The sequence below is a fragment of the Pituophis catenifer genome, unplaced genomic scaffold (assembly GCF_029215685.1).
Source record: "Pituophis catenifer annectens isolate HBS135680 unplaced genomic scaffold, rPitCat1.0.hap2 SCAF_1, whole genome shotgun sequence".
Lineage (NCBI taxonomy): Eukaryota > Metazoa > Chordata > Lepidosauria > Squamata > Colubridae > Pituophis > Pituophis catenifer.
In genome coordinates this window covers 172286159-173364214 of record NW_027256881.1, presented here as the reverse complement: position 1 = coordinate 173364214, position 1078056 = coordinate 172286159, and the positions used below count along the sequence as shown (strand labels likewise).

The window sequence follows — 1078056 nt, the reverse complement described above, 5'->3', positions numbered from 1 at the left end:
ATTTGTTTCTGTAATTTTCATACTACATAAGGAAAATTCCAGGATTCATATTCTTAATTCTAATTTATATTTTTAACATTAAAAATCATTGGCACTTATCATAAGGTTTTCAATATTAGTTTCTAATTATTTAGAAATCAAGTTATGGTATTATAGATAGATTCTCTACACTGCTTTGGTTTTAAGAAATCAATTAATTATTGATTTTATTTGGGGTCAACATAGTCACATCTTTGATTATCTATCATCTATAAATATTGCTTAAGACTGGATCATCAGGATTGTTTATATTTCTTGGTACTATAAGAAGAAAAATTTAATCTGGTTCCAAGCTGGGAGGAAAAAATTGATGGTTATTGCAGTGGCTCCCAAAAGAAGAGCTTTCAGCCATGGCTGAAATGCTCCAAAGTCTGCTACTGGTTTGCTTCGCTACCGGTTTGCAGTGCACGCGCATGCGCAGTGCATGCCAAATGCATGCTTTGCACGCATGCACACTGCAGGCACTACCACGCAGCGCTGAAAAAGGAGAATTAAGAAGCCTTTTCTAAGGTAAGAAAAACAGTGACGGTGGGAGTGGAACAGCTGTGCCACACGATTTAGATTTGTTAGAAAGCAGGATTTCTGGATTTCCTGCTTTCTGGCTAATATAAATCGCGCCACACAGCTGATTGTCGGAAATACCGGTTTGTCCGAACCTGTAGCTTTTATTACTATTCGGTCTGGTTTGTCCAAACTGGTAGCATTTCACCCCTGTTTCAACCATGAAGACCTAGCAGCCAGGGCAAAAATTCTGTTAAGTAGAAAGAAAATTTATAGTATCCAATTTTCTGCCAATTCTTTTTAGATGTTTGATATCATTTTCAGTGAGCTTTCAGTCAGGTTGAAGCAAGCACATGTCCCAAAATTCTTCACAGCAATGATTGTGCCTTGGTAAATAATCAGAGACTGCTCATTTTCAAGAGTTGCTTCCTGAACCTGCCTTACCTCTTAGTTTAGTGCATCCAGGGTTTGTGAAGTCAAATTGCTTAACGCATTGTAAGCCGCCCTGAGTCTCCGGAGAAGGGCGGCATATAAATCAAATTTAAAAAAAAAAATTGGGGTTAGCCAGTGTGCAAGCTAGGCTATTAACATTTGTGAAATTGCACTCCTAATGAGACTATCAGTGCAACATATTCTGCCTTACTGGGCAGCGTCATTTGTGAGTCACAATCAGAGCTTGGGATTTGGAGATCTCTTTTCTGCTACCTCTTCAGTGAGGACATGGAATTAGCAGGGGGGTATGACTATGCCTTAGTGCCACAGAACAAGAAACAGCCTAGGGGAAGCTTTATGTGGAGGTAGGTGAAGGGGATAGCCTCAGAGTGGTTTTGAATGGTGTGTGTGTGCAAGACAGGCAGTACAAACATCCTGGACAATTTTCCCTCCCAACAAATAGAAGTTCGAAGTGCTCAGGACAGACAGTACAAACATTCTGGACAATTTTCTCTCCCACCAGACAGGAGCAGAGATGCTCAGGACTTGCTGTGCCAACCACTCCCAAATGCCAGCCCTCCATGAATACATTTAACTGGTTAATTACAACGCAAATGAGGCAAGAAGGAAGACCTTGCAATGAGTTTCCGTCCTCCCCCCATAGTCCTTCTAGTTGTCTTCTGAGGCTTTAAAGTGAGACTTTAGTCTTCACTGGTCCATCTCAGGGTCCTCTCTTTGATAGGTGGTATTGGGCTTGGCTTAGTGCTATGGTCGGTTATGGCTGGCTTTACGTGGGGGTCAATGGATCCAGAAGTCCCTTTTTCTCTGTAACTTTCACAGGCTTCTGGGTGATCAATAGGGAAACCTGGACAACATCTTCGAATCTCGCTGTTTGAGGAAGTTGCATAACATTCTCAGAGACTCTTCCCATCCTGTTTACAATCTTTTTGGACTATTGTCTTCTGGCAGAAGATACAGAACAATTAAAACTTAGACCACACGTTTTCTGAATAGTTTTTATCCCAGAGCTATAATTGCACTCAACAATGAACTAAAGGGCCACCATCAGTGAGCTGTTGGACAGCATTACTTGATCTGTTGTGTGGATGTTTGGGTGGTTTAGGGGTGGGGAATTTGTGCTAGGTGGGAGTGTGTTTGGGGATTATTATGTGTGTTGGACCTGGTCTTTGGGTGTTAAGTGAATTTTGTTGTATGGGTATACTGTATATACACGTACAATGACAATAAAGGTATTATTATTATCTGTTTCACTCTGGTTGCAGTGGTGACTTTCAAGTGGATGAAAGGATCCAAACCCAATTCCCTGGCTCAAATGAATGGAGGGTCTCCTCTGAAGGAAGCGTTTGGGTCAGTGTGCTCTGCTTCCAAAGGTTGGGGAGTTGTCTGTGCAGGGCTGAAAGATATGAGAACAAGACCCCCCCCCAAAGAGGCATTGTTGGTCTGACATAGGAGTGGAGAACAGAGGATAAGAGATGGGGAAGTAAAGACATCATTACTGCAGTTATTAAAGAAACAAATAAACCAGTCACAACAAAATGGGGACACCACAGATTAGAAAAAAGAGAAGCTGGATTCTGGTAATAAGGCAAACGATGTCTGGTGATGAAACAGAGCAAGAAAAGATGAAGGGTCCCTCTTTCCATTTTGGAACCATCCCCTCTCTCCCACCGCTGGTCTGCAAAGCCAGAAAGGTTGGGAAACTGTGGGCTAGACATACCAAGCTCCGTAACCACAAACTATCATATGAAGCCCAGAAGGTCTACTTAAACAACAACTTACTCTCCTATAATCCCCATCCAAAGTAGCTTGGAATAACATTGGACCTGACTCATTCCTAGAAGATACATCTAGAGAATACAGTGGCAAAAATCAATACTAGGAACAGCATTCTCCAGAAATTAGGTGGAACTGAATGGGAGCTTCAGCTGCCGCTCTCAGGTCAACAGCACTAGGGTTGGTTTACTTTGCAGCAGAGTACTGCTCCTTGTATGGCTTAATAGCTGCAATACTAGTGAGTTAGACATCAGACTCATCAACACCATGAGGATTACAAGCTGATGTATTAAAACCACCCCAGCTTGCTGACTTCCTGTTATGAGCCATATAGCACCACCAGCTTTATGAAGGCAAGATGCATTAGTGAAAGAATTCAGAAAAATTATGAACAACTCACTCCTATCAGTGCATGCTTCCTCATTTATCAGCCAGAAAACTCAAATTCAAGAAACTCCCATTGGCACTTGCACAACATCTGCCTAACATCTTTAACACTGATTCCCAATGGAAAGCCAAATAGGTCACTGAATGCCCAGACATAGGGAGACACATAAATGACCCCACAAAAAAGGTGCCAGGCTTTGAACTACCATGTCAACAATGGACAATCTTGAATAGGATTTGCACCTCACACAGTATCTGCTGGGACTTCCTGTATAAATGGGGTGTAGTATCCTCCCTTCAGTGTGACTGCAGAATTCCACATCAAACTGTAGATTACATTGTGACCAGCTGAAAGCTGATACTGCATATACTGGGTCAGTATCTGATTTTTTAAAATATAAATGACGTTGTGCTTCAATTATTAGATGGCCTAGGCATTGTATTTGAACATAGATCTTTTTAACATTTATATTTTATTGCATTTTACTAATCTGGGTAAAATATAAATATATCTGGTTAGTCCATGCATAATATGCTAAAGAAAAAAAATAAACCAAGCTCTCTCAACCGTTCATCACACAATTTAGCTTGTTTATCATTTTTGCTGCTCTTCTCTGCACACTTTCCAGGACTTCAACATTTTATTGTATTCTGGTGACAACTGGATGCAGTATTCTGGGTGTGGTCTGACCAGGAGGGTGTAAAGCAGTACTATCACTTCTTGTTGTCTTGACACTATCCCTCTGTTGATACAGTCTAGGATTGTATTGGTGTTTTGGCAATTGCAGCTCACTGCTGGTTCATATCTACAGTAGATCCCTGCTCTGATCACATTTGAATCCAGTACCCTATGTTCCAGACTATGGATCCATTGCAGCAATTATCTTGATACTGTATTGTTTTAATGTAGCATCCATCTGAAACCACTTGATGAGCCATCATAATTACAGATCCAGCAGTATTTGATGTGACTGGGGAGAATTATTTTTCAAACCAGTAATAAGGCTAATAGTTATCAAAAGCAGTGAAGAGAAGCAAACTGATTTTTTTCACAAAAAAAGACAGGCTGCCAGGTCTCTGTGGATGGAGCAGTAAAAAGTAAACAAGAATTTTGTTGTCCTAGAGTTTGTTTATATGTACAGGTAGTCCTCAATTTACAACCATTCATTTAGTGAATGGTTCAAAGTTATAACAGCAGTGAAAAAATGGACTTATGACCGTTTTTCCACACCTACAACCATTGCAGCATCCCTGTAGTCACATGATCAAAATTCAGAAGGTTGGCAACTGGCATGTATTTATGATTGTTGCAATCTCCCAGGGTCATGTGATCACCTTTTGCAATCTTCTGTCAAGCAAAGTCAATGAGAAAGCCAAATTCATTTAACAAATGTATTATTACTCAATAACTGATATGATTCACAACAACTGTGGCAAGAAATGTCATAAAATGGGACAAAAATCATTTAATAACTGCCTTAGTTAGCAACAGAAATTTTGGGCTCAATTGTGGTCATAAATTAGGGATTACCTGTATAGTATATAGGTTTCTCCTTTGAAAACAGAGCACTCATTGGAGTTATTGCATTATAATCTTCATCTTTCTTCTCATAGACATTATTTAGTAGAACTTTTTATTTTATTAAATTTTATTAAATTCTTTGAATTTAGCTGTTTCCAGTACAGATTGCAAGGAGGAAAGTCTGATACCAACATCCTGCAAAAACTTAGAATTAAGACATGAATCCATGATAAAACCACCATCATGTTACAGATTTCAGCAGTTAGCGTGTAATATTATAACAATTTAGCAATCTAGCATTTTTTCACATCAATACAAAAATGATTCTCATTATCCAAGAAATTTCTACATAGAATCCTCATGAAAGCATGATCAAATCAAAGATTATATTGATCTGCATGTAATGAATCATCATAATTTTGGCACCATCGTGATGCAATGTTTCTTAATTTTATATGATTTTTATGTATGCACCAATTAAAATTGCCATAATAGTTCATGTCCATTTAATAGGGCCTGGTGGCTCAGCAGACTGATAGCATTGTGATTAACACCAGCTGTCTGCAATTACTGTAAGTTCGAATCTCACCAGGCTCAAGGTTGACTCAGCCTTCCATCCTTTCTAAAGTAGGTAAATTGAGGACCCAGTTTGTGGGGGCAACAAGCTGATTTTGTATAAATATACAAAAGTATGAAGGCTATTGCTTAACGCATTGTAAGCCGCCCTGAGTCCCTGGAGAAGGGCGGCATATAAATCAAATTAAAAAAAAAAAAAGAGTACAGTGGAAAAATCATACTCATTTCTGTGAATATTTGCAACATGGTAGAAAATTTATTTAAAGCACACATAGACACTCACAAATACAGCGAACATAAGAACAAATGACAGCCCTTTTCCCTACTTGCATTATAATCTTAAATTTTCTTCCTGCTTTCTGAGTTAATAGATTCCTGCAGGTTTGTTTGGTAGTCTTGGATGGCTACAATCGTCAGGGCTGTCGTTACGCTACACTGGATCTTGCTTGCTGCTGGCAGCCTGCCATAGAAATTGGGGGGGGGGAGAACTGCAGGTGGAATGAGAGGGAGAGTTGCTGGGGATACCATGAGGAAATGAAACCAAGCCTCAGACCGCCCCGTGAGAAACACCAGCTTCAAGGACAAGGAAGGAATGCTAGCTGCAGAGACAGGAACTGTTTCCCAAAACAATTTGTTTTTGTTTGTTTGTTTGTTTGTAAATTTATATTGCCACCTATTTACACATGATGACTCAAGGCGGCTTACAAGAATATTACTTTTTACTTTTTTTTACTTAAAAAAGTAAAAAAAAAGGCTCCAATGATCACAGCTGTGCCACACGATCATCGGAGCCTTTTTTTTTCTTTTTTAAAGCATTTTTTACTACCTAATCACCCGAGCCGGTAGTAAAAAAATGATTTTAAAAGGTAAAAAAAGAGGTTCCGATGATCACAGCTATGGCACGCGATTGTCAGAACCTTTTTTTTATGGGGGTGGGTTATGTGTTTTTGCTCCCAGCAGGCTTCCCTGAAGCCTGCTAGACCAAAAGCGGAGGGTGGGGGGTGCATTTTTGCTCCCAGCAGGCTTCCCTGAAGCCTGCTAGGCCAAAAATGGGGGGGGGGGGGTTGGCAAAAAACGGGGGGGTGGGGGTGCATTTTTGAAAGAGAGAGAGAGAGACAGAGTCAGAGAGAGAGAGAGAGAGAAAGGAGGGAGGGAGGGAGGGAGGGAGGGAGGCAAGAAAGAAAGGAAAGAAAAAGGAGAGGAAGGAAAGAATGCTTACAATGCATTTAAAAACCATATATATAAAACATTAAAAGTTAAACCATTAAAAACAATTAAAACCCATTCACACCATTCATGGCCGGATTTCGCCAGATCGCAACAGTGAGATCAACGGCCTCAAGCCTGCCGGAAGAGCCAGGTCTTCACCGCTTTTCGGAAGGCCAATAGGGTGGGGATGGTCCAGACCTCAGGAGGTAACTGGTTCCAGAGAACTGGGGCAGCCACAGAGAAGGCCCTCCCCCGCGGGCCCACCAGCCAGCATTGTTTAGCTGACGGGACCCTGAGGAGACCAACTCTGTGGGATCTTACCAGTCGCTGGGAGCTATGCGATAGAAGGCGGTCTCGAAGATACCCTGGCCCTGAGCCATGTAGGGTTTTAAAGGTAATAACCAACACCTTGAATTGTGACCGGAGACCAATATGGAGCCAGTGCAGCTCGCAAAGAATTGGTGTAATGTGGGTGTACCTAGGTGCACCCACGACAGCTCTGGCGGCTGCGTTCTGGACCAACTGTAGTCTCCGAACACTTTTCAAGGGTAGCCCCATGTAGAGCGCATTGCAATAATCTAACCGTGAGGTGACAAGGGCATGAGTGACTGTGAGGAGAGCCTCCTGATCCAAGTAGGGTCGCAATTGGTGCACCAGGTGAACCTGTGCAAAGGTCCCCCTAGCCACAGCTGACAGATATATTCACCACTGCTCAGGTGCCTAACATACCTGGAACTTTCTTCCAAATGGATGGGACCATGGCAGAGAGGATCCCTACCACCTCACCAAGTCATTGATATTGAAATTGGGCCCCACAAAGAGACTCTTAGCTTTATTGTGGGTGGGGGCATGATTGTCAGATCCCTAAAAGTGATACTGCCATTCAATTGGAAGAAGGGGGAGATTTGGATTCGATTTACTAGCATTGCCTGTGTCAACAGATATTTTACAACCTATATCCTGGCGCCAAAGAGCCCTGAGATCCTCTTTACCTGGAGGAATTTTTATGATAGCCATGTGGGTTGTCTCACTTTAAAGGATAACAGTGTGAATGCATGGTTGTTCCGGTTCTCAGGGAAACTAATAAAGAAAGCATCTTCACACTTGTGTATTGGTTAAAATCTGCATTCTGACTTGCAGGGATTTAATCCTACTTGTTTTGCCTAAGGGTATTCAGATCTTGCTTTAACTGGGTGGCTATCACTTCTGCTTAATAAAAGGTCTCTTTTGAACAGCCACGTTTCAAGAGTTTTTACTTTCTTAAATTGGAAGGAGAGGCAATCCTTATGATGACTAAACCCATGGTGTTAGGACTGGCATGGTTGAAAAGTGGGGGCTGATGATTACTACCAGACACCCACAAGAGGAGGAGGTCATGAGAAGCTTGCTGCCAAGCAGCCATGCACCATCCTTTAAGACACTGGAAAGTGAAAAGGTGGCAGTGCCCAACCAAAGGGAGGGGGCCAACCTGGCCATACCCAAGGAGTATTGGGACCTCAGTGATGTCTTCAGCGAGTGTGAATCCGATGTCCTACCCACCCACCCCAAACCACAGACTGTGCTATTGGGTAAAATTACCCAAGCCCAAACTTTATTCAATGATTTGATGGGAGCTAGAGGCATTCATTGATAAAAACTTGGCCAGGGATTTTATATAACTGGCGAAGTCCCGCATGGCAGCTCCTGTACTCTTCAGGGAAAAGAAAGAGATTATGCATTGATTACCTGGGGCTAAATGCTATTTATGTGCAGAACATATACCCCCTGCCACTAATGAAAGTCATGTTGGGCCACTTGGCCAAGGGGAAAATCTTCATGAAATTAGACTGATGGCAGAGCACATCAAATTCTCACCCAGATGATCCCACATTCTCTTTTCCTTATCTTCTTGCATGTGGCCGGCCCGGCTTGTGACAGTTCCTAATGACTGTCTTCCCTTGCTGCTGGGTCGGAGGCTATTGCAGACACTTCAGGGAACTTGAGGCTTCCTTGTTCGTGCCTGCCTGTACCTCCATTCTTCACTGTCCCTACAGGACAGCTATGATCCCTGGGGATCCCCTAAAGCAGCTGAGATATCAGCATTTTCCAGGAGCCCTGGAATTTGCTGTGCCGCCGCTGGCATTGGTCACACCCCTCCTAGAATTTTCCTAGTCTTGTAGGGGTATGGTATATTTTCCATTCACCAGTAGAATGGAAAAGCTCAGCTTAGGTTTCAGCGTTGTTTCAGTTCTGATAAATCCAAATTTAGTTCAATTTATGGAAGCAAAATTGGCTATTCAAGTAAATTCAAGTAAATAGTTTCAGCATTTTATAATGTCTTTCCAAAACAATGCCTACCCAGTTTAAAAGTCCAATTTTCTATGTTTTAAAAGGTCTTGGCTTTTCTTCCCTTGGTTCCTTTCTTTAGGGTCTAGGATTTTTGTTTCTATGGTTATTCGCCACTTTGAAAAATAGTTCTAAGAGTCTCTTTTCCTGGATTTTCCTCTTTTTTTTTTCCATTTAAAGTTAGGGTCTAAATAAAAAGGAATCTTCTCACCCCGCACCAATCACTGTTCATCTGCACCGCTCCTGCACAGTTCTTTATTGCCTTGGCTGTCCCAGCTTCATGGCAGCTGTTGATGGCTGCCTCTTCTCCTCATTGTGGGAGAGGGAAGAAGCCCTGAGTCCAGCAGTAGAGTTGCTGCTCTCCCCGAATTACAGGGCGCACCTCTTTTCTTCACCATTCCTACAGGGTGGCTTTAGCTCCTTTCGGAGCCCTTCAACAGGAAGAACTCAGCCTGGGAGCGCGGAGATCCACTCCTCATGTCCGCTATTGCTGCAACATCAGTCAGAAATCAGAAAACTCTCCATCTTGTGAAACATCAATTATGGTGGCCATACATAGAAAAAGGATATTGAGATCTGTGTCACCATCTGCCTGATATGTGCAGTGGCAAAAGAATGTCCAGGCAAAACCCCAAGCTTGCTGCAACCCATGGCCAATCCCACTGCCTAATGGAGAGAAATACATGGATTTTATTGTGGAGCTGCCAGAAAGTTCGGGGAACACAGTGATTTGGGTCATAACTGATCTATTCTCTAAGCAAACCCACTTTGTGGCTTGTCCTAAAATACCATCTGCACAAACTCTGGCAAGACTCTTTGTACAACATATGCATAAGCTCCATGGGGCCCCAGAGAGGATTATTTCAGACTGGGGAGTACAATTTACACCTATGTTTTGGCAGGAGTTCCTGAAACTGTTGGGGACTTCCCAGGGACTCAGTTCCTCGCAATACCCTCAAACTAATGGAGCCTGTGAACGTTCAAATGGCATGTAACATTGCTACATAAATTATCAACAAGATGACTAGGGGGACCTCCTGCCATTGGTAGAAGTCACATACAATAAATCTGTCCATAGAAGCATGGACATTTACACCCTTCTATATGGCTACTGGACTGGACTTTGCTCCTGTGCCAGAATCTCCCCAGGATACACCCAGCATGTCTCATTAGCTGACTGAGTGGAAACCTTGAAGAACACATGGCCAATTGTCCGAAACGTGTTAGAGTAGGCATTGTCAGGGTGGCAATTAATCCCATTCTGCTTTTGGGTAATTGCACCTTGATTAGAAAATGGATTGTGACCTTTCCTTGAAGTATACTTTAAGAAAATAAAACCGAGATATATTCTAATAAACACATTTTATTATAAAGAAGTAAAAACATCTTACTAGCTAATTAATTACATCTTGGCAGCGTTCCTGCCAGACCTCTCTTGGCCAGAGAACAAAGAAAGAAAAAAAGGAAGTGAAGGAATGTGGACATGCGCAGTTAGCTTAAAGATAAGAATTTGGCAAGCTACGGTAAGTCTGAAAGTTCAAAAATAAGAGCTCATCTGGTAAATACAAAAACGCAGTGACAACCCCTTCTTTGCCAGTTGAGCGAATATCAGGTACATCATCAATTAAGGCACATCTTCTTACACAGATACTCGTGTTGAGTTGCTGGAAGTGGTTTGTTGAGCATGTCTGCAATCTGATCATGTGTAGATACATACTGCAATTTTACAAAACCTTGTTTCACTAATTGTTTTATTATGTTTTGATAACGGATGTCAATGTGTCTGGACCTAGAACCTGTGAAATGTGATTCAGAAATATAAACCACCAATTCATTGTCTTCCATCACGGTGATCGGTTTGATCGGATGTGTCCAGATATCTGTGACCAAAGCATCAAACCATGTTAGAGAATTACATGCATCTGAAACACAAGCATATTCAGCTTCGGTAGATGAACAAGAAACAAAATTCTGTTTACGTACTTGCCAATAAACAGGACATCCATTTAAGAACATCATATAATCTAAAGTACTTTTACGTGATTTCTTATCACTCGCTCAATCAGAATCTGCATAACAACATAATTCTGCATAATCAGTATGTGTTGGTTCTAACAATAACTTCATATGTTTAGTGTGTTTTAGGTATTTCAATAATTTCTTAACGCATGTCCAATGAAACTGTTTTGCCTTACCTACATGTCGAGACAAGAGATTAACCCTAAGTCCAATGTCGGGTCTGGTCCAACTTCTAATGTACAACAGTGACCCAATAATTGAACGATAAAGTGTTTGATCCTCAAAATCAGGACTTGCTTCATGTGTTAAGTTGTGAAAATCTGTTTGCATGGGTGTCTTTGTTGTGTTAGCATCCTTCATGTTGCAATGATGCAAAATTTGTTCAATTTTATCCTCTTGTGAAAGACTAAACCCCTTCTGTTTTTTTTAAATCTGAACACCTAAATAAGTGCTAATATGACCTAATGATTTCCATGTGAAATATCTCCGCAAAACTTTGGCAAAAATTTCACTCATTTGCTTATTTGGACCAATATAAACAATATCATCAACATAAACAAGAACTATCTCATATGTACTGTTAGATCTTTTTGTGAACACGCACTCATCAGTTTCGGACTTAATAAAGCCCATTGAATTTAGTTTGTCAGTAAGACATAAGTACCACATTAAACCAAACTGTTTCAGACCATAAAGACTTTTGTTTAAAAACCAGGTATCCCCTTCTTGCTGTCGGAACCCTGGAGGATCTCTCATGTAGATCTCTTCATCTAGGTCAGCATGTAGTTAAGCCATGTCAACATCGAACTGGAAAAATTCTAAACCAAGGATTGCAACTAACTGTTGCTAAAGCAATTTTTACACTCTCAGTTCTGACTGTCAGAGAGTAGGTATTTGTGTAGTCCTCAGGATAATGTTGGGCGAAACCCTGAGCTACAAGTCTGGCCTTGTACAGTGACTCACCATTTGGCTTCTTTTTGATTCTGTAGACCCATCAAGTGCCAATGACATTTTTGTTTGCTGGAGGTTTTGCAGGTGTAAACACCTTAAGTTTCTTTAGACTGTCCATTTCAACCTGCATTGCCTCATACCATTTGTCTTGCTCTGAATCAGTAAGATGTTTGATTTGTGTGAACGTATCAGGTGGAAGTGTAACATTGCAAATCAAAGGCAAGGGTGTTTTTGTCAGTTGCCATGAATATCGTTGTGGAGGGATCCCCTTTGTGACCCTCTTGGAACGCCTCAGAACAACAGTCCATTCTTCTTCTGCTTCATCCTCGTCCTCACATTTGTTGCTAGCGTCAGCATCCACGGCTTGCAAAGACGGAACATCAGGTTGAGAAGAACTAGTGGATGGAACATCTGCCTGTAAATCTTGATCATCAGGCTGCGTGGCATCAGCAACATCATCTCTAGGAAAATAAACTCCAGGATCATTGGAATGAATCCTGGACCAGTCAACATCTTCCTCAAAATTAGCAGATTGGGAAATCACAATTACATGTTTAGAGTCAATAAATTTGCTCCATTTTGAGTTATCATCTGTCCTTTTACCAGTTCTTCTGCCAGGTCAAATTCTAATAAGTATTTGTAAAATTTTGAAACTAATTTTCCTTCCTTGGATTCTAATAATTTATCTAATCTGTTTGGTTTTGGATCTATTCCTCCCTCTTCCTGATCTTTTCTATATCTTATTTTTATTTGTGAGTAGGACCACCAGTCTATTAATATTCCTTGTTCATTAAGTTGTTCCCTAGTTTTCAAAACTCCTTGTGGATCTAATATTTCTCCGTATTTTAACAATTTTTGTTTTACTAATAAATTGAGATGAGTTATTGCTGCTATCGTTGATAACCAGCCGGGGACTTTCATATAATGTTTGCTTTTTATCTTTTGCCATAAGTCAATTAATGATTTCCTAATAATATGGTTGTTAAAATGCTTGAATATTTTATTTCTAGGACTCCATAAAAAAGCATGCCATCCCTTCATTAAATCGTGGCCCTCTAAATTTAATAATCTTTGATTTTCCAGGGTTACCCATTCTTTGATCCATGTTAAACTTGAGGCTTTATAATACTTTTCCCATGCTGGGAGTCCAAATCCACCTCTAGTTTTGTCATCTTGTAATATACTTAATTTAATTCTTGATTTTTTCCCTTCCCACACAAATTTTGTAGTTATTTTGTCCAAATTGCTAAAAAGTTTCTTGTCTAGTTTTATTGGGATTGTTTGGAATAAATAAAGAAGCCTTAGTAGTATATTTGATTTTATTGCTGCAATTCTCCCCAACAATGACAATTTTAATTTTCCCCATTTTTCCAAATCTTCTTTTATTTTTTGGACCAAAGGTCCATAGTTATTCTCTTTTATCATTATACTTCTGGCTGTCATGTTTATCCCTAAGTATTTCACTTTCTTAACTGCCTGCAATCCTGAATCTTTTGCTAATTTCTCTACCTGTTTTGCTGTTATATTCTTTGTTATCATTTTGGTCTTCTCTTTATTAATTTTTAATAAAAAATTAATTTATTACATTAATAAATTTTATTTATTAAAATTTCCAAATTCTTCAATTTCTTTTATTAATTTGGGTGTTATTTTTATTGGATCTTCTATGAAGAAGACAAGGTCATTCGCAAAGGCTTGGACCTTGTATTCTTCTTTTTTAACTTTTAATCCTTTTATTTCTTTATTCAACCTAATTCTAATTAATTTCCAGTGTCATAATAAAAAGTAAGGGTGACAATGGGCAGCCCTGCCTTACTCCTTTACTTATTCCAAAAAATTTTGTTGGGTCCCCATTTACTAATACACTAGCCTTTTGGTTCTTATATATTGATGATATCATTCTTGTAAATTTCTCTCCGAATTTCATATTTTTAATTTGGTGTATCATAAACTGCCAATTAACTTGGTCAAACGCCTTTTGTGCATCCAGAAAGATCAGTGCTACCTGTCTTTCTGGATGCATCTCATAATATTCTAAAACATTTATTACCATTCTTATATTGTTTTTTATTTGTCTTGTAAGCAAGAAACCGTTTTGATCCTGATGTATTCTATTATTCAGTATTTTTTTCATCCTATTTGCAATTATGCCCATAAAAATTTTATAATCGGTATTTAATAAGGAGATTGGTCTATAATTTTTTATTAATGTGGTATCTGCTCCCTCTTTCGGTATCAGGAAGATATATGCTTCCCTCCATGTATTTGGTATCTTTGCCTCCGTCAATGCCTCATTATATAGTTCTAATAATGTCTCATTTAATGAGTCCCCTAAACTTTTGTAAAACTCCATTGGTAGACCATCGGTCCCCGGTGTTTTGTTATTTTTTTGTCTCTTCAATGCTTCTTTTAACTCCCCCATAGTAATTTCCTTGTCTAGCAATTCTTTTTCTTCCTCTATTAATATTGGCATCCCTTCACTACTTAGGTATTTTTCTATTTCCTCTATTGTTACTTCATCTTTCTCATAAAGCTCTTGATAGTATTGAATTATTATCTCCTTTTTCTTCTCTGAACTCTGTTGGGTTATACCCTTTTTGTCCTGTAATTTCTGAATTATTCTCTTTTCCCTCTCTTTCCTCAACCTAAATGCTAACTACTTCCCCGGCTTATTTGCTTGCTCAAAATAATTCTGTCTCATGTATTTCAATGTCATGCATATTTTCCCTGTTCTAACATGTTCAAATTATGTTTCACTGCCATCCAATTAACCCTAATTTGCTCATCTCCTGGATTCTCTTGTAATTTTCTTTCCCATTTTTGAATTTCTTCTAATGCTTTATTGTAATCTCTTTCCCTCTCTTTTTTCTGTTTTGCATTATAGGCTATTGTCAGGCCTCTTACATACGCTTTAGTTGTGTCCCATAAATTTTGTAGGGAAGTGTGTTGTTTTGTGTTTTCCTTATAAAACAATTCTAATTCCTTCTCCATGTACTCCTTATATTCCTTTTCTTTCAAGATCTGTGTGTTCATTGTCCATCTACTTTTTTTTCTCCACCATCCCTTCCATGTTAACATTATTGGGTTATGATCTGCTCATTTATTAGACAATATTTCTACAGATTCTATTTCTGGCATCAACGTATTAGTAACCCATGCCATGTCTAACCTGGACCAGGACCTATGTGGGTTTGAATAGTATGTAAAATTTTTAACTTCCGGGTTATAAAATCTCCAGCTGTCTACCATATTTAACTCTTCTACTAAGTCTTTAAATGTTCTAGGCAATACATTTTTCTTATTTTTATTTCTCTGACCACTTTTATAATCTTTTCTTATGTCCATAATCGCATTAAAGTCACCGATCAAACACACATTTTCTATTTTTTGTTCTATTATTTTCTCATGTACATTTTTATAAAATTCTAATTGTCAGCTGTTTGGAGCATATATAACCACCAATAAAATGTTTTTACTGTTGATCTTCAACTCTATCATCACTGTTCTCCCTATCGTGTCAACATATTTCAAATTACTGTCTATTCCTTCTCTCACGTATATTACAACCCTTCTTTTTTTCTCCTCCGCCAATGCTACATATGCTTTACCTAGTTTCTTATATTGTACATACTTTTCATCTTGTTTTCTTATATGTACCTCCTGGAGGCACACAATATCTGTTTTTTGTTTCACAATTTTTCTTAAGATTTGGTGTCTTTTGGATGGTGAATTGAGACCGTTTACATTCAAAGATAGAATTTTTAACTCTTGTTCCATTTCTTAATGGTTTTCCTGTTGTTTCTTTTTTGTTTCTTCCTGTTCCTTCCCCCCCCCTTGTTTGTACTCCTTCTTCCTCTAGGATCTCTCCTTCCTCCTCCTTTTCTCCTTCCTTTAACACTCTTTCACGCTCTCGTCTCTGTTTTTCTCTGGGGTTCTGTCCCCATTCCTCTTTACTATTACTTGTTACCTCATTACCCATCACTTGGTCATGTAATTCTCTTGCTTTGCTTTGTGTGTCCACCCTTATTTTCTTTCCCTGCCACGTTACCAGCATCCCTTCTGGTATTATCCATCTAAAAGGTATATATCTCTTGTTTAATAACGTGGCTAAAAACCAATAATCTTTCCGCATCTCTCTTATTCTTTTAGGAATTTGTTTCAGGGTAATTATTTCTTTGTTCCTGTAAAACATGGGATCATCCTTAGTTATTTTATATACAATGACTCTGACTTTTTTTCTCACAAATTGTATATGTACTTCCTGGGGCAATTTGTTTTGTCGAGCATAATTTGTATGGACTCGATATACTTTGTCCAATTCATTTATTATTTCGTCCTTCTCTCTTTGGAGGGCGTCTGCTATCATCTCCGCCATTACTAACGTTAGGTCCTCCTCTCTGTCTTCAGCCACATTTTGGAAGCGTAAATAAAATTCAGCTCTTTCCATCTCTAATTGCGCCACAGTATTTTCTAATTCTTTGTTTAATCCCATCATTTTCATATCTAAAGATTCCAATTTTTCTTCAGTCAGTTCTGTTTTCTTTTCTATGGCCATTATCCTTTGATCGTTTTTTGTTATAATTTCCTGTATTGAATCCATTTTTTCATCTATCTTCTGGATGTCACTCTTTACCTCTCTCTTCACCTCATCCATGTCCTTCCTGGTTTCTTCAGGATTTCTAGCCATACACTCCTGCATCTTAACCATAGTCTCTTGTATTGTCATGAGTGTGGCCTGCATTGTTGGCATACTTAATACAGTTGACTGCTTCTCTGATGAAAACATTCCCTCTAGGGTCTTCTGTGTCACTGGAGAGGCCGATGGTCCAGTTAGTATTGATGCGGTTTTCTTCCCTGCTTTCAACATCGTTGTAGTGGTACTAGTCATCTCCTTAAGTATTCTGTATTGTTCCACCAATATCTTATCTACCTTCTCCCAAATCACCATCCAAATTCTATATAACTTCTTTCTTTCTCTACTTTCCTTCTTTTTTTTCCCACTCAATTAATCAAGCAATTAATCAGTCAATCTATCTATTATTCAATTGATCAATTAAATAGTAAATACTTAATTACTGCTATTTAGATTACTACTATTATGTAAATACTTAATTAATACTGTATAAATACTAAACATTAAAATGACCTTATATGCACTTAAAGAAAATCTAATACTTCAATAATTAATAATTAATAATCTATACTTGGTAACAGTTACTATAAATTGTTATATATATAAAGTTTGCAGTTATAAATAATTCTAAAAAATGTTCTAAAAGATATTTATAGGTTATTTATAAGTTCAATGTAGAATATGTACTATTTATATTTCTATGACGTTTCAATTAATTTACTACAAAATCAATAAGAATAAATATGAAATAATTAAATATGAAAAATCTAACCAATTACTATGAGTGTGTGGTTATATCCAGAAAAAGAGGGAAAAAAGGAATAATGCTATATTATCACGAGTTCTTTTTATCCAAGTTGTTGTAAATTTTTAGAAAAGTTTCCAGTGTCTCTTACCTATAGTCTTTTCTTCCGTTTCTGATTTCTTTTCCAGCTTAAAATGATTCAATATGGCAATCTGCAATCTGCGCAGTCACACGTAAGCACTTCTTACTTTGCCAAACAACCTCTTTCTTTCCGTTGGGGCAGCTAAAAATAAACGGGTAAATGTAGTGTCTAATTCCTTTCTCAATCCAGCTGTTTAAACAAGCCTCTCTCCACGTTCTATTTTCTCATATATTAGCGTTCCGTTCTTTTACTTTTCGTGTCTCGTTGAAGTTCGCCCACTTCCTTTTAACTCCCCTCGTCGTTTGCCGCCCGTTTAAATTTCTGAGTTTTCTCCTGCCCGCCGCCCCTCCGAAAAGTCAGCTTCTCCTCTTCGGTTTCCCGCAGGATAAAAGTATTCAAATTCTTCTTGGTTTGCTCACACCACCAGTCTTTGCACCGTACTCACTATTTTGCTTCCTGTTGGTATCTCTCGGGGCGTCGGGCCTCTGTGTCAGCCGCACCAGCCAGCTTCTTCTAAGTTCGAAATGAGGGTCCTTCCTGGTGTGGCGGGAAATCGCACCTCTCCTTGCTTCCTCCGAAGATTCCCCTCCTTACTGCCGATCCCTCCAGGACCGATCTTCGCCCCAAAGGGCTCAAAAAACTTAGAAATTTGGCACTGGGAACAGAGTGCTTCTTTTCCCGTGCTGCCACGACCCTATGTCACCACCGGAAGTCCCGGCATGCCCCAATCTTCTATGCCACTTATGGATATACCTGGAATGCAAAGGTTTACCAGTTAGTGAATTCTCAACATTAACAGTTTTATAAGGAACCTCAGGCTTGCTCTGAGCAACCTGTTTCCTAATTTTCTTTTTGTTGGCTTTAGGAGCCTTTGGAATAGCAACAGGATCTCTCTCTGGAGCATCTCTCTCTGGGCCTGTGTTCTCCTCTTTTGGTACACTTGCCTGTCTTTGTGGTTTAGGCTTTGGCTTTAAGTAATAAACACCACCAATTAACATGGTTTCAGCAACAATATCTCCATTTTTAACTATGTAACTTGCTTTTTCAAGGTGGTGAACCTGGAACTTTAATGCTCTAGACAAGTGACTCTGACTAAGCAAATTATTAGTTGCTGTCGGTATATAATAAACATCAGGAATGAATGCATCGAGCTCTTCAACATAAACAGTTCCTTTTCCTTTGACCTGACAAGGATGATTTGAAAAAGAATAAAGTTCACATAGCTCTGGTTCAGGCTCGTGCATTTCTGTGAAAAGTTCCTTTCTGTAGGTAACATGCAATGCTGCACCACTGTCCAAAGTCCACAGGAGTCATCTGTCATACTCTGGTTGAGGTTGTGGATCATTGGTTAAAGCCAGTGTGGTGAGTGGAGCTTGCGGATCACGCCGGGGACCCCAACGACCTTGTCTTCCGCCTCTGCCTCTGCCTCTGCAATCTGTTCCTCTGGGCTGGTAGGTGACGGGAGCTGGAACTCATTGGGGACAATCCCGGGTGGCATGTCCCACACGATTGCAGGTGTAGCATCTTGGCGTTCTCGGAACGTAGGCTCTTCCTCGGAAGGGGCGCGTAGCTGGAGCTCTTGATGTGGGTGGTCCTCTCAAATGTGGCATGGCTAACATGAGTGCTTCTTCTTCAATTAAAAGTCTGCATACATTGTCCACTGTGCGTTGAGCAATGGGCACTTGGTTAATCTTTGTAATGGCATTTTTCCATTCATAATTCAATGAGTTAATAATAATGCTGATCATTTGAATATCATCAATAAGATAGCCTCTTTCTCTCAATTCTCTTCTGATTCCTTTCAGTTTGGTTAAATGTCCTCCAATTTGTTCACCAGGTTTCAATCTCGAACCATGGAACTCAGACATGAGTAAACATGAAGATTCAATTGAAACAGGCCTGCAGCAATTTTCCAATTGAGCCCAAATTTGTTGGGCTGTTGCATCAGGCAGAAAGGTAACTTGCAGTTCAGTATCCATAGACATCAATAATGTTGTGCAAGCTTTAGTCTCTAAGTCTCTTATTGCAGGAGTCCACAGCTGAGCAGGAGGATTAAAAACCATACAGTGAGTACCTTCTCTGCGAAGTAACAATCCAATCTCACTGACCCAGGCCTTATAATTTTGTCCTGACATCTTTAATTTTGACTCACCAGCTAGTGGAGCAACAGAAAATGCCTGGTGAGGAACATGCATTTGGTATGCTGGCTGTGCCGGTAAAAATACCTGTGGTATTTGCTGTACTTGTTGTGGACCAACAAATGGTCCTGGTTGCACGGCTGGAGGCACTTGTGTGTGCACTTGTGGCTGAGGCTGTTGCATTGGGATCTCCTGTGCTCCAGCTGCTATTTGTGCTTGAGCTTGGATCTGTTGCATTTGAGCTGCAATATTAACATGGCCTGCTGGAGACGCAGTCATTTGCCTTTGCTGCATTAAGCATTGTTGTGCTCCATCTAAAAGGACACCAGTACCACCAGGGGGTGCTGAAGTTTGGGCCTGTGGAGACACTTGTTGCACTGCAGCCTGAATATCTGGGTGAGTTAAGGACATGTTTGATAAAGTCTTATGTAATACTTGAAAGTGTTCATGTAAACTGCGATGCATTTTAGCTTAAATTACTTTCGCCAGCAGATGGTGCTGCAGTTTCGGGCAGCTCAGATAATTTTTCTGCATTTGTGGCATTTGTAATTTGAGAATAGAGATGGTCATGTGACAAATGTGACGTGTGCACAGCTCTCTGTTCTGATTTGCCTGACACAAAATCCACCAGGGGGTGTGTCTTTGGCTCCGAAGAAGAAGGCAAAATGGCGTTTTCAGGGATTTCAAAAACACAAGACTCTCTCTTATCTAGCTCAAGCATAGATAAAGCCATTTTTGCCTGGGATAGCTCACGTTCAAAAATTTTTATTAGATCACGATAGCTTTTTATAGCTAGCTCATCCAGGGTGAGCTCAGACCTTCGAGGAGAATAATAGATCACTTCTCTCTCTGCGTGGGAGGAAAAATGCTCTGCCATTTGTGAAAACTTTGGCCTTGCACCAAGCATTTCAAATTCAAAAGGTTCTGGGAGGATTGTTTGAGAGCATGCATATTCAGAAGGAGACGTCACTGACCTCAGTTGCAGCACATTTTCTTCAAGAGCAGCTCCCCCAACAGCACCTCCATCAATTCTGGTTGCTGAAGCAAGCGGTGATTGAAAAGTTGAAAGCCTCTTTAAAATTCTTTTTGCTTCTTCAGTAGAGAGATCAGCGATATCTATATCTTCGGCAGAATGCATTCTGTATTTCTTTTTCTTTCTCAGCATATTTGCAAAAAATATGCTCACTAGCTAAAATCTAATTGCCTATGCGCTTATCATCAAAAGTAACAAGCAAGGGAAAAGCCATAAATCAACCATGACACTCATTGGATGCAGCTGACTTGGGACGGCTGGGTCAGGATAGAACAAGTTGCACCAGCTAATTCGATGTGGGGAAACAAGCTTCTTGCCTCCCCAAATTACTGGCAACCCAATTTTTTTGTTACTAAGTGAGACTTTTGTTAACAGAGTTTTTCCCCATTTTACCATCTTTCTTGCCACAGTTTTTAAGTGAAGCACTGCAGCTGTTAAGTTAGTAACATAGTAGTTAAGTGAATCTGGCTTCCCCATTGACTTTGCTTGTCAGAAGGTCACAAAAGGTGATCACATGACCTGGAAAACTGCAACCATCATAAATATGAGTCAGTTGCCAAGCATCTGAATTTTGATCATATGACCATGGGGATGCTGCAATGGTTGTAAGTGCGAAAAATGGTCATAAGTCACTTTTTGCAGTGCTGTTGTAACGTTGGCCACTAAACAAATTTTGTAAGTCAAGGACTACCTGTACATTACAGTATGTACAGTTGCTAGAAATTCTGCAAATATAATCAGTCACAATAATTCAAGGTAAAACAATAGAATATTTGATTTGAAAGTTCAAATTCTGTTTCTTTTTCTTGCATCAATATAACAGTATACAGTGCCCCTGAAATACAATTGCATTTTATACCAGTATAGAAGTTCTAATTCTTTATTATAATACTCCAGTCATAAAATAGAAAATGCTTTTAACTTTTTCAAAAAAGATCATATAATAATAATAATAATAATAATAATAATAATAATAATAATAATAATAATAATAATAATAATAATAATAATAATAATAATTTTATTTCTATACCGCCCTTCTCCCGAAGGACTCAGGGCGGTGTACAGCCTATTTAAAAACACACGACAATACAATGATTAAAATTTAAAATGATTAAATAGATTTGGCTCAATTAAAACCCCAGAAATTTAAAATACCCCAATTTAAATTTTTTTTAATAATACTTTATTGATTTTTTAAAAAGTTTTTTAAAAAGAAAACATCAAATCTCAGTTAACATCTGAGGTGTCGTGCGGTTACATATTTACATTATGTACATATCAAGTATCTTTATCAATTTAAGTATCAATTTAAAATTATTATGTTGATAGCCCAGCCTGGTGGAACAACAGGGTCTTCAGTGTGCAGCGAAACACCCGGAGGTCGGAGATCTTACGTATTTCCGGGGGCAGTTCATTCCACAGGGTTGGGGCTCCCACAGAGAAGGCCCTCCCCCTGGGTGTCGCCAGCCGACATAACTTGGCCGATGGCACCCTGAGGAGACCCTCTCTGTGGGAGCGGACTGGCCAATGGGAGGCTATTGGTGGCAGAAGACGGTCTCGAAGGTACCCGAGTCCTATGCCATGGAGCGCTTTAAAGGTGGTAACCAACACCTTGAATCGCACCCGGAAGACCATTGGGAGCCAGTGCAGCTCGCGCAGGAGGAGTGTCACGTGGGCACAACGAGTTGCGCCCATAACCACCCGCACGGCCGCATTCTGGACCAGTTGGAGCCTCCGAGTGCTCTTCAAGGGGAGCCCCATGTAGAGAGCATTACAATAGTCCAACCGGGAGGTGACAAGGGCATGAGTGACCGTGTGCAGGGCGTCCCGGTCCAGAAAGGGCTGCAACTGGTGAATCAGGCAAACCTGATAAAAGGCCCCCCTGGCCACGGCCATTATATGCTCTTCTAAAGACAGCCATGCGTCCAGGAGGACACCCAGATTGCGAGCCCTCTCTGTGGGAGGCAAAGATTCACCCCCAATAGTCAGCGATGGCATCTGCTGACTATATCGAGGTGCCGGAAGCCACAGCCACTCGGTCTTGGATGGGTTGAGTCTGAGCCTGTTCCTCCCCATCCAGACCCGCACGGCCTCCAGGCAGCGAGAAATCACATCAAGGGCATCGTTGGGGTGGTCTGGGGTGGAGATGTATAGCTGAGTATCATCAGCATACAGATGACACTTCACCCAAAAACCACGGATGATCTCACCCAGCGGCTTCACATAAATGTTGAACAGGAGGGCCGAGAGGACCGACCCTTGCGGCACTCCCCATGCGAGACGCCTCGAGGTCGACCTCTGTCCCCCTGCCAACACAAACTGCGAGTGGTCGGAGAGGAAGGAGGAGAACCACCGCAGTGCCCCCTATTCCTAACCTCCTCAACCGCTGCAGCATGATACCATGGTCGATGGTATCAAAAGCCGCTGAGAGATCTAATAGGACTAGGACAGAGGAGCAACCCCTGTCCCGAGCCCTCCAGAGATCATCGACCAATGCAACCAATGCCATTTCTGTGCTGTAGCCCTGCCTGAAGCCCGACTGGTACGGGTCTAGATAGATAGCTTCATCCAGGTGCCGGGAAAGTTGTCGTGCCACCACGCTCTCAACAACCTTCGCCACAAAATGAAGGTTGGAGACTGGACGATAGTTGGCTAATTCAGCCGGGTCCAGGGAAGGCTTCTTGAGGAGGGGCCTCACTACCGCCTCTTTCAAGGTGGCAGGAAAGGCACCCTCACTCAGAGAAGCACTTATAATCCCCTGGAGCCAGCCTCGTGTAACCTCCCGGGAGGCCAGTACCAACCAGGAGGGACACAGGTCCAATAAACACGTGGCGGCACTAATCTTACCCAGAACCCTGTCCACATCCTCGGGAGTCACAGGATCAAACTCCTCCCAGATAACATTCTCAAGACCTGCCCTCGTCTCCTCCCATGGACTCATCCAATCGGAGTCCAAGCCATCCCGAATCCGAGTGACTTTATCGTGCAGGAATTGCACAAAATCCTCAGCACGACCCTGCAAAGGATCTTCCCGCACTCCCCCCCAAAGAAGGGAGTGGGTCACCCTAAACAGGGCGGCTGGGCGGTTCTCTGCAGATGCAATAAGAGCGGAAAAATGGTTAGATTTTGCCGCTTTTATCGCCACTAGGTAGGTCTTGATATAAGACCTCACCTGTGTCTGGTCGGAATCGGATTGACTAGTCCTCCAAATGCTCTCTAGGCATCTTTTCCAACGCTTCATCTCTCTCAGCTCCTCAGACAACCAAGGAGCCAATTGAGATCGGCATCGGGTCAGAGGCCGTAAAGGCACGACGCAGTCCAAAGCTCCAGCGGCTGCCCTTTCCCAGGCGGCCACCAGCTCTTCAGTCGAGTCGTGTGATGGAGTCTCAGGAAACGGCCCAAGCTCTGTCAGGAACCTTTCGGGGTCCATCAGGCACCTGGGATGGAACCATCTGGTCGGTTCTGTCTCCCTGCGGCAGGGGAAGGCGGTAGGAAAGTCTAATTGGAGGAGCGAATGATCTGTCCATGACAAGGGTTTGATATCTAGGTCCCCTCTACCAAGATCATTCAACCACTGACCAGAGACAAAAATCAAGTCCAGAGTGTGTCCCCCTATGTGAGTGGGGCCTTGAACTAACTGAGTCAGGTCCATGGCCATCATGGAAGCCATGAACTCCCGAGCGACCTCTGATGCCTCACCCGCGGATGGGAGGTTGAAATCCCCCATGACAATAAGCCTGGGGGTATCAACCGCCACCCCGGCAATGATGTCGAGTAGCTCAGGCAGGGTTGCTGCCACGTGGCAGGGAGCCAGGTACGTAGTCAGCAAATCCATCTGCACCCCATGGCCCCACTTCACACAAAGGGACTCACATCCGGCTATCTGAGGAACAGTGGTCTCCCTCGGACAAAGACTTTCCCTAATAATCACTGCCACTCCCCCACCCCTCCCCTGGGCCCTTGGCTGATGAAATGCATGGAAACCTGGCGGGCACATCTCAACGAGGGGGACCCCCCCCTCTTGGCCCAACCAGGTCTCCGTAATACCTGCCAGGTCCGCACACCCCTCCAAAATAAGATCACAGATGAGGGGGGCTTTATTAACCACTGACCTGGCATTACACAACATCAACCGCGGACCCTGGGCCTGAGACTCTGCACAGCCCAGGACACGAGTCATGCATTGGGGGCCGGAGTGCACAATCGCTCGGAGACAGCGCGTGCGCACCCCCGACACTTGATATGACCCCCTGCGCCCTCATACATGCCCCTCCCATTCATTATTTCAATTACACAGCCCTTCCTGTCGTTCCCCTGCTCCCCGGTTAAATTTCCTTTCACGACCCCTCTGCTGTAGCTAATCGACCCATCATCCTGCTCAGTTGCTATCTGGACCCCCCCAGGTCCACTTTTACAACCCCCTCCCTCCCTCCTGGGTCCCCTTAAAATTTTCCTTAAAAATTTAGTTAAAAAACCCCTCAACCCCCTCTTCGCTGCATGCCATCTCTCGGGGTCCCAAAGCCCGTCATCAAGATAGACCCTCGATAATGTGGAGGGCCAGGCCTGTGAGAGAGGGGAGTCTCGCAGCGCAAGAAGGTCGGCTTTTTGGAGCATCAACCGAACCAAAGATGGGAAAAGGAAGGCCAGTCCGGGAGTCTATCATAGTCCAAAGGGATAACTGAGCATAAAAAGGTCACAAAATATCCATTTATAGGGCTGGACTCCACTGTCCTCTCACGACAGGGAGAAGGTCCAATGTTCTTTTTCTCCAACGGAGGCTAATAGCCAACCATCCTCTCACGACGGCCGGTCCCGTTACAGAAAGTTATCGGGAACAATGTTCTGTCCTCTCCGTTGGGATATAAAGAATCCCTCAGCTCTCTCAAATGGTGCTCAGTCTCTCCTACCAGCGAGGGCGTGAGTGGGACATGGTAAGGGGTCCAAAGTGTCCAGAGTGTAGCAGTTCGTAAACCCCTCCCCCGTAAGGAGGGGGGAAGGCGGGGAGAGGGGGGAAACAGTATCCCCAGAGGAGGGTAACATCTCCTCCTCTGCCGATCTATAAGTCCAGGCCTCCTCGCCTCAGCTTCTTCTCTTCACCCTCAGCAAACTACCATTGCAGTATTCTGTGGCAGACGCCAGCACCAGCACCAGTGCCACCCCCCCCACCCCAGCACCATAAACAGATGCATCTGGGGGGGCAACCAATGCCGCTAACTAGCCTCCATCGCCAGCACCGCCTTGGCTCTGTTGCTTTGAGTGTGGGGGGGAGGAGGGGGGGCATCACCCAACGGCTGTTCGTACTACCGCTGGAGCCGCCATCCCCCTCCAACCCCTCTTCTTTGATGGAAAATAAGGACTGCAGCCGGATAATTCCCTGCGGCCACACCAAGCTGCTCCCACCATCGCTGCTACCGCCGCTGCCGCTGCTGCCGCCGCCATTGCCTTCTCGGTGCTCTCTGATGTTGTACGGCGCCGCCATCACCTCCATATCCTCGCGGAGCTCCAGGCAGTTCTGCAGCGCCCAAGGTGGTTCCACAGCGTCGCCACCGCCACTATCAACTCTGCGGCGCTCCGCAGTGTTCCGCAGCGTTCCACAGTGTCCTCAGCACTTCCAGGGCCTCTCCCAAAATGCTAGCCCCTCGCTCCAACCACGATGTCACAGAGGGAGTAAGAATCCTCCCCAGGTTGGGCTCTCCTCGCTGGGGCTCGGGGTCGCAGATGGATTTAGCGACCCTACACCCCCCGAAAAGACCAAACAGCCCCCATCGTCAGACCGGGAGCTAACCCGACACTGCCATCTTCGAGCATGCGCCATCTTCGAGCAGCATATGAATGGAATATGAAAATAAAGAAGACAACTATATATGTGAATCTTTCTAAAAATCATTGCTTTGGAACAGATCTGAGATGGCATCATTTTAATTCTTTGTGAATTACAGACACCTTTAATGGAGAGTTGTACTAAACAAGAAGCAGAAATCATTATTTTTCTAGCCTCATCTTATGGCATCAAGTGTAGCCTGAAACAGTTGACAGTTGATCTATTACAATATTCTTCCATCTTATGGGTATTGAGGGTGTCCTGACCTTATGCAAGCTTTCCAGCAAAGTTGTTGCAAGGCTTTAAAATAATTGTGGAGCCAGGTATGTTTGCAGGTTTAAAAAAAAAAAAATGTGTATGAGAAGTATAGCCAGAACAGACAATCATTAGATGCTGATGGCAGAACAGAAACAACTCCAATTCTAAAGAGTGAAAGATCCAGTCAAATACATTTCTAGTTTACCCAGCCTCAGGAGATTGTAATAAATTTTCATTACAGAAATTGTCCATTCTGTTCGCAGTAACCAATCCCTGTTGCAGTGATTTTTTGCAGACACTTTTCTTTTAAACCAAGTAACATTAAGATTTTCTTAACTATTGAATATCAGTGAAGCAGATTTATCAAATGCATTGCATAACTAGGTACCCAGCCCTGAGAATATGCCTCCAGATGAACTGAGAGAGGCAGACAGGTACTTTGTCTGAATTGTCTAGCCTTTTTTATTCAAAGCTAAGAGAATCTTCATCAAAAAGTAGTAGGAAGACTTCGGAATCCTTTTATTCATGTGATCGTCCAAGATGATGTAAAGATCCGAAGGGGCAGACAAAAAACATAGGAAGGGCTGGTGATATTACGTTGAGGCTGATTTATCAGGCATTTCGCCATTGGACTTGTAGCCCTCCATGCCCATGCTTTGCTTCTGCCCGATGGCAGTTGTGTAAACTTATTAAGCCCCTCTCCCCGCCTTTCCTTTTTTTCATTGTGGCTTTGCAAAAGCTGGTTGAGCCACTCTGGACACGGACAGCTTTCAGAGAGGGGGGATAAGGCTGGTTGACACAGTAACTCCATTCTTCTTTTTTCTCCCTTGGTGGAGAAAAATTTGGAGGCTCAGCGCAGTGGCAATGCGGCAAAGCTACCTGCTTTGACTGGGGGCTGAGTTGGGGGCTGGAAATGACCCCGGCAAGGGAAAGATCCATGAGGGCTCACCTTTTGATCTTCCCCATGCAGGAACAAGCCCTCCAATGAGCTACAGCTGCTGCCGGGCACTGCCAGCCCCCGTGTGCTTGCCGCTTCCTATAAGCACACCCTGGGGGAGCACTCAGCTGGGCTGGAGTGGGCCAGGGCCAAGGCAGAAGGGGCTAGCCCCTTGCCATTTTCAGGGTAGCCCTGCAGGCCAGATCTAACCACATTGTGGGTCAAATCTGGCTCACAGGCCTTGAGTTTGAAATATCTGAGCTAAAGCATTGACCATGAGCACTATAAAGAATTTAATCTTAGTCCTTGACTGACACTTTCAGAATATCTGCATTTTACTTTCTTTCTAAACACTCTAAAACTGAGTGAGTGTTAAACTTCACATTAATGCTTCTTATTATCTACAAATAATAATTATCTTTTATAAACTACTCTTTTTCATGACTATATATAGCAATATCAATAAAAAGCTATAAAGAAAATAATGAGATTCTTCAATAGCTGCGGGACCTGCTATATTAATATGATGCTTTATACATCAGTTTTGTATTATATTTGTTTTGCATTAGAAGCCACTATTTTTGTTAAATATAAATAGTTTTGAAGGTTATACATATTAATGGAGAGAGGTGAAGAGAGACTTATATTATTATTTATCTTTCAAATCTATTGATTTATGCCGTGCATATTTATATATTTCTATCATGTTCCTTTTATGTATATTTTTCTACACTACAAAGTCTGAAATACTGTAATTTTCCTCATGAGAAGCTTGCTTGAAATCCTTCTTTTTTCAGTTTTTTCTTTTTAATTTCTGTGTCTTTGACTTTTGAGAAACAATTTAGAACTCCTTACTGTTTCTGTTGTAGAATGAAAGACTGAAAAACATTCCTGGGTCAGCCAGAGTCAGTTTATTGTGCAGTTTCAGAACCAGATTCGTATCTGCAATTCTGAACCCAGGAGAGTTCTGATACAACTGTTTTTATACATATCCAAGACAAAGGATTCGGTGAGCTCATGCCTTTTCCATATATGGTTAACATGAGCTCATGCATTTTCCATATGTGGTTAACATACACTTGTTATATGATAATTGACACACTTCCTAATTACTAAACCATTAGTTTCTAGTTTATAAGATTATTTTAGCTACACAACTTTTCCTTAAGTGCTGTAGTTGCTAATGGGAGATTTATTGCTGTCCTTGGGTAATAAGAGGTAATGAGTAACTCTTTGTTTCCTGTGTATGTCTTTGTGTCTTTGACGGTGAGGCCCCTCAGAGGTTTTCCATATGGCTGTCCTTCCGCGACAGCTAGGCCTCATCAGAAGATATATTACCACTAATGGAGTTTAGCTGACTTTAATATAATCTCCAAACAAGCACTTTTCTCTCTTATAATAATGTGAATAGAGAGGGTCCTTTAGAGTTCATGTAGCTGACTCTGTATGATTCCTATTTTATTCACATTATTTCCTCTTTTTAAAACTTTCATAAATAATTTGATTTTGAGAAAGGACTTTGGCTTTTTGGTAAATGAGCTGAGAAATCAACAAGTGGCATACAGATGGGACGTTCCAACTGGTTTAATAGTGACTTATAGTGGAGAAAGATACCGGTTAAACACAGTCTGGAAGGCAAAAGATTTCTATGTCAATGTTTTAAAGGCTGGATACCCACCCTCACCGGGGGGGGGTAGAAAAAAAATGGAGATGATACAACAATAAAAGGATGGAAAGCAGATACAAACTTATGCTGAAGTTGCAGCTGGAGGAATCAACATGGAAGAAGATCTGGATCTTGGGGGCTTACCTCCAACTCTGGAACCATCTAAGAAGGGAGAACCGAAAGTACAACGACTGACCTGATCAACTTATAAACTTCAAGAACAACAGTTAAAAATGCAACAATCTCAAGATCTATCTCAAGAAGTTCAGAAAACAGAAGCAGTGGGGGAGGGGGGGCTAGGCTGAAGAGTAAGGTGGAGAAGGATCTTCAGCTGATGCTCATGCGGCTTCGAAAAGCTAAAGATGGCAACTAAATTTCTATCTTGGAATGTTAATGGCCTAAATTCACCACAAAAAAGAAAGAAAGTATTTCACTACTTGAAACAATTTAACAATGATGTTATTTGCTTGCAAGAAACACATATTAGATTATCAGATCAAAAATATTTGATAAATTCAAGATTAGGTACACATTTTGTGGCATCAGCACCAGAGAAGAAAAATGGGCTAGTTATATATGTAAGGAAAGGACTATCAGCTAATTTAATTGAGGCAGATGATCAAGGAAGATATATTGCAATTGAAAAGAGATAGAAGAAGAAATAAAAAAGAAAGAACAATTACTTATACTTAATCCAGGAGATAAGAAGATACAAGAAACAATAAATATATTATGAGGGCAATTTAATATGTTAATGGCTGATCAGGTGGCAACTAGCTTACAATATGCTAAACTTTATACATTTTGTATTGCCAATAAACCAGGTAGGTGGTTGGCCTACATGCTGAGGAAAAAACAGAAATCATGAGTCATTGGTAAAATAGAATATAGAGGTAAGGAAGTTTACCAACAGAATATGATCAAAAAGGCTTTTTTAGAATTTTATACAAAGTTATATGCTAGTGACTCAATACAAGGTATAGATATAGATAGATACTTAAAGGAAGGGAATATTCCGGAATTAACGTTGGAACAGAGGGAAGAATTGAATCAACCAATAACTTCTGAGGAGATCATTGCTGCAATTAAGCAGTTAAAAACAGGGAAAGCTCCGGGAACAGATGGATTAACAGCTGTTTATTATAAGAATTTACAGTTTGAAATGGTAGAACCGCTTAGAGCTTTATTTTGTAAAATTCAATTAGGGGGAGGAGTTCCACCCTCTTGGAGAATAGCTTTTGTTTCACTGATTCTGAAGGAAGGTCAAAATTGTATCAAACCTGAAAATTTTAGGCCAATTTCACTTTTGAACACTGATTATAAAGTTTTTGCTAAGATATTAGCGAACAGATTAATGCCAGTTATGCAACAAACAATTCATAATGATCAATCAGGTTTCATAAAAGGGAGGTAAATGAAATATAATGTTAGACAAATTATAAATTTATTGGAATATTTGGAAAAAAACAACCAGGTCCCTGCAGCGTTCATATTTTTGGATGCAGAGAAAGCATTTGATCGACTGAATTGGCAATTTTTGTTTAAGATAATAGAAAAAATGCATTTTGGGGAGTATTTTATACACTCAATTAGAGCAATATATCAGGAACAAACAGCACAAATAATAGTTAATGGAGGCCTAACAGAAGTCTTTAAAATTGAGAAAGGTACAAGGCAGGGTTGTCCCTTGTCGCCATTGTTGTTTATCTTAACTTTAGAAGTTTTGTTGAATAAATTACGTGAATCTGATAAAATAAAAGGAATTGTAATTAGACAGCAGGATTATAGATTAAGAGCGTTTGCAGAAGACCTGGTTGTTACTTTATCTCAACCTATAGAAGTGGCTCCATATATGTTGGACATAATAGGTCAATACGATAAGGTATCTGGATTTAAAGTAAATCAACATAAGACAAAGATGATAATTAAAAATATGTCCATATCTCAAGGAGAAGATTTAGGGAGAATAATGGGGTTTGAAATAGTTAAAAAGGTTAAGTATTTAGGAGTATATATTGCAGCCTCAAACACGAAATTGTTTAAAAACAATTATGAATTTCTCTGGCAAAAAGTACAGAAAGAAATGGAAAATTGGAAAAAGCTACAACTATCATTACTGGGAAGGATAGCAGCAATAAAAATGAATGTTTTACCTAGGTTCTTATTTTTGTTTCAAATGATACCAGTGCTTAAGAAAGACGGAAATCTGATGGAATGGCAGAAAGGGGTTAATACTTTTATCTGGGGTGGGAAGAAACCAAGAGTGAAATTGAAAGTTATACAGGATGTTCGTGAGAGAGGACGTCTTAAAATGCCTAATTTAAGATTGTACTATGAAGCGGCTGTTTTATAACAAATTAGCGACTGGTTTAACTTAACTGAAGATAGAATGTTAAACATAGAAGGCTATGATTTGTTATATGCGTGGCATGTTTATCTGTTATATGAAAAAAAAGTGGATAAAGTGTTTAAGGGTCATATACTTAGAAATGCATTGTTGAGGGTTTGGAAAAAGTATCAATATAAGATAAACTATAAGATACCCATATGGGCAAATCCCAGACATGCAATAGAAAATATAAGTATAGAGCAAAAAACAGAGGTGATTACTTATAAAGAGCTTCTTCTTTTGGAAAGGGGTAAGCTGCAATTGAAATCTTTAGATATATTAAAAGAAGAAGGGATAATTTATACTTGGTTTCAGTATGGTCAGCTTCAAGCTAGATGGAGGGAAGATCAAAAAATTGGTGTTATGCAAAATGAGGAAAATTTGGTGAAACAGATTAGAGATCAAAGTCAGATGCATATTAAAAGGTTGTATAATGCTTTATTGGAAATAGATTCAGAAATGGAATTGGTTAAGGATTGTATGATAAAATGGGCACAAAACTTTCAGGAACCAGTGATGATGGAAACATGGGAAAAGATTTGGGTCAAAAATGTTAAATTTACGCAAGCACAAAATTTGAGAGAGAATTTTTATAAAATATAAAATATTTTATAGATGGCACTTAGATCCTAAAAAATTATCATGCATGTACTCAAATTTGCAAGCTAAATGTTGGAGATGTCAATGTGATGATGCAACCTATTATCATATACGGTGGACCTGTAAGAAAATCAAGGCATTTTGGATAAAAATTTGGTGGGTGATGCAGAACATTCTGAAAAAAAGGTTGAAATTTACTCCTCAATTGTTTTTACTGGGTATAACGATGGATTGTACAGTATTAGAGACTAAATTGATTTTGAACTTAATATCAGCAGCTAGGCTGTTGGTAGCGCAATACTGGAAGAAGGACTTTGTTATATATGTATCTAATTTGTGCGGGAACTTCAAATGTACAGTGAATTCTGATTGGTTCTTGGTCGCCCCTGAAAAGTATATAAAGAGGGCTGTTGCCTGTGTTTCTTTGCTGAAGTCTCACCCTGAATTAAAGAGCTGTTGTTACTAGCCTGCTTGTGCCTCTCGTTATTCCCGCGCTACAACATTGGCGACGAAGGTGGGATAGAGGCCACAAGAGGCAATTCAAAAAGAGCTCGGAGTTTCAGCCAGGGTGACTAGCGAACATGGAGACACGGCATGTCTGCCTACGTTCCGCCAAAACCCTTCGACCTGACCCGAGAAAAGTGGGGATCGTATCTGACCAGGTTCGAGTGCTCCCTGGAAGCGAGCGAAATGCAAGGGCTCTCAGCAAACAGAAAAAGGGCTCTGTTCCTAAGCCACTGCGGGCCAGACGTATTCGAGATGGCCGAATCCCTATGCGAGCCAACCCCAGTCCAGATGGTTCCCTGGGACGTCCTTCAGGCCAACCTGAGAGCCCACTACGCTCCGGTTCCGTCCAAATTTGTACAGCACTATGAACTCCGGCAACGAGTTCAAAAAGGAGAGCCGGTCAGCGCTTATGTGGCCGCGCTTCAAAAAGCCGCAACGCATTGTGACTACAGAGACTTAGATGACGCGTTGCTTGAACAACTGATTTGCGGGGTTTGAGATACCCAGTTACAAAGGCATCTTCTAGCCAAGCCAGACCTAACGCTAGCCAGCGCGCTAGACGAAGCCCGAGCACACGAGGCATCAACGAAAGCTTCGGAAGTGCTGCAGTGACCCAGTTCAAGCAAAGACGGGCCGAAAACAACCCCCGTCCACAGAGAAGAGGTGCGAACCAGCACAGAGGAAGAGTCGGACGAGGACGTCTTCCATACAGAAAAGAAATTGAGCAAACACAGCCGCAGCCACGAGAACTGCCCTAGTTGTGGCGGGGATCACGAGAGACAATTGTGTAAATACAGAGAAGCCATTTGCAGGCATTGCGACAGGAAGGGCCACCTAGCAAGAGTTTGCAGAGCTCAATTTTCGCGTAGTTGAAAGTCATGTGACTACTGCGACCAACCAGAACCGGCTCGTTCAAAACAGCCAATCAAAGATGACGGTGCGAGAAAATGGCGTGAACCTCAAAAGCGGGAGACCTACAGCACGAGAATCGGCCAAGCCAGCACAACCGACAATGAGAAAGTCTACACGAAAGTAGAAATCGATGGCAGACCGTGCGAAATGGAGATAGACACCGGGTCTATGTTATCGATCATGTCCTGGTCAACACTCAAGGCACTCCTGCCCAAGTTTCAGAAAACCCAGCTGTCCCGTCAGAAAATCCGCCTACTCGACTACCAGGGAAACCGAGTTCCCGTTGAAGGCATGGGCACGTTCCGGGTCACCTACGGCGAGTTCCAGAAAGAGCTGCCCCTGACCATCGTTAGCAAGCCTCTACCAAGTCTCCTGGGCATGAAATGGTTCCGGGCCCTTGGCATGGGCTTCACGGGCGTTCACAGCATCAGCGGATCATCCTTCAAAGAAACCCTGCTCCACGAGTTCTGGGACGTTTTTGAAGAGACTCTAGGCAAGTACGTGGGGACCCCTATATCCTTTAATTTAGACCCCAACATAGCGCCCATCAGACTGAAAGCAAGACGAGTTTCCTTTGCTTTAAAGCCCAAAATTGATGCAGAGCTCGACAAGCTCATTAAGCAAGGGGTGCTAATTCCCATAGATCATGCTAAGTGGGAAACCCCAATAGTCATGCCAGTCAAATCGGATGGCTCAATTAGAATTTGCGCTGACTATAATTGTTCGATTAACAAGGCGTTGCAGCAGAGCGCCTATCCGGTTCCGATAGTCCACCATCTACTACACTCCCTGGGGCCTGGCAAGCTATTTGCAAAACTAGACCTTGCGCAGGCGTACCAGCAACTGCCAGTAGATGACGCTACCGCAGAATCACAGACAATAGTAACTCACAGAGGTGCCTTTAAATGCACCAGGCTTCAGTTTGGGGTCAGCATCGCCCCTGGGCTCTTTCAAAGCACAATGGAGCGCCTTCTACAAGGCCTCCCAGGTGTCGTCCCGTATTTTGACGACGTTTTGATTAGTGGCCAAGACGAGACTCAGTTAGGCCAGAGGGTTAGACAAGTCCTAACCAGATTCAGAGAAGCGGGACTTAAACTTAAACGAACAAAATGCAAAATAGCGGTCCCATCAGTGGAATTCTTAGGCTACAGAATCGACGGCACAGGCATTCACCCCACAGAAAGCAAAGTTAGGGCCATCCAAAGTGCGCCCACCCCCAAGTCGAAGTCCGAACTGCAGGCTTTCCTGGGCCTTCTCAATTTCTATACGATGTTTTTGAAACACAAAGCCACCGTTGCGGAGCCTCTGCACAGGCTCCTTGGAAAAAACGTTCCGTGGGTTTGGGGCAAGCAAGAAGCGGCCGCATTCAACCCAGTCAAGAGACTTTTGTCTGAGGACAGTTTCCTCATCCAATACAATTCTGAACTACCTCTAGTATTGGTCTGTAACGCTTCCCCTTTTGGCGTAGGTGCGATTTTAAGACATAGACTGCCGAATGAGAGCGCCCATCACCTATTACTCTCATACCTTGTCTAGTGCTGAACGGAACTATAGCCAGCTGGATAGGGAGGCATTAGCGGCTGTAGCTGGGGTCAAAAAATTTCACGAGTATTTGTTTGGCTGCACCTTTGAACTCATTACAGACCACCAGCCTCTTTTGGGACTTTTGGCTGGAGATAAACCGACCCCGGCTGCTCTTTCCCCCCGGATGACCAGATGGACCATTTTCTTAGCAGCATATTCGTACAGACTGCTCCACCGGCCGGGCAAAACTTTAGGACATGCTGACACCCTCAGCCGATGCCCCTTGCCTGAATTGTTGGACAACCTGACCCCGGAAGCCCCGGTTCTACTGATTGACATTGTTTCCCCGGGCCCCATTTCATCAAACGAGGTGGCGAGGGTTTCTGCCAGAGACTCTGTTTTGCGCACTGTAATGGGCTGGGTAATGAGGGGTTGGCCTACCAAGGTGGACGGTGGTGACTTTCAATTGTACTTTACCAAAAAAAATGAACTGTCAATGTTGGGGGGTTGCTTGTTGTGGGGAGACAGGGTGGTCATTCCTTCGCGGTTAAGGCATAGAGTTTTAGAAATGCTGAATGAGGGACACCCTGGTATTGTTCGCATGAAAGGCCTAGCTCATAGTTATGTTTGGTGGCCACATCTCGACCAAGATGTCACTGAGTGGGTGGGGAAGTGCAGGCCCTGCCAGGAGTCCCACCCAGATCCTCCCATAGCTCCCGTTTGTGAATGGGAAAAACCAAACGGGCCATGGGGGAGGATTCACATCAATTTCGCTGGCCCGTTCCACGGCCAGAACTTTCTTATTATTGTAGATGCATATTCTAAGTGGCTCGAAATTGCCTTAATGCCATCTACCACTTCTGAGGCCGTAATCAAAGTACTCAGAAAACTATTCGCAACACACGGGTTGCCAGACATCCTGGTATCCGACAATGGGCCCCAATTCATGGCAACTCAATTTGAAGGCTACCTGGCTGAATTAGGCATAAGACATGCATTATCTGCTCCTTTTCATCCGGCTTCTAATGGCCTTGTAGAAAGATTTGTAAGAACGGCCAAAGAATCTCTTTTCTGGCTTGATGCAGGGGACTGGCAGGCTAGAATAGATGAGTTCTTAGCAGTACAGCACGCCAACCCATGCCCCACCTCGGGCCGCAGCCCAGCCGAGCTCTTAATGGGCCGAAAGCTAAGATGCGTTCTCGACCGACTGCATCCCAATTACTCCTCTGATAGCTTCACGGGGGAAGGGGGAGAACTAAGACAATTCCAAGTGGGAACACCAGTTTTTGCTAGAAGCTACACCAATGGGCCCTTATGGGTAGAGGGGACCATCATAGGAATTACCAGTCCAAAGTCATACACAGTCAATATAGGGCATGGTAAAATCTGGAGGAGACATATAGATCAATTGCGTAAACATTTACAAAATGAAAACTCATGTCCTGACTATCAAGGTCTTCCTGACACAGCTACCTCAAGCCTGAGTAAGCTGGAATACTTATCTGGCAACCCTGAGTTCCAGCGCCGCCCCAGTGAGTTGACACTACCAGCCGGAGACAGCCACACCTCCGGAGAAATCCAGGAGGTTCCATTGGCGGAGCCGGGAGAGACGGGAGGTCCCTCCGACCGGCTCAACGCCTCGCCAACAACTGAACTGCACAGGTCAACCAGGATTACGACACGCCCTGGTCACCTGCATGATTTTGTATGTAAATATGTAAATAGATAGAATAAGTGCCTTCTGGGAGTGGAGGGGTGTTATGTATGTATCTAATTTGTGCAGGAAATTCAAATGTACAGTGAATTCTGATTGGTTCTTGGTCGCCCCTGAAAAGTATATAAAGAGGGCTGTTGCCTGTGTTTCTTTGCTGAAGTCTCACCCTGAATTAAAGAGCTGTTGTTACTAGCCTGCTTGTACCTCTTGTTATTCCCGCGCTACAACAGACTTTTTGTCTACTATTGAAGAGTGGATACTGAAAGTAACGAACTTAGCAGAAATGGCGAAAATCTCAGCGTATTTGAAGGACTATGCAAAAGAAAGATACGTATCGGAATGGAGAAGATGGATTGATTATATTCAAAATAAGTATCAGACAAGAAAATATCAAATAGCTTATGAATGAACGTTAAGTATTAGAAGTATTATGTTATCTATAGTGGAGTTAAGGTTTAAGGGGGGTGGATTTAGTAGTCTGAGGATAGATAGGTTAATTTAGCTTATGATTGTTAATTGAAATACCTTGTATTTTGCTCTGGGAAGTCTGGGGGGGAGGGAAGGAAAAGGGTGGGGGGAATATTGGGGGGGAAATCCTTTTTTTTTCTGTAAAACTTTTCAATAAAATAATAATAATAATTTGATTTTGCAACAGCAATCTTTACCACCTTATTATTCGCCTTACTCCATATCACTGCATATGTTAAAAACCATAGCCAAATCCAGATATATGTTATGTGGGGTTGGGGTAAACTAATTGTTTGTAGCTCATTTATTCCACGTATCTATGTTCCTCAATTAGTTATCAAGCCATAAAAGAATATTTTCTATCCAGGAAGAAAAGATTGGTAAGAGACTTTGTTCTCAAAGTTCAAATTTAAAAAATCTTGATCATATTCTTCTTATATACAGTATGCATATCAGAACATTTTAATATGAATGAAACAAGGCTTCTCTTTGACATAGAGCTATGAGGTGTGGGCTGCAAAAATTCAGAAGATCTCTAGATGGTAGCAAAGTTTCTGCATGTGGTTGTACAGTCATGAAGGGAAGCCAGAACTGACTAGAGAGAAAAAAAGCCATGTTCATAACAGCAAAAAGCAGTCAACAAAAGCTGAAAGATCCCAATCCTTAATCAATATCAGGCTCACTGCCAAAGTACCATACACCAAGCAGATAGAAAGATGCAAAACACTACTTCTATAAGGGATTGGATAAACCCAGTGTTAGTTGTCCTAGGGTCTATATTAGGGACGGGAGAAAAGTTGCAGTGGCCTAGTTAACAAAGCATCCTGGAGCTGAAGTTGAGATTAAAGTTTGATTCTGTAAAAATAAAAGCCTTTTGTTACACCTAGACACTTTAACCAAGTTCAATTCATTTTGAACCTTTATTTTGTCTCAGTTTTTAGCTCAGTCTGCTCAGAGTTCTGTCTTTGACCTAAGTAGACAAAAGTACACTATAAACTGTTAGTTGTAGAGAGACTTAAAAAGATCATGGAATGGTTTTTTTTTATTGCAAACAGAGCAAGTAGTGTCATGTGACAACGAAGAAGGGAAGTGAGATTTTAAGTTGTATCAACCCCACAACCCAGTACTGGGAAGTATTTGTTCCATGGTATTCTCTTTGAATAGATCTCACCTCAAGTACAATGTCTCGTTTTGAACACCAACATTTAAGAAGAATTCTGAAAACTTTAACAGGTTCTGAGACTGCAAGATGATCATAAGTTAAACCCATTGAAGTGAGATTGAAGGAGCAGTATAGCAGCAATTTGGAGGAAAGTGATAATGGACTTAAATTGATTTAAACAAACTCAGAATGGATCCCATGGCAGGAGAAAGTAATAGGAGAAGGAACTCAAAATGGGTGGGATGTTCTAAGCAAATAATTCCAGTTAAAAAAAATGGCAGAGTAGCCAACAATGCCAATGCAGCTAGCAAAAAACTTAGCAAGGATATGAAAACAGAAAGGACATGCACAGTATATATTCATTATAGGTTTATATTTGGAAGAGATTTTGGTTATTGTTTTGCTAAGTATCGTGACTCTTTTTATTCCTCCATCTTGTCTGCCCTGAGACTAGTACATGAGGCATGATTTCCTAAAAAATGAATCTTCCTTGACTGCTGTATCAAATATTGATCTAGTGCTCCCTTGCTAGCTGGCTGGATGACTGGTGGGCTGACAGGCAATTAGTTTGCCCTGAACATGGGACTCTTTGCAAAAATGCCATTGCCGACCATTCAGTTAACCCACATGTCTGTATGGAACACTGTTTTTATTTTTTGTTTCCGTAATATCTTACTAATTTTGTCAGTGGTCCCTTTTATATAGGGCAGGATGGCAATTTCCATATTCTGTTCTTCTTCTTGGGTTTTGCTCTGTCCTACTGTCCCCTCTGCTAACACAGTCAAAACGAGACTGTGTGGTTTGAAATGGACCATCCAGCGGCGGAGGTTTCGGCGGTGTCCCTGGAGCCCAGGAATCACTCGTCCATTTCGCTGCGAGTCAAGCCCCTCCCGCCAGTATTCAGATTTTGAAAATCAACACAGAGACATTTTGAGTCATCTTTTTTCTCTCTAAATAACACTGGAGCTGCGATTTTTGGTCAGGCTGGCTCGATGAAACCCCTTGCTAGATTTTTCTCAATAAATGTTCTCAGCTCTTCCAACTACCTCGGTGACATGCTGTACACCTTGGAAGTTTAGTGCTGGGTAAGATTTCTATCACACAGTCGGTGGTGCGGTGGGGGGGGATCTCGTCTGAGGTTTTTTCGCTAAAAACCTCAGCCAAATCCTTGTATTCTATGGGTATGCCCTCAGTTGGTATGGTGTGACCAGGCATGGCTGTTTCTTTTTTTTTTTTTTATTGCAAAAGTTTTACAATTACATTTTCACCCCTTTTTTCACCCCCCCACCTCCCTCCCCAAACTTCCCATCCTCCCTAACCCTCCCTGACCCGCCCCCCCCCGGACTTCCCTATTACATACTCATAACTAATAACACTAATATATAAGCCTGAACCCATCCCTCCCCCTATATAATTTTTCCTCTTTAATATTTCTAATACATTATTTTCAAATAAAAGCTATTTGATACTTTCTAGTTTGGTATTTGTTCTGAACATATTCTATCCACCTTTTCCATTCCCATTCATAAGTCTCTTGTGAACAATCCTTTAAATACGCTGAAATCTTCGCCATCTCTGCAAAACTAGCCATCTTCAAAGTCCATTCCTCGATAGTAGGCAAAGCTTCATTCTTCCAATATTTACCTATCAACAATCTTGCTGCAGTTATCATATACAATATTAATTTTATTTCACCCCGTGTAAAACCCTTAACTATACCCAATAAAAACAATTGTGGAGAAAATTGAATTTTTTTCTTCAAAACATTCTGCATGACCCACCAAATTTTTATCCAAAAAGCCTTAACTTTCCTACAGGTCCACCAAACATGATAATACGTAGCATCCAAACATTCGCATCTCCAACATTTTGGCTGAACATTAGGGTACATACATGACAACTTTTTGGGATCTAAATGCCATCTATAAAACATTTTGTAGAAATTTTCCCTCAGGTTCTGGGACTGTGTAAATTTAACATTCTGAACCCAAATATTTTCCCATGTTTCCAACATCACTGGTTCTTCAAAATTTTGTGCCCACTTAATCATACAATCTTTAACTAATTCAGTTTCTGAATCCCTTTCTAGCAAAACATTATAAAGCCTTTTAATATGCATTGGACCTTTCTCTCTTATATGTCTAACCAATTCTTCCTCATGCAACATAATACCAGTTTTTTGGTCCTCTTTCCATCTCAATTGTAATTGATTATATTGTAACCAATTTAAATTAATTCCTTCGTCCAACAGTGTCTGTAATGTCTTCAGCTGCCATCTGCCCGCATCTGTAAAAAGAACCTCTTTGTATAAAAACCCCCCGAGTGACATTATATTTGTATTCCACAAAGTATGACCAAGATCCAGCCATAACGGTATTTTATAATCCCATTTGAGTCGGTGCTTCTTCCAAACTCTCATCAAAGATTCTCTAAGTATATGACTTTTAAATACTTTATCTATTTTGTCGTCGTAAAATAAATAAGCATGCCATCCAAATTCAAGATCAAAACTTTCTGCATTCAATATTCCAGCCTTCTTATTTCCAAACCAATCGCTTGTTAAAGTTAAAGCTGCTGCATCATAATATAACTGTAGATTTGGGAGTTTAAGACCTCCTCTTTCTGGAACATCTTGCATAATTTTCAATTTCACTCTCGGCTTTTTCTCGTTCCAGACAAACTTATTCACGCCAGACTGCCAGACTTTCAGTTGTTTATCACTTTTAAGCACCGGAATCATTTGAAACAAAAACAGAAATCTTGGCAAAATATTCATCTTAACTGCTGCTATTCTTCCAAGTAAAGACAGTTGCAGCTTTTTCCAAGTCTCCATGTCTTTCTGAACCTCTCGCCACAACACCTCGTAATTATTTTGAAACAATTTCATATTTGATTCTGCAACCTGAACTCCAAGATATTTTACCTTAGGTACAATTTCAAAACCTGCCCTCCTTTCAAGCTCATGTTTACGATCTTGTGTCATATTCTTAACTATCATTTTAGTCTTTTTTGAATTCAGTCTAAAACCTGAAACTCTACCATAGTCTTGTATAATGTCGTTCATCAGGATTGTTGATTCCATTGGTTGTGATAGGGTAACAACCAGATCATCTGCAAATGCCTTTATTCTATAATCCTCTTGCCTTATCACTATGCCTTTCAGAATTTTTGAGTCCCGTATTGTATTTAGCAAGACTTCCAATGTTAAAATAAATAAAAGTGGGGACAACGGACATCCCTGTCTTGTTCCTTTTTCAATTTTAAACTCTGTCGTCAAACTACCATTAATAATAATCTGTGCTTTTTGCTCTTGATAAATTGCTGAAATCGCCTGTATAAATTGGTCCCCAAAGCCCATCTTTTTTAAAGTCTTTAGTAGAAAATTCCAATCCACTCTATCAAAGGCCTTCTCCGCATCCAGAAAAACCAGCACTGCAGAAATCTGTTTATTCTTATCAAGATATTCCAATAAGTCTATTACTTGCCTTACATTGTCCTTCATGTATCTGCCCTCAATAAATCCCGCTTGGTCCTCATGAATCACTTTTTGGATTACTGGCATCAACCTGTTGGCTAATACCTTCGCATAAATTTTATAGTCTGTGTTCAAAAGAGATATTGGTCTGTAGTTCTCTGGTTTTTTAGGACCAACTTGTTCCTTTGGTATCAAAGATATATAAGCAGTTGTCCAAGATGGGGGTATTCTACCCCCTTGTTGAATATTGCAAAATAAATCTCTAAGTTGTCCCACCATTTCAGCTTGTAAAGTTTTATAATACACTGCAGTCAAACCATCCGTGCCAGGAGCTTTGGCTGTTTTTAGCTGCTTAATTGCCGCTATTATCTCCTCCTCTGTTATAGGATAATTCATTCTTTCCTTTTGTTGATCAGTAATTTTTGTAACTCTCTTATCCTTTAAATATTTTTCTATAAGTCCATTCTGCACCTCTTCTTTGGCATATAATTTAGTATAATAATCCACAAAAGCTTCTTTAATTAATTTTTGTTGAAAAATTTCTTTCCCTCCAATGTCAATACTATCAATAGTCCGTATACTTTGTTTTTTCCTCAGAGTGTAAGCCAACCATCTGCCCGGTTTGTTAGCGTTGCAAAATGTATTATGCTTCGCGTATTGTAAACTTGTTGCAACTTGTTCCGCCATAAGCATTTGAAATTGGTCTTTCAAAAGTTTTATAGCGCTTCGTATTCTTTCATCTGTTGGGTTTTTAATAAGTAACTGTTCTTTATTCTTTATTTCCATTTCCAACTCAGATCTTTTCTTTTGTCGGAACAGTCTATGTTTAGAATTCATGTAGATAAGTACCCCTCTCATATAAGCTTTACTTGCGTCCCAAACAATTTCAATTGGAGTACCTTTATTCAAATTTATTTCAAAAAATTCTTTCAAATGCTTTTTAAGTTCTATTATATTTTTTTCATATCTAAACAAGTTCTCATTTAATCTCCAAGAACGTCTCTCAACCTTATCCATCTCGATTTCTATCCATACAGGGCTATGGTCAGTCAAAGTTCTTGGAAAAATCTTTGTTCTTTTTGTCTTAACAAATAGATCATTTGACAACAAAATAAAATCAATCCTAGAAAAGGATCTATGTCTATCGGAAAAGAAAGTGTAATCCAATTCATTTGGATTATATATTCTCCAAACATCTTTTAGTTCCATATCTTCTTTCATATCAAAAAAGGTCTGCGGTAGTCTAATTCTAGACTTTGCCAAGCTCTTTTTGTCTAATTTAGAATCAATTACTCCATTCCAATCTCCCATAAGTAAAATAGATCTATAGTCCCATTGCAATATTTTAGTATGTAACATCTTGTAAAAATAATCCTGTTGTTGGTTGGGAGCATAAATTCCAATCAGAAGAATTTGACCATTTGCTGTGAGCAATTCAATTGCTACAAACCTACCATCTTGATCTACTTCTATAACTTTTGCTGTTAATTTTTTATTTACATAAATAACCACACCATTCTTTTTCTGCGAAGTTGAAGATATATAATGTACTCCTAATTTTGAGTTTATCAAATATTTTTGATCTTGAGTTGTAATATGCGTTTCTTGTAAACATATTATATCATTATTAAATTGTTTCAAATATGTAAATAATTTCTTCCGTTTCTGTGCTGAATTCAACCCATTAACATTCCAAGATAGACACTTAAGGGTCATCAGCCTGTTTCTGGAGCGCAGAGCAAAATATTTGAAGTTCATCCAAGAGCTTCGATCTTGCTCCTCCCATACCTCCACTCTCTTGTGGGGTACTCTTAGCTGCCTTCTTGTCTTGTCTTTCCTGTTGTTGTTGTTGCTTTTGTTTAAGTAACTTGGATTGAGCTCTAGTTATACGTTGATCTTTAACTTCAGTCAACTGAATCAAATCCAAAATTGGAGAAGAATCCAACAAGGGCTCACTCAGAAAACCTCCTTCTGCACCTTGCACTTCTAATTCCTGCTTAGACTGTTCTTCCAATTGCCTCTCTTCACTCTCCTTAATCTCCAAAACTGTAGATGTACGTGGAGATGGTGTTCTTTCCTTAAGAATAGTACTATAAAAATGTTGTGCCTTCTCCACGGTGTTCAACCGATATCCTTCTCCCTTATATCTAAAAATTATCCCAGCTGGTGCATCCCACCGGAAGGGTACCTGTAAGTCTTTCAATTCCTTAACAAGAAAACCAAATTCTTTTCTAGCTTTCAGCATTTTAGGAGGTAATTCTTTAAAAATTACAAGTCGTGAGCCCCCCACTTGTACAGAGGTGTGAAAAGATTTTTGGAGGATTTCATTTCTAATTTCTCTCTCAGTAAAGTATATGACCACATCTCTAGGCAGTTGTCTTTGTCTGGCCACCCAAGAGTTCACTCTGTAGATTTTATCTATTTTATGAAATACCAAATCAGGATTAACTTGTAAAATCTTAGCCAGGGCTTCAGAGCAAACTTGTCTCAAGTCCTGTCTCTCCTCCTCTCGAATTCCCCGAAGCCGTATGGCAAATTCCATCGCCCGGAATTGTATCATGACAATCTCATCTTCAATTCTCTGCATTTTATTGTCTACTTCATCAATTTTATAATCATTATCTTTCATCCTAACATTAACTTCTGATTTGAGTTCTTCAACTTTAAAATCAACTTTCCCAATAAAATTTGCCAGGCCAGACGCCACTTCTGATATTTTTTTGGTCACCATATTTTGATTCTGTTTCACCATGTCTTTAACTTCATTAATTTCCTGCAAAAATTCCTCATGTGATTTTTGAAGTTTATAGTCTATTTCCTGTTGAGATTCTTGAAATTTGTCATCCAAAGTTTTAGAAATAAATTCTTTTAAATCTCCCACATCAAAATCTTTTTTCTGAGTCTGTATCTGTTGTGCTGGGGGAGGCTGTGCTTTATGTGTGGGAGATCCACCTCCTGTTGCCTTCACTTCCTGCTTCTTTGAGGCCATCCTGCCACGTAGGCTAGTTTTACTAAAAAGGGAAGTTCTTCTTCCTCTCCCACCTCCACAAAGACTTTTAAAAAAGTCCCCCAGATTTAATCAAATAAGAACCAAAATAAAGCAAAGTCCAATATTGAAAAGTTCCTCTCTTATTTCTCTTGTAAAAAAAAAATACAAGCGAAGCAGCTTCGTGGCAGTTTAGAAACTTTGTAACAAAGCAAGATGAGTTCAGCAATCCACACTCGCCCGCTCGTTAACTTTGAGGCTAAGCGCCATATTTTTACAGTTCACTTTCACTCATCCGCATTTCTCAATCAAGTTAGAAAGCCAAGAAAACTCTAATACTTGCGATTCCAAGTTTCAGGGTTCAAGTAACAATATGCTGCTTATTCAGGCTGGTTTCTTTTCTTTCAATTTAAAGTTTCCTGTAGCCGGCTTGTTCTGCGAAAGCAGACTTGTCCCACGCCGCCCGGAGTTCCAGCAGGTCGAATGGGAGCCGCTCCTGTTCCCTCCCCAGAAACTGTTCCCTGGGGGCGTTGCAGGGGCTCAACCTGTACCCTGCGATCTCTCTTCAAAAATCCTAAAGATTTTTGAAGTTTTCGAGCCGCTTCTTAGTCACGAAGCGGCTCTACAAGCAGCGGGGCTGGCGGAGCTTCAAAAGGCACCGCCGCCGCCGAAGACGAGGAAACCGGAAGTCACTAAAAAACTCAGCCAAATCCTTGTATTCTATGGGTATGCCCTCAGTTGGTATGGTGTGACCAGGCATGGCTGTTTCTTGATTCTCTACCCCTCAGTTCCTTTATGTGGATTCTCAGCAAAAGTCACATTCATCTGAAATTTTATGATGCCTTGTTTCCAATTGATTTTTGGGTTTCATTTTTTCAGCCATGCAAGGCCCAGAACCAACGGCCATTCCATGCCAGATGCCACTATAAATGTAAGCATTTTCTTGTGGCTTCCGATGCCTATATGTAGAGGCTCGGTGGCCAGAGAAGCTGGCTCCCCTCCTGCTATTGACCCATCTAGTTGGCAGAAAGCAATGAGGGTTTTCAGCTTTCTTACGTTAATCCCTAACTTCCCTACTAAGGTTGGGCTGATCAAATAATGGGTGCACCCTGAATCCACTAGGGTGGGGATACTTATCTCCCTGTCCTGGTTTGGGATAAATAATCTTAAGGGGAGGTAAGCGGTTTAATTGGTTTGCTTACCAGTGGCTCATCATCTGGATCGCTTCCGAATGAGTGTGATTCCTCCTGTTCAGATGCCAGGGTTTCTTCCCCAAAGAGGGGAGGGGATGGGACTTCTATGGTCTCCCTGGTCCTCAGGGCAGTCTCTTTCCCATGCTGACCCGGTTTTTCAGGACCCTCCCCCGGTGGGTGGTTCTGGGCGGGTGTTTGCGAACGACACTCTGCAGCTCGGTGCCCTTCTTTTCCATATTTGAAACAGACTGAAGATCTCGGGGAGAATGCAGTTTGTGGTTTGTGGGGCTCCTGCTTCCATTGGGGTGAGGATTTCTTCCATGCTCGCCCCACTCGATACTGGTTTCTGGCCATATCGATCTCAGCTTCTTCGGCGGTGCCATACCATTCATGTAGGTCATTCGGTGCCCCTCGGGCCACACAGGCATTGTATAGATCATCACTCAGTCCGTCCTTGAAACAGCTCACCAAAATATCTTCCGGCCAGTGCACACGACACGCGAGGTCCCGGAATTCTTCAGTATACTCTGCTACTGGCTGTCGCCCCTGCCTCACCACCTTAATGCGGTCACGTGCTTTGTGATCTGCCAGTGGGTCCTCGAACCGACATCGCAGGGCCATCATGAAATGGTCAAAATTCCGCAGTTCTGGTGCGTTGGTGTTATGTAGGGTCACCATCCATCTGGCTGCGGCACCCTCTAGGGCTAGGGTCACAACTCGCACTCGGGAGCCTTGGGTTTGGAAATCACACCCATACTCTTGCATGTAACTGAGCACATGTGCCACAAAGAATCCTAATTGTTGCGGATTCCCATCAAACTTCACCCCAAGGGGGGGAGTTTCTCTTTCCAGTTGAGGAGCCCGGGGTTGGTTGGGAATGGGCGCCGGTGTGCGTGCTGCCTGGGGGGGAGGGTTTGCAGGGTCTTCTCCCACTGCTGCTGCACCATCTGCTCGATAGGCGGGCTCCAGGAGGGGGGCGCCTCCCCTGACATCATCCATGACTGCTGCCCTTTCAGTGCTCTTTGGTTGTTGTCCTGGCTCCCTTCGGATGTTAAGATTTTCCAAAGTCTCCATCACCAATTGGCTTATATGCCTCTTCAGATAGTCCTCCCTCAGGGGTGCTTCGGTCAGTCCCCCCTGGTCAGTAAGGGCTTCTAGTTCCAGTTTCCACCCCGGTTTTCGGTTGCCACGGTTGAGGGTGACTCCTCTGGTTCTCTCATATAAAGATATTAAGATAAAGAATGAATTGTTAAACTTTAAAGAATAAAAGAACAAATATGAATAAATAGCAATAATTAGAAACACACATACAAACATACAATTTATTTTCTTTGAACAGAGTATTTGGCCAGTTCACAAATTTAAACAGTTGTAGGAGGTTAGCACCCACCCCTTTCCTAGAAGAATGAAATATTTTGGGAAATATTAAAAAGGCAGAATATTATATTTCCCTGGATGAGAAATGGAGAAGCATATTTTACAGACAAAGCAGCTCCCACCTTCCTGCCCCCCACCCTTTGTTAATGGGCCAGAGGCAGAAAGTCAATCCTTTGTCAAAGGACATTTGCAACACAATAGCAACAGAAACTAACACAATGGGCCCAATCAAGCCATGTGATCCTGTCCACTATTAAAACATCTTTCCAAACAGTCTCCATGTTTCCAGTGTCTTTTTCCCCACTTGGAGCAGAACCCAGAAGGATATTTCTTCCAACACAGTATTTAGTCATTTCAATTAAATTTACAATTTCTATATTTCCTTTTTACCATATTTATTCCTCATCTATTTTTTAAAAAAACCAATATCCTTCATCCTCACCTCTAATCTTAATCAAATTCAATTTTTCCCTTCTATTCTATATTATACCCCTTCCCATTGTCATCTATTTTTATATCCATCCTCACATTGGTTAATTATGTAATACAGTTGTTTAATACAAATTCAACATTTTAATATAAATCAATTAGTTATATAACTATCTTTTTTGTATATTAATCAATATGAACATGAATATTCCAATTATTTCCATGCAATCCAATTTCTTACAAATCAATTAATTATATTTACCAATAATAATAAACCAAATAATTTCCCCCATATATTCCTCCAAACCACAACTTAACCGTTTCTGCTTTCAACACAATATACAATTAATAGTATCTCAATTATTACAATTCCCTAGTTAAATAGAGCTTTTTTTCTTTTGTGTTTTAAAATCTTGAACCTCCTCTTGCCCTAAATTTCTCATTGTTTGCAGTTTTGTACCTACCTTTTTTGGTGAGGAAAAAGAAAAAGAAATCTCTCTGCCTCATTTTGTCACATTGCAGCTAAGACCCTGCTTTCGCTTTCTCTTTTCAGCATAGCTAGGGGGAAAAAACCTTGCTCTAGGAATTTACCTCTTTGCAGCTAGCTCTTTGAAGCCCCGCAGCAAGAATTTAAAGTTTTTTTTCCCTCTAGCTATCAGCTGGGACTCCGGAGGCAGCAGTAGATTGGGAGTGGGCGGGGTAAACGAACGGCGACTGGGCGATCCAACAGAGGCATAGGGTGAGGGTGAGTGAAGGCGTGGGGGGGGTGAGAGAGGGCTTTGGCGACCCCTGTGAAATGGCCGTTCGACCCCCAAAGGGGTCGTGACCCCCAGGTTGAGAACCGCTGCTTTAAAGTGAGACAACCCACATGGCTATCATAAAAATTCCTGCAGGTAAAGAGAATCTCAGGCTTTCTTGGCGCCAGGATATAGATTGTAAAATATCTGATGACACAGGCCATGCTAGTAAATCGAATCCAAGTCCCCCCTTCCTCCACTTGAATGGCAGTATCACTTTTAGGGATCTGACATTCCTTACCAAATAGGAAACTGACACAGGGGGAAATAGTTGGGGCATATACAATGCATGTATTATAAAAACAAGATCTACTTTCTTCCACTTTTTAATAAGATTTTAATGGGGAGATGGAATGTATTCATTGTGAATTAGGAATTAGGAATAGTAGGATTGGGAGCTTGAAGATCCATTCACCTGGCTGGATTGAGACCTGATTTAATAACCAGAATACAAGGTATGGTTTGAGAATATAGATTAGTACAGTATTTTATATCTGAATGCAGGTCCCAGCATTGGAAAGAAAAAGGTTGGGTTGTGACAGCAAAAATATTTAAGATATCTATATTTAGAATATTTTTTGTTATTTTTATTTTCATAAAGGTCAACCAGTGCCCCTTTATCAACCTCTATCAATATAAAGGATGACTCTTGTTCAGTCAAAGCTAGTCTTGGAGTAATTTAGGTGAAGGGCAACTTATTTTCAAGTAACTTTTAATCAGTGGATTAAGGAACCATATAAAGGCTTTGGAAATATCAGGCACCTAGTGAGTCCCTGATGATTCATGAGAAAACGAAAGGCTCCAGCTCAAGGCTGGACATGAGCCACATAAGAAAGATGTAGCCTTGCCCTGTTGCATGGCTAGCAAATGGGCCCAAGGTGCCTATGTAGGGAATTCACTTTCCTCTTACAGTCTCAATCCCAGGTTATGTTGTCTCCACAAAGTAAGCATTCCCTCCACAGCAATGAAATCTTCTCCATCCCCCTCTCCTTACCCTTGTGCATGCAGAAAGATGCCACTGACATTTTCAGTTGTGGATGGGGTGTCCTGAACTTACTCTTTTTCTAAGTGGGGTGGGGTGGGTTTTTTTTTTTTCTTTTTTTGCTGATTCCTTCATCCAAATCAATTGTGAGACTGGGATAGTGACTTCTCCACCCAGTGAAAGAAAAACTATTTATTTGGATAAAGGAATCAGCAGAAAAACCATTTTTCCCAGGAAAAAAACTGCAAAAAGTTGTATTATTCTGTATATGTACTGAATTTGCTGTAGAAGCTATTGTAATAGAATCCATCAACAAACCAGGCATTTAGGTATATTGGAATATTTTTATTATCCATCAAAACCTGGTCTATTGTCTTAATTTTCATTAGGAAAAAAATATCTTGTTTTCAAATAAGTCAACATTTGGCTTCAGAGATTAAGCTGCATACTTATTTAATGATTATACTTTGCTATAATGTCAACATTTGAAGAGCATACGATGTAACAGAAGTCTCTACCATCTGTGCTTTTCCAATTAGAAATGCAAATAAATACTGTAAATGCCTTTTACAGTAACATTAGTTACATTAACATTCACATGATGTATGCTTTTCTCATTTGAGAAACCTGTCTTGGAGGATGGATGGAATGGATATAAAAGTCTATCTATGACTTAAACAAATCTATTGGAAAAATACAGGGAAGTCTTGGAAAAGATAATCAAGCAACAGATATGTAAACACCTAGAAACAAGCAAAGGTACTACCAGAAGTCAGTATTGGTTTCTCAAAAACAGATCATGACAGACAAGCCTTATTGCCCACTTTAATTAAATTAGTGGATCAGGGAAATACTGTGGACATAGTTTACTTAGATACTTAGAGACATTTGACAAAGTAAACAGAAAATAAATTAGATAATATGGTAAAATAGAAAAATGTAGGATAGACACTATCACCACCACCAGATGGAATCGTAACTGGCTGATCATTATGCAGCCTCAATGGAATTAAATCTACATAGAGGAAAGCATGCAGTGGAGTACCTCAAGGTTCTGTCTTAGGCCCAGTACTCTTCAACAACTTCATAAATTATTTAGATGAGGGGATAAAAAGATAATTCATCAAATCTGCATACCACACCAAGCTAGCAGGAATAGTCAACACCTTAGAAGATTCAGAAGGATCTCGACAGACTTGAACACTGGGCCCTATGTACAAAATGCAATTCAGTGGTGAGAAATGTAAGATTTTACACTTAGACAAGAAAAAGCAAATGCACAGGTACAGAATAGGCAGTACCTGGCTAAACAGTAGTAAGTGTGAGATGGATCAAGGTGTCCCAGTGGATAACTACTTAAGTATGAGCCAGCAGTGTTCTGCAGCAGGGGTGGGTTCTAAATTTTTTTACTACCGGTTCTGTGGGCGTGGCTTGATGGTCAAGTGACAATTCTTTAGGATTTAGCAGAGGTATTGGTCTACCAGGCTTTTAACTGCTTGCAGAACTGTACCGGTCTACTCATTTGTTTTTGCAGGCACTGGTCTACCCATTTATTTTTGCAGGCACTGGTCTACTCATTTATTTTTGCAGGCACTGGTCTACCCATTTATTTTTGCAGGCATCGGTCTACTCATTTATTTTTGCAGGCACTGGTCTACTCATTTATTTTTGCAGGCACCAGTCTACTCATTTGTTTTCTTTTAACACTGATCAGCTGTAGGGTGGCTCTTTGAAGCCCAGCGGCAAGAGTTTAAACAGTTTTTTTCCCTCTAGCCGATCAGCTGGGACTCAGGAGGCAGCAATAGATTGGGGGTGGGGCCAAATAAAAGGTAAGAATAATGCAGGGGGGCGGGGAGCAGGGAGAGGGCAGGGGGCGGGGGGGCAGAACCAGTTCGGTGACATCATATGGTCACCGCTACGGGCTCAGCAAAACCGGGCCGAACCGGGAGGAACCCACCACTGTTCTGCAGCTGCCAAAAAAGTCAATGGAGTCCTAGGCTGCATCAATAGTATCAAGTGTCAGTGTTCCAGATCATTTGAATAGCAAGTACCTCTTTATACTGCATTAGTAAGAGCACACTTGGAACACTGTGGGCAGTTTTGGTCAACACAATAAAAAAAGATGTTGAGAATTTAGAAAGAATGCAGAGAAGAGCAACAAAGATGATTAAGGGATTGGAGGTTAAAGCATACTTCCCTCCATATAGACAAAGATCATTTGAAGATACAGTATCTGCTGAGTGCTGAGTTGGTCTGTTGATGATTAGACAGGATAGATTATACAAAGAAGAGAACAATGACATAACTTTAGAGACAGTGACTTCCGGTTGGCGACTTGAGGCGACAGGGTGTTGGGTGGGCGATCTCCGCTCCCTTTCACTCTTTATCACCGCGTTTTGGGGACCCCTTAGGGGCGCAGATCCCGGAGAGACCTGCGGACAAGAGAGAGAGCCGGGTGAGCGAGAGTGTGGGGCGCAACCACCTCCCGCTGGACCCGGCAGCTCTGTCGAACCAACGCGGCGAGCCGGCCCTTTAATGGCTGGCCTGAAGCCGCAATAGCCAGCAAAAAAGATGGGAGCTAAGAGGAAGATCTGAGGTGCCGTGCCAGATAGGTTACCACTTTTCCATACTTTGAAGCATTTGGCGTGGAGAGAGAGGTCGGCGGAGCCGAGTGAGGAGTTCTCGATCGAGTGAGGCGGTGACGGAGAATGGGAGCAGATTATATCGGCGGAGACCCGGCAAGCCGACCAGGAATACGCAGAGAGCAATTTTTATTCGTATAAAGAGTTCTGGAGGTCGTGGTGAGAGGGAGAGGAGGACGAGTGCTGATGCGGCTGGCGCTGTGATTGGAAGCGGAGTGAAAAGCAAGCAAGCAAGAGACTGAGACTCTGATCCTTTGAATTTTTTTATTCCTGTGAGTATTGCAAAGAAACAGGAAGTGCAGCCATCATTGAGTTGAAGAAGGGAGTTAGCAGAAGATTGACAGGAGGACGATCTAGCAGCAGGATCCACCATAGAGAACTGCCGGAACGCATTGGAAGCAGGTGGAGAGGGGAGAGAAGAGGATTTATGACTTGGCTGACATCACTCTTATACAACTAAAGATATATATAATTGATGACATTCTGATTTCCATTTTTTACGTCTTTTGATTAATTGATTAATTGGATCTCTAATATTGGAACTTTGATTATCTCTTGAATAATAGTACGAATGAGAATTAACCATAAATAGCTAAGGAATATAGAGTATAGAATCCAAACATTGATCTTATCTTGCTGTTATTGAAGGTATTTATATGTCTATAAATAGGATTTGGATTTAAAATTAACAAATTAATTATATAATCACATCTATTATATTTATATTATATATATAGTTATTTAAATCAATATCTATCTACTTATATCTAGCTACATTTATTTATTATAGAATACTTATTTTTATAGACAATATTTACAACATTTATTAATCTATTTATCTTAATTTCATATATTAAGCTTTGAATATTGATATTTAAGACTTATATTAACTCTTATATTAAGATTTGAATTTAGTTATATAACAACTACAATATCCATAAGGCTTGATTTAAGGAAGATAGTTTGCTGAATTGAGGAATCGATACTAATTAATTAAGATAGCAAATCCCTTAATAGATTTAAGAAGAGGAATCGATAAAGTAAATAGGGCAAAATCATTGAATGGTCATTTGAAAAAATATTGAGAAAATTATAAAAGAACAAAAGATAACCCTGAAAGAAATGGCAACAATGACTTCGACAATTTTGAAATCAGTTAAAAAAGCTCCATCTAACCCTGCTCTAACAACACTGTCCCCGGTAATTCAGAAACCCTTAGAAGGTATGCAAAAGTCAGATAAGCCACCACCAACTCCAACCCTTCAAACAGTACAATCTTCGCTATTCATGATTCAAGAAACCATGCTTGCAATGCAGGAGAAATTGCTAAATAGTCATTCTGAACTTAAAACAGATATTCATGTTTTGGACGCAAAAATGTCTGAGATTCAGGCCTCTATAGCGAATAATGAAAGGAGAATCCAAGATGTAGAACAGAGGATGGATCAAAGCGAGAAAAAATTAGACATGGTGGACCGAACATATGCGATACAACACAAAGGAATTGAAGAGTCCCTGCTACAGCTGGAAATGGATAAGGCCTCATACTACATTCGCCTCCAAAATATTTACGAAGAGAAGGAGGAGGACTTAAGTGATAAAATAGCCAGGTTGATAGCAGATGTCCTTCAGCAGGACAAACAAGATATTATTAAAGAACTTGATGAGGTCTACAGGGTTCAAACGAACTATGTTAGAAGAAATAGACTTCCCAGGGAGGTCCACGTGAAGTTCGCCAGGAAGAAAGTGAGGGATATTCTTCTCAACATAGCGAGAGAAGAAAAGATTGAATTCCAAGGAAAGGAGGTGAATATCCTAAAACAGGTACCTAGAAGAGTGAGGGAAGTGAGGAAAAACTATAGGTTCCTGGCGAGCTACTTAAATAGAAGGAATGTCACATTTCGATGGATTCTGCCAGAGGGGATGATTGTGTCATGGCAAGGAAGAAAAGTTAAAATCGATAGCTTATCTGAAGCACAAGACTTCCTAGAACAAATAAGAGGAGGAGAAGAAGAACAGACTAGTAAAGAAGAGCTCGATACAGTAAATACGGAAGAAGAGACCTCACAAGAGCAAACTACAAAAGAAGATATAGAGGAGGAGAAGAAAAAAGAAGAAGCGGAAGGGCAAGGAAAAAAGACCAGACCAGTAAGAGCGGTAACCCTAAAGACAAATAAAAACTAGAACCCGGACACAAAATAAGAAATGGACGGCCTAAAAATTATATCCTTAAATGTCAACGGCTTAAACGACCATAAAAAAAGAAAGATAATCCTATCAAAATTGACAAAACAGAATCCAGATATAATTTGTCTACAGGAGGTCCACATAAAAGAAGATGAGGCAAATCGTTTAGAATTTGTTAAATTTGGTAAGTTATTTGTGTCATTAGCAGAGAAAAGGAAAAGGGGTGTGGCGATTTATGTGAAAAAGGGAATCGAGGCAGAATTAAAACATAAAGATACTAAAGGGAGAATTTTAATGGTAGAAATTAGGAGAGCTAATGCAAAAATGTTGTTAGTGGGAGTATACGCTCCAAATGAGAAACAGGGACAATTTTATAAAAAACTACATGAACAATTAGGGAACTGGGCCCATCTGGAAATATGTATGCTAGGCGATTTTAATGGAATTGTTAATCCATTGAAAGACTATAAAAGTGGTGAGAGAAAAAGGAATAAAAGATTACCGCTGCCAAAAAGCTTCTTTGATCTTGTCGATGAACTCAACTTAATTGATATATGGCGTACTTTACATCCTCACGACTCTCAATATACCTTTTTCTCAAACCCACAGAATTCTTGGTCTAGAATTGACATGGTTTGGACTACTAGAAAATTAGGTTTAGAAATTAAGAAAGCAGATATAAGCATAAATTCTTGGACAGACCATAAATTTCTGGAAATACATTGGCACTACGTTAACAAGAGGAGACAACAAAGATGGAGTCTAAGATCTAACCTCTTGAATGAAAAAGATTTTATAATAAAATTAAATGAAGAAATCAAGTGCTTTTTCATTGAGAACGGCAGGCAAGATACGGCGAAGGAAATTGTATGGGATACTATGAAGGCGTATTTGAGAGGAGTAGCGATTTCATATATGGCATTTAAGAATAAGGAAGAAAGAAAAGTTAGAGACGAATATAATAAGAACTTGGAAGAAGCAGATAGCAAATTACAACAAAACCCGGGAGACGAGATGGCCAAACAAAAATGGATGATGGCAAGACACAACCTTAACGTCCTGGATCAGAAAGAGCTGGCACAAAAAATTAAGAGGATAAAACACTATCAATTTGAAAACGCCAACAAGTCGGGAAGATGGCTAGCATATAGATTAAAAAAAGAACAGGAAAAAAATCAGATTCTTACATTAGAAGACATCAATGGGGACATTCTGACAAAAGAAATGGATAAGTTAGAAAGAGCGAGAAAATTTTATGAAGACTTATATAAAGAGGAAGTGATTGACCCAGACAAAATTGTACAATACTTGATGGAAGCTAACTTGCCACAGATAGCAGAAGAAGAGAGAGAAATGTTAAATAATAAAATCACAATGGAAGAACTTAAATCTGCGCTTGCCAAAATAAAGAAAAATAAAACACCAGGTCCAGACGGACTCCCGGAGGAAATTTACGTAAAATTTGAGGAAGAACTATTATTAGAATTGTTGGACATATTCAATGAGGTACTAGTGGGTACAAGAATCCCAGACTCCTGGAAGGAAACCTATATTACTCTCATTTTGAAAGAAGGTGCTGACCCAAAACAGATAGCAAATTACAGGCCGATTTCTCTGTTAAATTCAGATTATAAATTATTCACTAGTATAATTGCGGAGAGACTAAAAATTTTTTTAAATGGCTGGATTCATAGCGATCAGAAAGGAGGCAAATGAGGGATAACGTGAGGACAATAATAGATGTTATAGAATACTATGAACAACACCCGGAAAAACAGCTGGCGTTAGCGTTTTTGGACGCCCAAAAGGCGTTCGACAATTTAAATTGGAAATTCATGATTAACCAAATTGATTTGATGGGATTCGGCACAAATTTTAGAAAGATGATTGAAAATATATATAATAAACAGAGAGCAAGTATATTAATAAATGGGGATAAGACACGGACATTCTGGATACAAAAGGGAGTCAGACAGGGATGCCCCCTGTCCCCCTTACTCTTTATAATGGCGCTGGAAATTCTATTAAGAAAGATTAGAGACAACAAAGAAATTAAAGGATTACAAATTAAGAAAGAAAATTTTAAAATACAAGCCTTCGTGGATGACGTGGCCTTAATAATGGAAGATCCCTTAAAATCTGGTCCCAAGGTACTCCAGGAAATACAACAGTATGGTGAAGTCGCTGGTTTTAAATTTAACAAAACTAAAACCAAAATCTTAGTAAGAAATATGGAGGAGATGAACAAGAAGCGGTTAGAAAAGTCCCTGGAACTGCAAATAACAAAGAAGATAAAATATCTGGGAATCTGGATCACTGTAAGGTATTCCTCCTTAAAAGAGGACAATTATAATCCATTACTACAAAAAATAAAACAGGATATAGATAGATGGAAGAAACTAAAATTATCCTTTACAGGTAAGATCTCAGCAATTAAAATGAATATTCTTCCCAAAATCATATTTCTGTTTCAAACCATTCCGGTGAACCTGGATAAAAAATATTTTCTAGATTTGGAAAGGAAGGTGCGAGATTTTTTGTGGGAAGGGAAGAAGGCAAGAATTGCATATAAAATGCTGCAAGGGAAAAGAAACATGGGCGGCTTCGGATTACCGGATTGGCAATTATATCAGAACGCGGCCAAATTAGTATGGATCAAAGATTGGGTCACATTACAAAATAAGAGAATTCTGACATTAGAAGGCCACGATCTACAGGCAGGCTGGCATGCTTATTTATGGGGTCCAAAGAATAAAAAGAAATTACATTTTCACAGACACAAATTAAGAGAGACTCTGATCCAAACATGGGAAGAAATTAGACAAAGATTTTATACCAAAATTCCGATTTGGCTCTCAATTACAGAGGCGTTGCTTGCTGCTAATAAAAGGGATATTGGAAAATTTGGCACGTACAAAGACATACTAGATGGAAATGGTACCCTTAGACCTCGAGAAACTTTAAACAATCAAGGCTTTAATTTGGACTGGTGGAGTTACATGCAGATAAGCTCTAGATATCAAAAAGATAGGGATCAATTTGGGATAGAGATGAAGTACAACAATTTAGATAAAATTATGCTGGGGATGGAAAAGAAAATGCTAGCCAGATTCTATAACCTCTTATTAGGCGAAGACAGAGCAGAAGGGATAGCGAGGAACCAACTAAGCATTTGGGAAAAAAATATTGGCCACAGACTAAATTTTAATGATTGGGAGGAGGCTTGGAATAGAAATTATAATTTCACTAAATCTGCTACTTATAGGGAGAACCACTACAAAATATTTCACAGATGGTATCTAGCCCCAGCTAGATTAGCAAAAATATTTCCTAATGCCTCAGGAATTTGTTGGAAGTGTGGAAAGGAGATTGGCACCTTCTTTCATATGTGGTGGTCCTGCTCAGAGACAAAGAAGTTCTGGACAAAAATACAAACCTGGCTGCAGGAAATAGTAGAAGAAGATATAGAATTTTCTCCAGAAATTTTCCTATTGGGAATGACGGGAGACGGGTTCTCTAAGGACAAGACACAACTAATAATACATATCATAACAGCGGCCAGATTAACCTTCGCAAAATATTGGAAGGATAAACAAGTCCCTCCAGAGGTGATAATAATAAATAAAATTTTGGAATGTGCAGAAATGGCGAAATTAACCAGTATGCTTAAAGATGAGGAAAATTCAAAATTTAAGGCAGTATGGCAAAGGTGGTACATATGGTGGAATAATAGAATATGACTATAAGGATATACCTATTTCTAATAATGATTAATAATAATGATTGATTTGAAGATACTTGCTGTGTATATACTGTATATATGTAATCGCACGATACCTCAGATGTTACCTGAGATTTGATATTTTATTTTTTTAAAAAAAACCTTTTTTAAAACTCAATAAAGTATATATATATAAAAAAAAAACTTTAGAGACAGTGATTTAAACATAACTATACTTATAACTTCTGTGAAGAATATCAGAAGCCACATCTTTATGTCTTTATATTGTTCTTTATATCATTTTTTCCTATTTTTTCTGTTTTCTTTTTTATGCCCTTTTACCTTTTTCTGTTCTTTCTTTTTTCACTTTTCTTTTTCAATTTGATTTGCTGTAATTATTATTCTTAATTTTTTAAATAATTTTTATAATTTTTGTATAATACCTTGGGGAACCAGGGGAAGAGAGACTGCCTAGGAAACAATCAGACAAAAAAGACAGGAACCCCCAGTGGCTTAATAATCAGAAATAGAAACTTAGGAAATTCCCATCATAATGGATCAAGCAGTTAAAAGTGGTGGTGGGAAGTTTTGTAGCTTCAGACTTGCAAGATTTTACTAATGTAACCTTACAATAAACTAGAATTAGTTCATCTACTCATTTTTTATGTCTTGTTTATCTGGAAGGGCTGATACCTTGTTATCTGACATTATTTAACTGGAAATTGTACCAACAACTGAACATGAAAACTTTCTGCAGGCAAAGATGTGATCAGCTAAAGTAAATACATAAACCTGTGTGAAAGATTATAGAGATGAGTGTGCACATGTGTACCATAAACATATATGGGTATACAAACATATACAGCATGTAAACCAGGATGACCATGGTGGATTATGGTGGTCTGAGACAGAGGGGCATGGAGAGTCCTGATCCACAGTGGCTGAGGGTCGGATGTGAATGAATGGCTGATGATTATGCATATACAGCTCCTGCCTGTGACCCAATATTAATATGTCCCTTGAGATTGAGAGGTTTACTAATTTGTGTTATAAAGCATTGTTTTATTGAACAACCCAAATTTGTCTGTTATGGATTCCATATGACATTTTTAATGCATGGAGAAAATAGTTTTTGGGTATAGAAGTTATATATACAGTGGCAAGGAGTTATTTGGTCCTGACAACTAGACTTGTACGCAAATGAAAATCAATCAATACTGTGACTTGTCTGTACTTTTCAATCTATATATATAAAAGCGAAAACCACTCACGCGTAATTATGAAATCTCCAGAACCATAAAGCCTACAAACTTGAAATTTGTCACGTATGTTCCTCTTGGCTTCTAGGTGCTCACTAAGAAAGGATTTTTTGAAATGACCATCAGAGCATTAGTATTTCCTATATTATGATTAACATGCTCTGATCTGAAATCCGTTCCAAACGCAAAACATAAGCAGAGGGGAGGAGTTTCACTTTCAGTTTTACTTTCACAGCAGGAAGCAGCTTTAATACAGAACACTTGAGCTAAGCCACGGCCAGCTTCCTTGCTCACACAGCAAATACTGTTTCACTTTGCAAACAGCCCTCTGATGCTAAGGAGTTCTACTCCACCTCGCCACCTGAAAAGAAATCTGTTCCAAATGCAAAACCTAAGCAGAGGAGAGGCATTTCACTTTCAGTTTTACTTTCAAAGCAGCAACCAGGGGATAGGATAGGGGAGACATCTGTGGGATAAACTTAAGGGAGAGAAGGGAATAGGATAGGAGAGACTTCTGTGGGGCAAGGCTGAGGGAGAGAAGGGGATAGGATAGGAGACATTTCTGTGGGACAAGGCTGAGGGAGAGAAGGGGATAGGATAGGAGAGACTTCTGTGGGGCAAGGCTGAGGGAGAGAAGGGGATAGGATAGGGGAGGCTTCTGTGGGGCAAGGCTGAGGGAGAGAAAGGGATAGGATAGGGGAGGCTTCTGTGGGGCAAGGCTGAGGGAGAGAAGGGGATAGGATAGGGGAGGCTTCTGTGGGTTAAGGCTGAGGGAGAGAAGGGGATAGGAGAGGCATCTGTGTGGCAAGCCTCGGAGAGAAGGGGATAGGATAGGAGAGGCTTCTGTGGGACAAGGCTGAGGGAGAGGGGATAGCATAGGGGAGGGTTCTTTTTTTATTATTATTATTATTAAAAAGTTTTTTTATTTTTTAAGCAAACAAACTATACATCTTTGATCCATTCAGTGTTTCATCTGAGTACATATTTTGTGTCCTCTACTCCCTTCTCCATCATTTTCATGCTGTGTTTCTGTCATACCTTTACATTTTGATTTAATTTGTTGCAACATTCTTCCAATATTTCATGTATATCTCTTCTCTTACCATTGATATAATTGCCCCATACTTTAAAATACTCCGATTCTTCCTTTTCTTTAATTACCAATGTTAATTTATTCATTTCTGCACATTCCAATATTTTCTTAATTACTTCTCCTCTATAGGGATTTTCTCTGCTTTCCAATGTTGCGTAAATACGATCCTCGCTGCTGTTATAACATTTATAATCAAATAAGTATTTTCTTTACTATATTTCTCTGGTAAGATACCCAATAGGAACAGTTCCAGTTTTAAATCAATGCATTTTTGCATCATTTCCTCTAACCATGTTTGAATTTTAATCCAATAATTTCTCACTTCTGGGCATGTCCACCACATATGATAATACGATCCTGGTATCTGATGGCATTTCCAGCATTTTGCTGATTTATCTTTAAACATTTTTGCCAATTTTTCAGGTGCCATGTGCCATCTATAAAACATTTTGTATTGATTTTCCTTATATGCTGTGGACATGGTTAATTTATAATTTCTTTCTCATATTTGCTGCCATTTATCTAACTCAATTGTATATCCAAAATTTTTAGTCCAAGCTATCATTGTTTCTTTACCTGTTCTTCTAGTTTAATACTCAGTAAGTAATTGTATAATTTTTAAATCATTTTTTCATCTGTTCCTGTCATTTCCAAAAAAAACCCATATAATTTAGCATCTTTTTCGTATCTTGTTTGTATTTGCAATTGTGTATACCAGTCCATTTCAATCCCTTGTTCTTCTATTTCTTGTTTCTTTTTCAATTCCCCCTTATCTGTTAATATGCTGCTCAAAAAAATAAAGGGAACAAGCAGAAGACATCTGAGATCTGAATGAATGAAATAGCCTTATTAAATACTTTGTTCTTTACATACAGTAGTTTATACACTGCTCAAACAACTAAAGGGAACACAAAACTACTGTATGTAATGAACAAAGTATTTAATAAGGCTATTTCATTCATTCAGATCTCGGATGTCTTCTGCTTGTGTTCCCTTTATTTTTTTAAGCAGTGTATATCTTTATATCTAAGAATATTCCTGATATTAATAATATTTGGATGTATTAATGCTTCCGTTGTTGATAACCATGTTGGTATTTTCAAATAATATTTATCTCTAACATTGTCCCATACTAACAGTAATGCATTTCTTACATAATATCTTTGAAAATAACTATGCATCTTATTTTTACCATACCATAAAAAAGCATGCTATCCCTGTTGTAAATCATGTCCTTCCAAAGTTAATAGTCTTATATTTCTTAATTCAATCCATTCTCTCATCCACGACAATGCCGCTGCCTGGTAATATAATTCCCAGTTAGGTAGTCCAAATCCTCTTCGAAGTCTTACATCTTGTAACATTCTTATATTAATTTTTGCTTTTTTCCCTTGCCATATAAATTTCATTACTATTTTATTAAAGTGTTCAAAGTATTTCTTTTCCAGTTTTATCGGTATTGTTTGGAATAAAAATAACAATCTTGGTAATACATTCATCTTTATTATCACAATCCTTCCCATTAATGATAACTCCAGATCTGTCTCAATTTGATTTTTCAATTTATAATAATTATCCTCTTTGATCGTTACGCATCTTGAAGTTAATTGAATTCCTAAGTACTTTACTTTCTTCACAATCTGAATATTGAGTTTCCCCATTAAGTCTCTCTTGTTTTTCTGTAATGTTTTTCACCAATATTTTTGTTTTTTCTTTATTTATTTTCAGTCTTGCCACTTCCGTATTCTTCTATTTGATCTGTTAGTTTGGGTTCTGTTATTTGAGGATCCTCCAGAATGAATACTAAGTCATCTGCGAAGGCTTGCAATTTATATTCTTCTTTTTTATCTTCAATCTCTTTATTTCTTCATTTTGTCTTACATTTCTATTTATTTATTTGTTTGTTTGTTTGTTTGTTTGTTTGTTTGTTTGTTTATATTTATATGCTGCCCTTCTCCCGAAGGACTCGGGGCGGCTCACAAAGATAAAAACCACAGAACAATAAGTTAATAAGTTAATTTAAGTTAATTAAAATAATCCAATTAAAACCCTTAGAGAACTAAAAACTCCCAGCAGATCAGACGATTTGTTGGAAGAGCCATGTCTTCAGGTCCCTGCGGAAGGAGCGGAGGTCGGGGGCCGTCCGGAGCCCGGTGGGTAACCCATTCCAGAGGGTCGGTGCGCCCACAGAGAACGCCCTCATCCTGGGCACCATCAGCCGACATTGCCTGGCCGATGGCACCCGGAGGAGGGCAGCCCTATGCGAGTGCACTGGACAGAGGGAGGCCGGCAGAAAGTGCTCCTGCAAGTACCCTGGGCCCATGCCATGAAGGGCTTTATAGGTAAGTACCAGCACCTTGAAGCGGATCCAGAGGACCACTGGTAACCAATGCAGCTCGCGCAGGAGAGGTGTAACACAGGAGTAATGGGAAGCTCCCGTAACAACCCGCGCGGCCGCATTCTGGACCAGTTGGAACCTCCGGGTGCACCCCAAGGGCAGCCCCATGTAGAGGGCATTGCAGTAATCCAGGTGAGAGATAACGAGAGCATGGGTGACTGTGTGGAGGGCATCCCTGTCTAGGAAAAGGCGCAACTGGCGCACCAGGCGAACCTGTGCAAAAGCCCCCCCTTGTCACAGCCGTCAGGTGGTCCATCAAGGACAGCCATGAGTCCAAGAGGATGCCAAGATTGTGAGCCCTTTCAGAAGGAGTTAACCACTCACCCTCCCCATCCGAAGTGATGGGGGTACTAGGCCATGAGATGCCAGCATCCACAGCCACTCTGTCTTGGAGGGGTTGAGTTTGAGCCTGTTCCCACCCATCCAGACCTGCACCGCTTCCAGGCACTTCGACATCACAGAAAGGGCATCCCTGGGGTGGTCAGGGGTGGAGATGTAGAGCTGGGTATCATCAGCATATTGATGATACCTCACCCCAAAACTGCAAATGATCTCACCCAGTGGCTTCATATAGATGTTAAAGAGCAAGGGGGAGAGAACCAACCCCTGAGGCACCCCACATGTGAGGTGCCTCGGGGAGGATCTCTGTCCCCCCGCCCAGACAAACTGCGTCTGACCCGAGAGGTAGGAGGAGAACCACTGTAAAACACTGCTCCCCACTCCAAACCTCCGAGTCGTCACAGTAGGATACCATGGTCGATGGTATCAAAAGCCGCTGAGAGGTCAAGTAGAACCAGGATGGAGGAATAACCCCCATCTTGGGCTCACCAGAGATCATTCACTAGGGCGACCAATGCCGTTTCCGTGCTGTGTCCGCACAGCACGGAAACCTGATTGGTACGGGTCTAGATAATCCGTTTTCTCCAGGAATTGTGGAATTTGGTATGCCACCACAGACTCAATAACCTTCCCTATAAAGCGAAGGTTGGAGACGGGACAAAAGTTGTTCAAAATGGCCAGATCCAGGGCAGACTTCTTGAGAAGGGGTCAAACCATCACCTCCTTAAGGATGGCAGGGAAGACCCCATCCCTCAATGAAGCGTTGACAATCGCCTGGATCCAGTCTCCGGTCACCTCTCTGGTTGCCGCAACAAGCCAGGAGGGACACAGGTCCAACAAACATGTGGAGGCTCCTAATCTACCCACAATCCTGTCCACTTCATCTGTGGACACAGGGTCAAAGTCAACCCAGATGTTACCTTCAAGACTTGCTCTCATCTCCTCGCCCGATCGTGCCCAGTCGGAGTCTAGGCCCACCTGGATCTGCGCGATTTTATCTTGCAGAAATTGAACAAAATCCTCAGCACTGCCCTGCAAGGGGTCCTCCCTCGCTCCCTGATTGAGAAGAGAGCGGGTCACTCGAAACAAGGCCACTGGGCGATTTTCTGCAGACGCAATGAGAGCAGCAAAATAATCACATTTCACCACTTCCATCGCCACAAGATAAGACCTAATATAGGTTCTTAACTGTGTTCGATCAGATTCGGAACGGGAAGATCTCCAACAGCCCTCTAGGCGTCTCTTCCGATGCTTCATTTCCCTGAGCTCCATGGAAAACCATGGAGCTACACGGGATCCCTGTTGGAGGAGACGCTGCAAAGGGGCGATTCGATCCAAAGCCCCGGCAGCAGCCCGTTCCCAGGCCTCCACCAGGGCCTCTGGCGAATCGCGGGATAGGTATGTGGGAAATGTCCCAAGCTCCATCCGGAACCTCTCAGGATCCATCAGGCACCTGGGGCGGAACCAACGAGTCAGTTCTGCCTCCCAGCAGTAGGGGTTGGCGGATAGAAAGTATAGTTTAAGGAGGGAATGGACGGTCCATGACAGGGGTAGGATAGTAAGATCCCCCCTACCCTGAGAATTTATCCACTGTCCAGAGATAAAAATCAGGTCGAGAGTGTGTCCACCATTATGAGTTGGGCCCTGTACAATTTGGAGGCCATGAACTCCCAAACCAGCTCAGATGTCTCACCGGCTGATGGGAGATTAAAATCTCCCACAACCATCAGGTTGGGGAGCTCAACCGTCAGTTCAGCAATGACTTCGAGTGGTGCAGGCAGGGCTGAAGATACCCAGCTGGGAGACAGGTACATAATCAACAAGCCCAACTGCACTCCAGGGTTCCATTTCAATAATAGGGATTCACATCCGCCTATCTGAGAGACAGTGATCTCCCTTGGGCTAAGACTTTCCCTAATGACAACCGCCATCCCCCCACCCCTTCCGTGGAGTTGTGGCCGGTGCAGCACATGGAAACTGGGCGGGCATAAATCCGAGAAAGGAACCCCTCCCTCTGGTCCCAACCAGGTCTCCTTGATGCAAGCCAGGTCCATGCTCCCCTCGTCTATAAGATCTCGTACGAGGGGGGCCTTGTTCATAATGGACCTAGCATTAACATACACCAGCCGAAGCCCCGGATTCCACACTCCCAACTTCCCGGGGGAGCAGGAAGAACAAAGAGGGCCGGAGCACGTCACCACCTGCAAGTAGCGGGGGTGCGTCCCTCTGATGTCATAATGCCCTCTGTTCCCACTACTTCTGCCCCTCCCAACCACCACGATGACAGAATGACCCTCACCCCACTGTCCCCCCTCCGGGGCCCCCTCCCCATCCCCCCACCGCGACCGTCTGACAGGCTAACTTGCTGATCTGCAAGGGTCCCCCCACGTCCATTCTTTACAAAGTAACCCTCCTCCCTCTTAGAACCCCTTAAAATGGGTTGATAATTTGAACAAAAAAACCCTCAACCTCCTCTTCGCCGCATGCCACCTCTCGGGGTTCCAAAACCCATCATCAAGGTAGGCCCTCGATAGTATGGGGGGCCAGACCTGCGAGAGGGGGGAGTCTTGCAGTACAAGGAGCTCGGCCGCTGAATACATCCAGTACCCCGGGATGATGGTGGGATATGGCCTGGGAGTCCACCACAATAGTCTAAAGGTCCAGGAGAGAGAAAAGCAGATCTTAGGTGTAGATAAACTGGACTCCACTGTCCTCTCATGACAGTGGGAGGAGTCTCACGCCATTTCGAACAACTGGGGAATAAATATCCAAAACCACGGTGGCTGGCCTTGAAAGAATGGCCATAGAGATTGATGGAACGTCCCACTGGTGGTGAGACAGCAGCAAAGAACTGGCTCCCTCAGTGTTCACAACCTATGCTGCAACTCTCCACATGGCTAAGGAGCCAAGGATGGAATGCAGAGCCGGTCCAGGGGCTCAGGGATAAAAGCCAGTCCACAGGATCAGGATAGCGGCCATACCGGAGGAGGATGAAGGTGGATACGGAAAAGGAGATACCTTCCAGCAAACCAGAACAGACAGGGTGACAAGTGACCATAATAAGGCCTGAAACCAGGTCAGGGGGGTGGAGGGGCAACGCGAGGCGACAGGGGTCACCACCCCTCTGTTGTCCTCCAGTTCCTCCAAACCACCCCCAGGTCTTCCAACAGTCACATAATTCCCAATCACAGCCTTCACCAGATCTCAGTGGAGGCCTCTGGGTAGCCACCGGGGCTGGCCCTCCAAAATTGCACCAGAGACCCTGCGGCGGTCCAGGGAGTTCCAGGATGGTAAGTTGCCAAAAAAAAAATCCCCCACTGCCACACTGATGGTCATCAGGCTGCTGTCGCCTTTCCCGCTACCGTCCCAGCGGTCACCATTGAATTCGCCGCCACCACCACCGCCGCCATCGCCGCCCACATCATTGTCACCCCATAGCTCCTCCAGAGGCATCCAGGGTCCCGACGAGAACACCGCCACCGCTACACCACCACCACTGCTCCAGTCACCACTACAATGGGCGCTGAGCAGGCCACCGCCATCCAGGCTGCTACCGCTGTCCTCCCAGAAATGCCTGTAGACAATGACTCCTCCCTGGCCAGTGCATTCCGGAGAGCGAAAAAGCTCTCAAGCAACCGATGTGATGCTCAATTAGCCGGGCAGGAGCCATAGATTATCAATTTGGCCCCCAAGACCCCCAAAAATATAGAAGTATAGACATTATACTTCTAAAGTATAGACATTAGAAGTATTTAATACTTCTAATGTCAATACAAATAGCAATGGGGATAAAGGGCATCCTTGTCTTGTTCCTTTCATTATATTAAACTTTTCTGTCATATCTCTGTTCATCATTACCTTTGCTGACTGTTTATTATATACTCCAATTACAAGTGTTTTTTCTCCTTTTATTAAAAGTTCAATAGCTAAAAATCTTCCTTGATCATCCGCTTCAACTAATTTTGCAATTAAGTCTCTTTTCAAATATATAACTATACCGTTTTTCTTCTCTGATGCTGCTGCTACATAATGTGCACCTAATCTTGCATTTGTCAAATATTTTTGATCTTGTATCCTAATATGAGTCTCTTGTAAATAAATTACTTCGTTCTTAAATTGTTTAAGATAGTGAAATATTTTCCTTCTCTTCTGTGGAGAATTCAAACCATTGACATTCCAAGTCAAAAATCTAGTTCCCATCTCTGGGCCTCTGAAGCGTCTGGAGCAATTTCTGATGATCTTGCCTCATCTGACCGTTAGGTCTTGCTCCTCCCACAGCTTCTGTTTTGGTAGTTTCTTGGGTTGCCATCTGAAATTGTTGTTGTTGTTGTTGTTGTTGTTGTTGTTGTTGTTGTTGTTGTCTTAATTCTTCCTTGAGCTTGGCTGTTGCTGCTCTAGTCTGTCTTTGATCCTTTGATCCTTTGGTTCTTCAAATATTAAATCCACATCTTGAACAGCCATCTGAATTTGTAGCGGTTCTTCTTGACCAGTCAAAACTCCCCCCTGAACTACTGTCAGTAGCTCTTCTCTCTCTCCTACCATTACTCCCTTCTTTCTTTTTCCTTCTGGTGATTTGGATGTCCCAGCCTTTAATACATTGATGTAAAAATCTCTTGCTTTCCATATTGTGTTAAGACGATATCTCTCTCCCGAATAAGTCACGACAAGGCGGGCTGGCACCTCCCATCTATACTGTAATTGTTGTTTTTTCAACTCATCCACCAGAAAAACATACTCCCTTCTGGCTCTCAACATCTTAGGGGGGGATTTCTTTCATTGTCATCACCTCCTGGCCTTCAACCTGAAGCTTGTTTTTAAAAGTAGCCTGTAAAATTTTGTTACGTAATCTCCTTGTAGTAAAATATATTACAATGTTTCTTAGTAAGTGTTTCTGTCTGGCAACCCAAGAGTTGACACAATATGCCTTGTCAATCTGCCAGCCCAGCTCAGTTTTCGTCTCCCCCAACAACTGTGCCAATGCCTCTGACATCATTTCTTTCAAATTCTCTTGTTTATTCTCCTTCACCCCTCTGAATCTTAAAGCAAATTCCATATCTCTGTATTGTAACATCGTTACATCAACTTCAGCCCTTTCAAGTCTGTTCTGAGTCTCTGCTAATTTATTATCCAAAATTTCCGTAGATTGCTTAATTTATTCAACTTTATCATCCACAATTTCAATATCACCTGCCAAACATTTAAAAGCCAATAATATGTCTTATCTAATTTGCCGATTCCGAATTAAAATCTCCTCTGAAACAGCCTGTATTTTTTCATTAGTTTCATTAATTTTTTCATTAGTTTCATTAATTTTTTCATTAATCACAGTAGCAATTTTATTTTGTGTGGCTTGTAGGGCTTCTTGTATCATCTCAAACGTTAAAGTCTGTGGGTCTATTGGGGGGGCAGAGGTTTGCAATCTAGGAGTATGAGCTGGGGAGTTTCCAGCGCTCCCAGTTCCTTTAATAGGAACGGTCTTTACAGATTTTGAGGCCATTTCAGTTTAAGTTGATCATTGTATTTTAATCAGAAGCCAAAAGGAAAAGTTCCAAAATCAAAGGATTTCCCCAATTATAAGTTAACGTTTAAAATCCTCCTTCTCTCAACACAAAAGTTCTTTCCAGGCAAGAGGCTACCAGTGAAATGAAACTTTCTGTAACTTTCACTTTCTCCGCCCTTCCCTTTCAAGCTTCAATCGCCATTTTGTTGCAAATTGCTAAATTGTTACTTTCAAAGGAGGCTATAAACCTTGGAGTAAAGTGTAAATACTTGCAGTCTGACTTCTCCTGTCTTGTTCTGCCTGCAGCAATTGAAGATATTAAGAATCCCCTCACTTGTTGTCAGCAGAATTGGACGCGGCTTCTAGCCCTGCTAATTAACGGAGTCGACCCAGGTCCGGAGCAGATTGACAGGCTTCTAGGGAGCTCTCACCCTTCGCGCCCTAAGATTACTCCTAGAGCGCTTGGGGGGGCTCTACCTCTGCCTGTTGGCTCTTCTCTCTCCTCTTTGCCCAGGGAGAGGGTTTCCAAGCCCCAGACAGCTGTTTTTCGGCTCTTCTGGGGCTTTTATGGTGCCGGGGATCGGGTGCCCACAGAGGAGCGTCAGCGAAGCCGCGGAGCCAACCGGAAGTCCCTTTTGTTTTTTAATTGCTTCTATTGGTGCCATCATCATTATTCTTTCTTCTAGTGCTTTTTTATGTTTTCCAGTTTTTAGGTAAGTCGGATTTTTCTAGATATTGTTCTATCTTTTCTCCAGATATTGGCTCTTGTTTATATAATCTCTCGCAGTAATTTTGAACTATTGTTTTATTTTCTTCATTTCTGTAACATATATTTCCTTTCTCATCTATTACCTGGTTAATTAATTTTTTCTCCTTCTCTTTTTTCATTTTGTATGCTAACCATCTGCCTGGTTTATTTGCATTTTCAAAAAAGTTCTGTTTGGAAGCCCTTAATTTATTTGCCAGAACCTCTTGTTCAATTAAGTTCATTTCATGTTTTTTCAAGTCAATTTGTTTTTTATTTTTTTATTTTGTGTATCTTTTTGTAGCTCCTTCTCCAACTTTTTATACTCCTAACTTTTTTTGTGTTTGTCTTTTCTTTTTATTTTTTTTTCTTTTCAGTCCTCTAATATTTCACTGTATCTCATACGTTTTGGAGTGATGTGTCCTCTTTTTTGTTTACTTTAAAGAAAAAGACCAACTCCTTTTCCATAAATTGTTGAAATTCTTTTTCCTGTAAAATTGTCTGGTTCAAAGTTCATCTCGACCTTTTCTTTTGACCTTTCTATACAATTGTAATCAGATTGTGGTCTGCCCATATATTTGTTTCAATATTAACTTCTTGTATATTAACTAATAAGTCTGTTGACATCCACATCATGTCTATTCTAGACCATGACATGTGCCTATTTGAGTAAAAGGTATATTGTTTTTCTTTCAGATGTCCTTTTCTCCACACATCTTGTATACTTAATTCCTCAACCATTGCAAAAAAAAGTCTTTGGAAGTGTTATCCTAGATTTCTTATTTATCTTAATAGAAAAAGTTTAAACTTTCAAGATACTTCTATTCAATTCAGATTCATTTAATTTCATTTAATCATAAAAAAAAGATACTCAATCAGGTTTTCTGTCTTAACTTGTTTTTGAATCATTTCAATTCTTTCAATTCATTCTGTAATTCATTCTTTTCCTTGAATTTACTTGTTTTCCTCACCGCTCTAATACTGGAAGTGGAGGTGTTTCTGTGGGGCAAGGCTGAGGGAGAGAAGGGGGATAGGATAGGATAGGATAGGATAGGATAGGATAGGATAGGATAGGATAGGATAGGATAGGATAGGATAGGATAGGATAGGGGTCTGTGGGGCAAGTCTGAGAGAGAGACAGGGAGAGGAGAGGCTGATCATAACTACTCATTAATTTTCAAGCTGTAAGTGTCAATTTATCAAGCCCGATCACATAGTTTCGTAGCAAAGCATGGGTATCCAGCTAGTATATTAATAAAGTCTTCCCCTATGGAATCACTGAACCCATGATAGAGAAATAGTCATACACAATTAAAATTAATTACACAATTGTGGAGATTGCTAATAAAGAAATAATTCAATGTGAGTCATTTTCATTTCAGTCTTACTTATGGTAGTGAAATTAGTACAGCACCCATCTATTTTTGATTGCTCTAAGTATCAACATGAACTCTACTTCAGTTAATTAATTTTATCTGTGGAAGAAAAATATGTACACTCTGAATCTACATCTCTGTGCTGCATTTTATTCTGCAATATGCACACATATAGAAAAACATATATTTTCTCATAGAATGAAAGCTCATAGGATGATTGGGATTATGCTTCCATGACACATTCTGCTCTGCAGGGTAGGAATAATAGAGTAGAAGAATGATGGTGAACTTTTTCGGCTGAAAAGGAAGCATACGCGTGTCTGGGCGGCAACCCGGGAAAGGAGCTGCCCAGGGCTCATGCGCACGCCTGAAAATGAACTTCCAGTTTCAGCTACTGACCTTCCAGTTTCAGACAGCTACTCTTCCAGGTTTCTGGTGCATGGGCACCCAACGATCAGCTGGCTGACGCACATGATCATACAGGTGTCGAGCCCTGGCCGGGACTCGCCATCTCCGGGGACGCTGGGAAGTCTGGGGCCTGGATGGAGCGCCTACCTGACTACCCAGGATGGTGGTATCGGCTCCACGCAGCATCTGAGCAACCGAGGCAATGCAGCCAACCAAGAACTACCGGTGCTGTCCTGTGATCTGCAGTTGCGGCATCGGAGCGTCACAGCGCTCAACAGCTGATGTGGGAGGGGGGAATTTTGAAAGTTGCATTGCCGGATGGTGGTTTGGGAGCCGGGGAGGATATAAATAGCGCTGCACGGCAGTTGCGTGCAGCGCTGACTTAAACCCTGTGTTCTGGTTCATCCTGTTCTTCTTGCTGTGTTGCTGCTAACTCCGAATAAACATTTGTTGATTGGTATTGCTTCTGGTACTTTTTGCAGACACGGTCTGGATGACAGACAGAGCCGAGAGAAAGTCAGCGTTACCACCTATTCCTGTTCCCGTTTTTGCTGGTCTTGTCTGCTGAGGCGTGAGGATAGCGGAAGGCTTGGTGCCAGAGGAGGTGGAAACGGAGCTGTTAGCCAAGGCAGTAGGGGGGGAGATGCTGGCAGAGGAGGAGGTTCAGGAGGAGCCTGTTGAGCAGCTAGTGGTGAGACCCAAGGTGCGACAGACCCCGGAGGAGGACTGTCAGGAGGAGAACGGTTCCCAGCTGCAGAGAGGCCTTCCCGCACAGCCAGCCACAGGGGACTGGTGGCATAGCTCTGCTCTCGCTGGACTGAAACTGCCAAACCCCCCCCCCCCATTTTGGGTCCAGCCTTCCAGGGCTGGAGGGAGAGACGGTGGATAGAAGAAGAAGAGGGGGAATGGGGTTATGATACCGGCCCCAGTGCCATGGACACCTTCTGGGACCGCTTTGGGGAGGCAAGTTTCCGTGATACCCCCTCATGGCAACCATGGGCCACTGGATTGGATCCTGGGCAAGCGCCATCCTGGCAGGATACGGGACGTTTAGTTCAGGGGGTCGTTTCCACCTTGCCAGCCCGAAACTGAGGAAAGAGCAGGCACCAACCCAGCCGGAAAACCATACAGTAGCATGGGACCAGGAGTCCTCTCCGGGGAAGGGCGTTATGCGGCATCAGGAGTGCCAACAAGAACGGCAACCCCGGAGGCAGGAGAGGGCCCCTGCTAGAGGGCTCCAAAGACCGCCAGCAGACCAAGCCTGTGTTGAGCGAAGGGGTGTGGAGGCGAAAAGTCCACCTGACCCGCCGCAGATGTGGGCCCCAGCTCCCGGAATGTGGGTACCACCTACTTGCCCCCCCTGCTTTGCAAGCCACCTTTGATGGGAGTCCAGACCGAGTGGCTTTATTCCTAAGCCAAGTAATAAGCCATCTGGACCAGTATGGACGTTGGTACCCTTCCCAGTGGGCCATGGTTGTGGCCATAACGGCAGTCCTGACTGGGAATGCTGCTGATTGGGTGGCTAGCCTGCACAGCAACCACGCTAGGGAGCTGATCGATGTTGGGAGATTTCTGGAGGCTCTTCGGTCTACCTTCAAGAATGAGTCTAGTGTGCAAGTAGCAGAGGGTGACCTGATTGCGCTTAAACAGAGGGGTGCTCCCGCTAAAGACTATGTAAGGGACTTTAGGAAGATAGCAAGTCGCTTGGTGGGCTGGCCAGAATGGATGTTGGTCCAACAGTTTTGCATGGGTTTGGACCGAGAACTGCGACAAGCTTGTATCTATAGGGGCCTGGCACCACGTTTGGCAGTATGGTTCAAGGCCGCTATAGAGCTAGACCTTGGCCTCCGAGAGTTCCAGGTTCGGCCTGAGGGTAGTTCAGGTCAGAGGAAAGGACTGATGGATAGATCAACGGAAAAGCCTCAGGGCGTGAGGGAACCTAGACCGTGTGTACTCCCGGAACCACTGGAGAGGTCCCAACGACTGGGATTCCAATGTTTCCGGTGTAACCTGGTGGGTCATCGAGCAGCTGAGTGCCCTTCGCCAACACCATGGGTACAGCCCCAGAGGCCGACCACTGGAGTGGCATCAAGAGGTCGAACATGACAGCCACCTGAGAGATCCCGGGCAGCACAGGGCCCCAGGACACCTACGGAATCCCAGGGCAGGGATCCTGCATCAGTCCCAGCAGCGGGAAAGTTTCCTGTAGTGTCCAGGGACAGTGATGACAAAGACCTGGAAGACCCAATGGTGAGCGATCCCATTTGTCCTTTTGTGATACCGGTGACGTTAAAGACCCCTCGGGCCACTTCCAGGAATCGCTATGGGGCTCTAGTGGATTCGGGGTGTACCCGGTGTCTTATCCGCCAAGCAGTGGTGGATGACCTGGGATTGCGGGTGAGGCAGCTAAAAGCTCCCGTGATGTTTGAACAAATGGATGGATCGTTGTTGGAGGGGGCACCAGCTACCCATGTGATGGAGAGGTTACACTTGGAGATAGGAGACCACCGAGAGATGATCTGCTTTATTGTTATTGAAAAAATGATAGAACCAATAATATTGGGATTAGCTTGGCTTGATAAGTGGCAGCCTACCATCTGGTGGGAAGGGGGATATCGGAAACTACGGCTAACCATTGGTCCAGCGCCACCTGACGTGGCTAGGGACCCCCATGCATCATTTACGGAGGGGCATAAAGGGGAGGGCTGTGCTATGACGGTGCCCCCTTCAGAAAGGGAATTCCCTAGTGTTTATGAGGATCTTGCTCTCATATTCAGCGAAGAGGAATGTGAGGTGTTGCCCCCTCATCGGCCTACAGACTGTGCTATCGAATTGGTGCCTGGGGCCACACTACCAAAACCGAGGATGTATTCTATGACACAGAAAGAAATAGCAGAGCTACAGTGATACATCGATAAGAATTTAGCTCGAGGGTTTATCAAACCCAGTAGGTCACATATGGCGGCTCCTGTCCTTTTCAGAGAAAAGAAGGATGGGGGGTTACGCTTATGTGTCGATTTCCGGGATTTAAATGCAGTTTGTGTAGAGCGTTTGTACCCACTCCCCTTGATGAAAGACCTCTTGGCCACGTTGGCGACTGGATGAGTTTTCACAAAATTGGACTTGCGAGAGGCGTACTATCGAGTTCGTATCAAACCGGGGGATGAGTGGAAAACCACTTTCAACTGTCCCCTCGGAAGTTATCAATTTCAAGTCATGCCGTTCAGTCTCCAGGGCGCTCCTGCTGTCTTTATGCAGCTCATCAACGAGGTGGTGCATGAACATCTGTACAGTGGTGTCTTGGTATACCTGGATGTTATTTTAATATATACCCAGACCATGGAAGAACATACCAAGTTGGTACGTCAAGTGTTACAAAAGTTATTGGTGGCTAAATTGTTCGTGATATCAGCGGACGGTGTGGAAATGGATCCATGAAAAGTCCAGGCAATTGTGGACTGGCATGCCCCGGGGACTAGAAAACAGCTCCAAAATTTCCTTGGTTTTGCCAATTTTTATCGACAATTTATTCCTGCGTTCGCCATGATAGCGTTACCTCTAACAGACTTATTGCGTACCAAACCACAAACTTCAAAACCAAAGCCCGGTCAGCTATTAAATTGGACAACTGCATGTCAAACGGCGTTCGAGCAGTTGAAATACCTGTTCACTAGAGAACCGGTCCTTAAACATCCTGATCCAAAACAAGCATTTGTTGTTCAGGCAGATGCTAGTGACATAGCTGTAGTGGCTGTTCTGCTACAAAAAGATGGGCAGGGTTGTCTGCAACCATGTGCATACACCTTCCACAAATTAAGTCCCACCGAACGAGGGTAGGCTATATGGGAGGAGGAGGCCTTCGCTGTAAAATGGGCATTGATGACATGGCGTCACCTTCTTGAAGGAGCAACACATCCGTTTGAGGTCTGGACGGATCATAAAAACTTGGAGGCATTACAAACACCGAGACGGTTGTCTCGTAAACAAGTGCGGTGGTCTCAATACTTCCACAGGTTCTCCTTCTGGTTGAAGTATGTTCCGGCTGGGAAAAACTTCCTTGCAGATGCCTTGTCCCGAATGCCACAATACCATAGCAAATGGGAGGAGGTCATAGAAGCTCTTATACCACCCAGTCAGGGTTCACATGATATGTCAACGGTGCTTCATTCAGAGAAGTCCTTTGTGACTGATCTTAAGGCAGCAATAGACAATGATTGGTGGTTGACACAGAACCGGCCCTTACTTACCATTCGGGAGGGGCTGGCGTGGAAAGGCGATAAGTTGTATATTCCGGAGTCGCTAAGAACGTCTGTTCTACAACGTTGTCATGATTCGAAACCGGTGGGACATTTCGGATATTTGAAAACACTTCATCTTGTCAGACGACAGTTTTGATGGCCGCAGATGCGCGGCCATATCGAGAAATATGTGAGAGGGTGTTCAATATGTGTGGCGACTAAACCATGGTCAGGGAAACCGATTGGACTGTTACAAACTGTAGCTGATCCCAGCAAGCCATGGGAAGAGATCGCTATGGACTTTATAGTCGATCTTCCCCCCCAGTAATGGATACAATGTGATCTGGACGGTGGTAGATTTGTTTTCGAAGCAAGCCCATTTCGTGCCCTGTAAGGGATTGCCATCTGCACGACGTCTAACCAACATCTTTCTTCAACACATCTACTGCCTTCATGGAGTTCCTAAATGGATTATTTCAGACCAAGGAGTTCAATTCACTGCTAAATTTTGGAGATGTTTCATACAGCGGAGCGAGCCAATGCTGCGGTTGAGCAATACCTCCATTGCTATGTCTCTTACCAGCAATCCGATTGGTCTAGGCTCATCCCATTTGTGGAAGTGGCTTACAATAATGTCACTCATCGTAGTACAGACCTTTCCCCCTTCCAGGTTGTATATGGTCCAGACTTCCCAATTATACCGGAGGTAGAACCTCCGTCAACGAGTGTAGACACTCCAGGTAGTTGGGCAGAGAAGATCCGCCACATATGGCCAGATGTTAAGATGGTGTTACAGAAAGCGGCAGATGAATATAAGACCTATGTTGATAAAAGACGGGCAGACCCAAAGCCGTTTCAAGTGGGGGACAAAGTGTACCTATCGACCAAATACCTGAAGCTTAGGTTGCCAAGTAGGAAGTTGGGTCCAAAGTACCTGGGACCTTTCCCGATTACCCGAGTAATCAATCCTGTGACTGTAGTTCTTAAGTTGCCCTCACTTTTGGGTAAAATACATCCTGTGTTTCACAGTAGTTTGTTGAAACCCATAACAGTGGATAGGACCACCGATTCCTCTGGTCCACCAGGTCCAATACACACGGACCAATATGAAATAGATAAGATATTAGATTCTAGATTCCGTCGAGGCAGAATCCAATATTTAGTATGGTGGAAAGATTATCCCCTAGCACAAGCATCTTGGGTAGCAGGGTCAGACGTACATGCTACACATCTGGTATGGAGGTTCCACCGCAAATACCCCAACAGACCACAGCCTGCAGGAACCGTATCTACTGTGATTAATACCTCTCCTCTTCCTCCCACAGGTGGACCCCTGGTAGAGGGGAGCCACCTGTCGAGCCCTGGCTGGGACTCGCCATCTCCGAGGACGCTGGGAAGTCTGGGGCCCGGATGGAGCGCCTACCTAACCACCCAGGATGGCGGTATCAGCTCCGTGCAGCAGCTGAGCAACTGAGGCAATGCAGCTGACCGAGAACTACCAGCGCTGTTCTGTGACATCATAGCTGCAGCGTCGGAGCGTCACAGCACTCAACAGCTGATGTGGGAGGGGGGAATTTTGAAAGTTGCATTGCCGGATGGTGGTTTGGGAGCCAGGGAGGATATAAATAGCGCTGCACGGCGGTTGCATGCAGCGCTGACTTAAACCCTGTGTTCCGGTTCGTCCTGTTCTTCTTGCTGTGTTGCTGCTAACTCCGAATAAACGTTTGTTGATTGGTATTGCTTCTGGTACTTTTTGCGGACACGGTCTGGATGACAGACAGAACCGAGAGCAGGAACATGGAAGACCAGCTCTTCTAGTTTCCAGCACTGCCGCATGCAAAAAGGCCAGCTGATCATCACACGTTCATGTGCGCCAGAAACCCAGAATAGGAACAGTCAATGCCGCGTGTGCCAGGTGACATGGCTCCACATGCCACTTCAGGCATGCGTGCCACAGGTTCGCCATCACAGACCTATGGAGTCAAGGGTCATTCTTTTCTAGTGGCCAGCCTGACAGAGAATGTATATGACAAATCTTGCAAAGTGCAGAGACAGTTCCACTAATAACAAAGGCACATATTATTAAGGTCATGGTTTTCTCAATTATAACATATACAGCAGTGGTGAAATCTTCCCCAGTTTGCCACCGGTTCGCTGCCCGCGCATGTGTGGTGCGCCCCAAATGCACGCCGTCTGCACATGCACAGTATGTGCCAAATGCATGCTGCGTGCGCGCATCCACAGTACGCACTAAATGTGTGCTTCGCATGGAAAAAAGAGGCTTGGGAAGGTAAGTAGAACAGTGAGGGGGGAAACAGCTGTGCCGCACGATTTAGATTCACTAGAAAGCAGGATTTCCTGCTTTCTAGTGATTTTAAATCACGCGGCACAGTTGATCATTGGAAATACCGGTTTGGAGGAACCGGTAGCTTTTTTTTACTACCGGTTTGACTGAACCGGTAGTTTTTATCACTACCAGTTGCCTGAATTGGTGCAAACTGGTAGCATTTCACTGCTGATATACAGTAGCTTTGATATCTCTTAGCAATTTTGTGGTATATAATATATATATATATATATATATATGGAAATTATGAACATTGCATCATTTTTAATGAATTTGTATGAATGCTCCTTAATAAGTCCTCCATTGATCAAGCACATCTTTCTTTCTCCTTCCTTCCTTCCTTCCTTCCTTCCTTCCTTCCTTCCTTCCTTCCTTCCTTCCTCCCTCCCTCCCTCCCTCCCTCCCTCCCTCCCTCCCTCCCTCCTTTCCTTTCCTTTCCTTTCCTTTCCGCCTGGTAGTGAAGTCAACAAACAGATAGCTATAGGAAATTGCAAATCCACAGATGAATCTAAGCTATGGCTTACAGGTCTATGTAGGAGAGGTCTTCAGTATTGTACAATGGGACTGGCTGGAGCTATACAGTTCTCAATGAGCCCAAAAAGAGGAGTGAGATAGAGAAACCTGAACTTTAGCTCACATTATGAATGGCATCACAGGATGAAGGCTATTGCTTAGCACATTGTAAGCCGCCCTGAGTCTCCGGAGAAGGGCGGCATATAAATCAAATTGAAAAAAAAAAAAGTTAGATAGTAGGTTACAGTCAGAAGCAAGCCTCACAGCCCCAAAATTCATGGAGTAAACCAACACAAGCTTGCTTTGAAGTCCCTCTTGGAATGAAGAACTCAATGGATTTTTTTTCCAGTGTAGTTTAAACTTACTTCATTGTACCTTTTATTTCAAAACTAGAACTAAAATCAAATTTCCACATATAAAATGTCTTGTATTTAAGTATTTGAACATTAGTAAGAAGCATAATACACAGAATCATTCATGCAATATACTAAGCCAAAAGCAAACCAATCATATTATAATTCAGTTTCTTGTGTGAAAGTTAGATTAATTCCCCACCCCAAGTTTTTTATTTTTTTACAAACATATCAATGCGTGAACAGTGTGGCACCTGAGTGTCATACATTTTAGTACAAATAAAATAATATTCATCATATCTACTACATTTGACAATATATAGTTCTGGTAGTAGTACACCTATTTTATGTTGAGTTATAATCTTCCATTATTTAGTTATTCAATATTGAAATGTTATTTTTATGCCAATCACCATATTATTCAAGCATACTTAATAATACCATTGTTCAAGTTTTGATTTCCCCTCTTATTATTACTTCACCTTATTATATAAAAATGTGTATTCCATTAATCCCCCCTCTCTAGTTTCCATTCCTATTCTATCCATCTCTTGTCCGCTTTAAAGCTTTAATTGTTCGTTTCTTAGTTTGCCTCCTATATTCCTCTCTTGGATCTTTATCTCTATGTGCTTTCAGAGCACATCAATCATTTTACCAATCATTTTAAACATTTCTCCCTTCTCTGCCCTTTTCCATTGTCTAATTTTCAAAACACCTACTCTTGGCCCTATCTTTCTTCCAAAAAAGTCTTCCAGCAACTCCAGTTCCTTTTTTAATTCCCTTGAAATACTCTCCTCTTGGCTTATTTCATCAGTCATTATTATTTTTGTTGTCATCTTGTTTTATTTGTTGGTTTATCTGTTCTGTTTTTTCATCTACTCTTTCAATTGGCTCCTCCTCTTCCTGGGTATCTTGATCACTCCTTGTCCTTTGTGTCATGCTTTCCACCTTTCCATCTATGCTCTGTATTTTATTCATAATCTCCTTGTAGCTTCTTGTCAAAGTATCCTTAATACTTTGAATTAATGACACCGTTTCTTTCCAAATTCCACTCATTTCTTCCTGGTGGAGCATCTCGTTTAGTTTTACTTTGACCCTCTTTTGCCCAATAATCCAAAAACCATATATTCAAACCTGAAGTCACTTCTCAAAAAGTTCAATATTCATAAATCTTTATATTCCAAAGCTTATCAACCTGTTCCTCTGGATAGTCCCAAAATTTTTTCAAGAACCTTCATAAGTGCCTCTATAAAATCAGTCTTGTGTTGTAGCCTTCAGGGTCACTTAAATAATAATGACTTTCTTATTCTCACATTTAAATAGCCAAGTATTTCCAGGATTTTGGGAATGTGTTATGCCTTCCTTTTGTCAGCAGGTGGCACTCTTAGGTCAAATTTCAATATTAACCAGTTTTTATCCAATTTTAATGGTAACAATCCAAAATATAAAGATGATATTAGTTTTTTTAGTAAATAGTTCCAGCATTTACCTGGATGCCTATCCAAAACAATGCCTGCCCAATTTAAAAAATCAATTTTCTGAATTTTTAAAGGCTTTTAGTTAGAAAGTTAGATTATTAAGCTAATCATTAAATAACTTCAGATATTTTTTTGTTTCTTTTCTCTCTATTTTTATATGTCTGTAGGTTCTTGCAGTTATACTTTAACTCTGTTCATTTGGTACTTACATTATTCACTAAGTTTTTACTAATTCTTCAAATCTTTGCATTCTTAGTACAAATTACTATAAAGGAGTTCAGATTTCCATTTTTATGTTTGCATATAAGTATGGTAAGTATTTCTTATTTAGTCCACTCTAATATAGCTCAAGAATCCATTTTATGTTAGAAATCCATAAATTTGAGATCCTGCTTCTGAGCCAAATTCCGACTCCATAAGGCAAAACTCCTATTTCCTTTTCTGATGTCCTACAATTACTTCAGTTCAGACAGACAGTACTTGACTTAGAACCTTATTAAGACTGGAAAATTCATTGTTTGGTGTGATTGTTAAGCAAGGACAACTTGTATATTTGAAGTGAATGTTTGAGAGGCCAATGCATCAGGGGTGAAATTCAGCAGGTTCTGACAGGTTCTGGAGAACCAGTAGCGGAAATTTTGAGTAATTCGGAGAACTGGCAAATACCACCTCTGGCTGGCCCCAGAGTGGGGTGGGAATGGAGATTTTGCAGTATCTTTCCCCTGGAGTGGGGTGAGAATGGAGATTTTGTAGTATTCTTCCCCTGCCACGCCCACCAAGCCACACCACAGAACCGGTAGTAAAAAAAATTGCATTTCACCACTGCAATTCATCAACAAGTGGGATAGAATCAAGATCACAAGAAGTGTTATGGAGATTCTCAGTCATCCAGGTCATGTTATCTCGAAGGTGCTTTTTCAAGAGGCAACTGGACTTTCTGGACTACCAGGCTGATAGTCCAGAAAGTCCAGTTGCCTCTTGAAAAAGCATCTTTGGGAAAAGAAATGTTAGTACAGCTTTATATTGCACTAATGAGGTCACACTTGAAATACTGCATCAAATTCTGGTCAACATAATAAAAAAATGCTGAGACTCTACAAAGTGTGCAGAGAAGAGCAACTAAGATGACAAGTGGTATGTAGGCTAAACCCAGAGGTGGGATTCAGCCAGTTCACACCACTTCTGAAGAACTGGTTGTTAACTTTCTGAGCAATTTGGCAAACTGGTTGTTGGAAGAAATCATTAGGGCAGAGAACCGGTTGTTAAATTACTTGAATCCCACCACTGGCTAAACCATACGGTAAATGATTGGGAAAACTAAGTATGTCTAGTCTAATGAACAGAAGGACTAGGAGTGATATGATAGCAGTCTTCCAATACCTGAGGAGCTGTCACAGAAAAAAAGGGGGTCAATCTTATTCTGCACCTGAAGGTAGAATAAGAAGTAACGGGTGGAAGATGGGCAGCCTATCAATTTTAACAAACAAACAATATTAAAGAGAACTTCAACCTAGAGTTAAAGAGAAATTTCCTGACAGTGAGAACAATTCATCAGTGGAAAGGCTTACCTCCAGAAGTTGTGGGTGCTCTATCATTGGAGATTTTCAAGAAGAGGTTGAATAACCATTTATCCAGAATGGTACGGTATCTTCTGCTTGATTAAGGGGTTGGACTAAAAGACCTCCAAGGATCCTTCCAATCTGCTATTCTATGTTGTATGTGATAATCAGATTGGCAACTAAGAGCATCTGGGAAATAGTTAACAAGGAATAGTAGGGGCAGGGAGTATCAGGGGTTTTTTGGCTCAAATAATAATTGTTGTAACTTATGTTATATTTTCTATAATTTTCTCTCTTGAACTTCTCAATTTGCCAACTCTGCAATCCAATGTTTTTAATAGCTTGAGCTTTTCTTTATAGATAATTGTTTCATTCTTTCTCTTTCTTTTAGAAATTGTATTTAATTTTTAACTTGAGAGGGTCTTTCTAAACTGAAAAAACTGTCTTTTTTTCAGTAAATAATAAAATAAATGATCCTGATATTCTGTTTTATGAAGAAATATTAATCTTTTACAATATAGATGCCCTTCGCTCTATGAATCAGACAGTGTTGTAGAGCTAAATTAAAAAATATCAGCTATTCCAATCTATATTATTACATACTAAGGTTAGGGGAAGATGCCAAGTAAGGAAAACAGGTCTTGTCAGCAGCAATTACCAAGCTGTTAACTAAAAGGAGAAGGCATATCTTTAGGGTGATGACCTGGAGGGCTTCTGACAAAGGTGGGTTGAGGTCTTCAATCTGCTATCATATGGATTAGCCATTTTGCTATGTAAGGACTGGGGAAATTGAGTCATAAACATCTGGGAAAAGCAGTAAAGTTTGATTACACCAAGTTAGGGTTGGACAAGATTAGCCTGCAGGTCACCTATAGCCCCAGCCTCTTTTTTGCAGTCTCTAGTGTTGCTGTAATTCGAGGATCGGACTCAATAAAGAATTCAGAGTTTTTATATTCAAACAGAAGATCGTTTATTTACAGGAGGCATTCTATATTCACAGAGTGATTGCAGATAGAAGCAAAGAGAATAAGTGTACATCTTCTTTTATACCAGGGAGGCGGGACTAGAAGGAGGAGTGGTTAGTGACGAATACATTAGGAAAGAAAGAATAAGTTAACCCTTGGTATTTCATGAATATATATTTCTTTCATTCAAGGATGAGGCATTTACCCATGACAAATCCCCCTCTAAATGCCGATTTGCCATACAACAATAATTACATTCAGAGTTAGAATAGTATAAAACATACAATTTTGAGGTTAAATATTTATGTTGTTTGGATTGTAAAGGTTTAGTCAATATATCAGCTATTTGTTCTGTAGTGTCACAACGAAGAGCTTTGATGAATCCATTTTGAGACAATTGTCTTACATGTTTGTATTTGATATCTATATGTCTAGATCTTTGACCAATAGCATCTGCTCTAAATATCTCTATTGCAGCTTTGTTATCTTCATATATAGTGAATGGCTGTGATGGACTCTTCCAAACATTAGTCAATAAATCATTGAACCAGATGAGATAATTAGACGCTTTTGACAGACAAATATACTCTGCTTCAGTGGTTGAAGTAGCTACTAAATCCTGTTTTCCAGTATACCAACAGACTGGGCAGTTGTTAAGAAAGAATACATAGCCGGAAGTACTCTTCCTACTCTTAGTATCGCCTGCCCAGTCAGCGTCAGCGTAACAGGTGAGGACAGGTTCTTTAACATTGTTAGGTTCTAACAATAGGCAGAAATCTAAACTGTGTTTCAAATATCTCAACACTCTCTTAATTGCTTCCCAATGGTAAATTAGAGGTTTACTGACATATCTGGACAATAAGTTAAGGGGTAGAGCAATATCAGGTCTGGTCCAATTAGCAATATACAAAAGAGAACCGATAACTGATCTATAGAGCGTATTGTCATTAAACTCAGGAGATGATTCATTCATATTTTTTTATAAAATCAGCCTGCATTGGGGTGTCACAAGGCTTTGCATCATTCATATTGCATCTGTTCAAGAGCTCAATAATTTTATCCTTTTGAGACAATCTAAATCCTTTTTCAGTTTTACTAATCTGTACTCCAAGATATTTGTTTACTTTCCCCAATGACTTTAATGAGAAATGTTCTCCTAGTTTTGTTACAAATGTATCTTTATTGTCTCTATGTTCATCTGGGCGTATTTGCGCATGCGCGTAGATCATTTCGTTCCTGAAGCTGTTGGAGGAGGTTCTCGCCGCTGTAGCTCCCTCGCAGTGCTCTTCCTCTGATGACTCGCTCTCTGGCTCGACTTTGGGTGTCCAGGTGTGGATCGGGGCTTGTTTCTTCTCATCGTAGTCATCTCGGTTGAGGCCTCTGGCTCCCGGAAGCGTTTGCGGTGTGGGCGAGTACTTGCAAGGCTCTCTGGGTTCGGGCGTTAGCGTTCTTGTCGTTCGAGTTGGGGTGGATAGATGTTGAAACGCTTGCTCGCTTGCTTCTGTATCTTTGCTTTTGGATTGTGCTGTTTGTCTTTTCTTTGTTACTTGATCGACTGTCTTTGGTACTTTCGTCGATTTCTTTGATATTTTTAGATTTGGACCGAAGGTTGCAAAAAGTGTTTTCATAGCTGTTTCGATTTGTAGTTCGGTTGGTGTTTCTTCGGTATCTGTGTCAGATTCTTCTGATGAGTAGAATTTTTCTTTTTTATTTCTTATGTTGTGTAGAGCTTTTCGCGCCAGCCATTTTGAACTCTGCTTTCTGATTGGTTCTGAGTCGGCCATTTTGGCGGGCTGACAAAACCAAGATGGCTGCCATTCAAACTTTTGCGCGGGACCATTAGTTTTTCTTTTGGTTATACTTTCATCTATAGGTAATTCGCTTACCATTTTGTGGTCTTTTGGTTCAGATGCGTTGATGTGGCTCTCTCTCGCTGCTCCGTTATCTTTTATGATGTCTTGGAGGTTCGCGATGAGATTTTTGTCGTCTTTTTGACTTTTCAGCAGTCTTAGTATTTCTAATCTAACCGTATTGTTTTCTGTCTCGCTCGCTTCTTGGTCGATGGGTTCATCGTTTACCTCTTCGTCGTCTGTAGTGAAGTTTTCAGATTCTTTAGTTATTTTTATTGTAGATTCATCAATCATTTCTTGATCTGTTTCCATTTCTTTGTTGTGTGCCCTGGTGTTGGGTCTTTCTCTTTTGTTTCTGGAGTTTTCTTTCTTTGGCATGTTCGTTTCTTATTGAGTCAGCCAACCATCCTCTGCTACCAGATTGTTGCCGTAATTCGAGGATCGGACTCAATAAAGAATTCAGAGTTTTTATATTCAAACAGAAGATCGTTTATTTACAGGAGGCATTCTATATTCACAGAGTGATTGCAGATAGAAGCAAAGAGAATAAGTGTACATCTTCTTTTATACCAGGGAGGCGGGACTAGAAGGAGGAGTGGTTAGTGACGAATACATTAGGAAAGAAAGAATAAGTTAATCCTTGGTATTTCATGAATATATATTTCTTTCATTCAAGGATGAGGCATTTACCCATGACATCTAGAAACACAAGGGCTGTTCTGTTAAAATAAGTGCTTTAAATAAGGTGGTGGTTTAAATAGGGTGGCTTTAAATAAGAATCTGGTGAGTCAATTAAAGATTGTAGTAAAATTTTATAAATATTTATACAGAAATATGTTCAACATATATTTTAACCCCTTAAATTTTAATTATTAGAAAAGAAGGGTGAGGGTCTTGTTGGACTAGCTAATTCTAATATAGTGGTGCTTTGATTAATATAATTTGAATGAGATCATGCATTCTGTGGGATAGTATTTGCCCAGAACCAAACTGACTCATAGCTTGTTGGTTTTTAGGAAGCCATTAAAAATTGGCTATACCAGCAGCAGTGGGTGATGGGAGATTGTAATATTGCTTGCTCCCTCTAGCATTAGAATGTTTGGATATATAACAAATGGTCTGGGATTTTGATGTCTTGCTATGTTTGCTTTTATTATTGTAATTTTGGTTTTAACCTGCTTTATGAATTTCAGTCAACTGAATCAGTTAAAATGACAACAGCATTTGTCATTGAAATGATAACCCCTTCCTGCTCTCAAATTATTAACACTACAGAACAAGGACAAGTAACCGACAAGTAATCTGTTTGGAGAACCAATCCCACTTACTTTCTTATGACCAACATCTATTTGGATCCTTGTAACTAGAGATTATGTATATCTCTGGCTCATTCACCTATATATGGATGGGCAGTATTTTTGCCTTCCTTGCTCTGAGTCATGCGTCACATCATCACTCATACCAGGAAACAAAATACTAAAGTTATTTTACTTTAGAAAAGTTTGTTTACTTAGTGATTGTTTGGTTACAGCTTATACACAAAAGAGTAGAACCAAATTTTATAATTCTGAATTTCCTACATAATTGCTCCTATTCAAGAAGATTTAAAATAGCAGAGTCTCTATGGTAATTTACTCCAACATGCAAGCATAAAGAGATTTGATGGCCTGCCATTCATTGAGATGAGGGCAGATGGAAGAGGATATGTGCTAGGGTTTTTCATTAAAAAGAAAATTAAATGAGAAGTTGAATCAATTCCTCCTCCTCCTCCCTGCCATCCTTTTATTTATCAGGACCTTATATGCTCTTCCAAGTCCTCAATGGAACTACATTTACACAGAGGAAAACATCCAGTAGAGTACCTTAGGGTTCTGCCTTGTGGCCAGTACTCTTCAACATCTTCATAAATGGTTTAGATGAGAGAAACTCATGAAATTTTCAGATGACACCAAACTGGGGGGGCGGAATTACTAACACTTTGGAAGATAAACTCAAGATCCAGAAGGATTCTGGCTCTGGATTTTATACAAATGAAAAAAGACATAGACTTCTGAAACATTTTGTCTGATCTACAGTATTCATGCAGAAAATGAGTTTGTTTCCATACCCATCCAGAGGCTTATGAGCAGTTTGAATATATTTGAAATTAAAACTGAGTTGACTTTTTTTGAAAAATGAGTTCTAAATCAGCATTCTAATGGAACTATTGAATGACTAGGTCAAATAGTTGTTTCAATTATACACATTAAAGTTGTGGCTAGTAGATATATTCTTCTGTCTCATGAAAATTCTTACCTGTTTCAACTTTCTGCAGTTTATCAAAACTGATACTATATCCAAAAAAATAAATAAATTGCAGCCTTTTGTTTCACCCAACCTGTTCCTCTTGTCAGCATATTTTTGCTCACATGCATTCCATTCTATGCCCAACCCATCCCTCTCTCTCTTTCTCACGCACTAACTTCAAATATTTCTATCTATGTGTCTTTTTTTTTCTATCTATATATCCATAACCTAGGACCCATTACAATAAATCTTAAAATCCTAATCTCTTTTAACTTACATCTATATATCTTAAGCTTATCACACATTACACTCTTCGTTTTACACAGAGTCATTTCACTATTACAATCTTATCATCTTCATTTTACTATTCATATCAACATATTCACCTTTATTTTTTATATTAATCCCAACATAGTCATTTTATTATTACCATCAATTCCAATTTGGGTCATATTTATTTTAACTATTTGTCTCTTGATCATCTTCTTTTGGCTGTTTTCCAGCATATTCATTTATTATTTGGCTGTTTCCCAGCATAATCATCTATTGTTTTGGCTGTTTCCAAGCATATTCATATTTGTTGGCTGTTTCCCAGCATATTCATCTTTATTTTACTATCACATCCAGAAAAGAAAAAAAAAAACATCTCCACCATTACATCTTTTAAAGCAAAAACCAAAACAAATGTTTTTTCCCCACAATTATGATATCTTAGTCTAAACATTTACCTTACTATTGTATCACCACAAATCTTAATTTCCAAATAACACGATTCAATATTTAATTACACCCCAAATTCATAAGACAAATTTAAAATTTAAATTTTTTTTAAAATTTTAAAAACAATTTAAAAGGGAGGTTAGGCCAGGCCGGCCTGCTGGAATAAAAATGTTTTAATGGCATGGCGGAAAGCGTGCAGATCCGGGATCCTCCGTATCTCTGGGGGGAGCTTGTTCCAGATGGCGGGTGCCCCCACAGAGGAGGCTCTCCCCCTGGGGGCTGCCAGTCGACACTGTTTGGCCGATGGCACCCTGAGGAGCCCCTCTCTATGGGAGCGTACTGGTCGGTGAGAGGCTACTGGTGGCAGAAGGCGGTCTCATAAATACCCCAGTCCTAAGCCATGGAGCGCTCTAAAGGTGGTAACCAAAACCTTGAAGTGCACCCGGAAGACCACCGGGAGCCAGTGCAGCTCGCACAGGAGGGGGGGTCACATGGGAGCACCACGTCGCTCCCATAACCACCCACGTGGCCGCATTCTGGACTAGCTGGAGCCTCCGGGTGCTCCTCAAGGGGAGCCCTATGTAGAGAGCATTGCAGTAGACCAGGTGGGAAGTGACGAGGGCATGAGTGACCGTATTTAACGAGTCCCGATCCAGAAAGGGATGCAACTGGCAAATCAGGCGAACCTGATAAAATGTCCTTCCGGCCACAGCTGTCAAGTGCTCTTCTAAAGACAGCTGTGAGTCCAGGAGGACCCCCAAGTTGCGAGCCCTCTCCATGGGGGCCAACGACTCACCCGCAATAGTCAGTGATGGCACCAACTGACTATATCAGGATGTTGGAAACCACAGCCACTCGGTCTTGGATGGGTTGAGCCTGAGTCTGTTCCTCCCCGGAGGAACAAATTTAATTCTCCATGTGTCATTTTAGTTCTTTTTGTTACTTCTGTTCCGTACAAAGTACATTGACTTTCCTTCTTTTGTTCCTACACCATTTTCTTTTGTTCCTGTGCCAATTAGTAACAGTTATAAAAGTTCCATTGTATTTCTTCTTTCTTTCCACTGAAGGAGCTGCCTGAAGACAAAGAAAAGACCTCCAGCACCAAAATCCCACAGCTATTATTTGTAATTTCGGAGTGTTCCAAAACAAACAGCAAGTTACGGTGTTTCTTTTTACAGGAGAAAGTGTATCTCTGCAATCCACACTTTCCCTTAGTCACTCCAGTATCCATTTTGTTGCAATTATGTAACAGTCCAATTTAACAGTCCAATTTAAGTCTCTTCTTCTCTTAAGTTTTAAAAGTATTGAATCCCCAACTTTTTCTTTTTTCAAAATCCAATTTGAAGTTAAGAATTTTTTCCAGTCTTTTCACCATGTCTCAATGTTTAATAATCCGATTAAATCTGTACCAACATAAATCTCCTAGTGGGTCTTTCCCTCCTGAAGTTACTTTTCAAAATCTTCTATGCCTCTCAAATCCACAGCCACTATTTTAAGGCTAGGGGTCTTACAAGTTAAAATCATTGCTCTAGTGTTGTTTCCAGCCTGGATTGGTGTCACTCACCCGGCTTCAAAGGGCTTTCTTCTTTTCCTCTTTCCTCCAGCTCATCTCTTAGTTCGGTTTGTCCCAGCTTCGTGGCAGCCGCCATGGCTGCCGCCCCCCACCGTCGACTCACAGAAAGTTCCCTCCAACCTCCGAGGAACTTGCCTGTTCCTCTTGGTCATCTGAGGCTCCTCTCTTCCTACCTCGTCCCTGCAGGATGGTTCTGGTCCGAAGACCCATCGGCGGCGGTTCAGCAGTCGGGTTTTTCTTTTCTTTTTTTTTTTGAATTTTTTTTTTAAAAAAAACATAAAACATAAAATACATCTTTTTAGAGCAAGGATTTGATCCGGTATAAAGCAAATACAATTACTCACATTCCTTCAACCTATTTTGTTCCAAATTTTATCCATTACCTCTTTAAAAAAAAAAATCTTATTCAAAACTTTTAAATTTTAAACATTCAACTATGTCGCCCTAAATTATAAACAATTATTTCCAAATAGACATCATTCCAAATCTGTCATTTTAACAATCAATATTTCATATATATTCCTCTTTTCTAAGACCCATTTCATCGAATCTATATTATACCTCTTTTAAATGGCAACTAGTATCCATAACCTTGACAAGGAATATTTTCCTCCTCTCTTAATTGTTTCTAAATCAATCAACATTTCCATCTAAAATTTGTCACTCCCAAAATACTTTATTTTAAAGTCTAATATTTAACTGATTCATAATTTAAATAACTATTTCCCAACAGTGTTTCCCGCCACTTCTATCTCTATTTATTTAACTGGTTCACAGTTTGGCTTAACTATTCTCCAGTATTGTCTCCTCCACTTCCTCCTAAGTTGGTTTTTGGCTGGTTCGCATCTTAATCAGTTGCTTTCCAGCGATGCTTTCCTCCACTCCTAACCTTACTTATTTGAGCTAGTTCACACTATAATTTTAACTGCATACCAACATTATCTCCTTCGATCCTCCTAAATCTATTATGAAACTGGTTCGCAACTCAAATAGTTACTTCCCAGCAATGCTTTCCTCCACTCCAACTCCTATTTTTAACTGGTTCACAACTGTATTTCAGTTGCTCTCCAGGTATATTTTCCTCCACTCCTAACTTTTTATTTTTTGGCTAGTTCACAGTTTTGCTTTAACTGTTACCTAGCTTATGCTTTCCTCCACTCCTAACTCTAATAGCTGGTTCACAGCTTTACTTTAGCTGTTTTCCAGCCCATGCTTTCCTCCACTCCTAAGTCTTATTTTTATTTTTAACTGGTTCCCAGTTTTGCCATAACTGTTCTCCAGTATGATGCTTTCCTCCACTCCTACCTTATTTGTAAGACTAGATCACAGCTTTACTTTCACTGTTGTCCAGAATCATGCTTTCCTTCACTCCTAACTTCATTTGTTTAACTAATTCATAACATTTTATTTTAATTATTGTGCAGCTTTGTGTTTTCCTCCATTTCTACATCTCTTATTCAATTATTTAACTTTAAATTAATTCACAATATATTTATTACTCATATTCATTTCTAAATCCATTCTCCTCCATATCTTTAACTAATTTAGAATAATAAAGTATATCAACAAATATCTTAGCTCCTATTCTCTCCTAGGCTTTCTCCCGTGCCATATTTATTTCCAGTGAATATCAATATTTTAAATTACTGTAAAATCAATTTTCTATAATTATTAAACCTGTAATTAATTCTTCTTAATATCCAGCACCTTAGAGAACATTTTCTTCTAAATTATTAGGTCTGTAAATAGAGCTTAAAAATTCCAGGTTTTAAAAAGGTATTAAAACATCCAAAAATCTTAATTTTCAATCATTTATAGTCATTTTTTCCTAATCAAATTATTGTATATTCATAAAATCAACTTGGGTAAAAATAATAGTGAAAAAAGAGAGAGAATAGTAACAATATTAATAATAATTAGACTAAAAACAAAAAAAAACAAGAATAAAAGTAGGAAAGAGAATAGAAATATAACAAAAAAAATTGAAAAGAGAATTAGAAAAAATAGAGAGGGGGAAAGGGACAGAAGAAAAAAAAAGAAAAAGGAAAGAAAAATAAAATAGAATAGAATAGAATTGAGAGAGAGCCCAGAGAAGAAGGAAGGTATCTCCCAAAATTATTCAAAGATCAGACTCCCAGACATCATTACATCCATTTAATTCAAACTATGGTATTTTTTTAACTTGTTACTTTATATTCCATTTTTTTTCCTTCTCCCATCTGTCTGAATATATTTATTTTCCATTTCAATGTCCTCAGAGTTATAAGTTCTATAAAGTTAGTTCTGAATTAACTATTCCATATATGGTATCCTCATGTTCTTCTTTTGTTGCCATGCCCTTTTTCTCTTGTTGCCATGCTTAATAAATCAGTTTTCATTATTCCATTTAGTTTCTTCTTTCTAGTCTTCAATATCTTCCAATACACAGATTATAAGAGCCTTGATAGTACAGTGGTTTAGTGCACCCTGTCATTAACACAGCTGCCTGCAATTTCTGCTGGTTCGAATCTCTCCAAGGCTCAAGGTTGACTCAGCCTTCCATCCTTTCTAAGGTAGGTGAAATGAGGACCCAGTTTGTGGGGGCAATAAGCTGACTTTGTATAAAATATACAAAAGAATGAAGGCTATTGCTTAACGCATTGTAAGCCGCCCTGAGTCTCCGGAGAAGGGCGGCATATAAATCAAATTAAAAAAAAAATGTTCAAAGACAAGCCTCTTGAAATTTTTCTCAGGATAATCCACTTTAAGTAACAAATGACAAAGTTTCTCTTTCAAGGAACAAGCAGTCTGGAATTTACACTTTCATTTTTCAGCTGGCAGCCATCTTTTCCATCTCTGCTTGCCTTTTATCTTTACTTTTAAAAGCATATTTATTTCCTCTTCTCCTTCCTCTCTCTCAAATATAATCCAGTCTTTTTTTTTTATTGCAAAAGTTTTACAATTATATTTTCACCCCTTTTTCCCCCCCACCTCCCCCCCAAACTTCCCAACCTCCCTAACCCCCCCTAACCCTCCCCAACCCCCAGACTTCCCTATAATATACTCATACTCATAAAAAAACCCTTAGTATAACACTTATATATAAACTTAAACCCCTCCCTCCCCTGTATAGTTTTTCTCTTTACCTCATTACATTAAAATATATCCAATACATTATTTTCAAATAAAAGCTATTTGATACTTTCTAGTTTGATATTTGTTCTGAACATATTCTATCCACCTTTTCCATTCCCATTCGTAAGTCTCTTGTGAACAATCTTTTAAATATGCTGAAATCTTCGCCATCTCTGCAAAACTGGCCATCTTCAAAGTCCATTCCTCAATCGTGGGCAAAACTTCATTCTTCCAGTATTTACCTATCAACAATCTTGCTGCTGTTATCATATACAATATCAATTTTGTTTCACCCAATGTAAAACCCTTAACTATACCCAATAAAAACAGTTGTGGAGAAAATTGAATTTTTTTCTTCAAAACATTCTGCATGACCCACCAAATTTTTATCCAAAAAGCCTTAACTTTCCTACAGGTCCACCAAACATGATAATACGTAGCATCCAAACATTCACATCTCCAACATTTTGGCTGAACATTAGGGTACATACATGACAACTTTTTGGGATCTAAATGCCATCTATAAAACATTTTGTAGAAATTTTCCCTCAGGTTCTGCGACTGTGTAAATTTAACATTCTGAACCCAAATTTTTTCCCATGTTTCCAACATCACTGGTTCTTCAAAATTCTGTGCCCACTTAATCATACAGTCTTTAACTAATTCAGTTTCTGAATCTCTTTCTAGCAAAACATTATAAAGCCTTTTGATATGCATTGGACCTTTCTCTCTTATATGTCTAACCAATTCTTCCTCATGCAACATAATACCAGTTTTTTGGTCCTCTTTCCATCTCAGTTGTAATTGATTATATTGTAACCAAGTTAAATTAATCCCTTCATCCAACAGTGTCTGCAATGTCTTCAGCTGCCATCTGCCCGCATCTGTAAAAAGAACCTCTTTATATAAAACCCCCCCGAGTGACATTATATTTGTATTCCACAAAGTATGACCAAGATCCAGCCATAGCGGTATTTTATAATCCCATTTGAGTCGGTGCTTCTTCCAAACTCTCATCAAAGAATCTCTAAGTATATGACTTTTAAATACTTTATCTACTTTGTCGTCGTAGAATAAGTAAGCATGCCATCCAAATTCAAGATCAAAACTTTCTGCATTCAATATTCCAGTCTTTTTCCTTCCAAACCAATCACTTGTTAAAGTTAAAGCTGCTGCATCATAATGTAGTTGTAGGTTTGGAAGTTTAAGACCTCCTCTTTCTGGAACATCTTGCATAATTTTCAATTTCACTCTCGGCTTCTTCTTGTTCCAGACAAACTTATTTACTCCAGATTGCCAAACTTTCAATTGTTTATCACTTTTAAGCACCGGAATCATTTGAAACAAAAAAAGAAATCTTGGCAAAATGTTCATCTTAACTGCTGCTATTCTTCCAAGTAGAGACAGCTGCAGTTTTTTCCAAGTCTCCATGTCTTTCTGCACCTCTCGCCACAACACCTCATAGTTATTTTGAAACAATTTCATGTTTAATTCTGCAACCTGAACTCCTAGATATTTTACCTTAGGTACAGTCTCAAAACCTGCCCTCCTTTCAAGCTCATGTTTACGATCTTGTGTCATGTTTTTAACTATCATTTTAGTCTTTTTTGGATTTAGTCTAAAACCTGAAACTTTACCATAGTCTTGTATAATGTCCTTCATCAGGATTATTGATTCCATTGGTTGTGATAGGGTAACAACCAGATCATCTGCAAATGCCTTTATTCTGTAATCCTCTTGCCTAATCTTTATACCTTTCAAGATATTAGAGTCCCTTATTGTATTTAACAAGACTTCTAGTGTTAAAATAAATAAAAGTGGGGACAACGGACATCCCTGTCTTGTTCCTTTTTCAATTTTAAACTCTGTTGTCAGACTTCCATTGATAATGATCTGTGCCTTTTGCTCTTGATAAATTGCTGAAATCGCCTGTATAAATTGATCCCCAAAGTCCATCTTTTTTAAAGTCTTTAGTAGAAAATTCCAATCCACTCTATCAAAGGCCTTCTCTGCATCCAAGAAGACCAGCACTGCAGGAATCTGTTTATTCTTCTCAAGATATTCCAATAAATCTATTACTTGCCTTACATTGTCCTTCATGTATCTGCCCTTGATAAATCCCGCTTGATCATCATGAATCACCTTTTGAATTACTGGCATCAACCTGTTGGCTAGTACTTTCGCAAAGATTTTATAATCTGTATTCAAAAGAGATATTGGTCTATAGTTCTCTGGTTTTTTAGGACCAATTTGTTCTTTTGGTATCAAAGATATATGAGCTGTTGTCCACGATGGGGGTATTTTACCCCCTTGCTGAATATTGCAAAATAAATCTCTAAGTTGTTCCACCATTTCAGCTTGCAAAGTTTTGTAATACACTGCAGTCAAACCATCCGTGCCAGGAGCTTTGGCTGTTTTTAACTGTTTAATTGCTACTATTATCTCCTCCTCTGTTATAGGATAATTCATTCTTTCTTTTTGTTGATCAGTAATTTTTGTAACTCTTTTATCGTTTAAATATTTTTCTATAAGTCCATTCTGCACCTCCTCTTTAGCATATAATTTAGTATAATAGTCCACAATAGTCCTTCCTCTCTCTCAAATATAATCCAGTCTTGTTTAGCCACAAAAAATAGCCAGAAAAATAAAAAAAAAAAGAAAATCAAATCTGTAGTAAAATCATTTCCAAAAAGTCTAAAATTAGTGCTATCTATCAACAGGTTCTGTTCTCCACCATTCATTTGAGTCTTTTTGCCCTGATGTTTCTCAGTAGCTGTTAAGGCTGGGGCATACTTTTTATAATCCAATATTTACGGGCGGTTCTCGCCTGGGCAGATGTCCACTCACCCGGCTTTCAAACTCACTGCTCCACTCTCCGCTTTTCGCTTCTCCTCCCTCCTCCAGCACAATCTTTGTTCCCGGTTGCCGTGGTTTTGGGACAGCCGCCATGGCTGTCGTTCCACTGTTACCGGCATGAAGGGAAAGCCTCCGGCCTCGAGGAACCTGCCTTTGTGGCACATGTGCTCTTGGCCACCCAAGGGGTCCCTTCTTGTCCCCCTGTCCCTTCAAGACAGGGGAGGTCCGAAGACCTGTCGGCGGCAGCTTGGCAGATGGGGTTTTGGCAGGGCTCCGCGGAGTTCGCCATTTCCCCGTCTGTATCCCCGCGGCGCCAACCGGAAGTCAGGTTATTTGTGGGACTCCTAAGAGCCCGCTATTTTCCCGGCTGTCTCGCTGTGATGTCAAACCGGAAGTCCGAGCCCTGGGATCCTCTTTACCTGGAGGAATTTTTATGATAGCCATGTGGGTTGTTTCACTCTAAAGGATAACAGTGTGAATCCATGGTTGTTCGGATTCTCAGGGAAACTGGGAAAGAAAACATCTTCACATTTGTGTATTGGTTAAAATCTGTATTCTGACTGAAAGGGAGGGGTCTCTACTGTTTTAATCCTACTTGTCTTGCCTAAGGGTATTCAGATCTTGCTTTAACTGGGTGGCTATCACTTCTGCTTAATAAAAGGTCTCTTTTGAACAACCACATTTCAAGAGTTTTTACTTTCTTAAGTTGGAAGGAGAGGCAATTCTTACACAAAGCAAGATCTGCAAAACGGGCAACCCAGAGAAGCAATCTTCGCTCTACTGAGGGGACCTTGCAAACCATGTCTGAATGAATCAGAGAACTAGGAGAAGCTGACTGCTGGGGAGAGACATCAACCACCACCCAGTTGGATGCCTGTTTCGTACACCCCATCAGAGAAGATGAGGTAACCCTGAAGAATCCTGAAAAGCCCCGCTGGTCAATTGGCATCAGGAAGAAAGATAGCTGGAATGAGAGAACCAGAGGAGTCACCCTCAGTCATGGCAACCGAAAACCGGGGTGGAAACTGGAACTAGAAGCCCTTACTGACCAGGGGGGACTGACCGAAGCACCATTGAGGGAGGATTATCTGAAGAGGCATATAAACCAATTGGTGATGGAAACTTTGGAAAATCTCAACATCCGAAGGGAACCAGGACAACCATCAAAGGACGTGGAAAGGGCAGCAGTCACAGATAATGCCACGGGAGGCACCCCCTTTCTGGAGCCTGCCTATCAAGCAGATGGTGCAGCAGCAGAGGGAGAAGACCCAACAAACCCTCCCCCCCAGGCAGCACGCACACCGATGCCCATTCCCAACCAGCCCCAAGTCCTGCAACTGGAAAGAGAAACTCCCCCCCCTTGGGGTGAAGTTTGATGGGAATCCACAACAATTAGGATTCTTTGTGGCACATGTGCTAACCTACATGCAAGAGTATGGGCGTGATTTCCAAACCCAAGGATCCCAAGTGTGAGTTGTGACCCTAGCCCTAGAGGGTGCTGCTGCCAGATGGATGGTGACCCTACATAACGCCAATGCACCAGAATTGTGGGATTTCGACCGTTTCATGATGGCCCTGTGATGCTGGTTTGAGGACCCACTAGCAGATCTCAAAGCATGTGACCGCATTAAGGTGGTGAGACAGGGGCGACGGCTAGTAGCACAGTATGCTAAAGAATTCCAGGACCTCGCGTGTCGTGTGCACTGGCCGGAAGATATTTTAGTGAGCTGTTTCAAGGACGGGCTGAGTGATGATCTATTCAATGCCTGCATGGCCCGAGGTGCACCGAATCACCTACATGAATGGTACATCACCGCCGAAGAAGCTGAGATTGATGTGGCCAGAAACCAGTATCGAGTGGGGCGAGCATGGAAGAAATCCCAGCCCCAATGGAAGCAAGAGCCCCTCAAACCACAAACCGCATTCTGTCCGAGAGCTTCAGCCTGTTTCAAGTGTGGAAAAGAGGGGCACTGAGCTGCAGAGTGTCATTCACAAACACCCGCCCAGAACCACCCACCGGGGAAGAACCCTGCAAAACTGGGCCAGCATGGGAAGAAGACTGCCCTGAGGAGCAGGGAGACCGTAGAAGTTCCATCCCCTTCCCTCTTTGGGGAGGAAACCCTGGCATCTGAACAAGAGGAATCACACTCATTCGGAAGCAATCCAGATGATGAACCACTGGTAAGCAAACCAATTAAACCGCTTACCCTCCTCTTAAGACTATTTATCCCAAACCAGGACAGGGAGATAAATATCTCCACTATAGTGGATTCAGGGTGCACCTGTTGTTTGATCAGCCCAACCCTAGTAGGGAAGTTAGGGATTAACGTAAGAAAGCCGAAAAACCCCATCACTTTCTGCCAACTAGATGGGTCAATAGCAGGAGGGGAGCCAGCTTCTTTTGCTACCGCACCTCTGCATATAGGCATTGGAAGCCACGAGAAAATGCTTACATTTATAGTGGCATCTGGCATGGAATGGCCGTTGGTTCTGGGCCTTGCATGGCTGAAAAAATGGAACCCAAAAATCAATTGGAAACAAGGCATCATAAAATTTCAGATGAATGTGACTTTTGCTGAGAATCCACATAAAGGAACTGAGGGGGTAGAGAATTGAGAAACAGCCATGCCTGGTCACACCATACCAACTGAGGGCATACCCATAGAATACAAGGATTTGGCTGAGTTTTTTAGTGAAAAAACCTCAGACGAGATCCCCCCCCCACCGCACCACTGACTGTGTGATAGAAATCTTACCCAGCGCTAAACTTCCTAAACCCAAGATGTACAGCATGTCACCGAGGTAGTTGGAAGAACTGAGAACATTTATTGAGAAAAATCTAGCAAGGGGTTTCATCGAGCCAGCCTGACCAAAAATCACAGCTCCAGTGTTATTTAGAGAGAAAAAAGATGACTCAAAATGTCTCTGTGTTGATTTTCAAAATCTGAATACTGGCGGGAGGGGCTTGACTCGCAGCGAAATGGACGAGTGATTCCTGGGCTCCAGGGACACCGCTGAAACCTCCACTGCTGGATGGTCCATTTCAAACCACACAGTCTCGTTTTGACTGTGTTAGCAGAGGGCACATCTTGTGGGCCTCAGGGACATTGCAAAGTCCCTGATTGACCCAGGAGAAGCCCTTTTTCTAACCAGCCATAACCAGCCATTCAGCAGCCATTGAGCTGCTGAAGCTGGGACAAGCTCTGGAAGAGGAAGAGAAATGACAGTAAACCGATGCAGTGAGAGACTTTTAACTTAATTAACAACACCCTGACTTGAAATGGACTTAGAATTGGATTCAAAAGAAACCAAGCGGCGAATTTAAACAGGAGCTATTTTTTCTATCTTCTACTTAGTTAAGTTGGTGAGTTTTTAAGTTTTATTTCTGACTGGGACCGGACTGAGAAAATTGATTGAATTGAGACTTGTAAGCCTTTGTGTTTTAAAAGAGAATATTTTCTCTCTTGGAGTTAACTTTTTACTTGGACTTAATTCTCTTATTTGTTTTTCTCTCTTGGGGATTGTTTTGTTAAGACTTTTGACTTTTTTCTATTTTAACAAAGAATTGTTGGACTATAAAAGGGAACTAGGAGGGTGTGTAACATTGTTATTTACTGCCATCTGCTGGACGGAAACGTTGCTAACTTTCCCTTTTTATAGTAACAAGCTGAAACAATTACATAACATTGTTGCCAGTTAGAGACTCTGAACTGAACTTTCACTGCTGATAAGAAGTGTGGGAAGAACATCTAAGAGAGTTAGAGTTATTGGTTGTGTTTATTCAGGTGTTCTTTGGAGATGTATTTGAAGCAGGAGTCTGAGGCAAATTAGAGAGGCTTGTTAATGTATTGCTGTAGTGTATTGCTGTAGTGAGTGAGATATTTTTTCCTTTTGACCTGCTAATATTTGGGGGTTTTTTCCCCCCTAATATTTTGGCTAAATGATAACTCTGTAAGTTCCCTTAGTTTAAATATTTTTGATGGTACTTTTATTCACTCTTTCTTTAATTGGGTTCAAATAACTGTATTGGATTAGGACATACAAGAGTCTGAAGATGAAATATTGATTTTTTTTTATTTTTTTTTGCTGTTTCCTCAAGTTGGCTATTTGGTTTTCTTTTTTCTCTCCCCTCATTTTTATTTTTTATTTTTATTCTTCTTTTGAAATTGAGTGAAGTTTTGGTGTAATTTTGCTACTATTTGGATTATTTTTTCTTTTTGTTGCTGATTTTTATATTTTGATTTTCTTATTTTTTCCCCTGTTTTTTCTTCTATGTTTTTTTTCTTAAAGTAGATTAGAGTATTGAAGAACCTGAAGAATTGATTTTTCATTCTTATGTTTTTCATTTTTTTTCCTTTTTTTCCTTTTTTTCTTTATTATTGTTTATTTTCTTGGATTTTTTCCCTGGCTGTTGGTGTTTTCGACTATTGGATAAAATGAGTAGAAAAGTAGCGACAGTTGGATCTGCATCAACCACACCGGCCTCATCTCCATCTGGAGGACAGCAATCAATTCAGTCGATGCTTCAGCAGGAGAAGGACAAGGAAAAGGATAAAGACAAAGACGTAACATTACAAATGATCTTTCAAACAATGCAGAGGATGGAACAACAAATACTTAAAATAGATGAAAAAGTAGAGAACACACAGCAAATGATGGTGAAATATGATGAGAGGTTGCAAAAGTTTGAGAAAAGAGAGGAGCAAAAAGAGGAAAAAATTAAAGATATAGACAACAGATTGGGAGAAGTTGAACAGGATAGAAGTGGATTAATTGGATGGGAGATGGATAAATCAGATTTTTACCTCAGATTTCAAAATGTGGAAGAAGAAAAAGGAGAGAATTTGGCGGAAATAATGATTGGAATTTTGGCCGAGGCATTAGAAATTATCAAAGAGAAGATGATGGATGGGGTTGATGAGATATATCGAGTCTATATGAAGTACACAATGCGGAACAAGCAACCATGAGAAGTTCATATAAGATTTACTAAGAAATCAATTAAAACACAAATACTGCAAATTGCCAGAGAAAAAAACGTTGAAGTATAAGGAGAAAGAATTTGCAGTTTTGAAACAAATACCCAGAAGAGTGACAGAGATGCGGAGAGAATATCAATTTTTGACCAAAGTATTACTCCAAAAAGGCATGAGCTACAGATGGCTGGTACCAGAGGGCCTTATATTAACATGGCAACTTCAAAGATATAGAATTGATACAATAGACAAGGCAAGAGTATTCTATACTGATTTTTTAAAGAGAAAGAAACAGAAATGGAATTTCAATCAACAGTTCTTCCAATACAACTCCAAGAAGAGGAATTGGCAATGTTGGAAAAAGTAGAAGAGGCAGTAGGAGGGGCTGTGGAACAAAAAGAACAGAGGGAATTAAGATCAACTAGAGCAACAAAGCCCACATATAAAGTATGAATATGGAAGAAAGACAATTAATTTCAATAAATATAAATGGATTTAACTTGGCAGTAAAAAGAAGAAAGATATTCCACAAATTAGAAAAATTAAAATGTGACATAGTTTGCCTGCAAGAAGTACATATTAAAAAACAATGTGAACAGATACTCGTACATTCTAAATTAGGGAAAATCTTTATATCATTACCACAATGTACAAAAAGAGGAGTGGTTCTATACATTAAAAATACAATACCAGCTGAGCAAGTATATGTGGATGATGAAGGAAGAATTTTGATGGTGGAGATTATGGACAATAATATGAAAATCTGTTAGTAGCAATATATGCCCCAAATAATAATCAAAGTGACTTTTATAGAAAATTGCATATGAAAATAATAGAAATGGAATATGATAATATTTGCATAATGGGAGACTCTAATGGTATAGTAGATGGAGACTTGGACTATAAGACACACAAAACAACAAGACATAGCAGAAAGATACTACCAAAATCTTTTTTAAAGATGATTAAGAAAATAAAACTAAAAGACGTATGGAGAGACAGAAATGGTAAAAATCGACAATACACTTTTTACTCGGATAGACATACATCTTGGTCAAGGTTAGATATGATATGGATAACATCGGAATTGACCTTGAACATAGATCAAATTGAGATAGAAACAAGAACTTGGGCAGATCATAACCCAGTGACAGTGAAATGGAAAGGACAAAAAAGAAAATTTAGATGAACTTTAAACAATACTATATTAAAAGAAAAAGACTTTGTACAAAAAATGGAGAGAGAACTGGCTTTCTTCTTTAAGGAGAATAGGAAAGAAGACACCTCGACACAAAATCTTTGGGATACAATGAAGGCCTATGCCAGAGGAGTGATAATGGACTATACAAGGAAGAGAAATGTGAAGAAAAGGCAAACACAGAAAACTTTGGAAGAGGACTATAAGAGTTTTGAAAAAAGCTTGAGAAATGTCCTTATAAAAAGGATCTTAAAATGAAACTGGATACAATAAAACATAAAATGGACCTACTGGAGAAAGAAGAATTAGCTCAAAAAATTAGAAGTTCTAAACAGAATTATTTTGAGAATGCGAATAAACCAGGAAGATGGTTAGCATATAAGTTGAAAAAAGAGAGAGAATCAAAGAAAATAACACAATTAATTGATGAGCATGGTCAAAGTAAATTTGGAAATATAGAAAAGAAAAAAATTATACAGAATTTTTATAGACAACTGTATGAGAAAGAAGAGATAGCAAAGGAAGAAGAAAGGCCTGGTGGCTCAGCAGACTGATAGCATTGTGATTAACACCAGCTGTTTGCAATTACTGTAAGTTCGAATCTCACCAGGCTCAAGGTTGACTCAGCCTTCCATCCTTTCTAAGGTAGGTAAATTGAGGACCCAGTTTGTGGGGACAATGAGCTGACTTTGTATAAATATACAAAAGTATGAAGACTATTGCTTAGCGCATTGTAAGTCGCCCTGGGTCTCCAGAGAAAGGCGGCATATAAATCAAATTAAAAAAAAAAAAAGAAAGAAATGATACGATCTTCAAAATGCAAATTTACCTAGGATCCCCAAAGAAGTTGAGGAGATGTTAGAGGGAAATATAACAATGATGGAATTAAATGAAGCAATTAAGAAACAAAAAAAATGGAAAAGCACCAGAGCCAGATGGTTTGCCAGTGGAATTCTATAGGACATTGCAGAAATCACTGAGATTCCCATTACTAGAAGTTATGAATGAAGTTATGATAATGAAGAAAATATCCCAATCATGGCCTGAGGCTTACATCACATTGATACCGAAGGAGGATGCAGACCCACAACAAATCAAAAACTATAGACCAATTTCCCTGCTAAATTCTGATTATAAAATCTTCGCTTCAATACTGGCAGAAAGACTTAAAAGATACTTAAATAACTTTATACATCTAGATCAAAATGGGTTTCTGCCTAAAAGACAAATTAGAGACAATATGAGAATAATTCTGGATACTTTGGAATACTATGAAGCACATCTGGAAAAGCAAATGGCTTTGATATTTTTAGATGTGCAGAAAGCTTTTGACGATGTAAATTGGTGTTTCATGTTACTTCAAATGGAACAGATGGGTTTTGGAAGAAAATTTACTCAAGCAATTGATGCTATATATTATAAACAAACAGCAAAAGTAATTATAAATGGAGAATTGACAGATTCCATTGAGATAAAAAAAGGCACTAGACAAGGCTGTCCACTATCCCCCCTGTTGTTTATACTAACCTGAGAAGTGCTAAATAGATGCATAAGAGAAGAGAAAGATAAAAGGAATGAAAATTTGAAAAGAAGAATATAAATTGCAAGCATTTGCTGATGACCTAGTTTTTATCCTTGAAGATCCACTAACATCAATAACTACATTGATAGATAAAATTGGAGAATTTGGGAAGGTGGCCGGTTTGAAAATTAATAAAGATAAAACGAAAATATTGACTAAAAATATGTTGATAAAGCAGAAAGAAGAGTTTGCGGATATTTCAAAATTGCAGGTCACAAATAAAGTTAAATATTTGGGGATATATCTGACAGCAAGATGTAGCACACTTAAAGAAAACAATTACAATAAACTTAAACAACAGATAGGGATAGATTTAGCAAAATGGGAAAATTTACAGCTTTCTTTGATTGGAAGGATATCTACCATTAAGATGAATATCTTATCCAGAATTCTATATCTGTTCCAGACAATTCCAATTAGATTGGGGAAAGATTTTTTTGAAGAATTGAACAAAATGGTGTTAAAATATATTTGGCAGGGAAAGAAGGTGAGGATAAAACTAAAGTTGCTGCAAGATGCTAGAATGAGAGGGGGTTTTGGCTTACTGAATTGGGAACTCTACTACCAGGCGATCAAAGAATGGGTAACATTAAGGAATACTAGACTATTGAATTTAGAAGGTCATGCTTTGCTGATGGGATGACATGTGTATTTATGGTATAAGGGGACAAAAATACAGGGGTCATATACGTGAGACTTTATTGTTGAATTGGGAGAAGATTTAAAAAACAGCATTATCTGAAAATTCCAATCTGGGTCTCAACGATTGAAGCCTTTTCATTTTCTGTAATATTTAGAAGAGAACAAATTGTTAGATATAGTGAATTAATGGATGAAAAGGGTGAACTTAAGTCAAAACAGGAAATGGAAGAACAAGGTTTTCAGATGGATTGGTTTTCTTATTGGCAAATACGCTCTAGATATGAAGAAGATGTTAAACAAGAAGGTTTTTACAATGTTATGAGTACTTTAGATAAGATTTTAATGGGTTTTGATGATTATGTGATTAAAAAATTATACGGATATTTGCTTGTGAGAAATATAAGAATTATTCCTGTAAAAGCATAACCTGAGTTACGCGATTTTAAGTGCCTTATTTTACCTTGTATAACCTGATTATATAACTAGACAAAAAGTACATAATAAAGATTTTCTGAAATGATTACCTTGAAGGAAATATGTATCATGCAGTTGTTTTGACGGAAGCTGATGTTCTGGGAAAAGTACTGAAATGAGATTGTTTTGAGGTTTGTCTGTTCTAGGAAAAGGGAAGTATGCAATTGATGTTTTTGAGGGGTATTTCTGTTGGGAATTGGGGAATTTCCAGGGTGGATCATGTACTACATATGTTATATAAGATGAACCCTTCCCGGTTCTTGATGCACTCAGCCGCCGAACTCCTTGCACTGTGAGACTCCCCCCTCTCGCAGGCCTGGCCCTCCATGCTATCGAGGGCCTATCTTGATGACGGATTTTGGAATCCCGAGAGATGGCAAGCTGCGAAGAGGGGGTTGAGGGGTTTTTTATTTAAATTTTTAAAGAAAATTTTAAGGGGACCCGGGAGGAAGGGAGGGGGTTGTGAAAGTGGACCTGGGGGGGTCCAGATAGCTACTGAGCAGGGTGACAGGCTGATTGGCTGCAGCAGAGGGGTCAGGAAAGAAAATTTATCCGGGGAGCAGGGGGATAACAAGAAGGGCAATATAATTGAAATAATGAGTGGGAGGGGCAGGTATGACGGGCACAGGGGACCATATCATGTGCCGGGGGTGCGCATACGCTGTTTACAAGCAATTGCGCACTCCGGTCCCCAATGCGCGCCTCATGGCCTGGGTTGTGCAGAGTCTCAGGCCCAGGGTCCACGGCTGATGTTATGTAATGCCAGGTCGGTTGTCAATAAAGCCCCCCTCATCTGTGATCTTATATTGGAGGGGGGTGCGGACCTGGCAGGTATTACGGAGACCTGGTTGGGCCAAGAGGGGGGGGTCCCCCTCGTTGAAATGTGCCCACCAGGTTTTCGTGCATTTCATCAGCCAAGGGCCCAGGGGAGGGGTGGGGGAGTGGCGGTGATTATTAGGGAGAGTCTTTGTCTGAGGGAGACCACTGTTCCTCAGATAGCCGGATGTGAGTCCCTCTTTGTGAAGTGGGGCCGTGGGGTGCAGATGGGTTTGCTGACTGCGTACCTGGCTCCCTGCCATGTGGCAGTGACCCTACCCAAGCTACTCGACGTCATCGCCAGGGTGGCGGTGGATACCCCCAGACTTGTTGTCATGGGGGATTTCAACCTTCCATCCGCGGGTGAGGCGTCAGAGGTGGCTCAGGAGTTCATGGCTTCCATGATGGCCATGGACCTGACCCAGTTAGTTCAAGGCCCCACTCACATAGGAGGACACACTCTGGACTTGATTTTCATCTCTGGTCAGTGGTTGAATGATCTTGGGGACTTAGACATTAAACCCTTGTCATGGACAGATCATTCGCTCCTTCACTTGGACTTTCCTACCGCTTCCCCCTGCCGCAGGGAGACGGAACCGACTAAATGGTTCCATCCCAGGCACCTGATGGATCCAGAAAGGTTCCTGACGGAGCTTGGGCCGTTTCCTGAGACTCTGACACACGACTCGACTGAAGAGCTGGTGGCTGCCTGGGAGAGTGCGGCCACCGGAGCTTTGGATCGTGTCGTGCCTTTGCAGCCTCTGACCCGATGCCGATCTCAATTGGCTCCTTGGTTCTCTGAGGAGCTGAGAGAGATGAAGTGTCGGAAAAGACGCCTAGAGAGCATTTGGAGGACTAGTCATTCTGATTCCGACCGGACACAGGTGAGGTCTTATATCAAGACCTACCTAGTGGCGATAAAAGCGGCAAAATCTAACCATTTTATAATGGGGATTATAAATGCTTCCTTGAGTGAGGGTGTCTTCCCTGCCGCCTTGAAAGAGGCGGTGGCGAGGCCTCTCCTCAAGAAACCTTCCCTGGACCCGGCAACTATCGTCCAGTCTCCAACCTTCGCTTCGTTGCGAAGGTTGTTGAGAGTGTGGTAGCGCGACAGCTTCCCCAGTACCTGGATGAATCGTCGTATCTGGATCCGTCCCAGTCGGGCTTCAGGCCTGGGTACAGCACGGAAACGTCATTGGTCGCGTTGGTTGATGATGTCTGGAGGGCTCGGGACAGGGGCTGTTCCTCTGTCCTGGTCCTATTAGACCTCTAAGCGGCTTTTGATACCATCGACCATGGTATCATGCTGCACCGGCTAGAGGAGTTAGGGGTGGGGGGCACCGTTCTACAGTGGTTCTCCTCCTTTCTCTCTGACCGGTCGCAGTCTGTGTTGACAGGGGGGCAGAGGTCGACCCTGAGGCCCCTTGTATGTGGGGTGCCACAAGGGTCGGTCCTCTCGCCCCTTTTGTTCAACATTTATGTGAAGCCGCTGGGTGAGATCATCCGTGGTTTCGGGGTGAAGTACCACCAGTACGCTGATGATACTCAGCTGTACATCTCCACCCCGGACCACCCCAATGATGCCCTTGAAGTGATGTCCCGGTGCCTGGAGGCCGTGCGGATCTGGATGGGGAGAAACAGACTCAGGCTCAACCCATCCAAGACCGAGTGGCTGTGGTTTCCGACATCCCGATATAGTCAGTTGGTGCCATCACTGACTATTGGGGGCGAGTCACTGGCCCCCACGGAGAGGGTTCGCAACTTGGGTGTCCTCCTGGACTCACGGCTGTCTTTAGAAGAGCACATGACGGCCGTGGCCAGGGGGACTTTTTATCAGGTCCACCTGATTCGCCAGTTGCGTCCCTTTCTGGATCGGGACTTGTTAAATACGGTCACTCATGCTCTCGTTACTTCCCGCTTGGACTACTGCAATGCTCTCTACATGGGGCTCCCCTTGAGGAGCACCCGGAGGCTCCAGCTGGTCCAGAATGCGGCTGCGCGGGTGGTTATGGGAGCGACGTGGCGCTCCCATGTGACCCCCCTCCTGTGCGAGCTGCACTGGCTCCCGGTGGTCTTCCGGGTGCGCTTCAAGGTTTTGGTTACCACCTTTAGAGCGCTCCATGGCATCGGACCGGGTTATCTACGAGACCGCCTTCTGCTACCAATAGCCTCTCACCGACCAGTACGCTCCCATAGAGAGGGGCTCCTCAGGGTGCCGTCGGCCAAACAGTGTCGACTGGCGGCCCCCAGGGGGAGAGCCTTCTCTGTGGGGGCACCTACCATCTGGAACGAGCTCCCCCCAGAGATACGGAAGATCCCGGACCTGCGCACGTTTCGCCGTGCTCTCAAAACTTTTCTATTTCAGCAAACTGGCCTGGCCTAAAATTTCTTAAATTTTTTAATTTGTGATTTTATAAATTGGGTGTTTTAATCTGTGTTTCGGCCGAAATATTTAATAATTTTAAGGGATTTTTTTAATATTTGTATTATCTGTATTTTATCTTGGCTGTTCACCGCCCTGAGTCCTTCAGGAGTAGGGTGGTATAGAAATTTGATTAATAAATAATAATAATAATAAATAAATAAATCTGCAGAGAACCGCCCAGCCGCCCTGTTTAGGGTGACCCACTCCCTTCTTCAGGGGGGAGTGCGGGAGGATCCCTTGCAGGGTCTAGCTGAGGATTTTGTGCAATTCCTGCACGATAAAGTCGCTCGGATTCGGGAAGGCTTGGACTCCAACTGGGTGAGTCTGGGGGAGGAGACGAGGGTAGGTCTTGAGAATATTATCTGGGAGGAGTTTGATCCTGTGGCTCCCGAGGATGTGGACAGGGTTCTGGGTAGGATTAGTGCCGCCACATGTTTATTGGACCCGTGTCCCTCCTGGTTGGTACTGGCCTCCCGGGAAGTTACACAAGGCTGGCTCCAGGGGATTATAACTGCTTCTCTGAGTGAGGGTGCCTTTCCCGCCACCTTGAAAGAGGCGGTGGTGAGGCCCCTCCTCAAGAAGCCTTCCCTGGACCCGGCTGAATTAGTTAACTATCGTCCAGTCTCCAACCTTCGTTTTGTGGCGAAGGTTGTTGAGAGTGTGGTGGCACGACAACTGCCCAGGCACCTGGATGAAGCTATCTATCTAGACCCGTACCAGTCGGGCTTCAGGCAGGGGCACAGCACAGAAACGGCATTGGTCGCGTTGGTGGATGATCTCTGGAGGGCCCGGGACAGGGGTTGCTCCTCTGTCCTAGTCCTATTAGATCTCTCAGTGGCTTTTGATACCATCGACCATGGTATCATGCTGCAGCGGTTGAAGGGGTTAGGAGTAGGGGGCACCGTTTTGCGGTGGTTCTCTTCCTTCCTCTCCGGCCACTTGCAGTTCGTGTTGGCAGGGGGGCAGAGGTCGACCTCGAGGCATCTCGCATGGGGAGTGCCACAAGGGTCGGTCCTCTCGCCTCCTCTGTTCAACATTTATGTGAAGCCACTGGGTGAGATCATCCGTGGTTTTGGGGTGAAGTGTCACCTGTACGCTGATGATACTCAGCTGCACATCTCCACCCCAGACCACCCCAACGATGCCCTTGATGTGATGTCTCGCTGCCTGGAGGCCGTGCGGGTCTGGATGGGGAGGAACAGGCTCAGACTCAATCCTTCCAAGACCGAGTGGCTGTGGCTACCGGCATCCTGATATAGTCAGCAGGTGCCATCGCTGACTATTGGGGGTGAATCTTTGCCCCCCACAGAGAGGGCTCGCAATCTGGGTGTCCTCCTGGATGCACGGCTGTCTTTAGAAGAGCATATGACGGCCGTGGCCAGGGGGGCCTTTTATCAGGTTCGCCTGATCCGCCAGTTGCAGCCCTTTCTGGACCGGGACGCCTTGCGCACGGTCACTCATGCCCTTGACTGGACTATTGTAATGCTCCCGGCTGGACTATTGTAATGCTCTCTACATGGGGCTCCCCTTGAAGAGCACTTGGAGGCTCCAGCTGGTCCAGAATGCGGCCGCGCGGGTGGTTATGGGCGCACCTCATTGTGCCCGCGTGACACCCCTCCTGTGCGAGCTGCACTGGCTCCCAGTGGTCTTCCGGGTGCAATTCAAGGTGTTGGTTACCACCTTTAAAGCGCTCCATGGCACAGGACCCAAGTACCTTCGAGACCGACTTCTGCCACCAATAGCCTCCCACCGACCAGTCCGTTCCCACAGAGAGGGTCTCCTCAGGGTGCCATCAGCCAAGTTATGTTGGCTGGCGACACCCGGGGGGAGGGCCTTCTCTGTGGGAGCCCCAACCCTGTGGAATGAACTGCCCCCGGAAATACGTAAGATCTCCGACCTCCGGGTGTTCCGCTGCGCACTGAAGACCCTGTTGTTCCGCCAGGCAGGGCTGTCAATATAATAATTTTAAATTGGGGTATTTTAATTTTTGGGGTTTTAAATCAGCCAAATGTATTTAATTATTTTAATTTTTAATTATTGTTGTGTCTTGTGTTTTTAAATTGGCTGTACACTGCCCTGAGTCCTTCGGGAGAAGGGCGGTATAGAAATAAAATTATTATTATTATTATTATTATTATTATTATTATTATTATTATTATTATTATTATTATTATTATTATGTAAGATCTGAAACTGACTCCCAAGGGACTTTATTGACGTGTATTCTTATGTTCCTGAAGACTATAAAACTCGTGTAATTTGTTTTATTTCCATCTTTCCTCTCCTCCAGAGAGGAAGGCCCTTTGCAAAGAATAAACTCTGTCCTCCTATTCTAGTCTCTGTCTCTTTAAAACGGTAATGGGGTTTTCCTGTTGATCACAATTGGCGCCCGAACAGGGACTGAAAACATTCTGTCTAGAATAGAACTCCCTGATATGTGCGCACACACTGATTTCAGTGAGATGGGGTTATTTCCTTTCCAGCCGGAATTGCTTTTCTATGTACCCTGAGGTGGAGACGTGAATGCCTGGACAGAGAGGAACGTTCCTGAAGACTTCGGTGCACCAGGAGTGAGTATATGTTTTCTTTTTGGTGGTTTGGTTTTGTGTATGTTTGTGTGTGTATGGCCTGTATGATTTGTGTGTATAATTAGTATAATACAGGCTGGGGAAAGTATGGGGCCTTTACTAGGGAAAAGTGCTGCTGAGACTGAGATACCCTCCATACCCCATATCTCCATTAGGGAAATTGTTAACAGAGTGGTCAGAGGATTGGTTGAAAGCTTATACAAAGATATTAGATAAGGTGACTATGATTAATTATTGTACAAAGGTTTGGCTGACGTTTGTGTTGATACAGCCTAATTATAGGTGGGGAGTCAGACCCATATTGGATCAATGCTTTGAAGAACGTTTTGGTGAAAAAAGAAGTTGAAAGCTCAATTGTTATATGTTGAACCTCGGTTCAATGTTCAGTAGTTTGACCCTTCTCCCCCGAGAGGTTCTAGAGTTTTGTATGGGAAGGATGATGAAGAGAAAGGCTGGGATCCTTTAGTTTATGCTACATGCTCACCTCCCCCTCCTTCGTATAATCCAAGTTGTGGGTGGAATTGATGTTGCTGATGGGAGCAGAAAGGAAGAGACTTCGGCAGGGCAGTAATATTGGCAGCTGGAGAAGGAGTTGGATGAATTGTCAGTAACTGTGAAACAGAATCCATCCACTTCTCCTCGTGTTACATGTTCACAAACTAAAGGAATGTTTCCTTTAAGAGGAATGCCGAATGGTATTGCGGCTTTTGTGAATGTGTCTTTGACATCTTCTGGTCTGGAAGATTATAAAAGAAACATGCCGTCTTTACAGGCGGATCTGATCAAGTTGTCTGAGTCATTGGATTTATTCCTGGGACCCAATCTGTATACTTTTGCAGAGTTACAGCATAAATTGGGTTATTTGTTCTCCCCTGAGGAGAGGTCACAAATTCAAAAGGCAGCTATGGCTTTTTTGGGATAAAACCCAAGTGGGGGCTGCTCAGCCCGTTGCTGCTGATGTTAAGTCTCCATTAGTTGATCCTGGTTGGAATAATTATAATTTAGCAGATCGGGAGCAAATGGAGGGAGTTAAGACAGCTGTACCTCAAGGAAGAAACTCTAACAAAAGTCTTGGAGGTGGAACAGTTGTGGGAAGAAACACCATCTGTGTTTCTGGAAAATATTAAGGACAATTTGAATAAGCACACTGGTCTTTCTCCTGAAACGCCGGCTTATGAGTCCTTAATGAAAATGAAATTTGTGACGAAATCATGGCCAGACATACAGAAGCTTGAAGATTGGGCTACTACTGATATTGCTGCTCTGTTGAAAGAAGCTCAAAAGGTCTATGTGAATAGGGACGAGGCTAAGACTAGAAGAGAAAAAGGAAGAAAGAAAAGTCAAATGATGGTGTCTGTGTTGAAACAGACAGGAGAGGGAAAGGAGTTAGGTGGAAGAGGGAAAGGCTTTGTGAAACTTCTGTTGCAATGTGGCGACAGTGTCCTGGAATTGGGAGAGGATTACTCCAGTGGAAGAAAGCCTAGTGTTGGCGGATTGGAAAGCAAAAAGTGCTTTGTGTGTGTAAAGGAGAGGCATTTTGCTGGAGCTTGTCCTGAGAAGAGGATGATTAGTGGGTCCAGAAGAGGAGGATCATGTGTTTTTAATAGATACGGGTGCAACTAGAACCTCTATTTGTAAATTGCCTAGAGGAGTGCATCCCACAGGTGTAACTATTAAGATAAGGGGTGTCAAGGGTATACCTTTTGATGTGCCATTGTTGAAGAATGTGAATGTGAAATTGAGCTGTGGAAAGTGTATTATACATTTGGATGTGATATTTGTTCCAGAAGCAGGTATTAATCTGCTTGGGAGGGATGCATTGTCTCTTCTGGGATGTGAGCTTGGTATACAGATCTTTTTCGTTCTTGGATGAGACAGAAAACTCTGTAGGAATGTAGTAAGGAAGGTTTATTATTCTTCCTACCTGAGGTTGAATGCGAATAATTTGTCTTTGATTAATGTCATGTGATGGTGATATGTGTGTGCCGGCTAATTAAGTGACCTTCTTGGCTTGAGTTTGGAGCTGTGGAAGACAGGTGGTGGTTAGGGCCCGGAATCAAGTTTTTGATTAAAAACCACATCCTGAAGTTTTCCACTGCTTGAGGAATAGGCTACAAGATGTCAAGGATGAAAATGAAATGGGTATCTGAAGGGATGGAACCTTTCCAGGTTTTATTCCAGGTTTGCAAATGTTGTTAAATGGTATGTGTGTGTAATGAGAGTTGCTTAGGCAATAGAGCTCATTGTCTTATAAATAATAATAATACTGAGAATAATAATAAAGCTCCCTGAAGTATTTATGCTGACTAATTGGCAGGGAGAAGGCATGTGTGTGTTGGAATATACTAAAAGGTCTGATTGCAGAATAAATATGAGTGTGTGTGGCAAGCCCTTAAACGGGGGTGGTAAGGTGATCCTGATATTTGTAAATGCCTGTGCGTTGAACCCCTGAGAGATCTCCCTTTGTATAATGAAATAGTGAGTGGCAAGAGTTTGTTGTTGTAGTTGTTGTTATGTTGTAATAGCAAGTGTCTGAATGAGCAAGTGAGAGATGAGAGAGATCCTATGGAGAAGTAGGATTAGGAAGAGGTATTTACGATGTTAAATGGAGACAGGAGTAGTATTTTTCCTCCCTATATTTCCCGTTTCTTTTTGTTCTGAACAAGAGACGTAGGAAAGGGTGGGGGGAAGGTGTGGTTTGTTTTCCCTTTTACACATTTTTTTTCCTTTGCTGAGTTTGTCTGAGAGAAAGGAGGGGTGGATGGGTGATTTGATCCTGCATTGTTTCTGACTGCATTGGCAGCTATGCAGATATATTTCCTGTCCTGCTCTGAGTTTGATTTTATTTTTGTTTGTGAAATGTTTGAGGTGTTTAAATAAATCTATATAATAGAGAAGTGACATTGAAAGTTTAAAACAATTATTTTTGGGAGTAGAGACCCGGAGTACCTCTATAGGTGATTTTCTTTTGCTTTTGCTTTGAAGTTTTTTTTATTACCCTCTTTTGTGTTTTTATGTCTGTGCATTTTGAATTATTTTGAATGCTGAGAAGGAGATTTCTAGGATAGCCTGGATACTGGATAGCCTGGGGAATAGTTGACTATGTTATTTTGGCTTAGTGTTGTCTAGATAAGGGATGTTCCCTTGAGGGAAGAATTACTTACTGGTAGAAGGTAAAGATGGACTTTTGGTCTGGTTAGCTAGGAAGTTACCTGTAAGTTAGTCTGTATAGACTTGTGGTTTAGAATTGTGAATTTAGATTAAGCTTTGCATTTCTTTGAAGCTTGTGGAAATAGTTTAGCTAATTTGTGATAGAGGTGTGGTGTGATTCCTCCGAAGTGGGGAGAGTTGAGTATTTATTGATACTTTATTGATTTATTGATAGTTAATTCCAAACTAAGTTGTTTGGAAGAAAGGTTTGAAGAGTTGAAGAGAGTAATAATATAGTGTTGCTCCAGTGTTATGTTTGCCTGGTTTAAGGAGAAAATTTCCACTTATTTATTTATTTATTTATTTTATTTATTATTGAATTTCTATACCACCCTACTCCCGAAGGACTCAGGGCGGAGCACAGCCATGAAATAAAACACATAGATATACAAAATTTAAAATCGAATAAAATGAATTAAATAAATTTGGCTGAATTAATACCCATAATTTAAGATACCCATATTTTAAAATACATTAAAAAATTAAAATTTACACTTAAAAGGGAGAAGATTTAGGCAAGGCCAGCTTGATGAAATAAAAGCGTCTTCAACTCGCGACGGAAGGTGCGCAGATCCGGAATCCTCCGTATCTCTGGGGGGAGCTCATTCCAGATCGTCGGTGCCCCCACAGAGAAGGCTCTCCCCCTAGGGGCCGACAGCCGACATTGTTTGGCCGACGGCACCTGGAGGAGCCCCTCTCTGTGGGAGCGTACTGGTCGGTGGGAGGCTGTTGATGGTAGTAGGCGGTCCCGTAAATAACCAGGTCCCAAGCCATGGAGCGCTTTAAAGGTGGTAACCAGAACCTTGAAGCGCACCCGGAAGACCACCGGGAGCCAGTGCAGCTCGTGCAGGAGAGGTGTTACATGGGAGCCCCATGTTGCTCCCATAACCACCTGCGCGGCCGTACTCTGCGCCAGTTGGAGCCTCCGGGTGCACCTCAAGGGGAGCCCCATGTAGAGAGCATTACAATAGTCCAGACGAGAGGTGACGAGGGCATGAGTGACTGTGTCCCGAGTCCCGATCTAGAAAGGGACGCAACTGGCGAATCAGGCGAACCTGATGAAAAATCCTCCCGGTCACGGCCGTCAAGTGCTCTTCTAAAGACAGCTGTGAGTCCAGGAGGACGCCCAAGTTACGAGCCCTTTCCGTGGGGGCCAATGATTCGTCCCCAATAGCCAGCGATGGCGTCAGCTGACTATATCGGGACGTCGGAAACCACAGCCACTCGGTCTTGGATGGGTTGAGCCTGAGCCCGTTTCTCCCCATCCAGATCCGCACGGCCTCCAGGCACTGGGACATCACTTCAAGGGCATCGTTGGGGTGGTCCGGGGTGGAGATGTACAGCTGGGTGTCATCAGCGTACAGATGGTACTTCACCCCGAAACCACGGATGATCTCGCCCAGCGGCTTTACATAAATGTTGAACAGAAGGGGCGAGAGAACCGATCCCTGCGGCACCCCACATATAAGGGGCCTCGGGGTCGATCTCTGTCCCCTTGTCAACACAGACTGCGACCGGTCAGAGAGAAAGGAGGAGAACCACCGTAAAACAGTGCCTCCCACCCCCAACCCTTCCAGCCGGTGCAGCATGATACCATGGTCGATGGTATCAAAAGCCGCTGAGAGGTCTAACAGGACCAGGACAGAGGAACAACCCCTGTCCCGAGCCCTCCAGAGATCATCAACCAACGTGACCAATGCCGTTTCCGTGCTGTACCCAGGCCTGAAGCCCAACTGGAACGGATCTAGATACGACGCTTCATCCAGGTACTGGGGTAGCTGTCGCGCAATCACACTCTCAACAACCTTCGCAACGAAGCAAAGGTTGGAGACTGGACGATAATTAGCCAATACTGCCGGGTCCAGGGAAGGCTTCTTGAGGAGAGGCCTTACCACCGCCTCTTTCAAGGCGGCGGGAAAGACACCCTCACCCAACGAAGCATTTATAATCCCCTGGAGCCAGCCTCGCGTCACCTCCCGGGAAGCCAGCACTAACCAGGAGGGACACGGGTCCAACAAACATGTGGTCGCGTTCAATCTAACCAGAATCCTGTCCACGTCATCTGGGGTCACAGGATCAAACTCATCCCAGATACTACTTGTCTGTAGTAGTGGAAGATGGTATAGCCAAAGGAGTGTTGGTTCGCATGTGGACTGGGAAGATGAGAAACTGATTCCCAAGGGACTTTATTGACGTGTATTCTGATGTTCTTGAAGACTATAAAACTTGTGTAATTTGTTTTATTTCCGTCTTTCCTCTCCTCCAGAGAGGAAGGCCCTTTGCAAAGAATAAACTCTGTCCTCCTATTCTAGTCTCTGTCTCTTTAAAATGGTAATGGGGTTTTCCTGTTGATCACATTGCTAGAGGCAGGGCCGGATTTAGATGAAAAGAGGCCCTAGGCTATTCCACTTATGAGGCCCTTTCACCAGTGGTGGGATTCAATTTTTTTAACAACAGGTTCTGTGGGCGTGGCTTAGTTGGGGGTGTGGCTTGGCAATCATGTGACTGGATAGGCGTGGCTAGCTGGTCACATGACTGTGTAGGCGTGGGTAGCTCGTCATGTGACCGGGTGGGCGTGGCTATGTGCATAGACTTTTTTCAGAGGGCTGAAAAAAGTCATTTCTGACTGGGCCTCGCACTTTTGACCGGTCCTCACACTTATGACCATCCTCACATTTATGCCCGTGCAGCTTTCTTAACAACCATGTCACTCATTTCACAACTGCTTCTCTTCACCATGGTGACAAGATAGGGCAAAAACGTAAAATGTGAGGACAGTCGTAAGTTCGAGGACTGGTCAAAAGTGCGAGGACCAGTCAAAAATAACTTTTTCAGCCCTCTGAGTAGTCCATATGCACAAAAGGACTACCCAGAGGGCTGAAAAAAGTCATTTCTGACTGGGCCTCGCACTTTTGACCGGTCCTCACACTTATGACCATCCTCACATTTATGTCCGTGCAGCTTTCTTAACAACCATGTCACTCATTTCACAACTGCTTCTCTTCACCATGGTGACAAGATAAGGCAAAAACGTAAAATATGAGGACAGTCATAAGTTCGAGGACTGGTCAAAAGTGCGAGGACCAGTCAGAAATAACTTTTTCAGCCCTCTGAGTAGTCCATATGCATAAAAAGATACAGCAATAGAGAGGGATGAAGGAAGGGAAGGGAAATTAGAGTAGGAGGGAGGGTAAGAGAGGGAGGAAGAGAGGAGGAGAAGGAGAAAGGAAGAGGAAGTAGGGAGGAGAAGAAGAGGGGGAGGAAGAGAAAGTAAGAAGGAAAGAAAAGAGAGAGGTGGTAGGTTTGAGGAGAAAGATTGCTGTACAATAAAAAAGATGAAAGGGAAGAAAGCCAACCCCAAACAAATATAAAGATATTAAGATAAAGAATGAATTGTTAAACTTTAAAGAATAAAAGAGAACAAATATGAATAAATAACAATAATTAGAAACACACATACAAACATACAATGTATTTTCTTTGAACAGAGTATTTGGCCGGTTCACAAATTTAAACAGTGTTTAGTCATTTCAATTAAATTTACAATTTCTATATTTCCTTTTTGCCATATTTATTCCTCATCTATTTTTGTAAAGAACCAATATTACCCTTCATCCTCATCTCTAATCTTAATCAAATTTAATTTTTCCCTTCTATTCTATATTATACCCCTTCCCATTGTCATTATTTTTATATCCATCCTCACATTGGTTAATTATGTAATATTAGTTGTTTAATATAAATTCAACATTTTAATATAAATCAATTAGTTATATAACCTTTTTTGTATGTTCAATATGAACATGAATATTCCAATTATTTCCATGCAATCCAATTTCTTACAAATCAATTAATTATATTTACCAATAATAATAAACCAAATAATTTCCCCCATATATTCCTCCAAACCACAACTTAACCATTTCTGCTTTCAACACAATATACAATTAATAGTATCTCAATTATTACAATTCCCTAGTTAAATAGAGCTTTTTTTTCTTTTGTGTTTTAAAATCTTTCCCTAAATTTCCCATTGTTTGTACCTACCTTTTTTGGTGAGGAAAAAGAAAAGAATTCTGCCTGCCTAATTTTCCAACCTTGCAGCAACAGCAAAGCAGTTTCAGTTTCGTTTCTCAGTATAGCTAGGGGAAAAAAAATCAACACTCTTTGCACGGAAGCAGAAGAGCCCTGAGCAAAACAGCTGAGACAAATCAGCTGAGAGCCGGGAGGCCAATTAGCCTATGCTGAAGCTCCGTGGGCCAATAAAATTACAAAAAAAACACTGAACCCTTTGTTAAATTGCTGGCTCCCCCGCCCCTCGCCCACCACTATTTATTGGCAATAAATAGTGGTGCGGAGGGGCGGGGCAAGCCAGCAATTTAACAATGGGTTCGGCTGCACCACTGGCTCTAGGGCGGCCCTTTGAAGCCCCGCGGCAAGAATTTGAAGTTTTTTTTTCCTCTAGCCATCGGAGGCAACAATAGATTGAGAGTGGGCGGGGTAAGCGAACGGCCGGCGATCCAACAGAGCAGAGAGTGAGGGTGAGTGAAGGCGTGGAAGCTGCTTTCTCCATCCTGCTCTCTTGCGTCCGGAGCCGGTGGGGAACCACGTGGCAGCCCACGTGGATCCCAGGCAGCAGAACTCAGGCTAGGGAAGGGGTGGGCAATTGTGGCTCTTTTACAACCAAGCTGTCTCAGGAATTCTGGAAGTTGAAGTCCACAGGTTGTAAAAGAGCCACAATTGCCTACCCCTGGCTACGGTAGGCTGGCGCCGCGCGGGTGGGAGGCGAGGGGCGGACGAGCCAGAAATTTAACAAAGGGTTCGGCCGAACCCCCTAGAACCCCCAGAATCCCACCACTGTGTAGGCCCCTCTTGATCTTGAGGCCCTAGGCTGAAGCCTAGTTAGCCTATAGGAAAATCCGGCCCTGGCTAGAGGTAAAATAGGAAGAAGAACAAGTTAAAGAGACAATGTTAGCCTGGGGGAAAAATTTTGGGCATGGGATTGACTTAGAAAAATGACAAAAATTATTGTTGCAAAATTATAAAATGACAATGTCCACAGCATATAAGGAAAATTTGTATAAGATATTTTACAGGTGGCACCTACCCCCGACGAGAATAGCCAGAATGTTCAAGAATAAATCGGAGAAATGTTGGAAATGTCATCAGACCCCAGGATCATATTACCATATGTGGTGGACATGTGTAGAAGTTAAAAGATATTGGACAAAAATCCACACATGGTTGGAAAAAATGACAAAGAAACACATTGACTTTAAACCAGAGATATTTTTATTAGGGATTTTACAAGAAATATACAATAAAGAGTTAAGATATTTAATTGTGAACATTTTAACAGCGGCTATAATTGTCTTTGCTAAAAATTAGAAAGGTGAGAAGATACCTACTGAAGATGGAAGTATTAAGAAAATTATGGATTGTGTTGAAATGAATAAATTGACACTTGAAATTAGAGAACAATATTACTTAATTTGGGATCTGTTTTATCAATGGCTAGATAATAAAGCATGGAGATATGCTGGAAATCAGCCAAGCAAATAGGAGGAGAGTTGGAGGAGATTATGCTGGAAAATATACTGGAAATTAGCCAATAATGGTGGTAGGCTTGGAGGAGACTATACTGGAAATTAGCCAAAAATAGTTGGTGCTCTGGAGGAGACTATGCTGGGAATCAGCCAAACATAATATGCTGGAAAACAGCCAAACAATAGAGGGAGGTATGGAAGAAAATAAGCCAGAAATTAGTTTAAATAAAACTTGTTTTTGTGATAAACCTGTGTAACATGAAAACTGTAATGGATGATAAGTGTTTTTAAGTGTGTTTAAGATACTAAGATTCAAGGAAAAGGGTCAAGAGATTAAGAATTAGATAGAATTTTGTTTTATAAAGTGTAATAAAAATGGAGTTGTATTGAATTTGAAATTAAGATTTGTGGTGATAAAATTGTAAGGTAAATAATTAGAATAAGAGGTTAGAATATTGTTAAAAATTATTTTGACATGATGGTAAAAGATACAAGGTGAAGAAGAACAAAATAAAATCAGGTTTGATATATAGATATAAAAATGAGCAGAAGTTAATTTGAAATTAAAATTGTATTGATATAATGGATTTGTTTAGGTGAAGATGCTAGACTTTATGTTAAAATCTGTTCTTTTATGTTTTGAATTTCTATCCGTAAAAGATGTAATGGAAAATTGTGAATGGAGCTTGTTAAAGGAATGTAAGCGTGGTAACCATCTATGACCGGATCGAGACTCTGTTCTTGAAAGTTATATTTTATGTCTATGTTTGAAAAAAATAAAAAATATTTACAAAAAAATAATAATAATAAAGCATGGAGATAAAAAATGAAATAGGAATTAATGTAAAGATAAAAATATATGAAGTGATATTCCTTTTGTTTTTATTTACTTTTCTTTCTGTTCAATAATGGCTAAGTGAACATAAATATACATTAAAAAAAAGAAAAACTGTTAAATGAGAGAAATTAAATAACTTGAAATTTGGGAGGAGAGACTGAGCACAAAAGAATTTTAACCGATCGACATACTGTTTGTAATTGTATTTGAATGATGGAGATTTTATGTTTTGTTTTGTTTTTTCTATGTTTGTTATAAATAAAAAATATATATAAAAAAAACAAAAAAACAAAATCTGAATATGATCAGTGTGGAGAACATGTATCCCCTCCCCCTTATGAAAGATATGCTAGCACACCTCGTTAAAGGGAAAAAAAATTCAAAGCTGGATTTAAGGGAAGCTTACTACCATGTTAGAATTAAGGAGGGGGATGAGTGGAAAACGGCATTTAACACCCTCCTTGGCTGCTACCAATTCAAGGCGCTCCCCTTTGGGTTACAAGGAGTCCCTGCAGTGTTTATGCAGGTAATAAATGAAATGCTGCATCAGCATTTATATAAGGGGGTTCTGGTCTACTTGGACGACATTTTAATCTATACTGAGACTGTCACTGCGTTTTTGTATTTACCAGCTGAGCTCATTATTTCTGGACTATCAGACATTCCGTAGCTTGCCAACTTCTTATCAGAAAGCTACGTGTATCCGCATTCCTTGCTTCCACTTCACACTCTTTCCTTTGTTCTCTTGCCAAAGGTCTGGCTGCTGAGAAGCAGCTGGCACGAACTATTTCAAAATGTAACTAATTAGATCAGTAAGATGTTTATAACAAATAATAATAATTATTTGTTAAATAATTTCTTTATAACAAATAAATGAGTTTTCTTAGAATATATCTTCGGGTTTTGTTTTCTTAAAGTATACTCGATCTGCCCCTCGTAATCAGGTGCGATTATCCCAAAAGCAGAATGGGATTAATCAATGCCCTGACATCTGGTAGCCAAAGGATGGTCGAAATTATGGCTTTTTCCTTGCTCGTTACTTTGATAAGACCTCTAGGCTAATTAGATATTTATTTTGCGACCGAGGAACACTAATTAATTATCTGCTAAGATGCTGAAAAAGAAATAAAACAAATACAGAATGCATTTTGCTGAAGATATAGATATCTCTGCTCTCACTAATGAAGAAGCAAAAAGAATTCTACAAAGGCTTCAGGAGGAAAATAACAGAAGAGCTACTTTTGAAGATAAAGGCGAAACACTACAACTGAGGTCAGTAACACCCCCTTCTAATTATGCAAGCTCTCAAACTGTCTACCCAGAGCCTTCTGATTTTGTAACACTTGGTGCAGAGCCAGATTTTCCACAAACGGCAAAGTCTTTTCCCTCCTATGCAGAGAGAGAAACATTTTATTATCCCTCTCAAACCTTCAGGGTCACTCCTAAAGAACAAGCTATAAGAAACTATCGTGACCAGATAGAAATTTTTGAACAGAAGCTATCCCAGGCAAAAATGGATTTGTTTATGCTTGAGCAAGATAAGGGAGAATCTCGTGACTTCAAAATCTCTAAAAGCGCCATTTTGGCTTCTTCTTTGGAGCCAAAGACACACCCCCTGGTGGACTTTGTTTCAGGCCAATCAGAACAGAGAGCTGTGCCCACGTCACATTTGTCACATGGTGTTCTCTCTCATCAAATTACATATAATGCCACGTATGCAGAGAGATTATCTGAGCTGCCTGAAACTAAAGGTGCAGCACCATCTGCTGGCGAAAGTAATTTGCTAGAGAAAGCTGCAATGCAACAAGTGTCTCCACAGGCCCAAACTCAAGCACCCCCTGGTGGTGCTGGTGTCCTTTTAGATGGAACACAACAAAGCTTAATGCAGCAAAGGCAAATGACTGCATCTCCAGCAGGTCATGCTAATATTGTAGCTCAAGCACAGATGGCAGCTGGAACACAGCAGATTCCAGTGCAACAGTCTCAACCACAAATGCATGCACACGTGCCTCCAGCTGTACAACCAGGGCCAGCTCCTGGTCCACCTCCAGTGCAACAAGTGCCTTTACTTCCACAGCCAGCACCTCAAATGCACATTCCTCAACAGGCATTTTCTGTTGCTCCACTGGCTGGTGAGTCCAAATTAAAGATGTCAGGACAGAATTATAAGGCCTGGGTCAGTGAGATTGGATTGTTACTTCGTAGAGAAGGCACTCACTGTATGATTTTTAATCCCCCGGCTCAGCCATGGTCCCCTGCAATAAGAGACTTAGAAATTAAAGCTTGCACAACATTATTGATGTCCATGGATACTGAATTGCAGGTTACATTTTCGCCTGATGCAACAGCCCAACAAATTTGGGCTCAATTGCAAAATTGCTACAGGCCTGCTTCAATTGAGTCTTCATGTTTGCTCATGTCTCAATTCCATGGTTCGAGATTCAAACCTGGTGAACAAATTGGAGGACATTTGACCAAACTGAAAGGACTCAGAAGAGAATTGAGCGAAAGAGGCTATAATATTGATGATATTCAAATGATCAGCATTATTATTAATTCTTTGAACTATGAATGGAAAGATGCCATTACAAAGATTAACCAGGTTCCTATTGCTCAATGCACAGTGGACAATGTATGCAGACTTTTAATTGAAGAAGAAGCACTCATGTTAGCCATGCCACACTTGAGAGGACCACCCGCATGAAGAGCTCCAGCTAGGTGCCCCTTCCGAGGAAGGACCTATGCTCCAAGGATGCCAAGATGCTACATCTGTAACCATGTGGGACATGCCACCTGGGATTGTCCCCAACGAGTTCCAGCTCCCGTCACATACCAGCCCAGAGGAACAGTGTCGAGTCCTGCCGGAGCTCGCCATCGATGGGGGGTGTGGGAGACGAAGGAGTGGAGATAAGCAGCCGCAGCGAACACACAAACAGTTCCTGGATAGCAGCATTCAGGGCAATGATTGATGACGTTGCTGGGCCTCTCCGATTCTGCTGTCCTCGCTGCTCGCAGCTGTTACTGTTAAGGGAGTGGGGGGTGCTTGATTGATAATCACCGGATGTATGTTTAAGGGGCTGAGTTTTTGTTAAATAGCGCTGTGGTGTGATTACACCCAGCGCTGACTGAACCAAAACACCAACTTGTACTTTACTTTTGACTGCAAGCTTATCATTGACAAAGTAAACCCTGATTCTCTGTGTGTTACTGGTGATTATTTCCTATCGCAGTTCTGAACGAACGACAAGCCGAGAGAAAGTCAGCGCTTGGTTCCTTTTCGCAAGAGGTGAGGAGTCCCTGGGGCTTTGCAGCAAAGGGGGGTATGGCAGAAGGGACGGCCTTGGAAGAGCAGGAGTGTGGTGGAGATGTGGAGGGGGAGGAACCACTGATAGAGGAGGTGAAGGAGAGTGTGGAACAGTTGGCAGTGAAACCAAAAGTCAAGCAACCCAAGAGCGCCCCGCCCCGACCGGAGGAGGAGAGTTTTCCAGGACAACGGGCTCGGACGGGGGATTGGTGGCACAGCTCTGTTCTCCTTGGGCCACGGATGCCAACACCCCCTCGCTTGGGAGCATCTTTCCAGGGCTGGAGGGAAAGACGACGGACTGAGGAGGATGAAGGGGATTGGGGGTATCCTGCCTCATCCGGTCCCAGCACCATGGATACGCTACGTGAGCGTTTTGGGGAATCTGGATTTCGTGACGCCCCATCCTGGCAGCCCTGGGTTGCAGGGCTGGAGCCTCCAGGTTCTTCTTGGCAGGATACAGGGGTGACCGCTTCGGAGACCCAATTCTGGCTCACAAGTCCTAAATTGAGGATGGAGCGGACCTCTAGACGATCCATGGACCAACCCCCTCCAGAACAAGACCAAGGTGCCTCGTCGGGAGACCTTGGAGCCGGTCCTGAGCCCCAACCAACGCAATTGGCAGGGGGCTTACCTGTTGGGGGTCGCGGGGCGACGAGGGACCAACCTAGGCAGGACAGGAGAGCGACTGGAGCAGCGAGGACCCCAGGCCCCATGCCTTGGCCTCCGGGGGCCCCGCCGGGGCTGTGGGTCCCGCAGGCTGTTTGGGGACCACCTGCCCTGCAGACTTCCTTTGACGGAAACCCTGAACGAGTGGCTATTTTCTTAAGCCAGGTGATAAGCCATATGGACCAATATGGACAGTGGTATCCCTCCCAGTGGGCTATGGTGGTTGCTGTTATGGGGGTCCTGACGGGAGAAGCGGCTGAGTGGGTGGCAGGCCTCCATGCTAAACATGCAAGGGAATTCGTGGACCTGGGACGATTTCTGGAGGCTCTTCGTGCCAGATTTGAAGACGAAACAAGCGCCCAGGTTGCAGAGGGGGATTTGTTTGCGCTTAAGCAACGGGGCGTACCAGCAAAGGAATATGTACAGGAGTTCCGAAAGATTGCGGCTCGGTTGGTGGGGTGGCCAGAACGTCTTCTGGTGCACCAATTCCATAAAGGACTAGACCGTGATTTACGGCAAGCCTGCGTGTACCGGGGCTTGCCCCCCAAGTTGAGCGTGTGGTACAAGGCAGCCATCGAATTGGACGTCGGTCTCCGAGAATTCCGTATACGGGGTGAAGGGGTTGCAAGTCAAGGAAAACGACCAGCAGAACGCACACAAACACCCAAGGAGACTAAACCGAATGCTGGCTCCGGCTTGGGGGAAAAGATCCAGCGGCCTGCGTTTCGTTGCTTCAGATGTAATCGCCTTGGTCATTGAGCAGCCGACTGTCCTCATCCCATGCCCCGCAACTTGGACCAAAACCCCCCTCCTAGAGCTGTGTTGAGAGGCAGAGGCCGACCAACATCCGAACGGTCCCAAATGACTCGAACATCCTGTATGGAGAGGGATCCCCTGGCTACAGATACTAAGAAAGTGGTGGCGGAAAAGTTCCCGATTGTGGCTGGGGATAGTGATGACGACGATGAGGACCCACATGACCCAATGGTGAGCGACCCCATCCGACCTTTTGTGGTACCAGTCGTACTCCGAAACCCACGGGCCACCACTGGACGCCGATATGAGGCATTGATTGATTCAGGGTGTACTCGTTGTTTAATTCGTAGGGCGATAGTTGACGAACTTGGGCTGCGGGTTGTGCGGTTGAGAACCCCTATTACCTTTGAACAAATGGATGGTTCATTGCTGGGAGGGGCACCAGTGACTCATATAACAGAAAAGGTGCACCTCGATATTGGGGAGCACACCGAAACTATTCGGTTTATTATAGTGGAGAAAATGTTAGAACCAGTGATTTTAGGATTAGCATGGTTGGACAAGTGGGCTCCTACGATATGGTGGGAAGGGGGTTTTCGAAAACTTCGATTACCGTTGGGACCTCCCCCTACCAAGGAGGAAAAGGAGCCAGCAGGGGGAATAGAAGCAGAGAGCCCACCAGTAGACACAACGTATCCTGATGTGTATAGGGATCTTGCCAGAGTCTTTAGTGAGGAGGAATGTGAGACCCTGCCCCCTCACCGGCCTACGGATTGCAGTATTGAGTTAATACCCGGGGCGAAGCTACCCAAGCCCCGGATGTATTCAATGACACAACCCGAACTAAAAGAATTACGAAAATATATAGACAAGAACTTGGCCCGGGGTTTTATCACACCTAGTCGATCAAAGATGGCTGCCCCTGTCCTGTTTCGTGGGAAGAAAGACGGGGGTTTACGCTTATGCGTTGACTTCAGAGGTCTCAATGCAGTGTGTGTGGAGCCCCTCTATCCACTTCCCTTAATGAAGGACCTGTTAGCTGCCCTAGCCACCGGTCGTATCTTTACGAAACTCGACCTACGCGAAGCGTATTATAGGATACGAATCAAACCAGGGGATGAGTGGAAAACAACATTCAATTGTCCCTTGGGAAGCTATCAGTTCCAGGTCATGCCGTTCGGACTACAGGGCGCCCCTGCGGTGTTCATGCAGTTCATCAATGAAGTGCTGCATGAACATCTGTACAGGGGTGTCCTTGTATATTTGGATGACATCTTAATTTACACGCAAACTGAAGAGGAACATATATCTCTGGTCCGACAGGTCTTAGACAAATTATTAGCTGCTAAGCTGTACGTGAAACTATCCAAATGTGAGTTTCACAAAAAGAGGATAGATTATCTAGGCTATAGAATATCAGAGAGCGGGGTAGAGATGGATCCCAGAAAAGTCCAGGCAGTGCTTGAATGGCAGGCCCCTAGAACCAGAAAGCAATTACAGAGCTTTCTAGGCTTTGCAAACTTCTATCGGCAGTTCATTCCCAGATTTGCTGAAATAGCCCTACCACTAACGGATCTGTTACGGACCAAACCGGCCACAGCTAAACCAAAGCCGGGACAAGCGTTGACGTGGTCGTCAGCGTGTCAAATGGCTTTCGAGCAGTTAAAAACACTCTTTGCTCAAGAACCAGTACTCAAGCATCCAGACCCAATGCAGGCATTCGTAGTCCAAGCAGATGCTAGCGACGTGGCTGTAGGAGCAGTACTCCTACAAAGAACACAGCAGGGAGGGTTACAACCTTGTGCCTATACGTCTAAAAAGTTAACCACGACAGAGCGGGCATGGGCGATCTGGGAAAAAGAGGCATTCGCGGTCCGTTGGGCGTTGATGACATGGCGACATCTCTTGGAGGGGGCGTCTCATCCTTTTGAGGTATGGACGGACCATAAAAACTTAGAAGCCTTACAAACGCCCAGGCGACTATCTCCCAAACAGATAAGGTGGGCACAATATTTTCAGCGTTTCTCTTTCCGGTTGCGGTATGTTCCTGCTGGGAAAAACTTCCTGGCTGATGCGCTGTCCCGGATGCCACAGTATAATAGCAAGCGAGAGGAAGTGATAGAACCTCTAATTGCACCTTCCCAAACCCTATTAAGACTTACAGAAGTAGATGGTCACTTACGTACCGAGTTTAAAACAGCTTTACAACAGGATCAATGGGTAATCCAAAACCCCTCTATGGTTAGCTATAATGATGGAATAGCGTGGAGGGAGAATAGAATATATGTTCCAGAACGTTTACGGAACGTAGTGTTATGCAGGTGCCATGATGCCAAATCAGCAGGCCATTTTGGGTATTTAAAAACTCTACACCTTGTGAGGAGGCAATTCTGGTGGCCACGAATGCGTAAGGACATAGAAACATACGTAAAAGGTTGCACAACCTGTGCAACCGCCAAACCCTGGTCTGGACGACCGTTAGGACTATTACAGACAGTCGCGAATCCTAGCAGGCCTTGGGAAGAGATCGCTATGGATTTCATAGTCGATCTCCCCCCTAGCCATGGCCACACTGTAATTTGGACGGTGGTAGATCTGTTTTCAAAACAGGCCCACTTTGTGCCATGTAAAAGCATACCATCCGCGCGACAATTAACCGAACTCTTTTTGCAACATATCTATCGTCTCCATGGAGCACCTAAGAGGATTATATCCGACCGCGGTGTTCAATTCACCTCTAAGTTTTGGAGACGATTTGTCCGTTTAATTGGGTCCTCTCAAGGGTTAAGTTCAGCATTCCACCCGAGCACTAACGGGGCGGCTGAACGGGCCAATGCCATGGTCGAAAGATATATCAGATGCTACGTTTCATACCAGCAGACGAATTGGTCAGGACTCCTGCCTTTCGCCGAAGTGGCATATAACAACATACCCCACCGCAGTACTGGGTTCTCCCCTTTCCAAGTAATATATGGCCGAGAGTTTTCAGCCATTCCAGAGTTAGATCCCCCTATGACAGACGGTGACACGCCACGCAGTTGGGCCGATAAAATTAGTAATGTATGGCCAAGTGTAAAAACAGCATTACAAAAGGCAGCAGACGAGTACAAAAAATATGCAGACAAGAAAAGAGCTGATCCAAAACCATTCCGGATAGGAGACAAAGTATACTTATCTACGAAATACCTTAAACTCCGACTGCCCAGTAAAAAATTAGGACCTAAATATATAGGACCATTTCCCATAACACAAGTCATCAATCCTGTAACCGTAGCTCTTAAACTTCCCCCTCTGTTCAGTAGGATACATCCCGTATTCCATAGCAGTTTGGTGAAACCGGTGATGATAGAAAGGCCAGGTACCTCAACTACTCCACCGGGTCCCGTGCATACCAACCAATATGAGATAGACCGAATATTGGACTCCAGGGTTCGTAGGAGGATGTTACAATATCTTGTGCGGTGGAAAGGATACCCTGTAACACAGGCCTCGTGGGTGGCAGCACCCGATGTTCACGCTGCCCGATTGATACAACGGTTCCATCGGAAATACCCAGACAAACCTAATGCAGGATCGTAACAGTGACTAACATCTGTATGCTTTCTATTTATAGGTGAGCTCCTGGTAGGGGGGGCCGCCTGTCGAGTCCTGCTGGAGCTCGCCATCGATGGGGGGTGTGGGAGACGAAGGAGTGGAGATAAGCAGCCGCAGCGAACACACAAACAGTTCCTGGATAGCAGCATTCAGGGCAATGATTGATGACGTTGCTGGGCCTCTCCGATTCTGCTGTCCTCGCTGCTCGCAGCTGTTACTGTTAAGGGAGTGGGGGATGCTTGATTGATAATCACCGGATGTATGTTTAAGGGGCTGAGTTTTTGTTAAATAGCGCTGTGGTGTGATTACACCCAGCGCTGACTTTGAACCAAAACACCGACTTGTACTTTACTTTTGACTGCAAGCTTATCATTGCCAAAGTAAACCCTGATTCTCTGTGCGTTACTGGTGATTATTTCCTATCGCAGTTCTGAACGAACGACAAGCCGAGAGACAGATTCCAGAGGCAGAGGCAGAGGCAGAAGACAAGGTCGTCGTGGTCCCCGGCATGATCCACAAGGTCCACTCGCCACACTGGCTTTAACCAATGATCCACAACCTCAACCAGAGTATGACAGACGACTCCTGTGGACTTTGGACAGTGGTGCAGCATTGCATGTTACCTACAGAAAGGAACTTTTTACAGAGATGCACGAGCCTGAACCTGAACTATGTGAACTTTATTCTTTTTCAAATCATCCTTGTCAGGTCAAAGGAAAAGGAACTGTTTATGTTGAAGAGCTCGATGCATTCATTCCTGATGTTTATTACATACCAACAGCAACCAGTAATTTGCTTAGTCAGTGTCTGTAGGTCAGTAGGTCAAAGGTCTCAGTGCCAGGCTGTAGCAGCACACTGCTGGCTGGTGATCTGTGGGTCTTTCCTGCTTACTGCATTACTTCATTATTGGCTCGGATGTGGATGATCTAATATAAGCTCACCTAGAGAAGATGGCAACTTGAGAGGGGGGTGAATAACTTCTATCCAATCAGAATACTGTTACTGTGCTACCTTTTGTCTGCTTGTGTAAAACTGTATAAAAATAAAGTTCTCTACGAAGTCTGGGAGAGACATCTTAGAGACATCTTGGAGACATCTTGAAACAGAGCAAAAGCCTGGACCTCTGATTTACAACATTTGGCGCCCGAAGCAGGGACACCCTCCATGGGGAGCAGCATCCTTAACATCCTTATCATCGTCTGGAATAGACCCCTGGCGCGCCTTTCATCCTTCGGGATCCCTAGTGGTAAGTGATGGGCTGCAATCTGTCTCAATATCAGTAAACGCATGTGCGGGAACTTAGATTCCTATTGCACAAGTCTGGCATGACGATGTGCAGACTGACAAAAGGAAACTGATAGTTGAAACAGGGAAACATTGTCCCTTTTATCCAGAACAGGGGACGCCTTGTTTGAGAGATATAATAAAGATAGGGCAAGCTTACATCTTGAACCTAAGGCTTCAGTGCAAATATTACATCAATGGTATTAATGTCATCAAGGAATAGAAAAGTATGGCTCTGATGCTTTGGAAGGGCAACAATTAACTACAAGCCCTCCACCTGATTATAAAGTTAAAATTGTCACCTCAAAACCATCTTTAATTGAACCATCAGCTCCTTCTGAAGGAGCAAGTTACACCCCCATTAAGCAGAATTTAAAGAAACAGTTAGACAAAAGGGGGGGGGGGATATAGAAGAAATTGCTGATATGCTTTCTGTTTGTCTACCGGCTGCAACTTTGCAAGTTTCTTCTGAATGTGCTTATCAAGCCTTCAGAAAAGTGCCTGTTTCTGGCAAACGTCAACAAGCCTTCTCTAACATGAGGCAAATGGCAAAAGACAACGCCACTTCTGAATGCCGAAGAGCAATTGTTGGGCTGGGAAAAGATCTTGATTTGGCAGATATGATTAAAGTGTGTCAGGATATAGGAACATCTTCTTATAAAACTAATTTGTTAGCAGCTGCTTTATCACCAGGCAGCAAACCTCAAGGAAAGTGTTACGATTGTGGAAAACCTGGTTATTTTAAAAGAGTGTAAAAATCCAGGGGGGGGGGCATGTCTGTAACATCTCGCCCTCTCTTTCATCAGGGATCAAAACCCTGGTATATCATCGTATAGAGGACATTTTAATTGGAGCGCAAAAAATACAACCTAATTGGCTTTTTGAAATACAAAATGATTTATGTGTCTATGGATTGCAAATTGCCCTGGAAAAAATACAGCTGCACACTCCTTAGGTCTTTTTCTGCTCCAGCTTTTCCTTGTTTAAAGTTACCCAAAGTTATTTTCTTGGTAAATTTGCAACAATTTCTGGGTACTATTAATTGGGTCCACCCATATTTTTCTTTACCTACGCATTTACTTAGTCCATTATTTGAGTTATTGACTAAAGGAAAAAAGCCAGGAGATTTAATTATAGTTCCATCTGTAGTATTTGCTACAGTTGAGAAAATTAATAACATCTTGAGTATTCAGTTTGTGGATTGAATCCCTCATAGAGATTGTCAGTTATCTTTGTTAATATTTCCTACTAGTAAGCTACCCACGGGAGTATTGGTTGTTTTAGAACAGCAAAAAGTATATTGTATTGAATGGCTTTATTTGTCTCATTGCCATCTAAAAATGTTTTACCCTTTATTCAAGCCATGGCTGAAATTATAACCTTGGGGTGTACTCGAGCCTATCGAAGAAATGGAACTGATGTAATAAATATTGTTCTTTCTATCTCAAAATCTGACTTTCACTTTTATTTTCAGAATAATTTATCTCTTCAGTGTGCTCAACCTGACTATGTAGGCTGTATTTCATATCATCTGCCTAAAGATCCTAGGTTTGCTTGCTTAATGACTTCTTCTTTTCCTATTCGCTCATTACTTTCTTCTTCTCCACTACCGCAAGCTCTTACAGTTTTTTCTGATGGAGGACGAACGAGAGGAGCTATTGCTTACAAGGATTCTCATGACAGACATCTGGAAAATATCTTATACTACAGTACAGTCTTCACCTCAGCGCTCAGAATTGTCTGCAGCTATCTTAGCTGTCCACACTTTTTCTCAACAACCTTTTAATCTGATCTCTGACTCTCAGTATGTGTGTCAACTTATTTTTAATCTTCCAGGTGCTTATATCACGCCCAGGATTGACTCCAACCGTATGGCTTTATTTCTCACTTTACAGCAACTACTACAAGACCGGAAGCATTTGTATTTTGTCTCTCACATACGCAGTCATTCATCCCTTCCTGGACCTTTTCTGAAGGCAACAGTCATGCTGATACTGCTGTTCATGTTTTACCTACTTTATTTACAGATCCATTTTTTAGCCATTCTTTTTTCCATCAAAATGCCAGGGGGCTGGCACAAACTTGCCACATTCCACTAGAGCAAGCTAAGCAAATTGTTTCGTCTTGCCCCCAATGCTCTGGGGCATCCCCTTCAGGAGACACAGGAGTTAATCCCCATGGTCTCACCTCTAATCAATTATGGCAAATGGATGTTACCCATGTTCCTTCTTTAGCTCCTTGGAAATATATTCATTTATCTATTGATACCTATTCTGGAGCAATTTGGGCTACCCCTCAATGAGGGGAAACAGCTAATCATGTTATTTCCCATCTTTTTTCAGCCATTACAGCTCTGGGCAAGCCCTCTTCTTTAAAAACAGACAATGGGCCTGCCTATTCTTCACATGCTTTTTTGCAATTTTGTACAACCTGGAATATTGTTGTTACTCATGGTCTTCCCTATAATTCCACAGGTCAAGCTATAGTGGAATGTGCTAATAGGTCCTTTAAGGACTGCCTTTACAAACAAATAAAAAAGGAGGGGTCTCGGGCCCCAAATTTGTCATGGGTAACACGACAGGTTACAAAAGTTTTATTTACTTTGAATCAATTGAATTTTTCAATTTCTAATTCGACCGCTTATCAGAGGCATTTTCAACAAAAAACAAGTTTGCCTCCTCCTCTGGCATATTATAGAGCATTACCAGACAAAACATGGTTAGGACCGATTCCTTTAATTACTTGGAGGTGGGGCTAGGCTGCTGTGTTTACATCTACAGGACTTTTGTAGATACCAGCATGTTGTGTTCATCCAGCCAAGGATGTTGTGGCACCAACCCCTGAACCCTATCCCAGAGATGGCAAAGATGACTCTACAGACAGCGCGGCAACCAACCCGATCCCGTTGTGCCAGTCATCCAGTGATATGGGGAGATGTGAAGAATTTGACCACCAAAGCGCAGGCAGTGCTGCAGCAGCAACAAGTGGAACAAACACCCGAGAATTTGTGCGCTGCCATTTTTGCGGTTTTAACTGCCAATTCTGTAACCATAATTTGTTTGTGCTTGATTGTTAATAACTGTACTTTGGCATCAGCAGCTGTCATCCCACCTAAACATCGCTCAAACAACACATGAAACAAGATTTATGGGTGCAGCTTGCAAACATCACAAAAATGGATGCCTTTTGTTTGTCTGAAGTGTATGATATAGAAAATTTGCTTTCTACATGTTCAATCATAATCCCTGTATGTACCCCTGCTGTAGTAATTCAAAACTTTACTAATTTGAGTGAGTATTTGTTCAAAGGGAACTTTGATTGGAAGACTATAGCTTGTTGGGAGGAAGCTGTGTATCATTCACCCCCTAATGCAAATTGATTTGTATCAGTTCCTGAAAATGTAACTTTGTTGCTTTAACATTTTAGATGAGTCAAGAAACATCCAGCATCAACTTGAAATTTTGTATAATTTGGCCTCTAATGTAAAAATTGATACTTTAGGATCTTGGTGGGAAAGCCTTTGGTCTTGATTACCGACAGGCTTATTGGGAAACATCCTACGTTATTCAGTCATCATTTGTACTATTTTAATTGGTGGGTGTTGTTTTGTTCAGTGTCTTCCTTCTTTTTGTAACATATGTATCTCTGCATTTCGCCCAAAACCACCTCTTATGTTGCCTTAGGGACAGGTTTATGCCTTGTATAAACAACTGCAGGGATATTCCTCTCCTGATAATAACCCTTTTTCTGGCCCCTCGTAAGAGGATGGCTTCACAAATAAAACAAAACAGAGTGGAATGTAGGTCAGTAGGTCAAAGGTCTCAATGCCAGGCTGTAGCAGCACACTGCCGGCTGGTGATCTGTGGGTCTTTCCTGCTTACTGCATTACTTCATTATTGGCTCGGATGTGGATGATCTAATATAAGCTCACCTAGAGAAGATGGCAACTTGAGAGGGGGGTGAATAACTTCTATCCAATCAGAATACTGTTACTGTGCTACCTTTTGTCTGCTTGTGTAAAACTGTATAAAAATAAAGTTCTCTACGAAGTCTGGGAGAGACATCTTAGAGACATCTTGGAGACATCTTGAAACAGAGCAAAAGCCTGGACCTCTGATTTACAACAAATGTCACTTGTCTAGAATGTTAAAATTCCAGGTTCACCACCTTGAAAAAGCAAGTTACATAGTTAAAGATGGAGATATTGTTGCTGAAACCATATTAATTGGTGGTGTTTATTACTTAAAGCCAAAGCCTAAACCACAAACATAGGCAAGTATACAAACTCCAAAAAGGGAGAGCACAGGCCCAGAGAGAGATGCTCCAGAGAGAGATCCTGTTGCTGCTCCAAAGGCTCCTAAAGCCAACAAAAAGAAATTTGGGAAACAGGTTGCTCGGAGCAAGCCTGAGGTTCCTCATAAAACTGTTAATGTTGAAAATTTACTAACTGGTAAATCTTTGCATTCTAGGTGTATCCATAAATGGCATAGAAGATTGGGGCATGCCAGTTTCCGTATTCTTAGGAAGATGCCGGAATTCGCAAAAGGTTTGGATCTAAAGGGGTGTAAGGTGTTTTTGGATTGTGCTGTCTGCAAAAAGGCCAAATCCAAAGCAGCAGCCATTCCCAAACACGCTACACACCTGTCAACACGCATTTTTTATTTGGTTCACACTGACATAGTTGGTCCTTTTCCGCCAACACTTGGTGGTAGAAAATATTTTTTAACAATTGTTGATAATTATTCTAGATATGGATATGTATATCCTATGAAAGAAAAATCTGAGACCTTTCAGATCTTTAAAGATTTTGCAGCTCTTGTTTCTACCCAACACCAAGTTTGCATCGCCAGAATCCAGAGTGATCGTGGTGCTGAATTCATGTCTCAGCATTTCCAGGACTGGATGCATAAGAATGGAATTCTTCATCAGACGTCTGCTCCTTACACATCGGCTCATAACGGAGTCATAGAGAGACGACAAGGAGTACTGCAAACCATGATGTGTTGTCTCCTAGAAGACACCAACCTTAGTATGCCATACTGGGGTGAAGCTATCAAATATACAAATTACATTGTCAACCGTACTTGGAGCAGTGTAATAAATCAGACTCCTTTCTTCATGTTGTATGGCTACAAGCCCGATCTCAAAAACATTCATATTTTTGGTTCATATGCTATGGTGAACATTCCCTTAGCTCAAAGAAGAAAAGGAAGCCCAGCAGCAAAGAGACTGAGATTTATAGGTATTGATGATAATTCAAAATGGAGCAAATTTATTGACTCTAAACATGTAATTGTGATTTCCCAATCTGCTAATTTTGAGGAAGATGTTGACTGGTCCAGGATTCATTCCAATGATCCTGGAGTTTATTTTCCCAGAGATGATACTGCTGATGCCACACAGATTGATGATCAAGATTCCACTAGTTCTTCTCAACCTGATGTTCTGTCTTCGCAAGCCGCGGATGCTGACGCTAGCGACGAATGTGAGGACGAGGACGAAGCAGAAGAAGACTGGACTGTTGTTCCGAGATGTTCCAAGAGGGCCACAAAAGGAATCCCTCCACAACCATATTCTTGGCAACTGACAAAAGCACCCTTGCCTTTGATTTGCAATGTTACACTTCCACCTGATAATTTTGCACAAATCAAGCAGCTTCCTGATTCAGAGCAAGACAAATGGTATGATGCAATGCAGGTTGAAATGGACAGTCTAAAGAAACTTAAAGTGTTTACACCTGCAAAACCTCCAGCAAACAAAAAGGTCATTGGCACTCAATGGGTCTACAGAATCAAAAGAAGCCAAATGGTGAGCCTTTGTACAAGGCCAGACTTGTAGTTCAGGGTTTTGCTCAACGTTATCCTGAGGACTACACAAATACCTATTCACCGACAGTCAGAACTGAGAGTGTAAAAATTGCTTTACCAACTGCAACTATCCTTGGTTTAGAAGTTTTCCAGTTCGATGTTGACACCACTTATCTACATGCAGACCTAGATGAAGAGATCTACGTGAGAAGTCCTCCAGGATTCCGACAGCAAGAAGGGGATACCTGGTTTCTAAACAAAAGTCTTTATGGTCTGAAACAGTCTGGTTTAATGTGGTATTTATGTCTTACTGACAAACTAAATTCAATGGGCTTTATTAAGTCTGAAACTGATGAGTGCGTGTTCACAAAAAGATCTAACAATGCATATGAGATAGTTCTTGTTTACGTTGATGATATTGTTTATATTGGTCCAAATAAGCAAATGAGTGAGATTTTTGCCAAAGCTTTGCAGAGATACTTCACATTGAAATCTTTAGGTCATATTAGCACTTATTTAGGTGTTCAGATTGAAAAAACACAGAAGGGGTTTAGTCTTTCACAAGAAGATAAAATTGAACAAATTTTGCATCATTGCAACATGAAGGATGCTAACACAACAAAGACACCCATGCAAACAGATTTTCATAATTTGACACAAGAAACAAGTCCTGAGTTCGAGGATCAAACACTTTATCGTTCAGTTATTGGGTCACTGTTATACATTAGTAGTTGGACCAGACCCGACATTGCACTTAGTGTTAATCTCTTATCTCGACATGTAGGTAAGGCAAAACAGTTTCATTGGACATGCATTAAGAAATTATTGAGATACCTAAAATATACTAAACACATGAAGTTATTTTTAGAACCAACACATACTGATTATGCAGAATTATGTTGTTATGCAGATTCTGATTGGGCAAGTGATAAGAAATCACGTAAAAGTACTTCAGGTTATATGATGTTCTTAAATGGATGTCCTGTTTATTGGCAAGTATGTAAACAGAATTTTGTTTCTTGTTCATCTACTGAAGCTGAATATGCTTCTGTTTCAGATGCATGTAATTCTCTAACTTGATTTGATGCTTTAGTCACAGATATCTGGACACACCCGATCCGACCGATCACAGTGATGGAAGACAATGAATCGGTGGTTTATATTTCTGAATCACATTTCACAGGTTCTAGGTCCAGACACATTGATATCCGTTACCAAAACATAAAACATTTAGTGAAAAAAGGTTTTGTTAAAATGCAGTATGTATCCACACATGATCAAATTGCAGATATGCTCAACAAACCACTTCCAGCAGCTCAACACGAGTATCTGCGTAAGAAGATGTGCCTTATTTGATGATGTACCTGATATTCGCTCAACTGGCAAAAGAAGGGGATGTCACTGCGTTTTTGCATTTACCAGCTGAGCTCATTATTTCTGGACTATCAGACTTTCCGTAGCTTGCCAACTTCTTATCAGTAAGCTACGTGTATCTGCATTCCTTGCTTCCACTTCATACTCTTTCCTTTGTTCTCTTGCCAAAGGTCCAGCTGCTGAGAAGCAGCTGGCACGAACTATTTCAAAATGTAACTAATTAGATCAGTAAGATGTTTTATTTTCTTTATAACAAATAAATGAGTTTTCTTAGAATATATCTTCGGGTTTTGTTTTCTTAAAGTATACTTGCAAGGAAAGGTCTCGATCCGCCTCTCGTAATCAGGTGCGATTATCCCAAAAGCAGAATGGGATTAATCAAGGCCCTGACAGAGACCAAAGCAGAACATGTAAAACTAGTCAGGGCGGTTTTAAACAAACTCCACTCTGCCAAACTTTATGCTAAACTTTCTAAATATGAATTCCACCAAGAGAAGATTGATTATTTGGGGTACCACATTTTACACCAGGACATAGAGATGGACCCTCAAAAAGTGCAGGCTGTACTCGATTGGGACCCTCCATGCATGCGTAAACCATTACAAAGCTTCCTGGGTTTTGCCAACGTTTACTGCCAGTTTATCCCTGCTTTCACTCAGATTGCCCTCCCCATCACCAAACTCTTAAAAATAAAGGGGGAGGGGACTTCCGGTCGGCACCGCAGGCTCCGTGGATGGTCTTTTAAGACCGCCAGCCCTGTGTCTTCGTAAAAGCCACTTTGACAGCGCAAACCGGCTGTCTGGCAGCTGAAAAACCTCTCCTTCAGGAAAAGAAGGAGAGGAGAGCTGGTGGGCAAGAGTAGAGCTCCCCGAAAGCCCTCTGGAATATTTCCAGAGGCTTGGAGGGTGAGAGCTCCCCAGCCAGCCCGCCAAGAAGCTCCGAAGCCAGGACAACTCTGCGAAAGCAGAGCGAGAAGCCACGATCTGATCCTGCTTTCAAAAGTGAGTTTGACTGATTACAAGCGCAGGCAGAGCGGAAAACAGGAGAACAAGCTTTAAAAGTACAGAGCTTAACTCCAAAGTTACTTTATTTCAAATTGAATCTCATTGAGCTGGAGGCTGAAGATGGCGTCTTTGTTATGGTTTTGAAAGTGAAAGCCAGAAACGAAAGTGCTTGAGAACTTTGCGCTGGGAGAGTGGATTAGCTGCTTATTAACTGCTGGGAATTGAGAGCTTGTGGAGAAAAAAAAACCTATCCTGTCTGACAAATTAGAGACTATAAATTACAAACATTTTAAAAGACTTTGTGGCTTTCAAAGATCTCTTTAAAAGAGGGGGGGAAATGGCTTCTAGACAAGTGAAACCAGGAGTTGTTAAAGGAGGGGGAGTTCTCCAGTTGTGTCAGTGGTGACACAGAAAGCACAACTTCCGGCTGATTCACAGAGCCAGAGTCAGAGTCAAGATGCAGCACTTAATGATTTTAAAGAATTTATAAAAGAAGCCATGAATAATCAAGCAACAGCAATGAAAGAAGCTATGAATAACTTAACATTACTTGTGGAAGGGAAATTAAAGAAAGTTGAGGAGGATATAAGTTCAATTAAGGAAGTGGTTGCAGAGAAACACGATGAGATAAGAGAGGATATTGTTTATGCTGTATCAGGATTGTCAAACCTTGTTATCCAGCTTGATGGGAAAGTTGAAGAAATTAATCAAGCCAATTTAAATTTGGAAAGCAAAATGGGAGATGTTATGACCAGAACAGAGAAAGTGGATGATGAATTGGTAATGTTACAATACAGGTCCATGGAGTTTGCTCTAAGATTGAGAGGCCTGAAAGAAAATAGTAAAGAAAACCTAAAAGATATTTGTGCTGATGCTATTGCAGAGATAACTAAAGAAAGGCCAGAAGATGTGGCAAGCCAAATTGATAAAATTTACAGGGTTAATTCCTGGCTGGCAAAACAAAGGCAGCTGCCAAGAGATGTAGTGATCTACTTTACAACTAGGAGAATCAGAAATGATACCTTACAAGCTTCCTACAAGAATAAAGTTCGGGTGGCTGGGCAAGAGATGGTGGTTTTGAAAGAGATTCCTCCAAAGGTGCTGAGAAGTAGAAAAGACTTTGGCTTTTTGGTAAATGAGCTGAGAAATCAACAAGTGGAATACAGATGGGACGTTCCAATTGGTCTAATAGTGACTTATAATGGAGAAAGATACCGGTTAAACACAGTCTGGAAGGCAAAAGACTTCTAGGTAAATGTTTTAAAGGCTGGATACCCACCCTCACCAGGGGGGGGGGGGAAGGAAGAAAATGGAGATGTTACAACAAGAAAAAGATGGAAAACAGATACAAACCTATGCTGAAGTTGCAGCTGGAGGAATTATCATGGAAGAAGATTTGGGCTTACCTCCAACTTTGGAACCACCTAAGAAGGGAGAGCCGAAAGTGCAACGACTGACCCGATCAACTTATAAACTTCAAAAACAACAATCAAAAAGGCAACAATCTCAAGATTTATCTCAAGAAGTTCAAAAAACAGAAGCAGTGGGGGGGGGCTAGGCCGAAGAGTAAGGTGGAGGAAGAGCTTCAGCTGATGCTCATAAGGCTTCAAAAGGCCAAAGATGGCAACTAAATTCCTATCTTGGAATGTCAATGGCCTAAATTCACCACAAAAAAGAAAGTATTTCACTACTTGAAACAATTTAACAATGACATTATTTGCTTGCAAGAAACACATATTAGATTATCAGATCAAAAATATTTGATAAATTCAAGATTAGGTACACATTTTGTGGCATCAGCGCCAGAGAAGAAAAATGGGCTAGTTATATATATAAGGAAAGGACTATCAGCTAATTTAATTCAGGCAGATGATCAAGGAAGATATATTGCAATTGAATTATCAACAGAGACTGGAAAAATGCTTTTTATTGGAATATATGCCCCTAATCAGCAACAAGACAAGTTTTATAAATTTCTACATACTAAAATAATACAATGGGATTATAAATCTTTTATATTAATGGGTGACCGGAATGGAGTAATAGACACACAGAAAGATAAAAAAAGTTTATCAAAGATATCAACATGTGCAAAATTACCTAAATCTTTTTTTGATATGATGGAAGATATAGAACTGAGAGATATTTGGAGAGAACGTAATGTGGAGGAAAGAGACTTTACTTTTTTTTTATTGAAAAAGTTTTTCAAATACAGATTTTTCCCCATTTTCCCCCCTCCACCCTAACCTCCCCTCCCCCTCCCCTCCCCCATGGCTTCTCCAAAATAAAATCCAAATTAACATCAAATTATATAATACTTTACCATCCTTTTACACCACCCCCCACATGCTAACCATTTCTTTCTAACATTATTATTATATCCCCCCTATACTATACTATACATTTCAAAACAACCTTCAGCTATAAAACTATATAATAAATCCTAATTTGGCATTTATTCAACTCATAATCTACCCATTTCCTCCAGCCCCAAACATATATCTCTTAATTCAAATCTTTTGCATATATTTATATCTAAACATAACATCCCTTTTCCTAAACTAAACAATCAATAACCTATCTCCACCCATTTTCCTACAGGTCTAACATACATAATATTTTTAATATCTTTGTTCTTCTGCCCACACCACACCACTAAAAGATATTTCCCTATATAAATAAAATCCTCAGATGACTTTAAATTTGTAATCCATATAATATCTTCTGTAATGTCTTTCAACTGGATTATTAATTCCATCACCCATGTTAGGGTAATATCAAGTTCAGCTTCCAACAGTATATTCAGTATCTTCAATTACCATCTGCCCCCATCAATAATAAGTATTTTCATATATAAAAAACCACCCGAATGACTTTATATTTATATTTCATGTAGTATCTTCTGTAGTGTCTTTTATCTAGATTGTTAATTCCAACCACCACATTGGGGTAACAACCAGATCTTCTGCATGCCCCAATCCCATAGATCTCTTGCCACATAACTCAACATATACGTAATCCATTTTTCAAAGAGTCCAAAATAGAAAGTTCCAATCTACTCAATCAGAGGCCATCTTCCACATCCCAAAAGCACCAGCATTGCAGAGATCTGTTATTCTTCTCAAAATAGTATAAGTCAATAATTTGCCTCAGTTATATTTTCATATATCAGCCTTCTATAAATCCCATTTATTATATTTAGTCATCTCTTAAGTAACTGGCATTAGACTGTTGTTTAGTTTAAATTTTTTTAGTTTTGTAGGACCTGCTTCTTCTTTTCTTGGCTTTTTGTGGTTTAGATCTCCATCCTAGTTGCCTTTCTAGAACTTGCATATCAGCTGATTGATTTCTATGCTGGTCTATAACTTGATAAGACTTCACATTAAAATCCAAAGCCGCCTCTGTTGTATTTATAGGTAATCCAGCTATAACCTCTGAAGGAGAATCCAAAAGCGGCTCATCCAAAAGGGCCTCTGCAACTTGTTGTTTTTCCATTACCTCCATCTCCGTCTGCTTTGCCTGAGTTTCAATCTCTTGTTCATTTTGCTTTTCTTTATTCCCTTCCTGTATTCCTAACACTGATGGCATACATGGAGATGTTGGATCCATTTTAAAAACCTTGTAGTAAAATTCTTCCGCTTTTTCAACAGTATTTAGTTGATATCTTTCTCCTTGATATCTCAATATTATACCAACTGGAGCATCCCACCTAAATGGGATGTTTTGTTTCTTTAGCTCAGTCACCAAAAATCCAAAGTCCTTTCTATCTTTTAACATCTTGGACGGCAGCTCTTTATATATCCAAATCTTCCTTCCGTTCCTTTCCAGAGTGGAGTTAAAAGACTTTTGCACAATGTCATTTCTTATTACTCTATCAGTAAAGTAAATCACCACATCTCTAGGCAACTGCCTTTGCTTTGCAACCCAAGAATTCACTCTGTAGACCTTATCAATCCTACAGGATACCTCTTCAGGACTAACCTTTAAAATCCCAGCCAGAACTTCAGCAGACATCTTTCTCAAGTCATCTCTGTTATTTTCCTGTATTCCCCTCATTCTGACCGCAAATTCCATGGACCTGTATTGCATCATTATGACTTCTTTTTCAATCCTTTGTTTTATATTGTCTGCATTATAAATCTTGTGATCAGCTTCCTTTATTTTAGACTTTACTTCTGAGCTATTGTCTTGAATATTTATCAAATCATTTTCAATTCTTTGTATTTTATTGTCCAAGTTATAAAACTTATTGTCAGCTTCCTTCATTTTAGACTCTAATTCTAAGTTGGTATCGTTATCCATCTTTATAACTATTTCTGAGAAAGTTTTCAAAGCTGTTACAATCTGTTGTTTCAGGTTGGCATATTTTCGCTGTACCAACTCTTTAATTTCCTGCCTGAATTTTTCAAGATTCTGGTTCACAATCTCATCATATCTTGCCATCTCCTCCAAAACAAATTCCTTTAGGTCTTTGAAACCATTCTTCTGAATCTGCAAGCTCAAAACTTGTTCATATGATTTGTAAATGGGGGAGCCCCCCCTCCCCGCTGCTTGTTTGTCTGGCTTTGTCAGTTTTAACGCCATCCTACCACACAGACAAACTCTTTTTAAAGAAAAAGATTTCTCTCCAAACGGTATCAATATCAAGTCTCTAAGAAGGAAGAAACATAAAGTAGAAATTTTTCTCTTCAATACTAGCCAGCGCTATTATTTCAGATACTTTGTAACGTATTGAACTATTCAGGCGGAAGGACTTTCGCTTTCAGCTTTCTTCTTCTCAAGCCTCAGCCAGTCGCCATTTTAAGCTTTTTTTCTTCGCTTTTAAAATCATTTATAAAATTGTTAGAAATACTTGCGATTTAGGGTCCCAAATCCGGATTTCATCCTGTTTGTTTAAACAATCTGTTAATTTTCATTAATTGGATTGGTCCCGTCGCCTGGCTCTGCAAAAAGCAGAGTTCCCCCAAAGCCCGGAGCAACGGCGAGCTGAATAGGGAGCCACATTCTGCTTCCTCCCCAAGAGTAATAAAAAACTCTGGGGAGTTCGCAGAGGGCTCTACCTGTCCTCGCCGGCTCTATCTCACGTCTCCTCAAGGAGACGGAGTTTTTCGAGCCGTCTCTCAGCTGTAGAGATGGCTCTTTACAGGCAACGAGGCTGGCGGTCCCGAAAGACGGCAAAGGAAGCCAAACCGGAAGCCTTCACTTTACTTTTTTTTCTGATAGACATCAATCCTTCTCCAGGATTGATTTTATACTAATCACAAATGATTTTATTTCCAGAGTGAAGAAGATGAAGATATGTCCAAGAACTTTAACTGATCACAGTCCGGTTTGGGTGGAATTTGAACAGGAGAGGGGAGAAAGGAGGTCTTGGAGGTTAAATGAAAATTTATTTAGATATGAAGAAAATGTGAAAGAGCTTAAAAAACAAATGAAAGAATTTTTTGTAATTAATACGAATAAGGGTACTTCCATGGAAATGGTCTGGGATGCTAGTAAGGCTTATAAGAGGGGTACGTTAATACAACAAAAGAAGCGGAAAGAGATAGAGGAAGAAATAAAAAAGAAAGAACAGTCACTCATACTTAATCCAGGAGACAAGAAAGTAAAAGAAACAATAAATATATTACGAGGGCAATTTTGTATGTTAATGGCTGACCAGGTAGCAACTACCTTACAATATGCTAAACATAATACATTTTGTAATGCCAATAAACCAGGTAGGTGGTTGGCCTACATGTTGAGGAAAAAACAGAAATCACGAGTCATTGGTAAAATAGAATTTAGAGGTAAGGAAGTTTACCAACAGAATATGATCAAAAAGGCTTTTTTAGAATTTTATACAAAGTTATATGTTAGTGACTCAATACAAGGTACAGATATAGATAGATACTTAAAGGAAGGGAATATTCCTGAATTAACGTTGGAACAGAGGGAAGGATTGAATCAACCAATAACTTCTGTTGAGATTACTGATGCAATTAAGCAATTAAAAGTAGGGAACGCTCCGGGAACAGATGGATTAACAGCTGTTTATTATAAGAATTTACAGCTTGAAATGGTAGAACCGCTTAGAGTTCTATTTTGTAAAATTCCATTGGGGGAGGAGTCCCACCCTCTTGGTGAACAGCTTTTGTTTCACTGATTCCGAAGGAAGGTCAAAATTGTATCAAACCTGAAAATTTTAGGCCAATTTCACTTTTGAACACGGATTATAAAATTTTTGCTAAGATATTAGCGAATAGACTAATGCCAGTTATGCAACAAACAATTCATAATTATCAATCAGGCTTTATAAAAGGGAGGTAAATGAAATATAATGTTAGACAAATTATAAACCTATTGGAATATTTGGAAAAAAACAACCAGGTCCCTGCAGCATTCATATTTTTGGATGCAGAGAAAGCATTTGATCGATTGAACTGGCAATTCCTGTTTAAGATAATAGAAAAAATGCATTTTGGGGAGTATTTTAGACACTCAATTAGAGCAATATATCAGGAACAAACAGCACAAATAATAGTTAATGGAGGCTTAACAGATTCGTTTAAAATTGAGAAAGGTACTAGGCAGGGTTGTCCCTTGTCACCATTGTTGTTTATTTTAACTTTAGAAGTTTTGTTGAATAAGTTAGGTGACTCTGATAAAATAAAAGGAATTGTAATTAGACAGCAGGATTATAGATTAAGAGCGTTTGCAGATGACCTGGTTCTAACTTTATCTCAACCTATAGAAGCGGCTCCCTATATGTTGGACATAGTAGCTCAATATGGCAAAGTATCTGGATTTAAAGTAAATCTTCATAAGACAAAGATGATAACTAAAAATATGTCCATAACTCAAAGAGAAGACTTAGGGAGAATAACGGGGTTTGAAGTAGTTAAAAAGGTTAAGTATTTAGGAGTATATATTGCAGCCTCAAACACGAAATTGTTTAAAAATAATTATGAAATTCTTTGGCAAAAAGTACAGAAAGAAATGGAAAATTGGAAAAAGTTACAACTATCATTACTGGGAAGGATAGCAGCAATAAAAATGAATGTACTACCTAGGTTTTTATTTTTGTTTCAAATGATACCAGTGCTTAAGAAAGATGGAAATTTGGAATGGCAGAAAGGGGTTAATACTTTCATCTGGGCTGGGAAGAAACCAAGAGTGAAACTGAAAATTATACAGGATATACGTGAGAGAGGAGGTCTTAAAATGCCTAACTTAAGATTGTATTATGAAGCAATAATACAAATTGCTTTATCACAAATTAGTGATTGGTTTAACTTAACTGAAGAAAGAATGTTAAACATAGAAGGTTATGATTTGTTATATGGATGGCATGCTTATTTGTTATATAAAAATAGTGGATAAAGTGTTTAAGGGTCATATACTTAGAAATGCGTTGTTGAGGGTTTGGAAAAAGTACCAATATAAGCTAAACTATAAGATACCCATATGGGCAAATCCCAGACATGCAATAGAAAATATAAGTATAGAGCAAAAAACAGAGGTGATTATTTATAAAGAGCTTCTTTTTTTGGAAAGGGGTAAGTTGCAACTGAAATCTTTAGATGAATTAAAAGTAGAAGGGATAATTTATACTTGGTTTCAGTATGGTCAGCTTCAAGCTAGATGGAGGGAAGATCAAAAATTTGGTGTTATGCAAAATGAGGAAAATTTGGTGAAACAGATTAGAGATCAAAGTCAGATGCATTTTAAAAGGTTGTATAATGCATTATTGGAAATAGATTCAGAAACGGAATTGGTTAAGAATTGTATGATAAAATGGGCACAAAACTTTCAGGAACCAGTGATGATGGAAACGTGGGAAAAGATTTGGGTCAGAAATGTTAAATTTACCCAAGCACAAAATTTGAGAGAGAATTTTTATAAAATGTTTTATAGATGGCACTTAGATCCTAAAAAATTATCATGTATGTACTCTAATTTGCAAGCAAAATATTGGAGATGTGAATGTAATGATGCAACCTATTATCATATATGGTGGACCTGTAAGAAAATCAAGGCATTTTGGATAAAAATTCGGTAGGTGATACAGAATATTCTGAAAAGAAGGTTGAAATTTACTCCTCAATTGTTCCTATTGGGTATAACTACAGACTGTACAGTATCAGAGACTAAATTGATTTTGAATCTAATATCAGCAGCTAGACTGTTGGTCGCGTAATATTGGAAGAAGGACTCTTTGCCTGCTATTGAAGAGTGGATATTGAAAGTAACTAACCTAGCAGAAATGGTGAAAATCTCAGCGTACTTGAAGGACTATACACAAGAAAGATATGTATCGGAACGGAGAAGATGGATTGACTATATTCAAAATAAGTATCAGACAAGAAAATATCAAATAGCTTATGAATGAACGTTAAGTATTAGAAGTATTATGTTATCTATAGTGGAGTTAAGGTTTCAGGGGGGGAGTTAGTACTCTGAGGATAAATAGGTTAATCTAGTTTATGATTGTTAAATGAAACACCTTGTATTTTGCTCTGGGAAGTCTGGGGGGGAGGGTGGGATGAGGGGAGGGAAAGGGTGGGGGGAATATGGGGGGGAAGAAAATTTATGTTTTTTTTTGTAAAACTTTTCAATAAAAAAATAAATAAAAAATAAAGGGGGAGGACAATGCTAAACCAAAGCAGCCATTGAACTGGACTATGGAATGCCAGGCGGCATTTGAAAAACTTAAATGGCTGTTCTCGGCAGAACCAATTCTAAAACACCCGGACACGGAGAAACCATTTGTCATACAAGCAGATGCCAGCGATGTGGCAATAGGAGCGGTCCTGCTTCAGAAGAATGAGCAAGACCAACTACAACCATGTGCTTATACATCCAAAAAGTTGAATGAGACTGAGCAAAGGTGGGCCATTTGGGAGAAAGAGGCTTATGCAGTTCATTGGGCATTGTTAACCTGGAGGCACTTCCTAGAAGGCAGTAAGACCCCTTTTGAAGTCTGGACTGATCATAAAAATCTAGAAGCCCTAAATACCGCAAGGAAACTCTCCCAAAAACAAGTACGATAGGCTCAGTACTTTAAATGGTTTGATTTTACTCTAAAATACCTCCCGGAGAAAAAAACTTCCTAGCCGATGCGCTATCCAAAAAACCGCAATACAATAGTGCAAAGTCAGATGTAATCAAACCTATAGTACAAAACAATCAACTAGCCACTAAAGTAGTTACCAGATCCCAGGCAAAACAAGAAACATTGATGAACAATGACACCACCCAAACTTTTAAACAAGCATTGGCCACTGATGGATGGTTTTTGAACAACAAATCCAGTTGTCTGATGAAAGAAGACTTGGCTTGGGTGGGAGGGAAATTGTATGTTCCTGCCAGCCAAAGACTATGCTTAATGGTAAGGTGCCACGACTCCAAATTAGCTGGACAGTTTGGGTTTGTGAAAACTTTACACCTGATTAAAAGACAATTTTGGTGGCTATCACTAAAAAAGGACATAGAAAGCTATGTAGCTAGCTGCCCCTTTTGTGCAGCAGCAAAAAGACATCAGGGGAAAACCCCAGTTCTATTGCAGAAGGTAGCTGAACCTTCAGAGCCTTGGAGAGAGATTGCTATGGATTTCATTGTAGAATTGCCAAACAGTGAGGGAAATACCGTTATTTGGGTCGTGACAGACCTATTTTCAAAACAGGCACATTTTATATCCTGCCAAAAGATCCCAACTGCTAAAAGTTTAGCCAAATTATTCCTAATACACATTTATCGACTTCATGGTGCTCCACAAAGGATCATCTCCGACAGAGGGGTTCAATTCACCTCCAAATTTTGGAGGGCATTTTTGGACTTACTTGGTACTGGCCAGGGGTTGAGCTCTTTGCATCATCTGGCTACTAATGGAAATTCTGAAATTTTGAACTCGGTATTAGAACAATATTTAAGATGTTTCATTAATTTTCAACAGGATAACTGGACCGAACTTTTGCCTTTTGCTGAAGTTGCGTTTAATAATGCTGTACATTCAAGCACTGGTTTTACCCCTTTTAGAGTAGGACAGGCCAGGATTTCAGTCCCATGCCTGAACTACCCACAGAAGAACCCACCATCCCCTCACTTAAGGAATCGATGGATAATTTGCAAAACACATGGCCAGTGGTTAGATTAGCCTTAAAGGAAGCTAGAGAAGCTTTTAAAATTCAAGCTGACAAGAAAAGGATGGAACCCAAACCTTTTCATATTGGAGACAGAGTATACTTATCTACAAAATTCCTGAAATCATTACAACCATCAAAGAAACTAGAGCCAAAGTTCATTGGACCTTTCCCCATCACTAGAGTCATCAATCCAGTAGCAGTTGAACTACTCCGTCCAAAAACACTCAGGCAAGTCCACCCAGTATTCCATATCAGTTTACTCAAATGAGAAGTAATCTCATCCCTCAGACCACCTGCATCTACACCACCTGTTCCCATCATGATTGAAGGTGAACAACACTTTGAAATCAAGGAAATCCTTGATTCTAGGATCCACAGAGGGAAAATCTAATACTTAGTCACTTGGAAACATTTACCATCAGCACACAATGAATGGGTCGCTAAACACCATGTTAGAGCTCCAATCTTACTGAGAAAATTTCACTCCCAATATCCTAACAAACCTTGATAATATACTATCATGAAATCTTGTGTATATTTTGGTTTTTTTACAGGTGGACCCTTTCATTTTCTAAGGAGGGTAGCATGTCAGATCCCTAAAAGTGATACTACCATTCAGTTGGAGGAGGGGGGACACTTGGATTCGATTTACTAGCATTGCTTGTGTCAAAAGATATTTTATAACCTATATCCTGGCGCCAAAAATCCTCTTTACCTGGAGGAATTTTTATGATAGCCATGTGGGTTGTTTCACTCTAAAGGATAACAGTGTGAATGCATGGTTGTTCAGGTTCTCAGGGAAACTGGGAAACAAAGCATCTTCATACTTGTGTATTGGTTAAAATCTGCATTGTGACTGAAAGGGAGGGGTCTCTACTGTTGTAATCCTACTTGTCTTGCCTAAGGGTATTCAGATCTTGCTTTAACTGGGTGGCTATCACTTCTGCTTAATTTATTATTTATTTATTTATAAAATTTGTATGCCACAAGGACATAGGGCGGCTCACAACGACAATCGACCAAGTGACTGTTAAAAAACAACAAATATACTCAGAAGAATAAAAAGTTTTTTAAAAAATTAAAATATACTACCCCATCAGTCCAGGCCGGGGGACATAAATAGCCAGGTTTTCAATTCACAGAGGAAGGTGCGAAGGTCAGGGGCCAACTGGAGCCCCAAGGGAAGTTGATTCCAGAGGGTGGGGGCGCACACAGAGAAGGCTCTACCCCTGGGGGTCACCAGCCGACATTGTCTAGCCAATGGCACCCTGAGTAGGCCCTCTCTGTGAGAGCGCACCGGGCGATGGGAAGTTGACGCTGGTTGCAGGTGGTCCAACAAATAACCTGGGCCTAAGCCATGAAGGGCTTTATAGGTTAACACCAGCACCTTGAATCTCACCCAGAGGGCAACTGGCAACCAATGCAAGCTGCGCAGGAGTGGTGTAATATGGGAGTATTGGGTCCCTCCCGCAACAACCCGCGCGGCCTCATTCGGTACCAGCTGAAGCCTCTGGCTGGTCTTCACGGGCAGCCCCACGTAGAGAGCATTGCAGTAGTCGATCCGGGAGGTGACTAGTGCATGAGTGACTGTGTGTAGGGCATCTCGGTCCAAGTATGGGCGCAACTGGCGCACCAGGCGAACCTGGGCAAACGCCCCCCTGGTCACGGCCGTGATATGACCCTCCAAACTCAGCCGTGAATCCAAGAGGACGCCCAAGTTGCACGCCCTGTCTACGGGGGGCAACACCTCAACCCTAATAGACAGCGTTGGGACTTCTTGCTTGGCCCGAGATGCCGGTATCCGCAGCCACTCGGTCTTGGCCGGGTTGAGTCGAAGCCTGTTACTCCCCATCCAGATCCGTACCACTTCCAGGCACCGGGACATCACATTGAGGGCATCACTGGGCTGGTTCGGGTGGATATAAAAAGCTGGGTATCATCAGCGTACTGATGATACCCCACCCCAAAACCACGGATGACCTTAATAAAAGGTCTCTTTTGAACAACCACGTTTCAAGAGTTTTTACTTTCTTAAGTTGGAAGGAGAGGCAATCCTTACATCATAACATTATGGAAACCACGGTCCATTTATTAATTTGGGGATAGTAGATACTTTCAGATCCCTATCGTGATACTGCCATTTCTGTGGGGAGGGGGGCCTGGATCATTTATTCAGTTATTATCCTCTTCCTGTTTCCTACATATCCTGTAATCCCTTAGTTTATAACTCTACCTCTGACACCTATCTGTCCTGTGCTTTGATTTACCTTTGGGGAATGTGTAAGGAGGAGAGGGACTTTTGTTTTGTCCCAGTTCTGAAGCCTCCTGAAAGAAGCGCCTGGGAACAGTCCCTTATCTCCTTCCCAGGATGACTGTCTTCACAACATCTTCACACCTGTGGATTGGCTCATTCAACATTGGACTGAGGGAAGGGGTTTCTAACTCCTTTATCCTAACAGAATTGCCTAAGGGGACCTTAGAGCCTGCTTTGCTTTTGTCTTGCAATCACTTCCTTTCAATAAAAGGTTCCTTTTGAAATGCTGCTGTTTCAAGAGTCTGTACTTTCTTGATTTGGGGAGTAGAGGCAAGACCTTACATAAAGCAGGCTCTGCAAAAGTGCTCAACCCGAAGAAGCAAACTTGCTCTACTGAGGGGACCTTGTACATAATGTCCAAACAAAGCAGAGAGCAAGGAGAGGGAGAATGCTGGGGTGAAACCTCCACCACTACCCAGCCAGAAGCCAGCTCCTTCTGCCCCATTGAAGACATTGAAGCCAACTTGGAAACCCTCATGAAGCTCTGATGGTCGATCAGAGTGGGAAAGAAGGACAACTGGGACAGAGGAACCTGATGAGTCACCCTCACCTGGGGCAGTCGACAACCGGGCTGGAAAGGCGAGCTGGAAGCCCTGTCTGACCAGGAAAAGCTGATCGAAAAAATGACTGCCTCAAGAGAAATGTTATGCAGTTTGTGATGGAGGCTCCTGAAAACTTCAGAACCAGGGGGGAATTAGATCAACACCAGAGAGGGGGTGAGGCAGCAACAGCAGCGAATGAGGCCGGGACCGCCACTCTGGATCCAGCAGCAGCAGGCCAAGCAGACACAGCAGGGGGGGCAGCAGCCATCCAGGTGAATCCACCCCGCACAGCACCAGACCTTGCAATCATCCCTGGCCAGCCTAGAGTGCCACAACTGGAGAGGAAGATCCCCCATGGGAGTGAAGTATGTTGGCAAACTGCAGCAACTGGGGTTTTTCTTGGCACATGTCCTCATGTACATGCAGAAGTACGGGAGGGGTTTCCAGACCCAGGGTGCTCGGATCTGAACCGTCACCTTGGCCTTGGAAGGGGCAGCTGCCCATTGGATGGTGACCCCCCCACAACACAGATGCCCCTGAACTGCGGAACTTTGACCAATTCATGATGGCTCTCCACTGCCAATTTGAAGGCCTCTTGGCAGACTGCAAAGCTTGTGATTGCATCAGAACCGTGAAACAGGGGCACATGTGGTAGCTGAATACACTGAAGAGTTCTGAGACCTTGCCTGCAGAGTGGACTGGCCAGAAGACATCCTAGTGAGCTGGTTCAAAGATGGCCTGAATGACGACCTTTATCATGCCTCCCTGGCTCGAGGGGCCCCAGATCGCCCGCACGACTGGTACTTTCTTGCTGAAGAAGTGGAGATTGACATGCCAGAAACCAGTACTGAGGGGGAAGAGCCTTTAAGAGATCCCCACCCCAGGGAAAGCGAAAGCCATTCAAGCTGCAACACCCCCTGGTACCGAGATCATTTGCCTGCTTCAAATATGGGAAGGAGGGGCAGCTGAGTGTTATTCAAAAACTCCCACTCGAAAGCCAGAATGCCTGTCCAGAGGAAAGCCTGTGAAAACAACCCCCCCCCCGAGGAAAAGACACCACATTAAGAAGTAGAGAGGCTGCAATTTTGCCCCCTTTCAAAATTGGGGGAAGGAACTCCGGCATCTCCTGGGGAGGAACTGGACACATCCGAGAGTGATCCTGAAGATGACCTGCTGGTAAGCGAACCAATTGAGCCACTCACCCTACCCCTAAGACTATTCGTCCCTGGGTGGGGGGAAGAGTAAAAATCTCAGCTCTCCTGGATTCAGGATGCACCCGGTGTTTGATTAGTCCAACCCTGGTGGGAAAATTGGGCATACACTTGCGGAAGCTAAAAAAACCATTGCATTCTGCCAGTTAGATGGGTCAGTCATGGGGGGGAACCGGCCATTTTTGCCACAGAACCTCTGGACATAGCAATGGGGACTCATGATGAGAGACTCACTTTCATTGTGGCACCGGAATGGAATGGCCACTAGTCCTGGGACTCACCTGGCTAAGGAAATGGAACCCCATTTCCAAATGGAACTTGGGACGGCTGGGTCAGGATAGAACAAGTCACACTGGCTAACTTGACATGGGGACAATGTCCCACAAGCTCGTTGCCTCCCCAAATTGCTGGCAGCCAAATGCTTGCATGTGCATGTGCGCGCGCATGCATGCGTGCACACACACAAATCACATTTTAAGTTTGGGGACTTTTATCCACAGAGGAAGGAGAGAGCCTTCTCCCCAAGCCCAGGCATGATTGACAGTTTGCAAGCTCAGATGTGGATAAAAGTCTCCAAGCTTGGAATGGAGTGTGTGTGTGTGTGTGTGTGTGTGTGTGTGTGTGTGTGCATGCACAGCATGCCAAAGGAGACGTTCTTCTCTCAATCCCAGACATCGCTGGTGTTTCCCTGTCCAGTGCCCCCTCCAAGCAAAGCAGGAGATGGAGGATGCTGCTGTGTGTGGAAGCATGGAGGAGAAAATTTGCAGGAAGCAGTTTCCTCTGAGTTCCTCTGAGAGCAAGAGATGTCAGGGGAGTAGCGTTCCCTGGTCCTGCACAAGGGAAGCTGGCCATTCTCAAAAGGGAACCCCCGTTTCAATCATGTATAGTAAGGATGCTGGCTTGTTGTGGCAGCCTTCCCTCATGTAGCTTCCCCACCACCCCTTCCTCTTCTCCAGAGATCTGTCAAACGTAGCGTCAAGCTTCAAAAGGTGCTTTGGCTGTTGCAACTATTATCACTTCTCAGCTTGCCAACAAATTATGAGGGGACGGGAGGGGAGGGGTAGATAGAACTTAGGTTCCAGACATCAAGATGCCAGCCGTGAGAACCAAGGACACTTCAGCAGGTATTTATCAGAGCCAAAAGACAATATCAGGAGACTTCATTGGACAATGTGACTTGGTCTAATAGGGGAAGGGAGAAACTGAATTTTAACTATGTGGGTTTTGCAGGAAATGGTTAGATCTCATTTTGCCCTCATTTTTGCTGAAATAATGTACTTAATAAAATTTTGCATTAAGAGATTGGATCATCTCAGCCCTACTTGCTTTGGTTGGATTTGTCAGTTAGAATGTTGACAGGCATAAATTGAACTCAGAGGAAACTACTTCCTGCAAATTTTCTCCTCTGTTCTTCCACATGCAGCAGTGTTGTCCTCTGCCTCCTGTGGGGAGTGGGGGCAAGCAAGGCTGGGAGTGGGGATCTGGAGGTCTCCAGTGGAGAATGTGAGACCAAGGCAAGTCCATCAGAGAAGCCTTGCCGTCCCTCTCAGATCATGCTGAGGACCCTCAGACAGTGGCACGGGCTGCCCAGAGCCCTGGTCAGCAGAAGGCAAGTGTCCAGTCCAGCCCTTCAGCTCCTGGGGGCACCAGGACCCCACAACCCAGCCCAGCTCAGTCCCGCTTCCCTGAGTGGGTGCCCAACCACACTTACCTCCTCCTTGAGACTCCTGCTATGCTTGCTCTCCTTGGCCAGGTTGCTCATGGTGGATGTAGGAGGGCAAAGTGCGTGGGTCAGATGGAGGCCTGGTTGCTCTCCATGCAAGGAGACCCAGCTTTGTAAGCAAAGCATCCTCAGAAATAGGATGGGAGACCACCAGGAGAGGCCAGGAGGAGGGGGCAAGTGGATGGTGAAAGGGACCAAGTGCTAAGGCAGGACTTCCCTCAGACCCTCCCTCTGTCTCATTCCAATTTCCCTCCTTCCTTTCTCCCTCCCCCATCCTTCCTTGCCTTCCTTCCTTCTCATTCCCATGTCCTTCCTTTTTTCCTCCCTCCCTCCCACCCCACTCCTTCCACAAACTGACCACATTCCGGCCCGGGTGGCCAAGAAGTTGTTGTAGATAAGTGTATAGTAGATTCCCAGCAGCTGTGCCACACCCACCATTAGGGCCTCTGCCACCTCAATGGCCCACTCACTGGCCCAGCCTTGCACCCTGGTCCCACAGCCCAAAAGCACTTCCCTTTCACTGGGGATGCCAGCCCGTACACACTTGCTGCCTGTGTGTGTGTACAGGGGAATTGCCCAGTCGGGCTGGGGTGGGCTAGGGCCAAGGCGGTTGTGGCCGGCCCCTCACTGTCTCCAGATTTAATCACATCGCGGGCCAGATCTAACCACATTGTGGGCTGGATCTGGCCTGTGGGCCTTGAGTTTGCATGTCTGTTCTAGACATTCTTTAAAAAATTATTTCATGGGCAATTGTGTAAAGGGATGTGAACTTGTTTGATATCTGTAGATACTACTTTTTGTGCCAAGGGAGATTTGTAAATTATATACAATCTACAATCAGAATAGAGCTGGAAGTGACCTTTGAGGTCATCTAGTCCAACCCCCTGCTTAAGCAGGAGACATACCATTTCAGACAAGTGACTGTCCAGTCTCTTCTGAAAAACCTCCAGTGATGAAGAACCTATAACTTCTGAAGGACCTGGTTAATTGTTTGTGAAATGTTTCCAAGGATCTTACCCAATGACTCCAACACGAAATGCAATTGAATCAGAGTTCTTTATTAATCAGATGTTTCTGTTACAGGTATACATCTGGAAGTATATCTGGATCTCTGGACCACACCTTATATACCTGGGAGGCGGGGCCGAGGTAAGGAGGGATCAGGGGAGGGTCTAGGTGGATGGATGGGGTTAATCCTTACTCTGCCAAGGGGGGCAACGTTAGGCATTTACATGTAACAAATCCCCCTCTAAATGCCTAACAGTTGGACCTGTGTGTGTATTTTGTGTGTGTACACCTAGTCTTGAAGTTAGGTAGACGTGCTGTTTATTCTGCAAAGGTTTGGTCAGGATGTCAGCGATTTGCTCAGCAGTCTTGCAGTGTATGGCCTTGATAAAACCAATGTTCGTTAACTGTCTGACGTGCTTGTGCTTAATGTCTATATGCCTTGATCTCTGACCCACTGCGTCTGCCATTGATATATCTATGGCTGCCTTGTTGTCCTCATGTATTATTATCAGGTAGGCTGGTTCAGTCCAGATGTTGGAGAGCAGGTCGTCGAACCATGTCAGGTTGTTGGCTGCCTTAGAGAGGCAGATGTATTCTGCTTCTGCTGTAGATGTGGCCACCAGGTTTTGTTTCCCGGTGTACCAGTGCACTGGGCAGCCGTTGATGAGGAATACATAGCCAGATGTGCTTTTCCTGCTCTTTGTGTCACCTACCCAGTCAGCGTCGGCATAGCAGGTTAATATGGGTTCTTTGGAGTTCACTGGCTCTAGGCTTAGGTAGGCATCCATGCTGTACTTTAGGTATCTGAGCACGCGTTTTACACCTTCCCAGTGGTACATTTTTGGATCGCTGACGTGCCTAGACAAGAGGTTGACCGCTAGGAGGATGTCTGGCCTAGTCCAGTTGGCTATATATAGAAGGGACCCAACGACAGACCTATAGATGATATTGTCCTTAAATGTCTCACCTTCTTCGTTTGTGTGTTTTAAAAAGTCAATTTGCATGGGTGTTTCGCACGGCTTGGCATCCTTCATGTTGCACTTGTGTAATAGTTCCAATATTTTCTCCTTTTGGGAGATCCTGAACCCTTTCTGTGTTCTGTCGATCTGGACGCCCAAGTACTTGTTTACCTTCCCCAGAGTTTTTAGTGCGAAATGCTTCCCCAACTTATCAGCGAAATCATCACATTTCTGTTTATGCTGGCCACAGTATAAAATATCGTCCACATAAACAAGCATGTATTCAATGGATGTGCCCTCCCTTTTGGTGAAGAAGCATAGGTCAGCAGAGGTGGCTGTGAATCCCATGTCCCTGAGAATTTTTGCTAGGTACTCATACCACCTCTTACCAGATTGCTTCAGCCCATACAGACTCTTCTTTAACAACCAGGTATCCCCCCTTCTTTGTGTTTCTTCTGGGGGGTGCCCTGACAAAGATCTCTTTGTCTAGTTTCGTGTGAAGATAGGCTGTCTGCATGTTGAATTGGTAAACTTCTAGTCCTAGAATTGTTGCTATCACCAGGGCGCTCTTTACACTCTCGGCCCTGACTGTGGGTGAATATGTATCGGTGTAGTCCTCCGGGTATTTTTGCACAAACTCCTGTGCTACTAACCTAGCCTTGTACAGTGTCTTATTGTCCTCGAGTTCCTTGATTTTAAAAACCCACTTTGTCCCAATGGGTACCTTGTTGTCTGGTACCTTGGATGGGGTATACACATTTAGCTCTCTCAGGCTGTTCATCTCTTTCTCCATGGCCTCCTCCCACCTAATCCTTTCTTCTCGTGGCAACCTAAGAATGTCTTCGTAAGAGTTGGGTGTTGTGGTGTTTGTGTGTATTGATAGTACGTAATCTTCAAACCTCTTTGGCATTTTGTTCCTGTTGTGTCTGACGGGCCTGTTAGGTAGTGTTTCTGTGTCATGCATGTATTTGGCTTCCTTTTCTGTGAGTGCATCTACCTGTATGACGGGGTGGTCCTCTTTCCATCCCTTGGTGGCTACCCCTTGGTGTTTGGGTTTGTGTTTCTCGTGTGCCTCGGTTTCAGCTGTGTCTAGTCTACTCGTGACCCTTACATTGTCTGTGACTTCCTGCCTGGACAACACTTCGTTGAGATGTATTTTTGACCAGTTTGTGTTTTCATGAAACACTGCTGTTCTGGATACGATAAATTTATTGTCCTTGTCAATAAACCTGTACCCTTTCATCCCGGACTCGTATCCCATAAACCTTAGTCTCCTTGATACCTTGTCCCCCTTTTGCCTTAACTGCTTCGGTATATGTACGTCCGCTGTGACCCCAAATATGTGTAGGTGAGCTATTTGGGGTTTCCTATTGTACATAACCTCATAGGGAGTTTTGTTTACCACACTTGACCATAGCCTGTTCAGGGTGTAGTTTGAGTATGTGAGTGCCTCTGCCCAGAAGTGTTGCCCCAGCCCTGTGTCTTCTAATACGCATCTTACCATTGTTTGTAATACGCCATTCCTGCGTTCCGACACCCTGTTCTGGAATGCGGAAAAAGGCAAAGAAGTAAAATGTAATATTCCGTGTTTCTTTATCCAATTGGAGAGGTCCCTTGATAGGAACTCTGACCCTCTATCTGTCATGATTTGTTTTATTTTGATGTTGTGTTGTGTTTCTAACCCTCCTGTAAAATTCTTTGAACTTTTGAAACACCTCATTTTTGTGATTGAGTGTGTATACGAACCCGTAACGACTGAAGTCATCAACTATAGTTAGAAAAATCCTCTTTTTGAACTTAATAGAGGGTTTCATGGGGCCTACCAAATCCATGGGAACTAACTGAAAGGTCGAATTGGTGGTGCGAGAGGCCTTTTTTGGTCTAGGTTTTGTTTTCAGTTTAGAGCATTTGCACACGGAACACTCTAGATAATTGTTACAGTTCTTTACTTGCAAACCGTTTGAAAATTCAGTCATTTTTTGTACAATTGGGAAACTGGTGTGGCCCAACTTCCTATGAAGTAGAGGGCGCATTCATCATGGATGGGTTTGCCAATAGATGGCCTCCCCTTGTGTGCTGTGTCAGAAATGTGTTTGTCCTCAGTGGTGTGCTCGGCCTTATCCTCTTTTGTCTCCCCGGGGGTACCTGTTTTGCCTTCCCTATCTTCTAGTTGTGTGTTTGCATCTGGATAATCTTGGGGTTGTAAGTATGTGAGCCCCCCTTCGATGATGATTTTGCCTATGTCCTTATTGCCTTTTGTCATGTATGCTTTTCCTCCCTTAAAAGTCGTCTCAATGCCTAAGTCTTTGCTGAGCTTGAGAATGGCCAGTATATTGTGAGGTATCTCAGGTATGAGCAGTACCCCCTCTATTTTCCCTATCCCATCTATGCGTGTGTTCCCTTCTCCCATTACCAGTACCTTGTCCTGATTGGCTACCTTAATGTGGTACTTCTTTGGTGGGAATTATGTTAGTATGTTCCTGTTGTTGGTGGTGTGGTTGGTGGCTCCTGAATCGATGAGCCATGCATTCCCTTTTCTTGGCTGCGTGCGTGTGGGTTGATGGTCTCCAAGGCCATACAGTGACCCCGGTTGGCTGTCCCTGGAGCTGTCTCTATGTCCCCTCCTGTCTCTGGGATTGGGGGAGTCCCTGCGCCTGAACCTGCTGTCTGGTGAGTGCCTATCTGGGTACCCTGACTTCCGGCCTTGCCTTTCCCTGCGGTGATTGTAGTCTCTGTCCCTTTGGTTTCTGGGGCAGTCTTTCTTATAATGGTTTCTGGAGCCGCAGATAAAGCATTCTGGGGTGTTGTGATCCCTGGTTTGAAACTCTACCCTTTTTATTGGTCTACTCTCCCTGCGGCTCGTGGAGCGGTCCCTTCTTAGGCTATCCTCCGCTATCAGCCTGTTGGTAAGTGTTTCTAGAGAGAGATGCTCTATGTTGAGGCTATCTAGTTGCATTATAAAGTTTTCCCAACTAGAGTCCAGGGAATTTATAATTATGCTCTTCATACTATCTTCTGAGATAGTTTCCCCCCTTTGTATGAGTTCTGCCCTGGTAGCATTTAGTTTTAGGATGTGCTTACCCATAGGAGTTCCAGCCTTGTGCCTGGCTGAGTAGAAATCTCTAGATATCTTGGTGGTTGTGGCTGCACTCTTGCTATAGAATAAATTAAATATTTTTTGTAATATCTCAGCCACAGTCAAGTAGTGGCCAAGGCTGGGGTACATGCTTGGTGATAGGCTTGCCATTAACAAGTAATAAGCCCTGTGGTGCAGGCAATCTATATCAAAGGTCCAGGGTTTTCTAGATGGATCATTAAGTAAAAATAACATATTTTCCCTTAGAAAGATAATTTGTAGCTGATGATTCCACTCTAAGAAATTAGTCCCATCTAGTTTTAGCTTGTGGAAGTCAGCTGGCAAAGTCATTGAGCTGTGTGGTAAGTTACTCACAGTCTGGAGCTGTCCATGGTTTTGTAGGTGAGGGAACTCGCAATATGTCGGGGGAATGCTAGTTGCTAGTCTATATGGATTTATCTCTATGTTCTTTGCACTTATCGCTATGTTCCTCTCTCTTCCTACAGGCGATGACTGGGCATGCGCGAAGCACATTTCACGTCGGAGGTTGTCGGGTGAGGAGCTCTCTGCTGCTGCTCTCAGGCCTAGGCCTAGGCCTGCCGGTGGGAGGCTAGACTCACCCCTGGCAGGCCCGTAGCCCTCCCTGGACGACAGATGCCATGGCTGGGTCCCTGGATCTCCAGTGAAGAACGGGAAGAGGTGAGGAAGCAAAGCAGTCGCAGGTCAAGGACTTCTGGAGCTTGGCGGCACGGCGGCGGTGATGGACGTAAATCGAGGATCCCCTGGATTCGGCGGTGCGGTGGCGGTGGCAGCAGCGGCGGCGGCGGCGGTGGATCCTGGATGATGCTGGATGATCTCCAGGCGAGTAGAGAAGCCTGGCGGGGGTCGCACGGCTGGTAAGTAGCTGCTTTGTCTTTTTATTTCCGGGCCCAGTGAATTTGGTGCAGCGGGTGGCGAGTGCGAATCCTGTGGTTGATCGATCCTGCAGGTGATCGGGTTCCGGTGGTCGCTTTCTGGGCACGTTGTCTCGCGGAGTGTCGGCTGGGTCGCTGCATGGGTTCCGGTGGCCACCCTGTTGTCCCTCTGGCTTTGGTGTGCCTCAGAGTGTTTCTTTGCAGGCGCGGGAGGCTTGAATGCGCAGCCGAGTGCTGCCGCAAGAGTCTCAATTCCTTTTTCCACTTCGGGCCCAATAGGTGGGCCCTTGCAGGCCTGCGCTGTTGTCTCTGTGTGGTTTTCGGGTTTTTCCCCACTCGTATCGGGGTCCCCGCAGGTTCGTGCCATTTCTTTTAAATCTCGGCTCCCCTTGGTTGTCGGCCATTCCAAGATGGCCTCTGGGAGCATGGCGCGGAAGTGAAATCTTCCAAGTCCGGAGCGTCAGCTTGGGAAAGCTTTTCCCTTGCCGAACTGGCGACTTCATTTTCTGGTTCCTGGGTTCTCATCGCTGCTCCATGGCTTTCCAGAAGGCCTTGGAGTTTCGCGATGAGCTCCTCTTTGCTGGCGGGCGCTTCCAGCATCTTCAGAATGGTCGATCGGAAGTCGTCTCTGCCCAGTGGCTCTGTTCCTTTGCTGCTGCAGGTTTCCTCTCTCAGTTCCTCGTCCCAGAGCAGTAAGTTCGGATCATCTTCCTGCTCACCCTCGTTCGGGCCGATTCTCGCTGTGGTGCCTTCGAGAGCCTGCAGCTCCTCCATCTGTTTTGTATAGGCTCTGGTGAACATCCTGTTCTCTGCTTTGGACTGGATTCCTGATTCTGCCATTTCTGTGAGTTGTGGGTTAACCATCCTCTGCTACCAATCTGTGAAATGTTTCCAAGGATCTTACCCAATGACTCCAACATGAAATGCAATTGAATCAGAGTTCTTTATTAATCAGATGTTTCTGTTACAGGTATATGTCTGGAAGTACATCTGGATCTCTGGACCACACCTTATATACCTGGGAGGCGGGGCCGAGGTAAGGAGGGATCAGGGGAGGATCTAGGTGGATGGATGGGGTTAACCCTTACTCTGCCATGGGGGGCAACGTTAGGCATTTACATTAACATTGTTCCCACTATTAGGAAGTTTCTCCTTAATTCCAGGTTGCTTCTCTCCTTGATTAGTTTCCATTCATTGTTTCTTGTCCTGCTCTCTGGTGCTTTGGAAGATAAGTTGACCCCATCCTCTTTGTGGCAAATACTGGAATACTGCTATCATGTCACCCGAGTCATTCTTTTCTCTAGATTAGTCAAACCCAAATCCTGCAACCGTTCTTCATATGTTTTAGTCTCCAGGCCTTTAATCATCTTAGTTACTCTTCTTTGCACTTTTTCCAAAGTCTCAACATATTTGTGGTAATATGGTGACCAAAACTGGATGCAGTATTCCAGATGTGGCCTTACTAAGGCTTTTTAAAGCAATACTAATAGTTCATGTGATTTTGATTCTATGCCTCTGTTTATACAACCTAGGATTGCATTAGCTTTTTTGGCTGCTGCCGCATATTGCTGGCTCATGTTTAAGTGATCGTCCACTAGGACTTCAAGGTCCCTCTCACAATTCTTGTTTTCGAGCTAGGTTTCACCTAATCTGTACTTGTACCTTTGGTTTTTCCTGTCTAGGTGTAAAACTTTGCTTTTCTCCACATTAAATTTCATTTGGTGGATAGGGCCCATTATTCAAGTCTGTCAAGATCTTTTTGGATCCTCTGTCAGTTTAGTGTCATCTGCAAATTTGGTAATTTTTTTTTTTTTACTTTTTTGAAGATGGGAACCATATCATCTTTTTTCCAATCCTCAGATGTTCCAGGTGTTTTGAAAGATATTGTACAATGGTTTTGAGATAACATCTACCAGCTCCTTCAGAACTCTGGGATGTAATCCATCAGGTCCCAGTGATTTATATTCATCAAGGTCAGACAGGTGTTCTATAACCATTTTCTTGCTTGTTTTAATTTTATTTCTAGTCTGCCTTTTATAATTATGTTTTGGGTAGGTTGGGCTATAGCCGTGATGGCGAACCTATGGCATAGTTGCCAGAGGTGGCACGCAGCGCCCTCTCTGATGGCACGTGAGCTGTCACCCCAGTTCAGCTCCGCTGCGCATGTGCGTGCACCTCCTGCCAGCCAGCCAGCTGGTCTTCGGGTCTCTGCTGTGCATGCACGGGGGGGAGACACACGGGGGGGCCATGTGTGCATGCACAGGGGGTGGGGCATGTGCGGGGGCAGTTACGCATGTGTAGGGGGCAGGGGAGTGCAGGGAGCTGCACGCACATGTGGGGGAGGAGGGGCGCATGTGCGGTGGCCGTGCATGCATTGTATTTTGGGGGTTCGGGCATGCGCAAAAAGGTTAGCCATCACTGAGCTATAGTTTCTTTTGGTGTGGAGACTGATGCAAAGAATGAATTAAGCAGTTCTGCATTCTCTCTGCTGCCTATTACTTCCTTGCCATCTTCTCTCTTAAGTGGATCTACTGTTTCCTTGACTTCTTTCTTGTAATTTATATGTTGAAAGAAACTATTTTTTATTACCTTTGACCTTTGTTCAAAATAATATCCATTTTTTGGTTTGGTTAATTTTGTACATTTTCATGTGAAATAAACTTTTGCTTTTTTATATTCTGAATTCTTCTTGTTGTGGCCAAACAGCAGCCAATGGAGCTGGCAGCAGATTCAAACAGTGAGGAGGTTGGGGAGGAACATGGCCCAGTCCTGGAGTCTGGGGAAGGCTCTGATGAGGGATCTGTGTCGGAGGCAGAGAAGGGGCCAGAGCTGTATGGTAGTTATCAGCTGCCTTCAGAGTCAGACACCAGGGAGGCAGATGAACAGCTGGAGCCTGTTCTGAGTGTGCGCTTGTGCAGAGTTGCCAGATGAAGGGAACAGCTGAAGAACAAGGGTCAACTTGGGAGTAAGGCCATAGGTGGGTGATGAATGCCCCTCCCAGAGGGAATAAAAAAGTGAAAGGGGAGTGGAGTTTGCAGGAGAGAGTTTGCTTAATTGATTCGTGACTCCTTGCCAAGTTTTGAAGATATTGGCCTGGCAGCTCTCCAAGCCAGATAAGGTCTGTGACTGTAAATTCTCCCTTGAAAGACTTTGCTGGATATAAATGAGAAGAACTCACAGTAACTTAATAAAAAGGGGTTTTTGTTGGGACAAGGAGTCTGCTTCATGCTCCTGGGAAGCCTAGGTCACAACAGTTTGTCTCTTGCCCAAACAAATATCTATTAAAATGGAGCAGCTTCATGTGGAGAACGCTCAGCTCACTCAACAGGTGGCTTCGCTAGCAGCACAGGTGGCTCAGCTCCAAGCTCACACTGTTCCACCTCCCCAGAGGAAATGCCTGGCAGCGGTGCCTGATAAATTCGATGGCAGCCATGTTTCCTGCATTTTTGGGACAACGCCAGGTCTTTATCAGCCTGCGAGCTAAGGACTTCCCCACTGACTGGGATAAAGTGGGGTTTATGATTAGCCTTCTCTCCAGCACTGCGGCTCACTGGGCCATGCCCCTGCTGGTCCAGGCTAGCTCCTTGCTGAATGATTTCTGGGGGTTTTGTGTCTACCTCAGGCTGATGTATGAGGATCCCATTAAGACACAGACTGCTATCTGATGTCTGAAGACCCTGAAGGAGGGCCGGTGCTCTCTGTAGGAATATATCAGTAAGTTTAAGCTGCTTAGTCAGGATTTGGCTTGGAATGAGGCTGCCCTCATGGATGTGTTCCAGGATGGGTTGTCAGAGGAGTTGCAGGATGAGCTGGTCCAGGTCGATATTCCTCCAAATCTCAATGTGCTGGTCCATCTTGCCTCAGGATTAACACTCAGTTGCAGAGACAGGGCAGTCGCCGTGCCTCCCAGGAGACCTGGGTGGTCCCGCTCATGTGCGAGACCCTGACTCTGCAGAAGGAGCCCATGGAATTAGGTGCAGCCAGGCCCCATCTGTGAGTGACTGAGAAAAACAGACAGCACTCAGGGGGGTTGTGTTTCTATTGCAGGGAACCTGGGCATATGGCTGCCTCTTGCCCCAAGAAGCAACGGTCAGCCCCTGGGCCTGCCCCACAACCACAGAAAACCTTGTTGGGAAATGCCCCAAGCTCAACCTAGGGGAGACCCTGGGTCAGGCGCGCACCAACACTGAGTCACACCCAGCAGACTTGGCCCCTGGGCCCCCCCAGCACTTGATCCTGGTGGCACAAGTATTCCTGTCCAGTAGTCCATAAGGGATTCCAGCACACGCTCTGGTTGACTCTGGAGCCACAACGAACTTTATGCATGTGGCGTTTGCAGCCAAATATGCAGTTCCTCATTATCCGGTGGATCCCCCTCTGCTTGATCATGAAGAAGAAAACTGGAGACTTGAGGCTTTGTTGTGACTACCGCATATTAAACACCATCATGGTGCGCAATTTGTATCCTCTGCCCCTTATTCCCGAACTGTTGGAACAGCTCCGAGAGGCTACCATTTTTACCAAATTGGACCTGCGTGGAGCTTATAATCTAATTCGGATCCAGCTCGGGGAAGAATGGAAGATGGCGTTTGGCACCAGGTACGGACATTTTGAGCATACCGTCATGCCGTTTGGGTTAACCAATGCTCCCACCGTCTTCCAACATTTTATGAACAACATCTTCCGGGACCTCTTGAATCAGTTTGTCACGATTTACCTGGATGACATTTTGATCTACTCTTCCTCCCGGGAAAGCTACCACCAGCACCTCTGCCTGGTCCTGCAACAGCTCCGGGAGAACCACTTGTATGTTAAACTGGAAAAATGTCAGTTTTTTTCAGTCCGCTATCGAGTTTCTGAGGCATTGCATCTCTCCTGAGGGCATTACAATGGAGCCGAGCAAAGTCACATCTTTGCGTAGTTGGCAACCTCCTTGGCGAGTGAAGGATGTCCAGTGACTCCTCGGGATTTCCAACTATTATCGGACCTTTATCCCTAGCTTTGCTTCCCTGACTTATCCCTTGGCTCCTTCAGAAAAAGGTCCCATTTCTGGACTTCCGGTGGCATCGCAAGCGCCGAAGATACTCCTTTTGTGAGTGCCAGCCCCGCAATCTCATAAAGCCGCTAGAACAGCACAAATCAGCTGTCTAGCGGCTTGAAAACTTTCTCCCTGGGAAAAGGGGAGGAAGAGAGCAGACGGGCGTAGGTAGAGCTCCCCAAGGAGCCCCAGGAACAATTCTGGGGCTCGAAGGGTGAGAGCTCCATGGAAGCCCGACAGAGCTCCAGATCCGGGATGTTTCTGCTTTAAGCAGAAGAAGACGCTGCGACCACCCCTGCAAACAACGTTTGGCATAAACATCATTCGGAAGCAGGCTGAGCAAACTCAGGAGAGATCAGATTTGCAAGTACTGAACTTTAACTCCAAATGTGTATTACTTCCTTCTGACTCATTAAGGGGAGAAAGTGAAACCAAGATGGCGATTGAGCTTTAATGGTCATGAAAGCGAAAGTTAAAAATGATGTAATCTGTTTACAAGAGACTCATATTAGAAGTAAAGATCAAAAATATTTAATAAATGCAAGGTTAGGTATACATTTTTTTAAAAAAAAATAATCTTTATTTACATTTCAGTTAAAAAGAAAAAACAACACAACATAAAGTGACACACAAAAAACAATACAACAATAAACATACGTACTTCCATATAGTACCTTAATGAACAAATATTCGGTACTATAACTCTAAATTATATTCCGGAGAAGACAGAACAGCTTATATATCTTAATACATCAATTAGGTCTATCCGACCACACTTATCCTATATAATATAAATTACTCATTAAATACCATTCCTCATCTAATGTGGGTTATAATTTCCTCTTTTCTAACTATTTATAGAATTTGTCCCAAGCTAAACCTACTTGTGTTTGCTCTCTATCCTGTAATTTTTTAGTTAGCATATCTGCTTCCGCACATTCTAAAAAATTTTTTATAATAGCCTCCTCTGTTGGGATATTTTGATTTTTCCAGAGTTGAGCATATGTCAGTCACGCCGCTGTAATGATATGTAGTGCCAAATACCATAAGTCCCTTTTTATATTTTCCGGCTTAGAACCGAGCAGGCATGTCTCTGGTCGCCAATCGATTTTTAACATTAAGATCTCATTGAGCCATTTTTTTATTTTCCCCCAAAATATCACTGCTTTCGGACACGTTCACCATTGGTGGTAATAGGTGCCATGTTCCCATCCGCATTTCCAACAATCCGCCGACTGCCCAGAGAACATTTTAGCTAGTCTATCAGGAGGCAGGTGCCACCTATATATCATTTTATAGATATTTTCTTTATACGCCGTGGATACTACTAATTTCATATTATCCCACCAAATCTCTTGCCATTTATCTAAGTGTATTGGATACCCAAAATTTTTCCCCCAAGCGATCATGGAATCTTTGACTATTTCCTCACCTATCTCTATTTTCATGAGCAGTTTATAAGTTTTTGAAATCATGCCTTTTTCTTGGCCCATCAAGATTTTATCTAGCTCTTGTAGTTCGCCATCAATACCTCTTCCATCTCTATCCTTTTGGTATTTAGACTGAATCTGCAGGTAACTCCACCAATCCATTTGCACTCCTTGAGAGGTTAATTCCTGTTTAGACTTCAATCTCCCTTGTACGTTCAGCAAGTCTTTATATGTTAATTTTTTAGCCACGTTGTAAAGATTGGGATATGTCACTGCTTCTAAAGGTGCTAACCAACAAGGCGTTTTAATGTAATATTTTTTACTGACTTTTTCCCAATTTTGGATTAAAATCTTTCTTATATAATGTCGGGTAAACCATTTACTCTGTGGGGTATTCTCATGCCAGAGTGCCTTATGCCAACCCTGTTGTATGTCAAAACCTTCTATTTTAAGGAGACAATTATTAGATAAAGTAATCCATTCTTTTACCCAAATTAATAAAGCAGCTGAGTAATAATTCTCCCAACATGGTAGTCTTAAGCCTCCTCTTTCTCTTACTTCTTGCATCATCTTTCTTTTAATCCGCGGTTTCTTCCCCTGCCAGACAAATTTCGATATTATTTGATTCAACTCCGTAAAAAAATTTTTAGATAAACTCACTGGAGCAGTCTGAAATAAAAAGTTAAACTTCGGTAACACATAAGATTTCACTGTTGTTACTCGTCCTAGTAGTGAGAGTTGTATTTTACCCCATCTATCTAAATCTTTTTTGATTTGAATTAGTAATTTATTGTAATTGTCCTCCTGTATACTCGAACATCTGCCAGTTAGCCAAATTCCCAAGTATTTAACTTTATTAACTACTTTTAGTCCAGTTACCTCCTGTAGACCTCTCTTAGATTCTTCTAGGATATTCTTAGTTAATATATTTGTTTTATTTTTATTAATTAATAACCCTGCTACCGCCCCAAATTCTTCAATTGTCTCTAATAAGTATAAACAAGATTCTGTGGGCTCTTCCAGGATAAAAACCATATCATCAGCAAAGGCCTGGGTTTTGTATACCTGTTGTCCAATTCTAAGGCCTTTAATTTTTTCTTCATTCCTTATTTTATGTAATAGAGTTTCTAATGATAAGATGAAGAGTAAGGGAGATAGGGGAGATCCCTGCCTTGTGCCTTTGCCAATAGGAAATTCTTCCGTCAAGTCCCCATTTATCAATAATCTGGCCATTTGTTTAGAATAGATGGCTTTAATCGCATTTATAAACCTCTGCCCAAAGCCCATATATTCTAGTTGTAATATTATAAAGTCCCAATTAACTCTATCAAATGCCTTCATGGCATCTATAAAGACTAATGCGACCTGTTTGCCTGGATGTTCTTCATAGTATTCCAATATATTTAACATAAATCTCATATTATCCCGTAATTGTCGTGATGGTAGGAATCCAGATGTATGAATTCATTCAGAAACCCTTTTAATCTGTTTGCTAAGATTGTGGTAAAAATTTTGTAGTCTGAATTCAGAAGGGAAATTGGTCTATAATTTTTAATATCTGATGAGGGGGGATCTTCCTTAGGAATCAAACTAATATTTGCCTCTCTCCATGAATGGGGAATTTCCGCTTTTCCCACTACTTCATTAAATAGATCCTTCATATGCTCTCCCATAACCTCAAACATTGTTTTGTATAGTTCCGCTGGAAGTCCATCTGTGCCAGGCGTTTTTAGATTCCCCTGTTTCTTTACTGCTTTTTCCATCTCCATTAAGGTAATTTCCTCCTCTAGTATCTCTTTCATTAAATTAGATATCTTGGGTAAGTCCGAATTCTCTATATAATTTTTTATTGCACCTAATGAAATCTCCTCCCTTTCGTAAAGTTCTTTGTAGAAGTCCACTGCAATTTTTTCTTTTCCTTTTTTATCTTTTAATAAATTCCCTTCCTTGTCTTCTAATTGGTCGATTCGTCTAATCTGTTTTTCTTTTTTTAATCTGAATGTAAGCCATCTTCCTAATTTATTAGCTGATTCAAAGTGTTTTTGTTTTGCTATCTTTATCTTATCTTTCAATTTATCCAGTTCCAGGAGATTAAGCTGATGTTTTAGTAGTATTATCTGTTCTTTTGCCCCTGCAGAAAGTGGGTTATCTTGTAATTGTTCCTCGGCTTTTATTAATTTACTTATTAGCTCACCTCTTTCTTGTTCTTCTTTTTTATGTTTATTGGCCATATATTTAATGCTAAGCCCTCTTATAAAAGCTTTAGTGGTGTCCCAGATTATTTGAAGTGGCATTCCCGGTGTTTTATTCTCTTGAAAGAAAAGGGGTATTTCTATCTTAAGCTTCTGTATAAATTCAGTCTCTTTTAAAATCTCTGATCTCATCATCCACCTCCTTCTATTTTTCTCCTCTTTCTTTAGTATAACTAGTACTGGATTATGATCTGCCCAGTCATTTGGCATAATTCTAGTCTCTGCTACTAAAGAATTAAGTTCTTGTGTCAACCAAATCATGTCCAGCCTGGACCACGATTTGTGTCTAGATGAATAATAAGTAAATTGTTCTTTGGTCGGATTGTGCTCACGCCATGTGTCTTTCAGTCCTAATTCCTCTCTCATTTCGTTACAAATGACTGGTAAGATTTTCCTATCTTGTCCTCCATTTCTTTTTTGACTTTCCCCTGTTTTGTGATCCTGTATCCTATTAACGACTGCATTAAAGTTGCCCAGAAGACATACCTGCTCATAGTCCAAGTCACGGATTTCTCTTTGTATTTTCCGGAAGAACAGTTTATGTTTAGTATTTGGGGCATAAATTCCTATCAGTAAAACTTTACTCTGAAATATTTCCACCTCTAATATTAATATTCGTCCCTCTTCATCTGTGAAAAGTTGTTTCAGGGAGAGATATTCCTTTACATACATTGCAACGCCTCTCTTTCTCTCCTCTGAGGCCGCTACAAACAATTTCCCTGCTTTAAGACATTTCAGTAAATTAACATGTGACAGTTTGATGCGCGTTTCTTGCATACAGACTATATCCACATTAGTTTTCACAATTTTAGTTGGTATACGTCTCCTCTTTGCCGGAGCATTGAGGCCATTGACATTTACTGTCAAAAGTCTCGCTCCTTGATCCATCTCTATCTATTGGTCCCTTTAGTTTTAGCTGCTAAACGAGTTTCAACCCCATATTCTTCTAATTCTCCTTCCTCCCCCTTCCTCCCATTTCGTTTCCCCTTTCCTTGGTACACTTGTGTTCCTCTCTCATTTCTCCACTCCTCTTTCTGATCTTTCTGATTCTTTTTAACTGTTTCTTTATCTCTTTCACTTTCAGTGGGTCCAAAGAAGCTTTCGCAGAATTCCTGTTCATCCTGTATATTTTCAATTTTAATCTTTCGGTCTTGCCAAGTCACTAAAAGTCCTTCCGGCAATAACCATCGATAAGGCACGTTGTGTTTCCTTAATTGCGAGGTTATAAACTGGTAGCTCTGTTTCTGTTCTTGCACCCTTCTAGGGATCTGCTTTAGAAATGTAATTTGCCGTCCTTTATATGTAATATTCTGATCCCTGGCCTTATGAAGGGTTTCATCCCTGAGCGCCTTTTTAGTAAGTCTTATGTGGATTTCCCTGGGTAGATTATGCCGTCTCGCATAGTTGGTATAAACACGATAGGCCTCATCTATCTTGCCATAGACTTCTTTCTTCTTCCTCCCCACTACTTCTGCAATCACTTCTCCCACAATTTCCTCCAACCGTTCCTCTCTGTCCTCCACCACATTTTGCAAATGTAGGAAGAAAGCAGACTTCTCCATCTCTAAGAATACTACTTCCTCTTCGAGTTTCCCGACCGCATGAGCACATCTACTTTCACAGTTATCTATTTGAGTTTCAACTCTTTCAGTAGTTTTTTCAACCTCAGTCAATCTCTCCTCATGTTTAGTCAGAGTTGTTCTCATCTCTCCCAATATCTCTTTAATTTGTTTCATCTCTCCTCTTAATTCACTCATCTCTGTTTTCAGGTCCTCGAAATTTTTAGATGTAACTTCTTGATTCTTTTCAATTAATTCTTGAATATTTTGGAACATCATCTGCATTCCTTGCATTGTGATTGGTTTCTCTGCTGTTGGTAAATTTTCACCTGATTTTCTTAGCCCTGGAGGCGTTGTAATCAGTGAAGATGCCACTGTAGAAGCTATATGTTTTTTGGTCATTTTGGTGGAGGTTACTGTGGTTGACATATTTGCTAAACAAAGGAAGCTTTTCCAGATTATCATACACTAATATTATTACTTCTTCTTCTTATTATTATTATTATTATTATTATTATTATTATTATTATTATTATTATTATTATTATTATTTATTATTATTAAGTCTATTTGAATATGCACACTCAATCCACTTTCTCCCTTATTTTACTCCTATTAATATACACTCAGATTTCAATATTTATAACTGTATATCAATTCAACCTTATCTTATATATCTATAATTAGCTAAAATCTATATGACTATATATACAAATTATTATATCAAATTATATTAAGTAATAAATAAATCTAAATAGGTAATTATATGCTCAATCGATTAGACCATAATTATTATATACAATTAATACTAAAAATTGATTGTATCTTCAATCAATGTAGAGCCTTGGTAGTACAGTGGTTTAAAGCACCCTGTTATTAACACAGCTGCCTGCAATTACTGCAGGTTTGAATCTTACCAGGCTCAAGGTTGACTCAGCCTTCCATCCTTTCTAAGGTAGGTTAAATGAGGACCCAGTTGTGGGGGCAATAAGCTGACTTTGTATAAATATACAAAAGGATGAAGGCTATTGCTTAACGGATTGTAAGCCGCCCTGAGTCTCCGGAGAAAGGCGGCATATAAATCATTTTTTTTTTAAAAAAAGGAAAGCTTCCTTAATCCCCACTCTTATTTCCATTTGTCCAGCTAATTGAGATAGGCAGAAAAAGGCTCACTGTCACACTAAACTCCCAGGGAGGAAGGGGGATTCAGAGAAAAGAAAATTCACCCCCAAATCATCATTGGCTTTATAAAGTTAGTCATTATATATTGCTCCTTTATCCGCTGTGGTTCAGTTCTTAACCCAGCTAAGATCTTTCACTCACTCCAATAATCACCAGCACTTAATCCAGCTCACTCGCCCTTCCATCTCTCTCCAATTCCTCAGCAGCGAGATCACCAAAAGGTTCATGAGTAAAAGCTTCCTTCTCTTCTGATCTGGGCTGCCGCTATTCTCTCCAGTCGCTGCACAGTCCCTGCAATTCTCGATCCGATCTCCTTCTTCTTTTCCCTTCATGTTCTGTCCTGTCTCCCCATGCTGGTCAAAACCGCAGCGTCATTGGCTTCGGGGCCGCTTCTACGCGGCCTTCTTCTTGGTCTCCGAATCCTCGGGGCTCACGTTTCGTTGCAGAGAGAGGGTCGCACACCCTCTCCTCGCCTCCAAAGAAAGCCCCTCTGCTCCCCCTGCCTCTCCAGGGCTGAGAATGGCTAAAAAAAAGCCGCAGAGCTTCAAGAAATTTGATTGGCACAACGGAGCTCACACCGGGCCGATCTTCTGCCTTGACAGCTGCACCGGAAGTCTCAAGGTTAGGTATACATTTTGTTGTATCTGCTCCCGAGAAGAAGAATGGTATAGTTATATACCTAAAAAAAGACTTAATTGCCAAATTAATTGAAGCAGATGATCAAGGAAGATTTATAGCAATTGAACTTTAATAAAAGGAGAAAAAATACTTTTAATTGGAGTATATGCACCGAACCAACAACAGGAAAAATTTTATAAGCTTTTACATTCCAAGTTACTACAATGGGATTACAAATCATGCATTTTATTGGGCGATTGGAATGGAGTTTTGGACACTAAAAAAGATAAGATGGGGCTCTTGCAAAATATCTCAACGCGTGCTAGATTGCCAAAATCGTTTTTTGAAATGATGGATGATATGGAGTTTAGAGATATCTGGAGAGAGAGGAACCCTGAAGAAAAAGACTTTACTTTTTTCTCTGATAGACATCAATCTTTCTCTAGGATTGATTTCATATTAATTACTAATGATCTTTTTTCTAGGGTCAAGAAGACGAAGATCTGCCCAAGAGTTTTAATGGATCATAGTCCAGTTTGGATGGAATTAGAGTATGGAATGGGATTTAAGAGGTCTTGGAGGTTAAATGAAAATCTGTTTAGATATGAGGAAAATGTAAAAGAATGTAAAAAATTTATGAAAGAATTTTTTATTATAAATATGCATAAGGGTACATCTATGGAAATGGTTTGGGATGCAAGTAAAGCATATATGAAAGGTATTTTGATATATCTGAATAATAAACAAAGACGTAAACAGGAAAAAAAAAGGAAGGACTTAGAAGAGGAAATTAAAAAAAAAACAGAAGAACAGTTGGGAAACCAACTATAGAATAATAAAATCTGTAGCATATAAGGAGAACCACTACAAGATGTGGTACAGATGGTATCTGGCCCCTGCGAGATTGGTGAAGATGTATGCAAACCTTAATCCAATGTGCTGGAAATGCAAGCAAGCACAGGGAACCTTCTTTCATGTCTGGTGGCTTTGCCCAAAAATTAAAAAATATTGGATAAAAATTAAAATTTGGATATCAGAAATAATAGCAGAGGATATTGAGCTAGAACTGGAAATTTTTTTGTTAGGAATGCTTAAACAAAACATTAGAAAGGAAAAAAGGTACCTAATATTACATATAATTACAGCAGCTAGGTTAGCTCTAGCACAAGTCTGGAAAACAGATCAATTGCCAATGGAGCAGCAAATAATTCAAAAAATTTACACATGTGCAGAAATGGATAGACTAACATTGAAATTGAAAGATAAGGAAGACTCTCAGTATTTTAAGATATGGGACAGTTGGTATGAGTGGATAAACCAATGGAAAAGAAGGTAAAGTCAAAACTTAGTAAGAAATTTAAAGTAATAATTATACACCGTCATTAAGGGAAAAAAAGGGAAAATAAGTTCTTGTATATATGTGTACTTATATACATTATATATACCTTATTTGTTGTTTGTTGATATTGTTGATTGTATTTTAAGGTTGTGAATGTTTTATACAATTTTATGTTTTGTTTTTTAAATCTAATAAAGTTTGTTTTTAAAATTAAAAATAAAAAAAAGAACAAGCTTTGATATTGAACCCAGCAGACAAGAAAATAAAAGAGGCAATTAACTTACTGCGAGGGCAATTTAAAATGCTAATGGCAGATCAGGTCGCAACTAATTTGCAATATGCTAAACATAATACTTTTTGCAATGCTAATAAACCAGGGAGATGGTTAGCATATCTGTTAAGGAAAAAACAAAAGTCACGGACCATAGAGAAAATAGAATATAAAGGTAAAGAAGTTTATCAGCAAAACATGATTAAAAAAGCATTTTTAGAATTTTATACGAGGTTGTATGCTAGTGATAAAATTCAAAGTATAGATGTAGATAGATACTTACAGAAAGAGAATATTCCTATAATTACAAGAGAGCAAAGGGAGGGTTTAAATCAACCAATAACTTCCGAAGCGACCATGCTTGCAATTAAGCAGTTGAAAGTGGGTAAAGCCCCTGGGACGGATGGTTTGACAGCTGCTTATTATAAACAGTTGCAGTTAGAAATGGTGGGACCACTCAAAGAGTTATTTACTAACATACAATCTGGAGGAGATGTACCCTCATCCTGGAGGACAGCTTTTATTTCTCTGATTCCAAAGGAGGAGCAAGACCACACTCAGCCAAAAAATTATAGGCCTATATCACTTTTAAATACAGATTACAAAATTTTTGCTAAAATACTAGCAAATAAGTTAATGACAGTCATGCCACAAATGATTCATAATGATCAAACTGGTTTTATAAATGGTAGACAAATGAAGAGTAATGTAAGGCAAGTGGTTAACATATTAGAGTATTTGGGGAAGAACAACCAAATCCCTGCGGTGCTAATATTTCTTGATGCGGAGAAAGCATTTGATCGATTGAATTGGCATTTCTTATTGAAAATAATAGAAAAGATGCAGTTTGGAGAATATTTTACACAATCTATTAAGGCAATATATCAGAAACAAACAGCTCAAATAATAATTAATGGTAGTTTAACAGATACTTTTAATATAGAAAAAGGAACAAGACAAGGATGTCCCTTGTCTCCATTATTGTTCATCTTGACTTTGGAATTTTTGTTGAGTAAGATACATGGGTCAGACAAAATGAATGGAATTTAGTTTAGTTTAGTTTAGTTTAGTTTAGTTTAGTTTAGTTTAGTTTAGTTTAGTTTAGTTTAGTTTAGTTTAGTTTAGTTTAGTTTAGTTTAGTTTAGTTTATTTGATTTGTATACCGCCCTCCTCCCAAAGGACTCAGGGCGGTGAACAGCCAACAATAAAATACATAGATACAAAAAATTTAAAAACCAGATAAAATCAAATTAAATCATTTTGGCCCAGACAGATTAAAACACCCCAATAATTTAAAAACAGATTAAAATTTACATATTTAAAAAAGGGAAGAGATTAGGCCAAGCCCGCCTGATGGAATAAAAAGGTCTTCACAGCGCGGCGGAAGGTGCGCAGATCTGGGATCCTCCGTATCTCCGGGGGGAGCTCATTCCAGATGGTAGGTGCCCCCACAGAGAAGGCTCTCCCCCTAGGGGCTGCCAGTCGACACTGTTTGGCTGACGGCACCCGGAGGAGTCCCTCTCTATGAGAGCGTACTGGCCGGTGGGAGGCTATTGGTGGTAGTAGGTGGTCCCGTAGATAACCAGGTCCTAAGTCATGGAGCGCTTTGAAGGTGGTAACCAAAACCTTGAAGCGCACCCGGAAGACCACCGGGAGCCAGTGCAGCTCGTGCAGGAGAGGTGTTACATGGGAGCGCCATGTCGCTCCCATAACCACCCACGCGGCCGCACTCTGCGCCAGTTGGAGCCTCCGGGTGTTCCTCAAGGGGAGCCCCATGTAGACAGCATTGCAATAGTCCAGGCGGGAGGTGACGAGGGCATGAGTGACCGTGCGTAACGAATCCCGATCCAGAAAGGGATGCAACTGGCGAATCAGGCGAACCTGATGAAAAATCCTCCCGGTCACGGCCGTCAAGTGCTCTTCTAAAGACAGCCGTGAATCCAGGAGGACGCCCAAGTTGTGAGCCCTCTCCGTGGGGGCCAATGATTCGCCCCCAATAGTCAGTGATGGCGTCAACTGACTATATCGGGACGTCGGAAACCACAGCCACTCGGTCTTGGATGGGTTGAGCCTGAGCCTGTTCCTCCCCATCCAGATCCGTACGGCCTCCAGGCTCCGGGACATCACTTCAAGGGCATCGTTGGGAAGGGCATCGTTGAATTAAAATTAGGCAGTATGATTACAGAGTACGAGCATTCGCAGATGATTTGGTTGTTACTTTAACCCAACCATTACAGTCGGTTATAGGTTTAATGGATATAATTAAGCAATATGGGCAAGTATCTGGATTTAAAATAAATGCAGGGAAAATGAAGATAATAACTAAAAACATGACTACAAATCAAAAAGATGAATTAGAAAGATTAACAGGATTTGAAATAGTAAAAAAAGTTAAGTATTTGGGGGTTTATATTATGACATCAAATGCGAAATTATTCACACATAACTATGATCCGTTGTTGCAAAAAATACAGAGAGAGATGGAAAATTGGAAAAAATTACAATTATCCTTGTTAGGAAGAATAGCAGCAGTAAAAATGAATGTTTTGCCTAAGTTTTTGTTTCTTTTTCAAATGATACCAATACTTAAAAAAGATGAAAATTTGAAGATATGGCAGAAGGGTATTAATAATTTTGTCTGGGCAGGGAAGAGACCGAGAATAAAACAAAAAATAATGCAGGATATACGTGAAAGAGAAGGTCTCAAAATGCCCAACTTAAGACTATATTATGAGGCAGCTGCCCTATCAGCAATGAGTGATTGGATGAACTCAACAGAAGAAAGAATATTGAATATTGAGGGATATGATTTGGTTTACGGGTGGCATGCTTATTTACTATATGATAAGAAAGTGGATAAGACTTTTAAAAGTCACATATTAAGGAATGCTTTATTGCGTGTTTGGAAAAAGTATAAGTATAAACTAAATGAGAAGTTACCAATGTGGGCAATACCCAGACACGCAATAGAGAATATACAGTAAGTGTAGAGCAAAAACAAGATGTGATTACATACAAAGAGCTTCTTAACAAGGAAAGAGGTATACTAAAACTAAAATCTTTGAATCAACTAAGAGAAGAAAGGATAATTCAAACATGGTTTCAATATGTACAGTTGCAAGCTAGATGGAGAGAAGATCAGAAAATTGGTATTTTGCAAAATGAGGAGAACTTGGTAAAACAGATTAGAGATCAGAGTCAAATGCATATAAAAAGGTTGTATAATGCATTGGTAGAAATAGATTTGGAAACGGAGTTAGTTAAGGACTGTATGATAAAGCGGGCACAAAATATTGAAGAACCAATAATGATGGAAACGTGGGAAAAAATATGGGTTAGAAATGTGAAGTTTATGCAAGCCCAAAACTTAAGAGAGAATTTTTATAAAATGTTTTATAGATGGCATCTAGATCCTAAAAAGCTAGCCTGTATGTATCCAAGTGTGCAACCCAAGTGTTGGAGATGTGAATGTGATGATGCCATGTATTATCATATATGGTGGACATGTAAAAAAATTAAGGCATTTTGGATAAAAATATGGTGGATTATTCAAAATATTCTCAAAAAGAAGATAAAATTTACTCCACAGTTCTTCTTGTTAGGTATAATTACAGATTGTACTGTTATAGAGACTAAGTTGATTTTAAATTTAATCACAGCAGCCAGACTTTTGGTGGCGCAGTATTGGAAGAAGGAAGACTTGCCTACTATTGAAGAATGGACATTAAAAGTAGTGAATTTAGCAGAGATGGCCAAAATTTCAGCGTATTTGAAGGACCATTCAAATGAAAGATATACATCGGAATGGAGAAGATGGATTGACTATATTCAGAACAAATATCGGACTAAAAAGCTTCAAATAGCTTATGAATGAAATCAACTTTTTCTTTTTGAATTATGTTTTGTTAGTTGAAAGGGGAGTTAAAGAGCAAGAGGGAATTAAGAGCCTACAGAAAGTTAGCATATTTTAGTTTATGTTTGTTAAATATTACACCCTGTATTTGCTCTGGGAAGTCCGGGGTGGGGAGAGGGGAGTTAGAGGGAGAGGGGGGATGGGGGATGGGTGGTGGGGGGAGGAGGGAAGGGGGGAGGAGGGAAGGGGGGGAGGAGGGACGGGGAAAAAATTGTTGTAATATTTGATAAAACTTTTTAATAAAAAGAAAAAGAAAAAGAAAAAGGTCCCATTTCGGTGGAGTACCCCCGAGCAACAGGCGTTCCAGGCCTTGAAGCAGGCATTCAAGGAAGAGCCCATCTTGAACCATCCTGACCCCCACGGTCCATTTGTAGTGGTAGTGGATGTGTCCGATATTGCTGTCAGAGTGGTGTTACTCCAGGCTCACATGGCAATACCTCTTCCCCTGCACGTATTATTCGCAGAAGCTCAATTCTTCCGAATGCAACTATACCATCTGGGAGAAGGAGTTACTGGCCATTAAGGTGGCGTTTGAGGCCTGGAGACATCATTTGAAGGGGGCCCGATATCAAATTGAAGTTTGGATGGACCACAAAAACCTGGAGTTCCTGCAGACCACCCAGAAATTGAACCAACACCAGATTCGGTGGTCCCTCTTCTTTGCCAGGTTCAATTTCCACATCACCTACATTCCAAGTGGATGCAACCAAAGGGTGGATGTACTCTCACAAAAATCGGAGTACTCCCGCACCAAAGACCAGCTCCCACCCCAGACAGTTCTGCCCGTAGAGTCCTTCTCAGTGGTTCAGGAGCCAATGGACTTACAGGCTCAGATAAGGGAAGTGCAGTGGCACAATGCTTGGGTAGAGAAACAGAAGGAAGAGGTGAGGCCTGCCCAGGGGTGAAATGCTTCCGGTTCGGACCAGCTTGGGGGAGTAGGTAGCGGAGATTGAGGCTAGTTCGTCGAACCGGGAGCAATGGCTGGGGGGTCACGCCCCTGAACCGATCCACGGCCCGCAGTCCTGCCATGCTTGCCTGCCTTCCATGCTGCCTTCCTGGTGTCCTGGTGGCCAACTTGTGAAGGCAGGCAAGCAGAAGTCCAGGTGGAGGCAGGCAAGCATAGCAGGGCTGCGGGGAAGGAGCTAGCAGGTTACTGCCCCACCCCCACTCAAGCAGTGGCTTCCCTGCTCATCTCTGACAAGCTATGCATCCATAGCAATGGGGTTGTTTTGTTCGCCGCAGTGGTGCTTCGGGAGGGCAGGTGGACATATTCATTATAGTTGTCAGCTGCAGACATCTGCCTGCCCTCCCGAAGTACCACCTCGGTGAACAAAACAACCCCATTGCACTGCGCCTCCTTCTGCAGCCAAATGCGCCCAGCTGTCCGTGCCCTTTCCTCAAATGGGCTGTGCATGGGGTGCTTGGAGAGCGAGTGAGCAAGAGAGCTCTTCAACCTCTGTTTGTGTGTGTGTGGGAAGGAGGGAGGGAGGGAGGGAGCGATCTGAAGCCAAGGCACCCAAACTTCTGGCAGCGGCGGGGCAGCTTCTGAGCAGCCAGCTCCACCTGACCTACTCCCTGAGTCTCGCCATTCTCCTGCCTCCACCACCACCCAGCTCAAGCAGCGGCAGGCTCTGCAGGACAACAGGACCTCTCATTTTTCCCACAGCATGGCTTACGCTTGCTACCTCTGCTTGTCTGCTTGCAAGCGATGATCTTCTCTGCTTCTCTTGGGATGCTGGTGCGGGCACCATGGATACATAGCTTGTTGCGGCTGAGCAGGGAAGCCGCTGCTTGAGCTGGATGGGTTGGTGGGTGGCAGGAGAACAGCGAGACTCAGGGAGTAGGTCAGGTGGAGCTGGCTGCTCAGAAGCTGCCCCACCGCTGCCAGAAGTTTGGGTGCCTCGGCTTCAGATCGCTCCCTCCCTCCCTCCCTCCCTCCCTCCCTCACACACACACACACAAACAGAGGTTGGAAAGCTGTCTTGCTCTCTCTCTCTCCAAGCGCCCCATGCACAGCAGAGTGACATGAATGACATCAAACTGGCCACGCCCACCCTGTCACATGACCACCAAGCCACGCCACACCAAGCCATGCCCACAGAACTGGTAGCAAAAAACATTAGATTTCACCCCTGGGCCAGCCTCTCCATGGACATTCACCAAGGAACTTTTGTGGTACCTAGACAGTCTATATGTGACGGTGGGGCCGCTCTGGGGACTTATCCTCTCACAGTGCCATAATAATCCTGCGGCAGGGCACTTTGGTCTCTTCAGGACCTTTAATATGGTTTCTCGTACCTTCTGGTGGCCCCAATTACCACACGACGTCCAAGCCTATGTCACATCCTGTGTACGGTGCCAGCAGGCCAAGTCGGTGATGGGAGCCCCCCCAGGGCTGCTCCAGGCATTGCCGACACTGGAGAGACCCTGGGGTGCCATTTCCAGCTCTGATAAATGAATTACTAAAGGCCCAAACAAGAAAAACAAAAGACACAGCATGGTTGCACAAAGAATTCTCTGAGAAACTGAGAGACAAAAAGGACAAGTAAAAAAAAATGGAAATGGGGCATATAACTAAAACAATACTAGCAAATAGCCCAAATCTGCATGGCTGGAGTTAGGAAGACTAAAACTCAGAATGAATTCAGACTTGCAACAAAAATATATATAAAAGGTTTCTTTCAATATGTAAGGAACAAGAAAAAAGCCAAGGAAATGATTAGTTCAATAATGCGAAAAGATGGCAAGATGATGACGGGTAGCAAGGAGAAAGCGGAGCTGACTAATTTCTTCTTTGCATCTGTTTTCATGCAAAAGGGAAAAAATAGCCCAGTTCATCACATGCAGCACAGTGGGTGACAGAACAGGAATACAGATCAAAATAGGTAAAAAATTGGATAAAACACTAGCCATTCTAGATGAGTTCCAATCATCAAGACCAGATTGTTTATATCCCAAGGTTCTGAACAAAATCTTTCAGAGCTCCTGGAGCACAGGGGTACTACCAGAGGATTGGGAAAAAGCTGATATAATACCAATCTTCTAGGAGGGGGAAAAAAGTGGATCCAGGAAATTATGGACCAATCAGCTTGACATCAATATCTGGGAAAATTCTAGAAAAGAATCAAGCAGAAGATTTCTGAGTACCTAGAAATGAACAAACCCTCCATTCAAATTCTAAAACCAACAACAATAATAGCAACAGTCCTAAAATAATAGATCTTAACTAAATTTCCTTATGAACAGTTGTATTTTGAATTTTTTTCCTAAAGGTCTGGCATAATGGAACCATCTAGAATTTGGAAGGAACCTGCTTTCTTCCTCATGTAGAGAAAGTACCCTTGTCAGTCCTACGTCAAATTGTCGCCTGGATTTGTAGGTGATGCCTATGGTAGATTCTGAAGCAACTAGTAATTTCATAGACTTTGCAATTACTGATGGTCATATTATCCTTTTGTATTCTGGCAAACCTGTGGTGGTCAGACAAACCATCAGGTAGAGATGTTTCATTTCAGGACAAATAAATAGTTTGGTTACTATTCCCTTCTCTGTAGTGAATAATAGCTATAATTTTTCAGTTTTGTCTGCTATCAAACTGAGGGTCTCAGGAATCATTTGATATGATCCAAATCCTTTGAACATATGCTTTATAAACCAACTTAAAAATCACAGACCAATTTAAAAAACCTTATGCCAATATATTTATTTTGCTTCCCTTCTAACAATGTTGTTATATACTAGGTTTTGTTAAATGTAATTAATGTTTTCTAATATTCGGCTACTTATATATTTCTACGATTCATCATCAAAATTTTGACAGCTGTTAATAGATTTGAGGATAGAGCTAAAATTATGCAAAGAAAATTTAGAGTCTATTTTTATTTTGGATGTTTATTCTCATGTTCTTTATTTTTAAGTGATGATGAAATTCAAGCATCTTAATAAAAAAATGAAAGAAAAGAAAATGCTGCAGAAAATATCACCACAATTGCAGATAATACTAAATATTGAAGATAAAGCTACTAAAACCTGTTCATTATTGGATTGAGAACCAAATATTATTTTTATTATGCACTGCATGAAGAGTGCTTTGTATATTGTAACTCCTGACATGCGGTAACCTCCAGTCATATTAATTTAAGTGTCAGGGGTGTCTTATCATTCCTTTCCCCTTTTCAGTCATTGCTTTAAATATGCTCTTATTTCTGAAAAAAATGCAATGGAATTTATCATTTTTTCTAATTGAGATTAGTAGGTCCACAACAATTTCAAATGAATATGAAAACATAATTAATCCACATAGGATTATTAGCCTTTCTGAGGCTGAGACGATACCTATGGAAGTCTGCCAAAAATCTGTTATGGGCTGCATCAACAGACAGATAGCATCAAGAACATGAGAAGTGCTAATACCGCTTAATATTGAACAATGAGGCTGCACTTGGAATACTGCATCCAGTTATAGTCACCATGATTATAAAGAGGTTCTGAGACTCTAGAAAAAATTCAAAGAAGAACAACTAAGAAGATAAGAGGTCTGCAGGATAAATCATATGAGGAACATTTAAGGGAATTAAATATGTCTAGCCTAACAAAGAAAAGGATTGGGGTAACATGGTAGCTGTTTTCCAGTACTTCAGGAGACTGTCACAGAAAAGAGGGGAAAGATTTATTCTCCAAAGCACTAGAGGGCAGGACAAGAAGCAATGGATAGAAGCTCATTAAAAAGAGATCTAGCCTGGAACTAAGGGGAAACTTCTTGAGAAGAATTAATCAGTGGAACAGCTTGCCTCCCTAAGTTATGGATACAGAATTGCTGGAAGTTTTCAAGAAAATATTGGGCAGACATTTGTCCAGGATGTTATAAAGTCTCCAGACTTGGGCAACACCTCCAAGGTCCCTTCCCGACCTATAATTCTATGATTCTTCAAACATATCTATGATAACTGGCAATAATAATATTGATTATAATATGTCTTTTCCTGAATACAGCACAATAGAAAAAAAAGAACTGGAGGAAATAACAAAATACAAGATCTGCAAATAGAAGTAGAATGACTGTTACAAAAGAAAGAGAAGATAGTGGCAATAATTATAGGCAGTAGATAAAATGCCAAACCCAGTCAAAACATCTGACTGACTATGCAACCAATGATAATCATCTGTGGATTGTGGGTGAGGGGCTTGTGATGCTCTGATGAGGTTGAGATCTATGCTGACAGAAAGGCCACCCATGCCTGACACATTTTAGTGGAAAAGCTAACTAAGTGGAAGAGTAAATGTATCCTTCAAGCCATTTATGCGGCGAGAAAACAGAAAAAGAATCCTATACTGGATTGGTTGTCACCGAGGTCAACAAGGACCACATCAGATTTTAAGAGTTCCTGGGCATCTGTCAACAAGTGGGCAACAGGACTTGGGAGCTATGACTGGACAACCAATGCTTAGCCCTCTAAAATTAGGGGAAGAACAACAACTACAAACAAGAGAAAATTATACTGTGTTTGAAAATCATGCCATTATGGACTGCTACTGTAAATGAAAACCAACAAAGCAAAGATACTTTAAGTAAATGTTTGAACATTAGAGAAAATTATGGCACATAGAGTATTACTAGTAGAAAGATAAAGACTGACAGCATTGAAAGTACTGTCCCTGAGACCTGGCATCTATAATAAAGGATGTGAATAAGGTGCTTGGAAGGATGAAAGTAACATTTATCAAACAGACCAATCAGCCTGCTTACAGTACAGCAGGGGTGGTTACAGAAAAACTGGGTATCAAAATTAGAAAACCAAAAGTAAAATCATATTCAGTCCCAACGTGGAAGATCAGACTGGAGGCCAAGATAAAAAAAAAAAATCAAGATCAGATGCAAATAATTTAAAGAACATGAAAGAACAAAAATTGAAGAAAGTAAGGATCAAGACAAGCTGAAGGAAAGAATATTGGCTTAGCACTAGAAAAATTGAAGAAGCTTTGGAAATCATAAAGCAACAAATAACAGCAATACCAGAGAAAACTGAATGCTATGAGGCAGAAATCATCCAATTCAAGCAAAGTCAGCTGTTTCAGTCAGACTAGAGGCAATTCTACCAAAGTATATATGGTAATAGAAATTGTGAAAATGGAATACCAAACAAAAAAAAAAAGGAAACAATTCAGTTTGGAAAGATCTATGGGAAATTCAAAAAGACTGTAATAAAAATGATGGATATAAAAGAATTTGGAGATGAATTTAGTAAAGCTCAAGTTTAATGTTAAAAACTGGGCATCTCCTAGAAATGTGCAATTGCATGGCTTTCAGCTCAAATATATGACTAGTTTACATCCAATTACAGTTAAACAGCATAATGAAATATTGCATAAAGAAGAGATCAGCAACTGGTTAATAATCGGTAAAATGTATCTGATTCGGACCTGGCAGGTATTATGGAGACCTGGTTGGGACCAGAGGGAGGTGTCCCTCTGGTCGAGATGTGCCCACCAGGTTTCAGAGCATACCATCAACCGAGAGCCCAGGGGAGGGACGGGGGGTGGCAGTTATTATTAAAGAAGGTCTTGGTTCGAGGGAAACCACTGTGCCTCAGATTGCCGGATGTGAGTCCCTCTTCGTGAGATGGGGTCATGGGGTTCAGATGGGCCTGCTGCTTGCGTACCTGGCTCCCTGCCGCGTGGCAGCAGCCCTGCCTGAGCTACTCGACGTGATAGCCACGGTGGCAGTTGATACACCCAGGCTTATGGTCATGGGTGATTTCAACTTGCCATCCGTTGGTGAAACATCTGGGATGGCTCGGGAGTTCATGACTTCCATGACGGCCATGGACCTGACCCAGTTAGTTCATGGCCCCACTCACGGGGGGGGGGGGACACACTCTAGACTTGATTTTTGTCTCTGGCCAGTGGTTGAGTGATCTTGTTATAGGGGATATAGATATGGAACCCTTGTCATGGTCAGATCACTCACTCCTTCGTCTGGACCTTCGTACCGCTACACCCCGCCGCAGGGAGGCAGACCCAATTAGATGGGTCCGCCCCAGGCGCCTGATGGATCCTGATAGGTTCCAGACGGAGCTTGGGCCAATTCCTGATGATCTGGCACACGACTCGGCCGAGGACCTAGTAGCTGCCTGGGACGGGGCGGCTGGTGGGGCCTTGGATCGAGTCGTGCCTTTGCGGCCTCTGACCCGGTGTCGATCCCTCGCGGCTCCTTGGTTCACCGAGGAGCTGAGGGAGATGAAACGCCGGAAAAGATGCCTAGAGAGCGGTTGGAGGGCCAGTCGCGCTGAATCTGACCGAACACTGGTAAGGTCGCATATTAAGACCTACCTAGTGGCAATAAAGACGGCAAAGTTTAATTACTTTTCCGCCTCTATTGCATCATCAGGGAATCGTCCGGCTGCCCTGTTCAGGGTAACCCGCTCCCTGCTCCACCTGGGAGCACGGGAGGATCCCTTGGAAGGCAGGGCGGAGGATTTCGGACAATACCTGCATGACAAAATCGCTCAGATCCGGGGGGACTTGGACTCTGACTGGGTAGATCAGGGCAGGGTGACGAGGAATAGTCTTGAGAATGTTATCTGGGAGGAGTTTGATGCTGTGACTCCCGATGATGTGGACAGGATTTTGGGGACACTTAGTGCAGCCACATGTTTACTGGACCCGTGTCCCTCCTGGTTGGTACTGGCCTCCCGGGAGGTTACACGAGGCTGGCTCCAGGGTGTTATCAACGCTTCGTTGAGTGAGGGTTACTTCCCCGCGGCCTTGAAAGAGGTGGTGGTGAGGCCTCTCCTCAAGAAGCCGTCCCTGGATCCGGCAATATTGGCCAACTACCGTCCTGTCTCCAACCTTCGCTTTATGGCGAAGGTTGTTGAGAGTGTGGTCGCGCGACAGTTCCCGCAATTCCTGGAGGAAACATCCTATCTGGATCCGTTCCAGTCTGGTTTCAGGCCTGGGCACAGCACGGAAACGGCATTGGTCGCATTGGTTGATGATCTCTGGAGGGCTCGGGACAGGGGTTGCTCCTCTGTTCTGGTCCTGTTAGACCTCTCAGCGGCTTTTGATACCATCGACCATGGTATCATGCTGCACCGGTTGGAAGAGTTGGGGATGGGGGGCACCGTGTTACGGTGGTTCTCCTCCTTTCTCTCCGACCGGTCGCAGTTCGTGTTGGCAGGGGGGCAGAGGTCGACCTCGAGGCCTCTTATATGTGGAGTGCCTCAGGGGTCGGTCCTCTCGCCCCTCCTGTTCAACATTTATGTGAAGCCGCTGGGCGAGATCATCCGTGGCTTTGGGGTGAGATACCATCAGTATGCTGATGATACTCAGCTGTACATCTCCACCCCAGGCCACCCCAATGATGCCCTTGATGTGATGTCCCAGTGCCTGGAGGCTGTACGGATCTGGATGGGGAGGAACAGGCTCAAGCTCAACCCTTCCAAGACTGAGTGGCTGTGGTTCCCGGCATCCCAATATGGTCAGTTGACTCCATCACTGACTATTGGGGGCGAGTCTTTGGCCCCCACAGAGAGGGCTCACAATCTGGGAGTCCTCCTGGATACGTAGCTGTCCTTGGAGGAACATCTGACGGCTGTAACCAGGGGGACCTTTTATCAGGTTTGCCTGATCCGCCAGTTGCGGCCCTTTCTTGATCGGGATTCCCTGTGCACAGTCACTCATGCCCTCGTAACCTCTTGCCTTGATTACTGCAATGCTCTCTACATGGGGCTCCCCTTGAAGAGGGGCTCCAACTGGTCCAGAACGCAGCAGCGTGGGTAGTGACGGGAGCAGCGTGGCGCTCCCATGTAACACCGCTCCTGCGTGAACTGCACTGGCTCCCGGTGGTCTTCCGGGTGCGCTTCAAGGTGTTGGTTATCACCTTTAAAGCGCTCCATGGCATAGGGCCTAGCTATCTTCGAGACCGCCTACTGCCACCGACGACCTCTCACCGACCCGTGCGCTCCCACAGAGAGGGCCTCCTCGGGGTGCCATCAGCCAAACAATGCAGGCTGGTGACCCCCAGGGGGAGGGCCTTCTCTGTGGGGGCACCCACCCTCTGGAATCAGTTGCCCCCTGAGATAAGGAGAATCCATGACCTCAGTGCCTTCCGCCGTGCCCTTAAAACTTTCTTTTTTCAACAAGCCGGGCTGGCTTAATTCTTTTTAAGGGTTTTTTAATTGTTTTGTTTTGTTTATCGTTTTAATTAATGGGGCCAAATCTATATATATATTTTTAACTGTGTTTTAATATTTGTATTTGATGTTTTTATTTGGCTGTTCACCGCCCTGAGTCCTCAGGGAGAAGGGCGGTATACAAATTCAAAAATAAATAAATAAATAAATAAATAAATAAATAAATAAATAAATAAATAAATAAATTCAAAAAGACCTTAGAATTTTATTTGCTTATGATCCTTAGATACGTCAGCTATTTTGTCCACATTAAAAATGTGGCCTATTGAAATGCTAACTGAAACAACTGCAGAGTGGTCAGCATACTGTATATGAAGCAAGAATATTTTTAAAACTTTGCATAACAATTTATGAAATGCTATCAAGTCGAGAGGGATCTTGGAGTCCTAGAAGACAATCACTTAAATACAGCAGTGTGCTGCAGCTGCCAAAAAGCTAGGCTGCATTAACAGACGGATGGAATCAAGATCCCTTGAAGTGTTAGTACTAATAATGCCTTGGTAAGTCCTCACTTGCAATATTGTATCCAGTTTTGGTTGCCACAATTTAAAAAAATACTGAGACTCTAGAAAGAGTGCAAAGAAGAGCAACAAAGATGATTAGGGGACTGGAGGCTAAAACATATGAAGAATGGTTGCAGGAATTGGATATGTCTAGTTTAATGAAAAGAAGGTCTATAGGCAGAGGGGGGGGGTGATGCCGGTTCGCACCGGTTCTGGCATACCGATTAAGATTCTATGCAGTTTGGCGAACTGGCTGGGTTGAATCTCCGGCATCTCAGATCTTGTAGCTGTTTCTCCTGGCCCTTGGTGCTGGATGAGCCTTGGTCACTCACACAGACGTTCCATGTGCTTGACCCAGCTGCTTCTCTCCGCTCCTGCTCTTGCTAATGGCCTGCCAGGAGAGCATCTTGCACAGCACAGAAAAATTTAGCAACCATGAGCCACTGCTTTGGGTTCAGAGTCAGACCTGTAAATCGCATCTGGAAAGCGCTGTGGTGGAGAGAAGCAGCCGTCTCTCCAAGCAAGAGCAGTGGCAGAGAGAAGCAGCTGACCCAGAGAGCATGTGGAGTATCTCCAGGAGCGCCTGAGGCTCGTGTGCTGCACAAGATGCTCTCCTAGCAAGAGCAGCACTGCTGTTGCTGGGAGAATGTCTTGCACAGCGCAGCAAAATTTAGCAGGTGTGAGCCGCCACTTTGGGTCCTGTAAGTCCCATCCGGAAAGTGCTATGGCAGAGAGAAGCAGCATTCAACCCAGCTGCTTCTCTCCACTGCAGCACTTTCTGGATGGGACTTACAGGTACAACTCTGAACCCAAAGAGGTGTCATGGCCCGCCAGTGGCCAGTGGATCTGGCAGCAGATTCATACAGTGAGGAGGTTGGGGAGGAACATGGGCCAGTCCTGGAGTCCGGAGAAGCCTATTTCCAGTGTGTGCATGCGCAGAGTTGCCAGATGAAGGGAACAGCTAAAGAACAAGGGTCAACTTGGGAGTAAGGCCACAGGTGGATGATGAATGACCCCTCCCATAGGAAATAAAAAAGGAGCAAAAGGAATAGGCTTTTGCAGGAAACAATTCAGTCAGTCGATCGTTTCAGGAGTGTGAAGATCTGTCCGTGAATCTCAGAGACTTTTTGCCAAGTCTTTCCTTGCACAGCACTGCATTTGGAAAATATTTACATGGCAGCTTTCTAAGATAGATAAGGTCTGTAGTCATAAATTCATCTTTGAAAGACTGTTTGCCAAACCTTTGCTGAAGGTGAATGAGAGGAATTCACTGTTCGTTTAATAAAAGGGGTTTTGTCGGGACCAGGATTCTGCTTTGTGCTTTTTGGGGAAGCCTAGGTCAGAACAAGAGGCGACTCATGCCTGCTAAATTTTGCTATGCTGTGCAAGACGCTCTCCCAGCAAGACCAGCAGTGGAGAGAAGCAGCCGACCCGGAGAGCACATGGAGCATCTCCCTGAGTGCCTGAGGCTCTCTGTGCTGCACAAGACACTCTCCCAGCAAGAGCTGCTCTTTATGTTCCTGTGGCAAGGGCAAGTAAGTATCCTAATGGCTGTCAGACTCCCAGGGGGAGAGGGGGCCAGGCAGTGGTGGGATTCAAGTAATTTAACAACTGGTTCTCTGCCCTAATGATTTCTTCCAATAACCAGTTTGCTAAACTGCTCACAAAGTTAACAACCGGTTCTCCCGAAGTGGTGCAAACTGGCTGAATCCCACCACTGGGTCCAGGCCAGCTAACCTGTAGGCTGTCTGTGTACCAGGCTTGATTGAATCTTGCTGGGTGATGATGATGTGTGAGTTCTGAAAGGGTGCTGCTGGGCAATTCCTATTGTGGCTTAATGGCTTTGAAGTTTGAGCTGATTTGGATCCTGAGTGAGGGCTAATCCTATCACCCTGGAAGCTAGAGCTGAAGGCTCTAGCTTTGTTTAGTTTTGTAGATAGGAATAGGATGGCCCAATCTTTTTGGGGCTATTAACAAAGGTGGGGGCTGCTTTCCAAGAGTATGTTTCTCCTTTTCTCATCCAGGGAGGTATAGTATTCTGCCTTTTTAATACTTCCTAGAATATTTCATTCTAGGTGCTAACTTTCTACAGAATAAAATGATAACAAGTCTTCCTGCCTTAATGGGTTAATCCTGTTACTGGGGCTTTGTCTTTCCTATCCTGGGAGTTAATTCTGCCAGGAAAGAGGAAAAGGGAAGTTCCAGGTTTGTATAATGGCTGTATTTAAGTGTTTCTATTGTCAGTTGTTACTTGGGCTGCTCTGAGTTTTCCCAAAGTAGGAAGGACTGGCTTGAGTCTCTTGGCAATTTCCTGAAGTTTCTGGTGCTGTGAGGTTTTTTTTGCAATGTTCTTTTGTGGTATACTTCCCACAGCCAATAACATAAGCTCCAGTTTAATTATTTTGCAAGACTTCTTTTTGGAAATATTTTTAAAATTAGTGATCTGAATTTTACCTTCCTGAATTGAAATGAAGACCAGAACATAGTAATCCTTTGTGCACTTCTCTAAATTTTCTGAACCATTTCTTGGCTGGAAAACTGCTTAAAAAAAACAGGCACACTGAAAAAGAGAAATGCAACATAGCCACCAAATATAGAAAAACGTTTAGACCTGATGATTATATTTTTCAGCATTTTTAGAAAACAAACAGGCAGTTTTAGAGAATAGAACATCCAGATCTCTCTATAATATTCTATATAAATTTAATATTTGATGTTTTTATTTCACTGAAATCCCCATTATGGCAATTGTGTCTAAATTCTGTGTCAAGTTAATCATACTGTCCTTAACTTTTTTGGTTTCTGGGTTATATCTTACTGATAGCTTATAAACAAGCGCCACCAAATACATCATTCAAATCTGTGTTGTTAAGTATTCAAGTTTAGTCAAATCACAAAATGCTTGTTAAATTTCTTTTCGTTCTGCTTCATTAAACTTTTACTGATAAGGGTAAGCACAAACAAGGACTGATTCTCACAGCCTTACTTTGGAGCTGCTTCTTATGCTCTTATTTAGCTACTGATGTCCACTGAGAGTCCTATGTTGGTGTGCAGGACTTTTAATCCAACCTCCTGCTCAGGCAGGAAACCCTATACCATTTCAAACAATTTTTTAAAATTTTATTTTATTTATTTATTTGTCAAGAACGTATTAGGTAATTTATATAATTATAAGCATGAATTGAATACATAAAATAGATACAAGTAGAGGAAACATTAGGACAGGGATGGTAGGCATGTTGGTGCTCTTATGCACGCCTCTTACAGACCTCTTAGGAATGGGGTGAGGTTGTTGCGTAATTTTAAGGATCAGGCTCAATAAATGATTCAAGAATGAGGTATTCAAACATTAACACTATTTATTTACAGTAGGCATTCTATATTCTCTGAGTGATAGTAGATAGAAGCAAGGAGGAGGTGCATACAACTCCTTTTATATTAACAAGGCGGAGTAAAGGATGGGAGTGGTTACATATGAATAAATTAGGAGAGGAAGAATATATTAACCCCTAATACCCCGTGTATATACAATTCCCCTATTAGAGAATAAGGCATTTACTTGTGACAGAGGTCAACAGTAGACAGTCTTAGGTTAAAATTTTGGTGGTTTTGGGATGAAGCCACAAAGTCAGGTAGTGTATTCCAGGCATTGACCACTCTGTTGCTGAAGTCATATTTTCTGCAATCGAGTTTGGAGTGGTTCACTTTAAGTTTGTATCTATTGTGTGCTCGTGTATTGTTGTGGTTGAAGCTGAAGTAGTCATTGACAGGTAGGACATTGTAGCAGATAATTTTATGATCTACGCTTAGGTCATACCGAAGACGGTATACTTCTAACTTTTCTAGGCCCAGAATTTCAAGTCTGGTGGCATAAGGTATTTTGTTGCGAGCAGAGGAATGGAGTACTCTTCTTGAGAAATATTTCTGGACACGTTCAATTGTATTAATGTCCGATATGCAGTGTGGGCTCCAAACAGATGAGCTGTATTCGAGAATTGATCTAGCAAATGTTTTGTATGCTCTGGTTAGTAGTGTGATATTACCGGAGAAGAAACTACGCAAGATTAGGTTTACAACTCTTAATGCCTTTTGGTCATGTTTTTACAGTGGGCTTTGGCACTTAGATCATTTGATATGAGTACTCCAAAATCCTTGACAGAGTGAGGGTCATCTACAAGGTCATGTCCACACAGCTTGCATTTTGTGTTCTGATTCTTTTTGCCAATGTGTAAGACAGAGCATTTGTTGGTTGAGATTTAGAGTTGCCAATTGTTTGAACATTCCGACACAAAGTCAAGGTCTTTTTGAAGGGTAGCAGAATTGTCGGTGGTGTTAAATATTTTTACTTCATCAGCAAAGAGAACGCAGTTGCTTATAATATCATCGCAAAGGTCGTTTATGTATAGTATGAAGAGTGTTGGTCCTAGAACACTGCCTTGAGGGACACCGCTATTTACAGGTGCAGGATTTGATAGGGCACTCCCTATTTTGACTTGTCTTTTTGACAGGAACGCAGCTATCCAATTATGTAGGGGTCCGGAGATGCCATAGGATTTTAGTTTTAGAAGTAGTTTGTCATGTACCACTGAGTCAAAGGCTTTACAGAAGTCTATGTAAATTGTGTCTATTGCTTTGCCCTGATTGAGATTTGTAGTCCATATGTTTTTGCAGTGTAGAAGTTGTAGATTACAGGATAATTTTTTTCTGAAACCAAATTGTTTATTAGAGAGTAGGTTGTTAGTTTCTAGGTGGAGGGTAATGGATTGGTTAATGATTGATTCCATGACTTTGCAGGTGATGATGCAGCATAGAGATTGGTCTGTAATTTTCAACTAGGCTGGGGTCTCCTTTTTTGAAGATAGGGATGACTGTGGCTAGTGACCATAGGTTGGGTAGGGAGCTGGCCCTGAAGGATTTTTTTTGTATAATGTACAAATTTGTCCACAGCAATGGATGAAAACAGAGTATATGTTGTTGGGTGAAAATAGATCCCTTCTGTTACCTACAGGCCTTAACCTGCAACCACAATCAAGTCCAAAGTACAACATTGTTTTATTTCTTTTGTAGTAGTAGCCTTTAATAGGATGAAAAGGCAACAGAGTTTGACCACTTTTTTCAGCAAGAAACCAAGATCAGAATCAGATACAACAGAATTGGCCTTGGGTGATCCAAAACAGTCACAAGCACCACCACTTGAAGAAAGCAGCAAGTCAATTATTGGTGACTCCGAAGTTGAAAGTAATCTTCCTGACTGCTGGACATTGCAACAGTATAACAACTTTAAAGAATAATATGAGGGACTGGAAATCTCCCACAAAAAATTAGATTGCAAGACTTGTGCTAAATTTGACTTCACAAAAGAAAAGTGTTTTTTTTAAAAAAAATAATCTTTATTTACATTTCATTTAAAAAGAAAGGACAAACAACATAAAATGACAAACATAACAATACAACAATAAATATATGAACTTCCATATAGTACCCTAGTAAACACGTATTCGGTACTATAACTCTAAATTATATTCCGGAGAAGGCAGAACATCTTATATCTCTTAATGCATCACTTAGGTCTATCCGACCACAATTGTCTTATATAGTATGTATTTCTCTTCCAATACCAGTCCTCATCTAATGTGGGTTATAAATTCCTCTTTTCTAACCATTTATAGAATTTGTCCCAAACTAAACCTACTTGTGTTTGCTCTCTATCCTGTAACTTTTTAGTTAGAGTATCCGCTTCCGCACATTCCAAAAAATTTTTTATAATAGCCTCCTCTGTTGGGATATTTTGGTTCTTCCAAAATTGAGCGTATATCAGTCTCGCCACTGTAATGATATGTAATGCCAAATACCATAGGTCCTTTTTTATATTTTCCGGTTTGGAGCCGAGCAGGCATGTCTCTGGTCGCCAGTCAATCTTTAACATTAATATCTCGTTAAGCCATTTTTTGATTTTCCCCCAAAATATCACTGCCTTCGGGCATGACCACCATTGGTGATAGTAAGTGCCATGTTCCCCTCCACATTTCCAACAATCCGCCGATTGCCCTGGGAACATTTTAGCTAGTCTATTGGGCGGCAAATGCCACCTATAGATCATTTTATAGATATTTTCTTTATAGGCCGTAGATACAACTAATTTCATATTATCCCACCAGATCTCTTGCTATTTATCTAGGTATATTGGGTACCCAAAATTCTTCCCCCAGGCAATCATACAATCTTTGACTATTTCTTCACCTATCTCTAATTTCATAAGCAATTTATAAGATTTTGAAATCATACCCTTTTCTTGACCCATCAAAATTTTATCTAATTCTTGTAATCCTCCATCAATCCCTCTTCCATCCCTATCCTTTTGGTATTTAGACTGGATCTGCAGATAACTCCACCAATCCATCTGTATTCCTTGGGTGGTTAATTCCTGTTTGGACTTTAATTTCCCTTGTGAATTCAGTAGGTCCTTGTTGTTACTGCTTCTAAAGGTGTTAACCAACCGGGTGTTTTGATGTAGTATTTTTTACTGACCTTTTTACTGACAAAAGAAAAGTGTTCATATATCAAAAGAATGGAAATATTTCCAGATTGTGGCAGCAGGGAAAAATAAAGAGGTACAACAAGCTTCTCTAAGAAAAAAAAATGAAAGAACATTTTTCATCAAAAGCTCATAACTTTTGCACAGAGAACTTAAAGTAATGTGAGCAGGATACAATAACAAAAGAAATCGATAGGATGACTGAAAAATATTTGTATTTTTCTACTATTCTACTATTTGTAGAATATTCAATACAATCAATCAATTGATGATTGATATTCTAAACTAAATTTCTTTCAAATGCACTGCAAGCAAGAAATGTAGACATCATAAAGACTGAAAACTTGTGATAAGATCAATTAAAGCATTTGAAATGCTTAGAAAGGAAAAGGGTGCATACAAAAAAAAAGTGGATGGATTAATTACTTCAGAAACCTTCAAAAATATAAAATTTGTGCAAAATCAGGAAAGACTTTTAGAAAGCATCGTAATAAATTTGAAGAAAAAACTAATGGACTGTGAACATTTAAAAACAGGTAGCCAATACAAGACAGGACTAATTTACAATTCCTCAATTTTTTGGAGCCAGATTACTGGAATATTGAAGAAGTGGTGGTTCCATGGAAAGCAGCTGAAGAACAATTGCTTGCATTTAGTGACATCTTTAATTACAAAATTAATATTAACGATTATCGAGATTTTGTGGGAAATGTTTTAAAAGATTCCCAGAAATATACAATTCCTGCCAGTATTAAAAAAAGCTAAAAATATTGTCAGAACAATTGCTGTAAATTGAGCAGAAGTGGAAAGGAGTTTTTCTAAAATGAACATCATATGTTCAGAGAAGAGAAGTCACCTGTTTCCAACATAACAAACCTAATGACCATTAGTGTAATTGGTCTACCTCTAAAAGAATGGAACCCTATTCCTACAGTCAAAAAATGATTGCGAGTACATCACACAGCTGATGATGCTCAGGGGTTAAGACTGAAGAAAAGTGAAAGTGAGGGCACCAATGACACAGCAATTTGGAAATACCTTTTATAATACTTTTATTGTTTTAACACTTATTGTTCTTATGTAAGTATTTGTGTACCTCTTTTATTGTTTTGTGTACCTCTTTTATTGTTCTTATTTAAGTATTAAATGCACAAAATAATAAACTACCTTTTGGTATATCTTTTTTTAGGCAAAGAAGTGATGTCAAGTTGGCCATGCCCACCCAGCCATGCCCATTCAGCCATGCCCACCCAGCCAGTCATTAGGGCAGAGAACCAGTTGTTAAAAAAATTGAAGCCCACCACTTCAAATTGATACGATAGCAGTGTTCCAATATCTGAGGAGCTTCCACAAAGAAGAGGGGTTCAACCTATTCTCCAAAGCACCAGAAGGGAGGATAAGAAGCAATGGATAGAAATTAATCAAGGAAGGAACCAACCTAAAACTAAGGAGAAATTTCCTGACAGTGAGGACAATAAGCCAGTGGAAGGCTTGCTTTCAGAAGTTGTGGGTGCTCCATCACTGGAGACTGGACAGCTATTTATCTGAAATGGTATAGGGTCTCCTGCTTGATCAGGAGGTTAGACTAGAAGACCTCCAAAGTCCCTTCCAACTCTCTTATTCTGTTATTCTATAAATCCGAATTGCCTCTTAGCAAGCAGATAGATTTTCTCCCAAACTATCTCCACCCTAGCCTGGCCCTACAAACCTTCCAAGAAGGCAACCAATGGCTGCTGTAATTGAGTCCATCCACCTCTTCTTCTCTTTCCTTTTATGGAGATGCTGTCTAAAATATGCAAACATGATTTTAATTTTACATGTTCTTCATACATACATGTCTTTTTTGTACTTATGTTTTATTTAAATTCACCTATTTTTGCATTTTATGAGGGTGAGAATGAGGTCAATGGGAAAACTACAAGAAAAGATGATTTTCCCCCCTGAATGTATTCATTCATTTTGCTGATTCTTTTCAAAATACTAATCTGGTAATTTTTTACAAGGTAAGGTAAGAAAGGTAAAGAAAGAAAGCAGCTTTTTGAGATTTTAGGAGGAAAATAAGGGACTGAACTTGAGACAGTGCAATTATTTTGAATTAATTTATGTCTGTTGCCATGTAGTGGCCAAAGGCTTTAACATTTTGAATAACAGGAATACAGTACTGTTAAATATGCCACTTGGCGGCAAGTCAACCCACCCCTATTCTAAACTTGATAGATTTATGTCTGTGTTATAAATAAATTGTAAACTGTATTTCAGACATCAATATATTAGAGAGGATCCAGAGATATTTTACTAGAAGAGTACTCAAATCTTCTGCTCAAAATATAATTCCCTAAAGCACCAGGCTTGAAATTTTAGGTCTGGATAGCCTCGAACTACGCCGTCTATGTTCCGACCTATGCTTAGTTCATAATATTATTTACCAAAAAGTCCTACCTGTAAATGAGTACTTTAATTTCAACCATAATAACACAAGGGCTATCAATAGATTCAAACTCGATGTAATTCGCTCTAATCTCGATTGTAGGAAATATGACTTCTGCAATAGAGTAATAAATGACTGGAACACTACCTGATCCTGTTGTTAATCTTGCTAATCCCCATACCTTTTACCTTAAACCGTCTACCGTGGACCTTTCATGTTTCTTAAGAGGTCCTTAAGGGGGCGTGCATAAGTGCACCAGCATGCCTACCATCCCTGTCCTACTGTCCCCATTTATATGTAATCATTCTATGTGTTTATGGCTATGTTTTGCCTATTTATATCCTTTTATTTGTGCCATTTTTTTTTCATGTGTCCATGTCTATGTCTATACTGTTACTTGTTTCCTTGTACTTGTTGATAAATAAATAAATAAATAAATAAATAAATAAATAAATAAATAAATAAATAAATAAATAAATAAATAAATAGTTGTTAGCTGACCTATTTTTTGATACAGCTTCCAAAATATTTCCAAGAGTATATTGTGTTAGTACTGCGCAATGGCCTTCCTTTGCAGCACAGGGCCAATATCTTCTCTTCCCAATTCCAGTATTTTAAAAATCAGAATATTTAAATATTAGACAATTAGAATATAGCATTTGCAAAATACTTTCTTTTAGTTGTTATTTGTTACACCAATAGGTACTGAGCATGATTCTTTTCCTAGGGTAATGTGCATAAAGCCTTTTATAAAAATTGGCTTTTTTTACAACTTACTCACTTGTATACTATAAGTAATACTGTCGTTTAAATATTTTATGTTTGTTTATGTGTGTTTGTGTGTGTTTCATGATCAAAAGACAGATGTAAAGTTAATTAATTACAATGGATTAATATATGACATACTATACTGTAACCACATAAAAATATTATCAAATCTATGAAAGATATATACCTTTTAGAATAGTTTCCTTTCTTAAATTCATTCCACCTGAAAATAAGAAGCTTAAAAACTTAAAAGAAACATGTACAAAATATTTCATATTTTTTAATTAGAAAATTGCAGCGAGATCAAATGACAACATTGGAAATACCTTAATAACTTCTAATGCATAATTCATAGTCCATGCCAATTAAAGAATAATGAAAGAATGTTTATTTAATTTATGATGATGTTAGTCCATTGTGTTCAAAGAGGACCTTGACATCTAACAGGTTGTTCACGATGTGTCCACAAGTGGCTGGTTAGGTCTATACGGGCACAAAATCTTCTGCCACATATCGGGCAGACATGTGTGGGCACCATTGTTGCAGCATTTGCAGCTCTGGCTTTTGCAGAGTGCTCGCTTCTCTTGTACTATGGTTGTTCTTCTGTCCTCAGATGTCTGGCAGCCTTGGTAGATCAGCGTGCGCCAAGTCGATCAAGCTTGTGCCAGGGTTTCCCAGGAGGTGGTGTCAATATCCAGGGACTTGAAGGAGGCTTTCAACGTGTCTTCGTATCACTTCCTTTGTCCCCCATGCAATCGCTTTCCTTGAGACAGCTCACCATAGGGGAGCTGTTTAGGGATGTGATGGTCTGGCATCCTTGCAACATGGCCTGCCCAGTGTGTCTGGGTTTTCATCAGCAGGGTGTAAACTGATGGCAGGCCTGCTCTGGAGAGGACTTCTGTGTCTGGCACCTTGCCTGCTACCGGATCCTCAGAATTCTATGGAGGAAGTGGTTCAATTGCCTAGCATGCCTCCGATATACAGTCCAAGTTTCTTTTTTTTTTTAATTTTTTATTAATAATAAACAAACATACATATACAGACATACACATTTAAACAAACTATACATAAATTAACTATACAGTAAAATCAAGTCATACAGTTTGAGCTTTGAAAATAGAGCTACTTCGGTAATTTATATATCTATGTATCTATGTATATTTATCCTTCATCATATAACAATGTTTATATAACAATATTTCATTTTATTTCCTTATTTTTGTATCCTTGGGTGGTATTCCCTTATTTTGTGTTCTTTTTATCTAACCAAGTGTACCATTTTTGCCAAATTAAGTAGTAATCTGAGTCTTTTTTTCCCTGTATTTCTTTGGTAAGTTTGTCCATTTCCGCACGTTCCATTGTTTTTTGTATTATTTTTTCCTCTGATGGCGTATCATCCAGTTTCCACATTTGTGTGAAAGTAATTCTAGCTGCAGTCAGGATGTGTATTATCAAATATTGTGTCTCTTTTTTGTAGTCCTTTGTCAGTATTCCTAATAAGTATGTTTCCGGGGCACTTACACATAAGTATGTAAGGGGCACTTTCTGGGTGGTAATTTCTTCCAGCTGATTTTGAATCGTTTTCCAAATTTTTTAACCTTTGGGCATGACCACCACATGTGGTAATAGGTCCCCTTATGTGTTCTACACTTCCAACAGTTCTGATTAGTATTGGGGAACATCCTTGCCAGACGTGCAGGGGGGAGATGCCACCTATAGAACATCTTGTATGTATTTTCCTTGTAGGGCACGGACATTGTCAGCTTAGTATTTACTTTCCACATTTTCTCCCAATTTTCTAAATTAATATTATATCCAAAATTTTTAGCCCAAGTAATCATATTTTCCTTCACCACTTCTTCTTCCAATTTGTATTTTAATAGATAATTGTATATTTTAGTTATTAATTTATCGTCTGATTGCATTATAATTTTATCTAATTCATTTCTTTCTTTTTGGATTCCAAATTTTTTCATGTCAATTTTATATCTTGATTTTATCTGTAAATATGGCCACCAGTCAATGTCTGTGCCCTGCTGTCTCAATTCCTCTCTTCTTTTCATTTCTCCCTCTGTATTCAACAGTTCATCGTAGGTTTTCATCTTGTCTATATCCATTGTGTTCGGATAAATTTGGGCCTCCATGGTTGATAACCATCTTGGGATTTTGTCGTAGTGTTTTCTCCTTATTTCAGTCCAAATTTTTGCCAATGCTCCTCTGTTATAATGTCTCCTGAAGTGTTCATGTTGCCTGGGTTTTTCCTCCCATAGAAATGCGTGCCAGCCTTTCGACAGGTCAAATCCTTCTAATGCTAATGTTCGTTTATCTTCTAGTGTTATCCAGTCTTTAATCCAAGTTAATGCTGTTGCATTATAGTAAGTTTGCCAATCTGGTAATCCCAGGCCACCCCTCTCTCTAATATCTTGCAGGTGTTTCAGTTTAATCCTTGCTCTTTTTCCTTGCCATATACACTTTAATGTCATTTTATCAAGATCTTTAAAATATGATTTTCCTGGATTTATCGGTATTGTTCTAAATAGATATAATAATTTTGGTAAAATTGTCATTTTAATTGAAGCGATTTTGCCTAATAGTGATAGTCTCAATTTACTCCATGCCTCTAAGTCCTTTTGAATTTGTTTGGCCAATTTATTATAATTATCTTCTTTAAGGGATGATACCTTATTGGTGAGCCAAATTCCTAGGTATTTTATTTTTGTTGTTGTTTGTATTTCTAACGTCTCTTCCAATTCTTTCTCCTGGATTTTTGTCAAATTTTTAGTTAGTAGTTTTGTTTTTTTGTCTATTGATTTTCAATCCTGCCACTTCGCCGTATTGTTCTATCTTCCTTAGTAATTTCATTCCTGATTGTTTTGGTCGTTCTAAAATAAATACTACATCGTCCGCGAATGCTTGTAATTTATACTCCTGGTTTTTTGTTCTTAATTCTTTTATTTCATTGTCATTCCTAATTTCATTCAACAGTGGTTCCAATGCTAATATATATAATATAGGAGAGAGAGGACATCCTTGTCTCACTCCCTTGGATATTTTAAATTGGTCTGTTGTCTCTCCATTTATCCATATTTTTGCGGTTTGGTCAGAGTATATTGTTTTGATCATATTTAAAAATTTATTGCCGGTTCCCATTTTTTCTAATTGTAATGTTAGGAATGCCCAATTAAGGTTGTCAAACGCCTTCTGTGCATCAAGGAAAAGTAAGGCCATTTTTTCATCTGATTTTTGCTCATAGTATTCCAGAATATCGATTATTGTTCTTGTGTTGTTATTAATTTGCCTATTTGGAATGAATCCATTTTGGTCTGGATGGATGTAATCCACAATAATTTTCTTCATTCTCTGGGCCATGATTGATGTAAATAATTTATAATCTGCGTTTAGAAGCGATATGGGTCCGTAGTTTTTAGTTTGGGTGAGATCTGAGTCTTCTTTAGGTATCAATATGATAATTGTCTCTATCCATGATTTGGGAATTTTGGCTTCTAAAATTGCTTCATTCAGGACTTGTAGTAAAATATCATCTATTGACTGATGTTCAATTTGTTAGAATTCCGCCGGGATGCCATCTGGACCTGGTGTTTTATTGTTGTTCTGCTTCTTCTTTGCTTCAATTAATTCTAACATCGATATTGGTCTGTTCAAGAGTTCTCTTTGAGTTTCCTTTATTTCTTGAATGTTGGTTTTATTTATATACTCTTTTACTTTTTCCAATTGGATTTCTTCCTGTGCATATAGTTCCTGATAGAAATTCTTTACAATTCGCTTTTTTTCCTCATTCGTGTGCTGCAATTGCCCTTGTTCGTCTTGTAGTTGATGTATTAGTCTTTTTTCCTTTTCTTTCTTTAACTTATAGGCCAACCAACGTCCTGTTTTATTTGCGTATTCAAATTGGTTTTGTTTTGCCATTTTGATTTTCCTAGCTATTTCTGTTGTTGTTATTAGATTTATTTCATGTTTAATAAGATTTATTTTTTCCTTGATCTCTTTCCTGTCGGGTCTGTTCTGTAATTCTGCTTCCTGTTTTCCAAGATCGATCAATAAATTATTTCTTCTTTGCTGTTTCTCTCTATTTTTCTTTGCCTTGAATGAAATTGTTAGTCCTCTTATATATGCTTTTGTGGTATCCCATAGAACTTGCAATGATGTTTGTTCCCTCTTGTTTATTTGAAAAAATATCTCCATCTCTTTCTTTATCATCTCTATGTATTCTTTATCTTTGGTGATCTCTCTGTCCATAATCCATCTTCCTCTTTTTTGCTGGCCTTTCCAGACTATTGTTATAGGACTGTGATCTGCCCATACATTTGGTGTAATTTCGATTTCTTTTATGTTTTCTCTTAATTCTGCAGTCATCCAGGCCATGTCTAGTCTGGACCAGGACTGGTGGGGTTTTGAGTAATACGTATACTGTTTTTTGGTTTTATTCAATTCTCTCCAGGCATCTTTCAATTGTAACTCTTGAATCATATCCTTAAAGGTGTCGGGTAGTGTCTTTTTCCTGGATTTATTTTTTTTATTACTTTGGTAATCATAATCCATATCAACAATCGCATTATAGTCCCCTACTATACATATATGTTCGTAATCTAATTCTTTAATTTTATTGTGTATTTTTTTAAAGTATTCTTTTTGGTTCCCATTCGGAGCATATATTGATATCAGTAATATGTTTTGGGCCTCCATCTTAATGTCTATCATTAATATCCTGCCTTCTCCATCTGTGTAGATTTGTTTTGCCTGAATATGACTTTTAATGTATACTGCAATGCCTTTTTTTTTTGATCTGATAATGAGGTGAATAGTGTTCCTAGTCTTCTGTTTTCTAGTAACTGTTGATGTTGTTTTTTGATATGTACTTCTTATAAATTGATAATGTCTATGTCTATTATTTTTGTAGTTTTTTGAAAGTATGTGTTCTTTTAGTTGATAGATTAAGCCCGTTTATATTGATTGAGATTAATTTCAGTTCTCGTCCCATTTTCCTTACTTTCTTTTTGTTAGTCTAAGTCTACTTGTGTTCCTTGTTACCATTTGTGTTTTCCCCCTGGCCCCTTCTCTCTCCATCTTCTCCCTTTCCCTAGACTCCTTCTCTTCCTTTTCTTTTTTTGTTTCCTCCGTGGAGTGTTCCTGGTTTGTGTTTTCCGAGTCACGTCTAGTTTCCTGTTCTTCTTCTATTATAAAGTGAGTATCAAAAAATTCTTGTGCCTTCTCTATCGTGTTGATTTTATATTTTTTATCATCCCAGGATATTAGAATTCCCTCTGGCACCAGCCAGCGGAACATTATTTTATGTTGGTTCAGTAGGGTTGTCAAGAAATTATAGTTTTTTCTGTGTTCTCTTATTCTTCTTGAGACTTGTTTTAGGGTTATTATTTCCTTTCCTTTATAGCAAGTTTTTCCCTCTCTCATTAATGTGTAGATCTCTTCTTTTACAGTTTTGCGTGCAAATCTAACATGTATTTCTTTAGGTAATTTGTTCCTATGAGCGTAGTTCGTATGAACCCTATAAATTTTGTCAATTTCCCTACTAATCTCGTTTTTTTCCTTCTGGATAATCTCTGCTAATATATCTGTCATCAGGTCCCTTAAATCTTCTCCTTTAGTTTCTGCGATGTTTTGAAACCGTAAAAAGAATGATGCCTTTTCTAATTCTAAGTGGGTAATCGACTCTTCCAGTTCTCTATTTAGTTCCATTTGATTTTGTTCGATATTATCCAACTTTTTCTCAGTTAAAACCATTTTTGCTTCCATGTTTTGAATTCGTTCTTCATTTCTAACTATGTTTTGTTGTATTCTCTCAATCTTATCGTCCATTTTTTTTATATTATCGTTTATTTGTCCTACTTCTGATTTCAATTCCTCGTGGTTCTTTTTTGTTTCTTTGTGATTATTCGCTATTGTTTCTTGGGTCTTATTCATCCCCTCCTGAATCATGGCTAGTATAGACTGTATATTCTGTATATTGAGTGCGGTGGAAACTTTTTCTTTGTCTGTAGTTAGCATTGTGTCTATGGTTTTTTGTTGTGCTGGCGAAGATTGTGTAGGTGTTTGATTTGCTGTTAATTTTTTCCCTGTTTTGGTTATTGTTATTGAAGGTGTTGTCATCTTTGTTTTTTGTATTACTTTTTCCCAGATTTTCATGCACTGATTTGGTTGAGGGTAAATTAATATATTGATATTTAGTGATTGATTTGTATAATCTTAATTTTAATGATTCCACTTGAAATATCGTTATATAAGGATCGGATTAATTAATTGAGAGGGGTTAGGAGGAAAATGCAGTATTTTAACAATTCATTTCTCTGTTCTTTTTCCTATACAATATAATATTTATATACCAAGTTGTATTAATGATAAATCATGTTTTGTATTCTTACTATTACTTAGTTATTCTCAAAATTATTGAGATTTTATATAAACAGTCTAAGATCTTCAACTGGCTTATTTCACAGTACTTAAATTCACTTTAACACTATACAATATCTATATAACCTCTATGTAATAAGTATGTAAAATCTCGTCAATGGGATTTAAGATTCTCTATAAACAGTCTAAAATGTTCTATTAAGTTGTGTCACAATTACCAGTATTTACTACTTGTATTTACTATCACAATTATTATTCCTTAATAATATCTATAACAGTCTCTATGCAATATCTATGTTAATATCTAACCTTCTAATCAATACACAATATAATTCCCCTTAATCAATATATTTCTGTAAAATCTATATACTTATTTCAATGGGGTGGGAAACAGTAAAAGGAAAAATATTATTAAGTCAGTTCTTTAGTATATATTATAATAAATTCAAGTTTTAGTTTTCTTTAAACAGAGTTAAGTAAGTTTTAAGTTTGGTTTTATAAAGTAAATGAAATAACTATATTTTGATGATTTAATGTCTTAAAGTTCTCCACTATATCACTTCCAGACCAATTAGGATTACTTCCTTCTCCTTCTTTCTTCCTTCTTCAGTTCGCCTTCTTTTCGTCCAGCTTTCACAGTTCTTAAGCAATAGTCTCTAATAAATCCGTAAATCAATTTGTTCCAGTTTTCCTATGTGGCAAGTTATATCTCCTTTACCAACAGAGTCGATGTATCTTTCTAATGTCTCGTTACAAGTCTCGTATCTGTGGTTTTAACTTGTTACTGTCACTGGATACAAAGTGAAAGTTTTCTTCTCCGGATCCTCAGTCCGCCATTCGCTACTGTTCAGCTAATTTCATTCCGCCCACAACGTTCTTAAATAGTTTCAATTCTTTGAGTTTCACTTTCTACAATTACTCTCTTAATTAGTCTTTTTTTTCTCTACCAAATCAAGATGTATTGTTGTAAAGTTGTAATCCACCGCTTACTTGTAATCCTTTTTTTACTGTCGCTCGTTCCTTTCGCCTGTCAAATCTGCATTGTCACTGTGGATATTAAGCTTCGCTCTGATCTCTGTTTCTCGCCGCTTGCCTGACGATCTTGCCGCCGCTTTTTGGAGTCCTATTCTTGCCAATTTCTTTAAATCCTTATAGTTATACCTTCGTTATTCAGTTAACTTAGTACTTACCGATGTTTCTCTTTGTAATCTTCGCTTCCACACTTGTCGGTTGACAGCGCTCTGGCCAGCCAAGATGGCTGGCTTTTTCCCGGCTGGATTTAGGGGGCTTTCTCTGAACCTTCGGAGTGATTGCTGTCACTCCGAGGTCCTAGAGAATCCTCCTTTTTCTATCAACCTCTCCGTGGTCGATAGTGCCAAAAACGGCTTCCAATCAAGAATTTTGGAACTTTGGGGACGGAGCCTCGTTCCCCTCATTCCTTACACGCTGACGTCACTGCTGGAAGTTCAAGTTTCACTGGCATACATCAGGGTAGTTAGCATTACTGCTCGGTAGACTTTGAGCTTTGTAGCAAGGCTTACTGTATTCCACAGCGGTCCCACATGTTGGTCAGTAGTCCACCAAATGCAGAATTTGCCTTGACAATTCTGCAGTTGACCTTGATGTCAATTGTCACTGCATGGGAGAGGGTGCTGCCAAGGTATGTAAATTGGTCCACTGCTTGCAGCTTTTGTCCCTTCACTGTGATGGGCTCTTGGTGTTGAGCTCTTGGTGTTGGGCTTTTGGAGCTGGAGGATGCATCACTTCGGTCTCCCAAGGAACTGTTCTGGAAGGCCTCTGACTGCATGGCTGAAAACATTATGCTGAACAAGATTGGGCCAACACACACCCTTGCTTGACATTGTTTGTAACAAGAAAGGCTTCTGAAGCTTCTCCGTCATCCAGAACATGTGCCGTCATACTGTCACGGAACTGATGTACCATCAAAATGAATCTATCAGGGCACTCAAAATTCAACATGATGCGCCATAGACCTTCACCAATGACAGTATCAAAAGCCTTAGTGAGATCCACAAAGGTGGTGCACAATTCATGATTCTGCTCTTGACACTTGTCTTGGAGCTGTTGGGCTGCGAAGATCACATCCACAGTGCCATGTTCATTGAGGAAACAACACTGTGTCTCGGGTAATAAACCCTGTTCTAGGTGGTCAGTCAGGTGGTTCAGCAACAGTCGTGCAAGGATCTTGCCTGTGATGGAAAGCTGTTGTGGCCCGCCAGCAGCCTGCGCGGATTGTTGCTGATCCCGATGATGAGGAGGCTGGTGTGGTGTCATGCCAGCAGCCTGTGCAGCCGGCACTCGAGTCGGACAGCGAAGAGGCTGAAGAAGATGTGGTGCCAGAGGCAGAGCTTCAGCCAGGGCCTTCAGAACCTCCAGAGGCTCCTTCAAGTGAAGAGGATGAAGTGGAGGAGCCTCTTCTCAATGCACGAGCACGCAGAGCTGCCAAAAGGCAGGAGTGGTTACTCAGGAGAAGGTCTCCTCGAGAGTAAGGCTTGGGGCTAATTGGCCACTCCCTTAGCCTATTTAAGTTTGCACACAGCTTGTAAACATTGCAGGAAACAACGCATGTTCGCTCGCTGGTCATTGAATGTGGATTGTCTTTGCAAACCTTGCTTCTAGGCTTTCTGCCAACTCTCGTAAGACTTTATCTTATCTGTGGACTTTCTGGCAGGTTGTTAAGGACATTTTAATTAACAGCCTGCATTTGTAGAAAACTACGTTTGGAAGTAAATTGAGCTTTGTTCATAGTTTGTGTGTGTTACATTCCTTGGGATCCGTAGCTGGGGCAGAACAGAAAGCAGTGATATTCCTCTATGATTATTGCAGACTTGTCAATTACCTTCCTCTTGTAGAGGTGTATGATCGATGCATCTTTCAGTTCCTGAGGAATGGATCCTTGATTCCAGAAAGACTGGAACAGCTGAGTGATTTTGTTGACAAGCACTGCACCGCCATCTTTATAGACATCTGCTGGGATAGCACTAGATCCTGGCGCCTTGCCACTGGTCAGCTGGCTGATGGCCTGTAGGGTTTCAGTCTTTGATGGTGGGGCATCCAGGTTGTGGTTGATAGCCACCTGGGGCATTCTGTCAATCGTCTCATTGTTGATGGGAGATGGGTGGTTCAGTACACCTTCAGTAGTCTTCTCAGTCATGAGAGTTGCACCATCTGAGTCCAATAGAGGGGAGCTCCCTGAGGGCTGAGGTCCGTACAAGGATCTGAGAGCTTCGTAGCATCGTTTCTATCAGCAAACTTCTGAATTTCATCTGTTTTGGTACTCAACCAGGAGTCCTGCATTTTGTGAAGCTTGCTTTGTACAGTCCTGCGAGTGTTGTTGAAGGTGTTTTTCTTAGCTGTTGATGATGGGTCATTCTGATAAGCACAGGGAAGGAGGTGCTTTTCAGCAAGTAGGGCCTTGCTCTCTTCATCGTTTTTGTCAAACCAGTTCTGCTCTTTCCTGTGTGAGGATCCAAGAACCTTTAGTGCAGAAGAGTGCACAATATCCTGAAAGAGTTCCCAGTCCTTCTCAGCATTTCCCTCTAATTGCAGCTCTGAGAATTGGTTGTCAAGATCTTCTGCTAGTGAAGTTGCTGTGTTGGGGTTCCTCAGTTTACTGACGTTGATCCGTTTCATCACAGCTGTGAAGTTTCTGAAAGATGCCCTAATTAATTGTTTCCCTGTGGACATCTCTTTGGCTTGATGTGAAAGCTTAATTTGGAGATGATGAGTCTATGATCAGTCCAACAGTCAACACTCAGCATGGCCTTGGTCACCCTTACATCCTGTCTGTCTTTCCTCCACATGATGACATAATCAATAAGATGCCAGTGCTTGGAGTGTGGATGCATCCAGGACGTCTTTTTGTGAGTGGGCAGGTGAAAAGTGGTAGTGGTGATGATCAGATCATGAGCGGCACATGTCTTCAGTAGTAATAAGCCATTGCTGTTACATTTGCCGATTCCATTTTTTCCAATAATGCCATCCCAGGCAGAGTGATCGGATCATACTCTCGCGTTGAAATCGCCCAGTAGAATCAGCCTGTCAGTGTGCTTCACAGATGAAAGTAGGGCATCGACATCTTCATAAAACTTGTCCCTTACTTGACTTGTCCTAACTGGATTTGTCATTGTGGGTGTGTAGTCGCTGAGCAGTGTGGCTTGTTTTTCTCTCGGTAGTGGGAGATGCGTAATGATAGATATTATTCTATCAATAATGATAGAATGTTTATTTAATTTATACTTATCATATGGAAGTATTTTTGTCCTTTTTCAAAGACAAAACAAAAAATAGATTACCTCCAAACTCGTAACAATACAAAGTTGAAACAAAAAGCAACAGAAAACAAGTGTAATATTTAAAAGAATACTAATTTACAGTACATTTATGTATCTATGCAAGTTCGTCTAGCTATATTTCTGTCAATCTTAAGGAGATATAGAAGTATATTAAACATTTCTATACAGTATCTCTGCTCAGAATAAGAAAGACAAACTATGTTATTGACTTTTTAAACTTAATTAGCTAAAACAATATGACCAGATTCGATGAGTCTGTTTTCATAGAATTACAAATATGAACAGGTCACTTTGGAGACATTTTCTTTTTTAAAATATAATTTTATTAAGGAGTAAATTAAACAAGTAAAATTAATACAACAACATAGTAATATATATATATATATATATATATATATATGTCTTTTTCTTTTTCGTAGGCTTTTATGTGCATATTCTTTCTAGCCAGGTTTTACCTACGTAAACTAAGTTGTTTTGCAGCTCTGGTTGTGTGAAATCTCATTCACAAGCTTCAGGGCTTTTTTTCTGTTGACAAACTGCAACTCTGTGTTGCTCTCTGGGAGACTCAGATAGCTATTTCTGCCTTATAAGGCTTCGTCGGTGAGCCACACCCACTTCTCGGATATTCCCCCTGTAAAGGTATAATGTGTCTTTTTCTTTTTCGTAGGCTTTTATGTGCATATTCTTTCTAGCCAGGTTTTACCTACGTAAACTAAGTTGTTTTGCAGCTCTGGTTGTGTGAAATCTCATTCACAAGCTTCAGGGCTTTTTTTCTGTTGACAAACTGCAACTCTGTGTTGCTCTCTGGGAGACTCAGATAGCTATTTCTGCCTTATAAGGCTTCGTCGGTGAGCCACACCCACTTCTCGGATATTCCCCCTGTAAAGGTATAATGTGTCTTTTTCTTTTTCGTAGGCTTTTATGTGCATATTCTTTCTAGCCAGGTTTTACCTACGTAAACTAAGTTGTTTTGCAGCTCTGGTTGTGTGAAATCTCATTCACAAGCTTCAGGGCTTTTTTTCTGTTGACAAACTGCAACTCTGTGTTGCTCTCTGGGAGACTCAGATAGCTATTTCTGCCTTATAAGGCTTCGTCGGTGAGCCACACCCACTTCTCGGATATTCCCCCTGTAAAGGTATAATGTGTCTTTTTCTTTTTCGTAGGCTTTTATGTGGGTGTGGCTCACCGACGAAGCCTTATAAGGCAGAAATAGCTATCTGAGTCTCCCAGAGAGCAACACAGAGTTGCAGTTTGTCAACAGAAAAAAAGCCCTGAAGCTTGTGAATGAGATTTCACACAACCAGAGCTGCAAAACAACTTAGTTTACGTAGGTAAAACCTGGCTAGAAAGAATATGCACATAAAAGCCTACGAAAAAGAAAAAGACACATTATACCTTTACAGGGGGAATATCCGAGAAGTGGGTGTGGCTCACCGACGAAGCCTTATAAGGCAGAAATAGCTATCTGAGTCTCCCAGAGAGCAACACAGAGTTGCAGTTTGTCAACAGAAAAAAAGCCCTGAAGCTTGTGAATGAGATTTCACACAACCAGAGCTGCAAAACAACTTAGTTTACGTAGGTAAAACCTGGCTAGAAAGAATATGCACATAAAAGCCTACGAAAAAGAAAAAGACACATTATACCTTTACAGGGGGAATATCCGAGAAGTGGGTGTGGCTCACCGACGAAGCCTTATAAGGCAGAAATAGCTATCTGAGTCTCCCAGAGAGCAACACAGAGTTGCAGTTTGTCAACAGAAAAAAAGCCCTGAAGCTTGTGAATGAGATTTCACACAACCAGAGCTGCAAAACAACTTAGTTTACGTAGGTAAAACCTGGCTAGAAAGAATATGCACATAAAAGCCTACGAAAAAGAAAAAGACACATTATACCTTTACAGGGGGAATATCCGAGAAGTGGGTGTGGCTCACCGACGAAGCCTTATAAGGCAGAAATAGCTATCTGAGTCTCCCAGAGAGCAACACAGAGTTGCAGTTTGTCAACAGAAAAAAAGCCCTGAAGCTTGTGAATGAGATTTCACACAACCAGAGCTGCAAAACAACTTAGTTTACGTAGGTAAAACCTGGCTAGAAAGAATATGCACATAAAAGCCTACGAAAAAGAAAAAGACACATTATACCTTTACAGGGGGAATATCCGAGAAGTGGGTGTGGCTCACCGACGAAGCCTTATAAGGCAGAAATAGCTATCTGAGTCTCCCAGAGAGCAACACAGAGTTGCAGTTTGTCAACAGAAAAAAAGCCCTGAAGCTTGTGAATGAGATTTCACACAACCAGAGCTGCAAAACAACTTAGTTTACGTAGGTAAAACCTGGCTAGAAAGAATATGCACATAAAAGCCTACGAAAAAGAAAAAGACACATTATACCTTTACAGGGGGAATATCCGAGAAGTGGGTGTGGCTCACCGACGAAGCCTTATAAGGCAGAAATAGCTATCTGAGTCTCCCAGAGAGCAACACAGAGTTGCAGTTTGTCAACAGAAAAAAAGCCCTGAAGCTTGTGAATGAGATTTCACACAACCAGAGCTGCAAAACAACTTAGTTTACGTAGGTAAAACCTGGCTAGAAAGAATATGCACATAAAAGCCTACGAAAAAGAAAAAGACACATTATACCTTTACAGGGGGAATATCCGAGAAGTGGGTGTGGCTCACCGACGAAGCCTTATAAGGCAGAAATAGCTATCTGAGTCTCCCAGAGAGCAACACAGAGTTGCAGTTTGTCAACAGAAAAAAAGCCCTGAAGCTTGTGAATGAGATTTCACACAACCAGAGCTGCAAAACAACTTAGTTTACGTAGGTAAAACCTGGCTAGAAAGAATATGCACATAAAAGCCTACGAAAAAGAAAAAGACACATTATACCTTTACAGGGGGAATATCCGAGAAGTGGGTGTGGCTCACCGACGAAGCCTTATAAGGCAGAAATAGCTATCTGAGTCTCCCAGAGAGCAACACAGAGTTGCAGTTTGTCAACAGAAAAAAAGCCCTGAAGCTTGTGAATGAGATTTCACACAACCAGAGCTGCAAAACAACTTAGTTTACGTAGGTAAAACCTGGCTAGAAAGAATATGCACATAAAAGCCTACGAAAAAGAAAAAGACACATTATACCTTTACAGGGGGAATATCCGAGAAGTGGGTGTGGCTCACCGACGAAGCCTTATAAGGCAGAAATAGCTATCTGAGTCTCCCAGAGAGCAACACAGAGTTGCAGTTTGTCAACAGAAAAAAAGCCCTGAAGCTTGTGAATGAGATTTCACACAACCAGAGCTGCAAAACAACTTAGTTTACGTAGGTAAAACCTGGCTAGAAAGAATATGCATATATATATATATATATATATATATATATATATATATATATATATATATATATATATATAAATGTTTATTATTTAAAAGAAAAAGAAAAAAGTACAGAAGAAAAACACAAAAAAGGAAAAAAGCAAAGAATAAACTTTCCTAAACGCTCAAAGTTTAGGGAACAAACAGGATGAACTTGAAATACTAGTACAAGACAGCAAATGTTATATAGTTGCCATTACAGAAACGTGGATAGGATACAAACTATTCAAAAGAAACAGACCTAACAAAAGATGATGTGGAGTTGCATTGTATGTTAGAGATCACTTCCTCTTTACAGAGATGCACACAACAAAGGATGAAAACCTTCTCGAATGTTTATGGTGAACATAAAAAGAAAAATGAATGAGGTAACTCAACCAAGCAGAAGAAATAGATGCACTTTTTGCTAATTATGAAGGAAACACACCACAGTAGTAGTGGGGGACTTTAACTAGCCTGACATTACTAGCAGACAAATTCTACAACAAATGGGAGATCAAACAAATTTCTGACCCACCTAACTACATCACTACATAGAGGAGGCAACTAGAGGAAAAGCTATATTGGACCTTATTCTTACCAATACAGAAGAAGTAATAGTGTCCCATTCCAGCGGGGATGGTGGTGGATGGAGAGCCAGCAGCCCCACATACTCAGTGCCCAGAGAGTCTTGTTCTGCCCTTCTGACTGTCGCTGGAGGAGTCCCTCTTTGCGGCTGCTTCCGGGACCTCCGCCACCACCATCTTCTCTCCCACTTCAGGGGCCACCGCTCAGCTGAGAGGCAGACAAGAAAAAGCTGATGTTTGGGCCGGAAACAGCCAGCGTTTGGGCCCCACACCTGCGTGATGGCAGGGCTTCTGCCCAGGATGACCAGGATTGATCAGAGCTTCGTGGACACAGATGCAGAGCAGCTGGGGCTGCGAGGCGATTGCATGGTGGGGGTGGATCCAGGGGTGTGGAGGTGCAGGGTGGACCATGGGAGCCTTTAAAATGGTGGTGGGAGCACAGGGCAGCTAGCGCTGACAATATTTCACTGCAACTACACTGGGTGATTGTTAGAAAGTGCCAGAACATGGAAGGTAAAGACACTACAACAAATTTCACACTGTTGTTTGGCGTTTTCCTTTACCACGCCATTCTGGAACCTGACAGTACCCTCTCCTATGTGAAGCATGGCAGAGGGGACGCAGCCGGGCTGGACATCACGGAATTAGCAGAACAGTTTGTGGAGCCAGTGGAGCTTGCTACCCCGGAAGACCTGCCAGCTCTATCTCTGGGTCCAGATGTTAGACCTAAGGAACATGCAGCACCACCTAAGGAACGTGTAGCACATGGGGCTCATGGGACGGCTGAGACTGGTCATCCTCTGCCAAGACCAGGGAGTGTGGTGGGAGAATGGTGGTCGGGGTCCTCGGGGCCAGGTGAATACAAGGACCACCCACAGGCTCTTCCTACACTCACTCCCTCCAGGAGCCATTTCATGCAATGGAGGGAGAGAGACGCATATCAGAGGATGAATGGAGCTACTCCACTGAGTTGGGGAGCCAGACCTTGGATGTACTGAGAGAGATGTTTGGACCAGCCAGATTTCAGGGGCTGGGCACTGGAGGTGGCTGGAAGAGGGCCACAGAACCCCAACCGGCTCGCGGTGCCCACCTCACGAGGGGCCCCCGCTCGCATTACGCCAGTTGGACCGGGCCCAGGATACAATGCATTAGGCAATAGGCCGGTGGGCTGTAGACCACCTGCAGACACCACACCTGTTCAGCGGTTTTCTTATATGATGACCAAGGGCTGGCCAGGCCTCTGGGGCAGGACAACCAAACCCCACCCCATTCCTGGCCAGTGGCAGGCCAAGGACAGGGGCCCTTGGGACATTGGGACCCACCAGCTGTGAAAGCATCCTTCGATGGTAGTCCAGATAGGGTGGCCCTGTTTTTAGGACAGGTAATTGATCACCTTGACAAGTATGGTCATTTATATCCATCCCAATGGGCCATAGCCATGGCAGTGGATGGCGAGGTGGCTGAATGGGTCACCGACTTGTATAATGACCATGCTGGGGAGCTAGGAGATATTGGCCTGTTTCTCTCTGCATTGCAAGAGTGGTTCGAGGACAGCACAAGGGTGCAACAGGCAGAGGGGGAACTGTTAGTGGCCTGGCAACGTGGTAGGTTGGTGGTCGAGTATATATGGGAGTTTTGGCGGTTGTCAGGAAAGGTGAGGGGTTGGCTGGAGAGGTTGTTGGTACACCAATTCAAAGCTGGCTTAGACCGTGCTTTACGGCAGGCATGTGTGACCCGTGGTCTGCCACCCCGTTTTGTGACCTGGCTCCAGGCAGCCACCAAGATAGATGTTGAGCTCAGGAGGGATGACTGATCTAGAGCGGACTGCCCCATGAGAGGACGGAAGCCACCAGACCGACCCGTAAGAGCAAGCCTGATGCAACAGCCACAAGCCTCAACCCCATCTATGACTTCACCCACCAAGACCGGACCTGCAAAGGCCCCAATGACATGTTTCCATTGCGGAAAGCTGGGCCATCGAGCGATAGACTGCTCCAAGGTGGGCCCTAAGGCTTCCACTGGAACACCAGGACCCAGACAGGGCATAGCGAGGAAGAGCATCAGGAAAACACCGGAGAAGTCACAAGGGGTGCAACAGGTGAGTCATCCTACCCCTGCTGGAACCGGCACCAGCCCAACCGAAGGAGAGACAACCTGAGGTGGCGCAGTGGTTAGAGTGCAGTACTGCAGCTACTTCAGCTGACTGCTAGTTCAGCAGATCAGCGGATCAAATCTCACCGGCTCAAGGTTGACTCAGCCTTCCATCCTTCTGAGGTGGGTAAAATAAGGACCCAGATTGTTGGGGGCAATATGCTATTTAGTATACTGTCTTTGGTGTAAGCTGCCCAGAGTGGGCAGCATAGAAATATGAATAATAAAATAATAAAATAAAATAAACCTGTGGAAGTGACAATGAGGGGAGGCCAACCCCATGGTGAGTAAGGCTATCAAACCCTTTCTCATTCCAATGGTTTTGACAGTGGGACGGCATCAGGAGTGCAAAGCCCTCGTGGATTCAGGCTGCACCCAGTGCCTCATGAGCATTGCCACAGCGGCCAAGTTAGGGGTGGGGATATGGCGGTTAACGCATCCCATACGCTTCAAACAGATGGATGGGTCCTTGTTAGGGGGTCAACCGGCGACACACATTACTGAGCAGCTCACCCTAGAAATAGGGCCCCACTGGGAGCTCATAAGTTTTGTTGTGGTCCCAAAAATAATGGACGAGGTCGTGCTGAGCCTTGCCTGGCTTGATAAGTGGGCCCAACCATCTGGTGGGGAGGGGGTTGCAAACACCTGAGAATAGGGGTAGGGCCTGACCTGCCCCACATGAAAAGCACACAGGTGGGGTAGGGAGCACCCAAGAGAGCAATGAAACGGCCGAGTATCCTAGGGTGCATGATGATCTCAAAGAGGTGTTCAGCGAACAGGAATGCAGCACCTTGCCTCCCCACTGCGCCACCAACTGCACTATTGAGATTATTCCAGGGGCGGCTTTACCAAAACCAAAAATGTATTTGATGACCCCTCAAGAGTTGGCCGAGATGAGGAGTTACATAGAAAAAAATATAAAACAAGGCTTCATACAGCCAGCTAGGTCGTGGGTAGTGGCTCCAGTCCTGTTCCAGGAGAAGGATAGTAGGGCTGCGCCTCTGTGTTGACTTCCGGGGATCAACGTAGTATGTGTAGAGCACATGCACACCCTCCCATTAATTAAAGACATGCTGGCTCGTTTGGCGGAGAGTAGGGTCTTCACAAAGTTGGATCTCCAGGGGGCCTACTAAAGAGTTTGGATTAAGCCAGTGGTGGGTTCCAACCAGTGTTACCACCGGTTCTCTTCACGCACGCGCTTTGCGCGCGATCACGAAAATTAAATCAATATGTAATTTTTGCACCTTGTGCCTCAGATCTTGCTTTCCTTTTGCTGCTATCAGTTCATGTTCAGTAAAAGTACCTTTCTCTACAAACATGGAGTTGGGGTTTTTCTTTCTTGAGTTTTGAATGGAGGCACACCTGACATTAAGCAAGATCTGCTTTAACAGCCATCCCGGAGAAAATTCTACTGTGGGGGCTGAGCAAAGAATGTCTAACCAATGCAGTGACCAGGAGGACATGGGAGTTGCTGGGTCCACTCCCCCCCCCCAGTCCTGCTGCATCTGGGAAGCGGCAGAGTGGATGTCTGAACTGCAGATTGAAGAAAAGCCAGCCAGAGCCAAATGGTCGCTGGGCATGGGAAGGATGGAAGCTCCAGAGGATATTCCCCCTGGAGTAACAGCTGCCAGATGCCGGCATGGAGAGGCTGCTTGGCAGGAAGAGGACAAAGAAGACCTCCTGCTGACCCAAGCCCTCTATCTCTTGAAAAAAAGCTCTTGAAAATTGGAAAGCACATGAAAGGTATGCCTTGCCTTCATGTGAGGAGGCTGAGCACCGGGGAGGGGGGGGGCAGGAGCCCCTGCAAACCCAGATGAGATCCCTAGAGCCGGCCAGAGCCAGCATAGGCTGCAGGAATTCAAGCGATGGCAGCAGCCTAGCCCCCCCCCACCCCCTTGGAGGGGATAATTCCCTGGAGGTGCCACATTCCAAAGATTCCGCAGCTAGGAGTAAAATATGGAAGAGATCCCAAGGCTTTGGGATTCTCCCTGGTCCAAGTCTGGAACCATATGCAAGAGTATATGGGGAGGGGAGGATTTCACCTCAGAGGCAGCAAGGGTGCAGTATGTCATCATGGCCCTGGAGGGGACCGCAACTGAGTGGATAATGGCCCTGCATAATGAGGACTCCCCACTGCTGAGGGATTACGATTTATTTATGACAGCTCTCCGAGTGTGTTTTGATGACCCCTGGCTGAATGAAAGGCTAGAACCAGGATGAAAATCCTAACCCAGGGGAAGAGATCAGTGGCTGAATATACCCAGGAATTTCGCCAGCTGGTTGTCCACATGCAGAGGTGGTCTGCAGAGGCCCTGATGGAATGCTACAAGGATGGCCTAAAACGAGGATGTCTACCAAGGCTGTTGTTCCCGAGAGGCCCCCCAAGGTCTGCAGCTCTGGTATGCATTGGCGGCTGATATGGAAATTGACCAGGCCAGAGATCAGTACAGGAGGGGGGGCCGCAGCTGGAACAAGCCTTCTCCCTCCACCCCAAAAGAAACCCCTAGAGTGGCCAAAGGGGGGGCAGCCTCCAAGCCCAGATCCACCACATGTTTCATGGGGAAGGAGGGGCACCAAGCTGCTGATTGTTTCTCCAAACCTGGCTCAACCCGACCTCAACTGGAGGGAAAAGAGCCGAGAAGCTGCCAGCAAAGAACTGTGAAACAGCCCTGAAAGGTATGGAAGTCATTGAGTTTGCTCCCCCAGGCCTGGAGGAGTTGGGAGCTCTGATCACCCCAAGGGACAGTGAAACTGACACCGATGATGACCCCCTGGTAAGTCAGCATGTCGGCCCCATGACCATCCCAGTGGAGTTAAGGGTGCCATCATCCGGTGCCCAGGGGAAGATGCTAGCCCTTTTGGACTCTGGGTATACTAGGTGCATAATCAGCCCAGAGGTGGTGGAAAAATGGGGCTGAGACTGAGGACAATGAAAGTGCCCATAGCATTTTGCCAGTTGGATGGGTCACTAGCTGTGGGGGGGGGCAGCGCACTTTGTGACCAAACCAATTGAGATGTGGATGGGAAACCACCAAGAGACTATGAGTTTTATCATAGCCCTGGGAATGGAACAACCCCTCTTGCTCAGACTGCCCTGGCTCCGGAAATGGAACCCTCATGTGAATTGGAGGAAGGGTTTGTTGTGCATCTGCTCCACCCAGCAGGGGAAGGAAGGGGAAAAACCTTCCTGCATAGTCAATGCCGTGAAGGAGCTGGCAGCATCAGTGAGTAAAAGCATTGCCAAGGAGGAGAAAATCCCTACGGAATATTGGGACCTCAGGGAGGCATTCAGTGAGACGGCGTCAGATATGCTCCTATCCCACTGGCCCACGGACTGCGGCATAGAAATCCTCCCTGGGGTGAAGCTCCCTAAACCAAAGATCTACTCCATGACCCCTCGTGAGCTAGAGGAGCTGCGAAACCTTATTGATAAAAACCTGAAATGGGGCTTCATCCAACCAGCTAGGCCACGAGTGGCCACCCCTGTGCTGTTCCGGGAGAAAAAAGATGGCTCTCTTCGCTTATGTGTCAATTACAAGAACCTTATTTTATTTATTTTATTTTATTTTATTTTATTTTATTTTATTGAATTTCTATACTGCCCTTCTCCCGAAGGACTCAGTACAGCCAAAAATAAAACCATGACAATATAAAAATTAAAAGCAATTTAAAACAATTAAATAAATTGGCCAAAAAACTCTAATAAAACAACCCATTAAAATAGTAAAATGTTATTATTATTAATAATAATAATTAATAACGCCATTTGCGTAGACAATGTTTACCCACTGCCCCTTATGAAGAATATGTTAGCTCATCTGGCCAGGGGGAAGATTTTCACTAAGTTGGACTTGAGAGAGACTTACTACAGAGTTTGAATTAAGGAAGGGGATGAATGGAAGACTGCCTTCAATTGTCCTTTAGGTTGTTTCCAGTTTAGGGTGCTCCCGTTCGGGTTACAGGGGGCACCAGCTGTGTTCATGCAATTGATTAATAAGGTGCTACATGAACATCTTTACAAGGGGGTCCTGGTCTACCTAGATGACATTCTTATTTACACTGAGACCATGGACGAACAAATAGTGTGGTTGGTCCTGAAAAAAACTCAGGACTGCTGAACTGTATGCTAAATTGTCAAAGTGCGAGTTTCATCAGAGTAAGATTGACTATTTGGGTTACCACATATCATATGAGGGTATAGAACTGGATCTGGAGAAAGTCCGGGCAGTCTTGGAGTGGGCGCCTCCATGCATCCGCAAGCAGCTGCAAAGCTTCTTAGGCTTTGCCAACTTCTATCGACAATTCATTCCATCATTTGCACAAATTGCATTACTCATTATGAACCTCCTAAAAACAAAGGGAGAGGCTAAGCCAAAGCCTAGCCGGCTCCTCAAGTGGACCATGGAGTGCCAGGCAGCTTTTGAGAAACTGAAACAATTGTTTGCAGCTGAGCCCGTCCTTAAGCATCCTGACATGGAGGCCCTTTTTGTAGTCCAGGCCAACGCCAGTGATGTGGCTGTGGGGGCGGTGCTACTTCAAGCAAATGTTGATGGAACTTTACAGCCCTGCGCCTACACTTCCCATAAATTAACTGAAACCGAAATGATATGGGCAATCTGGGAGAAGGAAGCTTTTGCTGTCTGATGGGCCCTGTTAACCTGGAGGCATTTCCTTGAAGGGGCAAAACATCCTTTTGAGGTGTGGACAGACCATAAGAACCTAGAGGCCCTAAAAACACCCCAGAAGTTGTCGCCCAAACAAGTCCATTGGGCACAACACTTTAATTAGTTTAATTTCTCTCTGTGCTACCTTCCTGGGGGAAAAGAATTTTATGGCAGATGCTCTCTCTAGATTGCCCCAGTATAATAGCACCTGGCCTGAAATAATCTGCCCAGTTATTCCCTCAAAGCAGCTGGCTGCTCCCATCATCACCAGAGCCCAGGGGAAGGGGGACCTGAACCTATCCACCGATTTAAGTGAGCAGTTAAAGGAAGCACTAAAAACTCATGACTAGTTCATATCCCACTCCAACGAGTGTACTGTTCATGATGGTCTTGCATGGGTGGGTGCTAAATTGTACATTCCTGCCAGCCTGAGGGGGGCAGTGTTACAACAAGCCCATGATTCAAAAACTGCTGGGCATTTTGGGTTCGTTAAGACATTACACTTAGCTAAATGATAGTTCTGGTGGCCCTCACTAAAGTAGGACATAGAGGCCTACATTGCTACCTGTCCTGTGTGTGCTTCTGCCAAGAGGCCACCTGGGAAGCCACCTGGGTTACTCCAGAACATTGCCAGACCCAGAACTCCTTGGAAGGAGATATCCATGGACTTTATTGTTGAACCACCCATTCAACAATAAAGTTATTTGGGAGATTACGGACTTGTTCTCCAAGCAGGTGCATTTTGTACCATGCCCCAAGATTCCCTCATCAAAAGTGTTGGCTAAACTGTTTATTCAAGATGTGTATAGGTTACACGGTGTTCCTGAATGAATAATTTTGGACAGGGGGGTTCAGTTCACTTACCACTTCTGGAGGGAGTTCCTGAGGTTGTTAGGCTCGGCCCAGGGACTAAGCTCTTCCCACCATCCTCAGACAAATGGGGCTAACTCGGTGATAGAACAATACCTCAGGTGTTATGTAAATTATCAGCAAGATAACTGGGCAGACTTACTGCCATTTGCAGAGGTCGCTTAGAATAACTCCATACATAGTAGTACTGGTTTTACCCCATTCAAGGTGGGGTCTGGTCAGGACTTTGTGCCCATCCCAGAACTACTGCAGGAAAAACCTCAAATCCCTTCCTTGGTGGACTGGATTGAGCAGTTTCTGTTTACCTGGCCCATAACTTGTAAGGCGTTAAACGAGGCTCACCGAGCTCATAAGAAACAGGCTGACAAGAAAAGAGCTATACCAAAGGACTACCAAGTGGGGGATAGGGTTTTCCTCTCCACTAAGTACCTATAAACTACCCAAAAGTTGAAAAAACTTGGGCCTAAATATGTAGGCCCTTTTCCTATTGTATGAGTTGTAAACCTGGTCATGGTACAGTTACAGCTACCTAAAACCCTCAGGAGGATCCACCCAGTGTTTCATGCTAGTTTACTGAAACCTGAACATACCTCCTCACTTCATCTGGACCAAACCCCCCCTCCAGTTCCCCTCCTCATTGAAGGAGAGCAACATTTCGAGGTCAAAGAGATCCTTGATTCTAGAAAACATAGGGGGAAAGTACAGTATTTGGTGGCCTGGAAACATTTCCCTTCCTTTCAATCTGAATGGGTGAATGAGCGAGATGTCCATGCTCCGAAGCTTTTACAGTTATTCCACTCCAAATACCCTGATAAGCCTTGATTGTATTATTCTATATGTCATTTCTTGTTTTGATACTTTTGGGAAGTATCTACCCTGTCCATTTTACTTTGTTTTCTTTCCTAGGACTAACAACTCTTCTGCAGAAGGACCAAATGTCAGCCTCTATGATGCTTGCTTGCTATCAGCTGCCATAGTAATGGGGTGGGGGGGGGAAGGATAGGTATTTGGGTGGGGGGGAAGCGAGCTGGTGGAGATGTCTTGGGATGTGAGCAGAAAGGGAGGAAAAGAGAGAACTACTCTCATCGTCTTCTGCGCAGCTGAATGGACTTGTTGATAACCAGTCAAGGTCAATCGTTCTGGCATACCAGATGGATGGGGCCATCTGAAAATGCACCTCACATGACATCTTGGGGAGCTGGGGATTGGACATTCAGCCAGGGTCCTTGGGGGGAGGGATTTGGGAATACTTTCAATATGTAATTTTCACGCCTTTTGCTTCCGATCTTGCTTTCCTTTTGCTGCTATCAGTTCATGCTCAGTAAAAGTACCTTTCTCTACAAACATGGAATTGGGGTTTTTCTTTCTTGAGTTTTGAACGGAGGCACATCTGACAGGGGAGTACAGTTCAATGCCAGGTTTTGGCGGAAGTTCTTAGCTATGATAGGGTCTTCCCAGAGTCTCAGCTCTGTGTTCCACCTGTCCACCAATTGAGCGGCCAAGAGAGCCAATGCAATGGTGGAACAGTACATCTGGTGCTACAACAAGCACCAACAATTCAATTGAGTGGACCTGCTCCCCTTTGCAGAGGTAGTATATAACAACGCTGTCCATAGTAGCACCAGATATACCCCGTTCCATGTTGCCACAGGGGTCGAATTTGTCCCCATACCTGAGTGCCCTCAACAGAGACCCGAGGAAGTAGGGCTGCAAGAATGGGTATCGTGGATGAAAACGATGTGGGAAACCACCAGGGAGGCTTTGCAGAAGGCGGCAGAAAAATACAAATGCCAAGCAGATAAGAAAAGATGGCCACAGACCCCCTTCCATGTGGGACAAAGGGTCTACCTGTCCACCAAGTACTTAAACCTGAAGGTGCCCTGTAAGAAACTCGCACCAAAATACATTGGGCCATTTCTGATAGTAAAAGTCATAAATCCTGTCACTGTCTGTTTACAGCTCCCACTGTTATTGGGGAAAGCACATCCTGTTTTCCACAGTAGCTTCCTATGTCCAGTCAAAAGATCGCTGTTATGGGGAACCTGTGAATGTAGCGGTGGAGCAGCATTATGAGGTGGACAAGGTGCTGGATGCTCGGCAGCAATGCGGCCGCCTCCAGTACCACATCCTATGGAAGGGGTACCCACTATTGGAAGTGTCTTGGGTTGGACTGAATGGTTGCTAGGTTCTACCGAAAGAACGCAGCCAAGCCAGAAGGGTGGGATAAGCGGGTTCCGTGACCTACCTTACTATGGCTTTTATCTTCCAGAGATGGCTTTGTGGTACAGGGGCCACACGTTAGCCCCGCCGAGCCGGGGCTGCCATTCTGGTGGAGATGGTGGTGGATGGAGAGCCAGCAGCTCCACATACCCGGTGCCCGGAGAGCCTCGTCCTGCCTTTCTGGCTGCCGCCGGAGGAGTCCCTCTTTGTGGCTGCTTCCAGGACCACCCCCGCCATCTTCTCTACTGCCTCTGAGGTTGCTGCTGCCGCTCAGTTGAGAGGCAGACAGGAAACAGCCGACATTTGGTCCCCATGCCTGTGCGATGGCAGGGCTTCTGCCCAGGACGACCAAGATTGATTAGAGCTTCATGGAAACGAACGAGGAGCAGCTGAAGCTGCAAGTCAATTGCGTGGCTGGGGGTGGAGGCGTGGGGTGGACCACGGGAGCCTTTAAAACAGTGGTGAGAGCACAGGGTGGCTAGCGCTGACAATATTTCACTGCAACTTCACTGGGTGATTGTTAGAAAGTGCCGGAGTGCAGAAGGTAAAGACACTACAACAAACTTCACACTGTTGTTTGGCATTTTCTTTTACTGCACCGTTCCGGAACCTGACAGATAGAGGATATTGAAGTTTCAGGAACTTTAGGGGAGAGTGACCACGTCATATTAGAATGCAATATAAAACAGACACAAGCAACAGAACATAATCAAATCAGTGTCCTAGACTTTAAAAGAGCTGATTTTAACAAACTCAGGGAGAGCTTGGGAAGGATTTCATGGCTGCAAATCTTTTTTTTTTAAAGGTTTTTATTGTAAACACATTAAAACAAAACACAAACATACAACATTTATATACATAAACTCTTTTTTACAGCTTTTTCATAGTGATCCTTTCTTAGTAATTACTATTTATACATATTTTAACTTTATCTTATTCCATATTGCTATCTATATTCTTTATTTCATCTACACTGCTTGATCTTTACATTTCCGTCATTTTTATTATGGTTTACCAATTTCCCCCCTTAATTTAAACATTTATTTCTCTCTCCTTTATTCCTCTTTCTCATTTTTCCTATCTTCCAACCACTCATACCATCTATGCCAAATTTTATAGTATTCTGTATCCTTTTTCTCCTTAAGTTCTTTTGTCAGTTTGTCCATCTCTGCGCATTCTAATTTTTTTTAATTAACTCTTCTTCTGTTGGTGAATTTTCTTTTTTCCAATTTTGCACATAGACTATGTGGGCTGCTGTTAGTATGTGTAGTATTAAATATTTTGTTTCTTTTGTGTAATTTTCTATAAAAATCCCTAGCAAGAATGTTTCTGGTTCTCCCTTTATTGATTTCTCTGTTATTTTCTCTAGCCATTTTTTGACTTTGGCCCAAAATTTCTTTGCCACCGGGCAAGTCCACAAGAGATGGTAATATGTTCCATAGTTACTTTTACACTTCTAGCATTTCAGTGAGTTGTTGGGGAACATCTTCACTATTCTGGCTGGAGGCAAATGCCATCTATGAAACATTTTCAACTGGTTTTCCTTGTATGCCATTGATAATGTCAATTTCATGTTTATTTGCCACATCTTTTCCCACTTCTCTAATTCTACTGTGTGATTGAAGTTCCTTGCCCATTTAATCATAGTATCTTTCACTAATTCCTCTTCCATTTTATACCATAATAAGAATTTATATATTTTACTAATTAGTTTCTGTTCCATCCCATTTTATCTAATTCATTTTGCTCCAATTGTATCTCATTTGTCTTTATATCTTCTATATATTTTGATCTTATTTGTAAATACATCCACCATTCAACTTCCCTATTCAAATCCTGTTTCAATTCTTGCTTTTTTATTTTTCCCAAATCATTTAAAATATTGAGCCTGAGTGGCGTAGGAGGCTAATGCCTCCTACTAAGGCAGCATTTAACATCCAGCTGCCTGCAATTACTGCGAGTTCAATTCTCACTAGGTTCAAGGTCGACTCAGCCTTCCAACCTTTCTAAGGTGGGTAAAATGAGGACCCAGTTTGTGGGGGCAATAAGCTGACTTTGTATAAAATATACAAAAGTATGAAGGCTATTGCTTAACGCATTGTAAGCTGCCCTGAGTCTCCGGAGAAGGGTGGCATATAAAAATAAATTTAAAAAAAAATATCCCTGTATCTAATTATCTTGGTCCAATCTATTAAATTTGGATGTGTTAATGTTTCATTAGGCGAAATCCAGATCGGTATTTTCATATAATGTTGCTTTTTGATTTTAATCTAGATTGACAATAATACATTTCTAATTATATGCCTTCTAAAATATCCATGAGTTTTATGTTTTTCATCCCATAAGAATGCATGCCGTCCTACCTGTAGATCGTGTCCTTCAATTGTTAATATTCTTTTATTTCCCAACTCCATCCATTCCTTTAACCATGTTAGGCATGCTGCTTGATAATAAATCTCCCATTCCGGAAGGGCTACTCCTCCTCTGTCCCTGGTATCTTGTAAAATTTTTAATCTAATTCTAGGTTTTCTCCCTTGCCATATAAATTTTGAGATCAATCTGTTTATTAAATCAAAAAAGCTTTTTTCTAATCTTATCAGTATAACCTGGAAGAGGAATAGAATTTTGGGCAGGATGTTCATTTTTATTGCAGCAACTCTTCCCATCAATGAAATTTGTAGACTTCCGGTTGGTGAATCCCAGCGATATGGCACTGTGACAGCAATCGCTGCCTTCAGCGCCACTTTTTTGTCATGTTTTGGGGTCCCTTCGAGGCGTGGGAGCTTGGAGAGCTCCGCGGACGATAGCGGGGTGTCGGCAGGCAGAGCGGTGAGGAGCAAGCACTCTCTGCTGGACTGACAGCCGCTGTCAAACTAACGCGGCACGTCTGCCTTAAATGGCAGACTCGAAGCTGTGATAGCCAACAAAAGACAGGAAGCAAGAAGATTTTGGTGAAGTTGGTGCCTATTATCATTTATATCCACTCTCCCCTGAACACGCTCAGAGTGGTTCAATTGGATTGTGCTGGCTGTGTCAGATAATGCTATCTCATAATAAATGAATTTCCAAACTGCCAATCTTTAAGGAAATCTTCTCTTTAATTGAGCACAGCAACCGGATCATGACTCGATGCAGACAAGACTGACCTTTTGCCCCCCAATCCCTCCCTTTCTGATCCCCAATTATTTGTTTAAATATTAATTGATTAATAAGTGACTTATTACAGGATAGACTTGTATAACAGATAATAATTTGAATCATTGTTTTACCAAATAATATTGAATAGTGGAACGGGGGGTGGGGGAACAACTTAATATAAATACACTTGATATTTTTAGGAGTGGGAAAAAAAAGGATAATATTTGATAGAGGCAGTTAAATATCGGTGGATGACAATCTGGAAAAATATTGAAAAGATAATAAGAGAACAGAAAAAGGTGTTAAAGGAGATGACAAGCCTCCCATCCACGGTGAAAAAAACAGGAAAGAAAACACCCTCAAATCCCACAATTACAATGACATCACCTGCTATGCAGAAATCAACTGAAGGTCTTTCTAAAATGGAGAAATCAGGAATGATTCCCATAATGCAAGCAATGCAATCAACGCTGACAGCAATACAGGACACGATGATCATGATGCAAGAAAAAATGTCTAGCAATCACATCGAACTGAAGACAGATATTAGAGTAATAGATCAAAAAGTGAATGATATACAGGAATCGATACAAATCAATACACAGAAGATTAAAAAGATGGAAGCTAAAATGGAACAACAGGAAAAAAATTTAGTCACGGTTGACCAAAAACTGATGGCACAGAACAGGGAATTGGCAGACTCAATTACCCAATTGGAAAAGGATAGAGCCTCCTTCTATCTCCATTTCCAAAACATTGCAGAAGATAAGGAAGAAGATCTGGGCCAAGTGATGGCGGAATTAATTGCTGAGGTGTTGCAACAAGATAAATTAGATATTATAAAGGAAATAGATGAGGTATATAGGGTCCAGACCAATTATGCACGAAGAAATAAATTGCCAAGGGAGGTGCATATAAAATTCGCAAGGAAGAAGGTAAAGGATATTTTCTATAGTATGGCAAGAGATGAACCAGTCATGTACAAGGGAAAGGAGGTGACTATATTGAAACAAATTCCAAGGAGGGTAAGGGAGTTAAAGAGAGATTCCAGGTTTTTGGCTACTCAACTAAACAAGAGGAACATCCTCTTCAGGTGGATCTTACCGGAAGTTATGTTGATTACGTGGCAAGGAAATAAAGTTAAGATAGATAGCTTAGTAGCAGCTCAAGAGTTTTTGGATCAATTATGAGCGTCTGAAGAAAATCAAAGCAGTAAAGAGGAGTTAGAGGCGATAACATCTGAAGAAGAAGCAACCCAGCAGAAAAGAGAGAAAGAAGGGACATCGAAGGAGAAGGAGGCGGAAGATAAGGATAGTAAAGAGACAAAGAAAGACCAAAGACCACAAAGAGTTACACGTGCCAACAAGTATTAGGATAATATAAAAGAACTAAGAGATGGATGATTGGAAATTGATATCAATCAACGTAAATGGCCTGAACAATAAGAAAAAGAGGATTTTTTTTTTTTTACAAAATTAGCTAAACAAAATATGGATATAGTGTGTCTTCAAGAGGTTCATATTAAAAAGGAAAATCAAAAATATTTGGAATATAAGAAATTGGGGAATCTTTTTACCTCTCTAGCTGACAAAAAGAAGAGGGGAGTAGCATTGTACATCAAGAAGGAAATAAAAGCCAAACTAAAATATGCAGACCCGAAGGGAAGGATATTAATGGTGGAAGTTAAGAGAGGCAATTATCCAATTTTATTAACAGCAATTTATGCCCCAAATGAAAACTTGGGAGACTTTTATAAAAAATTAGGAGAGAGATTAAGCATGATGGATAATAGCAAGATTTGCATAATTGGGGATTTCAATGGATATATTCAATTGATCCGAATAGAGATTATAAGGGGACCAAAGGTAAAAAGAAAAAAGAGGGGGGAAAAAAGAGAAAGAGAGAGAAAAAAAAGGAAAAATCTACCAAAACCATTCTTTGATATGGTAGAAGAACTTAATCTAGTGGATATTTGGTGGGCTCTGCACCCACACAAGAGGCAGTATACATATTATTCTAATTCTAAAAAATCTTGGTCCAGAATTGATATGATGTGGGTAAGCAGAGATATAGGGTTAGATATTAAGTCAACAGAAATCATGCCCAACATTTGGGCAGACCATAATCCATTAGAGGTTAAATGGGAATGTACGTACAAGAGAAGAAATATAAAATGGAGATTAAATAATCAATTTCTAAAGGACAAGCAAAATGTTGAGAAAGTAAAAAAAGAATTAAATTTATTTTTTGAAGTAAATGAAAAGGAAGCAACATCTCGAAGTATCATATGGGATACAATGAAAACGTACATAAGAGGACTAGCAACATCGTATAGTGCACATAGGAATAAGGAAAGAAGAGAGAGGCAGAAGGCACTGATAGAAGAATTAGGGAAAGCTGAGAGGGAATTACAACAAAAAACAGATAATAAGGCTGCTAAAGAAAATTGGATGGTTATACGGCACACATTAAATATTATCGATCAGGAGGAACTGGCGTACAAAATGAAACGAACTAAACAATATTATTTTGAAAATGCAAACAAACCGGGCAGATGGCTGTCCTATAGATTAAAAAAAGAAAAAGAGAAAGGCATAATCCATCAATTGGAAGACCCGGAAGGCCATTTTAGCAATAAGCAGGAAGATAAATTGGAGATTGCCCGAGAGTATTACGCGGCTCTGTATGCGGAAGAACAAATTCCCAACGAAAAGGTGGTCCAAAACTTGTCAAAAGAAAATCTCCCAAAGATCAGGAAAGAGGATAAAGAAATACTTAATAAAGAAATAACGATGACAGAATTAAGGATGGTAATATCTAAACTCCAAAAGAATAAATCCCCAGGCCCAGATGGACTCCCAGGAGAATTCTATAAAAATCCAGATCTGGAGGAAATTCTATTACCAAAGCTGTTAGAAATGTATGAGGCCCTAACAGAATCCAAAATTCCAGAATCATGGAGAGAGGCGTATATTACACTCCTCCAAAAAGAAGGAGAGGATCCAAAATTAATTAAAAATTATAGACCGATCTCTCTCCTGAATATGGACTACAAAATTTATATGGGCATTTTAGCAGGAAGGCTAAAAATAATTTTGAATAAATTAATACACAGTGATCAAAATGGATTCCTCCCTGGGAGGCAAATCAGGAATAATACAAGGATGATAATAGACGTATTGAAGTATTATGAGGAACATCCGAACAAAGAAATGGCATTGGTTTTTGTTGACGCCCAAAAGGCATTTGACAATCTTAATTGGCAATTTATGAAACAACAAATTACCCAAATGGAATTCGGATCAAACTTTGTTAATACGATATCCACCATCTATCAAAAACAAAAGGCTAACATATTACTGAATGGAGAATTAACAAATGCTTTTCAAATCAGAAAAGGGGTCGGACAAGGGTGTCCTCTATCCCCACTTTTATTTATTCTAGCACTAGAAGTACTTTTGAGAAAGATTAGGAATAATAATGAAATAAAGGGTTTAACAATCAGAAAAGAGATATATCAGACACAGGCATTCGCGGATGATGTGGCATTAATTATGGAAGAACCATTGGAATCAGGCACTAAAATTCTGGAAGAATTGGGCAGTTATGGAGAGGTAGCAGGCTTTAAATTAAATAAATCAAAAACTAAATTATTAACAAAAAACATGATGGAGGTAAGAAAGAAAGCATTGGAAGAATTAATGGAGATCCAAATCGCCAAGAAGGTAAAATACCTGGGGGTGTGGATTTCATCAAGGTGCTTGGCCCTCAGAGAGGATAATTATTTACCATTGATTAGAAATATTAAACAGGACCTAGAAAAGTGGGGAAAATTACAGATAACACTATTAGGCAGAATTGCGGCAATAAAAATGAGTATATTACCCAAGTTATTGTATCTACTCGGTTCCTGTCAAATTAGATAAAAAATTCTTTTTGGAGCTCAATATTATCATTAGAAAATTTATTTGGGAGGGAAAGAAACCAAGAATAGCAATTAGGAACTTACAGGACAAGAAGGAAAGAGGGGGTCTCAGATTACCTAAATGGGTGTTATATCAAAAAGCTGCAAACCTAGTATGACTGAAAGATTGGGCAATCTTGAGAAATAAAAGACTGTTAACTTTAGAAGGGCATGATCTCCAGAAGGGCTGGCATGCATATCTCTGGGACACTGGGAAAAAGACGAAAACTTATTTTCACAGGCATAAAATAAGGGAGATCTTGATACAAATATGGGGAGAGATAAGACAGAAGCACTATATGAAAATTCCGAGATGGCTCTCCACCATGGAGGCTATAATATATCCAAATGTACTAGAAATGGGTAAAACGGTCCACTAGCAGTTAAAAGGAAGAGACAGCTGCAATCTCACATTGCTCCTGGAAGCACGAAGCCGAGAACACCAGCCTGAAGATGACGAATGAGACTTCGTCGAAACGTCGCCAAGACACTTCCAATTTTATGTGGGAGAAGACCCGAATAACCAAAGACCTACATATATATATATATATATATGTATGTATGTCTTTGGTTATTCGGGTTTTCTCCCACGTAAAATTGGAGGTTTCTTGGCAACATTTCGACGAAGTCTCATTCGTCATCTTAAGGCTGGTGTTCTCGGCTTCGTGCTTCTAGGAGCAATGTGTGTGATCGCAGCTGTTTCTTCCTTTTAACTGCCAGTGGGGGTGTGAACTGATTGGGTGGGAGCTTGGCTGTGTTCTGATTGGGCAGAGGTGTGTTCTGATTGGTTGGGCACAGCCAAACCCCCAACCAATCAGAACACACCTCTGCCCAATCAGAACACAGCCAAGCTCCCACCCAATCAGTTCACACCCCCACTGGCAGTTAAAAGGAAGAAACAGCTGCGATCACACACATTGCTCCTAGAAGCACGAAGCTGAGAACACCAGCCTGAAGATGACGAATGAGACTTCGTCGAAACGTTGCCAAGAAACCTCCAATTTTACGCGGGAGAAAACCCGAATAACCAAAGACCTACATACAAACACCTGCGAAAACCTCAGAAAACAAATATATATATATATATATATATATATATATATATATATATATATATATATATATATATGTGTGTGTGTGTGTGTGTGTGTGTGTGTGTGTGTGTGTGTGTGTGTGTGTGTGTGTGTGTGTGTTTTCTTCTAGCCAGGTTTTCCCTAGAAGAAAAACACACATAAACCCTACGAAGAAGTAAGAAAAATATATATATATATATATGTATGTATGTATGTATGTATGTATGTATGTATGTATGTATTTGCACCACTGAACCGAAAATGTATTGAGTGTATTACTATTTGTTATAATAAAAATCAAATTAAAAAAAAAAGAAATTTGTAGATTTTTCCAATTTTCCAAATCTTTTCCAATTTGCAGTATTAATTTATCATAATTGTCCTTTTTGATTGAGGAATCTCTTGCAGTTAGCCAAATCCCTAGGTATTTTATTTGTTTAGTTATTTGAATATTCATACTATTTTCTAATTCTATCTCTTGTTTTTTTATAAAGTTTTTAGTTAGCAATTTAGATTTATTTTTTTATTAATTTTTAATCCAGCCACTGCACCAAATTCTTCTATTTTTAAAATCAATTTAGGGCCTGATTTTAAAGGTTCCTCTATTATGAAAACCATGTTGTCTGCAAAAGCTTGCAATTTATATTCTTCATTTTTTATCTTCAATTCTTTTATCTCTCGGTCTTCTGTAATTTTTTTTAAGAGTGGTTCCAATGACAATATAAAGAGTAGTGGGGAAAGTGGGCGTCCTTGTCTCATACCTTTTGTTATCTCAAATCTATCAGTCATATCTTGATTTATAATTACCCTTGCAGTTTGTTTTAAATATATTTTCTCAATCATTCTTTCAAATTTTAACCCAAATTCCATTTTTTTCAATTGTTGTATCATAAATCTCCAATTTAAATTATCAAAACCTTTTTGGGCGTCAAGGAAAACCAGTGAAACTTGTTTCTTTGGGTGCACTTCATAAAACTCTAATATATCTATTATGGTCCGTGTGTTGTTTTTAATTTGTCGACCTGGGAGAAAACTATTTTGATCCGAATGTATGTGTTTATCTAAAATTGTTTTTAACCTCTCAGCTATAATTGACATGTATATTTTATAATCTGAATTTAACAAAGAGATAGGCCTGTAATTTTGTACTGATTGCTGGTCTGAACCTTCCTTATGTATGAGCGTGATTAATGCGTCTGTTCATGTTTTGGGTATGTTTGTTTTCTCTAATGCTTCGTTGTATATTTCCAGCATTAATCCTCCTATCTGTTCTTGTATACTCCTATATAACTCAACTGGTATTCCATCTGGTCCTGGCGTTTTATTGGGGTTTTTTTGCCTTTTTATTGCTATTCCAAATTCTGTTTCAGAGATTGGTCAATTTAGTACTTCTTTCTGTTCCTCCGTAACTTTACATACATTTGTTTCCTCTAGGTAATTTTTAATTTCTGCTTCTGTTGTCTCTTCCTGTGTGTATAATTTAGAAAAGAAAGTATGTATAATTCATTTCTTATCTTCTCTTTTATATTGGATTTTCTCTTCTTCATCCTTCAAATGTTGTATCATTCTTTTATCTTTTTCCTTTTTTAGCTTATAAGCTAACCATCTGCTCACCTTATTTGCATGCTCAAAATAATTTTGTTTTGCCATTTTTATTTTCAATGCCACTTCTTCTTGGGTTATTAAATTTAGTTTATATTTAGTTATTCTCCGTTCCTCTTTTACTCTTTTATTTTGGGGATCTTTCTGCAGGTCTTCTTCTAATTTTTCAAGTTCTTCTTGAAGTTTTTCTTGCTGGGACCTTTACTCTCTCCTTTTCTTTGACATGTATGCAATCGTCACCCCTCTAATATACGCTTTTAATGTATCCCAAAGGTTTTGAATCGATGTGTCTTCTTTTTTATTTACACTTAGAAAAATCTTTAGCTCTTTTTCCAACAATTGCTTATATTCTTTCTCTTTACATATGTTTTGATTTAGCGTCCATCTTTTGTATCTTTTTTGTCCTTTCCAGTATATAATTATCGGGTTATGATCAGCCCATTCATTTATTCCTATTTCTATTTTTTCTAATTCTGATTGTAATTGTGCTACCATCCAGGCCATATCAATCTTAGACCATGATTGATGCGGGTGAGAGTAATATGTATATTGCTTTTCTTTTTTATAAATTTCTTTCCATGTGTCTTTTAAACTTAATTCTGATATCATGTTGAAGAATTCTTTAGGTAATATTTATTTCTTTTTTTTATTTTTCTTGTTACTATAGTAATCTTTTTTTGCTATCAACTATGGCATTGTAATTGCCTACTATGCAGTACATACATTTTCTAGTCCTTGTTTTATTATTCTGTCATGTAATTTTTTGAAATATTCCTGTTGATTTTTGTTTGGGGCATATACCACTAATAATAAAATTTGTTTATGTTCTGCTTCTAAATTTATCATCAAAGTTCTACCCTCATCATCTGCATAAACTAATTTTGAATTTATTCTTTCTTTTACATACACTGCAATTCCTCTTTTTTTCTGTTGTGATAATGATATGTGTAATCTTCCTAATTTCTTGTTTTCTAATAATTTTTGGAATCTTTTTTTTTATATGTACCTCTTGCAGGCAAATCACATCTATCTCTAATTTTTTCAATTTTGTAAATATTTGTGTTCTCTTTTTCAGTGCATTTAAACCATTTATATTCACAGAGAATAAAGATAATGTCTCTTCCAACCCCTACTGTATTTGTTTCCTGGTGTTTCTTGTCTCCCTTTTTACTTTTCCTCTTGCTCCTTCTCTTTCTTCTCGTTCTTTTTCTTGAGTTTTTCTTATCTCTCTCTCTCTTTCCAGCTCCTCTTGTTGATCATTCTCTTGACTTTTACTCTCTGATTCATCTTTACTTTCTTGTTCTTCTTCAAGGTAGTTTTTATAGAATTCTTGAGCTTTTTCTATCGAATCCACCTTAAATTTCCTATCCTGCCATGTGATGAGAATACCTTCGGGGATAATCCATCTAAACATTACTTTGTATTTTATAAGGTGAGATGTTAGAAATACTGTTGCCTTTGCTCTCGAATTCTACGTGGGACTTGTTTTAGAATGATAATCTCTTTCCCTTTATATGTTACGGTCCCTTCTCTTGATTTTTTGTAGATTTCATCTCTTATTGGTTTTTTTTTTATAAATCTTATGTGCACTTCTCTTGCTAAACGGTGTCTTCTTATGGAGTTGTGCACTCGATAAATTTCATCTATGGTGTCTTTTATCTCCGATTTATCTCTCTGTGTTAACTCTGATATTATTTCGACCATTTTTTCCCCCAGATCTTCCTCTTTCTCCTCCACGACATTCTGAAAACGTAGAAAATATGAGGCGTTCTCCATTTCCAAGAATATGATTGAGTCCAACAGTTCCTTATTTGATTGTAATACTTTCTGCTCCGTCATTTCTAACTTAAGATCTAATTGGTCTACCCTGGTTTCTATTTTCTTAACTTTTTGCTCTTTTTCCATGACTGTTTGTTGTATATTTTCCATCTTTTCCTTCTTATTTTTTAAGTCTTCTTTTACTTCCCCTATCTCATTTTTGATTTCTTGATGGTGTTTTCTGGCCTCTTCTTTTATTTATTTATTATCAAATTTATATACCGCCCTTCTCCCGAAGGACTCAGGGCAGTGTACAGCCAAAATAAAAAACATAGATACAAACATTAAAATACAGTTAAAAAAGATATATATGCGTTTGGCCCCATAATTAAAAGAACAATAACAAACCTATTAAAAAAAATTAAAAAGTATTAAGCCAGCCCAGCTTGCTGAAAAAGAAAGGTCTTCAGGGCACGGCGGAAGGCACCGAAGTCATGAATTCTTCGTATCTCTGGGGGCAGGTGCCCCCACAGAGAAGGCCCTCCCCCTGGGGGCCACCAGTCTACATTGCTTGGCCAATGGCACCCTGAGGAGGCCCTCTCTGTGGGAGAGCACAGGTCGGTGGGAGTCCATTGGTAGCAGCAGGCGGTCTCGAAGATATCCAGGTCCTATGCCATGGAGCGCTTTAAAGGTGAAAACCAACACCTTGAAATGCACCCGGAAGACCACTGGGAGCCAGTGCAGCTCACGCAGGAGAGGTGTTATGTGGGAGTGCCATGCAGCTCCTGCGCGGCTGCATTCTGGACCAGTTGGAGTCTCCAGGTGCTCTTCAAGGGGAGCCCCATGTAGAGAGTATTACCATAGTCCAGGCGAGAGGTGACGAGGGCATGAGTGATTGTGCACAAGGAATCCCGATCTAGGAAGGGCCGCAACTGGCGGATCAGGCGAACCTGATAAAAGGTCCCCCTGGCTACAGCCATCAGATGTTCCTCCAAGGACAGCTGCGTATCCAGGAGGACGCCTAAATTGCGAGCCCTCTCCATGGGGGCCAAGGACTGGCCCCCAATAGTCAGTGATGGTGTCAACTGACTATATCGGGATGCCGGAAACCACAGCCACTCAGTCTTGGATGGGTTGAGCCTGAGCCTGTTCCTCCCCATCCAGATCCGCACGGCCTCCAGGCACTGACACATCACTTCAAGGGCATCATTGGGGTGGCCTGGGGTGGAGATGTACAGCTGGGTGTCGTCAGCGTACTGGTGGTACTTCACCCCGAAGCCACGGATGATCTCACCCAGTGGCTTCACATAGATGTTGAACAAAAGGGGCGAGAGAACCGACCCCTGAGGCACCCCACATATGAGGCGTCTCGAGGTCGACCTCTGCCCCCTGCCAACACAAACTGCAACCGGTCCTAGAGAAAGGAGAACCACCGTAACACGGTGCCCCCCATCCCCAACTCTTCCAACCGGCGCAGCATGATACCATGGTCAATGATATCAAAAGCCGCTGAGAGGTCTAACAGGACCAGAACAGAGGAGCAACCCCTGTCCCGAGCCCTCCAGAGATCATCTACCAATGTGACCAATGCCGTTTCCGTGCTGTATCTGGGCCTGAAGCCCGACTGGAATGGATCTAGAGAAGACGTTTCCTCCAGGTATTGTGGAAACTGTCATGCGACCACACTCTCAACAACCTTCACCACAAAGCGAAGGTTGGAGATGGGACGGTAGTTGGCTAATACTGCCGGGTCCAGGGAAGGCTTCTTGAGGAGAGGCCTCACCACCGCCTCTTTCAAGGCCATGGGGAGGTAACCCTCACTCAGTGAAGCATTGATAATTCCCTGGAGCCAGCCTCGTGTAACCTCCCGGGAAGCCAGTACTAACCAGGAGGGACACGGGTCCAGCAAAAATGTGGCTGCACTAAGTCTCCCCAAAGTCCTGTCCATGTCATCAGGGGTCACAGAGTCAAACTCTTCCCAGATAACATTCTCAAAACTATTCCTCACCACCCTGCCCGAATCTACCCAGTCAGAGTCCAAATCCCCCCAAATCTGTGCGATTTTGTCATACAGATATTGTCCGAATTCCTCGGCCCTGCCTTCCAGGGGGTCCTCCCACACTCCCGGATGTAGCAGGGAGCGGGTCACCCTGAACAGGGTGGCCGATTATCTGATGACGCAATATGAGCGGAAAAGTAATTAAACTTTGCCGTCTTTATCACCACTAGGTAGGTCTTAATATGCAACCTTACCAGTGTTCGGTCAGATTCAGCGAGACTGGCCCTCCAACCGCTCTCTAGGCGTCTTTTCCAGCACTTCATCTCCCTCAGCTCCTCAGTAAACCATGGAGACCCACGGGATCGGCACTGGGTCAGAGGCCACAAAGGCACAACTCAATCTAAAGCCCCCTCAGCCGCCCGATCCCAGGCAGCTACCAGGTCATCGGCCGAGTCGTGTGTCAGGTCCCCAGGAAATGGCCCAAGCTCTGTCTGGAGCCTATCCGGATCCATCAGGCGCCTGGGGTGGACCCACCTTATTGGTTCTGCCTCCCTGCGGTGGGGTGTAGCGGTTCGAAGGTCCAGGCAAAGGAGCGAGTGATCTGTCCATGACAAGGGTTCCATCTCTATATCCCCTATAAGAAGACCACCCAACCACTGGCCAGAGATAAAAATCAGGTCCAGAGTGTGTCCTCCCCTGTGAGTGGGGCCATGAACTAACTGGGTCAGGTCCATGGCTGTCATGGAAGCCATGAACTCCTGAGCCATCTCGGACGTTTCACCAATGGATGGCAAGTTGAAATCACCCATGACCATAAGCCTGGGAGTATCAACTGCCACCGTGGCTATCACATCGAGTAGCTCAGGTAGGGCCGTTGCCACGTGGCAGGGAGCCAGGTACGTTAGCAACAAGCCCATCTGAACCCCCTGACCCCACCTCACAAAGAGGGACTCATATCCGGCAATCTGTGGCACAGTGGTCTCCCTTGGACCAAGACCTCCTTTAATAACCACCACCACTCCTGCCCCTACCCTGGGCCCTTGGCTGATGGAATGCCCTGAAGCCTGGTGGGAACATCTCAACCAGAGGGACCCCTCCCTCCTGGCCCAACCAGGTCTCTGTAATACCCGATTGATTATCCGCCATTCTTTCTTGTGACTTCATCAATGACTCTTGAATCATTTGGAGCATATTTTGCATACTATTCATTGTCGGCTCTGTTTTATCTTTTTCCTTCCCTAACATATTTTCAATTGACCGTTGAGATCAGCCGGCCGGTGAGCGGGAGATGGAGGCAACTGGAGCCTCGGGGTCACCTTTGACCAGCACCGTCTTTGATTCCCAGGTGGGCGCTCTGGCAGTTCACGGAGCCTACACGAAAATTTTGGCCTCTGGCAGAAAAGGGGCTCCTGGGAGGCTTCGGGGGGTGGAAACGGCCAGGAGGGAGGATGGCCGGCCCTCCTTCATTTCGCCTGGAAGAGCGGAGGATTTAATCATTCCCCTGCCCTTGGCAGGCAGGGGATGAGAACTGCGCGGCAGGGGTCCAGTGGGGTGTGCGTGGCTCCTGGCTTTGCCGCTTTCTTCCTTTGGGCGGGAAGCCCCAAACCAGCCTCGAACCCCCGCTGCACCCCCTCCCTCCCTCCCTTCCCTTCCCTGCTATGTGTCTCCCTGTCGAGCCCCCAGAGAACATCTGTGTAGGGAGGATGGAGGGGGCCCCCGAGTTTCTGCTGTGGTGCGGAGAGCTGTGAAGGCCTGGCCTGAAAGGGTAAGGGTGACGGCGGGGGATGCAGAACAGGCCGGGCCAGAGACAGAGATAAACAGAGAGAGAGGGAGAGAGAGAGACATAGAGAAATACAGGGAAACTGGGGGGGATACAGAGATACAGAGAGGGGGAGACACATAGAAAGATACAGAGGGGGGAGAGAGAGACATAGAGAGATACAGGGGGGAGAGAGACACATACAGAGATACAGAGAGAGAGGGTGGGAGAGAGACATAGAGAGATACAGAGAGGGGGAGAGACACATAGAGAGATACAGAGGGGGGAGAGAGACACAGAGAGATACGGGGGAGAGAGAGAGACAGAGAGATACAGAGGGGAGGAGAGAGAGACATAGAGAGATACAGAGGGGGAGAGACACATAGAGAGATACAGAGGGGGAGAGAGAGACATAGAGAGATACAGAGAGGGGGAGACACATAGAGAGATACAGAGGGGGGGAGAGAGAGACATAGAGAGATACAGGGGGGAGAGAGAGACAGAGAGATACAGAGAGAGGGGGAGAGAGAGACACATAGATACAGACGGGGGGAGAGAGACATAGAGAGTTACAGACAGGGGAGAGAGAGAGACATAGAGAGATACAAAGAGAGAGGGGGAGACAGAGAGGGAGGATTTTGTGGTTCCCATTGTTTTTTAGCAACCGGTTCTCTGCCCTAATCACCAGCTGGCTAGGCGTGGCTCGGGGGCTGTCATGTGATTGATGAAAGTGAGTGACATCGAGTTGGCCACACCCACCAAATGGTCGTGGAGAGTTTGGAACTTCAGCCTCGCTCTTTTAGCCCAGCGGAAGCACCAGACTGGGCCACAGCAATGCGTGGTCGGGTACAGCTAGTATATATATAAATATATATTTGTCTATATTTCCCTCCCCCACTTTTTTATTACCCTCCTTTTGTTCTCAGTTTGTAACCACAATTTTCTTAGTCAATATTCTATATTTACCTTTTACCACCAGTTCTTATATATCAATCCCTTTAATTTATTCACCACCACTCAAATCAGATTTTACCATTCAATTGCTCTGTAACAATTGTTCCCCCTTTTTTCCTCCCCAAATCAGATTAATTAATTAATTAATTAATTATTCTTTTTCAAATATTTTCACTATAATTATTATAAAATACCAAATAATCAAGGTATATCTTCCCTTTGGTTTCTTCAACACTTATCCAAACAGTTCTTTAACATTGATTATTCTTAGCAATATATTCTATAACTTCCCCTTTTTCAAAAGTTATTAACAAACACAATTTCCTGCCCCCTCAGATTACAATTTCTGTAAGTAAGTATAAGTATATTAAATTCCAACCAGACTTTTCCTTTTTTGGGGGTTCTTTTCTGATTTTCTTCTCTCCAGTCCTTATTGCATCAGATTTTTTCTATCACCAGTTCAAGCTTAGTCACTTTCTATTCTACCACACAATCTCTAAGTACTCCCAGACTCTCCCTTTGTATTTTGTTTTCTTCTGTATCTCTTTTTTTTCCTCTTCCCACTACACTTTACTTTCTTCTTAATATTTATAAGTCCACAATTGTCCACACATCTATCTGTAAATTTCTTTCAAAATTATCTCCTTCTCAGTCCACCGATTTAAGGAAAGAACTTCTTTAATTTTTAAATCCAAAGTTTATATATACCTTCAATGTTTCTTCCTTCTTGTGCTGTATTTACTCTTTTTTCCCCTTGCGATAAGTCCTTAACTCAAGTCCAAATATTTCAGTTTGTTACTTTGTATCTCCTTTGTTGATAACTTCTTCCGCCACTTCTATTACACTGTTTCACTGATGTCTTCATTTGATTGTCTCTCCATTAAGCACTTTCCTTCCCAATTCCCATTTTCTTTTCCCTCTGTGCCTCTCTAGTTTCGTGATTCTGCTTATTAAAAATCTCACTTTCTTTTTTTCCCCCCCGATCTTCCATGACCACCGGTGCTGAATCCACTTTTTGCTTCCTCACTTTGCGGCCGCCATCGCTCTTGATCTGCCTTAAGGACAGTTTTTCCCCGCTGGATTTAAGGAGTTCAGTTTTATTCTCCAGGACACTAGCGTATCATCCAAAGTCTTTGTCAGGGCATTTATTAATCCCATGTTTGGCTCTGGGACTAATTACCCTGGTTTAATTAGAGGAGATGAATCGAGGCTCCTCCTTGTTTGCAATATTCTGAAAAAGAAACGCGAAGAAAGGTTTCTAATAAAACTCATTTATTTGTTATAAAGAAAATAAAACACCTCACTAACTAAGAAAAATAAATTGTTACAGTTTGCCAAGCGAGATCTCCTGCCGGTCCAGCCGGACCTCTGGCAAGAGAACAAAGGAAGAAGTGTGTGAAGGAATGTGGGTGGATGGACATGTGTAGTAGCTTTTGATAACAATTCTTGGCAAGGTACGGAAAGTCAGATAGTCCAGAAAAGATGAGCTCAGCTGGTAAATAAAATAACGCAGTGACATTCCCCTTCTTTGCCAGTTGAGCGAAATATCAGTACATCATCAAATAAGGCACATCTTCTCACGCAGATACTCGTGTTGAGCTGCTGGAAGTGGTTTGTTGAGCATATCAGCAATTTGATCATGTGCACATATTGCATTTTGACAAAATCTTTTTTCACTAAATGCTTTATGTTTTGATAATGAATGTCAATGTGTCTGGACTAGAACCTGTGAAATGAGATTCAGAAATATAAACCACCGATTCATTGTCTTCCATCACGGTGATCGGTCGGATCGGGTGTGTCCAGATATCTGTGACTAAAACATCAAACCAAGTTAGAGAATTAAATGCATCTGAAACACAAGCATATTCAGCTTCAGTAGATGAACAAGAAACAAAATTCTGTTTACGCACTTGCCAATAAACAGGACATCCATTTAAGAACATCATATAACCTGAAGTACTTTTACGTGATTTCTTATCACTTGCCCAATCAGAATCTGCATAACAACATAATTCTGCATAATCAGTATGTGTTGGTTCTAACAATAACTTCAAGTGTTTAGTGTATTTTAGGTATCTCAGTAATTTCTTAATACATGTCCAATGAAACTGTTTTGCCTTACCTACGTGTCGTGATAAGAGATTAACACTAAGTGCAATGTTGGGTCTGGTCCAACTACTAATGTATAACAGTGACCCAATGACTGAACGATAAAGTGTTTGATCCTCGAACTCAGGACTTGCTTCTTGTGTCAAGTTGTGAAAATCTGTTTGCATGGGTGTCTTTGTTGTGTTAGCATCTTTCATGTTGCAATGATGCAAAACTTGTTCAATTTTATCTTCTTGTGAAAGACTAAACCCCTTCTGTGTTTTTTCAATCTGAACACCTAAATAAGTGCTAATATGACCTAATGATTTCAATGTGAAGTATCTCTGCAAAGCTTTGGCAAAAATTTCACTCATTTGCTTATTTGGACCAATATAAACAATATCATCAACATAAACAAGAACTATCTCATATGCATTGTTAGATCTTTTTGTGAACACACACTCATCAGTTTCGGACTTAATAAAGCCCATTGAATTTAGTTTGTCAGTAAGACATAAATACCACATTAAACCAGATTGTTTCAGACCATAGAGACTTTTGTTTAGGAACCAGGTATCCCCTTCTTGCTGTCGGAATCCTGGAGGACTTCTCACGTAGATCTCTTCGTCTAGGTCTGCATGTAGATAAGCCGTGTCAACATCAAACTGGAAAACTTCTAAACCAAGGATAGTTGCAGTTGCTAAAGCAATTTTTACACTCTCAGTTCTAACTGTCGGTGAGTAAGTATTTGTGTAGTCCTCAGGATAACGTTGAGCGAAACCCTGTGTCGAGCCTAGCAACCTGCTCGACATCGCTAACGCGTGCTGAAAGCATCGAGGGACATATACATACTTGGTGGTGGTGGCACTGGGTGAAGGCGGCCGTATGCGGGGTGTGGGGTGGTGGTATCGGGTGCGACGGGATTAGGGCCATTCCGGAGGACACAGCGGCAGCACCTTCCAGAACACGCTGAAGACCAATTACGCCCCTAGAAGAGGGGCGTGGTAATAAACAAGGGCGCGATCTATGCCCCTAAAAGAGGGGCGTGGTAACAAACAAGGGCGCGGTCCTAATGAGTTAATGGAAAGATGGGCTATATAAACGCCCCATTCTTGGTGTAATGTAGCGCCAATTTCAATCGTGTTTACGAATCACAGTGTGTAGCCGGATGCGGATGCGAATAAACCAGCGTGCCAAAAGAGCTGAATAAGGCTGTAGCTGTGTTTTGATTGCGTCTCGCACGGCATTCCTGAGAAACCCATCCGTCCCTTCCTCATACCCATAACCCTGACACCATTACAGGGGCCAACACGAGTACAGCATGAAGCCCTTATTGATTCTGGGTGTACAAGGTGTTTGATAAGGCGAACTGTAGCCACCTGTTTGGGTATACGGTTACGGTCGTTAAAATCCCCAATAACATTCGAACAGATGGATGGATCTACCTTAGGGGGAGCCCCAGCACCCCAAGTGACAGAATTAGTAAAAATGGAGATAGGGGCTCACTGGGAAAACATACGGTTTGTGGTGGTGGACACAATGATCGAACCCGTGATTTTGGGATTGGCTTGGTTGGATAAATGGAAGCCCACGATCTGGTGGGAGGGGGGGTTCAGGAAACTCCGTCTGTCGATAGGACCAGATCCAGGTAGCTCACAGAAGGTTCCGAAAGAGCAAGGAGTTTCATTGGGGCTGGATAGCGATATATGTCCCGTTGGAGTACCAGCAGTATATGCAGATCTAGCGGCAGTGTTTGATGAAGGGGAATGTGATACGTTACCACCACACCGTCCCACTGACTGCGCTATTGAACTAATACCTGGGGTAAAGCTGCCAAAACCACGCATGTATGCCATGACCCCACGTGAGGTGGAAGAATTATGTAGATACATTGACAAAAACCTAGCCCGTGGGTTTATACAACCTAGTCGGTCACGTATGGCCGCTCCGGTGTTGTTCCGTGAGAAGAAGGATGGAGGGCTTCGTTTATGTGTGGACTTTATGCAGGGTTTTAAGGAAACCGTAATGCCCAGCCGATTTATTATCATGGCATCGGTGTAACACCAGGCCCCGGACCCCTTCCGGTACATACATTTTGTCCCCTTTCCAAGAAAACCCGTCCCTATGCGTGAGCAGGTGTTTGCTTTCCTTAAACCAGCTATCAGTGTTTAACTCCCTTTGCACCTGCCCTTTCCAGTCTATTGTAGTCTCTGTGGTTACGGCTGCTGCAGTCCTACCACCGTTGGGCACCATAGCTTGTACTATCTCATCCTGTTTGCTCTGGAATTGAGGCATCCGAGAGAGAGCGTCGGCCAAGAAGTTCTTGCCACCGGGCATGTGTTTTAGCGTGAACCGGAAACGCTGAAAATAATGTGCCCACCGGACTTGTTTAGGAGACAGTCGTCTGGGAGTTTGTAATGCTATAAGGGTGCGGCGATCCGTCCACACCTCAAATGGTACCTGTGCTCCTCCCAAAAGATGCCTCCAGGTGAGAAGAGCCCAACGAACAGCAAACGCCTCCTTTTCCCAGATAGCCCAACCCCTTTCTGTGGGACTGAATTTTTTGGAGGTGTACGCACATGGGTGTAACTGACCATGGACATTGGTTTGTAACAACACGGCCCCTACCGCAACGTCACTTGCATCCACTTGTACTATGAATGGTTTCGATTGATCAGGATGTTGCAGTACGGGTGCCTCAGCAAAACAACGTTTCAGGGTTTCAAAAGCTGTCTGGCACTCCATCGTCCAATCCAAGCGCCGTCCAGGTCGCAGAGGCCCCTCCCCTTTTGTGCGTAGCAGGTTTGTTAATGGCAGAGCAATATGTGCGAATGTTGGGATGAACTGACGATAGAAGGTAGCGAACCCAAGGAAGCTTTGTAACTGTTTCCTTGTTGTAGGGGCCAGCCATTCCAACACAGTATTTACTTTTGTTGGATCCATCGCTATACCGTCCTTGGATATCCTATATCCGAGATAGGCTAGTTCTGTGCGATGGAATTCGCACTTGGACACCTTAACATACAGGCGGGCATTTAACAACCGTTCCAGTACCAGACAAACGGGGTTCCAGACAAACGGGGTGGCATGCCCCGATATACACAGGCGAGTAAAAGCAAACCGATTGATTCGACGGTTTCATAAAATGTATCCTCACAAACCACGGTTATCTACTAATACGTGTAACTTATCTCTTACGGAAGGACACGTGGTGAAAGGGGAGCCGCCTGTCGAGCCTAGCAACCTGCTCGACATCGCTAACGCGTGCTGAAAGCATCGAGGGACATATACATACTTGGTGGTGGTGGCACTGGGTGAAGGCGGCCGTATGCGGGGTGTGGGGTGGTGGTATCGGGTGCGACGGGATTAGGGCCATTCCGGAGGACACAGCGGCAGCACCTTCCAGAACACGCTGAAGACCAATTACGCCCCTAGAAGAGGGGCGTGGTAATAAACAAGGGCGTGATCTACGCCCCTAAAAGAGGGGCGTGGTAACAAACAAGGGCGTGGTCCTAATGAGTTAATGGAAAGATGGGCTATATAAACGCCCCATTCTTGGTGTAGTGTAGCGCCGATTTCAATCGTGTTTACGAATCACAGTGTGTAGCCGGATGCGGATGCGAATAAACCAGCGTGCCAAAAGAGCTGAATAAGGCTGTAGCTGTGTTTTGATTGCGTCTCGCACGGCATTCCTGAGACCCTGAGCTACAAGTCTGGCCTTGTACAATGACTCACCATTTGGCTTCTTTTTGATTCTGTAGACCCATCGAGTGCCAATGACCTTTTTGTTTGCTGGAGGTTTTGCAGGTGTAAATACTTTAAGTTTCTTTAGACTGTCCATTTCAACCTGCATTGCTTCATACCATTTGTCTTGCTCTGAATCAGGGAGCTGCTTGATTTGTGTGAAATTATCAGGTGGAAGTGTAACATTGCAAATCAAAAGCAAGGGTGCTTTTGTCAGTTGCCAAGAATATCGTTGTGGAGGGATTCCTTTTGTGGCCCTCTTGGAACGTCTCGGAACAACTGTCCTGTCTTCTTCTGCTTCGTCCTCGTCCTCACTTTCGTCGCTAGCATCAGCATCCACGGCTTGCGAAGACGGAACATCGGGTTAAGAATCAGTGGAATCTTGATCATCAATCTGCGTAGCATCAGCAGTATCATCTCTGGGAAAATAAACTCCAGGATCATTGGAATGAATCCTGGACCAGTCAATGTCTTCCTCAAAATTAACAGATTGGGAAATCACAATTGCATGTTTAGAGTCAATAAATCTGCTCCATTTTGAGTTATCATCAATACCCATAAATCTCAGTCTCTTTGCTGCTGGGCTTCCTTTTCTTCTTTGAGCTAAGGGAATGTTCACCGTAGCATATGAACCAAAAATATGGATGTTTTTGCTACCAGAAGGAATGTGGGTGGATGGACATGCATATGATCTGTCCCCATACCCACACACACCCAAACACAGCCAGTCGAGGGTTAAGGAAACACTTTGGAACGCACCCAGGTCTTATCTCCCACTTGGCAGCGATAGACACACCGTCTGCCAAGTGACTTTATTTTCAAAGTAAAACAGAAAGATAAATACTCAAGAGTCCAAATGTCCGACACTTTAAATCTTTCTCTCAGCAGTTCCGGACGAGGCTTTAGTGACTATCCAAGGTTTGCTTTGTTCGTCACAAGGATCCTTGACCACCACCCTCTATTATATAGTCTCTGGGGTGTGGTCCAGTGACTCAGTTCTAATCCCTAGCACGCCTCCTAAGCTGCTGCAAACGTTTATCACGCCTTCGGAGGCGTGCGTCCAGGAATGATGTTTCTTCATCACTCTGATCCGAACCAGCTGTCTCCTCTCCCTCGGCCGGCACTTGAGACAATGCCAGAGGGGAGGGGCCTGGAGAGGGAGGCCTGGCTGACTCCTCTTCCTCATGCTCGGAGCTTTCTTCCTCCGATGGGACAGGCTCAGAGGGCGGGGCCACAACAGCGTAGTAGCTTTTGATAACAATTCTTGGCAAGGAACGGAAAATCAGATAGTCCAGAAAAGATGAGCTCAGCTGGTAAATAAAATAACGCAGTGACAGTCTTAAAACCTTTCCCTTTAGTATTCCGAGCCCTCCGGGTTCAGAAATCCCCTTAAAGGGCTCCTTTTCAGGAATTAATTGGGCTTTCAGGAGCTATAGATTGCACCTTCACCCACACCGCTCTGACGTCACCGCCGGAAGTCCATGGATCCAAATCTTAAAGGGAAAATCAACTCAAGAAGCTTGGGAAATTCTGAAAAACAGTTATAAAAGCTCAGTCCAGTTCAATACCACTGAAAAAGAGAAAAACCAGCATGATTACACAAAGAACTCTCATAGCATCTGAGAGAAAAAAGGGTAAGTACAAAAAATGGAAAGAAGAACACATAACTAAGGCAGGATATCAACAAAGAGCTTGAACCTGCAAAGATGAAGTTAGGAAAGCTAAGGTTTTGAACAAAGTTTTTATCAGGTTCGCCTGATTCACCCTTTCTGGACCGGGACGCCTTGCGCACGATCACTCATGCCCTCGTCACTTCCCGTCTGGACTACTATAATGCTCTCTACATGGGGCTCCCCTTGAAGAGCACTCGGAGGCTCCAACTGGTCCAGAATGCGGCCGCGCGGGTGATTATGGGAGCGACATGGCACACCCATGTAACACCGCTCCTGCGCGAGCTGCACTGGCTCCTGGTGGTCTTCCGGGTGCAATTCAAGGTGCTGGTTAACATCTTCAAAGCGCTCCATGGCTTAGGACCTGGGTACTTACGAGAATGCCTTCTGCCACCGATAGCCTCCCACCAGCCAATACGCTCCCACAGAGAGGGACTCCTCAGGGTGCCATCGGTCAAAAAATGTCAACTGGCGACCCCCAGGGGGAGAGCCTTCTCTGTGGGGGCACCTGCCCTCTGGAACAAATTGCCCCCAGAGGTTCGTATGATCCCTGACCTACGTACCTTTCGCCGGGCCCTTAAGACTTTACTGTTTCAACAGGCTGGGCTGGCTTAATAACGAATTTTAATGGGTGTTTTTAGTTTTAATATAGGGCCAAAATTATTTAATATGTTTTAAATTGTTTTTATGTCATTTTATGTTGTTTTATGTCGGCTGGCGACACCCAGGGGGAGGGCCTTCTCTGTGGGAGCCCCAGCCCTGTGGAATGAACTGCCCCCAGAAATACATAAGATCTCCGACCTCCGGGTGTTTCGCTGCGCATTGAAGACCCTGTTGTTCTGCCAGGCCGGGCTATCAACATAATAATTTTAAATTGGGGTATTTTAAATTTTTGGGGTTTTAAATCGGCCAAATCTATTTAATTATTTTAATTTTTAATCATTGTTGTGTCTTGTGTTTTTAAATTGGCTGTACACCGCCCTGAGTCCTTCGGGAGAAGGGCGGTATAGAAATAAAATTATTATTATTATTATTATTATTATTATTATTATTATTATTATTATTATTATTATTATTATTATTATTATTATTTAAATTTTATGGATTTACGTATATTATTGTGGCTGTGCACCGCCCTGAGTCCCTCAGGAGAAGGGCGGTATAAAAATTTAAATAATAAATAAATAAATAAAGTAAGTAAGACTTGCAACAAATGTGAAAAACAATAAAAAAAAGTTTCTTTCAGTCCACTAATGGGGGAAGATGGCAAAGAAGTAACAGGCAATAGAGAGAAAGCAGAACTACTTAATTTTTACTTTGCATCTGTCTTCACACAAAAAGAAAACACAACTCAATTTACCAAAAGCAGAACTGTATATGACAGGTTAGGAATGCAAATTAAAATATGCAAAAATAAGGTAAGAGAACACTTGTCAGTTCTAGACGTATTCAAATCGTCAAATTCAACTAGTCTAGTCTAGCTTGTCTAATGCAGCAAGTTGTCCCATTCCAGTTTTGGTTGGATGGAGTTGATGAGATCATGAAAAAGAGAGAGATGAGAATTTATTTGGCATACAGCTTCATGTTCCTTTTCTGTGCCCTGCATAATGTTGATTATTCTAAAAAGGAACAAAATGGTGGGTATTTGTCTACAATACAAAGTGAAGTCATTTGCAACTATTGTTTAAACATGAGTTGATTTGAGGAGATTTTCAAATAGACTGTGCTACCATTTGATTGGGTCTGTATAAGACTCCTGCCTTGAGCAGGGGGTTGGACTAGAAGAGTCATCAATTCTAAGAATCTATGAAGAATTGTAGAAACTGTAACCAAAAAAGCTTGTCAAAGAAATTAATTCAGTGCTGGGATGCTACTACAAAAAGGTTTTCTTACACATCACCATTAAGTATACTTTGGCATTATGCAAAATAGACAATATGGCTCTCCAGATTATTTTATGTACTGAACAAATTTGTCACAGTTCTAAGTTATTAGCAGTATTTTGAATTGCCCTGCACTCATGAGTTTTCTTGGCAGTCATATGGAAGTGGATTTGGTTACTTTATTCAGGGAAGATTGTTTTTTTTTAAATGCTTTATAACTATATCGTCACTTACAGCTAGCACTTAGAGCTAGCACAAGAAAAAAAAGCTTTACATCTGAATGAACTGCTTGCAAAAATATGAAAATAACCAAATGACAGCAACGATTATATTCTAACAACTGGATAATACAATTTATGGATTTTAGAAACAAGCTTTCCTAATTTTAAAAATAATCATTTTTATTTTATACTGCTTATGATGTAACAATATCCGGGTCGCAACCTTTCAATGCGAAGGAAAATGAACGTAGCTGAACAAGCTGCTAAACATTTCCCCTACTACGGCAAAAAAAACTAATGGATTAAGGGTGAACACTTAACATATTGTATTTGGATGAGCATTAAAAACCTATTTGTTTTTTGATGGGAGGGGGCTTCAAACAGAGGAGCAATAGATAAATAGTCGAGAGCCTCCCTGATAACGGATGGAGAGGTGACCGTATCAAACCGATCAAACTCACGTTTCGCCTATAAAACTGCACCCCAATGAAAAGTCTCCCGCGGGGGCACTGACCACAGAGGTAGCGAGGATAGAGCGGCGCCGACCTCAGTACCTGGTCAATCATCCCGTTAACGGAAGTTCGCGCCACCCTTGCTAGCCTGACAGCGCGAATCCCCGCAAAAGATGGCCGGGCGGTTTCCAGGGGCAACCCAAGAACGCGTCGGGGCTGAGTTGCTGTCGGAGACAACATGGAGGAAGCGACGACCACGGAAGGCACCTTCTGCTTACAGCGTATCCTTGGCTTTTTTCTTCGCCTGCCCTGGAGGGGTCGGGGATGGTGCGGTGTCTCAGTAGGTTTAGAGAAGACTTGGGTCCCCAAATCGCGCTCTTTGCCCTGAAAAATCTAACAACACTCGAGTTGTTAGATCCAGCTAGTTAGAAAGATAAAGCCTTGGGCTCCGTGATTACACTTGTACGCCATCTTATTGGGAGTGTACGTGCATCCCACTGAACATAGTGGGATTCTGAGTAGATACCTAGTTGGATTATACTGTTTGTATCTTGAAACAATATACTTCTCTAAAGTGGTAAAAGAAGGGTAATATTCAAATATAAATATTAATCTTTTAAATATAAAAGATTATTTAAACAAAAGGAAAGGATCAAACCATGCACATATCTTCTGCAGTATGTTGTGCAAGTGGTATGTGAAAATGCCTTCATGTTGTCATGGTTGTTGAGAAGCACACTCATAATGCAGTCTGGATGTTGAAATCTCCAAGGAATATTTTTCCTACCTCCAGCAGTTTATAGAGAGGCTGAATGGCAAATAGGTAGATGGTAAATCAGATGAATCCTCAAACACCTTGGTGGTCTTCTACTCCAACCCCCTCTCCATGGCAGGATAACCTACACCATTCTGGACTTTCTTCAGACTTGATGGGGTGGATACACATGATTATAGAAAGAATAACAGAACAGAATAATAGAGGTGGGGGGATGCTGGAGGTCTTCTAGTCCAACCCCCCACCAAAGTAGGAGATCTTATACCATTTCAGACAAGTGGCTGTCCAATCTCTTCTTAAAAACTTCCAGTGATTGAGCACCCACAACTTCTGGAGGCAAGCTGTTTCACTGGTTAATTGTTCACACTGTCAGGAAGTCTGTCTTTAGTTCTAGATTGGTTCTCTCCTTGATTAGTTTCTATTTATTGCTTCTTGTTTTGCCTTAAGATGCTTTGGAGAATAGGTTGACCCCATCTTCTTTGTGGCAGCCCCTCAAATATTGGAACACTGCTATCATGTCACCCCAATCCTTCTTTTCACTAGACTAAGGTAAAGGTAAAGGTAAAGGTAAAGGTTCCCTTCGCACATATGTGCTAGTTGTTTCTGGCTCTAGGGGCAATGCTCATCTCCGTTTCAAAGCCAAAGAGCCAGCGCTGTCCGAAGACGTCTCCATGGTCATGTGGCCGGCATGACTAAATGCCAAAGGTGCACAGAATGCTGTTACCTTCCCACCAAAGGTGGTCTCTATTTTTCTACTTGCACTTTCACTCGACTACACATACCCAATTCCTGCAACCGTTCTTCATATGTTTTAGTCTCCAGCCCTTTAATCATCTTTGTTGCTCTTCTCTGCACCCAAGTCTCAACATCTTTTTTACATTGAATAACCACCCTTTTATGATCCTGTAAATAAAATAATAAATAAATCAACAGAATGTAATTTTAAGTCTATATAAATATGTGTCAGTATACTTCAGTGTACTTTGAATTGCTGAATTGCAACTAACAGTATGTTGGCTTGCAGGGTAGCCTCTAGTTTAGAGATCCCAGCTTGCTTAGTGTGAGCATATGTGGGACTTTGAGCACAGTTATGACATTCTGATCAAAGTAGGCTGTAGCTGATCAGTATTTTTGTTATTGTTAGCAGGATATGTCTAAGGCTGCTAACCTAGTCTACACCTTCTTGGGTCTTAGTAAAAAGCACTGTTATGAATGAATGAATGAATTAGAAAAAATGCAGAAAATATTACTTGATTATTATGAATGCAGACACCTATAGTTTTATGATATTTGTATGATCATGAAAGGGGGTCATGGATGAACCAGAGATGAGTTTTCAGAGAAAATAGCACATTCTAAATGAATGTGATCAAAGGGAAACATTCCCTGTTTAAATGACATGAATTATTGAATGGAAAAAAAGTGCATAAAAAGTAATTTGGCCATTTGGAGAATATAAATGAGAATAAATGTGTATTTGTAAAAAAAAAAAGTTTTGAATATGTGTTTTAAATGTAAATTTAAATTTTTGTAAATTTCTTTGCCATTTGTACATTTATATGTACAAATGGCAAAGAAATAGAACTTTGAAATAATTATTTGATCATTTATGATGAAAGATTTAAATAAATAGGGTAGGATACAAAGGTGTCAAAAATCTGAAAACGGAAGTACAAAAATGTATATAGAAAACGAAAAAAGGGAAAGAAAAAAATGGAAAATGGAATGGCTGCAGAAAAAGACATTATAAGACCTATATGAAAAAAATTGAAGATAGGTTAATTTACCAAGATAATCAATTGATAGAAGATATAAGGAAAATAATGCAATTTTTTTTTTTGTAAAAGCCTGAAAAAAACCGACAAAAATGTATGAGGTACAATAAGAGAAATCATGGCAACAGATGCTTGATAGAGTGATTATAAGTTAACAGATAACAGATTAACAGAGTTGGAAGAGACCTTGTAGGTAATCCCTACAAGGTAGTCTAACCCCCCGCCCAAGCAGAAGACCCTACATCATTTCTGACAGATGGCAGTCTAGTCTCTTCTTGAAAGCCTCCAGTGATGAAGCCCCCACAACTTTGGAAGCCAAGCTGTTCCATTGGTTGATTGTTCTCACTGTCAGAAAATTTCACCTTTTTTCTAGGTTGAATCTCTTCTTCATCAGTTTCCATCATTATTCCCTGTCTGGCCTTCAGGTGCTTTGCAAAACAAGTTGACACCCTCTTCTCTGCGACAGCCCCTCAAATATTGGAACACTGCTATCATGTCTCCCCTGGTCCTTCTCTTCACTATGCCCAGTTTCTATAACCATTCTTCATATGTTTTAGCCTCCAGTCCCCTAATCATCCTTGTTGCTCTTCTCTGCACTCTTCTAGAGCCTCAACATCTTTTTATAGTGTAGTGACCAAAACTGGATGCAGTATTCTAGGCTTTATAGAGTGGTATTAGTACCTCACTTGATCTTGATTGAATCCCTCTGTTAATACAATTTAGGATTGGATTGGCTTTTTTGGCTGCCACCGCACATAGTTGGCTCACATTTTATTGGCTGTCCATTAAGACTCCAAGATCCCTCTCACAGTTGCTGCTATTAAGCCTGGTATCACCCAGTCTATATGTGTACTTTTGGTTTTTCTTGCCTAAGTGCAAGAGTTTACTTTTCTCTACATTGAATTTCATTTTGTTAGATAGGGCCCAGTGTTCAAGTCTGTCAAGATCCATCTGGATCTTGAGCCTATCCTCCAGGCTGTTGGCTATTCCTGCTAGATTAATATCATCTGCAAATTTGGTAAGTTCCCCTTCTACTCCCTCATCTAAGGAAGATACTGAAGAGTACTAGGCTTAAGATGGAACATTGTGGTAGCCCACTGCTTACTTCCCTCCATGTAGACCTAGTATCATTAAGGATTACTCGTTGAGTATGGTTTGTCAGCTAGTTACAAATCCATCTGATGATGATGCTATCTATTCCATTTTTTTCTACCTTACCAAGAAGTAGACTATGGTCTACTTCGTTGAATGCCTTGCTGAAGTCTAAGTGTACTATATCCACAGTATTCACTGGTCCACTAATTTGTAAAAAACAAATGCATATGATTGCTGCAATAATAAGGATGAAAGAAAGTTATTGCTTTATGGGTTCAGTAAGAAAAAGATACAGTAGTTGCAAAATATGAAATCAAATACATAAACAGATAGTTAGGATTCAAAGAGGCTGAGAAATAAGAGATTTGGTTTACAGTATGGGGAATCATTACCTATACTTTTCCCATGTAAGCTTTATTGCAAAATATAGATACGTGCAATGATGCTCTAATAACAGTCAAACTGATTTTTGGGACAAAACTGAATTACTGTTTTTGAACAAATGCTTATAGCATCTCTAAGAAAGAAAGCTAGCTAATATCTGAAGTTTCTGAAATTCTGCAATATATTACTTCAAAATTTTTCTGCCAGAACACTACCTATTGGTGATTTAACTACCTATTTCTATTTTCTCTTTAATCCTTTCTACCATGGCATTTTCCTATGTGAAATGTTTGGATAAAAATGTAATGTATTCCTTCATCTCCGTATATCCATAAACTAATACTTGTGTTTTACATATATTTACATTCAGGCTTGATCTGCTTTAAAAGAAAATATTTGAGTTAAGATATTATTTGATTTGAACTCTAATTAGCCTAATTCAGTACTGTTCAGATTTTGAGCAAACCATATCTTTAATATTAATAAGTTGTGTAGAATCTTATTAGTACTATTTGTGCAGTTGCTATCCATTTCTGTGTCTTGTGCAAAATAACTCATTAATGTTGTCATAGTGGTTGCCTTTGTTAACTTTGTAAGTTCAGGTATCATTATTTTCTGATCTGGATACAATTTTTTTGCATTTATTCTGTTCCCAGCACTCTGAAAATGATTTAGAAATAAAAAGAAATATATCAAGTGTCTACTATTCAGGGAAAGGAATACTCGGAGTTATGAATATGTATACTACTAAAATTCTTGTCATCATCTTTAACTGGGAGAAATGGTCTATCACATGGCAATAATTTTTGAACCCTGATACCTCAAATGGCCTAAATTACAGAATGTGTCCAAAATCTGGGGCCCATGGCTCCCAAATGAAATTTGGAAAAGTTGTGATGCTTCAGTCCTAGTGGCTGCTGCTCTGTTGCTGGACTGCTCCTTCAGTCACATGATCTTCATTTTAAATGTTCTGTGAAAGTTTCCCAGCCAGTCTCACAATCACCCGCTCTCTCCCCCACCCAACAACAGACACCTGCCTGCTGGAAAGGGAAGGGGAGAAAGGAAAGAAAATAGGGAGGAAGGAACTCTTGTATAATCTTCTTGGCACATGCCGCTGTTCTGTGCACTCCAATGACATGTAATGCCCCCCTCCCCCCATGCAGCACCTTTTGCATGCCCTTATGCACCCTTCCCAGTCTGTGCTACACCACGTACACCATCCCTCACTCACATAACACCTCTTGTATACCCCCATGATCATCCTCAACATGCACTCCTCTGGTGTTCCTTTCCTGACCCATGCAGAACCTCTTGTGAACTCACACACACACTCTTCCCAATCTATGCTACCCCTTTCACACTGTCTATGACCTGCACAGCACCTTTGTTTGAAAAAACAAAGTTAAAACTGATTACATTATGTTCATAAATTAGGGTTAGGATTTATTTTATTTTATTTAGTTATTAAATTTCTTTGCCATCTCACCAGAATGAGCAGCTAAATTAATTTTAGTATTAGTAGTCAAATATTTATACAAAATGAATACATTGCCCCAAAATAGCACTCTGTACGCATATCAAGTATAATATTAAATCATGTTGTAACCAATACAATTTCATATTGTAGACTTAACTAAACATGCAGAGGTTACAATAACTGAAAGTTCTGAAGATGACTATCAATATGAAGAGGTAAGAACTTAAAGTAGCACTTTATCCATTCTCTGATCTTGCTATCCGATCTTGATAAATTAATAGTAAATAGGTCTCCCTTTCCATATAAAATTAATATTATGAAATTGGAATTTATTTCCTGATCTCATTAGAAATGGCTTTTTAAGACTTTTTTTAATGAATATGAACAATTTAGTAATCATTTATAATCAAACAATTATAAACAGGAGGATAAGAAATGAAAAAACATCAGCCAGTTTAGCCAGAATACTAAATTCAAGCTGGAAAATTTGTCAATTCACCACCTTGAATCTTATTACCAAGCCACATTATTAAAATGAATATTTTAGTATCACTATCTAAATTAGAATTATTCAACTCTGAAACTGGACCAATTTGATATGAATGGACAAGGAAAATAGACCAGTTCACTAATGGAAAAACTAATTCTCGAATAAAATTAGGAAAAGCATGAGCCATGAGGTCTTCCTGTTAGAATAGTAATTAGGCATGAGAATTTTGATTAGATGCATCAGAATTCAGAGCCCAGGACCAATATAAAATGGACAAGATTATTTCTTTTTACAGAATCCCATTTTTTTTCCACTAGCAATTTGGCCTTCATAATGAAAGTCAAGCATTCACCTTAGTTTCAGAGTTTACAAATTAAAGACTTCCAAAGTTGGAATAAATACGAATTTGTCAGTGTTTGCTCAACAGAAAGCTATTATTAATATGCCAATAATAAAAATATTAATTAATTAAATTATATGACAAAGACACGTTCAAGGATAAATCTAATTTTATCAAATTCATGGGAAAACACAGTAGAAAGAAATTTCTCAATCTGTTAAAAATCAGTAAAAAATGTACTCAATGAAGAAAATGATAAGTAAGCCAGAAAAATACAATTCTTTGTGGTATTTTACTTTAGCACGTTTGAATCATATTTACTCAACTGCAAAATTCAAATGCTGAGAATATCAAGCTTGCAGAGCTATTATAGAGTTCATATACAAACAGTTGCTGGGTAGCTATTATGAACGCAGTTTCTGATATAGCATAGAAAAATCCAATTTCAACCTGTATGATAATTAGTTTTAATAGATTCTAAAAGAACCCGAGCCTTCTCAAAATTATGTTGATCATGATTTTTTTAAAAAGTCAAGGTTGACAGGTCAAAAGGTGAGATTCATTTGTTTTGAGCTTTGAACCAAAAAGGCTCCCTTCAGAATGCTAAATTGGCTATGTTTCATACAAAACTGGAAAAAACTCAAGTGGTCCTTTTTTCCTATATGAAGTAGTGTTTTTCATGTTCATATTCAAGGAATTTTGTTTTAAATGGTTTGTGATTGAGAACATTAGGAACACAAAACATTGGGAATGCCTGCGCTCTTATTTTTCATCCTTAGGCCACAAATAGTGGGGAAAGTATTGCATAGTCATTATTGCTTGCCATCCAAACTTCAGACAACTTGGTCAGCAGCCTAAAATCTGTCAGAAAGAACATATCCAAAAAGAAAAGCAACATTGGCTTTACCAAGCAGCTTAAATCCTCAACATCATTAAAAGCATTCACAAACAGCAGACTCCAAAATTCATTAAATAAATAAAAATATATAAACTTCACATGTTATAGGTAACAGGCATGTGGTACTAGCAATACTTGTTTAAGTTTTTTTTGATCACTTAAATTATTTCTTGCTGCAAAAAAATCCCAATAGCAAAGATGGTTAATTTTTTTAATACCAAAAATACTGAAACAAACTTAATGATCTTATGGGAAAGGAAAAAAATGTTTACAAGAATAAAAATACGTTTGGAGTGTTGGGTGGCATCATTTTTTTTATTTATTAGAATTTAGGCCACCCATCTCCCTTCAAGGTGACTCTCTTTCCCTTCTTTGCTATTTGCAATATTTTTAAGACTTAAAACAAACTTCTTTCTTATTGACAGTTCAATTCCAGGGTTGGCATAATTTTTGAAATCTGTTAGAGGTCTGAAGTTACACTGGATTTTTTTTCTGGCAAGTTTTAACTACTGATTGTTTTTTCAGTGACAAAAACAGGCTGCACAGGTTGCCAAACACAAACATCTTCTCTTCTACATAACTAAACCCTAAATGCAATCTTCCCTGTTTAGAAATTGCTTTCCTGGATTCCAGACAAAGAATTTTTCCTTCTATTTATATCTTATTTGAGTGACATGACAGAGTCTGAAGCTGAATTCTAACATGCACAGAATGGTACCTTCTCTATATGAGCCCTGTTTTAGCTCTGTCTAAAAGAGTTTGTAATGCTTAACGCTGGAACATTTCTCAGTGAGCCTATTAATTTTAGATCTATTTATAATTTGACTTAGATTCCAGCAGATGAAGATTTTAGTCTACAGGAAGGCGATGAAGATCTGGCAAAAGCTTTACACACAATGCATGAACAGGCTATTGATGCCCAAATTATGGTAAATATCTTAGATATCATAATATATGCTATGTTAATTTGCATGAGTTCATAATAAATAAAATAGTAAAATAATTTAATATGAAAGTTTTTTTTATAATTGACTTAAGAAAACAATCAGTTTGCATGAGTTCAACTATTAGACTGGGTCAGATTGCCTAAAACAGTAGCATATGGATATTTGATATTACCCCCTTTTTTCTTCAGACATCTGAATTTATCAGAGATGTCCATAACAAAAATTAATATATATCAATGAAGTGTAGCATTAGATTTGTATTCATCAAACCAACACAGAGACTTCTTCCATACTCTTACACAAGATCTATTCTGTCCCCTACAAGGTAATCAAAAAAGTAGGGCTGCTAACGTTGTGATGATAGGAAAAATCTAATTATTTGCTGTCATCTACAGTAGCTGCTCCAGATTTGTAGGACAGCATCATATAGGAGAAGAGTCAAAGGAATAAAAAGTGATCCTACTAGAAGGTGAAGAAGGATGGAGAACAATATTTAAAATATTCATATCATAGTATCCAAAATAATTCCTGATGTTTGGCTACTCTTGGACAAAGTTAACTGCCAGATTATTGCACATAGTTGTTAATCACAATTCATTGAGATAGATTCATGACTGCTGTTTCTTTATGAAATTAGTCTAAAAAGCTGCATGATAAGAAATAAACTATCATTAGCCTATATATCTCTCTGTAATGTACAAAAAAGTAGTCTTTAATTTAAAAAAAAAATTCCTGAAACAAATGATGAGGCAAATGGTGTTTCTAAAATGTCTCCTGAATTTTTCTTTCTAGGCTCAACGGCCAGGCCAGATCACTAAACAATCTTTGTCTGAAACACCTGAAATTGTAGATGATTTTCTTTGTAATTTTTTAATCAGAATGGGAATGAACAGGACATTAGACTGCTTTCAGACTGAATGGTAAATCTTAATTAAATAGAGGATCTTGTATTTCAAATTACTGTTCTTCTTTGAAACTTGGAATGTTGCTTTTTGTTTTTGTTTCTATGATTTCATATTGGGGATATTTTTCTACTTGTAAGTTTTAAGTAGGCCATTAATTAGAATATCAATATTTTAAATACATGCCAGTTGCCAAATTCTGATTACGTGACCGTGGGGCTTTCATATATCATAAGTCACTTTTTTAGTGCTATTTTAACAGTCACTAAATAATCAATGTAAGTTGAGGACTACCTGTAATACCTTAGTATTGCGATATGCTTTACATGGCTTCCCTTGAAGAGTATTTGGAAGCTTCAACTAGTCCAGAATGCAGTGGTGTGGATTGTTAAGGATGCATTTTAATATACTATCAGAGTTTCTTGCAAAAATCAAATCCAGAAGCACATACAGATAAACTGATGCAGCAGGATTCATCAAGAGCCTTGATAGTACAGTGGTTTAGTGCACCCTGTCATTAACACAGCTGCCTGCAATTTCTGCTGGTTCGAATCTCTCCAAGGCTCAAGGTTGACTCAGCCTTCCATCCTTTCTAAGGTAGGTGAAATGAGGACCCAGTTTGTGGGGGCAATAAGCTGACTTTGTATAAAATATACAAAAGAATGAAGGCTATTGCTTAACGCATTGTAAGCCGCCCTGAGTCTCCGGAGAAGGGCGGCATATAAATCAAATAAAAAAAAAACAAAACCCTTCTTTATATTTACAATAATACATGAAGTCGCTAGCTCATGCTGTCCGGAGACAGGCCACTAGTTCTGCCATTTCCTGCCATTTCCTGCTGTTTCCCACTGGCCCCTGCCGTTTTCCACTATTTTCCGTTTGCCCGCACTGTCTTGGAGGCAGGCTGCTGGCCCTCGCCATTTCCCACTTGCCTCTGAATGCTGGCTGAATGCTCTCCTCCCAGGCCTCTTGCCGATAGCTTCTTGGCACTTTTTCTTCTTGTAGCAGAGCTCCTTGGCTTTTGAAATCCAGCACCATTTCTTCAGCTGCTGAGCCCAAGTAGCTGATCCAAGAGTGCTGGATTTCAAAAGCCAAGGAGCTCAGTGCTACAAGGAGAAGTGGTGCCAGGAAGCCGTAGGCAAGTATCACAAGGCGTTGCTGGAGCTGAAGAACTGTTGCTGGCCCAGGAAGACTCCAAGGATGCCGCTTCAACTGCCTCCTCTGCAGGGGCTACCAGCCTGGCAAACTCTTACAACAGCTTGGCAGGTAGGGTGGTCACCCAGGTTTTGGCCCCGGGGTGGGTGGGAAAGGGGGTGGAGAGAATGGTGAGGGGGAAGGGAAGATTTTTTTTTTTAATAGATTAGAAAATAATATGAGGGACTTTTGAGGAGAAAGTCCTGCACATTTGTGGTGTTGGAATGGATTATATGTCAACTCCTAGTGACACTATAGATTTTAAGTGTTGGAATTAAGCTCTTGGAAAGTTTTGGAAGTATTCACTTGTGGTGACTGAGAGCAAAAGATATATTTAATAGTAGTACGTTAGAAGTACCTTAGAATTGAAAACAACTATTTTTGGCGACGCTTTATGAAAATGAAACTATTGGCCCCTGTTTCCACACAGTTATTTTGTGCTGTCTTTTCCAATTATTTAAATAAGCTCATGTGATGACTTTTCCTACAAATTGTTCATGTTGACTATTTTGATAGGCTCTCTGAATTTCCAGAAACGGTCCTCTGAGAAGGGTGGATTTGTAGTATTAAAAAAGAAGACAGAATGGTGATTTAATGACTCCTCTATATGCTCTACCAATTATCTGAGGCCTGCAGTCCTCATCTGTACCACCCAGAGGGCCAATGTATGCCTGTACATACCTCACTAGTTGCTTGGCAATTTATCTACTTCATCTATATTTATATATTGTTCAAAATACGTTTAAACTTTTTAAAAAATGGCTGACTTGCCACAAAGCAAAACACCATCCTCCAGAAAAATCATTTATTTATTTATATTCCATCATTATTTTTATAAGTAATTCAAAGCAGCAAACATTCCAAATATCCCTCCTCCTCCTCCTATTTTCCCCACCACAGTCCTGTGAGATAGGCTGGGTTGAGAGAGGGAATGACTGGCCCAAAATCAGCCAGTAAGTTGTTAACTCACTGAGCCATTTCTGAACTTTCTTGCAATGTGAAAAAGAGAGCTATCTGCAGTGAGTGTTTTGTTTAGAAGTGCATCCACCTGTCTTGAAAAAGCAGAAAAATTATAAGGGTAGGACTGTGCTTTGCTATGGTGGACAGGGATGTATGTGTCTGCAATTCTTTAAACAAAATATGGCCTTTTCTGAGGAAGAAAGGCAGCTGCATAATCCCAGGAAAAAGGAGTTTCCATGGAAGATCGTGGAGAATAATAGAGCTAAGAATCTGTGGGAGTTCTGGATTCAGAAGAACAAGCAGGCATTAGATAATCAACCAGACACTGTAGTAGTAGACAAATTAATAGACAAAGACCAGAAGAGCTCGGAAGGCCAGGCAAGTGGGGCGAGGCAAGGCGCCCCTCAACGTGAGTAATGTGGAGTAGGCCACACCCACCCAGTCACATGACCACAAACCACGCCTGCCAAGCCACGCCCACAGAACCGGTAGTAAAAAAAATTGAATCCCATCACTGATTAAATATGAAAGTGAGTGACTAATATGAAAGAAGTACATTGTTTGCTTTCTAAAAGGTGTTAAGTTTTTCAAAAGGTATGTCTACTAAAACTTGCCAACATAAAGAAAAGTAATGACATCTGGTAAAATCTTTATGATGTGATATTTATTTATTTTCTGTTTTTAAAATCCTTTATAAACTGCCCAAAATAACTGTGAGTGGATGGTTTTAGAAATTGAAGTTCTATGTAAATAATAATGTAGAGAGAATGGGCGTTGTACTTACCTGATACGCCTCTTCTCTGTTCTGGCGCGCATGGCAGTCATGCCTGGGTAGTGACACGGCTGTTATCCAATGACCGAGTCTCCTGGAATCTTCAGGACCGCCCCTTCCTGCTGTATTCCAGTTTTGAGGCGAGGCTGTCCAGAAGACTGGAGTGTCTGTAGAAATAAAGCAGATAGTAAACAAATTCCCACCCCCCGGAAACCCAGGGACGGCTGGAACGGGTGGGGCTGACTGCCGTGGGCGCCAGAACAGAGAAGAGGCGTATCAGGTAAGTACAACGCCCATTCTCCTGCAGGGCGCCCACGGCAGTCATGCCTGGGACATACCAAAGCATGATGTCTCCTAGGGAGGGAGAGGCCGGACCTGCTGTAGGACCCTCCTGCCGAATGCTGCGTCCGCCGAAGCGTAAACATCCAGATGGTAGTGCCGGATGAAAGGAGAGACAGACCACGTGGCGGCCCGGCAAATCTCATCCAAAGGAGCCTGCGTGGACCAGGCAGCTGAGGTGGAGGCACTCCTTGTAGAGTGAGCCGTAATATTCGCAGGTACCGGCAGAGACTGCACCTCGTAGGCCAATGCAATGGTAGCTCTGATCCACCGTCCAATGGCAACAGAGGAGAGACGGGAACCCATAGTTGCAGGTTGGAAAGAGAGGAAGAGAGCTTCTGATCTCCGGAAAGTAGCCGTACGGGCCACATAGATTTTGAGAGACCTGCGGACATCCAGCTTATGCCATAGGAACTCCTGTCGATGGCGAGGAGAAGGGCAGAAGTTCAGAAGCGTGAGCTCTTGCGACCGGTGAAAGATGGTGTTGATCTTCGGCACAAACGCAGGGTCAAGGCGAAGAACTACCTTGTCCGTATGAAAGATGCAGAGGTCAGAGCGCACAGACAGGGCAGCGAGCTCAGAAATCCGCCTAGCGGAGGTAACGGCAACGAGAAACGAAACTTTGAACGACAAAAACTTGAGGTCAACTTCTCGTAAGGGCTCAAACGGAGGGCCCGTCAAGGCAGAAAGAACTTTGTTCAGATCCCAAGACGGGAACCGGTGAACCGTGGGCGGACGGAGATTGGTAGCACCTCTCAAAAATGATCGAATGAGAGGATCAGCAGTAATAGGCGTGGAGGATGAACATGACAGAATTGATGATAAAGCTGCCACCTGTCGTCGTAGGGTGTTAGGAGCTAGGCCCGCAACGAAACCATGATGAAGGAAATCCAGCAGATGAGGAATAGTCACGTCTGTAGGAGAAACCCCTTTCTTATGACACCAGGAAGAAAACACACGCCAGGCGGAGCGTCGATGGGCGGCGTGCGGCCTGGATGATGGGAATAGCGCCCGGAGGAACCTTGGCCCTTGCTAAGAGGAGCCGCTCAGTCGCCATGCGGTCAGTTGGTAGGACCGGGGATCCGGATGGAGCAGAGGACCTTGGTGGAGAGTTATCCGATCGTCGGGAATCCTCCAGTGGGGGGTGACAGACAGGTCCAGAAGGTTGGCAAACCACGGTTGGCGAGGCCAGTGTGGAGCCAAAAGAAGAATCTCTGCCCACTCCGCTACCATCTTCCGTACGACCTTGGAAATTAGGGGCAGAGGGGGAAAGGCGTAGAGCAGTTGATTCTGCGGCCAAGGACTCCGGAGGGCATCCACTGCCTCTGCTCCCGGGCAGGGAAACCGAGAGAAGAAGTGGGGAAGCTGCTGGTTGCCGGGAGCCGCAAACAGGTCCACCGACGGAAGGCCAAACCGGGAGCACAGATCCTTGAACAGGAGGGGATGTAAGCTCCATTCGGCCGGATCGATGAGGGAGCGGCTGAGAGAGTCCGCTTGGGTGTTTGCAGATCCCGAAATGTGCTCGGCACGAAGCGACGACAGATGGGCTTCCGCCCAGAGACCCAGCCGGAGAGACTCCTCCATTAGGGACCGGGAACGAGTCCCCCCCTGTCGGTTGACATGAGCCTTGGCCGAGACATTGTCCGTTAGGACAAGGACGTCCCGACCAAGGACATGAGGCTCGAATTCGAGGAGGGCTAGACGGATAGCCCTCAATTCCAGAACGTTGATATTCATGGCTCGTTCTGCTTGAGACCAGAGACCCTGAGCCAGGTGCGAGTCGAGATGAGCCCCCCAGCCCAAGAGGCTGGCATCCGTGGTGACAACAATCCTGTGCTGGTCCCCAAACGAAGAGCCCCGGGAAATGGCTGACGACGTCCATCAACGCAGAGAGTCTAGAACCGGTGGTGGAAGGACAATTTTGGAGGCCGAGGTGCTGGTGAAGCGTCGTTGGTAAGGAAGTAACAGCCACTGCAGCTCCCTGCTGTGGAGGCGAGACCATGGCACAATGCCGTAAGTAGAAACCATTTTGCCTAAGAGGCTAGAGAGACCCAGTAGAGAGGCGGAGCCCCGCCTCCGGAACTTGGAAGCCATGTCAGAGAGACTTGTCTGGCGCTCTAGTGACAGGGTAACTTGGAGAAAGGTTGAATTAATGACTGCCCCCAGGTGTTGTAAGGACGTAGAAGGCGACAGATGGCTTTTGGACCAATTAATGGAGAAGCCATGCCTTTGCAAGGTGGACACAACCAAAGCAATGTCCTCCTGGGCCGAAGGTAGAGATTTAGAGAGGATGAGGATGTCATCCAAATAAAAAAGTGTGCGAATAGGGATAGAGCTAATGTGGGCCATAAGGGCTGCCATCACCTTAGTAAATACCCTGGGGGCGGAGGAAAGGCCAAAAGGCAAGGCAGCGTACTGAAAATGCTGACCATTATACGAAAACCTGAGGAACTTGCGATGGGACGGGAAGATGGGGATGTGGAGGTAGGCCTCCGTTAAGTCAATGGAGGACATAAGGTCACCCTTCCTAATGCAGAGCAGAATAGTGTGGAGTGACTGCATTTTAAAATGGCGGTATCTGATGTGCCGATTTAGAGATTTTAAATAAAGGATAGCCCTCCAATCCCCTGAAGCTTTGGGAACCAGGAATAGGCGGGAATAAAAACCCTGGCCGCGTTCGTGGAAAGGGACAGGCTGAATGGCCTTGATGGCTCATAGATGTTGGATGGCCTGATCAACTCTAGCCCTTTTAATAGGATCCAGAGATACGGGGCAATGAAAATAATGATTAGGAGGGGAAGACTGAAATTCGAGCTTAAGGCCAAATTTAACTGTGTCCCTGACCCAAGAGTCAGAGATCGAAAAATCCCACTGGTTGGAAAAATGGGATAATCTACCTCCAATAGAGGAAGCCGGTAGATCCCTAGCGGAACCTTCTAAAGGGGCGACCCCTCCCCCCACGAAATGAGGATTTCGATGTAAAACGGGGTCCCTGCCTGACCTGGTCTCCGGAAGGTTGTGGTGTCCTGGAGGGGAAGGAACGGTGAGAGCGGTGCTGGAAGTAGTTGGAATCGGATCCTCGAAAGGAAGAATGACGAAAGGAGCCCTGAGGCCGGGGTTCAGAACGACGAGACACGGAAGGAAGAATCTTATGGTGGTCTTTTGTCTCGATTAACAGCGGATCCAGCGGGGCACCGAACAACTTATCAGCCGCATAAGGTGACGAGGCGAGACGCCACTTATTCTGGGTGTCTGCCTGCCAATTCCGGAGCCAGAGGAGGCGTCGTGAAGTGATAGAAGTGCCGATGGCCTTGGCTGAGAATCTGGCCGCATTAAGCGTAGCATCCGCGGAGAACTCGGCTGCTGCGATGATTTTATTTATGTCCTGATGGGCGCGATGGTCAGAAGCCGGAATACGGTCCTGCAGCTGGCGTAACCACAGGATAGAGGCACGGTTGAAGAACGATGCAGCGGAGGAAGCTTGAATAGACCAAGTGGATGCTTGATGGCCTTTGATGAGGGTTCTTTCAGCCTTCTTTTCCTCAGGCCGCAAATAATCCTCCGAAGGACCCGTGGGGAGAGAGGTGGTAGATAAAGCCACAACGGGAGAATCGATGACTGGAACTTGTAAAAGATCGGAGAATTCCGAAGCCATGTTGTAGAACTTTCGATCCAGGTTGTTTGGGATTGGACCGGAGCTGGGAGAAGACCACTGGCGTTTCAAGACCTCCGAAAAAAGCTTGGGAACTGGAATAGTATCTGACTGCACCTTGGGTTCCTGAAATAGGGCAGATGTGGGATCAGCTGGCACAGGAGGATTGGACGAGGAAGAAATCTCGATTCCGAGCCGGGTGGTAGTCTTGGCTTTGTAAAGCAATGATCGAAACATATGGGGTTTGAAAAGGCCCACAAAAGCTGGCTGATCAGGCTCAAGACCTTCATCATCTGATAGGTCTTGCTCAGGTAATTCCCCCTCTTCTGACACCGAATCCTGGCTGGCGGAGTCGTGATCAGAGACATCAGCGACAGATTCCTCGTTAGAATGGAGGGCAGGAGATCGAGAGATGGCTTTATCCGACCTCTTGGTAACAGAAGAAACCTGAGCCACAGAATGATGTTGTTGAAGGCCTTGGGCAATGCCTTGTCGAATAGCTTCAGAAATAAGATCGGCCAGGGAGGACCGCATATCTAGGGGCAAATCGTGTGCTTGCAGAGAAACATGAGGCTCAGAAGATGGAGAGGCTGAGGCCTGTGGAGCCTGAACAGGATTTGGAGAACGCTGGCCCTGCTCTTGGGTGTCCCCAGTATCAGAAGGGAAAACCGATGCTACCTCAGCCGTATTGATAACATCTCCCTGAATGGACCTGTTCGGGGATAAGGCCCTAGGAACTCCCGATAGATCAGGGCACTCAGAGGAGGGAGGTGCAGAAGAGCCTTGAACAGCTCTGGAATGAGCCCTCTCAAAGGCCTTCTCCATGGCCTTGTGGCGCCTGTTCTCGTCCCTGGTGAGGGCTGAAGATTTTGGGAGGGCCAAGGAGTGGGAAGCTGGAGCCCTGATCTTGCTCCTGTGGCCTGTGGAAGTACCCTCCCCAGGGTCCTCCTGCTGGCAGCGTTTTCCTCTGGCCTTAGATCGGATGGAAACGTCGGCCATCTTGTCTCAATGCCCCACTTAAAATGGCACCCAAACTGATTCCCAAGCACAAATGGGATTGCCCTCCTTCTCGCTAGCCTTACGGCTTGTGCGCGAGAATAATGTTAGGCGCGGAATGCCCCTTCGCGCCAATCAAGTGGATGGGCGAGAGAGCCGTCAATACCTGGATGCCGCTGTTATGAGACTCTCTGGCTTGAAGCAAGGCGCGAAAGGCGAGCCGCGCCGGTCAGCTGAGAGAAAGATCGCCCCCGGAGATAAGAAGCCAGCCGGCCCCGAAGCGGCGAAAAAATATGGCGCGGAAGTCGTTCTCACGCCTCTCAGCTGTTCTACAAAAACGGCGGGGAGTTCAAATAGTCGCAGCGCTGGCCGATAGTAAGAGGCGCTTCTGAGCGCTCCAGCCTCCGCTTTTCTTGCCAAAGGAGGCAGCAACGCGGCGGAGCAAACAATGCGAGCTCGTGCGCGTGCGAGGAGAGCAGACGCTTCCAGGCAGTCCAGCAGGTGCGAGGCTCCAGTCTCAACCAAAATAGTTAAAAATAGAGCAAACTTTTCGTTAAGCTTTAGAGAAAACTACAGACACGACTGTTATGGAACAGACCGAGTTGAAAAACTGGAATACAGCAGGAAGGGGCGGTGCTGAAGATTCCAGGAGACTCAGTCATTGGATAACAGCCGTGTCACTACCCAGGCATGACTGCCGTGGGCGCCCTGCAGGAGAATGAATTATGTATGAATTGCAAAATATATATGAAGGAAGAGTGCATGGATTGAGAGAAAGGTATGGTTGAACATAGCGGATGAAAACTTTGAAAAGAGACAAATGAGAATCTTTTTTAAAAGTTAATATATAAAGCCACATATGGATATATTAAAAAAACATGATTTATAAAGAAGTAAATGAAAGAAGAGATATAGTGAATAGTGTTGTTAAAAAACAGTTTTAGCAATGTTTATTTAAATTGTATTATTATTTAATTTTTTCCACTTACTCCTTTTTTGTGCTTACCTTGATAGAGCACATAGATATATTTTATAAATGCTTTTATTTACTTTTTTTGTCTTTATCCTGAAAAAGTATGCAGGTATATATGAGTGCCTATTTTAGAAATATTTTTAAAGTAATAATCATTAATATAAATCAAATTAAGTTATTTATTTTCTCTTTGTACAAGTATCTTTCGTTTGGCAATATATAGCTAGCTGATCCATCCTGTGATGAAACACTAATGGGATGAAAAAATAATTAATGCTGTGAAAATTGTTTCATTTACCTATATAGGAACCCAGATTAAATGGTCCATTCAGATATGAACGTCTATTGAAGAATTAATATTTAATTAAATTAGGCAGAGTGATGAATATCTTTACAAGTATGATTTAAACAGAGCTTTTTGATCTATTTAGATATTTAAAATTTCTTCGTTTCTTTTCAGTACAATGCTTTAAATATTACCAAGAAAATGTAATTATTTCTGACAGCATGCAGAGGGTGCCCCATCCCCCATCTCCAGGAGTAGCTTTGAGATTTTGCTACCAAATGTGGGGCAAGAAAACGTTCTCCCCTCTTTGCAAGATCCTAAGCAAATGCCTAATTTGTCTATGGTATAATATGCCACTGGCTTTAGTTTTTTAACATTGCTTTTAGTAGCTGATCTAATACAGGACCTTGGAGGATCTAGTCTTAAGGAATAGTTTTTTTGACTGAATTAAATGTTTGTAGCCATGATTCTTTGTGGATTAACCCTGTAATATTTCAAGAAAATAGGAGCTTTTAATGCAAAACTGTGTCATTATCTTGAGGGTATTAAAAAATGGTGTCTGTTGTAACAGTGATGTCTGCTGTTTTCCTTCACTGTTCCTAAAATAAAAGGGAAAAACAGAGCAATTAAAAACAAGTCAAGGCAAAAACCTGCCAAATCTGTTTTACAGAGAATAAATACAGGAGTTTGGAGTTAGATATTTTAAATTCTTCAAAAAAGGAATGGGTGGGGTAGTTAACTGTTATGACTTACACTGCTGGCAAAAGACTTCTCAAAAACACAGGGAATAGAGATCCCACGAGAAACTATTCCCTAAGAATTAAAAATAAAGTTTGAAATTGGCCTCTGCTTTCTTCTGTGTGGTTTTACACAGCCAAACATAGTAGTACCACCTGGAAATATATATATATATTTGAAGTGTTCTTAGATAGAGAAGAATGGAAAAGGGAAGAAATCTTTGCCAATGCTATTCAGATGTAAAAAAAAACATTATTTTGAAGGATCAGCTCCAGTTTTTTTTTTCTGATAGCTTTGATTGCCATAATACAATTGTGGTATCTTGTTTAATATTCTTAGTCACCAAGATCACAATGTTGATAGGGTGAAGCTTTCAGCTTTTCAGAATCCTCTCATGTTGATTGATTGTCATTAATTTTCCTGTTACAGTTGTTGAAGTCTTAATAAATATCAACCTTCATTTTTTAATAATCAATTTTCAGTTTTTCCTAATTGCAGTATGCCTAACAAGTCTGTAAAAGACGCAGGATTTGAATCCGGGGGTCCTTTATTTGCAGTTGTATTGATTACTATACTAAACTTTTGCTGAGATAAGATTCTGCAATGCTTGCACCAGAGGAAACTTGCTGCAGAATAATGAAAAAAGAAAATGGCTATCCAATCTCTTCTTAAAAGTCTCCCATGAGTCTCCACTCATAAATTCTCCCAAAAGTCTCCACCAGGGGTGAAATGCTACCGGTTCGGACCAGTTCGGGAGGACTGGTAGCGGAGATTGAGGCTAGTTCGCCGTACCGGTAACAATTGGTGGCTGGCCACGCCCCCGAACCGGGCCACAGCCTGCAGTCCTGCCATGCTTCCCTGCCTTCCCATGCAACCTTTCCGTGACCAGCTTGCGAAGGCAGGCAAGCAGAAGGCCACGTGGAAGGTAGGCAAGTTTCACAGGGCTGCGGGGAAGGGAGTTAGCAGCGTACTCCCTTCCCAGCGTGCCCTCCTCCTCTCCCAGGTGACAGCCAGGGCTTCGCCGCCTCCTCTTTTCCTCAGAGGGGCAGTGTCTGCCTCTAAGTCCTTGCGGAGGGAGGGACATACACACACACACACACACACACACACAAACACGCCCCTGTTGCCCCCCCCCACTACTTTTGTTGTCGGCTTAAAGTCAATCTTGAAGAGCTGGAAGACATTTCCTTACATCGCCACCAAACTCATTGTTGGGAGTGTCAGTGATCTAAGAAACCATCTTCTTACAATTTCTCCTCCCCATTTTTCCATTTCTGTGCTGGATTCTGCTAATTACACCTTCTCTTCCCCATTCCCCCCCTCGTTTTTCCATTTCTGTGCCTGAATTCTGCTAATTACACCTTCTCCACCCCATTTCCCCCCCCCCCCCGTTTTTCCATTTCTGTGCCTGGATTCTGCTAATTACACCTCCCCATTCCCCCCCTCGTTTTTCAATTTCTGTGCTGGATTCTGCTATTTACACCTTCTCTTCCCCATCTCCCCCCCTTGTTTTTCCATTTCTGTGCTGGATTCTGCTAATTACACCTTCTCCTCCCCATTCCCCACCTCGTTTTTCCATTTCTTTGCCTGGATTCTGCTTCTGCAAGAGAAGGCTCTGATGTTCGCTTGGGTGGTGGAGGGAAACTCAAAGCGTTGGGGGCTTCAGAAGGGCAGAATGAGCTTCAAAATGTGCAGCTCCTGGCTCTAACAGTGAGTGACGTCAAGTTGGCCACGCCCACCCGATCACATGACCACCAAGCCACGCCCATCAAGCCACACCGACAGAACCGGTAGCAAACATTTTTACATTTCACCCCTGGTCTCCACCCATAAATTCTGGAGGCAAGCCATTCCACTGGTTAATTTTTCTCACTGTTAGGAAATTTCTCCTTAGTTCTAGGTTGATTCTCTACTTGATTAGTTTCCATCCATTGCTTCTTGTCCTACCTTCAAGTGCTTTGGAAAATAGGTTGTCCCCCTCTTCCTTGTGGGAGCAAATAATGAGAGACTGCTATAATGTCACCTTAGTCCTTCTTTTCACTAAACGAGACATACCCAGTTCCTGAACTGTTCTTCATATGTTTTATCCTCCAGTCCCCTAATCATCTTTGTTGATCTTCACTGCACTATTTCCAGAGTCTCAACATCTTTTATATATTGTAGCGACCAAAAATCGATGCAGTATTCCAAGCATGGTCCTACCAAGGCTTTATAAAGTGGTTCTAACATTTCACCTGATCTTGATTGTATCCCTCTCTTAACACAGCCTAGGACTGCATCTGCTTTTTTGGCAATTGTTGCACACTGCTCGCTCATATTTAAGTGGTTGTCCACTAGGACTCCTAGATCCCTCTTGCAGTTACTGCTATTGAGCCAGGTACCACCTATTCTGTACCAGTGAAATTGGTTTTTCTTACCTATTGCCTAAGTGGCAATATAATATAATATAAAATATATTACATGTATTTTTATCTTTCGCTGTTCACCGCCCTGAGTCCCTCGGGAATAGGGCGGTATATAAATTTAATAAATAAATAAATAAATAAATAAATAAGTGTAAAATCTTACTTTTCTTACAATAGAATTTCATTTTATTAGATAGGGCCCAGTTTTAGCCTGTTGAGATCCTTCTGGATCTTGATGTTGGCTATTCCTGCCAGCTTGGTGTTATCTGCAAATTTGATAAGTTCTCATACTATTCCCTCATCTAAATCATTTATGAAGATGTTGAAGAGTACTGGGACTAAGACAGAACCCCACTGCATACTTATCTCCATGTAGATGTAGTTCCATTGAGTGCAGTTTATTAGCTAGTTTACTATTTGGTGGTGATGCTTTCTATTCTTCATTGTTTTTACCAAGCAGTGGGTAATGGTCTACTTCATCATATGCGTTATTGAAGTCCAACTATATTATGTCCAGAGCATTTTGCTGGTCTACTAGTTTAGTCATTTTTTCAAATAATGCAATAAGAATTATGTGGCGTGATCTATTTTTGACAAACCATTTTGTTCCCTTTTTTGAGGATGGGAACCACGTCAGCTCTTTTCCAGTCCTCTGATAGTTCTCCAGTGGCCCAGTATCTTTGAAAAATACAGTTCAGTGGTTTCAAAATCACATCTGCTATCTCCTTCAGAACTCTGGAGTGTAACTTTTTTCGTCCTGGTGATTTGAGCTTGTCTATAGACAAGAAAGATAGACAAGTTCAAGTTACTATTTTCTTCCCAATTTAATTTGTATTCCTGGTCTGTCTTTTATGGTTCTTCCTTTGGTAGTTTGGACTATTTTTTTCCTTTTGCATGAAGACAGATGCAAAGAATGAATTAAGCAGCTCTGCTTTCTCTGCTCCCCATTACTTCCTTGCCATCTTCTCCCATTAGTGGACCAATTGTTTTAGGTATCTATATATCTGTATCTGTATCTCTCTATCACTATCACCTGGAGGAAAAGAAAATAGGAAGGGAGAGAGACAAGAACAGGCCATTAATTAGGTTTGTCTGGGTAACGACCATGGAAGCGTATGAGGAGTCTAGGAGCTCTAACATGTTTCATGTGAACTCATTCATTTTGGGCCAAAGGGAGGTGTTTCCATGGCACTAAGTATTGGGTTGCTCTGTAGTATTTTCTGAAGTCAAGGATTTCCTTAATTTAAAAATGCTGTTCTCCTTCCACCATAATGGGCTGTGGTGCAAGGGCAGCCACTGGCCTTAGGGGTGAGATTATCTCTGGTTTTGGGAGTAAAACACTGGGTGAACTTGCTTTAAGGCTTTTGGTAACTCAGGTTCCACTATGGCCGGGTTTATAATACGTGTGATTAGGAAGGGTCCAATGAATTTTGGTTCCAACTTCTTTGAGGGCTGTAAGGATTGCAAGAACCTTGTTTGTTTTTTTAAAAATTTGATTTATATGCCGCCCTTCTCCGGAGACTCAGGGCGGCTTACAATACGTTAAGCAATAGCCTTCATACTTTTGTATATTTATACAAAGTCAGCTTATTGCCCCCACAAACTGGGTCCTCAATTTACCTACCTTAGAAAGGATGGAATGCTGAGTCAACCTTGAGCCTGGTGAGATTCGAATTTACAGTAATTGCAGACAGCTAGTGTTAATCACAATGCTATCAGTCTGCTGAGCCACCAGCAGACTGTTGAAAGGTATACTTGATCCCCCATGTTAAATGGTTTAGGCTTCACTCTCTTTTTGTCTGCCTGTGCTTTGTTGGTGGTTCAGGCTTCATCTAGTGCTTTGCGAACCACCATGCATTTTGTAGTTGATTTATCCACTCCTTTAAGGATGGTATTGTGGGTTCACTGGTTGGCAGCTCTGGCACTGGGTTGAATTCCTGACCCGTGGACACCTGGAAGGGAGTGAACCCCATGCTTGAGTGCACAGTGTTGTTATAGGCAACCTCCGCAAACAGCAAGAGGTTAGTCCAGTCACCCTGTTGATAGTTAATAAAGCACCTAAGGTATTGTTCCAGAACCGAGTTCATATGTTCTGTCCCACCATTAGTTTGAGGATGATGATTCGAACTCAGACCCTGGTCAATCCCCAAAAGGGCCAAAAATGTCCTCCAAAATTTGGAGGTGAACCGGATCCCCCTGCCAGATGTGGAGCACCATGAAGGTGGTAGACGTGGTGAAGGAACAGTTTTGCCAGTGTTTTAGCAGTGGGGATCTTTTAACACGAGATGAAGTGGATCTGATTCGAGAACAGGTCGGTGACCACCCAGATGATGGTGTTTCTTGCACTTTCTGGCAATTCTACTATAAAGTCCATAGAAATCTCTCTCCAGGGTGCTGACAGCTGTGCTACTGGCTGCAGAAAGCTGGGAGGTTTCCCTTGCCTTCGCTTGGCAGCTGCACAAATGGGGCAACTGGCTACATCCATTGATTTACATACATAAGTAGAAAAGCAATTTAGAAATATTGCCCATGTATTGGGCTTCTTGATAGGCCAAAATGAAGAGTCCAGTTAAAATTAATTAAAATTGAAATAATGTTACCTATGTTTAAAAGATGCATTAATTTTTGGCATGTTTTCATTTATTGCAATGACTGTCTTTTTTCACAGTATTATTTCTCAATTTGTAGTCTCCCTGTAGTTGTTTAGATTAGGGTAAATAAACTTTGCCCAAATGACTTGTTTTTTTTTATAAAAGTTTTTTTTTTTATTTTTTAGACAAACACACAAACATACAATGTATTTTCTTTGAACAGAATATTTGGCTGGTTTACAAATTTAAACAATGTTTAGTCATTTCAATTAAGTTTACAACTTCTATATTTCCTTTTTGCCATATTTATTTCTTATCTATTTTTTTTAAACCAATATTACCCTTCATTCTCATCCCTAATCTTAATCATAATCATAATCAAATTCAATTTTTCCCTTCTATCTATATTATACCCCTTTCCATTGTCATCTATTTTTATATCTATCCTCACATTGGTTAATTATGCAACATTACAATTGTTTAATATACTGTAAATCCAACATTTTAGTATACAATCAATTAGTTATATTTACCAATAATAATAAACCAAATAATTTCCCCCCTTATGTTACTCATTAAACTCTCCCAATAAACCAAATAGTTTTGCCCATATAATCCTCCAAATCACAATTTAATCATTTCTACTTTCATCACAATATATAATTAAAAATATTTCAATCGTTATAATTTCCTTAATTAAATTCAACAATGTTCTCGATGTTATCCAACTACAACTTAATCCTTTCTACTTTCACCACCATATACCATTACAGGTATTTCGATTGCTACAGTTTATGCTTATTCATATTCTAAAAGAAATTCGAAAAAAGAAAAATTTATCATTTTCTAGATTTCAAAGATACAGAAACAAATATTCCAATTTTTATTCATTTCATTCTTACAATCATATAATTTCCCATTTGTTTCTTACTACTATTCATATTTCAATTCTAAATATATATAACATCTTTCTCTTTCATTTCTTTTTCTTTTTCTCCCTTCCCATTTTTATTTTTACCTTTTTCTTTCTCCTTTTTTTTCTTTTGTAGTTTGAAATCTTGAACTCTCCTCTTTTGCCCTAGATTTCCCCTTGTTTCCCATCTCTTTTCTCTTTTTCTTATCTTCCCACTATTTTTCCCACTGTTTATTCCAATGTAATCATTCTGTATTTCACAAATCTGGACTCTTCTATTTTGCCCTGCATTTCCTGTTGTTTTCCATCCTTTTCCTCTCTTTTTTTTCTTTTCACTGTTAATCCCAGTGTAATCATTTATTTATTTTTTTACAATGGTAACTTCTTTAATAGAATATAGGAATGCTGTAGACCTAATATATCTTGAAGTATTTGACAAGTTACCCCATAACATGTTGATGGCAAACTGTGTAAAGGTTGAACTGGAGGATGAAAATGTAAAAGATATACAGCTGGTTTGAAATTCATTCCCAAAGACAAGGCTATTTACTCAATGGTTTCTCATCAGTTTGGGGAGAAGTATTGACTAGGGTATCCTAAGGTTCAGTTCTGGGTCTTCTTTTTTTTTATATATATATAAAAAGTTTTTTATTTTTTAAACAAAAACAACATAAAAACATCATCCTTCCAAAACAATCACAGACAGTGTTTTGATCGGTTAAAATCATTTCATGCTCTCAAAGAATTTTCACAATCTCATTATACGACAAATGTTCTTTCCTCTAGCAAAAAACTTATTTACACATTAAATAAATGGAAGTAGGCAATCAACTCCTGAAGCAATGTCAATGAATACACTTCCTATTAGGCTAGTATATTGGGGTATCTTTCATGTTTCTAAAATCAGCTTTTAGATGTGAATTGTATGGATTCATGATAGTTCCAAACCTCTTCATCACTACTAAGAATATTTTTATAACTGAGATTCAAAGATCTGCATTAATTGAGCTATGTCAAAATCTGATGAGGCAACCTTTGCACATGTTAAAAAAAGGAGATATCCATCCCTTTCAATAATCTTTATATTATAATTTACTATTTAATTCATTTTAGTTTTGCTGCTTATGCAAAGTCTAGTCCCAAATTAATGTTAAGCTTATGTTCTTTCTTAAAAACACTAAGAACTACTTTACTGAATAAGATCAAGAATTACTTTTGAGGAATTTTCCAAACTGCAATGCACATTCCTTATTCTTCTCAACTAGTTAGTCAGCATATAAAAATATCTTTTACCCTATCTGCTTTATTCAAACTGTATAGTTCTAGAATTCAATACAATGCAGTAAAAAAATAGCCGGTTTGGTCTAGTGGTTATGGCACTGTGCTAGAAAGCAGGAAACTTGTGAGTTCTAGTCCTGCCTTAGCCATGAAATACAGCTTTGCAACCTTGGGCCAGTCACTGTTTCTTATCCCACCCCACTGGTTTGTTGCTCTGGAGAAAATAGGGTGGAGGAATATTGATTATGTTTGCTACCTGCAATTATTTGTAAAAATAAAGATGGGATATCAACAAGCAATACAACTATCTTGGCAATTTTCTATGCAACAGGAAGCCATGGATAATAAATATGTATTATTCCAAAATATGTATTGGTCTTTACTTCCAATAAAATTACAGTGTGTCTATTATTTTCTTTTATAACCTGCTACAGTACTGCATTCTGTAGATATTTGATTGTACCTCCTATCCATGTTATTTCTCTTAACCTCTCAAAAATAATGAGAGGTAACAGTAATTTCGTTGTACTCAGTGTATTAAGTTAAGACATGGAGTTCTGTTTTTTGGGGTAATTCCACTTACCATGAGAAATGTAGTTCTGAACTATAGGAGCTCCTATTTAAAGTAACCACAATCAAGAAAAAGAGTTGGTGCTGTTATGGATTCATGCTCATGGTATATGTACTCCTTATAACCAAGAAGAGTGAAAAAAACCCCTAAAGTTCAATTGCTTAATTTTAGGTATGAATTGATGCAGAGAGGTGTGCTTGAACCTAAAGATGTTGGATTTGTTCCAGATGCCTATACTTGCAATCAGCATTTGGAGAGGGAAAATATATATTTGAAGAAAGAAATGGAGAACTATAAATTTGCAGCTAAGTATGTTCTTGTTGTTGTTATTAGGTTACATTTTTTTTAGAGATTTGGATGAAAAAAAATTCTTGACATCAGATGATCAATAGAAGGTGATCAGTTTTCAATGGCAGTATTGATGTTTGCAAGACTGGTAAAGAATGGGTCAAATAGTTGTTAATCCATCAATACCCAAGTTAATTTATTTCTGTAATGCTGCTTAATTAAAAAGACTCTGAGTGGCTTTCAATAATGTAAAAGTGAACTACTGTAAATAGAATTAAAAGAAAAAATAAACCTCAATCCCCAAAACAATAATTGCGTACATCAGGGAGGGGACGTGCCATACAATGACCTATCCAAGGACATCTGGAACATCCAGGTCTCTTAACTTTCCTGCATGTCAGAAGGGTTGGTGCTGCCGTGACCCAAGGTGGAGTGCTGCTCTAAGGCAGTATTGTGAAAAGGTATATGCTCTTTTTTTTTCTTCACAACAGCCCCTCAAGGATGAACCTCAAAGAGTATTTTCCCTACTCCTTTTTATTGGTTGACCAGAAACTACTGGGAGAAGTTACTTCTAATATTTATTACATTATATACCCTTTATCTATCAGTATTGTTGAAACAAAGATAAAATACCTGTATGCTGAAATGTTGAAAAAGTCGAATATTTCAAAGTGGTGTTGTTTTTTCACCTGACTCTATTGTCTTTAATGTTTCCTGATTCTGCATTGTTTAGGGTTATATTGAACTTAAAAGTAATGGTAGGATACAAATACATTGCATTACTGGATATAAAAAGATATTGGTATACTTTATTTCATACTACATTGGTTTTAATGGAAATCTTTAGAAATTTCCTGAATTTTAAATTCTGTTAGTATTTGAAATGAAAATGTACATCTTCTATTTATATATTATATTTATATATAATGTATGATTACAGAAACCTGACAGAATTATTAAGTCAACATAGAGTAAAATAACCATCTATAAAATATTAAACATTCATTTTATGTCAGAGGCAAAATCCACAATGGCAGGTAAAGAAGGTAGGTAAAGACAGTAGGAAGTAGAGATGCATTTATTTTGCATCTGTTATTTTTATTCTTGGTAGGGAAAAAAACTAGGAGTATGCCAGCAGCAGCAATAGTTTTCTGAATCAGGTGGATACTGAAATCCCAATATTCCTGCAAGAAGCTACTTAACTGAGGACACTGATTTTAGGAGCTGTGGTGGTGCAGTGGTTAGAATGCAGTATTTCAGGCTAACTCTGCCCACCGCCAGGAGTTTGATCCTGACTAGCTCAAGGTTGACTCAACCTTCTATCCTTCTGAGGTTGGTAAATGAAGACCCAGATTATTGGGGGCAATATGTTGACATTTGTAAACTGCTTAGAGAGTGTTGTAAAGCACTGTGGAGTGGTATATAAATGTAACTGCTATTGCTATTTCATTAATAATAAAAAGAATTATTTTTAACCAATTTTTAACACTTTAATTCAAGCATAGAAAATTAGAACAGAATCTCAGCATAGAAAATTATTTCCTATGAAGTAATATTGTTAGGAGAGACAGTTTAGTGGTTAGGCTAGAAACTGACAGACTGTGAATTCTGGTTCCACCTGAGGCACAAAGCCAGGTGGTGACTTTGCATCAGTCACTTTCTTTCAGTCCTTGGAAGGAAGCAATGGCAATAATTTCTGAAAAACCTTGCCAAGAAAACTGCAGGGACTTGTCCAGTCAATCTCCAAGAATTAGACTCAACTGAATGGAAGTAAAACTCTTTTTCTAGTACTCTTTTTATTTATTTAGCATATGGCAAATACATGGACACAGTAGTTCAAATGTTAATGTCCAGTCCACCCAGCCATTCAAGGACAGGGTGGTCCTTTGCCATGTATTTAGAGAGCCAGCAGTTCTACAAAGATGTCTGGCTGCCAACTGGCTGCCACTTGTTGCTAGTTGTTTGGTTCACACTACCGTGCTATCCAGGGTGCACCACAAGGAGGCGAACTAGCACCACACCCCTCTAATACTCTATTAAAAACATATGCATTGGGTTCTTGTTAAATTTACCTGAATTTAATTCCAGATATTTGTAGTACTAACTCCCGAAGGAGCCACCAATGACTTTCTATCAAGTCTACCCATCCCTGATTTTCAGTGAATTGTAGGGCACACAATTCACATGAATAGGAAAAGAACAAAGTGTTAGGCAAGAGCAAGTTCACTCACTCAAAGTTCAATCATACCACAAAATTTTTTGATAAGAAGGAAAATGCACAGGGGAGAAACAAAATCCATGCAAAAATAACAGAACATGCCATATATCTAGAATATACCAATACACTTAATATTGACAAAAACAAATGAGGGATGCAGATAACAGGTTAAATGAAACCAGGACAGGTAATAGAGCTAGATCAAGTGCTAATGTGCTTCTTTTATTGGAGATTTTAAGAATATATTTCTGAGACAGGAAGGCTAGTCCTCATGATAGAGAGTCCTCACTTCCTTAAAGAATAGAAATGTATTTAGAAATCTTATATTTTTTCCCTCATGCAGTAAAGCTAAAGAGGCACTGCTAAAAATGCAGAGAGAGCGTGACTTCCATAGAATGCATCATAAAAGAGTAGTCCAGGAAAAGAACAGACTCATTAATGACATTAAAAGGTATGTAAATACAAATCTATTTGATACTAATTCTATCAATCAGTTAATTACAGTCTTAGACCAGAGACCTGATATTAGTTGCAACTGTTGCTTTTCGTATATAGTTTCCTGACTGATACAATTTTTATAATAGATCTATATGGAATACTCCTAAACTTCAAGATTATTCTCTTGCTGAGGCATACCTGGCAATGTTTTATCTATGCTGATCAATAAATGGATGATGCAAGCTTCTTTCCATGATGAAGGAAATTCTTGATGCTTGGAATCTCATTCAATACCTGAGCTAACAATTTAATTAAAATTTTTGGAAAAGTTGTGCAATATATTCCATAGATGCTATAATGTCCTGGAACTTTGTTCTGTTTCTGTTTTTTTTTAAATTATATTTTTATTAAGAATTATTATTTTTTTATCTATAAGCTTTATGAGTAATATTGTATTCAAATGCTCTTTAGCCTTTTCGTCACCAGATGTTCTCCACTATAATCTTTAATAGAATATAACAAATTGCTTCATCATGTACATTGTAGAAATATATCTGTTCCATCCCAAATTGAGGTAACAGTTATTTTGTCTTGCTCCTTTTGCATTGGAAAGGCAACAATTTATCTGACATTGCTTTTTTCAAAATATTTCTGATTAACAAAATTCAACTTCTCATGGATCTCATTTACTTCCATTAAATCTAGTTGATTATACATTTCTTTCATTTTTTGTTTTAAATAGATGATTGCTTCTTAATTCTAATTGCTTCAGTATGTCCTATTTTTGCATAGATTTCTTTCTGTTTTAAGGCAGAGAGATACACATCCTTTCATAAGTGCTTTGCTGGAGTGCTATACTGTAGATAAAAACACATTAGATTAAATTGGTTTGGAACCTTTTTAATTCTTGTCATTTCAATTTCATAACCACTTGTACTAATACAAATTTGTTAAATTTCCATCTCTTCAGTCTGGAGGTTTTTTTTTTTAATCTTACAATTATTAGGCTAATATTAGGTGTAGGTAGCACTGCTACTATCACATGCATGGGACTGGTTAATAATGTATTAGAAATTCAGCACATACGGTACCTCTTCATATTATAAACTAAAGAGCAGTGTATAAGTTATTTCACGGCAAGGTATTTGCATTCAAATACAGTGAAAAAAGATAGTAATGATATATAGAGTAAAACATTATGGGAAAGTTTGCCAGATAAAGGTTCCTTTAAAGTGGATTTGTCCATGTTTCAGAAGGAAAACAAACAATTTATATTTCCAAGAATCAGAATATCTTTGCACCATAAAAAGGAATCAAAAAAAATATTTCATAGATCTTTATTTTGTTATGATTTGGGGCATAAATTATATCAATTGTTTTTTTCTCAAATTCAGCCTTAAAACATAATTTTCCCTAGTTCATCTTGAGTTTGTTTTTCAAATTTCAAATTCCAATATTCAAGTATATACAGTAGTTGATCCATTTCTTCTTATCTGCCTGAGACTACAAATGTATGATCAAAGTATTTTCATCCCGACAGCTTTATAGGAGTCTTGAAGATATATAATATGTGCATTTTCCTTTTCTAACATTTATTTTTCCTATTAAATGAGCTATTCATAATATTAATACTAGTTGAGAAATAGTTTAAGAAGAAATAACAGCTGCTTTGTACAACTTGATTTTCTGTCTCTTCTCTGCCTTTATTACCTTATTCTCTTACAGCCAATGACTGGAGTATTCCATTGGCATCATCAGTGGAATAATACAAAAGCTTTGCCACCACACATAAAGGCCTATAGATGAAAGAGAATGGACATCCATATCAGATCTTTTTTTTGAGCCATTGTCAAAAAGCTATCGTTTCCCTTCTTTCTAGAATATCTGGAGGTGCTTTTGACAGAATCTCAATTCTTCTGTTTCTGAATTTTAAGGGAGAATTTCTCTTTTTTAATTTTAATATTGCTTCTTTTATCTTGAAATATGTGAATTTAAGAAATATCTGGCATTTTATTTTTTTCTGTCCATGAATTTATTCTGAAAATTTATTGTATTTCCAAAATTTGATCAATATTCACACCAGATTTTGAATAAGTTTCCCACTTCTCTTTCAAAATAATCTTTCTCAAAATTCTTAGATATATCTCTGAACATGTTTAGCTTTTTTTGGGAGAGGGGGCCTCTCTGAACTGAAGAGAACTTTTGGTGTCCATTAATTTGTTGTATTCATTATTAAAGTCACCCTTAAAACCACAAATGTATGATCAAAGTATCCAAATCTTTTTCCTTTTTTTTTTGAACTTACTGGTAATATTATATTCCACTATAATGCAATTAATCTGTGAGAATATATATTTAATAAAGTAAAGCAGGTTGATTGTAACAAATGTGGGATCTCTTCTGTTTTTAAAAAATTCCTTCCCTACAATGTCATCTCCTATTTAGTTTTTTTTTAAAAAAAATAGTCTTTATTTACATTTGTAGTTAAAAAAAAGACAAAAAACAAACAAAAGAAAGAACAAAACGACAAAGCAAAAAACATGAGAGTATAAACAATACCTTAATAAACTATTATTTAACATAAACCTATACAATATATTCATAATACAGTCCGGGGGAGACAAAACAACCTATTTTAAGCTTATATACCAATCAGGTCTATCCGACCTCACTTTATATATACAATAAAGTATCTTCAATATATACAATGCCTGTTTATATTATATTAATCTGATTGTTGTCTTCTTTTCGATAGCCAAATATACCATTTTCCCTAAGATAGACATGTTGGTGTTTGGTCTCTATCTTTCAATTTTTTGGTCAGTCTATCTGCTTCCGCACAGTCCAGTATCTTTTTTATTATTGCTTCATCTGGTGGGATATATTTGTCTTTCCAAAACTGAGCAAATGTTATTCTCGCTGCCGTAATTATGTGCAATACGAGGTACCACGAGTCTTTTTTTATGTTTTCCGGCCTGGAGCCGAGCAAGTATGTCTCTGGCCATAATTCAAACTCCTGATTTAAAATTTCCTTTAGCCATTTTTTAATTTTCTCCCAAAATTTAGTTGCTTCTGGACACGTCCACCATTGATGATAATAAGTACCACATTCAAATCCACATTTCCAACATTCAGCGGATTGTCCAACAAACATTTTTGCCAGTCTGTCTGGCGGGAGATGCCATCCATATAGCATCTTGTAAATATTTTCCTTGTATGTAGTAGATACTACCAATTTCATGTTTCCCCACCAAATCTCTTGCCATTTTTCAAGGTAAATTGGGTAGCCAAAGTTTTTCCAATCATCGTGTCCTTTACTACTTCTTCACCAATCTCTATTCTCATCAACAATTTATAACATTTGGAAATCATACCCATTTCCTGCCCCATCAGAATTTTGTCTAACTCCTGTAGATCAACATTTATGCCATTTCTAGTTCCCATCTCTGGGCCTTTGGAACCTCTGAAGCAAGTCCTGATGCTCTGATCTCATTTGAGTTTTAGGTCTTGCTCCCCCCACTGCTCCTGTTTTAGTAGTATCTTGAATCATTTCTTGAGTTGCCATCTGGGATTGTTGCTGTCTTAATTCTTCCTTGAGTCTAGCTGTCACCGATCTGGTCTGTCTTTGGTCCTTTGGTAACTGCGAGAAATCAATCAGTGCCAACTCTTGAGTAGCCATTTGGATTTGTAATATTTCTTCTTGATCAGCCAAAGCTCCCCCCTGAACTACTGTCAAGAGCTCTTCTGTCTCAGCTTCCATTACTTCTTTCTTTCTTTTGCCTTCTGGTGATTTAGTTGGTTTGGGTGTGCCAGCCTTTAATACATTAGTATAAAAATCTCTTTCTTTCCAAATTGTATTAAGCCGATATCTCTCTCCTGAGTAAGTCACCACTAGTCCAGTTGGCACCTCCCATCTGTACTGTATCTGACGTTTTCTCAGCTCATCCACCAGAAAGGCATACTCCCTTCTAGCTCTCAAGATCTTAGGGGGGATTTCTTTCATTGTCATTACTTCCTGGCCTCCCACCCGAAGCTTGTTTTTAAAAGTAGCCTGTAAAATTTCGTTACGTACTCTCCTTGTAGTAAAATATATCACAATGTCTCTTGGTAGATGTTTCTGTCTAGCAATCCAGGAATTAACGCGGTACAGCTTGTCCATCTGCCAGCCCAGATCATTTTTTGACTCCCCCACCAGCGGTGCCAATGCCTCAGACATCATTTCTCTCAAATTCTCTTGTTTATTCTCCTTCACCCCTCTGAATCTTAAAGCAAATTCCATGTCTCTGTATTGTATCATTATTACGTCGTCTTCAGCCCTTTGAATTCTGTTTTGAGCTTCTCCTATTTTACTATCCAAAATTTCAGAAGATTGTTTAATTTCCTCAACTCTATCATCCACCATCTCAATATTGCCTGCCAGACACTTAAATGCCATTAATATATCATCCCTCATCCCCTGATTGCGAATTGCAATCTCATCTGACACAGCCTGTATCTTTTCATTAGTTTCCTTAATTTTTTCATCAATCACATCAACAATTTTATTTTGGGTGATTTGGAGAGCTTGTTGCAACATTTCCAACGTTAGGGTCTGTGGATCCGTTGGAGGAGCAGAAACTTGTAATCTAGGAATATGAGCTGAGGAGCTACCAGCACTCCCAGTTCCTTTAGTAAGAACAGTTTTTACAGACTTTGAGGCCATTTCCAGTTTGAAATTAGTCTTTATATTTAATCAGAGTCAAAAAGAAGAGTTCCTCAAAAGATTTCCCAATATTAATTAACGTTTAAAATCCTCCTTCTGTCAGCACAAAAGCTTTTTTGTTTCCCAGGCGAAGGGCTGCCAGCAAAATGAAACTTTTCCTGTAACTTTCCGTTTCCCCCGCCCTTTCAAGCTTCAATCGCCATATTGTTGCAAAGTACTAAGTGATTACTTCCGAAGGAGGCTCTAGGCATTGGAGTTAGGTAAAAAATACTTGCTGTCTGATTTCTCCTTGCTCGTTCCGCCTGCTGTTAGTTCAAGATGTTAATTCCCTCATTTCCATTCAGCAAGATTGGTCGTGGCTTCTAATTCCGCTAATTAGTGGAGACGTCCCTGGTCTGGAGCGGCTTGACAGGCTTTTAGGGAGCGTGCGCCCTTCGCGCCCCAGGAGTTTTCCTAGGGCGTTCGGGGGGGTTCTACCTCCACCTGCCTGCTCTTCTCTCTCCCCTTTGCCCGAGGAGAGAATTTCAAGCCTCCAGACAGCGTTTGTCAGCTGCTCTGGGGCTTTAACGGAGCCAGGGAGTGGACGCTCTCAAAAGAACGTCTTTTGAGGCTCGCGGAGCCAAGCGGAAGTCTTGAATTCTCCACAGAAAAGAAGAAAAATATTTCACTATCTTAAGCAATTTAAGAATGAAGTAATTTGCTTACAAGAGACTCATATAAGAATACAAGATCAAAAATATTTGATTAATGCAAGACTTGGTACATCTTACGTAGCAGCAGCATCAGAAAAGAAAAATGGTATAGTTATATATTTGAAAAGAGACTTAGTTGCTAAATTAATTGAAGCAGACGATCAAGGAAGATTTTTAGCGATAGAACTTTTAGTAAAAGGAGAAAAAATACTTGTAATCGGCGTTTATGCCCCGAATCAACAACAAGAAAACTTTTATAATTTACTACACTCAAAATTGACACAGTGGGCATATAAAACTTGTATCCTGTTAGGCGACTGGAACGGTGTTTTGGACGTTAAAAAAGACAAGAAGGGACCTAAACAAAATGTGTTAACAAGAGCAAAATTGCCCAAAGCGTTTTGGGAAATGATGGACGACTGGGAGTTGAGAGATATCTGGCGTGAAAGAAACCCGGAAGAAAAAGATTTTACTTTTTTTTCAGATAGACATCAATCCTTTTCAAGGATTGATTTTATACTAATTACTAACAATCTTTTATCTAGGGTGAAAAATACGAAGATTTGCTCAAGAACATTGACAGACCATAGTCCAGTTTGGCTGGAATTGGAGTATGAGAAAGGGCCTAGGAGGTCCTGGAGGTTAAATGATAATTTGTTTAGGTATGAAGAAAATGTAAAAGAATGTAAAAAATTTATGAAAGAATTTTTTGTTATGAATATGCAAAAGGGCACATCGATGGAAATGGTATGGGATGCAAGTAAGGCATATATGCGAGGAATTTTGATATATTTGAATAATAAATATAGAAAGAAACAGGGGACAAAAAGAAAAGAATTAGAAGATGAGATTAGTAAACAGGAACGGGCTTTAGTAGCTAATCCAACGGATAAGAAAATTAAAGAGGCAATCAATTTATTGAAAGGTCAATTTAATATGTTAATAGCAGATCAAGTGGCAACTAATTTAAGATATGCAAAACATAATACTTTTTACAATGCCAATAAACCAGGCAGGTGGTTAGCATATTTGTTAAGGAAAAAGCAAAAATCAAGGACAATAGAGAGAATAAAATATAAGGGTAAAGAGGTTTATGAGCAACAATTGATTAAAAAATCTTTTTTAGAGTTTTATTCGAGGCTGTATACTGGTGATAAAATTAAAGATATAGATATAGAGAGATTTTTACAGAAAGAGAATATTTATACAATTTCAAATGAGCAGAGGGATAGTTTAAATCAATCGATAACTTCCAAGGAAATTGCGTTAGCAATTAAGCAGTTGAAAGTGGGTAAAGCTCCTGGGACAGACGGTTTGACGGCTATTTACTATAAAACCCTACAGGAGGAAATGATAGAACCATTGAAAGAATGATTTAACAATATACAACAGGGAGGAAAGGTACCTCCAACTTGGAAGACAGCATTTATCTCGTTGATCCCAAAAGAAGGGCATGACGATATAGATCCTAAAAATTATAGGCCAATTTCATTATTAAATACAGACTATAAGATATTTGCTAAAATTTTGGCAAATAGATTAATGACAGTCATGCAGCAAATGATTCACCATGATCAAACTGGTTTTATAAATGGCAGACAAATGAAGAGTAATGTAAGGCAAATTGTTAACTTACTAGAGTATTTGGGAAGGAACAACCAGGTCCCCGCAGTGCTTGTGTTCTTGGATGCTGAGAAAGCCTTTAATAGATTGAATTGGCAATTTTTACTAAAACTAATAGAAAGGATGCAATTTGGAGAACAATTTGTACAATCTATTAAGGCAATATATCAAAAACAAACAGCGCAAATAATAGTTAATGGTGGTTTAACAGATGCTTTTAACATAGAAAAAGGAACAAGGCAAGGCTGTCCTTTGTCCCCGTTATTGTTTATTTTGACGCTGGAAATTTTATTAAACAAGATACGCGAGATGAATACAATTAAGGGAATTAAAATTAGACCGCATGAATACAAGGTACGAGCATTTGCGGATGACCTGGTTGTTACCTTAACCCAACCGGTACAATCGATTACAGCCTTGATGGATATAACCTGCTTATATGGACAAGTATCTGGCTTTAAAATAAATGCAGCTAAAACAAAAATAATAGCTAAAAATATGGTTAGGAGCCAAAAAGAAGAGATAGAAAGGTTAACAGGATTTGAAGTAGTTAAGAAGGTTAAATATTTGGGGGTTTATATTATGACTGCAAATAAGAAATTATATCAGCACAACTATGAAGCATTATGGCACAAAATACAGAAAGAGTTGGACAACTGGAAAAAACTACAACTGTCTTTGCTGGGAAGGATAGCCGCTGTAAAAATGAATATTTTACCAAAATTTCTATTTCTTTTTCAAATGATACCTATACTTAAAAAAGATGAGAACTTGAAGGAATGGCAGAAGGGCATAAACAAATTTGTGTGGGCAGGGAAGAAACCACGAGTTAAACAAAAGATATTGCAAAATACTAGAGAAAGAGGTGGTCTTAAGATGCCCAATTTAAGATTGTGCTATGAAGCTGCTGCCCTCTCAGCAATCACAGATTGGATAAACTTAACGGAAGAAAAGATATTGAATATTGAAGGATATGGTTTGGTTTATGGCTGGCATGCTTACTTAGTGTATGATAAGAAAGTAGATAAGACTTTTAAAAGTCATATATTAAGAAATGCTCTATTGCGTGTCTGGAAAAAGTATAAATATAAACTAAATGATAGGTTACCAATATGGACAGTACCCAGACACGCGATAGAGAACATAAATTTAGAGCAAAAGCAAGATAAGATTACATATAAGGAACTCCTTTATAAGGAAGGAGTCAGACTACAGTTAAAATCCATGGAACAACTAAAAGAAGAAGGGATTATTAAGACTTGGTTTCAATATGGACAGCTGCTGGCCAGATGGAGAGAAGATCAAAAAATTGGTATTTTGCAGCAGGATGAGAATTTGATAAAGCAAATAAGAGATGAAGGTCAAATGCACATAAAAAGGTTGTACAATGCATTACTGGAAATAGATTCAGAAACATAGTCAAGGATTGTATGATAAAATGGGCACAAAATGTAGGTGAACCAATAATGATGGAAACATGGGAAAAGATATGGGTTAGAAATGTAAGATTTACACAAGCACAAAATTTAAGGGAGAATTTTTACAAAATGTTTTATAGATGGCATTTAGACTCAAAAAAACTGGCTTGTATGTATCCAAATTTACAACCCAAGTGTTGGCGATGTGAGTGTGAAGATGCTACATATTTCCATATATGGTGGACATGTAAAAAGATTAAGGCTTTTTGGATAAAAATATGGTGGATTATTCAAAATATTTTGAAGAAAAAAAATAAATTTACACCACAGTTTTTTCTGTTGAGAATAGTTACGGATTGTACTGTAATAGAGACTAAGCTGGTTTTGAACTTAATAACGGCTGCCAGGTTACTGGTGGCACAGTACTGGAAGAAGGAAGATCCACCTACTATTGAGGAATGGACATTAAAAGTTGTGCATTTGGCGGAAATGGCAAAAATTTCATCATACCTTAAAGACCATTCAAATGAGAGATATATATCGGAATGGAGAAAATGGATTGATTACATACAGAAGAAGTATCCGAATAAGAAGATTCATATAGTTTATGAATGAAATAATATTAAGTAGTTTATGTTTGTTTTTTCTGAGTTATAAGGAGTTAAGGACCTAGGGAGAACATGAAATGTAATAATTTGTTAGCACATTTTAGTTCTTGGTTTGTGAATGCTATACCCTGTGCTTGTTCTGGGAAGTCTAGGGAGGGAGGGGAAGGGAGGGTGGGAAGGAGAGGGGGGGTTGAGGGAGGAAGGGGAGGGTGAAAATGTTTGTATTTTTCATAAAACTTTTCAATAAAAAAAAACATTTATGCCATTTCTATCTCGATCACTTTTATATTTTGATTGGACCTGCAGGTAAGTCCAACAGTCTAGTTGAGATCCCTGAGAATTCAACTCCTGTCTTGATTTTAGTTCTCCTCGCACGTTCAACAAATTTTTATATGTTGACTTTTCCGCAATGTTAAATAGTGTAGGGTAGGTCAAAGCTTCTAGAGGCGATATCCAACAAGGTACTTTGGTATAATATTTTTTACTAATCTTCTCCCAATTCTGAATTAGAATGTTCCTTATATAGTGCCGAGTGAACCATTTACTATCCCGCCAGAGTGCCGCATGCCAACCTTGTTGTAAATCGTGGCCTTCTATCCTGAGAAGATTATTGCTTAGAATAATCCATTCTTTAACCCAAACTTGTAAAGCAGCTAGATAATAATTCTCCCAGCATGGTAAAACCAAGACCCCCTCTTTCTTTTGTCTCCTGCATCATTTTCTTTTTAATCCGGGGTTTTTTCCCCTGCCAAATGAATTTGGTTACTACCTGGTTTAAGACTATAAAAATTTTTTGGGTAGGTTCGCTGGAGCTATTTGGAAAAGAAAATTAAATTTCGGTAGAACATAAGATTTTATTGTTGCTACTCTTCCCAAGAGTGATAATTGGATTTTACCCAATTTATCAAGATCTTTTCTTACCTGGGTTAGTATTTTAATATAGTTATTTTCCTGGATGCTCGAGCACCTACACGTTAACCAAATTCCCAGGTATTTGACTTTACTGACTACTCTAAGTCCTATTGCTTCCTCTAAATCCTGCTTATCTTTCTCTGCGATGTTCTTAGTTAAGATATTCGTCTTCTTTTTGTTAATTAACAGACCTGCTACAGCCCAAACTCCTCGATTTTCTCCAATAAAGATATACATGATTTTAAAGGGTCTTCCAAGATGAAGGCCATATCATCTGCGAAGGCCTGGGTCTTGTATGTCTGATCTCTAATTTTAAGGCCTTTTATTCCTTCATCCTTTCTTATTTTGCGAAGTAAAGTCTCTAGCGATAGTATAAATAGTAAGGGGGAGAGAGGACACCCCTATCTTGTACCTTTACCGATGGGAAATTCTTCTGATAAATCGCCATTTATCAATAGTCTAGCGGTCTGTTTAGAGTAAATGGCTTTGATTGCATTCAGAAATTTTTGTCCAAAGCCCATGTATTCTAATTGTAATAATATGAACTCCCAACTAACCCTATCGAATTCTTTCTGGGTGTCGATAAAAACTAATGTGACCTGTTTATCTGGATGGTTTTTGTAATATTCGAGTACATTTAACATAACTCTGAGATTATCCCATAGTTGTCTCGATGGTAAGAACCCGTTTTGATCACTATGTATAAATTCATTTAAAAACCTTTTAACCTATTTGCTAGAATTGCTGTAAATATTTTATAATCTGAGTTCAGGAGTGATATCGGCCTGTAATTTTTTATATCTTTCGTGGGGGGGGGGATCTTCCTTAGGTATTAAACTAATATTAGCCTCTCTCCATGAATGGGGAATATCAGCTTTTCCAAGTACCTCATTAAATAAATCCTGCATATGTTCCCCCATTACTTCAAACCATGCTTTATATATCTCAGCCGGGAGCCCATCTGTGCCTGGCGTTTTTGAGTTCTCCTGCTTCCCTACTGCTTTTTCAATCTCTGTCAAAGTCATTTCCTCTTCTAAAATCTGTTTCATCAAGCTAGATATCCTAGGTAGATCCGAATTCTCTATATACTTTTTTACCTTTCCTGCCGAAATCTCCTCCCTCTCATATAATTCCTTATAGAATTCTACAGTGATTCTTTCTTTCCCTCCCTTATCTCTTATTAGATTCCCCTTTTTATCTTCCAATTGTTCAATTCTTCTACTCTGTTTCTCCTTTTTTAGTCTAAAGGATAACCATCTCCCTAATTTATTGGCTGACTCAAAATGTTCCTGTTTTGCTGCCTTTATCTTATCCTTCATCACATCGAGGTCCAAAAGGTTAAGTTGGTGTTTCAATAAAATTATCTGCTCTTTTGCTTCAGTAGCCAATGGATTGTGTTGTAATTGTTCCTCAGCTTTAGCTAATTGACTTAGTATCTCGCCCCTCTCTTGTTCTTCTCTTTTGGGTTTGATAGCCATATGTTTGATGATTAGTCCCCTTATAAAGGCTTTAGTGGCATCCCACACTATTTGCAGAGGCATCCCTGGCGTCCTATTCTTTTGAAAGAAGAAATTCACTTCAGTCTTAAGCTTTTGGATAAATTCAGGTTCTTTCAAGATCTCTGGTCTCATCATCCATCTCTTCCTAGACTTCCCTTCCTTCTTCAAAACAGCTAATACTGGGTTGTGGTTCGCCCAATCGTTCAGCATGATCCTAACCTCCATCACTTGGGTACTAAGCTCTTGCGGCAGCCAAATCATGTCCAGTCTGGACCACGATTTGTGCCTGGGGGAATAATAAGTATATTGCTCCACAATCGGATTATATTCACGCCAAATATCCTTCAGTCTAATTCATCCCTCATTTCATTGCAAATGACTGGCAAAATCCTCTTATCTTGTCCTCTGTTTTCCCCTTTTTGATTTTTCCCAGTCTTATAATCCCGTGTCCTATTAACTACTGTGTTAAAATCGCCAAGGAGACACACTTGCTTGTATTCCAGATCCCGTCGCACTTTCCGAAAAAATGTTCCCTGTCTTGTGTTGGGGGCATAGATTCCTATTAATAATATCTTGCTCTGTAATAATTCGACTTCCAATATCAACATTCTTTCTTCATCGTCTGCATATAATTATTTCGGCGATAGATGTTCTTTTACATAAATTGCTACTCCTCTCTTCCTCTCCTCCGTGGCCGCTACAAATAACTTCCCTGCTTTTGGACACTTCAATAAATTTGATTGAGATAACTTGATATGAGTTTCTTGCAAGCATGTTATATCTACTTTAGCTTTAATAATTTTTGATAAAACACACCTTCTCTTTGTTGGGGAATTGAGGCCGTTGACATTCACCGTCAATAATCTCACCCCTTGATCCATTTTTATCTATTAGTCCCTTTAGCTTTAGATGTCAGACGAGTCTCTATTCCATACTCTTCTACTCCTCCTTCCCCCCTCCCCCATCCCGTTTTCCTTTCCCATAATACATTCGTACTCCTCCCTCAGTTTTCCAATCATCCTTCTGATCCTTCTTTACTATCTCTTTGTCTCTTTCCTGATCACTAGATCCAAAAAAGTTTTCACAAAAGTCCTGTGCATCTGTAGATTTTCAATTTTTACCTTCTGGTCCTGCCACGTCACCAGAAGCCCTTCAGGGAGCAGCCATCTATATGGTGCATTATGTTTCTTCAGTTGCGAGGTTATAAATTGATAATTCTGTCTCTGCTCCTGTACTCTTCTAGGTATCTGTTTTAAAATTATAATCTGGCGGCCTTTATAAGTGATGTTCTGGTCTCTAGCCTTGTAGAGAGTTTCATCCCTAAGTGCCTTTTTAGCAAGCCTCACATGGATTTCCCTAGGCAAATTGTGGCGTCTCACGTAGTTGGTATAGACACGGTAGGCTTCATCTATATCACAGTAGACTTCTTCTTTTCTTTTTCCAACTACTTCCGCTCTCACTTTCCCTACAATCTCATCTAGCCGTTCCTCTTTATCCTCTACCACGTTCTGGAGGCGTAAAAAAAAGGCGGATTTCTCCATCTCCAAAAATACCACTTCATCTTCCAATTTCCCAACCACTTGCGCACATCTACGTTCACACCTCTCCATCTGGGCCTCCATCCTTTCAGTAGTTTTTTTCACCTCTGTCAGGCGGTCTTCGTGTTTGGTTAAGGTTAATCGCATCTCCCCCAGCGTTTCTTTTATTTGTTTAATCTCTCTTCTTAATTCACTCATGTCGGTCTTCAAATCATCAAAGTTTTTAGATGTCAATTCTTGATTTTTCTCTATTATTTCCTGGATGTTTTGAAACATCCCTTGGATTGCCTGCATCGTAACAGGTTTCTCTACTATTGATAAGCTTTCAGATGATTTTCTTACCCCTGGGGGAGTTGTAATCGGAGAGGGTGCTGCTATTGAGGCTACATGTTTCTTCGTCACCTTCATCACCAACATGTCACCGTAGTAGACATGTTAGCCAAGCAAAGAAGGTTTTTCCAAACTATCATACACTAATATTAGAGGGTCTGCTTGGGATTGAACAGTCGGATCAGTTTTTCCTCTTATTTAGTTCTCTTGTTACGATTCAGCTTCAATTATTTAACACTTTCCTATAAATCTAAAGTCTAAAATCAGTTCAAAATTAATCTATCAATAATTAATTACAATATATATTTAACAAACACTACCTTATAACAAATAATTCATTCTTAGTATAATCTTAATCTTATAAAATATGCAAGCTATATAATAATCAGAGTTATAATAAATAGCAAATCAAATAGATAATTAAATAGTCAACCAATTTATTTTTATTTATTTATTAATTCAACTTATATACCGCCCTTCTCCCCAGGGGGACTCAGGGCGGTGGACCGCCAAACTTAAAACACATATAGTACAAAAGTTAAGAAAAAACTAAAATAAATTAAATCATCGGCATTTCCAATTTAAAATCCCAGATCTGCAAAATCGAAAAGTTCCCAATTTAAAACCCTATTATCAGTTGTTAATAAAGGTTGGTCAACAAATAGATTAACTTCAGTACAGTTACTTAATTTTTATACAGTGTATTTTACAGTAAAACGAGAATTAATGGGGGTTCAGAGGGAGATTAAATCCAAACATTATTTCAATATATTAAAATAAAAAGGCTAAGTGGGAGAGAGCTCACTATTAATAATCCTGGAGAGGAGAGGGGGTCAGGAAGAGAGTCACCCCCTAATCATCGTCGTCAATTTCAGAATTACTATTTCAGAGAGTCATTACTCTTTTTTTGGAAAGTTCCTCTCGACTATTGTCACCACTACACAGGTTCCACTCCGACATTCATTCACCCCTGTACAAAACATTATCAAAGACAGTCAGTGTTGAAGAAGTGAAAATTCCGCTCAAAAAGAAGTAGGGGAAAAGAAGTCTTCTGTCAAGTTCAAGATCAAATCGCTAATTCCATAAATAAGCAACAAAGTAGGAGATACAGTAATCTAAAGGTTTAGCGATTCAACAAGCACCAGTTAGAAAGCGTCGTTCTTCCGTTTCACCAAGATTCCACAGCACTGAGAAAGCTGGAAAACAAATAAAGGCTTCCTTCACCTACAATCTTGGCTGCCGCTGTTTTGTTTATTCACTGCACGGTCCCGTCAGTCCAAATCCAGTCTCCACTCTTTTCTTCCTTTTCTTTCTGTTCAGTCTCGTCTCCACGTGCCGGTCAAAATTGCAGTGTCATCGGCTTTGGGGCTGCTATTCCGCGGCCCTCTTGTCCTCTGGATCCTTGGGGCACAGCTTTGTTGTGGCGAGGGGTCACACCCCCCTCCTCGCCTCCGAAGAAAGCCCCTCCGCTTCTTCAGGCTCTCCGGGGCTGAGAATGGCAAAATAAAGCCGCAGAGGCTCGAGAAAAACACTCGGTACCGAGGAGCCAACACTGCACCGGTCTTTCTACCCTGACAGCTGCACCGGAAGTGCTCCTATTTAGTTTTGATAGCTAAAAAGCAATTGTACACCCAGGAACAAAAATTCAATAGATCTCAATATTGTAATATATAAGTGGCAGATAATACAAGAAAAAATTAAGATTGCAAGGCAAGAGGCTAGCTTTAAACTCTTAAAAGAAAACATTTAACTATTCTTGATCTTTATACTAAAAAATCTAAGCAATTTCTCAGTCTACATCAGGGGTGAAATACTCCCGGTTCGGACTGGATTGCCCAATCCGGTAGCGATGATGGCGGGTGGTTTGGAGAACCGGTAGCAAATATCCCTGCCCCCCCCACCACCATGCCCAGCTGAGCCACACGATCATCAGAGCCTTTTTTTTTTTTACTTTTAAAAGCATTTTTTCTACAACCTCTTCTGATGAAAAAATGTTTTTAAAAGTAAAAAAAAAAAGGCTCTGATGATCGCACAGCTCAGCTGGGATCATCAGAGGCTTTTCAAAGCATATTTTTCTGCAACTTCTTGGCCGAAGAGGTGGTAAAAAAAATACTTTGAAAAGTCTCTGGCGATCCAGCTGAGTTGCCTGATCGTCAGAGAGGCATTTTTTAAAAATGCTTTGAAAAGCATTTAAATTTAAAAAACTTTTTATAAAAAAAAAACAAAAAAGGTAGGTGTGTCTTATACTCTGAAAAATACGGTATATAATAGAATAAAAGCAATAATCAGATGGAAAGATTAGAGGTTGAAAGATGGTATTACTATGTATGCTCAAATAATATTGTGATTGGCATTAGAATGGCACATTGAAATTCTGAACAACTAAATAGCATTGAAATCCCCCATAAATGAACAAATGTGTTCATATTCTAATTCTACCAATTTTTTATATATCCTTTTATAGAATTTCCTTTGATTACTATTAGGAGCATAAATACCCACCAGCAAGATACGTCTACCATACATTGTTACTTCTACCATTAACAATCTTCCCTCTTCGTCTGAGTATATCTTTTTAGATTCTATATAAGTTTGAACAGAAATTGCCACACCCCGCTTCTTTTGGTCTGCCAGAGATACGTATAGTTCCCCCAGTCGTGAACATCTTAATATATCCATGTGTTTCTTCCTAATGTGGACCTCCTGGAGACATATTATACCAGTTTTTAATTTTTGTAATTTTGAGAAGATCCTATTTCATTTTCTTGGGCATTTAATCCATTGATATTAATCAATATCAAATTTCCAATATTCTCCACCTTTTCACTTCGCTGTGGCTTTCGCCTTTGTTGTTTGTCTTGTTTCTCGTCAGGTTCCTGGGGTTTCATCTTCACTTATATCACTCTTTCCTCCTTTCATTGTCTCTTTCAGTTTCCCGCCCTTTTCCATTCTACCGCTCTTCTGGTTCTCACAGCTCTTTTGTTCCAGTTCTTCTTCACTATCGTGTTCACTTATATTAAACTGGTTTTCGTAGAAATCATGTGCCTCTCGAAGGTTCTCGATTTTCACCCTCTTATCCTGCCACGTCATCATTAAACCCTCTGGAAGCAACCACCGGTAAGGAACCCTATATTTTCTTAACTGTTCTGTCAAGAACTGGTATTTCTGTCTTTGTTCACGAACACGTTGCGGGACCTGCTTTAATATCACAATTTCTCGACCCTTATAAATAATCTTCTGATCCCTGGCGCCCTGATACAATTCTTCTCTTAACGATTTTTTGCTGAATCGTATGTGTATTTCTCGAGGTAATTTATTCCGTCTAGTAGAATTTGTATAGACTCGGTAAACTTCGTCTATATCGCACTGCACCAATTCCTTCTCTTTCCCAAGTGCGCCAGCTACTATTTCCCTGATTATGTCTTCAAGCTGTTCGTCCTCCACTTCTGTCACATTCTGAAATCGGAGATAGAAAGCAGCGTGATCCATCTCAAGGTGAATTATCTCCCCTTCTAATTCTCGATTCTTTTGCATTAATCGTGCTTCACATCTGTCCATTTTACTCTCTGATTTCTCCATTTTTGTTTCTACTCGATCAAATATTTGTTCATGGGCCACTAGTGTTTCTCAAACTTCCTCATATTTTGAATGGATATGCATAATTTCCTGTTTGATACTTGCCATTTCTTCCTGCACATCTTCAAACTTTTTCATTGTCTGTTCCTGATTCTTTGTAATAGTGTTTTGTATCATCTGTAACATATTTTGAAGTTCCTGTCCTCTGATCCCTTTTTCTGGGGGTCTTAGATCATCCGCCGATCCTCTTAATGCTGGGGATGTCGTCGTTGGAGTAGGCACCGATGAAAGGGTCAAGACCTTCTTCTTCATCACTGTCGACATAATTGCAAGCTTCCACCACCTACCCCATTCTTGCATACACCGACTCTTTGTCCGAAAGGGTTACAAAATAATTCCAGTGTCAGGAACCAAAGATCCAATTCTCTACCTATAGTAAAGGAAGAGTTGCTATTCCATCTCTACCAATCCAACTTTACACAATAATATCTATTTTTTGATATATAATATTAACTATAATCTTTTATCAATTTGTCAGAGTATATTCAATTACACATATCTTAAGCAATTAGTTCTATCTCCAAAGATTCTTGTAGATCAGACTGATGAATCAAATAATCAAATCAAATATATCTAATATATCTAGTAAGGGAAAGGTTAGATAGATAGACAATGCTTAATTAATCAGATGGTCAATTGATCCAATAATCAATCAATTATATATATATATCTCAATACTATCAATTATATATTATTACTCAGTTCAATCCCCAAACACCAAAAATCAAGTATACTGCCAGAAATTGAATCAGCCAAAAATCTTCTCCTTTGATATTGCGCAGTAAATTTCCAAGTCGCCACAAGGTGGTGCTATTGCCTCAGTCTCAGTTAAATCAGATCTTCTTGCTTCTTGTCACAGCAAGGCTCTGTCCATTCAACATTTCCGGAAGAACTCAAAAATGCAAGTCATAATGGCTCCTTACTCACAGTCAAATCCAAGCAAATCCAGCTAAAGAGAGTCCCAGAATTTTCCACAAGGCACTTCAGTCACAGCACTCTTGGAAACACCCTCGCCAATCTTCTCAAAAGGCCGTCTTAACAAGTACAAACTCTACCGCCACTTATCACTCTAGCCAGTCAGTCAATTTGCTGCTTTCAATGGAGCCTCCCATGCTCCCTCTCATCGGCTTTCCCTCATACACACACCTCTCCAAGTAATCCAATCCCAACATGGGCTCCTCCGCTTCACGTCTCTCTGTGTTGTGGGCAAATCTTCTTCCACTGGGTGCGAGCCTGGCTTCGGGGCTACCATCTGGAGCCCTCTTCCTCTGCTGGCATCCCGGGGGGGGGTGTTTCCCTTTGCAAATCCAGCCGATCGCACTTCAGCAGGCTTGCTAGGGCTTCCCCTCTACTGTACCCTCCCCAACGAGGTGAGCAGTGGCCAATTCACGCCTCTCAGTGGATAAAATCCAGCCAAGGAATCAGGAGTGATCGATCTTGGCTGTAGCCGCCAGTGACGTCACACCCGGAAGCCCTTTTTATTTTTACTTTTAAAAGCATTTTTTCTACAACCTCTTCCGACGAAAAAATGTTTTTAAAAGTAAAAAAAAAAGGCTCTGATGATCGTGCAGCTCACTGGGATCGTCAGAGGCTTTTCAAAGCATTTTTTTCTGAAACTTCTTGGCCAAAGAGGTGGTAAAAAAAATGCTTTGAAAAGTCTCTGACAATCCCAGCTGAGCTGCCTGATCGTCAGAGAGGCATTTTTTAAAAATGCTTTGAAAAGCATTTAAATTTAAAAAACCTTTTATTAAAAAAACAAAACAAAAAAGGTAGGTGTGTCTTATACTCCGGTGTGTCTTATACTCTGAAAAATGTAGTATATAATAGAATAAAAGCAATAACCAGATGGAAAGATTAGAGGTTGAAAGATAGTATTACTATGTATGCTCAAATAATATTGTGATTGGCATTAGAATGGCACATTGAAATTCTGAACAACTAAATAATGAAGGATTATATTTTAATACAAACATGTGTATTAACACTAAGATTACAAAAGTTTGACTAATGTAATATTATTAATGTTATTATTGTTATTTGTATCAAAATAAACGATACCCAGATGCCACAATGTTCATGTATTGATGTTGATGAATATTTAAAATAAAATAAAGACAAAAAATAGAGACAAAAAAGAAACCAGGTCTTGTGCTATGTAGGGCTTTAGTAATGACCGGCACCTTGAATTGCATCAAGAAGCAAACTGACAACCAATGCAGTTTACAAAGCAGAGTGTTACATGGGCATACCAGGGAATATCCATCACTGATGCATCCTGGACCATTTGAAACTGCTGGGTAGTATTTCAGGATAACCCCATGTAGAGTGCTTTGCATTACTTGATTTATGGTCAGAATTAATACCAGAATTTTGGTTGCCAATATGGTTCTTAAGTGAGTCATACCAATTTTATGACCTTTTTGTCATAGTTTTTAAGCAAATCATTGCAATTAAGAATCATGTAGTCATTAAGCAAATTTGGCTTCCTCCATTGACTTTGCTTGTTGTAAGCCAGCTGGGAAGTTTTGCAAATGGCAATCATGTGACTCCAAGTTTCTGCACCCCTTGTAAATATTTTCGGGCTGCCATATGTCCAAATTTTGACCACATGATCATTGGTATGCTGTGATGCTCATAAGGGTAAAGAACAGTTGTTAGTTACTTTTTTGAATTCTGTTGTAACTTTGAATGGTCAAAAAGAATGGTTGTAAATTGTACTCAAGCCATGAGACGTTCAAGACAATTGTGACTGTCTGAAAGGCTCCTCTATCAAAGAAAGAATGCAACTAGTGTATCTGATGAAGCTGTGTAAAGGCCTTTCTTTGTACATTTGTTGATTTACATTTGACAAAATTGAATTATGGAATATTTGTTACAAGAATAAAATTGAAAATTGGTTAATGAATAAGATTGGTATATGATAGAAGTATAGAATGTATGGATTTAAATTTAGCAAATGGTTCAACATTGAGCAGCAAGAGAAAACTATACAATCTCCCCTTAGTTGTTTACTGAATTTATACATGTATAGGGAATAGAGTAGAGTTATGTTAGTTAGTGTATATAGTATATAGCCGTGATGGTGAACCTATGGCATGCGTGCCACAGGTGGCACGCAGCGCCCTCTCTGTGGGCACATGAGCCTTCGCCCCAGTTCAGCTCCGCCACGCATGTGCGCACCACACATGTGTGCACGCCTCCCACCGGCCAGCTGGTCATTGGGTCTCTGCCATGCATACGTGGGGCTGTGTGTGCATGTGTGGGGCTATGCGCGCAGGCAGGGGGCAGGGTGTGTGCATTGCATTTTGGAGGTTTGGGTGTGCTTTGGGCATTCAGGCCATCACTGGTATAAGTAGTGGTATACCAGTGATGTATATATATACCAGTGTATATATATATACTGTATATATTATTTCCTGGGGAATATTATTCAAGGCTGGCGAAGCCTCAATAAAGATTTCAAGCCCTCATGGTATGTGCATGTGTGAGTAGGACAGAACACTCCCAAATATCTTGATCTTAAGCCCTCTCAAATAATGCCACAAACATATGATTTCTTTTCATTTTTTTGTTATCAGCTCACAAAATTACCAACAACATATCCCTTTTGTAAATCCCATATAAGAAAGTTGTACGATCTACTCCTCTGGTCTATTATTCACATGTCCCTTTTTATTATTTAAACATCAGCTAGCTTCGTTTGTTTGTCAGTTCAGTTTACTTTGTTCCATACCTTTCTTACAGGCTGTGATTTTTAAATCCACATTTAAGTCAATTTCATTCTTGTCAGTTGGAATTTGTTTCTTTTCCATAGTAACATCTAGTTTTTCAATAATGTCAGAAATCTTTAAAAGTATTTTCTGAATCATTTTTTCACACATGTCCATGTGTGAAAAATATAAATATCCAGTTTCTTATCAGAAGAGATTTATAATTAATTTCAAACATTTATTCAAAATGTATCTGAACCCTTAGTCCATTTTTAACTTCTAAAAGCAAATTTTAAACACCATTTTTAATGAAATAATATTTTTTCAAATCATATTTAAAACTTTCATTGAGGAGACTCAGCCACTGATTACTGTAGAAACTTGCCAATCTGAAGGGTAAGAAACAAGGATCAAACTTTTTCTCCTTAAAAGGCTGCATTATGATTGAACTTAGATGGTATCCTGCAACTTCTAGCCATTCAAATGATAAGCTGATTATAAAACAGTTACTTCAGCCTACTCATGAGGAGCAGCTGCCTGGGAGTACACATGGGTTGTCTCACAATCTCTCCTTTTCCTGGAGAGATTTCACTGGTTAGGATCCAGCATCCATTATCTCCACCCATCCCTTATTGGCAAGACATCTACTGTAGCTTGCTATAATGCTCACTGATCGCATAATTGACCAAATAAATAAATAAATAAACCTCTTGCAATGGAATTGAATACTAAATAATTTTTTATTTTCATATATTTGGTTACTATTCTATAAACAGTTTCTTGTCTATAGGCTAAAGACACACTATGCATTGTATGAGCCTATGTTAAGACAGCTGAATGAAAAGTATGAGATTCTACTAAGAGAGAAAATGCTTACAAGTTTGGAACGAGACAAAGTTGTTGGGCAGGTAAAGCTTACAGCAATTTTAACTTATATTTTTATGGAAACCATTTAAAATATTATATTATTTAATTTAATGTTTTAGGTAAAGTTTTATTCTGTGCCATTCCTCAGAATTCAAGGTGGGTCAAAGATACAAACCAAAGTTAAACAAATGCACATCAAAGAGTTTGTTTGTGGAACCTGGCATTAAGTATTCCAAGAATACACATCTTCTTTCTTTTAAATAGTGAGGTTTTCGCTTTCTCTAAAAATAGTATGATTTGGGGAAGGAGAAGAAAACCATTTGAAATACAGTAATGGCCCTTTGTTTACAATTGTAGCCTCCCAGACCTTTATTTCTTAGTGTGAAATGAAATTTTATAACTTGACATTGTAAAGCAGAATTTTCATTAAAGGTAACAGTAAAAAGCAATTATTTCTTTCTTGGGTAGAACCAGGGGTGAAATCTACTTTCCTTCCCTACCGGTTCGGAAGTGCACGTGCTGCGCGCATGCGTCACATGCAATTTTGGACCCTCTGCGCATGCACAAAGCCTTCTGCACATGCGCAGAGGGTAAAAAACAGGTTACTTCCTGGTTAAAACTAGGAAGTAATGACATCTGGGTGGGTGGAGCCTCGCGCTGCCGCACTACTGGTTCTCCAAACCATCTGCCACCGCTGCTACCAGTTCGTCTGAACCGGTGCAAACCGGTAGCATTTCATCCCTGGATAGAACATACACATTTCTTTTCATATCTTAGTTCTTAGCATCACAACATGCATAGCTATCAACCTGTATTATTATAGTGTGCTTATATGTGTGTATATGTATATGAAAACACATGGAAATTATGTATTCACAAGCAGTGAGCACCCCTGTGCATGCAGCTCCACTCACATAAGTAGCAATTGGTTGCTCTTGCATTGCTCGCACAAATGGAGCTGTGCACATGCATGTAGGTGGGCCTGCCACTCACGTGGAATCATCCCCTCTCCTCCCTCCGGAACGCCAAGCTGGAAAGGTTGGGAACCACTGACCTAGAAGAGGGGATTTACTGGACAATCATTTGTCTGGATTGGAATCAGGACTCCTGCCTTGGGCTGGCGGGTTTGATTAGAGGCTCCCAAGGGACCTTCCAGCCCTATGATTCTATTTCTATTTAGTCATGTATGCAATTCTCCAGTTTTCTTTGAAGTAATACATAAGAATTCAGTCACTATCACCTAGTTGCCTCAGTATCCTAAGATGCAGTTCAACTGGTTCTCTGAGTTAACATTTCAACTCTTTTCAAGGATGTCCTTAAACTCTTTAAAGGATGTCACACAGAAGATGCTCTTTATAATCTGAAAATTATGATATAGAATATAGAATAATCTATAGAATAAATCAGTAAAGATGTTTTGACTAAGTGTTAGAAGAAGCTTGTAACAGAATAGTTTGACAATGAAGCCAATTACAGATGGAGGAGATGATCTCCTATTTGCTGAATATCCAACAAAGGCTGGACAACCATGTATTGTTAATTCTTTAAACTGGATTCCTGTATTGATCAAAGGATTGTATTTAATGACTAAACAGCCCTTTCAATTTTGTAATTGTTTTTCCAATGCTGAACAGACATAGCATTGAAATTGTTTTTCAATGCTGATCAGACATAGCTCCTTTGCAGTTGAGATTGGGCAGGCAGAAACAATTTCTGTTCAATAAAGACAGGTCTCCAAGCTGCTCAGATGCCAAGCATGGCAAAGTGGAAAGAATTATAGGTTCCATTATGGCTTTTTGATTCCAGGAAGATTATCATATTTGTCCACTGTGCATCTTAGGGTTTAGTTTAAGATGCAGGTTTGAGTGACAAATTCTTTTTGCATGAAAGATGATGATGAGAAGCAGAAATTGTTACCATGTCTTCCTTTCTGTGCCACGGGACAATTTTTAATCTTGATTGATTTTCTGAAGTATTAAGATATTATATATAATCTGATATAATTAGTATTCTGAGATTCTCAACTATATTGAAATATTTTATACTTAATGTCATATATTATTTCTGATTTTCTAAAGGTTCTTGATAGATTTTCTTTCATTGTTCAGATTACTGGCTTGCAAGCGACTTTACAAAGTTTGGAATCTGGAAGCAACATTCACATTCCTGTGATGAAAGGTAAATATTTAGCTATGAACCAAAAGTAAAAGCTTAGGAGATAATGCTTGCATCTCATGGTATTATGCACATTTCTAGAAATTTAATATTTATCTACATATTAAATTTGTACACTATTTAAATAATCTACAATGTACACAGACTGAAATTGTCTAAAACTAATGCTGTTTTATACTAAGTTATGCAGAAAATCTCAATGAATAAGCTATGGGCATTGGGATCCCCAGCATCTACTGTATGTCTACATTTTTTGTAAAGAAAAAGAAAAAGAATTGGTTGAGAGCTGTGCATGATTAGAGACTCCTGAACTCTATATCTGTTAGGTTAGACCAGGGGTGGGCAGACAGCCAAGCTGGCTCAGGAATTCTGGGAGTTGAAGTCCACAGGTTGTTTAAGAGCCACATTTGCCCACCCCTGAGTTAGACTATCACCCAATACCTTTTATTTTAGATCTGCTGAGTTATCTTCAAAAGATATTGTGTTTTTCCTATATATCTTAAGAAGAATGTATCTGAATAATAGACATCCATAAATATTTAATAGCTTTTGACATCCACAGTAATGCCCTATGGTTTGGTTAATTACTCTGAGATTTTCTCCAGATTTCCAATATTTTAGACAAATGTATAGCTGTACTAGGATGTTGTCCTGCCTTTTTTCAGTAGATACATCCTTACATGAAATTCACATCAGAAATGTATTAATTTTTTTTCACATACCCAGTCTTTTTTTGCTAAATTGGAAAAATGCCTGTTGGAGCCCAATAATCCAAATAATCCATGTAACCATTTGGATTATTTGGATTATTGGATCTCTGCAGAATAAGTACAGATTAATCCCACTAAAGTGCAGTATGTTTTCACATGAGAAACATCTAAAATGTGAAAAATATACATTGTTTGGAGAACCTTGCATTTTTAAATAAAAGATTCATCCCTAATTTTCCAAGGTGCACAAGACAGCTCAGTAAACTTCTGATAAAAGGGAACCAATTTAAATGATTCCCTGAAGAACAAGCCATCTTTGAGGGCTTGAAGGATTTCTTTTAATCTCAGCTGCTATTTAGACATCTGGATTCCAGTTGCCTCTTTGTTGTGTAAATTAATGCCTTGACCTTGCTTTGGAACTGTTTTCCCTCAGGCTTTGGCAAAGAGAGGAGGAACCTCTTGTCTTGTGCATTTTATTCTAATCTTTTTTTCCCAGCTGAAAGTAACAATAATTTCAATAGAGAATTGCTAGCCATAAAAGCAACATTGAATGATGGAGGCATTTCTTGAAGGGAGCAACCAATAAATACACAAATTTACAAGAATTGGGAGCATTGCAAAAGGTGTGAACCCTAACTTCACATCAGATCAGTTTCCTGTTTCTCTTTTTATATCTTCTATACTTCCTAGTTCCCCTCAAATTTGTCAGATGCACTCTCACACAACCTTGAATGCAATATTCTAAGGCAGTGGTTCTCAACCTGTGGGTCGTGACCCCTTTGGGGGTCGAACGACCCTTTCACAGGGGTCACCTAAGACCATCAGAAAACAAGTATTTTCAACTGTTTTAGGAATAATTTTATGGTTGGGGGTCACCACAACATGAGGAACTGTATTAAAGGGTCGAGGCATTAGGAAGGTTGAGAACCACTGTTCTAAGGCAACCCCCTTTCTTGAAACTGACCAATTTTACTCTCACCCCAGAAAGGACACTTCTGAGAAGTCAGGGATGGGGAGGCAGGCAGTAGATCTTTTACACTGGATTTGTTTGCAATAACAACTGGATCCATATGTCAGGGCTCAGAAGAACGACCTCCATTGAACCCAAAATACAGATTCTTTTTCTTTCACTGTGGCTGAAGGATAATTCTTTCATAATAGTAATTTATATGTTCCTCCTCTTCTCAGGGTGTTCCGTAGAATCCTAGAGCTGGAAGGGACCTTGGAGGTCTTCTGGTCCAACCCCCTGCCCAAGCCAGGAATCCTTATACCATCCCAGACAAATGGTTGCCCATTCTTTTCTTGAAAACCACCAGCAATTGAGCACCCACAACTCTAGGAGGCAAGCTGTTCCTTTGATTAATCATTCTGACTATCAGGAAATTCCTCCTTATTTCCAGGTTGGATCTTCCTCTGACAAGCTTCCGCCTATTACTTTTTGTCCTGCCCTCAGGTGCTATGGAGTATAAATCAATGCTCTTTTCCATGTGACAGCCCTTCAAATATCATGTTTCCCCTTTATTAGGTTAAACATACCTAGTTCCCTTAACTGTTCATCCTGTTGGAAGAAATGTCCATCGGGGTTCAGTTCCAGGTGGGGAAAACGACACTGGAAACATGGAGACTGCTTGGAAACATGGTTTAATGGTGGACAGGAATCACATGGCTTGAGATCCTGAGCAGAATCACAGGGGCATGTGTGAGCATGCCCCTGTTCCTGAGCAGAAAAAGGGGCAAGATGCTAGGAATGCCTTGTTTTTTGGGTTTTTTTTTTTTAATTATTTTTATTCAACATTTACATCTTTAAAATCTTAGTTACACTTTTGCAGCTTCCCAATACCGGCATTTTTAGTAATATCCAATTTATCTTTCAGCCAATTATATACATACACATTTTGTTTGTTACATACTTATTCATATAATCAATACGTTATGTATACATACCTACTACCACTGGTGAAATGCTTCCGGTTCGGACTGGATCACACTGATTCAGAGAACCGGTAGCAAAAATCCCTGTGTGCCCCCATGCCCAGCTGAGCCGCACGATCATCCGAGGCTTTTTTTTTTTTTTTTTTACTTTTAAAAGCATTTTTCTACACCGAAAAAATGCTTTTAAAAGTAAAAAAAAAAGCCTCTGATGATTGCGCAGCTCAGCTGGGATCGTCAGAGGCTTTTCAAAGCATTTTTTTCTGCAACCTCTTCAGCGGAAGTGGTGGTAAAAGAAATGCTTTGAAAAGCCTCTGCTTTTTTTCAGGCAACACAGCTGGGATTGTCAGAGAGGCTTTTAAAGCATTTTTTTCTGCAACCTCTTCAGCGGAAGAGGTGGTAAAAAAAATGCTTTGAAAAGCCTCTGACGATCCCAGCTGTGTTGCCTGATCGGCAGAGGCTTTTCAAAGCATTTTTTTGCATTTGCAGAAAAAATGCTTTGAAAAGTTAAAAAAAAAAAGTTGGCCACGCCCACCCAGTCACATTACACCCCCCCACCAAGCCACGCCCACAGAACCAGTAGTAACAAATTTTACATTTCACCCCTGCCTACTACACATTAAATATAACATTCCATTATAATATCTTCTCTTATACTATACACTATCCATTAATTTTAGATTCCTTTTCCAGCCAATCATATAATCTGTTCCATGTTTCATAATAAATTGTTTCCTCTCTGTCCTTAAGTTCCATTGTTAATTTATCTGATTCTGCACATTCCAGCACCTTTTTTATAATCATCGTGTTTGCTGGAGCATGTTATTGTTTTCAGTTTTGGGCAAATGAGATTCTGGCGGCCGTAATTATGTGGAGTATGAGGTATTGAATTTCTTTACTCATTTTTTCTTTTATAATCCGTAACAAAAGTAATTCAGGTTTCATATCAATTTTTTCCCCAGTCATTTCCTCCAACCATTTTTTAATTTTTAACCAGTAGTCTCTTGCTTTGGAACATGTCTACCACATGTGATAGTATGTCCCTTATGGATGATGACATTTCCAACAGTGCAGTGGATTGTTTGAAAACATCTTGGCCAATCTTGTCGGGAGTAAATGCCACCTATAAAACATTTTATAAATATTTTCTTTATTGGCGGCCGACAACGTCATTTTATAATTTGTTCCCCATATTTTCCCCCAGTACTCTAATTCTATGTTGAATCCAAAATTTTTCATCCAAATTATCATTGTTTCCTTCCCTGTTTCCTCCTCCATTTTGAATTTGAGGAGACAGTTATATATTTTGGTGATTATCTTTTCATCTGTACCTGTTAATATTTTATCCATTTCTTTTTTTTATTATTTTTTAAGACAAACAAACATTTAGTACATCATTCATTTCTTCCATGTGACATTTCGATGTTATCTTCCAAAGAGTTCTTCTCTTCTCTACCTCTTCTGTCTTCAATCTCACCAAATCCTTTACAAAGATTTTCCACTAATATATTATTCTAACTACAACCAATTTTTTTCAATCTCTTTTAAAAACTTATTTGTAACTCTTTTCTAATCAATAGTAAAATTTGTTCCATATCTTAAAATATTCTGTATCTTCTCTTTCCCTTATCATCATAGTTAATCTATTCATTTCTGCACAATCTAAGATTTTTTTAATTACTTCTCCCTCCGAAGGTATATTCTCTGCTTTCCACTTTTGTGCATAAACAATCCTTGCTGCTGTTATTACATGTATAATCAAATATATATTATTTTTACTAGTTTTCTCTGGTAAGATACCCAATAGGAATAGCTCTGGTTTTAAATCTATACGTTGTTGTATCATTTCCTCCATCCATAACTTAATTTTATTCCAATAGTTTTTCGCTTCAGGACATGTCCACCACATATGGTAATATGAACCTGGTAACTGGTGACATTTCCAACATTTAGCTGATTTATCTTTAAACATTTTTGCCAATTTCTCAGAGGGCATATGCCATCTATAAAACATTTTATATAGATTTTCCTTATATGCAGTGGACATTGTTAATTCATAATTTCTTTCCCATAATTGTTGCCATTTATCCAATTCAATTGAATATCCAAAGTTTTTTGCCCAGGCTATCATTGTTTCTTTTACTTGTTCTTCGTCTAGTTCTATATTTAGTAAAAAAATTGTAACATTTTTAAATTAGTTTATCCTCTGTACCCGTATCTTATCAAGCTCAGTCTTCTCTAAATAAAAACCCTGTAATTTAACATCTTTTTCATATCTTGTTTGTATGTGCACATACATATACCAATCCATCTCAATTCCCTGTTCTTCCAGTTCATGTTTCCTTTTCAAGTCCGCCTTATCTGTTAACAAATCTTTATATCTAACAATATTTCCAAGATTAAAAACGTTTGGGTGAATTAACTCTTCCATTGTTGATAATCATATTGGTATTTTCACATAATATTTGTCTCTAACTTTTTCCCATACCAATAATAATGCATTTCTTATATAATGTCTTTGAAAGTACTGTGTATCTTACTTCTACTATACCATAAAAAAGCATTACAACCCTGTTGTAAATCATACCCTTCCAATGTTAATAATCTTATATTTCTTAATTCAATCCATTCTTTCAACCATGTCAGTGCTGCTGCTTGATAATATAATTCCCAATTCGGGAATCCAAATCCTTCTCGTAATCTCGTATCCTGAAGCATTTTTAAACTTTTTTTGGCTTGCCATATAAATTTCCTTGTTACCATATTTAGATATTGAAAATAAGTCTTTTCAATTTTTATCGATATTGTCTGAAATAGAAATAATAATCTTGGTAATATATTGATATTTATAATTGCTATCCTTCCCATAAGTGACAATTGAAGATTCTTCCATTTCTCATCCTTACCAATCTGGTTTCAGGCGTGGTCACAGCATGGAAACGGCATTGGTCGCCCTAGTAAATGATCTCTGGCGGGCCAGGGATGGGGGTTGTTCCTCCATCCTGGTCCTTCTTGACCTCTCAGCGACTTTCGATACCATCGACCATGGTATCCTGCTGCAGCGGCTCGGGGAGATGGGGTTAGGAGGCACTGTTTTACAGTGGTTCTCCTCCTATCTCTCTGGTCGTCTGCAGTTTGTTTGGGTGGGGGGTCAGGGATCCTCCCAGAGGCCTCTCACTTGTGGGGTGCCTCAGGGATCGGTTCTCTCCCCTCTGCTCTTTAACATCTACATGAAACCGCTGGGTGAAATCATTCGTGGTTATGGGGTGAGGTATCATCAATATGCTGATGATACCCAGCTTTACATCTCCACCCCTGACCACCCTAGGGATGCCTTTTCCATGATGTCCCACCGCCTGGAAGCGGTGCGGGTTTGGATGCGGAGGAACAGGCTTAGACTCAACCCTTCCAAGACTGAGTGGCTGTGGATGCCAGCATCCCGGGATCTGGAGGTTCCATCTCTAACGATCGGGGGAGAAACTCTTGCTCCCTCTGATAGGGTCCACAACTTGGGTGTCCTTCTGGATTCTCGGCTGTCCTTAGAGGACCATCTGACGGCTGTAACCAGGGGGGCCTTCACACAGGAGCATCTTGTGCGCCAGTTGCGCCCTTTTCTAGACCGGGATACCTCGCCACGGTCACTCATGCCCTCGTTACCCTCTAGGTTGGACTACTGTAACACCCTCTACATGGGGCTGCCCTTGGGATGCGTCCGGAGGCTCCAGCTAGTCCAGAACGCAGCCGCATGGGTAGTTACGGGGGCGTCTAGATACTCCCGTGTAACACCTCTCCTGCGTGAGCTGCACTGGCTGCCGGTGGCGCTCCGGATACATTTCAAGGTGCTGGTGCTCACCTATAAAGCCCTTCATGGCTTAGGCCTGGGATACTTGCAGGACCATCTCCAGCCGCTCTCCCACCGTCCTGTGCGCTCTCACAGAGTCGGCCTCCTCGGGGTGCCATCGGCCAAACAATGTCGGCTGACGGCCCCCAGGAGGAGGGCGTTCTCTGTGGGAGCCCCGACCCTCTGGAATGGATTGCCCACCAAGCTCACGATAGCTCCCGACCTTCTTTCCTTCCGTCGCAAGCTGAAGACGTGGCTCTTTCGTCAACTCAACTGATCCGTTTGGGGATACACTGTTATAATTTTAAACTGTTTTTAATAGGGTTGTTGATTTTAATTTATTTCATTGTGATTTGTATTGGAATTTGTCATTTTGTAAGCCGCCTTGAGTCCCTAGGGAGAAAGGCGGCATATAAATCGCAATAATAAATAAATAAATAAAAAAATACACTCCTTCTTTCTTAAGATTCAATTACAGTTATCAGTCTTAAATATATATATATACACTACAATGAGATATATTATAAAATATTATAAATTGTAAATGTTATAAAAAGGTAACTTGTAATTATGTTCACTCGTTGTATTTCTGACTTAATGTTCCAATACTCTCCAATGTTGTCTATTTGCCTTACAATTAAATCTAACTTTATATCACAATATGTGATATAGTCTTATGATATATGTGATGTAGTCTTTTTTAGTTTTTTAGCTTTTAAATTGTCAATGGGTTTTAATTTGAATTGTTTTAAATTTGGGCCAAAGTTATGTAATTCTTTTAATAATTTTAAATTTTGTATTGGTATGTGTTTTAGTTCTGGCTGTGCACCGCCCTGAGTCCACTAGGAGAAGGGCGGTATACAAATTGAATAAAATAAAATAAATAAATAAATAATATAGATCCGTGATGGTGAACCTATGGCATGCGTACCACAGATGGCACACAGAGCCATATCTGTGGGCCCGCAAGCGTTGCTCTAGCTCAGCTCCAGGGTGCATACGCGCGCCATTCAGCTGATTTTTGGGTCTTCTGGGCCCACTGGAAGTCAGGAAACGGGCCATTTCTGGCCTCCGAAGGACCTCCGGGTGGCTGTTTTCACCCTCCCCAGGCACTAAGAAAGTCTCTGCAGCCTGGGGAGGGCAAAAAATGGGCCTACCAGGCCATTGATAACCTTTTTGGCATCACGTACCATAAGCGGGGGGAGCAGGGGGGGTCATAATTGCATGCAAGGGGCTGCTGGGTGCGGGGGGCATTGAATTATGGGTGTGGGTATGCATGCGCGCGACCACCCCGCACTTCCCCCACTTTTGGCACGCAATGGCAAAAAGGTTAGCCATCACTGATATAGGTTATAAATGTTTCAATAAATATATATGAATATCTGATTATAAATATTTCAGCGAGTATATAAATATAAATATGTTGATATATAAGTCTTATTTATTGCTTGGTAATCTTTTCCTCAATTAATTTTTTACTAACACCAAAGTTTCTTAAAAGTTTGTTGTAGACTGGTAGATTTGTAGACTGGTGTTATATGTCTAAGATCATAATATCTTCTATTCTTCTTTCTCTCTGAGTCTTGTGTCTGGGTTTTTTTTTCTGACCTCTTCCTCCAAAATGTCTTCTGTAATCAAAACTGCCCAGTCACCTCCGTTGTCTGTAACACAGTTTCTAATCTGCCACCTCCAACGCATCCAGCATGACCAACATTTTCTCTTTTTTTTCCCAGAAACAGTCCCAAAAAAATAGAAATTTCTTTCTAGTACTAGTAATACAACAATCAAAACTCAATCCACTTGTTAGCTCCCACTCGCACGATCACTCCCCCCGCACTTTTTGACAGCTCATGATCTCTGCTCCCACCGCTGTCTCGCTGCTCAATTCCCCTCTTGAAAACTCACTTTACCGCTTCTGTCTCGAGTCCTTTTATAATCCTTGAGAGTTTTCCCTTTCTGTCTCTTTTATTTCTCCTCTCACTGGTTCTTTAAGCTGCTTTCCATTGTTCTCTCCCTGTACCAATCATCGGGACATCATGCCTCTGGATCTGCCATTATCAAGCAGATTTCTTCTGTGTATATCCAGAGGGCTTCTCTTGCCGAATGGGAGCTCACACTACTCCTCGTTCGAACTCCAATGGAACCCCTCTACCTCGTCGATCTCTCCAAGATCCGACCTGCCGAAAAAGCCTCAAAAACACGAAAAATCGGGTACGAACAAGCGGAGCCCCACTCGTTTGTCCCACTACAGCGTGACATCACCGCCAGATGTCCCCAGCGGGAGTGCCTTGGTTTTATGCCATCTGTTGTGCCCCACCTCAGAGTTTCTTGTTCCTGTATAAGAAATGTATTCTGATTGGTTATGAGACTCCCAGGGGGCGGGGTCTTAGCTAACTTTGTAGGCTATCTCCCAAGCTTTCTTGAGCCTTGCCATGTGGTGAGTTTCTGTTGCTATTGTGTTGCAGATGATGGTCCATTGACAAAGGTGGGGGGAATGAGTGAACTGGTTCTGGCCTTAATGGCCCATTGACAAAGGGGGGAGGGGAACAGGGAGCAGCATTGTCTTTAAAACATGTTTCTCCATTTCTCATCCCGGAAATATAATATTCTGCCTTTCTAATATTTCCTAAAATATTTCATTCTTCTAGGAGAGGGGTGAGTGCTAACTTCCTACAATCCTATGATTTAGTCTGCAGACCCCTTATCATCTTTGTTGCTCTTCTTTGCATTCTTTCCAGGGCCTCAGCATCTTTTTAATATTGTAGTAACCAGAACTGGACAGAGTACTCAAAATATGATATCAGTAGTGTAGTATAAAGCAGTACTATCACTTCTTGTGATCTTGATGCTATCCTTCTATTGATGCATCCTGGGATTGTGTTAGCTTTTTTCGTAGCTGCAGAACACTGCTGGCTCATACTTAAGGGGTAGTACACTAGTACACCTAGATCCCTGTCAGTTACTACTGTTGAGCCAGGTACCATCTATTTTGCACCTAAATCCAGGACCTTTTCTCACAGCTGAACTGTATCTTGTTGGATAGGACCAATGCACAAGTTTGTCAAGATCCTTCTGAATCTTGAGTTTGTCTTCCTATCACAACTAAAAAATTAATGGGAGACTTTATCTGCTAGATTTTGATTAATTTAGTCACTCATCTTCTGAGGGATACCACCTGGGGGCATTTGGTGGTATGTTGTCACTAGAGCATATTCAGAGAAATTATTTGATCCCATTCTTGCCATAAAGTATATTCACTACTTTCTGCTGTTACTCTAGGACAACAGAGCTGAAAGGAGACATAATGTGACCCAGTCATCATATAGGGGAGTAAGGACAGAAGAATGAATGAATGAATGAATGAATGAATGAATGAATGAATGAATGAATGAATTTATTTATTTATTTATTTATTTATTTATTTATTTATTTATTTATTTATTTATTGAATTTCTATACCGCCCTTCTCCCGAAGGACTCAGGGCGGTGAACAGATTAAGATTTCATATACATTTAATTTTTTTTTTTTTATAAACAGTAAATAATAAATTGAGTCAACTTGGTGTATCTGCTAAGATCTTGGCATAGAATTTAGATGCTTATGCTAGCCCTGCTTGTTGAAACAGAAAGGTCTTCAGGGCACATCGGAAAGTGCGAAGATCTGGGATTATTCGTATTCCAGGGGGTATTTTGTTCCAAAGAGTAGGTGCCCCCACAGAGAAGGCTCTCTCCCTTGGAACTACTAGACGACATTGTTTTAATGATGGTACTATGAGTAGGCCTACTCTGTGAGAGCGTATTGGTTGGTGGGAGGTTATCGGTTGCAGCAGGTGGTCTCGTAAGTACTCAGGTCCTAAGCCATGGAGCACTTTAAAGGTAAGAACCAACACCTTGAAGCGCACTCGGAAGGCCACCGGAAGCCAGTGCAGCTCGCGTAGAAGAGGTGTTACATGTGAGCGCCATGTTGCTCCCATAATTACTCGCGCGGCTGCATTCTGGACCAGTTGGAGCTTCTGGGTGCACTTCAAGGGGAGCCCCATGTAGAGAGCATTGCAGTAGTCAAGTCGGGAAATGACGAGGGCTTGAGTGACTGTGCGTAATGAGTCCCGGTCTAGAAAGGGACGCAATTGACGAATCAGGCGAACCTGATAGAAAGCTCCTCTGGCCACGGCTGTTATATGATCTTCTAAAGACAGTCGTGCATCCAGGAGGATGCCTAAATTGCGAGCTTTCTCTGCGGGGGTCAATGACTCGTTCCCAATAATTAGTGATGGGACTAACTGGCTGTACCGGGACGCTGGCAGCCACAGCCACTCAGTCTTGAAAGGGTTGAGTCAAAGCCTGTTTCTCCCCATCCAGATCCGTACGGCCTCAAGGCACTGGGACATCACTTCAAGGGCATCATTGGGGTGGTCTGGGGTGGAGATGTACAGCTGGGTATCGTCAGCGTACAGATGGCACTGCACCCCAAAACCACGGATGATCTCACCCAGCGGCTGCACATAAATGTTGAACAGGAGAGGCGAGAGGACCGACCCTTGCGGTACCCCACAAACCAGGTGCCTTGAGGTCGACCTCTGCCCCCCAGCCAACACGGACTGCGACCGGTCGGAGAGATAGGAGGAGAACCACTGTAAAACAGTGCCTCCCACTCCCAACCCCTCCAACCGGTGCAGCATGATACCATGATCAATGGTATCAAAAGCCGCTGAGAGATCTAATAGGACTAGGATAGAGGAACATCCCCTATCCCGAGCCCTCCAGAGAACATCAACCAACGCGACCAATGCTGTTTCTGTGCTGTATCCAGGCCTGAAGCCGGACTGGAACGAGTCTAGATAGACAGCTTCATCCAGGTACTGTGGGAGCTGTCGTGCCACCACACTTTCGACAACCTTTGCTAAAAAGCGAAGGTTGGAGACTGGATGGTAGTTTGCTAAAACAGCCGGATCCAGAGAGGGCTTCTTAAGGGGGGGTCTCACCACCACCTCTTTCAAGGCGGAAGGTAAGAATCCCTCGCTCAGAGAAGCGTTAATAATTCTCTGGAGCCAGCTACGTGTAACCTCCTGGGTAGCCAGCACTAGCCAGGAAGGGCACGGGTCCAATAAACATGTGGTTGCATTCAACTTCCCCAGTAACCTGTCCACGTCCTCAGGAGTCACAGTATCAATCTTATCCCAGATAATGTCCTCAAGATCTGTCCTCGTCATTTCATCCGAATTAACCCAGTTAGAGTCCAAGCCTTCCCGAATCTGAGCGATTTTATTGTGCAGATGTTGTGCAAAATCCTCAGCTCGTCCTTGCAGAGGGTCTTCCCGGGCTCTCAGCTGGAGTAGAGAGCGGGTAACCCTAAACAAGGCGGCTGGGCCATTATCTGCCGATGCAATAAGAGCGGAAAAATAGTTACATTTTGCTGCTTTTATCGCCACTAAGTAGGTTTTAATATAAGATCTCACTAGTGTTCAGTCGGATTCGGAACGGCTGGTCCTCCAACTGCTCTCTAGGCGTCTTTTCCGGCGTTTCATCCCTCTCAGCTCATTAGAGAACCAAGGAGCTGGGTAGGTTTGACGCCGGGTCAGAGGCCGTGAAGGCACGACCCGGTCTAAAGCACCAGCGGCCATCCTATCCCAGGACGCCACTAGGTCTTCAGCTGAGTCATGAGCCAAGGTCTCAGGAAATGGCCCAAGCTCCATCCGGAACCTATCAGGATCCATCAGGCGCCTGGGGCGGAACCATTTAATTGATTCCGCCTCCCTGCGGTGGGTTGTAGTGATCAGAAGGTCAAGCTTAAGGAGAGAATGGTCTGACCATGACAAGGGTTCGATGACTACATCCCCTATATCTAAACCATTCAGCCACTGGTCAGAGATAAAGATCAAATCCAGAGTGTGTCCCCCCGTGTGAGTAGGGCCATGAACTAATTGGGTCAGGTCCATGGCCGTCATGGAAGCCATAAACTCCCGAGCCCCTTCAGACGTTTCACCAATGGATGGCAGGTTGAAATCTCCCATAACCAGTAGCTTAGGAGTCTCAACTGCCACCTCGGCTATTACGTTGAGGAGCTCAGGCAGGGCTGCTGATACGTGGCAGGGAGCCAGGTACGCAATCAACAGGCCCATCTGTAACCCATAACCCCACTTCACGAGGAGGGACTCACATCCGGTTGTCTGAGGGACGGTGACTTCCCTAGGGTCAAGACCTTCCTTTATAATGACCGCCACACCTCCACCCTTGCCCCAAGTCCTTGGCTGATAGAATGCGCGGAAACCTGGTGGGCATATTTCTACGAGGGGGACCCCCCCTTCATTGCCCAACCAGGTCTCTGTAATACCTGCCAGGTCCGCTTTTCCCTCCTGAATTAGGTCACAAATGAGGGGGGCTTTGTTAGCCGCGGACCTGGCATTGCATAACATCAGCCTAAGACTCAGGCTCTGAGACCTTAAGCAACCCAAGGAACGAGAAGAGCTTTGGAGGTCAGAGCACACCACCGCTTGAAGATAGTGGGTGCGTACCCCCCTGACATGATGTGGCCTCCTGCTCCCACCATATCTGCCTCTCCCAACCATAACCTTGATAGAACAGCCCATTTCCATGCCAGTATTAAGTCTGCCTATTCCCAGTTCCAAGTTTTCTATGATGTAATTTTGTGTTGACTTTAGCTTCACTTTTGGAAAATTATTTACTAATCCCTCCCTCTGTGGATTGCCCCCCAAATCCACATGATCCACCCTGTTTATACCCACCCCCCTTTCAGAAGCCATTAAGATTTTGGTTAGAAAATTAGATAAGAAAGCCCTTAATCCCCTCTTAGCACCGTGCCACCTCTCAGAATTCCAAAATCCGTCATCAAGGTAGGCCCTCGATAATGTGGAGGGCCAAATTTGCGAGGGGGGAGTCTCACAATGCCAAGAGTTCGGTCGCCAAATACATCTAGTAAGTCAGATGGGTATAGCATTTGGGTCTGGTCCAACAGTCTGATGCAGGCGAGTAATAAATTCTGTGTGGGTAAGAAACTGGTCTCCCTTGCCCTCTCACGGCAGGGAGAAGGAGTTTAGTACTATCTCAGGATGGACAGAGGATAAAAATCTAGTCATCCTCTCACGGTGGCTTGTTCTGAATGAGATGGTCGCAATAAATTTGTTGTTCCGTCTGCTCAAATGATGTCAGTAATTCAAAACTCCCTCAGCATTCACATTAGTAGCTGCCCAGACAACGTATGACAAGAGGGTGGCTCAGTTGGAAATAAAGCAAACAGTGAAGGTAGAATGATAATAGCTCCTTGGGGGGGGGGGATAGATGTATATAAAGAGGGAAGGTAGTCTAGGTGGTGAAAGTATAGTCTGGAGGCAGCTAGGTCAGTGTCAAAATCAAGGTGGTAGTGTATAAACTGGAGGCGGCTGGGTTAGGGACTGGCTGAGGTAGAGAATTGAGAAAGGTGGGGGAGGCCTCCAAGGTGACCAGGCAGATAGTCTTTTGTCAACCTCTGGCCTCTCCTACTCTCGGCATATTGAATAGTCCTCTGCATATATTGCCAGGCTCCAGACTTTACATTATAATGATGTCTTCCAATTCCAGTAAGGGTCTAAACACCTTGCGTTATTCCCTCTGATGACGTTGCAAGCTGTCACTGGCCTTAGCTCAGGCCTCTCGAAGAAGTAGTCATTACCGCCCCAGCAGCTATCGTTGGTGAGGGCAACTTCAGGTTTCCCGGCAAGTCCCCAAATCAATTCGGAGCCCCCAGGGTGTCTAGGGCTCGACAGGGACTGCCATGGTGCCGTTCGTCACCGCCGCCTGCTGCCATTGTCGTTCCAACTGCCGTTGCTTTAAGAATGGAGGAACTGATGTAACTGCCATTAACGGAACTGCTAGAGTTAGCCTTCCATGGTGCCTTCATATGCTAATATCTGCCCAGCTCCGATGATCCAGAGGGTGAGAGAAACCTCATTGAGCTGGGAAAAGGCTCCCCTAGTTGGTGCTGGGGCTGAAGGGAGTTAAATCAGCCCCGGTGGACCTCCAAACGACCCAAAGCTGCCCCATCATCAAACAGACATTAGGCGAGAGCTGCCATCTTGAATGTTTTTTCTTGAAGGATGTTTGTTCAGTGCACTAGCTATTCTAATACTAGGCTAGAAAATTTGTGTTCCATTATGTTATGAGAATGGGGGTGTGATGGCTCAACAGTTAAAGATACTGAACTTATCAATTGGAAAGCTGACAGCCTTAGTTTGAGACCTGAGCATTGTACAGTGGGGAGAGCTCCCATTATTTGTCCCAGCTCCTGCTAACCTAGCAGTTTGAAAGCATACAAATGCAAACAAATAGATATGTACCACTTTCTTGGGAAGGTAACAGCATTCCATGTGCCCCAGCCTATAGTCATGCTGGCCACATGACCACAGAAATGATTTCAGACAATGCTGCCTCTCCTGGCTAAGAAACAAGAGATGAGCACTGCCCCCTAGAGTTGGAAACGACTGGACAAGGGAAACCTTTACTTTTATGTTATGTTACTGGAACACAGTTATAGCATATTGCCTGAATATAATATTCTTTATTTGCATGGCATGCCAAATTAGGTGAACCCATGAACCCATCTACAAAAATGAAGTCAGGAAAGCAAAGGCTCAGAATGAACAAAGACTTGCAAGAAAAGTCAAAGATAATAAAAAAGTTTTTTTCAACATATAAATAACAAGAAAAAAGTCAAGAAAACAGTCAGTCTACTAAAGAAAATGGCAAGGAAGTAACAGGCAGTAGAGAGAAAGGAGAGCTATTTAACTCATTCTTTGCATCAGTCTTCACACAAAAAGAAATTATAGCCACTTCCAGTGAAAAGATCCCTGAGGGGTTTTCCTTGGAATCTAGCTTCTCCAACTATCAATATCAACAGAATGAACTGGCATTCCTTTAGTTTATATTATTATCCTGGGCTAGGGAAAGTCCCAGAATCATCCCATAAGATGATTGTGGATGCCAAATCTTTGGACTTAGGACCCTATCCCACCCCAGAGCAATCACAATGCCAAATCCCAGCGGTGAGATGCTACCGGTTAGCTCCGGTTCGGTCGAACCCGTAGTTAAAAAAAGCTACGATCCAACAATCACCTGTGCTGCGTAGTTTAGCTTTGCTAAAAAGCAGGATTTCCTGCTTTCTAGCGAAGCTAAACTGTGCGCCACAGCTGATCCCCTCCTCGCTGTTCTACTTACCTTTCCAAGCCTCCTTTTGGCGCGTACTGCGTGCCCTTTTGACGCATACTGTTAAGTAGGCCTTACTTTAGGCTTATATTCAGTGCAGGTGTAAAAATCGGACTAGGGCTTATTTTCAGGGTAGGTCCTATTTTCAGGGAAACTATTAATCTTTATTAAGGTAAGAGAGGGTCTCTTTAGCTACAGCCTGTTATTCGTTTTTGAAGATCTGCACCATTTTGGGGATTTCTTTTTATTAAACAACAAGGAAGAAGGCTGCTAAGGCCAGCTAAAATAATGAAGCATGGAGTATCTTTTTTAAAAAAAATCGATGGAGAAATATAAGGGCAGAAAGTTGTGGTTCTAGTTTATTATTTTTAGTAATTAGTAGCTTGGTCTGTTTTGTTGTGTGTGGCTAAAACTAAAATTTTCCAATTTTTATGATTCCTGATTGGTCAGCAATTCTTAAGTGACTTACAAAAAAGCCACTCTTTGACTAAAAAAGGAGTTAAGAAGATGGAGGAACAAAATATTACAGATGTATTTGAAAAATCTTTAAATAAAACCCATCAGTTCATAGAACAACTGTGCTCCAAGGATGTTAAAAAGACTATTCAAACTACTTCAGAAATGCAAATATGTGTAGAAAATTACCAAACCACTGAGGCAATTTCACAAGGAGCTGACAATGCGGAGGAGTCAACTGTAATTCTGGAATATAAACCTGACATAAATTTTTATCATGAGACTTTAAATAAAAGCTTCCCAACACAATTGAAAGAAGAGCTCCAAGAAAATGTGCAACTTTTAAAAGGAAAAGTTCGGGACTTTTTCCTCATGGATATTAACAATGCTGAGAAATGTTTGAGAAAAAGAGCTTATGACAAACATTCCCAAGAAGAAAAAGATTTATTCCATGAAGACAAGCTGGAAGAAGTGACTTAAAATGAATGAGTCAATTGGGATTAGGATTTGTAATTGAAAGAAAAAATTAATCTGAAGTTTGAAAATGTATTTTCCCCTTTATATATAATAATAATAATAATAATAATAATAATAATAATAATAATAATAATAATAATATATATATATATATATATATATATATATATATATATATATATATATATATATATATATATATGTAGGTCTTTGGTTATTCGGGTTTTCTCCCGCGTAAAATTGGAGGTGTCTTGGTAACGTTTCGACGAAGTCTCATTCGTCATCTTCTAGGAGCATGAAGCGGAGAACACCAGCCTGAAGATGACGAATGAGACTTCGTCGAAACGTTACCAAGACACCTCCAATTTTACGCGGGAGAAAACCCGAATAACCAAAGACCTACATACAAACACCCGCGAAAACCTCAGAATTTTTATATATATATATATATATATATATATATATATATATATATATATATATATATATATATATATGTTTTCTCAGACTCAAACCCACACTGATAATGAGCCACGACCAAGGACCAGAAGCCAGACCGCAGCTGCATCATTAGCCACTTTAAACCCCTCCAATCCATACATGAAGCAGACTGACACCCACCATGAAGAGCTCGCACGGCCACAAACACGAAGCCAAACAACAACAACGCAGCTCACCAGCTCAAATCCCCCTGCAACTCAGACTAAGCTGAGCACAACCAAGCCCCCACCCAAACAGAACACACCCCCAGCCAATCAGAGCACAACCAACCCCCCATCCAATCAGAGCACAGCCAAGTTCCCACCCAATCAGCTCACACCCCCACTAGCAGTTAAAAGGAAGAGACAGCTGCGATCTCACATTGCTCCTGGAAGCACGAAGCCGAGAACACCAGCCTGAAGATGACGAATGAGACTTCGTCGAAACGTCGCCAAGACACTTCCAATTTTACGTGGGAGAAGACCCGAATAACCAAAGACCTACATATATATATATATATATATATATATATATATACACACACACACACCCACACACACACACACACACACACCCACACACACACATATACATATACATATACATATACATATACATACATACATACATACATACATATATATATATATATATATATATATATATATATAATGCTTAAGTAATTCCTAAAGTTTATAAACTATTATTGAAAGTGTATTTGAAAATATATATGTTAAGAGAAAGTTAAAGAAAAAGATGTATTAGTCTAAAGAAACATCTAAAGGATGTATACAAGAAGAAAAAAAATTCTACGAGGGTAACTTGGAAGAGTGATATAAATTTAATGAGTTAATTGGAGTTGGTTGGTATTGCTTTGAAAGTGAACTTTAAAGTATGTATGCTAAGAGGAAGTTTAAAAAGATGTATTAGAATTTTTTAATGTTATAAATGTTTTTAAAGAAAGCTTAGTGTTTTAAAATGGTTGAGAAAAATATTTTTTTCCTTTAAGGTTAAAAAATCTGAAAGAATACAGTGAATTTTGTTAATATAAATGGTGATAGTTTATAAAGATTATTAAGTGCAAATAGAAATACATTATTTCAACAGCAAGGAAGATAAAGCTGTAATGGTTAAATTGATTGTTCTATTCAAAGAGGATATATTTATGTTTTTTATTTGGATATCACTTCTGGATTTTGTGCTTTTGAGGGGAAAAATGAAACTTTGACTTTGGTTTTGCTGATTAAATAGCTTTGTTGTTATAGAAATGGCTAGTTATATACTAATGTGTAAAAGTAAAAAGTTGAGGTTGTAATGTTGCTATCTTGTATTGTGCCAAAAAGAGTCGGAAGTCAACACCTTTTTCTTTCTTCCCTTGTACCTCATATTTTCCTCTCTTCCTTTTCCCTTCCCTTCCCTTCCCTTCCCTTCCCTTCCCTTCCCTTCCCTTCCCTTCCCTTCCCTTCCCTTCCCTTCTCTTCTCTTCCCTTCCCTTCCCTTCCCTTCCCTTCCCTTCCTATTTTTATTTTTCTTTGTATTTTATACATTGATAAAATAATAAAAGTTATATATAAAAAAGAATTTATAGCCCAACCTGCCAAAAACCTAACTATAAGAAACAGACTAGAAATAAAAATTAAAATAAGCAAGAAAATAGTAAGAGAATACCTGTCTGATGTTGATGAATATAAATCATCGAGACCTGATGAATTACATCCCAGAGTTTTAAAGGAGTTGGTAGATGTCATTTCAGAACCATAGTACCATATCTTTAAAAAAAGTCCTAGAACACTGGTGAACTACCAGAGGATTGGAAAAGACCTGATGTGGTTCCCATCTTCAAAAAATAACCAGACCCAGGAAACTATAGACCAGGGGTCCTCAAACTAGGGCCCGCGGGCAGGGTACGGCCCACTGACATAATGTATCCGGTCCGCGCAGTGGTGGGATTCAGCCCCACTCCCTGCCCTGCCCCCTGCCCCACCACTCCCACCCACTCCTCGCCTGGCTGGCTTTTCCTGGCTGACAAGGGGCCCGGGGAAGAGGTGCCTCACCTGCTGCGGCTGCCAGAGGGGAAGACAGCCAGAGACTGCAAGGTCCCTGTCTGGCAACAGGGACTCTGCAGCTGGCCCTCCAAGAAACAGGCAAGGTGGTGGCAGCACTTGCATCGGCAGCAGGCAGAGGGGTGGGGGCGGGTGAGGAACGTGATATGGATCACACGCCTGCTCCATCCCATGTGGCTGGGACAAGGCCAGGCGTGAAATGCTCCCGGTTCGGACCGGATCGCCCAATCTGGTAGCAATGACAACGGGCGGTTTGGAGAACCGGCAGCAAAAATCCCTGCCCCCCCCATGCCCAACTGAGCCGCACGATCATCAGAGGCTTTTTTTTTCTTTTAAAAGCATTTTTTCTACAACCTCTTTGGCCAAAAAAATGCTTTTAAAGGTAAAAAAAAAAGCTGAAGAGGTTGTAAAAAGAAATGCCTTTAAAAGCCTCTGTCGATCCCAGCTGAGTTGCCTGATCGTCAGAGGCTTTTAAAAGCATTTTTTTCCTGCAACCTCTTAAGGTTGCTGAAAAAATGCTTTTAAAAGTAAAAAAAAAAGCTGAAGAGGTTGTAAAAAGAAATGCCTTTAAAAGCCTCTGTCGATCCCAGCTGAGTTGCCTGATCGTCAGAGGCTTTTAAAAGCATTTTTTTCCTGCAACCTCTTAAGGTTGCTGAAAAAATGCTTTTAAAAGTAAAAAAAAAAAGTTGGCCATGCCCACCCAATCACATTACCCCCCCCCAAGCCATGCCCACAGAACCGGTAGTAACAAATTTTATATTTCACCACTGGACAAGGCATGCGGTTGTCCGATGCATCCAGCCTGCGGGACTGCATTCCGCTCCCCTGTACCTTAGGCTGCGGCCACTGCGAGTGGGGAAAACCGGGATTGCATTCCTCCCCCCATCTCTGCTGGGCCTGGGCAACCAGGGCTCCGATGGGGATCTGGCTTTCCCCACTCTTGGTGGCCACAGCCTAATGGACCTGTGCAAGCTGCTGACAGCCTCAGTGGTGTGCGAGAGGAACGCGCCTTTCTAACTGGCCTCTTTGCCTCGTTCAGGCTGCACGGGTCTGCTGAGTGGTGGCGGACTTGCCACTCGGGCTGCCAGGGGTAGAGACCCCCAATGATGTGCCTCCTTCACTGGAGCTGTTCGGCAGGGAGAGCAGCACTCTGCCCTGTCCTGCGAGGCAGCAGCTCCACAATGTTTTCAGGGCGCTGCCTGAATGATGCAGCTCCTTCAGATGGAGCCCCGAGGGTGCAGTCCCTTCCCTGGACTTAAGGCAGCCTTCTGCCTTGCCGCCCCACCCCCACCCTGCTGAATCTCCATTCCGAGCTCGTGCACCTGTTGACAAAGTGGGACTGGTGAGACGCGAGCAAGCTAGGGAGTGCACACAGCAACAGCCGCCGCCTTCTCCCCCCCGCCATTTGGCTGCCCGTCTTTCTCCTGCTCGGCTGCCTGAAGGAGGACAACCACCTCCGCCACTGGACAGGGAGGTGGGAAGGGCTGGCTGGCTAGCAGATCAGCGCTGCTGAGCCCCCATCTTGGGGCTTCCTTGTTACATCCACTCCAAGCGATCCCTGCCTGGTCCGATTCTGCCTGCCAGATGTGCAGAGCCCTTGCCTAAGCCTGTTGCGCAGGTTCAACAGGTGCTGAGGAAGCTCCGGCCAGTGAGATTCCAAAAGCAGATTGAGACTGCCGCAATGCGAATGGAATGGGATTCAGCAAAGTTTCTCTTCCTCACCCCTATTTGCTCTTGTAGGAGCCGTCTCTTTCCTGACAGAGAGATAGGAGGGAGACGGGGAATGGAATGGAATGGAATGGAGCAAGCTTTCTCTTCCCCACCCCCATTTGCTCTTGTAGGAGCTGTCTCTTTCCTGACAGAGAGATGGGAGGGAGAGAGTGAATGGAATGGAATGGAATGGGATTCAGCAAGGTTTGTCTTCCCCACCTCATTTCCTCTTCTAGGAGAGGGAGAGAGGGAGGGAGAGAGGGCGGGAAGGAGGGAGGAAGAGAGAGAGAGAGAGAGAGAGAGAGAGAGAGAGAGAGAGAGAGAGAGAGAGAGAGAGAGATGGATGAATGTCGATTATAACCTCCTTGGGGCTGAGAAGAATTGCTGCAAAACTGAGTTTTCTGAAGTGGACCACTAGACTTGTAAACAACTTAAAAAATGATCTAGTAAAAAGAAAAGTCAAACAAAAGCAAATAAAACACTCCAAGGAGGAAAACAAATTAAAGTTTCATTTGTGTGTATTATTTAATGGACTGCTAAATTGGCAAAATGGACTGCTAAATTGGCCGCGCCCACCCAGCCACACCGACCCAGTTACATGACCACCTAGCCACGCCCACCCAATCACATGGACACCTAGCCATGCCCACTCAGTCACATGGGGCCCCCCAACCACACCCACCTAGCCAGTCCGGGCCCCCAACAGTTTGAGGGACCCTGAAATGGCCCCCTGTTCAAAAAGTTTGAGGACCCCTGCTACAGACCAGTCAGCTAACATCAATACCTGGGAAGATACTGGAAAAAACAATAAAAACCGATCTGTGAACATTTAGAAACAAATAAGGTAATAACTACTAGCCGGCACAGGTTTGTTAAAAACAGATCATGCCAAACCAGTCTTATTTCATTCTTTGACAAAGTGACTAAATTAGTAGACAAGCGAAATGCTGTGGCCATAGTATATTTAGACTTCAACAGGGCATTTGACAAAGTAGACCACAACCTACTTCTTGGTAAGCTAGAAAAATGTGGTTGAGTTGTCCTTAATGGTAGTACGCCTACATGGAGGGAAGTAAGCAGTGGGGTACCACAAAGTTCTGTCTTAGGGTCAATGCTCTTCAATATCTTCATAAATGGACTTCCGGTTTGGTGTCGCGGCGAGACAGTCGGGAAATTAGCGGGCTCCAATGAGCCCTGTGAAAACCCCGGCTGACGAACTGCCGCCAATGGTTCTTCGGACCAGAACCGTCCTGCAGGGATGGGGAAGAAAGAGAGGCACCTCGGACAAACAAGAGGAACAGGCAAGTTCCTCGAAGGTCAGAGGGAACTCTCTGTGATTCGGCGGCGGGGGGCGGCAGCCATGGCGGCTGCCAAGAAACTGGGACAACCAGATCAAGTAATGAGCAGGAGGAAAGTGGAATGGAACAGAGTTTTTCGAAGCCGGGTGAGTGACAGCCAACCCAGGCTTGTAATAACATCAAAGGAAACATCTTTTAACTACAAAACCCCTAGCGATAAAATAGCGGCTAAGGAGCACGGGGGCAAAGAAGATTTTGAAACGTAACTTTAAAGAGGCAAAGACCCGATAGAAAATTGACTCATGAGTAAAACTAATTGAAAATGTTAAACATTGAGACATGGTCAAAGGATTGGAAAGAGTTTAAATTTGGACTGGACGTTAAAAAAAAGATTTGATACTTTTAAAACTAAAAAGAAAAAGAGAAGCCAAGTAAGACTGTTATGTAACAAACAAAATGGATACTTGTTGAACAATTGGAAATTGTGGATTACAGAGAGACACATTCTGGAGTAAAAAGGAACATTGCAATTTGGTTTTTTGTTTTGGAAAATCGTGAACTTTACAGATAACAACCATGAGAATTTGTGGAGGATGATTTCTTTGTCTGCAGGCGGCTTGACTTGGGGGGGGGGAAGAAAAGGGGAAACAACAATGGAACTCTTATAATTGGGATAACATCAACTTAAAAAGAATAAAATTGTGCAGGAATTAGAGAAGAAACAAACTGATGTATTTGACTTGGAATGGAAATAAGAAAAATAACTAAAATGATACATGGAGGACAAAATTTGAGGACATTGAAGCTGAAATGAAATATACGCAAGCAGACAAGAAAATGAAGAAACAAGACACAACAGCTGGAAATAAAGAAGACAAAGACAACGTGATTAAATATGAATAAGTAATGTACAGGTGGATAGTAATAATAAAAAGGAGGTTCTTATTTCATTTCATTTCATTTTATTAAATTTGTATACCGCCCTACTCCCGAAGGACTCAGGGCGGTGAACAGGCACGAAATAAAACACATAAATACAAAAATTGAAACATGATTAAAACCCAATTAAATAATTTTTGCCCAAGACAATTTAAAACTCCCAATAATTTAAAACGAATTAAAATTTGAGTTTAAAAATTTAAAAGAAGGGGAAAAAATTAGGCCAGGCTGGCCTGCTGGAATAGGAGTGTCTTCAAAGCACGGCGGAAAGTGCGCAGATCCAGGATCCTCCGTATCTCCATGGAGAGCTCGTTCCAGATAGTAGGTGCCCCCACAGAGAAGGCCCTCCCCCTAGGGGCTGCCAGTCGACATTGTTTGGATGATGGCACCTGGAGGAGCCCCTCTCTATGAGAGCGTACTGGCCGGTGGAAGGCTGTTTGTGGTAGTAGGCGGTCCCGTAAGTAGCCAGATCCTAAGCCATGGAGCGCTCTAAAGGTGGTAACCAAAACCTTGAAGCGCACCTGGAAGACCACCGGGAGCCAGTGCAGTTTGCGCAGGAGAGGTGTCACACGGGAGCGCCACGTTGCTCCCATAACCACCTGCGCGGCCGCGCTTTGCGCCAGTTGGAGCCTCTGGGTGCTCCTCAAGGGAACCCCATGTAGAGAGTGTTACAATAGCCACGCGATTAGAGACGATATTGTGAATAACAATAGTTATAAAGATGATTACATTGGGATTAACAGTGAAAGAATTGGGGAATATGGGGTAAAATAGAAAAGTCCAGGACTTTGATTTATAAAATAACTATATTAAGATTAATAATGGTTAGTAGAAATATGAGAAGAATATGTTACAGATACTAAAAATTGAAATATGGATGGAAGCTGTAATATATGAGAAATAGACTATGCTAAAAGAAAATATATCAATGGACATAATGAATCAATGTTTATTAAGATGATACATGGTATTATTTGAGAATAATTGATGACTATAAAAACTGGGATATTGTTTAAATACCTATAATAATTGCAATAATTTGAATATTTTCAATAACTTTAATATTTTAATATTTTCAATGTTTTTGATAATATATCTATCTAAAAAGAAAAGAAGATTGAAATAATATAGGACTATGAATTACAAATAAGAATTACTTAAACTGGTTTTTTATATAAATGATATGGTTAAAGAGACAGAATTGTGGGAAATGATTGAAATTGTATTGTAGTTTTATTTGAATTAAGAACTATGTTTCAATATTAAATTGCTATATTTTTGGGATTAGAGATAGGATCTAAACTTGGTGAAGTAATAAGGAAATAAAGATTTAATGAACATTACATGAAGTAATAATAAATGTGGGGAAGTTTTAGAAAGGGAAATAAGATTTTGAAATATAAACATGTATGACCTGTATTGTTAATTGTGAGGATTTAGGCTAAGAATTGTGAAATGTATTATGAGTTATTAATTGAATTGAGATTTAAAGTGAGTTAATAGAAGGGTAATTGTTTTGATTAAATAAATAAGAGTAAACTTTTTATAAGATGGTAATAGAGGAGATAGGTGATTTAAGATTGAGTATTGTTAATAGTGAGGATTTAGGTTAAGAATTGTGAAATGTATTATGAGGTATTAATTGAATTAAGATTTATGGGGGGTTAATAGAAGGGTAATTGTTTTGATTAAGTAAATTTGAATAAATCTTTTTAAGATGGTATTAGTTGAGATAGGTGATTTAAGATTAAGAAATAAGTATTATGGTAAAATAGAATGTATAAAATTTTATTAAAGATGATAAAAAATTGTATAAATTGACGACCGGGCTCTGTTCCAAAAAGATGTAATTTGTGTGTTAAGAAAAATAAAAAATAAAAACTTTTTGCAAAAAAAAAATAAATCTTCATAAATGGCTTAGATAAGGGAATAGAAGGGGAATTTGCAGATGACACTAAGTTAGCAGGAATAGCGAACACCCCAGAAGACAAGCTCAGGATCCAAAAAGATCTTTGCAGACTTGAACAATGGGCCCTATCCAACAACAGAAAATTTAATGTGGAGAAAAGCAAGGTTTTACACCTAGACAGGAAAAAGCAAAGGCACAAGTACAGTGTAGGTGAAACCTAGTTCAAAAACAATAACTATGTGAGGGATCTTTGAGTCCTAGTGGACGATCACTTAAACATGAGCCAGCAGTGTGTGGCAGCAGCCAAAAAAGTTAATACAAGGTTTTTGAAAAGGACTGGATAAGGTCTCCTGTTTGAACAGTGGGTTGGACTAGAAGACCTCCAATGTCCCTTACAGCTCTATTCCAATTGATTGATTGATTGATTGATTGATTGATTGATTGATTGATGAGTTATATTCTGTAATACATCTGTTGTAGATATTGCCATGTTGTGGCAATATACCTATAATATATTTTGAGGTTCCACTATTATTAATACCGCCTTGCCTAATATTTCTTCTTTTTTAGCTTTCCTTTTATAGTTTTTAATAATGAGTATTGCTTTATTATGTATTAATTATCTGTTCTTTAGCTTTATTGTGAGAGTCACTTGATTGTGAGATGGAGAGCTACATAAAACTGACAAACAAACAAACAATCTCATTTTTCCTAGTTAGGTACTGAAATCAAGATTAGATTACGTTCTGAATAATTGGATTTATAGTACCTATTTAGATCTCAATACAACTTAGGTTTTCTATAATTTGATGGAACAGAAATTACAATTTCTATTGTGGTTTACCATTCTGGGAAAAAAAAAATTCTGTTAAATGGGTAGTATAAAAAGAAGTTCTTAAATAATTGCAATAATGTTCTTTCTGTTAAATTTCTATACTTCTCTGTAATAAATTGTCTGTGCCTTATAGTTGGTCATTGGTGTGATAGAGAGGCTGGATTAGTGGGACCTTCCCAACGAGCACTTAGACAAGCCAAGGAACAGAAAGTGCATTCTGCCGTTAATGTACATGATTCAGCCAAAGATCCAGCAAAACAGATGAGCAAGAAATATCCAAAGGTACAGATGTTCTTATTTATATATTTATTTTACAAGTTTATAAGGCTACCCAATGAGTCCGGACAAGACATAATAAATACAATCCAATACAATTAAAGTAAAGAAAAAACCACCAAACACCATAAAAAGTAACCATTAAAATCAGTGGTGGGATTCAACTGATTTGCACCACTTTGGCTGAACCGGTCGTTAAAGGCCCCACCGGAAGCCTGCTCCGCCCCTTCCAGAAATCCCCACGTGCCCCGTTTTTTTTTTTTAATTTGATTTATATGCCGCCCTTCTCCGAAGACTCAGGGTGGCTTACAATGCGTTAAGCAGTAGCCTTCATACTTTTGTATATTTATACAAAGTCATCTTATTGCCCCCACAATCTGGCTCCTCATTTTACCTACCTTAGAAAGGATGGAAGGCTGAGTCAACCTTGAGCCTGTTGAGATTTGAACTTGGAGTAATTGCAGGCAGCTGATGTTAATAACAGTGCTTTAGTCTGCTGCGCTACCAGGGCTCCCAGGTAAGTGCAGGGAGGCCTACTAGGCCCAAAACGGGGCACGGGGGTGGGTGGGTGGGTGGGTGCAGTGTGGCCACGCCCACCCAGCCGGTCATTAGGGCAGAGAACCAGTTGTTAAATTATTTGAATCCCACCACTGATTAAAATATAACCTAATGCACAGAATCCACCCACCCATTATAACCCAAAGCCTAGGAAAAGAGGAGGCTTTCAGAGCTTTTTTAAACAACTGGAGCCAGATATATCAAGAGTGGTGGTGGTAGTGGTATTCCAGTAATAAATTTAGAATTTGAGCTAGTATTATTTATAATAGTAGAATCACAGCCCTGGAATTGGAATGAGCCATTTAGGCTACTGCATGATTGCTGGCTGCAACTGCCCACACAAGTAAGTGTGGAATTAGAAGTAGTATAGATAGCCACAAGTATTTTACCAATCGAATTAACTACCTTTGAAGGTCTAACAGGACCAAAAGGGGTGCACTCGGTCCATCCGAGATCAGATATATGTAATCTAGGCAATATTTATTAAAAAAGCCTGTTGGGTCAAGGGCCGTTGATCTCGCTACGGTGATCTTGCGAGACCTGGCCATGGAATGGAGTGTATGGGTTTTTAATGTTTTCTTTTAAAAAAATTTTACGGGATATTGTTCGCATTGTTTTTTGCTGTAAGCTGCTTAAAGTCCCTAGGGAGTTGGGCAGCATAGAAATGCGACTAATAAATAAATAAAAAATAAATAAATTAGTTAATTTTAATTTTTCTTACTCTATTTTGATTTAAGGATTCAGAATTTCCTGAAGGTATCCAAGTAAATCCATACCTTGCTTGTGCAAAAAAATGTGTGCGGCCATTGAAGTCTGGAATATATAGACTGAGCAACACATTGAAAGTTCATGATTTGGCAGTGACCTGGTAGGAGTTCTTAAACATTTCTTAATGATTTCATTTTATTGTTTAGCATTATAAATAAATATTTGCTTATTATTGGTTATCTAGCGATGTCAATACAATGATTTATATACATGATTTTTATAACAATGTTACATTAGGCAAAGTAACCTTGAAGAAATTATGCCATCTGAAATCAATTTAAACAATAAAGCAGTATTCTTCCTTGCAGTTGAGAATATAGAGGATGAATGTTGGAATTTAGGTCTTGGAAATAGGAGCCCTTTTGTTTCTTTTGCAAAAGATTTTATATTCTTTAAAATGTAAAACACCTGTCTATCTCTCAGTTATGACAATATTTCACATTTAATCACTCCTCTAAGTTATACATTACAATTACTTTGTAATTTATCACTGAAGATTTCTACAGTTCAGATTAAGAGCACGTTTAATAGAGTTTTCTGCCTTTCTTTGTCTACTGACTCACAATTTCTTTCTTAATGCCATTAAAATCATTTGTACTTGAAGGGGAGAATAAAAAAATTAAGTACTTGGGAAAGAGCACTGTGCGTGTTGCCTGGAATTGCTGAATGAAAGACAGGATGGAAATTTTGTAAATAACATAAATGTGAATTTAAAAGAAAAGGCCTACGCAATATTATCATTTTATTATGTCAGCTTTTCACAAAACAGTTTTGTTTGGTCACAGAACAGTGATATGAAAGCAATGGCTATTTTACCTGCCATTAAGGAACCAGGGAGGAAGGACAGTTGACTGTTTTAGCTATCAAAACTAGACTAAACAGATAGTAGCTAGATCCTATGGCAGTTGTTCTGATCAATCTTTGGTTCACCTCAGTAATTTAGTAGTTTTTGTTATTTCTGTTCTTATGTTACTTTTGGTCTCTTTGGTATTCTATTCTAATATTTATTGCATTTTATTTTCTTGTTCCTTACTTTATATTCCTACAAAATGTAAGTCTCCCACAGTCTCTTTTCGTGAAGTGGATAAATAAACCTAATAGACAAATAAACTCATTCATTCATTGTTCACTCTTTCTATCCCAGGACATACAATTTCATCTAAAGCTGTTTCTTCTGAATTTTTGTTTCTAATTTTGTTTCTAAGAGCCGTGGTTAAAATGCAGTATTGCAGCTCTTTCTGTTGATCACCAGCTGACAGCAGTTTGGCAGTTCAGGTCTCACTGGCTCAAAGTTGACTCAGCCTTCCATCCTTCCGAAGTCAGTAAAATGAGGACCCAGATTGTTGGGGGCAGAATGCTGACTCTGTAAACCGCTTAGAGAGAGCTGTAAAACACTAAAGCGGTATATAAGTCTAAGTGCTATTGCTATTGCTAATCATCACAGAATTTAGTTTAATGCCCTCTTTATCAATTTTATCATGGCTGGGCCCAAAACATGTTATCAAATTTGCATAATGCATTCACTCTGAAGCTTAGTTTTCTTTTTCCAGAAAATGGAGATTATTGACCCATAAACCAAATTACTCAAACACCAATTTTTGTCCACAAACATTCAAATGCATTTTGTAGAGTATATATATATTTATTTTGTGTTGTTAACATTCCCAATATCCTATTTAAAAAACCCTTTGGCTCTCTTGTGAGATATAGTAAAATTACCGCTACAGTTCAGCTACCATTTTCAAGCAGGAGAATAATAATGCTACATCTATTGCAAGTTATGCATTGGCATTGCATTCGGTACAATTAAAATGACCAATCTGAGGCCTTCAGTACAATCAAAGTGACCAATCTGAGACATCTTGAAAACAATGAAATTATTGGAAATTTTATTGAATTTATAAACATATATAAATTAACATTTCCATTAATATCGGATGTGCAGTGTTTATACATATGTACAAAATATATATCTGGTGTCATTTAGGCTACTTTTTGCTTTTATTTAACACACCTTTTTCTCTTCCTTTCACTCTATCATTCATCCATTCATACCACCTTCCCCACACGGTATAGTATTCTGAATTTTCATCATCGTTTATTTCATGGGTTAGTTTGGTCATCTCTGCGCACTCCAGTATTTTCCTAGTTATAAGTTCTTCTGGTGGCTGGATTTTCTCTTTCCAATATTGTGCGTAGGCCAATCTAGCAGCTGTAATTATATGTATTGTTAAATGATTCTTTTCCTTTCCATATGGCTTCTTTACTATTCCCAGGAGAAATATTTCCGGTGTCAATTCAATGTCTTCCCCAATTATTTCTTTAGCCATCCCCTAATCTTACTCCAATATCCTTTTGCTTCAGGGCATGTCCACCACATGTGAAAGAAGGTGTCTTGACCATAGCCACATTTCCAGCAGTTGGGGTGTATGTTAGGATACATCTTTGCTAGCCTAGCCGGGGCTAAATACCACCTGTGGAGCATTTTATAATGGTTTTCCTTATATGTCGCGGCTCTGGTCAATTTAAAGTTCTTATTCCATGCCTCTTCCCATTCATTAAAATTTATGTTGTGTCCAATATTTTTCTCCCATGCACTCATTTGGTTCTTTGTTATATCCTCAGCTCTATCTTCATCTAATAAATAATTGTATAATTTAGCCACAATATTTTTACCTGTTCCCATCAGGACTTTATCCAGCCCATTATATCCTAGTTCTAAGCCACATTGTTCTTTGTCTTTCTGATTCCTGGATTTTATTTGTAGATAGGTCCACCAATCTAAATTTATTCCTTCCTCCCTCAAGGCATCGTTAGATTTAAGATTTCCTCCTTCGTCTAAGATGTCTTTATACTTACACATTTTCTCCATTCCCCATCTATTGGGATAGATCAGGGCCTCCATCGTGGAGAGCCATCTTGGGACTTTTTAATAATATCTCTGCCTAATTCCAGTCCATGTTTGTATCAATGAATCTCTAATTTTATGTCTATGGAAATATGTTTTCTTATTCTTCTCTGTGTCCCATAGATATGCGTGCCACCCTCTTTGCAGATCGTGGCCTTCTAGGGTTAAAATCCTCTTATTTTCCAGGGTGGCCCAATCTCTTATCCAAACTAGCTTAGCTGCCCTATAATATGTTTCCCAATCGGGAAGTCCAAATCCTCCTATATCTCTTTTATCCTTTAAAATTTTAAGAGAGAACCTCAGCTTTTTCTCCTCCCATACAAATTCCCTAATAATTTTGTTTAGTTCTGAAAAAAATTTTTTATCTAAGTTCACCGGTATATTTTGATATAGAAATAGTACTTTGGGGAGGATGTTCATCTTAATCGCGGCTAAAGTGACATTTTTATTTTCTTCCATCTATCCAGGTCTTGTTTCATTTTCCTAATTAAAGGGGTATAATTATCATCTTTTAAGGACGAACACCTTGTGGTTATCCAAATTCCTAGATATTTTATTTTTTTAACAACCTGTAGTCCCAGCAGTTCTTCTATCTCTTTCTTCTGTACCTCGGTTACATTCTTGGTCAATATTTTGGTTTTAGTTTTGTTCAATTTAAAGCCTGCCACCTCTCCATATTTGCCCAATTCCTCTAGCACTTTTTGTCCCTATTCTATAGGGTCTTCTAAGATTAAGGCTACATCGTCCGCAAATGCTTGCGTTTTATAAACCTCTTTCCTAATCTTTAAATCTTTTATTTCTTCGTTATTTCTGATTTTCCGTAGTAGGACTTCTAGGGCCAAAATAAACAATAATGGTGACAGGGGGCATCCTTGCCTTACCCCCTTTCTAATCTGGAATGTTTTTGTCCTGTCTCCGTTTACTAGAATGCTCGCCTTTTGATTATCATAGATAGTTTTTATCATCTTTTCAAAATTTGTTCCAAATTCCATTACCTCAATTTGTTTAATCATAAATTTCCAATTTAAATTATTGAATGCCTTTTGGGCATCTACAAAAACTAAGGCCATCTGTTTTTCGGGGTGTTCTTCATAATATTCTAGGATATCCAACACAGTTCTCAAATTGTCTCTAATTTGCCTCCCCGGAAGGAATCCATTTTGATCTTCGTGTATCCAAGTATTTAGTATTTTTTTTGTTCTTTCTGCCATTATGCTCATAAATAGCTTATAATCAGTATTTAGAAGGGAAATTGGTCTATAGTTCTGAATTTGTTTTAAGTCGGCACTTTCTTTTGGCACTAGTGTGACATGCGCTTCCTTCCACGATTCTGGAATTTTAGAACCCGTCAATGCATCGTTGAAAATTTCCACTAATTTTGGTTGTAATATTTCTTCTAATTTTTTATATATTTCCCCTGGGAATCCGTCTGGGCCTGGCGATTTGTTGTTTTTAAGTTTAGAGAGAGCTGTTTTTAGTTCTTCAGCTGTTATCTTTCCATTAAGCATTTCTCTCTCTTCCTCTGTTATTTGCGGAAGCTCTGTGTTTGCCAAATATTGCTCTATTTTTCCTTCTGGAACCTCCTCTTCTTTATATAGAATCTCATAAAACTCCCTATGTCTTTCTAGTTTGTCCTCTTCTTTGTTCAACAACTTGCCCTTGGAGTCTTCTAATATATGAATTGTCCCTTTTTCGTTTTCCTTTTTTAATTTATAGGCTAGCCACCTGCCCGACTTGTTGGCATTTTCAAAATAATATTGTTTCTTCTTTTTATTTTTTGTGCTAAATCCTCTTGGTCAATGATGTTCAGTTTGTGTCTCCACATCAGCCAACTTTCTTTTGCTGTTTCATCTCCCGGGTTTTCTTGGAGTTTTCTTTCCATTTCTCCTAAGTGGTTTAAAAAATCTTCCAGGGACTTTCTTTTTTCTTTACTTTTATATGCACTGTATGATATCACAACCCCTCTTAAGTAGGCCTTCATTGCGTCCCATACTATTTCACGAGGTGTTCCTTGATTTTCATTTTCCGTGAAAAAGGACTTTATTTCTTCTTTAAGTTTTTTTACACATTCTTTATCGCTCAATAATTTGGCATTAAACCTCCATCTCTGTTGTTTCTTTCTCTTTCTCTTTCTCTACACTCTTCCACCTTATTTCTAAGGGTGTCAGCCTCCGCTTTTGCTGCTTTGGCTGCCATAGGAACCAGGAGGGGGGAGAGCTAGGGAGCTTGGGGGGGAAGCGTGCTGGAGGAGGGGCATGGCTTCGGAAGAAACGAAACTGAATCCTTGGAGTGGCTATCGGGTAACCGTCGTGGCATTCCTGATTGATGACGCTGCCAGACGTGCTTCCACCTGACCCTGGAAGACCTTTGGATTGGATGATTTATGATGGACAGTGGGAGGGAATACTTTCTATATGCATTTTTCGCGCCTATTGCTTTAATTTCAGCTTAGCCGTGGTTGCGTTCACTTCATTTCTAGTAAAAGTACCTGTCTCTAGAAATCATGGAGTCTGGGTCATTCTTTCCTGGATTTTGAAGGAAGCACACCTGACATTAAGCGGCCCTACTGGAAAGTTTCAAAGATGGGCTGAATGAAGAAATATACAAGGACTGTAGAGGGCGGGGGGTCCCCGAAGACGTGCAGAGTTGGTACATAGTAGCTGAGGATGTGGAGATCAAGCTGGCCCGAAGCCGACTCCGAGCAGGCCGTGCAGGAGACCCGTCATCCTCCTTCTACTGCAAAGGAGTGCCAAAAGTGGCTGGGGGGGGAGAGCGGAATTCAAACCCAAATCGAAGCCTTTAACCTGCTACAAATGTGGAAGGGAAAGCCATCGGGCTGCAGAATGTTTCTCCAAGCCAGTGCCAAAATCTACCGGCTCGGGCCCCAAGAAGGCCGACAAAGCGCCAGCAAAAGGCCACGACACCGCCCTGAAAGGAGAAGTCATTGAGTTCGCTCCCCGAAACCAGGGTGAGTTGGGAACTCCGACCACCGCAGATGACAGCGGGACGGACTCCGACTCCGACTCCAATGATCTGTTGAGTCAAACAGAGGACCCCATGCTCGTCCCAATAGAAATAAGGGTGCCATCCACAGGGAAACATGCGCAGATGTTAGCCCTATTAGACTCTGGGTGCACCAGGTGCATAGTCAGCCCGAAAGTAGTGGAGAAATTGGGCCTGAGGCTAAAAATGTTAAAAAGGCCCATTACGTTCTGTTAGTTGGACGGATCGATTGCAGGAGGGGGCCGGCCAGCTTTGTGATCGAACCTATTGAAATGCAATTGGGAGATCACGTAGAAAGTCTCAGATATATTGTGGTCCCTGGCATGGAACGACCCCTAATACTTGGACTGCCCTGGCTCCGTAGATGGAACCCACGGGTTAACTGGAGAACTGGGGTCCTGCTTATTCGTACCAGAAAACCGAGGCTAGAAAGGGAAGAATCCCCCCCTGGAGGAAGGTATAGAACCCGAAAGAGCGGAAGTGGCAGTAGGCCACATTGAAGGAGAGGAGAAGATTCCAAAAGAGTATTGGGATCTCCGTGAAGTTTTTAGTGAAAGGGCCTCGGATGTGCTGCCTCCCCACAGAGCTACGGACTGTACCATTGAAATACTCCCTGGGTGAAGCTCCCTAAGCCAAAAATCTACCCCATGACACCTTGTGAACTAGGGGAATTGCAAAACTTCATTGATAAAAATCTAGAACGGGGGTTTATCCAACCAGCCAGACCAAGGGTGGCGGCACCGGTATTGTTCCGAGAAAAGAAGGATGGCTCCTTTCGCTTGGTAGTTGATTATAGAAATCTGAAAGCGATTTGCGTGGAAAACGTTTACCCCCTACCACTCATGAAGGACATGCTATCTCACCTAGGAAAGGGGAAAATCTTCACCAAACTTGACTTACGGGAGGCATACTACAGAGTGAGAATTAAAGAGGGGGATGAATGGAAGACAGCATTTAGTTGCCCACTTGGATGTTTCCAGTTTAGAGTGCTCCATTTGGACTACAGGGAGCCCCTGCTCTGTTCATGCAATTGATTAACAAAGTACTGCATGAACACCTGTATAAGGGGGTCCTGGTCTACTTGGACAACATTCTTATCTACTCAGAGAACATGGACGACCATGTGAAGTTAGTGCGAATGGTCCTGAAAAAACTCAGGGCTGCTGAACTATATGCCAAACTTTCTAAGTGCGAGTTCCACCAAAGCAAAATTGACTATCTTGGATATTGCGTATCGCATGAGGGGATAGAGATGGATCCTGGAAAGGTTCGGGCCGTATTGGAATGGGCCGTCCCACGTACCCGCAAACAACTACAGAGTTTCCTGGGATTTGCGAACTTCTATAGACAGTTTATTCCCTCGTTTGCAAAAATTGTACTGCCAATAACAAATCTTCCGAAAACTAAAGGTGAGGCAAAACCAAGGCCCTCACGACCTCTTGAATGGACTATGGACTGTCAAGCGGCCTTCGAAAAGTTGAAACAATTGTTTGCTGCTGAACCAGTTCTCAAACATCCGGACATGGAAGAACCTTTTGTAGTACAGGCTGATGCGAGCGACTTGGCCATGGGAGCAGTACTTCTGCAGAAGAACGGAAAAGGGGAATTACAACCCTGTGCTTACACATCCCGTAAATTATCAGAAACCGAGAGGAGATGGGCCATATGGGAAAAGGAAGCTTTTGCAGTACGATGGGCGTTGTTAACATGGAGACAGTTTCTAGAAGGAGCAAAGCACCTTTTTGAAGTTTGGACTGACCATAAAAACCTGGAGGCGTTGAAAACACCGCGTAAGCTGTCGCCAAAGCAAGCCCGTTGGGCCCAGCACTTCAACCGTTTTAATTTCACTCTACGATACCTTCCTGGTGGAAAGAACTTCATGGCAGATGCACTTTCCAGATTGCCTCAATATAACAGCACCAAGGAGAAAGTGGTTTGTCCTATCATCCCTTCGACACAACTAGCAGCGCCAATGATTACCAGGGCACAGGCGAAGACCGATCCAGCACTCTCGGGTAAGCTACTTCAGAAACTGAAAGATGTTTTGAGAACCGATGAATGGTTTAAAACCCACTCAACTGAATGCATATTCCGTGATGGTCTAGCTTGGATTGAGGCGAAATTGTATGTTCCTGCCAGTTTAAGAGTAACAGTGTTGCAGTACGCTCATGATGCCAAGGCAGCAGGCCACTTTGGATTTGTTAAAACTCTACATCACGTTAAAAGACAATTTTGGTGGCCTGCACTCAAAAAGGACATAGAGGCATATGTAGCTAGTTGTCCGGTGTATGCCTCGGCTAAGAGACCTCCGGGGAAGCCGCCCGGTTTGCTTCAGAGTGTGGCAAGGCCGAATGCCCCTTGGAAAGAAATATCCATGGATTTTATTGTGGACCTACCAGAAAGTGAAGGCTGCACCGTCATTTGGGCGGTAACGGACCTGTTTTCCAAACAAGTGCATTTCATCCCCTGTTCTAAAATCCCTTCAGCTAAAACCCTTGCAAAATTGTTTATTCGTCATGTTTACCGATTACATGGGGCTCCAAAATGTATAATTTTGGACAGGGGTGTACAATTTACTTCCCACTTTTGGAAGGAGTTTTTAAAGTTGATAGGCTCTGCCCAGGGGTTAAGCTGCGCCCACCACCCCCAGACTAATGGGGCTTGTGAGAGAACCAATGCCGTGTTAGAACAGTACTTGAGATGTTACGTAAATTACCAGCAAGATAATTGGGTGGAACTATTACCATTTGCAGAGGTGGCGTACAATAACTCCATACATAGCAGCACCGGATTCACTCCGTTTAAGGTAGCGTCTGGTCAGGAGTTTGTGCCGATTCCCGAGCTACCACAGGATGACCCACAAAACCCCTCTTTGATTGAGTGGATAGAACAGCTACGGGGTACTTGGGCAGTAACTCGAAAAGCTTTAGATGACGCACATCGAGCACATAAAACCCAGGCTGACAAAAAAAGGTCCCCGGCACAAGTGGGTGACAGGGTTTATCTTTCCACTAAATATTTACAGACTTCCCAGAAATCAAAAAAGCTTCGACCCAAGTATGTGGGTCCTTTCCGAATCACTAGACTCATAAACCCAGTAACAGTTGAATTGGAATTGCCAAAAATTCTGAGACGAATACATCCTGTATTTCATGTCAGCTTGTTGAAACCAGAACACTCATCCCCTTTGCGCCCGGACCAAAGTTCTCCCCCGGTCCCTATACTGATAGAGGGGGAACAACATTTCCAAGTTAAGGAAATTCTAGACTCTAAGAAACACCATGGTAAAGTGCAATATCTGGTGGCCTGGAAACATTTTCCTTTATCTCAAGCTGAATGGGTGAATAAACGGGATGTCCGGGCGCCCAGGAAAGTACAATTGTTTCATACCAAATACCCTGATAAACCGTAATTTCTGTGTTGCATTTTTTCTCTTCCCTGTTTAGGACTAACATCTCTTCTGCAGAGGGGCCGAATGTCAGCCTCCGCTTTTGCTGCTTTGGCTGCCATAGGAACCGGGAGGGGGGAGAGCTAGGGAGCTTGGGGGGGGAAGCGTGCTGGAGGAGGGGCGTGGCTTTGGAAGAAACGAAACTGAATCCTTGGAGTGGCTATCGGGTAACCGTTGTGGCATTCCTGATTGATGACGCTGCCAAATGTGCTTCCACCTGACCCTGGGAGACCTTTGGATTGGATGATTTACGATGGACAGTAGGAGGGGATGCTTTCTATATGTACTTTTCGCGCCTATTGCTTTAATTTCAGCTTAGCCGTGGTTGCATTCACTTCATTTCTAGTAAAAGTACCTGTCTATATAAATCATGGAGTCTGGGTCATTCTTTCCTGGATTTTGAAGGAAGCACACCTGACAAAGGGGTTATGATCTGCCTAGGTGTTCGGGTTGATTTCTGCCATTCCTATTTCTAATCCAAGCTTCCTGCTAACCCATGCCATATCTATTCTAGACCACGACTTTTGTGGGTTTGAATAAAACGTATATTGTCTGTCATTTGGGTGTAGAGTTCGTCATATATCAATTAAATTCAGTTCGTCCGCTAAGTCAAAGAAAGCTCTCGGTAGATTTGCCCTTTTATTTTTCTTAGTTTTATTGCTTTTATAATCTTTGTCCAAATCTACAATACCATTAAAATCACCTATTATGCAAATTTCATTATATTCCATTTTTCCTAATTGCTCGTGAAGTTTCTTGAAATATTCTCCCTGCTTTTTATTTGGTACATATATACCTACTACGAATATTTTGGAGTTCCCTCTCCTAATCTCAATCATAAGGGTTCTTCCCTTTGTATCATTAAACTTTAGCTCTGCTTCAATTCCTTTCTTAACATAGATTTCCACCCCCCTCTTCTTTTTTTCTGCTAGTGAAGTGAATGTTTTACCATATTTTTTTGTATTCTAAACATTTACCCTCATCCTTTTTTATGTGCACCTCCTGTAGACAGATTATATCTACATTTTGTTTAGCTAATTTTGTAAGTGTTAGTTTCCTCTTTTTATAATTGTTTAGTCCATTGACATTTACTGATATTAGTTTCAGATCGTTCATTCCTGTTTTCCTTATCTGGTTTTTAGTTTTTGTTTGTTTGTACGGCTCTTACTGGTCTTGCTTTTTTCCCTTTGGCTTCTTCTTCTATCTTCTTCTCCTCCGTGAATCTTTCCTTAGTATCTCGCTGGTGCAAGGTTTCCTCTTCTACTGCTATTGTCTCTATTTCCTCTTTGCTGCTCTGTTCTTCCTCCGCACCTCTCAACTGATCGAGGAAGTCTTGTGCTGTGCTCAGACTGTCTATTTTTATTTTCCTCCCTTGCCAGGTGATTAACATCCCTTCTGGCAGGAGCCACCTAAATAATATATTTCTTTTATTTATAATGAAATTATTGGAAGTCAGTACAGATTTGTCAAAAGTTAACCATTCCAGATTAACATCATCTCATTTTCTAATTTAGTAATTTCTTTAGAAGATCATGGGAAAGTTACAGACACTGTGTAGCATATAATATCAACACTGATGATATTACCTAGTTGGGTAATGAAACTTCTGCAAACATGGAACATAAAATAACAGAGTTGAAAGAGACCTTGGAGGTCTTCTAGCCCAACCCCCCTATAATGGTATAGGAGACCCTATACCATTTCAGACAAATGGCTGTCCAGTCTCTTCTTAAAAGCCTCTAGTGATGGGCACCTACAACTTCTGAAGATAAACCATTCCACTGGTTAATTGTTTTCACTGTTAAGAAATTTCTCCTTAGTTCTAGGTTGCTTCTCTCTTTGATTAGTTTTCATCCATTGTTTCTTGTCTTGCCTCCTAATGCTTTGAAAAATAGGTTGACCCATTCATCTTTGTGGCAGCCCCTCAAATATTGGAACATTGCTATCATGTGTCTCCTTGTCCTTTTTTTCACTAGATTAGATTAGACATACCAATTCCTGCAACCATTCTTTATAAGTTTTAGCTTCTGGGCCATTATCATCATTGTTCTTCTCTGCATTCTTCCCGGAGTCTCAATTTTTTCTTTAATGTTGTGATGACCAAAATTGGATACAGTATTCCAAGTGTGGTCTTACTAAGTCTTTGTAAAGCTTTTGTCAGCTCTGCCTTCTTCAGCTTGGTACCTTGCTGGGATCCTGCCATCAACTGTTAGTGGTGAGGGGAAGAAGAACAAATGGGCAATATACATGTAGGGGGCTTAGATGGGAAAAAGGGAGGGTGGAATGACAGTTTGACGGAGACCAGTGGTGCAAGAAAACAGCCTGTGCCAATCTTCAAGTCCATGAAGCTTGAAAATGGAAGGTCGATTGGTCCAAACATACGAACAGTTCTCAAAACACCTATGCAGCTCATCATTGGCCAAAGATGAAATGGTTAAGAGGAGGGCAGGGGTGAAAGACAAAAGTTTGTAACCCTTTGTGCTTGGATTTTACTTGTAGCCTACTTTTACTGGATCCAGCAATCCATATAAAATAATCTATCACTTCAACCAAATGGACTCGAGGGTCTTTTTTCCTAGGGTCATAGCTGGGGCAGGTCTGGCAGCAATAGTAATACTTCACATGATATTGATTCTGTCCCTCTATTAATGTAGCTTAGTATTACATTGGCTTTTTTGTCTGCTGCCACACACTGTTGCCTCATGTTTAAGTGATTGTCCACTAGAACTCCAAGACCCCTTTCACATTTAATGCTACTGAATCAAGTTTCAACTAGTCTGTATCTATATAATTGATTTTTCTTGCCTAAGTAAACTTTAGTTTACTAAGTAACTTTAGTTTTATCTACATTGAATTTCATTTTGTTAGATAGGACCCGGTGTTCAAGTCTGTAAAAATCCATCTGGATCTTGAGCTTAACTTCTGGGGTGTTGGCTAATCCTACCAGCATAGTGCGGTCTCCAAATTTGATGAGTTTTGCTTCTATTCCCTCCTTTAGATCATTTATAAAGCTATTGAGGAGAACTGGGCCTAGAATGGAACCTTGGGGTACCTACCCCCACTGCTTTCTTCCCTCCATTTGGATGTAGTTCTGTTAAGGACTACACATTGAGAATGGTTTCTTAGCTATTTACAAATCCATCTGGTGATGGTGCTGTCTATCCCACATTTTCTAGCTTACCAAGAAGTAGGTTGTGGTTTACTTTGTCAAATGCCTTATTGAAATCTTAAGTATACTATAGCCACAGCATTTTGCTGATCTACTAATTTAGTCACTTTGTCAAATAATGAAATAAGATTTATTTGGCATGATCTGTTTTTGATGAATCCATGTTGGCTTCTGGTTATAACTTTGTTTGCTTCTGGGTGTTCACATATTTGCTGCTTGATTATCTTTTCTAAGATCTTCCCCTCCTTCATGGATTACTGCCTTGTTGTGGCGAAAGGGCTTGTGTAGCTCAATGAAGCTGTGAGCTATGCCATGCAGAGACACCCAAGATGGACAGGTCATAGCAGAGAGCTCTGACAAAACGTGATCCACTGGAGAAGGAAATGGCAATCCACTCCAGTATCTTTGCCATGAAAACCCCATGAACAGTACCAAAAGGAAAAAAGATATGATGCTGCAAAATGAGCCCCTCAGGTCGGAAGGTGTCCAATATGCTACTGGGGAAGAGCAGAGGGCTAGTACTATTAGCGCCAGAAAGAATGAAGCGACTGGGCTAAAGCTGAAAGGACGCTCAACTGTGGATTTATCTGGTGGTGAAAGGAAAGTCCGATGCTGTAAAGATTTTTTCTCCATAGAAACCTGGAATGTCAGATCCATGAATCAAGGCAAGCTGGACGTGGTCAAACAAGAGATGTCAGCCTCCACCTTTTCTGCTTTGGCTGCCATAGTAACAGGGGGAGGAAGAGCTAGGTAGCATGGGGGGGAGTGTGCTGGAGGAAAACGAAACCAATAGTTAAGCCACCGGACTGTATCTTTGAAGCTGCCGTCGGGCCAACGGTCGTGGCATTCCTGACTGATGACGCTGCCAGACGTGTGCTTCCACCTGACCCCTGGGAGACCTTTGGATTGGATGATTTATGGTGGACAGTGGGAGGGGATGCTTTCTATATGCAATTTTCGTGCGTATTGCCTTAGATTCTGCTTTTCTTTGGTTGCGTTCACTTCGTCTTCTAAAGAAGTACTTTTATAGAGAAAAGTACCTTTCTCTATAAACAATGGAGTTTGGGTCATTCTTACCTGGACTTTGAAGGAAGCACACCTGACATTAGGCAGAATCTCATCTCCAGCCATCCCGGATAAACACCAAGGGGGCTGAACCAAAGATATGTCTGACCAAGAGAGTGAAGGAGACCAGATGGGAGCTGCTGGCTCTACTATAACTTCACTTCAAGCGGAGAAGGAAGCTGCAGAATGGATGGAAAAAATTCGGCTGAGAGAGGAGCCAGAGGAAGGTAGATGGTCAAGGGGACTAGGAAGGTTGCCGGACCTGGGGAGGACCCCCCAAGGAGTAAACAAATCCAGACCTCGTAAAGGAGAGGCGGTGTGGCTGCAAGAGCAAAAGGAGAGCCTCATGATTGTTCAGGCGATGCAACTCCTCCGCGATGCCGAGGAAAGCCGGAAAAAACGTGAGTCTTATGTATTCCCTGTGGGGAAGGGAGGAGACTATCCCAGACTGGATCCAGAAGAGACAGCCTGTGGGGGAGAAGAAGAGGAAGCTGGGGAAGAAACATCTCAGGTTTCTGGAGCTCAAGCAAGGGATGCAGCAGCCCAGGGACCTCCAGCTTTGCAGGCCCCACCCCGCAGATGCAAAAAGCCAAAAATTCCCCCGCTAACTGGAAAATATGATGGGAACCCGAAGACCTTGGGGCTTTTCTTGACCCAAGTGTGGAACCACATGCAGGACTGGGGGGAGGATTACTTATCAGATGCGGCACGAGTGAGATGCATCACGAATGTCTTAGAGGGAGTAGCAGCTGAATAGATGGTGGTCCTCCACAATAATAACTCTCCCTTGCTGAGGAATTACAACCTGTTCATGGGGGCTCTTAGGAGGCAGTTTGAAGACCACCTAGCTGAGCAGAAAGTGAGACTCAGAATGAAGGATATCCAGCAAGGCCAGAGATCGGTGGCAGAATACACCCAAGAACTGGCACTCTACATGACAGGGTGGTCAGAAGTGGCCCTACTGGAGAGTTTCAAGGACGGACTGAATGAAGACATATACAAAGACTGTAGAGCACAGGGGGTCCCCGAAGACTTGCAGAGTTGGTACGTAGTAGCTGAGGATGTAGAAATCGAGCTGGCCCGAAGCTGACTCCGAGGGGGCCGTGCAGGGGACCCGTCATCCCCCTTCTACCACAAAGGAGCGCCAAAGGCGGGCGCGGGGAGAGTGGAATTCAAACCAAAATCAAAGCCCTTCATGTGTTTCAAATGTGGAAAGGAAGGCCATCGGGCCGCCAAATGTTTCTCCAAGCCAGTGCCAAAATCTACTGGCTCTGGACCAAAGAAGGCTGACAAAGCACCCGCAAAAGCTCGCGAAACCGCCCTGAAAGGAGAAGTCGTTGAGTTCGCTCCCCAAAACCAGGGTGAGTTGGGAACTCCAACCACCACGGATGACAGCGGGACGGACTCCGACTCCGATGATCTGGTGAGTCACACTGAGGGCCCCATGCTCATCCCCATAGAAATAAGGGTGCTGTCCACAGGGGCACATGCGCAGATGTCAGCCCTATTAGACTCTGGGTGCACCAGGTGCATAATCAGCCCGAAAGTGGTGGAGAAAATACGCCTGAGGCTAAAAACGTTAAAAAGTCCCATTGCGTTTTGTCAGTTGGACGGATCGATTGCAGGAGGGGGCCCAGCCAGCTTTGTGACCGAACCCATTGAAATGCAATTGGGGTATCACGTAGAGACCCTCAGGTTTATTGTGGCCCCTGGCATGGAACGACCCCTCATACTTGGACTGCCCTGGCTCCGTAGATGGAACCCACGGGTTAACTGGAAAACAGGGGTTTTGCGCATTCGCACCGGAAAACCAAGACTAGAGAGGGAAGAAAACCCCCTGGAGGACGGAGTAGAACACGAAAGGGCAGAAGTGGCAATAGGCCACATTGAAAGGGAGGAAAAGATTCCAAAGGAGTATTGGGATCTCCGAGAAGTTTTTAGTGAAAAGGCCTCGGATGTGCTTACCCCCCCACAGAGCTATGGACTGTACCATTGAAATACTCCCCGGGGTGAAACTCCCAAAGCCAAAGATCTACCCCATGACACCTCGAGAACAAGGGGAATTGCGAAACTTCATTGATAAAAACCTAGAACGGGGTTTTATCCAACCAGCCAGACCAAGGGTGGCGGCGCCTGTAATGTTCCGAGAAAAGAAAGATGGCTCCTTTTGTTTGGTAGTTGATTATAGGAATATCAACGCTATTTGCGTGGAAAACGTTTACCCCCTGCCACTCATGAAGGAAATGCTAGCACATTTAGGAAAGGGGAAAATTTTCACCAAACTGGACTTATGAGAGGCATACTACAGAGTAAAAATTAAGGAGAGGGGTGAATGGAAAACGGCGTTTAACTGCCCACTGGGATGTTTCCAGTTTCGGGTGCTCCCTTTTGGACTACAAGGAGCCCCTCCTGTGTTCATGCAATTGATTAACAAAGTACTGCATGAGCACCTGTATAAGGGGGTCCTGGTCTACTTGGATGACATTCTTATCTACTCTGAGAGCATGGACAACCATGTGAAGTTAGTGCGAACGGTCCTGAAAAAACTCAGGGCTGCTGAACTATATGCCAAGCTCTCTAAATGCGAGTTCCACCAAAGCAAAATTGACTATCTTGGATATCGCGTATCGCATGAGGGAATAGAGATGGACCCTGGAAAAGTTCGGGCAGTATTGGAATGGGCCGCCCCACGCACCCGCAAACAACTACAAAGTTTCCTTGGATTTGCTAACTTCTATAGACAGTTTATCCCCTCATTCGCCAAAATCGTGCTGCCAATATCAAATCTTCTGAAAACAAAAGGTGAAGTAAGACTAAAGCCCTCACGAGCCCTTGAATGGACTATGGACTGTCAGGCGGCATTCGAAAAGTTGAAACGGTTGTTTGCTGCTGAACCAGTCCTCAAACATCCGGACATGGAAGAACCTTTTGTAGTACAGGCTGACGCGAGCGACGTGGCAGTAGAAGCAGTACTTCTGCAGAAGAATGCAGAAGGGAAATTACAACCCTGTGCCTATACGTCCCGCAAATTGTCAGAGACCGAAAGGAGATCGGCCATATGGGTGAAGGAAGCTTTTGCAGTGCGATGGGCATTGTTAACGTGGAGACAATTTCTTGAAGGAGCTAAGCATCCTTTTGAAGTTTGGACTGACCATAAAAACTTGGAGGCTTTGAAAACACCGCATAAGCTGTCACCAAAGCAAGCTTGCTGGACTCAACACTTCAACTGTTTTAATTTCACTTTACGCTACCTTCCTGGTGGAAAGAACTTCATGGTGGATGCACTTTCCAGATTGCCTCAATACAACAGTACCAAGGAGGAAGTGATTTGGCCTATCATACCTGTGACACAACTAGCAGTGCCAGTAACTACCAGAGCACAGACGAGGGCCGATCCAGCCCTCTTGGGTGATTTGCTTCAGAAACTACAAGAAGCTCTAAAGACTGACGAGTGGTTCCGAACCCACTCGAATGAATGTACACTCCGTGATGGACTAGCTTGGATTGGGGCCAAAATGTATGTTCCGGCCAGTTTAAGAGTAGCGGTGTTGCAGCACGCTCATGATGACAAGACGGCAGGACACTTTGGATTTGTTAAAACTCTACATCTCGTTAAAAGACAATTCTGGTGGCCTGCACTCTAAAAGGACATAGAGGCATATGTAGCTAGCTGTCTGGTGTGTGCCTCAGCTAAGAGCCCTCCGGGGAAGCCACCTGGTTTACTTCAGAGTGTGGCAAGGCCAAATGCTCCTTGGAAAGAGATATCCATGGATTTTATTGTAGACCTGCCAGAGAGTGGGGAGTGCACAGTCATTTGGGCAGTAACGGATTGTTTTCCAAACAAGTGCATTTCATCCCTTGTTCTAAAATCCCTTCAGCTAAAACCCTTGCAAAATTGTTTATTCAGCACGTTTATCGATTACATGGGGCTCCAAAACGTATAATCTCGGACAGGGGTGTGCAATTTACCTCCAACTTTTGGAAGAAGTTTTTAGGGATAATAGGCTCTGCCCAGGGGTTAAGCTCCGCCCACCACCCACAGACAAATGGGGCTTGTGAGAGAACCAATGCCGTGTTAGAACAGTACCTAAAATGTTACATAAATTACCAGCAAGATAATTGGGTGGACTTATTGCCATTTGCAGAGGTGGCATATAATAACTCCATACATAGCAGCACCGGTTTCACTCCATTTAAGGTGGCCTCTGGCCAAGAGTTTGTGCCAATCCCAGAGCTACCACAGGATAACCCACAGAACCCCTCTTTAATTGAGTGGATCGAACAACTACGGGGTACTTGGGCAGTAATTCGAAAAGCTTTAGATGACGCACACCGAGCACATAAAGCCCAAGCTGACAAAAAGAGGTGCCTGGCACACGTTTACAAAGTGGATGATATGGTTTATCTTTCCACCAAATATTTACAGACCTCCCAGAAATCAAAAAAGCTCAGATCAAAGTATGTGGGGCCTTTCCCAATCACTAGACTCATCAACCCAGTCACAGTTGAATTGGAATTGCCAAAAAATTAGAGACGAATTCACCCTGTATTTCATGTTAGTTTACTGAAACCGGAACATTCGTCCCCTATGCGTCCGAACCAGGATTCGCCTCCAGTCCCCATACTGATAGAAGGGGAACAACATTTTGAAGTTAAGGAAATCTTGGATTCTAGGAAGCATCACAGTAAAGTGCAGTATTTGGTGGCTTGGAAGCATTTCCCATTATCTCAAGCTGAATGGGTGAATAAACGTGATGTCCGGGCGCCAAAGAAAGTTCAGTTGTTTCACACCAACAACTGGTTGGGCCCAGCACTTCAACCGTTTTAATTTCACTCTACGATACCTTCCTGGTGGAAAGAACTTCATGGCAGATGCACTTTCCAGATTGCCTCAATACAACAGCACCAAGGAGAAAGTGGTTTGTCCTATCATCCCTTCGACACAACTAGCAGCGCCAATGACTACCAGGGCACAGGCGAAGACCAATCCAGCCCTCTCGAGTGAATTAGAGGGCTTTGGCTGCCATAGGAACCGGGAGGGAGGAGAGCTAGGGAGCTTGGGGGGGGGGAAGCGTGCTGGAGGAGGGGCGTGGCTTTGGAAGAAACAAAACTGAATCCTTGGCGTGGCTATCGGGTAACCGTTGTGGCATTCCTGATTGATGACGCTGCCAGATGTGCTTCCACCTGACCCTGGGAGACCTTTGGATTGGATGATTTACGATGGACAGTGGGAGGGGATGCTTTCTATATGCACTTTTCACGCCTATTGCTTTAATCTCAGTTTGAATCCAAGGCAAACCATTCAATATTACAATAATCCAATATGCCCCAACCACTGATGCTGAAGAGGATGAAATAGACCAGTTCTATGAAGCCCTACAGCACCTTATAGAATTAACACCAAAAATGATGTCCTTATCATCATGGGGGATTGGAATGGTAAATTAGGAAGCCAAAAGATAACCGAAATAACAGGCAAGTTTGGCGTTGGAGTACAAAATGAAGCAGGGCACAGGCTGATATAATTTTGTCAAGAGAATACGATGGTCATAGCAAACACTCTTTTCCAACAACCCAAGAGATGACTCTACACATGGACATCATCAGACGGTCAACACAGAAATAAGATTGACTATGTGCTCTGCAGCCAAAGATGGAGAAGCTCTATACAGTCAGTAAAAACAAGACCAGGAGCTGACTGTGGCTCAGATCATGAGCTTCTTGTTGCAAAATTTAGACTTAAATTGAAGAAAGTTGGGAAAAGCACTTGGCCACTCAGGTATGAACTAAATCATATCCCTGATGAATATACAGTAGAGGTGACAAATAGATTTAAGGAATTAGATCTGATAGAGTGCCTGAAAAACTGTGGACTGAGGTTCGCAACGTTGTACAAGAGGTAGCAACTAAAACCATCCCAAAGAGAGAGAAAAAAGCAAAAAAGCAAAATGGCTGTCTGAGGAAGCTTTGCAAATAGCTGAGGAAAGAAGGGAAGCGAAAGGCAAGGGAAAAAGAGAAAGATACACCCAACTGAATGCAGAATTCCAGAGAATAGCTAGAAGAGATAAGAATGCCTTCTTAAATGAACAGTGCAAAGAAATAGAAGAAAACAATAGAATAGGAAGGAACAGAAATCTCTTAAAGAAAATTGGAGATATGAAGGGAACGTTTCATGCAAAGATGGGCATGCTAAAGGACCAAAATGTCAGGGACCTAACAGAGGCAGAAGAGATTAAGAAGAGGTGGCATAATTACACAGAAGAACTATACAAGAAGGAGCTTAACGTCCCTGGAGGGTGGGGCTGACATCGCGATGGTACGACGGACGATCTTGGGGCTCCAAGATCGCCGTCGATATCTCCACTGCTGGACGGTCCTTTTTGGACCTCACCGTCCCGTAGAGACGGTGATTGTGGAGGGCACGTCCTGTTGATCCCAGGCACATCGCAAAGTCCCTGGTTGATCCAGGAGAAGCTCTTTTTACCAGCGGTGAAGAGGCAGCCATTAAGCTGCTGAAGATTGGACAGCACCGGAACAGAAGAGATTGAGAGAAAGTGTGTCAGCTTGGTGAGAGACTTTTCAAATAGACTATTTGAGACTTCCGGCGTGACATCATAGGCAAGTGGAGCGGTAGGGAAAGCTCTCCTGAGACACAAAACTTTTATTTCTCTTTGCCGAGCAGCTAAATGAGCTGTTGCCGATCGTGGAGCGATCGGCAAAGGATGAAGGTCCGGGCTTGCTGGGAGTAGTGTGAACTCCCAACGAAGTGAAGGACGATCCTGATCTCCGGTGAGAGAAGAGGGCCCTGCAGAGAGGACAGAGGCCCCATCGCCATGACAAAGCGCTTCTGGGGGAATGGAGTGGTAGCGGTATTGGCGGTGAAATAAATAAATAAGACTGCGAGAAAGGAACAGACTGTCTCCTCAGGATTGACGCTGATGGAATTCGGGGGGTGTAAGACTTATCTTTTTTGTGGCTGGAAGCGGTTGCGAGAGTAACTTGGAGTAATTTGGAGGCGGAAGTGGAAGAGCGGAGAGATCGGATGCCGAGTTGCCTGGCGGGTCGGATGGGTGCTGCTTTACTCTAATCTTGAATGTATTCAGAACTTTTTCAGACCTCTACCCCCTGCTTTACGGTTGTGCTTTTTAAAAGCGACTTGTTAATTAGCTGGAAGAGCGGTGAGGAGCATCTGCAAGGTGGGAGAACTGTAATATTATAGTCGAACAGTGCTTTCTCTTTCGAATTTCCCTATTATGAGTAGCTTTGCTCCCTCTTATTACCCTCACTGGACAGACATTTGGTCTTTACACTGTTCACTCCTACATGCTAATGCTGGCTTAATATTAACTTAATAAGTAATTACTCAAACTCTTTATTAATAGGCTGATTGAAATTATCTGCATGTTTAAGTAAGTTGTTGGGGTATATTTGTTTTGGAAAATTAAGAGTTAAAATTCATTGGAGTGAATTAATACTAAATGGTCTATTGAAGGGGGGACAGGAAATAAGGTAGACAATTGATTAATTATATGATACCCTGGAGGAGGTTCCTCTGCTTAACAGAAATGTCTAGCTCCTCAACTAAGACCGGAAAGAAGCTGCCGACAACAGCAGCAGCTACGGCTCCAATCATGACCACTCCTACTCTGCATAAATCTCTAGAGGTTGTAGCTGTGGCTGAGAAGACTCCTACACTCCAAGGAATTCAGAATCTACTACATTCTATATAGGAAGCAATGACAAAAAACCAGGAGGCCACAGCGAAGGATCTGGCTGAATTGAAACAGGAGATGGGAGGCATGCGAGGGGAAATGAAACAGATCTCTGAGAGATTGAATGATGTGTGTGTGACAATGGAAAAACACGAGGGCCAGATTCAGGAGGTGGCTACAAAGGTGGAGAAGGTTGAGGCGGTGATAGAGAGGTGTGAGTTGCGACAGCTATTGGTCAATAAGCAGCTGGAGGACGATATAGTTCTGCTTGAGATGGAGAAGTCTGCCCATATCCTGAGATTTCAAAATGTTAGGGAGGAGTTGAAAGAAAATTTGGAAGATAAGATGGTTGAGATGGTGGCAGGGATACTGCAGACAGACCCGCAAGTGGTGCATAGCGGTATTAAAGAGTGTTTCCGGGTTTTTACATCATTTACAAGGAGACAGAACCTCCCGAGGGAAGTTCATGTAAAATTCAATAAGAGATCGTTATGGGAGGAAGTATATCAGAGATTGAAGGACCAGGTGATAAAATACGCTGGTAAACATGTCGCTGTTTTGCAACAGGTGCCAAAGAAAGTGCGAGACCGAAGACTAAATTACCAAGCTCTGACAACACAATTACAAAAATATGATGTGAGATATAAGTGGTTACTTCCAGATGGGCTTTTGGTGTCGTGGCAGGGGAAGAGAGTACGCCTTGAAACCCCTCAGGAAGCTGATGAATTTCTTGAGAGTGAATTTACAACTTTGGAAAGGGAAGAAGAAAGGGAAAGTGAGTATGAGGTAGATAGTAAGTGTCAGGAAGGAGGGCAGGAGGAGAAGGGAGCGGTAGGAATAAGGGAAGGAGAAGGGGAGAGCAACCAACGGGTAACCAAACAGACCACTGGGGCAAAGAACGCAGATAGGTAAAGATGGGGAGGAAATATGTTTGTTCTCATTAAATATAAATGGTTTGAATGCACAGGTGAAGAGGAAGTGGGTTTTCAAGAATTTACTAAAACTGAAAATGGATGTTATATGTCTCCAGGAAGTGCATATTAAAAAACAATGTGAATGTGTTTTGCAATGTCCTGAATTTGGTAAGTATCTTCCCTTACCAAAGCAAACAGACTTTAGTAACTCTCGGTATACAGTACCATATAACAATCCAGTCTAACACCAATCAGCAGAAAGACGCAGGAAGCAACAGGAACAGGAACAATCAGGAACAAAGAACGCTTCTCTGCGCTGCTTATTTATGCACTGTAGCCTAATTACAGGGTTCAGCAAACCCTGATTACGTGGCTCAGTTGTTTCTTAAAGAAACAGATATATTGCCTGACCAACAAGTTAGGAGTAAGCTACAAGCTGAACCTAACATTCTCCCCATTGGGCAGGACAATATACACAATAGATACAGAAACAAAAATACACATCCAAATCATACATTGTACAGTGGTATCAGTTACATTTCAGATTCTTAATCCAAATCTTTCACAACAATTGGTGTGTTTAATGGCACCTTGCGCTTTGGTAAAATTATCGGCAATATTGTCCTCTGATGCGCAATATTTCAATGTAATCATGTTATCCTTAACACATTGCCGAACATTCAGATAACGTATATCAGTGTATTTAGTCCTTGTCTTTACAGCAAGATTCGTTGCCATTTTAATGGCTGCCTGGTTATCTTCATAAACCGTAATAGGATAGTCTATTTTGAATCCAATATCTTCCATCAACTGTTTATAATAAATCAGTTCAGTACATGTAAGTGATAAACAAGAAAACTCCGCTTCCATGGTAGACAAACTGATGTGTTTCTGGCGAATTGATCTCCATCCAATCAGGCAGTTATCCAACATGATTGCTATTCCAGACGTAGATTTTCTGGCAAAACTGGCATCAGCATATGCCTTTAACACCATATTGGCATTTGGTTCTAAATACATAGCAAAATGTAACGTTCTTTTAAGATATCTAAGAATACGTTTTGCAGCTTGCCAATGCCTATCAGTAGGCTCTGAACTATATTGTGCTAGTTGATTAACACTAAAAGCTATATCAGGCCGTGTCCAGTTGCTCAAATACGACAAACTGCCTATTAATGATTGATACAGTTCTTTACTGAACTGTGGACTCTGCAAACTATCCTGCTGGAATTCTTGTGTCATAGGAGTCTTGGCAGGTTTACATAATTCCATCCCATATTTTTTCAACAATTTGCAGATTTTATTAGATTGTGAAATTTTAAATCCTCTAGATGTTTTCAGGATGTCCAGCCCTAGATAATGCCGTATATGTCCTAGATTTCTTAGTTTAAATTTTGTTTGCAACTGACCGATAATCTCTCTGGCCTCAGCGTCAGTTCTGGTAATTATGGCAATGTCGTCTGTAAAGAGTAACAAGAATGAAACACATCCATCCTGTTCTTTTTTTAAACAGACATTTATCTGCTACGCCCTCATAGAACCCAATGTTATGTAATTCCTGCACTATACATTGGTTCCACTCGTAACCTGATTGCCTTAAACCATATAGGCTTTTTTGTAGCCTCCAACACTCAGTGCTATCCTGTGTATCATAACCAGGAGGTTTCTTCATATATATTGTATGCCTCAACGGAGCGTTCAAGTAAGCTGTCTTGACATCTATATGAGTAATAGAGCATTTATTTCTAGCTGCCCAAACCAGCATCGTTCTCAAAGTGCTTGCTCGTAAACTTGGAGCAAAAACCTCATCATAGTCTCTATCTGTCTGTGAGAACCCTTGTGCAACAAGCCGAGCTTTATGGGTCACTACCCCATCTACACTTTTCTTTACCTTGTAGACCCACCTACAGCCTATAAGTTTCTCATTTGATGGTATTCTTACAACTTCATAGACACCAAGCCTCTTCAATGAATCAATTTCTCTATCCATTGCCTCTTGCCAGGCTTTTTGCTCCTTTTCTGGATATAATTTTATATCATGATAACTGGATGGTTCGATATCTACTTGGCAAACCACTGTGGCTTTATAGTGATCTGGTGGATGCCGGTCCCTGGAAGATCGTCTAGGCATAACAGGACTAACATCAGGTATATTGGGTTCATCCTCCCCTAACCCTGATTCCTGTTCCTGTTCTTCAACTTTAATAGATGGTTTATCATCCATCTCAGATGAACTATCATCAGGAATATGGTCTACCTTAACATCCACATCTGTAAAACCATAGTCTGCTTTTTCTAACCTGTCCCAGCCTTCATGTTCTAGGAATTTAGCACTAGCGCTACACAAAACTTTTGTTGTTCCTTTTTCCCAGAACCTATAGGACCTATGGTTAGCCTCATAGCCAACAAATATCATTTTCTTTGCTCTCTGTTGGTCCTTCCTTCTCTGACTAACCGGTATATGCACCCAGGCTGGTGCACCAAAAGTATGTATATAACTTAAATCAGGCTTCCTCCCGTGCCATAAAGTAAAAGGAATTTTTCCTGTAGAGGAGTGCACCACATTATTTAAAATATGATTGGCACATAGTATTGCTTCTCCCCACAATTTATCAGGTAAACAAGCATCAGCCAGCATAGTCCTAGTCATAGCTTGTAGGGTCTGGCCTCTTCGTTCTATATATGCATTATATTCCGGCCGAAAAGGGGCAGAACGTTTATGCTGTATCCCAGCATCCTTCAAAAACTTAGCCAACTGATGGTTAGTAAACTCAGTTCCATTGTCAGTAACAATGCATTTCACCTTAAACCTCTGCTTCCTTTCTACAAAACGAAGCCAGTTTGTGATACATTGGAACGTATCACTTTTGGACTTCATAAGGTAGCAAAAACCATATCTGGTAAAGTGATCAACTATACTCAAAATATAGCATGCTCCCCCTAAACTGGGTTTCTTTGGCCCTATTAAGTCTAAAAAGACTACCTCCAAAGGTTTAGTTGTTTTAAACCCATTGCAGCGGTTTGCAGGTGTAACTTTACTTTTTATGCTGGTTACAAGTATTACAGTTCAGGTATTTGCTGCAAGCCCTTAACTTAATGCCTTTAGACTGCTTAACAGTCGAATGCAACAACCTGAAATTCAGATGACCAAGCCTTCTATGTAGTAAATGTACGCATTCATCATGCGGCTTTACATTTCCAAATTTAGCTTTTGACTGAACTAACAGTAATGACCTATCCCTAATGACAAATAAGTCGTTTTCTAATTCTGCAGTAACCACAGTGCCTTCACATTCCAGCAAACATTTGTTGTTTTTAAAAGTTACTGTAAACCCAGAATGTAGTAATGACTTTACAGATAAAAGGTTATATTTCAAACTAGGGATATAAAGCATGGGTAAAGGGTGCTTACTAATAGAACATTGAACAAGTCCCTCCCCAGCTACAGTCACATTCCAGCCATTAGCTAATTTGACCTTTTTAGTACTTTTCTTCATGTTTAGAAACAGTTTTCTGTTTTTTGTTATTGATTGAGAGGCACCGCTATCAATCACCCACCAATCATCTTTTATATTATTAGATGAACTGGTTGCTAAATTACACCCTTTCCTGGGTTTAGCAGAGTTTCTAGCAGACATTTTTTTATTTTTACAATATTTTGCAATGTGCCCCTTAGCCCCACATGCATAACAGCGTTTAACAATATTGACATTCTCATATACAGCTTCCACTTTTGGTTGCTGTTGCATCCTTAACTGGTCTCGTTCTTGCCTACATTTGGCCTCATCCAGTAACCTACCAGTTATACTGGCCAATGTTAGTTCATCTCTAGACAATATTTCTAATGATGAAACAAAAGAGTCATAACTGTCATCCAACGATGAAAGAATAATATAAACTTGCTGCAGTTCAGTAAACACAAGATCTTTCTCATGTAGCTCCTGGAAAAGCCCTGTCATGGAGTCCAGGTGAGCCATCATGTCTCCTCCTGTCTGAAGATGTAAGCGAAATAATTTCCGTGTCAGGTAGATATGGACACCCACAGAGCCACGAACGTAGAGCTTCTTTAGCTTTGTCCAACACCTCGCAGCAGACTCTTCGCCCCGGAAATGGACAAGTTGCTGGTCTCCCAGTGTCAGGCCAATGATGCATAAAGCACGCTCATTGTCCCTGTGAAACTTTGCTATCTTTTTGGCATCTTCTTCGTCAGCAGCATTCAATGCAGTTATGTCCGGTGGATTATTAACCATGTCTCACAGTCCTTCTTTTAGCAAAAGTAGACAGCATTTTGTGGACCAGGTAACATAGTTTGTACCATCCAACCGGGTTATGGTAGAATAACTTGTACCTTGCTCAAAAGCCATCATCTTGACTACTACACCCACTGCCTGCACTTCTCACTTCCGCAAAAACAAATTAAAGAGCCCTGGAATGTTCTGGGCCCATAACCAATGTCAGGGTGTGTGTAAAAAGTATTTGTTGCTTGTGCAACGAGCACAGCAGAAACACACAGGGAAGGAGATAAACGTGCAACTCGTGTGAGAAAAATACTTTATATACAAGATAATAAGCAGTCTCGGTGTAGGTAAAACAGTCCAAGGTCATAAACAGTAATATCAGTCCAGTAAGTATCTTCCCTTACCAAAGCAAACAGACTTTAGTAACTCTCAGTATACAGTACCATATAACAATCCAGTCTAACACCAATCAGCAGAAAGACGCAGGAAGCAACAGGAACAGGAACAATCAGGAACAAAGAACGCTTCTCTGCGCTGCTTATTTATGCACTGTAGCCTAATTACAGGGTTCAGCAAACCCTGATTACATGGCTCAGTTGTTTCTTAAAGAAACAGATATATTGCCTGACCAACAAGTTAGGAGTAAGCTACAAGCTGAACCTAACAAGCTGTATGCTACATTAGCCAATGAGAAGCAAAGAGGTGTGGTCTTCTATGTTAGGAATTACCTGGAACCTAAATTAGTTTATATGGATGATGAGGGAAGAATTTTAATGTTGGAGATTTTATTTATTTATTTTATTTTTATTTTATATCCAATTTATATATCGCCCTCCTCCCTGAGGACTCAGGGTGGTGTACAGCCAAATAAAAACATAAATTACAAACATTAAAATAGTATTAAAAGGATATATATAAATTGGCCCCGTAATTAAAAACAATAACAAACCAATTTAAAACATTTAAAAGAGTTAAGCCAGCCTGGCTTGCTGAAAAAAAGAAGGTTTTAAGGGCACGGCGGAAGGCACCGAGGTCTTGGATTCTCCTTATTTCTGAGGGCAGTTGGTTCCAGAGGGCAGGTGCCCCCACAGAGAAGGCCCTCCCCCTGGGGGTCACCAGCCTACATTGTTTGGCTGATGGCACCCCGAGGAGGCCATCTCTGTGGGAGCGCACAGGTCGATGGGACGCCGTTGATAGCAGCAGGCGGTCTTGAAGATATCTAGGTCCTATGCCATGGAGCGCTTTAAAGGTGATAACCAACTCCTTGAAGCACACCCGGAAGACCACTGGAAGCCAGTGCAGCTCACGCAGGAGAGGTGTTGTATGGGAGCGCCATGCAGCTCCCGTAACTGCCCATGCGGCCGCATTCTGGACCAGTTGGAGCCTCTGGGTGCCCCTCAAGGGGAGCCCCATGAAGAGAGCATTGCAGTAGTCCAGGCGAGAGGTGACGAGGGCATGAGTGACTGTGCGCAGGGCATCCCGATCAAGAAAGGGCCGCAACTGGCATATCAGGCGAACCTGACAAAAAGTCCCCCTGGCCACAGCCATCAGATGTTCCTCCAAGGACAGCTGAGTATCCAGGAGGACACCCAGATTGCGGGCCCTCTCCGAGGGGGCCAAAGACTCGCCCCCAATAGTCAGAGATAGTCCAGGCACCGGGACATTACTTCAAGGGCATCGTTGGGGTGGCCAGGTACGTATAGGTCGGCCACAGGTCCTCTTGGTGGGAATATACGCTCCAAATAACGGACAGTCTGACTTCTATCAAAAGGTGTATCAAAAACTTGTCGATCTGCAATATGACCATATATCTATATTAGGTGATTTTAACGCAGTAATTGACAGGGACTTGGATTATTTACCAGGGAACAGTCAAAAGAGAGAAAATAGGAGAACACTTCCGAAAGTATGTGCAGATATGAGGGACGAGTTGGGTCTTACGGATATATGGCGCGCGTTCCATCCTCAGACAAATCAAGATACCTTCTTTTCTCCCAGGCATAAATCTTGGTCAAGGCTGGATATGATGTGGGTAACTACAGATTTAAAAACCCGAACTGTAGCGACAGAGATAGAACCTAATACCTGGGCAGATCATAGTCCACTATTGGTTAGGTGGAAAAGGGATACAATTAAAAGAAATAAGAGGTGGATGTTGAGAACAAGTATTTTAACGGAGATAGAATTTCAACAATGTTAAAGAGAGAAATGGAAGCCTTTTTAGGGTCAATGATAATAATGAAAGCTCGATACAGATTGGGTGGGATACGGCGAAAGCCTATATGAGAGGGCTAGCGATTAAGTATATAGCGGGGAAGCAAAGACAGAAACTTAAGGAGAGGGAAAGGTGGATAGCGAAGGTGCGGACTGCAGAGAGGAATTTACAGATTAACCCACTAGATGTCAAAGCTAAGGAAGCAGTACACACAAGTAAACATCAACTCATACTACTAGACCAGGAGGAAATAGCACAAAAACTTAGAATGGCCAGACAACATCACTTTGAGTATGCTAATAGGGCAGGCCGGTGGCTTACTTATAAACTAAAGAAGGAAAGGGAAAGTAGGCGGATAGATCAACTACAGGATAAGACGGGAGTCATATGGGTAGAGAATGAAGGGAAAAAAGGGATTACACAGGAATTCTTTTCACAACTTTATGCTAATGAGCAGGTGTTGGATGAGAAAATTAAGGAATATTTGGAACATTCGGATCTTCCCAAATTCCCAGATTCAGTCAAGGATCTGTTGAATAAGGAGATTACGGAAGGAGAGATAGAGATTGCGATCAAGAGGCAGAAGGCAGGTAAAACTCCTGGTACTGACGGCTTGCCTGCGGAGATTTATAAAACCTTTACAGATCTGTTTATAAAATATATGAAGGAAATTTTTAATATGGTGTTGATGGAGTCTAAGGCTCCCACATCATGGCTAGAAGCCTTTATTTCTCTAATACCAAAGGAAGGGGCGGACCATACTGATACATAACTATAGGCCCATTTCACTTTTAAATGCCGATTATAAAATTTTTGCAAATGTAATGGCAGCTAGATTTAAGAGATACCTTAGTGAATTCATCCATATAGATCAAAATGATTTTCTACCTACTAGACAGTTGAAAGATAATTTACGAATCATAATGGACGCCCTGGAATACTACGAGGCCCACCCTGAGAAGCAGGCGGTGTTCCTCTTTCTGGATGCCCAGAAAGCCTTCGACAGGGTCAATTGGAACTATCTTATAGCACAATTGAGATATATGGAGGCTGGCGACTAATTTCTGAATGCAATCCGGGCAATTTATAGTCAACAGAAAGCCAAGATTCTGGTAAATGGAGAAGAGTCGGATGAGGTGACGATAGCAAAGGGAACGAGACAAGGCTGCCCATTTTCTCCATTGCTGTTTATTTTTACTTTAGAACCTTTGCTTAGGTTAATAAGACAGGATGTGGGCATAAGAGGGCTAAAGATCAGAGAGCAAGAATACAAGGTCCAGGCATTTGCGGACGACCTGGTCTTTGTTCTGGAAGAGCCACAAACCTCCAGTCGGCGGCTTATTGACAAGATACAGAAATTCGGTGAAGTAGCTGGATTACAAATAAATAGAAAGAAAACGAATATTATAGTCAAAAACATGACGGAAATACAAAAATTAGAATTGCAAAACACTTTGGGCATCCAGGTAGTCCGAAAAGTTAAATACTTAGGGATTTGGTTGTCTGATAGATGCTCCTCAATAAAGGCGGATAACTACTTAAAATTAATTGAGCAATTAGACAAAGATCTGGAGAAATGGGGCAGGCTACAACTGTCGTTAATGGGACGGATAGCCTTAATCAAGATTCAGGTAGTGCCTAGAATGATATTTCTTTTCCAAATGGCCCCAGTTAGATTGGATAAAACCTTTTTTAGGAATATGGACAGGGCTACTAATAGATTCATTTGGTAGGGCAAGAAGCCTCCAATTAAGTTGAAAATGATGCAGAAACCGAAAGAACAAGGTGGGTTTGGGGTCCCAAATTGGAAGAAGTATTATAATTCAGCAGTTTTGGTTTGGATCCATGAATGGACACTACAAGGGAAACGTTTGTTAGCAATCGAAGGCCACAATCTCCAACAGGGGTGGCATGCCCACCTATGATGGAAAAGAGCTAAACCCCCAGCATACTTCACTAAACATCACATGCAAGGAGCTCTGATTGAAAGTTGGATGGAAATTAAGAAAACATATTATAATAAGGTAGCACTCTGGGTCTCACCTGTGGAAGCTGTGATCTATTTGATTTTGTATAACCCAGAGAAAAAATTGACTTATAAAGAAATACTAGACTCGAATGGGAAGTTAAAAACAAAATTGTCACTTCAAGAACAAGGAGTGAATTTAGACTGGTGGATATACATGCAAATTAGTAGTAAGTATATGAGACAGAGACTTGGGATTAGCCGAGAGGTGCAGACTTTGGATAGGATTTTACTGGGGGTGGATGGAAAGGTGTTAACTAAGTGCTATAAATCCTTTATGGCTATGGAGGTAACTGAGGAAGGTGCGAAGACTTCAGTTCATGCCTGGGAGAAAAATCTGGGTCATTCAATAGAGCCTGAGAGGTGGAACAAAATCTGGACTAAAAATATTAAACTAACCGGTCAATAGCATATTAAAAAAACATATATAAAATGGCATATCGATGGCATTTACCACTGGCCAGACTCGCCAAAATGTTCCCCGGAACACCCTCAGTCTGTTGGAAATGTGGTGTTAAAGAGGGTACATACTTCCACCAATGGTGGACCTGTCGAGAGGTAATGAAATTTTGGAAAAATATTCAGAAATGGCTTAATGAGATGTTGGGGCAACATATACAACTGTGTCCTGAGGTATTTTTATTAGGGATAAGACCCGAAAATGAAAATATAAACAAAATGGCATGGTACCTGTTGCTACATATATCAATAGCTGTAAGATTGGCATGGGCTCAATATTGGAAGATGGATGTCAGCCCACCCGAACAAGTAGTAATTCAGAAAATAATGAACTGTGTGGAATCAGCTCGGCTTACTATGATACTGAAAGGATGAGGGGACACAGACTATTATATATCTTGGAGTCAATGGTAAAATTGGATGTCAATCGAGCTACAAATTGATGTATATGATAAACATGTCATTTGGTATACATAACAGACTTTTCTTGGCTATCTTGTATATGTAATGGGACAATTTTACTTCCTTCTCACGCTGTGATGTAGACCGCTATAGATTTAATGTATGTTTGATGTATAAGAACAAAATAAAATAAAAATAAATAAATAAATAGACTATTTGAAAGAATGCCCTGTGGTGAAAAGATAATTAAAATTGAAACATAAGAAGTTAAGCGGAGGAATTAAGCCTGAGTTTAAGATAGTTTTTCCCATTTTTTAATTTACTTTTACTGGTGGATGCTCATGGACGATTTTATTATTTAACCTGGACTGGACTGGTTTGGATTGGAGATTTCCGTTTTATGTATTTAATTGCTAAATATTTTGGTGCCTTTTTAGCACAAATTATTTTTGGTTTTACTCTTTTATTTTTCTTTTCTCTCCATTTTAATTTTATTGGGTATTGGGTGCAGAGAGAAGGGAGAGTGGAGAAAGTAAGTAACACTGCCATCTAGTGGATTGGATATATTGTATCTTTCTTTCTTTTTTTTCTCTGGAAAGTAACAACTGTGCTACATTTCAAGGACTCTGAGCCTATTCATAGATAAGATAGTGGGAAGAACATTAGAGATTGTTTGAAGGATTGTTTGTTCAGGTGCTCTTCTGGGAAACTATTAATGGCAAGAGTCTGAGTTTGAAAGGAAGAAGATTACAGTGACTTTTGGAAAAGAGCTGTAAATATTATGTGAGACTTAACAAAAGAATTGTTGGGTATTATACTGTCGTGGATTTTTCTTTCAGACAGAAAGTTTTTTTTCTCTCTCTCTTTTTGATGTTACTTCTCCACTTCTCCCCTATTTAATTATTTTTAACTGGACTGTTATTTTTTGAAAGACTTTTAACTTTTCACATATACATAGATTTTTTATTAGTGTTTATTTCTTCTCCTTTTCTTTTTTGAATTCCCCCCCTTTCCTTTTTCTTCTTCCTTGAGGAGAGATTGTTAAGGTGTTTAATATCCCTTTGTTTAATTGGATTAAGGCATACAAGAGCCTGAAGATTTTTTCCCTTCATCTATTGCTTGTGGTTTTATTTGGCTTTTTCTTTTCTTATTGCCACTTGGATAATATTTGTCCTATATATAAATGGATTAAGGTATAGAACCTGAAGATTTTTTATTTGTTTGAACCTTTCACAATCACTTCACAGAAATGAGTAAAAAGACAACAGCTATTGGTTCTTCTACAGCGACTCCTTCCTCTTCATCATCTGGAGGACAATGATCAATACAGACGATGTTGCAACAGGAAAAGGAGAAGGAACGAGAGAAGGAAAAGGAAGCGATGTTGCAGATGATTTGGCAAGGAATTCAAAACATACAATCAAGAGTAGAGAATATTGAGCAGAGAGCAGAAAAAAATTGAACCAAGATCGGAAATAATTGAATAAAGAACAGCAAAAACAGATGAAAAAGTGGAGAACATACACCAAATGATGAAGAAATATGAGGAAAGACTCCAAAAAATTAAAGAAAAGGAAGAACAAAGGGATAAAAAAATCAGAGATATTGACAGTAGATTGGACAAGGTTGAACGAGATAAGAGTGGAATAGGATGGGAGATGGACAAATCAGAATTTTATCTCAGATTTCAAAATATTGAAGAAGAAAAGGGTGAAAACTTGGCAGAAATAATGTTAGAAATCTTAGCAGAAGCATTAGAAATCCCCAAAGAAAAGATGATGGATGGTATAGATGAGATATTTCGAGTCTATACTAGATAGGCAATGAGGAATAAGCTACCAAGAGAAGTCCATATAAGATTTACTAAGAAATCGATTAAAACACAAATACTGCAGATTACTAGAGAGAAAACATTGAAATATAAGGATAAGGAGATTGTGGTTCTGAAGCAAATACTGAGAAGAGTGAGAGAGATGAGAAGAGAATATCATTTTTTGACCAAAATATTACTTCAGAAAGGAGTGAACTACAGATGGTTGATACCAGAAGGCTTGGTGTTTACTTGGCAACAACAAAAATACAGAATAGATTCAATTGATAAAGCAAAAGCCTTTTATGTAGAATACTTTAGAGAAAAAGGAGGGGAGATAAGAGAAAAATCACTGACTGAATTACAAGAAGAATGCCTAGCAACGATTGAAAAAGAAGAAGGTGCAGTGGGTGGCAAGGTGGAATATAAAGAGCAACATGAACCGAGTTCTACTAGAGTAATAGCACCAGACAACAATATGAAAATACTTTTAATAGCAATTTATGCACCTAATGATAAGCAAGAAGATTTCTATAGAAAATTACACACGAAAATAATTGAATTGGACTATGATAACATTTTTTTTTTTTTTACTCTTGGGGGCGAAGCAGATGAGGCTCCCTATTTCCCTCGCCGCTGCTCCGGGCTTTGGGAGACCTCTGCTTTTTTGCAGAGCCAGGCAACGAGAACAAGCTTTTTAAAGAAAATTAACAGATTAATTAAAGAGGATGAGATCTGGACCTATGACCCTAAATCGCAAGTATTTTCATTTACTTTATAAAAGATACTGAAGAAAGGAAAAAAGAATTTTAAAATGGCAACTGCCGAGATCTGAGAAGGAAAAGCTGAAAGGAAAAGTCCTTCCGTTTCTTAATAAGCCATAAAGTAGCGGAATAAATACTGCTGGCTACAATTCAAGAAAAAGTTCTATTTTTTATGTTTTCTTTTTCCTGGAGATCTGATACTGATCTTGTTTGGAAAGAAGTTTTCTTTTCTGTTCTTAAAAAAGAGTTTGTCTGTGTGGAAATATGGCGTTTAGACTAACAAAGCCAGACAAACAAGCAGTGGGGGGGGGATTCCCCCATCTACAAACTATATGAACAAGTTTTAAACCTACAGACTCAGAAAACTGATTTTAATATAATTGAATTTCTCTTGGAGGAGATTGTAAGAAGGGATGAGATTGTGAACCAGAATTTTGAAAAATTTAAGCAGGAAATTAAAGAATTGGTGCAATTAAAGTATGATACTTTGCAACGAAAGATTGCAAAAGTGACTAACGGTTTTTCAGAAATTTCTATGAAGTTGGATACAAATATCAATTTATTAGAGTCTAAAATGGAGGAAATTGAGGATAATTTGGACAATAAAATACAAGAATTGAAAATGATTTGATAAACATTCAAGACAATAGCTTAGAAGAAAAATCTAAAATGGAAGCTGATCATTTTTTTTTGCAAAAAACCGACAGCTTTGGGGGTTTTTAGATAAATCTTTAAGTTCTGTTTTAAGGGGTTCTGGGAGGGATTGTGGAAATGGATCTGGGGGGATCCATAAATCCACTGAAAGGGGTAATGGGTCTGATAATCATGGTGGGGAGGATGGGGACAGAAATCTGACAAGGATGCAGGGGGATGAAGCGATGGGCATTAGTATAGTAAGTGGGAGGGGCAGATATGACGGCTGCAGGGGGCCATATTATGTTTCAGGAGTGCGCACTCGATGTTTATGAGCGATTGCCCACTCCGACCCCCAAAGCACTGCTCGTTTCCCAGGTTGTTCAGAGTCTCAGACCCTGGGTCTACGGCTGATGTTATGTAATGCCAGGTCAGTGGTAAATAAAGCCCCCCTCATTCATGATCTTATTTCAGAGGGGGGTGCTGACCTGGCAGGGATTACGGAGACCTGGTTAGGCCAGGAGGGAGGAGTTCCCCTTGTGGAAATGTGCCCACCAGGTTTCCGTGCATTCCATCAGCCAAGGACTCAGGGAAGGGGTGGGGGAGTGGCAGCAATCATTAGAGAAAGTCTTTGCCCGAGGGAGGTCACTGTTCCTCAGATAGCTGGATGTGAGTCCCTCCTTGGGAAGTGGGGTCGGGGGATTCAGATGGGCCTACTGATTGCGTACCTGGCTCCCTGCCACGTAACAGCGGTCCTGCCTGAGCTGCTCGACATTATAGCCGGGGTGGCGGTGGAAACCCCCAGACTTATTGTTATGGGGGATTTTAACCTGCCATCTGCTGGTGAGATGTCGGAGACGGCTCGGGAGTTCATGGCTTCCATGACGGCCATGGACCTGACCCAGGTAGTTCAAGGCCCCACCCACTTGGGGAATCACACTCTGGACTTGATTTTTGTCTCTGATCAGTGGCTGAATGATCTAAGAATAGGGGATATAGACATCAAGCCCTTGTCATGGTCTGATCATTCTCTCCTTCACATGGACTTTCAAGTCACTTCCACCCACCGCAGGGAGATGGAACCAACCAAATGGTTCCGTCCCAGGCGCCTGATGGACCCCGAAAGGTTCCTGATGGAGCTTGGGCCATTTCCTGAGACTCTGGCTCACGACTTGACTGAGGACCTGGTGGTCGCCTGGGACAGGGCGGCTACTGGGGCCTTGGACCGCGTCGTGCCTTTGCGGCCTCTGACCCGATGCCGATCTCGTCTAGCTCCTTGGTTTTCCGAAGAGCTGAGAGAGATGAAGCGTCGGAAAAGACACCTGGAGAGTGATTGGAGGACAAGCCGATCTGAATCTGACCGAACACAGGTGAGATCTTATATTAAGACCTACCTAGTGGCGATAAGAGCGTCTAGCTACTTCTCCGCTCTTATTGCATCTGCAGAGAACCGCCCACCTGCGCTGTTTAGGGTGACCCGCTCCCTACTTAAGGTGTGGGTATGGGAAGATCCCTTAAAGGATCGAGCTGAGGATTTTGTACAATTCCTGCATGATAAAGTCGCTCAGATTCGGGAAGGCCTGGACTCCGATTGGGTAGATCCAGGGGAGGAGACGGGGGCAGGTCTTGAGAGCGTTATCTGGGAAGAGTTTGACTCTGTGGCTCCTGAGGACGTGGACAGGATTCTGGGCAAGCTTAACACTGCCACATGTTTATTGGACCTGTGTCCCTCCTGGTTGGTTCTGGCCTCCCGGGAGGTTACACGAGGCTGGCTCCAGGGGATTATAAATGTTTCTCTGAGTGAGGGTGTCTTTCCCACTGCCTTGAAAGAGGCGGTTGTGAAGCCCCTCCTCAAGAAGCCTTCCCTGGACCCGGCTATAGTATCAAATTATCGTCCAGTCTCCAATCTTCGCTTTGTTGCGAAGGTTGTTGAGAGTGTGGTGGCGCGACAACTACCCCGATACCTGGATGAAGTTGTCTATCTGGATCCGTTCCAGTTGGGCTTCAGGTCACGATACAGCACGGAAACGGCATTGGTCGCATTGGTGGATGATCTCTGGAGGGCTCGGGACAGAGGTTGCTCCTCTATCCTGGTCCTATTAGATCTCTCAGCGGCTTTTGATACCATCGACCATGGTATCTTACTGCACCGGCTGGAGGGGTTAGGAATAGGGGGCACCGTGCTTTGGTGGTTCTCCTCCTTCCTCTCTGACTGTTCGCAGTTTGTGTTGGCAGGGGGGCAGAGGTCGACCTCGAGGCACCTTATTTGTGGGATGCCGCAAGGGTCAGTCCTCTCACCCCTTCTGTTCAACATTTATGTAAAACCGCTAGGTGAGATCATCCGTGGTTTTGGGGTGAGTGTTCATCAGTATGCTGATGACACACAGCTATACATCTCCACCCCAGACCACCCCAATGATGCCCTTGCTGTGATGTCCCGTTGCCTGGAGGCCGTGTGGATCTGGATGGGGAGAAACAAGCTCAGACTCAACCCCTCCAAGACCGAATGGCTGTGGCTTCCGGCGTCCCGGTATAGTCAGCTGGTACCATCACTGACAATAGGGGATGAGATCTTGCTCCCCACAGAGAGGGCCCGCAACTTGGGTGTCCTCCTGGATTCACGGTTACTTTTAGAAGATCATTTGACGGCCGTGGCCAGGGGTGCCTTTTATCAGGTTCGCCTGATCCGCCAGTTGCGTCCCTTTCTGGATCGGGACGCCTTGCGCACGGTCACTCATGCCCTAGTTACCTCCCGTATGGACTACTGTAATGCTCTCTACATGGGGCTCCCCTTGAAAAGCACCCAGAGGTTCCAACTGGTCCAGAACGTAGCCGCACAGGTGATTATGGGCGCAGCTCGTTACGCCCATGTAACACCTCTCCTACGCGAGCTGCACTGGCTCCCGGTGGTCTTCCGGGTGCGATTCAAGGTGTTAGTTATCACCTTTAAAGCGCTCCATGGCTTAGGACCTGGGTACCTATGAGACCATATTTTGCCACCAATAGCCTCCCACCGACCAGTTCGTTCTCACAGGGCGGGACTACTCAGGGTTCCGTCAGTCAAATTATGTCGACTGGCGACTCCCAGGGGGAGGGCCTTCTCTGTGGGGGCTCCAACCCTTTGGAATGAACTGCCCCTGGAGATACGGAATATCCCTGATCTCCGTGCTTTCCGCCGTGCCCTCAAGACCCTGATGTTCCAACAGGCAGGGCTAAACATACAAACATGTGAATGATTTTTTAAATGTTATCTAATTCTGGGTTTTATTTAATTGACCAAACTAAGTAATAATTTTAATTAGCAATTTTATGATGTTTGTGTATCTATATTTTTCTTGACTGTACACCGCCTTGAGTCCTACGGGAGAAAGGCGGTATAGAAATATAATAAATAAATAAATAAATAAATAAATAAATAAATAAATAAATAAGACTTGTAATGCAGAAAATATAAAACAACGGATTGAAAAAGAAGTTTTAATGATGCAACACAATTTCATAGACTATGCGATTAGACTGAGAGGACTACAGGAAAATAACAGAGATGACTTAAGGAAAATATCTGCTGAAATTCTGGCTGGGATCTTAAAGGTTCATCCTGGGGAAGTATTTTGTAGGATTGACAGAGTCTATAGAGTAAATTCTTGGATTGCAAAGCAAAGGCAACTACCTAGAGATGTGGTGATTTACTTTACAGATAAAGAAATAAGAAATAATATTGTGCAAAAATCTTTTAATTCTACTTTGCAACTTTTTGGAAGAAAGATTTGGATATATAAAGAGTTACCGCCCAAGATGTTATTGGATAGAAAGAAATTTGGATTCCTGGTGACTGAGCTTAAAAAACAAAATATTTTATTTAGGTGGGATGTTCCAGTTGGTATAATATTGAGATATCAAGGAGAAAGATACCAATTAAATACTGTTGAAAAAGCGGAAGAATTTCATCAAAAATTTTTGAAAATGAGCTCAACATTTTTATGCACAACACAAGATAAGCAGAAGGAGTTGGAAATAAAGGAAAAATATCGAGTTACAGAGGCCTCTGTAGATGAATCGCCTTTGGATTATTTAGATGCCTCAGTTGGATTACCTATAAATAAGAGAGAAGTGGCATCGGATTCTAATGTGATGACTCATCAAGTCACAGACAAGCATGGAAATCAATTAGTTGATACACAACTTATAGAAAAGAAATATGAATGGCAATCTAAGCCACAAAAGCAAAACCAACAAGATCAAGTCATAAATCAGAACGAAAACTGATCAGTTGATATACAACTCGTAGAAAGGAAATTAGGATGGAGATCAAACCCACAAAAAGTCAAGAAAAAAAGAAATAGGTCTCACAAAAACAAAAGTTTCTAAACTAGGCAACAGTGAAGCCAGTTATCTAAAAGACGACTGAATACATGAAAAGATAGTTGAGGCGAAGTATTGGTTAATATTATCCTGAGGAGAGTGACAGACCTCTGCAATGCCGTAATTTTGGGATGTGAAAAGGGCCTTAAATTGTTGGATTGGAATTATCTATTTTGGATTCTTTGATAAATGTATTATGTTTACATAATACATGAGTTACATGGCAAGAGAGCTATGCTGGGGCATGCAGAAGATCTGGTTGTTACCCCATTATGACGGTGGGAATTAATAATCCTGAAGAAAGCCACTACTACAGATATTATATGGAATACAATTATAATGTCACTCGGGTGGTTGTTTTCTCTTTTTTATATACATGAAGATATTTATTATTGATGGGGGCAGATGATAACTGAGGATTCTGAATATTCTGTTGCAATCAGGATGTTATGTTACCCTAATATGGGTGATGGAGTTAACAATCCAGTGGAAAGACATCAAAGAAGATATTATATGGATTATAAATTTAAAGTTACTGATATTATCTCTATAAGGGAATAATTTTTTTTTAGGGTGGGCAGAATAAAAAGATATTAAGAATTGTTATGTATGTAAATTTTGTAGGGAAGTGGGTGGAGACAGGTTAGTTTACTGATTGTTTAGTTTAAGAAAAGGGATGTTTAAGAGATATACTTATGGGAGTGGAGGAAATGGATAGACTATGAGCATAAAGACTATGAGAATAAATAGGTTGTTCTGAAATGTTATATTAATATACATATAAGGTTTGATTTAAGAGAAATATGAATGGGGAGGAGAAAAAGGGCAGATTATTGTTAAATGGGGAGTTATAATAATATTACTATGCTAAACCAGAATTTATCACATAATGTTATAGTAGAATGTTATTTTGAAATGTATAGTAAAAGGGGGATATAATAATATTATTAGAATATTATTAGAAAGAAAGGGTCAGTATTTGGGGGATGGAGTAAGGGGATGGTAAAGTATCATATAATCTGTTATGAATTTGGATTTTACTTTGAAGAAGAGGTCATAGGGGGAGGGGTGGAGAGGGGGGTTTAGGGAGAGGGGGAGGAGAAAAAAGGGGAAAAATCTGTATTTGAAAAACTTTTTCAATAAAAAAAACATTTGCTTGATGGGAGATTTCAATGGTATAGTAGATGAGAAATTAGATTACAACACACAGAAGACAACAAAGCAAAGTAGAAAGACACTTCCGATTTTTTTTTTAAATGATACAGGAAATAAACTTAAAGGATATATGGAGAGAAAGAAATGTAAAAAATAGACAATATACTTTTTATTCAAGTAGACATTCATCATGGTCCAGAATAGATATGATATGGATAAAAAGGGAATTGACTTTTAATATAGAAGAAATTGACATAGAAGCAAATACCTGGGCAGACCATAATCCAATGACAATGAAATGGAAAGGACAAAGGAGAAGATCTAGATGGACTTTAAATAACACAGTATTAAAAGAAAAGGATTTTGCACAGAAAATGGAGAAAGAATTGGCCTTCTTCTTTAAAGAAAATAAAAAAGAAGATACATCAATGCAAAACCTTTGGGATACAATGAAAGCCTATACTAGAGGCCTGATTATAGACTATACAAGGAGAAGAAATATTAAGAAAAGACAAGCTTATAAAACATTAGAGGATGAATATAAGAAATTTGAAAAAGAATTCCAGAAATCTCCACAAAAAAAGGATATCAAAATAAAAATGGACACAACTAAATACAAAATGGGATTAATAGAAAAAGAGGATTTAGCACAAAAAATTAGAAGTGCCAAACAGAACTATTTTGAAGATGCAAATAAACTAGGTAGATGGTTAGCATACAAACTGAAAAGAGAGAGAAAGAATCAAGAAAAATAATACAACTAATGGATGACCAAGGACAAATTAGATATGGAAATAAAGAGAAGGAAAAAATTATACAAGACTATTATAGAAAACTGTATGAGCAAGAGAACATAGAGAAGGAAAGTGTTAAACAATACTTGCAAAAGGCGCAACTACCCCAGATTTCCAAAGACACAGAAGCAATGTTAGAAGGAAATATAACGATGATGGAATTAACTGAAGCATTTAAAAAACAAAAGAATGGGAAGGTACCAGGCCCGGACGGGTTACCAGTGGAATATTACAAGACATTACAGGAATCGCTGAATCTCCCATTATTAGAAGTTATGAATGAAGTCATGTCAAAGAAGAAATTACCCAAATCATGGTCAGAAGCATATATTATGCTTGTTCCAAAGGAGGATACGGACCCACAACAAATTAAGAATTATAGGCCTATTTCCCTGCTAAATTTAGACTATAAAATCTTCGCTCCAATATTGGCAGAAAGACTTAAAATAATTTTAAGATATTTAAATAATTTCATACACTCCGATCAAAATGGGTTTCTGCCAAAAAGACAGATTAAAGACAATATGAGAATAATTCTGGACACTTTGGAATATTATGAGGCACATCCTGAAAAGCAAATGGCTTTGATATTTTTATTGCAAAAGTTTTACAATTACATTTTCACCCCTTTTTCCCCTCCCCCCTCAACCCACCCCAAACTTCCCAACCTCCCTAACCCTCCCTAGCCCACCCCTCCCCCCGGACTTCCACACAATATACTCATGTCAAGTAAAAAAAAAAATCCCTTTGTATAAAACTTGAACCCCTCCCTCCCCCGTACAATTTTTCATCTTCATTACATTAAAATATTACTGTCTTCAAATGAAAGCTATTTGATACTCCCTAGTTTGATACTTCCTAGTTTGATATTTGTTCTGAACATAATCTATCTACTTTTTCCATTCCCATTCATAAGTCTCTTGTGAACAATCTTTTAAGTATGCTGAAATCTTCGCCATCTCTGCAAAACTGGCCATCTTCAAAGTCCATTCCTCGATAGTGGGCAAAGCTTCATTCTTCCAGTATTTACCTATCAACAATCTTGCTGCTGTTATCATATACAATATCAATTTTGTTTCACCCAATGTAAAACCCTTAACTATACCCAATAAAAACAGTTGTGGAGAAAATTGAATTTTTTTCTTCAAAACATTCTGCATGACCCACCAAATTTTTATCCAAAAAACCTTAACTTTCCTACAAGTCCACCAAACATGATAATATGTAGCATCTAAACAATCACATCTCCAACATTTTGGCTGAACATTAGGGTACATACACGACAATTTTTTGGGGTCTAAATGCCATCTATAAAACATTTTATAGAAATTTTCCCTCAAATTCTGCGACTGTGTAAATTTAACGTTCTGAACCCAGATTTTTTCCCATGTTTCCAGCATCACTGGTTGTTCAAAATTTTGTGCCCACTTAATCATACAATCTTTAACTAATTCAGTTTCTGAATCCCTTTCTAACAAAACATTATAAAGCCTTTTAATATGCATTGGACCTTTCTCTTTTATGTGTCTAACCAATTCTTCCTCATGCAACATAATACCAGTTTTTTGGTCCTCTTTCCATCTCAATTGTAACTGATTATATTGTAACCAAGTTAAGTTAATCCCTTCATCCAACAGTGTCTGTAATGTCTTCAACTGCCATCTGCCCGCATCTGTAAAAAGAACCTCTTTGTATAAACCCCCCCCCGAGTGACATTATATTTGTATTCCACATAATATGACCAAGATCCAGCCATAGCGGTATTTTATAATCCCATTTGAATCGGTGCTTCTTCCAAACTCTCATCAAAGAGTCTCTGAGTATATGGCTTTTAAATACTTTATCCACTTTGTTGTCATAGAATAAGTAAGCATGCCATCCAAATTCAAGATCAAAACTTTCAATATTCAGTATTCCAGTCTTTTTCCTTCCAAACCAATCACTTGCTAAGGTCAAAGCTGCTGCTTCATAATATAACTGTAGGTTTGGAAGTTTAAGACCTCCCCTTTCTGGAACATCCTGCATAATTTTCAATTTCACTCTCGGTTTTTTCTCGTTCCAGACAAACTTATTCACTCCAGTTTGCCAGACTTTCAGTTGTTTATCACTTTTAAGCACCGGAATCATTTGAAACAGAAAAAGAAATCTTGGCAAAATGTTCATCTTAACTGCTGCTATTCTTCCAAGTAGAGACAGCTGCAGTTTTTTCCAGGTCTCCATATCTTTCTGCACCTCTCGCCACAACACCTCATAATTATTTTGAAACAATTTCATGTTTGATTCTGCAACCTGAACTCCTAGATATTTTACCTTCGGTACAATCTCAAAACCTGCCCTCCTTTCAAGCTCGTGTTTATGATCTTGTGTCATATTTTTAACTATCATCTTAGTTTTTTTCTGATTCAGTCTAAAACCTGAAATTTTACCATAGTTTTGTATAATGTCCTTCATCTGGATTATTGATTCCATTGGCTGTATTAGGGTAACGACCAGATCATCTGCAAATGCCTTTATTCTATAATCCTCTTGCCTTATCGTTATACCTTTCAAAATATTAGAGTCCCGTATTGTATTTAACAAGACTTCTAGTGTTAGAATAAATAGCAATGGGGATAGCGGACATCCCTATCTTGTTCCTTTTTCAATTTTAAACTCTGTTGTCAAACTTCCATTAATAATAATCTGTGCCTTTTGCTCTTGGTAAATTGCTGAAACCGCCTGTATAAATTGGTCCCCAAAGTCCATCTTTTTTAAAGTCTTTAATAGAAAATTCTAATCCACTCTGTCAAAGGCCTTTTCTGCATCCAGAAAAACCAGCACTGCAGGTATCTGTTTGTTCCTCTCAAGATATTCCAATAAGTCTATTACTTGCCTTACATTATCCTTCATATATCTACCCTCGATAAATCCCGCTTGGTCATCATGAATCACCTTTTGGATTACTGGCATCAGCCTGTTGGCTAGTACTTTTGCATAAATTTTATAATCAGTGTTAAGAAGAGATATTGGTCTATAATTCTCCGGTTTTTTAGGACCTGCATGTTCTTTTGGTATCAAAGAAATATAAGCTGTTGTCCATGATGGGGGTATTTTACCCCCTTGTTGAATATTACAAAACAAATCTCTAAGTTGTTCCACCATTTCTGCTTGCAAAGTTTTATAATACACTGCAGTCAAGCCATCCATTCCAGGAGCTTTAGCTATTTTTAATTGTTTAATTGCTACCATTATCTCCTCCTCTGTTATAGGATAATTCATTCTTTCCTTTTGTTGGTCTGTAATTTTTGTAACTCTTTTATTATCTAAATATTTTTCTATAAGTCCATTCTGCACATCATCTTTAGCATATAGTTTAGTATAATAGTCCACAAAAGCTTCTTTAATTAATTTTTGTTGAAAAATTTCTTTCCCTCCAATATCAATATTATCAATAGTCCATATACTCTGCTTTTTTCTTAATGTGTAAGCCAACCATCTGCCCGGTTTATTGGCATTACAAAATGTATTATGCTTCGCATATTGTAAGTTTGTTGCAACTTGTTCCGCCATAAGCATTTGAAATTGGTCTTTCAGAAGTTTTATAACACCACGTATTCTTTCATCTGTTGGGTTTTTAATAAGTAGCTGTTCTTTGTTCTTTATTTCTACTTCCAATTCAGATCTTTTCTTTTGTCGAGTCAATCTATGTTTAGAATTCATATAAATAAGCACCCCTCTCATATAAGCTTTACTCGCATCCCACACAATTTCAATTGGGGTACCTTTATTCAAGTTTATTTCAAAAAATTCTTTCAAGTGCTTTTTAAGTTCTATTATGTTTTTTTCATATCTGAACAAGTTTTCATTCACTCTCCAAGAGCGTCGCTCAGTCTTACCCATCTCAATTTCTATCCATACTGGGCTATGGTCGGACAAAGTCCTTGGAAGAATCTTTGTTCTTTTTGTCTTAACAAGTAAATCATCTGACAACAAAATAAAGTCAATCCTAGAGAAGGATCTATGTCTGTCGGAAAAAAAAGTATAATCCAATTCTTTTGGATTGTGTATTCTCCAAATATCTTTTAATTCCAGGTCTTCTTTCATATCAAAAAAAGTCTGTGGTAGTCTGATCCTGGATTTCGCCAAACTCTTTTTATCTAGTTTAGAATCGATTACTCCATTCCAATCTCCCATTATTAAAATAGATCTATAGTCCCATTGCAATATTTTAGTATGTAACATTTTATAAAAATGATCCTGTTGTTGGTTGGGAGCATAAATTCCAATCAAAAGAATTTGGCCATTTACTGTAAGCAATTCGATTGCTATAAACCTACCATCTTCATCTGCTTCTATAATTTTAGCTGTTAGTCTTTTGTTTACATAAATAACTACACCATTCTTTTTTTGCAAAGTTGAAGATATAAAATGTGTTCCTAACTTTGAGTTTATCAAGTATTTTTGGTCTTGAGTTGTGATATGAGTTTCTTGTAAACAAATTATATCATTATTAAATTGTCTCAAATATGCAAATAACTTCTTCCTTTTCTGTACTGAGTTCAACCCATTCACATTCCAAGATAAACACTTAATCGTCATCTTTATCTTTGTGAAGCAACGAGCAAAATAACCGAATGTCTTCCGGAATCTCCCGTCTTGCTCCCCCCATGGCTCCAGTCTCTTGTGTGGTACTCTTAGCTCCCTTTTTATCTTGTCTTTCCTGTTGTTGTTGCTTTTCTTTAAGTTGCTTAGCTTTTGCACGAGTTATACGCTGATCCTTAACCTCAACATTCCGAACCGGGTCCAAGATTGGAGAAGATTCCAACAGAGGCTCATCCAAAAAACCTCCTTCAGCACCCTGCATTTTCTCTAACTCCACCTGCTTTGACTGTTCTTGCGGTTCTTGTTGAAGTTGCTTCTTATCACTCTCCTCAATCTCCAGGACTGTAGATGTACGTGGAGATGGTATTCTTTCTAAAATAGTAGTATAGAAATGCTCCGCCTTCTCCACAGTATTCAAACGATGTCTTTCTCCCTTATATTTCAAAATTATGCCAGTTGGGGCATCCCACCGAAATGGTATCTCTTGTTTTTGCAGTTCTTTTACAAGAAAGCCAAAATCTTTTCTGGCTTTCAGCATTTTAGGTGGTAGTTCCTTGTAAACTCCAATTTGTGCACCCCCCACTTGCACAGAAGTATGGAAAGATTTTTGCAGGATATCATTTCTTATTGCTCTATCCGTAAAATATATGACCACATCTCTAGGCAGTTGTCTTTGTCTGGCCACCCAAGAATTCACTCTGTAAATTTTATCTATTTTGTAGAAAACCACATCAGGATTAATTTTTAAGATCACCGCCAGAGCTTCAGCACAAATCTGTCTCAAATCCTGTCTGTCATCCTCTCTAATTCCTCGAAGCCTTATGGCAAATTCCATTGCCCTGAATTGCATCATAACAATTTCGTTTTCAACTCTCTGCATTTTATCATCAACATCAGAAAATTTATAGTCATTGTCTTTCATCTTAACATTGACTTCTGATTTAAATTCTTCCACTTTAGAGTCAACTTTAATGATAAATTCTCCAAGGCCAGACGCCACCTCTGATATTTTTTTAGTCACCTTGCCATAATCCTGTTTCACCATATCTTTGATTTCATTAATTTCCTGCATAATTTCCTGTTGAGATTTTTGAAGTTTATCATCTATTTCCTGTTGGGATTTTTGAAATTTATCATCCAAAGCTTTGGAAATAAATTCTTTTAGATTTTCAATATCAAAGTCTTTTTTCTGAGTCTGTATCTGTTGAGCAGGGGGAAGCTGCGTTTCATGTTTATGTGTGGGGGATTCCCCCCCCCGCTACTTTTCCTTCCTGCTTCTTTGAGGCCATCCTGCCACGTAAGCTAGGTTTTCTGAAGAAGGAAGCCTCTTTTCCTTTTCCACCTCTGCAGAGACTTCTAAAAAAGTCCCCCAGGTTTAATCAAATGGAAACTGGAGTAAAGCCAAGTCAGATTTTTAAGAAAAGAGTTTTTCTTTTTCCCCCTCTTCTCTTATTTCTCTTTGTTACAGGCAGAGCAACTTTGTAGCAACTTTATAACTTTATAACTTTGTAACAAAGCAAGATGACTTCACAAATCCACTCTCACTAGCTCGTTAATTCTAGTGCTGGGCCCCATTTTCAAATCACTTTCACTCGCTCGTATTTTTTCTTGAATTAAAAAGTCAACAAAGCACTAATACTTGCGATTTCCAAGTTACAGGGTTCAAGTTAATATTTCCGCTGCTTGTTGAGGTTGGTTCCATTCACTTTAAACGTTTGCTGCAGCCGGCTTGTTCTGCTGAAGGCAGAATCGTCCCACGCCGCCCGGAGTCTCAGCAGGTTGGGAGGGAGCCGCGCCTGTTTCCTCCCCAGAAGCAATTCCCTGGGGGCTTACAGGGGCTCAACCTGTACCCTGCTATCTCTCCTCCTTCAATCCTCAGGATTTCGGAGTTTTCGAGCCGCTTCTCGATCGCGAGGTGGCTCTACAGGCGGCAGGGCTGGCGGTGCTTAAAAAGGCACCGTCGTCACCGAAGCTAGCAAACCGGAAGTCAATATTTTTAGATGCTCAGAAAGCCTTTGATAATGTGAACTGGCGATTTATGTTATTACAGCTGGAACGGATGGGCTTTGGTAGAAAATTTATTCAAGCCATAGAAGCTATATACTACAAACAAGCAGCAAAAGTAATAATAAATGGAGAATTCACAGAGTTTATTGAAATAAAAAAATAAAAAAAGGTACGAGACAAGGTTGTCCACTGTCACCTGTATTGTTTGTATTAACGTTAGAAGTGCTAAACAGAAATATTAGAGAAGATAAAGATATAAAGGGAATGAAGATTCAAAAGGAAGAATACAAATTGCAAGCATTTGCTGATGACCTGGTTTTTATTCTTGAAGATCCATTAGAATCAACAACTAAATTGATAGGCAAAATAGGAGAATATGGAAAAGTTGCTGGTTTGAAAATAAATAAAGACAAAATGAAGATCTTGACAAAAAATATGTTAATAAAACAAAAAGAAGAATTGGTGGAACTATCGAAGATGTAGATCACAAATAAAGTTAAATACTTGGGGATACATGTGACAGCAAGATGCAGTGCGCTCAAAGAGAATAACTATAATAAACTTAAACAACAGATAGAGACAGACTTGGCAAAGTGGAAAAACTTACAATTATCATTGATAGGGAGAATATCAATGATTAAGACCACACCACAGCGCTATTTAACAAAAACTCAGCCCCTTAAACATACATCCGGTGATTATCAATCAAGCACCCCCCACTCCCTTAACAGTAACAGCTGCGAGCACCAGAGCAGCGAGGACAGCAGAATCGGAGAGGCCCGGCAACGTCATCAATCATCGCCCTGAATGCTGCTATCCAGTAACTGTGTGTTCGCTGCGGCTGCTTATCTCCACTCCTTCATCTCCCACACCCCCCATCGATGGCGAGCTCCAGTAGGACTCGACAGGCGGCCCCCCCTACCAGGAGCTCACCTATAAATAGAAAGCATACAAATGTTAGTCACTGTTACGATCCTGCATTAGGTTTGTCTGGGTATTTCTGATGGAACCGTTGTATCAATCAGGCAGCGTGAACATCGGGTGCTGCCACCCACGAGGCCTGTGTTACAGGGTATCCTTTCCACCGCACAAGATATTGTAACATCCCCCTACGAACCCTGGAGTCCAATATTCGGTCTATCTCATATTGGTTGGTATGCACGGGACCTGGTGGAGTAGTCGAGGTACCTGGCCTTTCTATCATCACCGGTTTCACCAAACTGCTATGGAATACGGGATGTATCCTACTGAACAGAGGGGGAAGTTTAAGAGCTACAGTTACGGGATTGATGACTTGTGTTATGGGAAATGGTCCTATATATTTAGGTCCTAATTTTTTACTGGGCAGTCGGAGTTTAAGATATTTCGTAGATAAGTATACTTTGTCTCCTATCCGGAATGGTTTTGGATCAGCTCTTTTCTTGTCTGCATATTTTTTGTACTCGTCTGCTGCCTTTTGTAATGCTGTTTTTACACTTGGCCATACATGACTAATTTATCGGCCCAACCACGTGGCGTGTCAGCGTCTGTCATAGGGGGATCTAACTCTGGAATGGCTGAAAACTCTCGGCCGTATATTACTTGGAAAGGGGAGAACCCAGTACTGCAGTGGGGTATGTTGTTATATGCCACTTTGGCGAAAGGCAGGAGTCCTGACCAATTCGTCTGCTGGTAAGAAACGTAGCATCTGATATATCTTTCGACCATGGCATTGGCCCATTCAGCTGCCCCATTAGTGCTCGGGTGGAATGCTGAACTTAACCCTTGAGAGGACCCAATTAAATGGACAAATCGTCTCCAAAACTTAGAGGTGAATTGAACACCGCAGTCGGATATAATCCTCTTAGGTGCTCCATGGAGATGATAGATATGTTGCAAAAAGAGTTCGGTTAATTGTCGCGCAGATGGTATGCTTTTACATGGCACAAAGTGGGCCTGTTTCAAAAACAGATCTACCACTGTCCAAATTACAGTGTGGCCATGGCTAGGGGGGAGATCGACTATGAAATCCATAGCGATCTCTTCCCAAGGCCTGCTAGGATTCGCGACTGTCTGTAATAGTCCTAACGGTCGTCCAGACCAGGGTTTGGCAGTTGCACAGGTTGTGCAACCTTTTACGTATGTTTCTATGTCCTTACGCATTCGTGGCCACCAGAATTGCCTCCTCACAAGGTGTAGAGTTTTTAAGTACCCAAAATGGCCTGCTGATTTGGCATCATGGGACCTGCATAGCACTACGTTCTGTAAACATTCTGGAACATATATTCTATTCTCCCTCCACGCTATTCCATCATTATAGCTAACCATAGAGGGGTTTTGGATTACCCATTGATCCTGTTGTAAAGCTGTTTTAAACTCGGTACGTAAGTGACCATCTACTTCTGTAAGTCTTAATAGGGTTTGGGAAGGTGCAATTAGAGGTTCTATCACTTCCTCTCGCTTGCTATTATACTGTGGCATCCGGGACAGCGCATCAGCCAGGAAGTTTTTCCCAGCAGGAACATACCGCAACCGGAAAGAGAAATGCTGGAAATATTGTGCCCACCTTATTTGTTTGGGAGATAGTCGCCTGGGCCTTTGTAAGGCTTCTAAGTTTTTATGGTCCGTCCATACCTCAAAAGGATGAGACGCCCCCTCCAAGAGATGTCGCCATGTCATCAACGCCCAACGGACCGCGAATGCCTCTTTTTCCCAGATCGCCCATGCCCGCTCTGTCGTGGTTAACTTTTTAGACGTATAGGCACAAGGTTGTAACCCTCCCTGCTGTGTTCTTTGTAGGAGTACTGCTCCTACAGCCACGTCGCTAGCATCTGCCTGGACTACGAATGCCTGCGTTGGGTCTGGATGCTTGAGTACTGGTTCTTGAGCAAAGAGTGTTTTTAACTGCTCGAAAGCCATTTGACACGCTGACGACCACGTCAATGCTTGTCCCGGCTTTGGTTTAGCCATGGCCGGTTTGGTCCGTAACAGATCCGTTAGTGGTAGGGCTATTTCAGCAAATCTGGGAATGAACTGCCGATAGAAGTTTGCAAAGCCTAGAAAGCTCTGTAATTGCTTTCTGGTTCTAGGGGCCTGCCATTCAAGCACTGCCTGGACTTTTCTGGGATCCATCTCTACCCCGCTCTCTGATATTCTATAGCCTAGATAATCTATCCTCTTTTTGTGAAACTCACATTTGGATAGTTTCACGTACAGCCTAGCAGCTAATAATTTGTCTAAGACCTGTCGGACCAGAGATATATGTTCCTCTTCAGTTTGCGTGTAAATTAAGATGTCATCCAAATATACAAGGACACCCCTGTACAGATGTTCATGCAGCACTTCATTGATGAACTGCATGAACACCGCAGGGGCACCCTGTAGTCCGAACGGCATGACCTGGAACTGATAGCTTCCCAAGGGACAATTGAATGTTGTTTTCCACTCATCCCCTGGTTTGATTCGTATCCTATAATACGCTTCGCGTAGGTCGAGTTTCGTAAAGATACGACCGGTGGCTAGGGCAGCTAACAGGTCCTTCATTAAGGGAAGTGGATAGAGGGGCTCCACACACACTGCATTGAGACCTCTGAAGTCAACGCATAAGCGTAAACCCCCATCTTTTTTCCCACGAAACAGGACAGGGGCAGCCATCTTTGATCGACTAGGTGTGATAAAACCCCGGGCCAAGTTCTTGTCTATATATTTTCGTAATTCTTTTAGTTCGGGTTGTGTCATTGAATACATCCGGGGCTTGGGTAGCTTCGCCCCGGGTATTAACTCAATACTGCAATCCGTAGGCCGGTGAGGGGTCAGGGTCTCACATTCCTCCTCACTAAAGACTCTGGCAAGATCTCTATACACATTAGGATACGTCGTATCTGCTGGTGGGCTCTCTGCTTCTATTCCCCCTGCTGGCTCCTTTTCCTCCTTGGTAGGGGGAGGTCCCAACGGTAATCGAAGTTTGCGAAAAACCCCTTCCCACCATATCGTAGGAGCCCACTTGTCCAACCATGCTAATCCTAAAATCACTGGTTCTAACATTTTCTCCACTATAATAAACCGAATAGTTTCGGTGTGCTCCCCAATATCGAGGTGCACCTTTTCTGTTATATGAGTCACTGGTGCCCCTCCCAGCAATGAACCATCCATTTGTTCAAAGGTAATAGGGATTCTCAACTGCACAACCCACAGCCCAAGTTCGTCAACTATTGCCCTACGAATTAAACAACGAGTACACCCTGAATCAATCAATGCCTCATATCGGCGTCCAGTGGTTGCCCATGGGTTTCGGAGTACGACTGGTACCACAAAAGGTCGGATGGGGTCGCTCACCATCGGGTCGTGTGGGTCCTCATCATCGTCATCACTATCCCCAGCCACAATCGGGAATTTTTCCGCCACCACTTTCTTAGTATCTGTAGCCAGGGGATCCCTCTCCGTACAGGATGTTTGAGTCATTTGGGACCGTTCGGATGTTGGTCGGCCTCTGCCTCTCAACACAGCTCTAGGAGGGGGGTTTTGGTCCGAGTTGCGGGGCATGGGATGAGGACAGTCGGCTGCTCGATGACCAAGGCGATTACATCTGAAGCAACGAAACGCAGGCCGCTGGATCCTTTCCCCCAAGCCGGAGCCAGCATTCGGTTTAGTCTCCTTGGGTGTTTGTGTGCGTTCTGCTGGTCGTTTTCCTTGACTTGCAACCCCTTCACCCCGTATACGGAATTCTCAGAGACCGACGTCCAATTCGATGGCTGCCTTGTACCACACACTCAACTTAGGGGGCAAGCCCCGGTACACGCAGGCTTGCCGTAAATCACGGTCTAGTCCTTTATGGAATTGGTGCACCAGAAGACGTTCTGGCCACCCCACCAACCGAGCCGCAATCGTTCGGAACTCCTGTACATATTTCTTTGCTGGTACACCCCGTTGCTTAAGCGCAAACAAATCCCCCTCTGCAACCTGGGCGCTTGTTTCATCTTCAAATCTGGCACGAAGAGCCTCCAGAAATCGTCCCATGTCCACGAGTTCCCTTGCATGTTTAGCATGGAGGCCTGCCACCCACTCAGCTGCTTCTCCCATCAGGACCCCCGTAACAGCAACCACCATAGCCCACTGGGAGGGATACCACTGTCCATATTGGTCCATATGGCTTATCACCTGGCTTAAGAAAAGAGCCACTCGTTCAGGGCTTCCGTCAAAGGAAGTCTGCAGGGCAGGCGGTCCCCAAACAGCCTGCGGGACTCACAGCCCCGGCGGGGCCCCCGGAGGCCAAGGCATGGGGCTTGGGGTCCTCGCTGCTCCAGTCGCTCTCCTGTCCTGCCTAGGTTGGTCCCTCGTCGCCCCGCGACCCCCAATAGGTAAGCCCCCTGCCAATTGCGTTGGTTGGGGCTCAGGACCGGCTCCAAGGTCTCCCGACGAGGCACCTTGGTCTTGTTCTGGAGGGGGTTGGTCCATGGATCGTCTAGAGGTCCGCTCCATCCTCAATTTAGGACTTGTGAGCCGGAATTGGGTCTCCGAAGCGGTCACCCCTGTATCCTGCCAAGAAGAACCTGGAGGCTCCAGCCCTGCAACCCAGGGCTGCCAGGATGGGGCGTCACGAAATCCAGATTCCCCAAAACGCTCACGTAGCATATCCATGGTGCTGGGACCGGATGAGGCAGGATACCCCCAATCCCCTTCATCCTCATCAGTCCATCGTCTTTCCCTCCAGCCCTGGAAAGACGCTCCCAAGCGAGGGGGCGTTGGCATCCGCGGCCCAAGGAGAACAGAGCTGTGCCACCAATCCCCCGTCCGAGCCCATTGTCCTGGAAAACTGTCCTCCTCCGGTCGGGGCGCTCTTGGGTTGCTTGACTTTTGGTTACACTGCCAACTATTCCACACTCTCCTTCACCTCCTCTATCAGTGGTTCCTCCCCCTCCACATCTCCACCACACTCCTGCTCTTCCAAGGCCGTCCCTTCTGCCATATCCCCCTTTGCTGCAAAGCCACAGGGAATCCTCACCTCTTGCAAAAAGGAACCAAGCGCTGACTTTCTCTCGGCTTGTCGTTCGTTCAGAACTGCGATAGGAAATAATCACCAGTAACGCACAGAGAATCAGGGTTTACTTTGGCAATGATAAGCTTGCAGTCAAAAGTAAAGTACAAGTCGGTGTTTTGGTTCAAAGTCAGCGCTGGGTGTAACCACACCACAGCGCTATTTAACAAAAACTCAGCCCCTTAAACATACATCCGGTGATTATCAATCAAGCACCCCCCACTCCCTTAACAGTAACAGCTGCGAGCACCAGAGCAGCGAGGACAGCAGAATCGGAGAGGCCTGGCAACGTCATCAATCATCACCCTGAATGCTGCTATCCAGGAACTGTTTGTGTGTTCGCTGCAGCTGCTTATCTCCACTCCTTCGTCTCCCACACCCCCCATCGATGGCGAGCTCTGGTAGGACTCGACACTAGGCTCCAGCAGTATGTACTGTAGATCGAGAACTACTAGAAGTACAGGCAGGATTTCGAAGAGGCAGAGGAACTAGAGATCAAGTTGCCAACATACGCTGGATCATGGAGAAAGCTAGGGAGTTCCAGAAAAACATCTACTTCTGCTTCATTGACTATGCTAAAGCCTTTGATTGTGTGGATCACAACAAATTGTGGCAAGTTCTTAAAGAGATGGGAGTACCAGACCATCTTATTTGTCTCTTGAGAAACCTATATGCGGGTCAAAAGCAAGAGTGAGAACTGGACACGGAACCACTGATTGGTTCAAAATTGGGAAAGGATTCCAGCAAGGCTGTATATTGTTGCCCTGCTTATTTAACTTATATGCAGAGCACATCATGAGAAAGGCGGGGCTAGATGAATCAAAAATTAGAATTAAGATTGCAGGGAGAAATATCAACAACCTCAGATATGCAGAAGATACCACTGTAATGACAGAAAGTGAAGAGGAACTAAATAGCCTCTTTTTTTTTTTTTTTTTTTGGCTTTAATTTATATGCCGCCCTTCTCTGGAGACTCAGGGTGGCTTACAATGCGTTAAACAATAGCCTTCATACTTTTGTATATTTATACAAAGTCAGCTTATTGCCCCCACAATCTGGGTCCTCATTTCACCTACCTTTGAAAGGATGGAAGGCTGAGTCAACCTTGAGCCTGGTGAGATTTGAACTTGCAGTAAGTGCAAGCAGCAGTTGTTAATAACAGTGCTTTAGTCCACTGTAGTACAGGCTCTTGATGCGGGTGAAGAAGGAGAGTGCAAAAGTTGGCTTGAAACTCAACATTAAGAAAACTAAGATCATGGCATCCAGCCCTCTCAATTCCTGGCAAATAGATGGGGAAGAAATGGAGGTAGTGACAGATTTTATTTTCCTGGGCTCCAAGATCACTGCAGATGGGGACTGCAGCCAAGAAATTAAAAGACACTTGCTCCTGGGGAGGAAAGCTATGGCAAATCTAGACAGCATACTAAAAAGCAGAGACATCACCCTGCCAACAAATGTGTGTATAGTCAAGGCTATGGTTTTCCCAGTTGCAATGTATGACTGTGAATTGAGGTCTTTGAACTATGGTGCTGGAGAAGATTCCTGCGAGTCCCTTGGAATGCAAGGCAATCAAACTGGTCAGTCCTAGAAGAGATCAACCCTGACTGCTCTTTAGAAGGTCAGATCCTGAAGATGAAACTCAAATACTTTGGCTACCTAATGAGAAGGAAGGATTCACTGGAGAAGTGCCTAATGCTGGGAAAGATTGAAGGCAAAAGAAGAATGGGACGACAGAGAACGAGGTGGCTGGATGGAGTTACTGAAACAGTAGGCGTGATCTTAAATGGACTCCAGAGGATGGTAGAGGACAGGAAAGCCTGGAGGAACATTGTCCATGGGGTCGCGATGTGTTGGACATGACTTTGCAACTAACAACAACAATAAAAAATCTTCCCAGGTATTGATAACTGACAGATTGATTTAAAGTTTCCTGGATCTGTTTTTTTCTCTCCTTTTCTGAAGATGGGAACCATATCAGGTCTTTTCCAGTCCTCTGGCAGTTCCCCGGTGCTCCAATAACTTTGAAAGATGTGGTTCTATGGTTCTAAGATCACCTCTGCTAGTTCCCTCAGAACTGTGGGATGTAATCCTTCGGGACCGGTGATCTGAATCCATCTAGAGATGACAGGTGTTCTCTACTCATTTTTGCTTAGCATATGTTTTGGAGTATAAGACGCTCTGGACTATAAGATGCACCTACCTTTTTTGGGGAGGAAAACAAGAAAAAAAAAGTCTGCCTCTGCCTACCAGCATCCATCAGTATTCATTTGGCTACCGTGTTTCCCCAAAAATAAGACCCTATCTTCTATTTTTTTTGAACCCTGAAATAAGCGCTTGGCCTTACGGCCATGCACTCAAAAAGCCCAATTGGGTTTATTATCAGGGGATGTCTTATTTTGGGGAAAACAGGGTAGTGTCCTTGCAGCAAACAGCCTTCTCAGTTTCAGCATGTTATCACAGCCTGATTTAGCATGAACAGGTGATTGGTGGTTGAATCGGCCTCCCGAAATACCACCAATTAGCTATTCCAGGCTGTGGGGATCACCACAGCACATTGCCACCTCCGTGCGTAGCATTTTCAGGCTCCACATGCCCCATTTTTTGGCCTCTGCATTTTTGGCCAGTTCCAGGCAGCAGGGAGCGGCAGTAGCGGTGATCCCCGCCACCTGTAACCAGCCGAAAATGCGACAGATGGAGGCCAAAAATGGGGCATGAGGAGGCTGAAAACGCGACACACGTAGGCTGAAAATGCAACGCGCATAGGCGTTGATTGCTGGCGATATGCTGTGGTGATCCCTGCAGCCTGGAACAGGTCTAAAATGGAGCATGTGGAGGCCAAAAATGTGATGCGTGTAGGCCGAAAACGTAACACGCGGAGGTGGCGATTAGTGGCGATATGCTGTAGTGATCCCTGCAGCCTGGAACAGGTCAAAAAAGGGGAGTGTGGAGGCTGAAAACATGACGCATGGAGGCCAAAAATGGCTGAAAGGTAGGGGCTGGCGATTGGGCTTCGGCATCATTCAGTGTATAAGACGCACTGCAATTTTCACCCACTTTAGGGGTGGGGAAAGTGCGTCTTATACTCTGAAAAGTATGGTATTTTAATTTGCATTCCTAGCCTGTATTCCTAGCCAGTTCTGTTTTTTGCAAGTTGAGTAGTGTTTTCTTTTTGTGTGAAGAATGAATTAAGCAGTTGCTTTTTCTCTCTACTGCTTGTTACTTCCTTGCATTTTCTCCCAATAGTGGATTGATTGGGTTTTTTTACTTTTTTCTTGTTTTTTATGTGTTGAAAGAAATTTTTTAATTATCTTTGATATTTGTTGCAAGTCTTACTTCATTTTGAGCTAAGTTCATCTTTGCAGGTTCCGGCTATTTGTTGGCATTCTGCCTTAGTTATGAGCAAACATAATTTAGTTATAAGCAAACAACTATACTCAGAGAGCACCAAAGTCTCCATTGTTCAGCCCTAAATTATGCAGACTCTTTTCTTGTTGGAAGTAACTATGACATTTTTATTGGCTATTTAAATCTTGGATGTAATATATGTTAGGTAAATGCAAAGCAAAGGATGGGGTAGCCTACCAGTTAAGATGCTGGGCTTGCAACCACAAGATTGGCAGTTCGAGACCCAAATACTTGCAACAGGGTGATCTCCTGTTCTTGGCCTAGCTTCAGCCTATCTAGCAGTCTGAAAGCATACGAATGCAAAGAGATAAATGGATACCACTTCAGTGGGAAGGTAACAGTATTCTTTGCATCTCGACATGCTAGCCACATGACCATGGAAAAGTCTTCAGACAATGCTGGCTCCATAGGCTAAGAAACAGAGATGAGCACTGTTTCAACTCTGAAGCCATTTTAGAATGTCTTCAGGGCTGCCACAGCAAGGCTGGTTGGAGCTGTGGGAATGGGAGGGGGGGGAGTAGAGATAGCTGGGGACTTGTAGCCAAAATAAAATTCTTTCTCATGGTAATCAAGGATCTTCTCACCAGGTGCTGGGGAGGCATGGACTGAAACCAACTGGAGTTGAGACTGTGATCTGGTTGGACCATGTGATGGACATGTGGACTAGGGGGAAGAACTTTGATTTTTAATTTGGGTGGGGAATACCTAAGGACCTTCAGAGTCAGGTTTTCACCAGATGTGCCAATATGACATGCCTAATATATTTGGACTTTGGGGAGCACCTTGGCCTCGGAGTTTTGATTGCATTGGGTCTGTTATTTGGAACCCTGACACACTGCCTCCTAGAGTCAGACATGACTGGACAGGAGAAACCTTTACTTTATATCCAAAGCAGTATTGAAAATCTTACTAGGAGAATGCTGATAACTGGCTTTCATCAAACTGAATTGACATTTTGACTGGAATGCAAGTCATTCCACTGATTAATTGTTCTGTCAGAAAATTTTTCCTTAGTTCTAAGTTGGTTGAATCAATTTCTTCTTATTCTTCCTTCAAGTGCTTTGGAGAATAGTTTGACCTATTACGGCCTTGTAGAGCCACTGCTGTCTACTCTTTCACTAAGACACTAATATAAACATAGCTGTTGGAAGCCATCTGGTTCTTCCACATATTAATTGTTGGCTGCTGTTTAGGATTTTCTCACAATTTTAAAAATTCCTTTTTAAAATTATTCATTGCTGTCTTTTTATTGTGTTTGGTCTTGGACCATAAATAAATTGCTTGATAATACAAAAAGGCATCCATTAATTATAGTAGACATAATACATCTGGCCCTTTTTCCTTAAGGGTACTTTATGATCATTTAACAAGAAATGATTTACAAGTCTACATTTGTGTAGACATTTGTGATATTAAAAAAACTTGCAAAAACATGGATTTAAGGTCAATGCCCAAGTTTTAAATATACATTTTTTATTTTGTATTTTTCAAAATATTTGACTTTCAAATATTTTTTGTAAATTTGACAGCCTTTATATACTTTGCCAGGAAAAAAATATCTAGACTAGGAAAGTGGAATTTAGACTTCTTTCTCTTTTCCGGTATAGGATTGCAGGTCTCAGTCTCCAGACCTTTAGGGACCTGGCCCTGGGACTCTCACTTAATTCTCTCAATCTCTTCATCTGAAAGCTTTGAACCCCTTTTCATTTGACAAGTGGGTTAGTTTGGGGGCTTGTAATTTTACATTTTACTTTTCACATTTTACCTTCCCTACGCTTGGGGAAGAAAGGTAGGTTATGAAATGATGGATTCTTTCTTTGCTTTCTTCAACTGTATTATATCATTTAATCTTATTATTCATTCCTAGCTTTGCTTTCTGGATAACCCACAAGAAATAAGATAACATCATTGTAGAGTTCTAGGGATTTTCAAAAACCTTTGACCTTGAAATGTTCTATTTTGAATATGCAAATTAGTATATGCATTTTGAGAATTTGTTTTGAAACTGGAACAAAAAAGGTTACAGTATTTTGTTTAGAAGGTAAAACAAAACTACTGTTTTGAGATATATTCTCTGAGGACTTTTATTGTTCCAAACACTGTGATTGTTCTGGGTGTTGTTTTGGGGGAGAGCACAATAGAGCCTTGGTAGTACAGTGGTCTAAAGCACCCTGTTATTAAGAACAGCTGCCTGCAATTACTGCAGGTTCGAATCTCACCAAGGCTCAAGGTTGACTCAGCCTTCCATCCTTTCTAAGGTAGGTAAATTGAGGACCCAGTTTGTGGGGGCAATAAGCTGACTTTGTATAAATATACAAAAGAATGAAGGCTATTGCTTAGCGCATTGTAAGCCGCCCTGAGTCTCCGGAGAAGGGCGGCATATAAATCAAATTAAAAAAACAAACAAACAAACAATAGGTTGCTCGCAGCTACATATCTGCAAGCCTTCTTTGTAAACGACTGCACATTACTGAAGTTTGCAAGTATTAATTGGTAATGTTGCTAAGCTTTTTAATTTAAAGGCTAGTAGTACAATATTGATTTGATCAGTTTGTTAACTGATCAAATGGGCATGTGCTTCTTACCCATATTTTCCAGTCCGCCTGATGCTAAACTTCAGGATCCATTTAAAACACCAAATTCTATGCTGAGTTGAGCTGGTCTATTGTACTTAGGTTTGTGTATGTACCGTTTGCATGCTCTTCTGCCTTGCTGTTTAACATTAATGCTATTCATGCAGTAAGGAGACAGAATAGCCTACTTTTTCATATGTCAGCAGCCTTCTCTATGGGTAAGTAAAATTAGCAAGGAAGAATTCAATTTTGTTTCATTGCAGGCTGAGTGATTTACAAGCAAAAGCATGCCAAATCTATTATTTGATCTTACTAAGTAAATGGAAGACTGATGCCTTCCCCACCCCCCAAAAAAGCTAAAAAGTGATCTTTTTCAATACACTAAGGAAGGCTCATAGGGTAGACATACTAATTGAAATGAATGTTAAAGATATTAACTATTCTCCTTGTTTTATAATCTATTAACTAAATGACTCAGAAGGTCCATTTAAAGAAATGAAGACTTTTGCCTATACAGAAGTAGGAAAGGCAGGAATTCCTTTTTTGATCACTGATTTTACCCTCAGCAGATTTTTCATTGGTTGAGGAAATATTTTAAAAATCATAGCTTTGATCAATTTTTCAGCAGTTTGGGTGGAAAGTAGATGTTAGTATAAAGTGGACCTAGAATGAAAAACAAGGGAGTAATAGCTATTGTAGTATTTTTTTCATTAGTTTCTATGACTAGAACACTCATTTTTTTTATGTTTTACTCAGTATAGAACATTTTAATGAGGGGAACAGATACATTTGCCATAATTGTGCTTTCTTTTTGAGTGAAATTACATTTGTCGCTTGACTCCATTATGTACCATATTTTTTGGAGTATAAGACACACTCCCTCCCCAAAAGTGGGTGAAAATGTCTGTGCGTCTTATACAGCGAATATTGCATCAGCTGGGGGTTTGCCATACCTGGGGGGAGAGGAGAGGGAGTTGATGTGGCGACGGCAACAGACAGCAGCGATCCTCGCTGCCTAGAACAGCTGATTGGCAGTATTCCGGGAGGCTGATCCAACTGCCAATCCACTGCGAAGGCTCCAGCGTTCCCCAGGTGAGGCAGCAATGCAGAGGTGGGATTCAGCCAGTTCGGCTGAACCGGTTGCTCACTTTGTGTGCTGAGAACCGGCTGATCCCACCACTGGCTGGCCTGGGTGCATTCATTTAAGCAATCATCCAGCAAGTGTCCAGTGGGGAAGGTCTTGTCTGCTCACCTGGCATGGTTAAAATCTGAAATCTGACTACCATTACAATCAGTCATTCCTTTGTTTTTACTTTCACACACACATACACACACACACACACATACCGGTACATGGGGATGTAAGGAAACAAAATATGGTCCTATGAATAGTGCCTAAGAAAGTGTCCTCTAATAAAGTGTCCTCATTATAAACTGTCCCCTATAAAGGTAAAACGTTAAACATGTCCCCCATAGCAGTATGTGTAAGAGTCTGCCTCTCCTCTCTGTTCAAGAAAGTAAAGACTCGTGAAACTTCAGCATTTCAAAAGGAACCTTTTATTGAAAGAGAGTGATTGCAGGACAAAGGAAAGCAGGATCTAAAGTCCCCCTCAGGCAATACAGTTAGGATAAAGTAGTTAGAAACCCCTCCCCTCAGTCTGAGGTTGAATGAGCCAATCCATAGCTGTGAAGATGTTGTTAGAATGGCCAGCCTGAAAAAGAGATAAGAAGCATGGAGGGCTGGTCAAATGGAACTTTGAGGAACTTCTAGCCTCGGAGTCTTCTTTGGTTGGGGGTGTTACTTGGAACCTTGACAAAGCGATTCCCAGGCTCGTCTTGCAGGAAGCTTCAGGACTGAGACAAAACACATGCCCCTCCCCCCTTATTACATTCCCCCAAAGATAAATCAAGCTTAGGGCACATAGGTGCCAGGATAAAGGCTATAAAATAGGGGGATACAGGATGTATGGGAAATAGGAAGAGAGCAATAAGCTAATAAATGTATCCAGGCCTCCTCCCCACAGGAATGGCAATATCACAATAGGGATCTGATAGTATGTCTACAGCAGATCCCCTATAATAGTGTGCCATTCCTTGATGTTCTCAGCTACTGTGCTCTCATAACAATAAAGGACACATTGCTGACCGTTCTTTCTTGCAGAAAAATACTAGGGTAACTCCTCACGCTACACACAAGGATGTCAAAGCAGAATAGACTAGCATATAAAATTTATTTTAAACTGTAAGTAGTAAAATATGGTGAGGAACATGGAAACAGCAGCGGAGAGACATTTTGGGCCAGCTCCAACTGAAAAAATGATAAGAGTGGAGGAAACAGGTGGATCAGCTGCAAAAAGTAAAAGATAAAAGTAAGCACAACACATGAAGATTCCAAACTGGCTTTCAGTAATGGAGGCCATGATATATCCCAATGCCCTAGCAATAGATAAAATGTACAGGTACAAGGATATTTTAGATAATTGCGGAAATCTCAAAACAAATGAATCACTCAAAGAACAGGGCATCTACATTGACTGGTGGCCATATTTACAGATCAAATCTAGGTATCAAAAAGATAAGGAGGAATTTGGTATAGAGACGGGATTAAACAGATTTGACAAATTATTGACGGGCACAGAAAATAAAATACTATCTAAATTATACAATTACTTATTAGAATATGACAGAGCCGAGGAGGTGGTAAAGGAACAAATGATTGTATGGGCAAAAAACATAGGGCATAATATAAATTTGGCTGATTGGGAAATAATTTGGAATAGGAACTATAAATTGACAAGAGCGGTAACATTTAAAGAAAATCAGTATAAAATCCTGTACAGATGGCACTTAGCCCTCTCAAGATTAGCCAAAATCTATCCAAATTTGAGACCAAATTGTTGGAAATGTGACCATCAACAGGGTCCCTTCTTCCATATGTGGTGGACATGCCCCGAAGCGATCAAATATTGGAAAAAGATTCAAATTTGAATCCAGGAAGTAATCGAAGAAAATATAGATTTGGCACCTGAAACCTTTCTCCTGGGAGTTCTAAAGAGGACATATGAGAAGAGAAAGAGATACTTAATTATACACATTATCACAGCAGCCATAATAACATATGCACAGTGTTGGAAAGAAAAAGGAATACCACCGGAAGAGCATTTAATTTGGAAAATTTTAGAATGCGCTGAGATGTGTAAATTAACATATGAGATTGATGAGAAAGAGGAATCAGAATATTATACGGTGTGGGGACTATGGTACAAATGGTTGGAAGATAGAATAAAGAAAGGAAAAGGAATAACTTAGATATCTAAATAAGGGAGTAAAATATGAGATATAATAAGTTAAGAATGTATTCAATTTGTATTTATATTAACACTGTCTAACCGATAGTTCATGTATTGTATTACTATGCAATTTAATAAAAATTAAAAAAAAAAAAAGTAAGCACAATTTTCGTGGGCTTGCTGCAAAGTGACCACAGTTAGAGGTGGACATGAAAGAATGGATCACACTAATGGCTTCACAATTTCTACAAAAATGGTAACTTATGAAGCCAAACGCATTGTTGTAGATAAAGGCATTCAGGATTTTACTGGATCACCATTGTGGTGCTACAGATTTATGAAGCGATATGGCCTTGCTATGCGCACCAAAACTAGAATTGCGCAAAAAATGGCAAAAGAATATGAATATAAGATTCTGTCTTTTCATACATTTGTAATAGATGCTAGGAAGAAAAATAATTTTGAAATTGGGCAGATTGGGAATATGGATGAAGTCCCGCTAACCTTTGATGTGCCATCTAATAAGACTGTTGATGTGAAAGGTGCCAAAACCATAACCGTGAAAACCTCAGGACATGAGAAAACACATTACATGGTGCTGTTGTCCTGCTGGGCAGACGGCATCAAATTACCACCGATATTAATTTTTAAAAGGAAAATCTTTCCAAAAGAAGTGATTCCACGAGGAGTTGTTGTGCATGTTCATGAGAAAGGATGGATGGATGAAAATGGAATGAGAGTATGGTTGAAAAAGTGTGGTCCAAACATCCTGGAGAGCTTCTGAAAAAACCTGCTTTATTAGTGCTCAACCAGTTTAGAGCACATATTAGCAAAAGCACAAAAAAGAGATTTAAGGAAGTGAAGACTCATCTAGCTGTAATTCCTGGGGGTCTTACCAGCCATTGTGGTGCTACAGATTTATGAGGCGATATGGCCTTGCTATGCGCACCAAAACTAGAATTGCTTGATGTTTCCATCAACAAACCATTTAAAGTCTATATGTAAGAAGAATGGAACAAATGGATGGCTGCTGGTAATCATGATCTGACACCTACTGGACGAATGAAGAGGCCCACTATCACTAAAGTTTGTGAATGGGTTAAAACATCATGGCATTCAGTGAAGGACGAAATTGTTGCACAATCATTCAAAAAATGTGGCAGGAGCCGCAGTGGCATAGTGGTTAGAGTGCTACTTCTGCTGACTAACCTGCTGCCTGCAATTTGGCAGTTCAAATCTCACCAGGCTCAAGGTTGACTCAGCCTTCCATCCTTCTGAGCTTGGTAAAATGACCCAGATTGTTGGGGGCAAGAGACTGACTCTGTAAACTGCTTAGAGAGGGCTGTAAAGCACTGTAAAGCGGTATATAAATCTAAGTGCTATTGCTATTGCTATTAGCAATGCCTTAGATGGAACTGAAGATAGTATCATATATGAAGATAGCGAAGAAAGTGATATCAATGATTGTGAACAACTGAGCTTCCTAAATTCTGACACTAGCGATGATGAGTTCTTGGAGTTTCCAGAAAATTAGAAGAGTGCTTGAACCTTAAAGTCTGTCCTCATTTGTTAATGACAGTGATGATGGTTCTTAATACCGCTGTTGACTTTACATGGTTGAAATATTATTCTGCTATATTTTATTAAATATATTACTACACCATTTGGTTCAGATTATTTTTTCCTTCCTCTAAACCTAGGTGCTTCTTATAGTCCGAAAAATACGGTATATGTTTCTCCTTAATTGGGACAGGATAGCGTACCATTTCCCTTTCTTCAGTGATTAACCAGATCAACTTTTAGGAGTCTCAGAAAGAGGACACTAGAGCAACCATCTTCTCTCTTTCTCCTTTTCCATACATTGTTATTAAGTAGAATGTTATTTCTAGAATCTATTTTATAAAGAATATACTAATTTGATTTGTTACTATATTAGTTCTGTGTTAAAATTATTTTGATAACAATTGCTTATTAAATCATTAGGCTAAAACAATAGTTTTACACGATTTTGAAATATGGATATCTGTACTTCATACTTTTGAATAAGTATTTGGCTTACATTGTTATTGGACTTGGTAAAACTAAATATTGCAGGGGAATTTGGCGGTGGCGAGAGAAAATAACAGCTATCAGTACCCAAACAAAACAACAAGAAAAGCAACACATGAGTAAGCAGTCCTAGTTTACCCATGCTCCACTCTTGAATTTTCTTTTAAAGTTGACTCAGTCCTATTCTGATGTTAATACAAGTTCATTTAGGTATGAGCAATCAGCTGAGGAACAGTAACTGAAAATGATGGTTTTGATTTTTCATTTGGTTGTTGAAATGAACAAATTGGCTATTGGCTATGGAAAATATGCCAGTTCTGAAGGTGGAAAATGTCCCTCTTGCTAACAGGGACTCATTCTCAAAATAGGTTGAATAAAGTGAAAAAGAGTTGAAATTACATTCTCAAAGACATCTTGTTTTCTTGTTTTGCTAACTTATTTGTATTTGCTTCTTGTTTTTTTTAAATGTGTTCAGCTGTTGAACATCCTTACAAAGATTGAACAACAGTTCTGCAGTGTAGTCCATGAACTTTACAGCCATCAAAAGATATTATTAGTTAAGTTAGTTGCAAACATATCCTGGAAAAGGCAAGTATAGTCTAGAATTCATTAGGGATTTTAGTTACATTGTTAATTTAAAATGTTATGCTTCTCCTGAGTCTTCTTTTTATGTTCCAGAAGAGAAAGGAAAGAAAAAGCTCCTAAGAACAGTGGAGATATGAAGTATTGCTCCTCCCTTCATCTTTCCTCTATTGATTCAAGGGAAAAGGAGATTGTGTTTCTGTGGGGAACTGAAATCTCTTTCAACCAAATGTATGCCCTTTCCTGGAGAAGAACCTAATTAGAGCTTAAATATTGTGAAGGACATGGATATGGTTAGAAAAAAATGACGAATGGGGGTGACTGGGATGATATAGCACTTGTCAAATATCTGAAAGGTTGTCACATAAAAGAAGATCAACACTTGTTTGTCATTCTAAATAAGAGGACAGGGTATAATGAATTTACTTTTTTCTAATACTCAAATTCTAGTTGAAACTTACTAGCAGTGAGAACAGTTTGGCAGTGAAACCAATTAGGCAGGAAAATAGTGGGTTCTCCTTCATTAAACTCAAGTGGAAGTTTGAGAGCCATCTGTCTGGAATGCTTTCATAGGACGTTCTGCCTTGCAGAGACTAATGGATTGGACGGCTAAGTACCGCTGCCCTAGAGTATGATTCTCCTACTAAAAACACTGTTTTAACAAAGTTTCCTGTTTGCTAATTTGCTGCAGTAAAGCCCAGATAAATGACTCAGATAACTTCATATTAAAAGGTATCCATAATAGGCTTTCTTTTTATTTATTGTTTTTTATTCCACCTTTATTACTTTATAAGTAACCCAAGGGGAGAAATGTACATATTACTCCTTCCTCTTCTTATTTTTCTCCTCAACAACCCTGTGAGTTAAGTTGGGTATGTGAGAAAGAAAAAAAAAAGAAAAAAGTTTCTTTCAACACATGGATGGAAACCAGTAGTGGGTTCCACTTACCTTTGCTATCGGTTCGGAACTGTGAGCGTGTGTGTGTGCTCGCTTCACTCACATGTGGCATTTCTGCGCATGTGCAGAACCTTCTGCGCATGCGCAGAGCATCCTTGATGACGTCTGGGCGGGTGGGTGGAGCCTCCCGCCGCTGCCACTACCAATTCATCTGAACCAAGGCAAACCAGTAAAAACCCATCACTGATGGAAACTAATCAAGAAGAGAAGCAATCTAGAATTAAGGAGAAACTTGCCCTCAGAAGTTGTAAGTGATCACTGGAGGTTTTTAAGAAAAGACTGGACAGCCATCTGTCTGAAATGGTATAGGGTCTTCTGCTGGAGCAGGGGGTTGGACAGGGAGACCCTTGCTTGAGCAGGGGAACCTCCAAGATCTCTTCCAGCTCTATTCTGATTGATTGACAGAAAAAAAACAAAGAAAAAGTCAAGGAAACAATCAGTCCATTAATGAGAAAAGATGGCAAGGAAATAACGGGCAATAGAGAGCTACATAATTCACTCTTTGCATCTGTCTTCATGCAAAAGGATAATACAACCCAACCTACTGAAAACATAACCATAAAATACAGATAAGGAATAAAAACTAAAGTAAGCAAAAAAATGGTAAGAGAGCACCTGTCCACTCTAGATGAGTTTAAATCCCAGAGTTTTGAAGGAACTGGCAGATGTGATCTCGGAACCATTGAACCATATCTTTCAAAAACCCCAAAGCACCAGGGAACTACCAGAGGACTGGAAAAGAGCAGATGTTTTCCCATTTTTCAAAAAGAAAAAAATAGATTCAGAAAACTACAGACCAATCATTCTATAGTTATCAATACCTGCAAAGATCTTGGAAAAGATAGTAAAGCAACAGATCTGTGAACACTTAGAAGCATGCAAAGTTATAACCAGAAGCCAACATGGGTTTATCAAAAAAAGATTATGCCAAACAAATTATATTTCATTCTTTGACAAATTTACTAAATTAGTGGACTGGTGAAAATGCAATAGACATAGTTTACTTGGATTTCAGTAAGGCATTTGACAAAGTAGACCACTCGGTAAGCTAGAAAAATGTGGAATGGACAGCATCACCACTAGATGGATTTGTACTTGACTGACAAATAGCACTAACATGTAGTCATTGATCGAATTATATCTACATGGAAGGAAGGAAGCAGTGGGGTACCCTAAGGTTCCATTTTAGGCCCAGTTCTCTTCAATATCTTCATAAACAATTTAGATGAGGGAACAGCAATAACAATAGCGCTTAGATTTATATACTGCTTCACAATGTTTTACAGCCCTCTTTAAGCAGTTTACAGAGTCAGCATATTACCCCCAGCAATCTGGGTCCTCATTTTACCAACCTTAGAAGGATGAAAGGCTGAGTCAACCTTGAGCTGATAAGAATTGAACTGTCAAACTGCAGGCAGCTCACAGGCAGCAGAAGTAGTCTGCAGTACTGCTTTCTAACTACTGCACCCCCATGGCTCAGAATAAAGGGGAACTCATCACATTTATAGACAATGCTAAACTGGCAGGAATAGCTGACATCTCAGAAGATAGGCTCAAGATCCAGAGGGACCTCGACAGACTTGAGCACTGGGCCCTATGTAACAAAATGAAATTCAAGAAAAGTAAGGTTTTATACTTAGGCAAAAAAAAATCAAATGTACAGGTACAGATTAGGTGAAACCTGGCTCAGTAGCAGTAAATGTGAAAGGGATCTTGGAGTCCTAGCTGACAATTACTTAAATATGAGCTAGCAGTGTGCTGCAGCACCCAAAAAAACCAATGCAATCCTAGGTTGGGATAGAATCAAGATCACATAAAGTATTAGTACCACTTTATAAAGTCTTAGTAAGACCATATTTAGAATACTACATCCAGTTTTGGTCACCACTTTATAAAAAAGACATAGAGACTCTGAAAATAATGTAGAAAAGAGCTAAAACATATAAATGCTAAAACTTATGAAGAACAGTTGCAGGAATTGGGTTTGTCTAGTCTAGTGAAAAGAAGGACCAGGGTGACATGATAGCAGTGTTCTAATATTTGAGGGACAAAGAAGAGTGGGTCAACCTAATTACCAAAGCATCAGATGGCAAGAAAGAAACAATGGATGGAAACTAATCACGGAGAGAAGCAACCTAGAACTAAGGAGAAATTTCCTAACAGTGAGAACAATTAACCAGTGGAATGGTTTATCTTCAGAAGTTGTGGGTGCTCTATCACTGGATAGCTCTATCACCGAGTGCCAAAACTGGAGCATGCATGTGTGCGCGCATACACCGGAATGCCAGAACCTGGAAGAGAGCAGCTGGCCAGTGCGCATGCACAAGTGCGTGGCAGCCATTGCTCTTCTGGGTTCTGTTGCACGCATGCATGCTGGACAGCTGGTCCGGTGCCCATGCGCACAGGCCAGTTGCTCTCTTCCGGGTACCAGCACGCACATGCATGTGCCGGAACCCAGAAGAGAGCAGCTGGCCAGCACGCATGCACGCAACGGAACCCTGAAGAGCAGCTGGCGACGGCACGCTTGCCCACAGAGAGGGCTCTGCATGCCACCTCTGGCATATATGCCATAGGTTCGCCATTATGGGTATAGGGACTCTTGCTAGAGCAGGTTTGGACTAGAATGACTGGCTTAAAGTCATCCAGCCGGCTTTTATATTTCAATTTTCCAATGGCATTATGAATGCCTTAGGGTATCCAGCAAGTCTTATAGCTGAAAAGTTTTAACTTGGCCATCTGGTATCCATGCCTGCTACAGAAAGTGGCTACACTGAGCTATTAATATATATATATATATATATATATATATATATATATATATATATATCAAAATCTAGTTTTTGAATTTAATAGATTTGGTTTTTTTAAAAACATATATGATGCTAACACAGTACCGGTGGAGGATATACATCACATATAGATTTAGCTTTAAATCAAATTATATTTATTTTATTTTATTAATTTAATTATTTATTTCACAATATTTATAGCCTATTCCATTTTTATTTTCACCTTATTATGCATATACCTGTCCTTGTACATGAATTTAAAGAAGGAAAATTCATCTTTAAAGATTTTACAACAGTTCTGAGCCAGGACAATTGTAGGACCAAGAAACAGACTCCTTGTCTCGAAAAACCCCTCTTTATTTAGCTACTGTGAATTCATGGCATTCACACACAAAAAAGTCCAGGCAATAATCCTTCCAAGGGTTAACTGCAGTACAGACCTTATTAGTTCCTTGGATAATTGCCAGGCTGAGAGCTTTCAGTCATAAAGCTGTAAATTAATTCCTGGAAAGCAGTTTGAGTATTTCTTCCAAAAGAAATATGAACTGTTGTCTCCTGCAACCATCACTCCCCTTTTGCTACTATTTATTCCCCAGCCAGGGAGGGGCCATTCAGTGTCCACGTGTGCCTTTCTTCCCGAGTTGGCATCTGTTCCTCTCCTGACAGCTCTGCACATACACACATCTGGAACAGGCCCCAGCTGTTCTTCTTCCCCACTTATCTCCGACTCCGAAGGCAGCTGGGAAATGTTGGATGACCCTGTCTCTATCTCTGCTTCCGACACAGAGCATCCATCAGAGCCTTCCCCAGACTCCAGGACTGGTCCAAGTTCCTCCCTAACCTTCTCATTGTCCAATTCTGCTCCCAGCTCTGCTGGTAGCTGGCAGTCCACAACAACAGATTATGAGCACTTGCCTTGGGTTGAATCTTCTTGATCATGCAAGTTAATGGACTGTATCAAGAAAACCAGTTTCTGTATCTCTCCAGGCTGTTTGCAAATAGGATTGCTATAATGCTGAAATAAAACCAGAATTGAAATGCATACTACTATATGTTTTATAACAGTAAATTAGTTATAATAAAGACCCAAACAAAAACAGTACCACAGAGAAAGAAAAACAAGAGACTCCAGATGAAACCAGAATGATTGCACAAAGGTCTCTGATAAACTAAGAAACAAAACAGACAAGTATAAAAAATGAAAAGAGGATCGAATACCAGCAAATATCTGCAAATCTCAAAGGATAAGAGTCAGGAAAAGCTAACACTCAGAATGAACCAAGATTTGCAACAAATGCCAAAAATAACAACACAAAAAGTTTCTTTCAATATATAAGGAACAAGAAGAAAGTCAAGGAAATGGTCGGCCCACTAACAGTCAACCCACTAATGGTAGAAGATAGCAAGAATGTGACAGGCAGCAGGGAGAAAGTAGAACTGCTTAATTCATTCTTTGATTCGTTCTTTACACAAAAGGGAAAAAAATAGTCCAACCTACCAAAAGCAGCACTGTGGGAAATGGAGTAGGAATTCAGGTAAAGAATAGGCAAGAAATTGGTAAGAGAACATTTATCCACTCAAGATGAGTTCAAGTTGTCAGGACCAGATGGTTTCCATGCCAGGATTCTGAAGGAACTAGCAGATGTGATCTTAGAACCACTGAATAGAATCTTTCCGAGCTCCTGGCGCACGAGGGAACTACCAGAAGACTAGAAAAAAGCTAATGTTATTCCAATCTATAAAAAGGGGAAAAGGTTCATCCAGGAAACTACAGACCAATCATCTTGAGATCAATACCCAGGAAAATACAAGAAATCAAACAGCAGATTTGTGAGCACCTAGAAATGAACAAGACGATTAGTTTGGGTTTGTTTAAAAAAAACCATGCCAGATAATTCTTTTTTTTTTAATTTTTTTTTATTTTTTAAAACAAAACATAAATCCATCATCCATACAATTGCAAACAGTATGTCAGTCGGTTACAAATCTTTTATGCTTCCTCACCATATTCATTACTTACTAATTATCTAATTTCTCATATTACCAGTCTAATAAGTATCTTTGTAATATAATCCTCATTAATCATTTAACTATGGCTTTCCCTTCTTTTCATAAAAATTATTTTCAAATATTTATATTATAACATTCATTTCTTCATCCTAGGTTAACAATAGTCTTTCAACTTTGTATATTTTTACCGTTCTTATGTTATAATGGTTTCATCCCTATTTCATTTCCATATTTTATTATCTAGCCATTGATAAAATAAATCCCATATCTTATAATATTGTTTATCTTCTTGTTCTCTAATTTCAAATGTCAATTTACTCATTTCAGCACATTCCATAATTTTCTTAATAACTTCATCTTGCGTTGGTATTTTCTCATTTTTCCAGTTTTTAGCAAACACAATTCTAGCTGCTGTTAATACATTCACAAACAAATATCTCAATTCTCTATTGTATATTTCTGGTACAATCCCTAATAAAAAAAATTTCTGGTTTAAAGTCTATGTGTTTTTTTGTCATTTTTTCCAACCATGTGTGGATTTTAGTCCAGTATCTTTTGGCTTCTACACATGTCCACCACATATGGGCCAGACAATTCTTATTGCCTTCTTTGATAAAGTAACTAAATTAGTTGATCAGGGAAATGCTGCAGATATACTGCAGTATATTTGGATTACAGTAAAGCATTTGACAAAGTCGATCATACTCTATTTCTTGGTAAGATAGAAAAATGTGGGTAGATAGTAGTATTACCAGATGGATTTCCAGTTGGCTGACCAACCATTCCTCAATAGAACTACATCTACATGGAGGAAAACATGTAGTGGAATACCCAAAGGTTTTGTATTGGGGCCAGTTCTCTTCAAAACTTCATAAATAATCTAGTTGAGGCAATAGAGGGGGAACGCATCAAATTTGCAGACAATACCAAGCTGGGGGTATTGTTAACACTTTGGAAGATAGAGTCAAGATTTAGAATGATCTTGACATATCTGAACATTGGGCACTAGGCAACAATATGCAGTTCAATGGTGAGAAAAGTAAGGTCCAGTACTTACTTAGGAAAAACCAAATGCACAAGTATGGAATAGATAGTACATGGCTGAACAGTAGTAACTGTGACTGGGATCTATGTGCCCTAGCGGACCACTATGTATGTATGCGCCAGCAGTGTGATGCAGCTACTTAAAGGGCCAATGTTGTCTTGGGCTATTCCATAGTGGGATAGCATCAAGATCACATTGAGTGTTACTACTGCTTTATACTGCACACGTGAGGCCACATTTGGAATAATGTATCCAGTTGTGGTTACCACGATGGGGAAAAAAAGATGCTGAGACCTTAGAAAGAATACAGAGAAGAGCAACAAAGATGATAAGGGTTCTGTAGGCTAAACCTATGATGAATGGTTAAGGGAACTAGGTACTGTATGTCTAGACTATTGAAGAGTATAATTAGGAGTGACATGGTGGCTGTTTTCCAGTATTTGAGGGGCTGTCACAGAGAAGAGGGGTGTGTGTCAAACTATTCTCCAAAGCTTATTAAAGAGAGAGCCTACGTGGAACTAAGGAACAATTAATCAATGAAACAGCTTGCCTCCCTGAGTAGTGGATGTTCCATCATTTGAGGTTTTCAAGAAAAAAAATGAACAGCCATTTGTATAAGGTCTCCTGCCTTGAGCAGGGGGTTGGATTAGAAGACTTCTAGGGTCCCTTCCAGCTCTATGATTCTGTGTACTGTGTTATAAGGAGAAATGGAGCAACAGGAATGATGAAAGATGGCAAACAACAATCATGAAATAATACATGTGAAGGAACTATGGCCACAACAAAACAATCCTAGGAAGTCCTATGTTTGAGCAGGGGAGTGCTTGAAACAAAGGACAACCCAAATATTCTGCCTTGCTCTCACTTACATAAAACTTCTCATCAAGCTCAGTTGGGATGCTCTTGAATGTACAAACATAATTTGGAATTTTTGAAGTCCAGAAACATGCAAACATGCAAATGGTATCTCATATATTCATCTCAGATGTAAGTCATGTCAGTCTCATTACAGTGAACTAATGTCATCCATGACAATACAAAATATCAGCTAGCAGGATTGAAGGAGACTATCTTTATATCATCTTGTAGATATTTAAGCAGCACTTCTCAAAATAGCACTAGCAATAGCACTTAGACTTATATACCATTTCATAGTGCTTTACAGCCCTCTCTAAGCGGTTTACAGAGTCAGCCTCTTGCCCACAACAATATGGGTCCTCATTTTATCCACCTCAGAAGGATGGAAGGCTGAGTCAACCTTGAGCTGGTGAGAATTGAACTGCCAAATTGCAGGCAGCCGGCAGCCAGCATAAGTAGCTTGCAGTACTGCACTCTAACCACTGCGCCATTGCGGCTCATAGTTTTGTTCTGTGTGATTTGTTTCTTTGTTTATTGAAAACTGCAAGTGAAATTGCTGATATGGAGAATATAGCTCCTTATTTGTTGCTTAGAAGCATGCAAGCTCTTAAATTCCCAAGCTCTTAAACTCTAACATTGCACAGAAGACAAAAAAAAATGACATTACCTTAGTGTGATCTGCCAGGTGCCTTTGTTTTTCTGACTTGACTTGAGGTGAGCCTTTTTATTTTTTCTTATTGACTTTTATACCTTTGAATCTCTCCCTTCTGGTGGTTTCATTTTAAATTTGTTTTTTTAGGATTTGCTGAATAGTGCTATGTAAGATTTTCCAATACTTTGAGGTTCTTTTGTATGTCCCACACGATGCGGTATATTGTTCCTCATGTTTTGTGATCTTTCCAAGAGTACTTATTATATGATTTGATATTTTGGCAATTATTGATGGAATTTTAAAACATTTTATATCAGTTTTCTCTTAAATTATAACTTGAAATAAATTTTTATACATTTGTTCCATAGAACTTCAAATTGTTGTATTGAGACTCCTTCTATAAAATTATCATTTTTTAATCAGGCCTATTTTTATCTGTTTTGTCTCCATATCATTGAGACTCATATAAAATTATCATTTTTTAATCAGGCCTATTTTTATCTGTTTTGTCTCCATATCATATTTAAGTATAAATTTATATATATACACACCCTAATAGATGGTCTTGATTGTGTGTGAACATTTAACAGATTAACAGAGTTGGAAGGGACCTTGTAGGTCAAGGGTGTCAAACTCGCGGTGTCACTTTGTCGTCACGTGACGCAGCATGACTTTTTCCCCCTTCGCTAAACCAGAGATAGGTGTGGCCAGCATGTGACGCATCTGGCCCAGGGGCTGTGAGTTTGACACCCCTGTTGTAGGTCATTTAGTCCAACCCCCTGCCCAAGTAGGAGACCCTACACCATTTCAAATTGTGTCATTTTTCTTAATGTCCCTCCCTTGTTTTTGAGATCAGATTTTATTCTTCCAGCAATTTCTTTGAAAGCAAGAGCAATCTTAAATCACAATCCCAAGCCAACTGTCAGACCTGCCCCAGTCTGATCCCTCAGGGATTTCATTTAGCTGAAGCGAAAAGTACTTTTAGTAAGAGATGCTGATTGCAGTAGGGTCAGAGGGAATCTAAAGTTCCCATGCATCAATACAAACTAACCCCTTGGTTCCCCCATCCCTCCCCCCATGGTCCATCTGTGTGTAGCCACTTCAGCACCACCAAGATGTTTTGGGAAACGCTGAAGTGTTTGGGCTGGTGAAATTCCACTCTCAGGGTAAACAGCCTTGAAGATCCAGCACGAACCAGATTCCAAAATGCTCTGTTTTTCCTCAACTGTCAATCCTTCTCCCAATTTTCCACCATGAATGTATACAGCTTTATTGCCCATTTGTCCCTCCCCCCTTCCCCAGTTCATTGATGGCAGGACACCAGTTAGGCACAAAGCCGAAGGTGGTGGATCTGACACCAACAACAGGCAGTCTACAAATGCCTTTTTCTTCCCAGAATTGAAACCTTCTTCCAAATAAGTACTTTTCCCCTCATTGTTCAGCAACATAGTTAAGGAGGAATGGAACTTTCTTTTATAAAGACACACACAAGAAAAAGAAAAGAAAAACACAAAGATAAACCATATTCATACACCAAACAAAAAAGACAATAAAAAATTAATAAGGAAACAATAAACCAAAATACATCCTGCCCAGCAGCCTATATCCAGGTAAGATCCCCTTGGGGTACACCCGGAGGCTCCAACTGGTGCAGAATGCGGCTGCGCGGGGGATTATGGGAGCGACGGGGCGCTCCCATGTGACTCCTCTCCTGCGCGAGCTGCATTGGCTTCCGGTGGACTTCCGGGTGCGCTTCAAGGTGTTGGTGATCACCTTTAAAGCGCTCCATGGCTTAGGGCCAGGGTACTTACGGGACCGCCTTCTGCCACCAATAGCCTCCCACTGGCCGGTTCGCTCCCACAGAGAGGGCCTCCTCAGGGTGCCGTCGGCCAGACAATGCCGGCTGACGACCCCCAGGAGGAGAGCCTTCTCTGTGGTGGCACCTACCCTATGGAACAATCTACCCCCAGAGATACGAGTGATCTCCGACCTTCGGATTTTTCGTCGGGCCCTAAAAACTCATTTTTTCCAGTTAGCCGGTCTGTCTTGATTTTAGGGTTAGTTTTAAAATTTTAATATTGATTTTAATTGACAAGTTTTAAATTATGGGCCAAATTTATAAATTATTTTAACTTTATTTTTTAACTGTGATGTTTTGTATAGATGTTTTTATCTTGGCTGTTCACTTCCCTGAGTCCGAAAGGAGAAGGGTGGTATAGAAATTTGAATAAAGTAAAGTAAAGTAAAGTAAGCAGGAATTAACATCAGACAAATAATCAAACAGAAAGCAATACCTTAATCAAGGAACTAGCAAGGAGAAAACCGTACCCCAACTAACATTGACAGGGCAAACTATTGTATATAAACAGGGAGCAAACCCAACATTTGCACAAATATTATTTTGTCAGCTAATGAAATGTCTGCAAGCAAACAATCAAGCTCAGAGAGTTCCAAGGACTTCACCATTCAACTCATAGCTACATATATTCTCTTCTATTGAAAGGGGAAAAAAGCAGGTAAATTAGTTTAATTACATGCATTGTCTGAATAAGCCATCTAAGATCATAAACTCCTGTCTTAGCTACAGTTCTGTAAAGGGCTATTATCCCCAGAGTTTGATAACTTCGTTTAAAAGATGCTGGAGTGGGAAAGAAATTTCCAATCCCTTAAGCAGTCCTGATTCTGCTCCAAAATTTCTTCCAGCTCCTACACTTCAGTTATTAGTTTTTCCCATAAGGCAGCCATTCTGATTCCCTCCCTCCCTCACATCAGCTGATGGAAAGAACATTACTACACTTCTTCCTAGTGTGGAAATCTCCACTGCAATCTCCTAGATATTAAACATAATAAAGAGACACTATCCTGCATGTTTTGAACCCTTCCTAGACAAAAAATTATTTTCTTCCAGTTTCCATCAGAGCAAACAAGCAGTGATTTTTGTCCCATTCAATTTGCTACATGTAAGGACAGAAGACCTGTTCTCTCATTTCAGTATGTAGGACATAGAATAATGGGTTTAAATTATAGGAAGGTATAATGTAACTAAATATTAAAATATAGCAATATGTGCAGTTCAAGAGTGGAACATCATTCAAAAGATGTGATGAACTTTATTGGATGAACACTATTTGTGTTCAAATAGAAGCTAAACAGATGTAAGTCTTGGAACTATTAAAATGAATTCCTGCACTTTGTAGGGTGTTGGACTTCTGGTTTTGAGCATATCTAGAAATCCACTGAGATAATCAGACATAACAACAGAAACACTGATGGAAGCAAACCAGAGGTGGGCAAACCGGTTGTTAACTTTTTGCCCAGTTCTGAGAACTGGCTAATCCCATGTCAGGCTGGCCCCGCCCACCCCTCCCCTCCAAGGAGTCCCCCCGCGCCCCGTTTTGGCTTCCAGGTTGGTGCAGGAGGCCTTCCTGGCCCAAAACCCCTGCTCTAGGATGAGTTGGGAATGGGGATTTTGCATGATCATTACTGTGGAGTGAGTTTGGGAATGAGGATTTTGCATTATTATTGCTCATAAGTAAGTAGGAACCAGTAAAAGAGGAATAGAAAAATTCCTATCTGTAGATCAGTGTTTTTCAGTCTTGGCAAGTTTAAGATGGGCGAACTTCATGCTGCCTGGGGAATTCTGGGAATTGAAGTCCATGCGCTTTAAAGTTGCCAAAATTGAGAAGCATGGGTCTACACTAGAGTTTAGGATTTTCCATTCCTGTTCTCCAACGCGCAGCTTGGAGAATCCAAAGCTTCGGGTAGTTCAGTAGTTGGGTAGCCTACACTGAGTGTGTTCCTTTAAGAGATTTCTCTTCAGACACGCCCACTTGCTCAACAGAGTCCCAGTTTAGTTCACTCAGTTGAGCCTGTGACACTGTCTGAATTTTTCTCTATTTTTCTCTACTAAACTGTTCCTGAAGCTTTGGATTCTCTTCATATTTTTCTGCATTTTTGTTGGATTAATTTTCTCTCTTCGATTGGTTGGCCAGGGGTGAGTTTGCCTGCTACCTCAGGCAGGCTGTCTGGGACTTTTTACCTTCTCCGGGGCCCTGGCCACTTATCTGAATCCCCGTTCCACTTTATAGCCGCTGGCGTGTGGGTAGGTTTCCCGGCCTGCCGGTAACACCGCCCCCGCCCCTTGGACTTAATCTCGGACATTAGCGGCTTGAGATTGTTGCCCTGCTCCCAGCGGCACTTTCTCATTGAAATTTGATCTGGTGGCTGGCGCTGGGATCTCTTCTGAGCGATCGCGCGCCTGGGAAGCACAGGGACAGCGCCGCAACTTCCCCTTGCCGATACTTCAATCAGCAATCTCAATTTGAAACCGCAAGCGGCTTTTCACGGCTCCAGTCGTCCCACGCAGCGCTGGAAGTTCTTCTGAGGCTTCAGCTGCTTTTCTCGATTGTTGGCTTCCCTCCTCGATCTCTCGCTTCTGGGCAGCGGCGCTAGGAGCCTTTGACATTTTCGCGCCCTTTTCGCCTGCCTCAGCGCTCAGAGCCGCCATTTGTGACAGCTCGCGCCAGATTGCCTGTCCCTCCGGCGAGCCTCCTTTAATCCTCCCTACAGCTGGGCACCTCGCCTCCACCATCAGGGGAGACGATAAGCAAGGGATCCCTGCCAGGAAAAATCATCTATTCTTCTGCAGCCCTCCCCTGAAGCCATTCCCTCCACCCCGGTGCAAGGAAGTCAACGGCTGCTTTTTCTGCCCGGCAACTGCCTTGCGCATGCGCAGTTGGCTGCTGGAAGCCAAAAGCCTCCTGCTGGCAATTTCTTGTGCTTTTGACATTGCCTCTGTGTTATAACTGTTATAGTTCTTAGTTCTCCCATTGTTCTCTTTGGACTTACCTGCTGTGCTTCCTTTGGTTCTTCTACTGTAATCATCTGTTTATACCTTAAAAAAAAAAACCTGATTAATTCACTTTCAGTTATAAATATTAATTAAAAAAATAATAATAATAACGACCAACCTTGCTCCAGCTGTCCTACATTGGTTCTCATCATGGCGGAACGTGAACTCTCTTCTGAACTGGAAGATCTTCAGAGTTCCCCAGAACGTCGCCCAGAGCAGAACAGACAGCGTAAGACGTCTCGCAAACGTTCTTCGCACACATCATCTGAGGCCCCATCTTCTAAGAAGTCCAGGTCCACGTCCGCCGCAGTCAAGGACGCTTCCAGGAGGCACAGGGCTCTGGAACGACAATTTGAGAAGGCTCGCAAACAGTCAGATCAAGCTTCGTGCTCTAATTTACCAGTCTCCCTTTCACCTGTGGCGGAAGTAAGCGATCAGTCCTTCCATCGAGACGATCCAATACCACTGCAGCCTTTGTTTCAACAACCTAGCATGGACTGTTCTTCTGGAGCAATTCCGGCCCATTGCACGGGTCCGGTGGATCTCTCCTGCAACACATCCCATTCTTGTAGGGCCCAGCCGGAGGCAACATTTACCCCCACGGCTGCTGGCTTGCGTGCCACGGGTCCGGTCCCACCACCACCTTGCCCTTATGACATTCAGCAAATCATCTCCGAGACGGTATCCCGTACTCTGGCAGCAAACTCTCAACATCCAGGGCAATATGTTACCTGGTCTCAACCACGATATCCTCCACCGCTTCATCCATCTCGGTCCTCCCAGCAGGCCTCCTGCCAGTATTTCCCCATGACTCACGGGAATACTTCACACCCAGACCATGGACGTGGTGGGGAGTCGTCCTCGGAGGAGGACAAGGCAGACCTATTAGATATGGAATTATCCGATGATGCCGACATGCCACCGAAAAAGCCGGCCTTCTCGGGGCTCTTCAGGCCCTCGTTATTTAAGTCCCTTCTGCACAAAGCTAAATTGACCACGAAAATGGCAGATCCGACCCCGCAGGTCGATCAACCGGGTCCTTCTCAACAACAGGAGGCCCTGTTCACGGCGCCCAAGCCTGAAGCAGACTTCATTCCGTGCCCGCAACTCTTTTCTGAGGTTGTCCAACGTTCCTGGTCCACACCCTCCTCGTTACCTGCTCCATCGGGTCTGGACAAAAAACTTTACTGTTCAGCACCTAGTCTCCAGGATCTCCTTCAGTTGCTGACTGTAGACGCCCCCGTGGCCAATCTGACTGCTTCCTCGGTAATCTCCAACAACGTCGCTGACGGCCTGCACTCGGAAGATCGGAAAGCTGAGTTTACCTTTCGTCGCACACACAACACAGCCGCCTGGGCAGTGAGGGCCGCCACCTCGGCTTCCTTCTTCAGCCGCGCGTCGCTTATCTGGCTCCGCCAACTTCAGGAGCGACCCCCTCCTGATGATTCACGCCTCCGCCAAGATGTCAACAAACTCGTGGCGGCTACTGAATATACGGCAGACGCTTCGCTGAATGCCGCGAAGTTCGCTTCACGCGCTCTGGTATCATCCGTTATATCGCGCCGTTTATTATGGCTTAAAAATTGGAGGGCTGATGCAAAGTCCAGATGGCGCCTGGCCTCAACCCCGTACAAGGGTTCTCGCCTCTTTGGTGACGCATTGGACCCCATCCTTGTGGAGGACAAGGATAAACGAAAGGTCATGCCATCCTCTTATAGAAGAACTGATCGTAAATCCTCGTCTTATTCCACCAGGCAGCCTTTTTGCAATGATGCCGGACCCTCCGGGTCCTTCTCTTCCAGATCCTACTCTCAAGGATTCGATCGACCTTTCGATAGGCCTTCCTTCAGAGATCGAGGACGCAAGGCTCCTGCGCCCAAGCGGCCCTTCCGAGGTACGGGCACCCGTGCCTTCAGAAGAGGAAAATGACTACACTCACCTCCCCATTGGCAGCCGTTTGACCCATTTTCTTTCCCAGTGGGAGGTTTCGACAACGGACGCCTGGGTACTCCAAACAATCCGTCTAGGCCTTACCCTGGAATTCCGTTCCCGTCCTCCCTCTCGCTTCATCCAATGCCCTCTCTCGTCCAATGTTGCCAAGGGTCAATTGATGGAGACAGAGATCCATCACCTGCTCCAAATCCAGGCCGTAGAACCGGTTCCCCTCCAGCATCGCGGGACCGGCTTCTACTCAATTTTCTTCCTGGTCCCCAAGGCGTCGGGTGGCCACAGGGGCATCTTAGACCTAAAGAGGCTGAACGAATTTATCATCTACCATCAGTTCAAGATGGAGTCTCTCCGCTCGATCCTGGCTTCCATTCGACCATCGGACTGGATGACGTCTATCGATTTGAAAGAGGCGTACCTCCACGTACCCATACGACGGTCCCATCGTCGTTATCTCCACTTTGCCTACAACAACAGGCATTTCCAGTACAGGGCTATGCCCTTCGGCCTCTCCTCCGCCCCCAAGACCTTTACGAAGCTCCTGGCAGCAGTGGCAGCCCATCTCCGTCAACATCCGGTTCGGCTCCACTGCTACTTGGACGATATCCTGGTGCTCTCCCCTTCCCCGACCCGGGCCTCTCGGGACCTAGGGGTGGTGTGTCGCTGTCTTCATCACCATGGCTTCTCCCTCAACATCCCGAAGAGCCAATTGCAGCCCACTACTCGAATTCTTCACCTCGGGACAGTAATAGATTCAGTGAGGGGCCAGGTGTTCCTGTCACCAGACCGGTGCTCCAGTCTCCAGTCATTAACATCCCAGGTCCTTTCATCTCGGAGGGTGACATTGCTGCTCCTGTCCCGACTTCTCGGCAAAATGATATCCTGCCTGTCTGTCGTCCCTTGGGCGAGGTTTCACTCCCACCAGCTCCAATGGTTCCTCCTCCCCTTTCAGAGGGCCAGAAGAAGCAACTCTTCCGCACAGGTATCCCTCCCGCCAGAGGTCTCAAGGTCTCTCCTCTGGTGGTCTTCCCAGAGTCTTCAGCAGGGCTGCTACTTCCAGATTCTACAGCGCCTGGTAGTGACAACGGACGCCAGCCTGACGGGATGGGGAGGTCATCTTCTCTCTCACGTCGCCCAGGGTACGTGGTCAACAGAGGATCGCCGCAAAGGGATCAACTGGCTGGAGCTCCGCGCGATTCGCCTCTCCCTCCAACGTTTCCAGCAGATCGTGTCGGGGCATCATGTCCTGATACGCACGGACAATGTAACAGCGAAGGCGCACGTGAACCACCAAGGGGGGACCCGCTCGGGTCCACTCATGGAGGAAACGACTCTGCTTCTGATCTGGGCGGAGGCGCATGTCCTGTCCCTGACAGCGGATCACATCGCTGGGACCACGAACATCAGAGCGGACTGGCTCAGCAGGCAACACCTGGACCACGCAGAGTGGCGCCTACACCCGGATCTGTTCGCCGAAATCGTTCACAGATTCGGCATGCCTCTGGTCGATCTGTTTGCCAGCCGTGACAACACACACCTTCCCCGGTTCTTCACCCAGTATCGGTGTCCCCAGGCGGAAGGTGTCGACGCGCTCGCCTCTCCCTGGCCCAGAGGTCTCCTCTATGCCTTTCCCCCTCTACCACTCCTTCCTCGTCTAATCCGCAGGATAATACAAGACAGGGCCGATGTCATTCTGGTCGCACCCCATTGGCCAAGGAGGTCCTGGTTTGCGGACTTGATAGACCTGTCGATAGCACGGCCATGGCGGATACCAGAGGACAAGGTTGTCCTCAGCCAGGGGGTCATTCTGCACCCAGATCCCCAATGGTTGCAGTTAACTGCCTGGCGCTTGAGCGGATCTTGCTAAGGAGAATCAATGTGCCTAGCAATGCGATTCCCACTATTCAGGCGTCCAGGCGGCCGTCTACATGCCGCATTTATAATGAAACTTGGACTTCCTTTTGTTCCTGGTGTGCCAAATCCCACCTGGACCCAACGTCTGCGTCCGTTCCTGAAGTGTTGGGATTCCTCCAGGAAGGTCTGGACAAGCACCTCGCGCCTAACACTCTTCGTCGCCAGGTCGCTGCACTGAGTACTGTCCTTTCCGCCTCCGCGACCCTCCCTCTCTCGCAGGATCCGACGATTCGCGACTTTCTTCGAGGAGCAGCCAACCTGCGTCCACCAGTTATTCATCGCTACCCGACCTGGGATTTGTCCCTGGTCCTTCAGGCCCTCATGCATTCCCCTTTTGAGCCACTCGCTTCCATCAGCCTCCGCTTTCTGACACTCAAGGTGGCGTTTCTGGTCGCAATTACTTCTGCCCGCCGTATATCCGAATTAGCGGCCTTATCCGTAAGAAGCGACCTCTGTGTCTTTCACACAAATCGTGTGGTACTAAGACTAGACCCTTCATTTCTGCCTAAAGTAAATTCCTCATTCCATCGGGCCCAGGAATTAATCCTACCGGACTTCTGCCCGTAACCTCGACATCCTCGGGAAGCAAACTGGCACCTCCTAGATGTCCGACGGGCTCTGCGCAGATATATTAAGCGAACGGAGCATTTCCGAAAATCTGAATCGCTCTTCATTTCCTTTCTGCCGGCCTCCATGGGCCGGAAGGTTTCTTCCACAACAATTGGGAGATGGATTAAATCCTGCATCTCCAAGGCTTATTCGGCTCGGAACAGACCGGTTCCGCAGAGGATCCTTCCACATTCTACCAGGAGCGCAGCCACCATGGCCGCCTGGGCCACCAATGCCTCCGTCTCCGACATCTGCAGAGCGGCTACCTGGTCATCCTTGAATCCCTTCATCAGGCACTACAAGGTGGACTCCTTTGCCTCGGCGGAGGCATCCTTTGGCTGCCTGGTGCTCCAAGCTGTATGCAACTCTTCAGACGACGTGCAGCAGCCACTTCCCCCCCTGTCTGAACTTGCTTGGGTAAATCCCGAAGCTTTGGATTCTCCAAGCTGCGCGTTGGAGAACGGACGTTGCTTACCTGAACGTCCCTTCTCGACGCGCAGCTGGAGAATCCAACCCACCCGGCTGGACTGCTGTACATTCTTCCTTATGCTACTGCTCCTTGCTTCGTGAACAAAACTGGGACTCTGTTGAGCAAGTGGGCATGTCTGAAGAGAAATCTCTTAAAGGAACACACTCAGTGTAGGCTACCCAACTACTGAACTACCCGAAGCTTTGGATTCTCCAGCTGCGCGTCGAGAAGGGACGTTCAGGTAAGCAACGTCCGTTTTATTTAGAATTTGGTGCAATTAAATAAATCAGTTGTGGTTTCGTTAACAAATGGTGATTAAAGCGATATGAACCATTACTGGACTTTTTGTGAGAAACTGAAATTAAAAGTTGATCTGGGCTTTGATGATTAAATAAGAGATTATGGAAATAATGTAGACAAATCTTAATCTTAGAGTAAGAGTTTGATATATTTTTTTTTACTTTTATCTGTACCAAAGAAAGTTGGAAGTCATTCTTTTTCAGTTTTCCTTCTTTTCCTCTTTCTTTCTTACACTTTCACTCTTTTTCTTTCTTGAGCTTTTTTTTTCAAATCTGTTTTTTATTTGTTTCTCACTTAGCTTTGTATTTTTTTGATGTATGAAGGATCAAATACTCAGCCATTATAATCGGGGTGGGTTCCAAATTTTTTTACTACCGGTTCTGTGGGTGTGGCTTATTTGGTGGGTGTGGCTTGCTGGTCATGTGACTGAGTGGGCGTGACTTGGTGGTCATGTGACTGGGTGGGCGTAGTATGGTGATCATGTGACTGGGTGGGTGTGGTTTGGTGGTCATCTGACTGGGTGGGTGTGGCCAACTTGACATCACTCACATCAAGGGTGAGGGTTAGGGTGCCTGGGCTCTCCTCACCTCAAAGGCCTCAACGAGATCAATTTCCCTGTCTATTTATTTACTACTACTGAACATCCAAAATATACTATTTAATCCTATGTACATATGCCATATGTGTACATATATATTACATAGTATAGAGTGTATATAGGCACACAAAAAGATACATTATCTACTATATATACTGTATGTGTATGTACACCAGTGGTGGGTTGCTACCGGTTCGCACCGGTTCGGGAGACCCGATAGTAAAAATTTTTAGTTGCTCGGAGAACCGGTAGCAATGGCTGGCCGCCATGTTTGTCGCCGCCATGTTCTTTTTTTAAAAAAAGTTTTTTATTATTTTTTTAAAACATAAACATAAAACACATTTTTTCAAAACAAAGCTTTTGATCCGGTCACAAATTAATACAAATCACTAACAAATCTTAATTTTCAATTAACTCAACTTAATATTTTACTCAATTATTTCCCTCAATTTTATCTATTTAACTATGCCATTATCCCCCCAAAACCCATTACTTAACTCTTAAATCCTAACCAATTATAATTCCATTTTTCTCTTTCATTTGCTTAGATGGATATATTTTAACAATATAAATCATCACAATTATTATAAACATTCATAAAGTACTTAATTCCAACATAATCACTTTATTTTTACTAATGAACTCAACATTTATAGTCTTTATTTCTGTTATTAAACCTAACTTATTCATTTCATTTTAACTATTAATCCCAACATACTCCTCCTTATTTGGCTATCCCACATCATTTTATTTTGCTATAAAATAAAATACATCTTTATCTTCATCTTTTTTTGTTAAACCAATCATTTTTATTTCCTGGCTGTTAAACACAGTATAACTATTTTATTTTTGGCTGTTAAACACAGCATACTCATTTTTGTTTTTTGGCCATTACATAGCATATCCATTTTTATTTTGGCTGTTACACAGCATAACCATTTTTGTTTGGCTGTTGAGACACAGCATGCTCATTTTGTTTTTTGGCCGTAACAAAACATAATATCCTTTTATGTTTTGGTTTTACGCAGCATATCCATTTTGTTTGGCTGTTAAACACAGCAATCATTTTTGTTTTCTGGCTGTTACACAGCATATCTATTTTTATTTTTTGGCTGTTAAACACAGCATAATCATAGTTGGTTTAACTATCCCTACTTAATCCTTTCTTTGCTGTTTCCATCCATCTATACATTGCTTATTTTCAGTTAATCATATTTATCCTTATCCTTTTTCATAATAATTTAACATTGAGCCATGGTTCTTGCTTAAAATATACCTTTAAATTTATTGTCATATTTATTGTCATATTTATAAATTATAAATATATTTATAAATTCCTTTTAACATTTTAAATTAACCATATTTATCTTTATCTTGTTTCATACCAATTTAACATTAACACATAATTCTTGCTTCAAACATATCTTTAAATATGTTTATAAATTCCTTTTAACATTCTTAATTTCTGTGAAAACCTCCTTTTTATTACTACAATTCACCTGTACATTATTTTATTTTTAATCACATTGTTTCAATCTTCATTTTTCTTTTTCTAGTCATGTTTATCTTATTTCTTCATCTTCTTGCCTGCAAACATATATTTCCTTCCATTTTCAAAGTTTTCAATTTTGTCCTCCATAAATCATATTATATCTTTTTGTTATTTTTATTCCAGATATAATATATCAAATCTTCTCTTGGGCCTGCGCTTAGTCCTTCTTTTATTCCTGCATCAATTTTTAAAGTTATTATTGTTTCAACTTTAGGAGTTCCATTATAATTTCCTTTTCTTTTCACAAAAGTCAAGCTGCCTGCAGACAGGGAAAAAACCCTCCTCCACAAGGTCCCACAACTTTTATCTGTAGAACTCAAAATTTCCCATAACAGAAAAGAGTTACAAAGTTCCTTTTTGAACCAGATGGTGTCCCTCTACAATCCACATTTTCCATTAGTCATGCAAGTATCCATTTTGTGCTATTATGTAACAATTCAATTTATTTCTTCTTCTTTTAATTTTAAAAGTATCCAATCGTCTTCTTTTTTTAAAAAAAAAAATCGAATTCAAATTTTAAAATATCCAGTCTTTCTCCAATATCTTGATATTTAATTCCTTTAGTTCTATTCAAAGCTTAGTTATTTATCGGGTCTTTGTTCCTTTAAGGTAGCATTTTAAACTTTCAGCCCCTTTGTTATTCAGCCGCTATTTTATAGCTAGGGGTCTTATAGATGTTAATTTTGCTCTAGGAATTGTTCTAGCCTAGGTTGGTTGTCACTCACCCGGCTTCAAAGAGCTCCGTTTCTATCCACTTTCCTCCAGCACATTTCTTGTCCAGTTGTCCCAGCTTCGTGGCAGCCACCATGGCTGCCTCCCCCCGCCGCCGACTCACAGAGGGTTCCCTCTGACCTCCTAGGAACTTGCCTGTTCCTCTTGGTCGTCCGAGGTGCCCCTCCTTTTCCCCTATCCCTGCAGGATAGTTCCGGTCTGAAGACCGATTGGTGGTGGTTTGGCAGCCGGGGTTTTCGCGGGGCTCATCAGAGTCTGCTATTTCCCTGACCGTCTCGCCGCGACGCCAAACCGTGCCATGTTCTTCACGCATGCGCATCCCATTGCCTTGCAAGTCAAATGGGATGTGTGCATATGGGAAGAACATGGCGGCAGCTTGCCATCAGAGAAAGCGGCTGGCAAAGAAGCCTTTTCAGAGGATTCTTTCCCAGCCACTTTCCAGCAGCGGTGGCTGGCTGGGGGCCACTGAAAACTCCGATTAGCTTGCCTTTCCAACTCCGGACCAGTTGCAGTGGACAGTAAGCAGCCGAACAAAGAAGCGGTGGTGGGGGAGGAAGGCAGGCAAGTGGGCCTGGCCACCGGACTGCAGGGAAGGGCGCATGGAAGGCAGGCAAGCATGTCAGGGCTGGCCAGCCATAGGAAAGGGAGCTAGCAGCTCCCCTCCCTTCCCTGAGGCCTGGCATGTTTGCCTGCCTTCGAAACGGCCTTCCCACACCTTTGCCTTCCGAGGTCGGGTCACACATGCAGCCCGTGATGGGAGACATGCCGCTTTCGGCCCGGCCTGGCCCGGCCTAGCCAGTGGGTGGGTGGGCGGCCCTTTGGGGAGACAGAGCCATTGCGCTGGAGCTGAGAGGGGTAGTGGCAGCGGTGGTTTTGTGGGAGGGCGAGCGGATTTCCCAATGCTGCTGCACATGTGCACCGCATGTGAAGGGAGGCAGACATCGGAAAAGCCATGCAGGAAAACTTCCCGGGCATTCCGGGACGCCCCGCAGCCACCACCGCTGTCGCCGCTGCCTGCTGTGGCAAAAGCAGCACAGGAAAAGTTCCCGGGCATTCCAGGATGTCCCGCAGCCACCGCTGATGCCTGCTGCGGCAAAAGCAGCACAGGAAAACTTCCCGGGTGGTCCGGGATGCCCCGCTGCTGCCGCCTGAAGCTCCCATTTCAGCCCCCACCCCCTCCCCCACCTGCCACAGCCTGAAGCTCCTGTTTTGGGTGCTGCTGGCTGCTGCTGTTGCTGCCGCCGCCACCACCAGGCACTTTCTCTTGGGCCTCCCAGTCTCACTCTCCTAGACTTTGAAGGAGAGAGGGAGAGAGAGAAAGAAAGAGAGAGAAAAAGATACAAAGAAAATGAAAGAAAGAGAAAAAAAGAAAGAGGAAGGGAGAGACAAGAAAGAAAAAAGAGACAAAGAAAGAAAGAAGGAAAGTGGAAGGGAGAGAGGGAGAAAAAGAATGGAGGAAAAGAGAAAAAAGAAAGAGAAAGGAAGAGAAAGGAAGGAAGGAAGGGAGAGACAAAGAAAGAAAAAGAAAGAAACACAAAGAAAGAAAGAGAAAGAAAAAAGGAAAGAGGAAGGGAGAGAGAGAAAAGAATGAATGAAAGAAAAAGAGAAAGAAAGGAAGGAAGGGAGGGAGGGAGAGACAAGAAAGAAAGAGAAAGAAAGAAAGGAAGGAAGGGAGAGACAAGAAAGAGAAAGAAAGAAGGAAGAGGAAGGAAGGGAGAGGGGGAGAGAGAGAGAGAGACAGAGAGAGAGAGAGACAGAGAGAAAGAAAAAGAAAGAAAGAAAGAAAGAAAGAAAGAAAGAAAGAAAGAAAGAAAAAGAAGAGGAAGGACGGACCACAAACCCTGGCACTAGACATGGCTTCAGAAGACTCTTTGAAACAGGACAGCAATCTAGGGCTGGAAGGGACCTTAGAGACCATCTAGTCCAACCCCCTGCTCCAACAGGAAACCTTACATCGCCTGGATTATTTTGGTGCCTCTAACAGAGGAAAATTACCAGAAAGGAGAAGGAGTTTACTACAACAAGGCTGCCATGCAGAGGAAGGCAGAGATAGTCCTTGATTTATGACCAGAATTGAGCCCAGAATTTTGGTTGCTAAGCAAGAGTGTTGTTAAGTGAGTTTCACCACATTTTACTCAATCCATGATCTCTCCTGGCTCTAACAGTCATGTGCAGGCTAGGGAAGTAAATCTGAAGGCATGTGTAATATTCTAAATGTACAGAAGTTATAGTTAAATGTGTGGCAGAAAGTGGACTCTCGGTGTGTTTTTCCAAATGTAGTAAGTGAGGTTGAATGTGTATAGTTTTAGAAGAGATGTGTGTACATACACATACAGTATATATAGTAAATAATGTATCTTTTTGTGTGCCTATACACACTCTATACCAGTGGTCCCTAACCCCCGGTCCGCGGACCGGTGCCGGGCCGTGGAGTACCTGGCACCGGGCCGCGCAGCGGCCGGGGGACATGAACGCTGCAGCGCAAAGGCTCCTGGGCCGTGCGCAAAAGCTCCTGGGCCGTGCGCAAAAGCTCCTGGGCCGTGCGCAAAGGCTCCAGGGAAGAGAGCCCCGCGCAGGTACGCACGTGTGGCCCAAAGCCCCCACCCCTGCGCGCGCTCAGCGGGCCACGGTAAAATTATCAAAGGCTGATTGGTCCGCGGCGATAAAAAGGTTGGGGACCACTGCTCTATACTATGTAATCTGTATGTACACATATGGCATATGTACATAGGATTAATAGTAGTAGTAAATAAATAGACAGGGAAATTGTATCTCGTTGAGGCCTTTGAGGCGAGGAGAGGCCAGGCACCCTAACCCTAACCCTTGACATGAGTGACATCAAGTTGGCCACGGCCACCCAGTCACATGACCACCAGCCACGCCCACCCAGTCACATGACCACCCAGCACACCCACCCAGTCACGTGGCCACCAAGCCACGCCCACCAAACAAGCCACTCCCACAGAACCGGTAGTAAAAAAATTTGGAACCCACCACTGATGTACACACACACAGAGCTCTTTTAAAACTATACACATTCAACCTCACTTACAGTAATTACATTTGGAAAAACACACCCAGAATCCACTTTCTGCCACACATTTAACTATAACTTCTATACATTTAGAACATTACACACACCTTCAGATATTCTTCCCTAACTAGCTTACACATGATTGTTAGAGCCAGGAGAGGTCATGGATTGAGTAAAATGTGGTGAAACTTACTTAACAATGCTCTTGTTTAGCAACCAAAATTTTGGGCTCATTTGTGGTCATAAGTCAAGGACTATCTCTGCCTTCCTCTGCATGGCAGCCTTGTCCTAGTAAACTCCTTTTCCTTTCTGGCAATTTTCCTCTCTGTTGGAGGCACCAAAACAATCTAGACGATATAAGGTTTCCTGCTGGAGCAGGGGGTTGGACTAGATGGTCTCCAAGGTCCCTTCCAGCCCTAGATTGCTATCCTGTTTCAAAGCATCTTCTGAAGTCACTTCTAGTGCCAGGGTTTGTGGTCCTTCCTTCCTCTTCTCTCTCTCTCTCTCTCCCCCTTCCTTCCTCTTTCTTTCTTTCTTTCTTTCCTTCTTTCCTTCTTTCTTTCTTTTTCTTTCTTTCTTTTTTCCTTTCTCTCTCTTTTCTCTTTCTCTCTCTCTTCCTCCCTCCTTTCCTTTCCTCCTTAAATGGCAGCAAAACCCACCACTTTGCTCCTAAAGTGGTCTAGGGCAGAGGTCTCCAACCTTGGCAACTTTTAGACTTGTGGACTTCAACTCCCAGAGTTCCTCAGCCAGCAAAGCTGTTGTGTCCTTATATGGGCATCCACTGGTGGTTGGCTAATGCACCGGTGGGAAGTTTAAATGAATGTCATTGGCCGGCTAGCTTGTCGGAGCTGTATATAAGGAGGGCTCGGCAGCTCAGCCGGCAGTTCCGTATGAGCTGAATAAAGTTCTGAACGGACCTCTGCTGAGTCGCGTCTTCTTTTCCCGGCGCCAATCTAACATTGGCGACAAAGGACACAAAAGAACCGACAGCATACCTCGTGGCACGATCGCCACCATCTACCAAGAGCTGAGTCACTTGAGCGAAGTCACTGAAACTAAACCACAGAACCATGTCGGGACCACAGATCTCACTGGCTCCGTTCAATCCTAACCAGGAGAAATGGAAGTCCTTCATGGTCCGGTTCAGACAGTTCCTGGCGTGCAGTGATTTCACCGACCTGGATGACAACCGAAAGCGAGCCCTGTTCCTGGCTCACTGCGGCTCCGGGATCCTGGAAATGGCCATGGATCTCGTGGCACTGAGGGATATCGAACTGATGCCTTGGACCAAACTACAGGAAGTCCTGCAAGAGCATTACGCTCCAACCAGCACCCCAATGGCCAACCAGTTTGATTTCCACCAGTGGAACTGGTGGACTATGAATCGGTCAAGGACTTCATATCTGCGCTCCGGACAATCACAGCCAGCTGTGAGTTTGAGAATGTGGACATCCAACTGAGAGACCGGATCATCTTCGGGATGAGGGATGTTTCTGTCCAAAAGAAACTCCTCAGCTGTAAGAAGGTCTCACTGAGAGATGTGATCGAAGAAGCTACAGCTGCAGAATTGTCAGAGAGAGCAGCAGCCGCCATGAGGAGGTCTAAGGGGATCCACAAGATCTACAAGGATTCCAACCATCATCAGACGAGACCACCACGGGGTCAGAGTCCGAAGCCGAAATGGCCGTCCACAAGGTTCTCAGACCCCAGCGGCAGGGAAACCCTCAAGATGGCGGACAAGAGGAATGCTGTGCCAGCTGCAACATGGATCACGTGTGTGCCAGATGTCGCTGGCGGGATGCGACCTGCAGGTGCTGCAGGAGGAAGGGCCACATCGCCGAGGCGTGCAGAGCGGCAGAACCAGTCATGGAGGCTCCCAGAACCCGCGACTGCGAGAACCAGAGGCCATCCAAACGGTCCCAATACCCCAGGAGCGAGGGAGAAGGCTACACGAAGAGCAGAGGGGTAATCAGACCACCATAGCGCACTCCGCTGCTGAGGGATACAACAAGTTCCATGTGACCATCCATGTGGAAGGGACACCATGTCCCATGGAGATCGACTCTGGATCACTCTATTCCATTATAGACTGGGTTCAGCTCAAGAGACTCAAGCCGCAGATTTCCAAAAGCCACCTCCAGCCACTGCAAATGAAATTGGTGGATTTTGGAGGCCATCCAATCGGAATCCTGGGAAGGACCAAGCTCAGAGTCCAGTACAAAGACTTCTCTGGGGACCTACCCATCGCAGTCGTCAGGGAGACCCGAGCAACCCTTCTTGGAGTGGAGTGGTTCAAGCCTCTAGGGCTCACCATTGGCGGAATTAATCAGATTAGACTGAGCGAACTCGACAAGCTCCTAGGGGACTTCCAGGACATCTTGAACGGGAGCCTAGGTAAGTTTTTGGGGAAACCCATTTCATTCAATTTAGATCCAACAATTACTCCAATTCGGCTAAAGCCCCGCAGAGTTCCATTTGCCCTCCGGCCTAAAGTTGACGCCCAACTGGACAAATTAATCACCCAGGACAAATTGGAGCCGATTGATTATGCTGCATGAGAGACCCCCATTGTGACCCCAATGAAGCATGATGGATCTGTGCACATCTGCGCTGATTATAAATGCACCATTAACAGGGCATTACAGCAGAGCGCATACCCAGTCCCAGTGGTGCAACATCTGTTGCATTCGCTAGGGAGTGGAACCATATTCGCAAAACTGGACCTGGCCCAGGCTTACCAGCAACTGCCAGTCGATGAAAAAACTGCGGAGGCTCAAACTATTGTCACTCAGCGGGGCACATTCAAATGCACCCACCTCCAATTTGGAGTCAGCGCTGCCCCAAGCATTTTCCAATCGATGATGGAACGCCTTCTGCAAGGCATTCCAGGGGTGGTGCCATACTTCGATGACGTCTTGGTCTCTGGCCACTCGGAAGCCCAACTACTGGAATGGCTCAGGCTTGCCCTGCAGCGGTTTCAGGCGAAGGGTCTAAGAGTCAGGAGAGACAAGTGCATCATCGGGGTCCAGGAGGTCGAGTTCCTGGGCTACCTAATTAATAGCAAAGGCATCGGGGCTTCCGGTTTGGCTTCCGTCGTCGCTAGACAGTCTTTTGGGACCGCCACCCCCGCCACCCGTAAAGAGCCGCCTTTACAGCTGAAAGGCAGCTCGAAAAACTCAGTTTCCTTAAGGAAATGTGAGGAGAGCTGGCGAGAGCAGGTAGAGCCCTCTGCGAAGTCCCCAGAGTTTTTTTTTTTACTCTTGGGGAGGAAGCAGGATGAGGCTCCCTATCCAGCTCGCCACTGCTCCGGGCTTCGGGAGAACTCTGCGCTTGCAGAGCTAGACCATGTGACCAACCTAATCAGCGAAAACTAACAGATTGCTTGAATAAGCAGGATGGAATCCGGATTTGGGACTCTAAATCGCAAGTATTTGTAACCACCCTATGATTGATTTTAAGAATGAAGAAAGAGTGAAAAGGGAAAAAAAAAGTTTAAAATGGCGGCTGGCTGAGGCTTGAGAAGAAAGCTGAAAGCGAAAGTCTTTCCGTTTGAATGGCTTAATATGTTACAAAGTATTTGAAGCAATAGCGCTGGCTACAAGAGAAGAGAAAAATTTCTGTTTCATGCTTTTTCCTTCTTAGAGACTTGATATTGATATTGTGTGGAGAGAAGACTTTTTCTTTAAAAAGAGTCTGTTTGCGTGGCAGAATGGCGTTAAAACTGACAAAGCCAGACAACCAAGCTGTGGGGAGGGGGGCTCCCCCATTTATAAATCACAAGAGCAATTTTTGAGCTTGCAGATGCAGAAGAATGGTTTTAAAGATTTAAAGGAATTTGTTGTGGAGGAGTTGGCAAGACATGATGAGATTATGAACCAGAATCTTGAAAAATTTAGACAGGAAATTAAAGAGTTGGTTCAACAAAAGTATGATAACCTGAAGCGCTATATTGTAACAGCTCTGAAAAGCCTTTCAGAAGTAATTATAAAGATGGATAAAAATATCAATTTAGAAATAGAGTCTAAAATGAAGGAAGCTGATTCATAATCTGGATAATAAAATACAAAGAATTGAAAATGACTTGACAATGATTCAAGAAAATAGCTCAGAAGTAGAGTCTAAAATAAAGGAAGCTGATCACAAGATTTACAATGTAGATAATATAAAGCAAAGGATTGAAAATGAAGTTACAATGATGCAATTCAGATCCATGGAATTTGCGATCAGAATGAGGGAAATACAGGAAAATAACAGAGGACTTGAGAAAGATGTCTGCTGAAGTTCTGGCTGTGATTTTAAAGGTCAGCTTTGAAGAAGTATTCTGTAAGATTGATAAGGTCTACAGAGTAAATTCTTGGGTGGCAAAGCAAAGACAATTGCCTAGAGATGTGGTGATTTATTTTACTGATAAAGGAATAAGAAATGATATTGTGCAAAGTCTTTTAACTCCACTCTAGAAATGAATGGAATGAAGATCTGAAGAGCTGCCATCCAAGATGTTAAAAGATAGAAAAGACTTTGGATTTTTGGTGACTGAGCTAAAGAAACAAAACATCCCATTTAGGTGGGATGCTCCAGTTGGTATAATATTGAGATATCAAGGAGAAAGATATCAATTAAACACTGTTGAAAAAGCGGAAGAATTTTACTACAAGGTTTTTAAAATGGGCCCAACATCTCCATGTATGTCATCAGTGTCAGGAATACAGGAGGGGGATAAAGAAAAGCAAAATGAACAAGAGATTGAAACTCAGGCCAAGCAGATGGAGATGGAGGTAATGGAAAAACGACAAGTTATAGAGGGCTTTTTGGATGAGCCGCTTTTGGATTCTCCTTCAGAGGCTATAGCTGGATCACCTATAAATACAAGAGAGCCAGCTTTGGATCTTGATTTGATGTCTTATCAAGTTAAAGACCAGCATGTAATTCAATCAGTTGATATACAAGTCCGAGAAAGGCAACCAGGGTGGAGATCTAAACCACAACAAGTTAACAAAAGAAGAAGCAGGTTCTACAAAACTAAAAAAATTTAAACTACAATTCTTTTTTAGCCAACAGATTAATGCCAGTTATTTAAGAGATGATTAAATATAATAAGCGGGATTTATAGAAGGCTGATACATGAAAATATAGCCGAGGCAAATTACAGACTTATATTATTTTGAGAAGAATAACAGATCTCTGCAGTACTGGTGTTTTTGGGATGTGGAAGATGGCCTGTGATTGAGCGGATTGGAACTTTCTATTTTGGACTCTCTGAAAAATGGATTACGTATATGTTGAGCTATAAGGCAAGAGAATTATGGAATTGGGGCACGCAGATGATCTGGCTGTTACCCTAACGTGGTTGTTGGAATTAATAATCTAGATAAAAGACATTAAAGAAGATACCATATGGAATATAAATATAAAGTCACTCGGGGGGGGGGGGTTATATACAGAAATACTTATTAATGATGGGGGCAGATGGTAATTGAAGATACTGAATATACTGTTGGAAGCAGGACTTGATGTTACCCTAACATGGTCGATGGAATTAACAATCTAGTTGAAAGACATTACAGAAGATACTATATGGAATACAAATTTAAAGTCATTTGAGGGCTTTATCTATATATGGAAATATTTTTTAGTGATACGGGCAGAAGAATAAAGATATTAAATATATTATGCATGGTAGACCTGTAGGAAAGTGGGTGAAACAAAATTGATATGGTACAAGGTGATAGGTAACGTTACTGATTGCTTAGTTTAGGAAAAGGGATGTTATGTTTAGATATTAATATACTTAAAAGATTTGAATTAAGAGATATTCGTATGGGGGTGGAGGAAATGGATAGATTATGAGTAGAGTAAATGCCAAATTAGGATCTATTATATAGTTTTATAGCCGAATGCTGTTTTGAAATGTATAGTATATGGGGGATATAATAATAATGTTAGAAAGAAATGTTTAGCACATAGGGGGTGGTGTAAAAGGGTGGTAAAGTATTATATAATGTGATATTAATTTGGATTTCATCTTGCAGAAGCCATGGGGGGAGGGGAGGGGGAGGGGGGGGTTAGAGAGGGGGGGAAAAAGGGGAGAAAAATTTGTATTTGAAAAACTTTTTCAATTAAAAAAAAAATAGCAAAGGCATCCACCCCACCAAAAGTAAAGTAAAAGCAATTCACGAAGCTCCAGCCCCCAAAAACAAAGCAGAGCTTCAGGCTTTCTTGGGACTACTGAATTTTTACAGTGTCTTTTTAAAACAGAAAGCCACAGTTGCTGAGCCGCTCCATCGACTCTTAGGGAAGGCGGTCCCTTGGAAATGGGGAGAGGAAGAAGAGGCAGCTTTCCGGAACATCAAAAGACTACTCTCTTCAGACAGCGTCCTCATGCAGTACCATGAGACACTCCCCCTGCTGCTGACCTGCGATGCCTCGCCGTATGGAGTTGGAGCTGTCCTCAGCCACCAACTTCCCAATGGATCAGAAGCTCCCATTGCGTTCTTTTCCAAAACAATGTCCACGACTGAGCGCAACTACAGCCAACTGGACAAGGAAGCCTTGGCCATCGTAGCTGGCATCAAGCGCTTCCATGAATATCTATACGGAAAAGCATTCACCATTGTGATGGACCACAAACCACTGCTGGGACTCCTCACAGGAGACAAGCAAATGCCCACCTACATGTCGCCCAGGATGACAAACTGGGCCATATTCCTCGCCGGCTACTCATATAAACTGATACACAGACCCGGTAAGACCATCTGCAACGCCAATGCCCTCAGCAGATGCCCCATCCAAGAGACAGTGGAAGACCTGGCACCCACTCTCGGACTGTTCCACATCGATGATGACCAGTTGTGCCCAATATCATCCACCACCGTGGCGAAGCACACACAAAGAGAAAAAACCCTCAGGCAAGTCATGTCCTGGGTCTTGAGGGGCTGGCCAACGGGGAGTGTGGGCAAAGAGTTCAGTCCATTCGCGCGGAAACAACAAGAACTCTCCACAATGCAAGGATGCCTCCTCTGGGGCGACAGGGTGGTGATTCCACACACCCTACAGAAAAAGACCTTGGAGACACTGCACAGTGGGCATCCTGGCATCGTCAGGATGAAGGCCCTGGCACGGAGCTATGTCTGGTGGCCAACGCTGGACAAGGACATTGAAAAATGGATCGCCAGATGTGACCTGTGCCAGGAGGTGAGACCGGCGCCACCGCAAGCTCAGCCAACGGAGTGGGAGATGCCCAGCAGCCCCTGGTCGAGAATTCAGATCGATTTCGCAGGACCAATAGATGGCAAGTCTCTCCTCATCGTGGTGGACGCGTTCTCAAAATGGCTGGAAGTAATCGCGATGCCCACCACCGCGACAGAGGCCACCATCAGGGCACTCCACCGGCTGTTCGCCACGCACGGCCTTCCAGACGTCCTGTCTTGGACAACGGCCCCCAGCTCACTTCCAAGACCATGGAAGACTTCTTAGCAGAGCTGGGCATCAGGCACGCCCTCATTGCCCCTTACAGGCCGGCAGGAAACAGGCAAGTGGAGAAAATTGTGAGACTCACCAAAGACACAGTCGCCAAAATGGGCGCAGGAGACTGGCAGGAGAAAATTGATAAGTTCCTGTTCGCCCAGCACATCACTCCGCACACCACCACAAAGAAGAGCCCGGCAGAGCTACTGATGGGAAGAAGACTGCAATAGCCTTTGGATCGGCTACACCCCCAGTACAATCCGCAGTGCCAACAAAACAATGCCCAGCCGCCACGGACTTTCAGAATCGGAGATCCGGTCTTCGCGCTAAATTTCCAGGGCTCTCCGAAGTGGCTGAAAGGACTGATCGGGAGAGTGACCGGCCCAAGGTCATATGAAGTGGAGCTGGATGACGGACGAACCTGCAGGTGGCACATCGACCAGCTCCAGAAAAGGTGGAGGGGAGTTGAGGAAGCCCAGCCAGATGAGGTGGGCCTGCGGCACCCCGGCAAGGTAGACTTCCACCACCCCGATGAGGTAGGCCTACACCACCCCAACGAGGTAGGCCTACACCACCCAGACGAGGTAGGCCGGCGCCACCCCAGCGAGGTAGACTTCAACCACCCCGACGAGGTACGCCTACACCATCCAGATGAGGTAGGCCGGCGCCACCCCGGCGAGGTAGACTTTCACCATCCCGACGAGGTAGGCCTACACCACCCAGACAAGGGAGGCCTGCGCCACCCTGGCGAGGCAGACTGCCGCCACCCCGATGAGGTAGGCCTGCACCACCCAGCCGAGGTAGGGCTACGCCACCCCGATGGGGTAGGCCTATACCACCCCGACTGAATTGACCCACATCACCCGCAACCACAGCCGCAGGGACGCCCCGCCACAACAGTCCGCCAGGGGCCCAGAGTGCAAGCTGAAGAAGAGAGGAAAGAACCCAAGGACCTACCGCGGTTCAGCTGCCCAGCCCGGGTCCAAGGCAAACTTCAGCGGCTGAGTCTCCATCATCCCGGCCAGCGAGAGAGACTCTGCCACCTGCAGGACAATCCAACAAACCCAGCCGGAGGCGCTAGGCAGGACCCAGCGCACTCGATGGCCAAGTTCCAGACTGTTCCATGGCGGGAACTGGAGAGGGCAGGAGCCCGACCCGTCCAGATCAACGACGAAGCAAGAACTGAACCGCGCAGGTCAGGTAGGGCTATTAGACGCCCCGCCTACCTGCGTGACTATGTGACCTACGTCGGCCACGGATTGACAGACTGAGAACTAGGAGGGGAGAGTGTTGTGTCCTTATATGGGCATCCGCCGGTGGTTGGCTAATCCACCGGCGGGACGTTTAAATGGATGTCATTGGCTGGCTAGCTTGCCAGGGCTGTATATAAGGATGGCTCGGCAGCTCAGCCGGCAGTTCCATATGAGCTGAATAAAGTGCTGAACGGACCTCTGCTGAGTCGCGTCTTCTTTTCCCTGCCAATCTAACAAAAGCAAAGCTGGCTGAGGAACTCTGGGAGTTGAAGTCCACAAATCTTAAAGTTGCCAAGGTTGTAGACCCCTGCCCTAGGGGAACAATCCACGTTGCTAAAACAACCAACCAAACCACATTGCATCTGTTTTAGGGGAGGAGGTTCAATTCATCGCCCAGTTAAAGACTGAAATGAAATGCTCTAAGCTGACAGCATTGCTTCTAATGCAATGCTCCAGATCATATTGGGCTTTTTTTTTTATTTGCATGAAGGAGGAACACGGAGCGAGCGAAAACAAAAAGCTTGAAGCCTCCGATGCAAAGCAAATTAAAGCCTCTTTCTCTTCTTCTCTCCCCCCTCCCCCCTGCTTCCCTTTTACCTTTGTTTAATGCTCTGAAATATTTTCTCTCCCAGGCAAGAAGCAGCAGAGGACAGAAACAGCAGCCACTGATTTGGAGACCACATGGAGCCCTTCAGGTGTTCTCTGGCAACCTGTTTTCTCTCCCCTGCTCTCTTGCTAGGAGAGAGAGAGAGTTTTTTGCAGCACTGTGCTTTGGGGACCCATCCAGAAAGCCTGTCACAGAGAAACAGCCAGGTTGAAGGCCGGTACTTTCAGCGCCCACGAGGAACCGCTCCTTGGCCCCAGCCATGTGTTTTCAAGCTCGGGCTGCTTGGAACGAAAAGCTATTGCATGAAAACACATGGCTGTGCCTGGGGAGGGGTTCCTTATGGGTGCTGACTTGCCTTCCCTTCTACCACCAGCCGTGGGAGGAAGAAGGTAAGATCGTGAGCCTGGCACGGATGGGGAGAGGCGCGGCAAGCTAGGCCACAGGCAGCATGGCCTGGAATGGAGCCGGGCTGGGCCATGGCAGCTTAGCCAGGCACGCGAGCCCAGCGGAGACAGTGGGAGGGGCCGCGGCAAGCGACAGGGATGGGGAGGCTAGTGTGACTTGCATGCTTACCTGAGGAGGCAACTCAGTTGGGGTGTAGGGCAGGCACCGCATGAGAAGGCAGCTTAGGCAGGCAAGCTGCAGAGCAGACTGTGCGCATGTGTAAGTGCCACACAGTCTGCTCTGCCGCCCAGGAGGTGAGGAGTGACCGGGCAGAGTGAGCAAGCGGTGACCGGGTGACCGGCTCAGGGGCATGGCCAGCCAGCCATCTTTACCGGTTCGGCGACTGACGGCAAATTATCACTACCGGATCATCCAAACCGGTGCGAACCGGTAGGAACCCACCACTTATTATAATTCTACATTCCTTATTTACAAAAATCCTATCAAAATTTAGAATGAAATCCACTGGGAGCCATCTCATATAAGTCAGGCTCTGAGTCCCTCTAACCAAAAAGTGTTTATCGATAGAAGAGAATATTTGAACTGTGGGGTCCTTGGTGCTCTCTGAGCTTGATGGTTTTCTTGCAGATGTTTCATTAGTGTCTAATTAGCCTCTCACTGACCAGTTCGCTCCCATAGAGAGGGGCTCCTCAGGGTGCCGTCGGCCAAACAATGTCGACTGGCGGCTCCCAGGGGGAGAGCCTTCTCTGTGGGGGCACCTGCCATCTGGAACGAGCTCCCCCTGGAGATACGGAGGATCCAAGACTTACGCATCTTCCGCCGCGCCCTAAAAACGTTTTTATTCCAACAGGCTGGTCTGGCCTAACTCTCCCTTTTAAATTGGCTTTTAAATTGGGTTTTAAATGTTTTTTAGATAAATTGGATGTTTTAATTTGTTTTCTGAGCCTAAATTATTTAATCTGTTTTTAATAGTTTTTTAACTTTTGTATGTCTTTGTATTTTATCTTGGCTGTTCCCCGCTCTGAGTCCTTCGGGAGTAGGGCGGTATACAAATATGATAAATAAAATCAAACTATGTAACATCAACAGTACTAGAAGGGAGTGGAGTTTGTTCTTATTTTCCTATATTAGTGGCTTACCCTGTCAGTGTTGATCAGTTGCTTCACAAAAAGTGTTTTGATTGGGGCCAGGTCTCTACAGCCTCAGGCAGAGAAGGGATATTCTGCACCCCTTCCTCAAATGTTCTTTAAAATACAGCATTTCCCAGCATTCCTTTAGGAACCTCCAACATGCAAACTGTGGTTACTCATCCTAAAATGAATCCTCTTTACCTGGAACTTCAAAATTTGCTGTTTGCTGGGGAGGTGTGTAGCTAAAAGTCATTCTATATTTAGTGTACATCTGACTTTGGGGATATTTCTTCATAACGAAACAAAAGTGTATTTTCTGTGCAGTTCACAACCCTTGCTTGCTGGATCTGGATGTCACAAAGCAAAGCCCACATTTTGTAATTAACCCCTGCAGCCCATTTTGGCTGGCAGAGTGCTGCAGGAGGCTGAGTGCTGTCACACCCCTGGCAACCCCCACCCAGCCACACCCATCCAGGCGGTCATTAGGGCAGAGAACTGGTTGTTAAATTATTTGAATCCCACCACTGAAGCAAACTGAAGAGAAGGAGCAGAGCCAGATTTGCAGCCTACTCTTCCTACATAAATCTCTATATATAAGTGAAAACCACTCACGCGTAATTATGAAATCTCCAGAACCGTAAAGCCTCCAAACTTGAAATTTGCCACGTATGTTCCTCTTGGCTTCTAGGTGCTCATTAAGAAATGATTTTTTGAAATGACCATCAGATCATTAGTATTTCTTATATTATTATTAACATGCTCTGATGCTAATTAGTTAAATGTTCTACTCCCCCTCCCAACTTGAAAATAACTCTGGAGAGAACGGGATAGCATAGGACAGGCTTCTGTGGGGCAAGCCTGAGGGAGAGAAGAGACTAGAAAGCCTGAGGGAGAGAAGGGGATAGGATAGGAGACATTTCTGTGGGACAAGGCTGAGGGAGAGAAGGGGATAGGATAGGAGACATTTCTGTGGGACAAGGCTGAGGGAGAGAAGGGGATAGGATAGGGGAGGCTTCTGTGGGGCAAGGCTGAGGGAGAGAAGGGGATAGGATAGGGGAGGCTTCTGTGGGGCAAGGCTGAGGGAGAGAAGGGGATAGAATAGGGGAAGCTTCTGTGGGGCAAGACTGAGGGAGAGAAGGGGATAAGATAGCATAGGCTTCTGTGGGGCAAGGCTAAGGGAGAGAAGGGGAGAGGAGAGGCCGATCGTAACTACTCATTAATTTGCAAGCTTTAAGTGTCAATTTATCAAGCCCTATCACATAGTTTCATAGTGAAGCACAGGTATCCAGCTAGTATCTTATGAAAACATCAATGGAGGATAAAAGTTTGAAGAGATTCCAGTTTTAATTCCTCCTTAAAGAGATGAGAGGATTCATTGTGTGTAGGTATTTGTATATATTCACTATATATCTGCATTTGTATCTATTTCTATTTCTATTAAGGATTGTTGATCTAATAAAAAAACTGCAATGTGGAGACTTAAAGTCAAAAGAATTTAGAATGAAATGACAAAATCAATGTTGAACTTGAGATGTCTCTTCAATACCATATTTTTAATTGAAGATCAAAAACCAAAAATAAAGGGGAAAGAAGAGATCTACAAATATGTTAGAAAGTGGGAGATAGTGAAAGCCTTAGGCATGAAAGATGGCTGGATGACCTTGGGCCAGTCACTTTCTAAGCCCAACTCACCTCACAGGGTGATTGTTATGGAAAAAATAGGAGGAGGAAAGTGTGTTAGCTATGTTTACTGCCTTGAGTTATCTGTAAAAATAATAAAGGTGGGATATAAATAAGTAAAAAAAAATTAAAAAACCCTTTTAGTTGTGATTGTCATATGATGTTTTAGTTTGTGTAATTGTCTAGTTAACTCTTTCAGGAAAGTAAAATCTGTGAAACTAGCACGAGTCATTGTGATTATATGGCCATGGCCATGTGTTGCTTTGGCAAAATACAGAAGTTGTTTCCATTTCAAATTCCCTGTCTATAGCCTTGGGATTTTCTGATGTTTTCCTATCTAAGTGTTAACCAGGTGTAATCAGGCTTAGCTTTTTCAAGATCAACTGGGTCATCTGCTGTGATTTTTCAAAGAAGAGATTTAACCTATTCAAGTAAAAGGCATGTATGGAGCTAACTCCAGCAATTGGAGAATTTCTCTGTAAGATTACAGTACTTGTAGCTGATTTCACTGCACCCAAAAGATAGTCATGCAGTAGAGTTGTACGCTGCCTTTCTAGGAAAGTTCCAATTTCTCATGGAAGGTTTAGGGAAAAAATGTTACAAGGTTTGAGACCCTGGATCATTTAGCTCTACTTACTACACATATGGAGATCTGTAAACTGATGGTTCAGGAATAAAAGGACAAAATTCTAGTTTCTGCAGAACTCACTATAGATCCCGAAGCAAAGAAAGACTTAAGCACCTTTGATTTGATTTAGCCCAGTTAAATAAAATAGACACCTCAGAGGGGTCATCAGGGGAAAAAGTGTTCCAAATGTTGATGACAATTTTTTGATTCATTCTTGGACACCACTTTTATGTAGAGTAGCATATGACCAATGGTTAGAGTTATTATTAAGATGGATCTGTATGTTGACTATTGTTCTAGGATTCATTGTATCTTAAACCAAATTATTGAAAATGGGAATTTGTTAGCTGCTTACAGTGTGTGAATTAAAATGGCAAATAAATAAAACAAATATTTTAAAGTGAAATTAATCAGGTTCTGTCCTTGGGATATACAGTACATCTGGATGTAATCAAGGTCTCTTCCTCAATAGAAAAAGGTATTTCAGTATTTCCCTACAAATCAGGGAACTGGATAGCATTCTTTAAACAATGCACAGATACATGGCTCCTACATAACAGCCTTTTGCTTAAGCTCTTTTTCCTCAGAGTCAAGAAAAAGAAAAAAGTACTTTTTAAGTCCAAGTCTTCCACTTTATTGAAAAAGTATTTCTATACATATACCTAGCATTTTAAATTTAGATTTGTTTCTTGGGGTTGTATTTTAGGTTTAAGTCACCAAAAGGAAAAAATATATATACTTCTAGTTTTAGAATGTCATCAGGTTGCTTAGTGGAATTACATTGTACCTTTTATTTGCAAGTGTGTTGCAGAAAATGTTTGAGACATTCAAACCTATGAGATTCTGGCTTTCTAGAAAAGTATAATATGAAAGGCAGGAAGATTGAATAGAGACTACTTAGTTTGAATAATAGTATGCATGTGCTTTGAAGGTTTCCCCCGAGAAAGGCTTCTCTGCAGTATTTAACTGCATTGTGAATTCAAATGAAATTCAATACATCTGTCCTGAAGGAATGTTCCTATGTTATAAATAAAGATTTTCAACAAAAATGGGGTATAGCCTTTGGGAGCTAAAAAGGGAATATTGTTGCTGTTGTTACAAATATTATAGGGTACTTTAAAGGACACTCAGTCATTTGGAGCTAGGGGCAACACCCAAATGGTGCTTACGTATGGCTCTGCTGTAATGTCTAGCAAAGTCTGGGCTTCTTCCGTTGTTGGGTACCATTCATTGGCATCCTTCAGTCTCAAGAGACTATGGTATTAAGCTCTGGAAAGAGGTCCTAAAACAGCATCTAGTGTGACTAAAAAGGCCAATTTGAGAGTGGCAATCCCTTCCACACTGAGGGCAGATACATTCTGTCCCATGCCCAGCCCCAAGATTTCGCTGGTTCCGGGACTGCCTCTTTGCCTCAGCCTGCCGAACAAGTGTTCTTCGAATTGGAGAAGGCCATGTTGCGTCTTTAGTCTCCAAGCTGAACGATTGGAGGTCAAGGTTTCCCAGTTGTTAATGTCCATTCCCAGGGCCTTTAGGTTCCTCTTGCAGATATCCTTAAATCTCAGCTGTGGTCTCCCTCTGAGGTGCTTTCCCTGCACTAATTCTCCATACAGGAGATCTTTCAGAATCTGACCATCAGCCATTCTCACGACATGCCCCAGCCAGCGTAGACGTCGCTGTTTCAATAGTGTATACATGTTAGAAATTCCAGCACGTTCCAAGACTGAGCTATTTGGAACTTTGTCCTGCCAGGTGATGCCAAGAATTCATCGGAGACAGCGCATATGAAAGGTGTTCAACTTTCTCTCCTGCCATGGGTAAAGGGTCCAAGACTCACTGCAGTACAAGAGTGTGCTCAGGACGCAGGCTCTATAGACCTGGATCTTTGTATGTTCCGTCAGCTTCTTATTAAGCCTTTGTAAGTCTGGAAAATGTGGTGGCCAATTTACCAATACATTTATTCAGCTCAGTATCTAAAGAGAGACTGTCAGAGATAGTTGAGCCAAGGTACACAAAGTCATGGACAACCTCCAGTTCTTGTACAGAGATTGTAGTACAGGGAGGTGAATCCACGTCCTGACTCATGACTTGAGTTTTTTTCAGGCTGATTATTAGTCCAAAGTCTTGGCAGGCCTTGTTAAAACTGTCCATAAATTGTTGAAGGTCTTCAGCAGAGTGAGCAGTGATGGCAGCATCATCAGTGAAGAGGAAATCCCGTAAGCATTTTAGCTGGACTTTAGACTTTGCTCTCAATCTAGAGAAATTAAAGAGTTTTCCGTCTGATCTGGTCTGGAGGTAAATACCTTCTGTTGCAGTTCCAAAAGCATATTTCAGCAAAAAAGATCCCGAATAAAGTTGGCGCGAGGACACAGCTCTACTTCACTCCACTTCGAATATCAAAGGAATCTGAAGTTAAGCCATCAAAAACTACAGTGCCCTTCATTTCTTCATGAAAGGACCTGATGATGTTGAGGAGCTGAGGTGGACATCCAATCTTGGGGAGAATTTTATAAAGACCATCCCTGCTAACCAAGTCAAAAGCCTTCGTAAGATCTATGAAGGTTACGAAAAGTGGCTGTCTTTGTTCCCTGCATTTCTCCTGCAACTGTCTAAGGGAAAATACCATGTCAGTAGTGGATCTGTTGGCTCGAAATCCACACTGTGATTCTGGATAGACTCTCTCTGCAAGCACCTGGAGCCTCTTCAGTACAACATGGGCAAGCAGCTTCCCTACAACACTAAGAAGAGAGATGCCACGGTAGTTGTTACAGTCATCCCTGTCACCTTTGTTCTTGTACAGTGTGACGATATTTGCATCCTTCATGTCCTGTGCTACTCCACCTTCCCCCCAACAGACAGAAGATTTCATGCAGTTCAGTGGAGATCTTCTCTTTGCAGCACTTCAGAACTTCGAAAGGAATGTTATCTTTCCCGGGTGCCTTGCCAGAGTCCAGAGCCACATTTAGTTCTTCTAAAGTTGGTTCACTGTCAAGCTCCTCCAAGACAGGCAGGCACTCAATGTTATTTAATGCTTCTTCAGGTACCACATTTTCTCTGGAATATAACTCAGAGTAGTGCTGCACCCAGCGTGCCATCTGCTGTGCTCGGGTACCAGTGCAACAGAAAATTCATAATAGTTATTAAACATAGTAGAATCATCTTTCTGAAGTTAAAAAAAAATCCAGGGAACATGGATCCTAAAGAAGCAACTTCCTAGATTCTATTTTCCTGTCCTTGAAACTGATGTGATGCATCTTGATTATGCCAGTACACTGTGTGTACTTTCTAGCTGATGAAAAGCAGGCAACAATCATTTATAATGATAACGGAAATGTGTCATTTGATAATATAGATGTGTAAATCTTTTTGTATACAAACAATATCCCTATATTGTCAATACTCTTAGTTTTAATTTTTATTTATTTATTTATTTATTATTTAAATTTAATAGTTTTAATGCTTTGATATTTATGCTTTTACAATATTGCAAGCTGACCAGAGTCACTCTGGACAGTGAGATGGGAGGGAAAGGAAAGGAAAGGAAAGGAAAGGAAAGGAAAGGAAAGGAAAGGAAAGGAAAGGAAAGGAAAGGAAAGGAAAGGAAAGGAAAGGAAAGGAAAGGAAAGGAAAGGAAAGGAAGAGCATTTGTTGGCAATTTCTTAAACTCTGCCAATTCCTGGGTTTCATTTTTGGAAAAGATGTACCTGTCTTAAAGAGATATCAGCATATAGATTCATGCTCAATCACCTTTCTGTTTAAAATCTTGTTTGCCTCACTGCCTGTGAGTGAACTAATAAAGGAAAAATAGATGGAGAAATATTAAGATGTGCAAAAATAGCAGGTCTTATTGACAAAGGAGCTTTGTTTAGTGAAACTCAGTAACCTTTTCTGCAGTATACCCAGCTTTTTGGCCATCCATAATTCCGTGATGGGCCCCCAATTCTGTCAACCTTTTGGAAGGCCTTCAAAATCTGGATGTGCTATTGAGCTTGGGGAAACATGGAACCCATTAAATGGTTGCACTATAAGTTTAGATTCCATTCTCCCGTTTTTGTTGTTGTAGTAGGTTTAATTGGTTTTATGGCTGTTTTGTGGTTGTTAATTTGCATTTTATTTGTGTATGTCATCCAGAGACACATTCACTTCAGATAGGCAACTATATAAATTCAGTAAATAAATGATGTTGGTAAAAACATAGTGGGTAGCATTTGGTCTACTCACATATACTGTAAGAGTATGCTTGTGGATGCTTCATTATACAGAAGTTAGAAATGGATGTGTCAAACTAAACAAAAAGTTCAGTGCAATGGAAATGGGATATTTAAGTGTATGTGTAAAGACACAGAGTTAAGACTGAATTGATATTTAACAAATATGGACTTGAATGTCAATGTGATTAATTAGTATGAAAAAAATTATGACATATAAACATAACATATGAAATACAGTATAAACATAAATTATCCTATAAAATTTAGACATCTGGATTAATACTTATAGTTAACTGAGAATAATTATTAAAATATAAATAGAAGAATAAGTCTATAAACCTGAGATCAGTTGTTTATGTGCATTCACTGTTGTTAGAGAAAATGTGGCTACATTGTAAATCTTAGAATTTTTCTTACTTGAAAGAAAAAAGTCAATGTAAAATAACTCAGACTAACTTGGAACATACCACAATAGTGGAAAGATAAGCCTTTCTTATATAGTGTACAAGCATATAAAGGAGGATTCATATTCATTTTCACATAAAGATAATTGCATTTTCTGCATAAAATAGTGGAATGTTCATAATTGCAATTCTAGGAAATGATATTTTGGATCTGAAATTTCCTTAGCCGATGAGTTTATGTATAAAATAATTATTTGCTAAAATAATTAGCAAAAATACAGCTCTGCCTAGCTAGTGCTTCCATGTATGCTCTTCTATGGGCTTTATGTATTGCCATGTATTCTAATCTTGAATTTTTTTATATAGCCTCTGGAATAGAAACAATAATCAGGATTTTTAGTGCAAAAATAATACACTTTGAAAAGATCGTGGATAAAAGTTACTTGAAAATTTTGGTTCTTCATTTTTATTTATCCCCCAAGGCAGCATTTGATAAATGCTTTATCTACAATAAAGTTGAAGACTTTTAATTCCAACTTGGTGGTTAACAGTAATACTGTCTATGTACTCATGAGAAGATTATTGCATAGAATAAGTCTTTCTTAATTTAAAAATAATTTAGTGAATAATCATCACTATAGTAATTATAGTCATCAAAGGCAAGAATTAGTCTATAATCATTGGATCAACCTTTAGAAGAAGGGAGTTGAAAGGTGTTCAGTTATATGCTAATAAATGTGGAGGAGTTATAAATATATGTAGGACAGCACCACAGAATTATTTAGGAACTAAACTAAGCACGATAGGATCTTAAAATGACTGCTACATTATTTAGAAATTAGAAACTAAATTAGAATTAGTTCTCTTTAGAATTGGGTATAGGATTTTGTCCAGCCTATACCTGGTATTATCTAATGGCCTTTCCTTTAAATTAGGTCTGATTTTATTATTATTTTTCCATATTTTTTTATTATTAACATATATAAAAAAAGAAATTAACATACATAACATACATGAATCATAATATATATAACAATATACAGAATACAAACAATCAACAAGTGCTCCCCCACCCCTCGGGATCATTCCTGCTTCCAGAATCTTAAAGCTTCTTCTGGTGGTGGTATCTCTCTTCCTCCAGAAAACACATATATTAGGAACTGTTTCCCGATTCCATTGAAATCATTTACCTTCATTATGCCCCTCCTTACTTTAATATTGCAAGTCAATTTATCATTTATGGCAATATCCCATACCTCCTTATACCATTCTTCCAAATTATAAACACCTTGTATCTTCCAGTTCCTAGAAATCATTAGCCTTGCTGCGGTCAACAAATTTATTATCAATTCTTTAGTCTCTTTTTTACATTTTATATCTTCCGATAGTGAGAGTAATGCTACCTTTGGTGCCTCTTCTACCTTTATTCCTACAATTTCTTCTATCTCCTTAAACACCATCTTCCACAATTTTTGCACAAATTTACAATCCCACCACATATGTAAATACGTTCCTTTTCCCCCACAACCTCTCCAACAATTATCTCAATAGTGCTGATTCATATTGCTTAATCTAACCGGAGTTAAGTACCACCTCCATACCATTTTGTAGTAATTCTCTTTTATTCTTACTTTTATTCTTTTTATTCTTACTTTTATTCTTACTTTTTATTTTTATTTCTCAACACTCTTTGTTGCCAAATTCTGTCCCAACTCTGTTACCCTATTTGTATCTTCAAATCAGTTTCCCATACCATCTTTCCTAAATTTCCCCTCTCCTCTTCCTCCAGCAATATTTTATAGATTCCGCTCATTAAGCCTTTTATCCCTTTATTTTCTTCCTTTACAGTTTGATTTTTTTCAATTAATTCCTCAAACCTCGTTAACTCTCTACACTCTCCATTTTCTCTTATCCAATTTTTAGTCCATTGTTCCACTTGGCTATAATTTAACCAAGACAACCGTTTTCCTCCTAGAACCTCTTCCAATTCCCCACGTGTTCTCATTCCTCCTAACCATTCCCTTAATTTCATCTTATTTTTCTCTTTTAAAATTTCATTCACTTTATTCTTCAAATTCCCTGGGAACTTTTCCAAAATTACTACTGGTGATAATGGAGAGTTCTTTGGAAGCAACCTCCCTTTATATTTACTCCAAATTTCCCAATGAAACTTCAGAAGAGGATTGCTTATGCTCTCAGCCCATTTCTTTCCACCTTCCATAAAAAATATATTTTCCAACTTCCATTCTAATTTGGTTTTAATTTTAGATTTATCTTCCAACCATTCCAATTCCCCTATTCCTAAAATTGCCTCTATAACATGTCTAAGCCTATTAGCGACATAATATAATTTAATATTTGGGAGTCCTAAACCCCCCTTTTTTTGGCTTAGATACCACTTATTTTTATTTATCCTCGCTTTCTTATTCCCGTTACAATAGTTGTTCAGTATATTCGGTATCCTGGTTGTGCGCGCACCTGCACAAAAGAGATGAGAGAGAGGAAAGAGGAGGAAAAAGAGAAAAAGAGGAGAAATGAGAAAATGATGGAGGGAGAGAATGGGAGAGAGGAAAGAGAGAAACAAATGAGAGAGGGGGAGAAAGAGATGGGAGGGAGGGAGATGAGAGAGAGAAAGAGAGAGATAAGAGAGGGAGAGAGAAAGATGAGAGATGGAGGGAGAGAGAGGGAGAAAATGAGAAAGACAGATGAGAGGGAAAAAGAGAGATGAGAGAGAGGGAGGGAGAGGGAGAAAAAGATGGGAGAGGGAGGGAGAGAAGGAGAAAAAGAGAGAAATGAGAGAGGGGGGAAAGAGAGAGATGAGGGAGGGAGAGAAGGAGAAAGAAAGAGATGAGAGAGAGAGAGAGGGAGAAAGAGAAAGATGAGAGAGAGAGGGAGGGAGAGAGAGAGAGAGATGTGAGGGAGAGTCTAGTATGGAGAGTGGGAGTGGGCAGCAGCTGAGAGCATCTGCATGGGCAAGATGCTTGCCAGGGCAGTAAATGAGGTGGTAGGAATAAGAGGCTAAGAATTCTACCCATTGGGACATGCGTGGTGAGAGGACTTGAGGGGTTTGTTTGTTTCCTGCCACCAGTCCCAGTAGAGGCTTGTGGTCGGTGATTAGAGTGAAAGGCCGGCCGTATAAGTAGTCATGGAAGCGTTTTATGGCTGTGACTGCAGCCAATGCTTCCTTATCGATTTGGCCATAATTTCGTTCAGTAGAGGAGAGAGTCCGCGACCAGGACCAGGGGGAGGCTGTCAGTATATTGTACGAGGACAGCATCTGATGTCAGAAATTTTTTTACAGCCGCAAAAGCAGCGGCTTCTTTGGCGCCCCAGGAACAAGGGGTCTTCTTGTCCAGAAGCCTGTGCAGAGGCTCTGCAACAGATGCTTTGTGGGGCAAGAAGATACTATAAAAGTTGAGAAGCCCTAAGAAAGCCTGCAATTCGGTTTTGTTAGAGGGGGTTGGGGCGTTTTTGATGGCAGAAACCTTAGAGGGTGTAGGATGGATGCCGGTGGCATCGATGTGGTATCCTAGGCACCCCTATTCTGCACTTTTGTTTCTTTAATTTGAGCCCGGCCATTTGAAAACGGCGCAGGACTGCCCTTAGCTTGTGCTTCAGGTCAGCCTGGTTGGTGGCTGAGATGAGCACATCATCGAAATATGGAATGATGCCTTGCAAGCCATGCAAGAGTCGCTCCATAAGACCCTGAAAAATGCCCGGGGCAACGCTGATGCCAAACTGGAGACATTGGCACTTGAAAGCACCTCGGTGGGTCACGATTGTCTGAGCCTCAGCCGTGGCAGCATCCACCGGAAGCTGCTGGTAGGCTTATGCCATATCTAGTTTGGCAAAAATGATCCCCCACCCAAGGGAGTGCAGCAGGTGCTGTACTACGGGCACTGGATAGGGGTTAGCCTGGAGTGCCCTATTTACTGTACATTTGTAGTCAGTGCAGATACTTATAGACCCATCTGGCTTGATGGGTATGACTATGAGGGTCTCCCAGGGGGCATGGTCAGTGGGTACTAAAACGCCTAGGGCTATCAGCTTGTCAAGTTCCCTTTCTACTAAGGGTCGCAGTGCAAAAGGTACTCTCCTGGGTTTTAATCTAATTGGTGCAATTTGGGGGTCTAGGTTAAGGGAGATTGGTGAACCATTATATTTACCTAATTCGTTGTCAAAAACCTGAGCGAATTCAGTCAGGACATCTTCAAAGTCATTGCAGGTGGTTGAGTAGATGCCAGTAATGCCAAGCCCTAGAGCGCCAAACCAGTTGAGGCCCAACAGGCTGGGGAGATGGCCACTTACAATGATTAAGGGCAGGCTGCCAATGAAAGTCTTGTACTCTACCAGGAGTTTGATATGGCCCAGTGTGGGAATATGGTTTCTCTGGTAGTCTCGCAGTTGCAGTTGGCAAGGTTTCAGGTTTCTTTTTTTGCATGTGGGGACCAACTTTTGTAAAGTGTCCCAAGAGATTAGGGACTTTGAGGATCCGGTGTCAACCTCCATGCGGCAAAGGACACCTTTGATGGTAATCGTGAGGTAAATTTTGTGGCTAGATGGTGTTTTGGATTGGCAGGTAGCCACATCAGGGAATTTATTTTCACGGCGTATGGTGTAGCAGTCCCCACTAGGCTTCGTATATCTGAAGAAAGGTTGTCGATTGGAGGGTGCCTGGGGGGTCTGTAGATTGGCTCTACAGACGCGCGCCAAATGTCCCTTTTTCCCACACCTGCGGCAAACTGCTGATTTGAAGCAACAACTTTCCCTGGGATGTTTTTCACCGCAGCCCTGGCACGGAGGGCCGGCAAACTCTTTTTCTGAGGCGTTTATTTTGCCCTTAACAGTTCTGAGGCAACTTATGTTGTTCTCCTCTTCGTCCTCTTCTTCTTGGTCCACTTCTTCGGAATGGATGGTGGCTGGCTTGTTGGCAGGGATGGAGTCTTGCGATTTTCTTATCTCCATGGTTGCTTTGCTTGACAGCTCACACGCCTGCGCCTTCTCAATAGCTGACAGGAGAGTGATTTCCCTTTTTTCAAGCAAATGGCGTTGTATGCGCGGGTCTTTAACCCCGCATACAAATTGCTCTAATAGGGAATCCTCCAAGTCTTTAAATTCACAGTTCAAAGCTGCAGTTCTGAGGGAAGCGTGGAGAATCTGCCTGAAGTTGAATCGGCGAGTGATGCGTGAGGGGGTTGGCGCATAGTGGTTTTTTAGCTTCTCCCTCAAAACTTCCCAGGGGACCGACTGGACAGGAACAGGGCCAGCAAAGCCAACGCCGTGGCAAACATCTCAGGGCCGCACGAGTTCAGGAAGTGAGCCCTTTTACGGTTGCTGGTCAAACCTGTGTAGTCATTTGCCTCCAGGAAGCATTCTAAACGGGCTTCATATGAATTCCAAGTCTCGGTCAGCGGGTTGAAGGGAGCGAAGGTTGGAGGTGCCATCCTGACAAGGACAGGGTTCTAGTTCCTCAGATAAAGCTGTTTGAGCGACGTATCATCGACAGTGACTTAGGTGGCACTTGGCTAACAGGGCCAGCTCATAGTGACTTAGCTACCTGTCACCTCACGCCTAGAATCCCACCCAGGTTTAATGCTAACAGTTAACAGAACAGCTTCAGAACTAGAACAGCAACTCAGGCATTTGACAGCTATTTATACAGTAGCTGTCAAACCGCTCAGCCAATGGTCACGCCAGGATTCTCCCACTGTCTCTGGGCGCGTCTTAGCCAATGAGGGCGCTGCGTTGTAAGTCCGAGGACCTTGTTGTAAGTCCAAGTATCTCATTGTAAGACTGAGGACTTAGCACCGAGAGAGATGAACGAGAAAGAGAGAGACAGAGAAAGAGAGAGACACACACACAGAGAGATACCTGTTTCCTATAGAAAACACTGGGAGCCACAAAACCTAAGTGTTGCTGGGGTGGTGGTCATGTGACTGGGTGGGAGTGAGTGACGTCGAGTTGGCCAAGCCCACTCAGTCACATGACACCCACCCAGCCATGCCCACCCAGCATGCCACCCAGCAACCACGCCCACCCAGTCACATAACCACCTAGTCACGCCCACCCAGCAACCACGCCCACCCAGTCACATGACCACCTAGCCACGCCCACCTAGCCATGCCCACAGAACCTGTTGTTAAATTATTGGAATCCCACCACTGGTTGTGAGGATGCAAGCAAGCAGCCCTGGATGGGAGGAGAGGGAGAGAGAGAGAGATTCCATGGATGGAAATACCGTAGTTTCAGTTCAATTCATTTCAACAATTCAAGATGCTTGAGAAACTGAAAAATGAGATTATAAAAGCCCAATTAAACAAAATACCATAGAAAAAGAAAAAAAAGGAGATCTCAGACAAAAGCAGCATTGCTGCATAAAGAGCTCTCTGACAAACTAAGGGAGGAAGACAAGTATTAAAAAATAGGAGGGACACTGAAAATAGTTCAGTTTGACATCACATCCTGACAAATTCCTGGAAAAGATTTGTTAGGCAGTGGATTTGTTAGCAACTAAAAACAACTGAGGCAATTACTAGAAGCTAGAATGGGTTTGTTAAAAACAAATCATGCCAGACAAACCTTACTGCCTTCTTTGATAAAGAGACTAAATCAGCAGATCAAGGAGATCTTATGGGTATAGTATACTTGGGCTTCAAAGTATACTATATAGAAAGTAGACATAGCCTACTTCTTGGTAAGGTAGAATAATGTGGGATAGACAGTACCATCACTAGATGGATTTGTAGTTGATTGACCAACTGCACTCAGCATGTAATCCTCAATAGAACTACAGCTACATGAAGAGAAGCATGCAGTGGCATAGTTGAAGGTTTTGTCTTCAGCCCAGTGCTTTTCAAGGTCTTAATAAATGATCTAGATGAAGGGATAGAAGGGGAACTCATCAAATTTACAGCTGACACCAAGCTGGGGCAAATTACTAATACTTGGAAGATAGATTCAAGATTCAAGAAGATCTTGACAGATTTGAGATTGAGCCCTTACCAACAAAATCCAGCTCAGTGGTGGGAAAAATAAAGTCCTGCACTTAGGCAGAAAAAAATAATGCACAGCTATAGAACAAGCAGTACCTGGCTCAACAGTAGCAACTGTGAGAAGAATCTTGGTGTCTTGCTAGACCATCTTTTAATATGAGGCAAAAATGTGCCCAAACATGTCAAGGCACATATTGCTTAGCACATTGTAAGCTGCCCTGAGTCTCCGGAGAAGGGCGGCATATAAATCAAATTTAAAAAAAAAAAGGCAGTCCTGGGCTGCATCAACAGAGGGATAGCATCAAGAGCAAAGTGATACTGCAGCTTTATACTGCACCAGTGAGGCCATACTTGGAATACTGTGTCCAGTTCTGATCACCATGACACCAAAAAGATTCTGAGGCCCTAGAAAGAACGCAAAGAAAAGCAACAAAGATGACAAGTAGTCTGTAGGCTAAACCATATGATGAATGTTAAGGGAACTAGGTATGTCTAGCCTAACAAAGAGAAGGATTATGAGAGACATGATATCTGTCTTCAAATACTTTGGGCTCTCACAGAGAACAGGGGGTTGAGTCTCCAAAGCAACTGAGGGCAGGACAAGAAGCAAGAAATGGAAGCAAGAGATCCTGTCTGGAACTAAGGAGAAATTTCCTGACAGTGAGAACAATTAAACATTGGAACAGCTTATCTCCTGGAGTCATGGGTGCTCCATCATTGGAGATATTTAAGACAAGATTGGACAACAATTTGTCTGGAATGCAATAAGGGGAAGGGTTTTGACTAGAAGATCTCCAAGATCCATTGCAGCTTTATGATTCTCTAATTAACCTTGGTGAATGTTGTTATAACCATTCACTCTGGCCCAGGAACTGTTGCTTTCTGCTTTCTCAGCTTGACTTCTTACACCAAATGTGCTTCAGAAATGAATACTCCTTTGATGGCTCCAGTGCAGTCTGATGGCCTTTATAGTTTGCCTTGGCAGTTGCATGTGGCCAAGTCACCATTGTTCTAATTTTTACTATTCAGATCTTTTATGATTCATGAACTATAGCTTATTAAAAAAAAAGTATAAATACATTTTTTCTCTCCTCCTCTTATCCATTGAAGGAAGATTATTGATTCATAATGGCATTCTCCTGGGCAGGAAATCATGTCTATTTCATTTTGCTTTTCTGTACAGACCATTGTATTATCTTATCTAGCCTGGCTATTCCTGTTACCATTGGCAACAGCACATTCTACTATTCTCTTGGAATTGTAGAGGTTTTTTAAAAAATGTATTTCATGCTAGTAGGAGAGAAAACTACTTTTGATGAGATACTCTTCATTTCACTATAATTTTGATTAGTCATGGTGACCTAGCCAGAACTAAACTTAGTTGCTGAATAAAAGGTTTTGGACAGCTTGCAGCCTCACTTTGTTTAGGAATACTTCCCGGCAGAAGAAGCTTACTTTCATGGCATGCTGATATTCCTTTTTTTGGGGGGGTGGGGGGGGTGGGGGAGTTTTGTGCATTATCCTATATACAAGATTTCTCTATCTACACTAGATGTTAATAATTTAAACCCTAATGTTAAATATTTCTTTGATCATGCCCTTACGACTCTAAGTGATCTATTTAAACTCTTCTCTGTATTTTGGGGTGCTGAGCCACTTTGTGAATGTATGTCAGAAGCTATTGCAAGGAAGACTGTGATTTAAATACATACATACAAAGTTGGAGTTAATTACCATATTTTTTGCACTATAAGATGCTCCAAACCATAAGACACACCTAGCTTTTGGGGAGGAAAACAAGAAAAAAAATCTGCTTCTGCCTCGCAGCATTCATTGGTATTCATCTGGCTAGCATCCTTGCAGCAAACAGCAAAAAGACTGGTCAGTTTCAGCACGTTATCGCAGCCTGATTTAGCATGACCAGATGATTGGCAGTTGGATCGGCCTCCTGGAATACCACTGATCAGTTGTTCCAGGCTGCGGGGATCGCCACTGCCCTTTTACCACCTCCACGCATCCTGTTTTCGGCCTCCGCGTGCCCCATTTTCACCCTCCATGCCTCCCATTTTTGGCCTCCACATGCCCCAATTTTGGCCTCCGCGTGTCCTGTTTTCAGCCCGTTCCAGGCGGCAGGGATCACCGCCGCTGATAGCCGCCAATTGCCACTGATCGCCACTGCCACCACCACTGGTAAAATGGCCGGGCTCAAAATAAACAAGGACAAAACTAAAATGTTGACCAAAAACTTAACAAATAAACAGAATGAGAAATTAGAGGAGAAATTGGGGATTTCAAGAGTTAAAAAAAATTAATATCTAGGAATACAAATGTACCACGATAAAAAAAGATAATTATGATACATTGCTACAAAAAATCCAAAAGGATCTAGAAATTTGGTCTAAATTGCAAATATCATTGATTGGTATAATTTCAACGATAAAGATGAATATACTACCCAGACTGCTATACGTGTTTCAAACTATACCGATCAAATTAGAGAAAAATTTCTTCGAACAATTAAATAAAATGACATCAAAATTCGTCTGGTCAGGGAAGAAACCTCGCATTAAATTTAAAATGTTGCAAGATAGTAGAAGTAGAAGTACTTCTCCCAAATTGGTAGAAGAAATTGGTAGTAGTAGAAGTAATCTTCCAAATTGGGAGCTCTATTATCAGGCCACAGCACTAACATGGCTTAAAGAATGGATTCAGCTACAAAACAAACGAGTACTAACAATAGAAGGTCATGATCTTCAGATTGGCTGGCACAGTTTTCTTTGGGATGGGAAAAATAAATATCATACATATTTCCAAAGACATTTATTAAGAAATGCCCTTTTACATGGGGCTACCCTTGAAAAGTGTTTGAAGTGTTCGGAGACTACAGTTGGTCCAGAACGCAGCCGCGTGAGCTGCCGTGGGTGCACCTAGGTACACCCACATTACACCAATTCTCTGCAAGCTACACTGGCTCCTTATTGGTCTCCGGTCAAAATTCAAGGTGTTGGTTATTACCTTTAAAGTCCTATATGGCTCAGGGCCAGGTTATCTTCGAGACCGCCTTCTGCCGCATAGTTCCCAGCAACCGGTAAGATCCCACAGAGTTGGTCTCCTCCGGGTCCCGTCAGTTAAACAATGCTGCCTGGCGGGCCCGCGGGGGAGGGCCTTCTCTGTGGCAGCCCCAGCTCTCTGGAACCAGTTACCTCCTGAGGTCCGGACCATCCCCACCCTATTGGCCTTCCGAAAAGCGGTGAAGACCTGGCTTTTCCGGCAGGCCTGGGGCCGTTGATCTCGCTCTTGTGATCTGGTGAGATCTGGCCATGAATGGCTTGAATGAGTTTTTAATGTTTTTAATGTTTTTAATTTTAAATGTTTTTTATAATGATTTTTTAAAATGTATTGTGAGCCGCCCTGAGTCTTCGGAGTGGGGCGGCATATAAATTGAATTAATTAAATTAAATTAAATTAAATTAAATTAAATTAAATTAAATTACAAGTCTGGGAGAAAGTTAAGAAGGATCATTATACAAAAGTCCCAATCTGGCTATCAACTATGGAAGTAATATTACACCCAAACACCATGGACTTGAGCAAAATGATAAGATATGCAGACCTACTTGATGAGAAAGGGGAATTAAAATCAATTCAAGATTTGAAACAACAAGGATTAAATATGGAATGGTGGCCGTATTTACAAATAAAAACCAGATTCAAAAAGGATCAGGAGCAACATGGCATATACAGAGAACAATTGGATATAGACAAAATTTTATTAGGATCGGGGAAAAAATGATCACAAAAATCTACAATTTCTTATTAAAATACAAAATGGAAGATGAAACAGTAAAAGAAATGATGATCTGTTGGACAAAAAACCTTGGGCACAGTATAGAATTAGAAAAGTGGGATAAATTGTGGAATAGAAACTATAAATTAACAATGGCGGTAGCCTATAAAGAAAATTTGTATAAAATGTTCCATAGATGGCACTTGGCACCAGCGAGATTGGCCAAAATGTTCCCAAATCTATCACCTAATTGTTGGAGATGTGGTTACAAATTAGGCACATACTACCATATGTGGTGGATGTGCCCCAAGATAAAAAATTTTTGGTGTAAAATTAAAAATTGGCTGGAGGAAATTACCAAATTAAAAATGGAATTTAATAAAAGGCGAAAGATTTATACGATCTGAAGAGAAACCAGAGTATACAGAGTAACAATAATGAAATAAAGGGTCTGACAATCAGAAAAGAGATATATAAGACACAGGCATTTGCAGATGATGTGGTATTAATCATGGAAGAACCATTAGAATCAGGCACTAAAATTCTGGAAGAATTGGGCAATTACGGGGAGGTAGCAGGCCTTAAATTAAATAAATCCAAAACTAAATTATTAACAAAAAATATGATGGAGGCAAGGAAAAAAGTACTGGAAGAATCAATGGAGATCCAAATCGCCAAGAAGGTAAAATACCTGGGGGTCTGGATTTCATCAAGGTGCTCGGCCCTCAGAGAGGATAATTATTTACCATTGATTAGAAATATTAAACAGGATCTGGAAAAGTGGGGAAGACTACAGATATCATTATTAGGCAGAATCGCGGCAATAAAAATGAGCATATTACCCAAGTTATTGTATCTATTCCGAACGGTCCCTGTTAAATTAGATAAAAAATTCTTTCTGGAGCTCAATAGCATCATCAGGAAATTTATTTGGGAGGGAAAGAAACCAAGGATAGCAATTAGGAATTTACAGGACAAGAAGGAAAGAGGGGGTTTCGGATTACCTAAATGGGAGTTATATCAAAAAGCTGCAAACCTAGTATGGCTGAAAGAATGGGCAACCCTAAGAAATAAAAGACTGTTAACTCTAGAAGGATATGATCTCCAGAAGGGTTGGCATGCATATCTCTGGGATACTGGGAAGAAGATAAAAACTTACTTCCATAGACATAAAATAAGGGAGATCTTGATACAAATATGGGGAGAGATGAGACAGAAGCACTATAGGAAAATTCCGAGATGGCTTTCCACCATGGAGGCTATAATATATCCAAATGTATTAGAAATGGGTAAAACGTTCAGATACAATGAATTATTAGATGGGGGAGGGAACCTTAAAACAAGGGAAGAATTGATGGAACAAGGTATTTCTATAGACTGGTGGCCATATAACCAAATTAAATCCAGATATAAAAAAGATAAGGAGGAATTTGGCATTGAAATGAGCATAAATGGATTTGATAAGATATGGATGGGTACGGACGACAAAATTTTAGCTAAATTATATAATTACTTATTGGAGTACGATATGGCAGAGGAAGTAGTTAAAGAACCGATGTTAGCATGGGCCAAAAATATAGGACAGAATATAAATTTGAACGAATGGGATTCAATATGGAATAATAACCTTAAAATGACAAAGGCGACGGCTTATAAGGAAAACCAATACAAGCTGTTTTATAGATGGCATATGGCCCCAGCCAGGATAGCGAAGATCTACCCCAATTCGAGCCCTAAATGTTGGAAATGTGACCATCAGCAGGGTACTTTTTATCATTGCTGGTGGACATGTAATCAGGCACAAAAATTCTGGAGGATGATATGGGTGTGGATTAGAGAAATAATAAAAGAAAATTTTGATTTTGACCCAAAAGCTTTTCTCCTGGGAATTTTGAAAACTGAATATGCAAAAAAGAAAAAGTATTTAATTATACATATTCTGACAGCCGCTAGAATTTCCTTTGCCCAGTATTGGAAAGAAAAACAAATACCACCTCAAGAACATGTTATTGGAAAAATATTGGAGTGCGCCGAAATGAACAAATTGACTTCAGAAATTAATGACAGAGAAGATTCAGAATTTTATAGCGTGTGGGACATGTGGTACGAATGGATGGGGGAAAGAAATAAAGAAGGTAATAGAGATTAAATTTTAACTAATTAACAAAATCTATATGAATAGTATTAGATTTAGTCTTAGGGAGTTGAGCACTATTATTTTTAAGTGTTTGAAATTAAATCTAGCTTCAAGAAACAATATCAACAAAAGACAAGCAATAATGTATGTAGATGTATATATGTATATAACTGCACCAACGAACCGAAAATGTACCGATTGTATCACTATATGTTATAATAAAATAAAAAAAAAAATAAAAAAAATAAAAAAAAATGGAATTTAAACCAGAACTCTATTTATTAGGAATAATTAACCCCAAAATAGATAAATCTTTACAATATCTAATACTTCATATATTAACGGCAGCAAGGATTACTGTCACACAGGGATGGAAACAAAATAATGTAGTAGGAGAGGAAACAGTAATTTGAAAAATTCTACAATGTGCAGAAATGGATAAGATGATGCTGGAAATTAAGGAAAGGGAAGAGTCGGAATATTATAGAGTGTGGAATAAACCAGGGGTGGGTTCTACTTACCTTTACTACCGGTTTGGAATGGGGCCGGTGAGAAGTGCAAATGGCTGCTGTTGTAAATGGTTGAGACTTTAGTATTAATTTGGAAGAGGCTACTGGCTTGGTGAATATTAACTGTTTTGTAACAATGAGCAGGTTTTTCTCTCTGTATTTTGCTTCTATGTTTATTTATCTCTTCCCCTGAAGAGATAAATCTCTTTTTACATGGCTTTAATCTATATTTTGTCTTTTGCCTCATAATTGTTGATTTTAACAATTTTGTGATTTGTAATAATGAGATGTGGGGAATAGGTATTATGCCTGTGCAAAACCTCAAATTAATGCCCTACTTGAGTGAAATTTGTGCAGAGAATTTTTGTGAAATGATTTCTCAAAAGCATGGAATAGTTTCTCCACCCCAGCAACAGTGTCACTATACTGTTTTACTTCTCCTCACTTCTGAAAGTTCCAAAAGCCAGAGGAAATTTCTTTCTTTTTTTTATTTTTTTTTATTTTTAAACAAATAAAACATAAAAATCCATCTTCCATTAACAATTACAAACAGTGTGTCGATCGGTTACAAATCCTTTGTGCTTCGTCCCCATGTTCATATTTTACTAAGTATCCAATTTCTCATATTATCAATCTAATATATATCTTTATATCATTATCATCATTTGTCGTTTATCTAACAATGGCATTATCATTCCAAAAAAAAATATATTTTCACATATTATATTATAACATTCATTTTATAATTCATATTTCATTTCCATGTTTTAGTATCTAGCCTTTGGTAAAATAACTCCCATATCTTATAATATATTGTTTATCTTCTTGTTCTCTAATTTCAAATGTCAATTTACTCATTTCAGCACATTCCATGATTTTCTTAATAACTTCATCTTGCATTGGTATTTTCTCATTTTTCCAGTTTTTAGCAAACACAATTCTAGCCGCTGTCAATACATTCACAATCAAATATCTCAATTCTCTGTTATATGTTTCTGGCACAATTCCTAATAAAAAAATCTCTGGTTTAAAGTCTATGTGTTTTTTTTATCATTTTTTCCAACCATGTGTGGATTTTAGTCCAATATCTTTTGGCTTCTACACATGTCCACCACATATGGTAATATGAGCCCGGTATCTGATGACATTTCCAACACTTTTCCGATTTGTTCTTGAACATTCTGGCTATTCTCATCGGAGGAAGATGCCACCTGTAAAACATCTTATACAAATTTTCCTTATATGCTGTTGACATTGTCATTTTATAATTTTCCACCCACAATTTTTGCCATTTCTCTAAATCAATTCCATAAATTTTCCACCCATGCTATCATTGTTTCTTTAACTTGTTCTCCTTCCAATTTTATCCAGTAAATAACCATACAGTTTTTTAATTACATAATCATCAGAACCTGTTAAAATTTTATCTAAATTAGTCAAAGTATTATAAAGACCTTTTGCCTTACAATCCTCATCGTATCTAGAACGTATTTGCAAACAAGAAAACCAATTCATCTTTAACCCTTGTTCTTCCAGTTCTTGCTTCAATTTAAGTTCACCCTTTTCATCCAGTAATTCACTATATCTAACAATTTTTTCCCTTCTAAATATTACTGAGTGTGAAAATTTCTCTGTGGGGGCACCTACAATCTGGAACGAGCTCCCCCCGGAGATACGGAGGATCCTGGATCTGCGCACCTTCCGTCGCACGCTTAAAACATTTTTATTTCATCAAGCTGGCCTGGCCTAAATCTTCTCCCTTTTAAAATTTTAAAATTTAAATTTTAAACACTAATTTTAATTTGTTTAATTATGGGATATTTTAAAATTTAGCCAAATTGTTTAATCTGTTTTAATTTATTTTAAATTTTGTATCTCTGTGTTTTATCTTTTGGCTGTTCACCACCCTGAGTCCTTCGGGAGAAGGGCGGTATAGAAATTTAATAAAATAAAATAAAATAAAAATAAATCGTTGATACCCAGACTGAAATTTTCAAATAATGTTGTTTTTTAATCTTCTCCCAATTTAATAACAAAGCCTGTCGTATATGGTGTCTTCTAAAATAACCCTGTGTTTTTGTTCCCTTATACAGTGGGAGGGGCAGGTATGGCGGGAGCAGGGGGCCATATCATGTGGTGGGGGCACGTGCTCGCTATCTCCGAGCGATTGCGTGCCCCGGTCCCCTTAGCACTTCCCGTTCCCCAGGCTGCTTAGAGTCTCAGCGCCCGAGTCTCCGGCTGATGTTATGTAATGCCAGGTCTGTGGTAAATAAAGCCCCCCTCATTTGTGATCTTATTCAGGAGGGGGGAGCGGACCTGGCAGGTATCACGGAGACCTGGTTGGGCCATGAGGGGGGAGTTCCCCTCGTGGAGATGTGCCCATCAGGCTTCCGTGCATTTCATCAGCCGAGAGCTCAGGGCAGGGGCGGGGGGGGTGGCGGTCATTTTAAAAGAAGGTCTTGATCCGAGGGAGACCACTGTACCTCAGATAGCCGGATGTGAGTCCCTTTTTGTGAAGTGGGGTCGTGGGGCGCAGATGGGTCTGTTGATCACGTACCTGGCTCCCTGCCACGTGGCAACGACCCTGCCCGAGCTCCTCAATGTTATAGCCGAGGTGGCGGCTGATACCCCCAGACTTGTGGTCATGGGGGATTTCAACTTGCCATCTATCGGTGAAACATCTGAGGTAGCTCGGGAGTTCATGGCTTCCATGACGGCCATGGACCTGACCCAAGTAATTCATGGCCCTACTCATATGGGGGGACACACTCTGGACTTAGTTTTTATCTCTGGTCAGTGGTTGAGTGGTCTTGATATAGGGGATGTAGATATTGAACCCTTGTCATGGTCTGACCACTCGCTCCTTCGACTTGACTTTCTGACCGCCGTACCCCATTTCAGGGAGGCGGAACTGACCAGGTGGTTCCGCCCCAGGCGCCTGATGGACCCTGATAGGTTCCAGATGGAGCTTGGGCCATTTCCTGAGACTCTAGCTCATGACTCGGCTGATGACCTGGTGGCCGCCTGGGATAGGGTGGCTGCCGGGGCTTTGGACCGGGTCGTGCCTTTGCGGCCTCTGACCCGGCGCCGAACTCACTTAGCCCCTTGGTTTTCCGAGGAGCTGAGGGAGATGAAGCGCCGGAAAAGACGCCTAGAGAGCGGTTGGAGGGCCAGTCGTTCCAAGTCTGACTTGACACTGGTAAGGTCTCATATTAAGACCTACCTAGTGGCGATAAAAGCGGCGAAATCTAGCTATTTTGCCGCTCTTATCGCATCATCAGATAACCGCCCAGCCGCCCTGTTTAGGGTGACCCGCTCCCTCCTCCATCTGGGAGCGCGGGAGGACCCCTTGCAGGGCCAAGCTGAGGATTTTGTACAGTATCTGGATGATAAAATAACTCAGATTCGGGAAGACTTGGCCGCCGACTGGGTTAGTTCAGACGAGATGACTGAGGCAGGCCTTGAGAGTGTTATCTGGGAGGAGTTCGATCCTGTGGCTCCCGAGGACGTGGACAGGATCTTGGGACGGCTGAACGCAACCACATGTTTATTGGACCCGTGTCCCTCCTGGTTGGTGCTGGCTTCCCGGGAGGTTACACGAGGCTGGCTCCAGGGGATTATTAACGCTTCTTTGAGCGAGGGTGTTCTGCCGGCCGCCTTGAAAGAGGCGGTGGTGAGGCCTCTCCTCAAGAAGCCATCCCTGGATCCGGCTATTTTGGCTAACTATCGTCCAGTCTCCAACCTTCGCTTTATTGCGAAGGTTGTTGAGAGTGTGGTGGCGCGACAGCTTCCCCAGTACCTGGATGAAGCTGTCTATCTGGATCCGCTCCAGTCCGGCTTCAGACCTGGGTACAGCACGGAAACGGCATTGGTCGCGTTGGTGGATGATCTCTGGAGGGCCCGGGATAGGGGTTATTCCTCTATCCTGGTCCTATTAGACCTCTCAGCAGCTTTTGATACCATCGACCATGGTATCATGTTGCGCCGGCTGGAGGGACTGGGAGTGGGGGGCACTGTTCTGCGGTGGTTCTCCTCCTATCTCTCCGACCGGTCGCAATCTGTGTTGACAGGGGGGCAGCAGTCGACTCCAAGGCGCCTTGTTTGTGGGGTGCCGCAAGGGTCGGTCCTCTTGCCCCTCCTGTTCAACATTTATGTGAAGCCACTGGGTGAGATCATCCGTGGTTTTGGGGTGGAGTTCCATCAGTACGCTGATGATACTCAGCTGTACATTTCCACCCCAGACCATCCCAGTGATGCCTTGGAAGTGATGTCCCAGTGCCTGGAGGCCGTGCGGGTCTGGATGGGGAGAAACAGGCTTCAACTCAACCCTTCCAAGACCGAGTGGCTGTGGCTGCCGGCGTCCCGGTATAGCCAGCTGACGCCATCGCTGGTTATTGGGGGCGAATCATTGGCCCCCACGGAGAGGGCCCGCAACTTGGGTGTCCTCCTGGATGCGCGGCTGTCTTTAGAAGGGCATATGACAGCCGTGGCCAGGGGGGCTTTTTGTCAAGTTCGCCTGATACGCCAGTTGCGCCCCTTTCTGGACCGGGACTCCCTATGCACGGTCACTCAAGCACTCGTCATTTCTCGTCTGGACTATTGTAACGCTCTCTACATGGGGCTCCCCTTGGGGTGCACCCGGAGGCTCCAACTGGTGCAGAATGCGGCTGCGCGGGGGATTATGGGAGCGACGGGGCACTCCCATGTGACTCCTCTCCTGCGCGAGCTGCATTGGCTTCCGGTGGACTTCCGGGTGTGCTTCAAGGTGTTGGTGATCACCTTTAAAGCGCTCCATGGCTTAGGGCCAGGGTACTTACGGGATCGCCTTCTGCCACCAATAGCCTCCCACCAGCCGGTTCGCTCCCACAGAGAGGGCCTCCTCAGGGTGCCGTCGGCCAGACAATGCCGGCTGACGACCCCCAGGAGGAGAGCCTTCTCTGTGGTGGCACCTACCCTATGGAACAATCTACCCCCAGAGATACGAGTGATCTCCGACCCCCGGATTTTTCGTCGGGCCCTAAAAACTTATTTTTTTTCAGCTAGCCGGTCTGTCCTGATTTTAGGGTTAGTTTTAAAAATTTTAATATTTATTTTAATTGACAAGTTTTAAATTATGGGCCAAATTTATAAATTATTTTAACTTTATTTTTTAACTGTGATGTTTGTATAGATGTTTTTTATCTGGCTGTTCACCGCCCTGAGTCCGAAAGGAGAAGGGCGGTATAGAAATTTGAATAAATAAATAAATAAATACCATAGAAAAGGGTGCCACCCCAACAACAAGTCGTGTCCTTCCAAAATCAATAATCTGGTATTTCTTAACATTATTCATTCTTTAATCCACATCAAACTTGTCGCTTGATAATAAAGTTCCCAATTAGGTAGACCAAAACCCCCTCTCATTCTAGCATTTTGTAACAATCTTAATTTTATCCTCACCTTTTTCCTTTGCCAAATATATTTTAACACTATTTTGTTCAATTCTTCAAAATAATCTCTCCCCAGTCTAATTGGAATTGTCTGGAACAAATATAAAATTCTGGGCAATATATTCATCTTAATAGTTGATATCCTCCCTATCAATGATAATTGCAAATTTTCCCATTTCGCCAAATCTATTCCGATCTGTTGTTTGAGTTTATTGTAATTATTTTCTTTAAGTGTGCTACATCTTGCTGTCAAGTATATCCCCAAATACTTCACCTTATTTGTGGCCTGCATCTTTGATATTTCCGCCAATTTTTCTTTTTGTTTTAATAACATATTTTTTGTCAAAATCTTCGTTTTGTTTTTATTAATTTTCAAACCTGCTACTTCCCCAAATTCTCCTATTTTATCAATCAGTATAGTTATTGATGTTAATGGATCATCAAGAATAAAAACCAGGTCGGAACTTCCGGGTTGGCTCCGCAGCGCCATTGACGGTCTTTTTAGACCGCCGCCCCCGTGATTCCGTTGAGCCGTTCTGACAGCGTTAATCAGCTGTCAAACAGCTTGAAAATCTCCCCTTCGGGAAAAGAAGGGGAGGAGAGCAGGTGGGTGAGGGTAGAGCTCCCCGAAAACCCCTGGATTAATTCCAGGGGTTAGGAGGGTGAGAGCTCCCCGTTCAGCCCACTGAAGCTCCGGATCCGGGGGGACTCTGTTTTTTTTACAGAGCTAGGCGTTGCGTCCAATTTCTGCTGTCAAACAGAAGATTAAATGATTTCAAAAAAGCAGGCGGAACAGAAGCAGGAGGACAAGCTTTTTGCAAGTATAATACTTAACTCCGGGGATACAATGTTTCTAATTGGATTTTCTGAGCTGGAAGTTAAGATGGCGTTTCTTTGTTGCGATTTTAAAATTGAAAGTTAGAAAGGAAAGTCTTCGCTAATAGACTCGTGCTCAGAGACTGGCTTTAAATTGCTGGAATAGATTCAATAGATTGAAGAGCTGTTTGGGAAAAGATTATTTCGTTTGGTGATTTATAAAGAAATTGCTGAAAGCTGCTCAAAAGGATGGCTCTGACTTTATGATTTTATGGTTGTGGGAAGAAAGAAAATCTTTTTAAAATAAAATGGCTTCTAAGAAAGGAGATCTTGAAAGTGCTGGAAGCTATTGGAGGTGTCAGAAACGAAACAGTTGTCTGATTTACAGAGTTATAAGGATTTCGATGCAGAATTTACAGAATTTATAAAAGAAGCCATGAATAATCATACTGCAGCTATAAGTAATCAAATAGCAATTCTTAAAGGGATAACAACAGAAATGACTGAGGAGACAAAAATAACTACGGAGCATGATGACAATTCAGGAGATATTCTGATTGCAGCAGAGAGGGTGGAAGAATTTTCTCAAGAATTTTCGAGCTTATTCTCTGCTCTTTTCGGAAAAATTGATAGAATCTTTCAAAATTATGATTTGGTTTGGAAAAAAGTAGTAAATGACCAGACTTTCGAAGTTTCAGAAGATGAAGGAGATTTGCCAGTGGCATTTATACATTTAATAGAAAAGAAACAACTGAACTTTTTTTCACAAACTCTTGACAAACTTTGGTTTTACAGACGAAGGAATGAACTGATTTATATAAGCATGAAGAGGCGATTTGGGGGCTCTAAATCAGAGGAAATTTTTTCAAAAAGGGGACAATCTTTGCAGTTACATCAACCTCAAATTAAAATGAAAAACCTCCTCAAAATAGAAGTAGGAGGGATGCAGAAAGACTGGAAAAAATATAAAAAGAAAGCAAGAATGGAAGATTAACCTTTTCTTTTGGCTTTGTAGTTGTTCTACTCATGGTTAAAAATGATTATGTTTTAGGTGTTATAACTACTGAGGGGGAAAAGTATAAAGTTAAATATTGATTTTTAAATATGATGCATTAATGGTTGATTAATCCTTTTTGGTTTTCTAGTTTATGTACTAATTGTTAATTAAGTTGATGATTATCTTTTAAAAATTTTAAAAGTTGGAGGGAGGAATAATGAAGGGGGGAAATTTAGAAATTTAAAAAATGTAGAAATTTAATTAGTGAATATCTAAGGTTTATTTTTTGTTATGAGATTTCAAAATATCTGAACTTTGAGAAAAGTAGGAGGGGGAAAATGTTTTTAGGTTTGAATGTTTAATATTTGTTAATGGTTTTAAAACTCTTAGAGTTATTGGATTACATGCTACTTTGAGTCTATAAAAAGGGAGGTTGATGAAATTGCAAAAGGGGAGTTAAGGGGTCTTGGGAGTTATTAAATCTTGCAGTTAGCTAGTTTATTTTAGCGAATGTTTGGTGAAATCTATGTCCTGTTTTTGTTCTGGGAAGTCGGGGGTGGGGGGTGGTGAGGAGGGGTTGAAGATTGAGTTTACCAAGGATTGGTTTTTTTTTTCTTTTTCTTGATGATAGTTTGAATGATTGTTTATATTGTATACTTGTTTGATCAGAAAATAAAAACCTTTTATTAAAAAAAAAAGAATAAAAACCAGGTCATCTGCAAACGCTTGTAATTTATATTCTTCCTTTCGAATTTTCATTCCTTTTATGTCTTTTTCTTCTCTGATATTTCTATTTAGCACTTCTAATGTTAATACAGAGGGGACAACGGACAACCTTGTCTAGTACCTTTTTTTTATCTCAATAGAATCCGTCAATTCTCCATTTATCATTACTTTTGCTGTTTGTTTACAATATATAGCTTCTATTGCTTGAATAAATTTTCTACCAAAGCCCATCTGTTCCATTTGAAACAGCATAAATCGCCAGTTCATGTTGTCAATGGCTTTTTGTGCATCTAGAAATATCAAAGCCATTTGCTTTTCAGGATGGGCCTCATAATATTCCAAAGTGTCCAGAATTATTCTCATATTATCTCTAATCTGTCTCTTTGGCAGAAACCCATTTTGGTCGGAATGTATAAAGTCGTTTAAATATTTTTTAAGTCTTTCTGCCAGTATTGAAGCAAAGATTTTATAGTCTGAATTTAGCAGGGATATAGGTCTGTAGTTTTTGATTCGTTGTGGGTCAGTATCTTCCTTTGGAACAAGTGTAATATATGCTTTCGACCATGACTTAGGTATTTCCTTTTTTATCATAACTTTGTTCATAACTTCTAGGAGTGGGAGACTCAAAGATTCCTGTAGTGTCTTATAAAATTCCGCTGGCAGTCCGTCTGGACCTGGTGCCTTTCCATTCTTTTGTTTTTTAATTACTTCAGTTAATTCCATCATAGTAATATTTCCTTCTAACATCACCTAAAAGCCAGAGGAAATTTCTGTGCATGTGCTGAACATGCATAGAAACCTTTTGCAACATTCCAGGACTACTGGAAGTCCTGACATAGATTTTTGCACATGTGCAATGCAGGCACAGAACTACAACTCAATGTCCTTTTTCAATTCATTTCAATTCAATGAAACTCAGTGTCTCTCTGTGATCCCCCATCCATATCTCCACTGGTTCGGTTACAAAGTGAGCTGCCCTTCCAGCTGCCGATCCAGCTGGCAAAATGCTATGGACATCCTCAGTGTTATCATTCTCAATCCCAATTTCTCTACCACCTCGGGGCTAATCATGCATCTGGTGCACTGTGAGTCCAAAAAGGCTAGCATCTTCCCCATGGTGCCTGATGAAGGTACCTGTACATCCACTGGGATGGTCATGGGGACTACATATTGACTTGCCAGGGGGTCGTCATCGGAGTTGGTGTCAGGTGTGCCTTCTTTCAGTACTCAAGGAAGAAAAACCCCGACCCCATTTTCATAGAAAAAGGTACTTTTACTGAGTATGAACTGAATGCAACCAAAGGAAAACAAGGTCTGAGGCAATAGGCGCAAAAATTACATATAGAAAGCATCCCTAAAACCCTTCCCCCCAACTGTCCAGCCAGGATTATCCAATCCACATTCCCCCCAAGGGTCATGTGGGGTGCAGCGTCCGATGGTGCCGTCCTCCTGGTATGCCACGATGGTTGACCTTGAGTAGTTATCAGTTTCAAAGAAAACGCTGAAGAAAACTTTCTCTTCTCTTCTCCACCAGCTCACTTCCCTCCTCCCAGATATTCAAACAGCTCCCCCCCCCCCCCGTTACAATGGCAGCCGAGCAAGCAAGCAATGAAAAAGTGGAGGCTGACATTCGGCCCTCCTACAGAAGAGACATTATTCCTACAAGAAAAACAGAATAAGGGAAAATAGATAATTACAGAACCAGGAACATAGATTAAGCACCAAGATTAAGGTTTATCAGGATATTTGGAATAAAATAGTTGCAGCTGTTTTGAAGCCTGAACATCTCGCTTATTTACCCATTCAGCCTGAGCTAATGGGAAATGTTTCCAAGCCACCAAGTACTGCACCTTACCGCAATGTTTCCTGGAATCCAATATTTCTTTGACTTCAAAATGCTGTTCCCCCTCAATGAGTATGGGGACAGGAGGAGGTTCTTGGTCCGGACGCAAAGGGGACGAATGCTCCGGTTTCAGCAGGCTGACATGAAACACTGGATGAATCCTTCGCAAGGTTTTGGGCAACTCTAATTGCACTGTAACTGGGTTATCTATGCGGATGATAGGAAAAGGACCCACGTATTTGGGCCCAAGCTTTTGGGTAGTTTGCAAGCACTTGGTGGAAAGGAAAACCTTATCTCCTACTTTATAATCCCAACCCTGAAGTCTTTTCTTATCAGCTTGGACTTTATGAGCTTGGTGAGCCTCATCCAGGGCCTTACATGTTACTGTACATGTAGCACGTAGCTATTCAATCCATTCAGCCAAAGAAGGTATCTGTGGGTTCTCCTGAGGTAACTCCAGGATGGGTACAAAATCTTGGCCGGAGGCTACCTTAAAAGGGGTAAACCCAGTACTGCTGTGTATAGAGTTATTATAGGCGACCTCTGCAAACGGCAGCAAGTCTGCCCAGTTATCTTGCTGATGGTTTATTATTTATTTATTTATTTATTTATTTATTTATTTATTTATTTATTAGTTTGATTTATATGTCGCCCTTCTCAGGAGACTCAGGGCGGCTTACAATGCTTTTAAGCAATAGCCTTCATACTTTTGTATATATCTACTTAGTAGGCCTTTTTGCCCCCCCCCCTATTTTATACAAAGTCAGCTTATTGCCCCCACAAACCAGGTCCTCATTTTACCTACCTCGGAAGGATGGAAGGCTGAGTCAACCTTGAGCCTGTTGAGAATTGAACTCGCAGTAATTGCAGCAGCTGGCAGCTAAATACTACTTTGACAGTAGTTTAGTCCACTGTGCCACCAGGCTCTTACAGTTTATGTAACATCTAAGGTATTGTTCTAACACCGAGTTAGTTCTCTCACAAGCCCCATTGGTCTGAGGGTGATGGGTGGAGCTTAACCCCTGGGTGGAACCTAACAACCCTTGGAACTCTTTCCAAAAGTGGGAGGTGAACTGGACCCCTCTGTCCGAAATTATTCGCTCTGGAGCCCCATGTAATCTGTACACATGTTGGACAAACAACTTTGCAAGAGTTTTAGCCGAAGGGATCTTGGGACATGGGATAAAATGCACTTGTTTAGAAAACAAATCAGTAACCACCCAAATGACTGTATTCCCTCCACTTTCGGGCAATTCAACAATAAAATCCATAGAGATTTCCTTCCATGGGGCTCCTGGCCTGGCAACACTCTGAAGCAGCCCAGGTGGTTTCCCAGGAGGCCTCTTTGCTGAAGCACATATGGGGCAGCTCACCACGTATGCTTCTATGTCTTTCTTCAGCGCTGGCCACCAGAATTGTCGTTTAACTAAATGTAATTTCTTCATGAAACCAAAATGCCCAGCAATTTTAGCATCATGGGCATATTGTAATACTGTCCCTCTCAGGTTGGTGGGGACATACAGTTTAGCTCCCACCCAGACGAGGCCTTCTCGAAGTGTACACTTATTGGAGTGGGGTAAAAACCACTTATCAGTTTTTAGTGCTTCTTTCAACTGCTTGCTCAAGTTGCCAGACAAGGTTGGATTTACTTTTGCCTGGGCTCTGGTAACCACTGGTGCTGCCAGCTGTTTTGAGGGGATAACCAGATGAATTACTTCCTCTCTAACGCTATTGTATTGAGGCAGTCTTGAAAGGGCATCTGCCATAAAGTTCTTCCCTCCAGAAAGGTAGCGCAGGGAGAAATTAAATAGCTTAAAGTGTTGAGCCCAGCGGACTTGCTTAGGCGACAGTTTTCATGGCGGTTTCAAAGCCTCTAAGTTTTTGTGATCCATCCACACCTCAAAAGGGTGCTTCGCCCCTTCAAGGAACTGCCTCCACGTTAACAGCGTCCAACGAACAGCAAAAGTCTCCTTCTCCCATATGGCCCACCTCCTCTTGGTCTCCGATAATTTCCGAGAGGTATAGGCACAGGGTTGCAACTTCCCCTCAGAATTTGTTTGGAGTAACACCGCCCCGACGGCCACATCGCTGGTGTCAGCCTGAACCACAAGCGGGGCTTCCATGTCGGGATGCTTAAGGACTGGTTCCACAGCAAACAGTCGTTTCAGTTTCTCAAAAGCCGCCTGACAGTCCATAGTCCACTCGAGAGGCCGGGAGGGTTTTGGCCTCTCCTCTCCTTTTGTTTTCAGACGATTAGTAATTGGTAAGGCATTTTTTGCGAACGAGGGGATGAACTGTCGATAGAAATTAGCAAAACCCAGGAAATTTTGTTGTTGTTTGTGGGTGCGTGGGGGAGCCCATTCCAACACGGCCCGAATCTTCTCTGAATCCATTTCTATCCCCTCATGTGAAATGCGTTACCCCAGATAGTCAATTTTAGTCTGGTGGAATTTGCATTTTGATAGCTTAGCATACAGTTCAGCAGCTCTAAGTTTTTTCAGGACGGCCCTCACCAGTTTTACGTGGTTGTCCATGGTCTCAGTGTAAATAAGAATGTCATCAAGGTAGACCAACACCCCCTTGTACAGGTGTTTGTGCAGTACTTAGTTAATCATTTGCATGAACACGGCAGGGGCTCCTTGGAGACCGAAAGGGAACACCTGAAACTGGAAACATCCCAGCGGGCAGTTGAAAGCAGTTTTCCATTCATCACCTTCCTTAATCCAAACCCTATAATACGCCTCCCGCAAATCCAACTTAGTAAAAAATTTTCCTTTGCCCAGGTGGGCTAGCATGTCCTTCATGAGGGGCATGGGGTAGATGTTTTCTACACAGATTGCATTGAGGTTTTGATAGTCAACCACCAGGCAATAAGACCCATCCTTCTTCTCCCGGAATAGCACTGGGGCAGCTACCCACGGCCTAGCCAGTTGGATGAAACTGCGTTTTAGATTTTTATCAATAAAGTCTTGCAGTTCCCCCAACTCCCGGGGGGTCATGGGATAGATTTTTGGTTTAGGGAGTTTTACCCCAGCATAGGATTTCTATGCTACAGTCTGTAGGCTGGTGGGGGGGGGCAGCACATCTGACGCCTTTTCACTGAACAGCTCCTGGAGGTCCCGGTACTCTTTTGGGATCTTTTCTTCCCCCACAATGTGGTCCATTGCAGTCGCCGCCCCCTCGCTTGCCACTTTGGCCACACAATAGGGGTCCTCCCCTCTCTTCCCTTGTTGATTGGAGCGGATGCGCAACATGCCCGTTTTCCAATTTATACGTGGGTTCCATTTTCGGAGCCAGAGCAACCAAAGTAGGAGGGGCCGTTCCATGCCCAGGGCCACAATAAAACACAGAGTCTCTAGGTGATCCTCCATCCCCATCTCAATTGGTTCGGTTACAAAATGGGCTGCCCCCACCACCACTGATCCGTCTATCTGACAGAATGTGATGGGCCTTTTCATCATTTTTAATCTTAGCCCCATCTGTTCCACAATGTCCGGGCTGATGACACACCTGGTACATCCCGAATCTAGAAGGGCTAGAATCTGCCCATGGGCCCCGGTGGATGGTACCTTTAGTTCTACTGGAATGGTCATGGGGCCCCCATTCTGACTTACCAGGAGGTCCTCGTCGGAATCAGTTTCGGTTTCGCTGTCGTCTGTGATGGTCGGAGTCCCCAACTCACCCAGTTTCAGGGGAGCAAACTCAATGACTTCTACCCCTTTTAGGGTGGCTTCGCGGGCTTTTGTGGGTGCTTTATCGGCTCTCTTCCCTCCAGTAGGGGTCACCTTGGATCCAGGCTTAGACAAACACTCAGCTGCTCAGTGCCTCTTCTTCCCACATCTGAAATACACGGAGGATTTCGGCTTGGAGCCTGCCAGTCCCACTGCGGCCTTTGCCGCCCCCTTGTGGAATGAGGAGGTTGGTTGATTCCAGGTGCGCCCACCACGGAAGCGATCTCTGGCCAAGTCAATCTCCACATCCGCGGCCAGCACGTACCAACTCTGCAGGTCCCTAGGGGCCCCTCGGGAGCAGCAATCCTTGTAGACATCCTCATTTAGCCCACATTTATAGCTCTCCAGCAGGGCTAATTCTGACCATCCTCTCTCTTTTTTTTTTTTTAATGAAATTTTATTGAATTAAGAACATATTACAATTCAAACTATACGGTTTGGCAACGTGTAGTCATATTGTATATTTACAAGTACGGTATCTAATCAGTTATCTAATTATTTATACAGTTTGTACAAAAGTTCTTGTGTGTAAAATTGATTACTGTTTAATTAGAGTACAATAATATATAGGGTTAACTAATCGTTGTGCATTGTTCCACATGAGTATTAACTTTTGCATTTAATTTCTAACCACCTATACCACAGATCCCAGATCGTATAAAATTCTGAATCCTCCTTTCCATTTAACACATACGTTAATCTGCACATTTCTGCGCAGTCAAGTATCTTATTGACTATCTGTTCCTCGGTTGGTCCTTTTTTCTCTTTCCAATATCTGGCATAGGAGAGTCTAGCAGCTGTGACAATATGAATAATCAAATATTTCTTGTCCTTTCCAAATGTTCGTTTTAGCACTCCCAGGAGTAGGGTGCCAACTCGCGGAACTCTTGGGTGTACTCTGCCACCGATCTCCGCCCCTGGTGAATGGACTTCATTCTAATTCTCACCCTTCGCTCGGCTAACGGGTCCTCAAAATGCGTTCTGAAGGCTGCCATGAATTGGTCATAATTCCTCATCAGGGGGGTATCTTCATTATGGAGTCCCACCATCCACTCAGCTGCCACCCCCTCCAGGGCCTTGCTAACGCACCTCATGTGTGCGGCATCTGAGGGGATATCCTCCCCCCAGTCCTGCATGTGGTTCCACACTTGGGTTAAAAAGAATCCCAGTCCTTTCAGATCTCCCACATATCTTACTGATAGTAAGGGAATTTTGGGCTTGCTTCACCTCCGTGGCAGGGCCTGTCCAGCAGGGGGGCCCTGGGCTGCAGCAGCTGCTTGAGTTCTGGAGGCCTGAGCTCTCACTTCCACACAAGCAGCAGCCTCCGTTCCACCCCTGGGGCATTCATCCTCCCTCCTGGCAGGCAATCCATACCTTTCACGGGCTTTACAACTCTCCTCAGCCTCTCTCAGTAATTGCAGAGCATGGGTGATCAGAAGATTTTCTTTCTGCTCTTGCTGCCAGGCAGCATCTCTGCCTCGGCTTCTGGCAGTTGTTACTCCTGGGGGGGGTCTTCTCCAGCTCCGGTAACCTTCCCACGCCCAGCGACCATTTGGCTCTCTCTGGCTTCTCCTCCAGCTGTAAATTAGCCATCCAGACCGAAGGCTCCCAGCCGGGGTGTGATGAAGGAGTCGCTGAGCCAGCCGCTCCCATCTGTTCCTGGTTATTGTCTTGATCAGACATTGTTTGCTCAGCCCCCACGGTAGTTTTCCGGGATGGCTGTTAATTGCAGACCTTGCTTAATGTCAGGTGTGCCTCCTTTCAGTACTCAAGAAAGAAAATCCCCAATCCCATTTTCATAGAGAAAAGTACTTTTACTGAGTATGAACTGAATGCAACCGAAGGAAAGCAAGGTCTGAGGCAATAGGCGCGAAAATTACATATAGAAAGCATCCCTAAAACTCTTCCCCCCAACTGTCCAGCCAGGATTATCCAATCCACATTCCCCCCAAGGGTCATGTGGGGTGCAGCGTCTGATGGTGCCGTCCTCCTGGTATGCCACGACGATTGACCTTGAGTAGTTATCAGCTTCAAAGAAAACGCTGAAGAAAACTTTCTCTTCTCTTCTCTTCTCCACCAGCTCACTTCCCCCCTCCCAGACATTCAAACAGCTCCCCCCCCCGTTACAATGGCAGCCGAGCAAGCAAGCAATGAAAAAGTGGAGGCTGACATTCAGTCTCACTCTCCTCTCGTGGGATCAGAATTCCCAGCTCCTCCTGGGCAGGAGGGGCAAACTCAATGACTTCTGCCCTCTTCAGCACTGTGCTTTTCTGGCTGCTTTTCAGTCTTCCTGCCCCTAGCAGTTGCCGGTTTGGAGCTTGGCTTGGTGAGGTAATCAATTGCTTGGTTTCCCTCCTTCCTGCACTTGAAGCATGCCATGGACATTGGTTTGGATGCTGGTCTGCTTTTGGCAGCTTTAGGGGCAGAGGGGGAAGGCTTGCACCAGCCGTGTTTTCCATGGTGCCAGTCTCTAGCCAGATCAATTTCCACCTCATCTGCTAAGACATACCAGCGCTGAAAATCTCGAGGGCCCCCCTGGGAGACACAGCTTTGATAGATTTTCTCATTAAGCCCATCTTTGTAGCATTCCATCAGGACTTCTGGGGACCAGCAAGGCATGTGGCAGACCAGCTCACAAAACTCCTGAGTATATTCTGCCACTAATCTCTTCCCCTGGTTGATGGTCTTCATCCTGGTCCTAGCCTTGTGTTCAGCTAGGGGGTTGTTGTGGCCTGTTGGCCATCAGCCCCTCCAGCATCTGAATCAGATGAGAAGGAAGCATGGGAGTCAGGGTCAGCATCAAGGCAACCTGAGAGCTCTGAGAGGGAAAAGCGAATGGAGTTGGGAGAGAGAGAGAGAGAGGGAGGGAGGGAGGGAGGGAGGGGTGGACCCTGGGCCATCCATCAGCCCTCAGATGGAGAGTCAACCGCCCCAGGTCTGGAGGTGGCTGATGAGGAATAGGAGGAACAGCTGGGTCCAGCGCCTGATGCGCATATATGCAGACGGCAGAGGAGAGAGCAGTCAAAATCCGTGGGCCGATCCTTGGGAAGGAAGAGCCATCACTGCTAGCAAAGTGCCACCCTAGGTCTGGGGATAAAAGGCAGGGGGCAGAAATGAACAGATGTGGCAGACAAGTATTCATCTCCCTGCCAGACAGACTTGTTAGCTTGTGGTGAGAGGAAACTTTTTACCCGGGCTGCTGGCACTCCTAATAAAGGAATCATTGAGTTAACTTCAGAGGGTTTGTCATGTTTGGGGAGCTGGGTCAGAACTGCCTGCAGAGCACCATCATAAACTGGTCATAATCTCATAGTTTAGGGGCATTGTCATTGTGAAGAGTGACCATCCAGTCTGCTGCAGCCCCTTTCAGGGCCATGGCACACATCTCACTTTAGTTGTCTCTGATGTAAAGTCCTCTCCATATTCCTGCATGTGATTCCAGACTTGAGCTATAAAGAATCCCAGCTTTGGGATCCCCTCTGTATTTTACTCCCAGAGAAGGAACCTTCAGAATTTGGTGCTTCCAGGGGATGGTTTCCACCACCAGGAGGGGAGGGGGGGGGGGCTGGGCTGCAGCAGCGGCTGCTGCCAGAGCAGTGACTGCCAAAGCTGCTCCCTGTTGGGCAACAGAGGCCACCGCTGGGGTTGCAGAGACAGCAGTTCCCCCTGCTGCCTTGTCAGCCTCTTCATGCACTGGCAGGGCATGCTTCTGTGCGAGGGCCGCCAAGCTCTCCAACTCTCGAGTGCTTCATGCAGAAGTTGCAAGGCATGGGTCAGCAGGAGGTCCTCTTTGTGAGATTCTGGCAGGGCATAAACTCCATGCCAGCCTCTGGTAAGAGTCACCCAGGGGGGTGCTCCTTAGGGTCTTCCATGTGTCCTACGCCCAGCGACCATCTGGCTCGGACTGAATTATCCTTGAGTTGCAGCTCTTCCAGCCATTCCGTCTCCTCACAGCACCTATGTGGCTGGGGGGAGGTCGGCCCCAAGGCTCCGGACTCTTCCTGGTTGCTCCTGTGGGTTGACATTGTGCGCTCAGTCCCCTCTGTAGACTGGGGTCTCCAGGTTGGCCAATAAAGCAGATCTTGCCTAATATCTGGCTTGCCTCTGTTCAAAATCCAAGAAAGAAAATCCCCAATTCCATTGAGATAGAGAAGAGGTACTTTTATTGACTTTGAAATGATAACAGCGAAAGCAAGGCAATATCTGATTCAAAATGTGTGAAAGTTACAAATTGAAAGTTTCCCCAAATCCCTCACCCTAGGGTGCCTTGCTGAGTGTCCAATCAAAGTCCAGTATGATGTTGTGTGAAGCTCATCTTCAGGTATTTCTCCTATCTGGAGTCCTAGGACGGTTGGCCTTCACTGGGTGTAAACAATTCCACTCAGCAGTGTAGTAATGCTTTAGAGCGAATCTCCCTTTTAGTTCACATGGGACTTCACCTCATCAGCTCACTTCCGCAACCCAAATGCCAAACCCACCCCTCCTTGTTACTATTGCAGCCAATAGCAAGCGTGCATCAACATAGAATCGCATGCTGGAGATCTAGGTGACAATATCACTCATCCTTAATAAATGTATTTAATAATAATGTCAGGAGAATTTGCTTGACCTGTGTATTTTGTAACCCAAATTCTTAAATATTAATTTAATATTTTTGCTAATTGCAAATGACTTTAAAAATATTTTAAAGTCATGCTTGAAGAGAATTAAATTTTTCATTTCATTATAAATGTACAGGTAAATGTAAAAGTGGCTTATAAATAGTTGCTTCATGATAAGACTCAGTTTTCTGCTCAAGAAAGGTGAAAAGTGCACTTATATCACCAGAAATACACCATATCAAAGAACTTTCATTTGAGCCTACAAAACCATTGTATTTGGAATCATTAGTGGAGTTGTGCACATTATGAAAATTATTCATAAAAAAAGCTGCCTTTTTATGTACATTAAAGAAGACCTTGTTTCAAGCTTCTCTGCTGACTAAAAAAGCTGTTGCTGTTTTAAGAAGTCCATTTATTAACTTTAATGCAGTTTTTCAAGAAAAAGCACCAGCAAATTGTTTTCAAGCTCTAGTGGAAGTTTGAAAAAATATTGATTTAATGAATCATAGAGAGCTGCTGCACTTAAGTGATGCCTGAAGTATTTCATGCAAAACTTGCAAAGCCCTAAGAAGACTCTGTGAAAAGATGAAATAAAACTTTTTAACAATGTTGAATAAAACATCTAATTAATGTTACATGCTTGGTATCCCTGGAGAATGAATGTGATCTCTTATTTCAAGAAGTAACCTTAGCATACTTATGTCACTTCCTCATCCCCAGCTACTAATTAAGTAGTATTTGCTTCTAGTTGTGCAATTTTTGAGCAACTTTAGCATTCCTAAGGAGAAGAGTGGTGTGGTGGCCTAGAGATGGAGTTCTCGCCTCACAATCGGGAGGCTGTATGTTCAAGATTATGTTTAAAAGTTTAAGGAAGAGATAAGAATTCATGTAGCAGCTGCTCAGAGGAGATGAAAAAATAGAAACAAGTAAGAAAAATAAGGAAGAGTCTTATAAAGTTGCTGGTTGCAAATTGGTGGAAGACCAGGGAACCAACATCCTCTCTCTCTCTTTAACTTGTGTTGCATTGGTTTCAACTACAATTATTCAGTCGTGCCTGCCACTTAAAGCCAGTGATAACTCCTGTGGACACCATTGGGAAGAGTTGGACAATTTTTATTTTTCCTCAGTCTTCTCCACGAAAAGAGAGAGTCCTTTACCAGGTAATTTTGAAGATTAGGATTGAAGATTGAGATTGAAAGAAACATACTTGTTAAGTTGGGTGAATGAGGACTCAGCAAGCCAGGCAGTGAGTGACAACAGCTCTTTATTGTAGGGTGAGAATCCAGCGACTGACCAGGGGAAACAGCTCCCTTTATATACCTTGCAGTTGTGGTGGTCAGCCAATCAGCTGACGGTCAGTTAATTTAAACTGCCCGCCCAAAATCTACATACATAACACTCCTCCCCTCCCAGAAGTCACTTGAGGTGGACATTAGCATACATAGTCTCTCAGGTGAGTAGGGCGTGTCCGCACCCTAGTTGACCTGCGCAATTCAGTTGGAGGTGTGGCGTCAAGCAGGTCGGAGGAACTCCCTGTTTCTCCCTGCTCTGCCAATGGAACCTCCGAGAATTTGTTGTGGGCGGCGACTTCTTTGACTGGTTGATCTTCCGCGATGGGCAGCGCTGGATCTCGGGGCCAACAGCTAAGTCCTCTGCTTGACTCGGGCTTGAGTTAGGTCTAGAGTTCGGTTGGTAGTTAGGGAGCGGTTCGTTGAAGATGTCTTCTGTGTTGGCGGTTAAACGCTTCCGTAGCTAATCAATGTGCCGCCGCCAAATCCTCCCATCTCCCATGTCTACCCTATAAGACTTGGGCCCGGTGACCTTCATGATTGTCCTGGTTTCCCAGAGGGGCCCGTTCCCATAGTTCCTAGCGAACACTGGCATCCCTACTGTGAACTCTAAGTCTTTTCTCTGCTCCTCTGAAGTTGTCAGGGAAATAACTGGGGTGTAGCCTGTCTAGGACTCCTTGGAGCTTTCTCCCCATTAGAAGCTCCTCTGGGCTCCTGCCTATGGTGGTGCATGGTGTGGCATGTTGGGCCGTTAAGAATTTGTCTATCCGTTCTTGCCGGTCCCCAGAGCCTAGGCGTGAGATGGCTTCCTTAGCCATTCTCACAAATCTCTCCGCCAATCCATTGCTAGCCGGAAGAAATGGGACGGAGAGTACGTGTCTGATCCCCAACTCTGCTAGGTACCCCTCAAACTGTGTGGCCGTGAACTGGGGCCCGTTGTCTGAGACTAAGGTGTCCGGTAGGCCATGGGTGGCGAACAACTGCCTTAGCTCCCTAATGACGGCATCGGTGGTAGTGGTTTTCATGAGTCTGATCTCCAACCACTTTGAGAAAGCATCCATGATGACCATGAATACCTGCCCATGGAATGGGCCAGTGAAATCTATATGGATCCTGGACCAGGGACCCTGGGGTCATTCCCATTCCCTGACTGGTGCTGTGGGGGGGAGGGTCTGGCCTAGATTCCTGGCAGGGCTGGCACTTCCCCACCCACTCAGTGATGTCTTTATCCATTAGGGGCCACCAAATGTAACTCCTAGCTAACCCCTTCATTCTTACGATCCCGGGGTTCCCCTCATGCAACAGATTCAAAACTTTTTCCCTTAGGCACAAGGGAACAATGACCTGATCGCCCCACAATAGACAACCCCCTTGCATTGTCAGTTCACCCTTTTTGTTAGCGAAATGTTTGAATTCCCCACCCTCAGTCTTTTCTGGCCACCCCCTCGTGACCCAACTCGTGACTTTCCTAATCACGTGGTCTCTGGTTGAAGCCCTCGCCACCTCTGCTGAAGTGATGGGCCACGAGTCCAAGACGTCAATCAGCAGGACTGGAACTCCGGGTGTGGGGTCCTCTATCCTGTCCGGTAATGGGCAAAGGCTGAGGGCATCGGCGTTGCCCATGCTCACCCCTGGTTGGTACCAGGTGATAGGAGTATGCTGTCAGGAAGATGGTCCAGGGTGTCATCCTGGGAGATAGGGCTGCCGGGGTGGGTCGGTCCCCTGCTATGAGACCCAGAAGGGGGTGATGGTCTGTGATGAGTTCGAAGTCTCTGCCGAACAGGTATTTGTGGAACTTCTTGACTCCTGAGACAGCTGCCAGGGCCTCCTTGTCAAGTTGACTGTAGTTCCATTCGGCGCTCGAAAGAGTCCAGGAGTAGCAGGCGATGGGTGCCTCTAGACCGTTCAGTAGTCTATGGCTCAGGACGGCCCCCATGCCGAAGGGGGACGCATCACAGACTAGCACTAGGGGAAGCGTAGAGTTGTACTGAATTAGAAAACTCTCGGCCGACAGGAGTTTCTTTATGGCAGCAAACGCGGTAGCCTCAGCCTTCCCCCAAACCCATTTGGACTTTTTGGCCAACAGTCTGTGCAGGGGCTCCACTACTGTTGCCTTGTCCCTTAGAAAAATTGCGTAAAAGTTCTTTTAATATCTTTTTCTGTTTTCTTGTTATATTTTCAATGTTTTTCCAAATTGTCATCCACCAATATTTAACTGCCTCTATCAAATGAATTTATATTAAATCGTTCCCTTCCGTTCCACTATTCAATATTGTTTAGTAATACAATAAATCAATAATTCAAATTTTTATCTATTGCACAAACCTATCTTGTAATAAGTCACTTATTGATCAATTAATAGTTAAACTAATTTGAACTAAGATAACCCTCTCACCTGCTACCACTACTTAAGCAAATTATCTTTACCTACTCTTATTTAACACTTAAGCACTGGTGACTTTCTAATATCTCTTGAGCAATCTAAGTACACATATAAATCATTAATTATGCAATCTCAATATTCAATATTTTAAGTTATAAAGAGCTAATCAAAATTAAGAATCAATAATTGAAAGAAGAAAGGAGGAGAAGAAAGGGAAAAATCCAATTATAGAATATAAAAGATTATAGCGTATATAAATTCCTTAATAAAAAATCTAAAAAGTACTTAATAAATTTTAAATAAGTTCACAATTAATTAAGATTATCTAAAATGGAATATGTAATATATATAATATTAATATAGATATATACTTAAAGATATATAAATTTTCTAATGTTTTTTTTTTCTTGTTGTTGTTATTTGCCCAACTCGTTGATTAATTAATTGATTAGTTGATTAATTGCTCAATAACTTCTCTCAGTCATAAAAGAGCAGAAGGGAAAAGCAACCAAAAAAAATATAAAAAAAAATTCTTTTACAATGATGCAGCAGGCACGCTTTGCTGTATGATCTGCTTCGCGTTGCTCTTAAGTTCAATCACTCTCCATTTGCATTGTCATTCAGATTTCATCAGCCACGTTATCTTCCCCAAATGCTCCTCAGTCTCTCAGCTCGAGACAATCTTATTGTTAGTCCTGACAGCTACCGCACTTCCAAAATCCAGTTCCTTTATTCAATTAGTCTATTCCACACTCTTAACTTTCCAAAGTTTGTTTGCTCGAAACAAAGTATCAATCCAATCCACTGAAGGCTCCGTCTCCCTTTCTAAAAATGTCCTCAGTCTCACCAGCACGTCTGCGATTTCATCTCCCACCAATCTCCTCCAACCTCACAATCGCCGCCAATTCCTTCCAGGATCCTTCTTATCAGACGCAGCCAGCACAATCCAATTGAACTCACTCCGAGCGTGTTTAAGGGATAGTAGTACGAATGATAATAGGCACCAACTTCACCGAAATCTTCTTGCTTCCTGCCTTTTGTTGGCTATCACAGCTTCAAGTCTGCCATTTAAAGCAGACGTGCCGCGTTAGTTTGACAGCGGTAGTCGGTCCAGCAGAGAGTGCTTGCTCCTCACCGCTCTGCCTGCTGACACCCCGCTATCGTCCGCGGAGCTCTCCAAGCTCCCACGCCTCGAAGGGACCCCAAAACGCAACAAAAAAGTGGCACTGCAAGCAGCGATCGCTGTCACAGCACCATTTCGCTGGGATTCACCAACCGATACCCCAAGAACTCCACAGAAGGGACTGCGATCATGCACTTGTTGCGTTTGACCCTGAGTCCTGCACTTCTGAACTTCCCTTGTACATGTCTCAGCCTCTCCCCTAGTTGCTGTTCGTCTTCTGCGGTGACGAGCACGTCATCAAAATACGGGACCACCCCGGGGATCCCCTGTAACAGTTGCTCCATGGTGCTCTGGAATAGTCCTGGAGCTATGCTGACTCCGAATTGGAGTCTGGTACACTTGAAGGCACCTCTATGTGTTATTATAGTCTGTGCCTCTGCGGTAGCGCCATCTATTGGCAACTGCTGGTACGCCTGCGCAAGATCGAGTTTAGCGAAGATCTTGCCGGGCCCTAGGGAATGCAGCAGATAGTGTACGATCAGAACCAGGTAAGCGCTCTGTTGCAGGGCCTTATTGATTGTACACTTATAGTCTGCACAGATGTGCACAGACCTGTCTGACTTAACGGGGGTTACAATTGGGGTCTCCCATCGGGCATGATCGACTGGCACTAACACCCCCTGCTTGATTAATTTGTCCAGTTCCACATCAATCTTGGGCTTTAGGGCGAAAGGTACCCTCCTGGGTTTCAGCCAGATGGGGGCAATATTGGGGTCGAGGTTGAATGAAATAGGGGTCCTCACATACTTGCCAAGCGGCTCGTCAAACACGTCCTGGAATTCTTGCATCAGGTCATCCTTCAGGGTGCTTCGCACGTTGCGGACTTCGGTGAATCCCATGCCCAGGGCTCTGAACCAGTCCATGCCCAGGAGGTTTGGGAGCTTTCCGCTGACCACGGTGAGGGGAAGCTTCTCCTGCAATTTCCCGTACTCCACCTGGAATTCGCCAATTCCTTCCACGGGGATGTGGTTCCCCTGGTAATCGCGCAGTCCCAGCCGCTGGTGCCATAGTTGCCGTCTCTGGATGCTGGGGACGGCCTTCTTTAGCTTGTCCCAGGACATGATGGTAATTGGGGATCCGGTGTCGATCTCCATTATGCACTCATGTCCCTCGATGTCGACCGTCGTGTAGGTCTTCTCCCCAGGGGATGTGCAGGTCCAGCCGATTCGAATGGTGCAGGCCTCAAGATCCTCGGATTTTGTGCTCTTCCTGTAGCCGCCCTTCGGATTGGTTCTCGTTTGCTGTGCCGTCTCTGATTGGCTAGCGTTGCTTTGCGGCTTGTAATGGGGGTTCTGCTTGGCTCTGCAGACTCTAGTGATGTGCCCCTTCCGCTCGCATTGCCGGCAAATGGCGTCTCGGAACTTGCAGGTCTGGCACAGATGGGGTCCCCCACAACTCGCACAGGCATCTCGGTGGCCTCGCCAGTCCTGCCGGTCCTGTTCGGTCCGGCAGACATCCTCGTCCGACTCTTCCTCGCTCCCCGTGCCTACGGTTTCCTGGTGAACCGGGGCTGACTTCTGTGCTGTTCTGCTCTGTGCCGTCCCCTGTAGTCTCTCGGCTGCCTTGGAGGAGGATTCATGAGCCCTCGCCTCGTCCAGTGTGATGTGTAGTGTGAGATTTGTCTTTGCGAGCAACCTTCTCTGCAAGCAAATATCTCTCACTCCGCAGATTAGTTGCTCTAGCAGCATCTCATCGAGGTCTCGGTACTCGCACTGGTTTGCGGCCTTGTGCAGGGCAGCGATGAACTCGCTGATCGATTCTCCCTCGTGCTGCGTTTGCCAGAAGTCAAACCGCAGCACGTACTTTGATGGCATTGGGACATAGTGGTCCTTCAGCAGTGTCTGAAGCGTTTGCCACGAGATGGTGTGGACCAAGTTCGGTTCCGACAGGGCCTTGGCCATATCAAACACCTTGGGTCCACAATGGCTCAGGAACAGGGCTTTCTTCCGTACGTCGGGTAGCCCCTGTAGATCGCTGGCCACCAGGAAGCATTCGAAGTGGGACATGTAGGATCCCCACTTTTCTTCCGCGGGGTTGAAAGGTGCTGGCGGTATGTAGGCAGACATCGTTGGTAGATTCTCCAAGTACTCTGCTCGCTCGCCTGGCTGGATTCAGGTTTGCAGCTCTCTCGTCGGCTCATGGCTTCAGCTCTTTCCATGGCTTCTGGCCTCAAAATCCCATCCTCGTCGCCAATGTTAAGTTGGGTGAATGAGGACTCAGCAAGCCAGGCAGTGAGTGACAACAGCTCTTTATTGTAGAGTCAGAATCCAGCGACTGACCAGGGGAAACAGCTCCCTTTATATACCTTGCAGCTGTGGTGGTCAGCCAATCAGCTGACGGCCAGTTAATTCAAACTGCCCGCCCAAAATCTACATACATAACAATACTCATGGAATATATATATAAATATTTGAATGAGTTTTGTTTGTTTTACTCTGAAAGAGTATAAATCTTCAGGTGAATAGCATTTAGGATCCTGAAGAAACTGGGTGATCTTTGAGAAATGTATAATCTTTTAAAAACTCATGGAAAACTGGTGAATAGTCTCTGTTTTGGGGAGTGGGGGGAGAGGATGATCCAAAAAATAATGATCCAGTTTACTCTAACACTATGATATACAGGGTGACTATAGAAGAGGTCATAACAAGAATGATTTGTAACAGCTTGGAAACAATTAGTAGCAACCAACGTAGACTTGTGAGGAGCAAATTTTAGCTTAATAAATTATGGGAATGCTGTTATTTATTTATTTATTTATTTATTTTATTGAATTTCTATACCACCCTACTCCCGAAGGACTCAGGGTGGTGCACAGCCATGAAATAAAACACATAGATATACAAAATTTAAAATCAAATAAAATGAATTAAATAAATTTGGCTGAATTAATACCCATAATTTAAAATATCCATAATTTTAAAATACATTAAAAATTTAAAATTTACACTTAAAAGGGAGAAGATTTAGGCGAGGCCAGCTTGATGAAATAAAAGCGTCTTCAACTCGCGGCGGAAGGTGCGCAGATCCGGAATCCTCCGTATCTCTGGGGGGAGCTCATTCCAGATCGTCGGTGCCCCCACAGAGAAGGCTCTCCCCCTAGGGGCCGACAGCCAACATTGTTTGGCTGACGGCACCTGGAGGAGCCCCTCTCTGTGGGAGCGTACTGGTCGGTGGGAGGCTGTTGATGGTAGTAGGCGGTCCCGTAAATAACCAGGTCCTAAGCCATGGAGCGCTTTAAAGGTGGTAACCAGAACCTTGAAGCGCACCCGGAAGACCACCGGGAACCAGTGCAGCTCGCGCAGGAGAGGTGTTACATGGGAGCTCCATGTTGCTCCCATAACCACCCGCGCGGCTGCACTCTGCGCCAGTTGGAGCCTCCGGGTGCACCTCAAGGGGAGCCCCATGTAGAGAGCATTACAATAGTCCAGACGAGAGGTGACGAGGGCATGAGTGACTGTGCATAACGAGTCCCAATCTAGAAAGGGACGCAACTGGCGAATCAGGCAAACCTGATGAAAAATCCTCCCGGTCACGGCCGTCAAGTGCTCTTCTAAAGACAGCCGTGAGTCCAGGAGGACGCCCAAGTTACGAGCCCTTTCCGTGGGGGCCAATGATTCGCCCCCAATAGCCAGCGATGGCGCCAGCTGACTATATCGGGACGTCGGAAACCACAGCCACTCAGTCTTGGATGGGGTGAGCCTGAGCCTGTTTCTCCCCATCCAGATCCGTACGGCCTCCAGGCACTGGGACATCACTTCAAGGGCATCGTTGGGGTGGTCCGGGGTGGAGATGTACAGCTGGGTGGCGTCAGCGTACAGATGGTACTTCACCCCGAAACCACGGATGATCTCGCCCAGCGGCTTTACATAAATGTTGAACAGAAGGGGCGAGAGAACCGATCCCTGCGGCACCCCACATATAAGGGGCCTCGGGGTCGATCTCTGCCCCCCTGTCAACACAGACTGCGACCGGTCAGAGAGAAAGGAGGAGAACCACCGTAAAACGGTGCCTCCCACCCCCAACCCTTCCAGCCGGTGCAGCATGATACCATGGTCGATGGTATCAAAAGCCGCTGAGAGGTCTAACAGGACCAGGACAGAGGAACAACCCCTGTCCCGAGCCCTCCAGAGATCATCCACCAACGCGACCAATGCCGTTTCCGTGCTGTACCCAGGTCTGAAGCCCGACTGGAACGGATCTAGATACGACGCTTCATCCAGTTACTGGGGTAGCTGTCGCGCAACCACACTCTCAACAACCTTCGCAATGAAGCAAAGGTTGGAGACTGGACGATAATTAGCCAATACTGCCGGGTCCAGGGAAGGCTTCTTGAGGAGAGGCCTTACCACCGCCTCTTTCAGGGCGGCGGGAAAGATACCCTCACCCAACGAAGCATTTATAATCCCCTGGAGCCAGCCTCGCGTCACCTCCCGGGAAGCCAGCACTAACCAGGAGGGACACGGGTCCAACAAACATGTGGTCGTGTTCAATCTACCCAGAATCCTGTCCACGTCATCTGGGGTCACAGGATCAAACTCATCCCAGATAACAGTCTCAAGACCTGTCTCCGTTACCCTCGCTGGATCTATCCTGTCAGAGTCCAGACCTGCCCAAATCTGAGTGATTTTGTCATACAGATACTGAACAAAATCCTCGGCTCTTCCCTCCAAGGGGTCCTCCCGCGCTTCCTGGTGGAGCAGGGAGCGGGTCACCCTAAACAGGGTGGCCGGGCGATTATCTGATGACGCAATAAGAGCAGTAAATTGAGTACATTTTGCTGCTTTTATCGCCACTAGGTAACTCCTAATATGAGATCTTACCAGTGTTCGGTCAGATTCAGAAAGACTAGCCCTCCAACAGCTCTCTAGGCATCTTTTCCGGCACTTCATCTCCCTCAGCTCCTCGGTGAACCAAGGAGCCAGGCGAGATCGGCACCGGGTCAGAGGCCGCAAAGGCACGACTCGATCCAGGGCTCCAGCAGCCGCCCTATCCCAGCCGGCCAATAGGTCCCCAGATGAGGCGTGAGCCAGAACCTCCGGGATTGGCCCAAGCTCCATCTGGAACCTATCAGGTTCCATCAGGCCTGGGGCGGTACCATCTTACCGGTTCCGCCTCCCTGCAGCGGGGTGCCGCGGTTCGAAGGTCAAGGCGAAGGAGCGAGTGATCTGACCATGACAAGGGGTCGATGACTATATCCCCTATCTCGAGATCACTCAACCACTGTCCAGAGACAAAAACCAAGTCCAGTGTGTTTCCCCCAGTGTGCGTAGGGCCATGAATTAGTTGGGTCAGGTCCATGGCCGTCATGGAAGCCATGAACTCCCGAGCCACCTCAGACGCCTCACCCACGGATGGCAGGTTGAAATCCCCCATGACCATAAGTCTGGGGGTATCAACCGCCACCGCGGCAATAACGTTGAGTAGCTCGGGCAGGGCTGCCGCCACATGGCAGGGAGCCAGGTACGTGATCAGCAAACCCATCTGAACCCCGTGGCCCACTTCACAAGGAGGGACTCACAACCAGCTGTCTGAGGTACAGTGGTCTCCCTCGGCCTAAGGCCTTCTCTAATAATAACCGCTACTCCCCCGCCCCTCTCCTGTGACCTTGGCTGATGGAATGCGTGGAAACCACAATTGGGGCCAGAATTTCAATTGTAATTCATTGCAGTCAAGTCAGACCTGATTTGGGGACCATTTTTACTATGGTTATTAAGCAAATCTGCAGTCTTTAAGTGAAGACCACAGTCATAAATGTGAATCCATTCTTCTGAATGGACATTTTTTTGCTGAAAACCAGCAAAAATCTCACAAAGTGTGATCACATGACCATAGGATTTTGCAAATGATATAAATGTTGGTTGCCAAGCACCTAAACTGTGATTACATGACTGTGGGGGGTGGTGTGATGGTCATAAGTATGAGGACTAGACCTTTGTCAGCATCATTGTAACTTCAAATGGTTGCTAAATGTATGGTGGTAAATCGAGGACTACTTGTAATCTAGTTCTAGCTAGATTGCCTGATAACCTTTAGTTTTAAATTTGTACTTTTTAAATATTCTTCATCAATTGGAGTGTGATGTTGAATCATTCTGGGCATTGTAGAATTTAATATTTTTTAATTTGATAACTTGGATAAAGAGGTGGAAGAAATGCTAATCAGATTTACAGTTGACATAAATCAGGTTGGATAGATAATATTTTAGAAAAGAAATAATATTTAAAAGTTTTGATAGGTTAGAAAAATAGACTGAAAAGACATGAATGACATTTAACAGACATAAGTGCAAAGTTCATCACTTAAGGATGAGGAGCACCAAGCTTAACAACAGTTGCAAAAAAGATATTTGATTTTAGTAACAATATAAATTAATGGGATTCTTGCAAAATGGCAATTTTAGGTTGCATCAAAAGAAGAATATTTCTCATGGAGAAAGTAATGTTCTGTTTTATTCTGCTTTAATTAGATCCTATTTTAAATATGATTTCCAGGTTTGGAAACTAATGTTTCAGAAGTATTCAGTGAAGTTTGGAAGGTTCTCAGACAGCTGAAAAAGACAGCTGAAAAGACAGCTGAAACTAATGAAGAGAATGAACAATCTAACTATGTTTAGTTTTAAGAAGAGAAGATTGAAGTGGATATAGTAATAATTTCAAAATGCCTTTCTTCATCATTTATATTACCTCCTGAAGCACATGCATTATTGTGTTAAGCGCAACAGTTTTCTGTTTATTGTTCTGACAAAATCCTGATAACACCTTTTTGCCTTCTTTTGCTACTTTTGTTACAGGGAAATTGCATTAATAATTAATAATATTATTAATATAATTAATAATATTGGTTCAACTAATACCGATTCCTTCTTTTTTCTTGGTCCTACTGTTTCTTGGAATCTGCCTTTTGGCAAATATATGCAGAGATATACAGTATAAAAGTATGTTAGGAGCATACTGATTTGGGGGTGGGTTGGAATTCAGGGTCATGTTTTTTTCTGGTAAATACAGTAGTTTATTCCAAAGGTTGCTAATTTTAGAAAGTGAAGATGGGTTGGGCTTTTTACATCTAAACATCTTCTGTCTTGATCTCTGCTCATTTCTAGCTTCGTTCCCATATTATGCTATGTCATGCTAGAAAAAGCCTTTTTGAAAGCAGAAGTTAACTTAGCAAAGAATGAGAAACAGAAGCTAAGTGATGTTAGTCTCTGAGTTCTTTCAGTTCAGTTTCTAAATTATATCATTTTTTTTCAGTTTTAATCTTCAATTTCTTTATTTGCTACTTACAGCTTGGCTTTACATCCAAGAAAAGATATTATTGTCACTGGAAGTGATGATCGCTTATGGAAAATGTGGGCCTTTCCTAATGGGAACATTATCGTGAAGGGTGAAGGTCACACAGATTGGCTTTCTGGATGCTGCTTCCATCCAAGGTAAGTAAAAATAGTACTGGAAACCAGCATTGATTCTTTTGGGCCTTAACCTGTTAAAAGTGATTATTTTCAATACATCGTAAATTTTAGCCCACATGCTTCTGTATCAGATTTCCAGGTCTCATCTAATCTAATCTTTTAGTTTTATAATACTGTACAGACAAACTAGATACATGTGAATGTCATTTTTATTTTAATGTCAATTTTATTTTTGTCATTGGTATTTTCTCCAGTCTATGCAGAGAAAATTGTGTGATTTCTCTCTCAATGGTACAGTACACCAACAATTATTATTAGATATCAATAATTGGAATGTAATTGTTTCAGTATCATAAATCAAAGAAGAATTATATTATTTTAAAGAAGCAGACATTTCTTCAGTTCAGAAAGTAACATAGTATGTTATATGATTTGAGGAAAAGCTCTCATTTATACTATTTTATATTGGAGTATTCAGTAGAATACAATCAAGAAAAGTTAAATAATACAATTGGAGCTTGTAAGACATAAAAGAGAAGTAAAAGATAGAATTGTTAACACAATACTAAAATATAAACACACTAAGATCACTCTATAGGATTATGGGGTAGATTTCTATCCTAGTTTTCTTCAAGGCAGCCTACATGGGCTAGGGTTGCCAGGTGTCCACTATTTGAGCGGACAGTCCACTTTTTTCACATTATGTTCACTATTTTTTTTCACAAAATAGTGGACTTTTTTTTATTCAAAAGCTTTATGATGAAATGGTACGTAATCTAAAGATGTACAGTCTAAGAGAATAAGGATAGGAGAATCGCGTTTTGTCTTTTTTTTCATAAGTTAGAATGAGACAAAGATCGAATGCTCATTGCAATAATCACATTTTACACAACAGCGCAAAAAATGCATTAAAGCAGTTATCTTTTGATATCTAAAATGTAGTGCTGAAGGTTTTTGCCGAATTTTCGAATTCTGCGAAGAAACAAGAAGAGTTGAAATCATTTTTTGAGTTTTGCGAGTCAGAATTCCATGAAGTTTTGCGCCATGTTCCAACACGTTGGTTAAGTTTGCTTAAAGCAGTCGAAAGACTTCTTTTAAACTGGATACCTCTAAAATCGTATTTTATTTCTCTTGGATCTGATGAGTGCCATAAGGTTATTTGGAACCTTATTTCGGATCAGGAAAATGAACTCGCAAAGGACGATGAACCAACAATTTCAGAATTGTATTTATATTTCATACACTTCTTCATGTCAATAATGCAAGACGCCCTACTGAAGCTGGAAAGCAAGAAAATTCTTGCATGTGATCTTCACATTATCATGTGTAAGCTGCGTGATTCTTTGCAAAAAAATATGATGAGCAGTTTTTTGGAATGAAAGTTTTATTTGCCTTACGTAAAAAACATTTGCCTGAGAATGCCGTGCAAAAGTTCAAGAAAGAAGCCATCAATGTGTATCAAAGAGCCATTGCATACCTAGAAAAGTGGTATAATTTCACCGATTCAGTATATGAGACGCTAAGTTGTTTCAATCTAATTGATCGCAATAATCCTCCAACTTTAGAAGAAATGACGAACATCTGGTTATTATCATCATGGTGAGAAGAACTTCCACCGAACACCCTCTTCGATGAAATTTCTGCCTTAGAAGAAGTTTATGTTCATTTGCAGGGCGAGTCATCCCTTGATAAGTGGACGTACTTTTTTAAGAAAGAGCCAGCTCCGAGTTTACTGAAACTGTTTCAGTATTGTGCATCAATTCCGGTATCAAATGCAAACGTTGAACGAATTTTCAGCGTCATGGGAAATTTGTGGACTGACAAACGTAACCGACTGCTTGTATCAGTTCGAAGTGAACTTTGTATATTTTTTTAATATTTCTCAACGTTGTACTGAAATTAAAGAATTATTCCTTAAACACAAAGAATTGATCAAAGCTGCACAGTCAAATAAAAAATACACACGACAGCAAAGTAAAATATAATTTAATATTTTACATATTATTATATTTGATGTTTTGAATTTTAAGTAAAGTTTTGAAGTGATTATTTTAATACGTGTTAAAATGTTTGTAAGAAAATATATAATTTAATTGTAAAAATTTTTTTTATTTTTTTACTACTTAACCCAACCCCCAACCCCCCCCCCCGATTGTCCGCTATTTTTTGGAAGCAGACCTGGCAACCCTACTTTTGCTTTATTCCTACAATTACATGCCATGAGGTAGCTCGGGCAGAAAGTTTTAAAGCCAAAAGTGCTCTTGTACCTATCATAAATACACGTGGATAAGCCAAGCATTTTAGGTTCCAAAAATACACTTCCAAAATCTGTGCACTATTTAGCTGCAAGTATATACAGTAGTTCTCCTTGGTCCTAGGCCAACTCATTAATTATTACAACAGTACTGGCTATTTAAATACTCAAACAATATTGAAAAATTTGAAATAATGGTACAGGATCTTAATAACAATAGTTTTAGTCTTCCTATGAAATTGATTAATAAATCTTGCTTGCATGTTCTGTCAGTTTGAAACTGAAGCTGATCATAACTCATCAAACTTTTATTTCTTTTGCATCAGGGTTGTAGTAAAACTTGGATAATTGTCATAATAAAGGTTTGTTCATGAAATCTAATGAATATTATTTGATCATTGGTTGTACTGGAACCAAATATTGTTCTTGCTATATTCCTCCTAACAATGAAAGTAATATTCCTTCTTTGTTTTTTGTGACTGGTAAACATTTTCTGACTGAAAGATGTCCAATTCTAGTCCATCTCAATGTCTAAAATGTCACTCTGTAATTCATTATTTTAATCTTTCATTGTGTTGAACTTTCCTATGTTCATGCTTCTTGTATTTCAAATTCTATCTTTAATTTTTCTTTGCAGCTTCAGATTTTCAGAAGCATGTAAGAAGCATCAATAGCTTTAATCTAGCCACATCCTAAAAGCTATTATTACTTGGAAAGACTCCTCAATAGCACATTGAGTGCTACCAACTTTAGGGGCACAACTTTCAGCTCTATATTATTAGTCATATATTTTCTATCCATGGTAAAATGCAGGCATGATTTACTATTGTTTTCCCATGAAATGATCCTTTGCTGTTGTCACTAAATTGATCTTCAACCTCCAGCATCTTCCTATTTTGTTTTTCCTAATATATTGAAGGTGCCTACTGGGATAATCTTCTTGCTTTACATAACTACTGTAGGATTACTGTATTTTTCAGACTATAAAACACACGGAATTATAAGACGCACCAAGATTTTGAAGAGGAAAACAAGTAAAAAAACCTAGTTTTTGCCTTCAGCACGTCTGGGTTTTGCCTTCCCTGGCCCCCAGGAGCACTCTGCAGGCCTCCTAAACTCTCTGCACGTCCTGTTTTTGCGAAAAATGGCCCCATTTTTGTGAAAAATGGGCCCGTTTTTGCCCTCCCCAGCCCCCAAGAGCACTCTGCAGGCCTCCCAAACCCTCTGCACATCCCATTTTTTGCGAAAATGGAGTGCGCGGGGTGGGGTTTCAGGAGGCCAAAAATGGCCATATTTGGAGTATAAGACACATCAATATTTCCACCTCTTTTAGGGCAGAAAAAGTGCATCTTATATTCCGAAAAGTACAGTATATATCATTGGCATATACTCTTAGCATTCTTCATTCATACTTTCCAGGAACACCTGCAGTACAATGAGGCAGTACAGCAGCACTTGAGCAAGGAAGGTGGTGATTTATATATCAATATTAATAGGCTTATGTCTCTGTGTGTGTACATATGTATAATACAGAATAACATAGTTGGAAGGAACTTTGGAGATCTTTTAGTCCAACATCCTGCCCAGCAGGATATCCTATACCAGTGATGGCTAACCTTTTTGCCGTCACGTGCCAAAAGCAGGAGGAGCACAGGGTGGGGAGGTCTTGCGCACACATGCCCACACCCATAATTCTATCCCCTCACGCCTCCCCCACATTCATCCCATCTGAGATTGCCAACACTAAGTCCCGTTCTGATTCGTATTGGTCGTCATACTGATCCACGTGAGCCCAGACCCTGCTAAGGAAATAAGCTAACTTGCCTGGCGTCCCATCAAAGGTTGCTCTGAAATGGGGGGGGGCGTTGGCCTCGCGGGTGGAGGGGCCGCGGCTGGCTGGGATAGAACTTGCTGTGGGGCTGCTCTTGGTTGTTGTATTCCAACAGGCTGCTGTGAGAGTTGCTGGGCTGGAAAGGAGTGGGGCAACATCATCGGCTGCTGGGGGAGGGGGCCTGGCTACTAAGCTGTTTGCTGCATTGGAGGGGGGTGGGGAACTCTAGCCGGCTGCTGGATTAGTCCCCCCTGCAGTGCCAGGATCATTTGGCCATAGGAGGGGGGCCAGGGGGATCCCTGGAAGCTTGGAACAGACAGCGCGGGATACCACTGACACTGGATCCATCCCTGGCCGGGACAGAAACCCCATCTGGGCTGTATATTCTCAGCAGGAGGTAGTACGAAGGCAAGCTGGCGAGGGCCCCCGAAAGGGTTTTTTTGCATTCCGTATGCCAGCTGAGTCTGATGCCCCACTGCTGCAGAATTGGAATGCTGCGCTAATCCTCTTGTTTCGCCTCTGGGTGGGTAAGGGGGGGTTCTGCTTCCTACTAATCCCCCCTCCATGTCCCGGATCAGGAAGGGAAAATGTTGGTTTCATTAGCCTCCAGCTCACCTCCAGGAGTTGGGAAGGGGGGCGAAGCTCCCCACTTCCATCCGCTCTAAACTCTCTGGGAGCCCAGTTAAGGACTGGCTCTGCAACGGGTGCAGCCGGTCACAGTCCCGGGAGTTCCTGGATTCCACAGCAGCCCCCATCGTCCAGTCTGGCTCACGGGGTGACTTCATTTCACCTCCTGAAGCTGGGCCAGACTGGCAACTCTTCCAGAAATCTGAAACCTCGGGCCAAGCCCCAAGCCGAAGGGCTTCCTCTGCAGCCTCCATGGCTCGTCCCATTTCTTCAGAAAGAGAAAGCAAGGGATCGGCAATTCCTTGAGCATCCGGGGCCCTGGTGGGCCTTCCTCTGATTTCTCCTTTCTCCTCCATCTTCACTGAGTCTTCGCATCACCTGGGGTTTAGGTAGATGCTGGGGCTCAGTACCCCTGACAGCCCCCTTATAGGGTGCTGTTAGGTTTTAGGGAGATTTGGGTTAATGTCAGCGTTCCAGAAAACCCCCCACTTCAAGTAAAGACATGGAAACAAGCATTTTCCAAAGTCCTCTTTACTAGAATAGGCAAACTGGCACATCTGGGGAAACCCGAATCTGAAAAGCCCAGGTTTTCCTCCAGTAAATCAAAGCTCCCCAAACCATCCCCTTTTCCACCCAGTCGGTCACATGCGCCAATCAACGTCCATTCCATCCCGATCCAGCTCCCTGAACCACTCCTTCTCCAGATGCGGGATTGCCCTGACCTTGACCAATAGGAAGAATGCTATTATGTCTACTAACCCCCCTCTACTACTTTCCCACACATGAGAAGGTGGCAGCATTGGAGCTTCCGGCCTAATATGGCTTCCAAAGCTGACACTGATTCAACTGATTCATCAACCATATTTGATTTTGTGCACTTCTGTTTGTCATGGCCACGAGGCCCAAAAAGGCAGTACAGCTGCATCTGGTCCTATATATCAGTTGGGATGGAAAGATTCCCCTTATTGCAATTGTGGTGCTGATATGCAAACTATTAAACATATTGTGCAAGTTTGCCAATGACGTGCATTTTCTGGTTCCCTAGAAGATGTGCATGAAGCAGCACTAGAGGTGATCACCTGGATAACTGAATTGGACATCCAGTTATGAGGCCACTACAATATCCCCATAGAAGTTTTACTTATAATTACTTAGACTGTGAATGCAGACTGTTTACTTCTCTTCTGTCATGTTCCCATCATATGCTAATTAATAATCAACCATATGCAAGTCCAAAGCATGGATAAATGGAGAGGGTTAGGCAAAGCAGATAGTTTCAAGCAAACTATGAGGCAAAAAAGTGCGAACACAGCACCTTCAAACAAAGTATACAGCCCAACCCCCTTGTAACTAGGCAGCCTCATACCAGAGCCAACGGACTTGGCCTTGGAGATAACAGCAGTTGCAAAGTTGCAATGTAAGCTTCCCCCTATTCCTTCCCCACATTCTATGGCAGCAAGCAACAGGCTGGCTGACATTCAGCCCCCCCCCCCCATAACAGAGGCATTAGCCAGACAGAGAGAATTTATACAGTTAAAACATACAATACATCATGCCAAAAACAGTGATCCCATCAGGGTTTGTTGGGGTATTTTCTATGTAAAGTCTGGAGGAGTTTAGGTGCCCAGACATGTTTAGCATCCACCCAGTCAGACTGCGAAGGGGGAAAATGTTTCCAGACAATGAGATATTGGACCCTTCCTCTATGTTTCCTGGAATCTAGACTTTCTTTAACTTCAAAATGCTGCTCCTCTTCAATCAGAGTGGGTATAGGAGGAGTCTCAGGTGCAGGGCGAAGGAGTGATACAGTTTCAGGTTTCAATAGACTGCAGTGAAATAGAGGGTGAACATGTTTGAGGTTCTTGGGCAACTCCAGTTGTACAGTGACTTTAATAATTTGGAATGGGCCCATGTATTTAGGACCAAGTTTCTTAGATGGTTGGGTGGACTGTAAGTACTTCGTGGAGAGGTAAACTCTGTCACCTAATTTAAAATCTTTTGGCTTCACACATTTTTTGTAGGCTTGTTTCTTATGTGCCTGACATGCCTTCTCCAGTGCCTTATGGGCATATGGCCAAGTGTTCTGCAGTTGGGCTATCCATTCCGCTAAGGAGGGTACATGTGGTTTCTCTTGAGGCAGCTCTGGCATAGCTACAAAGTCCTGACTGGAGGGCACCTTAAATGGGGTGAACCCCATGCTACTATGCACAGAATTGTCATATGCTACCTCTGCAAAAAGCAAAAGGTCCTGTGGTAATTAATGTAGCACCTGAGGTACTGTTCCAGGACTGTGTTAGTTCTTTCACAAGCCCCATTAGTTTGGGGGTGATGAGAGGACCTTAAACCCTGGGCAGTTCCCAACAACTTCAAACATTCCCAACAAAACTGTGATGTAAATTGCACTCCTCTATTGGAAACAATGGGCTCAGGCACACCGTGCAACCTATACACGTGTTGTACGAAGAGTTTAGCTAACATCTTTGCAGAGGGAATTTTGGGGCAGGGAACAAAGTGCACCTGTTTTGAAAAATGAACTGTAACAACCAAAATAACAATATTCCCCCCACTTTCAGGCAATTCCACAATAAAGTCCATAGATATTTCTTTCTATGGTGCCTGGGAGTTAGCCACCATCTGTAAAAGCTCTGTGGCTTTCCTCAGAAGTCTCTTTGCCACAGCACAAACTGGACAACTGGCCATATAGTTTCAATGTCTTTCTTCAAGGAATGCCACCAAAACTGCCTCTTAACAGGTTCCCATGAGCTCTAGTGGTTACCAAGGCTGCTAGCTGCTTCAAGGGGATAACAGATTTGACCACTTCAGCTTTAACGCTGTTGTCTTGGGTCAATCTAGACAAAGCATCTGCCATAAAATTCTTCCCCCCTGGGACATAATGCAGGGTGAAGTCAAAACGATTAAAGTGTAGAGCCCAGCGGATTTATTTAGGAGATAGCTGCCTTTGAGTTTTCAGGGCTTCCAGATTTTTATGGTCAGTCCATACCTCAAATGGCATCCTTGCCCTTCCATGAAATGCTGCAAAGTGAGTAGGGCCTATCACACTGCATATGCCTCCTTCTCCCATATCTCCCACCTCTGTTCAGTTTCGGTGAGTTTCTTAGAAGTGTATGTGCATGGTTGTAGCAACCCCCGGGCATTCCTCCGCAATAACACTGCCCCCACAGCAACATCACTCACGTCAGTCTGAATTACAAATGGAGCATCTGGGTCAGGGTGCTTCAGCACAGGTTCTGTTGCGAACAGTATTTGAGCTTTTCAAATGCTGCTTGGCATTCCATGGTCCACTTAAGTGGCTGACGTGGTTTCGGCTTCCCCTCTCCCTTGGTTTTTAAAATGTTGGTGTTTGGCAATGCGATCTTTGCAAAGGCGGGGATGAACTGTCGGTAGAAATTGGTGAAACCCAGGAAGCTTTGCAATTGCCTCCTAGTGCGGGGAGGGGCCCACTCTAACATTGCCTTTATCTTTTCTGGGTCCATTTCCATGCCTTCATTTGAGATACGATAACCCAGGTAATCAATCTTATTTTGGTGAAATTCACACTTTGAAAGCTGTTCATACAGTTCAATGGCTCAGAGCCTTTTAAGGACTGCCCGCACCAATTTCACATGTTCCTTCCTCATTTCAGTGTATATTAAAATGTCATCCAAATACACCAACACTCCCTTGTACAAAAAGTCATGCATCACCTCATTGATCAGTTGCATGAACACTGCAGGGGGCTCCTGAAAGTGAGCACCCAGAACTGGAAATATCCCAGGGGGCAATTAAATAAGTTTTCCATTCATCACCCTCCTTGATTTGCACCTGGTAATAAGCTTCCTGCAAGTCTAACTTGGTGAAGATTTTTCCTTTGGCTAAATGCGTCAACATGTTCTTCATCAGGGGCAGTGGTTAGACATTTTCTATGCACATCGCATTTATTTATTATTTTATTTATTTTATTTTGTCGCATTTCTATGCCGCCCAACTCCCAAGGGACTCTGGGCGGCTTACAACAAAGAATAAAACAATGCGAACAATCCCATAAAAAATGTTAAAAAGAAAAACATTAAAACATTAAAAACTTTAAAAACGTTAAAACACATGCACTCCAATTTGTGGCTGGGTCTCGCAAGATCATTATAACGAGATCAACGGCCCCAGGCCTGCCGGAAGAGCCAGGTCTTCACCGCTTTGCAGAAGGCCAATAGGGTGGGGGCGGTCCGGACCTCAGGAGGTAATTAGTTCCAGAGAGTCAGGGCAGCCACAGAGAAGGCCCTCCCCCGCAGGCCCGCCAGCTGACATTGTTTAGCTGATGGGACCCGAAGGAGACCGACTCTGTGGGATCTTACCGGTCGCTGGGAGCTATGTGGTAGAAGGCGGTCTCGAAGATAGCCTGGCCCTGAGCCATATAGGGCTTTAAAGGTAATGACCAACACCTTGAATTGCACCCGGAGACAAATAAGGAGCCAGTGCAGCTCACGGAGAATTGGTGTAATGTGGGTATATCTAGGCGCACCCACTATAACTCGCATGGCTGCATTCTGGACCAACTGTAGTCTCTGAACACTTCTCAAGGGTAGCCCCATGTAGAGCGTGTTGCAATAATCCAACCGTGAGGTGACAAGGGCATGAGTGAGGAGAGCTTCCTGATCCAAGTAGGGTCACAGTTGGTGCACCAGACGAACCTGTGCAAAGGTCCCCCTAGCTACAGCTGTCAGATGTTGTTCCAGTCTCAGCTGTGAGTCTACAATGACACCCAAATTGCTAGCCCATTCTGAGGGGGGCACTTTCTCACCCCCCAGAACCAAGGATGGACAATCGACATAGACTTTAGGGGGCAATACCCAGAGCCATTCGGTCTTGTCTGGGTTAAGTCTGAGCCTGTTGACTCCCATCCAGATCCTCACAGCCTCCAGGCACCGGCACATCACATCTACTGCCTCACTGAACTGACGAAGGGTGGAGATATACAGCTGGGTACCATCAGCATATTGCTGATATCCCACCCCATGTCGTCGGATGATTTCACCCAGTGATTTCATGTAGATGTTAAATAGGAGGGGAGAGAGGACCAAGCCCTGAGGCACTCCACAGACGAGGGGCCTAGGGGTCGACCTCTGTCCTCCTACCAGCACCGACTGTGATCGACCAGAGAGATAGGAGGCGAACCACCGCAACACAGTGCCTCCCACTCCTAGCTCCCTTAGTCGCCCCAGAAGGATACCATGGTCAATGGTATCGAAAGCCGCTGAGAGGTCAAGTAGCACCAAGATAGAGGAATGACCCCTGTCTCGGGCTCGCCAGAAATCATCCATTAGCGTGACCAAGGCAGTTTCCGTGCTATGGCCAGGTCTGAAACCGGACTGAAAAGGGTCCAGATAATCTGTTTCATCCAATGACCGCAGGAGCTGAAGTGCCACCACCTTCTCTACAACCTTCCCCACAAAGGGTAGGTTGGAGACTGGACGAAAGTTTTTTTAATTCTGCTGGGTCCAGGGAAGGCTTCTTGAGAAGGGGCCTTACAACCGCTTCCTTTAAGGGCTGCGGGAAGGGAAAAAGAGGAGAGTTCAAGATTTTAAAACACAAAAGAAAAAAAGCTCTATTTAACTAGGTAATTGTAATAATTGAGATACTATTAATTGTATATTGTGTTGAAAGCAGAAATGGTTAAGTTGTAGTTTGGAGGAATATATGGGGGAAATCATTTGGTTTATTATTATTGGTAAATATAATTAATTGATTTGTAAGAAATTGGATTGCATGGAAATAATTGGAATATTCATGTTCATATTGATTGATATACAAAAAAGATAGTTATATAACTAATTGATTTATATTAAAATGTTGGATTTATATTAAACAACTGTAATATTACATAATTAACCAATGTGAGGATGGATATAAAAATAGATGACAATGGGAAGGGGTATAATATAGAATAGAAGGGAAAAATTGAATTTGATTAAGATTAGAGATGAGGATGAAGGGTAATATGAAGGGATGAAGGGTTTTTTTAAAAAATAGATGAGGAATAAATATGGCAAAAAGGAAATATAGAAATTGTAAATTTAATTGAAATGACTAAACACTGTTTAAATTTGTGAACCGGCCAAATACTCTGTTCAAAGAAAATACATTGTATGTTTGCATGTGTCTTTCTAATTATTGCTATTTATTCGTATTTGTTCTCTTTTATTCTTTAAAGTTTAACAATTCATTCTTTATCTTAATATCTTTATATTTGTTTGGGGTTGCCTTTCTTCCCTTTCATCTTTTTTATTGTACAGCAATCTTTCTCCTCAAACCTACCACCTCTCTCTTTTCTTTCCTTCTTACTTTCTCTCCCCCCCTTCTTCTCCTCCCTACTTCCTCTTCCTTTCTCCTTCTCCTCCTCTCTTCCTCCCTCTCTTACCCTCACTCCTACTCTAATTTCCCTTCCCTTCCTTCATCCCTCTCTATTGCTGTATCCTTTTATGCATATGGACTACTCAGAGGGCTGAAAAAGTTATTTTTGACTGGTCCTCGCACTTTTGACCAGTCCTCAAACTTACGACTGTCCTCACATTTTACGTTTTTTGCCCTATCTTATTACCATGGTGAAGAGAAGCAGTTGTGAAATGAGTGACATGGTTGTTTAGAATGCTGCACGGGCATAAATGTGAGGATGGTCATAAGTGTGAGGACCAGTCAAAAGTGCGAGGACCTGTCAGAAATGACTTTTTTCAGCCCTCTGAGTAGTCCCTATACACATAGCCATGGCCACCCAGTCACATAACCAGCTAGCCACACCCACCCAGTCACATGACCTCCAAGCCATGCCCACAAAATAAACCACGCCCACAGAACCGGTAGTAAAAAAATTTAGAACCATCCCTGCATGGCATCCCACTCGTACCAAACCGGGGGTCATATCTGAGCCCCCATCTGCTTCTGCTTGCACACTCAGTAGAGTTTAGCCCCCTATAATCAATGCATAGATGAAGAGTCCCATCTTTCTTCTCCCAGAACAAAACTGGGACTGCCACTCATGATCTTGCTGGTTGGATAAATCCACGTTTTAAGTTCTTGTCTATGAAGGTGCGAAACTCTCCTAGCTCATGTGGAGTCATTGAATAAAGTTTAGGCTTTGGGAGCTTAGCTCCAGGAAGGATTTCAATGCTGCAGTTTGTGAGGCAATGGGGCGGGAGTGCATCAGAGCCTTTCTCACTAAACACATCTCTCAAGTCCCAGTACTCCTTCGGGATTTTGGATTCACTTATTGAGGCTCCCAAGCTGCTGCACCCAGCTCCTTTTGCTCTTTGTTTCTCTCACCACCAGGTTTTGGGAACTTTTCCTCTTCCTTGGCCACTTTCTGCTGAATCTTTAAAAGCCCCCTTCTCCAATTCACTTCAGGGTTCCATTTCTGCAGCCAAGACAATCCAAGTAGGAGGGGCCTCTCCATCCCTGGTGCCACTATAAAACTCAGAGTCTCTTTATGCTTTCTCATTCTCATCTCTACTGGTTCAGTTATAAAATGAGCTGGGCCCCCTCCAGCTACAGTCCCATCTACCTGGCAAAACTCTATGGGCGCCCCCAGCGGTTTGAGTCTCAGTCCCAGCTTTTCAATGATTTCAGGACTGACTATGCACCTAGTGCAGCCTGAGTCCAATAAAGCCAGCATCCTCTCTTGGGTCCCCGAAGAGAGCACCACTAACTCCACAGGGAGGGTTATAACCAATTTACTAGGGGATCATCGCCACCATCACTGTCAGCCTCACCTGAGTTGGTCAGAGTTCCCAATCCCTCAGAGCCAGGAGGGGTGAACTCTATGACCTCCAGACCTTTCAGTGCTGTCTCTTGGGTCCTTGGAGCTGGTTTTGTTGCCTCTTCTCTCGGGGTTGCTGTGGCGCTGTGGTTGGGTTTGCTGGATCGGCATGCCGCAGCTCAGTACCCCTCCCCCCTTGTCTGAGGCACATTGTGCTCCTGGGGTGTTTCTTATGAGTGGGAGGGAAAGACTCACCCCATCCACCAGTCCTCCAGCATTGGTCCCGGGCAAGGTCGATATCCACTTCCATAGAGTGTTGTAGGGTTCTCAGGGCCCCAGGCAAGATGCAGGTGTGGTAGATCCCGTCATTGAGGCCATCCTTGAAGCAGTCAATGAGGGAGGGAGGGAGGGAGTGAAAGAGAGAGAGAGAGAGAGAGAGAGAGAGAGAGAGAGAGAGAGAGAGAGAGAGAGAGAGAGAGAGAGAGAGAGAGAGAGAGATGGATGCAGGGGACTCCAGCCTTAGAAACTCTAAGACTTGTGGATTTCAAATTACAGAATTCTCCACAAGTGTTAAAGTTGCCAAGGCTGGAGCTCTAACTTCAACATACACAATTCTCTAAAGATGAATATTTTTTTAATTTGAGTGATGTGTCAAGTTTATTTTTAAAATAATAGCTACAGTGGCTTACTAAAGAATAAATTACAAAGTTATTACAATAACCTGGCTCACTAAAGAATAAATTAACATAGTTTCACAATGATATATGAGAGCCAAACCAACTACTGTACTACAAAAGGTTACACAAGTTTTCAGGACTTTTCATCAGGTGACAACATAATTTAAAAGACTCTTAATTAATTTGGCCAGGGAGTAGGCAGCCTCGGGGCTTCCGGTTGGCACCGCCGGTGTAGCAGACAGTCTTCTTGGACCGCCAGCCCCGCGATTCCGTTGGAGCCGTTCTGACAGCGCTAATCAGCTGTCAGACGGCTTAAAAACCTCTCCTTTGGGAGAAGAAGGAGAGGAGAGCCGGTGGGCGAGGGTAGAGCTCCCCGGGAGCCCCTGGAGTAATTCCAGGGGCTTGGAGGGTGAGAGCTCCCCGTTCAGCCCACTGAAGCTCCGGATCCGTGGTGACTCCGTTCAAATGGAGCCAGACGCCGGCGACCAACTCTGCTTTCAAGAAGAAGATTAATTGATTTCAAAAAGCAGACAGAACGGAAGCAGGAAAAGAAGCTTTTGCAAATATATGCTTAACTCCTGGGATACATTGTTTCTATTTGATTTTGCTGAGCTGGAGCTGGAAATGGCGTCTTTGTTGTGGGTGTGAAAGTGAAAGTAGGAAATGAAAGTGCTTGTTAATAGACTTGTGCTCAGAGACTGGATTTAAACTGTTGGATTTGAGACCTGGTTCTAGAAAAGACTATCTTGCTTGATAAACTACAAATAAATCTGAGAAAGCTGCTTAAGAGACTTTATGGTTGTGAAAAGAAAAATTCTTTTAAAATAATATGGCTTCCAAGGAAGGAGTTTCTGAAAGTGGAGGCTCTTTAATGGCGTTAGAAATGACACAGAGAACTGAAACACAGAGCCAGGAGGTTTTTTTTAGAGACCTTGCAGAATTTATAAAGGAAGCCATGAATAACCAAATTGAAATTATTAATAACTTTACAGCAATCATGGAACAAAAATTTATAGAACTGGTGGAGGATAAAAAAGGAACTGAGGATGTTTTTGAAGGAAAGCATAATGACAATGTAGGAGACATTTTGACCAAGATAGAGAAGCTGGAACTGGCTGACCCTCAAGAATCCTCAAACCTTCTTCCTGGCCTTTTGGAATTAACTGAGATAACTTTTCAAAAATATAATTTGGAGCAGAAAGAAGAAGAAACTGATCAGCTCTACGAGGTTTCGGAGGATAAAGATGATTTGGCAGAGGCTTTCACACAATTAATTGAAATGCAGCAACTGGATTTTTCTTTGCAAACTGATTGAGTTAATTCTTTGTTCTATGAATTGACTGACTATATAAGCAAGAAGAGTCGATATGGGGGCTCTAAATCAGAGGAAATGATTCCGAGAAAGGGACAAGTCTTAAAGATACATCAACCCCCAGTTAAAATTCAAAACCATCTCAAAATAAAAGAAGGAGGGAGAAAGAAAGATTGGAAAAAATACAGAAAGAAAGGAAGAAGGGAAGATTAACTTTTTCTGGTCTAACTATTGATGTATTAATGATTAATTACAATGATTAACTAAATGAATTGAGAGTTCAATTAATGATTAATTAAGGTTTAGTTATTGTTGTATCAAGATTTTTAAAAATATTTGAATATTGAGAACAAAAGCAGGAGGAATAGCCAAATGATTAAGTATGTATTATCTACTAGTGTTTGTTATTGGTTTTTAAAAAATTCTTAGGGCTAAAGAATTTTATGTTATTTTGAGTTTAAAGGGAGGTTGATGAATAATCTGTAGAAGGGGAGTTAAGGGGTTTAGGGAGTTTTAATGTCTTGCATTAACTTAGCACATTTTAGCGTATGTTTGGTAAAACCTATACCCTGTTTTTCTTCTGGGAAGTCGGGGGAGGGGGGGAGGGAAGGGGGGTTGCACAAATGTTTAAATAGATAAGTGATTTGTTTGATTTGTTTGAAATTTAAAAACAATAAAAACTTTTTGTTCAAAAAAAAAATTAATTTGGCCAGGCTCGGCCAAAGCACAGCAAAGGTGTGTACGGGCAGGTGGCTTCTCATTTGAGGAGGGTCTCCCCGCTCATGCATACCCTCCCTGCCCCGCCACAGCCAGCCAGCAGATCACAAAAGGAGAAGGAGGGGGAGGACGAGAAGGAGGCGGAGGGTTGCCTGAGGGGAAGACTCTGCCACGGCTCGTGCTTGTTCCTCAGCTAGCCCAGATTTCCAAAAGAGGAAGAAGAAAGAAAAGGAGTAGCAAAGAGCCCCAAGGAGAGCTTGTCGGGTTGGCCCAGCCTTGGCTTTTGGAGAGAGAGGAGAGAGAGGAGAGAGAGAGAAAGAGAGAGAGGGAGGGAGAGAGAGATACACACAGACATACACACACACACACACACACACACAGATATATATATATATATATATATATATATATATATATATATATATATATATATATAGAGAGAGAGAGAGAGAGAGAGAGAGAGAGAGAGAGAGAGAGAGAGATACGGAGAAAGGGAGAGACTGGCTGACGGGTGAGCATCTTTGGTGAGGGTGCTTCAGCTTTCTCTGATGCTGAGCCCCAGGGTGGGCGTGCAAGGTTCAGCAGGGTCAGTCCCCTTTTTCCGCTGCCTTCTTTACTACTCCAGTTGAGCAGTGCTGCCACTGGCTTTCATTGAAAAGAGTCCTCCAGGTGGCAAAAGTCCCCCGTGCAAGTTTTAAAGCTGCAGCTGGGTGCTGTGGGCCCATCCCCCTTTCCGTCGTCCCCTCCTGGATCCTATTCCCATCCCACCAGCCCTCATGTTAGCAAGGCCGGCATTAGTTGCAGCTGGGTCGGGCCAGTATCTCAGGGTGGAGAGCAGGTTGCGCATCTCCCCAAGCGACTGAGACATGCTCAGCACCAACAAGGGCCGGAAGAAGCTCGAGCAAGAGTGAGGCGCTGGAGAATCAGCCCCGGCTGTTTCTCCATTCTCTGCCGTCACCCTTACCTTCTCAGGCCAGGCAAGGAGTGACTGAGAGGGGAGGGCGAGGGGTAGGGCCAGCCAGTGGTGGGATCACCTGACAGGGAGCCACAGCAGAATGCCTAAAGAGCCACATGTGGCTCTGGAGCCACGGGTTCCCAACACCCAAACTAGTTTATCAAAATAGCCCGTTATGTGGGAAATGCACTGATTGCCAATAAGCTTCAAGGACCAATTAAAGAGGTCAGAATTATTTTCTCAATGCCTAACTTACATGACCTCATAGGAAGAGAAAACTCTGGCAATTCACCATAAAAAAAGCAGGGCAACTGGGACCTAAATATTGAACAATTTCTCCTTCCCCCCCCGACCAACATTTAAGTATGCCCTATTTGGTAATGTTTCAGATGACAATTAAAACAGTCTTCTTTCAGAGAACATTCCTATTTATTTATTTATTTATGTCATTAAAGTGTTTAATTACATTTAACAGCAATGGATTTATTTGTTGTTCTTAATATTTACTTATTTATTTGTTATATGGATTTTATTATTATTATTAATGGATTTTATTATTATTATATTTTAAATATTTTATTGATTTTATTATATATACATAAAAATATAATAACAATTCTATTTAACATCGGATATGCAGTGTTTATACATAATTACATGAAAAAAAAATCTGATGTCACTTGTACTATATATTTCTAATTGGTTTCTGCACCTTTTTCTCCTTCCTTAATTTTATCATTCATCCATTCTTACCACCTTCCCCACACATTATAGTAGTATGAATTCTCATCATTATTTATTTCATGGGTTAATTTACTTATCTCTGCGCACTCCAATATTTTCCTAATAATAAGTTCTTCCGGTGGTGGGTCTTTCTCTTTCCAGTATTGTGCGTATGCCAGTCTATCAGCTGTAGTTATGTGTATCAGGAGATGAACCTTTTCTTTTCCATACCCTTTCTTTACTATTCCCAGGAGAAATATTTCTGGTGTCAATTCAATATCTTCTCCAATTATTTCTTGCAACCATCTCCGAATCCTACTCCAATATCTTTTTGCCTCGGGGCATGTCCACCACATATGAAAGAAGGTGCCCTGACCATGACCGCATTTCCAACAGTTTGGATGCATATTGGGAAACATCTTTGCTAATCTAGCAGGTGCTAAATGCCACCTGTGGAGCATTTTGTAATGGTTTTCTTTATATGTGGCAGCTCTTGTCAATTTGTAATTTTTGTTCCACGCCTCTTCCCATTCATTAAAGTTTAGACTATGCCCAATATTTCTCTCCCATGCTGTCAGTTGATTTCTGGCTACATCCTCGGCTCTCTCTTTGTCTAATAAATAGTTATATAGCTTGGCCAAAGCTTTTTTTCCTGTTCCCATCAAAATTTTGTCTATTCCATTATATCCTAATTCCAAACCGTATTCATCCTTATCTCTCTGGTATCTTGATTTTATTTGCAGATAGGTCCACCAATCTAGAATTATACCTTGATCTCTCAATACATCATTTGATTTGATATTTCCTCCTCCGTCCACAATGTCTTTATATCTGCACAGTTTCTCCATTCCCCATCTATTGGGGTAAATCAGTGCCTCCACCGTGGAGAGCCATTTTGGGACTTTTACGTAGTATCTCTGCCTAATTCCCGTCCATGTTTGTATTAAGGAGTCCCTAATTTTATGTCTATGGAAATAAGTTTTCTTTTTCTTCTCTGTGTCCCATAAATATGCGTGCCACCCTTTCTGTAAATCGTGACCTTCTAGAGTTAGAATTCTCTTATTTTCCAGAGTGACCCATTCCTTTATCCATATTAGTTTGGCTGCCCTATAGTAAATTTCCCAAACTGGGAGTCCGAATCCTCCCATGTTCTTTTTTCCCTGTATGATCTGTCCCCGTCCGCACACACACACAAACACAGCCAGCCGAGGGTTAAGGAAGCACTTGGCACGCACCCAGGTCTTTATCTCCAACTTGGCAGCGATATACACACCGTCTGCCAAGTGCTTTTATTTCCACAGAAACAGAAAGATAATATACTCAGCGTACAAGAGTCCAACAAAAACAATATTCCTCTCAGCAGCTTCGGACGAGGCTCTAGTGACTATCCAGGGTTTGTTTTTGTTCGTCACAGGGATCACTGGCCACCACCCTCTATTATATAGTCTCTGGGGTGTGGTCCAGTGACTCAGTTCTAATCCCTAGCACACCTCCTGAGCTGCTGCAATCGTTTATCGCGCCTTTGTTGGCGTGCGTCCAGGAATGATGTCTCTCCTTCACTCTCATCCGAGACACCTGTCTCCCGGCTAATCTCCTCTCCCTCGGCCGGCTCCTGAGATAGTGCCAGAGGGGAGGGGCCTGGAGAGGGAGGCCTGGTTGACTCCTCTTCCTCATGCTCGGAGCTTTCTTTCTCCGATGGGATAGGCTCAGAGGGTGGGGCCACAACACTATCCCCCACCGCAGGGCCCTTCCCCTGGGTCTGACGGTCGGGATGGGGTCGGGACGGGAACTGTTCGTGGAAAGCTCGCACCAGGTCAGGGGCCTGAATGACAGACGCGTCCACCCAGGTGAAATCCTCGGCCCCATACCCCTTCCAGGCGATGAGGTATTGGAAGCGCCCCTTCAGCCAACGGGAGTCCCGGATACTGTCCACCTTGTACATCGAGGCGTCGTCCTCGTCGGCTGCGGCTGGGGGGGCAGGCGTCGGCAGGCGGCGGAGATGGCTCGCGGGGGCCTCAGGGACCAGGAGGGACCGATGAAAAACGGGGTGGAGCCGCATGGAGCGGGGTAGAGTCAACCGGTAGGCCACCGGGTTGATGACCGCCTCGATAGGGAAGGGACCGATAAAGCGGTGGGCCAGTTTCCTCACCGGCCGGTCCATGGGGAGGTGTTTCGTGGACAGCCACACCCGATCTCCAACTTCCAGCGGTGGCGTCGCCCGGCGGGCGTGATCGGTGAACCGTTTATAATCCTCTTTCGCCCGGATCAGCTGCCGCCGCACCAGTTGCTGAACCGCCTGCAGCTCCGAGAGGAAGTCCCGGGTCTCGGGAACAGGGGAGTCCATGATGGTCAATGGGAAAAGCCGTGGATGGTATCCGACGTTGGCATGGAATGGGGTCATCTGGGTGGAGGTGTGTTGGGAGTTGTTAAAGGCGAACTCCGCCAGGGGAAGGTACTCGGCCCAGTTGTCCTGCTGCTGGTTGACAAAACAGCGGAGGTACTGCTCCAGTATGCCGATGACATTCTCTGTGCCCCCGTCAGTCTCCAGATGGTGCGACGACGACAGGCACACCTGCACCTCCAGCGCGGCCATCAGGCTTTTCCAGAAGTGGGCCGTGAACTGGGCCCCGCGGTCCGAAACCACGCGGTCCGGCAGGCCGTGGAGGCGGAAGATGTGTTGCAGGAACAGGCAAGCCGTGGTGCGGGCCGAGGGCAGGCCGCGGCACGGGATGAAATGTGCCATCTTCGTGAGCGCATCCACCACCACGAGGACGGTCGTGAACGTAGCGGACAGGGGCAGGTCTGTCAGGAAGTCTATGGAGATGGCTCCCCACGGTCTCTCCGGTGTCGGCAGCGGCTAGAGGAGTCCAGGAGGGGGGCTGGACGCGGCTTTGGCCTGTCGGCACGTCACACAGGACGTCACGTAGGCGTGCACGTCGTGCCGTACCCGAGGCCACCAAAAAGTCCGCGTCACTAAGTTCAAAGTCTTAAAGAAGCCGAAGTGCCCCGCCGCGGGGTTGTCATGGCACTGGTTCATGACGAGGGCTCGGAGCAGACTCGTGGGCACGTACAGCCAACCCTGGTGCCTGAGCAAGCCCTCCTCCACGGTCCATGGGGACGCGGGGCCGACGTCCGCTCTCCGCTGCTGCGACCAGTCATCCCGTCGCTGCGCTTCCAGCACCTGAGCCCGCAGGTCCACCGGTTCCTGGACCGCGGCCAAGGAGTCCGCTGGCAGCACCGTCTGGGGGGGAAGGGAGTCCTTGGGGCAAAAGTATTCTGGCTTACGGGATAGCGCATCCGCCCTCTGGTTGAGGTTGCTCGGAATGTATGTGACGTGGAAGTTGAACTGGGCGAAAAACAACGACCACCGGATCTGCCGCTGGTTCAACTTCCTGGCCGTGGTGAGGTTCTCCAGGTTCCGATGGTCTGTCCGCACCTCCACCTTGTGTCGGGCCCCCTCGAGGTGATGTCGCCAAGCCTCGAACGCGGCCTTGATAGCCAGCAACTCCTTTTCCCAGATGGTGTAGTTGCGCTCGGAAGGATTGAATTTCCGGGAGTAGTAAGCGCAGAGAAAAAGAGTGCCGCCATCCACCGGAGCCTGTAGCAGCACCACCCCAATCGCCACGTTGGACGCGTCCGTCTCAACCACGAACGGACGGTGTGGATTGGGGTGCCTCAGGACCGGCTCCGTGACGAAGGCCTGCTTGAGGAACTCGAAGGCCTGCTGCTGTGGGGGTCCCCACTGGAACGGGACCTTCTTCCGAAGGACTGGGTCAACGGCAAGGTCAGGGTGGCGAAGCCCGGGATGAAGGTCCGATAGTAGTTGGCAAAACCCAACAGATGCTGGACGTCCTTCACCCGATGCGGGAGTTCCCAACTGCGCAAGGCCTCCACCTTGCGCGGGTCCATCGCGATGCCCTCGGGGGTGATGATGTGCCCGAGGAACTCTATGGAAGTCTGGAAGAAGTAGCATTTCTCCAACTTCGCATAGAGCTGGTGCTCCCGCAGGCGCTGCAGGACCTGGCGGACATGCTGGAGGTGACTTTCCAGGGTCCGGGAATAGATCAAAATGTCATCCAGGTAGATCACCACGAACCGATCCAGCATGTCCCGGAACACGTCGTTCATCAAGTGCTGGAAGACCGCGGGGGCGTTGGTCAACCCGAACGGCATGACGGTATACTCGAAGTGTCCGTACCGAGTGCCGAACGCCATCTTCCACTCGTCCCCCTCTCGCACGCGCACCAGGTTGTAGGCCCCTCGGAGATCAAGCTTAGTGAAGATCGAGGCCTCCCGCAACCTCTCCATCAGCTCCGGGATCAGCGGCAGGGGGTAGCGATTCCGCACTGTGATGGCATTCAAGCGCCGGTAGTCGCAACACAGGCGTAAGTCCCCCGTCTTCTTTTTCACGAAGAGGACTGGGGCCGAGAGCGGGGAGGTCGAAGGCCGGATGAACCCACGGGCCAGGTTCTTTTCCAGAAAGTCCCGTAAGGCGGCCAGCTCGGGCTCTGACATGGAGCACAGGCGTCCCAAGGGCAGGGGCGCGTTGGGCATCAGGTCGACCACGCAGTCGTAGGGTCGGTGCGGGGGCAAGCGGTCCGCCTCCTTCTCGCTGAACACGTCAGCGAAGGGCGTCAGCTCCGGAGGCAAGGAGACGTTCGGGGCAGAGACGTCCTGGCCGGCACAGGTGTGGCGAAGGTGGTCGACACACTGCAGGCTCGGGAACGAGATGGCGTTTCTCGACCATGCCACCTGAGGGTCGTGCGCCCGAAGCCAGGCCATCCCCAGGACCAAGGGAAAGTGCAGATCCGCCTTTACGTAAAACTGGATCGCCTCCTCGTGGTTCCCAATGGCGAGGCGCAAGGGCTGGGTAGCGAATTTGATGGGCCCCGCCACGAGTTCCCACCCATCGCTAGTCTCGACCCTCAACGGAGGGTCCACTGGAACCAAGGGGACTTTGTAATGGGCCACAAAGGCCTGGTCCATAAAGTTCGTGGTGGCCCCCGAGTCCACCAGCGCGTGCGCCTGGAGCCCCTCCGACCGGTTAGCCAACAACACCCGGGTGTTCAAAATCAGATGCCGAGGGGGCTCACAGTCCACAGCCGCCGACTCCGGCAGGGCATGGTCACGTGCCTGACCCAGGGTTTCCCCTAGGCCAGGCCTGGCCCGTTTCCCGGCTGGTCACGCCGAGACTCCGGAACAGGCTTGAGCGCTCCACTCCGCTTCCGGGGACACGAGGCGGCAAAATGTCCAGACTCGCCGCAATAGAAGCACAACCCCCCTTGGCGTCTCCGCATCCGCTCCTGGGCCGTCAGTTGAGGTCTGGCTGCTCTGAGCTCCATGGGCTCCTCAGCCATCGCCACAAAACACGGTGCGGTCCGGGGCGCTGTCGGTGCGAAACGCGGGGGTGCCGACGCTGTCGGTGGTTCCGGAAGATCCCGACGGGGCCGTCGCCGTTGCAGGCGGGCGTCGATGCGCAGGCATTGGGTCACCAGCGTGTCGAGGGTCTGTGGCGCCTCCACACGAACCAGCTCGTCCTGCATCTCGTCGGAGAGGCCGTCCTGGAAGGCATCCATCAGCGCCACCTCATTCCAAGACGAATCCTGGCCTAGCAGTCGGAACTCCGCAATATAGTCCTGCAGGGGGTGCTTGCCTTGGCAGAGGTCCTTGATGCGCCTCGCTGCCGTCTGCACCCGGAGGGGGTCCTCAAACATGGTGCGCAGGTGTTGCAAAAAGCCCTGATAGTCCAGGAGCAAGGGGCTATTTTGCAGCAACAGAGGCGTTGCCCATCGGGCGGCAGTGCCAGAGAGGGAGCTGATAACAAATGCCACCCGAGCCCGGTCATCCGGAAAATCCTCCTGCCTCATCGCCATGAACAGTTGGCATTGTCCCAAGAAGGCCGGGAACATCTCCTGCTGCCCAGAAAACCTATCTGGCACATTCACTGGGCATCTCGGACGGGGAGGGGGAGGAGGTGGAGGGGCATTTCCCAAAGCAAGTTGGGCAGTTAGCTGTGCTACTTGCTGTTGCAGAAGCTGATTGGCCTCCAGCATCTGCTGTAACTGCTGCTGTAGCTGTTGGTCCATCGTGGGTTAACGATGGAGTATGTGGTGACGAACAAGATGATCTGTCCCCGTCCACACACACACACACACAAACACAGCCAACCGAGGATTAAGGAAGCACTTGGCACACACCCAGGTCTTTATCTCCAACTTGGCAGTGATATACACACCGTCTGCCAAGTGCTTTTATTTCCACAGAAACAGAAAGATAATATACTCAGCGTACAAGAGTCCAACAAAAACAATATTCCTCTCAGCAGCTTCGGACGAGGCTCTAGTGACTATCCAGGGTTTGTTTTTGTTTGTCACAGGGATCACTGGCCACTAGCCTCTATTATATAGTCTCTGGGATGTGGTCCAGTGACTCAGTTCTAATCCCTAGCACGCCTCCTGAGCTGCTGCAATCGTTTATCGCGCCTTTGTTGGCGTGCATCCAGGAATGACGTCTCTCCTTCACTCTCATCTGAGACACCTGTCTCCCGGCTAATCTCCTCTCCCTCGGCCGGCTCCTGAGATAGTGCCAGAGGGGAGGGGCCTGGAGAGGGAGGCCTGGCTGACTCCTCTTCCTCATGCTCGGAGCTTTCTTCCTCCGATGGGATAGGCTCAGAGGGCGGGGCCACAACACTGTAAGATTTTAAGAGAAATCCTTGGTCTTTTCCCCTCCCATACAAATTCCCTAATATTTTTATTTAATTCTGAAAAAAATTTCTTATCTAAATTTATTGGTATATTCTGATATAAGAATAGAAATCTGGGGAGGATATTCATCTTAACTGCGGCAATTTTGCCTATAAGTGACAGTTTGGTTTTCCTCCATCTGTCCAAATCTTGTTTCATTTTGTTAATTAGCGGGATATAATTGTCTTCCTTTAGGGATGAGCACCTTTTAGTTATCCAAATTCCTAAATATTTTGTCTTTTTGACTACTTGCAGTCCCAGAGTTCCTTCTATCTCTTTCTGCTGCACCTCAGATACATTCTTAGTTAATATTTTGGTTTTGGATTTGTTCAATTTAAGGCCTGCCACCTCTCCATATTTGCCCAACTTTTCTAATACTTTTTGCCCAGATTCTATTGGGTCTTCTAATATTAGTGCCACATCATCTGCAAACGCTTGCGTTTTATAGACCTCCTTCCTATTTTTTAGGCCTTTGATTTCCTCACTCTTCCTAATTTTTCGTAACAGGACTTCTAGGACCAAGATGAATAATAACGGCGACAGGGGGCAACCCTGTCTTACCCCCTTCTTAATCTGAAATGTTCTTGTCCTATCTCCATTTACTAAGATGCTCGCCCTCTGGTTATCGTAAATAATTTTTATCATCTTTTCAAAGTTTTGCCCAAACTCCATTATTCTAATTTGTTTAATCATAAAATTCCAATTCACATTATCGAATGCCTTTTGGGCATCCAAAAAAACTAAGGCCATCTGCTTTTCGGGGTGCTCTTCATAGTACTCTAAAATATCTAAAACAATTCTCAAATTGTCCCTAATTTGTCTCCCCGGGAGAAATCCATTTTGGTCTTTATGGATCCAGGCGTTTAATATTTTTTTTGTTCTTTCCGCCATGATGCACATAAATAATTTATAATCTGTGTTTAGAAGCGAAATTGGCCTGTAATTTTGGATTTGTCTTAGGTCGGCACCTTCTTTTGGCAGTAGTGTAACATGAGCTTCCCTCCAGGAGTCAGGAATTTTTGAGCCCATCAAAACCTCATTAAAAATTTCGATTAATTTGGGTTGTAATATTTCTTCCAATTTTTTGTATATTTCTCCTGGAATCCATCCGGGCCTGGAGCTTTATTGTTTTTGAGTTTAGAGAGGGCTGTTTTAAGTTCTTCAGTTGTTATCTTAGCATTTAACATCTCTCTCTCTTCCTCAGTTATTTGAGGGAGCTCAGCGTTCATCAAGTATTGATCTATTTTTTCCTCCAAGACCTGCTCTTCTTTGTATAGGGCTTCATAGTATTCTCTCGCTCTTTCTAATTTATCTTCTTCTTTAGTTAAAAGATTGCCCTCAGCATCTTCTAATATCTGAATTGTCCCTTTTTCATTTTCTTTTTTTAATTTATAGGCCAGCCATCTGCCCGACTTATTAGCATTTTCAAAATAATACTGTTTTGTTCTTTTTATTTTTTGAGCTAGCTCCTCTTGATCCAAGATGTTTAACTTATGTCTCCACATCAGCCAGTTCTCTTTTGCTACTTTATCTCCGGGATTTTCCTGGAGTTTTCTTTCTGCTTCCTCTAAATGTTTAGTGAGGTCTTCCCAGGATTTTCTTTTTATTTTGTTTTTATATGCCAAATATGATATTATTACCCCTCTTAGATAGGCTTTCATTGTATCCCACACTATTTCGAGGGATGTCCCTTGGTTTCCATTTTCTATAAAGAAGGTCTTTACTTCTTCTTTCAATTTTTCTACACACTCGTTATCGTTCAGTAGTTTCACATTGAACCTCCATCTCTGGTTTTTCTTTTCTCTTTGCATTTCTCCATTTTATTTCCAAGGGGTTATGATCCGCCCAAGTATTTGGGCTGATTTCTGCCATTTCTATTTCTAAGCCCAGCTTCCTGGTGACCCATGCCATGTCTGTTCTCGACCATGACTGTTGCGGGTTAGAATAGAATGTATACTGACTTTCACTTGGGTGTAAAGTTCGCCATATGTCAATTAGGTTCATTTCCTCAACTAAATCAGAGAATGCTTTTAGTAAAGTTGCCCTTTTATTTTTATTAATTTTATTGCTTTTATAGTCTTTGTCTGGGTCCACAATTCCGTTAAAATCACCTATCATGCAAATTTCATTGTATTCCATTTTTCCTAATTGCTCATGAAGCTTTTGAAAATATTCTCCTTGTTTTTTATTTGGGGCATAAATGCCCACTAATAACATTTTGGCATTGTCTCTTGTAACTTCAACCATAAGGGTTCTTCCCTTTGTATCATTGTATTTCAGTTCTGCTTCGATTCCTTTTTTAACATAGATTGCTACCCCCCTCTTTTTTTTCCCTGCTAATGAGGTAAATAATTTACCATATTTTTTGTACTCAAGACATTTACCCTCATCCTTTTTTATATGAACCTCCTGTAAGCAAATTATATCGAGATTTTGTTTTGCTAGCTTTGTAAGTATTAATTTCCTCTTTTTGCTTTCATTTAGTCCATTAACGTTTACTGAAATTAGTTTCAGATCATCCATTTCTGTTTTCCTTGTCTGGTCTTAGTTTCTATTTGTTCTTACGGCTCTTACTGGTCTCGCTTTTTTTCCCTTGGCTTCTTCTTCGGTCTTCTTCTCCTCTGCGGTTCCTTCCTTGATGTCCCATTGCTGTGCGGTCCCCTCTTCTGGATTTACCACTTCTATTTCCTCTCTGCTACTTTGTTCTTCTTCTGCACCTCTTAACTGATCAAGAAAATCTTGCGCAGTGCTCAAACTGTCTATTTTTATTTTCCTCCCCTGCCAGGTGATTAGCATCCCTTCTGGCAGGAGCCATCTAAATAATATATTCCTTTTGTTCAGTTGCACCGCTAAAAATCTGTAATCCTTTCTCGTCTCCCTCACTCTTCTTGGAACCTGTTTTAGTATTATCACTTCTTTTCCTCTGTAAGTTATTTGTCCTTCTCTCGCCATATTATACAGGATGTCTTTTACTTTTTTTCTCGCAAACCTAATATGAACTTCCCTGGGGAGCCTATTCCTTCTTGCATAGTTTGTTTGGACTCTATAGACATCGTCCAGTTCTCTAATAATCTCGTGCTTATCCTGTTGAAGTACCTCCACAATCAATTCGGCCATCTTTTCCCCCAAATCCTCCTCTTTATCTTCTTCAACATTCTGGAAGCGTAGATAGAACGATGCCCTATCCATCTCCAATTGGATTAACGAGTCTTCGAGTTCCTTGTTTTGGGTCGTCAGTGTCTGGTCCACCATGTCCAATTTCTTCTCATTTTGTTCTATTCTTAACTCCGCCTTCTGAATTCTCTGTTCATTGTTAGAGATTGACACTTGAATCTCATTCATCTTTTGGTCTAGTTGGTGGATATCTGATTTTAATTCCGTGTGATTGCTGGACATTTTTTCCTGCATAGCCATCATCGTTTCTTGGATTAATGTCAAAGTTGATTGCACCGTTTGTAGTGTTGGTGTTGCTGTGGCTTTTTCTGTTTTTGATAGTCCTTCCGTAGACTTTTGGGTAGCTGGGGAGGTCATGGTTATGGTGGGATTCGAGGGTTTTTTTTCCCCTGTTTTCAGGATAGTTGACGACATGCTCGTCATTTCTTTCAAAATTATTTTTTGTTCTTTGTTTTCTCAATGTTTCTCCAGATTTTCATGCACTGGCTGCCACCTCTTTTTATACCTCTTCAAAAATGAATAGGATTTATTTATCAGTCGATTTCAATTAATCACTCTATATCACTCCAATCAATTTCTTAAAAATATAGCCTAAGATAATTTATACTTTTATACGTAGTTGATTTGTGCTTAATTAATGTAATACTAATAAGAATTCATAATACTTAATTCAATCCCTCCTAATACGTAATAAATCTCTGATTTTCTTTAATAACTTAAATGACAGTGCTACCTAAATAAATTACAGTTATAATCTTAGCTAAATATCTTATATTCTTCTTCTTTTTTTTTTTCTCTTTAGGATAATTTTAAATAATGATAATTTTTAAATAGTTTTTAGAAAAGATTTAAATAGTTTTCCTTCAAACTCCTATATGACTATATACCAATGAATTAATTAGCTGAATACTGTAATTCTTATATTACTAAATATCAATAAGTTAATATATAAAATATGCAAAGTTACTATAGGTACAAGTGAATATACTTAGATAATTAATTAAATGAATGCAAATCAAATAACACTATATAAGAGTATATCTTGTAAGCAAGGAAAGTCAGAACTTAAATAACCTAAAAATTAACAGTTCTTATTAATAACACTATTACTATGCAGAAGGTCAGGAAGTTAAGGACAGCGTTATCAAAAGTAAAAAGAATAAAGAGGAAAGCTATCAAGTTGCAATAAGGGACAAATGGTATTTTCCACAAAGATAAAGTTTTTTGATTTTGATTTTTTTTTCCACTCAGTCATCAATCTCCTCCAATCCTTCCTTAGCCACAGCCGAAGCTCTATGATAAATCTCACAGCTAGATTGTCTCTATGCCTGTCCTTTTCAGTTTTTGCTCTGTCAGGCTTCTTTAATGGCTGCACTTCCTGTTCTCTGGTACAGGCAAGTAAGGTCCGATCTTCAGCTTAATTCACCTTCCTGCTATGGCCAGCAAATGAGGAACAAAATTTTTCTGGGTTCTTATGTGTTGCTTGCTCTCTGTGTCCACCAAACCTCTTTTTACGCAGGCAGTTTCAGCGTCCTCAGTCTTTCCTTTTCTCCGCCGGCTAGACGGGTTCTGTGCCTTGGCAAACTGCTCTCTGATCTCCGGCGCCGCTCGTTTCCACTCTGAGCCCCTCGTGCTCGTCTACGCCGACCCCTTTTTGATGTTCAAATCCACATAGGCAGGGAAAGTAAGTTTCGATCATGCCACTGCAACCTCCGATCTTCCTTGCTTCTCTCTAGTTGTCAGCTACCACAGCTTCAAGTCAGCCATTGAGAGGCTGACTCACACTGGTTTGACAGAGCCGCCCGGTTTTTGCGAGAAGTGCTTGCGCTTCACTTTCTCGCTCACCCGACTCTCTCTATTGTCCGCGGGGCTCTCCAGGTCCCGCGCCCCCGAAGGGATCCCCAAAACGTGGTGACAGGCGGTGTTGAGGAGTAGCGATCACTCACTCAGCACCATGTCGCTGCAGCTCACCAACCGGAAGTCGGATTTTATTATTTTTATTTATTTATTTATTTATTATTTTTATTGGCATTTTATCTATATTGTAAACTACCTGGAATCAGGTGAAATATAAATTTTGAGAATAAATGCATTCCTTTTTAATCAGACATTTTTTTAAAAAAATTTTGATTTATATGCCGCCCTTCTCCGGAGACTCAGGGCGGCTTACAATGCGTTAAGCAATAGCCTTCATACTTTTGTATATTTATACAAAGTCAGCTTATTGCCCCCACAAACTGGGTCCTCATTTCACCTACCTTAGAAAGGATGGAAGGCTGAGTCAACCTTGAGCCTTGGAGAGATTCGAACCAGCAGTAAATTGCAGGCAGCTGTGTTAATAACAGGGTGCGTAGACCACTGTACTATCAAGGCTCATTTGATTAAACATCTTTTTAAATCAGACTTCTATTAAACTCCTATATGAATTATCTTATGTAACAATAGTAATACTGTTACGGGAGGTTGAAGTTTGTCCCAACGAATGCACTGGAGCTGAAATGAAACTGACAGAGGAGTCTTGTAAAAATATACTTTACTAGAAACATTAAAAAAAAGGACAAATGTCTTTAAAACACATCAATAACTAACACTTATCTTCATTAGCTGAAGCCAGGCCGTCTCTCCAAGTTCCTCTCCTGCAATACTGAAACCAGTCCTCTTAACCCTTTCCAAAGGGAAAGGCAAAAGCTAATACAACACTAAGTAGTTTCAGGATCGGTATATCATCGAGGCAGTGTGAACCGGCAGCGTAGGCTTCTCAGCAGTGATGAGTGAAAATGTCCTGTAGAGAGCTTCTGTGAATCAAGTCATCTGTAGAGTTGATCCAATCAGCATCGTGGTTTGAAGCTGGTGGCAGGAAACTGGCAGGGAAATTCTCCAGCTCTTCCTCTTGGTCGTGGCTTCAGCAGCAGCAGCAGCAACTACAGCTCAGAGACAACAGCAGATGCTAGCTTGCAGGCATATGTTGGCTTGCATGCTCAGCTCAGCAAAGGCAAGCTCTCTTCTCCTTTCTCTCTGGCTCTCTGGCTCTGAGCTTCAGCTCTAGCTCATGCATCAGGCAGTAACTTTGTTCCAGCTCTGTCTCTTTACTCAGCTCTCTGAGTCCAGGCTTCTTCGGGCTTCTTGGCTCTCGGCTGGCTTGGCTTGCCTTGCCTTGCTGAATCGTTTTGGCAGGCAACAAGCTCCTACTTATATAGTGAGTCAGTGAGCAATTAACTAGGGCGGGGGAGGCTTGTAGTTAATTGCAAGACGGAGATTGGCCTGTTTGAATGTTTGCAGTTTGTAACTAATCTTATAGTCACAGCAATCCTGACAATACTCTTGACAAATACATTAGTGGTGAAATGTAAAATTTGTTACTACCGGTTCTGTAGGTGTGGCTTGGTGGTGGGGGAATGTGACTGGGTGGGCGTGGCCAACTTTTTTAAAAAAACTTTTAAAACCATTTTTTCTACAACCTCTGAAGAGGTTGTAAAAAAATGCTTTTAAAAGCCTCTGCCGATTAGGCAACTCAGCTGGGATCATCAGAGGCTTTTAAAAGCATTTTTCTTCAGCAGGTAAAAAACCTTGCATTAAATTTAAGCTGTTACAAGATAGTAGGAACCACAGGGGTTTCGGTCTCCCAGACTGGGAGCTCTACTACCAGGCAGCAGTGCTGACATGATTAAGAGATTGGACTCAACTTAAAAACAAAAAAATATTAGCATTAGAAGGGTACGATCTCCAACTAGGTTGGCACGGGTTTCTATGGGAAGGTAAAAATAAAACACATTCATATTTTCAGAGGCATATAATAAGGAATTCTCTATACAATGTCTGGGTAAAGATTAAAAAACACCACTATATGAAAATCTCAAATTGGTTATCGACAATGGAGGCAATGACACACCCAAATACAGTAAAATGTAAGATACTCAGAAATTTTAGACAAGAAAGGAGAATTAAAATCAGTGCAAACATTGAAAACACAAGGAATAAATATAGAATGGTGGCCCTACCTACAAATCAAAACAAGACTAAAAAAAGATTAAGAACAATTCGGCATATATGAAAAACAATTGGAGTTGGATAAAATTGGGAACAGAAGGAAAAATTATTACAAAATTATATAAATTTCTACTAAGACATAAAATGGAGGAGGAAGTTGTAAAAGAAACGATGATTAGTTGGGGAAGGAATTTCAGCCACAACATAGAATTAGAACAATGGGACAAACTATGGGAAAGGAACTACAAACTCACAACAGCAGTTACCTACAAAGAAAACCTCTGTAAAATGTTTTATAGGTGGCATTTGCCACCAGTGAGATTGGCCAAGATGTATCCCAACTTATCACCTAATTGTTGGAGATGTAACTATAAATCCGGAACATTCTATCATATGTGGTGGATGTGCCCCATCACAAGGAAGTATTGGTGTCAAAAATGGTTGGAAGAAATTACGAAGCAAAAAATAGATTTGAAACCTGAATTGTTTTTATTAGGAATACTGGACCTGAAAATGAATAAAAACCTTCAATGCATTATATTGCACATACTTACCGCAGCAAGAATCACATTCGCAAAAAATTGGAAACAAAAAATTATACCCTCAGACGAAACTGTAATTAGGAAAATTCTAGAATGCACAGAGATGGATAAAATGACTATGGAGTTGAAAGAGAGAGAGGATTCGGACTATTATGAAATATGGAATAAAATGTACAGTTGGCTTGAAAATAGAAATCAGAACAAGAAATGTTTAACTTAATATTGATGAAACTTAAATTAAAGTAACTGAACAACATTAAATAAAGAGTGGTAAATATAAACGAACATAAATGTATAGATAAGAACAAATGAATATTATAATGTGTGTGTGTATATATATATATATATATATATATATATATATATATATATATGTTGGAGTAATGTAATTATTTTACTATTGAATAGTAAATAGAAATGATAGAATAGAGAACTACAAAAGCAAAGTACATAAATTGATACGAAATGCTGTAAAATTACCATTAATGTTATGTAATGTTCAATACGTTATGTTTTGACATGTTTTGTTTATATATATGTGTGATTGTCTTTTGTGTTGTTTTTAAAGACAAACTGTTTAATAAAAATTATTTAATAAAAAAAGAATTTAATACTGTAATGGAAATAATTTTAAACATTAAAAGTTGTGTGTGTGTGTGTGCTTGGTTTAAACTATTACACATTTTAAGTAGAAAAAATAGTTTCCTCTTGAAAGCCTATCTTTAAAAAAATGGAACCAGTCCTCTGGTTATTACTGGGATCAGTAAGCTGAATTCCTCTTCCATCCTGTTTGGTTTGCACCTTACTCTGCTTTGTCTTTAATGTAGTACTTAAACACGATTAGGCAACCTTTCCCACAGCTTCCAATCAACAGTATATTCCTATAAAGTAGAAATATAAAGTATTACATTTCTTTGAGCATTTGAAAATAATATATAAACAGTAATAATAATACTAGTAGTATGAAAAATGGAGATTTTCATCATATTGACTTGGGAAATTTAATTGAACAGCTGTGTAAGAACTTTCCTCAAGTTCTAAATCAGATTTATGTTTTTCAATGACAGTGGATCCAAACTTGTTACTTCAAGTGGAGACAAAACAGTTCGTGTATGGGACTTCACGAAGGGTGGGTGCATTCTGAAACTCGAAGGTCATAGCTATGCAGTGTTGGATTGTTCTTGGCATTCATGTGGTGATTTTGTTGCATCTGCCTCCATGGATGAAACAAGCAAAGTCTGGGACCTGAACAGGTACGTGATTGTTTATAATCTGTTTTTTTTTTTTTTTACATGTGTAAATTTAAACGGGGAGAAAATGGTGGTGTTTTTAGACAAAATAAACAATAATTTAGAGAACTGCTTTAGTGTAATAGTTAAGGCATTCGGTTAGAAACCAGAAAACCATGACTTCTAGTCCTGCCTTAGGCATAAATTCAGCTGGCTGATTTTAGGCCAGTCATTCTTAAGCAGTGGCAAATCACTTCTGAAAAACCTTACTTACCAAGAAAATTGTAGGTACCAGTCCAGGCAGTTACCAGGAGTCGAAACCTGACTGAAAGGCACAAAAAGTAATAATTGAATGCAGCTACTCTATCCTTAAATGAAACAAGCACATTTAGGTCACCTTAAGAAATAATTGCTGGGTTCTTAAGTAAATGCAGAACAGAGCAAAAATGGATGAGAGTTCAGATTCTTTATCCGATACCCTGTCCTGCCTTGATTCCCCCATCACATAATAAGCACAGATCAGTTTGAGAGAAGTCAGAACTACTTGATTGCAAAAGGAATTAGAACTCAAGAGTGTAGGTTGCTATGCATCACCCATCAGCACAAGGAAAAAAACAATGTATTGTATCATATTGCTTTATAAAAACCATTACTTTGCAAAGGGTTGTCATGAAAGATTACTGCCCATTTAATGAACTCAATATTCTATGCAGAACAATACTGTGTAGGGCAGGGGTGTCAAATTTGCAGTGTCACGTTGTCATTACGTGATGTATTGCGACTTTTTCCCACTTCGCTAAACTGGAGGTGGGTGTGACTAGTTTATGACGCATTTGGCCTGCGGCCCACGAGTTTGACACCTGTGGTATAGGTTATCTTAATTCCTCCTGATTTTCTCTACTGTAAATTGCTTTTACTACCATGATATATTTGAGAAATAGAGCCTTTTGTAAGTACAGTATCTCATGTCCTTTTACATCTTGTGTTTCAGTTTAGTAATATATTTAAAAATACCATAATTTTCCATGTATTGTTGTTCTTGCTTGGACTACCAGTATGTAAATAATGGCACTCATTCAGTTGGGCAGATATGAAACTTTAGGTTGACTTATAATGATGGTTTACAGCCCTAGATTGTGAAGCTGAGAATAATTTATTTTTATTTTTATTTATTTATTTTTGTCAAGCATATATAAGATTACAGATAAAAGTATAAACAAGATTATGAATACATGAAATGGATATAAATAAAAAGGGACATTAGGACAGGGACGGTAGGCACATTGGTGCGCTTATGCACACCCCTTAGGTGCATAATTGTAGTGATTCTATTTGTATAATTGTACATAATTGTAGTGATCTATCCTTCTTTATTTGCCCCTGCAATAATTTATATGACTGGCTCCTAAAAACATGATTCACTTTTTTAAGTAGATTGATCCCTTATACACTTTTCCTATGATCAGAAGGAAGGCTTCTTAATTTTCATCAAATGTATTGGTTTGATCTCCGACTGTAAATTAATGAATAATAATAGTATTAATCTCATATGTTGTTATTAATAAGTAGTTAGGTAAGCAAGTTGTGTTCTTTTACCTGGAATACAAGACAAAGAATTTAAGATTGTTTTGTTTATTCATGCTTTTGATGAAATATTCCAAGACGTGATATGAGATGGAATTTTGTTTAATTAATTTTATTTAACTGAATGCATTTGTCTAAAAGAAAGAACATGGTTTTCCCCCTAAAATATTATTTTTTTAAAAAATCTGTTGAGAATATAGTAATAGAGGCAGATATTGTAATTTCAGCCTAATCTTTTTTTGAAAGACATTGTCTTCTATTTCAGGATATTTACTTTTTAAAAGCTTATTGCTTCAATAATGTTTCTGAACATTAGTGGAATTAGAAAAACATATCTGAATCCTACCCTCATAGGTACAGTGTGTTCAGGCATAATCTGATCCTGTTTTGCAATTAGAAGCTTGTGAGTCTACAGTATGTACCATGAATAAGGGCTCCTATCCTTGTCCTCCTCTGCAATGTTTCCTGGTTCCTAGTGCCTAGGACTAAATGGACCTGTCACTTTGCCCATATTTAGACAACTACCTGTTTATAGACACTCCTTTTTAATGCACACCTCCTGTACTTTATTGTAAAACTGTAATGCCCTCTACATGAGGCTCCCCTTGGGGTGCATTTGGAGACTGCAGCTGGTACAGAATGCAGCCATGCGGGTTGTTACGGGAGCTTCTTGTTACTCCCATGTAACACCTCTCCTGTGCGAGCTGCACTGGCTGCCGGTGGCCTTTCGGATCCGCTTCAAGGTGCTGGCTCTCGCCTATAAAGCCCTACATGGCACGGCCCCGGGGTACTTGCGGGACCACCTCCTACCGGCCTCCCACCGCCCAGTGCGATCACATAGGGCTGCCCTCCTCCAGGTGCCATCGGCCAGACAATGTTGGCTGGTGGCCCCCAGATTGAGGGCATTCTCGGTGGCTGCACCGACCCTCTGGAATGAATTACCCACCGAGCTCCAGACAGCCCCTGATCTCCGTTCCTTCCGCAAAGATCTTAAGACCTGGATTTTTACTCAAATCACCTGATCTGGTTGGGTTTTTTAGTTAACTGTGGGATTTTAAATTGGATTTTTAATGCTATTTAGTGATATTGTTTTTATTGTCATTTTATACTTGTGAGCTACCCCGAGTCCTTCGGGAGAAGGGTGGGATATAAATGTTAATAAAATAAAATAAATAAATAAATAAAACAACTTACCCTTCCCATATCAGGGTCCAAAAATGGGTGGTTGTTTTTTAAAAAAATGCTAAGGCTGTATCCATTTCCAAAGGGGCACTTTGCTTAGTTGGAATTTTCAAGCAAATTTCCTCTTCAGAACTTTGTCACAAAACATGACAATGTTCCATTTCAATAAGATGAATAGCTTGCCATTTGGTTTCACTCATTTATCAATGGCACGGTAGCCACAGTTAGCAAGATTGATTGGCCAGCTGAGACCAATTAGCTCTGTTTTCATGTTTTATCAAGGAGAAGCAATGTCCCCCACAAGGTATTTCCCTCTTGAAAATCTGCCACATTTAAGCAGATTGCCTATGAACTATAGTCAAACATAGCCTTGCACATAGCCCACTTGCCATACTGCATCAGCTAGGACTGGCAATTAAAACAGGTATTCCTGAATATATATTTTTTTTATCTCAGCAGATGTATGGATGTGACACACTTTTACATGGGGATGTATACATGCAGAGACATATATACATCCTGATCTCAGAAATGCTCATTCATATAGTCAGAACGTTTCAACCTCAAATAAATCAAATAAATAAATAAATCCTGCTGACAGTTGGGTCCTGAGCCCCTTGCACTGTTTCTTTTTAACATTCTATTGAGTTGGAAACAATATCGAGTTGTGAAAGATCTGCAGAGCCTGGCTTCTGGAATTCTTTCTAAGCCTTTTACCAATTATGGCCATAGAAAGCATCTGTTGTGTATGCACGTGCACTGTCAGCCTAGGAGGTGTTTCCTCTGTATGCATATATGTGTTTAAGCATATTTGTTGCTTCTGTTGGTAGTACATGTGTATGTATGTGTTTATATGAGAGAGAGAGAGGTTACTTTTTTCAAATAATTAAAAATTATAAACAAATAATAAAGTCAATACAAACTACAAAAAATATAAACAGAAACATAAAAGCAGGAGGGGTGTAAAAAAAAGAGAGAGAGAGAGAGAAAAGACATAACTTCCTCCTTCATCCAGCAAATAAAAACTATTTCAGTAGCTTATTACCTAAATAAAGCAATCTCTCTTGTCATCTCTTACATAAGGAAAACAAAGACAAATGCTACATCAATCAATCTTTGTCGGTAAGAGTCCAGTAATGGCAACCAGATGTAACTATTTACTTCTTATAACCCTTGTCAAACAAGCCAATCTTATAAACCTTTGCTGAATTATTAAAATTATTATTTAACCTCTTCAAAAAAATTCTCAGTGGTAATTTGCTGATTATCTGTAAACAAAGAGTTCAGAGAAAGGAGTCTGGAAGCTAAATTGTACAATGAATGGTTAAGGGAATAGGTAAGTCTAGTGTATTAAATAGAAGAATTAGGGATAACATGATAGCTGTCTTCCAGTATTTGACGGGGGCTGTTGCAAGGAGAGGAATTCAACTTATTTTCCAATAAGTTTTTTTCTGCACATAGAAGCAGAAAAAAAAAAAGATGGAATCTCATCAAAGGAAGATCCAAGCTGGAACTAAGGAGAAATTTCCTGAAAGTGTGAACAGTTAATCAGTGGAATAGCTTTGTCTCCCAGAGGTGTAAGTGCTGCACTGCTGGAGGTTTTTAAAAATAGACTGGACAACCATTTGTCCGGGATGGTATAAGGACCAGGTTTGACAGAGTTTGTCTTCCAATAAAAGTTATAGCAATTAAAATTTTGAATACTGCCACTGACTGTCTATGAAATGGAAACATAAAATTAATTTAGGGAGGATTTTAAACTAAAATAATGCTTGTAATTGCTTGAATGACTCACTGTGGTGAAACGTTTGCTTATGTTTGTTTTTATAGTGATGTCTCACTGCAAGATAGGCAATAAAATTAATCAGAAATAGCAATTAGAAGTCCAGATGGTTAAATATAGAACTGAAAGGGATATAGATAACAAAAATTCATAAAGAAAGATTTTAGATTTTGAACATATATTATCTATATATAGAGAATATGTTATCTATTTTTATTATTTTATTATTAAATTATTATTATTAATACATCAGCTATACATTGAACATATTAAATCTATCTGAAATGTACAATATAGATTGCTAAGATGAACAACAGAGAATGTTCTGTAATTTCTGCAATATCTTCACTATTAATTTCACAAGTCATTTCTACAGGCAATCCCCGGGTTATGAGTGTTCCCTTACCAAACGTTTGAAGTTATGCATTTACGAACAAGTCCCGAAACTATGAATCTTGCAGCACCACAGCAATTGTTCACCTTTACAAAGAACCGCAGAGGCTCTGCAACATTCGTCCTGCACATTGCAGTCCGAAATGGAGCTTCCGAGGGGCGGATTCGCTCCTTTTGGGCTTCCGCGGGCCTCCCCCAGCACGTTGCAGGTGAAATGGAACTTCTGATGGATCCACCCCTTGGAAGCTCAATTTCGGCCTGCAATGGGCAGTTGGAAGCCCGCGGAGGCCCAAATGGAGCATCAGAAGGGCAGATATGCCTCTTAGAAGCTCCATTTTGGCCTGCAATGGCCGGGGGAGGCCTGCAGAGGCCTGAACAGAGCTTCGGAGGGGCACACTTGGCTGAGAGGCTGGAGAGGAGGCTGCTTGCTAGATCTTCACAAGGTAGCTGACCCGGCGCAGCAGGTTGGGTGGAGGGGAAGCAATTGTGGAGAGCATGAGGTATTTCAGTGGGTTAGGGAGGCCTTGGGTGGTCTTAGGCAGGTGGCCTGTTCCATCACTAGGTCCCTCCCATGGCCTTCCCCACCCTGAAATACCTCATGTGCACTTAATGAGCTTCGCATTCGATTAGCGAATGCGTGGGCGAAAGGAGGGAGTGATCCCATTCAAGGTACAAGATTCCCTCCCATGAATCCTTGGGTTATGAATGGAATGGGCAGGCTCGGTTACATTCATAACTTGAGGATTACCTGTTATTCTACTTTCCAAATGAAGAAGGCATGTTACATTGCAGCTGAAGAGGAAATGCTTTTCCTTGAACCTGAACTATTAGACTGCCATTTTTCAGTTGCTCATCAACAGAAGGCTGATTTAAAAATTATGTTTTACTTCTGCACACTGTTTAAATCAGATAATCAGAAAATTCAATTTGCATCTATACTTGTATCCCTTATAAATAAATCCTAAAGAGGGATTCTAGAAAGATAAAGTGTAACTTGGAGTCAATCTAACAGCTGCATTGTCTCATGTAGTCTAAAACTCCTTCCCAGTTCTCGAATCCTCTATTATCACGTTCCCATTAGATGGTCATCCTGCCTCTGCTTATGTGTCTCCAGAGCAGAAGAGCTTACCATTTCCCAAGGCATCGTCAAACAGCAATCCTGATAGTCAGTAAAATCTCATTCCTTGTGGATAATACTATTTTTAATTGTCCTGTCTTCTGAACAACTCCAAGGTAACTTTCTACATGACAGCCACTCAGATATTGGAAGACAGCCATCAGGTATTTCTGCAGTATTTTCTTCTCCAATCTAAACATACCTCCAATTGTTTCTCATAACCTCTCTGGCATCTTATCTTCTTGATTGTTCTTCTCTGGATGTACTCCAGTCAGTGATCTTCCTAAAATGTTATGCCCACAATTGGATGCAATACTTTTAAGTTTAATTTGAGCAGTGCAGAAGATGGCTTCTCTCTGTGACAAGACACTTTTGTTGGTGCAACCCAGAGGTGGGTTTCAGCAGGTTCTGACCAGTTCTGGAGAACTGGTAGTGGAAATTTTGAGTAGTTTGGAGAACCGGTAATAAAAATGCTGACTGGCCCCATCCCCATCTATTCTCTGCCTCCCAAGTCCCAGCTGATCAGGAAGAAATTGGGATTTTGCAGTAACCTTCCTGCCATCCCTGGGCGGAGGGTCGGGGGTGGCTCGGGAGTTCATGGCTTCCATGGCAGCCATGGACCTGACTCAGATTATTCAGGGCCCTACTCATGAAGGAGGGCACGCACCCGATCTTGTTTTCATCTCTGAACAGTGGCATGGTGAGTTCGGGGGTGGGGGGGTTTACCTGCTGTTTGCCCCCTGTCATGGTCCGATCACTATCTCCTGCGGCTGGGCTTCCAGTATGCCACCTCTCCTCGCTGGGATGAGGAACCTACCACCTGGTTCTGCCCCAGGCGCCTGATGGACCCGGATAGGTTCCAGACAGAGCTTGGGACAATTCCTCTCTCTCTCTCCCACGCCTCGATTGAGACCCTGGTGGAAGCCTGGGATGAAGCAGCTGCCGGGGGTCTCGATCATGTCGTTCCTCTCACTCGACGCAGATCTCGGTTGGCCCCTTGGTTTACTGAGGAGCTCCGGGGGATGAAGCGTCGGAGGAGAGGCCTAGAGAGCTGTTGGAGGGCCAGTCGTTCCGAATCTGACCGTGCACAGCTAAGAATGTTTACGTGTTCTTACCTGGTGGAGATGTTACGCGAAGCGTCGTTACTTCTCTGCCCTCATCGTGTCCGCAGATAATCGCCCGGCTGCCCTGTTTAGGGTCTCCTGCTCCCTCCTGAACCAGAGGGCAGGGGAGGACCCTTTGCAAGGGCAGGCTGAGGAGTTTAGTCAACATCTGTCGGACAAGATCACTCAGATTCGGGACAGCTTGAACTCCGACTGGGCAGGGTCAGACGGTGGGGAGGCATCTGGTCTTGTGGTCTGGGAAGAGTTCGACCCTGTTACCCCTGAGGAAGTGGACAGGATCATGAGGAAACTGAGTGCAACCACTTGCTTGCTGGACCCGTGACCTTCCTGGCTGGTCTATTCAGCACGGGAGGTGACACGTGGCTGGATCCAGGCAGTGATAATTGCATCTTTGGATGAGGGGAGCTTTTCCTCCGCCTTGAAGGAGGTGGTGGTTAGGCCCCTCCTCAAGAAACCTGCCTTGGATCCGACCATTTTAGGCAACTTTCGTCCGGTCTCCAACCTCCGCTTTGTGGCGAAGGTTGTTGAGAGCGTGATGGCACATCAGTTCACAGTGGCCCTGGATGAAGTGGATTATCTAGATCTGTACCAATCAGGTTTCAGGCCTGGCTTGTAATGGGAGGATCCCATGTTACACCTCTCCTGCGCGACTTGCATTGGTTGCCGGTTGCCCTCCGGGTGAGATTCAAGGTGCTGGTGTTAACCTATAAAGCCCTTCATGGCTTAGGCCCAGGATATCTGTCGAACCACCTGCAACCAGCATCAACTTCCCATCGCCCGATGCGTTCCCCCAGAGAGGGCCTACTCAGGGTGCCGTCAGCTAGACAATGTCAGCTGATGACCCCCAGGGGTAGAGCCTTCTCTGTGGCTGCACCCACCCTTTGGAATCAACTTTCCATGGGTCTTCGGCTGGCCCCCGACCTTCGTACCTTCTGCCGTGAGCTTAAGACCTGGCTGTTTAAACACCCTAGCCAGGACTGATGGGATCTACTGTTTTAAATTGGTTTTAGTCTGTTTTAGTCTGTTTTAATTTGTATTTATTGGGATTGTTTCGTTTGATGTAAGCCGCCCTGAGTCCTTCGGAGAGAGGGCGGCATATAAATCCAATAAATAATAATAATAATAACCTTCCCCTGGATTGGGGAGGGAGTGGAGATTTTACAGTGTCCTTCCCCTGCTGTGCCTTCAAGCCACGCCCATCAAGCAATGCCACACCCATCAAGCCACGCCCACAGAACCGGTAGTAAAAAATTTTGAAACCCACCACTGGTGCAACCTAAAGTTGTGTTCATGTAGAATTCTAAAAAAATGGGATTTTCCCCCCACTCACTCTTTATAACGTCTCCAGTTTTTCAATTTCAATTTATAAAAGTTTGTTCAGTATTGTATGAATATTTTCTAAGCCCACTGGATCCTTTCCATCTATTTATTAAAAAATGTAGAAGGTATGAAAAAATCTAATAAATGTTAATTATATTGGGCTTTCTTTAAAAAAGAAAAGCCATTGTTTGGTAAAAATAACTGGTCACCAATGATTTATACAATGGTTCTTTATTTCTCTTCATTCCAAAAAGTAAGGATAATGCTATAATTTAAATGATAATGCATTTAATTATGGATAGGTAGTTCTAGGTATGTATGTTTCATTTTTTTATTTTCCAATATTCATCTTGGCTTCTGATATCTTCCATTTTTTCTCTTAATCATATTTGCTATTATGCTTTTAATATTTTCTTCTTTGGAAATTTGCTTGAGCTCCTTTTTCAATAGCATTTATGCTATGAACATTTCATGTCTATGGCCTATTTTAGTTTTTGTTAAAACCAAGAGTATTCAGGAGAACAAGACATCTGCCACCATTCACTTAACATCAATAATTCCAGTATTATATGAGCACTTTCCTCCAGTGTTCTTGCTATTTCCACTTCTACTGTCTTTCCTTTTTGTTATTTTCAAGGCAAAAAAGCATTCACTCTGTGCACAAGAAAAGTAACTATTTTGTTCTGTGCTCCAGATCAGTTTATTACATTATTAAACATAACAGATACAGAATTATATTGAACATATTGTAATCTAAAACTTTTAGATATAAATTGTGGTATAATGTTATTATTTTATTGTTTTCATTTGAAATAACATCATTGCCCAATTTATATTTCTATCTGCTTTTTCCTTTTGGTTATGGTATTTACCTATAAGGAAGAATTAGGGTATTATTCTCCTCTCCACCGCCCAAAATTTTACATTTAACTTTGCAGTGTTATCATAGATTCACTGAAAAAACAGTAATCTGTTAATTCATAAACTCTAAATGACATAACTTAGATACAAAACAAGTTTACACTGAGACTATTAAAATGTCATTTTGGTTTATCTGAATTATATACTGTCTGCACTTGGAAATAAATGAATAACAATCTTTTTCAGTACAGGATAGACTAATTTGCATTTCATGGATAAATTTCTCTGTCTCTTAAGATATTTACAATGGCAATTAATCTTGCTATAATGACTGACAACCATGTTTTATGGTAAAGGAGACCACTCCTCCAGTTGTTTGTAGAGTTATGAATATAAGAAGTTGGTGAGATGTCAGCATATAAATTTAATCTATATATATAAAAGCCAAATACACTCACTCATCACAAAACCTCCAGAACTGTAAAGCCTACAAACTTGAAATTTGGCACATATGTTCCTCTTGGCATCTAGGTGCTCGCTAAGAAAGGATTTTTCGAAATGACCATCAGATCATTAGTATTTCATATACAGTATTATATTCACACGCTCTGATGCTAAGGAGTTAGACGTTCTACTCCCACTCCTCACCTGAAAGGAACTCTATTCCAACGGCCAGTTGCCTTATATTAACACGCTCTGATACTAAGGAGTTAGACATTCTACTCCCTCTCCCCACCTGAAAAGAACTCTGTTCCAACTGCCAGTTGCCTTATATTAACCGCTCCCCACCTGAAAGGAACTCTGTTCCAACTGCCAGTTGCCTCACATTCTGTTACCTCAGTTCAAACTGGCAGACATTCCACTCCTTCACTCAGGAGTGGTCTGGGGCTCCTTACAGTATTAAACATTGCTACCTCACCAAAATGTCTACACCTTCCACCTATGGAACTGCTTCCGAACTCAAGGCGAAGGGAGAGATATTCCCTTATGAGTTTCAATCACTGACCACCACTGAGCCAACAGATTGTGAACTGAATTTCTCCTGTATAGTGTCCCAGCCCCAAATCACTTCTTACACTGACCTCCTCAGATGAATCTGTTCCTTCTATTGTAACACCAGTTAAAGGGAAAAGGGGGAAAAAACACAGGAAAAGTTTTACAGATGCAATTAGGAAAACACAAGTAAGGGAAGCTGCACAAAAGTATCATCAAAGTCATCCTGAAGTCAATACAGAGACTGCAAAAAAGTATGCTTCTCCGTACTGAGGGAAACGTCTGTCACTCTGGGGGTTCGACGTTCCATGCAGCATGTGACCGGGTCCTATACATTAACATAGCTCCGCCCTCTTGGCCCAGTGTTTCGACTCGGTCTATGCTGACCGGTCGTGTCTCCCTCGTAGACCTTTCATTCGTCTCCTGCTACAACTCGGGGTTGTTTTTTTGGATTCTTCCTTTCTTTTTTCTTTGTTTTACTTTTCTGCCTAGCTTTCTTGTTGGCGCTGCGTTTCGCTGCCTCGCGCTCCCCTCAGCCATCGGGTTGAGCGCGGCAGCGCTTCAGCGCGCGCTTTTGCCTGAACTCCCCACCATCGGGTAAGACTTTTAAGACTCTTTAAAATTGGCGGCATTTTTAAAGTGAGGAAGGCTTCTCTCATTGCTACTCGGCCTGCGGGTCTGCGATCGAGCCTCATCCACAGCTCCGGCACTTTCGCGCTCTCCCGCTTGCCGCTTTAACAGTCCTTTGGCTGGCGGCGCTGTTTAAAGTGATTGACAGCCGGGATTGCAGTGATCGCAATAATAGCCTTGAGCTAGCGATCTCATTATTGCCTTTTGGAGCGCTGAACCACCGATCCTCCCTACAAGCTTCGGAGCTGGTTTTGGCCCCGTTCCTGATCTATCACAGCGGCGGCAAATAGCTGTTTGTGCGGGCGGCCATTTTAACCTGCTGGACTGCTGCTATTCTTAAAATGGCGGCTAGACATCAATCGGCCTTGCAACATTCAGGCGGAGCTTCAAAGAGACCGGCACAGGATGATCCGCTGGAGGGTCCCTCCCCTAAGCAGCCCAAGTCCCATCATCGAGGCAAATCCTCCAAATCTGCAGTTTCTAAAGATGAGCAGCGGCGCCACAAGGCCATTGAGAAGGCCTTTACTAGAGCCCAGTCGCTCGCTGAACAGGCCAATCCTAAGGCCCCAGTTGCTCCCTCGAGAGCTCGGTCTCCAGCCCCATCATTAACATCTAGTGCCGCCCGGGAGCTCTCACCAGATGGTTCTATTGCGGCAGCACTGCCTCATTTACCGGGCTCTGAGCCTATGTTTCAAACAATTTCTAATCCGGAGGCTCCCGTGGGGATAGTCACAGTCAATCCACTCCCTTCGGCTCCTCCAGTGGTACCTGCTCCGCCCATTCCAGAGGGATTTGAGCTTATGCTGGCTAGGGTCATTAAACAAGGACTTGCCCAATGTTTACAGCAGGGCGATTCCGGTTCTGAACCTCGTCTCTTGCAACCTCACCAACCGGATCCAACCGGAGATTCAGTGTCTGAGCTAGATCCGGTGGAATCCGTTGCTTCCCCGGACCACGCTTCTCTGTTCGAGTTGGATGAGATTCCTGATTCTGCCCTATCTGACGACGAGGGGCCTGTTCCTGATCAAACTCCCTTCATTGGGCTTTTCAAGCCGCAGCTTTTTCGATCTCTGCTACGCAAGGCAATAGTGACAACTCGTCTGGGCAATGTTTCCTCTGCTCCTCCGGATCCCGTTGTCCCTGATCCTGCTTCGGCGGTTTTTGCGGAGCCTGCGGTTGACCCCGAGACTATCCCGGCTCCCAAGCTCTTCTTGGATGTACTTCATCGCCAGTGGAATTTGCCAGGGGCTGGTCCTAGTCCAAATAGCCTGGACAAAAGGCTGTACAATTCTGCTCCCGCCCTGGCGGATTTGTTGCATCCTCCTCCGGTGGACGCCCCGATAGTGGCTCTGTGCAACTCCTCTCATCCCGCTGGTCCTCCTGAGGACTCCTTGCGTCCAGAAGATCGCAGGGCTGAAAAAACCTTGGTCAAGGGGCACCAGGCGGCTGCCTGGGCCATCAAGGCCTCTACATCGGCCTCGTTTTTCAACAGAGCCGCTCTGTTATGGATTAAGCAGCTTCAGGACCGCATCCAGCCTTCCGACTCGCGGTCTCATCAGGATTTGAGTAAAATCGCAGCGGCCCTTGAATATTCAGCGGATGCCACTCTTAACGCGACTAGGTTTGCGGCAAAAGCCCTAAGTTCCAATGTGACTTCGCGACGCCTCCTTTGGCTACGCAACTGGAATGCCGACATGCGAAGCAAGTGGCAACTAGCTTCTGCTTCCTATTCTGCAGGTTCTTTGTTCGGACCTCCATTAGAACCTCTTCTAGTGGAGACGAGGGACCGACGTAAGATTCTTCCTTCGGTTTCTAGACGCTCTGATTCTCGTTTTTCAACTATCCCACGGAACCAGTCCTTTCGTGCTCCCTACTCGGGTACTTACCAACACCGTTTCCAACGTCCCCTTCCGGCGAGAGGCTTCTCCCAGGACAATCAGGTTAGACAGGGAAACCGGTTCTTCCCTAGACGTTCCTTCCGGGGGGGCAGGGGTCGTTTCCAACATAGATCCCGCTAATTCTCCCATTGGGGGGCGCTTGTCCCTTTTTTTCCATCAGTGGGAGGTTTCTACCTCTGATGCCTGGGTCCTGTCTACCATTAAGTCCGGACTTTATCTAGAATTCCTTTCCCCTCCTCCTTCTGTTTTTCTTCCCTGTCCCGTTTCCCGAGATGTCGCTAAGAGGGCCTTGGTGTCTTCAGCTATTTCCCATCTTTTAGACATTAGGGCCATCCAGGAGGTCCCTCTGGAGCAGTGGGGCCAGGGTTTTTATTCCCGTTTGTTTCTTGTTAAGAAGTCCTCGGGGGGGTGGCGTCCCATCTTAGATTTGAAGGCCTTGAACCGGTATGTTACTTACCGTCGGTTCAAGATGCATTCTTTGTCCACCATTTTGGAATGTATCCGCCCGGGGGATTGGCTCTCCTCTATAGATTTAACCGAGGCTTACCTTCACATTCGTATTGCTCCTTCTCACCGTCAGTATCTCCGTTTTAGTTTTTTAGGACGCCATTACCAGTATAGGGCTCTCCCTTTCGGTCTCTCCTCTGCTCCGAGGGTCTTTACTAAGATTATGGCCGCTCTTATTGGGCATATTCGGACTCTCTCTATACGTTTGCAATTTTATTTAGACGACATTTTGGTACTATCCTCTTCGGCCTCTTCGGCCGAGCAGGATTTGTCTTCTGTCCTGGCCATTTTGCGGGCTCATGGCTTCTCGATTAACTGGGGCAAGAGCCAGCTTATCCCTGGTCCCCGTATTATCCACTTGGGGGCTTCTATTGACACCTTTTCTTCTATGGTTTCCCTCTCCCCAGAGCGCCAGGTCAGTCTTTCTTCCTTAGCGTCTCAGTGTTTGGAGGAGGGTTCTTGTTCAGCGTTAAAGCTTTCTCGTTTATTGGGCAAAATGGTCTCCACTTTTGGAATAGTTCCCTGGTCTCAATTACACAGCAGACAGCTCCAGTGGTTTCTGCTCCCTCTCCAACGGGCCGGCCGCAGTTCTTCTCTCGTCCTCCTTCGGTTGTCCCCTCAAGTGTCCGCGTCCCTTCGCTGGTGGACTTCGGACGCCATCAAACGAGGCAGTTTCTTTCGGGAACCTCACCGCTTGTCGCTAGTGACAGATGCCAGTCTTCTGGGCTGGGGGGCCCATATTCTTCATCATCAGGCCCAGGGCCTTTGGACGGTGCGGGAACGTCAGAACAACATAAATTTCTTGGAACTGCGAGCTGTCCGTTTAGCTCTCCTTCATTTTCAGCATCTTGTGGAGGGCCAGGATCTTCTTGTCCTTACGGACAATATTTCTACAAAGTCCCACGTCAACCGTCAGGGGGGCACTCATTCCCGATTGCTTCTAACGGAGTCTCTGCGTCTGGGCTTCTGGGCCGAACGTCACCTCCGATCGCTCAAAGCAGACTACATTTCGGGGGCCTTAAACACTCAAGCAGATGCCCTCAGTCGCCACGTGCTGGATCCGGGGGAATGGAGCATCCCGCAGGTCTTGTTTCGGAAGATCATCGTCAGGTTTGGGACGCCTGTTGTCGATTTATTCGCTTCCTCATCGAACCACCGGGTCCCTCGGTTCTTCTCCCGCTATCCGGACCCTCAGGCGGAGGCCACAAACGCCCTCCGCAGTCCTTGGCCTTCCGGCCTCCTCTACGCGTTCCCCCCTCTGCCTCTTCTGGCAAAGGTGATTCGAAAGCTCCTGGAAGAGAGGGCAGAACTGATTCTCCTTGCCCCGCATTGGCCTCGTCAACCGTGGTATGCGGATCTCCTTTCCCTGTCGGTGACAGCTCCTTGGCGCATCCCTCCAGCCTCTCTCTCTCTCTCCCAGGGGGCTCTTCAACATCCGGATCCGTCGAGCCTCCAATTGACCGTTTGGAGGCTGAGCGGCGCTTGCTGACCTCCGCCTGCGTTCCTGCACGAGTCATCTCCATTATGCAGGCTGCCCGCCGCGGTTCTACTACGCACATTTATGAGGCGACATGGTCCGTTTTTTCTTCCTGGTGTCGGAGGAACGCAATAGACCCACTGACGGCTCCTGTTACCGCAGTTCTTTCCTTCTGCTCGAGGGTTTTGATGCGGGTTTGGCCCCCTCTACCCTTCGCAGGCAGGTGGCTGCTCTGTCTACGGTCCTAACGTGTGGCTCTAAAGACACTCTTGCCCGTGATCCGCTCATCAGGACTTTCATGCGTGGAGCGACTAATTTGCGGCCTCCCGTGGTCCACCGGTTTCCTACCTGGAATTTGAATTCCGTCCTTCGAGCTCTTATGGATTCTCCGTTTGAGCCTCTCCGAGAGGTTTCCTTACGTTTTTTGTCGTTCAAAGTGTTATTCCTGGTGGCGATCACCTCGGCGCGTCGTATTTCTGAGTTGGGAGCGCTCTCCATTCGCCAGGACCTTTGTATATTCCACAAGGACAGAGTGGTTCTCCGCCTTGACCCGGCCTTTATCCCCAAAGTGAACTCCCTTTTTCATCGGTCTCAAGAACTGGTCCTCCCTAACTTCTGTCCCCGTCCGTCTCACCATCTCGAACGTTCCTGGCACACTCTGGACGTACGACGAGCCCTCTGGATTTATATTTCATGGACATGCTCCTTCCGTAAGACGGAAGCCCTGTTTGTATCATTCCAGATGGACTCCATTGGTACTAGGGTTTCTGGACCTACTCTGGGCCGCTGGCTGCGTGCCACCATCGCGACGGCTTACCAACTCCTCCGTCTGCCGGTTCCTCCTCGTATCACGGCACATTCCACCCGGAGTGCCGCAACATCTGCAGCCTGGGCTACCCGCGCTCCATTGGAAGAAGTCTGTCGTGCGGCCACTTGGACATCTCTCACGCCGTTCATCAGGCATTACCATGTGGATTCCTTTGCCTCATCGGACGCTGCTTTCGGCCGACGGGTCCTACAGGCGGTTCATCGTCCGTGATTCCAGCTGTTCAGATTTTTCTTACTCCCGCCCTGGAGGACATTCAGCTCTGGTATGTCCCCAGAGTGACAGACGTTTCCCTCAGTACGGAGAATGGACGTTGGTCCTACCTGATACGTCCATTCTCGTTGTAGGGAAACGTCTGTCACGCCCTCCCTCAGGGGTCTACGGGGTGGGAGGTGTACTAATTCTTTCTCGTTCTAGGGAGACACGTCAGTCTACGCAACGCCCTCGCCGAAACACTGGGCCAAGAGGGCGGAGCTATGTTAATTTATAGGACCCGGTCACATGCTGCATGGAACGTCGAACCCCCAGAGTGACAGACGTTTCCCTACAACGAGAACGGATGTATCAGGTAGGACCAACGTCCAATCTAACAACCCCTATGTTAATCAGGCAGCTACAGCTAAATACAATGAAAAGATATCATAAATCAGATCAATGCCTTGGACTAATAAGTGTTTGTCTGGTTTTAAATATGAACCACAGATTGATTACTCCAGGGAAGTTTGTTGATCTCAGACTTCGGTTACCCTGTACCTGGTGCCGTGCCCTGAAATGGCAGGATGAGACTCTGGGATGTGCTGCAGTGGTGGTAAAGTCCAGCTCCCTCCCCTTGAGCCCTCCCCTGAACCCTTACACAGCCTTCTCACCCACCAGCATCCAATGGCAGAGCACTTTCTTTCCGCTGGCGGAAAGAAGGATGCTTCCAAATGACGTCTTTCGAAGCCAGAGAAGTGAAGGAGGGAAATTTTATGCCAACATTCAAAGTGCAGGGGCAGGTCTACCACAGGATAGGGAGTATCATGGCGGGGCCTCAGCAGCAGCCTTCATTTCTCCAGATATGTGTCAATTTATCAACCCCGATCACATAGTTTCGTAGCAAAGCACAGGTATCCAGCTAATAAAAAAAACCCACATATTTCTAGCTATTGTTTCCCAAAAGTCTTTCCTATTATGTTAGTAGAAATTGTCAATTTCATAAGCCTATGTTTTATTGATAGATTAGCCCACACTTTCAACATAAAAAAGTGTGCCTTCTTACGAATAAAATAGAATGGAACAGAATAGGAAATAGGAGTAGAGTGTAGAGTGTAGTGTAGTGTAGTGTAGTGTAGTGTAGTGTAGTGTAGTGTAGTGTAGTGTAGTGTAGTGTAGTGGAATGGAATGGAATGGAATGGAATGGAATGGAATGGAATGGAATGGAATGGAATGGAATGGAATGGAATCGGAATCAGAATCAGAATCAGAATCAGAATCGAAACATAGGGCTGGAAATGATCTTGGAGGTTTTCTAGTCCAGCCCTCTTCCCATGGAAGAAGACCTTGTATCATCCTGGACAAATGGTTGTCCAATTTTTTGTTAAAAATCTCCATTCCAGGAGGGAATGATTGGTCCACTAATGGGAGAAAATGGCAAGAAAGTGACAGATAGGAGAAAGAAAATGGAACTGCTTAATGCATTATTTGCATCTATCTTTATGCAAAAGGGAAAAAAATAGTCCAATCTACCAAAAGCAGCACCTGGGAGACAAAACAGGAATGGATAGGCAAGAAACAGGTAAGAGAACACTTTTCCACTCTAGATGAGTTCCAAAACTGAGGACTAGAAGGTTTGAGGACTAGTTGCTGGCAGATGTAGTATCAGAACCACTGAACAGAAACTTTCACAGCTCCTGGAGCATGGGGGAGCATGGGGGAACTGCCATAGGACTGAAAAAGAACTGATATCTTTCCGATCTACAAAAAAGGGGGAAAAGCGGATCTAGGAAACCAATCAGTTTGACATCAATGCCCAGGAAAATCCTAAAAAAGATAATAAAGCAGTAGGTCTGGGAGCATCTAGAAATTCACAAAGCAAAGTGATTACTAGAAGCCAGCATGGGTGGCAGTTAAGCTAAAAAGAAAATTGTCTTCCAAAACTGACAATGGGTTTGTCAAAAACAGATCATGCCAGACAAACTGTCAGCTGCCACCTCATGCTTGCACTTCACAATCCAGTATTAGCTGCCATAAACTCAAGTGGATCTGGATAGGAGGGGGGATGCTTTGAGGGAAATTAAACTTTACTGTATCTCTCCAAGACGAACTTCAAGGACAACCATCTGGGAATGGAATGCAGTTGCATACCAAACTTATGCCTGAAGTGACCATTTTGAAAACAACTTGTTTGAATTTAATTGGACATGGGGGCCCAGTAATAGGAGGAGACTAAGGGAGGGAAAAGTTAGACTTGGGGATTTTGGTGTGCAGTTCTCAGTTCTGGCTATGCATTACGGTAATTCACTTGATTTCTAGTAAATTATACCTTTCTCAATAAATGGAGTTAAAGATTCTTCTTACTTAGAGGTTCAAGCTGAGGTAGCTCTGACACAAACCTTATTGCCTTCTTTGATAAAGTGTTTAATTTAATAGAACAAGAAAACACTGTGGCTATATAGACTTCAATGAGGCATTGGGCCTCAATGAGGCATTGGTGATTACAAAAAATGAGGTGCAAGGTCTATTTCACAAACAAAAGCCAGGAAAAGCACCAGGCCCAGACAAGATAACTCCTTCTTGCTTAAAAGCCTGTGCTGACTAACTGGCCCCCATCTTCATCCACATCTTTAATAAATCACTAGAGATGTGCTATGTTCCTTCTTGCTTCAAACACTCTACTATCATCCCAGTGCTGAAGAAACCCTCCATCAAGGAACTGAACAACTTCAGACCGGTTGCTCTAACATCTGTAGTTATGAAAACTTTTGAAGGGCTAGTGCTAGCCCACCTGAAAACCATCACGGATCTGCTGTTAGACCTCTTGCAATTTGCCTACCAAGCAAATAGATCGACAGATGATGCTGTGTATATGACTCTGCACTACATCCTACAACATATTGAATCTCCAAACACTATGCAAAGGTTAGGGCTATAGACTTCAGCTCATCATTCAATGCCATCATTCCAGTCCAGTCCTTCGCCACCAGCAGCACTTCCCTCCAGCCTTTGCCCAAAGCCCCACACCAAGAGGCTGAAGCAGACCCAAGTCAGAATTTCTGCCCCCCTCCAACCCACACAAAAAGACCCTGAAGGGGGAGACTTTCTGCAGCAACACAAACGTTCATTGCACGTATCTGGCCCAGGGGGGCATAGTTTGAAGACCCCTGATTTAGTGCAATATAAAAAATGCCACCAACATTTTCTCACGGATCACCAGTGGTCCATGGACCACCAGTTGGTGACCGCTGTCTCTGTTAGAGGGTGGGAATGACGCCACAGTGACATGATGCATCTCCACGGGGCTCTGTGGGATCGCACCAAAATTCGAACTGCAAGGAGATTCTGATGGACCAAAATTACCTTGGAGGGGTGATGAAGTAAGAGAGCATGCTCCATTGATCTCAGGGAGTTCGCAAGCTCCCTGATCAATCTGGAGAAGGCTCTCAATCTGACAGGAAGAAAGGATGGCAATTGCATGCCTGACTGAAGCTGTGGCAGCCACTGATGAAGAAAGCGCGAAAGACTGAGGAACAGTGTGAACGATCTGGGTGAGAGATTTCTAACTTCTGACTTCTATTGAGAAACAAGCCCCCTGGAAATTAGCCTGGCTGAAAGTGGGACCCTAAAAGGAGGAGATGGAATTGTTCTTCTCCCACCTCCCAAGAAAAGCAGCGAGCAAGCCTTTTTTAAAACTGGAAGAAAGATAAGAGAACTTTTTAAAAGAGTGAAAGAACTTGGAAACTAGGAAGCTGGACTGGGAATCTCAAATATAATATTGACTAATTTGGAAGCTTTTGGGGATTATAAAATTTGGATCTAGAGAACCTTTTTTGAAAAACTTTGACAAGATAATATAATATAAAATAAAACGAAGAAAAGGGACAGAAACAGAGCAACAATGACACCTACAGACACAAGGAAATGTTGAGAGGTGCAAGTAAGAAAGGAAAGAAAACAACCTTGAGAGGCTGAAGAAGATAAAGACTGGCTGTTAAAACAAAGAACACCTGCATTAATAAGATGTTTTTGTTAGATAGCTGAGACGGAGAGTAAGTGAAACACTTAGACTTTTTAAAATAGTGTAGCTCTTGGAACTCAAGCGGAAGCTAAATAGATAAAGCAAACAGAAGCTGAGAACAGGAAAATATTTTCCTTCTCTTTTATTTTCTGCTCTGTGAACTTTCCCTCAGAAGATATAAGATAGTTGGTGGTTGAATTTTGGGGCTTGGCTATGTGGATTATAAATTTAACAAGAGAAGAAGAGAATACTTTTTGAAGAATAAAGGGGTCAACAGTTTAACAACTCTTGGATTACAATTTATATCTTCACTCTCCTCTTGGATTACAATTAACAGTTTCACTTCCTCTTTTTTGTGGATTATAATTACACTCCTCTGGGATTACAATAAAAAAAACCAGTGACATTATTTGGAGATTGAAAATAAGAAAGACGAAGGAAAAAGGGATACAACAATATTGAATATTTTGACTCCTGAATAGCTTTGTAAAAAGAGAAATTGGAAGGAGATAGTGAAGTGGGCGGTCAACACTGGGGCTGTTGGGGTATTGTAGCTATTATCCTTAATAATTGGTTTAAATTTATTAAAACATCTCAAAATGAAGAAAACTACATCTGCACCATCCTCAGTGTCATCTGTCAGGTTTCGATGCGTCCCAGCACTGACATCAGCAGCAGCAGCATCTAGCCCAGTAGGCCAAAGGTCATTCGATGCTATGTTGCAGCAAGAAAAAATGAATACAATGCAATTAGAGATGAAAACTATGATTCAGGCCATGCATGAAGACATTTAATAAAACTAAACTACATTAAGGAAAGAATAGGAAAAGTAGAAGATAAAATAGAGAATTTTCAACAAATAATGGCTAAAAATGAACAACCAGGGGTGAAATGCTCCCGTTTCGGACCGGATCACCTGATCCAGTAGCGATGGAGGCGGGTGGTTCAGAGAATCGGTAGCAAAAATCCCTGCCCCCCCCCATGCCCAGCTGAGCCGCGCAATCATCAGAGGCTTTTTTTTTAATTTTTAAAAGCATTTTTCTACAACCTCTTCAGCCGAAAAAATGCTTTTAAAAGTAAAAAAAAGCCTCTGATGATCGTGCGGCTCAGCTGGGATTGTCAAAGGCTTTTAAAAGCATTTTTTCTACAACTTCTTCAGAGGTTGTAGAAAAAATGCTTTTAAAAGCTTCTGATGATCCAAGCTGAGTTGCCTGATCGGCAGAGGCTTTTTTTCTTTTAAAAGTCTCTGATGATCCAAACTGAGTTGCCTGATCGGCAGAGGCTTTTTTTTCTTTTAAATGCCTCTGACGATCCCAGCTGAGTTGCCTGATCGGCAGAGGCTTTTAAAAGAAAAAAAGCCTCTGCTGATCAGGCAACTCAGCTGGGATTGTCAGAGCCTTTTGAAAGCATTTCTTTTACAAAAAATGGTTTTAAAAGTAAAAAAAAATTGGCCACGCCCACCCAGTCACATTACCCCCCCCACCAAGTGACCCCCACAGAACCAGTAGTAACAAATTTTAGATTTCACCACTGTGAACAATGCATTCAGAAAGTAGAAGAGAAAGCTGAGCAAACAGAGAAAAGAAAGGAAGAAGTTGATTATAGACTTACCTTGGCAGACAAAAGTCATGAGAGAACAATAATATCACTTGAGATGGATAAGACTGATTACTACTACTTAACTTGGTTACAATATAATCAATTACAATTGAGATGGAAAGAGGACCAAAAAACTGGTATTATGTTGCATGAGGAAGAATTGGTTAGACATATAAGAGAGAAAGGTCCAATGCATATTAAAAGGCTTTATAATGTTTTGCTAGAAAGAGATTCAGAAACTGAATTAGTTAAAGACTGTATGATTAAGTGGGCACAGAATTTTGAAGAACCAGTGATGTTGGAAACATGGGAAAAAATTTGGGTTCAGAATGTTAAATTTACACAGTCGCAGAACCTGAGGGAAAATTTCTACAAAATGTTTTATAGATGGCATTTAGATCCTAAAAAATTGTCATGTATGTACCCTAATGTTCAGCCAAAATGTTGGAGATGTGAATGTTTGGATGCTACGTATTATCATGTTTGGTGGACCTGTAGGAAAGTCAAGGCTTTTTGGATAAAAATTTGGTGGGTCATGCAGAATGTTTTGAAGAAAAAAATTCAATTTTCTCCACAACTGTTTTTATTGGGTATAGTTAAGGGTTTGTTTCACTGGGTGAAACAAAATTGATATTGTATATGATAACAGCAGCAAGATTGTTGATAGGTAAATATTGGAAGAATGAAGCTTTGCCCACTATTGAGGAATGGACTTTGAAGATGGCCAGTTTTGCAGAGATGGCGAAGATTTCAGCATATTTAAAAGACTGTTCACAAGAGACTTATGAGTGGGAATGGAAAAGGTGGATAGAATATGTTCAAAACAAATATCAAACTAGAAAGTATCAAATAGCTTTTATTTGAAAATAATGTACTAGAAATTTTTTAAGGTAATGAGATAAAGAGAAAAATTATACAGGGGAGGGAAGGGTTCAAGTTTATATATAAGTGTTATATTAGGGTTCTTTATGAGTATGAGTATATTATAGGGAAGTCTGGGGGGAGGGGAGGGTTAGGGAGGGTTAGGGAGGTTGGGAAGTTTGGGGGGGTGGGGGGGGGAAAGGGGTGAAAATGTAATTGTAAAACTTTTGCAATAAAAAAAAAAAAAGACTGATTACTACTTGCGATTCCAGAATATTGAGGAAAAAAAGGGAGAAAATTTGGCGGAGATAATGGCAGAGCTGCTGGCATGGATAAAATGACATTGGAACTGAAAGGACTGATGGATTCAGACTTTTATGTAATATGGGAGAAATGGTATAATTGGATTGAAGATAGAAAAAAAGGGAAATAACAGATAGTAGATTTTGTAAAATTATATAGAGTATAGGAAATAGTAGTTTTAAAAAAATTCCCCAAAGAGTTATAGAAATAAGAAAGAAATATCAATTTTTGACAGCTCATTAAGAATGGAGTAAATTTTAGATGGCTGATACCGGAGGGAATATTGGTGACCTGGATGGAGAAAACACATAGACTGGATTCCATAGAAAAAGCAGAACAATTTTATGAGTACTATTTTGGACCACAAGAGGAAATGAGAGTAAGAGAGTAAAAAGAGGATAGATAGCAAGAGGAAGCCATAGGAGAGAGAGAAACGCAACAAAAAGAAGATGAAAGAGAGTTAGAGGAAATAACAAAGAGAAAAGGAGCAAAGGCAAAAGATCAGAGAAAGATAAGAGTGACCAGAACAACAAAACCCATCTATAAGTAAAACTATGGAAGAAGAAACAAAATTACTGTCAATAAATATAAATGGATTGAATTCGGCTATAAAAAGGAAAAGAACTTTTAGTAAACTAGAAAAATTGAAGTTGGATATTATTTGCCTGCAAGCGATTCATATTAAAAAACAACACAATAAACTGTTGGAACACTCCAAAATTGGAAAACTATATACCTCTCTAGCACAACATAAGCACAACATAAGAAGAGAGGTGTAGTTCTTTACATAAAAGAAACAATAAATATTAAGCAAATTTTCACAGATGAAGAAAGGAAAATTTTGATGGTGGAGATAACGAATTACAAACAGATACTTTTGGTAGCAATTTATGCACCAAATAGCAATCAAGAGGACTTTTATGGTAAACTTCATTAAAAAATAATAGAATTGGAGTATGAAAATATATGCGTAGTAGGATATTTTAATGCAATTGTGGATGTGGAACTGGATTATAAAACTAGGAAATTAAATTAAAAAAGCTAGGCAGACACTTCCAAAAGCTTTTTTTTAAATGGTGGAAGAATTAGGTATCCAAGATGTATGGCACAAGATACATCCTAAGTCAAGTAATATTCATTTTATTCAAATAGGCATATGTCTTGATCAAGAATAGATATAATATGGATGTCAGCTGAATTAAGATCTAATGTACAAGAATGAATGTACAAGAGTGTACAAAGAGCCTTGATAGTACAGTGGTCTAAGCACCCTGTTATTAACACAGCTGCCTGCAATTACTGCTGGTTCGAATCTCTCCAAGGCTCAAGGTTGACTCAGCCTTCCATCCTTTCTAAGGTAGGTGAAATGAGGACCCAGTGTGTGGGGGCAATAAGCTGACTTTGTATAAATATACAAAAGTATGAAGGCTATTGCTTAACACATTGTAAGCCGCCCTGAGTCTCCGGAGAAGGGCGGCATATAAATCAAATTAAAAAAAAAAAAAAAAGTGAAATTTTCTCAGTAAGGTAGGAGCTCTAACATGGTGTTTAGCAACCCATTCGTTTTGGATGAGAGTAAATGTTTCCAAGCAACTAAGTATTGGATTTTCCCTCTGTGGATCCTAGAGTCAAACTTTTAGCAATTGGGATCTTTTGGCAAGGTATAAAATGTGCCTGTTTTGAAAACAGGTCTGTCACGATCCAAATGACAGTATTTCCCACACTGTCTAGCAGTTCTACAATAAAATCCATAGCAATCTCTCTCCATGGCGCTGTAGGTTCAGCTACTTTCTGTAAGAGTCCTGGAGTTTTCCACTGATGTCTTTTTGCTGCTGCACAAATGGGTAGTTTTCTATGTCCTTTTTTAGTGATGGCCACTAAAAAAGTTTAATTAGGTGTAAAGTTTTCACAAACCCAAAATGTCCAGCTAATTTGGAGTCGTGGCACCTTGTCATTAAGCATAGTCTTTGGCTGGCTGGAACATAGAACTTCCCTCCCACCCAAGCTAAGTCCTCTTTCCTCAGACAGCTGGATTTGATGTTCAAAAACCATTCATCGGTGGCCAATGCTTGTTTAAAAGTTTGGATGGTGTCACTGTCCATCAATGTTTCTTGTTTTGCCTGGGATCTGGTGATTACTTTAGCGGCCAGTTGACGAAACTACAAAAAGAACCACAAAAAAAGAATCTAAAAAATCAAATGGAATTAATAAAACATAAGTTAAACTTAATAGATAAAGAAGAATTAAAAATTCTTCTTTAAAAATTTAAAATTTTTAAAAGTCACATATTAAGAAATGGTCTACTGCGTGTCTGGAAAAAGTATAAATATAAACTAAAGGATAAGTTACCAATATGGACAGTACCCAGACACGCGATAGAGAATATAAATTTGGAGCAAAAGCAAGATAAGTTTACATATAAGGAACTCCTTTATAAGGAAGGAGTTAGATTACAATTAAAATCTATGGAGCAATTAAGAGAAGAAGGAATTATTAAGACTTGGTTTCAGTATGGTCAGCTGCAGGCCAGATGGAGAGAGGATCAAAAAACTGGTATTTTGCAGTAGGATGAAAATTTGATAAAGCAAATAAGAGATAAAGGTCAAATGCATATTAAAAGGTTGTATAATGTATTAGTGGAAATAGATTCGGAAACAGAGCTAGTCAAGGATTGTATGATAAAATGGGCACAAAACATAGGTGAACCAATAATATTGGATACATGGGAAACGATATGGGTTAGAAATGTAAGATTCACACAAGCTCAAAACTTAAGAGAGAACTTTTACAAAATGTTTTATAGATGGCATTTAGACCCCAAAAAACTAGCCTGTATGTATCCAAATTTACAATCCAAGTGTTGGCGATGTGAGTGTGAAGTTGCTACATATTTTCATATATGGTGGACATGTAAAAAAATTAAGGCTTTTTGGATAAAAATATGGTGGATTATTCAAAATATTTTAAGGAAAAAAATTAAATTTACACCACAGGTTTTTTTTGTTGGGAATAGTCACGGATTGTACTGTAATAGAGACTAAGTTGGTTTTGAATTTAATAACAGCTGCCAGGTTACTGGTGGCACAGTATTGGAAGAAGGAAGATCTACCTACCATTGAGGAATGGACATTAAAAGTTGTGCATTTGGCAGAGATGGCAAAAATTTCATCATATCTTAAAGATCATTCAAATGAAAGATACATATCAGAATGGAGAAGATGGACTGACTATATACAAAAAAAGTATCCGAACAAGAAGACTCATATAACTTATGAATGAAATATTTTTAAGTAGTTTATGTTTATAGTTTTTGAGTTATAGGAGTTAAAGATTTAGGGAGAATATGAATGCAATAATTTGGTAGCATATTTTAGCTTTATGTTTGTGAATGCTATACCCTGTACCTGTTCTGGGAAGTCTAGGGAGGGGGGGTGGGGGGAAGGAGGGGAGGGGGAAAGGGTGGGGGGGGAGAAAATGTTTGTATTCTTATAAAACTTTTCAATAAAAAAAATATTTTTTTTTAATTTTAAAAAATTAAAAGTGGTAAACAAAATTTTTTTGAAAATGCAAATGAACCAGGAAGATGGCTGACATACAAATTAAAAAAGGAGAAGAAAGAAAAAACTGATACACCAATTAATGGACGAGGAAGGAAACCTTCATCACCAAAATGACAATAAAAAGAAAGTGATCCAAAGTTACTATGAAAAATTATATGATCAAATTAATAAATCTCCCCCCAAGTCCATAATTTGTAATTGTTTTATCATAAATTGCCAATTCACATTGTCAAACGCCTTTTGCGCATCCAAGAATATCATTGCCATTTGCTTATCTGAATGCACTTCGTAATATTCCAGAGTATTCAAAATGGTTCTCATATTATCTCTGATCTGTCTTTTAGATAAAAAACCATTTTGATCCATGTATATAAATTCGTTTAACAACTTTTTTAGTCTATTCGCCATTATTGATGCAAATATTTTATAGTCAGCGTTCAACAGTGAAATTGGTCTATAATGTTTAATTTGTTGTAAATCTGTATCTTCTTTAGGTATAAAAATAATATATGCCTCCATCCATGATTTTGGTATCTTTGCATTTACTAAAAGTTCATTAAATACTTCCAACATTACATTGCTTAGTACATCCTGCAGTATTTTATATAGTTCTGCTGGTAATCCATCCGGGCCCGGTGTTTTCCCATTCTTTTGTTTTTTGATTGCTTCTGCTAATTCCATCATCGTTATTCTTTCTTCTAGTGCTTTTTTTATAATTTTCAGGTATTTTAGGTAAGTCGGATTTTCTTAAATATTGTTATATCCTTTCTCCAGATATTATCTCTTGTTAATATAGTCTCTCATAATACTTTTGAACTATTTTTTGTTTTCTTCATTTCTATAACATACCATTCCTTTTTCATCTGTTAATTGGTTGATTAGTTTTTTCTCCTTCTCTTTTTTCATTGTATATGCCAACCATCTGCCTGGCGTATTTGCATTTTTAAAAAAATTGTTTAGAAGCTCTTAATTTATTTGCCAAATCCTCTTGTTCAATTAAATTCATTTCATGTTTTTTCAAGTCCATTTGTTTTTTAATTTTCTTATTTTGTGTATCTTTTTGCAATTCCTTCTCCAGCTTTTTATATTCCTCTTCTAACTTTTTTGTTTTTGTCTTTTCTTTTTATTCTTTTTTCCTAAGTATGTCATTGCCAGCCTTCTAATGTATGCTTTCGCTGTATCCCATAAATTTTAGAGTGATGTATCCTCTTTTTTGCTTATTTTAAAGAAAAAAACCAATTTCCTTTTCCAGAAATTGTTGAAATTCATTTTCCTGTAAAATTATTGAATTCAAAGTCCATCTTGGCCTTTTCTTCTGGCCTTTCCATATAATTATAATCGGATTATGATCTGCCCATGTACTTGTTTCAATATTCACTTCTTGTATATTAAATAGTAAATCTGTTGACACCCACATCATGTCTATTCTAGACCATGGCATATGTCTGTTTGAATAAAAAGTATGTTTTTCTTTCAAATGTCTTTTTCTCCATGCATCTTGTATATTTAATTCCTCAACCATTGTAAAAAAAAGTCTTTGGAAGTATTTTCCTAGGTTTCTTATTTATCTTTGTTGTTTTGTAATCCAAATCTGTGTCTTCCACCGCATTGAAATCACCCATTATACAAATATTGGCAGGCGGACCCACAGGGGAGGACCTTCTCTGTGGCTGCCCCAGCTCTCTAGAACCAGTTACCTCCTGAGATCAGGACCATCCCCATCCTATTGGCCTTCCGAAAAGTGGTGAAGACCTGGCTTTTCTGGCAGGCCTGGGGCCGTTGATCTCGCTGTTGCAATCTGGCGAGATTCGGCCATGAATGGTGTGAATGGGTTTTAATTGTTTTTAATGTTTAATGTTTTTATATATGGTTTTTAAATGCATTGTAAGCCATCTTGAGTCTTCAGAGAAAGGCGGCATACAAGTTGAACAAATAAAATAAAATAAAATAAAATAAAATACTCAAATTCTAATATTTTTCTATGTAGTTTCTCATAAAATTCTTCTGTTTATTGTTCATTGTTACCTCAACCATTAGTATCCTTCCTTCTTCATCTGCAAAAATTTGCTTAGGTTCTAATTTTCCCCTTATATATAACACTACACCTCTCTTACTTTGGTATATCAAAGAGGTAAATAATATTCCCAATTTTGAATGTTCTAGTAGTTTTTTATGTTGTTTCCTGATGTGAACTTCTTGCAAACATATAATATCCATCTTTAGTCTATTTAATTTATTTAGAGTTCTATTTCTTTTTGTCGTCGAATTTAGTCCATTTACATTTATTGATATTGCTTTTATTTCTTCTTCCATGTTTACTTGTTGGTAGTCTTTGTCGCTCTTGTCTCTCTCTGTTCTTTTGCCTCTTTTGACCTCGCTCCTTCTCTTATTGCTCTCTCTTCCTGCTCTTGTGTTCTTTCTTTTGTTATCTCTTCTTTCTTCTTTACAGTTTCTTGGTCTTTAGTCTCTCTTGCTTTTCCCAGTTTCCCATCTTCAAGTGGTCCCCAAAACTGCTCATAGAATATTTCTGCTTTGTCTATAGAATCTAATCTGTGTCTTTGTTCTTGCCAGATCACCAATATTCCTTCTGGGATTAACCACCTAAAGCTCACTCCTTTTTGGATTAGCAACTTTGTCAAAAAATGATATTCTTTTCTCAGGTCTCTCACTCTTCTGGGTATTTGTCTCAGCACTACTATCTCTTTATCCTTGTATTTTATTGGAGTATTCCTTGCTATTTGTAGTATTTCTGTTTTTATCGCTTTCTTTGTGAATCTTACATGAAGTTCTCTTGGTAGTTTATTTCTCATTGCATATTTTGTATGTACCCTAAATATTTCATCAATCCCATTTAATATCTTCTCTTTAGGTTCTTCCACCATTTCTGCCAGCATCTCTGCCATAATTTCTGCCAAATTTTCCTTCTTCTCTTCCTCTACATTTTGAAACCTTAGATAAAATCAGATCTGTCCATTTCTAAAGCAATAATTGTTCTTTCGTGATTTGTGTCCACTGATGTCATTCTTTCCTCAAGTTCTTCCACTTTTTTCTCTGTCTGATCTGCTTTTTCCTCTATTTTTTGAATTCTTTCTTCAGTTTTCCCCAGTGGTGAAATCTAAAATTTGTTACTACTGGTTCTGTGGGCGTGGCTTGATGTGTGTGTGGGGGGGGTAATGGGACTGGGTGGGCATGGCCAATTTTTTTTTACTTTTTTTAAAAAATTTATAAACTTTATTAAAACAGATAATGGTCTTTCAAGTAATACAGTTATGCTTATTAAAACCATTTTTTCTACAACCTCTTCAGCGAAGAGGTTGTAAAAAATGCTTTCTTTTTTTTTTTTTAAGTTTTATTAACATAAACCAACATAAAACACAAATACATGTAAACACTTATACATTAACAAAGAGTCAATCGACTAACTTCTAGAAAACCTTCGCATCGGTGATTAATGTCCATTTAACCAATTTTCCTTAATCATACTATTTACAAATTCACTTGCTTATACCTTAATATATTCATTGAAGTTCAGCAATATCTTTCTACAAACATATTAACCATTTATTTATACAATCCTACGGCTCATCTCATGTATCTATTTCTACAATTCTTGAGTTATGTTCTCCTAATGTCCTATGTTGTTGGCCCTAACCTTCTTTCTAACCATGTGTACCATTTTTGCCAAACTAAATAAAAGTCAGTGTTCTCTTTATCTTGGAGCTCTTTTGTGAGCCTATCCATCTCTGCGCATTCATTTATTTTTGTTATTATTTTTTCTTCTGTTGGTATTATCTCGGATTTCCAATTCTGAGCGTACACTATACGTGCCGCTGTCAATATGTGGATGGTAAGATATTTTATCTCCTTGGTACACTGTGGTGTAGTCATTCCAAATAGAAAGAATTCTGGTTTCATTTCTACACTTTGCCTCGTTGTTTCTTCGATTATTTTCTTAATCTCTTGCCAGTAGCGTTGTGCCTTCCTGCAAGACCACCAGAGATGGTAGTATGTCCCCATTTGTGTCTTGCACTTCCAACACATTGGTGATGTGTTTGGAAACATTTTAGCCAAACGTGCCGGAGGAAGGTGCCATCTATAAAATATCTTGTATAAATTTTCTTTGTATGGAATCGACAGTGTCATCTTATAATTTTCTGCCCATAGCTTGTCCCATCTATCCAACTCTATATTGTGACCTATATTTCTTGCCCAGCTTACTTACTTTCTTTCACTGTTTCCTCCTCTAATTTATACCTTATTAAATATCCATAAATTTTAGATATTATTTTCTCATCTGTGCCTTTTAAAATTTTATCTAGTTCACTTGGTTGGCTTTGAAAATCATAATGTCTCCGGTCTGCTGTATATTTTGACTCAATTTGAAGATATGGCCACCAATCAATCATAATGCCTCGTCTTTCCAGTTCTTGTCTCGTAAGTAGGTCTCCCCCACTACTCAACAATTCTTGATATTTCCGCATCTTTCCTATTTCTATAGTGTTTGGATAAATTAGCGCCTCCATAGGCGACAACCATCGTGGGATTTTACTATAGTGTTGCCTTCTGATATCTTGCCATGTTTTATATAGTGCACCTCTTATTACATGTCTCTGGAAGTACGGATGTTGCTTGTCTGTGCCTTCCCACAGAAAGGCATGCCAACCTCGACTCAGATCAAATCCCTCCAAGTATAGCGTTCTCCTATTTGATAGATCTATCCATTCTCTGATCCAATTCAACGCCGCCGCCTTGTAATATAACTCCCAGTCTGGTAGACCTAGGCCTCCCTTCTCCTTTGTGTCCTGTAAGCATCTTATTTTAATTCTAGCTTTCTTTCCTTGTCAGATGTATTTCATTATTGTCTTATTGAGATCCTTAAAGAAATCTTTTCCCGGACCAATTGGTATCACTTGGAAGAGATATAGGAGTCTTGGTAATATGTTCATCTTTACAGACGCTATTCTGCCAAGAAATGATAGTTGTACCTTATTCCATCTTTCCAAGTCTTTTCTAATTTGCTTCATCAATTTAATGTAATTGTCCTCTCTAATAGTTGTTGCTTTTGTAGTAAGCCAAATTCCCAAATATTTTACTTTCTTCGCAATTTGCATTCCTAATTCTTCTTCTAATTTTTCCTCTTGTGTCATTGTCATATTTTTGGTCAAGACTTTGGTTTTTTGTTTATTGATCTTAAGCCCCGCCACTTTGCCATACTCCTCTATCTTCTCTAATAATTTGACTCCCGCTACTTCCGGTTGTTCCACTATGAAGACCACATCATCCGCGAAAGCCTGTAGTTTATACTCCTCATTCCTTATCTTCAGTCCTTTTATTTCTTCTTCCTTTCTTACTTCCTTTAGAAGGACTTCATATTGCACTTACTCCCTACTTACTAATATACCACTTACTCAAATACTTAATACCAGGGAGAATTAGCTGATGGATTGCTAGAACGTTACATTTTTCCCTCGACCCTCCCACTTAGCTTCCCATGCTGATTGATTTATAAGTACAAAGGAGCCTGGAAAAAAGCGAAAAATAAATTTGGGTGAAATTTTAAAACAGACCTAGAAATATTGACCAGTATATGAAAATCTGGGAAAGAATAAAAAAGAGATAATAATGGCGACCACAAGTATAACGACAATAGCTAAAATAAGTAAGAAAACACCATCGGGCCAAATGATACTTATGACCTCACCAGCTCAACAGAAAGTAATTGAAACCACAGAAAAGGAGAAGATGAGTCCTGCCCTACAGAACATCCACTCCGCATTAGCAATGATCCAGGAAGGCATGAATAGAATGCAGGAAACCATGGCACATAATCATGAAGAGACCAAGAAAAATCATGAAGAATTGAGGTCAGATGTGAGTGAAATTAAAGATAACATCAAAAATATGGATGAGAAGATAGAACAAATTCAGCAAAACATAACAGAAAACGAGCAGAGGATCCAAAAGGTGGAAGAAAGAGTAGAATATGCGACCAACAGAATGGAAAGAATGGAACAAGATCAAGGGGCATTTAATAAGGAAACTGAGGACGCGTTAACCTATCTGGAAATGGAAAAGGCATCATTCTACTTACGGTTTCAAAATGTAGAAGAGCAGAAGGATGAGGATCTAAGTGAAATAATGATTGAGATACTGGCAAAGGCAACCCAGGTGGATAAGGATGAACTGCGAAACGGAATGGATGAAATATATAGGGTGTACACGAACTACGCAAGAAGAAACAAATTACCCAAAGAAATTCACATAAGATTCACGAAAAAAATCTATTAAGGAAGAGATCTACAGGAAGATGAGGGAAGAGACAATCATGCATAAGGGAAGAGAAATCATAACTCTCAAACAAATACCAAGAAGAACGAGAGATCAAAGAAGAAATTATAATTTCCTGACCACCCAGCTAAATAAATTTAAAATAAAATTCCACTGGCTACTACCGGAAGGCCTACTTATCTCCTGGGATGAAAGAAAGTACAAGATTGATAATCTGGAAAAGGCTCAAGAATTCTTTGACCAGCACTTTACAATGGAAGAGGAACAGGAGACAAGGAGAGAAGCGGAACCCGGGACATGGCGGATGGAGAAGGAAGAAAAAGATCAGGAAGAGGCAAAAAGATTGGAGAGAGAAAGAATGGAGAGAAAGGGAGCGAGGGAAAAGACTCAAAGAGTTACCAGAAACACAACAAAGTTGAAAATCACAAATAGATAAACTCGATAGAGATGGAAGAAGAAATAAAAATTATATCAATTAATATAAACGGACTCAACTCCCCAAGGAAAAGGAAATATATATTTACGAAATTGCAAAAATTGGACTTAGATGTGATAACTTTACAAGAAGTACACATTAAAAGACAGCAACAAATATTGTTGGAGAATCAAAAATTAGGAAAATTATTCACATCCCTAGGAGATAATAAGAAGAGAGGAGTGGCAACTTATGTCAAAAACCATTTAAAAGCTAAACAGATATATACAGATTCGGAAGGACGTATTTTAATAACTGAAATACAAACAGAAACAAGGAAAATATTGCTAGCTTCTATCTATGCACCTAATGGAAACCAGAGAGAATTTTACAAGAAACTACATGATACAATTAAAGATTTGGAGTACGAAAATATCTGTGTTGTCAGAGACTTCAATGCAATCGTGAATATACAAGATGACTATCGAAGTAATAAACAAAGTAAGACTTGAAAAAGAATCTTACCGGATACATTTAAGGATATGACTGAAGAATTGCAATTACATGATGGATGGAGAGAGGCCAACAAACAAACCAAACAATATACCTTCTACTCAAACCCACACCAGTCATGGTCTCGGATTGACATGGCCTGGATGACGCCAGACCTCAGGAAGGATCTACAAGACATCGAAATTATACCGAATACATGGGCCGACCATAATCCTATAAAAATAACATGGAGAGGACAGCGAAAGCAGAAGAGGTGGATGATGGACACCGGAATAATAAAAGATAGAGATTATGTGCAGATGATGGAGAACGAACTTAGAATATTTTATCAAATAAACACAAAGGAGCAGACTTCAGTACAGAATCTGTGGGACACTACTAAGGCCTATATAAGAGGCCTCACAATAGCATACACAGCAAAAAAAAATAAAGATAAACAACAAAAGAGGAAAAAATTAATGGAAGAACTCAACATATATGAGTCACAATTACAGAAACAGCCTGACGACAAAACAACAAGGGAAAAATTGAATCGTACTAAACATGAGTTGAACTTACTTTCACAAGCAGAAATCGCACAGAAAATGAAAATGGTCAAGCAGAAATACTTTGAATATGCAAACAAAACAGGTCGCTGGCTGGCATACAGACTGAAGAAAGAGAGGGAAAAAAGAATAATATACCAATTGCAGGATGAAACAGGACAACTATATAGTATGAATTTAGATAAAAAACGTATAGTAAGGGAATTCTATCAAAACCTCTACACACAAGAAGAGACTCAAGACCAAGATATTATGGAATACCTACAAAAAGCAAATATCCAGAAATTAGAGGAATCCCACAGAGAAATACTGAATAAACCAATAACAATGATGGAGTTGATGGAAGCCCGAAAGAAACAGAAGAACAACAAAGTCCCAGGTCCGGATGGAATTCCAACGGAATTTTATAAAAACTGCCAGTCTGCAATAGACGAACTACTACTACAAGTTCTCAATGAGGCACTGCTGGAAGCAGAAACACCTAAATCTTGGGCCGAAACAATTATCTCACTCATCCCCAAAGAAGATAGGGATCCGACTAAAGTCCAAAATTATAGACCCATCTCGCTGTTAAATGTAGATTATAAACTATTCACGACAATTATAGCACAGAGGCTGAAAACAATTATACATAATTATATACACCCCGACCAAAATGGTTTTGTCCCAAGGAGACAAATAAAAAACAACATGAGGACAATAATAAACGTTCTCGAATACTACGAGCAAAACATCAATAATCAGGTAGCGCTAATCTTTCTCGACGCGCAAAAGGCGTTCGACAATTTGAACTGGAAATTCCTTATAGCACAACTGCAGATTATGAATTTCGGCGACAAATTCCTGAAAATGATTAAGAAAATATATTCTTCCCAGACAGCGAGAATTATAATTAATGGAGATATGACCGAAAAAATAAGCATCCAAAAGGGGGTAAGACAAGGATGCCCGATATTGCCTCTACTGTTTATAATCTCACTGGAAGTCCTTCTAAAGGAAGTAAAAAATGCTTTCAAAAGGCTCTGATGATCCCAGCTGAGTTGCCTGATCGGCAGAGACTTTTTTTCTTTTAAATGCCTCGACGATCAGGCAACTCAGTTTGGATCGTCAGAGGGGTTTTTTTTTCTTTTAAATGCCTCTGACGATCAGGCAACTCAGCTTGGATCATCAGAGGCTTTTAAAAGAAAAAAAGGGTTTGATGATCCCAGCGCGATCATCAGAGACTTTTTTTTTTACTTTTAAAAGCACTTTTTCGGCCAAAGAGGTTGTAGAAAAAATGCTTTTAAAAGTTAAAAAAAGCCTCTGATGATTGTGCGGCTCAGCTGGGCATGGGGGGGGGGGGGCAGGGATTTTTGCTACTGGTTCTCCGAACCACCAGCCTCCATCACTACCGGATCGGGTGATCTGGTCCGAACCACGAGCATTTCACCCCTGGTTTTTCCCATCATCTCCTTGACCTCTTTTAAGTCTTCTTTCAGGTCTTCATGAAACATCTGTATCATATTTTTGAGCTCCATAATTTCTGATGTTTTCTGTGACTTTGCAGAGGAAGGACTTGGCGTTGAATGCAGATGTGCAGTAAATTTTTTCATTTCTTGAATTTGATAGCCACTCGATTTGTAATCCATAAATGGTTCAATTTGTAATCCAAGTATCTAATTCCCCCCGTTGGGTGGATTAGAAAAAATATAGATAAAAATAAGCCCACCACAACCACCTCAAAAAGAAGAAAGAAAATAAATAAATAAATAAATAAACAAACAAACAAACAAACAAATAAATAGCACATGTTTAAAAAGAAAAAAGGAATCTAAAAAAGAAGTCAGGAGAAAAAAGAAAAAGAAAAATAAAGAACACAAAAAAAGTAAAAAAGAAAATCGATTCTTCAGGCTCTTCTTGCCTTAATCCCAATTCTCTGTAGTGAAGCCCAATCAAAATGCCTCTTTCTAAAGTCACCCCCCCCAAAAAAAGAGAGAAAAAAAAAAGCAAGCAAAAAGAGAAAAGCAAAAAATCCCAGGTCCAAAAGTCTTCTATTCCCACCAATATATGGTAAACAATAAAGTCAAATCAAACATTCCAAAAAGTACTTCAAAGATAGCATAAACACAAGTTGGAAGGTAAAAAAAAATGTAAAATGTAAATCCAAAAAGTAAAACAAAATCAACCAGCCAGTTTGTTGTTTCAATCTTTCAAAAGATTCACTATTTATCTTACATTAAAAATATCACTCCCAAAGTCTCTTTCTTTAACATCTGTTCTTTATCAGTCAAGCCAACACTGTCAAGGTCAGCATTAGTTTTTTCTTCAATTTAAAGTCTTTTCTCTTATGCCACCAGATGGCGCTGCAGTTTTAGTTTCAGTTAGAAAAAGTTAAAATTTTCAAAATACTCCGTTCCATTCTAAATCATTTAAATTCATTTGTCCATATATTAAAAAAATACTCAGGGAACAACAGGAAACAACAGCCACAGATCATATTGGACATGACAAAGACACAGCCCAATCTGGAGAAGAAAGAGGAACAAATTTCCAAATCGAAACTCAAGAACGCAGGTAAGTAGAGGTATGGATGAGGTGCTCCACCTGTTTTCTGTTAACATCAATGGCCTGAACACTCCCACTAAGAGGAAAAAGGTCTGGGCTAAACTTCAAAAAGATAATTACGATATTATATGTTTACAGGAGGCCCATATAAGGAAAGACCATTCTAAGATTTTAATTTATTCCAAACTGGGGAAGTTGTATGTATCCTTGGCCGACCAGAAGAAAAGGGGAGTTGTTGTTTACGATTGGAGAGGCCTGGTGAAACGTCAAGCGTATGCAGATACAGAGGGTAGGATACTGATGTTAGAGATTAGTATTGGCTAAAACATAATATTGTTAGTAAATATATATGCCCCTAATGTTAACCAAATGGGTTTCTTTAAAGATTTGCATAAGAAAATTAATGAATTAAATTACGAGCATATATGCATAGTAGGTGACTTCAACGCGATTGCTGATACTTCAATTGATTATGATCCAGGAAGGGGTTCTCCTAAATACAAAAAAGGGCATAGGAAGGTACTCTCCAAAACATGGGATAACCTAAGAATAGAAATAGGGTTAAGAGATGTCTGGCGAGACTTCCATCCTATGCAAAAGCACTTTACATATTTCTCCCCCAGGCATAGATCGTGGTCTCGGATAGATATGATCTGGTCAACATCAGATTTGAAAGAAGACATAAATTCGGTTGAAATAGGGACGAATATATGGGCAGACCACCATCCCCTGGTAATAAAATGGAAGGGGTCCACTAGAAGAGCAAGATGGTCTATGAGGGCTGAGATCATGAAAGATGAGGGATTTATAAATATGATTAAAAAAGAATTAGATCATTTTTTTTACCGAAAACAAGAGAGAAGATACTTCCCTTCAAAATATTTGGGATACTGTCAAAGCAGTAGTTAGGGGATTGGTAATAAAATATACAGCTACCAAATGGAGAAAGGAGAAGGCCAAATGGATTGAGTTAATGGCTGGATTGGAGAAAGCTGAAGGAGAGCTGCGTTTAGATCTGCATAATAATTTGATTAAGGAGAAAATTGACTTGATTAGGCATGAGTTATCTATCCTAGATCAAAACAACTTGGCGAATAAAATTCGGAAATGTTGACAAAACCAATTTGAGCATGCTAATAAGACGGGCCAGTGGTTGTCATATAGATTAAGAAAAGAGGCAGAATCTAGAAAGATTGAATTTTTACAGGACTCTATGGGAAATTTGGTAGGTACTACAGAGCAAAAAGCAAAGGTGGCCCAAGATTTTTATACTTCCTTATATAGCCAAGAAATTCATCAGGAAGTTAAACTCAAGAGTTATCTCCAGAATCTACAATTGGAGATGATTCCGGATTACTGTAAAGAAATTTTAAATGCAGAAATTACAGTTGGGGAAATAGCAGTAACTATCAAGAAACAAGCCAATGGCAAGACTCAGGGACCGGATGGGATTCCTAGTGAATTTTACAAAGGAGTCTTTGACTCACTTAGTTTGTACATCAAAGATCTATTTAATGAGGTTTTATTACACTCTAGGATACCCCGGTCCTGGACGGAAGCCTACATTTTCCTAATCCTGAAACCCGATACAGATAAAACTCTGATCCAGAACTATAGGCCAATCTCGCTCCTGAATGTGGATTACAAGATTTTTGCGACAATACTAGTTGAGAGACTCCAGGTGTTCCTGTCCCGATTTATCCACCAAGATCAGAATGGTTTCCTGCCTCATAGGCACCTAAGAGATAACATAAGGGTAGTATTGAACGCCTTAGAATACTATGAGACACACCCTGATAAACCAATGGTAATGATTTTTCTGGATGCCCAAAAGGCTTTTGACAGAGTCAACTGGAATTTTATAATACAACAATTGTAAGTGATGGGTTTTGGGTCTCAATTTACAACGGCAGTTCAAGCCATCTATTCTAAACAGTCGGCAAGGTTACTGTTTAATGGATCACCATCAGATGAGATACAGATTTACAAAGGTACCAGACAAGGATGCCCTCTTTCACCGCTGCTTTTTATTTTAACACTTGAACCACTTCTTAAGACGATCAGGCAGGATTCGGAAATTAAGGGCTTAAAAGTTAAAGGGGAAGAATACAAACTCCAAGCATTCGCCAACAATTTGGTTTTCATATTAGAAGATCCCCTTATTATGGGACCAAAATTACTTACTAAATTAGATGAATATGGGGAGGTAGCGGGATTAAAAATCAATAAGGATAAAACCAAAAAGTTAACAAAAAATTTGTCAGATGCCCAAAAGGAACAGATCCAAAGTATTATGGGGATTAATTGTGTCAAAAAACTTAAATACTTAGGTATTTGGCTTACAAATAGATGTTTTTCTATCAAAGAGCTCAATTATTCCAAATTATTAATAGTCACAGCGAATGAAATGGAGAGATGACGGCATATTCAGATCTCATTTTGGGTAGAATTGCCGCGATAAAAGCCCATGTTTTACTGAAATGGATCTTTTTATTCCAAACGGCTCCTGCAAGATTGGATAAAAACTTTTTTAGGAAATTAGACCAAATTCTAAGTAAATTTATTTGGCAGAGTAAAAAATCCCGTATAAAAAGAAAAATGCTGCAAGAGCACAAAACAAGGGGTGGCTTGGGGCTCCCTGTGTGGGAGCTTTATTACCAAGCTTCATCCCTGGTTTGGATAAAAGATTGGGTGATTCTCTCAAGAAAGCACATTTTGGCAATTGAAGGATACGATTTGCAGCAGGGATGGCATTCCTTCTTGTGGTCTCAGAAAGACAAACAATCCAAACATTCTCCAACGTGCAGCTTGGAGAATCCAAAGCTTCAGGTAGTTCAGTAGTTGGGTAGCCTACACTGAGTGTGTTCCTTTAAGAGATTTCTCTTCAGACACGCCCACTTGCTCAACAGAGTTCCAGTTTAGTTCACTCAGTTGAGCCTGTGACACTGTCTGAAAATTTCTCTGTTAATCTACTAAACCTTATTCCTGAAGCTTTGGATTCTTCAAGTTTTTCTCTGCATTATTTTCAGCACCTTTTTCTTCTCTTCGTTTGGTTTTGCTGGGGGTGAGTCTGCCTGCTGTCTCAGGCAGGCTGTGATTGACAGCTTGCCCTTCCTTTGAAAGCGCGGCCAATTGCCTGACTCTCTGCTTCGTTTAATAGCCGCAGGCGTGTGGGTAGGTTTCCCAGCCTGCCGGCAATACCACCCCCGCCGTTTTGGACTTAATTTGAACTCTTGCGGCTTGAGATTGTTGCCCTGCTCTCAGCGGTGCTCTCTCATTGTCTCTGGGGCTGGACTTAGCATTTGGATCACTTCTGAGTGATCGCACGCTCTCTCGCCTCAGGGAAATCGCCAAAGCCTCCTCCTGCCGTCCCTTCGATCGTCAAGGCACCCCTTTGAAGTCGCAGCGGTTTCTTCCTGTCCCGCTTGTTCTCCGCAGCGCTGGGAGCGCTTTTGAGGCCCCTGCTGCCTTCTCTCCGTATAACTGCAGCCTCGCCTTTCTCTGGTGTCTAGGCGGCGGCGCTGGGAGGCCTTTGACAGTTGCGCACCATTTTCGCCGCCTCAGCGCTGGGAGCTGCGCTTAGTGGCAGCTCGCGCTTAAATTGCCGGCTCTCCCGACGGGTCTCGCACACATTCAAGACCCCCTGCCTGCCTGTTCACTGCAATCTTCAAAGGAGCCGTGGAGGAAGGGGTTTTTCTCTAGCAAGCCTATTACCGTTTGCCTGACAGTCTCGCCTGGCGCCATTCCCTTTCGGCCTAAGGGAAAGTGGTTTCAACGGCTGCCATTTCTGCCCAGCAACTGTTTCGCGCCTGCGCAATTGACTGCTAGAAACCAATCTTCATCCGGCTGACAATTTCAGGCCTCAATAGCTTATTTTCTGTGGAGCAATCTGTTGGATTTCTAGTGCTCCCCCCACCCGCCTCCTCTCCTGCTGGACTTACCTGCTGTTTTTTTATCCTGTTCTTCCTCTTCTGTCTGACCCTCAGTTGATACCTGTTTATTAATAATAATAATAATAATAATAATAATAATAATAATAATAATAATAATAATAATTATACATATACATATACATATATATATATATATATATATGAAAATAATACAACCACTTCTTTTGTTGATACCAGCCCCTGTCCTAATATGGCGGAACGTGATCTCTCATCAGAACTAGAGGACATCCACAGTTCCCCTGAACGTCACCTGGAACAGAACAGGCAGCGTAAAAAGTCCCGCAAACGTTCTTCACATACATCGTCTTCATCTGGCGCTCCAATTTCCAAAAAGGCCAAATCTTCGTCCACTGCAGACAAGGATGCTTCCAGGAGACACAAAGCCCTGGAACGACAATTTGAGAAAGCACCCAACCAGTCCAATCAGGCTGTGGCTGAAGCTTGTATTCAGCCCATCCATCAGGCTGATCAACTGCCACTACAGCCTTTGTATCGACAGCCTGACATGGAATGTTTCCCTGAGGCAATTCCGACCCACTGCATGGGACCGGTGGACCTCTCGTGCAACACCTCTCAGTCTCGGAGGTCTCAGCCGGAGGCGACCTTTACTCCCACGGCTGCAGGATTGCGTGCCATGGAGCCGGCCCCACCGCCATCTTCTTATGACATTCAACAGATCATATCTGAGACTGTTACCCGCACCCTGGCAGCAAGCTCTCAGCATTCAGCGCCATATGCTGCTTGGCCTCAGCCACGATATCTTCCTCCTCCGCCTCTGGCCCGGGCCTCGCAGCCGGTCCCTATCCAGTATCCCGCCATGACACATGTGTCCGGTTCTCATCCAAACTATGGACACGGCGAGGAGTCATCTTCGGAGGAGGAAGAAGCCGACCTGTTGGATATGGACTTATCCGATGATGCTGATATGCCACCTGAAAAGCCGGCCTTCTCTGGCCTGTTCAGGCCCTTGTTATTTAAGTCACTTTTGCACAAGGCCAAGTTGGCCACAAAAATGGCAGATCCCACCCCACAGGTTGATCAGCCTAGTTCTTCTCAACAACATGAGGCCTTGTTCATGGTGCCCAAGCTGGAGCCGGATTTCATTCCGTGCCCACAGCTCTTTTCTGAAGTGGTCCAACGCTCCTGGTCTACGCCCTCCTCGTTACCCGCCCCATCGGGTCTAGACAAAAAACTTTACTGTTCGGCACCTAGTCTCCAGGAACTCCTTCAGTTGCCAACTGTAGACGCCCCAGTGGCTAATCTGACTGCTTCCTCGGTAATCTCCAACGATGTTGCCGACGGGTTGCACTCAGAAGATCGGAAAGCTGAGTTTAACTTTCGTCGTACACACAATGCGGCCGCCTGGGCAGTTAGGGCCGCCACCTCGGCTTCCTTCTTCAGCCGTGCATCCCTAATTTGGCTCCAACAACTTCAGGAGCGCCTCCCTCCTGAAGATTCACGCCTCCGCCAGGATGTCAACAAACTGGTGGCGGCTACTGAATACACGGCGGACGCTTCGCTTAATGCCGCGAAGTTTGCTTCGCGCGCCCTGGTGTCATCCGTTACATCTCACCATTTATTGTGGCTTAAAAATTGGAGAGCTGATGCAAAGTCTAGATGGCGCCTCGCCTCAACTCCATACAAAGGTTCCCGTCTCTTTGGGGAAGCTTTGGACCCCATCCTTGTCGAGGACAAGGATAAACGGAAGGTAATGCCATCCTCTTACAAAAGAGCAGATCGAAAACTGTCGTCCTACTCCACCAGGCAGCCCTTTCGGAACGACACCAGACCTTCGGGGTCCTTCTCTTCTAGATCCTACTCTCAAGGGTTCGACCGCTCCTTCGATAGACCTTCCTTCAGAGACCGTGGACGAAAGGCTCCAGCACCCAAACGGCCCTTTCGAGGCACAGGCTCCCGTGCCTTTAGAAGAGGAAAATGACTACACCCACCTTCCCATTGGCGGCCGTCTGACTCATTTTCTGTCTCAGTGGGAGACTTCTACAACGGACGCATGGGTGCTCCAGACAATCTGACTGGGCCTTACCCTGGAATTTCGTTCCCGTCCCCCCTCGCACTTTGTCCAATGCCCTCTTTTGCCCAACTTGGACAAGCGCCAACTAATGGAGGCAGAAATCCATCACCTGCTCCAAATTCAAGCCATAGAACCGGTCCCCCCCCCAACATCGCGGGACCGGCTTCTACTCAATTTTCTTCCTGGTCCCCAAAGCGTCGGGGGGTCACAGAGGCATCTTAGACCTCAAGAGGCTGAACGAATTTATCATATACCATCAGTTCAAAATGGAGTCCCTCTGCTCGATTTTGGCTTCCATTCGACCATCGGACTGGATGACCTCTATCGATTCGAAAGAGGCGTACCTCCACGTACCAATACGACCGTCCCATCGTCATTACCTCCGCTTTGCCTACGACAACAGGCATTTCCAATACAGGGCTATGCCCTTCGGCCTCTCCTCCGCCCCCAGGACCTTTACGAAGCTCCTGGAAGCAGTGGCAGCCCACCTAGGTCAACATCCGGTACGGCTCCACTGCTACTTGGACGATATCCTGGTGCTCTCCCCTTCCCCGGCCCGGGCCTCTCGGGACCTAGGAGTGGTGTGTCGCTGTCTTCGTCATCATGGCTTCTCCCTCAACATTCCGAAGAGCCAATTACAGCCCACTACTCGAATTCTTCACCTCAGGACAGTAATAGATTCAGTGAAGGGCCAGGTGTTCCTGTCACCGGACCGGTGCTCCAGTCTCCAGTCATTAACATCCCAGGTCCTTTCCTCTCGGATGGTGACATTGCTGCTCCTGTCCCGCCTTCTCGGCAAAATGATATCCTGCCTGTCCGTCGTCCCTTGGGCGAGGTTTCACTCCCGCCAGCTCCAATGGTTCCTCCTTCCCTTTCAGAGGGCCAGAAGAAGCAACTCTTCCGCACGAGTATCCCTCCCGCCAGAGGTCTCAAGGTCTCTCCTCTGGTGGTCTTCCCAAAGTCTACAGCAGGGCTGCTACTTCCAGAACCTACAGCGCCTGGTAGTGACAACGGACGCCAGCCTGACGGGATGGGGAGGTCATCTTCTCTCTCACGTTGCCCAGGGTACATGGTCAACAGAGGATCGTCGCAAAGGGATCAACTGGCTGGAGCTCCGTGCGATTCGCCTCTCCCTCCAACGATTCCAGCAGATTGTGTCGGGGCACCATGTCCTGATACGCACTGACAATGTAACAGCAAAGGCGCATGTGAACCGCCAAGGGGGGACCCGCTCGGGACCACTCATGGAGGAAACGACCCTGCTTCTGATCTTGGCGGAGGCGCATGTCCTGTCCCTAGTAGCAGAGCACATTGCTGGGACCACAAACATCACAGCGGACTGGCTCAGCAGGCAACACCTGGACCATGCCGAGTGGCGCCTTCACCCGGATCTGTTCGCCGAGATCGTTCGCAGATTCGGCATGCCTCTGGTCGATCTATTTGCCAGCTGCGACAACACACACCTTCCCAGATTCTTCACCCGGTACCAGTGTCCTCAGGCGGAGGGAGTCGACGCCCTCGCCTCTCCCTGGCCCCGGGGTCTCCTCTATGCCTTTCCCCCTCTGCCGCTCCTTCCTCGTCTAATCCGCAGGATAATACAAGACAGGGCCGACGTCGTTCTGGTCGCACCCCACTGGCCTCGGAGGTCCTGGTTTGCGGATTTGATGGACCTGTCGGTGGCACAGCCATGGCAGATTCCAGGGGACAGGGTCGTCCTCAGCCAGGGGGTCATTCTGCACCCAGATCCGCAGTGGTTGCAGTTGACCGCCTGGCGCTTGAGAGGATCTTGCTAAGGAGAGTCAACGTACCTAGCAATGCGATTCCCACTATTCAGGCGTCCAGGCGGCCGTCAACATGCCACATTTACAATGCAACTTGGACCTCCTTCTGTTCCTGGTGTGCTAAATCCCACCTGGACCCAACGTCTGCTTCCATTCCTGAAGTGTTGGGATTCCTTCAGGAAGGTATGGACAAGCACCTTGCGCCTAACACTCTTCGTCGCCAGGTTGCTGCTCTAAGTACTGTCCTTTCTGCTTCCGCAACGCTTCCTCTCTCTCAGGACCCTACGATTCGCGCCTTTCTTCGAGGGGCAACCAACCTGCGCCCACCTGTTATACATCGCTACCCGACCTGGGATTTGACTCTGGTCCTTCAGGCCCTCATGCATCCTCCATTTGAGCCTCTCACTTCCATCAGCCTCCGTTTTCTGACACTTAAGGTAGCATTCCTGGTCGCAGTTACTTCGGCTCGCCGTATATCTGAACTCGCGGCCCTATCCGTGAGAAGCGACCGCTGTGTCTTTCACACAAATCGTGTGGTACTGAGACTAGACCCCTCGTTTCTGCCTAAAGTAAATTCCTCATTCCATCGAGCCCAGGAATTAATCCTACCGGACTTCTGCCCCGAACCTTGACATCCTCGGGAAGCAAACTGGCACCTCTTAGATGTCCGACGGGCCCTGCGCAGATATATTAAAAGAACGGAGCATTTCCGGAAATCTGAATCGCTCTTTATTTCTTTTCTGCCCGCTTCCATGGGTCGGAAGGTTTCTTCCACAACAATTGGGAGATGGATTAAATCCTGCATCTCCAGGGCTTATTCAGCTCGGAACAGACCGGTTCCGCAGAGAATCCTTCCACACTCCACCAGGAGCGCCGCCACCACGGCCGCCTGGGCCACCAATGCCTCCGTCTCCGACATCTGCAGAGCGGCTACCTGGTCATCCTTGAATCCCTTCATCAGGCACTACAAGGTGGACTCCTTTGCCTCGGCGGAGGCATCCTTTGGCTGCCTGGTGCTCCAAGCTGTATGCAACTCTTCAGACGACGTGCAGCAGCCAGTTTCCCTCCCTGTCTGAACTTGCTTGGGTAAATCCCGAAGCTTTGGATTCTCCAAGCTGCGCGTTGGAGAACGGACGTTGCTTACCTGAACGTCCCTTCTCGACGCGCAGCTGGAGAATCCAACCCACCCAGCTTGGCTGCTGAACATTTCTTCCTTACGCTCTACTGCTCCTTACTTCGTGAACAAAACTGGGACTCTGTTGAGCAAGTGGGCGTGTCTGAAGAGAAATCTCTTAAAGGAACACACTCAGTGTAGGCTACCCAACTATTGAACTACCCGAAGCTTTGGATTCTCCAGCTGCGCGTCGAGAAGGGACGTTCAGGTAAGCAACGTCCGTTTTACTAATCATTATATTAGAGGAATTTTATTAAGGGTTTGGAAAACGGTGAAGAAGCAAGTTTACACACAGATTCCTAAGTGGGTGTCTCCATTAGAGGCAGTGACCCTTCCGACTGTGCACAATATAAAGAGGAACTGGGCTTATGGTGACTTGTTGGATGAAATCGGGAGACTTAGACCTAGAGCTGATCTCCAAACTAGAGGATTAGACATAGACTGATGGTCCTATGTGAAAATTCAAACTAGATTCGCTAGGGATAAACAGGAACATGGTATTTCCCTTTATTTACAAACGTTTGACAAGCTTCTTCTAGGTGGCCGAAGGAAATTTATTTCCAACGTTTACAATCTTCTTCTGTCCAATTTTATGGCGGAGGAGATTGTAAAGGACATGATGATTGCCTGGGGGAGAAATATTGGAACAACAATTCAGCTTGATGCATGGCAAAATGTATGGAACAAAACTATGAAACTGACCCTTTCTTCCCCGTTCAAAGAAAACTTTTATAAAATGATCTACCGTTGGTATCTCCCCCCCGCCAGAATCGCTAAGATGTTCCCAGGATCTTCTGATAGATGTTGGAAATATGGGTCGGCCAAGGGTACTTTCTTTCATCAGTGGTGGATTTGTCCGTCAGCTAGATGCTATTGGGGGAAAATACAGCAGTGGCTGCTGGAAATAACAGGTGTGAGCTTTCCCCTTCACCCAGACCTCTACTTACTTGGAATAAGACCGGACTATATCGATAAGAAGGATTGGTATATATTTGTCCATGTCTCAACAGCGGCGAGAATGGCATTTGCTCAACTGTGGAAAGATGCAGATACGTCCCCTGACCATTTGATAATAAACAAGATTCTTCGATGTGCTGAGATGGACAGGCTAACGTATATCTTAAAAGACAAGAAAGATTCAGTATATAATAGAAGTTGGGACAGATGCTTTGTTTGGCTCAAAAGAAGGTTAAACTTAGGAGAAGGGTGATAAAATCGTCTAATTAGATTAACTAGATATTTACTAGGCTTTATAACTCTTTATAATTTTGATAAAAACAGACCAATTGTTTTGTAGTTAGTAAAAAGACCTTGATTGCATTGAAATGTTTGGCTAGGATGATATTAGTTAATATTAATTGGAGAGTGAGCTTAACTCTCGGTTAGTCATGTTTGTTGTTTCGTTTTAGTCCTGTGTTTATCTGTTTCTATATTTCGCTTCCTATATTGCTTTTCAATCATTATTGTGTGTTAATTTTATTGTAAATATTTAATAAAGATTATTTTATAAAAAAAAATTTAAAAAAATCATTTGTCCATATATAAAAAAAATACTCAATCAGGTTCTCTATCTTCTCTTATTTTCAGCTTAAATCCTTTTTTTCAGTTCATTCTGTAATTCATTCTTTTCTTTAGATTTACTTGCTTTCCTCGCCGCTTTATGACAGTGGAGAGCTGTCATAGACCCACTCTCCCTCCCCTCTTTGCTCCATTTCACTTTTTCACTTTCTATTTATTCCAAGCAGGTATGAAAAGAAACTTCAGTATTTAAATTTAGATTTAAATTTAGAATCAAATTCTCACCCAGATGATGCACTCTGTCTTTAACTCCTTGCTCCAGTTGTGGCCGCCCCAGCTTCTTAGTGACACAATGACTGCTTTCTAAGTCTCTCGGTATGAGAGGCTGTATCCAACTAACCAGGGACTTTGCGGAATCCTTGTGTTAGTCCGTCTGTGCCTCTCTTGTTCGCCGACCCTACGAGTCGGCTTCAGTCAATGAAGACCCCCAAACAGCTGAGATATCAACGGTTCTCCCGGGAGCAGAGGAACTTGTTGTCTCACCGCAATGCTGTCCATGCCCCCTCCCCTCTGTTTATCATTACTTTGCTGACTGTTTGCTATAAATTGTTTTTATCAACTCAGAAAGCTCAAACTGCCCAAAGAGCTGCTGATTCAGTTCTACAGAAGAATTATTGAGTCTGTCATCTGCACCTCTATAACTGTCTAGTTTGGCTCTGAAACCAAACAGGACAGACACAGAGTTCAACGGATAATTATAATTGCAAAAAAAACAATTGCTACCAACCTGCCTTCCATTGAGGATCTGTATATTGCAGGAGTCAAAAAGAGGGCTGAGAAAATATCTACAGACCCCTCACATCCTGGACATAAATTGCTTCAACTTCTACCCTCAAAACGACGCTATAGGGTACTGCACACCAGAACAACTAGACACAAGGACAGTGTCAGGTTCCAAACAGAAAGAAATAAAAGGAGACAACCTGGATGGCTGCTACCTTAGTTTAATCACTTCTTGGCATTCACTGACAATCACAGATGAAAATCTTGTTAGGGCTACTGCCCTGTGCTTCCCACCACTATTTATCCATTAGTTATCACCACCCACCCAATCACACGTGCTGCTCCCTTCCATGTGACCCGGAAGTTGGCTTATGTTTAATTCTTGAGTATTTACAACCAGCATCTAAATAGTTAATTCACTTGAGTATTTACAACCAGCATCTCAACAGTTAATCCACTTGTTATTTCTGGCTGGCCATGATGATGTCATCCCCCAGCTATTCTCTCCTGCCAATCCTATCAGTTCTTGGGAGGCATGATGAAGCAGATACTGGGCTGAAATGAGGTTTGTGCTTTCCTCCCCCCCCCCCTAAGAATGGCAGCTCCATGCCAACAGCATGCTGGAGCTGACATGCGGCCCCTCTACCATGGAGACGGCTTCTGAAACGGAAATGCACATTAAGTAATATGTTGTGGATCCCCAGGTCCACCCGGCTTCCCTGGGTATTTCCAGTGAAACCTATCAATCAATTGGGGAGCTTGTATATCATGTTCGGGTACCCAGGAGGCCTCTGACAGAGGATAACCCTTCCATAAGAGAAGGTATTGGAGCTTACCCCTATGCCATCAGGTATCCAACACTTTCTTTACTTCATACTGCTGTTCCCCATCCACCATCAGTGGTGGAGGTGGTTGCAATGGGGTCTTCCTGAGTGTAGATAAATGGGCTGGGCGCAGCAGTCTGCAGTGGAAAACCGGGTGCGATTTTCCCAACAGCCTGGGCAATTGGAGTTGTACAGTTACGGGGTTGATCACCCGCACCACCGGGAAGAGCCCAATATATTTGGGACCTAACTTCCTACTCGGGAGGCATAGGTTCAGATACTTTGTAGACAGGAATACTTGCTGGCCTACATGAAAGGGTGGTGATGGCCATCTGGCTTTATTGGCCTGATGTTTGTAATTATCTGATGCCTTCTGTAAGGCTTTTTTGGCGATTTGCCACACTTGTTCTGCTTGGGCTAACCACTCTTATACATCGGTATCCACTGTGGTATTTGATGGACATTCAGGTATGGGCATGAACTCTGCCTGTAGCTATTTTGAATGGGGTGAAGCCTGTACTATTGTGTACTGCGTTGTTGTATGCAACCTCCACAAATGGAAGAAGTTCGGTCCAATTAGTCTGCTGGTGATTCAGGTAACAACGCAGATATCTTTCTATCATCGCATTTGTCCGTTCAGCTGCCCCATTGGTAGCAGGATGAAATGCTGAGGTCAATCCTTGCTTGCTACCCACCCTTTCTAGGAATTTCTGCCAAAACTTGGCACTGAATTGTATGCCCCTGTCCGATATTATTCACTGAGGAATGCCATGCAGCCTATATACATGTGTAATAAATAATTTTGTCATTCTCCTAGCTGACTGTAGGCCGGGGCAGGGGATGAAATGTGCCTGCTTAGAGAAGAGGTTGATAACCGTCCATATTACGGTGTTTCCCCGACTTTCTGGCAACTCGACTATGAAATCCATGGCTATTTGTTGCCAGGGCTGGGTTGGATTAGCCACTGGCTGTAACAGCCCCGGTGGTTTCCCAGGTCTGGCCTTCATAGTATTACACATGACGCAGCAACGGACATATTCCTTGATATCCTTCCACATCTTCGGCCACCAGAACTGTCTATTCACTAAATGGAAGGTTTTTAGGAACCCAAAGTGTCCAGCTGTCTGGACATCATGGCACTGTTTTAATATGGTTAGGCATACCTCTTTAGGGACATATATCTTGGACCCTTTCCAAGCCAATCCCTCTCATTTTGTTAGCCACGATTGGTTATCCTTAAACCATGTATCCGTGTCTAGTGCCTCCTGTATGGTTTGCGGTATGTCCCCCTAGTACAACTCAGCACAGATGTGGTGGTCGGCTGGAGTGCTCGTACTGGGAGGATCGCTTGTACTACTGCTTCCTTGTTGCTCTCATACTGTGGCTTCCTAGATAACGCATCTGCCAAAAAAATCTTTCCACCTGGAATGTACTTCAAGGTGAAATTAAACCTACAGAAATACAAGGCCCACCGAACTTGTTTGGGGGATAGTCTTCATGGGGACTGTACGGCCTCTAGATTTTTATAGTCCATCCAGACCTCGAAAGGGATACTACCCCTTCCAACAGGTGCCTCCATGTTAAGAGAGCCCACCGAACCGCGAACTCCTCCTTTTCCCAAATGGGCCAATTGCATTCGGTGTTGTTCAACTTTTGAGATGTATATGCACACCCTTCCTCATTGGCCTGGACGAGCACTGCTCCAACTGCCACGTCGCTAGTATCCGCCTGGACCACAAAAGGTTTGGAATGATTTGGATGTTTTAGAACTGGCTCTCTTGCAAACAATGATTTCAAATGTTCAAAAGCCTCCTGACACTTGATCGTCCATATAAGCGGATAGTTTGGGCGTGGGGTTTTATTCAGATGTTTTGTCCATAGTAAATCAGTAAGGGGGAGGGCTACCTGTGCAAATGAGGGTATAAATTGGCAATAGAAATTAGCAAACCCCCGAAAACTCTGCAACTGTTTCCTGGTTTTTGGGGCTTGCCAATCTAAGACTGCTTTGACCTTATTGGGGTCCATCTCTACTCCTTGTGGTGATATCCTAAATCCCAGATTGTCAAGGGTTGTCCGATGAAAGTCACACTTGGAGAGCTTGACATATAAGGAGCCTTGACATATAAGGAGCCTGAGTGGCGTAGGAGGCTAATGCCTCCTAAGGCAGCATTTAACATCCAGCTGCCTGCAATTACTGCGAGTTCAAATCTCACCAGGCTCAAGGCTCCATGGCTCAGGACCAGGGTACTTACGAGACCGCCTCCTGCCACCAATAGCCTCTCACCGACCAGTTCGCTCCCATAGAGAGGGACTCCTCAGGGTGCCGTCGGCCAAACAATGTCGACTGACGCCCCCCAGGGGGAGAGCCTTTTCTGTGGGGGCACCTACCATCTGGAACGGGCTTCCCCCGGAGTTACGAAACATCCAAGACTTATGCATTTTCCGCCGAGCCCTGAAAACATTTCTATTCCAACAAGCTGGTCTGGCCTAACTCTCCCTTTTTAATTGGCTTTTAAACTGTCTTTTAAATTGGGTTTTAAACCTCTTTAGATAAATTTGGATGTTTTTTAATCTTTGAGCCTAAATTACTTAATCTGTTTCTTAATAGTTTTTAACTTCTATATGTATTTGTATTTATTATGGCTGTTCACCGCCCTGAGTCCTTCGGGAGTAGGGCGGTATACAAATATGAAAAATAAATAAATAAATAAATAAATAAGGTTGACTTAGCCTTCCATCCTTTCTAAGGTGGGTAAATTGAGGACCCAGTTTGTGGGGGCAATAAGCTGACTTTGTATAAATATACAAAAGTATGAAGACTATTGCTTAACGCATTGTAAGCCGCCCTGAGTCTCCGGAGAAGGACGGCATATAAATAATAAAATAAAATAAAATAAAATAAAATACTAAATAAAATAAAATAATAAAATAAAATAAAATAAAATAAAATAAATAAAATAAAATAATAAAATAAAATAAATAAAATAAAATAAAATAAAATAAAATAAAATAAAATAAAATATGGGCGTTTAACAATTTCCTGAGCACCTGGCAAACTAATTTGACGTGTTCTTCCATTGTCTGAGTATATATAAGGATGTCGTCCAAATAGACGAGCATGCCCTTATACAAGTGTTCATGCAGCACTTCATTTATGAGCTGCATGAACACTGCTGGTGCCCCTTGAAGTCCAAACGGCATTACACGGAACTGGTAACTGCCCAGGGGACAGTTGAATGCCGTTTTCCATTCGTCCCCTGCTTTAATCCTGACCCTATAATAAGCCTCACGGAGGTCTAATTATATGAAATAACAACCCTCCGAAAGCCTGGCTATCATGTCTTTTACCAGGGGGAGAGGATATAAATGTTCCACACAAGCTGTATTGATATCCCTGAAGTCAACACACAAGCACAAACCACCATCCTTCTTTTCCCGGAATAAGACAGGGGCTGCTACCCGGGACATAGCAGGCTGAATAAATCCCTTTGTCAGCCTTGGAAGCCATATTAGGCTGGAAGCTTCAATGCTGCCATCTTCTTGTGTGTGGGAAAGTAGGAGGGGGGATTTAGGAGAGGAGAATTAGTAGACATAATAGCATTCTTCCTATCGGTCAAGGTCAGGGGCTGAGTCGAGGTGGAAGAGACGTTGATTGGAGCATGTGACCGATGGGGGAGAAATGGGATGGTTTTGGGAGCTTTGAATTACTGAAAGAAAGCCCGGGCTTTTCAGATTCGGGATTTCCCAGATGTGCCAGTTTGCCTATACTACTAAAGAGGACTTTGGAAAATGCTTGCTTCCATGTCTTTACTTGGAGAGGGGTTTTTTTCTGGAATGCTGACATCCTGAATCTCCCCCTAAACCTAACAGCACCGTGTAAGGGGGCTGTCAGGGGTACTGAGCCCCAGCATCTACCTAAACCCCAGGTGATGCAAAGACTCAGTGAAGATGGAGGAGAAAGGAGAAATCGGAGGGAGGCTCGCCAGGGGCCCGAATGCTCAAGAATTTGCCAATCCCTTGCTTTCTCTTGCTGAAGAAATGGGACTAGCCATGGAGGCTGCTGAAGCGTCAGATTCCTGGAAAAGTTGTCACTCAGACCCAGCTCCAGGACGGGAAAAGAAGTCACCCCATGAGCCAGACTGGAGGATGGAAGTGGGGACTTTCACCCCCCCTTCCCCACCCCTGGAGGTGAGTTGGAGGCTAGCGAAACCAATGTTCACCCTCCGTGATCCAGGATATGGAGGGGGGATTAGTAGGACACAGACCCCCCCTTACCCATCCAGAGGCCAAATAAGAGGATTAGTGCAGCATTCCAATCCTGCAGCAGTGGGGCATCAGGCTCAGCCGGCATACGAAATGCAAAACCCCCCTTTTGGGGCCCCTTGCCAGCCTATCTTCTCATTACCTCCTGCTGAAAACATACTGCCCAGATGGGGTTTCTGTCCTGGCCAGGGATGGATCCAGGGCCAGTGGTATCCCACGTCGTCTATTTCAAACTTCCAGGGATCCCCCTGGGCCCCGTCCCATGGCTCAATGATTCTGGCACCACAGGGAGAGCTATTCCAGCAGCTGGCTGGAGTGCCCTTCCCTCCAGCACAGCAAGCAGGTCAGCAGCCAGGCCCCCTCCCCCAACAGCAACCAGGGGCACCAAGGGGGGACTAATCCAACAACCGGCTGGAATGCCCCCCCCTCCAATCACCCCGCTTCAGAGCAACTTTTGACGGGATGCCAGCCAAGCTAGTTTATTTCCTCAGCAGGGTCTGGGCTCATGTTGATCAGTATGCTGACCAATATGAATCAGAACGGGACTTGGTGTCTGCAATCTCAGATGGGATGAATGAGGGGGAGGCCTCTGAATGGATAGCCCAGCTGCACAATGAGGGCACTGTTGAACTGTATGATATTGATGGCTTTATCACACTGCTACGGTCCCGCTTCGACGACCCAGACCGCGTAAGTGAAAATGAAGCCACGCTAAAAGTCATGAAGCAAGGTAATCGACCAATGAAGGACTTTGTATGAGACTTTAGGCGAGTCGCAGGGAATCTGGGCCATTGGCCTGACCGTATACTCCTGCACTACTTCAAGGAAGCCATCAACCCAGAAGTCAAAAAAGCATGTGGGATCCAGGGAGTGCCTGAGTGTCTCCACAAGTGGTATACCATGTCCATTGCTCTAGACAGAGAAGTCCACCCCCCCAGCCAAACCCCTGAACAGCAGCCACCTGGTATGGCGTTAGCTAAAAAGCTCATTTCAAAACCTGCAAATCTCACCCCCCCTCCACCAGGGGGGGTTATTAAATGCTATCGCTGTGGAAAAAATATGGCATCTAGCTTCTGAGTGCCTGGACTCTGCCCCATTCCAGAACAACGACCCGCCACAGCTGCACGAGGGAGGAGGGCTCCAAACAAAGCCCCAGAAACCGGCCGATTTGCCAAACAAGCCATGGAGATTCCCCTCCCCACTGAAGAGAGGGGGGACCCTCTGGCTACAGGAGCACCTCCCGACAAGCCCAGCGGGGATGAAGAGCTGATGGTGACCCATCACCCCTTTCTCAATTAAAGTAAAACTAGTCCTGCCAGAAACAGGGAAAAAAACCAGAACTCCCAGCAGTAATAGATACCGGCTGTACCAGATGTTGAATCGGTGTTAAGATTGTAGAACAACTGGGCATCAAAACAACACCCATAAAACAAGAGATTAAATTTTAACAGGTGGATGGCACGCTAATTGGGGGAGTCCCTTCCACTCATATTACTGAACTGATTAGATTGGAGATGGGGAAGCATCATTAATTTATACGATTTATAACCCCAAAGATGTCAGAATCTATCATACTAGGCCTGGCTTGGCTAGACAAATGGGGCCCCACCATCACATGGGAAGATGGATACTGAAAAATCAGGATAGGGGTTGGCCCAAAACCCCCTGCCCCTCTCCCCAAACACCAACCTACCCAAAATGACCAGCAGCCAGAAACAGCAGCGGCTTGTTCAGACGGGCCTCCAGGCGAACACCAAATCCCTAAGGTGTATGCAGACTTAGCCGAAGCTTTTAGTGAGAGGAATGTAACCTCCTCCCCCCTCACCGGCCCACAGTCATTGAATTACAAGCGGGGGCTAAATTGCCAAAGCCTAGAATGTACTCCATGACACCTGCTGAGATGACTGAATTGAGGAAGTACATTGACACCAACCTAGCCAGAGGGTTCATCGAGCCTGCGAAATCCACCATGGCCACCCCAATGTTATTTTAAAAAAAGAAAGATGGCACCTTAAGATTGTGTATTGATTTTCAATCCATGAACGCTATTTGCATACAAAATACCTACCCCCTCCCACTGATGAAAGACTTACTGAACCATCTATCGAAAGGGAAAACTAGATCTAAGAGAAGCCTACTACCGAGTTCGCATAAAGGAGGGAGACAAATGGAAGACCGCTTTTAACTGCCCCTTGGGCAGCTTCCAATTCTGGGTCATGCCTTTTGGACTCCAGGGGACCCCAGGGGTCTTCATGCAACTGATCAATGAAATTTTGCATGAGCATTTATATCAGGGGGTTTTTGTTTATCTCGATGACATTCTTATATTCAGCAAAAATATGGAAGACCACATCAAATTTGTCAGACAAGTGCTGAAAAAACTCCTAGCAGCCAAACTTTATGCAAAATTGTCCAAATGTGAGTTCCACAAGGAGGCCCTGGACTATTTGGGATACAGGGTGTCCATTGAAATGGACCCGGGTAAGGTGAGGGCAGTACTGGACTGGCAGCCCCCACGCATCCGTAAGCAGCTCCAGAGCTTCCTGGGGTTTGCAAACTTTTACAGACAATTCATTCCTTCCTTCGCTGAGGTCACACTCCCTTTGACAGAATTGCTAAAGACCGGCCCATCTCCCACCAAGCCAAAACCTAGCCAGCCCTTACCTTGGACAATGGACTACCAAAAATCGTTTGACCGATTAAAACGCCTATTTGCAGTGGAGTCAATCCTACAACATCCTGACCCAACTAAGCCCTTTGTGGTTCAGGCGGACGCAAGTGATGTGGCGGTGTTCTACTACAAAGGGACCCCCAGAACAATCTAATGCCATGTGCTTATGTATCCAGGAAGTTAACGGACACTGAGCGCAGATGGGCGGTATGGGAAAAAGAAGTGTTTGTGGTGGATTGGGCTCTCCTGTCCTGGAGGCACTTCCTGGAGGGGGTGGATGAGCCTTTTGAGGTTTGGACTGACCACAAAAATCTCAAGGCTCTGAAGACCCCGAGGAAGCTCTCTCCAAAGCAGGTCCGTTGGGCTCAATATTTCAAACACTTTAACTTCAACCTGAAATATATCCCAGGGGGTAAGAACCTTCTGGCTGACGCTCTCTCCTGCAAACCACAATTTGACAGCCGACAGGAAGAGGTAGTTCACGCCATGATCTCAGAGACTCAGCCAGCCGCCCAAGCCTGCACCAGAGTGCAAATGCACCAGGGTTCAAATCTCCCCGAAGACAAGTTGACAGCGGAGCTAAAAGCGGCACTCTCTAATGATTCCTGGTTCAAAGAAAACCAGGCGGACCTAACCCTAAGGGACGGGTTGGCCTGGAAGGGGACTAAACTTTACGTGCCCCGCAGCCTGCGGCTCCTGGTACTAAAGAGAAGTCATGATTCTCGCCTAGGGGGTCACTTTGGGTTTTTAAAAACCCTCCATTTGACTAGGAGGCAATTCTGGTGGCCAAAGATGAAAGCTGATGTGGAAGACTACGTGAGGAGCTGTGCCACCTGCGCCACCATGAAATACCGACCAGGAAAGCCCCCTGGACTTCTTCAAGCTGTAGCCGAACCCTCAAAGCCCTGGGAGGAGATTGTGATAGACTTCATAGTTGAGCTCCCGGACAGTGGGGGCAACCGGGTCATTTGGACTGTCATTGATTTATTCTCCAAGCAAGCCCACTTCACTGCCTGCAGTGGAGTACCCTTGGCCAAAAAACTGGCAAAGCTGTTTGTGAAACACATCTACAGGCTACATGGAGTCCCAAAAAGAATAATATCGGATCGCGGGGTCCAGTTTACCACTAAGTTCTGGAGGGAGTTCCTACGATCCATTGGGTCGTCCCAGGGACTTAGCTCGGCTTTTCACCCATTGACTAACGGATCAGCTGAAAAATTGAATTCAATGGTGGAGCAGTACATTAGGTGTTATGTGAATTATCAACAAGAGAACTGGGCGGACTTGCTACCGTTCGCAGAAGTTGCTTATAATAATGCAGTACTGGGTTGACTCCTTTTCAGATAACTACAGGCATGGATTTTGTGCCAATGCCTGAGTTGCCTAGAGAGCTGCCTACTTCCGTGTCCTTGACGGACTGGATGACCTCATTGAAAAAGGGTTGGGAGAATACAAAAAAAGCTTTAGCGGAGTCAGCAGAAAAGTATAAGGCCCAGGGCCGACAAACACTGGGGTCTCCAACCACCTTTCAGAATAGTGATAAGGTGTATTTGTCAACCAAGTACCTAAGATTGAGGTTGCCTAGCAAGAAGTTTGGACCAAATTCATTGGTCCCTTTCCTATAGTGAAAGTGATTAATCCAGTGACTGTCCAACTTAGACTCCCTCGCATCTTACTCCCCGTTTTCCACAGTAGCTTATTGAAACCAGTCAGAGAATCTACCCTCAGACCTTTGCCAGCTGCTCCACCCCCTCCTTTAGTAGTATAAAGGGAGAGTCATTATGAGGTGAAGAAAATCCTAGACTCTAGACTCTATGGGGGGCGATTACAATATTTGGTGCACTGGAAAGGCTACTCTTTGGCTGAAGCAACTTGGGTTAAAAGTTGGGATGTGAAGGCTGATGCGCTCGTGAAACAGTTTCATGACAAATTTTCTGACGAACCGAAAGGTCCTCCGGGGGGAGGGAGGGGGGGTGAAGGGATTGGTGGTAGTGTTAACCCCTTCTTTTGTGTTTGTTTTATTTTTAGAATGTAGTTTTTCTGCAGGGGGGGGACGCCTGTCAGCCTTGGAAGCCATATTAGGCTGGAAGCTTCAATGCTGCCATCTCCTTGTGTGTGGGAAAGTAGGAGGGGGGATTTAGGAGAGGAGAATTAGTAGACATAATAGCATTCTTCCTATCGGTCAAGGTCAGGGGCTGAGTCGAGGTGGAACGGACGTTGATTGGAGCATGTGACCAACTGGGGAGAAATGGGATGGTTTTGGGAGCTTTGAATTATTGAAGGAAAGCCCAGGCTTTTCAGATTCGGGATTTCCCAGATGTGCCAGTTTGCCTATACTAGTGAAGAGGACTTTGGAAAATGCTTGCTTCCGTGTCTTTACTTGGAGAGAGGTTTTTTTCTGGAACACTGACACCCCTCTTAAGATTCTTTTCAATGTAGGATCTCATTTCTGCCAACTCCTTTGGGGTCATAGAGTACATTTTAGGTTTTGGTAAAGATGACCCCGGGATAATCTCAATACTACAATCAGTGGGGCGATGAGGTGGTAGAACATCACACTCCTTTTCACTGAAAACGTCTTTTAAGTCAGCGTACTCCACAGGGAAAGCCAACCCCTCTCCCCCCTTACACGAGGTCTATGCTCCTCACTACCAGCTGGGCCCCCAGCGTGTGGGTGGCTTTCATATGGGGGTGGATTGGGACCTAGCTCTATCCGTAGATGCTGACAACCACCTCCCCACCATATGGTGGGGCCCCACTTATCCAACCAAGCCATACTGAGGACTATCTCCTCTGTGATTCTGGGTACTACAATGAAGCGTATTTCCTCCTATGTTGACCTATTTCCATTATCATTTTGCTGGTGACATGGGTTGCTGGTTGACCCCTCAACAAAGACCCATCCATCTGTTCAAAACGGATGGGCTGACCTAATCAATGTAATCTGACTCCTAGATCAGCAGCCACCCCCATGCTTATTAGACACTGTGTGCAACCTGAATCAATGAGGGATGCACACTTTCTACGTTGCTCAGCCTCTAAGACGACAGGCACCACAAATGGTTTTATGGCCATACGCACCAATGGATCGATGTCACCCTCACTCTCACTGGTCTCCAAGTCCTCGGTGGGAGGGGACCTCACCTCCAACAGGGTTACTGGGTTCTTCGGTACCTGTTGTGTTCCCCGGGACCATTCTGGTGTGGGTCAGATGGTTTTCCTAGTAGATCCCCGTTTTGTACTGCTAGGACCCAGTGTAGTCTTGGTTCCGTCCTGGCAGTCCGCAGCTCTGTGGCCTGGTTTTCCACACTGGAAACACATCATTACTGGTCTCGCTGGTTGTACCGTTATTGTTTGGGGAACCTGAGATGGAGAAGGTGGTACTGAGGTTCGACTAGGTAGCCTGGATTTTGAACGTTGGCCCCTGGAGCCCCACTCTCTCTATTGGCGATCATCTCAAAATTCAACGTCCAGTTCAGTGGCTGTTTGGAACCAAGCTGCCAACCGTGGAGCCAGGCCCAAGCATGTACAAGCCTGACATAAGGTTTTATCTAGTCTCACCTTGAAATGGTGTACAACCAGTCACTCAGGCCACCCCCGCACTTTACCAGCCAGCCTTCTAAATTCCCTGATGTGCTCTGCCACAGGCCTCCCCCTCTGTTTTATCTTCAGTAGATCTCCCTCGGCCTGTTGTGCTCCAGTACAGTCTTCAAATCTCTCCTGGAGGCCAGATAGAAACAGGCCTAAATCGGCCTCATGGTCTCTATATAGATCTGCCACCCTGTCTGCCGCCTCCCCTTCCATAACTGTTGTCACTGCAATAATCATGTCCCACTGGGAGGTGTACAATCTGCCGTAGTGGTCAAAGTGATTGAGGACCTGGTCTAGAAACAAAGGCACCTTCTCGGGACTGCCATCAAATGACACTCGCAAAGGCAGTGGGTTGCCCATATATACAGGGCCTTGCTGGGCTGGTTGGTCAGCCAGGAGGTTGGGCAGTTGGCCCATGTACTCCTGTACCCCTGGCACCTGCAGATCATATTGACGTCCTGTTGGCTCAGCATCCTTTGGGACGGGTTTTCGCAGGACTCCTAAAGCCCCTGGGAGGTCATATGGCCTGCCCTTCCCAGGCAGCCTGGATCGAAGCGGAGGATCTTCTATTCCTTGGGTCCTGGGCAAAGGAGGCAGTCCCACTCCTGGCCTCTGCCACACATTGCCTCAGGTCGGCTCTCGGAACCCAGCCGCTCCATACATCTCCTGGAGCACTTCAATGATCTGGTTTCTCAGCGCTGTGGAGTAACTCCAGTCATCATCCTCAGAGATTTGTCTCTCCCTCCATTGAGTGAAGTGTTGTCCCAAAGTGTGAGTAGTGGTCCAGGAAGTGGCCGCTCTCAATGGTCTGCTGTCTTGGTGTCCAGCCACCAATCCCTGGAATCACCTTGCTCTGCCTCTGCTGCTACTTGCAGCCTTCTCTCCGGTGAGCTCTTCCCACCTGACCTGTCCTTTGGCCTGACTGTAGCCACAGACTCCTCTGTAGGAGAAGAGGTCTCAAGCACAGTAGCTTCGGTTGGAGCTACTAACTCTTCAAGGTCAGCTGCCTTTAACCCTGGCACCGTGCCCTTAGCCATTGAAAAGAAATGAGCCCTAACAAATCTGCCAGGTTCCAAACAGAAGGAAATAAAAGGAGACAAACCTAGATGGCTGCTACCTTAGTTTAATCACTTCTTGGCACTCACTGACAATCACAGATGAAAATCTTGTTAGGGCTACTGCCCTGTGCTTCCCACCACCATTTATCCATTAGTTATCACTACCTACCTAATCACGCGCGCTGCTCCCTCCCATGTGACCTGGAAGTTGGCTTATGTTTAATTCTTGAGTATTTACAACCAGCATCTAAATAGTTAATTCACTTGAGTATTTACAACCAGCGTCTCAACAGTTAATCCACTTGTTATTTCCGGCTGGCCATGATGATGTCATTCCCCCAACTATTCTCTCCTGTCAATCCTATCAGTTCCTGGGAGGCTCGATGAAGCAGATGCTGGGCTGAAATGAGATTTGTGCTTTCCTGCCCCCAAGAATGGCAGCTCCATGCCGACAGCATGCTGGAGCTGACAGTTTTTTATCGAATGCCATCACTCTGCTAAACAACTAATTCCCACAACACTGTCAACGAATTTACTAAGCCTGTATTATTATTATTATTCTCATCCTTCCTATTACCTATCTCCTCCCACTTATGACTATAACCATGTTGCTTGTATTTTTACGATTTATATTGTTCTGTTTGTTTCCTAGTATAAATTTGATTGCTTATTAGTAACCTATGACTATCACTAAGTGTTGTATCTTATGATTCTTGATGAATGTATTTTTTTTCTTTTTCTTTTTCCTTTTATGTACATTGAGAGCATATGCACCAAAGGCAAATACCTTGTGTGTCCAATCACACTTGACCAATAAAGAATTCTATTCTATTCTATTCTATTCTATTCTATTCTATTCTATTCTATTCTATTCTATTCTATTCTATTCTATTCTATATTTGACAAAGCAGTCTACAATCTAATTCTTAGTAAGATAGAACAGTTCAGTGTTGAGAAAAGTAAGTTCCTGCACCTAGACAGGAAAAATCAAACACATAGATATACAGTAGAATAGGCAGTATCTGGCTCAACTGTAGTAACTGTGAGAGAGAGCTAGGTGTCCTAGTGGATCACCACTTAAATATGAATCAGCAGTGTGCTAGGGCTGCCAAAAAAAAAAAAAAAAGCCAGTGCAGTCTTAGGATGCATAAACAGAGGGACAGCATCAAGATCACTAGAAATGATATTGCACTAATGAGGCCACACTTGAAATACTGTATCAAATGCTGGTCACCACAATGAAAAAAAAATGCTGAGACTCTAGAAAGAATGCCCCAAAAAACAACTAAGGATAAATCCAGGGGTGAAATGCTCCCGGTTCGGACCGGATTGCCCGATCCAGTAGCGATGGAGGCGGGTGGTTCGGAAAACCGGTAGCAAAAATCCCTGCCCCCGCCCCCCATGCCCAGCTGAGCCGTGCGATCATCGGAGGCTTTTTTTCTTATAAATGCCTCTGACGATCCAAGCTGAGTTGCCTGATCATCAGAGGCTTTTTAAAAAAGCCTCTGCCGATTAGGCAACTCAGCTTGGATCGTCAGAGGCATTTATAAGAAAAAAAAGCCTCCGATGATCAGGCAACTCATCTTGAATCACCAGAGGCATTTAAAAGAAAAAAATCCTTTTTTTCTTTTAAATACCCCTGACGATCCAAGCTGAGTTGCCTGATCGGCAGATGCTTTTTTAAAAAGGCTCTGACGATCAGGCAACTCAGCTTGGATCGTCAGAGGCATTTAAAAGAAAAAAAGGATTTTTTTCTTTTAAATGCCTCTGGCGATCCAAGATGAGTTCCCTGATCAGCAGAGGCTTTTTTTCTTTTAAATGCCTCTGATGATCCAAGCTAGGATCATCAGAGCCTTTTGAAAGCATTTTTTTACAACTTCTTCACCGAAGAGGTTGTAGAAAAAATGGTTTTAAAAGTAAAAAAAAATAAAAAATTGGCCACGCCCACCCAGTCACATTACCCCACCACCACCAAGCCACGCCCACAGAACCGGTAGTAACAAATTTTAGATTTCACCACTGGATAAATCGTATGAGGAATCACTAAGAGAACTACATATGACTAGCCTAATGAAGAGAAGGATTAAGGGTGATATGATAGCTATCTCTGTAATGTTCCCCTTTTGGAATTCTCTATATGCAAAAGGTCACAATAGTCATTTTCTCCAAATTAATTTCAAAGATCAAAAAATGTTTTTCAAACTGCAAACAGCCATTTAGTTTCAAACATATACAGGTAGTCCTTGACTTACAACAGTTCGTGTAGTGACTGTTTAAAGTTACAATGGCACTGAAAAAAGGGACTTACGACCACTTTCCATGCTTAAGACCATTGAGCATGGTCATACTATTTACATTTGGATACTTGACAGCTGATTCATATTTATGATGGTTGCAGTGTCCTGGAGTCACAGTGTCCCCTTTTGCAACCTTCTGACAAGCAATGGGGAAACCAGATTCACTTAACAAATGTGTTAATAATTTAACAATTGCAGTGGTTCACTTACCAAATGTGGCAAAAAAGTTGTAAAATGGGGCAAGACCCACTTAATAAATTTATCAGTTAACAACATAAATTTTGTTCCAGCGTTAATTCAGGAATATCTATCTTTAAATATCTATCAATATCAACATCTTGAATTGCATCTTTAGCATATAACTTTGTATAGAACTCCAAAAAAGCCTTTTTTATTAAATTCTGTTGGTAAATCTCCTTACCTCTAAATTCTATCTTGTCTATAACACGTGATTTTTGTTTTTTTCTCATCGTGTAAGCCAACCATCTCCCAGGTTTATTAGCATTACAGAATGTATTATGTCTGGCATATTGTAGGCTGGTTGCTACTTGCCCAGCCATTAACATATTAAATTGCTCTCTTAAGATATTGATCATATCTTTTGCATTTTTGTCTCCCGGATTAGTTATAAGCAATTGTTCTTTCTTTTTAATTTCCTCCTCTATCTCTTTCCGTCTGTTTTGTTGTTTTAGTCTATATTTATTGTTCAAAAAAATTAATGTTCCTCTCATATATGCCTTACTCGCATCCCATACCATTTCCATCAAGGTACCTTTATTCATATTGTTAACAAAAAATTCTTTCATTTGTTTTTTAAGTTCACTCAAGTTATCTTCATATCTAAATAAATTCTCATTTAACCTCCAAGACCTCCTTTCCCCTCTTTCCTGCTCTAGTTCCACCCAAACCGGGCTATGATCAGTTAAAGTTCTTGGACATATCTTCGTATTCTTCACCCTAGAAAAAAGATCATTTGTGGTTAATATAAAATCAATCCTAGAAAAAGATTGATGCCTGTCTGAAAAAAAAGTAAAATCACTTTCCAATACGTTCCTTTCTCTCCAAATGTCTCTGAGCTCCATATCCTCCAAAATATCAAAAAAAGATTTAGGCAACTTAGCACGCATGGGTATCTTGGAGAGACTTTTTTTATCTTTCTGGGTATTTATTACCCCATTCCAATCACCCATTAAAAGTAAAGATCTATAGTCCCATTGTAGTATTTTAGTATGTAAAAGTTTATAAAATTTGTTTTGTTGTTGTTTAGGTGCATATATTCCAATTACAAGCAGCTTCCCATTCTTTGTTATTAATTCAATTGCAATATATCTACCTTGAGTGTCAGCCTCAATTAAATTGGCCAATAAGCCTCTTTTAACATATATAACTAGGCCATTTTTCTTCTCTGGTGCTGATGCCACAAAATGTGTGCCTAATTTCGAATTTATCAAGTACTTTTGATCTGAGGATTTAATATGTGTTTCTTGCAAACAAATAACATCATTCTGAAATTGCTTCAAGTAGTGAAATATTTTTTTTCTTTTTTGTGGAGAATTTAAACCGTTGACATTCCAAGATAAGAATTTATTTGCCATCTCTGGGCCCTCCAAGCTTTGAGAGCATCAGCTGAACCTTCTCCGCCATTTTGGACTTCCGCCTAGCTCCTCCCACTGTTTGTGTTTTTTGGACTTGTTGAGTTGAATCTTGAGGCTCTCGTGCCAGATGTTGTTTGTAAGTGGCTCTTGTCAATCGTTGATCTTTTGGCAACTCTATCATCTTTAATGGCTCAAGGGTTGATGGTGGACCCCCACTCAACAATAAATCTTCTTCCAAATTAGCTCCTCCAGCTAAAGCTTGAGCATAGGTTTGTGGTTGCCCTCCATCTTTCTCTTGTTGTGTCATTTCCAATTGCTTTCTAGCACCCCCTGGTGAGGGTGGCCGTCCAGCCTTTAAAACATCGGCATAAAAATCTTTTGCCTTTCCAACTGTGTTTAAGTGATATCTTTGCCAGCGTATGTCACTATTATCCCAAATGGGACATCCCATCTGTACTGGAGCTGCTGGTTTCTTAATTCATTCACCAAAAAACCAAACTGCTTTCTGTCTCTTAACATTTTAGGAGGAAGCTCTTTCAGGACCACCAGCTCTTGTCCATCCACTTTAATCTTGTTTCTGTAAGAAGCTTGCAAAATGTCATTTCTAATTCTCCTTGTTGTGAAATAAATCACCACATCTCTTGGTAGCTGCTTTTGTTTTGCCAGCCAGGAGTTAACCCTATAGATTTTGTCCATTTGAATTGCCACATCTTCTGGCCTTTCTGAAATCAGCTCTGCTAAAGCATTGGAACAAATATCTTTTAAATTTTCACCACTCTTTTCTTTCAAACCTCTCAGCCTCAGGGCAAATTCCATTGATCTGTATTGTAATATAACCATTTCATCATCCACTTTCTCTGTTTGTATCATAACCTCTCCTAATTTAGTTGCAAGCTCCAAATTAGCATCATCAATTTCCCGTACTCTCTCCTCAATCTTTAACATATGATTAGCCAGTCCTGAAACTGCAAAAACAATGTCATCTCTTATTGCATCATGTTTTTCCTCCACCACATCTTTAATTTTCTTTAACTCCTCTGAAAATTCTTTCATCATTTCTGCCTGATTGTTCAGGGCACCCATTATAAATTCTTTAAGGTCTTGTGACTGTGTATCAGCCGGAAGTTGTTGTTTTTGAGTCACTACAGGGGAACCTCCTCCCCCTTTAGAAGTTGGTGGCTTTAGTTGTTTAGCAGCCATTTTATTTTAAAATGAGTTTTTTCCTTTTACAGCCACAAAGTCTTATAAACAGTCTTACAATGTCTATTTCAGAGTTTTTTCAAAATAAACAGTCCTCTCTTCAAACTATTCTCAGTCCCCAGCAATTTTCTCTTCAGGCAGAAAACTCTTAACAAGCAATTTCCCTTTAACTTTCACTTTCCCTTCTGCCCATAACAAAGGCTTCCTCTCCAGCCTCCAGCTCAGGAAAGCTCCGTTTGCAACAATGTATTCACGGAGTTAAGTTCTGTTTCTTTTAAAAAGCTTGCACTCTTGCTTCCGCTCTGTCTGCCTTGTTGAAAATCATTAGAACTCACTGTTTGCCGGCAGAATTGGATGCGACGTCTGGCTCTGACTAGCAGAGGCACCAGCGATCCGGAGCAATGGGAGGGCTGAACTGGGGAGCTCTCACCCTCCGAGTCCCTGGAATTAATCCAGGGACTTTCGGGGAGCTCTACCCACCCCCTCCGACTCTCCTCTCCTTCTTTGCCCAAAGGAGAGTTTTTTCAAACCACCGGACAGCAGTTTAATGCTGTCAGGGCGGTTTTTACAGATCGGGTGGCTGGCGGTCAATGGAGACCATCCTCGACGTCCGCGGAGCCACCGAGGAAATTGTTGGGGCAATTAAACAATTAAAAATAGGTAAGGCTCCGGGAACAGATGGTCTAACAGCTGTTTATTATAAACATTTACAATTTGAAATGTTAGAACCACTCAAAATCTTATTTAATAAAATACAGGTAGGAGGAGGAGTACCACCTTCCTGGAAAACAGCTTTTGTCTCACTAATTCCAAAGGAGGATCAAAATTCCATCAAACCTGAGAATTTTAGGCCAATTTCACTTTTGAATACTGATTACAAGATTTTTGCTAAGATACTAGCTAATAGATTAATGCCAGTTATGCAACAAATAATTCATAATGACCAATCAGGGTTTATAAAAGGGAGACAAATGAAATATAATGTTAGACAAATTGTAAACTTACTGGAATATTTGGAAAAAAATAATCAAGTCCCTGCAGCGTTTATATTTTTGGATGCAGAGAAGGCATTTGATCGCTTGAACTGGCAATTTTTGTTTAAAATAATAGAGAAAATGCATTTTGGGGAATATTTTACACAATCAATTAGAGCGATATACCAGCAGCAAACAGCACAAATAATAGTCAATGGAGGTTTAACAGAGGTTTTTAGAATTGAGAAAGGAACAAAACAGGGGTGTCCTCTGTCCCCATTGTTGTTTATCTTGACTTTGGAAGTCCTATTGAATAAGATTCGTGACTCAGAAAAATTGAAGGGTATTGTAATTAGACATCAAGATTATAGATTAAGAGCATTTGCAGATGATTTGGTTGTTACCTTATCCCAACCTATCGAGTCGAATCCATATATATTGGATATAATTGATCAATACGGGAAAGTATCAGGGTTTAAAGTTAATTCACATAAGACAAAGATGATAATTAAAAATATGTCTATACTTGAAAGAGATGAACTAGCAAGAATAACAGATTTTGAAATAGCTAAAAAGGTTAAATATTTAGGAGTGTACATAGCAGCTTCAAATACAAAATTATACAAAAATAACTATGAGGTTCTTTGGCAGAAAGTACAGAAGGATATGGAGAATTGGAAAAAATTACAGTTGTCTTTATTGGGAAGAATTGCAGCAATTAAAATGAATGTGTTACCTAGATTTTTATTTTTGTTCCAAATGATACCTGTGCTTAAGAAAGATGAAAATCTGAGAGAATGGCAGAAAGGTGTTAATACTTTCATTTGGGCTGGGAAAAAACCCAGAATAAAAATGAAAATTATACAAGATACACGTGAAAGAGGGGGTCTCAAAATGCCTAATTTAAGATTATATTATGAAGCAGCAGTCTTATCACAAATTAGTGACTGGTTTAACTTAACTGAGGGGAGAATTTTGAATCTAGAAGGTTATGATTTGTTATATGGATGGCATGCCTATTTGTTATATGACAAAAAAGTGGATAAAGTATTTAAGGCCCATATATTTAGAAATGCTTTGTTGAGGGTTTGGAAAAAAGATCAATATAAGTTAAATTACAAGATACCTGTATGGGCAAATCCTAGACATGCAATAGAAAATATAAGTATAGAACAAAAACAGGAGGTGATTACCTATAAAGAGCTTCTTATTATGGAAAGCGGGGTAATGTATTTGAAACCTTTAGATACATTGAGAGAAGAAGGCATAATTTATACATGGTTTCAGTACGGTCAACTTCAAGCTAGATGGAAGGAAGATCAAAAAACTGGCTTTGTGCAAAATGAGGAGAATTTAGTAAAACAAATTAGAGATCAAAAACAAATGCATATTAAAAGGTTGTATAACTCTTTATTGGAAATAGACTCTGAGACGGAACTGGTTAAAGATTGCATGATTAAATGGGCACAAAATTTTCAAGAGCCAGTAATGATGGAGACTTGGGAAAAAATTTGGACTAGAAATGTGAAATTTACACAAGCACAAAATTTAAGAGAAAACTTTTATAAAATGTTTTATAGATGGCATTTAGATCCCAAAAAATTTTCATGTATGTATCCTAATGTGCAAGCTAAATGTTGGAGATGTGACTGTGATGATGCAACTTATTATCATATATAGTGGACTTGTAGAAAAATCAAAGCATTCTGGATAAAGATTTGGTGGGTGATGCAGAATATTTTTAAAAAAGACTGAAATTTACTCCACAGTTGTTTTTACTGGGTATAACTACGGACTGTACAGTTGCAGAGACTAAACTGACCTTGAACTTGATAACAGCAGCAAGATTGTTGATAGCACAACATTGGAAGAAGGATTTTTTGCCTACTATTGATGACTGGATATTGAAAGTAACTAATTTAGCTGAAATGGCTAAAATTTCAGCATATTTGAAGGATCATACACAAGAAAGGTATATACAGGACTGGAGAAGATGGATTGATTATATTCAAAATAAGTATCAGACCAAAAAATATCAAATAGCTTATGAATGATTTCTTTTAACTGTATAAGCGCTATATAAGTGATATTAGAAGTTTTATGTCTAAGAAGTAGGATTTTATCTATGGGGGGTTAAGAATTTTTTTTAGGGGGTGTTAGTTTAATGATTGGTTAAGCAATTTAGTTTATTGTTAAAAGTTAATAGAAATACCTTGTGTTCTGCTCTGGGAAGTCGGGGAGGGGGGTTGGGTGGGAGGGTTGTGGGGAAATTGTGTTTGTTTTACTAATAAAACTTTTTCAATAAAAAAAAAAACATAAATTTTGTAGTCAATTGCGATCCTAAGTTGAGGACTACCTGTATTTGAATGCTTTGATTTATTTTACATTTAATCATTCATGCCTGAATGTTTTATATTAAAGGCAAGAAAATTGTTATTTCATTATTGGTTTTTTTTTCTTTGATTTTATATGTTACCTTTCTGCTCTGGCAGCTGACAAAGGACGGCAGGAGGGGGAGAACAGGGTGAATATTGGATGAGAGATACTCCTCTCACCTTCTTTGCTGGCAGACAACTTTAATTTAATGCAAATTACTCATGAGTAAGCAGGCACAGTAGCAATTTTGAATATACTTCACTCCTTTGAAAGAAACTTTGAAAGCAAATTTTCTTTCATCAAACTGAATTACAGGTAACAGAACTGTAAGAATAGAATAAAACATCATGAGAATTTTTCTGCACAACACTATGTACTGAAAGCATTAATGGGAAGTCAGCCTGAAAGTACAAATCAAATGAAGAATGCCTAGTTCTCTGCAAGTTATCCCCCTGCCTTCCTCACTTCTGTATCACACTCTTATTCCTCTTGTGCCTGCTTTCTCATCAGATCCCTATACCTACTGTGCTCAGACAACTGTGCTCAGTTTGGCTTCAGGAGACTGAAGGAAGGGGAGAGAAGCAGTTGTGGCAGATGCTAATTTGAGATTGGTTGTTTGAGCCTCAAGTGAGAACTCTGCATTGATTTGTTGGATGATTCATGTGTTGTTTTCTTGGCTATCCATATTGTTCTCATGACTCTTTTCCAGCACCAAAGTTCAAAGCTGTCAGTACTTTTTCTATTCTGCTTCTTCAGAATCCAACTTTTACTTCCATAACATGCCATAAAAAATTACTGCCTGATAATCAGTCAATTATAGTACTATGTTCATTGGAATAGACAAATCACAACATCAGAATATATTTTCTATAGTTTTCAGTGCTACTCTACCAAGTGCTTTCTATGTCATATTTCTTGACTTTTGGTTATTTTTCAATTGATAGGCAATCCTAATATGGAGAAATTATAAACGACGCACTCTACACTCATTATCATTTCTAAGGCTGTTTGTTTTATTTGTGGTTAATTTATTTCTTTATATTAAAAAATAGTCTTGGGATTTTTACTTCTTTGTGCTCCTTGAATATCATTTGGTAATTCCAGAGTAACTTCATCTGCATAATACAGGTAGTCCTGGATTTACAACAGTTCATTTAATTACCATTCAAAGTTACAACAGCACTGAAACAATACTTTTCACACTGCACAGCCAATGCAGTATCCCCATGATCATGTGATCAAAATTCAGCCACTTGCAATTAATGATGGTTGCAGTGTCCCGGGGTCATGTGATCATCTTTTGCAAACCTGACAAGCAGTCAATAGGGAGCCAGATTCACTTAATTGTGTTACTAACTTAACAACTGCAGTGATTCACTTAATAACTGTTACAAAGAGATGTTGTAAAATGGGGCAAAATTCACTTAAAAACTGTCTTGCTTAGCAACAGAAATTTTAGGCTCAATTGTGGTTGTAAGTGGAGGACTATCAGTACAGGATTATCATGTTTTTTTAATTCAATGTTAAAGCACACTTTTCTTCTTCTAATCTAGTCCCTCAATATATACTCAGTACATAGATTAAATAAAGAGGAGATTATACAGCCTTGTATAATTTCTCTGCTGAACTAGAACCTGTTTTTTTACCATGTTTTACCATGTTTCATCCAGGGAGCTGGATAAGGAGGGGTGAAAGGCTAATAACTCATGGTACCTTCTAGAGACACAATTGCTGGGAAAGGTATGCACATCCACACTGCCTACTCTACAGTGCAGCAGGCCTCTACAAAAAGAAAACCAACAACTTAGTTGATGAGGGAGAAATTATCTTAGATGAAGATGAAAAACTAATAAGATGGAAGGAATATATTGAAGAACTTTTTGAGGATACTAGGGATGATATTGAAAAGGGAAACATAACAATTGGACCAAACATCATTATAGAGGAGGTTGAACATGCAATAAAAACAGCAAAAACAAGAAAAGCCACAGGACCTGATGATATTCCAGTAGAAATGTTAAAATTGCTGGAAGACAATAGGAAGAAATTTTTACTGCAGCTCTTCAATTGAATATATGAAACCGGAAAGATTCCAGATGATTGGGTAAAGTCAACTTTTGTGACAATCCCCGAAAAAATAAATGCAAAGGAGTGTACTGAATACAGAACAATAAGCTTAATGAGTCATGCCCTGAAAATATTCCTGAGAATAATTCACACAAGAATATATGACAAAATTGAGGCACGTCTAAGTAACACACAATTTGGTTTCCGAAACTATCTTGGTACACAAGATGCCCTATTCAGCATTCAAGTTCTTGTACAGTGTTTCAGAGATGTCAATCATAGTGTTTACATGTGCTTCATTGATTTTGAAAAAGCATTTAATAAAATAAGACACAGCAAACTATTACAAATCCTGAAACAAGTGAGACTAGATGACAAAGACATCCAAATCATAAAGTATCTATATTGGCATCAGTTAGCAAATGTGAGACTAGGCCGTAAATACTCAGATGATACAGAAATATAAAGATGGGTGAGACAGGGCTGTATTCTGTCTCCGCTGTTATTTAATATCTACTCTGAGTCAATTTTCAGCGAAGCACTGGAAAACATTGATGCTGGCCTCAAAGTAAATGGTGCTTTGATCAACAATTTAAGATATGCTGATGATACAGTTCTGCTTGCCAGTAAGCATGAAAACCTTCAGTTCCTCATCAATAGAGTCACAGAAATATCTGAAAAATACAGCTTGAAGCTTAACACCTCAAAAACCAAGATCATGGTCATCAGCAAACAACCCATTAATTTACCACTGATAACTTCAGAAGGAATACCACTAGAAAAAGTTGAAAAGATCACGTACCTCGGTTCTAATTTACATGAAAGCTGGAACATGACCACTGAAGTAAAAACAAGGATAGAGAAAGCTCAATCAACATTCTTCAAAATGAAAACGTCTTCTGCAGTCACGACATAAGCCTAAGATTGAAAATCAGGTTTGTGGGATGTTAGAATAACAGAATTGGAAGGGACCTTGGAGGTCTTCTAGTCCAACCCCCTGCCTAGGCAGGAAACCCTACACCACTTCAGACAAATGGTTATCCAACATCTTCTTAAAAACTTCCAGTGTTGGAGCATTTGCAACTTCTGGAGGCAAGTTGTTCCAGTGATTAATTGTTCTAACTGTCAGGAAATTTCTCCTTAATTCTAAGTTGCTTCTCTCTTTGATTAGTCTCCACCCATTGCTTCTTGTTCTACCTTCAAGTGCTTTGGAGAATAGCTTGACAACAGGGGTGGGTTCTACTTACCTTTACTACCGGTTCGCAACATGCGCAGATCGCTGATGATGACATCTGAAGTGGTGGGTGGGGCCTCCCGCTGGTTTTACTACTGGTTCTTGTGAACCGGTCTGAACTGGTGACAACCCACCACTGCTTGACTTCCTCTTCTTTGTGGCAGCCCCTGAGATATTGGAACACTGCTATCATGTCTCCCCTAGTCCTTCTTTTCATTAAACTAGAAATACCCAGTTCCTGCAACCTTTCTTCATATGTTTTAACCTCCAGTCCCCTAATCATCTTTGTTGCTCTTCTCTGCACTCTTTCTAGAGTCTCAACATCTTTTTTACATCGTGGCGACAAAACTGAATGCAGTATTCCAAGTGTGGCCTTACCAAGGCATTATAAAGTGGTATTAACACTTCACATGATCTTGATTCTATCCTTCTGTTTATGCAGATGTTACATCTTTTCTATTCTGCTCTATGGAGTAGAGCTTTCTCTGATAGAAAGCCACTTGAAGAGACTAGAAGCATTTGAAATGTGGATTTACAGACAGCATTTATGTATAAGTTGGGTTGACAAAATCAGAAATGAGGAGGTGATAAACCATCTGGGAAAGCCAAGGGAAATAATCAAAACCATAAAAAAGCGAAAGTTAGAATATTTTGGACATGTGATGCAACACCAGGAAAAGTACGGCATACTTCACTTAATCCTCCAGGGAAAGATTGAAGGCAAACGAGGTTCAGGCAGAAGAACATCATGGCTTCAAAATCTAAGGGACACAACTCAGCAGCACTTTTTCGTGTGGCTGTTGATAAAAATAGGATTGCCAACATGATCGCCAACATCCGATGGCGGATATGGCACAAGAAGAAGAAGACTCTTTGAACACCTCATTAAACCTTTGCCTATAAACAATAGTATTGATACGACTTTCCATTACAGTACAAAGGGCCAGTTTATTTTTTAAAAAAGTGAATGCATGCTGGCAATCCAAGATTGTAAATCTGGATCACAGTATATTTCCAACTGTGAAGTTATTTATTTTTTGCTGTCCCTTCATTTGCCAAATACACTATTCTAATCAATCAACTCTATTGTGGTCACAATTCAATATCCAAAATTTATTGCATTGCTTCAGTTGCAAAAAAATGCATAGCATTTTGTAAAATGAATATAAAACCCATTATTATCTATATATAAATAAAAATGTAAATGTCCGTTTGTACATAACTGCACATCTCCGAAAGTTCTTCACCGATTGCTTTCAAATTTTGACACAACATTGCATTCCACTACGGGCGTGCTTTTATATACCTATATTATATACATGTCACACCTCTGACAGGTAAAAACATGAAAAACATTGAAAAACATTGAAAGACATTGAAAAACATTGAAAAACAGCACCATCTGCTGGACGTAAAATCAGCATGGCAGCCTCCCAGCCCTGATTACACTCAACAGATTTCTGCTCCTTATATTTAGACTCTCCATATTGCTTCCAAGAAACTGCACATTTGGAAGGCAGAGACGCCCGAGGGCCATATCCTGCCACCAGACTTGGCAGGTAGGCAGCCGGCTCCCTGCAGGCAGTGCTTCTAGGGCTGGGCGGGGTCCGCCCGAGCCTGACTCTGACCTCCCCCTCCCCAGCCACCCTGCAAACTAGCCTCACCCGCCGCTGCTGCCCATCCCCCTCGCCAGCCGCTCTCAGGGTTCCCTCCAAAGAACATCTGGCAACGAGGTTGCCTGGGTCTGCCGAGCGGGAACCCTCCGTCCCTCGCCTGGCCCGAATCGCGCCTGGCCCAGCGCTACCATGGGCCCCGAGGTCAGAAAGACCAGCCACTAACCGGCGCTATGCGAATCCGGTTGGTGAGCAGGAGATGGAGGCAACTGTAGCCTCGGGGCCGCCTTTGACCAGTGCTGCCTTTGATTCCCAGGTGGGCACTCTGGCAGTTCATGGAGCCTACATGAAAATTTCGGCCTCTGGCAGAAAAGGGGCTCCGGGGAGGCTTCGGGGGGCGGAAACAGGCAGGAGGGAGGATGGCCGGCCCTCCTTCATTTCGCCTAGAAGAACAGGGGATTTAATCATTCCCCTGCCCTTGGCAGGTGGGGGATGAGAACTGTGCAGCAGGTGTCCAGTGGGGTGTGCGTGGCTCCTGGCTTTGCCACTTTCTTCCTTCAGGCAGAAAGCCCCAAACCAGCCTCGAACCCCCACTGCACCCCCTCCCTCCCTCCCTTTCCTTCCCTGCTATGCGTCTCCATCAACCCCCAGAGAACATCTGTGTAGGAGGACGGAGGGGGGCCCCGAGTTTCTGCTGTGGTGCAGAGAGCTGCGAAGGCCTGGCCTGAAAAGGTAAGGGCGATGGCCGGGGATGCAGAAGAGGCCGGGCCAGAGACAGAGATAAACAGAGAGAGAGGGAGAGAGAGACATAGAGAAATACAGAGAGACAGTTAATATATGTAATATATTACATATTACATATAGATTACATATATTACATATATTACATATAGATAGGTAATATATGATTACCTATATATTTTTTCTGGAGATGATGATATTATTATTATTATTATTATTATTATTATTATTATTATTATTATTATTATTATCATCATCATCATCATCATCATCATCATCATCATCATCATCAACATCATCATCATCATCTTTATGCATTAAATATGAAACTCAGTCAACTGAACATTCAAAAATGCATCACAAATACCACTGACTGGTGCTAATGGTTGATACAGGTTGCTACCAGCGTCCTAGGTATCAACCAAGTACCTTCTTAAGATGTATGATGTTCCAAGTAGCACACTTTTTTGCAGTTCCGCTGGTATTACTGCAGGAAGCTGCAATTTGCTGATGTATGTTCCTGGACATGGTACCAAGTGCCCCGATGACAATGGGTATCACTGTTACATGTTTCATCCATAGCCGTCTAGTTTCGATATTGTAGGTCGCGATATTTCATGATTTTTTCCAGTTCTTTTTCTTTGACTCTGGCATTTCCTGCTACCGCAATGTCAATAAAGTGTACGTTTCTGTTTTTGACAACTGTGATATCTGGCATGTTGTGTTCCAAGTGACGATCCATCTGTCCCATCTGATCCCCAAAAGTCCCACAAGATCTTCACCTTCTCATTTTTTATAACTTTTTCCACATTATGTTCCCATGAGTTTTTGGATACAGGAAAGTTGTATTTTTTACATAATGACCAGTGAACTAATTTAGCAACTTGGTCATGTCTAGCTTTGTAATCAGTTTGTGCGATTTTGCTGCATTCACATATTAAATGTGAAACAGTTTCAACTTTGTTATTGCAAACTCGGCAATTTGGATTGTCGGTGGATTTTTGTATCTTTGCTTTCATGGCATTAGTTTGTAGTGCTTGTTCTTGAGCAGCCAGTATTAAACCTTCCGTTTCTTTCTTCATGGTTCTCATCTTAAGCCATGCCCATTTAAAGTTGTCATCACATTTTCCCTCAATGTCTTTCAAGTGCTGTTCATGCAAAGCTTTGGTTTTCCATCTATTTAATCTGTCATCCAGCTGTTTTTCCTTATATTCTGCCTTTGTTTCTGTTGTTTTTATAATGTTCTCTGTTTTCACAACCTGCAGCAATTTTTCTGTACTTTGGTTCACATAATCATTCAAACTTTGTTTTTCTTCTTCTACAGTTTGATGGATTTGCAACAGTCCTCCACCCCCTATTTTTCTTGGCAGGTACAACCTGTCGATGTCACTTCATGGATGTAAATCGTGAAACATATTCAAAAGTTTGCGCATTTTCCAGTCCAAGTTTTCCAGTTCAGCCGAAGTCCAGTTGATGATTCCAGCTGAGTCACTGGAACTATCACTGGAACTATTAATGGCTTTAATGGCTTTAATTATGTTTCCAGCATTCAGCTTTGATTTTAACATTTTGCGGATCCTCCTGATGTATTCCTTTTGTGGTGATTCTTTGACTTTTCCATTCAAGATGTTATCTGTTTCCAATATGCCTAAGTATTTGTAACCATCATCCTTTGCTAATGCTTTTACTATGTTTCCATTTCCCAGTTCTATTCCTTCTATTTTTCCCATTTTTCCTTGCTGCATGGATAATATAGCACATTTTTCAAGTCCAAAGTTCATTTTGATGTCGCTGCTGAACAGTTGAACTGTGTTGAGTATTGATTTAAGTTCAGTGGGGCGTTTTGCATACATTTTTAAGTCATCCATGTATAGTAGATGGTTTATCTTGCCATGTTGACTTGAGATTTGGTATCCCAGTTTTGTGTTTTGTAGGATTATTGTCAGTGGAATTAATGTGATGTTGAACAGTAGTGGTGAAAGTGAGTCCCCCTGAAAGATTCCTCGTCACATGGTACCAAGTGCCCCAATGACAATGAGTATCACTGTTACGTGTTTCACCCATAATCGTGTAGTTTTAATGGCCAGGTCGCAATATTTCATGATTTTTTTCCAGTTCTTTTTCTTCAACTCTGGCGTCTCCTGGTACAGCGATATCAATAAACTGTATGCTTCAGCCCTCAACAACCGTGATATCTGGCGTGTTGTGCTCCAGAGTATCATTATTATTATTATTATTATTATTATTATTATTATTATTATTACTATTATTATTATTCGCAGTCAGCCAGATGTTCAGACTGAGTTTGGCATTTTTGCCTATCTATCGAGTCCTTTCAATGTTTATTTTAACATTATATAAAATTACAGATTAAAGTATATCAAGAAAAAAACCTGGTTGCTCAATTGGAAGTACCTGTTGTAATTAAGATAGATTGTTTATTAGAGCAAAAGACAGGTAGGTAGAAGATCACCAGGCCTGAGCCTCAGACAAGTTCTGGGGATGAGGGTGGGAGTGGAGTGTCCTGGGCAAAAGTGACTTCTTGCTGGCAGACTAGTGCCATCCAATGATTGCCATACTCTTAGGCCTGAAAGCCTGCCAACTGTACTTGCAGAAACCTTGGAGGGGCAGGCTCTGTCCCTTTAAAGAGTTTGTTGATCCCTAATTATAGAAGCCAATCATAAATCTCAGTCCAGTATTTAGGGCAGAAATTTTTATTTGTTTCAGTGACCAGAGATGGCAGTAGCAGAGTGTGACATAGTGGATATAAGAGGAAACAGAGCCCTTCATTTCCATTTTTAAAGATTTCAGGATTGTTTTCAGGATAGTTTCCAGGTTTCAGGATTGTTATCATATGATTTTAAAAATTGGATAAATTTAAAATATTTGGGGATTATTGAATCCCTGCAATAATGTTTAGAAATGGTTGGCTGTCATCCTTCTGTATTGGAGGTGTAATATGGAAGGAACCTTGGTGCACTAGCATTTCCTTATTAGTTAGATATCTTGGATTGCAATTATTTTATTTTATTTTTTATTTTATTTTAAATTTATATACCGCCCTTCTCCCTGAGGACTCAGGGCGGTGTACAGCCAGAATTAAAAAACATGAAATACAAATATTAAAAACAATTAAAATATATATAAATTTGGCCCAAAATTAAAAATACAAACCAATTAAAACATTTAAAATTTCTTCTTAAGCCAGCCCGGCTTGCTGGAAAAAGTGGGTTTTAAGGGCATGGCGGAAGGCGCTAAGGTCTTGGATTCTCCTTATCTCTGGGGGCAACTGATTCCAGAGGGTAGGTGCCCCCACAGAGAAGGCCCTCCCCCTGGGGGTCACCAGCCTGCATTGATTGGCTGATGGCACCCTGAGGAGGCCCTCTCTGTGGGAGCGCACGGGACGATGGGAGGTCGTTGGTAGCAGCAGGCGGTCTCGAAGATAGCTAGGCCCGATGCCATGGAGCGCTTTAAAGGTGATAACCAGCACCTTGAAGCGCACCCGGAAGACCACTGGGAGCCAGTGCAGCTCACGCAGGAGTGGTGTTACATGGGAGCGCCATGCTGCTCCCATCACTACCCGCGCTGCTGCATTCTGGACCAGTTGGAGCCTCCGGGTGCTCTTCAAGGGGAGCCCCATGTAGAGAGCGTTGCAGTAGTCAAGGCGAGAGGTGACGAGGGCATGAGTGACTGTGCACAGGGAATCCCGATCAAGAAAGGGCCGCAACTGGCGAATCAGGCGAACCTGACAAAGGTCCCCCTGGTTACAGCTGTCAGATGTTCCTCCAAGGACAGCTGCCTATCCAGGAGGACTCCCAGATTTCGAGCCCCTTCTGTGGGGGCCAAAGACTCTCCCCCAATAGTCAGTGATGGAGTCAACTGACTATATCGGGATGCCGGGAGCCACAGCCACTCAGTCTTGGAAGGGTTGAGCCTGAGCCTGTTCCTCCCCATCCAGATCCGCACAGCCTCCAGGCACTGGGACATCACTTCAAGGGCATAATTGGGGTGGCCTGGGGTGGAGATGTACAGCTGAGTGTCATCAGCGTACTGGTGGTATCTCACCCCAAAGCCACGGATGATCTCGCCCAGCGGCTTTACATAAATGTTGAACAGAAGGGGCGAGAGGACCGATCCCTGTGGCACTCCACAGATAAGAGGCCTCGAGGTTGACCTCTGCCCCCCTGCCAACACAACTGCGACCGATCGGAGAGAAAGGAGGAGAACCACCACAACACGGTGCCTCCCACCCCCAACTCTTCCAGCCGGTGCAGCATGATACCATGGTCGATGGTATCAAAAGCCGCTGAGAGATCTAACAGGACCAGAACAGAGGAGCAACCCCTGTCCCGAGCCCTCCAGAGATCATCAACCAAGGCGACCAATGCCGTTTCCGTGCTGTGCCCAGACCTGAAACCCGACTGGAACGGATCTAGATAAGATGTTTCCTCCAGGAATTGTGGGAACTGTCGCGCGACCACACTCTCAACAACCTTCGCCATAAAGCGAAGGTTGGAGACAGGACGGTAGTTGGCCAATATTGCCGGATCCAGGGACGGCTTCTTGAGAAGAGGCCTCACCACCGCCTCTTTCAAGGCAGCGGGAAAGTGGCCCTCACTCAGCGAAGCGTTGATAACACCCTGGAGCCAGCCTCGTGTAACCTCCCGGGAAGCCAGTACCAACCAGGAGGGACACGGGTCCAGTAAACATGTGGCCGCACTAAGTCTCCCCAAAATCCTGTCCACATCATCGGGAGTCACAGCGTCAAACTCCTCCCAGATAACATTCTCAAGACTATTCCTCGTCACTCTGCCCTGATCTACCCAGAGTCCAAATCCCGCCGGATCTGAGCGATTTTGTCATACAGGTATTGTCCGAAATCCTCCGCCCTGCCTTCCAAGGGATCCTCCCACACTCCCGGATGGAGCAGGGAGCGGGTCACCCTAAACAGGGCGGCCGGACGATTCCCTGATGACGCAATAGAGGCGGAAAAGTAATTAAACTTTGCCGTCTTTATCGCCACTAGGTAGGTCTTAATATGCGACCTTACCAGTGTTCGATCAGACTCAGTGAGACTGGCCCTCCAACCGCTCTCCAGGCGTCTTTTCCAGCGCTTCATTTCCCTCAGCTCCTCGGTGAACCAAGGAGCCGCACGGGATCGGCACCGGGTCAGAGGCCGCAAAGGCACGACTCGGTCCAAGGCCCCACCAGCCGCCCGATCCCAGGCGGCTACCAGGTCCTCAGCCGAGTCATGTGCTAGAACCTCAGGAAATGGCCCAAGCTCCATCTGGAACCTCTCAGGATCCATCAGACGCCTGGGGCGGATCCATCTAGTTGGATCCGCCTCCCTGCGGCGGGGGGCAGCGGTTCGAAGATCCAGGCGAAGGAGTGAGTGGTCTGTCCATGACAAGGGTTCCATATCTATATCCCCAATAACAAGACCACTCAACCACTGGCCAGAGACAAAAATCAGGTCCAGAGTGTGACCTCCCCTGTGAGTAGGGCCATGAACTAACTGGGTCAGGTCCATGGCCGTCATGGAAGCCATGAACTCCCGAGCCACCTCAGACGTTTCACCAGCGGATGGCAAGTTGAAATCACCCATGACTAAAAGCCTGGGTGTATCTACTGCACCCAGTAGATACATTGCATTCCCGGAAGGATGTCTATGTAACAAAATTAATTAAACTCAGCCTTTGAATGCTCACTCTTTTTTTGAGACAAAATCAAATAATATCATTCCTAATTTAAAAGTGTAGAATGGCAGCAGAACTTTGAAATTTGAATAGTTTAGTACCTTCATTGGTTTTTTTCTGTATTTTCTTTTTGTCTTTGTTTTAATTTTTGTCTGCTTCTGTGCCTTTCTGTTGGTTGGTTTGTTTCCTTGCCATGCTAATTTGCTTTTAATTTTCTTATTTTACATTTGTTTTTTTTAAGAACATAGTTTATATCATGTTTATCATCTACATATGTATTAGCTACTATATTATTAATATGTAATTTCTTTCAAGAACCTTTAACTGTAACGTTTCTAACATTTAATAAATAATTGAATTTCTGAAAAAGAGGATACACATATTTGGGGAAATTTATTGTCCATTTGAGTTTGTTGATGCCAACTCACATTGCCCTTTGATTTTGTTAATTTATTTCACAATTGCTCAAGATATTTAATTGTATTACTTTACAGTGAACGGTGCAGGTATACCTTGCGTGGCCACAAGGATTCAGTAAACAGCATTGAGTTCTTTCCTTTCTCCAATATTATTCTCACCAGCTCTGCAGACAAGACTTTATCTCTGTGGGATGCCAGAACGGTAAGTAGGCTTTGGGATGTATTACTAATTCATGTAAACTGGACAAGTTCAGTGGTTGCTTAATGGGCAAGAATTAAATCTGTTTCAATTACAAATCAGATTCTGGGGAGAAATTGTGTGATTACAGAGATGTACAGTATTTGGGGTTTCCTGAGTGTTACATGAACTGTAATTTTATAGGATGTATTATTTCCAAACATTTCCAAATATATATATATTTATTTATAAATGTTGTAATTTATGGTAGGCTAGATCATATATTTTTGTAGTCATCTTGAAATGCTCATTTCTGTTAGTCTTTAATGTCTTGGCAAGGTGTTAAAATGGTGGCATCCAGTTTGGAAAAAGCTAATTATCTAAATCTGTTTCAGTCTGGCTTCATGCCTGAATATAGTATTAAAGAAATCTTGGTTGCTCTGAGGGTTGACCTTTACTATGAGACAAGGTGAGTTCTACATTGTGATTCTGCTGGAACTTTCCAAGGACTTTGACATTATTGGTCATGATGTAATATTACTGCAGCAGTTTGATGATTTAGGTGGGTTTTGGTTGTTCCATTACTACCTGTAGGATCACCATCAGAGAGTGATTTTGAGAGCTTTCTGTTTAATCGCATGGCACAGTCTAAAAGGGCTCAGTTCTTTCTCCCTTATTGTTCAATATCTGTATTAAGCTCTTGGGGCAGTTGTCAAGAAATTTGGAATCGAATGAGAGTATTTCCTTTTTTCCACCTTCATCAAGAGGGGCTGTGCACATAGTTGGCAGTTCTTTGAAGGAAATTATGAAGAGCAATAAAGTTGAATAAAATGATGATTTCATGCACAGCTGGTTAGCTGGAGTCTCCCTTTGATTTCAGTCTATTACTAAAAGAACAGTTTGGAAGGAACATCTGTGGTCAGTTTCAGCTGGTGCACCAGCTATTATTCTACTGGAACTGGAATAACCAAACCTAAGTGAATCCTAATAACTCTCATGCCTGGATGATTGTCATATTGTCAACCAAATAGAGGAAAGTCTTGAAGGAAAGGAGAAGAGTTACTAGCAAGCAATAGTCAATTAAAGGGACTTGAGTCCAATCCAGGAACTTGGTTTGAGTAAATGTCTCATAGAAGTTTCTCCCTAGTTCACATAAAGGTAAAATGAGAGAGGGGGAAGCATATTCAAACTTGCAAAATTTTGTTAGTATAACCATGACAAAAAAAAAGCAATCCTGACCTTGATTTCTTAATCTAATCTACCTTATTGGGCTGACATATTGGGTTACTACAGTACATTCTTTGTGGATTATACTTGAAGATAATGTGGAAATTGCAACATCCAGGCCCTAATTATTAAGTGGTCATAAGGTCATGGCCTTTGTTATCCAGGAGCTACCTGGTCCTATCTACAGTAGTAGTATTAGTCTATAAAGTTAAATTTCTAAACAATTTAGGAACTAATTGCTTAAAATATTGCCTAATACGCCTTCCACCTAGCAAGCTGAATGCAGTTGAGAGCACCTATTCACAGTCCTACTGGTTAGTAGGATGTCTAAAAGTAAAGCCTTATCAGAGGCCCAATTTTGGAACTCTTGTTTAAGGGAAGTATGGTTGTTCCCTGTGTGGCTTTCTTGAAGTGAAGTTATGTATGATTGCCAGGCATTGGTAGGATAACAATTCTTCCAAATCCAAAATATCAAGAATTCCTCTTGCCAAACTGTGTTGTATAATTGGATGATTTTCTTCAAAGAAAGCTATAGACAATATATATCCTGATTTTAGCATATAATTTAACAAAGTATCACCTAACTTTCTGGTTAGCAAGTGACTTGACAGTCACATTCAAAGAAAGTTCATTATTTCTAAAATGTCTGAAAAAGATGACGCAGTAAACTTCCTGCAGCCAAGACCTGCTCTATATCATTCTATAGTTATGCACACAATACTGTATTTTTATGCATATAATACTGTATTTAAATTACAAGAAAAGTTATATGTCTATGGAGATTCTCAGTCATCCAGGTCATAGTTGTCCCAAAGGTGTCCCAAAAGTTTTATTTAAAACTTTTTAAATAAAGAAAAAATAAATTATCTCATTTTCTAGATTGTTCCTGCTCTTAAGTTCTCCATCACATTGCATGGTATGCCGCATTAATAGTTCCTCACTTTTGAGAACATAAGCATAGAAGGTAATGTATTTAGTACAGAACAGTTTTAAAGAAAAGAGGGAAGGAGCACTCTATTTGGCCAAAGCTGTTAAAATAGAAACCTATTTGCAGCCTTTATATTAATCATGGATTTATGATCTCTGGTATACTGCCCTTATCTTACCATTTATTCAGACTTCCAGCTGGGGCTGTCTACAGAAACCCCTGAGGCTATTCGAATTGTGCAGAAATATTCTTCCTAATTGAAAAGGGAATTTGTAATCAATTTTCTCCATACTAGGCAAAATGCTTTTTCCTGTCCATATTTACTCTTTAGTTTTCTTCTGCACAAAGTCTTTGGAAGCACCAGATGATAATAGGGTTTATAAACCAATCTTTCTGTTGTTGTTAGAGCTGGGAACTGAATGTCAATGATAGCCCAAAAAAGACTTTGTGGAAGATGAGAGCCTTTACTTAAAAACTAGGAGAAAAAAAATCAAGATGGTTTTTTTTCAAAGTGCATTGATGTTTCAGTGCTGTTGGACTTTCAGTCAGAGGACTCTTTCAAGGCTTCCAAGTTATAATTGAGTTAAGGTGACCAGACGTCCCGCTTTTGGCGGGACAGTCCCGCTTTTGAGCAATTTGTCCCGCGTCCCGCGGCGTTTCAAAAAAGTCCCGATTTTTCTTGAGCCCCAGCTGATGGCTAGAAGAAAAAAAAACTGTTTAAACTCTTGCCCGGGGCTTCAAAGGGCCGCCCTACAGGCAATCAGTGTAAAGCAGTTTTTTTTTCCCCTAGCTAAGCTTCAGAAACAAAACCGAAACCAGGGTCTTTGGTGCAGCGTGACAAAATGAGGCAGAGAGAGATTTATTTTTATTTTTATTTTTCCTCCCCAAAAAAGGTAGGTGAAAAACTGCAAACAATGGGAAATTTAGGAGGAGAGTTCAAGATTTTAAAACACAAAGGAAAAAAAGCTGTATTTAACTAGGGAATTGTAATAATTGAGATACTATTAATTGTATATTGTGTTGAAAGCAGAAATGGTTAAGTTGTGGTTCGGAGGAATATATGGGAGAAATTATTTGGTTTATTATTATTGGTAAATATAATTAATTGATTTGTAAGAAATTGGATTGCATGGAAATAATTGGAATATTCATGTTCATATTGATTAATATACAAAAAAGATAGTTTTATAACTAATTGATTTATATTAAAATGTTGAATTTGTATTAAACAACTGTATTACATAATTACATAATTAAACAATGTGAGGATGGATATAAAAATAGATGACAATGGGAAGGGGTATAATATAGAATAGAAGGGAAAAATTGAATTTGATTAAGATTAGAGATGAGGATGAAGGGTAATATTGGTTTTTTTAAAAAATAGATGAGGAATAAATATGGCAAAAAGGAAATATAGAAATTGTAAATTTAATTGAAATGACTAAACGCTGTTTAAATTTGTGAACCAGCCAAATATTCTGTTCAAAGAAAATACATTGTATGTTTGTATGTGTGTTTCTAATTATTGCTATTTATTCATATTTGTTCTCTTTTATTCTTTAAAGTTTAACAATTCATTCTTTATCTTAATATCTTTATATTTGCTTGGGGTTGGCTTTCTTCCCTTTCATCTTTTTTATTGTACAGCAATCTTTCTCCTCAAACCTACCACCTCTCTCTTTTCTTTCCTTCTTACTTTCTCTTCCCCCACCCTCTTTTTCTCCTCCCTACTTCCTCTTTCTTTCTCCTTCTCCTCCTCTCTTCCTCCCTCTCTTACCCTCACTCCTACTCTAATTTCCATTCCTTCATCCCTCTCTATTGCTGTAATCCTTTAATGCATATGGACTACTCAGAGGGCTGAAAAAGTTATTTTTGACTGGTCCTCACACTTTTGACCAGTCCTCGAACTTATGATTGTCCTCACATTTTACATTTTTGCCCTATCTTGTCATCATGGTGAAGAGAAGCAGTTGTGAAATGAGTGACATGGTTGTTAAGAATGCTGCATGGGCATAAATGTGAGGATGGTCATAAGTGTGAGGACCAGTCAAAAGTGCGAGGACCTGTCAGAAATGACTTTTTTCAGCTCTCTGGTTAGTCCTTTTGTGCATATGGACTACTCAGAGGGCTGAAAAAGTTATTTTTGACTGGTCCTCACACTTTTGACCAGTCCTCGAACTTACGACTGTCCTCACATTTTACATTTTTGCCCTATCTTGTCACCATGTTGAAGAGAAGCAGTTGTGAAATGAGTGACATGGTTGTTAAGAATGCTGCACGGTCATAAATGTGAGGATGGTCATAAGTGTGAGGACCAGTCAAAAGTGTGAGGACCTGTCAGAAATGACTTTTCAGCCCTCTGAGTAGTCCCTATACACATAGCCATGGCCACCCGGTCACATGACCAGGTAGCCACGCCCACCCAGTCACATGGCCTCCAAGCCACGCCCACACAATAAGCCACGCCCACAATGGTGTCCTTCTTACCAATGTTAAAATCTGTTCACCTTACCCTATAGACATAGCCATGGCCACCCGGTCACATGACCAGCTAGCCACGCCCACCCAGTCACATGACCAGCTAGCCACGCCCACAAAATAAGCCACGCCCACAATGTCCCTCTTTACCAATGTTAAAATCTGGTCACCTTAAATTGAGTTCTGTGCAGAAAGTTGGTCAATCAGGAAAGTAAGATCAATGTGACATGTTATAAAAACAAATTAATTGGAAACTATAATACTGCATATACAACAGTTTCCTTCTCACGTATAAGTGTGACATAAGACATTATGTCTGCATAAGACATGGATGCATAAGACATTTTCAGAACAAATTTTAAGTTAGTGTGAAACTGTACCAAAAGAAATACACAACAACTAGGAGAAGAGTATTATTGTAAGGTTATGTTTGCACAATACATTTAACCAGGATGTGGGGCTGGTGTCCTGTACACATTTCCAAAACCAATCTAATAGATTCCAACCAAAGAAACCCAGAGAAAGTTAACTAATTCAATCAGTCATTCAGATTCCTTGTGTCATGCAAATTACATACCTATCTACCAAAATTAATTAATGTGTCATGCAAGTTAATTACCTAAATATACCTAACCATAGAAGACAGACTAGGAATGTAAATTAAAATAAATAAGAAATGGTAAGAGAACAGCTGTCCACTCTAGATGAGTTCAAATCACCAGGACCTGACAGATTACATCTCAGAGTTCTGAAGGAGCTGGCAGACGTGATTTTGGAACCATTGAACCATTATCTTTCATAGATCCTGGACTACTGGAGAACTACCAGAGGACTGGAAAAGATCTGATTTTCAAAAAGAAAAAAAAACAGATTCAGGAAACTACACACCAATCAGTCTGACATCAATAACTGGGAAGATCCTGGAAAAGATAATCAAGTAACAGAGCTGCAAACACCTACATGATTTTGTCAAAAACAGTTCATACCAAACAAGTCTTATTTCATTCTTTGACAAAGTGACTAAATCAGTGGACTAGAGAAATGCAGTGGACATAATATACTTGGATTTCAGTAAAGCATCTGACAAACTAGACCACAACCTACTTCTTGGGAAGCTAAAAAAAGTGGGATAGACAGCATCATCACCAGATGGATTTGTAACTACTGTATTTTTCAGAGTATAAGACACACTCCCCCCCCCCCCAAAGAGGCTGAAAATTTGGGTGCGTCTTATACTCCGAATGTAGCTTTTTTGAAGCTTTTTTCAGCCCTAATGAGGTGCTAGTGAGTGAAGCAATCTTCCGTGCTTTGCCTGCTTTTCTCATTGCTGCTCCCTCTGACACTCAGCTGTGCTTTAGAAGCTTTTTTTCAGTCCTAACGAGGCACTAGCGAATGAAGTGATCTTTCGTGCTTTGCCTGCTTTTCTCATTGCTGCTCCCTCTCCTTTTTTTCCAGAGTGCTGCTCCCACTGTCCATGGCCGGGGATCTTCACTTCAGATGTTGACAGTAACTGAGTGAGAGCTGTTAAACTCTCCCTGTTAGGACACGCCTCCAGTCCCATGATCCTCCAGTCTATCACTCAGTTACTGACAAGAACTGAAGTGAATTTCAGAGCTGTGCTGTTTTAGTCTTTAATCTTTCAGTTTTAGCTAATCTCCCTGATTACACCTTTTTGTTTAGGCTTTTATTTCTTTATTTTTGATTATTCCTTCCTTCGTGCCTTCTGTGAGCTCTCTTCTGGCTGCGGTTGCGTGTGGTGAGTCTGTCTCGGGCCGCCCACGCCTGGAGAGTTGCAGCCGCCGGATTCCGACTCTTCGGGGCGGATCCGGCAAGCTACTGTTGGCCGCTAGCGAGGGGATGAGCGTGCAGGCTTGTCGCTCTCCCCGCTGACCTCAGGACATCGGCGGCGGCTTCGGGGCAGCGTCACGCTGACAGTGCGCTCCCCGTTCTTCTGGCGACGGCGTGAGTCAAGGCTTCGGCGCGCAGGCTTGCCACCATTTTCGAATCGCCGCTTTCCTTTGCATCCGGGGGAGCGTCATCCTAGAGGTGCGCCCTCCGTTCGACTGCACTTCCACCGGACAGGTCAGCAACGTTCCGGTGGGAATTTGAGAAGTAAGCAGGTTGCCTCGCTTGGGTCTGAGGGCGGCAGCGGGTGCCATTTTGAGAGACCTTGGAGCGCCCCCATTTTCCCCTGAGCCTTGAGCCCGCCATTCTGTTGCAGCTTAAGGGGCGGAGTTTGGCCCTTTGGAAGCATTTGTACTTTGCAGCAGGCAGTTTATACCTTGGGCATTTGAAATACTTCTACATCTCAATCTAGGCCCGAAGAGCTCTCAGCCTCTTAGTACTGGACTTCCTCATTCCTTCTGTATATAGTTACACTTTTTTTTTAAAAAAAAAAGAAAGAAAAGAAAAGAAAAGAAAAGAAAAGAAAAGAAAAGGAATTAATATTGTTACTTGCATGCTAATTTCATCGTTTAACATATCATTACTTACTGAAAAATAACAAAAAAATAATAATAAAATAAAATAAAATAATAAAATAAAATAAAATAAAATAAAATAATAAAATAATAAAGTAAAATAATAAAATAAAATAATAAAATAATAAAATAAAATAAAATAAAATAAAATAAAATAAAATAAAATAAAATAAAATAAAATAAAATAAAATAAAAAGAAGTTAGTTGGCATCTGTGGACCACGTCTGGGTCCCAAGACTCTTATACTTACCTGCCAGTACCATGCCTCCTTGGTCGGTCTGCGCAACTTGTCAACATGGCTGACCATGCACTCTCTTCTGACTTCGAGCCAGACCATAGCCCGCCGCACAGTCCAGCCAAACGGGCCAAAAAGGCTTCCAAGAAACGCTCTATGCCTTCCAGCCACACTTCTCGGAAGTCAAAAGCTTCCAAGGGCCTGGACAGGGAAGCTCAACGCCACCACAATGCGCTTGAGAAGCAGTGGGACAAAGCGAGGTTGGCGGCTGTGGCAGAAGTGGGTCTGGGCACCAGCGCAATTCAACACGACTCGGTTGCCAGGGACTATTCGTCTTCGGGTTCTCCAGCCTCATCTCCAGAGAGGAATGCCACCTCGGCTACACAACAAGCCCAACAGTTACACCTTGCCAAGGGTGTCTCTCAGTCACTGCCGGATGTTTCTAGGGCGGGGCTCACCCCCCCCCAGAGACTTGCCTATCGCCCACCTGAGGCCACGTTTACCCCTACAGTGGCTGGACTTCGGGGCCCCGATGGGGCGCTCCCTCAAGCACCTATTGACATGCAAGCATTTTTCGCATCAGCATTTTCTTCATTCTTGGCTGCCGGAATGCAACAAGCGTCTCAGACTCCACCAATCTCTTCTTCGGCTCAGCCCATTTAACTGGGTCATCAGGTCACCTTGACCCGAGCTGATAGGAAACAGTCTGCCTCCTCCTCCCGGGCTGACTCTGACCAAGGTGAAGAATGCCCAGAGGATATCGAATTTTCGGACGATGAGGACTTACCACCGGATTCCCCGGCTTTCACAGGGTTGTTCCGTCCGTCAATGTTTAAATCGCTGCTGCACAAAGCTCGCCTTACCACCAATCTGAACACCCCTGGAGGGGACCAGTCTGGTGCTACTACGTCCACGGGACCCCACGATGCTTTGTTTATGTCCGCTAAGCCGGACAAGGAGGTGATTCCGTGTCCCCGCCTGTTCCTGGACGTTCTTCAGTCGCCTTGGGGGCAACCCGAATCTCTGACATCACCCAGCACCCTTGACAGGAAGTTGTACTGTGCTGCACCGGAATTAGAGGATCTCTTGGCCCTTCCTGCTGTGGATCCTCCTGTGGCGTCTTTGGCCTCCAACTCCTTAGTATCTACTGACTCTCTAGATGGTCTTAAGTCAGAGGACCGTAGAGCAGAGCTAGCCTTCCGGAGGTCTCATCAAGCGGTCGCCTAGGCGATCAGGACAGCGACCGCTACTTCCTTCTTCAATAGGGCCTCGCTGATTTGGTTGAAACAGCTCCAACAGAGGCTGCCTCCGGAAGAGACTAGATTACACCAGGACATAAATAAGATTGTGGCTGCCACCGAGTATTCGGCGGATGCCTCGCTTAACTCGGTGAAATTTGCATCCCGGGCTTTGGCATCCTCTGTCTCTTCCAGACGTTTATTTTGGCTTCGACATTGGAAGGCGGACCTCAAGGCCAAATGGAGGCTGGCGTCTGCTCCATTCAAGGTGCCGAATCTGTTTGGCCCCGCCTTGGCCCCGCTCCTGGTAGAGGATCGTGACAAGCGTAAGATCCTCCCGACGGCATACCGACGCACGGAGAGGAGGTACACTCCCTACAGCCAGCGCCAGTCCTTTCGTCCCTTTCAAGGTTTGGGCGGTTCCTTCTCCCGCAGACCCTCTTTCACTGGCCCTGACCGGGCACAAGGAAGGGACTCCTTTCGTGACCGGAGCAAGTTCCAACCGCAATCTAAACATCCCTTCCGTGGCTCCAATTTCAGGCAGTCTCGTAGAGGCAAATGACTCGCCTCTCACAGGGCCCATAGGCGGGAGACTTCAATTGTTCCATCACCAGTGGGCCCTTTCCACCAAGGACTCTTGGGTGCTACGCACCATTTCTTCTGGTCTCCCTATCGACTTTATCGGAACTCCGCCGAGTCGCTTCGTCTCCTGCCCGGTTCCAGCGTCTGTGGAGCGACACCAACTGATGCTGCAGGAGATTGCCCATCTGTTGAGCATCGAAGCGATAGAACTGGTCCCCCCTTCGGAACGGGGATCGGGTTTCTATTCAACCTTCTTTCTTGTCCCCAAAAACTCGGGGGGCTGGCGCGGTATCCTGAACTTAAAGCTCTTGAACCTGTCGGTGGAGTATCGCAGGTTCAAAATGCATTCGCTTCGGTCGATACTAGCGGGGGTGCGGTCTGGAGACTTGCTTCAATCAGTGGACCTGAAAGAAGCCTACCTGCATGTTCCAGTTCGTCCTCTCCACAGATGCTTCCTGAGGTTCGAGTACGACGGGAGGCACTTCCAGTACCGGGCGATGCCGTTCGGCCTCTCCTCCGCCCCTCGCACATTCACCAAACTCGTGGCAGTGGTGGCTGCCTCTCTCCGAATTCAGTCGGTGTGAGTGATGTGCTATCTCGACGATGTCTTGATACTATCTTCCTCTCCAGACCAAGCATCGTACGACTGGACCCTAGTCCTGGACACATTCCAACGCCACGGGTTCTCGATAAATCTGGAGAAGAGCCACCTTGTTCCGGCTACAAGACTGCTCCACCTCGGAGCCCTGATCGATTTGGTCAAAGGACAGGTTTATCTTTCACCAGACAGGGCTCAAAGCATCACCGACCTGATTCGGCAAATTCTACCACTGGAGAAGGTACCGCTCTCGCTCCTATCACAACTGCTGGGGAAAATGGTGTCCTGCTACAACATCGTTCCGTGGGTACGCAGACACTCCCGAGCATTACAGTGGTTCCTTCTCCCCTTCCAACAGTTGGGCTGTGCCAGTTCGAGTCGCCTGGTATTCTTGCCCCCTCAGACCCACCTGTCGATGTCTTGGTGGCTCTCGCCGGCAATTCTACAGGGCTGCGACTTCACAGAGCTGGACAGGCTGACCTTAACGTCGGACGCCAGTCTACGAGGTTGGGGAGCACATCTGGGCAGCCTTGTGACTCAAGGTCAGTGGTCCACAACGGAGAGCCGCTGCAGCATAAACCTGCTCGAGCTGAGGGCGGTGAGGTTGGCCCTTTGTCACTTCAAGAAGTCAGTGGAGGGGCAACACATATTGATCCTTACCGACAACACGGCGACAAAGGCGCACATAAACAAGGAAGGTGGCACAAGATCAAAGTCGCTAATGTTCGAGGCGGAACATCTGTTCAACTGGGCAGAGCGTCATCTACGGTCGATAAAGGCGGACCACATCTCGGGTGTGGACAATGTCCGAGCCGACTGGCTCAGCAGGGAACAGATAGACCCAGCAGAGTGGCAACTCCACCCTCGCTTGTTTCACGAGATCTGCCAGAGGTTCGGTACAAGATGATCGACTTGTTTGCTTCTCGAAAGAACGCCCAACTGCCTCGCTTCATATCCCGCTATCCAGACCCATCGGCGGAAGGTCGCGACGCCCTGAGGTGTCGGTGGCCGGAAGGCCTCCTATATGCATTTCCCCCATTCCTCTGCTGTCACGAGTCGTGAGGAAATTGCTGAGGGAACAGGCAGACCTGATTCTGGTCGCTCCCAATTGGCCACGCAGGGCCTGGTATGCAGACCTTCTCAATCTCTCCGTGTCTCTGCCCTGGGTGTTTCCGCCCACTCAAGTAGTTCTGCTCCAAGGGGCCATTTGTCATCCTGAGCCCCAATGGCTCCACTTGGCCGTTTGGCGTTTGAGCGCGTCCTCCTAAAAAAGTCACATCTGTCAGACGGCGTTGTCAAGATTATACAGGCAGCTAGACGCCCGTCCACTTGCCGTATTTACGAGGCTTCCTGGAGAGCCTTCTGCGCTTGGGGGGCTTCGAGGCATGTGGATCCCACCTCAGCGATGGTGGAGGAGGTCTTAGAATTCCTGCATTCAGGTCTTCAGAAAGGCCTGGCCCCGGCGACTCTGAGGCGACAAACTGCGGCCTTATCCACAGTTTTGAAGTGTCCTCCCTACGACTCTCTTTCACGACACCCGCTCATCAGAGGCTTTCTTCACGGCGCGACCAATCTCTGTCCACCTCAGGTCCACAGATACCCTACCTGGGACCTTCCTCTGGTGCTTTGGGCTCTGACAGTTCCCCCATTTGAGCCTATTAGGACGGCTATGCTGAAACATCTGTCCTTTAAGATAACGTTCCTGTTGGCTATCACTTCCTCACGCAGGGTGTTGGAACTCTCGGCGCTCTCTATTCGGGAGGACCTTTGCCTTTTCCGGGACAGTGTGGTGGTTCTCAGACTTGACCCTACGTTCCTTCCGAAAGTAAATACTCCCTTTCACCGGGCGCAGGAGCTATCCTTGCCAGACTTCTGCCCATCTCTGCGGAACTCTACGGAACGACGCTGGCATAAGCTAGATGTTAAGCGGGCTCTGCGCATATATATCCGACGGACCTCTACCTTTCGTAGGACGGAAGCCTTGCTGGTCTCCTTTCACCCAGCCTCGATGGGACAGAAGATATCCGCAGCCACAGTGGGCAGGTGGCTCAAGGCGTGTATCTCCTTGGCATATGAGTTATCGGGAAAGCCTGTGCCGGGAAGAATCCTACCACACTCCACTCGCAGCATGGCTACCTCCGCTGCGTGGGCGACACAAGCCTCGGTGGAAGATATTTGCCGGGCTGCTACGTGGTCCTCGGTGTCGCAGTTTATTCGTCACTATCGGATTGACTCATACGCTTCTTCGGATGCTGCCTTTGGGCGACGAGTCCTTCAAAGAGTTGCCTTGGACACGGGTTCAGGGCATCCAGTCTCCCACCCTAGTACTTGAGCTTGGGTATGTCCCAGCCATGGATAGTGGGAGCAGCACTCTGGAAAACAGACGTTGCCTTACCTGAACGTCCCTTTTAGGAGTGCTGCGACCACTGTCCATTCCCTCCCTTGTTTGTTGTGTTATTCTGCTGTTGCAGTTTTCTTTCAGACTGTATGCCGTGTCTCCAGTTTCCCGTGTTTGGATTAGCTGTTGGAATTTTTCTTCTGGAGTCTTGCTGTGTCTTCGTGATAGACTGGAGGATCATGGGACTGGAGGCATGTCCTAACAGGGAGAGTTTAACAGCTCTCACTCAGTTACTGTCAACATCTGAAGTGAAGATCCCCGGCCATGGACAGTGGTCACAGCACTCCTAAAAGGGACGTTCAGGTAAGGCAACGTCCGTTTTCAGTCCTAACGAGGCACTAGCGAATGAAGTGATCTTTCGTGCTTTGCCTGCTTTTCTCATTGCTGCTCCCTCTCAGCTGTGCTTTAGAAACTGTTTTTTATTCCCAAGTAGAGGATAAAAAGCACGCGTGCACACTCAAAACCAGCGAACTAATGGGCTGAAGCTGACCAGACTAAGGACGCTAGCCAGATGAATACCTGGTAGGCAGATTTCCCCCCCCCCCCATTTTCCTCCCCCAAAATTAAACTGCATCTTATACTCCGAAAAATAGGGTAGCTGACAAACCACACTCAATGTGTAGTCTTAATGGAACTACATCTACATGGAGAGGAGTAAGTAGTGGGGTACCCCAATGTTCTGTTTTAGGCCTAGTATTCTTCAACATCTTCATAAATGATTCAGATGAGGGAACAGAAAGAGAACTCATCAAATTTGCAGATATACACTAAACTGGCAGGAATAGCCAACATTCTAGGAGATAGGCTCAAGATCCCAAAGGATCTTGACAAACTTGGGCTCTATCTAACAAAATGAAATTAAATGTAGAGAAAAGTAAGGTTTTACACTTAGGCAAGAAAAATAAAATGTACAGGTAAAGATTAGGTAAAACCTGGCTCAAAAGCAGTAACTGTGAAAAGGATCTTGGAGTTCTAGTAGATAATCATTTAAATATGAGCCAGCAGTATGAGGCAGCAGCCAAAACAGTCAACACAATACTAGAATCAAGATCATGTGAAGTATTAGTACCGCTTTATAAAGCCTTAATAAGACCACACTTGAATACTGCATCCAGTTTTGGTCACCATGTTATAAAAAAAAAGATGCAGAGACTCTGGAAAGTGCAGAAAAGAGCAATCAAAGATTAGTAGAGGGTTGGAGGCTAAAACATATGAAGAATGGTTGCAGGAATTGATGAAAAGAAGGATGAGGGTGACCCATTAGCAGTGTTCCAATATTTGAGGGCCTGCCATAAAGAAGAAGGGGGTCATCCTATTTTCCAAAGCACCAAAAGGTCAGACAAAAAGAAGGGATAAAAAAATCAAGGAGAGAAGCAACCTAGAACTAAGGAGAAATTTCCTAACAGTGAGAACAATTAACCAGTGGAATGGCTTGCCTTCAGAAGTTGTAGGTGCTCTATTACTGAAGGCTTTTAAGAAGAGTCTGGACAGCCTTTTGTCTCAAATGGTATACAGTTTCCTGCTTGAGCAGGGGGCTGGACTAGAAGACCTTCAAGGTCCCTTCTAACTCTTGTATTCTGTTACTTACTGATAATTAATTGAACATTTTGATGTCCATTTCTGAGATAATCCCAGGGACATGTGACATGTCACAAGTCACATGTCCATCCTTCCAATCCAGTGAAAATGTGAAAGAATATCTGAAGTAAATGATTGCCTATTCAATGATATTTGTAGTAAAGCTTTTTTCAAATTATGACCTGAATTATTTATAGTGCTGGCCCAAGATAAGCGACACCACAAAGAAACAGATGAACGGTTGCAGGAACTGGGCATGGCTAGTCTAGTGAAGAGAAGGATCAGAGGAGACATGATAGTAGTGTTCCAATATTTGAAGGGCTACCACAAAGAGGAAGAGAATCATGCTATTTTCCAAAGCACCTGAAGGCCAGAAAAGGAATAATGGATGGAAACTGAACAAGGAGAGATTCAACCTAGAAATAAGGAAAAATTTTCTGACAGTGAGAACAATCAACCAATGGAACAGATTGCCTTCAGAAATTGTGGGAGCTTCATCACTGGAAGCTTTCAAGAAGAGATTGGATTGCTATCTGTCAAAAATGGTGTAGGGTTTGTTTGAGCAGGGGGTTGGAGTAGATGACCTACAAGTTCCCTTCCAACTAAGTAAATCTGTTAGTGCAGGCCATTTGCTGTTAATCTGTTAAACATATAGAAATGGATTTGCTAAAGCACCATAAGTGTCAGATCCAGCAGCTTTGGCTTGGCACCTTGCCAGCATTCTGCTATCAATCGGAGAAGGCAGTTGGGAACAAATGGGCAATAAAGCTGTATACTTTTATTATAGGAAAATGGGGTGGGGGGATTGACAGCTGAGGAAGACCAGAGTGTTTTGGAATCTGGTTTGTGTTGGTGCGCTGGCATCTTCAAGGCCATTTGCCCTGAGAGTGAAATTTCACCAACCCAAAAACCTCAGTGTTTCCCAAAACATCTTGGCCCTGCTGGATTGGCTCCACAAGGATGGACCATTGGGAGAGGGCTAAGGGAAACCAGGGCTTTAATTCTGTATTGGAGTGCAGGAATTTTAGATACCTCTTGACTGTACTGCAATCAGCATGTTTTAGTAAAAGTACTATCAGGCCTGGAAGCCATCTTTTGCCTTGGGCCTTCAGGCCTGCCACATTTAGTGCTGTGGGAGGGGGGATTGTATGGAGCAGGGGTGATATATAGTCATAATAACATTCCTTTCTCAGAGAGTCAAGGACATCTTGCCCTGTACTTGGAGGGGCGTGACTGGGAGGCATCTCCAGTTGGGATGGTGCTTTGATTGGACCAAGTAATGGACATGTGAGTGCTGGGCAGGGACTTGGACTTTCCTTTGGGTGGGGAAAACCTGGAAGCTTTCAGATTCGGGTTTTTCCAGATGTGCCAATATGACATCTCCAATAAAATGGAACTTTGAGGAAACTCAAGCCTTGGAGGTTTATTTTGTTGGGGGTGTTACTTGGAACCCTGACATGTGTTTTGGTAAATGGAAATATCTTTTCTGTTTCTCATCCAACTTCAAAAAATAATTTAAAATACAAATTGCAGGTTCTAGGATGAAATAAAAAACCAATTTCCTTTTTCTATTTATTATATTACAGTTCCTGATATTTCTGCTTGAAAAGGGAGGTTATTTCTATATTACTGATGTCAATATATCAGCTGGGTAATGGAAACATTCTGGAGAAAGATTTATTCCAACCAAAATGATTTGCATTTTATTTGTCATCTGTAATAAATACAGTATATCCTTTCCTTCTTTTGATACATTAAACAAGACATCAACAACACGAGTTCTTCAGAGTTCCTATTTTATTTCATTTAGTAATCATAATCTGTGCTAGAAACAAAGCTAAATATGGTTTTTGAGGTGTAAGGTGGTAAAATGATTTTCATTTTTATAATGTTAACAATATTGGGTTACTACTTGGAAAAAACAGATTATTTGAAGTACGCTGACAAGTGCCTTTTCACTTCAACAAGGAGTTGAGAGTTTTACTTCCCTAAGGAATCAGACCTGGGGCAGATCTGACAGTAAGCTTGCTCTAGGATGCATTAAATTAAATTCTTGTAGAGATAAAAAGCAAAAATTCTAAATGAAGGACCTCAGATAAAGAGGTAAGCACTGCAGAAAGCAAGCTTTAATGGGAGGTATTAAACCGCTCACTGAAAAAGAATCAAACTAATAAATGTAATGGCCTTTCTGCTCTGTACACTAATACTCAGATCATGGAAAATAAACAATTAGGAAATACTATTTAATGTGAATGATAAAGATTGTGATATGGCAGGTTGAGTTCTGTGAATGGAATATAGCAGTATTTGTTTGTTTGTTTTTAGTTTACTTTATTGTCATTGCACCTCGTACAACAAAATTAAATGCCATCTTCAGTGTACATTATAACTATATTAAAAAACACAAACATACATCCTTCACATTCTATACAATTGAACTGTAAACCCCTGATACTGCATTAATATTGCACTATACAGTAGAATTCAATATAGTTACTGCTCTAGGATAGAAGCTGTTTTTCAACCTATTTGTCCTTGTTTTTATTATCCTGTACCATCTGCCAGATGGTAATAGTTCAAAGAAAAGGATGCCCAGGATGATATGGATCTTTAAGAATCTTTTGAACTTTCTTAAGACAGCGGGAGCTATAAAGCTCTTCCAAAGAGGGGAGAGGGCAACCAATGATCCTCTGGACAATGATGTTAACCCTCTGGAACACTGTCCTTTCTGCCACTTTGCAATTGGCAAACCATACACAGGTGCAGTAAGTTAAAATACTCTCTATGGTGCACTGGTAGAAGGTCACCAGCAGTTTTTCATTCAGTGATCATTCCTGATCAGTTTTAGGTAGTGTAATCTCTGCCGGAGCCTTTTGACCAGTGCTGCAATGTGAGCGCCCCAGGTCAGGTCCTCTTTTTCCACCTTTATCATGATTATAAATAACTCAAAGCAGTGAACACACCTTTCTCCTCCTGTTTTTCCCATAACAACAATGCTGTGAGGTGGGTTGAGTCGAGAGAAAGTGACTGGCTCAAGGTCACTCCGCTGGCTTTCATGAGTAAGGCAGGACTTGAATTCACAGTCTCCTGCTTGAAGGATACAATTCAGTGGTGGGATACATTTTTTTTTTTTACTATCAGTTCTGTGGGCGTGTCTTGGTGGGCGTGGCAGAGGAAGGATACTGTAAAATCCCCATTTCCTCCCAATCAGCTGGGACTCGGAAAGCAGAGAATTTATGGGGGCGGGGCCAGTCAGAGGTGGTATTTACCAGTTCTCCGAACTACTCAAAATTTCCGCTACTGGTTCTCTAGAACTAGTCAGAACCTGCTGAATACCACCTCTGATACAATTTGATTAGAAGGAATAGGACATAAGAGAACAAGGACAAGTTGCAGTCTATGTTAAAAATAACTAATCTTGCTTAGAAATCCAAATGAATAAATTTAGCAATGCTGAAGGGAACATCTGGGTTAATATAAGTGGAATCATACATAGCTGATGTCTGCTATTGTCTTCTCTGGCCTGGATAAGTTGTGGATGATGCCTTCCAAAAATAAATTGCAGATAACTTAATAAAGACATGAAGTAGAAGTGGTGGGAGGCTTTAATTACTTTGGAGACACAAACTGCCAAATTTCTTGTAGAAAAAGTCTGACTCTCTTTCATCTAAGGTGTAAACAAAATATGGATGGCCATCTGTTGGAATCTGTAGTTGTAGAGTCTTACAGTTGGACCAGATGAACTGCAAAGTCTCTTCCAAGCCTTATGTTCTATAATTCTATTCTAATTCTGTGAGTAGAAGCTTCTAAAAGAGAGGCAATTGGTTACTGTTAATGCAGCCCAAGATTGCACAGGCATTTGTGTATTTATGTGTTTGATTATTTTCCAGCCCAGATACAAGACCCCAATGAATAGTCAAATCCATCTGGATTTGACCCAATGTTCAAATATGTCAGGGTCATTTTAATTATTTTTTTGCCCTGTAAGGCACTAATCAATTTTCCTAGCTAGGTTAGGAAATTTGAGGCTAGAGGGCTAACTGATCATAAAAATTTTAATTTAGATTCCTAAGCTGAACAGGGGTTGACTCCATGGCTTTAACAGCTCCTTCCATCTCAATGGTTTTATGATCCTATATAATGTTGTAACAAAGAGGAAAAAAATAAGGTAGAAAAACAGTACTGGTGTTTCAATGGGATACAACCGTGATGGCGAACCTATGGCACACGTGCCACAGGTGGCATGCATAGCCATATCAGTGGCCACGCCAGCTCACCTCTGAGGTGTGGGGCCTGGGGGGGGGAAGGGCCCATTTTTCTTTCTTACCTGGCTCCAGATCCTCTCTATGCATCTGCGGAGAGCGAAAACAGCCTTTCCCAGTCCCTCGGAGGCCCTCCGGATAATGTGGATAAAAGAAAGGAATCATACAGAGTCAGATACATGAGCTCTAAAGGACCCTCTCTATTCACATTATTATAAGGGGAAGACATGCTTAGATACATGAGCTCTAAAGGACCCTCTCTATTCACATTATTATAAGAGAGAAAAGTGCTTGCTTGGAAAGTGCTTGCTTAAAAGCAGCTTGCTTAAAAGCAGCTAAACCCCATTAAGTGGTAATATATCTTCTGATGAGACCTAGATGTCACGGAAGGACAGCCATATGGAAAACATCTGAGTGACCTCACTGTGAATGACACAAGGACATATATGTTATAAAGAGTTACTTAATCCAATAAATTTACCTAAGGACAGCAGTAAATTTCCCATTAACAACCACAGCACTTAAGAAAGGTTGTCTAGCTAAAGATAATCTTATAAACTAAAAATAATGGTTTACTAATGGTTTAGTAATTAGATGAACATATTATCAAATGTATGTAACCATATAGGGAAAATCGGATATATGTAACCATATATGGAAAATGCATGATCTCACCGAATCCTTTGTCTTAGAAATGTATAAAAACCGTTGTATCAGAGTTCTTTCCTTGTTCAAAGCTTCAGGTACAAAACTGGCTCTGAACCTTGTGCAATAAAACTGTCTCTGGCTGACCCAGGAATGTTGTTTGGTCCCTTCATTCTACAACACGGAGGCCTGAAAGGGCCCATTTCCCAACTCCCGGTGGGACAAGAAGTTTTTGCTGTCCCCAGTCTCCAGAAACTCCTAAAGAGGCTTGTCACAATTACAAACTAGTAATTACACTGCTAGTTTCAAAGATATAAAGTACTAAATGCAATATATCCATGTACAGTTCATTTGGGTATTTGTCAAAGGGGACATGGGATATGAGGAGTTTTTGAAAGCAGGAAAAGATTAAAGTTTTCTTATCAGGATCCTTATGTAATTTATTCATTAGCACTATGGTATATGATTACTTAAATGGTAATATGGAGATTGTCCATATATTCTAAAGAAAGAACTTCAGATTGGGCCCTGACATTAAGTGTATATCCACTACTCCTAAAGCATTGAGGTTTAAGAATCTCAATTTTGAAAAACTCACCAAGATTGTAGCTTCTGAGGCTATTTGTTACCAAGCTAGCAGTTGGATTCCATTTTCTCTCTCTCTCTCATTTACTCTCTCTTTTTGAATTTATTATTAAGAAACCGATGGAAATATAGATAAAAAATAATCAAACTGAAAAATTAACTTATTAGGGAGACAAAAAATGTAGCAAACACCAACCTTCTGTTAGTAACATAGGTAACTGCCAAATCAGTCAAACTGCCTGATTCAAACTCAGCATTTTCTGATAACCAACTGAATAGAATTTTGCAACTTTCATTGAAATTCAGAAGAGTGATTTGCTAGTAGAAGGCACATGACCTTTACTTCAAGTCAACCTGTACATTTAATAATGAGAGGCAATATTTGTTACAATTAAAAATACCTAACCTGTTTTCTGTATATATGTACATTTGTATATGAGTTAAATACATGATGTCACTATGCTCCTTCCCATTGGTCCCTCCTTACCTTTTGCCTCGTCTCCTCTGTATATAAGTTGATGCTCCTGTCAGAGCAGTAGCAGTCCAAATGTAATTCTGTGGAAGATAAGAAACAAATAAATATCTTTGTAATAACGAAGCCTCAAGTCTGTTAATTGGGCCTAACCAGAATAAACAAATAAGTAACAAATTGGTAGCAAGAGGATGGATTAGTAGGCCCAACCAACCTAGAAATGCAAGAATCACAGAAAGAAAAAAGAAGACCTGTCACTAGATATCTAACGAAAAGAATGGCAGCCCAGCTGACTCCTGAAAACAATACACCAAAAGAAGAAATGGAGAAAAATATACAATTCCACGAAAAAGAATTCCTGACAAACTCCAAACAATCACCAGATGGAACAGAAGTAGCTCCCTCAGTCTCAAACAAGGAAGGTGACATAAAAAGAAAAATACTAGAATTAATAGAAATGGCTCCAGATGACTCAAATCTACTCACGAAACTCCGCAGCCTAGTAAACGATCACGGAGCAGCGGCAGATGACGTTACAAGAGGTACACATAAAAAAACAACAGAAAAAATTACTCGAAAATAAAAAATTAGGAGTAATGTACACATCCTTAGGCGACTGTAAAAAAAGGGGAGTGGTAATATATGTTAGAGACCATATAAGAACAAAGCCAGTATATGTGGACAAAGAGGGTCGAGATTTAATAATAGAAGTAAAACTGGAAACAAAAATAATACTGTTAGTAGCCATTTACGCTCCAAATGGAAACCAAATAGATTTCTATAGAAAATTACACGATAAATTAAAAGAGCTGGATTATGAAAATATCTGCATCGTCGGAGATTTTAATGCAATTGTTAACACACGAGAAGACTACTATAGTAACAGGAAGAATAAAATCAAAAGGAAGACACTGCCACAAACATTCAAGGATTTGGTACAAGAAATGAGTCTACATGACACTTGGCGAGAATTAAATACTAAAACCAAACAGTACACATACTTTTCAGGCCCACATCAATCGTGGTCAAGACTGGATATGGCTTGGATGACACCCCAACTAAGTAAAGAAACACACGATGTAGAAATTATGCCTAACATATGGGCCGACCACAACCCCATTAAAATAATTTGGAAAGGCTCCCAGAAACAAAAAAGATGGAAAATGGACACAAGTATTATAAAGGAAAAAGAGTATCTACAAATGATAGAAAAGGAGATCAAGATATTTTTCCAAATTAACACAAAGGACCAAACGTCGTTACAAAATTTATGGGACACGACGAAAGCATATATTAGGGGCTTAACCATTGCATACGTGGCAAAAAGGAAAAAAGAGAAACAAAAAATCAGGAATGACTTATTGGAAGAAATCAAGATAGAGGAAACTAAATTATAACAGAACCCTAATAACAAGATAGCACAGCAAAAACTTAATTTGGCTAAACACAAATTGAATTTGACTACAAAAGTTGATTTGGCACAAAAAATAAAAATGGCAAAACAGACCAACTTTGAACATGCAAACAAAACTGGACGCTGGTTAGCTCATAAATTAAAAAAACAAACAGACAAAAGAATTATACACCAACTCCAGGACGAATCAGGAACTTTACTCCACACACACCTAGATAAGAAAAACATAGTCAAAACATTCTTTCAAAACCTCTATCGACAGGAAGATGTCCCGGAAGACCAAATTCGAAAATACCTTAGTAAAGTAAATATTACACAATTCGAAGAAGAACATAGAGAGATCCTGAACTGCCCCATAACAATGATCGAACTGACCGAAGCTCACAAAAAACAAAAGAACAATAAAACTCCAGGACCAGATGGAATTCCTACTGAATTTTATAAACACTCCCAACAAGAAATAGATGAAATATTGCTACAAGTCTTCAACGCAGCATTATTGACAGCTGAAATTCCAAAATCATGGACAGAAACCATTATTACGTTAATACACAAAGAAGACTTAGATCCGACCCAAGTTAGGAATTACAGACCGATTTCATTACTCAATGTGGACTACAAACTATTTATGTCAGTATTAGCGCAGAGACTTAAAACAATAATTCATAAACACAGACCAAAACGGCTTTATACCCAGGAGGCAGATCAAAAATAATTTGAGAACGATTATAGATATCCTGGAATATTATGATAAGAAGATAGACAAGGAAATAGCTTTAATATCTCTCGACGCCCAGAAGGCCTTTGACAACTTAAATTGGTCCTTTCTTACAATACAACTGGAATCGATGAATTGCGGAGAGAAATTCCTTAAATTGATAAGAAAAATCTACTCCTGTCAAACAGCCAAAATTGCAATAAATGGTGACATGACACAAACTTTTGACATTCAGAAAGGAGTACGACAAGGTTGCCCCATGTCACCTCTATTATTTATAATCGCACTGGAAGTTTTATTAACGGAAATCAGGAAGGAGGAAGACATAGAAGGCCTTAAGATCCGGGGAGAGGAGTATAAACTACTTGCCTTTGCAGACGATGTGATTTTCATACTGGAAAACCCAATACGATCTGGAACCAGGTTGATGACAATGATAGAGGAATACGGGGAAGTTGCGGGCCTCAAAATAAATAAGCAGAAGACGAAAGTATTGACGAAAAATATGACCCAAACACAGAAGTTGAAATTAGAAGAAGAATTAGGACTTCAAATAGTAAAGAAAATAAAATACCTAGGTATTTGGTTGAAAGCAAAAGCAACTACAATTAAAGAAGATAATTATACCAAATTGTTAAAACAAATTAAAAAAGACTTGGAAATTTGGAGTAGATTACAACTCTCATTGATGGGCAGAATTGCTTCAATAAAAATGAACATATTACCCAGAGTATTATATTTATATCAAGTCATACCGATACACCCCGGAAGAGATTTCTTTAAGAATCTCAACAAAACAACAATGAATTACATATGGCAGGGAAAGAAGGCCAGAATTAAAATCAAAGCTCTACAGGATTCACGAGACAAAGGAGGCCTAGCAATACCGGATTGGGAACTCTACTACAAGGCATCAGGACTGACCTGGATTAAAGAATGGATGAAACTGGACAACAAAAGAACCCTATATTTAGAAGGCTTTGACTTAATAAGAGGATGGCACGCTTTCCTATGGGACGGATCGGACAAACGACACACGTACTTCCAACGTTATACAATTCGAGCTTCACTATTCGAGATCTGGCAGGATATTAAGAGAACTCACTATACTAGAATACCAAAATGGTGGTCCCCGATGGAAGCATTGATATACCCAAATACTCTCGAAATAGGAAAGATGATGCGGTACCAAGACTTATTGAATCATGAAGACGAACTCATCTCAAGACAGCAACTTCTAAACTCTGGCATAAATATTGATTGGTGGCCCTATACTCAAATACACTCAAGACACATAGCAGACAAAAAGCAATATGGAATTTCGAAAAATTTGAACGAATTGGACAAGATTTTACAAGGCCCAGAACAAAAGATGATAACCAAAATATATAACTATCTTCTTAGATATAAATTATTGGAAGAAACAGTAAAAGAAAATATGATAAGGTGGGCCAGAGACATAGGGCATAACATTCAACTGGCAAACTGGGAGAAATTGTGGAAACAGAACATCAAAATGACAAGAGCCATACCCTACAAAGAAAACCTCATAAAAATGTTTTACAGATGGCACTTAACACCAGCCAGATTAGCCAAAATATACCCGAACGCCTCCCCACACTGTTGGAAGTGTAAAACAAAAAAGGGGACATACTACCATGCCTGGTGGAAATGTATAAAGGCCCAACAATATTGGAAGGACATAAAGGAAACTATTGAAGAAATATTAAATCAACAAGTAGAAAACACTCCAGAATTCTTTTTATTTGGAATGATAACAACACAACACAACAAAGAGACAAAATACCTCATCATACACATTCTGACAGCAGCACGGCTACTGTTCGCGCAAAATTGGAAATCAGACCAACTCCCAACCAAAGACAAATTAATCTCAAAGATAACAGAGTGTGCCGAAATGGATAGATTGACACTGGAACTCCAGGATAAGGAAGAAAGTGAATTCTATCTTGTATGGCACCAGTGGTATCAATGGCTGGAAAAGAAAATCAGTACAAATATAGATGAAAGAAAATAGGGTAGAAAATCTAAAATTGGAAATGAACAAAGAGGAGATGCAAGATTATTTCTAATTTAAAACACCTGAATTGACAATGTATCACTTATATATCAACATACAAAGCAACATATATTCTGATGATGACCAAAACATATATGTAAAATATGGTGTGGGTAGGTTGGTGGTGGGAATCTGTTTGTCTTTGTAATGTCTTTGTATTTTTTTCTGTATTGTCTTTATCTCTTTGTTTAAACTCCAATAAAAAACTTTAAAAAAAAAAAAGAAAAGAAATGGCTCCAGATGACTCAAATCTGCTCGCGAAACTCCGCAGCCTAGTAAACGATCACAGAGCATCGGCAGATGAAGAGATCGAACATAATAAACATGAAAAATCCATGGTAAGAAAGTCAACCCCTGACTACAAAACTAACGATGAAGCTGGCAATGGTTTCGTGCCTTTTTCATGGTGGCCATCTTGTCTATCTAATCCTTCTAAAATGGCCGACCAATCATTAAAAGGCTCCTGAAATTTAAATTACAAGGCGGGAAACGAAACCTACAAAGAAAATTACCCGATTCCAGAAATAAATAAAAAACAACTATGTAACAAATATACTAATCAACCTACTGAACTAGAGATAGATAATGCCATGCAGGTGTTAACCGCGGCATTCGGGGCTAAGCTGAAAATACCAAACTCACAACCAGAAGACGCAAGAAAACTCTCTAAACTAACACCAAACAAAAGTCAAAAAGAATTAGACTACCTAGAAGAAGCCACCTGAGAAAAAACGCGCCGGCAATCACACACTGAAGAACACCACCCGACGCCCAAGACGCCCAAGACCCAAAATTTAAAATATCATACTACCTGTCGCAGAACAACTCGCTGAGCGATCCAAACTCACCAACGCTGATTGTCCGAACCGGGCCCCATTCTCCAGCTGCATCGAGGAACAAGGCCGCCAGACCTCCGATGAAGATTTCGCCAACCACTGCAGTTCCAGAGACTTCCCGACGAGCTGGATGGCATCCCGGGCAATTATCAGCCAACAGAAGCCTTCCGGAGCCAAAGCCGAAGACCAGAGGGCTGACTGGGGCTTCATCCCGGGAGCCGCAAGCACAGAGTCCTCTCTCGTCGACTGCTGGGGAAGAATGAGATCTGGGCATGCGCAGAACGAACCTGCAAGAAAAAAAGAAGAGGACATAAATACAAGTCAGTACAGATCCACCCCAAACATAGAGACAAGCCAATACAGACATGCCTCTAGTATATCTCTGCCTTATTGTGAGTATGCTAAGGTTTTAAACCATGGACAGCAACAGAATGTAAGTAACTATTCACACCAATCTGGGACACTACTTACAGACTTTGTAAAATTAAAATTAGATGGAAATAATCTGATGGAATGGAGCCAGTAGCTCCAAGTCATATATTTGAGAAAAAAACATTTTGTTCTTTATTAATGATCCCCCAGACAAACCCTGGACTTATGAAATAGACTGCCTCCACCATAAGGCTTATTGTATCCTCATTGCCTCTATATCCCCAAGTATTTTTCCTAGCCTTGAACATAACCTGACTGTATCTGAAATATTCCAAAAAATTATTTAATTTATTTTATAGCAAAAATGTAGCCACAACTACTAGAATTTCAAGGGAATTCCACTCTGCCAGGTTAAGGCATGGTATCCCCATGAGCGAACATATTCTAAATCTAAACGCAACTAGAGCAGAACTCATCCAAAGGGGGGAGAATATATCTGATGGCAGTATGAAAAGTATTATAATCAATTCCCTAGACTCCAGCTGGGATAATTACTTTACTTGACAGCTTAAGCTTAGAACACATTACATTAGAAAATCTTACTAATAAACTTATAGCAGAAGACAAACTTAGAAGGGAATGATCTATACATCAAAGGGAAGGCAGAAACCAAAAAAGAGTAGATTTCCGAGGCAGAGATAGATATCCACCTGAATGCACTATATGCGGCTCAGAAAAACATCAAAAGAGAGACTGCCCTAAGAATGCAGGATATAGAGATACATATTATCACAAAGATAGATCAGATAGAAGAATCCATTTCTCAGATAGAACTTCTCCTGACTACAGACATAAACGCAGGGAGTCACCCTATTCAAAAGACAAAAAAAGATATAGAGACAACTCTAGGGAAAACAGATATGGGTCATTATATGGAATAAAAGACAATAATCCATCAGCATCAGATTCATTCAACACCTGGCTCATTGATTCTGGAGCCACAAGCCACACAACTCACAATCGAAAAATTCTCAACAACTTCACAGAAAAGGAGTATTACATAAAGGTAGCGAATCAAAATAAAGTTCTAGTAAGAGGAGTAGGTAACACTCATATCAAAGGTATAGGGAAAATAGAGGGGGTACTATTTATACCCGAAATTCCGCATAATATATTGGCAACTCTAAAACTAAGCAAAGAGAATGGGGTAGAGACCACATTCAAAAATGGAAAAGTATTCATGACAAAAAACAATAGGAACGTAGACAAAATATTCACTAAAGAGGGACTAACATATCTACTACCACGAAATGACGAATTAATCTGTGCACACACTCAGTTAAAAAACAAAGAGACTAAGCCCGATAGTCATGGAGGGAGTGAAAATATGTCAACAAGTGAACCCATTCTGTCAGAAAAATTATACAATGGTAAACCAATACATGACAACTGTACTCATTTACTTCATAGGAAACTAGGACATGCCAGTTTCCCTGTTATACAGAAAATGTTAGAATGTTCCGAAGACATCAAAGTAAAGAGTTGTAAAAACTATTTGGAGTGTTCAGTATGTAAATCCTCCAAGCTCAAAAACAAACCTAAGCCCAAAAAGGCCACTGGCACCACACAATCAATTTTTCAATTGGTACATATGGATGTCGTAGGCCCAATGAAACCATCAATCAAATAAAGAAAAAATATTTCCTAACTATAGTCGATGATTACAACAGGTTTGGGTTCGTGTACACTCTTAACCATAAAAATGAAGTTTTCAAAAAATTCAAAGAATTCTTTAAAAGAGTAGAAACTCAACATAATGTAAAAATCAAACAAATAATGACCGACAGAGGATCAGAATTTTTATCTAACGACTTTTCCAATTGGCTAAAAATGCAGGGAATATTACATTTTAAATCCTGTACCTTCTCACCCTTCCAGAACGGGGTCGTAAAGAGAAAAAATTGTTTATTACAAACCATGGTTAGATGTGTGCTAGACGATGCTGGTTTAAGTCAATCTTTCTGGGCTGAAGCCCTTACATATTCTAATTATACCCTAAATCGATTATGGTCCAGTGTAATTAACAAAACACCATATGAACTCATGTATAACAAAAAACCAAAAATTGGACATCTACAAATATTTGGCGTAACTGCAGATGTGTATGTGCCTAAACAATTGAGACACAAAGGCGAAAAAGTATCTAAAAGACTAAGATTCATGGGGTACGAATCAGGAACTAAGGGATATCGTTTCATAGATAAAAACAACCAATTCATCATGTCTAGATCTGCTGTGTTCCATGAACACTCTAATTGGTCCAAAATACACCTTAACGAATTGTGCCCCGAGTCAGAGAACACAGCATCCTCTCACAGAAAACACAATTCACCCGTTATTGAACCCAAAATCATAAAGACAGGCAAACACAATTATCAAAAAATAATTAATGAAGAATGGAAAAAAGGGCATCCTATCTTGAAAGTAGACCCACTAACTGAGAAGGAAGCAAAGTTTATGCAAGGTGCTGAATCTCCTCCTGATAGACCCATTAGATCAAATAGGGGTACAATTCCAAAAAGATTTGATAACTGCATACTATCTCTCAATGCCAAAAGACCAACACCCAATACCTATGATGAAATACTTAAATTACCTCTGGAGGAAAAAACAAAGTGGGAGGAAGCAATGAAAAAGGAGATGGATAGTTTGAAGGAACTAAACGTGTACACACCAGCAGATCCCCCCACAGATAAGTCCCCCATTGGTACTAAATGGATATTTAAAATCAAAGAACTAGAAGATAACAAATTCCTGTATAAAGCTAGGTTAGTAGCTCAAGGATTTGCCCAAAGATTCCCTGATGATTACGAAGACACATATTCACCTACTGTTAGAGCAGAGAGCGTAAAGACTGCGTTAGTACTAGCTTCCATTCTGAATTTGGACATGTATCAGTTTGATGTACAAACTGCATACCTACATGCCAATCTCGATAAGGAAATATATGTAAAGGCACCCCCAGGAAAGAATACTCAAAAAGGAGAAACTTGGTTGTTAAATAAGAGTCTATATGGATTAAAACAATCTGGTAAACGATGGTATGAATGTCTGTCAAAAATACTTAAAGATATGGGTTTTATAGCCACTTCATCGGATCTATGCTTTTTCACTAAAAGAAAGGATAAATCTATTGAGTATGTACTAATCTATGTTGACGACATATTGTATTTTGGACAAGATAAAATCAATTGTGACAAATTTGCTGAAAAATTGGGTAAATACTTCAACTTAAAAATATTAGGAAAAGTAAATAAATATTTAGGAGTCCAAATTGATAAAACCGATAAGGGATTCAAATTATCCCAAAAAGAAAAAAATATAGAACTTATACAAAAGTGCAATATGATAAATTCTCTGAACAAAATTTTTTTATTGTTTTTTAAAATTCAAACAAATCAAACAAATCACTTATCTATTTAAACATTTGTGCAACCCCCCCTTCCCTCCCCCCTCCCCCGACTTCCCAGAAGAAAAACAGGGTATAGATTTTACCAAACATATGCTAAAATATGCTAAATTAATGCAAGACATTAAAACTCCCTAGACCCCTTAACTCCCCTTCTACAGATTATTCATCAACTTCCCTTTAAACACAAAATAACATATAATCCTTTAGCCCTAAGAATTTTTTAAAAACCAATAACAAACACTAGTAGATAATACATACTTAATCATTTGGCTATTCCTCCTGCTTTTGTTCTCAATATTCAAATATTTTTAAAAATCTTGATACAACAATAACTAAACCTTAATTAATCATTAATTGAACTCTCAATTCATTTAGTTAATCATTGTAGTTAATCATTAATACATCAATAGTTAGACCAGAAAAAATTAATCTTCCCTTCTTCCTTTCTTTCTGTATTTTTTCCAATCTTTCTTCCTCCCTCCTTCTTTTATTTTGAGGAGGTTTTGAATTTTAAGTGGGGGTTGATATATCTTTAAGACTTGTCCCTTTCTCGGAACCATTTCCTCTGATTTAGAGCCCCCATATTGACTCTTCTTGCTTGTATAGACAGTCAGTTCATAGAACAAAGAATTAACTCAATCAGTTTGCAAAGAAAAATCCAGTTGCTACATTTCAATTAATTGTGTGAAAGCCTCTGCCAAATCATCTTTATCCTCCAAAACCTCGTAGAGCTGATCAGTTCCTTCTTCTTTCTGCTCCAAATTATATTTTTGAAAAGTTCTGTCAGTTAATTCAAAAAGGCCAGGAAGAGGGTTTGAAGATTCTTGAGGATCAGCCAGTTCCAGCTTCTCTGTCTTGATCAAAATGTCTCCTACATTGTCATTATGCTTTCCTTCAAAAACATCCTCAGTTGCTTTTTTATCCTTCACCAATTCTGTAAATTTTTGTTCCATGATTGCTGTAAAGTTATTAATAATTTCAATTTGGTTATTCATGGCTTCCTTTATAAATTCTGCAAGGTCTCTAAAAAAAACCTCCTGGCTCTGTGTTTCAGTTCTCTGTGTCATTTCTAACACCATTAAAGAGCCTCCACTTTCAGAAACTCCTTCCTTGGAAGCCATATTATTTTAAAAGAATTTTTCTTTTCACAGCCATAAAGTCTCTCAAGCAGCTTTCTCAGATTTATTTGTAGTTTATCAAGCAAGATAGTTTTTTCTAGATCCAGCTCTCAAATCCAACAGTTTAAATCCAGTCTCTAAGCACAAGTCTATTAACAAGCACTTTCATTTCCTGCTTTCACTTTCACACCCACAATAAAGACGCCATTTCCAGCTCCAGCTCAGCAAAATCAAATAGAAACAATGTATCCCAGGAGTTAAGCATATATTTGTAAAAGCTTGTTCTCCTGCTTCCGTTCTGTCTGCTTTTTGAAATCAATTAATCTTCTTCTTGAAAGCAAAGTTGGTCGCCGGTGTCTGGCTCCATTTAAACGGAGTTGCCATGGATCCGGAGCTTCAGTGGGCTGAACGGGGAGCTCTCACCCTCCAAGCCCCTGGAATTAATCCAGGGGCTCCTGGGGAGCTCTACCCTCACCCACCAGCTCTCCTCTCCTTCTTCTCCCAAAGGAGAGGTTTTTAAGCCGTCTGACAGCTGATTAGCGCTGTCAGAACGGCTCCAACGGAGTCGTGGGGCTGGTGGTCCAAGAAGACCGTCCGCGATGCCGGCGGTGCCAACCGGAAGCTCCCAATATGATAAATTCAAAAACTTGCGAGACCCCCATGTCAATTGATTTCAGTAGAAACATGCACAACGAATACGAGCCCTTCAAAGAAAACACTTTGTATAGATCTATTGTTGGATCATTACTGTATATTTCTAATTGGACCAGACCAGATATCACTCTTGCTGTTAATCTATTGTCAAGACACGTAAGCAGCCCTAGTGTATATCACTGGGAAGGAATCAAAAGAATTCTAAGGTATCTAAAATTTAGTGCTGATGTCTGTTTATATCTAGAACCATTTATTTCAGAAAAGCCCATATTAACTTGTTATGCTGATGCAGATTGGGCTGGAGACCCAAAAAAGGCAAAAAAGTACCTCCGATTATGTTTTCCTTATAAATGGTTGCATGGTACATTGGTATACTGGCAAACAAAATTTAATTGCCACCTCTACGGCAGAAGCTGAATACATTTGTCTATCTAAAGCAGCCAATAACCTGACCTGGTTTGATGATTTGTTGTCAAATATATGGGATGAACCCATTTATCCTATTCTTATCAATGAAAAGCAGCAATAGATATATCAGCTTCCGAGGCAATAGGCCAAAGATCTCGACACATCGATATCAAATATAAACATGTGAGACAATTATCGAGTATAGGATTTATTAAGGCTATACACTGCGATACGAGTGAACAGATTGCTGACATTCTCACTAAACCTTTAGCAACTAAACAACATACATATCTGACTTCTAAATTTAATGTACATATCTAAAACCGGTGATTTATTATTAGTTAGGTATTTTAGAGGGGGATTTGTTACAATTAAAAATACCTAACCTGTTTTCTGTATATATGTACATTTGTATATGAGTTAAATACATGATGTCACTATGCTCCTTCCCATTGGTCCCTACTTACCTTTTGCCCCGCCTCCTCTGTATATAAGTTGATGCTCCTGTCAGAGCAGTAGCAGTCCAAATGTAATTCTGTGGAAGATAAGAAACAAATAAATATCTTTTTAATAACGAAGCCTCAAGTCTGTTAATTGGGCCTAACCAGAATAAACAAATAAGTAACAAAATTAACAGAGAGAACTAAAGATAATGTGGGTTATTGTCTTGATGACATCATCTAAGCATAGACAGTGTCTCATTGAATATGGAATGTTACTGAACTTCCCCTCCAACCCTTTGAGAGGAAGGCCTTACATTTCGAGTTGTAAATGCCTTCTATTCAAGATGGAGAATATCTTTTAAAAACAATTGCTAATAGATAAAATCCATTACTGAAGCTCAGTAACAAGCATTAACAGAAATGAGGCCACAGTAGGCCAGATTACTGGTTATAGCTCTTTTTCTAAGAAAAAAATAAACTTGTCAGCAAGAATTTAAAATATCAGCTATACCACTTTGATATTTTAAATGTGGAAATTTCTGGTGTCTTTCCATATTTACCCTAAACATGATCTATGCCAGGGTCACCAACCTTTCGGACCTCAGGTACCACTAAATTCATAATTTTAAATCCCGCGGACCACTAAAACGAATCCAGTGCACCTCTTGCTGAAGCACCTAGACTCCCAGGGACGGGATGGAGTCCTTCAGGCACTTAGCTTGGCTGCCTGTTTCTGCAACTTTAAACACTCAAAGAGCCATTTGGACCTGTTTCCCACAGAAAACAAAACACTAGGATCTCTCATCTCTCTCCCCCCACCTTTGTCTGTCTGTCTCTCTCCTCTCTCTCCCCCCCTCATCTCTCTCTCCCCCTCTCTCTTTCTCCCTCTCTCATCTCTCTCCTCCTCTTTCGTTCTCTCTTTCTCTTTCTCTTTCTCTCATCTCTCTCTCTCTCCTCTCTCTTTCTCTTTCTCTCATCTCTCTCTCTCCTCCTCTCTCTTTCTCTCTCATCTCTCTCTCTCCCTGTCTTTCTCTCTCTCTGTCTCTCTCTCTGTGTCTCTCTCTCTCTGTCTCTGTCTCTCTCTCTCTGTCTGTCTCTCTGTCTCTCTCTCTGTCTCTCTCTGTCTCTCTCTCTCTCTCTCTCTCTCTCTCTCTCTCTCTCTCTCTCTCTCTCTCTCTCTCTCTCTCTCTCTCTCTCATTCTGATTCTCCAGTGCTCTCTGGGTCTCGTGGGTGCTTGTTCAGCCTTTGTTGGTGCTGGACGCATCTCGGTTGCTTGGGGAGACTTCCGACCTGCTCTTTGCCCCGAGACACTCGTCTGACCTGGTTGCAGCCGATGCTGCTCCATGTGGTAATGGGTTCCAGGAGCAGGAGGGGACTCCATCTCCCCTATTGTGAAGCACACTAAATTTAACTGCAGTGCAAGAGCAGTGGGCAGGCCATGGAGGTGCCAACAGCAGTGGTGGAGAGAAACGGCCAGGCCGGGCCAATGTCTCAGGGCTAAGAGGAAGTTGCATGTCTTCCCAAGAGATCAAGGTGCGCAGAGCACCAACAAGGGCCAGAAGAAACACCTGCGAGATCCAGCAACAGATGAAGCTTCGCTCCCGGTCTGGAATATGGAGCAATGTCCATCCCCCACCCTTCCCTTCTCCGGCCAGGCAAGGAGTGGCTGGGAGGGGAGGGCGAGGACAGGACCAGCCAGTGGTGGGTTCAGCTGACAGGAAGCCACAGCAGGGGGATGAAAGAACCATGGGTTGCTGACACCCATTGCTTCGGCCCGCCTGTGCCACCACCACCCCTTGCACCATTACCTCATTCTGGCTGGCAAGGGCTGTGCTTCTCCTTGCACATTGCACCACCTGCAAAGTTGCAAGTTGCACGTACCTCCCTCTACGGCGGAGATTTCCAGCCCCACCATGAGCTGCCTAGCCAGTCCCATATTCCAGAGCTCTAGTCACAGGACTGGCCGTTAGTCGTCCTAGAGCATGGTGGTACTGCGGACCACCAAAATTTTCTCATGGACCACCAGTGGTCCATGAACCACCGGTTGGTGACCTCTGATCTATGCTACTTAACAAAAAGCACAGATACAATTTCAAACTACAATTATCAACCTACTAGATAAGGCAATCTTGAAAGAGATAAAAAATTATTATTTAAGGAACAATTAACTATCATCGCCAGATGTTTTCCTAGATAAAGTTTTAATAAAGAATACTTTCACTAAGTTGCCAAAGGATTAAGATAGCATGGTCCAGAAATTACTTTATGTACATTACATACATCACATGTAGTCCTCTTGAAATCAGTTTCAACATTCAATTCCCAAGACTGTAATTCTGAAAAGTGAATTCAACATCCTAGCCTATCAAAACACAGCTCCTATAGATCTTTGTAATGTGAAGACTGCTCTACCTTATACTCTTTCTATTCAGGTCCTTCACTACTATCATCTATTGTTCAACTATTTCAGGGATTTTGTCAGCTTTGGAAGCCATATTAGGCCGGAAGCTTCAATGCTGCTGACATAATATCATTCTTCCTGTTGGTCAAGGTCAGGGCGATCCAGCATCTGGAGAAGGAGTGGTCAGGGGCTGAGTCGAGATGGTACGGACGTTGATTGGAGCATGTGATCGACTGGGGAGTGAGGGGATTGTTTTGGGGGTTTTGACTTACTGAGGGAAAACCCAGACCTTTCAGATTCGGGTTTTCCCAGATGTGCCAGTTTGCCTATTCTAGTAAAGAGAACTTTGGGAAATGCTTGCTTCCGCGTCTTTACTCGGAGTTGGGGTTTTCTGGAACGCTGACAGATTTAACTAGAAGATTTTTTTTATAAAGTTAAAAGTTGTTTAGAAATGTCAAAGCAATGAAAATACTGGTGATTTCATGTCACCAATCTACTGTAGAATCCAGGTGCAGTTTAATCCCTGGAGAATGTTTTATTCATCAGAGATCTCAACCAAAAGTATCTACAGTAATTAGAGTACTAAATCATATGAGATTACTGAAAGAGGTGGTGGGGAGGCCCCTCCTCAAGAAGCCTGCTCTAGATCCGGCTGTTTTGGCTAACTATCGTTCGGTCTCCAACCTTCCCTTCTTGGCGAAGGTTGTTGAGAGTGTGGTGGCGCGACAGCTTCCTGGGTACCTGGATGAAGCTGTCTATCTGGATCCGCTCCAGTCCGGCTTCAGGCCTGGGCACAGCACAGAAACGGCATTGGTCGTGTTGGTGGATGATCTCTGGAGGGCTCAGGATAGGGGTTGTTCCTCTGTCCTGGTCCTGTTAGATCTCTCAGCGGCTTTTGATACCATCGACCATGGTATCCTGCTGCGCCGGTTGGAGGGGTTGGGAGTGGGGGGCACCATTCTGCGGTGGTTCTCCTCCTATCTCTCCGACCGGTCGCAGTCGGTGTTGGCAGGGGGATGGAGGTCGACCCCGAGGCGCCTTGTTTGTGGGGTGCCTCAGGGGTCGGTCCTCTTGCCCCTTCTGTTCAACATTTATGTGAAGCCGCTGGGTGAGATCATCCATGGCTTTGGGGTGGAGTTCCATCAGTACGCTGATGATACGCAGCTGTACATCTCCACCCCAGGCCATCCCAACGATGCCCTTGAAGTGATGTCCCAGTGCCTGGAGGCCGTGCGGATCTGGATGGGGAGTAACAGGCTCCGACTCAAACCTTCCAAGACCGAGTGGCTGTGTCTTCCGGCGTCCCGATATAGCCAGCTGGTGCCATCGCTGGCTATTGGGGGTGAGTCATTGGCCCCACAGATAGGGCTCACAACTTGGGCGTCCTCCTGGATGCACGGCTGTCTTTAGAAGAGCATATGACGGACATGGCCAGGGGGGCTTTTTATCAGGTCCGCCTGATTCGCCAGTTGCGTCCCTTTCTAGATCGGGATTCCTTACGCACAGTCACTCAGGCACTCGTCACTTCCCGCCTGGACTATTGCAATGCTCTCTACATGGGGCTCCCCTTGAGGAGTACCCAGAGGCTCCAACTGGTGCAGAATGTGGCCGCGCGGGGGATTATGGGAGCGAGGGGTTGCTCCCATGTGACACCTCTCCTGCGTGAGCTGCATTGGCTTCCAGTGGTCTTCCGGGTGCGCTTCAAGGTGTTGGTTACCACCTTTAAAGCGCTCCATGGCATAGGACCTGGGTATTTGCGGGACCGCCTTCTGCCGCCGATAGCCTCCCACCGACCAGTACGCTCCCACAGAGAGGGACTCCTCAGGGTGCCGTCAGCCAAGCAATGTCGGCTGGCGACCCCCAGGGGGAGGGCCTTCTCTGTGGCAGCTCCCGCCCTCTGGAACGATTTGCCCCCGGAGATAAGAAGGATATCGGATCTCCGGGTTTTTCGCTGTGCCCTGAAAACTTTTCTTTTCCATCAAGCAGGGTTGGCATGAAACATCCCCCCCCTTTTTTTTTTAGTTTTTTAGTTGTTTAGCTTTTAATCTGTTAATGGGTTTTAATTCGAATTGTTTTAAATTTGGGCCAAAGTATATAATTCTTTTAATAATTTTAAATTTTGTATTGTTATGTGTTTTAGTTCTGGCTGTGCACCGCCCTGAGTCCACTAGGAGACGGGCAGTATACAAATTGAATAAAAATAAAAATAAAATAAATAAATAAATAATAATGATTAGTAGGTGATCAGCCTATATGACTCAAATTAAATCAAACCAACTTTTATTACAATCAAAAACTAACAAAAGGAGAGTGAGTACAAAGAATTTAAAATATAAAAAATACAAAATACAAAAATAAAATTACAAAAAACCCTGTAAAATATAAAAACAAAAAATCTAAATAGAGGGATAAAAACAATAAATGGACATAAAAACATGGTAAACCATATCTAATACAAATAATATAATATATATTGTACAAAACACTTTATAATAACAGTGTAGGTAGTCATTAAAATTGATGTATGGCACAGGTGATCTTCTGACATTTCAAGTGTTGCGGGGTAGAACCAGGCAACATTGCATATTGTAGCAGGGTTGGTATCTGAAAGTAGCAGGGAAGTATAGAATTGTCCTGTGCCCTCTGATATTTATGCAATAATGTTGAAAAGAGGCTAATAAAAATGTCTCTATAGTATAGGCACTAGAGAAATGCATATGTGAAGCACCGGAGAAATCAGGCGATTCAGGCAGTTCAAATGAGTATAAATATTTATTGCAAGCTTAAGCTCTCTACAAGAATCTGACCAACTGGCAGTCAAGGGAAATGCTCAGGAGATAAGACAGGCATTCAAGGTGGACTGGGCTTAGATCTCTTGTGGGCACACAGAGACTTGTAACATTTGACCTCTCCCCCAGGCTCAGCCTGCTCATCTCCTACAACACATTCTGTTATTTCCACATGTCCAGGGACATTGTCTTTCTGAAAGGGAATCTTCCTTTACCAACCTTCAAAGGCATCTGAGGGGAGATTATGACACTATGCCATATTAAGGCCCTACAGTGGTTAGGTACTTTAAGATTTGTTAAGTATGGTATGTCATAGGACAGGCCGAGTACCTGCTGGTAATAAAGGTAGGACCTACCTGGCTAGGTCCAATTAGTACTTAATTTAATGAGAGCTTTGCCCTGAATATATCCTATGCTAACCTGGAGAGAATTTCAAGGATGAGATTTGAACTGTCACTGTCAGTAGCTGGATGTGGTAGGGGATTCCTACTGTTGGTAGAATGTAGGACTTTGTTGTTGTTGTTGTTAGTTGTGAAGTCATGTCCTACCCATCGCAACCCCATGGACAACATTCCTCCAGGCCTTCCTGTCCTCTACCATCCTCTGGAGTCCATTTAAGCTCACGCCTACTGCTTCAGTGACTCCATCCAGCCACCTCGTTCTCTGTTGTCCCCTTCTTCTTTTGCCCTCAATCTTTCCCAGCATTAGGCACTTCTCCAGTGAGTCCTTCTTCTCATTTGAGTTTCATCTTCAGGATCTGGCCTTCTAAAGAGCAGTCAGGGTTGATCTCCTCTAGGACTGACCAGTTTGATTGCCTTGCAGTCCAAGGGACTCGCAGGAGTCTTCTCCATCACCATAGTTCAAAGACCTCAATTCTTTGGCGCTCAGCCTTTCTTATGGTCCAACTTTCACAGCCATACATTGCAACTGGGAAAACCATAGCCTTGACTATATGCACTTTTCTTGGCAGGATGATGTCTCTGCTTTTTAGTACGCTGTCTAGATTTGCCATAGCTTTCCTCCCCAGGAGCAAGCGTCTTTTAATTTCTTGGCTACAGTCCCCATCTGCAGTGATCTTGGAGCCCAGGAAAATAAAATCTGTCACTACCTCCATTTCTTCCCCATCTATTTGCCAGGAATTGAGAGGGCTGGATGCCATGATCTTAGTTTTCTTAATGTTGAATTTCAACCCAACTTTTGCACTCTCCTTCTTCACCTGCATCAAGAGGCTCTTTAGTTCCTCTTTGCTTTCTGCCATTAGAATGGTATCATCTGCATATCTGAGGTTGTTGATATTTCTCCTGGCAATCTTAATTCCAACTTTTGATTCATCTAGCCCCACCTTTCTCATGATGTGCTCTGCATATAAGTTAAATAAGCAGGGCGACAGTATACAGCCTTGCCGGGCTCCTTTCCCAATTTTGAACCAATCAGTGGTTCCATGTCCAGTTTTCACTCTTGCTTCTTGACCCGCATATAGGTTTCTCAAGAGACAAATAAGATGGTCTGATCCTCCCATCTCTTTAAGAACTTGCCACAATTTGTTGTGATCTACACAATAAGGCTTTAGCATAGTCAATGAAGCAGAAGTAGATGTTTTTCTGGAACTCCCTAGCTTTCTCCATAATCCAGCGTATGTTGGCAATTTGATCTCTAGTTCCTCTGCCTCTTTGAAATCCTGCCTATACTTCTGATAATTCTCGATCCACATACTGCTGGAGCCTAGCTTGTAGGATTTTAAGCATAACCTTATTAGCATGTGAAATGAGTGCAGAAATTGGCACATGAGGAAACAGCAGGATGGTATATTTATGAATAGTTAGTACAATTTGCAGAAAACTATGCTTAGAATTGTATAATTACGTTAAGGCACAAATAAGCAGAAATGCAAACTTCTAAATAAAGAAATAACCGGCAATTTAGAAAATAGCCACCAATGCGATAGCTTCTTAGGAGTTAGTCGATAGACTTCTTTCTTTGTGTGTGTGTACTGTATTAATGTATATGTACATGTTTTTACATGTATTTACGTTGTATGTTTGTTTGTGTTTAAAAATAAAAAATAAAAAAAAAGAAATGAGTGCAATTTTGCAACGAGAAGCTCATAATCTGAGCCACAATCAGCAAACACAGTCTTGTTTTTACTGACTGTATAGAGCTTCTCCATCTTTGGCTGCAGAGCACATAGTCAATCTAATGTCTGTGTTGACCGTCTGGTGATGTTCATGTGTAGAGTCGTCTCTTGGGTTGTTGGAAAAGAGTGTTTGCTATGACGATCATATTCTCTTGACAGAATTCTATCAGCCTGTGACCTGCTTCATTTTGTACTCCAAGGCCAAACTTGCCTGTTATTTCGGTTATCTTTTGGCTTCCTACTTTAGCATTCCAATCCCCCATGATGATAAGGACATCATTTTTTGGTGTTAATTCTATAAGGTGCTGTAGGACTTCATAGAACCAGTCAATTTCCTCCTCTTCAGCACCAGTGGTTGGGACATTGACTTGGATTACTGTGATATTGAATGGTTTGCCTTGAATTCGAAATGAGATCATTCTGTCATTTTGGGGATTGTATCCCAATATTGCTTTTTCTACTCTTTTATTGATTATGAAGGCTACTCCATTTCTTCTGAGGGATTCTTGCACACAGTAGTATACCTGATAATCATCTGAATTAAATTCACCCATTCCTGTCCATTTTAGTTCGCTGATTCCTAAGATGTCGATGTTCAGTCTTTTTTTTTTATTATTGAAAAAGTTTTACAAATATCAATTTTCCCCCATTTCCCCCACCCATCCCTCCCTAACCCCCCCAAGCCTTCCCCTCTCCCCATAACTTCCCCAAGGTGAAATCCATCCACATTATATTATAACATACTTTACCACCCCTCTATTCTCCCCCCTGTGCACTATACATTTCTACATAACAATAAGCTATTTTGCCCCCAATAAACTATCTACACAACATTTAGCTAAAAACTATCTGATACTTCCTAGTTTGATATTTATTCTGCACATAATCTATCCATTTCTTCCACTCCCATGCATAAGTCTCTTGAGTCCGGTCTTTTAAGTATGCTGATATCTTCGCCATTTCTGCAAAACTGGCCATCTTCAAAGTCCATTCTTGAATTGTAGGCATATCATCCCTTTTCCAATACAGACCAATCAATAACCTAGCTGCTGTCACCATATACAATATCAACTTTGTTTCACCCACTGAGAAACCCTTAATTATACCCAATAAAAACAATTGAGGAGAAAATTGAATTTTTTTCTTCAAGACATTTTGCATAACCCACCAAATTTTTATCCAAAAAGCCTTTGCTTTCTTGCATGTCCACCATATATGATAATATGTAGCATCTAAACAATCACATCTCCAACATTTCAGTTGAACATTAGGATACATGCATGACAATTTCTTAGGATCTAAATGCCACCTATAAAACATTTTATAAAAATTTTCCCTCAAATTCTGGGACTGTGTAAATTTAACATTCTGAACCCATATTTTTTCCCAAGTTTCCATCATAACTGGTTCTCCAAAATTCTGCGCCCATTTTATCATACAATCTTTAACCAATTCATTTTCTGAATCTCTTTCTAACAAAACATTATAAACTCTCTTAATATGCATTGGGCCTTTCTCTTTTATCTGTCTAACCAATTCTTCTTTGTGCAACATTAAACCAATTTTTTGATCTTCTCTCCATCTCAATTGAAGTTGATTATACTGTAACCAGGTTAAATTAATCCCTTCTTCCAACAGTGTGTTCAATGTCTTTAGTTGCAATCTGCCCCATCGTTAAAAAGTACTTCTTTGTATGAAAACCCCCCGAGTGACTTTATATTTATATTCCGTATAATGTGACCAAGATCCAACCACAACTGTATTTTATAATCCCATTTGAGTCGGTGCTTCTTCCATACTCTCATCAAGGAGCTTCTAAGTATATGGCTATTAAATGCTTTATCCACCTTATTATCATAAAATAAATATGCATGCCAACCAAATTCAAGATCATAACTTTCAATATTCAATATTCCAGTCTTTGTCCTTCCAAACCAGTCACTTGCTTGTGTAAACGCTGCAGCTTCATAGTACAATCGCAGATTTGGAAGTTTAAGACCACCCCTTTCATGCACATCTTGCATAATTTTCAATTTAACTCTTGGCTTTTTCTCATTCCAAACAAACTTATTCACTCCTTTTTGCCATTCCGACAAGTATTTATCACTTTTGAGCACCGGAATCATTTGAAACAAAAATAAAAATCTAGGTAGAACATTCATTTTAACTGCTGCTATTCTTCCAAGTAAAGACAGCTACAGTTTTTTCCAGGTTTCCATATCCTTTTGTACCTTTCGCCACAACACCTCATAATTATTTTGAAACAGTTTTATATTTGAATCTGCAACTTGCACTCCTAGATATCTCACCTTTGATACTATTTCAAAGCCTGCCTTCCTTTCCAGTTCCTTCTTTTGATCAACTGTCATATTTTTAACTATCATCTTGGTTTTTTTCTGATTCAGTCTAAATCCTGATACCATACCATATTCTTCTATAATGTCTTTCATCTGAATTATTGATTCCATCAGCTGTGTTAGGGTAACAACCAGATCATCTGCAAATGCCCTTGTTCTGTAATCCTCTTGCCTTATCACTATTCCCTTCAAAGTGCTCGAGTCCCGTATTGTATTCAACAAGACTTCCAAAGTTAGAATAAACAATAGCGGGGATAATGGACAACCTGGCAGTCTTTTATTTATATAAATAACCACACCATTCTTTTTTTCCAAATTTGAGGCTATAAATTGTGCTCCTAATCTAGAATTTATCAAATATTTTTGATATTGTGTCCTAATATGAGTTTCTTGTAAACAAATAACATCATTATTAAATTGTCTCAAGTAATGAAATAATTTCTTTCTTTTCTGTGGTGAATTCAATCCATTCACATTCCAAGATAAAAACTTAATTGTCATTTGGATTCTCCTGAAGCGATAAGAGCATTTGCTGAAGTTTCTGTTCCAGACCAGAGGTCTTCGGCTTAGCTCCTCCCATGGCTTCAAATTCTTGTGTTTTGCCCTTGACTCCCTTCTTGTCCTGTGGTGGCTTAGGCCTCTGCTGTTGTTGTTTTTCTAGAATTTGCTTATAGGCTGCTCGAGTTATACGCTGATCTTTAGCTTGACAGGACATCAAGTCAAGATCCAACGCTACTTCTCTTGTATCTTTAGGTGGTCCAGCTGTAGCCTTTAGAGGAAAATGCAGCAACGGCTCATCCAGAAAGCCCCCAGTGGCTCCTTGTGATTCCATTGCCTCCATCTCCATCTGCTTCCGCTGTTCTTCAGTCTCTTGTTCAAATTGCTTCTCTTTATCACCCTCCTTTATATCTAGCATTGATGATGTACGTGGAGATGTTGAACCAGCTTTAAAAACATTAAAGTAAAATTCTTCCCCTTTTTCAACAGTATTTAATCGATATCTCTCTCCTTGAAACCTGAATATTATGCCAGCGGGTGCATCCCATCTAAATGGAATTTGTTGTTTCTTTAATTCAGTCACCAAAAATCAAAATCTTTTCTATCTCTTAACATCTTGGGCAGAAGCTCTTTATAAATCCCAATCTCCCTTCCATCCACTTGTATAGTAGAAACAAAAGACTTTTGCAGAATATCATTTCTTATTCTTCTATCTGTAAAGTAAATCACCACGTCTCTAGGCAGTTGTCTTTGCCTTGCCACCCAAGAATTCACTCTGTAGACCTTGTCAATTTTACAAAAAATCTCTTCAGGACTAACCTTTAACATCACAGCCAGGGCATCTGCACAAACCCTTCTCAAGTCTTCTCTGTTATTTTCATTTATACCTCTCAGTCTCACAGCAAATTCCATAAATCTAAATTGCATCATTGTCACTTCATTTTCAATCCTTTGTGTTTTATTATCCACATTAGAAATTTTATAATCAGTTTCCTTCATTTTAGATTCTACTTCTAAATTCAATTTTTCCACTTTCTTATCAACCTGGATAACAACTTCTGACAAGCCAGTCACAGCTGTCAAAATGTCCTGTTTCACCCTGTCATACTTTTCTTGAACCACCTCCTTAATTTCCTGTTGGGATTTCTTAAACTTCTGATCCATAATTTCATCTTGTTTCATCAGAGCCGCAACAATAAATTCTTTCAAATCATCAAAACCAGCCTCCTTTGTCTGGCTCTGTGTCTGCAAGCTGTCAAAGCTGCTCTTGTGACTTATGAGTGGGGAACCCCCCCCCCCGCAGTTTTAGTGTCTGACTTTGCTTGCTTTGAAGCCATTCTGCCACGTAAATTAATTCTTTCTAAAAAGGAAGTCCTCCCTCCCTTTTTACCACAGAGTCCTTTCAAAAATTTCTCCAGCTTTAATCAAATCTCAGGGGAGAGGGAACAGATCCAAATCACTTTAAAAAAGCTTTTCCCTCTTCTTGTGGCCAGCACTGTTACTTTTGGTTACTTTGTAGCGTATTAAACAATCAGGCAAATCCCCTTTCACTTTCAGCTTTTTTTTTTTTAACTACCGCTGAAGCTGGACGCCATTTTAACAAACTTTTACTTTTTCTCTGTTCTTAAGTTCATTCACAGGGCTAATAAAAATACTTGCAGTTTGAGTTTTGAGTCCAGATTCCACCCTGTTTGTTTTTAATAAATCTCTTGGCTTTCACTTGTTACGTTGGTTGCCTCGTCTGGCTCTGCTTTGAGCAGAGTTGTCCCCGGGGTCCGGAGCTTTGGCGGGCTGTAGAGGGAGCCTCACCCTGCTTCCTCCCCAGATGCAAAAAAAAAACAATCTGGGGACTTCGCAGGGGGCTCTATCTTGTCTCGCCGGCTCTCCTCCTGATTCTTCACAATTGCGGAGTTTTTCAAGCTGCTTCTCAGCTGTGAGGGCGGCTCTTTACGGGCGGCGGGGCTGGCGGTCTTGAGGAGACCGTCTAGCAACGAAGCGGAGCCAACCGGAAGTCTCCTCGATGTTCAGTCTTGTCATCTCTTGTTTGACCATGTCCAGCTTGCCTTGATTCATGGATCTTACATTCCAGGTTCCTATGGAGAAAAAATCTTTACAGCACTTTCCTTTCACCACCAGATGCATCCAAGCTGAGCATCCTTTCGGCTTTGGCCTAGTCGCTTCACTCTTTCTGGTGCTACTAGTACTAGCCCTTTGCTCTTCCCCAGTAGCATATTGGACACCTTCCGACCTGAGGGGCTCATCTTCCAGTGTCATATCTTTTTTCCTTTTGGTACTGTCCATGGGGTTTTCATGGCAAAGATACTAGAGTGGGTTGCCATTTCCTTCTCCAGGGATCATGTTTTGTCAGAGCTCTCTGCTATGACCTGTTCGTCTTGGGTGTCCCTGCACAGCATAGCTCATAGCTTCATTGAGCTATACAAACCCCTTTGCCACCACAAGGCAGTAATCCATGAAGGGGAATATAGGACTACTCCCAGATATTAGGAAATCTTTCCTCCAAGAGCGATTTTGGGCCTGTTGGCAAATGCCATGATTTTGGTTTTCTGATAGTTGAGTTCCAGCTGGTCTTCCTTGTAATAGTGTACTAGTGTTTTCAGTGCTGTTTTAAGGCCAGTGGGTATTCTTGAGAATATTGCTGCATTGTCTGCATAAAACATCTGTTTTAACAGATGTGTCATTCAACTAGTTTTGGGGAGTGAAAGTTCATATTGAGGAGATGACCTACCATGGAGTTAATATAAAGTTCAGCAGGAGTGGGGTCAATATGCACCCTTGCTTTATGGCTTTCCCTGTTCCAGTGACACCAGTGAGATGGCCCTGGGGGCTCACATTTTACTTTGAGTGAAGGCACTTCATGGAGTGTATATATTAGATGAAGTACGCATCAATGAATCAAGGAGGTTTCCAGTTTTTCCCATAGTTTGCCTCGTATACTGTAGTTTGATTATTGTGTTGAGGAAGCTAATTATTGAGAGTCATCCTTTTTCCCTTTTTTTATATATAGGGACAATGATTATGAGCCCCCCAAAGTTGTTTTTAATACCTCTGGAGGGATTAAATCTTCTCCTGAGGTCTTCCCTGATTTTAGCTGGGAAGATTCTTTATCTCTATTACTGTCACTGGTGTCCACATTGGCAGATTTTACATATTTTGCTTCCACTTCCAAAAGAGATATTCCTATAAAGTTTCTGAAAGTATGCCTCCCAGGTCTTGGGAGGGATGTGACATCCAGTGTGACTGAGCTATTTCTTTGGGAACTTGATGTGATGTGCCAGAAAAAAGCTGAGACATTGGATTTGATTACCTAAATGAGTTGTGTTCATTTGTTTTTCATCGCTTCCTTTTTCTTGTGTGCCAGTAATGGTTTGTAGTATCTTTTCTGCTGGAGGAGATCCTATGCAGTTGTCATTGTACTATTGAATACATAAGTCTGGTAAGTGGCAATGAGCTTCTTTAGCATTAACACAGTCCTTATCAAACTGTGGCTTGGAGTGGTGCTGTTGTTGCTTCAGGGGTGCACTATTGCAACAAGGTAGATGTTGGTGGACCTCTTGGTTGAAAGAGTTATAATGGTCTGAAGTTAACCTATGCTGATGGAGAGGTGCTGAAGTCTTTTTCTCTTTTGGGCTGGTTGATTATAGAAATAAGCACCACTCATATCAGCATAGATTAACTCCAAGGTTAACTTCAGACCAACAGTCAAGTAAGCAATACCCCAATCAAGAAACTGCCAAAGTAAACAGTCAGTAAACAGTCCAACCAAAGAATCTCTAAGACAGCCCCCCCACCCCCAGATAGACAAGACACAGTATAAACTGATAACAAACAGCACTTCTTTCTAGCACTGATGATGTTACCTAGTTAGGGTAATGAAACATCTGCAAGAAAGCAAGCAAGCTCACAGAGCACCAAAGATCCCTCATTTCAACCCTGAGATACAAATGTTCTCCTTTATTTAACTTAAAGGCTGTTTGAGCCAGGCAAAGGCCTGAAAAGTTTGATTTTGGATCCTTTGAGAAGAAATCTGTTTCTTCACAATTGGGAGCAATTGCATAAAGCACCCATTGCATTGGGTGCTTTGCATAAAGGTCGTCATTGGGGCCCAATCTAGTATTGAAATCCCCTCCCTGGACTACAAATGCATTTGGATTCATCAGTATTAAATCAGCAGCATAGGTTTTCACTTCAGTTCTCAAGACTGAGCTGAGGTTTCTGTCTCACTGGAGGTATTGTAAGCATTTATTATAAACAGGACACCATAATTGAATTGGGGTAACGCTGCCATGGCATATGTCTTGAGTGGAGGGAGGGCACATGATTTGGCACATAGTGTAGTAAAAACTAGGACCCCCACCCAGGCCACCTTTTGCTCTTCTGTGCTTTGCTCCTGCTTCCCCTCTAGTCAAAAATGAATCAAATCCATCTAACAGCAGGTCGTCGTCCGTCCTTGTTTTTGGAGGAGTATGATGTCATAATGGAAAGTCAGTAAAAATGGATCTCCAGTGGATGTAAACCACCTGGCCACATTCCAGGTTAGGAGAGTGGTCCTATGCTGATCTCTTGAATGTCAATCAGAGGCATTACGCATCTGGGACTGGATTAGTAGTACATCACATGTACTACTAATTCCTGACTTGATTGTTGGGTTGATCTTTTGCCTATAGGATGCCCAACTAAAAATGAAATCATGACTGGAACTCAAGGCTTCTAGACTGCTGCCTTTTGCACATTTTGGCTATAAAAAAACCCACAAGATTATACTGAATCAAATTCCACTTTAAAAACCTACACTTTGGAAGTGGAAGAAAAAAGAATAAAGGGTAATTCACATTAAAAATATTTCAAGAAGAGTTATATTAGCTACATATATAAGGAGAGCCTTAGTAGGTAAGGCACCTAGTCAAATCTACCAATCACTTATTAAAAGCTACGCAAGGTTGGTTTGTGTTAATATTTCCAGTCTTGCTTGAAAATATCTTGGAATAAGGCAGTAAGAGGTAACTATTCTCTTTGTCAAAAAAAAATGCATAGATATAGATGTAGTCACAAGGAGTTAAGCTTCGTTTGAAGGCATTTTTACTTTTATATTAAAGGAATTTGCTATAAAATAAAAGACAAGAAGACCCATAAGGCAGGAATTGAAAATGACTCTTGATATAATTGGCTCTACTGAAATCAATGAAAGCTAGACGTGAATTACTTGAAAAGCACAGAATGAATTCTAAATGGAAATAAAATGGTCCAAAGAAATACAAAGAGAATGACTTGTAATGTGTGTTGTCCTTGCTTCATATGACTATAAGTAACCATTTTCTTACATCTTCTTAGTTTTTCATTCTCTGTTTTGTTATTCTATAAGCTTCTTAATAAAAAAAAACTTTTTAACCACATGAAAAAAGATAAAAATGGAAAGTATTACTGAAGCAAAGGCCAGATGTTATATATGGACTTGAAATGGTATAAGCAGAGAGACAGCATTACCATTCCCTGCTTTTCCAAGTGTCAATAACTATAGATTTCCAATTATTGTAGTGAAACAATAACATTTTGATAAAACTACGGTGTTGTTGTTGTGAAAATACACCATTATCTAACTTAGAATTACTTTATGTTACATAAAATAGAGCCATACTTGTCAGCTTTGGAAACCATATTAGGCCGGAAGCTTCAATGCTGCCACCTTCTCATGTGTGGGAAAGTAGGAGGGGGGATTTAGTAGAGGGGTGGTTGGTAGACATAATAGCATTCTTCCTGTCAGTCAAGGTCAGGGCGATCCAGCATCTGGAGAAGGAGTGGTCGGAGTGCTGAGTCGAGATGGGATGGACGTTGATTGGAGCATGTGATCGACTGAGGAGTGAGTGGATGGTTTTGGGAGTTTTGATTTACTGAGGGAAAACCCGGACCTTTCAGATTCGGGTTTTCCCAGATATGCCAGTTTACCTATTCTAGTAAAGAGAACTTTGGAAAATGCTTGCTTTCACGTCTTTACTTGGATTTGGCGTTTTCTGGAACGCTGACAATACTTTGTAGAAGTATCTGACTAATCTTGGTTGCTCACCCAGAATCTAAATACTTAGTACTTGCAGGTTCCTGAATACAAGAAAATCTCAGGGCTGTGGCTAGATGGGAAAGCTGGGGAAAAACATCACAGAAGAAGACAGTGTTCATGAAGTCATTGGGAGTTGAGTTCAACTCAGGAGAATCTTTACATTTTTATCAGTATCTATTGTGTATCTGCATTTACAGTGCCATTTTTTCTTAATATGTTCAGGACAATTATGATTTAGTGTGTGAATCTTCCAGCAGAAATTTAATTAGAATTAAATTGGTATTCCTAATCTTTGCATATCACACATATGGTTTGCACCTGTGCAAATCATTATTTGCTACCTGTGCTTAGTCAAGTGCTGTTCAACTTTAGACAAGGCTCTACATTTTACTCAAATGTTATAATATATAATTTCATATTTTAATCCATAAGGTCTCTGTGTCAGACTTGTTACCACTTAAATCTCTAAATAAAATCCATCCTTAACTCCAGTTGTTGAGAAAGGTATACAGTCAGGTCCAGAAATATTGGGACATCGACACAATTCTAACATCTTTGGCTCTATACACCACCCCAATTTTTTTTTTAATTTGATTTATATGCCGCCCTTCTCCGGAGACTCAGGGCGGCTTACAATGCATTAAGGAGTTGGAATGAAACAAACACAATGTGTGTTAACTGCAGACTGTCAGCTTTAATTTGAGGGTATGTACATCCAACTCAGGTAAACAGTGTAGGACTTACAGCAGTTTGCATATGTGTCTCCCACTTGTTAAGGGACCAAAAGTAATGGGACAGAATAATAATCATAAATCAAACTTTCCCTTTGTCACTGCGTTTTTTTATTTCCCAGCTGAGCTTCATTATTTTTGGACTAATAGACTTACTGTAGTTTGCCAAGTTCCTTATCAGTATTTTACTATGCATGTCCGCATTCTTTCACATTCCTTCACACACTCCTTTCCTTTGTTCTCATGCCACGGGGGTGTCGACTGCTGCACGAATTACTTTCAAAATGTAGCAATTACTTTTCTTAGTTAGTGAGGTGTTTTATTTTCTTTATAACAAATAAATGAGTTTTATTAGAGAACTTTTCTTCGCGTTTCTTTTCACAATATTGCAACTTAGAGAGGCCTTGATCCATCCTCTAATTAAATTAGGGTGATTTGTCCCAGAGCCAAACATGGGATTAATCAATGCCCTGACATCTGGTAGCTCGGACGGTTGATTTATGGCTTTTTTTCCTTGTTTGTTATTTCTGATAAGAGCGCATAGGCAATTAGTTTTTAGCTACTGAGGTACGCTAATTATTTTGCTAAGATGCCGAAACAGAAGAAAAACAAATACAAAATGTGTTTTGCTGAGAAGGTGGCAGAAAGGAGTTTTTCAGATTTCCAGCCCCTTACTACAGCCACACGCCTGGAACAAGAAGAAGCCGTGGGAGAAGGAATGAAGGGAGATAACAGACAAATTGCTTTTGAAGATAACGTACTGGAACTGAGGTCAGTGACGTCTTCTTCTGAATATGCATGCTCTCAAAAAGTCCTCCCAGCACCTTCTGAATTTGTAACGCTCGGTGCAAGGCCAAAGCAAACTGCCGAGCAAAATTACTCCCACGCAGAGAGAGAAACAATTCATTATTCTCCTCGAAGCTCTAAGCTCACCCTGGATGAGCTGGCTATGAAAGCCTATCGTGACCATATAAAATTCTATGAACAGGAGCTATCCCAGGCAAAAATGGCTATATCTATGCTTGAGCAAGGTAAGGGAGAATCTCGTGACTTAAGATTTTCAAAAAGCGCCATATTGTCTTCTTCCTCAGAGCCAAAGACACTCCCCCTGGTGGATTCTGTGTCAGGCCAATTAAGGCAAAGAGCACTGCATACGTCACATGAAAGTCTCCCTGATCAAGTTACATATAAACCTGCCACGCAGTCATTTCTTGTAACTGGACTGCCCGAAGCTAAAGGTGCAGTACCATCTGCTGGCGAAAGTAATTTACTACAGGAAGCTGAAATGCCACAAGTGTTTCCACAGGCCCAAACTCCAATACCCCCTGGTGGTGTTGGTGTCCTTTTAGATGGAACACAACCAAACTTAATGAAGCAAAGGCAAATGACTGCATCTCCAGCAGGTCATGCCAATATTGCAGATCAAGCACAAATGGCAACTGGAATACAGCAGATTCCAGTGCATCAGCCACACCAGCAACAAATGCCTGCATATGTGCCCCAGCCACAAATGCAAATAGGGCCACCTCCTGCCCCACCTCCAATGGCACAACCAAGATCATTTTTAGGTCCACAAAAGGCACAGCAAATACCACAGGCATTTCTGCCAGCACAGCCAGCATATCAAATGCAGGCTCCTTACCAGGCATTTTCTGTCTCTCCACTAACTGGTGAGTCAAAACTAAAAATGTCAGGACACAATTATAAAGCCTGGGTCAGTGAGATTACACTATTGCTTCTTAGAGAAGGCACTCACTGCATGGTTTTTAACCCTCCTGCACAACCATGGGATTTTGCAATAAGAGATTTAGAGATAAGGGCTCGCACAACATTATTGATGTCCATGGATACTGAACTGCAGGTCACTTTTCCACCAAATACAACAGCCCGACAAATTTGGGCTGAATTGGAAAATTGCTACAGGCCTGTCTCAATTGAATCTTCATGTTTACTCATGTCTGAACTCCACGGTTCGAGATTGAAACCCGGTGAACAAATTGGAGGACATTTGACCAAACTGAAAGGACTGAGAACAGAATTGAGAGAAAGAAGCTATAACATTGAAGATATTCAAATGATCAGCATCATTATTAACTCTTTGAATTATGAATGGAAAGATGCTGTTACAAAAATTAACCAAGTCCCTATTGCTCAACGCACAGTGGACAATGTCTGTAGACTTTTAATTGAAGAAGAGGCATTCATGTTGGCCATGCCACAGTTGAGAGGACCACCCGCATCAAAAGCTCCAGCTAGGCGCCCCTTCTGAGGAAGGACTATGCTCCAAGGACGCCAAGATGCTACACCTGCAATCATGTGGGACATGCCACCCGGGATTGTCCCCAACAAGTTCCAGCTCCCGTCATGTACCAGCCCAGAGGAACAGATTCCAGAGGCAGAGGTAGAGGCAGAAGACAAAGTCGTCATGGTCCCCGGCGTGATCCACAAACTCCACTCGCCACACTGGCTTTAACCAATGATCCACAACCTCAACCAGAGTACGACAGATGACTCCTGTGGACTTTGGATAGTGGTGCAGCATTGCATGTTACCCCTACAGAAAGGAACTTTTCACAGAAATGCACGAGCCTGAACCAGAGCTACGTGAACTTTATTCTTTTTCAAATCATCCTTGTCAGGTCAAAGGAAAAGGAACTGTTTATGTTGAAGAGCTCGATGCATTCATTCCTGATGTTTATTACATACCAACAGCAACCAGTAACTTGCTTAGTCAGAGTCACTTGTCTAGAATGTTAAAATTCCAGGTTCACCACCTTGAAAATGCAAGTTACATAGTTAAAGATGGAGATATTGTTGCTGGAACCCTATTAATTGGTGGTGTTTATTACTTAAAGCCAAAGCTTAAAACCCAAACACAGGCAAGTATACAAACTCCAAAAAGAGAAAGCACAGGCCCAGAGAGAGATGCTCCAGAGAGAGATCCTGTTGCTATTCCAAAGGGTCCTAAAGCCAACAAAAAGAGAGTTGGTAAACAGGTTGCTCAGAGCAAGCCTGAGGTTCCGCATAAAAATGTTAATGTTGAGAATTCACTAACAGGTAAACCTTTGCATTCCAGGTGTATCCATAAATGGCATAGAAGATTGGGGCATGCCAGTTTCCGTGTTCTTAGGAAGATGCCGGAGTTCGCAAAAGGTTTGGATCTAAAGGGGTGTAAGGTGTTTTTGGATTGTGCAAAAAGGCCAAATCCAAAGCAGCAGCCATTCCCAAACGTGCTACACGCCTGTCAACACGCATTTTTGATTTGGTTCACATTGACATAGTTGGTCCTTTCCTGCCATCATTTGGTGGTAGAAAATATTTTCTAACAATTGTTGATAATTACTCTAGATATGGTTATGGATATCCTATGAAAGAAAAATCAGAGATCTTTCAGATCTTTAAAGACTTTGCAGCCCTTGTTTCTACCCAACACCAAGTTCGCATCGCCAGAATCCAGAGTGATTGTGGTGCCGAATTCATGTCTCAGCATTTCCAGGACTGGATGCGTAAGAATGGAATTATTTATCAGACTTCGGCTCCTTACACACCGGCTCATAATGGAGTCGCAGAATGAAGACAAGGGGTCCTGCAAACCATGATGCGCTGTCTCCTAGAAGACGCCAACCTTGGTAAGATATACTGGGGTGAAGCTATAAAATATGCAAATTACATTGTGAACCGTACTTGGAGCAGTGTAACAAATCAGACTCCTTTCTTCATGTTGTATGGCTACAAACCCGATCTTAAAAACATTCATATTTTTGGTTCATACGCTGTGGTGAACATTCCCTTAGCTCAAAGAAGAAAAGGAAGTCCAGCAGCAAAGAGACTGAGATTTATGGGTATTGATGATAACTCAAAATGGAGCAGATTTATTGACTCTAAACATGTAATTGTGATTTCCCAATCTGCTAATTTTGAAGAAGATATTGACTGGTCCAGGATTCATTCCAATGATCCTGGAGTTTATTTTCCCAGAGATGATACTGCTGATGCCACGCAGATTGATGATCAAGATTCCACTGGTTCTTCTCAACCCGATGTTCCGTCTTCGCAAGCCACGGATGCTGACGCTAGTGACGAAAGTGAGGACGAGGACGAAGCAGAAGAAGACTGGACTGTTGTTCCGAGACGTTCCAAGAGGGACACAAAAGGAATCCCTCCACAACGATATCCTTGGCAACTGACAAAGCACCCTTGCCTTTGATTTGCAATGTTACACTTCCACCTGATAATTTCACGCAAATCAAGCAGCTCCCTGATTCAGAGCAAGACAAATGGTATGATGCAATGCAGGTCTAAAGAAACTCAAAGTGTTTACACCTGCAAAACCTCCAGCAAACAAAAAGGTCATTGGCACTCGATGGGTCTACAGAATCAAAAAGAAACCAAATGGTGAGTCATTGTACAAGGCCAGACTTGTAGCTCAGGGTTTCGCTCAACGTTATCCTGAGGATTACACAAATACTTACTCACCGACAGTCAGAACTGAGAGTGTAAAAATTGCTTTAGCAACTGCAACTATCCTTGGTTTAGAAGTTTTCCAGTTCGATGTTGACACAGCTTATCTACATGCAGACCTAGATGAAGAGATCTACGTGAGAAGTCCTCCAGGATTCCGACAGCAAGAAGGGGATACCTGGTTCCTAACAAAAGTCTTTATGGTCTGAAACAATCTGGTTTAATGTGGTATTTTATGTTTTACTGACAAACTAAATTCAATGGGCTTTATTAAGTCTGAAACTGATGAGTGCGTGTTCACAAAAAGATCTAAGAATGCATATGAGATAGTTCTTGTTTATGTTGATGATATTGTTTATATTGGTCCAAATAAGCAAATGAGTGAAATTTTTGCCAAAGCTTTGCAGAGATACTTCACATTGAAATCTTTGGGTCACATTAGCACTTATTTAGGTGTTCAGATTGAAAAAACACAAAAGGGGTTTAGTCTTTCACAAGAAGATAAAATTGAACAAATTTTGCATCATTGCAACATGAAAGATGCTAACACAACAAAGACACCCATGCAAACAGATTTTCACAACTTGACACAAGAAGCAAGTCCTGAATTCGAGGTTCAAACACTTTATCGTTCAGTCATTGGGTCACTATTGTACATTAGTAGTTGGACCAGACCCGACATTGCACTTAGTATTAATCTCTTATCATGACACATAGGTAAGGCAAAACAGTTTCATTGGACATGTATTAAGAAATTATTGAGATACCTAAAATACACTAAACACATGAAGTTATTGTTAGAACCAACACATACTGATTATGCAGAATTATGTTGTTATGCAGATTCTGATTGGGCAAGTGATAAGAAATCACGTAAAAGTACTTCAGGTTATATGATGTTCTTAAATGGATGTCCTGTTTATTGGCAAATACGTAAACAGAATTTTGTTTCTTGTTCATCTACTGAAGCTGAATATGCTTGTGTTTCAGATGCATGTAATTCTCTAACTTGGTTTGATGCTTTAGTCACAGATATCTGGACACACCCGATCCGACCGATCACCGTGATGGAAGACAATGAATCGGTGGTTTATATTTCTGAATCACATTTCACAGGTTCTAGGTGCAGACACATTGACATCCGTTATCAAAACATAAAACATTTAGTGAAAAAAGGTTTTGTTAAAATGCAATATGTATCTACACAGGATCAAATTGCTGATATGCTCAACAAACCACTTCCAGCAGCTCAACACGAATATCTGCGTATGAAGATGTGCCTTATTTGATGATGAACTTATATTCGCTCAACTGGCAAAGAAGGGGAATGTCACTGCGTTTTTTTATTTCCCAGCTGAGCTTCATTATTTTTGGACTAATAGACTTATTGTAGTTTGCCAAGTTCCTTATCAGTATTTTACTACGCATGTCCGCATTCTTTCACATTCCTTCACACACTCCTTTCCTTTGTTCTCATGCCACGGGGGTGTCGACTGCTGGAAAGCAGCCGGCCCGAATTACTTTCAAAATGTAGCAATTACTTTTCTTAGTCAGTGAGGTGTTTTATTTTCTTTATAACAAATAAATGAGTTTTATTAGAGAACTTTTCTTCGTGTTTCTTTTCAGAATATTGCAACTTGGAGAGGCCTCGATCCATCCTCTAATTAAATCAGGGTGATTTGTCCCAGAGCCAAACATGGGATTAATCAATGCCCTGACACCCTTCTTAATACTTGGTTGCAAATCCTTTGCAGTCAATCACAGCCTGAAGTCTGGAACGCATAGACATCACCAGACGCTGGGTTTCATCCCTGGTGATGCTCTGCCAGGCCTCTACTGCAACTGTCTTCAGTTCCTGCTTGTTCTTGGAGCATTTTCCCACCAATCCAATGCCTGATGAACCATCCAATGCCTGATGAACCACTGGCTAAGTAGTTTGCAGTTTCTTTATCCATTCTGTTAGGGAGAGGTACTTAGGTGACACTTGCGGGAGTTCAGGCATGGCTGCAGAGTCTCTGCCAGTTTCAATTTGGAAAGGAGCAAAGCCAGTGCTGCTGTATATTGTGTTGTTATATGCTACCTCTGCAAATGAGAGTAATTTTGTCCAGTTATCTTGCTGATAATTGGCACAACACCTATGATACTGTTGTAATACACCTTTGGTATATTCAGAGGCACCTGAGGACGATGTAAGGAATTTAGGCCTTTGGGGGGGCGGGGGGATCCCTAATATTTTCAAATACTCTTGCCAGAATTGAGAGGTGAATTGCACTCCTCAGTCAGAAATGATCCTCTTGGGAGCCCCGTGTAAACTATTTGTGTGTTGCACAAATAGTTTTGCCAGGGTTTGTGCAGAGGAGACCTTTGGGCACACCGCAAAATGTTCTTGTTTTGAAAAGAGATTGGCAGTGATCCATAGTTCATGGCAGTCTGTCACTGAATAGTAGTGAAGCACAGAAAAATATTAAGATCACAGCTGACACGCTGCTTACATTTTTTTCTGAATTTTTATTTTTGATATATTTTGTTCTCATAATTTAGCATATTATCTACAAGAAACAATTCTTCAATGTTATTTATCATGAGAAACTCAAAGAAAACTAATTGAGAATTATTACTATTATTAATAATCATTTATTCCACTGTCAGCCAGATGTTCAGATTAGATTTGGCATTTTTGTCCACCTATTGAATCTTTCCTAAGGACCTGGGATAGGCAGATTAGGACGTTTGATGTTGTTAAAGGTATCATCGCAGAATGTAAGCTCTTCCAAGTAAAGCTGCCTTTTGCAATTGATTAATTATGATTTTGTCAATGCCAATGGTGTTCAAGTACGCTTCAGTTGTTTTGGAATTGCAACCAAGGCACTACCTATTATTATTGGTACTACCTTTGCTTTCTTTTTCCACAGTTGTTCTATTTCTATTTGCAGATATTTGAATTTTGTTATTTTCTCCAGTTCTTTGTCTTCTAATTCTATTTTTTCCAGGTACTGTCACTAGCCAGCCTTTTTTGTCTTTGTTTATCTAACTGTAGATATGTATTACGGCAGGATGTTATGGCAGGTATCTATTTGTTTGAATTCTCAAGTTATTATGGTTCATGGCACAGTCAGCCTGGTGTTCAGATTGTATAATTATTATCTCTTTTATTCATTAAACATGAAACTCAGTCAACTGAACATTTAAAAATGTGTCACAAATACCACTGACTGGTGCTAATGGTTGATACGGGTTGCTGCCAGAGTCCTAGGTATCAACCAAGTATCTTCTAAAAATATATGATGTTCTGAGTAGCGCAGTTTTTTGCAGTTCCATTGGTATTATTGCAGGAAGCTGCAATTTCTTGATGTGTTTTGTAAAATTCTTGGACATAGGACCAAGTGCCCTGATAACAATGGGTATCACAGTTACAGTACATGTTTCATCCATAGCCGTGTAGTTTTGATGGCCAGGTTGCAGTATTTCATGATTTCTTCCAATTCTTTTTCTTCGACTCTGGTATCTCCTGGTACAGCGATATTAATAAACTGTACACTTCAGCCTTCAACAACCATGATATCTGGCATGTTATGTTCCAAATGACGATCCATCTGTATTCGAAAGTCCCACAAGTCTCATTTTCGATAACTTTTTCCACTTTGTGCTCCCATGACTTTTTGGATACAGGTATGTCGTATTTTTTACATAATGACCAGTGGATTAATTTAGCAACTCGATCATACCTAGCTTTATAATCAGTTTGTGCGCTTTTGCTGCACTCACATATATTATTATTATTATTATTATTATTATTATTATTATTATTATTATTATTATTATTATATCACTTCTTATTATTATTATCATCATCATTATTATTATGGTTTAAGTTGATTCTGAGAAGCTGAGTTATTGACTTACAGTCATGCAATATATTCTGCACTTTCTGAGTGACAATTTGATTGTTGTTCTTCTCAATTATAATCTGACATCCTAAGCAATTCAGTGCAGTTACTCAAGGTTCCTTTTTCTAGTATTAGTTTCTTTTAAAAACTATTTTTCATATGGCAGTAAAGTGCTGCACCCATTTCAAAAAGTGAAACACGTTGATTCCTTAATCTAGACTGAAGTATTGCATTCCACCTTCATTGAAACAGCTTTTTAGGGTAAAAGTCCCATGATGTATCCCACAGGTATAAGGAGAAATGTTACTCACCTGTATAACTATACCTGGATGATTTCTGCATGAAAAAAATGGAACAAAACATTTGTTGCTGTAGTGAAGTAAAGCTGCTAACTTTGATTGATTGATGATCATTGTTTATTAGTTATTAGATGGGCAGTCATCAGTGCTGTTTCTAAATCTTTGCTCTCTCATTAACTGCAGCTTTCTTGCCAAGCATGCCTGAAACAGAGAAAGGGACTTCATCTCTTTTCCAATGAGCATCTGAATTTTCCTTACAAATGGTTTTTGTTTTTCCTATGAAGCTAAAAGTGATCAAATTATTCAGAGATGAAAATCCAGAATTATTGGCCAATTATGATACTGCTTCAGTACCTGAGTATCGAAAAGATCCACACTAACTTTACAATAATTTGTTTTTCATTTAATAAATCAACACTGTTTGGCCTTTAGGTTAGACTATAACACAGAACAACCCTTTCTTCAGTCTTTAGTACTGCAAGGGCTGTCACAGAGAACAGGAACAAAGTTGGAAGGACCTTGGAGTCATCTAGTCCAACCCCCTGCTCTTGCAGGAGACCTATACTATTTCTGATAAATGGCTATCCAGTCTCTTCTTAAAAGCCTCCAGTGATGTGGCACCCTCAACTTCTGAAGACAATTTGTTCCACTGGTTAATTGTTCTCACTGTTAGGCTTTTTCTCCTTAGCTCTAGGTTGTTTTTCTCCTTGGTTAGTTTCCATCCATTGTTTCTTGTCCTGCCTACAGTTGCCTTGGTAAATAAGTTTCCCCCCTCTTCCTTGTGGCAGCCTTTCATGTATTGGAAGACTGCTATCATGTCACTCTTCGACCTTCTTTTCACTAGACGAGGTATACCCAGATCCTGCAACCTTTGTATGCAACGTTCTTTGTATGTTCTAGCTTCTAGGCCCCTAAACATTTTTGTTGGTCGTCTCTGAACTCTTTCCAAAGTCTCAGGATCTTTTTTGTATTGGGATGACCAAAACTGGACGCAGTATTTTAAGTGTGGTCTTACCAAGGTTTTGTAGAGCAATACTAGTAGTTCACATGAACTTGATTCTATCCCTCTGTTAATGCAACCTAGAATTGCATTGCCTTTTTTGGCTGCCACACATTGTTGGCTCATGTTTAGATGGTTGTTTATTAGGACTCCAAGATCCCTGTCACAGCTACTAGAGTTGAGCCAGGTTTCACCTAGTCTGTACCTGTACTTTTGATTTTTCTTGCCTAAGTGTAAAATCTTGCTTTTCTCTATGTTAAATTTTATTTTGTTGGATAGGGTCCAGTGAAGTAGTCTATTGAGATCCATCTGGATCTTGAGCCTGTCTTCTGGGGTGTTGGCTACTCCTGCCACATTTAAAAAGTCAGAAAAAAGAATCAGAACATTTAAAAATTCTACACTGGGTGCATTAAACTTGATTTATGTAGTAAATTTTTTTCTGGGTCCTGTGGCAACTTCCTCTGAAGGAAAACATGTTGGATTAAGTGCTGGTAAACTGTCCTACCACAGAACCTCTAAACCTGCTCATACAGATTGAGTAACATTGGCTAACTGAGCTAGATGAAAGGGAGGGTGTCATCCTCTTATTACTATTTTCTGCAGTATAATTAGCTGCATCTCCAGGAATAGTCTCTGTTCAGGAACTAATGGATTCATGAGTAAGATTCTTCTTTTCAAAAACTTCACAGCCCTGAGGCAGTACATGCTGAAGCAACACAAACAACCCTAGAGCTCTTTTATTTTGTATTGTTTTAGCTATTATGTTACCTGTTGAATATCAAGTGACAGTTTAAATAAGCCAATCAGGAATTAGTCCTGAGAGCGGGAAATTTAGAGGCACGTCAGTGGCTGAAGCCACGGACAGCTCCAGACTATATAAAGGGCTGCCGGGGCTAGAATAGCCATTGCTGTTCGGAGTTTAAATAAAGAGTATCCAGTTTACATTGTGTCGGATCCTTTCTTCAATCGCCCACGATTTAACATTGGCGACGAAGGTGGGATCTGAAGGAACAGGACGGCACAGCGATCTCCAAGCAATCATCAGCCACCCATCCGATCCACCGTACTATACCGGTCAGATCATCGGCTACCGTGATGTCTACAATCAGCCCACCCACTCCATTCAACCCAACTGGAGAAGATTGGGAAGCTTACATGGAGCGATTCTACATGTTCGTGGAGGCAAACGACCTATTGAGTTTGTCAGAACAGAGGAAGAGGGCCCTCTTTCTCACCCATTGCAGGCCAGCAGTGTTTAAAATGGCAAAGGCACTCGCCGCCCCAGCCGACCTGAAGACGATGACCTGGACAACGCTACAGGAGATACTCAAGGCACACTACGCACCGCAGGCATCATCCCTGGTAAGAAGGCATGAGTTTTACCGGAGGGACCAAAGAGAGGGAGAGTCGATCAGTGCGTTTGTGGTGACCTTGCGAGAAATAGCCGCCGCATGCGACTTCCTGAACCTGGAAGAGGTGATGAGGGACCGTTTAGTGCTGGGACTGAGAGACCTCACGTTACAGAGTAGGTTGCTGGCCAGGCCTCAAATCACATTCAAGGAGGCCTTGGAAGAAGCATCCGCAACCGAGGCATCCCAGAAATTGGCGGCGGCTATGAAGAAGATGAAAAGCGGATCGCCAGTAAAGGAGGAGGTGGCCGTGCACTACGAGAGAGCGGAATCGGAATCGGAGGAGGAGGAAGAGGAAGATGAAGTCCATCACCTTCAGGCCGATTGTAAAGAAAGACAACAAGGAAAGAGAGAGGCCTGGTGCTCGGGATGCGAAGGAAACCACCCAAGAGCCGAATGTAGATTCTGGGATGCTATTTGCCAGAGATGCGAAAAGAAAGGGCACATAGCGAGGGTTTGCAGAGCATCCCAGCCAGCCTCCAGAAGGACCAGACCCCCCCGTTCACCAACGAGCAGCAGAAAGTTCCAGACCAGCGGGAAGAGGCAACTGTTTGGGCGAGGACAAAGAAACGATGACCACTGGACAGACCGAGGTGAGACCCATCAGACCATCATGGTCGGCCACGCCAGCGCGGGAAGAGCGAATAAGATGGCGGCAACAGTCTTAATCGAGAGGAGACCCTGCAAGATGGAAGTGGACTCAGGATCCAGCCTATTGATGGTGTCCTGGATGACGATTAAGAAGCTGCTGCCACACATCACAGCCCGCGACCTCAAACGACAGCGCCTCATGCTCATCGACTACCAAGGGAACCGAATTCCTGTGGTAGGCATCAGCAAGTTCAACATCGCCTACAAGAGGTTCAAAGCCACGCTACCCCTCACAATAGTGGACAGAGACAGACCCAGCCTACTGGGCATGAGTGGTTCGAGCCACTGGGGCTAGCAATCACCGGCATCAATCACATCGGAAATGACGCCTGGGAGGAAGACCTGATGAGGGAGTTCGCGGAAGTGTTTAACGGTGAGCTAGGCAAGTACAAAGGGTCCCCAATCATGTTCAATCTAGACCCCCAGGTAGCCCCAATCCGAATCAAACCCCGGAGGGTCCCCTTTGCGCTACGACCCAAAATAGATGAACAGATAGATAAGCTGGTCATGCAGGGAGTCTTAGAGCCAATAGACCATGCAAGATGGGAAACCCCCATCGTGACACCCATTAAGCCTGATGGGTCAGTACTCTTGTGCGGAGACTATAAAAGTACATTAAATAAGGCGCTCCAACAAAGCGCATACCCCGTGCCGGTAATACAACACCTCCTGCATTCCCTGGGGAGGGGAAGAATCTTTGCAAAGTTGGATCAAGCACAAGCATACCAACAGCTGCCCGTAGATGAAGCCACCACGGAAGCACAAATGATCATTACGCACAGGGGGGCATTCAAATGTAAGAGACTGCAATTCGGGGTGAGCGTAGCGCCCGGGCTATTCCAAAGTCTGATGGAACAGCTCCTGCAAGGAATTGACGGGGTCGTCCCTTACTTCGACGATGTCCTGATATCAGCAAGAGACACGAGCCAACTGGAGCTGCGGCTGAGGGAGGTGTTGACAAGGTTCCAGAAAGTGGGGCTCAAAGTTAAAAGGGACAAGTGCCAGCTAGCGGAGACCCAGGTCGAGTTTCTGGGATACCTAATAGAGGAGTCGGGGATTAGGCCCACCCCGGGAAAGCTGAGAGCGATCAAAGAAGCACCCAACCCAAAAAATAAAACCGAACTGCAGACATTTTTCGGGTTGCTTAACTTTTATAATATCTTCCTGCCGCAGAAAACCACCACTGCTGAACCGCTCCACAGGCTACTGGACAGAAAGGCGGAATGGAGATGGGGGGAGTGAGAAAGGAAAGCATTCGAAGACATAAAGAACCTCTTAACTTCGGACAGAATTTTGGCGCAATACAGCGGGACATTACCAATAAGATTAGCATGCGATGCATCCCCTTTCGGCATCGGAGCTGTATTGAGCCACAAAATGCCAAATGGAACAGAAGCCCCCATCGCATTTTTCTCCTGAACTCTGTCGAAACCAGAACGGAACTATAGCCAATTGGACAAAGAAGCGTTAGCCGCAGTAGCCAGAATAAAAAGGTTCCATGAGTATCTCTACGGTCGGAGTTTCGAACTGATAACTGACCACAAACCGCTGTTAGGCATTATAGCAGGGAACAAGCCAACACCCCCCATTTTGTCACCCAGAATGCTTAGATGGGTGGAATTCCTAGCGGCCTACAATTACACACTACTCCACCACCCACATTATCAAGTAGAAAATTGGTTTGGAATAAAAAGTTTTAAAAAGAAAGAAAGAATTTTCTTAAATGGCCTGGAGCTAGCTTTAAAAGTAATAGTCGGCCCTTTATATTTGCCAGCTGGCTTCTTTGCATTTTTCCAAAGTCAAACTTGGCTGCTGGATTTTGTACCAGCTGAAATTTCTGGGTCAAATGTACAGACAACTAGATATAAATCACATCACTGTACTCAAGCCTAAAGGTCAGCAGTCTTTACAGCATGCTTTTAAGAGACTTTCTTCCAGAATGGGGTTGTTTAAGGATGTCAAATGAGCTGATAAAAAATAAAAAAATAGATTTGGGTCCCAAAGTATCAAACTGTGGGGAGCAATGGCACATATTGTCTTTTCCTGTCCTGGTCTAGAGATTATGAGTTTTATTAACTTCTAGGCATCTAAATCATGAGTTAAACTAAGAAAACATAGCCAGGAGAGTTTTGGTTTTCCCCAGCCCATTTTTCCACCATCTAACACCTATACAGATGTTGTTCTTCAAAGCTTACTTTGACACTGCCAACTCTCCTCTCCTGCTTTTTTTCTTTTACTCTATTTTCTTTGGCAGGATGATTTAAAACAGGAGTTCCCAACCCTCGGGCCATGGCCCATTACTGGGTCATGGTCTATTTGGAACCTGGCTGCATGTGTGGCAGGCCGGTGCACATGCACATGTGTGCAGCTCGAGTCGCATGAGCAGCATGCCGGCACACACATGCATGTGTGCATCTTAACTCATGTATGCGGTGCAGGTCCAGTTCCCCTCTCCCCCCCCCCCCCCCGCCAGGCTGCCAAGCCACAAAGGTTGGGGACCGCTGATTTAAAACATCCCTGAAAGAATAAATCATTGGATTACTGTTGCTGTGTACTTGATTTTACAACAGCAATCACTTTCCTATACTGAATTTTACAAATATAATTATTTTGACTCTTTTTCCCAATGGTTCGATGCTGGAGTACAGGGATAATAGACAGAGAAAGGAGCTGATTGCATGTAAAGTGTAAGGAAGATGACCTTGATAATGATAGGAACATATGTATAACCAAATGACAAGGGTGGAAACATGGCTTAAGTCTAAAGCAAGAAGAAGATATACACAAGCAATTCATGAAGACACCTCCCTAATTCACAAGATGATGTGGGGGGGGAGGGGAGAAGTAACGCACATGATTGATGTTAGCTTCACTTATGTAGATCAAATCAAGAAATCAACTCTACAAGAAGACTAAAACAATCAGTAATATTGGCTATAGTAACAGAATCTTGCAAGTTTGACTTTGCTTTATTCCCCCTTCCCTCTGCCCTTTATGCACATACTCACTGATCAAGATAAGGAGCTTTCTAGTAAAAAAAATAAAAATGGAAATAAAGACAATGGGAAACTAAGTATGGCTGCAGCTTTAAATTAATATCAAATCACAACTAAAATGGAAAAAAACCAACATTAATAATATCTAATGTAAATTAATGTAAATTGATTTAATTTACCCAGCAAAAGGACAATTTTCAGCACATTGTTTGTTTACAAGAGATATACATAAAATAAGACCATCTCAATCTATATATATAAAAGTGAAATACCACTCACGCATCATCACAAAATCTCCAAAACCGTAAAGCCTACAACTTGAAATTTGCCACATGTTCCTCTTGGCTTCTAGGTGCTCACTAAGAAAGGATTTTTCAAAATGACCATCAGAGCATTAGTATTTCCTATATTATTATTAACACGCTCTGATGCCAAGGAGTTCTACTCCCCCTCCCCACCTGATAAGAAATCTGTTCCAAATGCAAAACACAAGCAAAGGAGAGGAGTTTCAGTTTCAGTTTTACTTTCACAGCAGCAAGCAGGGGATAGGATAGGGGAGGCTTCTGTGGGGCAAGGCTGAGGGACAGAAGGGGAGAGGAGAGGCCGATCGTAACTACTCATTAATTTTCAAGTTGTAAGTGTTGATTTATCAAGCCTGATCACATAGTTTCGTAGCGGATCACGGGTATTCAGCTAGTCTGTTATAAAAAAGAAAAAGTTAAGTCAAGCTATTATGTATAGAAGCTATAGAATGTATAGCATATGGAAAAACAAAAACAAAAAATGGGAATAGCAATTTATCTTAATCTTTCTGGGAATTATTAGAACAGCTTAAGACCACTTGACCAGAACAACTTGACGAGAATTTCTACAGAGCTAAAACTACTAAGCCAACATTAATATAATGGCAATCGCTCTGGTGCATTTCCAGTCACAGAAAATAACACATATTAAAATACTTTTTTGAGAAATAGAAATATTCTTATTTTTATTTGAAATAAGTACATCTTTATTTTACCTTATTTTAGCATGCATAACTTTTGTCTCCCATTAACACTTCTGTATAAATATGTATCCAGAATAGTACATATTATATAAGTATAGACTTCACTGAAACATATTTTTTAATAAGTACAGTATATGTAGAATCCTAAGTTTTCTTATTTGTATGTATGTATCTATAAATACAGGAATTATTATATTAAAAGATGTACCATTTCATTTTTTTAAAAAGATCACATTTCATTCAGGTGTTTTTTTCAGGATAGTACTTAAGTGTTCTCTTTCCCAGTGAGTTGGTTTCCCAGACAGAACTACTGTATTCAAATGTTGTCTTCATATGATATTTTGCAGCTTGTTCAATTTTGATTTTTATCTTCTGATTTTTATGATCTTTCTTGTCCCCCCCCACCCCAGGGACTTTGTGCTCAAACATTCTATGGTCACTTGCATTCCTGTAACCATGCCACGTTCAACATGAAGGTAAGTTAAAAACAGTAAATAATTATAGTTTAAATAGAATATACATACATACAGTATATAGACATATATACATGTACACACACACAGAGAGAGAGAGAGAGAGAGAGAGAAAGTGCATGTGATATATATATATATATATATATATATATATATATATATATATATATATATATATATATATATATATATATATATATATATATTTGTTTTCTCAGGTTTTCGCGGGTGTTTGTATGTAGGTCTTTGGTTATTCGGGTCTTCTCCCACGTAAAATTGGAAGTGTCTTGGCGACGTTTCGACGAAGTCTCATTCGTCATCTTCAGGCTGGTGTTCTCGGCTTCGTGCTTCCAGGAGCAATGTGAGATCGCAGCTGTCTCTTCCTTTTAACTGCTAGTGGAGGTGTGAGCTGATTGGGTGGGAACTTGGCTGTGTTCTGATTGGGTGGAGGTGTGTTCTGATTGGTTAGGGGCTTGGCTGTGCTCTGATTGGCTGGGGTTGTGTTCTGTTTGGGTGGGGGCTTGGTTGTGCTCAGCTTAGTCTGAGTTGCAGGGGGATTTGAGCTCAAATTTGCTTTCTGAGGTTTTCGGGTGTATTTGTATGTAGGTCTTTGGTTATTCGGGTTTTCTCCCGTGTAAAATTGGCGACGTTTCGACAAAGTCTCATTCGTCATCTTCAGGCTGGTGTCTTCAGCCTTGTGCTTCTAGGAGCAATGTGTGATTGTGGTTGTTTCTTCTTTTCAACTGCCAGTGGGGGTATGAACTGACTGGGTGGGAGCATGGCTGTGTTCTGATTAGGTGAAGGTGTGTTCTGATTGGGAGGGGGCTTGGCTGTGCTCAGATTGGGTGGGGGTTGGCTGTGCTCTGATTGGCTGGGGGTGTGTTCTGATAGGGTGGGGGCTTGGCTGTGCTCAGGTTGGTCTGAGTTGCAGGGGGATTTGAACTCGTGACCTGCGTTGCTGTTGTTTGGCTCCATGTTCATGGTCATGCCACATCTTCATGGAGTGTGTCAGTTTGCTTCATGTATGGATTGGAGGGGTTTAAAATGGTTAATGATGCAGCTGTGGTCTGGCTTCTGGTTTGTGGTCGTGCCTCATCATCGGTGTGGGTTTGGGTTTGCTTTTTGCGTGGATGTGTGGAGGTGACATCCTGTGTTGTTATCATGAGTGTGGGTCTGGTGTTATTCTTTGTGTTTGGGATTCGTTTGTCAATAAGGGCAGGTTTCCAAATGGCTGGTAGGCGGGAGGTATCATCTCTTTTATTCATGCTGTGGGGACATTTTTCTATCTTGATGGCTTCTCTGATTATTCTGTTGTTGTTGTTGTTTTTTTGAGAAAAAGTTTTTATTATTTTTTTATAATCAAACAAATAACATTTTCACTTGTCTATTTAAACATTTATAAACCCAACCTTCCACCCCTCCTTCCCACCCCCTCCCCTGACTTCCCAGAAGAAAAACAGGGTATAAATTTTACCAAGCATACGCTTAAATAAGCTAAATTAATGCAAGACTTAAAACCCCCTAGACCCCTTAACTCCCCTTCTACAGATTATTCATCAACCTCCCTTTAAACTCAAAATAACATATTATCCTTTAAGCCTAAGAGTTTTAAAAACATTCACAAACACTAATAGATCATTCAAAGCCTAAAATTCTCGTAATACATCTGTAAGATATTCTTAGTTCATTTACTTAATCATTTTACTCTCCCTCCTACTTTTATTCTCAAAATTCAAATATTTTTCTTAAACCTTAATTAATCATTAATTGAGTTCTTAATTCATTTACTTAATCATTGTAATTAGTCATTAATACATCAATTATTAGACCAAAGAAAATTAATCTTCCATTCTTCCTTTCTTTCTGTATTTTTTCCAATCTTTCTTCCTCCCTCTTACTTTTATTTTGAGGAGGTTTTGAATTTCAACTGGGGGTTGATGTATCTTTAAAACTTGTCCCTTTCTTGGAACCATTTCCTCTGATTTAGAGCCCCCATATCGACTCTTCTTGCTTAAATAATCAGTCAGTTCATAGAACGAAAAGTTAACTCGATGAGTTTGCAAAGAAAAGTCCAGTTGTTGCATTTCAGTTAATTGTGTGAAAGCCTCTGCCAGATCTTCCGAAACCTCGTAGGGCTGGTCAATTTCTTCTTCTTTCTGCTCCAAATTATATTTTTGAAAAGTTCTGTCAGTTAATTCCAAAAGGGCAGGAAGAAAGTTTGAAGATTCTTGAGAATCAGCCAAATCCAGCTTCTCTGTTTTAGCCAAAATGTCTCCTTCATTGTCATTGTGCTTTCCTTCAAAAACATCCTCATTTGCTTTTATATCCTCCACCAGTTCTATAAATTTTCGTTCCATGATTGCTGTAAAGTTATTAATAATTACAATTTGGTTGTTCATGGCTTCCTTTATAAATTCTGTAAGGTCTCTAAAAAAATCCTCTTGGCTCTGTGAGTCAGTTCTCTGTGTCATTTCTGATGTCATTAGAGAGCTTCCACCACTTTCAGGAACTCCTTGCTTGGAAGCCATATTATTTTAAAAGAATTTTTCTTTTCAAACCCGTAAAATCTCTTGAGCAGCTTTCTCAGATTTATTTGTAGTTTATCAAGCAAGATAGTCTTTTCTACACCCAGCTCTCAAATCCCAACAGCTTAAGTCCAATCTCTAAGCACAAATCTATTAACAAGCACTTAACTTTCACTTTTCCAGCCACAATGAAGACGCCATTTCCTCCTCCAGCTCAGCAAGATCAAATAGAAACAATGTATCCCAGGAGTTAAGCAACATACTTGCAAAGGCTTGTTCTCCTGCTTCTGTTCTGTCTGCTTTTGGAATCAATTAATCTCCTTGTTGAGAGCAGAGTTGGTCGCCGGCGTCTGGCTCCGTTTAAAACGGAGTCACCACGGATCCGGAGCTTCAGTGGGCTGAACGGGGAGCTCTCACCCTCCAAGCCCCTGGAATTACTCCAGGGGCTCCCGGGAGCTCTACCGTCGCCCACCAGCTCTCCTCTCCTTCTTCTCCCGAAGGTGAGGTTTTCAAGCCGTCTGACAGCTGATTAGCGCTGTCAGAATGGCTCCAACGGAATCGCAGGGCTGGCGGTCCGAAAAGACCGTCCGCGATGCCGGCGGTGCCAACCGGAAGCCTATTCTGTTGTTAAAGTGTTCAGTTTTGGCGATAGTTCTGGTTTTTTTAAAATCAATTTTATGTCCTGTGGCTTTAAGGTGTTGGACTAGGGAAGAAGTTGGTTCCTCTTTTCTGACTGAGTTTTTGTGTTCTTCAGTGCGTGCATTTATTCTTCTGTTGGTTTGTCCGATGTATGAGGTGGGGCAGGCGGTGCATGGGATTTCATATACTCCTTGATTTTCTAACTCAATTTTGTCTTTGGGGTTTCTTAGGATGGTGGATATTTTTCGGTTTGTACAGAATGCTGTCTTGATATTGTGTTTGTGGAGGATCTTGCTGATTCTGTCTGTGGTGCCTTTTATGTATGGGAGGAGAGCTTTGCCGTTTTCTTGTTCTCTGTCTTGGATTTTAGTGGGTGTCTTTTTTTGGATTAGGTTAATAATCTTGTTTCTTTGGAATCCGTTGGATGTTAGTATGTTAGTGAGAGTATGTAGTTCAGTTTTTAGGTGTTGTTCATCAGCTAAGCGTTTTGTTCTGGAGATGAGTGTCTTGGCTACGGAGTTGATCTGTGCTGGATGGTGGTGTGAGAGTGTGTGTAGATAGCGGTTTGTGTGTGTTTTCTTCTGGTAGATGGTGTGTCCTAGGGAGCCATTGGATTTCTTGTAGACTAAGACATCTAGGAAGGGAAGTTGGTTGTTAGCTTCTGTTTCCATGGTGAACCTTATTTTGGGGTGTAGACTGTTGAGGTGTGTGAGGAAGTTGTCCAGTTTTTCTTTCCCGTGTGCCAGATTACGAAGGTGTCGTCTACATATCTGAACCAGAGTTTGGGTTTGTGATCAGATTTTTTCAAGGGCTTGGGTTTCAAGATGTTCCATGTAGAGGTTTGCGATGACAGGTGAGAGGGGTGATCCCATGGGTGCTCCTTCTATTTGTTTGTATTTTTGTCCTTTATACATGAAGTATGTGTTGGATAGGCAGTGGTTAGTTAGATCTAGGATGTGCTTGGGGGGGTTATATTTGTTTTGGATAGCTGTCAAGGATTCTTTGATTGGCACTTGGGTGAAGAGGGATATGAAAAGAAGAAACAACCACGATCACACATTGCTCCTAGAAAATATATATATATGAAGAGACAGACATTGTGATCTCTGGAACTTAAAATATATTATCCACTTAGCTTTCGTTAGCCTCTGCTAACATCGCCAGAATGTAAACTACCACATATGAAGGAGCACAATCACACATTCAATTTTCAAAAGGCTGAAGTTATTGCCCGCAATGCAACTAAAAGGGGCGCCTATTTTCCAACAGCAACTCCATCAATAAGCACATCAACCTGTTACCGGCTTACCAAGCATTGAGGCACTGGGAAGGATCCTGCAGGGTGAGCAGAGATCGATTTCTATCTGGGAGTAGAGATTAACGGCACCCCCCTTTGGGCATGCAGATATGTTCTGTGGAGGCATAGCCAACCCGGGCTGAATGCTGAGCAACCCAGCAGAGCAGCCTCAAGCCACAATAGATATGGATAATGAGGAACGAGCCGGGCCTGTCACAAGATCACAGGCAAAACAACAAACGAATTTGGTTGCTATATCAAATGTGCCTGTGAGGCGGAGGTGGTGGTGTGTGGGAGGAGGCTGGAGAGAATGCTGTTAAAGCAATAGCTGACAGCTCAGTGTTATTCCCTGGGGATGGGCAGCCCAAGTGGTATGCAATAAGGGAGGAAGCAACAGGAACCAAGCCTCCATCGATTAACATGTCTGAAGTAAAAACAACAGAACTAATTATAGGTGGGAGGCGGGTGAATGGGCCTATCACATGCGCAATGGCCAAATTGATCAATAATATATAAGGCTGAATATCTCTTCAATGGTAGTTTACACTCTGATGATGTTAGCAGAGGCTAACGAAAGGTAATCATAAGCTTCCTAACAGACAGGAAGCAGCAGGTAAAGCTAAGCTAAGTTAAGAATCACATCAGATACCTGTACAATTAGCACAGGGGTCCCACAAGCTGTGTGCTCTCTCCACTTCTCTTCTCTCTATATACCAATGACTGCATCTCAAATGATCTATCTGTTAAACTACTTGTCAGGTTTGCTTCCTTCAAAGTCCAGGAAAGAATGAGCCAAACTCCATATTTTATAGAGTAATGTACTTTTACTGGAAAATGAAAGGAACGCAATCAAGGAAAGCTGAAACTAAAGCATTAGGCGCGAAAGTTGCATATAGAAAGCATCCCCTCCCACTGTTCATCATTAATCACCCAATCCAGAGGTCAGATGGACACACGTCTGGCATCGTCATCAATCAGGAACGTGATGACGGTGGACCCGGTGCTTAGGTTTCGTTTCTTCAAAAATCCACCAGCTTGCTTCCCTCCCCCTCCGCTCTTCCCTCCCCCGTTTCTTATGGCAGCCAAAGAGGAAAATCGGAGGCTGACATTCGGCCCCTCCAGAGAAAAGACGTTAGTCCTAAATAAGGAATAAGAAGGGAAGGGAGAAAAAGATTGCAAAATAGACATTAAGGCTTATCAGGATATTTGTTGTGAAACAACTGCACTTTCTTTGGTGCCTGGACATCACTTTTGTTCACCCACTCAGCTTGAGACAACGGGAAATGTTTCCAGGCCACCAAATATTGCACCCTACCATGGTGCTTCCTAGAGTCTAAAATTTCTTTGACTTCGAAATGTTGCTCCCCTTCAGTGTACTTGCTTGGAGAACAAATCCGTTACTGCCCAAATGACTGTGCACCCTTCACTTTCTGGTAAGTCCACAATAAAATCCATGGATATTTCCTTCCAAGAGGCATCCGGTCTTGCTACACTCTGCAACAACCCAGGTGGCTTCCCCGGAGATCTTTTAGCCGAGGCACGCACTGGACAACTAGCCACGTTGTCCGGCCCTTTTTGAGGGCAGGCCACCAAAACTGTCTTTTAACAAGATGTAGAGTTTTAACAAATCCAAAGTGTCCGGCTGCCTTGGCATCATGAGCATATTGTAATACTGTTAGTCTTAAACTCTCGGGAACATACAATTTAGCCCCAATCCAAGCTAGACCATCACGGAGAGTGCATTCATTTGAATGGGTTTTAAACCATTCGTCAGTTTTTAAGGCTTCTTGTAATTTCTGTAGTAGGTCGTCCGAAAAAGCTGGATCGGCCCTTGCCTGAGCTCTGGTAGTCATGGGCGCTGCCAGTTGTGTGGAAGGGATGATGGGTTGAACCACTTCTTTCTTGGTACTGTTGTATTGAGGCATTCTGGAGAGAGCATCCGCCATGAAATTCTTTCCACTAGGAATGTAGCGTAGGGTAAAATTAAAACAGTTGAAATGTTGGGCCCAACGAGCTTGCTTAGGTGACAGTTTACGTGGTGTTTTCAACGCCTCCAGATTTTTGTGATCTGTCCAAACTTCAAAAGGGTGCTTTGCTCCTTCCAGAAATTGTCTCCACGTTAACAATGCCCATCGCACCGCAAAAGCTTCCTTTTCCCATATGGCCCATCTCCTCTCAGTTTCTGATAATTTACGGGACGTGTAAGCACAGGGTTGTAATTCCCCTTCTGCGTTCTTTTGCAAAAGTACTGCTCCCACAGCCACGTCGCTCACATCTGCTTGTACTACAAAAGGCTCTTCCATGTCTGCATGTTTGAGGACCGGCTCAGCAGCAAAGAGTCGTTTCAATTTGTCAAAAGCTGCTTGACACTCCATAGTCCATTCAAGAGGTCGTGAGGGCCTTGGTTTTGCCTCACCCTTAGTTTTCAGTAGATTTGTTATAGGCAGTGCTATTTTGGCAAATGAGGGGATAAACTGTCTATAAAAATTTGCAAACCCCAGGAAACTTTGTAACTGTTTGCGGGTGCGTGGGGCGGTCCATTCAAATACGGCCCGAACCTTTCCAGGGTCCATCTCTATCCCCTCATGTGATATGCGATATCCAAGATAGTCAATTTTACTTTGATGAAACTCGCACTTAGAAAGTTTGGCATATAGTTTAGCAGCCCTGAGTTTTTTCAGAACCATTCGCACCAATTTTACATGATCGTCCATGTTCTCTGAGTAGATAAGAATGTCGTCCAAGTAGACCAGAACCCCCTTAAAAAGGTGCTCATGCAGTACTTTATTAATAAGAGCCTTGGTAGTACAGGGGTTTAAGGCACCCTGTTATTAAGCTGGTTATTAAGACCAGCTGCCTGCAATTACTGCAGGGTTCGAATCTCGCCAAGGCTCAAGGTTGACTCAGCCTTCCATCCTTTCTAAGGTAGGTAAATTGAGGACCCAATTGTGGGGGCAATAAGCTGACTTTGTATAAATATACAAAAGGATGAAGGCTATTGCTGAACACATTGTAAGCCGCCCTGAGTCTTCGGAGAAGGGCGGCATATAAATCAAATTAAAAAAAAATAATAATTGCATGAATACTGCAGGGGCTCCCTGTAGTCCAAATGGGAGTACTTTAAACTGGAAACATCCAAGTGGACAGCTAAATGCTGTTTTCCACTCATCTCCCTTTTTAATTCTCACTCGGTAGTAAGCTTCCCATAAATCAAGTTTGGTGAAGATTTTTCCCTTTCCTAAGTGAGATAACATGTCCTTCATGAGTGGTAGGAGGTAAGCGTTCTCTACACAAATCGCATTTCGGTTCCTATAATCAACTACCAAGCAAAAGGAACCATCCTTCTTTTCTCGGAAAAACACCGGTGCTGCCACTTTTGGTTTGGCAGGTTTAATAAACCCCCGTTCTAGATTTTTATCAATAAAGTTTCGCAATTCCCCTAATCCTTGAGGGGTCATGGGGTAGATATTTGGTTTAGGAAGTTTCACACCGGGGAGTATTTCAATGGTACAGTCCGTAGCCCTGTGAGGGGGCAGTACATCTGAGGCTTTTTCACTAAAAACTTCGCGGAGATCCCAATATTCTTTTGGAATCTTCTCCTCTCCTTCAATGTGGCCTACTGCCATTTCCACAGTTTCGGGTCCTGACCTATCTTCTAGGGGGGGGTTCCCTCTCCAATCTCGGTTTTCCGGTGCGAATACGCAAGATCCCGGTTTTCCAATTAACTCGTGGGTTCCATCTACGGAGCTATGGCAGTCCAAGTATGAGGGGTCGTTCCATGCCAGGGGCCACAATGAATCTGAGATTTTCTACATGATCCCCCAGCTGCATTTCAATGAGTTCAGTCACAAAACTCGCTGGGCCCCCTCCTGCAATAGATCCGTCCAACTGACAGAACGCAATAGGCCTTTTTAGCGTTTTTAATCTCAGGCCCATCTTTTCCACCACTTTCGGGCTGATTATGCACCTGGTGTACCCAGAGTCTAGTAGGGCTAATATCTGCGCTTGTGTCCCTGTGGATGGCACCCTTATTTCTATGGGGATGAGCATGGGGTCCTCGGTGTGACTCACCAGATAGTCTGAGTCGGAGTCCGTCCCGCTGTTGTCGGCAGTGGTCGGAGTTCCCAACTCACCCTCGTTTCAGGGAGCGAACTCAATGACTTCTCCTTTCAGGGCGGTGCCGTGGGTTTTTGCGGGTGTTTTGTTGGCCTTCCTGGGCCCCAAACTGGTGGTCTTAGGTACTGGTTTGGAGAAACATTCAGCAGCCTGATGTCCTTCCTTCCCACATTTGAAACAGGTGAAAGGCTTTGACTTTGGTTTGAATTCTGCTTTCCTTTCGGCCATTTTAGGTGCTCCCTTACGGTAAAAGGAGGATGACGGGTCTCCAGCATGCCCCCCTCTGAGTCGGCTTCGGGCCAGCTCGATCTCCACATCCTCAGCTGTTATATACCAACTCTGCAAATCTTCGGGAACCCCCCGGCCTTTACAATCCTTGTATATCTCTTCATTCAGCCCATCTTTGAAACTCTCCAGGAGAGCCGCTTCTGACCACCCTGTCATGAAGGGTGCCAGCTCGCGGAATTCTTGGGTGTATTCTGCCACTGATCTCCGACCATGCTGGATGCTTTTCATTCGAAGTCTCACTTTCCGTTCAGCTAGGTGGTCTTCAAAATGCCTCCTAAGAGCTCCCATGAATTGGTTGTAGTTTCTTAGCAAAGGGGAGTCATTATTGTGGAGGACCATCATCCATTCAGCTGCGGCTCCCTCTAATACGCTCGTGACGCATCTCATTCAAGCAGCATCTGACAAATAGTTTCCCTCCCCATCTTGCATGTGGTTCCACACTTGAGTCAAAAAATAACCCAAGGTCTTCGGATTCCCATCATATTTCCCAGTTAGGGGGGGGGAATTTTTGGTTTTTTATGTCTGCGGGGAGGAGCCTGCAAGGCTGGGGGTCTCTGACCTGTTGCATCCCTCACTCGAGCCCCTGAAGTCTGAGATGTTCTTTCCTCAGCTTCCTCATCTCCTCCCCCACAAGCTGTTTCTTCCGACTTCCCTCTGGGGCCGTCTCCTCCCTTCTCCACAGGGAACCCATAAAACTCACGGTTTTTCTTCAACACCACAGAGGAGTTGCGCTGCCTGTGCCAGCATGAGTTTCTCCTTTTCTTTCTGCAGCCACACTGCCTCCCCCTTACGTGGTCTGGAGCTGGTTACACCCTGGGGGGTCCCTCCCTAGTCTGGCAGCCTTCCTACTCCTTTCGACCATCTGGTTTCCTCAGTCTCCTCTGGGAGCCAGAGTCTTCTCAACCATTCAGCAGTTTCTTCCTCTGTTTGAAATGGAGGCATCGCTGACTCCGATGCTCCCATTTGCGTTTCTTCAGTCCCCTGATCTGACATGATCTGGATCACAGTCCCCTTGGTGGTTTTCCGGGATGACTAAAGTGAGTTTCAGCTTAATGTACTTTTACTGGAAAATGAAATGAACGCAATCAAGGAAAGCTGAAACTAAAGCATTAGGCGTGAAAGTTGCATATAGAAAGCATCCCCTCCCACTGTTCATCATCAATCACCCAATCCAAAGGTCTCCCAGAGGTCAGGTGGACACACGTCTGGCATCGTCATCAATCAGGAACGCGATGACGGTTGACCCGGTGCTTAGGTTTCATTTCTTCAAAAATCCACCAGCTTGCTTCCCTCCCCCTCCGCTCTTCCCTCCCCCGTTTCTTATGGCAGCCAAAGCGGAAAGTCGGAGGCTGACACTACTGAAGTTCACAGATGACACAACAGTGATCAGTCTCATTCAAGACCATGATGAATCTGCATACAGACGGGAGGTTGAACAACTAGCCTCGTAATGTGACCAGAACAATCTGGAACTGAACATACTCAAAACCGTAGAAGTGGTGGTGGACTTCAGGAGAAACCCTCCGATACTACTACCTCTTACAATACTAGACAACACAATATCAACAGTAGAGACCTTAATATTTCTAGGCTCTACCATATCTCACCACCTAAAATGGACACCCAACATCAAAAACGTCATCAAACAAGCACAACAAAGAATGTTCTTTCTGTGCCAACTCAGAAAGCTCAAACTGCCCAAGGAGCTGCTGATACAGTTCTACAGAGGAATTATTGAGTCTGTCATCTGCACCTCTATAACTGTCTGGTTTAGTTCTGCAACCCAACAAGACAGACACAGACTTCAGAGGATAATTAGAACTGCAGAAAAAACAATTACTACCAACCTGCCTTCCATTGAGGATCTGTATACTGCACGAGTAAAAAAGAGGGCTGTGAAAATATTTACAGATCCCTTGCATCCTGGACAAAAAATGTGTCAGCTCCTACCCTCAAAACGACACTATAGAGCACTGCACACCAGAACAACTAGACACGAGAAAGTCCCATGAGGTATCTCACAAGTATAAGGAGAAATGTTACTCCCCTGTACAACTATAGAGCCTTGATAGTACAGTGGTTTAATGCACCCTGTTATTAACACAGCTGCCTACAATTTCTGCTGGTTCGAATCTCTCCAAGGCTCAAAGTTGACTCAGCCTTCCATCCTTTCTAAGGTAGGTGAAATGAGGACCCAGTTTGTGGGGGCAATAAGCTGACTTTGTATAAAATATACAAAAGAATGAAGGCTATTGCTTAACGCATTGTAAGCCGCCCTGAGTCTCCAGAGAAGGGCGGCATATAAATCAAATTTAAAAAAAAAAAAAAAAACTATACCTGAGCCATCACTCTGCTAAACAAATAATTCTATCAACACTGTCAAACTAGTTACTAAGTCTGCACTACTATTAATCTTATCATTGTTCCTATCATCTATCTCCTCCCACTTATGACTATGACTGTAACCTTGTTGCTGGTATCCTTAAGATTTATTGACTGTTTCCCTATGACTATCATTAAGTGTTGTACCATATGATTCTTGATTAATGTATCTTTTTTTTAATGTACACTGAGAGCATAAGCATCAAGACAAATTCCTTGTGTGTCCTATCACACTTGGCCAATAAAGAATTCTATTCTATTCTATTCTATTCTATTCTATTCTATTCTATTCTATTCTATTCTATTCTATTCTATTCCATTCCATTCCATTCCATTCCATTCCATTCCATTCCATTCCATTCCATTCCATTCTATTCTAAGTGGATAATATATTTTAAGTTCTGGAGATCGCAATGTCTGCCTCTTCTTTTATAGCTACACCTGGAACTTGTATCTTTAGGATAGTTCGAGATTAGATAGATAGATAGATAGATAGATAGATAGATAGATAGATAGATAGGTGTTTTTCTATCGAGACACCTCGTCTATCCCAGCATGTGGGAGGGAGCATACTGCATCCCTTTCGCCTTTCAGCCCCAATCCAGGAGCCCTCAAGCAGTCGCATTCATGACAAACCATTTTTATATCAAATTTATATTTTGCTGATAAAGAAATAAAGGGAGACTAGTATAGAGAAGTCTTGGGACAATTCTGGCTCCCTCAACTAAGAAACAGAGATGAGCACTGCCCTATAGAGTCGGAGATGACTGAACTTAGGAAACCTTTACCTTTACTTTACATACATGCAAACATTCATTCATACAAACATATAAAATCTGTATATCAAGTAATTTGCTGCTGGATATATAATCTATTTGAGTTTTTGGTTTCCTGAAATCATTATTTTCCAATAATAACTCCAGAAGAAGACACTATTCTCCCCATTGAAAGGAAAAAATCTTTATACTGTTTTTTTCATTTTCTATGTGGCTATTGTTTCATTAATCATGTTCATGTATATACTTTATATACATACATACATATATATATATATATAAATCCAATGGCTCCCTAGGACACACCATCTACCAGAAGAAAACACACACAAACCGCTATCTGCACGCACTCTCATACCACCACCCAGCACAGATCAACTCCGTAGCCAAGACACTCATCTCCAGAACAAAACGCTTAGCTGATGAACAACACCTAAAAACCGAACTACACACTCTCACTAACGTACTAACATCCAATGGATTCCAAAGAAATAAGATCACCAACCTAATCCAAAAAGAAACCCCCACTAAAATCCAAAACAGAGAACAAGAAAACGGCAAAGCCCTCCTCCCATACATAAAAGGTACCACAAACAGAATCAGCAAGATCCTCCACAAACACAATATCAAGACAGCATTCTGCACAAACCAAAAAATATCCACCATCCTAAGAAACCCCAAAGACAAAATTGAGTTAGAAAATCAAGGAGTATATGAAATCCCTTGCACCACCTGCACCACCACATACATCGGACAAACCAACAAAAGAATAAGTGCACGCATTGAAGAACACAAGAACTCAGTTAGAAAAGAGGAACCAACTTCTTCCCTGATCCAACACCTCAAAGCCACAGGACATGATATTGACTTTAAAAAGACCAGAACTATCGCCAAAACTGAACACTTTAACAACAGAATAATCAGAGAAGCCATCGAGATAGAAAAACGTCCACACAGCATGAATAAATGAGATGATACCTCCCGCCTGCCAGCCATTTGGAAACCCGCCCTTATAGACAAACGAGTCCCTAACACAAAGAATGACACCAGACCCACACTCACGAGAGCCACACAGGATTTAACCACCACACATCCATGCAGAAAGCAGACTCAAACCCACACTGATGATCAGGCACGACCACGGACCAGAAGCCAGACCACAGCTGCATCATTAGCCACTTTAAACCCCTCCAATCCATACATGAAGCAGACTGACACCCAACATGAAGAGATGGCACAGCCATGAACACGAAGCCAAACAACAGCAACACAGCTCACCAGCTCAAATCCCCCTGCTACTCAGACTAACCCGAGCACAACCAAGCCCCCACATAAACAGAACACACACCCAGCCAATCAGAGCACAGCCAACCCCCCATCCAATCAGAGCACAGCCAAACCTCCAACCAATCAGAACACACCTCCACCCAATCAGAACACAGCCAAGCTCCCACCCAATCAGTTCACACCCCCACTGACAGTTAAAAGGAAGAAACAGCTGCGATCACACACATTGCTCCTAGAAGCATGAAGCCGAGAAAACCAGCCTGAAGATGACGAATGAGACTTCATCGAAACGTTGCCAAGACACCTCCAATTTTACGCGGGAGAAAACCCAAATAACCAAAGACCTACATACAAACACCCGCGAAAACCTCAGAAAACACACACACACACACACACACACACACATATATATAGATATATATATACTATAAAATACTTTAGAGTCCTTTAGAGGACTTCTGTTTACCATATGTTCAATTTTAACCAATTGCAATGGTGCAATTTGTTGCTGAATTGTCTTACCCCTCCTACTTTGATAGAATTGCATTTAGATTCCTGGATGATTATCAGGGCAATATTTTTGTTAAACTTGGGGGGGGGGTATTCAGATTGTACCATCCTCCACAACTCCTTAAATATATATATTTAAAAAACCTCCAAAGATGAAATAAGAAAACAAAACATTCCTATCTATTTTAACAATAAGATTATACTGACAGCATGTTTTATTTCCATTGGTGCATTATCTGCCTTCCCTTTCTGGAAAGGATATTTTATGCTGATATCAGGACATGTCAGTTAATGAAACCAATTTTGGTTACCATACTACAAAAAAGATGTTGAGACTTTGGAAAAAGTTCAGAGAAGAGCAACTAAGATGATCAAAGGCCTGGAGACTAAAACACTTGAAGAACAGCTGCAGGATTTGGGTTTGGCTAGTCTAAACAAAAGAAGAATTAGGGGTGACATGATAGCAGTATTCCAGTATTTGAGGGGCTGCCACAAAGAAGAGGGGGTCAAATTATTCTCCAAAGCACCAGAGGGCAGGACAAGAAACAATGGTTGGAAACTAGTCAAGGAGAGAAGCAGCCTGGGATTAAGCAGAAACTTCCCTACAGTGAGGACAATTAACCTATGGAACAGCTTGCCTTCAGAAATCATGGGTGTTCCATCACTGGAGGTTTTTAAGAAGGGACTAGACTGTCACTTATGTGAAATGGTATAGGTTCTCCTGCTTGAGCAGGGGGCTGGGCTAGAAGACCTCCAAGGTCCCTTCCAGCTCTTTTCTATTCTAACCATCTAGCATTGTATTCTCCTGCAGTGTCCTTCAATTAAACACAAACATATTGATAATTTTATAGACTAACATTTATTTTGATAAAGAATGTTACATCTGGCATAAAACACTATGATGGAATCACTGATTGACATCCTTAGTAACTTAATTAGAAAAGTTAAAAACTGTCAGTAGAAGGCTGATTAAACAGAAAAAGGGGTGCAATTTTAGAAGCTATAATTACATCTCTAGAAATTAATTGTAGATCTGTAGGACTCAGGCAGCTGAACTGTAGGTATATATACTGTATATATGTTATACCGTAGATATAACTATCAAATTATTCAAACTGCTTTTTCATTCTTAAAAACTAGAGTGCTCAATATATTCTCATACAAGAATATTCATAGCTTAGTATTGGAAAGTAAGTATTTTTCATGTCAATTCATAGGATTTAATAGGAAAAAGCAATATGAAGAATCATTTTAATTTGTCTGCTCCTCTTCATCTTTGAATTTCTTTATGCAAAAATGGTTTGCCCTTGCCTTCTTCCAGGATATTTTTGAGGTATCCAAATTTGTTTGGACTAGGATTTCCAGGTGGTCTGCCATCCACCTATTCGATTCATGCAAAATGATCAGATAAATAGAGATTCAAAGATGACCTGATTGCTTCAACCTGTGAAGAATCCACCCGATTCATCTCAACAAAGTAATTTCAGTGCCTTTGGGCTGCTTCAGGCCAGTAATGTGGAATGGGATTTTGCCAAGCCGGCTGAAGTGCTTTCAGCTGGCTTCTTTTAGGATCACCCACAGGGTATGTCAGAGTCATTCAGTCTGGAAAGCACTTTGGCAAGTATTGCATCATTTGTTGCTGCTTGGCATTCACCACATTTTAGGTTAACACTGTCAACACACTTTCTGCCCCATCCAAACTGCTTGGGAGCAGCATTTCTTCCACAGCACTGGCGAAAGGATTTGGAAAGGGGCATCAGGTCTGGATGAAGCTTCAGGTTGAGTGGTTTTAGCATACAGTGCAGGGTTTTGTAGTATGTTCAACAAAGCTGCAGAGCCTGAAAGATGTTCAGGATACACTGGACAATTTAGCATATATCGCAGGCAGTCCTATAATGTGTACCTAGTTCAGGGGTGTCAAACTCAAGGCCTGCGGGCTGCATCTGGCCTGTGGGGTGTTTAAATCTGGCCCGCAGGGCTGGCCTGGAAATATCAAGGGATTGGCCCACGGTGCTTCTGCCAGCCAAAACGGACCATGGGGGGGCATTTTCAGCCTCCCTGGCCTCCTGCAGCACTCTGGCAGCCAAAAACGGGCAGTGCGGAGACCCCCACGTGGCCCATTATTAGCCACACGGGGCAGTGCTGCTGGAAACCAGGGAGGATGAAAACGGGTCATGCGGGGGTCTCGGAGGGCCTCCACGTGCCCCATTTTGGCCGGCAAAGTGCTGCAGAAGGCGTCCATCCTGTCTCCCCACCCACCTAGTCTCCCCCGCTGGCCTGCGGAGAACTACAATGCTGATCCGGCCCTCAAAGAAATCCAGTATGATCTAGTCCCTCTGACTGGAAATGCTTCTTCAGGATTTCTGGTTGACGTCACGGCAATTTCAGACACAGAGGAATGGGTCTCCATGTTGCCTGTGCTGAGTTCTTCCTGTTTGTGGGCTCTGGAGAACCTAAGCCGCCCTGAAGAGGGGGTGAAGCAAAGAGGGGCATCCTGTGAGGCCGGGGAGAATCGCACTTCTCCTGTCTGGCCCGGGGTCTTTTTTCCCTCTCAGCCATAGCAAGAAGAAAAAGAAGCCTAAAGATGGCTGCTACAAAGCTGGGATAACCGATGAATAACAGCTAAGACTGGTGCAGGAGAGAAGAAGGTGAGCTGTGGTGGATCTGGGGAAGAGGATTTTTCTTTTACTTTAATTTAACCCCAAGGAGTAATCCAGAATGATTGGCTCCAAATCAGCTGTTTAAGCTGTGGCTAGGCACTCGGAGAAAGTACCAGACCACCTGACAGGAAGTGAACTGTTGGAGTGAAAATAATAAACTTTGAAACTTTGAAATATATAGAAAATTAAACCTTTAAGCTGGGAAGGTGTGGTACTGGGAAGGTATTTTTATGCTGGATTCATTTAAAACCTATTTTTGTTATAACCCTTTTATAACTAAAAATACGCTGGAAACATGATTATACTGAAATCCAAGCCGAGAGTGCAACCTGCTGATGAAAGAGAAAACTACACATTAGAAAATAATTTTATTTTACAAGCTTGGAAATATCCAAAGGAATTTATATGAAAATCTTTATTGAATTACTTCTAGCCACTCTATGACTATTGGATTAGTAGAGACTCAAGTTTAACCTCTGGAACTATTTAAATGGAACTGATTGTTAACAGGACATAAAGAACTGGGACTAGTAAATTAAATATAGAATAAATAGCCTCTTGGATTGTTGGATAAAAACTGATTTTTTTTTCAAAAGAAAACAAGGTACATAATAAAGGAGAGATGGGTGGAATTATACAAGAGTTGGATTTACTGTTTCAAAATTTAAAAAACATTATGGAGAAAGAATTTAAGGAGACTATGGGCAAAATGGAGAATATTATACAAGGGATGATAAGCACAGACCAAGACACCCAGGAAAAGGAAGAGTCAACTGAAGGAATGAAGGAGGAAGATAAAGACAAAGATAAGACAACTGTGGAAATAATAATGCCTAATGAATTAAACCAGGGGGAGAATATATCAGAGGGGGAAGAGAGGTCTGAAAGCAAGATAGGAGCTTGGGTAGAAAGGCTAGAAACTAGGCAGTGGAAAAAGGTAGAAGTGGGAGGAATGCCTAGATTAAACATTCAGGAAACAGATTTAAGAGAGGAATTTGGGAGGCAAGTCAAAAAAAAAAAAGCACAGCAATTAAAATTTCGAGGCGGGCAAGAGACAATGGATAGATGATATTCTTTTTATTATTATATTGTTGTTTTGATTTACTCTCCTTTCCTATTTTTCTTGTAAAGCATAGTAAAGAAAGAATGGAAGCGGGCAAGGGATGATAGATAGATGCTCTTTTGTCGTTGTTATGAGTTACTTCTTTTTTTCTCTTGCTTTCTGCATCCGTTTCCTTTTTCCTCTTTTAAGTAGGTGACATGATTAGAAGTTAGACAAGAAAGAAAGGAAAAGCTTTCTTTTATTAAAGGGTGATATGATCAAAAGCTAGAATAAGTGATAGAAATAAGAAGAGGGGGGATATTAATATAGACTTTTTATATTTCAAAATGAAAGTAATTACAAGAGAAAATGTGGAATAATTGAATAATGACAGACTACAAATTAATATAAGTATGCATTATTATTATTAGAAATATATAAGCGGATTGACTATAAGGATTATGATTAACTTCATTTGTATTAAAATGTATAACACCCAGATGCCATACAGTTCACGCATTAATTTGATATTTTGATAAAAAAATAAAAAACTTGAGGGGGGAAAAAAGGAAATCCTTCTTCAGTCAACAACAGGGAGAAGGCTCTTCTCAGCTTTTACCTACAGCATGTGTTCTGTGGGAAAACGCTGAGAGGTGCTCCACTGAATAAGCGGAAGATATAGGATTGTTTTACTTCACTTTTCACTCTTAAAGGGCAGGGGGCCACCTTGCTTCCTGAAGCAACTTCAAAGGAATGCTTCCTATTAAACTTTGTTAAATCCCCTGTGAATAATCACACAGCTGTACTACACAACTGAAATGGTTGGCTTTGCAAGATCAGCTCAGTACTGTCACCTACTGAAATTATTTTGCTATAGTTCAGTTTAGCATCTGGTCAGATTGCTGTGGAGGCACACATTTTATTCTGAATGTGCTCATATGTTATTAACAATAATAATGGACATACTTGACCCCGAAGACCATTTATGACATGCTTCAAAGAAGTAGCATATGTTTGGTGACAGATGTCAAATAATAAGACTCAAGAGCAGCAGTATCTACAGGCAAGCTCTGCTCCTTTTGGAACATTGTGCACAGTTGCAATCCACATAGAACATTAATAAGGTTTAATCATATGCCACCAAACTGTTTTTGTCTCCCATTTTGGACACCCACTGTAACCTATATGTTTTGTTGCCAACTGAATTGTGATGAATTTAATAAAATAAGAATTGTGTGTCTTCTCATTGAGCAGAATTAGTGATGAGCATTTTTTAAATTAAATTTGCCATCCAACTCATTTCTAATGACATTAGATGTTGTTATGGCCTGGTTTGATAGAATACAATAGATGCATTTCTTTGCATTTGGAGCTAAAATAATGAAGAACCAAATAAGAGAAAAACCATCAAATATTATTGAAACCTTTTTTTAAATTCACCTTTTTAAAACGTAATTCTCTTTCTATCCAATTATCCTACTTTCCAATAAATCAATTATCTTCTGATGTAGTTCTTTTAGCAGGACTATGAACAATTCATATGCAGATTCTCAATGCTGTGTCCAGTGGTGGGATTCAATTTTTTTAACAACAGGTTCTGTGGGCGTGGCTTAGTTGGGGGTGTGGCTTGGCAATCATGTGACTGTGTAGGCGTGGCTAGCTGGTCACGTTACTGTGTAGGCGTGGCTAGCTGGTCACGTGACTGTGTAGGCGTGGCTAGCTGGTTATGTGACCGGGTGGGCGTGGCTATGTGCATAGGGACTACTCAGAGGGCTGAAAAAAGTCATTTCTGACTGGGCCTCGCACTTTTGACCGGTCCTCACACTTATGACCATCCTCACATTTATGCCCGTGCAGCTTTCTTAACAACCATGTCACTCATTTCACAACTGCTTCTCTTCACCATGGTGACAAGATAGGGCAAAAACGTAAAATGTGAAGACAGTCGTAAGTTCGAGGACTGGTCAAAAGTGCGAGGACCAGTCAAAAATAACTTTTTCAGCCCTCTGAGTAGTCCATATGCACAAAAGGACTACTCAGAGGGCTGAAAAAAGTGATTTCTGACAGGTCCTCGCACTTTTGACCGGTCTTCGCACTTATGACTGGTCATCATTTATGCCCATTGTAGCATTCTTTTTTTTTTATTGCAAAAGTTTTACAATTACATTTTCACCCCACTTTTTCCCCCCCAACCCACCCCTCCCTCCCCACCCTAACCCCCCCAAACCCCCCTAACCCTCCCCCTCTGACTTCCACAGAATATAATCCCATCAAAATCCCCCTTTTTTTTTATAAAAAAAAAACTTGAACCCCTCAAACCCCCTATAATTTTTTCCCTCTTCACAATTCATACATTTCTATTTCTATATAACTTTCAATGAAAAACAAACCCCCTATAATTTTTTCTCTCTTCACAATTCATACATTTCTATTTCTATATAACTTTCAATGAAAAACAATTTGATACTTCCTAACTTGGTATTTTTTTTGCACATAATCTATCCATTTTTTCCATTCCCATTCATAAGTCTCTTGTGAGCGATCTTTTAAATATGCTGAAATCTTCGCCATCTCCGCAAAACTGGCCATCTTGAAAGTCCATTCTTCAATAGTGGGTAAAGCTTCATTTTTCCAATATTTACCTATCAATAATCTCGCTGCTGTTATCATGTACAATATCAACTTAGTTTCATCCAGTGTAAAACCCTTTACTATACCCAATAAAAACAATTGTGGAGAAAATTGCATTTTTTTCTTCAAAACATTCTGCATAACCCACCATATTTTTATCCAAAAAGCCTTGACTTTCTTGCAATTCCACCAAACATGATAATATGTAGCATCTAGACTGTCACATCTCCAACATTTTGGCTGAACATTAGGATACATACAGGATAATTTCTTGGGATCTAAATGCCATCTGTAAAGCATTTTATAAAAGTTTTCCCTCAGATTCTGCGATTGCGTAAATTTAACATTCTGAACCCATATTTTCTCCCATGTTTCCAACATTACTGGTTCTGCAAAATTCTGTGCCCATTTAATCATACAATCTTTAACCAATTCAGTTTCTGAATCCCTTTCTAACAAAACATTATATAACCTTTTAATATGCATTGGACCTTTCTCTTTTATGTGTCTAACCAATTCTTCCTCATGCAACATAATACCAGTTTTTTGGTCCTCTTTCCATCTCTGTTGAAGTTGATTATATTGTAACCAGGTTAAGTTAATCCCTTCGTCCAACAGTGTCTCTAATGTCTTTAGTTGCCATCTGCCCGCATCTGTAAAAAGAACTTCTTTATATAAACCCCCCCCGAGTGACATTATATTTGTATTCCACATGATATGACCAAGATCCAACCATAATGGTATTTTGTAATCCCATTTAAATCGGTGCTTCTTCCAAACTCTCATCAGCGAATCTCTAAGTATATGGCTTTTGAACACTTTATCCACTTTGTTTTCATAAAATAAGTAAGCATGCCAACCAAGATCCAGGTCAAAGCTTTCTATGTTCAATATTCCAGTCTTTTTCCTTCCAAACCAATCGCTTACTTGAGTCAAAGCTGCTGCTTCATAATATATCTGTAGGTTTGGAAGTTTAAGACCTCCCCTCTCTGGAGCATCTTGCATAATTTTTAGTTTCACTCTCGGTTTTTTCTCATTCCAAACAAACTTATTCACTCCACTTTGCCATTCTTTCAGTTGTTTATCACTTTTAAGCACCGGAATCATTTGAAACAGAAAAAGAAATCTTGGCAAAATGTTCACCTTAACTGCTGCTATTCTTCCAAGTAGCGAGAGCTGCAGCTTTTTCCAAGTCTCCATATCTTTTCGAACATCTCACCATAACACCTCATAATTGTTTTGAAATAATTTCATATTTGATTCTGCCACCTGAATTCCTAGATATTTAACCTTTGGTACAATCTCAAAACCTGCCATCCTTTCAAGTTCATGTTTTCGATCTTGTGTCATATTTTTAACTATCATCTTAGTTTTTTTCTGGTTCAGTCTAAATCCTGATACTGTACCATAATCTTTTATAATGTCTTTCATCTGGATTATTGATTCCATCGGCTGTGAAAGGGTAACAACCAGGTCATCTGCAAATGCCCTTAGTCTGTAATCCTCTTGCCTTATCACTATACCTTTCATGCTGTTCGAGTCCCGTAATGTATTCAACAAGACTTCTAGTGTTAAAATAAATAACAAAGGGGATAACGGACAACCTTGTCTTGTTCCTTTCTCAATATTAAAATCTGTTGTTAAATTTCCATTAATAATAATCTGTGCCTTTTGCTCTTGGTAGATTGCTGATACCGCTTGTATAAATTGATCCCCAAAGTCCATCTTTTTCAAAGTCTTTAGTAGAAAATTCCAATCCACTCTATCAAAGGCCTTCTCCGCATCCAAAAAAACCAGCACTGCAGGGATCTGTTTATTCTTCTCAAGATATTCCAATAAATCTATAACTTGCCTTACATTGTCCTTCATATATCTACCCTCTATAAATCCCGCTTGATCATCATGAATCACCTTTTGAATTACTGGCATCAACCTGTTGGCTAGTACTTTTGCATAAATTTTATAATCATTATTCAGAAGAGATATTGGTCTATAATTCTCCGGTTTTTTAGGACCTGCTTGCTCTTTTGGTATCAAAGAAATATAAGCTGTTTTCCATGATGGGGGTATTTTACCCCCTTGTTGTATATTACAAAATAAGTCTCTAAGTTGTTCCACCATTTCTGCTTGCAAAGTTTTATAATACACTGTAGTCAGACCGTCTGTTCCCGGAGCTTTGGCAGTTTTCAGTTGTTTAATTGCTGCAATTATTTCCTCCACTGTTATAGGGTGATTCATTCTTTCCTTTTGTTGATTAGTAACTTTTGCAACTCTTTTATTTTCTAAATATTTTTCTATAAGTCCATTCTGTATATCATCTTTAGCATATAGTTTAGTATAATAATCTACAAAAGCTTCTTTAATTAATTTTTGTTGATAAATTTCTTTCCCTCCAGTATCAATACAGTCGATAGTCCGCATACTCTGTTTCTTCCTTAATGTATAAGCCAGCCATCTGCCCGGTTTATTGGCATTACAGAATGTATTATGCTTTGCGTATTGTAAGTTTGTTGCAACTTGATCCGCCATAAGCATTTGGAATTGATCTTTCAAAAGTTTTATAGCTCCACGTATTCTTTCATCTGCTGGATTTTTGATAAGTAACTGTTCTTTTTTCTTTATTTCTGCTTCAATTTCTAATCTTTTCTTTTGTCTATTCAGTTTATGTTTAGAATTCATATGAATGAGTACCCCTCTCATATACGCTTTACTTGCATCCCAGACAATTTCAATAGGGGTACCCTTGTTCAAGTTAATTTCAAAAAATTCTTTCATCTGCTTCTTAAGTTCTATTATATTTTTTTCATATCTAAATAAATTTTCATTTAATCTCCATGATCTTCTCTCAATTTTTCCAATCTCAATTTCTATCCATACTGAACTGTGATCAGATAAGATTCTTGGAAAGATTTTAGTTCTTCTTGTTTTAACAAGTAAATCATTTGATAATAAAATAAAATCAATCCTTGAAAAGGATCTGTGTCTATCAGAAAAAAAAGTATAGTCCAAGTCTTTTGAATTATGTATTCTCCAAACATCTTTTAATTCCAAATCTTCTTTCATGTCAAAAAAAGTTTGTGGTAGTCTAATCCTAGACTTCGCCAGACTTTTTTTATCTAGTTTAGAGTCAATTATTCCATTCCAATCTCCCATAATCAAAATAGATCTATAATCCCACTGCAATATTTTAGTATGCAAAATTTTATAAAAGTGATCCAGTCAGAAATAACTTTTTCAGCCCTCTGAGTAGTCCATATGCATAAAAGGATACAGCAATAGAGAGGGATGAAGGAAGGGAAGGGAAATTAGAGTAGGAGGGAGGGTAAGAGAGGGAGGAAGAGAGGAGGAGAAGGAGAAAGGAAGAGGAAGTAGGGAGGAGAAGAAGAGGGGGAGGAAGAGAAAGTAAGAAGGAAAGAAAAGAGAGAGGTGGTAGGTTTGAGGAGAAAGATTGCTGTACAATAAAAAAGATGAAAGGGAAGAAAGCCAACCCCAAACAAATATAAAGATATTAAGATAAAGAATGAATTGTTAAACTTTAAAGAATAAAAGAGAACAAATATGAATAAATAACAATAATTAGAAACACACATACAAACATACAATGTATTTTCTTTGAACAGAGTATTTGGCCGGTTCACAAATTTAAACAGTGTTTAGTCATTTCAATTAAATTTACAATTTCTATATTTCCTTTTTGCCATATTTATTCCTCATCTATTTTTGTAAAAAAACCAATATTACCCTTCATCCTCATCTCTAATCTTAATCAAATTCAATTTTTCCCTTCTATTCTATATTATACCCCTTCCCATTGTCATCTATTTTTATATCCATCCTCACATTGCTTAATTATGTAATATTAGTTGTTTAATATAAATTCAACATTTTAATATAAATCAATTAGTTATATAACTACCTTTTTTGTATATTAATCAATATGAACATGAATATTCCAATTATTTCCATGCAATCCAATTTCTTACAAATCAATTAATTATATTTACCAATAATAATAAACCAAATAATTTCCCCCATATATTCCTCCAAACCACAACTTAACCATTTCTGCTTTCAGAAATATACAATTAATAGTATCTCAATTATTACAATTCCCTAGTTAAATAGAGCTTTTTTTCTTTTGTGTTTTAAAATCTTGAACTCTCCTCTTTTTCCCTAAATTTCCCATTGTTTGCACCTACCTTTTTTGGTGAGGAAAAAGAAAAGAAATCTGCCTGCCTAATTTTCCAACCTTGCAGCAACAGCAAAGCAGTTTCAGTTTCCTTTTTCAGCATAGCTAGGGGGAAAAAAAATTGCTCCAGGACTCTTTGCAAGGAAGCAGCAGAGCCCTGAGCAAAACAGCTGAGACAAATCAGCTGAGAGTCGGGAGCCGATCTAATCAAGGGCTAATTAGCCTATGCTGAAGCTCCGTGGGCCAATAAAATTTCAAAAAAACACCGAACCATTTGTTAAATTGCTGGCTCGCCCACCCCTCGCCCACCACTATTTATTGGCAATAAATAGTGGTGTGGAGGGGCGGGGCAAGCCAGCAATTTAACAAATGGTTCGGCTCCTAGAACTGGCAGAATCCCACCATTGGCTATAGAGCGGCCCTTTGAAGCCCCACGGCAAGAATTTGAAGTTTTTTTTCCTCTAGCCATCAGCTGGGTCTCCGGAGGCAGCAATAGATTGGGAGTGGGCGGGGTAAGCGAACGGCCGGAGATCCAACAGAGCAGAGAGTGAGGGTGAGTGAAGGCGTGGAAGCTGCTTTCTCCATCCTGCTCTCTTCCGTCCGGAGCCGGTGGGGAACCACGTGGCAGCCCACATGGATCCCAGGCAGCGGAACTCAGGCTAGGGAAGAGGTGGGCAATTGTGGCTCTTTTACAACCTGTGGCCTTCAACTCCCAGAATTCCTGAGACAGCCAAGCTGTCTCAGGAATTCTGGAAGTTGAAGTCCACAGGTTGTAAAAGAGCCACAATTGCCTACCCCTGGCTAGGGTAGGCTGGCGCCGCGTGGGTGGGAGGCGGGGTGGGGCGAGGGGCAGGCGAGCCAGCAATTTAACAAACGGTTCGGTGTGCTGCGGGGCCAATAAATTACAAAAAAACACCGAACCGTTTGTTAAATTGCTGGCTCGCTCACCCCATTTATTGGAATAAATAGTAGTGTGGAGGAGCGGGGCAAGGGGCGGGGCGAGCCAGCAATTTAACAAAGGGTTCGGCCGAACCCCCTAGAACCGGCAGAATCCCACCACTGGCTGTGTCCCCATCTCCACAAATTAATTTATGAAAAAAGTCTCCATTCTGTCTGTCCTTAACAGTCCTAACTTACTTCTGCCTGAACTGCTTGGACTCCATCATTGTGTGTCCTCCTATGAATTCATGTTTATAAATGTGATTTTTAAGAAGGAGCAAGATAAAATGTAACTTATAACTTAGAGGAAATTTCTTAAGCATAATCTCCCTAAAAGGTAATATAATAAATTACATCATACACGGATGGGTAAGTAGATAGGTAGGTAGTTAGGTAGGAAGGAAGAAAATGCATACATTAGAGAAACAGAAAGATGTTTATAATAAAAACAGGATCAAAAGTATTCTCATGCAGAAAATTATAAGGATATCACAATTTAATGGTAATTGCATGTAAAAAAAAACAGTGGGGTTGGGCTGAAATTATTTGGTAAGTCTTTCATTTAAGAAACATAGCTATTCTACAGGTCCTTTACAGAGACAAGGCCTTAGAGATAGAGGATTTTTGAAAAATCAGGCTACTTGCCACATTAGGGTGAATTAAATTGCCTTAATATGACAAGAAGATTGTTGTCAAGGATGAGCAATGCACAATACAGTATAATACAATACAACACAATACAGATGTGGGCTGCTTGTGGATCTCAGATTTCCTGTTTTTGGTCCCAGAACCCTCCCCCCCCCCCATTGCATCATCAAAATTCAGAGACAAATCACTATATAATGAGTGTCATTTTTAGTGATTTTCATTAGGAAAAGAAATATATTAAGCCGTGTATAGATTTAATAAATGTTAAAATTTAAAATATTTAAGAAGTGGGAGGAATCAGTCTAAGAAACCTATTACTGTTCTGTTCATTGCAGCTGAACTGTTTTAGGACCTTTGACAGGGAGTGACAAAGCAGAGGAGAAACAAGGGAGAAGCAGTAACTAGCAGTGCAAATTTTAGGTAATTGTTCAATCCAATCTTTGGACAAGTTTTTCTTACCAAGAGTAAAGAAGCACTATTTCAAAATTAGTATCGAGTATGTAGGTGGAGAGGCTAAGATGAAAAAGCACGGTAAGGCTGTGTAGTTCTTCCCAATTTAAAATACAAACTCCTAAAACTAGAAAATACATATCTTCTTTTTAGCTGGAAGCAGAATTGAAACTTCTATATGAATATATATATAAAAGGAAGCTGGATTGGAAGATGAGTATGATTTTAAACCAGGAGGAAAAATATCATTAACCTTTGTAACAAGACTTACAAAGTAATAATAAACCTAAAGGAATACTAATAAGTAAAAGATAATTAATAGAATGTCTAACAATATCTAATCAAATAGCAGTGTGAATTCCAGGTTAATTATTCCAACGGTAGACCCAAATTCTCCCCTAATAGCAATAGCTATTGGACAAAAATTAGCAGTCTTGCTAATCATTTCAGTTCTATCAGGAGAAAGCATATTTATCTAATTCAAGTTCTGTTCTAATAATGCCCAGCTAGTTAACTGTTTGGAGACTAGGTAGATACATAGATAAAATGTTGCTATGGCCACATACCAAAAAACAAAGTGAGCAGCTGAATGGCATCCATAATTTACAATAAAAGTCACAATGAGCAGGAGACTTTAATACTGTACTGGCAATTACATCTTACCAAAAATAGCAAACAAACAAGAAGCATTCTGGGATAAATTAAACTCATTTTTTAATTCTGTAAAGTGCAGGGTTCAGAATGCAGGAATGTATGAACTTCAGACTTGCAGAAATGTTTATATAAAATCTTCTTTGCCTTTTCAGGATTTGCCCTATCATCAGCCAGACATTAGCAGAGGTCAATGATCTGTATTAGGTTGGAGATGGGTACAGATATAAAGCAGCAGTAATCCTTTAAATTTCTCTTCTAAAAGTTAAATTTTAACCCAATTCTTGAACCTTTACATATGAAGTTTGTGCCACAGAAAAATGTCAGGTAGATGCTTTAGTTTTAACCCATACCAAAATACATACAAAATGCGCGCATAACCTCCCCGCGCGACCCAGTGGGACTAGAAGGCCCATTTTTCGCTCTCCAGAGCCTTTCTAGGAGCCTGGGGAGGGTGAAAACGGCCTTCCCAATCCCCCCGGAGGCCCTCTGGAGGCTGGAAACAGCCTGTTTCCTGACTTCCGGTGGGCCCAGAAGGCCTGAAAATTAGCTGAGCTAGGGCAACACTCGTGTGCCCACTGATATGGCTCCATAGGTTCACCATCTTGGCCCTATGCCATCCTAGACAAATGGTTGTCCAATATTTTTTTGAAAACTCCTTAGTAATGGAACATCCACAATTCTAGGAAACAGGCTATTCCATTGGTTAATTATTCACACTGTCAATACATTTCTCCTTAGTTCCAAGTAGGATCTCTATTTAATGACCTTCCACCTACACTATTACTTCTCGCCCTGCGCTCAGGTCCTTTGGAAAATAAATCAACCCTCTCATCTCTGTGACTGCTGCTCAAGTACTGGAAAATAGTTATCATGTTCATATGATTAGACCAGGGGTCATCACCACAGAAGTGGTGGGCAAGCACACGTGCACATGCACATCCCCACTCACATGAGCGGGCAAGCATGTGTGCGAGCAGTAGGCACGTATGCCTGCCACTCACACAAATGGAGCTGTGCACGTGGGCACTTGCCCACCACTCATGCAGAACCATCCCCTCCCCCCCTCCAGTCCACAAAGCCAAAAAGATTGGGGAACTCTGCTTTAGATCCCTTATCATCTCAGTTGCTCTTCTCTGCACTCTTTATAGGGACTCAGCATCTTTTTTGTATTGTCATGACCAGAACTGGATCCAGTATTCCATGTGTGACCTCACTAATACAGTGTAAAACTGTACTATCACTTCTTGTGCTCTATTTGCTACAGTATCTCTCCGTTGATGCAGCCTAGGACTGCATCGGCCTTGTTTGGCAGCTGCAACACACTGCTGGCTCATATTTGTGTGTGTGATTGTTCAACCAGTTGTGAACTTTACTATTTCCTGTCCCATTTGCTTAATAAAACCAGTGTCGAGCAGCAACAATATACTGAAAGACAAATTTAAAAATACATTTTTTAATCAAGTAGAGCAATGAGTTATACAGAGACACTTCCCATCCTGCTTACAATCTTTTTGGACTGTTGCCTTCTGGCAGAAGATACAGAACAATTAAAATTTGGACCACACGTTTTCTGAATAGTTTTTATCCCAGAGCTATAATTGCACTCAACAATGAACTAAAGGGCCACCATCAGTGAGCTATTGGACAGTATTACGTGGTCTGTTGTGTGGATGTTTGGGTGGTTTAGGGGTGGGGAATTGTGGTGGCTGGGAATGTGTTTGGGGATTATGTGTGTTGGACCTGGTCTTTGGGTGTTAAGTGAATTTCGTTGACAATAAAGTTTGTTTGTTTATTTATTTATTTATTTATTTATTTATTTATTTATTTATTTATTTATGTATTTATGTATTTATTTATTTAAAATAGGACAAAATAATAATAGTGTCTATATTACTTGCTTTAGATGTTCAAGAATGATCAGGAAATTTTATTTATTTATTTGTATCTCACTATTATTTTACAAGTAACTTGAGGCAGTAAACATATCCAACAAACCTTCCTTCTCTTATTTTTTCACAACAACCCTGTTAGATGGGAACATACTGGTAAGTGAGAAAGAATTATTGTATCCTCAGGGTATAGAAGTTATTCTACTTCCCTTTGTTTATTTTTTAAGCAAAAGATAGTTCGTTTTAATTTAATTAGATGAATTTAATTTAATTAGATGAATTTATCATCTAATTCAGGGCTGTCAAACTCCCAGCCCACGGGCCAGATGTGTCACATGTTAGCCACATCCACACCCAGTTTAGCGAAGGGGGGGAAAGTCCTGATATATCACGTGACACCCCTGATCTGATAGAAGTTAAAGTTAAATAATGGATGTGGCTCCTGAGAAACTGTTATGTGTTCTCGTACAGCCGGGTTATTAACTCAAAAAATAAAAACTGATCTTCTCACAGAGACCTGCTAGCTGTAAATATAGATAGCAAAGTGATGGGAATGTTAACTCCTGGGCTATCTCCTAGGGAAGGCAAGTTGAACTTCCCCACATACCTTAAGAATTCTACCATACAGGGAGCAGCTTAAGCAAGGGAAGCTGCCGCCAAACAATGAGACTGTTAAAGCAACAGCAGTCCCAGTTGATATCTATGGCTCAGTCTCACAAGTAGAGTCTCACACCTGGCTATCTGAGAGATACTGCTCCAACCACCTTCAAGTTCTTCTAAAAGACCATAGTCACTCCTCCTTCCATGGCCTGGGCACGCAGTGTTTTCACACTTGGAATCCAGCTGGGCATATTTTTTGGAGAGAGGACCTTTCCCACCTCCACCTCCATCCAGGTCTTAGCGATTCATGCCAGAACTGCCATCTTATCCAAGATTAAGTCCTGGCTGAAATGACCTTTAATAGAGACTATCCTGGCATTAATCAGCAATACCTACTTAAGGCTTAATGACTGCCCTGGGGAGGGGGAGAACAAAGTCCTGATACAAGATGTTAGATCCATGTTGCCCATAAGCAAACTATATCCTTATTTCCCTCACATAAACCACTACCCATCATCACTGCAATATTCTTGCCTGTCCCTGTCTCCCCAACACCTATCTCTTCCCAAACTCAGCCCTCTATCTTGGATCAAGAGCTCCATCAATGAACAAATCCACACTCTCAATAGGCTGGTCGGTTAGCACCAGGCGCTGGAGGTCTAATGAGATGCCTTCTATGTTTGGAATATAGCACTTTAAAGTTTGTTCAAATGGAACAGAAACAGTTGAAAGGAAGGAGGAGTTGCACCATAAGTTAAAAGAATTCATTTCTCTCAGAAGAATAAGTGAATGAACTGCTGTAAAAAATATCTGGTTTAAAATGCTGAGTCACCAGCTGCGTGACTTTGGGCCAGTCACTATTTCATAGTCCAACTCACCTCACAAGGTTGTTGTTGTGGGAAAATAGGAAGAGGAAGGTTTATCAGATATGTTCGCTGCCTTGTGTTATTTGTAAAAAAAAAAAAAAAAAGGTGGGGATAATAATTAATTAATTAAATAAGTAAATACATAAAATGAAGAGCAAATAAAAACAACACAATTGTGGGTAACTACTATTATCATCCAATCTAGAAAATGTGATTTATACCCTCCAAAAGGAAATTGCAAATCTTTAAAAAATGTGAAATGGTGATGTGGGACTGTAATTACCTAGACCTCTATATATGTACATAATTGTCATGCTACTTCCTTTCAATGTAGCAGTAGTTTGCAAAGTGCAGAAAAGTAGTAAAAAACAGTAACTGAAAGAAACTAAAGGCACAAAAAAAAAAACACAAATACAACTAGTGTGCATCAACACCATTTGGTATATCTTTCTATTACCTTCCCATCTCCCCTTACACTGTATCCATACACCACTTCATACATTGCCTTTTGTTCTTTGTTCCACCTCTCTCTTTCAGAATTTCATCAATTCCAGTTACACTTTTGTCAATATTCCTCTATTACTTGATGCATTCTATCTTAATGTATTATTCTTATAGTTTGATCTTTGTTCATTCTCTCTCCATAACTAAGTCATCTCAAAGTACTTTCTTCAAAAAGTTTGAAGTTTATATCCTGTTTTTATTCATTGAGTACCCTTTCAAGCTTGACCCTTCTTGTTTTACTACCCACACTTATTCAGTATCCCATTTCCACTTCAACATTTTATGTCACTCCTGACATATCCATCTATCACTTCCAAATAACTGAGTAGAAGCATGCTCTTATTCACACCTATTCTTTTGAGAAACATTCATTTCTCACAAAACATCACATACCGCCTACAACCTTTCTACTGGCATTTTCTATTTCTCCATCTTTACTAAACAGTTCACCAGGATGAACAATTTAATCTGCTTGCTCTAATTCTTCTCAATGTATGTTTATCTTACTATTTTCTCTTCATTTTCCCTGCTAAACACCACTTCTATCTTTGATGCATTAAGTTTCAGATTCATGCTCCTCTTTTCAACATTGTGTATCTAACATCACTACAAATCATTCAGTTCTTCAGCCAACATGTCGCATAATCTGAATACAGAAGTACAGGTATAGTAACACTCCCAACATTTAATGTTATTACAGGTTAACACATAATCATCCAAAAGGATATGACCCATTCTTGTCTTATTCCTGGCTCAATACTGAACAATTTGCTGAGTAAATTGTCTACTGTATTTGCATGAATATTTTATGTACATTGTGTTTTACATTCGGCAGTCAACTTTCAATTCATATTTGCACAGAAATTATGTAATTCAGTCCTTTTCACTTTATTATACAGGCTATGTAAATCCTTGTGCAATAAATCTATTTTCTCACAGACTTTTCTCAGTGAATTGCTGCAAATTTGATCTGCAGATTCCTGCCTGGCACAAAGCTACATTGACCTTCCCAAATTTGGCCACTGTCAATAATGAAAGGGTTACCTTCATGAAGTATTCAAGCCACTTTTTCAGGAAAATCTTAGTCCTTTAGTTGTTTTGCAGAAATAGGACAAAATGAGCAAAAAGATAGAATCTTGCTTATTTTTTAGGGAACACTTCACTGAAGCACATGCTCTTCAAAGGGCTTTGAGTAATGACTGCTTACCCCTTCCATTATTCTGCCAAATACTTTCCTGAGCACATACAACAAACCTGTAGATTTGCCTTTCCTCATGCTAATTTGTTGTGCCTGTTTGGGCTTTAGGGGTGCAGTCATGCACTTTCAAGACCACCTTTGTATAGTACAATTCAATACCCGGAAACTCTTCTCTGAGGCTCCCAACTTAACAGCTTGAACTCTTAAAGCTCTTCTTCCAGGGATGTTTCTGTCAGTATCAATTTGAAGAGGCCCCAATTTTTCCAATTTTGGGCAAAATACTACATGTTATTCCTCAAAACATTAATTCTTTAAAATCTTAATAGTCATGTTTAATTTGAAAATGAAGGGGAAAGATAGCACTTCTATATAGATTAGATTGTTCCTATATTTAAGTGGGTAGCTTGGCCTTCAGGAAGTATTAAAGTCATTTTTTAAAGAAAATCTCAGTCCTTCGGTTGTTTTGAAGAAATAGGACAAAATGAGCAATAAAATTGAAGGACATGTATAATCTTGCTTATTTCCTTAGGGAACTCTTCACTGAAGGCACATGCTCTTCAAAGGGTTTTGAGTGAGGACTGGAATAGCAGATTGAAAAGATCCTTGTAAATTTTTTTTACTATTTTTATATTGTTTTTATATTGTGAACTGCCGAGGCATATACTAAAATAGCAGTAGCAATAGCACTTTGACTTATATACCACTTCACAATGCTTTACAGCCCTCCCTAAGCAGTCTTCAGAGTCAGCATCATTTGCACATTGCCTCCAACAACCTGGCTTCTCATTTTACCAACCTCGGAAGGATGGAAGGCTGAGTCAGCCTTGAGCTGGTCAGAATCGAACTCCAGGAGTGGGCAGAGTCAGACTGCAATAATGCATTCTAACACTGTACCACCATGGCTATATAAATTTGATTGATGAATAAACAAATATTTAATTTGTTTAACTTTGTTAGATAGATGTGATTAACTTAACAAGTCCTACATGCGTTCCTTAACAGATTGTTTGCAGCTTTCTGCCCCTTAAGCTCATCACACCCAAGAACAAGCAACATTTATTTACATTTATGATATGTGAATTTAAATACATTTATTTTATCAAGTTTGTCTTGTGTGTGCTAAAAAAGGTTGAAACATAAACTTATTGAGATATTTTTCATGTGCCAAAGTGAGCGGTTTTTCAGTGATCCCTCTTTTATTTTAACCATTGTAGTGAGAAGCGGAAGCAAAATGTCCTCCATTTATAAATAAATCTCTAGATTACATCTGCACATTTTATAGAAAAAAAGGCTTCTCTTTCTTGTTTTATAAAGGTAAGTGGGAGAAAAACAGCATCCAGTACCTGAGCATCAATCAGCAGTAGAGCTGAATATATTTTAAATTAGCCCAAGATCAGAAACCTTCTCAAATTGTTTCATTTAATCAGAACATGAGAATGTTCAAAAAGAAGAGATCTCAGAGTAAGGAAAGGGAGAACTAGCTGCAGTTGAACGTGAGAGGCTCAAATGTTAATAGCTAGGCAGTCATCAGGGCCCCATTATATTTTTTAATTTATTGAACCAATATCTATGCCACATTTCTTCTAAAACAAAAAATAAAGCCAGCAGCAGATTCAAATATGTCCTTTATCCTAAATCAAATAGGATGTATCCATATGTAAATAAAAATCAGAATGAAAATGCATAGGTTTCAGCTGCAGATGGTTTATGCATATACAATAGAACCAAAGAATTTTTTTTCTTTAAGTTCTTGGTAGTCTTCCATTAGAGGGTGTGAAGTTAAAGACATTGAGCTTGTCAGCTGGAAAGCTGACAGCCCGGATTCAAGACCCAAGAGGGTGAGCTCCCATTCCTGCTGCAGCTCTTGCCCACCCAGCAGTTCAAAAGTATGCAAATGCAAGTAGATTAATTCCACTTCAGTGGGAAGGAAGCAACATTCTGTACACCTTTGGTGTATAGCCATGCTGGCCATATGTCCATGGAAAATGTCTTCAGACAACACTGGCTCCTTGAGATGAGCACCGCACCCTAGAGTCAGACATGACTGGACAGGAAAATCTTTACTTTTTAGTCTTCCATTAACAGATAATTATTTTGAATTTATAGTGTTATTAAGCTATGGAAATATTTTTCTGTTAAAAATATTTTTTAACGTCAGAAACCTCTCCTCTTTCTTGGTCCCCTTGCCCAAACCAGCAAAAATACACTTCAAGTCAGTCATCCATTGGTTCATCAAAAGACAAATAATGCCAGACATGTCTTATACCAATTTTATTTGTCTCTTCAGTAGTCCAATTGATGTTGGTTACCTGCTGAAATGACTGTGCTGTAGTAGGAACCTTTTCAGCAGTTCCAAGAAGGCTCCACACCCATTTGCACTACTCAGGCGATCCTGAGAACACAGGTAAATCTCCAAGTGCCCTCGACAACTCTTTAAAAGAATGCAAATGACCAGCTGTCTGCAAGGAATATAAATCCTTCCACCATTCCCCACCATCCAGTCAGAGCTGAAGAAGCTTCTTGGATGAGAAGCAAAACATCTTCAAAGAAAAACAAGAACGTCCAGTTGCCTCTTGAAAAAAAAGCACTTTTGGGATGAAATCTCTCACAATATTATTATCATTATCATTATTATTGGTTAATCGTTAGTGAGATTCACACTTTGAGGCTGGTTAATAGCTCAGCAGCTCGAGTCCTAACCAAGGACCTAGGAACTGTTAAGGTATCGTCGGAGGATGTAAGCTGTTCCGAGTAAGGTGGTTTTTTGTAGAGTCAAAATGTTCAAGTCCGGCAAATTTAGAATTTCTAAATAGCGGGGTAGCCCTTTGGGTATTGCTCCGAGGGCTCCAATTACAATTGGGACAACACACGATTTCTTTTTCCACAGTCGCTCAACTTCAATTTGTAAGTCCCGGTACTTTGTGATTTTTTCTTGCTGCTTATCTTCAATTCGTGCATCACCAGGTATTGCAATGTCAATGAACCATACTTTTTTCTTTTCAACTATTGTTATGTCAGGTGTGTTGTGGACCAAGTGCCTGTCAGTCTGAATCCTAAAGTCCCACAAGATCTTGAGTTTCTCATTCTCTAAAACTTTCTCAACCTGATGTTCCCAGTGGTTTTTGCTGTACTCAAATCCAAACTTCTGGCACAATTTCCAGTGAATGATTTTAGCAACACGGTCATGGCGTTGTAGGTAGTCAGTTTGTGAAATTTTGCTGCACCCACTGATCAGGTGGTCAACTGTCTCATCTTTCTCATTGCATAGGCGGCATTTGCTGTTGGTGGTAACATGTTGAATTTTTGCCTTCATACAGTTTGTGGCTAGGGCTTGTTCTTGAGCTGCCAAAATAAAGCTTTCTGTTTCTTTTTTCAGTATTCCTGATCTTAACCAGTTCCAAGTTAGTTTCTGGTCAGCTTTGCCTTCAATACTTTTCAAGTATTGGCCATGCAGAGCTTTGTGTTTCCAATTTTCAGCTCGCTGCTCAATTACTTCTTTCTTATATTCTGCTTTTGTTTTAGTTGTCTTTAAAAGGCCTCCTTTATTTACTTGCTTATTCATTGGTTCTTCACTTTTCTGGATGTAATCATTCAAGCTGCATTTTTCTTCTTCCACAGTCTGCTTTACTTGTAGGAGTCCTCCACCACCCTCTGCTCTTGGTAAATATAATCGGTCAACATCACTTTTAGGGTGCAAGGCATGATTCATTGTCATAAGCTTCCTTGTTTTTCTGTCCAAATTGTCTAATTCCATCTGGGTCCAGTCAATTATTCCTGCAGAGTATCTAATCACAGGTATAGCCCAGGTATTTATGGCTTTTATGATGTTTCCTCCACTCAATTTGGACATTAATATCTTACGAATTCGTCGAATGTACTTGGCTGAAGTTAATTCCTTGACTTTATTATGCATTAAGTCAGAGGCTTCTAAAATCCCCAAGTACTTGTAGCCTTCTTCTGATTTTACTGCCTTTATCATTTCTTCATTCTCTAGTTCTATTCCATCCTCTTCTATGATCTTGCCTGCTTTGGTTGCTATTGTTGCACATTTGTCAATTCCAAACTGCATACCAATGTCTTGGCTGAATTCTTTTGTGTTTTCAATTAATAAATTCAGTTCAGCTTTTGTTTTACCAAACAGCTTCAAATCATCCATGTACATCAAGTGCGAGATTTTCAGTCCTTTCTTTGCAAGTTCGTATCCACAGTTCATCTTCTTCAAAATGATTGTCAGTGGTAGCATTGAGAGTATAAAAAGTAGGGGTGAAAGGGAATCGCCCTGGAAAATGCCTCGTTTAATTTCAACTTCACCCAGTTCTTCTTCATTAGCCATAAGTTTTGTTTTCCAGAGGTTCATTGAAGATTCCATGAATTTCTGTATGTTGCTGCTGATGCCTAATATTTCCAGGCATTTCTTGATCCAACTATAGGGAACTGAATCAAATGCTTTCTTATAGTCTATCCAAGCCATGAACAGGTTGGTTCGTCTTTTCTTTGAGTTCTTTAGGATTAGCTTGTCGATCAGCAATTGATCTTTTGTTCCTCTTGAGTTTTTGCAGCATCCTTTCTGTTCTACAGGAAGCAAGTTATTTCTTTCCAGGTATCCATAGATTTGGTTTGCAATGATACCAGTAAGAAGCTTGTATGTTGTTGGCAAGCAGGTGATTGGCCTATAGTTTCCAGGGTCCTTTCCTTTTTCTTTATCTTTTTGGATCAAAAATGTCCTTCCAGTTGTCATCCATCCATCATTTTCAGGTGTTTTTAGAATCTGGTTCATCTGGGTTGCCAATCTTTTGTGCAGACTTGTAAGTGCCTTTAACCAGAAGCCATGCAGCTCATCCGGTCCAGGTGCACTCCAGTTCTTCACTTTTCTTGACTGTCTTTGCACCATTGCTTTTGTTATTTTCACGTCTTCCATTTTATGCATTTTAATAGAGTCCTCAACCTGTTTGATCCATTTTGCATTTCTGTTGTGCTTCTTGTTGTTTTCCCACAAATTCTTCCAGAATTTCAGAGCTTTCTCTTTATCAGGCTTTTCATTTGTTGTTACTCCGTTTCCATTTTCTAAATTCTTATAAAACTGGTGCTGATTTGCTCTGAACTGTGAGTTTTCCTTGAACTGAGTTACTCGGTTTTCATACCTTTTAATCTTTTCAGCAATGGCAACAACCCTCTGCTTCAGCTCTTCAATTACTATTGCAATCTCCTTATTCCTTAGATCGTATCTTGCTTCCAGGCTGCTTTTGACCTGCTTGTTCTTTAGCTGACCTTGCCTTAGGTTCTTCAAGTTGCTCAAATCTCCACGTACTTTTTTGATCTTCAATTCTAACCGAATTTTCCACTTAGGCTTCCCCTTCTTGCCTCTTTGGTTCTTTTGTATTTTCAACCCCAGTTCTTTGGTGGTTATGACAGCTGCTGCATACATCAGTTGGTTAGTTTCGGCTAATGTAGTGGTTCGAATAGTTTGCACAGCCTCATTGATCTTTTTTAGTACATTTCTCAATTCTTTCCTGTTCACTTGGTTCAGCTTTGGCAAACGTGTTCTTTTATCATCTTCCATTTGGTGCTTTATTTTTCCAGCTAATTGAGCACTATCTGTTGGTGTTTGTTCTTTAGTGCTTCCTTGTTCTTTATCTTCATCCATTTCAGTATCTTCTTCTTCCCTTTCTTCCTCAATTTGCTTTTGAGTCTGGAAATCATTCTTGATGTTACTCCTCTTTGTTGTTGTACTCAGACCATTAATTGCTTTCTCTTCTATTGCTATTAGTTCTTCTGTAGTGAAAAATTTGTGGTTTAGGATTACACGTCGTTGGTCCATTAACCTTTGTTCACTGGTGTCACAGTCCGTATGGTTCATCTTCCAAATCTGATACATTCTCTCAGCATAGTCCTTAGGATCACTAGAGCACGCAAGCCCCTCCACCACGACAAGGTAGAGCTCCTCGGAGGGGTCATTATCATTATTATTATTATTATTATTATTATTATTATTATTATTATTATTATTTATTGGTTAATCTTTAGTGAGATTCACAGCCTTTGAGGCTGGTTAATAGCTCAGCAGCTCGAGTCCTAACCAAGGACCTAGGAACTGTTAAGGTATCGTCGGAAGATGTAAGCTGTTCCGAGTAAGGTGGTTTTTTGTAGAGTCAAAATGTTCAAGTCCGGCAAATTTAGAATTTCTAAATAGCGGGGTAGCCCTTTGGGTATTGCTCCGAGGGCTCCAATTACAATCGGGACAACACACGATTTCTTTTTCCACAGTCGCTCAACTTCAATTTGTAAGTCCCGGTACTTTGTGATTTTTTCTTGCTGCTTATCTTCAATTCGTGCATCACCAGGTATTGCAATGTCAATGAACCATACTTTTTTCTTTTCAACTATTGTTATGTCAGGTATGTTGTGGACCAAGTGCCTGTCAGTCTGAATCCTAAAGTCCCACAAGATCTTGAGTTTCTCATTCTCTAAAACTTTCTCAACCTGATGTTCCCAGTGGTTTTTGCTGTACTCAAATCCAAACTTCTGGCACAATTTCCAGTGAATGATCTTAGCAACCCGGTCATGGCATTGTAGGTAGTCAGTTTGTGAAATTTTGCTGCACCCACTGATCAGGTGGTCAACTGTCTCATCTTTCTCATTGCATAGGCGGCATTTGCTGTTGGTGGTAACATGTTGAATTTTTGCCTTCATACAGTTTGTGGCTAGGGCTTGTTCTTGAGCTGCCAAAATAAAGCTTTCTGTTTCTTTTTTCAGTACTCCTGATCTTAACCAGTTCCAAGTTAGTTTCTGGTCAGCTTTGCCTTCAATACTTTTCAAGTATTGGCCATGCAGAGCTTTGTGTTTCCAATTTTCAGCTCGCTGCTCAATTACTTCTTTCTTATATTCTGCTTTTGTTTTAGTTGTCTTTAAAAGGCCTCCTTTATTTACTTCCTTAATCATTGGTTCTTCACTTTTCTGGATGTAATCATTCAAGCTGCATTTTTCTTCTTCCACAGTCTGCTTTACTTGTAGGAGTCCTCCACCACCCTCTGCTCTTGGTAAATATAATCGGTCAACATCACTTTTAGGGTGCAAGGCATGATTCATTGTCATAAGCTTCCTTGTTTTTCTGTCCAAATTGTCTAATTCCATCTGGGTCCAGTCAATTATTCCTGCAGAGTATCTAATCACAGGTATAGCCCAGGTATTTATGGCTTTTATGATGTTTCCTCCACTCAATTTGGACATTAATATCTTACGAATTCGTCGAATGTACTTGGCTGAAGTTAATTCCTTGACTTTATTATGCATTAAGTCAGAGGCTTCTAAAATCCCCAAGTACTTGTAGCCTTCTTCTGATTTTACTGCCTTTATCATTTCTTCATTCTCTAGTTCTATTCCATCCTCTTCTATGATCTTGCCTGCTTTGGTTGCTATTGTTGCACATTTGTCAATTCCAAACTGCATACCAATGTCTTGGCTGAATTCTTTTGTGTTTTCAATTAATAAATTCAGTTCAGCTTTTGTTTTACCAAACAGCTTCAAATCATCCATGTACATCAAGTGCGAGATTTTCAGTCCTTTCTTTGCAAGTTCGTATCCACAGTTCATCTTCTTCAAAATGATTGTCAGTGGTAGCATTGAGAGTATAAAAAGTAGGGGTGAAAGGGAATCGCCCTGGAAAATGCCTCGTTTAATTTCAACTTCACCCAGTTCTTCTTCATTAGCCATAAGTTTTGTTTTCCAGAGGTTCATTGAAGATTCCATGAATTTCTGTATGTTGCTGCTGATGCCTAATATTTCCAGGCATTTCTTGATCCAACTATAGGGAACTGAATCAAATGCTTTCTTATAGTCTATCCAAGCCATGAACAGGTTGGTTCGTCTTTTCTTTGAGTTCTTTAGGATTAGCTTGTCGATCAGCAATTGATCTTTTGTTCCTCTTGAGTTTTTGCAGCATCCTTTCTGTTCTACAGGAAGCAAGTTATTTCTTTCCAGGTATCCATAGATTTGGTTTGCAATGATACCAGTAAGAAGCTTGTATGTTGTTGGCAAGCAGGTGATTGGCCTATAGTTTCCAGGGTCCTTTCCTTTTTCTTTATCTTTTTGGATCAAAAATGTCCTTCCAGTTGTCATCCATCCATCATTTTCAGGTGTTTTTAGAATCTGGTTCATCTGGGTTGCCAATCTTTTGTGCAGACTTGTAAGTGCCTTTAACCAGAAGCCATGCAGCTCATCCGGTCCAGGTGCACTCCAGTTCTTCACTTTTCTTGACTGTCTTTGCACCATTGCTTTTGTTATTTTCACGTCTTCCATTTTATGCATTTTAATAGAGTCCTCAACCTGTTTGATCCATTTTGCATTTCTGTTGTGCTTCTTGTTGTTTTCCCACAAATTCTTCCAGAATTTCAGAGCTTTCTCTTTATCAGGCTTTTCATTTGTTGTTACTCCGTTTCCATTTTCTAAATTCTTATAAAACTGGTGCTGATTTGCTCTGAACTGTGAGTTTTCCTTGAACTGAGTTACTCGGTTTTCATACCTTTTAATCTTTTCAGCAATGGCAACAACCCTCTGCTTCAGCTCTTCAATTACTATTGCAATCTCCTTATTCCTTAGATCGTATCTTGCTTCCAGGCTGCTTTTGACCTGCTTGTTCTTTAGCTGACCTTGCCTTAGGTTCTTCAAGTTGCTCAAATCTCCACGTACTTTTTTGATCTTCAATTCTAACCGAATTTTCCACTTAGGCTTCCCCTTCTTGCCTCTTTGGTTCTTTTGTATTTTCAACCCCAGTTCTTTGGTGGTTATGACAGCTGCTGCATACATCAGTTGGTTAGTTTCGGCTAATGTAGTGGTTCGAATAGTTTGCACAGCCTCATTGATCTTTTTTAGTACATTTCTCAATTCTTTCCTGTTCACTTGGTTCAGCTTTGGCAAACGTGTTCTTTTATCATCTTCCATTTGGTGCTTTATTTTTCCAGCTAATTGAGCACTATCTGTTGGTGTTTGTTCTTTAGTGCTTCCTTGTTCTTTATCTTCATCCATTTCAGTATCTTCTTCTTCCCTTTCTTCCTCAATTTGCTTTTGAGTCTGGAAATCATTCTTGATGTTACTCCTCTTTGTTGTTGTACTCAGACCATTAATTGCTTTCTCTTCTATTGCTATTAGTTCTTCTGTAGTGAAAAATTTGTGGTTTAGGATTACACGTCGTTGGTCCATTAACCTTTGTTCACTGGTGTCACAGTCCGTATGGTTCATCTTCCAAATCTGATACATTCTCTCAGCATAGTCCTTAGGATCACTAGAGCACGCAAGCCCCTCCACCACGACAAGGTAGAGCTCCTCGGAGGGGTCATTATCATTATTATTATTATTATTATTATTATTATTATTATTATTATTATTATTTATTGGTTAATCTTTAGTGAGATTCACAGCCTTTGAGGCTGGTTAATAGCTCAGCAGCTCGAGTCCTAACCAAGGACCTAGGAACTGTTAAGGTATCGTCGGAAGATGTAAGCTGTTCCGAGTAAGGTGGTTTTTTGTAGAGTCAAAATGTTCAAGTCCGGCAAATTTAGAATTTCTAAATAGCGGGGTAGCCCTTTGGGTATTGCTCCGAGGGCTCCAATTACAATCGGGACAACACACGATTTCTTTTTCCACAGTCGCTCAACTTCAATTTGTAAGTCCCGGTACTTTGTGATTTTTTCTTGCTGCTTATCTTCAATTCGTGCATCACCAGGTATTGCAATGTCAATGAACCATACTTTTTTCTTTTCAACTATTGTTATGTCAGGTATGTTGTGGACCAAGTGCCTGTCAGTCTGAATCCTAAAGTCCCACAAGATCTTGAGTTTCTCATTCTCTAAAACTTTCTCAACCTGATGTTCCCAGTGGTTTTTGCTGTACTCAAATCCAAACTTCTGGCACAATTTCCAGTGAATGATCTTAGCAACCCGGTCATGGCATTGTAGGTAGTCAGTTTGTGAAATTTTGCTGCACCCACTGATCAGGTGGTCAACTGTCTCATCTTTCTCATTGCATAGGCGGCATTTGCTGTTGGTGGTAACATGTTGAATTTTTGCCTTCATACAGTTTGTGGCTAGGGCTTGTTCTTGAGCTGCCAAAATAAAGCTTTCTGTTTCTTTTTTCAGTACTCCTGATCTTAACCAGTTCCAAGTTAGTTTCTGGTCAGCTTTGCCTTCAATACTTTTCAAGTATTGGCCATGCAGAGCTTTGTGTTTCCAATTTTCAGCTCGCTGCTCAATTACTTCTTTCTTATATTCTGCTTTTGTTTTAGTTGTCTTTAAAAGGCCTCCTTTATTTACTTCCTTAATCATTGGTTCTTCACTTTTCTGGATGTAATCATTCAAGCTGCATTTTTCTTCTTCCACAGTCTGCTTTACTTGTAGGAGTCCTCCACCACCCTCTGCTCTTGGTAAATATAATCGGTCAACATCACTTTTAGGGTGCAAGGCATGATTCATTGTCATAAGCTTCCTTGTTTTTCTGTCCAAATTGTCTAATTCCATCTGGGTCCAGTCAATTATTCCTGCAGAGTATCTAATCACAGGTATAGCCCAGGTATTTATGGCTTTTATGATGTTTCCTCCACTCAATTTGGACATTAATATCTTACGAATTCGTCGAATGTACTTGGCTGAAGTTAATTCCTTGACTTTATTATGCATTAAGTCAGAGGCTTCTAAAATCCCCAAGTACTTGTAGCCTTCTTCTGATTTTACTGCCTTTATCATTTCTTCATTCTCTAGTTCTATTCCATCCTCTTCTATGATCTTGCCTGCTTTGGTTGCTATTGTTGCACATTTGTCAATTCCAAACTGCATACCAATGTCTTGGCTGAATTCTTTTGTGTTTTCAATTAATAAATTCAGTTCAGCTTTTGTTTTACCAAACAGCTTCAAATCATCCATGTACATCAAGTGCGAGATTTTCAGTCCTTTCTTTGCAAGTTCGTATCCACAGTTCATCTTCTTCAAAATGATTGTCAGTGGTAGCATTGAGAGTATAAAAAGTAGGGGTGAAAGGGAATCGCCCTGGAAAATGCCTCGTTTAATTTCAACTTCACCCAGTTCTTCTTCATTAGCCATAAGTTTTGTTTTCCAGAGGTTCATTGAAGATTCCATGAATTTCTGTATGTTGCTGCTGATGCCTAATATTTCCAGGCATTTCTTGATCCAACTATAGGGAACTGAATCAAATGCTTTCTTATAGTCTATCCAAGCCATGAACAGGTTGGTTCGTCTTTTCTTTGAGTTCTTTAGGATTAGCTTGTCGATCAGCAATTGATCTTTTGTTCCTCTTGAGTTTTTGCAGCATCCTTTCTGTTCTACAGGAAGCAAGTTATTTCTTTCCAGGTATCCATAGATTTGGTTTGCAATGATACCAGTAAGAAGCTTGTATGTTGTTGGCAAGCAGGTGATTGGCCTATAGTTTCCAGGGTCCTTTCCTTTTTCTTTATCTTTTTGGATCAAAAATGTCCTTCCAGTTGTCATCCATCCATCATTTTCAGGTGTTTTTAGAATCTGGTTCATCTGGGTTGCCAATCTTTTGTGCAGACTTGTAAGTGCCTTTAACCAGAAGCCATGCAGCTCATCCGGTCCAGGTGCACTCCAGTTCTTCACTTTTCTTGACTGTCTTTGCACCATTGCTTTTGTTATTTTCACGTCTTCCATTTTATGCATTTTAATAGAGTCCTCAACCTGTTTGATCCATTTTGCATTTCTGTTGTGCTTCTTGTTGTTTTCCCACAAATTCTTCCAGAATTTCAGAGCTTTCTCTTTATCAGGCTTTTCATTTGTTGTTACTCCGTTTCCATTTTCTAAATTCTTATAAAACTGGTGCTGATTTGCTCTGAACTGTGAGTTTTCCTTGAACTGAGTTACTCGGTTTTCATACCTTTTAATCTTTTCAGCAATGGCAACAACCCTCTGCTTCAGCTCTTCAATTACTATTGCAATCTCCTTATTCCTTAGATCGTATCTTGCTTCCAGGCTGCTTTTGACCTGCTTGTTCTTTAGCTGACCTTGCCTTAGGTTCTTCAAGTTGCTCAAATCTCCACATACTTTTTTGATCTTCAATTCTAACCGAATTTTCCACTTAGGCTTCCCCTTCTTGCCTCTTTGGTTCTTTTGTATTTTCAACCCCAGTTCTTTGGTGGTTATGACAGCTGCTGCATACATCAGTTGGTTAGTTTCGGCTAATGTAGTGGTTCGAATAGTTTGCACAGCCTCATTGATCTTTTTTAGTACATTTCTCAATTCTTTCCTGTTCACTTGGTTCAGCTTTGGCAAACGTGTTCTTTTATCATCTTCCATTTGGTGCTTTATTTTTCCAGCTAATTGAGCACTATCTGTTGGTGTTTGTTCTTTAGTGCTTCCTTGTTCTTTATCTTCATCCATTTCAGTATCTTCTTCTTCCCTTTCTTCCTCAATTTGCTTTTGAGTCTGGAAATCATTCTTGATGTTACTCCTCTTTGTTGTTGTACTCAGACCATTAATTGCTTTCTCTTCTATTGCTATTAGTTCTTCTGTAGTGAAAAATTTGTGGTTTAGGATTACACGTCGTTGGTCCATTAACCTTTGTTCACTGGTGTCACAGTCCGTATGGTTCATCTTCCAAATCTGATACATTCTCTCAGCATAGTCCTTAGGATCACTAGAGCACGCAAGCCCCTCCACCACGACAAGGTAGAGCTCCTCGGAGGGGTCATTATCATTATTATTATTATTATTATTATTATTATTATTATTATTATTATTATTATTATTTATTGGTTAATCTTTAGTGAGATTCACAGCCTTTGAGGCTGGTTAATAGCTCAGCAGCTCGAGTCCTAACCAAGGACCTAGGAACTGTTAAGGTATCGTCGGAAGATGTAAGCTGTTCCGAGTAAGGTGGTTTTTTGTAGAGTCAAAATGTTCAAGTCCGGCAAATTTAGAATTTCTAAATAGCGGGGTAGCCCTTTGGGTATTGCTCCGAGGGCTCCAATTACAATCGGGACAACACACGATTTCTTTTTCCACAGTCGCTCAACTTCAATTTGTAAGTCCCGGTACTTTGTGATTTTTTCTTGCTGCTTATCTTCAATTCGTGCATCACCAGGTATTGCAATGTCAATGAACCATACTTTTTTCTTTTCAACTATTGTTATGTCAGGTATGTTGTGGACCAAGTGCCTGTCAGTCTGAATCCTAAAGTCCCACAAGATCTTGAGTTTCTCATTCTCTAAAACTTTCTCAACCTGATGTTCCCAGTGGTTTTTGCTGTACTCAAATCCAAACTTCTGGCACAATTTCCAGTGAATGATCTTAGCAACCCGGTCATGGCATTGTAGGTAGTCAGTTTGTGAAATTTTGCTGCACCCACTGATCAGGTGGTCAACTGTCTCATCTTTCTCATTGCATAGGCGGCATTTGCTGTTGGTGGTAACATGTTGAATTTTTGCCTTCATACAGTTTGTGGCTAGGGCTTGTTCTTGAGCTGCCAAAATAAAGCTTTCTGTTTCTTTTTTCAGTACTCCTGATCTTAACCAGTTCCAAGTTAGTTTCTGGTCAGCTTTGCCTTCAATACTTTTCAAGTATTGGCCATGCAGAGCTTTGTGTTTCCAATTTTCAGCTCGCTGCTCAATTACTTCTTTCTTATATTCTGCTTTTGTTTTAGTTGTCTTTAAAAGGCCTCCTTTATTTACTTCCTTAATCATTGGTTCTTCACTTTTCTGGATGTAATCATTCAAGCTGCATTTTTCTTCTTCCACAGTCTGCTTTACTTGTAGGAGTCCTCCACCACCCTCTGCTCTTGGTAAATATAATCAGTCAACATCACTTTTAGGGTGCAAGGCATGATTCATTGTCATAAGCTTCCTTGTTTTTCTGTCCAAATTTTCTAACTCCATCTGGGTCCAGTCAATTATTCCTGCAGAGTATCTAATCACAGGTATAGCCCAGGTATTTATGGCTTTTATGATGTTTCCTCCACTCAATTTGGACATTAATATCTTACGAATTCGCCGAATGTACTTGGCTGAAGTTAATTCCTTGACTTTATTATGCATTAAGTCAGAGGCTTCTAAAATCCCCAAGTACTTGTAGCCTTCTTCTGATTTTACTGCCTTTATCATTTCTTCATTCTCTAATTCTATTCCATCCTCTTCTATGATCTTGCCTGCTTTGGTTGCTATTGTTGCACATTTGTCAATTCCAAACTGCATACCAATGTCTTGGCTGAATTCTTTTGTGTTTTCAATTAAAAAATTCAGTTCAGCTTTTGTTTTACCAAACAGCTTCAAATCATCCATGTACATCAAATGCGAGATTTTCAGTCCTTTCTTTGCAAGTTCGTATCCACAGTTCATCTTCTTCAAATTGATTGTCAGTGATAGCATTGAGAGTATAAAAAGTAGGGGTGAAAGGGAATCGCCCTGGAAAATGCCTCGTTTAATTTCAACTTCACCCAGTTCTTCTTCATTAGCCATAAGTTTTGTTTTCCAGAGGTTCATTGAAGATTCCATGAATTTTTGTATGTTGCTGCTGATGCCTAATATTTCCAGGCATTTCTTGATCCAGCTATGGGGAACTGAATAAAATGCTTTCTTATAGTCTATCCAAGCCATGAACAGGTTGGTTCGTCTTTTCTTTGAGTTCTTTAGGATTAGCTTGTCGATCAGCAATTGATCCTTTGTTCCTCTTGAGTTTTTGCAGCATCCTTTCTGTTCAACAGGAAGCAAGTTATTTCTTTCCAGGTATCCATAGATTTGGTTTGCAATGATACCAGTAAGAAGCTTGTATGTTGTTGGCAAACAGGCGATTGGCCTATAGTTTCCAGGGTTCTTTCCTTTTCCTTTATCTTTTTGGATCAAAAATGTCCTTTCAGTTGTCATCCATCCATCATTTTCAGGTGTTTTTAGAATCTGGTTCATCTGGGTTGCCAATCTTTTGTGCAGACTTGTAAGTGCCTTTAACCAGAAGCCATGCAGCTCATCCAGTCCAGGTGCACTCCAGTTCTTCACTTTTCTTGACTGTCTTTGCACCATTGCTTTTGTTATTTTCACGTCTTCCATTTTATGCACTTTAATAGAGTCCTCAACCTGTTTGATCCATTTTGCATTTCTGTTGTGCTTCTTGTTGTTTTCCCACAAATTCTTCCAGAATTTCAGAGCTTTCTCTTTATCAGGCTTTTCATTTGTTGTTACTCCGTTTCCATTTTCTAAATTCTTATAAAACTGGTGCTGATTTGCTCTGAACTGTGAGTTTTCCTTGAACTGAGTTACTCGGTTTTCATACCTTTTAATCTTTTCAGCGATGGCAACAACCCTCTGCTTCAGCTCTTCAATTACTACTGCAATCTCCTTATTCCTCAGATCATATCTTGCTTCCAGGCTGCTTTTGACCTGCTTGTTCTTTAGCTGACCTTGCCTTAGGTTCTTAAGTTGCTCAAATCTCCACGTACTTTTTTGATCTTCAATTCTAACCGAATTTTCCACTTAGGCTTCCCCTTCTTGCCTCTTTGGTTCTTTTGTATTTTCAACCCCAGTTCTTTGGTGGTTATGACGGCTGCTGCATACATCAGTTGGTTTGTTTCAGCTAATGTAGTGGTTCGAATAGTTTGCACAGCCTCATTGACCTTTTTTAGTACATTTCTCAATTCTTTCCGGTTCACTTGGTTCAGCTTTGGCAAACATGTTCTTTCAGCATCTTCCATTTGGTGCTTTATTTTTCCAGCTAATTGAGCACTATCTGTTGGTGTTTGTTCTTTAGTGCTTCCTTGTTCTTTATCTTCATCCATTTCAGTATCCTCTTCTTCCCTTTCTTCCTCAATTTGTTTTTGAGTCTGGAAATCATTCTTGATGTTACTCTTCTTTGTTGTTGTACTCAGATCATTAATTGCTTTCTCTTCTATTGCTATTAATTCTTCTGTAGTGAAAAATTTGTGGTTTAGGATTACACGTTGTTGGTCCATTAACCTTCATTCACTGGTGTCACAGTCCGTATGGTTCATCTTCCAATCTGATACATTCTTTTTTGAAATCCATGTTTTGCTGGCTCAGACTGATAGTAAGCTTCCATAATAGAGGTGTTTTCTTCCCTGGTCCAGATTTTTCGCTTTTTGGGTTTTTCTTCCAGTAGCTTGTCAGCTCCATGCCCTGGTTGCCTAGCAGAGGGAGTTGAGCCCTGTAACTCATTTTGCATAGAATGCCCAGGAGCCATAGCATCCAACAGAACCCTTGTTAATCCGGGCGACGGTTCAGCCGGCATAAATTTCATTTTTTCTGTATTCACCATGTTTGAATGGGTTGTGGAGCAGATTTTGTCTGGCCCTTCACCTAAGATTTGTCTGATATGGTTGCACCTGTTCAGCATAGCCCTTAGGATCACTAGAGCACGCAAGCCCTTCCACCACGACAAGGTAGAGCTCCTCGGAGGGGTTATTATTATTATTATTATTATTATTATTATTATTATTATTATTATTATTATTATTATTTACTGTATTCATTAAACATGAAAGTCAGTCAACTGAACATTCAAAAATGCATCACAAATACCACTGACTGGTGCTAATGGTTGATACAGGTTGCTGCCAGCGTCCTAGGTGTCAACCAAGTACCTTCTTAAGATGTACGATATTCCAAGTAGTGCAGTTTTTTGCAGTTCCGCTGGTGTTATTGCAGGAAGCTGCAATTAGTTGAAGTATCTTATAAAATTCTTGGACATGGTACCAAGTGCCCCGATGACAATGGGTATCACTGTTACTTGTTTCATCCATAGCCGTGTAGTTTCGATGGCCAGGTCATGATATTTCATGATTTTTTTCCTGTTCTTTTTCTTCAACTCTGACATCTCCTGGTACCGCGATGTCAATAAATTGTACGTTGCAGTTTTCGACAACTGTGATATCTGGTGTGTTGTGTTCCAAGTGACGATCCGTCTGTATTCAAAAGTCCCACAAGAGCTTCACCTTCTCATTTTCTATTTTTTTTTTCACTTTATGTTCCCATGACTTTTTGAATACAGGTAAGTCGTATTTTTTACATAATGACCAGTGGATTAATTTAGCAACTCGGTCGTGTCTAGTTTTGTAATCAGTTTGTATGATTTTGCTGCATTCACATATTAAATGTGAAACAGTTTCAACTTTGTTGTTGCAAAGTCGGGAGTTTGGATTGTTGGTGGATTTTTGTATCTTTGCTTTCATGGCATTAGTTTGTAGTGCTTGTACTTGAGCAGCGAGTATTAAACCTTCCATTTCTTTCTTGATGGTTCCCATCTTAATCCATGCCTATGTAAAGTTGTCATCACATTTTCCTTCTATGTTTTTCAAGTGCTGTCCATGCAAAGCTTTGGTTTTCCATCTATTTAATCTGTCATCCAGCTGTTTTTCCTTATATTCTGCCTTTGTTTCTGTTGCTTTTATAATGTTCTCTGTTTTCACAGCCTGCAGCAATTTTTCTGTACTTTGGTTCACATAATTATTCAAACTTCATTTTTTTTTTGTAAATATTTTTTATTTTTTTTCCAAACATAAACATAAAATATAACTTTCAAGAACAGAGTCTTGATCCGGTCATAGATGGTTACCACGCTTACATTCCTTTAACAAGCTCCATTCAATTTCCCATTACATCTTTTACGGATAGAAATTCAAAACATAAACAAACAGATTTTAACATAAAGTCTAGCATCTTCACCTAGACAAATACATTATATCAATACAATTTTAATTTCAAATTAACTTTTGCTCATTTTTATATCTATATATCAATCCTGATTTTATCTTGTTCTTCTTCACCTTGTATCTGTTACCATCAGTGTCAAAATAATTTTTAACAATATTATATATTCTAAATATATAATTCCTCTTATAAATTCCTCTTATTCTAATTATTTACCTTACAATTTTATCACCACAAATCTTAATTTCAAATTCAATACAACTCCCTTTTTATTACACTTTATAAAACAAAATTCTATCTAATTCTTAATCTCTTGACCCTTTTCCTTGAATCTTAGTATCTTAAACACACTTAAAAACACTTATTATCTATTACAGTTTTCATGTTACACAGGTTTATCACAAAAACATGTTTTATTTAAACTAATTTCCGGTGTATTTTCTTCCATACCTCCCTCTATTGTTTGGCTGTTTTCCAGCATATTATGTTTGGCTGATTCACAGCATAGTCTCCTCTGGTGCACCAACTATTTTTGGCTAATTTCCAGTATAGTCTCCTCCAAGCCTACCACCATTATTGGCTAATTTCAAGCATATTTTCCAGCCTAATCTCCTCCAACTCTCCTCCTATTTGCTTGGCTGATTTCCAGCATTTTATTGGCTGATTTCTAGCATATTATGTTTGGCTGATTTCCAGCATAGTCCCCTCCAGGGCTCCCACTCTTGTTTGGCTGATTTCCAGCATAGTCTCCTCCAACTCTCCTGTAAGTGTTTGGCTAATTTCCAGCATTTTAACTAGTTTCCAACATATTTCCTCCGAGTCTCAAACTCTTATCTAGTTGGCATCCATCCCTCTTATTTTAATTTTCTCTTACAATATAGTTATCTATTTTGTGTCAGTTTGCCAACATGCTCTTTCAAATTAATTCTCAATATATTTCATAATAAACATCATTTCCAGGATATATTAAATTAAATCACAGTTTGTTGCTAAAATCTGTGTATTTTATAGTTTGTTCAATAAAACCTTAGTCAAGCATAATCACCAATCTAGCATTTGTTTGCATATTAAAATTAAAACATATTACATCAAACAGTAAATTTTCTTAAAGTTGTCTCACATTAAAATATACTCTTCTTTATTGTTTTTAACCACCTATATATCATCCTCTATTTTACTTGCCATCTCTTATTTTCTATTTTTATTACTCCAAAAACCCTTCTGTTTTTATCCAAAAATCATATATACCTTTAGGCTTTTAAACTTTACATTTAAATTTAGTTACATTTAAATTTATCTACTTTATTTCTTCCTTTTCTTCCTTTTTCTATCTGTCCATAAATGTTCCATTTCAAAGTTCATTTGTTCAAATTAAAAAATTATGTATGTTCCTTTAATGCTTTAGAATGTCTATTCCATGTGTGATGCATCAACTTCCTGTCTTTTATTCCTACGCCACACCTAATTTTTTTTGCTAAGCTTGTTATAATAATAAATTTATTTACGGTCACAGACCAAAATGCAAGCATAGCTACAGAAAAACATAGGAAAAAGAACATCACGAACAGCCGGCCACCGGAAGCCCCGGCTGAGAGGGACCACAGCGCTCTCCTCTAATGGTTACGGCTCTTAGAAAAAATTTTGAGACCTGAGAGGTAGTGTATGAGGAGCCATCCCCTAAACAATACAAGGCCAAATCACTATCATTGGGCCCACAGAAATCTGTCTCTAAGAGAGACATCAAATTAGTCCTGGCTACGTTGTACATGGGGCAGTGTAAAAGGACATGCTCCACAGTCTCAACCTCCGCTCTACCACAGGGACATAGCCGCTCGCCCCTTGGAAGCCTCTTGAATCGACCGTCCAGCAATGCTGAAGGCAAGACGTTAAAACGAGCAAGGGAGAAGACTCTTCTATACTTAGGGATGGTTAGAGTATAGAAATATGAGGCCATCCTCAGTCCAAAATTATTAAGTTGGCTGAAGACCAGAGGGGAGCAGGTTTTATTGGCTCTAGCTCTCAGATATTGTAAGTCTATGTCCACAAGCCGTTGGACTACCCTACATTGGGCGTCTTTAAGGCCATAGTCTCCCATGGCATCCCCCGAAAAACCTAACAGGTGGAGTTTCTTCGTCAGATCCCTCTCCCATCGAGACGTATAGGGGTCAGCTAACACCAGGGAGAGGTAGCTGCCAGGGGCTGCCAAAAAGAGTGCCCGAAACCACCATTTAAAGGTGTTGATCCACGCCATGCATTCGACTGATCGAATGCCCAGTTCCAGATACATCGGAGCAAAGCCAACACAGGGAGGGAGACCCAAAAGTTTCCTTAAAAAAGCAGCCTGGGTTCTTTCAATACATTCCTTGAAGCCCTGTATCCATATCGGAATTCCATAAAGAGTTTGGGCCAAGGTTTTGGCTTTGTAAATACGCAGAGCAGAAGGAATAAATTGGCCACCTTGGGTATAGAAAAATCTTAAAATCTGCTGATGGCTACAAAAAGCTGAATTCAGCACCTGGGTTCGGTGTCTAGTCCAAGCACCAGTGTTCTGAAAATGTATACCTAAATACTTAAAATGGGAAACCTGCTTAACAGCATTACCCTTAATAGCCCAGTTGTATAACTTCCGGGCACTAGAGAACACCAAGACTTTTGATTTGTCGTAGTTAATGGACAAGTGATTCTCAGCACAGTAGGACCCAAATGCAGAGAGAAGCCTTTTCAGGCCAAGCCTCGTCAGTGATAGGAGGACCGCGTCATCAGCATAAAGGAGAAGCGGGATCTTCGTTGTTGACAGCTTTGGGGCGTGAGACTCAATACATCCAATATAAGAGGCCAAATCAGATAAAAATAGGTTAAACAAAAGAGGAGCCAGGAGACAGCCCTGCCTTACTCCACTCTTTATCGGGATAGGGTTAGAGAGTTCTCCCTGCAAACTACACCTGACCTGACTAGAAGTCTGATTATATAGGGATCTAATTAGGAACAACAGACGTCTGTCGATGGAGCTAAGCTTGTTAATTTCCATTGTCAAATGTCCAAAATATTTCTTCTTTCTTCTTAAAATCATCCAGGACAGAATAGAGATCTCCAAATTCCATAGATCTAATGTTAATTTCAAAGTAATCCAAGGTAAAAAGCCATTTAAAAAGTTTCTTTTCCAAACGGAAACGGAAAGGGAAAGGGAAATCTTTTCAATCCACTCTCCTGCTTAGTCACCGCAGACTCCATGGCAATTACGTAACCATCTGTCTGTCTTTCTTCATTAGCTTCATTAACTTTCAAAGGTGTAAACTCCCAAAGATACATTTCTCCAATCCACTCCAAATAAGAAAAAAAAGTCACTTTTCTAAGTTGTTAAAAGCCAATTCTTCCAAATTTACTAAAACAAAGTCTGTCTTGGGTCTTTATTTCCATTTTTTTTTCTTTTTAATCTTCAAGCCCCACAGATCTGTAGCCGCTATTTAAAGTTGGGGTCTTATTTTTTTCAAAAATCCAAATAATCCTGTTGTTTTGCCTGGGTTGGTGTCACTCACCCGGCTTCGAGATGCTCGCTCTTTCTTCTTCTCTCCTGCACGATCTTGTGTCCCAGTCTGCCACGGCTTTGTGGCAGCTGCCATGGCTGCCTACCCCCACCGCCAACTTCGGGGATTCCCTCTGGCCTCCAAGGAACTTGCCTGTTCCTCTTGGCACACTGAGGCGCTCTTCTTCACCCCCCCCATCCCTGCAAGATGGGGGATGGTCTGAAGACTGATCAGGCGGTGGTTTGTCAGTTGGGGTTTTTGCGGGCTCATTAGAGCCCGCTATTTCCCTGACTGTGGCGCCGCGGCTCCAGACCGGAAGTCAAATTTTGTTTTTCTTCTTCTACAGTTTGATGGATTTGCAATAGTCCTCTGCCCCCTATTTTTCTTGGCAGGTACAACCTGTCGATGTCACTTCATGGATGTAAAGCATGATACATATTCAAAAGTTTGCGTGTTTTCCGGTCCAAGTTTTCCAGTTCAGCCAAAGACTAGTTGATGATTCCAGCTGAGTAGCGTATCACTGGAACTGCCCATATATTAATGCCTCTAATTATGTTTCCAGCATTCAGCTTTGATTTTAATATTTTGCGGATCCTCCTGATGTATTCCTTTTGCATTGACTCTTTGACTTTTCCATTCAAGATGTTATCTGCTTCCAACATGCCTAGGTATTTGTAACCATCATCCTTTGTTAATGCTTTTACTATGTTTCCATTTCCCAGTTCTATTCCTTCTATTTTTTCCCATTTTTCCTTGCTGCATGGATAATATAGCACATTTTTCAAGTCCAAAGTTCATTTTGATGTCGCTGCTGAACAGTTGAACTGTGTTGAGTATTGATTTAAGTTCAGTGGGGCGTTTCACATACATTTTTAAGTCATCCATGTATAGTAGATGGTTTATCTTTGCCATGTTGACTTGAGATTTGGTATCCCAGTTTTATGATTCGTAGGATTATTGTCAATGGAATTAATGCGATGTTGAACAGTAGTGGTGAAAGTGAGTCCCCCTGAAAGATTCCTCGTCTGATGTTGACTTCACCAATGTTCTCCCCATTTGCTGTTAGAACTGTTTTTCATTTTTGCATGTTTGCTTTCAAAAATGTACAAATATTTTTGCTGATTCGAAAGTTTTCCAGACAGGTGTTAATCCAGCAGTGGGATAATGAGTCAAATGCCTTCTTGTAATCAACCCATGCCATATTTAAATTCGTTTTTCTTCATTTTGCATTTTTAGTACCATTTTGTCAATGAGCAACTGATCTTTTGTTCCTCTTGATTTTTTTTATAATTTCCTTTTTGTTTTACTGGATACAAACTGTTTTCCATCAGATGATTGAATACTGAATTTGCCAGTATTCATGTAAAAAGTTTGAATGTTGTTGGCAGACAAGTAATTGGGCGATAGTTGCTTGGCTCTGTGCCCTTTTCTGGATCTTTCATTATCAAGTATGTTCAACCAGCTGTTAACCATTCTTTGCTTGTGAATTAGTATCATGATTTCTTGGAACAAGTCCATAATTGTCATGGCAGTCATGAATTCATCATCCATTAACCCTCCTCCAAGCATGGAGATTGAAACCTCCAAGCAAAAATAGCCTGGAGGAGTCAGCTGGTAATGAAGGCAAGGAACCTAAAGAGGGAGCCTGAATAGTACAGAGGACAGTATACCAGCAAAACCTATAGCTTGCCCCAAGTACCCAATTTCATGTAGAGGGCCTCATGTGCCCACCTGTGGAACCTGGTCACCATCAGATTTTCATGACTTAGTAATATTATCCCTCTAACTCTACTGTGGGAGAGCCAGTCCACTGCAGTGCAGTGGTTAAATCACTATGCTAGAAACCAGGAGACCACGAATTCTAGTTCTCCTTTAAGCACAAAGCCAGATGGATGACCTTGGGCCAGTCACTCTCTCTGGCAGGTTATTGGAAAGCACAAGCAAAAAAATTGTGGGAATTTCTACAGAATAAGCACTGAGATGTCATGACCATTAATTCTTGTTGAATGCACATCTCATATTAATGTGGTAATAGCAATAGCGCTTAGACTTATATACCACTTCACAGTGCTTTACAGCCCTCTCTAAGTGGTTTACAGAGTCAGCATATTGCCACCAACAATCTGGGTCCTGATTTTACCAACCTTGGAAGGATGGAAGGCTGACTCAATCTGAGCCGGTGAGAATCGAACTGCTGGCAGTGGGCAGAGTTATCCTACTAATTCTATATAAAGATAGCAGTCAGTTCAGAACATTCTTTTTAAAACTATAGGAATTTATCCTTTCCCTGATTTGACTGCCTAACCCTTGGTAATGCATAGTATTCTTTTGATGATAAAAAGAATAATATGTTGATCAGCCTACATCCTTTTTTGAAAAGGGTAGACCAAATGAAACTGCTATATGAAACACTTTGTCAGCTTTATACACCAAGAATCCTACAGGGTATGCAGTAAACTTGAGCTTGCTAGATAAAATAATGGAAAATATTTGCAAGCCCAGCATGTATTTTTTCTTCTCAAATACTGAAAATATCTTCTTCTGTTGGCACACAACAGAAAATTGTTCAAAATTGGAAAGCGGGGATGAAGGAAACATAAAGTGATTTTAAATAAAACAGAGTAATTTAATAGGAAAATATCCTTCAAGTCAAACTCAACTTCACGATGACTACCCAGACACATAACAATAATACAGAATGCTTTGCCACTGCTTTCCTTTCTAATGCGTTTTAAACTTTGCAGTCTAGCCTATTGTTCTTGGTTTCCCTGGTGGTCTCCTACCCAAATGCTAATGAGATCTTTTTCCAGATCAGCTAAATCGGTTAGATACTGATTCAATATCACACAATAGCTTGAAAAGAACCAGGGAACAAGCCAGGGACTTGGTCAGAAGCACATCAAAAGGAAGTAGGAGTCAAAACCAGGAATATACAAAGCCAGATGCTCAAGTTGCTTTCAGCAATGGAAGACAATCCCTGAGTTGTTTATATCCTCTCCCCACTTAATGTGCAGACTTGAGATACTGAGCTTGCATGTACATGCAGCATCTTGACACTTGCCCATGAGGTGCTTACTTCCCAGGGTGTGGAACCTTACCTGGAACCTGCCTCTGAGTATATAACTATTAAACAGTTACAGTTTCTGCAGTGAATGAAATATTTGGTGCCTCAAGCATTGGTGCTCACCTCCTCTAAAATAGCCACTGCATACTTTATAGAACTATGCTGGCTGATCTGTTGTTTAGTACATGGGCAAATCTGCCTGTCAGCTATTAGCATATGTCTTTCCATACTCAACTCTCCTTCACAGCAAAAAAGGTAATAAAGAAATCTGTTTACAATTGTGCAATGAAATTAGCTATTAGTGCCCTGGCACTAAGGTGCTTCCCTTTAATTAAAAGTCCTCATTGCTGTGACAAATATCAATTTTCCAGTGAGAACAACTTTAACTCAGTAGTGAATACAGCTGATACCACCTGCTATTCTGAAAGAAATATCTCCCCCCACCCCCATTCATGCCTTTGTCTATATGGAACAAATATGACTGGGAAACAGAATCACATCTTTCTTTCACCTGTCTTGCAGAACAAAATGTATTGGCCAAACCATTTATAAATTCATGTTTCTTTCTTCTATATTCTACTATTCTAACATTTTTCTAATGTTTAGCAAATCCATAAGGTTTGAGACTTTTTGCAGGAAGAAATTTATTTGCTCTGGTGCTTGGAAACACAGTTTCAAGTTTGCTTACATTTCTTTCTTTCTTTCTTTCTTTCTTTTGAAATTTTTTTTATTTATTTTTAAACATAAAACACATCTTTTTAGAGCAAGGGTTGGATCTGGTATAGAATAAGTATAAATTCCAAATTTCATCCATTAACATCTTAAAAAACAGAAAGGAAAAAAAGAACAAAAAAGAACAAATCTAAACCCAATTTTTATCATTCCATCTGACATCTTATTCTAGCATTTAACATTCTACTATGTAATCACCCCAAATCTTAAACTCCAAATCTATACAGCTCTTTATAATATTCATTATCATTTTAACAATCAGTATTTCATATATTTTCCTTACTTCAAAGACCCAAATCAAATCAATGTTTCTTTTAAATCACAACTAATAACCAACATAGAATATTTTACTCCTCTCTTAAAAACATTTCAAAAGCAATTCACTTTAAAATTTATTCCACATTTCCACCTATAATTTATTATACCCAAAATATTTTGTTTTTGCTAATCAGCTTCTTCTCCATTACAGCTAATTCTGATGTTTAAATGGTTCATAACTTATATAGCTATTCCCCAATAATATTTTCCTCAATTTCTATCAATTTGGCTGTAACTGTTTCCAGAAATATCTCCTTCACTCCTCCTAGGTTTATTTTTGGCTGGATTGCAGCTTGGTTAGCTGGTTTCCAGGGATGCTTTCCTCCACTCCTAGCCTTATTTGTTAGCTAGATCACAGTTTGGTTTTAACTGCTCTCCAACATTTTGTCCTCCACTCCTCCTAGGTTTATTTTTAGCTGAATAACGGATTAATCAACTATTTTCCAGGGATGCTTCCTTCCACTCCTAACCTACATTTAGCTGGTTCACAGTTTGGCTTTAACTGCTCCCCAGCATTGTCTCCTCCTCTCCTCCTAAGTTTATTTTTGGCTGGTTCACAGCATAGTTAGCTGTTTTCCAGTAATGCTTTCCTCCACTCCTTACCTTATATTTAACTGGTTCACAGTTTGGCTCTAACTGCTCTCCAGCATTATCTCCTCCACTCCTCCTAAATTTATTTTTGGCTGATTCACAGCCTAATCAGCTGTTCTCCAGGGATGCTTTCCTTCACTCCTAACCTTATATTTAACTAATTCACAATTTAGCTTTAATCATCTGATCACCAAAATCATACTTCCTTACCAATTTAAAATAATAATGCATTTTAATATATATCTTCTCTCCTACTCTCTCTTAAACTATTAATTTTATTTAAATTTCTCCCATTTCCTATTTGTTTCTTGTTTTTCTATGTAAAGCAACATTTTAAACCATTTTGAAACACCAATTTACCATAGTTATAAAATCTAAAAACAAGTCTTATTAATATTCAAAAATTCATTTCCATTCTCTTATTTACTATGAAAAAATGACATTTTAAACCACTTTCCAATCAACTTTCTGTAACCATTAGAACTCTTATTAATATTTAAAAAATTTCTTTCAAAGTCTTCACATTTTTATAGTTTTTCTATAATGATATTTCCCGCTTTAAAAATAATAATAAAATCTATAAACAATTCCTATTAATATTCAAAGCTTCATTCACATTTTCTTATTTTCTATAAAGAACAATATTTTAAACCATTTTAGAGAAACAATTTTCTATATTCATTAAATCCATCAGCAATTCTTATTAATATTTATTTATTTATTTATTTATTTATTTATTTATTTATTTATTTATTTATTTTTAAATTTGTATACCGCCCTTCTCCCTGAGGACTCAGGGCGGTGAACAGCCAAGTAAAAGCATAAACTACAAACATTAAAATACAATTAAAAAGATATATATAAATTTGGTCCCATGATTAAAAACAATAACAAACAATTAAAAACATTTTAAAAAGTGTTAGGCCAGCCCGGCTTGCTGGAAAAAGAAGGTTTTAAGGGCACGGCGGAAGGCACCGAGGTCTTGGATTCTCCTTATCTCTGGGGGCAGCTTATTCCAGAGAGTAGGTGCCCCCACAGAGAAGGCCCTTCCCCTGGGGGTCACCAGCCTACATTGTTTAGCTGATGGCACCCTGAGGAGGCCCTCTCTGTGGGAGCGCACAGGTCAATGGGAGGCCGTCGGTAGCAGCAGGCGGTCTCGAAGATAACTAGGTCCTATGCCATGGAGCGCTTTAAAGGTGATAACCAACACCTTGAAGCGAACCCGGAAGACCACTGGGAGCCAGTGCAGCTCACGCAGGAGAGGTTTTGTATGGGAGTGCCATGCGGCTCCCGTGACTACCCGCGCGGCCGCATTCTGGACCAGTTGGAGCCTCCGGGTGCTCTTCAAGGGGAGCCCCATGTAGAGAGCGTTGCAGTAGTCCAGGTGAGAGGTGACGAGGGCATGAGTGACTGTGCACATGGAATCCCGATCAAGAAAGGGTCGCAACTGGCGAATCAGGTGAATCTGACAAAAGGTCCCCCTGGCTACAGCCGTCAGATGTTCCTCCAAGGACAGCTGCGTATCCAGGAGGACTCCCAGATTGCGTGCCCTCTCTGAGGGGGGCAAAGACTCACCACCAATAGTCAGCGATGGAGTCAGCTGACTATATCGGGATGCCGGGAGCCACAGCCACTCAGTCTTGGAAGGGTTGAGCCTAAGCCTGTTCCTCCCCATTCAGATCCACACAGCCTCCAGGCACTGGGACATCACTTCAAGGGCATCATTGGGGTGGCCTGGGGTGGAGATGTACAGCTGGGTATCATCAGCGTACTGATGGTACTTCACCCCAAAGCCACGGATGATCTCGCCCAGCGGCTTCACATAAATGTTGAACAGAAGGAGCGAGAGGACCGACCCCTGAGGCACTCCATATATAAGAGGCCTCGAGGTCGACCTCTGCCCCCCTGCCAATACAAACTGTGACCGGTCTGAGAGAAAGGAGGAGAACCACCGTAACATGGTGCCCCCCATCCCCAACTCTTCCAACCGGTGCAGCATGACACCATGGTCGATAGTATCAAAAGCCGCTGAGAGGTCTAACAGGGCCAGAACAGAGGAGCAACCCCTGTCCCGAGCCCTCCAGAGATCATCTACCAACGCGACCAATGCCATTTCCGTGCTGTGCCCGGGCCTGAAACCCGACTGGAACGGATCTAGATAAGATGTTTCCTCCAGGTACTGCGGAAACTGTCATGCGACCACACTCTCAACAACCTTCGCCACAAAGCAAAGGTTGGAGACAGGACGATAGTTGGCTAATACTGCCGGGTCCAGGGAAGGCTTCTTGAGGAGAGGCCTCACCACTGCCTCTTTCAAGGCCATGGGGAAGTAACCCTCACTCAACGAAGCGTTAATAATTTCCTGGAGCTAGCCTCGTGTAACCTCCCGGGAAGCCAGTACTAACCAGGAAGGACACGGATCCAGTAAACATGTGGCCGCACTAAGTCTCCCCAGAATCCTGTCCACGTCATCAGGGGTCACAGAGTCAAACTCTTCCCAGATAACATTCTCAAGACTATTCCTCGCCACCCTGCCCGAATCTACCCAGTCAGAGTCCAAATCCCCCCGGATCTGAGCGATTTTGTCATACAGATATTGTCCGAAATCCTTGGCCCTGCCTTCCAAGGGGTCCTCCCGCACTCCCGGGTGGAGCAGGGAGCGGGTCACCCTGAACAGGGCGGCCGGACGATTCTCTGATGACACAATAAGAGTGGAAAAGTAATTAAACTTTGCCGCTTTTATCGCCACTAAGTAGGTCTTAAAATGAGACCTTACCAGTGTTTGGTCAGATTCAGTGAGACTGGCCCTCCAACCGCTCTCTAGGCGTCTTTTCCGGTGTTTCATCTCCCTCAGCTCCTTGGTGAACCAAGGCCCCGCTAGGGATTGACACTGGGTCAGAGGCCGCAAAGGCACAACTTGATCCAAGGCCCCACCAGCCGCCCGATCCCAGGCAGCCACCAGGTCCTCGGCCGAGTCATGTGCCAGATCTTCAGGAAATGGCCCAAGCTCCATCTGGAACCTATCAGGATCCATCAGGCGCCTGGGGCGGACCCACCTAATTGGCTCCACCTCCCTGTGGTGGGGTGTAGCGGTTCGAAGGTCCAGACGAAGGAGTGAGTGATCTGACCATGACAAGGGTTTCATGTCTATATCCCCTATAATAAGACCACTCAACCACTGGCCAGAGACAAAAATCAAGTCCAGAGTGTGTCCCCCCCCCTGTGAGTGGGGCCATGAACTAACTGGGTCAGGTCCATGGCCATCATGGAAGCCATGAACTCCTGAGCCATCTCTGACGTTTCACCAACGGGCGGCAAGTTGAAATCACCCATGATCATTCATAATCTTCATATTTCTTATAGTTTTTCTATTATCACATTTTCCCCACCTTAAAAATCACTTCTCTCAATAATAATAATGAAAAGTCAAAAAAGAAAAGAGAAAGAGAGAAGAAAAAAGGAATAAAAGTATAACAAAAGAAATCAGAAAGAAAGATTCAAAAAAAGAAAGAGAAAAAAAGAGGAATAAAGTAAGAGAGTAATAAAGAAAGGAAAAAGAAAATAAGAGAGAGAAAGAAAGAAGAAAGAGGAAATCTCCTCCTTACATTGTTTAGACCTCAATTACATAGAAAGCATTTACATCCATTTTAATCAAACTGTAGTACTTTTCTCATCTTGCTATCCAGTATATTCCAGTTTTTCCCTTTCTCCAATCTGTCCATACTTTTTTTCTTTTCAGTTCCAATATCAACAAGGATATAAAGAAGACTACAGGGTTTAGTTCTTTTGTATTCCACATATGGTACCATCATGTCTTCTTCTGTCGCTCCGCCCTTCCCTTTTGTTACAGCGCCATTAATCAGCAGTTTTAATTGTTCGAATTAATTTCTTCTTTCCAAATGTCCAAAAGTAGTCCAAAAACAGATTAAGTACATCTAAAATCAAGCCTCCTTAGTTTTTCCTCAAAGTAATATAATTTGGGAAACAAGATACAAAGTTTCTTCTTTAAATAGCAAGCAATCCACAGTTTGCAGTTTGCACTTTCACTTCTCAGCAGGCAACCATTTTAACTTCCTCTGCTTGTTATTTCTAATAGCTTTCAAAAGACATTCTACTTATTTCCTCTTCTCCTTCTCCCTCTTCAAAGATAATCCATTCTCATTAGTTTAATCCATCCAAAGGAACATTAATTCCAAAAGCAGTGAATAAGTACTATTGTCCTTTGATGGGTCTTCTCTTTGTTAGTTGCTTTGAATTCTTTGCCCAAGTAGTTCTTAGCTGCTATTAGGGCCAGGGCATTGTTAGTTATCAATTATTTGAAGGCTGTTCCCGCTTGGGCTAGTTCTACTCACCCGGCATTTAAACACCTTGCTCCTGCATTTCCTCCTGCACTTTGCTTGTCCCGGTTGCCGCAGCCTTGGGGCAGTCGCCATGGCTGCCGCTCTCGCCGACGCCGATGCAGAGAGCAATCCTCCGGCCCCGAGGAACCTGCCCGTTCCTCTCGGCCGTCCGAGGGGTCTCTCTCTAATCCCCTGTCCCTCCAGGACAGGGTAGGTCTGCAGACCTGCCAGCGGTGGCTTAATAGGCTCCAAGGAACCCCACTATTTCCCCATCAGATCACCGCGGTGCCAACCGGAAATCATCCAAAAGTTTGCTTACATTTCAATACTGTCTTGTCTGGTTTTGCCCTCTTTATTTTCCTTGTTTTTTTTTTTTATTATTTTTGTTAGCTGATTGGCTTGCACAAGTAAAATGAAAACTCACATTTTTCATTTACAGCAAATGCTTAAATGGAAGCAATCCAGCTCCATCAGGTTCTGAATATTCTTTCTTTCTGCTGCCAGAGTTCTTCCCCACTGGGCTTTCCCAGGCAGTTTATTCATTTTTTCCTGCCCTGGTCAAAGGACATTCAAAGCCCTCATTTATCTTGTCTGCAGCTAATAAGACTCACTAGTAGTGCAACTGAGCAGTAATTGCTCTGCAGCTAAATTTATGTGGGAGGGAGGGAGGGAGCTCAAAAAAAGAAGCCAGGCAATTTATAAACAGCCCTACTTATTGCACCCTAATTACAGTACTGCATATCAATTAGGATGGCTACTTCTCAACATCTATTATGCACAGTATATAAAGCACATAGTTCAGAGTACATTTTTTAAAAAGGGGAATCTACTGTTTCTTTTTATATGGAACAGTTCCTGCAGAAAACAATTCAAAATGAGGATAAATGTGAGATGACCATATCTTTCTCATAACAAAATACAGTAAAGCCTCCCTCAGTCCGCTGTGACTTACAGGTTCCTGTTCAATGTGGGGACACATGAAAGGGTATAGTAGTTTTAAAAATGTTCCTTATCCAAATTTCTGCTTGATTACAACAGGCTCTGAATTCCTTGCTCTTGGTTGAAATCTGATGTTACCATAAGAACACAGAACATAGAATCATAGGGCTGGAAGGGACCTCGGAGATCTTCCAGTCTAATGTCCTACTCAGGGCAGGAGACCTTATATCACACGGTTACCATACTATACACTGGTTGACCAGTGTATTGAAAACCTTTAGCAATGGATCACCCACAGCTCCAGGAAGCAAACTATTCCACTGATTAATTGTTCTCACTGTCAGGAAATCTTTCCTTAGTTCCAGGCTGGATCTCTCTTTAACATATTTCCACCAATTGCTTCTTGTCCTACCCTCTGGTGCTTTGGACCTCCTCTTCTCTTTGATAGTCCCTCAAGCACTGGAAGATAGCTATCTTGTCATCCCAATCCTTCTCTTTGATAGGCTAGATATTTTATTTATTTATTTAATTTTATTTTATTTCTATACCGCCCTTCTCCTGCGGGACTCAGGGCGGTGTACAGCCGAGATAAAACATTGCATATAAAATTTAAAAACAGTTTAAAAAACAATTAAATAATTTTGGCCCAAGATTTAAAACAACCCAATTAAATCCAAATTCAATTAAAACTGAGAGGATGGGATCAAGCCAGCCCGGCTAGATGGAATAAGTGTGTTTTCAGGGCCCGATGAAAAGTCTGGAGGTCTGATATTGTGCGTATCTCAGGGAGTAGGTCATTCCAGAGGGCAGGTGCTGCCACAGAGAAGGCTCTCCCCCTGGGGGTCGCCAGCCAGCACTGTCTGGCCGATGGCACCCTGAGGAGGCCCTCTCTGTACGAGCGAACCGGTCAGTGGGAGGCTATTGGTGGCAGAAGGCAGTCTCGCAGATACCCCAGCCCTAAGCCATGGAACGCTTTAAAGGTGGTCATCAACACCTTGAAGCGCACGCGGAAGACCACAGGAAGCCAGTGCAGCTTGCGCAGGAGAGGTGTCATATGTGAGCACCCCGTCGCTCCCATAATCCCCCGTGCGGCCGCATTCTGGACTAACTGCAGCCTAACTGCAGAACTGCATTCTGCACCAGCTGGAGCCTCTGGGTGCTCCTCAAGGGGAGCCCCATGTAGAGAGCATTGCAGTAGTCCAGGCGGGAAATGACGAGTGCTTGAGTGACCGTGCGTAGGGAGTCCCGATCCAGAAAGGGGCGCATCAGGCGAACCTGATAAAAAGCCCCCCTGGCCACGGCCGTCATGTGCTCTTCTAAAGACAGCCGTGCATCCAGGGGGACACCTAAGTTGCGAGCCCTCTCCGTGGGGGCCAGTGATTCGCCCCCAATAGCCAGCGATGGCACCAGCTGGCTATATCGGGACGCCGGAAGCCACAGCCACTCGGTCTTGGAAGGGTTGAGTCGGAGTCTGTTTCTCCCCATCCAGGCCCGCATGGCCTCCAGGCACTGGGACATCACTTCAAGGGCGTTGTTGGGGTGGCCTTAGATATACCTAACTCCCTCAAACATTCATCATACGATTTACCTCCAGATTCCTTATTCCTTATTGTTGCTCTTTTCTGCACTCTTTCTAGGGTCTCAACATCTTTTTTGCATCGTGGTGATCAGAATTGAACACAATATTCCAAATGTGGCCTCACTAGGGTGGTATAAAGCAATATCCTAATTTCTTGTGATCTTTTTCTTTTAGAAAAATATGTTTATCAAAATATAAATTATAGAAGTACAAAGAAAAATGAAAATAAGGGGAAAATAAGGGAAGAAAATAGAAAGAGAGAAAAGTGTAAGGGAAAAGGGAAAAGAAAAAGAAAAGCACTGACTTTTGACTCATTTTGGTGCAGTAGAATAAGGTATTAACATAAAACCTCAACTTTTTATTTTTATTGATAATATAAAACAGCCATTTCTATAACAGACTTACAGTATCTAATCAGTAAAACCCAAAATCAAAGTTTCATTTTTTTCTGCCTCAAGCACAAAGTCCAAAAGTGGTTTCCAATCAGAAGCAAAACTAATTGTATTCTTTTCTTTAATCAAAGTATTCAATTTAGCCATTTCTGCTAACTCCATCAACTTATAGAATAGAATAGAATAGAATAGAATAGAATAGAATAGAATAGAATAGAATAGAATAGAATAGAATAGAATAGAATAGAATTTTTTATTGGCCAAGTGTGATTGGACACACAAGGAATTTGTCTTAGTGCATACAGTCTCAGTGTACATAAAAGAAAAGATACGTTCATCAAGAATCATAAGGTACAACACTTAATGATAGTCATGGGGTACAAATAAGCAATCATGAAACAATATCAATATAAATCGTAAGGATACAAGCAACAAAATTACAGTCATACAGTCCTAAGTGGAAGGTGATGGGTGGTGGGAACGATGAGAAGATTAATAGTAGTGTAGACTTAGTAAATAGTTTGACAGTGTTGAGGAAATTATTTGTTTAGCAGAGTGATGGCGTTCGGGAAAAACCTGTTCTTGTGTCTAGTTTTTCTGGTGTGCAGTGCTCTATAGTGTTGTTTTGAGGGTAGGAGTTGAAACAGAGTATGTCCAGGATGTGAGAGGTCTGTAAATATTTTCACAGCCCACTTTTTGACTCGTGCAGTATACAGGTCCTCAATGGAAGGCAGGTTGGTAGCCATTGTTTTTTCTGCAGTTCTAATTATCCTCTGAAGTCTGTGTCTGTCTTGTTGGGTTGCAGAACCAAACCAGACAGTTATAGAGGTGCAGATGACAGACTCAATAATTCCTCTGTAGAACTGTATCAGAAGCTCCTTGGGCAGTTTGAGCTTTCTGAGTTGGCGCAGAAAGAACATTCTTTGTTGTGCTTTTTTGATGACGTTTTTGATCTTAGCTGTCCATTTTAGATCTTGCGATATGGTAGAACCTAGAAATTTGAAGGTCTCTGCTGTTGATACTGTGTTGTCTAGTATTGTGAAAGGTGGAAGTATGGAAGGGTTTCTCCTAAAGTCTACCACCATTTCTACAATTTTGAGTGTGTTCAGTTCCAGATTGTTTTGCAGCCATTCATCCATTGTGGGAATCAAAGTATCCTTCCATTTTTGTATTCTTGCTGTTGTCAACATATATGACATAAAAGTTCCATTTTTTTCAAGCTTTGTAGCTATTAAATTTAAAAGAAAAGTCTCTAGTTTTATCTTTATATTTACTTTAAGAATTTCTGTATTAAGATGTGAATCCTACTCCAATATTTCTTTGCTTTGTCTTTTGTCTACCGAAGATGATAAAAAAAAGTTCCTTCTTTACATTTAGATTTCCAACATTCATTTGAAATGCCTTTTTACATTCTTGACAATTTGTCCAGTGTTAGATACCAATTGTACATCATTTTATAAAAGTTTTGTTTTAAATTATAATTTAATGTGAATTTTAGACCTTTTGTCCACATAGTCTCCCATTAGTCAAGCATTATATTATATTATATCATTATAAGTTCTTTGCCCACTGAATCATATAATGCTTTACCTACTCACTCTCCAAGTTCAATTTCAATAACAATGTATAAGCTTAGCAATAATGTGTTCATCATTATCTCACAGTAGGATTTCCAATTCATTTTTCACAAAATCAAATTCATAACTCTGTCTAGTTTAAATCTTTCAAATGTAAATAAGTAAACCAATGGCAAACATGGATTTCTGGAGGAAGTGGCAACTTGACAGTACCTCCCTACTTTCAGTCTGATACCTATTCTCTACAGTTTTATATTTAGAGTTGATTTCTAAGTCTCAAGAAAGTTCCCTAGGGAACGGGAAGCTCTGAAAATCAACTCTTTTGTTCCCCCAGATAGCTGGATGCTCTTAGAGAGCTTCTTGAAGAAGTAATCGGGTGAGTCTCTGGCTGGGGAGCGGGCACAACCAAGAAGCAAGTTGACTGTGGAAGAAGCAGCCTCTGTTCCTTAGAACACTAGCTTTTATATATTTACCTTCTGCTTTAAAAGAGGCTCCTCTTGGCTGCAGCTTGCTTTCTCCTTTTTGTTGAAACATCGTCATTTCTGAAGCTCCATGATTTTAAGATGGTGAGAAGAGGAAAGGGGATGGTTCTGAGCCAGGGGTGAAATCTAATTTTTTTTGCTACCAGTTCTGTGGGTGTGGCTTAATTAGTGGGTGTGGCTTGGTGATAAGGTGACTGGGTGGGTGTGGCCAAGTCAATGTCACTTCTTTGCCCTTTTTTAACCTACAAAACACAACACAACACAACTGGCTCACCCACAATGTAAAAGCAGCTGTACTAGACTCAAAATGGCCCCGCAACAAGAAGTAACCTCACACAGCCACAAAAAGCCCAAAAAAACAACTTTCACACTTTACACACACAAAATTCCACATACAGCTTTGTGAGATTTTGTGTGTTTGTGTAGTTAGAGTGAAACACTACAGAAACACACTAAATCTCAGAAAGCTGCACAAATATTATTTTATTTTTATTTATTTTTATTTTTTTATAAAAGCAGCTAAATTTAAAACTTCCTAAACTTTAAATGGCTAGGTCTAAAAAAAGAACAACTAAAAAAAACCCCAATTAACTATTTTTTAAAAAATATACTTTATTAAGTTTTTCCATTACAAAAGAAAATGTACAATCTCTACCTCCTTCAGAGGCACAGTGTTTATACATATTAAAAAGTCATACATCAAATTAACTATTTTTTTAAAGCTCCCAAAGGGGGAAAAACTTACCCAATAGAACAGGGGTCTCCAACCTTGGCAACTTTAAGACTTGTGGACTTCAACTCCCAGAATTCCTCAGCCAGCTTTGCTGGGAATTGAAGTCCACAAGTCTAGGCAGGAAGGCAGGCAGGTAGAAAGAGCTGCTCACCGATGAGCTTGATTGCAGGCAGGGAGATTCAGTTGCTTGCTGATGCATGGATTCCGATTGTCATGCATCAGCAGCTAAGGTAAGCAAGCTGGAGGCTGGGGGGGGAGAAAAAAAAGAAACTTTTTTTCTTTTACATGGCTCTGGCAATCCAAGCTGAGTTGCCTGATTAGTTTAGTTTAGTTTAGTTTAGTTTAGTTTAGTTTAGTTTAGTTTAGTTTAGTTTAGTTTAGTTTAGTTTAGTTTAGTTTAGTTTAGTTTAGTTTAGTTGTATACCGCCCTACTCCCGAAGGGCTCAGGGCGGTGAACAGCCAAACAATAAAATACATAAATACAAAAAATTTAAAAACCAGATAAAATCAAATTAAATCATTTTGGCCCGGACAAATTAAAATACCCCAATAATTTAAAAACAGATTCAAATTTGCATATTAAAAGAGGGAGGAGATTAGGCCAAGCCCGCTTGATGGAATAAAAAGGTCTTCACAGCGCGGTGGGCTGGATTAGCAGGCAACTCAACTGGGATGTCAGAGCTTGGCTGGTCAGAGCCATTTAAAAGGAAAAAAAGGCTCTGATGATCGCGGGGCTCAGCTGGGCATGGGGGGCGGAGGCAGGGATTTTTGCTACCGGTTCTCCAAACTGCCCGCCGCCATCGCTACCTGCTCCTGAACCGGGAGCATTTCACCCCTGTTCTAAGCCACATAAGTGGTAGGCACGCTCACGCAAATAGAGCTTTGTGTATGAGTGTGAGCATCTGCCACTTGCATAAGTAGAGCTGCACATGTGAGCATGCTCACCTGCTGCTTGCACAGCCCGGATCCAAATGGGCCAAGGCCCTGGGGTTTGGGGACCCCTGTTCTAGAGGTTTTTATTGCTTCTATACTGACTAAGCTGAACTTTTTTGATTTTAGATCAAAAACTATTTAAATGATGCTTTGAGTCTGTTGTGAGCAGGGGAGAAGTTCCAATTTTACTTGCATCTGATTGGCAAAGCTGTTTGACTGTAATGAGACTCTTGATGAAGTGGCACAGAACAAGACCTTTATTTTCAGCCTATATTGTAGTGATGCTATATGACTACATGAGGGAACCAAAGATCATAGTATCACTAACACCACTCACTAAATTAAACAGAGTTAATGTTATTAATCTTTAAATCTTAATTATATCGGGATAATGGTTATACAGAAAAGGATGGAGAAAAGAACATCAAGGATGCTTGAACTCCAAGAGCTATTTTGGAGCAATGTACAACTAAAACACATGAAACAATCCGAGCAATGGGAGCAAATTAAATTAAAATTATTACAATTAATAATTGATGCACTGTGAACTCTGTGAGGAGATACATCACTTATGGTGACCCTATCCTCAAAACTAAGGAGGAGTTGGAATCACTTCTCATCATCTTAATGCTATCCCTTCATTGATGGAACTACAATAGCATTGGCTTTTTTGGCAGCTGCAGCACACTACTGGTTCATACTTAAATGGTGGTCCACTAGAACATATAAACCCCCTTTCAGTTACTACTGTTGAACCAGGTACCACCTATTCTATACTTCTGTGTTCAGTTTTTCCTGCCTAAGTGCAGCACCTTACTTTTCTCACTACTAAATTACAGTTTTTTGGCTAGGGGCCCAATGCTTAAGTCTGTCAAAATCTTGAGTCTATCTTGTGTTAGCAATTTCTCCCAGCTTGGTGTCATCTGCAAATCTGATGAGTTCCTCTTTTATTGCCACATTATCAGTTTACCAAATTTCTGTAAACACTTCAGCAAAGTTTCCAGCCATTTTTATTTTTATTTTAAACAATACCCATTTGTGGCAGGACATGCTATGTTGAAATCATTACAAAACTATACTGATATTAATTATGCTTAAGTTATACATTATTTATGCTAAACAATAGCTTAGGGAAGAAAGCTTTTCTTTGAAGAAGCCAGGATGGGATTATCAAAAATATTTCATATGATATTAACCTTCTTTTACGGTACATAATCATGTTAACTGATCATGGGAAAGTGGTGGACACAATGCATCTTAACTTCAACAAAGCATTTGATAAAGACTCTCATGAGAGCCTAATAGAGAGCAGAATAAGCACTAGACAATGCTACCAGGTTTAGGATTAAGATTAGACTAGGGTTAAGATTAGTTAGCTCTATATCCATCTACTGGTAGAATCCGAATTCTATCCAATGAGTATGCATCAGTATCTCTGGGTCAAACTGGAAGGAAGCATTCAGTAGCTAATTGCAGGGCTCTGATTTTAGGACCCCTACTGTTCACTATATTTTAAAATTATCTGGATGAGGGGTTAGAAAATACAATTTTAGAATCCATAATTTCCAGGTAAGACTGTAATTTCCAGGTAAATGAAATAGTGTTTGAAGATTTTAAAGGTACTCACATATCTCTCTAATTATGTTAATTTGGTGATGGCTCTAGAAACTCTAAACCATATACTACTAGGCTGCTTCCATATAAGGAAGCAGGTCTCTGCAAACCAGGCAGTCAATCCAGGGAATTATATAGTCTCCCTGGAGCAAAAATCAAAGGTGTAACTGAGTTCCTTACTAAAATAATCAACCTTACGGATTACCACCTCTTTCTTCTCCTACATGAGGGGACCAATTATACAACAATGAATCTGAAAACAATAACTCAAGATTATGAACAGCTATGGAAGAAAGTTAGAATTAGGAGCACAAGTGGGTTTTCATCCATTCCAACAAAAGGCCAATATCCAATGAGGGAGCAATGGATTTTCAAAACAAACCACTCATTTTAAAAAACTGGTGTCAACAGAACTTTGGCTTCCTAGACCATGGTCTACATTACTTAGTTGAAGGGCTACTGACAAAGGATGGACTCCACCTCACAAGAACTGGAGACAATATATTCAGAAAATGACTGGCTCATCTAATCCAAAGGGCTTTAAACCAAAATTGAGGGGGGGAGGGGGCCCAATCTTTATACCTATAGAACCTAATTCCAAGCAAAAACCACTAGATAACCACTCAAATAAGGAGGAAGGGAGTAAAGAGAAAAAAAGAACTAAAAAAAAAGAAAAACATAATGAAATAGAGAATGATGGAAAGGATGAAAATCCCAGTTACAAAGTAGGAGATACAACAAACATAACCAAGACCAATAAAGGACACTAACACTCAAAGTTTAGGAAACAAATAGGGTGAACTTGAAGTATTAGTACATGAAAGCAGATATGATATAGTTGCCATTACTGAAACTTGGTGGAATGAAACTCATGATTGGAATGTACTGATGGAAGGATTCAAACTATTCAAAAGAAACACACCTAACAAAAGAGGAGGTGGAGTTGCATTATATATAAAAGATATATACAGCTCTACAGAAATACACAAAACCAAGGATGAAAACCTTCTAGAATCCATACAGTATCTTCTTCTTCTTCTTCCTAGCATATTCCCACAAGTGCAGGGTCCACTTTTCAGGTAATTTTTTTTATTATTATTATTATTATTAAATTTATATACCGCCCTTCTCCCTGAGGACTCAGGGCGGTGAACAGCCAAGTAAAAACATAAACTACAATTGAACGCCACTTTGCATGGTCAGCTGCGTCTTCAGGGCGCAGGCCCGCAGTTTGCATATCTTTGCTGATGGTGTCTTGCCATCTCTGTTTTGGGCACCCGCAAGGTCACCGGCCATTGACTTCTAGTTGTAAGGCAGTCTTGTCAACGGTGGAAGGTGCTGATCTACGGACATGTCCACACCAGCAGAGCCGCCTTCGCTCATCTTCTCTATAATTGGTGCCACACCAAAATGTTCTCAAATGATATCATTTGTGAGGTGATCAAGAAGGGAGATGCCTGATATCCTAGAATCCATATGAGTCAATATAAAAGGAAAAGGAAAATTGCTATAGGCTTATATTACAGGCCACCCAACCAAACAGAAGAAATAGATAAACTCTTTGCTAATCAATTAACAAATGTATGTAGAAAACATACCACAATAGTAATGGGAGACTTTAACTAGTCTGATATCAAGTGGGAGAAAATTCTGCAGCAAGTGGATGACACTTTCGAACAGATTCCTAACCAACTTAGCTGACAACTTTGTCATCCAAAAGGTAGAGGAGGGAACTAGAAGAAAAACTATACTGGACCTAATTCTTACTCATAGAGAAGAAGTTATAGAAGGAGTTGAAGTTGCTGGAACCTTGGGCGAGAGTGACTATGTCATACTGGAATTCAACATAATGCAAACATAAGCAATAGAATATAATTCAACCAGTGTCTTACACTTTAGAAGAGCCAATTTTAACAAACTCAGGGAGAGTCTAAGCAAAATTTCATGGGTAAAAATCCTAAAGGGGAAAACAACCCAAGAAACATGGGAAACACTGAAAAATATTATCATAAAAGCCCAATCCAACACAATACCACTAAAAAGGAAAAACAAGAAATCCAAGAAGAAACCAATATAGTTCCATAAATATATCTCTGATAAATTGAAAGACAAAAAGTGGAAAAAGTGGAAACAGGGACACATAACTAAGGCAGAATATCAGCAGATAGCCCGAATTTGCAAAAACGAAGTCAGGAAAGCAAAGGCTCAGAATGAACAAAGACTTGCAACAAAAGTCAAAGATAATTTTAAAAACTTCTTTCAACATATAAATAACAAGAAAAAAGTAAAGGAAACAGTTGGTCCACTAAAGAGAGATGATAGCAAGGAAATAACAGGCAGCAGAGAGAAAGCAGAGCTGTTTAACTCATTCTTTGCATTAGTCTTCACACAAAAGGAAACTATTGCCCAACTTACCAAAAACATAACTGTAAAAGACAGACTAGAAATAAAAATTAAAATAGTCAAGAAAATGGTAAGACAACACCTGTCTGACCTTGATGAATATAAATCACAGGGACCTGATAGATTACATTCCAGAGTTCTGAAAGAGCTGGCAGATGTTATCTCAGAACCATTATATCATATCTTTAAAAAATCTTGGAGCACTAAGAAACTACCAGAGGATTGCAAAAGAGTTGATGTGGTTCCCATCTTTAAAAAAAAAAGGGGGGGGGGAAACAAACCCAGGAAACTACAAACAAATCAGCCTAAGATCAATACCTGAGAAGATACTGGAAAAAATAATTAAAAAACAGACCTGTGAATATCTGGAAACAAAGTTATAACTAGTAGCCAACACGGGTTTGTTAAAAACAGATAATGCCAAACCAATCTTATTTCATTCTTTGACAAAGTGACTAAATCAGTAGACCAGCAAAATGGTGTGAACATAATATATTTAGACTTCAGCAAGGCATTCGACAAAGTAGACCACAATTTACTTCTTGGTAAGCTAGAAAAAAGTGGGATAGATAGCATCACCACCAGATGGATTTGTAACTGGCTGACAAGCCATACTCAACAAGTAGTCCTTAATGGTACTAAACCTACATGGAGGGAAGCAGTGAGGTACCACAAGGGTCTGTCTTAGGCCCAGTACTGTTCAATATCTTCATAAATGACTTAGATGAAGGAATAGAAGGGGAACTCATCAAATTTGCAGATGACACTAAACTGGCAGGAACAGCCCAGAAGACAAGCTCATGATCCAAAAAGATCTTGATAGACTTGAACAATGGGCCCTATCCAACAAAATGAAATTTCATGTAGAGAAAAACAAAGTTCTACAGCTGGGCAGAAAAGACCAAAGGTACAAATACAGATTAGGCGAAATCTGTGAGAGCAATCTTGGAGTCTTAGTGGACAATCATTTAAACATGAGTCAGCAGTGTGCAGCAGCAGTCAAAAAAACCTAACACAATCCTTGGTTGTATAAACAGAGGCATAGAATCAAAATCTTGTGAAGCATTGGTACCACTTGGTAAGACCACACCTGGAATACTGCATCCAGTTTTGGCCACCACATTACAAAAAAGATGTTGAGACTTTGGAAAAAGTGCAAAGAAGAGCAACAAAGATGATTAAAGGCTTGGAGACTAAAACATATGAAGAACGGTTGCAGTATTTGGGTTTGGCTAGTATAGAGAAAAGAATGACTGGGGGGACATGATAGTAGTATTCCAGTATTTGAGACGCTGCCACAAAGAGGAGGGGGTCAATTTATTTTCCAAAGCACCAGAGACCAGGACAATAAACAATGGATGGAAACTAATCAAGGAGAGAAGCAACCTGAAATTGAGGAGAAACTTCCTAACAGTGAGGACAATTAACCAATGGAATAGCTTGTCTTCAGACATTGTAGGCGCTTCATCACTGGAGGGTTTTAAAAAGAGACTAGTCTGAAATGGTATAGGATTTCCTGCTTGAGCAGGGAACTGGACTAGAAGATTCCCAAGGTCCTTTCCAGCTCTATTCTGATATTGATTCTTAGGTTGATTACCACAAAAGAACACAGAAATTGCAGATATTCTGAATGAAGAAATGTCAGTCATTTAATAATGCAGTTAAAGTCATTTGCTGTGGAAAAATGCCCAGGTATGCTGAGTGGTATGGCCAGTGTTGAGAGTACTTTCTCCACTTACCTTCATAAGAAAAAACAAGAAACAGACTAAAATTGACTCTTTTTTCCAGAAAGAATTATCAATCCATGAGAAAACAATACATAAGTAAATGTATTGATTTTGTATGATACAATATTGTATGAATGATTTTCCTGTGCTTTCACTATGTGTGTTTCTGTATGACATTCTCTAATAAAATCTGTACAGTAAAATGAGTCATGTGTTGATGTCAGTACAGTTCTTCCATATGTTGACCACCTCTGTATGTTGACCACTTTTGTTCAGTCCCTTGGGTGATCAACTTTCAGAGGTTTTACTGTATATTCTTATTTATTTTTAGATCCCATTTTATTCATTGTTTTTCTGATTATGTATGCATGTATGTAACAGTTCTATTAAATAGTATACTGTATCTGGATTTATGTCTGTAATAAACTGATTTGATTTGACCAAGACAGCAAATACCCTGTAGAACAGAATTAGAATATAGAAGAGTCTTGTGCATAAGACTCTTTATGCACAAAACCTAGATCGATTTCAACAGAAACTTAGTTAAAACTTTTCATTCTAAGTTTTTTGATGCCTTCAAATCAGCATTGATTCCTGGTGACTGCATGAGACTAGGCCTAAAATGCCATACCTAAAGATGAAGCAAGCACATAAGCAGTGGAGACAAAAGCCAGGAAAAGCTCCATCAGGGAAAGTAGTTAAGAAGGAATCGGGTTGTTAAGGAAACAAAGGAAAAAATGTCACCTGAATCAGGCAAAAGAAGTTGGGTCTGAACTCATGGGAAGCCCTTCCCCAAGTCTCACCAGAACAAAGCAAGGACTTTGGGGGATAAAAGAGGTCCTGAAGCCCATCCACTCTTTGAGTTGTCTTTGGAGCCATACTTGGCGGCTTCCATCCCTCTGGCCAGTGACTGCCAACGTAGTTGAGTATGTGGGTAAGTGTGGATAAGTGTGCATGTGTGTGTGTGAGAGAGAAAGAACAAATAAATATACATTGTAACTAGTAAAGTTTGCCATTACTTTAAATGTGTATATTCTAAAAAACTGTTTGTGTCTCAATGTTTGGTTGAAAGTGATTTGAGTGTGGTATTTTCCAGGCCTGTAAATGTGTGAGTGAGTGACCATAAATTGAACCTGGGAGCACATGTGTAACAACTGGTGGCTCAGCAGACTGATAGCATTGTGATTAACACCAGCTGTCTGCAATTACTGTAAGTTCGAATCTCACCAGGCTCAAGGTTGACTCAGCCTTCCATCCTTTCTAAGGTAGGTAAACTGAGGACCCAGTTTGTGGGGGCAATAAGCTGACTTTGTATAAATATACAAAAGTATGAAGGCTATTGCTTAACGCATTGTAAGCCGCCCTGAGTCTCCGGAGAAGGGCGGCATATAAATCAAATTAAAAAAAAATACTGCCTGGACTACTTCTTGCAGTTTTCAGGAAAGCGAAGGCTCAGAATGAACAAAGACTTGCAACAAAAGTCAAAGATAATGAAAAAAGTGTCTTCCAACACATAAATAACAAGAAAAAAGTCACGGAAACAGTCAGTCCACTAAAGAGAGAAGACGGCAAGGAAGTAACAGGCAATAAAGAGAAAGCAGAGCTGCTTAACTCATTCTTTGCATCGGTCATCACACAAAAAGAAACTATAGCCCAACCTACCAGAAACATAACTGTAAAAAACAGACTGGAAATAAAAGTTAAAATAAGCAAAAAAAATAGTAAGAGAACACCTTTCTGATCTTGATAAATACAAATCATCAGGACCTGATGGATCACATCCCAGAGTTCTAAAGGATCTGGCAGATGTCATCTCAGAACCATTGCACCACATCTTTCAAAAATCCTGGAACAACGGGGAACTATCAGAGGACTGGAAAAGAGCTGATGTGGTTCCCATCTTCAAAAAAGGAAAAAAAACAGGCCCAGAAAACTACAGACCAATCAGCCTAACATCAATACCTGGGAAGATACTGGAAAAGATAATAAAAAAAAAACAGATCTGCCAATACCTAGAAATGAGTAAAGTAACAACCAGCAGTCAGCACAGGTTTGTTAAAAACAGATCATGCCAAACCAATCTTATTTCATTCTTCAACATGGAGACTGAATTAGTAGACCAGCGAAATAATGTCGACATAATATACTTAGACTTCAGCAAGGCATTCGACAAAGTAGACCACAACCTACTTCTTGGTAAACTAGAAAAAAGTGGGATAGATAGCTTCACCACCAGATGGATTCGCAACTGGCTGACAAACCGTAGTCAACGAGTAGTCCTTAATGGGTCTAAGTCTACATGGAGAGAAGTAAGCAGTGGGGTGCCACAAGGTTCCATCTTAGGCCCAGTACTGTTCAATATCTTCATAAATGACTTAGATGAGGGAATAGAAGGGGAACTCACCAAATTTGCAGATAATACTAAGCTGGCAGGAATAGCTAACACTGTAGAAGATAGTCTCATGATCCAAAAAGATCTTGACAGACTTGAACACTGGGCCCTATCAAACAAAATGAAATTCAATGTAGAGAAAAGTAAAGTCTTACACTTAGGTAAGAAAAACCAGAAGCACACATATAAACTGGAGGAAACCAGGCTTATGTATCCAGTTTATAGCAATGACTGTGAGAGGGATCTTGGAGTCTTAGTGGACAACCAGCTAAATATGAGCCAGCAGTGTGCAGCAGCAGCTTAAAAAGCCAATGCAATCCTAGATTGCATTAACAGAGGGATACAATCAAGATCAAGTGAGGTACTAATACCTGTTGTGGCCTGCCAGCGGCCTGCGCAGATCGTGGCTGATCCCAATGATGAGGAGGCTGGTGTGGGGTCGCGCCAGCAGCCTGTGCAGCCGGCGCTTGTGTCGGACAGCGAGGAGGCTGAAGAGGATGTGGTGCCAGAGGCAGAGGCTCAGCCAGGGCCTTCAGAACCTCCAGAGGCTCCTTCAAGTGGAGAGAACAAAGTGGAGGAGCCTCTCCTCAATGCTCGAGCACGCAGGGTTGCCAAAAGGCAGGAGTGGCTTCTCAGGAGGAGGAGGTCTCCTCAAGAGTAAGGTTTGAGGATAATTGGCCACTCCCTTAGCCTATTTAAGTCGCACGCAGTTAGTAATTTCTTGCTGGAAACATGTAATTATTACAGAGCATTTTGGAGAGTGAATGTCTTATTGTATCTTGTTTTTTGGGCTGATTGCCAACCTTTGCCGGACTTTGTTTATTCTTGGTACGTTATAATTTTGATAAGGACCGTTGGTGTGTGTCACAATCCTTGGGAATCCCGAGCTGGGGCAGAACAATACCAGTCTATAAAGCCCTAGTAAGACCATACCTAGAATACTGCATCCAGTTTTGGTCACCACACTATAAAAAAGATGTTGAGACCAATACAATGGGATTATAAATCATTTATATTAATGGGTGACTGGAATGGAATAATAGACACACAGAAAGATAAAAAATGTTTATCAAAGATCTCAACACATGCAAAATTACCTAAATCTTTTTTTGATATGATGGAAGATATAGAACTGAGAGATATTTGGAGAGAACGTAACGTGGAGGAAAGAGACTTTACTTTTTTTTCTGATAGACATCAATCCTTCTCCAGGATTGATTTTATACTAACCACAAATGATTTTATTTCCAGGGTGAAGAAGACGAAGATACGTCCAAGAACTTTAACTGATCACAGTCCAGTTTGGGTGGAATTTGAACAGGAGAGGGGAGAAAGGAGGTCTTGGAGGTTAAATGAAAATTTATTTAGATATGAAGAAAATGTGAAAGAGCTTAAAAAACAAATGAAAGAATTTTTTGTTATTAATATGAATAAGGGTACTTCTATGGAAACGGTCTGGGATGCTAGTAAGGCTTATATGAGGGGTATGTTAATACATATGAATAATAAATATAGACTAAAACAACAAAAGAAGTGGAAAGAGATAGAGGAAGAAATAAAAAAGAAAGAACAATTACTTATATTTAATCCAGGAGATAAGAAAGTAAAAGAAACAATAAATATACTACGAGGGCAATTTAATATGTTAATGGCTGATCAGGTGGCAACTAGCTTACAATATGCTAAACATAATACATTTTGTAATGCCAATAAACCAGGTAGGTGGTTGGCCTACATGTTGAAGAAAAAACAGAAATCACGAGTCATTGGTAAGATAGAATTTAAAGGTAAGGAAGTTTACCAACAGAATATGATCAAAAAGGCTTTTTTAGAATTTTATACAAAGTTATATGCTAGTGACTCAATACAAGGTATAGATATAGATAGATACTTAAAGGAAGGGAATATTCCTGAATTAACGTTGGAACAGAGGGAAGGATTGAATCAACCAATAACTTCTGAGGAGATTATTGATGCAATTAAGCAATTAAAAATAGGGAAAGCTCTGGGAACAGATGGATTAACAGCTGTTTATTATAAGAATTTACAGCTTGAAATGGTAGAACCGCTTAGAGTTCTATTTTGTAAAATTCGATTAGGGGGAGGAGTTCCATCCTCTTGGAGAACAGCTTTTGTTTCACTGATCCCGAAGGAAGATCAAAATTGTACTAAACCTGAAAATTTTAGGCCAATTTCACTTTTGAAGATGGATTATAAAATTTTTGCTAAGATATTAGCGAATAGACTAATGCCAGTTATGCAACAAACAATTCATAATGATCAATCAAGTTTTATAAAAGGGAGGCAAATGAAATATAATGTTAGACAAATTATAAATTTATTGGAATATTTGGAAAAAAACAACCAGGTCCCTTCAGCATTCATATTTTTGGATGCAGAGAAAGCATTTGATCGATTGAACTGGCAATTTCTGTTTAAGATAATAGAAAAAATGCATTTTGGGGAGTATTTTATACACTCAATTAGAGCAATATATCAGGAACAAACAGCACAAATAATAGTTAATGGAGGTTTAACAGATGTGTTTAAAATTGAGAAAGGTACTAGGCAGGGTTGTCCTTTGTCGCCATTGTTGTTTATTTTAACTTTAGAAGTTTTGTTGAATAAGTTACGTGACTCTGATAAAATAAAAGGAATTGTAATTAGACAGCAGGATTATAGATTAAGAGCGTTTGCAGATGACCTGGTTGTTACTTTATCTCAACCTATAGAAGTGTCTCCCTATATGTTGGACATAATAGTTCAGTATGGTAAAATATCTGGATTTAAAGTAAATCTACATAAGACAAAGATGATAACTAAAAATATGTCCATAACTCAAAGAGAAGACTTAGGGAGAATAACGCGGTTTGAAATAGTTAAAAAGGTCAAGTATCTAGGAGTATATATTGCAGCCTCAAACACGAAACTATTTAAAAATAATTATGAAGCTCTTTGGCAAAAAGTACAGAAAGAAATGGAAAATTGGAAAAAGCTACAACTATCATTACTGGGAAGGATAGCAGCAATAAAAATGAATGTACTACCTAGGTTTTTATTTTTGTTTCAAATGATACCAGTGCTTAAGAAAGATGGAAATCTGATGGAATGGCAGAAAGGGGTTAATACTTTCATCTGGGGTGGGAAGAAACCAAGAGTGAAACTGAAAATTATACAGGATATACGTGAGAGAGGAGGTCTTAAAATGCCTAACTTAAGATTGTATTATGAAGCAGCTGCTTTATCACAAATTAGCGATTGGTTTAACTTAACTGAAGAAAGAATGTTAAACATAGAAGGTTATGATTTGTTATATGGATGGCATGTTTATCTGTTATATGAAAAAAAAGTGGATAAAGTGTTTAAGGATCATATACTTAGAAATGCGTTGTTGAGGGTTTGGAAAAAGTACCAATATAAGCTAAATTATAAGATACCCATATGGGCAAATCTCAGACATGCAATAGAAAATATAAGTATAGAGCAAAAAACAGAGGTGATTACTTATAAAGAGCTTCTTCTTTTGGAGAGGGGTAAGTTGCAACTGAAATCTTTAGATGTATTGAAAGAAGAAGGGATAATTTATACTTGGTTTCAGTATAGTCAGCTTCAAGCTAGATGGAGGGAAGATCAAAAAATTGGTGTTATGCAAAATGAGGAAAATCTGGTGAAACAGATTAGAGATCAAAGTCAGATGCATATTAAAAGGTTGTATAATGCATTATTGGAAATAGATTCAGAAACGGAATTGGTTAAGGATTGTATGATAAAATGGGCACAAAACTTTCAGGAACCAGTGATGATGGAAACGTGGGAAAAGATTTGGGTCAGAAATGTTAAATTTATGCAAGCACAAAATTTGAGAGAGAATTTTTATAAAATGTTTTATACTGTAGATGGCACTTAGATCCTAAAAAATTATCATGTATGTACTCGAATTTGCAAGCTAAATGTTGGAGATGTGAATGTAATGATGCAAGCTATTATCATATATGGTGGACCTGTAAGAAAATCAAGGCATTTTGGATAAAAATTTGGTGGGTGATGCAAAATATTCTGAAAAGAAGGTTGAAATTTACTCCTCAATTGTTCCTATTGGGTATAACGACGGATTGTACAGTATCAGAGACTAAATTGATTTTGAACTTAATATCAGCAGCTAGGCTGTTGGTAGCACAATATTGGAAGAAGGACTCTTTGCCTACTATTGAAGAGTGGATACTGAAAGTAACGAACTTAGCAGAAATGGTGAAAATCTCACCATACCTGAAGGACTATACACAAGAAAGATACGTATCGGAATGGAGAAGATGGATTGATTATATTCAAAATAAGTATCAGACAAGAAAATATCAAATAGCTTATGAATGAACGTTAAGTATTAGAAGTATTATGTTATCTATAGTGGAGTTAAGGTTTCAGGGGGGGAGTTAGTAGTCTGAGGATAAGTAGGTTAATCTAGTTTATGATTGTTAAATGAAATACCTTATATTTTGCTCTGGGAAGTCTGGGGGAGAGGGTGGGATGAGGGGAGGGAAAGGGTGGGGGGAATATGGGGGGGGGAAGAACATTCTTTTTTTTTTTCTGTAAAACTTTTCAATTAAAAAAAAAAAAGATGTTGAGACCCTAGAAAAAGTGCAGAGGAGAGCAACCAGGATGCTTAGGGGACAGGAGACTAAAACATATTAAGAAAGTTACATGAACTGGGCATGGCTAGTCTAGTGAAGAGAAGGACCAGGGGAGACATGATAGCAGTGTTCCAATATTTGAGGGGCTGCCACAGAGAGGAGGGGGTCAAAGCACCTGAAGGCCACACAAGGAATAATGGATGGAAACTGACGAAGGAGAGATTCAACCTAGAAATGAGGAGGAACTTTCTGACAGTGAGAACAATTAACCAATGGAACAGCTTGCCTTCGGAAGCTATGGGATCTATGATCTATTACCCCTATATGCAAATTGGTATGGTTCCAAAGTAGATGGAAGACTAGCCTTAATATAGTTCAACACCAGCCTCTCAAAACATTTCATGACAACAGATGTTAAAGCTACTGGTCTATAATCATTAAGGGATACCGCTACTGTCTACTTAGGGACTGGCACTATAATAGATGTCTTCAGGCAGGTAGGGATAGAGCACTGCGACAGGGATAGATTGAAAATATCCATGAACACTCCAGCTAGCTCTGCAGTGCAGTCCCTGACAACTCATCCCAGAATTCCATCAGGCCCAGCTGCCTTCCGGATATTAACATTCTGGAAAGTGTGTCTCACATCATAGATCTGCAGTAGAAGTGGTTGTCTATCGATGGTAGATGTTAATGGTGCACTATCAGTGGTAAATGCTGGAATGATGGTTGTTCCTGTGTCCACCTCAAAACAGCTGAAGAATTGATTTAGCTGCTCAGCCAAAGACTCACTACTGCTAGACAAACTATTTTTATTGCCTTGTCTTGTGATTTGTTGCAGACCTTGCCATACCCGACCAGAGTCTGAGTTCTCAAAAAGAGATGTTCAATCCTCCGTCTATATGTAGCTTTTGCGTCCTTGATACCTTTTTCAATTTAGCTCTTGCCTTGCTATACTGTAGCGCATCACCAGAATGGAAAGCAGCATTTCTTGCTCTTAATAAAAGACACACTTCTCTATTTATCCAGGGCTTGTTGTTAGAGAACACCCGTACTTGTCTGGTGGTAGTGACAACATCAATGCAGCTTTTAATATAAAACAGTACTGTTGAAGTGTAAGTGTCAATATTGTCCTCCTCAAACAGTGCCCAATCAGTGCTCCCAAAGCAATCTTGAAGTTGCTCCGATGCACCCGCTGGCCACACTTGTATTTCTCTAATCGATGGTCTAATTCTGTTGACAAGAGGTCTATATGATGGGATCAAGAACACAGATATATGATCTGACTGTCCCAGGTGGGATAAAGGCATAGTCCTGTATCCGTACATGATGTTACTATATACCTGATCCAAGGTATTTCCCCCTCTACTGGGACAGTCTACGTACTGATAGAACTTAGGGAGGACAGTCTTTAAGTTAGCTTGATTGAAATCACCTGCAACCACCAGCACTCCATCCGGATAGGCCTGTTGCTGTTTGGTAATAGCGGTTAACAAATGACTCATGGCTGTGGTCGTGTTAGCACAGCGGTTCTCAACCTGGGGGTCGCGACCCCTTTGGGGGTCGAACGGCCATTTCACAGGGGTCGCCAAAGCCCTCTCTCGCCCCCCCCACGCCTTCACTCACCCTAACCCTCTGCCTCTGTTGGATCGCCGTTCGCCGTTCGCTTACCCCGCCCACTCCCAATCTATTGCTGAGTCCCAGCTGATGGCTAGAGGGAAACAAACCATTTAAATTCTTGCCACCGGGCTTCAAAGGGTCGCCTACAGCTGATCAGGGTTAAAAGAAAACAAATGAGAAGACCGGTGCCTGCAAAAATAGAAAAAAACAGCCCCTTTCAGCTTCAGCATAGGTTAATTACCATAAATTGATTTGATCAGCCTCCGGACTCTCAGCTGATTTACTCTCAGCTGTTTTGCGGAGGGCTCTGTTGCTAGCTGCAAAGAGAGGACCAGATTTCCGCCACCCCAGCTATGCTGAAAAAACGAAACTGAAAGTAAAGCAGGGTCTTTGCTGCAACGTGACAAAATGAGGCAGAGAGAGATTTTTTTTCTTTTTCTTTTTCCTCACCAAAAAAGGTAGATGCAAAACTGCAAACAATGGGAAATTTAGGGCAAAAGAGGAGGTTCAAGATTTTAAAACACAAAAGAAAAAAAGCTGTATTTAACTAGGGAATTGTAATAATTGAGATACTATTAATTGTATATTGTGTTGAAAGCAGAAATGGTTAAGTTGTGGTTTGGAGGAATATATGGGGGAAATTATTTGGTTTATTATTATTGGTAAATATAATTAATTGATTTGTAAGAAATTGGATTGCATGGAAATAATTGGAATATTCATGTTCATATTGATTGATATACAAAAAAGATAGTTATATAACTAATTGATTTATATTAAAATGTTGAATTTGTATTAAACAACTGTATTACATAATTACATAATTAACCAATGTGAGGATGGATATAAAAATAGATGACAATGGGAAGGGGTATAATATAGAATAGAAGGGAAAAATTGAATTTGATTAAGATTAGAGATGAGGATGAAGGGTAATATTGGTTTTTTACAAAAATAGATGAGGAATAAATATGGCAAAAAGAAAATATAGAAATTGTAAATTTAATTTAAATGACTAAACACTGTTTAAATTTGTGAACCGGCCAAATACTCTGTTCAAAGAAAATACATTGTATGTTTGTATGTGTGTTTCTAATTATTGCTATTTATTCATATTTGTTCTCTTTTATTCTTTAAAGTTTAACAATTCATTCTTTATCTTAATATCTTTATATTTGTTTGGGGTTGGTTTTCTTCCTTTTCATCTTTTTTATTGTACAGCAATCTTTCTCCTCAAACCTACCACCTCTCTCTTTTCTTTCCTTACTTTCTCTTCCCCCCCCTCTTCTTCTCCTTCCTACTTCCTCTTCCTTTCTCCTTCTCCTCCTCTCTTCCTCCCTCTCTTACCCTCACTCCTACTCTAATTTCCCTTCCCTTCCTTCATCCCTCTCTATTGCTGTATCCTTTTATGCATATGGACTACTCAGAGGGCTGAAAAAGTTATTTTTGACTGGTCCTCGCACTTTTGACCAGTCCTCGAACTTACGACTGTCCTCACATTTTACGTTTTTGCCCTATCTTGTCACCATGGTGAAGAGAAGCAGCTGTGAAATGAGTGACACAGCTGTTAAGAATGCTACAATGGGCATGATGACCAGTCATAAGTGCAAAGACCGGTCAAAAGTGTGAGGACCTGTCAGAAATCACTTTTTTCAGCCTTTTGTGCACATGGACTACTCAGAGGACTGAAAAAGTTATTTTTGACTGATCCTCACACTTTTGACCTGTCCTCAAATTTATGATTGTCCTCACATTTTACGTTTTTTGCCCTATCTTATCACCATGGTGAAGAGAAGCAGTTGTGAAATGAGTGACATGGTTGTTAAGAATGCTGCACGGGCATAAATGTGAGGATGGTCATAAGTGTGAGAACCAGTCAAAAGTGCGAGTATCTGTCAGAAATGACTTTTTTCAGCCCTCCGAGTAGTCCCTATACACATAGCCATGGCCACCTGGTCACATGACCTCCAAGCTACACCCACAAATAAGCCACGCCCACAGAACCGATAGTAAAAAAATTTAGAACCCACCCCTGGTTGGGGGTCACCACAACATGAGGAACTGTATTAATGGGTCGCAGCATTAGGAAGGTTGAGAACCACTGTGTTAGCATCAGGAGGTGTATATATACTGCAGTTGTTATTACAATGTTAAACTCATGAGGCAGATAAAAGGGGCGGCATTTCACTGCCAAGTATTCCAAATCAGGAGAACAGTGAGTGTCCATTATTTTAACATTTGTGCTCCAGTTGTTATCTATGTAAACACAAAGTCCCCCTCCTCTGCTCTTCCCAGAGACCATGGTTCTATCCGCTTGATAAACTGAGCATCTTTGTAATTCAATAGCCTCTCCTGGAACGGTAGGGTCAAGCCACGTCTCTGTAAAGACCATAACACAGCAGTCCCGAATGTTTTTCTGCAGAGAGATAGTAAGTTCCAGCTCCTCAATCTTATTAGGGAGAGATCTAACATTTGAAACAAAAAGACTTGGCAGTGCAGGCTTGTGAGGATTTTTTCCCCTTTAGCTCTGGGATCCCTTTATCCCAGAGCTATAATTGCACTCAACAATGAACTAAAGGGCCACCATCAGTGAGCTGTTGGACAGTATTACTTGGTCTGTTGTGTGGATGTTTGGGTGGTTTAGGGGTGGAGAATTGTGGTGGGTGGGAGTGTGTTTGGGGATTGTTATGTGTGTTGGACCCGGTCTTTGGGTGTTAAGTGAATTTTGTTGTATGGGTATACTGTGTATACATGTAAAATGACAATAAAGTTATTATTATTATTCAGCGGGGGGTTGTTAATCTGTTTTCTTGGCAAGATTCTTCAGAAGTATCTTGCTATTGCCTGCTTACTAGGGCTGAGAGAGAATAACTGGCCGAAGATCACCATCTGGCTTTGTGCTCAAGGCGGGCCTAGAATTCACACTCTCCAGCCTGATACCTTAATCACCACACCAAACTGGGTCACTTCATTTGTATAAGGAATTTGTATGAGAATCAGATGGGGCAACATTGCACAGGCAAAAAAGAACTAGATGAACAGTGTGATGTAGCAGGGGGGGAAGCAAATTCTGCATTTCTATTCTGCATTGTTCAGATTGCATTTGAATGTTAAGTCAACTTGAGAAGATAGATTTCAGATGCACATCAGGAAAAGCTGTATAAAAGTAAAAATCTTTCTCTGGCTTTAGAGATACTGGGTTCTCTTTGGCTGGAGCTCATTAACTGTATAGCTGTGTTTGGGGGGATACAGTAGTAGTGAATTCCAGCAGTGATTAAAGAAGTTGATATATTTTATGCCTGTATGTACAAATAATGATGAAGAAATTCACTGAATTCCAATATTGGTTAAACTTAGCAATATGCATTGTCAGTCTAAATCAAAATGTATCTACATATCCAAGCTCAAACTTTTTAGAGAATTCCAATGCATTTGCAATTTGTCTGTATAGCAGCCAGTCACTTATTGCCTGCATACCAATACCAAATAAATTAATTGTGCTCTACAGCTGGAAGGAATTTTTTTTTTAAAAAAATAATTTTTATTGAGTATTTTACATTTTAAAACCAAACACACAATAGCAAAAGAAGTCAAGAGACAAAAACAAAAAACAAAAACACACGCACATCAGACATTAAAATACAATACTAACAACAGATATATACAATTTTACAACTTTCTGCATTGACTTTTGTCTTTACTCTTAGCTTTTATCCTCATGCTCCTTCTCTTTATTTTTAAATATTCATAATTAACTGTTTTGTTAGCAGGATCATTATTTACATTTATATCCAGTATGTTAATATCAAATTTCACTTTATATTTTTATTTCTTAATTTGATTTCTGTTTTCCAACCATGTATAAAACCTATTCCACACTTTATAATAATCCAAGTCTTCTCTTTCTTTGATCTCCATCGTTAATTTATCCATTTCGGCACATTCAAGGATTTTCTTTATTATTGTTTCTTCCGATGGTGTATTGGCCGACTTCCACATTTGCGCTAGAGTAATTCTGGCCGCCATTAGAATATGCAATATAATACAATAGAGACTTTTTTCCATTTTTCTATTAATCATTCCTAGGAGGAACATCTCTGGTTTAAAATCTAACTTTTGAAGTGTAATCTCTTCCAACCACCCTTTAATTTTATACCAAAATTTCCTCACCTTAGGGCACATCCACCACATGTGGTAGTATGTCCCTAGTTTGTGACCGCATCTCCAACATTGGGGTGATAAATTGGAGTACATTTTTGCCAGTCTCTCTGGTGCTAAATGCCACCTATAAACATTTTTCTCTGACTGTATGAATTTCAATGTCAATTTGTTCAGCTGTTCAAAAAAAAATTCCCTAATGTTATTGGTACTGTTTGAAATAAATATAGTAACTTGGGCAATATGTTCATTTTTATTGTTGAAATTTTGCCAATTAATGATATTGGTAATTTAGTCCAGTTTTCCAAATCTTTTTGTATTTGTAATAGGAATGTATCATAATTGTCCCTCTTTATGATAGTACACTTTTCTGATAGCCAAATTCTTAAATATTTAGTTTTCTTTGTTCTCGAGATTCCCAGTTCCTCCTCTAGTTGTTCACTCTGTCAGTTAAATTCTTAGTTAATATTTTAGTTTTGTCTTTATTCATTTTAAATCCTGCTACTGCGCCAAATTGGTTTATGTCTTGTAGTAAAATAGGTCCAGATTCTAAAGGTTCCTCAATAATAAATGCCAGATCATCTGCGAATGCTTGGACCTTATATTCTTGTGACTTAATTTTTAATGCCTTTATTTCCAAATTATCTCTAATTTGGGACATTAATGTCTCCACAGACAGAATGAACAACAGAGGAGACAGCGGGCAGCCCTGTCTTACTCCTTTAGTTATTTCAAAACTTTCTGTTTGTTCCCCATTGATTATTATCTTTGCACTCTGTATAGTGTATATGGCTCTAATCGTGTCTATAAATTTTTCTCCAAAATTCATTCTTATTAATTGGTTTATCATAAAGTTTAAGTTGTCAAAAGCTTTTTGTGCATCCAAGTAAACCACAGCTACCTGTTTTTCAGGGTGAGCTTCGTAATATTCTAATGCATTGATGATAATTCTTATATTGTTTTTTATATATCTATTGGGTAGGAATCCATTTTGGTCCGAATGTGTAATTTCGTTCAGTATATTTTTAATTCTATCCGCTATTAGGGCCATAAATATTTTATAGTCAGCATTTAGCAACGAGACTGGCCAATAATTCTGTATCTTCTGTTGTTCACTATTTTTTTTTATTAAAGAGTTTTACAAAAAGAAAAAAAAAATTTACAAGTATTTTCCCATCCCCCCCTCCCTTCCTTACCCCCCCCCCCCCGAACTTCCCAGAACAAAATACAGGGTATAACAATTAATATGCTAAACTAAGCTAATTAACTAAGGATTCCTATCCCCCCTTCACACTTTAACTCCCCTTTTACTTAACTAAATATAAATACTCTTAATTTTTCTATTCATTCATAAGCTATTTGATACTTTTTAGTCTGATATTTGTTTTGAATATAATCAATCCATCTTCTCCATTCCGATATATATCTTTCTTGTGAGTGATCTTTCAAATATGCTGAAATCTTCGCCATTTCTGCCAGATTTGCTACTTTTAATGTCCATTCTTCAATAATAGGCAAATCTTCCTTCTTCCAATATTGCGCCACCAAAAGTCTAGCTGCAGTTATTAAATTTAAAATCAATTTAGTCTCTATAACCGTACAATCTGTAATTATACCCAACAAAAACAATTATGGAGTAAACTTTATCTTCTTTTTAAGAATATTTTGGATATGAGTCCTTCGGGAGAAGGGCGGTATAGAAATAAAATTATTATTATTATTATTATTATTAAAATGCTTTAACTTTTTTACAAGTCCACCAAACATGAAAATAGGTAGCATCAACACAATCACATCTCCAACATTTAGATTGTAAATTCGGATACATACAAGCCAACTTTTTAGGATCTAAATGCCATCTATAGAACATTTTATAAAAATTTTCTCTTAAATTTTGTGCTTGCATAAATTTTACATTTCTAACCCATATTTTTCCCAAGTTTCCATCATTATTGGTTCCTGAATGTTTTGTGCCCATTTTATCATACAATCCTTAACTAATTCCGTTTCTGAATCTATTTCTATCAATACATTATATAATCTTTTTATATGCATTTGACCTTGGTCTCTAATTTGTTTTACCAAATTTTCCTCGTTCTGCATGATACCAATTCTCTGATCTTCTTTCCATCTAGCTTGCAACTGACCATACTGAAACCAAGTTTGAAATATTCTTTCTTCTTTTAATGCATTTAAAGATTTTAACTGCAATACACCCCCTTCCATTTTAAGAAGCTCTTTATAAGTAATCACCTCTTGCTTTTGTTCTACACTTATATTCTCTATCGTATGTCTGGGTATTGCCCATATAGGTATCTTATAATTTAATTTATATTGATAATTTTTCCAAACTCGTAACAAGTCATTCCTTAATATATGGCTTTTAAAGGTCTTATCCACCTTTTTATCATATAATAAGTAAGCATGCCAGCCATATAACAAATCATATCCTTCAATGTTCAATATTCTTTCTTCTGTTGAGTAATCCAATCACTAATTATTGTTAGGACAGCTGCTTCATAGTATAATCTTAAATTAGGCATTTTAAGACCTCTTCTTTCATGTATATCTTTCATTATTTTTAACTTTATTCTCGGTCTTTTCCCTGCCCAAACAAAATTATTAATACCCTTCTGCCATTCCCTCAGATTTTCATCTTTCTTGAGTATTGGTATCATTTGGAACAAAAATAGAAACCTAGGTAGAACATTCATTTTTATTGCTGCTATTCTTCCCAACAGAGATAATTGTAGTTTTCTCCAATTCTCCATCTCTTTCTGTATTTTTTGCCATAACATTTCATAATTATTTTTATATAATTTTACATTTGAGGCTGTGATATATACCCCTAGATATTTAACCTTTTTTACTATTTCAAATCCTGTTAGTCTTTCTAGTTCTTCTTTTTGCTTTACCATCATGTTTTTGGTTATTATCTTTGTTTTTTGTTTATTTATTTTAAATCCAGACATTTGTCCATATTGGCTAATTATATCCATTAAACTGTAGCTGATTGTACTGGTTGAGTTAAAGTAACAACCAAGTCATCTGCAAATGCTCTTAATCTATAATCATGATGTCTAATTTTAATTCCCTTTATTTTATTTGACCCTCGTATTTTATTCAATAAAGGTTCCAAAGTTAAAATAAACAATAATGGTGATAAAGGGCATCCCTGTCTTGTTCCTTTTTCAATTTTAAAAGTTTCTGTTAAACCACCATTAATTATTATTTGTGCTGTTTGTCTCTAATAGATTGTGTAAAGTATTCTCCAAACTGCATCTTTTCTATTATTTTCAATAAAAATTGCCAATTCAATCGATCAAATGCCTTCTCCACATCCAAAAGATAAGCGCTGCAGGGACTTGGTTGTTCCTTTCCAAGTATTCCAATAAGTTTACAATTTGTCTTACATTACCTTTCATTTGTCTCCCACTTATAAATCCAGATTGGTCATTATGAATCATTTGTTGCATGATTACCATTAACCTATTTGCTAATATTTTAGCAAAAATCTTATAATCAGTATTTAAAAGCGATATTGGCCTATAATTCTTGGGTTGACTACGGTCTTGATCCTCCTTTGGAATCAATGAAATAAAAGCTGTTCTCCAGGAAGGGGGTACATCTCCTCCGGCTTGAATCTTGCAAAATAGTTCCTTAAGTGATTCTACCATTTCTAACTGCAAATTTTTATAATAAACAGCTGTCAGTCCATCTGTGCCTGGAGCTTTACCCCCCTTTAACTGTTTAATTGCTAAAATAATTTCTTCCAAAATTATTGGTTGGTTCAGTCCTTCCCTTTGCTCTGGTGTAATTACAGGGATATTCTCCTCCTGTAAATATCTGTCTATGTCTTTGCCTTGAATTGTATCACTAGCATATAACTTTGTATAGAATTCTAAAAAGGCTTTTTTAATCATATTTTGTTGATATACCTCTTTACCTTTGTATTCTATTTTTTCTATAGTACGTAGCTTTTGTTTTTTCCTTAACAAGTAAGCTAACCATCTACCTGGTTTATTTGCATTACAAAAAGTGTTATGTTTAGCATATTGTAAGTTAGTTGCCACTTGGTCTGCCATCAACATATTAAACTGCCCTCGCAACAAATTTATTGTTTCCTTTATTTTCTTATCTGATGGATTTAATATAAGTGCCTGCTCTTTCTTTTTTATTTCCTCTTCTAAGTCCCTCCGTTTCTTTTCTTGTCTTGTCTACGTCTATATTTATTATTCAAATATATTAAGGTTCCTCTCATATGCATCCCAAACCATTTCCATAGGCGTACCCTTGTGCATATTCATAGCAAAAAATTCTTTCATTTGTTTACATTCTTTCACATTTTCCTCATATCTAAACAAATTTTCATTTAGCCTCCAAGACCTTCTAGCTCCCTTTTCCTGCTCTAATTCCATCCACACTGGACTATGATCAGATAAAATTCTTGAACATATCTTCGTCTTCTTTACCCTAGAAAAGAAATCATTAGTAATTAATATAAAATCAATCCTAGAAAAGGATTGATGTCTATCAGAAAAAAAAGTAAAATCCTTTTCTTCAACATTTCGTTCCCGCCAGATATCTCTCAATTCCATATCATCCATTATATCAAAAAAAGATTTAAGCAATCTTGCACGATTTTGGGTATTTTGAAGTAATCCTTTTTTGTTCTTTTGGGTATCCAATACTTCATTCCAGTCACCCATTAATATACACGATTTATAATCCCATTGTATTATTTTGGTATGCAAAAGCTTGTAAAATTTTTCTTGCTGTTGGTTAGGAGCATATACTCCAATTAAAAGTGTTTTCTTCCCTTCTATTAGGAATTCAATTGCAATATATCTTCCTTGAGCATCTGCCTAAATTAATTTGGCTGTTAAATCTGTCCTTAGGTATATAACTATACCATTTTTCTTCTCTGGAGCAGATGCAAAATGTGTCCCCAATCTTGAATTTATCAAGTATTTTTGATCTGTCACTCTAATATGTGTTTCTTGTAGGCAAATTACATCATTTTTAAACTGTTTCAAATAATGAAATATTTTCTTTCTCTTTTGTGGTGAATTCAAACCATTGACATTCCAGGTCAAAAATTTAGTTACCATTCTTGGCACCTTGAAGCTTTAAGAGCGCCAGCTGAAGATCCTCCTTCACCTTTCTCTTCGGCCTTGCTCCACCCACTGCTTCTGTTTTTGTAGCTTCTTGAGCTTTCATTTGGGATTGCTGTAACTTTAAATCTTGTTCTTTTCGCTTTGCTGCAGCGCAAGTCTGCCTTTGATCTTTTGGTTCTTCTCTTTTTTCTGCTACTTCCAAAGGTTGATCAGTACCAAAAAATTGCAATAAATCTTCTTCAATAAGCGAGGTCTCTCCTGCAGCTTGTCAAAAGCTTTCTGTGCATCTAAAAATATCAAAGCCATTTGCTTTTCCGGATGTGCTTCATAATATTCCAAAGTGTCCAGAATTATTCTCATATTGTCTCTAATTTGTCTTTTAGGCAGAAATCCATTTTGATCTGAGTGTATAAAGTTATTTAAATATCTTTTAAGTCTTTCGGCCAGTATTGAAGCGAAGATTTTATAATCAGAATTTAGCAGGGAAATTGGTCTATAATTTTTGATTTGTTGTGGGTCTGTATCCTCCTTCGGTATCAATGTGATGTAAGCCTCAGACCATGATTAGTGTATTTTCTTCTTTATCATAACTTCATTCATAACTTCTAGTAATGGGAGACTTAGTGATTCCTGCAATGTCTTATAAAATTCCGCTGGTAAACCATCTGGCCCTGGTGCTTTTCCATTTTTTTGTTTCTTAATTGCTTCATGTAATTCCATCATTGTTATATTTCCCTCTAACATCTCCTCAACCTCTTTGGGGATCCTGAGTAAGTTTGCATTTTGAAGATATCGTATCACTTCTTCCTCCTCTATCTTTTCTTTCTTGTACAATTGTCTATAAAAATCCTGTATATTTTTTTTCTTTTCTATATTTCCAAATTTACTTTGACCCTGGTCATCAATTAATTGTGTTATTTTCTTTGATTCTCTCTCTTTTTTCAATTTATATGCTAACCATATTCCTGGTTTATTCGCATTCTCAAAATAATTCTGTTTAGAACTTCTAATTTTTTGAGCTAATTCTTCTTTTTCCAGTAGATCCATTTTATGTTTTATCATGTCCAGTTTCACTTTAAGATCTTTTTTATAAGGACATTTCTGAAGCTCTTTTTCAAATCTCTTATAATCCTCTTGTAAAGTTTTCTGTGTTTGCCTTTTCTTCACATTTCTCTTCCTTGTATAGTCTATTATCACTCCTCTGGCATAGGCCTTCATTGTATCCCAAAGATTTTGTGTCGAGGTATCTTCTTTCTGATTCTTCTTAAAGAAGAATGCCAGTTCTCTCTCCATTTTTTGTACAAAATCTTTTTCTTTTAGTATAGTATTATTTAAAGTCCATCAGAAGAATGCCAGTTCTCTCTCCATTTTTTGTACAAAATCTTTTTCTTTTAGTATAGTATTATTTAAAGTCCATCTAAATTTCCTTTTTTGTCCTTTCCATTTCACTGTCACTGGATTATGATCTGCCCATGTACTTGTTTCTATCTCAATTTGATCTATGTTCAAAGTCAGTTCCGATGTTGCCCATATCATATCTAACCTTGACCAAGATGTATGTCTATCCGAGTAAAAAGGAGAGAATTTGGCAGAAATAATGATTGGAATTTTGGCCGAGGCAATAGAAACTACCAAAGAGAAGATGATGGACGGGGTCAATGAGATATATCGAGTCTACACGAAGTACGCAATGCGGAATAAGCTACCATGAGAAGTTCATATAAGATTTACTAAGAAATCAATTAAAACACAAATACTGTAAATTGCCAGAGAAAAAACGTTGAAGTATAAGGAGAAAGAAATTGCGGTTTTGAAACAAATACCCAGAAGAGTGAGAGAGATGCGGAGAGAATATCAATTTTTGACCAAAGTATTACTCCAAAAAGGCGTGAGCTACAGATGGCTGGTACCAGAGGTCTTATATTAACATGGCAATTTCAAAGATATAGAATTGATACAATAGACAAGGCAAGAGCATTTTATACTGATTTTCTTAAAGAGAAAGAAACAAAAATGGAATTTTAATCAACAGTTGTTCCAATACAATTTCAAGAAGAGGAATTGGCAATGATGGAAAAAGTAGAAGGGGCAGAGGGAATTAAGATCAACTAGAGCAACAAAGCCTACATATAAAATATGAATATGGAAGAAAGAAAATTAATTTCAATAAATATAAATGGACTTAATTCAGCAGTAAAAAGAAGAAAGATATTCCACAAATTAGAGAAATTAAAATGTGACATAGTTTGCCTGCAAGAAGTACATATTAAAAAACAACATGAAAAGATACTTGTACGTTCTAAATTAGGGAAAATCTTTACATCATTGCCACAATGTACAAAAAGAGGACTGGTTTTATACATTAAAAATACAAAATCAGTCGAGCAAGTATATGTGGATGATGAAGGAAGAATTTTGATGGTGGAGATTATGGACAATAATATGAAAATCCTCTTAGTAGCAATATATGCCCCAAATAATAATCAAAGTGACTTTTACAGATAATTGCATATAAAAATAATAGAAATGGAGTATGATAACATTTGCATGATGGGAGATTTTAATAGTATAGTCGACGGTGACTTGGACTACAAGACACACAAAACAACAAGACTGTAAGGATCGCCTCTCCTTCCAACTTAAGAAAGTACGAACTCTTGAAACGTAGTTGTTCAAAAGGATTCTTTTATTAAGCAGAAGTGAAAACCATCCAGCTAAAGCACAATCTGAATGCCCTTAGGCAAAGCAGTAGGATTAAAGTGGTAGAGACCCCTCCCTTTAAGTCAGAATGCAGATTTCAGCCAATACACAAGTGTGAAGATGTTTTCTTTACTATTTCCTTTGAGAACCCGAACAAACATGCATTCCCACCACTACCCTTTAAAGTAAGACAACCCACATGGCTATCATAAAAATTCCTGCAGGTAAAGGGAATCCCAGGCTTCCTTGGCACCAGGATATAGGTTGTAAAATATCTGATGACACAGGCCATGCTAGTAAATCGAATCCAAGTCCCCCCTTCCTCCACTTGAATGGCAGTATCACTTTTAGGGATCTGACAAAGACATAGCAGAAAGATATTAACGAAATCTTTCTTCAAGATGATTGAGGATTTTTCATCAGGTTCGCCTGATTCGCCAGTTGCGTCCCTTTCTGGATCAGGACTCCTTATGCATGGTCACTCATGCCCTCGTCACCTCCCTCCTGGACTATTGTAACGCTCTCTACATGGGGCTCCCCTTGAGGAGCATCCGGAGGCTCCAACTGGCGCAGAGTGCGGCTGCGCGGGTGATAATGGGAGCGACATGGTGCTCCCATGTAACTGTTATGATATTTTGAGGATCAGACTCAATGATGAATTCAGAAGCAATTTCTTCAGTTAAAGGAGAGTTTATTCATAATAGGCATTCTACTTATTCTGTCAGATTTACAGTGAGAAGCAAACGTGAGGTGAATGCACTCTCTATTTATATCAAAGGGGAGGAGTCAAGGAAGGGGGTGATTACACATGAATACATTAAAGGAGGAGGAATAAATTAACTCTTAATATCCTGTACATATATACATATCTCTTGTTATAGAATAAGGCATTTACTTATGACAAATCCCCCTCTAAATGCCGATTCGACATATGACAATGATTGCATTCAGATTCAGAACTATATAGTACTTGTAATTTTGATGTCAAATATTTGTGTTGTTTAGAAGGTAAAGGTTTAGTTAATATATCAGCTATTTGTTCTGAGGTTTCGCAGTGGATTGCTTTAATGAATCCTTCCTGAGATAATTGTCTCACGTGTTTAAATTTGATATCTATATGTCTGGACCTTTGACCAATGGCATCAGATCTTGATATTTCTATAGCTGCCTTATTATCTTCATGTATGACAAATGGTAGTATTGGATTTTTCCAAATATCAGATAATAAATCATTAAACCACACTAAATTATTTGAGGCTTTAGATAAACAGACGTATTCTGCCTCTGTTGTGGAAGTCGCTACTAAATCTTGCTTCCCAGTGTACCAGAATATTGGGCAATCATTTAAAAATAATACATAACCTGAGGTGCTCTTTCTACATTTGATATCACCTGCCCAGTCTGCATCAGCGTAACTGGTGATAATAGGTTATTTAATATTATTGGGTTCTAAGAGTAGGCAGAAATCTATGCTGTGTTTTAGATATCTTAGTATTCGTTTAACTGCTTCCCAATGATACATAAGTGGCTTACTTACATGTCTAGATAATAAATTAAGTGGCAGAGCTATATCAGGCCTGGTCCAATTAGATATATACAAGAGAGAACCAATAATTGATCTATACAATGTATTGTTCTCGAACTCAGGTGAAGATTCATCCATATTCCTTAGAAAATCAGTCTGCATAGGAGTATCGCAAGGCTTGGCATCTCTTAAATTGCATTTTTCCAGAAGTTCTATAATTTTATCTCTCTGGGATAGTTTGAATCCCTTTCTTGTCTTATTGATTTGAACTCCAAGGTATTTGTTTACCCTTCCTAGCGACTTTAAAGAGAAATGTTCACTTAGCTTGGATACAAATAAGTCTTTCTTTTCTTTATGTTTGCCTATATACAAAATATCATCCACATAGATTAACACAAATTCTAATGATTCACCTTCCTTTCTAACAAAAAAGCAATTGTCTGCAGTTGTGGCTTTGAAATTCATATTTTTAAGCACGCTGACTAGACATTCATACCAACGCTTGCCAGATTGTTTTAATCCGTACAAGCTTTTGTTAAGTAACCAGGTCTCATTTCTATTTGTATATTGGCTATGAGGTGCCTTTACATATATCTCTTTGTCGAGCTTTGCATGTAAGTATGCAGTCTGCACATCATATTGAAAGACATCAAGATTGAGTATAGCCGCTATGACTAAAGCTGTCTTAACACTTTCAGTTCTTACAGTGGGAGAGTATGTGTCAGTGTAATCCTCAGGATATTTTTGAGCATAACCTTGTGCGACTAATCTAGCTTTATATAGTTTATTACCCTCTTCTAAATCTTTGATTTTGAATATCCACCTGGTGCCTATAATTGTCTTGTTCTTAGGGGCAGGGACTGGTGTAAATACACCTAATTCACGCAAGCTGTTCATTTCTTTTGTTATGGCTAATTCCCATTTTTCTCTTTCATCCATGGAAAGTTTTAACACTTCCTCGTATGTGTTGGGTGTTGGTGTTTCGTCATTCACACACATTATATAATCCTTATACTTATTAGGTAATTGTTTTCTGTTACACCTTATTGTTCTTATTGGAATGCTCTCATTATCGTGTAGATACCTTGCTTCCTTTTTGGTTAATGAATCTGTTTTTATCCTGGTATGGTTACCTGTCCATGTTTTGTTTTTGTCATCATGTGAGTTATGTTCATGTTTCTCTCTTTCTATTCTGTCTTGTTGTTTAATGTTGGGTTTTGTATTTTGGATTATCTCGTTAAGATGTATCTTAGACCAGTTGGCCTGTTCATGAAACACTGCTGTTCTTGAGACTATGAATTTGTTATTACTGTCAATGAATCTATATCCTTTTGTGCCTGTTTCGTATCCCATGAATCTGAGCCTTCTGGATACATTATCTCCCTTACGTCTTAATTGTTTTGGTATGTGTACGTCTGCTGTAACTCCAAATATGTGCATGTGTGATATTTTTGGTTTCCTATTGTACATTACTTCGTATGGTGTTTTATTTAGGATGCTAGACCAGGTCCTATTTTGGGTATAGTTTGAATATAGTAATGCTTCTGACCAGAATTGTTTTCCTAAACCAGCATCTTCTAATGTACATCTAATCATGGTTTGCAGTGTCGAGTTCTTTCGTTCTGCTGTACCATTCTGAAAAGGAGAAAATGGGCTAGTCGTGAAGTGTAGCATTCCTTTGTCTTTTAACCATTGTAAGAATTCTTTTGACATGAATTCGGATCCCCTATCTGTCATGATTTGTTTTATTTTGATATTGTGTTGTGTTTCTACACGTTTGTAAAATTCTTTGAATTTTTGGAAAGTTTCATCTTTGTGTTTTAAAGTATAAACAAATCCATAACGGCTATAGTCGTCTACAATAGTTAGGAAATATCTTTTTTTGTAAGTGATGGATGGTGTTAATGGACCAACCAGATCCATATGTACCAGATCAAAAATTTGGTTAGAGGTCCTTGTTGCCCTCTTTGGTTTTGGGTTTGTTCTGAGTTTTGAGGATTTACATACTGAGCATTCCAAATAGTTTTTACAATCCTTTATTTATTTATTTTTTTTATTGAAAGAGTTTTTCGAATACAAGTTTTTCCCCCTTTTCCTCCCTTCTTCCCTAACCCGCCCTCACCACCCATCCCCCCCTGTGACTTCTTCTTCACAACAATAAACTAATTCATAATTAATTACATAATATTTTACCATACCCTTACTCACTCCTCAAAATACTGACCCTTAGCATAGTATTCTTATAACTCCGCTTTTCTCCGCTTTTCACAATCTACCCTTTTTCTCCTCCCCCAAACTTATAAAATATTATTATTATTACAACAACATAACCTTTACTTTTATATATATTAATTTAACATTTCAAAGCAGCCTTCTCCAAATTTAACATTTATTCAGTTCTATCCAATTCTTCCACTCCCCGAAATATATAACTTAAAAATCCTTTTTCTTAAACTAATCAATCACTAAACTAACCTATTTCAACCCAGTTTCCTGCAAGATTACCATGCACTACAATTCTAAATATAATCCACTGCCCACTCTGCTAAAATATACATATGTCTATATATACATTCCATTTTATAAAAAAAAGAAAAGACAATAACTTTAAATTTATAATTCATTTAGTATCTTCTTTGATGTCTTTCCACTAGATTATTAAATCCGTCATCCATAATAGGGTAACATAGCATCCTGGTGCAACAGTTTATTCAAAATCTTCAGTCATCTTCTGCCCCCATCAATAATGAATATCCTCATGTATATATAAAAGTAAAAACAACCACCCGAGTGACATTATAATTATATTCCATATAGTTGTAATTGTGGTTTTCATCAGGATTATAAATCCCCATCATCTTAGTGGGTAACAGCCAGATCTTCTGCATGCCCCAGCATGACTCTCTTGCCTTGTAACTCAAAATAGATATAATATATTTATCGGTAAAAGAAATCCAAAATAGATAGTTCAAATCCAACAGTATAAGGCTCTTTCCACATCCCAAAATCACGGCATTGCAGAGATCTGCCACTTTCCTCAAGATAGTGTTAAACAATAATTCGCCTCCAATATCTTTTCACATATTCATTTATTTTTTTTAAAATCCCTGGCTTCACTGTTGCTTGGTTTAGAAACTACTATTTCTACGAGATCTGTTTCTTTTCTTTTTCTTTTGCGGGTTGCATTTCCATCCAGATTTCCTTCCTACAAGTTGTGTATCAGCTGTTCGGTTGTCATTCTGCTTTGTAGATTGATCTTGTTGGTTTTGTTTTATTATCTCATATGTCTTTTCCATCACTTGTATATCAACTAATTGATTTGCGCACTTGTCTGTAAGTTGATAGTTCATCACATTAGAATCAAATGACACTGCTCTCAAATTTATAGACAGTCCAGCTGGGGTATCCAAAGAGTCCAAAGACAGTTTATCTACCACAGCCTCTGTAATTTGATGTTTTCCCTTTATTTCCAACTCCTTTTGCTTGTCCTGTATTATGCCTAAAGATGTTAAATTTATTTTTAAAATTTTTTGATAAAATTCTTCCGCTTTTTCGACAGTATTCAGTTGGTATCTTACTCCTTGGTATCTCAATATTAAACCAACTGGGACGTCCCACCTAAATAGAATATTCCTTTTTTTTAACTCATTCACTAGAAAACCAAATTTCTTCCTCTCCATTAACATCTTGGGCGGGAGTTCCTTAAAAATCCAAATCTTTCTTCCACGAAATTGCAAAGCAGAATCATAAGAATTCTGGACAATATTATTTCTAATTTCTTTGTCTGTAAAATAAATCACCACATCTCTAGGCAATTGCCTTTGTTTTGCCAACCAGGAGTTTATTCTATAAATTCTGTCAATCCTGCAAAACACTTCATCAGGTTGAACCTTTAAAATCCCAGCCAGAATTTCAGAGGATATCTTCCTTAAATCATCTCTGTCATCTTCCTGCAAACCTCTCAGTCTAATTGCATATTCTGTAAAATTGTATTGGATCATTAAAACTTCTCTTTCAATCCTCTGTTGTACATTTGTACATTGTACATTTTCTTCATTAACAGACTTTTGATCAGCCTCCATTTTAAGTTTGTCTTCTGAACTATTATCCTGAATGTTTACCAAATCCTTTTTAATTTTTTGGATCTTGTCATCCAAATTCTCCTCAGTTTCTTTCATTTTAGAGTTAGTATTTGCTTCCAACTGAGTCATAAAGTCTGCTAAGCCTTTAGCTACTTTTAGAATCTTTCGATCCAAAAAGCCAAACTTAGATTTCACCAATTCACCAATTTCTTTGATTTCCAACTTAAATTTTTCAAGTTGCTGATTCACAATCTCATCCCTTCTTACAATCTCCTCAAGAAGAAATTCTATTATATTAAAGTCAGGTTTCTGAGACTGGAGAGTTAAAACTTGTTGATGTAATTTATTAATGGGGGAATCCCCCCCCACTGCCTGTTTGTCTAGTTTTATAAGTCTCAGTGCCATTTTTCCACGCAGACAAAATTTACTGGAAAAGAGAGAAAAAAAAAAACTTTTTTCCAACCAAGATCAATATCAGATCCTCAAAGAGAAAAAAAAAACAGAAGTGAGAGTGAGATTTTGCCTCAGTTACAGCCAAAAATATTCATTCCGCTACTTTGTAATTGAAAACGGAAGGAGTTTCCCTTTCAGCCTCTCTTCAAGCCGCAGCAGCAATCGCCATTTTAAAAAAAAAACTTTTTTTTCCCTTCACTTCACTTCTTAGGCAAAATAGAATAAAAAGAATACTTGCGCTTCAGGATCAGAGGTCCAACTCATATCTTCTTTAATTAATTTATTTGACAGATTTACAGGCTTGCTTTTGCCCCCTAGCTCTGCGTGTAGCAGAGATTTCCCAGAGCCCGGAGCATCGGCTGGGGATACGGGGAGTCTCTTCCGCTCCCTCCCAAAAGTAAATAAAAAACTTTTGGGATTAGGCAGAGGACTCTACCCACCCCAGACGGCTCTATCTCCATTTCCTAATGGAAACGGAGTTTTTTCGAGCCGCCATTCCGCTGAAAAAGGCGGCTCTTACAGGCAGTGGGTTCGACAATCCCGAAGGAGTGTCCAGCAGGGACAAGCAGCAAACCGGAAGTCTACAATCCTTTATTTTGACGCCATCAGCATGTTCAATCATTTTTTGTATTACAGGGAAACTTGCATGTCCCAATTTTCTATGCAACATGTGTGCGCATTCATCATGAATTGGTTTGCCTATATTGGGCCTTTTGTTATTGTGTGTATCACTAGTGGGTGTGTCTTTGTGGTTACAGTGTGTATTGGGTCCTTCATTGTCATTGTTGTTACTATGTTCACTGTCTATGTTAATGTCGTCATCAGTGTTTGTATTGATGTTATGCAACCATTTATCTTCTGTTACAAGGAAGGGTAGGCCCCCTTCGATAATTACACTATTCAATTTAGTCCCATCCTTTTCTAGTATTGCTTTTCCCCCAGAGAAGATTATATTTACGTTGAAATCTTGGCTTAATTTCACTGCACTAAGTATGTTATGTGATATTTCTGGTATCAACAATACCCCCTCTACTTTACCTAAACCAGGTATATTTACATCTCCTTTCCCTATGACTTGAACATTTTCTTGATTGGCTACTCTTATCATAAATTTATCATTTGTGAATGAAGACAGTATTTTCTTGTTATTTGTTGTGTGATTAGTCGCCCCTGAATCTATGAGCCAAGTATTGTTTTTTGATTTTTGTGTGATGACATCGTTATGTTTATCTAATCCATTTAATGATCCTGATTTTCTGTCCCTTGAATTATCCCTATCCTTTCTGCGTTCTCTGTAGTTTGGGGAGTCTCTATATCTGTATCTATCAATAGATGATTGCCTGTCTTGATATCTACCCCTATAATCACGGTTTTGTCTTTCCCTATGAAACATGGGGCAATCTCCCTTAGAGTGTTTTCTGGATCCACAATTGTAACATTCAATTGTTTTTTGGTGATTCTCTTGGAAGGCTACTCTTTTTGCCTGTCTGTGTTCTGTGTATGCATTGTATCTACTTTTCCTCAAATTATCTTCAGCTATTAACTTATTTGACAGACTTTCTATGGATAAGTATCCTAGATTGATTGAGTCTAAATGTGATATGTAGTTATCCCATGATGAATCTAATGAGTTAAGGATAACGCTTTTCATTGTCTGTTCTGATATTATTTCTCCTCTTAGATGTAATTCTGCTCTGGTTTTGTTTAAGGATATTAAATGTTCACTTATGGTGGTTCCAGATCTTAATTTGGCTGAAAAGAAATCTTTAGACATTCTAGTGGTTGTTGCTACACTTTCACTATGAAATAATTTAAACATGCATTGAATTATTTCAGAAACAGTAAGATTATGCTTAATACTGTAGTACATGGCAGGTGATATGCTAGAAATTATTAAATAGAATGCTCTGTGATGCAGGCAGTCCATTTTTAGAGTCCAAGGTCTTTTGGGAGGATTGGTTATAAAAAATAATAAATTTTCTTTCATAAAGACAATCTGAATTTGTTGACACCATTCCTGTAAATTGATGCCATCAATTCTAAGTTTTGGGAAATCACTAGGTAGATCCCCAATATTACTATTCCCACTACTTACAACTGTGGGTAGTCCATGGTCTTGTAGATGTTGAAAATTGCAGAATGGTGTGGGCATTCTGCTGATGAGCTTGAAAGGTTCTTCTTTTTCATAAAGTTCATTGTAGTTCTCTGTGTTCATCTGCGCATGCGCGTTGGTCATTTCTCTGCTGAAGCCGCTGGGAGAGGTTCTCTTTGCTGTAGCTCCCTCGTAGTGCTCTCCTTCTGATGATTCGGTCTCCGGCTCGATCTTGGGTGTTCTGCTGGCAGCTGTGGTTCGTCTCTTTTCTTTGGAGCTTTCTTGCTTGGGGTATTTTGTTCTTTGGATCGTTTGTGGTGTGGGGGAAATTTCGCAGGGCCCTCTGGGTTCAGGCGTCGTCATCATCATTGTCCGGATCGAGTCGTGCAGGCTTTGAGGTGTTTGTTTATTTCTTCATCTCTTTTGTATTTTTGCATTATCGGCTTTTATTGATTCTTTTGAAATTGTTAGACTTGTGCCAAATGTTTTAAATAGTTTTCTCATGGGTGTTTCGATTTCTTGTTCGGTGGATGATTCTTCTGTATCTGTTTCTGACTCTTCAGAAGAATAAATATAATTTTTGCTATTTTTTGTGTTTTTTCGCGCCAGAGTTTTTGAATGGTGCATTCTGATTGGTTCAGCTGTGTTCATTTCTGTGGCCGGTTGAAGAGAAGATGGCTGCCTTTCAAAATTTTGAGCGGGACCTCTGGTCTTGCTTCTGGTTATTTTTTCTTTCGTTGTAGGTTCGCTCACCATTTTTGTATTTTCGGGTTTGGCTTTTTCAATTTCTTTTTCTCTCGCTGCTCCGTTTTCTTCCAAGAAGTCTCGGAGTTCCGCGATGAGTTTGTGGTCATCTTTTTTACTTTTTATTAGCCTCAGTATCTCCGATCTGAGGTTTTTGTCTTTTATTTCGTTTTCTTCTTGGTTGTCGGTTTCATCTGCTGTTTCTTCGATGTCTGTGGTGTTATCTTCAGATTCTTTGATTGTTGTATTTATTGGTTCGTCGATCATTTCTTGATCTGTTTTTGTTTCTTTATCATTTGCCCTGGTATTGGGTCTTTCTTTTTTATTCTTGAGGTTTTCTTTCTTAGGCATGTTGGATTTTATTGAGTCAGTTCAACCATCCTCTGCTACCAGATTGTTATGATATTTTGAGGATCAGACTCAATGATGAATTCAGAAGCAATTTCTTCAGTTAAAGGAGAGTTTATTCATAATAGGCATTCTACTTATTCTGTCAGATTTACAGTGAGAAGCAAACGTGAGGTGAATGCACTCTCTATTTATATCAAAGGGGAGGAGTCAAGGAAGGGGGTGATTACACATGAATACATTAAAGGAGGAGGAATAAATTAACTCTTAATATCCTGTACATATATACATATCTCTTGTTATAGAATAAGGCATTTACTTATGACAGTAACACCCCTCCTGCGTGAGCTGCACTGGCTCCCGGTGGTCTTCCGGATGCGCTTCAAGGTTTCGGTTACCACCTTTAAAGCGCTCCATGGCTCAGGACCTGGGTACTTGCGGGACTGCCTACTACCACCAATAGCCTCCCACCGGCCGGTACGCTCTCATAGAGAAGGGCTCCTCCGGGTGCTGTCGGCCAAACAATGTCGACTGGCGGCCCCCAGGGGGAGAGCCTTCTCTGTGGTGGCACCTACTATCTGGAACAAGCTCCCCCCGGAAATACAGAGGATCCCGGATCTGCGCACCTTCCGCCGCGCTCTAAAGACCTTTTTATTTCATCAGGCTGGCCTGGCCTAACTTTCTCCCTCTTTTTAAACAATTTTTAAACAATTTTAATATTTTAATATTTTTAATATCTTTTAATTTTCAAAGTTTAAATCTGTTTTAAATTGATTTGGGTTTTAATCTGTCTGGGCCAAATTATTTAATTCGATTTTAGTTCTGTTTTTTAAATTTTGTATGTATGTATTTTATTTTTGGCTGTCCACCGCCCTGAGTCCTTTGGGAGAAGGGCGGTATACAAATTAAATAAAAGTAAAAGTAAAAGTAAAAGTAAAAGTAAATCTAAAAGATGTATGAAGAGATAGAAATGGTAAAAATCGAAATAACTCTTAAGTTGAATCCAGAGACAGTTCACTTCTGCATTTTCTGAGTTTTGTTATTCCAATCCATAGTACAAATTAGCACGAATGTGTTACTATAAAATGTAACACATTTTAAAATGTGTTGAAAATGTGGAAAATTGTTTCAATAAAATCGTTGAAGAAGATTGCTCAATAGTTTATTTGTATTTATTTATATGCACCTATAGATGTATAAGATGATTTACTACTGAATTCATAAAGCTATTAATTTGAAATAATATGAAACAATGCAAGTAGAAATGTCTCTTAAATTATGTAAACCAATTTCTGAGTTTGATTCAATTCAGCATATTTGTCAAAATACTAGAACTTATTGGTGGGGTGGGTGCCAAAATAGAAGATAAGTTTACAAGATAAATTAAAATATCTAGGTACAGTCTAAAGCTCCAAATTATAAGCATAGTAGGTTTATTTCTAAATGAGATCTACATTAGATTGTATTTATTCCAATTTATGGAGAGATCAAATATAATACCAAAATCTTCTATTGAAGAAATGTTATAATGGAAAATGTTTCTGGCATAACTACAAAATATGCACATGTAACAATATGTCAGCTACTATAAGAGAAAAGACATTTTCAGAATTTCTAATAGCAAGAGTAAGGTTTATAATTACATTAAAAAGAGAAAGTGCTAAAGAATGTTCTTTGGTATTGACATATACCACATGTGAACTCAGCTCCTTTGAGTCTAGGTCAGTGTTGGCAAACCTTTTTGGCACCGAGTGCTGTATCTGGAGCGCATGCTTGGGGGGGAGCATCAGAAACCAGAAGAGCAGCTCCTAGGCGTGCATGCACACGCTGGGAAGCTGACCTTCTGATTTCCGGCATGCGCATGCTCACTGGTCACCTGGTCTTTTATTTTGATGCACATGCATGCGCAAAGACCAGTGGGCACGCTGGAAACCAGAAGCTCAGCTTCCAGGCATTCGCATACGTGCCAGGGAGCTGTTCTTCCAGTTTCCGGTGCTCCCGTGCGCGAAGACCAGCTGGCCAGCATGCATGTGCATGCCAGAACCCAGAAGAGCAACAGACAATGGTTGGCGCGCCCTGAGAGATGGCTCTGTGTGCCACTTCTGGCACGCGTGCCATAGGTTCACCATCATAGGTCTAAGTACTCTCCATGGTTAACATTGGTTTCATTTCAAAATTCAAAGTTGGTTTGTGCATGTTTAATACTTGGATGGAAGACTATCAGGAAATTCTAGAACAGTTGGATATCCTAGGAGTTCAAGAAAACAGAGGAAGAAATAAAGTTAATCTACTTTTTGGTGTATGTCCATGAAATCACCAGAAGTTTGTCTCAAAAGAGATTTTATTTTTGACTGAAGGGATTAAGTCACAAACTGTTAAAATTATTGAAAATAGCAATAGCACTTAGACATACATACTGCTTCACAGCCCTCTCTAAATGGTTTACCCACCTCGGAAGGATGGAAGTTTGAGTCAACCTTGAGCCTGGTGAGATTCAAACTGCCAAATTGCCGGCAGCTGGCAGGCAGCTGAAGTAGCCTGCAGTACTGCACTCTAACCACTATGCCATCACTGCTCATATAGAGGAGAATGAAAAATTGGGGCAAAAAAACTCCTCTTCCAAATTTTTAATAAGCTACAAGTGAGTTGTAAAGCAAAGACAGAAAGACAATTTTTATGAGATTTCTAATTATTGTCTTGCTTGTACTATATTCTTCTACCTATCTATTTGTTTATTGAACATATAAACAAATGCTCCCCATTTCAATTATATAACTCTGGCCAATATTACAATATTAATATTTTAATACAACATTAAAATGATAAATACGTATAAAAAGATGAGACCCATGCAGTAGACCACAACAATCAATGGTCAACATAACCAGGAGATGGAGGAAGCAGGATGTCAGTGCTATCTCCTTTTACATGAGAAGCAGAATAAAGTGGTTGTGTATGGACCTATATGCAGAGACAGTCAGAAGCAGTTTATGAAGCAACCATGTAAGCCTACCAGAAAAGGAAAATTTACTGTTTGATAGACAGGTACTTTGAACATTTTCTTGTGTGTTGCAAGTACTTCTTTCAAACGATTTACACAGCCATACAGTGACATTCAGAATGAAATGTTTAGGGAAATGATTTCTATATTTTCTCTTAGAGACATTTGAAGATTTAACATGTCCTCCTTTATATTTATATTATAATCATGTTTTTTTCCCTCTTCTCCCCTCCCCTCCCTGTGCTTTACAGGGTGATACAATTGTTTCTTGTGATTCTTATGGTGTATTGAAACTGTGGGATGTTCGGAGGGGAGTCCCAATGGTCTCCATTGATGCTGGTCCGCACCCTGGCAACCAGGTGGCTTTTGATCCTTCTGGTAAGATCTTTCTTGACACAGGAGATATCAGGGACAAAGGTTTTAGCAAGGCCATTTGTCTGCAGTGCTGGATTTATTAAGAGTTTTAGAAACCTAATTATATGTACTTCTACCATTTTCTTGTACATATGTAGAACAGGCTTGAGAGGTGAAAAAGAAACAAACATAAAATGTTGCTCTCGTTGAAATTAATGAAATTAACAGAAACAAACCCATAGAAGAAATATGAAGGCTGCATAATATTCCATTTTTCTGTGATTCCAAAACTTATATAAGTATTTCTAATAAATATTATTACAGTAGACTTCATTCATGCCATAACAAATGGTCTTAGATTTACAAGGAAATTAAATATATATGAACCCATGTAAATGGGTTAGTTTTATAATGCTTCCAAGAGCAGAAATTGCACCTGTTGTCAAGTTGTGCTTTTTGTCCCTTAATATTGAAATAAGCACTCTCTAAAAACATCCAGGTTTTTTTTTTATGATGTTTAAAATTTCCTAGCTGGAATAATTGCATTTTTGTACTGTCACAGTTAGATTCCTTTCACAAGTATCCAAAACTATCTCAAAAGAAACTTTGTTACAAACTTGCATAGACTCACTTACACACATAAGCCTAATTCAGAAGACTCAGACAGTTGTCTTCTAGCTGCCAAAATACTCAAATAAATTAATCTAGATGTAAATAGAAGAGTATATATATTGCTCAGGATTGAACTGTGGAGTTATTGGTGCTCTCTGAATTAGGTTCGAGTAGACAGCACCTGGTTAGATAATAAAACATTTCAGAGAATGTAAAGAATTCCACAATTTAGATATCTTATTGTTCCAGGTATTGACTCATTCATAGTGAAATTCTAAGCCATCCTTACTAAAAATTACACATAGACTATTCCTGAAGTATCAAACAGCCATTAGAATTGATAACCTAATGTTCCATGAATTTAGTCAGTCCATTTTAAAACCATAAATACTGTGTATGCATTATCACATTTGATAGCTGCAAATTCTGTGGCTTAATTGTGCCTTATGAAAAAAAGGCTTTCTTTTATTGAATCTCCTCATTTAATTTGAATGAATGATTCTAACTTTCTGAGAAATGATAGTAATTGCTCTGTTTATTTTGAATGTATAACTAATTGCAGAACTGTAGTAGACTAAAACAATCGAAACAATAATATAAAAAAATAAAACATCCATGACATATAATAATATCCACAGATAGGTAAGAAGTTATTTCTTTATTATTTGTGGGTGAGCATTTTAAGCAAAAAACATTTTAATGCTTTTAGAGAATGGGAGAATGATGTTATTCATCCCATGCAGCCTCTCTTTGAAGCAAGCAAAAATCTCTGGTCTTCTTCCTAAAGAGTTGTTTTATTTCCCCTTTTTTAAATTGAATGAATCTTATCCTTAAAAATGAGATTATTTTCTTCTATCCTTCCTTTCTTTCTTCAAGCAAATGTTCCCTTTACAAACTAAGTACTGTACTTCCTTCTTATAATAATTGCATTCAGCTTAGTTTCATAAAATGATTGTCCTGATCTATACAGGCCCTTGGCTTTTCTGCTTATTAGAATAAGGCTAGAAAGTGGAATTTGCATTTCACCAATTGGCCTTCTGTCATCGAATCAGCAGCTGGAGCTAATGTTGAATAATAATGCAATGCTTGGTTTTACTACTCCAAAACACACACTATTTCATGCAGCTCAGAGAAACAAAATCACAAAAGCCATTAAAAATTGAATGCATCTTCTTCATTTTGTCAGTGGGGGTTATCATTCTGTTTTCCAAAGTCCTAAGGTTTGCAGGAGTTACATTTGCCTACTAAACAACATTTTACTAGCCTTGCTTTGAGCCAGCAGTGTGCAGCTGCCGCCAAAAAAGCTGATACAATCCTGGTGGCAATTCCAAAACGGCGCACAGGGGCATAGCTGTGATGTCACGTGAGACCTGGGTTGTATAAACAGAGGCATAGAATCAGGGGTGGGTTCTAAAAATTTTTACTACCAGTTCTGTGGGCATGGCTTATTTTGTGGGCGGGCACCAGTGACAATTCTTTAGGATTTAGCAGAGGTACTGATCTACCAGGCTTTTAACTACTTGCAGAGCTGTACCGGTCTACTCATTTGTTTTTGGAGGCACCAGTCTACCCATTTGTTTTTGGAGGCACCAGTCTACTCATTTGTTTTTGGAGACACCGGTCTACCACCACACTGCCTTTTAACACTGATCAGCTGTAGGGTGGCCCTTTGAAGCCCTGCAGCAAGCGTTTAAACAGTTTTTTTTCCTTCTAGCTGATCAGCTGGGACTCAGGAGGCAGCAATAGATTGGGGGTGGGGCCAAATAAAAGGTAATAATAATGTGGGAGGGTGGGGGGCAGAACCGGTTCGGTGACATCATATCGTCACTGCTACTGGCTCGGCGGAACCGGGAGGAACTGGGAGGAACCCACCACTGCATAGAATCAAGATCACGTGAAGTATTAGTATCACTTTATAAAACCCTAGTAAGACCACACCTGGAATACTGCAACCAATTTTGGTCACCATACTATAAAAAGATATTGAGATGTTGAGATGTTTGAGATTATCAAAGGCCTGGAGACTATAACATATGAAGAACGGCTGCAGGATTTGGGTTTGGCTAATCTAAAGAAAAGAAGAATTAAGGGTGACATGATAGCTGTAAGATTCGATGATGGAAGAGATGGACACAGCTCTTTCAGTGACAATAGCTCTTTATTAGTAGACCAGTAGAACCCAACAAATTGCTTGTCTGGCAGCATCCCCTTTTATAGAGGGCTGCCAGACAGCTTAATCAATGAGCTTCAAGTATTTTCCCACCATTTTGGAGGACCTGAGTGAAGCCTATAGTTCACTCCTTATATGGTCATAACACCCCTCCCCTCCTAGAATACATTTACTTAAGTCAATATATGTACATATTTACAGATGTAATCACACAGGTAGGCGGGGCTGGTGGTTGACCTGCGCAGTTCAGTTTGCTCCTGGGCATCGACTTGAATGGGTGGATTAGTTGCAGTCTCTGGACCCGCCAATGAAACCTCCTGGAACATGTCGCTGGGCGTGGAAGTAGCTGGAAGGCCCAACCCCTTGGGAAGTCTCTGCTGGAGTCTTCGTTCCACAGGTGGGCAATCAAGCTGCACAATCGGGTTTGAGTTAGTGTTAGACATTGGATTTAACAGTTTAGAACAGTCAGGGTCTGGCTGCTTGTCAGATTGAGTTTGGTCTGGTGTGCAAAGTGGAGAGTTTGAAATCCGGCCTCAGAGTTGGTCCAAATGCCGACGCCACAATCTTCCGTCCTCTAACTCAACCTTGTAGGAGCGAGGAACAGATAGTTCCATGACCGTACCAGGAATCCAGAGAGTGCCCCCAGCATAATTGTGGGCATAGAACTTTTCCCCAATCTCAAATTTCCGAATTTTGTCAGTGGAATCGGGGGGAGTGTCAGCAATATAATTTGGATGCAATCGGTCCAATTGTGATCAGATTCTCCATCCCATGAGGAGCTCTGAGCGGCTTCTATTGGTGGCAGCACAAGGGTAATGTGTTGAATCAGTAAAAACTTATCTATTCAGGCCTGCCAATCTCCCAGACCCATTCTGGCCAATGCCTCCTTTGTAAATCTCACTAATCGTTCGGCCTGCCCATTACTGGCCGGATGAAATGGAGCCACCAGAGCATGTCTGATGCCCAAGTTGGCCAAAAAAGGCCTCGAATGGGACGGCCGTCAATTGTGGGCCATTGTCTGAGACTAGCACGTTGGAGAGGCCGTGCGTAGCGAACAGTTTTCTAAGCGCCTTAATGACAACTTCGGCAGTGGTAGAAGTCATTAGGACTATCTCTAACCACTTAGAGTAAGTGTTAACAACGATAAGAAATGTTTGCCCCTTTACTGGTCCTGCAAAGTCAATGTGCACCCTGGCCCATGGCACCTGGGGTGTTTCCCATGCTTTAGCCAGGGCCGCGAGGTGAGCCGGTCAGTATTCTTGGCACAGGGAGCAGGTGGCAACCCATTCTGCAATGTCATGGTCCATTTTCGGCCACCAGACGTAGCTCCTGGCCAGGCCCTTCATCCTGACTATACCAGGATGCCCAGCATCCAAAACTTTCAGCACTTCCCTCCATAATTTGGAGGGTACGACCACCCTTTCCTCCCAAAATAAACAACCTTTTAATACAGACAGTTCATTCCGGCATGAGAAATAAGGCTGAGCCGATTCCAACACTGGGTTTCTGGGCCAACCTCACCACACATAGTTTAAATTTTGCATTAGTTCAGTGTCCTTAGCAGTATGCTTAGCAATCTCAGCCGCAGTGATGGGCCCCAAAGCGATGTCCTCTAGCAGGAGGACTTGGCAGACTGGCGCAGTGTCTTCCACCAGGGTAGGCAGGGGGCAGTGGCTCAGCGTGTTGGCATGGCTCAGGGACTTTCTGGGCTGGTGAATTAGCTGGTAGCTGTAGGCTGCCAAGAATAGCAACCATCGCACCATTCGAGGTGGCATGACGGTGGGAGTCAGGCGGTCGCTCACCAACAAACCCAACAGGGGCTTGTGGTCAGTCACTAGGGTAAAGTGTCTGCCATACAAATAGTCATGGAACCGCCGGACCCCAGCAACCAGCTTCTCTGTCCAGCTGGCTGTAGTTTTGCTTGGTGGCGGACAAGGTGCGGGAATAGAAGGCGAGAGGAGCCTCCCAGCCATATTTCAATAGCATTTTCTTTTCCGTCCCCAACATAATTTTGTCCAGATTGTTGTGCTTCGCCTCTATACCAAATTGATCCCTATCTTTTTGATATCTTGAGCTTATCTGTAAATAGCTCCACCAGTCTAAATTGAAACCTTGATTTATTAATATTTCCCGTGATTTGAGGGTACCATTATCATCTAATATTTCTCTATATGTGCCGAATTTCGAGATATCTCTTTTGTTTGAGGCAGTCAGGGCCTCCATAATTGAAAGCCAATTCGGTACTTTCACATAATATCTTTGCCTAATTTCTTCCCATGTTTGAATAAGGGTCTCCCTTAACTTGTGTTTATGGAAGTATGATTTGTTTTTGTTCTGTAAACCCCATAAATAGGCATGCCAGCCCGCCTGTAGATCGTGGCCTTCTAGCGTCAAAATTCTCTTGTTTTGTAATGTAACCCATTCTTTGATCCATACTAATTTAGCCACCTTCTGGTATACTTTCCAATCCGGAACTCCAAAGCCACCCATGTTTTTTTTTCCCTTGCAGTGTCTTGTAAGCAATCCTCGCCTTCTTCCCATCCCACAAAAATTCTCGCATTTTCTTGTCCAAATCCAGGAAATATTTTTTATCAAGATTCACTGGTATAGTTTGAAATAGAAATATAATTTTGGGGAGAATGTTCATCTTAATTGCCGAAATCTTGCCTGTGAAAGATAATTTTAACTTTTTCCATCCTGTTTAATCTTTTGTAATAATGGAATGTAGTTATCTTCCTTCAAAGAGGAGTATCTTGAGGTGATCCATATTCCCAAGTACTTTATTTTCTTCACTATCTGAAGATCTAAAGACTTTTCTAGCTCTTTCTTATTTGCCTCTGTCATATTTCTTACTAAAATTTTAGTTTTGGCTTTATTGAGTTTAAAGCCGGCGACTTCTCCATACTGTTGTACTTCCTGGAGTAATTTGGGGCCAGATTTCAAGGGATCCTCTATTATTAAAGCGACATCGTCTGCAAAGGCTTGTGTTTTAAATATTTCTTTCTTAATTTGCAATCCTCTAATTTCTTGGTTGTCTCTAATCTTTCTAAGTAAAATTTCCAACGCCATTATAAACAGTAAAGGGGACAGGGGGCATCCCTGTCTAACTCCCTTTTGTATCCTAAATATCCTCGTCTTGTCCCCATTTATTAAAATACTCGCCCTTTGTTCATGGTAAATGTTTTCGATCATCTTTCTAAAATTTGTTCCAAATCCAATTAAGTCAATTTGGTTGACCATGAATTTCCAGTTCAAATTATCGAACGCCTTTTGGGCGTCCAAAAACGCTAACGCCAGCTGTTTTTCCTGGTGCTGCTCATAATATTCTATGACGTTTATCACAGTCCTCAAATTATCTCTCATTTGTCTCCCTGGGAGGAAACCCTTCTGATCGTTGTGAATCCAGCGATTTAAATTTTTTTTTAATCTTTCCGCAATTATACTTGTAAATAATTTGTAATCTGAGTTTAGCAGAGAAATGGGCCTATAATTTGCTATATGTTTTGGGTCAGCACCTTCTTTCAATATAAGTGTAATATAAGTTTCTTTCCACGAGTCTGGAATTCTTGTACCAACTAATACCTCGTTAAATATTTCTAACAATTCTAATTGTAGTTCTTCCTCAAATTTTGCATAAATTTCCCCTGGGAGACCATCTGGGCCTGGTGTTTTATTTTTCTTAATTTTGGTAAGAGCCAATTTAAGTTCTTCTATTGTAATTTTATTATTTAACATTTCTTTCTCTTCTTCCGTTATTTGTGGCAAGTTGGTTTCCATCAGATATTGTTCAGTTTTGTCTAAATCAATCACTTCCTCTTTATATAAGGCTTCATAAAATTCTCTCGCTCTTTCTAGCTTGTCCTCTTCTTTTATCAAAATATCGCCATTAGAATCTTCTAATGTGAGGATGTGATTTTTTTCCTGTTCTTTTTTTAATCTGTACGCCAGCCACCTTCCAGACTTGTTGGCGTTCTCAAAGTGATAGTGTTTTACCCTCTTGATTTTTTGCGCCAACTCCTCCTGATCTAGAATATTCAGGTTATGCCTTGCCATCATCCATTTTTGTTTGGCCACCTCGTCTCCCGGGTTTTGTCGTAAATTGCTGTCCGCTTCTTCTAATTTCCTATTATGAGCCTCTCTAACTTTCCTTTCTTCCTTATTTTTAAACGCCATATATGATATTGCTACTCCTCTCAAGTACGCTTTCATGGTATCCCATACAATTTCCTTCACCGTGCCTTGCTTGCCATTCTCGATAAAGAAGCGCTTAATTTCTTCGTTGATTTTTATTATAAATTCTTTTTCATTCAGTAGGTTAGTCCTTAATCTCCATCTCTGTTGCTTCCTCTTTTTAATGTGATGCCAATTCATTTCAAGAAGTTTATGATCTGCCCAAGTATTTGTACTTATATCCACATTCTTAATTTCTAGACCTAATTTTCTAGTAGTCCATGCCATGTCAATTCTGGACCAAGAATTCTGTGAGGTTGAATAAAAAGTATATTGGGAATGGTGCGAGTGTAGTGTACGCCACATATCAATTAAGTTAATTTCATCTACTAGATCAAAGAAACTTTTGGGTAGAGGTAATCTTTTATTTCTTTTCCTTTCCCCACTTTTATAATCTCTCTCAGGGTTGACAATACCATTAAAATCACCTAGCATACATATTTCAACATGGACCCAGTTTCCTAATTGTTCATGTAATTTTTTGTAAAAGCATCCCTGTTTCTTATTCGGGGCATATACCCCCACCAACATCATTTTTGAATTACCTCTCTTGATTTCTACCATTAGAATTCTTCCTTTGGTATCTTTATACTTTAATTCTGCCACAATTCCTTTTTTCACATACATAACCACCCCCCTTTTCTTTTCCTCTGCTAATGACACAAATAATTTACCAAATTTAGTAAATTCTAGACAGTTTGCCTCATCTTTTTTTATATGAACCTCCTGTATACAAATTATGTCTGGGTTCTGTTTAACCAGTTTTGATAGAATTATCCTTCTTTTTTTATAATCATTTAAACCATTAACGTTTAAGGATAGAATTTTTAATCCATCCATGTCCAATTCCTAATTCTTGTTTGTCTTTAACGTTACTGCTCTTACTGGTCTGATCTTTCTTCCTTGTTCTTCCGCTTCTTCTTTTTTCCTCTCCTCCTCTATTTCTTCCTTTGTGCTTTGCTCTTGTGAGGTTTCTTCTTCCGTATTTGCTGTATCGATCTCTTCTTTGCTAATTTGTTCTTCTTCTCCTCCTCTTAATTGGTCTAAAAAGTCTTGTGCTACAGCTAAACTATCAATTTTGATTTTCCTTCCTTGCCATGATACTAACATCCCCTCAGGTAGAATCCATCTAAATATGATATTCCTTCTATTCAGCTGGCTCGCCAGGAACCTGTAATTTTTCCTCACTTCCCTCACTCTTCTCGGAATTTGTTTCAGAATATTCACCTCCTTTCCTTTAAATACAATCTGTTCTTCTCTTGCTATGTTAAATAAAATATCCCTCACTTTCTTCCTGGTGAACCTCACATGGACCACCCTGGGGAGCCTATTTCTTCTCACATAATTCATCTGAACCCTGTAAACCTCATCAAGTTCTTTAATGATGTCATGTTTATCTTGTTGGAAGGCATCAGCTATCAGCTCAGCTATTTTATCGCCTAAGTCCTCTTCCTTTTCTACACAAATATTTTGGAAGCGAAGGTAATATGAGGCCTTGTCCATTTCCAATTGTATCAGGGACTCTTCGATTCCTTTATTCTGTGTCGCGAATGTCTGGTCCACCATATCTAATTTTTTCTCGCTTTGTTCCATCCTTTGTTCTACATTTTTGATTCTTCTCTCGTTGTTCGCAATAGAAACTTGGATCTCGGTCATTTTTGAATCTAAAACATGAATGTCTGTTTTTAATTCGGAATGACTATTTAGCAATTTCTCCTGCATTGCTAACATGGTCTCTTGAATCAGGGATAGAGAAGATTGTACTGTTTGGAGAGTTGGAGTTGGTGGTGGCTTGTCTGACTTTTGCATGCCTTCTAAAGGTTTCTGGATTACCAGGGACAGTGTTGTTAGGGTAGGATTAGATGGAGCTTTTTTGCCAGATTTCAGAATTGTCGATGTCATTGTTGCCATTTCTTTCAAAGTTAGCTTTTGTTCTCTTATGATTTTCTCAATATTTTTCCAAATGACCATTCAATAATTTTGCCCCTATTTCCTCTATCAATTCCTCTTCTTAAGTCTATTAAGAGATTTACTATCTTAATTAAATAGGGTCAATTCCTCAATTCATCAAAATATCTTCCTTAAGTCAAATATTTATATTGCTCCACAGTTCTCAAAATTCCTTAATAAATTAGAGTCTAAGAATTCCCAATAATTATTATTATTATTATTATTATTATTATTATTATTATTATTATTATTATTATTATTATTATTATTATTATTTATTCAATTTATATACCGCCCTTCTCCTAGTGGACTCAGGGTGGTGCACAGCCAAAACTAAAATACATAACAATACAAAATTTAAAATTAATTAAAAGAATTATATACTTTGGCCCGAATTAAAACAGTGCGAATTAAAACCCATTAACAAATTAAAACTAAACAATTAATAACCATTAAAAACTAAAAAAGGGGGGGCGGGGTTCACGCCAGCCCTGCTTGCTGAAAAAGAAGAGTTTTCAGGGCTCGGCGAAAGACCCGAAGATCCGATATCCTTCTTATCTCCGGGGGCAAATCGTTCCAGAGGGCGGGGGCTGCCACAGAGAAGGCCCTCCCCCTGGGGGTCGCCAGCCGACATTGCACCCTGAGGAGTCCCTCTCTGTGGGAGCGAACTGGACGGTGGAAGGCTATCGGTGGCAGAAGGCGGTCCTGCAAGTACCCAGGTCCTATGCCATGGAGCGCTTTAAAGGTGGTAACCAACACCTTGAAGCGCACCCGGAAGACCACTGGAAGCCAATGCAGCTCACACAGGAGAGGTGTCACATGGGAGCGACCCCTCGCTCCCATAATCCCCCGCGCGGCCGCATTCTGCACCAGTTGGAGCCTCCGGGTATTCCTCAAGGGGAGCCCCATGTAGAGAGCATTGCAGTAGTCCAGGCGGGAAGTGACGAGTGCCTGAGTGACTGTGCGTAAGGAATCCCGATCCAGAAAGGGACGCAACTGGCGAATCAGGCGGACCTGATAAAAAGCCCCCCTGGCCACGGCCGTCATATGCTCTTCTAAAGACAGCCGTGCATCCAGGAGGACGCCCAAGTTGCGAGCCCTATCCGTGGGGGCCAATAACTCGCCCCCAATAGCCAGCGATGGTACCAGCTGGCTATATCGGGACGCCGGAAGCCACAGCCACTCGGTCTTGGAAGGGTTGAGCCTGAGCCTGTTACTCCCCATCCAGATCCGCACGGCCTCCAGGCACTGGGACATCACTTCAAGGGCATCGTTGGGATGGCCCGGGGTGGAGATGTACAGCTGAGTATCATCAGCGTACTGATGGAACTCCACCCCAAAGCCACGGATGATCTCACCCAGCGGCTTCACATAAATGTTGAACAGAAGGGGCGAGAGGACTGACCCCTGAGGCACCCCACAAACAAGGCGCCTCGGGGTCGACCTCTGCCCCCCTGCCAACACCGACTGCGACCGGTCAGAGAGATAGGAGGAGAACCACTGCAAAACAGTGCCCCCCACTCCCAACCCCTCCAACCGGCGCAGCAGGATACCATGGTCGATGGTATCAAAAGCCGCTGAGAGATCTAACAGGACCAGGACAGAGGAACAACCCCTATCCCGAGCCCTCCAGAGATCATCCACCAACGCGACCAATGCCGTTTCCGTGCTGTGCCCAGGCCTGAAGCCGGACTGGAGCGGATCCAGATAGACAGCTTCATCCAGGTACCCAGGAAGCTGTTGCGCCACCACACTCTCAACAACCTTTGCCAAGAAGGGAAGGTTGGAGACCGGACGATAGTTAGCCAAAACAGCCGGATCCAGAGCAGGCTTCTTGAGGAGGGGCCTCACCACCGCCTCTTTCAAGGCGGATGGCAAGACACCCTCGCTCAAAGAAGCGTTGATAATACCCTGGAGCCAGCCTCGCGTAACCTCTCGGGAGGCCAGCACCAACCAGGAGGGACACGGGTCCAATAAACATGTGGTCGCATTCAGCCGCCCCAGTATCCTGTCCATGTCCTCGGGAGCAACAGGGTCGAACTCCTCCCAAATGGCAGTCTCAAGACCAACACCCATCATCCCGTCTGTACCTACCCAGTCAGAGACCAAGCCTTCCCGAATCTGAGTGATTTTATCGTGCAGATACTGGACAAAATCCTCGGCACGACCCTGCAAGGGATCCTCCCGCGCTCCCAGATGAAGGAGGGAACGGGTCACCCTAAACAGGGCGGCCGGGCGATTATCTGCCGATGCAATAAGAGCGGAAAAATAGTTACATTTTGCCGCTTTTATCGCCACTAGGTAAGTCTTAATATGAGATCTTACCAGTGTTCGGTCGGATTCGGAGCGACTAGATCTCCAACTGCTCTCTAGGTGTCTTTTCTGGCGCTTCATCCCCCTCAGCTCCTCGGAGAACCAAGGAGCCAGGTAGACTCAGCGACAGGTCAGAGGCCGCACAGGCACGACTCGGTCCAAAGCATCAGTGGCCGCCCTATCCCAGGCGGCCACCAGATCCTCAGCCGAGCCATGAGTCAGAGTCTCAGGAAATGGCCCAAGCTCTGTCTGGAACCTATCAGGATCCATCAGGCGCCTGGGGCGGAACCATCTGGTCTGTTCTGCCTCCCTGCGGTGGGGTGTGGTGGTTAGAAAGTCAAGCCTAAGAAGGGAATGATCCGACCACGACAAGGGCTTAATCACTATCTCCCCTATCTCGAGATCATTCTTCCACTGCCCAGAGACAAAAATCAGATCCAGAGTGTGTCCTTCTGTGTGCGTGGGTCCACAAATTAATTGGGTCAGGTCCATGGCCGTCATGGAAGCCATGAACTCCCGAGCCGCCTCAGACGCTTCGCCGACAGACGGCAGATTAAAGTCCCCCATGACCATAAGCCTGGGGGTCTCCACCGCCACCTCGGCAATCACGTTGAGGAGCTCGGGCAGGGCCGCCGACACGTGGCAGGGAGCCAGGTACGTAATCAGCAAGCCCATCTGCCTCCCTTGTCCCCACTTCACAAGGAGGGACTCACATCCGGCTATCTGAGGTACAGTGGCCTCCCTTGGGGCGAGACCTTCCTTTACTAGAACCGCCACCCACCCACCCCTCCCCTGGGACCTCGGCTGATGGAATGCATAGAAACCTGGAGGGCACATCTCAACGAGGGGGACCCCCCCCTCCTGGCCCAACCCAAATATTGTAATTATAGTATAGCTAAATTCAGATCTTAATATAACAGTTAATATAAATAAGTTAATAAATGCTACGAATGATTCTTATGTATCTATATTCAAGACTTAGTATATGGGATTAATATAAATAAATTGATAAATATTACCCGTATGGTCTGTCGTATATTTGTCTGGTATGCCTCTCTGTCAGCAGCTGGAGATTTCTCCCTGCGCTTGGGTTTTCACAGCCTGGGTTTCCTCTTCTCTGGCGTTACAGTGGCAATAGGTTGCTGTTTAGCTCTGAACGCAGACAGCATGCTAGCATGGCAGACTTGAGCCAGATGCCCCTTATGGTCTCACCTCTGGCACACAGTGTCCTTGTATCTGCATGTTGCTCTAAAATGTGGCCGTCCGCAACCTGCACACAGGGGTTGTCTCCACTCTGCGTTGGGGTAGGCTCTTTTCTTGTCATCTTGTAGCCGGTAGATATAATTTTCGTCTTCTGACGACTCGATCAACTCGGTGCTCTCTTGATGCACTGCGGCGGTTTGGCGTGAAATCAGCACGTTTCCCACTCTTTGCAGGGCAGCAGCTGATTTCTGCGAGTTCTCTGCTGCTCTGGCCTCATCTAAGGCTGTTTGTAGAGTGAGGGCCAGCTTGGCTAACAACTGCCATTGTAGGCTAACATCCATCACTTCACTTATGAGCTGTTCCAACAGCACGTCCTCCAGCTCTCGAAACTCACAATATGCGGCAGCTTTTCTAAGTACTGCTACATAGTGGTTCACGGATTCGCCTTCTTCCTGCACTCTGCGGTGGAACTTGTGCTGCCATACAAACTTCGACTGTACTGGGACATAATGTGCCCGTAATGTGTTTTGTAGTGTGGCCCATGGTACCACTTGAACCGTGACTGGTACAACAAGTGTCTTGGCTTTGTCAAACACGTCCATATTGCAATAACTGAGGAACAGTGCTCACTTGCGGTTATTGGACAGTCCCAGGAGGTTGTTCGCCTCCATGAAGCATTCAAAACCATTCATGTAGGAGTCCCAATTGTCAGCGGCTGGGTTGAATGGAGCCGGTGGGGCATATGCGGTCATCATGCTGGCAAAAGGTGATTCTGCAGAACAGCGAGCGATGTCGGTTGCTTCCTACTCCGCTGGGACTCTGGTCTACTAGTCCTTATTCTCTCGATCCCACCTTCATCACCAGTGTTAGTTTCAATGATGGAAGAGATGGATACAGCTCTTTCAGTGACAACAGCTCTTTATTAGTAGACCACTACAACCCAACAAACTGCTTGTCTGGCAGCATCCCCTTTTATAGAGGGCTGCCAGACAGCTTAACCAATGAGCTTCAAGTATTTTCCCGCTGTTTTGGAGGACCTGAGTGAAGCCTATAGCTCACTCCTTATATGGTACATAACAATAGCAGTATTCCAGTACTTGAGGGGCTGCCACAAAGAAGAGGGGGTCAAATTATTCTCCAAAGCACCAGTGGGCAGGACAAAAAATAATGGTTAACTAATCAAAGAGAGAAGCAACCTGGAATTAAGCAGAAACTTCCTAACAGTGAGGACAATTAACCAATGGAACAACTTGCTTCCAGAAATCATGGACGCTCCATCATTGGATGTTTTCAAGAAGAGACTAGACTCTAGACAGTCACTTATCTGAAATATTATAGGTTCTCCTGCCTGGACTAGAAGACTTCCAAGGTTCCTTCCAGCTCTATTCATTCTATTCTAAATGTATATATTTCAACTACTAGACTGAGGGTATGGGTATGGGTACATAAGGATAAGATTTCCAGTATAAACATGTTTTATGATATTTTTAAAAAATGTCAAAAAAAGAGAAATTAAAGTTGGACAAAACTATTCAGAATGCCTTGGGCAGGGATTGGACTAGAAGATCTTCAAAGTTCCTTCTAGCCATATCATTCTATGATTTTATGAAACTATATCTGGCTTTTAAAAAAACATACATATTTATATTATCACTTCTAATGGTGCAATCTCATGTATGTGTTTTTCAAATATAAGGTTTTTTTTAAATTCATGTTGGTTTTTTTCCTCAAGAAAGCAGGTAATTGAATTGTAGCCTAAATAATATTGGTATTCAAGTCCTCTGTAAAAGATACTTAGTACAGGTAATCCTTAATTTACAACCACAACTGAGTCCAGAATTTCTGTTGCTAAGTGAAACATTTGTTAAGTGAGTTTTGCCCCATTTTACGACCTTTCTTGTTAAGTGAATCACTGCAGTTGTTAGTAAGATCGTTGTTAATTGAATCTGTCATTGTCAGAAATTCACAAAAGTGATCACATCACCCCAGAACCCTGCAACTGCTATAAATATGAGTCAATTGCCAAGCATCTGAATTTTGATAATGTGATCATAGAGATGCTGCAATGGTCATAAATGTGAAAAATGGTCATAAGTCTCTTTTTGCCATTGTAACTTTGAACGGTCACTAAATGAACTGCTGTAAGTCCTGTATTTTAATAAAAGTTTTCTGTTTATACAATAAAAGTAAAAAAACTTTGCTTTTATGATTAAGAGCAAAACTGTATATTCTCAAAGTAAGTAAGATTTTCTTAGTACTGCATTTGCAGAAAAAATCCAACAAGTAGGCAAAATCATCCTTTCCCTACGTACAAATTTTGATGAGCCAGTCAGGTTTAGTGTTTAAGGCACCAGGCTAGAAATCGGGAGACTGATTAATTCTAGTCCTAACCTAGGCATGAAGCCAGGTGGATGATCCTAGGCCAGTCACTTTCTCCAGCCCTAAGAATATAGCAATAGCAAACCACTTTCAAAAACCTTTCCAAGAAAGCTCCAGAAACTTGTCCAGACATTCTCCAGGAGTCAATGCTGATTTGAAGGCACATTTTTAAAAAAATATTTCAATATTATTTGTAACTAGTGTTCATTTCTATGGAAAAAGCATTTGCCATCTATATTTTTACTTTTAGAGCTTATATACACCTGTGAACATATACTTGATAATTAATTTAAATCCTTACTTCTAAATATCAAATTCCTTTTAAATATAACTGTTCTTCAGATAATATAGATTATATTTATTTTTGTTAATTGTTTACCTAATATTTCTTATATATGCATTCTCAGTTTATCTGATTTTATCAATTTATCAATAGGAATTATAAAATGTTCCATTCAAACAGAGAAATGGAAATACTTTTGGAGAGATACTGTTATTATTGCTTATTACTACTGCCTTTCTTCTAAAAGCTAGCCAGATTAAAGCTAGTGTTAGGAAATGATTTTACCTAAGTTGTTGGGTTGGCAATATATAAACCATCATTATAGCTTTAAGACTGCTGTATTGCTGTATTGCATCATACTATGTCCTGATTGGTTAGCTCTGTAGCCAATGTTCTTAAGAGGGAGCTAGAAACCTGGTTTGTTTCTCATTGCTGATCTCTTTGCTTCTTTTTGCTGATATCTTTGCTGTTTTGCTGTGTTTGCTACTGTTTGCAACTGTTATTGTGTATGACTACAATGACTGGTAAGAAGACTTTGTTATTGGATTATCCCTGGACTATTGTTTGACTATCTACTGCTTTATCTGTGTATGACCTGGACTGTTTATTGGACTGTGCCTTATTACTATTTCCTGAAAGTAAACACAACTCAGTGTATTTGTGTATTGGTTGTGTTATTTCCTAACTACTCTTAATCGCTTTTCATGTGCACACCCTTGCTACTCAAGGGTTGCTCTGCTAATTCCTCTACAGCTAGATATCTGCAAATATCTTTTCCTATTCTTGTAGCATGAGATGCTTTGAGTTGCAATTATCAGCATGACAATGACAGATGATGGGCACTGTAGTTATACAGGCAGTAGAAGCCTCCAGGTTGGAAAGGCTACTATAAAAATCCTATCTAGAATAGAATAAAGCAAACAAATGTATGAACTTCAGTATGTTGCTGTTTAGAGGACTGGATTTATCTATTGCAATGACATCTGAAACATAGACTAGTACAAACGATACAAGACCTTCTTGCGCATACAATACATTCAGATTTGGAAAGGCTATTCATATGATAAAGTATTAGACTTAAATCCATCTGAAAAACTTCCTGTCCTGATACTTGTATTCCTATATTTTACCCTGCAATTTCAATACTTTGCCTTAATGTTGCCACTACTATTCTACATTCTTTTGCTGCTAATTCCCAAACCCAATTAAAATGCAAAAAAAGCTTGAGCTTTGATAAAAGGCAGAAAAATAAGTAAACCATTGGAGAGGGTTGATATATGACTGCGTAATGTGCACATATTAACAGAAATAATTAGATTATTAAAAAATCTGACTCTAAATCTATAAGCTTCACCTCTCTTGAACCATTAAATCAATGAATGTCTTGCAATTTCATAAGAACTTTTCCATAATGAATGTTGAGTTTCAGATTAAAATAAGTTGTTATAATTCTGCATCATTCTTTAGTTCAAAGCTATTACAGTTCCTCTATTAATAGCTGATATAAAAGGAAGGTTAGTACAATAACAATGGGGTTTACATAGAATCACAATTAGTATGATCTATATTGCACATATTTGATAGATTTGTCATGTGCAAAGTTCACAAGTAGAGGTAGATTTCCTGCAGAATATGTCTTAAAATGACCCAATCCACAATGAATGTTGCATGTCTCAGTGGCAAAGGCTTTTTGCAAACACGGCAAAAGGCTTTGCAAATAGAGGGAAGGCTTCGGTGCTTCAGGTCTTCCCTCCATTTGCAAAGCCTTTTGCCGCAGATCTTGTCCAGACCTCCATTTGCAGAGAACAGAGGCCTAAAGTACCGTGAGATCACACAAGATCAGTAGCGTGAAATCTCACGCTACTGATCTTATGTGATCTTGTAGTACATTAGGCCTCCCTTCTCTGCAAACACATTGAAGGCCTGAAGCACCGAAACATGCCAAGAAACTGAAGACTCACTAGGTCTTTGCATGGTGAGTATCCACAGGCCTAGTGCCTGTGGAGACCTCGCCTGGGGGGTGGGAAATACACAGAGAGAATGTTGCAGAGCCTTTGTGGTTGTTTGTAAGGGTGAATGACTACTGTGGTGTTGCAACATTTGTAACTTCAGGATTGTGTCCTAAGTACTTGGGGGGGGGAATTATGTCATAACTCTGAATAGTCGCTATAAGTGAACTGTCGTAATTCAAGGATTACCTGTATTCTATTTTCTATTCTGTCTTTTACTGTACTGCTTTTTATAGGTTGGACTGTTGTTGTTTTTTCCTTTTATGTAAAGACAGATAAAAAAATGAATTAAGTAGTTCTACTTTCTTCCTGCTATCCGTCACCTCCTTGTCATAATCTCCCATTAGTGGTTCAATCAATTCCTTGACTTTCTCTTGTTTTTTATGTATTGAAAGAAACTTTTAAAATTACTTTTAGGATGTGTTGCAAGTCATAGTTCATTCTGTGCCTTAGTTTTCTTGATTTTCCAGTAAGAGAACAAAGGATTCTAGAATTGAACCACTGGGTGGTTCAATCTTTAGGATCTCCAGGACCTAATTCCAAGCAAAATACTCCTGCGCATGCTCCAAGATGGCAACCCGGCTCTAGGCTCGCTGCGATAGAAATGGGGTGTTTTGGCTAGTGAGGGTTTCCGGGGGTCGTTTTGACCATCTAGGACCCCCTGCCCAGCAAGCGTTGCTTGTGGCCAGTTGACTGAGAGCTTTTCGTGCTCTCTAAGGTGCTGATAACAGCGTGGCACCGACGCTCCGAAGAACAACTGTTCCGCGGCCGCCGCGAGAAGGGCGGTGTTCGTGATCTATGGGCGGTGGCGGAGGCAATCGAAACGGCCAGTTTTCAGCTATGTCAGGATGGTTGGTGCGGCGGCTGCGGTGGGGACGCTGGCGTCATCGTGGACTGCACCACCCCCCCCTGCGTCGGAGCAGCGGAGGTAGATGTCGGGGGGAAGGAAGTGGGCGTCAAAGGAGGCGAGGGCGAATGGAAGACGTGGCTGTTGGTGGTGCCCGCGATGATGCCAGCGCCTTCGTCGACGCCATTGCAGCAGCTGTTGGGATGGCTGGAGTCATGTAGCCGAGGAAGAACATGAGGGGGGAGCCTCCATCGCTGAATTTTTTAAATCTTGGCAACTTCGGGCCACCATGGGGCTCTGGGGTAATTCCCAAATTTTAACTCCCATGGTGAGGCCTCCTTTATAACTATCTTGGGGGGCTAGGACTGGGCATATAGGATGGTTGGAAGACCTGGAAGACCCAGGGGGGGTTAACGAGGGTGGAGGGGCTGTTGGAGTTACTGTGCAGCCCTGGTCAACCCTCTCCCCCCCCTCCTAGTTGGGCCATTATTAGGCCCTATGACTAACATGCTTGCCCTGCCGGTTTCTGTTTGATGGAGGCGGTTCCCACCTATTTTCCATGTATCCGCTTGCCTGTACTATCCATCTGTATGCTGCCTGTATGAATATTGTGGACAGCTTACTTTCTTCTGGAGACTTTGGACTTGGCTCTGTTTGTTATCTAGCATGCTGGCTGTATGGAAAATGGCAGCTTACGGGAGGATGAACGGAGCCAGTTTCTATCATTGTTTCACCACCAATGGGATGTACCATCTCCCCCATAGCTAGTTGGCCAACCATCGTGAGAGGCTGGTTGGACGATTACCCTCGAACTGGTTGGAACATTGGACTCCCCCACTGCCGTGAGAGGACAGTGGAGACTCTCCCATTTATGGTCAATCTGCCTTTTTTCAGGACAATTTGGACTATCATGGAGCCCTTGGCCATACCTTATCACTACCTCAGAGCTTAGATGTACTTAAGGGCACAGCTTCTTGCATTGCGAGACTCCCCCCTCTCGCAAGCCTGGCCCTCCACGTTATCGAGGGCCTACCTCAATGACTGGTCTTGGAACCCAGAGAGGTGGCATGCGGCGAAGAGAGGGTTGAGGGGTTTTTAATGTAAATTTTTGGATAAATTTTTAAGGGGTCCCGGGGGGGAGAGTAAAATTGGAACTAGGGTTGTGGGTTTGGGGGATAACCCACCAAGGGGAAGGTCGGGCCTGGCCATTATGCACGGCGGGGGGGTGGGAGATCCGGAGGAAATGGGGGGGTCGAGCTTGTCCAGATTGTGTTTTTACCATCGGTACTGTGAGGGGGAGGGGTAGATATGGTGGGAGCAGGGGGCCATATCATGTTAAGGGAGCGCGCTTCCATTGTCTTCAAGCAGTAGCGTGCTCCGGCTCCCAAGGCTCCACTCGTTCTCCAGGTTGCACAGACCCTCAGGGCCCGGGCCTTCGACTGATGTTGTGCAATGCCAGGTCCATAGTAAATAACCCCCCCCCCTCATTTGTGATCTTGTTCAGGAGGGGGGAGCGGACCTGTTGGGTATTACGGAGACCTGGTTGGGCCTGGAGGGAGGGGTCCCTCTGGTAGAAATGTGCCCACCAGGCTTCCACGCATTCCATCAGCCGAGGTCACAGGGGAGGGGCGGGGGAGTAGCGGTTATTATTAGAGAAGGCCTTAGGCCGAGGGAGGCCACTGTTCCTCAGACGGCCGGTTGTGAGACCCTCCTTGTGAAGTGGGGTCATGGGGTTCAGATGGGTTTGCTGATCACGTACCTGGCTTCCTGCCACGTGGCAGCAGCCCTGCCCGAGCTACTCAACGTTATCGCCGCGGTGGCGATTGATACCCCCAGACTTATGGTCATGGGGGATTTTAACCTGCCATCCGTGGGTGAGGCGTCTGAGGCGGCTCGGGAGTTCATGGCTTCCATGACGGCTATGGACCTGACCCAGCTAATTCATGGCCCTACGCACATGGGGGAAACACACTGGACTTGGTTTTTGTCTCTGGACAGTGGCTGAGTGATCTTGAGATAGGGGATATAGTCATCGAGCCCTTGTCATGGTCGGATCACTCTCTCCTTCGCCTTGACCTTCGAACCGCTGCACCCCGCCGCAGGGAGGCGGAAACGATAAGATGGTACCGCCCCAGGTGCCTGATGGAACCTGATAGGTTCCAGGTGGAGCTTAGGCCAATCCCTGAGGTTCTGGCTCATGCCTCGACTGGAGACCTAGTGGCTGCCTGGGATAGGGCGGCCACTGGAGCTCTGGATCGAGTTGTGCCTTTGTGGCCTCTGACCCGGCGCCGATCTCACCTGGCTCCTTGGTTCACCGAGGAGCTGAGGGAGATGAAGCGCCGGAAAAGATGCCTAGAGAGTAGTTGGATGGCCAGTCGTGCTGAATCTGACCGGACACTGATAAGATCTCATATTAAGAATTACCTAGTGGCGATAAAAGCAGCAAAATGTACTCATTTCACTGCTTTTATTGCATCATCAGATAATCGCCTGGCCGCTCCCTGCTCCACCAGGAAGTGAGGGAGGACCCCTTGGAGGGAAGAGCCAAGGATTTTGTTCAGTATCTGTATGACAAAATCACTCAGATTCGGGAAGATCTGGACTCCGACTGGGTAGATCCAGCGGGGATGACGGAGGCAGGTCCTGTGAATGTTATCTGGGATGAGTTTGATCCTGTGACCCCTGAGGACATGGACAGGACTCTGGGTAGACTGAATGTAACCACATGTTTGTTGGACCCGTGCCCCTCCTGGTTAGTGCTGGCTTCCCGGGAGGTGACGCGAGGCTGGCTCCAGGGGATTATAAATGCTTCATTGGGCGAGGGTGTCTTTCCCGCCGCCTTGAAAGAGGCAGTGGTGAGACCTCTCCTCAAGAAGCCTTCCCTGAACCCGGCAGTATTGGCTAATTATCGTCCAGTCTCCAACCTTCGCTTTATGGCGAAGGTTGTTGAGAGTGTGGTTGCGCGACAGCTTCCCCAGTACCTGGATGAAACGATGTATCTAGATCCGTTCCAGTCGGGCTTCAGGCCTGGGTACAGCACGGAAACGGCATTGGTTGCGTTGGTGGATGATCTCTGGAGGGCTCGGGACAGGGGGTGCTCCTCTGTCCTGGTCCTGTTAGATCTCTAAGCAGCTTTTGATACCATCGACCATGGTATCATGCTGCACCGGTTGGAAGAGTTAGGGGTGGGAGGCACCGTACTACGGTGGTTCTCCTCCTTTCTCTCCGACTGGTCGCAGTCTGTGTTGACAGGGGGGCAGAGGTCGACCCCGAGGCGCCTTATATGTGGGGTGCCACAAGGATCAGTCCTCTCGCCCCTTTTGTTCAACATTTATGTAAAGCCGCTGGGCGAGATCATCCGTGGTTTCAGGGTGGAGTACCACCAGTACGCTGATGACACCCAGCTGTACATCTCCACCCCAGACCACCCCAACGATGCCCTTGAAGTGATGTCCCGGTGCCTGGAGGCCATACGGATCTGGATGGGGAGAAACAGGCTCAGACTCAACCCATCCAAGACCGAGTGGCTGTGATTTCCGATGTCCCGATATAGTCAGCTGGTGCCATCGCTCACTATTGGGGCGAATCATTGGATCCCACGGAAAGGGCTCGCAACTTGGGTGTCCTCCTGGATTCACGGCTGTCTTTAGAAGAGCACTTGATGGCCGTGACCGAGAGGATTTTTCATCAGGTTCGTCTGATCCGCCAGTTGTGTCCCTTTCTAGATCGGGACTCCCTACGCATGGTCACTCATGCCCTCATCACCTCCCGTCTGGACTATTGTAACGCTCTCTACATGGGGCTCCCCTTGAGGAGCACTCGGAGGCTCCAACTGGCACAGAGTGTGGCCGCGCGGGTGGTAATGGGAGCGACGTGGCGCTCCCATGTAACACCTGTCCTGCGTGAGCTGCACTGGCTCCCGGTGGTCTTCCGAGTGCACTTCAAGGTCTTGGTTATCACCTTTAGAGCGCTCCATGGCTTAGGACCTGGTTATTTGCAGGACCGCCTGCTACCACCAATAGCCTCCCACCGACCAGTACGCTCCCATAGAGAGGGGCTCCTCCGGGTGCCATCGGCCAAACAATGTCGACTGGCGGTCCCCAGGGGGAGAGCCTTCTCTGTGGGGGCACCTACTGTCTGGAACGAGCTCCCCCCGGAGATACGGAGGATCCCGGATCTGCGTACCTTCCGTCGCGCGCTCAAGACGTTCTTATTTCATCAAGCTGGCCTGACCTAAGTTTTTCCCCTTTTTAAATGGAAATTTTAAATTTGGTTTTAAATTATTGGGGTTTTAAATTTTCAGCCAAATTATTTAATTCGTTTTACTTTATTTTAAATTTTGTATTCATATGTTTTATTCTATGGCTGTTCACCGCCCTGAGTCCTTCGGGAGTAGGGCGGTATACAAATTGAAATAATAATAAATAATAATAAATAAAAAACTCTAGAAAACAAATCAAATAATGAGGTAAAGAGGGATGGGAAGGAAGATAAACTCAAACATCAAATAGGAGAAATTAGAAGCATACCCAGAGTCAGACATAAAGATCTCAAGAGCTTATATACAAATGCACAAAGTTTGGGGAACAAACAGGGTAAACTTGAATTATTAATACATGAAAGAAGATATGATATAGTTGGAATCACTGAAACGGTGGGAGGAAACCCATGACTGGAACATACTGATAGAAGGATACAAACTGTTCAAAAAAATTAGACTCCATAAAAGAGGAGGTGGGGTTGCACTATGTGTAAAAGACCACCACTATATTGCTATAGAAATGCATGAAACCAAAGACGAAAACCTCCTAGAATGCATATGGGTCAATATAGAAAAAAAGAATGACATTGCCATAGGTATACTATAAGCACCCAAACAAGCAGAATAAATAGATGTACTTTTTGCTAACCAATTAACGAATATGTGTAGGAAACATACTACAGTAGAACTGGAACAGTTGACAGTTGACCCTGACATCAACTGGAAGACTAATTCTGCACTAAGTGAGAAATCAGATAGATTCCTGACAGGGGTGAAATCCACTTACCTTTCCTACCAGTTCGCAAATGTACGTGCGCTGTCGTCTGTGCATGCACAAAGCCTTCTGCGCATGCACAGAAGTTTAAAATGTCACAAAAAAGCGACATCATGACAACCGTGTGGGTGGGTGGAGCTGCCCACAGCCGCTGCTACAGGTTCACCTGAGCCGGATAGAACTGGCTGAATTTTTCTCCTGGTTCCTGACCAATCTAGCTGACAACTTCATTGTCCAAAAGATAGAGGAGAGAACTAGAGGGACAGCCATACTGGACTTAATTCTCACGAACAGAGAAGAAGTGATAGAGAGAGTTGAAACTGCAGGAACCTTGGATGAGAGTGACCATATCATACTGGAATTCAACATAATGCAAAAACAAGCAATAGAACACAATGATATCAGAGTCTTATATTTTAAAAGAGCTGATTTTAACAAACTCCGAGAAAACTTGGGAAAGATTCCTTAGATGAAAATCTTAAAGAGGAAAACAACTCAAGAAGCTTGGGAAACTTGGAAAATATGATCATAAAAGCCCAGTCCAGCACAATACCACTGAAAAAGAAAAACAAGGAATCTAAGAAGCCAGCATGGCTGCACAAAGATCTCTCTGATAAACTAAAGGACAAAAAGGACAAGTACAAAAAATGGGAAGAGGGACACATAACTAAGACAGAATAGCAACAAATAGTTCAAACCTGCAAAGATGAAGTCAAGAAAGCAAAGGCTCAAAATGAACAAAGACTTGCAAAAAAAGTCAAAGATAACAAAAAAAAAGTTTCTTCCAACATATAACAAGAAAATAATCAAGGAAATAGTCAGTTCACTAAAGAGGGAAGACAACAAGGAAGTAACAGGCAGCAGAGAGAAAGCAAAGCTGCTTAACTCATTCTTTGCATTGGTCTTCACACAAAAAGAAACTATAACCCAACCTACCAAAAACACAACTGTAAAAGACAGACTAGAAATAAAAATTAAAATAGGCAAAAAAATGGTAAGAGAACACCTGTCTGATCTTGATGAATGTAAATCACTGGGACCTGATAGATTACATCGCAGAGTTCTAAAGGAGTTGGCAGATGTCATCTCAGAACACTGTACCATATCTTTCAAAAATCCTGGAGCATCGGGGAACTACTATAGGACTCGAAAAGAGCTGATGTGGTTCCCATCTTCAAAAAAAAAAGGGGGGGGAAACAGATCCAGGAAATTACAGACCAATCAGCCTAAACTTAAAACCAGGGAAGATACTAGAAAAGATAATAAAAAAACAGATCTGAGAACGTCAAGAATACTTAGATTTCACCAAGGCATTTGACAAGGTAGACCACAATCTACTTCTTGGTAAGCTAGAAAAAAGTGAGATAGGTAGCATCACTATCAGATGGATTTGTAACTGGTTGACAAACTGTACTCAATGAGTAATCCTTAATGGTACTATGTCTACATGAAGGGAAGTAAGCAGTGGATTACCACAAGGTTCTGTCTTAGGTCCAGTACTCTTCAATATCTTCATAAATGATTTAGATGAAGGAAGAGAAGGGGGACTTACCAAATCTTCATATGATACTAAGCTGACAGGAATAGCCAACACCCTAGATCAGGGATATCAAACTCAAGGCTTGCAGGCCAGATCCAGCCCACAGGGTGCTTAAATCTGGCCCACAGGGTTGGCCTGGAAATATCAAAGGACCAGTCCGCGGTGCCTCTGCTGGCCAAAACTGGCCACAGGAGGGGCTTTTCAGCCTCCACGGTCTCCTGCAGCACTCTGCCGGCAGAGTGTTGCTGGAAGCCGGGGAAGCCCCCCGTGCCCCATTTTGGCCGGCAAAGTGCTGCAGGAGGCATCCATCTCCCCTCCCCCTCCCCCATCGGCCAGCAGAGGAGAACTACAATGCTGATCCAGCCCTTGAATACCCACCTAGAATACTACATCCAGTTTTGGTCACCACACTATAAAAAAGATGTTGAGATGTCTAGAAAGAGCACAGAGAAGAGCAACAAACATGATTAGGGGACTAGAGGCTAAAACATATGAAGAACAGTTACAGAAACTGGACATGGCTAGTCTGGTAAAGAGAAGGACCAGGGGAGACATGATAGCAGTGTTCCAATATTTGAGAGGATGTCACAGAGAGGAGGGGATCAAGCTATTTTCCAAAGCATCTGAAGGCCAGACAAGGAATAATGGATGGAAACTGATCAAGGAGAAATTCAACCTAGAAAACTTCTGACAGTGAGAACAATCAATCAATGGAACAGCTTGCCTTCAGAAGTTGTGGGAGCTTCATCACTGGAAGCTTTCAAGAAGAGATTGGACTGTCATCAGTCAGAAATGTTGTAGGTTCTCCCGCTTGGGCAGGTGTTGGACTAGATGACCTACAAGGTCCCTTCCAACTCTGTTATTCTGTTCTGTTCTGAATGACTTCATCCTTAAAGATTTGGGCTATTTGCAAGTATTCTATTTTAGTTATGTGTCACTTTTTCCATTTTTGTCTATCCTTTTATCAGAGACAATCAACCATGCTGATTTTGTCTGGGATCTCTTATTTTCCTGGATGGCATTTGTCTAGACTGGGACTTTATAATCTTATTTTTCAGAGTTTGCCAAGTTTCCTGAGTTGTTTTTTCCTTGAAGATTTCCATCCATGAAATCCTTCTTAAGCTTTCTCTAAGTTTGTTGAGATCATCTTGAGTATTTGAGCCTAGAGTTTATCAATGTCCAAAGACGCCAAAGAAGAGGATGACATGGGATCAACAGAAAAAGCAGAGTCATCTGAGAGGTACTTGTAAGCAAAGAAGAAACATTCTACACAGTGAGATAAAAAGATAAGTTTAGTCAAATTACCCACTCATCTGTAATCTCCAAGTGAAAAAGAAACAGAAATTCTGCAACATGAGTCAGTAACCTAAGAAAATACTGCTGGCTCTCATAAGTCAATGCAAGCCAGTTCTAGCACACCACTGGGTACAGGTGAATTTATGTCAGCTGTTACCAAGACAAATTCCATCACCAATTTAATATCTGGATATTTCCCCCCAAGATAAGAAATGTATTTGTTAAATTTAATTCTGCTAATTTCAACCTATTTCTCTACCCTTTCCATTACTTGAAAACAAAAAAGATACATGCAAGAAAGAGAAAGAGTACCAGGTTACAACAGAAGAGTATAGATCGGGTTTTTTAATAATTGTAATGCTGTTGTCACAAAAATAAAACCTTGAAATGAGCTGAAGAATATGATATAAAATGTACTTCTTCAGATCATAGAATAATAGAGTTGGAAGGGACCTTGGAGTTCTTCTAGTCCAATTCCCTGCTCGAGCAGGAGACCATATAGACTGAACTTTTATAATTTCACTTTTCAAAACTTCCCAAGCTTCTTGGGTTGTTTTCACTTTGAGGATTGTCATCCATGGAATCCTTCCCAAGCTCTCTTTAAGTTTAGTGAAATTAGCTCTCTTAAAGTCCAAGACTCTAGTTTGACTTTGTTCTATTGCTTGTGCTTGCATAATGTTGAATTTCAATATTGCATGATCATCCTCCCTCCCCCACAAGGTTCCTGTAGCTTCAACACCTTCTATCATTTCATCTCTATTAATGAGAATTAAGTCCAATATGGCTGATCCCCTAGTTCCCTTCTTTACTTTTTGGGCGACAAAGTTGTCTGCTAGGTTTGTCAGGAACTTGTTCGATCTTCCATTTGGTGCATAGTTTGTCTCCCAGTCAGGGTAGTTAAAGTCCTCCATTACTATAGTGATGTGCTTCCTACATACCTTAGTTAACTGACTAGCAAAAAGTTCATCCATTTCCTCTGTTTGGTTGGGTGGCCTATAGCATAGGTGCCATACACCTATGGCAATGTCATTCCTCCCGCCCCTTTATATTGACCAAATGCATTCAAGACAGTTTTCAACATCGTTGTGCTCTATTTCTGTACATATGTAGTTATTTCTTATATATAGTGCAACTCCACCTCCTCTTTTACTTGTTCTGTTTCTTTTAAATAATATAAATACCTCTAGCTGTATGTTCCATTTGTGGGTTTCCGTAATGGCAACAATATCATATCTGCCCTCATTTACTTGAATTTCTAAATCACCCTGTTTATTCCTCATACTCTGTGTATTGGTGTATAGACATTTGAGTCCTTTTTGACTGACCCTGTGTTTACTTTCTATGCAACCTATGTTGTGCCTGATGTAGTCCATCAGGATCGGGTGATTTGAATCCGTTTAGAACTGACAGCTGTTCCCTTATCTTATTTTTGCATATTTTTAATTTGCATTCCTAACCTGTCATTTGTGGTTCAATTCAATTCAATTCAATTCAATTTACTACAGTCATAGACCAGAGACCAGAACAGTGGACCGATTGTTTCTTTGACTTTTTTCTTGTTTTTTATGTATTGAAAGAAAACTTTTTTTATTGTATTTGACATTTGTTTCAAGTCTTAATTTGTTCAAAGGCTTAGCTAACTTCATCTTTGCAGGTTCGAACTATTTGTTGCTATTCTACATTAGTTATGTGTCTCTCTTTCCATTTTTTGTACTTGTCCTTTTTTTCCTCAGTTGGTCTGAGAGTTCTTTGTGCAACCATGCTGTTTTTTCCTTGGTTTCCTTGTTTTTCTTTTTTAGTGGTGTTGAATTGAACTGGTCATTTATAATCATTTTTTTCAGAGTTTACCCTTTAAGATTTTCATTCATGGGATCCTTCCAAAGCTCTCTCTGAGTTTGTTAAAATAAGCTATTTTAAAGTCTAAAACACTGGTTTGATTATGTTCTGTGCTTGTGTCTGTTTTATATTAAATTCTAATATGACGTGGTCACTTTCTCCTAAGGTTCCTGCATCTTCAATCCTCTCTATCACTTCTTCTGTATTGGTAAGAATAAGGTCCAGTACAGTTGTCCCTCTAGTTGCCAGTTCTACTTTTTGGGTGATGAAGTTGTCAGCTAGGTTGGTCCGGAATCTGTTTGATCTCACACTTGTTGCAGAGTTTATCTCCCAGTTGATATCAGGGTAGTTAAAGTCCCTCATTATTACTGTGGTGTGTTTCCTACATACATTGGTTAGTTGATTAGTAAAAAGCTCATCTATTTCTTCTGCTTGGTTTGGTGGCCTGTATTACTTATGGTAATGTCATTTTTTCCCCTTTTATGTTGACCCATATGCATTCTAGAAGGTTTTCATCTTTTGTAGTGTGCATTTCTGTAGAGAGAAAGTGATCTCTAACATATAATGCAATTCCATCTCCTCTTTTGTTAAGTCTGTTTCTTTTGAATAGTTTATATCCTTCTATCAGTACATTCAAGTCATGAATTTCACTCCAAGATTCTGTAATGGCAACTATATCAGATAGGAAAAGAAAATATTCAGTAATGAATTTATTTATTGATTAGCCCTTGGGCCATATCAAAATGCAGAGTTCCAGAAACAAATCATTACAAAAGTTTGGTAAAAAAATTTAAATGAAATTGGAATAACGCACAATTTAAAATGAAATTAGAATAAAATATGATCTAAAATGAATTTGGAATAAAATACAATCATTTGAGATACAAATTAAATATGATTAAAATTATATTATAATGTCACCCCTGCATCTACCCAATCTTAAAACTACTATTAAAATTACATTATTAAATCAAATGATCTTTCCTACAATCTACCAAATTCTGCTGCACCAACTTTGTCTTTTTTTCCATCAACTTTACCACAAATTTGGCAATCCATTTCACCAGCTGCAAGTTAGAACCTAACAGACAATGTTGCAAGAAGCGCTCTTTAGACTTAGGGGTGCTGGTATAAAAGATCCTGCCCATCTGATGTTCCCTCAAATCTGAGTATAGGGGGCAATCAAAAATTACATGGGACATTGTTTCAACTTCCCCTGTCCCACATAAACAGACTCTTTCACTTACAGGGATACCCTTATACCTACCCCAAAGCATGTTTGTTTGAAGTTGGTCTAATCTCAATTTGGTAAAAAATCTCCTTATGTCGGGAAATAAAGGCACAGTTAAATATTTTTCTATTTTAAAAATTTGTTTATTGGCTGATAACTAGGGGCAAACTTTTACTGCTGTCACCTGTGCAATATCCAATTGGGCACTTATGTCCTTAAATCTCTGTGCAATCCAATTTCGGATCTGCCTATGATCGTACTGCTGCCAATTTAAAGGAATACCAGAGCTAGATACCTGCTTCAGAACTCTTGATAACCAGTTATTTTTATTACTTGAGATAATTTGCTCCATTAGCGCTAATTTTGGTAACCTCCCTTCCTCCATCTCAATTATTCTTAACCAATAATAAACGGTCTTCAACAAGGCCCTAGTGCCAATTGCATGGACTCCCGTTTCTGCCCTTACTACACATGCTGGGGTTCCAGGGAACACTGCCAAAATTCTCCTCAGGAACTTATTTTGAGGTGTTTCCAGCCCAGGCAACTTAACCGACCCCCATATTTCTGCCCCATAGGTAAATACTGGTTCAATTTTCGCCTGGAAGACCTTTAGCACTGGGATTAATGAAGATGGAGTTTTCTCTAATTTGTTTAATTGAGCCATCCGAGCCATGGCCTTCCGAGCTCCGGCTTTTACCTGCTTATTCCATTTGCCATTTGTCTGAAATACTAGCCCTAAATAGGTAAATGACTGAACTTGTTCTATTCTTCTGTCATTTAAAACCCATTTCCTCATATTTTGTTGCCTGCTAAATATCATTACCTTTGATTTCTCTACATTAATTGTCAAGCGATTTTTATACAATATGCTGCCAACCTCCCGAGTGACCTTCGTAGCCCCACCTGTGAGGCTGACAGCAAAATTATATCATCGGCATATAACAAGCAATTTACCTGTCTTGTTCCTATACTAGGCCCATGGAGTGATATATCTTCCAAACATTTTGGAAGGTCATTTAAATATAAGTTGAAAAGTGTTGGGGCTAAGATGCAACCTTGTCTGAGGCCGTTCTTTATTGGGATTGCATTTGTTACCGATCCTATCCTGTTCACTCGAACTCTTACCTGGGTTTCCGTGTATAACAATCTAATTAGATATAACAATTTCTTTTCAATTCCCATGGCCTCTAATTTATCCTATAAAATTTGTCTATCAATTGTGTCAAAGGCTGCCTTCAAGTCTATGAATGCCACGTACAGTGGCTTTTTCCAAAACTTAAACTTTGTTATTAGATGGTCCAACACAAAACAATTATCCATAGTAGATCTTCCGCTCCTGAAACCTGACTGTTCTTCAGCTAGAATGTTATTTCTCATTATCCAGTCCTCTAATTTATGAAGCAAATGCTTAGCATAAATTTTTGCTGAAATATCGATTAGACTAATTAAACGGAAATTATCTGGGTTATCTCTAGAGCCTTTCTTATGTAAGGGAATAATTATTGATGAATGCCAACTGGCAGGAATTTGCCTTGTTCTATTAATAAAAGTAAAGAGACCCGCCAGGACAGGCGCCCACCAGGCTATGTTATCTTTAAATAACAATGCCAGGAGCGCATCCTGTCCTGGAGCTTTGTTTGTCTTCAGGGAGGAGATTAAACTCCTCACCTCCGTGATTGACACTTCTTCCCACTGGGGTAAGGCTTCATATTCCTTCATACTCCAACTTCAATGTTGGAGAAAACTCCTGAGAATTTGAAGGACAGTGAAGAAAACAAAGCAATGGATCACTGAACAAATCAATCCAGAGTTCTCTCTAAAGGCACAAATGGGGAGTCCCCATGGATTTTACTCTGCTAGTTGTTACTGGTTATAGAGGGCAGTGCTCATTTCCATTTCAAGGACCATTGAGCCAGTGCTGTCTGAAGACATTTCCATAGTCATGTGGCCAGCATGACATTACAGAGTGCTCTTACCTTCCCATCAAAGTGGTACCTATTTATCTGTTTGCATTTGCATGATTTCAAACTGTTAGGTTGGCAGGAGCTAAAGCTAGGATGAAAGCTCATCCCGTTGGGTGATGCTCAGGTCTCGACCCTGGTTTGTTGGCAACTGACAAGCCAGGGTTTTTACCACTGAGCCATCATACCACACCAGTTCTGGAAAGAATAATATCCAAAATTAGAAATAACAGAACAGAGACTAGTAGATTAATGTCAATTTATAATACAAAATAAAGTATTCACAGAAGTAGAATTGGAAGAATAACGCAAAGAAATCGAAGTCTCGCTAGAAGTAGTTCAGATTGTAGAAACAAACCAGGAGAAGCAGCAACAGAGGAAGTCAGCACAGATAGTGAATTGTTTTCATTCCCAAACTGGGCACCCTCTGCTGTGCCTTCTCCTAAGAAAGAACAAAGCCTTCTAACCAAAGAAGAAGAATTGAAACAAAGAATAGCTGAGTGCCTAGAACAGCACAAGAACAACAGAATAAGGTTGCCTGCATTGAAGCTTGTTCCAAAGAAGCAGCTAGCAGAAGTATTAAAAGATGCCAATATTGTAAATATAAGCACCAGCTCACTGCAGTAAACAAACCAATTAATATACAGCACATCTGCAATTATAACTGAATACGTTATAATGAAGAAGAAGAAAAACCCAAACAGCACACCACCAAAATGGAAGATCAGGCTGGAAAATAAGATCAGCAAGCTAATATCAGGTTCAAACAAGCTATAATAGATGAAAGAAAAGACCAAAGAATATTTGATCAAGAAATATCATTCAGAAATAAGGAAAATTAAGGAAAGCATTGAAAAATAATAAAGCAGCAGATAACAGCTTAGCTAAGAAGGTCACTAGTCACTAATATCAAATTGCATACTATAATGATTAATTTCATTCATACCAGAAATAGTGCAGTTCTGGGCACAACTATGGGACAACCTAAAGAAATACAGCAAGAATGCAGTTTGGCTAAAGGAGATAGATAAAAATTAAAAAAGTAATTGAAATGAAAGAATTGTAATAACAACAGGAATGGTGGAGAAAAAGACAAAGAAGATTTAAAATTGGTCAGTACCAGGGGAAGATGAAATGCATGATTTGTGGTTGAAACATCTGACTGGTGTATACCTATTCATTGTTAAGAGGTTTAACAACATATTGCAAGAAAGTGAAATTGAGGAGCGGCTAACATTTGATAATGAAAGATCCAACAAAAATGGCAGTACCAGTTGAATACAGACCAATACCTCCTTACCAACAACTTTCAAATTGCTAACTGCTATAGTAGCTGTCCAACAGCATCTAGTTGAAAACTAGCTTTTTCCACCTGATCAGAAAGGAAACCATCCAAAAGCAGAGAAACAAAAGATCAATTGACGAGACAATTTGGGCAAACTGCAAAGAGATAGAAGACCAACTTGAATGTAACTTGGGTTGATTATGAGGAGTTTGACTCCTTGCCACATGATTCTATAATCAAGCGCCTAGTACCAACAGGAGTCAGTAGAAACATCAGAAGCTTTGTGCAATCAAAGCAACAGATCAATGGTGGTAATACTGAATAAGTTAGGTTCTGGCTATCAAACATCAAAATATCTGTCAGGCTATCCCACCTCCTTTACATCCACGATCTGAAGCTGTATGGAAATAGAATTGCTCTCAACATTGTCTGTATATATTGCCATGAAGTTTGGCCAGGACAAATGTGCCACACCCACCATCAACAGGGGAAATATAGGGAAAACTGAAGGAATCAAGATGTCTTATGGAAATATCATTAAGAGTCTGGATAAAGATGATCACTACAAATAACTGGAAGTCCTTTAAGCATCAAGCACACCAAAATCAAAAAGAAGGTTAGAATACATAATAAGAATGAAGAAAACCTTAATGTCCATTCAGAGTGGAGGAAGTACAATCAAGGCAATTAATATCTGGGCAATCCCAGTTATTGGATATTAATTTTTTCATATCATACATACCTATGCCATCCAAATCTCAGGTCATGATCATCTAACTGCAATAGTTTCTTATTTTTCAGCAACATCCTTTCTTTCATCCAGATCAAACAATAAGCAGCAAAATACAAATTTTAAATCTGGTAAACCTAATCCTCCTCTTTCCTCTGAATCTTGTAACTTTTATATTTAACTTTTTTTTTTCTTTTGCTATTTAATTTCTTATATATATTTTAAACATTGTTTAAATGATACATCCATTGTCAAAAGTGGGCCTGGAGAACCTAGAGCCCATTAAATGGCTAGTATGAATGTGTGTTGTCTCGGGGATGGTGTGTGTATGTGTGTGTATTATTTTATTATTTTTCTTTTTTATTATTTTTATTTCTTTTATACTATGTTTTTATGTCTTTGTAAGACACTTTGAGTTGCCATGACTCAAAGTAGGCAGCAATATAAATTTTTAAAATAAAATAAAATCAATAAAATAGATATTGCCTGAAACAACACACCATCTTTTAAATCAATTATTTATTTTGTGATTATGATATGTGGAAAGTAATTTCCCTGCTAAAACATTGAAAGAATAGTATTGGAGCTGTCAAAGCAGTGAATATTACACTTCTCTGAGTAGTGACAATAATAAGCATGTTTTTCCCCAAGAACATGCCTAATAGAGAGACCATTGCTAACAACTCCAGGCACATGTTAAAGTCACCCTCTTCTGTTCAAGAATTAAAAGATTAGTAAATCTATAATTTCCACTGCTGTACCAAGCACCTTTTCAGGGATTTTTTTTCAGAGCAGAAGATTCAGTTTAGCAGTCTGTTTCTCCTAGCCTCTGAAGTCTAGTATTATTTATTATTGCAATCTACAGCACTGTTGCACTGGATGACCCTATCTGAAATCAGGGCTCAGTTGTACACCGTATTTTATGAGTACAGCATTGACAATTTAAAGACAATTGGTTAAGGAGCCTGTAGTACAGTGGACTAAAGCACTGTTATTAACATCTGCTGCTTGCAATTACTGCAAGTTCAAATCTCAAATTACTGCAAGTTCAAATCTCACCAGGCTCAAGGTTGACTCAGCCTTCCATCCTTTCAAAGGTAGGTGAAATGAGGACCCAGATTGTGGGGGCAATAAGCTGACTTTGTATAAATATACAAAAGTATGAAGGCTATTGCTTAACACATTGTAAGCTGCCCTGAGTCTCCGGAGAAGGGCAGCATATAAATTAAAAAAAATAAAAATAGAGTAGACTTGGAAAAATAATTAAGGACACTTTCAAGCCAAGGACTGAATCAAGGCCAAAGAGCAGAGTCTTAGAAGGGCGTGTTAAAAGAATGCCTGCACTCAGTTGCACATTATGTGGAGGAAGCAGACAACTGGAGAAAGTTGTCTTGGGTCACAGGTAGGATATAAAGAGGTTACCCATGCAGTAGTGTTTATAACAAATTATTGAACTGAAATAGGAAGTAGCTAGTCTGGCTACAATTTACAAGATTGCCGAAGAGGTAGGTATTCTTTTTTTTTTTTTAATTTTTTTTTAAACACAAACAAACATACAACGTAAATACATATAAAAACACGTACATAATACACACACGAAGAGACAAGAAGAAACTATCCTAAGAAGCTATCCTATCGGTGGTTGTTTACTCATTTACCTGTTGTTTCTTTATTTAAAAGTTTGCATTTCTGCTTATTTGTGTCTTAGCATAGTTGTGCTTTTCTAAGCGTAGTTTTCTGCAAGTTGTACCAACTATTCACAACTACCATCCTACTATTTCCCTCATGTGCCACTTTCTATACTCCCATTTAATTTTTCCTAACATTTTATTTTACTGGCCCTATCTTTTCCTCCAACCATGAATACCATCTTTGCCATATTATATAATAATCGGTATCTTCCTTTTCTTAAAGCTCTTTAGTGAGTCTATCCATTTCTGCACATTCGGTTATCTTTGCGATTATTTTTGCTTCTGTTGGTAGTAGTTCGGATTTCCAATTTTGGGCGTACAGTATGCGTGCTGCTGTTAAAATGTGGATGATAGGATATTTTATCTCCTTAGTATATTGTGGTGTAGTCATTCCAAATAGAAAAAATTCCAGTTTCATTTCAACTTTTTGTGTGATTATTTCTTCAATCATTCTCTTAATTTCTTGCCAGTAGTGTTGTGCCTTTCTACAAGACCACTAGAGATGGTAATATGACCCCTTTTGCGACTTGCATTTCCAGCACATTGGCGATGTATTTGGACACATTTTAGCCAAACGTGCCGGTGGGAGGTGCCATCTGTAGAATATCTTATATAGGTTTTCTTTGTATGGGATCGACATTGTCATCTTATGATTTTCTGTCCATAGCTTATCCCATTTGTCCAGTTCTATGTTGTGACCTATATTTCTTGCCCAGCTTATCATATTTTCTTTCACCGTTTCCTCCTCTAATTTATACCTCAATAGGTAACTGTAAGTTTTAGATATCATTTTTTCATCCGTGCCTTTTAGTATTTTATCTAATTCATTCAGATCGGTTTGGAATCCATATTGTATCTGGTCTGCTGTAAATCTTGACTCTATTTGAAGGTATGGCCACCAATCAATAACTATACCTTGCGTTTCCAGTTCTTGTCTTGTGTATAGGTTCCCTTCCCTGCTCAACAATTCTTGATATTTCCTCATCTTTCCTATTTCTATCGTATTTGGGTATTTTAATGCTTCCATAGGGGACAGCCATCTCGGGATTTTACTGTAATGTTGCTTTCTGATGTCTTTCCATGTTTTGTATAGTGAACCTCTGATTAAGTGCCTCTGGAAATACCCGTGTTTCTTGTCTGTGCCTTCCCACAGAAAGGCATGCCAAAAGAGGTAGGTATTCTTACATAATCTTCACATAATCACTTTTAGGTATGGCTTGCCTTCAGAAGTTGTGGTAGCTCCATCACTGGAGAGACTTTCAAGGAAAGACTGGACAGCCATTTGTCTGAAATGGTACAGATTGTCCTTGAGAACAAAATGGAACCCAAAATTTCTGTTAAGTGAGACATTTGTTAAGTGACTTTTGCCTCACTTTATGACATTTCTTGCCACAGTTGTTAAGTGAATCACTGCAGTTAATTAGTAACCTGGTTGTTACGTGAATCTGGTTTCCCCATTGATTTTGCTTGTCAGAAGATGATAAAAGGTGATCATATGTCCTTGGGACAGACAACCGTCATAATTATGAACCTGTTGCCAAGCATCCAAATTTTGATCACATGACCATGGGGATTGTAAGGTCCTGCCACCCCAGCCTTCCTTCTTCCCAACACCGATGGACCACCTCGGTTTGGCAGTGGTGCTTGAGGCAATGTTCTCCTCGATTGAAGGCCTCCTCTGCTTGGGTCTTGAGGGGGGGGGTTCTCCCCCAGTATTCAGTTTCTTCGTGGTTGCTGCCCTGGGCAGACATGGTGTGCACAGTCCCCATGGTAGGGCTGTTACCTCTCCAGGTTGACCAGTTTGCAGTTCCTGCCTAATGTAATCGCCAAATCTTCACAAGAAAGTAGTTGTTTCAAAAGGAGGTTTTATTGATAGCAAGAGGTATAGGCAGGAACTAAATCTTCCCACTTAAAAACAGCAATTTAAAGCAGTGCAAACAAAACCCCTCCCACAGCAATGCAAGAAACAGAAACAGAAACAGAAACTTCATATAAAGATCTCTCCAACCCTCCCCCCTCCAATAGAAATATATGGGACCTGACAGGGATGCTGCAAAAGTCATAATTGTGAAAAAATTGTCATAAGCCATTTTTCCAGAGCCATTGTAACTTTGAACAGTCACTAAATAAACTGTTGTAAGTTGAGGACTACCTGTATAAGGTTTCCTGGTTTTGCAGGGGGTTGGACTAGGAGACTTCTAAGGACCCTTCCAACTCTGTTCTATGTTCTTTTTACCATTTTTTTCACATCTATACAAATGTTACATTGTACCCAATTTTCATTTAAATCAGCAGCTCCCTGGTTGATAGGATTTTTGATATGCTTAATATTTATTTTTTGTATTTCTTAATTTTCCTATAGCAACAGCACTCAGAGTGACCTATAAAAATCCTTACTACTATATAACAATATACAGTAAGCAGCATAGTAAATAAAATGAGTTTGTTTTGTTTGTTTAATAGTGTCAGATCATCACTATTAAAATAAGATATACTATATGATATAAAATTTAAAATATAAAATACAAGATTAAAATATGTACAAATTAAACAGATCTTGCCCAGAAACTAGCAACTTTAATTGTGTTCTGTTGCACTGCCATGAGGTCCTCAAGTGTACACTGATTGGGATACAAAGGGCAGATATACATATGTATTGTTGTCTGCATGTCACCATAATTGCAAAAAACAGAAGCGACCGGATAGTTCCATTTGTTCAGTGTGTCTCTGGATCTTGTTGAATCCATGTGCAGTCTATTCAATGATTTTCATACTTCCCAGCTTTTGTCAGGCCCAGGTGCCAGCTTCTCCACTGGTTCTATCCAGGGTTGTTTTTTTGTAGCTTTCCATAGATCCACTCTGCTTTCAAATTCTTCAAAGTCTTTCATTGACCTAAGCAAGCTTTTTTGGATTTCAGTCTCTGCTGAGGTAGTTGTAGGCTATAGAGGGGGTGTTGTCAAGTTATTGATTATTTGAGTCACTCTCTGTATACTGCTGCTTCTCAGCAAACAGTAGGGAGGGCTATGCCAGGTAAATGATAAATTATATCTAGAGGGGTGGGTTTAAGGCATCCAGTAATAATTCTGCTACTTTCCTTCAGAACAATATCTACTTTTCAAGCATGTGCCAATCTATACTAGACAGGGCAGGCATATTCACCCGCCAAGTAGCAAAGAGTTAGAGCTGTTGTCTTAAGGCCACCTGGTTTGTCACCCCAGGTAGAGCTCAGTAATTTCCTGAGGATGATATTTCGCCCACTGACCTTCAGTTTAGTGTTGGTACAGTGCTGCTTATATGTTAGGGCCCTATCTAGAGTAACCCCTAAATGTTTAGGGCTGTGGCAATGCTCCAATAATGACCAGTTCTATATAATATGCAGCTTCCTAGTACTCTGCTTATTGCGAAGATGGAAGGCACATATCTGAGTTTTTGCTGGATTTTGTCTTAACCGATTATCACAATTGTATTAATCCAGCTCTACCAGGGCTTTAGTTAAACGTTGTTCAACCTCCTCAAATGTTTTTCCCTGTACAGCCATTGCTCAACCATCAAACCATCAAATACATATAGTTGACCAGGAGGATTTTTCATCAGGTTCGCCTGATTCGCCAGTTGCGTCCCTTTCTGGATCGGGACTCGTTACGCACGGTCACTCATGCCCTTGTCACCTCCCGCCTGGACTATTGCAACGCTCTCTACATGGGGCTCCCCTTGAGGAGCACCCGGAGGCTCCAACTGGCGCAGAGTGCGGCTGCGCGGGTGGTTATGGGAGCGACATGGCATTCCCATGTAACACCTCTCCTGCGCGAGCTGCACTGGCTCCCGGTGGTCTTCCGGGTGTGCTTCAAGGTTTTGGTTACCACCTTTAAAGCGCTCCATGGCTTAGGACCCGGGTACTTGCGGGACCGCCTACTACCACCAATAGCCTCCCACCGGCCGGTACGCTCCCATAGAGAGGGGCTCCTCCGGGTGCCGTCAGCCAAACAATGCCGACTGGCGGCCCCCAGGGGGAGAGCCTTCTCTGTGGGGGCACCTACTATCTGGAACGAGCTCCCCCCAGAGATACGGAGGATCCCGGATCTGCGCACCTTCCGCCGCGCCTTAAAGACCTTACTATTTCACCAGGCCGGCCTGGCCTAAATTTCCCCCTCTTTTATAAAAGATTTTTAAAATTTTAAATATCTTTTAGTATTTATATATTCAATTTTAAATTGGTTTTAAAAGTTTGGGGTTTTAAATTTGTCGGGGCCAAAATTATTTAATTTGATTTTATTCTATTTTTAAATTTTGTATTGTATGTGTTTTTATTGTTTGGCTGTGCACCGCCCTGAGTCCTTCGGGAGTAGGGCGGTATAGAAATCTAATAAAATGAAAAAAAAAAAATGAAAAGTATCTATGGAGATTCTCAGTCATCCAGGTCATAATTGTCCCAAAAGTGCTTTTTTTCAAGAGGCAACTGTCTTGTTTTTCTTTGAGGACATTTTGCTCAAAACAAAAAAGTCCAGTTGCCTCTTGAAAAAAAGCACTTTTGGGACATAGTTGTTAGTACAGGAAGCGGCTGATAAATGGTGTAAATATTTTAAAGAGTTGGAGCCAATAGAGTACCTTCTGGTAAGCTGTTCCTTTGGTTCCTCCATTTACTTCACCTTCCATGGAATTCGACAAAAAACATACGGTTCTGAAGCAGATTCTTAATGATATTTGGTAGTTTAAAACCTTTAGTCATATCACAAACTTTCTGCTTCAGTTGTTCAAGATTGATGATATCATATGCAGCCCCGAAATCTATGAATACAGTTCCTGTTACATTGCCCTTTTGGAATCCATCTTCGATGTACTGGGTTAAATTCAGGATCTGTGCGGTGCAAATTTTTTCAGAGTGAAATCCAGCCTGCTGTTGTATTGAAAAGAGGTTCTACAGCTACAATGAGGCAATTTTATATCATTCTTTCAACAATTTTGTAGGTATTGCACAAGAGAGAAAATGGACTAGCTACTGTCTTGCTTTTGGTCCCAATTGCTTTATTTATCTAATAAGGATGTCATCTAAACCGGCAGCTTTACTCTTCTACTCTTCTCTCGGTTCTTCCATAATAAAGGGGGACAATAAATTAGTTGTTTCATCCTCCTTATTTCTATTGATCTTAATCTTGTGTTGACCTTTGATCTGGGTTGCCATTTTTAAGAAGCTGACTGGCCATTTGGTCTGCAGTCATGCTGGCATGATTTCTAGGATGAGTTGGATCATTATTCAGGTGCCTCAACAATCTCCACACTTTGTGGCTACTTGTGCTCATGTCCAGTTCCTCTATTGTTTTAATCCATCTCTCTCTTAGCTTCAGCCTTAGAAGTAATTAACTGCTGTCCTGCATTCACAGTGTCTTCTGTCATAGGATCACCCTCCAAAAGAGTGAAATACTTCAGCAATTTGTCCTTTGTTTCTCCTGTAAGGCCTTGGATATAGTTTTGCAACCCCATGGGATTGACAATCCAAAACATTTTTAATAGCTTCCACAAATTTATTGTAATAACTCGGTTTAGGTATTAATTGAGTAATAGCACAGTCTAATAGTCTCTGAAATATAGGACAATCACCTTTTTAAAAGTTATATCTACGTCTAAAGGGGAGGATCTAGGATAGGGATGTCAAACTCAAGGCCCAAGGGCTGGATCGGGCCCACAGGATAGTTAGTTCTGGCCTGCAGGGCCACCCTGGAAACAGCAAAGGACTGGCCTGCAGTGCGTCTTGCGTACGAAGCCCTCCCAACCTTCGTTTTCACTGGCAGAGGGTTGCAGGAGGCTGTCACAGCTGAAAATGGAGCTTGGGAGCCCATTCTCTCTGGCAGAGTGCTCAGCCCACCATAGGCACCCCCAATATGAGTGACATCAAGCTGGCCATGCCCACCCTTGCCACGCCCACTCTGATCCCCCAAAGTCAAACACAATCCTGATGTGGCCTTCAATGAAATCGAGTTTGACACCCCTGGTCTAGGACAATTTGCACTGGCTACATTTTTGTACCCACTCCTCTGCTGGCCCCCACCCAGCTGACCCACCACTGGCATTTATGCTTGGCAGACCTCCCACCAGCACTCCTTCCCCAGCAATGGTCTACCAGTGCTCTTGTCTCATTCCCTTCTCTCGGCTGATTCACCAAGAGATGCTTGTCGCTGGGTGTTTTACTGCATGCTTAAATGTGCAAAGTTTTGCTTGCACATTTAACCATAAATGGCATTTAACATTTTTATTTTTTTATTTTTATTTTTTCCAATACTAAGCCATTTTATCTTCTCACATCATATAGTCTGTTTTTACTTTTTTAGCAAGTCCTTCCTCTCCAGGGAATAATGAGGCATGTACAGGGTCTCCTGGCAGGGGAGGGGCTGTCTGCATGCATTCTCCCTGCGAGGCTGCTGAGGCTCTGATCATGGCTGGGATTCACACTCCCTTTCGGCCCCTGCTGAATGGGCCTGTGGATGCTGGTGAGGCTGGATACCCCCTTCAGCTGGGACACAGCTACAAATGCAGCCTGGCTGTGTCAGGAGCAACCATTGGCAGACAGCTGCTGCTGTCACCACTGCTGCTGGATGGGGTTTGTGCCAGGAGGCCATCCCATTGGTGCATTTTAAGTCTCCCATGCAGCAAAACACCCAGAGACTTGTGAATTGGCCAGGAGAAGGGGGCGGGACAGGGCCATGGGCAAACCATTGTTGAGGAAGGAGTACTGGTGGAGGGCCCACCAAGCCCTCCACTGTGGGTTGACTGTGGCTTGTGGAGAAGTAGGCATGAAAATGTGGCAGGTGCAAATTGTCCCATTCCAAAAGAAGATTTTTTTTTTTTTTTTGCTTTAATTTATATGCCGCCCTTCTCCGGAGACTCAGGGCGGCTTACAACGCGTTAAGCAATAGCCTTCATACTTTTGTATATTTATACAAAGTCAGCTTATTGCCCCCGCAATCTGGGTCCTCATTTCACTTACCTTTGAAAGGATGGAAGGCTGAGTCAACCTTGAGCCTGGTGAGCTTTGAACTTGCAGTAATTGCAAGCAGCAGATGTTAATAACAGTGCTTTAGTCCACTGTACTACAGGCTCTTCCTATGGGGCTCTTCCCTCCATATTGTGAGGTAAGCTACCAGGGTAACCTGACACATAATTGGCTGGGCTGGGAATTTGGCATAGGTGTGCAGATTACTTTGATACATTGCTGGACCATATGGTCACTCATAAGTATCAAGTCTAGTTTATATCCCCTGAGCCACCTTCCATTGTTAAATGAAACTGGTATTTTGTTGCATGTAAAAGAATCAGGTTATTCAAATCTGTCCACTGTATAAATAGCTTCCCCATTTAAAATAATAAAATGAGTTAAAACATTACATTGCAATAAACATGCATGAAATTAAAAAGTAAAAAGCCTTTGGCAAATAAACAGGCTTTTCAGCCTGGTGTTGAAAAGACAGTAGACCGTATGTAGGAAATTGATGGGCCTCTATGGAAGTCAGCTGGGAATGTGAAATTACTTGGAGGGAGCTTCTAAAGTGCTCAGGTGGGATTGTAAAGCAGAAGCATTCCTTTTTGTTCTGTAGTTCCAATTAATGCAATGCTTACAGCCTAGAACAAGCACTTTGAATTTGGCCTTTGAAATTTACCCATTTTAAGGTTATGTTGAGTTAGGCCTTCGTTATGAAATGCATATAGAAAGAAATATAGTCCTTATTTAGCAATCACAATTGAGAGTGGCAACTTAGTTGTTAAATAAAGCAGTCCCTAAGTAAAACCGCAACTGCACTTACAATCGTGCTTTAGTTTTCCTTTGCTTTACACATCTGTGAAAGTGGTATATGTGAGAATTAGTCACAAAGTTACTTTTCATACCGATTTAGCTGCAAATAGTCACAGAGCAGTTGCTATACTAGGTTTACTTGTAGCCTCAAAATTCAAAATTCAAAATTCAAACACAGGCTTAAAGAAATACAAGACGCAAAACTGGCCTGTACCTTGTCAAGGAAATGATCACTTCATCAGAGCAATAGGCTTTTGTAGCCTGAATTGCCCAAAGAACTGATTCTACACACACAAAAATCCTTTCCTTTATTATGGTTACAAAACTTAATATATGTTAAGTAGCACAACACATCATTTCTACTACTTTCTTTAAAAGCTAAAGAAAGAAATAAGAATTGTTCTTCGCCTCCCACTCAGAAATTATCCTTGTGCTAACTAATTCTTCAATTTCTAAATTGATAAATTAGAAAGTATTTATAGTTATTAAAGTCAAAAAGCCAATGCAGCTACATCAACAGAGGGATAATTTCACATTCAAGATAGTGAGAAGTGATAGTACAGATCTATAGTACGCTACACTAGCAAGGCCACACTTGGAATACTGCACCCAGTTCTGGCCACCACAATACAAAAAATGCTGAGACCCTAGAAAGAGTGCAGAGAAAAGCAACAAAGAAGACAAGCGGTATAATGAATGGTTAAGAGCACTAGCTATGCCTAACCTAATGAAGAGAAGGTTTAGGGATGACATGATAGCTGTCTTCCAGTACTTGAGGACCAATCATAAAGAAAAGGGGATCAACTTATTTTCCAAAGTACCTGAGGGCAAGACAAGAAACAAAGAGTAGAAGCTCATTAAGAAGAAATCCAACTTGGAACTAAGGAGAAACTTCCTTGCAGTCTTTCATCAGCTCTAGTGAAACCAAGAATATTAATCTCATAAATATGAAAGTTTAGCAGCTGAAAAACTTTAATAGACAATCTATAGGCTTATGGGAAACATTTTCTCATAATCTTTTGTGGATAACATTTTATCATACATCATTCCTGTTATTTTTCCTTCAGCTGAGTCATTTTTTAACAAATAATATATTTTGATTCCTTAAGTGCAAGCATTTGTTAAAACTTCAGTTTTGCACTTTTCTGGACAAACAACAGAAATCTTTCTACATGTGTTTCAGAAATCAATTGAGGTGTTCAATATCTCCATCCACAGTTAATAAAAATGCCAAGCAACATTTCTGTTTATATTGATCCTGCAGAATCACTTTTAAATTACTTCTGATGTGCATAAAAATGACTTTCTGATAAAAAATGTTTCATCTTCCCCAAAATACAGTATGCTGTTACATATCTTCTGACTCATAACCGAAAATAGCTTTGTTAAACTTGTAGGTTTACTAAACTTGTAGGTTTGTTAAACTTGTAGGTTTACTAAAAAATAGTAGGAATTTGTAAAAATGACTTATAGTTCCTCCAGCTCTAGAATGTTTTACTTTCACATTTTTTACAAAATCTGAAAAAAAATGTTTTTGATTTATTTTCATGTGAGACTGTAATGGTTTCTTTAGTAGTTATTTGATGTTGCTGGAAAAAAGCTCCCACTCTGACATCTAACATTCAGAATGATATCTTTTGCAACCCTAGAGTACAAACTTCAAACAGAGCAGTCCAGAAATCTACAGTGTTATGTTTGGTATTGAAGTTAAAAATGCTACACTTCCATCATTGACAGTGTGCACTAATGTAATTAAATACAGAAAATGAGACTAATTATACATTTATTATTTGCACTAATATCTCAATCATTTCAACAGGTGACAGCTTCTAGCCAAAGTTGACTGATTTTGGAAACTAAACAGAATCTGCCTTGGTTACTGCTTGAATGAGGTCTTACCAGGGTTGTTGGGTAGGCTGAGAAGTTAAAAAAATATAATTCCTGAAAAAGCCACTAACAAACCATTTGTCTAATGCTGCCATGGGTGAAGTCATCATGATCTGAGGTTTAACTCAAGGGCATCTTTACCTTTACCTTTTATCTCAATCAAATGTTATATTATGGATGTCTGAGGTATCTCTTACCTTGACTGCAAACATATGATATACATTTGAACCGTAATTCCTTAAAATGAAACATAACAGAATAACAGAGTTGGAAGGACCATAGCAGGGGTGGGTTCTACTTACCTTTACTACCGGTTTGCAACAGGGCCACACATGCGCACTTGCTTCGCTCGTGCATGCTCTTCTGCACATGCACAGAAGCATTTTCATGATGTCAGGGTCAGTGGGCAGAGCCACCCGCCGGTTTTACTACCGGTTCTATAGAACCGGTGCAAACCGGGGGCAACCCATCACTGGATCATAGTGATCTTCTAGTCAAACCACCTGCCCAAGCAGGAGCCCCTATATCACTTCAGAGAAATGGCTGTCCAGTCTCCTTTTAAAAGCCTCCAGTGATGAAGCACCCACAACTTCTGAAGGCAAGCCATTCTCACTGTCAGGAAATTTCTTCTTAGCTCTAGGTTGAATCTCTTCTTGATTAGTTTCCATCGGTTTTTTCTTGCCTTCTGGTGCTTTGGAAAATAGGTTGACTCCCTCTTCTTTGTGGCACCCTTCAAATATTGGAACACTGCTACCATATCACCCCTTGTCCTTTTCACTAGACTAGGCATACCCAATTGCAGAAACCATTCTTTATATGTTTTAGCCCCTATCTCCATAATCATCTTTGTTGCTCTTCTCTGCTCTCTTTCCAGAGTCTCAACATCTTTTTTTATATTGTGGGAATGAATACTGGATGCAATACTCCACACTGAAAGACATTATAAAGCAGTACTAACACATCACGTGATCTTGATTCTATCCCTCTGTTAATGCAGCCTAGGATTGCATTGGCTTCTTTGGTGGCTGCAGCACACTGCTGGTTCATATTTAAATGTTTATCCCACTGGTGGGATCCTATTGGTTTAACAACCAGTTTGCTGAGTGCGCTTGCACAGTTTGCAGAAAATTGAACTTCCGCATTGCTGAGAGCAAGGAAAACAGTTGAGGAGTGGCAATCCACTCTGCCGCCCCGATCAGCTGGGCTTCGGAAGCAGAAATATAGGTGATTATAATGCAGGGGCAGACAGGCAGGCCCACTTCAAAGAAAGAGAGAACCAGTTCACTCACGACTCAAAGTCGGAGCTAACAGTTTGCCCAAACCAGTCCAAGCTGGTAGAATCCCACCACTGGTTTATCCATTAGGACTCCAAGATCTCTCACACAGTTATTACTATTGAACCAAGTGTGAACCAAGTCACCTAATGTGTTATCTTTTATAGTCATTAACTATCTTGTATAGGCAATAAGTTTAAGTATACAGTATCTGTATATGTTATTCCTGTAAAAATAAATTTCTGATTGATATGTTTGGAACTAAGAGAATAATAAATTTAGACAAAGAGAATGAAAAAGTACAAAACTAAATCCCATCCCATCCACTTGAGATAATTACTAGAATTTTCCCCAGAAACCTTTTAAAATCAAAGATTCAGCTATTGGAGCTAATACTTTCACTTGAAACATTAGCTGTGTTCTGGCTTTGCAGGGGAGTACAGTGACTATATTGAGCATGAGTTTATGCAGACTCAGGGAGACAATGGAGGACAGGGGAGGCCTGGCATGCTATAGTTCATGGGGTCATGAAGAGTTGGACACAACTTAGCGACTGAACAACAACATATCACATAACAGTGCCATAGGCAAACCAATAGGTTATTTCAGTTGAAAATCCTCCAAGAAACATTCAGCCAAGAAGTGTCAATTAGAGAGACTTTTAAATGGGTATTTAAAAGTAGCACTGGAAAAAATGTTAATTTGTTTCAAGATGTATTCCTTCTACTATATGCAATTTGGATTCACAAATGCCACACATTAGACTAGGTGGGTCTTTTTAAGGAATCATTCATATAGAAGTTTTTAATTATGTTGTTTCAAGATGGGAAAATTGCCTTGAGTAGTCCACCTCAGATTGTAAGTGAAAACTGTAATGCATGTGTCCTCATTTTTCAGAAACTATTCATATTGTAGACACTTTTTTTTTTACTAAACATTAGATTGATCTGTTTCCTAATGTTTGAAGGATTTTTATTTTTATTGCATTTTACAGCCTAGCAATAGCAGCAAATTATTGTGGTGTCAGCACTTCAAGCTGCATTTACTCTAGTGCTGACATAAGAAGGAGAAGCAGAGGCGTCTGGAAAGGGACATTTGACTTTTCACCTACTTATTTTGCCTGGAGAAAATATCCCCTAGGAGATGGGATGGGAGGGGGGAAATTCCTTTGAGCTGGAGCAGTAGATTAGGGGTAGAGTGACTTGGAAGATGGCCAATGAGTGCAGAGGAGTGGGGAAAGGAAAGGGAGGGTTTTGGGTCAGGAAGTCAGTGTTGGCTACGATGGAGTCAGAGTTAGAATGTCGTGCTTAATAAATGGGAGTTTTTCATCAAAGACTTTGTTTGAAATGCAATTTATTTGAGATGACCTCGAAACCTGACATGTGGTTTGTTTAGTTTTCACTTAATAAATTGTATGATCCAGCCAACTGTGACATAGATTTAGAGAAAAGGTAAAAACTAAAATGTAGCAGCAGGTGGTCTCGCAGGTATCCCAGCCCTATGCCATGGAGCGCTTTAAAGGTGAGAACCAACACCTTGAAGCGCACCCAGAAGACCACTGGGAGCCAGTGCAGGAGAGGTGTTACGTGGGAGCGCCCTGTTGGCTTCCATAATCCCCCGCATGGCTGCATTCTGGACCAGTTGGAGCCTCTGGGTGCACCTCAAGGGGAGCCCCATGTAGAGAGCGTTACAGTAGTCCAGGCGAGACGTGACGAGGGCATGGGTGACTGTGCATAAGGAGTCCCGATCCAGAAAGGGGCACAACTGGCGCATCAGGTGGACCTGATAGAAGGCCCCCCTGGCCATGGCCGTCATATGCCCTTCTAAAGACAGCCGCGAATCCAGGAGGACACCCTGGAGGGGGCCAGTAACTCACCCCCAATAGCCAGCAATGGCACCAGATGGCTATACCGGGACACCGGCATCCACAGCCACTCGGTCTTGGAAGGGTTGAGTCGAAGCCTGTTCCTCCCCATCCAGACCCGCACGGCTTCAAGGCACTGGGACATTACTTCGAGGGCATCATTGGGGTGGTCAGGGGTGGAGATGTACAGCTGAGTATCATCAGCGTACAGTTGGCAACGCACCCCAAAACCACAGATGATCTCACCCAGCGGCTTCACATAAATGTTGAACAGGAGCGGCGAGAGGACCGACCCTTGTGGCACCCCGCAAATGAGGTGCCTCGAGATCAACCTCTGCCCCCCTGCCAACACAGACTGCCACCAGTTGGAGAGATAGGAGGAGAACCACCACAGCATGGTGCCTCCCACCCCCAAGCCCTCCAGCCGACGCAGCATGATACCATGGTCGATGGTATCAAAAGCCGCTGAGAGATCTAACAGGACCAGGACAGAGGAGCAACCCCTGTCCCGAGCCCTCCAGAGATCATCCACCAATGCGACCAATGCCGTCTCCGTGCTGTACCCAGGTCTGAAGCCGGACTGGCACGGATCTAGATAGACGGTTTCATCCAGGTACTGCGGGAGCTGTTGCGCAACCACACTCTCAACAACCTTCGCAATAAAGTGAAGGTTGGAGACAGGACAGTAATTTGCCAGAACAGCCGGGTCCAGAGAAGGCTTCTTGAGGAGGGGCCTCACCACCGCCTCTTTCAAGGCGGCAGGCAAGAAACCCTCGCTCAGAGAAGCATTTATAATCCTCTGGAGCCAGCCTCGTGTAACTTCCTGGGTGGCCAGTACCAGCCAGGAAGGACACGGGTCCAATAAACATGTGGTTGCATTTAACCTCCCCAGAATCCTGTCCATGTCCTCAGAAGTCACAGGATCGAACTCCTCCCAGATAACATTCTCAAGGCCGGCCTCAGTCACCTCGCCGGAATCTACCCAGTCAGAGTCCAAGCCTTCCCGAATCTGAGCAATTTTATCATGCAGATACTGTGCAAAATCCTCAGCCTGCCCTTGCAAGGGTTCCTCCCGCGCTCCCTGATGTAGGAGGGAGCGGGTCACTCTAAACAAGGTGGCTGGGTGGTTATCTGCTGATGCAATAAGAGCAGAAAAGTAATTACACTTTGCCACTTTTATCGCCACTAAATAGGTCCTAACATGGGACCTAACTATGCCAATGATGGCATAGTCATCTGTGAAATTCTTACCTGTCTCACATGCCAGGGTTATGTGGGAAAACATCAGGTAAACACATCCATGTGACTGATAGGCAATGGCAGCAAAAATCACTAAGCAGCTACATTAAGACAGGAAGGTGGAGGCACCAGAGTGCAAAAAGCAGAGGATCTCGGGGAGAAGAGAGCTGAGACATCCACCTTTCATCAAACTGGCAAACCTTTCATCAACCATGGCACAACCATGGATGACTTTCCTACCTTTCTGGTAGGAAAGTCATCCATGCCTCTTTTATGTGCTCTTTCCATTGGAAATTTTGAGAGAAAGAAGAAAAGATAAAAGAACAGGAAGAAAGAGCAATAAGAGAAGGATTACAATCAAAAGATGCAAAAGAACAAAGAGAGACAAGAGCGACAAGATCAAAAATTAGTAATAAGTAAAATATGGAAGAAGAAATAAAAGCAATATCAATAAATGTAAATGGATTGAATTCGGCGAAAAAAAGGAACAGAATTTTAAATAAACTAAACAGATTAAAGATGGACATTATATGTTTACAAGAAGTTCATATTAGAAAACAATGTTCTAATAAAATTATTAGAACATTCAAAATTAGGAGTTTTATTTACTTCATTGATACAACAAAGCAAAAGAGGAGTAGTATTATACATTAAAGAAAAATTAGAACCTAAGCCAATATTTATGGATGAAGAAGGGAGGATTCTGATGGTGGAAGTAAGGATGAACTTTAAACAAATACTTCTAGTAGTGTTATATGCACCAAATGATAAACAAAAAGAATTCTATGGGAAGTTACATAGAAAAATATTAGAATTGGAATATGAAAATATATGTATAATGGGTGACTTCAATGCTATAATAGATGGAACTTCCGGTGGCTCCGCAGACGTCGAGGACGGTCTCCATAGACCGCCAGCCACCCGATCTGTAAAAACCGCCCTGACAGCGCTAAACAGCTGTCCGGCGGTTTGAAAAAACTCTCCTTCGGGCAAAGAAGGAGAGGAGAGTCGGAGGGGGTGGGTAGAGCTCCCCGAAAGTCACTGGATTAACTCCAGGGACTCGGAGGGTGAGAGCTCCCCAGTTCACCCCTCCCATCGCTCCGGATCGCTGGTGCCTCTGTCTTCAGAGCAAGACGTCTGCGTCCAATTCTGCCGGCAAACAGTGAGTTTTAATGATTTCCAACAAGGCAGACAGAGCGGAAGCAAGAGTGCAAGCTTTTTAAGAGAAACAGAACTTAACTCCGTGAATACATTGTTGCAAACGGAGCTCTCTGGAGCTGGAGGCTGTGAGGAAGCCTTTGTTATGGGCGGAAGGGAAAGTGAAAGTTAAAAGGAAACTGCTTGTTAATAGCCCTCTGCCTGAAGAGAAAATTGCTGGGTATTGAGTATAGCTTGAAGAGAGGATTGTTTATTTTGGAAAAACTTTGAAATATACTTTCTAAGACTGTTTATAAGATTTTCTGGCTGTAAAAGGAAAACTTTTTTTAAAATAAAATGGCTGCTAAACAACTAAAGCCACCAACTTCTAAAGGGGGAGGAGGTTCCCCTGTAGTGACTCAAAAACAACAACTTCCGGCTGATACACAGTCACAAGACCTTAAAGAATTTATAATGGGTGCCCTGAATAATCAGACAGAAATGATGAAAGAATTTTCAGAGGAGTTAAAGAAACTTACAAGTGTGGTGGAGGAAAAACATGATGAAATAAGAGATGACATTGTTTATGCAGTTTCAGGATTGGCTACTCACATGTTAAAGATTGAGGAGAGAGTGCGGGAAATTGATGATGCCAACTTGGAGCTTGCAACTAAACTAGGAGAGGTTATGATACAGACAGAGAAAGTGGATGATGAGATGGTTATGTTACAATACAGATCAATGGAATTTGCCCTGAGGCTGAGAGGTTTGAAAGAAAAGAGTGGTGAAAATTTAAAAGATGCTTGCTCCAATGCTTTAGCAGAGCTGATTTCAGAAAGGCCAGAAGACGTGGCAATTCAAATGGATAAAATTTACAGGGTCAATTCCTGGCTGGCAAAACAAAAGCAGCTACCAAGAGATGTGGTGATCTATTTTACAACAAGGAGACTTAGAAATGACATCTTGCAAGCGTCTTATAGAAATAAGATTAAAGTGGAAGGACAAGAGCTGGTGGTCCTGAAAGAGCTTCCTCCTAAAATGTTAAGAGACAGAAAGCAGTTTGGCTTTTTGGTGAATGAACTAAGAAACCAGCAACTCCAGTACAGATGGGATGTCCCATTTGGGATAATTGTGACATACGCTGGGCAAAGATATCGCTTAAACACAGTTGGAAAGGCAAAAGATTTTTATGCCAATGTTTTAAAGGCTGGAAGGCCACCCTCACCAGGGGGTGCTAGAAAGCAATTGGAAATCACTCAACAAGAGAAAGATGGAGGGCAACCACAAACCTATGCTCAAGCACTAGCTGGAGGAGCTATTCTGGAAGAAGATCCATTATTGAGTGGGGGTCCACCACCAACCCTTGAGTCATTAACAATGATACAGCTGCCAAAAGATCAACGACTGACAAGAGCTACCTACAAACAACATTTGGCACAACAGCCTCAAGATCCAACTCAACAAGCCCAAAAAACACAAGCAGTGGGAGGAGCTAGGCCGAAGTCTAAAATGGCGGAGGAGGTTCAGCTGATGCTCTCAAAGCTTGGAACGCCCAGAGATGGCAAATAAATTTCTATCTTGGAATGTTAACGGTTTAAATTCTCCACAAAAAAGAAAGAAAATATTTCACTATTTGAAGCAATTTCAGAACGATGTTATTTGTTTGCAAGAAACGCATATCAAATCCTCAGATCAAAAGTACTTGATAAATTCGAAATTAGGTACACATTTTGTGGCATCAGCACCAGAAAAGAAAAATGGCCTAGTAATATACGTTAAAAGAGGCTTAGTGGCCAATTTAATTGAGGCTGACACTCAAGGTAGATATATTGCAATTGAATTAACAACACAGAGTGGGAAGCTGCTTGTAATTGGAGTATACGCACCTAATCAACAACAAGATAAATTTTACAAACTTTTACATACCAAAATATTACAATGGGACTATAGATCTTTATTTTTAATGGGTGATTGGAATGGGGTATTAGATACCCAGAAAGATAAAAAAAGTCTTTCCAAGATCTCCATGCGTGCCAAGTTGCCTAAATCTTTTTTTGATATTTTGGAGGATATGGAGCTTAGAGACATTTGGAGAGAAAGGAACGTATTGGAGAGCGATTTTACTTTTTTTTCAGATAGGCACCAATCTTTTTCGAGGATTGATTTTATATTAACTACAAACGATCTTTTTTCTAGGGTGAAGAGTACGAAGATATGTCCAAGAACTTTAACTGATCATAGCCCGGTTTGGGTGGAACTAGAGCAGGAGAGAGGGGAAAGGAGGTCTTGGAGGTTAAATGAGAATTTATTCAGATATGAAGATAATTTGTGTGAGCTTAAAAAACAAATGAAAGAATTTTTTATTAATAATATGAACAAAGGAACCTCAATGGAGATGGTATGGGATGCGTGTAAGGCTTATATGAGAGGAACATTAATCTTTTTGAATAATAAATATAGATTAAAACAACACAATAGACGGAAAGAGATAGAGGAGGAAATTAAAAAGAAAGAACAATTGCTTATAACTAATCCGGGAGATAAAAAGGCAAAAGATATGATTAATATTTTAAGAGAGCAATTTAATATGTTAATGGCGGGGCAAGTAGTAACCAGCATACAATATGCCAGACATAACACATTTTGTAATGCTAATAAACCTGGGAGATGGTTGGCTTACACGATGAGGAAAAAACAGAAATCACGTGTTATAGACAAGATAGAATTTAGAGGTAAAGAGATTTATCAACAGAATTTAATAAAAAAGGCTTTTTTGGAGTTTTATACAAAATTATATGCTAAAGATGCAATTCAAGATGCTGATATTGATAGATATTTAAAGATGGAGATTCCTGAATTAACGTTGGAACAGAGAGAGAGATTGAATCAGCCAATAACTTCTGAGGAAATTGTTGGGGCAATTAAACAATTAAAAATAGGTAAGGCTCCGGGAACAGATGGACTAACAGCTGTTTATTATAAACATTTACAATCCAAAATGTTAGAACCATTAAAAATTTTATTTAATAAAATACAAGTAGGAGGAGGAGTACCACCTTCTTGGAAAACAGCCTTTGTTTCACTAATTCCAAAGGAGGATCAAAATTCCATTAAACCGGAGAATTTCAGGCCAATTTCACTTCTGAATACTGACTATAAGATTTTTGCTAAAATATTAGCTAATAGATTAATGCCAGTTATGCAACAAATAATTCACAATGATCAATCAGGGTTTATAAAAGGTAGACAAATGAGATATAATGTTAGACAAATTGTAAACTTACTGGAATATTTGGAAAAAAATAATCAAGTCCCTGCAGCGTTTATATTTTTGGATGCAGAGAAGGCATTTGATCGTTTGAACTGGCAATTTTTGTTTAAAATAATAGAGAAAATGCACTTTGGGGAATATTTTATACAATCAATTAGAGCGATATACCAGCAGCAAACGGCACAAATCATAGTTAATGGAGGTTTAACAGAGGCTTTTAAAATTGAGAAAGGAACAAGACAGGGGTGTCCTCTGTCCCCACTATTATTTATTTTGACTTTGGAGGTACTATTGAATAAGATACGTGATTCAGAAAAATTGAAGGGTATTGTAATTAGACAACAAGATTATAGATTAAGAGCCTTTGCAGATGATTTGGTTATTACTTTATCTCAACCTATAGAGTCGGCTCCATATATATTGGATATAATTGATCAATATGGGAAAGTATCAGGATTTAAAGTTAATTCACATAAGACAAAGATGATAGTTAAAAATATGACTACATTTGAAAGAGACAAACTAGCAAGATTAACAGATTTTGAAATAGTTAAAAAGGTTAAATATCTAGGGGTATACATAGTAGCTTCAAATACAAAATTATACAAAAACAATTATGAGGTACTTTGGCAGAAGGTACAGAAGGATATGGAAAATTGGAAAAAATTACAGTTGTCTTTATTGGGAAGAATTGCAGCAATTAAAATGAATGTTTTACCTAGATTTTTATTTCTGTTCCAAATGATACCTGTGCTTAAGAAAGATGAAAATCTGAGAGAATGGCAGAAAGGTGTTAATACTTTTATTTGGGCTGGGAAAAAACCCAGAATAAAAATGAAAATTATACAAGATACACGTGAAAGAGGGGGTCTTAAAATGCCTAATTTAAGATTATATTATGAAGCAGCGGTTTTATCACAAATCAGTGATTGGTTTAATTTAACTGAGGGGAGAATTTTGAATTTAGAAGGTTATGATTTGTTATATGGATGGCATGCCTATTTGTTATATGACAAAAAAGTGGATAAAGTATTTAAGGTTCATATATTAAGAAATGCTTTGTTAAGGGTTTGGAAAAAATATCAATATCAGTTAAATTATAAGATACCTTTATGGGCAAATCCTAGACATGCAATAGAAAATATAAGTATAGAACAAAAACAGGAGGTGATTACTTATAAAGAGCTTCTTATTATGGAAAGGGGGGTAATGTATTTGAAATCTTTAGATACACTGAGAGAAGAAGGTATAATTTATACATGGTTTCAGTATGGTCAACTTCAAGCTAGATGGAAGGAAGATCAAAAAACTGGCTTTGTGCAAAATGAGGAGAATTTGGTAAAACAAATTAGAGATCAAAAACAAATGCATATTAAAAGGTTGTATAGTGCCTTACTGGAAATAGATTCTGAGACTGAATTGGTTAAAGACTGTATGATTAAATGGGCACAAAATTTTCAAGAGCCAGTAATGATGGAAACTTAGGAAAAGATTTGGATTAGAAATGTGAAATTTACACAAGCACAAAATTTAAGAGAAAATTTTTATAAAATGTTTTATAGATGGCACTTAGATCCTAAAAAATTATCATGTATGTATTCTAATGTGCAAGCTAAATGTTGGAGATGTGACTGTGATGATGCAACTTATTATCATATATGGTGGACTTGTAGAAAAATCAAAGCATTTTGGATAAAGATTTGGTGGGTGATGCAGAATATTCTTAAAAAGAGACTGAAATTTACTCCACAGTTGTTCTTACTGGGTATAACTATGGACTGTACAGTTGCAGAGACTAAATTGATTTTGAACTTGATAAGAGCAGCAAGATTGCTGGTAGCACAACATTGGAAGAAGGACTTTTTGCCTACTATTGAAGATTGGATATTGAAAGTAACTAATTTAGCTGAAATGGCTAAAATTTCAGCATATCTGAAGGATCACACACAAGAAAGGTATATACAGGACTGGAGAAGATGGATTGATTATATACAAAATAAGTATCAGACCAAAAAATATCAAATAGCTTATGAATGATTTCTTTTATTTGTATAAGCGTTATATAAGTGATATCAGATGTATTATGTTTAAGAAATAGGATTTTATATATGGGGGGTTAAGAAATTTTCTTATAGGGGTGTTAGTTTAATGATTGGTTATGCAATTTAGATTATTGTTAAAGATCAATAGAAATACCTTGTGTTCTGCTCTGGGAAGTCGGGGAGGGGGAGGGGGGTTGGGGGGGTTGGGGGAAAATTTGTTTGTTTTTAAAACTTTTTCAATTAAAAAAAAATGCTATAATAGATGCTGATTTGGATTATAAAATGACAAAAGTAAATAAGAAACCCAGAAAAACACTTCTGAAAACTTTCTTTACAATGATAGAAGAATTAGGTATACCAGATGTATAGAGAAATAGACACTTGAAGGAAAAACAATACACTTTTTATTCAAATAGGCACATGTCATGGTCTAGGATAGATATGATATGGATGTCAACAGACTTAATAGACAATATACAAGAAGTAAACATTGAAACAAATATTTGGGCGGACCATAATCCAATTATAATAACATGGAAAGGACAAAAGAAAAAGTCTAGATGGACTTTGAACGAAACAATTTTAAATGAAAAAGAATTTCAACAATTTTTGGAAAAAGAGCTGGAGTTTTTCTTTAAAATAAATTTAAAAAAGAGGATACATCACTTCAGAATGTATGGGATACAATGAAAGCATATATTAGAGGACTGGCAATAACATATTTGGGGAAAAAGAATAAAAAGAAAAGACAAACACAGAAGAAATTGGAAGTTTAAAAACAAATGGAACTGAAAAAACATGAAATAAATTTAATGGAACAAGAATTTTTGGCATGCAAACTAAGATCAGCTAAACAAAACATTTTTGAAAATGCAAATAAGCCAGGTAGATGCTTGGCATATAAAATGAATAAAGAAAAAGAGAGAAAATTAATCAAGCTACAAGATGAAAAAGGAATTATATGTTATACAAATGAAGAAAAGAAAAAATAATTCAAAATTATTATGAGAGACTATATAATCAAGAGATAATACCTGATGGAAAAATAAAACAATTTTTAGAAAAATCTGACCTGCCTAAAATACCAGAACAATATAAGGAAGCACTGGAAGAAAGAATAACTATGATGGAAGTAACAGAAGTAATAAAAAAACAAAAAAATGGGAAAACACCGGGCCCGGATGGATTACCAGCAGAACTATATAAATCACTACAAGATGTGTTAAGCAATGTAATGCTGGAATTATTTAATAAGCTTTTAGTGAAAGCAAAGATTCCAAACTCTTGGATGGAGGCATATGTTACACTTATACCTAAAGAAGATACAGACTTGCAACAAGTTAAAAACTATTGACCCATTTCATTGTTGAATGTAGACTATAAGATCTTTGCTTCAATAATGGCGAACAGATTAAAAAGGTTGTTAAATGAATTTATTCATATGGACCAAAATTGTTTCTTACCCAAAAGACAAATTAGAGATAATATAAAGACAATTTTAAATACCTTGCAATACTATGAAGCACATTCAGAAAAACAAATGACGATGATATTTCTAGATGCACAGAAAGCGTTTAGTAATGTGAATTGGCAATTCATGATAAAGCAATTACAGATGATGGACTTTGGGGAGAAATTTATAAATATGATAAAAACAATTTATAATAAATAATCAGCAAAGATAATGATGAATGGAGAGATGACAGAAAAAGTTAACATAATGAAAGAAACAAGGCAAGGATGTCCGTTATCTCCATTGTTATTTGTGTTAACACTAGAAGTATTAAATAGAAATATAAGATGAAATGAAGAAATAAAAAGAATGAAAATTTAAAAAGAAAAATATAACTAACAAGCCTTTGCAGATGATTTAGTTTTTATTTAACGGGCCCTAAACTATTAGAACAAATAGAAGAGTATGGAGAGAACTGAAAATAAATAAAGAAAAAAGAAAAATATTGGTGAAAAATATTACAGAAAAACAGAAAAGAGAACTAACAGAGAAGCTAGATATTAAAATTGTGAAGAAAGTAAAATACTTAGGAATACATTTAACTTCAAGATTTGTAATGATAAAAGAAAATAATTATTATAAATTAAAAAGACAAATTGACGAAGATTTGGAGAAATGGAAAAACTTACAGTTATCATTAATGGGAAAGATTGCGATAATTAAGATGAATATATTACCGAGACTATTATTTTTATTTCAGACAATACCAATAAAAGTGGAAAAGACATATTTTGAACACCTTAACAAAATAGTAAGGAAATTTATATGGCAAGGGAAGAAAGCGAGAATCAACATAAAAATGTTACAAGATGCGAGATTACATGGAGGATTTGGACTGCTGAACTGGGAACTATATTACCAGGCAGCAGTGTTGACTGGAATGAAAGAATGGATTGGACCAAGAAATATAAGACTATTAACTTTGGAAGGACATGATTTACAATTGGGTTGGCACACCTTTTTATGGTATGGCAGAAGCAAGATGCATACTTATTTTTAAAGACACTATGTAAGAAATGCATTATTGTTAATGTGGGAGAGAATTAGAGATAAATATTACTTGAAAATACCAACATGGTTATCAAAAATGGAAGCATTAACACACCCAAATATTATTAATATGAAAAATATTCTTAGATACAAGGATATATTAACAGATAAGGGGGAATTGAAAGGGAAACAAGAAATAGAAGAACAAGGGATTGAGATGGACTGGTATACTCATATATAAATGCAAACAAGATATGAAAAAGATGCTAAACTATATGATTTTTATTTAGAAATGACAGAACTCACAGGAACAGATGAAAAAATAATTTAATAATTATTAAATTATTAAATAATTATAAAAATATTTAATGAATAAATAATTTAAAAAATATATAATCATCTACTTATTATTAAATTAGAAGAAGAACAGGTAAAAGAAACAATGATAACCTGGGCAAAAAAAATTGGATATTCAAATGAGTTAGATAAATGGCAGCAGCTATGGGAAAGGAATTATAAATTAACAATGTCCACAGCATATAAGGAGAATCAATACAAAATGTTTTGTAGATGGCACATGCCACCTGGAAAATTGGCAAAAATGTTTAAAGATAAATCAGCTAAATGTTGGAAATGCCATCAGACAACAGGATCATATTGTCATATGTGGTGTACATGTCCAGAAGCAAGAAATTATTGGATTAAAATTAAAATATGGTTAGAAGAAATGATACAACAACATATTGGTTTAAAACCTGAATTGTTCCTATTGGGTATCTTACCAGAGAAATTTAGTAAAGAAAATACATATTTGATTATACATGTTATAACTGCAGTGATGATAGTATTTGCGCAAAGATGGAAAGCAGAGAAAATCCCTATAGAGGGAGAAGTAATTAAGAAAATATTGGTTTGTGCAGAAATGAATAGATTGACTTTGATAATTAAAGAAAGAGACGAATCGGAATATTTTAAGGTATGGGGACAATTTTATCATTGGTTAGAGAAGAGATATATATAGGGAAATGTTGTAATGAAATGAATGAAGAAGAAAGAAGAGAAAGAAGATAGATAAATGTACTAATAGAAAAATAAGAAATGTGGAAGAAATGTTATAATAAATGAAGATATGATAAATAATGGAGGAGTTGGAAGAAGACAGAAAAGATGTACTCAGATGATACACTGAATGATTGATTATGTATTGTATGTTTGTTTGTCTATAAAATAAAAAACTTTTATAAAAAAATGCAGAAAACTTAAAGCAGCCATTCCCCTTTTTTTAAAAAAAAGTCAAAACCCCAAAGCAAAAACACCATCTGAGAGGGAAACTAAGAGCGGACGCTCAGGCTAATTGAAAGCCTGGGCATGCTGCCAAAAGCCATTAACCCTTCAACTCTATTATTCTATGTTCCCTATGTTCTAAATTGGGTTCTTCACAGCATAAGCAATACAGCTGGCTGGACCACACATGCATTACATTCACAGCAGTGGTGAAATCTAAAATTTGTTACTACCAGTTCTGTGGGCGTGGCTTGGTGGGGGGGTAATGTGACTGGGTGGGTGTGGCCAATTTTTTTTTAACTTTTAAAACCATTTTTTCTACAACCTCTTTGGCCGAAGAGGTTGTAAAAAAAATGCTTTTAAAAGGCTCTGACGATCCCAGCTGAGTTGCCTGATCGGCAGAGTTGCCGATTTTAAAAGAAAAAAAGCCTCTGCCAATCAGGCAACTCAGTTGGGATCGTCAGAGCCTTTTAAAAGCATTTTTTTTACAACCTCTTCGGCCAAAGAGGTTGTAGAAAAAATGGTTTTAAAAGAAAAAAAGCCTCTGCGGATCAGGCAACTCAGCTGTGATCGTCAGAGGCTTTTAAAAGAAAAAAAGCCTCTGCCGGTCAGGCAACTCAGCTGGGATTGTCAGAGGCTTTTAAAAGCATTTTTTCTACAACCTTAAAAGCCTCTGACGATCACAGCTGAGCAGCGCATTCTTTATATATATATAAAGAATGATGGTTCCCTGTATGGGTGGACATACAGCCCCCTGCCTTGTGCAAGGGTTTGGACTACAAAACCTCCAAGATCCCTTCCCACCTTATGATTCTCTACTAAAAGAGGCAGCAAACTCTTGGCCCATTCCCAAACTTCTAAATTCTAATTTAAATTCTAATTTAATCATATCTTTATACATAGCTACTATATTTTGATTTAACTTACAAATATTATATCCTGTAGAAAAAGACTTATAGCTTATTGGATCTCAAGGTTCTCTTAATGACTAAGATTAACTTCAGATATTAAACTTTTGGGAGCTATTTTTACAAGAAGCTTTTTTCTATACTTTTTATTTTATTTATTTATTTAATTTTTATCTTGCCTTTTATTACTTTGTAAGTATCTCAAGGTGATGAATCCCATACCTAATACTCCTTCCTCCTCCTATTTTCCCCACAACAATAATCCTGTGAGGTGGATTGAACTGAGAGTGTTCATTTAGGCTTTCAGGCAGAGATATCTTTGCAGAAACAAATTGCTTTAATTTTAAATTGTCTGAGTACAGCATGTTCAGATGTATTCAGATAAATGAATGGATTTAATGGTAATTGCACATTTAATGACAGAATTTCTATCATTTTCATCCAGTTAAATGCATTTGTCCAAAAATCTATGAAATATTATACAATTAACGGATATTTCCTGTGATCTCTTCAATTGCTTAGAAGGTAGATGGAAGTGAAATTTTAGTTGTTTTACTATATAGGTCTATGTATTCAAAGGCTGAAATATGCTATGGCGCACATGGTTTGTGAATACAGCAACATCTGCCTGCAGTTCTGTAAAACAGCTGTGTCTTTTCCTGGGATCACAGGGTTGCTGCAGAATCCTGGGAGGAAATCTTCATACTCTACATAGACCAAAGCACCTTTTGGTCTATGTAGACCTTTGAATACAAAGCACCATCCAGCCCTAACATATAATTTTTCTGTCAACAAAGAGAAGCTAATATTCACAGTTGCTAATTGGACATCTTGATCATCACAGAGGTTTTCCCCAAGTCAGACATTCTAGGAGAAGTGACCTAAGTGCTATAAAAAAGTTTCAACGAAGCAATATTTATCAGGTTTCTCTAACTTTTACAAATATCCATATTCTTCACCTAAGATTTGCAGATTTTGTAATTTGTAACTACTTCTGAAAGTATTTAAGCTCCTGCAAAATTAAATTTTAAATTAAATGTTCTTGCCTCTTTCTTATTCTGTAGGCATTCTCTGTTGACATTATTCAGTTTACTTGATTATTTTTCCAATTGCAAAAATATGTAATTGAATTTTAGCATTGTATTATTTAAGAATATAATGATTGTACCTTCTTTTTCAGTTTTTATAATACTAATCGGGAGAAAATAGAATAAATCCTAAGGGTAAAAGTGTTAAAATAGAGAAGACCCTAAACAGGATACAGTGTCATTATTGAAGTCAATATACAAATATACATTTATTAAATATAATAAAAGTTCATTGATTTCACTTGGAACAAAACATAGCATTACACTGAAGTTAACTGCAACCCACAATCTGTTTAATAGGCTTAATCAGGTGATAGACAGATTCTCCAGCAATAATCCTAATAGCTCTTCCAAGGATAATCTTGTAATCTCTTTCATTATTTTGATCCTTCTGCTCTCTCTGATATGTTCCCCTTTTACTTCCTTCAAGCTTAATATTACTTTGCTAGTCCAATATTCACTCACATTTTAGGCCTAAGCATGTGAATTTATGTTTGCTGATCAGTGCTCCAAGGGAGCAGACAGGACTGATGGATTGATTTTTCTTGCTATTCTTATTATTTGCCTTCAAATTTATAATTCAAAGGCATTGACTTTTTTGTTCTTTCTCAGAATCCTGCTTTCATAGTCATATGAAATACCGTCACTTAAACTATTCTGATAATTATTGCCATTGAAAAAGCCTTATTCATATAGTGTTGCCTAAGTTTTTCATTCCCTTCCACTCTAGAGAATTACTCTCCCTTTTATTTCTCATGTACATTGCCTATCTTTATTAGCTTTTTATTTGCCATTAGTTGTAAACTCACTAAACATATAGCCTAGCACAGGGGTGGGTTCTACTTACCTTTACTACAGGTTTGCATTCTTGGTGTAAAAACATATTTTAAAACCCCTCACTGAAAAAAATTCAAAAATTAATTTTCACCCCATTAAATGACATGCCCTAATTGTCTTAATAACTAAAATGGGTGCACAATTTATAAATCAGGGGAATGGATTTTTAAAAACAAAAGGAAGGAATATAAAGCTGGCTTATTTAATCAAAGTTAAAATATATATGATGTTTTTTCTAGTTGTCTTTAATGGGTTTCTAAGAACAACCAGGACTAGACTTTAAAGATTTATTTATAGATATGAGATGACTGTTTTGTTGTATTTTGAAAGAAAGTGGTAAGCTATGTTGTTAGAAGTAAAGGAAAAGATTACAAAATTAGCTTATTTGATTAAGGTTAAAATATGTGGTTTTTTGGTATCTTTAAATTTGTAAAGAAATTTCTGAGGGGAGACAAAGAGAAAATGATAAGAAATTAACTTGTGAGACACTATTTGAAGGAATTAAAGATTAATCCCTTGATTAGGTTGACAAGGCTTTAAAGATTTGTTTATAGATAAGAAATAAGATACGGGAAGAGAATTTTATTGTATTAAAGAAAATTCATAGTTACTGCGTTAAAAGGAAAGGAATATGAAACTGATTTGTTTGATTAAGGTTAAAACATATGTTGATATTTCTAGTTACTCTTAGGCTTTATAATTTGTTTATATAAAAGAAATGGAATACGGGAAGAAGAGATATTTTGTTGAAATGTTAGAGCAGGTAATACAAGTAGTCCTCGGTTTACAGCAGTTCTTTAGTGACTGTTTGAAGTTATAATGGCACTGAAAAAAGTGTCTCATGACTGTTTTTCACACTTACAACCATTGCAGCATCCCTGTGGTCACATGACCACAATTCAGATGCTTGGTAACCGATTCATATTTATGATGGTTGCAATGTCCTGGGATCATGTGATCATCTTTTGCAATCTTCTGACAAGCAAAGTCAATGGAGAAGCCAGATGTACTTAGTTACATCTGTACATCTTAGTTACAGAACTAAGTTACTAATTTAACAACAGTTATTCACTTAACTACTATGGCAAGGATGGTCATAAAATGGAGCAAAACTCACTTAACAAATGTTTCACTTAACAACAAATTTTGGGCTCCGTTGGGAGCATAAATTGGGGAATATATGTAGTTGCTGAAATTGTTTTACTTTCTTAATGAAGGGGAAGTGCTTTCTTTATATTTTTTTTTCTTTATATTTTTTCTTTTTCCCTGCACTTTTTCTCTTTTCTCTTTTTTTAGTTTTTCTTAGTTTTTTTTAGCTTTGTATTTTTAAAAGTTAATAAAATCATTATTACAAAAAGAATTAGGAGTATATAACAGTAAAAGACAAAACTGAGAGTAATATGATAGTATTCTTCGAGTATCTCAAAAATGATGCACAGAAGATCGCCAAATCCTATTCTTTATTATTTCCAAGCGCAGGACAGGTTACAGAACAGCAGTTTCTGATTGATTATTAGAAGGAATTTCCTAAGAGGAAGAGCAAATCGATTGTGTTGGTGATGGATTCCTCTAGATATCTTGAAGTAGAACTATTTATTCAGAGTGCCTTCATCTTGTCCAAGTTTAACTTCATTTTGCTGGCCTTCGTCCATCCTGTTACAACTCCAGACAGTTGTTCATCATTTTTTAAAACAGTATTTCAACACATTCTGGATGATTCCAAGAAACAGAGATAAACATAATCAGCATACAAATGATATGTATTTCAAATACAAGGTTGAATATTTACTGCTTTTGTTTAACTGGTAGGGGGACATGGGGATTCAGATAGAACTTTTTTGAACTAACTCACAGTTCAAAATATATGCAATAAAGCAGAAAATCTTCATTATTATTGTCTGAAATTAACTTTTAAGAGAAATGGAGAATCATTACATCATTAGTACTCACTCACAGAGATCATCAAATAAAATACCAAGGCAGATGTTAACAACATCACTCAAAACGTCTGCAAAGTACTTTCCTGGTAAGTTCCTTCCCCAGTCTCCCCTAATACTAGTTTGACTTGCCTTTTTTAAGATAAAGAACAGAATTACCTGAGTTCATCATTATACACAGAAAGTTGCAAATTAAGATTTTTTTTAATCTCAAGCACTTCACTGATAGAGTTGCTTTTCCATTTTCTAAACCTTTTTACTTTATATCACAGGTCATATTGTAGCTGCTGCAAGCAATGATGGAACCGTTAAGACTTTGGAACTCAAATCGGGACATCTTTCCAGCTTATTGGGCCATGAAGATAAAGTTCAGAGTGTAATATTTGATCATATGGCAGAACATCTAATTTCAGGTGGTTCTGATGGCACTATTCGTATTTGGAATTGAGACTACTATTCAGAGAAATCTCATAGCACTGAAGGTGGCTTATAATGCCCTAATCTGAAATAAACAATTACATTTTACATTAAGTAAAATCTCTATATTTTACTTAAATGGAAACAATATTCCAAACTTTATTTTTCTTGTTATCTTTCGTCATGGCTTTAAATATGTATTAAAATATATACAATTTGCCATTTTCCTGGAGAAATAGCTTTATATTGACATCTAATGACAGAAAACATGAATTGCAGAGAACCCCTACTACACCCCTTTTCTCAAGTTATTATAGTAAAAGCTACAACTGACTGTCTCATTTTGTGAAAATAATAAAATATTTAGTTTACTACAGTTTCTGCAAAGAAATTTGTTTTGGTGGGGGGAGCTTAATATTTCTCCATATAACTTTAAAAAATGTGCATGCATATACAAACACACTGAGACTCACATGTAGCAAATGTGATAATTTTCAGGGGGGAGGAGTTCTGCATTAACAAGGCAATAATCAGACCGATGCCTTGGTTGTTACCTTACCAAATCATTCAGTAAATGCAGAAAGCTTCAATCTACCTACTTCCACTTCCTGTAACGTAGTCCTGCAGTATGATCCTAGTGCCTTGAAAATAAGCAGATTTTTTTTAATGAAGGTGATCATCAGATGTAGATAACATTTAGGAGGCATTTTATAAAATACCTTTTCCTTAAGAAAAGTGCCTAAGGATAAATCTAACGCCAGTGAGCAAATGCATCGGACTGGGGGGGGGGAGATGGGGGGGAGGTGCTGCTCAGAGGAGCGGCACGTTCTGCCTGCATGATGCAAAATGAGAGTCACAGGCTGCTGTCCGTGGTGCTGAAGATTTCCAACTGCTTGATGGAATGCCCTCCGGAGGAATAGCTGTTGGGCTGCTGCTATCCAGGATACTGAATCTTGCTGAAAGTTGTTATTGTGAATAAGAGCCACAAGAACCCCACTGCTTGTTTGGGGAAGAGCCTCTAGAAAGCAGCATAGCATGATGGTGCTGCTGACTGCATTTCAGTCTGGATTGGCTCTGAGCATGCTGGTGCTGTTTCTGGAATTGGAAGCATAGCATATTCTCCACCCTTCTGTGCCTTTTTGCTGATATACAGAAAATAGTGATTTAGTGGGATTTTTTTATTATTTTATTTTTTATGGACCTGAAGACTGCAACCAAGGAAATAGATTTTTAAAAATCCTAGAAGGATGATTCTTTTATTTTTTGTTTTTATTGTTTTGGACTCTTATTTTGTATAAAGCAGTCTCATCTTTGGACCCTTTTATGATTGATTGCTTTGAATTTTGAACAGTTGGTTAAAGCTTACATCTCTTGGGTATCTGCTGATGTTCCTCTGTGACATGGGAGGCTTTAGAACAATTTTTTTTTCATAATCCTCCCTTACCAATATAATTAAGAAGAGTTTTTTTTCTACTATATTGCTGAAGTACAAATCCATTGTGGTTTGTGACTGTTCCTACCATTCACTCTAGGTAAGTGCCCATTTTAAAAGAAAAGGATATTGATTTCCCAAATATTTAATTGTACCTTAATATCACATATCAGAAACAAAATAAATGTAAATAATATAAGTTTTTGGTTTGATTCTTAATCAAGGGACCTCATTATCATTCCATTTTTTCTTTGTATCAAAATAAAGATTTATAAATTGTAAGCAAAATATTTAGGATGATCAACTACTGCAGTGAAATCTTGTACCATTTCTGAAATGGATTTTGCTTTTGCCCAAATGCCTGACAAAATTGAGTGAATCCTGCTGTCCCTAAAATTAATTGCTTCTTTTGAATTTGCTAAAAAAAATAAGTTTCCTCAGCTTTAAGTATGGCAGACTGAAGCCTACCTGTAGAATGCAAGTGACTGTCTATTCATATCTGAAAGGGAAGCTAAACAGTTTTATATCATCCAGAAATAAAATACTGTGATTATAAGAAAGGCTTCCATAATTGCAGTAAAATTTACCATTGTAGTAAAATCATATCCTAGAGCATAAGCAATGAGACAGCAAGCTTTTGAAATGCACAGTCTTTCTTTATAGAAGCATTTTAAGAGACTACTTTGTCAACCAAATTATTTTACTACTTCTGTAAGATACAAAGATTGCCTATTCTCTGAGTCATTTCTGTTGGGCACTGAAATAATATATAAATCAATATAAATATATAAATAATGTATATACATTTTGCATTTGTTTGACTATGAGAACCATAATTCTATTGCTGTTGGAATCTGCACAGGTATAATATTAATTACTAACCCATTTGATCCCATAGTATCAGACAAGCAGAATAGACAAGGCTTTTGTTTAGTTGCATGTTTCATATTCAATTAATTAAAATGTCACTTGACACTAGAACATTTTATTATAAATTTCATTAGAAATTATTTCATTATAAGATATTTTACTGTCCAAATTCATAAAAAAGAGGGAATCAGTCTTCAAATCTTTGGTTAGAAGAACTATACCAGCGTAAGAGCAATGTGCCAATGTGAGGGGTGCATTATTGACTATAATCAATAGGAAAACAGGAAAATAGAAGTAATGTCTAACAAAGCAGCAAGGCTTTTTGCAATTTCAAATTAAATATGTGGTGTGAATTATGGGTTCTCCATGCACATATAGATGTATAAGAAAATGAAGTGGCATGGCCTACAGAGAAATTCTGTACACCTACTGGCTTTGAACTGCATATGGTGAGTAAGGTATCACATTTGTAACAATTTGCTGAAATGCCATTTCGGAAACCTAAAAAAGAGACAGAAAATGTAAAAGCAGGAGAAAAATAAACTGGTAGATACAAGTATAAGCACAGATATATATGGGCAACTACTACTGGATCTTGATGTGACGTCAATCTCCTGGAGAGCACAATGGAGGTCTTGCTAAGAAAAAGCCAGCATGAACCAGTTTTAAGGACAGATTACAGTATACAGTGTAAAAATTCTGCAATTTTAAATGATTAAACCTCCTAGTATCTTAAATATAATTTGATTGTAAAGGCTCTTTAAAATGCAAAGGCTCTTTTAATTTTATTTTTCATGAAAACACATATTTTGAATGGTGTTGGACACTTGACCTGGTTTGGAAGCAATATCTTTGCTCTTAGTCCCATCCTTGAAAGAATCATTTACAACAATTTAGCAAAAACAAAAAGTATTATATCTGTAAGTAATAAATGTGCAAGCCATCCAATAAAATAAGTTTGATTTGCAATTGTTTACAATATAAATATTCAACATGGTAATTAGATAAGAACCTGGCTAATATAAAGATGCAGCATCTTATTTTCATCTTAACAAGCAGGCAAAATGACCAAATGTGTATAACATTTTCTCATACTTTTCTATTTACAACAATGAGTCATATGAAGAAAAGCTTGAATCAAAAATATGGCAAGGAATTTTTTTGCATTATTGCTTTAATTTGATGAGAATATTGTTCTATTTTACTTTCAAACTAAAATATTGAAATGCACAGGGGCACATGCCATTGAAATGAAGATGAATCAACAGTTCCTTGCAACAGAAAAGAGCCTGTGCAACTTGAAGACTATTCAGGTTATATGCATGTTTTCCTGTTGGTTATTACTGCAGACAGGATGGAAATATAGATTGGTTTACTTTGCTTTCTTAAAAGTTGATAGAAGATAGGATTTCTAATGACCTAAAGCCTGGCAGATGGAAGGGTCACAAAGGAGTAGGGGAAAATGCATTTTTTGAAAAAAAAAAAAATTCAATTTCTTTTTTATATATATGTTTTCAGTGCATCACATTGGCCTCTCCATGGAAGCATCCATACATATCTGATATAAGCGCCATACTCAGAAGCTCAGGAGGGGGAATGGCTCTTCATATTCATGAAGCCTACATATTTCTGTTGCTAATTCCTTCTTTGGTCACCTCAGCTGCTTTCAATCATGAAGACTACCCTGCTGATGAAGGTGATCAGGTTTCAAATAATGATAACAATCTGATTTTTGATGACTATCGGGGGAAAGGATGTGTAGATGACAGTGGTTTTGTATACAAACTTGGGGAGCGTTTTTTCCCTGGGCACTCCAACTGTCCATGTGTTTGTACCGAGGATGGGCCTATTTGTGATCAACCAGAATGCCCCAAAATCCACCCAAAGTGTACTAAAGTAGAACACAATGGATGTTGTCCAGAATGCAAAGAAGTGAAGAACTTTTGTGAATACCATGGGAAAAGTTACAAAATCCTAGAGGAGTTTAAGGTAAGACCAAACAATGCTTATTGATGTAATCACTTGGTTGATTATGTACAGACAGTGTCAAATGCTATGTTAATCAGGTTTTATATAGATTTTTTCCAAACTTATAACATTAATTGTAATTTCTGTAAGTAGTTGGTGATCTGCCATACTAGTTAATGGATATCATACAGGTCAGGGAAAAATAGGATATGAAAAGGAAACATAATTACCAATTTTACTTCATATCCAGTTGTAGGGTTTCCATTTAAGCCAATGTTTTAATTGTATACTTTTCTGTTCAAAATCCTTGGATGAAATAAAGCCCAGAGCTATGAATTAAATCAAAGAAGTATGTCAGTCCAAATATTTCTTCTAATAAAATATGTTAGATTTCTTGCTTCGTGCATCACAGGAATATAATATAGACACCAATTTAGCTGTTTGGCTGACTGAAACTTAACAAGAGAAATACAAAGTTGTTCACTGAAGCAAACAAAATGTATAATGTGCAACAAGGGATGTCTGGCCTAGTAATAATACTTCTGAAAATATTTGATTAATAACAAGCTAAGTGTCTGCAATGTGACATTGCTTCAAAAAAGGCAAATGTAATGTTAGACTACATATTGTAACAAAAGTATAATTTTAAAATTATGAAAGAAAGTTGCTCCATTTTATTTTCATTGACCAGATCCCAAATACTATGTTAAGTTCTAGACATAGGCTTTTGGAAGAATTCAGGCAGCATGGAACATGCTTAGAAATGGCCAAGGACTATGATCAGAGGACTAGGTATCAAGTCCCATGAGAAGAGATTGAAGGAATTAGAATGTCTAGTCTTGAGAAGATTCAGGGAGGATGTGACACTGTGACAGTATTCTTCAACTATCTGAATGGATGTCACATGAGGAAAGTGAAACGATTCTCTGTTATGTCAGAGTAGCAATAAGGGATTAATTTATAGAAAAACAAATTTTCTTTCTCTGAAGTATTCAAACAAAATGGACAAGCATGCTTTCATATGGATTCCTGCCCAAAATGATTCTCGTTCAAGGATTCTTTAAGCATAGTTCTCCAAGACTTCCTTTCCAAAGCTTGAATGATTTTTTTTTTAGTGATGCTGCCAATATGGCCCTTACATTCCTCACCTTGTTCTTTATCTAAAGACATATTTTAGATTTAATGACACCTGGTATTTACTATCAATTACGTATGATTTTAAAGATCATTTGTTATGGCAGCTCCTTGCTCCTTTAATCAGGATAATAAGCAGAAAACTGCTATTTTAGTTATAAGAGTCATTGCAGAAAAATATTCGTGATCAGTAAATTTGCACATTGTGGGCACAATCTAGGCAAGTTTAGTTAAGAGGATAGAAAGATTGTAAGAGACTTATAATTCCATGCCATATCTTATTCCAGATTGCTTTGTTCCCCTGCTGTTCCTTGTCAGTAGAATCATTGGAGAGGGGTGATTTTGTCTTCTCTATTTCTTAAGCAAGCTTACTCCAAGTTGCTTCAGCTCTTACTAACATGGTTCTGTCATTGAGAAATGTGAAAAGTACTTCCAAAGCACAGTGCGTTGCAAACCATGTACTACTCCCATATGAAATCCAAAAAACACTTCAGGGAGATGAAAATAATTTAATAAATAAAAAGATATTTTGATAAAATAAAATTTCAGTAACACAGCTAAGCATATTTTATTACAATAAATGAAAATTGGAAAGAACCATATTTTCTCTTTCTCCACACAAGTCATAATATGGAATAATCAGGAATTCTTAAGTGTATGAAAAAATTATCTGCTTTAGGATATTTCAAATATCTTTTTCAAATTTCCAGTCAGCTCTGATGGTCTGTTCTAGTGGAAATTGTTCACCTCTTCCCATTATTATTAGAGAATTTTTAAACACTATTGGCTGAATTGTTGTGAACATTGCTATGAAAGTTGTCATGAAAGTTTGAATGTGTGAATTCATGTTTGCATAACAGTAGCTCCATAAAAGCATGGCTGAATGCTGTTATTTTGATGTGGCAATTTGTTCAGATGAAATGGTTCTCCATAGAGGATAAGTACCGGTAATCACTTTTTAAAATAATAAATCCATTTCAGCTTACAATTTGAGATACTACAGCACAAATTGCCAGAGCTATATAAAGGACCCTTCCAGTAATGATATGTGGGAATGGCCTTGAGAGACAGTGCAAAAGAGACACAACTAAAGGAGCAACTGAGAAATTCTTGCAGTGCAAGAGACTCAGAAGAGACCTTCCCTAGGTTTGTGGCTGTAAAGGGGTTTGGGAGATGCAGGTACCCTCAGATCTGCAATATTCGATTAAGGCAACCTTGTAATAAAGTACAATTAGCTCTCTGGTCATGTTTTCTGTCTAGTCTATCTTGTAAAGCTGACATTTCCTCACAAAGAAACTTGTATAAGAATTAAGTTGAAATGTCTATGGACAAAAACTCATCAGGCTAAGTAATCAGCTGCTGAGTTAGAGACATACAGCAATTTTTTAAAGTTTCAGCTAAGCTTTTGTTTGCTTCAGGATCATTGCCTTTAGTGGAAATTGACATTCTACATCTGGGAGAAATGTACTGGTTTTTTGATTAGTGAAATTATTTATCCAGTAAAATAACATTTCAAAATAAATCTTTCCACATATGACAGCCTCTGACTTTGCATGTTTATTAAGAATATTTCAGTAAAAATATTCCAATTATGGACAAGAATCTTCTTATAAATAAATTACAAAATAAAATAATCCAAACAAAATTAATTTATAGACTTACATGAGTTTATTACTTGCATTGGGACAAGTTTGTGTTAACTATCCTCCAGGATTTTCACAGATAGGTCAACCTCTGCACCCTCTGCACCCTCTGGCCATTTTAGTTGGAGGATCGGGAAGGGGAAAGTATACGTCAGGCAAGAGTGACATTGCATGATGGGTTGGCTTCAAGAAGCCCACTCATAAAGCAATAATTGAATCTCAGGTATTTCTAGGCAATAATAAAATTAGAAAAAAGGGGCAAATTTCATATTTCAAAGATCTGTTTTTAGCATGACATGATTAATTTCAAATCACACTGAAGTGGCAACTGTGAATTTACAATTCCTCCTTTCATTTTATAACTCAGAGCAAGATTCTGCAATATAAATTAAGAATACTATAATAGGATTGCCCAATCTACGAAACAAACTAATAATTTTCTACAAATATGAAGAACAAACTAGAAAAATTAGTTCAGTCCATGGTCAGTATATGCACAATTATTTACCTAAGGAGAATTAAATAGTAATTTAGCTGAACAGAGATTGAGAGGAATCGAACAACTGTGTTCAACAGGCAAAAAATGATTTTGAGAACTACAGTGGTACCTCAGTACTCATCATTAATTGGTTCCAGGAAGTGCGAGAAGTACCAAAAACAATGAGCACCAAACAAATTTCTCCCATAAGGAATAATGTAGTGGGTCAAAGGCAGTCAACATTGCACAAGTTCTAGCTTGTGCATTGAGTAGCAAACTGGGATGAGAACTGGGACAAAATGTTTACAAAATGCATTGAGTCTCAAATTCAATAAGTTTCAAAATAGTTGAGTATCAAGATATCACTGTACTGGAATTCCTTTAGCTAGAACATAGACAATTGGCACATTTGGAATTTGGACAGCGTGTTAGGGTGTCCTCACAAAAGAGCCTCCATCATGGATGTGTTTGAAACAGTCAGAACAGTAGTGGCATGGAGAGATGGAGTCTCAATATAAACTCACACAGATCATACTCTTTAGTATCCAATCTCAAATGAAGTTAATACCACAGATTGGTTCTTGAAGAAAAAAAAGTTTGGTAGGTTGGAGAACTCAATAAACCCCCTGGAAATAGAGCACTAATAGTCATAGGCATATATACTTCAGATGTGCCATCAGAATGTTGTGGGTGCTTCATCACTGGAAATTTTAAAGAAAAGATTGGACAACCACTTGTCTGAAATGATATAGGGTCTAGAGTCTCCTGCTTGAGCAGTGGGTTGGACTAGAAGAACTCCAAGGTCCCTTCCAACCCTATTTTGACTTTCTTCTCTGACTTCTGATTCAGTGAGCTGTTTTATTAATATACGGTAATATCCCCCATTCGGCTTCATTTCTGCAACAATAGAGGGGGGAATGAAACAGAAGGAGTGCCAAGTCCCTCAGGTATAGTGTCAATTGCTTTTGGAAGATGGCTAAAGTTGAATCAATATAACTTTCAGTGGGAAGCTATTCCAGAGGACCAGGACTTGCCACAGAAAAGCAGCACCTACCAGAATCAGTACTCACCACACCTCCCATAAGTGGGGAACTGGCACTGCTTTTCCCAGCAAGATTAAGCACTTTTTCAAAATTAGTCAGCAGGATGAATAGGGTTGTTTGATAGCTTTTGTTTTAAAACAGGACTCTCTTAACAGCATGTTTTCCCCCAGTCCAAAGTTTAGGTTGTCAATAATGAGATTAAAGTTAAACTAATTAGAATGAGTTTGCAATTTTGTGGAAATAGCCACAACATGATTCCATTGGTAGTAATAATGGTGGAAATTGTATTCAAATGGCTTGTTAGCATTCTTTTGTATTTATACCCACTTGCTGATCAAGTAAAAAATGTAAACTCTAGGTTTATATTTTAACCAGAATTGTGGTGGTGAGGCTTATCAGAAAAATAGCTCCTATCATCATATACAGACAACTGGCATAAGACAAGCATTTCAGTGCTCAGGTGGAGAAAACTGAATGTTCTGCCATAAAGTTACCCAAACATGAATGTGCAATATTAAACAAGACTTGATGCATGGCAGCTTACCTGAGAGAGAATTTCTCAAAGGATGCAGTTTATATTCAAGAGCAGCTAAGAATGATTTGATTTCTATGTTTACATACACATCCCTGCTTTTTCATCTTAACTTTAAAAGCAGAAAGAAAAATAACAAGTTCCAGATTTTTTTTTCCAAATGCAGTTGTAAGCTACATATATCTTTTGTTGCTACCTATTTGCATGTAGTAATCAAAGACACATCTCGTGGTACTGGTCAACACATTCCCATTTTGTGTGGTTTAGTATCATTCATATAATTTTTATCCCTACTATCTACCTGCTCAAACATCATTTACTCATTTTTTTTAAAGAATAGAATACAATTCTTTATTGGCCAAGTGTGATTGGACACACAAGGAATTTGTTTTTGGTGCATATGCTCTCAGTTTACATAAAAGGAAAAAAAGAAAAAAATACATTTATCAAGAATCATAAGATACAACACTTAGTGATAGTCATATCACTAAGCAATCAAATCATACTAGGAAACAAATAGAACAACATAAATTGTAAAAATACAAGCAAGTTGGTTATAGATGAGAGGAGATAGGTAATAGGAAGGATGAGAAGAATAATAGTAATACAGTCTTAGTAAATAGTTTGACAGTGCTGTGGGAATTTGCTATTTAGCAGAGTGATGGCATTCGGGAAAAAACTGTCCTTGTGTCTAGTTGTTCTGGTGTACAGTGCCCTATAGTGTCGTTTTGAAGATAGAAGTTGAAACAATTTATGTCCAGGATGTGAGGGGTCTATAGATATTTTCTCAGCCCTCTTTTTGACTCATGCAGTATACAGGTCCTCAATGAAAGGCAGGTTGTTAGCAATTGTTTTTTTCTGCAGTTCTAATTATCCATTGAAGTCTGAGTCTGTCTTGTTTGGTTACAGAGCCAAACCAGACAGTGATAGAGGTGCAGATGACAGACTCAATAATTCCTCTGTAGAACTGAATCAGCAGCTATCAGCAGCAGCAGTTTATGTACTACAGACAGTACATAAACAAGTCATATTTATTATTTTTAAATGAAATAGAAAAATAGCCAGTGTGAACTACATAACTAAGTAGTTTGAGTCAAAATCAAAAATACATTTACAAAATATGTTTTATACGTTTTGATATAGCATGGAAAAAATACAGATTAGATTTCAGTACGAAAAATGACTATCTTAGCTGTAATGTGACAAATGAAACATCTGTATGCTTTATTGTGTTTAGTATGAAAAGTTGTTATTTTCAGATGAGTATAAAAAAATCTAGTTTTGATTGTTGCAACTCTCCCATCTTCTAACTAATAGCTATCTTAATAACTTTATCAAACACTAATGACCAGTTAATTATGAGAACATTTGTTTTAGAAATATCAAACATCTGCTCCCTCACTAAGTCTCCATTAAAAGGTTTCAATCAATTATATTAACAAATGTTTGTGCTATAAGTATAATTTATACTTATCTTTTCATGTATGTGTATTTTCCCAGGCAATTTCAAACTGTAAGCAGCCAGTAACATATAGCAAAACTTTGGCAAACATTATAATCAATTCTGTTTCCAAGGCTAAAATGTATCATTAGTAATTGGTCTTTTTAAAATCTGCAGCATATTTTAAGTTCAGAACTCTAAAGTATTGCACTTGATAGCCTGACTGACCTCTCTCCATTCTCTTTTGATAAATCCTGGAGAACAGATAAAGTAGTTGAAGCAGGGGTGAAATGCTACTGGTTCGCACTGGTTCGGGCAAACCAGTGGTAATAAAAGCTACCAGTTCACATGAACCGGTAGTAAAAAAAAAAACTATTGATTTGTCCAAATTAGTATTTCCGATGATCAGCTGTGCCCCATGATTTATATTCGCTAGAAAGCAGGAAATCCTACTTTCTAGTGAATCTAAATTGCGCGGCACAGCTGTTCCCCCCTCGCTGTTCTACTTACCTTCAAAAGGCTCCTTTTTCTGCCTGTGTGTGTTTGGTGTGCACTGTGCATGCGTGCGCATGCAGTGTGCATTTGGTGCACACTGCGCATGTGCACATGCAGCGTGCATTTGGCACACACTGCACATGCGTGGGCAGCGAACCTCTGGAAACCCGTGGAGGATTTCAGCACTGAGTTGAAGGATAATCTTGTCCCTAACAGGGGAGAAAGGGGATTGACTGGTTTGCATTGATGTTTTGGAAGAGTCTAAAGCCATGATGGCGAACCTATGGCACACGTGCCACAGGTGGCACGGAGAGCCCTCTCTCTGGGCATGCCAGCCATCACCCAGCCCATCTCCACCACGCATGCACGCAAGCCTCCCGTTGACCAGCTGGTCTTTAGGTCTCTGCCACAGATGCGCGGGGCCTTCCCCGATCTCCACAGTATCTCCCAGAGCGCACTAGCTTTCTCCTGAATTTTTGCCAAGCGCACTAGCTTTCTCCTGAATTTTTGCCACCCGTGCCTTCTCCGATCTCTGCAGGTTCCACCCTTCACTGGTGCCTCTCCGTGGCAGAAAAGCTAGAGCGTGCTGGGGGGAGAAACTGAGGATATCGGGGAAGGCACGGGCAGCAGAAATTCAGGAGAACCAACCTGGAAGCCAAAACAGGGGCCAAGGGGCAGGGCACATGTGCCAGGGGGTGAATGTGCAGGGAACGCATGCACATGCGTGGGGCCAGGACGCATGCGCGGGGGGCACTTGCATTGCATTTTGGGAATTAGGGCAGGCATATGTGCATTCACACACGTACTTTGGGCACTTGGCATCAAAAAGGTTAACCATCACTGGTCTAAAGCGAATGTGAAAGTCAACAACATGTAAACATCATGTAAACCTATTAGGAGAAGCTAGTATAGAATTGTCACAAACAAATCTTGCCAGGCTAATTGTATCTTCTTTATGAATCAAGGAGAACCTGATGTAGATTGGTGGAATGCTATAGACATAATATATACTATTATATAATATAATATATTATATTATATTATATATAATATTTATTTCAGCAAATCGAATGACAACATTTTCTATAATATTTGGATTATCAAGTATGAGCCAGTGATTAAGTGATAAACAACTGTCTCAAAAATCACAATTAAAAGAATTATCTTCTCTTTTGGGAATATATTGAGAGAACATATGATTTCCCCCCCAACATTTTTAGGAATGGTATGTATGGAATAAAGATAATATTTATTAAATGACAAATTGTAAGTAATATTTTCAAAGATGGAAAGAAAATTTAAATCATCTTGCTAGGTAAGAAAAGTAGGCTGAAAACAGTTTATAACCCCTCTCACCATCTTGCTGGTTGAGATAACTGGGAATTGTTGCAGTCTTGATGATATAGGTGATCAATTTCATAGATTCATTTGTACTCATTTTGTTTGCAAGTATAATAAACAGGGCAAGCTGCTAAAATATTGGAGTCCAATAGCAGAAAACAGACTTCTTTGTTCCCAAATCCGAACCTAAACCTATTTAATATGTCTTGGCATGAGAAAAAAAATGAAAGGAATGATAAAAGGCATACACAGTGTTCTCCAATTTGCTTTCCCCTTAGAAAGTGTTCTGCTGAAAGATCCTAAACATCCTAAAACTGCTTGGCATTGAGGCTACCTCATCATAGTGAGCTGCTCAAATTTTACAAAAACAGGTTTTTAATTAATGCGCACATGCACACACGCACACACACATATCCCAAGGGTCAGTTTTCAAAAGAACCTTATCATCCTCCTAAAAGTAGTGAGTAGTAGCATCCCATGTAGCAGCAGGACTAGTGGGGGTTTTCTTTAAGAAAAAGAGTTCTGTAATTTCTAACATTCTGTACATAGCTTGAATATATGGGCAGATGAAAGTATTTTTAGTAATGTGCCTTCTTCTCTGCAGACCTGCTAGCTCAGTACAGCACCCAGCTTCTGAAGCCAGACAAGAGAAACTAAACATGTTGAATGGAAGCACGTGATTTATTAGCTCCCTCTTGACAAACTATGGTGACATAGTGCCCATGCAAGAGTATCTCACTTGCTGTATTTCTGTCATGGCTTGAAAAACAATGCATATTCAAGAAGAAAGGCATGTCAGCCAATGAACTGCAATAATACCTATATTAAAAGTAAATTATTTATTTAGTAGCTGTCATTATCATAGTCAACTGCCTGTCTATGTACTCCTCTGAAAAGAAGCACTACTATCAGGCATTCAGAGGAAAGGTTGCAGTTGGTTAACAAGCAAAACAAAAAAAAAAAATCAAGTCTGAAGGCCATATCTAACAAGCCAGGTTTCTCTAGCCAGGATCCTGGAATGCTGTAGAGGATCACTGGCTGATTCACAGCCCACCAGACAAAGCAACAATGTGTAACAGTTGAGGTGTCTTGCTGCCCAATCGATCAGAATGTCAGGAGAGAGGGAAGTAGGCAGAGAGGGAGAGAAAACCACCACCACCCTTGCCTACAGGCCAAGGAAATGCATATATACTCCTGTATCTGTGAAACCTGAGATGGTGGCCAGGTGGGAATCCAGTGGGCTGCTTCGGAGCCCCAAGCCCCATTGTGCTGGCATGGGAGGCAGGGGGGAAGGCGGCCTTTTCTGCAGCATCTCCCTCCCCTCTTTGGATCATCCTGTCGGGAGGGGGCTCTGCCTTTGCGGAAATGGGGCGGGTGGTTTGTACTGAGGATTGGCTGGGATGATGCGCGGCCCTCCAGGATGGAGAGCAGGGCAAGAGTAGGCTCCAAGGTTCACTTGTGCAGTCAAGCCAGAGGGCGGAGGGAAACTCAAAGCATTGGGGGCTTCAGACGGGCAGAATGTGCTTCAGAACGTGCAGCTCCTGGCTCTAACAGTGAGTGATGTCAAATTGGCCATGCCCACCTGGTCAAATGACCACCAAGCCACGCCCACCAAGCCATGCCCACAGAACTGGTAGCAAAAATTTTTAGATTTCACCACTGCTCCAAGCATATTCTCTGCCCTCCCTGTAATAGCTGCTTAGAAAAGGATAAATTGTTACTGCAAATCTTGATGTAATTTATGGTAACTAAATAAATCCACCCATAGGTAAAACGTTTAGTAAGGTGAAACTGGAGGATTCCCATTTTTTAATCTATGGGCCTGATCAAACTCTGTCAGCACCTCATTTGAAACAAATCTTCCAAAACCAGAAATTTCAGCAATATGTTTAACAAAGAGACAAGAATTAAATACAATAAACACAATCACTGCTTTCTGCAGAATTTCAAATGTGTTTTATCTGAGTAACTTGCATCACAGCAATACTTACATACCAAGTTATTTTTCAACACAGATACATGCCTACAGATTTGTATACAGTACGTATTGCCTCCACCTTATATACTGTATAAAGAAACTATTGATTTCATGCATGGTTGCAATACTACACCAAACTTTAAAAAGTTGTCACCCATAATATCTGTAGTTCATCTGAAATCTAAATATAAATTATATAATTTTGAAATCTATTGAATTATATACTGAAAAAGAAATTGTAAGACAAAGGGAAAATACACTCAATAAATCTCAACACTTTGAGCCTATGTTTATGCTTTCTCATGCAAGTCATGTGGTTTCTAGATATATCAGAATAACAGAATTGGAAGGGCTGTTGGAGGTCTTTTAGTCCAACCCTCTGTTTGACCAGGAGGCCCTATACCCGTGATGGTGAACCTATGGCACGCTTGCCACAGGTGGCACACGGAGCCATATCAGTGGGCATGCGAGCGTTGCCCTAGCTCAGTTCCAGTGCGCATGTGCACGCCAGCCAGCTGATTTTCAGGTCTTCTGGGCCCACTAGAAGTCAGGAAACAGGCTGTTTCAGGCTTCCAAAGGGCCTCGGGGGGGTGGGGAAGGCCATTTTCATCCTCCCCAGGCTCCTAGAAAGGCTCTGGAGCCTGGGGAGAGCGAAAAATGGGCCTTCCGGTCCCATTGGAAGTTGGCAAATGGGCCGTTTATGGCTTCCACGGGGATGGGGAAGGCTGTTGTTACCCTCCCCAGGCTCCTAGAAAGGCTCTGGAGCTACTGGGCTCACCATGCCATCACATGCCAAAAGCAGGGGGAGTAGGGGAATCATGCGTGCATGCATGGGGAAAGTGGGGTGCATTGACGTGTGCGCCAGTGGTGGGTTGCTCCTGGTTCGCACCGGTTCACAAGAACCAGTAGTAAAAATTTGTAGTAGTTCAGAGTAATAACATTGGCTGGCCACGCCCCTGAACCAGTCCCCAGCCCGGTCGCCACTCGCTTACCCCCCTCCCACCTCATCAGAGGCTTTTTTTTTTTACTTTTAAAAGCATTTTTTTCTACAACCTCTTCGGCTGAAAAAATGCTTTTAAAAGTAAAAAAAAAAAGCCTCTGATGATTGTGCGACTCAGCTGGGATCGTCAGAGGTTCTTAAAAGCATTTTTTTCTGCAACCTCTTCGGCCGAAGAGGTTGTAAGAAAAAAAATGCCTTTAAAAGCCTCTGGTGATCCCAGCTGAGTTGCCTGATCGTCAGAGACTTCTAAAAGCATTATTTTCTGCAACCTCTTAAGGTTGTAGAAAAAATGCTTTGAAAAGTAAAAAAAAAAAAAAGTTGGCCACGCCCACCCAGTCACATTACCCGCCCACCAAGCCACGCCCACAGAACCGGTAGTAAAAAAATTTAGAACCCACCCCTGGTGTGTGCGACCCCCCGCACTCCTCCTGCTTTTGGCACGCGATGGCAAAAAGGTTACCCATCACTGCCCTATACAATTCTGAATATATGACTGTCCAATATCTTCTTGAAAACCTCCAATTGTGGAGAACCCACAACTTCTGGAGGCAAGCCATTCCATTGATTAGTTGTTCCCCATGTCAGCAACATTTTCCTTAGCAATAGCACTTAGCACTTAGACTTATATACCACTTCACAGTGCTTTACAGCCCACTCTAAGTGGTTTACAGAGTCAGCATATTGCCCCAACAACCTGGGTCCTCATTTGACTGACCTCTGAAGAATGGAAGGCTGAGTCAACTTTTTTTTTGAAATTTTTTTAAATATAAACATAAAACATAAAACACATCTTTTTAGAGTAAGGGTTGGATCCGGTATAAAATAAGTATAAGTTCCAAATTTCATCCATTAACATCTTAAAGAAAAAAAAGAAAAAATCTAAACCCAATTTTTATCATTCCATCTGACATCTTATTCTCGTATTTAACATTCTACTATGTAATCACCCCAAATCTTAAACTCCAGCTCTTTATAATATTCATTATCATTTTAACAGTATTTCATATATTTTCTTTACTTCAAAGACCCAATGTTTCTTTTAAATCACATCTAATAACCAACATAGAATATTTTACTCCTCTCTTAAAAACATTTCAAAAACAATTCACTTTAAAATTTATTCCACATTTCCACCTATAATTTATTATATCCAAAATATTTTGTTTTTGCTAATTACAAGCTTCTTCTCCATTACAGCTAATTCTGATGTTTAAATGGTTCATAACTTATATAGCTATTCCCCAACAATATTTTCCTCCACTTCTATCAATTTGGCTGTAACTATTTTCAGAAATATCTCCTTCACTCCTCCTAGGTTTATTTTTGGCTGGATTGCAACTTGGTTAGCTGGTTTCCAGGGATGCTTTCCTCCACTCCTAGCCTTATTTGTTAGCTGGGTCACAGTTTGGTTTTAACTGTTCTCCAACATTTTGTCCTCCACTCCTCCTAGTTTTATTTTTAGCTGGATAACGGCTTAATCAGCTATTTTCCAGGGATGCTTCCTTCCACTCCTAACCTACATTTAGCTGGTTCACAGTTTGGCTTTAACTGCTCCCCAGTGTTGCCTCTCCTCTCCTCCTAAGTTTATTTTTGGCTGGTTCACAGCATAGTTAGCTGTTTTCCAGGGATGCTTTCCTCCGCTCCTTACGTTATATTTAACTGGTTCACAGTTTGGCTTTAACTGGTCCCCAAAATTGTCTCCTCCACTCCTCCTAGGTTTATTTTTGGCTGGTTCACAGCTTAGTTAGCTGTTTTCCAGTAATGCTTTCCTCCACTCCTTACCTTATATTTAACTGGTTCACAGTTTAGCTCTAACTGCTCTCCAGCATTATCTCCTCTACTCCTCCTAAGTTTATTTTTGTCTGGTTCACAGCCTAATCAGCTGTTCTCCAGGGATGCTTTCCTCCACTCCTAACTTTATATTTAACTAATTCACAATTTAGCTTTAATCATCTGATCACCAAAATCATACTTCCTTACCAATTTAAAATAATAATGCATTTTAATATATAACTTCTCTCCTACTCTCTCCTAAACTATTAATTTTATTTAAATTTCTCCCATTTCCTATTTGTTTCTTGTTTTTCTATGTAAAGCAACATTTTAAACCATTTTGAAACACCAATTTACCATAATTATAAAATCTAAAAACAAGTCTTATTAATATTCAAAAATTCATTTCCATTCTCGTATTTACTATGAAAAAATTACATTTTAAACCACTTTCAAATCAATTTTCTGTAACCATTAGAACTCTTATTAATATTTAAAAAATTTCTTTCAAGGTCTTCACATTTTTATAGTTTTTCTATAATGACATTTCCTGCTTTAAAAATAATCATAAAATCTATAAACAATTCCTGTTAATATTCAAAGCTTCATTCATGTTTTCTTATTTTCTATAAAGGACAATATTTTAAACCAGTTTAAAGAAACAATTTTCTGTATTTGTTAAATCCATCAGCAATTTTTATTAGTAATCAAAAATTCATTCATAATCTTCATATTTCTTATAGTTTTTCTATTATCACATATTCCCCACCTTAAAAATCACTTCTCTCAATAATAATAATGAAAAGTCAAAAAAGGAAAGAGAAAGGGAGAAGAAAAAAGGAATAAAAGTATAGCAAAAGAAATCAAAAAGAAATTCTCAACACTTGAATTCTCTACACTTAAAATATGTAGAAATTATTATGGTTAAGTGAGTTTTGCCCCATTTTATGATTTTTCTTGCCATGGTTCAAATCAAAGTTCAAATCAAAGATTTGATAGTTCAAATCAAAGATTTCTGAGACCAATGTTGAATACTTAAATTTCAGTAGTCACCAACCCCAGTCTTAAAATGAGTTTAGAATCATTGGGAGTCACTGATAACAATGAACTAACTAGCTACTGATAATGAGTCCAATCCTGCCTTTCTTTTCCTTCTGTCCAAGTTTTGCAAGTACTTTTTCCAGGTATATGTTTTATTCCAAAGTATACAAAGTATACAAACCATTATTGTTAGGGAAAAAATGGGTCTTCCAAGCAATTTTAAAAGACTGTCAGAATGACTCTGCTCTCAGCCCCCCTTGTGGCTCCTTGAAAAGCATCCCCCCCTCACATATGTAAATGAAAAGAATAAGCTTAAAAATCCTAGCCTTTTAAAATTGAAAATATGGAGAATTGGGAGGATGAATATGAGACACTAAGGGAGATATTTCAAAAAGTAAGGGAGGCATTTAAGGGAAATAAAGAAGCAGAGAATTGGTTAGCTTGCAAAAAAAAGAAAGAGAAAAGATGAATGAGAAGCAAGAAAAACAAGGAGATAATATTGAGAAGGAAATAATTGAAAAAAAAGATAAAGATGATTACACTGGGTTCAACAGAAAAAATGGAATAAGATGAAATATACTGCTAATAATTAAAAAGATGAGGGGAAATTTTGAGAAATATACTTGATAAATGAAAGAAAGACCGGGGACTCCATAGTGGAAAATATAAAATTGAAAATGAATACAGCAATAGAGAGGGAAGAAGGAAGGAGAGAGAGGGAAGGAAGAGAAGGGAGGAAGGAAGGGAAGGGAAATTAGAGTAGGAGTGAGGGTAAGAGAGTGAGGAAGAGAGGAGGAGAAGGAGAAAGGAAGAGGAAGTAGGGAGGAGAAGAAGAGGGGAAGGAAGAGAAAGTAAGAAGGAAAGAAAAGAGAGAGGTGGTAGGTTTGAGGAGAAAGATTGCTGTACAATAAAAAAGATGAAATGGAAGAAAGGCAACCTCAAACAAATATAAAGATATTAAGATAAAGAATGAATTGTTAAATTTTAAAGAATAAAAGAGAACAAATATGAATAAATAGCAATAATTAGAAACACACATACAAACATACAATGTAATTTCTTTGAACAGAGTATTTGGCCGGTTCACAAATTTAAATAGTGTTTAGTCATTTCAATTAAATTTACAATTTCTATATTTCCTTTTTGCCATATTTACCTACGAGACCGTCTTTTGCCACCAATAGCCTCCCACCAACCAGTTCGTTCTCACAGGGAGGGACTACTCAGGGTACCGTCAGTCAAATTATGCCGACTGGCGACTCCCTCTCTGTGAGGGCTCCAACCCTTTGGAATGAACTGCCCCATGAGATACGAAATATGCTTGATCTCCGTGCTTTCCGCCGTGCCCTCAAAACCCTGATGTTCCAACAGGCGGGGCTAAACATATGAACATGTGAATGTTTTTAAAATGTTATCTAATTTTAGGTTCTATTTAATTGGGCCAAACTATGTTATAATAATAATTTTAATTAGCAATTTCATGATGTTTGTGCATCTATATTTTTCTTGACTGTACACCGCCTTGAGTCCTACGGGAGAAAGGTGGTATAGAAATATAATAAATAAATAAATACATAAATAAATATTTATTTATTCCTCATCTATTTTTTAAAAAAATCAATATTACCCTTCATCCTCATCTCTAATCTTAATCAAATTCAATTTTTCCCTTCTATTCTATATTATACCCTTCCCATTGTCATATATTTTTATATCCATCCTCACATTGGTTAATTATGTAATATTACAATTGTTTAATACAAATTCAACATTTTAATATAAATCAATTAGTTATATAACTTTTTTGTATATTAATCAATATGAACATGAATATTCCAATTATTTCCATGCAATCCAATTTCTTACAAATCAATTAATTATATTTACCAATAATAATAAACCAAATAATTTCCCCCATATATTCCTCCAAACCACAACTTAACCATTTCTGCTTTCAACACAATATACAATTAATAGTATCTCAATTATTACAATTCCCTAGTTAAATAGAGCTTTTTTTCTTTTGTGTTTTAAAATCTTGAACTCTCCTCTTTTGCCCTAAATTTCCCATTGTTTGCACCTACCTTTTTTGGTGAGAAAAAAGAAAAGAAATCTGCCTCTGCCTAATTTTCTAACATTGCAACAAACAGCCAACAGGCTGCTTTACTTTCAGTTTCGTTTTCAGCTTGATTTGCACAAGGAGAAAAAAAAATCTGCTCCAGCAATTGAGCTCTTTGCAGCAAGCAGCAGAGCCCTGCGCAAAACAGCTGAGAGCAAATCAGCTGAGAGTCGGGAGGCCAATCTAATCAACGGGCTAATTAGCCTATGCTGAAACTGAAAGTTGTTTTTTCTTGCTGTTTGCTTGCAAGGAGGTAACTGCTGCGAGGCACAGGCCAAACGGTGGGGGCCGCCCTCCTTGCCACTTAGTGCCCCCCTGCCGCCCCCCTTGCCTCGTATGCCCCCTAAGGCATCCCACCGCCCACTTTGGGAACCACTGGTTTACTCATTTGTTTTCTTTTAACACTGATCAGCTGTAGGGTGGCCCTTTGAAGCCCAGCTGCAAGAGTTTAAACAGTTTTTTCCCCTCTAGTCGATCAGCTGGGACTCAGGAGGCAGCAATAGATTGGGGGTGGGACCAAATAAAAGGTAAGAATAATGCGGGGGGCAGGGGCGAGGGGGGCAGAACCGGTTCAGTGACGTCATATCATCACCGCTACCGGCTTGGCGGAACCGGGCGGAACTGGGAGGAACCCACCACTGGACTACATATACCTAGTTCATCTTACAATTTAGCCTCCAGTCCCCAATCATCTTTGTTGCTCTTCTCTGCACTCTTTCTAGAAGTCTCAACATCTTTTTTTGTATTGTTGCAACCAGAACTGCATGGAGCATTCCATTCCGGGTGTGGTCTTACTAGTGCAGTACTAAAGTGATACTAACACCTTATATGATCTTGATACTATACCTCTGTTAATGCAACCTAGGACAGCATTGGCTTTTTTGGCAGTGCTGCACACTGCTCCTGAAACTTATGTCCACTAGGAGTCCTAGATGTCTCTCATAGTTATTGATTTTGAGCCCGGTACCGCCAAATACTATTCCTATGCATTTGATTTTTCTTGCTTAAGTGTAAGATCTTACACTTTTCTCACCATTAAATTGCATTTTGTTGGATAGGACTCAGTGTTTAAGTCTGTCAAGACTCTTCTGTATCTTGAATCTATCTTCTGAAGTGTTATATATTCCCCCAGCTTACTGTCATCTGCAAATTCGATGAGTTCCCCTTCTATCCCCTCACCTAAACCATTTATGAAGATGTTGAATAGTACTGGGCCTAAGAAAGAATTTTGTGGTACCCCACGCAATGCATGTAGTACCATTGAAGACTACATGTTTTTTTTTTATTGAAAAGTTTTAAAAAATTTTACAAACATTTCCCCTTCCCCCTCCCTCCTCCCCTTCCAACCCTGCCCTTCCCCTCCCTCCCCCCCCAACTTCCCAGAGCAAAATACAGGGTATAACATTTGACAATCATAAGCTAACATAAGCTAATTATCTATAGTCTCCTATCCCCCTCTTGAAGTTTTAACTCCCCTTTTACTAAACTAAATTTAAGTACTTTATAAAATCTCTTTGATCATTCATAAGCTATTTGAAATTTTTTAGTCCGATATTTGCCTTGAATATAATCAATCCATCTTTTCCATTCTAACATATATTTCTCATTTGATTGGTCCTTCAGGTATGCTGAAATTTTCGCCATTTCTGCTAAATTTACTACTTTTAATGTCCATTCTTGAATAGTAGGTAAATCTTCCTTCTTCCAGTACTGCGCCACCAAAAGTCTTGCTGCAGTTATTAAGTTCAGAATCAAATTAGTCTCTATAGCCGTACAATCTGTAATGATACCTAACAAAAACAACTGTGGAGTAAACTTTATCCTTTTTTAAAAAATATTTTGAATAATCCACCATATTTTTATCCAAAATGCTTTAACTTTTTTACAAGTCCACCAAACATGAAAATAGGTAGCATCAACACAATCACATCTCCAACATTTGGCTTGTAAGTTTGGGTACATACAAACTAACTTTTTAGGATCCAAATGCCATCTATAAAACATTTTATAAAAATTTTCTCTCAGATTTTGAGCTTGTGTAAATTTTACATTTCTTACCCAGATCCTTTCCCATGTTTCCATCATTATTAGTTCCTCAAAATTTTGTGCCCATTTTATCATACAATCTTCAACTAACTCTGTCTCCGAGTCTATTTCTATCAAAATATTATACAACCTTTTTATATGCATTCTACTCTGGTCCCTAATTTGTTTTATCAAATTTTCTTCACTTTGTATAATACCAATTTTCTGATCTTTTTTCCATCTATTCTGCAGCTGTACATACTGAAACCAATATGTTTGAATTGCCCTTTCCTCTCTTGGTACATTCAGAGGTTTTAACTGTAGTACGTTTCTTTCTGTGAACAGAAGTTCTTTATAAGTAGTTACATCCTGTATTTGTTCTATACTTATATTTTCTATCGCATGTCTGGGTACTACCCACATGGGTATCTTACCATTCAATTTATATTGGTATTTTTTCCAAACACGCAGGAGGGCATTCCTTAATATATGACTTTTAAAAGTCCTATCCACCTTCTTCTCATAGACTAAGTAGGCATGCCAACCATATAGCAAATCATACCCTTCAATATTCAATATTCTTTCATCTGTTAAATTAATCCAATCACTAATTGCTGACAAAACAGCTGCTTCATAGAACAATTTTAGATTGGGCAATTTCAAACCTCCTCTTTCACGTGTATCCTGCATTATTTTTAATTTAACTCTCAGTCTCTTCCCTACCCAAACAAAATTGTTAATGCCTCTCTGCCATTCCTCCAAATTTGCATCCTTTTTAAATATTGGTATCATTTGAAAAAGAAATAGAACCTTGGGCAGAACATTCATTTTAACTACTGCTATTCTGCTAGACAGTTGTAATTTTTTTCATTTATCCATCTCTATCTGTATTTTATGCCATAAAAATTCATAATTATACTTGTATAATTTCCCATTTGACGTTGTAATAAAAATTCCTAAGTACTTAACCTTTTTCACTATCTCGCATCCTGTTACTCTTTCCATTTCTTCTTTTTGATTTGTATTCATATTCTTAGCTATCATTTTGTTTTCCCTATATTTATTTTAAACCCTGACACTTGACCATATTGCCTAATTATCTCCATCAAACCTGTAACTGAATTTACTGGTTGGGTTAAAGTTACAACCAAATCATCTGCAAATGCTCGTAGTCTATAATCATGTTGCCTGATCTTAATACCCAGTATGTTATCCGCATCCCGTATTTTATTCAGCAATACTTCCAAAGTTAAAATAAACAGTAGTGGAGACAAGGGACATCCCGGTCTTGTTCCTTTCTCAATTTTAAAGATTTCTGTGAGACTACCATTAACTATTATTTGTGCTGTTTGTTTCTGGTATATTGCCTTAATAGATTGTATAAAATGCTCTCCCAACTGCATCTTTTGTGCTACTTTCACTAAAAACTGCCAGTTCAATCGATCAAACGCTTTCTCTGCATCCAAAAACATAAGCACTGCAGGGACTTGGTTGTTCTTCCCCAAATACTCCAGAATATTAACAATTTGTCTTACATTGCTTTTCATTTGTCTCCCTTGTATAAATCCAGTTTGATCTTTATGAATCACTTGTTGCATAACTGACATTAATCTATTTGCCAAAATTTTTGCAAAGATCTTATAATCTGTATTAAGCAATGATATGGGTCTGTAATTTTTGGGTTGACTATGATCTTGATCTTCTTTCGGGATCAGGGAAATAAAAGCTGTTCTCCAGGATGGTGGCACTTCTCCTCCCCGTTGTATTTTAACAAATAACTCCTTAAGAGGTTCTACCATTTCTAATTGAAATTTTTTATAACACACTGCTGTCAAACCATCTGTACCAGGAGCTTTTCCACTTTTTAATTGTTTAATTGCCAAAAGAATTTCCTCAGTGGTTATTAATACATTCAGTCTTTCCCTTTGTTCATCAGTAATTGCAAGGATATTTTCCTTCTGCAAATATCTCTCTATATCATTACCTTGTATATTATCACCAGCATATAACCTCGTATAAAAATCTAAAAATGCTTCTTAATCATATTCTGTTGATAAACCAGGCAGGTGGTTAGCATATACGTTAAGGAAAAAACAAAAATCTCGTACAATAGAAAAAATAGAGTATAAAGATACTCTATTTTTTCTATTGTACGAGATTTTTGTTTTTTCCTTAACATATATGCTAACCACCTGCCTGGTTTATTTGCGCTACAAAAAGTATTATGTTTAGCATATTGCAAGTTTGTTGCAACTTGATCTGACATCAACATATTAAACTGTCCTCGCAATATTGTGATGGCTTCTTTCATATTCTTGTCATCTGGTTTATCCACTAACGCCTGTTCCTTCTTTTTTATTTCCTCTTCCAATTCCCTCCGTTTTTTCCCCTGACTACATCTGTAAGAATTGTTCAAATTTATTAAAACTCCTCTCATATATGCTTTACTTGCATCCCATACCATTTCCACAGGTGTACCCTTATGCATATTTAAAACAAAAAAATCTTTCATTAACTTTTTACATTCTATCACATTTGCCTCATATCGAAACAAGTTTTCATTCAGTCTCCAGGATCTCCTAGACCCCTCCCCAAACTCTAGTTCCATCCACACCGGATTATGATCTGTTAAAGTTCTTGGACATATCTTGGTCTTCTTTACCCTGGAAAGAAAATCATTTGTAATTAGTATAAAATCAATTCTAGAAAAAGATTGGTGCCTATCAGAAAAAAAAGTAAAATCCTGTTCTTTAAAATTTCGTTCACGCCATATATTTCTCAACTCCATATCATCCATCATGTCAAAAAAGGATTTAGGCAATTTAGCCCATGTTTGAACATTTGGCAAAAGAGTCTTTTTGTCTTTTTTGGTATCCAATACACCATTCCAATCACCCATCATTATGCATGATTTGTAATCCATTTGTATTAATTTTTTGTGCAAAAGTTTATAAAATTTCTCTTGTTGTTGGTTAGGTGCATATACTCCCCTAAAAGTATTTTTTCCCTTCTATTAATAGTTCAATCATTATATATCTTCCTTGTGGATCTGCTTCAATTAATTTAGCCATTAAATCTGTTCTTAGGTATATAATTATACCATTTTTCTTCTCAGGAGCTGATGCAACAAAGTGTTTGCCCAATCTAGCATTTATTAGGTATTTCTGATCACTTGTTCTAATATGTGTTTCTTGCAAACAGATTACATCATTTTTAAACTGTTTCAAATAATAAAATATTTTCTTTCTCTTTTGTGGTGAGTTTAGGCCATTAACATTCCAGGTCAAAAATTTATTTGCCATCCTTGGCACCTGAAAGCTTATGGAGCACCGACTGGAAGTCCTCCTGGAATTTCCTCTTCGGTCTAGCTCCTCCCACAGCTTCCATATTTGTAGTTGCAATTTCTTGGGTTATTATCTGACTTTGTTGCTTCTTTAATTCTTGTTCTTTACGTTTAGTTGCTGCTCTTGTTTGCCTTAGGTTCTTCCATTTTTTCAAATAGATCCAGAAGTTGAACATCCTCTGAAAATTGCAATGATTCTTGTTGAATAGTCAAAACACCTCCTTGAGCTTGTGCCTGCATTATTTCCTTTTCCCCCTTTCTGACCTCTCCTGTTTCTTTCCTTCTTTTGACATCTGGAGATGGTGGGTTTCCAGCCTTTAGTATGGTAGTGTAAAAATCTCTTGCCTTCCAAACTGAAGTGAGACGATGTCTCTCACCCAAATAATTCACCACTAATCTGTCTGGAGCTTCCCATCTGTACTGCAACTGACGCCTTCTAAGTTCATCAATTAGAAATGCATGGTCCTTTCGAGATCTCAACATTTTTGAGGGAATTTCCTTCATTACTGAAACCTCCTGTCCTGCCACTTGAAGTTTCTTCTTATAAGAGACTTGTAAAACTCCATTTCTTGTTCTCCTTGTAACAAAGTAAATCACAATATCTCTTGGTAGTTTCTCTGTCTGGCAATCTATGAATTAACACGATAAATTTTGTCTATTTGCCAATCACACTCTGCTTTAGACTCTCCAGTAAACTGAGCAAGGGCTTCTGCAAAAATTTCTCTGAGATTTTCCTGGTTATTTTCTTTCAAGCCTCTAACTCTCACTGCACATTCCATCGCTCTGTATAGGGCAGTGGTTCTCAACCTTCCTAATGCTGCGACCCATTAATACAGTTCCTCATGTTGTGGTGACCCCCAACCAGGGGTGGGTTCTAAATTTTTTTACTATCGGTTCTGTGGGCGTGGCTTATTTTGTGGGTGTGGCTTGGAGGTCATGTGACCAGGTGGCCATGGCTATGTGTATAGGGACTACTTGGAGGGCTGAAAAAAGTCATTTCTGACAGATACTCGCACTTTTGACTGGTTCTCACATTTATGCCCGTGCAGCATTCTTAACAACCATGTCACTCATTTCACAACTGCTTCTCTTCACCATGGTGATAAGATAGGGCAAAAAACGTAAAATGTGAGGACAGTCATAAATTTGAGGACAGGTCAAAAGTGTGAGGATCAGTCAAAAATAACTTTTTCAGTCCTCTGAGTAGTCCATGTGCACAAAAGGCTGAAAAAAGTGATTTCTGTCAGGTCCTCACACTTTTGACCGGTCTTTGCACTTATGACTGGTCATCATGCCCATTGTAGCATTCTTAACAGCTGTGTCACTCATTTCACAGCTGCTTCTCTTCACCATGGTGACAAGATAGGGCAAAAACGTAAAATGTGAGGACAGTCGTAAGTTCGAGGACTGGTCAAAAGTGCGAGGACCAGTCAAAAATAACTTTTTCAGCCCTCTGAGTAGTCCATATGCATAAAAGGATACAGCAATAGAGAGGGATGAAGGAAGGGAAGGAAAATTAGAGTAGGAGTGAGGGTAAGAGAGGGAGGAAGAGAGGAGGAGAAGGAGAAAGGAAGAGGAAGTAGGAAGGAGAAGAAGAGGGGGGAAGAGAAAGTAAGAAGGAAAGAAAAGAGAGAGGTGGTAGGTTTGAGGAGAAAGATTGCTGTACAATAAAAAAGATGAAAGGGAAGAAAACCAACCCCAAACAAATATAAAGATATTAAGATAAAGAATGAATTGTTAAACTTTAAAGAATAAAAGAGAACAAATATGAATAAATAGCAATAATTAGAAACACACATACAAACATACAATGTATTTTCTTTGAACAGAGTATTTGGCCGGTTCACAAATTTAAACAGTGTTTAGTCATTTAAATTAAATTTACAATTTCTATATTTTCTTTTTGCCATATTTATTCCTCATCTATTTTTGTAAAAAAACCAATATTACCCTTCATCCTCATCTCTAATCTTAATCAAATTCAATTTTTCCCTTCTATTCTATATTATACCCCTTCCCATTGTCATCTATTTTTATATCCATCCTCACATTGGTTAATTATGTAATTATGTAATACAGTTGTTTAATACAAATTCAACATTTTAATATAAATCAATTAGTTATATAACTATCTTTTTTGTATATCAATCAATATGAACATGAATATTCCAATTATTTCCATGCAATCCAATTTCTTACAAATCAATTAATTATATTTACCAATAATAATAAACCAAATAATTTCCCCCATATATTCCTCCAAACCACAACTTAACCATTTCTGCTTTCAACACAATATACAATTAATAGTATCTCAATTATTACAATTCCCTAGTTAAATACAGCTTTTTTTCTTTTGTGTTTTAAAATCTTGAACCTCCTCTTTTGCCCTAAATTTCCCATTGTTTGCAGTTTTGCATCTACCTTTTTTGGTGAGGAAAAAGAAAAAGAAAAAAAAATCTCTCTCTGCCTCATTTTGTCACGTTGCAGCAAAGACCCTGCTTTACTTTCAGTTTCGTTTTTTCAGCATAGCTGGGGTGGCGGAAATCTGGTCCTCTCTTTGCAGCTAGCAACAGAGCCCTCCGCAAAACAGCTGAGAGTAAATCAGCTGAGAGTCCGGAGGCTGATCAAATCAATTTATGGTAATTAACCTATGCTGAAGCTGAAAGGGGCTGTTTTTTTCTATTTTTGCAGGCACCGGTCTTCTCATTTGTTTTCTTTTAACACTGATCAGCTGTAGGCGACCCTTTGAAGCCCGGTGGCAAGAATTTAAACGGTTTGTTTCCCTCTAGCCATCAGCTGGGACTCAGCAATAGATTGGGAGTGGGCGGGGTAAGCGAACGGCGAACGGCGATCCAACAGAGGCAGAGGGTTAGGGTGAGTGAAGGTGTGGGGGGGGGGGCGAGAGAGGGCTTTGGCGACCCCTGTGAAATGGCCGTTCGACCCCCAAAGGGGTCGCGACCCCCAGGTTGAGAACCGCTGTTTTAACCAATCAGTTGTTTCTGGCTCTTGGTGATTTTATAGGCAAGTGAACTCCATGCTATCCTGTTAAGCACAGGTTCTTTCAGTTGTTGGATGTTCATCTTTGCATCAGATTTGATGGTATAAGATAGATAGATAGATAGATAGATAGATAGATAGATAGATAGATAGATGATAGATAATGATACAGAGAGAGAGGGAGGGAGAGAGGGAGAGAGGGAGGAGGAGAGAGAAGGGAGAGAGAGACAGAGAGATGACACTTACAGATTAACACAGTTGGAAGGGCCTTGTAGGTCAACTAGTCCAACCACCACCAAAGCATGAGATCCTACACCATTTCTGGCAAATGGAAGTCCAATCTCTTCTTTAAAGCCTCCAGTGATGAAGCTCCCACAACTTCCGAAGGCAAGCTGTTCCATTAGTTGACTGTTCTCACTGTCAGAAAATTCCTCCTCATTTTTACGTTGAACCTCTCTTTGACCACTTTCCATCCATTATTCCTTGTCTGGCCTTCAGGTGCCTTGGAAAATAGCTTGACACCTTCCTCTCTGTGGCAGCCCCTCAAATATTGGAATACTGCAATCAAGTCTCCCCTGGTCCTTCTCTTCACTAGATTAGCCATGCCCAGTTCCAGTAACCGTTCTTCATATGTTTTTAGTCTCCAGTCCTCTAATCATCCTGGTTGCTCTTCTCTGCACTTTTTCTAGAGTCTCAACATCTTTTTTATAGTGTGGTGACCAAAACTGGATGCAGTATTCTAGGTATGGTCTTACTAAGTCTTTATAGAGGGTATTAGTACCTCACTTGATCTTGGTTGTATCCCTCTGTTAATGCATTTTAGGATTGAATGGGCTTTTTTGGCTGCCGCCACACACTGTTGGCTCATATTTAATTGGTTGTCCACTAAGACTCCAAAATCCCTCTCACAGTTACTGCTATTAAGCCTGGTTTAACCCAATCTATATGTGTATTTTTGGTTTTTCTTGCCTAAGTGCAAGACTTTACTTTTCTCTACATTGAATTTCATTTTGTTAGATAGGCCCCAGTGTTCAAGTCTGTCAAGATACATCTGGATCTTGAGCCTATCTTCTAGGGTGTTAGCTATTTCTGCCAGCTTAGTATCATCTGCAAATTTGGTAGACGTAGACGTAGATCCATTAAGGAAAACTTGTTGAGTATGGTTTGTCACCAGTTATGAATTCATCTGGTGGCGATGCTATCTATCCTACTTTTTTCAAGTTTACCAAGTTATCAGCATCCCAGCACTGACATATATAAAGAGAGGAGAAGCTTGAACTTTTGCCTACTAAATCCCTTTGAAGATTCTGTCTCCTTGGAGATGGGAGGGGGGAGACATTCCTATGATCTGACAAAGAAGAGATGAGGAAAGTGGCTTGGAAGATAACCAATGAGAAGCAGAGAATTGGGGATCAGAAAGGGAGGGATTGAGGGGTAAAGGTCAGTACTGACCGCGAAAAGAGCCAGGATCAGATCGCTGTGCTCAATAAAGAGAAAATTTTCCTCAAAGATCGGCAGTTTGGAAATTCATTTATTTTGAGATAGCATCGAAACCTAACAGACGGTCAGTACTCATAACTTTCCGAGCCAAACTGGCAAACCTCCAACCCTCCAGCTCCCTGCCAGATGTTTGGATGGAGTGGTGCCAGGGTTCCGAAGCCATGGCAGAAAGCCAACTCTCTACTGAAAGCTTACTTCAAGTGGCTGCGAACCAGCCCCCCCTCCCTACTCCAGCCAGCTTGGATGTAACAGCCCCCCCTCCCCCAGCAAAACTGCAACCCCCCCCTTCCTCCATCACTGCCACAGAATTACCAAGGTCAGACCATCGTGCTCCAACCCAAGAGAAGAAAAAATGATGAACCTTGGTGGACTTGGCCAAAATCTGCAGAAGCTGAGTTCCCCTTTCCGGACACTAAAGGTAAGGGGAAGCCTCTGAGTGAATTGGGAAGGGCGAACTGGTTATGGGACTGGCAACAAGCCAGACAGCAGAAAGCTTCAAAGCTGCCACTCGAGAGCCCCATGGAGAAATTGAAGCAAGATTTTGAGTGTGCCGTCAGACTGGAGGAGGGACCATCCTGCAGGCCCAAGGAAAGGGGAAGGCCAGCTGAGCCTGTTGAACTAAGTCACCATAGATGGGAGCACAGCCCTCCCCCCTCCCACACCAGAAGGAAAGAAAATCCCAGTGTACATCCATGGGTTCCTCCTCTGCGCAGCAAGCATACCAGCCTAAGCAGGACATTGCCCCCCCGCCCCCGAATGAGAGATGATGAAGAAGTCCAATGGCACCCTAGACAGGCTCACAGAGCCCCGCAATGGGAGGAGGGACCACCGAGGGTGGAACCACCCCAGTTCAGAGGGAAGTTCGATGGGGATCCAGACCAGGTAGCGCAGTTCCTCGATGCAGCTGAAATCTATATCGAGTGCTATGGACACCTCTATCCATTCCCCAGAGCCCTAGTCAGTACCATTTCAGAAGGGCTGGAGGGAGAAGCAAGGAGTTGGTCAGAAGCCCTCTACAAGAATAGGGCCCCCCAACTGCAAGACGCAGATGGCTTCTTGCAACTACTACGGGCTAGGTTCGAGGAGGCAGGGGAGGACCCCTATGTGGAAGACGAACTCAGAAACTTAATGCAGAAAGGGAAGCCCATCAAGGAGCACATTCGTGAATTCAGAAGAGTCGTTGGCACCTTACCTCCCCTACCAGAGCGACTACTGGTGTATTTCTTCAGAACAAGTCTAGATAAGCGGATCGCCCAAGTGACAGCTTATTGGGACATCCCAAACCGACTCTCTGAATGGTTCCAGGTGGCGATGCAAGTTGAGAGGGGGCTGCGCGCCAACGACATGCTAAAGCAACCAGAGGTCAAGGAGAGATACCAATCAGACCCGAGACCACATACCAGATGAGGAACCACGGCACTACGGCCTACCCAAGGGCCCTTCATTCCATGGAGCCCAATGAGGTGCTACAGATGTGGGGGAATGGGCCATCTGGCAGCAGCGTGTGGAACCCCAGGCCCAAGGCCAAACCCACCGCCAAAGGCACGACAGGAACAAGCGCGCCACTGATGCGCCATGAAATCTCCCCCCAGGCACAGAGGTCTTCGCCCACCTGACCGAAGCAAGGAGAGTCCCAGATGATGGAGATCAATCCCCCAACTCATATGACAGCGAGGACGATGGTGAAGATGACTCAATGGTGAGTGGACCCATCCACCCTTTCCTTTTCCCCATACACCTAACAGCCCCAAAAACAGGGACCCAAGGAACTTTCCAAGCCCTGATAGATTCGGGCTGCACTAGGTGTCTGATTACCCACAGTCCTAAAATTGGGGATCTGAGCTAAGAAGCTTAACCACCCAATTCGATTTGAGCAAGTTGATGGGACCCTAGTAGGCGGAGCTTACGCCACACACCTGACTGAGCCAGTGAAGCTGGAACTAGGGGATCACTGGGAGACGATTCGGTTCATAATAGCCCCCAAGATGACCGATCCAGTCATACTGGGACTTTCCTGGCTAGACAAGTGGGGCCCAATCATCTGGTGGCAAGAGGGGACCCGCAGATTGAGGATAGCAAAGGGGCCCCAACCTCTGCTGCTCCAACCAGGACAGACACCCCCCATACACACAAGCCCCAACTTCTCCTGCCTGAACAAAAGAAGATGACGCCGACACAAGGGCCCCTCCCGAAGGGCACTGCGAAGCAGCTGGGGGCCACATCCAACAGCTCCCATGAAGCAGAACAGATCCCAAAAGAGTACCAAGACCTTGCAGAGGTATTTAGCGAGGCCGAGTGTGACGTCCTACCCCCCCCCCCCACCGCATTGCCGACTGCGCCATCGAAATCATCCCTGGGGCGAAACTACCTAAACCTAAATTGTATGCCATGACACCCTGTGAAATGCAAGAAATGCGAAACTACATAGACAAGAACCTACAAAGGGGTTTCATTGAGCCAGCCAAACCACGAGTCGCAGCACCGGTCCTTTTCAAAAAGAAGAAAGACGACTCTATGCGTCTGGTAGTTGACTTTCGAGGATCAATGCTGTCTGCGCACACAACTTATATCCCCTCCCCCTCATGAAAGACATGCTAGCCCACCTGGCCAAAGGGAAAGTTTTCACCAAACTAGACCTCCGCGAAGCCTACTACCGAATACGCATCAGGGAAGGAGACGAGTGGAAGACAGCATTCAACTGCCCCCTGGGGAGTTTCCAATTCAAGGTGATGCCATTTGGGCTACAGGGAGCCCCAGTGGTGTTCATGCAATTGATAAATGAAGTTCTACATGACCACCTCAATAAGGGGGTCCTCGTCTACCTAGATGACATTCTCATTTACACAGAGACCATAGACGAACACATACCCCTCGTACACAAAGTGCTGGAAAAACTGCTGAAAGCGAACCTCTATGTCAAACTGTCAAAATGCGAATTCCACCAATCGCGGCTAGGTTACCGAGTGTCAAACGAGGGGATAGAGATGGACCCGGCTAAAGTACGAGTCCTAGACTGGCGACCCCCTCTCACCCGCAGACAACTGCAAAGCTTCCTGGGGTTCGCAAATTTCTACAGGCAATTCATCCCCTCCTTTGCAAGAATTGCCAAACCTCTGATGGACCTCCTAAAGACAGGGAGTCCGACAACAAAACCCCGGGTCTACAGTGGGACCCGGCCTGCCAACAGGCATTCAAAACACTAAAACAAATGTTTGCAAAAAAAACCGTCTTGAAGCATCCTGACCCCGAACAACCCTTCATCATCCAAGCAGATGCAAGCGATGTGGCAGTGGGGGCAGTCCTACTCCAAAAGAACAGCCAGGGGGACCTACAACCTTGTGCCTACACATCCCGCAAACTCACCGACACAGAGAGATGATGGGCAGCGTGGGAAAAAGAAACGTTCGCAGTGAGGTGGGCGCTGTTTACCTGGCGACATCTGCTAGGAGGCCAAACACCATTCGAGGTTTGGACTGACCATAAAAACCTGGAGGCCCTCAAGACCCCACGGAAGTTATCGCCCAGGCAAGTCCGGTGGGCCCAATACTTCAATTGTTTCAACTTCGAGCTGAAGCACATCCCAGGGGGGAAGAACTTTCTGGCCGATGCCCTCTCCCGAATGCCCCAATACAACAGTGAACGGGAGCAGGTGGTAAATGCCATCATCCCCTCTGCCCAAGGAGTGGGTCAGGTAACCACCAGACGGCAGCATCCCTACCAGCAGGGGCAACCAGCAAGACGACAAGGCTCAAGGCAGAAACATTGGCGGACCCCTGGTTCCCAGACAATCAACATCTCTTGACAAAGAGGGATGGCCTAGCATGGAGAGGGATGAAACTTTATGTCCCAGAGACTCTACGCACCCTGGTCCTCAAGAGAATTCACGACGTTAAACCAGCGAGGCATTTCAGTTTCCTAAAGACTCTGCATTTAGCACGGAGACAGTTTTGGTGGCCCCACATGAGAAAAGATGTAGACAGCTATGTAAAAAGTTGTACCATCTGTGCCACGATGAAAACCTTACCAGGAAGACCTCCCGGGCTGCTGCAGCCAGTAGCTGAACCATCAAGGTCATGGGAGGAGATTGCTATGGACTTCATAGTCGAACTGCCGAGGAGCGGCGGAAACACAGTGATCCGGACTGTAATAGACTTATTCTCCAAACAGGCACATTTCATACCCTGCAGCGGACTACCCTCAGCCCGCCAATTGGCTAAACTGTTCGTGAAACACATCTACCGCTTGCACGGAGTACCCAGAAGAATCATCTCCGATCGAGGTGTCCAGTTTACAGCAAAATTCTGGAGGGAATTCCTTCGATCCATAGGATCATCCCAAGGCCTCAGCTCAGCGTTTCACCCGAGCACCAATGGGGGGGCGGAGAGATTGAATGCCATGATAGAGCAGTACCTGAGGTGCTACGTTGACTACCAACAATCGAACTGGGCGGACCTCTTATCGTTTGCGGAGGTCACATATAACAATGCTGTCCACAGTAGTACAGGACTAACCCCATTTAAGATAGTGAGTAGCATGGATTTCATCCCCATGCCAGAGTACCCAAGGGAACCTCCTTCCTCAGTTAGCTTGACCGACTGGATGGCAATGCTGAGAGAAACCTGGGAGAACGTCAAGAAGGCATTAGACAAGGCGGCACGGTCTTATAAGAAACAAGCAGATAAGCACCAAGCCCCCCAAAGGCCTTTCCGAGTAGGGGAGAAGGTCTACCTCTCCACCAAGTATTTAAGACTCAGACTCCCGACCAGGAAACTGGGCCTGAAATTTATAGAACCATTTCCGATAGTAAAAATAATCAACCCGGTTACAGTACAATTGCAGTTGCCCTGGTTACTAGGGAGGATACAACCCGTTTTTCACAGTAGCCTCCTGAAGCCTGTGGTAGGGTCAACTTTAAGGCCGGTGCCACGTGATCCCCCAGGACCCTAGATTATTGGAGGCCACACTCACTATGAAGTACAGCGAATTCTTGATTCGAGGTGGCACAGAGGGCGCCTCCAACACTTAATTAAGTGGAAGGGTTACCCCTTGTCAGAAGCTTCCTGGGTGAACATTCAAGCTGACCGCCTTATAGCATGCAGATCACCCGAACAAGGCGGGAGGGGGTGGGACACACCCTCAGAGGGGGTAATGGTACTAAACTTGTTGTTTGTCTCATGCAGGCCTCACTGGGAGAGTGAAGGGAGAGGGGCCGGATGTCAGCGTCCCAGCACTGACATATATAAAGAGAGGAGAAGCTTGAACTTTTGCCTACTAAATCCTTTTGAACATTCTGTCTCCTCGGAGATGGGAGGGGGGAGAGACATTCCTGTGATCTGACAAAGAAGAGATGAGGAAAGTGGCTTGGAAGATAGCCAATGAGAAGCAGAGAATTGGGGATCAGAAAGGGAGGGATTGAGGGGTAAAGGTCAGTACTGACCGCGAAAAGAGCCAGGATCAGATCGCTGTGCTCAATAAAGAGAAAATTTCCTCAAAGATCGGCAGTTTGGAAATTCATTTATTTTGAGATAGCATCGAAACCTGACACAAGTAGGTTGTGGTCTACTTTGTCGAATGCCTTGCTGAAGTCTAAGTATATTATGTCCACAGTATTTCGCTGGTCTACTAATTTAGTCACTGTGTTGAAGAATGAAATAAGATTGGTTTGGCATGATCTGTTTTTAACAAACCCATGCTGACTGCTAGTTATTACTTTACTCATTTCTAGATGTTGGCAGTTCTGTTTCTTTATTATCTTTTCCAGTATCTTCCCGGGTATTGATGTTAGGCTGATTGGTCTGGGTTTTTTTTCCTTTTTGAAGGTGGGAACCACATCAGCTCTTTTCCAGTCCTCTGGTAGTTCCCTGGTGCTCCAGGATTTTTGAAATATGTGGTACAGTGGTTCTGAGATGGCATCTGCCATGTCCTTTAGAACTCTGGGATGTAATCTGTCAGGTCCTGGTGATTTGTATTCATCAAGATTAGACAGGTGTTCTCTTACTATTTTTTTGCTTTAACTTTTATTTCTAGTCTGTCTTTTACAGTTATGTTTTTGGTAGGTTGGGCTATAGTTTCTTTTTGCGGGAAGACCGATGCAAAGAACGAGTTAAGCAACTCTACCTTTTGGACAACAAAATTGTCAGCTAGGTTGGTTAGGAACCAGGGGCGGGTTTCAAAACCCGTTGCTACTGGTTCGCTCATGGGTGCATGTGGAATGCTTCTGCGCATGTGCAGAAGCATCCAGGTGGGTGGGTGGAGTCTCCCACTGCCGCCGATACCGGTTTGCCCTATCAAGGGCGAACCTGTAGCAACCCACTACTCTTAGAACCTATTCGATTTCTCACTTGGTGTGGAATTAGTCTTCCAATTGATATAAGGGTAATTGAAGTCCCCCATTACTATTATAGTGTGTTTTCTACATATATTTGTTAGTTAGCAAGCAAAAAGGACATCTATTTTTTCTGCTTGATTGGGTGGCCTATAGTATACACCTATGACCATGTCATTCTATTTTTTTTTCTTTTATATTGACCCATGTGCATTCTAGGAGGTTTTTGTCTTTGGTTTCATGCATTTCTGTAGCAATATAGTGGTCCTTTATACACAGTGCAACTCCACCTCCTCTTTTATAGGGTCTACGGGTTTTTTTTAACAGTTGTATTCTTCGATCAGTATGTTCTAGTTATGGGTTACATCCCACCAGGTTTCTGTTATTCCAGCTATATCATATCTACCTTCATGTATTAATAGTTCAAGTTCACCCTGTTTGTTCCCCAGACTTTGTGCATTTATATATAGGCACTTGAGATCTATATGTCTGACTCTGGATATGCTTCTTATGTCTCCTATTTGCTGTTTGAGTTTGTCTTCCTTCCTTCCTTACCTTATTGTTTGACTTGCTTTCTAGGGAATTTTGCTTGGAATTAGGTCCTGGAGATCCTGAAGATTGATCACCCTCCCCCCTTAAGTTTAATTTAAAGCCCTCCTGATAAATTAAGCCAGTCGTTTTCTGAAAATATTCTTCCCAGTCTTTGTGAGATGCAGCCCATCCCTTGCCAGAAGCCCATCATGGAGATAGTACAGACCAAGGTCCAGGAATCCAAAGTTTTTTTGGCGATACCAACCCTTTAGCCAGTATTCACTTCTAGAATTCTTTGTTCTCTTACTGGATGTTGTCCTTTTGTTGGCAGAACAGATGAAAAAACTACTTGTGCACCTAAGTCCTTGACTTTCTTGCCTAGCTGCTCGTAATCACGCAATGTTGTTTTCAAGTCCTTTTTTGTGTCATTCATACATGAAAAATGGTAGTAATCTGTGGGGTTTATTATTTTGGTTAGGTTCTCAGCCACATCCTTGATTTTTGCTACAGGGAGACAACATACCTCTCTAGATTGTATGACCCTTCTGCAGATGGCTGGTTCTGTTCCTTTGAGAATAGACTCTCCTATCACCAACACTTGCCTTCCTTTTTTAGGGGTGTTTTTCTGTTTATCCCAGGTGAGTTTGTTGATGTAACTTTTTGGGGGGATATTGGATGATGTCTCTTTTCTAAGTGTTTGCATGTTTTCTTTGAGGGGGAGGTTGTGGGTCTGAGTATTTTCAACTAAAGGGAGAAATCGGTTGCTCAGTTTTAATGGAGCTGCTTCTGATTGGGTTAGATTGGGCAGCAGGGGTTTGTTAGATGTATGCTGCTTCTTTCTTTGATTATTGTGTTTCCTTCTATGTGTGACATACCTCCATTTGTCTTCCTCCAAGGATTTATCAGCAGGGTCAAATCCTCTGGGACTTATTTGTTTATTATTTGGTTCAATTTGGGTATAGCTTTCTATATCCTCTATATCCTTTCTATCCCTCCTTTGGTGCTCCGGTCTTTTCAGCCTCGTCACTGCTCTAGTCAGCTGTCTCGGCCTGCCATGTAGTTTTTCAGTCAGCTCAGTTTTGCTGTTCGGTCTGCTCCACTCAGCCTTCCACTCAGCTCCACCATTACTTTCCCTGTTGCTCTCTGCAGTGCTCTCAGGCTCTGCTCACCCTGCCCCATGCTGCTGCTGGCTCTCTCTCCTCCCTGGTGCTCTGCTGCTGCTTTTTGCTCTGGAGCCATGTGGCTCCCGTTTGCTGTCCATCACACTGGGGATGCTGTTTCCACCAGCAAATGGGACTGCTTGGATGGTCCCCAGCAAGCTCATCTCTCTTCTCTTCCCTTCCTCCCTGCTCTGCTCACTCACTCTTTGTTCTCTGTCGGTCGTTGTACTGCCCTCAGTCGGCTGGTCTCTCCACCCCACAGCTGTTTTTCCTCCTTGCTTCTCAGCCGGCTCCACTTGCTCACTGGCTCACCTTACTATTCTCCACCAGTTGGCTTCACTGCCTGTAGTTGGTTTGCCTCTCTGCTCGCCTCACTTTGATGTGCCTCCGGTCTCTTGGGTAGGCCTCGGGTGCAGCTGGGCTTCTCTCAGGCCTCTCGGGTGCAGCTGGGCTTCTCTCTCTTTTAATTTTTCCAATCTTCCTCTCCTTTTCCTTTCTCCGGTCTCTTTTCTTTTTCTATGACTTATCTTTCCCGCTCCACCTCTCCTCCTACCATTTTATTTTATTTTAGTAGCAACTTTTCTGCTCATGATGTGACTATGCTTCTTCTGTTGTTGCCATCTTGGATTTTCTTGGATATATAGATATATGGATTTTCTTGGATATTTTCTTGGATTTTTTTTTTCTTGGATATATAGATAACCTTTATATGTCACTTTTCTGTGTATATGGTGGTATACATTATTTTTTAAAAAAAGTTTTATTTTTATTTCTCATAAACATGTGTGTGTGTGTGTGTGTGTGTGTGTGTGTGTGTGTCTTCTTAAGTTTTCGCGGGTGTGTGTATGTAAAAAGTTAAAATCTCGGGTGTTTTCCCGCATCATTATAAGTTTGTTAGTTAAAATGTTTAAAATCCTGGCTAAGATCCCAGCTCAGAATCCTCTAAATTCCCAAACAAAAACCTTTTTAAGGTCTTTCAAAAACTCTGGCTGAAATCCTAACCAACGCTTTAAGGTTAGGCAGCGTTTCGACAACCTCTCTACCTTGTCATCTTCGGGCCTTTATTATCAGTTTAGAAGCTGGGGGTTATGCTTCATTATACTAGCTACAGTCGAATTATACTTTTAATTTTATTTTCGTGGAACCCATTTGCTATTAATACCTCTGTGAGTGTCTGAAGCTCTGTTTGTACATATGCCTCATCTGCTAGACGTTTAGTTCTAGTGATTAAAGTTTTTGCTACTGAATTTATTTGTGAGGGATGATGGTGTGAGTGTGCATTTAGGTATCTATTTGTGTGTGTCTTCTTTTGATAGACACTATGTCCTAGGGTGCCATCAGTTCTCTTATATATTAATACATCTAAGAATGGGAGTTGATTTTCAATCTCCATTTCCATAGTGAACTGTATCTTCGGATGCATGTTATTCAAATGTGCTAGAAAATTGTCTAGCTTGTCTTTTCCATGGGGCCAGATCACAAACGTATCATCTACATATCTGAGCCATAATTTTGGTTTATAAGTAGTTTGTTCCAACGCCTTAATTTCTAATCCTTCCATGAACAGATTGGCAATAACTGGGGAGAGCAGTGATCCCATTGGTGCCCCTTGCATTTGTTTATATCTTTGCCCTTTGTACATGAAATAGGTGTTAGATAGGCAATGCTCTGCCAATTTTATGATGTGGTTTGGTGGGTGGTATTTATTTTTGATTGTTGCTAGAGCTTCTATAACGGGTACTTGGGTGAATAATGAGACCACATCAAAGCTTACAAGTAGGTCACCCTGTTCTATGAGTTGGTTTCTCAGAAGTTCTATGAGATGATATGAGTTCTGCACATAAGAAGTAATCGATTCCGCAAACGGTTGTAGTTGTTTGGCTAAATACTTAGCCAAGTTTTGTAGCGGAGAGTTATCAAGTATTTGGAAACCGGCACTGAGGGAAACTCAAAATTTAACATCAGAGGATAGGCAGAGATCCCAACGGGCAACCAGTCTACCAAAATAAGACACACACAAATAGATACCTAAACGCACACTCACACCATCATCCCTCACAAATAAATTCAGTAGCAAAAACTTTAATCACTAGAACTAAACGTCTAGCAGATGAGGCACATGTACAAACAGAGCTTCAGACTCTCACAGAGGTATTAATAGCAAATGGGTTCCACAAAAATAAAATTAAAAGTATAATTCAACTGTAGCTAGTATAATGAAGCATAACCCACAGCTTCTAAACTGATAATAAAGGCCCGAAGATGACAAGGTAGAGAGCTTGTTGAAATGTTGCCTAACCTTAAAGTGTTGGTTAGGATTTCAGCCAGAGTTTTTGAAAGACATTAAAAAGGTTTTTGTTTGGGAATTTAGAGGATTCTGAGCTGGGATCTTAGCCAGGATTTTAAACATTTTAACTAACAAACTTATAATGATGCAGGAAAACACCCGAGATTTTAACTTTTTACATATATATGCTCTTAACCAGTATCAATCGTACATATTATCTTTGAATTCCATATTAATTCATTTTTCTGTCTTAAATAATTGGAATATGATATTCTCCAGACTGTTCTTCTACCCTTCCATCTCTTCTACAAACCACAACAACCCTTCTCTTTCTTTTCTTTTTCCTTTCCTGATAATCCAGATAGTTCTACTTCTATCTTTTTCAAATTTCCTCTTCCTCCTCTCCTTCTCCTTCCCTCCTTCCCCTTTCCTTCCCCCACTCCTCTCTTCTTCCTCCCTTCCTAATCTTCTCTCCTACTCTCCTTCCCCCACTTTTCCTTCCTCTCCTCTCCTCTCCTCTTCCCTTTCCTCTCTCCTTCTCTCTCCTTCCCTCTCTTCTCCCTCTTTCTCCTCTACCCCTCTACTCCTCTCTTCATCCCCTCTCCCATCCCCTTCTGTTTATTTTCCATTCAGTATATTTTCAATGTGGTGTTCGAGCAGTGCCAGTTGTCTATTTACTTGTACTCCCCTTTCAGTTTCTTTTCCATTTTGCTGCTTACACAACTATCAACATTACTATACATTTATATAATAACACTCCCCCCCTTTCCCCCTCCTTCCCCTTTTTCATTTACTTAGATGTCGTCTGGATTTCTATTCCTACTTGTCTTTTCTCTCATTTTCTTTTTTCTTTTCTGATTTATTAATCTCCACTCTTTCATTTATTCATATTTTTTCTAACCAAACATAAAATCATCCCCATGTCTTGAAATACACCGACTCCTCTTTATCCTTTATTCTTAATGTTAATCTGTTCATTTTTTCACACTCTAAAATCTTCTTTATTATCTCTCCTTCTGATGGGATTTTTTCTGCTTTCCAATTTTGCGCAAATACAATTCTTGCCGCTGTTATTATATGAATAATCAAATAGCTATCTTCTTTACTATATTTCTCCAGTAAAATACGCAATAGAAATGTCTCTAGTTTTAATTCTATACGTTGATGTAACATTTCCTCTAACTATGTCTGTATTCTAACCCAATAATTTTTTGCTTTCATATATGACCACCACATATGATAATATGATCCCAGCAATTGAAAACATTTCAAACATTTGATTGATTTATCCTTAAACATTTTTGCTATTCTTTCTGGTGACATATGGCATCTATAAAACATTTTATATAAGTTTTCTTTATATGCAGTTGCCATTGTTAATTTGTAATTTCTTTCCCTTAGTTGTTGCCATTTCTCTAATTCTATGGTATAATCAAAGTTTTTTGCCCAAGCTATCATTGTCTCTTTTATTTCTTCATCTTCTAACCTAATTTGCAATAAGTAATTATACAATTTCTTAATCATTTTTTCATCTGTCCCTGTCAATATCTCATCCAATTCTGATTTTCCCAAATCAAAGCCATATTGTCTCAAATCTTTTTCATATCTTGACTGTATTTGCAATATTGTATACCAATCTGTCTCAATCCCTTGTTTTTCTAGCTCTTGTTTCTGCTTTAGTTCTCCCTTCTCTGTTAAGATATCCTTATATCTCACAATGTTTTTCATGTTGATGATATTTGGATGTGTCAAAGCTTCTATTGTTGAAAGCTACATTGGTATTCTCATCTAATGTTTTTCTTTCACTTTCTCCCATACACTCTGTATGCACTCTGAATATCTCGTCAACCCCACTTAATACCTTTTCTTTGCTCTCTTTCATTGCTTCCGCTAATATCCCTGCAATTTTTTCTGCTAAGTTCTCTCCTTTTTCTTCTTCAATATTTTGAAATCTTAAATAATAATCAGCTTTATCCATTTCCAATTATATAATTGGAATCTTTAATCAGGAATCTTTCCTGATTCTTATCAGTGGTTGTAAATCTATAGTCCATCTCTTTCACTTTTTTCTCTGTTGCTTCTGCTTTTTCTTCCACTAGCTTCAATCATTGTTCATTTTTCCCCATCATCTCTTTGACCTCCTTTAATTCTCCATCCATTTTTTTCTATTTTCTCATCTACTTTGTTTATTCATTCTTTAAGATCTTCATGTATGGCCTGTAGCATGTTTTTTAGTTCCATATTGGCTTTCTCTTGCTGTATTATAGTACCTACTGTCTTTGTCCCATGGAGCGGGATGCTGTTGATATTGATGGTCATGATAAATGTTGTGTTATTTTCTTCATCTTGTTCAAACCACCCAATTTGTAATCCAAATAATCCAACTTTAAGGTTCAAGTTTGCCTCCTAATTTGATTCCAAATTCAAATTCAAATTCCAATCCAAAATCAAAATCTTCAGGTTCTTGTTACCCTAATCCACATAAGTTTGAACGATATAAAAAGAGATTCAGAAGAGAATCTCAAAAAAAAAAAAAAAAAAAGAATGAGAAAAAACAAAAAAAGATCAACAATAAAAATTTAAAAGTCAAAGAGAGCAAAAAAAAAGGGATATAAAAAGTTAGGTAGCAGTCACCAAAAAAGAGTGAAAAAAGGAGAAAAAAGAGAAGTAAAAAATTTTTTAAGAAGAGAGAAATATCAAATCTCCAAAAACTTCATTCCAAAAAGAAAAAAAAATCTGAATAAAAAGGAAAAGGCAAGGTACAAAAATCCTCAATTCCAAAATTATAAATCCGTAAAGGAAAGGGCAGGCAGTTCAGTTTTTAGTAGTTTACAAGAACTTATTCTACTTTATTTTTTCTGCTACAAAAGCACAAGACCATTTCTTATCAGAGTTTTATTGTCAGATTTCAAAACATTATTCAAGATCATTCCATTCTTGTCTCCTTATTTGTTCAATTTATTTGTTAGATTTTCTCTAGTACCACTATATGGGACTGCAATTTACTCCCAGTAATCTTAAATTATAGTCAATCCAGGAGGAGGGCATGGCCAGCATCGCAGTGGCACAGCCTGAAACTTCGGGGCTCCAAAGAAGCGCCGATATCTTAGCCTTTTTTGGAGGTCCAAAAGGATCATAGCTATCTTGTAGGGACGGTGAAGAATAGGGGCACAGGCTGGTGTGAACAGGGAAATTGCAACTTCCCTGAAGTGCCGGCAAATAGCCTTCAACCCAGCAGCTGGGAAGACAGCCATTGAGAGCTGTCACAAGCTGGGGTGGTCACACGGAAAGAGGGAAGAAGAAAGCCAGTTGAAACATCTGGGTGAGATGTGAATGGTCCTGGAAACAAGATTCCTTTTTTTTACTTTACTCCCTGACTTTAAAAAAATTTATTTGAAGAAGAACAGCAAAAGAGGAGAGGGGAGGGAGCAGATACTGGCTATACAAGGCCAGTAATAGCGGCAAAAAAGCAGAAGCCATTAATAAGACAATATTGACAAAAATTGATTTTAATAAATAGAAAGCAGATTGGGCAGAGTGGCTTTTTTGCCAAGTTTAATATATGAATGAATTTTGAAATCCTGAGATTTGTACTTGAAAGACTAAAACTGGGTGGCACACATTAAAATGAAATTCCAATGTCTGCTCTCAAAAGAAGAACACACACACACACACACACACACACACACACACACGGGGTTGGATTAGATGACCTCCAAGGTCCCTTCCAACTCTGTTACTGTTACAGTCCATTTTGAATACATAGCAGAAAAAAAGTCTTGAGAGTTAACAAGGTTGATACTATATGGTACAAAGCTATTACAGAATCTAGTTGTTTTGCTTTGGATACCACAAAGCCTCCTCCCAAAAGGTAACAAAGAAAATCAGTCATTGAGAGAATGTGTAGTATTCCTAACAATACTGCGGACCCTGGTCAAGCATCACTTACCTGTTATATCCTGGAAAGAAGGAAGTGAACTTCCAATAATCTTTTCCACCATCCTTACCACTTTCTGTGCAGCTTTCTGTCCAAAACAGTAATACTTCCAAACCAAACAGTAATACAACAGGATGCTTTCAATCATCCCTCTATAGAAAGTGGGAAGGATAGGGGAAGGAAGGTTTGCTTTTCTCATACGATGCAGAAAATGCAGGCACTGCTGTTCCCGCTTCACCAGTGTCTCATTTTTGAATGACCAAGCTAACCTACTCATGAGCTGCACACCCAGAAACTTAATACTACTAACCACCTCCACAGTTGAATCATTAATACACAGGTGTATCACTGTGCCTTCCTTTTCTGAAATTGACAATGATCTCTTTTTTCTCATACATTTAGAACCAAGCTATTATTATTAGCTTGGTTAGATGCTTTGTTAGATGCTGACGCCTCATTGGTAGAGGAGTTGAACACCTTCTTTGCCTGCTACAAGGTGAAAAAACCAGACCCTGTGGTCTCTGCCCGATGGCTTTCTGATTCCCAGCCACTCACCTTATACGAACACCAAGTGAGAGCTGTATTGAAGGCCGTGAATCCCAGCAAAGCTGCAGGTCCAGATGGAGTGCTGGGGATAGTGGTAAAGACCTGTGCTGACCAATTAGCAGGGGTCCTGACAAGGATCTTTATCATCTCCCTGCAAATGGCCAATTTTCCATCATGCTTGAAAGCAGGTACTATTGTCACAGACCTGAAGGAAACAACAATTAACTGCCTAAATGACTACAGACCTATTGCACTAACGTCTGTAGTGATGAAATGCTTTGAGAGATTGGTTCTCCAATACCTTAGGACATGGCTTCCACTGGACTTTGATAAACATCAGTTTTCCTACAGGGAGAATAGGTTGATAGATGACGCCATAGTTATTGCTTTACATTCTGGAGCGAGCCATCTTGAGAAACCTTGAAACTATATCAGGATTCTTTCATAGATCATAGCTTGGCCTTCAATACCATTCTGCTGAGCATCCTTATCGAAAAGCTGACTGACTTGGATTTTCCGTCTGCAACTGGATCAAAGACTTTCTGAGGGACCGGCCACAAACAGTAAGGGTTGGGTCTGTCATAGCCACCTCCCTGAAGCTTAGCACTGGCTCCCCACAGAGCTGGGTGCTCAGTCCCTTCCTATTTTCACTGTACACATATGATTGTGTATCATCTTAATGGACCATTAAGTTAGCAGATGATACCACTGTATTGGGTCTTATTACAGGTGGAAACGAAACAGCGTACTGGGGGGAGGTTCAAAAACTATCCCCATGGTGCTTACAAAACAACCTGCACCTGAACATCAGCAAGACAAAGGAGATGGTTTTAGACTTCCATAAGAAGAGAGAGGAACTTTACATCAAGGGGGGATGTGTGGAGAGAGTTTCTTCCTTTAAATTCCTGGGAGTCTATCTCAGCGAAGATCTCACCTGGAAAATCAACATGACCCAGATGGCCAGAAAGACCCAACAGAGACTCTACTTCCTTAGGGTCTTGAAAAAAAATAAAGTAGAACAACAACTGATGACCTCCTTTTACTGGTCCACAATAGAACGTGTCCACACTCATTGCATTACGGTGTAGTATGCTGGCTTGACAACTGTGGATAGAAAGACATTTCAGAGGGTGGGGAGCACAGCACAAAACATTGTGGGCTGTCCTCTGATAGCACTAGATGACATCGCTAGGGCTCACTGCCTTAGAAGAGTGAGGAAAATCCTCAAGGATGAAGGAGGCTCACACTCTTCTTTATACTCCTACCATCTGGAAAGAAATATAGAAGCATAGGCAGCAGCACAAACAGGTTGAAGAACAGTTTTTATCCATGAGCTGTCAGATGCCTGAATGAAAACTAACTCTACAACAACATAGCAATTTAAATAATGAGTGGGAGGGGCAGATATGACGGGCGCAGGAGGCCATATCATGTTCCGGGGGTGCGCATACGCTGTTTACGAGCGATTGCGCACTCCGGCCCCCAATGCGGGACTCGTGTCCGGGGTTGCACAGAGCCTCAGGCCCTGGATCCACGGCTGATGTTATATAATGCCAGCTCGGTTGTTAACAAAGCCCCCCTCATTTGTGATCTTATTTTGGAGGGGGGTGCGGACCTGGCAGGTATTACGGAGACCTGGTTGGGCCAGGAAGGGGGGTCCCCCTCGTTGAAATGTGCCCACCAGGTTTCCATGCATTTCATCAGCCAAGGGCTCAGGGGACGGGTGGGGGAGTGGCGGTGATTATTATGGAAAGTCTTTGTCCGAGGGAGACCACTGTTCCTCAGGTAGCCAGATGTGAGTCCCTTTTTGTGAAGTGGGGCCGTGGGGTGCAGATGGGTCTGCTGACTATGTACCTGGCTCCCTGCCACATGGCGGTGACCCTGCCCAAGCTGCTCGACGTTATTGCCGGGGTGGCGGTTGATACCCCCAGACTTATTGTCATGGGGGATTTCAACCTGCCATCTGCAGGTGAGGCATCAGAGGTGGCTCAGAAGTTCATGGCTTCCATGGCGGCCATGGACCTGAGCCAGTTGGTCCAAGGCCCCACTCACATAGGGGGACACACTCTGGACTTGATTTTCGTCTCTGGTCAGTGGTTGAATGATCTTGGTAGAGGGGATTTAGACATTAAACCCTTGTCATGGACAGATCATTCGCTCCTTCATTTGGACTTTCCAGCCGCTTCCCCCCGACGCAGGGAGACGGAACCAACCAGATGGTTCCATCCCAGGTGCCTGATGGATCCTGAAAGGTTCCTGACAGAGCTTGGGCCATTTCCTGAGACCCTGGCACACGACCCGACTGAAGACCAGGTGGCCGCCTGGGAGAGTGCGGCCACCGGAGCTTTGGACCGTGTCGTGCCTTTGCGGCCTCTGACACGATGCCGATCTCAATTGGCTCCTCGGTTCTCCGAGGAGCTGAGAGAGATGAAGCGTTGGAAAAGACACCTAGAGAACATCCGATTCTGACCAGATACTGGTGAGGTATCAAGACCTACCTAGACCTACCTAGTGGCGATAAAAGCGGCGAAATCTAACCATTTTTCCACTCTTATCGCATCTGCAGAGAACCGCCCAGCTGCTTGGTTTAGGGTGACCCACTCCCTTCTTCGGGGGGGGGGAGTGTGGGAAGATCCCTTGCAGGGTCGAGCTGAGGATTTTGTGCAATTCCTGCATGATAAAGTCGCTCGGATTCGGGAAGGCTTGGACTCCGACTGGATGAGTCCAGGGGAGTGTCAGGTTTCGGTGCTATCTTGAATAAACTTCATTCTCAAGCGCAAGCTGTCTAATGAATCATTTTATTTTTAAGAATAGCAGAATCCGACATTTCTGATTCAAATTGCAGCCAAACTGGCCCCTCCTTCCAACCCCCTCCTCTTCCGCTCTCCAACCCCAATATCCCATTGGCCATCATACAGATCCATCTCTACACCCCAGCACGTTCTTTTCACAGGAATGCAGCCCCCATCCTCGTCTCCCAGGAAACACTATCTGTACATACAAAACTAGGTAAAAGTTCATCTCAGCAATAAATCAAGCTTCCGCTCTTTCTGCTTCAACTTGTTATGTCAGCGCTGGAAGAAAGCCTAATTTGGAACGCTGACATCCGGCCCCTCTCCCTTCTCTTCTGCGACATCACCTATCCCATAGGGAAAACACAACAAGATTAGTCTCATCAGCCCCTCCCTGGCTGTGCACCCCCCCTCCCGGCTTTCCCGGGTGGTCTGCATGGAATTTTGCTATAAGGCGATCAGCTTGGATGTTTGCGCTCTTCACCCAGGAAGCCTCTGACAATGGGTAACCCTTCCATTTAATTAAGTACTGAAGGCGCCCCCTGTGCCATCTTGAATCAAGAATCCGCTGCACTTCGTAGTGCGTTTGGCCCCCAACAACCAGGGGCCCAGGGGGTTCACGTGGCGTTGGCCTTAAGGTAGACCCCACTACAGGTTTTAGAAGGCTACTGTGAAAAACGGGGTGAATTTTCCCCAAAAGCCGTGGCAACTGCAATTGCACTGTAACGGGGTTGATTATTTTTATTATAGGAAATGGTCCTATAAATTTTGGGCCCAATTTCCTGCTCGGGAGTCTAAGTCTCAAGTACTTGGTGGAGAGGTAAACTTTCTCTCCCAGCTGAAATGGTCTTTGGGGAGTTCGGTGCTTGTCTGCTTGGTCCTTATAAGATTGAGCCGCCTTTGCCAGCGCCCTCTTAACATTTTCCCAAGTTTGTCTCAACATTGCCATCCAGTCGGTCAAACTGACTGAGGAAGGGGGCTCCCTCGGGTATTCTGGCATGGGAACAAAATCCATGCCACTCACTATTTTGAACGGGGTTAGCCCCGTGCTGCTGTGGACAGCATTATTATATGCAACCTCCGCAAAAGATAGGAGGTCTGCCCAATTGGACTGCTGGTAGTCGACGTAGCATCTTAAATACTGTTCTATCATAGCGTTCAGTCTTTCTACCCCCCCATTGGTGCTCGGGTGAAATGCTGAGCTGAGCCCTTGGGATGAACCTATGGACCGTAGAAACTCCCTCCAGAACTTTGCTGTGAACTGGACCCCTCTGTCGGAAATGATTCTCCTGGGGACTCCATGTAGGCGGTAAATGTGTTTCAGGAACAGTTTGGATAACTGACGGGCTGAAGGCAGTCCACTACAAGGAATGAAGTGTGCCTGTTTGGAGAATAAGTCTATTACAGTCCAGATCACTGTATTTCCACTGCTCCTCGGTAGGTCTACTATAAAGTCCATTGCAATCTCCTCCCATGGTCTTGTTGGCTCAGCTACTGGTTGCAACAATCCAGGCGGGCACCCTGGCCTTGTCTTCATCGTGGCACAAATGGTGCAGCTTTTTACATAACTGTCTACGTCCTTTCTCATATGTGGCCACCAGAACTGCCTTCGTACTAGGTGCAGAATCTTTAGGAACCCGAAGTGTCCTGCTGGTTTAACATCGTGGCTCCTCTTGAGAATCAGGATGCGTAAACTCTGTGGGACATAGAGCTTTGTCCCCCTCCATGCTAGTTCATCTCTTTTTGTCAAGAGATGTTGATTGTCCCGATACCAGGGGTCTGTCAGCATTTCATTTTTTAATTTCGCAGTTAAGTCACTTGCAAGTTGGCCTTGCTGGTCACGTCGTTGCCGTCTGGTTACCACTTGGGCCGCAGCTTGGGTGGAGGGGATGATGGCATTCACTACCTGCTCCCGCTCACTGTTGTATTGGGGCATCCAGGAGAGGGCATCAGCCAGGAAATTTCTCCCACCTGGGATGTGCTTAAGCTCGAAATTGAAACGATTGAAGTATTGTGCCCACCGCACTTGCCTGGGCGACAGTTTTCGTGGGGTTTTTAGGGCCTCTAGGTTTTTATGATCAGTCCAGACTTCAAATGGTTTCTGGCCTCCCTCTAGAAGGTGCCGCCAGGTCAACAAGGCCCACCTTACTGCAAACGCTTCCTTCTCCCACGCCGCCCATCGCCTCTCCGTATCGGTGAGTTTGCGGGAGGTGTAGGCGCAGGGTTGTAGATCACCTTGGTTGTTCTTTTGGAGTAACATGGCTCCTACTGCCACATCACTTGCATCTGCTTGGATGACAAAAGGCTGTTCTGGATCCGGGTGTTTTAAGACAGGTTCTTTCGCGAACAGTCCTTTTAGCGTCTCAAATGCCTGTTGGCAGGTCAGGTCCCACTGTAGGGGTTGTCCCGGGCGAGGTTTCATCGCTGGGCTTCCTGTCTTTAGGAGATCTGTCAAAGGTTTGGCAATCTTCGCGAACGAGGGGATGAATTGTCTGTAGAAATTCGCAAAGCCTAGAAAACTTTGCAGTTGTCTGCGGGTGCGAGGGGGCTGCCATTGTAGAACTGATTGGACCTTGGCTGGGTCCATCTCTATCCCCTCATTTGATACTCGGTAGCCCAGGTAGTCTAGCCGTGATTGGTGGAAATCGCATTTTGGCAGTTTGACATATAGGTTTGCCCGTAGCAGTTTTTTCAGTACTTGGCGGACGAGGGGTATATGTTCGTCTATGGTCTCCGTGTAGATAAGAATATCGTCCAGGTAGACGAGGACCCCTTTGTAAAGGTGTTCATGTAAGACTTCGTTTATTAACTGCATGAACACTGCCGGGGCTCCTTGCAATCCAAAAGGCATTACTTTAAACTGGAAACTACCCAGGGGGCAGTTGAATGCTGTTTTCCATTCATCTCCTGCCCTTATGCGTACTCGGTAATAAGCTTCTCGAAGGTCTAGTTTGGTGAAAACCTTCCCTTTAGCTAGGTGGGCTAACATGTCTTTCATGAGGGGAAGGGGGTACAAGTTGTGTACGCAAACAGCGTTGATACTTTGAAAGTCGACCACCAGTCTCATGGAGCCGTCCTTTTTCTCTTTAAACATGACCGGCGCCGCTACCCTTGGTTTCACTGGCTCAATAAATCCCCTTTGTAAGTTTTTGTCTATGTAGTCCCGCATTTCCTGCATTTCTCGGGGCGTCATGGCATACATTTTTGGTTTGGGTAGTTTCGCTCCTGGGATAATCTCGATGGCACAATCGGTCTCGCGGTGGGGGGGCAGAATGTCACACTCGGCCTCGCTGAATACCCCTGCAAGGTCTTGGTACTCCCTTGGGATCTGGTTTGCGTTACAAGCGGTGGTGGGTGCGGCTGCCAATTGCTTTGCTGCACCTTCTGGGAGGGACCCTTGTGTTGGTGGTGTTTTCTTCTGTAGTGGAGGGCTGCTTTGGGGTTTCAGCATGGGAGGGAATTCTTCTGGTCGGGGCGGCAGGGGTTGGGGCCCCTTTGCTATTCTCAGCCTGCGGGTTCCCTCTTGCCACCAAATGATTGGGCCCCATTTGTCGAGCCATGAGAGTCCCAATATGACTGGTTCTGTCATCTTGGGGGCTATTATGAAGCGGATTGTCTCCCAGTGATCTGCGAGTTCTAGTCTCACGGGTTCAGTCAAGTGTGTGGCGTACGTTCCTCCCACTAGGGACCCATCAACTTGCTCGAAGCGAATTGGTTGTTTGAGCTGTTTAGCTCGGATTCCCAATTTTAGAACTGTGGGTAGGTTGATTAGGCACCGTGTGCTACCCGAGTCTATTAGGGCTTGGAAAGTCTCTTGGGCCCCTGTTTTGGGGGCTGTTAGGCGTATGGGGAAAAGAAAAGGATGGACGGGTCCACTCACCATCGGGTCATCCTCGCCTTCGTCTTCCGTGTCATAGGGTTCAGGGAACTGATCTCCCTCATCTGGGATTCCTCTGGTTTCGGTCAGATGAGCGAAAAACTCAGGGATTTGGGGAGCTTCCTGCGGTACGTGGGTGACGCGCTTGGGCCCTCGTTCCGGTCGTGCTTTGGGCGGTGGAGCTGGTCCCGGTCTAGGTGTTCCACATCTTGCTGCTATGTGGCCGCTTCCCCCACATCTGTAGCATTTCAGTGGGCTCCGTGGGGCAGTTGGTCTGTAGGAGGGCTGTGATGTTGGGGTTTCTCGTCTGTTGAGTGGCCCCTGGTCTGGTCGGCCTCTCTCCTTTCCCTCTGGTGGTTTTGACGTGTCACTCGCCCGCAGCCCTCTGTCGACTTTTATCGCTACCCGGAACCATTCAGCGAGTCGGTTTGGGATGTCACGATAGGCAGTCACTTGGGAAATTCTTTTATCTAGGCTTGTTCTAAAAAAATACACCAGCAATCGCTCTGGTAGGGGAGGCAGTGTCCCAATGACTCTCCTGAATTCACGGATATGCTCTCTGATAGGCTTCCCCCTCTGCATTAGGTTTCTGAGCTCGTCTTCCACATAGGGGTCCTCCCCCTCCTCCTCATAACGGGCTCTCAATAGTTGCAAGAACCCATCCGCATTTTGTAGCTGGGGAGCCCTGTATTTGTAGAGTGATGCTGACCACCTCTTTGCTTCTCCCTCCAGCCCTTCCGAGATAGCATTCACTAGGGCTCTGGGGAAAGGGTAGAGGTGTCCGAACCGCTCTATGTATATCTCAGCTGAATCGAGGAATTGGGCGAGGTTGTCTGGGTCACCATCAAATTTCCCTCTGAACTGGGGTGGCTCCTCCCTCTCTGCCCTCTCCTCTCTGTGCTGAGCTCTGGAGGGCCAGCCCTGGTGTTGATAGTCCTCTGCCTCGTCTCTCATCCTGGGGTGGGGAGGTGCTGCCTTGTCTGGGCTTCGCTGCCATTCCCATCCCCAGCTCGCCCTTCCCAATTCACTTAGGGGTTTTTCTTTATCTTTTGCCTTTGCAAAAGGGGATTTCGCCTCTAAGGCTTTTGGCACAGTCCCCGGGTACTTATCTGCTTCACGTTTCTTTGCTTGAAGTTCTGCGGGGAGGGAAGGTGAAGAAAGTTGAACCTTTGTATTTTCCAAGTTGGCTGGAATCACGACCGCTTCTGCTCCTCCCGTTTCTTGAAGCAGGCTTTCCTCCGATAGCTTGGCTTCAGCCATAGTCCGTCCGACCAGATGTCTGGGAGGGAACGGGATGATTTAAACTCAGCCAGCCTGGATTTGGAGGAGAGTTTGGCTGTCTGTCAGGTTTCGGTGCTATCTTGAATAAACTTCATTCTCAAGCGCAAGCTGTCTAATGAATCATTTTATTTTTAAGAATAGCAGAATCCGACATTTCTGATTCAAATTGCAGCCAAACTGGCCCCTCCTTCCAACCCCCTCCTCTTCCGCTCTCCAACCCCAATATCCCATTGGCCATCATACAGATCCATCTCTACACCCCGGCACGTTCTTTTCACAGGAATGCAGCCCCCATCCTCGTCTCCCAGGAAACACTATCTGTACATACAAAACTAGGTAAAAGTTCATCTCAGCAATAAATCAAGCTTCCGCTCTTTCTGCTTCAACTTGTTATGTCAGCGCTGGAAGAAAGCCTAATTTGGAACGCTGACAGGGAGGAGACAAGGGCATGTCTTGAGAATATTATCTGGGAGGAGTTTGATCCTGTGGCTCCCGAGGATGTGGACAGGGTTCTGGGTAAGATTAGTGCTGCCACGTGTTTATTGGGCTCGTGTCCCTCCTGGTTGGTACTGGCCTCCCGGGAGGTTACATGAGGCTGGCTCCAGGGGATTATAAGTGCTTCTTTGAATGAGGGTGCCTTTCCCGCCGCCTTGAAAGAGGTGGTGGTGAGGCCCCTCCTCAAAAAGCCTTCCCTGGACCCGGCTGAATTGGCTAACTACCGTCCGATCTCCAACCTTCGTTTTGTGGTGAAGGTTGTTGAGAGTATGGTGGCACGACAGCTTCCCCGGCACCTGGATGAAGCTATCTATCTGGACCCGTACCAGTCGGGCTTCAGGCAGGGGTTCAGCACAGAAACAGCATTGGTCGCGTGGGTGGATGATCTCTGGAGGGCTCGGGACAGGGGTTGCTCCTCTGTTCTGGTCCTATTAGATCTCTCAATGACTTTTGATACCATCGACCATGGTATCATGCTGCAGCGGTTGAGGGGGTTAGGAATAGGGGGCACTGTTCTGCAGTGGTTCTCCTCCTTCCTCTCCGACCGTTCACAATTTGTGTTGGCAGGGGGGCAGAGATTGACCTCGAGGAGCCTCGCTTGGGGAGTGCCGCAAGGGTCGGTCCTCTCGCCCCTTCTGTTCAACATTTATGTGAAGCCGCTGGGTGAGATCATCCATGGTTTTGGGGTGAGAGTCCATCAGTACGCTGATGACACTCAGCTGTACATCTCCACCCCAGACCACCCCAACGATGCCCTTGATGTGATGTCTCAATGCCTGGAGGCCATGCAGGTCTGGATGGGGAGAAATAGGCTCAGACTCAACCCTTCCAAGACCAAGTGGCTGTGGCTTCCGGCATCCCGATATAGTCAGCTGGTGCCATCGCTGACTATTGGGGGTGAATCTCTGCCCACCACAGAGAGGGCTCGCAATCTGGGCATCCTCCTGGACGCACAGCTGTCTTTAGAAGAGCATATGATGGCCGTGGCCAGGGGGGGCTTTTTATCAGGTTCGCCTGATTCGCTAGTTGCAGCCCTTTCTGGACCGGGACGCCTTGCGCACGGTCACTCATACCGTTGTCACCTCCCGGCTGGACTATTGTAATGCTCTCTACATGGGGCTCCCCTTGAAGAGCACTCGGAGGCTCCAGCTGGTCCAGAATGCGGCCGCGCAGGTGGTTATGGGTGCAACCTGTTGTGCCCACGTGATACCCTCCTGCACGAGCTGCACTGGCTCCCAGTGGTCTTCCGGGTGCGATTCAAGGTGTTGGTCACCACTTTAAAGTGCTCCATGGCATAGAACCCGGGTATCTTCGAGACCGACTTCTGCCACCAACAGCCTCCCATCGGCCAGTTCGCTCCCACAGAGAGGGTCTCCTCAGGGTGCCATCAGCCAAGTTATGCCGGCTGGTGACACCCAGGGGGAGGGCCTTCTCTGTGGGAGCCCCTACACTGTGGAATGAACTGCCCCCGGAAATGCGTAAGATCTCCGACCTCCATGTATTTCGCTGTGCCCTCAAGACCCTGCTGTTCCGCCAAGCCGGGCTATCAATGTAATGATTTTTAAATTGGGTTTTAAATTTTTGGGGTTTTAAATCTGAGCCGAAATTATGTAATAATTTTAATTAATTTTAACTGATGTCTGTCTTTGTGTTTTTAATAGGCTGTACACCACCCTGAGTCCTTCGGGAGAAGGGCAGTATAGAAATAAAATTATTTATTTTATTTATTTATAGTATGATTGACTTGCAGGGCTGGCACGACATGCAATAAGTAAACATGGTGCAATATGACTGAGTGTTTGTTAGTAGGATGCACTGGGCTAGGGATTTTTTTTGTATTTCACTGTGAGTTGTATTGTGTTGGGGGGGGTGCACGAAGGGAGGCTCAGCCAATCTCATTGTACACATGTTGTATTCTGACAATAAAGGTTTGGATTGAATTGAATTAGCAATAGCAATATCACTTAGACTTATATACCACTTCATAGTGCTTTACAGCCCTTTCTAAGTGGTCAACAGAGTCATCATATTGCCCCCAACAATCTGGGCCCTCATTTTACTGACCTCAGAAGGATGGAAGACTGAGTCAAGCTTGAGTCTGGTGAAATTTGATCTGCCAAACTGCTGGCAGCCGGTGATCAGCAGAAGTAGCCTGCAATACTGCAATCTAACCAGGGGTGAAATCCAGCAGGTTCTGACAGGTTCTGGAGAACCAGTAGCGGAAATTTTGAGCAGTTTGGAGAACCGATAATGGAAATTTTGAGTAGTTCCGGCAAATACCATCTCTGGCTGGCCCCAGAGTGGGGTGGGAATGGAGATTTTGCAATTTCCTTCCCCCAGGAGTGGGGAGGGAATGAGGATTTTTCAGTATCCTTCCCCTGGAGTGGGGTGGGAATGGAGATTTTGCAGTATCCTTCCCCTGCCATGCCCACCAAGCCACACCATGCCCACCAAGCCACGCCCACAGAACCGGTAGTAAAAAAATTTGGATTTCACCACTGACTCTAACCACTGCGCCACCATGGCTCTTATTGAATTGAATTACCTCAGTCCGCCAAACCCTCTACCTCCTCCCAGTAAGCATTCTCATTATCATCCTGAATATGACAATTACTGTTGTATCATCCAGATACTTCACAATATAGTTGGTAGCAAACCTTGCACAATAGTCATGGGTCAACAGGGTGAACAAAAGTGGACTTAGAACACAATCCTGAGGAGATTCTGTGGTCAAGAAAATGATATTAGAAATATTAGTCCCAACACACATCCTGGGGCCAGAATATTCTTTGCTTGTCCCTACTTTTTGTTCCATCAATCATTCCTAGCATCATTGACTTCTCCAATGAATTTGCATGCATGATGTGGCCAAAGTAAATCAGACATATTTTAGCTTCTAGTGATGTGTCTGATTTTATATGATTTAGCACCTATCTGTTTGTTGCTCTGGTTGTCCATAGTATACACAATAATTTACACCAGAACCACAGTTCAAAGGCTCAATTCTTCTTCGATCAGCCATTCTTAGTGTCTAACTCTCACACCCATACATCATTATAGGAAAGACTGTTGCTCTAATTATCATCCTTTTTGTATTTATATCAATATCTCTGATTTTGCAGATCTTATTCATGTAAACCATTTCAGTGCGGCCTAATACTACCCTGCATTTGGTTTCAGGAGTAAATCTGCCATTGTGAACAATATTTTATCCAAGGAGGATAAATTCTCAAACTAATTCAGTTTCCTCCTTATTGATTTTAAACATCTCATGTCCATCTACAGTTGTTGTCATTATCTTTGTTTTCCTGATGTTAAGAGTCAATCCTAATTTTTCACTTTCAACCTTGATTTTCCAGTTCATTTTTTTCCTGGTCTTTCTTATTTTCAGGCAGTAGTATTTGTACTATCTGCATACCTGAAATTAATTATGGTTCTTCCCCCAATCTTTACTCCAACATCAGTCAGTTCCAGATCTAATTTCTACATGATCAATTCAGCATACAGATTAAACAAAAAACATGGTATGTTTTTATCCCTATCTAACTCCCTTACTGATCCTGAACCAATCTATGTTGCCATAAAGTGTTCTCAATATTGCCTCCTGATCAGTGTACAGTGAACTGATAATTCTGAGGTGACACTAAGATCATGCAAAGCCGCCCATTGCTTATTGTGTCAAAAACTTTTCTGTAATCAATAAAACACATATATAGATCCTTTTGATATTCATGAGCCTTTTCCATAATCCATCTAATATAGGCAATGTGATCTTGAGTGCCGCATCCCTTTCTAAAGCCAACTTGTACACCAGGTAACTCTTGATTGGTGACATTCTGTAGCCTCTGTTGAATGATCTTTAACATAATCTTGAATTTATGAGAAATCATTGCAGTTGTGCAAAAGTTGGAGCAATCTCTGACATTGCCTTTCTTTACTAATGGGATAAAAATAGATCTTTTCCAGTACTGAGGCCATTGACCAGGGGTGGGATTCAGCCTATTCGGACCGGTTCGGGAGAACTGGTAGCTCTGGCAATCAGCTGAGAGCGAACCAGTTCGCTCCAACAATTTGATGGGCCTGCCTGCCCGCCCCTGCTCTATACTGACCTTTATTTCCTTTGTTTGAAGCCCAGCAGATCAGCGCGGCAGAGCGGATTGCCGCACCTCAGCTATTTTACTCACTGGGGCTGCAGTAGAAGGTAAGTTTTCAAATGCACCGCATGCACACAGAGCACGCCTGTGGCACACGTGCACTCAGCGAACCGGTTGTTACACCGGTTGAATCCCACCACTGATGTAGACCATATTTCTTGACACAGGGCAGTGATGATGTTAACTGGCACTGGTCTTAGTAATTCCGCAGATATCCCAACAATACCTTGGTCTTTCCAGTTATCACTGCTGTGGTCTTTTAACAGTTCCTTGCTGAAAAAATGGATCACATCATTTACTATGGAAAACATGACCTTAATATGTCTCTTCCTATTAGCTTCTTCCAGATGTTGACACTGCGCCTTCCATTGCCTGTTTTTGTCTTTCCTGGCTCCATGTTGGAAAATTGCATTCAGCTTTTTAACTTCATCCTTATTACCTTTTGCTTTGATTGTCCCTCACTGATCAGATATTTTGATCATGTCATCAGATAGCCATTTGTTTGTTCGTCTTGGTTTTTGGCTTGACACATATTTCCCAGCAATTTCCATAATGCTACCTTGGATCTCTCATCACTGTTCATTTGGATCGTTCCTTTCTAAATTCAGTGGTTCAAACCTATTCTTAACTCCTGTGGCATAGAAGATAAGATGTTATTCATATTGCATTTTGGGTGATAGTCAGTGGTGGGATTCAGCCATCCTATCCGGTTCAGGTGAACCAGTGGTAAAAATTCTGGCTGGCCCCTCCCCTCCCCTCCCCGTCACTCCTCATCTCACTGGGGTGGAGCAGTTCTTACACATAATCAAAACAAGAAATTGGAAGGGAAATTGGGAATTCAAATAGTAAAGAAAGTAAAATATCTCGGAATTTGGTTGACAGTGAAATGCTCTTTGATAAAAAAGAACAATTACACAAAATTGTTACAACAAATACAAAAGATTTGTAAAATTGGGCGAAACTACAGTTATCATTAATTGGAAGAATTGTGACAATAAAGATGAATATTTTACCTAAAATCTTATTTTTATTTCAAACAGTACCAATAAAACCTGGGATTTTTTTTTTTTTTTTGTAGAATTAAATAAAACAATCGTAAAATTTATTTGGTTAGGGAAGAAAGCTCAAATAAAACTTAAACTCTTACGAGATAGTAGAAGTAAGGGAGGTTTTGGACTTCCGGATTGGGAACTTTACCATGAAGCAGCAGTTGTAACATGGTTTAAGGAGTGGATAACTCTTAAAAATAAGAGGATACTAACAATAGAAGGCCATGATCTACAGCTTGGCTGGCATGCATTCATCTGGGAGGGGAAAAATTAATCTCATACGTATTTTCAGAGACATCAGGTAAGAGACGCATTGCTAGACGTCTGGGGGGGAAATAAAGAGAAATCATTATATAAAAATCCTGAGGTGGTTATCAACCTTGGAAGCCATAATATACCCCATCGTCTTAGACTAGAATAAGATGGCAACATATAATGAGCTATTGGATAGACAAGGAATATTAAAATCTAATCAAGACTTAAAATCTCAAGGACTAGAAATAGATTGGTGGCCATATTTACAAATTCAAACAAGATATAAAAAAGATTTACAAAATTATGGCATCCAAAAAGAACAAGAACTGGACGAAATATTACTAGGGACAGAGGAAAAAATGATAACTAAAACTTACAACTGTCTTTTAAAATTTAAAATGGAGGAGGAAACAGTAAAAGAGACAATGATAACCTGGGCCAGAAATTTTGGATATAATATTGATTTGGAACATTGGGAAAAAATATGGTAGAAAAACTATAAATTAACGATGTCGGGATCATATAAGGAAAACATCTATAAAATGTTTTATCATTGGCATTTACCACCGGCAAGGCTGACCAAAATGTACCCCCAATAGATCGCCAAATTGTTGGAGATGCAACCACGAGCAAGGGATATTCTATCACATGTGGTGGACTTGCCCGAAAGCCCAGAACTATTGGATGAAAATCAAAAAATGGTTAGAAGAAATTACAGAACAAAAAATTGAGATGAAACCAGAGTTGTTTTTATTGGGTATTTTAAAAGGAAATATAAGTAAAAAGATTCAACATATTATACTTCATATTACAACAGCAGCAAGAATTACATTTGCCCAGAATTGGAAACAGGAAAACATGCCATCAAACGCAATGATAATAAAAAAAGGTGCTTGATTGTGCAGAAATGGATAAATTAACTATGGAGTTAAAAGATAGAGAGGAAACAGAATATTACGGAAGTTGGAATATGTGGTATCACTGGCTAGAAACTAGATGTAAAATTAATGCATAAAGACTATATAGAAAGTATGTTAAATTGAAAACTGTATATATTTATGAATATGATAAAACATGTTAAAGGGTAAAAAGAATATGTAAGTACATATACATACATACATACATACATACATACATACATACATACATACATACGTAGGTCTTTGGTTATTTGGGTTCTCTCCCGTGTAAAATTGGAAGTGTCTTGGCGACGTTTTGACGAAGTCCCATTCGTCATCTTCAGGCTGGTGTCTTTGGCTTCGTGCTTCTCGGAGGAATGTGTGATCGCAGCTGTTTCTTCCTTTTAACTGCCAGTGGGGGTGTGAACTGATTGTTCAACCCCCACTGGTGATAGTTCTGGTCTTTTTATCTATCTTTTTAACTATCACCAAAACTGAACACTTTAACAACAGAATAATCAGAGAAGCCATCGAGATAGAAAAATGCCCACACAGCATGAATAAACGAGATGATACCTCCCACCTACCAGCCATTTGGAAACCTGCCCTTATTGACCAATGAGTCCCTAACACAAAGAATGACACCAGATCCACACTCACGAAAACCACACAGGATGTCACCACCACATATCCACGCAAAAAGCAAACCCAAACCCACACTGATGAGGCACGACCACAAACCAGAAGCCAGACCACAGCTGCATCATTAGCCACTTTAAACCCCTCCAATCCATACATGAAGCAAACTGACACCCGCCATGAAGATGTGCACGACCATGAACGTGAAGCCACACAACAGCAACGCAGCTCACCAGCTCAAATCCCCCTGCAACTCAGACTAACCCGAGCACAACCAAGCCCCCAACCAAACAGAACACACCCCCATCCAATCAGAGCACAGCCAACCCCCCATCCAATCAGAGCACAGCCAACCCCCCAACCAATCAGAACACACCTCCACCCAATCAAAACACAGCCAAACTCCCACCCAATCAGTTCACACCCCCACTGGCAGTTAAAAGGAAGAAACAGCTGTGATCACACATTGCTCCTAGAAGCACGAAGCCGAAGACACCAGCCTAAAGATGACGAATGGGACTTTGTCAAAACGTTGCCAAGACACTTCCAATTTTACGTGGGAGAAAACCCGAATAACCAAAGACCTACATAGAAACACCTGCGAAAACCTCAGAAAACATACATACATACGTACATACATACATACATACATACATATATATAACTAAATTGATGTTAAAGAAGAACAAATGTAGAATATAGTAAAAAATATTGTGTATTTGAATGTGTATATAATGTATAGAATAATAGGTCATAAATTGGAATTATGAAATTTGAATTGATACCAATAATTGAAAGCTGTAAAAATGGAAATGTGTTTTTAAAACTAAAAAAGGTTGAATAAAGACTATTTAAAAAAAAAAAAAACAAGCTCCAAACAGTTGGTGCTGCTCTAAGCCTGGCTCTGGCTGCAGGCATGCGATTGTGAGGGCGGGCTTTTCCCTTTTCCCTAACTCCCCAAAATTTTAAAGAATTAGAGCCACGGGGAGGCAAGGCACACTCATCTGTTTCCCTCTACGACCGGTCTGTTACTGTTTCTTCTATTATTGCCATTCAATACAGCATAGTATCCAAGAATCATCACCCTATAAAGACCTCATTTCATCTCATCACTGATCTAGTGATGGCTAACTTTTTCCGGACTGAGTGCCCAAAGCGCGCCCAAAGCGCGCCTGAACCCCAAAATGCAATGCGTGTGTGCCCCCTCACATGTTCCTCTGCATGCATGGCAGAGACCCGAAGACCGGCTTGCCGCTGGGAGGCGCACACGCATGCACAGAAGAGCTGAACTGGAGTGACAACACGCGTGCCATAGGTTCACCATCACAGACCTAGATCATATCAGCTCATACTTTCTGACTTATATTTTCATTCATAATTAAAACTTCCTTGCATATATTTATCAACTCTATTCCACAAGGTCCCACCATCTTTGTTCTAAATTATTACACTCATCCCTTTTTTTTTAGATCTATGGATCCACTACATCTCTTTCTTTCTCTTTCTCTCTTTCGTTTGTTTATCTATCTAAATCTATCTATCTATCCAGTGGTGGGTTGCTACCGGTTCTCCCCGGTTTGGGAGAGCTGGTAGTGGAAATCTTGATAGGAGAGCAAACCTGTTTGCTTTGAATGTCAGTTGGGCCCTCCCCCCCACCCCCGCGCTACACCTACCTTTATTTCTTTTGTTTTTAGCTCAGTAGTAAGGCGCGGCAGACCTCAGCTGTTTTTTTACTCAATGTGCTTGCGCGAAACGCAAGTTTGGCGCACGTGTGAACATAGTGAGCATGTGCACTATATGCACATCTGCGATCGCGCGCAAAGCAGTGCAAGATGCAAACCAGTGGTAAACTGGTTAGAACCCACCACTGTATCTATCTATCTATCTATCTATCTATCTATCTACCTATCTATCTATCTATCTATCTATCTATCTATCTATCTATGATCATCTATAATCTATATGTATCTATGTCTGTCTATCTATTTTTACTTTTTATTTCTTGTGTTAATTTTTGTAATTGAGAGAATATGTAAACTATATCATCAATCTTACTTATACACAAGGCATCCCCTGTGCATGGGAAGAATATGAGTAGTCAGTTTTGACACCTTTTGGACCACAAATTCCAATATACCTTAAGATCTACTAAAGCCCTGTTTTACCCTTAAGCATTCTCATACTAGTCTGTAAAACTAGAGACTTGCAAGATAATACTTTATTTATTTATTTATTTATTTATTTATTTATTTATTTATTTATTTATTTATTTATTTATTTATTTATTTATTTATTTATTTATTTATTTATTTATTTATTGGTTCAATTTATATGCCGCCCTTCTCTGGAGACTCAGGGCGGCTTACAATGTGTTAAGCAATAGCCTTCATACTTTTGTATATACCTGCTTAGTAGGGCTTTCGCTCCCCCCCCCCAAAGCGGTGTTCTTTTTTATACAAAGTCAGATTATTGCTCCCACAATCTGGCTCCTCATTTTACCTACCTCGGAAGGATGGAAGGCTGAGTCAACCTTGAGCCTGGTGAGATTTGAACTTGCAGTAATTGCAGGCAGCTGGCAGCTAAGTGCTACTTAACAGCACTTAGTCCGCTGCACCACCAAGGCTTCTTACAGCCAACCAACATACTTTTCTCCATATGCCATCAAGTAGGGTATATAATAATGTGTACACTCACAATGCACATGTCAATACACTACCTGTACTTCCTAGTACAGAAAGATATAAGCATCATAGCAGTTTAAAATACCACCCATTGCTGTATATAGTTTGTAATCTACGTTGAGGAGGGAGATTGGTCTGTAATTTTTGATTTCAGTGGGGTCTGAATCTTGTTTTGGGATTAATGTAATTATTGTCTCGTTCCATGAATGTGGGGTTTCAGCTTCCAAAAGTGCGTCATTGAATACTTGTAGTAGGATACCATCTAGCGATTGTTGGAAAGTCTTGTAGAACTCCGCTGGTATGCTGTCTGTTCCCGGTGTCTTATTGTTTTTTTTGTTTCTTCCTTGTTTCTATTAATTCTAACATAGAAATCGGTCTGTTCAGTAATTCGATGTGATCTTGTTTTAATTCCTGTATTTTTCGTTTATTTAGGTATTCTCTCGTATCCTTCTCTCGAATTTCTTCTTCTGTGTATAAGTTTTGGAAGAATTCCTTTGCAATTCATTTTTTTCTTCATTATTCTGGTATAAACATCCGTCCTTGTCTTTTAATTGCATTATTATCTTCTTTTCTTTTTCTGTCTTCAATTTGTAAGCTAACCACTGTCCAGTTTTATTTGCATGCTCAAATTGATTTTGTTTGGTCATTTTTATTTTCCTTGCTATCTCTGCTGTTGTGCTCAAATTCAATTGGTGTCTTATAAGGTTTATTTTCTCTTTGGTTTCTTGGTTATGCGGGTGTTCCTGTAGATCTAATTCATATTGTTGTAATGTTGTCAATAAGCTTTGTTTTATTCGTTGTTTATCTTTGTTCTTTTGTGCGGTATAGGCAATTGTTAGGCCTCTGATGTATGCCTTAGTTGCATCCCATAAGTTTTGCAGACTGGTGTGTTCTTTAATGTTTATTTGGAAAAATAATTTCAGTTCCTTTTGGATCATTTCCACATATTGCTTATCATTCATAAGGTCTCTATCCATCACCCATCTTCTCCTCGGTTGGTGGCCCTTCCATATTATTTCAATCGGGCTGTGGTCTGCCCATGTATTAGTTGCTATTTCTATTTTTTTGATGTTTGCTCTAAGTTCTGCTGTCATCCAGGCCATGTCAATTCTGGACCACGATTGGTGCGGGTTTGAGTAGAATGTAAATTGTAGTTTATCGTAGTTAATTTCCCTCCAGGCGTCCTTTAATTGAAACTCTTGTGCCATATCATAGAATGTCTCCGGGAGTACTTTCTTCCTAGATTTATTTCGTTTGCTGGTCCGATAGTCTTTCTCTGTATTTACAATTGCATTGTAGTCTCCAATGAGACATATGTTTGAGTAGTCCAGTTCTTTGATTCTATTGTGGATCCTTTTGAAGTAATCACTTTGCGTTCCGTTCGGTGCAGAGTACAGAAAGATATAAGCATCATAGCAGTTTTAAATACCACCCATTGCTTTAGTTCAAAGAAATTCCAGTATTTGGTTTGTTGATTTATTTGCTTAAGCTATTTATTCACTACTTTTTATACACTATGTTCATATTCATCCATAATTCTTTCACCAAGGAATGAAATGTAATCCATCAATTTGAAGGTATATTGAAAAATGAAATCTTTAAAAAGGCCACAATGATAAAACAAACAACTCAATCTCAGAGGAGCATTCCAAAGGTTATCTTGTCTGTGAGAACTGGACAAGCGATCTACTTTAAAACCATTTTGCTTTATTATTTTATTTTATTTTTTTATTTTATTTCAGAGTTGATATAAGTGGCATATAATTTGTGCATTTTCAATTATGCTGATATGCATACTGTATATATAAGCAATTCCTGGGAACCTCTTTCAATTCAAGGCTTATCTCTGGGTGACTTGCCCAAGTTCAGACTAATATTCCTGTTTGTAAAAGGAGGATTCATTTGTCAGAGGGTTAATATGAAATTCCATCAGCTCTTGCGATACAGATAAAAATACTGTGTGCTTAAACTCCATAATTAATTACTATTGGGTTATGCATTATTCAGTGCTCAATGAGAAATGAATTTTGATGGCCCTCTCAATCAACTGGCAGCATCTTAACATTGAAAGTTGTGTAATGGGAACCAAGTCAGTGGTAGCAAATCTTGAAAACCATTAGTAGCCTGCTTCATGATCTCCTAAGTTACTAGCTAATAGCAGAATCTTCAAGGACTCAGCAGTTAGATAAAACCAGTGTAGATATATCTACACAACTACTACAGAATCTGAAAATCCACCTTGGTGTGAGTAAGGGGGTATATTGTGTATGTAATCCTTCAGTTTAAATCTTACCATTCTTTTCCTGATAACAGACCTTTTGTGCTCTTTGTTTAGACACGGATGTAAGGATTGCCTCTCCTTCCAACTTAAGAAAGTACGAACTCTTGAAATGTGGTTGTTCAAAAGGATTCTTTTATTAAGCAGAAGTGACAGCCATCCAACTAAAGCAAGATCTGAATACCCTTAGGCAAAGCAGTAGGATTAAAGTGGTAGAGACCCCTCCCTTTAAGTCAGAATGCAGATTTTAGCCAATACACAAGTGTGAAGATATTTTCTTTACTATTTCCTCTGAGAACCCGAACAAACATGCATTCCCACCATTTACTTTAAAGTGAGACAACCCACATGGCTATCATAAAAATTCCTGCAGGTAAAGGAGATCTCAGGGCTCTTTGGCACCAGGATATAGGTTGTAAAGTATCTGTTGACACAGGCAATGCTAGTAAATCGAATCTAAGTCTCCCCCTTCTCCCAATTGAATGGCAGTATCACTTTTAGGGATCTGACATGCTACCCTCCTTAGAAAGCGAAAGGTTCCACCTGAAAAAAAAACAAAATATACACAAGATTTCATGATAGTATATTAACAAGGTTTGTTAGAATATCGGGAGTGAAATTTTCTCAGTAAGATTGGAGCCCTAACGTGGTGTTTAGTGACCCATTCATTGTGTGCTGATGGTAAATGTTTCCAAGCGACTAAGTATTGGATTTTCCCTCTGTGGATCCTAGAATCAAGGATTTCCTTGATTTCAAAGTGTTGTTCACCTTCAATCATGATGGGAACAGGTGGTATAGATGCAGGTGGTCCGAGGGATGAGATTACTTCTCACTTGAGTAAACTAATATGGAATACTGGGTGGACTTGCCTGAGCGTCTTTGGAAGGAGTAGTTCAACTGCTACTGGATTGATGATTCTAGTGATGGGGAAAGGTCCAATGAACTTTGGCCCTAGTTTTTTCGATGGTTGTAATGATTTCAGGAATTTTGTAGATAAGTATATTCTGTCTCCAATATGAAAAGGTTTGGGTTCCATCCTTTTCTTGTCAGCTTGAATTTTAAAAGCTTCTCTAGCTTCCTTTAAAGCTAGTCTAACCTCTGGCCACGTGTTTTGCAAATTATCCATCGATTCCTTAAGTGAGGGGATGGTGGGTTCTTCTGTGGATAGTTCAGGCATGGGACTGAAATCCTGGCCTGTCGCTACTCTAAAAGGAGTAAAACCAGTGCTTGAATAGACAGCATTATTAAATGCAACTTCAGCAAAAGGCAAAAGTTCGGTCCAGTTATCCTGTTGAAAATTAATGAAACATCTTAAATATTGTTCTAAAACCGAGTTCAAAATTTCAGAATTACCATTAGTACAAGGATGAAAGGATGTGCTCAACCCCTGGCCAGTACCAAGTAAGCCCCAAAATGCCCTCCAAAAGTTGGAGGTGAATTGAGCCCCTCTGTCGGAGATAATCCTTTGTGGAGCACCATGAAGTTGATAAATGTGTATTAGGAATAATTTGGCTAAACTTTTAGCAGATGGGATCTTTTGGCAGGGTATAAAATGTGCCTGTTTTGAAAATAGGTCTGTCACGACCCAAATAACAGTATTTCCCTCACTGTTTGGCAATTCTACAATGAAATCCATAGCAATCTCTCTCCAAGGCGCTGAAGGTTCATCTATCTTCTGCAATAGACCTGGGGATTTCCCCTGACGTCTTTTTGCTGCTGCACAAATGGAGCAGCTAGCTACATAGTTTTCTATGTCCTTTTTAAGCGATGGCCACCAAAATTATCTTTTAATCAGGTGTAAAGTTTTCACAAACCCAAAATGTCCAGCTAATTTGGAGTCATGGCACCTTACCATTAAGCATAGTCTTTGGCTGGCAGGAACATACAACTTCCCCCCCTCCCCCACCCAAGCCAAGTCTTCTTTCATCAGACAGCTGGATTTGTGGTTCAAAAACCATTCATCGGTGGCCAATGCTTGTTTAAAATTTTGGGTGGTGTCATTGCCCATCAATGTCTCTTGTTTTCCCTGGGATCTGGTGACTATTTTGGCAGCTAGTTGATTGTTTTGTACTATGGGTTTGATTACGCCTGGCTTTGCACTATTGTATTGCGGTTTTCTGGATAGCACATCTGCCAGAAAGTTTTTTCCCCCCGGGAGATATTTTAGAGTAAAACCAAACCGTTTAAAGTACTGAGCCCATTGTACTTGTTTTGGGGAGAGTTTACTTGGGGTCTTTAGGGCTTCTAGATTTTTATGATCAGTCCAAACTTCAAAAGGAGTCTTACTACCTTCTAGGAAGTGCCTCCAGGTTAACAACGCCCAACGAACTGCATAAGCCTCTTTCTCCCAAATGGCCCACCTTTGCTCAGTCTCATTCAACCTTTTGGATGTGTAAGCACAGGGTTGTAGTTGGTCTTGCTCATTCCTCTGAAGTAGGACCGCTCCTATTGCCACATCACTGGCATCTACTTGTATGACAAATGGTTTCTCCGTGTCTCGGTGTTTTAGAATTGGTTCAGCTGAGAACAGCCATTTAAGTTTTTCAAATGCCGCCTGGCATTCCATTGTCCAGTTCAATGGCTGCTTCAGTTTAGGGTTGTCCTCCCCCTTTGTTTTTAAGAGCTTGGTGATGGGAAGGGCAATCTGAGCGAAAGCAGAGATAAACTGGTGATAAAAATTGGCAAAACCCAGGAAGCTCTGTAACTGTTTACGCGTACGTGGAGGGTTCCAATCAAGTACAGCCTGCACTTTTAGAGGATCCATCTCAACTCCCTGGTGTGAAATGCGGTACCCCAAATAGTCAATCTTCTCTTGGTGGAATTCACATTTGGAAAGTTTAGCATAAAGTTTGGCAGAGCGGAGTTTGTTTAAAACTGCCCTGACTAATTTTACATGTTCTGCTTTGGTCTCGGTATAGATTAAAATGTCGTTCAAGTAGACCAGGACCCCCTTATATAAATGCTGATGCAGCACTTCATTTATTAACTGCATAAACACTGCAGGAGCTCCTTGCAACCCAAAGGGGAGCACCTTGAATTGGTAGCAGCCAAGGGGTTGTTAAATGCCGTTTTCCACTCATCCCCCTCCTTAATTCTGACATGATAGTAAGCCTCCCTTAAGTCCAGCTTTGAAATTTTTTCCCCTTTAACGAGGTGTGTAAGCATATCTTTCATAAGGGGGAGGGGATACATGTTCTCCACACTGATCGTATTCAGATTTCTAAAATCAACACATAGGCGTTTTGAGCCATCTTTTTTTCTCTCTAAATAGCAATGGAGCTGCGATTTTTGGTCGGGCTGGCTTGATGAAACCCTTGCTAGGTTTTTCTCAATAAATGTTCTCAGCTCTTCCAACTCCCTCGGTGACATGCTGTAAATCTTGGGTTTAGGGAGTTTCATGCCAGGTAAGATTTCTATTGCACAGTCAGTGGCGCAGTGGGGCGGGGGAGCTCATCTGAGGCTTTTTCGCTAAAAACCTCTGCTAAATCCTTGTATTCTATGGGTATGCCTTCAGTTGCTATGGTGTGACCAGGCATGGCTGTTTCTTGATTCTCTGCCCCCTCAGTTCCTTCATGTGGATTCTCAGCAAAAGTCACATTCCTCTGGAAATTTATGATGCCTTGTTTCCAATTAATTTTTGGGTTCCATTTTTTCAGCCATACAAGGCCCAGAACTAACGGCCATTCCATGGCAGGTGCCACTATAAATGTAAGCCTTTCCTCGTGGCTTCCAATGCCTATATGTAGAGGCTCAGTGGCAAAAGAAGCTGGCTCCCCTCCTGCTATTGACCCATCTAGTTGGCAGAAAGCAATGGGGGTTTTCAGCTTTCTTATGTTAATCCCTAACTTCCCTACTAAGGTTGGGCTGATCAAACAATGGGTGCACACTGAATGGGGATACTTATCTCCCTGTCCTGGTTTGGGATAAATAGTCTTAAGGGGAGGTTAAGCGGTTTAATTGGTTTGCTTACCAGTGGTTCATCATCTGGATCACTTCCGAATGAGTGTGATTCCTCCTGTTCAGATGCCAGGGTTTCCTCCCCAAAGAGAGGAAGGGATGGGACTTCTATGGTCTCCCTGCTCCTCAGTCTCCTTCCCACGCCGACCTGGTTTTGCAGAGCCCTCCCCCGGTGGGTGGTTCCAGTCGGGTGTTTGCGAACGACACTCTGCAGCTTGGTGCCCCTCTTTTCCACACTTGAAACAGGCTGAAGATCTCGGAGAGAATGCGGTATGTGGTTTGGGGGGCTCTTGCTTCCATTGGGGTGAGGATTTCTTCCATGCTTGCCCTGCTTGATACTGGTTTCTGGCCATATCGATCTCAGCTTCTTCGGCGGTGACATACCATTCATGTAGGTGATTCGGTGTGCCTTGGGCCATGCAGGCATTGTATAGATCATCACTCAGCCCATCCTTGAAACAGCTCACCAAAATATCTTCCGGCCAGTGCACACGACACATGAGGTCCCGGAATTCTTCAGTATACTCTGCTACTGGCTGTCGCCCCTGCTTCATCACCTTAATGCAGTCGCGTGCTTTGTGACCTGCCAGTGGGTCTTCGAACTGATGTCGCAGGGCCATCATGAAGCGGTCGAAATCCCACAGTTCTGGTGCATTGGCGTTATGTAGGGTCACCATCCATCTGGCTGCGGCACCCTCTAGGGCTAGGGTCACAACTCGCACTCAGGATCCTTGGGTTTGGAAATCCCGCCCATACTCTTGCATGTAGGTTAGCACATGTGCCACAAAGAATCCTAATTGTTGTGGATTCCCATCAAACTTCACCCCAAGGGAGGGAGTTTCCCTTTCCAGTTGTGGGACCCGGGGCTGATTGGGAATGGGCGCCGGTGTGCGTGCTGCCTGGGGGGAGGGTTTGCTGGGTCTTCTCCCACTGCTGCTGCGCCCCCTGCTCGATAGGCAGGCTCCAGAAGGGGGGTGCCTCACATGGCCTAATCCACGACAGCTGCCCTTTCCGCGCCCTTTGGTTGTTGTCCTCCCTTTGGATGTTGAGATTTTCCAAAGTTTCCATCACCAATTGGGTTATATGCCTCTTCAGATAGTCCTCCCTCAAGGGTGCTTCAGTCAGTCCCCCCTGGTCAGTAAGGGCTTCTAGTTCCAGTTTCCACCCCAGTTTTCGGTTGCCATGGTTGAGGGTGACTCCTCTGGTGTTCTCATCCCAGCCATCTTTCTTCCCGATGCCAATTGACCAGCGGGGCTTTTCAGGATTCTCCAGGGTTACCTCATTCTCTCCGATGGGGTGCATGAAACAGGCATCCGACTGGGTGGCGGTTGCTGTCTCTCCCCAGCAATCGGTTTCTCCCAGCTCTCTGCTTCGTTCAGACATGATTTGCAAGGTCCCCTCAGTAGAGCGAAGATTGCTTCTCTGGGTTGACCATTTTGCAGATCTTGCTTTCTGTAAGGATCGCCTCTCCTTCCAACTTAAGAAAGTACGAACTCTTGAAATGTGGTTGTTCAAAAGGATTCTTTTATTAAGCAGAAGTGACAGCCATCCAACTAAAGCAAAATCTGTATACCCTTAGGCAAAGCAGTAGGATTAAAGTGGTAGAGACCCCCCCCCTTTAAGTCAGAATGCAGATTTTAGCCAATACACAAGTGTGAAGATGTTTTCTTTACTATTTCCTATGCGAACCCGAACAAACATACGTTCCCACCATTTACTTTAAAGTGAGACCCACATGGCTCTCATAAAAATTCCTGCAGGTAAAGGAGATCTCAGGGCTCTTTGGCGCCAGGTTATAGGTTGTAAAGTATCTGTTGACACAGGCAATGCTAGTAAATCGAATCCAAGTCTCCCCCTTCTCCCAATTGAATGGCAGTATTACTTTTGGGATCTGACAAGGGATATGGAAGACAAGGGTACTTACACTCAGTTTACCTAAAAGTTCTTTCTGTTCTTTGCCAGCCTCTTTGCCTGATTCAGGACACACATTCAATAGAGATATTTTCAAAGATTCAATCAATAGAACATATATTTCTAAGAAGGTTATGTGTTCAGTCGTAATGGTTCTTGTTTATGTATATGGCATATGAAAGCTTTTGAGAGAAACATTCTCCTGCCTTCATGGTTCTGGAAGGATTTGCACTATTTTTTTCACAAAAGGCATGAATATGTTGGCAACGATTGATAGGAAATTATCTTATAATAAAGAAAAATTAGTATGTGGGAAGAGGAAGACTTCTGATTTATAGCCCACAGGGTCCCACCCCTGAATATAATGGGGTAAACATAATGTGTTTTCAAAAGAGCTCAAAGCTGATCTTTGAGATTTAAAAAGTTCCTTAAAACTTCTCATCTTGACAATTGCTTTCAATATCATAGAATATCATTTTTCTCTTTGGGTTATTTTCAGATATTATAGTGCAGAACCAAAAAAACCCATATCTGTCATGTCTCATTTACTCAGAGCAAAGTCATTTGGTGTTATTGTTTTTGTCATTGTCTTGATGCTTTTCTACCTGCAATATATAACAACTAGGCCAGAGCCTTACTGTAAAGGACTGGTACATCTCCTGATATTTTCAAAAATTAGGTGTTATATGGGTAAAAAGCAGATCCTATGGGACAGGCAAATTAACAAAATCTCTTGCACAATAACTAGCTTAAAATATTTGAGGGACATAGTCATCAAACTGTGTAATAAAAATAATTCCTTTGTCAATTCTTTAACAAAATATTAATTTTGCTTCCAAAAAAATCAATTGTTATTATAGTCATAGACCAGCATATTGCTTCCTTATCATTGCTCAAAAGCAAAAACAAATAAATGAATTAAAAAGCAGAAGCTCCATGAAGATAGAATGACAACTGGGTAAGGTAAACGCATAGAATTTACTTTTAATATAAGGAAAACCAATATTTATCTGAACAGCAAAAGTTATATGGAAACTAAGTGAAAATAAGGATTGCAAACTGCTAACAGTGAGAAAAAGTTGGAGAAGCTTTAAATACTGCAGCTAATTTTAGCATTGACATGAGGTTTTAGGGAACTAGTTCATAAGAAACTGAGAGCATTTCTGAAATGAATTGCAAATCTTTTTGCTTGCATGAATTCAGGATTAGTTTGCAAAACCATTCAGAATTTCTAATGAAAAATAGAGGCCTTCTCCTGAGTGCTGACATAGAAGAATAATGTTTAGCCAAGCACTGTCAAAAGGAAAAGTTGAGACTTGGTCTTTAGAAATACTCTACTTGCACAATTAGCAATCAGCAAACAGAACAAAGCCACTCTTTCAAAAATTGAGATATTTAGTTTCAGGGTTCGTTATTTTGGAAAGCATTCCTTTAAACCAGTTGTATGAATTACATAGTGCAATTTGGAGACTTGCTTGAATGTTTTTATTCAAAGGAATTCAGATAGTAATCCCTGCTTTTTAATTCAAAGTAAAGCAAAGCAATTATGTGGCAGCTATACTATGAAATACAAAGATGGCTACCCAGTTAAAATATTTCAAAACATTCTTTTAGAAAAATCCTTAATGTTCCTGGGGCAATCATGCCATACATAATTTCCTCTATTTTTTTTATGGGAGACATGACATGATGTGACGTGATGTGACATACCATGCCTTTGGTATATCTTGAAGACAGGTTTCCATAAAACAAAGTGGGATTTACTTGTTATGGAAAAGAAAAACATTTTAAGGACAGGGGGACTCATATCCCTGAGCTTTGGATGTAGTAGAATCATCATTTCCCGCCAAAAGGATTGTGTGTGTAATGGTGTTTTCTTCCAATAGCTATAACAACCCATTGCAATGTTCAGGTAATAATAACTGTCTTGTGGTTGCCTCTAAAACCTGTATGGACAAACATATACTGCAAAGTGATTCCAAATCCATTCCAAACGTACAAACAAAAGATACAGTGTAAGCTGACATTTCCCAAAAAAGGAAAGAACAGAATTTGAATTACTTTGCTGTCTACCCATTGTCTTTATTTCTCCTCTCCTTTGTTAATATTCATGAGCAGAAATATCATTATCCCTTCAAAATTTAGGCTTAACAACATATGAAGAAATATAGATTTACACTTCATGGAGTATAGCTTTTTTTAATGCCACCCAATTTTAAAACTTGGAGTAATGAAATATGTTTCCTCTACCTATTGTAACTTGTATCACACCCAGATGGAGAAAAATTTAATATTTTCCATCAGACCATGGTTTAATCTTGAGGTTTATTATTTTACATATGTATATAATGTTATGCTTTTTGCTTTCACTTTTTTATACTTCTTTCCATTATAGTTCAATTTTTTCCCTCCCCCCAATATATTAGAGCAATGAAATTATAAAGAATTTATCCCTTTATGATCTTGTATTCCTGCAAGCTTAAACTGATTGATTTCACATTTATAACAAAGGAAAGCAAAGGCATTGGAGATCTCTAAAGAATACCCCCTTTACAGCATTCAGATTCATGAAACTGCTAAATTAAATCCACTTTTTAAAAGAAATAAATTAATTAGAACTATGTTCTGGAAGTCAGCAAAATTATGGAGACTTTAGAAACCAAGTTTTTAAAGAAATATATTTGGACAACTGCAGCACAAGTTTCTAAGAACTCTTTTATGCTACTTCCTTTAAAAAATTAATTAATTAATAATAAACAATATACAGCTTAAACCTCCATCCTTTTTTTACTGAAAAGTTTGCAACTGCCATTTTTAAAGCTGTTCTTTGAAAGCTTTTGCACTGATTTTTTTTTTTTTTAATTTGATTTATATGCCGCCCTTCTCCGGAGACTCAGGGCGGCTTACAATGTGTTAAGCAATAGCCTTCATTCTTTTGTATATTTTATACAAAGTCAGCTTATTGCCCCCACAAACTGGGTCCTCATTTCACCTACCTTAGAAAGGATGGAAGGCTGAGTCAACCTTGAGCCTTGGAGAGATTCGAACCAGCAGAAATTGCAGGCAGCTGTGTTAATAACAGGGTGCACTAAACCCCTGTACTATCAAGGCTCTTTTTTGGTGAAAGCAGCATTCTCTCTGCACTTATAAAACCATAGTTCCAATGAACAAGAGCTTTGACTCTGTGGTTCCTTGTGACCTTGGAGTGATCAGTGTTGGGGAGTTATTTACAGAAGTACAGAGCTCCTTGAAGTAGATTCTGTGGACTCTCTATATCATCTTAGACTAACTGTGGGGCATGATCAAAGTGTATATAATGACACATGGTATGAAGAAAGTGGATGGAAATGAAAGTTTTGTTTCCTCTCTCAGAATGCTAGGTCCAAAACTATTCCTTCAAAGATTTCGAACAGACCAAAGTGTTTCTTCATACAGTACACAATTAGTCAATGAAATTAATTCCTGAAAGATGTGCTGACAGCCACAAACAGAGAGGGATTTGATAAATTCATAGATATGGGAGTATTAATTTTGAAACTCCAACAGTTATCTATAAAATGAAGGCCATTTTATAACATTATACAGTATACATACACCGTATTATCCAAATATGTGCAATGAATAAGTTAAGTGAAATGTATAACTCAAGATTAGAGTATCTTTGTTTACTGAACTACCAGAAGGGTTAAAATGGGCTAATTTGAGCTTTGTTCCCAGCCCTCGCCATGTGAATGGTGCCGTTGTGAGCCCAGCAATGAAGTTCACTGTGTTGTAGCAGATTGCGCCGTCCCTGAATGTGTCAACCCAGTCTATGAGCCAGAACAGTGTTGTCCAGTCTGCAAAAATGGTAAGCTTTCAATACATAAAAAGAAATATGTCATCCAATTTTAAAGGTTTTGACAACACTTAGAAACTTAGCTTCATTAGGAAAGGCTATTATTTGTAGACGCACAAACAGTATGTGAATGATGGGCAACCTTCTTCATTGGAATATGCACCAAGATGTCTGGTACATATAAGGTTTATGAATTTGGGGATTAGAAAACTGGATTGGTAACTGTAATAGAGACAGGTCACAATTCATGACACAGGCGAGGAATCCCTTGAAATTTAGCTGAGACAGCTTAAAGACGAAAATAGGATTTTTAAATTATTATTTTCTATAGCTAAAAAACTATTTTCAGTTAGTGGAATTATAATCTGAAAAGAATAAAAGGGTGATAAACACTCACAGGTTTATATCACAACTGGATTAATCAAAAATTAATATTTCATATGTCATTCCAATGATATATATTCCAAATGTTGCAGTGACTCCAGTTGACCTCGGCTATATCCAATGATATTCCCAGAAACCTGAAGGAGCGCAACTCCTCCCCATTACTGCTTCCTGACATCTATCAAACATATTTAGGAAAATTGTGTTTTCAAGTGTTCTGAATCCTTTAATTATCTTACCATCACAGCAAAATAAAAGTCTGTATATTAGCGGAATGGGGAAACAAAGCTGAACCATATTCTACAGGGCTATTTATGAAAATCCAGTGATGCAATCACTATTGCAGCTTGAAGCTATACCCTAAATGGGGCTTCATTATAAAAATTATATCACATTTTGGCTTTGTTAAATGTCATGTCACATAAGCTTAGAGCAAAGCTGCCCTGACACAGCAAGCAGCCTACAGAACTTCAGGGATTTGGGGCTTTCCTAGCTGTTACAAAATCCAGTTGCATCTGTGCTAAGTAATCTGGTTAGTAAAAATCCTGTTCCTAAAAATATTTAAAACATAAACTTACGTGCTCTTCAATTACAGTAATTTAAATGATGGTAATGATGTATTAAAGATTTTTTAATTGGAACTGATGTTTGAATGCATCTCTACTTCATCAATATTTTTTCGATTCCAAATAATCTCCATGACCCACAGACTTTGCAAAAAAATAGAATCAGCCAAAGATAATATTACATTTCCATAAGTACTTTATCTTAAGTATTTCTCCTAAAATTGTAGACTGTATATGTCAGAAACATTATTTTATTTTATTATCAAAATTTTGAAATCACTCATCTCCCTCACAGATGGGTTATATAAATGAAATCACACAAGTGTGACTTCTAAGAGAGAAATAACTTGCTTACATTAATACATATTAAAATGTAAAGTACTTGGAGGTCTCCATAGGAAAACTTCCCCTTATTTTTCCTCTAATGTGTTTATATTATGATGTTATATTCGCTGCCTGTGCAAATCCATTATTATATGAAGCAATATTTATAATGGATGTTACACGAATAAAACATTTTCAGTTGGAACCACAATTACACAGAAAATAGCTCCCATAGAATGAAATGCATAAACAATCTGGACAAAGACCGTCTAACTCTTAATTCTACCAGAACCCAAAGAGAAAATTAGATAGTTCTTACCTTCCACTTCCCTCAGTCTAAATAATCCTGCCATCCATTTCTATATTGTTCTCCAAAACTTAGGTTCAAACTAACAGGATAACTGCTGTGATTAAAGAAAAAGTTAATGTCACAAATGCCAAAGATATAATACTGTTTGTCCATTGTTTCTTTCTAAGATACTGTAGGATATGGACAAATCTGGAAAACAACTGGATTATTTGTAGTATATTTTCTCTAATCCCAAGTGGAATAGATAGTATCATCCATGTTATTCTGATCCCTAACCTTCCATGAAATTTTAGTTGTGATTTGTTTCTCTGAAGCTCTAGTTTGCCAAAATGACAGTGTTGAGCAAGATTGTTCAATTGTTGATCTAAAATACCACAGGGAGACAGGGAGAGAGAAACACAGGGGTGTCTGCAATGTGTGGTTAAAAACAATCAAGATAATAGTCACAGCAATGCAATAGTGTGTGCCAAATGCTGTTAATTGATTGATTAAATTTCTGGTTCAGTACCCCAAAATCAACTTTATAACATTTACAAAGAAACATTCATCATTTCTTTTCCTGACTTCCTCTCTTTTGGCCATAAAATAATTTTATCTCGGGGGCTGCCTTTGCTGCAAATTATATCACAGTCTGTTCTAAAACATCATATTTTCTAGGGATCTCACTTTTTCTAGTGCCGTATTTCCCAGCCTTAGTAACTTCCCAGGTTTGTGGGCTTCAACTCTCACAGTTCTCATCAATGACCATATTGGCAGTGGAATTCTGGGATTTCAAGCTTACAAACCTGGGAAACTGCAACTGGAATTCCCAGTGATAGGAAACATTGCAAGTCTAGTGAATTGTGTAGTAGGTGTCAGGTGTGCTTCCTTCAAAGTCCAGGAAAGAATGAGCCAAACTCCATTATTATAGAGTAATGTACTTTTACTGGAAAATGAAATGAATGCTACCAAGGAAAAGCTGAAACTAAAGCAATAGGCGCGAAAGTTGCATATAGAAAGCATCCCCTCCCACTGTCCATCATCAATCACCCAATCCAAAGATCTCCCAGAGGTCAGGTGGAAGCACGTCTGGTATCGTCATCAATCAGGAACACGATGACGGTTGACCCGATAGCCACTTCGGAGATTAGGTTTCGTTTCTTCAAAATTCTCCAGCACACTTCCCCCCCCCCCACGGTCTCTAATTCTCTCCCACCCGTTTCTTATGGCAGCCAAAGCAGTAAAGTCTGACATTCGGCCCCTCCAGAGAAAAGACATTAGTCCTAAACAGGGAAAAGAAAAAGAAGAAAAGAAAAATTGCAATACAGGCATTAAGGTTTATCAGGATATTTGGTATGAAACAACTGTACTTTCTTTGGTGCCCGGACATCACGTTTGTTCACCCACTCAGCTTGAGACAGAGGAAAATGTTTTCAGGCCACCAGATATTGCACCTTACCGTGGTGCTTCCTAGAGTCTAAAATTTCTTTGACTTCAAAATGTTGTTTCCCTTCTATCAGTATGGGAACCGGAGGGGAATCTTGGTCCAGTCGTAAAGGGGACGAGTGTTCTGGTTTCAACAAGCTAACATGAAACACAGGGTGGATTCGTCTCAAAGTTTTTGGCAACTCCAATTCAACTGTTACTGGATTAATAAGTCTAATGACCAGGAAAGGACCCACATACTTGGGTCCAAGCTTTTTTGATTTCTGTGAAGTCTGTAAGTATTTGGTGGAAAGATAAACCCTGTCACCCACTTTATACATATGTGCCGGGGACCATTTTTTATCTGCTTGGGTTTTATGCGCTCGGTGTGCATCATCTAGGGCTTTTCGAGTTACAGCCCAAGTGCTCCGTAACTGTTCGATCCACTCAATCAAAGATGGGTTTTGTGGGGTGTCTTGTGGTAGCTCGGGGATTGGCACAAATTCCTGACCAGATGCTACCTTAAACGGAGTGAACCCAGTGCTGCTATGGATAGAGTTGTTGTATGCCACCTCCGCAAATGGCAATAGGTCCACCCAGTTGTCTTGCTGGTAATTTACATAACATCTGAGGTACTGTTCTAACACAGCATTGGTTCTCTCACAAGCCCCATTAGTCTGGGGGTGGTGGGCGGAGTTTAGCCCTTAGGCGGAGCCTATTAACCTTAAAAACTCCTTCCAAAAGTTGGAAGTAAATTGTACACCCCAGTCTGAAATTCTACGTTTTGGAGCTCCATGTAATCTGTAAATATGATGAATAAACAGTTTTGCAAGAGTTTTATCTGAAGGGATTTTAGAGCAGAGGATCAGCTTAATGTCAGATGTGCTTCCTTCAAAGTCCAGGAAAGAATGAGCCAAACTCCATTATTATAGAGTAATGTACTTTTACTGGAAAATGAAATGAACGCTACCAAGGAAAAGCTGAAACTAAAGCAATAGGCGCGAAAGTTGCATATAGAAAGCATCCCTTCCCACTGTCCATCATCAATCACCCAATCCAAAGGTCTCCCAGAGGTCAGGTGGAAGCACGTCTGGCATCGTCATCAATCAGGAACGCAATGACGGTTGACCCGATAGCCACTTCGGAGATTAGGTTTCGTTTCTTCAAAATCCTCCAGCACACTTCCCCCCCCCCACGGTCTCTAATTCTCTCCCACCCGTTTGTTATGGCAGTCAGAGGCTGACAGTAGGTTTGTTTCACAGAAACCAATGCTCTGTGCAAAGGGTCCTTTCAACTAAAAGTTGAAATAAAAATTTTCCATGTTGGATAAAAGGTTGAAATAAAAAGTTTTCATGATGCTATTTTGACTTTGTCTCCATGAGAAAGTTTACTGACTCAAGGGGAAAAAACCATTTTCCTCTTGAGTGAGCTTTCCTTAGACTTGGCTGGCAGCATGAGAATTGAAAAGCATTCTAGCAAAAAAAAAAAAATCCTTAAAAGAATACAAATGCCAACATCCCATGTTGCTCTATTGTGGATTAATGTAGCAGAAGAAAACAAAACAGCATCCAGCAAATGCACGAGACTGTGGCTAGCTTTCTCTGATGGGTTTACAAGTTTAGGAAAGTTCATTTTCAATAGGTCCTTACCCTTGGGGTACAATTTGCATTAGTAATCAGCAATCCAAATTAATACATGTTGATGATTGATTCAGAGAGAATTTATCATTTTAATTGCAATCTGATTAAAAAAATCTTTAAAGCAATATATTAAAAAGCACCATAGTTCTTAGGACTTAATCATTACTCAACAGCTTGCAATGCTTCTGGTCCTTTCCAGTATTAAAATAGGGCTTGCTATGTCTTAATCTAGAGTTTAAAACATTATGTCATAGTATATGTACAAAGAAGCAAACAAGAAGGTCTTCAAAGCTCTAAACTAAATTTTCTAATCACTAAAACTATCTTAAGAACAGAGGGCAGTATCTACCATGGATCCTCTTTCATACGGTTCAGCATTATACCAAAGGCTAGTACAAAATCCACTGTGTTTAGAACATGACCATAATAAATACAGCCTGAAACTATTGCACTAAGGAGAAATTTCCTGATGGTGAGAACAATAAACCAGGGGAATGGCTTGCCTTCAGACGTTGTGGATGCTCCATCACTGGAGGCTTTTAAAAAAAGAACTGGACAGCCATCTGTCTGAAATGGAATAAGGTTTCTTGCTTGAGCAGGGCATTGGACTAGAACAGGGGTCACCAACCTTTCTGGCTTTGTAGACCAGCAGAGGGGGTGAGAGGGGATGGTTCTGCATGAGTAGTAGGCAAGTGTGCATGTATGCAAGTGACAGTCATGCCAGCCTGCCACATGCGCAAATGGAGCATGCAGACTGGTCTTCATGCAAATGAGGATGCATGTACACTCCCACAGCCCAGTTTGAACGGCTCAAGACCTGGGAGTGGGCCACCACCTGAGGGTTAGGGATCTCTGGACTAGAAGATTCTCCAACTGTGTTATTCTGTATTCTAAAGTCAGCATTTCTAGACAGCTCTTGTGTCCTTTATTGGCCAGTAAAGTTCAAACTGCAAGTTAGAATTGTGGTTGTATTCGCATTTAATTCACTGTTCTGTTTGCTAAAGTGCCTGAGTTTGAACAGCTGCTCCTTATTCCAGAATATTTAATGTAATCTTTTTTTTTTTTAAATGAAAAGAAACAATTCTTTTCTATTCTCCAAGGTTTATAACAGGAGTTCCTAAATATTTTGCCATCACAACTCCTTTTAATGTAATATTAATGTACTAAAACCTTCCTTAAAAATCCAACATCAAACTATATACAAATGAACAATGGAAGCAATACAATGAAACTTTTGGGGAAAAAATGCATGTATTGTAAAAATTTAACTAAAAAGTGTTCATACCTCCCCTGGGTTCTGCCTGCACCTGCCCAAAGGAGGTGCATCTCACAGATTCCTCACCAGCTTCTGGTCTATAGAAATCAGGATGCTTATGTTTTTCCATTATGTTCTAAGTATTTTGCCAATTCTTTAGTGAATTTTCCAGTTGAAGAATATGGTTTAGTCTAGTCAAATTCTCTTAATTCAAAAAATGTATTTATTATTTATTTATTAGTTCAATTTATATGCCGCCCTCCTCCGAAGACTCAGGGCGGCTTACAATGCACTTATAGCAATAGCCTTCATTCTTTTCTATATACCTGCTTATTAGGGTTTTTGGTCCCCCATAAGCGGTGTTTATACAAAGCCAGTTTATTGCCCCTACAATCCGGGTCCTCAATTTACCTACCTCGGAAGGATGGAAGGCTAAGTCAACCTTGAGCCTGGTGAGATTTGAACTCGCACTAATTGCAGGCAGCTGGCAGCTAAGTGCTACATAACAGCACTTAGTCTGCTGCACCACCAAGGCTCTTGGTGGTGCAGGAAAAGGAAAAGAAATCTCACTTTCCTATCTGATTTAAATTTATAAAAGGAGTCTGGGATTTTTTTGAGCAGCATCCCTAAGTAAACTAACAAACATTTACAACAATATTGGAAGACAACATATTCAGCAGCAGACAGATGGTATAATTTCCCAAAAGATTCATTACAAAAACTATCAGGAAACAAATCTGACTTTTTAGAAGATAATAGTGAGGTAAATGGACTGGAGCATGTGTTGCATGATTCATGAGTAATGCAGGCATCATACTGACAGGATATAAACATCCTTGAAGATCTGTCCCACATGAGCTAAAATGCTGTTTAAGATTTATCTGCTCACTTGGATAAGGAACCTTCCTGAATTTTATATTTTACTTGTTATAAAGGCTCTGGGACCCTAGTTGGTTCCGTGTAAAATTTTTAGATACAAGCTTTGTCTTCTGGTGGATAATCCTAGGATGCAGAATATTAGATTTCTAAAGAACAGTTGATAGACAACTTTAAAGAAACAATAATAAAATCATTAATCATGAGCGAAAAAAATATAAAATTCAAATTCATTAGATCAACCAAAATTTTACAAAATTCACTGCAAGCTCCTGAATACCAGTATTTTTATTTTGTCAAACAAGTTGCTTAGAGGGAGAAGGAGCTGGGAAGTAAAATGCATACGGTAACTGCTTTATTTTTTTTATTTTCATATATAATTTGTGAATTAAGTGCATCCAATTATACAGGCTCCAGCCAAAAGCCCTTGTAAAATAATTACAATCCGTTAAGACATCCTAGAAGAAAGCCACCAAAACAAAAAATGGTCTGTTCAAGTCCCCCCAAATCCATGAAGCAACTATTCCTTCTCTGCCTCTTAAAAGTATATGGACCTCAAGGCAAAGTGGCCATGTTACCTCTGCCAAAGCCTATCCTTAGCCCCCATCCTGAGAGAAGACACCTTGGTAGCTGATGATACAGGATGAACAAACTGTTTGGTCTCATGGGAATCTTGGACTCTCAATTTCGTGCCTTTGCGGCCTCTGACCCGGCGCCGATCTCATTTGGCTGCTTGGTTTACTGAGGAGCTAAGGGAGTTGAAGCGCCGGAAAAGACGCCTAGAGAGTAGTTGGAGGGCCAGTCTTTCAGAATTGGACCAGACACTGGTAAGATCTCATATTAGGAATTATTTAGTGGCGATAAAAGCAGCGAAATGTAGCTATTTTGCTGCTCTTATTGCATCATCAGATAACCGCCCGGCCGCCCTGTTTAGGGTGACCCGCTACCTGCTCCACCAGGAAGTGCAGGAGGACCCCTTGGAGGATAGAGCCGAGGATTTTGTTCAGTATCTGCATGACAAAATCACTCAGATCCGGGAAGATTTGGACTCCGACTGAGTAGTCTCAGGGGGAGGGACTGGGGCAGGTCTTGAGAATGTTATATGGGATGAGTTTGATCCTGTGACCCCTGAGGACGTGGACAGGATTCTGGGTAGACTTAACGTGACCACTTGTTTATTGGACCCGTGCCCCTCCTGGTTAGTGCTGGCTTCCCGGGAGGTGATGCGAGACTGGCTCCAGGGGATTATAAATGCTTCGTTGGGTGAGGGTGACTTCCCCACCGCCTTGAAAGAGGCGGTGGTGAGGCCTCTCCTCAAGAAGCCTTCCCTGGACCCAGCAGTGTTGGCTAATTATTGTCCGGTCTCCAACCTTCGTTTTGTGGTGAAGGTTGTTGAGAGTGTGGTTGCACGACAGCTCCCCCAGGACCTGGATGAAACGACGTATCTGGATCCGTTCCAGTCGGGCTTCAGGCCTGGGTACAGCATGGAAATGGCATTGGTCGCATTGGTTGATGATCTCTGGAGGGCTCGGGACAGGGGCTGCTCCTCTGTCCTGGTCCTATTAGATCTCTCAGCGGCTTTTGATACCATCGACCATGGTATCATGCTGCACTGGCTGGAAGAGTTAGGGGTGGGGGGCACTGTTCTACGGTGGTTCTCCTCCTTTCTCTCTGACTGGTTGCAGTCTGTGTTGGCAGGGGGGCAGAGGTCATCCCCGAGGCCCCTCGTATGTGGGGTGCCACAAGGGTCGGTCCTCTCGCCCCTTCTGTTCAACATTTATGTAAAGCCGCTGGGTGAGATCATCCGTGGTTTCAGGGTGAAGTTCCATCAGTACGCTGATGACACCCAGCTGTACATCTCCACCCCGGACCACCCCAACGATGCCCTTGAAGTGATGTCCCGGTGTCTGGAGGCCGTGCAGATCTGGATGGGGAGGAACAGGCTCAGGCTCAACCCATCCAAGACCGAGTGGCTGTGGTTTCTGACGTCCCGATATAGTCAGTTGACACCATCGCTGACTATTGGGGGCGAATTGCTGGCCCCCACGGAGAGGGCTCACAACTTGGGTGTCCTCCTGGATTCACGGCTGTCTTTAGAAGAGCACTTGACAGCCGTGACCGGGAGGATTTTTCATCAGGTTCGCCTGATCCGCCAGTTGCGTCCCTTTCTGGATCGGGACTCCCTACACACAGTCACTCATGCCCTCATCACCTCTCGCCTGGACTATTGTAATGCTCTCTACATGGGGCTCCCCTTGAGGAGCACGCGGAGGCTCCAACTGGCGCAGAGTGCGGCCGCGTGGGTGGTTATGGGAGCAACATGGCACTCCCATGTAACACCTTGCCTGCGCGAGCTGCACTGGCTCCCGGTGGTCTTCCGTGTGCACTTCAAGGTTTTGGTTACCACCTTTAAAGCGCTCCATGGCTTAGGACCTGGTTATTTACGGGACCGCCTACTACCACAAATAGCCTCCCACCGGCCGGTACACTCTCATAGAGAGGGTCTCCTCCGGGTGCCGTCAGCCAAACAGTGTCGACTGGCGGCCCCCATGGGGAGGGCCTTCTCTGTGGGGGCACCCACTATCTGGAATGAGCTCCCCCCGGAGATACGGAGGATCCCGGATCTGCGCACCTTCCGCCGTGCTCTTAAGACCCTCTTATTCCAGCAAGCCGGCCTGGCCTAATTTTTCTCCCCTTTCTTTTAAATTTTAAATTTTAAATTGAAATTTTAATTTGTTTTAAATTTATTGGGATTTTAATTGTCATGGGCCAATATTATTTAATTTGGTTTTAAATTGTATTTAACTTTTGTATTTCTGTATTTTATCTTGTGCCTGTTCACCGCCCTGAGTCCTTTGGGAGTAGGGCGGTATACAAATTTAATAAAACTCAAAACTCAAACTAAAACTCAATAAGTCAGAAGCAGCTCTTTGAATTGTATTCAGAAGCATAGTGACAACAAATGCAGCATGAATAACATAGATGCATCTTTGATGAAACAGCTCTCACCTGCCACTTTGCCAGCTGGACCAGTTGCAGTTTTTGGATTTTCTTCAAAGACAGTCCCAAATAATAATCTACTTTTGAATCATGAAGGTCATTGCTGAAGTGCCTCCCATTTCAAAACATGCTACAATGTCACAAGGGGTTGTGAATAATCCTGACAGCTTTAGGAGAAACAGCTCCATTATGCTGGAATTCAATTGTTTTGCCCCATATAGTCTATTTCTGCCTCCAGATATTTACCTGATCTCCTATCTGGTCCAAGATTAAAATGTATAATTATGTATCATTAGCATATTAATAGGTCAGAGCCCTATCATACTTTATACAGGAAAAGCTATCTGCCAGTGGCATTGACAGGAATTATCTATTCAGGGAGGAATGGAACTACTGCAAAATAGTGTCCCCACCCTCACAACTCTTACAGAATACCTTGGTTGATAATAAAAAATGCTAATGAGAGATTGAATAGGACCAAAATAATTGCATTCCCAGCATCAAGATCCCCTCTCATTGATCTTCTCAGTGAGTGACTGCTACAGTTTCAGTCAGAGATGAAATCCAGCAGGCTCTGACAGGTTCTGGAGAACCAGTAGCAGAAATTTTGAGTAGTTTAGAGAACCGGCAAATACCACTTCTGGCTGGCCCCAGAGTGGGATGGGAATGGAGATTTTGCAGTATTGTTCCCCTGGAGTGGGGTGGGAAAGGAGATTTTGCAGTATCCTTCCCCTGCCATGCCCATCAAGCCACACCTACCAAGCCACACCACGCCCGCCAAGCCATGCCCACAGAACCGGTAGTTAAAATATTTGGATTTCACCACTGGTTTCAGTCCTTTTCCTGGAAACTAGATAAGTCACTCCTCCAAGATTTATTGCAGCTGCAGTCCCACCACCTTCTCCAAAACCATCCATCAGTTTCTTCCTGCAGGCTGGATTTGAGATGATTATAGAAGCCCACATCCAGAAGCCTGTGGATAAGCAATTTGCTATTGAAAAACTAAGAAGGCATCACAAAACAATCCCAGCAACTTATGGATAGTAAATGCAAACTCTATTGATCAATGTTCAAATTTCTATGGCAATGTCCTTTCTGCACCCAATCTACTGTAGGTAAAAGGCAAAGACATAATATTTTGAGTAGGCAGTAAAGACATCATGTGTTATTACGTTGTTTCTTTGGACCATGTGAGAACTACTTCTCATGCCTTTCACAAAAGGAGAGTTGGATATCTGCTAGAAGAAATCAAGCATAGCCAGATAAGACATGGCTTTTTCAGGAGGAGGCATACTACTCCTTCCTTCAAGGTAGAAAGCTATTCTACATATTCTTTTTTTAAAAAAAGTTTTTTATTTTTTAAAACAAACAAACATTTAATACATCAATCATTCCTTCCGTGTGACATCTTGGTGTTGTCTCCAATCGTTCTTCTTTTTGTTATTTCTGCTGTCTTCGTTCTCATCGAATCAAAACCAACAGGAATATTTTAAGAAACTACACAACAAAATAATAGAACAACGCCATGACAATATATACATAGTAGGTGACTATAATGCCATAGTACATAGTAAAAAAGATTACATTAGTAACAAGAAAAATAAAAAAGAAGGAAATATTACCTAAGGAATTCTTCAATATGATAACAGAATTAAAGTTAAGAGACACAAATATACCAAAAACCTGGACAGAAGCACTAATTACGCTCATACATAAGGAAGATTCAGACCAGTAATTAATACAGAACTACAGGCCAATTTCTCTGTTAAACACTGATTACAAAATATTTATGTCAATCATAGCTGAGAGGACAAAAACAATCTTAAATAAACATATACATTCAGACCAAAATGGTTTCCTACCAGGCCGACAAATTAAAAATAATACATGGACAATAATAAATATATTAGAGTTTTACGAAGCGCACCCAAAAAAACAAGTTTCACTGGTTTTCCTTGATGCCCAAAAAGCCTTTGATAATTTGAATTGGAAATTTATGGTACAACAATTGAAAAGTATGGAATTCGGGACTAAATTTGAAAAAAATGATTGAGAAAATATATACAAAACAAACTGCAAGAGTAATTATGAACCAGAATATGACCGATAAATTTGAGAAAACAAAAGGTATGAGACAAGGATGCCCACTTTCCCCACTTCTCTTTATACTGTCATTAGAACAGCTTTTAAAGAAAATTAGAGAGGACTGAGAGATAAAAGGATTGAAGATAAAAAATGAAGAGTATAAACTGCAAGCCTTTCCTGATGACTTGGTCTTCATTGTAGAGGAACCGTTAAAATCAGGCCCAAAATTGATTAAAAAAATAGAAGAATTTGACGCAGTGGCTGGACTAAAAATTAATAAAAGTAAATCCAAATTATTAACTAAAAATCTCACAAAAAAACAAGAGGAAGAATTAGAAGGTAGTATAAAGATCTAAACAACTAAAAGAATAAAATATCTAGGGATTTGGCTCACTGCAAGAGGTTCCTCAATTAAACAAGATAATTACGACAAATTAATACAGCAAATTAAAAAAGATTTGGACAATTGGAAGAACTTACAAAATTCATTTATGGGAAGAGTCGCTGCAATTAAAATGAATATTTTGCCCAAAATTTTATTCCTCTTCCAGGTTATACCATAAAATTAGACATTTTTTTCCTGATTCATTAAAGAAATTGATCTCAAAATTTCTATGGCAAGGGAAAAAACTCAGAATTAGATTAAAAATTCTGCAAGATACCAGAGAGAGAGTAGCAGTCCCGGAATGGGAGATATACTATCAAGCAGCATGCCTAACATGGTTGAAAGAATGGATGGAGCTGAGAAGTAAAAGAATATTAATAATCGAAGGGCATGATCTGCAGGTAGGATGGCATGCATTCCTGTGGGATGAGAAATATAAAACGGACGGATACTTCAGAAGGCACATACTTAGGAATGCACTACTATCAATTTGGATTAAAATCAAAAAACAACATTATACGAAGATACCGATTTGGATCTCTCCTACTGAAACACTAAGACATCCAAATTTAATAGAATGGACCAAGATAATCAGATATAGGGATATTCTAAATGATTTGGGAAAATTAAAAGCAAAGCGAGAATTGGAACAGGATTTGAATAGGGAAATTGAATGGTGGACATATTCACAAATGTGGTCAAAATATAAAGAAGATACAAAGACGAATGAAGTACAATTGGAGCAAAATGAATTGGATAAAATTATACATGGGACAGAACAGAAATTAATTAGTAAAATATATAAATTCTTATTATGGTATAAAATGGAAGAGGAAATAGTAAAGATACCATGATCAAGTGGGCAAGGAACTTTAATCATACAGTAGAATAAGTGGGGAAAGATGTGGCAAACAAATATGAAACTAACACTGCCTATGGCATACAAGGAAAAACAGTTGAAGATGTTCCATAGATGGCATTTACCACCGGCCAGAATAGCCAAGATGTTTCCGAGCAAATCCCCAGTATGCTGGAAATGTAAAAACAATTATGGAACATATTATCTCTGGTGGACTTGTCCAGTGGCAAAGAAATTTTGGCCAAAGTCAAAAAGTGGCTAGAGAAAATAATGCAACAATCAATAAAGGGAGAACTAGAGACATTTTTACTAGGGATCTTCACAGAAAATTATACAAAGGAAATAAAATATTTAATACTACATATCTTAACAGCTGCCCGCATAGCTTATACTCAAAATTGGAAAAAAGAAAATATATCAACAGAGGAGGAGTTGATAAAAAAAATCTTGGAATGCGCAAAGATGGATAAACTGACAAAAGAACTCAAAGAAAAAGAGGATACAGAATACTATAAAATTTGGTATAGATTGTATGAGTGGTTGGAGGAAAGGAAAAATGAAGAAGAAAAATAAGGGGGAGAGAAAGAAATGTCAAAAATAATGGGAAAAATTGTTAAAATACAATTTAGTAATTGAAATGAAAAGAGAATTATATTGTAAATGAAATGATGGGGACAGATAGTAATTTGGAATAAGATAAAGTACAATTCGTGGAAATAGTAAATAATAAGGAAGGATCACTATGAAAGAGCTGTAAAAAGAGTTTTGTATATAAGTGTTGTATGTCTTGTATTGTCTTACTATGTTATAATAAATAAACTTAAAAAAAATGCATGCCATCCCAATTGTAGATCATGACCTTCCAGTGTTAATAATCTTGTATTTCTTAATTCAACCCATTCTTTCATCCAACTCAATGCTGCTGCCTGGTAATACAATTCCCAGTTCGGTAACCCAAATCCTCCACATAGTCTCAAGGAAGAGGACATACAGTAGCCTACAACTATACAGACAAGGGCAAGAAAGCTAAGGCTCAGAACAGGATAAGGAAAGAAAGTTGCTAAGAACAAGAAAACCAACTTATTTCTATATGGTAAAATAAAGGACTAGACAGAGTCAGAATTTAGCTGTTCAAGGCTACCTGCTCCACCAAGACACTTTGAAGAGCAAAATGAAGTAATAAGAGTTGAAGCCTGTGATGGAAGCATATTCAGGAAACATCTCTAGGTCATCCTGAGTGTAAAGCTGAAATGAAAGCATTTTGGATTCTGTAGAAAATAACTGTTGGTATAACTGAAACTTCCATTTCTTTAAGAAATGATAAATGACTGGAGGAGAAATAGATAAATCGTGGGAGAAAAGGAAAACTTGGCTAACTGTAGACAATTTTTTTGTCATCTATATCTTGGAAGATTTTAGAACCAATTATAAACAGATTGAGCAATAAGCACTTAGAGAACAATGCAGAAGTTGGCTTGGATTTTTAAAAATGATTTGCTCGAACTAATCTCAATCTAACCTAAAGCTTTAATCAATTAGACCTTTTTATTTCAGCAAAGCATCTGTTACATGGAACAAAATTAGAAATTTGGATGTGAAGTATTTGGCATAATTGTCATGGGTAAATGCCTCATCCTTGAATGAAAGAAATATATATTCATGAAACACCAAGGGTTAACTTATTCTTTCTTTCCTAATGTATTCATCACTAACCACTCCCCCTTCTAGTCCCGCCTCCCTAGTATAAAAGAAGATGTACACTTATTCTCTTCGCTTCTATCTGCAATCACTCTGTGAATATAGAATGCCTCCTGTAAATAAACGATCTTCTGTTTGAATATAAAAACTCTGAATTCTTTAATGAGTCTGATCCTCGAATTACGGCAACAATCTGGTAGCATTTGATGGTTGGCTGACTCAATAAGAAACGAACATGCCAAAGAAAGAAAACTCCAGAAACAAAAGAGAAAGACCCAACACCAGGGCACACAACAAAGAAATGGAAACAGATCAAGAAATGATCGATGAATCTACAATAAAAATAACTAAAGAATCTGAAAACTTCACTACAGACGACAAAGAGGTAATCGATGAACCCATCGACCAAGAAGCGAGCGAGACAGAAAACAATACGCTCAGATTAGAAATACTAAGACTGCTGAAAAGTCAAAAAGACGACAAAAATCTCATTGCGAACCTCCAAGACATCATAAAAGATAACGGAGCAGCGAGAGAGAGCCACATCAACGCATCTGAACCAAAAGACCACAAAATGGTAAGCGAATTACCTATAGATGAAAGTATAACCAAAAGAAAGACTAACGGTCCCGCGCAAAAGTTTGAATGGCAGCCATCTTGGTTTTGTCAGCCCGCCAAAATGGCTGACTCAGAACCAATCAGAAAGCAGAGTTCAAAATGGCTGGCGCGAAAAGCTCTACACAACATAAGAAATAAAAAAGAAAAATTCTACTCATCAGAAGAATCTGACACAGATACCGAAGAAACACCAACCGAACTACAAATCGAAACAGCTATGAAAACACTTTTTGCAACCTTCAGTCCAAATCTAAAAATATCAAAGAAATTGACGAAAGTACCAAAGACAGTCGATCAAGTAACAAAGAAAAGACAAACAGCACAATCCAAAAGCAAAGATACAGAAGCAAGCGAGCAAGCGTTTCAACATCTATCCACCCCAACTCGAACGACAAGAACGCTAACGCCCGAACCCAGAGAGCCTTGCAAGTACTCGCCCACACCGCAAACGCTTCCGGGAGCCAGAGGCCTCAACCGAGACGACTACGATGAGAAGAAACAAGCCCCGATCCACACCTGGACACCCAAAGTCGAGCCAGAGAGCGAGTCATCAGAGGAAGAGCACTGCGGGGGAGCTACAGCGGCGAGAACCTCCTCCGACAGCTTCAGGAACGAAATGATCTACGCGCATGCGCAAATACGCCCAGATGAACATAGAGACAATAAAGAACAGAGAGAACCATTCAGACTGATTGCGAGTATACCTACACCATTCTGCAATTATCAGCATATACAGGACCATGGACAGCCTACAGTTGTAAGTAATGCAACAAATAACATAGGAAATTTGCCTAATGATTTTCCAAAATTGAGAATAGACGGTGTTAACTTGCAGGAATGGAGTCAGCAACTCCAGGTTGTTTTCTTAAAAGAAAATTTATTGTTTTTCATAACTAATCCTCCTAAAAAACCATGGACACTAAAATTGGACTGCCTACATCACAGAGCATTTTATTTACTAATCTCTAGTATATCACCTGCTATATATCATAGTATTAAGCATAATCTAACTGTCTCAGAAATAATTCATTGTATGTTTAAACTGTTTCATAGTGAGAGTGTGGCAACCACAACTAGAATGTCTAAAAACTTTTTCTCAGCCAGGATAAAACCTGGAACCACTATAAGTGAACATTTACTATTACTAAACGCAACTAGAGCAGAACTTCATTTAAGGGGAGAAATAATATCTGACCAGACAATGAAAAGTGTTATTATTAATTCATTAGACTCATCATGGGACAACTACATATCACATTTAGATACAATTAACTTAGGCTACCTATCTATAGAAAGTTTATCAAATAGATTAATTGCTGAAGATAATTTGAGGAGAAGCCGCTACAGTACACACAAAGAACATAGACAAATCAAAAGGGTAGTATTCCAAGACAGGCATCAGGACACAATTGAGTGTTATAACTGTGAGTCTAAAGAACATTATAGGAGAAACTGTCCAAAACCTCCTAGGGAAAGACAAAGACATGACACAAGAAACAGATACCACGATAGACAATCATCTATTGACAGATATAGGCACAGAAACTCACCAAACTTTAGAGAACATAGAGGGGGCAGAGACAACTCAAGGGACAGGAAGTCTGGATCATTGTACGGATTAGATAAACACACAATAACCAAAAATCAAGACTCAAAGGATAATGCCTGGCTCATTGATTCCGGAGCAACAAATCACACAACACACGATAAGAAAATATTATCTTCTTTCATAGAAGATAAATTTGTAATTAAAGTAGCAAACCAAGAGGAAGTCCAAGTCATTGGAAGAGGAAGTGTCGAATTACCCGGTCTAGGGAAAATAGAAGGGGTTCTATTAATACCCAAGATACCTCACAACATTCTCAGTGCAATAAAGCTGAGCAGGGACTCTAACATAAATATAATATTCTCAAAGGGAAAAGTAACTCTAGAGAAAAACAAAGTAAACATAGATAATATAATTACCAAAGGAGACTTACCATATTTGATCACAGAAGAAAGATGGCTACACAACATTAATTCAAACGTAGAAGCTAACACTAGCATAGAAAATGAAAATGATATAGATAGTGACAATGAAGAACATGAATCAGTACATAATGATGAAACTACATCTGACAACAATACACACACTAACAAAAGACCAATAATTGGAAAACCAATCCATGATGAATGTGCACATATATTACATAGAAAATTAGGACATGCCAGTTTTCCTGTAATACAAAAAATGATTGAACATGCTGAAGGTGTTAAAATAAAAGACTGTAAAAATTACCTAGAATGTTCAGTATGTAAGTCTTCAAAACTAAGAATCAAGCCCAGACCCAAAAAGGCAACAAGATCATCAGATCATATTTTTAATTTAGTACATATGGATCTAGTTGGCCCATTAACTCCATCAATTACATACAAAAAACGATATTTTCTCACTATTGTAGACGACTACAGTCGTTATGGTTTTGTCTACACCTTAAAACACAAAGATGAAACATTTCAAAAGTTTAAAGAGTTTTATAAACGTGTAGAAACACAACATCACATACAAATCAAACAAATCATGACAGACAGAGGGTCTGAATTTATGTCAAGAGAATTCTCCCAGTGGTTAAAAACAAAGGGAATGTTACATTTCACCTCTAGTCCTTTCTCTGCTTTTCAAAATGGAGTAGCAGAACAAAGAAACTCGACACTACAAACCATGATTAGATGTACATTAGAGGATGCTGGGTTAGGTAAGCACTTCTGGTCAGAAGCCCTATTATATTCCAATTATACACTTAACAGACTTTGGTCTAGCGTCATAAACAAAACACCATACGAACTGATGTATAGTAAAAAACCTAAGATAGCCCACATGCATGTGTTTGGAGTTACAGCAGATGTACATATACCAAAACAATTAAGACGTAAGGGAGATAATGTATCTAGAAGGCTTAGATTCATGGGTTATGAAACAGGTACAAAAGGATATAGATTTATTGAAAATAATAACAAATTCATAATCTCTAGGACCGCTGTATTTCATGAACAGGCCAATTGGTCTAAAATACATCTCAATGAAATACTTCCAATATCAAGGCCCAATATTAAAACACAAGATAAAGCAAAAAAGGAAGGACAAACCTGTAACACACAAAAGAACAGCACCAAAACATGGATGGGAAATTGTCCCAAAATCAAAACAGATTCATTAACACAAAAGGAGGCAAGATATTTACATGATAACCATAGTAGACCAGAAAGAACAATTAGATGTAACAGGAATCAAGTACCTGAAAGATTTAAGGATTACATAATGAACATACATAATGAAACACCAACACCAAATACATATGAAGAAGTATTAAAACTCCCCACAGAAGAAAGAAACAAATGGGAACTAGCCATGGCCAAAGAAATGGACAGTTTACGAGAACTTAACGTATTCACTCCAGCACCAGTCCCAAAGAATAAGACAATTATAGGCACTAGGTGGATATTTAAAATTAAAAATCTAGAAGAGGGTAACACATTATATAAAGCAAGACTGGTAGCACAGGGCTTTGCCCAAAGATACCCTGAGGATTATACCGACACTTATTCTCCCACAGTGAGAACTGAAAGTGTTAAGACAGCTTTAGTAATAGCCTCAGCCCTTAATCTTGAAGTTTTTCAATATGACATACAAACTGCATATCTACATGCAAAACTTGATAAAGAAATATATGTAAGAGCTCCTCATAGTCAAAACACAAATAGAAATGAAACATGGTTACTGAACAAAAGTTTGTATGGATTGAAGCAATCCGGCAAACGTTGGTATGAATGCTTGGTCAACGTACTCAAAACCATGAATTTCAATGCCACAACGGCAGACAATTGTTTTTTTGTTAGAAGAGAAGGTGAATCATTAGAATTTGTATTAATTTATGTGGATGACATTTTATATATTGGCAAACATAAAGACAAAAGAGATACATTTGTAACAAAACTAGGAGAACATTTCTCATTAAAGTCATTGAGGAAAGTAAACAAATATCTTGGAGTACAGATTAGTAAAACTGAAAAAGGATTTAGATTGTCTCAAAAGGATAAAATTATTGAGCTCTTGAACAGATGCAATATGAATGATGCAAAGCCTTGTGACACCCCAATGCAGGCTGATTTTATAAAAAATATGAATGAATCATCTCCTGAGTTTAATGACAATACTCTCTATAGATCAGTTATCGGTTCTCTTTTGTATATTGCTAATTGGACCAGACCTGATATTGCTCTACCCCTTAACTTATTGTCCAGATATGTCAGTAAACCTCTAATTTACCATTGGGAAGCAATTAAGAGAGTGTTGAGATATTTGAAACACAGTTTAGATTTCTGCCTATTGTTAGAACCTAACAATGTTAAAGAACCTGTCCTCACCTGTTACGCTGATGCTGACTGGGCAGGCGATACTAAGAGTAGGAAGAGTACTTCCGGCTATGTATTCTTTCTTAACAACTGCCCAGTCTATTGGTATACTGGAAAACAGGATTTAGTAGCTACTTCAACCACTGAAGCAGAGTATATTTGTCTGTCAAAAGCTTCTAATAATCTCATCTGGTTCAATGATTTATTGACTAATGTTTGGAAGAGTCCCTCACAGCCATTCACTATATATGAAGATAACAAAGCTGCAATAGAGATATCTAGAGCAGATGCTATTGGTCAAAGATCTAGACATATAGATATCAAATACAAACATGTAAGATAATTGTCTCAAAATGGATTCATCAAAGCTATTCGTTGTGACACTACAGAACAAATAGTTGATATATTGACTAAACCTTTACAATCCAAACAACATAAATATTTAACCTCAAAATTGTATGTTTTATACTATTCTAACTCTGAATGTAATTATTGTTGTATGGCAAATCGGCATTTAGAGGGGGATTTGTCATGGGTAAATGCCTCATCCTTGAATGAAAGAAATATATATTCATGAAACACCAAGGGTTAACTTATTCTTTCTTTCCTAATGTATTCGTCACTAACCACTCCCCCTTCTAGTCCCACCTCCCTAGTATAAAAGAAGATGTACACTTATTCTCTTCACTTCTATCTGCAATCACTCTGTGAATATAGAATGCCTCCTGTAAATAAACGATCTTCTGTTTGAATATAAAAACTCTGAATTCTTTATTGAGTCTGATCCTCGAATTACGGCAACAATAATAATAAAGTGAATTCACAGCTGGTTCATAAAATTCATTTATTGATGTATTTGATTTTGGCCCCACACAACTCCAGAGCAAATCTGGGTCATTCACAATATAGACAGAATACAAATATAATAAATAATTACAAATAGCATGTTTATTAATGATTACATATTAAAGTTGAGTGAGGTATCAAGGTGAGGGCCACAGAGTTAGATCCTGAGCTCTTCTCCACTTTTGTTTACAATTTGAATTAAAAGTTGAATGGAATCTAAATATATGGTATTCTTTATTACTGACAATTTAAAAAGTGCTAAAATGGATATTAGTTACTTGTAACAACTCTGACATAAAACGTTGAGTCTTATTTAATGAAATATTTTTCTTAATATTTACCAAACTACACAGACAATGTTTTAAAGGAGCCGGTTAACTTCATTGTGTTGGGGGTATAAATAGGCAAAGAGAAAGCTGAATCTACTATTTTATTGGATTGTTATATGCTGCCCAGAATCATTTTCCATGAGATGGGTGGCCAGATAAATGTTATTAATAAAATAGATAAATAAAATATGTAATATGGGCTTCTCCCTCTATTGTGTAATGTAGGTTGAATATCCATGAATATATTACCATTATATGACAGTAATCATTGTAGTGTAAAAATGTGAATGGACTTTTGATTTGCATTCCAATAAATTGAAATGTGTGACTGTATGAAGAATAATGGATTTGAGTATGTGAGGATGGCAAAACCTTTCACATTGGAAGGACACACAACCCACAATGTACAATACTGAATTACTATTTTTGTGTTCATGTTCTGTTTGATTTCTTCATGTGGAATGTCCAGGAACTCTGGAAGAGGCTTCCTTCTGGGCATTGTACAGTCATGGAAGCTACTTCCTGTAGTCACTGGAAAAACCACAGGAGGTGTATGCTCAGGTTTAGTGTAACAGGAAGTGAAGCAATATGAGATTCTCACTTTCCTCTTTAGAAGAAGGAGGCTGGGCAACACTGCTCTGCAAAGCACCTTTAAAAGGCAGTTTTGTTGGAAGCTTTGTGGAAGCTTTGCACAGTCCTAGTAAAAAAGCCATTTCTCTCTCCTCTCCTCTCCAGCTTTCTTTTAGAAATGGCTGCAGGGCATTTGCAGGTAGGTACTTTTACATTCTGGGTTTTCTAAAACAAAGAAAAGGACATTATATTTTAGGTGTTTTAGATAGTTTTAGATGGACATGTGAAGGAACAGTCAGTCCTTCTGGGGGAAACAAAGCATTTTAACTTCCTGATTAATCTTTGGTGGTTTTCGGTATAAGATTTTTCTATACAAATCTGTGGTTAATATTCACACACACACATATATACCTGCCTCCAGTAACTAATACCAGCTGCCAATATGTTAGTGGTACAGTATTATTTGGGAAGAAACCTGACAGACCAATATTTCTTTTTTTTGTAATTTTCATTGTATTTAATGGTATCTATTGGAAAGACTATTGTTCAACTAGCATTTCATTGTGAGGATGGTTCCTAACAAGAAGTACAGTATGTTTAATCCAATGGTGGGTTTCTCCCGGTTCCGCCCGGTTCCGCCGAGCCGGTAGCGGTGACGATATGACATCACCAAATGAGTTCTGCCCCCCTGCCCCCCACCCCCGCGTTATTCTTACCTTTTATTTGGCCCCATCCCCAATCTATTGCTGCCTCCTGAGTCCCAACTGATGGCTAGAGGGAAAAAAACTGTTTAAACTCTTGCCACGGGGCTTCAAAGGGCCGCCCTACAGCTGATCAGTGTTAAAAGAAAACAAATGAGTAGACCGGTGCCTGCAAAAATAAATGGGTAGACCAGTGCCTGCAAAAATAAATGGGTAGATCGGTACAGCTCTGCAAGCAGTTAAAAGACTGGTAGACCCGTACCTCTGCTAAATCCTAAATAATTGTCACATGACCATCAAGCCACACCCACAAAATAAGCCATGCCCACAGAACTGGTAGTAAAACATTTTAGAACCCACCCCTGGTTTAATCCATGTTGATCTGGAGATGGGCTGTAAAATGGGGCCCTTCAAATTGCAGTAGAGTGCAATGAACCTTCATAGTTGTTTTTAGTATATCTCCGTTCACATCCTTCCTCTTTGAAGAGTCTCTAGACCTTTCTCTCTATTGTTTCAGAACAGACATTATAGTCATTCCACTTCATTGTTTGGTCAAGACATAGAATAGCTTGCTTTAGCTGTTGGATAGCACAAATCTCTGCAGGGGTAGGAGATTTATTAAAATAGTTCAGTCTCATTGTTTGATGAAAGTGGATAGGTTCTGAATGGGTCTGGAGGTCTTCCCAACATATGATGATATTATTAAACCTTGACTAATCTGAAGAATGTAGCAACAGTCTGATTTTGTTAACTACATAAATATATAACTGTCCCTTTTTTTCTAACAGAACCAAATCAATTCTTTGGTTTAACAGGGAGTTGAAATTGGTGAAACATTTAAGCGAGCAGCTCCATTTAAGATCCTCAAGGGGAGGGGATTCTCCCCTTGAAGAGAACATGTTGAATCGTGTTCTGTAGTACCTTATTCTTTGTCTTCAAAATCAGAATTGCAGGTGGTTCACTTTATCCACTTTTATTTGTGCAGAAAGTCAGCTGGATCTGCTCATTTGGACTCCACTTTTGAGGCATATAACACTGACATATCATCAGCTATTGTCCTATTATTCTGAATTCTTTTCTGGATATAGATCTAATGGACTAAGAACTAATGTGTTGGTGGTTTACTGTCTTTTTTCTAGAGTGCCTTAAACAAAATGTGTTTTAACTCCTTTGTTCTGGGTATTGTGTATCAAGGAGACATTAGCCATGAAACAATGCTTCATCCTCTTTGTTGATTTCTGCCATTAACCCACTACGTCACACCTTTCTCTGCTTAATCTAACATACACATGTCCACCTATATCCCCCTTTTTCCATCAATGAAAGAATTCCACAGTACAGATAAGATCTGGTGATTATATAAAACAATTGTCATTGGCAAATCACTATCTGGATTGAAGTGTATATAAACCTTAATTTTTATCATGGAAGAATCCAAGAAATAACTATGTTTGATGAATATACATTTTCTGTAAGTGCTAACGATTACAAGTGAATTACAGGTAATATGTTAAAGATTAGGAAAACAAGTAGATATCTTTTTTTACAACTCAAAAAGTTATGCTTTGATAAGAAATTTTATTCTTGTGGATTTGGGTCCTTTTGCAGAACTCTGCTGTAGGTAAAAGAATGAATACAATTATACATAGAAAAAAAGGAAATTTATGGCTGGGACAATCACCCAGTATCACATTTGCTGCAACTATGCTTTTAATTAAAAATTCATAAAATTCAAATATTTCAAAGAGCTTTTTACAACATGCAAGATTATGTATAATGTATATCTCTTCAAATCAATAAAGCAGCCATAATTATAGACAGTCATAGAGGATGATGGGCATATGAGAGGGAGTAAAAGGATAGACTGTAGATTGTAATATTCACCTGGACATTGTGATGATTGCAAGCTACATATAGCTGCCTCATATAGCAATTGTTCACAGTTCAAAGGCTATGAAAAAGTAACTTTATGATCACTCCTCACATTTATGACCTTCACAAGTCTATAAAGCAAAGAAGAGCTAAAGAAAGTTCATAAACAAAGTTGGAGTTTCACTTAGCAGATCTGGTAAACATGGTGGAATGAAGAGTGGGTAGACAGGCTCTGTCAAGACTGACTCGAACTTTCACCTATATTCCGCTTCGCTTGCAGCTTGACAAAGAGTAGGATGGTGATGGATTGGAATGCAAGGGTAGGGGGAATGGCATCCAAATATTGTCGATTTCTGTGAGACATTGCTCCCCCTCAAGGACACCCCAAGCAGATGTCCCAGCAGGGCCAGCCAGTTCCCATAACAAAATGAACAGAAGTGATTGGTGAATGTAATAGACTGTGGGTGGTCTGTGGGGAAAAGGGGGAGTGAATTATGTGTGCTTTTGCATGGGAAGTCCAGAGTTGGTTTTGCTTCTTCTGTGTCAGTGTGGATTTATTCAGAAAAGTTTGTTTTCTTGGTAAAATAATGTCCCAGGAGTTTCTTTTTCTGGATTCGCCAATTGGACAGTTGACATTAAAGCAGTTCTGCAAGTAGAAACCTACCTGGACTCCACCAGAAGGTTGGCAGTTTCGAGATGTCGGCAACCCACAAATGAATGGAAAGGGGGCAGAAACCAAGGGAAGCCTCCTCTCGAGAGACCCTGGTGGCAGCCAAAGCTGGGATGCAAGTGGCTGGTGCATGCCCCAAACAGAGGGATAAGAAGCTGGAGCAACAGCCTGCGCTAAAAGGGGAGAGACCGATGGAAGGACCCTGTTCAGGCCCCAAGGGCCAGTGGGCAAGCCACGTGGGGAAGGCAGCAGAAGCAGAGGATCAGCCTATTCCCCCCTGGAGTCAGGGTGACCCAGGGGAGCAAGTGGAAAGCTAAGTAAGCAGCCAAGTGGGAGGACCCATTGATGGAGCAGCTGAGCAAGAAGGCTGGCTGGAGGTCTGGGGAGCCACCTCACCAAGAGTGGCAGTCATGGGACTCAGGACGGGGGCCATGAAATCATTCCCACGCCATCTCCCATCCTGCAGTCGATGGTGCCAATGCCACCTGGGACAGTGGGAAACCCCCACCTAGGGACAGCATCTCCCATCCCATCCACCCCTTATGGGGGGGGGTAGGCACCTATACACACAGCCCCAGCTGCAGCCTGTATCCCCGTTCAGACACACCTGGCAGCAGTGATGTTGCTGCCTGGAAATGTCCTAGTGTGAGAGGACCATCTGCTGCTTCCCCTAGCAGTGCAGTTTGATGAGTGGCCCAACAATATGGCTTACTTCCTGATCCAAGTCTAAAACTACATGGACCTACATGGAGCAATGTACCCCAACAAACGTGCCCGGCTCAATGCCATTACATCAAACCTGGAGGGGGATACAGCGTGATGGCTTGTGTCTCTCCACAACAAGGGGGCTCCAGAGCTGCAAGACCTGCACACTTTCATGCAGATGTTGCAGGACAGATTCAAAGATCCCACAGCAGCTAGGCATGCAAAAACTCAAATCAATTCTCTGCTGCAGGGCAAGCAGCCAGTGGCAGATTTTTGTAGCCTGGTGGCTCCCATGAGAGATTGGCCCAAGTGTATGCTGTTCTACCAATTCCAGGAGGGGCTAAACAAGGTGCTGTATCAAAACTGCCTGCCCCACGGGGTTCCCGTGACCTTTGAGCATGGTACCAGTTGTGGCACTCAACCTGATGGAGCATCAGGAGCATGTTGTACCTGAGAATCGGCTCCACCGAATGCCTGAGAGACACTCAGCACCCTGTGGAGGCAGAGGGGGTGCAACCCCTACCATGTGGAGAAGCTCTGTCAGAACCAGGGAGCATGTTTCTGATGTGGGAAGGAATTTTTAAATTTTAATTTTTAAATGATCTGTTAGAATATCAAAATTCTAAGTTGGACATTTTTCCTTTTTAAAAATCTGTGGTAAAACCTACATTTTCATTTTCAATTTTTTTTAATCCACTCATGGAAAAAGAAACTGATACTATTGTGATCTGCAAAACATGTTCCATGTATACACTTATGCCCATAGAAGAATCAAACTATATATGTGCCAAATGTAAATTAATTAAGTTACTAGAAGAAAAAGTAAAGGATCTAGAGGAAACTCTAACCCCTCTGAAACTTAATTTACAAAATGAGAAACTCCAAACCTTGCAAGAAGAATATGCAGAACAACTTCTGGAGGAGGAGGAGGAGGAGGAGGAGGAGGAGGAGGAGGAGGAGGAGGAGGAGGAGGAGGAGGAGGAGGAGGAGGAGGAGGAGGAGGAGGCAGATAGAAACATGGCACTCATAGAAAAAAACACAAACCTACTACAAAACCCTTGTCGAAACCAGCCCTCTCTGGTCCTAAGCAATCTATTTCATGGACTCTTCCTGGAAGAAAACATGCAGACACCTAGAAAAAAAAGCATCATCAAATTGTCCGTAAAAAAGTAGCACCATCAAATGCTTCTGTGGTAGATAGAAAAATACCCCAAACCTCCCTAGGAAAAAGAAAGTGAGTCTTGGTGATAGGAGATTCAATTCTCAAGGAAACAGAACCAGCCATCTGTAGACCAGACAGTCAATCCAGAGAGATACTGTATGTTGTCTCCCTGGAGCAAAAATCAAAGATATGGCTGAGAACCTAACCAAAATAATAAACCCCACAGATTGCTACCCTTTTCTATTACTACATGTAGGGACGAATGACACAAAAAAGGACTTGAAAACAATATTGAGTGGTTACGAGTAGCTAGGCAAGAAAGTTAAGGAGTTAAGTGCAGAAGTAGTTTTTTCATCTGTACTGTCAATGAAAGGTCAACATCTGGTAAGAGAACAAAGGATTTTAGAAGTGAACCACTGGCTAAAGTTTTGGTGTCACCAAACTTTTTTTGGATTCCTGGACCAAGGTCTGCACTACCTCCATGATGGGCTTTGGCAAGGGATGGGCTGCACCTCACAAAGACTGGGAAGAATATTTTTGGAAAACAACTGGCTCAACTTATCAGGAGGGCTTTAAATTAAAATTGAGGGGTGAGAATGACCAAGCTTTAGGATCTCCAGGACTTCATTAAAAGCAAAAACCCAGGGTGAAATCTAAATTTTTTCCCTACCGGTTCTGTGGGCATGGCTTGGTGGGGGGGTGTCCTGTGACTAAGTGGGCATGGCCAACTCAATGTCACTCACAGCCACGCCCACTCAGTCACAAGACGCCCCTCACCAAGCCACGCCCACAGAACCTGGTAGGAAAACATTTTAAATTTCTATTCTGCCGTCCGCTCACCACCCACTCTCCCTTCACTTTGGGTCGGGGGCTGGGGCCCAGAGACGCGCCATTCACCGAAGCCCCGGAGCTGCCACCTGCTCACTGCCTGCCTCAACCGGGTCGGGGAATGCACCATTCCCCGACTCCAGCCTTGCTGCGGAGCCACCGTCTGCTCGCTCTTCACCACGCGGTGTGTCTTACTCCTTATCTTTCTCTCGCGGCTGGCTGCCAGGGAAGGCAAGCATCCGAAAGTTACCAGAGCTGCTCTCCTTCTTGAATGTGCCGCCACCATTGCTGCCCTGGTCCACGTGCCGGCTGCGCAAGCACACACTCAACCTGCCACTGATGAATGAATGAAATAAATGGTGTGCGCTAACATTTTCTCTGCATGGCACAGCCTTTTTTCTTCTACTTTTGCTCCAGGTTCGTCACCCTCTGGGCAGCCCTATCTGGGGAACTGCCAGCCCGTCCACCAGAGCTGTGAAGCAGTGTGAGGAGAGAAGTGGAAATGGGGGTGGGGGTGTTCAAAGAATCCCACATTGCACAGATCCACAGAAAGGAGGGAAGTTTACCTTATTCCTGATTGATTCTCATTCCAAGCCCGAAATTTCTCCCAAACTCAAATTGCCTTACCATTGCCAGAGAAAATTGACCTTCCGAGCAAGCAAAGATCCCCCCCTTGATCCATGAAGGGATCCCCTTGATCCCACCCCCGTTTGTGCAAAGCTGCCACCACAAAGCATCACACGGTGTAATTATGCAGCAGGCACAGGGTCTCCTGTTGGGACCCTTCAATCCCCCCACCCCCAGAGGAGCAACGGTGGACCGAAGTCCCTGGCAAATCTTTTTTGCCAGCCGAGGAAAGAGTTCTTTCCTCGGCTGGCAAAAGGCACGGCCTGTTTTGGGCTTCCCCCGCACCCCCCAGAAGCACTCTGACAGCCAAAAACAACGCACATGGACACTTTCCGGGGCCTCCGCCTGCCCCTTTTTTGGCCTCCCCTGCCCCCCAGAAGCACTCTGCTGGCCCTCGCAAACCTAAACCTTTCCCATGGCCAAAGGGTGAGGCTGGCAGGTGGGTGTGGTGATATGGGCGGGGCAGCCTCGTGGTCCCGCACGGGCTGGATTAATGGCTTTGATGGGCCAGATCTGTCCCGCGGGCCATAGTTTGAGGATGCCTGTATTAGAGGTTTAGCAATAACTTATACAGAGAGAAATTCGCTGTATAGGTTACAAATTTGTACAAATTCGCAGCTGCATGCAACAACTTTGGCTTCCTCATCAACACAAAGAAGACCAAAGTGATGCACCAGCCAGCTCCGAAAGCCCAACACCAAGAGCCCACCATCACAGTGAAGAGACAAAAGCTGCAAACAGTGGACCAATTTACATACCTTGGCAGCACCCTCTCCCACACAGTGACAATTGACATCAAGGTCAATTGCAGAATCGACAAGGCAAACTCTGCATTTGGCGGACTACTGACCAATGTGTGGGACTGCCATGGAATAAGCCTTGCTACAAAACTCAAAATCTACTGAGCAGTAGTGCTAACTACCCTGATGTATGCCAGTGAGACTTGGACTGTATACAGGAGGCACACTGGGCAATTGAGCCACTTCCACATGACCTACCTCTGCAGACTTCTGAGGATCAGGTGGCAGGACAAGGTGCCAGACACAAAAGTCCTCTCCAGAGCAGGCCTGCCATCAGTTCACACCCTGCTGATGAAAGCCCAGACACACTGGGCAAGCCATGTTTCAAGGATGCCAGACCACTGCATCCCTAAATAGCTCCTCTATGGTGAGCTGTCTCAAAGAAAGCGATCGCATGGGGGACAAAGGAAGTAATACAATGACATGTTGAAAGCCTCTTTCAAGTCCCTGGATATCGACACCACCTCCTGGGAAACCCTGGCACAAGATCAATCAACATGGCACACGTTGATCCACCATGGCTGCCAGACATTTGAAGACAAAAGAACATGTCACAAGTAAATGCCTTATTCTCCATTATGTAAATAGTAAATGAACGGGATATCAGGGGTTAATTTATTCTTCACTTTTTAATGTATTCATACTTCACCACTCCCATATCTAGCTCCACCCATTGTATATATAAGGAGCCGCACGCACCCATTCCTTGCTTCTATCTGTGAATATTCAGTGAATATAGAATGCCTTATGTAAATAAAGAGAGACATATTTGAACTCTTAATTCTCAAATGATTTATTGAGTCTGATCCTGAAAATATTGCAACAAGCTGGTAGCAGAGGATGGTTAAATTGACTCAATAAAAACTTAAATATGTCTAAGAGAGAAAGGCCCAACACCAGGGCATACAGCAAAGAAATGGAAACGGATCAAGAAATAATCGATGAGTCCACAAATGCAATTTCGAGAGAATCTGAAGAATACACCACTGAAGACGAAGAAATAATAAATGAAAATGATGACCGAGAGGAAAACAAAATAGAAAACAACGAACTCAGGTCAGAGATATTAAAACTGTTAAAAAGCCAAAAGAACGATGAAAGCCTCATCGCGAACCTCCAAGATATGCTGAAAAACAGCGGAGCAGCGAGAGAGAAGCACATCGCTACTGAAAAGCCAAAAGATTCAAAAATAGTGAGTGATACGATTACAGACAAAAACGCTGTGAAGAAGAAAAACGGTGATCCCGCGCAAAATTTCGAATGGCAGCCATCTTGGTTTCAACAGACCTCCAAGGTGAGCGAAGCAGAGCCAATCAGAAAACTTGATTCAAAATTTCTGGCGCGAAAGACATTACTAGATAAAGAAAATGAAAAAGAAAAGTCACACACCTCAGAAGGATCAGAATCAGAAAGTGAAGGTGATTCAACAGACACACAAATAAAGTCAGCAATGAAAACGTTTTTGCTGCATTTGGACCGAAACTGAAGATTACCAAAAAATCAACTAGAAAGCAAGCAAGCAAGTCAACGCCTCAAAATCTACCCGCTCCCATCCAGACGACGAGAGCACCGACACCTGAACCCAGAGAGCCCTGCAGATACCACCCCACACCGCAGATCGATCCAAGGACCAACGCTCTCAATAGAAGAAAAAGAACAACCGCTATCGTCAGGACTCCCAAGATCGAGCCGGAGACCGATTCATCTGAGGAGGAGCAGAGCGAGTGAGCCGCAGCGACGAGAACCTCTCACGACGACTCCAGGAATGAAATGAGCAACGCGCATGCACAAGACTACGCAGACGGCCCAGGAAGACATGAGTTGCTGAAAAGATCGTGCAGACTCGTTGCGAGCATTCCCACGCCGTTTTGTAATTTCCAGCATTTACGAGACCACGGACTACCCCCGGTTGTAAGTAATGGACCCAATAATATTGGAAACTTGCCCAGTGACTTCCCAAAGCTGAGAATAGATGGCATTAATTTGCAAGAATGGTATCAGCAGCTCCAGGTTGTCTTTATGAAAGAAAACTTACTGTTTTTTATCACTAATCCCCCAAAAAGACCTTGGACTCTAAAGTTAGACTGCTTACACCATAGAGCATTTTTCTTATTAATTTCTAGTGTATCTCCTGCAATGTATCACAGCATTAAGCAAAATCTGACTGTCTCAGAAATTATTCAATGCATGTTCAATTTGTTTCACAGTGATAGTGTAGCTACTACCACAAGAATATCTAAAGATTTCTTTTCTTCTAGGATAAAACCAGGGGTTTCCATAAGTGAACATTTAATATCTTTAAACAAAATTAGAGCTGAACTGCATTTAAGGGGGGAGGTGATTTCAGACCGATGAAAAGTGTTATCATCAACTCACTTGACCCATCATGGGATAATTATATGTCACATTTAGACACAATCAATCTAGGATACTTATCCATAGAAAGTCTATCCAACAAGTTAATAGCTGAAGACAATTCAAGGAGGAGTCGCTCTAACAACCACATAGAACACAAACCATATAGAAAGGTAGCTTTTCAAGAAAGATATTATGAAACATTTAGATGCCACAACTGTGGATCCAAAGAACACAATAGGAGAGATTGCCCCAAAATTTCAAAAGAAAGACATAGGTCAGAATATAGAAATAAATACAACTACAGACAGTCTTCCATTGATAGACATAGGTATAGAAGTCCACCAAATTATAAAGAGCATAGAGGGGGCAGAGATAATTCAAAGGATAGAAAATCTGGTTCACTGAATGGACTAAACAAACAAGGCAACACTAACATACCACAAACTGAGAACAATAATTGGCTTATTGATTCTGGAGCAACTAATCATACCACTAATAATAAAAATATATTATCTTCATTTGTAGAAGATAAATTTGTAATAAAGGTAGCTAACCAAGAAAAAGTCCAAGTAATAGGTAGAGGGAATGTAACCTTACCTGGCCTAGGAAAAATAGAGGGGGTATTACTAATACCTGAAATACCTCATAACATACTAAGTGCCATAAAACTAAGCAGAGATTCTGATATTAATATTGTGTTTTCAAAAGGAAAAGCGACATTGGAGAAAAATAAAATAGATATAGGTACAGTAATGATTAAAGGAGGCCTACCTTATTTAATAACAAAGGAGAAATGGTTACACAACATTGATTCAAATATGGAAGATTGTATTGAACTAGATAATGGAAACATTAGTAACAGTGACAATGATGAATGTAAAGTAGCTCATAATCACAAAGATACACATAATGAGAAAAAACCAAAAATAGGTAAGCCAATTCATGATGAGTGTGCTCATGTTTTACATAGGAAGTTAGGACATGCCAGTTTTCCTGTAGTACAAAAGATGACTGAACACGCAGAAGGTGTTAAAATAAAAAATTGTGAAAACTATTTGGAATGCTCAGTATGTAAGTCTACAAAGCTAAAAACTAGTCCCAGGCCTAGAAAATCAACAAGGTCAACCAACAAAATTTTTGATTTGGTACACATGGACCTGGTTGGTCCACTAACACCATCAATCACTTATAAAAAACGTTACTTCCTAACCATTGTGGACGATTATAGTCGTTATGGATTTGTTTACACATTAAAACAAAAAGATGAAACTTTTCAGAAATTTAAAGAATTTTACAAACGCATAGAAACACAACACAATATTAAAATAAAACAAATCATGACAGATAGGGGATGTGAATTCATGTCTAAGGAATTCTCCCAATGGCTGAAGGACAAAGGAATGTTACATTACACATCTAGCCCATTTTCTGCATTCCAGAACGGAATTGTAGAGAGAAAGAACTCAACATTACAAACCATGATTAGATGCACATTGGAAGATGCTGGCTTAAGCAAACAATTCTGGTCAGAAGCCCTACAATAGAATTCTGGTCAATAGCCCTACAAAATAGAACTTGGTCCAGCATTGTAAATAAGACACCATATGAAGTGATGTATAATAGGAAACCAAAATTAGCACACATGCACATATTTGGAGTCACTGCAGACGTACACATACCTAAACAATTAAGAAGAAAAGGAGAAAATGTGTCTAGAAGACTTAGATTTATGGGATATGAGACAGGTACAAAAGGATACAGATTCATTGATAATAATAACAAATTTATAGTTTCCAGAACAGCTGTGTTCCATGAACAGGCCAACTGGTCTAAAATACATCTTAATGAAATATTCCCAAGCAACAACACAGATACAAAACCCCAAGAGAAAAGAACTATAGAAAAGCAAAATGACAACAAACATAGAAACAAAACCAAAACATGGACAAACAGTCAACACAAAATAAAGACAGATTCATTAACAAAAAAGGAAGCAAGATATTTGCATGATAATAATAGTAAACCTGAAAAAACAATCAGAAATACCAGAAATCAAATGCCAAATAAGTACAAGGATTATATAATGCACATGGATGGAGAATCAACGACACCTAATACATATGAGGAAGTGTTAAAACTTCCTCCTAAAGAAAAAGAAAAATGGGAAACAGCAATGACAAAAGAGATGGAAAGTTTACGAGGATTAGATGTATTTACACCTGCAATTGCACCAAAGGACAAAACTATTATTGGCACTAGGTGGATATATAAAATTAAAAATTTAGAGGGAGGCAATACTCTATACAAGGCTAGATTAGTTGCACAAGGTTATGCACAGAAATATCCCGAGGATTATACTGACACATACTCCCCTACAGTAAGAACTGAGAGTGTCAAAACAGCTCTAGTTATAGCATCAGCACTCAATCTCGATGTATTCCAATATGACATACAGACTGCGTATTTACACGCAAAATTAGATAAGGAAATATATGTAAGAGCACCTCACAGTCAATACACAAACAAGAATGAGACTTGGTTATTAAACAAAAGTTTATACGGGTTAAAACAATCTGGTAAACGATGGTATGATTGTTTAGTAAAAGTACTTAAAACTATGGATTTCAGTGCTACTACTGCTGATAACTGTTTCTTTGTAAAAAAAGGGTGATGATTCCATAGAATTTGTATTGATCTATGTGGATGACATTTTGTACATAGGTAAACATAAAGAAAGAAGAGAAACATTTGTAACAAAGCTAAATGAACATTTTTCACTGAAATCTTTAGGCAAAGTAAATAAGTATCTTGGTGTTCAAATTAGTAAAACTAGAAGAGGATTCAAGCTTTCTCAGAGAGATAAGATCATAGAGCTCTTGAATAAATGTAATTTAAGCGATGCTAAACCCTGTGACACTCCTATGCAGACTGACTTTCTAAGGAATGCAGATGAATCATCCCCTGAGTTCAAAGATAACACATTCTATAGATCAATCATAGGTTCCCTTCTTTACATTTCCAATTGGACCAGACCTGATATCGCTTTACCCCTCAATTTATTGTCCAGACATGTCAGCAAACCAACAATGTACCATTGGGAAGCTGTCAAAAGGATATTAAGATATTTAAAGAATACCCTAGATTTTTGTTTGATATTAGAGCCTAATAATGTCAAGGAGCCAAATCTCACATGTTACGCAGATGCGGATTGGGCTGGAGACACTTCATGCAGAAAAAGTACATCTGGTTATATATTCCTCCTTAACAGTTGTCCAGTTTACTGGTACACTGGCAAACAAGATTTAGTGGCCACTTCAACAACAGAAGCAGAATATGTTTGTCTATCTAAAGCAGCAAATAATCTTGTATGGTTTAATGACTTAATTTCTGACATTTGGAAAAAACCCACTTTGCCTTTTATCATGCATGAAGACAATAAAGCGGCTATCGAAATATCTAGATCTGATGCCATTGGACAAAGGTCCAGGCATATAGATATAAAATTTAAACATGTGAGACAGTTATCTCAGGATGGATTTATTAAAGCGGTGCATTGTGAGACATCAGAACAATTAGCTGACATATTAACAAAACCTTTGCCATCTAAATAACATAAATACCTGACTTCTAAGTTATATGTTTTGTATTGTTCTGAATCTGAATGTAATTGGTGTAGCATATCGAATCGGCATTTAGAGGGGGATTTGTCACAAGTAAATGCCTTATTCTCCATTATGTAAATAGTAAATGAACGGGATATCAGGGGTTAATTTATTCTTCACTTTTTAATGTATTCATACTTCACCACTCCCATATCTAGCTCCACCCATTGTATATATAAGGAGCCGCACGCACCCATTCCTTGCTTCTATCTGTGAATATTCAGTGAATATAGAATGCCTTATGTAAATAAAGAGAGACATATTTGAACTCTTAATTCTCAAATGATTTATTGAGTCTGATCCTGAAAATATTGCAACAGAACAACCATAGAACAAGAGAAGCAAGCACTCCGGAAAGCCAGAGCTGCAAATACTGCAACAATGGTGCCCACACATGTCTGCCCTACAAGTGGCAGAACATTCTGTGCCCGTATAGGCCTTCCCAGCCACCTGCGGACACACCATGGACAAACATCATACAGCAAGAAAGAATAGAAAGAAAAAACAAAACCAAAAGACATTAGAAGGAGAATATAAAAAATTGGAATTGGAACTGCAAAACGATCCAAAAAAGGAAACCTTAAAAAAAAACAAATGGAAATAATAAAACAAAAATTTAATTTAATAGAAAAAGAAGAATTGGCACAGGGTATTAAAAGAGCAAGACAAACCTTTTTTTAAAATGCAAACAAACCAGGAAGATGGTTAGCCTACAAACTGAAAAAAAGAGACAGAGAAGAGATCAATAAGCAAATTACCAAATGGAAAAGGAAACTTACAATTCCAAAATGAGATTAAAAAGAAAATAATTCAGGAATACTATGAAAAATTATATGTCAAAGAAAAAATCCTGGAGGAAAGGATAATGCAATACCTGGAAAAAGCCAAATTACTGAAAGTCATTGATAATATTAAAAATATGTTAAATGAAAAAATAATGATGGAGCTGACAGAGGCAATAAAGAGACAAAAAAATAATAAGGAACTATAGGCCTATATCATTACTAAATGCAGATTATAAAATTTTTGCATCAATAATGGCAGAGAGATTAAAAAGATTATGAATGAATTTATCCACCCAGATCAAAATGGGTTCCTTTCAAAAAGACAAATCAAAAACCATGTAAGATTTATACTAGATACATTGGAATATTATGAAGTGCACTGGGAAAAACAAATGGCGCTGATCTTTTTAGATGCACAGAAAGCCTTTGACAATGTAAATTTGCACTTTATGATATAACAGTTAGAATATATGGATTTTGGCGAAAAGTTTATAAAAATGATTAAGGCAATATATTGTAAGCAAATGGCAAAAGTAATAGTTAATGGGGATTTAAAGGAGAATTTTAATATTAAAAAAGGCACAAGACAAGAATGTCCATTGTCCCCATTGCTATTTATATTAACATTGGAGGTGCTAAATTAAGGTGACCAGACGTCCCGCTTTTGGCAGGACAGTCCCGATTTTTAGCAATTTGTCCCGCGTCCCGCAGCGTTTCAAAAAAGTCCCGATTTTTCATTCTGCCTCCTGAGTCCCGCTGCCTCTTGAGCCCCAGCTGATGGCTAGAAGAAAAAAAACTGTTTAAACTCTTGCCCGGGGCTTCAAAGGGCCGCCCTACAGGCAATCAGTGTAAAGAGTTCCTGAAGCAGTTTTTTTTTCCCCTAGCTAAGCTGCAGAAACGAAACCGAAACCAGGATCTTTGGTGCAACGTGACAAAATGAGGCAGAGAGAGATTTATTTTTATTTTTATTTTTCCTCCCCAAGAAAGGTAGATGAAAAACTGCAAACAATGGGAAATTTAGGAGGAGAGTTCAAGATTTTAAAACACAAAAGAAAAAAAAGCTGTATTTAACTAGGGAATTGTAATAATTGAGATACTATTAATTGTATATTGTGTTGAAAGCAGAAATGGTTAAGTTGTGGTTTGGAGGAATATATGGGGGAAATTATTTGGTTTATTATTATTGGTAAATATAATTAATTGATTTGTAAGAAATTGGATTGCATGGAAATAATTGGAATATTCATGTTCATATTGATTAATATACAAAAAAGATAGTTATATAACTAATTGATTTATATTAAAATGTTGAATTTGTATTAAACAACTGTATTACATAATTACATAATTAAACAATGTGAGGATGGATATACAAATAGATGACAATGGAAAGGGGTATAATATAGAATAGAAGGGAAAAATTGAATTTGATTAAGATTAGAGATGAGGATGAAGGGTAATATTGGTTTTTTTAAAAAAATAGATGAGGAATAAACATGGCAAAAAGGAAATATAGAAATTGTAAATTTAATTGAAGTGACTAAACACTGTTTAAATTTGTGAACCGGCCAAATACTCTGTTCAAAGAAAATAAATTGTATGTTTGTATGTGTGTTTCTAATTATTGCTATTTATTCATATTTGTTCTCTTTTATTCTTTAAAGTTTAACCATTCATTCTTTATCTTAATATCTTTATATTTGTTTGGGGTTGGCTTTCTTCCCTTTCATCTTTTTTATTGTACAGCAATCTTTCTCCTCAAACCTACCACCTCTCTCTTTTCTTTCCTTCTTACTTTCTCTTCCCCCCCTCTTCTTCTCCTCCCTACTTCCTCTTCCTTTCTCCTTCTCCTCCTCTCTTCCTCCCCCTCTTACCCTCACTCCTACTCTAATTTCCCTTCCCTTCCTTCACCCCTCTCTATTACTGTATCCTTTTATGCATATGGACTACTCAGAGGGCTGAAAAAGTTATTTTTGACTGGTCCTCACACTTTTGACCAGTCCTCGAACTTACGACTGTCCTCACATTTTACATTTTTGCCCTATCTTGTCATCATGGTGAAGAGAAGCAGTTGTGAAATGAGTGACATGGTTGTTAAGAATGCTGCACGGGCATAAATGTGAGGATGGTCATAAGTGTGAGGACCAGTCAAAAGTGCGAGGACCTGTCAGAAATGACTTTTTTCAGCCCTCTGGTTAGTCCTTTTGTGTATATGGACTACTCAGAGGGCTGAAAAAGTTATTTTTGACTGGTCCTCGCACTTTTGACCAGTCCTCGAACTTAAGACTGTCCTCACATTTTACGTTTTTGCCCTATCTTGTCATCATGGTGAAGAGAAGCAGTTGTGAAATGAGTGACATGGTTGTTAAGAATGCTGCACGGGCATAAATGTGAGGATGGTCATAAGTGTGAGGACCAGTCAAAAGTGTGAGGACCTGTCAGAAATGACTTTCCAGCCCTCTGAGTAGTCCCTATACACATAGCCATGGCCACCCGGTCACATGACCAGCTAGCCACGCCCACCCAGTCACATGGCCTCCAAGCCACGCCCACACAATAAGCCACACCCACAATGGTGTCCCTCTTACCAATGTTAAAATCTGTTCACCTTACCCTATACACATAGCCATGGCCACCCAGTCACATGACCAGCTAGCCACGCCCACAAAATAAGCCACGCCCACAATGTCCCTCTTTACCAATGTTAAAATCTGGTCACCTTATGCTAAATAGAAATATTAGGCAAGACTTAGAAATAAACGTATGGAAATAAAAAGGGAAAAATACAAGCATTCGCAGATGATTTATTATTTATTTTAGAAGAACCACTGGAAACAGGCCCTAAATTAATGGGAATAATAGAAGAATATGGGAAACTCACAGGATTGATAACAAACAAAGATAAAACTAAAATTTTAGCTAAAAATCTCACAGAAAACCAGAAGAGAGAATTGACAAAGAAATTAGTTTTTCAGATAGTCAAGAAAGTTAAATACTTGGGAATATACTTAACAGCAAGATGTGTTACAATTAAGGAAAATAATTATACAAGACTGTTACAACAAATTAAAAAAGACTTAGATCGATGGGGAAAAATGCAGCTATCAATGGTAGGGAGAATCATAACTATAAAAATGAATATCTTGCCAAAGTTACTTTTCCTGTTCTAAATGGTCCTCTCCCCCACAAATGCGGGGGGGGGACTTTGATGAATTAAATATTATAATTTTGAAATATGTTTGGCAAGGAAAAAAAGCGAGAATAAGATTGAAAATGTTGCAAGAGTCCCAAAACAATGGGGGCTTTGGAATACCAGATTGGGAGCTCTATTACCATGCAGCTGTATTAACATGGGTGAGGGAATGGATAACTCTTAGACATAACAGATTACTGCTGATAGAAGGCCATGATCTCCAATTAGGATGGCATGCTTTTTTATGGTATAACAAAAGCAAAACTCATAGATACTTTCAAAGACACTATATAAGAAATGCTTTACTTTCAGTATGGGAAAAGGTGAAAGCAAAAATTTACATTAAAATTCTAGTTTGGCTCTCAACAATGGAAGCATTTATACATCCAAATATAGTAAATCTGGAAAAAATCTTAACATATAAAGATATTTTAAATGTGGAAGGGGAATTTTAAACCAAACAAGAGTTGCAAAATCAAGGTGTGGACCTATCATGGTTGCCGCATATGCAAATAAAATTGAGATATGAAAAAGACATTAAGGATTATGGTTTCTATAAAGAGCTTACAATATTTGACCAAATAATGTTAGGAGTAGATGAAAAGTTGATAAAGAAAATATACAATTTCTTGTTAAGCTTAAGAATGGAAGGTAAAAGAAACAATGATAGTATGGGCAAAAAACTTTGGATATACTATAGATTTAGATAAATGGCAAAAGCTTTGAGAAAGAAATTGTAAGTTGACAATGGCAACTATATATAAGGAAAAATTATATAAAATGTTTTATAGATGGCATTTACCACCAGCAGGATTAGCAAAGATGTTTAAAAGCATGTCCGCCAAATGTTGGAAATGTAACCAGACACCAGGGATGTGTTATCATATGTGGTGGACATGTGTAAAAGCAAAGAAATATTGGATAAAAATTCATGTTAAAACAACACATAGATTATAAGACAGAAATATTTTTGCTAGGCATTATACCTGAAAAGTATAAAAAAGGGAACTTATATTTAATATTACATGTCCTGACAATAGCAAGAATTGTATTTGCACAGTACTGGAAAAATGAGGAAACGCCTACAGAGGTTGATGTAACTAAAAAAAATTTAGATTGCACAGAAATTGACAGATTGACATTAAAAACAAAAGATGCAGAATATTTTCAAACATGGGACTTGTTTTATAAATGGTTGGACAGTAGAGGTAGAAATCAGGAGTGATAAAAGTATTATTGTATATAAATAAATTGATCCAGACAATATGCTGTTCACTAAGTACTTATGCATGTAATGTGAAAATATAGAAATAAACTTTTTTGAAAAAACGACAGCGAAGGGGAAGACAAGCCGATGATAAGTGACACCATGATGACCCAAGTGGAGATTTTGGTGCCCTCCTCATGAGTAATGGGGGCCCTCCTGGCCTTATTGAACTGGGTACTCAGTACCTAATTAGCCTTCTGACAGTGGAGAAACAAGGATTGAGGCTGAGGAAATTAAGTCAGCCCATGGAGTTCTCCCAGTTAGATGGCTCACTTATGGGAGGGGCACCAGGAATTTACCTAATGAAGCCAGTGAGCCTCAGGGTTGGGACCCATGTAGAGACTATTCGCTTTATTGTGGCTCCTGGAATAATTGAGACCATGGTCCTAGGACTAGCCTGGTTGAAAAAATGGAACCCATCAGTAAATTGGGAGAGCAACAAGTGGTGAATGAGGAAAAAAGTGGCTAAGCAGCAGGAGCCAGCGAAAATGCCGAATGCCAGGCACGAGCTGGCAGTTAGGAAAGTGAAAGTGGAGTCAGCGAATACACTGAAAGGAAGTGAGGAGTTAAAGCTGCTCATTTCCTTTGAATACTGCGACCTAGCAGAGGTGTTCAGCAAATGGGAATCGGACATGGTCCTGCCCCATTGCCCCACAGACTGTGCTATTGAAATCTTGCCAGGGGCTAAATTACCCAAGCCGAAGATGTATTCCATGACGCCGAGGGAGATGGAGGAATTTTGGAGGCACATAGACAAGAACTTAGGAGATTTATCCAGCCAGTGAAGTCAAGGATGGCTGCCCCGCTACTTTTTAAAGAGAAGATGGGTCTCTGAGATTATGCGTAGATTACTGAGGATTGAATTGCATCTGCATGGAGAATATGTATCTCCGCCCCCTCATGAGGGACTTGCTGGGCTATCTAGCCAAGGGGAAGATCTTTACTAAGCTGGACTGAGTGAGGATGAAAGAGGAGAATGAGTGGAAAACTGCATTCAACTGCCCTCTGGTTTGGTACCAATTTTCAGTGATGCCATTTGGCCTGCAAGAGGCACCACAGTGTTCATTAAATTAATAGATGAGGTCCTGCATGAACAGCTGTTCAAAGGAGTGCTGGTGTTACATGACATCTTAATTTATACCAAGACCATGGAAGACCACATAAGGCTAGTGAGAACAGTACTTGAGAAGTTGTGCAAAGCCCAGCTATACACGAAGCTATCCAAATGTGAGTTCCAAAAGACCAGCCTAGACTACCTGAGGTACCGCATCTCCAAAGATAGGGTGAAGATGGACCCAGGCAAGTTGAGAGCAATCCTGGAATGGGAGGCCCCTTGAACAGGAGGCAGTTACAGATCTTCCTGGGATTTGCAAACTTATACTGGCAGTTCATCCCCACGTTTGCCCAGATAACCCTGCCCATCACCAACTTGTTCAAGATGGGAGGGAGAGTGAAGCCCAAACTGAGTCAGCCACTAAATTGGTCCCTTGAAAGTCAAATGGCCTTCAAAAAGCTGAAGCGGCTCTTTGCTGCTGATTCAGTCTTGAAGTACCCAAACGCAGATGAGTCTTTCTGATCCAGGCAGATGTCAACGATGTGGCAATAGGGGTGGTTTTACTTCAGAGGAACTAAAAGGGAAAGTTGCAATCATGTTCCTACATATCTTGCAAGTCTGATACTGAGAGGAGGTGGGCCATCTGGAGAAGGAGGCTTACGTGGGCTCTTCTCACCTGGAGGCAGTTCTTAGTGGGCAGTAAGATTCCATTCGAAGTTGGGCGGACCACAAGAACCTGGAGGCATTAAAGGCACCAAGGAAGCTATCCCTAAGTATGGGCTCAGTATTTTAACCATTCAAACCTGGGATCTGGTTTGAGGCCAGTCAAAGAACCATCTCCTGCTCCCATCCTAGTTAAGGGAGAGGAGCACTATGACATCAAAAGGATTCTAGATTCCAGATATCACAAGGGAAAATTACAGGTCCTAGTACTGTAGAAAGGCTACCCATTAGCAGAAGCTGAGTGGGCAGCTGCTCCAGATGTTAGGGCAGTGAGGTTAGTTAAGAGGTTTCACACTAGGTACCCTCAATGGCCCCAAAAAGAAATGCAGCAGTAGTGGGGTTGTAAATAATAATGTGTATGTATGTTTATTGTTGTTTCAGGTCTACCCTTCTTCCAGGGGGGTCAGCATGTCAAGACTGATTAGAACTTTCACCTATATTCCGCTTCGCATGCAGCTTGACAAAGAATAGGATGGTTGTGGATTGGAATGCAAGGGTGGGGGAGAATAGCATCCAAGCATTGTTGGTTCCTGTTAGACATTGCTGTCCCCTCAAGGACACCCTGAGCAGATGTCCCAGCGGGGCTGGCCAGTTCCAATAATAAAATAAAAGAAGTGATTGGTAGACATAATAGACTGTGGGTGGCCCGTGGGGAAACGGGGGAATGAACTATGCATGCTTTTGCATGGGAAGCCCAAAGCTGGTTTTGCTTCTTCTGTGCCAATGTGAATTTATTCAGTAAAGTTTGTACTCTTGGTAAAATAATGTCCCAGGAGTTTCTTTTTCTGGATTTGCCAATTGGACAGTTGACAGGCACTTTGTAATTTCCCTCCAAATAAGGAGAGGACTTGAGATCACCCATAAGTGCCCCAGACAGTTTTACAGTTCTCCTTGGTCTTGGGTGATTTTAGAACTCTGGGAGATAAGAAAATAGTCATCTTGCTCAACCATATTCAGCACTTTCAAAGGAACATGGATTTTATACTTTTTCTAATCTCTTTTGGAAATTGCTTGTTAACTGCTTTTCAGCTATTAAGAGACTTTGGATTGACAAGTCTGAAAACACTGGGTGAGTTTCCTTCAGTCCTTAAAAGAAACAAGTTTAAATACAAGTTTAAGGATTTTAAAACATTGAGGTGGGTGTGCTTTTGCCTCTTTTAGAGAAAATATGATAGGATGGGACTTTGAAAGTTTGACATTAGAGGGAACTAGAAGGAACTAAATATTACAATTAAAATAGAACATTTAAATTTGACTTACAGTATATATAAGGGAGCAAAATATTTTAGCATTGGACATGTTGAAGAATATTTTTGAATAATGGAGCCAGAAATTAATTTCAAGAGTCTGCCTGTTTAAAAATGTTATGAAAGAGAAACAAGTTATCAAACAAGACTGAGACTGATCTGAAAGTGGATTTAAAAATGAAAGTTTTTCCATATCATTTAAAAGTGATATGGAAAAACATGCTACACTGGACATAGAAAAGAAACTGGCTGATGTCTTAATCATTAAATGGAGTATACAAACACAAACCAAGAGAGTGATCTGAATAATTTTCTTATACTGAATTTACAAATTAGGCCTTGAAGAATTTTGTGAGAAGGAACAAAGAAAACATGAAAAGAAAAAATGTTTTAGGACTTAAGATCAGGATTATTAAAAATAAAAGGAAGGAACATAAAATTGGTGGTATTTGGTAAGATTAAAAAGATGTGTTATTTTTGGACTTTTGCTGATCAGGGTGGCAATGACAAGGTTTTAAGGATTTATTTATAGCTAAGAGATGAGATAGGAGAAGAAGAAATCATTTCTTGTATTTTAAGAGGTGATAAGTTATAAAATTATTTATACAGGCAGTCCTTGACTTACGATCAAAATTGAGCCTAAAATTTTTGTTGCTAAGTGAGATATTTCTTAAATGAGTTTTGCCCATTTACAACCTTTCTTGCCAGAGTTGTTGAGTGAATCAATGTAAATGTTAAGTTGGTCACTCAGTTGTTAAGTGAATCTGGCTTCCCCATTGACTTTGCTTGTCAGAAGGTCACAAAAGGTGATCACATGACCCTGGGGTACTGCAACTGTCATAGATATAAGTCAGTTGACAATTGTCTGAATTTTGATCACTTGACCATGGGATGTTGCAGTGGTCATAAATGTGAAAAATGGCCATAGGTTATTCTTTTCAGTCCCGTTGTAACTTCAAACTAGATGAATGAACTGTTGTAAGTCAGGACTATCTGTATTTGTTGTGATGCAGAGGAAAGTCATTTGTTTATTTTTTTTTCTTTAGTCTGATTTTTTCTTTTTAATTTTTTCTGTTTTCTGTTTCTTTTTTAAACTTGTGTTTTCTTTTTATTGTTTTTTAAAAATTTGTATTAGTTTTTTAAATAAAATTACTATTAAAATGGCAAACTAGACATAGGTTATTGATAATTTAAGGTTTTTGGTGAGATGGGTGGCATACAAGTTTGATAAATACATAAATAACTCTACAGGAGAGTTGAACAAAAATAATTCACCCCATTGTCTAGCAAAGGAAGCCACAACAAAGCAAAAAAAAAATACAGCTGTTTTTGTTTTGATTTGATTTGATTTTCAGCAGTATGGGATTAAATCTTCAGGTAAGCCACAAATTGGCTAGAATATAGTACATGGAATTTTAAGCTATCATTGTTAATTTTCAGAAGAGAAATTGAAGGATTATTGTGCAAGAAGATGATGATAATGATGAGGTAATTATTATGGAATTGAAAGAGAAGTGCATAAATTGCTGCTCTTTGCTATTTAATCAGATGAAAGTTGCACTGTGAAAGTGGTAGATACTGTCCCATTAAGCATTGGGATTCTGGGCAAAAAACAAGTAGTGTTGAAGGAAGTAGGCTTGGAGTGAAGTGAAAGATGGCCAGAAGTAGACATGCAGGTTAGTTCTATGGGTGCTTGGTTTCTGCCTATAGGAAACCAATGTATTGCCTGTTTGAAATGAGAATCTGCTTGTCCTGAAAGCAAAGTATCCAACCTGTGATGGAGTATCCAACCTGTGATGCCACTTGGTATATTGCCACTAGAGGCCCTCGTGCCTCATTTGAAGCACCTTCTCCAATTTTGATTGGTTCCTTACCCTCCTCCTTTCCTGTATAATCATAGACTGGCCACAGGGTTTCATACTCTGGCAAACCTCAGGACTTCTGTAATGCAATGTAATTTCTGTGAATTTAATTTCTGTGAATTTATTCTGTGAATAAAGCTGTTTTTGAAAATCGTTTGGATACTTTAGTTAGTACAATATTTGGTTGCTAGAATTCTGGTTTATTTTTTACCAATCTGGCATGTTGTATTGGGGCTGCAACTTCCAAATGTATCAACTGATATACTGCATAAATATTCAGTTTTATGGCACCGTTCCTAAAAGTTATTTAAATAATCTATTGATTTCAATTTATTGTATCTATTGTCCAGAATATGTTGCCTGTATTGTCACTAAATAATGACATAAAGGATTTTAATTGCTCCAGTTTTAAAACTTTCTTCACTGAAAAAAAAAAAGATGAAATAGTTTTAAATAGGGATGTTCACATTGATAGGATAATGCACCCTGGCACTCTAATACTTAAGTAATAGATTAATTACAAAATAGATGGAAAAAGGAAATTTCTCAGAGACTTCAAGCGGAAGGTCAGGATTTCCACCACATCTCCTGCTTGACCCAAGATGGACATGTATAACTGCTATGAACAGCATATTGATGATCTCTCACTCCAAGGTGATTTATGAGCTCTCCTATCAGCTTCCTGTAGATGTTAAAAAACAGAGGGCTAAATTCTAGGGCCCCCACATGGAGTGCCTAAGGACTGAACTAAGGATTAAAAGACTTTTTCTCTACCATCACTCATTGAAATCCTGCTCAGAAAGGAATAGAACCACTGCAAAATAGTGTCCCAAAAATAGTTCAGCTATGATATCACTAAGTAAGTAATCTAAGAGAACCAAGGCAAAAACCCAATTTTCATTATCTTCTGCTATAGGTCATCTATAAGAACAATCAATTATCTAAGGATCTGAATATTATGTCATCAGACAAGTCACTGGATTTCAGATGTATTTCAAATGTTTTTCACATCAGATTAACAGAGTTGGAAGTGACCTTGTAGGTCATCTAGTCCAACCCACCCACCCACCCCGCCCAAGCAGCAGACCCAACACCATTTCTGACAAATGGCAGTCCAGTCTCTTCTTGAAATCCTCCAGTGATGAAGCTCCCACAACTTCTGAAGGCAAGCTGTTCCATTGGTTGATTGTTCTCACTGTCAGAAAATTTCTCCTTATTTCTAGGTTGAATCTCTCCTTGATCAGTTTCCATCCATTATTCCTTGTCTGGCCTTCAGGTGCCTTGGAAAATAGCCTGACCCCCTCCTCTCTGTGGCAGCCCCTCAAATATTGGAACATCAAATAAGATTTGAAAACATATTTAAACCAGACTCATAGCTGGATATAGTGGTAAGCATATGCTGAAAATGGTGATGGTTATTTTGCTGTAAAGTTAAGTGGTCAGTAGATTTAGGATTTTTAATTGTATAAGTACAATTTTTATTGTGATTGTAATTACAGGGAAGAGTGTGGGGGGGGTGGAGTACCTCTAGGAGGATTCGCAAAGACGGCTTGGCTTGCAACTCAGTCAGCTCCAACAAAAGGGAGCAAGAGGAGCAAAGACAGCATGGCTTCTGGCGTTGCAGCGGTGGTGTGGGAGGGTGAGGCAGGCGAATGAAGGTGGTGCATGGCTTTTGGCATTGCAGAGGGGCGTGGGAGGCATGACAGGTCAATGGAGGTAGCACGTGGCTTCTGGCGTTGTGGGGGGCATGGGCACAGCAGGCAAATGGAGATGGCATACAATGGGGGGCAGCCGAACTGTCTGCTAGGCATCATGCCAGAGTGGCAATGGTGGGCTCCTCCCAATTCATTACTTTAGTTGTAATTTCAGGTACAATGAGTGAAAGAAAGATTCCTCCCATTTTACAAAAGCATTTAGGTACCAACAAGTATTCCAAATGACTACCATAAATCACCTTTTTGCAAAATGTTCCTTGTTAATCATTAGCCTGGCAGATGATAAAAAGCAGAGAGCAAATCACCCTTCGTCTGCAGTGGCCCCCCACGCCTCCCCACGTCAGAAGCCACATGCCACTGCTGTTCGCCTGCTGTGCCCCCCACATCCCCACACAATGCCAGAAGGTGCACACCACCTTCGTTAGCCTGCCATGCTACCACTGCCCCTCCCCTCCAGTCCTGGTGACAGATCTGCAAGACCCCAAGCAGTGGGATGCTTTTGCACTTTTTAAAAACAACTTGCACCACATACTACCCCCCCCCCACAACCCCTCTGATTGTCCATCATCAATTTCACGCTGCCCCGCAGCATCATTGCTTCTGCCTGCTACCCAATTGGCTGGGGACTATTTGTCCCATGCAGTCAAAGGCCTGGGTCAAACAGTGTCTGGGCAAATGGGCAGGGATGAAGGTCAAGGGGCAGAGGGCCAGGGACCCATTGGCCATGGAGAATGACCAGAGGAGGGCCATTGGAGGAGAAAAGCTGGCTGTAAATGGGCTAAGGCAGGTGGCTGGGGGCGAAGGAGGCATGGCCAAGAGTCTGTGCCTAAACATCCCATTCCGGTTCCTCTGGGGTGTGGCAGTGACTTCAATTTTGAAGACTAACTGCAGCATCAGTATAATGATATGATTTTAATTATTAAAATAATAATTTTTAAAAAAGATTTCAGATAATGTTCAAGTTCCATTTAGCCTCTTATTTCAAACGGATGAGCTGTTTTTTCAGCACTCGTCACTGAATCACTTGCCTTTTTAATTTTTACTCTGACTTTCTTGCTTACTTTCTAATATAAATTTATCCCAGAGTAGAGAGGATGGTGGCTCAATGGCTTAATGATGCTGGAGATGGTCTCTGCTCCAATGGTTTGAGTACTAGCATTGCTTGTTAGGGTCATCTCCTGTCACTCGCCTCACCTTCTGTCCACCCAACAGTTCAAAAGCATGTTCTACATAAATAGATACTTAGGTACAACTTGGGTGGGGAGGCTAGTTGGTGCTCTTTGAAGGCAGTCAGATTACTACCAACTCTGAATCTTCCCAGTTGTGGAATCCGTTTATGAGATGGCTCAGGAAGGGAGGGGGCCTAGGATGAGGCTGCAGGAAGAGCTGTTTATCTTTCTTTTAGAGCAAAGCCAGCTCGCCCTCCTAGTATCTTGAGAAGTGCATGAGTATGTCCTACAAAAGAGCTGTAAACTGGTGGCCAAACTACTATTCTGAGATAGCATTATGGTCTCCTGGCTAATATAACAAAGCCATACCCTAAGTGACAGTAACAATAACAACAACAGCAACAACGATGATGATGATGATATTGCAATACAAGGTGATGCATGAATTGAACAGAAACAGCTAAAAAAAACCCCAAAATATCATGATTTGCAAATTGAAGTTGAGCGACTATGGGGGAAGAAAACATTGTTTGTACCAATTGTAATAGGAGCCCTTGGAACAATACCCAAAGGGTTTCCTAGATAGATGGAAATTTTGAATTTATCAGGCCTGAATATTCTAACTTTGCAAAAAACCACCATACTCGGAACTGCTTATATAGACGTTACCTTGACAGCTCTTAGGTCCTTGGTTAGGACTTGAACTGTTAAGTTTTTACCAGTCCCAGACTGTGAATTGAATTGAAGTTTAAATCAATAATAATAATAATAATAATAATAATAATAATAATAATAACAACAACAACAACAACAACAACAACAACAACAACAACACACCTGACATAACAATAGTTGAAAAGAAAAAAGTATGGTTCATTGACATTGCAATACCTGGTGATGTACGAATTGAAGATAAGCAGCAAGAAAAAATCACAAAGTACCGGGACTTACAAATTGAAGTTGAGCGACTGTGGAAAAAGAAATCGTGTGTTGTCCCGATTGTAATTGGAGCCCTCGGAGCAATACCCAAAGGGCTACCCCGCTATTTAGAAATTCTAAATTTGCCAGACTTGAACATTTTGACTCTACAAAAAACCACCTTACTCGGAACAGCTTACATCCTCCGACGATACCTTAACAGTTCCTTGGTCCTTGGTTAGGACTCGAGCTGCTGAGCTATTAACCAGCCTCAAAGGCTGTGAATCTCACTAAAGATTAGCCAATAAATAATAATAATAATAATTTAAGAAGATACTTGGTCGATATCTAGCAACAGAGTGAAAAAAGTCAAGAACTGGATATCGCCGGGCAATGATCAACTGCATGGCTTTTGGCTCAAATATCTGACCAGCCTGCATGGAAAAATGGCCAAACAATTAAATGAGATGCTGCAAACAGAAAACATCAGTGAATGGTTAACAGCTGGGAAAACCTACTTGATACAGAAGGATCCAGCAAAAGGGGCAACACCTGCAAATTACAGGCCAATAACGTGTCTGCCAACCATGTTCAAGCTGCTGACTGGCATCATAGCTGACAGGATCCAGGACTACCTAGAAGCAAATAACATCTTGCTAGTAGAGCAGAAAGGAAACAAGTAAGGGAGCAGAGGCACGAAAAATCAGCTCCTGATCAACAAAATGATTCTAGAGAACTGCAAAAGCCAAAAAACAAATCTGCATACAACTTGGATTGACTACAAGAAAGCCTTCGCCTCACTACCACACAGCTGGATCATCAAGTGCCTGGATGTCATTGCAATATGCAAGTGCACTGGTACTTTCATTGCAAATGCGATGAAGCACTGGAAAATGGAACTGTTTATTGGAAGTGAAAGCTACCGACTGGTCAACATCAAAAGAGGGATTTTCCAGGGTGATTCTTTCTCATTTCTGCTGTTCATCATCGCCATGACCCCTAAGTCAACAATTTTACAGAAAACTAACCTGGGTTATCAAACTGCTAAAAATTCACAGAAAATCTCTCACCTGCTGTACATAGATGACCTGAAGTTATACGGAAAATCAGAAATTGAAATCCAGTCACTGACCAATACAGTTCGAATTTTCAGCACTGACATCAGCATGGAGTTCGGCCTGGACAAATGCACCACAGTGGCACTGAAGAAAGGGAAGATTGTAGAAAGTGATGGAATTGAAATGCCCAATGGACAAACCATCAAGTGCCACCAACCCGAAGCCTACAAATACCTGGGCATACTGCAGCTGGACAATATCAAGCACGGGCAAGTGAAAAATGTGGTCAGCAAAGAATACACACAAAGGATCAGGAAACTTCTAAAAAGCAAACTGAATGGCAGTAACACTATCAAGGCTATAAATACCTGGTCCATACTCGTTATCAGATATACTGCTGGGATTGTAAACTGGACACAGGCAGAGCTGGACAGCCTGGATAGGAAAACAAGAAAACTGATGACCATACACTATGTGCTGCACCTGCGTAGTGATGTCGATAGGCTATATTTGCCCAGAAAAGCAGGCGGCAGAGGACTTTTGCAAGTGAAGCAGACAGTCGAAGAAGAGAAGTATGCTCTGGCAGATTATGTGAAAGGCAGTGTTGAACCAGCTCTGCTGGAGGTCAACAAGAGGAAGCTGCTCAAAGTGCAGTAAACCAAGACTCAATATAGGAAAACAGTGATGCAAACTCGGGCTGACAGCTGGTGTAACAAAGCACTACATGGACAGTTCCTTGAGAAGATCCAGGGAAAAGTAGATAAGGAAAAGACCTGGTTATGGCTGACCAATGGAACACTGAAGAAAGAGACAGAAGGCTTGATTCTTGCAGCCCAAGAACAAGCCATCAGAACGAATGTAATCAAAGCCAAAATAGAAAAATCTGCTGATGACCCCAAATGCAGACTCTGCAAAGAAGCGGATGAAACCATTGATCATATACTGAGCGGTTGCAAGATAATAGCTCAGACTGACTACAAACAACATCATAACACAGTCGCTTAGATGGTCCACTGGAACTTGTGTCACAAATACCATCTGTCTGTAGCAAAGAACTGGTGGGATCATAAGCCCGAAAAAGTGGTCGAAAATGAGCATGCAAAACTACTGTAGGACTTCCGAATACAGATTGACAAAGTTTTGAAACATAATACCCCAGATATCACGATTGTGGAGAAGAAAAAAGTGTGGATCGTCGACATTGCCATACCTGGTGACAGCAGAATCGACAAGAAACAACTTTAAAAAGTCACCAGATATCAGGACTTGAGAATCGAACTGCAGAGACTCTGGCATAAATCAGTGCAGGTGGTTCCAGTGGTACTTGGCACACTGGGTGCTGTGCCTAAAGACCTAGGCAAGCATTTAAAAACAATTGGCGCTGACAAGATCACCATTGGTCAGCTGCAGAAGGCCACCTTACTGGAATCTGCTCGCATAATCCACCGATACATCACACAGTCCTAAATGCTTGGGAAGTGTTCGACTAGTGATTTGGGATACGAAATCCAGCATGGTCATCTCATCTGCTGTGTATACTGTCATAATTTAAGAAGATACTTGGTCGATATCTAGGATTCTGGCAGCAACCCATATCAACCAATAGAGCCAGTCAATGATATGTGTGATACATTTTTAAATGTTCAGTTGACTGAGTTTCATGTTTAATGAATAAAAGTTAATCATCATCATCATCATCATCCAAACGGCTGATTTTCCAATGACAAAGTTGAAACTGTTTCACATTTAATATGTGAGTGCAGCAAAATTGCACAAATTGATTACAAAGCTAGACTTGACTGAGTTGCTAAATTAATCCACTGGTCATTATGTAAAAAATATGACTTACCTGTATCCGAAAAGTCATGGGAACATAAAGTGGAAAAAGTTGTTGAAAATGACAAGGTGAAGATCTTATGGGACTTTTGAATACAGACGGATCATCATTTGGAACACAACACGCCAGATATCACAGTTGTCAAAAACCGAAGAATACAATTTATTGATATCACTGTTCCAGGAGATGCCAGAGTTGAAGAAAAAGAACTGGAAAAAAATTACAAAATATTGCGACCTGGTCATCAAAACTACACGGCTTCATTACATGAAACATGTAATGGATACCCATTGTCATTGGGGAACTTGGTACCATGTCCAAGAATTTTACAAAACACATCAAGAAATTGCAGCTTCCTGCAATAACACCAGTGGAACTACGAAAAACTGTGCTACTCGGAACATCATATATTTTAAGACGATACTTGGTTGATACCTTGGCAGCAACATGTATCAACCATTAGCACCACTCAGTGGTATTTGTGACACATTTTTAAATGTTCAGTTGACTGAGTTTTATGTTTAATGAATAAAAGAGATAATAATAATTGATAATGAAAGATCCAGAAAAGGGCACAGAACCAAGTAACTATCGCCCCATTACTTGTTTGCCAACAACATTCAAATTTTTTACAAGAATACTGGCAAATTCAGTATTAAATCATCTGATGGAAAACAGCTTGTATCAGGAAGAAGAAAAAAGGAAATTATAAAAAATCAAGAGGAACAAAAGATCCGCTGCTCATTGACAAAATGGTACTAAAAATGCAAGAAAAACAAATTTGAATATGGTGTGGATTGATTACAAGAAGACATATGACTCACTACCCCACAGCTGGATTAATACCTGTCTGGAAAACTTTGGAATCAGCAAAAATATTTGTACATTTTTGAAAGCAAACATGCAAAAATGGAAAACAGTTCTAACAGCAAATGGGGAGAACATTGGTGAAGTCAACATCAGACGAGGAATCTTCCAAGGGGACTCACTTTCGCCACTGTTCAACATCACATTAATTCCACTGACAATGATCCTGCGAAACACAAATCTAGGATACCAAATCTCAAGCCAGCAGGACAAGATAAACCATCTACTGTACATGGATGACTTAAAACTGTATGCAAAAAGCCCCACTGAACTTAAATCAATGCTCAACACAGTTCAATTGTTCAACAGCGACATCAAAATGAACTTTGGACTTGAAAAATGTACTATATTATCCATGCAGTGAGGAAAAATGGAAAAAATAGAAGGAATAGAACTGGGAAATGGAAGCATCGTGAAAACATTAGCAAAGGATGATGGTTACAAATACCGAGGCATTGAAGATATTATATCTTGAATGCCTAGATAATATCTTGAATGGAAAAGTCAAAAAGTCAACGCAATAGGAATACATCAGGAGGGTCCACAAGATATTAAAACCAAAACTGAATGTTGGAAACATAATTAAAGCCATTAACATTATAAAAACATAATTAAAGCCATTAACATTATAAAAACAACAGAAACAAAGGCAGAATATAAGGAAAAACAGCTGGATGACAGATTAAATGGATGGAAAACCAAAGCTTTGCATGGATAACACTTGAAAAACATTAAAGAAAAATGTGATAACAACTTGACATGGGCATGGCTTAAGATGGGAACCATCAAGAAAGAAATGGAAGGTTTAATACTTCCTGCTTAAGAACATGCACTACAAACTAATGCCATGAATGCGAAGATACAAAAATCCACTAACAATCCAAGCTGCCGACTTTGCAACGATAAAGTTGAAACTGTTTCACATTTAATATGTGGGTACAGCAAAATCGCACAAATTGATTACAAAGCTAGACTTGACTGAGTTGCTAAATTAATCCACTGGTCATTATGTAAAAAATATGACTTACCTGTATCCGAAAAGTCATGGGAACATAAAGTGGAAAAAGTTATTGAAAATAAGAAGATGAAGATCTGGTGGGACTTTTGAATACAGATGGATCGTCATTTGGAACACAACACACCAGATATCACAGTTGTTGAAAACGGACGCATACAATGTATTGATATTGCTGTACCAGGAGACGCCAGAGTCGAAGAAAAAGAACTGGATAAAAATCACAAAATATTGCAACCTGGCCATCGAAACCACGCGATTATGGATGAAAGATAGTGATACCCATTGTCGGGGAACTTGGCACCATGTCCAAGAATTTTATAAGATAATAAAATAAAATAAAATAAAATAAAATAAAATAAAATAAAATAAAATAAAATAAAATAAAATAAAATAAAATAAAATAAAATAAAATAAAATAAAATAAAATAAAATAAAATAAAATAAAATAAAATAAAATAAAATAAAATAAAATAAAATAAAATAAAATAAAATAAAATAAAATAAAATAAAATAAAATAAAATAAAATAAAATAAAATAAAATAAAATAAAATCATTGTTAAATAAAATTAAATAAGTAAAAAACAATAAAACAATAAAAACAATAATAATAATAACAATAGCAAAAATGTAAGTGATACCCATTGTCATTGGGGCACTTGGTACCATATCCAAGAATTTTATAAGATACATCAACAAATTGCAGCTTCCTGCAGTAACACCAGCGAAACTGCAAAAAACTGCTCTACGTGGAACATTGTACATCTTAAGAAGGTACTTGGTTGATACCTAGGACGCTGGCAGCAACTCATATCAACCGTTAGCACCAGTCAATGGTATTTGTGATGCATTTTTGAATGTTCAGTTGACTGACTTTCATGTTTAATGAATAAAGTAAATAAAGTAAACAACAACAACAATATAATGGCTGTTTCAACTCCCAAGTTCAGTCAACAACTTCAGATACATATGAAGGATAATCTTTATTTACACTCACCTTTGGGCATGACCTAGAATTCTTTCTGGCAGTCACTAGAAGGATGAGAAGACTTCCAAGGTCCCTTCCAACTTTGTTATTCTGTATTCTGTATGTTCTTTATTGCCATTCTTGAAATGTCATAGACTGACCCCCTCCCCCACATGCTACTGCTACTACTATACTTCAGCAAAGAGTTTGGGTGTGTTACTACCTTTACAATAATTAATGGATTAATAAGTAAATGGGTGATTTAGTTGGTGGAATCTCTGTCATCTTTTCCCCTTCCACCTAGTGTCCCCTACTGATGAGAAAATGAGCCTTGACTGCTTTCCTGAATGTGATGGGACTAGAGTTGGAAATTCAAGGCTTAAATTATTAACTATAGTATATGTATCCCCTTGGATTGGGCAATTTATTTCCCAAGAAATTGGTTGTTTCATAGATGTTGCCATCTAGAATCAGCAAGATTATTCCGAAGTGTCTAGATCAGATCTATACACAAATACTAGTCTCTGGATTGGAATGGGTGATTTCTAGGCCAAGTAGGGCTGTTTTCAAAGTGTCAGCAGCATTCACAGCAGGGGATATCATAATTGGAAGGATGACAAATGGAGTGTAGCAATGCAAGCCCCACCCCCATTAAACATGAGTGCAACTACATACAGGAAAAAGGCTGGAGCTTCCATCACAGGACTCCATTTACCCTCCTGCCAATTTTGATTCTCTCCTCAAACTGATACAATAGGGAAGAAACATATGCACATATTTATACTTCTATTGAAATATCTTCTAATATAGTATCAAAGCAGTTGGTCAAATAGCTATTTATATGTTACTTTCTAACAATATTTTTAAAAAGATACTATAAAGGCTAGGTTTGAAAAAGTATATAACCGCTTTCCTATTTCAAGTTAACAGCTGTCATATGTTACTGAACATATCTGGAAAGAGACATCACTGATCTCTGGGCCCTCAGATATTCAGGTGTGGGTAAGCCATAAAAACTGTTGTAACAATTTCTATTCCAATGCGCATATCAGTATATTATGGTTGATCATACAGCCAGCCAGATGTTTAGGCTGGGTTTGGCATTTCTATCCCTCTATTGAGTCCTTCCCAAGCACCAATATTATTATTGTTGTGATTTATTGTTGTTGTTGTTGTTGCTATTATTATTATTTTCCCTATCTTTTTTATACACATTTATAACTCAAGGCAGTGAACATACTTAATTCTCCTGCCTTATATTTTTCTCACAATAACAATAACCGTGAAGTGGGTTGGGCTGAGAAAATGAAACTGTCCCCAGGTCACCCAGTTAGTTTTCCTGCCTAAAATAGGCCTAAAACTCACCAACTTCTTAGAGTAGCACCAAACTGCATCAAACTGGCTCTTGTGTTTGCCATTAAAACCATTTTATGATGTCAGCTTGAATTATTCCTACTAGAAAATTGATAGAGAGAGAGAGAAAAGGGAATCCACTGAAATAGTAGAGGATGCTCATTCATGTTTCATTGAGTTAAATGGCTATGTGCTTGCTCTCATGGCTGGGGTTGCATTTCTGTATCTCCACCATCTCCACCTAATCACAGGCTGCTGCCTGTGTGGCATCTCAGCCTCTGTGGAGATAGTGAACAGTCTTAGTCAAGAGCACATAATAAATAAATTGTGGCATTTTTGAGATTGCTAGTATAGCATTGTGCTGCAAATGTTCAAATCCAATCCAACTTGCTCTTTCTTAGTTCTTCAATGCTTTTTCATTTCCATTCCATAATTATTTAAGTAATGGTTCACAAGGGCATTACGTCAACAAAATCTTTAAATCATTGAAGAATGAAAAAATGTTTTATCTTCCTTTTGATTGTATACAACTGTTGCAGGATAAAGAAGACACAGAAAATTTGAGAGTAGAAGAGATGACCGAACACTTCAAATTCATTTGTCTGAAGAATAACCCGGATCTCCAAGAAAATCCCCATAGAAACAAACAACATCAACACCTACTTTTTAAGGAGAAAAAGTGAAAATATTTTATGGATGAATTATTAAGAAATCATATCTTGGGATTTTCATTTCCCCCCCAGAAATGTATTACTTATAGTTCTTATACAGTTTTCATTTCAAATTTACTTAAAAGTATCCTTTCTGGATTTTTTTTAGTGAAAAAAGGTAACTATTTTTTATCTCATGTCTTAAGATTTGTCATATAACAAAACAACAGAATTAGAAATTTGGAAGGGACCTTGGAGGTCTTTTAGTCCAACCCCCTGCTCAAGCAGAAAACCCTGTACCATTCCAGACAAGTGAATGTCCATTTTCTTTTTGAAAACCTCCAATAATGGCAACCCACAACTTCTGGAGGCAAGTCTATCCTAGAGCCCTCTCCCAATTACTGCTGTTGAGCAGGTACCACCTATTCTGTACCTGTAGATTTGTTTTTTCTTGCCTGAATGTAAAACCTTACTTTTTTCACCCTGAATTGTATTTTGTTGAATAGGGTACAATGTTCAGCTCTGTGAAGATCCTTCTGTATCTTGAGACTATCTTGAGTTACCCCCCCAGCTTGGTGTTGTCTGCAAAATTGTTGAGTTCCACTTATTTATTTATTTATTTATTTATTTATTTATTTATTTATTTATTTATTTATTTATTTATTTTTTATTATTGGTTTGATTTATATGCCGCCTGCAATGTATTAAGTCTGCTGAAGTAGCAAGTAACATTCTGTTCGTTGATTGGTTTAAGTAACATTCTGTTCGTTGATTGGTTAAGCCGCCTGACAGCTGGCAATATAAGAGCTGTCAGGCAGAGTTCCAAGCAGTTTCAGTTATAGCTGTGGCAGTTAGCCCAGCTGTTGTTAATAAACGGTTAATTACAGCCCTTTCTACAAGGCCATTACTGGCCGGGTGGTAAGGAGAGATAAGGCATGCCTGATACCTAATTGGGCAAGGAACAACTCAAATGTGGTAGAAGTTAATTGGGGCCCATTATCTGACACCAATAGGTCGGGCAACCCGTGGGTTGAGAATAGTGTACGAAGGGCCTTTATGATGGCCTCTGAGGATGTTGAGTGCATAAGTATCAGTTCAATCCATTTAGAGTATGCGTCAACCACCACTAAAAAAATTTGACCATGAAATGGCCCCGCAAAGTCTATATGAAGGCGGGACCATGGGCCAGCGGGGTCTTCCCATTCCCTGGGCTTACCCTTAGGGGGTATTGGCCGAGACTCTTGACAAGGGCAGCAAGTGGCCACCCAGTGGGTGATACATTGATCAAGAGTAGGCCACCAGAGATAGGCTCTAGCTAGAGCCTTCATTCGGACTATTCCTGGATGTCCGGAATGCAATGATTTTAACACAGAATCCCGTAAAGATTTTGGAATAACTACTCTGTGTCCCCACAGTAAACAACCCCCCATGGTAGATAATTCCGTTTTATGGATAGTGTACGGTTTCCACTTCATTTCCACGGGCCCTTGCGGCCACCCCCTTAGCACCCAGTCCATGACTGTAGAGATCTCTGGATCGCGGGATGAAGCTTGAGCAATGTCAGCCGCCATCAAAACGAAAGGTGAGTCTTCAATCATCAGGACTGACGAGGTGGGAGCTGGGTCAGAGACCAACATTGGCACGGGGCACCGGCTGAGGGTGTCAGCATGGGCCAGATTCTTGCCTGGCACATACAGGAGCGTGTAGTCATAGGCGGATAAAAACACAGACCATCTGGTGAATCTCGGGGATAGGAATTGCGGAGTTTGACGGTCAGCTGCTAGTAGACCAAGCAGAGGCTTATGATCCGTCACTAGTGTAAAAGGTCGACCATATAAGTAATGATGAAACCGCTTGACTCCAGCTACCAATGCTAGAGTCTCCTTGTCTAGGTGTGAATAATTTCGCTCCGCTGAAGCCAAAGTCTGGGAGAAAAATGCAACGGGGGCTTCACGGCCATCAGGGAAACGGTGATTTAAGACTGCTTCCACGCCATAAGGAGAAGCATCACACGCTAGCACGTGGGGTAGGGACTCGCAGTAGTGAGCGAGGACAGAGTTTGAAATGAGTATACATTTGACATTAGTAAATGCAGCGGCTGCAGTTGAATCCCAGTTCCAACGTGTCCCCCGGTTCAGCAAACGATGCAAAGGTTCCGCAATAGATGCCTTGTGTGGTATGAAAATTGCATAAAAGTTTAAAAGGCCTAAGAAGGCTTGAAGTTCGGCCTTGTTGGTGGGAGCAGGGGCATGTAAAATAGCGTTTGTCTTAGACTCTGTAGGGTGTATACCCTTACCATCAATTAGGAAACTCAAGAACTCGATTTTGGAAGCAGCTACAATACATTTGCTTCGCTTAACTTTGAGCCCCACTCTCTGGAATTCGGTTAGAACCGATCTGAGTCTTTTAAGGAGTTCGGTGGTGCTGGTGGCCGATACTAATACATCGTCAAAGTACGGTACAACCCCGGGAATTCCATTAAGGAAACGCTCCATCATGCTCTGGAAGATTCCCGGGGCGACTGAAACCCCAAATTGGAGGCGGCGGCAACGGAAAGCACCCTGGTGTGTCACTATAGTTTGTGCGTCCGCTGTTTGGTCATCCACAGACAGTTGTTGATATGCCTGTGGTAAATCTAATTTAGCAAATACGGAGCCACTACCCAAGGAGTGCAACAAATGTTGCACAATAGGAACAGGGTATGCATGCGCCTGTAATGCACGATTAATTGTTGCTCAGTAATCTGCGCAGATGCACACTGAACCATCCGCCTTCATGGCAATAACAATGGGGGTCTCCCAGGGTGCGTACTCAACAGGCTCCAGGATATGTTGTGCTATTAATTTGTCAAGTTCAGCATCCACCTTTGGTCACAATGAAAACGGTACTCTTCGCGGCTTAAGGCGGCGAGGCTGCACTTGAGGGTCGAGATTGAACGAAACCGGTTGTCCGGTGTATTTTCCTAATTCCTCAGAGAAAACTGAGGGGAATTCATTACATAACATGTCCAGTTCAGATGATGAGATGGCATTAACCCCTTGTATAGTTAGACCTAATGCATCAAACCAATTAAGGCCCAACAGGCTGGGGAATTTTCCTTTCACAATGACTAGTGATAATAATCCACTAAACTTCTTAAATTGTACTCAGAATGTGCCACTTCCGACAATCGGAATGTTGGCTCCTTGGCAATCTTTTAGCAGGAGATGGCAGGGGTCTAGTTGTCGTTTAGCCAGTTTCGGAACTAGTCTTTTAATTGTACTCCATGACACCAAGGATGTAGCGGAGCCGGAATCAACTTCCATGGTGCACGGTTTCCGTTCGATGAATACTGTAAGACAAATCTTCTGCTGGCTCAACATATTTGGTGGCGTTACTAAATTCACATCAGAAGAAGATCGTTGGTTAATATTACGAACTTTAGATGGATTAGGATGATATGTCAGGGCATTTATTAATCCCATGTTTGGCTCTGGGACTAATTACCCTGGTTTAGAGGAGATGGGTCGTGGCTTAATCCAAGTTGTCAATAATCTTAAAAGAAACGCGAGGAAGGTTTCTAATAAAACTCATTTATTTGTTATAAAGAAAATAAAACACCTCACTAACTAAGAAAAGTTAATTGTTACATTTTTGAAAAGTAATTTTCCTGCCGGTCCAAGACGGACCTTGCTGGCAGGAGAACAAAGGAAAGAGAAGTGAGAAGCAAGTGAAGGAATGTGGGTGGATGCGGAAACACGTAGCTTACTGATAACAATTCTTGGCAAGCTACGGAGGGTCAGATAGTCCAGAAATAATTGGCTCAGCTGGTAAATAAAACAACGCAGTGACAGTCGGCCCCCATCCTGCAGCACACATGATTCGAACTGTGGCTGAGGGGCTCTGCATATTCTGGGGAGATGACCTTTGCGGCCGCAGCGGTGGCACTCTGCGTTTTTAAAATGGCAATTAGCGTGCAGGTGATTTCCTCTGCAGCTGAAACATGCGTTCGGCCCCCTTGACATGCTAGTTGGGCCAGAGTTTTGTTTTCTAGACTCTTGAAGACGACACACTTCAAAGTCACCATCAGAATCTGACAGATTCTCATTTGTCTCATTTACAGACGATGAGTCTTTTTCTGTCTTAGGTGTAGTATATCCACGGGGCAACTCGGCTAGTGACAATGCTGCCAGTTCTGCAGCACACGCCTCATCCAATGTCATTTGAAATATGAGGTCGTGATTCTCAATCAGACGCCTTTTAAGACTTTGGTCCCTGACCCCACTGACAAGTCTATCTAGGAGATAATCTTCTAAATCAAAGAATTCACAATGCCTGGCCGCCCTCCTCAGAGCCGCAACATATTGATTAATAGTCTCTCCAGGGGCCTGATCATGATGGTAAAAGCATTGGCGGTGAGCTATTCTTGAGGGGGCTGGTGCGTAATGTTTTTTTAATTTTTTTATAAAGTCTTCCCATGTTCCCGAATGTACAGATTGCGGGGCCATTAATGTCATTGCAGTATCAAACATTTCAGTACCGCAGAATCTTAGGAAATAAGCGCGTTTGCGCTCAGGCGTCAGCTTTGTATAATCATTTGCAATTAAGAAACATTCAAAACATGCCAAATAAGCCTCCCACGTCTCTGCACTGGGATTGAAAGGAGGAAAGGTCTGTGCGGACGCCATTTTCTCCTCTTCTTCTTTTTTTTCCTAACTGACTCATGTTTTGCTTCTTCAGTTTAAATCTCTCTTGTTTCCTTATTACTATGACCGGTAGATCGACCAGTTGATCCTCGTCGCCAGTTGAAATGTATTGGCTGGATCAAGGACGATGGACAATGCAAAGATCATGTAATTAACCATTTATTAACAACAGCTGGGCTAACTGCCACAGCTATAACTGAAACTGCTTACATGATCTTCGCATTGTCCATCGTCCTTGATCCAGCCAATACATTTCACCGCCCTTCTCCGGAGACTCAGGGCGGCTTACAATGCGTTAAGCAATAGCATTCATACTTTTGTATATACCTGCTTAATAGGGCTTTCGGCCCCCCCAAGCGGTGTTCTTTTTTATACAAAGTCAGGTTATTGCCCCCACAATCCGGGTCCTCATTTTACCTACCTCGAAAGGATGGAAGGCTGAGTCAACCTTGAACCTGGTGAGATTTGAACTTGCGGTAATTGCAGGCAGCTGGTGCTACTTAACAGCACTTTAGTCTGCTGTGCCACCAGGGCTCTATCTCCTCTTTTAAATAATTTATGAAGATGTTGAAAAGTATTGGGCCTAAGACCAAACCTTGAAGTACCCTACTGCATGCTTCCTTCCATATAGATGTAATTCCATTGAGGGCTATACATTGTGTGGTTGGTCAGCTGGTTGTGAATCCATCTGGTGGTGATGCTGTCTATCCCACTTATTTCTATTTTACCAAAAGGTAGGCCGTGGTCTACTTTGTCAAATGCCTTACTGTCCACAGTATTTCCCTGATCCATTAATTTTATTTCTTTGTCAAAGAATGAGGTAATATTTGTCTGACATCATCCATTTTTGAAACCCTCTGTTAGCTTCTAGTAATAGCTTTTACTGGTGCCTGCATTAATGTTGAATTCCAATATGATATGGTCACTCTCCCCCAAAGTTCCTGCAACTTCAAACCCCTCTATCATTTCATCACTGTTAGAAAGAATTCAATCCAATCCCTCTGCTTCCCTCCTCTATCTTTTGGATGAAAAAACTGTCTGCTACGTTTGTCAGGAACCTGTTTCACCTCCCACTTGATGGAGAGTTTGTCTCCCAGTTGATGTCAGGTAGTTAAAAACCCACTCACTATTGTAGTGTACTTACTCCACACCTTAGTTAACTGATTAGCAGAAATTCCATCTATTTCCTCTATTTCCTCTATTTGTTTGTTTGTTTGTTTGTTTGTTTGTTTGTTTGTTTGTTTGGATGGTCTGTAGTATGCACTCATGGCATTGTCATTCCTTTTTCCTTTGATATTAAACGCATTCTAGATTTTCATACTTGGTTTTTTGCATTTCTGTAGAAAAGCAGTTATTTCTTTCATATAATGCAATTCCACCTCTTCTCTTGTTAAGTTCGTTTCTTTTGAACAATTTAAATCCTTCTAGCAATACATTCCAGTCATGGGTTTCATCCCACCTAGTTTCGGTAAATGCAGCAATGTCGTATCTGCCCTGTACTAGGATTTCAAGCTTGCCATGCTTGTTCCTCATATTTTGACCATCAGTGTATAGCCATCTGAGTCCTTTTTGACTGACCTTATGTTTGCTTCCTCTGTTTCCTGTTTTGTATCTGAGTTTCCCTTCTTTCTCACCATTTGGTTGATTTCCTTGAGGTTTATGTTTGAGATTAGGTCCTAAAAATTGGTCTCCCTCCCTCTCCAGTTTTAGTTTAAAGTCCTTCAGATGAGCTGATCCAGTTCCCAAAAAATTCTTTGCAATTCTTGTGAAGTGTATCCTATTCCCTGCTAGAAGCCCTTCATGTAATATTGTAAACCATGGTATAGGAATTCAAAGTTCTCTTGACTGCACCATCTTTTAAGAAAGTGGTTTTACTTCAAAAATTCTCCATTCCCTCACAAGATGTTTACTTCCATTGGAAATACAGATTAAAACACCACTTGTGCTCCCATTTCTTTGGCTTTCATTTTTAGTTGCTCATAGTTTCCTGATATTGTTTTCAGGTTCTTTGTTGTGTCATTCATCCCCCACATGAAAGAGGAAAAGGGGATAATGATGTGTTACAGGAGCTCAGACAGGGAGTTGGACTCAGTGTCTTTAATGGCCCTTTCCAAATCGTTGTGATCCAGACCTGTTGAAGAATTGGAGTAACAGTAGATATTTCTGCAAGCAATATGGAAATGATGATCTTGAAATTCTTACAAAGCTAAATGGAGTGGCTTTGCTAGTTTTGTCCAGAATCAATTAGTTTTGCTTCCAGTTGTTCCTTTTTATACTATTTTTAAACTTTTGATTACTCTGTTACAGGAATTAATGTTCACAACATTCAAATTCAGCAGTTTCTGCAAGTTAAATTATGTTCCAAGACATCTTTTTTTACACTATCCTAAATATTTATCTTCCAACTTACATCTTTTTTTAAAGCCATTTTCCTGAGGTATAGTTTTTCATGTTATTTTTGTCATATTGGTAATATGTGACTAGTTTGGGGAAAACTTCTAGCAACTTTTAGGTGTAAATTAGGTGGTAGGCAGAGCCTCTTCAATTATGATCTAACTAAAGTGTTATTTCTTTAAAAACAATCTTTAATCATATTCCAAAATAATCATCAGATGCTAACCTAAGTGTTCTTTCTGCCTATGTTTTTTTAGGCAGTGTAGCTGCAGGAATATTCTTGCATACACAAAAAGCTCCTCTAGAGTATTACACAATTCATACAAATGTAGATTATCTAGTTGAGTAATGCAGCTAAATCCCAGAATAGCTCAAGACTATTGGTAATTGCAGATGTCTTTCCTTTGTAAATAAAACCAGGACAACCAATGTCACATAATAATGAAAGAATTTTTTTCTCTTTATTTAAGTCTCTGCATTTAATTTGCATATCTCCTGTGTTGTGATAAAAGTTGCAGGCAAAGAAAATTGGCTGGGGACATAATGTTTGATTACCATTCAAGTATAAAAGAAATGTGTATAAAAGAAATGTGTTACAGGAAATGTAGAATATAAATTATTTTAAAAACCTAAGGAAGGTCTGATTAAAAACAAAGATTTGTTATTGGGAGGCTACTGTTTTAACTTATCTTCAAACCAGAGTTGCCTTTTTTCTGAATTGTTTTTGTATTAGAATAGTAAGCAGTGTTTTTTCCCCTTGACTGACTCACCAAGAGTGATTTGTTTTTCATTTTCGATCCACTCTCTAAACTGGAACAGAGGAGTGTGAAACTCAAGAGCAACTTTCAAGTGTCCTCAACTGGGTTGGAGTAACGTCCTGCAGCTCCTGATCTTCCCTCCAGAGGTGCTCCAAATGTTTTGTCCATCTCCTCACGCAACCACCAGATATGGGGAGAAGAACTGAGGGAAACAGCATCACATACTCCAAAGGCAGCTTGCCTCTTGCACAGTACCCTCACAAAGTGCTGTGAAAACTATTTTAAAATTATAATACTATGGATTGTGGATGCAATGCATACTAGCCACAATTGCTTGGCTTTGGCCTTCCTAGCCTGAGACCTCTAGATGCATTGAATTGCATTAACCACATTGGCTGCAGGAAGTGTAGCATAATTTCTCCAGTCTGTAAAAGATGCTCTAAGAATTTGCTGCTATGTTTAAAATATAATGTTTGGTAATTGACAGTAATTAAATAAATAAATGCAGTGAGTAACTGGGAAATTAACAAAAGCATTGAATTGCAGAGAAAAAAAACTTGTTTTGATCTAATTTTCCTTCATAATATTGATTCAGGTACCAAAAGTACTATTACACAAAAGTAAAAGTTAAAAGCATAATTCATCTTAGATTAAACACTATATTAAGTCCCAGTAAAATGCTTTAACTAGGATAATTTAATCTTACTTAAATATTGTTCATCTAAATCACTGGAAGTAAAATTTTTGGCTAAACTGTTTCCTAAACATCTCAATATAAATAATGGAAATTATGATTGATCAAACCATGTGAATAAAGATTGACTATATCAGATTAGGACTTGGTGCCTATTAGACTTTCATTTACGTTAAGAATTAAATGTTCTATGCTGCCAAAGACATCTGGAGATGGAATCTCAGTGCAACTTTCCCTAGCATATATAAAATCTGTTTTATACATGCAACATCAGATTTTATATATTTATATTCAGCTATAGAACTACTGAGAACTACTTTTTGTCTGACAGTAAAAAATAGCTGGTGAAACAGTAGATGTTTCTACAGCATCTTGCAGATGCTGCAAGAAAAAGAAAAGAAAAAAGAGGCAATCTACTTTGGGAAATGAGATTTATAAATAATAGAATTGCTGGCTCTAATTTATCAACTTTTTATCAACTTTATCAATTGGGCTGCTTGGATCTTTTTGAGCACAGCTCTGACTAATTTTACATTCTCTGCCATGGTTTCATTATAAATATTGCTTAACGCATTGTAAGCCGCCCTGAGTCTCCGGAGAAGGGCGGCATATAAATCAAAATTAAAAAAAAAAAATGTCATTCAGTTAGACCAAAACCCCTTTGTACAGGTGTTCATATAACACTTTGTTTATCAGTTGCACAATTACAGCAGGGGCACCATGCAGTCAGAATTGGAAACACTCCAAGAGGCAATTAAAAGCCATTTTGCACTCATTGCCTTCCTTAATTCTATTATTATTATTTTATTATTAATTTGATTTATATGCCGCCCTTCCCCGGAGGCTCAGGGTGGTTTATAATGCGTTAAGCAATAGCCTTCATACTAACCTATAATATGCCTCCCTCAAATTCATCTTGATAAAAATCCTCCCCTTGGCCAAATGGGTTAGCATGCCCTTCATCAGGGGCAGTGGGTAGAAGTTTTCAATGCGAACAGCATTTAGTCCGTGATAGTCAATGCATAGAAGAAAAGACCATCCTTCTTTTCCCTAAAGAGCACCGGAGCAGCCACTCTCTCAGTCTGGCGGGTTGTATGAAACCACACTTGTTTTTTTGTCTATGAACCCTTGGCCGGTGGGGTGTAAGCATGTCTGAGCCCCTTTCACTAAAAACATCTTGTAGGTCCCAATATATTGTAAGCATTGTAAGCCGCCCTGAGTCTCCGGAGAAGGGCGGCATATAAATCAAATAAAAAAAAAATATTCTTTAGGGATCCGGGGGTTGCCTTTGGGGTATTTCTTCATTGCAGCCCCCACTTCCCTTCTTGACTTTGCCCATAGCAATTTAGGGGCATGGAGTTCAAGTTTCCTTTTCAGCTCATCTTTTGGGCTAGCCCACCAAATCTTTAACATCCTCCTCCACCAGTTACTTAGGGATTCCACTTCAGTAACTATGTCAAGCCTAGTATGAAGGGTCTCCCCATGCCAGGTTCCTCTAAAGCTCAAGGTTTCTGTATGTGCCCCCATTCTCATCTCTATTGGCTCATGACGAATGTTGTTCCCCCTCCACTACTGAGCCATCCAGCTGGCAAAAAAACCCACAAAAAACATGGGAACTTTAAGATGATTGAGTCTTAGACCTAATTTCTCAACTAGGGCAGGGTTGGTCAGGCACCTGGTGCAACCTGAGTTTAGGCGGGCTACCAGGTTCCCCTTGTACCCCAGGGATGGAACCACCAGTTCTATGAGGATAGTTACTGGGACCACTGGGTGACTTACCAAGGGGTTGTCATCAGAGTCAGTATCGCTTTCCATCAGACCTTCGGCTGAAATGATTGGAGTTCTCTCGCCACCCTTGGGGGATGGGGTGAACCCAGTGGTGAAATCCAAATTTTTTTTACTACTGGTTCTGTGGGCGTGGCTTCATGGACGTGGCTTTGTGGGACTGGTGTGCTTGGTGGGCGTGGCAGTGGAAGGATACTGCAAAATCCACATTCCCTCCCCACTCCTGGGGGAAGGATATTGCAAAATCTCCATTCCCACCCCACTCTGGGGCCAGCCAGAAGTGGCATTTGCCAGTTCTCCGAACTACTCAAAATTTCCGCTACCAGTTCTCCAAACTATTCAAAATGTCTGCTACCGGTTCTCCAGAACCTGTCAGAACCTGCTGGATTTCACCCCTGGGTGAACCCAACAACTTCCATGCCCTCCAGGGCCATCTCTTGAGCCAGCTTCACTAGCTTCTTGGTGCGTCTCGAGGGCATCTCCTGGGCTGGGTGTGTAGCTTGGCATTCAGCACCTCAGTATCTCTCCTTCCCACAGTTGAAATAGCCAGTGGAGCATCAGCACCAGCTCTACTCATGGGCCTGTGGCTTTAGGGCTTCTTTCTTTTCCAGGAGTGATCTCTGCCACCCTTGCCTGGGATGGCCCCATCAACAAACCAAGTCAATCTCAACCTCTTTGGCTAAAATATACCAGCCATGGAGTTGGGGGGGGGCTGGAGATGCAAGTGTTATAGACATCATCATTCAGCCCATCCTGGAAACACTCGATCAGCATATCTTGTGGGCAGAACAGTCAGTCAACCAGCCAGATTGGGGGATTCTTGATTGTAACGGGCCATGGGTCAGCGGCCTGGCTTATGGTCTTGATCCTGGTTCTAACTTTGTGGTTGGCCAAGGGATCTTCAAAATGCTTTCAGAGTGCCTCCATGAAACAGTCAAAGTTGCACAGCTCTGGGGCATCATCATTGTGGAAGGTGACCATTCACTCAGCTGTGAATACCTCCAGTGCCATGGCTACACACCGCTCCTTCGCCTATTTGGTGGCTATTTCTGGACGATACTCCTGCATGTAGGTCCAGAAAAACCCTAGTGTTTCTCCTGTTCTTCACCCTGAGGGCTGGTGGTCTGGTCAGCAGCCTCTCTTTCTTGGTGGTGCAGCCCAAGCTGGTGCTGCTGGCTTGCACTGGTTAGGTGGCCAGCTGTGCCATCTAAGCCAGGGCTTCGTGTGCCTTGAGATGCCAAAGGCCCCCCTCGGATATTCAGTTGCACACTCTAGCATCTTATCATCCCAATCTGCCTTGCCCTGGATTGTCTCTTCCTCAATTTCCATGTGCGGCTTTCTCTAGTGACTCCCTTTGCTCCCAAGGGTGAATGTCACCCCAGATGGCTTTTCTTCCCAGTCTTCTTTCTTTCCGACCCCCAGCAACCATCCGGGTCTTGGCTGGTCACCACAAGCTTCCACCTTGCCCAGCCATCCTTGGAGGTCTACACCACCTTGGGGTCTTGAGGACGCTGTTTCCACCCAGGCTTCAACCTCCTCCTGTTCACTCTCGTGAGCTGACATAGTTTGCACAGCCCCTACAGTACAGGTATCTCTCTCTGGGTGAGCTATTATTGCAGTTCTAGCCTAATGTCAGACCTGCCTCAGTCAGGTCCCTTAGGAAAGAAAGACCTTTGTCTCCATTTGGGTGAAGTGATAAGTTCTTTTACTAAAGGCTGCTGGTTGCAGTAAAGTCAGACTAGAACTAAATTTTCCACGTGAAAAGTTACAATTTTTTTTCCTCATCCCAGCCCTTCCCCTATGACCAATTTGTCTTCAGCCAATGAAGGGCCACATAGGTATTTTGAGAATGCTGAAATGTTTGGGGTAGTCCACATTCCAATTTCAGGGTGTGTGGCCTTGTTCAAGGCACAAACTGGTTCCATGCTTCCCTAATCTTTGTCAAACTATCACCCCACCTCCCTATTTCCCATCACATTCCCATACATGTTTATTGTCCATTTGTTCTCCCCCCTCCCTGTCCCCTCCCTCCTGGCCTTTGATGGGAGGATGCAGTGAGGTGCCAAGCAGAAGATGACAGACTTGACAGTAGTTATCCAGAAAATATTTCTCTACAGTGAAGAACATATCATCATTCAAAACTTTTTAAAAAAGAACAAAGAAGAACTGAGATACTGCAGGAAAAGAACACACAAAGCATGGAAAAGGTTCCTGAGCCATTAATATCAGATTTCTATCTGGAGGCTCAGTTATAGATAGTAATTTTCCTATATTAAGTAGGCACTAAGTTCTCTGAGTTGGGGCAACTAACTTGAATTTCTGGCTTCAGAACTGCTGTAAGGTAATATCTTGACTTTTTGCAATCAAAGCCCAAGTTTTTTAGGAGAAAAGGCACTGGCACTCAGCATTCAACAAAAAATGATCATGTATTATTCCTTATTGTAAAACCATGATTTGGTGACACTCTCTTAGACAAAAACTGCTACCAAATTTTACTTTCTAATAAAGTTCTTTGGAAGCTCTGCTTAGACCTGAGAACTACCTAGTTAATTCTCACTAAACTTCCAAAAGTTTAGACATTCCCCCAGAATGACACTCCAGAATGACCATCACATGAAGTCATGCTGGCCATTGCAATCTGAAAAAAGTAAATGCTGTCAGTGTTTGGATGTCTTTGTCACACCTCTGACAGCAAAGTAATAGTCATCTTGAAATATAGAGGCTCCAATCATTCTATAATAGCCTTGGTTATCCACCCAAAAAGTTCTGCAATTTCCTCCCTAAATCTGTAACCATTAGCAGTAATGTGTTGTCCAAAACTGGAAGTATTTACTCTGCCAATCTGGTTTATGCAAACATCATTCTTCCTCTGAAGAAAAATTTAACTAAAAATCATCAATGTTTCCCATGTCCAGAGTAGCAATTCCTCCTTAATGCATGACTCCCTGCTCTATTAAGCTTCATGTCTCTCACAACTTTCCATTTGCATTTTTGCCACTCAGATTTTGCAATCTCGGGATCCCGCTCCATCTGTTCTGACACAACTTTATATCTATCTATATCAACAATTTTTCAACAAAGCAGTTTATATGAAACACTGAGAAGTCAACTCCCATTTCATGCTGTCATCTCTTTAGCCAATTCATTGTGGTCACTGGATTTTCAAACACTGAGCTCCTCCAGACATTAATTTTTTCTTCGCAATAACATTTTCAATTTATATTGCACATTGTTCTCCTTTTCCAATATGATTGACACCAGTAACAGGATACCATTGCAATTATTTCTCAGCAAAATGAAGCATTTCAAATTGCAGTACTAGCAACCAGACTCTGAATCTTTTGTAATTTCTTGCTCAAAAATCTCTGACACACACATTATATACATAAATGCATCCAGTGCACTCTGTCAGATATGCACCACTTGCACAGTAGAAAACACTGTCCTTATCAACATGATTCCAGGGCACCTTATCTTATCCTTGTTAGGTGCCAAGATTGAACTAATTATCAAAATGCTTAGTATTCTGTTTTCCGGTGGCTCCGCTGATGCCGAAAGATGCTCCCTTGTGAGCGCCAGCCCCAGGACTCCGTTAGAGCTGCTAGAACAGCGAAAATCAGCTGTTCAGTGGCTTGAAAACTTTCCCCCTGGGAGAAGGGGGGAAAGAGAGCCGACGGGATGGGTAGAGCTCCCCAAAAGCTCCAGGTTTCTTTTTTAAATCTGGGGCTTAAAGGGTGGGAGCTCCCTGGGAAGCCTGTCATTGCTCCAGACCTGGGATGTTTCTGCTTCAAGCAGAACTAGGCGTCGCGACCACCCCAGCAACTCAACTTAAAAAAAAAAATTTTGGACTTGAAAGCTGGCAGAGCAAATACAGGAGAAACTAAAATGGCAAGTACTGAACTTTAACTCCGAAGAGTCTATCACTTCCCTCTGATTTTCTATGGGAGAAAGGGAAAGTAAGATGGCGTTTGATTCTAACGAGGGCGTGGAGAAGTGAAAATTAGTTACAAAGTATCATGTGATGCTGAAAGCCCCTGTTTAAAAGAAGAGGATTTTATTTTAAAGGGATTTTTATTTAAAAAGACTGGTACCATTTAAGGACTGGAATAATTGATTTAGTTGTTGGAAAAGTATAAAGTGAAAGTCTTATTAGGGAAAAAAAATGGCTGGCTTTTTTGAAAGTGATGAAGGCTCACCATTACATACATCAGTAAATACACAAATACTGATTGTGGATCTCTTTAAAGAAATTTTAGAATCATTTACCTCTGCGTTTGTGGAAAGAATGGAAGGGCTTTTCAAGAAGGACTTTACACAAATTCGAAACAAAGATACAAGTGAAGATATTGTATTGTTCCAGTTGCCAAACAACAAGGAGTTGCTGAAGGAGGAGGCGGACGAAATAACTCAGTTTAATGTGCCTTTGGAAAATGAAATGGAGGTTTTTCAAATTAAGAAGGAAAGGCAGAGAGGCTTGAAGGAGCGCAACCAGGAAACAATGAGAGACATTTCTTCAGAGGCTTTGACACAGACAACTGGAAAATTGTCAGGAGGCGTTGGGATTTCTTATATAAGAAGGAAGATTTGAAGTGGAACTTTACAACTTTTTTACAAAAATGGATTCGCAGTTAAAGAGGTGTTTTTACTGAAAGGAATTACTTTGCGAAGAGAACAGAATTGTAAGGTTCAGCAACTTCAGTTAAAAATCCAAGAACTTATAAAAATAAAAGAAGGCGGAGGAAAAAGACTGAAGCAAAAGGTTCGCAAAAAAGTCAGGAAAAAATGGAGAAAGAAAAATTACAATCCTCTTTTTTGGGGAGGATAGTAATAGTGAAAAAGAATGATTATACCTGTATAAGTTATATTATAGGGAAAATGAATGATTTATCTATATTTAGGGACATGATTTGTTTTGAAAAGTTACATTAAATAATGTTAGGGTTGAATTGTTATGAACTGGTGAAGAATTTATATAAGTTTATGGGTTAAAAGAAAAATATTGTGGATGTAAAAATTACGGACAGTGTAGATCATTCAATATAAGTTTATGGGTTAGAAGAAGGATATTATTTAAACTTTTATATGTTGTTTTAAATTACATTAATACCATATTCAAGAATGCTTTGTTGAAGAATAAATATAAATTTGCGGGGTATAAGGAAAATATAAATGGTGCAAGGGTTGAGGGAAGGTTTTTGACAATATTTTATATGGATATTATACAGTGAAGATGTTATTTGATTATATGTAGAGGATTTGTAGAGAATAAGATGAATAAGTTTATGTAAAGCTACTAAGCAAGGAATGTTTTCAAGAAGAATTAATATAAGTTTATGGGGTAAAAAGTAAAAATAAAGTTTCTACAATATATTTTATTTGAGATTGGTTAAAATATTTTGTTAAAGTGTTAATATATGTAAGGGTTGGAGATCTGATGTTTAACTGTAACTGAAAAAAGTAAAAATAAGGTTTTTACAATATATTTTATTTGAGATTGGTTAAAATATTTTGTTAAGGTATTAATGTATGTAAGGGTTGGAGATCTGATGTTTAACTGTAGAAGAAAGAAGACTTGCTTATTATTGAAGAATGGACAAGAACGAAGTTGGATTGATTACTTTCAAGCAATAATTGGCTTAAATAGTTATATTTAGATATGAACAAGGGAAGTTAAAGTGCAAGAGGGAGATAAATCTATAGATAGTTAGCTTATGTTTTTTTTTATGTTTGTTAAATGCTATACCCTGTATTTGCTCTGGGAAGTCAAGGGGGGGTGGGAGGGTTGAGGCGGGGGGGAGGAGAGGGGGAGAGACGTGTAAACTTTTTAAAAAACTTTTCAATAAAAAAAATGCTTAGTATTCTAGATGCTCCTGACCCAAGCTACAAGCAATGTTAAATACTAATTTTCCCCACCTTAGAAAATTCAATATTTGCTATTCCCCAAAGAAATTGCTTTAACATTTGAATTCTATGTGCTTTATGTATTCTGTGTTAACTGCAGATCATTCCACTATGTAAAATCTCACTATTTTGATTAAGTTGCTTTGCCAAGAACTATCCAGAATTGGCTAGGATACTGTGGATTTGCAAATTATGTTATGTATAATTCATGTGTATAAGTTTTGGCCCAGATCCTCTCCTCAAATATTATATGTTTTATTCCCCACCACCCCTCCTCAAGTCAGTCTTAACAAGTCTATACTATTTCCTTGACAAGGTTTTTCAGAAGTATTTTGCCATTGCTTGCTCCTTAGAGCTGAGAGGGAATGAGTGGCCCAAGGGCATCCAGCTGAGTTTTAGACCTAAATCAGGCTAGAACTCAGTCCACCCATGCCTATGACAACACCTCAGCCACTAACTTGTTCTATCTAAATGAATCCTTTACCTGATATAAAAATCCTGAAAGCAACTGTGGATTTGTTCTGCAAGTCTGTTGTAGGACCACACTTCCATTAAACCAATTTCTAAGAAAAAACAGAAAACCTATAAATCAAAAGCATTGCACATGTTTAGAATTAAAAGTTACATACATCCCCACAAGTCTTTCTGTAGAGATCACTGCTCCTGCTACCTAGGGATAGCAGAACTCCATATTTCTTATTGCAGCAAACATTGTGGACTTTTTAAATAACCTTTGGAAAACGCTTAAAGCAAAATACATTTTGAACCCAACAATTTGGGAACAGGATGCAAGGGGTATGCTACAGTTGTCTTCCCAACCATGTATGGAATGATTAGTTTTCAAATTCAACCAAAATTAACTATGTGCTGCAAACTTCATGCTGTAAGCTGTTTGGTTTTGAGCATTAAAGACAGAAGTAAAAAACAAATTGGAAAACAGGGGAAAAAAACCTTCTTTCCAAAATCAGGAAGGATTTATTTGGAAATGGTTTGGATCTTGTAGCTTTGATGATGGTTGCAGTCAAATAGCCATTTGGAAATATGTTTGGAAATTTTATAATTAATGCATTAATTTGTCTAGTTTTGGTGCAGGATGTTTTCAATGTACAATCCTTTATTATCCCAAATTTAATATCCTCTATTTAATTGTCTTTGGATACTAAATATAGGAGGGTATAAAAGTATAGATTATGTCAACCATGTTTATCAATTGTTCCTGCCAGTAGTTTTCTTCGATAAATAGCCAAACCCCTGTCAATTTCTGTTTCTATTGCATAGATGGTAGAAAGTGTTATCTTTCCCTAAGATTAGGAAGTATTTAGCAGTATAATCAGGTCTTTCTATAGTGTTTAATTAGCCATTATAAAAGGTTTCTGCACAAAGAACAGGATTCTCACAGCCTATTCTTCTGTTAAGATGCTAATTAGTAATTAATTGGCACAAAATAACATCAATCTGTTAAAGTGAAGATTAAAAACCTGGTTTTGTAAAATAATTTCATAAGAGTTTGCACTATGGAATGTTTTATCCAACACATTGCAGGATACCAACATTTGTCCTACAAAAACATAAACCAACAGTTATGAGAACATTAAAGAGAAAAGACAGTGTTATCGGAAACACAAACTGATCAAAAATATCATTCACTTTTGTTTTACTAGACAAAAGGGATTTTGATGCAAAACAAGCTCTAATTGGTTCACAGATCTTTGCCTATAATTGTTGGTAGATAAAGATCAATTGATTTTTAGCCGTGGAACCAACAGTTATAGGCCTAAGCCTTATAACTTATAAATATATCTAATCTGCCCAATCCTTATTGCATTTTAATTGTGTCATCCAAAGACACAATTGTAAGGTTGTATTGTAAGGTTAATTCTCTGGAAACGGTCTCTGATTGAAATACAGGTTTGCATTTTTATATACAGAAATAAACTTTAGTTTATATAAAAATAAACCAATCTATTCAGCCTAATCTAGCCAATTGTACTGAAAGATTCTTCAGTATCTCTAGCCAATTCACTTTATTTGCTAGATATATTTATTTATTAGCTTTTTATTTGGCATTTCCTTGGTAGCATATATAGTACACCCTCCTCTTGTCTTCCCCTATAGCACAGCCTTGTGAGGCAGCTGTTGGAAGAAATGTCCATCTGGTTCAGTTCCAAGTGGGGAGAAAGACACTGGAAACATGGAGACTGCTTGGAAGGAAGGTTTTAATGATGAACAGGACCACATGGTTTGTGGTCCAGGGCAGTTGAGCACATGGGGGAGGGAGGGAGGGAGGGAGGGAGACCCTCTCTTGGGCCCCGTCTTGGAGCTTCTTGTTCCTGTGTAAGGGCAGGTATCCTGATTGGTTGTCAGACTCCCATCGGGCCATGCAGGGGTAACTTTGTAGGTTGTCTTGAGTCCCAGGCTTGGTTGAATCTTGCTGGGTGATGAGGTAATGAAGTTAATCCTACCATGTCCTGAGGGTGAAGATCTTAATCCCATCACCCTGGAGCTGAAGTGGGGGGCAGGGAGCTGCTTTGTCTTTAAAAACATGTTTCTCCTTTCCTCATCCAGGGTAATATAATAGTCTGCCTTTTTAGTATTTCCTAAAATATTTCATTCTTCTAGGAGATGGATGGGTGCTAACTTTCTTAGAAAGCTGAGGATGATAGGTAATGACTGACTCAAATCATTATGTGATCAAATTGATAGCGTGACATGCATGCCAAATTGGCCACTGATTATAATTAAGCTTATGAAAGTAGATAGTTTACTTTTTGTTTGTACCCCCAAAAAATCCTACGTTTTTTCCCAAAGGAAGCCAAATGTACCTTTTAAAATTATTTGATTTTTGACACTGCACAACTTAAGATGTTGAGTTAGATGTGAGAAGATCTGGTTCTTATTTCATCTTCAGACATTTTCTAATAATGACAATAAGTATCATTTGCTGTGGCAATATACTTTTTAACAGCAAGGACACTATCAACCCTGCCAGATAAACCAGACTAGGAAATCAACAGGAAGGCTAAAACTACTTTTATTGAGAATGGCTATTATGACAAAATCTTGCAAGTCACTTTTGCCTTGGTTATCTTCCATATATTCATCAAGATCATTTTCCTTATTCTTTACAAGCATGATCCCCCACCCCCCATTTTTAAAATAAAAAAATAATTAAAATGCAGCACAGAAGAGTGCACGCTGAGGAGGGGGAGCAGCCCTGATGCTTCCGCTGCCCCCTCCCATGGGCCCAGCCATTGCTGCCTGGCTTCCTCAAAGGTGCGGTGCGTTTCAAAGGCGTCAGCTCACATCTGGAGGTGCCAAAGAGTGTCCCGCTGCTAGAGCCGGGCCAGGCCTCTCCACCATCCGACTCGCCAATGGAGGTGCTTCTGCCAGGCCAGCTACCCCCCTCCCATTGGATTTTGTGCTCAGCACTTGGTCAGGGGAGGGGAGAACTTCCCCATGCTGCCCCCTTCTTTCTCTTGGCCTGCTGAGGGAGGAGGAAGGCCAGGCTTAGGGGATGGTCCCCACCCCGCAAGATCCACCCCCACCATTCTCTTCCAGCCCTCTTTGCTGGTGGCAACAGCAAATTCCATGATGAAGGTAGAATCCTGTTGCCGTGCAAAGGAAAGTACAGGGTCTCTTTGCTAAGGCCCCGCCCATCACCACCACTGCGACAGGGCAAAGGCTCTTTCATCACTGTGCCATGATAGGGCCACAGAGAGCCACAGCAGAGGGGTGAAAGAGTCGCATTGTGACTCTGTGTCGTAATGGGCTTCAGGAGGAGGATGGGACCCCATCTCCCTCATTGTGAAGTGCACGAGTGAAAAAATTCACTCAATCAATTCCAAGTTCCAAGATCTTTTTCTTTCATGAGAAGTTGGAATTGAGTGAAACGCGATGGAGAAACGCAATGGAGAAACGCAATTGGAGCTGGGCTGTGGCGACTGCGCACATGCCCACAGAGAGGGTTCTGCATGCCACATCTGGCACGCGTGCCATAGGTTCGCCATCATGGGTCTAGACTTATGGGCACTCAACAAAATTATATGTATGTCAGTCTAAAAATATAGTGCACACTAATACAGACCCTTTGTCAGGCCTACCCCAGCTTGGGCATTTAGGAAAAAAACACACTCGACTCCATTTGTAGTGAAAGGTATACTTTTACTAAAACCAAGTGGTTAGTGTAAGTAAAGCTAGATCTGAGGATTCCCATGTAAACCTGGTAATTTTCCCTTCTCCCAGAACCCCCCCCCCCCCCGGGTCATCTTGGTAGTGTCCAATGAGGTTCAAATTAGGTGTTTTGGTAACAGTTATGAAATTTGGCACATCTTTGGTGGGCATTCTCATTCTGTTTCCAGGCCTGTGTCCATTGTCTCGGGTTGGCACTTCTGGTTCCTGTCATCCCCCCTTCCTATATCCTCCCATACCCACCCCCATGCTTTATGGCAGGCTGCCATCAAAGCAAAGCAGAGCTGAAGCAGTGTGATGGCAGATTTGAAACTCTTGGTGGTGTTTCCCTTAACAAAGCATATGCAGAATTGTGGAAGCGCTTTTTTAAAAGTTTAAATAAGATCTTAAATAAGGAGTTTAAATAAGTGCAACTTGTAACCAGCTCCTATTATAGTTAGTACTGAAGCAGGAAGCTAGTAGTACTGCTTCTTTCATGTATTTATTTTCTGAAATCTGTATGCAGATAGTCCTTCTTCAGTGATTATTCAAAGTTACAAAAGTTCTGAAAAAAACATTTATGACCAATATCCAGATTTGCAACCTTTGAAGCAGCCCTCAGACATGTGATCGCCATTACAGTCAGTACACATCCTGTGCTTGACTTTTTGTTCCCCCCTCCCCTGCTTGCAGAGCAAAGAGTTTGGAGAAGAAGGAATTATAAGAGGTAAGCAGGTATACAATGAGGAAAACACTGGACTGTTTGTGCAATGCATTCACTATTGCAGTGATAGGGCATTGCTTTTTATGCATTTCCCAGTGGGGTGCTTGCTTACTCTCTTATAATCCCTTCCTCTTCAATTAATGCAAATATAGATACCAGTTCTTGCTAATTATCCCAGCATTGGGATGACCATTTGGGAGAATGGTTAGGAAGCAAACAAAAGCAGGAGATCTGAAACTGATTAGACGTATCAGTTTCAAGGTGGCTATTCCAGTCCTGCCATGAACATTTCAAAGGGTGATGGAGTGGAGAAAAGAAAAATATAATTATGGCTGTTTCTCCCCTAGCAATCACTTTGCTTGGTGACAAGTTGCCAGCCCCAAGTGTGGTTGCTAAACGACTATCTGTATTATCAAACAAAAAATAAAATAATTTGTTTTTGTAAGTAAAGAAAAATTAAATTATCCTGGAGAAAGAAATTACATTTCTCACTCCCCCTCTCTGCCTCTAACAAATTAACTAACAAGGTTATTTCCCACAATAGAAAGTATTTAAAACAATGCAAATAGGGTTTTGAAAAGTAAACTATGTGGATTGTCTAAATTAAGACATTTCCCATAGGCTCTATGGCCATGAATCCTTGGAAAAATCAACATAACAATAAAAGTGATTAGCATTCTGGATGGCAGCTGGAACAGCATAAAAACCTGCCTAAGGCTATGGAAATTTACATGCACAATATTTTCTTTATTCAAATTGTAGGGGTTTTTTTAACTAAAAACTTTAAAATGATGCAGAATATGTTACTATATACCAGTGGTTCTCAACCTTCTTAATGCCGCGACCCTTTAATACAGTTCCTCATGTTGTGGTGACCCCCAACCAGGGGTGGGTTCTAAAATTTTTTACTACCGGTTCTGTGGGCATGGCTTGGATGTCATGTGACTGGGTAGGCGTGGCTAGCTGGTCATGTGACCGGGTGGCCATGATTATGTGTATAGGGACTACTCAGAGGGCTGAAAAAAGTCATTTCTGACAGGTCCTTGCACTTTTGCCTGGTCCTCACACTTATGACCATCCTCACATTTATGCCCGTGCAGCATTCTTAACAATCATGTCACTCATTTCACAATTGCTTCTCTTCACCATGGTGATAAGATAGGGAGAAAAACATAAAATGTGAGGACAGTCGTAAGTTCGAGGACTGGTCAAAAGTGCGAGGACCAGTCAAAAATAATTTTTTCAGCCCTCTGAGTAGTCCATATGCACAAAATGACTACCCAGAGGGCTGAAAAAAGTGATTTCTGACAGGTCCTTGCACTTTTGACCAGTCCTCGTACTTATGATTGGTATTCATTTATGCCCATTGTAGCATTCTTAACAACCATGTCACTCATTTCACAACTGCTTTTCTTCACCATGGTGACAAGATAGGGAGAAAAACGTAAAATGTGAGGACAGTCGTAAGTTCAAGGACTGGTCAAAAATGCGAGGACCAGTCAAAAATAACTTTTTCAGTCCTCTGAGTAATCCATATGCACAAAAGGACTACCCAGAGGGCTGAAAAAAGTGATTTCTGACAGGTCCTCGCAAATCAAAGATTTCTGAGACCAATGGTGAATACTCAAATTTCAGTAGTCACAAATCCCAGTCTTAAAATGAGTTTAGAATCAGTGGGAGTCACTGATAACAATGAACTAACTAGCTACTGATAATGAGTCCAGTCCTGCCTTTCTTTTCCTTCTGTCCAAGTTTTGCAAGTACTTTTTCCAGGTATGTTTTATTCCAAAGTATACAAACCATTATTGTTAGGGGAAAAATGGGTCTTCCAAGCAATTTTAAAAGACACTGTCAGAATGACTCTGCTCTCAGCCCCCCTTGTGGCTCCTTGAAAAGCATCCCCCCCCACATATGTAAATGAAAAGAATAAGCTTAAAAATCCTAGCCTTTTAAAATTGAAAATATGGAGAATTGGGAGGATGAATTTGAGACACTAAGGGAGATATTTCAAAAAGTAAGGGAGGCATTTAAGGGAAATAAAGAAGCAGAGAATTGGTTAGGTTGCAAAAAAAGAAAGAGAAACGATGAATGAGAAGCAAGAGAAACAAGGAGATAATATTGAAAAGGAAATAATTGAAAAAAAATATAAAGATGATTACACTGGGTTCAATAGAAAAACTGGAATAAGATGAAATATACTGCTAATAATTAAAAAGATGAGGGGAAATTTTGAGAAATATATTTGATAAATGAAAGGAAGACCGGGGTTGCCTGGACTCCATAGTGGAAAATATAAAATTGAAAATGAATACAGCAATAGAGAGGGATGAAGGAAGGAGAAGAGAGATGGAAGAGGGAAGGAAGAGAAGGGAGGAAGGAAGGGAAGGGAAATTAGAGTAAGAGTGAGGGTAAGAGAAGGAGGAAGAGAGGAGGAGAAGGAGAAAGGAAGAGGAAGTAGGGAGGAGAAGAAGAGGGGGGGAAGAGAAAGTAAGAAGGAAAGAAAAGAGAGAAATGGTAGGTTTGAGAAGAAAGATTGCTGTACAATAAAAAAGATGAAAGGGAAGAAAGGCAACCCCAAACAAATATAAAGATATTAAGATAAAGAATGAATTGTTAAACTTTAAAGAATAAAAGAACAAATATGAATAAATAGCAATAATTAGAAACACATGTACAAACATACAATGTATTTTCTTTGAACAGAGTATTTGGCTGGTTCACAAATTTAAACAGTGTTTAGTCATTTCAATTAAATTTACAATTTCTATATTTCCTTTTTGCCATATTTATTCCTCATCTATTTTTTTAAAAAACCAATATTACCCTTCATCCTCATCTCTAATCTTAATCAAATTCAATTTTTCCCTTCTATGCTATATTATACCCCTTCCCATTGTCATCTATTTTTAAATCCATCCTGACATTGGTTAATTATGTAATATTACAGTTGTTTAATACAAATTCAACATTTTAATATAAATCAATTAGTTATATAACTATCTTTTTTGTATATTAATATGAACATGAATATTCCAATAATTTCCATGCCATCCAATTTCTTACAAATCAATTAATTATATTTAACAATAATAATAAACCAAATAATTTCCCCCATATATTCCTCCATACCACAACTTGACCATTTCTGCTTTCAACACAATATATAATTAATAGTATCTCAATTATTACAATTCCCTAGTTAAATAGAACTTTTTTTCTTTTGTGTTTTAAAATCTTGAATTCTCCTCTTTTGCCCTAAATTTCCCATTGTTTGCACCTACCTTTTTTGGTGAGGAAAAAGAAAATAAATCTGCCTCTGCCTAATTTTCCAAGGTAACAGCCAAAGCCTGCTTTACTTCCAGTTTCGTTTTCAGCTTGATTTGCATAAGGAGGAAAAAAAATCTGCTCCAGCAATTTAGCTCTTTGCAGCAAGCTGCAGAGCCCTCCCCAAAACAGCTGAGAGAAAATCAGCTGAGAGTCAGGAGGCAGATCTAATCAACCGGCTAATTAGCCTATGCTGAAGCTGAAAGGAGTTGTTTTTTCTTGCTGTTTGCTTGCAAGGAGGTAACTGCTGCAAGGCACAGGCCAAAGGGTGGGGGCCACCCTCCTTGCCACTTAGCAAGGTCTACTCATTTGTTTTCTTTTAACACTGATCAGCTGTAGAGCGGCCCTTTGAAGCCCCACCGCAAGAGTTTAAACAGGTTTTTTTTCCCTCTAGCCATCAGCTGTGTCAGATCCCTAAAAGTGATACTGCCATTCAATTGGAGGAAGGGGGGACTTGGATTCGATTTACTAGCATGGCCTGTGTCATCAAATATTTTACAACCTATATCCTGGCGCCAAGGAAGCCTGAGATTCCCTTTACCTGCAGGAATTTTTATGATAGCCATGTGGGTTGTCTCACTTTAAAAGGTAGTGGTGGGAATGCATATTTGTTTGGGTTCTCAAAGGAAATAGTAAAGAAAACAGCTTCACATTGTGTATTGGCTAAAATCTGCATTCTGACTTAAAGGGAGGGGTTTCTATCACTTTAATCCTACTGCTTTGCCTAAGGGCATTCAGATTGTGCTTTAGCTGGATGGCTTTCACTTCTGCTTAATAAAAGAATCCTTTTGAACAACTACGTTTCAAGAGTTCGTACTTTCTTAAGTTGGAAGGAGAGGCGATCCTTACAAGCTGGGACTCAGGAGGCAGCAATAGATTGGGGGTGGGGCCAAATAAAAGGTAAGAATAATGCGGGGGGGGGGGCAGAACTGGTTTTCTGATGGTCTTAGGCAACCCCTGGGAAAGGGTCATTCGACCCCCCCCAAAGTGGTTGCGACCCACAGGTTGAGAACCACTGCTATATACAGTATAGCCATGGTGGCACAGTGGTTAGAATGTAATACTGCAGGCTAACTCACTGTTCACTCCAGGAGTTCGATTCTGAGTGACTCAAGGTTGACTCAGCCTTCCAGCTTAGAGTGGGCTGTAAAGCACTGTGAAATGGTATATAAGTCTAAGTGCTATTGCTATATGTATTGGTGTTAGAACTTCTGAATACAAATTTAATAGTGATGTTAATTCCAAATAGTGGTGATGTTAATACCAAATCTGAAAATTAATAGTGATGTTAATACTAAATGCTAAGATAAACCAAATTCATTTTTGGATTGGTAATTTTGAATTGTAATTTGTACTTTCTCAGTTAAAATGCCTATTTTTGTTTTAGTTTCTTTTATACTGCTGCGTTTACTCAACGATTTTGAATTTTCAGCTTTTTTTTTTCAGTTCTACCTCTCTTTAATAATGTGCAACAGAATCAGAATCAAAATAGAGCTGGAAGGGACCTTGGAGGTTTTCTAGTCCAGCCCCCTGCTCAAACAGAAGATCCTATGCCATTTCAGACAAATGACTGCCCGTCTCTTCTTAAAAACGTCCAGTGATGAAGCACCCACAACTTCTGAAAGCAAGCTGTTCCACTCATTAATTGTCCTCACTGTTACAAAGTTTATCCTTAATTCCAGGTTGCTCCTCTCCTTGATTAGTTTTTAGCCAGTGTTTCTTATCCTGACCTTTGGTGCTTTGGAAAATCAATTGAAACCCTGATCTTTGTAGCAGCCTCTCAACTACTGGAATACTGCTATCATGTCCCCCCAATCCTCTTTTTCTCTAGACTAGCCAAACCCAAATCCTCTCACAGTTACTGTTTCACCTAATCTGTACTTGTACTTCTGATTTTCCTGCCTAAGGTGTAAAACCTTGCTTTTCTCCACATTAAATTTCATTTTGTTGAATAGGGCCCATTGTTTAAGTCTGTCAAGATTTTTTGGATCATGAGCTTGTCTTCTGGGGTGTTGGCTATTCCTGCCAGCTTAGTGTCATCTGCAAATTTAATGACTTCCCCTTCTATTCCCTCATCTAAGTCATTTATGAATATATTGAAAAGTACTGGGTCTAAAAGAGAACCTTGTGGTACCCCCTGCTTACTTCTCTCCATGTAGATGTAGTGCTATTAAGGACTACTTATTGAGTATGGTTTGTTAGCCAGTTATAAATCCATTTGGGGGTGATGCTGTCTATCTCACATTTTTCTAGCTTGCCAAGAAGTAGGTTGTAGTCTACTTTCTCAGATGCCTTGCTGAAATCTAAATATATTATGTCCACAGCATTTCGCTGGTCTACTAATTTAGTCACTTTGCCAAATAATGAAATAAGATTGGTTTGGCATGATCTGCTTTTAACAAATATGTGCTGGCTACTAATTATTACTTTATTTGTTCCTAGATGATCACAGAGCTGTTTTTAAATTATTTTTTCCAGTATCTTCCCAGTTATTGATGTTAGGCTAATTGGTCTGCAGTTTCCTGGGTCTGTTTTTTTCTCGTTTTTTGAAGATGGGAACCACATCAGCTCTTTGCCCACAAAAATCCACAAAATATATTTTTTTTATTGAAAAGTTTTAAAATATTTTTACAAACAAATTCCCCCCCCTTCCTCCCCCCACCCATTCCCTTCTCCCTCCCCCCCCCCCCGACTTTCCAGAGCAAAATACAGGGTATAGCATTCAGCAAACATAATCAAACATAGACAAACTAACTATAAGCTCTTAACTCCCCCTCACATTTTAACTCCCCCATACATACCAAAATATAGGAATATAAAAATTCACCTAAATTCATTCATAAGCTATTTGCAACTTTTTAGTCCCATATTTGTTTTGAATATAATCAATCCATCTTCTCCATTCCAATATGTATCTTTCATTCGAACGATCCTTCAAATATGCAGAGATTTTAGCCATCTCCGCCAAATTAGCTACTTTTAATGTCCATTCTTCAATGGTAGGTATGTCTTCCTTCTTCCAATACTGCGCCACCAAAAGTCTGGCTGCAGTTATTAAGTTCAAAATCAAATTAGTCTCTATAACCGTATAGTCTGTAATTATACCCAATAAAAACAACTGTGGAGTAAATTTTATCTTCTTTTTAAGAATATTTTGTATAATCCACTATATCTTAATCCAAAATGCCTTAATTTTTTTACATGTCCACCATATATGATAATACGTTGCATCATCACATTTACATCTCCAGCACGTAGATTGTAGGGTTGGATACATACAAGCTAACTTTTTGGGATCTAAATGCCATCTATAAAACATTTTATAAAAAATTTCTTTCAAGTTTTGGGCTTGGGTAAATTTTACATTTCTGACCCATATTTTTTCCCATGTTTCCATCATTATTGGTTCCTCGATGTTTTGTGCCCATTTTATCATACAGTCCTTCACTAGCTCAGTTTCTGAATCTATTTCTATCAATGCATTATACAACCTTTTAATATGCATTGGGCTTTGATCCCTAATTTGTTTTATCAGGTTTTCCTCATTTTGCAAGATACCAATTTTCTGATCCTCTTTCCATCTAGTATACCACTGTCCATACTGAAACCAAGTTTGAATTATCCTTTCTTCCTTTAATACCCCTGAAGACTTTAACTGCAATGTATCTCTTTCCATAATAAGAAGCTCTTTGTAAGTAATCACATCTTGTTTCTGTTCTACACTTATATTCTCTATCGTATGTCTAGGTATTGCCCATATAGGTAATTTATTATTTAATTTATATTGATACTTTTTCCATACACGTAGTAATGCATTCCTCAATATATGACTTTTAAAATTCTTGTCCACCTTTTTATTATATAGCAAATATGCATGCCACCCATATAGCAAATCATATCCCTCAATATTCAATATTCTCTCTTCTGTTGAGTTAATCCAATCGCTAATTACTGAGAGAGCAGCTGCCTCATAATACAATCTTAAATTAGGCATTTTGAGACCTCCTCTTTCACGTATATCTTGCATTATTTTTTGTTTTATTCTCAGTCTCTTTCCTGCCCACACAAAATTACTAATGCCCTTCTGCCATTCATTCAAATTTCCATCTTTTTTCAATATTGGTATCATTTGGAAAAGGAATAAAAACTTTGGCAAAATATTCATTTTTACTGCAGCTATCCTTCCCAACAACGATAGTTGCAATTTTTTTCCAGTTTTCCATCTCTTTCTGTATTTTTTGCCACAACAATTCATAATTATACTTATATAATTTCGCATTTGATGTCATAATATAAACCCCTAAATATTTAACCTTCTTTACTGTTTCGAATCCTGTTATTCTTTCTATTTCTTCTTTTTGACTTGTAACCATATTTTTAGTTATTATCTTTGTTTTCCCTGCATTTATTTTAAATCCAGATACTTGTCCATATTGATTAATTATATCCATTAAATCTATAACCGATTTTACTGGTTGGGTCAAAGTCACAACCAAGTCATCTGCAAATGCTCGTAATCTGTAACCATCATGCCTAATTTTAATTTCCCTTATTTTATCTGAACCACGTATTTTGTTCAAGAAAAGTTCCAAAGTCAAAATAAACAGTAATGGAGATAAGGGACATCCTTGTCTTGTTCCTTTTTCTATGTTGAAAGTTTCCGTTAAACTACCATTGATTATTACTTGTGCTGTTTGTTGTTGATATATTGCCTTAATAGATTGTGTAAAATACTCTCCAAACTGCATCTTTTCAATTATTTTCAATAAAAAATTCCAATTCAATCGATCAAACGCCTTCTCCGCATCTAAGAATATAAGCACCGCAGGGACCTGGTTGTTCTTTCCCAAATACTCCAATATATTAACTATTATTAACTTACATTACTTTTCATATATCGCCTATTAATAAAACCAGTTTGATCATTATGAATCATTTGTTAGCCTATTAGCCTATTTGCTAATATTTTAGTAAAAATCTTATAATCTGTATTTAGAAGTGATATAGGTTTTTTTGGCTGAGTATGATCTTGATCCTCCTTTGGGATCAAGGAAATGAATGCTGTTCTCCAGGAAGTAGGTACTTCTCCTCCAGTTTGTATTTTGTTAAATAGTTCTTTAAGTGGTTCCACCATTTCTATCTGCAGATTTTTATAGTAAACAGCTGTCAATCCATCTGTCCCAGGGGCTTTTCCCATTTTCAATTGTTTTATTGCTAAAACAATTTCCTCAGAAGTTATCAATTGATTCAAACCTTCCCTTTGCTCTTCTGAAACTATAGAAATATTCTCCTTCTATAAATATTTGTCTATATCTATACCTTGGATTTTGTCACTAGTATATAACTTTGTATAAAATTCTAAAAATGCTTTTTTAATCATATTTTGCTGATACACCTCTTTACCCTTATATTCTATTTTCTCTATGGTGCGTGACTTTTGTTTTTTTCTGAGCAGATATGCCAACCATCTACCTGGTTTATTAGCATTACAAAAAGTATTATGTTTGGCATATTGCAAATTAGTTGCCACCTAGTTTGCCATCAACATATTAAATTGCCCTCGCAATAAATTAATTGCTTATTTTATTCTCTTATCTGTTGGATTTAATATTAATACTTGCTCTTTATTTTTTATTTCTTCTTCTAGTTCCTTCCGTTTTCTTTCCTGTCTATGTCTATGTTTATTATTCAAATATATTAAAATACCTCTCATATATGCTTTACTTGCATCCCAAACCATTTCCATAGATATACCTTTATGCATATTCATAACGAAAAATTCTTTCATAAATTTTTTACATTCTTTCACATTTTCCTCATATCTAAACAAATTTTCATTCAACCTCCAGGGTCCCTTTTCATGCTCTAATTCCATCCAAACCGGTCTGTGATCTGATAATGTTCTTGGACATATCTTCGTTTTCTTCACCCTGGAAAGGAAATCATTAGTAATTAATGTAAAATTAATCCTGGAAAATGACTGGTGTCTATCGGAAAAAAAAGTAAAATCTTTTTCTTCTACGTTCCGCTCTCGCCAAATATCTCTCAACTCCATGTCCTCCATCATATCAAAAAAGGATTTAGGCAGTCTGGCACGCATTTGAATATTTTGCAAAGATCCTTTTTTATCCTTTTTAAGATCCAGAACTCCATTCCAGTCTCCCATCAATATACACGATTTGTAATTCCATTGTGTTAATTTAGCATGTAAAATCTTGTAGAATTTTTCTTGTTGTTGGTTTGGTGCATATAGTCCAATCAAAAGTATTTTTTTCCCTTCTATTAAAATTTCAATTGCAATGTATCTTCCTTGCACATCTGCTTCAATTAATTTAGCTATTAAGCCTTTTTTTAGGTATATAACTGTACCATTTTTCTTTTCTGGTGCAGATGCTACAAAATGTGTCCCCAACCTTTCATTTATTAAATATTTTTGATCTTTTGTTCTAATATGTGTCTCTTGTAAGCAAATAATGTCATTTTTATACTGTTTCAGGTAATGAAATATTTTCCTCCTCTTTTGCGGTGAATTTAAACCATTGACATTCCAGGTTAGAAATTTATTTGCCATCTTTGGCAATTTGAAGCTTTTGAAACATTAGCTGGAAATCATCTTTCACTTTGATCTTCGGCCTTCCCCCCCCCTCCCCACTGCTTCTGTTTTGGTAGTTTCTTGTGTTTTTATCTAGACTTGCTGCACCTTTAATTCCTCTTTGCCTTTAGTTGCTGCTCGAGTCTGTCTTTGGTCCTTTGGTTCCTCTGCTTTGTCAAATAGCTCCAGATCTTGGGCAGAGCTCGTGAGTTGTATTAAATCTTCTTCAGCAATCAAGGCTCCTCCTTGAGCATGTACCTGGGCCTCCATAGCTTCTTTCTCTCCCTTTCTTGCTCCTTCTGCTTCCTTTCTTCTTCTGGTTTCTGGGGAGAATGAACCTCCAGCCTTTAATACATTGGAGTAAAAATCTCTTGCCTTCCATACAGTATTAAGATGATAACTCTGTCCTGAGTAGTTCACCACCAATCCGGTTGGAACCTCTCATCTATACTGTATCTGGCGCTTTCTGAGTTCTTCCACCAAAAAGGCATAATCCTTCCTTGTTCTCAACATTTTGGGGGGGATTTCTTTCAATGTTAAAACTTCCTGCCCTGCCACTTGGAGTTTGTTTTTGTAAGAGGCCTGTACAATTTCATTTCTTATCCTCCTTGTTGTGAAGTAGATTACAATATCTCTTGGTAAATTTCTCTGTCTGGCCACCCATGAATTTACACGATAAATTTTATCAATTTGCCATTTCAAATCTTCCTTCCTTTCTCCAGTTATCTGTACAAAGGCTTCTGCAAAAATCTCTCTCAGATTCTCTTGGTTATTTTCTTTCAAACCTCTTACTCTTATAGCAAATTCCATCGACCTGTATTGTATCATCATCACCTCTAAATCTGCCCTCTCCATCTGTGTCTGAACCTCCCCCATTTTATTATCCAAATTCACGTTGGTTTGATTAATTTCCTCTAGTCTTTCATCTAACCCTTCAATGTGACTTGCCAAACCCTGAAATGCAAAGATAATATCTTCTCTAATTTCTTATTTCGAGCTTGGATCACATCTTTAATTTCTGCCATATCTTCAGTCACCACGTTCATTTTTTCAGTCACCTCCTTCATTTTTTCCTCAAAGGCAGAGGTAATTTTCTCCTCTAAGGTAAAGGCTTGTAGCTTTAAAGCTTGCTGCAAGGCTTCCAATATTAAAGCTTGTGGTTCTGCTGGGGCTGACAAATATTGTGGTTTATATGGTGGGGCAGGAGAGCTCGCAGTACTTTTGGGCACAGCAGTTTTTATTTGCCTGGAAGCTATTTTCCAATTTTCAGTTTCAATTTAAAACTTTTACAACAGCCAGAACAAGTCCAATAAATCAGCTTAATTTCCAATTAATTTCCAGTCCTCAATAAGTTTTAAATTTATCTGCAATCCACTTTAATTCTTCTTTCTTTTAAAACAAATTTCAATTATTATCAGCAAAGTCTGTCTGCACTGAGGAGTATTTTACAGTTAACTTTCATTACCACACCCAATTAGGGCTCGGCGCCATTTCCTTTCACTTTCTTCCCTTGGGAATCAAGAAGGAAGTATTCAATACACAGGAGTTAAAGATTGATACTTGCAATTAGAGTCCCTCCTGACTTCGCTCTGCCTGCTTTTGTATCCAATATGTTGTAAGATTGTTGCAGGAGTGGTCGCGGCGTCTTGTTCTGCTTTATGCAGAAGCGTCCCGGGTCCGGAGCTTTTGTCAGGCGTCTAGGGAGCTCTCACCCTTCAAGCCCCAGGGTTGTTCCTGGGGCTCTTGGAGAGCTCTACCCAAGCCTGGCTGCTCTCTTCCCCCCATTTTCCCGAGAGGAAAGTTTCCAAGCCGCTAGACAGCTGATTTTCGCTGTTCTAGCGACTTTGACGAGATTGCAGGGCTAGCACTCCAAAGGGAGCAGCCATCGACGCCTGCGGTGCCACCGGAAGTCCAAAAATCCACAAAATATTTGAAAGTATTAGAAATTTAAAAATATTGTAAAACATTTGCAGTCTCTATCTATTTGTAATCCACATAAGAAGATGGAATGATAATTGCAGTTCAGGGTAATAAAAGCAGTTCAGGCAATTTACAATCTAGATAATAAGATTTTTCCATCCTGCTTTAAAATTTTACAATAGTTGTAAACAACTTTTTAAAATGTTCACTCAGTTGAATGAACGATATATTGAATGATCAAATATATTGATCATTCAATATATTTTTTTAAAATCTTATTGTTCATTGTTATTTCATTGGTAAAGACTGGAATCCTTATAAATCCTTATAAATATGCAGAGAGAAAAAACAAAGGAAAAAAGAATACCCTTGCACTTCATTCATTGGAGAAAGAGAGAGGGAAAATCATGCAATCAGATCTGTATGTAATTCATTTTGTAATTATGTCTGTGTAAGTATGCTCTGTTAATGGTAAAAGGAACTATGCAGTCAGTATTGAAAAAAAAGTTCAGTCTATATAATGAAAATTTTCTTACTGCTGAAAAACTTTATCAGTGCTGATATTTTCTCATTAGGCAAACAAAGGAATAAAGGATCTGCAGTCTGATTACGCTATAAGCAGAACTCACCAGAATCATCCAAATAAATGTTTGAGTGCCAAGATTTCTACCCTTGCCAGGTGTCCACTATTTGAGCGGACAATCCGCTTTTTTCACATTATGTTCACTATTTTTTTTCACAAAATAGTGGACATTTTTTTTATTCAAAAGCTTTATGATGAAATGGTACATAATCTAAAGCTGTCCAGTCTAAGAGAATAAGGATAGGAGAATCGTGTTTTGTCTTTTTTTTCATAAGTTAGAATGAGACAAAGATCGAATATCCATTGAATTCGATTCTCCGAAAAAATTAATGATGAGATTAAAATAAAAATATATTATAAAATTATGAACGGTTCACATTTTTAAAATGTATTGTAGCTTGTGTCGACTGACCTAAAATGGCGTCGAGTGATGAGAGTGACAGTGGCAAGATTTCGAATTCTTTAAAACGAAAGAGAGGAGTGTGTAAATACAGCAAAGACTGGGAAGCTACTTTTGCATGGATTACCAACAACGAAACCGACAGAACAAATATGACGGCCTACTGTAAATTGTGTCAGAAATCGTTCACAATTGAATATAATGGTATAAAAGCTGTCACACAGCATGCAAGCACAAAAAATCATTTAGATAAGGAGAAAATAGCTTCCAGCAACAAGCGAATCAATTTGTTTTTCATTGTTAAAGACTCCTCTTTCAGTGAGAAAGTGACTGTAGCTGAAATGGCTGAAACTTACCATGGGATCAAACACCATATTTCTTTCCTGGCTCAAGATTGCGGTATTAAGTTAATGAAGCAAATTTTTGATGATTCAGAAATTGAAAAAAGATGTCTTGTGGAAGAACCAAATCATCAGCTATTGTTAATGAGGTTTTTCTATTGAGTTGGTTCTCAATGATCTTAAAACTGGAATTCCATTTTCTCTCTCCACTGACACATCAAACAAGGGAAATCACAAAATGTATCCCGTTGTTGCACAATATTTTACTTGTGAAGAAGGACTGTGTGTGAAAATTTTAGACTTTTATGAGGATTCTTTTGAAGATTCTACATCAATAAAAAATCAGCTGTGTCGAGTTCTTAGTGATAACAAATTGGAAATAAATAATGTTTCAGCTTACTCAGCAGATAATGCATCGGTCAATTATGGAGTGAACAAATCTGTTTACCAAAAATTATTGCTGGAAAATGACAATATTGTAGCTGCTCATTGCAATAATCACATTTTACACAGCAGCGCAAAAAATGCATTAAAGCAGTTAACTTTTGATATCGAAAATGTAGTGCTGAAGGTTTTTGCCGAATTTTCGAATTCTGCGAAGAAACGAGAAGAGTTGAAATCATTTTTTGAGTTTTGCGAGTCAGAATTCCATGAAGTTTTGCGCCATGTTCCAACACATTGATTAAGTTTGTTTAAAGCGGTCGAAAGACTTCTTTTAAACTGGATACCTCTAAAATCGTATTTTATTTCTCTTGGATCTGATGAGTGCTATAAGGTTATCTGGAACCTTATTTCGGATCAGGAAAATGAACTCGCAAAGGACAATGAACCAACAATTTCAGAATTGTATTTATATTTCACGCACTTCTTCATGTCAATAATGCAAGACACCCTACTGAAGCTGGAAAGCAAGAAAATTCTTGCATGTGATCTTCACATTATCATGTGTAAGCTGCATGATTCTTTGCAAAAAAAATACGATGAGCATTTTTTTGGAATGAAAGTTTTATTTGCCTTACGTAAAAAACATTTGCCTGAGAATGCCATGCAAAAGTTCAAGAAAGAAGCCATCAATGTGTATCAAAGAGCCATTGCGTACCTAGAAAAGTGGTATAATTTCACCGATTCAGTATATGAGACGCTAAGTTGTTTCAATCTAATTGATCGCAATAATCCTCCAACTTTAGAAGAAATGACGAACATCTGGTTATTATCACCATGGCGAGAAGAACTTCCACCCAACACTCTCTTCGATGAAATTTCTGCCTTAGAAGAAGTTTATGTTCATCTGCAGAGCGATTCATCCCTTGATAAGTGGACATACTTTTTCAAGAAAGAGCCAGCTGCGAGTTTACTGAAACTGTTCCAGTATTGTGCATCAATTCCGGTATCAAATGCAAACGTTGAATGAATTTTCAGCGTCATGGGAAATTTGTGGACTGACGAATGTAACCGACTGCTTGTACCATCAGTTCGAAGTGAACTTTGTATATTTTTTAATATTTCTCAACGTTGTATTGAAATTAAAGAATTATTCCTTAAACACAAAGAATTGATCAAAGCTGCGCAGTCAGATAAAAAATACACACGACAGCAAAGTAAAATGAAATTTAATATTTTACATATTATTATAATATATTTGATGTTTTGAATTTTAAGTAAAGTTTTGAAGTGATTATTTTAATACGTGTTAAAATGTTTGTAAGAAAATAGATAATTTAATTGTAATTTTTTTTTTTACTACTTAACACCCCCCCCCCCCGCTTGTCCGCTATTTTTTGGAAGCAGACCTGGCAATCCTAAAGATTTATCTTCTCTCCAAGTCCAAACTTTTCCTCCATTCAGTTTTTTTTCCTGTGGTTGCAATTCTGTGCATGCTTGGGCTTTTTTTTTTTTTTGGATTTTAATTAGATTATTCAGGAGAGCCCCACTTCTGCATGTCTGCTCTCTCCAGCAGTCTCTGGAAGTCTCAGTTTATGAACTGTATACAGGCTGATATTGTTACATATGTAATGAATGAACTTATTGATTGATTAGCCCTTCGGCCATATCAAAGTGCAGAGTTCCAGAAACAAATCATTACAAAAGTTTGGTAAAAAAAATTTAAATGAAATTGGAATAACGCACGATTTAAAATGAAATTAGAATAAAATATGATCTAAAATGAAATCGGAATAAAATACAATCATTTGCAATACAATTTAAATATGATTAAAATTATATTATAATGTATCAACCCAATTGCATCTATCCAATCAGTCTTAATCTATCCAATCAGTCTACCCATCTACCCAATCAGTCTTAAAACTACTATTAAAATTACATTATTAAATCAAATGATCTTTCCTACAATCTACCACATTCTGCTGCACCAACTTTGTCCTTTTTTCCATCAAGTTTACCGCAAATTTGGCAATCCATTTCATCAGCTGCAAGTTAGAACCTAACAGACAATGTTGCAAGAAGTGCTCTTTTGATTTAGGGGTCCTGGTATAAAAGATCCTGCCCAGCTGATGTTCCCTCAAATCTGAATATATGGGGCAATCAAAAATTACATGGGACATTGTTTCAACTTCTCCCATCCCACATAAACAGACTCTTTCACTTACAGGGATACCCTTATACCTACCCCAAAGCATGTTTGTTTGAAGTTGGTCTAATCTCAATTTGGTAAAAAATCTCCTTATGTCGGGAAATAAAGGCACAGTTAAATATTTTTCTATTTTAAAAATTTGTTTATTGGCTGATAACCAGGGGCAAACTTTTACTGCTGTCACCTGTGCAATATCCGATTGGGCCCTTATGTCCTTAAATTTCTGTGCAATCCAATTTCGGATTTGCCTATGATCGTACTGCTGCCAATTTAAAGGAATACCAGAGCTAGATATCTGCTTCAGAACTCTTGATAACCAGTTATTTTTATTACTTGAGATAATCTGGCACCTGTTTAAAAATTTAATACAGTCGTCTGTGCACTAACTTCCTCTCCATCCTGCCACATTCCAAGAGAGGAAGTGTACTCTTGAAGAATGTGATTGCTCGCTATTTCCTAGTCAGGCTTCTTGAATAATCTCTCCCACCCGTCCTCCCTCATTTACACTCACACACCCATTTAATCACCTGAGCTCCATAGAAGTCTGGGCGTCATTGCTCTGCCTGTTACTTTCAGGCTTGCAGGTCCATGGGATCTATTAATCTCTGCCTCCACGATAAATGATTTTACATGAGGCACCGTGTTTACGTCATTTCTTGGTATCTTTGCCACTAAGGGGGACTGGGGGATTCCTTCCTGGGTGCCTTCCATCTCCGATGTTTGTCCCACAGCACTTTGCACTATCAGATCTGCTGTCTCTGGCACTTTGTGCTGTATATATGTGGGAGTCAGGCTTCCTGGGCTTATAGGCTGCTGACTCTCTGGAACTGTGTCATGCCTTGATGGGGGCAGAACAATCAATGCCAAAGGAGCGGCAGAGGAAATGGTCTGCTTCAGCAGCTTCCTCGTCTCTTTAAGTTTTTTAAGTACTTCTTGCTGCTCCATTAGTGAAAGTGAGGAAAAAGTTTCCAAACAGGCAGAATCGAATGTCTCATCTTGCACCAAGCCAATTGAAGGAAGTTTCACATCAGCTGGATCCAAAACCCCAACCAATATTTCCTCTGTAACACTAAATCTCCTCCCTGCCTCAGCCAACCTGCTTTCCCTATTCAGTCCACTTTCCCAATCAGCTGTCCCATGCACTGCCATGCTCTCCCTAGGGGCTCTCTGGATCAGCGGGCTGACCTCACCACTAGAAAAAACTCAGGTAGGTAAAATTTGATAAAAAGCCAAGAATCCCCTCATTCGCATAAGCAGGCTTGGAAAGAGCTGTTGTTTGAACTTAAAATGAATTCTGAAATAATCATCATGTTGTGGAAGATATTCATATGCTGCCAAATCTATTGCCCCCTTGTCACGCTGAGTAAGCTGTGATAAAGAGGTCACTATCCGTCTTTTTGAAGTCCATCTACCCGCATTTATCTCAGAATTATATATGTTCAATACAATCTGCTCCTTCAACAATCATCTGTTTCCCCCCACACACACACACACACATTCCTGTACCATGGAATTTCAGGCCCAACCACTTCACCATCTCTTTTTTTTCCCCCACGATTACAGTCAATATGCTGTCCGCTTACTCCTTCCCTCAGTTGCACCATTGATGGTATCTGGCCAGGTCATTCTGTCTGGCAGCCAGTTGAACATACCTGCGGCTTTTTTGTCTGTGCCGCAGCAATAAAATTGATCACAGAGTCCAACTTTAAACACACCTCTGCAAACTGGTAAAAAATGGCCAAGACTGTCTGAGAAGTTAGCATACTGTGCCAGCTGATAAAATCCTTTATACTATCACTTAGCTGGATTTCGAGCCCTAAAGCTAATTCACTGTGGTTGTAAAACTCCAACTCTAGGCCCTTATGCCGGCATGGAGCTGATTCACTTAAAGTTGCTGAGTCATTTGTCATCCGATTACGCGGAGGGGTTTGCAAGCCTCTTAACTGGTTTCTTGACTGGCTCTCCTCGGCTTGCAGTTCCCATTCCAGGGGAGAATCCCCAAACAATGTCAAAGCTTCACAGCTATCCGGCAGGGAAAGGGGGGAGGATGCACGATCCACTGTTGATTGTATAGGCTGCCAAATCCGTCAATTTTCTGTTGTTTTTGTGGATTGGTTCCACCTTCCTTACTATTTGGTGAGCACTGTGCCGTCTTTCTTTTCTTCCCCGTGGAAGAGGCCATCTGAATTCCAGTTATACACAGCTGCAAAGGTTCTTCCCTGGGGCAATTTACTTGCTGGATGAAGAAGCCACAATCAGGATCTTAGGTTGGATTTAAATTTAAATCAAATTTAAAAAAAAAAAAGTAGAAAGAGTATTTTTTTAAAAGGATAAAAATAGAGAGTAAAAAGGAGAGCAAACTCAAAGCTGCTGCTCACTCCCCACCAACAGGAAAGGAGCTGTTACATATGTAAATAGCAAGTGAAGCCAGGGATGTAGGCTTCACTCAGGTCCGGGTTTAGCTGGACATTTGCATGCCCATCATTGATTGGTGGATTCAAAGAGAGGGAAATGTAAAGCGTTGTCAGTGGCTGAATTGGTGGGACTGCTCCCTTTAAAAGGGAGTGCTGCCGGCTAAGCCTTTGCAGAAATCACTCACTTAAATAAAGAGCTGAAGTTACTGTCTGTCCTCCTGCCTCTTCATTGCCCCCCACAATCTAACACTGGCGATGAAGGTGGGATCGAAGAGGATGAAGGACTCAGGCTGAACAGAAGGAGCAATACGTGGCATCCACCATTATCCAGCAGCTGAACCTCTCGAATTGATTCCAGGATGATGTCTTATACTCCACTAGCTCCATTCAATCCGGCTAAGGAAACATGGAAGAAATACATGCTTCGATTCTATTGTTTCCTGGAAGCCAACGACCTGCTAGGACTCTCAGACAACCGAAAAAGGACACTTTTCCTGAGCTACTGTGGACCCAAAGTCCTCAACATGGCCAAAGCTGTTTCGGAACCCGTTGACCTGCAGACTGTGCCATGGCCGACATTGCAAGAAGCACTCCAGGCTCACTACGCTCCCATACCCTCTCCGATGGTTTACAAGCACGAGTTTTACCATCGGAACCAAGAGGAAGGTGAGACCATCAATCAATATGTTACAGCCCTAAGGAAGATTGTGGCGCGCTGTGACTTCAGCAACATAGAAGAGGCCATGATGGATAGATTGGTTTTCGGACTCAGAGACCTGCAATTGCAAAGGTGATTACTATCCAGGCTGAACCTCGCTTTAGAAGAAGTGCGGGCAGCTGAAGCCACAGATCGAACAGCAGCAGCAATCCAGAAGATGGGAAACACCAATGGGCAGCCGAAAACCACCAGTGTGAACCAGGAGCACTGGGAAACTGATGATTCTACCGATGATGACGAGGACATACATCGGATGCAGTTTGAGAAGAGACCCGCAAGGACTGAGACGAGGGAGAGACCGCAGATGTGCGCAGGCTGTGGAAAGAATCATCCCAGATCTACTTGCAGGTTCCGGGATGCCATTTTCCAGAGATGCGAAAGGAAAGGGCACATTGCCAGAGCATGTCGAGCCAGCCATCCAGCCATGTACAGTCTGCCTCGACAGACCACGTGGCAGACTGAGAACCCAGATAGACCCAGGAGAGCACAGTTCCAAAGGAGCAGCCACCGAAAAGAGAGAACCGGAGACATCAAGGAAGCCCATCAGACAACTATCAGCCATTCCAGCAGCAACAAAAGAAAAAAATCCACATCGAGGTATGCATCGAAGAACACCCATGCAAGATGGAAGTGGACACAGGGTCTGACCATCGTATCCTGGCAAACAATCAAGGAAGCAGTCCCTGGGGTGAGAAAGACACAGCTAAAACCCCAAAGGATGATCTTAAAAGACTACCAAGCAAACCGGATTCCTGTGCTGGGAAGCAGCTCTTTCCATATCAGCTTCAAAGAATTCTCTGGCCAGTTGCAGATGACCATCGTGGACAATGACCTACTGAGCCTGCTGGGGTTGGAATGGTTCGAGGCCCTGGGCCTAGACGTGATGGGCATCCATGCCATCCACGATGATGACATCAAGGACTTAATGAAGGAGTTCGCAGAGGTGTTCGATGAGACTTTGGGCAAGTACATGGGGAAACTTATATCTTTTAACCTTGACCCCTATTAGAATGAAGCCTAGGAGGGTTCCCCTTGCTCTCCAGCCCAAGATAAATGCCCAATTAGACAAGCTAATTGCGCAAAATATCTTAGAGCCCGTAGACCACGCTAAATGGGAGACCCCAATAGTCACCCCCATGAAACCAGATGGGTCTGTCCGCATCTGTGCTGACTATAAATGTACCCTTAATAAAGCCCTACAACAACACCAGTCCCAGTGGTTCAACATCTGTTACACTCGCTGGGATCAAGGAAAATTTTTGCAAAGCTTGATTTGGCACAAGCATATCAGCAGCTGCCGGTAGATGATGCTACAGCAGAAGCGCAAACAATTGTAACTCACCGTGGGGCATTCAAATGTCACAGATTACAATTTGGGGTAAGCGTGGGCCCCGGGCTATTCCAAAGTATAATGGAATGCTTGTTACAAGGCATTCCCAGAGTAGTTCCATACTTCAATGATGTCCTCATATCCAGGGACAGCAAAGAAGAATTATTACAGAGGGTAAGGGAAACCTTAAGGTGGTTTAAAGAAACTGGGTTGAAGGTAAATAAGGAAAAATGTAAAATAGCCATGCCTAAGGTTGAATTCTTAGGATATCTCATTGATGGGTCAGGGATAACACCCCACTCAAAGTAAGATAAAAGCTATTAAGGAAGCTCCCACATCACAAAATCAGATGGAGTTGCAAGCATTTCTTGGACTTTTAAATTTTTACAGTATTTTCTTGCCACAGAATGCGACAATAGCCAAACCATTGCATAGACTGTTAGATAAGAAAGCCAGTTGGAAGTGGGGATGGAAGGAAGCCGCCGCTTTCACAGCAGTAAATAACTTATTATCAGCACAGAGTTTTCTCATTCAATATAATGAAACACTGCCCCTAATACTAACATGTGATGCATCACCATTTGGAGTAGGGGCAGTGCTCAGCCATAAGATGCCAAATGGAACAGAAGCACCTATTGCGTTCTACTCAAAGACACTGTCATCAGTCGAAAGGAACTATGGTCAATTAGATAAGGAAGCACTGGCCGTGGTAGCAGGGGTTAAGCATTTCCATGAATATTTGTATGGAAGGGACTTTGTTGTGGTCACCGATCATAAACTGCTACTGGGACTTATTGCAGGAGACCGGCCAACACCAAACACATTATCACCAAGGATGACAAGGTGGCCAATTTTCTTAGCGGCTTACAATTACCAGTTAATATATCGACCGGGCAAGGACATCGGACATGCAGATGCCCTCAGCCGGTGCCCCCTTCCAGACCTCGTCGAAGATAGCACCCGTTCTACTCATCGAGGACTCCACAGACATCCCACTGACAGCAACGGACATAGCGGGTCAGTTGACTAAAGACAGAATCCTGTCAAGGGTTTTGAACTGGGTGTTGAGAGGTTGGCCAGAGAAACCATGGGGGGAGGAATATAAACCATTTGTAAATAAGAAATGGGAATTGTCAGTACAGAAGGGGTGCCTATTGTGGGGAGACAGGGTGGTAATTCCACAAAAGCTAAGGGAACAGGTGTTAGAAGCGCTGCATGTGGGTCACCCCGGGATAGTACACATGAAGGCTCTAGCTAGGAGTTACATGTGGTGGCCCAACATGGATGGGGATGTTACAGAGTGGGTGGCAGTATACACCCCGTCAGGAATCTAGACCAGCACCACCCCGGGTACCCGTAAGAGAGTGGGACAAACCAAGGGGCCCATGGTCGAGATTGCACATAGATCTAGCAGGACCAGTCCAAGGCCAAACATTCTTGATCATTGTAGATGCATACTCGAAATGGTTAGAAGTCAATTTGTTGCCCAGCATAACGGCAGAGGCAGTAATTAGGGTGTTAAGGAAGGTATTTTCCACTCATGTGTTACCCGATGTCTTGGTATCAGATAATGGGACATAATTCACTGCCAGACAATTCAAGGTGTTTTTAGCTGAACAGGGCACATGGCACGCATTGGTCATACCATATTTGCCGGCCAGTAATGGGCAGGCTGAATGAATGGTTAGAGTGACCAAAGAAACACTAGCAAGAATGGGCCCTGGGGATTGGCAAACCAAAATAGACAAATTCCTATTAATGCAACATATAAGGCCTAGCGCGACCACGAATAGGAGTCCAATTGACCTACTCATGACAGCTACTCATGGGGTGCAGTCTGTCTAAGATCCCCGTTAGACAGACTGCACCCCAATTATAGTACAGACACCCCCATCGATTCTACCAATAAGGTCAGGAACTTCCAGGTAGGGGATCTAGTATATGCTCACAATTATGCATGGACCCCTGCCTGGTTGAAGGCAAAAATAATTTTTTTTAAAATTTGATTTATATGCCGCCCTTCTCCGGAGACTCAGGGCGGCTTACAATGCATTAAGCAATAGCCTTCATACTTTTGTATATTTTATACAAAGTCATCTTATTGCCCCCACAAACTAGGTCCTCATTTAACCTACCTTAAAAAGGATGGAAGGCTGAGTCAACCTTGAGCCTGGTAAGATTCGAACCTGCAGTAATTGCAGGCAGCTGTGTTAATAACAGGGTGCTTTAAACCACTGTACTACCAAGGCTCTTGGAATAATTAACATTACAGGTCCCAAGTCATACCAGGTAGAACTATAGGATGGAAAAGTTTGGAGAAGGCAGATAGACCAACTCCAGGGACGAATAGGGAACTCGAGCCTAAGACAGTTTGAAAATAATCAGCACCAAACCGACCTTGAAAAGACCATAGGAATAGACAGTGCCCTACCCCAAGCAGGATACAAAACAAACATAGATTGCAGCCTACTTTACCCAGACACAGGGGACCTACTCTCAAGCCCAAGGGAAACCGCACACCCACCTGTAGGGCCAAGCGGCCAGCGATGAGACTCTGGGGAAGTAAGCCAGCTGGATCCGCCACACCCACAGAAAGTTTCCAGGAAGTTCCATACGAGGGAGTGGGAGCGGCAGCAGGCCTGACTACCCAGCCTGCTGCCGCTAACTCGAATGAACTGCGCAGGTCAGGTAGGAACCATCAACGCCCCACCTACTTACATGACTATGTGTTGTAGACCCCGATGATTGGGTAAGACTATTCCAGAGGGGAGGGGTGTTACATATGTAAATAGCAAGTGAAGCCAGGGATGTAGGCTTCACTCAGGTCCGGGTTTAGCTGGACATTTGCATGCCCACAACTGATTGGTGGATTCAAATGGGGGCCACCACTGATTGGTGGATTCAAACAGAGGGAAATGTAAAGCGTTGTCAGTGGCTGAATCGGTGGGACTGCTCCCTTTAAAAGGGAGTGCTGCCGGCTAGGCCTTTGCAGAAGTCACTCACTTAAATAAAGAGCTGAGGTTACTGTCTGTCCTCCTGCCTCTTCATTGCCTCCCACGATCTAACAGATATATAGGAAGTAGATAAGGAAGAGTGGAGGATAACCATATGAGTTATGCACTCTACCTATGCTTTCAATCTATGCAATGAAAAGGTTCTATCTTGATTAGCTGCTAATTGGAAAACTATGTTCTGAGAACTTCTTGATTGTCCATTGTGGGGAACTGAATTATTTCTTCCTGAAAAGCAAGCAGCTGATACTTAAGTATAAGTCATATAAGACAGGCCACAGAGTCACACAGTAAGTTATCTGGGCTGTTAACAGGAGTTTTGCAGCAAGTTTTGCAAAGATCAAGAGAAAAGTTCCTAATAAATTTTCTTTTTACTGGAGAATTTATACATACATGCATATGTGTATTACACGGGAAGACATATATCTGCAGTTCTAACAACACAAGACTTATGACAAGTTTGCTTTCCTGTTGATGAAAATCTGGCATTTATTTACAATTGCAAACTTATAATGGTAACTGAAGAGTAACAGAACCAGCTATTGGCTATTCTTGGACCAGAGAAAGGTAATAATGCAGAAAGAAGTTTACTGATGAGGAGCAAGAGAACCATGTTGAGCAAGAGACGAGATATTTAATGATCATAGTGGATATAACTGTTTTCTGGAACAGGACAAAAGGAAAAGTTGTAGTAAATAGGTTCACCTTATAATTAGGAACAGTGTGCTGGCCAGAACCAATGACTTTTGAAATATGCTACCCTTCAGAATAGGAATGTGACAGAATAGCAACGCTATTCATTCCTGTGGAGACTAATGATTTTGCCAATTTGGACAGAGAAAGACTAAAAAGGAAGTTCAAGAACCTGAACAGGAAGTGTCATATGGTGTTTTCATTTTTCATCTATTCCATGACAAAGGATCAGGATGGTGGCAAAAAATATTGCAGAGAAAAATTCTACAGGCCACAGAGGAGATATTGCTGTAATACTCGGTTCCTGAGAATAAGAGATGCATTTTTTGAATTGACTCCTGGCATGAGTTTGAGTTTCACAAGCACTACGAAAAATATGTTTGGCTGAACTACAGCAAGCTTTAACAGAAGGGCATTAAACTGAATCTTGAAATTAAACATCACAAAAAGGTTTGTGTATTGTTGGAGAAATGAAAAGATATATCTATTTCTTGGATTTATATCCCACCTTTTCTTCAGGAGCCCAAGGCAGCATATATAGAGAAATTCATTCTTCCATTTTACTCACAACAATCTTAAAAGGTGGGATGGGCTGAGAAAAAGTGACTGTCAGCTTCTGTGGCCAAGGGTGGACTTGAATCGGGGGTCCGCTGGGCCTAATCCAACATCTTAACTACCATACCACAATGACATATATTAAAGCCTCGTAAACCATGCAATTTGAATTATAAAATTTATGAGCTTCATTATTTATACACTATTGAGTATAAAAAATAAACATAAATTAGATCAAACCAGAATGGAAACAAAAATTTAATAGTGATCTAGCAGGCTGTTCCATGATTGGCATATTACAAGGCAAGCATACAATTTATTCAAAAGGTTAGAAATATAAGGGGATTGCGGTCTTCCGGTTGGTGATTCGTGGCGATACGGTGGTAGGAGGGTGATCTCTGCTTTCCAACCCCGTATTTCTTCATGTTTTGGGGGACCCTAAGGGGCGCAAAAGCTTGAAGAGCATTGCGTACAAGAGAGGGAGTCAGGCAAGCGGAAAAGCGAGGGGAGGAGCGCTCCCCACTCGACCAGACGCCTCTGTTGATCCCAGCACGATTGTGTCTGTCATCTTAATGACAGACCCGAGGCCGTGATAAGCTGACAAAGAGCCGGGGAGCGAAGAAGATCGGTGGAGGCAGTGCCAGGAGTGGAGATTTTTTCCCTGATCACCATAGAAATATAGAATACCATAGTAGTGAGTAGTGAGATCAGTCCTGTCGGGAGAGAGAACTCCCGAAATTGAGCAGCAACTGGACGGAAGGAGAATGATCTGACAAGCTGAACTGACAGGTCGGCATGGGAGAATAATAAGATTGCTTTGCTACAGTGGAAGCACGAGAAGAAAAACCCATGGTGTGCTGTGAGCAAAAATAAAGTGGAAGAAGCGCGGCTGTGTTGGAGAGACTGACGGAGACCCAGGTCAGGACGGAAAAGGAAGGAAGCAGGAAACACGGCCATTACAAAGAGTAATTCAGAGGAAGAGGAGCGACTAACTGATCAGAGAAAGGCGCACCAAGCGTATATTCGAACAAACGGGACCAATTGGAGCAATTGTTGAGTCGGGGCGGAGAAACAGAGTGAGGTAAGAAGGACTTTTGAGAGTATCCGAACTTAAAAGGATTGGAACTAAATTTGGATCAATAAACGGAAATTGTGTTAAAAAGTCACTAAAGAACATCAGAAAATAAAATAACAACAACAAACTTTAACTCAATAAAGTGAAAGAACTCTGGATCTGATCCCTGGAACATAACTATTAAGATAAAGTATTCTTCTCCTATCTTACTACCATATTGTGATCCCCCCCTCCCCCCCTTTTTTTCTTTTTTCTTTTTCTTTTTTTTTACTTGTTGAATGAGTAAGTAATTAAGTAAGTTGGACGTATTTGTGACATAAGTTAATAATTAATGATTATTTAACTAGCAATAAATAGATAACTATTATATATTTTAATAGATGAATAATTGAATAGTAATTGAAATTTAGATTTAACAATTGATTAATTTATTTTTCACATATTTATATATATATTTCATTGTATAAGAAATCCAAGATTTTTGGATTTAAAATTCAAATTATAATTCTTATTTCAAAACATTCCAGTCACTTTAGATAAAAGATTCTTGATAGGGACAGGGGTTGCTCCTCTGTTCTGGTCCTGTTAGATCTCTCAGCGGCTTTTGATACCATCGACCATGGTATCATGCTGCACCGGCTGGAAGAGTTGGGGGTGGGAGGCACCGTGTTGCGGTGGTTCTCCTCCTTTCTCTCCGACTGGTTGCAGTTTGTGTTGGCAGGGGGGCAGAGGTCGACCTCGAGGCCTCTTATCTGTTGAGTGCCACAGGGATCAGTCCTCTCGCCCCTTCTGTTCAACATTTATGTAAAGCCGCTGGGCGAGATCATCCGTGGCTTCGGGGTGAGATACCACCAGTACGCTGATGACACTCAGCTGTACATCTCCACCCCAGGCCACCCCAATGATGCCCTTGAAGTGATGTCCCAGTTCCTGGAGGCTGTGCGGATCTGGATGGGGAGGAACAGGCTCAGGCTCAACCCTTCCAAGACTGAGTGGCTGTGGCTCCCGGCATCCCGATATAGTCAGTTGACTCCATCACTGACTATTGGGGGAGAGTCTTTGGCCCCCACAGAAGGGGCTCGAAATCTGGGAGTCCTCCTGGATAGACAGCTGTCCTTGGAGGAACATCTGACAGCTGTAACCAGGGGGACCTTTTGTCAGGTTCGCCTGATTCACCAGTTGCGGCCCTTTCTTGATCGGGATTCCCTGTGCACAGTCACTCATGCCCTTGTCACCTCTCACCTTGACTACTGCAACGCTCTCTACATGGGGCTCCCCTTGAAGAGCACCCGGAGGCTCCAACTGGTCCAGAATGCAGCAGCGCGGGTAGTGATGGGAGCAGCATGGCGCTCCCATGTAATACCGCTCCTGCGCGAGCTGCACTGGCTCCCAGTGGTCTTCCGGGTGCGCTTCAAGGTGCTGGTTATCACCTTTAAAGCGCTCCATGGCATCGGGCCTAGCTATCTTCGAGACCGCCTGCTGCTACCAACGACTTCCCATTGTCCCGTGCGCTCCCACAGAGAGGGCCTCCTCAGGGTGCCATCAGCCAATCAATGCAGGCTGGTGACCCCCAGGGGGAGGGCCTTCTCTGTGGGGGCACCTACCCTCTGGAATCAGTTGCCCCCAGAGATAAGGAGAATCCAAGACCTTAGCGCCTTCCGCCGTGCCCTTAAAACCCACTTTTTCCAGCAAGCCAGGCTGGCTTAAGAAGAAATTTTAAATGTTTTAATTGGTTTGTATTTTTAATTTTGGGCCAAATTTATATATATTTTAATTGTTTTTAATATTTGTATTTCATGTTTTTTAATTCTGGCTGTACACCGCCCTGAGTCCTCAGGGAGAAGGGCGGTATATAAATTTAAAATAAAATAAAATAAAAATAAATAGAGCTTAATAAAACTACCAGGAAATTCATCTGGGGTGGCAAAAAACCAAGAATCTCACTTCGCTCACTACAGGATAATAGAGGTAGGGGAGGCTTTGGACTCCCATCATGGGAGATATATTACAAAGCGGCAAATTTAGTCTGGATAAGGGAATGGATCACTTTAACGAATAAAAGAATTTTAATTCTGGAAGGACATGACCTACAAAGAGGATGGCATGCCTACTTATGGGACAAGAAAAGGAAAAAAAAATACTTTCACAGACATTAGATAAGAGGATGTAGATAAGATCCTCTTATAAGATAAGATAAGATAAGATAAGATAATACAAACCTGGGAAGAAATAAGATACATACAATATATGAAGGTTCCGAACTGGCTTTCAACAATGGAAGCTATGATATACCCTAACACACTAGAAATAGATAAAATGTTTAGATATAAAGAGCTCTTAGATAGCCAAGGAAACCTCAAGACCAATCAGGAATTGGGAAAACAGGGCATCCATATTGACTGGTGGCCTTATTTGCAGATCAAATCCAGGCACCAAAAAGATAAGGAGGAATCTGGAATAGAGGTGGAAACAAATAGATTCGATAAGTTATTGATAGGCCCAGAAAAAAGAATACTAGCTAGATTATATAATTATTTATTAGAACATGATAGGGTAGAAGAGGTGGTAAAAGAACCGATGATTGCGTGGGCAAAAAACATCGGACACAATATAAATTTGGACGAGTGGGAGACAATCTGGAACAAAAATTATAAACTGACAAAAGCAGCTTCATTCAAGGAAAATCAATACAAAATGTTATATAGATGGCATTTAGTTCCCGCAAGACTAGCTAAAATATACCCAAACATAAGTCCCAAATGTTGGAAATGTGATCACCACCAGGGTACCTTCTTTCATATGTGGTGGTCATGCCCCGAAGCGATGAAGTATTGGAAAATAATCCAAAATTGGATGCAGGAAGTAACTGAAGAAGAAATTGAATTGGCACCCAAAACATTTCTCCTGGGAGTACTAAAGAAGTATGAGAAAATGAAGAGATATCTAATTGTACATATTACTACAGCAGCAAGAATAACATACGCACAACATTGGAAAGGAAAGGGAACGCCACTGGAAAAATATACAATTCAGAAAATTTTAGAGTGTGCCGAGATGAGCAAACCGACGTTTGAGTTAAATGAGAAAGAGGAGTCGGAATACTATACGGTGTGGGAACTTTGGTATAAATGGATGGATAATTGAATAAAGAAGGGATAAGATATAGTGTAAATATTAGGATGAATAGGTAAATTAGGATGCACTATAGCAAAAGAATGAACTTAATCTGTATAGAAAATACCACTGTCTAACTGATTTTACTTGCAATGTACTGTAATGTAATTCAATAAAGATCATTTAAAAAAAAGAAATATAAGGGGATTGCACTTCTCTTCTACAAAGAAATCCAAGGAAATGATTTATTTATTTATTTTGGTTATTGCTGGGTAAAAATAAGCAGAAGAAATACTACACACAATACTCTTGGCAGAGTCTATTCAAATAAGGAGATTTTGTGAATGAAATCGTGATGGGGACATTAATAATGCAGATAATTGTTCAAAGGAAAAGATAACATAAAAGGGGGAAAGGGACAAGTCACCAAAGAAGAGTATCTCCATGGTATTTTATTTCCCAAAGAAACTGAAATTAAATTAAAATTAGAGGTGATGGTGGAGAAGGAGAAGGAGAAGGAAAAGAGCCACAATATTGTTCTTAGATATCTTTAAAATAAAAGGAAGGGGAATAACAATATATTGTATAACATAGGCAGAACTACCGCACTATTTTGGGTCCGACTGTAAAAATGATGATTCCCATCAAAGAGCTATAAAGTGCAGCGTAATGCAGCAGGTTTGCAGTTTGAATTTTACAGGGGCATACTCAGAAAAGACCTTTGAACATTAGTCCAATCACAGCTTCCCTCTTCCTCTTGAAACATTAAAGAGTATTCGCTAGAAAACAGTAGTGAGATGCCCTGTGAGTGTCTTTTTCAATGAAGGTGAACGAAATGTTTGACCACATTTTGGAGCTCCTTTTACTTTTGATATTGCTAGCCAGCCACTTTTTCCATTAGGTAACATAATACATTTGTATTAAATGTTCTGTTGCATACCTGTAATATTAGTGTATGACTGAACATTTAGTTTTAGAAAGCTTAATTGTAAGCATTCTAAGACAGAAAGACATTGGTGTACTGAGTATACCTCTTGAGTTTCCAGTTATTGACATGGGATCTTAATAAGTATCTTTCCACCTATAAATACAATTCTCAGGGACAAGTGCTAAAACAGTCATTGTTATTGAAGGGAAATAAACTTGATCTAAATGACACAGATGCATTTAGTCAAAATCAAGTCAAGAAACTGCAATCTCCACTTACTTTTATTCTGGAAGAAATGATAGTATACAAGTCAGATATTTTCCCTGGTTTCCAATGCCTACAACATCTGCTGACAGATGAATCTAGATATCAGATTTATCAAAGAGAGGTAGGCCTAACCTTGAGATATATTGTACATTACCCTTCTTGGGGTAGCCTGTATTCCCTCCAGACTTGAAATTTTACTACTAATGAACCAAATACATACACCCATTTAGGTGAAAAAATAAATAAGCATATCAGGAAACTGCTAAAAATATTAATCTGTAGATGGTTATATAGCAGAAAAAATATAATACCCATTTTTAAAAATGAGGTATTTGATATTTAAAGTGAAACATTGGTGTCTAGTGGTTAAGGCACCAGGGTAGAAAACGGGAGACGGTGAATTCAAGTCCTACCTTGCCTGTGAAAGCCAGCTGGGTGACCTTAGGCCAGTCACTCTTTCTCAGCCCAACCCACCTCCTATGGGGAAAAGAGGAGGAGGGAGTAGTATAAATAACCTTGAGTTATTTATACAAAAATAATAAAGGTGGGATAAAAATGGAATAAATAAATAAATAAACCCTGTCTGTCATGTTCTGAAGGCAGCTAACAAAAATTAAAACAAAAACAAGGAAAAAGTGGCTGGTTTTGCTGTTATAATATATAAGAGTGCAATTTTTTTCTGAGCAGGTGCATGTTGCGCTCCTTCAGCATGAAGGCCAACATTGAGATGAAATAGAAAGGACAGAGCAGGAGCAAAAAGAAAGGAAAAAATTCAGCCGCCATTCATACTGTGCACACAGAAGTCAGTGTTATTCCTAAAATATCTTATTATTCCTAAAGTGTCCATGTCCATGACATTATGCACAATAAATTATCAGCCTATTATAGTATCAAAAAAGACTGAACAAGGCTATGGGGAATGAAGTTCCTTAATAGCAGAGACTGTAAGAGGGATCTTGGAGTCTTAATGGACAACCAGCTAAATATGAGCCAACAGTGTGCAGCGGCAGCCAAAAAAGCCAGTGCAATCTTAAATTGCATTAACAGGGATACAATCAAGATCAAGTGAGGTACTCTATAAAACCCTAGCAAGACCATACCTAGAATACTGCATCCAGTTTTGGTCACTGCACTATAAAAAAGATGTTGAGACTATAGAAAAAGTGCAGAGGAGACCAACCTGGATGATTAGGGCACTGGAGACTAAAACATATGAGGAATGGTTACATGAACTGGGCATGGCTAGTCTAGTGACAAGAAGGACCAGGGGAGACATGATAGCAGCGTTCCAATATTTGAGGGGTTGCCACAGAGAGAAGGGGGTCAAGCTATTTTTCCAAAGCACCTAAAGGTCAGACAAGGAATAATGGATGGAAACTGATCAAAGAGAGATTCAACCTAGAAATAAAGGCCCGGATGAGGGCTCTGCGTCAGAGGCAGAGATGGGGCCAGGGCCATCGGGGAGTGATGTGCGGACTTTGGAGCCTCCAGAGGCTGACAGTAGAGAGGCAGAGGAACAGGAGGAGCCTGTTCCTAGTGCACGTATCAGAAGAGCTGCCAGAAGGCAGGAGCAAATAAAGCAGAGAGGATGACTTGGGAGTAGGACCAAGAGATGATTGGCCCCTCCCATAAGGCTTAAAAGACCAGCAACGGCTCTTGGCCTCTTTGCTGGAAAACAACGTTGAGAGAATTGGTTCTTGTTTCACTGTATTCATTTCTTCTTGGCGTCTTCTGCTTCTGAACTTTTGCCACGAAAAGCCTTTGGCAGTTTGCCTAATTATCCCAAGGTCAGGTGATAAACTGTGGAATGGTGTTTTGAAGAATTTGCTTTAATTTAGTTTGGACTATGCTGAGAATGAGTTAATTCTCAGCAGTTCTAATAAAGTCTGTTTGTTTTCGAACTGTTTGTATTTAATACTAACTACTTGGGCCTGGGTCACAACAGTCCCTTCCAACTCTGTTAATCTGTTAAAGTTCCCTTGCTGGCCCACAGAACTTTGGCACGCCCCATGGACATTGCCTTGTGCAGACCACAGAGCTTTCCATTCCATATTCCCTCGGGTGACAGATGCTCCCTGTCATATAAAGATAATCCCAGTCCCTCTGTTAGAAATAGAGAAAAAGTGGGGCATTTTACAACTTCAGGCAGGATTTGTAGAAAAGCTGCACCTTCAGGCAGGGAATTGCCAGATCCCCTTCAGTCTCTGCTAGAGGTTTGGAATTTCCAAGAAACTGAGCACTTGAGCAAAAGTAAAGCAAAGAAACAGAAATTGAGGAAATAAGGAATTTCAAATTTTGAAAAAACAGAATTCAAAACAGAATTTTGGTTCTGTTTCCTCTGTGCTGTTCAGTATCATTATATTTATTTTCCTGTATGAATTATATAAATGGATATTTAGTTTCAACTTAGATTCCTACTTCAGGTAGTGTTCCAGATTTTTTTTTCTCTGTAGAAATCCTCTATTGATTTATAATACTAATTAGGAACTCATACAGATTAACATACTTGGAAGGGATCTTGGACATCTTCTAATCCAACTCCTTGCTCAAACAGGAGACCATATACAATTTTCTTCCTTTTTGATGGAGACTTTAAAAAAAAGTTCCTTTATTTGTGACCCCAAAGTTGCTTTTTCAAGAAACAACTGGACTTTCTTGTTTTTCTTTGAAAACATTTTGCTTCTCATTGAAGAAGCTTCTTCAGCTCTGACTGGATGGTAGGGAATGGAAGAATTTATATTCATTGCAGACAGCTGGTCATTTGCATGCTTTTAGAAAATCATTGAGGCCACTTGGAGGTTTATCTGTGTCCTCAGGGTCACCTGAGTAGTGCAAATGTGTGCTGAGCTTTCTTGGAACTGCTGAAAGGACTGTGTTGTAGACTGGAGATAGATGATTTTGTTATGAATAAATGTCTAACTTTGTATATGGCAGTGCATGGGTTAACCCCACCTTCCTCACCTAGCCCTTCCCTTGACCCCTCCTTACCTTGACTCCGCCTTCGTGGTACATAAGTCTGTGCCCAGGGACTGACCAAGGCTGTTCCAGATATGCACCTGGAAGGAGAAGACATGGTTTAAATAAATGCTTTTGAATTAAAGACAAATTGTATTTGTGGTTATTGGGCAAGGTCCTTGGAAAACAATTCACAAGATGGTAGCAGAGGATGGTTGTGCCCAATAACCCAAGAATAATAACTGAAATACAGCTTATCCTGAAATGGAAGAAAGAATGAACACAAGGTCCATCACCAGACTAATGGCAGAGCTGCAGGAATCCAAAGGCGCCACAGCAAGAATTCCAACTGCCATGGAAGTGAGAGACCTGGACCAGACAAACAGGAGCGTGAGGCCACGAAAAAATGCAGCCAGGTACGAAAGGGATGAATCGCCCGAGAGGGACGAGCTAAGAGAGACCATACAAAGAAAGATGGAGGCCTCCATCAGTAAAAGGGAACTCATCACGAAACTCCGGGACCTACTAGATGACCACGGGGCAGCGATGAGCTCCCAAGAACGAGACCACGAGACTGCCAGCCTGGTAAGAGGAAGATACCCCCTGGCAGAAACCCAGGACTTGAATAGATCCAGTTTCACGCCATGCTCCCGGCGGCCATCTTGGGATGGCCACCGACCAATAGGGAGCCGAGATTCAAATTTAATGGCGCGAAATGAAAGAAACCCCAAAACAAATGGGGGACCAAGCAAAGATAACCCAGAAAGAAGACACCAAAACATCAGGAGCCCGCCTGCCGAGCGCGAAGCCGAAAAAATGCATGGGACTCCAGCAGCGGCAACCGGCTCCGCATGCGACCCCCTCGCGCCAGCCACAAACCGCAGGGAGACAACCGCAAGCCGAGGGGACTACAGGAGGGCCATAGATGGCGATGCTTCGCCCCAGCTCCCCCACCCGAGGAACACACACCGCAAGGGCGATCGCCAAGCACCGATCGCACACGAGACATGCCGATGGCAGGACTCGAACTCACCACCCACCGCACCAGCAACACGAGACCCGAGGGAAGGAGAGCACGCCGGTTACTCACCCTCCATGCGACCTCCGCCAGGCTTCCTCGCACGTCCAGGGACCAGCGACCAGGGATCGGGACCACTCGCCGCCGCCATGCCGCCGAATCCCAGAAGTCCTCGACTTACAACCACCTCGCCTCCTCGCCTCTCTCCAGCCTCCAGCAGGGATCCAGCCGCCCATCGATGGATGCCTGCCTCCAGAGACGAAGCCCGATACCCCAGGGGTGAGTCCGAACCCCCAACCGTAGGTCTAGGCCAAGGCCTAAGAGCAGCGACAGCAAGCTACTCACCCATCGACTACAGATGCGAAATAGGCCTCGCGCATGCTCAATCAGCTCCTGTAAGAAGAGAAGAGGAGAACATAAATACAAGTCCATACAGAGTTGCAAACAGCATCCCCAAGCCATATTGTGAGTTCCCTCACCTGAGATACCATGGACAGCAACAGACTGTGAGTAATTTGTCACACAGCTCAGTAAATTTACCAACTGACTTCCACACTCTTAAATTAGATGGATCAAACCTTATGCAGTGGAATCATCAACTCCAGATTTTATTTTTAAGGGAGAACATGTTATTTTTAATTGATGACCCTCCCACGAAACCTTGGACTCTAGAAATAGACTGTTTGCACCACAGGGCTTATTATATAGTCATAGCAAGCATTTTGCCAAGCATATATCCCAGTCTTAGCCATTACCTAACTGTATCTGAAATACTGCAGAAAATATTTAACTTATTCTACAGTAAAAGCGCTGCCACCACAGCCAAGATATCTAGGGAGTTCCCCTCAGCTAGACACAAGGCTGGAACTCCCATGGGTGAACACATATTAAACCTGAATGCTGCAAGGGCTGAGTTGATACAAAGTGGGGAGGATATCTCAGAGGAAAGTATGAAAAGCATTGTCATTAACTCCCTGGACTCTAGCTGGGATAACTTCATAATGCAGCTGGATAGCCTAAGCCTAGGCCACCTCACACTTGAGTCACTGACAAACAGAATAATTGCAGAAGACAGTTTAAGGAGGGACCGCTCCATCAGCCGCAGGGACAGCAAACCAACAAAAAGGGTTGAGTTCCAAACCAGGAACCAAGACTACCCAGAATGTTTCACCTGTGGTTCCAAGAACCACTATAAGAGGGATTGCCCCAAAAATTCAAGGGAAAGGAATTACACCCACCACAAGGAAAGGAAAGGCCGGAGGTCAGGGTTCCCCGATAGGTCCCCACCTGAGGACAGATATAGACGCAGAGACTCCCCCAACCTAAGGGACAGAAGGGGAAATAGAGACAGCTCCAGGGAAAGCCGATCAGGATCCATGTATGGGATCGGGGAAAACACACACACACACACACAAACGAGAGAGGGAGAAGCGTGGCTCATTGATTCGGGAGCCACCAACCACACAACTCATGACAGAAAGATCCTCACCTCATTTACAGAGGAGAACTACCATATTAAGGTAGCCAATTAGAACAAAGTTCTGGTGACAGGGAAAGGAGATACATTCATAAACGGGATAGGCAAGATAGAGTGGGTATTGCTCATACCCGAAATATCCCACAATATTTTAGCAACACTTAAACTCAGCAAGGACATGGGTATAGAGACCACCTTCAAGGGAGGAAAGGCCTACATGACCAAGGGCAAGAAAAGCATCGGCAACATAGTCATTGATGGGGGACTAACATACCTCCAACCTAAAGGGAATAGTCAGACCAGTATAAATGCTCAATTAGAAAGCACAGAGAACAAAGCCGATGCCCAAGTCGAGACAGAGAGGGGCAAGATGATGACACCACTGAAGATAGACACAATTGCGACACAACACTCAAAGGGACGTTGCTAATTGGCAAGCCCATTCACGATGACTGTGCCCACTTACTACATAGAAAGTTGGGTCATGCCAGCTTCCAAGTCATCCAAAAAATGACAGAATGTACCAATGGTTTGAAAATAAAAGGCTGTAAAAACTACTTAGAGTGCTCCGTATGTAAATCCTCTAAACTAAAGACCAAGCCCAGACCTAGGAAGGCCACCTGCACCACCAACTCCATCTTCCACCTGGTACACATGGACATTGTAGGTCCCATGAAGCCCTCTATAAAATACAAAAAGAGGTTCTTCCTGACAAAAGTAGATGACTTCAGCCGCTATGGCTTTGTGTATACCATCAACCATAAGAGCGAGGTATTTCAAAAATTTAAGGAATTTTACAAGAGGGTGGAGACACAACACAATACAAAAATAAGACAGATAATGACGGATAGGGGGTCTGAGTTCCTGTCAAGGGACTTCTCGAACTGTTTAAAGATGCACGGGATAATACATTACACGACTTCCCCTTTTTCCGCGTTCCAGAACGGAGTCGTAGAAAAAAGGAACGGAGTCCTACAAACAATGGTGAGATGCACTCTAGAGGACGCAGCGTTGGGACAATCATTCTGGGCAGAAGCACTCACCTATTCAAATTACACACTGAACAGGCTCTGGTCTAGCGTAGTAGAGAAAACACCTTACTAAGTGATGTATAACAGAAAGCCAAAAATTGCACACTTGCACATATTTGGGGTCACGGCGGATGTACATATCCCAAGACAGCTGAGGTGAAAGGGAGACAAGGTCTCAAAGAGATTAAGGTTCATGGGGTATGAACCCGGCACAAAAGGGTACAGATTCATTGACAGGGACAATAGGTTCATCATATCCATGTTCCATGAGAACACCAACTGGTCAAAGATACATCTCAACGAGATACTCACCAGACAGGAAGACACAGACAACATAAGGGATAAGGACAAACATACCACAATAGAAACGAAAACACAAGAAAGGCACAAACCTAGACACCAAGAGATAGTCACCAAAGAGTGGAAGGAAGATCACCCCATCATTAAGGTAGATGCAGTCACAGAGAAAGAAGCCAAATACATGCACGACACAGACGCACGACCAAACAGGCCCATAAGACACAACAGAAATAGAATGCCAAAGAGATTTGAGGATTATGTTATGTCCATACACCCAAATAAAACGGCCCCCAATTCATACGAGGAAGTAATCAACCTGCCACAGGAAGAGAGAAGTAGGTGGGAAAAGGCTATGGAGAAGGAGATGGCTAGCCTAAGGGAACTAAATGTGTACACCCCCTCTAAGGTCCCAGCGACAAAACACTCATAGGTACAAAATGGGTTTTCAAAATTAAAGAACTCGAAGACAACAAGACTCTCTATAAGGCTAGGCTCGTAGCCCAGGGATTCGCACAGAGGTATCCAGACAACTACACAGATACCTATTCACCAACAGTTAGGGCAGAAAGTGTCAAAAGCACCCTAGTAATAGCATCCATCTTAGGCCTAGAAGTCTATCAATTTGACATTCAGACTGCCTACCTCCATGCAAAGCTAGACAAAGAAATCTATGTCAGGGCACCCCCAGGGAAGGACACGAAAAAGGGAGACACTTGGTTACTGAACAAAAGCCTGTATGGATTAAAGCAGTCGGGAAAAAGATGGTATGAGTGTCTAGCCAAAACGCTCAGGGACATGGGTTTCACCGCCACCTCAGCGGACCTCTGCCTCTTCGTCAAGAGGGAGGGCACGTCAGTCGAATACGCACTCATTTACGTAGACAACATTCTATACTTAGGACAACACAAACGGAAATGTGATGAATTTGCCGAGAAACTGGGGGAACATTTCACACTCTAGGGAGAGTCAACAAATATCTAGGGGTACAAATCGAAAAAACAGACAATGGGTTCAGCGTATCACAAAAGGAAAAAATATTAGAACTTATACACAGGTGTAACATGAAGGACGCCAAACCATGTGAGACACCCATGCAAACAGACTTCCTGAAACATATGCACAAAGAAGGGGAGTCATTCAAGGACAACACTCTGTACAGATCCGTCATTGGGTCCCTTCTGTACATAGCCAATTGGACGAGCCCAGATTTCAGCTTAGCAGTAAACCTGTTATCTAAGCATGTCAGTGATCCAAAAATATACCACTGGGAAGGTGCAAAACGGATAATCAGGTATCTGAAATATAGCATAGACGCATACCTATGCCTAGAACCAACAAGCTCCAAAGAACCCGTATTGACCTGCTATGCAGACGCTGACTGGGACACAAAGAGTAGAAAAAGCACCTCTGGTTATATATTTCTCATCAATAACTGCCCAGTACACTGGTACACTGGAAAACAGAACTTGGTTGCCACGTCCACAGCGGAAGCAGAGTACATCTGTCTGTCAAAAGCAGCTAACAATTTAGTATGGTTCGATGATCTACTTTCCAACATATGGACCAAACCAGCTTACCCAATAACAATTCATGAAGACAATAAAGCGGCCATAGACATTTCCAACGCGGACGCAGTAGGCCAAAGATCCAGACACATCGACATCAAGCACAAACACATCAGACAGTTATCGAACGTAGGTTTCATCAGAGCTGTACATTGTGAGACTTCTGAACAAATCGCAGACATCCTGACAAAACCGTTACCAAACAAACAACACGGGTATCTGACATCAAAGTTAGGAGTGGCTATGCATTGTATGGAGCCAACTCCAAACGTTAGACATTTAGAGGGGGATTTGTTATGAATAAATGTCTAACTTTGTATATGGCAGTGCATGGGTTAACCCCACCTTCCTCACCTAGCCCTTCCCTTGACCCCTCTTTACCTTGACTCCGCCTTCGTGGTACATAAGTCCGTGCCCAGGGACTGACCAAGGCTGTTCCAGATATGCACCTGAAAGGAGAAGACATGGTTTAAATAAATGCTTTTGAATTAAAGACAAATTGTATTTGTGGTTATTGGGCAAGGTCCTTGGAAAACAATTCACAGATTTCATATCCCACTCCCTCTGTTGAGAAATTTGACATAGATGGCCTCTTTGACCCCTCTTTCAAACCAGCGGTCCTCTCTGTCCAAAATGTGGACTTTGCTGTCTTCAAAAGAGTGGCCTTTGTCTTTTAAATGCAGATAGACTGCTGAATCTTGTCCTGATGGATTTGTTCTCCTATGTTGTGCCATGCATTTGTGAAGTGGTTGGTTTGGTTCCCTAATGTAAAGATCTGCACATGGCTCACTGCATTGTACTGCATATATGACGTTGCCCAGTTTGTGTTTGGGTGTTTTATCCTTGGAGTGGAAAAGCATCTGCCTTGTATTTTTGGATTTAAAGTGTGCATGTATGTTGTGTTGGCTGAAGATCCTCCTGAGCTTTTTCAGAGGCCATCTATGTCAAAATTGAACAGTCCTCTCTCAGCAGCGGAGGAGGGATATGACATCATCTATCGCCAGTCTACAACAGAGTTCTTTCAGCAGTTCCAAGAAAGCTCTACACCCATTTGCACTACTCAGGTGACCCAGAGGACACAGAAACAAAGAAAACAAGAAAGTTCAATTGCCTCTTGAAAAAGCACTTTTAGCACAACCATGACCTGGATGACTGAGAATCTCCATAGACTCTATATGTGTCTCTATATGCTGGAGTCAGTCCCTCCCTCCTTCCCTTCTCCATAATAGAGATATTATAATACAGGTATTTAAAGTTTTTAAAAGGTTGTATTTAAACATTCTTCCTAGAATACCATTAAATACTGTAATTATCTTTTATGAGATTGGTCTATCTCCAACAAGGAGAGCTAAACCATCTAGCTACATACTTCTATTGTATAAGACAATTATGGAGCACTGTTGAAGTTATTTCATGTTGTATTTTGCACATTTTAGTTGCTAGAAAGATAGCATGGGTTGTGGGACCTCTGTCACTTACATACTAAGATGAGAGGGAAGATGCCAGGTGAAAACAGCTGAGGCTAGAAGTTAAACAGGTGCAGCCCCAATGGAGGGCCTGGGTCAAAGTATGGAGAAATTTGTTATATCCAGCCTTTCTCCTTTCAGGTGCAGCCATTCTGCCATAAAGAATACCATATGACTTATCTCTAAAGCTATATGTAATAGGGTCACCTTCATACCTGCTTCTGAGTTTCCAGAGGTATCATATCAGTGCTTTTTATGCAAGATAATCATTCTGAAATATGCCTTTGGGCTGATTTAGCTAAGCGGTTTTTGTGTTCCTATGCTTGGTCTGGAAATCTGCTTTGCAATATTATGCTAAATGTCAAAGAATTTCCATTTTTAGAATGATATATGTGTAATATCTTGGTTTTGTTTAGCATAGGAGATGCACATTTCAAACAGTGACTTAAACAATAATGATAGAATTGGTCATGGTTACTTTTCCACTCTTGAAAAGATTATATGTATACATTTTTGCAATATTTCAATAGCAAAAGTTGATGGAATACAACTTTTTGAATTATATATTCTTCCCATCACAAGTCACAAGTGGGTCATGGTAAGCTGTTGGAAGGACCTCAGTAAGCAACATATTTAAAATGAGTGTTGTTAGATAATAATATTAAAGTATTCTGCTATTATTTTCTTAAAATACTATGCATTGCCTACATTTTTTATATTTTTTCAGAATCATATTGTTCTGACGTTAGCTATCATACAAATAATGGTATCATATAACAGCGTTGCAGAAGTTCCTTTTCTTCCAGTAACCACATCAAAAACTGCATAAGGGTTAGATCATAATACTATACATTAATACTCCGAAGAAATTCACAGTTCCATTCATAGCCTTTAATCTATTACTATACTCAGTACTAAGGGTAATCTTCCTGCTTTCCCTTGGTGGTTACTCTGGGATTTGCTTTATGTACTGAATTCTTGATAGAGGTCTCTGGCTAGCAGAGTGATTCCCAAGATAACAAAATCATGTTTAATCTCTGCTGAGTTTTGGAACTGCTATGGCATCTGATGTGCAACTCTTTAAATGTGCATAATACTAGCAATCTGCCATATGCTTTAAAACAATTAAGCCACATGCTTTTTGCTTCCAATTTGCTTTCACACATATTTTTCCAAGATGCCACAGCAATCTGGTGTTTTACTTTGAAAAAGAATGGCTGTTTATCATAATTGTTCTCAGCTGTGGAATTTATCCCAATGTTATTTTAGCAACTGCAGAGCCTTTACCACCAGCAGTTTTTGGTGGAACTGGTTTCTTGCTGTGGTAACCAAAAGAGGTGCCAGCATCAGGAATCATTGTCTTCACTTGCTTTATTCCTTTGCATTTTTATACTGGTTGGGATTTGACTGTTCAAAAAAGAGTAGGCTAAGCAAAGATAAATTACAGTCGAGGTGAGATATGCTTAGTGGCAAGCAAGCAGGGGGTAAAATTACAGTTGCCAAATCATTCCAATGATGTTGTAAATTACTTGGGATGAAAAGCTGTGGCAGCACAGCAATTCTAATTTCATATAGTTAGTAATTTGCTGCAAATTTGCTGCAGGTTAGATGTTACTGCAGCACAGAATTAAATATGTTAACTGCAGGAGCATTTTTGCTTACTCTAGTACATTCCATTTCATACTTGGAGAAGGGTTGGACAAAAGTGAGTAGAAATTTACACAGCAGTAATGTGTGTGTGTGTGTGTGTGTGTGTGTGGTGTGTGTGTGTACAAATTCCATTAAAGAAGGAATCTTCTCATTTAAAGGTTATGGATCACAATCTACCACCCAGATCCAGTGTGGGTTATTTGATGGATGTTGTTTGATTTTCCAGTCCATAGCTTAGAAAAGATTGGGTCTGAAAGCATAAATTATAACAATCACCTTATAGGGAGATGGGCGGCATAAACATTTAATAAACAAAATAAATAATTTAACAGATTAATGCATGATACTTCAGTCACTTCATATTCTTTCCAGATGTAATGTCAATGCCGATATTATTTAGTGTTTATTTAAAACACTAAATAATAGCTAAAATGCCAAGATATATTTATTTATTTATTTATTTATTTATTTATTTATTTATTTATTTATTTATTTATTTATTTTATTGAAATTTATATGCCGCCCTTCTCCCGAAGGACTCAGGGCGGCTTACAAGATAAAAAAATTCAACAATATGAATTAAATATAAGTTAAAATCCAATTAAAATTAATTAAAATTATTACAATGTAAAACCCCCTCAATGGGTCAGTCCATTTGATGAAAAAGCCACGTCTTCAGTTCGCGGCGAAAGGAGAGGAGGTCGGGGGCTGTCCTAAGCTCGGTGGGCAAACTGTTCTAGAGGGTCGGCGTTCCCACAGAGAACGCTCTCCCCCTGGGGGCCGCCAGCCGACATTGTCTGACTGACGGCAGCCTGAGGAGGCCCTCTCTGTGAGAGCGCACAGGACGATGGGAGGATGGCAGAAGATGGTCCTGCAAGTACCCCGGGCCTAAGCCATATTATTCCCTTCTATGGCAATCCTGTGTAGTGGGCCTAAGTAGAACACTGGCCCTCCTTCTCCTTCTCCCCCCCACAACTGCTTCTTAGCTACAGGTCTCTTGAGGCCCTGCGTGTGAAGCCAGTTTTGTTGAAGCAAAGTGGGCCCAGGACCCCAGGACAGATCCTTCCCTTTCCTTAGTTGTTTTTAGAAGGTTTAAGTCATCTGAAAGTTTGAACACCAATGCAGGTAAACACTGGAGAGAAAAAAAAGATGCATTTTAAATGTATTACCCAGAGATGTAATAATATTTCTTCATATACTGAGATAACTAGACTATTCAGTTTAGTGTATAAATCAAAATACTATAGGAATAAATAAACATGCTGCTATTAAACATTCAACTTATAAACTCTCATTTCTCCAGGCATTAAATATTTTAGTACTGTTTTAATCTCTGTATTATCTGGTGATACTTTACCTATTCTTCTGCTGCTTTAGATCTTATTCTCAGATTTACATTTCTGCAGTATATTCTTTTAATAAAACAATGGTGAATGCAAAGTATGAATAAACATCAAGTAAAACTTGTGAATTTTCATTCATTTGTATATTTATTGTCAGTCAGTATTTCCAAGAGTCCCAATTGAACATTGCAGAAACAAAACAAAACTCTGGAATGCAATGCTTGGAAAGTCTTCTCTGAAATGGAGATGCTTTGAGTAATGTCAAATACTTCCTCTTTCCTACTGCTCATAGTGTTGTGAACAGAATGATTCTTTTTTTCAGAAGCTTAAGGCAGCATTCATAGCATTTTCTCCTGAGAAAACGATTGGCCCAAAAGTCACCCAGGGATCTTCTATCAACCAAAGATATATTCAGATGTCCCTTTCACATAGAAATGCCCTTCTGTCTCTGATAAAGTAGAAACCTTAGAACAGGGTCAGAAATTTTTTTCTGTAAAGGGGTTGTAAACATTTTAGGCTTAGCAGGCTGAGCAGTAAAATCAAGTATACAGTATTATGTACTGTACATCTTTTTATTAACCAAATTTCCTTCTTCTGCTTCCCTGGTGCTTTGCTGCAGCAGCTCATATTTTCTACATTAAAACCAGGGGTGAAATCCAACAGGTTCTGACAGGTTCTGGAGAACAGGTAGCAGAAATTTTGAGTAGTTCAGAGAACCGGCAAATACTACCCCTGACTGGTCCCAGAGTGGGGTGGGAATGGAGATTTTGCAATATCCTTCTCCCAGGAGGGGGGAGGGAATGGGGATTTTGCAGTATCCTTCTCCTGGAGTGGGGAGGGAATGGGGATTTTGCAGTATCCTTCCCCTGGAGTGGGGTGGGAATGGAGATTTTGCAGTATCCTTCCACTGCAACGCCCACCAAGCCATGCCCACAGAACTGGTAGTAAAAAATTTTGAATTTTACCACTGATTAAAACTAATGGTTGTTTAGATTTTTATAGTTCTGTTATGATAGTCCAGACAGTTTAATGTCTCTGTAATTGCAATGAGCAGCAAGAATTAAGTTGTTGCTCCTGCTGTTGCAGGTGATCTTACTTCTGGATGGTTTAGGAAGGTGTATATGGAATCTAGGAGGCTTCCCCCAAAACCAGGATATTATTTTGCTGATTATCCATTTTTCAGGATATTAGGACAAAGCCCAAGCTTGGGTCTGGTTGAGACAGATTTTATTCATAGAATGGGTGGTTCTAATGATGATATCTCCATGAAGCACTAACTACAATTTATCAATTCAAGAGGTGCCACTACAATTGCATGGTAGGTAGATGGGAAGTGGAGCAGTGCAAAAAAGAAAACTAGCCCCTTCCATCACAGGGTTTGCACAAATGGTAAAATCATATGGCAGGAGAAGAGAGATGAAGAAAAGGCCGGGAAGCAGTGCTCTCATCAAGTGCTAACAGAAACTTTCACAATAGTTTGGCAAACAGAAGCAAAGCATGACCAAGATAACTTTCTTGAGTTAATGGGTTATAATTCCATCTCAAGGACACTGGAATTACTCTTGTCTGAAGAAGTGACCAGAAAGATGTCAGGATGAGTCTTAATAGAGAATATTTCTTGCTTTCCTTTACAGAAACCACAAGTCTTCCCATGCTGTGGAGACTTGAAACTAGTACCCTGAATGTTGTGGGGGCAGGTTGGATTCTTTGGCTGCCTACACAGAATCCCTCTGGAGTTGTTCTGAGTTGACTGATCAGGGTCACAGGGATAAAATGGGATCTTACCTCAACCCAGTAATTAGACAATGGCTACTTTCTCAAATATCACATGGAAATACACTTCTCCAACTGTATGGTATTAATTGGAACAGCATCAGAAAAATACGGCCAAGGCCTGTGTTATTAGCTACACAGAGCCCCTTGGTGACTGGAGAGAGCCATATAAATTGAATAAATTTGAATTGAATTTATTAAATTGAATAAAATAAAATGAATAAAGTTGCTCCATTTTGGACAGAAGTTGCATATACAGAACCTGTGTATCATAGTGAAAGGTCTGTCCTTAGCATTCTAGTTTGGAGTATATTGTGATTCAGGCCAGAAAAAAATTACAGAAACTTACTGAGAAATAGCCACGATCTTGGACCATTAATAATATTTGTTGTTAGATCCTGTCAGTGAGAAGTGAAATTTAGGCAGTAGCATATCATGATTTTGGACTGTTGATTCTGGCTGCTGCTGCTTGCTTTTTACAGAAATGATTATTAGCTAGGATACAAAGCCTAAACTGAATTTCATCATCTTGGCTGCAAAATCAAGCAGAACACAGAAAATAGTTTGTGACAAAGAGTCTACTTACATAGATACAAAAATGTCTTGCATGCAAAATTAATCACTTTTCTGGTCAGTGCTGCAAGGGCAAAACTATCAAATATTGATAATTTTTTAAAATGATCTTAAAGTCTAAATGTGGAAGCCCCCTCACATTGCATTCATTTTGCAGGACAAAAATATGTGCAGCCATTCAAAGGTTGTTGAATGTCAACTCTATTAAATTTAGAGGTGTTGCTGATATTGAGGGAATACCCCACAGTCACCATCAAGTATGAGAGGGGTTATAGGCAGAGTTTAGGCATTTTTCTACCTATAAATGAATAGAATTCATATACAGTATAAAAGGAGTTTCATTCAGAAGTGAGCCAAACATGCATTTTATTCTAGCAGATTGTAGTATTTGAGCAAAGATGTCCCTGCATTGTACCATTTATTTTATCTCACAAAAACTCAGTAAGAGCCATTGAGAATTCAGTAGTCACTGTCTGCTCAGCCTTACCTTAACCTTTACTTAATAATTAATCTAGAAGGGACAAAAGCCTATTGGATGGATCAAAAGATGCACATGAATCAGTAAAATGATGTAAAGGGTTAGGGATTATTTAGGGTTTAAAATTGCAGTGGTTAAATAAATCAGAAACAATCTCCTTCATGGGAATGACATTAGGAGCGATCTCTTAGTCTACCTCCCAGGAAGTAAAACTCAGAGTTTTCTGTAATCTAGGATGCTGAACTCTCTGAGAAGCCCAGAGAAATCATCAAACAGCAGCTGCCAAAAGAGCCAATTCAGTTTGGGGCTACATCAACAGAGGTATCTTGTCAAGATCATGGGAATGACACTATTGCTTCAAAAAGGATACTTAGGAACTGGAAGGATGTCCGAGAAGAGTGATATGGATGGAAAGAGGCTTAGAGGCTAAATCCTGCAAAGAACCGTTAAAGGAACATCTCGCCTAAAGAAGAGGAGCCTAAAGGGAGACATGATAGTAGTCTTGAATGGCCATCATAGATGATGTGAGAAATCATTCTCCAGAACACAGAAAGGTACCACTTTATATTAAAACTTATGGCAGTGTTCTAATATTTGTGGGGCTGCCACAAAGAATAGAAATAAATAGAAAAGAATACCAGAGTTGGAAGGGACCTTGGAGGTCTTCTAGTCCAATCCCCTGCTTAGGCAGGAAACCCTACACCACTTCAGACAAATGGTTATCCAACATCTTCTTAAAAACTTCCAGTGTTGGAGCATTCACAACTTCTGGAGGCAAGTTGTTCCACTGATTAATTGTTCTAACTGTCAGGAAATTTCTCCTTAGTTCTAAGTTGCTTCTCTCCTTGATTAGTTTCCACCCATTGCTTTTTGTCCTACCCTCAGGTGCTTTGGAGAATAGCTCAACTCCCAGTTCTTTGTGGCAACCCCTGAGATATTGGAACATTGCTATCATGTCTCCCCTAGTCCTTCTTTTCATTAAACTAGACATATCCAGTTCCTGCAACTGTTCTTGATATGTTTTAGCCTCCAGTCCCCTAATCATCTTTGTTGCTCTTCTCTGCACTCTTTCTATAGTCTCAACATCTTTTTTACATCGTGGCGACCAAAACTGAATGCAGTATTCCAAGTGTGGCCTTACCAAGTGGTAAAAAAGTGGTATTAACACTTCACGTGATCTTAATTCTATCCCTCTGTTTATGCAGCCTAGAACTGAAGTGGTTCGGGAATAACGAGAGGCACAACCAAGCAAGTGACAACAGCTCTTTAATATACAGTGAGACTTCAGCAAAAACTCAGAGGCTGCAGCCCTCCTTATATACAATCCAGGAGGGACTGTCAGCCAATCAGAAACTTAGGCAGGTTCAAAATTCCCGCTGAAAAGTATCAATACATAACACCCTTCCCTTCCCAGAAGGCACTAACATTCAAATATTTACATAAGTACACACAAAAAGATTCGAACCTGCAGAAATTGCAGGCAGCTGTATTAATTACAGGGTGCATTAAACCACTGTACTACCAAGGCTCTTGCCTGTTATGCCCACTATGGTTCCTGCAACCCATAGAGGTCCGCTGGCATAATTGCGAGCGAACACCGGGGACCCAACCTGAAACTGTCTTAGTCCAGAGGTCTCTCCCTTGAAATTTTCATGCGAGTAGTTAGGGTGAAGCCTATCTAACCGAAGCTTCCTGCCCATGAGGAGCTCTGCGGGGCTTCTCCCTGTGGCGGTGCATGGTGTGGCATGCTGGACAGCTAAGAATTGGTCTATCCTGGCCTGCCAGTCCCCGTTATCTAATCTGGACAGTGCTTCTTTGGCCGTTCTTACAAAACGTTCCACCAATCCGTTAGAAGCCGGGTGGAACGGGGCCGATAGGGCATGGCGGATGCCCAGTCCAGCCAAATAGCCCTCAAAAAGGGTTGCCGTGAATTGCGGGCCATTATCAGATACCAGGGTATCTGGCAGGCCGTGGGTGGCAAACAGCTTCCTTAGGACCTTGATTACTGCCTCAGCTGTGGTTGAAGGCATTAAGATTATTTCGAGCCATTTAGAGTAGGCATCGACTACGATTAAAAACGTTTGCCCATGAAAGGGACTTTGACCGGCAAAATCAATGTGGATCCTCCCCCATGGTCCTTTTGGTTTCTCCCACTCTCGGATGGGCGCTACTGGGGGATCGGGGCGAGACTCCTGGCAGGGTCTGCACTTCCCCACCCACTCGGAGATAACTTGGTCCATATTGGGCCACCAAACGTAGCTGCGGGCTAAGCTTTTCATTCTAACAATGCCCGGATGCCCTTCGTGCAGCAATTCTAAGACCCTTGTTCTTAGTTTCGATGGTACTACCACCCTGTCGCCCCACAACAGACACCCCCCTTGCATAAACAGTTCGTTTCGTTTGTTCACAAAACCTTGGTAGTCCCCCCCATCCACTTTGACCGGCCACCCCTTCAGAACCCAACCCATCACAGTTCAAATGATTGGGTCCCTGGCTGAGGCTTTTGCCACCTCGGCCGAGGAGATAGGTCCCAAGGTTAAAGTGTCCAGTAGAAGGACGGAGGCATCTGGCATTGGGTTGGTCAGTAAGTCAGGTAGGGGGCAGTGGCTGAGGGCATCCGCGTGACCCAGGGTCCGTCCGGGTCGATGGACAAGCTGATACGAATAGGCCGATAGAAAAATAGCCCATCTGGTCAAACGTGGGGAAAGAGCAGCGGGGGTGGGCCTATCTCCTGCCAAAAGTCCTAGCAAGGGCCGGTGATCAGTCACAAGTTCGAATTGCCGGCCATAGAGGTATTCGTGGAACTTTTTAACCCCTGCAATTGCAGCCAGAGCCTCTCTGTCCAATTGACTATAGTTCCGCTCTGCGCTTGACAGGGTGCGAGAGTAAAACGCAATGGGCGCCTCTAGGCCGTTCGGCAGTCTATGGCCTAGGACGGCACCAACTCCTACGGGGGAGGCGTCACAAACCAATACAAGCGGTAGTGCTGCGTTGTATTGGATTAGGAAACTGTCTTCCGATAGAAGTCTCTTTACTGCCTCAAAAGCGGCTGCTTGTGGTTTCCCCCAGACCCATGGTACATTCTTCCCCAATAGTTTGTGTAGGGGATCTGCGACGGTAGCCTTGTCTTTCAGGAACATTGAGTAAAAATTGAGCAGTCCAAGGAAGGCTTGGAGCTCTGCTTTGGTCTTGGGGGTAGGTGCGCTCTTAATAGCTCTCACCTTGCTTTCGGTAGGGTGGATGCCTGTGCCATCCACCCTGTACCCCAAAAATTCAACGGAGGGGACAGCAATCATACACTTGTTTTTTTTTTGAGTCCCGCTTCCCTGAATCTAAAAAGGACCTTTCTAACTCTGTCCCCTAGCTGTCGTTCGTCCTGAGCGCTGACTAGGACGTCATCAAAATATGGCACCACCCCGGGAAGCCCTTGCAGAAGGCGCTCCATGGTGCTTTGAAAAAGGCCGGATGCGACGCTCACCCCAAACTGGAGCCTGGTGCATTTGAATGCACCCCTATGGGTTACTATTGTTTGCGCCTCTGACGTGGCGTCGTCGACTGGTAGTTGTTGATAGGCCTGAGCCAGGTCTAGTTTGGCAAAAAATTTTCTGGGCCCCAGGGAGTGTAGTAGATGATGCACGATTGGCACCGGATAGGCGCTCAGCTGCAAAGCCTTGTTGATCGTGCACTTGTAGTCGGCGCAAATTCTAATTGAGCCGTCCGACTTAACTGGGGTCACTATGGGGGTTTCCCATTTTGCATGGTCAACGGGAACCAAAATCCCTTGTTTAATTAATTTGTCCAGTTCCGCATCGATCTTTGGTTTCAATGCAAAAGGCACCCGTCTTGCTTTGAGTCTTATTTGGGCTACGTTGGGATCTAAATTAAGAGAAATAGGGGTCCCCACATACTTGCCCAACGTGTCCCCGAAAACGTCCTGGAACTCGGTCAGGAGACTGTCCTTTAGTGATGACTTGGACATCTGGTGGACGCCGGTGAAACCCATGCCAAGGGCTCGGAACCACCCCATGCCCAGAAGGCTAGGGAGCTGCTTCGTGACGATGGTCAGCGGCAGGTCTTTTTCGTAGTCTCCGTAGGTGACTCGGAACGTGCCCACGCCTTCGAGGGGGACTCGGTTATCCTGGTAGTCTAGGATGCGCAGTCTCTGCTTGGAGAGCTGGTCCTTCCGGAACGACGGCAGGAGGGTCTTTAGGGTCGCCCATGACATTATGGAGACAGCTGATCCGGTGTCGATCTCCATCGAGCATGGCTTGCCGTTGATTTCGACCACCGTGCTGACTTTGTCCTCGATCGCCGTGCTGGCCTGGTCTATGTGTATGCTGCGGCCATCTCGCGGTTCAATTTCACGCCGTTTTTTCGCGCCGCCATCTCTCATTGGATGCTTCTGGCGCGTCGATTCTGGTTGGCTGCAGCGTTCACATGGTTGGTGTTTTCTGGGCAGAATGGCTCTACAGACTCGCACCAGGTGCCCTTTTTTCTCGCAACGCCTGCAAATAGCCTCTCTGTATTTGCAGGACAGTCTATCATGGTGCCCTCCACAGCTGGGACAGCTTCGCCGAAGGCTGCCTGTGTCTTTTCTCTGGTGGTCCGTTCGGAAGACGTCCTCATCTGATTCGGACTCCGAGCTGGATCCAGCGTCTTCCCTATGCACCGGGGCAGACTTGGGACTGTCTTTGCTGGTCAGCGGACGCTGCAGCATTTCTGCGGCTTTTGTGGAGGCTTCATGAGCCCTGGCCTCGTCTAGGGCTCCAGCAAGCGTTAAATCAGGCTTGGCGAGCAGGCGCCGTTGTAGCCTAATGTCCCAAACGCCACAGATTAGTTGCTCAAGCAACGCATCGTCCAAGTCCCTATAGTCGCAATGAGTTGCGGCTTTTCTCAGGCTGGCCATGTACGCACTGACCGGTTCTCCCTCTCGTTGAACGCGCTGTCTGAGTTGGTATCGTTGCACGAACTTGGAGGGCACGGGAGCGTAGTGAGCCCGGAGCATGGCCATCAAGGTGTCCCAGGAGACGGTCTGGACCGGCGTTGGCTCACACAGTGACTCTGCCATCTCGAACACGTCCGGTCCGCAGTGGCTTAGGAAGAGGGCTCTCTTCCGATTAGCGGAGAGCCCTTGCATGTCGCTGGCTTCGAGCGAACATTCAAATCTCGTCAGGTACGAGACCCATTTTTCGCGGGTCGGATCAAAAGGCTTGGGCGGAACATAGGCAGACATGTTCGGTATGCCTCCTGTAGTTCGCCTCGTCGCCTAGCTGAAGCTCGTGGTCTCACTGGTTCGCTTCTTGTGACCTCTATCTCATCCTCGTCGCCAATGAAGTGGTTCGGGAATAACGAGAGGCACAACCAAGCAAGTGACAACAGCTCTTTAATATACAGCGAGACTTCAGCAAAAACTCAGAGGCTGCAGCCCTCCTTATATACAATCCAGGAGGGACTGTCAGCCAATCAGAAACTTAGGCAGGTTCAAAATTCCCGCTGAAAAGTATCAATACATAACAAGAACTGTGTTGGCTTTTTTGGCAGCTGCTGCACACTGTTGCTAGTATTTAAATAGTTGTCTAAGAAGAGGGGTCAACTTATTCTCCAGAGCACCAGAGGGGAGGACTAGAAGCAATGGATATAAACTAATCAAGGAAAGAATAAATCTAGAACTAAGGAGAAATTTCCTGACTGTGAGAATAATTAACCAGTGGAATGGCTTTCCTTCAGAAGTTGTCAGTGCTCCATCACTGAAGGTTTTTAAGAAGAGATTGGGTAGTCATTTGACTGAAGTGGTATGGGTTCTCTTGCTTGAGCGGGGGTGGGGGGTGGTTGACTAGAAGACCTCCAAGATCTCTTCCATGTCTGTTAATTCTGTTATTCTCTCTCTCTCTCTCTCTCTCCCTCCCTCTCTCTCTCTCTCCCTCCCTCCCTCTCTCTCTCTCTCTCTCTCTCTCTCTCGTGGTTAAGTAAGTTTACAATCTTTTTTGCCACGGTTGTTAAGTGAATCACTGCTGTGAAGGGTATTCGGTTTCCCCCATTGACTTTGTTTGTCAGAAACTGGCTGGGAAGATTGCAAATGATGATCACATAATTCCAGGACACTGCAACCCTCATAAATATATGTCAATTGCCAAATGCCCAAATTTTGATCATATGACCATGCTGCAATGGTTTTAAGTGTGCGAATATGTTGTATTTTTGGTGCAGTTGTATCTTTGAAGGTCACTAAATGAATAGTTGAGGTTGAGTTGACTACCTGTATTCTTTCTCTTTTATATATATTGTTTTTTTTCCTAATTGTAAGCCATCCAGAGATATTGTGTCTTGAACAGAAATAAGATTGTAATGATAGTTATTTGCCAGTATATGACATATATATTGAGAGCCAAATAAATTTAGTGGCTCAGATGTTAGCCTATAAACTAGGAAAGAGTAAGTTCTAGTCAGTGGTGAAATCCAAATTTTTTTACTACCGGTTCTGTGGGCGTGGCGTGGTGGGCGTGGTGTGGCATGGTGGGCGTGGGTTGGTGGGAATGGCAGGGGAAGGATACTGCAAAATCCCCATTCCCACCCCACTCCTGGGGGAAGGATATTGCAAAATCTCCATTCCCACCCCACTCTGGGGCCAACCAGAGGTAGTATTTGCCGGTTCTCCGAACTACTCAAAATTTCTGCTACCGGTTCTCCGAACTGCTCAAAAATTTCCGCTACCGGTTCTCCAGAACCTGTCAGAACCTGCTGGATTTCACCCCTGGTTCTAATCCCCACTTAGACATGAAAGTTGACCGGGTGACTTTGAGCCAGTCACCCTGTCTTAGCTCAATCCACTTCACAGGGGTTAAAGGAAAAAGGAGTATTAGGTATGTTCTAGGCCCTTCTTAAAATTTGTGTCAGGCTTAATGAAATGCATTTTTCAGACTGAAAAATAATTTTATTCTTAGCCAACCAACCAAAGGGTCTATTTTTAGCCAATGATCCCATATCAGTTTTAGCACTAATAACTAGAATTCTTTGTTTAAAAATTTCCCTTGCATGAGAGCAATTGACAGTAGATGCTAGATAGAAAACCCATGTTATGAAATAATTTTGGAAAGTTGTCTGGTCCAGGAGTTGAGCTGGGCCATGCTTATCTATTCTGTTAAGCATATTTTGGGTGTCAGGGTCCGTTGAATGGATTCTCTGCCAGTATGTGAAAATTTTAATTATTAAATGATTATGAAAGGAATGGATATCTATATCTGCTCTGACCATCATTTCCTAGTATGCAGCTTAAAAATAGGTCTGAACATGGGGATTTACCTATTTTCCAAAGCACCTGAAGGTAGGACAAGTAATGGGTGGAAGACAGTGGTGAAATCTAAAATTTGTTACTACTGCCTCTGTGGGCGTGGCTTGGTGGTGGGGATAATGTGACTGGGTGGGCGTGGCCAATTTTTTTCTTTTTTTTTCGGTGAAGAGGTTGTAAAAAAATGCTTTCAAAAGGCTCTGATGATCCCAGATGAGTTGCCTGATAGTCAGAGGCATTTAAAAGAAAAAAAGCCTCTGCTGATTAGGCAACTCAGCTTGGATCGTCAGAGGCATTTAAAAGAAAAAAAAGCCTCTGCTAATTAGGCAACTCAGCTTGGATTGTCAGAGGCATTTAAAAGAAAAAAAGCCTCTGACGATCAGGCAACTCAGCTGGGATCATCAGCTGACGATCCCTTTGACGATCCCAGCTGAGCGGTGTGATCATCAAAGGCTTTTTTTTTACTTTTAAAAGCATTTTTTCAGCCGAAGAGGTTATAGAAAAAATGCTTTTAAATTTTTTTTAAAAAAAGCCTCTGATGATTGTGCAGCTCAGCTGGGCATGTGGGGGGGGGCAGAGATTTTTGCTACCGGTTCTCCGAACCACCCACCTCCATTGCTACCAGATCAGGCGATCTGGTCCGAATCGGGAGCATTTCATCCCTGGTGGAAGACCACTAAAGAGAGATTTGACATAGAACCAAGGAGAAATTTTCTAACAGTGAAATGACTTACCTCCAGAGCTTGTGGGTGCTCCATCACTGGAGGTTTTCAAGAAAAGATTGGACAGCCATTTGACCCAAGTAGTATAGGGGCCCTTCCAACCTGGTTATTCTATATTCTGTGTTCTAATCTGCCAATTATATTTTCACTAAAAACCATAATTAAATTTGGTTTTATTGAAGCTTAAAAAATTAAGAGTACAGTAGAAGTTTAACCTTTGCAGCAGTCTTCTCATGAGCCATGGTGGCACAGTACTGTAAGCTGTTTCTGCTGACTGCTGGTTGCAGTTCAGCAGTTCAATTCTTACTGGCTCAAGGTTGGCTCAAGGTTGTTGCAGCTGAACTAGTCAGCAGGGACATTGCTCTTGGTTGTTGTTTTCCTCTGTAAGTGATATGTTTCCATCTGTCTGACTCTAAAGAGCCAGATTTACTTACATTTATTTTATTACTAAGGGACGCAGTGGCTCAGTGGCTAAGATGCTGAGCTTGTTAATCAAAAGTTCGGCAGTTCAGCAGTTCGAATTCCTAGTGCCGCGTAACAGGGTGAGCTCCTGTTACTTGTCCCAGTTTCTGCCAACCAGCAGTTCAAAAGCACGTAAAAAAATGCAAATAGAAAAAAAGGCACCACCTTTGGTGGGACCATCTGCGGCCAGCGACAGCTCCTGATCGCCTGGTGCGTTCCCACAGGGAGGGCCTCCTTGGAGTGCCGTTGGCCAGACAATGTTGGCTGGTGACCCCTAGGGAGCAGGCCTTCTCTGGACGCACCTATCCTGTGGAATCAGCTCCTCCTGGGGCTCCAGGTGGCCCCTGACCTTTGCTCTTTCCGCCATGGTCTTAAAACATGGCTATTTCGCCCGGCTGGTTTGGACTGAAGGGGTTTTAGAGGGGATTTTAATGGTTTTTATAGTTTTATTGGGTATTTTTAAAGGAAGGATTGGACTTTGTGTGTTTTATTGTTGTGAGCCGCCCTGAGTCCTTTTGGAGATAGGGCGGCATATAAATCCAAATAATAAATAAATAAGGTAACAGCATTCTGTGCGCCTTTGGCATTTAGTCATGCCGGTCACATGACCACGGAGACATCTCTGGACAGCGCTGGCTCTTTGGCTTTGAAATGGAGATGAGCACTGCCCCCTAGAGTCGGGAACGACTAGCACATATGTGCGAGGGGAACCTTTACCTTTATTTTATTACTATAGAGCCGAGGTGGCACAGTGGTTAGGGTGCAGTACTCCAGGCTACTTCAGCTGACTGCTAGCTGCAGTTCCCTTCCGAGGTGGGTAAAATGAGGACCCAGATTTTTCGGGGCAATATGCTGACTCTGTAAACTGCTTAGAGAGGGCTGTAAAGCACTACAAAGTGATATGTAAGTCTAACTGTTATTGCTATTGCTATCATGTCATCAGCATATTAAAGGATATTAATAAATTTATTCTGGATCTTTGGCATATGAATGTCTGTAGCATATAGGAATCCTGGTAAATCATTGGCACAGAAATTAACAAGCATTGGGGCAAGGATACAACCCTATCTGACACCATGTTATGGGTGGGTACACAACCATTTATACCCATGTGGACTTTCAAATGGGTATTTGAGTGGAAGACTGTAAGAATAAGTCTCTAGGTTTCATATTTAAGATGGCCAATTTCACCCACAGAATATTTCTATTTATAGAATCAAAAGCCTCACTAGGATCTATAAATGCAGTAGCTTCTTGCCGTTATTAATTGCTTTATTATGAGATCTTATAAAGTAAAACTATTACTGGTATCTATTGTGGAGTACTCTGATCTGAGTACAGCTTGTTCACTAAGAGATTTCTTTCCATTATCCAGTCTTCCATCTTGCTCAGATGTTTTGCATTCATTTTAGTTACAATTTTAATAAGGTTTTATTGGTCTATAGCTTTGGGGTCACCTTTATCACTCTTTTTATATATCTCTATCATGGTAACTTCCCATTCAATTATAATACAGCCTGTGTTATTTATATGGGTGAACAACCCTGATTTCTGATACTGGAGGCATGTAAGGACTGCCTCTCCTTCCAATTTAAGAAAGTAAAAACTCTTGAAACGTAGTATTTCAAAAGGAACCTTTTATTAAGCAGAAGTGACAGCAATGAGTTCAAAGCAATGTCTGAATACCCTTAGGCAAGACAAGTAGGATTAAAGCAGTAGAGACCCCTCCCTTAATCCAGAATGCAGATTTTAGCCAATACACAAGTGTGAAGATGTTTTCTTTACCAGCTGCCCTGAGAACCGGATAAATGTGTATTCACATCGTTATCCTCGTTATTCTTTAAAGTGAAACAGCCCACATGGCTGTCATAAACATTCCTCAACGTTAAGGAGATCTTAGGGCGCTTTGGCACCAGGATATAGGTTGTAAAATATCCTTTGACTCAGGCAATGCTAGTAAATCGAATCCAAGTCTCCCCCTTCTCCCAATTGAATGGCTGTATCACTTTTAGGGATTTCACATGCTACCTTCCTTAAAAAATGAAAGGGTCCACCTGTGAAAAAATATAAACAAAAAATTCATGATAGTATATTAACAAGGTTTGTTAGGGTATTGGGAGTGAAATTTTCTCAGTAAAATTGGAGCCCTAACATGATGTTTAGTGACCCATTCATTTTGGGCTGAGGGTAAATACTTAGAAACTAAGTATTGGATTTTCCCTCTGTGGATCCTAGACTCAAGGATCTCCTTGATTTCAAAGTATTGTTCACCTTCAATCATGATGGGAACAGGTGGTGTAGATGCAGGTGGTCTGAGGGTTGAGATTACCTCTCGTTTGAGTAAACTAATGTGGAATACTGGGTGGATTTGCCTGAGTGTCTTTGGAAGGAGTAGTTCAACTGCTACTGGGTTGATGACCCTAGTGATAGGGAAAGGTCCAATGAAATTTGGTTCTAGTTTCTTTGATGGCTGTAATGATTTCAGGAATTTTGTAGATAAGTATACTCTTATCTCCAACATGGAAAGGTTTGGGTTCCATCCTTTTCTTATCAGCTTGAATTTTAAAAGCTTCTCTAGCTTCCTTTAAGGCTAATCTAACTACTGGCCATGTGTTTTGCAAATTATCCATCTACTCCTTAAATGAGAGGATGGTGGGTTCTTCTGTGGGTGAAGTAGGCATGGGGCTGAAATCCTGGCCTGTCGCTACTCTAAAAGGGGTAAAACCAGTGCTTGAGTGTACAGAATTATTAAATGCAACTTCAGCAAAAGGTAAAAGTTTGGTCCAGTTATCCTGTTGAAAATTAATAAAAGATCTTAAATATTGTTCTAGCACCGAGTTCAATCTCTCAGAATTGCTGTTAGTACACGTGTGATGTGAAGAGCTCAGCTCCTGGCCAGTACCAAGTAAGTCCAAAAATGCCCTCCAAAATTTGGAGGTGAATTGAACCCCTCTGTCGGATATGATCCTTTGTGGAGCTCCATGAAGCCGATAAATGTGTATTAGAAATAATTTGGCTAAACTTTTAGCAGTTGGGATCTTTTGGCAAGGTATAAAATGTGCCTGTTTTGAAAACAGGTCTGTCACGACCCAAATAACAATATTTCCTGCACTATCTGGCAATTCTATAATAAAACCCATAGCAATCTCTCTCCATGGCACTGAAGGCTCGGCTACTTTCTGCAAGGGACCTGGGGTTTTCCCCTGATGTCTTTTTGCTGCTGCACAAATGGGGCAGCTAGCTACATAGCTTTCTATGTCCTTTTTTAGTGATGGCCACCAAAATTGTCTTTTAATTAGGTGTAAAGTTTTCACAAAACCAAAATGTCCAGCTAATTTAGAGTTGTGGTACCTTGCTATTAAGCATAATCTTTGGCTGGCTGGAACATACAACTTCCCTCCCACCCAAGCCAAGTCCTCTTTCATCAGGCAGCTGGATTTGTGGTTCAAAAACCATTCATCAGTGGCCAATGCTTGTTTAAAAGTTTGGGTGGTGTCATTGTCCATCAATGTTTCTTGTTTTGCCTGGGATCTGGTGATTACTTTAGCGGCTAGTTGATTGTTTTGTACTATGGGTTTGATTACATCTGACTTCGCACTATTGTATTTTGGTTTTCTGGATAGTGCATCTGCCAGAAAGTTTTCCCCCCCGGGGAGGTATTTTAGAGTAAAATCAAACCGTTTCAAGTACTGAGCCCATTGTAGAGTCATGGTCAAGATGGAGGACTGGTAGGACATATGTTTCTCTCCTGCTTGTTTTTAATTTTTATCCTAGTTTAATCCCACTCCCACAATACATCTACGAGGAGTTCTAAATGTTTGATGTTTATTATTTAATGTCCTCAGCCTCCTATTCTTGTAACCGGCTAGCTATCTTCCCTTTTTTGCCTTCGCTAGCAATTTTGTTTAGCTATCCTCAGATAACATTGTTTGTTAGGCCTAACTGCCAGGCCTTGCCGACTGTTTTTCACTGCCTTACTCCTCCAGCAAATAATCCAGCAACCTGATCTGCTTTGAGCTGACTTGAAGCATTATTCAAGGTCTTGCCTGTACTTGGGGCCCTTTTGTTGTCACCTCAAATGCCCAACTTTAATTCACCAACTGACTGTTTAGTTGCCTTCAAGGACCTTACTGTATAGTTACAATTCCCTTACAGGGAGTACCTGAGTGTTTCTGATATGAGCAAACACATGAGCTGCCGTTCCTTGTCTCCTGTGGCCTCCAGTTTGGAGGTTATTTCCGACCATGCAGTTGGCCCTCTGCCCAAGGTTAAAAAGACAGACGTTCCGAAATTGTCGGATAAGGATTTGAATTCCTCAATCACTTCCTTGGAGGAATTCTTCCACAACTTACCATCTTCAGAGTTTGCACCACGTGCCCTGCCAGAGGAGCCGGAGTGTGCAGTTGCCCGCCCTTGCGATGTGCTTTCTCCATCGGACTGCATGTTACCAACTGATGCAGACTCTACTTCGCCCTGTTCTCTTCCCTCCTTGTCCTTTCTGTGGGGATGGTCACCTTTTGCTGATACCGTCCGGCTGTCTGACGTCCACCTCTTGCAACAGTTTTGTTTCCGCCTGGCTGAATCCATCACGCCCTTGACGGCCTCTATTAGAGTATTGGAGGGCAAAGTGAGCTCCCTTGAAAAGGCAGTTTTTGAATCACAGACTGTCAGAAATCTTGGTCACGTATTGGATCGGCCACCAGTGGATAGCCACATTCCACCGCAATGGATGCATCCAGTTAATTTTCAATTGCTTCTGGACAATTTATGCTTGAACCTGGCTAACTCCCATTTTAACAAGTATGACTGGAATACCCGCAAATCCATCTTATCTACAGTGAGGTTCCTGTCCAATCTTAACATTTTGAGTAAAGAACTGCTTTCCGTGGAATGGCTTCCCAGTACATCCAAATATAAATGCCTGATCCTCAAGTTCGGCTCACCTAAGATCCCCTCGCACCTTTGTGGTCTCCGCAACCACCTAAGCTGCCTCGGAATTTTCCCTCAAAGATGTTTTACAATTATGCAACTAACATAGTTGCTGAGTTAGGATGAACTCAGCTATCGGGGCCACCCGACCCCGGATAGGGCCGAAGTGTGAGGACTACTACATGGAAGCTGAAACCCCTGTGCCGGCTACAATTACTGGAGCTACTAACCTCCCGGTGACCCAACACCAACGGGAAGATAACCTTGGGACAAGAGGTTCTCCCCCCAGAGAACAAACTCCTGACATCCCTGTTCCTGACGGTGTTTCAGGGCTTGCTCCCACCTGCATGCGGAAGTAGTTTATGTGGATTTCCATCAGCCTTATGTCCTTGCAACTGTGATCTCTGTCGGGAAGGTCTCCCTCCTGATGTTTAATGTCTACCTTCCTTCCGGGGGTTCTTATAAGGACCTGGACGCACGGTGGGAGGGATTGGAAGAATATCTCACAACTATCATATTTAGATTCCCTCACTCCTTGGTTCTCTTGGCAGGGGATTTAAATGCCCGCACAGCAGGGAGCTGGGAAACCTTGGTAGTTTCCCATTGGTGGGCAGGACCGAATAGGGATGATCACCCCTTGGAGACCATAAAAGGGAGAGTCTCCAAAGACCTGAAAGTTGATAGAGCGGGGACCAACTTGGCCCTTCTCACTGTCAGGTTGGACCTTTGGCATATGTGCCCCGGATGTTCCTGGGGAATTTACCCATCTGGCCAAAAAAGGCAATAGCACTATAGACTATGTCCTGGTCTCAAGAGCTTTTTTGCCCTATGTTATCTCCTTTAAAGTGGATGACATGATATTTAGTGACCATCTTCTCCTTACCTTGGACGTACTCCTGAACAGACCACAAAATCGTCTTACCCATGCTGCCCCAATAGCTGCCAATACCAGAGGATCCCTGATGGTATCGAAATGGTCGAATACCTTGGCCTTATCCCACGCAAGCTTTTATGATCAAGAATCAGTTAAAAACCTGCTAGCTTTAACTAGCTCTAAGGCCACTCCCAGTGTGCTCTTGACCGCCTTTACGGATTGCTCGAGCAACTTAATAGCTTTCTTTAAGCCCCCTACTCTTACCCTTGGTAGAGCTTCTCGGAGGAAGGGGCCCCCTGATTTAATATACAGTGCAAACAAGCCAGGAACCGATTGAGATCCATATATATCCTTTGTAAAAATTCTGATTCGTCGAGAGCCCCTCCTGCTTACTTTATGGCTAAGAAGGCATATAAGTCTGCTCTTTTAAGAGCCAAACAAAATTGGCAACAACTAAGGTGAAACTCCTTATTAGCTGCCACGCAATCCCGTAATCCTCGTGATTTTTGGAGTTTTCTGAATAGAAGGCCAACTAGTAGGTTTATTTACTCTATATCTGCCCCCCACATGGGAACTCTTCCTACACCAAGTCTTTTACGACACAGACTCGCCATCCTTTACGGCATTAGATTTCCCCCCCGAACAACTCCCTAGATGGTCCCCTGTGAACCCCTCCACCATCTTGAAGTTAATTCGACAACTCAAATCGGGAAAAGCCCCCGGCCCTGACCTTATCCCCGCTGAGGCCATTCAAGCCCATAAGGACTGGTGGATTACTGTCCTTACTGAGGTATTTAATGCGATTAATCAAACAGGCATTATCCTAAGGTCTGGAAGGATGCCATCATCGTGCCAATTCATAAGAAAGGTTCCCCCTCCAATCCAGACAATTTTCGAAACATCAGTTTATTATCAGTATTGGAGAAACTCTATGCCCGGTTCCTCCTGTCCAGGCTGGAGTGCTGGGTTGAGGAGGCTGGTCTGCTCGGTCATGAGCAGGCGGGGTTCAGAGCAGATCATTCTACTATTGACCATGCTTTGATCCTATACCATCTAGCCTTAAAATACTCTACCCCTAGGAAAGGCCTTTATAGACTTAAAGGCTGCTTTTGACAATATTCCCAGATATAAACTGTGGGGCAAACTCCTTTCCTGGGACATCGATAAAAGACTTCTCTGGCTCATCTCCCAACTGCATGAGGGAACGGAGGCAAAAGTGCGCCTTACCCCCCAAGGGGAACTTTCCAATGCCATCCCTGTTAATAAGGGGGTCAGACAGGGATGTATATTGGCACCCCTTCTTTTTAACTTATATATTAGTGATTGGAGAAGGGTGTTAATGGTCCAACTGGATTATATCCATGCCCCCAGATTAGCTGACTACAGGTGCCCGCTCCTGCTCTATGCGGACGATGCTGCGATTCTTTCATTCTCTTGGGTGGGTCTGCTTACAGCCCTTAAAATCCTTTCCAACTATTGTTGTGCTAACCAACTGTTTATCAACCATTCTAAGTCTAAGATTATGATTTTCTCAAGAAGCAGGAAAAACTATCAATGGAAGCTCGATGGCATACCAGTGGAACAGGTCCATAGATTCCAATATTTAGGCATTCTTTTCCAATCTAATGCCATGTGGCTTGTGCAGGTCAAGTCCCTCCACACCAAGGCCAAGGCCATTACGCATGCCCTTCTGCAATTCTTTTACACGGAGGGAGCCCAACATATTCCCTCAGTATTGAAAGTATATAGGGCAAAGGTGATAGCTGCCATTACATACGGCGCCCCCCTTTGGGTTCAAATAAATATTTCCCTCCTTGAGTCAGTTCAAAGCCAGTTCTTACGCCGCCTAATGGGAGTTCCCCCCTGTGTGAGTAATGCTGCAATCCACTTGGAACTGGGCACACCATCTCTCGCTACTGTTCTGTGCAAGTGTGTTATTGGCTACTGGCTGACCCTGTGGGTCAGACTTCCAGACTACTATTTAGGCCAGTGCTTATGGCAGGACGACTTCCACAGTCCTTGGGCCCACAATATTCACACCAAACTTATGAAGATAGGTATTCCCCCTATTGAAGCCCTTATGCTTGGCCCAGATGCAGCCAAATCGCTGATATTTCAGCGATTGGATGATATTGAAAGACAACAGAATCTGGCATTTGGTGCGGGAGTATGTTCTCCGTTTTCTCTCGGTATTACTCCCCGAATGCACCCCCCGAAATATCTCTCTACGCTATCCTTTGTTAAATACAGGTTGGCCTTTCTAAAGGCACGTTTTAATGTGATCCCCTCGAATGTCCTAGATAGCAGGTGATCGGGGTGTGTGAAACCCACCCACTGTTCATGTGACGGCCGATCTCCGGAATCGTTGGCTCACATCATATTTACATGCCCCCATTATCGGGAGGTAAGGTCAGAATTTATCTCCCCCATTTGCCAAAGATTTCCTGGATTATCTGAAAATCTTAGTCTTCGCTTCTTACTCTAAGATACTGATTCTAAGATTACACTAAAGCTAGCAAAAAATTTTGCTGCAGTCTTGGGATGTAAGAGCTGGGGAAAGGGATGGGCTGGACCCATTGACTGAGGTTAGCTTTATTGATTGCCAGCGGTTGAGTTAGCTGGTGGTTGTATAAAGTGCCGATGTGTGGATTTTATGCAAATTGCAATATAGTATTTTCTACCTATGTACAATTTTAATCCACTATAGTCCATATAGATTGGAGCTAAAAATTTGAAATACATGAACTGTGAGTTTGACGGAGTGATTTCTACCACTGATCTTGTTGCTGTTCTGCACTTCAGTCTGGTTGTGTGCCAGCTATGTGTCTTGGATGTTTTGATTTTTTTTTGTCTATGACCGCAATAAAGTATGCTGTTGCTGCTGAGCCCATTGTACTTGTTTTGGGGAGAGTTTCCTTGGGATCTTTAGGGCTTCTAAATTTTTATGATCAGTCCAGACTTCAAAAGGGGTCTTACTCCCCTGTAGGAAATGCCTTCAGGTTAACAGTGCCCAACAAACTACATAAGCCTCTTTCTCCCAAATGGCCCACCTTTGCTCAGTCTCATTCAACTTTTTGGATATGTAAGTGCATAGTTGTAGCTGGTCTTGCTCATTTTTCTGAAGCAGGACCGCTCCTATTGCCACATCACTGGCATCTGCTTGTATGACAAATGGTTTCTCCATGTCCAGGTGTTTTAGAATTGGTTCTGCTGAGAACAGCTATTTAAATTTTTCAAATGCTGCTTGGCATTCCATAGTCCAGTTCAAAGGCTGCTTCAGTTTAGGGTTGCCCTCCCCATTCATTTTTAAGAGCTTGGTAATGGGGAGGGCAATCTGAGCATAAACAGGGATAAACTGGGGGTAAAAGTTGGCAAAACCCAGGAAACTTTGTAACTGTTTATGTGTGCATGGTGGTTCCCAATCAAGTACAGCCTGCACTTTTTGAGGGTCACGATAGTAAGCCTCCCTTAAGTACAGCTTTGAAATTTTTTTCCCTTTAGTGAGATGTGCTAGCATATCTTTCATAAGGGGGAAGGGGTAGGGGTGAAATGCTCCTGGTTCGGACCGGATCACCCAATCTGGTAGCGATTAGAGGCTTTTTTTTTTTTTTTACTTTTAAAAGCATTTTTTCTACAACCTCTTCCAATGAAAAAATGCTTTTAAAAGTAAAAAAAAAAAAAGCCTCTGATGATCGCGCGGCTCAGCTGAGATCATCAGAGGCTTTTCAAAGCATTTTTTTCTGCAACCTCTTGGCCGAAGAGGTGGTAAAAAATGCTTTGAAAAGTCTCTGACGATCCCAGCTGAGTTACCTGATCGGTAGAGAGGCATTTTTTTAAAAAACCTCTCTGACGATCCCAGCTGAGTTCCTGATCAGCAGAGAGGCTTTTCAAAGCATTAGAAAAAATGCTTTGAAAGTTTAAAAAAAAAAAGTTGGCCATGCCCACCCAGTCACATTACCCACCACCAAGCCACGCCCACAGAACCAGTAGTAACAAATTTTACATTTCACCCCTGGGAAGGGGGTACATGTTCTCCACATTGATCGTATTTAAATTTCTAAAATCAACACAAAGATATTTTGAGCTATCTTTTTTTTCTCTAAATAACACTGGAGCTGTGATTTTTGGTCGGGCTGCCTCAATGAAACCCCTTGCTAGGTTTTTCTCAATAAATGTTCTCAGTTCTTCCAACTCCCTCGGAGACATGCTGTACATCTTGGGTTTAGGGAGTTTAGCGCCGGGTAAGATTTCTGTCGCAGTCGGTGGCGCAATGGGGAAAGAGCTCGTCTGAGGCTTTTTCACAAAAAACTTCAGCCAAATCCTTGTATTCTATGGGTATGCTTTCAGTTGGCGTGGCATGACCAGGCATGGCTGTTTCTCGGTGCACTGCCCCCTCAGTTTCTTTATGTGGATTCTCGGCAAAAGTCACGTGCATCTGAAATTTTATGATGTCTTGTTTCCAATTAATTTTGGGGTTCCATTTTTTCAGCCATGCAAGGCCCAAGACTAACGGTCATTCCATGCCAGGTGCCACTATAAATGTAAGTATTTCCTCCTGGCTTCCGATGTCTATATGTAGAGGCTCGGTGGCAAAAGAAGCTGGCTCCCCCCTGCTATTGACCCATCTAGTTGGCAGAAAGCGATGAGGTTTTTCAGCTTTCTTACGTTAATCCCCAACTTCCCTACTAGGGTTGGGCTGATCAAACAGCGGGTGCACCCTGAGTCCACTAGAGCAGAGATATTTATTTCTCTATCCCGCTTTGGGATAAATAGTCTTAAGGGGAGGGTAAGTGGTTTAATTGCTTTGCTTACCAATGGTTCATCTTCTGGATCGCTTCCGGATTATTTCTCCTGCTCAGATGCCAGGGTTTCCTCCCCAAAGAGGGGGGGGGGATGGAAATTCTATGATCTCCCTGCTCCTCAGGGCAGTCTCCTTCCCATGCTGGCCAGGTTTTGCAAGTTTCCCCCCCCCGGCGGGTGATTCTGGGCGGGTGTATGTGAACGACACTCTGCAGCTCAGTGCCCCTCTTTTCCACACTTGAAACAGGCTGAGGATTTCAGAGAAAATGCGGTTTGTGGTTTGAGGGACTCTTGCTTCCATTGGGGTGGGGATTTCTTCCATACTCACCCTGCTCAGTACTGGTTTCTGGCCATATCAATCTCGGCTTCTTCGGCAGTGATGTACCACTCATGTAGGTGATTCGGTGTGCCTCGGCCCATGCAGGCATTGTATAGATCATCACTCAGCCCATCCTTGAAACAGCTCATCAAAATATCCTCTGGCCAGGTCACACAACACGCGAGGTCCCAGAATTCTTCAGTATACTGGCTGTCGCCCCTGCTTCACTACCTTAATGCAGTCACGTGCTTTGCGATCTGCAAGGGGATCCTCAAACTGTCATCACAGGGCCATCATGAAACCCCCGCAGTTCTGGTGCATTGGCGTTATGCAGGGTCACCATCCATCTGGCAGTGGCACCCTCTAGGGCTAGGGTCACAACTCGCACTCGGGATCCTTGGGTTTGGAAATCACGCCCGTACTCTTGCATGTAGGTGAGCATGTGTGCCATAAAGAATCCTAATTGTTTTGGATCCCCATCAAACTTCACCCCAAGGGAGGGAGTTTCTCTTTCTAGTTGCAGGACTTGGGGTTGGTTGGGAATGGGCACTGGTGTGTGTGCTGCCTGAAGGGGAGGGTTTGCTGGGTTTTCTGCCGCTGCTGCTGCACCATCTGCTCGATAGGCAGGCTCCAGAGGGGGGTGCCTCTCCTGGCATCATCTGCGGCTGCTGCCCTTTCCGCGCTCCTTGGCTGTCATCCTGGCTCCCCTCGGATATTGAGATTTTCCACAATTTCCATCACCAATTGGGTTATATGCCTCTTCAGATGATCCTCCCTCAGTGGTGCTTCAGTTAGTTTCCCCTGGTCAGCGATGGCTTCTTGTTCCAGTTTCCACCCCGGTTTTCGGTTACCGCGGCTGAGGGTGACTCCTCTAGTTCTCTCATCCCAGCTATCTTTCTTCCCAATGCCAATTGACCTCATCCTCTCCAATGGGGTGTACGAAACCAGCATCCGGCTGGGTGGTGGTTGATATCTCCCCCCAGCATTTGGCTTCTCCCAGTTCCCTGCTTCGTTCGGACATGGTTTGCAAGGTCCCTTCAGTAAAGCGAAGATTGCTTCTCTGGGTTGACCGTTTTGCAGATGTTGCTTAGAGTAAGGACGGCCTCTCCTTCCAACTTAAGAAAGTAAAAACTCTTGAAATGTAGTATTTCGGGGGGGGTTGGCCTGATGCCAGCGTAGTAACATCTCCAATGTCTCGCTCCGGCATAATAAAGTGAAAGCGAGGAAGAACTTGAAATAGCACGGTAAAAGAAACCCTGCAAACTCTCCAAGGGGCTCAACCGCCTGGAGGGGAGTAGGGGAAGGGGATTGAGATAAACTAACCGGCAGTCTGAAGACATTAAAGCGGTGATAACGATAGTTTTAAGCCAAGGGGATCAGTCCTGCGGAGTTGCGGAGTTTGTAACACTCGAGGAGTAAGTAAAGTTTGGAATTACATCAAGCACTCCAATTGTGGTTGTTAAAACGCTCGGGGAAAAAAAAAGGACGAAGACTTAAATGAGGAACTTTTGAAACTTTGCTCAGTAAATAAAATTCCTCTGACTGGAAAAAAGTAGAAATGAAAGATTAGGTGGAAGAAGGGAAGATAAATTGTTGAAATTTATTATTTATACAATGACTTGCAAGCAAAAATGGCGATAAAGTTAAAAGTGAAGGCGGATGATAGCATGTTGTAATAAGCTGATTGTGATTGGATACAGAAGGAAGTCATAGGAGAGAGTGGATTCTGTTTTTTAGTGGATGCTGCCATCGGATGGTTGAATAGAAGTATTACACGACTGGGGAATTAAAAATAAGATAAAAATTTCTTTTTTTGTAAAGATTGTGGTAAAAGTGGAAGTGATTTTATTTATTTATTTATTTGTTTAAATTTCTATACCGCCCTTCTCCAATGTAGGACTCAGGGCGGTGAACAGCCAAAGTAAAAACAAGACATACATACAAAGCATACAAAATCTAAAACTGTTTAAAATAATTAAATAATTTTGGCCGTAATTAAAACATTCCAATTTAAAATCCGTTTAAAATTTGACTCAAGCCAGCCCAGAGATTTGGAATCTCAGATTATCTTTTTCCAATATTTTAAGCCGTCTCAGACTTTTTATACAAAATTGGAAAGCAGCACATGGTCCCTTGTTAGACCCTCTAAGCAAATAAAATTTGATTATTGACTATTGATTATTGATTATATGAGTATAAAATCTTCAGCCCAGATGGCAACTGATATGGCACAAATAGTATTGGCTCTCAATAAAATTACTGAAAGATTAAATACAATGGATGAAGGATTAAATAAAAGAATGGAGGAGGAAAAGAAAGAAAGAGCTGAACAATTGGAACAGATTAAAGCTCAAAATGTAGAAACATATAAAAAATTTATGGGTGAAATTAATGATAACTTTGCAAAATATGCAGCAGAGACAGTTATGATAAAAGATGACATTTATCAATTGCAAATACATACTAAAAAAATGGATGGAAAAATTGGGGATCTCGTTTATAAATATTGTCAACAAGATAAGAGATTATGCCTATTGGAGGAAGGAGTAAGGAAAGCAAATCTGGTCATACGAGGAATTTCTGAACAAACTGTGGATAATATACGAAAGAGAGTACTGGACTGGCTAAACTCAATTGGAATGGACAAAATGATGACGGTGGAGGATTTAATAAGTGTCTTCAGAATTGGAATGAGACGTAATAAAGGAAAGAAGAGAAACGTTCTGGTTAAGTTTGCAAGTATAAACGATAAATTGAAAGTGATGTCAAAAATTAGAGAGGATGGAGATAAGATTCTTCAAATAGAAGGGGACAAGATAGAGGTTTACCAGGATATTTCTCGGGAGGAACGTATATGGAGGCACACTTTAAAGCCAATTACAAAATTATTGAGAAATAAAGGCATTAAATATAATTGGAGATTCCCACAACAATTAATTTTTTTTTATAATAGAAGAATGCATACAATTGATACTAAAATTGATCCTGTTGATTATTTGCATAAACTTGGGCTGATTGAGAAAGAAGATGATGTTATTAGTATGAAAGCTGAATTGCTTCAGATGGGTGGATATGGAGTGAGGAAGGAATTAAATTTGGATAAGGAACAAGGAGCTGCAGCTGGAGAGGGCCCAGAACTTAAAGCTAAACTACAACGTAAAAGAAAACCAACAAAAGAGCGGTTGGATTTTCAAAAAAAAAGTAGAGAAAATGGAGGAGAAAATGTTGGTGAAGAAAGTGAGATGGAAGGTCAACTTGGTTCTGGGCCCGACTCAAGTGATGGATCTGAGTGCGGAAAAGAAGTAATAGAGTAATATTAATAGAGTAATAGAAAGAAAAGAAGCATAAGAACAATGCCTGGAGCTAGAGATGGCTGGATTGACAGACACATTCCCTCTCCCCCATTCTTGGAAGACAAGGCGGCTGGAATTGAATGAAGGCGATGGGGGAAGAAGAAAAATTGTTTTTTTTTTTATTTGTTATTGGTGGTGGGTTGGGGAAAGATTCACAGTAGGGAGGAGGAGGAAGAAATGGAAAATATTGAATATAATGATGGGTGTGATTAAAATTATGTCATGGAATGTTAAAAGCACTGGGAATCAAATTAAAAGAAAACGTTTAGAATTAAAAATGGGAAGGGAGTCACCTGATATAATCTTTTTGCAAGAGACTCATCAAAAGTCCAAGGATTCAAATAAGTTGTATATAAAAGGAATACAGTTCTGTGAGAAAGCATTTGGAACCTCGAAATCAAGAGGGGTCGCAACTTTAATTTCAAGTAGGCTTCAATTTGAAAAATTAAAAAGTGTAGTGGACTCCGAAGGTAGATATTTGATAATTGTTGGTAATATTAATGAAGAAACTGTAGCATTGGTTAATATTTACGCACCTAATGAAAAACAAAATGAATTCCTGATGAGAATATCAAAAATATTGCGGAAAGAAAGTAAGGGCAGATTGATTGTGGCGGGTGACTTCAATCTTATTCGAAGTAAATATGATACTACTAATGTAACCCGGTATGGTGATAATGTTCAAATGAGTATATTAGATAATTGGATGATAGAAAACGGAATATTTGATACATGGTGAGAAATTAAAGGTCAAGAAAGGATTTATACTTTCCATTCTAAGGTATATAATACATATTCAAGGATTGATTATATTATGGTGTCAAGAGATTTACTTAATAGAGTTGGAAAAGTTGATGTAGGGATATTTAAAGAATCAGATCATGCAAATGTAATTATGGAGTTGAATGTATATACTGAGAAAAAAGAAAATAATTGGAGGTGTGATGCTAAATTGTATAAAAATGAAGAAGACAAAAAAAGAATGATTGAAATTTGGGAGGAAAATTGGAAATGGAATGATAATGATGAAGTGAATTATAATGTGGTATGGGATACAATGAAGGCGATTTTTCGGGGTGAAAGTATAAAATTGTCATGTAAAAAATATAAAGATTATAAAAAAAATGGAAATGGAAGGGAAAAGAATACAAGAATTAGAATTTAGTTTCAAGAACTAAAAATAAAAAAATTGGGGAAGAATTGAGACAATTAAAAGATAAGCAGGTAATTGAAGATATTGAAGTTGTAAAAAAGAATTTAATGTATTTGAAAAAAGAATTTTTTGAATTTGGTAATAAGAACTCTAAATTATTGGCAAGGATGGCTAAAGATAAGAAATGTAGAAGAGAAATTGGAATATTAATAGATGAAAAAGGTAAAAGATGTAATAAGAAAAAAGATAAATGTGAGATTGTTAGAAATTTTTTTCAAAAACTTTACTCTAAAAAGGAAATAGATAGTAAGAAATTGAAGGACTTTTTGAAAAAAATATGAACATAGAAAAATAGAAATGGAATATAAGGAAAAAATGGAGGGAAGTATAACCCAGCAAGAAATTATAGAAACGATCCAAAAATTAAAATTGGGGAAGGCACCAGGTGAGGATGGGTTGCCGGCAGAATTTTATAAGGAATTTAAAGACATAATAGTGCCAAAATTAGAAAAATTGTATAACAAAATTTTGCATGGTGTGGATATTCCAGCGTCTTGGAATAGATCACTGATTTCTTTGATTCCCAAACCAGGAAAAGATTTAGAATTGGTAGAATCGTATAGACCTATTTCCCTAATAAATCAGGATGCAAAAATATTTACAGCTATTTTAGCGAATAGATTAAATAGCTTTATAGACAAATATATAAATGGTAATCAAGTAGGTTTTGTGAAAGGTAGATATATGTCAGACATAGGAGAGTTTTGAATATTATAAATATTGCAGAGTATAATAAGGATAGAATAGGAATATTAGCGTTGGATATATTTAAAGCATTTGATTCAATTCAATGGGAAATGATTATAGAATTGATTAAGGCTTATGGATTTGGAGATAAATTTACTCAAGTTATTTCAAAATTATATCAAAAGGGGGTTGCCAGAGTAAAAGTGAATGGGATCTTAACAAAAGAGATAATTTTGGAAGCGGGTACAAGACAAGGGTGTCCTCTATCCCCAGTATTGTTTTTACTAGCTATGGAGATCTTAGCAGTAAAAATAGAAGAAGACGAAGATATTATTGGATATAAAGGTGTTAAAATTAATTTGTATGCCGATGACACCCTGATTGTAATGAAAAATCCAGAAAAAGATATTGAAAAGATTAAGATGCATTTAGAGGAATTTGAAGAGCTTACTGGATTATCTATAAATTGGGCTAAATCAGAAATGTTATTAAATTGGGATATAAAAAAAGGAAAAGAGAAATTTAAAAATCAATTTGGAATAAAAGTTAAAGAAAATATAAGATATTTAGGAATAATATTATCAACAAAGATGAATGAAATGAAAAAGTTGAATTATGACAGACTGATAAGAGAAATTGATGAGAAAATCAGGAAGTATTTCGTAGAAGAGCCTTGGTAGTACAGTGGTCTAAAGCACCCTGTTATTAAGAACAGCTGCCTGCAATTACTGCAGGTTCGAATCTCGCCAGGCTCAAGGTTGACTCAGCCTTCCATCCTTTCTAAGGTAGGTAAATTGAGGACCCAGTTGTGGGGGCAATAAGCTGACTTTGTATAAATATACAAAAGGATGAAGGCTATTGCTTAGCATATTGTAAGCCGCCCTGAGTCTCCGGAGAAGGGCGGCATATAAATCAAAATTAAAAAAAAAAAAAAGTATAAGAAATTAAATTTCTCTTGGTTTGGGAGAGTGGCATTAAGTAAAATGATGTTATTACCGAAATTCAATTTCCTATTTGAAATGCTCCCAATATATATCTCTGAAAAGGATATGGAATTATATCAAAAGAAAATTGACAAATTTTGTAATGGTGATAAAACGGCTAGGATAGTTAAAAAATTATGGTATCAAAATCAAAAGGAAGGAGGTCTTGGGATACCTAAATTGATTAATTATTATAGATCCTTTCAAGTGAGGACTGTAGTTAAAATAATTGTTGGTCAGAACGAATTATGGGGAAAATTGGAGTTGGGAGAAATTGAAAAATGGAGAAGAATATATTTTATGGAGAATATAGCGGAAAAAATTAAAGTTAGAAATGATTTGTTAAATAGTTTGTTGAAAACTTAGAGTAAATTTGACAGAAAATTGATTCCAGACAGATTACAATTGGGGAATTTGGAAGATGGGGATTTTCCCATAAATTTAAATAGGGAGAGGAAACAGGTGTTAAAAGAGGAAAATCTGGAAGGAATAAAAGAATGGATAAATGTGGTAAGAGATGATTTTAAAAAAGAGGAAATATATGAAAAGTGGAAATTGAATTGGTGGGAGAAGATACAGGTTAATAATTGGAATAAGAAATATAAGGACAGAACGAGGGTAGAAAGGTTAAAAATGGAATTTGAAGAAATAGTATCCCAATTAGGAATGGAAGAAATTGGAATTAAGGGATTGGTTAATAAGGTATATAAAATTATTAATTTGGATAGTAATTTACAAATGGTGATGAAAGATAATTGGGTAAAAGATTTAGAAACAGATATTATAGAACAGGAATGGATTTTGAATTGGAATAGTAGAATAATGAGGACCTTATCAATAAGAATAAAGGAGCATAGTTATAAAGTTATCTGGAAATGGTACCTGTTCCCAATAAGATTATATAAAATGAATAAAAGTGCTAGTAAGTTATGTTGGAGATGTAAAGTGGAGAATGGGACATATGAACACATGTGGTATGGATGTCGTAAAGTCAAGAATTTTTGGTTACGAATAGAAGAAGAATCTAGTAAAATAATTAAAAAGAAGGTAAAGTTGGGAGTAGATACCATCCTCATATTAAAGTTGAATGATAAGGTGTTAACAATTGATGAAAGAGCTTGTAAGGATATTGGTCATTATGGGACGAATTGTGATTGCAAGATACTGGAAATTGAATATTGAATACAAAATAAATGAATGGTTCAGAGAAGTTTGGAAAATTGCTCTTAATGATAAGTTAACGTGTGATATAAAATTCAAAAAAGGACTATTGAAAGAAAATATATTTTGGAGGATATGGCAACCATTTAATAACCAAATTTAATAAAAAACCTAAATCATTTGTGGACTACGCAATCGGGAACTTGGAAGAAATAATGCCAGTGCCAATGCAAAGAGAATTTTGGAAGACCTGAAGATGAAGAAAAAATTCCTCCGCTTCTCCCTATTTTGTATTATACACTGGGTGTCGTTTTGTGTTTTGTGTTTTGTCCTTAATTACAAACTTAATAAAAAATTTAAAAAAAATTTAAAAAAGAAAAAGAAACATAGTATTTCAAAAGGAACCTTTTATTAAGCAGAAGTGACAGCAATGGATTCAAAGCAACGTCTGAATAGGCAAGACAAGTAGGATTAAAGCAGGAGAGACCCCTTCCTTAATCCAGAATGCAGATTTTAGCCAATACACAAGTGTGAAGATGTTTTCTTTACCAACTGCCCTGAGAACCGGATAAACGTGTATTCACATCGTTATCCTCGTTATCTTTAAAGTGAAACAGCCCACATGGCTGTCATAAACATTCCTCAATGTTAAGGAGATCTTAGGGAGCTTTGGCAACAGGATATAGGTTGTAAAATATCTTTTGACACAGGCAATGCTAGTAAATCGAATCCAAGTCTCCCCCTTCTCCCAATTGAATGGCAGTATCACTTTTAGGGATCTGACAAAGTCGGTGAGGAGGGAAGATTTTAAACAGCTAAAGTATGGCCATCTGTTTGTGTGAGGGGCCCTGGTTAGGATGAGGAAATAGATTTGCATTAAAATCCTCTCAAATTGAGGCTGAAATAAGAATATCAAATTGAAATCTATGTTCCTTCATAAACCTGATACCATATTCCAGAAGAAAATTTAATTTGTCCCTTTCATTGAAACTTCCAGATCTGACAATGTTTTAACTCTATAGAAGGCTTTTTGAAAGGCTATGAGTTTCTTGTAGTTATGCCTGATTTTTAACATTTTTTCTAGTAGGGTGTTCCAAGGCTTGGCACATTTGCTGCCCTCAATAACTTTCTTCTACATAAACGATCAGAATCAAATCAATTTGAACTTATTTGCTGATGGTTTCTAGTGGGAAGTTTTTCTCAGTGAACAACATGAGATCTGTATATTGGGGGATGGTGGTGGTGTCAAGATTATACCTGAAGGAAAAAGGGAGGAAATTGAGTTTTGTCCAAGTCTGGGTCTCTATATGCAATGCCTTTATGCCAATCTTGACTGAATTAAGCTTTCTATTGTATCTCACTTCTCGGTTAACTAATATCCTCTTATCATGGGGTATGTATAACCTAGTATCAGATCTGTCTTAAAAATGGACTGTGATGATGGTCATTATCCTCCCTCACATGGGCTTGGATGTCTGAAAACCACTCAGTCTTGTTTGTGTAACACATGCAATCTAAAGCACTGGTGGAGTTTCCTGAATGGTATGTAAAATAATATATAAAACCTGGTCTTTACCACCTAAAATATGGAGGCTATATTTACAAATCAAGGAGACCAGTTATGAATCTGTGGTGTTTCTTTTGGTGCCTCTAGCAAGCCAGGAGGGATCATTTCTTAGATAATCCTCAATAATAACACCCAACTGAATAAAATCTTGGAAGGAAGCCCCCACCCTGACATTTAAGTCTCCTGTTAGAATTACAGTGGTTTTAGAGTGATTTGAGTTTATCACTGTCTTTTCTAGATTTGCCAAAATATTAGAAGAAAAGTGAGGAGATGTGTGTAGTGGAAGATAAATGTTCAATAGAACTATTACAGAGAATTTATAAGAATATTTGACAGCTAAATGGGAGAATTCGAGTTCCTGTTCTTGCCAGCCCTTGGCAAGGGTAGTAGTCCTCTTGATGCCTCCATTTAGTCTTCATTTTTTTGCAGGGATAGTTCAGGAACTGAAGCCTGCTAATCGAATCTTCTGTTCATTTATAATCAACCAAGTCAACAGTAACTGTGAGAGGGATCTTGGAGTCTTAGTGGATGATCACTTGAATATGAGCCAGCAGTATGCAGCAGCAGCCAAAAAAGCTAATACAATCTTGGGTTGTATAAACAGAGGCTTAGAATCAAGATCACATGAAGTATTATTCACAAAACCCTAGTAAGACCACACCTGGAATACTGCAACCAATTTTGGTTACCATACTACAAAAAAGATGTAAAAGTTACATCTTTTGGAAAAAGTTCAGAGAAGAGCAACTGAGATGACTAAAGGCTTGGAGACTAAAACATGAAGAATGTCTGCAGGATTTGGCTTTGACTAATCTAAAGAAAAGAAGAATTAGGGGTGACATGAAAGCAGTATTCCAGTACTTGAGGGTCTGCCACAAAGATGAGGGAGTCAAATTATTCTCCAAAGCACCAGAGGACAGGACAAGAAACAACGGTTGGAAACTAATCAAAGAGAGAAACAATCTGGAATTAAGGATAAACTTCCTAACAGTGAGGACAATTAACAGGTGGAACAACTTGCTCCAGAAATTGTGGATGCTTCATCACTGGATGTTTTTAAGAAGAGTCTAGACAGTCACTTATCTGAAATAGTGTTTGTCTGCTAGAACAGGGGGCTGGACTAAAAGACCTCCAAGGCCCCTTCCAGCTCATTCATTCATTCATTCATTCATTCATTCATTCATTCATTCATTCATTCATTCATGACTCTTGGTGTTATGTATTGATACTTTTCAGCGGGAGTTTCAAACCTGCCTGAGTTTCTGATTGGCTGACAGTCCCTCCAGGATTGTATATAAGGAGGGCTGCAGCCTCTGAGTTTTTGCTGAAGTCTCACTATATATTAAAGAGCTGTTGTCACTAGCCTGCTTGTGCCTCTCGTTATTCCCGAACCACTTCATTGGCGACGAAGGTGGGATTGAGGCCACAAGAGGTGACCCAGTGAGACCACGAGCTTCAGCTAGGCGACGAGGCGAACTACAGGAGGCATACCGAACATGTTTGCCTACGTTCCGCCCAAGCCTTTTGATCCGACCCGCGAAAAATGGGTCTCGTACCTAACGAGGTTTGAATGCTCGCTCGAAGCCAGCGACATGCAAGGGCTCTCCGCTAATCGGAAGAGAGCCCTCTTCCTAAGCCACTGCGGACCGGATGTGTTTGAGATGGCGGAGTCACTTTGTGAGCCAACGCTGGTCCAGACTGTTTCCTGGGACACCCTGATGGCAACTCTCCGGGCTCACTACACCCCCGTGCCCTCCAAGTTCGTGCAATGATACCAACTCAGACAGCGCGTACAACGAGAGGGAGAACCGGTCAGCGCGTACATGGCGAGCCTGCGAAAAGCCGCAACACACTGCGACTATAGGGACTTGGACGATGCGTTGCTTGAGCAACTAATCTGTGGGGTTCGAGACATAAGGCTACAAAGGCGTCTACTCGCCAAGCCTGATTTAACGCTTGCTGGAGCCCTAGATGAGGCCAGGGCTCATGAAGCTTCAACAAAAGCCGCAGAAACGCTGCAGCGTCCGCTGACCAGCAAAGACAGCCCCAAGTCCACACCAGTGCACAGGGAAGACGCCGGATCCAGCTCGGAGTCCGAGTCTGATGAGGACGTCTTCCGAACAGAGCACCACAGAAAAGACGCAGGCAGCCCTCGGCGAAACTGCCCCAGCTGTGGCGGGCACCATGATAGACTGTCCTGCAAATACAGAGAGGCTATTTGCAGGCGTTGCGAGAAAAAAGGACACTTGGCGCGAGTCTGTAGAGCCATTCTGCCCAGAAAACACCAACCACGTGAGCGCCGTAGCCAACCAGAATCAACGCGTCAGAAGCATCCAATGAGAGAAGGCGGCGCGAAGAAACGGCGTGAATTTGAACCGCGAGATGGCCGCAGCGTACACATAGACCAGGCCAGCACGGCAATCGAGGACAAAGTCAGCACGGTGGTCGAAATCAACGGCAAGCCATGCTCGATGGAGATCGACACCGATCAGCTCTCTCCATAATGTCGTGGGCAACCCTGAAGACCCTCCTGCCGTCGTTCCGGAAGGACCAGCTATCCAAGCAAAGACTACGCATCCTAGACTAACAGGGGAACTGGGTCCCCCTCGAAGGCGTGGGCACGTTCCGAGTCACCTATGGAGACTACGAAAAAGACCTGCCGCTGACCATCGTGTCAAAGCAGCTACCCAGTCTTCTAGGCATGGGGTGGTTCCGAGCCCTTGGCATGGGCTTCACCGGCGTCCACCGAATGTCCGAACCGTCACTGAAGGACAGCCTCCTGAACGAGTTCCAAGACGTCTTCAGGGACACGTTGGGCAAGTATGTGGGGACCCCTATCTCCCTAAACCTAGACCCCAATGTAGCCCAGAGCCTGGATAGCTCTGCAGACAAAGGCACTGTAATTTAACACCAGCTGTCTGCAATTAAAGTAAGTTCGAATCTTGCCAGGCTCAAGGTTGACTCAGCCTTCCATCCTTTCTAAGGTAGGTAAAATGAGGACCCAGTTTGTGGGGGCAATAAGCTGACTTTGTATAAAATATACAAAAGTATGAAGGCTATTGCTTAAAGCACTGTAAGCCGCCCTGAGTCTCTGGAGAAGGGCGGCATATAAATCAAATTAAAAAAAAAAAAAGACTTAAAGCCAGATGGGTGCCTTTCGCATTAAAACCAAAGATTGATGCGGAACTGGACAAATTAATTAAACAAGGAGTGTTGGTCCCCGTTGACCCCGCGAAATGGGAGACCCCCATAGTGACCCCAGTTAAATCTGACGGCTCAATCAGAATTTGCGCCGACTACAAGTGCACGATCAACAAGGCTTTGCAGCCGAGCGCCTATCCGGTGCCGATCGTGCATCATCTATTACACTCCCTGGGGCCCGGCAAAATTTTTGCGAAATTAGACCTAGCTCAGGCCTACCAACAATTACCAGTCGACGACGCCACGTCAGAGGCGCAAACAATAGTAACCCATAGGGGTGCATTCAAATGCACCAGGCTCCAGTTTGGGGTGAGCGTCGCACCCAGCCTTTTTCAAAGAACCATGGAGCGCCTCTTGCAAGGGCTCCCGGGGGTGGTGCCCTATTTTGACGACGTTTTAATCAGCGCTCAGGATGAACGTCAACTAGGGGACAGAGTGAGGAATGTCCTATCCAGATTTAGGGAAGCGGGACTTAAATTAAAGAAAAATAAATGCATGATCGCTGTCCCCTCCGTCGAATTTTTAGGGTACAGGGTGGATGGCACAGGCATCCACCCCACCGAAAGTAAAGTGAGAGCAATCAAAAACGCACCAGCCCCCAAAACCAAAGCGGAGCTCCAAGCCTTCCTTGGACTGCTCAATTTTTATTCAATGTTTTTGAAGGACAAGGCCACAGTTGCAGATCCCTTACACAAACTTTTAGGTAAAAATGTACCTTGGGTTTGGGGAAAAGCCCAAGCAGCCGCTTTCGAGGCTGTAAAGAGACTTCTATCCGAAGATAGCTTCTTAATACAATACAACGCGGCGCTACCACTTGTATTGGTTTGTGACGCCTCCCCCGTAGGAGTTGGTGCCGTCCTAGGCCATAGACTACCAAACGGCCTAGAGGCACCTATTGCATTTTACTCTCGCACCCTGTCAAGCACAGAACGGAACTATAGTCAGTTGGACAGAGAGGCTCTGGCTGAAATTGCGGGGGTTAAAAAATTCCATGAATATCTCTATGGCCGCCAATTCGAACTTGTGACTGACCACCGGCCCCTGCTTGGACTCTTGGCCAGTGACAAGTCCACCCCTGCCGCCCTGTCCCCATGGTTGACCAGGTGGGCCATTTTCCTGTCGGCCTATTCATATCAGCTTGTCCATCGACCCGGACGGACCTTGGGCCATGCGGATGCCCTCAGCCGCTGCCCCCTCCCCGACTTACTGGTCAACCCCATGCCGGAGACCCCCGTTCTACTGATCGACACCATGACTTTGGGACCTATCTCCTCTTGCGAGGTGGCGAAAGCCTCTGCTAGGGACCCTGTAATTCGTACTGTAATGGGTTGGGTCCTTAAGGGGTGGCTGGTCAAGGCGGTCAGTGGGGAGTACCAGGGCTATGTTAACAAACGTAACGAATTGTTTATGCAAGGGGGTTGTTTGTTATGGGGTGATAGGGTGGTAATACCAACGAGACTGAGAACGAGGGTCTTGGAGTTACTGCACGAAGGGCATCCAGGGATTGTCCGAATGAAAAGTTTAGCCTGCAGTTATGTCTGGTGGCCCAACATGGACCAAGTCATATCTGAGTGGGTGGGGAAGTGCAGACCCTGTCAGGAGTCTCGGCCCGATCCCCCAATAGCGCCCATCCAAGAGTGGGAGAAACCAAAAGGACCATGGGGGAGGATCCATATTGACTTTGCCGGCCCCTTCCATGGGCAAACATTTTTAATGGTAGTCGATGCCTTTTCGAAATGGCTTGAAATAATACTAATGCCCTCTACCATAGCCGAGGCAGTCATCAAAGTCCTTCGCAAACTATTTGCCACACAAGGCCTACCGGATACTCTGGTATCTGACAATGGCCCTCAATTCACAGCGACCCTGTTTGAGGGCTACCTGGCTGGGCTGGGCATCCGCCATGCCCTATCGGCCCCGTTCCATCCGGCTTCTAATGGCTTGGCTGAACGTTTCGTAAGAACGGCCAAAGAAGCATTGTCCAGGCTAGATAATGGGGACTGGCAGGCCAGGATAGACCAATTTCTAGCCGTCCAGCATGCCACACCATGCACGGCCACGGGGAGAAGCCCAGCCGAACTCCTCATGGGCAGGAAGCTTCGGTGCGTATTAGACAGGCTTCACCCCAATTACACACACGAGAATTTCAAGGGAGAGACCACCGGACTAAGACAGTTCCAGGTGGGGTCCCCGGTGTTCGCTCGCAATTATGCTAGCGGACCTCTATGGGTTGCAGGAACCATAGTGGGCATAACGGGCCCAAAATCATACACGGTAGACGTAGGGGTGGACAGACTCTGGAAACGCCACATAGACCAACTTAGAAAAAGAACAGTCGGCGAAGCAAACATCAATTTAGACATCTCCGAACCTAACTACAATAACTTTCCCAAAACAGCTAACTCAAGCCCGGGTTCGAGAGAATATTTAGCTGACAAGCCCTGGTTCCAGCGCTGCCCCAGCGAGTCGCCACTCCCAACCGGGGATAATCACGCCCCAGACAAAATCCAGGAGGTTCCATTGGCGGAGCCGGGAGAGACAGAAAGTCCCTCTGACCAGCTCGACGCCCCACCAAACACTGAACTGCGCAGGTCAACTAGGATGAGAACTCGGCCAGGGCACCTGCGAGATTTTGTGTGTACTTATGTAAATATTTGAGTGTTAGTGCCTTCTGGGAAGGGAGGGGTGTTATGTATTGATACTTTTCAGCGGGAGTTTCAAACCTGCCTGAGTTTCTGATTGGCTGACAGTCCCTCCAGGATTGTATATAAGGAGGGCTGCAGCCTCTGAGTTTTTGCTGAAGTCTCACTATATATTAAAGAGCTATTGTCACTAGCCTGCTTGTGCCTCTCGTTATTCCCGAACCACTTCACTTGGAGTGCTATAAAGTCAAAATTGGAGAGAATCTCCATCAGGTCCCCATCTGTTGCTCTATTCTTCCAGCCAACCATGTTCCAAGTCAGTAGCTGGTTGGAACCTTTGCACTTAAAATTAGTGGGAATGGTTCAAAGGAATTAGAATTTTGTGTTGAAGCCCAGGAGTTTTCAGTCATTCCACTAAAGTGATATTCTCCAAAATTCTTTCAGGGTCAAAAAAAAGACACGTTGGTTTGACACTTGTCCACCTTCGCCACAGCCTTGCTGTTGCATGAGCTCCAGAGAATTTTGAGGGAGGTGGTGACAATTTGGATGGGGTGATTTTGCTGGTTGGCAATTTAGAATATTATCAATGCTCAGAGGGGGAGCTTATCTCTGGTTAAAAGTATTGAGCTGGTGGCCACTTCTTATAACTCAGTTCAGCTCCAAGATTGTCCTCAGTTTGTAATTCAACAGGATTTTGGCTACAATTTGCTTCCTCATGTCTGGAAGAGGAACAATAAAACCACTTTTATTTCTATTACTTGCATTTTCTATGTGGAGTGATGTTTTATCAAGCAATGAAGGGGTAAAGTGGAGACTAATCCAGCTGCCTGTTCTTCCTTTTCCTCGTGGCAGAAATGATAAAAATACAGTCTCTAGTAAAAATAATAAAATTGCCAGTCTCCAGCAGGAGAGTAAAGGAGATGAAATTGTTGTGGAAGAAAGGATTCAGAACCATCCCTTCAGGGCAGACAGAATCAGTTTATTTATTTATTGCAATAAAGGATCAAACCTGGTATCGCTACCAAAGAGGTCTGAACAAAATATGATTTTCATCTCAAAGTCTTTATACAGTTTTAAACAAAGGATTCTGTGAAGTCAGCATTTTCTTATTTTCACAAAACATTTGTTACACAAAATGACATATCTTAATTACTATCTTTGCCAAACAGTTATAATTCTTCTTAGAAGTTACTGAAGCATAGATTCAAATTATCTCTTGTTGAAACAATAATATGGTCATCTTCTCTCTCTGACCTTAAAAATGTAAATCACCAGACTGTCTTTATCTGTGACAACCGAGGGGCCTTGATGTAGAAATCCTACTTGAAAGGAATGTGTTTGCCTACGTGTTGGATACAATTGCAAGCATTTTCTCTTTTACTATATTAAGAACAAAGAGGGCCCTTCGGTGATCATCTAGTTGGACCCGCTTTTACTTTATTTATTACTTTATTTACCATTTTATTTGTTACTTTCCCACATTAAAAGTATAGAGTAAAATGGGATAAAATAAAAGAGCTTGTTAAAAAATTGAAACAAGAAAGGCTTCAGAGGGAGCTCCTTACAACAGATGCTACCTCTTCTGCCATCTTTCCTTCTCCCTATATGCAATAAATATATTTGTGTTTTCCACTGCAAACATAAAAATAGACAGGGGAAAAAAGATATTCAAATAACTAAAAGCTCACCAAAGCCCATCAATACTCTGGGTATTAAGATACTTAGGTCAGTGTCTGCTAGGTACTGAGAATACCAAAACGGAGGATGAAAAAGGATTGCTGTTTGAATCATCTATAGGTCTGAAACAGCTTTGAAAATATTTCAAAATGTCATATGTTGATTTTTCTGTTTTTCCCATTTTTATTAAGATATTAGTCTTTGTACATGGAATAAAATTATTATTTTTCTCTGTATGTTGCATCAAGAATACAGTATTTAACTGAGAGTATTTCTATTTTCAGTAAAAGAGCATAAAGTTCATGGACAATAACATTATAAGTAAAGCAGTTTTAAATCTGGGTTTCAGTCTTTCTGATGGCTGTAATGGAATTAAAAATGTTAATTTTGGATCAACTATGCCCAATGTAATCAAGCCCATGTTCTCCAATCTGGTTAACCGTTTAATCTACTTATGTATATACATTTGCAGGTCCAAACTGCTTTGCAGGAACCACCATCATTCCGGCTGGCATCGAAGTCAAAGTGGATGAGTGTAACATCTGTCACTGCCATCACGGGGACTGGTGGAAACCTGCCCAGTGCTCCAAACGTGAATGCCAAGGCAAGCCGACTGCATAGGGCAAAGCTCCCAGCAATGATGTTTGCACACCCATTGTGACAGCTTCTCAAGCTGGATCTGACAGCTGCAGTTGGGTCACCAGCAAAATATTTTAGGGTTAAATAAGACAATTTTACATGTGAGCTTGTTCTCTTCCTCTCTTTTCCTCTCTGAAAAAAAATCTATGTAGCTTGACATTATAGCAAGCAACACAGGTTGGTAAATTAGCTTAGGAATGGAATGTTCTACAGAGCTTCTTCTGGTGATGGTTTATGTTTTCTCCACCATATGGGGATAATTGAAAAGAAAAATGTATGTTCTAATTTCGATAGAAAACAAGCTAAAGCCAACCAGTGTAAGCAGTCAATACTCATGAAAGAGATTATACAACCTAAGAAAATCAAACTCTTAAGATCATCACTCAACAACATATACCAGTATCAGTCTGTTGCATTATTATTTTCCCCACCTCTTTGGTTCTAGGCAAGGAGGAAAGAAACTGCAGCTTCCTAGACCTTTCCCTAACCTATCAGACTAAATATGCCTATTCAGGTTAATTTCAGTGACAATTACTGCCCTCTTTGCTCTCTCTCCATCTTTGAATAATCTCAGCATGAATGTAGAAATCAACTGGTTCTTAAGAGATAATATATATATCTCTACTGGAAGAAATCATCTGACATAGAGTTGCAATTCATGACTATCCAAGTGTTAATTATCAGCACAAATATATTTTAAAACATTTAATGTTGAATAACATTCCTATAAATTGGACGGGGTAGGGGAATCACACAAAATATTTATTTGATCAGGATATCTGGAAATCAAGATACAATGTAATCCCATTTTTTGGGCTCAAGAGCCCAAAGAAAATTAACTCTGCAAGTTTCCTGAATTAAATTTGTGTTTTTCATTTTTCTTTTCAGTGTTCATTTCTAACTCCAGTGAAGAAATCCTTCTTGCTTGAGCTTACAAGTGCATATATTTGGGGCTAAATTAATAGGGACAACTTTTTGTCCATTGTTCCATTTCTTCTTAGGTAAAATATCTCATGAAAGAAATATCATGTTCGAAATCTGTTTTAAATTTTGCAATTTATTGGAAGAGATTGAGATCATTTCCTATACAATCCTTTTAGACATTAGTATAAATATGTTCCATGGAGAGAAAATTGTGTTAACTGGAAAACAACTGAAACACCAAAGTCCCAGAAATATGTATTATGTAATGAAAATTTGCACCTATAATCAACCATTTTATGGGTAGGCAAAATAAGTCACACATCCTGTTTGTGCAACCTGCAAAGTCCCTAGAAAAGATGTAAGCAAGGATGTTAACTATGGAACAGAAATATGTTTTAGCATATTGTTTCACCAGAAATGCAGACTAACATACCAAACACAACATAATACCCCCAATGTCCCTCCCCCGTCTTTTTTAAATCCACGCTCCATCTATATGACTTAAAATTACTTTTGTGTTAAAAGGTTATGCTGCACACATAAAATGCAGATAAGCATATGAGTAGAATTGGACAATAAAGCAAGACAATATACCCTATGAACAAAAGTATAAAAGGTGAAATTAATAGCTACTTAATTATGAAAGCAGTAATGGGTGAAAATTAAGCTTGAACTTCCACATTTTAGCCATTAAAATAAATTGTGGCAATGGCGAATTTGAATTGTGATCATCTCCTTTGGTTTTGATTTATTCTCATCCCCATAGTCGCCATTTGTTTTTAATAATGTGGAAAGTCCAGTTGTGGCTCCCTCATTTTTTTACATAATTTGGCCATAAGGCTGTATGAAATAAAAGTAAACACCAAATGCCATGTAAGTTTTGAGTAGCATGTTACCTCAAGCATTGTGGATTCTCATCCATAAGCTTTTTTCTATGTTTTAATGCCCTTGATATACGTAGAAGCACTGAGATAGAGTGTTGCCCTATGATATGAACAAGCTGATTTGGCTTCTTCTCAAACTAATAGAAAGCCCCAAAGCAACAATACTCTGACACAAGAGGGATCTGCACTTGCTCTGTTCATCTAACATCATATCAGACAACTATTCTTTAATAAATAAATTTGAACAATGGTTGGCAGCTGTGTTCAAGAATTCATGAATGCAGATTAGTAAATTATTCAGATATAATTTTTCAGACATATCCTCACTTTCCCATTGCATGACAGATTCGTTTTCTGTTTTTGCTTCCTCCTAAATACAAATAAGGTAAAGCAGATCTTTGAATAAGAAATAAATGACATACCTGGGCTTTTGAAAACCATGACAATGCTAAGTAGAGCTAAAAAGTATTGCAGCCTATGTTTTATTGACAAATTCCAGAATCTTTGGGAGAAAAGAGAAAAAATAATTGGCTAAGATCCATCAAAAGACAAGCATACTAGAAGTAGAGAGAATTTATTGGGGTCGAGAAGTCTGAATTCACGCAAAATAAACTTTGTACAGAAGAACATGTTGGAAGCTATCACCAGCAGATAAGATCTTTATTAACAAAAAGTCTTTGTCTTGGATGTAAGCTGCTTTAAGATAAGCTGCTTTAAAGGGCACTTTATAATACCATCTTTTTTTTTTACAAAGTGATTCAAAGTTGCAACCGTATAATTTGGAAAGGAGCATTTGTTTTTTATTTATTCGTCTTTCTGCATGTCAAAAGCTCATTTGTAGAGCTTCATGAAGGCTTCGGCCAGAGTTAGAGTATCTACTTTGGAGCTTTGCTAGAACCCCAGTTTGAGAGATATAACACTCTTTGGAAAGGAGTGTTCTCACTTATGCAGGAGGCTCTTTTTTACAATACCACAAATGTAAATGTAGTGATTAAGGCATCAGGCTAGAAAGCAGGAGACCGTACATTCTAGTCCCACCATAGGCACTGGGTGATTTGGTACAGTCCCTTTCTTTCAGCCCTAAGAGGCAATGGCAAAACACTTTTGAAAAATCTTGTCCAGTCTTTGAGAATTTGACACCACTGAACAGAACTGATCCTTGAATGGTATTCTTGCTTCACAAGATTTGGGATCTATCTATTTGTATTAGTCAGAAATTATTAAGGAACTTAATAACGAGCACTATCTTTGGCCATTCTCGTCATTCCATTCTTTTCTTGCTTCCTTGGCCTTCCTTGGCCCTCCTAATATTGATAAATCAGCTCTGATTTTGCCATCAAGCTCCCGTTCTCAGAGGAATGGAACTCATACAGTTTTGACATTTCTCCTATTAGAGGAAAAGGCTCTAAAGGCTCTTTGGTTTTGGATGGCCCATCAGCTGCACCTTTTTCCAAATTCTTCTCCAGACCAGGGGTGTCAAATTCATGGCCCGCAAGCCGGATGTGTCATGCACTGGCGATGCCCACCCCCGTTTTAGAAAAGGGGGGGTTGTGATACATCATGTGATGACATGACGATGCGAGTTTGACACCCCTGATCTAGACCTTTCTATCAACTTCTGGGATCTACTTATCTTTTTCACAGTAAAGTGATCCTGTGAAATGATGCAGCTGCTTGAAAGAGATGTCAACAGGTTTTACAAGACCGTCTCTGTGTGCACCAAAGCACTTTTTCCACTTCAAATCTGAAGCCCTGCACAACCCTGGGTTTTTTTCCCCGTTACTCCACAAACCAGTCTGAACAATTTAAAAAACTATCAGTCTTATTTTTTAAAAAAGTCCTGTGGTAAGTGCACCAGGTCTGAATGCTAGTATAAACAACACTGATTAAATGCTTTATGAAGTAAACAAAAAATCCCATGTCAATAGCATGTCAATCAGATTGACTTCTATCCTTTTTATCATATCTTATATATTGCAAGTTTTGCTTAATATGGGAAAGCTTTTTACCATTCTAATCCCACCTGAATGGATTTGTCTAAAGAAGTTGTGCTGCATTATTTATTTACTTGTTTGTTTATTTTGTATGTATTGAATTTTAAGGGGATCATTCATTGCATTTGGAAAACATAGATAATCTCACTTGCTTTTATGTCTTATATCATTTCTGTGGCACATGAAAGCCAAAAATGCTAATATTTTCCCTACATTTAGAGTTCATTAATTAATGAAAGGTTATTCTCTTTTTTCCATGTTCCCTGGATCAGTTTGGTAGGTGTAATGAGCTAGTAAGAAAGCTCTGTATTATTCCTCATTTCCAGTTCTTTTACACTACAAGTAACGGCTAGACTGTGTTGTTCAAACTGCTATGAATAATAGCTATGTCATGTCTGTACATAAATGTCTTGCTTGATAGAAAAATTGACTCATGACTGACTCTCAAGCATAGAGAGCGTAGTTTCAACTAATCAAAAAGGTATGTTGCAATTTACAAATGTTGGTCAAGTATACTGATCATTCTGACATAATTTATATTTTTCTTTCACATTATGCTTCCCTGGCATGGAAATGAAGGTGGCCTCAAGTGTTCTCACATTCAGTTACTGACAGACACTATCTGCTTAGTTCCACTACAGACACTCTAGCATGAGCCTTCAGATCATACTCTAGATGGACAGGCACAAGGAAAATTCAACAATTATCCTGTTAGAATAGATGGAGAAGCTGATTGACATTTTGCACTGCTTCTTCTAGGTACAGTCCTTTCGGTATTCTGGACTACAAATTCCTATCCTCCTAAACCATTGGTCACTGATTGGAGCTTGCTAGAATACCAGAAGGACTTAATAAACATTGCTTACCACAAGTTCTGGAGCTCAAAAAGTTCCCCAAGCATGTGCATCTGAAAATTGTACCTACCATTACATAGAGGTCAATCCTGTGCAGAATGAGGCTCCAGAAAATTGTACATACATATACATGAAATAGCATAGGGCCAGATCATTATGTTGATATAATTTGATCTACCTGTTTTAAATAAAGCTGTGCTGTACCCTACTTACTTGGACATCAGTTTAATTAGCAGTACTTCAACTGCTAATGAAATAGGGGGAACTGTGTTCTTCATAAAGAGAATACCTGTCAGATTTTTTACACTTCTAAACAATAGTGTGCCTGAAAACTAGTGAAAACAAAACACGCTACTGTAAAAAGACTCTAGAAAACAATATTTGAAAAATATATTATTAAAAATATTTTGTTAAATATAAAATATTATCCAGCAAATGTGTCCTGTGTTCTTCTTTGCACTACACCTGTAGGGTTCTCTTTTCAATTTCACATCTGTGGGGAAAACCCTCACTTAAGTAAAGAACCAAAACATTTGGATATAGTGGCAACCAATGCATTATATTAGTATGCACAATTACAGTGATCCCTCGACCTTCATCAAAAGAATGTGAAGAGCCGCAAGACCCTCCCAAGGTTACAGATTATACCCCCTCAAAAAAGTTACATGGGGTTTACAAGCTCAACATAAGTTGTTATTGTAGGAAAGTAGGATCTGATGAACAACATGGGATGACCTTGGAAAGCAGAATTAAATGGCAAACTGTCCACAGTGGAGAGAACATTTCTTTGGCCAAACAGAAAATTTATCTGCCATAGTTTTGCTATGTTTAGTAGCATTCACAGTATGCTTTCTGGAAGTGTCAGAAATAATTTCATTGAATGGTGGGGGACTCTAGGGGAAATACTGTAGGTGATCCATCACTGTTTATCTTCTTCACTCCCCAGTGCCGTGATGGCGAACCTATGGCACATGTGCCAGAGGTGGCACGCAGCTCCCTCTCTGTGGGCACACGAGCCGTCGCCCCAGTTCAGCTCAGCTGCACATGCGCACACGCCTCTCACCAGTCAACTGGTCTTCGGGTCTCTGCATGCGGGGGGCATGTGCACATTGCATTTTGGGGGTTCGGGCGCGCTTTGGGCACTTGATCCAGAAAAGGTTAGGCATCATTGCCCCAGTGTATTATACTGGAAGTATTCTTTGTTTGGACAGTGATGGCCAAATATTTATTCCCAGACTTTATTAGTGTAATCATACAATATGCTTAATAAATAAATAATAAATAATAATAATAATAATAATAAATATTAATAAATAGGCTGTTTATGAGTATAAAACCTGCTGCAGGTGGGACTCTGAAACAGGAGTATATAAATGCCTGATTTCTGCAAAGATTTTATGCCTATTAGGTTTTCATTTTAATTAGAAAATGGTAAGCTAAAATGTTGCAAGACATTTTTAGAATAGTATTTATTCACAAAACATGCCTCTATTCTCCCCCACAGACACAAACACATAATTGGATTTTTGAAAATAAAAATGGTGGGTGGTTGCAGCTAAGTACTTTCCTGGCAAATGTGACCTGTTCATCTGTTCATCATTTGAAAAACAAACATGATAGTGAGCTGGAGTGGCAGGTCATAGTAAGGGGCAGAAGGCAAGTTTCTGAAATTGGCTGTAGACCTCTGACTCCTTGATGGCTATTGTGTGAAAGTAGCTGTGATATGCTCACAAAATTCTAACTATACCATCATTCATCATTCAAATCTGTGAAGGGCTCTATCCAAAATACTTTATTATTTGAATATATATTCCAGTTGGTCCTTTTTATTTAAGCTAGAATGAATGATTTTGGGTTCCTCCATACATTGCTTTTGCAGAATTGAGGGTCCTCCTCTATGAACCACAAATTAAATCATGTATTACCCATATTGTATCTGGATCCGTTCCAGTTGGGTTTCAGGCCTGGGTACAGCACGGAAACGGCATTGGTCGCGTTGGTTGATGATCTCTGGAGGACTCGGGACAGGGGTTGCTCCTCTGTCCTGGTCCTGTTAGATCTCTCAGCGGCTTTTGATACCATCGACCATGGTATCATGCTGCACTGGTTGGAAGAGTTGGGGGCGGGAGGCACAGTACTACGGTGGTTCTCCTCCTTTCTCTCTGACCGGTCGCAGTCTGTGTTGACAGGGGGGCAGAGGTCAACCCCGAGGCCTGTCATATGTGGGGTGCCGCAGGGATCGGTCCTCTCACCCCTTTTGTTCAACATTTATGTAAAGCCGTTGGGCGAGATCATCCGTGGTTTCGGGGTGAAGTACCATCAGTATGCTGACGACACCCAGCTGTACATCTCCACCCCGGACCACCCCAACGATGCCCTTGAAGTGATGTCCCAGTGCCTGGAGGCCGTACGGATCTGGATGGGGAGAAACAGGCTCAGGCTCAACCCATCCAAGACTGAGTGGCTGTGGTTTCCGACATCCCGATATAGTCAGCTGGTGCCATCGCTGACTATTGGGGGCGAATCATTGGCCCCCATGGAAAGGGCTCGCAACTTGGGCGTCCTCCTGGATTCACGGCTGTCTTTAGAAGAGCACTTGATGGCCGTGACCAGGAGGATTTTTCATCAGGTTCGCCTGATCCGCCAGTTGCATCCCTTTCTAGATCGGGACTCTCTACACACAGTCACTCATGCCCGCGTCACCTCGTCTGGACTATTGTAACGCTCTCTACATGGGGCTCCCCTTGAGGTGCACTCGGAGGCTCCAACTGGCGCAGAGTGCGGCTGCGCGGGTGGTTATGGGAGTGATGTGGAGTTCCCATGTAACACCTCTCCTGCGCGAGCTGCACTGGTTCCCGGTGGTCTTCCGAGTGTGCTTCAAGGTTCTGGTTATCACCTTTAAAGCGCTCCATGGCTTAGGACCTGGTTATCTACGGGACCGCCTGCTACCACCAATAGCCTCCCACCGGCCAGTACGCTCCCATAGAAAGGGGCTCCTCCGGGTGCCGTCGGCCAAACAATGTTGACTGGCGGCCCCTAGGGGGAGAGCCTTCTCTGTGGGGGCACCTACGATCTGGAACGAGCTCCCCCCGGAGATACGGAGGATCCCGGATCTACGCACCTTCCGTCCCGCACTTAAGACTTTTTTATTTCATCAAGCTGGCCTGGCCTAAATCTTCTCCCCTTTTTAAATGTAAATTTTAATTTGTTTTTAAATTATGGGGTATTTTAAATTTGTTCAGCCAAATTATTTAATTCATTTTAATTTATTTTAAATTTTTGTATTTATGTGTTTTATCTTGTGGCTGTTCACCGCCCTGAGTCCTTCGGGAGAAGGGCGATATAGAAATTTAATAAAATAAATAAATAAAATAAATAGTCATCACTTCTATCTAGTTTGGCCTGGTTGAAATGAGACTTTTAAAGCAGTTTTCCATTCAGCTAAATTTCTAGAAAGACAGTGTTTCAAAATCTCATAAACTTGGTTCCAAAGCTATTTGAAAATGGGAACCACTTCTATGTGAGCGTAGTGCTTTAGCAGAGCAAAACTAATTGTAGCTGCTTGGCAAGGTGCAAGACTGTGATTCTAATAGACTCTAATAGACACTATTAAATCCCTCCTTTAAGGAGTCAATTACTATCAAGTTGATCCAAATTTTTGTATTTGCTTATATTCAGTTGAGCTACAGGGGAACAATACCATCAATCAATCAATCAATCAATCAATCAATCAATCAATCAATCAATCAGAATAGAGCTGGAAGGGATCTTGGAGGTCTTCTAGTCCAGCCTTTACTTAAAAACCTCAAGTGATGAAAGGTTCTGAAGGCAAGTTATTCCACTGGTCAATTGTCCTCACTGTTATGAACAACCCCTCTCAAGGACACTCAATAGAACTGGTATCCCTTTTGGGGTCCTGTAGTTTCTTATTATAGTGACTGATGAATAATGTTTTACATCATAAATATTATTCATCGGGAAACATATTACTTTATAATTAAAATAAACTAGTGCTGCAACTGAGATTATGAGCATTTTTCTCTATAGAGTGGGAAGAAGAGAAATAGAGAAAAAGAAATAACCTCTGATTTTTTAAAATGTTCTTCCAAGGAGATTAAGGAAAAAAGAGTATTCTAATAAATAACTTAGCTCAAAACAAAAGTTCTTTAAAAAGTCTTTAAAAAGCCTTTCAGCTTTCTTAACTCATATGCTTTGCCCCAAGTCTGAAATACATTACTCCAATGAATTTTTGTCTGATTTAGCTGGAGCTTCCTTCCCAAAAATTATGCAAAGTGTTGATTCTTACCTGGAATGCCCTAACAATTTGAGGCCTAGGAACCTAAGTATATTTTCTTCTTTCCACAGAACAATTACAGATCCCTGTAAATGAAAATATGCAAAGGAATGCAAGATTTAATAACATCAAATCATTGGCTTTGTATATCTTCAACAGAGAGCAGAATAAGCAGTATCTTTTTATCCCAGTTATAAGGTATTGTGAACCTATTCTTTTCTCTGGCCAAAACAATTGCATGAGCCACGGTGGTGCAGTGGTTAGAGTGCAGTAACTGCAGGCTACTTCTGCTGATCGCCAGCTGCCAGCAGTTTGGCTCAAGGTTGACTCAGTCTTCCATCCTTCCAAGGTGGGTAAAATGAGGACCCAGATTGTTGGAGGCAATATGCTGACTCTGTAAACCGCTTAGAGAGGGTTGTAAAGCACTGTGAAGCGGTATATAAATCTAAGTGCTATTGCTAATATGTATGTGTGTGTGTGTGTGTGTGTGTGTGTGTGTGTGTGTTTTCTGAGGTTTTCGTGGGTGTTTGTATGTAGGTCTTTGGTTATTCGGGTTTTCTCTTGCGTAAAATTGGAAGTGTCTTGGCGACGTTTCGACGAAGTCTCATTCGTCATCTTCAGGATGGTGTTTTCGGCTCCATGCTTCTAGGAGCAATGTGTGATCGCAGCTGTTTCTTCCTTTTAACTGCTAGTGGGGGTGTGAACTGATTGGGTGGGAGCTTGGCTGTGTTCTGATTGGGTGGAGATGTGTTCTGATTGGTTGGGGGCTTGGCTGTGCTCTGATTGGATGGGGATGTATTCTGTTTGGGTGGGGGCAACTCAGACTAACCCGAGCACAACCAAGCCCCCACCCAAACAGAACACACCCCAATCCAATCAGAGCACAGCCAAGCCCCCATCCAATCAGAGCACAGCCAAGCCCCCAACCAATCAGAACACAGCCAAGCTCCCACCCAATCAGTTCACACCCCCACTAGCAGTTAAAAGGAAGAAACAGCTGCGATCACACATTGCTCTAGAAGCACGAAGCCGAAAACACCAGCCTGAAGATGACGAATGAGACTTCGTCGAAATGTTGCCAAGACACTTCCAATGTTACGCAGGAGAAAACCCGAATAACCAAAGACATACATACATACATACATACATACATACATACATATGTTTGTTTTCATAAATTTTATATATATATAAAATATATATACGCCCTGACGGCCGTGACCGGGAGGATTTTTTATCAGGTTCGCCTGATTCGCCAGTTGCATCCCTTTCTGGATCGGGACTCGTTACGCACGGTCACTCATGCCCTCGTCACCTCCTGCCTGGACTATTGTAATGCTCTCTACATGGGGCTCCCCTTGAGGAGCACCCGGAGGCTCCAACTGGCGCAGAGTGCAGCCGTGCGGGTGGTAATGGGAGTGTCATGGCGCTCCCATGTGACACCTCTCCTGTGCGAGCTGCACTGGCTCCCGGTGGTCTTCCGGGTGCGCTTCAAGGTTTTGGTTACCACCTTTAAAGCGCTCCATGGCTTAGGACCTGGTTATTTACGGGACCGCCTACTACCACCAATAGCCTCCCACCGGCCAGTACGCTCTCATAGAGAGGGACTCCTCTGGGTGCCGTCAGCCAAACAGTGTCGGCTGGCGGCCCCTAGGGGGAGAGCCTTCTCTGTGGGGGCACCTACCGTCTGGAATGAGCTCCCCCCAGAGATACGGAGGATCCCGGATCTGCGCATCTTCCGCCGCGCTGTGAAGACCTTTTTATTCCATCAAGCAGGCTTGGCCTAATCTCCTCCCTCTTTTAATATGTAAATTTTAATCTGTTTTTAAATTATTGGGGTGTTTTAATCTGTCCGGGCCAAAATGATTTAATTTGATTTTATCTGGTTTTTAAATTTTGTGTATTTATGTATTTTATTGCTTGGCTGTTCACCGCCCTGAGTCCTTCGGGAGTAGGGCGGTATACAAATCAAATCAACTAAACTAAACTAAACTAAACTAAACTATATGTTTTCGTAGATTTTATATATATATATATATATATATATAATCCTTGGCTACGTAGGGAAAACCTGGCTAGAAGAAAAACACACATAGCCCCTACGAAGAAGTAAGAAAATTGATACTATGCCTTTACAGGGAGGAGATGGGTGTGGCCTACTGACGAAAGCTAACGAGCTAGAAATGGATCTATTTAGGTCTCCCTCCTAGCAGTGAGAGCTTGCTAGGTGTTAGAAAAGAAAAAAGCCCAGAACCGAGTAGATGAGATTCTACTGAGCTGGAGCTGCAGAAAAATCCTTGGCTACGTAGGGAAAACCTGGCTAGAAGAAAAACATATATATATATATATATATATATATATATATATATATATATATATATATATATATATATATATATATATATATATATATGTTTTCTCAGGTTTTCGCGGGTGTTTGTATGTAGGTCTTTGGTTATTCGGGTCTTCTCCCACGTAAAATTGGAAGTGTCTTGGCGACGTTTCGACGAAGTCTCATTCGTCATTGCTCCTGGAAGCACGAAGCCGAGAACACCAGCCTGAAGATGACGAATGAGACTTCGTCGAAACGTCGCCAAGACACTTCCAATTTTACGTGGGAGAAGACCCGAATAACCAAAGACCTACATATATATATATATATATATATATATATATATATATATATATATATATATATATATATATATATATATATATATATATATATGTATATATATATATATATATATATGTATATATATATATATATATATATATATATATATATATATATATATATATATATATATATATATATATATTTGTATTTGTAAAACAACAGGACACAAAATTGACTTTGAAGGAACTAAATTAATCTCCATCATAATTTCAAACAGTCCCTAAGTAGAACAGGCATTAAGTGTGGACTACTTGTACATTTTATTTTTTTGCTTTTAATATACCATATTATATATATATATATGTTTGGGATGTTGGAATAAAAGCCTTTTCACGTGCCTGGGAAAATAATGAAGATGCACTTTTGTTTTGCCTTATTTTAAGAAAGGCCAGGAAAAATAGGAAGCTCAGGGAAAGAAAAACAACATTAATGAAAACCATACCTTCTAGAAATGACTTTTCCCAAGGAACAAGATAGCCATAGGTTTTAGATTCATATTTATATGTAGGACGTTTTTTCTGTCCAATCAACATATGTATTTATTTTTTTCCCTCTTCACAACTTTAAAATTTACAAATCTAATTTGCATTCTTTTGCATTGTCTTAAAATGAATGCTTCCAAGAAGCTTCTTCAGCTCTGGCAGAATAGAGGGGAATTGAAGGATTTATATTACTTGCAGAAAGCTGGTCATTTGCATCCTTTTAGAGGGTCATTGAAGCACTTTGAAGTTTATCTGCGTCCTCAGGGTCACCTGAGTCCTCAGGGTCACCTGAGTCCTGGTCTTGTAGTCTGCAGTTTTTGTCTCTGGAAATCTATTCTTACTCCCAGGCTATAGAGACTGAGAATTTCTACAGACTTTTAGCTATACAATTTGGGATGAACACCCTTTGAATGGTGTAGGAATAGGAATGGGTCAATCTCTATCCCCTCATGGGAAATGCAGTAGCCCAAGTAGTCAATTTTACTCTGGTGGAACTCACATTTTGAAAGTTTAGGTATAGTTGAACAGCCCTAAGTTTTTTAAAGCACTGCTCTAACCAGTTTCACATGCTCCTTCATAGTCTCAGTATAAATCAGCATGTCATCCAGGTAGACCAAAATGCCTTTGTACAGGTGCCCATGCAGCATCATTTATTAGCTGCATGAAGAGGGGGGGAGGAAGGTTTGTAATCCAAAGGGGAAGACCCTGAACTGAAAACACTCTTAAGGGGCAGTTAAAAGCTGTTTTCCATTTGTCTCCCTCCTTGATCAGAATTTGGTAATAGGCTTCTTGCAAGTCCAGTTTAGTAAAAATCTTCCCCTTGGCCAAATGGGTTAACGTATCTTTCATTAGTGGCAGTGGGTAGATGTTTTCCACATACACAGTGTTTTGGCTCTCTATAGTCTTATGCCAGGGGTCTGCAACCTTAAACACTTGAAGAACCATTTGGACCCATTTCCCACAGAAAACAAAACACTGGGAGCCACAAAACCTGGGTGGGCGTGGTTGACTCAATGTCACTCACTCTTACAGTCACCCCCAGCAATGCCCACCCAAGTTTTGTGGCTCCAGGTGTTTTCTTTTCTGTGGGAAAACAGATATCTCTCTGTGTGTCTCTCTCTCATTCTCTCTGTCTCTCTCTTTCTCCCTCCCGGTCTCTCATCTCCCCCTCTCTTTGTCCCTCCCTTTCTTTCATCTCCCTCTCCCTTTCTCTGTCTCTCTCACCTCTTTCTCCCTTTCCCTCATCTCTCCCCCTCCCTCCCTGTCTTTCTGTCTCATCTTTCTCATCTCTCTTTTCACCTCTCTCTCACACATCTCTCTTAATCTCTTTCCGTCTGTCTCTATCTCATCTCTCTCTCCTTCTGTCTCTTTCTGTCTCTCATACACACTCTCCCTCTCTGTGTCTTTCTCTCGCCCCCCCTCTCCCTCTCCCCTGTCTCTTTCTCTTTCTCCCTCCCATATGGTTTAAATCAAGAGCATTTCAGGTTCCCAGATAAACGAAGCTCTTTCGTCCCTGTACTGTAGCTCCCTGCCGGCTGAATCCACCACTGGCTGGCCCCACCCCTCGCCCTCCGCTCCCAGTCATTCCTTGCCTGGCCTGAGAAGCTCTCTGCCCCGAGATACTGGCCCGGCCCAGCTGCGGCTGATGCTCTGCATCATAATGGACTCCAGGAGGAGGAGACACCATCTCCCCCATTGTGAAGTGTGCTAAGTGTCTATGCATAGATTCAGGACCCATCCTTTTTTTCCAGAATAGCACCAGGGTGGCCACTCTGGGTCAAGCCAGCTGGATAAATCTCTGCTTTAGGTTTTTGTCTATAAAAAAGATATAGTTCCTTCAATTCCCTAGAGGTCATAAAGTACAATTTGGGTTTGGGTAGTTTAGCCCCCAAAAACATCTCTATGGAGCAGTCTGTTGGCCAGTGGGGTGGGAATTCATCTGAACTCTCCTTGCAAACATATCCCGCAAGTCCCGGTACTCTGGAAAAATTTGGGGATCAGTCTTCTTTCGCTCTTGCATTGCATTGTACCCCTCACCTCCTGTCTCAGCCTCAGGATCTCTAAGATCTTTCCCAGTTTCATTTTAGCCTCAGCCCACTGGAGTTTTAGCAGCCCCCTCCTCCATTTCACAGAGGGGTTCCATTGATGTAGCCACACTAGTCCCAGCACAAATGTCTCCCCATGCCTGGATCCACAATAAAATTTAGAGTCTCTACGTGTGTCCTCATCCACATTTCTATCGACTCAGTGATGAATGTCGCTGGGATCCCTCCCACTATGGAGTCATCTAATTGGCAGAATGCCACTGGAACTTTGAGCAGCCTAAGTCTCAATCCTAGTTTCTCCAATAGCACAGGGTTGACCAAACA

At 41.1% G+C, this 1078056-nt stretch overlaps 2 protein-coding genes across 8 annotated transcripts; both read left to right on the top strand.

Moving 5' to 3' along the window:
- The first annotated feature begins 247180 nt into the window (after positions 1–247180).
- SPAG16 (sperm associated antigen 16) lies at positions 247181–828894 on the top strand. Of its 6 annotated transcripts, XM_070933192.1 has the most exons (16): positions 247181–247275; positions 252669–252715; positions 255059–255157; positions 255968–256095; positions 273917–274054; positions 276595–276702; positions 298148–298265; positions 300333–300402; positions 326375–326523; positions 327813–327943; positions 479223–479366; positions 511699–511884; positions 592332–592458; positions 656759–656824; positions 764639–764765; positions 828670–828894. In XM_070933192.1, exons 1-16 carry the CDS (start codon positions 247233–247235, stop codon positions 828843–828845), a joined length of 1857 nt encoding a protein of 618 aa, XP_070789293.1. In that variant the 5' UTR covers positions 247181–247232; the 3' UTR covers positions 828846–828894. The 6 variants fall into 6 exon arrangements, with proteins under 6 accessions (XP_070789293.1, XP_070789296.1, XP_070789294.1 ...); XM_070933195.1 differs by lacking the exon at positions 511699–511884; XM_070933193.1 differs by lacking the exon at positions 656759–656824.
- A 3818-nt stretch (positions 828895–832712) lies between these two features.
- Positions 832713–1063557, top strand: VWC2L (von Willebrand factor C domain containing 2 like). Of its 2 annotated transcripts, none has more exons than XM_070956776.1 (3): positions 832713–833105; positions 903742–903871; positions 1063409–1063557. In XM_070956776.1, the coding sequence occupies exons 1-3, from the start codon at positions 832713–832715 to the stop codon at positions 1063555–1063557; spliced, it is 672 nt and encodes a 223-aa protein (XP_070812877.1). The 2 variants fall into 2 exon arrangements, with proteins under 2 accessions (XP_070812877.1, XP_070812878.1); XM_070956777.1 differs by lacking the exon at positions 1063409–1063557 and adding an exon at positions 946189–946232.
- The last annotated feature ends 14499 nt before the right edge of the window (positions 1063558–1078056 follow it).

Coding starts and splice junctions, on each gene's coding strand:
- SPAG16 (XM_070933192.1), top strand. CDS start 247,233: ATGGAGGAAGCGACGACCACGGAAGGCACCTTCTGCTTACAGC. Junction 252,716..255,058: donor ATGACTATCAATATGAAGAG/GTAAGAACTTAA, acceptor AATTTGACTTAG/ATTCCAGCAGATGAAGATTT. Junction 592,459..656,758: donor CTCTGTGGGATGCCAGAACG/GTAAGTAGGCTT, acceptor CCCCCACCCCAG/GGACTTTGTGCTCAAACATT.
- VWC2L (XM_070956776.1), top strand. CDS start 832,713: ATGGCTCTTCATATTCATGAAGCCTACATATTTCTGTTGCTAATTCCT. Junction 833,106..903,741: donor AAATCCTAGAGGAGTTTAAG/GTAAGACCAAAC, acceptor CTTTGTTCCCAG/CCCTCGCCATGTGAATGGTG. Junction 903,872..1,063,408: donor TTGTCCAGTCTGCAAAAATG/GTAAGCTTTCAA, acceptor ATACATTTGCAG/GTCCAAACTGCTTTGCAGGA.